Here is a 1,058,979-nt window from a genome sequence, read left to right on the forward strand (position 1 = left end):
CTGCTGCGCCCTAAGCAGTCATGCGCGCCAACCCTTCGCAGCTCCTCGCTCAGATTTCCTGTCCCACACTTTGTTCTCTCCACGCTCCAAAGACTTCAACTCAGTTAACACCTTCTCAGCCAAATTAGACTAGAGGCAGCGTCTATTGGCCAGTTTCAACCCTTTTCCTGAGCTCTCATTTGCAAGCGGCAACGTCGATCAATTTTTTTTAAAAAAAACCTCTTCTTGCACCCCCCCCCCCGGTCTTCTCTCTAGCGTAACTGCTGGTGTTAAGAGATAGGAGCGCTCTTTGCTACAGGTAGTCATTATTACATCGTGGTCCTCTTCTGGCAGAATTATTGTCCTGAGAGTGGCCAACAAGAGCGTGCATTCGTTTGTTCCTTTTCTTTTTCCTTCTCCGCAAGATCGAAAACTTTCCGAAAAAGTGCGACGCGTGGAGCCCTTTCCCTCAGCTCCCTTCTAGTTTCCTCTTCGAAGAAAAACACGCTCGGCTCCAACAGAGGCCACTATCGCCAGGAGACCTTTGCTGTGATCGGAGGCGAAGGGGAGGAAGGGGGTGGCCTGATGAATACCTCTTCCTTCCTCCCATCCTACCCACCCACACTGACTGCGCCCTGCCCATCCTCAGCAGGTTGCAGGCGAGCGCTCGCCGTATGAACCGCGAAGAGAAGGTGGCGGCTCAGGCTGCGGTCGCTGCAGGTCGCTCTTGCTTGCAAGCCGAGGCGCAGCGGGAGGGAGCTGGTCGCGACCCGCGTGTGTTTGTGCGCGCCTCCGTCCCTTCCCACTCCAGCCTAGGGGGAGGGGAGAAGAGATGAACCTCGCATTGTTCCTCCCTGCCTAGGCAACTCCTCCCGGGCCGTGATGGGCTCCTCGCCTTTGTTCCCCGAGTGAGCCCTTTTTGCTAGTCCTCTTTTGTGATCCAAGACAAACAGCCCTCCCTGGGAAACATGGATGTGACCATTTCCGAACTCCTGGAGCTTTTTCTCCAGAGCCCCTTGGTGACCTGGGTGAGTTTGCGAAGCCGTCGAGCATTGTTGTACCGGTTGCTGGGGAGGGACGGACAAGCGCCTTGCCTGGGAGAGGGAGGCGGGGTGGGATGCTGGTGGTTCCTTCTCCTTCCCTCCCCCCCGCCACATTCCCCGTGGAGTACCTGGGAGGTCACCCAGGAAAATGCTTCTGTGTGTGTGGCGTGGAATTAGCGGGGAATCTCTTGGCTGCAGTCATTAGAAGTGCGCCGTGTACCTTGTCGGCGTTGCGTTCCTCTTGGTTTCCGAATGGAAACAAGTTAATCGTTTAATTGTGTGTTGGTGCTTGCAGAGAGTGGTAATTTGAGCGGAAGTAACTTTAAGCAAACCCCCTCAAAAAGACCTCTTGAAACTAAGTTGCAGCAAGGGAGCCTGCACCAGAGGTTGCCAAATTAAAAAGAAAAAGAAAAAAAGAACGAGAAACTTTATATAAACAATCAAGCCCTACTGTGGAGCCTTGCTGTTAGAAATGGCACCTCCGCTGAGTATCATGGAAATGTAGCAAGGAAACCCCCATTATTTTTATAATACTCGTTTAATGGAGCTAAGACACCTTTTGCGTTTTAAGGGGCGAGGGATTTCGAGTGTCTACAAGACCTCTTGAGCTGTAGCAAGCTGTCTGCCGTCTCGTCTTGCTTAAAGCACGAAAAAGTTGTCCCTTTTAACTAGGAGTGCTTGTGTATTGTAACACGGCGTGACATCTACTAAATGATGATTTTCTGTAAGGAGAAAGCATTCAAAGCTTGTGTGGCTCCATCGTGGTGGATTTAGTGTGGTAGTGTACACATGTTTTTGCTGCACATGCATATGCTTGAAAGTGACTATAAGCCATGGCTTCCCAGTTTCTGTACACTGTGTGCACGTGGTGAAGTAGACATGCTTGCAGTCATACGTGTGTGGGTTTTTCTTATGGTTTGCACCCCACTTCCTACACACAACTACTACCTGTGTGAGAAATTCATTGCCTACAGGTACAACATTCAGTACATATCTCTTGGGGATTTCTCAACTGACCGATAATAAGATTGCTCTTTAGATTTGCCAATTGCCTGTTCTGATGTTTGAAAGAACCAATTGACCTGCTTGTATCCCCAGAAGGAAAAGTCCCTAAAGCTGAATTTTGAAGCCAATGCATTTTGAAAACTTAAAATGACTTCATGACAGAACCTTGTTCAGAATGGGATGGAGCTGGTAGAAGGACAAAGAATTGTTAAGGAGGCATCTAGCTTGATAAGCTTTAACAGTATCTGACAGAGTGGTCTATGCTCTTGGAGTGCTTAAAGTTAACCATGTGCTTAACTTTCCCACTGAGATAAATGGGACCCAACAAGACTTGGATTGTGCCCTCAGATTTAAATAATGGGAGGTAATCTAGATCACTTTTCTGTGCTGAAACATGATTCCCCACCCCCCATATACTTCCAGACTCTTTGTGTACAGGTGTGGCAGAGTGATGTGATAAAATGAAAGTACCATTTCAGACTGCAGGTGGGGAATATCTTTTTTTTTTTTTAAGTGTTCTCCTGGTTACACTAGCCCAGCAGGGAGATGCAGTCCATTCTCCAAGCTTGGTTTTCTACCATTGCATGTGTAGAGTAGGCCATGTATGCCCCAGCGTGCTGGAAGAAAGTACTAGCAGTAAGCAAAGTGCACATCTCTGTAATTTGGCTGTCTTGTTTTTCAGCTCATAGTGACTGTCAGCCATGGATGGCCCTTCTTAAAGACTGTGTGCCAACGTGCATGGAGGAGTTAAATTCTAGGAAGTCTAGGCATACCTGAATGCTGTGAAAATGAAGGCAAATGATGCATTTTTCCCCCTCTGAAGTCAATGGACACTTTCCAGATCTTCATCTAATTTAATAGTATTGTTGCAGATGTCTTTGGTGAGATTGAAAAGTGTGTGTTGTGTGTCACTTTCTAAAACAACTTTTCCCCCCTTGCAGGTGAAAACATTTGGACCGTTAGGGAATGATGATGAAGAGAAACTTGCAATGTACATGGACCTGGTAGATGGAGTCTTCCTGAACAAAATAATGCTGCAAGTGTGAGTTACAGTTACAAGGATGGGCAGGGAAATTGTTAACTTCAGCTGCTGGTGTTAAACAGCTGGTGTTGTGTTGTGCATTTAGATTTGATTGAATAGAAGCATTTGTATTGGAAATCAATGCTATGGACTAGATACCCTAGTTTGCAGAGTTCTGGAATTTATTTCCTCCTTGGAAAATGAATAGTGTGTTGCCTCTGGTTTAAAATTTGGCATTCACAGAACCAGTTCCTCCTTTTATAATATTGATATGCTTTACAGAGTACATTTTAAATCTATTTTTGGCAATATCAAAATTTTAACTGGGACGTAAAAAGGTTAAGGTTTGTTACTTAGTGGTACAGTATGTTTAGCATCCACACAGTAAAGTTGTGCCCTTGAGTCGGTGTCGACTCCTGGCACCCACAGAGCCCTGTGGTTGTCTTTGGCAGAATACCGGAGGGGTTTACCATTGCCATCTCCCGTGCAGTGTGAGATGATGCCTTTCACCACCTTCCTATATCACTGCTGCCTGATATAGGTGTTCCCCATATTCTGGGAAACACACCAGTGGGGATTCAAACCAACAGCCTATTGCTCTCCAGGCAAGTCATTTCCCCGCTGCGGCATATTCGGGTTTAAATCCTAACATCTTTGGAAAAGATCTCTGCCCAGAAGACCTTGGGGAGATGTTGCCAGTCGGTGTAGATCAGGCCTGCTCAAGTTAGGCCCCCCAGCTGAACTACAACTCCCATAATCCCCAGCCACAGTGGCCAACAGCCAGGGATTATGGGAGTTGTAGGCCAACATCTGCAGGAAGGCCAAAGCTGAGCAGGCCTGGTGTAGACAGTACTGGACTAGATGGTTGGTATAAGGCAATTTCATATGTTTGTAAGCTTGGAGAATTGCTGCCAGTTCGTGTAGACAGTACAGAGCTAGATTAACTACCGTGTTTCCCCAAAAATAAGACAGTGTCTTATATTAATTTTAGCCCCAAAAAATGCACTAGGGCAATTAGTGGTACATCAGAAATTACTGCTAGGTTTTACTTTCGGGGTAGGTCTTACTTTTGGGGAAACAGGGTAGTGGTCTGACCAGTGTTCCCTCTACCAGGGGTTCCCAGATGTTGTTGACTACAACTCCCAGAATCCTCACACAAAAGCCATTGCAGGAATCTGGGAATTCCTGTTAGAGGAAACACTGTGTCTGACTCAGTATAAGGCAGCTTCCTAAGCATCTCAGCTATCAAAGAGATGCTCAGTTGAAATGGGGGTACTTGAGGAGAGGACTGGGTTGGTTTGTTTTTTTAAAATAAACTTTTGCCTGGCCTAAAATAATTAAGTGTAGACAGAGAAACTTACAAAATAAATTTTTTAACTTGTGTGTTGGCCTACCAGAACCTGTGTATGATGCATCCATGTAGAAATTACAAAGAGTAGAAGGCAATTTTTAATGGTGAATAACTTTGTGCCATTTCTATGGTAGCCTAAAGTTGGTAATGAACAGCCTAAAATGGCAATAGAGGGAGGGGAGAAACAGTGGTGTCTAGAGGAAGTTTTAATTTGTTCATGTCACATGGGTTTTTTTCCTCTTCGGAGCTCAAGCCTAACCACATCCCTTCCTGTTGCAGAGTTTGACATGATTAAACAACCTGTTTCATATGATCTTTATGCTCTGTTTCAAACAGTTGCATTTTCAAACAGGTCCTCTGAGCAGAATCCTTTGGAATGTTTTAAGGCTTGGATTTCAAGAAGATTTAAAGCTGCTGTTGTCAAACATCAGCAATGTAGATTTCCATGGATTTCTGGAGAAAGCCCAATGGGGAGCATGTTTAAAACTGTGACTCTCAGGGCACCTTCACGGAGCTGGTTTTCTTTTTCCTTATAGGGAATTTCTTTTTCCTTATTATAGGCAGGGTTGGCAGTGTGCCTAGCTGTGCCTCCGGATCAATGAAACTTAAAACCTTTCTCCAGGAGGCTTGAGTCTGTTTAACAAGAAACCAGAATGGTGGCATTTGTGTGCCACAGAACTGTGGCATAGATCCAGCCTTGCCTTGCTGCGACAGTGGCACTGCTGCTGCCTGTGACCCTTCCCCTTTCCTGACTAGCCATTTAGATTTTCTTGGGCAGCTACTGATTTTCTTGTAAAGCAGAGAAGGCCTTTTTCGTCCCCTCCCTTCCCCCAAACTGTCTCTTCTGCCTCACAGAGCTTTCAAAAGAAAAGAATGAAAGGGTGTTTCCAATGCAGACTCATCAGTTCTTCAGGCCTGGTGTAAAGCTGTCCTTGAAGTGTTTTGGCCCCATTTCTTCTTGCGCTGACTGTTGCCAAATTTGAGAGCATATTTTGTGACTTGATGAGATAAATGTAGGTGTTCGTGCCATGCAACCACTTTCCTTCCTTTCCGCTTTACTGAATCAAATCAGAAGGGAGCTAAAACCTTCTGTTGAATGGTCTGAATGCCTAATATATTGTTTGCCAATCTTATGTGAAATTCAGCTTGCCATTGTCCTGTTCAACAGAACTGATAGTCAACATGGTCATGTGACTTCACACCAAAGTGGCTTTTTGATGGGTGGTCTTGGGCTTTTTTTTATGTCTTTATGATTGCCTTGTATTTCAAGATCCAGCAAAGCTGTGTTTTCAAAAAACAGGATAGGAAGGGAGAATTATTACTGCTGTGATTGATTTTGCATATGAACTAGTGTGGTTTGGATCTTGACGCTGGGTTAAAATCCTGCTTCCACCATTGAGCAATCATGCTTCCTCATCCTTGCTTTTATTTCCATGCTCTATTTGGGACTGCCCCAAAGAGTATTTGGAAACTACAGCTAGTGCAAATGCGGTAGCCAGATTTAGTGAGGACCACTAGGGTAAATATCATTCTCATTCTGTGAGGGCTCCACTAGCAATTGACTTTTTAAGATCTAATTAAAAGGTCCTGATTATCACCTTTTAAAGCCTTAAATGGCCTGAGTTCATTATTTGAAGGACTGCCTGCTCCCAAATGAGTCCACCTTGTAAGTTCTTCTGAGGGCCTCTTGCTCCATGTGCTGACGCTGAGTGAAGCCTGGTTGTCATGCACACAGCACAGGGCCTTCTTCGTTTCTGCCCCACAACCTATGGAATGCCCTGCTGCGGGAAGCCTGCACCCTCCTATTGCTCTCTGTCTTCTGCAAATACCTGAAAATATATTCAGGCCTGAAATATATTCAAATGTAACACTGCGCATGGAGGCCGGCCTCATAAAGATCGAATCTCGTGCCTGGCTTTTAATTATTTACTTTTGGTTGAGAGTCCACCTACGCCCGGTGGGCCTAATTCCTCAGTTTCTATCGTTAAACCCACAACCGCAGTGGTGCACTGTAGTTAGTAAAAAGCTTGCTGCTCTAGGAATAGACCCTGAACAACTGCTGGAGTTAGACTTGTCAAATGCGAAAAGAATAGTAAAACAGCGTTTGACAGATATTGAATTGCAAAATAACCGGGCCTCTTTGACAGAATTCTATAAAGGAGTAAGAACTAGATGGGATCTTTCACCAGCAAATTATTTGTCCCATATTACACTCAGCAAATTCCGGTGGGCATTTACAAGGGCAAGAACAAATTCTTTTCCCTCTGCATTATTAGCCGGGAGATACGGTGGTGTTCCCTTGGAAGAACACTACTGCAGATGCGGCAGTGGGGAAATAGAATCTATTGAGCATATTCTGTTATCCTGTAAATTACATAGGCAACCAAGGGAGCACTTAATTTTACCTCTGGTCTGTAAACAGACAGATCGATCTGCTGAACAACTTGTTAAATTCTTACTTTCTGATGAAAATGTTTTAAATTTTAACTCTGTAGCCAAATTTTGTTATATTGCTTTTAAGATGTATAATGAGAACCTATAGAATTTTCTATAAATTGTTCTGCTGTTTGCATGCATGGATTGTTTGGTCTAGGACCGTAAATAAAACTTGACTTGACTATTCAGGCCTTTGGATAGTAATCTTATTAGCTTTAGGGCTTGCTTGGTTTTAGATGACCTGTTCAGTTAGTTCTTAATCTCTCTGGCATGTTGTGGAGGGTCTTTTGCTGCTATTATGAATGGTGGCTTTTCACATACGTTTGCTATACACCACCTCGTGGTTATTTTAACAAGAGGTGGTATATAAATTAAATGGATCTGTTTTATAAAGTGGAAGAAGTGATGTGGATATTGATTTAAGAGGGGCTGCAGCTTAGTGATAGAGAACATACTCTGTAAGCAGAAGGTCTGTTTCAATTCCTGGCATCATCGGTTCAAAGGATCTTGGGTAACCAAGTTAAGAGAGACCCCATACCCTGGACAGCTGTCATAAACAATACTGGATAAGACAGACCAATAGTCCTACTTTCTGTAAGACAGCTATTCATAGTATCCATACAACATTCAAACAAAATTTCCATTTTACGAATGTGGGTGGAAAAGATCTAAGAGACTTACTGTTGTTGGAGTGCTTGGCAAAGTCTGCAAGTGTCCATATATCTGAACAAATGTCTCTTGGTTCACACACTGAAACCAATAAAAACTCACAATAAAACTGAATAAACCTTTTGGCAGAAAATAGTGTGGAGTCTTCTTGTATCTTATTAGCTGTTTTTAGGTTGTGGCCTACTTTTTGTTAAATCCTACTCATCATCATCAATTTTATTACAGCCATTGGCCAGCAAAAATAGAAATATCCAATACAACAATCAATAAACAATGCTAAAACACAATAAAACAAGATACAATCACTCATAATAAATTACTTAAAAAAAAATAAACAGCTCTCGCAATTAAGCGCTTAATTGGGACCTTAACCTAATGGCAATATAGAAAAATTTAGCTACAATTTTTGTAATCTCAGAGCTTAGATTGAGACAATAATATGTATAAAAGAGCTCACACCTTCCAGGAAATTTGAGTAACAGAGGGGAAATAAATTCTTCTTTAGCATCCTGATACAAAGAACAATATAGCAAAACATGGGTGACAGTTTCCAGGAGGCCAGCGCCACAAGGGCAAAAATCCGTAACAGGATGATCTTTAGCAAACCTCCGTTCCAGAAGAGAAGAGGGCAACACGTTTAACCAGGCCTGAGCAAATGAAATCCAAAATTTAGAAAAATACAACGTTGTTAAATAATTAGCACCTCTATCTCCCCAGGGTGGCAAAATTCCCAAAATGTAAAGGGGAGCAAGTCCTGTTGGCCGAAGACATAAGTTCCTGCCGTTCAGTATCATGCAACCGGAGAAATAATATATCCTTCACCTTATTATATGCCCAAGTGAGAAGTTCTGAAGGAGAAAGGCCCAGTTGCATAATTTTGTTATTTACATATGTTAGCCAAGGGTTAGGATAAGAATCCTCCCATAAATATTGGATAAAAGAATTAAATCCTACTCAAGGTTGCTTCTTCTTCTATGAAAATAAGCTTGTATTACATGTGTGAACATGGGAAGTTTAGGTTCTTGGCTTATTGGGTCTGTTTGTAGGTGGACTGGCCAGTTCTCGCCTCCTGGTTAAGTAACTTGGCTACCTTTCTGAAGACTATGTTGGTCTGACTGAGAGAGAGGCTTCCATCATTGGATCGTTGTCTGCAGTCCTCATAACTAGGGATGTGCACAAAATGGTTTGGGGGTTTATTCACAGACTGCTGAGCTGGTTTGAAGGTATCTGGGGGTAGCTTTAAGGTGCAGGGAGGGTGTCCTTATCTCGCCCGCCGCATTTCCCCCTCCGGTGCTACTTCCAAAACTGCTGTTGCGGGTCAGCTGTATACCCTCTTGCCACCCTGGTCAGTGTAATACCGGAAGTGGCCAGCACGTGGAAGTGGCCAGCAACCACCCCCCACACCTTCCCGGGAATGCACAGAACCGGTTCCATGCACATCCCTACTCATAATTTAAGAGGACGGCTAATTCGTTATGAAAGGGAGCTCAAGAGTCATTAGACAGGAGCTGGTCAGATGAATCTCTTGTGTAGATTTTAGGGGCAAACTGAGGGCTGCAGAGCTTCAGCCCTCCAGCAGTTGTTGGACTTCAGCTTCCATCCTCTGCAGCCACAATAGCCAATAGTCAGGATGGAGTTGTAGTCAAATGTCTGCAGGAGGGCCAAACCTGCACAGCCACTGGGCTCACTTAACCTCAGTAGCTCTGATGACTTGGGGTGTGTTTTGTCCCAACTTTTTCTAATGTAATAGTGCATTTTAAATTTACTGTTATGAAAAGGTGTGGGTGAACACTCTCTCCGTGCCCCGCCTTCCGGGAAGTTGAGACACATCTGAATATCTTTTATTGGTTTAGAGAACTAATTTTAATTCGTTGATCGAATCGGCCGGAATCAAGTTTCTGCTTCAAGAGCCTAGTGCTTTTTGTCCAGTTCTTCTTTGAAATGGGCTGACTGAGTAGGATGTAGATTGTCCTTGGATGTGAGCTGCATGTACACAGCACCGATTTTGCACATACACAGCCATCCTCTGGATTTCTCAGCTGTGACAGTTATTGCATGGTCCTTTCTCTCCATTTCCAGGTTTTTAATTGTTAATGACATTGTATTAATTTCTGATGAACTGCTTAGATATAGTGGGGCTTTTTTGTTTGTAGCTCGCTTCAGTGGTTTATGAGTTCATATGTATTTGTAAATGGTGATGATTTGTTTTCTGGAAAAGCAATCTATTTATTTTATGAATAAACATAAGGTATCAACTATGGGTAATTAAGCATATTTAACAAGCAAATAGCTGGGTTCATAGGTGGAACCATCTCCAGTGAGTCCCTGCTGACTGCATGATTAGCATTAAAATAAGTCAGTTGGTGTCTTTTGCCTAATTATTTCCTAGCCTTGCTACAAATTTTATTTTATACAAAGCCATAACAACCTGAACAGATGACAATTTAGAAAACACTATCATGTACATCTGTGCCAGGTAATACACAAACTTCAACCAATATCTTTGATAGGCACCATTTAAGTTGACAAATTCAGTTTTAATTCAAGCAGTCCTTAAATGATTTCTATGAAATTATTTTACAAGTAAGGGCCTCTTCTTTGAGGCTGCTCATACATTCTGTCTTCTGGTTCATCAGCCAGTACCAAATCCTGTTGATTTGAATTGTGTATTTGATCAAAGATCGCAATGAACTGAACTGATTTAAGGTTTTTTCCCTTTTTTCTGTCAAGTTCCCCAAGATTCATGGATCTGCTTTACTTGGTAGCAACCTAAGCTGTCCATTTTAAGATCAAAAAGTTTGCTGCTTAACAATTTTTTTAGCACTTCCTCCAGCCTCAGTTGACAATTCACACCTACACTATAAAAGCAAAACATCCCCCTTCCTCTCCCACTCCCACCACTCTCCCTATAACAATGTAAGTCCAGTAAACAAGATTCTCAAGTTACTTGTGACAGCGTTGTCCTCTGTGCTTGTTGGTGAAGTGTGCTACTCTTCATATGCCTTGCAATATGAAAGAACCCAGTGGAGAAAGTGGCTTTATAGGAACCACTATTTCGTTTGAAAGAATATATATCAATATTTCTATAAGATTTATTGCCATGACTTCTGCCAGAGGAGGATGGGGGAGTTCACTGGGGTGAGTCTTTGACTGTGATGGAATCAAGTAGGCTGTCACTATCCACTTTATTTTAATGTGGGACAAACCACTCTTTCCACATAAGATTCCTGGGGGAGGTTAAAGTGGCAAAATGCTCCCTAGAAGGGCTGAGCAATCCTAGGCCACCAAAGGCATGGCAGTCTAAGGCAGACTCAAAATAAAGATTAGCACACTTCAACAAGGATTAGATTAAAAGAAAAGCAGTATGCAATGATTGTTTCTTCATAAAGCAGACTGTAAGAGAGAGAGGTTTCATTAAACCAGGCAACTTGGATTCCAAGCAACATAGTAAAGAAAAATAAGTTCCCTCAAATATCTGACTGAACTGGTCCTAATTTGTTCCTCACAGGCTGTGGCCTTCCCATTTCCCTAGCAGCTCTCGGCCAGCTGCTTTCTTGGGATACTCCTGGGACAGAACTAAGAGAACAAAGCTTTCTCTTCTTCAGTAGGTGTCTGTGTGGGTAGTTCCCACTCAGTCCTCGGGACTGGTCCTTCTGTTCTGAATTTCCCAGTCTTTCCCCCTTATTGGGAATGGCCTAGCCTGCCATCAGTTGCTCTGAGTGAGGCCAAGTCCTCCCCCAAAGCCCTACCATCACTACACATATCAAATATTAAGGTGATGTAGTATCCTAAGGATGATGATGGATTAAGGTGGGTGAGGCAATGGATATTCAATAAAAGCTATAAATAATATGGAGAATGAAGGTTTAGATAAATCTATGCTTTCCCTAAAACCCTGCTAACTTGGCAAAGAGGCACCTTTTAACGTGGTGATTCTCTTTATTGAGCAGGGGGAGAGTAACTGGCCCTATCCACCCCCAGCACAGTACCTCCAGTGACTGTTGCTGGTCTCAATCTTATGTTTCTTTTTAGATTGTGAGCCCTTTGCAGACAGGGATCCATCTTATTTATTTATTATTTCTTTGTGTACACCTCCCTGAGCCATTTTTGGAAGGGTGGTATAGAAATCGAACAAATAATAACAATGATAACATAATTCACCCACTCAAATTGATTAGTAGCAATTTTAGGATAATAAAACAAGTTATTTAGACAATGTATAATTAACCTGGAACTCATTGCCATATGAGCCCTATTCAGATGTTATGTTGTACTTATTTATTTATTTAGTACTCGTACTTGTATTCGTATGTCTGCATGAACATGTTTTTGTATGAATACTGTACCTGCATTCATTTTAAAACTGAACCTCAGTACAGCTCCTGTGAAATGCAGGATATAGATAGGTAGTGTACAGCTGTACCTGTGTTCAGTATAACATGTGAATAACCATACCTGCATACAGATCTGTATCTGTGCATTGTACAAGTGTTGAACATAATGTGTGAATAGGTGTAGGACAATAAGGATATCCATGTTTATTAACCATAATAGCCATTTGCTGTTTGCTTCCAACAAAAGGATGATCTCTTCCCAAAATTCCCTCCTTGTGAGTTTCCCAGAAATATCCACCTGTCCGGTTTTTGGAAGAGTATCCTTTACTAGGTGGATCTTTTGGTCTGAGCCATGAAGGTGGTTCATGTTCTCATGTGGTGGTCTCTGAAATATTGTTCAGAATTCTGAGACGGAACTGAAGAACAGCAGGCAAACGGGTACCTGTAATGCAATCTGTTCCTATCCCTCCTGTGTTTCACAGGCATTCTGTTCTGCCAGTATCTGTATTTAATATTTTATAAACAGCTTTCCAGGTGGCAAGTGGAGAAACTAAAGCCCATTTTTTGTTTTGGGGGAAGGGACCCTCAAACACTCCTCGTATAACAGCCTTAAAACACACACACACACCCCTCCCTATATCAGGGCTGCACAGCTTCAGCCCTCTAGCTGCTTGCTGGACGACAACTCCTGACTAATGGTCACTGTGTCTGGGGATGATGGGAGTTGTAGTCCAACAGCAGCTGCAGGGCCAAAATTGTGTAGCCCTGCCCCTTGCCTCCTTGCTTAATACCTTGGCCTCGGTCAGAAAAATATTTGTGAATATGATCCTTAAGTGGGGAGGGACTGTAGCTTAGTGGTAGACATCTGCTTTGCATTAGGGATGTGCTGAAACGCAGTTCGGCTGTCCGAATCACCAGCACCTCCCTTTAAATATGAGGGCTTATACAGCCCCTTTAATGCAGAAGAGAGCAGGTCCATAGCTGCTCCTCTTCCACTCAGCGCCATCCCAGCGCTCCCCCCAGCTTTGCCCATAGGGTTGCTGGCCACACTAATGACCACCGCACATGCACAGAGGCCATGTGCGATCTGCCGCCGCACAGGGGCAGCTGGGAAATGCCCCACTGGTGTGCGTGCATAGCTGGGGGGAGCGTCAGGATAGTGGCAGTGGCGGTGAGCAGAAGAGGAGCAGGGACGGACCTGCTCTCTGCTTTAAAGGGGCTGTGTAAGCCCTCGAATTTGAAGGGAGGTGCTTGTGCTTCAGATAGCCAAATCATGTTTTGGCACATCCCTACTCTGAATGCAGAAGGTCCCAGGTTCAATCCTCTTCTCTGACCGGCTCTCCAGGGTTTCAGTGTTGACAGTGTGGAGCTAGATGGTCTAGTAATCTGACTCAGGATATGGCAGCTTCTGCATTGCTAACCTAATTAAAAGATGGTTGTGATGACTGGCAAGAGTGTGCAGGGCATTGTCAAATATATTTCTTTGTATGCAGCAATTATCAGATTCCCTCGTTTGGGAAAGGCAAATAGTATAGGGAGGTCATGGAAAAGTTTGTTTTACATTTATAACTCTTTCTCCAAGGAGCTCAGAGCAGTACGCAACAGCCCTGTGAGATAGAGGAAACTGAGAGATAAGTGACTGATCCAAGCTAGTGAGATTCATCATTGAAGAGGGGTTTGAACATGGGTCTCCCCGGTTTCTCTGACATGGACAAAATGTGTCAACTTCTTCCTCTAAATGAGTCAATGTGGAAAGAGTTCCATGGAGTAGACAGTGGTGTTCAAACTGTAATAGACTATTGTGTGCACCTGCTTCCACATTGACTCATCTATTACCTACATCTGTGCAGAAGCTGGCTGTAGGTATGTGCCCGAAACGTTTTGGAGGCCATTATAAAGGCCTCCAAAACGTTTCAGCACTGGGGGTGGGGGGTTCGGTGCGGGGGGGGTAGTACTTTAAGGGCAGGGGGGTGTATTCACCCCTCCCGCCGCATTTCCCCTGCCGGCACTCTGCTATCTTTAAGCCCCTTGGGTCGGCAGCGTTCCTCCCTGCCTCCCCGTTTCTCCCATCAGCCGGAAGTAGCACGTGTGCGCCTGTCATGTGCGCAGCAGATGGGCACACGCATGCAGCAGGCGCACCCGCACTCCCTAATTCTGGCCTCTTCCAGCCAGTGGGTGGAAACAGGGCGGCAGGGAGGAACGCTGCCGCCCCAAGGGGCTTAAAGATAGCAGAGCACCAGCGGGGGAAATGTGGCTGGAGGGGTAAGTACACCCTCCCCCACCCTTAAAGTACTACCCCTGCCGGCGCTGAAGATATTAGTGCACATCCCTAGCTGGCTGAACAAAAGGAATTAGCCACCTATTTGGTATTTCAGTCAGTCTTGACATTTTTGGCACAAAGGTTAGACACAGGGCTCAGGAAATCCACTAATCTCCTAGTCTGTGATGAGTGAAAAATGCTGCCCGACAAGTGTGAAAAGTCCTGACAGGTAATTCACCTCTCAGGTACATAGCCTGGGTAGCCATCTGACGAATAAAATATTTTGCCTTTTTGGTGAACTGAGCCAGCATTTTGACCCCTGGACATTAAATTATTTTTCCATCATGTTCTTTCCAGTACACTGCATTGGTATAATTGCAAGCAATAGAAAATCGGCCATCGGAAGTCATTTATCTTTCATGGCTGTTGTACATCAGCAGGTGCCAGAAATCCTAAACTAGCACTTTCCCCTCCTTTCCCCCTCCCTGTTAGAACACTGAACTAACAGGCGGTGAGCACGTGTTAAGAGCCCATTCGTTCTCAAATAAAAAAGCTGGAAATGTGAGCAACCATCTTCTGCTCATTCAGCTGTTCTTTGAAGTTTGTCTCTTTTCACCTTCCATAATTACAAAAGTGAACTGAAGTAAACCAGCTTCTTACCCTCAAGGTTTACATGGGGCCATGCTTATTGTTGAAAGTTCACCACACAGCTTGGTTGGTGGATAAAAACTGTGACCTGAAGTTCAAATAGTCTGAAGTTAAGAGGGGGTTTGCACAGACCAAATTGTGATTTGCCAAGCACATGGCTGTGTTGTAAATCTGCAAAAGGGTGTGTTCACCATTTCATGCCTTGTGGCTTGTTTTGGGTCTCAACATGTTGGTTAAGTCGTAGGGGAGTGCTGTAAACCAACCAGGATAAATTGCATGTGTGCGCGTGCGCTCGTGTGCGCGTGCTCGCATACCTTGGTACCCCCACTTCCTCCCAAAAGCTCAGAGTGGCTTATGTCATCCCCTTGCTTATCTTCACAACAAGCTTGTGAGGGAGGTTAGGACAATGCGTTCCTTCAGACATGAGTCTGCCTCAGTCATGTGATGGAAGAGTTGAAACAGTACAACTTTAAAATGCCAGAGGGATATGGTTGGGAGATGCAGAACCCTTGTGGCGCCATTTGTTCTTACCCCTTCAAGCTGGACTGAATATCAGAAGTGAGCCCAACTGAGAGAAAATGCTGGGTATGTTTGTGCATCTCCTGCCTATGCACCCCTTTGGCACTCACATGACCTGCCCTCTGCTGTAGACATGATAGGGGCAGACCTATATTTGAAAACATGGGACTACTGCTATGCTGGTCACCTTAAGTGGTGCAGCGGAGAAATGCTTGACTAACAAGCAGAAGGTTGCCGGTTTGAATCCCCACTGGTACAATATGGGGCAGCAGTGATATAGGATAAAGATACTGATAGGGATCATCTCATACTGCGCAGGAGGAGGCAAAGGTAAACCCCTCCTGTATTCTACCAAAAGAAAAGCACAGGGCTCTGTGGGCGCCAGGAGTCTAAATCGACTTGATGGCACACTTTACCTTTACTGCTGTGCTGTTGTGTTGTTTGGGCCTTAGTTGCTGGGAAGCCCAGGAGAAGGAAACATGTTTAGCACTTTGCTCCAACAGTGTACCAGAATGCATCCTCAATGTTCTGCCTTCCCCTTCTGGGCAGCAACAGGTTTTGTGGAAATGTATTTCCAAAGTGTCTGCGGTTGTTGGGTTGGCGAGGGAGGGAGGGAGGGAGAGAGACAGAGAAGTTTATTCGGTCATTGACCAGCAAACATTTACGATAAAACAGTACGCATTTTACAAATAATATAACAAAATCTGGCCATGCCAGAGATAATGTCATTCTCCACATTAGTTAAAAGATAATTTAAATAAAATTCATCAGGTCGGCGATGCAAATTATCTAACATAGGAGATATAACATCTTGAACAAGATTCATTATAAAAATAACAATGAAGGATAACATGCAAGGTGGATTCTACAACCCCTTGACCACATGGGCGGCAAGGGAGAGTGTTTCTCCCTTTTTGCTTTGAACCATGAGGCTGTGTTCAGTTTGGGGAAAGAGGCTTGGAAAGCAGACCTTTCCCTGACTGTTATGTCCCTACAAATTGTACATTCTTTTCTTTCCCAGCCTCCTTGACGATCCTTTTGCTAGTACTTAATAAAGTTGAAGTACTATAGACCAGTCTGAGTAAAAAAGGAAGTGCAGACGTTGAGTTGGTGAAAATATGCAATGCACTGTCTGATTCTGTTGCGTCAAGGCGTGTTTTTTTCCTTTTCTTTGATGCAGCATCTCTAACAGGCCACAGGACAACGTAGAATCAAAATCTTCAGATAATAGTCTTTCCCAGACTTCTTTGAACGCCTCAAGATTTTAATTTCACCCTCACCTGCTGTATTTTCTTTTCTTTTCTTTTTCTTTTCCTTTTTTTTTTTTTTTTGTATTTTACTGTGCATCTGATCTCTGTGGCTTGTGTCTGAATTGGATTAAGCTCCCTGTAATAAGAGCTTTTCTTGTATTGTTTCCAAGCAGCCAAGTGGGCCCCTTGCTTAGTGTCTGCATACTTAGCACACACTGCTGGGGCAGTGGGCAAATTCCACCAGTTGGCAGACCTGGGCAACTGCTTCAGGTCATCGCTGATGGGGTCACAGTGTCAGCGAGGGCGGGGATACTGCTGCAGTTATGGAAACTGCATCCATCTGTAGTTGTAACCACTCAGTTTGCATACATCTGGGGAAGACTGGGACTGCTTGGAAGTATGCAAAATGTGTTGTGCAAATTGTCCCGAAACTGATAATTTGAGTCTCTGTTCCTGATTAAATAGAGCTGGCAAGTGGCTTGGGGCAAAGAACTCCAGGTGTGAAATGAGGATAAGTGATCTCGTTCTTACAGCAGTCTTGTACAATATCTGGCTGGAAACTCCATTGTATAAGCTGGGTTTGTTGGTTGGTTTTCAAATAAACCTATTTCGGGACTTAATTATGAAATACTCATGCCAAGACTACTTATGTAGCCATCTTCATGATATGCTTTCCCAAGGCCTTTATTGTGTAACTGCTACTGCTGTATAATTTTACTGTAGTGCAACTAGGGAGCTAAGTGCTGAACAGAAAATAGAGTCATTTTTGCCTGGTCTACACATACAGTGGAACAAGAATCTGGGCTGGTAGAGTGGGCTGAACCATTTCTGACTGCAGGTAGGGGAGCATTACAAATGTGACTCTTCGTGTAAAAAACCTTTGAGCAAGTAGAAAACTAGCATAGCCCTGAGATTCTAGATTGCAGAGAGAGATTTTATATCGTAGGATTTTTTTTTTAATGGCACCTTGATCTGTAGTGGTACAGTCCATTCTGCCACTTCATTCTGCTGCATGTGTAGACGACTCTTTAGCCAGGATTGGACCTTATTTGACTAGCACCCTCTTTACTGTTAAAAAGATCTAGTGGTAGAGAAGGACAAAGAGGTATTGGAGATTTACAATGAATGACATCCTGAAGGCAACATGGGAGCTGTCTCCTTGCAATGGACACAGGGCGGTTTGTAAACCGTCCTGGCCCAGAGTGGGAGGGGCGGTATAAAATGCAATAAATAAATTAAATAAATGGAGGCTGCTCTTAACGTAATGAAGAGCTTCCCCACTGCCTCTATGCCCACTGTGGGGAGGGGTGGCGATTTTTGGTGATCTCTGCTGCAGGAAGTGCACAGCCCTCAGGGGCATATTTTCAGAGAGCACAGGACACTTCCAGAGGGGCAGGAGATGTGCAAGTGCAGAGCAGTGGGGAGGTTCTCTGCAGTGCAGACGCATCTTCCTAGTGTGTCCATGCTGCCTTAGACTGGATGTCAGCCAGTGAGTTTTGTGGATGGATTGGGGCATGTTGGCTGGCAGCAATGGAATAAGGAGAGCAGGGAAACTCAGGAAAGAAATGTCTAATGATCTTCTAATGCCTAGCTTTCCTAAAACCTTCATCTTCCTTTTTTTAAAGAGATCCACGGCCAACAAATCAGCGTGTCAATAAGCATGTCAACAATGACGTTAACCTCCGGATCCAAAACCTCACCATCTTGGTCAGAAACATCAAGACGTATTATCAGGTATAAATCTTCTGTGCCTTTATATATGAAGATCGTGGAGTACTAATGGTTCATGGGTTATATAGGTCTCTTACAGAGAGTGAGAAAGACCCTGGTACAAGAAACAGGAAGCAGTGTTTTGATGCTGAAACACTTTCAGCTGCATGTGTATGCTTAAGAGACAAATGTATTTAGCTCTATAAAAAAAAAACACAAATGCCCATATATCACCTGTGGGAATAGTGTTGCGTGGATTGTGTAAAGTGTCTGGCTGGAAATAAGTACAGTGAGCTTGCTGAAGTAAGCTCCCTTCAAGTTATAGCTTTTTGTGTTAAGCTGTTGCCAGCAATGTTATTGGCACATTGACTATACAAATCCAAATAATTCTGTATTCTGGTGTCTCCCAGTGATCAGTAAATAATGATTCCCTATGTCAGTCTTCCTAGTTTACTCTTCTGTGACCTGTACCCAGACTGAAATGTGTGCAAAACTATACATAGGCAATAAGAAATCAATTAATAGCAACTCCAAAATATCATCCACACATGTGAGGCCTGCTGAAGGCTTCTGGTTTAGATAACTGGGTTAGTAATCAACTTCTATTCAGTATTTATTGGAATTAGGATAATGTTGTAAGGCTGTTAATCTTTAACAATGAGTTTGTATGAAAAAGTCCACATTCAAAATCCATATCATTGCCTGGCTTACCTATATTCTAAGAGGACTGCTGGTTGCTATTGTTGAAAAACACTTTGACAAAATTGTTAGCAACTTAGAATCTAATGTCACACCTTAACCAGAATATATATAAATAAAAGCAGTTGCTTGAGCCATAAAATGGCTTTAATCTACCATATCTAAGAGTGTATCTTTTATGTGTTAAAAATATCAGTAAAAAATAAGTAAAAGCAGAAACATAGTTGGATTGTATCTTATAAAGCTGCCTTTTTGTCCTAGGGCCTCAAGGCAATTAAGAAAATCCATAATATGGTTAACACATATAAAATACAAAAATAACACAAACAACTGTAAGAAAATGACAGCAGTAAAACCAATGCCAATGTAGTGGACATCAATAACAATTAAAAACAAAACTGTTAGAAAATATATAATCTAATTAAAATCGAATAAGACTTTTTTTTATCTTGTGTCCAAAAGTTAACAAGCAGATGCCAACCAATTGTGATCAGGAAGAGTATTCCATAATTGTGAGTCGCCATTTCAAAGGGGCACCCAGGAGAGGCTTCCAGTGAAGATCCAATGGACATGTTTGTATACCTACCTTAGGTGGTGGGGCCATAGCTCAGTGGAACAGCATCTGCTTTGCACACAGAAGGTCCCAGGTTCAGTCCCAGACATCGCCAGGTAGGGCTGGGAGACACTCCTTCCTGGAACTTTGGAGAACAGCTACCGGTCGGTGTAGACCATATTGAGCTAGATGGATCAATGGTCTGACTCAGTGTAAGATAGTTTCCTATGTTCCTGTGTCAATCCAGGACTTTACAGGTCAAAGCCAGCACCTTGAATTCTGCCTGGTAACAAATTAAAATCCAATAAAGATCTTGTAGAAAGTAAATGTTTTCACTGTCCCCTTCTCGTAGGTAAGAGGGGGAGAATGATCAAACCTGTAGTTCTCTGAAGCTTATGGGAAACCATAGTTTTCTACTGAACTGGGCTAGCGTGTATTCTTATGCTATTGCGATTAGAAAGGCCTGGTTGACTGCTGTGGCTTGGTTGCATTTCAGTACATGTTAGCATGCAGGCCTTGCCTTGTGTGAAACCCCTGATTTTTGTAATTAGGTTAGGTGGGGAAAGTGGGCTGATTGGTAAAATTTTAATGCTGTGTCAGCTGCTTAGCTCTGGTGATGAGGTTTATTCCTTTGCCAGTTTTCAACATGATTATGTGGCCCTGATGGACTAATTGCCTTTGAACCTCCAATAGTACAGAGTCTCTTAAAGACATCATTCTTTCTTTTAAGGTTTGCGGCACTCTTGTGTGTAAATGTGTTTTAGATGGCTTCAAACCTGACATGGATGATTTAAGAGCTAATTGAGTTCAGGATCTGGAGTACCAACATTACATAATGTTACATTAGCCGCCCAGAGACGTAAGTTTGGGCAGGGTATAAATTCAGGAAATAAATAAATAATTGCCCTAGAAGGCGACCTTTAAATCTTTAATCTTGTTACCTGTTGATCTTTGTGCTTGTGGGCAAAAATTATATTTTGTATTATTTAGGCATTTTAGAAACTGATAAATGCTAGAAAACAACTCTAGTCTGTAATTTGGATATGCCTTACTGTGTCCTTTTGGAAATGTGTTATTGACAGGATAAAATCAATTTAATTTTGTCACTAAAGCTTTTATTTAGTTATCTTATCTTGGGATATGTTCCTATAGTCTGCTCGCTCCTCAAACTAGTCATATTCTGGATTGCCAGACCACTGCTTTTGGCAAGATGTATTCTTTTGCATTTCAGGAAATTATATTTTCACTTACAGTTGAAAATTGGGTTGGAGGCATTTTAGATCCGTGCATTAAAGAATGCTTCATGTATTGCAGGAAGGATAGAAAACAAAACAATTAATGCCATTTGGAAGCCTTTTCTAGAATCATTCTATAACTGATTGTTAATCTACTACTGTTGCCTCACCCATGCACAACCCCCTTTTTATTTCCCTTTTAATTAATGCTCTTCTTGAAGCTAATTTGTATTCTACTAGAGATTGGGTAGAGGAATTGGGAGCAGGGGACTTATGAAATTGGAAGATGTTAGAACTGCTATCTGATAATATGAAAGCTTCTGTTAATCTCCTGCTAATATTTAATAAAATATTAATAACAGGGATAATTTCTTGGTGGTGGAACTCAGCTGCAAGTAGTGCTTAAAAAATCACTGAAGAATTGGTTGGTTTATTTTTTAAAGAGACAAATTATCCAATCAACTTGTCACAATTGATAGATAAACAGTGGGATTGTTGGCGAGGGGAACCACACAACTGTGGTATGTGATGTGTTGAAGGGTTAATTTCTGATCATCAGCAATAATGCTTGAATGTTCCATCAATGCATTAATTAGAGCAGCTTCTCTTGTGAAGTGTTCCCATTGTGTCAGATCTGGGAACTATCCTTTATTGTTCATCTGCAGTTTGCATCTGTTGTAAAAGCTCCCATAGAACAACCGAGACTGGTCAGTGGCTGTACCTCTTGGAGATGTCAGTGGGTTTGCCTCTGAGTAGAAATGAGTTCTTGGTTCAGCTGTATTCCACTACGAAGGTTAAGCGTTTTTGATTGTGAACAATTGAGAAGACAATAGTGGATGTCTGGGTTGCATGGCCCACACTGTGGTATCCACTGCTGTCTAAGTGTCCTTTGAAAGATGCAAAAAGCAATTTGTTCCAGTACTTCATATGCACTATTTTTGTTAGTGCTAAATAATGAAAAACGCCCATATTTATCATGTAGTAGATTAAACACTGCACTACAGAATAGCAAGTATGATGGTATGGTTACAATCAAGATGACTAACCTTCCATTCTAGAGGACTGCAAACTTAATGTACCTTAAAAATATTAATATTTCTTCACATGCAGATGTCTTGACTTGTACTCCAAGGTCATTCCTAACTGTCTGCTAGCTCCTTGGCCACACTTGGCATATAAAAGACAAATGATGTCTTCCAGTATTTCTGCATGCTTCTTTCAATATTCTTGCATGACTTTACCCATGAATTGCTAAGAAACCCGGTATTGCATCCCTTCTCCGGAGGCAGATGAGCTCTTTAGAAGAAATGAAACCCAAAAGCTTTAAGTTGTTGGTGAAAGAAATAATAATTCTGAATTGGGCAGCTAACCTGCTACAGCATTTCTCTGAGTCCAGGCTGCTGAATTTACTTGTACAGTCTCATAAATGTATTGTAACATGAATAATAAAACTCTGTAGTTCATAATGTCAGGTTGCAGCATAGTAGCAAGACTGTCCATGTTATTTGTTTTACTTTCCATGTTTCCAAATGTCTGTCTGTGTTGCTGCTTTGTCATTGCATTTGTCTCTGGAAAAGGTTATTATGGAGTGCAAATAAGGGGACTTTCCAAAATGTGTACGTGTGTGTGTGTGTGTGTGTGTGTGAGCTTTTTTTTTTAGTAGAGCACTTTTAGAAAAAATGGGTGTCGTTTTAGGAAATACTTCAAATTTTGCATGTTGTATCAGTACCATGCACACTTTTGTGCAGCACATAACTGGTTTTTTTGTGCCATCTGCTAGTTCTCAGACTAATTATTTTGAAACCTCCTCACTGGCATTTTCACCCAAAACAACAAAAAGCTTTGAGAGTCATACATTCTGAAGCAATATCTCTAATAGCAGGAGGTAAGCTGAGCTACCAAGTGAAAATGTGATTGATTTAAATTGCAGCTTGGAAATGGGAGGGCAGGTTTCTGAGAAACAATAGAAATGGGAATGGCTGCTTCCGCAAGGGAAGTATGAACTTCAGAACACCACGCTTGAAGGTGGTAGCTGGCTTTTGTCACATCACTGTATCTTGTAGGATTGTGTCCTGGGAGAGGCCGATGTAGAACATTAATTTCATTATCTTTGGCATATGAAACTGCAATATATTCTTTTACCTCTCTCTCTCCCCCTTCCTCTTCCCCAGTTATCGTCAAAGAGCATGCTTCCTAAGAGAATAACATTGATTTCTCACCTCATATTGCTTAAAAGTCAGATGAATCCATTCTGCAGTATGTTTGGTCAAGATCCATTCTCCCAGTTAAAGTGCATTTAAGCTTGCCCCTGACCACTGAAGAATGTATGGATATAATTATCCTATCAGTGGAAAATACATTTGTTTCCTTATAGTTTACTGAATGTGTTGTCAACTTTGGTTGAAGTTCAGCTCTGTCAGAAGCAATAAATCAGCAAGTTCACAGAAGTCATTCTAGTTCTTTACTGCTATGCCAGGCCTGCTCAACTTTGCCCTCCCCCAGCTGTTTTTGGACTACAACTCCCACAATCCCCAGCCACAGTGGCCAATAGCCAGGGATTATGGGAGTTGTAGGCCAACATCTGCAGGAGGGCTGAAGTTGAGCAGCCCTGTGCTATGCAAAACCTTTATCTAGAGCAGAAGGAAGTATGAAAACTTTATGTCCACAACTTTGTTACAAGATGGAAGATGGTAATGCAGCCTTTGGAAGATTCTTCTCTGTGGGCTACATTTGTTTCTAAATGGAGTGCATGCCAGGGCCAAAAACCACACACATGTTGTTCAATCAGTGATTCCCAACCATGGGTTCCCAGATGATGTTGTACTACACCCCCATAATACCTAGCCACAGTGGCCAGCCATTGTGGCTAGGAAATGATGGGAATTGTAGTCCAGCATTGTCTGGGGACTCAAGATTGGGAATCACTATGTTAAACACACAGCAAAAAAATAAGGGTGGGGAGTAGGGTGGGGTTTGCTATCAGGACTGCACCATCTAACCCCATCTCCCACATTATGGCCCTGACTAAAATCAGGACTGCACCATCTAACCCCATCTCCCACATTATGGCCCTGACTAAAATCCCCACCCCACCCCAAAGCTGCTATTTTGACCTGGGAGGTAAGCTGTTATTGGCACCACTTACTGGGTGTAGTTGTGTGTCTGCTGGCACTGAGGTAGTGTCCTGTCAACAACATTAGTTTCAAAGATAAGTAAACTTCTGTTTGAATTGTTCTGTCCAGGAATACATTACAGAAGATTTGTTTCTAATTTCATCGACAACAAACTTTGCACTGTGTAACAGAATTAATGGGCATTAACTTTCTGACCTATTTGCATTCCTTGAGGGAAGGATCCATGCAGGTTTGCTAGCTGTGATCTCCAAGTTATGACAGCACATGCATCTATAAATTCCATCTAGTATTTTCAACATGGCTGGTTTCCGTACAGTTGCTTTTTGAGCTGAAGGTATTACATTCTAAAGAAAGAAACTTCAAAACAAAACACACATCCCCTGTTACTTCTAAAATATTTTCCTTCATTGTAGAAAATTTTATTTTACTTTTAAGTGTCAGTAGTTCAAATATTGGAATGAAAGTGAATTCATTATCTTTTGAGACCCAAGTTGGTACAGAGAATTATGAACATTGAAACTAAACGTGTAGCACAAGTGAATTGTACCATGAGCTCAGACAGGAAACAGACATGCACAGTGCTTAGAATGAGTGGCTTAAGCGTTGTGGTCTCCCAGCAACTCTTATCTCATTAAAAACTGCTGATCTGCTAACACTTAAGTGTGTGGTTTACAAACTGTATTGCAGTGAATGAAGAAAAAAAAGATGTTATCCAAGTTTCCTGAACTCGGATTGTGCTTGGAACAGGGGGGAAATGTAATAGGAGCTGCTGCTTCACTGCGTTTATGATGATATTTTGTGTTTGGTTATTGCTTGTGAGCTGTTTGGAGGGCCATTGTGTAGAAAAGTGATACTTTACTTTTAAACTTATAAACTTTAGTGCTTGTACAGACCAATATTATGTAGATTACATCATAGTAGTTCAGGGCTATTAAGTAACCAAAAGAGCCAAAGCTTCTCTATAGGCCTGAAAACTAGTGATTTGTCCCAGGCTCACGGAGAAAGGGGGGACAAGGAGGATCTTTCTGCAGTGGCATCGAAATGAAGTCAAACGTTGCCCTAGTTCTGACTGAGGTGGTAAACTTGAATATGGACTGTACCATTTCAGCCTGCCAGTGGGAACACACATGACCGAATGCTCCTCCACAGAACTAAATGTCAGGGAGAAGGGTTCCAACCTAGCTTTCTTCTTGACACACTAATTTTCTATGTAGAGTGCCTTTTAGGGATGTGCATGAAACAGATTTTGCATTCTGTTTTGAGCTTGAAATGAAACACAAATGGCCAAAATGTTTTGTTGAAACAACCGGTCTGACCAGGTTGTTTCAGGCCTATACATAAAACAAAACTTGAAACATTCCGAGTGTGCCAGCTATAGGGAACAATGGGGAAACTCAAAACACTCCACTGTTTCCATGGGTAGCTCCTAGGGCAGGGCTGCTCAACTTCAGCCCTCTGTAGATGTTGCCTACAATTCCCATAATCCTTGGCTATTGGCCGCAGTGACTAGCAATTATGGGAGTTGTAGTCCAAAAACAGCTGGTGGGGCCTAAGTTGAGCAGATCTGTCCTAGGGACACCAGTGTGGGTTGTATGGTAGGGCATGATGGGTACTACCTACCACCCAATCCAAAATGGGCAAGTGGGTGATTTTAAACAAATTTTCAACCTTTCCCAAGGGAACAGTGGGGTGCTTTGAGTTTCTCCATTGTTCCCTATGGCTGGATCAAGCTGCCATGCACACAAATTTTGCATTGCAATTTACAATGCCTTTTGCAACCCTGCCTTGAAAAACATTGCAAAAGCACACAGAAAAAAGCGAATCTGTCTCTCTACAGAACACATTTAAAACAGTCCAAAAAAGAACCACTAACCCAATATCCACTGCCAGCCACAGTGCCTGCGCTGCGGTAACATCATTGGTACAAGTTGCTCTCTCACATACAAATATGATTCCTTCTATTACTTCCTAGCATTGCAACAGCTCCCACAGCAGCACCCTTACTTAGCAGCAAGCATAGCTAGCCATATGCTCAACTAGAGCAACTTCAGCCACATTTTGACAGAGTACCACACCTTGTAATACAGATTGCAGAGCAGACCAGAGCAGTGAGCCAGACATGGAGCTCATCCCAGCAATCGCCATATCTCACAAACAAACCAAAGCTTGTCAATCTTGAGATCCAGCAAAACCACCAGATAGTTATAGCAGCTGTAGCACAACATATTATAGACAGTGCTGAGAAAAGAAGGCCACAAAATCAAACCCTGATTTGGAAACCCTGCTGAGAAAGAGAGCCACAAAATCAAAGCTCCTCTCTTGATGTTTCCTCTCTTCAAGAGAGATAGGCACACTATAAGGGCTCTCTGTCTGTCTCCCAGTCCCTTTGAATACATTCTGGAATTCCCTCCTTTTGTGCCCCCTCCCTCTCCCCCCAGCCAATGATGGCACGGTTGCCCATGACAACACTTGACTTGTATGTTAACAAGCCAACTAAGAAACAAGGAGACCACAAGCCAATCAGAAGCCAATGGCAGAGTACCAATCAGCAAGGGAAGAATAGGCCACCAAAATAGCACTTCAAACATTTCGATCAAAATGGGGTGTTCCTGCTCTGATCTCGAGACAGACCTTTTATTTAGAGGGTGTTCTGTTTCGAGCTTGAAACACTCGAAACATTTCAGAACGTCAAAACGTCCTGAATATTCCTAGTGCCTTTGTTTATAGGAATATTCAGTCGAGTGTTTCCCTCTGAAGTGGTTCAATCCACATTTGGGTTTACCATTTTGGGGGGCCAGTTTCAATGATATAGCTCCTGGCACATACAATTTAAGAAGGGGACATCCCAAGAGTGTGCCCTTCTTTATCGCTTGGAGGGCTTTTTCATCTGAATAGTGTCCCGCCACCACACACACTTCAAGTAATTGTTTAAACAAGTACTTGGAGTGTGTGTATAGGGGCCATTCAAATGAATAACCCCCCCCCACACACACACACACAATAAAGGGACAGGCCTGGAAGCACTGGAATATCCACAGAAGACATTCTCTCTAGGCACGTTCTTTCCTAATTGCAGGTAGCAGGAGCCATATTGTCAGAATCAGTCCCCTCAGAACTAGGTCACTGATGCTGGATCTTGATGGATCATCCATGGTCTGGCCTAGATCTGTCACAGAATTTTCCTAGGGCTGTTTCACATGTGTTCTGAAAAAGTGGCTAATTCTGGGACCTGTTCTGATGACCATGGCTGTGCAAGAAAACCTACCCAAGCTGACTTGCAGCTGCTTCAGCTCAACTGGTCAAATGCATGTGGCATTATTTGCTGGATTGGCATGCCACTGCTAAGCCACATTGCCAATGGTTTATGATTGTGTTTCAAAAATCAAAAGTAGCATGTGGTGGCATATGCATTTGATGAGTTGAAGTGGCTTGAGTTTGGCATATGTTGGGGTTTTGTGGGGGTGGGGTGGGTTCTGGGAGCAACTTGTATGGTATCTTCATTAGAATAAGCACTATAATGGCCGCATGCCGAAACTCCATTTGCTCAGTAGTGCTCTTGTGCAACTGTGTGAATGTTATGTTGCAATGTACAACATAACATTCAACGTATCACAGCTGTTATCTTAATGTCAGTTGTTATCTAGTGCAACTGTGTGAATGTTATGTTGCAATGTGTATATGATGTTGCACAGTATGTCAGCCACTAGGGATGAAGCATTTGAATGCTCTCTAAAGAGCAATATCAGTGCTAAATAGTATTACCATGTTTGTTTGTTTTTTAAACCTACATAACACTTTTAATTTTATGTAAGCTTAGGAACATAGGAAGCTGTCATATACTGCATCAGACCATAGGTCCATCTAGCTCAGTATTGTCTTCACAGATTGGCAGCGGCTTCTCCAAGGTTGCAGGCAGGAATCTCTTCCAGCCCTAACTTGGAGATGTCAAGGAGGGAACTTGGAACTTTCTGCTCTTCCCAGAACAGCTCCATCCCCTCAGGGGAATATCTTACTGTGCTCCCACATCAAGTCTCCCATTCATATGCAACCAGGGCAGACCCTGCTTAGCTAAGGGGACAGGTCATGCTTGCTACCACAAGACCAGCCCCAGCCATTATACTCAATTATGGCCAATATGAATTAATTCAGTAGACCAGATTGTGAAGCTGCCACTGTATTGTCTGTAACATGTCATTACTAATTGCAGTCAAGAGCAGAAACGAGAGAAAAATAAACAACCTTCAGTCACCCGCAGTTGAAACAAATGTGGACTAATGCAGAAGAGGCTACTGCGGTGGCATCTGGGGCTGGGGTACAGCCTCAATTGGCAGTTAGCAAGAAACCTGCAGTGCTAAGATCAATTTGACACTCATTGGGTTAGAGGAAGGAAAGGTCAGGTTGGGGTTAATGCTTGGCTTATTTGGAACAGCTGTGTTGCGCTAAGGCTTAAAAGGCTGTGCTTCCTTGGGAACTGCAAGGATTATAACTAGAAAATGGAAGCAGGTGAATTTCTCTGGTAGGAATCTGTTGCTGTACGGAAATACTGCATACTCTGCTTATTCCGGACATTACGCTTTATCATTCCTTCTTAAAGAAGCACCATAAAATATTAGTGTGCTTTTATATAAGGTTAAAGTTGCCGGACAAATGAAGATGCCTAGTTACACTGAATTGGGCCACAGGTCTGTCTAGCTCAGCATTGTACAGTGACTGACAGAGACTCTCCAGGGTCTTTGACAGGAGTCTTTCCCAGTATCATTTGGACATGCAGGGACTGAACTTGGGCCATCTGCATGCAAAGCAGATGCTCAGCAACCAAGCTACAGCCTCTGCCTTGGTTAAAGTAAAGTTGCTGCCATCAGTACTGTAGCATAAAGTTAGGACATGTCTTGGGCCCTGATCATATGTATGTTTGCCCCTGGAGTTCTTCCTGGAATGAAATTGAGAACAGGCCATAGGACCAACAGAAGAGAGTACTTGTTCACACGGTGTATAATCAACCTATGGAATTCTCTGCTCCAAGATGCGGGGACAGCCAACAGCCCAGATGGCTTTAAGAGGGGTTTAGATAAATTTGTGGAGACAGGTCAATCAATGGCTACTTGTCTGAGGTCTATAGGACACCTCCAGCCTCAGAGGCATGGTGATGCCTCTAAATATCAGTGGTGGGGAAGTAGCAGTAGGAGAGAGGGCAGTAGGAGAGAAGCTTCAGGTGGGCCACTGTGTGAAACAGAATCTATATATTTAATTCTCTTGGGACATGCGTGCCCAGGATTTGGCGGCAGAACTCTTGCGACACGCTGCGAGAGTTCTGAAGTGAGGACTGAGGAGGAGAGGGTGAAGAAAGTGCTGGCGGTGGCCAGCCGGCGGAGGAGGGGGGAGAGAAAGGCTGCACCAGCCAGCGAGAGAAAGGCAGCGGCAGTGGGCAGGGGGAGAGAAAGAGGCAGTGGCGGGGGAGAGAAAGAGGGGCGAAAGAGAAAGAGAGGTGGGGGAGAGAAAGAGGCGGTGGCGGGCAGCAGGCGGAGGGAGAGAAAGGTGGCGGCGGGCAGTGGGCGGGGGGAGAGAGGTGGCGGCAGGTGGGGGAAGAGAAAAGCTGTGGCAGGCAGATGGGGCCGAGGAAAAACGATGGTGGTGGGGCCCTTCTTGGCCGTCCGCCGCGGCTCTTTGTGGGGAGAGGAATGGGAGGGGAGAAGGGCTGGAGAGCGTGGGGCCGGAGGGAAGGGGAAGAGATGAGAGACTGGGGCAGGAGGAAAAGGGAGGGGGAAACAGCCGGCCCCAAAGCGCAGCACAGATGCTCTGTGAGGGGTTGGCTAGTACTAGACTAGATGGGCCTTGGGCCTGATCTAGCAGGGCCTGTCTTATGTTCTTATGAATGTGCATTTCCTTACCTACCCCCTGTTACTCTAGGCAGAAGGTTATGAGTACAGGTGATATCTCATGTTTCTTTGAATATAAAATCTCTATGAGAGATGTGAATGCCCTCAGAGAAAAGCACAAATGAAGATTCTATGGATGTAATTCTGAGCAGTGTTCCCTCTAAGGTGTGTGCATATGAGTGCACACAACAATTTTTTAATGTCCGCTCAGTTAATTTTAGATCTCGTTCAGATAGAATCAGGACGGTCCCACTCTGAATATACATGCGCACACACACTGCCTCGATACTGCCACCCAGAATAAAATTCATTCCGCACACAGATGAAATTTTTTTTAGAGAGAACACTTGTTCTGAGCCCTGCATATTAAGGATCTGAGCATGTGTCCAGGTTGTACTCCTTCCATAATCCTTCTGCTAATACAAGCATACTCAGTGTATTTTTGAGACAATATAAAGAGCAGTTTGGTCAAGCTGTGGTGGGATGTGCCATTGAAAATATGCAGATGGAACCGTATGGGTATACAGATCTGTTGTGTGTTTGAACTTAATATGCAAGCTGGAATTGCATTGGCCCTCTACCCTCTTTATTGTGCTGTTTCACCACACGGTGTGGCCTCCAATTTGTTTATTTGTATTTGAGGCAGGCCATAGAACAGGAATTCTTAACCATGGGGTCCATGGGGTATGTCTATGTGGCCCATGGAAAACCTATAAATAAAGATAGTTCCCCCCCCACAAAGCATCATTTATAATCATTCATATATATAGATAGATATAGATATAGATATAGATATATATGTACTTTTTCTTGAATTTTAATTAATACGTCCACTGTTGACAAGAGATACCAGAATGTAACAAGCGCTACTGTTGCCAGCCTTTCCCAGGAATGTATATGAGAAGGGCCCAGAGCTACTGCTCAGTAATGGGCTGTACTCACAGACATTCTGCAGCTTCTTAGGAACATAGGAGGCTGCCTTATGCCATTGGTCCATCTAGCTCAGTATTGTCTGCACGGACTGGCAGCGGCTTCTCCAAGGTTGCCAGCAGGAGTTTCTCAGCCCTATCTTGGAGATGCCAGGGAGGGAACTTGGAACCTTCTGCATGCGAGCAGGAAGGTGCTCTTCCCAGAGCGGCTCCAGGTAGGGCTGCTCAACTTTGGCTGTTCTGCAGATCTTGGCCTACAACTCCCATAATCCCTAGCTTTTGGTGACTATGGCTGGGGATTATGGGAGTTGTAGTTCAAAAACAGCTGGGGGGGCAAAGTTGAGCGGGCCTGCCCTAAGGGGAGTATCTTGCAGTGCTCACATGTAGTCTCCCATTCAAATGTAAACCAGGATGGGTCTGCTTAGCAAAGGGGACAGTTCATACTTGCTGCCACAAGGCCAGCTCCCCTCTTCTTCTGTCTTACAAAAATATATAATGTTAATGTGGGAATCCATGGGTCATACCTGAGGATCTAGAGAGTCCATAGGTGCAAAAGGTTAAGAACTTTTGTTACAGAAGATCTTGGCTCCCAGGAAGCCCTGTTAAATTTCATCATGCCTTTATAAAGTGAACAGATGGGAGTAAAGAGAATAGGTATAGCTTGGCTGTTATACTTGAAATGATACCAGAAAAGTGGTGTTCCTTTTCAGAAGCTGCCCAACCTAGCATAGAGTGAGCTATTTAAAGGTCAAGCTAAGCTATAGAACAGGTGCAGGGATAGGGTAGGCTCCAAACTGAATGAATCATTGCAATACTAGCAAAGAAGTGTTCTGTTCTGAATGTGCAAAAAACCCAGACTACGGATTCTAGGCTTTTGTCTGCAGACTCATGATTTGTAGCTAAGGTTTATCTAAACGATGGATGTGTATATTCCTGGCTGTTGAAACAGAAGGCAAAATTGATAGGAGGTAATGACAAAGGGCTAGCACTTGTAGAGAAACCGATTGCATATTTTCTTTCTGGTACGCTTCTGATTTTTAACTTCTAATTTTGGTGGTGTTGGCGCTGGAGGACACTTTTCTAACTGCTTTGTGGTTTCCTGTGCTGTTCCAGACAGTGATCTGTATGTGTATGGTAACCCTTTTAAGCATCACTGTTGTCAGCTATCAGGAAATTATCATCTTTAGAGGACTGGAAGCTCTAAGGAGATTGCTGAATTCATGCTCCCCCATGCCTCCCCCAGTGAAGATTTTGACACAAATGTAGGAACGTGAGAAACTTCCTTATACTTATAAATGGACTATGGTCCATTTAGCTCAATATTGTCTACGCTCACTGACTGGCAATAGCTCTCCAGGATTTCAGGCAGGAGTCTTCCCTAGCCCTACCTGGAGAATGCCAGGGATTGAACCTTGGACCTTCTGCATGCAAAGCAGATGCTGTACCACTGAGCCATAGATTAGAGCAGTGTTTCCCAACCAGGGTTTCTCCAGGTGTTGTAGCTGGGAATGATGGGAGTTGTAGTTCAGCAGCATCTGGAGGAACCCTGGTTGGGAACCACTAGATTAGAGTGAGAAAAAACTCTGGAAGATCCATGTGCATGTTAGTGTGGTGTGACAAAAATAAGAATAATCTGAATGTAGAAATATTTGAAACACTTGGGATAATGAAGAACCCTATCCTTCAGCAAAATTGCCCTAATCAAGGACATTGCTGGAGTGGCGGAAAGGGTACAGAGGTTAGACCCACCCTCCTCCCAAGGTATTCCAGAGTCCTTTTCTGAATGGTAAGTTTGTGTTTTGAAATGTGTGTCCACTCCTCTTCCCTGAGAGAGATTTAAAAAAACCAAAAACAGCACAATATCTGAATCAGACTATAGTAGACAAGGGGTAGCAAATCTGAGGCTTTCCAGCTGTTCTTGGACTACTATTTGCTAGGGATTCTTCTTTTGTTTGTAAAGGGGAATCCTTACTGGATTCTCCTTTACATGTATTCAGAACCGGACAAGCCAATTTGACCCAGTTTGAGTGCAGAAACCGAACCACCAGCCGGTGGTTTGTGAACCAGTTTGTGGACCTGTGGTTCAGTTTGAATTCAAATCAAATGGCCCAGAATGGTTCCATGTACACCCTTAGTTGATGTTTGGAAGTTTGTCCCAGTGGGGATCCTATAGAGTGTGGGGGGTGGAGTCAGAAAGAAAAGGGAGGGAAAGGAGAAGGAGAAAATTGAGTTCCCGGAATAAAGTCTTAGTTAAATCCACATAAAATTGTTTTGTGGGTGAGGGAAGCAGTTATAAAAGTTTGCGTCACTTCTGTTAAGTTGTAAATGAGATGTAGTGCTCAGGCACATGTGCGCTTATGCATATCCAAGGAATGTCAGCCACGAGCTAACTTGTGTCACTTATTTTAAGGATGCTTACTCATGACTAACCTTCTTTGGATGTAACCTAGAGAATCCAGGATTTAGTCTTCCTCACTTTGTCCTCATGACTTGGAGGCCTGATAGTATGAGAAGCTTGCTGAGTTCAGCACCTTCAGTTGCTTTGCTGCCAAAGGGACCTGAAGCTCTCAGCATTGATGCCAAGGCCTTTGCATAATTGATTTATTTCATATTATGTAGCTGTATTGAGTAATTCCAGCTTTCTTCATCAATGTTTACTTTGGCTCTCTCACTTGACAACCAGCTGAAGACTTCAACAGCACCGAAGTATCTGCTGTGGATTATCGGAACTTGTGTTTTTAGTAACCAATTAAAAGCCATTCTTGCTCCACTGTAGTGATCAAATGTGTTCCTTTTATTCAGTCAAGAGTGTACTTGGCAAGTCATCCTATTGCTGAGAAAAAGGAGAAATGTGTTTGCACTTCAAAATTGTTTGCTACTGGGAGGAGTTTCCCATTCGCTGCTGTTAGAAGGCCTATTCAGACATTATGTTGTACCTGAATTCAGATGTCTGTACACTCATGCATCATGTTGTGTGAAGGACTGTACCTGCTTGCATTTCAGCAGTGAACCTGGTCCCTCAAATGTAGCTTAGAGATAGGAACTGTACTGGTTCAACACAATGCACCTGTGAACAGATATGTAGCTGTATACACTGTACACAGATAGTACAAGCATTTAACATAACATGTGAATAAGGCTGGAGATGGTTCTGAATTCTATCCCAAAACAAATTCAAACCTGATTCCTGGGTTGTGGTCGAAACGGACAGATTTCCAGACTGAACCTGAGAGACATACATGTTCCCTTTGGTTCCTGGTTCAGTCTGGAAATAGCATGCAAGGTGAAATCTTGTGCATCCTAGAGAGGTGCCCAAGATGTGTTAGGTTTCTCTCGGCTTGCATGGTAGCCTCAGGCATGGTGCTGCATTGTTTTGACATCATTGGTCTTGTGTTCGTTATTATGCACAGACTCATCTGTGTACACAGGTACAGACAGCTGAATGCATGTACAACCTCATGTCTTGAATACGGCTCCAGAATCTATTGTCCATCCAGGTGAGATTTTTGGCTGACCAGAACCAATCTCGTTTCATTCTGCCAGAATAGTCCAGAGTTTAATTGGTAAATCCGACCATCCCTAAAAGCCTTAATACCACCACTTTAAAACAAACAAACCATTTCCTGTATTCTGTATTAAGGTTGGTCCTCTGTTTTGCAAAGCTACAGTGAAGGAAATAAGTATTTGATCCCCTGCTGATTTTGTCCGTTTGCCCTCTGACACAGAAATGACCAGGCTATAATTGGAATGGTAGGTTTATTGTAGCTGTGAGAGACAGAATAACAACAAACAAACCCTCAAAAGCCCAGTGCCCAAAAGTCAGCGATGGATTTGCATTGTACTGAGGGAAATAAGTATTCGATCCCCTATCAACCAGCAAGATTTCAGTCTCCCAGGTGTCTTTTCACTATATGCAGGTAACGAGCTGAGATTAGGAACACCCTCTGTAAGGGAGTGCTCCTAATCCCAGCTTGTTACAGTACCTGTATAAAAGACACCTGTCCATAGAAGCAAGCAGTCACTCAGCTTCCAAACTCACCACCATGCCCAAGACCAAAGAGCTGTCGAAGGATGTCAGGGACAAGGTTGTAGACCTGCACAAGGCTGGACTGGGCTACAAGACTATCGCCAAGCAGCTTGGTGAGAAGGTGACTACAGTTGGCACGATAACTCGCAAATGGAAGAAACACAAAATAACTGTCAATCTCCCTCGGTCTGGGGCTCCATGCAAGATCTCACGTCGTGGAGTTGCAATGATCATGAGAACGGTGACAAAGCAGCCCAGAACTACACAGGGGGAACTTGTCAATGATCTCAGGGCAGCTGGAACCATAGTCACCAAGAAAACAATTGGTAAGACACTACGCCGTGAAGGACTGAAATCTTGCAGTGCCCGCAAGGTCCCCCTGCTCAAGGCAGCACATGTACAGGCCCATCTGCAGTTTGCCAATGCACATCTGAATGATCCAGAGGAGAACTGGGCGAAAGTGTTGTGGTCAGATGAGACCAAAATCGAGCTCTTTGGCATCAACTCAACTCGCCGTGTGTGGAGGAGGAGGAATGCTGCCTATGAGCCCAAGAACACCATCCCCACCGTCAAACATGGAGGTGGACACATTATGCTTTGGGGGTGTTTTTCTGCTAAGGGGACAGGACACCTTCACCGCATCGAAGGGACGATGGACAGGACCATGTACCGTCAGATCTTGGGTGAGCACCTCCTTCCCTCAGCCAGGGCATTGAGAATGGGTCGTGGATGGGTATTCCAGCATGACAATGACCCAAAACACACAGCCAAAGCAACAAAGGAGTGGCTCAAGAAGAAGCACATGAAGGTCCTGGAGTGGCCCAGTCAGTGTCCAGACCTTAATCCCATAGAAAATCTGTGGAGGGAGCTGAAGGTTCGGGTTGCCAAACATCAGCCTCGAAACTTTTCTGACTTGGAGAGGATCTGCAAAGAGGAGTGGGACAACATCCCTCCTGGGTTGTGTGCAAACCTGGTGGCCAACTACAAGAAACGTCTGACCTCTGTGATTGCCAACAAGGGTTTTGCCACCAAGTACTAAGACATCTTTTGTGAAGGGATCGAATACTTATTTCCCTCACTACAATGCAAATCCATCGCTGACTTTTGGGCACTGGGCTTTTGAGGGTTTGTTTGTTGTTATTCTGTCTCTCACAGCTACAATAAACCTACCGTTCCAATTATAGCCTGGTCATTTCTGTGTCAGAGGGCAAACGGACAAAATCAGCAGGGGATCAAATACTTATTTCCCTCACTGTAAATATTAAACTTGTGGACCAGAGTTCTCAAATAACAGATATTTAAAGGTACAATCCTGTATCAAAGACAAAATAGTGTACGAGTGCCATATACCAGCTGTCATTCCCACCACCTTTCATATTAGCATAAAGGAATCAATTTTTTAAAAGCAGCTGTGCCCAAGTTTAACGTGACATAGTGACATAAAATATTCAGTAATGGTAGAGGGCCTCGCTTTCCTTTTCGTGAAGTTAGAGCTTATTTAGCAGAACACTGATATCTGACTCTTTATTATATCCTCTCATAAGGCAGCAGGAAAAGCCATAATAGCAGCTTCTCACCTATTTCATCTTCCAAGAACAAATACTGTTTTTAGAAGGCTTATTCAGTTCAGGTCTGTTCAAGTTGCCATTGCATGATGTGTGGCACATGCCCCAAAGGCAAACAGGTAGAAGAACAAGAAGCATGTGGATCTACCTTGAATAAACAAACTGTTGTTAACATTATTCAGCTCTTTAATGAAGGCTTTTCTCTGTGTGTGTGTGTGTGTGTGTGTGTGTGTGTGTGTGTGTGTGAGTGTGTGTGTGTGACATCCTGCTTGCGGTAACCAAGAGAATCCTCTCCTGAAGCAGACGTCTCTTTCATGCTGCCTTGCTTCATGCAGAAGCTTGTGATCCTCTAAACAGCTACTTTAGCACTCAAGATAGACATTCCTATGCCAAAGTGGTTGGTTTGGTTACGTGTTGTTCAGTACACAATACGTGTAGCACTGTAGTCGTATTTGCTACGTGGCTGAAAGTTTTGGTTAGATGCTGGGTTGTAAATCGGTTCCAAGTTAAACACAGCGTCCGCATGCACATGTAATGTGAAACCAGAAATTCTGTGCTGCTGCCATAAATATACGTCACCGGATGGTTAATAAGGATATTTTACTGTTTTAAATTTTTATTATCGTTTTCAATTTTGTCAAATTTTTAAACTAATTTTAATTTCAGCCTGTTTTAATTATATACAATTAATTTATTGTTATATAACTGTAATTCTTCTCTTCTGTTTTGGTCGCTGAACACATGGGTAATTTTTCTAACTGTGAATTGCATTGCAGACATTTGTCCAACTGCAGACCGGCAAGCTCTGTTTTCAGGCTAGGCTGCACCCAGTAAGCTCCATAGTGCCCACATCACCAGACTGTGGGCAACGTCTATAAGGTGGTAGCTGTGAAGTCTATAAGGTGGTAGCTATTAGCCACAATCTTCAAGGGGTGTGCCCAGCGCAATAATGTCTTTTGGGGATGGACCACCCATCCTCGGCAGGGAAAGAGCATTTAATTCCCTTTAAATGCCATGCAAGCCCTTCCTCTGACAGCAATTGCACCACCACCCTGATAAGATCCCTACAATAAAACAGTCTCACACAAGCACAGTTTCTGGGGGTGGGGGTGGGGATGCTGAGGGCCACTATTTTTCTGTTACACAGGAAAGGGAGGGAGCATGATGACTTCCTAGGATAGGATATGTAGATGAAGGAGGGCAAAGGATCTTGGCATCTGGCCTGCTATGACTAAGGATGCTCTTGTGATGGCTCACCTCGGCAAAGCAGTCCAAGGAGACCAAACTACACTCCTGCCCCAGTGGTGGCCTGCCACCAGGGGATTATACCTCTCAGGAGATGGCCAGTCTACTGGGGAGGACTTTAGGCTTGCCAATCTTTGGTCTTCCATCGGACTGCGCACTCATGAGTTCAACCATCCAAAAAAGGCCCCCCACTTGTGTGGGGCTCCAGTTCTCTCTGTTAATGACAGAACCTTTGAATAGTGATCCCCTCCTCTCCAGGGAAGCTTTTGATGCACCCAAAAGAGATTTTGGCACTCCATGTGTCTGGGTGTTTCCAGATGGGCAGACTGGGGAAGCACTGGGACTGAGGACAGATCTTCTCTCGTTCAAATTTCCCAGGTTTGGACCAGCATTGCAGAGTATGCAGATCTGTCGCCATGGAGAATCGTGGAAGAGGGGAGCCCCAGTTGTCTGCTACCCCAGGAGAGTGGGATTGCTGTTCTGGGCAAAAATAAAGGTGGACATCTTCAGATGGGTGGATGGGCTGGCAATGGACCCACTTTGATTGTTTCTTCACAGTAGTTGCTAAGACAGGAAGAGATGTTGCCGGGGTACCCGACCCTGCGACTTGCTTGTGTGGAGCAACCAGGCTGGGCAGCTTCTGCCATCGGGCCCATATGCATGTCTCCATGGCCTGGCACTCTTGTGAGAGAGCAATCCATGGAGAAAGGGCTGTCATTGCACTTTATTAGCAATTCTACCGGACATTCCTGTCCCCCCACCCTGGACAGTTCTTATAAGCCGTGAAGGGGTATACCTAGGGCCGTCCACTCTCATGGGAGATCGGTCTGCTCCAGGAGCAGCATCCATCCTCATCACATTTGGAGAATCTCTCCTTTTCACTGGAGACAATGCTGATCCTGCTGCCTGGCCCTTCTCAGAGTAAGCCTGGGGACCACATGCATTCACCCAAGAGGAAGGGTCTGGGCCCCCTTCCCCAAAACCATTGTGCAAAAAATAGACCTGAGCCTTTCAAGAATCCCTGGTTGGGGCTGCCCTTTGAAACTCAACCGCTGGTATTGTCACCCTACCATATATTGCCATTCCAGTGATTTAATGCAGTTGCCCTGTATGTACGACTGCATGTGCTTGTGAACATACATCTTTATTGCTTCATTTTTGGAGAAAAGCACATAGTGCCCGTCTTGCCATCCCATCCCCTTTCTCTCCTGACTGCCAGGAGGGGGAAAACAAGGGGCAGAGTGGGAAGAGGGCTGGCCTCCAGGTGACTTTCCCTTTTGACAGGCTGACAAGCTTAGGATGGGATGTGGCGGCGTCCCTGTTGCTGGACAACTGATTTATTGGATCAGAGGCAGGGCGGGGGGGGGGGCGGGGGGCAAGTGCTCAGAGAGGCAGCCAGCGAGATGCACTGCAGGCATGGAACGGGTGCAATCCCTGACGGGTCTGGGCCACTCTCTCTATAATTAGGGTTCTAGAAACAGCACAGAACCACGGTTATGGTAACGCTGCCACCTCAAAACCTCAGATTGGGGTGACAAAACTCACTACAAACCAAAGGTTCAAACTGGAGTTCAGTGAGGGAAACCACAGGTCACTTTTGCTGCGAAACCCCAGTTTCACACATTTGGACATATACAAATTCCAACCTCTCCTATCCCTGATAGATTCAAATTTTGTTGCTCATTAAACATCTGATATGCCTCCCTGCAGAATTCTCTTTTGCAAGGTACAGAGCTAATGCATATGGTGCCTGCGTATGTGCAGACGGGGAACAAGGAAGCATGGGTACAGGCTGTGCACACAGGCTGCGGGGAACAGGGAAGCATAAATCATGCAGCCTTTTGAGCAACACAGCGCCATGACCAGAATGACGGTGGGGCAGCAGAGTAGCAGGAAAGGATGTGTGTACCTGCTCCTTTAAGTACTGCTCGCCCCCTGATGAAATGTTTAGGCTGTGGCAAGCTGAATCATTTTGGCCCCTCTCTAATGGGGCGCTGAAGCGTTTTGTGCACATCCCTAACTGGCTGTGAATGATGGGAGTTGTAGTCCAACAACATCTAGGGATCCACGTTTGAGAACTCCTGCTTTACCCATTACAAATAGAATCTTGTTCCTAAGTAAGTGGTATTTAAATTCAAGAGACCTATCTGTTTGCTTCATTCCACCTTCTCCTCAGAATCTTTGCTTTCTTTTTCCCTTTTAGCAGTAAAACGGTTTTATGGAGCCATTCAGCCACCCTCATAGATCAAGTTGGAAGCACAGAATTCCATGTCAGATCTAATTTGGCCATGAAGAATGAGATCATTAATACACATGGCAAATACCTTTGCTCCTTCCTACCGGTGGTATGCCATTTCTCTTATCTTTGCTGCAGAACAACTCAGCTTCTAATTTCTTCAAATTTAACTCCCTCCAAATTATGTTTCAATACATCCATCATTGTGTTTTGCTTTTGTACAGTTCTATATCATTAAATTCTAAAAAAAAATAAAAAATTCATTACATAGAAAGAAATCTTGGATGACTTGATTCAAAAGAGCACTTAAAACAAACAAACAAAACCTTAAAACTACCATTGCATGTTCAGCAGAACAAAGTTCACCAATAATACTTGGTAGCATAATACTTTGTAGCTTTAAAAACTGGCCTAACAAGAATATTCTTTAGTTAATCTTTGGTGAATGTTAATGATTATATAGGGACATGGCCTGCCTCTGCAACTGTGACAGACGGCAGGATGAAAGGATCTTGCAAGGATCTTTTGTTCTTCTGTCTTTCATGGACACTTCCAGGAGAAGCATTAAGTTTCTCGTGATTTCTAAGATGTAGTAATAAAGACAGTTCCAGAGTAAGAAGAATAGTGTAGTGATCTTCAACAATCAGAATGCATTTAATTTATTTTTATTTTTTGGTCTTTAATCATTCCTAGAAATGCTTGCTTTGTTCATTTGGTTCTAATTTGGGGAATGCTACATCAACACATACTGAGTCTGTGGCCACATGGAAGGAGAGACTGAAGCTCAGCAAGTTAATGTTAACAGTGTTAGTTACGGTATATTGGGGTGCACAATAGATCAAACAGATTACTTGAAATTGGGATCATTGGTTTTGCTCATCTCAGCTTCCTAAGAGCCCATAGCTGCTGCTGTTGCTTCATTTCATTTTATAATTTTTCAACAACAAAAAGTTCTAAAATTATTGGGTAATATTTTTATGGATAGTGGGCGACAGCCCAAGCAATGAACCTCCTGTGGAAGGACATTGAGCTAGTGCAAAGCTATTGCACCAAGCCTGGAGCTTGTGTTCCAGACTAGAGTTGTGCAACTGCAACACATCTCATTTGTTTCAGTGAGAACTTTTGTGCAAGAGCACTATACAGTCTTCCCTCGCCAACCACGAGGGTTCCGTTCTGGCAAAACCCTGTGGTTGGCAAATTCGTGGTTGGCAAGGCATTAAAGTCTGTGGGAAACGGGGTATGGGGAACTGAGACTGCAAAAACACCAAAAAATAAAGGGGGAAAATCACCAAACTTCCCTTAATATCGCCAAGAGTCGCCAAGAGCAGATTGAACCTCTGAACCCCCCAAAATCACTAACATAACTCCAGAAAACACTAAAATACTCGTACCTTGCCAAGTGCGGATTCGCAGGTCGGAGCTGGCAAGACCAGTCACAATATTTCAGTCACAGATACTTAGCCGTTCCCCACCCCTTTCACTGTGCTAGCAGGGATATGAGATAAGTGGGGAATGGAGTTGTGAGCCCGGCCCAGGAGACTGGCATGTGGGCTGCCATTTTAGTCCCCCAGCACATGACACCGGTGGACCAGTCGCGTGCAAGGAGCAGCTGCATATGCAGTTTGCTTCGTTGCTCTGTCTTTCAGTTGCTCTATGGGCAGGCACCTTCCCTCACACCCCTTGACTCAGTGAGGGATATTTCAATCACCATCAGGGCCAAGTAGGAAATTTTGTGGGTTTCAGTTGATTGGCTAATGTTGGGGCCTCTTTTCCCCTACTTCTCACTGATTTTGTTAAGGCAGTCCTGGGGTTAATTGGTCACTTTGAGGACAAGTGCGGATCAGGGTAGGTTAATTTACATTGGTGTTGGGCTGGAGGGCCATTATGGTGAGTGGGAATACAGAGGGAGGCTTGGTGATTTCGCAACTCTCAGGTTGGATCCGCTCCCACTCGGATGCATGCCAGCAAATGCTGCTCAGTGCCTTGCGACCTGGGTTGAGTCGGTCTGACATGCATCCCCTCGACGGGGGTAACCTCATGGTAGAGAAAAGGTTCAGACTGGGTACCAAGCCAAATCAAAGCCCAGTCTTTCGCCCTCCTGGGGGCATACCTCCTATGAGATTGATCCATATAGGGTCGTAGATTGACCGCACTTTAGTTAAGATTCCTCATTTCAGGTTTTATAAATCTTATTATTATTATTATTATTATTATTATTATTATTATTATTATTATTATTACTTTTCTCAATATTCAATAAAGTGGCCCTATTTTTTTCCAACTATGTGTGTCCTGTCATTATTTGGCCTGGGTTGCAAAAAACCACGGCTGGTGAGGGATGTAGTGCAAGTTTGCAGACTGTTGTTTTTTAGTACAACAAAGCTATCTTCTTGCAATAGCACAACATTGCTCATACCACATGCAGTTCGTTGCTTGGATGTCAGCCATTGTGTAAGCTGACTTTTGCTTCCTTTTTACTGCAAGAAATCATACATTGGTCCTAAAATTAAATATGTTTTGTTTTTTCATGGGGGCAAATTAACATTTATGACCCATTATTACGAGACTTCTTAAAGGTTAGGCAAGCTGATATCATGGCTGGTCATTAAAGAATTTCCAGGCATTTGTTGAAAAGCTAACCTCATTACACAGTATGTTACAACACAATTGCAATGTACTTACCACTGAAAATCAGAATTTGACCCATGGGGTATATACCAGTGAGCATTCCCAAAGCAATCCAATGTTGCAAATTGGAAGGTTGAGCTTGCTTAAACAAGGAACTGTGCGTAATGCTAGCGTTTAGTGAATTTAATGCTGTTTTATTTCTGTTCTGATGTGTAGTGCATTTAGTTTTCCCACTAGTTTATGTTCTGGGTGAATCTGTGTGGGTCTTTGAGACTGCTGCTGGAGATCTCAAAGTGTGCTGAACAGATGGATTGAATTTTTAGCTGTCTGTAATTTCAAGTGACAGCCCTTTAACACCACACTTTATTATCTCCAACTACTGCAGAGAAACCACTACTGAGCAATTTGGAAGTGAAATCAAATAAAAAATCTAGGGTAATTTGTCTGGAGAGTAATATAAACATGAAGAGTTTCTTGCACATGCTTTGAAGGGGGAAATTGAGGATAAATCAATAGGCTTTTTTTGTGTTTCTACCCAGTGATTAAATTAGTAAAATGTGCTGTTGGCAATAAAAGCTAGTGAACTTGTGATTCCATGGTTAGATTTCTTTTTCAAGTTCAAATCAATATTCCCATGAGCTACAGCTGCATTGCAGAATAGATTTTTTTATTATTCAATTAGACTTGGCAGTGAGGGTTGGGGAAATACATAGATAAGGAAATAAACTTTTAAATGTGTATTATTTCCCTTTGTTTTGCATGCACACAGAGAGGAAACCATGAATGCTTTTCATACCTGGAAATTGAATATGTCAAGGCTTCTAACCCTTTTCAGACATTAACTCTTTGTGAATACTAAATTTATGGAGAATTACACTTCAGCCTCTACACAGGGAAGCCCCTTTTGGACTTCTGAACATGGGGTGGGGTATGACCGATGAGTGCAATCCCACTCTTCCCTGCATAAAGAGAATACCTATGCTCCTATTTTTATTTCTGTTTTATGCTACTGTTTTAATTGTTTTGTGTATTTTAATCTGTGCTGATTTTAAAATATTGTTTTAAATTTTGTACACCACCTAGAGATGTATATATCAAGCGGTATAAAAATATGATTGATTGATTGATTGATCAAGCAAGCAAGCAAGCAAGCCTGGATAAAGGGAATACCACTTTGGGAACTTTTGTTGAAAAGCAATACACTGTATAAATAGTTGTCGTCTTCATACCTGAAAAGGTCTATTGAGTAACATCTGAACAGTTCTGTACTGTGTGTGTTGTAACTTCAGAGCTTCCTCCTTTGCATAGTGGATTTTCAAGGATTGCAGAGCTTCAGAGAGAAGGGTGGAAGAGGAACCACCACCTCGCCTTGTATAAATGGGATGTAAAGATAGCTAATTCCGTGGAGGACATTCTTAGGATGCAACCCATTATGATGTTAAAGTGGACTGGGAAATCTGTGGTCTACTTCGGCTAATATGAAATGCTAAGAATACTGGAGTAACACAAGGGTAGTGGTGTAAGATACTCCCTTGGATATCTTGTTGGGCCCATTGCTTATCTGAAAGCCACTGCATAATGGTTGAGCGCATGCTTCATATATGAAAGAGCCTGGGTTCAGTTTTTGGCATCTCCAAATGTCTCTGGTAGGGTAGCAAGCCTGGGAAACTGCCTGAAATCCTGGATTGCTGGTGCCACTCATACTGGACAATAAGAGGAAGAATAAAGGTCTGACCGAGTTTACATCTCAGTGTTTACTATGGCATTTTAAAGTTGAAGCCATAATCTGTCAATAAATAGCAGTGTGTGATCTTATGATCTCTTGTGCGCACATGTGTACTTTTAAAGACAATTAATTCTGTGAATATCAGGAGTTTGCTTGGTACTGTCATCTGGGCAATTAACAAATGGAATTAACTTGGCGAGGGCATTGAATTACAATAGCCAGTGGGATGGCACCCTGTGAATAATTTATTTAGTACCTTTTAAGTCTGCACAGGGATGACATTTTATTTTTGTTAGCTCTGTTCATTCTAACCTTTGTGGATTGATATTTTTAAACCATCTGCAAGACGTTAGGATCTGATGTAATGCAGGAGAAATTGCACATGTAGTTTAAGGATGCAAGATTGAATTTCTCGGGTCTTGCTGATGCTGTGGTTAATGTCTGAAGCTGTTTGTGGTTTAGTATTCACAAGTGATGTTTGTGGTTTAGCTCAGTGTTGCTTTTCAAGCTTTTTCTGTGCAAGCTCAGCTGCTTATGAACCCCCAAATAGACTTCATACTAGTTGGGAGCTTAGCTACACCAGATGTCCATGTAACACATGCTTGAGGTTTTGCTTGGATATACCCAGAATAACTTCTACAAAGCTTCCAAGCAGCCCTGGAAAATGGCAGCCTCCTTTAAAAAAAATAATAAAAATTTGCAAGTAAATGCTAGAGAAGAGTATGTGCTGGTGTGCAGAAGAAAGAGATCAAGATGGCATCTTAGAAACTAGGTGATTAATCATATCATGAGCCAACTATATTTTGTGTGTGCATCTAAATAAAAATATAGGCACACATAGCTTGAGGGTGCACCAAACATTAACTTTGTGAGGGCATTGAATTACAATAGCCATTGTTGAATGTAATGCCCAACCAAATGGAATACAACCTCAACTGAGAGCATATCTAATAATAATAGCTTGTTCGGAGAAATACAATAAAACCTAATGGCTTCCAACTATGCAGTCATATTATGTGATTGTTCCTGGAAGCTCTTTTGATCTAAATAGATATCTCTCGGGGCAGAGATAGACTGAAACGCTACTGGTGGTGGTAGCTCTGTTTGTTGTATGGAAGTGTACAGAAGAAACCGTGTTACAACCAAGTATGGCTGGCAGCAGGGCTTTGTAGGCTCTTTAGTAAAGGGTGCACATGCCTCCCCCCCCCATTTATTTTGCTTTCTAAACTATCCTTTGTTGGAAGACCCCAGGCCCAGCCTGATGGGAGAGGGGAGCTTGCCTGTGCTCCCCAAAACTAGGAATGTGTTCCTCAGGATAGCACATTGACACTGTGCCCCCTTTATGTCTGCACATCAATGTGCACATGCATATCCCTTCCAGCCCCCCCCCCCCCCCCCGGAACAGAAACCACCTGCTGCAGTACTATCCAGAGAGTGGGTGGGGCTCCCTTCTCCCGTCCATCCCCATGCCTGCAGATCTGCATAAGGCGAAGGTGCGGAATGGGAGCCAGGAGTCCTGAATGGGCAGAGAGGTTTGTGGCTTGATCCATTCCTCCAAGAGCACTAGGGATGGGGTAGAGGGGCGTCTAGATGTCCTCTGGGTGCTTGCAGGTCCACACAGGGAAGGAGTATGGGGAGGTCTGTTCTATTTTTTAACAAGCAAAGGTGGGGACCTGGGGCCACGAGCCAGAAACTACCCCTGCTCTGTTCAGAGCACCCATGTCCTGACACTCTCGTGAGGGACTGGAATCAGGACAGATTTGCCAGGCCAGCTCACTTATCTCCTCTCCACTCAGATGATCCCTCTCATAAGCTGTCTGGGGGTCTCCCCTTGGCCTGTCACTCTCATGCTTGGACACTGAGCCCTGGGTCAGGCGGAGGTTTCCTTGAAGAAGGATCTCAGCTGACTCAATTACCTGTCCTGTTCGTGAGCTAGCCTCTGTGGGCATCTACCCCAAGAAGGGGAAGAGGCTAGGGCCTCCTCCACCCGTCTCACGAAAAAGCCAAAATAAAAAGCCATACAAACTTACATCATCAGCTCACTTAAACAGATGAGTCGTAAGACATTTTTCTGAACACAGGAAGAGAACCAGCATGGTGTAGTGGTTGGAGTGCTGGACTAGGACCAGGGAGACCCGAATTCAAATCCCCATTCAGCCATGATACTTGCTGGGTGACTCTGGGCCAGTCACTTCTCTCTCAGCCTAATCTACTTCGCAGGGTTGTTGTGGGGAGAAACTTAAGTATGTAGTACACTGCTCTGGGCTCCTTGGAGGAAGAGCAGGATATAAAAATGTAAAAAATAAAATAAAAATCAAGCAAGTAACATTTGGCAATGAATTCTATAAATAAGGAACAATGAGAGAAAAATCATGAAGATGTGTAAAGGGGGGCAGGGACCTGAAGCTTATCAAGAGATTCACCAGTAGTGCACAATGTTGGAGGAGGCAAATACAGAGAAATTAAAAATGGAAGATAAAAAGAGCTAGAGGGAAAATTAATTTAATTTAATCAAACAAGAGTTAACAGGGATTTTAAAAATATAAACAGTGGAGAAATACAATATTTACCAGCAGTGGGGTTGAGGATGGGGTGGAGTTATGCATATGAAGCCTTAATGAAGTGGTCTTGAATGGATTCAAATGGTGTGCTCTTAAATAATTCATGTGCTGATAATCCCATGGCATGGAATCTATTGCTCTTAAGACAACCTCGGAGCGAACCATGAGATGCAAGCTGGTGGGGAAGAGGGGGCTATTAGAATTTCAGCCATCTGTGTTCTAACAACTGTTCTGCCAGAATCTTAGTGATGCTTTCTATGATTCCTAGATTAGGAGTGAAGAGAAGAGAAATCTTGATGCCAAATTACCTCTCAGGCCTTGTTACAGGCAATCTATTTTAGTTATGAGCAAGAGCCATGCAATTAGTACTCTTCTCCTTACAGAAGGAATAAAACACAGACATCTCCCCTGCCCCAGGGTTCTACTTCTATTATGGGGAAATTACATTTTCCCTGGAGGCAAGCCACAATATGTCCAGGCAGGAAAAGTGTGATAAACTCCACCCAGCATGTACGATATGATGTGTAAGGTGTCTTTGTGACTGATCTCTATTGAATGAAGTATGTGTTGATGATGAGCAGCTCAGTTTGCTTTTCCCTGGCTGGAATCATTTTGAAATGGGCTTTTAAAAGATGCATTTTATTTTATTTATTCTTTATTTGCACACATCTGGCCCTTTTTGAAGATAATGTGAGCTACAAATTTCCCTTAAAACACAGGAGCATGCCCTGCCTGTGCCCCAATACTGAGGCACTGTTGTTGTTGTTGTTATGCTGCTTTTCTGCAAAAAAAAAAAAAAAAGTTCTCAAAGTGTTAAACTTCGCAAAATGAGTAAGATGGTTCTTTGTTCCAAAGAGGCTCACAGTCTAAAAAGAAATATAACGAAGGGGCTTGAACAGGAGCAGTTACCCCCTCCCTTCCAAATTTATGTGTGCCACCACTTAAAAAGCTTCTGCTAACTGGGCAAAGAGTCACCTTTTTAATATGGCAATTCTCTTTATTTAGCAGGGGGGAGAGTAACTGGCCCTGTCCACCCTCAGCACCGTACCTCCAGTGACTGTTGTTGCTGTCTCTCTTATGTTTCTTTTTAGATTGTGAGCCCTTTGGGGACAGGGATCCATCTTATCTATATATTTAATTATCTAAGACATACCCGTGGCTAATCCCGCGTGTGGCAGCTCTCCAGAGAGTTGCAAGCAGAAGCACCTGATTGGGCAGTGGGGATTCCATATGCAGATAGGGAGGACGAGCCTGTGAGAGCAGAAGCACCATGGTGATTGAGCAGTGAGGATTCCGTGTGCAGATGGAGGGGAGGAGCCTGTGATGGTTAAGGTCAGTTGGAATAAAACTGTTGCTGGTCAGAAGATGTTCTTGATTATAGAGGAGAGGAATATATAGATATAGATATGGATAGTGAGCAGGTGTCTGCTAAGAGAGGGGTCGTGAGGGAGGAAAGGAGAGGGAGAGGGAGGCTGCCGCTGTGTGAATTAGATGAGGAAACAAGATGAACAAGATCTGTTAACTCAGGAAGGGAGAGAGAGAAAGAGAGAGAAAAAGAAGGGAGGGGAAGAAAGACAGTGGAGAAGAGCAAGTGGAGGAGAGAGAAAGAAGGGAGGGGAAGAGAGAAAGAAAGAAGGGCAAGGGATGGGCTCGAGCCTGTCAGTGACCTGCGGGGAACAAGCAGCCATGGTGGTGCCTATTGGCAGCAAGGAAGGGCCCAGTCAACCACTGCTGCTCTTTGGGGCTACCATGGCCATTGGCAGAGGGAGGCAAAGGATGGGCCCAGGCCTGTCATCTGCCTGAAGGGAACGAATAGCCATGGTGGCAGTGAGGAAGGGCCCAGTGAGCCGCCGCTGCTGCTGCTGTGGGGAGGAGCAGGAGCGGGGCTCGGTTGAGGGTGGTGAGGTCTCTGGGGATAGGGGGCTGCAACTTGGCCAATAGGCACCAGCAATGCTGCAGCCGGGACCAAGAGGGATGAGGGGGATGGAATTAAGGGATGGAGGAGTGACCAAGAGGGGTGAGGGGAATGGAAGCAATGGGGTGGATTGAGGACGAGCAGGAGTGCGGCTCAGGTGAGGGTGGAAAGATCTCTGAGGTGAGGGGAGCTATCAAGTACTAGCACGCAGATGCTTTGTACCAGCTAAGCTAGTTTATTTACTTATTATTTCTCTATGTAAACTGCTTTGGAAACTTTTGTTGAAAAGGTAAAGTGTGCCATCAAGTCGGTGTCAAGCGGTTTAATAAATATTTGTTGTTGTTGTTCGTTGCCCAGTTTGTAGGAGATACCTATGAGTAGTGGAATGGACAAAGTTGAAGTCTTTGCTGAAAGATTTTTTTTCTCTGTACAAGTCTTAAAACCACAACACTCAAACGGAATATCTTTTGCAGCATCACTGAGAATAGTTCTTTGTACTGTTATCAAAGATGTCATTCAAAGCAAAGTGTTTTTCTTTTAACTCAGATTTGACCAAGTTCTGATTCATGGCATATATACATGCTTTAGTGATGTGTAGAAAATTATTTGTATTGGATTTTATTATCCAGTATCGACACAGTAAATTATGAGTATTGTAGCTAAATATTTGTATTAGGGATACTGGTTGTCTTCCTGGCTAATGAGGCACTCCCCCCACAAATTGCTCTTTATTTCAAATGAAACAGGAAAAAATGCCATATGAATATTTACATAGTCTAATGAAAAAGAAAACAGAAACACAAAAGAGGGGTGGGAACCCTTGATTATGTTCATGGTATACAAGTAGTGCTAATTCTGTTAATAATGAGTGGTGAAGGGGAACCCTTCCAAGGGTACTGCTCTTTCAGTTGTAAACAGTTCATTAAAATTAGACCAAATTGCTAAAACTTCTCTTTCCAATTCCATTTTTAAAAAAAATGATTCAAATGCCAGCAGGAAACACATATCAGTTATCCAAATCTGAAGGTCAGGAATGGATCTGTCCTTCCAGTGTTGTATAGTAATGAAGCACCTAAGGAAGGACTATGCACTAGTGCAAAGCTGTTGTGCTTGCTACTTGCTCAAAGTCTTGAAACTGTATTTCAGAGTAACATAGGAACATAAGAACATAGGAAACTGCCATATACTGAGTCAGACCATTGGTCTATCTAGCTCAGAATTGTCTTCTCAGACTGGCAGCAGCTTCTCCAAGGTTGCAGGCAGGGATCTCTCTCAGCCCTATCTTGGAGAAGCCAGGGAGGGAACTTGAAACCTTCTGCTCTTCCCAGAGTGGATTCATCCCCTGTGGGGAATATCTTGCAGTGCTCACACATCAAGTCTCCCATTCATATGCAACCAAGGCAGACCCTGCTTAGCTATGGGGACAAGTCATGCTTGCTACCACAAGACCAGCTCTCCTCCTAAAAATCTTGTCCTATCTTGGAGAAGCCAGGGAGGGAACTTGAAACCTTCTGCTCTTCCCAGAGCAGCTTCATCCCGAGGGGAATACCTTACAGTGCTCACAAATCAAGTCTCCCATTCATATGCAACCAGGGCAAATCCTGCTTAGCTATGGGGACAAGTCATGCTTGCTACCACAAGACCAGCTCTCTCAAGACCAGTGTTGTGCAACCGCAAGCATGCCTGCACTTGTTCTTCATTGATGCAACCTGTGGCATGATCCATTCATTTTACAGGAAACTTATGTACAAAAGCATTAATAGTGATATAGGACAATTACACAATCCCCATTTTAGTGCAACTATGTATGTTTCTTGTGCCCATGCTATTTTGCTTGTTACGCAAGCATTTTGTTACTCAGGAGGATTGTTGACTAGAGAGGGGGAATTGGTTCCTTCAAAAGTTCACTGCTTTGTCTCTTGCACTGACTTATGGATATAATGCACTTACAAGGGCGAGAAATAAGTTAGTTGATTGGGCAACGTTTTCAGCATAAGTGACTGAATACATAGGGAAAGTATTTAAAGCTGAGTCCAGTGCAATGATGGTAATAATTATGTATGTATTTTTGTCTCTTCAATGGATTACAGAAATAAATATCCCTTCTGGGAAAGAGATTTGACATTGATAGCAAGTAATAGCAAGGGATGATTAAGAGGTAACTAATTGTTTATGGTAATGTGAAAAAAGATCTTCTAATAGGGAAATATCAATATAAAGTAACAGATACTATAGTGATTAATCAGACTTCTTGTGAAATCTAATGTGTTTTGCCTGGTTTGAAAATGAGGCTTACCTGTCTTTGCTTTGCTAACATCTGGGAAATAGTGTATGGAGACTGACTCAGCAAAGCAGGGATTTTGTGTGTGTGTGTGTGTTTAAACACACATTTGTGATATGATGTACTGTGTCAGAACCTATTTTGAACAGTAAAGTGCTCAATTAACCTTGAGATCTAAATGTCAGCATTTTCAGGCATTTATCACGGTAATTCTAAAATCTGTAGTAGTCGCAGTAAACTTAAGCATTAACAGAAGTTCTGACATCAGTTGTAACATATATGGTGAGTTGACTTTAGGAATCCTTAGGTATGAAGAGCAAAGTCTTCATTTTGTACCAGTGTGAGGTCAGTTATGCCATGCTTGTGATACATATTTTTTCCCCTTTTTTCCCCAGTATACCACATGAAAATCAAGCTATTGCCTATATGCTCTCACTTACATTTTTCTTCAACCTTGTTAAATAACGTTCCCACTGGTAATTTAATCTATTTTCTTGAGACTTATCCAAGACTGAGATTGACTTTAAAGTGACTGTGCTAAGCAAATTTTGCTTGCTCAAATCTCTGATCCTAATTGACCTTGATGAGCTGCTTTTAAAGGGGAGCGGGCTCAATTGACTCTTCCTTCTATTCAAATGTACGAGAGCTACCAAAATGACTTCTGTAGTTAGTATGTGCTGATCAACATACTGTAGTAAGAATGGTGAATGTCTATAAAACTATAGAGCAAAATCTGTGTACCCAATACTTATTAACCCAGTTCAAACACTCTAAATCCCACATAGATTCATGTGAATGGTGGAGCAGCTGAAAAATATGTTCCTTCATTCACCAGCATTGTTACCTAGAATATGAATATGATGAATTTTTGTATACCGCTTTTAACCAAAGTTCCCAAAGCGATTTACATCGATATAAATAAATAAAATGGCTCCTTGTCCCCAGAGGGTTCATCTAAAAAAGAAACATGAGATTGACTCCAGCAACAGCCGCTGGAGGAATGCTGTGCCAGGGATGGATAGGGCCAGTTTCTTCCCCCCTGCTAAATAAAGAGAATCACCACTTTAAAAAGATGCCTCTTTGCTCAGCAGGGGACAACATCAGCCAACAAAGTTGCACCTGTTCTTCATGTGGCTACACCATGAGACCTCTCTCCACAGAGGATTAAAGGTAAAGGTAAAGTTGTGCCATTGAGTTGATGCCAACTCCTGATGACCACAGAGCCATGTCGTTTTCTTTGGTAGAATACAGGAGGAGTTTCCCATTGCCATCTCCCATGCAGTATGAGATGATTCTTTTCAGCATCTTCCTATATCGCTGCTGCCCGATATAGGTGTGTCCCATAGTCTTGGAAACATACCAGTGGGGATTTGAACCAGCAACCTCTTGTTCCCTAGGCAAGTTGCTTCCCTGCTGCCCCATTAGGTGGCTGCACAGAGGATTAGAGTACTTGAAACTGGACATAGTCTTATTGAGTGCTATTCCACATTCAGTTGTCACTTTGAGACATTTATAGTCAATAATATTCTTTCTAGAGCACATGAACGGTTAGGCATTGTACAACAATTGTATTTAAAATAACAAATGCTGCCCACAGGTTTTCAGTCTAAAAAGATAACATCATGGGGAGAAGAGAGGTGCTTTAAAATGCTGTTTAAACACATATGAATACAACAAATATTTATATAGAAATACGACTTGTGGTAGAGACACTGAAGGGGCCTTAGTTCAGTGGTAGATCATGAGCTTTGCTTGTAGTAGATCTCAGATTTAATCTTTGACATCTCAGGGTAGGCCTGGGAAGAACCACCCTGGAGAAACACTGTCAGTATAGATCAGGGATGGGCAATCCTGTCCTTCCAGCTGTTTTTGAACTACAACTCTCATCAGCCCCAGCCACTAAGGAAGATGGGAGTTCAACAACAGCTAGAGGGACAAGTTTGCCCTGGTATATACAATATGAAGGTAATGGACTGGTGATCCTACTTGGGTAGTTTCACATGTTCAAATGTTAGAAGCAATGAATTCTAGGGAGAAGGGCAAGCACCCAAGAGAAGACAGAGGCATAAAACAAGTAACCTGAAGCTTAGTTAAGAGAAAAACTTTGGCAGACTGAAGGTGTTCAGCCTAATAGAGAGGGCCAAAACATCAAGAAAGCCACCTAATGGTGCAGCGGGGAAATTACTTGACTAGCAACCAGAGGTTGCCTGTTTGAATCCCCGCTGGTATGTTTCCCAGACTATTGGAAACACTTATATCAGGCAGCAGTGATTTAGGAAGATGCTGAAAGGCATCATCTCATTCTGCGCGGGAGATGGCAATGGTAAACTCCTCCTGTATTCTACCAAACACAACCACAGGGCTCTGTGGTCACCAGGAGTCGACACCTACTCGACTGCACACTTTACTTTAAAATGTCAAGAAATTTAGAACTGAATAGCAGTCGTTGAAACTGGATCTGGTAAGGAAATGAGAACCAGTCTAGTCTAGCTAACTCTGCTCTAGGCTCAAAACAGCAGAGCACACTTGGAACCATAGCAAGTGACCCTACTAAGAGCAAGTCTCATCTTCTCCTGTCCTGGGTGCTTAGGTTCGCTCTGTGTGTGGATTATAATAATCCAATTCTCAATTAAGTGTGCAAAGATGTTCCAAGAGCCTGGTGAGTTTTGATGCTGCTTCCACATACAAATATATTGCTTATCCAAGGTTGTGGTTTGCTCATCTGAGGTGACATTTAATTACCAGTGGAGTGGGGTGTTTTCAGAGACTGACGTTAGTTTTTATTATTCTCTCTCTGTTTAGGAGGTCCTCCAGCAGCTGATCATAATGAGCTTGCCAAACGTCTTACTAATCGGCAAAGATCCTCTGTCTGGTGAGTAGTCTTGCAACACTTTATCTCTCTCCAATTTCAAATACAAGACTGGTTATATGTAATGTCACTTGCAGTTTTCCTAGCTAAAATTAGTTTGGCACTGGGGAAATGGGAAGCCAGAGAAGATGTATGCTGTCTGGCTTACTTCACTTGCTAGCCAATGCATGAAGGGCATGAAGGACAGGCTTTTATAGTGTATGTGAGCAGGCTGCTTCCCTTGAACAGCCACGCCAGAGACCCCTGCCCCAGAATCGTGTTGGAGGAGTGTTTTCGAGTGCGTCAGCCATGCGACATTTCAGTCATCCAAAAGGTGAAAGAGAGACAGGAGAATTGTGATTTCAGCTGCAGAACCTCTTCCTTCTGCTGCCTTGTTGCCAACAATAAGCTGGACCATATTATTTAAAAAATGAAATTGTTGGCTACACTGCAGACTGAGGGCAAGTGCTCTTGACAGCTTTCTGGATTAACTCTGTGTTACTGTTGTGCTAAGTGGGACTTGATCAAAAGCATGTGGAAGGCAAGTATACTGTGCTCTGCTTCAAAAACAGGACGCTGATTTTACAAGGTGCCAACATCTGGCTGATGCCCCCTATAGTGTGGGCTGCCAGCCACAAAAGCAGGGCCAGCCTATAACCTGTGTCTGTCTTTGTGTCTGTGTGTGTCCTGCAGGATTAGGCAAAAGCATTTAAGAATATAGAACATAAGAACAGCCCTGCTGGATCAGACCAAGGGCCTAGCTAGTCCAGCATCCTGTTACACAGGGGTGTACCAGATGCCTCTGAGAAGCCCAAGTGTTGAAGGCATGCCCTCTCCCTTGCTGTTGTTCCCTTGCAACTGGTATTTAGAGGCATCTCGCTTCTGGGGCTGGAGGTGGCCCATAGCCCTCAGAACATTGATAGACCTGTCCTCCATGAATTTGTTTAAGCCCCCTTTAAAGCCCTCCAGGCGAGTGGCCATCACCACATCTTGTGGCAGAGAATTCCATAGATTAATTGCTGTGTGAAAAAGTACTTACTTTTGTTGGTCCTAAAATTCCAAGCCTTCAGTTTCATGGGATGACCCCTGGTTCTAGTGTTGTGAGAGAGGGAGAAAAATTTCTCTTTCCACTCTCTCTACTCCATGCATAATTTTATACACCTCTATCATGTCCCCCCATAGTCTCCTCTTTTCCAATTGAAAAAGCCTCAGATTCTAAAAAGCCCCAGAGCTAAATGCTCTAAAAGCATGTGGACATGCTTCACTAGCTCCTTTGCACACAAGCACCAATGGCAACCCATAGTCAGGATTTAACGCAAGCCAGAGCTACCAGGACTGAATCTCAGAAACAGTTGGCAGTAGCTGATATTCAGACTGACGAAGCACTTGCATAACAAAAAAACATTGCTCTAGCACAAGAAGATTGTTCAATTGCAGTTTAAAACAAAACAAAACCAGGGATGTTTGGAATTTTGTTTATGCACTGTAGTGCTTTTGTATGGAGGTTCTCTTTAAGACAGATGAGGCATATCGCAGGTTGTGCTGCTATTGTGCAAATGCAAGGGTGCTTGTAGGAGTGCAACACTACTCTGGAATGTAAGCTTCAAACTTGGTGCAAGTAGCTGGTATAACAGTTTTGCGCTAGTGTGATGTCCTTCTGCGAGTGCTTTGTTAGGGGGTCAGCCACTATTGGAAGTCAGCCTTGGAGCATATGCAGTGTCAAGTCTGAACTATCAAAAATAGTGTGGTCAGTGTGGAATTGAAGGAGCACTTTATACTCAGTGAGCCCTCTTAAAATTGGAGCCCCCACAGTTTGTGGGAAGGGAGACATGATCGAAGTATATAAAATCATGCATGGAGTGGAGAGGCTGGACAGAGAGAAATGTTTCTCCCTCTCTCACAACACTAGAACCAGGGGTCACCCCATGAAACTGAAGGTTGGGAAATTTAGGACTGACAAGAGGAAGTACTTTTTCATACAGCGCATAATTAATCTGTGGAATTCCTTGCCATGGGATGTGGTGATGGCCACCAGCTTGGGTGGCTTTAAAAGGAACTTAGACAGATTCATGGAGGACAAGTCTAACAATGGCAACTAGTTTGATGGCTGTGGGCCATCTCCAGCCTCAGAAGCACAATGCCTCTCAATACCAGTTGCAGGGGAGCAACAGCAGGAGAGAGAGCATGCACATACCTCTTGCCTGTGGTCTCCCCAGAGGCATCTGGTGGGCCACTGTGTTGGATGCTGGACTAGATGGGCCTTGCGCTTGATCCAACAGGGCAGTTCTTATGTTCTTATGACAGTTTTCCAACAGAGATTTGTTAAGCTGCTTTGCAAACCCAAAGTCCTCACCCCTAAGCCCTTTGGGATCTGTCCAGGCTTCAGGTAGTATAAAATAGCCGACAGAATTCATTTATGGGTTGATGTGTGGTATTTTAAAGATGTTTTCCAGGACTCTATGCTTCTCCCTCCTTGTAATGGCCACTGCAACTCCCTTGTTTCTTCTCGCCAGTTCTGCCTGTGTCCAGCATCTGCACTTCCTGTTCCTTTGAGACATTCATGTGGGTCTGTACACCTGGTTATAAACTACATCGATCACTTTTCTCTCTTAACACAACTGTCAGACAGGAAAGTGATATATGCCGTTTGCAGGGGAAAGATCTGAGGGGTAGAATTCTCAGGCTGTTCTTTTCATTGGCTACTGGCTGAGAGCCTGCTGAACTGTCATCATGTCTTTATGCTCTTCCTTACTTTTGAGTCTTCCAAGTTTGCTTCAACTGGGCATTCTTGGCCATGATTGTTTCTACAAATGGAAGCCAAATATTTCGCACTAAGAATAAACTCTCTTGTTTAAAAAAGGAATCTCTTGTGGGGCCGGGGGGAATTTGATTGAACTTAACTTTTTTTAGCGGGGGTGGGTCTATTCTACAGTTCGCAGTTTAAGTCCTGAACCAAGGTAGTGTGGCTCAGAACCACACTCCAAAGCTGCCCTTAACATTACATCCATGCACAAACTGACAAGTTCAAAAATCGTGTATAGATTACTGGAAAGGATGTTTAAGCAGCTGAGTGTGCCTTTCCCTTTCCATTGAGAACATACGCTGAACATAGGAACATGGGAAGCTGCCTTATACTGAGTCAGACCATTGGTCCATCTAGCTCAGAATTGTTTACACTGACGGGCAGTGGCTCTCCAAGGTTTCAGGCAGGAGTCTTTCCCAGCCTTACCTGGAGATACCAGAGAGTGAACCTGGGGCCTTCTGCATGTTAAGCAGATGGAATAAGTGGCTTCTAAATAAGCTCAACACCCCAAGAATCAGTCTCATGTTGTTTTGATGTAGAAGCATCTAACGCAGGCCTGATAAACTTTGTGTGTCCCCCCGCCAGCTGTTTGTGGACTACAACTCCCATAATCCCCAACTACAGTGGCCAATAGCCAGGGATTATGGGAGTTGTAGGCCAACAACTGCAGGATGGCTGAAGTTGAGCAGGCCTGATCTAATGTCTTCCTGGCTTGGCTGCTGCTGGTTTGCCTTGGTTGGCCAGTATTTTTGTGGGGTCCTGAAAGTGCATTCACCAAAAGATGGGTGCTAAGGGAGGGGAACACAGCTAAAAACATGTCTAGAGAAGAAAAGAAGAGTAAAGTGAGAAAGCAGAGAAGCAGTTGATAATAAATCAGTAACCATGCTGATCTTTTACTAAGAGAGACTGTATTTCTGAGCCATGTCAGCCTATCCATTATGGTGGCAGTCCCATTGTAAGGTGTTCATTGAACTCATGCCTTCGTTCCAAGGTCATTGTTGGCATATCGCCGGGGTAATGCAACTGATCTCTCCCAGTATTCACATCGTTAAAAGAATCAGGGTTTGTTTATAAAGTATTGTATAAATTTTGTGCCAGCCGCAAGAAGGTCCCCTCACCCCACCCTTTTTTGTGTAAAAGTATGGCAGTTGTGTCCATCTTACCAAAGAGAAGGAAATATGCTATTCCCACACTCGATGCTGAAGTGGTATTACGCAGCTGGCTTGCAAAGGATCGAACAGCAAAGGCTGTAGATAGAGTTTATGTTTCGCAGCAGAGAGTCTTCATTTTATACTAGCCGGGAAATCTAGGTGTCAGACTGCTGGGAACTAAAACGGACCTCTGCCTCTTTTGTGATCAAACCCATTCCTGCATAAATTGGACCAGTAGTGACCATTTATTCCTGCATACATAGGCCCAATAGCCCCAGAATTGGATTTACTCTTGCTAGGGAAGATGGTGGTGGGAAGTAGCATCAAACTAGACTGTCCTTTTGATATAACAGTTATGAGGAAGGAAGGTTGATGATTCTGGCAAGAGACGTTGCTGATGCTAGTTTGATTGCATCCATTGATTCTGGCAGGATTTACTGCTTGGTGCAAATTGCACAACATTTGCACAGCATGTGGCACCTTCAGTGCTATTATGGATCATGTGTGTGTATGAGAGAGAGACGGAGAGAGACTTGGGCAAAGACTTGCTTATCACTTGGCTCTGTGGTAAGCAAAAGAGCTCATGCATTCTGGTGTTTCAAATATGTTTTGGGGTGAAGGGGTCTTGTGTGACAACATTCCGTTATGTAGGCCTGCAGGGGGCAGGAAGGCTTCTGTGCCTCATAGTCAGTATATTTCCCTTGCTGATTACAGGGCTAGGGCATGAAAGCAGCCTGTTTATCCTGTACTTGGAGCAAATCTTGGAACAGATGGATACAGTGAAAAGGGATTGCGTGGTATCTGTGTCTGAGGTCCTCTTACCCGTATTTCAGTTCAGTCTGAGCAGTGGTTTTATGCCTGCTCAGGCAAACAAACCACCAAAATCCAAATCCACTCGTATAACTGTATGGACAGTTGCTGAACCTGGATTGCATGCTCACTCGCTTTTATTTGCACAGGGGTGTGTGTGCAAGTGAGTGTGTGTCACTTTAACTATGGAGGAACAAACAGTATACAGCCATAATGCTAAACTATAGTCTAGCCTAGGGGTGGGCAAACTTGGCTGGGGAAGACGGGAGTTGTAGTTCAACAGCAGCTGGAGGGCCAGGTTTGCCTACCCTGGTTTAACCATAGAAACACAAACTTTGGGTTCATGCACTCTCCTCTCATCTATGGAGATCAGAAGCTTTCATACCTGGGCTAGCAGTAACCCACAGTTTTGCTATTTTATTAGTCCGGTTTGTGCAGATCATGAGCCTGAATTCAGATGTTATAAAACCGCACTGTTGTAGCCATGTACAGCAGTGCAAAGAGGGAGAGGAAGCCCTGCCTCTGCAGCATCAATCACCCTTGCACCCCGCCGCTCACACTTACAGTGTGGCTTGTTTGAAGAGGGGAGAGCACTAAGCACGATGGCAGGCACTTCCGTGATTGCGAGGTTGGATCGATCCAGCCTTGCAATCATGGAAGCACCCATTGCCATGCTTAGGGAACTTCCCTCTTCAGCTAAGCTGCGCTGCAAGCATGAGCGGCAGGGTGCAAGGGTGATTGATTCAGTGGGGGCAGGACTTCCTCTCCCTCGCGCCATGGTTCACAGCTTCACTGGTGCAATTTTATAATGTCTGAACCAGGCTATGATTTGAGATCAAACTATGATAAATCCTGGTTTGCAGTCCTGGTTGAGAGGAATTTAAGGCTTGCAGAAGCAGTCGTTTGTTGAGTTTGGAAGGTATGTCAGAGCTATACTGCTCTTCTGCACCCCAGTTAAGTTTGTGAGGTCTCGAGGCAGGGGAGAGAGATGAAAATCCTAGTGTGCGTGCAGATCTTGCTGTGTGCTTCTCTGAATTGCAGCCTTGAGGTATATACTGTTTTGCCACCATCTATTTGGCAAAACAAAACAAATAAATAATACATATTTGTTAGTAGCTTCAGTTGTAACTTCTAGGTTGTCTACCCTTGTAGGTTACCCCTGCTAACTGAGCAAAGAGGCACCTTTTTAATGTGGTGATTATCTTTATTTAGCAGGGGAGTAACTGGCCCTATCCATCCCGAGCACAGCATCCCTCTAGTGACTGTCGCTGGTGTCTGTCTTATGTTTCTTTTTAGATTGTGAGCCCTTTGGGGACAGGGATCCATCTTATTTATTTGTTCGTTGTTTCTCTATGTAAACCACTTTTGGAAACATTTGTCAAAAAGCCGTATATAAATATTTTTTGTTGTCTATTCATCCAGGTTTTAACCCAGACTTATAGTTGGAGTTATTAACTATAGGTCTGCACAATTTATGACTCGCCAAGCGACGACACCAACTCAGTGGCACAACTTTACTTTAATGCATGGTGGCCTACCAGGTGCTTGATTCACCACTGTTTCCCAGACAGGCAGAAAAAATGGAAGACTTATTGATCCCTAGTCAGCCATCATAGAAGGCTGATTGATTGATTGATTGATTGATCAATCAGTCGCTCTTACCTATGGCTGCTCTTGCCTCTTGCTCTTACCATTTACCAGTGCAGAAGTCCTTGAAAATGAGCTCCAGGATCTCTTCGGTACCCACCTGCCCTGTAAGCCACCGCCAATTTATTGATCAATCTATAAAATTTGTATACCGCCCCAACATTTCATCAACCTTTCACCTTACAACAACATAAAGCTGTTAAAACACAGAAGATAAAAACCATAAAACAATTTAAAACCACAGTCAAATTAAAAAGCCTGGGTGAAGAGATAAGTCTTTAGCTACTTTTTAAAAGTTGTCAGAGATGGGGAGACTCTTATCTCGGCAGGGAGTGCATTTCAGAGTCTCGGGGCAGCTGCATTTTGCTTGGTGAGTCTCAAGTAGTGTTAGGTCTGCTTAGGGGTTTAATGCTAACTAGCTGAACTGGGCACAGGGCATCTGCGCCTCTAGTTCTCCCGCTTTCTCCCACCCCCACCCCCGGCTCGCTGGTCAGATGGGTCCAGAGAGGGAGGTTGCACCGCCCTCTCCGCTGCTTGCTTTGCCATTCTTCAGCAGCTCTGGTGCCTTCCTTTTGGCCGGCAGGCGGGCCGGAGAGGGAGGCTGTGCTGCCCTCTCCACTGTCCGCTTGGCCGTTCTTCAGCTGCCCCAGTGTGGGCCATCCTTCTTCACTGCTGCCACTTCCCTGCCCGCCAGCCCCTGTTTTCCTCCCAGCCGGCCATTTTTTCTGCCCCCTGACCGGCCACCCACCCCCACCTTTTTCCAGCCCAGCTGCCACCGCCACCATTTCCCCCCCTCCTGCCTGTGCCTGTCGCTATTCCTCGCAAACTCTCGTGAGAGCTGCCACACATGGGATTAGCCACGGGTACGTCTTAGAGAATTAAATATATAGATAGATCCTGTTTGAACACGTGCAGATTATTATTAAATCTTATTTGCATGCCGCTTTTAAACAAGAAAAGATTTCAAAGCAGTTTACAAAGCCAACAAATGAAAAAAGAGAGTTTGCTGCCCCAAAAGAGCTCCCAGTCTACAAGCACAGGAATGACAAAGGATGATGAAAAAACCCACAAAAACAAGATGTTGCTGATCTTCTAAGAGAGCTTTTAAATCTTAGCCCCACACTTGCACACAAAATGGCTTAATTGTTAAGAAACAAACCCAGTTTCCCCTCTTTGGAAATGTATTGCCAAAAATACAAAGACCTCACACAGATAAAAAACCAGAAGTCTCTCCCACCCCTCCACCATTTTGTTTAAATCAGAAGCTGTATGGCTTTTGTGCAGATCCTCCTCCCCCAGCCCGGCTCCCCATTGTTATTAAAAATTTATGTTTCCACTTGTGTATTTATGCTAAAATGTATGTTTCCACTTGTGTATTTATGCTTGTATATTTTCATGCTAAGTTTCCTTCCTCATTTTGTTTCAGTTATCCCGGGAGACAAAATGTAGTACTGTGTAAAATGTGGCCTTCGAAGTGAACTGTCAGGGAGGGGCACGCAAGCTATTGCTCATATTATACATTTAGATTGTAGGTATTTATTACCACATGCACCCTTTTCAGACATTACATTGCACATGTCTGTGCACAGGTACATGTGTGTTGGTGTGAATGTTGGTATATGCACTCACTTTCAAAGAAATCGTGGATATAGGCCTCTCAAATAAAGACCACCGACGGGAAGTGTACTGCTGTGTGTCTGTTGACCATAACGTGAATAGCTGTATGTGTGTACAATGCACACAGATTGTACGTGTGTTGAACATAATGTGTGAACAGGGCTATAGTCTCTGAAAGATTAAAATCTGGATGCCACTCTGCTTTTGTAGGAGCTCAACCCATTCCAGTGTCTGTGTATATATTTGCTTCTTGACGGGTACTATTAGATAGTATGCTATCTATGGACAGTTACTATGGTTGTCAAGAGCGAAATTCACATAGAAAATGTAGATTTGCAGAAAACGGCTGTTCCCCCTCCCTCTTTGTTCTCCTAATCGGGGGTGGGGTGGGGAACCATAGGGAGAATGGGGAAAGATGTATGAATGAAATACAGAATATCGCCTTTGAAACATTTATTGCTGTTCACTGTTGTCAGAGTGCTGACTTCAACGTGAGTTATAAAATATATAATATATCCCTGCAATCAGGCTCTGTACCGGAGGACTGGAAAGTAGCAAATGTAACACTGATTTTCAAAAAGGGATCCAGGGGTGATCTGCGAAATTACAGGCCGGTTAGCCTAACGTCCGTTCCAGGCAAATTGATGGAAAGCATCCTCAAGGATAAAATTGTAAAGCACCTAGAAGAACAGGCCCTGCTGGGAGTGAGCCAGCATGGCTTCCGCAAAGGTAAATCTTGCCTCACCAACCTTTTGGACTTCTTTGAGAGTGGCAACAAGTATGTGGATAAAGGTGATCCAGTTGACATAGTATACCTGGACTTCCAAAAAGCTTTTGACAAAGTTCCTCATCAAAGACTCCTGAGGAAACTTAGCTGTCATGGAATAAAGGGACAAGTACTTGTGTGGATTGCTAACTGGTTGAAAGACAGAAAACAGAGGGTAGGTATAAATGGAGAGTTTTCACAATGGAGGGAAGTAAGAAGTGGGGCCCCCAGGGATCTGTACTGGGACTGGTGCTTTTTAATTTATTCATAAATGATCTAGAAGCAGGGGTAAGCAGCGATGTGGCCAGATTTGCAGATGATACCAAACTCTTCCGGGTAGTGAAATCCAAAACGGATTGTGAGGAGCTCCAAAAGGATCTCTCCAAATAGAGTGAGTGGAAAACAAAATGGCAAATGCGGTTCAATGTTGGCATGTGTAAAGTGATGCACATTAGGACGAAAACCCCCAACTTCAAGTATACGCTGATGGGAACTGAGCTGTTGGGGACTGACCAGGACTGGGATCTTGGGGTCGTGGAGGACAGCTTGTTGAAAGTGTCGACTCAATGTGCGGCAGCTGTGGAAAAGGCCAGTTCCAGGCTAGGGATCATTAGGAAGGGGATTGAAAATAAAACTGCTAATATTATAATGCCCTTATACAAAACTATGGTGCGGCCACACCTGGAGTACTGTGTACAATTCTGGTCACCACATCTAAAAAAGGACATTGTAGAACTGGAAAAGGTGCAGAAGAGGGCAACCAAGATCATCAGGGGTCTAGAGCACTTTTCTTATGAGGCAAGACTACAACCCCTGGGGCTTTTTAGCTTCGAAAAAAGTCGACTGCTGGGGAGACATGATAGAGGTCTATAAACTCATGCATGGAGTGGAGAAAGTGGATAGAGAGAGATTCCTCTCCCTCTCACATAACACTAGTACCAGGGGGTCTTCTTGTGAAATTGATTGCCAGGAAATCTAGGACCAACAAACGGAAGTACTTTTTCACACAACACATAATCAACTTGTGGAATTCTCTGCCACCAAATGTGGTGACAGCCAACAACCTGGATGGCTTTAACTTCATGGTGGAGAGGTCTATTATCTGCTACTAGTTGCAGGGCTATAGGCCACCTCCAGCCTCAAAGGCAGGATGCCTCTGAGTACCAGTTGCAGGGGAGTAACAGCAGGAGAGAGGACATGCCCTCAACTCCTGCCTGTAGGCTTCCAGCGGCATCTGGCGGACCACTGTGTGAAACAGGATACTGAACTAGATGGGCCTTGGGCCTGATCCAGCAGGGCTGTTCTCACTAGCCATTGGCTGAGCTGATAGGATTTTTTTTTTAAGTATTCAACTTGCTCAGAAATTACTATTGGAACAATAGATCCAGAAACGTGTTGGAACTATTGGTAGGAACTGCTGCACAGAAGGGAAGAAACAGCACTAGTGCTATTAAGAGAGAGAGAGAGTGTGTGTGTGTGTGTGTGTGTACACATATGCATGCAAGAGGGTTAGGGTTAGGAGTTGTAGTTCAGCATGTAGTTCGACCACGGAGATGTAAAACTGCAGATGTTGGATCCGTTAATGGTGAGGTTCACCTGCATTGCATACAAGAAGACATCTGCAAATTTCTGTGTGCTGTCTTTTCTATGTAGACACACAAGCGATTTCCTTTTTCCATAGAATACTCTATTAGGTGGTAATCTGGATAAATCCAACATTTAACATTAAACCATTATTCTTTGTCTCATTCTTATGTTTCCCAACATTTTAGGATTGTTCCCTCTCCCCCATTTTATTTCTTAACCTTTTTATCTTGTTGTTGGTACTCTAATCTCTTTCCCTGCTTCCCACAACAGTTCCACCATCTGTTTCTCACCATCCCTTTCCTGTGTGAGTGTGGGGAGTCCTCTGGCCCTGTACTGTAGAGAGACTTCCAGAGTACAGGTTTTATTCCCTCAAGACCTATAGGCTCTGACTCTCTGCAGGGAGCAGATGGGCTTGATGCAAATCCCTGGGTTTAATGGCTCAGTGACCTAGTGTGACAGCGGCCGCCTTGGAATTTTGTAAAAAGAAGGAAAATGCCATTGTGTTAGATTTAACCAGTGAACACCACTTCCAAGGCTGTTCACTTAAACAACAACAAGAACCACCCCCCAAACCCAAGAGCTTTCTGGTGCCTTAAAACCTTAAGTTTATTGTGGCATTTGATCTAGTATGCAAGAGTCTGCTTTATCAGATTAAGTAGGCAAAGAAAGTGGCAGATACATGTACACATTCTGCTAGAAGCCCATGAAGAAAGGGCCAAGTTTGCAAGGAAAGGAAATGTAAAGAATAGTAAGTGTATGAAACATTCATATGCTATGTGGATGCTCATGAAGCAACAGCGCAGGTCTAGGTTTGGTTGGTGCCTAGATGGGAAACCCCCTAGGAATCCTAGGTTATGCCACCTTGACTATGCTGAAGAAAGGCAGGATATGAATTATAATAAATATATACATATTCAAATGTCTGTTACTTTATTTGTGACCAGAGAACAATTGTTATGGAGTGACCAAGAAATAAGTTGTTATTACTGTATTATATTATCTAGTACAGTACTGCTTGGGTAAGTGCATAATTTAATAAAGAATAATAATGTATTATTATCTATTAAATTGTGCACTGACCCAGGCAGTATTGTACTGGAGCAATGGAATATAAATGTTTTGAATAATTAAATGTAATCTACCCTTAAAAAAAGTCACTGTATGAAAACTGAGCACTTGCTCATACACCAAATGGAGGTAAACAATTACATTTTAGTGAAAATGCCAACCAAAAAGAAAATCCTCTTTAAAAGATGAGATGCTCGGCTAAATCCCAGTTTTGCAACTTCTCATTTAAACTCTCTCATGAATCTAGTCTTTAAATATCACAGATTTAACCCACTAAAATAATCTCAAGGAAGTGAAAACCTTCTGGTTTTAACAAGTTTCCAGATTTACTTTAAACCAGATATTAAAAATACAACCTAAAGAAAATGAATGTATGTGTACATGCATATTTGAGTTTGAAGCCTACTCTGGGAAGAGCAGAATTAGCTTCAGGAGGTGAACAAGCTTTTCTAAACAGAACATCTAGCCTTTCCCCCCTTCAAACAAATTAACAGGAGGAGATGAGATTTTGAGGGGCTGGCTTCTCTTTAAGTGATAAGTCTGTGTGTACGTTATTTGCCAGGGCTAGCAAACTCCTGTGTTTTTGTTTGTCCCTGCCTGGAGGTGGTGGAGTCCATTAGGGCTGTGGGGGGCCCCACATTCCTTTGAGACACATCCTGTGTCTCAGTTTGAAGTCTGCTCTATACATAAGAGGTGAAGGCCCGAGAGAATAGCAAACAGGGATAGCAAACAGGACGTTGGAGTTTTACGGGAGTTTAGCAGGAAGTGTGCGGGGAAGCCTGGAACAAGCCCCTGTGATCACAAGGAGCCCAGTTCAGAAGAGAAGGTAAGTACAAATCCCTTCCTCATATAATTACTGATCTCTCCCTCATATTCTTGAGAAAGGCTGTTTGGACAGTTAAATAACTGGTGATTACAGCTGAGACCTATCCTTCTAATAAACTATCTCTAAATACTGTAAACAGCCAACAAAACCACTATGAAGCTAGAAAGCCAGCAGGAGAGGGGGCTACCCCATGGGCAGAAGTCATGAGTGTGTGCTCGGTGCAAGGAGCTCCTGGCTCTCAGGGAACAAGTTCGTTCCCTCGAGACCAAGGTGGCAGATCTGGAGAAGCTCAGAGAGGTATGCAGAGAGGCCTTCAGGGACATGATAGAGGCATCCCACTCCAGGGCTGATAGCTCTTCTGCTCTCAGGAAGAAAGAAGGTCTTGGGGAAGGAGAACATCGGTCTGAGGAAGAAGGAAATGCTCCTTTAGAAGGGACATCTTCCATGGAAGTTGAGCCCATCTCGCACAGGGGATACTCCTCCAGGGGGTGGGGGCCTCCTTGTAGCGGGCGATTCGATCATTAGAAGTATAGAGAGATAGGCTTATGACCTGTGTGTTGACCGCACGGTGACTTGCCTGCCTGGTGCGAAGGTTGCGGACATCACAGATTGTCTAGATAGACTGTTAGGCAGTGCTGGGGAGGAAACAGCTGTCCTGGTGCATGTTGGCACCAACGATGTGGGGAAATGTAGTCGGGAGGTCCTGGTAACCAAATCTAGGCTGATAGGTAGCATGTTGAAGTCCAGGACCCCCAAGGTCCACGCACAGGTACAGTGAGACAGGAAGAGCTGAGGAGTTTCAATGCATGGATGAGATGATGGTGCCGGGAGGAAGGGTTTAGATTTGTTAGGCACTGGGATACATTGTGGGGCAAGCAAGGCCTGTACAAAAGGGACAGGCTGCACTTGAACCAAGATGGAACCAGACAAGATGGAACCCAAGTTCAAATCCCGATTCAGCCATGATACTTGCTGGGTTATTCTGGGCCAGTCATTTCCTCTCAGCCTAACCTACTTCACAGGGTTGTTGTGAGGAGAAACTGAAGGATGTAGTACACCACTCTGGGCTTCTTAGAGGAAGAGTGGGATATAAATGTAGTAGTAGTAGTAATAATAGGGAAGAAGAGTTCCTTCCGAAATTGGAAGGCCTGTCCAAATGAAGAGAACAGGAAGGGACACAAACTCTGGTAAAAGAAATGCAAGGTGACAATGAGGGAGGTGAAAAGAGAGTTTGAGGAACATTTAGCCAAAAGCATCAAGGGGAGTAACAAAAACCTCTTTAAATACATCAGAAGCAGGAAACCTGCCAGAGAGGCGGTTGGACCGTTGGATAATGAGGGAGTGAAGGGGATTATTAAGGAGGATATGGAGACTGCAGAGAAGCTAAATGAGTTATTTGCGTCTGTCTTCATGGCAGAGGATACTGAGCACATCCTGTTCCTGAACCAGGCTTTTTGGGCATGGAGGCTAAAGATCTGAGTCAGATAGCAGTGACAAGAAATGATGTTCTAAACTGTCTCCAAAAACTGAAAACTAGCAGATCGCTAGGGCCAGATGGCATCCATCCAAGAGTCATCAAAGAACTCAAATGTGAAATTGCTGACCTCCTTGCTAAAATATATAACTTATCCCTGCAATCAGGCTCTTTACCGGAGGACTGGAAAGTAACCAGTGTAACACTGATTTTCAAAAAGGGATCCAGGGGGGATCCGGGAAATTACAGGCCAGTTAGCTTAACGTCTGTTCCAGGCAAATTGATGGAAAGCATCCTCAAGGATAAAATTGTAAAGCACATAGAAGAACAGGCCCTGCTGGGAGAGAACCAGCATGGCTTCTGCAAAGGTAAATCTTGCCTGACAAAACTTTTGGAGTTCTTTGAGAGTGTCAACAAGTGTGTGGATCAAGGTGATCCAGTTGACATATTATCCTGGGAATTCCAAATAGCTTTTGACTATTGAGTCAAAATGACTCAATAAGTCTTCATCAAAGACTCCTGAGAATTGGTTGCAGGGGAGTAACAGCAGGAGAGAGGGCATGCCCTCAAATCCTGCCTGTAGACTTCCAGCAACATCTGGTGGGCCATTGTGTGAAACTGGGTGTTGGACTAGATGGGCCTTGGGCCTGATCCAGCAGGGCTGTTCTTATGTTATGTTCTTATGCATATATGTGCATGTGTGCAGAAAATGAATGTATGTGTGCACATACGCAATGAGCAACTGACCAACACCCATCACAATAAATGGGTTAATGAATGCCCCAGGACTCTATCTTCCGTGTGGCTATATTCTTGCAGTTGGTTCAAATCTTTTTCAGGATGGGTGTTCCTCCTCAAGGGCAGATATCCTTTTCAGTTTTCAACAGAGGAACCAAAACCTTTATTTTGGTTAGTCCATGTATTTTTGGCATGGAGCAGTAAAGGTGATTGTAGTGCTAGGAATATGAATGCAACAAATATGTATATACTGCTTTTCAAAAGAAGTTTCCAAAGCAGTTTATATAGATATAAACAAATAAATAAAATGGCTCCCTGTCCCCAGAGGGCTCACAATCTAAAAAAAGAAACATAAGATAGACAGCAGCAACAGCCACTGGAGGGATGCTGTGCTGGGGATTATCTGTTTTCCCCATCTAGGTGAGATACTAGTGATGGAGTGAATTCCTGTGAGGAAGCTGGCCTGCCACCTGCTCATGCTGCTGCTTTTTCTTCTTCATTGACTATGAGGCCATTACATGGTCTCCAGGGGCTCTTGCCTGAGCCTTCAAACAGCACTTAATAGGACAACTATAATTTAATTACCAGTGTGGTGTCACCATCTCATCTAGACTGTGTAGCAAGCATCTCAGTAATGCAAATCTACACATTAATACAAAGTATCTGTTCTGTTCAAATGGTGAGGAATAAAGCATCCTTGTTTGGTTGGCAATATGGTACAGATAACCCTAGCCAGCTCTGTCACTGAATCTTAACTGACCCCCCCCCTTTTTTTTTTTTTGCTTGTTTCCCTAACTGGAGGGTCTTAAACAAAAAAAGCATTAATCCAAGAGTAACCTGAAGGAATAATGCTTTCTAGTATTCATTGCAGGGAGAGCCAGTATGGAGGACATAGTGGCTTACACCTGGGCTGTCCAGTCTGCAGATTTCCACTCCAGTCATCATCCACTCATTGCACAGCCTAAAGAGAACCTCTTGATGTTGCCTACCTCAGAGGGTTGGTGTTGTAAATGGGTTATAACTGTATGTGTGCTGCTCTGTGTTACTTGGAGGAAGGGCAGAATCAAACTATGATTTTAAAATATGTGCCGTAGTTTTAGAATGTATCCCTTTGTGTTGACCCACATCTTCTGCGACACTATGAGGGTGGAAGAAGGGCTGCACCCTCACAGACCAGCAGGAGCATAGCTGTGTTGAAGCCTTGCTCTGTAGCTCAGTGTCAAGGAAGCAATTTTTGCTTCTCTCCTCTCCCTCCAAAAGTTGTTTTATCTGCCAGGAATGTGTTCTTGATGGACACACAGCCTTCAGGGACATATTCCCAACAGCAAAAATGGCTTGTGGAGAGAGAGAAGAGAAGCAAAAACCACTTCCCCCTCCCTCTCCACCTGTACTCGGCTGTGGAACAAACCTGAATCACAGCTACTCCAGCCTCTCTCCCTCTGCCCTCATAGTGCTGCTGAAGATGCCAACCACTGTCTATAAAATACAGCTTGGAGAAAACTGTATTGATGGCTTCCCTTGAACAATAAAAAGAAGGGGAAATGTCTCAACCCACTTATTTTTATTGGCAATAGTAAACATGTTTTTCCTTAGACTATAAGCTTGCAGGCACGTTCTATTTTTTGGCTTTATTTTATTGTTTAGCACTTTGATTAGATATGCATTGATGATTTATTGCAATATTTTAAGCTTTTCACATTTGGTTTTTCAATCTTAGATGAGAATACCATGACATGAGATGTGCATAATCTCATGTCAGTTATTTGTATAATTTGTTAAGTTATTTGTATGTGTACACACACGTCCTGACATGCATTGGTGCACAAAAAGTATACAATTAAGAATGCATTTGGAATGCTCTATAATGTATTGCTTCTTGAATTGATGTATTTTTCTAGGTAACCATCACAAAGAGTTATGTAGAAGCTCACAATGTAGTAAACCTGGATATGATTTATTTTTTTGTTAAAATGATGCAGTTGTAATCCATTTAATCTGGATATTTACTACTCAGTGTAATGAATAAAGTATTTCAGCATTCTCCATTCATAGGCATATACCAAACCTTTAAAAGCTTTTAATTAAACAGAGTAGTTAACATGAATGTGTTAACGTATACCATAGTATACCATACCATACACCATCTAATGCAGAATTAGTTTGCATAGTTTAGGTCTGTATTTTAATGTAATTCCAGGTAGGATATTGTATTCTTCTGGAACTAACTTGGAGGTCCAGGATTCTCGTAGCATGATTATTTTATTCTGACTGTGTAAAAAGTCAAGGAACAACTGCTTGGAGGGGGAGGCCTTTTAGTGTACTCCCATTTCTCAAAGAGTGAATGTGAGGTAAAGGAGGCCTTTGGAATCAACCACGAAATTACTTTAAACCACGAGAAAGGGCCATTTATAGGCTACCCAGAGGAAGAGGCTTTATACCTGACTGACTCTATTTTAGTTGTCTACCTGGACTGCACAAATAGGGGAGGGGTTGTTGAACACCTGGCAGACCACAATGCATGGATGATGGACTGCATTTGGCTTCACAGCTCACAAATCGTGCAAACTTTATGGAAGCTCAGTCTAGGGGTGTGCACAGACTACGGTTTGGGTGAACTGCAGACTGGTCCGGCACTTCAAGGCCGGGCAGAGGGTGGCGACTGGCACTCTTAAAAGTACAGCCACAGGTTCTTACCAGCGCCCCAGGCACTGTTCCCTCTAAGGCGTGTGCATGTGCGTGTGCTCACAAGTTTCTGGATGTCTGCTCAGTTAATTTTAGATCCTGCTCAGGTTGAATCAGGAAGGCGCCTCTCTGAATGCATTTGTGCACACACTATGTTGACACTGCCGCCCAGAACAAAACTCATTCCGCACAGAGATGAGAAAAATTAGAGGGACCACTGGCCCTGGGCATCTTCCTGATGCCGCAGTGCTCCCCGCAGCAGCCTGTGCATGGCGGCATAGCTCCGTCACTCAACTGGCTTCCATGCATGCACGGAGGCCAGTTGAGTGATGGAGCCATGTTGCCGTGCACACGTCCTTACCAGCATGATCACTGCTCCAGGCAGCTTCCTGATGCTGCAGCACTCCCTGCAGTGTAGCTCTGTCACTCAACTGGCTTCGATGCATACACGGAAGCCAGTTGAGTGATGGAGCCATGCTGCCTCATTCAGGCTACTGCGGGGAGCACCCTGGCATCAGGAAGCTGCCTGGGGCAGTGATCACGCTGGTAAGGACCTGCAGCTATACTTTTAAAGGTGCTGCTCACCCACCCCCTCGGTGCTGCCTCTAATCTCCGGACAGGTTTTCTGGACTGTGGACCAGTCCAAATTCAGACCACAGTCTGCACACCCCAGCTGAGTCCGATCCAGTTTAGTTCTGGCCAGACTGAGCTCCCACAAAGGCTGACTAATCTGGACTTGAATGTTCACAAAAAGTGTTGAGCATGGCCATGTGGCTTCTTGAGTAGTGTGTGTGGTGTGATGCGTTGTTATAGTATTACAGTCCTCCTTTGTGTACTCATTATGGCTTAATGTTTAATCATGTTCATGCCTTTTTAGTCCTGGGTTTGCTACAGAAATGTGCACCAAGCAGCAAGAATTAGCCCAGGTTCTATGTTTCGTTTCCGCAGTCTATATGAGATTAAAAAATGTGAATGTGTGCTTTGAAAATCATGGTTTGGGTGGATACACAATGCAGATCCATAATGTGTCGTTCTTAAAATCATAATATGAAATGGCCTTCGACATAGAAAAATACCAGGGTTTGCCTAGGAACAAAGTAACGTGGAGCAGCGTTTGATATACAGTCAGTTTCATCAGCTTTTGGCAGGAGCAGAAGATATCTTTAAAGAGCTGCCATCAACATAATCGTATGTCTGCTGCATTTTTTACTTTGCTTGCAATTGTTCCCAGTGATTTCTCATGATAATTCTTTTGTAAAGCCTGTCACTTGTGCATCAATCATTCAAATAGACGCTAGGAAGAGCAGATGATTTTTGTTTAAATTAGGGGTTTAATCATACTATATCAATCAAAGCCTGTCATAGTTCTTCGGTGCAAATGCTGTACTTGACATAACTTCATGTTTGTGTGTATGTGTATGTGTGTGTTAAAAAAACTAAATATGAGGGCTTCATGTAATTTTTATTAAATCTGTTATTACTTTAATGTGCAATTCTTTTAATTTAAACTACAGTTTACCTTTTGTATTAAAATTAGTGGCAAGTAAATAAATGAGTGAAGATTTGTAGGCATAGAGAACTTGGTCTTTGAAAAGTAATCATTAAGAAATAGTGAGAGAGAAACAACTTCAACTCAAAATACTAATAGAAGCAGAGATAGTAACGCCCAGTTTTTTGTAATAGGAAAGGGTGGGGGGATAAATAAGTTGCCTAAACCAAACTGTATGAATGATGGATATAGATAATTTTGTTACATGCTGCAGCAAACCATAGATATTTAACATGGATTCACTAAAATGTCAACACTACTTTAAATTTCTTTCTCTGATGTTTTGACTTGGAAAACCTGTTTGAAAGGGAATTGTTTAGAGACACATATTAGGTGTGTTTAGGTTGAAAAGGCACATAGGATTAATTTCCAATAATAAACATATCCAGGACAATATCGACAAGAGAAGTAATGCTGTCCTCCAGCTTTTTTGCTATCTTCTTCAACACAGAGTTTTGTTCATACTGAACATCAACTTCAGCTTAATTTGTAATTTGGTTCTCTGCCTCTATAAATCTAAATGTCTGTATCAACATAATTGATCAATTCCAGTTTCCTATAAATAGGATCACATATTTGCATAGCTATGTGTACAGTATACCTTGCACAAAGACTCGTTATTGATCCAGCCCATGTCCTCTCCCAAAGTCTTCATGAAGGTGGAGACGAGACAAATTACCTGAAAAGATTCTTGTATCAGCTGGCTTATACTAATAAATACCCCAATGCACAACATTGGTCTTACTGTGCAATGGCTGTATAACCTGAGAATCGCATGCATTTATAGATAAGTGGGTATAATCTATTACCTTTGGTTTTCACTATATTAAGAAAATTGATTTACTCTTTTCCATGATTTCAACTCAAATCCTGTCTCTTATTTTTCATATCTACAAAACTTGTATGCACATTGATTCTCCTTTCTTCTCTTTCTATAAATTTCTCTGTCTATAAATTTATCCAGCCTAATAGGTAAAGTCACAGTCAGTGGCCAACATCCTGACCAAAGTTGCACATGTGCAAGTAAAGAAAGCATGTGTGCAGCAGGAGCATTCCTGCTTCAGCAGCCCAGGTGCCTGCATCTGGGCAGTTTTCACTGATCTCACCTTCCATTAGAAGTGCAGCGGTTTTACAGCCCTCAGGGATATAATTTCAGGTTGCACAGAATGGTTCTATGAGAAGTCGGATAGGTGAAGATCCCCACCTCCCCCACATGTCAGCACCTGGGCTAATGGAGCAGGAATGCTTCCATGGCACATCTAGTTCCTTTGCTTATACTTGCACAGCTTAAGTCAGGATGTTAGTAGGGATGTGCATGAATCAGTTTTCCCCCATTTTGATTTGTACCCGAATCGAAACACCCCTGATGTGTTTTGGGTCCAAATCTGACAACCCCCCCCAATCACCCCAGATTAGATTTGTACCCAAATTTTCCAAATCTGAATTGGTTCGGATAAAAGAGGGCACCGGAGCCAAAACAGGGGTGGTGGTAGTGCCCAATGGGTGGAAGCTACCACCCAAATTTCAAAGAAATTTGGCAAAGGGGTGATTTTAAAATAATTTTTGAAGTTTACACGTCTTTAAACATTTCCCCATAGGGAATAATGGGGATTTCAGCCGCCTTAGTTATAACTCCCTGGCGGGGGGGTGGCACCAGGGTGGTCCAGGGCGGGTTGTGGTGGGTGGTAGTACCCAATGGATGCCTGCTACCATCCAGATTTTTTAATCCACTCTCATTTGCTACCAGAGACTCTACTCTCAGAACACCTCAGAAACAACAAAACCCAATACCCCACGGGCTTATGGGTATGGGGGTGGTTGGCATCCTATGTTCACTATACCACCACTCACTCTGGGCCACCCCAGTACCCCCCAAGTGGAGTTATGGGGCTGCTGAAATCCCCATTATTTCTTATGGGGGGAAAGCTTAAAGATGCACAAATTTCAGAAATTTTTTAAAAATCATCCCTTTCACCAATTTCTTTGAAATCTGGATGGTAGCAGGCACCCATTGGGGCACTACCACCAAACCCACTCTTCTGAACCCGAAGCCCCTTTTCTGCCCCAAAGACGCACAAACTTCAGAAATTCTTTAAAAATCAACCCTTTGCCAAATTCCTTTGGAATCTGAGCAGGCACCCATTGGGGCACTACCAGCTGACCCACTGTGGCACTCCTAGGAGGCACCCACAGGCAGAAATGGGCACTGTCTGTCCCCAGTGTCCCATAGGGTGAATGCAGCACACAGCAACAACAACAGCAGAGCTTTGCAAAGAACAAGGTTTCCAAAGGTCACACACATCCACTGTCACTCACCGCATCCATTGTGTCCCACCATCCCCCCAACAGAAATGCAGCTGATTTACACACAACAGTGTAAAATAAATAATAATCAATAACAGTGTGAAACAACAACAATGAAATGCATTGCCTCACGCGCCCCCTCCCAATGCAGTGTAACAGCAGCAGCCAGCAACAAGCAAGCAACTAAGTGAATGTAATATCATAGATGCAGCAGACTAGGGCCAACAAGAGCATCAGATGTGCCCTGCCCTCCCTCCCCCAAGCATTTTTCATCCACAAGCAATAGACACAGCTATATCTGTGGCACCCGGCCATAAATGCGGGTTAAGGAAGGAAGGATGCAAAACAACATTCTGCCAGTGGAACAGTGAGGTTTGCCCCCCTTTCCACCTACACAAGTAGAAGAGTGATGATTGATGACAACAACGGCACACAATTTTTTGGTGCTTTTTTTTTTTTTTTTTTTGACATTTCTGCAATGGATTGGAGCCTGTGGCACCAGCACAACCTATTGTGGATGCAAGCAATCTAGTCTGAATAAAAAATGATGATGCTAGAAGTCACAATATGACCCAATCTTCATTGCAAAGTACTACATACACACACACACACACACACACACACACTGTCCTGTGCCCATCCATGAGGTCCCCAATATACAGGCACAACAACAAACCATCCAAGGCATTTGAATTGAGATATATATATACATCACACACACACACACACACACACACACACACAGCTAGGCTTGAGATTATGTAGGGGGGAAGCATAGTATACCTGTGTGTGTCTGCCCTGCAAAAGTGGGTTTAGGGTTAATTTTTGCCATGGCCTCAGAATGCTGCAGGTGGGGGTGGGGGTAAATGGGCACAGGGAGGAGGCTAGAGTCTGTGCCTTCCTTCCCACTCAGAGCCTGTAGGCTGCTGGGCAGAGAATATTAATACTGATATATTATGGGCACAGAGGGCTGGAAGACAGGCTTCTGTTTTTTAAACATGAAAAAAAGTCTTTGGAATGGGGAAAAAGACAGAATTGTTTTTTATAAGGCTACACTACCCTTCTAACCACCTACTAGTACTAGCTAATGGGGGTTCCTCCCACAGACAGAACCCCTGTTTAAACATCTTCTGAACTGAACAACACACTCTTTAAATTCAATTGCAACCCAAAACCTCCCTCCAAACAGGAAAAAACAACAACCCAAGAATACCCAATTCCAGAGACGTGTGTGTGTGTGTGTGTGTGTGTGTGTGTGTGTGTGTGTGTGTGTGTTGAAATGGGTACTCACTCAGTCTAGGGCTTCACCCACATTGTGTGTCCAGTTGTCCACTTCTGTGGTCTGGTCTCTGAGTCTACTCTTTCTTCTCCTCCTTCAGTTTTCAGATGGGGGTGGGGCTGGAGCAGAAGCCTGGAAAATCTGGGGTAAGGGGTGGCTTGGGGAACGGGTGGCTGGCCAGGTGACCAGTGGCCTCTGGGGCTGGTGTCTGGCGCAGGCACAAGCAGGCAGTGATTCTCTCAGCAGCAGGGAGGAGTGAAAAAAGAATTCTCTTCTGAGGAACAAAAAAGCAGTGCAGCAGATAATCCATTCCCAGTCTGGCATGCAACAGGGGCAGGCAGGCAGGGCTCAGGCTGGCAAGGCAGAAGGCAAGAAGCAAAGCAAAGCTCTCTCTCTCTCTCTCTTTTCTCACATGAGTCAGAAAGGCAGAATGGTGGCTGCTGCCTCTTTAAATCTCATTGAAAATCCCTCCTTGAACTCCCCACCCACCCTTGCCCCTTCTTCGACCCTTCCCCTGGCCAATGTGGGATCAGTCAGGAGTGGCAAGAGCCAAAAGAGCCAATCTGGAACCAGGGGGGAATCATCAGTAGATCAGCCCATTCTTTCATTCATTGATCTGACGCTTGGAAGGGCGGGAAATTCAAATCAACATAAAACACAAAATGGAGACTACACGGAGATCACCACAAAATGGAGGTCCGAAACAACAAAACATTCGGCTCCAAAATTCAGGTGATTTGTTTTGGACCCGAATCTTTCCGGGCTTGCAGAGGGGCGATTTGTTTTGTATACAAATCACCTGAAACAGGCAGATTCGGGTACAGACCGTACTGTACCTGAAATGTTTCGCACATCCCTAGATGTTGGCCCTCGACTTTTTCTAAATCTTGTTGAGACAAGATCTGAAGATGGCAACTTCTTTTTGGAAAGCTATTTCATTTATAAGGAAACTGAGACCTACTTAAGTGGTTGTGCTTACAGAAAGCTATTTATGTCTTTATGTATCTGCATGTGCACATGCAACCTATTTAATGGCTCAAGAGTGAAGTAAGAGAGTTGAATAGCATGTTCTCCCTTTCTCCTACTTACAATATGAATGAGAGATTTTTCCAACCATAGCCATAAATCTTGTAATGGTGCAGACTGCAATAGGAATGCAATAGTACACTACAGAGGCCTCTAAGTCAATGTAAAACAGTAAATATTTCAATACAAGTAGTAAAATGTGTGTTAAAGTTGCAAATGTGGGAGTCATCTTCGTATCTTTGCATTTATTGGCTAGAATACTGGAAGGCAGAAAGAAGTTTGCTTCTTCCTGAGCAGTGGGGCAGAATTGCCTGCATGTAGCCTAGAGGGATAAGAGTGTGGTACGGTAGTAACAGGCACAGTTACTAACATGTGGAAGTTCAGCATAGGTCCCCCACCCAGCATGCCCTGTAGATGGAATTCCCACGTGCACTTGTAGTTCTCCATCTAGGTCCTCCTCTCATCTGGACTGGTAAATCTTGCAAATCTTTCCGTTAACCCGTGGGCAAATTCTAGGCAGACAACATTTTGGTGGAGCAAATTGTTTTCCCAGATCTGTGTTTTGGGTCTTTGTATTCTTTTAAGAAAAATAATAATGGAAGAATCACACAAGAATAGAAACGGAGGAGCAGTTTCTGTAAAATAAGGACTTGATATTATGAAGAGTGCTGAATACTTTGGCCCTGATCCAGAGAAGCTCTTAAGCAAGTAGCAGTCTTGTCTGCTGTTAAATGGCTACTTTTTGTTCCTTAATTAGGCAGATTCTTTGAGACCCAAAATACTTGGTGCAAGTAAGAATATTTTCCATATTCATAGGGAACTTTTGCATTCTGTAATGTTGATGTTTTCTGTGAATGCATTTCATTTACATGAGTCATGGTATTGCCAATAGCTGAATTCAAGTGCCAGGTGTCAATAGTGCAGAACCAGAGGATGCAGTTACTTGCCTGGGAAAGGCTTGCTACTGCTACTACTTTACAACACACTCCCTCCCTCCATTTATAGCACTGATGAGTCAGTACTGGGAATGTTAAAGATGGAGGTGTATACAGTATCCTGTGTGGGTGGAGTGCTACACCTGGGTTCAAATTCCTACTCTGTTAAGAAGCTCATTGGGTGACTCTTGGGTCAGTTGGTATTTCTGAACCTAACCTGTTGTTAAAATAAGAACAGGGAGTGTTGCAGGGCTTTGGTTTTTGTTTCTGTTTTCTGGTCCTGGACTGTAATAAATCTAATCAACCAGTCACAAGGCTTTGGAATTTAGACTAGATTTGGCCCAGGCTCTCAGTTGGAGGGTGAGGGAGATCTCAGTGACACAGCACATGTTTGGCATGCATAATGTCTCAGACTAGGGTTGCCAACTGTCCCTCATCACGCAGGATGTCCCTCATTTCAGGGATGAAATGTTGGTCCCTATAGGGACAGCATTTGTCCTTCATTTATTCAATAGCATATAATTCAATTACATATACGGCAATAATACTCAGGCTCCTGATTACCACTGCATACACCTCCTAGCACCCCACCCCCACCAGCCCCCACAAATTGTGTCCCTCATTCTGGAACTTGTGTCCCTCATTCTGGCAAATGGAATGTTGGCAACCCTATCCCACACTCAATCTCTGGCATCTCCATTGTGAAGGGACTCTGGTAGCCGCAGGGCTGTGACAGATCCTGACCTAAAATCTTGGGGAATTGCTGCCAATCAGAGTAGACAGTACTTAAACTAAATGGACCAGTGATAAACATTGCTATAAGACTCCTTTATATGTTCACAACTCTTGAGCCTGGTCTCTAGTGTAAATGACCAAGGCATGTATTTTGTGGATCTCTTTTGCCATGTGTATAAAACACAGAGGAGCAGCAGTAATTTTAATGACTCCTGAAGAGATTATTCAAAAAGTTAAATAACTTTATTCCAGCTTTAGAATAAAGGACTGCTTTTGTAATAAGTAGGTTAAAAACACACTAGCCCAGTTCAGATGTAACATGAAACTATGGTTTCTCTACAAGAATGTCTTTGAAAACCACAGGCTTGCACACATGTGTGTGCATGCGCATGTGCACACAGACACACCTTCTTCTCTCTTCTGCATGCACAATGAGATTTAAAGCTTCAATTAAGGGCTTGAAATAAACCACAGTTCCACACAAACCCAGAACTGTGGCTTAATTCAAATCACAGTTAGGTAAAACAAACTAGGATCAAACTGTAGTTTGTTACCTAATTATAGCTTAAATAAACCGTAGTTTTTCAAGCTGATAGAATCATAGAATGTTAGAGTTGGAAGGGACACTCGAGGTCTTTTCAGTGCCAGAAAGATGCTACAGGAGTTTCTTTAATTAAATTACATGTTGAACTTTATAATTTTGGTTTGAATTAAAGGACAGTTCAAGTCACTTTCTTTCTGTGCACACAAGAGGAGAGGAATAAATGTGTAATCCCTTAGCTCTCTAAGGCTTTTGCTTGTAGCAGGAAAAAATGGTTTTGTGTTACATTTGAACCAGGTCACTGTGATTCCTTGGTGGGAACAGAAACTAGTTTCCCACAGCTGCTTCTCCCACCCTCCCCCTGCCGCACAGAGCTAATTGTATCTAGTTGTCTTTGCATTTTGAAAACATTCATGAAGATCAGATCTGGAGGATTTTCTTAGTAACTAGGAGAGCTAGAAATCTTCAACACACAAGCTTGCAAGGAATGAAAATTCAAAGAAATATTATTTTGTATACTACTACTAGCCACCTAATGGCACAGCAGGGATGCTTGACTAACATCGAAATCGAACAAATAATAATAAATAACAAGCAGAAGGTTGCTGGTTCAAATCCCCACTGGTATTATATCCGGCAGCAGTGATATAGGAAGATGCTGAAAGGCAGCATCTCATACAGTGCAGGAGGAGGCAATGGTAAACCCCTCCTGTATTCTACCAAAAGAAAACCACAGGGCTCTGTGGGCGCCAGGTGTTGAAATAAACTTGACGGCACACTTTACTTACTTTACTAATACTACTACTACGACGACGAATATTTATATACCACTCTTCAAACAAAGTTCTCAAAGCAGTTTACATAGAAAAATAAATACATAAATAAGATGGTCCCCTGTCCCCAAAGGGCTCGCAATTTTAAAAGAAACATAAGGCAGATACCACCAGCAGCCACTGGAAGAATGCTATGCTGGGGTTGGGTAGGGCCAGTTGCTCTTCCCCTGCTAAATATAAGAGAATCGCCACTTTGAAAGGTGTATCTTTGCTCAGTTAGCAGGGGTTATACCATGTTCAAAACCCAGGGATAGGCCACTTCCCTATCCTTTGTTGCTGTGTTCTTGTTGTAAACAATTTTTAGACATTGCTGACCTTTAAAAAAATTCTTTATAATGATATTTTGTATTTGGGATTAATTTTTGTCTCTTAGGTAAAAGTATGGATGAAATTAAAAAATTGCTGCTTCTGGTGCTGGGTTGTGCTGTGCAGGTAAGTGTATTTACTTTACTACAGTTTTACTACTAATATATCACAGATACAGCAGTTTTCTGTGAACCTAATGAACTAATTAGCCATATGCTTATGAAGACCTTAAGAAACCTTTGTCCTGGAAAGCTGACATCTGTGATAATACACTACTGAAAAACAAAAATATAGCATACACTGTCAGTATTATTTAGATACGTATTCATTTTTCAGTAATTTATTACTGCCGGCAAACCTACCATAGCTATAATCGGCAAGGGACAGTTTAAGTATATTGAGCAAGTATAATTGGTGAACTGAGCCTCTTTTTGGTCATGAGCATACATCTTGGCACCGAGTAGAAAGGAGAAACATTTTATTCCTTACACTTCTGGGCTTTGGGAAGAAAGTAAGCTAGTTTTGAGACCTCAGGCAGGAAGAGGGTGTGATCAGAGATGTTCCTGAGGCTTCAGGGCAGAATAGCTCTTTAGTCAAATGGCAGAGCAGCTCAATTCCCTGATAGTGAATCCTTGGGAATAATGTGGGCAGCATCGCACATCATTCTGAACTTGAAGTTTGGGGGAGCCACTGGAACCCCAGGACCATGTGTGCCCCTGGCTTCCGGTGTTGGGAAGGATAGGTTGACACTGGACGTGTCATTCAAATCCACCAATGTCTGCATATTCTACCCTTCTCACAGTCCAGAAACTGACACTTGTAACTAAGATCTGGAGTGATGGACAGATGTCGGCTTCTGGACTGTAAGTCAGGTAGAATATAAAAATATTGGTGGGTTTAGATCATTCATTCATTCATTCGATTTATATACTGCCCTTCCAAAAAAGGCTCAGGGCAGTTTACATCAAAATAAAAACAACTAAAATCAATTAACAGTTAAAATCAAAACTATAAAAAGAGCATAAAACTAATTTACAGTTAAAACATGTAAACAGTTAAAAACCCTGGAGAACCAGGCCAAACACTTACAGAAGTTAAAAACAATTTACAACAAATTAAAAACCCTGGAAGGCCAGGCCAAACAGATAGGTTTTAAGGGCTCTCCTGAAGGCCAGCAATGAATTCAGAGTATGGATTTCTGCCAGGAGTACATTCCACGGCCCTGGGGCAGCTACAGAGAAGGCCCACCTCTGAGTCGCCACCAGACAAACCAGTGGTAACTAGAGACGGACCTCCTCACATCCATGGAGACGGACCATGATCTAGCGTCATCATATCCTTCCCAACACTGGAAATTGGGAGTGCATGTATTCCTACTGCTTGGTGGCTCCACCTAACTTCAGGTTTCACGTAATGTGGAGCTGCCCTTTGCAGAGGTGCTCTTACCATTGGGGTTTGGGGCCGAAGTCCAGGGCCTCCACAGCCCCTGGGGCCCCCCCAAATCCTCTTTAGTCTGCCCTGGGTGGTTTGGTCGCCCAGCGGAACATAATTATGCTTAATTTGCAGGGAAGGGAGAGCCTCCAATGGCCTTTAGGTCCAGGTTCCAAAATTACCTAGGTGCACCTCTGGCCCTATGTTTGGAAGTCAGGGTGCCGGTATTTTCTGCCCTAGGTCCGTTTTCATTTTTCCCAACAAGGAGTAGGCGGCCAAGGAGTTATGCCTCTCTTGTAAATCTCCCCATGGATGTGCTCCCCAGGTGGAAGCTTATTGGTGCTGGCACAAGATGCAGCAGATCATGACACAGTGGTGCTGGTTTTAAATCCTTATGTAGTAACAGGCTATGCAGAGATGCTCTATCCCTGATCTCTAATGTTGCCTGCTCAGGGGCAGGAGTTGGGGAAGATGCAGGAGGTGTGGCCACGCATCAGATCTCAGGGCAACTGGCATAGTCTTCTGAACAGCCTCCTAGACTGGCAAGGACAGAATGCTAGAACCACTATTGGGAGGGCTAGAATATTACACCAGTGTGTGTTGTGGAGAGGTAGACATCTGAATCCCTGGCAGAAAGGCAATATATAAATGCACTAAGCAAAATCTGTACAGAAATGTGCACCTACTTCTTGCAAAACATTTGCCATGATGTCTGCAGACAGATGTGAAGGAGTGCATCCTCCAGAGTACAGGAGTGCCTGATGTCTGCAGACAGGGAGTGCAGGAATCTCTGTACAGCTTGCAGATTTCCCCCCTCCTCCCAGTTCAGGAGATTGTGTAGAGAATCTCTTTCTGAGTCTCCCTCAGTACTCAGTGATGCAGCTGACTAAGGGGGCTCTAGCCCATGAAAGCTTTTATACTCCTTATAATGTGTGGGGGGAAAGCGGAGGGAGGGGTAAGTTCACCCTTCCCCTCCCATAAAGTTTAAAAAGAAACACCCCACCTTTGAACCGGCAGAACCACCAGTCATTTGAACTGGTTCGGAGGCTCATAAAAGGCCTCCAAACCAGTTCTGTGCACATCCCTAATTATTCCTAGGAATTTTGATTCCCATGTCTCTTTATAAAAAAGTTTTTATTTTCTGAAGCTGATGATGAATAGGATTTGATAGAGAATCATCTGACAGGCGTGATACACCATTAAACCAAGTGCATGGTAAATGTGTCTTAATTGCATGTCAGTTAACCAGATTTAAAAAAACAATGTTCTGTGCACCAAAACTGGGCATCTGGGATTCCACTTTAGGTTGGTGAAAGAAATCGTTTGACCTTGCTTCTGCTGTTCTTGTCATGCCTTGAGACACTCAGTCCTGCTTTCCTGTGTCAAGTCAATTATGTCAGAATAACGCTATCTTCATTTGGCTGTGGTGATCTTGATATTTGCTAATTGTGATCACATTTTGACACAAGCCTAACATCCCTGATATGCCCTTAAGTACACTCTCCCTTGTTCCCATTTCAATAGCATTGTAGTCCCCTTTCTGAAATCAGTAGCAGTGCTTCTAGCTGTGCCCCTACAATAACCAGTCCCTTAGCACTTAGTCCATCATAGTTCTGTTGTTTTCAATAGGCTTAAGCAGTTGTAAGCACAAATATGCTTACTTAGCTGGTTGTGAGGGTTGCACAGTTCGAATTGGACCTGGCAAAGCTTTTAGGAAGGAAAAACTACAGTAGGTTTTTCCTGCCTGTAATTAATCAGAAGCAGTGTGCCATTGCTAAATGTAAACCACACCTTACATTTGAATTCAGGAAAACCAGAAAAATAGAAACTATTTGAGGGAATCAGACTTTTCAAAAACATGTTTTGTTGTCTAGAAATGCTAGCACCAAACTGCTTCTACTCTTAGGAAGCAAAGGAACCCATGTAGCAAATAATAGCTCGCTTGAAAACAATGTTCTGTGTTTTGGTGAATGATGTTCACAAGGCCATTTAGCAACTTTTTGGAAAAGGTTTTTTGTTTGTTTGTTTGTTTGTTTGTTTGTTTGTTTGTTTGTTTGTTTGTTTTTAAAGAGGAGTTTCCATGCACTGCTACACTAATACATATTGGTGAAGTATGAGACAGAGAACTTGTCCCAATAGGAAACTTTTCCAGAAATTATTTTTGATGTATCTTATTCGGTGAGAAGTAAGTGTAGGATTTGATTTGATTTATTTTATTTATGTGTGTATAGGTTATAGTGAATATCTGAAACTGGATTAATTTCACACGTGATTATTGATTGAGATATAATTTCTCCATTTTCTGACCCTTCATTAGTGAATGCTGACTGACATTTAGGTGACTGCCAGCACTCAGATTATCTTGTGAATTTGGGGTCATTCACAAAATTCATTTGACATTAATTTATTGTTCACATGTGAATGTCAACATTAATTATGTTAACAGGCTAATATCAGATATCCCTGTTTAGATAAGAAACAGATAAAGTTCAAAGTCTCATAGCATGTTGTAGACTTTGCAGCTCAGCTGCTTGCAATCATTTTATGAGGTGTTCTGAAAAGACCGTTATAGCTTCATATGGATAAGTGTGGAGCAACGTTCCCCACTCCCCGTTTTCATATAGACCTCTTTCCTGATCATATCCCATAACTGAAGAACACAGTAAATGAAAAATGCATTCCAATTTTGCTGCCCAATAAATATTTATAGTAGTGATGTGCATTTTCTTTTATTCATAGTGTGAAAGAAAAGAAGAGTTCATTGAACGGATAAAACAGCTAGATATTGAAACACAAGCTGCAATAGTTTCACACATTCAAGAGGTAGGATTGCCAATTCTTTAAGCCTTTTATCTTGCCCTGTGAAATTTGCAGTAGTGTGTCATTAATTGTGTGAGTGCAGATTGCATTCACATAGTGAGGTTTGAGATTAATGTTCCTGATTCATGAGTGTTTTTTGTCCTGTCTGTGCTAAGAGTCATAAACAGAAGAGAATGGGGAAAGGAGAGCTCACAAATGGGCAGAAAACAGAGGGGGAACCCCAATCAGCTAAAGCAGCACCCCCTATTTAAGCTGTTGAAGCATTGTACTGTTCTTCCATGTCTAATGTTACAAATACAGGCTTACATGATGCACAATCCACCATTGACGTAGCAATCTGTTGGGGCTGTTGTGCAACTTCAAAGGCAACCTTCATGGTGTAATGATAGGGCTGCTGCAGAATGCCTAAAAACTGCTTATGGGCAGCAGTGGAGTCCTCCTTCCGTTAGGCCTGTGCAAAATCAGACCATGTCCGATATTACCAGAATTGGAGGGGTTCAGAGAGAGTTCGAACCTGAAATTGGCCAGCCCAGTTCAAATCAGACTTCTCAGATCCCTTTCACAAAAAGTCAGAATTTTCCAAGCTCCAAATGGCAGCGAGAGTTTAGGTTTGTTTGGTCTTTTTACAACAACAACAACAACAAGTCATCGTAGCTAGGGAGGGAGAACACATCTTCTGCTCTCTATCTCCCCTCCCACCTGCCTGCCTGCCCATGCATATTTCATCTTTTAATCCCCACCCCCTTTTTTTAGCCTGTGTTTTACTCCCAAGCAGCCCACCAGCCAATTTCTGGGTTTCTCTTGCGATTCTCTGGTGGTAGGTAACATTCCCTTAGACTCTCTGCTGTTACCTCACTTTCCCTGCGATTCTCTGGTATTATGTTAGTTTACTTCTGGGTTCACAGTGTGGTATAGTGGTTATGGTGTTGGACTAGGACCAAAGAGACACGAGTTCAAATCCCCGTTCAGCCATGAAACTCACTGGGTGACTTTGGTCCAGTCACATATCTCTCAGCCTCATCTACCTCACAGGGTTGTTGTGAGGATCAACATAACTATGTACACTGCTCTGGGCTTCTTGGAGGAAGAGCGGGCTAAAACTATAAAATAAAATTCTTTTAAAAACTGTTTTAAAATGTTTCGTCCAATCCAAACTCCGGACCCAACTTTGAGAAGGGTTCAAAGGACCCTGAACTGACATCTTTGGGGTCTGATTAGATCATGTTGGATCCAATCCCGACTTTTGTGCTTGTGCACAGGCCTACCTTCCATTGTATCCAATGGAAAAGAGCACCACACCGCTGAACCAGAAGTGGTTTTTAGGCATTCTGCAGGAGCCCAATCGCTACACCATTGGGGTTGCTTTTCAGGTTGCACAACAGCATCAGATCACTATCATTGGTGCTGGACTGTACATCATGTAAGCTTATATTTTAGACAAACTTGTGTATTTTTAAATATATATATATAGATGTTGATCTTATCTATGTGTTTTTTTTTTAGATTGGCTGTGTTACATTGTTTGTGTAATTTACATTTGATTTCCTAATAAATTTATATATCCCACAGGGGTGTTTATTTTGCTTTTCAATCTAGTGGATGCTCAAATTGTTGTTTGGTTCCTTCATTAAGCCCATGTTATGCATTTAAAGCTAATACTCATCCCTGAGTGTTCACTGTGGCTCCTTCTGTTTGTGTATATTGTATCTTTTCAAATATTGCTTAGATGTTACAGAAGAGCACTTGCATGTAGAAGGTTCCAGGTTCACTTGCTGGGAGAAAGCCCACCATAGTGCAAATAGGGAGACCCATATGTAGCATATGCAGCATCCTTTAGTTTGGTATACCCTCTGTAGGGATGAAGGTTTTACATTTCAGTTACACAGAAAGCTGCCTTCTACTGAGTCAGACCATTGGTCCATCTAGTTCAATATTGTCTACACTGACTGGCAGTGGCTCTCCAAGGTTACAGGCAGGACTTTCTCCCACCAATACCTGGAGATGCCAGGAAGTTAACCTGGGACCTTCTATATGTAAACATGCAGGACTAGGGAGACCCGAATTCAAATCCCCGATCAGCCATGAAACGTGCTGGGTGACTCTGGACCAGTCACGTATCTCTCAGCCTCAGAAGATGCTCTGAACTATGTTCCCCCGCCAAGAGTATATTTTACCTGCTCACAGTCCTTGCTCAGCAAAAGGGACACTTCATGCTTGCTACCACAAAACCAGTTCACCTCTCTAGACCAGCTCTCTTCCATAAATCACCTAGCATACGACTGGATCAGATGTTGAAAGCTTTTTGTTGTGGTCTTTTTTTAAAAAAAAAACCCTATTGATTTTGTAGCTATATTTACTTAGTACCATCTTTGTGCATTTGAGGCACATGTCCCTTCTCTAGAGGAACACACATGCAATAATGCTATGTAGATAAACAATGGAACTTGATTATAGAATGCCTTTCCCCCACTACTTAGCAGTGGTAGTCTTTCTCAGTGCTCTTGGATTTAAGAAGCAAGGGCCTTCTCTAAGGACAGAAGGTAGGATCTCCATGTAGGATTGAGCCCTGGTATCTGTCCATAAAAGCATTCCAACAACAGTCCCCCAAAGTGCTTTGAAATGCTTAAAGCCTTATGATAGTACTTCTGTACCTCTGCTAAACCTTTATGCTGGTGCTCCATACTGGACTCACTTGCGAGTAGTAGTAAAAGGGGAAGGGAAGTTGGGACTCTGATAGTAACCAGACTTCTAAAAATGTCAGTATGGCATGTATCTCCGCTGTCATCTTGTTTCTCATTGGTTGCAAAGTTTCCTGCATGCATGAGAGCTGAGATTTGTGTGAATTTTCAAGCTGATGGGGAATCATTTGGCAAAACAAGACAGAAGGTCCAAGTGCTCCTATCGATATGGGCAGATGTTATATTAGGAACATAGGAAGCTGCCTTATACCAAGTCAGACCATTGATCCATCTAGCTCAGTATCGTCTACACAGACTGGCAGAGGCTTCTCTAAAGTTGCAGGCAGGAATCTCTCCCAACCCTGTCTTGGAGATGCCAGTTACTACAGAAATTAGTGTTTTGTTGGGATGTCTACAATCTTAAGCATGCTTTCTAGGAAGAGTTCAGTTAAACTCAGTGACTGACATGCTGCACAGTTGTATGGAATCTGTGATGCACCATGTCAGGGCTTCTGTGAACCCGTAAAGCAGCCCTGACTCTGTGGAGGATGTGCGGTTGTGTAATCAGCACTACTGCAGCTTCTCACACTTGCAATGATGGGATAAATGGCAGTAGCGCTACTTGTGCAACTTCCCATTCTCTAAGCATTGGGGCTGTTTTACAAGTCTGCAGCAGCCCCAATGTGGTGCATATCAGCTCCATACCACTGTGCATCATGTCAGCCATGTCATAGAGTCAACCTATAGAAATTACAAACACTAATTTATTATTTATTATTTATTAATTTATTATTAAAACTTTTATACCGCCCTTCCAAAAGGCTCAGGGTGGTTTACATTAAAACACCATTAAAATCAGTTAATAATTAAAACAAAAATTATAAAGCATAAAACAATGATTAACAATTAAAATCATCATAAAACAACAATTAAATAATCAGAACAAATTAAAAACAAGTTTTAAAAAGCTGAGAAAGCCTGGTTGAAGAGATGTGTTTTCAGGTGTTTTCTGAAAATTGCCAGAGATGGGGAGGATCGTATCTCAGCAGGGAGCGCATTCCACAATCTCGGGGCAGCAGCCAAGAAGGCCCGTCTCTGTGTAGCCACCAAACGAGTTGGTGGCAACTGGAGACAGACCTCCTCAAGTGACCTCAACGGCCGGTGGGGCTCATAGTGAAGAAGACGCTCTCTTAAATGGAACTGCAAATCTGTTCAAAGCAAGCCCGCACAGCAAGGAGTAACTTTTTCCCCCTCACTCTCAGTGACATCTGAAAAACCTACCTTCAGAAAATAAAAATAGACTGATATTCTCTTTATTTCCCCCACTTCTTTATTTTAGGTGACACATAGCCAGGAGAATGTGTTTGACTTACAGTGGCTAGAGCTGCCAGATATGGCTCCAGAAGAGCTTGAGACCCTCTCCCGAAATATGGTTTTCCACCTCAAGAGACTGATTGATGAGAGAGATGAGTGCACAGAAGTATGGGTGATGTGCCTGGTTTTTTAAAATGATAGTCTTATACGGTTTGTTTGAAGTATCAGTATGGTTGTGTTTTATAACTTTCTCTCTCTCTCTCTCTTTCTCCCCCCCCCTTCCTAAATTTAATATTATGAAGAAGGCATCAATCTCTCCATGTGAATACCTTATGTAATGTTCAAAATATTAGCATAGCTTCCTGGTTAAAATTGTGGAACTACTGCTAAACTAGAAGATTTACTAAACATTATTGTTAGGTTTCTGCTTTGCTCATCCTTTTGTACTTAAGAACTATTCTAGACATTACAAAAAAATGAAGTACCATTTCAAAACAACTTCCAAGAAAGAGAGAAGGCAGTGTGTTAAACCCCACATCATTCTGATGTTCTACTATGCAGAGAGATTTTCACAAAGACGAGTACTCAGAAATATGAACTTCTTTCTAAAGTCTGAAGGTGTGTGATGTTATTATAGTTGTCAGAGTGGCTTCCCAACAGGTGTTTCAACCTTTACAAAAACCTTAGATGGAATGTACTTCTGTGCAGGAGCTGTCATTCATGGTCTCTCTGAATCTTCATGTGTGATGATTGCACATGCATCTACTTCAGTGCCTCTATGCAATCTGAGATGATGCTGTTGCATGGAGCTTTCCAGAGTATGAGCATAGACACTGAAATAGACATCATTGTGACATGTCATTTTATACACAGGTTGAATGCTTATTGCTGCACAGACATACTTTTCTTGTAGGAATTCCGTATTGTTTGAAGAGCCTTTAAGCTGGTTTTTCAAGGAGGCACCAGTCCCCCTGTAACTTCTGCTAACCATATTTTTTCCTCCTCAGTGATGACCAGTGATGGCCACTGACCAAGGGGAGAAGATTGCTTGCATTTAGGGTTCAAGTAGTTCTCCTGTTCAGAAATTAACCAGTGCTTCCAGTGTTTTAGTTTGGAAGAAAGTATTGCAGATGCTGAGTTCTTTTAATAAGTCTTGCAATATTATATTACTTGATATAACCTGCCTTGGGAATCCGGGATCAAAAGGGGGATAAAAATAAATTCGTTCATCTGTTATTTACTTCCCTTTTAAAAGGGGAATTAACTTAGCCTAAACACATATGACTGAACTGAAAGCATATTTCTCCCCTCTTTGTTCTTGCTTTATTCTTCCTTCCTTGTAAGACCTTTATCATAACTTAGATCATATGTTCCTGACCTTGGGTCCCCAGATGTTGTCAGACTACAACTCCCATCATCCTCAGCCAAAATGGCCTTTGGCAGCATCTGGAGACCCAAGACTGGGAACCCCTGTTTTAGGTTGCAACCTCTCAGTTCAGGGACCTGTCTCTTTGTTGGAACACTGTAAAGTGTCATTCACATGGATGCTGTTGCATAAAAATAAAATATCTTGAACTGGCTGCTGTAAGAGATGAAATATACTATTGCTTGTTAATATAATAATTAGGCTCTTCATCATTAGGGATTAGATTCATGTGCTGTTGTTGCTAATGCTTTCTGTGCCCATTGCCCATCATTTTCACACATTTGCATGTTTGGGGTGGAGCAAATTCAGATCCTTTAAAGAACAGGATTCCATTCATGTGAAAAACATTCTGCACTTGTGTCACTTTTGTATGGCTTTTTGTTGTTGTTTTCCCAGCTACTTGTAGATCTCACTCAGGAGAGAGATTACTTGCAATCCCAACAGCCGCTGAGTCCTCTAAAAACATCAAGCCCAGCCTCTTCCCCAAACCCAGCCAGCCGCCTCTCCAATGAGGACAAACAGCATCTGTCTGTGGAGCTTGCAGACACAAAGGCTAAACTAAGGAGGATCAGGCAGGAGCTGTAAGTAGTGACACTAAACCCCTGCTACTTCTGGAGGGGATTGGCTCTCTGTGTCCTTTTGTTGCATGCATAGTTTTATCTTCAATGCATTGAACTTTTCTGATAGTTTTGTACTGAGACATGTTAACAGAACTAGCACTCTTATTTCAAGGAAGAAGACAGGAAGCCCCTCTCCACGTGGAGTCCCCCTCTCTAACAGACACATGCATCCCTACCTGTGTCTGTCTGTGCACACACATTTGCCAGGGCTGTTTTCAGTGTCCTTACTTTTCCTACCTGCATTCTTAAAATGTGTATACAAAAAAGGACAGAAAATGGCAGAAGATGCACCCCTGGTCATGTGTATCTGGTTGGGTGGAAATGAGTGGTGAGGAAGTTTTCCTCTGTTCACGTGCCCTGGGCTGAAACTCCACATTTCATTTGTGTCAAGGCTGCTGTTGCAAATGGTTGCTCCATATCAAGTCCTCACCCTCATGTCATGTGGTCTCGTGCATTCCTCTACCTGGATTAGCAGCAGCCCATAATGTGTAGAATTGTGGCTGCTCATCTGTTATAAAGATGCATGCATGTACACATTGTCCAGCTGCCTTGCTACATGCTTCTTCAGAAAACCAATGGAAGATATAACATTTAGCAGTAGCCTTCTTTTATCCTCCCACCCTCCCTCCCTCCCTCCTGTGTGTGTCTACACACACACCTCTCTCCTTTTTGATTTTTCAGCCACTACTTGGGTTCTGTTTAATATTGCCTGTACTTCACATTCTCCCATGTACTTTATGGCTCTCAGTTGGTAGTGGATGGTAGCTGCCTCAGTGGAAATGTGAATATGCATTAAAAAGCCATTTTTTAAAAGTCAGGAGCTCACTTTCCATTGGCATGTGGTGCTTGCTGATCTTGATAAATTAGCCACAAGAAAAGCTGAATTTCTTATTTAGACCACATATATATATCTAGCGCATGTGTGGTTTCAGGGGTTAGCATGGCAGTTTCTAACAGACTTGTCTGAAATCCTCAGGGAAGAAAAATCGGAGCAACTTGTTGATACTCGACATGAAGTAGATCAGTTAGTCCTGGAACTGCAGAAAATAAAGCAAGAGGTGAGGATATCTATTAGAAGAGATAAGGAGATCTATTAGAAGACCATTCACAGTTATTAATTTTCCTCTGTGTGGACCACTTTTATTGGTATATGTGTTGGTAAGCATTGAGGGTATTCTGAACTTCAGAAAAAACTTCTTATGCCTGATTGGTTTTTGGAATTCACTATCACAAAATGTAGTGATGGCCAGGAGCTTAGACGGTTTTTAAAAGGGATTACACAGAGGCTATTAACCATGATGGTTATGTGAAATCTCCATGTTCAGAGACAGTATGCTGCTGGGGAGCAACAGCAGGGAAAGGCTGTTGCCCATATCTGGCTTCATGGGCTTGCCAGGGTCAACTGGTTGACCACTGTGAGAAACAGGATGCTGGCTAGATGGACCTTAGGTCTGATCCAGTAGGGGGCTCTCATTTTTTACAGTTTTAACAGGGGTTGCCCTTCCATGAGGCAGGGTGAGCCAGTCACCTCAGGAGCTGGTGCATGGAGGGGCTCAGAGGACAGCAAGTGCTGGGCCCACTAGGGATGAGCCCGGACCGATCCGGAGGCCATTCTGAAGGCCTCCGGACCGATCCGGACATGAGGGTGGTCCGGCGGTCCGGCACTGGTGTGGGGGTCTCTTTAAGGGCGGGGGAGGGTGTACTTACACCCCCCCGCCGCGTTTCCCCCACAGGCGCGTTCGTTTTGAAAAGCTTTTGGGGTGGCAGGGTACCTCCCCGCCGCCCCTTCCCCCAGGCATTGGCAAAAGACTTCAAAAAGCCTTTTGCGTGTGCGCACATCGTGCGCGCACATCACGTCTCTGCGGCGCACACATGACACAGAGACATGACATGTGCACACGCAAAAGGCTTTTTGAAGCCTTTTGCCAACAACTGGGGGAAGGGGTGGCAGGGAGGTATCCTGCCACCACAAAAGCTTTTCAAAATGAACGCAGCAGGGGGGTACGTACACCCTCCCCCACCCTTAAAGAGCCCCCCGCACCAGTGCTGGACCGCAGCTCCGCGGTTCTGTGCACATTCCTAGGGCCCACTGTGGGTGTCCCCCTACCATCTACTGCCCTTACTTGCCCAGATGGGGCATGCTATTTGTTGATAGTGGGTAGGATGTCATATTTCCCTCTGCCTCGGGCAGCAAGATGTCTTGGGCTGCCCCTGGATGTTAAAGATGGAATGCTGAAGGAAGATGCAAGAGTTTTGTTTAACTCCTGCTAACTGAACAAAAAGGCATCTTTTAAAGTGATGATTCTCGATTGCCTCCCAGTGGCTATTGCTGGTGTCTCCTTTATGTTTTTCTTTAGATTGTCAGCCCTTTGGGACAAAGAACCATCTTCCCATTCCTTTGCTATATAGACTGCTATGTGTACAGTACTTTTTTGCGTTGAGAAGTAGTTTATAAATATTCTGTACAATAATAATAAAATAATTCTAATTCTAATGCTTGCATACTGCAATGCAAACAAATGCTGGTCAGTTTAACATGTCAGAATGATAAAATCTCATCTCATTGGAAACTTGCAAAAATCTATATCTGAAGTTCTTTAGGAGACCTGAGTTCAAATCCCCATTCAGCCATGATACTTGCTGGGTGACTCTGGGCCAGTCACTTCTCTCTCAGCCTGACCTACTTCACAGGGTGGTTGTGAGGAGGAACATAAGTATGTAGTACATCGCCCTGGGCTCCTTGAAGGAAGAGCAGAATATAAAACATAAACAAAACAAAAAAACAAAAAAATTGTGCATTTTATCTGTTATATCATTCAGCTTTTTATCAAAAGCTGAACTGAGCTTTTCTTCAGTTTTGAGCTGCATCTCCAGCTTTGGAGATGCAGCACCAAATAGTCAAGAACAGAACTGACACATGTAGCTAGTTAATGGGTGCTTGAACTATCTTAGATGACCCTAAATATTCTTGGTAGTGCATCTTATATTGAGCTTCTCATACTATGCGAGGCATGGGGATGAGAAGGGGGATGAGAATGAGGAAATAGTAGAAGTTACTTCTCCCTTTCCTACAAACCATTAAGAGATCAAATTTGTGCTTCAAAACTTCAGTTTGTTCCCTTTTTACTTTATTCCCTGTGATTGAAAACCCTTCTACCAGCAGAAAAAAATGGAAAACAAAAGCTAGGACCAGAAGAAAAAAACATTGTCATTAAAACAGACCAAATCCAGATCCCATCACTTTGCATCTTCCTGCCTTCTCCACAGAGGCTAAACACTCTTTTTAATGTAGTTGGGAATCCAGGACAAACCATGTACAAGCCAAGTAATCCATGGATCTGGGAGATTCCTGGATGTGCAGGCCACATGGTTGATCTACCTGTCTGGTACTCTAGTCTGATCAGGACAGAAGAGGTCTTAGAGGGTGCTGCTTTACTGATGCCAAGTGGTTATTATTGGCTGCATAACTAACTCAGTGGCATGGCAATGCTTGTCACAATTTTGGCACAGATTGATTGCTGGATCCAAATGGTTTCTCAGGAATTGAATGATCATTTGATCTAAGAGTTACTTTGCCTGCCTCATTGAGGGGTGTGTGTGGGTGTGTGGGTGTAGCTCCCTTGATAACAGTATTGTTTCTCATTCATGTTCATGTTCATTGAGTGCCTGTACATGAAAGCATTTTGAAATGTTCTTTACTTCTACTCAGAATATTAACCTCATGGCAGATGCACGTTCTGCTCGCGCCTATAGAGATGAACTGGATTCCTTGAGAGAGAAAGCAAACAGAGTTGAAAGACTAGAAATGGAGCTGGTCCGGTGTAAAGAGAAACTGCATGACGTGGATTTCTATAAAGCACGGATGGAGGCAAGTTAAGCAGAGTGCTGTTCTAATTTGATCTTCGAATGGAACAGTGGGGTGCATGTGTTCTGAAGATTGACCTGTTGGGTAATCTTGTAGTTTTAGCTAGTTTATCTTGCTCCTTCTCACATCATGCCTAGTCAAGGGCAAATGAGGAAGCCTGAGTGGTATCAGTCACCTGGGCCTCCTGATTGAGTTTGTTTGGCTCCTCCCCACATTCCAGTTAGGAACACAGGAAGCAGCCTTATACCGAGTCAGATCCTTTGCCCATCTACTGTAGTTCAGTCTTGTCTACACTGGCAGAGGCCCTCCACAGTTTCACGCAGGAGCCTTTCCCAGCCCTACCTGCAGATGCCAGGAGGTGAACCTGGGACCTCCTGCATGTAAAGCAGATGCTCTACTACCGAGTTAGTGGTTCAGCAATTCAAAAATGTTGGTTTAAGGTGGGAGTTAAGATGCTTTACATTTTCACTCGTACTCTAAAAAGTATGGAAGTTGCAAGTTAAGGTGCCCATCTTAACTTCTGTGCCATATAAGATGTAAAGACTTTGTACAGTCTTATATACTAAGTTGGCTTTAGAAATGAGGCTCCATACACCCATACTTTGCCTTGGTCTTTCAGCTGCACATTGGGCTGGGGAGGGGTACATCCAGGCAGAAACTAAACAAGTGCACCTTCCCCAGTCACTTCCTATGGATGCCCCATATGGATTTGCATGATGCATCTCTACAATGGGGCGGAGAGCCAGTCTTGCAGTAGCCAGGCTTCATCCCCTCTGCTAAGCAGGTTTCACCTTTGTTTGCATTTGGATGGGGGACTATATGTGAGCACTGCCTGCTGTAAGATATTTCCCTTATTAGGGGATGGGGCTATAGCCATTGTGGTAGAGCATCTGCTTGCATGCAGAAGGCCTCAGGTTCAATTCCTGGCATCTCCAGGTAGGCCTGGAAAAGACTCTTGCCTGCAACCTTGGAGAGCCATTGCCAGACTGTGTAGACTGTACTGAGCTAGATGGATCAATGGTTTGCCTTGGTATAAGGCACCTTCCCCAGAATTTCACCAGCCCGAGTGCTGTCACCTAGGCCTCCTGATTGTGTTTGCTCCTCCCCCAGTTCCATTTGTTGCTAGTAGTGCAGAGAAGAGATTAATGCATTTCTTCATGCAGGGAAGGATTCTAGCATAACTTAAATCTGCCACAACAATCCTTTTCATTGAGCATCGTGCTGCTCTTGGATATGAATTTTTTCCAGAAACTAAGTAGCTTCTGCTCAAGTATCTGGAAACAGTTGAGCTTCTCCAGAAGAGAATCAAGTGGCAAGGGGTGGGGAACAATCTGGAATAAAAACAAACACCTATATTCAGCTTTAAAAAACACACATGCACTTTTAAAAACAACAACATCATACTGTGCTTTTCTCTTGACTGGATCAAAAGTTTAGTAGCTGCTCAACTCCCCCACCCAGCCCTAAGCTATGAAAAGTCACGTGCACAAGATGTTTAGTTAGTTATACAACCAGTTGTGATTAATAATATTTTTGGTAATTAAGGAAGAGTTTGCCTTTCTAATGCAATGAAGTACCCTTTGAGATCAGTGCTGTAGGGGACATCTTCTCCTTCACTCTGACTTGAAGCTTTGGAGTTTTATAGAGTAATTATTTCAATTAAATTAGGAAAATGTTGAACAGCGGGTTCATTGTGTGGATGAGGCAGGCCACCTACAACAGAACTTTTATTTGGTTGTGATAGTTTCACAGAGCAGACTTATCTACAAGATGCATTGATGGGACAGGATATGTTTGATACTACCTCCCCCTGTGCTAATAGAGCAGGGTTCCCATGCCTCTCCTGAGTACGTGATAGAAAATAATGCAAGAAGTGCAACATTACCCAGCATGCAGGGTCGGTGCTACCATAAGGCCAACTAGGCAGCTGCCTAGGGCGCAGACCTCAGAGGGGCACAGAGTGTATCAAATCAATCAAAATGATTTGTGTGCCAAAATATTTTCTTTTGTATTTGAGAAAGATAATCAAAAATTGATGTATTACCTATTCTTGCAATTTAAAATAAATATAGCTGTTTCAAGTTTTGTGCTTTTCATTTTTTCTACAAAACATCTGTTTTTGAAAATCGAAGTTGACATTTTTGGGGGGGTGGGGTGCAAGTACTTAGCCTTGCCTAGGGCGCAAAATAGTCTGGCACTGGCCCTGCCAGCATGGAAGGGCAGTGATAGGGAAAACTGTGCTTGCTTTTGCTCTGTTGTGCAGTTTCCTTGGGCCTTTTCTTGGGATGAGAATATTTCTCTGTGATGCTTTCAGACCATTTCCCACAACTGATGCTCTTCAATATGTTCTGTGGCTGTTCAAGCAGGGTGCATCTACTTGTGAACCTCCACTCACTTGTTACTCACCCTTGTTGTCTTCAAAGGAACATAGGAAGCTGCCTTATTGGCCAGCCCTATCAGACCATTGGTCAGCCCTATCTTGGAGAAGCCAGGGAGGGAACCTGGAACCTTCAGCTCTTCCCAGAGCGGCTCCAACCCCTGAGCGGGAATATCTTACAGTGCTCACACATCTAGTCTCCCATTCATATGCAACCAGGGCAGACCCTGCTTATCAAAGGGGACAAGTAATGCTTGCTACCACAAGACCAGTTCTCCCCCGCCCATCATGATGGGGAGCACAAAGTGTGCTTCACCAACACACCACACCAAGACCAAAGGTCTGCTTCCCCATCCCCATGGATTTGGGATAGAGACAGCATACTTAACCTTTCCCCTGTCAGTCACTGTCCCCCTGAAAACTTTCTTCTCCTTTCCTCTCCACCGAATGTTCCAAACCCATGTTCACTTTGCAAATGTGAGTCTGGAGCTTGGGGAGGGGGAGAGAAACAGCTGGCAAATTCTCTCCCTTTTCTGTTGCACTTTACAATTAAGAAAAGTCTGTTGCACTGGTATTATATGCAGCTGCATTGTAATATGTAGTTTGGTTCTATGTATTATAGTTTTGCCTTCATTTTTTGTCTCGAAATGTTTTAGGAAATGTTATTCTCACCCCCTCCCCCATCTTGTGGGAAATACCAGCTAATGTTTTCATTTGCTATCTTTTTATAGCATTAAAACATGAAGTAAATTTCGTCCTCTGAAGTAGGTAGTGTTTTTGCCCAGAGTTAACATTTCAAGCCTGGCATGATTGTCCATATGAAGTCAGATGTCTGCTATTAAAATGCCTTTTACTTTGTATATACTGTTTCCTCTGATATTCAGTCACAGTATGTTATAATGAAATCAGCAACTCAGCTTCATGAACTTGTGGTGGTTGTTTTTATTTGCAGGAGCTCAGAGAAGATAACATCATATTAATTGAAACAAAAACCATGCTAGAAGAGCAGTTGATGATAGCGAGAGCGCGTGGCGATAAATTGCATGAGGTTGAAAAGGAGAACTTGCAGTTGAAATCCAAACTTCATGACATAGAATTGGTACAGTGCGGTGTTCTTAATTGTCAATGGGATTCTCTTTTTGAATGTATTGTTTTTCAGGCAAATAAGACAACGTGTGTCTGTACTGAAGAAGCATGTGATCTATTCTGAGAACAGATTGAAAGATCAACTTGGCTGTGTAATTGATCTTGTCTGTTTGGGCAAGAGAGACTAGTTTTTGTAGATTTCATGTTGGTGTACAAGTACAGCACTGAAGATAGAGGCTCACATTCCCTGCAGTACCCTGCTGATCCAAGAGTGGGGCATGCATGCTGGTTCTGTGCAGCTCAGTAGCCCAGCCTTGCTTCTAGTGATGGCGGAGAGGTTACATAGGAAGCTGCCTTATATCAAGTCAGATCATTTGTCCATCTAGCTCAGTATGTCAGCACTGACTGGCAATGGCTCTCCAAGGTTTCAGACAGGAGTCTCTCCCAGCCTTAGGGGTTGAAGCTGGGAACTTCTGCATGCAGATGCTCAGTCACTGAACTCTGGCCCTCTACCCTAAGGGGAATAATCTTACAGCACCCACATGTAGTTACCACTGTTCCCTGTAACAGGGATTTCCAGATGCTGCTGACCACAACTCCCATCACTTCCAGCATCTGGGAATCCCTGTTAAAGAGAACAGTGGTAGTCACCCATGCAAATGCAGACCAAGGTAGACCCTGCTTAGCAAAGAAGTTAATTCATGTGTTCTGCCACAAGACCACCTCTCCTCCCCGTGGCTACTAAGGATTGCATCCTGATTATTCTCCTGTCATTCCTAATGAGAGAATCATTGCACTCCCAGGCCCCAGTAAAGACAGGACATGCATAATTGGAATAACTATGGCCACTTTATTGGTAAATAATATATACAAAATTGCATCGAGGAACTTAACTATCCAGAATGTGGCTGCTCCACCTGTGTGGGTCAGCCTCATAAGGAGAACTGCTCCACACCTGGGTGAAGGGCTGGGTGCCGATTCAGCCAGGCACCAAGTTCTGATATCCCCTCACTGCTGGGCTTCCCCCACTGAGGGGAGGGCAGCCTGACCCACTACAACACAAGCTGCACAACTCTGAGCCGGTGAGTTGAGCCACCCTCTGAGTGGGGGGGCAGTCCCAACTGTCCAGGCCGCAAAACCCTGAAGGGTAGTTCCTTGGCCCCCTCCCACTTTAAATGGTCCTCCAACCCAACACTGTTTACCAAAAAAGCCTACCCCAACCCGCACTCTCCTGCCAAATGACCAAAGAATCCTGCGACTGGTGAAACCCCTGTCAGGAAACTTAGTGAGAAGTAGGTGGAAAAAAGGCTGCATCTGGTGCCAATCTGGTGTGCCCCCCCCCCAATCCTACTTGGCTCCAAATGGCGACTGGGTAACGCTCTCTGAGCACAGGGCGGATGGGTGGGTGCCTTGCCCAGTAGCAACTGGAGGAGAAATGAGTAGGCTGGCTGCTTATGCAGGCCCATCCTGCACTTGATTGGCCGGCCATAGTCACATGCAGGGAGAGGCAAAATGGCGGCCCCTGCACCTGCCTATGGTGCCAGGAGCAATGATGTAAATCACTAGCAGCGAGGTTGAACTGCTGAGCTGCATGGAATCAGCTTGCATGTCCTGCTCTTGGATCTGTGGGGTGTTGCATAGAATGTAAGCCACCTATTTTGACCTCATTGTTAATAGGTTGATGTTGGTGTAAGGATTTATTTTTTAAAAAATTATCTGGAGAGGATAACTGAATACATCACACTTTCTACAGAATTTGATTCAACGTACAGTGTTGGCTTTAGGCTGAAATATTGGCCTTGGGCCGTATTTGTAAAGGTATGTTTGGAAGTCAGAACTTTGTGTTGGTATATATGTTTGATTTGCAGAGGGAAGAAGAGTCTGGCATCCTAACAAAGTGCTTGAGGAAGGATGTTTTGCTAGCACAAAGCTGTTGCGCTAGCTACTTATGCTGAGTCTGGAGCTTGTGTTCCAGGGTAGTGCTGCGCATCTGCAAACATGCTTGCGCTTATGCAAGAGTTGTGCAACCTGCAGCATGCCTCACTTGTGTTAAAGGGAACTTTTGTCCAAGAACACTGTAGCATAAATCCACGTAATTCCATTGAACTCAACTGTGAATTTATTTATTTATTTATTTATTTATTTATTTATTTGTTTATTTATTTATTTTTGCTCTAGCCCAACTTTGCTCATTACCCAAGTGCTTCTTGGGATGATGTCAGCCAGTGATATGAACGTTATGATCAGTCTATTTCCTAGACCCAGAACTTGGGGGGAAACAAGCAGTTCAATGACACTCTTGTTTAGTTAAGATATTTTCTTGTTGAAACTGCTCCACCGCATTAATAATTTTTAGTATGCCATCAAAATTGTATAAGAATTCACTTAGTTAATTGAATGAGAGGGTGTGTATTGCAATACTGCTCTTGCTGAAAATGCTATGGCAACTACAGCATATAAAGAGGCCCTGGAGAAAGAAAATATTTCAAATAATTAATACCACCATGACCACTCATAACCCAGGATGGTGCACTGATGCTTTCCAAGCAGAGGGCAAGAGGAAATTACACCCAATCAAAACAAGCTTTAATCTTGATGTGGTGCTGCCTCCTGTTCTGTGTCTCTTCCCTCCTAGGAAATGGTCTGGTTCAGGTTGCAAGCAATATTAAATATTCTCAGAAGGCAAGGGAGGCTAAGTGGGGATGGCCAACTAGTGTCCTGTGAATCACATCCTGGCCTCTTCCTAATCTCTCCATTCCCTTCACCTTTCTCTGTCCCAGATTGGGAACATGAGATTCTGATGTTGACATGGGAGCTGTATCTCCCACTGGGAAAGGTCAGCCCCCTACCCCCACCCCGGACTTGTATGACACAACATACTCCTAATTTCACAGTGCGGGGGAAACGTGTTTGTCAGGTTCTTCGACCAAGGGATGTTTGTTCTTCCCCACAACTGTTTGACAGGAGAGGGATGGTGGTGGTGATGATGATAATGATGGCGGCATGACCAGAGCAGGGCTTCATGCCCTGAGCAATTGCATTAGGGAGGCTCCAGTTCCCCATACACCACCAAGCTACAGAAGTTGGTTGTCATTGCCTCACTTGGTCCCCAAATGTTGTTGGACTACAACTCCCATCACTCCCAGTGACAATTGTCCATTGCGGCTGAGGATGATGGGAGTTCAACATCACCCGGGGACCTATGTTTAGGAACCTGCCTTAATGCATATTACTGTTTGTCTACTGATTAGACACTCTCTAGTTAATGATTAATAAAACAGCTTCACCTCTGTTAGGACAGGGATACTGACAAGAAGAGAATTGAAGAGTTGTTGGAAGAGAATATGGTGCTGGAGATTGCGCAGAAGCAGAGCATGAATGAGTCTGTACACCTGGGCAGGGAATTGGAGCAGCTGTCAAAGAGCACAGATCTCTCAGATAGTAAGTAACCTAGTGATTTACCACTCTTAAAAAGTTGCTATATTTTAGATACATATCTAGTATTTTTTAAATTCCAATCTGGGAGCACATGGTGAAAGAAGTTCCTTTAACTATTACCAAATCATATATATATATATTTAAAGGTCTATTTTCATCTAGGTCTTGTTATCTGATATATTGCTGCTACTTTCCCTTTTCAAATTCTTAAAAACCAGGCCAGCCTTCCATTAGGCAGGGTGAGGCAGCACATCTCAGATGGGACATCTTGAGCTTTCATTAACGAGCAGCAAATTGTCAATTATTGAGTTCATTGTTGTTTTTGCCAACTGGCGTTGGGGTGGGGCACCATCTGGATTCTCAGCCTCAGGCACCAAAATATCTTGGACCATGCCTGCTTGAATGGCAACCAGTTGTTTAAAGTTATTATTGGAAGCTTATCTCACTGCGACTTACCAGCTTATTCAGAGCTTTGGTGTGATGCATCTTGCTGCTGGCAGAAGTTATGACTGTTTAACAGCTGCAATGAGTTTCTGAATTATGCACCTTCTTCTGGATAATGGCCAAAAAGGTAGCAAACATCAATACATGATTTATACATTGGGTTTTTTTCAGATGCATTTTAGGAAAACAGTTTAAGTGAACAGTTTAAGAGAGCCCTTTCTCTATACTCAGAGTATTGCACTAATTTAATGTTGACAGTGGCCCAGTGGACTAATGCAGATGTAATTGTGGCTCCCTCTTCACCACAGCTGGGAATTGTGAGCCAGCCTTGAGAAATGCATTCCTCCATTGCAAACGGTGTGTGTAAACAGGTCATTGGCACCAACATGAAGGCAATCCACGTTGGTCTCCTTAACTGATCTGAAACTCACTTCAGTTTGGGATCTTGATTTGAGGGGAAACTCAGGTTATCTTTAACTGTGGTTCATGCCTATGCTGATGTCCTACTTACAGGAGGCATTTGCTCTAGGGAGCAGTTTTGCTGCTAGGAGGGAGCATCTGTTCCTGAGGCTGGCTAGCTCTGTAATACTGTGAAACTGTACAACATTCGTGGGTCAGTGGTAGAGCATCTGCTTTATATGCAGAACATCCCAGATGCAATTCCTGACATCTCTAGGTAGGACTGGGAGAGAAACATTGTCTGAAATCTTGGAGTGTCATTGCCAGTCAGTGGTCTGATTTGGTATAAGGCAGCTTCCTATACTCCTGTGTAGCATTCTAGATTATATGTATGTGGGACTGAGCTGATCATTACTCATGGTCTGAAGGTAATAGGGCACACAAGCCTCAAAACAAGGGATGGTGTGCTTTCCCCTCTCCCTTTTAAATGGATGGAGATTTGCCTGAATTAGATTAAATGCAAAGGGTTGAGAAATGAGCTTTATAATTCTAGAAGTGGATCCAAGTATATGAATGTGTCACAGTCAGGTATTCTGAACATTCGACAGCAAGGAAGTCCTTTGTATTTGAACTGAACGAATGTGCATCAAGTCGCATCTTGAAGCTTGAAAAGGACAACCAGAGCCTGCAAAATATCATCCAGGAGCTCAGGGATGCATCTGTAACTACTGAAGAGGCTAACCTGAAATTTGTGGAATTGCAAAATGAGAATCAACAGCTTGGCCAAAAGGTAATTAAAAAGTGTTAGTGTAGTTGACTGTATGGGAATTAGGAATCTAAGAATGATCACATGACTCTGATTTTTGCTTCCTGTCAGTGTTGTGAATTGAAATGATGTTTTTGAGCCATCTTCAGGTGTTCTATTGCGTTTCCCCCACTATCCACGAAATTGCACTCTGCTGTTAACTTGCACCACTGTAAGCAGTGCATTTTAATACATTAGATTCTGATTTAAGCATGTCTTATATTCAGAATATCAACATCCAATAAATTGTTTTTGCACAGTTTTATACAATTCGAACTATTGTTTTTTAAAATAATTTTTATGGTGGGCCTTATGTTGTCAAATGATTTTTGTTGTATGGCATAGAATGTTTTGCTGTACATGCGCCAATTGCATTTAATTTTTGTAATGGCCTATTGGTTTTAAAAAACATTGATAAAGAGTGATTTATTTGACTGACGTATTGAGAGGTAATTATGGCCAATTGCTTCTTTGATGCAATTCTGTTTAAAGTATGAATTTATAGCAAGGAGAAAGCTGAAACACTGAGTTGTGGTCAAAGAAGACTTCTATTTTTCACTTATAGCCCAGCTAACTTCATTGGTACCTCTGTTCCATAATACCATAAAACCAAAAAATTTCCCCACCCCAGAATAAGACTATTCCAGCATATCAGAGAGTTCAGCAAAAGATTGTTTTTGTTTCCTATACTGCCCAAGTCTTACATTCCTGTAATGGTGGCCAGTTCAAACATCCCCATGTTTTATCCAAGGTTGACTTGGCTACCATGTTACAGTCTGCCCTCCAGTTGGCATACAAAAAGGTTCTTGTTCTTGGAGAACAGGTACTTAGGGCTATCCTGCAAAGAGGATTTAGTGATTATTTACTTACATCACTTTTAATGAAATCATGAAATGCTTTTAAATAATGGACGGTGATTATTATGTTGTAAGGTTTTAATTGATCGTGTGTTTCCTTTTGTTCTGTGCTCCTTTGGATTCATAAATAGGGCAGGATAGAAACCACTAAATCTCTTCTGATCTCAACTAGGACAACAAAACACTGAACTATGGGAGCATGAGAGGAGCTGCCCACTCTAAGTTATATCCCAATGTGGCACCTATTCTCTGTAACTTCCTAATTTGGATCTTGGACTCATTTTAAGTTGTACTCTAATCACAGATATTTTATTTAGTATATGTCGCCCTACTCCCATAGGACTCAGGGTGGCTTACAAGCAATAATATACACAACACAATTTCATAAAAATATATCTTACATAGCTTCATAAACCACAACCCCATACAATACTCATTGTATTGTATCGTGAGAGAAAGGTTTTCCTCTTTAGTCTCCCTGTTATAAACTAAATGAGAAATAGTGTGCTGCTTCTCATTAGAGTATAGCTTTTGATTTGGAGAGTTCTGTATGGGTCCTTCTGCAGCAGAAACCCCTTTTTGTGCATCCTAAACTTGGAAAATGAAGTTCAAAATACTTTGAAAATGTTGGGCATAATTCAGCAAATATTACACACTCAGAAGTTCCATTTATTTCATTAAGATAGTTGTTAAAGCCCAGTCCTATGCATGTTTACTTAGAGGTAATCCCCACTGTGTTCAGTAGAACTCACTTCCTTGTAAGTGTGCATAGGATTGCAATCTAAACCTCTGCTATTGAAATCAATGGGACTTAAAAGTACTAAACTTCGGCTGGATCAAGCCCATTCTCTTTCTTTGGTTTGAAACAGTAACTCAAGTTACATTTCATTAGTTGGGTGTGAGTTATAACAGGTGCACATACTCCTAAGTAGCAGTACATTGCTCTCGAATCATGTGAGTCCAGCATGACTCACCACCACCTCCCCTCTCTATTTTAAGCCAGCAAGACTGATATTCAAAAAAACCTCTTGTGGTTGACCAAGTGCTGGAGGGTGCCTGGGGCAGGGCAAAAAAGCATGCCTCATCTGAAAGAGGTGAACAAAAATGTCAGCTGCTTGAAAGTACAAGGCCAGTTGAAGAACAGGCATTAAATATCTGATAGTCTTGGTCAATTTTATCCTGCTGGGGTGGGTAGGCACAGAAGCTACTCCAGTGTGGCAACTGTTTATTAGAATTTGGTCAGATTCACCGTTCCCTCTAAGGTGTACAGCCACGCGCGCACACACACCCAAGCCTCCCGCGCAGCGAACTCTAACTACCGCTCACTTCCTCTGCAGCTGCTGCTCCCCTCGCCACCTTTCCCCCCATCACCTTTTCCCACGTGGCAGCGGCAGCAAACAGGACTCAGAGTGAGACGATTCCCTTCTTCACAAGAGCCAGAGTGGCAGACGGGGAGGCAAAGGCGAGGGATATTGCTCAGATCCCACCCCTCCACCTCTCTCCGCCTGCCGCTTGGGCTTTTGTAAAGGAGAGAATCATCTCCTTCCGAGTCCCGTTCACTGCTGCCGATCTCACGTGGTGGCAACAGTAAACGGGTCTCGGAGGGAGATGATTCTCTCCTTCACAAGAGCCCGAGCGGTGGCGGGGAAAGGCAGGAGACTGGCAGAATGTCAAGGGGGGGATTTTTTTTAAATGCACTCTAGTCTTTCCATCTCAACAGCGTTCAAGCGGGGATCCTTAGCCCGGATCCTCCTTGAGCTCGGAAAGAAAGAATGGGGGCAGAGCAGTGCGCTTGAGGAGCTGGGGTTTTCGGCATTGCTACAACCAAAGGGCCCTCTTTGCGCGGCCATGGCATCCCTGGCATCCAAGCAAAACAAACTTTAGTTTGTTTAACAATCACCGAGTGTAAAATGTTGCAGTCATAAAGTAGAGTTATATGGGAGATAGGTCTGAGTGTAGCTCAAGGCCAATAGCAGAAGGGGGTATTTCCTCGCTGATCTCTTCCCCCGACAATTGGGGTACCTAAAAGCAGAATACTTTGTGTTCTGTGACTGGTTCTTTTGATTGCTTTAAGGTAAACCTGAGTTGCTAAAATGAGCTCATATTCTCTTGGAAACCACATTTCTCCTGCTTCAGTTCTTAAATAAATACCTTAAACTTTGTAGAAATGTTATTGTTCTCTAAGATATCCGGAGATCAGATGTACATAGTTAGCCCCCAGCTAGCCTGGGGGCAGGCAGAGATTTTTTTAAAAATGCATTTATTATTTCTGTGTGTGTGTGAGTTATGTGTGCACACTGCCTTGGTACTTACTGCCACCCATAACAAAACTCTTTCCGCTCAGTGATTAGAGGGAACACTGGTCAGATTGCTGGTTTCTCATATCACTTCTTGCATAGAGCTACTCAGTAAACGCAGGTAATGGATTGCTTGTATAAGCACTAATCATTGGAGTGGCTTAAAGAACTACCTGCTGCCACATGATGCTGCCCACCCACTGAGATCTCAGGGGGAGGCCCTAGTCTGTGTCCTGTCTCCATCGGAGGTGATGTTGGTGGAAATGTGGAACAGGGTCTTCTCAGTTGCAGATTTGCAAGACCCAGTTGTAGGTCTTCTCAGTTGCAGAACCAGACTGTAGAATTTCCTTCTCCAGGAGCCTTCCTTATTAACCTTTCACTGACTAATGACTAGGGGTGTGCAGAATGTTCCACAGTTGGAATGTTCTGACTTGAAACTGTTTTGTGTGTCCCAAGCTCAGAGCAGAACACCCTTAAAATGAAGGGCCTGCTCCGAGCTCGGAACAGCCCATTTCAAATGGGAACATTCTGAGTGCCATTTTAGATTCCAAAATGGCACTCGGAATGGAGTTGTTTGGTCAGAACAACTGGCTCAACCGGTGGTTCTGACGGAATATCCCAAGGATTTTATATTCCATTCAAGCTTGGACTGGAACGGAAAATCCATTTTGTGCACATCCCTACTAATAACGATCATCCTTTTACAGTGCACCTTCAGTATTGGTTAATCCTCCCCTCTGAGCTGTTTGATTTCCAGTGGCTGCCTTGCCTGCTTACTGACTGTGTTCTTGTTTGTTCTGCTGCCCAAATATTGTATTGTTTGACTGCATTGTTTTATATGGCAGATTCCTTGTTGTACTTTGTGTGCTACTTTTGAGGGCCCTTCAGCTGCTTATACTGTACATTTAAATGTAAATACCTATAATATAACGAAAGCAAAGAAAGCCCATGGTCTTAGCCCAGGGGTTCTCAGACATTTTGGTACCATGACTCCCTAAAATTGGGGGTTCTCAAAATGTGGGTTTGGACCCTGTGGCGGGAGGGTCACAGACAACTTTAAAGGGTTAGTAGGGAACTGTCGGAAGGCAGACAGGGAGAGAGGAGCCAAAAACCATTCTGGCTTCTCCACCTCTCACAAAGGTAAAGGAGCTGCTCATCTTTGAATTATGGACTGCTCCTTTCTGCCTCTTGACCCTTAAAGTTGCTTTGTGATCTTCCAGGTGGTTCCCAACCCCTGTCTTAGCCTATAGACTCACTAAGTGGAAATGCAAAAGGCACTCAGCATGAGCTTTAGCCTCAAAATTGTGTGACCTGGAAGCGAAAGTGAGCGCCCCACCAACCACCCCCCGCCGCTCAAGCCTTATAGATATGTGGCCAGGGAATGTTTTCTATTTGGTCCCCTCCACACACACCATTTTTCTTTTTCTTAACTCTGCATTACTTCTTTCCTCCCATGCTCCTGCTTCCATAATGCAGTGTGTCATTTTCCTGACTGGAGAAATCTCGCACACTGTTCTTGTGAGCAGGAAAAGATCCCAGTCTGAGATCTTATTGCCGATGAGAGAATATAGCACTAGGCAGGAAGGACTAATGGTCTGACTTGGGCAGCGGGGGGTAGTTTCATATGCTTATATGAGACACATGAAATTCTTCATCAAGTAGAAATGCTAACGCACTGAACAGTTAAGGGTTTAAGGGTATCCTGGGACTCATGGTGTGTCCTTGATAACTTTTGATAATGTAGCCTTTATTAATTTGCCCAAGCCTTAACCATCTGTAAGGGTCATATACAAACCACTTGTATTGAGCTAACCCGCTTTCATTTTTCATCCTGAATCTCTTTGAGAGGAAGCAAGCAGATTGAACAGACATTCCCGTTTCATTTCTGGTCCCCCGGGAGATTCTTGTGAACAGCACTTATCTCCACAACAGATTTATATTCCAGTCTTCAGCAAACATCCCCCTGGAGACCTTATGGAGTGTGTTGCTGTTATACTTCTAAATGTTAAATGTGCTTATCTACATATTGGTCAGGGCTTTCTTATCTAGACATTTCCTGTAATACAGGCAAATATATGCTTGCAATCTGTCTGTCTTCACCCATTTTTCTCTAACTCTGTCGTATGTTTCTCAGCAACAACCCTGCCAATGCATGAGTTTTGATGTGTGGCCAATTTATTCAGGAGTATGGGCCAAACTGAACGAGCATCGTGAACCATCTAATTAGCTTGTTTTATACACAAATAGTGAGTAGGCTTGCTTAGGCAATGGCTAAGCATCTTTTGTCCAATTTCAGGCATAATACTGAAAATGTTATTCCCCTTCCCCCATTGCTTTAGAGACTGTTCACTCGCTTTTGTATACTTTTTTCTGGTGTTCCCTCCTGTAGCCAGACCTGTGTGATAATGCCCAAAATTCCCTCAGGACCCCAGGCTCAGGGTCTCCTTCAGATTTACTCCCTGACACATGCAACTTCTGTGCATTATGAAAATCTTTGGTAGAGCAAAGGAAAGATTGCCAACACAGTAATATATAACTATACTTACTTCATTATTTTTATTGGTTATGCATTGCTTTATTCTACAGATCAGGGCTTTTAAAACTTGGATCCCCAGATGTCGTTAGGCTACAACTTCCATCATTCCCAGCCACAATGGCTGTTGGGAATTGTAGTCCAACAATATCAAAGGACCCAAGTCTGAAAACCCTGCTGTTGATCATGATAAAAATCAGAATTAATACCTATGAGATACAGGCTATAGGCCCAAAGGGGTGGTGGATGATTAAACATTTTAGTTGCTCTTTAGCTGAAGTTCAGAGTGGCATGTGTTTTAAAAACAACATCAATTAAAAATATAAACAGTAAAGCATGTCAAATGTAACAGCATATAATTAATATATGGAATTCACTGCCACAAAATGTGATGGCAGCCACTGGAAGTAAATGGCTTTAAATGAAGTTTAGGCCAATTCATGGACATCAAGTAGATCACTGGGTGTTCTAATATTTATATACTGCTTTTCAGCAAAAGTTTCCAAATTAATTTACATAGAGAAATAAATAAATAAAGATGGATCACTGTCCCCAAAGGGCTTACAATCCAAAAAGAAACATAAGAAAGACAACAGCAACTGGAGGGATGCTGTGCTGGGGTTGGATAGGGCCACTTGCTCTCTCCCTGCTAAATAAAGAGAATCACCACTTTTAAAAGGTGCTTCAGCTCAATTAGCAGCTCTCTTAAGTTCCTGCGGGATATGTGTATTCTGCATCACCACATTTTCACCTTCATCAGCGCAAAAAATCCAGGTTTTCAGGCCACATGCTTTGTGTCCAACATATATTGCAAAAAATGAAAACAGGATAAGATTACTGTTAATCTTGCAGAATTGTTGCTGTGAAATCTGAGAGAGGGCAGGATATGGAAGGACACTTCACTCATACATGGAGGGGAGGGACTATTTTTCCAATTCCCTTCTTTCCTGTGCTTTGCTTTATGTACCCTCTGACTACCAGTTGCAGGGGAGTAACAGCAGGAGAGAGGGCATGCCTTCAACTCCTTCCTATAGGCTTCGAGCAGCATCTGGTGGGCCACTGTGTGAAACAGGTTGCTGGACTAGATGGGCCTTGGGCCTGATCCAGCAGGGCTGTTCTTATGTTTTTATGTTCACTTACATAAATGTCCCTGAAGGTAGGTGGGGAATTGAGGGCAGCAGAGGGAAAGGGGAATCAGCCAAAATCACTCATCCCTGTATTTGCAGCTGAAATGTATTTCCATGTTTGTGACACTAGTCAGTATGTGATCCTATCTAATTAAAACTGAAATTTCAAAAGTTTGGAATGGCTATCTTGGAGCAACAGAGGTATTGTATAAAATACCTGACCGGAGAAACTAAGGTTGATCATTAGGAGCAGAAGGGAAAAATGCTTTGCTGTCCCTTAATCTCTGTGGTTTGCAAGAGCATATCTAAATTAAGCAGAAGCTTGGCCAGTTGTACCAGATGGCAGTTGCTGCTCTGTTCTTAGTGCAGCCCCAGACATTTTTTGGTGAAGAATTCTATACAATCTAATTCTACAGGAAGGAGGGAATTATTTAATTACCAAATAGTGAAGATTTTTGGGCTTGATGCTGGCAAATTCTGGAACTTGATCAAGTTGTGTTCCTTAGAGCTCTCTTCTGAAATGGAAGTAGAATACAAAATAGACCATTTGTGGAGCTCATTTGCTGTTTTGCCAAATCAAGCAGGTTGTGATAGGGCATGTTGGCATTGCAGTGAGTTGGTAATGCTAGAGAAAGAGAGGAAGACTGGCAGCAGGGACATGGTGTTTCTTATCGTCTCCCTCCTTTGTATAAATTTGCATTGTGGAAATTTCTTGTTCATAATTTTAAGATGAATAAGACAATGGGCCAGTTTGGACATTTAACTTGTTACATTTTTGGTCCATGCAATTAAAAGGGAAATGAGTCAAGAGGATACGCATCTTGACATCTTCCCAGTGTATGTATTCATGGGGGAAGGGGGCACTTCATCCGAACCATCACTTTACACATGACTCAGTTTGGGTCATGAGTAGAACAGCAGTTTGGATGAGCTGCCCCACCCCCACCCCCCACACACGATAAAGATATGCTTCAGGAGGAGATCAGGATGTCTGTCAAAGATGTCAGGATGGGCATGGTCTTGGTGCATCCTTCTTTTAATTGAGTGGGTCAGAAAGGTATCATCTGAACCAGGCCAATGATTCTTGCAGGCCCCCTTCTCATGTCACACCAGCAGAATGAGAATCATCACAATGCATTTCTTGCCTGTATTGTTGGGGTTATATGAAACACATGGTGCCACAGGAGAGGTGTTGATGTAGATTATCAGCTCCTCCCCACACCAGCATTGCCCAGGCGCAAGATTGGCATTGGGAGGACTTGTGTGATGGGCTTCTCCCATGTGACCATGAGTGTCCTGTGGGGGGTGCAAAAGGGGGCAGACCCCCCCATTGAGCCAGTTCCCATTGAATTCAATGGGGCATACTCCCAAGGAGGGGGCTATTGGACTGCTGGCTTTGCCTACCCCCCCCCCCGAAAAGGTTATGTGGACACTCATGCATGTGACCTGGTCTTTTTGCACTACAAAAGTAAAATGAGGGAGAGCAACACTGTCAGACTGGAGAGGGGGAGAGAGGAACCTCAAAAGGAGGGAGGCCAGCACTCCTTCAAATTAGGGGGGAGGAGAAGAACCTCAAAAGGTGCTGAGAAATGATTGCTACTCTGACAAAGACTGAAAAGTTACACTTAACAGGCTTTCAAATAACTTTGCTTGTGTGCCACAGTTTGAGAAGCTAAGTGTCCCCTTATGCACTCACTTGTCCCCTCCTCCTATTGTTAATATTAAAAGAGGCTCCTTTTCAAGTGGTGATTCTGTTACATTTTGCAGGGGAAGGGCAATTGTCCCTGTTCAACTCTAGCACATCCCTTCTGTGAAACACTTATCTTTTTAGTCTTAGATGTTTCTTGGGTTACGTAGAACCCCTTCCGGAAGAGTTTCCAGCTCTGAGGCTCTCTTGCAAACTGAAATTTGGCACTCTTTCAGGGAAAACACTTTTTTATTATTGTTTGCTTGACTTGAGAGGAAAACAAAAAAGTTTGCCTAGACTTGCTGTTTTGGCATAACTAGCAATGGATGGACAACAATAGAAGTATTCACTTTCTCACAGTTTTTTAAATATGAGAACAATGTTACAGCTTGTAAGTGATCCTTTGTACTCATTTTCTCCATGCAGATTGAGAAGCTGCAAAACCAGATTGAAAAAGAGAAGCAAAGTAATCAAGACTTGGAGACTCTGAGTGAGGAGCTCCTAAAGGAGAAGGAAGAGCTTCAGGGCATGATGGAGACCTTAAAAGCTGACAAAGAGAGACAGGTGCAAGAAGAGACAATCTTTGCAAATGTATTCTGAAGGCATGCCCGCTTGTCTGATTAGAAAGCCTTATTGCCTTGCAAATGTAAAAAGACACAGAAAATTCTCCCGGTGGGAAGTTTTGTTCAAGGACTGAACAGGAACAAAAATGAAGCAGTTCATCCCATTTTCTACCCACACATTTTTTGAGTATTCCAAGCACTGGTTTCCTAACCTTCAGGTCACCTTGACTTCTACTTTGAGAGTGACTGCCAGAGAGGATGTAGTTAGTTTCCCATATTGCTGGAGGGAAAATCAAGTTACGTTAACAGTTGCATCCCGATCAAATTGAAAAGGTGCTGATCAAGGGCATCGTAGGAATGAAATGGGCCCTGAGACAAGAAGTTAAATTGGACCCCTGAGCCCCCTGCTGCCTTCTCTTCCCTTGACATCTGACATGGTAAAAAACCAAACATACTTGGCATGTCTTTTCTCTTGCTCCTGTGTAAGTAATATCACACATTCGCCACTTTCTGATCAGGAGCAAGCAGTTTGCCAATGAGTCAGGGAGATGGGATGGGAGAACAATGAGCAGGCTGTTCCTAAGCCAGCAGGGCTCCCCTTTCTCATGGGCCGAGGGTCATTTCCCCCACCCCTGCACCGCCCCTTGTTCAGAGTGTTGCAGCACCTTTGCTGCTGCTGTTTGCAATAGTTTCAATCAGTTTGAAAATTTCAGAACAGTGCCTGTAGGGGGGGTGTGTGTGTGTGTGTGTGTGTGTGTGTGTGTGTGTGTGTGTGTGAGGGAGGGAGGGAGGGAGGGAGGGAGGGAGGGAGAGCTTGGCAGTTATTATCAATTCAATTTGCTGTTAGTCTTAGGAATAACATGTGACGGTGATGACTAGGTTACTCATAAAATTGATGTGCCCATAAGGATTTATAGATAACCTTGTTTCAAACATGTAATCAGAAGACTCCTCTTTCTGAACTAATTTGTAAGTGCTTTAGCATATGGCATACTCCTGCCTTTTTCAGTGCACTTAACAATAGTTCTTCTGTAGAGAGCCAAAACACAAATCCTAGGCATGCAGATACTTGTTTAGGCACAATCTCTATTTGGATAGCATGAATGTTTGGGTAGAATAAGAAGTGAATACAACATAATTCACAGGTTACAAAGGTGTTGTGGTAACTGCCCAAAATGACTTTGTGACTTAATTCCGTATTTTGAATGTATTTTGAATGTCCTGACACATAGGAAGCCTTTCTTGCCATCAGGCCAGGGACACTAGCATAGAAAGCGACAACGTGTTGAGTCCCATATGTCTGGAATATCCAGGCATGGCTGAAGTTATGTTGAATGGAACTATGCAGAGAAGCTGTATTCAGTGGCTACTATGCAACTAAGCCTGTGATTAAATAGGAGTGTAGAATCAGTGGTTCAGTATAATTGTACACTTCCATAATGAGAAAACATCTGGTAATTTTACAGTACTTTTGAGGGGAAGGAGCAAATGTATTTCTATAATCTACTTTCTATAATTAGGATTATAGAAATCTCCGAATGCATTTAGTCTTAATATGAGATCACATAAAACAGTGTCAGAATTCATGACCCAACCACACAATCTTTATATTTATGTACAGCTTGCTAGACTGCAATACACCATGTACTGGATCTCATCCAGTGGTTCTGGATTTTTTTTCTGTGTTGTGAGAAATCTGTAGGGGTGTGTGCAGCTTTCTGATACTTAATTTTTCATCTTGCTCTGTTTGGAATGTAGATAAAAGACCTAGAAAAAGAAACAGATCATCTCAATCAAGTAGTTTTGTCACTGAGGCAGAGGTCTCAAGTCAGTAGCGAGGCCAGAGTCAAAGACATCGAAATGGAAAACAAAATACTGCATGAAACAGTTACAGAGACCAATAGCAAGTTCAGCAAGGTGGAGTTTGAGAAGAAGCAGTTGCAGAAGGACTTTGAGCAGGTTAAAGAAAAGGTGGAAAGAGTAGAAGAAATGGACAAAGAGCTTCATCGGCTTGAGAGGGAAAATGAGAAGCTCACAAAGAAAGTTGCAGCAATGAAAATTGCTACAGAGAAAGTCGAGGTTCTTGAACAAGAAAATGGAGATCTGGAAGTAGAGAACAGGAAGTTGAAAAAATCCCTAGATACATTGCATAATGTTTCCATCCGGTTGGAAAGCTTGGAGAAGGACAACAAGGAGCTAGATGAAGAGAATCTGGAACTCAGAAGAATGGTAGAGACAATGAGGTTTACCAGTGCAAAAATGGCTCAAATAGAGGCAGAAAATAAAGAACTGGAAAGGGAAAAAGAGGAGCTTAGAAAGAACGTAGAGATGTCAAAGATGCTGATCAAGAAATCAGAAAGGTTGGAGCTGAGTTACCAGAGTGTGAATGCTGAGAACCAAAGACTTCAGCAGATTCTGGAGAACAGCAGCAAGAAAATCCAACAGCTAGAGAAGGAACTCCAGGGCATCGAAAGTGAAAAGCAAACTCTTCAAAGAAAATTAGAAGAGCTGAAGGTCTCCAATAAGCGTCTGGAGTGGCTGGAAAAGGAGAAGAAACTACTAGAACAAGAAGTGTCCCAGCTGGACAAAGATAAGAAGATGCTGGAGAAAGAGACGAAGAGGCTTTGGCAGCAGGTGGAGCTGAAAGATGCTTCTTTGGATGACAGCACTGTAAAACTGGCAGTGATGGAGAAGGAAAACAAAACGCTAGAAAGGGAACTTGCTCAGGCCAGGGACTCATCTAATAAGATGAAAGAATTTGAAAAGGACAACAAAGACCTCCGGAAGCAAGTTACCATTGACAAGAGAACACTAGATACATTGAGAGAAGTAGGAACAATAATCTTGTTATGTTTGCCTAAAGAGTGTGTGTGGATGTGTGTATTTCAGCATCTAGCATAGATTATTTATTGATTTGATTTCATTTGATTTGATTTGATTTGTATACTGCCCTTCCAAAATGGCTCAGGGCGGTTTACAATTAAAACACACCACTAAAACAGTAAAGAGCTAATACAAATTAAAAAAGCAATATAACAATTAACAATTTAAAAATGTTTTAAAACAAGAATTAAACCATTACAGTTATTAAAAACCCTGAAATCGGGTTTTGAATTTTAAAATAAACCAGAAATTAAAACCCCTACAATTTAGGAAGCTGAGAAAGCTTGGGTGAAAAGAAGGGTTTTCAGGTGTTTTCTGAAAATTGCCAGAGATGGGGAGGATCGTATCTCAGCAGGAAGCGCATTCCACAATCTCGGGGCAGTGACCGAGAAGGCCCATCTCTGTGTAGCCACCAAACAAGTTGGCGGTAACTGGAGACGGACCTCCTCAGATGACCTCAATGGGCGGTGGGGCTCATAACGAAGAAGACGCTCTCTTAGGTACCCAGGGCCTAAGCCGTTTAGGGCTTTGTAAGTTATAACTAGCACTTTGTATTTTGTCTGGAAACCTATTGGCAGCCAGTGTAACTCCATCAGTAAAGGAGTAACATGGTCTCTCCGAGATGACCCAGAGACCAACCTGGCTGACGCTTTCTGAACCAACTGAAGTTTCCGGACTATATACAAAGGCAGCCCCACGTAGAGCTCATTACAAAAGTCAAGTCTGGAGGTTACCAGCAGATGTACCACAGTTTTGAGGTCATTGATCTCGAGAAACGGGCGCAGCTGGCATATCAGCTGGAGCTGATAGAAAGCACCCCTGGCTACCGCCCCAACCTGAGAAACCAGGGAGAGGTGATAATGACAAATATATATTTATCTGCTTGATCCAGATAAAGAATTAGGGAGACACTGTGTGGATGTTTGAAGTATTACATTTTCTTGTGACCTGTGGAGAGAGACTGAATTCTTATGGCAGTTTCTGTAGGTGGTAGGTCGATACCTCTGTGACCCAAAATCATATGGTTGTAGACTCCTGTAATGTGAAAAATGCTATCTTGATGCCTTTGAATGCTGATCCTCAGCATTGAGGATTGTATTTCACAAGTTTGTTGTAGAATCACGCAGAAGAATAAAGCTATAGCTGCTCACAAAGGTTTATTCAAACATTAAGTGCCATCTGTGTTTCAAACATCGCTCTTAATCCAGAGCCAGATCTAAATAATCCTCCAATATTCCAACTGGATAATACTTTATAGCAGATTTTTGAGTGAAGTCATTATGGAATCTCACCTGTCACCCCAGGTCTGCAGAAAGATTTCATGAAAATGCAGTCATCACTACAGACTCATCCAAAATCTGTTGCACTAACTTTGATTGGAAATGAAAGTGATATTCATGATTATTTCAAACTAGCCAATTAAAATGGACTGCATTTCATGAAGCCTTGGTAATATAGGTCAGTCAAATTTTCATAAGACCAAATGATTTCGGCATTCTGAGAGTTCTCTCTTCACCTACTGGCCCTTTCAATATTGCCTTAAGGAATCAAGGACTGTTCACACTTGATAACCTCCTGCAATCTATCACTATTGCATTGGCCGTATAAACTACTGTTATGTTTACCCTGTATACAGCAAAAAAGCCACACATGCATTTATCTTACGGTATCCAAATGGTAAACTTCTAGTTTTCCTTCACAATATTTTATTATTTATTTATTTTATTTTATTTATTTTATTTCTATACCGCCCTTCCAAAAATTGCTCAAAATTGCAATAGTGAGATTTCTATCAGGAAAGTCTTGTATGAGGCTGTTTCGTGGATCCCCCTAAAGCTGCTGCATTGCTCTCATTATGCCAACTAACTTAAGTTGATGATGATTTCAGGATTTGGTTCTTGAGAAGTTAAAGAGCCAGAGCTTATCTAATGAAATGGACAAGCTGGGCCAAGAACTGGAAAAGCTTGGCTTGGACAAGGAGTTGCTGCTACAGGACAACAATGGAAACAATGACAAGTGAGAAGTGACCTTTCTTCTGGGGGTGCCATGGAAGGCTTCCTGTACCATGTCGTCACTAGATTCTAGATACTCTTATCAAAAGCTCTTGGCAGGTTTGCTAAAACTTCCCTAGGAACTTGGATATATTATTTGTGTCGTCTCTGGTTACATGATTGAGTGGGTGGATCAATACTGTTTGGCAAGAGCTTAAAGGTGGCAGGGCTCTAGATAGGTCAGTTCAATCAGTGACTAGGAGGAGTAGTGATTCCCTCAGGGTGTGGTCAGTTGGAACCTCTCAACTGAGTGCAGTTCTTGCCTTTCCCAAGCCCAAAACATAATGTCCTTACCTGTGTGACAGCCTCGCTTCCCTGAAATGGAAGCCAAACCCCAAAGCACACACGCTCCAGTACACGCAACAGATTGCTAGGCCAAGATGGAGGCTAAATTCAAAAGTGGAATGTGGGGGAGGGGGGACACTCTGGCAACAATCAGTAGGAGGTTTTGCTAAAATTTCAGTGAGGCCAGGATTTTACCTAGGTATTGTTGGTGAAGCTGTCTTGTAAATGGTTTTGTTATCCTTCCCACTTGTGACTGAAACAATGTTGACACCTAAATCTGGATGCATGCGATGTACTCTTTAAGTTAGCAGAGCTGTGTGCACAAGGGTTTTCTTCTTCCATTTCCCCCACTGATCAGTGTTGTCTCCTCCATCAATACTAGTCATCACCTTGAGAAAGGATTACCCATAGATTATCAACATCACTGTCAGCTCTGACAGTGCTACTGTCTGTATAGTAGTATGCACCCATGGTTGCTAGATAGGAGTATAACTATTTTCCCATGCACTTTTCCATATGCAGGTGCTTTATCCCTAATGTTTCTAGCCCCTTAAATAAATATTTGCAGATAGAAAAATGCAACACAAATAGAAATGGACCCCAAAACACATCTGCCTGCTAATATTTAGGCAGAATGGCTGAAAATTCTCAGATTGTGGTATTTGTACAGTTTTCCATGACTGAAACATTGTTGTTGTTTCACAGCAAATACAAGATCCTGGAAAGCAAAACTGAATGTGCCCTCAAGACAACACTAGCTAATAAAGAAGAAAAAATTGCTTTGTTGGAGGCCCAAGTGCGAGAGTTTGTTAACCTGAACCAGCAGTTGCAGAATGAACTCAATATGGTAAGAGGAAAAGCTTTATTTGCAAGACACAGTTCAGGCCCTTCCTGAATTTACATGGCGAGTGTTCTTTTGCCTACTAGGAATAGGTAGCCCAGGTAGGGTTAAACTTGAATATTGTAGGTGAAGATAAGATGCACATGGCTTTGAGTACTGGATAATAAAATAGCAGTGCTAATAGCAAATTTGTTTTGCTTCATCCCTCGTAATGTACCAGTAATCTGGGTATTAAGCAAAGTGCTGATTTCCTAGATCAGGCATGAGGCCAATGGTTTTCAAATTGTGGATTCTAAAGCAATAATTTGCAGTCTGTGTTCCAGGGCACTATAGTGCCCTGAGAGAAACGGATTGATTAATGTAAAAGCTATAGTGAACTTGAATGGTCTTTTTGGTGGTTGCACCCTATTTATAAAATAGCCTCTGCAGTGAGGCTCACCCGGTGGCATCACTTTCTTCTTTTAAACGCCAGGTAAATACCTTTCTGTTCACTCAGACTTTTTAAAACTGATTTTTAAAATTGATTTTAAAATTTAAAATTATTCTTAAAAGCATGTTTTGTATTGTATTTTGTATGTGTGTTGTGATCCATTTGTCATGTTTTATGTATTTTATTTGATTTTTTTAATGTGCTGTGAGCCATATAATTATTATTATTATTATTATTACTACTACTACTACTACTACTAAAACACCCACCTACTGTGGGTAGCTGTCTTTGATGGTAATTTTGGTCCATCTCTGCATTGGGTTTGATTGGATCATTTGATCTTTCCTGATACAGAGATGTAGCAGAACTACCTATCCTCAGAGGACCCTGCCTGTTGTGTTACTGCTCTGCTTTGCCTCCTTCCTATCAAGAAGTACACTATAAACAGAGTCTCATGCAGAGGTTCTTCAGCAAAGTTTCTGTCAATCACGCTACGTTTCACTCCTCCACAAAAGCTTGTTCAGGGACCATCTTATCCCTTATTCCTGCTTTTATCCCTGCTTTTTTGCAGGAGCTCTGCTCCCTCTTTGCTATAGCTTCTGTCTTCCTTCAGTTCTTCATTGTCCACCGATGGATGAACAGCTCTTCTGCTATTCCTTTTTGCTTTCTCCTTCCTACTTCTTTTATTCTAAACCTTTCTCGAAGTTACTGCTGTCTTTCAGTTTTGCAGTTTCATTTTCGCCAGGACCCCCTCCCCACCCGCCGCCTCCGGCACTGTTTTTTAGTTGGTGCACTGTTCAAAAGCTTAGCTTGCCGGGCTAAGCTTCCATCCACCAATGGCCACTACCATTGTCTCATGTGCCTTGGAGAAGCCTACAAAGTTGATTCTTGCCCACATTGCTCAAATTTACTAAGAGGCACGGAAGAACAGGGCTCTCCAACGTCAGTCACTCTTATGAGGAAAAGTCTTGGCTGCACCTTCATCAGTGTCGACCCGTGTATTGGATTCTTCCAAGATGGGGGTGCCTGAGCCCAGTTCTCCGCCTAAAGAACCTTCAGTTCTGGCTGTCCATCCCGAGACCTGACTGGCACTGACCCTGCCAACTTCAGGGGCCCCTGTGGCTCCTACACCCTCAGTGTCGGGCCCGACACAAAAGCCTCCGCAGAAGCCTAAACAAGCTAGTGCTCCAGTAAAACATAAACAGGTTACTGCTTTGGATGTAGCAAAGAAGAAGAAGCCCATTGATCCTGGCTCTTCAAAACCAGCCCCATCTTCTGTGCACGCACTACAACATTATAAAATCCTGAATAAGAGACCTTCTCTTGCTGGCTTCTGGCCATAATAAAGATTGGATTGGACCTTCTACGGACTTGCCATTAGCTCCTCAGAAGGAGCCTATTGTGCAAAGTCTGGCATCGCCTACAATTTCCCTCAATGAATCCCTATGAGGATTCATTACACACCTTCATTTCTTCTATTCATTTTGACTGTCTTTTGGACAGTGGAACATAGGAAGCTGCCATATACTGAGTCAGACCTTTGGTCTATCTAGGTCAGTATTGTCTTCACAGACTGGCAGTGGCTTCTCCAAGGTTGCAGGCAGGAATCTCTCTCAGCCCTATCTTGGAGAAGCCAGGGAGAGAACTTGGAACCTTCTGATGGTCTTCCCACAGCAGCTCCATTCCCTGAGGGGAATATCTTACAGTACTCATACTTCTAGTCTCCCATTCATTTGTAACCAGGGTGGACCCTGCTTAGCTAAGGGGACAAGTCATGTTTGCTACCACAAGACCAGCTCTCCTCCCATGACAATGTCAACTGCCATGTGCCAACTACACCCCCCTCCCACCCGCAAGTAACTGAGATACTACTCAGTTTATGTTCTAGGATTTTTTTCAAGTGTTTAGGCTCTTTGGTGTCTACTAACCTTTCCTCATAATGAATCCCTGTGAAGATTCATTACACACCAAAGAGTCTAAACACCTCAAAAATTCCTAAAATATAAAGTGAGTACCCAGCAGGTTGTGGGTTGGGGGGTAGTTGGAACGTGGGATGCCACTAATTCCCCACCCCCACCTGCAAAGCAGTGGGGTCAAAATGAACAGAAGAAATGAAGGTGTGTAATTCATTCATTCATTCAATTTCTATACCGCCCTTCCAAAAATGGCTCAGGGCGGTTTACACAAAGATACAAACAAGTAAGATGGAACCCTGTCCCCGAAGGGCTCACAATCTAAAAAGAAACATAAGATAGACACCAGCAACAGTCACTGGAGGTACTGTGCTGGGGGTGGACAGGGCCAGTTACTCTCCCCCTGCTAAATAAAGAGAATCACCATGCTAAAAGGTGCATCTTTGCCAAGTTAGCAGGGGTAATGAAGACACAAAAGAATCTAAACACTTCAAAAACACCTAAAAAATAAATTGAGTACCCCAGTGTGTGGGTGTATGTGTGTGTGTATAGTTGACACATGGCAGTTGACAGTTGGCACTGTCCAGTGATAGTAAAAATGAACAGAAGAAACAAAGGCGTATAATGAATCCTCATAGAAATTCATTATGAGGAAAAGTTATTATATACCAAAGAATCTAAACATTTCAATATTCCTAAAAATTAAAATGAGTACACTGCCTTGCAGGTGGGGTGTGTGTGTAGTAGGCACATGGCAGTTGACAGTTGGCACTGTCCAGTGACAGTCAAAATGAACAGAAGAAATGAATGTGCAATGAATCCTCATAGGGATTCATTACGAGTAAAAGTTATTATATACCAAAGAATCTGAACACTTGAAAAATAATGACCACACATTTTGCTCCATAACTCCACTTCTACAAGGGCTAGAGCTTAGCATTTTTATTTTTATTTTTATGAAAGCTGGAGATCCATGTTGGGTTAGGATATGGAGATGTTGAATCCTCATTTTTTCCGATGGTGGAAAAGTTCAAAATCAGTAAAAACTAAAACAATTGAAATTTGGGTGGTAGGTGGCACCCATGGGGACCTACCTACCACCCAAATTTGGTGCCCCTAGGACCTTGTTAAGTGGTTCTAATTGATCTGGATCCAAATAGAAGCAAAGCAAATACAAATCAAATCTGGGGTGATTTGTGGGGGTAGATTTGGACACAAAACAAATCAGGGGTGATTTGTTTTGGGCACAAATTGAATTTAAAAAATCGATTTGTGCACATCCCTACTAATCACCCTTTGAGGTGGAATCTGAGGACTCTGAGATTAGTACTCACTCCTCTTCTGTAGATGGTATTCTGGAATCAAAACTGGAATCCCCATCTGAGGACATACACATGCACTTTGAATATGTCCTACAGATGGCAACTTCCTTGGGACGCCAAGTAAAACAGCATACACATTTGGCAGAAGACCTGATTTTTTGTTTGATGCAGATGTGAATTCTCCAGTTGTTCTTCCAGTGTTTAAGCTTCTGCTAGATATCACATGGTCCTGCTGGGAGAAGCCATCTTCTACCCAACCAACCTCCAAACACTTAGACTCTTTCCATCGGGTTCAACTGGACAGTTGAACCTTCTTGCAAAAGCATCCTATGCCCACCCAACTCCATTGTTGAAGCCACACAATCCTGTTCCAAACATAGGTTTCTGTCAACTCCATTGACAAGGAAGGGCGTAAAGACGACTCTATTAGATTATGCCTGTACTTAACCTCAGCCCTGCAGTTAAAGGTGGCTGATTATCAAGCCTGCATGGGCCACTATAAACATTTGCTCTTGAAGAAACTGTATCTCTATCTCAGCCTCCTTCCGCAGAATCAAAGGAACCTTGCTTATGTTGTTCGGAAGGAAGCCTTCCATTTAGCAAAGCAACTACTGCATTCTTCCTGTCACCAGGCTGGATGCGTGTCACACACTATGGCAACATCAATTGCCCAACGTCAACATGCTTGGCACAGGCCTTCCGGCTTGAACCCTGAGGCTAGGACTCAAATTGAAGACCTAACTTTTGATGGGAAGCCCTCTTTGGAACAAAAACCAAGACAATGGAGTGTGTCCATAAATTAAGAAATACACGATCCGTGAGTCTGACTTCCATGCAGTGCAATCTATCCAGACTATATAAGTGGAAGATGCCATCTTCATATAGGTTTTCCTCTCAGTCTCAGGGATTGGACCATTCCTTCCGCTTCCAAAGACCATTGCATTACAAGAAAACTCCCCAGTTCACCAACCAGAGTCATTGTCAATCCAAAAATAAGCCATCAACCTACCCTAAGCACATATGACTATGCCCTTCAAATTGGTACTCACCTAAGACCGTATTTACCAACCTGGGAAGACATCAAATCAGACACATGGGTGCTCACAATAATACATGTTGGATATGCAATAGAATTTACACAACTGCCTCCTACATCCCTACTTGGTACCACCTGACCTATGTCCATGCTACTGGAGGAAGTAAATGCCCTTTTAGAGAAGGATGCTATAGAACCAGTACACCCCCACTTTCCCAGCAGTTCCTTCTCCCAGTACTTTGCAATTCCAAAGTCAACAGAGGTCTATGCCCAATATTTGCTCTCAGGGCCCTCCACAGATTTGTCTACAGACAATTCAGGATGCTCACCATCAAGGACACCACTCATCTCCTTGTATAAGGAACTCAGTTTGCATTCATAGACTTAGATGCTTATTATCACATGAACAGTCATCCACAGCATTGAAAGTACCTGCATTTTCACATCTGCTCCCAGAAGTACCAATTCAAGGCACTCCTTTTTGGTTTCTTCTCTGCCCCACAAGTATATACAAAGTGCATGGCAGCAGTCGTTGCCTTCCTTCATGTATGCAACATCCAGGTTTCCCCCTGCTTGGACAACTGGCTCCTCATGGTGGAAATAACTCTTACCAACAAGATTCACATGACTTTACACCTTCTCAAGGACTTCAGTCTTCAAATCAACATAAAGAAGTAGAATTTGATCCTCTCCAGGGTGATTCATTTAATAGGCATCATATTCAACTCCATTGCAAATCAAATATACCTGCCAGGACAGCGAGTCCAAAATCTCTCTGCTCTGGAACATCATGTATTGGCTCACCTGAGTCAGGAGTCAATGAGCTGAGGGCACTCAGAGTAGACCCACTTCTTTTGGTTTTTCACAGGGACAAAGTCCATCCCATCCCAAGATTGCCTTCTTACTAAAGATTGTCTCTTCTTTTCATAGAGCCCAGGACATTACACTTTCGATATTTTTTCTGAACCCCTCGAGCCCTGCCAAATAGGCACTACACACTTTAGACGTGTTATGGGCATTAGCCTTTTATGTGCAGTGCACGGTGACCTACCAGAAGGATAAACAGCTCTTTGCCACCTATGGCTGTTTGCCACCTATGGAGCGTGTCCATCTTCTTAAACATTGCCCCGATGAATAGTGAACATGATTACCCTAGCTTATCAGTTAGCGGGCAAACCCATACAGCAACTGGTGCATGCTCATTCCACAAGGGCAGTATCAACTTCAATAGCCTTCAACAGGAATCTTCCTCTGTCAATCATCTGCCGAGCAGCCACATGGGCCCATCCTGCCTTGTTCATCCAGCATTATGTGTTGGGGGCATGCCAAGATGCTGCATTTTGCTGAACAGTACTTCAACCCATCTTCCAGTCACTGCCTGTCTGCCTTCCCTCCGCCAGGTGACTGCAACTCAGCTTGCAGTGTGTCCCTCGGTGTGGTTGGCAAAGACCACGCTGAAGAACATCAGGTTCTGAGGTTCATCACCTGTAACGGAGGGTTTTTTTAGTGATCTGTTGATTCACCTACCCAGCTGTCCTCTCTGCTGCAGTCTCTTACAGATTGCCAGACACTTGAACTGAGGGAAGACAGATGCTATACCAAAGAGGGGGCTGAGCTCCCACCAAAAAGCAGGGACAAGAGCTTTAGAAGGTTCCCAAATGAGCTTCCGCACACCCATCAGTGTGAATCGACAGATGACCACTAGAAGAACCTCAGTGTTTCAGAGGTTGGGTCATAGTTGCTCTTATGTGCCCTAAAAGTAAACCTTTTGGTGTATAGCAATGAAGCATGCCCCACATCTCAATTCATTTTTTAAAAAAATGTGCAGATGTTTGCGATGTTAGAGGTGGGTCCAGTGTGCTAGATGGGAAGTCACAGATGCCCTCTTGCATCTCAACTTGTGGATGGGCTGGATGGGTTTGAGGTATCAACTGATCTAGCCCCTAGATTATAGAAACTGAAAATACAAGAACTAGAGAGAGGCTAACATACAAATATTTGGGTATATGGAATCCCTCCTCTTAACCTTTTGATTTACGATAGATGTACACACAGAAACTCAAATAAGTTATGAACATTGTATAAAGGTATATTTTCAACTTGAATAAGTGGTCTTGGTCATTTGGGGATCTTTGATAAAAGGCTCCAGTTATAGAGTTGGGTTAGCTTAGATCTGTGGATAGCTTTTTTGGAGGCAATTTTACAAAGCTTTGTTTGTGTTACAGATGAGGAAGAACTTTGAAGGTCTCAAGCAGAGCCAAGAGGAGATGCAGAATATACTGAAACCATCCACTGAAAACCCTGCTTCTGGTGGCTGGGCAAAAGAAAAGTGGGAAAAGGAACACAGGGAAGCGACTCTGGAGCTTCTGAAAGTGAAAGATAGAGCCATAGAATTGGAGAGGAATGTAAGTTTTGCACTTCTAACTATAGGCCTGCTGTGTTTTATACATCCATTCTAAGCAATGTATAGCCTACAAAATGTTCATTGACTTGTCTTGTTTATATGTATGTTAATTGGGTAACTACTGCATGCAGTATCTGCCTGATTTACAGTATGTAACTGTATCTCTAAAAGTGCAAGTGCTTCATTTCACATTACAGTATACATTTTCCTACATGTATATTGGGGATGTGCATGAACTGGCAGATGGCCAGTTCAGGGGAGGAGATGGTAAGCAGGAGGTGCTCTTCCTTCCCCTACCCCGCAACACACACCCTGTGTTTCCACTGCCGGCACTGTGCCAAAAATCGCTGGTGCGGAGCGGCACCATACCCTCTTGCCAGCCACTTCCAGTCTGATGCTGACCAGGGCAGCAAGAGGATATGCTGCCACCCCATGCCAGCAATTTTTGGCACAGTGCTGGAAGGCTAAATGTGGCAGTGGGGTGGGGTGGGGAGCACCCTCCCTGCTTAAAGTTAACCCCTACCACTGCCGGACCGTCGAACTGGTTCAAAGGTCCGGAAAAGGGCCTCCGAACCGGTTCATGTACATCCTTAATTGAGATGCTTGTTGTAGTAAAATTGTAATATGTATTTATGGGTATAAATCGGGCCTGCATGACTTCAGCCCTCTTATTGGACTACAGCTCCCATCATCTCCAGCCACAGTGGTCAATAGTCAGGAGTAATGAAAGTTGTAGTCCAACAACAGCTGAAAGGCCAAAATTGTTCAGCTTTGGTATAAATTTTAATTTTTCCATATTATTTTGTGTATTCCATGGACCCCATAAATTTCTGCAGAGATTTTTGAGGCATGTTTTATGGCACACACTCAATGCATTCAGTGCAATGCCCGGTCCTATAGGGTCTCACCATTACCTCACATGGATGGAAAGCATGCACTAGTACGCAGCCAACACCACACTTTGTCTGCACATTGGAGGGTTAGATCAGTAGTGGTAGGCAAGCAGTCTTTCATGGAACATGTCCATAATTGCTGATCTTATTAATGTAAGCAATATTGAGGTGAGAGATGTGGTGGGACAAGCACGCCCCACAGACAAATAGCCCACCCACCCATTGCTGAACCCAATGTTGAATCATAAACTAGAAATAACTAAAATAACACCGCAGTCCTAAGCATGCTTGCTTAAATGTTAACTCTATCAAAATCAATAGTACGTCATGGAAAATGCATTTAGGATGGGAAATGTTAATGAAAAATTTACTACTATTTCTCTTTCAGAATTCTCAGATGTGGAGCAAACACAATTTGATTGCCCAGAAGTACACTTTGCTCCTTTGGTGCCCCCCTCCCAAATACTCATTTCTGGTGCTGCTAGTCCTTACTGAGGAATCTTAGATTCTAGGGAAGCCTAGGTTTCTCCAGAACACATTTTGATAATTCCTGGCTTCTGAAGAAAGGGTGGAATTTCATTTCCATTCCTTAATGGTAGGAAAGGCAAATATATGCCAGTGCTTGAAACCATTACTTCCTGCCACCTCCTATAAATTGATGCATCTCTGACCAGTTTCAGGTCAATCATTTTTGAAGTGTTTGCATTTGATCAGAGACAGCATAAAACCACCCTGAATCACAGTTGATCTGGGAATATTATTTATTTATTTATTTATTTATTTATTTATTTATTTATTCGCTTTCTATACCGCCCTACCAAATATGGCTCAGAGTGGTTTACACAGAGAAATAATACATAAATAAGATGGCTCCCTGTCCCCAAAGGACTCACAATCTAAAAAGAAACATAAGATAGACACCAGCAACAGTCACTGGAGGTACTGTGCTGGGGGTGGGTAGGGCCAGTTACTCTGCCCTTGCTAAATAAAGAGAATCACCACATTAAAAAGTGCCTCTTTGACAAGTTAGCAATATGTTGTATAATTTTTCTCTTGCCTTTTCATTTTTAATTTCTGTATCAGAATGCAGCTTTGCATGCAGAGAAGCAGCTTCTTAAAGAACATTTGGACACACAGACTGCCTCCTTCAACAATCAGATAATTGCACTACAGAAGCAAAACACCTTCCTTCAAGAGCACAACACTGCAATGCAAACACAAACAGCCAAACTCCAGGTCAGGAAACTCTGTATGCATTTCTGCCAGAAATGTGTAAAGTGATTCTAGAATATGTAGGAAATACTGTACCTATTTTTTAGCATCAAATTCTTCACTTTGGGTTTTAATTTGGCAGAAAATAAATACGATTCCTCCTAATTAGTGAAGGTGATAACAGTCTTTGCTTTTGGAAAAATCCTAGATTCCATGTTCTATTCTGTGTTTGCTATTAACATATGAGATAAATGTTTTAAAATGTAATAAAATTCATGGGCACAATTATATAATTACAATATCATGATCATTATCTTCTCCTTCTGGATATGAGAAAGAACAGTTGTCAACCTATTCTGATTACATGGTTGATGAACAATACAGCCAGAAAATTATCAGAATTCTAAGTACTGTGCCAGTTAATAGCAGTTGAAGGTCCATGACGTTGAGGGCCAAGTTTAAGTGTGATTGTTAAGCACCTGGTAGACTTCTGCAGATAAAGAATATTAGAGCTGAAAGAGAGCTTGACATTATTCTACCGTAGTCCTTTAGTTTAGCCTTTTGCCATGAGAAAAGGACCTATGTTCCCTTTCAGTTACCTCACATTGTTCAGCCTCAAACAGCAAAGAGAAATGAATACACAGTTGCAGTCTCAGGGGCTGGCAAATCATGCCACATACTACAGGGGAAATTTTGCTGCAGGCAGGAGAAAAATGGGACCAGGATTGGAGCGGGTGGAATTATTTCCCTTTTCAATTAATAATTCAACTAAGTAACTAAGTTCCAGATGATATTTTTAAACTGGTTCACTCAAAGGTTGCGCGATGTCTGAACTCCAGTCTAATTTTTCCCCCCTTTCATTTTTATCCTGCCTTTCGTTCAAGGAGCTCAGCTTGTATCCTCACAGCAGCCTTGTTAAGTACGTTAGGTTGAGTGTATATGAAGGCCCATAGTCACTCATGAGCTTTATAGATGAAGCAGGATATGGACTGGGTCTCCTTGGTCCTGGATCAACAGTTCAACCACTACACCACCCTGGCTCTCTAACCTTATTCATGATGGTGTGCTTGCTTTTTGGATTTTGTCAAAGTGGGTAGCTACTACTAATATGAAATGGAAACAGAAAATAGCAGCAACCTTTAATGAAAATCCCCCTGCTTAACACACTCTACAAAATCCTTGACTGGACAAAAGATCACCATAATTTCCACAAGATAGTTTAACTATGCCTTTTTACCTATATGCTCTAAAACATTCCAATAATGTGTATTTGTGTGCCTATCCATTTTCTGTTTCTTTGGGCATCTTTAGGTGGAGAACTCCACCCTGAATTCCCAAAGTGCCTCCTTGATGGCTCAGAACAGTCTCCTCCAAAGCCAGCAACTGGCCAAGGAAAGTGAGTATGACAACTTGTTGAAGCAGAAGGAGCAGCTCAAAGCGGAGTACGAGTCTCTCCTTCAGGACCACGAGCACCTGGCATCTCTGCATGAGCGACAATCTACAGAATATGAAATGCTGATAAAACAGCACAGCTGCCTGAAAACACTGCACAAAAATCTTGACCAGGAGCACAAAGATTTGGGAGAACGGTAAGAGTCTTGCGTAATCTTTAGGAAGAAATTGGTCATCCCTGCTTTGGCGTGCCAGGTTTTTTTTACTCATCTCTGTTCCTGTGCTTTTAACACCTCTTGCTTTGCAGATATTGGCAGATAATGGGTAGGATCTAGATCCTGCACAAGTGGAAGGAAGCTTGTACAGGGGACTTTGCAACCCCCTCCTCTCCTCAGCAGCTCCCCTGTATCCCCTTAAAACAGGGCTGCTCAGTGCCGTGCTTCCTGCAGATGTGGGCCTACAACCCCACAATCCCTGGCTATTAGCCACTGTTGCTGGGCATTATGGGAGTTGTAGTCCAAAAACAGCTGGGGGGGTTAAGTTGAGCGGGCCTGTTCTTGAGGGTCAGATAACTCTCAGGAAATTGGATGGGATTGAGTTCAGGGAAGGTGGTATTGCTGGAATTTGGACAGAGGCCCATTCACACAAAGTGCTCTTATGTGGTCTTGATCCAAACTAATATTGATATCTGCATGCCATTAAAAGCATCACCTGCTGATTTCTGAATGTTGTGTGCTGTTTTAAGGCCCATGCCAGGCTCGTCCGTGTGCTCATTCATTCTCTCCCCTCCCTCCACCTCCCCCCTCACATATTTTAGTGAAAACCTTCATTTGCAATAAATTCAAGTGCATTGTCAGTACCTTAAATATACCAACTTCATGTGGCAATAACATACATACATTTCAATGTACAAGTATATGATTCAATACAAAAAATTAAAAAGAGGGAAATTAATAGAAAAATTTAAGCTAATGTCCATTATTAAATATTGATCACTATTTGCAGTGCTTCAGAGAAACGTGCTTGAGTCCAGCCTCTTCATCTTGCATTAACATGTTCTAGTAGCCTATAAGTAATCTCAGTTCCTCTACGAATCTGTCCTCTCACAATGTGGAAATGTCTGATAAGCACATTCAGGGTGGGGGGAGGTTTTTTCAGAAAAAAGCATAGATTATGTGCTCCCAGAGACCCAAGAATAATAATAATCAATTACATGAAGAAGTTTTAACACTAGACCTCGAGTTAGTATCTATCTTGCTGGCAGCTGTGGAAGCATGGTTGGCTCCTCCTCTCCATGATAGGTTTTAGAAAATATGGAATGTAGCCAACAAAACAAAACTAAAGCTTTCTTTTAAAAATTTGGGAAGTTGGAATTGGTGTTTTGTATATAGGTTCTAAATGTTCCCCTTATAAAGTTTATGGTTTCAGAAACCAGGTATAGATTCACATGAAATTAGGGTCAGAAAGTAGTAGTGTTTGATAAATGCATAGAAGCGCTTGGATTACTGTAGTAATAAATGAAGCCAGCCTGTGCTAAGGAAGATTCTCAAAGACAGCTGTAAACTTGAGGAGAGGAGAGCTGGTCTTGTGGTAGTAAGCATGACTTGTCTCCATAGCTAAGCAGGGTCTGCCCTGGTTGCATCTGAATGGGAGACTTGATGTATGAGCACTGCAAGATATTCCCCTCGGGATGAAGCCGCTCTGGTAAGAGCAGAAGGTTCCAAGTTTCCTCCCTGGCTTCTCCAAGATAGGGCTAAGAAATATTCCTGCCTGCAAGCTTGGAGAAGCCGCTGCCAGTCTGTGAAGACAATACTGAGCTAGATAGACCAATGGTCTGACTCAGTATATGGCAGTTTCCTATGTTCCTAACTTTCAACTAACAGGTTTCCTTACTGCATGTTCATGCACATTAGTTTCTGTGACTGTAGATCCTTGCCCCCTTTCCATACAAGCAGCATTGACTTGGCATGGATAAGCAGCAAGGAAAGCTTGGCAATTAGAACTACTTGTGAAGTTTACACTTGTGACCCTATTGAACATTCTGTGGCCAGTTTGAGAACATTGTCAACATGGAAGGAGTCAACATTTTCAGGAAGGAGTATACAGTTTGCGCTGTCAGCTGCTCCACCAGCTGCTGCTAGCTCTTTTGTGGTGGAAGTTGGGTAGCCAAGAGGATAGTGGTGGTGTTTGCCAATATCCACTGCTTTTTATGTTGTTCCTGTTGATTCAGATTACTGTGTTGCTCATAACAATAATTGTATGATACCCTGATGATTTGAAGTAGACTTTTGTCTTCAACTAATAAATATCTGTCAGTGGGATGAAAGCTCATTTTGTGAAAAGATTATAAGCCAGTGACTAGGCGATATAAACTAGTTGCCTGAATTCATCCTTATTGTCAAGGTTGCGAATGAATATGCCCTCAAATGTTTAGAAGCATTTAAACAAAAGATAAATGTTTCCAGAAAAGACAGCTAGCTGACTGACTGATGAAATAACTTATTTTCTCTCTAACCCATTCATCTATTATATATCTCCTTTATATTGAAATATAGGTATTTTGTTTGCTTAAAATAGAGTATGCAAACCAAAGTTAAATATAGGAAGCTGCCATATACTGAGTCAGACCATTGGTCTATCTAGCTCAGTATTGTCTACACAGACTAGAAGCGGCTTCTTCAAGGTTGCAGGCAGGAGTCTCCTTCAGCCCCTATCTTGGAGATGCCACAGAGGGAACTTGGAACCTTCTGCATGCAGGCATGCAGGTGCTCTTCCCAGAGCAGCCCCATCCCCTATCTTACAGTGTTCACATCTAGTCTCCCATTCAAATGCAAGCCAGGGTGGACCCTGCTTAGCAAAAGGGACAATTCATGCTTTCTATCACAAGATCATCTCTCCTAATATTTTTTTAGATCATATTGATTGGAATGGGAGTGTTGAGAATACGCTTGGTGCTTAACTTTATCTGGATTGTGTCTCGTATAAATAAATAAAATGGATAACAGTGTCACAGCATTGATAGAGAAAATAGGTTTTATTTTCTGATCCATGTTTTTATACGTGTTAAGGCAAAAAAAAAGCAACAACATTCTTCCTTCCTTGCAGATACAGCAGCTTGATGCAACATAAAGCAGAACTACAAGAACTGGAAATGGTTTTAGAAAAAGAAAAAGAAGTGCTGCAGCAAGAAAAGCGATCAAGCACAATTTCAGCTACAGAGAACCAGAAGCTGAGAGAAGAGCTGGAAAGGTATCCTTACAGATGATATACAGGCTACCATTTACACATTCCTAGAACAATGTGATTTTTCAATCAATGAACACTTCCAGCCAAGTATCTGGGGATTCTAATGCAATTATGTAATACATCAGCAATCCCTACCCCCTTGCAAGGTCTATCAATATGCCATCCTGATCATGGACCCAACCCTGCACCTTCATGCCTAAATCCAAGCATGAAGGTGTGGGGTTGGGTCCACGGTGTGACCTAGAGCTGGCCATATCCTGATTTAATTACTCAGATGTTGTCTGTCCCTTAGCTACAGGCTTTTTCTTTTTCCTTTCCAGTGTTTGTGAATATCTTAAGTGTGTGGTCTTATGTCTTAACTGACTTTTTCAATAGTGATGTGTACACCATACCATCCAGAGATTGTGATTTGTAAAGTTTTGATATTTCACTTGAACACAGATCAAGATATTGACTTTTCCCCTACACCTTATTACATGGTCTGTTGTTTTTTTAAAATTCCATCCTTTTCCAATCACGGGTGGAACTCTGAAAACATACTGATGTTAAAGTACTATGAGTTGGTGAAAAAGTAGAAATGTCACATAATGAGACTGATATGAAAGCAATAAATGACAACTACAAAATCAAACATACATAATGGGCTGTATTTAAAAAGTTAGTTGTGAGCAATTGCCATTAAAATCAATAACACAAGTTAGTCATAACTAACTTAAATCTCATTAAGTTTAATGGGACGCAGTCATAACAAACATTCTATGGATACCATAATGACTTTGCACAGGGCAGAGCATAATAGTTAGCATTTTTCATGCGAAAGAGCACAGAGTATGATCAGATACTTATTTATTTATTTATTTGTTTGTTTTATTACACTTTTATACTGCCCCACAGACGTGTCTCTGGGCGGTTCACAATGATAAAACAGTTAAAACACATATAAAAACACATAAAAACAATTAAAAACTAACAATTTAAAAATCAATCACAGAATTAAAACCTATACATTATTAAGAAGCTGAAAAAGCCTGAGTAAAAAGATACGTAAAAAGGTAAAAAGATAATACTTTTTAGCAAGGAAACACTTATTTCACAATAAATAAGAGTAATGTAGGAGTTTAATGCAGAAAAGAATGTGCTCTTTTGTAGTATTCCTTCTATTGGCTCAAAATTATATTTGTTTCTATTTACTTGTTTCAATATTTATGCCACCATTTCATCAGTATTTTTCCAGAGCAACTTACAAGTTAAAACAATGATGCATAATAGAAAGAAAAAAAAACCAATAATAAAGCAATTGCTGTCAAGGCAGGCTAAGATCAACAAATAAAAGCAGCATTTTAAAAAATCAGTAAAGAATTGAAAATGATACAGAGGGAATGGCTATATCAGTTGTGTAATTAAACCCACAAAAGTTACTAACCATCAAATAGTTTTGCTTGCCAGCTTCGAAGGAATTTTGGCAGGTTTAGCTTAGTATTGTCTCAGTATTTAGCTCGGTATTGTCTTCACAGGCTGGCAGTGGCTTCACAGAGAGCCAGCGTGGTATAGTGGTTAAAGTGCTGGACTAGGATCGGGGAGACCCTCAAATCCCCATTCAAATCCGGTCCTCAAATCCCCATTCGGCCATGATACTTGCTGGGTGACTCTGGGCCAGTCACTTCTCTCTCAGCCCTACCTACTTCATAGGGTTGTTGTGAGGAGAAACTTAAGTTTGTAGTACATCGCTCTGGGCTCCTTGGAGGAAGAGTGGGATATAAATGTAAAAATAAAATAATAAATAAATAAATTCTCTAAGGTTGCAGGCAGGAATCTCTCTCAGCCCTGTCTTCCCCAGGGAGGGAACTTGGAACCTTCTGCTCTTCGCAGAGCAGCTCCATCTCCTGAGGGGAATATCTTACAGTGCTCACACTTCTAGTCTCCCATTCATATGCTACCAGGATGGACCCTGCTTAGCTAAGGGGACAAGTCATGCTTGCTACCACAAGACCAGCCCTCCTCTCTAGATTGAGGTGGGGCAGGCTGCAGCGGAGGCAGTGAATGGTGGATGAGTGCAGCAGCTCCCTTTGGCCCCACCTCCACTCTGATGGGGCCCCTGGCAGGTTGTGGTAGATCTGTCCCTGCCACACCTCTAAGCTTCAGCAGTGCTTGAAGGTGCTGGTAATCTTCCTAGTAACCAGCTTCTGCAGCTCATGCTCTCTCACTCTCTCTCCCCTCCAGAAAACATTCCACATCCCACCACAGCAGTGTTTCCTGGTACATTCTAAGAAAAAATGGCAACTGGCAGGAGCTGGCTGCTGCAAACATTATCAGTGCTTAAAGCTCTGCTGACTCTGCCATGGTCACAGCAGCATATCATTAAAAAGTTCTTTTTTTTTAAAGCCCACCACCACCAAGCCATTACAGATGGGAATTCTGGGAGTTGTAGTCAACAACATCTGAGAATCCCTGTTAGAGAGAACACTGACCACCACACAACTCAACAAAATTCCTGGTCACCTATGGCAGACAAGACTGGGTTAGCTGAACTTTGTTATTGGATGGCTCATCTGCAAAGCAGTGTAATGTTTGACTATTTCTGCTTAGGGTGAATTTCTTACACAGCCAGCTGAAAGCAGAGTATGAAGGACTTCATATCCACACGAAAGAGTTGAAGACCTCCTTGAATAACTCCCAACTTGAATTGAACCGTTGGCAAGTTCGCTATGATGAGTTGAAGGAGCAACACCAGACAATGGACATCTCCTTGACCAAACTGGATAACCACTGTGAGGTGAGATCTATAGATGGTTATAGTAGGAGCAAGAAGATGCTGTTCCTCCTTTAACACAGTGGGCATAGTTCAATGATATTTACTTGCACTATAGTGCCAGTGATTTCAGAACCAATCTAGAAGAGATCATGGCAAAAAACCATGTGTCAGGTTTGAGTTGTTGCTGACTCTATGCAAAAGTGGGTTGAGCCCCTTTACCTAGCTGTGCCTCCTTCGCCACTCCCCTGCTTTTTTTGAGCTGTTTCCCTTCCATCATGGGCAGTGAACACTGGTTGGGGAAGTGTCTTGTTCTGCACTCTTGGACAAGTCATGGTTTAGAGCAGGGTTTCTCAACGTTGGGTCCCCAGATGTTATTGGACTGCAACACCCATAATCCCCAGCCCCAGTGGCCTTTGGTTGGGAATTATGGGAATTGAAGTCCAATTACATCTGGGGACCCACACGTTGAGAATCCCTGGTTTAGAGCTCCCCTCACTGCTCCAAGGAGAATCTATCTATGTGGTCGCTAAGAGTCTACACCGACTTGATGGCACTTAATCAATCACTGCTCCTCACAGCTTTGCAGGGATTTGGCATGAATGGGGAGGCATGCTGCCACTTTATCTCGTTTGGCTCTTGGTGAATTGGTTTTATTTTAGCAGGACATATTTGTGCTTATACATTATTGCATTATTGCACTGATGGTAGTGGAGAATGGCTGATGGTTGCAGGTTTAGCATTCAATGGACTGTGACTAGTGCAGTTTCCAACAGAGATTCTAAGTTAGGTACAGTCCCTGCCTTGTCTGTGTTTGGGGAGCACACAGGGCTTCACTCTGTGTTAACAACACATAGGCCAAATGATGAAAAAGATTTCCCTGTGATGTTTTTGTTAAATACCTGTAGCTGCTTGCTCGACTAAAAGGAAACTTGGAAGAAGAGAATCATCATCTCCTAAGTCAGATTCAGATGTTGAGTCAGCAGAACCAGATGTTGTTGGAGCAGAACATGGAGAACAAGGAACAGTACCACGAGGAACAAAAGCAATATATGTAAGAGCAGCACTGTGTTTCCTTATTTATCTTTTTGTGCAGTGAGATTAAAACTGATACATGGGGATGAAGAAGCGGGACAGCTTCAAATAGAATCTCTGGATCCAGGCCTGTAGCTGGACTAAATGTGGGCAGTGGGGACACAAAAAAGTTGGGGGACATGTTTTGCCACCTTAATTGATCCCCATTACATTTTAATATAGTAGTTTTAAAAATCATTTCTTTGTATAAACTTCAGGGGAAGCAGAGAAACATTTGGAGCGGGGACAGGTTTGCCCTAGCTTCCCTGCCCTCAGCTATTGATCTGACTGGGTTGCCTCAGGGTAGTTCTAAAACATTTTTTTTTAAATGAATGGTGCTCCTGATCCACTCAGTGATCACTTTGCACAATTTCAGTGAAGTGGGTATTGCAGTTCCTAGCCCTCCGGGTACACTGACTGACACACTGGGGTGCACAAATAGATGAAAGCTGATGAAAGTTGTAACTGTTCAATCCTACTGTACTGCAGCTCTCTTGTACTGGATACAGTGGTGTCAAATCATTGTTTCTGGCTTCAGAAATAGACGTTAACTTAAGAATAACATTCATGTTATTGCCAGTGATCTTACATGGCTCTGTGGAGATGCTGTCCTATATAAGCATCTCTCTATAATATACATTTCTGCCACAGTCCAAAAAACTGTGCAAGCCCTGTGTACAAAAATTTGGACTTCAAACAGCAGCCTTCCAGGCCTTGTGGGAATCTGCTTTGGAAACTTGGGAAAATTTGCAAAAGCAGCTTATAGTAAGGCAAGGAGAAAACACAAGTACATATGAGCCTTTGGGTACATCAGAAGCCATCTTCGGCATAGTGGCAGCAGGTACACCTGGATGACCTAAAGCTGTACATTGCTCCCAACATAAGCCCTGTTCAGACATTACGTTGTATGTACATTCAGGTGTACACATGTACATGTTTTTGTGTGAATTAATTTTAAAGTAAACCTAGATACAGGCCCCATCAAATGCAAGATACAAAATGGAAGTGTACTACTGTATATGCATTGAACATACTGTGTGCATTCATCTGTATGTGCATAAATGCTCTGCAGATTGTATATGTATTAAACATAACAGGTGAATAGGGCTATAATGATGTACTGTGGGGAGAACTCTTGATGGCATCATAGCACATGTAAAGATAAGCTTGCAAATAAGTGTCAGTAATACCAAGCCTCTCAGGCCTCTCTGTTTATAGGACAACTTGAGTGATGAATCTGGCAGATTGCTTGTCCACAAGGGCAACAGTCTGCCTACTAGGTTGTAGGAAAGGGCAAACAGCATACTATCCTCTGGACATTAGATAGTATGTCCAGAGGCAAGTTTACATGAGAGTTAAATCATGCAAAGAGCTTACCTAGATTCTGTTGACCTGATGTTGACTTTGTCTGCATAAATGGATGTTTTAACTTGCATTCTCAAAACACACACACACACACACACACACACACACCCCGCAGCCACTTTTCGCAAGAAAATTAGCAGTTCAGAATTCTGATCAATGCCTTTCATCCATTTGTCTGCATATGAAACTTCCTGATGTTTGCCCTACTAAGATGACTAAAAAAACTTAATCATAATGTTGATTGGTTCTCATGTGTGATAGGTTTTTAATCACTCTAGATCTTGCCCTCTGGGACAATGACTTCTCTTCTCTTGGAAACATATGATAGTTCAATACATAATTATACCCAATTTCTAGCAAGTAGCATTCTTAAATGCTAATGTGTTTTTCCCGTGTCTTGGTATTTAACAGTGATAAGCTAAATGCCTTGAGGAGACACAAAGAAAAACTGGAGGAGAAAATAATGGATCAGTATAAGTTTTATGATCCTGCTCCAAAAAAGTAAGTTTTCTCAAGCTAAAATGGCACTTGTGCAAACCAGTCTTAGCAGAAAATGTTCTTTGTTCAATGTTCAAACAGTTACCTCCATAAGAAGAAAAGTGATGAGTCTGTATTCTAACTTTCTCACTATTCAGAAATTTTGTTAAGGTACTTTGATACTTCCTCTTAGACAAGATTTGGACATTTTTTGTTGCACCATGATCTATTCATAATTTATAACTGCAAAGTTTAAGACATAAGTTCAAGGCTCTGATACGTGTTTGGAGCCCCACAGTAAGCAGGGCCAGTGTTCACTTGTAGATTGGTTGTGTCCTGAAGAACCTTCCTCTGGAATTTGGGGCAGGGGGATGAGGTTGTAGCTCAGTGATAGACCATCTATTTTGCATGCAGAAGTTCTCGAGTTCATCCCTAGCATCTCCAGGTAGGGCTGCTAAAGACCTTTGCCTGAAACTCTGGAAAGCAGCTGCTAGTCAGTGCAGAAAATACTGATCTAGTTGGACCAAAAGTTTGCCCAGGTAGAACGCGGCTTCATGCGTTCATCTGATCTTTTTAAACAAAACATGGGAAATTCCCAGCTATTTTGTAATGGCTGCATTCCAACTGAAATGTAAATCAAAATAATCTGGCAGAGCGTGACAAATATAAAAACCATAAATATAAAATAAATAAATATAAAAACCATAGGAGCAGGTAGTTGGCACCCATGGGTGCTCCACAATAGGGAATAATGGGCTGGTTCAAGTCCCATTACACCCTATAAAAATAAAAAAAATCATTTAAAAATTGTATGACTGTCCAATTGCTTTGGAGGTTGGGTGGTAGGCACCCATGGGTGCCAGCTACCACCCCACCCACTTTTGGAGGTTCAAAATGGTTTGAAACGGTTCGAATTCGAACCAAACCAGGGGTGTGGTTCAAGTAAAACCAAAACCAAACCTCCCCCTCCCGGTTCGAACCTAGTTCGAATACAAACCAAACTGGGCAAGCCAGTTTTGTGCACATCCCTAGATCACTGTTCCCTCTAAGGCGTGCGCATGTGCACACACTCACAAGTTTTTGGATGTCCACTCAGTTCATTTTAGATCCCACTCAGGTTTAATGATGAAGGCCCCACTCTGAATGCATGTGCACACATAATGCCTTGATACTGCCACCCAGAACAAAACTCATTCCACACAGAGAGGGGGAAAACTAGAGGGACCACTGCGTAGGATGTATATGTCACAGCCACTTTAGATTCTTCATGCTCGACCTTCTTAAAACACCTGATCACAGTCTTGTGCCTGATATGGGATGACCTAACCTTCATCTCATAATGGGAATCCCTGGTCTGTTTTCCTGTTTCCTGACTCTATGGCCACTTCACAGTGCTATTTAATAATGGATATCAGGAAAAGCCAGGAAAACATTATGCTGTGAAAAAAATCAAAAGGCAGCAACATTGATATAGCTGATTTTTCCACCGTTATAATTTGCCATTTACAGGAAAAACCACTGGATAGGAGCCAGAGCCTTGGTTAAACTCATTAAGCCAAAGAAAGAGGCTACAAGAGAACGATTGAAATCTTCAGCCGAGAGCCCCCCATGGCACTCTGAAAGCCCAGAGACAGCAGGGTTGCCATCTCCGTCCCAACTGCCCAAGCAGCAGGAGAGTTTGGAGAACACCTCTGTAGAGTCCAACTCTGTGGAAGACAGAGAACATAATAATGGCTCTGTGAGCAAAGGTGGGTAATGCTGGACTTAATGGATAGCTCATCTGACTAAACGGTTCATGCTGATTTATGCTGGCAAAGTTTGTTCGCTCAGAGAAGGTGTAAGAGTACAGTCCAGCCATAGCTGAGCACTTCTAAGTCTTGATGGGAGAGGTAAGCACACACCTCATACTACAGACAACTTACAAATAATACTTATAAATATGTTAACTAACCAGGGTTAGTGGTCTAGACTAAGGCAGTGTCTGTGAAGCCCACCTTGTGGAGGAAATATAGAGGTTGAAGGAATGCTGTGTGTGTTCCAGATCCATAACGTTGATTAGCTGTTGCTTATTTAGTAAGGTAAGACCAGGGTATAACTTTATAATGCAAAGTTCAAAAGCGGTTTAGACCCTAAAATGCTCTTGTGCAAGCAGAAGTCACTACTGCATGTGTGCGGGAGGGTGATCTTTCCCTTCCTGCTGTAAATCCATACACCTCATGGCATCCTTTGCTAAGGGATCCCTCCACCCTCAGGAGTGCTTTGAGTGGGCACAGGGACTGCAGAGGGAGGGCTTGAGGAAGAGTGTCCTGAACAGATCCCTTTAAGAGGTGGGGTCGGCAAGCCAAGTATTCTCTCATTCTGTGTCTGACCTTCCTGGGTGCTCTGCAAAATGAGAATGTTTTTGCTGTTGGGGCTGTGAACCCCTTTTCTACTCTTGAGCCTGACCTCACCACTGACCTCAGTACATGCCTGACCTCACCACTGTGTAATAAGGGATCCCAGATGTTGTGGGCGACAGCTCTCAGCAACCCGAGTTAAAGGTTATTGCAGCTGGGGATGCTGGGAGTGTAGTCGTCAACATCTGGGATCCCCTCTTAAAGGGAACATTGCTACCACCCTGTGAAATTGGTCCGGAAAAATATGCAGGTTGCAGAATTCTGATTTTTGCCGTACTTTGGGTGTTCGGTTTTTTGTGCTGGTTTTATTACTACTTCTTCTTCTTTTTAAAGTATATCAAGGTAGTAGTTTTTGCTTATCGAACTGCCAAGGCAGGGGAGAGGTCAGTGTACTGCTGACAGACAGCCATTTCCCTCACACTGATAAAGTCCTGTTCTGAGTTTGATCAAATTTGGATGCTACTGTGGATTCAGCAAGGAGAATGGCCTTTTCTCTGATGGCTCTGTTCTTTGGAACTCCCTCCCACTGGACATTAGGCAGACGTAGTATTTCCTCTTTTCAGATAGGGCTAAAAACCTACCTTAATTGAATTGCTGAAGGCACAAAATTATTTTTGCTTCTTTAGATGCTCTTTTGCTGCAGCTGTTTAGTTAGGCCTTTTGTCTGTTGGTTTTTAGATTTATTTTTAGACTATAGTTATGTTAATTTGTCTCTTGTAAATGGCCTTAGGAGCATTGTGGCTTAAATATAGGCCAACATCCAAACTCAGAGTTGCGCATGTTTCCACTCTTGTACAGAGGGCGATCCCTCCTTCCCTCTGCATTTGCCTGTGCCCCCTCAAAAAAAAATTGTCTCTGGTTGGGGCCCTCTGATGCATTTTGGGGGGACCCAAGAGGCTGCAGAGGAAAAAAGAAGTTGTCAAGAATCCCTCCCCCCCCGCCTCCATGTACAAGCAGAGGTATTCTTCTACACAGAATGTTGTTTATAGTAAATACATGCCTGGATAGCGCTATTGTCATGTATCCTAGATGTAGTAATTCTGTGTAATTAACAAATTCTTATGAATGTCTGCTTTGAATCTACACAATTCCTACATTTTACCTAATAAGCTCTGTTTTAATAAGTGACTGGAAATTGTTCAGTTTATTAGAGGTTTGCATGAAGAACATTAATCTCAGGTCCATCTGTAAGATGACCATACTGCATAACTTGACACTTTTTGTACTTTGATGTTGTTTAGTTTGGTAACAGTAGAGGGAGCAAGTAGAAAAGAAATAGCAGCATAGATCCAGAGTATGGAAAAATTAGAAATGTCTTGCTGCTCTGTATGAAATATATTTTGGTTTAAGAATCAACATACAACCAGCTTTTAAATCAGTATGTAGATCAGATGCATTTTTCCTGTCATAAATACATGTGCTAGGAAACTGGCTGTGATTTCTCAATACTACTATACAGTGTGAATGCAACAACATAGTCCCTTGTACTGTCACACATTGTCTGCGATCAAGTTTATCATCACTGCTGTGCAATCAGTGATGTGGTTCTAAATATTCTTGAACTCAAATGGGACTTGTATACATTGTTAAGCATTTCATGCCCATAAATTTCAAATGCGAAATTGTTAGCCTACCATTTCAAGCATTACATCTTAAGAATCTCTTGGTCAAGATCATGCTCTTTCCAGATCCACCATACTTCTACAAACTTTGGCAGTATTACATACACATGTTCTTCTAGACACAGTTGTATAACACAGAAACTTTAAGCTGAGAGTATCCAGAGCAATTTCACTATTGCTCAGACCTCGTTTGTCCTTTTAATAACATATCAACGTTTTACCTCCTATAAAATCAATTATTTAGCATAACAACGAACTCCAAATTTGAACTGAAACAGCCAGTTCAAAAATCAAAGGTGCAAGCCACCATCATGTCTGACTTGATATCGGCAACCTTCTTTCTCTAGGTAGCTTCTATATGGTAGATTTAGACAACCCCACTTCCCCTCGAACATGGGAACACTTTAAATAACTGAGTAGTGGAAACCCTGGATGAAGACCTTTTCCCACTTACATATGCTAGAGTAGAGGAGACCTGGTCTTGTGGTAGCAAGCATAACTTGTCCCCTTAGCTAAGCAGGGTCCACCCTGGTTGTATATGAATGGAAGACTAGAAGTGTGAGCCCTGTAAGATATTCCCCTCAGGGGATGGAGCCACTGCTCTGGGAAGAGCAGGAGGTCCCAAGTTCCCTCCCTGGCATCTCCAAGATAGGGCTGAGAGAGACTCCTGTCTGCAACCTTGGAGAAGCCACTGCCAGTCTGTGAAGACAATACCGGGCTTGTTAGACCAATGGTCTGACTCAGTATATGGCAGCTTCCTATGATATATTACTTAAAATAAAAACATGCATCTGAATTCTAGCAAATACTTCTTGCAGACCATGCATATAATTTGGTAATCATGAAATGTAGATTTGAATTCAAATTCTATGGTGCTATTTTAAAATTAGGCTACAGAAAATAAAGTTGTCTTATGTGTGTAGTTACAATATATGTTTAATCCTAAATGCTAGAGATTGTTGCAGTGTATTGCTCTTCTCTAATACCTTACTTGATTTAGTAGCTGCTGTAGAGATTACTTAGTCCTTTTTCATGTTTAGCTGGTCTGTTAGTTGTTTGAAATACATTTTAGTTATTTCTGTTACCTTTGTTTTTTCTTCTTCTTCTTTTTGGGATCTCTGGGTGATAATTAGCTGGTCAACGCAAAAAGATTGCCTTTTTGAGAAGCACAAGCAAGCCCAAAGAAAAGTCTCCTAAGTCTCCATCGAATCATCCGTCTCTCTCTAATCGCTTCTGGTTCTGGTCGTCTTCTGACATCTCATCTTCTTCTAATGAGCCACTTTCTTTCTCGGGAATGGGAGATCTCTAACACCTTATCTTATTTATTTTCAACACATTCTGAATTTTAAAAAACAACAACACAAAAAACCTATAGACACACACAATCATAGATGCTCAGCCTATCATTGACACAAACTAAATTCAAGACCAGATCAAGTTGACATGGACAACATCCCCCCACCCATCCCCACTCCCACATTAAGATGAAGTATTTTTATTGCACAGTCTGGATTATGTCATCATTGCAGTACACTTTAAAGAGACTCATGACATACAGTGCCCATATATTTACAGTGTGATTGGCGGTGGTGCACATCTTAAGTAAGTGAACTTGCTGTGTGCTTCAGTAATGTTTTGCAGTTACAGATGTGCCTTATGTCCTGTCCAAATGTGGAAATGACCTGCTATTGCTGTGTTGGTGACAATGCAACTTCCTTAATAAAATCTGCATCTTCTACATGAAGGGCTCCTTACATCTAACAGCTTTTGCAGTACCCCTATACAATGTTTGTCTGTCCTCTGTTAGTGTGCAATATAGATGTGGAAAAGCAGTAGCCCTTGCTATTTGCAAAGCGATTGCCATTGTAATTGCTCAAATATGTTGATATTTTAAACTAATCTCTCACTTTTAGGAAAAGCCAAGTGAGCTCTACTGTCAATATGTGCAATAAAATTGATTTCAGTTCGGTGAACAAAACACCATTGCAATTCATTCTTATTATACCAGACACATTTGTCCAAAGTTAGCCGTGGGTCTTATAAGCGTTTACTCTGATCACTATACAGTGGGACCCCGTTGTTCGTGGATCCAGCATCCGCGGTTTTGTATATCTGCAATTGGGTGAATGGCACCCAACTTCAATATACATGAGGAAAAATGGGTGTAAAAAGGTTAAATCCACATAGCCACTGATCCAAGGTCATTTTCAGCCACCATTTTGAGAGCCGGAGCCATTTTGTGGCACATTTTCAAAGAAAAAGCTGCTTCAAATTGCAATTTTCTGCCAAAAAAATGGTGGAATTGAGACTTTGGGGGGCATTGCTGGAATGCTGTGGACCCGTGAAACACGATAGGGCACTTTCTTTGGTTTTTTTCACACACACCCTTTTTTTGCAATTTTATGTGCCCTTCGGAACCTAACCCTTGCAATCCCATTGACTTAATGCCTCAGTATTTGCGGTTTCAGTATCCATGGCCTTAGCTCAGAATGGAACCCCTGCAAATACCAAGGTCCTCCTGTACATGGCAGATTGGCACCAGTATGAATAGCTGCCCTTAGCAAGTTTTATTTATTTTGCATTTATTGCAACTTGCATTTATTGCAAGTTGACACATAAAGGGTGAATAAACCATGATTTATTCAGATGTGACCATAACCTGAGCCTGCATATTGCACCCTCTGCTTTCATCCATTGATTTACGAGCCACAATTAAACCATACCTGCCAACATGTCCCTATTTTCCCATTCACATGTTGGCAGACATGATTAAACTAGCATTTGAAGCCAATATTAAACTCTAGTTGTAAATGCTGGTTTAATAGTATGTTGAAAATCAGTGAAAACACGGGTTCAGATTCTGATATGCTGCGGTTTAAAGAAACCGTGATACCGTGCGGTTTAAAGAAACAACTCAGCAAGGCAGCCAAGGAGGTTAGGGAAAGAAGGAACAGAAAGTGTATGAGTTCTGAACCACTCTGTGTGGCCTGTCATCAGAGTGCAAGTTCTAGAACACAGGCTGCCATGACTCCCGCCCCAGAAGAGGCTCCTCAGCTGTGCCCTCCATTCACCTGCTGCCTCCATGGTGGCTCCCCAAAGCTCACAGTCCCCATACACAGCTTGGCATGGTGCTGTATCATGATGCCGTTGGCCCTGTACCTGTTGCCAGGCAATGACATCATTCTGTACCACGACCAGCAACAACTTAGCAAGCCGGGCCCAACACAGGGACTGTGGGCTTTGTGGGGCTGCTGTGGAGGCCAGCAGAGGTGGCAGGGCAAGGCTGCAGGTGAGTGGGGTGACAGGTAACCCAGGCGATGGCTGTGGCAGTGGTGGCAACGGCATTACACCACTGTCAGAGTGAATAGTTCCCAGTTAATTGTGAATTCAACAGGTACCTATAATTTAACATGCAGGTATCAGGTTTATGATTGAGACAGAGAGAGATTTAACTGTCCTAAAGTTCTCTTTCCCCTACTTCCCCACCAGCAGTAGCATTAGTAAGGGTAATGTAGTATTCTTTTTATCTCCCCCCCAACCTCTGGGCTAACAGAGAAAATTCCATTCCAAGCCTTTTAGTAAACCTTGGCTTCCAGACTTATGTGGGCATCTTTTAAAAGGAGAGACATGTTAGACATGTTAGTTTCGTCCAGGTTATGACAGCGTGCGCACACTCTGGCATTGCGACAGATATTTACATGAGAAACAACACAGCTTCACCTCACTTTTCCTCCTCAAACTTTCTTTGATGCACTTTGTAACTAATCTGTGTCTTCTGTGCTAATTACTTTTTCTGTTGTCTGTGCTAGCCATTTGTTACTTGTGCCACATCCTGTTTATTTTCAGGAAGTCAGTGCTGTTGTTCATGGAGAATCACTCTAGAAAACCTTTGGAATATGAAAGCTTGCTTCTCATCAGCGTTAATTTTTAAAGTGTTGCTTTTGTACATTGCTCTTCTCCCCACTCCCTCGCTCCCCAAGTGCCTTAAGGGCATACAAGCTCTTTAATGATTTCTGCTTCATTATTGCAGCAAATAATTTGGGCATGCAGTGGTTTAGGAGGCATTTTAAATTATTAGTGGAAATCTCAGCCTAACTAATATCAAGCTGAAAGCCACTGGAAAAATAAGTACTCCCTGGAAAATGGGATACCTTGCAGGAACGTAATCTTGTACTAACCATAACAAACCATAGTCTTGTTCTTTTTACACTGAACGTTAATTGAACACTCAAGGAAATGGTATTTGTACCAGCCAATTATATGCATGTTTACTTGAAATAAGTTCCACTAAGTCCAGTAGCGCTTACACCCAAGCAAGTATGCATAGGTTTGCCACTTAGAGCATTTTCATGGGTTCCTTCTTCCTCACTGTTTGTGTTTTTGCTCAAATATCTGTAGAGATTTATTTATTATTTGTTTATTTATTTTATTGAATTTATTTACTGCCTAGTATAAAACTCTCTCGGCGGTGTACAGAATTAAAACATAAAATATATAACATAATTAAAATTCATTAAAAAAATAAAAAATCAGATAAAAACACATTAAAAACTCAGTAAAATTTAGAAATCAAATCTCAGTTGAAGGCCTGGGAAAACAGGTACGTCTTCAGGGTCCTCCTAAAAGCAAACACAGAAGGAGATGCTCTTATTTCAGCAGGAAGTACATTCCAAAGCCCTGGGGCAGCCACATAAAAGGCCCGGTCCTGAGTTGCCACCAAACGAGTCTGCGGCACCCGTAATCAGACTTCTCCAGATGATCTTAATAGGCGACAGGGCTCCCGACAAAGAAGGCGCTCTCTTAAATACCCCTGACCTAGGCCATTAAGGGCTTTATAGGTAATAACTAGCACTTTGTATTTCATTCGGAAACCTATCAGCAGCCAGTGCAGTTCTTTTAGAATTGGTGTTATATGGTCCCTTCAGGTAAACCCAGAGACCAGTCTGGTTGCAGCATTCTGTACCAATTGTAGTTTCTTAACTACATACAAAGGCAGCCCCACATAGAGGGCATTACAGTAGTTAAGCCTAGAGTTTACCAGCATATGTACCACCGTTTTAAGGTCACTAGTCTCCAAGAATGGACGTATCTGGTGTATCAGCCGAAGCTGATAAAAAGCACTCCTGGCCACAGCCTCAACCTGAGAAATCAGGTTATTGTGTATCAGTTCTTATTGAGCTATTATTTGGTTATAAAACTGCATGGAAAATATCCATTTATTACATTTTTATCCTATCCTTCCTCTAAGGAGTTTGGAGTGGTATACCTGGTTCTCCCCATGCCCATGTTTTCTCAGTAGATAGTGACTGACCTTCAAGGGTCACCCAATGGGCTTCATGACTGAGTGGGAACTTAAACATGGCTATCCCTGGTCCAGAGAGATGGGTTTTCTGGAAATTTTTGGATCTGAACATTTTCGGAGGGGGGGGGGTTTCCCATGCAAATTTATCCTCATTTGTATAAGTTGTGCATTATTATTATTTTCCCTTAAAACAAAACACTATACAACTCTTTCTGATGCCCTAAATAGATTGTGATCTGATTTGGCATGTTATTTGAACTATTTATACAGTAAAAGAGAGAGAGAGAGACCACCACCTTGTTAATTTCCCCTCACTGTGTCTCAAAATTTTTGCAAGTAGTCAAGCAGAAATATTAGAAATTGAACATTTTCCATGGAAAAATTATTAGAACATTTTCTATTTTGGAAGATTTTCAACTGCAGGTCTCTGCCCTGGTCCAAGGCCAACCCCGCTAGCCACACCACCATACTGGCTCTCCAAGTACATACTCTCTGATATCACATGTTGTTGATACAGCTTGCATAACCAGTGCATTTTTGTGCCATTGTTTTGTGCCTGCTTTCTGCATATATAGGATGATAGGCATGTATCCAGCTTTGGAGTGCTTTATTGGCTGCTCTTCTTGTTTTTCTGTTGTTGTTTTTTGTCCACTCAACATCAGTGGATTCAAAGCAGAAGAGAATTTCTCATTATGGAGGCAGCAATGACCACATTGAATGTGCAGCAGATTCTTCTATTAAGCAGTGCTACGTGGAGCCAAGTTCCAGGATTTACTCTGCCACAGCTACCTATTTGGCTGTCTCAAGTTCTACTCCCATCTCCAGACAACAAAACAGACCCAAAGGTATGTGGCTCATCTAATCTTGCCTCAGAGATTCATGCTTGAAATCCCTGCTTCAGTAAGATCCAGCCACTGTTTGGGAAACACTTTCCTTATTCAAAATAATCAACAGCTACATACAACGTGCAGGCATTGTTTGATTTCTGATTTTTTTTACTGTAGAATCACAGTTTCACTACATGAGTTCTTAACTGGCTCACATGTTATACTATTCAGTTGAGTAGATCACTCATATGGGAGGAGGAAAACAACAAATAAATAGAAAATGCAATGTGTTTTGGCCTTTGGCAAAAGTCCTTAATGGTTTTCCCTAATCCCAGATATGTGTCGGCTAGCTAGTATTTTAAGGACATGCTTCTTAAGTGTATGTTCTACAATTGACTCCAACACTGAAAACAGGCATGCCATAGGATTGCAAATTCTCATTAGCCCCTGCTCTCTGTCCTCAGTGGGTCAAATGCATCTCGAATGGCTTGCCTTCTTGGGGCATGTAGCATGTGATACATTTAGTCCTTGCAGGTTGTCAATGCAGCATGGCAGAAGACGAATTTGTTTGGGAAGAATAAATAAAGGAGGACTCCCTGTTACATGTTAGGGTTACAAGCAGCTTGACCTGCCCCACACATCCACCCTAACCATCATGGGAGCATGGTGCCTTTGGCCAAAGTTGCTGTATGAGCTGGATTTTGATCAAACTTGTCAGGTCTTACTAGGCCACATGGTTCCTCTTAAAACAGTTGCCTGTTTATGCACTACACCTTCAAATCTCCCCATATTGGCCTTTATAATTTCTGTAGTTAACAAAACTTAGCTAGGCCAGGCACCTACTGGTCAGTGACTGTATCAATAGAGATTGAGATTGATTACCTAGACAGGTTTGCTGGTTTTACCCATTTGTACTGAACATTACCTTATGTTCTACCCAGGTTATAATTCAGATGGTGATCTATGTGAAAACTTCCCTGAGGTGGAGCTTTCAAACAAACAGCACAGTAAGTGAATAGTGGCTTCCATCCTGAGCATTGAACGTCATTCTGGAGGGGCCCCTGACACTCTGGAACAGGTTTTTGGGGGCCCAGAAAGCTGCAGTGGGGAGGTGGAGAGAGGCAGGTTCCATTTCAGAGGCGGAGTTCTGCCCACTGTTCTTGGGAGACAAGCCAATCTAACCAGAAAGACGGGGTTTTAATTGCTTCCAAAGATCTTTGGAGTGTTATGGGAAATTAATCCATTTTCCAATGAGATTATTCTAGAGTGAAAATGTTGCTTTTTTCCATTCTAATTTGATGAAGTCTGGGAGGTGGGGCTCACTTTACTGCTTCTGCCTTTCCCTACACTCCAGGATCCAGGCCAAATAGCTTAGAGAACAGTGAAAATGCATCCACCAGCAGTTCCCCTCTAAACGTGAAAGGTAAGACGTATGCACGAGGACATACCCAGCAAATTAATGCCCCTGGTTGTACCATGGGCAGAAAGGCAGTTTTGAAAAACCTTAATCCCACAGCACCCATTTTACTTCCTCTTCTATATAATGTGTTGTTACTTTTGCTGTTCACAGACATTTCTGGAAGCAAACAGTGTTCTTGCAGGGAGGGGAAAGAAATTAAAATCTCCCTCCCCATGCACTGCCCTGGCCATCAGGCCTGCAGGGCAACTACTCTAAAGGCTCGCTATTTCAAGGCAGCTGTGACTGTGCTGACAGACCACTGCCTGTCTTGTCAGCCATTACATCATATCATATCATTTTATTTTTTTATTATTTAATGATAATAATAAATTAATATATATTCTGTCATTCAATAATATACTCACAAGATAACTAAGCGTGTAGTTGGTATTAAATCAATGTTGGTATTAAATCAATATTCAACATATGACCAGAGTATCCTTTACTCTTTAGACAAAGACAGTGGGGTAATACTCAAAAATAACTGCTCTTACAGAGTGGAAGAAAAAGAGAAGAGTAACTTTTGGTATGTTTGAACTTCCTTGCACAGGTTCTTTGGACCGTTTTCGTGGCAGATCTGAGAGTCTCAGCAGTGAAGACATGACACCAAGTAAAGACGTACCTGGCTCGTCTAGAGATGGCCTCTTTTGTCCCACCTCTGCTCCCATCATGGGCTCAAACACTAAGCACAATACCTCCCTTACAAGGAATGACTTGTTCTTACATGACATACCTCATAAAAATAACCGTGCCCAAGCAAAGTCTGGTAGGCACCGGTCAGCCTCCCCAGGCAGTGAGATGGTGACTCTGGAAGAATTTCTGGAAGAAAGCAACAGGTTATCACCACTGAATGTAAGTAAATCAATTGGGGAAGAAGCTTCTATATGTGCAAGAGTTAATTGATGCTAATGAGATGATTATTATTACAAAACTACATGCCATTGTTGAGGGGCTAACCCAAGAGTGACCCTTCTTAGTAACCAGACTCTAACAGCAGTTTGGATTTCTCTTGAGTGTTTTATTATTACCAGTGGTGCAGTGGGGAAATGCTTGACTAACAAGCAGAAGGTTCAAATCCCCACTGGTACTATATCGGGCAGCAGCAATATAGGAAGATGCTGAAAGGCAACAACTCACACTGTGCAGGAGGAGGCAATGGTAAACCCCTCCTGTATTCTACCAAAGAAAACCACAGGGCTCTGTGGGCACCAGGAGTCAAAATCGACTTGACGGCACACTTTTATAAATCAATAAGCCAGAGAACTGAAACCCAAGTCCTCTGAATTCTAGCCCCCAGTGTTGTAAACCGCCCAGAAACTTGCATTATGGGTAGTGTACAAATATGACAGATAGACAGATAGATAGATAACAAAAGATCTTCTTTATATATCAGATAATATAAGGCTAAATCAGTAACCAATTAGCAGATTGCACCAACATCCTGTCTAGTTTAGCAAGATACGTCATTGGCTATGACATACTTCTGCAACGTACTGTACCTTAAAAGATAATTGGTTTTCCCATTGCCTTTACTGCAGAGCTCAGGAAACTCTAGTCATTGCAACCTTAACCACAATAATTATATGCTGTCTAGTTTCCTCTTTGTTTGCTGTTTCTAACACTTAGGCTTTGTAACAGATGCTTTTGCACTCTGTGTATAGCTTTGTTAACTCTTGCTCTTAAGCCCTTTCAGACCATGAGACCCAAGCAAATTTGAAGGCAAGCCCTCTCTCCTGCTGTTGCTCCCCTGCAACTGGTATTCACAGGCCTCCTGCCTCTGCGCAAGGAGGTAGCCTGTAGCCATCAAGACCTGTCCTATAGCCATTGATAGACCTGTCCTCCATGAATTTGTATAAGACCCTTTTAAAGCCTTCCAAGTTGGTGGCCATCGCCACATCCTGTAGCAGAGAATTCCATAGATTAATTATGCGCTGTGGGAAAATATTTGCATTCATTGATCCTACATTTCCTGGCAGTCAGTTTTGTGGAATGACCTTTGTTTCAAGGGATGACACACCACTTGTGACTAGGGATGTGCATGGAACTGGTTCCGTGCACTCCCAAGAGGATGGTGGGTCCCTTAAGAGGCAGAGAAGGCACTGCCTACCTGCCAGCCCCTGCCCCGATGCTCTTCGCCCGCTGGTGCACCCTCCAAAAGTGGGTGTACGGAACAGCAACGTCCCTCTCTGTGGCGTGCCACGTTCTGTGTCGCCATGCAAATGGCCACCTTGTGCGCGCAGAGCACACACGTTCACGAGCCTCTGCCATTTGCATGGTGATGCAGAATGGGACGCTTCTGTCCCATGCACCTGCTTTTGGAGAGAGCTCTGGTGAGCGAAGAGTGTCGGGGCGAGGGCTGGCAGGTAGACAGCACCTTCCCTGCCTCTTAAGGGAAACGCCCCCACCACCACCACCACCAGCGTTCAACTCAGCTTGGACACCAGTCCACGGAACCAGTTCAGTGCTCCAGAAAAGGAGCACCGGACCAGGTCTGTGCACACCCCTACCTTTGACAGCGTATTACTGGTTACTCTTGAACAAATTTGCCTGTGATCAGATGTGGCAGCCGACTGAAACACTTTTGCATTTTTACTTGTGTTTGCCAGTAACCTATTAAATGCATAGATCTTTTTTGTTTTGTCTTTGAAAGCTAAATTTGTGTTTTCACATATTCAGATAGCAATTTTGCTAGCTTCATATTCTTTTATTCTTTTCTCAGGACACATCCATCAAAGAGGACTTGCTGAGTGACTATTTCAGGAAAGCAAATGAAGCCCCATCTGTTGGAAATCAGCTTTCTCAGGCAAATAGGAAGGAGACCACCAAGATGCCTACAAGCTATGTCACTCCAACTGTCAAGATTCCTGGCACCAATGAAGACAGAAGGCCAACTAAGCCAGGGCATTATGTCAAACCACACCTTAGACCAACTGATTCGGAGTTTGTGGCACATCCCACTGGTTCCTACAAGCTGACCCATGCATCTCAAAGTCAACCCAACAGGGGACTGAGACAGACAGCACAGTCTCCACAGTGCAGTGTCATTCGGCAGAGCACATCGCTGAACCGTGCATTCAGTCTGGCTTCGGCAGACCTCCTCAAAGCCACTGGTCCCGAAACATATAGACGCTATGACAGTCTCCCCAAGCCTGTGACTGCTGATACCTGCCTAGGCAAAGACTTGAACAGTCAGACTCCATCACTCCCTTTAGCTACCCCTTCTCAGGTCTCTCTGAGAGAGAGGCCACAGTCTGCGAATGTGCAGGGGGTCGATTCGCGCTGTCGACAGCTTGACGTTAGGCGCCTTTCTCTAGCACCACCGAAAGATGAGAGGTCACACTTGTTCCCTCCATTTTTTTACTCGTCCACTGCTTTGAATGATGATTTGAACTTGCAGCAGCACGATCAAGCAAAAGTAGTCCCAGAACAGCACTCTTCCTCCCCACACTATGCTACTTCTAAAACCAAGCCCAAGCCAATCTCGCGGCCTGGGGAAGTGGCCACTGTCGCGCCTGTCAGAGTTGTCACCAGCAACACAGAGGGGAGTGATCTTCAAGCGCCAAACCATGCTGACATGTCCATTACCAAAAGTCAGTCACCAGAAAACAAAACTCTGGCAGGGGGCAGCGAAGAAGCAAGTCGAGGGTCCAGCTCCAAGAACCCTCCCACGTCACCAGATCCCCATGGTGATCAGCAGACTGTTTGGTATGAATATGGCTGCGTGTGATGCTTTCTTTCCCCTTTTCTCTGACTCTCCGAGAGGTATCTAATATGTGCTTCACTACTGAATATGGGTAACGTTGGGAGTGCTGTTTTTTTTCTAAACAAGAGCCAGATATTAAAGGCACCACCCACTTGTTGACTGTCTTCCAAACCTTTACATGATGGCAGAACAAAATACATTGATATGCTTGAGGTGAAAGACTGAAATGCCAAATGTGGCTGCTCTTGATTAGCCAGAACATGCCCTCTTCTTCCTGTCCTCCAGCTTTATTGCCAGGCTTCAGGAAGGCAAACTCCCAAAAGCCCAGAGTGCTCACAGCTTCTCCTCCTTGTATCTCCTTCCAGCCCTGTCATTCTTTATTACCTGAAATGTTGCACACATGTGCGTGCAGTTTGTCTACTGAGCTCAAACATTATTGAAAACATTTCTCGGTATAGCAGATGCCTCTTCCTTAGTGCAAAAAAACTGACCCTTGAAAAGAAAATCTATAAGCCTCTTTTTCCTAGTTGGTTAAAATGGCTGCTACTTTAAAGCAGAATCACTAGAACTCAAGGGTCCTGAACCCACTAGAACTCAACACCGCCACCCCCACACACCCTGGAGACCTTCACAGTACATTATGGACCTGTTAAATTTCCTGGATTTGCAATAGAGGTACTGCCTCCTTTTATCTGTGCTTTATGCATAATATAGGACCTGATGGATTCTTTTTGTGGGGTCTCCTTTTAAACAGCATAGGTCAGGAGTTCTCAAATTTGGGTCCCTAAATGTTGTTAGACTTCAACTCCCATCATCCCCAACCACATTTGTGGATGGGGATGATGGGAGTTGTAGTCTAGCAATATCTAGGGACCCAGATTTGAGAAGCCCTGGTGCAGGTGACTCCATACACTCGTCTGATGTGTTTACTACTGTGTACATGAAATATTGAATCACTGTGTTGGACAGGTGCGTGTCTGTGGATCACATGTTGTCATTCTGCTTTCCTCTTAATGTACAGTTACTTGGATTTTAAATGATATGCAGTGGATTCTTTTGATGAAGTTCAAGGCTGCTGCAGTTCTCAGCCCAGTTTGTCTCATTGGGGTCTGTTGCATTAAGTAGTTAAGGATTTCAGGCCCACCTTCTAATTCAGTCAACTTGATCTATGTAGAAACCAAAATGAATTTATATTCATGTTGAAATAAATACTTTTTATTAAATCATATTTATGTTCAAATGAAGTCTTTCTCATTCTAATAATTTCATTGGCTGCTTATGTATATCTACTGTGTATGTGTGTATGTGTCTTTTGCTTGTTAAAGAGGCTTTCTTTGTAACAGACAACAGTCTAACAGATTTGTAAAGCTCTTGACTTGATTTTCTATAGTGAAAGAGCACACAATCTGCAATGACTGCAACACAACCAACAACTAGTGTGTGTTGTAGTGTGTACCAATCACATTGTGAGAAAAGCAATTTGTTTATAAAATTTGTTTATAATAAAGTCTTTTTAAAACATAAATTTCTGTCAACGTGTTTGCCATCAGAAGACTGGAGGAGGAGGACCGCATGTACAGCACGTAATACAGCAAATCACACTGCTATAGATTAATTGTATGGCTTGATGCTTACCTTATCACTCTGATATTGAGGGTTCTGTTTGGTTTTGCTATAAACTGACATTGGGCCTCTATGAAAGGGCAGGATAAAAATGCCAATAAAACAGTGCTCCTTAAAATCTATTAAACAAATATTAAGGTCTTCACTGCTGCAAACTGATCGCTTGTACCAGTATAAAGAGCCCTCTTAAGTAACTTGAAACGACAGTGTCATATGATGCTTTATTAACCAACACATTTAAGTACAAATCGGCATTGGTCTTCATGAAAAGGCAAATGGAAATAAGTGTTTTAATTGCAGTTTCATCCTTTTGAGCTTTCAGGGTAAGGTAGTTTTTAATTTTAAAACAAACTTTAATGTTTAACTTTGAATAGATTGGAAAACAGCATCAATCTATTCGTTTAAAAGAATCTATTATATGAAAGTATTTTAATATTTTTTTAATATCTCTGTAACTTGTAACATGTGTTGGTCTGAGCTTTTCCATTTCCTTTTTGCGAACATGGCAGTGAATTTCTTGTGCCTCACGACTGTGTTTTCCTTTGTTTATATGAACTACCTTATCAATTATTGCAGCAGTTGGCAAGCCTCTTGCTTATTAAATTAAGCTCCACATATAAGAGTTGCAAGTAAAACTCAAAGTGATATTCCTATGGCATGTATAGAATCTTATAGAATTATTTTACAAAGTTAACCCCAAATGGGGTTACAGAGAAACATCCTGCTTTTGGGAAGCCAAGCAGTATCTGTAGTCAGAATTCTCCTAAAATCAAGAGGAGCAGACTAATTTACTTTAAGTGGCCAAAATAAGTTGAGAAAAATAGCAAGGGTGATAAATTACATTTGATAAAAAATTATTGGCATTGGAAAAAAAGAACTCTCGTAGAGAATAAAGATATTTCACAACATTAATGTATCATGTTGGGTTAACACAGACTGCTTGTGTGCATAGCACATAGGCTCATAATTAAAAACATAAGAACAGCCCTGCTGGATCGGGCCCAAGGCCCATCTGGTCCAGCATCCTGTTTCACACAGTGGCCCACCAGATGCCACTGGAAGCCTATAGCAGGAGTTGAGGGCATGCCCTCTCTCCTGCTGTTACTCCCCTGCAACTAGTATTCAGAGGCATGGAGGCTGGAGGTGGCCTGTAGCCCTCCGACTAGTAGCCGTTGATAGACCTCTCCTCCATGAAGTTATCCAAACTCCTCTTAAAGCCATCCAGGTTGTTGGCTGTCACCACATCCTGTGGCAGAGAATTCCACAAGTTGATTATGTGTTGTGTGAAAAAGTACCTCCGTTTGCTGGTCCTAAATTTCCTGGCATTCAATTTTATGGGATGACCCCTGGTTCTAGTGTTATGTGAGAGGGAGAAGAATTTCTCTCTATCCACTTTCTCCACAACATGCATTTTTTAATGGACCTCTGTCATGTCTCTCCGCTGTACCGGTTGTAGAGAAGGAAGCAGGGAATAGCTGAGAAGGCAATTCTCAATCTTCTGCTTGTGGGCTTGATAATCATCTGGTTGGCTGCTATAGAAAACAGGATGCTGGACTAGGTAGGTCTTCATTCTGACCCAGTAAGGCTCTTGTATTCTCCTCAGTAAGAACAAGAACATATAAATGTAGCATGATCTTCTACTGCTCCTCCTCCTTCTCACTCACAGCTTTGCTCAGTGCTGGGAGGAGGTTAGTCAGCCAAGAGTCTCAGTTATGAAGAAGAGGGGCAGAAGCTCTGTGCTGCTTCACAGGCAGCAAATTTTCACAACACTCTAAGCTCCAGAAGGATGGCATTCTCTACAGGTGAGCCTTGCCTTTTTATTATTTTAACAAATAGTATGGAAATGGATCACAGCAGTTCTAGGCTCTGTGTGTGTTGTATTTCTAGTTCTCTTTGAATTCTGAAAAAGCTCTTATTTCTGGAAAGTTTAGGAAGTAGAGGCAAGGGGTGTGTTTGTGTGTGTGTTTTAAACAAAGCATCTAAACTTTTTGACAGGCAAAAACTGGATCACAGGAAAACAGTGACTGTGTTTAGGAGTTGTTTGTAGGAATTTGGCTATGTTTTCCTTATAAAAACATTTACATGTGGATGGCCAAGATGTTTAATGAATCATTACTTAGGACATGAAGTTATCTTATGATTTTCTTATTTCCGGTTGGACTTGGCCTGTCGCAAGTAGGGATTGCCACTCAAATGCTTGCCTTTATCTTCTAAACAAGGACGTACAGAATCACTACCTAACTACATGTAGTTCTATATCCTGAGGCAAACACAGTATTTGTTATGGGCCGGACTGGGGGCACTGAGAGGGCGCCGGAATGTATGTGGGGAGGGCGCCAAGTTTTGAGCAGAATAGGTAATTAAGGGTGAGAGTTGGGGCGCAGGGGCACTGCGTGGGTAGGGCGCACCGGGAATATGCCCTGTTGACCTATGGGCCTGTCCGAGCCTCCAGGCGGGCCTAGCTCAGCCGAGTAGAAGAGTCCAGGTTGCTGCGTGGGTGTTAAAAATCCAAGAGGTTCCAGGCTACTGCTTCCCGCTTGGAGATGGAAGACAACTTATGCCTTCCAACCCAATTCCAGAATCTTAGGATAGCTGTCTGGGACAGGAACATCTCACTCCCAATCTCTCAGTTCTCAACTGCAGCCCCATCCCTTGGCTTCATTAAGGTATGCAATTAGCAGCTGCAATTAGAAAAACCTTGAAGAGACACAATTCCACCGCCCCACCCCTGCCCCATGCAACAAAATGTGGATTAGGGTCATCAAAATAAATTTTGCCTGGGAGTAGAATACGGCTTGACACAGCCCTGACTCCAGGCATTTTTGACCCAGCAAAGTCAGATTCAACTGTATGGCAGGCTGCTCCAAAGCAACCCATGTTTTCCCTTTGTAAGCTGCTGCTGCCATTAACTAACTAACTAACTAACTAACTAATTAATTAATTTTAGTTTTTTTAACAGCTAAGTGCAGGAGAGGGGTGGTAGAGCTCACATAAGAGAGTAGTACAATGCCTACATTACCTACTGAAAGTCCTAGCTTCAATCCTGGCCAGTCATTTCTGGCCTCAGATAAATATCAGAGCTACATCAGTCCAATCATTCTGGTGTCATTTTCCTGTAATATCCCTTGCCCAAGAAACACCCTTCCTTGCCCATTTTACCAGACTCCTTTTCTTTCTTCAGTCAGACTTCTCTGTTAGACGAACTTCCACCACAACACCCACTATGAGCAACTCAGAGACATTTGTTTATTCACAATTTCCAAGATCTTTACTAACTCAATACTGTAAGCTCTGAGTGGTCTCCCTCAATGCAAGCCCTTATTGTTTTCATCTCCCTTTGGACCTTTCTAAGGGCTGCTTTCCATGTGACAAATTTCCTACAGGAAAAGTACTTGCGTGTAGGAAATGTTATGCAAACAACAATGAGGATCTTCATGTATGGTGGTTTGCATGCATCTATTTTCACTAAATTTATGCACACTTTCTGTGCGTACTTTGGAGCAGCCATTGCAACATCCCAGTCAGTATATTTGTCACAAAATGTATGTGTGTATATGATTGGCATTAATTAATGCTGTTTAAACATCAGGTTAAGGGTCTACTGTTTCAGAGGGCTTTTGAGATAACAGATGATTTGGGTATAACAGATTAGTAGCTCCTCCTGTGTCCTGCCTGTTTTTTAATTGAGCTATACTGCTGCTGATTCATTGTTTTATGGTACTCTATTGCTGTTTTTGTTGTGTTTACTGTATTTTTAAAATAGTTTAAAAGTATATAAGTATTTTACATATGTAAAAGGGCAGTTCACACAATTGTCATTATGGTAGAAGAAGGCTCCTATCCTGATTTTTGATCGTGTGTTAGACAAAAACAAGCCTGGAGGCAAGGAGCTTGATCATCAGTCAAGCCTAAACTGGATAATCTAACAAGATTATGTCCCAAACTTCTGAATGAGGTGGGGGGGAACTCCCCACCTCCAACCTTGCTTTTGTCTAACACATGATCAAAAATCAGGAGTGTGCTCAGCTCCTGATTTAGGGTAAAAGGCTTTTCCTCTCCTAATGGCGGTCATGGGAACTCTCCTAAAATGTCACCTAGAAATGGTTTGCTTTCCATCACTTACACACAAGGACCTTTTGTGTATGAATTTTTTAAAAGTTTGAAACTGTTGATTGTCTGCTGGCTGATAAGCAGCGGTGATCTCCAGGTTAGATTCCATAGAGTATATTTTACACTTGCCTTTCTCTGTCATGCTTGGAAAACTTTTCTCTGGTGAACTATAGGAATTTTGAAAAATGTAACTGGAACAATGTAACTGAAACGATAATTTTCCTCCAGTATATTCAAAGGTGCTCTTTCCCCTGGACTTTGGGGCCAAAATCCAGGGCCTCCACAGCCCCTGGGGCCCCCCTCTTTAGTCTGTCACAGATGGTGTGGTCGCCCAGCGGAGCATTATTCATTCATTCATTCATTCATTCACCATAAGTTCATGCTGCCCAAAACATACGTCTCTGATGTTTAATGATGATACTGCTTTATTTGCGGGGTGGTGGTGTCCAAAGGCCTTTAAGTCCATGCTCCAAAATTACCTAGGTGCACCTCTGAGTATATTGATTCTGATGGACCATGCAAACCAGCCAAACAAACTTCCCCTTAAGAGCTGGTGGCACCTCCAATTCATCTATCAAGAGTGTTCTGCAGCTAGGAGTAGATGATAGCCAGTTCTGTGAAGTGCATAATTTTCATGTGAGTATGGTAGGATTAATGAAGTTGTTAGTTATGAACTAAGCCTAATTTTCAAGATGGTTGCAGCTCCAGGTTTGTTTTGTGTGTTCTCACACATGTGCAAGTGTTCTCTTTTACAGAGAACATTTATTGGAAAGCTGAGTACAAGATCTCCCTGGAAAAACAGCATGTCCAGCAATGAAAATGGTGGAGGAGAGCTGGTCTTGTGGTAGTAAGCAGGGCTTGTCCCCTTAGCTAAGCAGGGTCAACCCTGGTTGCATCTGAATGGGAGACCACATGTGAGCACTGTAAGATATTCCCCTCAGGGGATGGAGCCGCTCTGGGAAGAGCAGAAGGTTCCAAGTTCCCTCCCTGGCTTCTCCAAGATAGGGCTGAGAGAGATTCCTGCCTGCAACCCTGGAGAAGCCACTGCCAGTCTGTGAAGACAATACTGAGCTAGATAGACCAATGGTCTGACACAGTATATGGCAGCTTTCTATGTTCCTATGAACACCAGAAACAATGTATGCTGCTTCAGTTCTCCATACGTGGCTGCATGCCCTTCCAACTCAGCTCTACAGACACATCCTTTCTATTCCCCAGGCAGCTCTCCAATCAGTGACTAAAACTGTATGGTCACATTGCAATGCGAACTTGTAAGTTGTCTTTTCAGGTCTTGGTCCTACCTTTTGTACCAATCTGCAACATGGAATGTATTCTCCTCGCCCCCCACCCGCCCCCTTTCCTGTGTGTTATACCTCTCTTGGATGACCAGATGCAAAAGATAGCAAGGCTTCTATATTTAATGACAGTTGTGTAGAAGAGAACATTTTTGGAGGTGTAACTTGTGCAAAAAAGCTGCCACTACCAAAATATAATTCTTTCCTGGCATTGCAGATAACAGAACTCTGTCTTGTTTTGCTTCTCTCTCTCTGTTTACACCTCTTACCCACATCCTGATGCAAGCTAGGAATACCCTTGTTGCCACTGCCTGACTTGCAAATCACTGTTGCTGTCTCAGCAGCACAACTTGAAAATGCTGAACAGCTGCCAGTAGATGGAAAGAGTGGAGCTCATGTTGTCCTTCAATTCAGGCAGCAAAAGGTCTTAGACTGCCCCTGCACTTTAGGCTGGGACATGACCCACACGTGATGCCCACAGCTGAAGACCAACGACCTTTAGAAGAACTCCATTAGCAGAAGCTCATTCCATGAACAGAAGAGGAGGCAATTTAAGCTGAGAAGTGCAGAGTGGTGCTAAAGCCCTTGTTGATATAACTGAGAAGGCACATGAATTCTCCCTCCTCTGGAACCTGCAAACAGCACAAATAAAGGTAAAGTGTGTTGTCAAGTCAGTGTCAACTCCTGGCGACCACAGAGCCCTGTGGTTGTCTTTGGAAGAATACAGGAGGGGTTTACCACTGCCTCCTCCCGTGCAGAATGAGATGATGCCTTTCAGCATTTTCCTATATCACTGCTGCTGGATATAGGTGTTTGCCATAGTCTGGAAAACATATCAGTGGAGATTCGGACCGGCAACCTCTGGCTCGCTAGTCAAGTCATTTCCTCGCTGTGCCATTAGGTGGCTAAACAGCACTAATACTCCACTAAAAAAAGTGTCCACTATTCTGTGTTGTCTATAGATTGCCTTTCTTTGCCATATTTCTTCTGCTGTGGTGGTGGTTAATGGAATCCACAGCTCAGTTGTTTGCGCAACATTTTCGATCTCATTTTGCTCATAAGGAGAATGCTGCATCCTGTAGTTTTGTGTCATTATTGGTGTCAAGATGCATTTTAGGTTTTCCACTGCCCTCTCTATGTGAAACTTGCTAAATATCTTTTTACAATGAATCTTTAGGGCTGATTCAGCTCAGGCCAGGACAAGTCATAAAAACCCATTAGTCATCTACTTGTGTTTTATTAAGAATAATTTCTGATGATACAAGGCCAGCACTCCATGGCAGATCATATTGGTATTTCAAAGGTATTCTAATATCTTCTCCAAAATGTGGAGCAATGTAAGGACATTTGGGAGCTAGAACTTCAAATATGTTTAGCCCCAGACTGCCAATCACAGAAATGGGTGCGATCATGGTTACAGCATTCGCCTCTTCAAGACAAACACCATCCTAAGTGTGCAAGAGTGCAAGGGAGAAGGATCAGGGGCAGGACTTCTTCTGACCCGCTTCAGAGTTCCAGAGTTCTATTTCTTTGTTTCCTCAGAAGGAAGGAGAGAGGGGTTGGAAAACACACTGAACTGAAACAAGCCACACCTTTATTGTTTACAGCTTCCATGCAAGACTCTGCCCTTGCTAATAACCTGTCTCCCGACAGTGGAAAGGCCTCTTTCTGTCCCCAAGGAGGAAGGGTGGCATGAGCCAGCCATACTGCTCTCTGCCACCAGCCTGTGAGTGTGACTGACCACAGACTTCCCTGCCAGAGCTGAACTGTAAATGCAAGAAATTTGGAACAAAGTGGCCAGCTGTGAATGAATACTTCCTTTGTAACCGGAAGGTCGCCACCTCCCCATCAGCTTCATACTGGCCCCAGGCAACTATCTGGTAGAGACCAAGAGGAAGGTCTTAATCTTGAATGAATGGGTCTCAGAGTCTTTAGGAGAGAGACTGAGGCACACAATCCTTCCATGCAGTACTTCAGAGAATTGGTGCCTAGTGAGGAGGAGGCATAACTCTCCTGGGCCCATTAACAAGGGACTCCTGCAAAGATGCACCTAGCTAATTTTAGAGTCTGGACCTAAAGACCCTGCAATTTAAGCATCAACCCCCTACACACACACGGTGCCACACACAGTATTTTTAATACTTGGATTCTTGAGGGCACAAACAGCAACTGAACTCACAAGAATGTGATATAAAATGGGTATATTTGTGCAAATATGCATTAGCATAAACATTTCTTGGTGCAGTGCAGGCCAGTGGCACGGCACAACGACCCTACCCAGGACAGACTAAAGAGGATATGGGGGCATTCAGGGGGTGTGGAGGCCCCGGACTTTGGCCCAGAGGTCGAGGGGTAAGAGCGCCTCTGGACTCCTGACTTCTGGCAAAGGGCAGGAGAGAAGCTGTGATGGATAGAAGTGGACAAGGACCTTGATCCAGTGAAGCCCACAGGCAGATGTCAGCACCTGGAAGAATCTTGTCCTGCACTTTCCATGCATCCTTGAGAATCCTTAGTGCCTGAATAGCCACCCTCTTGCTGAGTTGACTTGCACCTGATGATTAGGCAGGGATACTAGAAAAGGATCCTGGGACCTTCAGCATCCAAAGCATGGACTTCAACACTGAACTATAATGCTTCCTTTGCTACAGAGCCCTCCACAGCTGCAACTTTCCATCTGCATCCAACCTCTCTCTCTCCTTTTATTCTGCCTCCATAAGATCCCAAAAATCTGTTGCACAAGGAAATAGCCACCACTCTCCTGCACAAAGAGTGACTGAAGTCATTTCCAGCTCTTTCCTTTGCTTTACAAATCCTCCTGCCCCATCATGTGTAATCAACAGTTGTCTAGATACCAGCTTATTGAACTAGTTGCTACTAGGTTAAACTGACACAAGGGCCACCTTAGTTGCCTAGCAGCAGGCCTCAATATTGTTTGCACACACTCCACCATTGATTAACCCGTAGCGGTGTCTGAGTGCTTTCCTGAGGCCAAATTAATTGTTTGTGGTGGCCATTTATGCTGATCTTTAATGGGTATTAGGAAGCGGGACAAATTGCATGGGTGAACCACACACATGGAGGAAACCCAAACAGAGTTTGACCCACAACATTGCCACCACCAATAGTAGTGTGCTCATGATGACAAGGTGTGGGTCCCTCCATGTTCTCAAGCACTTGTTTGCTAATTGTCATCACACTCACAGAAAATAGTGCCCTGGCACTCCATAGCAGAGGAATACTGCTATTTGGCCAGGAAAGAGCCCTTTTTGGCCAGGGAAGGAGGCACCTTCCCAGAGCCCTTTTTGGCCAGGGAAGGAGGCACCTGGATGGGGATACAAGCTACAAACACTTGATCTCTGAGACTGCTACATAGCAACATAGGCCAGTTCAGACCATTGGTCGGAGTCAGAATCAGGACCATTGGGCCATCAAGCTCAGTATTGTCTACACCAGGGATTCTCAGCATTGGTCCCCAGATGTCATTGGACTTCAACTCCCATAATCCCCAGCCCCAGTGGCCTTTGGTTGGGAATTATGGGAGTTGAAGTCCAATAACATCTGGGGACCCAACACTGAGAATCCCTGGTCTACACTAGTAATGTGCATGCCTCCGAACTGGTCCGGCTGGGCACGGGGGTGTGTAGCTTTAAGGGCGGGGGGGTAGTACTCCCTCCCCCGCCGCTCTTCCCCCTCCGGCACTGTGGTTTGTGCAAAAGTTTCTGGGGCAGCAGCGTTCCTCCTTGCTGCCCCTGGCGCATGCGTGTAGCGTATTTCAGCTCTAGCAGGCTAACGACGGGGCCAGGGGTGGCAGGGAGGAATGCTGCCACCCCAGAAACATTTGCACAAACCACAGTGCTGGAGGGGGAAGAGTGGCGGGGGGGTAAGTACTACCCCCGCCCTTAAAGCTACAACCCTCCTCCGTGCCGAGCCGCCGGACCGGCTCGGAGCCAGACCGGTTCGGAGGCTTCCAGAATGGCCTCCAAACTGGTTCGGGCACACCCCTAGTCTACACAGACTAGTAGCAGTTCTCCAAGGTTTCAGGCAGGAGTCTTTCCCAGCCCTACCTGGATTTTTCCAAGGCTTCTTCAAGACAGGGCTGAGAGACACTCCTGCCTGCAACCTTGGAGAAGCTGTTGCCAGTCTGTGTAGACAATACTGCCCTAGATGGACCAATGGTCTGACTCGGTATAAGGCACCTTGCAATGTTCCTATTGAACCTGAGACCTTTTATATGTGAAGGTGATGCTCTGACACTGAGCTGCCTCATTTTGTGAGTGGGTTCAGATAGCTGTTTCAGATCCCAGACCAACCATTATCTGCAGCTGCATGCAGAAAGGTCAGTCTGGCTTGCTGTGTCCCCATGACCATAACAGCACATATTTCAGCTTCCACACATATGCAAATAAATGGCAAAAAGGCCAAAGAAGAACCTTTCTTTCACACCTGGTGGGAGTGCCTCATGGCACAAACATTTTGGGAACTGATCCCTCAATGTGACCAAAGTATAAATTCAGCAAGTTTCAAAATTAGTCTTCCCATACCAGGAAACTATCTGCTACACCTGCCAAAATAACTCCTCTTCTGTTTATTCCTAGCAAAAATTTTGTGGGTGGGGAAAAATGGAAAAATTCTGCTCCTCTTATATACAGAAACTGAATGAATAAGTCCTGGGTTATCGTCATAATAAATAAATGTCAAGTATGAGCAAAGCAGCCAACACCCAGAGGAATCCACAGTCATTCCTTAATGCATATTTTGCTTTTCCCCACCCCCATATTCAATTCCCAAGAGAGAGAGAGAAGACCCTGTCAAGTACAATATTTCCTTACCTTTGAAAATTAAGATTTGTGAGATTGTCTGTTATATAGCTGTATAATATAGAACACAATTGGTAGGTAATTAAAAAAACCACAAATAATACTTTATACAAAAGGTCCATAGCTCAGTAGTGGACCACCAGTTTGCACACAGAAGATGCCAATCAGAAGACAAATATTGGGCTAGGTTGCCCCCAGCTGTTTTTGGACTACAACTCCCATAATCCCCAGCTACAGTGGCCAATTATGGGAGGATAATGGGAGTTGCAGGCCAACATCTGCAGGATGGCCAAAGTTGAGCAGCCTTGGGCTAGAGCTGGTCTGATTCAGAATGGTCTGATTCAATCAAAGGCAGCTTTACATGGTAATATTTTTAGTGCCCACATGTCTAAGTGCTAAATGTGAACTTAGAATACATATTTGCTGACTTTCACATGCTTTTATTTATGTTTTACTCCCCCGCCCCTGGTTATTCATCTGCCCTATAGTCTGCAAGCGATTCTGTAAAAAATAGAATGCCCCATCACCCAGCATGCACCCAACATAAATGCATGCTGGGAGGGGGGAACAGAGACAGAGCCTCACAGAGGGACATAGCTATAATTGAACAGTAGTGGGGAGGGGGACAAATGTCCCTGGATTTGTGAGGGAGAGGGGCCCCATCAGCTTTTATTTATTTATTTATTTATTTATTTATTTATTTATTTATTTATTTATATGCCGCCCTTCCGAAATGGCTCAGGGCAGTTTACAATTAAAACAGAAAACATTAAAAACAATTAAAACAGAGATACAAATATAAATACCAATTTAAAACAACTTAAAAACAATTAAACTATCAAAACAATTAAAACCCTGAAAACCAGGTATTAAAACAATTAAAACTGATTAAAAACCCTGAAAGGCCAGGCCAAACAGATAGGTTTTAAGGGCTCTCTTGAAGGACAGCAAAGAATCAAGATTATGAATTTCTGCTGGGAGTGCATTCCACAGTCCAGGAGCAGCTACAGAGAAGGCCCGCCTCTGAGTCGTCACCAAACGAACCGGTGAAGTTAAGTGATGGATTACAGCTAAGTGATGGATTCCCCCCCCCCGCCACCTCTCCAAAAAAGTCAGGGAGGGGCCCATTTTCACTGTTTGTCCCAGGGCCCGAGTAAACCTTACTACACCCCTGAGAGAGAGATTGGGCCTAAATTGTCTATATCCGCTTATGAAAACTTTTGGAGGAGTTGTACAAAAGCCACTGTGAAAACATATGTTCTGCATGCTGCTGCTATACAACAGGCACATTTGGAATTGCAAAACAAGCAGCAAATATCATAAAGCGATTATAGAAATGTATGTGTCACATTTAGAATGTCTTGTATAGTTCCAATCAACCTATAGCAAAGCATTTAGATTAAAGCTGGAGAAGTTACAGAGGAGCTATATTAAAATAGGATGCCATAAGAATGTTTGAGTAGCTGCATTAGTCTTCTGCGACCACATTTACAATATGAATTTATCTGTGCCTTTTCAAACTAATTGATTTTTAATACAGGATACATTTTTGTAGGTTCCAGCCTAATCATTCAGGAGCGTTTTCCTTCTGATGAAGGACTTTGACTACTTGAGGTTTTTATTATGTGGATGAGGATGTTGTTCATCGGATGTTTGCTTATTAACATAACCTCTTTTCGCTAGATGATTTACTGCAAGGCTTTTGCAGGTTGGTTGAATAACTGGGAGAGAAAGACACGTTGTACTAGGAGGAGGAACAGGCCGATTTAGTTCTCCTTTGAAACCCTCTGATGGTGTGCATCTTATGTTTTTATCGGATGCAGAGAACATCTTTGAGGCATTACATGTCAGGCTCAGAACAGATTGCTTGTGTTTGTGCACTTATGCTTCTAAAACATTGTTCTGAGAGTCACAGTGTTGTCCAGCAAAGTATGTGTATGCTTTTGGTTGCCTCGGGAAAGTAAAGTAAAAGCAGGAACAAGAACAAGAAGATTGAGGACAGTCAGGGCCGGACTGAGGGCACTGAGAGGGTGGTGGGATGTATGTGGGGAGGGCACCGAGTTTTGAGCAGAATAGTAGGTAATTAAGGTTGGGAGTTGGAGCGCAGGCGCGCCACGCAGCTGGGGCACACTGGGAATATGTTGCCCTGTGGGCCAGTCCGAGCCTGGGACCAATCCCCCAAACACCCAGCTTGTAATAAGCACATGGTTCCATACAAGCGCTGTTACTTGCATTTTTCCGTAATCTTTTTCCTCAATGGAGGAATATGCATATAGAAAAATGAAATTAGGTCTAACACAGGGGTGTAGCTATAATTGAGCAAATGGGTTCAAAAAACCCGGGTCACCCAGCTCCAACCCTCCCTATTTTCTTCATTATCTCCCTCATTCTGAGGGGCTGCCAGAGAGAGGGGTGAATACAGGCCCTCTCTCCCCTAGCTACACCCTTGGTCTAACTACAAAATGCACATTGATTTGGGGTGGGGGAGGAGATCAATGTGCAATATCTCATTTCCTCCTTTTGTTGCAAAAAAGTTTATCTGTAGTTTGTGTTCAAGTGTTTCCCCTTTACTCCCCCATAGAGGAAAAATCTTGCATCTCCATCTTTCCTATATCAGTCTGCAAATGAGTGTTATGTCTTCCACTTTACTTTGCTTCTGCTGCCCCAAAACAGGATTTCAGGCTTTCTCTGAAACTCTCCCCCTGCTCAATAAAGAGAATCACCACGTTAAAAGGTGCCTCTTTACAGGGGCGTAGCAAGGTTGTAATGGGCCCAGATACAAGATTTTAAAAAGGACCCCCCCCAAGCTCCGCTCATGAAGTAAAGAAACCTTAAATGAGGCTGAATAGTGGTAACAAAAAGCATAGTAAAAAATTTTTTATATATATATACATACACACACCTATGTGCCACAATAGAACATCATCCTAAATTATTTTTTTAAAGGTTTTGTAAATTGTGGACGATGCAAGTCATTTAATGGTACTAGAGAAAGACATGCTGTTCTGGTAGTTCCAGGTCTTCACACTCACATCAGTTTTGGATAATGAATACAACTGAAGGAAGCCCGGGCAGGTGTGCGGCTGGGGGAGTCAGTCATGTGACTTGCCTCTGGGGGCTCCCCCAAGGCAGTGGGCCCCCAGACAACTGTCTCCCCTTGCCCTATTATAGTGACGCCCCTGCCTCTTTACCAGGTTTAAAAGAGATGCCTTTAAACCTCCTGTGTGAACTGAGCCTAAGTCCTACACTCAGAGTTCTTTTGAAACTGACCATTTCAGTTTTGCCACTGAGGAAGTCAGATGCATTGAAGGTATTGACCAAAGACATATGAATTGTCTCGACAACAGATCCCAGCATGCAGGATTTTAGCTCCAAAAGTCATTCAGGGTTGCATATTTGGACTTTAGAAATCCTAAAAGAAAACGAAGATCTCAAATGTTGTGCAATGTTTCCATCTTATCTTCCAAAGCTATATTCAAAAGATTTTGATGGTGAAAAAATGCACCCAAAATGTTAAGCAATGAATCCTCTCGGAAAACTGGTCTTGGAAAGCTAGTCTTGTGGTAGCAAGCATGACCTGTCCCTTTAGCTAAGCAGGGTCCACCTCGGTTGCATATGAATTGGAGACTACATGTGAGCACTGTAAGATATTCCCTTTAGGGGCTGGAGCCACTCTGGGAAGAGCATCTAGGTTCCAAGTTTCCTCCCAGGCATCTCCAAGATAGAGCTGAGAGAGATTCCTGCCTGCAACCTTGGAGAAGCCGCTACCAGTCTGGGTAGACAATACTGAGCTAGATAGACCAAAGGTCTGACTCAGTATATGGCAGCTTCCTATGTAAAATGGTGAAAAGCTGTGAGGATGAAACTGTTAACAGGTCATTTAGGGAGTTCTTCAAAAGACATTGGTCACATTTACTGTTCTGCTGACAAGTATGGAACTCAGACCGAGCATGTTGTCAAGATGACTTTCTCTAAGGCCTGAATCAGGCCAGTTTGGGTATCTGAGCTGAATACTCCGAGTTGTTAGCCCAACTTATTTTGTAGTTAGCATCTTCTCTGTTTGCTATCCTGCTGTTGCTTCCTGCCACCTCCATGGTACTCCCTGTCTCTTATCATATCGCCACTGCTACACTTTTCTCTTTTATTACTACCATTATGTTTACAATACATGTGGTTTTAAAAGACTGCCACCATATATCTATTCTGTCTATCTTGTTGTTTAATGTCTATATGAAACCACTAGATGAAATAATATTTTTCTTCTATGTCCATCCCACCTTAAACTCACTATGCTGTTTTCCTCTTACCCTTTAATCTCCGCCACTTCCTTTTGTATCTCAACTGCTTGATCAAAGCCTTTCCAGTCCAAAGTCCCATATGAACACAATTCCTGAGATCCAACATCAATTCCATACCACTAGCATTGGCACTGAAGTTAATGGGACTTGCTTCATTTCTTTCAATGGTTCTTACTCATGACTAGTTTGGATGCTCCCCATCTCTCCCCTCCTGCCATAGACTCACTGGGTGGCCTTTGAGAAGTCATTGGAACAATCTCCGCTCCTCATCAATAAAATGAGAATAATAGCAACATAATCTATGGAGTTGAGGTGAGTGCGAATACAATTAAGTTTGTTTCTGAACTGACTGGAAGCTAAAAAAGATTGCATCTTGAGCAGCTGCAAACCTGGCCCTCTTTGTTTAGGCAGAATTGGCAGGAAGCATTCACTTAAAAAGCTTTTTTTGTTTATTGCTAGTTATATTTGGACTTAATCCATTGTTCACATTACAAACTGCCAGCAGTGTTACATCTGTTGGTGTAGAACCGAATTAAGAGGAAATTGTTTCATGGAACACAATAGAATCTGAGTCTAGAGTAAACAGACTGAAGGGGAATAATTTATTACCTTTCACATGACAGGTTGGCAGTTCACAAATTATTTCCATCTTGATAGTTGTGGGTACACACGAACTAACAGTCTATCTTTCCCCCTCAGAGAATCGGATTCAGGCATTTGGTAGCAGCCTGCCTTGAAAAACACTGCAGAACAGAAGCCTATAGTCCTTCCCCACACAGAACTCCACATTTTGCAATACAAACAATCAAAAAATAGCCAAAAATAACCAATGACCCAGAATCTACAGTTCCTGTGACACAGTAACATCATTGGCACAAGTTGCTCTCTCACACAGTTATGACTCTCTTACCTCAGCATAAAATAGACATATATTCACTCATTCAGTCAATCTTGTAACAGTAATCTAGAGGAGAAAATCCCAATGGATGACTTATAAGACTCTGGGTTGATAAGGCAGAGTTCAAAGAAATGGCTTTACTGAAACTCAGTTAATACTTCTCATAGGTCTATAAGTCTGATGCAGTCTACTCCAAGGAGATGTCTTAAAATGCTTCACCATAAGCCAGATCTGTTTCAGACGCTCTGCCTGCTTTAGTGGGGAAGTCCCAAACTCCCAAAGAGTTCAGGTGGGTAGCAACAGTGTCTCTATAACACTGTACCACATGGTGGCTACTATAAATAAATAAGACACCTGTGTGGGAATTACCACCACATGTCTGAATTAGTACATCTGGTGATTTGCAAAAGATTCTAAACAATTCAGCAGAGTATTGATCCTGCAAAATTTGCATTTCTATTGCACCTTTCTCCATTTCAATGTTTGTTTATTTATTTATTTATTTATTTATTTTATTATATTGTATTTATATCCTGCTCTTCCTCCAAGGAGCCCAGAGCAGTGTACTACATACTTGAGTTTCTCCTCACAACAACCCTGTGAAGTAGGTTAGGATGAGAGAGGAGTGACTGGCCCAGAGTCACCCAGCTAGTCTCATGGCTGAATGGGGGATTTGAACTCGGGTCTCCCCGGTCCTAGTCCAGCACTCTCACCACTGCACCACGCTGGCTCTATTGTAAATGTAAAGTGTGCCGCCAAGTCGATGTCGACTCCTGGCAACCACAAAGCCCTGTGGTTGTCTTTGGTAGAATACAGGAGGGGTTTGCCATTGCCATATATTGTGCATGACAGTAATTGTTTACTGAAATTCTATTTACAGGTATATGCATTCTGTAGGGCTCATGGCATTAACAGTACTGATTTTCTGTGGTGCATCAAAACTAGGAGAGGAAGCATTATATTGCAATGTGAAAAGATGGTAACAGAACCATCTTGCCAATATGAAATCAACGAGAAGGGGAAGGTTTTCCTTTCAGCTTTTCTGTTTTCTGGCCAAAAGACCCAAATGTACTGACCCAAACTCTGTAGATTTAAACTCACTGTTTTATCCTGATCGCTTCCAACAAGGAATCTTGGAGACTGATCTTCCCACCTTCTCAATGTTCTGAGCATGCCCGTTGGCCAGAATGTCAGAATGTCCGCCCACCCCCTCTGAGTCATAAATCAGTCCAAGTTGAGTCAATTGCAATGGCTCAATATTTGAAATGATTGGTTATAAATGTAATAAGCAGATGCATGATTATGAAAAAGCAAACTTCTAAGCAGATCTTAAAAGTAAAGATTTAAAAGTAAGACATTTAGTTAAAGCAACAAGAGATGTCAAGTTAAACCCTGAAAATACTGGCAGACTTATCCTTAAAAGGGCCGTTTCCAGCTACATTAACAATTAATACAAACTCATATTAACCTATAACTTTGACACAAATCTGGTTAGGATTGCATAGTTACTAAACGTGTAGCTGTTGATGTAATCACTGTGTGATCACTCATTTGGTGGCTTGGAAGTGACTGACCATTCCCTGGATTATTCCTTTTAGAAATAAAACCACTAGTTAATTATTCATTATGTTGAATATGAAATCATCTGGTCCCACCCACCAGTTTTGTGGGTTTGATCTCCTCTGGGAGCTGCCTCTATAACCATAACTATGGCAACCTTTAACCAAATTTTGAGATTAAAGCTGATTTATTTCCAATCATCCGGTCATCCATTATACAGGAAATGGATGTCTTTAGTGTGAGTTTCCATTTTGGCCTCACAGCTGCTGTTTCAGGAGGTAGATTCAGGTTTGGCCTAAAGTTCCCATAGCAAGCCTTGTATTATAGATGCAATTGCATCTGAAATAGCTGCTCTTAGCTTCTCTTTTGCTTGAGCTTTTTAAAAGAGTTCTGCAGGATCAAACCAAAGGTCTTTCAATAGTATTATGTTTCTCATGGGTAGTCAGATGCCTCTGAGAAGCACTATAGCTCAGTGGAAAAGCATTCGCTCTGCATGTAGAAGGTTTCAGGTTCAATCCTTGGCTTCCCCAGGTAGGGCTGGGGGAGACCCATCTGAAACTCTGGAAAGCTGCTGCCAGTCAGTGTAGACAATCCTGAGCTAGATGGACTAATGGTCTGATGAGGCAGTTTCTTACTGTATGTTCCTAATAGCCTTCCCTTGCTGCTGCTCCCCACCACACAGCAACTGGTAAAATACACTGTCTCCATTAATGGAAGGTCCACAAAGCCATCATGACTAGTAGCTAGCTAATATGTTAAGAGAGTATTATGAGCACCTTCCTTATGAGGCAAGGTTTGCAGCTTTTTAGTTTAGGGCGGGGGGGAAATGACTGCGGGGAGACATGATTGAGGTCTATAAAATCATGCATGGTGTAGAGAAAGTGGATAGAGAGAGATCCTTCTCCCTCTCACATCACACTAGAACCAGGGGTCATCCCATGAAATTGATTGCCAGGAAATTTAGGACCAACAAAAGGAAGTACTTTTTCACACAATGCATAATCAACTTGTGGATTTGGAGAGGTCTATCAACGGCTGCTAGTCGAAGGACTATAGGCTACCTCCAGCCTCAGAGGCAGGATGGCTCTGGACACCAGTTGCAGGGGAGTAACAGCAGGAGAGAGGGCATGCCCTCAACTCCTGCCTGTAGGCTTCCCAGCGGCATCTGGTGGGCCATGTGTGAAACAAGATGCTGGACTAGATGGGCCTTGGGCCTGATCCAGCAGGGCTGTTCTTAGGTTCTTAACCATATAATTTATTTTTTATATAATTGTGTTTTTCTGCAACCATGAATTGAGTTATTTTTCACTCACTCTGTATATAAGCCCCTTCCTCTTACAAACCCCTATCATTGGTGAAGATTTGTGACAATTTGCTTATACACAATTCAAGATGCTCATACTAAAATGGGTTTGGTGTGATGTAACTTGTTTTCTGTATTCTCTTGGCTAAGGTGGTTCAGCTGTTGTTGGCCTACACCCAGTGCTCTTTTTAGTTAGTTTCCTGTTTAACATTGGTTATTTAATTGTATGTTGAGAGTGCAGCATTCAGCCTTGAACTCTATGCCTGGTGACATTCAGGAGTTTGTGGAATTTTTTGTTCTCGTTTTAGAAAACTTGTTTTCTGAAAATATAAAGACTGGCTGGAGTTGCAATAATGCTGTTATTTTTGGGAAGGAAATGAACATTGGGAGGCGGGGAAGCAAGATTTAATGAAACACTGTTACGATATAAATTTGATCATATATACACAATATCAGGGTTCTCAGACTAGGGTCCCCAGATGTTCAATGACACTTCCTCATTCCCAACCACAATGGCCAAAGAGATGATGGGCATTGCAGTCCAACAAGTTGGAGAACTTTTTCAATATATCATATTGTATACTATACATAATCTAATATTATATGGTTACAACAATAAACTTATTACTATTATTATATTACTACTATTTTAGTTTTAATAGTTTAGTTTTAGTAGTTACTATTTTGTTGTGACAACACTTAATCAATCAATCAATTTTATATTACTACTATTATAACTTATTAGTTGGTTTTTATTAGATCTATGTCAAATATTGTCTAATTAAATGTTTGCTAGGTAAGTAGCACATTCAATGAGTACTCACAGAAACTTCTGCATTTCAATGCAATTTTTATTCTTTTTCTTTGCCCTCACTGCCCTTGTCCTCATTTGCCATCAGTGCCATTTAATTACATGGTTTTGGTGACCTTCCTGATTTTGAGTCGATCATATCATGTCAGAAATACATTTTGAAAGTCTCTGAAAAATTATAACCTGTGGATCACATCCAAAGTGATGCTGGTGCAACAGCTCTTTTCCTGTCTCCCACTCACTGCAGCCGCCCCCTGAAAGGCCATTCTTAAGGGTTGAGATACCTTCAGCAATGGTGTGGGATGTGGCACAGGGAGCTGCAATGGGAGAGGGGACTCCCCAGGATCCAGGTGTAGGCACATTCTGCAAGCAGAGCTCCACTTTAATTACAACCAATAGGAGTCTCTTTAATAATTTAATTGTGCTCTGTTGGTGGCAGGAAAAATGGAGGGAACACACAGGCCTAAAAACACAACTGCTCTTTCTTGATAAAATCAGGATGGGCAGAACAGCTCCACCCGACAGCTCCTGAAAATTACAGGAGCTGCAGAGGTCCAAAAAAAAGACAATTAAACCACACAGTGCCCCCATACCAGCATACATAACAAATTGGATGTGGATTATACCCTTAGATTTAATGGGGAGTGCTAGAATTTGTTTTGGCTATACAGCACAGTACCAAAACCTAAGCTGGGGTGGGGGGGTTTGGTTAATAGGGCTATAGTGTCCAAATCTGTTTTATAAAAAACAGTAGGCAAAAATACTGGCCTGCAATTAATAAACCATAATTATTTAATTTATTTAATTAATTTTTCTCTCTGTATAAACCGCCCTGGGCCATTTTTGGAAGGGTGGTACAGAAATCGAATACATCATCATCATCATCATCATCATCATCATCATCGAATAATAAAATGTCAGGAAAAGGCAGCCAAACAGACAGGGGACATTCCAAGTGCTAATCAGTACAGTCTTTTAGCAGACATAATGAATAATAATGTGTCTTTATTTGGGCAGAAATTCTAATTGATAACTAATTAGCTTATTGTTTGTGTTTCATTTAACTATTGTAGCAATGTTTCAAATTCTAATCTTCAGAATAGTTTAGTAGTTCCTTACTTTTGAAGGAAATAAACACATTATTATTATTATTATTATTATTATTATTATTATTATTATTATTTATTTTATTTTGCAGTGTGTTTGGGAGAATTAATGTGTTGACTTGCCATGCTTACTTGCAAGTAAACAGTTGGTTACTTGAATTTGTTCCCATGCACAAAAACTACTTCTATGATGCCTAGAAAATTAGAGGAAGACTGCTTTTAGAAAGTTAGAGGCTGTAACAGACAAAGCAGAGCGGGGTTCCTCCTTTCCTTCACACACTCCAGTACTTTCCTTTCAAGAATGTCTGACAGATTGGTCCCAATCCAACAAAGTCAGCTATGAATGACCAATGGAACCCCTGCTAACTGGACAAAGAGGTACCTTTTAAACATGGTGATTCTCTTTATTTAGCAGAGAGAGACTAACTGGCCCTATCCACCCCCAGCACAGTATCTCTAGTGACTGTTGCTGGTGTCTATCATGTTTCTTTTTAGCTTGTGAGCCCTTTGGGGAGACGGAGCTTGCTTGCTTGCTTGCTTGCTTGCTCTCTCTCTCTCTCTCTCTCTCTCTCTCTCTCAACTGTTTTGGAAACTTTTGTTGAAAGGGGGTATATATAAATATTTGTTTTTGTTAAATTGCAACAAGCTTAAATCCCATTGCTTTCAATGAGATTTAGTCATGGTTTTTACGGAATTGGCCATTGTCTGCTCCATCCTTTGGGTTGCCCATGCAAGTCTTCCGATGACTAAAATTACGATCTGAAAATACTCCATACACAGTTCCTTCTTTGTAGGTTGAGTCCCCAAACAGCCAGGCCAGATACTAGTCTGGTGGCTGTGGGTCACCTCCAGCCTCAGGCACAATGCCTTTCAATACCAGCAGCCAGTTTTGTTAACTTGCAAACTTCAGCTACAGAATGGTGATGATTTATCTAATTACTTTCAGAAGCAGTTTGGAGCAGTAGTCAGCAAGTTGTTTGGACCTAGATGTTTGATCAAATCCCATTTCTACCATAGATTCATTGTGTGGCCTTGGGGAATTCAACATTTCCTAGCCTCAATTCCCCACTAGTAAAATAGGAGCTTATGTTACAGAGCTTATGTCAGAGCAGAACATAAAGACTGTAATGCACTTTGCAAGCTAAAGGTATAATGTGATTAGGAATAACTAGCAGTATTGTTGTCATCTTATTCAGAAGTGCTGAAGCTTAATTGATAACATGTCTATAAAAGTACTAGTCAGAATATGCTACAGAAGTTGTAACCATTATGGTGACACAGAGTTTGTAAATGTTGTCTTAGTTAGTGTGGAGTTACAGGACCCTGGTTTTCAATTCTTCTTGTATACAAAAGAATTGACAAGAGATGAGAATGCCGTGTGTCACTCTCTTGCTCCTAATGGCTGTTTCTTAATGTTGGAACTTTGAAGAATAAGTAAACACATTTCTCTTCCTCTCCATCTAAGACTCCTGTACTTGCCCCAGACCTGTCACTTCCTACCCTCTGATGTACTAAACAATGAACGCATCCTTCTACAGAGAAAACATATTGTTCAAACTTTGTGCATTTATGTGAACCAAGGGACTTACTTCAAATAAGCTTTTTCTATAAAGCTAGATCTAGAGATGCCACAAGGAGACTCAGTTGTTTGAATGTCCAGAGTTCTTCAGTGGATCTGCACTGCTGTGTGAATGTGCCCATCATGCTATAATATGAACTTCATCTTTGCTAAAAAGGTTGAGAGGGACAGGGATGGATTTGTAAGCTCATAAATCAAACCGTTATAGGCAGTAGCATAGCAAGAGGAAAGTGGGCCTGTGTTCACATAGGTAGGCCTTCCCCCATGGAGTCAGCAGACCAGCCCCTCCTGTCACATTAGTGGCTCACCACTAGGGGTGTGTACAAAACTGGTTTGCCCGGTTTGGGTCCAAGCTGGACCAGGTTCGGGGTTGTGCCCCTGAACTAGAACCCTGGCTTGGCTTGAATTTGAGCTGATTCGGGCTTCTAAATGGGTTTTTTAATATTAAACTTACCACCATGTCTGGTGGCTTCCAGGGGTGCTGCGGCAAACAGTTGCTCCTCCCCCCTGCTGGCCTCCACCCCGGGTCTTCTATGGGCTGGTGTGGCCAATTTTCAGGCTGTTTAGACCCTGAGGTGGCGGCGGACATTTTGGAGGCCACCGCGCCTGCACCCTGGCTATTTGCGTGTGTTTGCGTAGGGGTTAACCATTGCTTCCTCCTTTCAGCATCTTCCTATATTGCTGCTGCCCCCGATATAGGTGTTTCCCATAATCTGGGAAACATACTAGCTGGGATTTGAACTGGCAAATCAAGTAATTTCCCCACTGCACCATTAGGTGGCTATATTTAAGAAGTACTTGGGTACATTTGTTCAACCAGCTGTGAACTCAACTAGCAGGCTCATTTCTTTCCTTTCTTCATCTTTTGCCAAACTGGGCCACATTTGCCTTGCAGAAGAGGACAGATGCAAAATGGGTGTTAAGCAGCTCTACCTTTTCTCTACCAGCTGTGCTCCATCTTCTCCAAGCAATAGACTTCTAGCTTCCTTGAATTTCTTCTTGTTTCAAACATATCTGAAGAAACCTTTGTGGTGTTCTTGGCAACGTTTGCTTTCATGACACGAACACTATGGGCTTGGGTCATTATTTTGTACTCTTCCTTAGATATATGCCCTTCCTTGCATTTTCTGCAAGTATTCTTTTTACTCTTAGTTGTTCGGAGTGTTCTCTGTGCATCCACACTGGTTTCTTGTAATATATACATTTGGGGTGGCGGAGTTTCTTGCAATTGTGCCTTTAGTATCTCGCTTTTCAGAATCTCCTACCCCAGCTCCCTTTAGGATCTGTAGCCATGCGATCTTACCTACTTTTTCACTTAGCTCATTTAAATCAGCTCCTTTGAAATCCAGGGTATGTGTCAGATTTCCTGCAGTTACCCTCCCCCCCTTGATATCATTAGTTCCAAGATGGCATGGTCACTTCCCCCCAAATCTCCCCCTACATCCAATTCATTAATCAATTATGCAGGGGCCCAAACAATTTGGTCTAGTTTTTTTGTTTGACCCCAACAAGTAGGAGTGTGTACGAATGCTTTGTGATAACCAGTATGCCTCGAACCAGGGCCAATTAGGAGGTTCAATTGCAGACCAACCCTGGGGGGGGGGGCAATTCGGTCTGTGAGTGGGCAAACCAGTTTAGCACAGTAAGGGGCAGCAGGGTGGGGGTGGCAAGAGAGGTAATAAGCTGCTTACCTGCTATAGCAGATGACAAGCCTTTGTCTCAGAGCAAGCCCATGCAAGGAGAAGAAAATTGCTGAATCATCCCCTCTATGCTTTCTGAGCAAAGGCTTCTCCCAAAACTTTCCAATAATCTTGGTAGGATGCAGGCTGGCACCATCACCCAATTATCAACCGAGTTAACCCGCCCCCCCCCCCCCCACTCTGCGCTTGGGTGGAAATCCCGGGGAAACTCTCCTTTTCTCTATTGGAAAAGTATACAAAAACCTTTCCATGTGCAAGCTTGCACGTGGTGAGAAAACTAACAGCTGCCGAGCTCCTGAGCTCCTGTGTGAACCAGAGTGAGGCCCCCTTCCAGCCCCCTTTCTTTTGAGGCAAAAATTCACTTAGAGAGACTTTTAAAATGCAAAGAATAAACAGAAAAAAAATGCTTTGTTCAAAATACTACAGACAATTTCCATCTGAGGCTCTCCGCTTTTAGTTATAGTAATGCGTCTGTCTCATATATCAGTTTCACCTTTTAATTTGCATTACTGAAATTAATGGACTTTTGCACGATATTCTAATTTTCCGAGTTTCACCTGTATATACATAATCCAGTAGGTGGTGGCAGTTATCAGTTAACTGCCAATAGTTTGCTGTGGGTTTAGTGACAGTGGTATGGTCAAGAGCCCCCATTTAAATTCTGCCTGAAGGTTATGATTAAGGACCCCTCAGCTCTGTGACAGTTATGTATTGCTTATTTCTAATTTTAACTTTAACTGTGTATACTTGAAATAAGTAAGGAGATACTTATTGTTAGGGGTCGGAACTCAGAAGATAATTTGATCTGCCCATTCTGGATTGGGTCACACTTCCCCACAAGGAACAGGTGTGCAGTTTGGGAGTGCTTCTGGATCTACAACTCTCTGTGGTATCCCAGGTTGAGGCAGTGGCCAGAGGTGCTTTCTATCAGCTTCGGCTGATACGCCAACTGCATCCATTTCTTGAGATAAGCAACCTCAGAATGGTGGTACATCTGCTGGTCACCTCCAGACTTGATACACTCTATGTGGGGCTGCCTTTGTATGTAGTATGGAAACTGCCATTGGTACAAAATGCGACAGCCAGCTTGGTCCCCAGGTCATTTCGAAGAGACCATATTACTCCTATTGAAAAATTGAAAAAGCTACACTGGCTACCAATATGTTTCTGAGAAAAATACAAGTTGCTGGTTATAACCTATAAAGCCCTAAACAGCTTAGTCCCTGGGTATTTAAGGGAATGTCTTCTTCGCTATAAGCCCCATTGCGATCGTCTGGAGAGGTCCGTCTGCGGCTATAACCAGTTTGTCTGGTGGCTACGTGGGGACGGGCCTTCTCTGTTGCTGCCCTGAGACTCTGGAATGCACTCCCTGCCAAGATGAGATCTTCCCTATCTCTGACAACTTTAAAAAAAAATCTTTAAATACCTACCTTTTTACCCAAGCTTTTTAATTTAATTGTGGTTTTAAACTGTTGTAAGGTTTTTATTTCTCTGTGTTAACTTTTTATCTTGTTGTGAGCTGCCTAAAGACAGAACTATGGGGCGGCATAAAACATTGATAAATAAATCAAAAGAAAACTATAACTTGCTGTAGAGAAATAGAATTGCATTTGGTTATGAAAATTATTCTAGGGAAAATTATTATAGGGTAGATTTCATCTTCTGTTTTCTTTTTTGACCCCCTGCAGGTTTTTATAAAGAGTGATGTTTGTATGAAGAACATATAGAAATAATGAAATGGCAGAAGATTAAAATTTATGCCTGCCTTGCTAGGACGTGTATGGCCACTGAATGCAGAAGATGGAGATTCTTTCAGACAATGATACTGTGAATTGCACCATTAATCACAACATACATCAGACGTTATCACCGGTGATATACATACTTGTCTTTGTAGTAGGACTTCCAGCCAACTGCCTCTCACTGTACTATGGATATCTGCAAGTTAAAGTCAAGAATGAACTGGGAATATACCTTTGCAATTTGACCATAGCAGACCTGTTATACATATTTTCCCTGCCCTTTTGGCTCCAGTATGTTTTACAGCATGACAACTGGACATATAATGAACTCCTGTGCAAAATCTGTGGCTTTCTCCTGTATGAAAATATTTACATCAGTGTGGGTTTCCTCTGCTGTATCTCGATTGACCGTTACTTAGCTGTGGTGCACCCTTTTCACTTCCATCAGTGTCGCACAATGAAGGCTGCTATGGTGGTGAGCATTGTCATCTGGACCAAGGAAATTCTGACATGCTGCTTTGCTTTTACACATGGTGAATTCAGCAGAGACTTGGAGAGCCATGTGGTGTGCTTTGAGCACTATCCCATCGAAAATTGGGAGAACAACATCAATTATTATCGTTTCATTGCTGGATTCCTATTCCCATTTTCTCTGCTTTTTTTTTCGTACTATGGCATATTGCGGGTAGTCCGCAAAAGCCACGGTACACAGAAGAAGAAAAAGATTCAAATCAAACGTCTGGTTTCTAGCACAATTATTATTTTCTTGGTGTGCTTTGGGCCATACCATGTACTGTTATTGATCCGCAGCATCTTTGAGAACAGCTGTGAATTTGCTGCCAGAATCTTTAACGTCTATCATATTTCTCTCTTGTTGACCACTTTTAACTGTGTTGCAGACCCAGTATTGTATTGCTTTTCCAGTGAGAACACCTACCAGGACTTTGCCAAAATAGGGGACACCTGTTTGAAGTGTCTAAGATGTGTACAGATAGAAACCAAGGAATCTTATCAGCTGAATACTCCAGAAAGTGTAAGAAAAAAGAGAACACGATTTGAGCTGAACCCAGAGTTAAATAAACTAAATGCTGTTATTGAAATGGAGGAATCATCAGCCAATACTTTTCCAAAAGGAAGAGTGATCTAAAATTTCCATTCATGTGTTTGCTTGCTTCTCTTTTTTGGGTAAAAATGTATGGGAATTATTGTACCCTGTAAAACAGTTGATAGTTTAAAAATGTGATCAACTGATACCATTCTTTCCACATGGGGAATTCCTTAGTTCCTTTAAAACCATAAAGCGCTTTTACCACAATGTAGCATAATTATATACAACAGGCTATTTACATTTCATTATACATCCTGTGCATATTGCTGACTCCATATAGCCCTACTCACGGAAAATCTGCTATTCTGTCTAATTACAGGACTTGTAGAAATAAACATATTAATGTTCTGGATTTGTTAAGTAAACTGGAAGCAGTGAGTACTTGACAGATGACCAAAGAATTACATTTTGTGTTCTTATTTTTTAGAAGTTGAATGCAAACACTATTAAAAGCATAGATGTGTATATGGTGTGCCTTTCATTTTAAAGCCCTTCAATCTTATTTCATAAATGAGTTGAAATCAGAGTACTTTGATCTGATTAGTACCATTCATTAATTATAAAGGAATACTTGAGAGAATTCACAACAAAACTTGACTCAATAGAAATCCTTTGGTTTATCTACTGTTTGTGGCACGTAAGAACAGAAAAACAAGCCATAGACTTGTTTGTAAATTTTAATTCAAACTGAAGTGCTACAGCTGCAAATCCAAACTCTTAAACCATGCTTAGACAGTGATTATTGTGGATTTAAGAGAGTGAGTGGTGAATAGTAAGATCTAGTAAAGAATTTAACTGGCAATTAAAATGAAGGTGGGAGAACCTGGCTTGTCCCTTGTGCTGCCTCAGGTCCTGTTCTCCTTCACAGTCTTGGGGCTTAACCCAGACTGGTTTTTTGTGCTGGTGAGTGTTTCAGCTCTCCAGAGATATTTCACTCTCTGTCAGTGATTTCTTAGCTCTTTTTAGCAGCAGTACTGAATCTCTCAGTCTGTGCTAGCAATCCCTTCCCTTGGATTCTTCAGCTCTGCAATCCTTCTGGTGCTGTAATTCACTGCACTCCTCTGGCTCTGCACACTTTAGACCGACCAAAAACAGCTCTTCAGCTGAACTTCCTTTTCAACACTAAAACTCTGCTGAAGCCTGAGTCCTTATATATTCTTCTTCCCTCAACATTTTTTAAACAAATCAATCAGAATAATTTAAATTTCCTCTATTTTTAGAACCATGACCAATAAAATCAAACCTCCCTTTCCCTCCAAAATCAAACCAGTACATTTCATCATCCTCAAAAATGTAACTGCTGAGCAGAAGCCATAAATTTTTGACCCTGTCAGCTTTATTAATACAGAGACTAGCAAGGAAATATACATCAATCTTATTTACAAAAAGAAGTGTAGGCCTTGTTCCTTCACACATACAAATGAATTATTGTCATTGACAACTGTGCTCCAATTGGCTGAAGGTGGGGGGAGAGGAACAAAAAAGGAGGGAATTTAAAAATGTATTCAAAGGGACTGGGAGGCAGAGAGAACCTTTATGCCTCTCTTGAAGAGGATTCATCAGGAGAGAATGAAGGTAGGTTTGAGGCTGTGGTTTTAGTTTCTCAGCACTGAGTAGAATATGCTGTGCTATTGCTGCTATAACTATCTGGTTTTGCTGGATCTCAAATTGACAGGCAGAACTTGTGTGCTTGCCTTCATTGAGTTGTGGTTTGTTTGTGAGATAGTGTTGTGGCGAGAAATGGACTGTGTGGCAGCTCAGCTCTCTCTGTGTGTGATATTTTCTTGCGGACTGCTGTGAGATGAGCCCTATATCTGGCTTTGAGACTTTGTGCTTCTCTCACTGCTCTGGTCTGCTCTGCAATCTGCATTGCAAGGTGCACTCAGTCAAAATTTGTCTGAAGATGTTTTAGTTGAGCTTATGTCTATGCTTGTGGTTGCTAAAGGTGCTGCTGTGGCAGCTGTTGCAATGCTGAAGCAAGGGGTCATAATTGTGTGTGAGAGAGCAACCTGTGCCAGTGATATTACTGCAGTGCAGAGATATCGGCTAGCAATTGATTCTGGGCCATTGATTTTCGGACTGTGTTTGAAATGTGTGCTCTGTGTTGGGAGGAACAGATTTCCTTTTACTGTGCACTTCTGCAATGTTTTTCAAGGCAAGGTTACAAAATGCATTGCAAATTGCATTGCAGTGCAAAACTTGTGTGCACTCTATGAGTGCAGCTTGTTCCAGCCATAGGGAACTCTGTGGAAACACAAATACCCCATTGTTCCCCATGGGTGGCTCCTAGTGAAACCAAAGTGGGTTGTGTGATAGGGCATGATGTGTGCACCTACCGTCCAACCCACAAAAGAAATGGGCAAGAAGGTGATTTTAAAACTATTTCATAACTTTCCCCAACACCCCATAGGATCCTATGGGGGTTTGGGGGGAAAGTTAAATGCTGGTTAAAAACTGCCCACTTACCCATTTCTTTTGTGGGCTGGGTGGTAGGTAGCAACCACCATGTGCTACCACCGAACCTACTTTGGTGTCCATAGGAGCTACCCGTGGGGAACAATGGAATTTCCCCATTATTCCCTATTGCTGAAACACTCAAAATGTTTCGAGTTGAAACAGCCGGCTCAACAGCTCTTTTGGCGAAATGTTCCAGCCATTTTGTGTTTCATTTTGAGCTTGGAACAAAATGCAAAATCTGTTTTGTGCACATCCCTACTGTGAATCTGATTGGCTGGCTGAGTAAGGGTGTGGACATGATTTTAAAATCTCTCTATCTCTTTCTCTCCAGGACATCAGGATTGCTTTTACTTTATTTCTCATTAATTTTTCTCCTTTCTCCCCTCACAAAGCAGCTTCCCTTGCTTGCTTCCTGTCTTGAAGTAAACTTCTCCTGGAATCCAAGGGGCTTGGTGTCAAAATTACTTCGACTGTCAATGTAAATTTTTGTACAAGATGCCATTTTGCAACTGGCTCTGCCTCCCCAAGCAATTTCATTATGATAGCTTTCACAGCTCTGGGGGAAAAGAGAAGCTCTCAGAAACCTTACGTATGTCTGTCCACCGTGTGCCAAAATATATTGCCAAAACAAAATAAATCTTCTTCTAGAAGAGGATTGATTTTGTTTAGCTTAATACTCAGTTTATTTAGTAGTTTTGTGCAGCAAAAGGTTCTGCTTTGGGGCCCAGTACCAAGATGTACATTTATCTCTAGGTCATGCATTGTTTTATTTGGCTTCCTTGTAATTCTTTTCCAAACTTATTCTTTTCTCTTATTTCTCAGGTCATGGGCCAACATTCTCTGCATGCAAAAGTGTTTAAAACACATTTTATTGTCAGCTGCTCCCCTGGCCATGACAACAATGATGTAATACACATATACATGGTTTAAATTAAAAAGATCTAAGTCATTTGTTGATTTGTTATTTGATATTGTTGTGCCATTTAAATAATGGAGATATGACATGGTGTATCTCATACATTTCCTGTTTAACGTTAGAAGGCCCATTACCTAATAATTCTATTAATGCAAAGTACTACTAATCCTCAACACTGGGGAGTAGAGAATCCTTTACTAGAGATTTATTATTACATTTATTAATCATCATTCTAATTGTATAGTGGAGTCCATAGCCATAGTGCTTCTTGTGAAATCAGAACCAGTCTGCCAAATTCTTAGTCTGCTCCGAATTTCATAACTATTTAAACAGTTCATAATTTAGTCAGCTCAGACTCACATCAAGGGAATATATTTGGATCTGAGTCAATTCCAATGATTTGTAACAAACTGCTGTTGGAATGTCCTGATTCCTGACAATTGGCCATAGAAATACATGTCCATCTGCATAGTCCTAGAAAGCCAAGGATATATTGTTTCCTTGGCATCATGACATGAATACTGGCTGACGTCCTGACTTAATTGAAGAGTGCATGCTTTGAGGGACTGGGGGCGTGACAGGAGCCCATTCTTCTTATTGCGCAAACGCCATTAGAGTTCCAAGTGCTCCCCATGCTCTGGAAGGGCTTTCTAAGATAGGAAACATGACCAATAAAATATGATTCACTAGAGAACATTACTATGTCTGCTCAGATCCATGGCTTACATCTCAGCCTACCGCCCTCCTAAGTGAGATGACCACACGCTGCAGCAGACTACTGAAAAACAATCTGCTGCTACTTGCAAATATGCAGAGCCTTTGTGTCTCCTAAGCACAGTGTCATCGCTCCAGTGGACCTCCCATTGGGAATCAATGGAACTTTGTCACTGGAGTGAGAACACTGTGCTTAGGAGACAGAAAGGCTCTGTGCCTGCAAGCAATGGTAGAATGCTCCTGCGTGTAGGCATCTCACTTGGAAGGACAGTAGACTGTGCAGTATGTGAGCATGTGTCTTTATACATAAGTACACCTTAGTTGCATGTCTGTGACTGGGAAACCTAAATCAATTTTGAAGGGATTACTCTTAAAGCAGAGGAATTACTCAAGTAATAGGGGAGGCTTTTCCTTCCTGCAATAAACTTGGGACCAGAAATTCAAGTAACTGACATAACTTTTCATGGTAACTAACAAAAAATACAAATGTGTTGATTTTTTCGATTCGATTTGTACCCAGATCGAATCACCCTCGATTTGTTTGGGGTCTGAATTTGGCCAGCTAGCACAGGGGAGATTTGTTTTTCCATACATCTCCGAAAAGAAGTAGATTTGGGTACAAATCATTTTGTGCCCAAATCGATTTACACAGACAGCAGGCTCAGGCAGTAGTTTTCTCAGCAGCAGGAAGGAGGTGAAAAAAATTCTCTTCTCTTTTTCTCAATCAGAAAAGCAAGAACAAAAAGCAGAGAATCCACTCCAGGCAGCAGGCAGGCAAGGCAAGGCAAAGCTCCTCTGGCTGGCGCGCTCTCTCTCTCTCCTCCTATGAGGCAGAAAGGCAGAATGGTAGCTGGCTGCCTCCTTCAGTACATCTGGAAATCCCTCCTTCAAACTCCCACCACCCTTGTTCCTCCTTTGACCATCCCCTAGGCAATGTGGGGTCAGTCACCCCTGGCAATAAAAGATTTTAATGGAAATGAACCAATCTGGAACCAGGGGGGAATCCCCAACCAATTGTTGCACACTGTAAGTCACCAATCTGAAGCTTGGGAGGGCAGCATTTTCAAAAAGATTTCCTGCCACAAAATAGAGACAGCAAGAGAGAGTGCCACAAAATGGAGGTCTGAATCTACATATTATTCGGGTCCAAATTCTGGGTGATTTGTTTTGCACCTGAATCTGGCCAGCTAGCCAGAAGCAGCTTGTTTTGTCCACAAATCATCCAAAACAGGTAGATTTGGGTACAAATCATTTTGTACCTGAATTGATTCACACATCCCTAGTTGCTATGGAAAGAATGAAGTTGTATAGGGAATGCATGTCTGACCAGCTGAAAATGGAGGAAAGGGGTAAAGAGTCCTTCAGCAAAATGTTTGGAGTCTAAAGTGGAATGAGAAAAGAAAAAAAGCAAGCAGAGAGGATATGGAATAAGGAAGCAAAATCTGTTAGCATCAATAGGTGCAGAAGACAACTGTGGCAGTTAACCAGCAAAAGTAGGTTCCTCTGTCCAGGTTTGTTGGGTAAACAGTAATGTCATCAAAGCATTCCCAAATGAAGTGAAATCTGCAGTACTTAAGAAACTGGCAGATAAGTTCTGCCCAGCATGATCAGTCTCATCACCTAAGAAGCCTGACCTCATTGAGGCAATGTGGCTGTTAGTAGAATTTTTATGCAGTGATCATGTGTCATGTCAGCTACAAGGCTGTAAGGACGACATGACTACACCACCCAGGGGTGTAGCTAGGGGAGAGGCGCCCGTGTTCACCCCTCTCTCTGGTGGCCTCTCAGAGTGAGGGAGATAATGAAGAAAATAGGGAGGGGTGGAGCTGGGGCCCCCACGTTCTTTGAACCCTTTCGCTCAATCATAGCTACACCCCTACACCATCATCAACTGGAAGCAAAGAGCAAGTGCAGAACTGCATTGTCAGGAATTCTGTTGTTGTCCAGTATGAGATAATTACTTCCCCAGTATTGCTGAAGGAATGTCTGCTAAATAAAGTGTTAAAATTAATGACTTACATACTTGCATGTTCTACAGTGTAACACAGGCATTGCAGAACTTCCTGTGCCAAAGCAGGCCTCTAACACACATAGCAATGGTGCTGCACAAGAGGTCAGTAGTTCTGGTATTGTCTTTTTGCACAGCACCATCGCCATGTGTGTTAGATCACCTGCAGTGTGTTCATGGAACTGCTCTGGGGTGATTGGCATGAATACCCCTAAATGTGTTGGGGCTTTGTGTGGGGAATTAGTGAGCTGGGGTGGAGCAGCCCGACGTCAGAATAATTTTTGTTCAAAGTCTTGGTTACTGAAAGAAGGAGGTTGAAGTTCAAAAACAAACAAGGTTTTATTGTAGGGTAGGGGTACAGGGGAATAAGAAAGTTGATTCAGGCAATATTACGATAATATATTGTACTACTAAAAACACATTACAAGATTAACCACAGAACTGCAAAGAGGAGTTTCAGCTTAGTGTCTGAATCAGAATAACTTCCAGGCTGGCTAGACAAAGAAACCTTGAGAGAAACAGGTTTTTGGATTTAAGAAAGAGAGCAGGGATAGGGAGTCTGTATTATACTATGGGACATGTAAGCCAGAGTGATGAACCAGTGTGATGGCAGCTAGTGTTGGCAAAGTAGAGAGGACTATACAAAGAATTCTCAATAATGAAGCAGGTTGCAGTTACAAAGCCAGTATATGCAAGAGGCATTTTCAAATTTACCTTTGTAATTGGGTCACCAGAAGGACAACATGACGAGAAAGCTGAGATTGTGTCATCACATAAAACAGCAAATGAAAAATAGCTGAGATTATATTTAGAGGAGTAGCATTCTGATGACAGAGGAACAGTTACTAGCATTTGCTGCTACAGTTCATTTTTTCCATAGTATTCTTTCTGACCTTGGAACGTTTACATCACTTACATTTTAATGTTATGTCCGTTAACAACAATTATTTGCTGACATACTGTTAATTAACTAATCACTAAACTCTGTTACTTTACAAGCAGCATGATGGCTGTTCTGTTTTAAGATATTTATTCCACTTATAAATAATGCTACATTCTGAAGAAATTTGTAATACTGTTATCATTGCATTTTTCTTTGTTGTCTCATGTCAGTTACACAAACGGAACATTACTTGGAAGAGTAAACACTGACTTCTTTAGTTGTAACAAAAAACCATGTTGCTCTCCAATCTGAATGCTATGTCAAAAACAATGGAATTGCCTTCTTTTAATCTGCTGTGGTTAAGGTGAAGAAAGTGAATGGATCTCAGGTGGGGAAGTGCAGGATGCTGGACTGCTGAAAGGCCTTCCGGCAGGGAAGAAACAAGTACCCAAGGCTTATGTACAGGCACCTTAACAAGGGGTCCAAAATGTCTGTTCTGGGCTGGCATCACAGTCTAAACAGGTTGCACACTGGGTGTGCCACTACCAGGTTTGAGGAGCAGGATTAGCTGCAAGGTTTCAAGGCAGTACTGGGCAGAATGTCCACCAGGAGTCCCACAACTGGAATCACATTGGATTCCAGGTGCTTGTGTTAGTTACAGGAATTCTGGACAAAATAAAAGAAAAATTGTACAGAGTCTCCAGGGTAGAGAACTTCCAGGGGTTCCCACATGAGACATGAGAGTATATATGTTAACAATTCTGTGTTGAGATTAGGGGAGCTGTGTGGGAAGATTGGGCAGGACACAGAGGCAGCAGGACTCCAGTATGCCAATTCATTCAGTGGCTAGGAGTTGCTTTGATTGCAGGAAGGTGTGACTAATTGCCCCCTGGAACTTCCTCATTTCCCCAGGACCCTTATTTTGCTGGGCTGGCAATTTAGCCTAATCAAAATGACGGGGAGTGAGTAGGCTCAGAGCACATTATTTATATATTGCTTTTCAATTTAAAAAAAGCTCTCAAAGCGGCTTACATGGGGGGGGGGGAGACTTTCCCCTGTCTCCCAAAAGGCTCACAGTCTAAAAAGAAACATAAAGTAGACACCAGCAACAGCCTCTGGAAGAATGCTGTATTGGGGTTGAATAGTGACAGTTGCTTTCCACATGCTAAATATAAGAGAGTCACCTCTTTGAAAGGTGATTTTTTGCCTAGCTACCAGAAGACCCAATAACCCATTTGGCTTGCCTGAAATGGAGGCTGAACCTCAAAGCACAAGTTCTGGTACATACAGTAGTGTGTTAGGCCAAGATGGAGGTTAAATTATAAGGTATGTTCCAGCAACAGGAAGTTATTTCAGAGTTTCCTCCAGCAGCTTTTCAATCATATGTGAATGAATGTCATAGAATGGCAGACCATCCACTTCCATTTCCAGACTAGCGGTTTTTCCACTGCGGACTTGGTGTTGCCGTAATATATTCAGCAACTTTTCTTCCTACAAAATAAATCAGACTACATTGTCAATGTATCCATCGTTTGGAGACTGAGTCAAGACTGTGCTATTAAACCATTCAAGATTCCAGTAATTCATTTTTGTAAACACTGCTGCCACAGCAGTTGATATATTTGAAATGTGTCTAAACAGAGAAAAGACAGACGAAAATCTGGGATAGTCTGTGCAACCCATTTGTTATCTCTTGAGATAAACTTGCATAATCAGTTTCTGTGGATGCCAATGAGAACTCCACGATGCTGGGCATCAAGTATATCTGGAGTGTAAAGTATATATAAGGATAAAAAGAATAGGAACCTCCCCCCACCCCCCAGTTCTCTGTGATGCAACATTTTAGATAATCTTCTCAAAATTGTCTTCATTAAAATAAATGAAGTCTAAAACATAACATTCTCTGTCATTCATACAGTACTACATCCAGGAGCCTGTATGTTCTTTGCCAGAAAACCGCCAGAGTTTAATGGTGAAACTACAAAAACCACTTTCAACTTGAATATAAGAATAACTAGCTTAACCTGCGCAGAGCATCTGTGCGCTAGTACTTGATTGCTCCCCTCACCCCCTGCCACAGCCCCCCTCGCCTCAGAGATCTCCCCACTCTCACCTGAGCCACACTCCTGCTCCTCCTCCTCCATCCATCCCCCTCACCCCTCTTGGTCGTGGCTGCAGTGTTGCTGGCGCCTGTTGGCCAAGCTGCAGCTGCCTATCCCCAGAGATCTCCCCGCCTGAGCCCTGCTCCTCCCCACAGGAGCAGCAGCAGTGATTGACCAGGCCATTCCTCGCTGCTGCCACCACCACAGCCGCTTGTTCCCCTCAGGCTGCTGACAGGCCTGGGCCTGTCCCTTGCCTGCCTCTGACAATGGCCTCGGTAGCCCCAAACAGCAGCAGTGGTTGACTGGGCCCTTCCTTGCTGCCAGTGCTGCTCATTCCCCTCAGGCTGCTGACAGGCTCAGGCCCCTCCCTCTCCATTCCTTCTGTCTCTCTTCCCCTCCCTTCTTTTTCTCTCCTCCACTCACTCTTCCCCACTTTCTTCCCGCTTCCTTCATGTTTTTTCTTTCTCCCTCCCTCCCTGAATTAACAGATCTTGTTCATCTTGTTTCCTCATCACAGGCTCCTCTACCTTATCTGCATATGGAATCTCCACTGCCCATTCACCATGGTGCTTCTGCTCTCACAAGCCCCTTCTCCCTATCTGCATATGGAATCCCCACTGCCCAATCAAGTGCTTCTGCTTGCGAACTCTTGTGAGAGCTGCCACGCACGGGATTAGTGACGAGTACGCCTAGGAGAAATAAATATTTAGAAGATAGATGCTAAAGTGGCATCCGCTACCCCAAGTTGCTTCTGCCATGATCTAGAGCAGGGCTACTCAACTGCGGCCCACCAGCTGTTTTTTGACTACAGCTCCCTGCATCCCCAGGCACAGTGGCAGGAAGGTAGGATGGGAGTTGTATGCCAATATCTGCAGGAGGTTTACTGAATGTGGTTTACCCTAGATCATATGGGAGGTCGCTTCAGAACCATTTTGAGTGATAATGGAAAAGATTACCCAAAGCAGTCTTTGGAACACTGGCTGGTATTTACATTTCTTATGACAGTTGTGTGTGTGTTCAGCATTAAGATTTAGAGCTGCAAATAGTCAAACTTATATACTTAATACCAGGATTCACTAGAATACGTTTGAAATAAACTTGAAACTGAAATTATTGGAAGAATATTGAGTGGGTTCAGTAACAAAGACAGAGAAAGAAAAGAGGATAGGCAGTCTGGTATTATTTTGATTGGGCATTTGGCCAGAGTAGTTAAAAACACCTGCATGGAAGTAGTAGACAATACCAGTTGTATGAAATTTTTGTTTCAGTGTCTATTGCAGGAATTTGTAGTAAGAACCATCTTGTCAGGGAAGTTTTAATTTTATTTTCCTTTACAGTTGTTCTCATTAACTATAAAATCTTTTGCACTGAAATTTTAAAGTGTGTTTCCATTATCTAATTACTGTGCAAGCTTGACTTGGAAACATATAAGGCATCTTGGGAATCAGTCTGTGAGTAACTGTTGTTCAATGCAATCTCCCACTAAATTAATATTAAAGTAGAAGAGCTCTCACACGAATGTTGCTTACTGTATTGAAACGTGACACCCTAACTTCAGTGGTGTTCATATGGCCATAACATTCTCCTGATACTTTCATAACAAGCCTGGACAGGGTACATATGGGCAAAGGGGAATACCAAGGTTACATTGAAGTATCAGAGATAACATCAAACCAAATTATGGACACACAGGAGGGAGGTCATGGGAGTGAGGCAAATAACATTGTAGAGTCGCATCATCATCTTTCCAGGGTGGTGCAGTGGAAAAGCAGCACAGGGTAATGGTTAGAAGGTTGAAACTAGGACTTGAGAGATCTAGGTTCAAATCCACATGTAGTTATAAAACTTACTGTGTGACAATCTCAGCCTAACACTATCACAGGGTTGTTACAATGAAGGATATAAAGGTGGAAGAACCATGTATGAGCTCCTTTGAGGAAAGGTGGGATTTTATTTTTGTAAATAGCAGCCATGGGTGACATCAATCAGAAATAGGGTGCATGGCGGGATTAACATAGGAAAATAAGAAGCTGCCATATACCGAGTCAGATCATTGGTCTATCTAGCTCAGTATTGTCTTCACAGACTGGCAGCAGCTTCTCCGAGGTTGCAGGCAGGAATCTCTCTCAGCCCTCTCTTGGAGAAGCCAGGGAGGGAACTTGAAACCTTCTGCTCTTCCCAGAGTAGCTCCATCCCTTAAGGGGAATATCTTACAGTGCTCACACTTGTCGTCTCCCTTTCATAGGCAACCAGGGTGGACCCTGCTTAGCTAAGGGGACAAGTCGTACTTGCTACCACAAGACCAGCTCTCCACAAGACCAACTCTTCTCCACATGCCATTTTCATTTATAAAATGCCTTCCAAATGGCAATTTGCCCCAAGAGGACACCCACAGTACCACCCAAAGTAAATAGCAGCCTTGGAGTGTGTGTGCACACGCTATGTTCCCAATCCAAATCAGGTTTCCAGCAGATGCTATTTTTGTTTTTAAAAGCAAGACAGAGGGACAATGATGTATTTACTGTTATGTCTGCTCTTTGGTAATGCTATCTCAGGCCAATCAGACTGAAGGTTGCTAGTCTTCTGCCTTTTTTATAGCCTCAGGAAGATCTGGACACTGCTGAATTGGAGAGTCCAGGTCCCTCTGACACATGTTCATTTCAACACAGATCACAGTTGTTCAAAGCTCATTCTAAACAACAAAGGACCTTGGGTAAGAGTAAATTATCTCTAACAGCACTCGTTAAATAAACTCTCGAAATGCCTCTATTTGTGCACATTTAATTTTAGACTACTCTCTCTCATTTTAATTTGTTCCCATTTTTTAATGGCACTAGAGGGGAAAATACACAATAAAAAGTATCTTACAATTATTTATCAAACAACTTCTAAGACTTGAGAACTGTTTCCTATCCATTTCCTATCCTCAAGTTTGGAAATACTGGGAACCAAACGTGACTAACAAGTTCATGCTAGCACTTCAGATTTCACGGTTGGCCTTCTACACAAAAGCATTCTCATTTTTAATCACACTGATTATGCATCACTACAAAAATATCACTTTTACCATCCTAAATAATTAAAAGGAAAAAGTTTAGTATTAGACTAGAGGAGACTGGTAATAAAAATCAAAAAAGAAAAGAAAAACCTCAGAACAAACAATTCTAAGATTTCACTATGTCACAGAAATATTTATGCTTTTAATGTCCAAATACTATTAGAAGCAAAGCAGCTGGCTAAGTGGAAACCAGACACGATGGCAGCAGACTCATATGTGAGAATTGGCTCACTGCTGAATTTCTGATGCTACATTTTAAATCCTGCCCCCCACCCCCACCCCACAACACACACTCTGCTTTATAGGAGTTTAGCACAACTCATAATGTAACACACTGTAACATCCAGTTAGTGCCTTAAAGACAATCTGCACATGTTGAAGAATTTTGGAGCCTGACAGGATTTCTCCCAATTGTCAATTTATTAAAATGATGAGGCAATACTGAAGTTGAACTCAGAACTGTTAAATAAAAACAACAACAAAAAACAAAAAGACTATAGCATTGATGATTATCCAAATAAGAGGAATTTGTTCAAGACTGTGCTGAGGCTACATAAAAAAGACTAGGTCCATTGATGTGAAGGATGAATTCAAACTGGAGCAGTGACAAAGACAAACTTATATTATGTTAGTTTTCTTATGTCCTTATCTTGGATGGCTTTAACAGGAGCTTAGACAAATTCACGGAAGGCAGGTCTGTCAATGGCTACTAGTCTGATGGCTATTGGCCACCTCCAGCCTCAGAGGCAAGATGCCTCTAAATACCAGTTGCAGGGGATCAACAGCAGGAGAGAGGACATGCCCTCACCACTTGCTTGTGGGCTTCTCAGAGGAATCTGGGCCACTGTGTGGAAAAGGATGCTGGACTGATCCTGCAGGGCTGTTCTTATGTTCTAAACTAGACAGGAATTAATAATATATGAGCACAGATTAAATGAGCTTCAACAGTTTCGCGTGGAAGAAAGGAGCAGAGCAAGTGTATGACAGTACTGTACAAATACATCAGAGAGACAGAAGAAAGCTGGAACTATTAATCTAAAATATTGTTTTTGATAAATTTATGCCAAAAATTATACCATGCCCTTTAATTATTAGAAATTTAACACTGGGCATTAGTTTTCCTGAAATCCCGGAACAGCTTGGTGGATAAAAGTTCAAGTCACGCTCAAGTTAGACCAACCAATTTGCAAATGATATCTTTCAATTCAAATGCTTGAGTGGCTACTGAGATCAGGAAGGATTTTTTGAAAGTTTTCTCAGTTTCCTATGGGGCTTCAGAGAGAAAGGAAGTTGCATGGCATCTGCTGTGGACCTGCATCAATATTACATTTCTTAGGGTTGGCTCACTGGATGAGTTTTAATCACACTCAAAGTTGGTTCTAGTTGCCTTAGACAGAGTATGGAATGAGTTTTTATTCAGATCACATGGGCTAGTGGTCTTTTTTCTTTTTTTCCTTGAAGTGCACAGCTTGGCTTTGTTGCTCAAATTATCTGCAGATATCTGGTCTGCAAGTGACTTATTTCTGTTTGTTGTACATAATGCTCTAGATAGTGCAAGTGAAATGTGGGATGGTGGGTGGATTCTCCCTGTTTTGAGTAGGGTACTTGGTGGCCTTTGCTCTCTTTCAACTCTATTATTTTTACTCTATAGATTTATCATGTGTAGTAGATCACTTAAAAAGAAGGCAACCAGTAGCACTAAATTCAATTTGGTGTTATATTCTGCATTCTTGGGAGCAGAAGTGGAGATGATTCTAGTCACATATGAACCTCATAATCTCTGTAGAACATGGCAATTGTAAGCTAGGAACTTAATTGCCGACTAATTTCTCATTAAATGATCACACAACAGTGGTAAGTGCTACATGCAGTTTTGGCTTATACTAGAAACTGAAAGCTAGATGGGAAAGGGTCAATATCTCATGCCAAGCTTTTCATATGATTGTCTTCAAAGAGAATACCTTAGCCACAGAAGGAAGTGCTAATGCTGTCCAGGCTACTTTCGTGGAAAACCTGGGAAATCCAACAGCTTTCCTCAGATAGCGGTCATGTATTTCACAGGTACTGAGAATATATAATGCACAAGCAACAGCATAGCCTCCCCAGTTAGAAACTCCTGTAAGAGAAAAAATGAAACAGAATACAGGGTTGAACTGAAAAACTGTTCAGAAAAGTTTAAGTGAACCAGAACCAACTCTAACCTTGAACCTGAATGGAATCCCTATATACAAAAAGTGGTAACCAATTCAATATAAGTGCTTAAATAATCAAGCACTCACCTTTCAGTCATATAATTAGCATTTTTCCTATTTTTTTGTTTTAAAAAACCTTTTAAAAAACCTTTAAAATAGGCAGTTCAATTTTTCTCAGATTAAATATTATATTTCTATTCATTTTATAGAGTTAAATTGTAAGCAAAATAATTTTACACTATTTTGCATTAAATGTATCTAAACAGATTAAAAACCAATTCAAAGTGCCTGAACCAAACTATTTTTTAAAGACTATGTCTAAACTGGAGGATTACTAAATACTGATTAATCTGAATGGAGCTAAAAAAAAAAGTTTTTCAACTCACTGGTTTTTGTCCGTGGTGTTTAAACAATGAGTCACTGAAATGATTCATGAAGAAAAAAGGTTGCCAACTTTTTCACTAAAAGGAATTTAATCCTCTTAAAACCTGCATGTTTGGAGGAAATTCAAAAGATGCAGCTTTCTCAACATTTCACTATGAAACTATTTAGGGTAGTGAAATCCAAAACAGATTATGAAATTGCTCCAAAACAATTTCTTCAAACTGAGGGAGTGGCAACAAAGTGGCAGATGTTGTTCAATGTTAGCAAGTGTAAAGTGATGCATATTGGGGCAAAAAACTCCAACTTCACATATACGCTGATGTGGTCTGAGCTGTCAGTGACTGACCAGGAGAGAGATCTTGGGGTCGTGGTGGACAGTAGAGATGTGCAAATCGATTTGAGTACAAATGGATTTGAATTTGAATCAGGCCCTTTTGAGTTATTTGAACTCAAAATGAAACACCCTTAAAATAAAGGGCCTGATTCAGGTTTGACTCAAAATGACCCCGATTTAAGCACCATTCTGGTGGGCTTTCTCCCCTTGGTGATTGGTTTTCTGGCACTGGCTTCCGAATGGCTTGAGATCTCCTTGCTTCCTGGTTGGATTGTTATCATTAGGGATGTTCATGAAGCACTTCATGCACATCCACAGGGGTGGCAAGTGGGAGCTTTAAATGGAGGGAGGCAGGTCTTACCTGCCTCTCCAACGTTCCTCTGTCACATCACTATGGCGCTGTCACTTCCAAATGGCTGTGCCTTCTCTGCAGATAAGCCATGCTGCATTGGGGGCTTCCTGCATGGGAACAGATGCAGAGTACTCAAGATGGCGTCAAGATAGTCTGCATGAGAACACTGCTGAGCACTCAAGATGGTGTCCACAGACACCATTTACGTGACTCCAGCACCCATGGGATGCTGGGAACAGGGAAAACAGGTTGCTTACCTCTAACAGATGATCTGATAGTGATCCACTGACAGTCACAAAAGTGGGTTTTGTGCCTGCGCAGACCAATTTCGGGATAGATTCCTTAGCTCCTTGATGCACCCCTCCTCCGCTTAGTATGCATGCTCCACACCCGTTATTTTTGGCAGCTGGGCGTCATTTCCCTCAGTTTCTGTAGGCCGACAATGCTGTGATATTTCAATCTTCTAACTTAAAAACTTCTCAATGCTTTCTTATTGAAGTGGGGATGGGTGGACGGGTTTTGTGACTGTCAGTGGATCACTACCAGATCATCTGTTACAGGTAAGCTACCTATTTATCTGGATAGTGATCCAGTGACAGCCACAAAAGTGGGTGACTCATGAGCTTTCCCTAACTGGAGGTGGGAGAAGCAAGCTACTGAAGGCCCATTTAAGCACCGCCCGTCCAATAGAAGCTGCCGCTGATAAACAAAGATCCAGCACATAGTGTTTCATGAATGTTTGATTTGAGGCCCAAGTGGCAGCCATGAACATGTCTCTAAATGTAATGCTCAAGAGTCTTTGTCATGAAAAGTCTTTGTCCTCCTGAGCATGGTTGCCCATTTCAAATAGAATAGCAGAGTTCGTCTGACATCCAGACTGTGCATTGCATGTTCCAGTGGTGTGATTGGGTCCCTGAAGAAAGTTGGGAGTACAACATCCTGATTCATGTGAAAATCAGACACTATTTTCGGTTGAAAATCTGGGTCAAAATGCATAACCACTTTATCCTGATAAAACTTAGTGTAAGGCTTATCAATATGTAGTGCATTGAGTTCACTGACCCATTTTGCCGTAGCTATGAGGAATACTGTCTTTAGAACCACCAGTTTCAAAGAAGCTGAAGCCATAGGCTCAAATAGTTTCTTAGTCAATACATATAGGCCATATAATCAGCTATCTTTATCGACAAACATGCCGTAGCATATGTCTGGCACCCCAAAATGTCTAATTTGTGGCCTTCTTTATCGGCTGGTGTAGTATGTATGCTGCCTGCTTCCCTTTGAAGAAGAGGCACAGTCAATAACAATTGAGTTTGGTATTGGATGCTTCAATAGATATTCATTATCTTCTTCTTGCACCCTATAGAGCATTTCTAGATGTTTTGAGGTAGGCATCAATGTCACTAGCACCTCCCATGTCGATTCACAGCCCTAGTTATTACGGATAGGTATGCAGGTTGAATCATCATAGTCTTTTTCATAAATTATAAATTGGGTCATCCAAATCTGTAGTTTTTTATTTTAGATCAAGACCAGCACTGTTAACCATTTCTGCCACTTGCTGGTGGTAAGACCGCATTTCCTCGTTAGGAGATATGAAAGGAGTGGTTGGCATATTTTGGTCCAGATCGGAATTCTTTCCAGTAGATTCGGATTCTGAAGAGATGGATTCATAGTCATCATCTGAGGAGACAGGTTCTGTAGATCTCACTCCAGTTGCAGAGCCGGCCACTTTAGTAGGAGCATGAGCTGCACCTCACCTTCACTGGATGGTGTTTGTTTAAGTTAATCAAAGATCCAGATGAAGTTGCAGACTCTGAAAATTGTATAGCCTTGTCTGAAGTCAGAGAAGAACAAGTTTGCGTAGCCATAGATTTTGGACGACTGGTTGTCTGAGTACACATAGATTTAGTCATGGACGTGATGTAGAGAAGGATGGTATCTTAGGAACTTGTTGGGTAACCTCGGCTACATCATCATCATCCCCATCCAGCCCATGATTTTAAAAGCCTTTAAAAGTGCCCGCTGACGGAATACTATCAGTAGACTCCAACAGGGCTAATATATTCCATGTTGACTTCGGGAGATGGAGCTCACTGGATCAATGCCATAGATTTCGCTTCCAATAACAATTCCAATAACCAAGTTGCCGACGGCAATTGACAAGGTATGGGAGCTGGATAAGGAAACGACTCAATGTCAAAGTTCCGATGCAGTCGCAGACAGGGAATGACGAGGAGTCTGGGTTGGAGAGAGCGATGTCGCCTGATCCCAAAGCATCAACGTCAAAGGCGGAGAACAGTGTTGAAGCCCCATAGGGCACTTGACCTGGATGACCAAGTCCTTGTGTTTTTAAGGGGGTAGAGCATCCGATGCTACTTCCTCCACTCTGCACTTCTCTTTCTCTCGGCAAGAAGCCTTATGCCTCGAAGTTGACTCCGGCTTTTTAAACACAGAGGTCGACATCGATGTTGATGGTTTTGGCACTGGGGATTTTGACTGCATTGGCAGAGCAGTCCCCAGCTTTGATTTTGATATTGAACTGGATGCCGATGGTGATAGGGATGATTATTTCTTTGGGGCTAAAGCGTCTTCAAAAATAGCCACTTTTAAAAGTGCTGCACGATTTTTTAAAGTCTGCTTAGAAAACGAAGATGAGACCGAACAGTGTGCCATGCTATGCCCCTTTCCCAAACAGAACTGAGTTTGCCACTGCAGTCAGCACACCTTTAAAGGTGGTCTTCTCTCTGGGAGAGGTCCTACTCATGAGAAAGTCAATAAACCACAGCAATTCATCCGCAAAACAGAGAATATTCCGTTAACTTTTCCAAGCTCATAATGAAACAATCCACCAATGCAAACACAGCCAGTCCAAAATAACACTAAAGAGGAGTCCTTAAACTGTTTCATGTCAATAGTCCAGAAATTCAAGCCAAATACTTTACAGTTAGAAGAAGAGTTGTAAGTCCAGTCCAAAGTCAATCCATAATGAGGGAACTATCCAAAACAAACTTTCTGAGGAGCCGAAAAATCCCACAAAGAAGTGATTGCATTGGCGGTCAGAAAGAAACTGAGAGAACCACCAAAAATAACAGGTGCAGAGCACGCCCACTCGGTGGAGGAGGGGTGCATTGAGGAGCTAAAGAATCTATCCCTAAGCTCAGGGGTGTATCTAGGGTGGGGCAGGCAGGGCATGCCCCGGGAACCACTTGAAGGGGGGCACAATACAAGCAAAGTAAAATACAATTTTGTAGAATTGTTTAAAAAAAAAAAAGGCTGCCAAAAACAAAATGGCCACTGCGCATGCTCAGATGGCCTCTGTGAGGCCTTGGGCCATGCCAGGCCTTGCAGCAGTCATTTGAGCATGCATGATGGCCATTTTGTTTTCAGTGGCCATTTTTTTTAAAAAAGATTATTTTTAAAAATGGCTACCGCACATGCTCAATTGGTCCCTGCGAGGCCCTAGAGGCCAGCGGGGGGAGGGCAGACCCCCCAAGGCCTTTAGGAAGCCCCCTGAAGGGGCTACAGGTAATTTTTTTTAAAAAATAATTAATATAATAGAAGACACTGTACACATATTCAGATTGGCACTATGTACAGAGAATCAGGGCTTGTGACTAATCAGCTGAAGTTTATGAGCTAGGAGTGTATTCATGTGCTCTTACTTTGCTTCTTGTGATAAGTGAGTTAAATGTGATGTCTTAATAATATGGCTATTAATGGTGAGTTTGTCTCTGAATCAGTGTGAAATCCTTAGTATTAAGGCCCACTGGGAGTTTCTTGCTCTCTTTCTCTCATTTTAACTGTCTTTCTGAAAGACTAGAATATATTCCAAGCAGTGACACAGTTTACTCTGCATATCCTTTAATTATTTTCAGAGTATCTGGGAAAAGTCAAATTCTCCATTGATTTTTAAAACTTATGTAATGGTGATGCTACAATACATAGTAGAGAATTATACAGGCACTTCTGTTTAGTTTTCCAAGTACACCTCCACATAGTATTTGGGTATTTCATGAGCCCCAGAATATTGAAATTTGTAGTTTTCCAGCATTTTTTGATCTGGCTACATCCACTGCTAAATAGTTTTTGAAATATTAAAAGATTAACAAGCTTGACTTGTATTTTTGAGCTGATATTATGGTGAAGTTATCTGAAAGATGGATGTCAGGTGTTTGGACAGGGGGCGCAATTTCAGTGTTTGCCCTGGGTGCTATTTTCCCTAGATACGCCTCTGCCGAAGCTGGTCTGCGCAGGTGCCAAATCACTATCCAGATCTGTCACCAAATCACTATCCAGATCTGTCACCAAATCACTATCCAGATCTTCCTGTTCTCATGCAGGAAGCCCCCAGCACAGTGTGGCTTATCTGCAGAGAAAGCATGGCTCTTTGGAAGTGACAGCCCCATGGTGAGACTGCAGAGAAGCACCAGAGGGGCAAGTAAAACTTGCCTCCCTCTGTTTAAAGCTCCTGCTTGCCCCCAGCTGAAATGTTTTGACTGGGGTAACGTGAATCATTTCAGCACCTTGAATTAGAGGCACCGAAATGATCCATGCACATCCCTAGTTATCATACAAATCAAGCGTTGTCATGGGCAACTGGGTCCCCATTGGCTGGAGGGCGAGAGGAGGGAGGGGGAAGAAAAAGGAGAGAGATTAAAACTGGCATGGCCATAGCTCCATTCAGCTAGGCATTAGATAGGTTGGGAGTTACTTCTTGAACTTGTCTGAAGTGGATCTTCAGGCATTTGGGTTTACTTTTCCTATCCTTCCCTTGCCAGCAACACTGTAAATCTGATCCTACATATTCTGATCTAAAATTACATTCAGGAAATTCAATACACGTTTATCTCTTCTTAGCCCAAAGTTACGCCTAGCTTTTCTGACAGCTCTGAGGAATTAGTTCCTAAGTAAAGATATACTCATAATTAGAGACCAGAAATTAACTGTGGTGGTTTTCTAGTGCTAGTTTGTTCTGAAATCATGTTTAAAGGGCATTAATGTTCCTTTAGTATAATTCCGCACACACACACACACACCCGGTGTAGGTTCATAATGCAATTTTTTTTTAGTAGACTAATACTGTTTACACAGTTGGCAAGCACTGGGTACAGCAATCAAGACTTAGATCTGCTTCTACTATTGCACATAAGAAATCCTAATAAAGATGGGGCCTGCAAACGGTGGACAACATATAATAACCACAAGGCTCAGACATATAGATAAGAGCTACAACTTGCAAAATCCCAGGACCTTTGCACAGGTACCATCTGATAGTTATACCAGTCTCCAGATCATAAAAATGGCCAGTAACCTTCCTCATCACTTCCCTACATTCATTTTAAAATATCAAAAGTAAAGAAATGCAATGTCTGAAGCAACCCATAGTGTTGACCAGAGTTGGTGCTTTGAAGTACTACATGTTCTTCCCTAATATTATTATTTGTGTATCTTTTCCAGAGAGGGCAGAAACTAGAAATAAAAAAGAAGGCAAGGATTACTCAGTGCCAATCTAGCACCAGCAGAATGCCAACGATATGAATACAAAGTGAATTTTTCTGCCTATAACATTAAGTTCTACCCACTGACTGACACACACACACACACACACACACACACACACACACACACCATCAGTTAAAATTCAATAACAAGATTAAATACCAATGCAAGAGTTCCATTTTAACACTTTGGGCTTGTTTTGGACTTACCAGCAACAACTGTAAAATCAGCTTCAACATCACAAGCTATAACATCCCCATTTTTAATGTACTTTTTCACAGCTTCTTTTACTTTTCCCATTCCTAATTCATTTCCTCCATCCCCAATGCCTAAAGAAAATGTGGAAAGAATAGTGAATATCACACTAGTTTACAAGTTTAATTCAGATTAATAAAATATGCAGTGCCACTTTATTTAAGCTTTTCAAAATAACAGTATAGTAGTTCAATTAATAAACTATTAAAGCCAGAGGAGTTAATTTGAAGCTACTTGTGTTCTAGTGAAGTTCTGCAATGTTAGCAGAAAACTGGTGTTATTTCCAGTTGGAAGAGGAATTTGACATCATGCTGTTCCCGTTTTCTTTTCGGAGGGGCAAGATCTATTGCCTTAACATGTTTGTTCTAAGTGTTCTAAAGTAAGAAAAATTTCCAGCAACTTGTTAGCCAAGAAAATATAATGTAACAGAGCTATCAATTGCTTAAAATACATATTAAAATGCATTTGCCCTTTGAAGTAGCAAGATTTTTTAGCATAGAGCTTGTGCGTGTTTGCGGATTTTATCATATTATGCCATTAAGCTTAAACATATGAGAATATTCCTTTACAGATCTTTATACACAATATTAGACAAAGTGTGAATGAAATTCAGCAATGGTGACCATTGACTATCCAAAGATCTTACTGATATAATTAACTTCTGTAAATTGTATTTTAAAATATCTTTGACACCCATAATAAATACCAAAGAACCGGAGCTATATTTGAGAAAGACAATCTTTTAAAACAAAAGAAACTGAACTATAGGAATATTGTCCTCATTTGAAAAATTCGGAGGGAAATGAAGACTACAGTTAAGTTGCTTTGGGGGGGAAATAGTGTCTGAGAAGACTGAAAGGTAAAATAAGAGAAATTGACTCCACTGAGCTCTCATTAACTTTCACTTTCAACATACATAAAATCATTGGAACTAGAATTAGTATTTGCCATTTATGTATTATTACATTACACATGTAATGTGCATTATTATTACACATTTTTGTGTTCCCTCTCACAACAACCCAAAGTTGATTATTGCTATTCCAATGAGGCAGATAAGGAATTTAGGCTGATAGTGGCCAACAACTGAAGGCTGCATGCATGCAATTAAAAAAAAAGCATGTGTGCAGTGCTGGTATCCCCACCTTGCACAGCTTTCAAGGACCGAATTTTGTATCATATAGAGCACTTCTGGGGGAAGGGGGAATCAATTAAAATTCCCCCCTGCACAAGCACTTGTACTTCAGAAATGGTGATGCTAGTGCTGAGCATATGCCCTTTTTAGTCGCATGTGTACAACATTAATCCAGATGTCAGCCAGTGACGTTCTCAGAGCCGGAAACTCCTTAGCAGAGGTGGGATTTGAGCCCAGTTCTCCCACACTGATTTGAATGTGGCCAATCAAGGGCCAACATCCTAATGGTGTGCTTGCGGAAAGACATTGCAAAGGAAAATTCCACTACGTTGGAAGCCTGAGTTCCATATTAGTGTTGCATTAGAATAATGTTGTTCCATTTGCTAACTGAATCTGTCCATGTGGGTTGGGGATCAAAACAATTCAGCACGTTTTATTATACTGCCCTTTATATAAGGATATTTGTATGTCATATTACTCCCTTATTGCTGAAATACCCGGGCAGCTTGGATGGGTTCTATACCATGCTTCTTTCTGATATGAATCAATTTATAACCTCAGTGGCAGCGAAGTTTTGTGTAGCAGTGGTGAAAACACAACAACGAATGACTGAGTCATGAAACGGTGGTGTTTTTTTGGTAAAACTGGAAATTTCTGTAGCTGATTTTTGATCATAAATAAAGTTGTTGTTAAATAATGTTGCGCTGACTTAAGGACATAGAGCAAGGATGTTGCACAAAAAATGGAAATATGATACTAGTCCTTGAGCTAGTGGAGGATGTTATTTATTTATTTAGTAATTTATAGACCAACAATTATTTGATCTCAAAGCAGTTGATAAATGTTGACGTTGCACAACAATCTTTGCACAATTGTCCCACAACATCATTCTGCAACAATTGTTGCACAATACTTATTGTACAATCTTGTAGCACAACTTTGTGTATATCCTGGAGAAGGTCTTCCACTAGTGGTTGTTCAACATCCTGAAGCACCACAACTTTGTGGAGCTCTGCAGTCGTCTTACATGAATGCACCGTCGTTTGTGCAAATGTACCATTAGGTTGTCAGCTATGGTTTATAAAGATATACCATTTGCTATTAAATGCACAAGTAGTCCAAAAGAATCTGTGAAGTGGCCTTATGTGGAGGGTCATAGTATGAGTGACTCTGGCCTCAGAAGCAATTGCACAGCAGTGTCCTTTCTTCCCTCAAGTCTCCACAGAAAGACAGTGACCACTCAGAGATCACTTATCTCCTGTAACCTAGTCAATCAGCCCCTTATCTCCTGGTGACCTAGTCAATCAAAACTTAGTGTGAGAACATTTAAATTACTGTGCTGAGCATCAGTTCTGAATTATAAATAGAGTGGTCCAAGCCACCTGGATCTACAACTTTGAAATAACTGTACATCATTAGAGCAATGTTTCAGTTCTGCAACCAGCAGAAGGAAGGAACAGGAGTTTGCCATTAAACTTCTGTGGAAAATAATAATGTACGTACGAAGGCTGTTCACACAAGCAGCCCTACCCAGGCTTGCACAGCCCTACCAGGGTTGGGCTGCTCATGTGAAGCACCGGGATCAAGGCAGATTCTTGTACTGCTCTGCTCGGTAGCTGGGGGTTTTCCCTGGGCTTTTACCCAAGTAAAAGGCACAAGCATTCCCTGCTCACTGGGTTCTCAGTTGTGTGTCTGCAGACACAGAGCAGGGTGCCTAGAGCACCCGGCTTGTGTGGGAATCCCCCAATGCACCATGCTCTTCATGTGGTGAATTGAGGGAAATCTGTAGGCTGGGTGGTGTTCACCTGGTCTCCAGAACACTGCACTGCTGGCAGCATGGATTATGTGGGCACAGAAGAACAAAGATCACCTGGGAGAAAGGTAGGAGCTATCGTGACTTCCCTCCCTGCCAGGCAGCCCCAATTAAAGTCCGTGTGAACAACCTTGCTGAATTTTCAAAGCTGGACAAAGCTGTATTTTCAAAGCCAAATAGAATTTCAATGGGGAAGGTAAATTTAATGGTTGCAAATCTGATATTAAATTAATGGTAAATTTCTAATCCAACACGTATTCTGTTTCTCCTGCTTATTACCTTCTCTCACAGTTCAATATTATGGACAAGTTCATGACACAGATAGGAGTAATGTAGGCATTCCATTTCATCACTGCCCAATTTAGCATATTAACAGCTTTACTCTTTTTGTTGTTAAAATGACACTTCAACACTCTGCCATGCAGCACTCCATCTGTTGAACAGTTCTCTTTTTAGATATGTTAGCATAGTATTTAAGTTGTCACAATTTATATATTGTATCTTCTGTACTACTTTCCTAAAAAAGTCCTTGTTAAAGTGTTGTTTCTTCTCTAAAGGTATGAGGCAAGAAATTTACAGGCCACAGAATATGTTAATGATAATAGATTTCTATTATCATTATGTCTTCATTTCAAGTGGTGCAGCTGCTTTCATCTTAGTTACTGCACTGGAATTTCTTAAAGATATTAATTAATAAAGGGCTAAAGTGTCAATCCTGAGACAAGCCTCTTATATTAATCTTCATTAATACTCAAAACATGCAAAATAAAAAATGTTAAAAGAACAAACAAGAATGGAAGATCTAGTGAGGTTTTCGCCCGAACTGCAGGGTAACACTGATTTGGATAGTCCATTCAAGATGTATTTATTCAGTCTTTATTGTCATAAGGAATTAATAATATCAGTAATAAGATTATATTATCAAAAAGTATTTTGAAGACAGAGATGACAACTCTACTAGGTTATACACAAATGTCGAAGAAAGAATACCTAATATTTAACAACTTGATTAAAAAAAACAAGACAAGACATGAGTGAATTTGACAAACTAATAAAAGGACTGGGACATGAAGAGAGATTATTGTCTTAAATATATTTTGCTGTAGCTTTCAATACAGTATCTGATTGGCTCATGTGATCTCCTCATTGAATCAGATTTAAATCTCCTCATTAAATACCATTTGTGATCTCCTCATTAAACACCATTTAGACCAGGGATTCTCAGCATTGGGCTCTCAGATGTTCTTGGACTTCAACTCCCATAAACACCAACCAAAGGCCACTGGGGTTGGGGATTATGGGAGCTGAAGTCCAACAACATCTGGGAACCCAAAGTTGAGAATCCCTGATTTAGACAAAATTGAATTCAGAAGATCTATATTCTAGAAAAGTAACTCCAAATTGCATCTGTGCTTCGGTGCATAGTGCATCAATAAGTAAGTATCTAGTAAGAGATATGTTGCCATAAAATAGGGACAGATTACACATTATGTTAAGCCAGTCTGTTTTAAGAGGAAAGGAATCTGAAGTGGCCCTTTTATATCAAAATTGTATCTATTAAGGGCTCAATCCACAATCAAGCCTGTGGCACACAGCAAGGGAAAGTTTAATACTCCTGCCATTTTTGCTCCCATAAGCAACCCCCCAGCAGTTATTCACCGCCAAAGTTGCTATCTGCTGGTGTTGATCTAAAAGGACCATCCATCAAAGACAGGTTTAACAGCATGTGAAGTTACTAGATATGATCTACAAAGAGACCCATCAATACTCATAGGTGTACAAAGATATTTTGTGTAAATCACTTCAAAAGAGAAAGTCAATCCAAATGTGCACTCCTTTGCACCTAGAGTAGATTTTTGGATCTTAGTAAATGCCATTGAACAAATTCAACACTGTAGTTCTAATATTTTGATAAAGGAAAGCTTGTGTCTATTCACTCTCTACATCACTCCTAACATTGGCTAACATCCTGACTAAATTTGCTAGATGAAGTCCTATTGAAATGTATTATCGTTATAGTAATTCCTGAGTAATACCACTGAGTAATTTCATCAGGATGACAGCCATCATTTTTAAAAGTTACATGACTATCATCCCCTCCACACACACTTGTCTTTTCCCCCTAAACAACCCCCACAATCTTTGGATAGCAAACATGGCGAAGTATTAACAAATGGAGATGCTAATCATGGACCAGCAGACATGCATGACAACAAAGCAGTAGAGATGTGCAAATGGATTTGGGTACAAATCGATTTGTACCCGAATCTAGCTGACTCGGGTGATTTTGAGACAAAACAAATCACCCCTGTAGTCCATTGGCTAGATTCGGATACAAATCGAATCATGCCTGATTCGATTCAAATTGATTTGAGATTCGGATCCCTCCTATTAATTCCCCCAGATTCCCAGCTTTCATTTTTAAAAAAAAGCTAAGCTCTAGCCCTTGTAGAAGTGGAGTTATGGAGCAAAATGTGTGGTCACTATTTTTCAACTGTTTGGATTCTTTGGTGTATAATAACTTTTCCTCAATGAATCCCTATGAGGATTCATTACACATCTTCATTTCTTCTGTTCATTTTAACTGCCTTTTTGACAGTGCCAACTGTCAACTGCCATGTGCCAACTACACCCCACTCCCACCTGCAAGGCAGTGGGATACTATTCAATTTATGTTCTAGGATTTTTTCCAAGTGTTTTCCAAAGGTGTCTAATAACCTTTCCTCATAATGAATCCCTATGAGGATTCATTACACACCAAAGAGTCTAAACCAGTGGCTTGTGGATTGGGGGGTAGTTGGAACATGGATGCCACTAATTCCCCACCCCCACCTGTAAAGCAGTGGGATCAAAATGAACAGAAGAAATGAAGTTGTGTAATGAAGACACCAAAGAATCTAAACTCTTCAAAAATACCTAAAAAATAAACTGAGTGTGTGTGTGTGGTTGCCACATGGCAGTTGACACTGTTCAATGACAGTCAAAATGAACAGAAGAAACGAAGGCATATAATAAATCCTCATAGGGATTCGTTATGAGGAAAAGTTATTAGACACCAAAGAATCTAAACATTTCAGTATTCTTAAAAATTAAAATGAGTACCCCACTGCCTTGCAGGTGGGGGTGGGGTGTAGTTGACACATGGCAGTTTACAGTTGGCACTGTCCAGTGATAGTCAATATGAACAGAAGAAATGAAGGTGTGCAATGAATTCTGATAGGGATTCATTATGAGGAAAAGTTATTAGACACCAAAGAATCTGAACACTTGAAAAATAATGACCACACATTTTGTTCCATAACTCCACTTCTACAAGGGCTAGAGATTTTTTTTTTTAAATGAAAGCCAGAGATTCGTGTTATGGTAAGGATATGGCAACATCAAATCCCCATTATTTCCTATGGTGGAAATGTTCAAAATCAGTAAAAACTAAAACAATTGAAATTTGGGTGGTAGGTGGCACCCATGGGGACCTACCTACCACTCAAATTTGGTGCCCCAGGACCTTGTTAAGTGGTCAGAATCGAGCAAAGCAAATACAAATCGAATCTGGGGTGATTTGGGGAGGTAGATTTGGACACAAAACAACTCAGGGGTGATTTGTTTTGGGCACAAATCGAATCAAAAAAATCGATTTGTGCACATCCCTACAAAGTAGTTACTCAGAAAACCTTTTGGAGAATTCCAACTCTCTGCATCTACTTTTTTCTCATAATCCCAAGGTGATTTCGTTTCATCAAATCAATGCTCTTTAAAAAGCTTTCCAAATGGATAGCAACCATGATGATTTCAGATTGTGTGAACAACAACAGTGCACTCTTCGGGATATTGAAGAAAAATGGCACCACACTTACCTGTTGTAGTAATTCCTGGGATACTGTGTGCAGCTAGAAAAAGTTCATCAATAGGATCCACCAAATGCTTAATATTTATTTTCCTTACATTGTAATAATTGCCATCAGCAGCCATCCCAGCACGTTCTATTGCTATTAGGTGATTAAATCTAGTTACAGGGGGGAAAATGATTTTTTAATTCTGAGAAGTGGCTCTAAAATTTAGATCTGAAATACTTAATATATTCTTTTTGAAAGCAGCTAAGTAACAAACTAGATAAAATGTGAATTGATTACACATCTCTCAAGCTTCTTCATGTTATTAATATGAGCCCAACATCTCTATTTGACTCTTGTCCATCTTTTGTTACTTGAAGAGGAGTAGTAGACCTGAGAGAACATGGCATCTATAACTATGCCCACAGTGCATAGTTAGTGCATTCATTACTTTTATGAATGCTGCAAGGCCAGGCTGGTTTCGTTTGCCTAATGTGTCTTTTGCCTTAGAAACAGGGAATATGTTGCTTATGCACCTATGTACCGTTGCCCCTGAAGAATGTTATTCAATAGAGCCACTTCCCCCAAATTTCTATCAAATGATATGTTTCTATTGGACATAGGATCATTTGGGTGGCTTTACATCACTTTACATCAAGCAGAAAAACAGGTTGCTCACCTGTAACCAGTGATCGGGTAGTGATCTGTTGCAGCCATGGGTTGTGCACCTGCGTGAGACCATTCGGGAAGAACTGACTAGCTCCTCTAAGTGCCTAGCCCTGCTCCTTGCACGTGGGGTGTCTCTTCAGTTTGGGCGGGCTAGCGTTTTCACCTCAGTTCCTGGAGGACCAACATTGAGATTCAAACGTCGTATTGCAGGAGTGTACATCTCCACAAGGTAAGCAGTGTATTTCTCACTCTGCAAACATACATGTTGTCACTTTGCATACTGCAACGAGGTCGGTGGGAGGGTCTTATGACTGCAACGAATCACTACCAGATCATTGGTTAAAGGCGAACAACCTGTTTATCTGGATTGTGATCCATTGCAGCCATAAGAACGGGTGACTAATGAGCTGTCAGTCTGGAGGCAGGTGTAGTATGCTTAAGGTAAGACCCTTTCCATCACACCCCTCCTGAAGTTGGCCTGAGCTGCAGAGCAAAGGTCCAAAGCGTAATGCTTGACGAAGGTATGCTCAGAGGGCCAGGTGGCCGCAGAGCAGATGTCTCTGAGCTTGATTCCTGCCATAAGGGCAGCAGAAATAACATAAGCTCTAGTAGAATGGGCCCATATGGTTTTAAGAGGGTCCACTTTTTGATGTTTGTAAACTAAGAAGATCAGCTCCATGATCCAGTGGGAGAGTCTCTGTCTTGATATCTGGTAACCTTTCATGTTACCCTTGTAACTCACAAAGAGTCATTTTTTCTTTCTGTATGGCTTCGTCAGTTTCAAGTAGAAAAGGAGAGCACGTCTCACATCCAGGGAATGGAGCAAGTGCTCAAGAGGCGTTGTGGAATTCCGGAAGAAGGTAGGTAAGACAATATCACTATTAATATGGAAGTCAGTGACTATTTTAGGTCTGAATTCAGGATCCATGTGTAGCACTACCTTATCCTCATTAAATTTAGCATAAGGCATATCAATCCATAGTGCAATCAATTCACTGACATGGCATAGATAATAGAAACACTGTTGTCAGTGTCACTATTTAGGAGGTGCCATAGCCATAGGCTTGAATGGAGACTCAGGACCGAGAGAACAAGGTAGAGGCTCCATTGATCCGTGGGTTGCTGGATCAGCGAGTAAAGGTTATTTAGCTTTGATCTAATCCACCGAACAGGCAATATCACCCCCTTGTCCAAGAGAGTTTGAACTTCATCCATCAATAACAGGGAGGCAGGTGTGTATTTGATCCCACTGAATGTCAGCAGGGTCTCAAACTTGATGGCATAGCCCATTTGGACTATGCGAAGGTCCCACTGGTCTGATGTTATGTTGGACCATGCAAAGGCATGACTTGCCAGTCTGATGGAGGCAGCTAAGATGGAATTTTGGAGTAAGTCTGATGGTTGAGACTCTTGAACAAAGCAAATCAGTGGACTGGCCACTTGATCAAAGGTGCTGCTTGTTGAAGTCAGCAGGCTTAGTGCATTGAGCTTGAGAGGCCCTAGGCTTCTGGTTAAAAGGTTTTCTCCTGAAATGCAGATAAGCCTTAGGGAAGTCCCTCCTGCCAGTTTACTTGTAACCTGAATATTGCCATTGGTTATATCGGCGGTATTTTGGTGTAAAGGATTGAGTCTGCGTTGAAAACATTTTTGCAGTTGACTTCGACTTTTTGATGGATTGCATAGTGGCATCCATTGTTTCACAAAAGAGGCCCTTCCCATCAAAGGGCAAGTTCTCAACCCTATCCCTCATGTTGGGTTGAAGTGTGGTTGACTGTAGCCAAGTAAGTCTTCTCAGAGTTATAGCCCCTGCCAGATTCTGGGACTTTGTTTCAGCTAAATGCTTGGCATTGGCCAACTGTTGGCATGTGAGTAGCGTAACTTTAGTGTGTATATCATTAAATTTAGCCAAGAACTCTTCAGGTGAAAGGTCAGCCTCCTGCTGGAAAAGATTGTCCTAAAGGGAGTGCGTGTATTTTGCAAAGCAAACTGTATAATTAGTGATCTTTACCACCAGACAAGATGTTGAATAAATCTTACATTCTAAGCAGCACAGTCTATCAAAATTGAGTTGGGGGAGGATGTTTTAAGAGGAAATCATGCTCATCCTCCTGGATTCTGTATAGATCCTCCAGACGTTTTGAGGTTGGAGCTGAAGTTTGTAAAGTTTGCCATGGGGATTTGGCAGCTGTAGAAATAAGCATGGGGAGATGTACTGGTTGGGTTGAAGCTGTAGAGTTGAGGAACTTATAAACTAGGTCCTCTACATCAAGGTCTTGCTTCTTTAGCTCTAACTCCAGAGTGAATGCCATTTCGGAGATTTGCCGATTATACAAATGCATCTCTTTGTTAGGTGAAACCTTGTCTGAAGGCAGCACCTTGAGTGGTGGATCATCAGGGTGATCAGACGAACTCATGGTTGAAGCCGAAGAATCAGATTCATTGTCATTGGCGGAAAGGATTGAAAGGCCGATGACATCGAAGCACATGGTGTTTTTGGCATCGATTGAGGCATGCCATCATCCTTGGTATTGAGTCCATGGCCCAGAAATCCATAGAAAGTGGCACTCAAAGGGATACTTTCACTGGAGTCCAACAAATTCAACAGTCTTTGGGCATTGTCCGGCTCCAGATTAGCTGCATATCATCGTCTTCGACATTGATATTGAAAAAACCCGACAAAGGATGAGAAGCCTGCATAGTTGTGTGTGCTGCTGGTGAAGGCATCTGCTTTGGCATCATGGCCAGTGAAAGAGAATGTTCTCGATGCTGAGAAGTCGGTGTCACTATCAATGTCAAAGCAGAGGGTAAATCTCAGCACAGATCTGTCCCCACAATCAGGACCTCAGGGGATACAGGATGAGTCTGAGGCATCCCAAAGAGCGACTGAATTGTCATAGGCGAAGGAGTAGCACAGGATGTAGTCTCAGCAGCAGTTTTAGAGCTCTTTTCCCAGTGCTTCTTATGCGGAGGTGCCCCCTCTGCACTGGAGCCTTGATGTCGAGATTAATATTTCTTGCGATGGCTTGACTCTGAAGTGCCTTAAAAGGACTCTTAAAAGGACTCTTTGGTGCCTTAAAAGTGTCAACAGAAGTAGTTGTAGAAGTCTGGGTCAAGGATTTAGACGGCAAGGAGGCAGTCCTCGACAGAGTTTGAAGCCAACTTTAAGAATTTGAACCCTACTTCAGGAAGAGCAGTAGCAGCTTCAGGAAGTGAGCAAGATCTTCTAAACAGAATAACATTTAGCCTTTCCTTCCTTCAAACAAACTAACTGGAGGAGGGGAGATTTTGAGGGGCTGGTTTCTCTTTAAGGGATAAGTCCTAGTCTGTGTGTGTGTTATTTGCCAGGGCTAGCATTTGCCAGGGCTAGCAAACTCCTATGTTTTTGTTTGTCCCTGCTTGGAGGGGGCAGAGTCAGCTAGGGCTGGGGGAAGCCCCACATTCCGTTGAGACATATCCTGTGTCTTAGTTTGAAGCCTATTCTCTACATAAGCCCCTGGTGGCGCAGTGGTAAAACTGCCGCCCTGTAACCAGAAGGTTACAAGTTCGATCCTGACCAGGGGCTCAAGGTTGACTCAGCCTTCCATCCTTCCGAGGTCGGTAAAATGAGTACCCAGAATGTTGGGGGCAATATGCTACATCATTGTAAACCGCTTAGAGAGCTCTGGCTATAGAGCGGTATATAAATGTAAGTGCTAAGTGCTATTGCTATAAGAGATAAGGGCCCGAGAGCATAGTAAACAGAGTGTAGACAACAGGGATAGCAAATAGGACGTTGGAGTTTTGTGGGAGTTTAGCAGGAAGTGTGTGGGGGTAGGGGCCTGGATCAAGCCCCTGTGACAATAAAGGAGCCCGGTGGAGAAGAGAAGGTAAGTACAAATCCCTTCCTCATATTCTTGAGAAAGGCTGTTTGGACAGTTAAATAGCTGACCATTACAGCTGAGACCTATCTTTCTAATAAACTATCTCTAAATACTGTAAACAGCCAACAAAACCACTATGAAGCTAGAAAGCCAGCAGGAGAGGGGGCACTTTCCAGTGTATTACAGAGAGTGTCACATGTATGACTATTTGCTCCATGGCAGAAGTCATGGGTGTGTGCTCGGTGCAAGGAGCTCCTGGCTCTCAGGGAACAAATTCGTTCTCTCAAGACCAAGGTGGCGGATCTGGAGAAGCTCAGAAAGACAGAGAGGCATGCTGATGAGACCTTAAAGGTCGTTGTAGAAGCATCCCACTCCAGGGCTGATAGCTCCTCTGCTCTCAGGGAGAATGAAGATCTCAGGGAAGGAGGACATCAGTCTGAGAAAGAGGGAAATGCTCCTTTAGAAGGGACCCCTTCCATGGAAGATGAGCCCATATCCTCTCACACAGGGGATACTCCTCCAGGGGGTGGGGGCCTGCTTGTAGTGGGCGATTCGCTCAATAGAGGTATAGGGAGATGGGTTTGTGACCTGGGTGTTGACTGCACGGTGACTGGCCTGCCTGGTGCGAAGGTTGTGGACATCACACAGTGTTTAGATAGGCTGTTAGGCAGTGCTGGGGAGGAGACAGCTGTCGTGGTGCACATTGGCACAAATGATGTGGGGAAATGTAGTCGAGAGGTCCTGGAAGCCAAATTTAGGCTGATAGGTAGCATACTGATGTCCAGGACCCCGAAGGCAGCATTCTCAGAAATGCTACCTATTCCACGTGCAGGTACAGTGAGACAGGCAGAGCTGAGGGGTTTCAATGTGTGGATGAGATGGTGGTGCTGGGAGGAGGGGTTTACATTTGTTAGGCACTGGGATACATTTTGGGGCAAGCAAGGCCTGTACAAAGGGACGGGCTGCACTTGATGGAACCAGATTGCTGGTGCTTAAAATCACAAAGCTTGCAGAGCAGCTTTTAAAATGATGTCCGGAGAATAGCTGACAGGAGCTGGCCAGTATGCATATGCCATCCTTTAAAGTGCGAGGGTGCAAAGGATTCAGATAAAGCAGAACAGGAGATAGCAGAACCACATAAAGAGCAGATAGAAGGCTATGCCAGCTAGTCAAAGAGTCCAAAGAAAGATAGCATACACCAGGTAAGAGATCAGTGTATAGGTGCTTATATGCCAATTCTAGAAGCCTCTGAGCCAAGATGGGTGATCTGGAGTGCTTGATTGCTAACACAGAACAGATATAGTGGGCATAACAGAAACATGCTGGAACAGTGAGAACTGTTTGCCTGGATATAAACTCTATAGAAAGGACAGGGAGGGGTGCCTTGGAGGTGGAGTAGCACTGTATGTTAGAGAAGGGATCTAATGGAATAGAATCTAATGAATTACAAAGGAAGGGAATCTAATGAAGTAGAAAACCTAGGTGGACCAGAGTCCTCCACAGAAACCCTGAAGGTTACAATACAAGGCCTGGAAGGAAATGTGCTACTGGGGATGTGCTATTGCCCTCCGGATCAAAACGCTGACAGTGACTGGGAGTTGCAGGAGGAAATCAGGGAGGCATCAAGGAGAGGCAGGGCTGTAATAATGGGTGACTCCAATTACCCACACATAGACTGGGTAAATTCACAGTCAGGTAATGATAAAGAGGTCCAATTTCTAGATATGCTGAATGACTGTGCCTTAGAACAGTTGGTCTTGGAACCAACCAGAGAGAAGGCGACCTTGGACTTAATCTTGAGTGGCACCCAGGACCTGGTGCATGATGTCAGTGTCATTGACCCTTTAGGGAACAGTGAGCATAGTATGATTAAATTCAGCATACGTGTGGGGAGAATCACCAAGGAAGTCTAACACAGACATTTTGAATTTCAGAAGAGGAAACTTCTCCAAAATGAGGAGTATGGTGAAAAGAAAGCTGAAAGGGAAAATCAGGAGAGTCACTTTGTTCCAGAATGCATGGAGTTTACTCAGAACCACAATACTAGAAGCCCAGTTAGATTGTATACGCAAAGGAGGAAAGGTACCACTAAGTCCAGGAGGATGCCAGCATGGCTAACAGGTAATGTCAAGGAAGCCATAAAATGGAAGAAGACTTCCTTCTGGAACTGGAAGGCTTGTCCAAATGAAGAGAACAGGAAGGAACACAAACTCTGGCAAAAGAAATGCAAGGTTACAATAAGGGAGGCAAAAAGAGAGTTTGAGGTACATCTAGCTAAAAGTATTAAGGGGAATAACAAAAACCTCTTTAAATACATCAGAAGCAGGAAACCTAATGGCGGTTGGCCCATTAGACCATGAGGGAGTGAAAGGGATTATTAAGGAGGATATGGAGGTTGCAGAGAAGCTATATGAGTTCTTTGCGCCCGTCTTCAAGGCAGAGGACACTGAACATATACCTGTCCGTGAACCAGGCTTTTCGGGGATGGAGGCTAAAGAACTGAGTCACATAGAAGTGACAAGAGATGATGTTCTAAACTGTCTGGAGAAGCTGAAAACTAGCAAATCGCTAGGGTCAGATGGTATCCATCCAAGAGTCCTCAAAGAACTCAAATGTGAAATTGCCAACCTCCTTGCTAAAATATATAACTTATCCCTGCAATCAGGCTCTGTACTGGAAGACTGGAAAGTAGCAAATGTAACACCGATTTTAAAAAAGGGATCCAGGGGCGATCCGGGAAATTACAGGCCAGTTAGCTTAATGTCTGTTCCAGGCAAATAGATGGAAAGCATCCTCAAGGATAAAATTGTAAAGCACATAGAACAACAGGCCGTGCTGGGAGAGAACCAGCATGGCTTCCGCCAAGGTAAATCTTGCCTCAGAAACCTTTTGGAGTTCTTTGAGAATGTCAACAAGTGTGCGGATCAAGGTGATCTAGTTGACATATTATACCTGGACTTCCAAAAAGCTTTTGACAAAGTTCCTCATCAAAGACTCCTGAGGAAACTTAGCAGTCATGGGATAAGGGGACAAATACTAACTAGTTGAAGGACAGGAAAAAAAGACGGTAGGTATAAACAGAGAGTTTTCAAAATGGAGGGAAGTAAGAAGTGGGGTCCCCCAGGGAGCTGTACTGGAACTGGTGCTTTTTAATTTATTCATAAATGATCTAGAAGCAAGGGTAAGCAGTGAGGTGGTCAAATTTGCAGATGATACCAAACTCTTTCGGGTAGTGAAATCCAAAACCAATTGTGAGGAGCTCCAAAAGGATCTCTCCAAACTGGATGAGTGGGTGACAAAATGGCAAATGCGGTTCATTGTTGGCAAGTGTAAAGTGATGCACATTGGGAGGACGAAAAACACCAACTTCAAGTTCACATTGATGGGATCTGAGCTGTCGGTGACTGACCAGAAGAGAGATCTTGGGGTTGTGGTGGACAGCTTGTTGAAAGTGTCAACTCAATGTGCGACAGCTATGAAAAAGGCCAATTCCATGCTAGGGATCATTAGGAATGGGATTGAAAATAAAACTGCTAATATTATAATTCCCTTATACAAAACTATGGTGTGGCCACACTTGGAGTACTTACAATTCTGGTCACTACATCTAAAAAAGAACATTGTAGAACTGGAAAAGGTGTACTGTAGAAGAGGGCAACTAAGATGATCAGGGGCCTAGAGCACCTTTCTTATGAGGCAAGGCTACAACACCTGGGCTATTTAGTTTAGAAAAAAGACGGCTGCGGGGAGACATGATAGAGGTCTACAAAATCATGCATGGTGTGGAGAAAGTGGATAGAGAGAAATTTTTCTCCCTCTCACATAACACTAGAACCAGGGGTCATCCCATAAAATTGATTGCCAAGAAATTTAGGACCAACAAAAGAAAGTACTTTTTCACACAACGCATAATCAACTTGTAGAATTCTCTGCCACAAGATGTGGTGACAGCCAACAACCTGGATGGCTTTCAGAGCGGTTGGGATAACTTCATGGAGGAGAGGTCTATCAACGTCTACTAGTCGGAGGGCTGTGGGCCACCTCCAGCCTCAAAAGCAGGATGCTTCTGAGTACCAGTTGCAGGAGAGTAACAGCAGGAGGGAGGGCATGCCCTCAACTCCTGCATGTAGGCTTCCAGTGGAATCTGGTGGGCCACTGTGTGAAACAGGATGCTGGACTAGTTGGGGCTTGGGCCTGATCCAGCAGGGCTGTTCTTATGTTTTTATAACACTGGCTTGGTACCATGCTCGAGGCCAACTTCGACACGATGCCCGATGTTGAGGGTATAGGGTATAGGGATAGCCCCATGTCCCTGGGCTAAACGCTTTGTCATAAAGAGCCGCCCTCAGTCGAAGAGCTGTTTTTTCTCATTTGATGTGAGAAAGTAAAGCAGATTTTACATTTAGAATTATTATGCTCTTCCCCCAAACAAAGTAAACATAACTCATGATTGTCAGCTAATGGAAGTTTAGCATTTCAGTGGATGCAATGTTTAAAGTCTTCTTTTTATCCATAGAGGGAAATAAGGGATTTAAGTATACTCAAGTGAAAGTTCAAGTCTGAGTCCAGTCCGTATGTTGTAGCCAAGAAATCGATTTATTGTTTCACCAAGTTGCAAGGATTTAGAAATAAGAATTGTTTGGTCTAGTACGAGGTTGAAATACAAAAACTAATCTATTTTATATTATTTTCTCACAGAAAGTATTGTTGCAAGGAGCTCCGTGTCCAATGTACCAACACGATGGCGGTCAGAAATTAACTGATGTGAAAACGCTAGCCTGTCCAAACTGAAGAGATACACCACGTGCAAGGGGCGGGGCTAGGTGCTTTGAAGAGCTAGTTATTTCTGCCTGAATGGTCCTGTGCCGGCACAGAACCCATTCTCATGGCTGCAATGGATCACGATCCATATCCCTGCAGTGATGAGGGGCCAGCCTAGGAGGAGAGCTGCCAGAAGGAGCTCTGTCTCCCCCTTGGAGCACTGGAGGCAGCAGTTCCCTGGGGCAGTCTATGAAAGGAACAGATTGCCAGACAGTGGAATAGCGCTCCTCCAATGGCCATAATTTTGAGGCAGTCTAGACTCTTCCACAGAAGGTACAGCGATTACCATGACAGATGAACATTCCTGCGAGAATCTCCTTCCTTGACTCCCCATCCCTTATCTCTCTCTCTTCCCCAGATATTTCTATTTCCCCCTTTCTTTCAGGTATCTTTCTTTACATGTAGCTTTCCTCCTTCTCTTTCAAGCTTAATGTATTTCTTTTTTTCTTCAGGTTTGTCTCTGCTTCTGTGTGTAGCAATCTTGCCTCCATCTTAATAAAGATACTTTCTTTTTCTAGGGCTGAATAGCTAATAGAGCTTTCTAAGTAGGATTACAAAAGGAAGAGTGAAGAATAGAATATAGAAATAAGGTAGTGCTATTTAACCACTTACTTTAGATTCATTGCTAAAGAAGATGTTTTCTTTTCGGTTTCAGTTATGTTCCTATCATTCTACTGTATATCATATCATGTATGAGTTACATCTAGTGCTTCAATAAATTGCTACTCATTCATTTCCACTAAAGCTGAGTATTAGTGTTCCATGAGTTGTGTACATTGCTTTCAGACCAAGCATCTAGCCCTGTGGGTAAGTGGGCCATTGAAGGATCTGATTTTCATAACTCATGCACTGCAAAGAACATTCTTCATATAACTAATTCCTACCTGTGCTCCAAATTAACATAATAGTGAGGTGCTAACAAGCATGCATAGGTAGGACTGAGCTTATTATTAGCAAAGTGTCATCAAAACTTTGACAGGTTATTTTGAAACAATATGCAGCATCATCCACTTTCTTTTGTTGGCCTTCCTCCTCCACCTCAATGGCTTACAGAAGCCTGCCACAAGCTTCTATCCCCCTACCCATCCTGCACTACATGGCCTTCTGTGTATTGGCCGAATCTCCCCATCTCAGTGGCCATTCTTTCAGCTCCCTGTTTCCTCTTCCCCTCTTCTGCTCAATCCACTGCTCTCTACATCATTCTGTACTTCCTTGGTAAAAAGGCTCAAAGACAACCATAAGCACTGCCATGAGATTAAAATGCATGGTTTGGGGGTGTTTTTGTTTTTTTGCTTTGGGGAACTTACTTGGGCTTTTCTGGATTTCCATCTTCACACAAGAATAGCAAAGCTGAATCAGCAGAATCATGATGATAGCTAATTATAGGGACTGGTGTCTCCAGTATACCTAAAGTATATGAAAATAGAACATCTTCAGAGAGAGAAGAAAGAAACTGCAAGGATAATATAATAATAATAAGGGCAGTACTTTCCAACAATTAAAACATTTTGTCTGCTGTTCATTTTATCTTGCTGTTATGAATGTTAGGCTATAGAAGGATCTTTGGGGATCCCCAGAAATGTGAGGAATAATGAACTAAGATGTATTTGTTTGCTAAATCACTAGTGGTAAAGTGTGCCGAGTTGGTGTCAACTCCTGGCGACCACCACAGAGCCCTGGGGTTTTTCATAGGTAGAATTCTGGAGGGGTTTACCATTGCCATTTCCTGCGCAATATGAGATGATGCCTTTCAGCATCTTCCTATATCACTGCTGCCCGATACAGGTAAGCCAGCCATTAGATACATCCAACTAATTTCAATTGGAGAGAGGTAAAGCAGGGCCAGCTCCAGGTTTCAGGGGACCCGTGGCAAACTGTCCTCCATGGGCTCCCTCCTACCTGAGTAGACTCTGAGTGTGTTGCTCTGCCACCTCAGCATGAAGACTACAGGCACAAAGGAGGACTCTGGAATCAGCAGTGGGTCCTTGGCAGCCGCCTAGCGAAGCTTACTTATAACACTGGCTCAGAGTTAAATCATGATAAATTCCCATATTCCCACATATTAAAATTAATAGGAATTTAACATTCATAACTCTTCCTAGATCATGCCTTATATTTCAAAATTAGGTGGAGCAATTTAGATGAAAATGGCATAAAGAGCACTATTTAAAATTCATGAACTGAGCTAGCTATTATGATTGCCATGGGGTGCCACTGAACAAGTTATCCCCATGGTGATTTTTCCAGTCCTGCCAGAACATCTAAAAGTACCAACTCCATGACTTACGTTGTGAATATCTCTATCCCCACGTGACATCATTGGCTGTCACTTGTAGGTAGAGAAAAAAACATGATAATGCTGAGTCATGTGGTGAGTCCTAGTGAATGAAGAGCTTACTTCATAATTAATTCAGTTATTCGGAGAGAACTTTCAGAAGAACTCTGCATCTTCCTGAGAATTTGACTCCAGTTCTCTCTACTAATTCCCTCCGCCATTGAGAAAATTAATTTTTCAGTGCCAAAGAAGGCTGGCATCAAGAGAGGTCCTGTTGCCAAGATGCATGAAAGCTGAAATAGGATTTTAAACAGCAATACACAATCAAGTTATAAAAATAAAAGGCAATACTATATTGTTTAACAACATAAAACAGGATGTGTTACCTTCTTCAACAGCTTCCTTAATAATTTTTTCATTCAAATTCAAGGCTCTTTGATCAGTTACTATAGCAACATTTTTTCCCATGGCTTTCAACATGGCTGCTATCGCAATGGCTCCTGGAGGCCCATCATTCTCTTCAGGTGGCTCATATTTAAAGTGGGTAGGAAATCCAGTGGTAATCAAGACCGACTGTGCATGCGAAATGGAGAGACACGCCTTCAGAAGTTCATCCTGAGAGCACAAATGTTTTATACCTCTGTCTCCTAAACACAGACAAAACAATCTATTTGTAGTTTCAGGATTTTCTGGAGCATATCACTTTGCTATTAATGTTTATCTATGGGAACATTAGTCTTTCAATTAAGTACTAAGCATGCTGAATGAAAAACCATCTCACCCTACCAAACAGAATGGCTTGCAGGACAGAGAAGAAAACTTAAATGTTGCTATACTAGTAATTTCTCCTTGCCCATCCTATAGCGCAAGTACACTGGATGCCACAGTTCTTGCAGGAGACTTTAGCTTCCCACTGTTTTTCTACCGATTTGTACTGAATACTGAAAACTTTTGTGCCCATCTCCTGCATAAAATTAAGGGGGAAATGGAAGCATTACAGATAAGAGGTGTCTATTAGCCATAAATTTAGGCTCTGCCTAACTGAACTCATCAAATTCTATTTGCTTTGTAGTAAGAATTCCAGTTAATGGGACTTCGGTACTCCTGGATCTTTCAATATTTGAGAACTAGACTCATGCAAATCTCCAAGTCTACAATTATTTCCAGTTCTAAATATATAATTAAAGTGTGGACTAGAATTCTAAAGCAAATGCACTTCCAGGGCTTTAATCTCCCTTTGATAGGATTGTTGTAGGAACTATAGGTCAATCACTTAAAGAAGAACTTTGGAATCAAAACAAGAGGTTTGCCATAATTTTATCTTTGTTTTTACCTGGATCTACTCCAATCATGTCTTCTAGACATCTGATTTTTTGTACAGCTGCTGCTGATGTGATGCTATAATGCAAAGGATTCTGACAAATACAATAGACTTCAGGGATTTCTTTGTCATAACAAACTGCAGTGTCTTCATCTTTCAAGTCAGTGATAAACATGCAGCCAGGAGAATGGGTAAAAGCTAGCAGAGACTCTGAAAAAGACAAACTTTCAATAGGCTGTACAGCAGAAAAAAACAACTGAAGTTCTTCAAAAATAATGCCTTAAATTAGGGATTCTATGGAAGCTTAATGTGGTTCAGTGATGATATAGGAAGGAGACAATCCCATCTTCCCCAGGGAACATAGTAAAACATCAGAAAGAAGCAAAACAGCTATGGACAGTTCCTAGAAACAGACTAATAGCATTTCCAGAAAATAATCAAAATGTTGGAACAGCACTTTTCCAAGCACAATTTTACTCCCTTTCCACAAACACCTGCAGGCTTCTGAAGTCTTAGGCAGTGGGAATCCATGCTCTGTTTATCCTAAAAGCAGGGTCCGAGCATTATTTTCTCGGTGCCACCTGCTGGCCAGTTCTTGCTTTCTGTGAAGAACCACCATTGACCAGAAAAGCAGAAATCAGTCCTTTGCTGAAAGCAAGAGCGGGCTAGCAGCTGCCACTGAGAAAACAGCACTAGGACCCTGCCTTCCGTATAGACAGAGCATAGTTTCCTGCTGCCTAAGATGATAGAAGTCTGCTGGTGTATGTGAAAAGAGAGTTTTACTGGTTATGAAGTCTAGCTACAAGGAGCAGGGTATGTCTTTTTTCAGCCTCTTTTAACTGATGAATAAGAGAATAAGAGAGTATTGGAATAAGAGACCTTATCAAAGGCATTGCCAGAACACATTGAGCCAGCAATAATATCTAATTTAGAAGCATTTGAGGATTCTCTTCTCTTTTTTGCCTGGTTTGGTGCTTTCCTCCCACAATGTTTAGGCACGGAACAAGGCAGGAAATGCAGAGTCGAGACAGCAAGCTATGAGTCAGTTGCCCAACACCAACTGGAAACAGACACTTTAAGTACACACATCTCTCGTGTTCCAGACCAGGATGTCAACTGAACTGTGAAATGAACAGGGGCAATCATATGTTTCTCAGCCTGGCTATCTGTCTCGGGCATAGTTTGCATCCCTTGGGACTTCTGCTATCATTTCTAGACAAGAGAATGAAGTAGTACAACATTTCCAGTGTGCTATGATATTTTTCTTTATCTGCTTGGTACTTGCTGGGGATGTGCACGGAACCGGCTGGCCTGGTTCAGTTTGAGTCCGAACTGGACCCAAACTGGGTCAGTTCGGTCCGGCACCCCCTTGAACATCCCCACCCCAGGTTTGGTCTGGTCTGGGGTGGTTCACAAACCAAACAGTAAAAAACAATATATCTTTTGTCCCCCTGTTCGGCCCTACCCCAGACCGAATGCCCCTGGCCAGTTCACAAGCTTTTTTAAAAAATGAAGTTTTTTAAAATAAAAAGGCTCGTGAACACCCGGGGGAGGGGGGGTGCTGAGGAAGTGCTGGACCAAACTGGTCTGGTCTGGTTCGGGTCTAGTTCGGACTCGAACCGAAGCAGCCGGTTCCGTGCACACCCCTATTGTGGAGGCCACTGCACATGCGCAAATGGCCCTTCTGTGGCCTGGGTGGCCCCAGGAGAGTTTGGTTCTGAATCTATTCGCACACCCCTAGTACTTGCTTTGTATTAGTATAAATGGCTACAAAATGGTCATTAATTCTAGGGATAGACTGAGCTGAACCTTTGTAAGTGATTTTCTATCAGAATGGGCCATTTATATTTTTTTTCACATATTATTACCTCAGCTCAAATCAGACTTAAAAAAAAAAAAGTAATGGCTTTTAGGGCTCAAGGAGGGCACCATACCAGCCATAAAGTTTTCTTATTTCTGTGGCAGCATTCTAACCAGCTGGGTGACAAGGTTATAGTTTTTCTGAAGGTTTTTTCGAGGCTAAGGTCTCGGACATCATCGGACCTTGGTGGGAGAACATATGGACCCTAAACAGAAGACCAAATTTGTTTTTCAGTTTTTTGGTGGTGGTGGTGAAATACATTTAAATTTGTACTGTGTATTTCTAATAAAACAGACCCTCTAATAATCGTATAGTATACAGTACATACTGCAATTGCTGATAGCGTCCAGCCCTGTTACTCCACAAGCCCAAAAGACTGGAACATCTCCAGGATGGGTCTGTACTACATCACCATAGTCTGGACTGGAAAGGTCTTGAATACCTAACAAACCTGTAATTCATAAATGATAAGACTGCATTAATATTGTAGCAGCAATGATGCAAAATTAAGGAAAACCCAGTAAAACTGAATTACCATTGTGACAATCAAGATTTAAAGCCCTATACTGTATGTAGACAGGTACACATGAATCTTTGTATTATTCCTGTTATCAGCTGACATGAAGGGCAGTGATCTGGTGATACAGCCAGAGCTGCCTTAAGGCAGGGACCCTTCAGAGCACTTGCCCAGGGTAGGGCAGAGTGTAGGGAGCAGTGATTTAAGCTTCTCTCCCTTCCCTGCAAAACTGTTCTTCACTGCCAGAAATATGTTCATGAGGTCTGCACAGCTCTCACAGACATACTTCTGGCAGTGAACAGCACTTTTGTGGGGATCACTTCCTGATCTCCCTTCCCATGTGCTGCCCTGCCCATCAAGGCTCCAGGGCGACAACTCTGAAGGCTCCCTGTTTCTCGGTAGCTCTGACTGCATCGGTGGATTACTGCTGGTCATGGCAGCCTTCATCTTTCCCTTTTTAATTCTTACAATATTTTGTTTTGTTGCATATGTATAGTATCTGTTCATTAAATATATTAATGAAGTACACTTAATATTATTTGATTTATGCTTTGTTATTTATTGATCAGAAATTTCTTAGAATACTGGCAAACTTCAGCTAATTAATTCACATCAATGGGCAGGAGAGATGTCATGCCCTGCCTGCTCTGCAATCCTGTACCCCGCTGTCTCTTGTGGCAGCTTCTAACATTTCAGGCAAAATCCAAGGTTCTTGACGCCCTGAGCAAGACCTGTACCACTCATTGGGCTCTGATTGTAGCAGGAAGTACACAAGGCTTCCTGGCTGAGGCAGGCCTTGCCTCACTACTAAGGTCATCTTGTGATGGAGTATTGTCCTGCTTGGTGTATATAGATCAAACAAACAAACAAACAAACAAACAAACTTGGCTCTGGCCCTAGGACTTTTCCTGACTCCTGGCTTCTGTCTTGACCTGCCAGCCTGCCTGGCTTAACCCCTAGTGAGTTCTTGATTCTTCCAGTCCTGGCTTTGGACATGTGCCCCTTAGGAACTGTTTCCCATGGCCTTGACAGGAGAAATGGACACAAGAAGGGGCATGAAACTGAGAGAGGGGAGGGAAAAAGAACTGCTGGGAAGACTAGACAAGTGACAGAATTGTGCTATTACAATAGTCCAATGTCAGGGACCACCCTGAGGAGCCTACTAAGAACTGAGGATCCAACTGAACCCTGAGGAAGACTGGGAGGATAAGGGTTGGGGAGCTATAGTTCCAGCTGGAGACTGTGAACCCCTCTTGGAGCAGGCCCCAGAAGAATACCTTCTCCCAGAAACATCCTGGGATGTACCTGCTCTCTCCCCAGAATCACCTGCAGACACACTGGGCCTCTCCAGCTCCACCCAGGCTACAGGCATCCCAACCCCAGCTAGCCTGTCAGGGGATACTCCCTACTCTGCTCCCACCTCCACTTCTCCAGATCCAACCAAAACCTGGGGGTCAACTGCAGCACCTCAGGATTGTAGAGGTCCTCAGTCTCGCTCCCCAACATGCCATTGTACCTAGGCCCATGAGGCCCTAATCCAGTACTGCAGAAGTGCACATCTCGCTGCCAGGAGGCTGGAAGCGACTGGGTCTCCTCAACAGGAAGAACAGCAGTTGGACTCATGAGTAGGGTCTGTCTATACATGGATGTGGCTCTTTCCTAGAGTATTTAAGTCACTTCTCCTCTCTGACCAGTTGCTGGCAACAACTGCTCAGGCAAGACCATGTCTTCAGAGTCTCTGCCAGCTCAGAACTGGAACCCCTGTGGTCCTATTCCTGCTTGTTCCTCAAGCCTCTCCAGTGCTCTGTTGCCAAGCTTGTAGCTCCTACTACTTTCTGACCTGGACTCTAGTCCCTGACCAGCCTTCAGGCCTCTGCTTCAGGCATCTGCCCCCACTACACTGACTCCATCTCAGTGTCTGTCACCTGGTGAGTCACCCTGAAGCCTTGCAGGTGACATTCAAACTCATACCCTGTACGTGTGTGCACCTGTGGTTGCATATCTGTGACTTAGAATACCAGCATGGGAAATGATACTTCAAAACTAAGAGGAATTATTCAGGATGCTAGGGGAAACCCTTTTCCTACTGTAGCCAATTCTATCTAGACATGCTAAATGACTGTGCCTTAGAACAGTTAGTCACGGAACCAACCAGAGAGATGGTGACTTTGGATTTAATCCTGAGTGGTGCCCAGGACCTGGTGTGAGATGTTAGAGTTGCAGAACCATTTGGTAGCAGTGACCATAGTGTGATCCAATTCAGGATATATACGAGTGGAGAATTGTCAAGGAAGTCCAACACAGATGCACTTGACTTCAAAAGAGGAAACTTCTGAAAAATGAGGGGACTGGTAAGAAGGAAGGGGAAAGGGAATGTCAGGAGGGTCAAATCACTCCAGAAAGCATGGAACTTAATTAAAACCATAGTACTAGAAGCACAGTTGGAATGTATACCAAGAAGGGGGAAGGTACCACCAAGTACCTGGTTCAGGAGGATACCAGCGTGGCTAACAAGTAGAGTCAGGGAAGCTATAAAGGGGAAGTAGGGATGTGCACAAACCGGTCCGCCGGCCATGCAAGAGGTCTGCGAACCGGTTCGTGCTGGTGCCAGTTCGCAGTTTGACGCCGATGGGTCTCCCTTTAGGGGTGGGGGTGGGGGTGGCTTGCACTTAACCCTCCCACCGCTTCATTTTTTAAAACGGTTTTCGGGGCGGTAGTGTTCTTCCCTGCTGCCCCTGCCCCGTTGTTAGCCGGAAATACCGGAAGTACGAGCTGTGCGTGTGTGCGCCACCGCATGCATGTCTCGCGCACACGCAGCCTGTACTTCTGGTATTTCCAGCTAACAACGGGGGCAGGAGCAGCAGGGAGGAATGCTGCCACCCCGAAAACATTTTTTTTAAATGGAACACCAGAAGGTGGAAAGTGGCGGGAGGGGTAAGTGCGACCCCTGCCAGCGTCGAACCACGCCTCTGCGGTTCTATGCACATCACTAAGGGGAAGAAGACCTCCTTCAGAGAATGGAAGTTCTGCCCAAATGAAGAGAACAGGAAGGAACATAAACTCTGGCAAAAGAAATGCAAGGACACAATAAGGGATTCAAAGAGAGAGTTTGAGGAGCATATAGCTAGAAGTGTCAAGGGAAATAACAAAAACTTATTTAAATATATCAGAAGTAGAAAACCTGCCAGGGAGACGGTTGGACCCTTAGATGATGAGGGTGTGAAAGGGATTATTGAGGATAAGGAAACTGCAGAGAAGCTGAATGAGTTCTTGACATCTGTCTTCACAATGGAGGATATTGACCATATACCCTCTCCAGATTTGAGTTTTTCAGATTTAGTGGCTGAGGAGCTGGGCAAATTTGAGGTGACAAGGGAAGGTGTTCTAAACTGTCTTGAAAAGCTAAAAAATAACAAATCACCAGGGCCAGATGGCATCCACCTAAGAGTTCTGAAGGAACTCTAATGTGAAATTGCTGATTTCCTAGCAAAAATACTTGCCCCTACAATCAGGCTCTATACCAGAGGACTGGAAAGTAGACAATGTGACTCCAATTTTCAAGAAGGGATCCAGGGGGGATCCAGGAAATTACAGACCAATCAGCTTAACCTTGGTGGCTGGTAAATTGACAGAAAGCATTAGGGATGTGCAAATCAATTCAGGTACCCATTGATTTGTACCCGAATCTAGCTGATTCAGGTGATTTGGAGACAAAACAAATCACCCCTGTGGTCCATTGGCTAGATTTGGGTCCAAATCAAACTGCGACTGATTTGAGTCGAATCTATTTGGGATCCGGGTCCCTCCTATTAATTTCCCAATTCCTAGCTTTCTTTTCTTTTTTTAAGCTAAGCTCTAGCCCTTCTAGAAGTGGAGTTATGGAGCAAAATGTGTAGTCACTATTTATTTTCCAAGTGCTTGGATTCTTTGGTGTATAATAACTTTCCTTCAATGAATCCCTATGAGGATTCATTATACACCTTCATTTCTTCCATTCATTTTGACTGTCTTTTGAACAGTGCCAGCTGTCAACTGCCAGGTGCCAATACACCCACCTCCCACATGCAAGACAGTGGGGTACTACTCAGTTTATGTTCTAGGAATTTTTCAAGTGTTTAGGCTCATTGGTGTGATAATAACCTTTCCTCATAATGAATCCCTATGAGGATTCATCACACACCAAAGAGTCTAAACACCTCAAAAATTCCTAAAAAATAAACTGAGTACCCAGTGGCTAGTGGATTGGGGGGTAGTTGGAACAAGGGATGCGACGGATTCCCCACCTCCACCTGCAAACCAGTGGGGTCAAAATGTACAGAACAAATGAAGTTGTGTAATGAAGACACCAAAGACTCTAAACACATCAAAAATTCAAAAAAATAAACTGCCTACCCCAGTGTGTGGGTGGTGGGTGGTGTAGTTGACACATGGCAGTTGACATTTGGCACTGTCCAATGACAGTAAAAATGAACCAAAAAAAGGAAGGCGTATAATTATAGCAATAGCAATAGCAATAGCACTTACATTTATATACCGCTCTATAGCCGGAGCTCTCTAAGCGGTTTACAATGATTTAGCATATTGCCCCCAACATTCTGGGTACTCATTTTACCGACCTCGGAAGGATGGAAGGCTGAGTCAACCTTGAGCCCCTGGTCAGGATCGAACTTGTAACCTTCTGGTTACAGGGCGGCAGTTTTACCACTGCACCACCAGGGGCTCTTTAATCCTCATTAATCCTAATTAATCCTCATAGGGATTCATTATGAGGAAATGTTATTAGATACCAAAGAATCTAATACTTCAATATTCCTAAAAAATAAAATGAGTACCCCACTACCTTGCAGGTGTGTGTGTATGGGTGTGTGTGTGTAGCTGGCACATGGAAGTTGACAGATGGCACTGTCCAATGACAGTCAAAATGAACAGAAGAAATGAAGGTGTGCAATGAATCCTCATAGGGATTTATTATGAGGAAAAGTTATTCTACACCAAAGAATCCAAAAACTTGAAAAATAGTGACCGCACATTTTGCTCCATAACTCCACTTCTACAAGGGCTAGAGCTTAGGTTTTTGGTTTTTTTTTTAAAATGAAAGCTGGGGATCTATGTTAGGGTTAGGATAGGGCGACTTTGAATCCCCATTATTTCCTATGGTGGAAATATACAAAATCAGTAAAATCTAAAGAAATTCATTAAAAATCAACCAAGTACCCTACTGCCTTGAAATTTGGGTGGAGGGTGGCACACATGGGGACATACCCACCACCACATTTGGTGCCCCTAGGACCTTGTTAAGTTGTCTGAATCGATCAAAATCCAAATCGAATCAAATAAAAATAAAATCTGGGGTGATTGGCAGGGTAGATTTGGACACAAAACAAATCAGAGGTGATTCAATTTGGGCACAAATCAAATTAAAAAATAAATTTGTGCACATCCCTAGAAAGCATACTTAAGGACAAAATTGTTAAGCATATAGAAGAACAGGCCTTGTTGAAGGAGAACCAGCATGGCTTCTGCAAGGGAAAGTCTTGCCTCGCTAACGTTTTGGAGTTCTTTGAGAGTGTCAATAGGCATGTGGATAAAAGTGATCCAGTTGACATAGTATACTTGGACTTCCAAAAAGCTTTTGATAAAGTTCCTCACCAAAGGCTCCTGAGTAAACTTAGCAGTCATGTAATAAGGGGACAGGTTCATGTGTGGATTGGTAACTGGTTGAAGGACAGGAAACAGAGTGTAGGGATAAATGGACAGTTTTCACAATGGAGGTAGGTAGGAAGTGAGGTCCCCCAGGGATCGGTACTGGGTCCAGTGCTAACTTGGTCATACATGATCTAGACGTTGGCCAGCCAAGTGGCCCCATTTGCAGATGACACTGAACTATTTAGGGCAATGAAATCCACAACAGATTGTGAGGAACTCCAAAAAGTTCTCTCCAAACTGGGTGAGTGGGTGACAAAATAGCAAATGTGGTTCAATGTAAGCAAGTGTAAAGTGATGCACACTGGGGCAAAAAACACCAACTTCACATATACGTTGATTGGATCTGAGCTGTTAGTGACTGACCAGGAAAGAGATCTTGGGGTCGTGGTGGACAGCTCACTGAAAGTGTCATCTCAGTGTGCGGCAGCTGTGAAAAAAGCTAATTCCATGCTAGGAATCATTAGGAGGGGGGTTGAAAATAAAAATGCTAATATTATAATGCCCTTATACAGATCTATGGTGCGGCCACATCTGGATGGAGTACTGCGTACAGCTTTGGTCACCATATCTTAAGAAGGATATTGTAGAAATGGAAATGGTGCAGAAGAGGGCAAACAAAATGATCAGGGGCCTGGAGAACCTTCCTTATGAGGTTAGGCTACAGCATCTGGGGCTCTTTACCTTGGAAAAGAGGTGAATAAGGGGAGAAATGATCGAAGTGTATAAAATAATGCTTGGAGTGGAGAGGGTAGACAGAGAGAAATTTTTCTCCCTCTCTTACAACACTAGAACCAGGGGTCACCCCATGTAACGCAAAGCTGGGAAATTTAGGACCTACAAGAGGAAGTCCTTTTCCCACAGTGCATAATTAATCTATGGAATTCCTTGCCATGGGATGTGGTGATGGCCACCAGCTTGGATGGCTTTAAAAGGGGCTTAGACAGGTTCATGGTGGACAGGTCTATCAATGGCTACTAGTCTGGTGGCTGTGGGCCACCTCCAGCCTCAGAGGCACGATGCCTCTCAATACCAGTTGCAGGGGAGCAACAGCAGGAGAGAGGGCATGCACATGCCTCTTGCCTGTGGGCTCCCCAGAGGCAATGGTGGGCCACTGTGTGAAACATGATGCTGGACTAGATGGGCCTTGTGCCTGATCCAGCAGGGCTGATCTTAATTTTTTATGTTTTATTTCTTAGTATTTATATACAGGAAGTCCCCAACTTACAAATATTTCAAAATTTGTAAGTCAGGTATTCATAAATTAGAATGCACAGAGTTCCCAAGACTTGTTTGTATGTGCAGGTTGGCATTTAGAAGTTGGGGTCTTGCTTAATGGTATGGAGTTTTGTCTCCAAGTCAGATGTTTGTAACTTGGGAAATGCCTATAGAGCTTTTTCAAGTGCACAAAGTACTGCACATTCATTATCTTGAGGTAATCTTTATAAGAACCCCATAAGCTAAATGTAGTATTTTCATATTGCAGCTGAGGCTGAAATGGAATGGCCTGCCTAAGGCCACCTAGAGAATTCATGACAAGATGAGATTTGAACTAGGGAAGTCCTGATTTGAAGCTGGCTGGGTGTGGGAGTGCAAACAGTTGCTCAGCCAACTACCTATTGTGCCTCATGAGCTGGGATGACCTGCATGTGCAAGTACCATTCCACTTCTGAGTTACTACAGAGCAGGGATTATATAGCAAGCAAATTCATTTTGAATATCTTTTAAAAGGAAATTACTCCCATTTTACAGGTAAGGAACACTAAGGCTGAGAAACAGTAATGTAAGTCAAGCTATGGCAGATTTTTTCCTTGCAGTTTTACTTGCTACTGTTAAACTACTGGAAGTCCAGAATCCTTGCTGATCTACGGCGAGTCACCTTAAAATCTACCAAGAAATCCCAACTGACCTGCTCCCCACCCCTGGTGTACATACAGGCCCTGGCCCCTAAAATGTCTGCTGTAGCCTTCAGAGTTCCTCAAAACAGAAATTCCGCAGCTGTCTTCTGTTGTCATAGCAGCATTGTAATCTGGCAATATTAACGAAGCAATGGGGGCCAGAAAGCAATGGAAGGACTTTAATTTTAACTTAAGAAGCTTTCCCTAAATCCCTCAGTGATGGATAGTTATAGGCTGGTCTCCAATCTCCCTTGGTTGAGCAAAGTGATTGAGAGAGTGGTGACTAACCAGTTCCAGGCAGTTTTGGAGGAAACTGACTAGATCCATTTCAAACTGGCTTCAGAGCAGGCTATGGGATTGAGATGGCCTTGGTCAGCCTGATAGATGGCCTTCACCAGGGAATCGACAGAGGGAATGTGACTCTGCTGGTTCTTTTGGATCTTTCGGCGGCGTTCAATACCATCAACCATGGTATCCTCCTGGATCGCCTGGGGGAGTTGGGGATAGGAGGCACTGCTTTGCAGTGGATCCGCTCCTATCTCTCAGGCAGATTCCAGATGGTGGAGCTCGGTGAAGGTTGCTCTTTGAAATGGGAGCTATAATATGGAGTCTCTCAGGGCTCCATTCTGTCATCAGTGCTTTTTAACATCTACATGAAACCACTAGGTGAGGTCATCAGGAGATTTGGTGCAGGGTGTTATCAGTATGCTGATGACACCCAAATCTGTTTCACCTTATCATCATCATCAGGAAATGGCATTCACTTCCTAAATGCCTGCCTACAGACAGTAATGAGCTGGATGAGGGACAACAAATTGGAACTGAAGCAAGACGGAGGTGCTCATTGTGAGGGGTTGGAATTGAGGGATGAGTTAGATTCAGTGTTCCTTCTAATTTCCACTAGCAGTGAGTGGGAAGAGTTCTGTTCTGGGTGGCAATATCAATCTAGTGTGCGCACATCACAGCAACACACACAGACACAAAGATTTTAAGAAGACGGCACGCACAGTGCGCTGTGCAACATTTTTTATGCCCCACCCCCCACCTCAATGTTCTACACCGGGGAGCTGCTGCCACCTCCTGTCCTCCTCCTCCTCCATTAGGGCTGTCCCTAGGGGGGTGCAGGGCTGGGGCAAATCAGCATTGTAGGGCCACCTTAACATTTCAAATAAATAAATAAAATTTATTTTTTTAATAATATTTATGATTTTAGGTAAAACCAAGTCACAAATATACACAGTTTAACACAGCAGAGATACACCTAGGTAGGTTTACCAAACTCCCTCTGATACACTCCTTTCCTTCCTACCCACCCCACACCTCCCTATACACACACACACACACACACACACACACACACACACACACACACAGTCTTTCCCGCTCTCCTCAGTACTCCCGTGACCTCCACTTCTGTCTTTCTCCTTTAAAGTTTTAAACACAACGCAGAAACAATTTGCACACACTCAACCATCTATTCACCACTGAATTTAGGTTTGAATTTACCAGAGCAACATATGAAAAATGAACACAGCAGTTCTGGAAATTCCACTGTTTAATATGCCTATTCTTTCACTTTGGGAGAGCAAAGCTTACTTTACTTGCAGACAGTCCCACACATATTTGATCTCCCTCCATAATGAGTAATAAGAAACTTTGCCGCACACAGAACTAAGCGCTGGACACAATCAGGAAGTAACTAACTGCCTGCTCCCTGCTGGAGGATCTCAAAACACTTATCAGGCATTAGCTACTTGCTTCCTGAATGGAAAGCTGTAAATGATCTGCAGGGGTCAGAAAGTATTTCTTGCTCTCTAAGAAAATGTAAAAAGCAGTTTTACTTACAAAAAAATGATCCATTAAAAAGCACTGAATGGTCAGCCAGGGGGCTGGGGAGGACAGAGATTGTCTGGGGCGGGCAGAGAGCTCCCAGCAGAAGTCCCTCCCCGGCCCCGGCTTTCCATCCCTTCTTCTTCTTCTCGTCCTCCCCCCTCCCTCCCTCCTCCTCCTCCTGCTACCTCCTGTCCTCCTCTGGCTGCAGTGTGTCACCTCCCTCCCTCTCCCCCAGCCAGAACAGGAGAAGGAGAAGGCCCAGCCAGTGAGGGAGGAGGTGGTGGTGGCAACCGGCAAGAAATCGGCCAGGGAGAGGGGGAAATGGAGCAATGCTTCCCGGCTGGGGAGAGAAGTTGGGCAGCAGAACAAAACTGCTGTGCGGGGGGCCCGGGGGAGGGTGTGTGCGCTCGCACCTTAGAGAGAACAGTAGTTAGATCTTCCTGTGCTGGATATGGTTACACTCCCCCAGAAGGAACAGGTATGCAGCCTGGGAGTGCTCTTGGATCCAGCCCTCTCCCTGTTATCCCAGGTGGAGGCTATGGCCAGAAGCACTTTCCATTAACTTCAGCTGATTTGACAGCTGCGCCCATTCCTTGAAGAAAACTATCTCAAAACAGTGGTGCATCAGCTGGTAACCTCCAGGTTGAACTATTGCAATGCGTTCTACACGGGGCTGCCTTTGTACATATTTTGGAAACTTCAGTTACTTCAAAATGCGGCAGCCATAATGGTCTCTGGGGTAACCCGGAGAGACCATATTATGCATGTTCTCAAACAGCTGCATTGGCTGCCAACATGTTTCTGGGCAAAATACAAAATACTTTTGGATTTGCACCTCCTGCTTGAACAGCAGGTGGAAGCTGCAGCCAGAAGTGCCTTTGCCCAGCTCCCCATCTGATTCGTCAATTATGCCCTTACCTTGATCGGCAAGCATTAATGACAGTGATCCATGCCCTTGTTATCTCCCGCCTAGATTATTGTAACGCCCTCTATCTAGGGTTACCTTTGAGGATGATCGGAAAGCTACAACGGGTCCAGAATGCAGCGGCTCATTTACTTATGGGTGCCAGAAAATATGACAGGGTAACACCTCTCCTGCAGTCATTGCACTGGTTGCCTATTCACTACCGAGTTCAATTTAAGGTCCTGGTTTTGAACTTCAAAGCCTTGCGGGGTTTGGCACCTGTTTACCTACAGACCCACCTTTCCCATCCAGTTATATCCCATCCGGTCAGATCTGGTCAGATGGCCCTTTTGTCAGTCCCCAATTTCCGAGAGGTTCGGGGAGCTAGAACACGTGAAAGGGCTTTCTTAGTTGCCGCCCCACTTCTCTGGAATTCCCTTCCCCTGCAGATTCGTTTAGCTCCTTCTTTGTCAATTTTCAAATCTTTATTGAAGACTTTTCTTTTTCACCAGGCTTTTACCCTGTAGTTTATCTATTCCCCCCGCCCGCCTCGCTGTTAGTTACTTTAGTTTTATTTAGAATGTAATTTTAATGCTGTCTTGTTTTGCATGTTTTTGTACACCGCCCAGAGTCTTCGGAGTGGGCGGTATATCACATGTTTCAAATAAATAAAATAAATAAATAAATACAAAGTGCTGGTTATTACCTTTAAAGCCCTGAATGGCTTAGGCCCAGATTACCTTAGAAACTGCCTTCTTCTGTATGATCCTCATTGCACACAATGGTCTGCCAGAGAAGTCTGTCTCCAGTTACCACAGGCACATCTTGTGGTGACTTGGAACCAGGCCTTCTCTGTAGCTGCTCCTGGTCTGTGGAATGCACTACAGCAGATATTTGTAGTTTGGGCTTGTGGTTGGCTTTCAATAGAGCCCTAAAAACTGACTTGTTTGGCTTGGCCTTCCAAGGTTTTAAAATTGTTTTAAAGTATTTTAATTGGTTTTGAATGATTCTGAATTGTTTTAAATTTGTTTTTACATTGTTTTAAGTGGCTTGTTTTAAATGGTGTTTGCCTTAAAAAAAAAAAAAACTTGTTGTGCACCACCCAGAGCCTTTGGATGGGGCGGTATAGAAATGTAGTTAGTTAGTAAGTAAATATGTTTCATATAAAGCCCCACATTGCGCTTTAGCTCTGTCCTCCTCACCCCCCACACATACAGAGATATATAAAAAGAATACACTGACCAGGGTTACCAATATGAATTGGTGCTCCATGTGATTTTTTCATTGGATAGGTGGTTTGCACAACTACTCCCAATTTGTCCTTAGGAACAGGTCTCATTGTCACCACTAGATTACAATAAAAATGTTCTGTCTCACAGCAAGGCACAGCCGTCTGGTAAAATTTTAAACAATTATTCAGGCATTTTCATTTCAAGTTTTAACATACAGTACACTTGAATGTACAAAACAAGTTTAAACAATTCATAACATATAGTGGAAATATAAGCAAACCCTCATAGTTATAATTAAGAATCAAACCAGAACAGGGGTAGGCAGTGCATGACACACATTATGCAGTCTTACCCTAGGCCTGATGTCCTTCCCTATTCTTTGTGAAGGCAATAGAGGGTCTGCAGGGAAACCAAGTAGGCTGCTGTGTAAGTCAGAGAAAAACATCAGGAAGCTGGGAATGCCCATCTCTAAGCTAAGTGACATGTGTAGTATTAAGGAATTTGGAAACCACTTTACACCACAGCGGGCACTCAGAGGGGCTGGGCGAGATGCATGAAAGCAATTGGCACGTCTCCGCAGTACTTTGAGGCATATGTACTTTGCTAGTCAGAATGTCAGCCACAGTCACTGTTTTGTAGAGCCAATTTCTTTTATTCACAAAATTACTGAAATTTGATCTATAACAGGCTTTTACAATTATCTGAGATTAACCATGCAGCAAGCTTTACTGCCCAAATTTCAAAATATAAGCTATCTGAACCGCTATGTAATTTCATACCACCTCTATTCTTACCTTGTACATGCTCACATTACATTTCTGCTCGACATTCCTTACAGGGACACCAGCCTTCTGCAGTGCCTTTTCAAATGTAAAACTACAGCCTAGGTAGAACGTCACCATGTCTTTAAGCGGTTCTGAATATTCCTTTAGGCTTGTCAGAATTTCTGTACATATTCCATTCTCATATTTTCTGTACTGTAAACAGTCAGTTCTACAAAAATAAATGAACATTGTCACTGTAAGTAATTGTTTGAGTTGGGCAACTGGATTCAGTGGCCAACATCCTGACTACCCTGCATGTGTGCTCCTAACACCAGTGCACATGCAGCAGCAGCAGTCCCTGCATGAGTCCCTGTGCTTCCAAAGCATTGGCATTCTTCATGTGTAAGTATTTGTTGAGCTCTGCTGCACTCCAGAAGTGTTCCATTAGACTGGAAACACATCAGTGCCACTCAGCAATATGTCTCCACTCTTACAGAGTGTGTAAGAGCTCCAGAAATATTTACTCTCTTGTGCAAAAACGCCTGCACATCAGAAGCATGGAGACTAGAATGGGGACTCCTGCTGTGTGCTCACTGAAGTTAGGAGCATGTATGCAGCAGGAGTCAGGATGTCCGCAAATCGCTCCAATTCAGGATTCCATCTCTCCTGCAATAGCCAGCTATGCAGTGTGTGTAAGCACGTAAATCCCCTAACTGCACACATCATACTTTCTTGATCAAGAGATCCATAAAACAAAATGGCTCTGTTAGGACTAAGAAAAACAGGTTGCTCACCTGTAACTATTGTCCAAGAACTGAAGAACATGGCACCTTGCCCACCTTTAAATAGCATGCTGAAGGCGTGTGGGCGGGGCTTGGTCGCCTCAACAAGCTGCAGCATGCTGCCGCGAGGGTCCTGCGCAGGCGCATTACCCATTTTTATGGATATCAGCATCTCAACCCAAATCTGATAATTCTGTTCACATTTGTATGCACTCACCATTTTACTCAAACAGTGGGAAATTCTAAGATTGTGCTAGAGACTTATGATCTTTCAATATTTTCCTTAAAATATACAAGCAAAGCAAAAAACAGACAGGCACTCATACAATGCAGAAGATCTCTCAGAGAAACTTAGACAAACACCCAAGCCGCACTCCCAGTTTCAATAACTCTAGCTAGAAACTCTCAGCATGTTTTCTCTCTCTCCGCTTTCTTCAAAACTGCACTCTCCTTTTCTTGCTGTCTCTCTGCCCCCTTTCTTCACTCTTTGTGTAGGTGTGTCTTTTTCCAAAATCTGATGGCTGCACCCTTCAGGAGATGGCTATGAGCTCCCACTGCTAAATCATCAAAGACCATCCTGAACTATTAACCAGCAATCTGCTTAATAAAGGAACAGTTTGCCAGCAGCCTTGATACGGTAACTGTTAATACTACTGTCCTATCATGTATTAACAGACTTGCAATGCAATTCTTTCCAAAAATGTCTTTGAAAACCTAACTTTCAAACTGTTTTTTAAAATCAGAATGCTGAAAATTCACAGCTAAGAAGTCAGTCATATTACATGCTGGGGTAAAATTTCATTTCAGTCTTAGATTACTTACCTGAACTTGAAGGTCCTTGGGTTCTGCACTTACAAAACTAAAATGGATGTACAGTACATGCAGCCAGTTGCTCCAGAACTCACTGAGCAGAAACTGACTGCTGCAAAATCTCCATACCTTTGTCTTTACACAAAACATGCTGAAGCAAGGCTATATAAAGGGGTGGGTGGAACTCATTCTATTTTATTTCTTTCCAACCCCTAACATGAAGTTTTGCAATTTGTTATCTTTCTGATAAACTCCAACATTTCTACCAGACCTATGCCTGAGACCATGAATTCATGCATACCTAATATCAGAATCGTTGCTCAGGGAAGGGCATTTCCATTCCCCTGGTTTACTTCTATAGAGCAGTGGAAGTGGTCCATCATTCGCACGGCAAAATTTTTCAAAGTCATCAGCAAGAGATTTGTGCAGAATTACAACATTTGCTTGTTTAAATCCTGAAAGCATGAAAAATATTTAATGTCAAATTACTTACGCTATATATAGGCCCTCAAATTTCAGTGGCCGACATCCACAGCAATGTTTGGAAAGGCGAGGCGGCTCTTGACTTAGCTAGTCCTCCCGAGCAGCAGAGTGTGACTGGGTGGAGTGGGAAAGTGATTTATGCTGTTCTCCCCTGCCTTTGTAAGTGCCTTCCAGAATATGTCCCCGAGGGCTACACTTTGATGTCTGGGAAGGCTTTGCCTGTCCAGATGCAGCTTCTTGCTGCATAGTCTGAAAACTACTCTAGATGTCTGCCAATATCTCTCCATTCCTTTAGGTATATGAGGCATTAAAACAGATACTTATTTCCAATATATTCACATTATATATATATATAAAATTTAATCCATTTTGAATCTGATGCTCCATATATGTTTACTCAGACATTTCTCCATATATTTTTACTCAGACATTTCTGGAAATTATCTACTTCCTAATGACATATTTGGACTTAATTTATCCCCAGAATTCTCTAGGTAAGTCCAAACATGTAATGAGGATGGTAGACAAAATCTGGGGATAAATTACTTATTTCTCTTCTGATTTTGGCCTGGTCTTTACAATATCTGGATTTGGCCCAACCTGGCCATTTTGCTTTTCCTGTTGTGACTAGATACAGCATTAGACAGGTAGGTAAAGGCACAGACCATTTTTGCAGAGTAGTTTCAGCCAATTTAGACTATGGTAGTGAACAGCTACAATGGACTTTGAGAATGGGACAATGAACAAGGTTCATTTAATATAATATGTTCAATTTTTGTTTTCTTATGCTAATGTAGAGCTGAAACTCTCACACGTTCAGTTGTATATTTTCAACACTTCTTGTTAATATGGAACTTGGCTGCTGAAAATATATGCTGGGCTAAATCAAGAATTGTGGCTCAACCAAAATTTTTAATTCTGTGTTATTTTTAACTAGAAATTATATGCTATAAATCCATACAGAGCTTCTTCACTAAGAGTTAGTTAATACTGGCATGATCTTTTTCAGCAACAGGTTCCTTCAGCCTATTTTCAAACTAAAATGGCAAAAACAAATTTAAAAAGCAAACAACTTTAAATAGCAGCAACTAGTAGCTGTGCTATATTAAGCCAATGAGTCAAGTTTTATTTTATGCAGTTTGTAGACATCCACAAGCCACAAACAGTGATGACTGTAAGGAGTATTTGTGGCATAAATAACACAAAGAATAAGGTTACAGGGAGGAAAAAATGTGGTTGGAATTGCATCCTAAGATTAAAATTGTAATAATCCATGTGTTGTGTAGCTGCAAGCCACCTAATGGTGCAGCGGGGAAATGACTTGACTAGCAAGCCAGAGGTTGCCGGTTGAAATCCCCACTGGTATGTTTCCCAGACTATGGGAATTGCCAGACTATGGAAAACACCTATATTGGGCAGCAGCGATATAGGAAGATGCTGAAAGGCATTATCTCATACTGTGCGGGACGGGAGAGAGCAATGGTAACCCCTCCTGTATTCTACCAAAGACAACTACGGGGCTCCATGGTTGCCAGGAGTCGACACCGACTCGATGGCACACTTTACCTTTTGTGTAGTTGCACACTTATTAGTTACTATATAAACTATATAATTTTAGCTGAACATTATATATGTAATAATTCCCTTAATAAAAAGGAAAATAAAAGGTGAAAACAGGAAAACTAAAGTAATCAGAAACACATTTGTTCAAGTCCTCTCCTCTCTTCCCAAGAAATATCACTGGCATGCCTATTTATATTCAATGTGTACATTTACCTTCTGCCATTCCAGAAGTATTGCTCATGCTGAGATTATTCAATCGAATTAGATTTCTGACAGCATGTGGAAGAAGAGTTCTCAGGCTTCCTTTGAAAATCATATCATTATCCTGGAACAGAAGAAATAACAATATAAATTTTAGGAAAAGAGAACATCCAGTGTTCTTTAAAACAATATCACATTGATGAACTTCAGTTTTATATTTTCTTTCAAATGCTAAACAGACACATTCTGTTACCATGGAGATGCTTTATCCAATGATTTATTAAACAAGTGCTGAGTTACCCCATTAATTAGCAAGATAGGATTGGTTTATCAACCCTAGGTAATTTAAGTTCCAGTTATTTTCTGTAATACAATCATTTGTTCTACTTTAAGCACTAAGTTAACACATTTTACATGATTTTTCAAAAACTGGCTGATTTTGATAACTGTTTTTCAGCAGCTGAACACCCAAATTTGTACACGTAATAACTTGCTCAGAAAAAAACCAGGTTCAAATTGTTTCTTTAAATTCACTTTGTTAGATCTCCTTCCTTGGGCCTCAACAACTCAGTTAAGACTAATCTCAATAATTTTTCAAACATTATACAAACTTCAACTCTAGTCTTTGCTATTAGTGAGAAAATTAGATTGAAATCCCAATTACTTCACCTCTAAGTGTAATTTTAATTCTGCTGAAGCCATAGTTTGTAAAGAAGAGAGTTCCTAAAGCAGCAATGGCAGTTTAAAACACAGTGTTCTTTTAAATTAATGAGTTAATATTCAACATATTGTTGGTTATACATTTCTAGCAAATGTTAATTTTTATTAACAATATAATGGCATTTTTTTCACTTTCCTGCCAATGCAAGTCTCTTACTCAGCAGTTTGTGTATTAACAGAGTTGGACCCAAAGGACCATGAAAACAGTTGCTAGTGCTGTCCCACAAATGTTTGTAGAAAAACCTGCACAATCATTCATAGGAAGTACTATACTGTAATAGGTAGGTTCAGCATTTGTCATGATTCTGCTTGTCATGAGGTTGCACGAGCTCTTGGGCAATCAGAAGAGCCACTCTGCTCAGTTTCACTTTTCTAGTGCTCAGCAGAGCTCCTATGAACAGAAGACACTTTCTGCATGCAGAAGGGCACTTTTGGATCCAACCAATGCCTTTGATATGAAGGACTGACTTTCTAAGGCATATTTATGTATTGTTGAATTTATAAATCACCTTTTATAACAAATGTATCTCAAGGTGGTTCACAACATATTAAAAACAAGCATAAAATCCATAAAAATTAAAAGCTAAAACACAATAAAATATAGCCACGGAAGCAGCATCAACAACCAGAAAGAAAATGTCACCCTTTAAAAATAAAGGGCCTGAGTTAACAGTCAGATCTTTAACTGCCTCTTAAAAGCAGCAAGGGGAGCTGAAAAGCAGCTGTCCATCAGGAAAGCATTCCAAAGTCTAGGGGCAATGACCGAGAAGGCTCTGACTCACATATGACAACTGAGACCCTCTCAACACTGGCATACAGAACAGAGTCCCCTCTAATGATCTTGTCAGACAGGCAGAAACATTCAGGAGCAAGCAGTCCTTCAGACCGCTGGGAGAGGTCATCCGGGGACTTGGACTGAGTTGTCAGCAATATGTGGATGACACTCAGCTCTATCTCTCCTTGTAACCTGATCCTAAGGAGGCGGTGGATGTCCTGAATCGGGGGCTGGAGGCCGTGATGAGTTGGATAAACTGAAATTGAATCCGGACAAGACGGAGGTAACATTGGTCAGTAGGAGAGCCAATCGGGATGAGGAGATTTTACCGGTTCTGGATGGGGTTGCACTCCCCTTGAAGGAGCAAGTACGCAGCTTGGGGGTATTACTGGACCCGGCTCCGCTTTTGGAAGCTCAGATGGAGGCGGTGGCCAGGGGTACCTTTGCACGGCTTCGGCTAGTGCGCCAGCTGCGTCCCTTTCTCGAGAAGGCAGATCTGGCCACAGTTACCCATGCCTTAGTCACATCACGGCTGGATTACTGTAACGCCCTCTACATGGCGCTGCCCTTGAAGAATATCCGAAAACTGCAGCTAGTACAAAATGCGGCAGCTAGGGTTTTATCTGGAGCTGCCTGGTAGGAGCACATCACAGCCATTTTGAAAGAGCTGCACTGGCTACCAGTTTGTTTCCGGGTCCAATTCAAGGTGCTGGTTTTGATCTTTAAAGCCCTTAACAGTTTCGGCCCGGGATACTTGAGGGACCACCTGCTCCCAAGGGTTATGCCCGCTTGACGAGGTCATCTGAGGGGGCTCTGCTCAGGGTGCCGACAATGAGGGAGGCTCGGCTGTCGTGCACGTGAGACAGGACCTTCTCTGTTGCTGCCCCCAGACGCTGGAATGCTCTCCCAGTGGCTATTCGCTTCTCAGTCTCCATCACAGCTTTTAGAAAGAGTGTAAAATCTTGGCATTTTGCCCAGGAATTTATTTGATTCTCTGCTGCTGCTCTTTATACTCTGTATTGCTTATATGCTTTTGTTTTAAATTTTAATCAGATTTGTTTAATATTTTTCACTTAATATTTTAATTGTGTCTTTTTTACCAACTTGTGTTTAAATTTTTGCTGTAAACCACCTTGGGATTATTTTAATGAAAGGCGGTATATACATTTAACAATAAATAAATAAACAGATAGATAGATAGATAGATAGATAGATAGATAGATAGATAGATAGATAGATAGGGACCAAACTGTTAAGGGCTTGATCAAATCAGCACCTTGAATAAGACCCGGAAACAAATTGGCAGCTAGTGCAGCTCTTTCAAAATGGGTGCAATATGGTCCCAATGGGCAGTTCCTGAAAACACCTTGGCTGCTGCATTTTGCACCAGCAGCAGTTTCTGAATACAGGTAGACCTTGTCCTCTGCAGCCCTGACAACCACGGTTTCATGTATTTGCGGTTGGGCCATGTGCACCTGACCTTGGCATACACCACATGAGCATGGTGTAGAGGTTAGCGTGTTGGACTAGGACTGGAGAGACCCAAGTTCAAATCCCCATTCAGCCATGATACTTGCTGGGTGACTCTGGGCCAATCACTTCTCTCTCAGCCTAACCTACTTCACAGGGTTGTTATGAGGAGAAACACAACTATATACACCACTCTGCTCTCCTTGGAGGAAGAGTGGAATATAAAATCAAAAAATAGATAGATAGATAGATAGATAGATAGATAGATAAAATGGTTAAAATCCATGGATCCATGGATCGCAGGTGGCCGGAAACAACCTCCCAGGTCACTTCTGGCCATCATTTTGTTAAACAGACCCATTTTGTGTCTCTTGTGTGGGTTTGGTTTTTTTTTAATTTCCCCGCAATTTTTCATGGAAAATCAGCAAAATTCATTATTTTGGGGACATTGCTAGACAGCTGGAGAGTACGTTACAGCACTTTATTTCTCTGATTTATGCATGTTTAGCCACCAGGAACCTAACCCCGCATTGCCACTGACTCAATGTCTCATTATCCGTGGTTTTGTTACCTGCAGAAATCGGCAGGAAGGGAACACCTGTGGATAACGAGGTCCACCTGTGTCTTTCAAGTGCAGCCCCACATACAGATTATTGCAGTGAACCAGCCATGATGTGACTAAAGCATGAGTAAACATGGCCAGATCTGCCTCTTGAGAAAGGGGCTGCACACGGGCATCAAGAAGTAGCAATAGCAATAGCAATAGCACTTACATTTATATACCGCTCTATAGCCGGAGCTCTCTAAGCGGTTTACAATGATGTAGCATATTGCCCCCAACATTCTGGGTACTCATTTTACCGACCTCGGAAGGATGGAAGGCTGAGTCAACCTTGAGCCCCTGGTCAGGATCGAACTTGTAACCTTCTGGTTACAGGGTGGCAGTTTTACCACTGCGCCACCAGGGGCTCTAGAGCTAGGTCTAGCAGTACCCACAAATTGTCCATCTGTTCTTTCAAGGGAGTGCACCCAATCAAGAACTGGTTGAATTCACTATCCCAATTGGCTCTCTTACTGACCAAAAGCAGCTCCATCTTGTTTGGATTTCATTTCAGGTTACTAACTGACATCCAGCCCATAAGTGCCTGCAGCCCTTAGTCAGAAAATGCACTACCTCCCTAGGATCAGATGTCAAACTTGTGGAATTCTCTGCCACAAGATGTGGTGACAGCCAACAACCTGGATGGCTTTAAGAGGGGCTTGGATAACTTCATGGAGAGGTCTATCAATGGCTCCTAGTCGGAGGGCCACCTCCAGCCTCAAAGGCAAGATGCCTCTGAGTACCAGTTGCAGGGGAGTAACAGCAGGAGAGAGGCCCCAACTCCTGCTGTAGGCTTCCAGTGGCAGCTGGTGGGCCACGTGTGAAACAGGATGCTGGACTAGATGGGCCTTGGGCCCGATCCAGCAGGGCTGTTCTTATGTTAAGAGACAGGGCTGAGTGTCATTCACATATTAATGACATTCAGCCCAAATCTTTGGATGAATTCTCCCAGCATTTTCATATAGATGTTAAACAGCATGGGGAACAAAACCAAACCCTATGGACCCCATAGGCCAGCAGCTTGACAATGGTCAAGCAGTAGTCCCCCAGCACCTTTTGGACAGTCTCCTCAAGAAAGGACCAGATCCACTCCAAAACGGTGTCTCCAGTCAAGAGATGATTAACTGGGATGCCATGGTCTGTGGTATTAAATGCTGCTGAATGGTCCTGCAAACCAGGACTATCTAGTTCACAACGTACTATTGTAGACTGCCTCTGGTTAGATGACCTCTCACACTCCAGTATTTAGAGTTTAAACTATATTAGGAAATTGTAGAGCATAGGGCTCCAGTCCAGGGAATACACTGCTACATGAGTTCATGTTCACTAGGGTACTGTACTGACAATTATTAGTATGTAAGATGAAAACTCAAGAAACAAAGCTGCTACAAAAACACTAGTTTACTTTAACTTCTAGTACTGCCTATTCGAATACAGTCAAAACAGTGATGTATTTCCAAACAAATGCCTTTTCTCAAATGTTTCATTATGAAAAACTAGTTACAGTATAGGGAATATTTCTCAGCTGTACATATTTCTAATTTTATTCTAATCAATCAATAATTACTTTAATAACATTCTTACATATCGAAGGAGGTTTTTAAAAACAATTCTGCAGATCATGTTGTTCAATATTAAGTTGTGTATATACACTTCTAGCACTTGGCAGCTCCCTGCTGCCACACTTTGAGATAAAGTGGGTAGGGGGGAAGTTGTGTGCCTGGCCCATCAATGGGCACGGGGGCCGCCATTTTGTTCCCCAACACGTGATAGTGGCCGGCCAATTGGAGCGGGGGAGTGGCTGGATACGCGGCTGGCTCACTTTGCTTGTTCTCAGTTGCTCTGTGGCAAGGCAGCAGGAAGAGGGTTGCAGACAAACTGGGTACACCAAGATGATGGTTGTGGTGGGAGGGCTCAGGATTTCAGATTTAGTCATCTCCTTTTCATGCTCATCTAGAGTCACACTTCTGGGCCAGTCATCAAGCGCGCTGGTCCAGCATGAGCGTTCAGCTGGGTTCTTCTGATGGTTTCGTTCTTGACATTTAGGCCCACTAAGGTGCTTTGTGTTGGGACAATGGTGTCTATTTGTTCACCCAGGGGAATGACAGGTTCTTCTGGGTCCTGCATCATGGCATTCATGAAGTTTTGGCTGGGTGGATAAGTGGCGCTAAACTGAGATTTGCCCTGCTTTTATGGCAGGTGAGTGCAGGTTGTGGCTGGCTGTCTCATATTGGTGTATGACTACGGTAGAGGACTGATTAAGGCGAGTGGGGAGCCGAGGAACAGCCCTTGCAGGTTTTGCGGCTCTTGGGCTAGGATCTGGCCCCACCCAGAGGCTGCCTGGGCCCACCACTCAGTGTAAGGTGGGGCAGGCTGTCCTCCCCTCAGTGGGGATAAAACCTTGCGTTTGTGATTATGTCTGGACCTGGAACTGGGCTGAATCAACACCCAGTCTTTTGCCCTGTTTATGGACAGTCCTCCTTATGAGGCTGACCCACATGAGGGTACCCACACTCTATTTGGTATGTTCCTTATTTGTAAATTTTAAAGTGGCCCTAGTTCTTCCAATAATCTTGGTAAAAGCCCACTAATTTTTATTGCTGCAATCCATGCTGACCAAAAGAATTATGGCTTGAGCGTCGTTGGAGGAAAACTCAGAATGAATGTGACTGAACACTGGCTAGAGCCCATATTAGGGCCTACTCTATGGAGGTGAAGAGATCCTACTTTTCTGCCCCCATCCACTTAACTACTGGAGTATAATTCAGATTAATAATTCATTTATATTGGCTGGTAATACTCAGATACTGAGCCAATCTCTCCCATACAATGCTACAAAAACTAGATATTAAGTTGCTAGCCTGTTCAACTAAATTAAGTTCAAAAAATTTAGATTTGGCTTATCTAAGCTTATCCCCTATAGCAGGGATGACAAACTTGCCCTTCCAGCTGTTGTTGGACTACAACTCCCATCATCCCAGCCACAGTGGCTAGTAAGATGGGAGTTGTAGTTCAACAGCTAGAGAGCCATCTTTGCCCATCCCTGACCTAGATGATACTGTTTTTAAAATGCTCAAAGCTTCCTTCAGTTAGTTAGCTACTTTTATTTATCTATTTTCAGTATATGCAGGCACCTTTTAACATGGTGGTTCTCTTTTATTTAGCAGTGGGACAGTAACTGGCCCTATCCACCCACAGCACAGTACCTCCAGTGACTGGTGTCTATCTTATGTTTCTTTTTTGATTGTGAGCCCTTTGGGGACAGGGATCCATCTTATTTATTTATTATTTCTTTGTGTAATTTATTTATTATTTCTGAGCCATTTTTGGAAGGGTGGTATAGAAACCGATACTCATTAATAAACAACATTGCACATTCTGACGTATGGGTGTCATGGCTGCAATCCTTCACAGTGGCTGCTTAAATCCAATTAAAATAAATGAGATTTAAGCAATCTAAGGATAAAATCTAAGATTTAATAAATGAGATTTAAGCAATCTAAGGATTAAATCTAAGATTTAAGCAATCTAAGAATAAAATTTAAGGATTGCATTCTGATATTTCACGACATAATTTTATGTCGTGTTTAAGGCTTTTCAAAAGATAAGGCGGCTATCTTTGTTTGTGTTAACATCCTAATGACTTTCTGTACTTTTCTCAGCTGCACTACTATAACCTGACTGCAGATGGTGTTTTGAAACTGAAAAAGATAACCCATAAAAACCTGTCTAAACAATAAAAATGGACAGCCACATTCTTGCCTCAAACTTTATCATGCCTGTTTCCAAACGTAGTGCAGCATTTGAGGCACAGCAAGGCACTTGGAGAGCCACTCTTAGGAATTTGGACTGCACTAGCTCCAAAGGGGCAAGATTGGAGGGGGCCCCCGATTGGGCACTATAAAGGAGTTGCACCAATGTCTCGGCCTCAAATTGTTTGAGTGCTGCTGGAATGTACTGCCCCCCTCTAGTCCATAGGAATTTTAGAATGGTGGTGGAGCTCCTCTGAGTGGTGAAAGCGACACAATCGCAGTGGGCATTTCTTGAGCCAGAGGCATGTAGGACCACTCCCAGATATTTGAAACAGAGTTCAATCTTGCAGCCATTTATACTCCAGGGCTGGAACTTGGGTCTTAAGGCGAAAGCCATAACCTTAGTGTTTTGACAGTTGATTTCTCGTTGATTGGTCCTGCAGTACTGAGCTAGAGCCGTCAGCGCTCTTCTGAGACCTATAGGGGTCCTAGCAAGGATTGCAGCATTGTCAGCATAGAGCAGGGATAAAATGCATCTATCCGCCACCTTGGGAGGGTGAAAGTCTGGGCAACTAAAGTGCCTCACCATGTCATTGATATAAAAGTTGAAAAGGAACAGGGGCAGGATGCATCCTTGCTTGACTCCCTTCTGTGTCGGGACAGGTTTCATGAAGTGCCCTTGTGGGTTGCACCTTACCTTTAGGGTCGTGTCTGCATGCAGAATGTGTATCATATAAAGCAGACGATGGTTGATTGCGGAGGCTTCCAACTTCTCCCATAGCTTGGCTTGGGAGATGGAAGTTATCTTTGCTGGAGATGAAAAAAAAAATCTGGAGATCTTGAAAAAAAATCTTCACTGGAGATTTTCAAATAGAGCCTGGATGGCCATCTGACAGGGACGTTATAGCAATTTCCTGCACTGAGCAGCGGTTTGGACGAGTTGAGAATATCTCCAAGAACCCTTCCATCGCTAAAGTTTTATGATACTATAATGATTTAAATATGGTGGATTAGCTGTCTGATTGGAACCAAAGTAATAATGGATAGATGGAGGAAACAATAAAAACAGGCATGATAAAGTTTGAGGCCTGAATGTGGCTGCCCCTCTGACCCTAATGGACAATTTTCAATCTTCCTAGAAAAGGGCCGTGTGGACTAAATTGTCGCTCCTAGGCTTTCTGTTTGGGAGAAGCAGCTTAACTGCTGAAGGGGCCGCATGGCCCCTTCGGCAGTTAGACAAAGGCTGGTGCTGTGTTCGCAGCGCAGCCCAGGAGCAGCTCTTCCCTGCGTTGCGAATGCAGCACCAGTCTTAGCTACTGAAGGGGCTGTGTGGCCCCTTCAGGAACTAGTTAGGCTGGCGCTGCATTCGCAGCGCCAGCCAGGAACAACTCTTCCCTAACTTCGCAGCGCCAGCCTTTGTTTAGCTCCTGAAGGGGCTGTGCAGCCCCCGCTCGGGAGCTAAACTACCACCCCCGCGTCTGACGTCAGACGCGGGGTGTGTGTCATGGCCGCGACTGGCGGCTCCTGATTGGTGACGGCTCAGGTTCTTTGAACCCGTGCACCCAATTATAGCTACGCCCCTGCTTATACCCTCACCCATTATCATGCCCTTCCCTCCACCGTACTGGAAAGCAAATTCATAAAGATCCCACTTGCATAGAGACTTTGTTCCTGTGATACTGGGGAGGTAGAAACCACAGAACATGTACTCTGTTTTTGCCACTTTTACAGAGACATTTGGACTAAGTTTATATTTCTGCTATTTCGCAAGTACCCTGGCTGCCCAAACCATGTCTATACCCAATTGCTGCTCTCATGTATGATCGTGACTGCTAGGCCATTTCCTAGGTCAGCTCTGCATAGATGCTGATTATACTATTGTTTTTAGTGTTCCTGTTGAGATGTTTCATTTTATATACTCTGTTTTAGCCACTGCATTTTGCATTTTATAAATTCCACATTTTATATGCTTATAATTTTAATAATTTTATAGCTACACTCTTTTTTTAAGGGTAGTAGCCTTTTAGTATTGTATTATAGCTTTATAGCATTAGAGTAGAAATTTAAAATAACATAGTTTTACGGCTTCGTAATTATTTTTAATCATGCTCTACTGCTTTTATCTTATGCTGGTCTTGGACCATAATAAAGATGACTGAGTGATTGCTATAACTTCCCTGACAGATGGCCATCCAGTCTCTATTTGAAAATCTCCAGCAAAGGAGAGTTTATTAAGAACATAAGAACATACCTGCTGGATCAGGCCCAAGGCCCATCTAGTCCAGCATCCTGTTTCACAGTGGCCCACCAGATGACGCTGGAAGCCACGGGCAGGAGTTGAGGGCATGCCGCCTCCTGCTGTTACTCCCCTGCAACTGGTACTCAGAGACATCCTGCCTTTGAGGCTGGAGGTGGCCCACAGCCCTCTGACTAGTAGACGTTGATAGACCTCTCCACCATGAAGTTATCCAAACCCCTCTGAAAGCCATGCAGGTTGTTGGCTGTCACCACATCTTGTGGCAGAGAGTTCCACAAGTTGATTATGCATTGTGTGAAAAAGTACTTTCTACAACCTAAGAACAGCCCTGCTGGATCAGGCCCAAAGCCCATCTAGTCCAGCATCCTGTTTCACACATGGCCCACCAGAAGCCGCTGGGAAGCCTACAGGCAGGAGTTGAGGGCATGCCCTCTCTCCTGCTGTTACTCCCCTGCAACTGGTGTCCAGAGCCATCCTGCCTCTGAGGCTGGAGGTAGCCTATAGTCCTCCGACTAGCAGCCGTTGATAGACCTCTCCTCCATGAAATTATACAAACCCCTCTGAAAGCCATCCAGGTTGTTGGCTGTCACCACATCTTGTGGCACAGAATTCCACAAGTTGATTATGCGTTGTGTGAAAAAGTACTTTCATTTGCAGGTCCTAGATTTCCCGGCAATCAATTTCATGGGATGATGCCTGGTTCTAGTGTTATGTGAGAGGGAGAAGAATTTCTCTCTATCCACTTTCTCCACACCATGCATGATTTTATAGACCTCTATCGTGTCTCCACGCAGTTGTCTTTTTTCTAAACTAAACAGGCCCAGGTGTCATAGACTTACCTCATAAGAAAAGTGCTCTACGCCCCTGATCATCTAGGTTGCCCTCTTCTGCACCTTTTCCAGTTCTACAATGTCCTTTTATATACAGGTGAAACTCGGAAAATTAGAATATCGTGTAAAAGTCAATTAATTCCAGTAATGCAAATTAAAAGGTGAAACTGATATATGAGACAGATGCATTACATGCAAAGCGAGATAAGTCAAGCCTTAATTTGTTATAATTGTGATGATCATGGCGTACAGCTCATGAAAACCCCAAATCCACAATCCCAGAAAATTCAAATATTACATGGAACCAAGAAGACAAGGATTGTAGAATAGAACAATATCGGACCTCCGAAAAGTATACAGTGTACTGTGCTTGATTGGCCAGCAAACTCGCCTGACCTGACCCCATAGAGAATCTACGGGGCATTGCCAAGAGAAGGATGAGAGACATGAGACCAAACAATGCAGAAGAGCTGAAGGCCGCTAATGAAGCAACCTGGTCTTCCATAATACCTCATCAGTGCCACAGGCTGATAGCATCCATGCCACGCCGCATTGAGGCAGTAATTGCTGCAAAAGGGGCCCAAACCAAGTACTGAATACATATGCATGCTTATACTTTTCAGAGGTCCGATATTGTTCTATTCTTCAATCCTTGTCTTCTTGGTTCCATGTAATATTCTAATTTTCTGGGATTGTGGATTTGGGGTTTTCATGAGCTGTACACCATGATCATCACAATTATAACAAATTAAGGCTTGACTTATCTCGCTTTGCATGTAATGCGTCTGTCTCATATATCAGTTTCACCTTTTAATTTGCATTACTGAAATTAATGGACTTTTGCACAATATTCTAATTTTCCGAGTCTCACCTGTATGTGATGACCAGAATTGTATGCAGTACTCCAATTGTGGTCGCAACATAGTTTTGTATAAGGGCATTATAATATTAGCCGTTTTATTTTCAACCCCTTTCCTAATGATCCCTAGCATGGAATTGGCCTTTTTCACAGCTTCTGCACATTGAGTCAACACTTTCAACAAGCTGTCCACCATGACCCCAAGATCCCTCTCCTGGTCAGTCACTGGGAGCACAGATCCCAACAGCGTAAACTTGAAGTTGGGGTTTTTCATCCTCCCAATGTTCATCACATTACACTTGCCAACACTGGACCACATTTGCCACTTTGTCGCCCACTCCCCCAGTTTGGAGAAATCCTTTTGGAGCTCCTCACAATCTGTTTTGGATTTCACTACCCGGAAGAGTTTGGTATCATCTGCAAATTTGACCACCTTGCTGTTTACTCCTGCTTCTAGATCATTTATCAATAAATTAAAAAGCACCGGTCCCAGTACAGATCCCCCGGGGATCCCACTTCTTCCTTCCTTCTACTGTGAAAACTCTCCATTTATACCTACCCTCTGTTACCTGTCTTTCAACCACTTAGCAATAGCACTTAGCAATAGCAATAGCACTTACATTTATATACCGCTCTATAGACGGAGCTCTCTAAGCGGTTTACAATGATTTAGCATATTGCCCCCAACATTCTGGGTACTCATTTTACCGACCTCAGAAGGATGGGAGGCTGAGTCAACCTTGAGCCCCTGGTCAGGATCGAAATTGTAACCTTCTGGTTACAGGGCGGCAGTTTTACCACTGCGCCACCAGGGGCTCAGCAATCCACACATGTACTTGTCCCCTTATCCCATGACCGCGAAGTTTCCTCAGCAGTCTTTTATGAGGAACTTTGTCAAAAGGAAGACCAGGTATAGTATGTCAACTGGATCACCTTGATCCACACACTTGTTGACACTCTCAAAGAACTCCAAAAGGTTGGTGAGGCAAGATTTACCTTTGCGGAAGCCATGCTGGTTCACTCCCAGCAGGGCCTGTTCTTCTATGTGCTTTACCATTTTATCCTTGAGGATGCTTTCCATCTATTTGCCTGGAACGGACATTAAGCTAACCGGCCTGTAATTTCCCGGATCGCCCCTGGATCCCTTTTTGAAAATTGGTGTTACATTTGCTACTCTCCAGTCCTCTGGTACAGAGCCCGATTTCAGGGATAAGTTATATATTTTAGCAAGGGGGTCGGCAATTTCATATTTGAGTTCTTTGAGGACTCTTGGATGGATGCCACCCTAACCCTGGCGATTTGTAAGTTTTCAGTTTTTCCATACAGTTTAGAACATCATCTATTGTCACTTCTGTCTGATTCAGTTCTTTAGCCTCCATCCCTAAAAAGCCTGGTTCAGGAACAGGTATGTGCTCAGTATCCTCTGCCGTGAAAACGGATGCAAAAAACTCATTCAGCTTCTCTGCAACCTCCATATCCTCCTTAATAATCCCTTTCACTCCCTCATTGTCTAAAGGTCCAACCACCTCCCTGGCAGGTTTCCTGCTTCTGATGTATTTAAAGAAGTTTTTGTTATTCCCCTTGATACTTTTGGCTAAATGTTCCTCAAACTCTCTTTTTGCCTTCCTTATTGTCACCTTGCATTTCTTTTGCCAGAGTTTGTGTTTTGCCATGGTTTGTGTTATTACTGCACGAAGCAGACTGTTCCACTGTTGAACAGCTCTTATAGCAAGAAATTCTTCCTATTGTCTAGCCTAAATCTGCTTCCTTATAATTATTGGTAGTTTGTGATTATTTAGCAATGTCCCAAGGAAGCTACCACTCCAGTTAAAGAGTGTGGAATTTAGTTTTGCAACCATTTAAGTAAAATGCATGGAGAAGAGTCTAACTAAATTGATTTATTGAAGTACATTTGTATATGAAAGACCTAATCCTATCTAAAGGCTACATAATAAATAGGTAGCAGAGGGAGAGATGTTCCACCTTCTCTTGAAGGCAAGGCCTCCTCAACTTTGGCCCCTCAGCTGTTTTTGGACTACAACTCCCATAATCCTCAGTCACAGTGTGTCAGACTCCCAGGGGTCAAGGTGGACTCGTAGCCCTTCTTGAACTCCAGAGTGTCTTGAGCACGCCCCAAAAGGTTGGCCAGGGAAGGAGGTTAGCTTGTCACCTGAGTCCTCCTCCTGGCTTGCTGCATTCAGCCAGTTCCCTCACCTGGAGAACTCCTGACTCCCATACTCAGAAACAGCCCCTCATCATAAGCTGCCTTGTCTTTAAATACCCCAGTACAGAGCTAACAGGGCTTCCAGGCCTGCCCCCTTCCTGACCTTGCTTCCTGTTTCCTACCCCACTGGGATCCAACCAGCCTGGGCCCTTCTCATCCCTACTGTCCCTAAAGGGAACGAAAGCCTCAGAGAAGGGATGCCACGCCCTTCTCCAGACTCCACAGGGCCACCCAAGCAACCAGGTAACATGGCATCCCGACACAAAGACCAATAGCCAGGGATGATGGGAGTTTTAGGCCAACATCTGCAGGAGGACCAAAGTTGAGCAGTCGAGCTCTAGGAGGAAAGGAAGAAGACTGACTCACTGCAGAAAGTACCTGAGGAGTCAAAGCAGGGGTCATAGTGTAGAGTCAAGCAGGGACAGGTAAGGAAACCCTTACTAACTACCTCTACTCCCAATGCTACAGTGGTCATTAGGATAGTCAGTGCAAAAGGTCGATATACTAGAACTCCATCTCCAACAATAATTTCAACCTGTTGGTCCTATTCTGCTCTCAGGAGCAACAGAGAACTATCATTCCTTCTAGATAACAGAAGGAACAGAAGGCAAGGTAGGCAACTGGAGCGCAAGTGGAGAAAGACTCGACTCGAATCTGACAGATTACGACATGGAGCACATTTAAAGATCTATGCTCAGGCGATATGTGCAGCAAAGAAGCAGTTCTTTTCTACCTGTATTGCCTCTGCGAGTTCACATCCGGTGGAGTTGTTCAGGGTTGTGAGGGGGCTAGTATCTGCCCCCTCTCCCTTGAACCAGAATTTAGAAGCATCAGTTACCTGCTGTGATATGTTTAATGAATTTTTCACAGACAAAATCTCTTGGAGCGGTGAGGTCTACCACTTGTTCTCTTGACCCTTGTCCAACATGGCTTGTTCTGTCTAGCAGGGAGGCTGTTGTAGGTGGCCTGGTAGAAATCATAAATACTTTTCTGAGGGAGGGCAGGATGCCTCCTTGTCTTAAGGAGGCAATTATTAGACCTCTTCTAAAGAAGCCTGTGTTAGATCCCTCAGAGTTGAGCAATTATAGGCCGGTTTCCAATCTCCCATGGCTGGGCAAGGTAATTGAGAGGGTGGTAGCCTCTCAGCTCCAGGCGGTCTTGGAGGAAACTGATTATCTAGACCCATTTCAAACTGGGTTTTGGGTAGACTATGGGGTGGAGACTGCCTTGGTCAGTCTGATGGATGATCTCCAATTGGCAATTGACAGAGGAAGTGTGACTCTGTTGGTCCTCTTGGATCTCTCGGCGGCTTTCGATACTATCGACCATAGTATCCTTCTGGAACGCCTGAGGGTGCTGGGGGTGGGGGGCATTGTTTTACAGTGGTTCCGCTCCTACCTCTTGGACAGATTCCAGATGGTGTCGATTGAAGACTGTTGCTCTTCAAAATCTGAGCTTAAGTATGGTGTCCCTCAAGGCTCCATACTCTTCCCAATGCTTTTTAACATCTACATGAAACCGCTGGGAGAGATCATCAGGGGATTTGGAGCTGGGTGTTACCAGTATGCTGATGACACCCAGATCTACTTCTCCATGTCAACTTCTTCAGGAGTTGGCATATCCTCTCTAAATGCCTGCCTGGAAGCAGTAATGGGCTGGATGAGGGAGAATAAATTGAAACTGAATCCAGATAAGACGGAGGTACTTAATGTGCGAGGTCAGAACTCTAGAGACGATTTTGATCTCCCTGTTCTGGATGGGGTCACACTTCCCCAAAAGGAACAGGTTTGCAGTCTGGGAGTACTTCTGGATCAACGTCTCTCCTTGGTTTCTCAGGTTGAGGCGGTGGCCAGGGGTGCTTTCTATCAGCTCCGGCTGATACGCCAGCTGCGTCCATTTCTTGAGATGAATGACCTCAAAACAGTGGTACATATGTTGGTAACCTCCAGACTTGACTTCTGTAATGTGCTCTGCGTGGGGCTGCGTTTGTACGTAGTCCAGAAACTTCAGTTGGTTCAGAATGTGGCAGCCAGGTTGGTTTCTGGGTCATCTCGGAGACACCACATTACTCCTCTGTTGATGGAGCTACACTGGCTTCCAACAAGTTTCCGGGCAAAATACAAAGTGCTAGTTATAACTTATAAAGCCCTAAACAGCTTAGGCCCTGGGTATTTAAGAGAGCATCTTCTTTGCTATGAGCCTCACCGCCCATTGAGGTGACTTGAGGAGTTCCATCTCCAGTTGCCACCAACTCGTTTGGTGGCTACACAGAGACGGGCATTCTCGGCTTCTGCCCCAAGATTGTGGAATGCGCTCCCTGTTGGGATATGATCCTCCCCATCTCTGGCAGTTTTTAAAAAACTTCTGAAAACACGTATCTTCAACCAGGCTTTCTCAGCTTTTTAAAACTTGTTTTTAAATTGTTCTGATTATTTAATTGCTGTTTTACGATGTTTTTAATTGTTAATCATTGTTTTATGCTTTTATAATTTTTGTTTTAATTATTAACTGATTTTAATGGTGTTTTAATGTAAACCGCCCTGAGCCTTTTGGAACGGCGGTATAAAAGCTTTAAGAATAAATAAATAATAGCTCTTCAGATATTTGAAAGCTAGCTGTTGCAGTTCTCCTTATTTTATTCCAGGCTAAACATATTCAGCTCCGTCAACTGTTATCTATAAGATTCAACTTCTGCCTTGCAGAAATAGTTAGTATTTTTGTACCTCACATTTCTATACTTCATTTTTCTCACAGCAGGTTATAAAATAAAGGAGTAGATTGGGCACATTGTCCTAAACTTAGCAGTTCCAACAGGCAATTGTATAACATCAAATTTCTTCTAAAAGACTTGACTGGCTTTGACATTTTAGATGTGAATAACTTCAAGACCCAATTATTTCTGCTTTGTTAAACGTAGTTGCCTCTTTGTACTCTCTGTATGAAAGTACTCTGAATGTCACTTTTATTACCAGTTGAGAAATATAAGATTATTCCTCCTGTTCTGTGTATTGGACAACATATAAGTTCAAATCGTTTAGAAAAGGTTTTCATACAGATGTAACAGTTATCCTTAGACACTGTGCATTATTGTTTAAAGCTGCCCCCCCCGCCCCACCCTTTTGTGTTTGTGGGGAAGCCATAAGCAGTGCTGGGAAGAAATAGGCATGCTCCAGAATATCACTAGCAAGTTGTGACCAGGACTGATTTCTAACATGTAAATACAGTATACAATGGCTGACATCTAGACTAATGTTGTGCTAGTACAACAAAGTTGCACACACGCAAGAAGGTTGCGTAGTTGTTCAAATGCTCAAAGTTGCATAACCTTTTGTGCTCTTGTTGTGCTTGCACAACAAGAATAGCAGAAAAGGGGTTGACATTCAGACTTGTGTTGAAGTATGCAGAGCTATGCAAAGTTGTGGTGCTCTGTGATATTACACAACCACTAGTGGAAGACTTTATGTGGGGCATATACAAGATTGTGTAACCTGTTGTGCAACACATTATGCAACTCATCAACATCTTCTACTAGTGCAAGGAATAGGCATCTCCTTCTTTGCAAAATGTCCTTGTGCAATCAGGACAGCATTTTGATAATGCAACACCAGTCTGAAATGCAAGTTCCTGACTTAATGGAACTAGCTTGTGCAACATCTTTGCACTAGTGCAACATCTTTGCACAAGTGCAGCAATTGTCTGGATGTCAGCCACTCTGTATAACCCTATTAGTACCTTTACACAGAACAGGTGGGAAGGGCGTAGGGGCGATGAAATCTCCTGCCCTGTCCCTCCCAAACCTCTATATCTGGTGTCCTATTGGAAATACGGTCTTTTACATGAGGCCTGCACAAATATTTTATTTTATTTTTCTTACATTTATATCCTGCGCTTCCTCCAAGGAGCCCAGAGCGGTGTACTACATACTTGGGTTTCTCCTCACAACAACCCTGTGAAGTAGGTTAGGCTGAGAGAGAAGTGACAGGCCCAGAGTCACCCAGCTAGTATCATGGCTGAATGGGGATTCGAACTCAGGTCTCCCTGGTCCTAGTCCAGCACTCTAACCACTGCACCACACTGGCTCACCTTATTTGCCTTTAAAGCCAAATCATTTGCATCTTGTCCTTGACCCCACAGGGAGGTGAACACCTCCATGCAGAGTGCTCCTCTGTAGAGCATGTGAGTCCTTATAGGAATGTGGAGCCATGACATCAACAGGGCTTCCTGCAGCTCTGAATCACTAATAACTCTCCCCACATAGAAGTAAACACTGCAAGTGCTCGCCTCCCTGTGGGGCCAGGGGGAAATATTTGGCTTCAAAGTCAAATCTTTATACCTGCATTAATTTTAAAAGTGAACCATGTTACAGGCCCCTCAATGCGTAGTACAGATAGGAAGTGTACTGCTCTACCTGTGTTCCACATAATGTGAATAACTGTACCTGAGTACACTGCACACTTGCCACAAGTGTTGAACATAAGAGCCCTCTTCAGATGTTATAAGTGCACATGCTACAGTTGCAAAAGAGGGCAGGAAGTCCCATCCCACCTCCCACTGGGTGCACATGCTTACATCATTTGTCTGAAAGAGGATGCACCATATGCATGTTTACTGATGATTCTGTGAGCAGCAACCTGAATCGGTCCAGGCTGCTGCTCATGGAATCACCTGTGAATACGCTTATGTCGCCCTTCAAACAATTTAAGCATGTGTGCAGGAGGCAGGAGGAGGTGAGTGACAGTGTTAAGGTGGGGCTTCCTCCCTGCTTTTGCAGTTGTAAGCATGAGAGCCGCTCATGTTTATAATGTCTGAAAGGGGCAAAGATGTCAATGGGACTTGTAACACCCAGGTCAGGTCCAGCCTCAGAGTAATGGCCTGGTGAAGGCTTGGGTTCTGCCACCTGTTAGATTCACAGGCCAGTCAGAACCACTTCTCCCAAAATGCCAGGGCCTTGGCTCCTAGGGCTCCCTTCCTTTGGGAGGCCCTCGCCTCTCTGGCCCCTCATCATGGGCCAACCTGTCTTCTATACTGGTGAAATCCCACAGGAAATCCTGTGAGATCTTATGATCCCACTGGAACTCTCGTAAGACCTTGGGGGGCTCATGAGAGTAAGCTCCAGGATCCCGCGAGATAGGAGTTTTTGTCTTGCAAGATCTTGGCCTCACCGGACAGCAGAAAGCCATCTGGCCAAGGGTGCCAGAAGGGAGACTCGCAGTCTGTTGTGGCCCCAGCTGGGCCAACCTGGGAGTGAAGTGGGGGCATGCTGGGACCAGGAGGTGGCTCCACACTGCCTGAGGGGTCGGGAAGGTCTCAGCCGATTCCGCCGGAACCCCAAAAGGATTCTAATCTATGTCTGCCAGATATAAATTCCACTGAGTTCAATGAGTCTGCTTTAAAGTAAACATGTATAGAATTGCAGCCTTTATGTCCCAATGAGTTTCAAAAAATCAGGACACCGAATGGTTACTGCTCAGTAAGTAAATTGTCCTCAAGCTCTGCCATTATAGATGAGCAAACTAAAACATGAAGAGGTCTGTCATTTTCATAACTGAGAGTATGATATTCATATAGGAGAGTGCGTCAGGAGATTTGGGCTAGGTTGTCACCAATATACAGATGACATCCAGCTATAGTTCTCTTTCCAGCTGATCCAAGGGAAATGGCAGAAGTTATAAAGCAAGGTCTGGGGGCAATGATGGACTGGATGTTGGCAAACAAGCTGAAATTAAATCCAGACAAGACAGAAGTGCTTTTGGTCAGTAGGAAAGCTGATCTGGAAAGGAGTGAAACTCCTGCTCTGAAAGGGTAATATTGCCTAAAGAACCAGATAAGCAGTTTGGAGGTAATCCTGGACTGAATCCTGGAGAGGAGAGCTGGTCTTGTGGTAGCAAGCATGACTTGTCCCCTTAGCTAAGCAGGGTCTGCCCTGGTTGCATATGAAAGGGAGACTAGAAGTGTGAGCACTGTGAGATATTCCCCTCAGGGGATGGAGCCGCTCTGGGAAGAGCAGAAGGTTCCAAGTTCTCTCCCTGGCTTCTCCAAGATAGGGCTGAGAGAAGATTCCTGCCTGCAACCTTGGAGATGCCACTGCCAGTCTGTGAAGACAATACTGAACTAGACAGACCAGTGGTCTGACTCAGTATGTGGCAGCTTCCTATGTTCCTAACTTTGCTCCTAGATGCTCAGATGGTAGCTGTGGCCAGGAGTGCCTATGCTCAGCTTTGATATTTCCTGGGAACAATTAATTTTTATTTATTTATTTTATTACATTTGTACACCGCCCCAAACTTTTGTCTCTGGGCGGTTAACAATAGTATAAAACAAGTTAAAATACATAAAAAACCTAAACAACTCAACAATTTAAAAATCAACCATGAATTAAAACCTTAAAATTTAAAGAACAGAAAAAGCTTGGGTGAAGAGGTGGGTTTTCAAATGCTTTCTAAAAATTGTCAGATGGGGAGGATCGTATCTCAGCAGGGAGTGCATTCCACAGTCTCGGGGCAGCAACCGAGAAAGCCCGTCCCCATGTGGCCACCAGCCGAGCTGGCAGCAACTGGAGACGGACCTCTCTGGACGACCTCAATGGGCGGTGGGGATCATAATGAAGAAGACGTTCTCTTAGATACCCAGGGCCTAAGCTGTTTAGGGCTTTATAAGTTATGACAAGCACTTTGTATTTTGCCTGGAAACCTAGCGGCAGCCAGTGCAACTCTATCAACAAAGGAATGATGTGGACTCTCCGAGATGACCTAGAGACCAACCTGGCCGCCGCATTCTGTACCAACTGAAGTTTCCGGACTACGTACAAAGGCAGCCCCACATAGAGCACATTGCAGAAGTCAAGTCTGGAGGTTACCAACATATGTACCACTGTTTTGAGGTCATTCATCTCAAGAAATGGACGCAGCTGGTGTATCAGCCGAAGCTGATAGAAAGCACCCCTGGCCACCGCCTCAACCTGAGAAACCAGGGAGAGGTGTGGATCCAGAAGTACTCCCAGACTGCAAACCTGTTCCTTTTGGGGAAGTGTGACCCCATCCAGAACAGGGAGATCAAAATCGTCTCTAGAGTTCTGACCTCGCACAATAAGTACCTCCATCTTATCTGGATTCAGTTTCAGTTTATTTTCCCTCATCCAGCCCATTACTGCTTCCAGGCAAGTATTTAGGGAAGTTATGACATCTCCTGAAGAAGTTGACATGGAGAAGTAGATCTGGGTGTCGTCAGCATACTGATAACACCCGGCTCCAAATCCCCTGATGATCTCTCCCAGCAGTTTCATGTAGATGTTAAAAAGCATTGGGGAGAGGATGGAGCCTTGAGGGACACCATACTTAAGCTCAGATTTTGAAGAGCAACAGTCTCCAATCGACACCATCTGGAATCTGTCCGAGAGGTAGGAGCGGAACCACTGTAAAACAATGCCCCCCACCCCCAGCACCCTCAGGCGTTCTAGAAGGATACTATGGTCTATAGTATCGAAAGCTGCCGAGAGATCCAAGAGGACCAACAGAGTCACACTTCCTCTGTCAATTGCCAATTGGAGATCATCCATCAGGCTGACCAAGGCAGTCTCCACCCCATAGCCAGCCCGAAAACCAGTTTGAAATGGGTCTATATAATCAGTTTCCTCCAAGACCGCCTGGAGCTGAGAGGCCACCACCCTCTCAGTTACCTTGCCCAGCCATGGGAGGTTGGAAACAGGCCTATAGTTGCTCAGCTCTGAGGGATCTAATGCAGGCTTCTTAAGAAGAGGTTTAATAATTGCCTCCTTAAGACAAGGAGGCATCCTGCCCTCCCTCAGAGAAGCATTTATGATTTCTACCAGGCCTCCTACAACAGCCTCCCTGCTAGACAGAACAAGCCATGTTGGACAAGGGTCAAGAGAACAAGTTGTATGCCTCACCGCTCCGAGCAGCTTGTCCACGTCCTTAGGAGTCACACACTGAAACCGATCCAGTCGAACCACATAAGAGGAGTTGTCGGACACCTCCAATTCAGACATCAAATTAATTTTGGAGTCTCCGTCGAAGGCGGCCCGAATCCGAGAGATTTTATCTGCAAAACACTCTAAACACATCGCAGCGGGTAACTGATGGCTCCAAATTCTGATTTAAGGAAGAACTCTGCTGGACGTGAACTCGCAGATGCAATACGGGCAGAAAAGAACCGCTTCTTTGCAGCACGTATCACCTAAGCATAGTTCTTTAAATGTGCTCTATGGCGTAATCTGTCGGATTCGAGTCGAGTCTTTCTCCACTTGCGCTTCAGTTGCCTACCTTGCCGCTTCTGGCCCCATAGATCTTCTATATACCAAAGGGCCTGTTTTGAAGCGGGTTGGAGGGGACGCTTAGGAGCAATCGTGTCTACTGTCCTGGTGAGCATGTTATTCCAGTTTTGCACCAGGGCATCAACAGGATCACTGGCAGAGCCAACATTAAATCCCTCCAAGGTTTTCTTGGAATCCTGTTGGATCCAATAACCTCTTTGGGCGGACCATTCTAATAGGCCCCTCGCCCCTGCAGAGATGGAAAGTGGTTGTAAGCCTAACCTAAACCAGATGGTGGTCCGTCCATGACAATGGGGAAATCACAGGAGTCCCCATGCACGGAACACCACCCTGATCAGAGTAAAAGACCAAATCAAGCGTGTGACCTGCAGTGTGCGTCGGTCCGGAAACCACTTGGGATAGGCCCATAGTTGTCATGGCCGCTATGAACTCCTGAGCTGCCCCGGACAAACTGGTCCCAAAGTGAACATTGAAGTCCCACAGCACCAAAAGTCTGTGAGACTCCAACGCAAGTTCTGCAACCAAGTCCGTGAGCTCAGTAAGGGATTCCGTCGGGCAGCAGGGCGATCGGTACACCAACAGAAGTCCCAATCTATCCCTGGTCCCCAAACTTAGGTACACACATTCAATATGGTCAGGTACCTCAACAGGGATCCTAGTAAGGGAGATGTTATCCTTATAGACAACAGCCACTCCACCTCCCCACCCACGTCCCCTTACCTGCTCCTCTACAGGATACCCTGGAGGAAGAAGCTGGGACAAGACTGGGCCACCAGCCTCCCCCAACCAAGTCTCGGTGATACACACCAGGTCAGCCCCTTCATCCATAATCAAATCATGGATGAGCTCGGGTTTATTTTGGACTGACCTGGCATTGCAGAGCAGCAAGGTAAGGTTATGTGGGTTGTTGGCAGTGCTCCCCGAGGTCATAGAGCTGGCAGGACAGCTGGAAGGGGACACAGCTATTAAATTTCTGACTACCCCTCCTCTGGGACGGCCTGCTGACCTGCTAATGTTACTTCTTCTATTGCTCACCACCACCGGAATAGCTGCCCCACATTCAACCAAGGCACCCTGTCTCCCCATCTCTAGATGAACCCAAACAATAACTACTTCAACCCAATCTCACCAACAGTGAAGTAAGTAAGAATCTTCTCTAGCTGTTCAAGTGAGTATGTTGGCCCCAGCCCTCAGTCCCACCTCCAAAGGCCGGCCCCCTTTGGCAGACTGCGCCAGCAGCTGTACCTCTGGCTGCAGCGCACTCTAATAAAGGCCAAGATCTCAGAAGCCCAATAGGTGTGTCTCACACCCACACCAATCAGGCAGTTTGGCCAGGTGCAGAGTATATCTGAACACAATTAGAGTGAGTTCAGCCCCTGACAGCAAACAGGCTACAGCAAGGAGGACAAGAGCTAAGAAAAAGCCTTGGCCAGACCCTTCCTCACCCAAAGGAGAGTGGAGCGTAGAAGCCAGGTAAGAACTCCTTACCCCCACAGCTGTCTTCCTTCCAGCCACCCCGCTGACTCTGTCCACTGTCCTCCATGCTTGGTCACATAGTCTACTATGACTACTGCAATGCACTCTACATGGAGCTGCCTTGAAAAATGCAAAAAGCTTCATGTAGTTCAGACTGCTAACAGGAGAACGTTATAGGGACCAAATGACTCCCTTACTTGAACATTTATATTGGCTCACAATTCATTTCTGGGCATAACTAAAAGTGCTGGTTATCACTTTTAAAGCCCTAAATGACTTAAAACTGGGGTACCTGAAGGGCAACTTCTTGCATGAATCTGCTCAAGAATGAATATTGTCAGCTGGATCACTGCAGTACTATTCCTACCTCTTTGAAGCTGTGGTTGCTGATGATCCAAGAGCTTTTTCTGTAGTGGCCCCTATATTATATTATTCTGGAGGCCTGACAAGTCCCCCTCAGTATTTCACTGGTGCAAAAACCAATTTATTTATTTTTGTTCAGGTAAGCATTCTTCTATTGATTTGTGTACAAGTACTCATTTTATTCCACTCTTGTACTTTTAGGTGGATTTTGTTTTCTATTTTACCGGTATGTTAAATATATAATCCAATTGTTCTTTTATTGTATTGTACACTGCTTTGGGCACCTGGCATGGAAAAATGGTATACAAATGCAATAAATAAATGCCCAGCTCTTGAAGGAGACAACACATGGATATTAACAGTGAGGTAGCTAAAATAATCAGTGACAACATGTAGCAATGAATACAGTGTGACTGTATTATTAAGTTTATAGTCCTAACCAGCAATCCCTCTAATTTTTTTTTTTCATCTGTGCATGAAATGAGTTTTGTTCTGGGCAGAATTATCAAGGCTTTGTGTGAGTATGTGTATTCAGAGTGGGGCCTTCTTGATTCAATCTGAGTGGGATCTAAAATTAACTGAGTGGACATTAAAAAAAACTTGTGAACGTGCACACACCTTAGAGGGAACACTTGTCCTAACTATACTGATTTTGAAGTCTTAGGGAAATCATTTGGGTTTTTTCCTGAGTAAAACACACTGCAAGAAGCAGTATCATAAAATCCTAGTTCTAAACTCAGCTGCACAGAGGCAATGGAACACAGGACCAAAGAGTCAGAACTGGTGCAAAGGAACTATTTCCTTCATTTCCTATGGCACTGGGAAGTCTACATGGTTTAGCAGTATCATTCAAGGATCTTGTTTGCTTTTGGTGTGGAGAGGGACAGAGAGAGGGTTGATAGGGGCAAAGCCTGTGTTGATTTCTAGCTATCATAAGTCTTAGTTACAAACAGAAACTGCAGAAAGGGAATTTTGTCTTATGTTTTGTTACTAGCAATGCTCTTCTTCCGGCTCCAAGAAGCACCCCCCCCCACATGTTTGAGTCTCCAGGCTTGGAGATATCACTCTTGACATGCTCCGGAGCCTCAGAGCATAATGAACTCTCCATGTATGGCACACAGGGACAGATCACTTAGTTGACAGTTGGCTAGTCGCTCCTAGATTTGACTGCTAACAAGCAAATTGGAAAGGGGAGCAGATGCATGCCCTCCCTACGTTGGGATACACTAAGTAGACCCCAGAAGATAACTAAAGCAGGTTAATTTCCAGCCAAGGCCACTCTGCACTCAGAGTGAACTGCCTTGGCCCCTCCCCTCCTTTTGCAAAGGATAGCAGCAAGCTAATGCACCAATTAACTCAGCAGGAAGAATGCGGATAAGACTCATGGAGGTAACTTGTAAACCACCCAGAGACGTAAGTTTTGGGCGGTATAAAAATATGTTAAATAAATAAATAAACTCTCCCCACCCTCACAAAAGAAGTAGGAATATTGGTCTCTCCATCCATGCAGATTTCTTCTTCTCACATCTATGCACTTTATTTTCATGACAATCAGCCTTGGCAATCCCAACATTGTTACATCCAGGAAGAGCGATCAGCAACAATGGAATCCTTGCTGGTTCCACCCAATACACCTATTCAACAAAAAAGGTCAATTGGAATGTAGGCTTGAGCCCGAAACGTTTCGGAGACCATTATAAAGGCCTCTGAAATGTTTCAGCTCGGGGGAGGGGTTCAGCATTTCAGCACTGGTGGGGGTGGTACTTTAAGGTGGGGGAGGGTGTATTCACCCCTCCCGCCGCATTTTCCCCACCGGCGCTCCGTTATTTTTAAGCCCCTTGGGGCAGCAGCGTTCCTCCCTGCCGCCCCGTTTCCCTTATCGGCCGGAAGTGGCTGGAAGTAGTAACCAAGCGTGCATGTGCACGGCAAATGGGCGCATGGATGCATGCAACGGGTGCATGAGCGGTCACTACTTCCAGCCACTTCCAGCCAATGAGGGCGGTAGGGAGGAATGCTACCGCCCCAAGGGGCTTAAAAATAACGGAGCGCCGGCGGGGGAAATGTGGCAGGAGGGGTGAGTACACCCTCCCGCGCCCTTAAAGTACCACCCCCGCTGGTGTCGAATAACATTTGGGCACATCCCTATTGGAATGTCCCCACAGGACATGTTTTGGGTTATATCAAATCTCAATTTCATGATCCAGTGTGCTCTTTGCATACCATCTACTTTGGAGCCACCAGCTGCTTGGGTGATTTACTGTTCACAGGCCACCATGCCAGGCTGTGTTCAGTTGTTTGTGCCACTCCCCAGATCGACTTAGTTGCCTAGCCTGATTTGCCCAGTCTTCCTTGCCAACAGAGGAAGCTGATTCCACAGAGGAAGCACCCTTGTGGATTCACCTCTATCAAGTAACCCCTCCAACCTCCTCGCCCCTGCCTCTGACAGAGCTGTCCCTGAGGAACAAGGTCCTTCGGTTATTCCAGGAGTCCTGAGGTCTCTTCATCCAGACCAGGAGATGTGAATGTTTGTCCCTCACTGGGCCCATTGCTATCCCTATTCCTTTTTCCTAACTCCAGCCTCCTCTCTCTGTAAAAGTCCTCTTTCTCTTGCCTTCCTAGGAATTTATACAATTAGGACTTTAAGCTAAAACACCTCTTTGCAGTTGAATGTATCTTTAGCAGTAATATTGCTTTAACCACACACTTCTTTCCGCTGTCCCCCTCCCTCCAATAAAAAACTTTCTTTTGATTTTGAAGCTTAAATCTTGCCTCAGTCCAGTCATTTCCTGGGTCCACAACTTTGCGCAAATTTAATCTGACGTGGAACTGTTCCTTTTTTAGTTAATTTCCCCACGCAAATCCGAGCACAAATTTAGGGGTGTTCGCCAATCACCCCGGGATAGATTCATTAACAGTTTAGAGGCAAGGGGTGGAACTGTCTGGCTTCACAGGATATGGCAGAGCAGTTGCAATAAACGCCTGTGATTGCACCATAGCAACTACCAAATGAGTTCTGGCTTGCCAGTCAACAGGATATCACAAAGCCAAAGAAAAATGTATTTTTTAGAAAAGATTACTTTTAAAAGTTCACTTATGACTTCAGGATGAGATAAGGCTCAATAAAGAGTAGCAACGGCTATATGATTTTAAGAAAACAAGCTTATCTGATGTTAAAATATGAAACCAATGTACCAGCACAAACCAAATTTAACATTGCCCACAAATTAACTAGTAATGAACAGATCCTTGCAATGTAAGCAAAACTTACTGTCATTTTGCATTTTCAGAATTAATGCTCCAATTTATGTTCTTTGTAAGTGGCCAGGATCTTCTCTAACAATATTCCTAGAAGTGCTTCTGCTCAGTCTTAGGATTCTAACTTACTCTCCTGCTAGCTGTCCCCCTACATTCCCATATTACTTCAAATGGGTGAAGGTTACATGCAAAGCATTTTATAGGGATATAGTCACTTCCTGCAAAATACAGGAAGTACTTTAAAGGGATATAGTCACTCTAATGCATATTCAGGGGAATTCTCAAGTGTGCAGAAAAAATATTAATTGGCAACATTGACAAAAAAAAGACCTATGCTCAGCAGCTTCTATAGCCCAAGAGCTCCTCTGAATGGCAAATTTTTATGCCACATCTGATTTATTTATTTACTGCATTTCTAGACCGCCCCATCCAAAGGCTCTGGGTGATGCACAACAAATTAAAAAACAAACAAATACCATTTAAAAACACACTGCTTAAAACAATATACACAATTTTAAAATAATTCAGAGCCATTTAAAAATCAATTAATATACTTTTTAAAAAAATTTAAAACCTTGGAAGGCTAGGCCAAACAAGTTTTGAAGGCTCTCTTAAAGGCCAGCAATGAGTCTAAATTACAGATATCTACTGGGAGTGCATTCCATAGGCCAGGAGCAGCTACAGAAAAGGCCCAGCTCTGAGGCGGCACCAGATGTACCAGTGGTAACTGGAGATGAACCTCTCCAGAAGACCTCAACATGCGATGGGAATCATACAGAAGGCGGTGCTAAGGTAGCGCCTTAGATATATATGTTTTTATTTTCTACTTCGAAATATTTTGTTTTTAATTGCTTTTGAACTTGTTCTATCTACTGTCTTACTGCTTTATTTAATGCTGTTTTATCTTTGTTGTGGTATATTTTAATTTATTATTTCATTCTGTTCTGAACAATTTCTAAAGCTATTCAGCTGAAAAGCAGGATATACATTTTAGGAAACCAGTGAAATGACATTCAGGTTTCCTTTTAAGGTTGGCTGGAATCCTAAACAAAAGCAGTTCTGTAAGGAGTTTGGGATACACTGTGACATTTTATTGAGAATCCCTACTTATCCATATCTACCGTATTTACCCTAAATTTAGGACGACCCCCTTAAAAATGGAGTTTAAATACTGGTTATACCTGTGTTTCCCCAATAGGAACAGCACTCTGAATTTAAGATGGCCCTCCCAATTTCTAACATAAAAGACCTTGAAAAAAACCTAGTCTTGGGTTCAAGTAAATACAGTAATTTGCATCATGTATCAAGCACAACTGAATAGCCTGGCTGTTAATGATATCTAGTTTTAATTTCAATCTGGCTCATGTGTGTTTCCCCCCCACTTTAATTGTTTTATTATGTGTTTTTGATTTTAATGTAAACTGCCCTGAGCCACTTTAGGAAGGATCGGATATAAATAAATTAAACAAAATAAATCCTTGAAGTTTGTATCATATAAACCCACTAACTGGGCAAATAGGCACCATTGAAAGTGGTAACTCACTTATACTGAGCAAGAGGATAGCAACTGTCCCTATTTATCCTAGTATAGGGTTTCTCCTAGTGGCTGTTGCTGGTGTCTCCCTTAAAAACCAATTTCAAGAGTTAGGGATGCTTGGCAAGGGGGCACAGGTGGCTTCAGGAGGAGGGGTAATCTCTGGAAACCAGGCAGAAATACTTCTGCAAGCAATTTTCCTCCATTACATCCTACACTGTTGCTGAGGGTCCCTCTGACGCCCTCAGTTCTCAGGAATGGCATCTCAGGGGCTACAGCAAGGAGGGAGAGGGGTAATGACTTGCACTCATGCTGTTGTGAACGTGCTGCTGCTCTCTGGATGTTATCCATCAATAATAAGTTTCCGCACTTGGACACTTTACCCTATTATACTGTACTGTATATGGCAATCAGCTCTTCTCTATGGTCTTAAATCTTTTCATCACTGAAGCTTTCAGAGTGATTGACTATAAATACTGTACTTCTTAAGCCAGTGTATTTTTGGCAAGCCAGGCTCTTGTTTTAGACATTTATCTTGCACTACTTCAACACATTCACATTTGCCTGCCTCCACAGTTCAGCTCTGTAGAGCATCCTTGTCCTGTCCCTGTGAAAACCTGTGACATGTGCTCATCAAAGTGTGCTAGTGTGACATGTTAAGCAAGTAAATGGCTTTTAAGTGTGTTAGTAAGTCAATAAAAAGAGGATCTTGGGAGCATGCTCCTCCATAATATTTGAAGCATTACAAATAATGAATTTAAAAATAACAACAACCAGAAAACAACATTTGATATTTTAGTTACAGAAAAATCTCACTCAATGTGGCATGAAAGAGAGCTCTTTTAATGCTGCTGATGTTATACTAATCAAACAGGATATTTTGGAAAGTGCACTTCAGAATTAGGCAGAAAGTTTGGGCTAAACAAAATGTAATGCTAATTTCTAGGGCTGGCTTGCCCACTTGGCGAACTAGGCAGTGACCTAGGGCATCAAGCAGAGAGGGGCACAAAGATGCACCTAGGTAATTTTGAAGCCCGAACCTAAAGACTTTTAGAGCCCACCCCGCTGCTACAAATTGTCAACCCCCTACACACACAGACAGTATTTTTAACACATGGGTTCTTGAGGGCATAAACAGCAACTGAACTCACAAGAATTTAAGAATATAAAACAGGTATATTTATGCAAATATGCATCAGCAGATACATTTCAACTTGCAAGTCAATATGTTCCCATCATATTTCCGCCCCGCCCCCCAAAGCACCAGCACAGGTCACAATCATACTCGGCCACCTGGCACAATGCGGGCAAGCAGTGACCACACCACCCAGTACCAACCTAAGAGTATTTTGGGGTCCCCAGGGGTTTTGGAAGCCCTGGATTTTGGCCCCAAAGTCCAGGGGTAAGAGTGCCACTAGGCCCAGATAGCCTGGGTCATGTGCATCACCCATGCTAATGCATGGTGGGCCCACCATGCTGGTGGGCACACAGGTGCATCTGCTGTCATTGGAGTGGACACTCTCCATTCCAGCTACCTGTTCATGCTGCTCACTTGTCATGGCAGCAGCAGATTATGACGACGTTGCCGCATCACCTTTGCCTGTATGGGTACCTCTCTAGTTGGGCACACAGCTGCTCACCCCGTCACCTCCACCTACCATTCTTGCTGCCAGCTGCTTCTTCTGCAGTGCATTATAATGTCACTAGTATGTGTAAGCCCGTTGTAATAACGGGCTCTAGTGGGGGGGGGTGCTGCTCTTGGAGCCCAAGACCCGACGGGGAGAGTGGAGAAGGGGAGGCTGCTACAGCTCACCATGTACCACACTGTTGCCGCCGCCGCCATCAGGGCTAGTCGGCCTGCCGCGGCCACCGCCACCTCGGCCCGCACTCTCCTTTGGCGTTGGTGGCGGCCGCTTCTCCTCGGCCCGCTGCTCCTCCTCCTCCCGGGCCTCTTGTTGTGGCGGCAGCGGCCACCGCCATCGGGGCCAGTCACCCCGCCGCGGCCACCGCCACCTCTGGCCGAGGCCGTGGCTCTGCCGCGGCCTCGCCAGCACTCTTCTCCCGTTGGCGGCGGCTGCTTCTCCTAGGCCGCCGCTTCCCCTGTTCCAACATGGCTGCCCATGTCTGGGCGGCCGTGACTTTTTGGGCCGATCTGAGCATGCGCTCCGCGCATGCCCAGAACGGCCCAAAAAGACACGGGCAGCACGGCCGCACACCTAACCATTTTATGGTATAGGATTGCTGTATTTCATGGCGATGTCATCATAACACACTGCAGCAGAAGCAGCCAGTGATGGGCGGAGGCAGTGAGGTGAGCAAGTGGGCATCCGTCCAACAAGAGGCACCCACTCATGCAGGCAAAAGGGGGTGCCAAAGCCAGGCTTCACCCGGGACGCTCTCAATCCTTGGGATGGCCCTGTTAATTTCATCATTGGCTCCTGGATGTTGGTTTGTCCAACTGGAAAAGTGGCCATGTGGTGGGGGCTATCAGAATCAGGGCCATAGAGATTGGAAGGATAATTTTATTCATTTTAATTTGCAGTTGTGATTTGTCATAAGTGGAAAGGCAAAGGTATCCATGGAGACAGGTGTAGATTTTTTTCAGGACCCCAAAGAAGTGTAGCAGCAATCCTCGGATTCTATTTTTCAAATGGAGGGTCGATTATTCCTCCTTCAGTTAAAGTGGAGGAAACAAAATAAATGTAGTAGCCAGCAAATGCTGGCTGGAAATAAGCTCTGGAGATCTTGCTTGGGCCACACCCTTTTTGCATGTGATGTCACATTCATGTGGGCATGCTCAGGCTCCCGAAAGTATATGGGACATCTTGCATGGCCCTCCCCATTGGTGGTCCAGGTTCTTTGTGTTGGAGCTAGGACCCTAGCAGCATCAGCTCTCAGCTGCAATGACTCATAGTGACCACTGGGGGTGGTACTGGTTAGGGTCATGGATAAAAGTGCTGGACTCCTCCCCTCTTTGTTCTTCTAGTGTTAGTTTCCATTTTGTCTTTCCAGAGATGGCTGTTTTTTTGGTCTCTTTCTTCAGCCATGAGCTACAGCTGAAATTAAGCTGCAAGCTTTTTCACATTTGTTTGTAACCTTTTCTTTAAAGAAATCCTTGTAGTTCTTTAATAAACTGTCTCAAGACCTCTTGCTCTGTTGCTTTCTCCCCAAACTGGTTTTGCTTTGCTATTTGGGGACTGAACTGCCATTCTTCCCCTACAAAGGGTTATGGGCCCAGGAGCCAGTAAATAAAAGATAAAAGTCTAGAGAGTTAAATAAAAAGCAAAGAGAGCAGCTTTGAAAAATGGAGACAGCACAAGGTTGCAAGGTCCTGAGAATGAGCTCTGGTCTTTAAAGATGGAGATGCTCCTCAAGAGTCATGGATTTGGTGGTATTCTGCACACTCAGCATCCTGAAGATGCAGGAAAGGAGCAGAAAGAATGGGACAGAGCAGATGAGAAGGCATCAGGAATGTTTGCTTGGTGGTGAGTGACCCAATCTTAGTGCATCTAAGAGGCAAAGAAAATGCAAAGAATATGTGGGAAACTCTGAAGGGATTATATAAAATATGTTTCCAAAGTGCATTTAGTAAGAAACTGAAGCAATAAAAGGCTTAGAGAAGGAGAAAGTCTGTCCAAGCACATAAATGAAATGTTAGAAATATCTAGGCAACTTCAAGCTCAAGAAGTAATGTGACTAGTGCCTTGGAAGTCAGGGAGGATGCAGACTTACAATTTGTAATTAACTGTCTAGAGGACATTGGTTTGCACAGAAAGGATGATAGAAAACCGAAGGAAAGTGAAGAAAATACATTTAGAATCTTGCAAAGAAATAAGAAATGCTTTATTTGTGGAAGCCCAAACACTTGTAGAATAAGTTTCCCAAGAATAAGGAGTTTGCAGATAAAAGGCAAGCAAAACAAAGTTACAAAGAGAGTGAGTCATCTGGGAACACAAGAGTACAGAACTTACAAGCAATCAGGTACTAAAGCTAATAAGCAAAGGATATACCTTGCAAGAACAGACAAAGTTTTGGAAGCGAAGTCTGAGAAATGCAGCAGTGGCATTTGAATTGACTCAGGTGCTACAAGCAACCTGATTAGAGAAAGGGAGAGATTTATAAACCTAGATACAGGTTGTAAAATCCCTATATATTTGGCAGATGGAAAACTGATGTAAGCAGAAGGGAAAGGGTCTGCACAGTTGCTCTGTAAACTGGAGAAAGGACCATTGGATTAACAATTAAAGAAGCTTTGTGTGTGCCTACTCTAGAAACAAGTCTGATGTCTGTAAAATACGCTACAGAAAGGGGCTACATAGTAAAATTTAAAAGGAAGGGATTGTTTTATTACTCATAAACAGGAATTGCTTATGAAAGCAGTTTTACAAGAGAAATGATTGTTTGAAGTAGAATGTGTGACTGAAAAGGCCAAAACTGTGAAGGAATGCAGATACAAAGGATGTCTGAATTTGTGGCACAGAAGATTAGGTCATAGAGATGCCAAAATATGTCATGCTGAAAAGTAGGATTTGGTAAAGTACGATTTGTAAATTCAAATTCAAATTCAAAAAGTGGGATTTGGTAAATTCAGTCCCCTGCAGCACTGAATCAAAGTGTGCATGCTGTATAAGAGCAAAAGCAACATGACCTGCTTTTCTTCCATGCAAAGAAAGAAAAACACTACATCATTTGGATCTCATTCATAGTGATGTTTGTGGTCCTATACAAGTTAAGACATCAGGAGGGAATAAATATGTTCTTACTTTCATTGATGACTATTCTAGATACACATATACATACCTGTTAAGTGAAAAGGGACAAGACTAAAAGAATATGTGGCAAGAGTGAGCAACAAGTTTGGGAGAAAGCCACAGATCCTACGCACTGACAATGGTAGCAAATACACTGGGAACGATGTTATAAGATTCCTAAAGGAGGAGGACTTTTTCTTATACTCCGGAGCAAAATGGAGTGGAGGAAAGAAAGAAACCTTCTCTTATTAAAATGACCAGATGCATGCTTGTAGATGCTGGTTTGGCTACTAAATTTTGGGGAGAGGCAGTGATAACTGCTACTTACCTGCAAAACAGATTGCCAACAAAGGCCACAGGAACAATGCCACATGAGTTATGACATGGCAACAAGCTCACTTTGAGTCATATAAGAGTGTCTGGATCTAAAGCATACACCTATATACCAAAAGAACCAAACTCAACTGTAGATCTGAGGAAGGAATACTTGTTGGCTATTCCATATGATGTAAAGGATATAGGATTTTAGATCTTGTTGCAGAAGCAATTAAAATATGTAATGTAGCATAGTGTGCCGTCGAGTTGATGTCAACTCCTGGTGACCACAGAGCCCTGTGGTTGTCTTTGGTAGAGTACAGAAGGGGTTTACCATTGCCATCTCCCACGCAGTATGAGATGCTGCCTTTCAGCATTTTCCTATATCGCTGCTGCCCAATATAGGTGCTTCCCATAGTCTGGGAAACATATCAGTGGGGATTCGAACTGGCAACCTTCTGCTTGTTAGTCAAGCATTTCCCTGCTGCGTCACTTATGTAGCATACTTCAGTGAAAATAAAAAACCAACCACTAGTGAACTGCCAAACTTACAGCCCAGTTTTCAGTTAGAGAAAGAATCAAGGCAATATGACCAAAGGAAGGATCCACTGTAAGTCTTACACCTGGCAGCGATTAAACAGAAGAGGATGCTGATGACGAACAAAGGGTATGGTGCTCAACATGACAAAATAAAGGAGTCCCACCTAAGAAACTTTCCTACATTGCAAAAGGAGAAAGGTTTCAAGAACCAAGCACGTGGAAAGAAATTGATAACTTACATGCAACTGAAGCACAAAACTGGAAGGAAGCTGCAAGAGAAGAAATGGAATAATTGCACAAAAATAACCCATGGACACTCACAGAGCTTACCTGAGGGAAGAAAGACTGTGGGGTGCAAGTGGATTTTTAAAACTAAGCAAAATGCAGAAGGAGATGTCCAGTGTTACAAAGTGAGACTGGTGGCAAAGGGATTCTTGCAAATATATGGGGAAGATTATGATGAGACATTTGCTCCCCTTGTAAAACACACCTCAGTAAGGACACTCCTAAGCACTGCAGCAGCAAAGAAAATGCAAGTGGATCACATAGACATTACAACTGCATTTCTTCATGGAGACCTCTAAGAATATATTTATATGTAGCAGTCTCCAGGATTTGTGGAAACAGGTAAAGAAAAAAACTTGTATGTAAGCTGCAGAAAAGTATTTATGAACTAAAGCAGGCTGCAAGAGCCTGGAATGTCAAATTAAACCAGTTGCTAGTCAATTATTATTATTACTTTTACATTTATATCCTGCTCTTCCTCCAAGGAGCCCAGAGCGGTGTACTACATACTTGAGTTTCTTTTTCACAACGACCCTGTGAATAGGTTAGGCTGAGAGAGAAGTGACTGGCCCAGAGTCACCCAGCAAGTATCATGGCTGAATGGGGATTTGAACTCGAGTCTCCCCTGTCCTAGTCCAGCACTCTAACCACTGGCAATGAGGGATTTACCTAAGGAAAGGCTGACCCTTGCCTGTACTCAAGGCTCAAAGATAACAGATGGACCTATATACTTCCATTGAAGGTATGATCATTTGTTATGAAAATAAAGGACAGCCTTGAAATAATAAAGCACCTGAATAGTGAGGCTGAAGGAAAAGAACTTGGGCCTGTTTCACAGTCTTGGGATCAGTGTTCTCATTTTTTTTCATCTGTGTGCAGAATGAATTTTGTTCTGGGCAGCAGTATCAAGGCAGTATGTGTGCACATGCATTCAGAGTGGGGCAAGGTGATGTTCACATGATTAGTAACTGAAAAATAAAAGATTTAAAACCACTCTTTGAATTTGCCTTCAGATAAACAAATGAAAGCTGGCAAAATTAAGGGAATGTGTAAATAATCAAGCAATATTCTAGCAGCAGATCTGAAGAGCTATTTCTCACTGCTTTTTCTGATGTTATCCCAGTCACCTTAAGTGGCGCAGTGGGAAAATGACTACCAAGCAGAAGGTTGCCACTTTGAATCCCTGCTGGTACTATATCAGGCAGCAGCAATATAGGAAGATGCTGAAAGGCATCATCTCATACTGTGTGAGAGGAGGCAATGGTAAATTCCTCCTGTATTCTACCAAAGAAAACCACAGGGCTTTGTGGGTGCCAGGAGTCGAAATAAACTTGACAGCAGACTTTATCTTTACCCCAATAACAGTTTTCAGAGCTGGAAGAGCAAAACCCTGCTCCTACGGTATATCTACATTTTGTGCGTGTGCATGCAAGCTTTAGTTTCTTAAACAGCAACTTCAAGATTAGAGCTCATCCCTCAGTTACCTGAAATCAGCCTTTTGTACTGTGCAAGGGGTGAGTAACTTCCCTAGGGAGCAAGAGGTTGCTGGTTCGAATCCCCGCTGGTCTGTTTCACCAGACTATGGGAAACACCTATATCAGGCAGCAGTGATATAGGAAGATGCTGAAAGGCATCATCTCATACTGCATGGGAGATGGTAATGGTAAATCTCTCCTGTATTCTACCAAAGAAAACCAGGGACTTTGTGGGCGCCAGGAGTTGACACCGACTCAATGGCACAACATTACTTTGCTGCAGTGTTGCATCCTTTCTTGACCAGCATTCCCAGGAAAAAAGCAAATTTGCCTTATATTTGGTGAAGCAAGAACAACACACTTTAAAACCCCTTAAAATATCATTTAATCCTATATATTACATACTCAGAAATTTGTGGGTCTAGTTGTTTAACATTCTAGCATCTGAATAAGGAAGGAACCACCAGTGTTGCTATTTGTTGTTGTCACAAGGTCAGGCTTGCTCTAAAAATGTCTGCACAGCGCAAATTGCATGATCCAAACAAGCTTTCCACATCAGCTCTACTTTCTAGTCCCTCAAACGGCTCAAGTCAGCGGGTCCTGACCTGTCGCTCCCGCGCTGCAGCTTTTCTACGCAGCTTACAAGCACGGGCAACCAATGCTGGAAGAGGCAACGTTTGCGAGCGACCCTCCAGTCGGTGACCTGTTTCCAGAACTGGAAGTGTCAAGGCTGAAGTCACTCACCGTTCCTCCTCCATGTCTAAGCAACCGATTTGCTCCTTTTAGACTCGGTCCACCCAAGAGGCGGGAGCAAAACATTGACTCGCGCAAGAGGGAAGAAGGCAACCTAGAACGGGAAGCAGCGAGCGCGGGCAGCAAAGGAGGGGCAAAGAGAAGCGCCAGAGATACTGGATGCGGTGGGGAGAAAGAGGGAGAAGTAGCGCACGCCATTGGCGCAGCCTGTGAACCAATAAGGGGGGGGCGCCCTTTGGAGGGAGGGTGTAACATGCAACGGTCGCTGACCAACCATCGCCGTAGTGTGTAGTCTCGCGCTCCAATGAGCTTTCGGTTCGACCCCCTCCTGTCTCTGATAGCTTCGGGGAGTACGAGAGAGAGAGAGAGAGCGGGGGGGGGGGAGGTTGGGTAAGAGTACAAAGAACCTCTTCGATGTTAGAGCTCCCCCCCTCCCCTTGCTTACTCCTCCTCCTTGCCCCTGTTGGAGCTCTTCCCCGCCCCTAGGAATGGGGGGTCGGTGGTGGGTGAGCGAGATCTGAAGGGTCAGGATTTCTTCATTCCCGCCTGTCAGCCTAAGCGACCTTACAAAACAAACAAACAAAAACCAGCACCAGTACCAGCACCGCCTGAAAACATGGAATACGTTTCGATGAAATAAAATCACCCTCGCTTTCCTGGCGTGACACTAAGCTAAGCCTCCATCTCTCTCTCCCCCCCCCGCCCTTGACACCGCGTGGGGTGGGGGAGTTGGGGTGCGGGGAGCGCCTGTGAGGAAATGGAAGGATCCTCCGGCTGCTCCGCGGAGGAGGAAGGGGAGCTGACCCTTCTCACCGTCAAGCATGAGCTGAAGAATGGTGAGTGGATCAGCCTAAGAAAGAGCGGCTGTTCGCGGAGAGGGGGACACGGCGGGGCGGGAGAGGATGCGGGGAAGGACGGGCGGCGAAGTGCGAGGAGCCCAGTGTCCGCGACGCGACTGGAGGAGGTTAGAGCGGGGTCGGGTCATGGTGGGGCGAGCGGGAGTCTGTTTTCGGCTTGCGTGTCTATGTGTCAAAGTGGAGGAAAGGAGGAAGGGAGGCACTGCTGAGGCGACATGGTTGCGTTTGTGGGGGGGACGACGGAGAAAGCCCCCTTGGAACCCCTCTGGCGTCGCGGGGAGGCCAGGAGGGCAGGCGGAGTGGGTCGCCGTGGGGCACTTCGCGAGGAGGACGAGGCTGTTGTCGACTCGACTGACTGGGGAAGGGGCGGAGACGAAGGCAGAGAGCCGCGGGGCTGGGAGGAGAACGGGAACTGGAGGGCTGGGGAGGAGGAGCGGGAGGCGGCAGCAAGACCGCCGGGGTGGGTGGGTGAGAAGAGGGTTGGAGGAGCAAAGATCGCAGGGAAAAAGAGGGCGGGAGGTATCTGGGAGGAGAGGGAAGACGAATCATTTGAGAGCCACCGCTGACCCCCACTGGGGGAGCTGAGAGTGATGATCCATTAATGCCCTGAGCAGGATGTTTATAACCTATCTGTGAATCTTGTAATTATACAGGTAGCTCTGCAATGGTCCAGGGCATAGCTATTGTTTTACATCAGGCCCTGACGAATTTTCTTTGGATTGAGGAGCCAGCCCCAACAATTTAGTAGCTAGACCAGTGGTGACACTTGACAGAATTACGGGACTTGGTGATGGGCATTGTGAACTGGGAGGGCAATTCTTTTTATTCCTTTTACAAGCAACGCACTTAAAACAGAAATGGGGTTACCTGGGACAAATGGAGATTTTATTAGACAACTCTGTCTTTTAATATTCTAGTCTAGGCGCCTCCCTTAAATTTTTCGGAGCCATGGCTCTCTGGTGCCTGGGATTTGTAAAGTGCTGTTTTAGCTACCTCCCCATTCTTCCATTGCTCAAAAATCTTATTCTCAACATTTCAGTATTGTAATCCTCTTATGCTGCTGTTTGTACACTCTGTTTCTGGTCAGTATAATGTTTAATATCTGCAAAGAAAGCGAATTGCTTCACTCCCACCTTTTGCAATAATATTATGAGCAAATAATTCATGATTCAAACCTCCTTAATAGCCATTTAGCCTAACCATGTTGTGGACAGTTCCAGTCATTTAGTGGAAAATAACCACTGAGCTTCATGTGAGATTTCAGAGGATGAGGTAGTTAATGCAAGAGAGTTATTAAGATTGCCAGTGGTGGCCCCAAAATTTCTGTGTGTCTGAGGCAAGGTGCCAAGTGCTGCTCCTTTTTGTTTGTTCATTCCTCCTCTTTCTTCTTTCAAGCATTGAAAGAAACTTAATTTCTTTCACTAAAGCACACTAAAGTGTGCACTTGATTTAGTGCGTACACAAATTCACTTATCTCCTCCTTTGCAGTGGCAGTAGCTGCCACTGTGCACTGCAGGTACCTCCCTCCTCCCTTGTGCTCTGTTGGAGTGATTATGAAAAGGGGGAGGCCATGGAAATCATAATCAGACTAGTGGTGCCTGAGGGAGGAGGTGGAGGAGGGCCCATGACCCATGCAAAATCATGTGTCAGCAACGAGAGGCGAAGGCGAAGCATTGTTCCTGTGTCAGGAGAGAGATGGGCAGCAGAGGAAGGCACATGAGGTAACAAAGGGCAGCAAAGGGCATTTTGCTGCCATGCTGGCATCTTAGTTTTTTATGGTTTTTAAACTACTGTTTATATACTGCTTTTCAACAAAAGTTTGCAAAGCAATTTACATAGAAAGATAAATAATAAATAAGATGATTCTCATAATAATCTCATATCTGAGGCAAGGCCTTACCTTGCCTCTTTGACAGACTATCCCTGAAGGCTGCAGTCCTACTACTATGAATCGTTACTACTATGAGTATTTATATAAACCCATAAAGGTAGACACCAGGAACAGCCACTGGAGGGATGCTGTGCTGGGGTTGGATAGGGCCAGTTGTTCTCCCTCTGCTAAATATAAGAGAATAACCACTTTTTAAAAGGTGCCTCTTTGCTCAGTTAGCAAAGGTCCTATACACATCCTTTGGCCTTAATGGCTTTGTAATTGAATATTATACATCATTTTTGTTGATAAAGAAATCATGGACAGATAATGAAGAGATAAATACAGTAAATCTCTTGAAACAGTAACAGGGTGGTGGATTGTCTTGATAGCAAAACTCAAGAGAGTGCCATTGGTGCTGGGTACTGCCAAACAGCATCCAACGATTATAAGAGCTTGATATCAATTTTCACAGCTAGGTTAAAACAGATAGTAGGTGGCTATTTTATATTAATAATGGTCGAACAAGTTTTATTCCTGCATGTAATCTGTTTTGTAATACTGAGAAAGTATTGCATCTTATATAATATGTGAAAGAAACAACATTTGCCATGTTTATTTTTAGATGCTGAGAAAGCTTTTAATAAGCTTGAGTGGCAGTTTTGTAGGTCCATCTTAAAAATCACTGATATACAACCTAAAGCAAGATTTTCAGTGAATGGACTCCTCTCAGGTTCTAGTTGGCAATAGCACATGTGAAAAGTTTATTCATATTGCAGTTGATCATATACTAAACATGAGTCAGTGTGATACAACTACAAAAAAGGCAAATGTGATTTTAGGCTAAATGAACAAAACCATAGTTTCCAAGTCACAAGAATTAACAATTCCACTTTCCCCCCACACTAGTCCATTATTAAGTCAGTTCATACAATCGAGAACTGGGTAGGACAGACATCATACCAAGCTTCAGGAGCTGTGTGTGCTCCCGATTTTCAATTGTGTGTGAGCAAACAATTATGTAATAGGAGAGGGGAGTGATCATGTGTTAGAGGGGAACTTGGTAGAACATGCTACCCAGCTCTCATGCTCATCATTTTAAGGATGTAGGATGAAAAGATGCCCTACCCAGTTCCTCTCTCATACACAGTCACTCCACACTTCTCCTAGCTAGTTGTTTGCTCACACACAATTGAAAATTGGGAGCACATAAGAAGATGGGTAGGATGCTTGTCCTACCCAGTTTTTGATCATGTCAACTACATTACTGTCTTGAGTACTGTGCTCAGGGCTGGATGCTGCACTTTAAGAAGGCTGTAGTCAAGTTTGAATGGACTCAGAGGAGGGCAGTTAAGATGGTCAGGGTCTGGAAAACAAGTCCTACTAGCCGACCCGCACAGAGCATCTGTGAGCTCTTTCGAGCCGGCTGTTCCGCCCCCATCCTGTTCCACTCTCTCTTGCCCCCATCCTTCCTGCCCCTCCCCCCTCTCTTTCACCCTCCCCCCACCCCACTCTCGACACAGGCAGGCTGCCCCACTCGCTGCTGCCTCTTGCTCTCGTTGGCCAGATCGGGTGGCGGTGGCCTCCGCCTCCTCATCCGGCAGCCAAGGCTGCCACCCCCGCTGCTGCCTCCTTGCTCGGGACGGCCTGGCCAGGCCGCCCTGCTGCCGCCTCCCAGCAGCCAGCCGCGGCCGCCACCTCCTCCTTTACCAGGATGGCCTGGCCTGGCCAGGCTGTCCCGCCACCTTCGCCTCCCAGTGGCCGGCCGGCTGCCTCCTCCTCCTCCTCCTTACTCAGGACAGCCTGGCCAGGCCAGACCGCCCCACCGCCACCTTCTCTGGCCGTTTTGTGCCCGCTGCCACTTTTTTTTTGTTTCCCCTCAACTCTCACCCAAGCCAGGCTAGAACTCTCGCAGCGTAAGAGTTCTGCTGCCAAACTCTTAAGGACATGCATGCCAGCTAAGAGAAATAAGTATATAAATGAGGAAAGGTTGAAGGAGTTGGTAAGTTTAGCTTATAGAAGAGAAATCTGAGGTCTATTATAGCACTATTCAAATACCTGAAGGGCTGTTGTATAGAATATGGCAAAGACTGTTTTTTTGTTGCCCCAGAGGGCAGAACTCAATATAATTGGTTTAAGTTACAGGAGAGTAGATTTTGATTGAACATTAGGAGAAACTCCTTAATGGAAAGGGCAGTTTGACAGTGGAATCAATTTTCTATGGAGGAGACCTCCCCGGCTCAAGGTCTTCAATCAGAGGCTCAACTGCCCTTTGTTGGGGATGCTTTAGCTCTAGATTTCCTGCGTTGAGCATGTTTCTAATTGTGTAGAACATGAGCCACTTTGGGGAGCAATTCTCACTTCTCTCTCCAAAACAGTAGTGGCCTGTATGAGTGGGTTGGGGCGGGGGAGAAAATGAGCTGCAGGTGTGGCATGTTCCTATTCCCCATGCCGTGGCTGCCTCACTCTCCCTTGCCTCCTACACCACAATGTTAACTCCAGGCGCATCATGCACGAACTGTTCATTCACTCAGTTCCGCAACTTGGGAGAAGAAACAGCCCATGTTTCTGGAGTTAACATTATGGAAGGTGAGGAGAGAGAGAGTGAGGCCGCTAGGGTGGGGAGAGGAGAGTGGGAAGGTGCAGCACCTGTGGCTTGTTTTCTGCATCCCTGCATGGACCACTACTGCTCCAAATATACTTTTGATTTCAGAAATATGTCCTTGTTCCATACTTCTGTGCAGAATGTCAGCCACTTTTGGGTTAAATTATTTAAAATGTACAGTACACTGTATGTGCAACATATGTTACAATAATATGACAAATATCCTATTGATCCATGCCAAGCAAAGAACTCTATATCCTTCCCTGAATGCACAAACAACAACATTGCAGAAGAGAAGGACTCTCATTTAAAATTATGAAAAAAGGGAGAGACCTCTTATTTTGTTTGTCTGGTGGATGGACTGTGTATCAAAGAAACCCATAAAGGAAGGGAAAATGATGTAGTTGAGGAGACTCCATGAGGAATGTTCAATATTGTGCTCTAAGTACTCAGATCTCGTGATTCTATGAAGAAACTGCAATTGACAGTTGTGCAACAGAGTGGAATGAAGCTCTTTTTTGTATCTAATATGTGTAGGGCTTGCAGTTTGCTGAATTTTTTTTTCCTTTTTATAGAGTTTTGAAATACATACCACCCCACAATTGTAATTTCTATATGTGGGATGCCATGAGAAGAGGAAAAATGAAATGCAACCTTTTTCATTCATATCTATATCTATATCTATATCTCCCGCTCTTCCTCCAAGGAGCCCAGAGCGGTGTACTCCTCACAACAACCCTGGAAGAAGAGTCTGCATAAAAACAGTACAAACGTATTGTTGTGCCATAGTTTCAGTACATGAAATGTAATATTTTTCCTTTCAAGATACAATCAGGCATGTTCTTAAACAGCACATTTTGTATAATTTAAATAGTCAAAGTTACTCGTTTCCGAAAAAGTGAATATTAGTTGCCCCTATCTAAGAATGTTGTGCTGGTGGAACAGCTGCTCTGTGTGTAAAAATATTTATTTATTTATTTATTTATTTATGTAACATATTTCTATAACACCCAAACTTGCGTCTCTGGGTGTTTTACAACAGAAAGGTTAAAACATTAATTAAAACAAAATAAATAACAGAAAAGATTGACACATTACAACAATTTAAAATTTTAAAATATTAAAACAATTTAAAACATGATTTAATTAAAAGTCTGGGTGAACAGATGCATCTTTAAAGACTTTTAAAAAGTTGTCAGAGATGAGGAGGCTCTTATTTCAGCAGGGAGTGCATTCCAAAGCTTTGGGGCAGCAGTGGACAAGGCCTGTTCCCGAGTGGCCATCAGACGAGTTGGTGGCAACTGCAGACAGACCTCTCCTAATGATCTCAATGGGTGGTGGTGTTTATTTATTTATTTATTGTTGAATCTATATACCACCTTTCATTAAAACAATCCCAAGGTGGTTTACAGCCAAAAAAAAAAAAAAAAAAAGTAAAAATGACACAATTAAAATATTAAGCTAAAAATATAAAACAAATCTGATTAAAAATTTAAAACACAAGCAAAAAACAAAACAAAATACATAATTTAAATTCCCAGGACCCAAGCTGTTTAGGACTTTATAGGTTATAACCAGCACCTTATATCTTGCCCGGAAACCTATCAGCAGCCAGTACAGCTATTTCAATACAGGAGTAACATGCAGTAATCCAGTCTGGAGGTTACCAGCATATGTACCACTGTCCTGAGGTCGTTTATTTCAAGAAATGGATGCAGCTGGTGTATCAGCTGAAGCTGATAGAAGGCACTTCTGGCCACTGCTTCAACCTGAGACACCAGGGAGAGGCCTGGATCCAAAAGCTCCCCCAGAGTGCGTAACTGTTCCTTCTGGGGAAGTGTGACCCCATCCAGAACAGGCAGATCAAACTCATCTCCTGAGTTTGGACCCCGCAGAATGAGTACCTCCGTCTTATCTGGATTCAGTCTCAGTTTGTTATCCCACATCCAGCCCATTACCGCCTCCAGGCAGGCATTTAGGGAGGTTATGCCCTCTCCCGATGATGCGGACATGGAAAAATAGATTTGAGTGTCATCAGCATACTGATAGCACCCTGCACCAAATCTCCTGATGATCTCACCCAGCGGTTTCATGTAGATGTTAAGCAACAACGGAAACAATACGGACCCCTGAGGGACACCATACAAAAGTTCAGATTTTGTAGAACAACAGTCTCCAAAGGACACCATCTAGAACCTACCCTAAAGGTAGGAGCCAACCACTGCTAAGAAGTACCTCTCACTCCCAGCCCCCTCAGACACTCCAGAAGTATACTATGGTCGATAGTATCGAAAGCCAACAGAGAGACACTCCCTCTGTCAATTCCCAATTGGAGATCATCCATCAGGCCGACTAAGGCAGTCTCCACCCCACAGCCCAACCGAAAGCCCATCTGAAATGGGTCTAGATAATCAGTTTCCTCCAAGACTGTCTGGAGCTAGGAGGCCACTACCCTCTCAGTTACCTTGACTAGCCATGGAAGGTTGGAGACAGGCCTGTAGTTGCTCAGCTCTGAGGGATCCAAGGCAAGCTTCTTCAGAAGTGGTCTAATAATTGCCTCTGAAGACAAGGAAGCATGCTGCCTTCCCTCAGAGAAGCATTTATGATCTCTACCAGGCTTTCTACAACAACCTCCCTGCTGGATAGTATAAGCCATGTTGGGCAAGGGTCAAGAGAACAGATGGTAGGCCGCACTGCTCCAAGCAGCTCATCCACATCCTCAGGAGTCACAAACTGGAACTGATCCAACCGAAGCACACAAGAGGAGTCATTGGACACCTCCACATCAGACACTGATGTAATTGTGGAGTCTAAGTCGGCCCGAATACGAGAGATTTTCCCCACAAAGAATTCATTAAACATGTCACAGTGGGTAATCGATGGTTCCAGATTATGATTCAAGGGAGGAGGGGCACATACTAGCCCTCTCACAACCCTGAACAACTCCGCCGGACATGAACTTGTGGATGCAATCCGGGTAGAAAATAATCGCTTCTTTGCTGCACGTATTGCTTGAGCATAAGTTTTCAAATGCGCTCTATAATCTGTCGGATTCGAGTCGAGTCTTTCTCCACTTGCGCTCTAGTCTACCTCGCCACAGCCTCCGTAATTCTTCCATATACCAAGGGGCCAGTTTTGAAGCAGGTTGGAGAGGACGCTTAGGAGCGATCATGTCTATTGCCCCGGTGAGTTTGCTGTTCCAGTTCTCCACTAGGACATCAACAGGATCACTGGCAGAGCCAACATTAAATCCCGCCAATGCTTCTTGAAATCCTGTTGGATCCAATAACCTTCTTGGGCGGACCATCCTAATAGGTCCCTCACCCCTGTGAAGGTGGGAAGTGGCTGTGAGTCCAACCTTAACCACATAGTGGTCCGTCCATGACAATGGGGAAATCACAGGAGTCCCCACCCATGGAACACTACCCTGATCAGAGTGAAAGACCAAATCAAGCATGTGGCCAGCAATGTGCATCGGTCCCAAGATTACTTGGGATAGGGCCATAATCATCATCGCCGCTATGAATTCCTGAGCCACCCTGGACAGATTTGTCCTGAAATGAACATTGAAGTCCCTTACCACCACAAGCCTGGGGGACTCCAACACCAAGTCCGAGACCAAGTCCGTCAGCTCAGTTAGGGACTCTGTTGAGCAGTGGGACGATCGGTACACCAACAAAAGTCCCAATCTATCCCTGGTCCCCAAACGTAAGTACACACATTCAATATGGCCTGACACTTCCACAGAGATCCTTGTAAGAGAGATGTTATTCTTATAGGCCACAGTCACTTCCCCTCCCTGCCCAAGGTCCTTCACCTGCTCTTCAACAGAAGTACCCTGGAAGGAGAAGCTGGGACCAGACCGGGCCACCAGCCTCCCCCAACCAAGTCTCCATAATACATACCAGGTTGGCACCTTCATCCAGAATCAAATTGTGGATGGTTTCTGATGTTTGTTCTGGACTGATCTGGCATTACAAAGGAGCAAGGTGAGGTTCCAAGGGTAGTTGGCATTGCTCCCCAATGTCGAAGAGCTGGCAGGACAGCTGGAAGGGGAAACAGCTATTAGATTTCCAATTCCCCTTCCCCTGTAATGACCCACTGACCTGCCAACGTTACTTCTTCTGTTCCCCACCACCACTAGAATTGCTGCCCCACAATCAGTGGATATGCCCCCTGTCTCCCCATCTGCAGATAAGCCCAGACACATTATAAACAGGACTAATTAAAACAAAATCACCCAGAACTAATTAAAACAGAAGCCACACTATTAAACACCCACCTACATGCGATTTCTTAGGTCAAAAAGCTGGCCCTCACCCTCGATATCCCTCAAAGTGGCTCCCCCAAAGGGGCAACCCCCTTTGGTGGTGACCCCAACAGTGGCGGGCCCACTGCCACAAGCAGCGTCCCTTTATAGGGCCAGAGATAGCCACTCTGGTCATATGGTAAGGCAAAGATTGCTGAGTCACTCCTGGCCCCGATCCTGCACAGACCCCCCACAGAGTAGCCACAGCCAGAGGCCACAATCCCACAGGTCAAATAAGGGGCTGGCAGATGGTCTCACCCTCTCCTGCAGGCAGGCACTCAACAGCAGCAGCTACTGAAAGCCAACACCAACCTCTCACACTGGGGGCTGTCTGGGAAACAGTTGGTCTCTCCCTCTGCTGCAGGGTGTCTAGCAAATATTACACAAAATATGCAAAGGATTAAACTGTATCAGTCAGTCACTGATTGATTGAATCACATAATGTTGAAGAGGCACATTCCAATCCGTCCCTCAGTGTAGATACAAATGGGTATCCTAATTTAGGGCTACTGACTCTAGCTTTCTTTCCTGTTTATCCCTAGCTTTATGAATTGGGATCAAAATGTATATCTTCTCACAAATGTTTAAAATAAATCAGTACATTAATCTTAATTGATTCCCAGTTTATATGTGTTCCAATGTATATTTAATTTCACTTTTCTTTTATGCCAGATAGTCCTAATTTTTTCTTAATCTTTAAGATTGCCTGTGCACTACTGGAAAAATTTAAACAAAGTAGTGTTGTCAACTGTTTTTGTATGCAATACAGTATATACTAATACAATTCCTAACTCAAGAGAGTTTAAGAACTAGCATGCATGCGTGCATGCAGACAGACAATAGGACAAATAAAGAAAGAGTTTGTCTTGATAATGGAAACCTGAATCTTGGGTTATTTCACATACATGCCTTTAGGTAATGAGAGCTTCTTATTCATAGTGTATGGCATGCTGAATCACTAGCTTAAGGGCACCTCCCATTTTAATAGTTTTTCCCCATTTTAATAGTTTTTTTAAAAAACCATGTACATCTGCCTGAACTAAAATAAATAAAATCGGGGTGTTTGAGACTCTGCTGTGGTGCTACCTCAAACCTTTGTAGTGATTTTTGTCAAGGAAACAGAGGGCAAAATTAATTATGGGGGGAATGAAGGAATGTATTTTTGAATGAGAGAATTCTGTGAGAAGCTAACTGAAATGGAAATGAATTTTGTGAAGAGAAGCTGGAATAAAAATGAATGTTGGGGTGGTGGTTGATGGGGTTCAGACCCCACCTCTACCTTATATTGTTTGTTGGCTTGGACAAGTCACTTGTCTTGAACTAGTCTAGCATTCTGTTTCAAATAGTGGCCAGCCAATGCTCTGAGAACTTAACCAAGGCCTGAGAACAGTAGTTGTCCTCTGTAGCAATTCAGCATCTGGCAGTCAGAAATATACTGCCTTGGGGTTATCTTTTTAATGAAAGGCGGTATATAAATGCAAAAATAAATAAATAAATAAATAAAATACTGTACTCGGCTGTTCCATTTGGCTAATTGGAGGACTTCCATGGTGGACTGCGGTGAAGACGGTAGGAGAGACTTTGAAGAAGTGGAGCCAAGAAGATGCAATTGAATGGCTTGGTGGAATCTGTAGCACCCATGCTTTTGAGAGACATCAGCTGCCTATATGCTTCAGCTGATTTCTCCCCCCGCCCCCCATATGGTGCACCTGTCCACATGTGCAATGGAATAAAGAACTAACAGCTTCAGAGTCACATATGAGCAAAATCAAATGGCTGGCTTAGTGGTTCAGCCAGTGTGGAATAGTGGTTAGAGTGCTGGACTAGGACCAGGGAGACCCGAGTTCAAATCTCCATTCAGCCATGATACTAGCTGGGTGACTCTGGGCCAGTCACTTATCTCTCAGCCTAACGTACTTCACAGGGTGGTTGTGAGGAGAAACCTAAGTATGTAGTACACCGCTCTGGGCTCCTTGGAGGAAGAGCGGGATATAAATGTAAGTAAATAAATAAAATAACTGTCCAGACACTAAAATTCTGTTGGTATAAAATCAGATCTTGGAAGTTAATTATATATTTTTAAAAAGATTAAATTAAGTGACTGACATGTCCCACAGCGTAATGCTGATGATGTGCTGCTTTGGGGTTCTAACACACAATGCTGCTGCACAAGAGGATTTTTATGGTATAGCATGTGATTGCTGGCCACACACTACTTGCATTAGGAGAGGAGAGCTGGTCTTGTGGTAGCAAGCATGACTTGCCTCCTTAGCTAAGCAGAGTCCATCCTGGTTGCATATGAAAGGAAGACTATAAGTGAGCACTGTAAGATATTCCTCGTAGGGAATGGAGCTGCTCTGGGAAGAGCAGAAGGTTTCAAGTTCCCTCCCTGGCTTCTCCAAAATAAAGCTGAGAGAGATTCCTGCCTGCAACCTTGGAGAATCCACTGTCAGTCTGTGAAGATAATGCTGAATAGATAGACCAATGGTCTGACTCAGTATATGGCAGCTCCCTATGTTCCTATGCATTATTCCCAATGCAAGTAATGTGTGACATGATCACATGTTCACGTCACATCACAATATATATATACGTCTATATAGCACATCTTTACGACAATAGTCCTCTTGCACACAGTGTGGCTGTGTGTTTTATTGCTCCACAGTGGTACAGGTGGATCTGTACTGCCTGCGTTATGCTGTGAGGCATGTCAGCCAGTAACTAGTAGGAGAGTAGTGTTTGAATTAACTAACGCACTGATGTTTACAGGGTGACAAAATTGTTTCAAATGAGTTTTATCTCTTTGAGACTAAATTGGTTCTAAAAATACTTATTCTAGTGTCTTCCCTTTTACTTCCAAAAAAGATCACTTGGTATTAGGATGAATAACATACTTAAGTTTTAGATTAAATTGTTTCAGGGTTTTCAAATAGCAAACACTGTTTCAGTGTTTTCAAGTAGCAAATTTTCAAGTAGTAAATACACTCTAGGCCTATTTTGTCAGAACAGAGATTTGATTAAGTGCTGTCAAGTCAGTGTCAGCTCTCAGTGACCACACAGATAGATTCTCTCCAGGATGATCTGTCTTCAACTTGGTCTTTAAGGTCTCTCAGTGGTGCATTCACTGCTGTCGTAATTGAGTCCATCTACCTTGCTGCTGGTTGTTCTCTTCTTCTCTTGCCTTCAACTTTTCCCAGGGAGCTAAGTTTTGTATAATGTGTCCAAAGTATGATAGTTTGAGCCTGGTCATTTGTGCCTCGAGTGACAATTTTGGATTGATTTGTTCTATGATCCTTTTTTTTTTTTCTCCTGGCTGTCCATGGTATCCTCAAAAGTCTTCTCCAGGACCAAAGTTCAAAAGTGTCCATGCTTTTTCTATCTTGCTTCTTCAAAGTCCAGCTTTTGCATCCATAGAGTGTCACGGGAAAAACCATTGTCTGAATGATTCTAATCTTTGTAGATGTAGACATGTCATGGCATCTAAATATCCTTTCCAAGGCCTTCATTGCAACCCTACCAAGTGCTAGTCTGCGGCGTATTTCTTGACTGCTGGATCCTTTACTGCTGATGGTTGATCCTAAAAGGCAGAAGCTATCCACCACTTCAGTGTCTTCATTATCACTGAGGCTGGTTGCTGTACCCACTGTCATTAGTTTAGTCTTAATGACATTTACTTGTAGTCCCATTTTTCACTGTGCTCCTTGACTTTCATTACTAGAGCTTTCAGGTCATCTGCATGCTCAGCTATCAGACTGGTGTTATCTGTGTAGCGCAATTTATTTATGTTTCTTCCTCCAACTTTAAAACCATGCTCATCTTCTTCCAATCCAGCTTCTCTCAGTATACAGGTGAAACTCGGAAAATTAGAATATCGTGCAAAAGTCCATTAATTTCAGTAATGCAAATTAAAAGGTGAAACTGATATATGAGACAGATGCATTACATGCAAAGCGAGATAAGTCAAGCCTTAATTTGTTATAATTGTGATGATCATGGCGTACAGCTCATGAAAACCCCAAATCCACAATCCCAGAAAATTAGAATATTATGTGGAACCAAGAAGACAAGGATTGAAGAATAGAACAATATTGGACCTCTGAAAAGTATAAGCATGCATATGTATTCAGTACTTGGTTTGGGCCCCTTTTGCAGCAATTACTGCCTCAATGCGGCGTTGCATGGATGCTATCAGCCTGTGGCACTGATGAGGTATTATGGAAGACCAGGTTGCTTCATTAGCAGCCTTCAGCAATTCTGCATTGTTTGGTCTCATGTCTCTCATCTTTCTCTTGGCAATGCCCCATAGATTCTCTATGGGGTCAGGTCAGGTGAGTTTGCTGGCCAATCAAGCACAGTACACTGTATACTTTTCAGAGGTCCGATATTGTTCTATTCTTCAATCCTTGTCTTCTTGGTTCCATGTAATATTCGAATTTTCTGGGATTGTGGATTTGGGGTTTTCATGAGCTGTACGCCATGATCATCACAATTATAACAAATTAAGGCTTGACTTATCTCGCTTTGCATGTAATGCGTCTGTCTCATATATCAGTTTCACCTTTTAATTTGCATTACTGAAATTAATGGACTTTTGCACGATATTCTAATTTTCCGAGTTTCACCTGTATGTTCAGCATATGAGTTGAATAAATAAGGAGAAAGTAGACAGCTTTGCCTTACTCCTTTGCCAATCTGGAACCAGTCTGTTTCACCATGTTCCGTCTAGGCTGTGGCTTTCTGTCCTGTGTATAGGTTTCTTATGATAACAATGAGATGTTCTGGGACATCCATTTTCTTAAGGATATTCCACAACTTGACATGATCGATGCAATTGAAGGCTTTTCTGTAGTCAATAAAGCACATATTGACTTGTTTATGGTATTCTTTGGCTTTCTCAGTTATCCAGTGTGCACCAGCAATGATATTTCTTGTTCCTCAGCCTTTTCTGAAACCAGCTTGAACATCTGGCATTTCCCTTTCCATGTAGGACTCTAATCTGTTGAATGATCCTGAGCATTGTTTTGCGAGCATGTGAAATTAAGGATATTGTGCAATGGTTTGTGCAATCCGTTAAATTTCCCTAGTGAAATAAGAGCCTCCCCATTTCTGACAATTTTTAAAAAGTCTTTAAAGATGCATCTGTTCACCCAGGCTTTTAAATGATACTGTTTTGATTATTTTTAATGTTGTTTTAGAATATTGTTTAAAAAAATTTTTTTATGGTTGTGTTTTAAATTTCTTGTTTTTGTTTTTAACTAACGTTTTAATGTTGTTTTTATCTTGTTGTAAACTGCCCAGAGATGTAAGTTTTGGGCAGTATGAAAATATGTCAAATAAATAAAATAATAAATCAATCAATCTCCTTTCTTTGGTATGGGTATGTAGACTGACTCTACAGACATACCCATGTATGTAGTTTAATTTTCAAGTAGCAAATACACTCTAGGCCTATTTTGTCAGAACAGAGATTTAGGGAGATGGAAAAGCAAAAAATTCTAACTAGCTGTGATCCCTTTCATATGTATAATTTGTGTTTTTGTAATGGTTCTCAGTATTTTATTGCTTTTGCATGCTGCTACTTGTATGTTTGAATACTAGCAAACTACTATGAGTTTAAAAAATAATTTTAAAATAACCATCTAAACAAGTAGCTTAAAGAATAATGATTGTTGCTGTATATGGTACCAGGGACAACATGGTACCATACTGTATATAAATAAAGTATTTTAATACATAAAATGCAACATAATAAAGAATACTGGCTGCTTAAGCAGAGTCTACACCTGCTTTTTCATTTTTTTAAAGACTGCCATTCAAATGGACCCATGAACTCTTCCTCTCTAAAGAGCACATACGTTGCAATGAAGTAATCCCATGGTATTTTAATGATGCCCTTAAGAAAACAGCAACAACAACAAATGTTTATATACCGCTTTTCAACAAAAGGTTCCAAAGCGGTTTACAGAGAGAAATAATAAATAAATAAACAAATAAATAAACGAACGAACAAGATGGATCCCTGTCCCCCAAAAGGGCTCACAATCTAAAAAGAAACATAATATAGATACCAGCAACAGTCACTGGAGGTACTGTGCTGGGGGTGGGGGTGGGGTAGACACATAGCCGTTAGAGGAACTGTCCTGATATTTCCATGTTTCAAAATGGATATTAATAACTTTTGCAAAACTCTGGTAGGTCCCCAGAGAGTAATCTAGTGTCTTATTTTCTTTTTACTCATTCCCTACCCACTTCTTCCTTATACCTGTGCTTGAATGCCCTGGGCTACTTCAAATAAAGCTCACATAAAAACATTTTAAAGAATGATACTGAAATTATACTTTTAGCTGACCATTTAGGAGTCAGAGGGAGAGACACCTTGTTCATTACTGGAATGTTTTAGGTGAAGGGTACATACATTCATCCCTCGCAAATCGCAAGGGTTCCGTTCTTGGAAAACCTCGCGACTGGCGAATTTGTGCTAGACAAGCCATTGAAATCAATGGCAAATGAGGCCGGGGGAATCGTGGTCACGGAAAGACCATAGAATAAAATAGAAAAGAATTTCCCCCAAATCACCAGGAGTAAGTAAGAGGATTGAAAGGGACCCCCGAAAATGACCCCCGACCCCCGAAAATTGCACACATACAAAAACCCAATTTAAACATTTCACCAAACTGCGAATACTCAGGTTGCAGTTGGCGAGACCGGTCACAATTTCCCAGTTGTGGATACTCAGATCCGCAGTTGGGAAACTCGTGGTTCGCAAGGGATGACTGTATTGTTAATATTGGCTTGAATCCCATGAGCAGAACTGTGCTTGTGCAATGGGGTTTTTCTGCCATCTTCTTACTACAGCCCTTGAAGACAACTTTTGAGGGTCTCGAGATCTTCCAAAATAGTATGGGATGTGTTGCAGAGGCCTGGAGTGGGAATATGTGAAAATTGAGAGGCCACTTTACATCTGCAGAAGTGCCTCCCACTTGTGCAAAAGCACTTTTTGGATTCAGCCATTGGTTGCATAAAGCATGCAGTGGTTTCATAGGTGTTGGGTCATTACTGATGGACATAGAGTTTGCTTTTCTCACTACAATGGATAGTGTGTATGTTAAAGAAATGTGAGTCTTTGCAGCTTGGGGACTTTTAGGCTCTATGGCACCTCAAACCCATCAAAGGTACCCCTAAATTACTTCAAAGCTTACATGGTTGGAAACTGGATCACACCAAGAGTTCATCTAGTCTAGCTTCTTGTTTTTAACAGTGGCCAACCAAATACTTACAGGAATTATTATTTATATACTGCATTTCAACAAAAAAGTTTCAAAAGCGCTTTACATACCAGAAGGAATAAGAATTTATTTTTTTGTCCCCAAAGAGCTCACAGATTAAGAAAAAACACAAGGGAGCTACCAGCATCATCCACTGGAGGGATGCTGTGCTGGGCTAAATAGGAACAGCTGTTCTTCCTTTCCTAAATATAAGAAACTCACCACCTTAAAAGTTATTCAGTTAGCAGGGATTTACCTTGAACCATCATGAAGTTAACAACACCCCTCCATTGCTTGTCCCCCAGCAGCTGATAATCAGAGGTACACTGGCTCTGAAGGTTCAGTTTGACTGCCATAATTAATTGCCAGTGATAGACCACTCTTTCTCCTTAAATTTGCCCAATAACCTTTTAAGCCATCCAGTGGAACTTAAAAATCAGTGGCCATCACCACCACATCTTATGGTAGACAAGCAGAAGTTCCACAATGCAATAGTCTTTTTCATGCTACTTGGAGGGAGAGAGTTCCAAAAAATGGTGGCCACCACAGAGAAGGCCTTCTCCTATGAATTACCAGATTAATTAAAGGAAGAAGACACAGGAGGACCCTCCTTATAAGATCTAATAGGTTGCACAGAATAATGGAGAAGGCAATCTTTCAGGTACTTTGGTTTCAAACCATTTAGGACTTTAAAGGTTCTAGGTCTTTGAAGGCCAACATCTTTAATTACAACTGGCAACAAACTAGTGACCAGTGCCACTCAAACAGACTGGTGTAATATGCTTTCTGGGCCCTATGCTAACAGGGCAATATCAGCTGCATTTTGCATGAGTTTCTGAAGGGTCTATAAGGGCATCCCCCATGTGGAGCATGTTGTAGTAATCCAGTCTGGATGTAATGAGGGCATGGATAATCATGGTCAGGTCAGACTGAGGCAGGAAGGGATATCGCTAGCCCACCAGCCAAAGCTGGGCAAAAGTTCCCTGAGCCACAACAGCCATGAGAGCATTCAGTGATGTGTTGGGTCCAGAAGAACTCCCAAGCTGGGAACCTTTTTCTTCAAGTGCAACCCCATATGTTACACCTATCTTGTGATGTTTTGTCTCTTTCACTCAATGTTTGTGTTCATTTATAAGTCATACCATGTGCAGGAGGTGTGTTCATTTTCCAGTGTTTCATGACGCAGGTAGTCGTCATGATCTGGAGTGCTAGGATTCTCCTGTGGTGTGTTCATTGGCATTATAATCACATTGAATGCTGCTCCGTTTAGGTCAGTTTTTAAATGCATGCCTTGTCACTTCTGGCGACTTGGAAATTACATCCAGACAGGTGGCATTGGTAGGGCTTTTTTTTTTTTAAAGCAAACTTCTTGTTTTTGCCACATATCTGTGGGCAGTGGCAGCTTCAGCAGTGCTTGACCTGCTAATCATGTTCCTGGCAGCTGCCTGATGCCAGTCACCACCATCTCTCTTCCAGAATGCTCCAGGAAATGATGCTGTGTGAAGTCATAGGGTCATTTTCTGGTGCATTCTAGTGGAAATGCATAGAATATCAATACACAGTAGTGAGCTTTGAGTCCCAGATACAAATCCATTTTGACCAAGCACTGGGTGGCCTCAGGCACAACTACCCACACACCACCATCTGCAATATGAAGATGACTGACCTATCTTACAAGAATTACTGAGATCATTTATATGAAGCATATATATCCAAATGTATGTAACTGCTATATTATCCAAAAGTATACTTATGTTTAAGATCCCAGTGATTAATTGCTTGTGCCAGAGAAAATTTCCTATTTTTTAAATTTTAAACATATTGTTCCACTCACAGGTCTGATGAAGAAATCAGGGTTACTCAAGTGTCAAAAATTGATAGGTTCCTTTCGCATTTAATATAACTTAATTTGCTGTTGTCTGAAATATTTCTAATAACTGGCCTTTCTGGGTTTTTAAATTGTTATAAAGGGTTTTTAATGTATCTGTTTTTCAGGGTTTTAAAACAGTTTTACTGTTTGTTTTGTGGTATTTTATATTTTTAATTGTTGATTGATTTTAACTGTCTTGTTTTATTTGTAACCCGCCCTGAGCCAATTTTGGAAGGGTGGTGTAAAATTGAATGAATGAATGAATGAATGAATAAATAAATAAATAAATAAGTGGATTTCCCCCTTTTTGTCTCCTTTTTAAATTTTGTCACATAAATTTTTTGAAGAAAATGTTTCTTTTGAAATGAATGAATAAATAAATTAAAAACTAAAACACAAGCAAATAGTATGCTCCTCCCTCCAATAAACTTCTTGGAAGTTTATAAGTAGGCGAGTAAAAACGTTTGCAGGCAAGAAACATTTGTGGGATTAATGGCTGGTTTAGCTGCCAAAATGGCTAATCTTGCAGAGATTAACTAGGGTTTCAGTTCTCTGTGATTGTTCCAGAGTACTGGCATCCCTTTTGTCTGCTTGAGCAATGTATGCAACTATACCATTTTGGAAAAAGCAGAGACTAAGGAAGTGCCTAGAAAACTTTCCTCTAAACACAAAGTTATGCATTGTGAGGTATCCTAAAGAGAAACGCTCACACTCACACTTCCACTCACACTCTTCCCTCTCCTTCCTGCTTTAATTAGCAAGAAAACTTTTCTCTCAGCCTAACCCTCGTCACTTCTCTCTCAGCCTAACCTCAAACCCATCAAAAGGGCCCCTAAATTACTTCAAAGCTTACATGGTTGGAAACTATGGATCACATTAAGAGTTCATCTAGTCCAGCTTCTTATTTCTAACAGTGGCTAGCCAAATACTTACAGGAATTATTATTATTTATATACCACTTTTCAACAAAAATGTTTCCAAAGCGCTTTACATAGGGTTGTTGTGAAGAGTACACCGCTCTGGGCTCCTTGGAGGAACAGCAGGATATAAAATGTGAAAAGTGAAGAAAAGAAAAGAAAACTGCAGACAGTTCACTCTACCTGTCTGATACATGGCACTGTTAATGGTGAAGTTTCACTGTTGCAAATGTGCTACGATATGGAAATCTTTCTTATATAATTTACATTAACACATGCATCATTTTTAGCATTTCCGTTAAATTTATATTCATTGTCTACCCTGAGGGTATTATAATTTAATAATTATTTATAAACAGTACTGGGATATCTAAGATTTGTGACAAATTGAATAGTCACAATTACTTTTACGGTACTAAAGTATATTCTTCTAGTCATGTTTTTAACATTTTGTGGCCCAGAAATGTATGCTTCTCTGCTTAAAATCCCTCCGCCCCACCACCTTTGCTTGGAAGCTCTTTGGCAGTCTACATTCTAGTAAGGATGTGTCAGAAACGATTCAGAGGCCATTATAGAAGCCTCTGAAATGTTTCAGCCACTGGGGCCATTTCGGAGGCAGTGCAGGTGCTCCCTTAAGGGTGGGGGAGGGCCCGCTACATGGCACCCTGAGGGGCTTTGATACAACAGAGCACCGGTGGGGGAAATGCAGCGGGAGGGTTAAGTGCACCCTCCCCCACCCTTAAGGGAGCACTCCTGCTGCCTCCGAAACCTGGAAGAGCTATTCCAGGCACATCCCTACGTTCTAGAAACAGGTCACCAAATGTGTAGTTTGGTCTTATAACTTCTCTATGTCATGAGTTACATAAAGCCCTGAAGCGGATAACCACACTCCTACTGATAACAATGCTTATTCGCAGATTAATTATACACTCAACAGGAAGCAAAAGAGGTTTTTTCCTGCTGGAATGAGCAGCCCCTTTCAGTGATACAACCACTAACTGTGGAAGAAGCTAGACAATAGGATGGTTCAGATTATCTGTAGCCTGCCACCTCTTACATGCGATAAGACTGGAGCCTCATGAATGCGCCAGCCAAGGACATGTTGACACATTCTTGGTACATCCTTTACTCATGGGTACCCTGTTCTGCAGGACTTGTAGAGGGGAGAGTGGATGATCACCAGAGGCCAGGAAATTTAGGATAAACAATAGGAAGAACTTTTTCACACAGTGCATAATTAATCTATGGAATTCTCTTCCATGAGATTAGGGATGTGCACAAACTGGTCAGGGTGGTTCGAATTCGAATGGGATCCAATCCATCCCATTCTGGTTAAACTGGACCTAGTCCAGTTCAACGTTTGGACCAGTTTACAGACTGGTTTGCAGGTCTATGGTGGGGTTGTATGTGGTTGGGGGGGTAGTGCGTGGAGGCCCTAACCAGGCCGCAGCTGGTCGGGCTAGTCTGGAGGAGGCCAGTGGTGGTGGTGGGGGGGGAAACTGTTGCTGCCGCCGAAAGTAAGTAGCCCTAACTCCCCTCCCACGCCCTCTAGGTCTAGAATGTCCCCCTGCCCCTTTATGCAAAAAGGGAAATCCTCACCGGATTCCCCTTTATGAGTAGATCACTGAACCGGCCTGGTTCAAACTGGGACCAGCCCGGTTTGAACTTGGACCGGCACCTACTTTGGGGGGCTGGGCCTGTTTGAACCCAGCTCACTTGAACCTCCCTGGACCGGTGCACCCTTACACTGGTTGTGGTGATGGCCACTAGCTTGGATGGCTTTAAAAGGGACTTAGACAAATACATGGAGGACAGGCCTATCAATGGCTGCTAGTCTGGTGGCTATAGGCCACCTCCAGCCTCAGACACAAGATGCCTCTAAATACCAGTTGCAGGGTAGCAAGAGCAAGAGAGAGGACCTGCCCTCACCTTTGGACTTCTCAGAGGCATCTTGTGAGCCACTGTGTGATACAAGATGCTGGACTAGATAGGTCTTGGGGCTGAACCAGCAGGGCTGTTCTTATCCAGCGTTATCAAGTGTAAGAGAGGCGGCAGGCTAAGGTTTATTTGAACCAGCCCAATATAAGAAAAAGATGGGACATTGACTGTTACATGTCTGTCATTTACAAGTAACAGACTTTGCAGTTTGTCTCTTCAAGCTTATCAGGGGATAAGTTCCATTGGACATAGTGGGATTTGTTCCTGAACAAATATGCACTGCTGTTACTAGTTGAACATGAAATATAATTCAGATTTGATTAATGAATCTATATTCTAACATTCCTCAGGTTTGGTATTAAAAACAGCTTTAAATGTCCCTAAAATGATGATTGAATAGGGAAAGACACTCTCTCTTTCTCTCTAAATGTTAGCAAGCATTTAAAATGTGGCTTAAAAAAACAGTTGGCAGTTTGTTTATTTATTTTTATTTTTATTGTTGTTTTGTCAGCACAAGCAGAGGTGTTACCAGACAACCTCCCCACTCCTCTTTGGAAAAGATTGACTTCCTATAGAAGGAAGCAGAGCATGGGCAGGCATTTGGTGTGAAGAAGGAAAACCTGGCCTCTGTAATTAAACAGTCTGGTCATACCAGTATTGAACTGGTGAAAAACCTGCTTAGCAAAAGGTGAACCCACCCCCCAATCGTTTGCATTCTTAATGGAGCCAGCGTTCCTGACACAGCAAAGGAGTCTTTAAAGTTAAAGAGAACCTTGAGAAACAGGAAGAACCCCAGAATACAGTCAAGTTCAAGGTCCAAGTCAGTTACGTAGATTAAGCATAATAACACCATTTTGATCTCCTCTGAATAACCACCACCATACCCACACCTCCAAGTCTTGTACCTGTAAATCCCCCTTTTGTGCTTCTTGTTTTAAATTTTCCTGCCTTTGGGACTTTACGCAAGAGTGAACTTTGTAAAAGGCTGGACTCCAGAACTTGATCTCTGTGCTTAATCTCTGCTTTGGACTCTGTCGAAGTCCTGACTTGGGAGTTTGGTGGCCAACACTACCTTCTGCTGCCCCAGATCCTGCCCAGCTGAGCACTCAGTTGCTCAAACCTTCCTCTGGATTTCAGTTCTTTTTCTAATTATTAACTACCAATTCATTCTTTCCCTACCTTACACTTATTTTTAAAGTAACTGAACAAAATAGCTAATAGATTTTTGCCCTTCCTTTATTACAATTTTTACCTTTTTTCTAAGTTCAGATCCCCATTCAGCCATGATACTTGCCGAGTGACTCCAGGCCAGTCACTTCTCTCTCAGCCTAACCTACTTCACAGGGTTGTTGTGAGGAGAAACTTAAGTATGTAGTACACCACTCTGGGCTCCTTGGAGGAAGAGTGGGATATAAAAGTGGTTTTTTTAAAAAAATGACAATCTTGCAGCAAGTCACTAATTATGAAGTTATACTAAATATGAAAGTAATCAGCACTTCCAATAGTTTTTAACATTTAATAAAATATATCTGTTTCAGCGTCAACTGGTGTATGTACTTGAATTAGTTGATATGGCATTAGTTAATATAGTATCTGTTTCTTCCATAAAATTTGCACACCTACATATCTTCCATATTGTTTTCTTGTTATAAATTACAATATAATCTTCTGTTTAAAACATAATATTCAGTACTAAAAGAGTGCCCTTTTTATTTTAGCCACATTGCTAAAAACGTTGTCAAAACTTGTTAATTTATTATTATTATTATTATTATTATTATTAATTAACACAGTCAGACAGGTGTTATTGACTGGTTTGTTTTATCCAGACATCAGTTCCTTCCAAATGACCTGGGATGGCTGAATTTTATTATCAGTATTTTTGCTGTTGTTATTATAGATATCGTCACAGAATATGGTTCTTGGTTGGGCAAGGTGGTTGAGAGGGTGGTGGCCGACCAGCTCCAGGCAGTCTTGGAGGAAACTTGTTATCTAGACCCATTTCAAATTGGCTTTAGAGCTGGCTATGGGGTTGAGACAGCCTTGGTCGGCCTGACGGATGACCTTTACCGGGGAATTGACAGAGGGAGTGTGACTCTGCTGGTTTTTCTGGATCTCTCGGCGGCGTTCAGTACCATCAACCATGGTATCCTTCTGGATCTCCTGGGGGAGTTGGGGATAGGGGGCACTGCTTTGCAGTGGTTCCATTCCTATCTCTCAGGTAGATTCCAGATGGTGGAGCTTGGTGACAGTTGCTCCTCAAAACGGGAGCTGTTATATGGAGTCCCTCAGGGCTCCATTCTGTCACCAATGCTTTTTAAGATCTACATGAAACTGCTGAGTGAGGTCATCAGGAGGTTTGGTGCTAGGTGTTATCAGTATGCTGATGACACCCAAACCTACTTCTCCTTTTCATCTTCAGGAAATGGCACTCATTCTCTAAATGCCTGCCTACAGGCAGTAATGGGCTGGATGAGGGATAAGAAATTGAAGCTGAATCCAAGCAAGACGGAGGTGCTCATTGTGGGGGCTCAGAATCTGAGGAGTGAGTTAGATCTTCCTGTGCTGGATGGGGTTACATTCCCCCAGAAGGAGCAGGTGCGCAGCTTGGTAGTACTCCTGGACCCAGGCCTCACCCTGGTATCTCAGGTGGAGGCCATGGCTAGGAGTGCTTTCTATCAGCTTCGGCTGATTCAACAGCTGCACCCATTCCTTGAAGAGGATGACCTCAAAACAGTGGTGCATCAGCTGGTAACCTCCCGGCTTGACTATTGCAATGCGCTCTACGTGGGGCTGCCTTTGTACGTAGTTCGGAAACTTCAATTAGTTCGGAATGCAGCAGCCAGATTGGTCTCTGGGGTAACCCAGAGAGACCATATTACACCTATTTTGAAACAATTGCACTGGCTGCCAATATGTTTCCAGGCAAAATACAAAGTGCTGGTTATTACCTTTAAAGCCCTGAACGGCTTAGGCCTGAGTTACCTTAGAGAGTGCCTTTTTCTGCATGAACCCCACCGTACATTAAGGTCATCTGAGGAGGTTTGTCTCCACTTACCACCAGATCGTCTGGTGGCGACTCAGAGGCGGGCCTTCTCTATAGCTGCTCCGGGGCTGTGGAATGCGCTCCCTGCAGAAATCCACAATTTGAATTCTTTATTAGCCTTCAGGAGAGCCCTTAAAACGTATTTGTTTGGCCTGGCTTTCCAGGGTTTTTAAATATGTTTTAATATTCTAACCTGATTTTGGGGCTTTTAATCACTGTAATTGTTTAATTGTTGTTTTAAAATGTTTTTAAATTGTTAATTGTTGTTATATTGTTTTAATTTGTTTTAGCTCTTTATTGTTTTAGTGGTTTGTTTTAATTGTAAACTGCCCTGAGCGGTATATAAATCAAATAAATAAATGTGCAGATTTTTCTGTTTCATGAGGAAGGAGGAGCTTTTTTCAGCAACCTCCCCTTCCCTCCACCTGTGCCTGCTGCAACTCTCAAGAACATTGTTCCAACTTCCAGGGACATTGTACTAACTCTCAGGGTGGCTCATGGGGTAAGAGGAAATAACAGAAAGTTACACCTCGTGCAACAGAAAACCCTGGCACATTTGCAGAAGGCTCTTTGCCACTTTGATTCCAACTAAATTTTCCTTATTTTCTTGTTTGGTGTGTGTTCAAAAGTCAATCATTTGACACAGGATTAATTTTTTGTTGTGTCTGTGTTTTTTTTTTTTAGCAAACTTGACAGGTCATGTAGAGAAAGTGGGCATTGAGAACTTTGAACTCTTGAAAGTTCTTGGAACAGGAGGTAAGAATGACCATTTTTGCTAATGAAATAAAGTAGTTCTGGTTTGAAATAATTATATTTGATTAATGTTCTTAGAGTCAGATTTCTTATAGTTTGGTGTTCTGGGAGTATTGAGCATTTTAGTTTCTTCTTCAAGGTTCTCACTAATAAAAGATGTTGGGTTATAAAACATAAGTAACCATAAATTTTGGAAGATATAAATTTTAGATGACATTCTACTATCGCATTCTCAGCAAGGATAATTTTGTGTACTGGTTGCATGGATCTGGACTTGACAAAACACCTGTCATCCAAACATGAAGTGCATGTGCAGATATCGGTGGAAGCTAGTGCATTCCTAATTCTCCCACTCCAAATAGGAGCATAGAACCAAATAAAGACAATATGGAATATTGGATCCTTTCTTCCTTAAGAGCAGCAGGATTTTCTTTTGAATCAGCTAACCAGGCAGCAATCATGTGCTTGCATTGTGCTGACTGACATGTCCCTATTTCCACTACAACTTCTTAAACTGTTTCCACTACAACTTCTTAAACTGTTTAATTGTTTTTATCCTGTGATATTGTTTTAATTGTTTTTATTCTGTGGAATTGTTTTAATTGCTTTTACTCTGTTTTATCATGTTTTAAATTGTGTACACTACCTAGAGATATAGATAACAGGCAGTATATAAATATGATGAATAAATAAATAACTTCCTAATGTTATCTTCCTCCCACCCACCCACCCCAGCTCTGCAGTGGCTGCTAGTGATTAGCCTCCATGAATTGTTTCTGCAGTCCACTGCCATACAACCAAACTCTGCCCGAACATTTCTGTATATCCTCCCAATCCTTTAGCATACAGTATGGTAGTAGTTTTTGTGTACACACTTCCATCCCCTTTCTTGCTGTCCTGCAATTGTGGAGGCCTACCATTTAGACTGAGCATCCTTCCATGTATCCTCCCAGCTCTCACAAAAGGACCATATCTCAAATTGCTGAATTTCCAGAGTCTGATAATTGCTGTATTCACACATAACAGCAAACTGCAGATAGACGAACATGAGGTTAATTTTTGTAACTGTGAATCGCATTGCAGACATTCATCCAACCATAGCCCTGCAACCTCCAATTTCAGGGCAGGGGAGCCACTCCTTCCTGATCCACCAAAGCCGCATCCCATCATGCATGTGCTTATGAACATACTTCTTTATCAATTCATTTTTGGAGACCTAAATACATAATGTCCATCTTGCCATCCCGTCCCCTGCCAGCGGGGGGAACAAGAGACACAGTGGAAAGCGGGCATCCCCCAACATGACTTTTCACCTTGACTGTCTGAGAAGCTTGGGATGGGACAATGCAGCATCCCTGTTGCCTGGCAACAGCTTGAGAAGTGCAGAGACAGGGTGTGGGGCAAGCACTCAGAGAGGCGGCCTGCAAGAGTCACAGCAGGCATGGAACAGGCGTGTTCCTGGGTGGGTCTAGGCCATACATCTGCATTGGGATGTATCACAGCTGCCTTCAAACCTCAGGTTGGACAGTGAAACTCACTACAAATCAAAGGTTCAAATTGGAGTTAGGCAAGGGAAACCGCAGGCTGCTTTTCCAACCTCTGCCTCCTTCAACTCTGGTTTGGTGTTACATGCAAATGGGGCTTATGTCTCATGCCACCTGTTCAGATTTCTAATCTGTTCTGATGTACTGTACTTATTCTAATCTGTACTGCTGTTTAAGGTTTGAACCTTGTATATATTTTGTATGCACACTAAAAGCAACAGTAGATTGTCTAATTCAAATTTTCTTCAGAGTATGGTTTGGAAGGTAGATGTTAAAAATGCGTCTAAGATCAAATCATACTATCCTGGTCTGGTCAAGCTTTCTTTAAAGTACTTAGTGCAGTTTTCAGCTACTCCCTATGTTATGTTTTTCATGCAGCATAAAATACTATCCTGTTAAGGAGGATTTTGGTAGTATGTTAATTAAAGCTTGACCTCTCTTTAAGATTTAGAAAACTATTGTGACTCATGCATGTTTTGCAGCACCAACTATATTAAGAATTCTAAGGTTATTTTTGCTAAGTTTTAGATAATGCAAAGTTGAGCATGCTAAAATTTGCATATATGCCCTTGTTAGTTATAGATATGTCATTGAATGCAAAATGCATTCGAAGAATATGGAAAGATTGAAGAAAATGTCAGAAAGATTTTCCTTTTAAGTATGATCTCATGTATGCATTATTTAAACTTCTTAAAGTAATTACTACATACCTAGGCTAACATCTGGACTAGCACTTTGTTGATGCAACAGAGCTGACATCCACACTAACATTGCACTATCATACAAGGGGGAAGGAGCAGTTTTCACCAATCTCCTGTTCCTTCTGAAGCTCACAATGCCCCTTGAAAATATATCCTTGAGGGTCATGCAACTCTCAGGGAAACATTCTCAGGTGGCACAGTGAGCTTCAGAGGGAGGGGAGATTGGCAAAAATTGCTTCTCTCATAATGGAGCAGTGTTGGTATAGATGTCAGCACTGTTGTATCAGCACATTGCTAGTTCGGATGTCAGCAATAGTAAGCAGTGTCTGTCTGTTCTTAACAGTAGTAATAAAGGTTTCAGTGACATTTAAATGTCTCACTGAAAAAATGTAACCTCTGCTGAATCTTCACAGGTGTTGACCCGATAGCCCTGTTCCAAACAATTTATTGGCTGTGCTAATGAACAAGATGCCATTGGGTTCAGAGATTACAGCTATTATCTTTCTGTACTGTACAACATAGGACAGCTTGATCTGGGCTCTTTGTTTGATAGGGATAAGATACTATAAAGTGATAGGGATTAGATACTATAATTATACAAACTTCTGTCTTTTTAATATCTATGTAATGCTTTTGATTTTAGCCTATGGGAAGGTATTTCTGGTGAGGAAAATAAGTGGCCATGATGCTGGCAAGTTGTATGCCATGAAAGTATTGAAAAAAGCAACGATAATTCAAAAAGCCAAAACGACCGAACATACAAAGACTGAACGGCAAGTACTGGAACACATTAGACAATCTCCATTTTTGGTCACTTTGCATTATGCTTTTCAGACAGATACAAAGCTTCATCTCATTTTGGGTAAGTTTTAAAATAAATAACTATCTTATTGAACAAAACCCCCTAAACTTCACGATCCATATTTCAGCATATGTGATTGATTGAATTATAGGCAGCATAACAATTATTGTGAATACTTTTAATTCACTTGCATCTTTGTTTTTATTAGAAGCACTTGCTCCTTGATGTAAATCTATAGGTCCATGAGAAGCAAAAGTGGAAATAATAAACATACTTTTTATAATTTGGAACCTTCCTTTTGATTCAGTCCTTATTGTAATTTACCATAGACTGGTCCCTGAAGCAGTTTTGGTCTTCTTAAAACCAATTCAGCAAAATTTATTTGTAAAACTCATTATTATAAAAAAGAACTCTCACATGGAATAAAAAATCCAAAAATACATTTACTGAACTGAATACAACTAGATGGCCAAGTTCAGTGTTCATCAACTGATTGGCTGATTAAGTATTGACTTCCATCTTAAATTCCTTTCATTTGATTCCCAGGATGGTTTTAGCCACCGTGTGAAATTTATTTGGGCGGTATAGAAATATTTTAAATAAAAAAAAATACAAATATATATATATATTTTGAATTCTCTGGCATTTTTGGAGTGGCGGTATATAAATCAAATAAATAAATAAATAAAATATAATAACTTATCACATCCTGCCTAATTTTGTCATTGTTTTAAAAAGAGTTGTTAGAAGTGAGATTTAGAAAAATTATCCAGACCATCTTGAATATGTTAACCTTTTCAGTGATCTGAAAGCAAGTCAGAATGAAAACAAAAAAACCCAATTAAGTTCTATGTATGTGAGATAGTGTTACAGAGCAAACAACCAGGATAGGGGCTGGTAAGAAGACAGAACAATATGAGCTGAGGTTATGGTACTGAGCTAGGCAGGAAGGTAGAAAAGAACCCTGTTACACTGGTGTGTCTAAAACAAAACCAGTAAGGAATTTCTGTAGTTGTTAAACAGTTTGCTGGTTAGTGTACTTTAGGCATTTTAAAGTATTTTTTGATGATTCAGGAGGAGGTGTATGTTGAAATTGTATGCATGTGTGCAGCTGCTAAGATGAGATTTCTGTTTCCAGTGCTGGCAAGCTCCTGTTCAGGTTTCACAAAAATTAGCACATGCGGGCAAAGTTTATTCCTTTATACTATTTATGCCCCTCCTTTCAACTGAATGGTCCTCATGGCAGCTTGCAGTGCTTGAAGTAATAATTAATTTAAAAACAAACAGAATACCCACACATACACATGTGAACCGTTCAAAAGCCATAAGCCCGCTGGCTAAGTGGAAATCTTTTTCCTAGCAGCTGTGACAGCTTTTCAAAGATGTCTACTAAAACCTTAATCAAAATAGCAGAGAGAGAGAGAGAGACCTGTAAGTACACCAGTGAATGCTGTTGAATATATCTTGTTGGTTTTGATTTCTAACTTGCTGATACGCATGGTTCATTTACATCATATATCAGCATATCTTAGGACTTAACAATGCAATAACATGCAAATACCTGTAACCACAGCTCTTATGGCTCCCCTCACACCAGGAAAAGTGGCTTCATGAGGAGGATGCTTGGCCCTTAGTTGCTGCTTCTCTGCTCCAAATTGCTCCTCGCCACAGATATGGTTCAAAATAACGATGCACTTAGAACTCCATAAAGGGAAAAGCTACTAGGGATATTTCAAATGGAGAAGTGGCAGACAGGTAAAAGATTAAGCGCCCTTTGCCCATATTGCTGCTTCTGTGCCCAGAATCAAAACTTTCTGAAGTAGCATTGCTGGGAGGCAGGAGACCTGTCAGGGTTTGATTGCACATAGGCCCTTAAATGTCTGTTGTTCTTCTCACCTAAGTGTAACTGAGCAAAACCACTCTTGAAAAGCTTCATCTAGAGATGAGTAACTACAGTTTTAAGACTATTAAAGTGAGGATAATATATGTTCATTTATATGCAAATACTATATTTCCTGTATTTTAGATTATATAAATGGAGGAGAACTTTTTACCCATCTTTCACAAAGAGAGAGATTTACTGAAGATGAGGTACGGATATATATTGGAGAGATTGTATTGGCACTTGAACATCTACACAAGGTAAAACCAGATTTTTAACTTTGTTAGAACTTCAGTTGCTTTAAAAAAATGCAACATAAAGCAAAACAGAGATATTTTTTGGTCATATAAACATTAACCATGATCTACGGATGAAGGTGGGGAGAAATACATCTTGAGCCCATTCGCATAACTGGCCAGGCCAGGGACGGGGGGAAGCAGGATTCAACCTATCTTCCCCCAGATGATTCCTCTTTAGCCTTCTGGGGTGCAAACCATGTGCCCACATGCCAGGAGCAGCACAAATGACTATTCACGCTGCTCCTGGCAGTGCAGAGTAATAGAGGCCGAGACTTGTTTTTCGGACTTCCACATATCCCACAAAGCACCACGCAATGAACGTAGTGCCTTGGTGGATTTCTCCATCAGATGGGGGCTCTAGGCACCCATTTCTGATTCCTCAGCTGACCCCTGGATTAAGGCACCTGCCTGGCAGTCTTAGATGTCATCTTCGCTCCAGCAGTTAAGGCCTTCCTGCACTGAGGAACCCTGGATATCCCTGCCTGAGAGCCACCCCCTTTCTTCCCCTTAACTACAGCAGACTAGGAGACGTATAAAACTCTTCTTTTTCTCCCTTGTCCTCACTGCCTTCTTACATCTGTTCCCTGTTCCCCCCCCCCATCTTCTCTTGCAACAGCCTTAAATCTTGCAACTGCAGCCAATACTCAATTGTCAGTTATTGGGTTGTGTTCTTTTAATAACCGTTTTTTCCTTTTGAAAAGCCCTTCCTTTGCCTTTGTTTGGCTCTCTGGACCAAGGTATTTAAGGGTGACACATCACTTTCCAGACCTGACCTGAAGTCAATCACACTTACTGGTTTGGTGCTGATCGTTCTGGAGAGCTGGGAGGAGAGCTGGTCTTGTGGTAGCAAGCCTGAATTGTCCTATTTGCTAATCAGGGTCTTCCCTTGTTTGCATTTGAATGGGAGGCAACATATATGAGCACTGTAAGATATTCCCCTCAGGGGAAGGGAAGAGCTCTAGGAAGAGCTTGCATGGAGAAGGTTCCACATTCCCTCCCTCGCATGTCCAAGATAGGGCTGAGAGATAGTCCTGCCTCCAACTTTGGTGAAGCTGCAGCCAGTCTGTGTAGATTGTACTGAGCTAGATGGACCAATGGTCAGACTCGGTATGTGGCAGCTTCTTATGTTGCTGTGTTCCACTCTACCAGATGGATAACTGCCTGCTTCCCTAACTAGCATTGTTGGAAGTAAGATTCCCTAGTATTCAAATAATTTCTCCAGTGTCACCGTATAAGCCACCCAAAATGAATTTCAGTCAAGGACATAACTAAGGTACACATGTGTAAAGGGTCCAAACGAACACGATAACAAAGCGGCCTTTTGTAAGCTCACACAGGCTTATGAATGTGTGTGACAGAATTATCTGTATTTCCACATAAACATATTGTGGATTGAACTATAGGATCATCGTTATTGCATAGTATAAGGTATAAGCTTATTTTTTTAATGCTAATTGTCATAGCTCAGTTTATTTATAATAATGTTAGTTTTGATTCAAACACAATAATTTATTATTTATGATCGTAATTTATGTACTGTTCCCTCACACTTAATATACACATTTTATTCCAGTTTAGCATAGAGTAGGTTATAGTTGTAAGATACTATTACACAGGGACGTAACTATAATAGGGCAAGGGGAGACAGTTGTCTGGGGGCCCACTGCCTTGGGGGACCCTCCAGAGGCAAGTCACATGACTGACTCCCCCAGCCGCGCACCCGCCCGGGCTTCCTTCAGTTGTATTCATCCTCCAAAATTGATGTGAGTGTTAAGACCTGGAGCTACCAGAACAGCATGTCTTTCTCTAGTACCATTAAATGACTTGCATCGTCCACAATTTACAAAACCTTTAAAAAAATAATTTAGGATGATGTGTGAGTTGGGGCCCATTTTAAAATCTTGTCTTTGGGCCCACTCCAACATTGCTACGCCCCTGCTATTACATGTCTTTAACATGATTGCTAGTATAAAATGATTTTAATATTTTTTACAGTTGGGAATTATCTATCGAGACATAAAGCTTGAGAATATTCTCCTTGATTCTGATGGCCATGTGGTGCTGACTGACTTTGGCTTGAGTAAGGAGTTTGTTAGTGATGAAGTGAGTATCTGCATAACAAGTGACTATATAAATGGGGCCATAAAATATAATTCTTCGTTGTGGTCATCTGTGCCTTACACCTATGGGCTTTGTGTGTGTGCAGAAGCCCCAATCCGGAATGTTCTAAGCTTCTTGAGTTTAGGTGGGAGCCCCGCCACGCAATGCCCTATGAGCCTGCATCCCGTTCCTTCCCCTCAGTCTTTCTTCATCTGCAGACAAGAAGACACTTCTCCATTGCTCCGAGCTTCCAAAAAAACCCACAAAAAAGCCAGAGATAGGGAATGCTAAGTGCCTAGCGTTTTGGTTACCCACCTTTCTTTCCACTCTTCTTTCCTATCAAAGTTACTTCTTCCTTTAGTTTTGCGTTTTTCTTTTCCTTGGTTCCCGCCCCCCCACCCCAACTTTTTGTTGATCTTTTGACTCCATCCCAGGGCACCCTGGCATATGGCTCCAAAAGTGACTTTTCAAAGGTGTTCCCACTTTGCTACCAAACTACCATCAACAGAAGGCCACAGTCGGTGCCCATTCTGCTTGAGGGAAACCCATGTGGTGGACACTTGTCGCCACTGCTTGCAGTTAATTGAACAGGCCCGTAAAAACAGGGCGTCCAGATTTCGGGCGTGGCACTGGGAGCAAGCCCTCCTCTCTTCTAAGGCTCTCTTGTCGCCCACAATGCAAGCCTCTGCTGGTGAGCAAACTCCCTCAGCAAGCACGCTTTTGCTCCCCGCCTCAACTAATCCATTGGGGCAGAGCATGCTCCCGAAGCCGACCCCAGACCTACGGCTCCTAGGGACTCCACTACTATGCAGACGGCGGTGGCTCCTCAGACAAACCTCCTAAAAAAGAAGAAAAAGAAAAAACGCAAAGATCCGAATCCCATTAAACAAACTGAAACTAAAAAGCAGTCTGTGGAGCAGGATCTGTCCCAGCAGCCGAAAAAGAAGAAAATGTTTCAAGTTTGGGCCACTCGCCCCGCCGAAACCCCCCTGCGCTTTCCGACTCCGGTCCCGTCGGAGGACGCCTTAGCCTCAGAGAATGAGTGCCTTGGTCTCGACTGCGACGACTTAGCTGGGAAGGAAGAAGAGTGCTCCCCCTTATTCCAGGGAGCTATGGACTTGGAGGAAGCCCGAACGTGCTTAATCTCTTCAGCACTGCATTCCAAGATTGAGCATTTGTACCCTCAGGACTGAAGGGCTATACAGACACGGTCTTGATACCGAGAGCCTGCTAGATGGGACTATGACCAGGACTGCTCTTACACTCGCTTTTGATCCCAAGAAAGGCAGCATAGAGCTTACGATTCTGATCTTGACGGTTACCCAGTCTTGTACTACTACATGGACTGCTACCCATACGAGCCTCACCCTAGCGGCTGCTATCATGACGACTATGAGGACTATTACGAGGACAGATTCCGTCCTTACTTGAGACCCTACCATCCTTGGTCCCGGTCCCCCTGAGAAAGGGGACACTATCCAACAAGTAAGGAAACTTCAGCTTGCCCTTCCCATAGAAACCCGCCTCCATGGGAACCCCAACCCCAACCATCGGAGACCACAATTCAGGCAGCATTGCCTGCTGAACCGGAGGCAACGCAGGAGACGGGCCCACTCAACCCAGGCGGTCTCAACCTTTGTCTGCTCTGTACCACTAGAGGTGATTTGCCAAGCAGCTACTTGGTCTACTCCGCTGTCCTTTGTCCAGCACTATGTGCTGGAAGTACACTCTCGTTGACAGTCAGCATATGGGAAAGAAGTATTGAATTCGCTCTTCGCTTGACGCCCATCTCCAGGTAAGCCTTAGCTTGTGATGCGCCCATAGGTATAACACACAGACGACCACAACAAAGAACAACAGGTTGCTTACCTGTAACTTTGGTTCTTCTAGTGGTCATCTGTGCTCTTACACACCCTCCCTCCTTCCCTCTATAGAGATGTTGGGGCGGGCTCAGAGACTGAGGGGAAGGAATGGGAGGCAGGCGCATTGGGGGCGGGGCTCCCGCCTAAACTCAAGAAGCTTGGGACGTTCCGGATTGGGGCTTCTGCACACACGCAAAGCCCATAGGTGTAAGAGCACAGATGATCACTAGAAGAACCAAAGTTACAGGTAAGCAACCTGTTGTTACAGATGATTGCTCTCATAGAGCTCTTCATGCACATTTAAGAACAGAATTTGCCTTATAGGACTGGTGTGGGTGTAACACTAACTGGGCCAATGGATCAGAATCAGGCTGTGAGATAGTAAGGCTAATCACATGACCAGGAGGTATGGAGGGCAGAGGGGAAGGCTGTACCACACTTACCTTACTCCCAGACGATCTCCTTGCCTGCCTGGCCACGTGGCTCGGCCACACACACTAGCAGTGCTCCTGGGAGCTGGACGGCTTGCCAGAGGCCGGGACAATGCGTCCCGGCCTCCGAGAACCCCACAATGCACTGCATGCTGAGCATGGTGCATTGGGAAAATTCCGCTGTCAGACGGGTGCTCTAGGTGCAAGCAGCCCAAGCAAACACATGATTCCGGCGCCGGGATTAAGGGTGCACTTGCACCCTTTGGCTAAGAGCCAGGGCAAAAAGCAGAGTTAGGCTGGGCGGGAGCACTGGGTTTGGGAGCGATCCTGGCCCTCCACATGAGCAGCCTAACCCAGGCTTGGATGCCCTAGCCTGGATTAGGCTGCTTGTGAGAATAGCTTTTGTGTGTTCCCTGACCCTTTCCCTTCTCCACATACATCTTCCTCCACCCTACTCTTGCCTTGGTTCATGATAACACCCGACTTTTGTTAACTCTGGTTAAAATGAACCTGGGGATGTTCCTAAACCATGGTTCAGAATTAGGTGTTCTAATGTCCCTGTGTTCTTTTTAAAACTAGAGCTATTGACAGTCAGGCATAACTATTAAATATAGTAGAGGGAGGCAGGGAAATCTGCGTAAGATCTCAAGTCCTTAAGTATGTTTGTACCAGACCATAAACTTTCTCGCACATACCTTTTCTGCCTCAAACTAATTCCTTGATCTGGATGGAGATCTGTTGAGATCCGTAAGTATGGGTTCTGTGCCTGCGCAGGGACCACACGGTAGACATGCCTCAGCTTGTCGAGGTGTCCAAGCCCTGCCCACACGCTGGCAGCGGGCTGTTTAAGAGCGGGCTGGACGCCATGTTCCCAGTTCTTTTCCAGCCGCCATCGCGTTTGGACTCCGGTCTGCCGCCTCTTGTTGGTAAAGTTCCTTCATGAGTTCCTTCAACATTTTTTTCGGACTGACTCCTGTGTATGACTTATCTTCTGGCTGACGAACTGTGTTTGGTGATTGACCCGAACTGGCTGACTTGTTTTGATAGGCTTTCTGACCAACGGAACGGAACTGGCTGACCGATTGCGCGCCCCGTCATGGCTGAGGAGAAAAAATCCTTTAAACGCTGTGAGAGCTGTAATGCAAAGCTCCCCTCAAAGGATCTCCATGATCTATGCCTGTTGTGCCTGGGAGAAGAGCACAACGTGACCTCTTGCAAGATTTGCTTATCTTTCTGCTGTTTGTGCGCCCTTCGGCATCGGAGCTGGCGCTAGACTCTTCGGCCTCGTCAGCGGTCCGACATCTACAGATGATACAGCCCTCGACACCGAGAGTCTTGACATCGAGAGCCCGTTCCTTGTCACCGGCCCCGACTCCGATCTCATCTTCACCTCCATCGACACCGAGTGCCCGGCGATTGACCCCACCTGCATAATCTTTGCACACCCCGGTGGTGTCGATGTTGACTAGGGTATCTCCTCGATGCCGATCACCGTTACCGACCTTCAGCGTCAAGGAAGATGAAGCTGCCGATTCGGCAACAGTTCTCGACCTGTCTACAGCTCAGACCTTGCTGTTGATCCTGGACTCGACATCTAGCACACCATCAATGTCCACTTTTAAAGGTTTTTACCCACCAACTCAGATGCAGTTCCTACTACGGTCTCTACAGTACCTACCTTGTCTGCTGGCCATCTCCATAAGATTTCCACGTGGCACACCTGCAGATTTTCACATATACACCCGATCACTACGTCTGCAAGTACCTCTGCGCTGGGTACTTGTTCTCCTGGCGCCCCATATTCTGATGCGTCAGCTCAACCGTGGAAACCTTATGCTCCACTGGCTCCGTCTTATATTCCGTTAGCCCCGTCTTTACTGGTCACTTCGTTGTCTCATCAGCCTACCAAGCCCACAGAGGTTACCTCAATCTCAACGGTGTCCCAGACTCGACCACAGTTACTGAATCAAAAGGCCACACAGACTGTTGCAGTGTCTTACAGGACAGTAGGTACCCAAACGTGTACTAAATCCCCTTCTCCGCAAGCTACAGTGGAAACTCAGACAGCAGTTCCTTCTTCTCCAGGGCCTTCCACCTCGGAACATTATGGCTCTTCCGATTTCAAATCGGATATGGAGGATACGGACAGTTTGGCGGACCTGCCTGTAGATGTACCGCCGACTACTTACGTCTCCCCGAATGAAGAGATGAAATCCTACTATAAGCACGTGCGTGCTATGGCAGAAGCATTGGGCTTAGATCTACAGTCACAACTCTGCACCATTGATGACCCGGTTTACAACTTTATGCTCAAGACTCAGTCTACTCAACCTGTCGCTCTATCCATGCTCCCGGCAATTACCAGAGCGGCTACGTGTGCTTGGGAGGTGCTCCACACGTCCACGCCCACTTCCAAGAGATTGGAGAGTCTGTACAGAGTACAAGAAAAAGATAACGCCTACTTGTTGAAACACCCAGCTCCAAATTCATTGATGGTTGACTGCGCGACTTCTTCAAAATCTGGGAGGTGCTACACAACACCATCAGAAAGAAGGGCGGAAACTGGACTTGCTAGGTAGAAAAATTTATTCCACCTCATGTCTATCCATCAAGGTGGCTAATTATGCAGCCTGCATGGCCAAATATAACCATAGCATATGGGATTCACTGCAAAACGATCTTGATTCCTTATCCCTAGAGGATTTTAAGAAGCGATATCAACAGACTCTGGAGAAATCAGCGTAACTAGCAAGATAGCAGTTGAGCATAGCTAAGCATCTCACGGAATCTGAATTATGGTCCCTGGCTGCAGCTGTTACTCTTCGCCGCCATGCCTGGCTGAGGTCCACTTCCCTCCAATCAGATATGAAGGAAAAGATTGAAGGTTTGGCCTTTGATGGGGCTGGTCTCTTTAGTGAGTCTACAGACTCAACCATGGAACAGCTCAAGAAATCAAAATTCACGGCCAAGATGTTTACCACTCAACCCTCAACCTATGGATCCAAGTATCGTACCTACTCAAATAGGCAGCGTTCTTCATTCTGGCAGCAAGATCACCAAGATACAGGAGTCCATATCAATCGTATAACAAACGCCCTTTCCAGGGCAAGGCTAAGACCGCCAATTCCCAACGTACCAAGCAGCTGGAGCCTCAGGAGCTCCTTTGAGCCTCAGGATCGCCCACTGGCATTACTCCTTTCTCCATTCCCGCCTGCGGGGGCCTTAACATCTGGCCTGACCACCATAATTCCAACGCTGCCACACTGCAACATCAAGCTGGCATGCCATGCCCCCGCATGGCACCATATAACATCAGACCGCTGGATTCTGAAGATAATTTCTTCAGGATATGCCATAGAATTCAAAACAACCCCTTGGTTCACTGGAATGAAGTTCACCCCTTCTTCGAAAGCATTGCAGGATGAGGTGGTGGAGTTATTGGAGAAAGATGCTATCACCCCAGTGCCATGGGCGGACAGGCGGGAGGGATTCTACTCCCGCTATTTTCAGATTCTGAAAAGGGACAGAGGGGTACGCCCCATCATAGATCTTCGCCTCCTAAACAAGCTGATCAAAGTAAGGAAATTCAGGATGATGTTGTTGCAACAGATCCTACCACTTCTTCAGGGGGAACAATGGCTTGCGACGCTGGATCTGAAAGATGCCTACTTCTACATCAGCATCAGGGAACACCACAGACAGTACCTTTGATTTACCGTGGGACACCAAGTGTTCCAATACATTGTCTTACCCTTCGGGCTATGCACCTCCCCACATGTTTTTACTAAGTGTATGGCGACAGTGATCGCCCATTTGAGAACACAGGGCATCACCATTTATCTTTACTTGGACGACTGGCTCCTGATATCCCGAGACAGGCCTTCTTTATCAAAAAATATGTTGGTGGAAGGTTGTGATCTGAACTCAATCTATAATCGCTATATATGCCTTTCAACTGATCACGCAGCCTCCTGCAGTGCGAATCAAACCATTTATTAGGTCGTTTTCCATTATACACACAAAGAGAGTGTGGATAGCTAAAGAGTGAAATCTTTTGAGACAACATACCTTCTAGGTCCTCATATGCAATAATTGCTTGTGGACCCGGTTGATCTGATGCAATTAAAATATACAAATTGCTTCCCTCGGGGGAATCATATAAGGTATTCAGCTCATTTTCAACTTCCTTTGACCACTTGATTTTACAACCCAACTTAGCTGATCTTTGCTCAAACAAACAAGGGAAAGGAGTGTACCCCCTCACCTGAGGTAGATCTAAACTGGTGAGCATCAGGAGATGGTCGCTAAAAGTTTGCTCGCCCACCTCAAAAGATGTAACCTGGGGGAGCAGGGAGCAGGAAACCATAACATAGTCGACTACACTACTCCCCCATGAAGAAATGAATGTATATTCGCCTGGAATATCTGGTGATATAGTACCATTTAATAATACCAGATCAAACATTCTAGCCAAGTGGATCAGTTGAACTCCAGACCTATTGATAACTTGATCTTTTGATTGCCGAGTTGGTACAGGAGATCCCTCAGCGCAATCCCCCCAGTTCCATAAATGAGAAGCCATTAAGGTGCTGTCATCTGTACCGCAGCTAGAATTGAAATCACCCCTAAGGATGACCGCAGCATGCGGATACTTTAGTATTGCTTCCATTATATATAAATCTAATTGTTGCCAGATGTTATTGGATAAACTGGAGGTTAAACCTGGAGGGATATATACATTGAACAGCAATATATCCCCACTTAGAGCTTTAAGCAGAATAGTCATAGCATACGGAGGAAGATCAGGCAAACGAATAGATTCGACATTAAGGGCTAGTGATACACAACAAGCCAAACCCGCCTTAGACCTTCCCCTGTTGTTATCTGAATGGGCTTTCAATGCATGAACAATATAGCCACTAATATTCAAGTCTTCTTTGGACCAAGTCTCTTGAAATGTTAAAATGTCCCATTGCTGCAAGAAGGTGATAAATTCCATATCAGACCTTTTCCCAGCCCACCCAGCTATGTTCCAACTAAGAATTTTCCAGTCAGATTGCCTACAATTTACATTATATTCCTCCAATTCAACGCAGGGGTGTAAATCAGATGAAGTCTCTATAGGTAAAGATCTAGAGCCGTTTCCTAGCCTAGATGTAGCCAGCGGGGGGGGGGGGTTCATTGTTGCAAGACTGGACACTCCACCATCAAATGGGACAGAATCAACATTTGGATTGTAAAATCCCCACTTAAGAAAACCTAGCAGAAGATGTCACTTCTGCACAGGAGATTCCACCAGCTTATCCGAAACTCCACTTACATTTGCAGAGGCGAAAAAGAAATTGGATATTTTGGTCTGTCTTAGATGATGGGAGTCTAAAGTAGGCAAGTTATTTAATTGATTCCTCTCACAAGAAGCAGCAGCAGGAGCCTTCTCCAACAATACAGGTCTCCCATTGACCTCTTGAGGCACCTTCTTTCTGTGCTTGCGATTTTCTGCTAGAATAGTCTCAAGAGAGGTTAGTTTCCTGATATTAGTCCAGAGGCCATCCTTGAGAAGGGATCCATTGTTTATTTCAAAAATGCTTTCCTCAGCCAGGGATCCCAACGAGCTAGAATTAGAATGGATAGAAGGAGAACAAAAGTTCTGAGACCTGGAGGTCAACAAAGGATCCTTAAAGTTTGGACTGCTCAGATCTTCTGGTTCAGGAAACTCCTCATCCTCCAAAATCTGCAAGAAATTAAAATCATCTGACAGTTTTCCAACTTCCAACTAAAGACATAAATCTTTGTGTTCACCAGAAGGCGGGGGAATCGAACTAGATGAAACATGGACATCCAAAACGGGGTCTCCAAGCCAACAGCCCTGAAGAGGATTCTGCGTCACAGAAGAGGGGTGTCTCCTTTGAACTCCCTTCTGGAAATTCTCTTTCCGCCTAAGATTCCGCTCTAGCAAACTGGGATTCACAGCCTTATTAGGAGAGTTCATCTGATTCACATTCGTATCCACAAACTCCTCAAAGACCCTCGTGGGGAAAATTTCCCACACAGCCAAACGACTCCTCATTCTTATCAGTGATTGCGGGATCAAAGCATGATCAAATGTAAGCAAGAGTTTGAACATATGAACTTTGAAAGGTCTTAGCTCTAAAAACGTCGTCAAATCAATGGCTTGTACAGGAAAAGCCAAAATTTGAGCAAGAGACCTACAAATTTGCACTTTTGAGTACCACCTCTGACGGTTGGTTGAGTTCAAGCAAATAGCCAAGATAAGTTGTTTGGGTTGGTATACTAACTGAAAAGTTCTCACATTCTCCCCATAATTATGATGTACAGGATGAATCAAAGAGGGGACCCCTCCACGGATACTGGAACCTCCATACAGTGGTATTTGGTCTGTAAGTGGGGGCTGGAATTCCGTCTGCACGCCAACATCAGCAGGCTGGTGGTCCTTCTTCAGACTTGTTACTATAGGAGCCCTAAATTTATCATTTAAAACAGACTTAGATCATTTCTTCAATTCCAAAGCCAGCTGGTCCATTTGTTCTGAGACTTTAGAAAAGCGCTGGGAAAGATATTTTAAAGTTTCCAGCACTATTAAAGCCAGATTTGAGGAAGAATCCTCATCAGAATCAGGTAAGGATGTTTTCCTAGGAATAGGGGGAGATAGATCAGCTGAGTCATTCGAGAATAACAAAGAAAGCTCATCCGCTTCACTTAGATTACTAGCCGGTTTGGAAGATTTGTAGCCTTCACACTTTGATTCAAAACAACTCCCCACTGAGCTGCTTCTCATTCCAACACCTAATTTATCAGAAGCATGAGTATCCTCGTGAATATCCTCAGTGGCTCTGCAATTCAACTTACTTTCATTCTGAGGTTGTTGCAACTGTCCTGGTTGCTCAGAAAATATATCCTTCTCCACTTGAAATGTTTGGTTTACTTGAGATGTAAACTCCTCTTCTCCCAGGAATTCCCAAGCTGAGGGTCTCTCTTCAAGTTGCTTATTCAACTTTATAGCTCGTTTATTTTGCTTTCTTCTCATATTTCTACCACCTTATCAGCTTCAGCAAGGACAGTAAAGTAGAAAAAACAAACTAAAACAAATAGTAATTAAGATAAGAAGCGGAGCAGAGAGAATCAGCGTCCTTCCTTCAGCGTCGTTAACTGGAAGTCCCCACTTTGCAGATCCTATCATTCGGAACTACCAGACTAACACTCATCCAGAGACAGAAAAGAGCTACTTTCGCATATCTAGTATGTACGAAATCTTCTCAGAAACCTAGGGATCCAGGTGAACTGGAAGAAATCGTGCCTGGAGCCGATGCAGGTGACTACCTACATAGGTGCAGTGCTGGACACACTGACCCAAAGGGCATACTTACCAGAAGACCGATACTTGTGCATCCAAGATCTAGTTCATCTCTTCCAACAACAACCAATACAACAGGCACAACAGATTCAGTGCCTTCTCGGCCTGATGGCTTCCTGCAATGCTGTTCTGCCTTATGCCCAACTAAAGATGCAAAAGATGCAACTTTGGTTTCTCTCAGTTTTCCACCCCACTGTGGACGGTCAGAGAAAACGCGTGGTGTTATCTCCACAGATTCTGGGTTCGCTGTCTTGGTGGACAAACCACACTCACCTTCTAGTCGGAGTACCATTCCAGATTCTGTCCCCCACAGTTTGGGTGACGACCGATGCATCACTTCTGGGATGGGGAGCTCACTGCCGAAACCACCTTGTTCAAGGACAATGGTCCCACAACCAGGCCCAACTGCACATCAACTTCCTGGAATCGCTAGCTGTATTCCTAGCTCTACAGGCGTTCTTACCTCTGATCCAGGGCAAAGTTGTCCAGATACAGCTGGACAATACTATGGCCCAGGCGTACATCAATCACCAGGGCAGAACTGTGTCTCGAACCTTGTGTGCTCTAAGTGTTCAACTATGGCACTGCTGTATCCGACACCAAGTGACCCCAGTGGCAATCCACATCAAGGGTCTGGAGAACATCCTGACCGACAGTCTCAGTTGTGTTTTTCTTCAAGAGTGTCAGCACAAGTGGGCTCTCAAGACACAATATTTCACTCCCCTCTTCAACCTCTGGGGCTATCCGACCATAGACCTCTTTGCAACATCCAAGAACAGGAAATGTACTCACTTCTGCTCCAGAGTGGGTCACGACCCCCTGTCCCTGGGGGATGCTTTTCAACTGGATTGGTCCCGGGAAACTCCCTACATGTTCCCTCGCCCGACTTCTGACCTCACCTGTATCGAGCATCCTGGTGACACCATGGTGGCCCCGGCAGCCATGGTTTCCACAAGTACTCAAACTATCTTGGAACTGCTTCTGTCATCTCTCTCAGGTTCCAGACCTCTTGTCCCAGGACAAGGGTCTCATCCTGCACCCAGACATACCAACTCTCCGTCTGACCGCATGGCGAATCGGACACTAGACCACATTCTACTTAATCAGCGAAAGCATTCCACCAGGCGAAATTACTTGGGAAAGTGGCTCAGGTTCAAGACCTACGCTAAAGCCCATGGGTTCCTGCCTAAACGTGCGTCCATCCGGGACGTCATCCTTTACCTCATGACCTTAAAGCCTAGAGGTTTAGCGAACGTTTCTTTGAAAGTACACCTAGCGGCGCTATCTGCAAGACACCCAGGCTGTGATGGCAAGACCTTATTCTCACATCCAAAGAGTAAAGCCTTTCTCAAAGGTCTCTCAAATGTCTACCCTCCTGTTAGGACCCCGATGGAGCCCTGGAGCATCTCCCTGGTTCTTACTTCTCTTACTCAAGCTCCAGTCGAGCCTATGGCCACTGCTCCCCTGAGACTAGTTTCCTTGAAGACTGCATTTCTGATCGCTATAGCGATCAGAACACAATGAGTGAGTGAGCTCTGCGGATAGATCCGCCTTATACTAGGTTCTATCCAGAAAACGTTCTGATGCATACGGACTACAACTTTTTACCAAAGGTCGTTTCTACTTTTCATGTGAACCAGGACATTCTACTCCCTACATTCTTCAAAAGTCCTACGACCTTGTTAGAGCGCACCATGCACTACCTAGATGTACGCAGAGCGCTCCTATTCTACTTGGCTCGGACTAGAGACTTCCGCTTATCCAACCGCCTCTTTGTGTCCTATAAAGGCCCAACCAAGGGTTCCTGTGTTTCAAGACAGAGGTTGTTGCACTGGCTGATAGAGCTCATCAAGCTTACCTACGACCTACAGGACAAGAAGCCCCGGAAGCAATAAAAGCTCTTTCCACCTGAGCCCATGCTTCCTCAGCTGCACACCTATCGGGGGTATCATTTGTGGACATCTGCAAAGCGGCTGCGTGGTCCACAGAGATGCCCTTTATCAAGCATTACACCATAGATGTGCGCTCTGCTGCTGAGTCTAACTTTGGGAGGATCGTTATTAAAAGGGTGTTGCAATGACCTCTACTGCCCCCTTCCTCCATGGGGGAGCTTGCTAGACACCCATACTTATGGATCTCGACGGATCTCGATCCAGATAAACAGGTTGCTCACCTGTAACTTATCTGGGAGAGATCCATCGACATCCATAAGACCCTCCCATCCTCCCCTCGGCAATAGTAGCTCCTGTATGTGGGTATGTGTGTGCAGCTCACTCGCTAGTCATGCTTTAACGTTGATGAACTCACCTTTGTACCTGGATGGTCATCCTCCCGGGTGGTCGTCCAAGAACTGGGAACATGGCATCCAGCCCGCTCTTAAATAGTACGCTGCCAGCATGTGGGCGGGGCATGGCTACCGCGTGGTCCCTGCGCAGGCGCAGAACCCATACTTATGGATGTCGGCGGATCTCTCCCAGATCATAAGCTACAGATGAGCAACCTGTTTTTTTTTCACTGAAGACTCGTTGCAACTTAGTTTGTTCTTCTAATCATAAGAACAGCCCTGCTGGATCAGGCCCAAAGCCCATCTAGTCCAGCATCCTGTTTCACACAGTGGCCCACTAGATGCCACTGGAAGCCTACAGCAGGAGTTGAGGGCATGTCCTCTCTCCTGCTGTTACTCCACTGCAGCTGGTACTCAGAGGCATGTGGATGGATGGTATGTATTTTTCTGTTTTGTGCCTGTGTTCTAAAGATGGCCTTCAAAACTTTCTACTGATAGTATTTTTATACTTGTATGCCTGTAACTGCAAGCCATCTAATGGCACAGTGGGGAAATGACTTGACTAGCAAGCCAGAGGTTGCCAGTTCGAATCCCCACTGGTATGTTTCCCAGACATTGTAGTTGCAGACTATGGGAAACACCTATATCAGGCCGCAGCAATATAGGAAGATGCTGAAAGACATCATCTCATACTGCATGGGAGATGGCAATTGTAAACCCCTTTTGTATTCTACCAAAGACAACCACAGGATTCTGTGGTCACCAGGAGTCGACATCGACTCGATGACACACTTTACTTTATGCCTGTAACTAAAGTATTTATAAAATTGTATTTCTTATGTTGATATGACTCAATCTGATTATTGCTTGTGCTGTTTCTCAGATGCTTAATTGCATCCTGTTGGTAAATGTACTTTTAACATATGATAAAGATCCCCCAGTACATTCCTCATGGATAGAGCTGTAGCTCAGTTAAAGAAACACATGCTTTCCATGCAGAAGGTTCCAGATTCAATCCCTGGCATCTCCAGGTAGAGACTGATGGAAAAGACCCCTATTTGAAACACTGGAGAGCTACTGCCAGTCAGGTAGACGACAACACTAAACTAGATGGACCAATGGTCTGACTCCATATAAGGGCAGCTTACTGTGTTCTTATGTATGTATCACCAGATGTAGGCTTATGGCACTGAGATGGCACTACACTGTACATGGAGTTATGTTGTAGATGTAGTAGATGTATAATGAAAAATTATTGGACAGTAATTCTCAAATGAATTGAGGTATTGTTGAAAGTAATAGTATAATAGTATTTGTTGGATATCCTTATCTATAGTTCTACATAAATCTTATTTCTTATGCCTTTCACAAAATTAAAATTTTGGTCTACTTCACACTAATGGGTACATAAGGACACGGGAACTATGACTTCTAAAGCACCATGTTGTTGGCAGGGGGATGGGTGGGCGGGCAGGTTTAACCACAAAGCCATTTCAAATGTTACTGTTCCAATGGGTATACAGAGTAGGTCTGTAATATGACTGACTAAAATGTGATCCATGAACCAGTCATTACATTACAGAATTTTTTTTGTGTTTGCAAAAGTTGGCTCAGTATAATTATCAATTATTAAGTGTCCATTTTCACATCATTTGTTTTATAGAATAATTAGTTTTCTCCTCTGTGTAGACCACTAGTGTTATCTGTATGATGGCAAATGATAGTTGTTGCTATTTTTGAAATAAATTAAAATCAGGACAATGTGTTAGATCCCAAGCTTCCTTGTGCAGTATTCCAGAGGACCACTCGACTCTGGAGCAAAGTGGTGGTGGTGGTGGTGGAGGTCTGCACTGGAGAGGAGGGGGCAATAAAGCCTCACTGTGGGAATGGAATTCCACTTGCACTTCTCTGATTCCAACCCATACCTTTTTAACAATATAGAAATTTCTTGTGTTTACATTTTGTTCTAATTGATGTGATTATTAATAATGGAGAGGAACTGTTCTCCAAGAGTTGTTACCCTGCTCAGTTAATACAAGAGCTGATAAAGTGCTAGATAACTGTTCGCTTTTCTTTTAATCTCATTTTTTTGTGATTGAAATCAGTTTGAATATTGGCTGTTCAGTGTTTGTTTATTTGTTTCATTTTCCAGAATGAGAGGGCATATTCCTTCTGTGGAACTATAGAATACATGGCTCCAGATATTGTCAAAGGAGGGGAGAAAGGGCATGACAAAGTATGTTTCGCCTTAGTTTCAATTTGTCAGTGAGTGATCATTTCTGATGAAAATAAAGCCTGCTCTGGAGTAAAATGATTTAGATGCTTCTAAGTGTCTTTCAGAATTAAATTAAATGTAAAATATTAGGAGTTTGCTGTTGTAATAGTAGTGGGAACAAAACACATACATAGAATAGTATATACCGTGTATAAAGATCTATTCACACACACAACTTACATAAAACGTACATAAATTGGACATATATAGATGGAACACACAATAACTGAAGAAATAAAGGTTTCTGTTTTAAACCCCAAATGGTGTTGCTAGAAGGCCCATTATGTCCACAACTCCTTATTACATGTAAATTCACAAGGTTCTTCCAGATCTATGCTCTTGCAAGTTCTTATTCAAATTGTTGCTCCTTGACCAGATATTGCTCTTTATTCTTGCAAGTTCTTATTCAAAGTTGTTGCTCCTTGTCCAAATATTACTCAACAGGTATCTTAGGTAATTTTTACCTGTTTCTTCCTGCTTGAGCAGGACTTCATCAGGGGAAGTGAGCTAAATCACAATAACACATGTATCATTTTAACATAAGTACCTTCAACAAGTTACTGTATTAACTCAAAGGGTTAGAATTTTTTTTGTTATTACTCACATTTATCTCTTCAAAAGTGACTCTGACTTGCCAGTGGTTTCAAATTGTGGATATTATTTTTGAGCATAGCTATTTTCATTTCAAAACCCAATTCTATTTGCAAATACAGGGCATAGCCATGTGGAACAAAATTGCCCCCAATTTAGTCAATTTATTCATGTCAAATTTGGAGGATACCATTATATTAAATCCCCTTTGAAATCCTTTTTTTTTTTTTTGGAAGAAATCTTCTTTTTCTAAAGGTATTTAGATGATATTTTTTTAATTTTTAAAAACTTGGACAATTTTTAGAGATTTGATGAGTGCTTGAACACCATACACCCCACCATCAAATTCACCAGTCAAGTACATTGCAAGACCATTCCATTTCTTGATACTAGGGTGAACATCAGTGAGTCTAATAGAATATATTTCATGTTGTATACCAAAGCTACTGACAGAAATGCTTTTTTACACTGTTCTTCTTTTCATCCTTTTCAATTAAAAAATTATTTACCCTACAGCCAATTTTTGCGGCTTAAAAGAAATTGTTCATATTCCAGGGGTTTTGAGTTAGCAGCTGATAAGTTGAGTTCTCAATTAGTGGGAAAAGGTTACCCCAAAAAGCTAGACGTAGGACACAGAGTAGAGATAGATTATCTTTACTTAGGGCAGTTCCATATATTAATTGGAAGCAATCTCGGATTATATGGTCGATGCAATACTCATCTCTAAATTATAGAATTAAAAATATCATCAGACGACATTGGAGATTAGTATCAGATTTACCAGGTTGTACTAACTCTCCGTTAGTAGCCTTTCGAAAAAGTCCCAGTTTAAAAGATTTTCTTGTTAGAGCGGATAGCCTACCTTGGAGGGAGGGCATGGAATCAAAAGGTTTTTTCAAATGTGGCCATTGCGTGCATGCCCTATGGCATTGCAAACCACAGAATATAGGGACAACAATACTGGCAAAAAATATAGGTTGGACTTTTTTGCAAATTGTTTCACAAAAAACATCATATACATAATACAGTGCCCAAGTTCCCTGAGATATGTGGGCATGTCGACCAGAACAGTCCAGTCTTGCATTTTGGAACATTGTTCCCGCATTAGGAATCAGAATTTGGAATGCCCTATGGTTGATCATTTCATGCAGGTAGGGCACTCCCCCAATTGACTTTGAATTTTTTGTCGTCTATAGGTATAAACAAAAAGAATTTCCCTATGTAAATATCAAAACTGTCCTCCTACAGAGGGAGGCATTTTTTATACATCAATTCTGGACTCTAGAGCCTTTTGGTTTAAATCAGGTTAACGACCTTTCTAGTTATCTATAGGTATTATGTGCTAATTTTCTGATCCTGGCGCCACTTTGAGATTTGGATGTGGATAGGGGTATAGCAGGGTGAGATCTAACATTGACAAAAAACTAATGGCTATCCCTTTGAAAAAATTACTATTTCTTCTGCTGGAGAATTGGAATATTCCATACTTTTGATAAGCTTTAATAGCCTCTATGTTTTGGTTCCATATCATATTTAGACATTCAGGAATTTAATCAGGATAAAAAGCCTAGGGCTTCTTTTGAAGTTTTGCATTGCAGTTTTTTCACACGTGCACGTAAATATAATTGGTCATTTAGACATGAGACTGGATAAGGAGCACATCCCTTGTGATTAAATGGGAGTGAAAACATCTGGCAGACACTGTAGGATATATTAAGCATCATTAGTATCATTTGAAGCTAGTACAACTTTGTATCCAGTAGGATTTCCAATTTGAAACCACTGGCAAGTGCAGAGTCACTTTTGAAGAGATAAATGTGAGTAATAAAAAAATTTCTAACCCTTTGAGTTAATACAGTAACGTGTTGAAGGTACTTATGTTAAAATGATACATGTGTTATTGTGATTTAGCTGACTTCTCCTGATGAAGTCCTGCTCAAGCAGGAAGAAACAGGTAAAAATTACCTAAGATACCTGTTGAGTAATATTTGGACAAGGAGCAACAATTTGAATAAGAACTTGCAAGAGCATAGATCTGGAAGAACCTTGTGAATTTACATGTAATAAGGAGTTGTGGACATAATGGGCCTTCTAGCAACACCATTTGGGGTTTAAAACAGAAACCTTTATTTCTTCAGTTATTGTGTGTTCCATCTATATATGTCCAATTTATGTACATTTTATATAAGTTGTGTGTGTGAACAGATCTTTATACACGGTATATACTATTCTATGTATATGTTTTGTTCCCTTGGTCCGTGTATGCTCTACTCTTTCATGTTGTAATAGTAGTGGCTGACATTCTAAACAGTATAACATTGGTGTTAGGAGCCACGGGGGTTGTTGCAGAATGTAAAAAGCAGTCTCGATGGTGTAGCACAACAGGGCAGCTGTGGAACAATTTAAAAATGCTTTCGGGCAGTCGTTCATAGACTTCTATTCTTATAATGGAAGATGTGCATACTCGGGAAGGTTGTGTAGCTGACTGGATGCTCACAGTTGCACAATTTATTGCACTCACAGTCTGTATGTACAAGCATTGTTCTTGCACAAGGACAGTGCATAGCTTTGTATAATTCCCTGAAATATATATGGACTAAGGAAGAGATTTCACAGCAGGAGACACACCAGAGTTAGTGCAAGTGCACATTGTTGTAGCAGCACAACACTATTCTGAAACACAAGCTCCCAACTTAATGGAACTAACTAGTGTAACATCCTTGCACTAGTGCAGCTTGTTTGCACCAATTCAGCATTAGTCTGGATGTCAGCTACTGAATCCTGATCCCTCAAGCATGTTTAAGTGATTGTAAGCATTCTATGTGACCTGACCCATCGCCTAAGGTACTTTTATTCTGTCTTGTACCTTTTCACCATCTGTAAACTTATCTGTTTTACAAATTCAACTATTATTATTTACATCCAAGTATTAAAAAAGCTGCCTAGTTAACTGTTCTTTGCTAGAATAATGGTATTAATGTCCTTTTCTAGACTTGTAATATACAATGGTTGCTTTATAGGCTGTTGATTGGTGGAGTCTAGGCGTTCTTATGTATGAATTATTAACTGGAGCATCACCTTTTACAGTTGATGGAGAAAGAAATTCACAAACTGAGATATCTAGGTAAGTTATGGAACTAGCTGCACTGCAAAATGTTGATAGTTTTTAGTTTTATCCTCCGAGGAAATGTTACTTGGTATGGTCCAAGTTTGTTTAAGAAAAAGATGTAGCAGACAGAGTACTACAGAGATTGCACTGAATCCCATATTGCAAGTAAGCTGTAGCACACAGAGCACAATTTTCTGGCTGTAATTTGTGCATTTGAATACTTTGACTATAGGTGCATGAAAGAAGGCCAGATACCTCAGCAGGGCGCTTTCCAGACTAGCTGCTGGAACAGCAGCAAAATGCTTCTATTCAGGCAAGTCACATTGAAAACGTAAACAGCAGGGGGAGCAGTCTCGCAGCAAATAACAACCCGAAAAACCAGCAACTTCCTTACGCCGGATATACGATGTCCTAGCTCTATATCACAGTGACTAAATGCGGGACAAGGCATTGGCATTGTGAACAGCACCCTGCTCTCTGTGTAGGGACTGTGGTGTCACAATTTAGAAATTGTGAAAGCACACTTCCAAGATCCAACGTGACCTCGTTGCAGGGTCTAATCTGGAAAGTGCCCTGGAGAGGTTCTTTCTCTTGTTGAGCAAGGTTTTGTCCTCTAGCAATAGAGAGAAGGGACTTGTTCCTGAGCTGATTCAGCAGAAAGCAAGAAAAAATACCATACAAAGAAAGCAAATAAATGTATGAGGTCATAGGTGTTGCTTTTAATCCCTTGTATGTTTGTAATTAACAGAGGTCATTCCTTGCTTGCTGTTAACTTGCTTTAAAGGCTTTTCTGTGTCTTTCTGTGATATGAAGGGACAAAATCAATGCAGTCCACCAGGCCTTTTGCAACATGAGTTTGAAGAGGGGAGATTTTCCTTCAGGTTCCTTTCAAAGACCTGGTTCGGAGAGAGCAGCAGCTTAGAACATCTGCACCTCTAGCCACCTGCCCCGCCGCCACCGTTTCCCCCATCGCCATTGTTTTCTCTCCCACCCATCCACCCAGCTTCTTCCTTCGCTGGCCCGCCGACCGCCATCACCGCCTTCTCCGGCTGCCGTTTTGCCCACCCGTGAGGCGTGCAGCCCTCCGCCATTTTGTCCTCTCGCTCATCCTGCTGCTGGCCACCCACCCACCATAGTTTTCTTTGGCCACCGCTACCGTCACCATTTTTCCCTCTCCCACCCGTCCCTTGGCTAGCCTATCTGGTAGCTCTCTGAGCTCTTGTGAGAGCTGCTACACATGGGATTAGCCATGGGTATGCCTTAGAGAGTTAAATATATAGATATTCAGAATTTATTTGGGGGGGGGGGAATTAAACCTTTACCCAGCATTTTCCAGTGTAGAAAATAGTGCATTTGGCTATTTTCAGTTGCAGGGTCATGTATGCATAATTTGGTATCTGTAGATCATTGGAAAGTATGACTTTATTTTGCACCAACCAATGAATACTTCAAAATATACAATAGATATGGAGTTTCCCATGGGGGCATGGGGAAGAAGCTATTTTACTTAATCTGTTATAACAACAATAAATCAAACAAGTTTATTGATCCTAAGGAGTCTTTCCCCATTTTGGATCGTGATGGAAGTCACTAGTTTTGCTATAAGCAGGAAGAGCCAGGTGTCATTCTTTGGTAGAGAATCCAATCCAGCAAAAAATAGAATGGCATCGTTTCATTGAAAGCAATGGAACTTCAGTTAATTATTTAACTGATTTCATGGTTTTAATGGGATTTAGTCCTGACTAATTTCAGGTGGATTCGAGCCTTAGTCTGTAATTTTTATTCAGAATAATGGGATTTCCATTTTTTAAAACACAAGTCCTTCATAGGAGAGATATTTATTTTTTTACAGTAAAAAATTGTGTGGCTTCTTTTGTTGTGACTTTTCTATTCATTCATACTAGCACACACACACACCCCTCACCAAATATGATGAACAGACCTGGTTGTGATTAACTTTTTTTTTTTCATTTAAGCAACAGTCAGGAACATTGCACAAGTTCATTTTTTCCTTTTTGAGCAGTATTTTGTCAGTGCTACAGGGAACGTAACCAAGCTGTTTCATAATAACTCGAAAGTTTTCTTGAGTGCTGTATTGGATCCTTTTAGAAATCAAGGCAACTGAATTCTCATTAAGATCCATCAGCCTTTGGATGTGTGAACATTCTGAATTACAACATTAGCAGCTGTTGAAACTGCCTGATGGTAAAATTCTAGGCTCAGTCCCTAGCATCACCAGTTCAAAGGATCTCAGGTAGCAAGACTTCTGCTTGAACCTTTACTCTTACTGGCAAAGGCTCTCCAGACAGTATTGTCTAAATGGACCAGTGAGCTGACTAGGTGTAAGGCAGTTTTTGCCATCTTTATGGCCACATTTCCATACACACTCCCATCATTTTGTAGGCATTTTATTTACTTTTATTGTTAAATATATATACCACCTTTCATTAAAACAATCCCAAGGCTGTTCACACAGAAATTTTTTTAAAAGTCAAGACATTTCACAAGCTTGTTCAGATTTGTTGAAGTAATTAATTGTCTTTTTTCCCCTTCAGGAGAATATTAAAAAGTGAACCTCCTTATCCTCAAGAAATGTCTGCTCTAGCTAAAGATATTATTCAGTGCCTTTTGATGAAAGATCCCAATAAAAGACTGGGCTGTGGTCCAAGTGGTGCTGATGAAATCAAACAACAGCCTTTCTTCCAGGTGACAAAAATAATATATTTTGCTCTCTGAAAAGTATGTCTTTATATGGCAATTGGGCATGAGAGACAGGGCCGTTTCTTTGGTACCACCAGAACTGTGGAATGCCTTCCCTGAATAGATCCTCCAGGGTCCTTCTTTTCCTGTATTTAAACAGGCTCTTAAGATTTACCTGTTTCAGCAGGACTTTGACTGTTAGATGCTGCTCTGATTAATTTGATTAACCAGTCTGTTTTAATGCTGTGATGAGCTTTTACTTCGTATATTTTAATAGGTGTTTTAATTGTCATTTTATTCTGCTAATGTTCCCTTTTAAAATTTGTTGTTAATATTTTGTGAAACACTTTTAATATAAATAGAGATAAATATGTTAAATTAAAACACATATATATCCTGATTCTGGAAAATACACTTCAGGAAAATTTACCAGTCACTTACATTTGTGTGTGCATGTGCATGTGAGTCTGTCTGTCTTTGTCTGTGTATCCAGATAATTATTTTGAACTACACATGAGTAGTTTTCATCAGTGGGATCACCCATACATTCACATAAGGGTTTATTTTAAATTGTGGTCTTGATACAATTCTAGTTGTTTTGACACTTAAGAAAGTAAAGATGTAAGTCATATAGAACTATGAAGAAATAAAACTGAAGTCCAGTAGGCAAGGAATTACAGTGATCTTGGTACACCTCAAGTTTGTACAATAAATAAGAGTATTTCCTTCAATTAGGGACCGAAACTTCCGTTGCTTCTTCTAAATTTTATACTCAACTGAGCAATTGCCCTGATGAATATATCTTAAAGAAATCCTTGTAATCAAACTTTTTTGAACAGGTTTCATTGACTATTACAAATAGAATACTGGAGCAACAACTCAGTGAGGCACTACCTTGGCGTGGTTGTGGGGCTTGCATGCTCTGAGGAAGGTGAGAGCTATGCCAGAGGTCCAACCATACTGGACAGGTCTCACCAAACGAAGAGTGCCTCTCCCATCAACAATACGGTGAGACGTAACTTTAATAAACCTATACCGGATCGGTTGTCGCCCGGGTCAACAAGGACCGCACCAGGTGCTGGAGTCCCTGGACATCTGGTGGCAAGTGGGCTACAGGACTCAGGATCTTCAGTTGAGCAACCAGGGCTGAAGACTGCAAGGTTACTGGAAGAAACGTTGCTTAACCGGAAAAAATATACGAAAAATGCCAACAAGGAAATAATGATCTGCTATTACAAGTCTAGTCCAACTAGAAGAGGTTATTTAAAAAGAATGTACCAAATTTGGAAAGAGAAGCATCCAGATACAGAAATAACAGAACAAAGGCTAGCAGACCAGAGAAGATTCATAATAAGAAATAAAGTATTCACAGAAGTTGAGCTGGAAGAATTGCAAAGAACAAAACAGGCTCAAGATATGGAAGAAGAATTAACACCAACTGAAGAAGTTGCTCAGGCGCAGGTGGAGGAGGTATTGGAAATAGAGGATGCCACTGTAGCTGAACTGTTTCAAAATCAAAACTAGGCAACCTCCCCTTTGCCTTCACCTCAAAAACCCGAATGTCATTTAACAGAAAAGCAACAAGAACTAAAGCAAAAAATAACTCAGCACATGAACCAAACAACCACCAGGGTTCGACTCTAAAAACAGTTGCCAAAAAACAACTTGCTCAGGCATTAAAAGATGTCAGTGCTGCACTTGCAGAAATAACAACCAATAATTTGCAAGAAACAAACCAACTAATGTACAGTGCAGCAACAATAACAACACAAGAGCTCGGATATAAGATCAGTGGACCTGTAAAAAAAGAAAGTAGTACATCACCTAAATGGAAGATTAGATTAGAAAATAAAATCTCCAGGCTTAGATCAGATGCTAGTAAATTGAAAGATATGAAAGACAAGAAGCTGAAGAATGAAAACACCAAACAGTATCTGATCCAAAAATACTACCTAGATTCAAGGAAAATTAGAGAAGTCCTGGAAATAATAAAACAGCAAATAACAGCAATGTCAAAGAAGATTAGCAGATATGAAGCCAGAATTACACAACACAGGCAGAATCTCCAATTCCAGTCGAATCAGAGACGTTTCTACCAAAGCACAGAAGGAGAAACTGCAAGAAACCTAGAAACACCAAATAAAAAAGAAACAATGCAATTCTGGGGAAAATTATGGGACAATCCAATAGATTATAATAAAAAGCAGGCTGGGTGAAAGAGGCTGAAAAATGTAACCAACAAATGCAAGATCTAATAATAACACCAGAATTAATAAATGAAAGAGCAAAGAAAATTAAAAATTGGACTGCACCAGGCAACGATGAACTGCATGGCTTTTGGCTTAAACACCTAACAAGCCTTCATAAACAGCTATCAGAACAGTTCAATCACATTTTGCAAGGAGGTGATATTGAACAATGGCTAACAACTGGGAAAACTCATCTCATCATGAAAGACCCAGCAAAAGGTGCAGTTCCAAGTAATGATAGACCAATAACCTGCCTGCCAACATATGTTCAAATTATTAACTGGAATAATAGCAGATAAAGTGTTGCAACACTTATTAACTAACAAACAGCTTCCAGTTGAACAGAAAGGAAATTGCTCGAACACCAGAGGCACAAAAGACCAGCTGCTGATTGACAAAATGATTTTAGAAAATTGCAAGAGAAGAAAAACCAATCTAAGTGTTGCATGGATTGACTACAAGAAAGCCTTCGACTCATTGCCTCACACATGGATACTAAAATGTTTAGAAACAACTGATGTCAGCAAAAACATTCAGATATTTATTTAAAAAGCAATGAGCATGTGGAATACACAGTTAACAATCAATGGCAAGACACTTGGACAGGTTAGCATTAGAAGAGGCATTTTCCAAGGGGACTCACTATCCCCTCTGTTGTTTGTAATTGCCATGACCCCACTTTCACAAATACTAAACAAAACAGGCCTCGGATACCAAACATCTAAAATATCAAGTAAAATCAACCATCCTCTGTACATGGACGATCTGAAGTTGTATGGAAAGTCCCAGTCAGAAATTGAATCACTGCTAAACACTGTCTGTATATTCAGTAGCAATATAGCAATGGAGTTTAGACTAGACAAGTGTGCTGCATTAATAATGAACAGAGGGAAAATAAGAAAAACAGAAGGAATAGAACTGCCCAATGGAAGCAAGATCAAGAACCTGGAAGAGAAAGAACATTACAAATACTTGGGCATTCTCCAGGCTGATAACATCGCACACACTGAAGTTAAAAGAAAAATTGGAAGTGAATACATCAGGAGAATTAGAAAAATCCTCAAGTCCAAACTCAAGGGTGGAAACACCATACAAGCCATAAACACCTGGGCTATACCTATTATCAGATACACTGCAGGAATAATAGAATGGACCCAGGCAGAGCTAGAGATGCTAGATTGTAAGACCAGGAAAATCATGACCATCAATCATGCTTTGCACCCCCGCAGTGATGTAGATAGGCTCTACCTCCCTCGCAGCTCAGATGGAAGAGGAATGCTGCAAGTCCATCAAACAGTAGAGGAGGAGAAAAGAGGCCTTGAAGAATATATCAAGGATAGTGAAGAAGATGCACTTCAAATGGTCAAGAACGAGAAACTATTCAACACCAATGAAACAAAGCAGGTCTACAAGAAAGAACAAGTCAAGAACCGAGCAGAAAAATGGAAAAATAAGCCCTTGCATGGTCAATATTTGCACAATATAAGTGGAAAATCAGACATCACCAAGACCTGGCAATGGCTTAAGAATGGCAACTTGAAGAAAGAAACAGAGGGTTTAATACTGGCTGCACAAGAACAGGCACTAAGAACAAATGCAATAAGAGCAAAAGTCAAAAAATCCACCACAAACAGCAAGTGCTGCCTTTGTAAAGAAGCAGATGAAACCATGGACCACCTGATCAGCTGTTGTAAAAAGATCTCACAGACTGACTACAAACAAAGGCATGACAAGGTAGCAGGGATGATACACTGGAACATCTGCAAAAAATATAAGCTACCTGTAGCCAAGAATTGGTGGGACCATAAAACTGAAAAAGTTGAAGAAAATGAAGATGTAAAAATATTATGGGACTTCCGACTACAAACAGACAAACATCTGCCACACAATACACCAGATATAACTGTAGACGAGAAGAAAGAAAAACAAGTCAAAATAATCGACATAGCAATACCAGGGGATAGCAGAATAGAAAAAAAAAAGAAATAGAAAAAATCACCAAATACAAAGATCTACAAATTGAAATTGAAAGGCTGTGGCAGAAGAAGACCCAAATAATCCCAGTGGTAATTGGCGCCCTGGTTGCAGTTCCAAAAGACCTTGAAGGGCACCTCAACACCATAGGGGCCACAGAAATCACCATCAGCCAATTACAAAAAGCAACTTTACTGGGAACAGCCTATATTCTGCATTGATATCTATAATAACAGCACCAACACTGATAATAAAATTCAGCCATCCCAGGTCCTTGGTGAAGGACTTGATGTCTGGATAAAACAAACCAGTCAATAACACCTGTCTGACTGTGTAAATAAATAATAATAATAACTAACTTAACCCGCACAATCAGGCTAGTACTTGATTGCTCCCCTTACCCCCTGCCACAGCCCCCTGCCCTCAGAGATCTCTCCACTCTCACTCCTGTTCCTGCTCCTTCTCCTCCTCCTCCTCCATCTCATTGCTTCTATTCCCCTCAACCCCTTACCCCTCTTGGTCGCTCCTCCATCCCATTTCTCCATTACCCTCACCCCGCTTGGTCACAGCTACTGCACTGCCGGCACCGATTGGCCAAGCCGCAGCTCCCTAACCCTAGAGACCTCCCCATCCTCACCTGAGCCCTGCTCCTGCATCTCCCTTCAGGAGCAGCAGCAGTTTACCAGGCCCTTCCTCATGCTACCACCAACTTGGCCGCTCGTTTCCCTCAGGACAGATAGGCCTGGGCCCATCCCTCACTTGTTTGCCTCCCTCTGCCAATGGCCTCAGTAGCCCTGAGGAGTAGCAGCAGTGGCAGTTGACTAGGCCTTTCCTCATGCCACCGCCGCCATGGCCACTTGTTTCCCTCAGGCCACTGACAGGCCCGGGTCTATCCCTCACCCTTCTTTTTCTCTCCTCTGCTTGCTCTTCCCCCCTCCCTCCCTCCCTCGCTCTCTCTCTTCCTTCCTGAGTTAACATATCTTGTTCATCTTGTTTCCTCATCTAATTCACACAGTGGCAGCCTCCTCCTGAAGGGGCTCTTTCCTCACTCACGACCCCTCTCTTCACAGTCCCCTTCCCACTATCCCTTTATATATAGATAGATTCTTCTCTCCTCTACAATCAAGCACATCTTCCAACCAGTAACAGTTGCATTCAAACTGATTGCCACGGATGTCCTTAGTCTTTTATATAGATAGATAGATAGATAGATAGATAATTCCTTCTTTCACTGTCTTCTAAACTTAATTTAATGTTTTATTTAGAAAATAAACTGGAAAGACTTGGCTGCCAAAAAAGTGCCAGCACCATTTAAACCAGTAATTCGTGATGAATTGGATGTTGGTAACTTTGCAGAGGAGTTCACAGACATGGACCCAACGTATTCTCCAGCAACTACTCCACAGGCTGCAGATAAGCTTTTCCAGGTAATTGCAATTTAATAATGGTGTTTGTAACTTGATGAGCGAGCATGGCTGCAAGGCAGTTAAAAATATAAAAATAAATAAAATATAAGCTATTAGAGATGGTGAGTGTAGTGAATGAAGATTGTGAGTATAGGAAGAGTCAATATCTTGATATAAATACAAACCAAAGCATGCTTAATGGGCTGAAAAATCTAAGCTTTTTGTCATGCCTTCATGGTTATGGATGGATTGGAATAGTCACACTTTAGAAATGTTTTGTATGACTGTTCACTGAACATGGATCTAGCACTTAAATATATGATGGGAGGAAAGGTGAAGAACCATTTGAGGCATATTCAGCTTAGCTGGCAGCTAATAAAGGCAAGTAGAGATTTCAGCATAAGTATTATTATAAACCTGTGAGCCATCAACACAGAATGGTTATTCTTTTGAAAGTGTATAAACGGCATAAGGTAGAGGATGAAGTTTGATAGAAATTTGAGGATGATTTTTAAGATAGTTGCTGACAATCAAAAACTATAAGCAAGGAGGTTACATAGCTGCACGGATGTTCAAAGCTGCATTCTTTCAAAACTGAATTCCTTGCATTTTTGTACTTGTGCAAGCATTGTGCTTGCATAGTAAGGATACTGGAAGGGGGCTGAAATCAAGACTAGTGTTGAACTATCACAATGCACACACTTAAAAAGTCTGTGGAGCTGCACAAAATTGTGCTCTTATTTTGGTAATGAAAGTCTTCTCATTCTTTTGTTTTGTAAACCACTTTGTGGACTTTTGTTGAAAAGCAGTATAGAGAAACCTCAGTTTCATAGACCCCAATCTTCTGGATTTAATGGACAGTGTGATGCACTCCGGAATGCAGATAAAATAGACAGCCAATGGGATGTCAACAGCTGGCACAGACCTGTGCAGCAGTTGATAGGAGAAACAGCTTTTGCGTATTTATTCCCCTGATCTGTAGCATTACATATGTTGGGGACATTACTCTCGATCCAAATCAACTATGGAGCCTCCAGACCTGCCTGTTCACCCAGCTGCAAACATCCAAGGATGCTCCGCATACAGGCCAGTCACATCCACACCTAACAGTACCTCTCCCTCTCTTCACAGCTGCTGTATTGAAGTGTGTTGCAGCTGAGTGCCTGCCTCATGCGCTCACCATCACTGTCATGCAGGGTGAGCTTGTCCCCCACTTCTGGTGGGGTCCCCATCATCTCCATGCTTTTCAGCTTGAGTCAGGCACCTCCGCACCTCGCAGCAGTGCCTCTCCCTTCCAGTTTGCATCACTTTCTGTGACCTAGCCAGTCAGCCCGTCAGAGGAAGGAGAACTTTTCACCTTGATCGTAAGGTGCTAAAATGTAAGATTGAAGCAAAAAAATTGCCACTCCCTGTGATGGGCTGTCTGGCTGTGGTGGACCCAGGTGTGCTTCAGTGGCCATGGAAAGGGGAAACAGGAAGGGGAGGCACTGCTAGGCACAGACATGTCTGGCCCATGTGTGCTGAGGCAACAATGTTACCTGTGCCCCCTCTCTGTCTGCCCCCAAAGAGAAAAATGAAGGGAGGTGGTGCACCTTTGCTTCAGTTAATCAACAGAGCAGCCTTGGACCTTTAAAACTGGGTGAACTGAACTGATAGATCTCTGACGTGATACATGTTCCCTCACAACTGGGTCTTCTGCACCTGAGCAGTAGCTCCACGAAGGAATCTCTAGCTCTGATAGGCGCTCTCTGGCATTCTGAGGTGTGAGGGAGTGCCCGTTCAAGTAGGCAGAAGAGCACCTTCCCTTTCAGTTCCTTCTTGTCCACTGTGCTTGCTACAATGTAAAGGTTCTTGCTCCTTTTCCCTTGCTTGTTCCTGTGAAGAAAAATCATCTCTATTTTACTTTTGGCTTGACTGATTGTTTTTGATTATTCTCTCAGATCCTCCTTCTGGTTAGTTGTATTTTTTTTCCTGTTTTTGTCTTGGACCAGCCCTTGACTACCCTCTCAGAGTTCCCCTCTAATTAAAGACTGGTGCCCTCCCATTTGACTCCAGACTGCTTTAAGACTACCCATTTGTCTCTTCTCTTAAATTTATTTATTTATTAGAGACATTTAATATGCCGCCCACTCCGAAGACTCTGGGCAGTGCACAATAACAAGCAAACAGGCAACATTAAAAATTACATTCTAAATTAAAAACTAAAGTAACTACCAAAGAACAGGGGAAAAAATCACAGGGCAAAAGCCTGGTGAAAAAGAAAAGTTTTCAATAGCAATCAGTAAGGAAGGGGCTAAATTTGGTGACTGTGGTGAAATTCTGGATCTGGATCAAGATAAGTCAACAGCCATAAGAATGGGTTCTGCACCTGCGCAGGAAACTCGCGGTAGCCATGCCTCAGCTTGCCGAGGCGTCCAAGCTCCGCCCACACGCAGAGCATGCTATTTAAGAGCGGGCTGGACGCAATGTCCCTCAGTTCTTTTCTGACCACCTTAGCATCTGGACCTCAGTCTGTCGCCTCTCTTGTTGGAATAAGTCCCTCGTGAGTTCTGCTTGTATTTGTTCTAAAAAAAAACCCTGGACTGATTATTTCATTTGACCCATTTCTGGCTTCCAACATACTCTCCTTCTTCTTGACCTGTATCAGCTGATCAATTCTGACTGGCCTTTTTGGCCTGGAACTGACCCGACTACTCTTTGAAAAATGACTGAGGAGAAAAACACGTTTAAGACGTGTGAGGGCTTTAATGCCAAACTCCCCTCTAAAGATCTTCATGTCTTGTGCCTAATTTGTTTGGGAGACGAACATAATGTCTCCTCATGCAAAATCTACCTATCGTTTGCCAAACAAATGAGGAAAAATCGGGCACCGCCTCAGAACAGCGATTTATGATGAGGTGTTAAGCCCATCAACGACAGGCACACCCCGCCCTTTGGCATCGACATTGACGTCTTCAATACCACCAAGAAAGACGACCTCTGTTTCAGGTCTTGCCCCGGCATCGATGACCAACCGTGCCCCGCATAAGTAAGACCCCAGCGTGACTTCGAGACCATCAACATTGGCATCGACATTTAAAGCATCACCGTCGACTTCGACATCGAAACATCCACACTGAGCATTGAAAGCTGTGCATTGTATCTCCTCTTCTGCTGATAGTGACTACGACCAAGACGAGTCCTCGAGGCCGAAGAAGCATTTGGCTTCTCCTGCCCCCTCAACATCGGGGGAGGTCAATGCCTAATTGACCTGACAAGGGACTGTACTCCCTCCTCGATGGCTATACAGGAATCTACGACGTCGACTCTCGGTACCTACGTTCGTTCTGAGGAACCAATATTGACGGATCTTTCGGTTTCGACACCATTTGTCCTCAAGCGCCTTCAGCACCGACAGTGCGTTCTTTGTCTCTAGTGTTGACACTGATTGCATCTTCACCCCTAACACCGAAGACGATCTGGCCGATGTCCTCCACCTTACATACTCCATTGGTTTCAGAGTCGAGACTGGTAACTCCACGACATCGCTCCCCACTTCCAACTTTTGACGTCGAGCTTGACAGCAAGGAAGCCAAAGTTGGTCTACAGGAAATTACCACGCAGTCGCTCCTGTCTCTGCTAGATTCTTCTACGAGCACTCCTTTGACGTCGACTTTTAATGGGTTCCCATCGGAGCTGAATCCTCCAGCACAGCCTTGCTCAACTCTTTCCACAGCGCAGCTCCACACTCCTTGGCACACCTGCGGTTATGCTCATTCTGAGCCAGTACATGTCCCAGGTTCCGGACCAGCAGTTTCTATTCCTCCGCCCGTTGAGATCCTGGCCCGCCCTTGGAGACCTGCAACGCCTCTGCCTTCAGCTCTACGATTGACGCCACTCCCTACAGATATCCAGCCAGTTCGTGTGCCCACCTATGTCTCAGCAGGAACACAAACTAGCCATCCATGCGTAGCACACCAGGCTGCACAAACTAAGCCTCCACTAATGCGCTCTGTGTCTACGCAAACTCTGTGCCTTCCTCCTTCTCTGGTGACCGCAGTAGAAACCCAAACTATGGCTCCGTCTTCACCAAAAAGCTCCCCATCAGAACATCACGGTTCCTCAGATTTTGAGTCTGATCTGGAGGAAGATAACAATCTTGTAGAACCACCAACAGATGTGGCCCCGACTGTTTATGTCTCTCCAAATGATGAGTTTAAGGCCTATCACAGGCACATTCGGACCATGGCTGAAGCGCTGGGCCTAGACCTCCGTTCGGAATTGGCCACTATAGATGATCCAGTGTACAATTTCATGATTAAATCACAGTCAACCGCGCCAGTGGCACTTCCAATGCTCCCTGTTATTACACGCGCAGCAAAATGTCTTCGGAGGTGCTCCACACCTCCACCCCTACATCCAAGAAACTGGGAAGCCTCTATCGCATCATGGAGAAAGATAACACTTACCTCCTGAAGCATCCAGCACCCAACTCATTGGTAATTGACTGCGCTACCAGTGCCAAGTCCGGAAGACATTCCACTGTCCTGCCTGAAAACGAGGAGTGGAAGTTGGACATGCTTGGGAGAAAATTCTATTTGACTGCGTGCTTGTCCATTAAGGTGGCCAATTACGCAGCTTGTACTGGTAAGTAAACTCACTGCCTCTGGGACAATCTGTTGCCAGACCTTGATACCTTGTCCCCCGAGGAATTCAATGTGAAATTCCAGAAAACATTGGAAATGTCTGGAGATCTTACGAGATGTCAGCTAAGCATAGCAAAACATCTGGTGGAGAGCGAATCTAGGACACTGGCCGCTGCCATTAAACTCCGAAGACACGCGTGGTTGAGATCCACTTCCTTACAGAATGACATGAGGGACAAAATAGAGGGCCTCACCTTTGATGGCTTGGGTCTATCCAGTGAATCGACAGACTCCACAATGGAGCAGCTTACGAAGTCGAAATTTACGGCAAAGATCTTTACCACACAACCTTTTACCTCGACCTACACCGCCAGGTATTGCCCTTCCTAGAAACAGTGGATTCCGTTCGCAACCAGGAATGCAAAGACTATAAGAAAAATTACCCACCGTACCAAAGACGCTCCTACCACAGCAAGTTTAAGTCCACCCAGTCTCAGCACCCTAAAGCGTCAGAGTCCCAGAAGCGTCTTTGAAACTCAGGTTCGCCCACTATCTCCTCTCCATTCCCCATTCCTGCCTACGGGGGCCTATTTTCTACGTCTGACAGATTGTATCATTCCTCCGTCTCTGGCACAGCATTCCATCAAGCTGTCCCGCCATGCCCCCGCATGGCACCGTATAAGATCGGACCGTTGGGTTCTAAAGATCGTATCTTCGGGATATGCCATCTAATTCAGGACGGTCCCTTGCTTTACGGGAATGAAATACACTCCCTCCTCATCAACACTCCTAGCGGAGGTGGAAGATCTGTTGGAAAAGGGGGCAATAGCCCCGGTACAGTGTGTGGCCAGGTGAGAGGGGTTCTATTCCCACTACTTTCAAGTTCCAAAGTGGGATGGGGGCTTCCGCCCCATCATGGGCCAGCTGAACAAGTTTATTCGCGTCAAAAAGTTCAGAATGATGGCGTTGCAACAAATACTACCTCTCCTTCAAGGGGAGTGTTGGTTAGCAACTCTGGATCTCAAGGACACCTATTTCCCCATCAACATCCAACTGCACCACCGAAACTTTTTACATTTCACGGTTGGAAACCAAGTATACCAATACAACGTATTGCCTTTCGGAATGTCCACCGCGCCAAGGGTTTTTACAAAATGTATGGCTGCAATGATCGCCTATCTCAGGTCGTAGGGAGTCACCATCTACTCCTATTTGGATGATTGGCTCCTGATGTCAAAGGACAGAAGTGTGTTACGTTCTCAGATCCACTATGTGTTGGAGGTCCTTCGGTGCCTAGGCATCCAAGTCAATTGGAAAAAGTCCCACCTGGAACCTATGCAGGTTGCCAACTACATATGTGTAGTATTGGACACCATAAAACAAAGGGCATTCTTACCGGAAGAGAGATATGTTTGCATACACAATTTAGTGACTCTGTTCCAACAACATTCAGTGCAATCAGCACACTCTGTTCAACGCCTGTTGAGCCTCATGGCCTCCTGCAATGTAGTAATCTACTATGCCCGCTTAAACACATGGAAATTACAGCTGTGGTTCCTCTTGGTCATCCATCCTGCCAGAGACAGTCAAAGGAAGCGACTGGAGATACTGTCTCTAGTTCTTCGGCCCCTCACATGGTGGACAGAGCACAGGAACTTCTTGGTAGGCATGCCATTCTGTACTCCGATGCCATCAATATGGCTGACAACGGATGCCTCTCTAATGGATTGGGGGGCTCATTGCGAAGGCCACGGGACCCAGGGCAAATGGTCTCTGAGGCAGAGGCAGCTCCATATAAACTTTTTGGAGTTGCTTGTGGTCTTCCTTGCTCTTCGGGCCTTTTTACTGCTTCTACAAGGTGCATGTGTTCAAGTCCAACTGGACAACACGATGGCACAGGCATACATCAACTGCCAGGGCGGGGCAGTCTCTCGGAGCTTGTGTGTGCTCGGAGTTCATATGTGGCACTGGTGTATTCAGCACCAGGTCTATCCTGTAGCAGTGCATATCAAAGGCCAGGACAACACTCTAGCAGATGACCTCAGTCAAGTCTTTCTCCAGGTCGGCCATCATGAATGGGAACTCAACTCCAAGAATCTCAGTCCCCTCTTCCGTCGGTGGCTGCAGCCGTCGATAGATCTCTTTGCGACCTCGGCAAACATGAAGTGTACCCGCTTCTGCTCCATGGTGGGACAGGACCCCAGGTTCCTGGGGGATGTCTTTCAACTGGACTGGACAACAGAAACACCATACGTGTTCCCGCCCCAATCGATAATCGCAAGGGTGGTGGCTCGTCTCCTGTCAAAACCTGTAGCCTGCATTCTTGTAACCCCGTGGTGGCCAAGACAGTCTTGGTTTCCACAAGTACGCAGACTGTCCAAGAATCGATTTCATCAGTTTCCGCCATGGCCAGACCTCCTTTCCCAGGACGAGGGTCACGTCGTTCACCCGCATGCGCAGATGCTCCGCCTGACCTCTTGGTGAATAGGCTTCTGAACAAGATCTTGTTGAATCAAAGAAAGGCTTCTACAAGGCGCAACTATTTTTAAAAGTGGCTTTGATTCAAAGCCTATGCAAAGCCTCGAGGTTTTTTTTACCAGGACAGGTGCTCCTCTATCTGTCCTCCCTGAAGTCTGAAGGCCTAGCTAATGTTTCTCTAAAAGTTCACCTGGCAGCCCTTTCCTCTAGGCACCCGGGTTGTGATGGGAAGACACTCTTTTCACACCCTCTAAGCAAAGCCTTCTTAAAAGGTCTCTCGAACATCTATCCTCCCATAAAAACACCTGTAGAGCCTTGGAGCTTGTCATTAGTACTTTGCTCACTTATGCAAAAGCCCTTCGAACCAATGGCCACGGCGCCGTTGAAGTTGGTCTCGCTAAAGACCGCATTCCTGATTGCAATAACGATGGCGCAACGGGTCATTGAGCTTACAGCTCTTCGAGTTGATTCTCCTTTCACAAGATTTCATGAGGATAAGGTCTGCATGCGCCTGGACCTCTCTTTTCTGCCGAAAATTGTCTCTGAATTTCACCTAAATCAAGACATAATACTACCCACCTTTCTTCGGAACCCGCAGTTGGCACTGGAACGATCCATGCATTCGTTGGAGGTACGCAGGGCTCTCTTGTTCTACATGGCCAGGATGAAGGACTTTCGCTCCACTACACGTCTCTTTGTTGCCTATAAGGGCTCCACCAAGGGTACCTGCATATCGAGACAAAGATTGTCAAGGTGGCTAGTTGAGTTCATTCTGCTCGCCTATGAACTACAGTGTAAAGCGCCACCAGCAGCCATTAAAGCCCACTCTACTCGGGCCTACGCTTCTTCAGCGGCACACCTTTCGGGAGTCAGTTTCCTGGATATCTGCAAGGCAGCAACCTGGTCTTCAAACCTCCAATTTGTGAAACATTACGCCATAGATGTGCGCTCTGCTGCAGAGGCTAGCTTCGGGAGAAGAGTCCTTAAGCGTGTGTTACAGTAGCACTACTGCACCCTCCTCCTTTGGGAGCTTGCTAAACACCCATTCTTACGGCTGTCGACGGATCTTGATCCAGATAAACAGGTTGCTCACCTGTAACTGATGATCTGGTAGAGATCCGTCGACATCCATAAGACCCTCCCGACCTTCCCCTCTGCAGTAGTAGTAGTACCTCTATGTGCATTCTGGTGTGCTAACTCTTTTCCTTGGCGTACTCTAGCGAAGCAACTGAACTCACCAGCTTTTCCGGATGGTCGTCCTACTTGGCAGTCGTCCAAGAACTGAGGGACGTCGAGTCCAGCCCACTCTTAAATAGCACACTCTGCGTGTGGGCAGGGCTTGGACTCCTCAGCAAGCTGAGGCATGGCTACCGTGGGTTTCCTGCGCAGGCGCAGAACCTATTCTTATGGATTTCGACGGATCTCTACCAGATTATCAGTTACAGGTGAGCAACCTGTTTTTATAACTTGGCCTGTCCCTTACTTCATTGTGGATTCTCCCAGAACTTTCAAATGTTAGGAGTCCTGCAGAGGGACCTCACCATCCTCTGACTTGCATGATGACTTCCTGATATGCCTCAGGGAGAGGCACAGCATCAATAAAAAAAACACCAGTTATAAAGTCTGCCTTCCCTTCAGCAAGCAGACCAGAAAGAGCAGAGAATTAAGACTTAGAGCTGCTCTCTACGAAAATGTATATCGCCCACAGGAATTGGCACTGTTGGGGCTGTCAACATCAACCCCATTGACATCAGATTCCTCTAAGCACTGTGAGGACTCTACATTTAAAAAGCCAGTATCGGTCAAAAAGCAAGGGGACCATGAAAGAGGAAATGGGAGGTCTTCCAAAGACCAGCCTGAGCGCAAGTGCCACCAGTCCTCTGAATTTACATCAAGGTTGACATTCTGCGCAGCTTTGTCCTCCTCTTTTACTTATAAGTTGGTGTTGGGATTGGATTTTGCATTGTCACACACACCATCCTCATCCACCACCCAGCCTAAAAGATCCTTCTAGCTGTTACTGGGAGCATCAAAGACCATATGTAAGCCAACACTGGGCTCAACATCCAGGGAATCCTCAGCCCCGAAACCATCAACATAAGCTGCTGCTATGTCCTATGCCTCCTCAACATCGAAGTGTCCAGCATCGGAGCCTCTAACAAAGAAGACCACTCTGACGTAGATGGTGATGCACCCACCAACCTCGACCCTGGTCCCAATGCCGGCTCAACCACTGACATTGACGGTATTGATTATGTCAGTGGGCCACCATTCTCCAGTTTCTTCACAGCCATCACCCATCATGATCTTCCCAGCCTCAACACCTGACAACTCTCCTAAAAGGGGTGGTGCAGACTCTGATATCAAAGGATGGAGAACCCCTCTGGATCCATCCCTGATTGCGTCTGTTCTGGCTAAGTGCTGATTGGAGTCATTACAAGACTCTCCACTGCAACTTTTAAAGGTTTTCCTATTGCTGGGGGACTGGATGATGATGACATAGGATCCATACCTGCTGTTCCTAAGTCTCTGTCAGCTTCAACAGTGCGCAAGTCACCTAGGTGCTCTCCAATTCATCGTTGGAAAGAGTGTTACCGTTATTCAGTTCCTCACCTACCAATGTGTTCTCTCAATTACCTGAGCTCGCTCAGTGCTTTTGACCCAGGTCACCTCTGTCTTCGTGATAGACACAGAGTACACACTCTTTTTGCCAGGCATTCCCTATGATTTTGATGACTATCGCTGGTGGAAGACTATGAAACTAAGAGGTCTGCCATCTGAACCGGGTACGCCAAAGCCTACTGACACTTTCAGACATCCTGACACACCTGTGGACCTCAGCAAACATTCTACTCCAGTGCCTCATCACAAAGGTACTGCACCTTTAATAGACAATGCTATCAGGCCAAACTTTAAGAATGAAGGGACTTCAGGCGCAAGGTGCCCTTACCAGCAACATCAACACCAGCCACAAAAACCTAAACAGGACCAGGCTAAGCAACCCTTTTGACTGCGAGGTCTTGGAAGTACCCGATGCCCCCCAACACCACTCTGTCCGCCTTGCACCTTTCCTTCTCTCCTGGCATCAATTAACTTCAGACACCTGGATGTTGAGCACAGTTGCCCTCCAGCTATGCTATTGAATTTGAGCCCATGTATATGGGAATAAATACACCCACTTAACTTCTGCTTTAGAGGAGGAAGTTGTTAGCCTGCTACAGAAAGTTGCTTTTGAACCTGTACCACCTGAGGCTATGCACAGTGGTTTCTACTCTAGGTACTTCCAGGTTCCGAAACATGATAGGAGTCTTCACCCTGTTATGGCCATTCTCCCTCTACTGTAGGAGGAATAGTAGTTTGTGATGCTATACCTAACTTTCATATAGCAGTACATTCATACCATCGGCAGTTCCTCCATTTCTGCCTAGGCTTCCATGCCTGTCAGTACAAAGTCTTGCCATTTAGCTTTTCCATGGCACCCCACATATTTACCAAGTGTATGAGTGCAGTTATTGCCCACCTGCATACTTGGATGACTGGCTTCTGACTGAGAAAAGTGAATCCAATTTATTCATTCTCTCTCTCTCTCTCTCTCTCTCTCTCTCTCTCTCTCTCTCTCTCTCTCTTTCTCTCCCCCCTAGCAGATCTGGGCCTGACTGTGAACCTCAAGAAATCCAATCTCACGCCTCAACAGCGTTTATTCTATATTGTTGCTGCCCTGGATACGACATCAAAGCATGCTTAGCTCCCCAAGGACAGTGTCCTGTCTATTACCAACCTGATATCTGCCCTTCAGGCCTCTCCCAAGCAGAGGATCTGCTCCATACAACACCTGTTGAGATTGATGGCATCCTGCCTTACCACGGTCGCTTACGCTTGTCTGAAAATGCACAGATTACAGCTCTGGTTCTTCTCTGCATTCCACCCAAACCTAGACAAGTAAACAGTGGTTAACAATGCCACCATATGTCCTGCAGTCTCTGCAATGGTAGACCATGCCAGTTTCCCTCTCTCAAGACATCCCATTTCACCTTCACTTTCCATCAGTCACGCTAATGACGGATGCCTCAGTACAGGGCTGGGGAGCCCACTGTTGCAACCTGTGATCTCAGGGCTTGTGGAACAGCCAGCAGCAAGAACTATATATAAACTTCCTTGAGCTCCTGGCAGTCTTTCTGGCTTTAAAGGCCTTTCTTCCATTCTACGAGGCCAAGTGGTCCAGATACATCTGAACAACATGATAGCGATTACTTATATAAACCACCAGGGTAGCACCATATTGAGGTCTTGAAGCAACCTGGTTCTACAACTCTAGGAGTGGTGCCTGGCCAATGGGATTCACCCTATGGCTCTCCACATAAAAGGAGTAGACAACTCCCTTGCAGACTCTCTGAGCAGAGATCTGGCTCTCTCAGCACTACACGAGTGGGAGCTGAATGAGATGGTTCTTCTGGACCTGTTCAGTCTCTGGGGGACACCCAAAGTGGACTTGTTTGCCACCCAAGACAATGCAAAGTGTCTACTTGTCTGCTCAAGATTGGGAATCAGTCAGAAGTCCCTGGAAGATGTGTTTCAGGTCCCATGGAAGGAAGGACTGTTTTGTCTGTTCCTGCCCTTCCCTCTGCTTTCCAGGGTAGTGAGCAGAATTTTCCAGGAACAGACCAAATGCATCCTCATCTCACCATGATTCTGTCCAATGGCCAACACCATCGCCTCCCACACAGGAAGTATCTGTTTTCCAGGGAAGCCAGCCAAGTCCTCCACCATACCCTAGGAACCCTCAACCTGACAGTGTGGAGGCTAAACTACTAGACAAGATCCTCCTCAATGAGAGGAAAGCTTCCACCAGGAAGAATTACATGTGTAACTGGGAACACTTTGCATCCCACACCTCAACAAGGGGCTTTACCCTTTCTCTGCTTCCATCAGGCAAATCCTTCTATATTTGACCTCCTTAAAAGGATGGGTCTGTCAAACACATCTCTGAAAGTACACCTTGCAACCATCACAGTATGTCACATGGATTCTAAGCATTTCCTGAAGGGCATAAATAACCTATACCCTCGTCAGAGAGCTGGTTGAGCCGTAGGGCCTATCCTGCATGCTCTCTTTCCTCACAGAGCCATGCTTCGAATTCTTGCTCTCATCTTCCTTAAAGCATCTGTCACTCAGGACTACATTCCTCATAGCCATTATGTCGGCCAGGCAGGTCAGTGAACTTTCAGCCCTGAGGGCTGATTCACCATATACAAAATTCTACCCAGATAAAGTGGTCCTACATCTTGACCCCACCTTCTGTCCTAAAATGGTCGCCGACTTCCACATCAACCAAGACATCATATTGCCTACCTTTTTTTAATCAATCCTTCAACGCCTCTGGAACGCTCCATGCACTCCCTGGATGTCCATAGATGCCTCCTTTACTACATGGATTGCTCAGTCTTTTTGCCACTCCAATAAACGGTTCATCTCCTACTCCTACAATGGCACCTTTCCAACAACGGTTCTGTGGTTTCCCGACAAAGACTCTCCATCTGGCTAGTGGAACTCATTTTCTCCTGTTACAGACAGCAAGGGGTCCATTCCATCAGGGTCATGGCCACTTCTTCAGCTCACATGTCTGGCATCAGTATGGCTGATATCTGCAAAGCCACCACATGGTCTTCAAACCTGGCATTTGTAAAGCACTATGCTGTGGATCTCTGCTCAGCTGCTGAGGCTAACTTTGGTTGGGCAGTTCTCAAGAAAGTACTCTAACACCCGCCTCCGTTTTGAGCTAATCACCCAGTTATGATGGAACATGGATCACCTCAGAGATAAACAGGTTGCTTACCTGTAACAGGTGATCTCTCTGGTGACCCATTTTCACTCACAACACCCACCCGACTGACCCTACTGCTAGCGTGCATCAACAGTATGTTTTGCTCTTAACTTTATTTCCTGGACTTCTTCACAACTTAATTACATTCTTGATGCAGCGGCCAAATCAGGAACTGAAAGGAAAGGAACTCTCTTGCCTATTTTAATGGGCGCTCCCTTGCACTTCAGAATGCCAGAGAGCACCTATTGGAGCTAGAAATTCCTCTGCAGAGGTAGTGCGCAGGTCCAGAAGGCCCAGTTGTGAATGAACATGGATCACCAGAGGGAACACCTCTTACAGGTAAGCAACCTGTTTTTGTGGATGCTACATAGCTGATTGGGATTGAGAATAAAGTCCCCCCTGCCAGCATTTAATGCTACAGAATAGGGAAATATGTATTTCATGTGTTCCTCTTGTTGACTGCTGCACTGTCGATATGGAATGTACCCCCATACAAGTATAAGTATTATCTGGCCATTTGCTTTTTGCCTCAGTCTTATGGACTATTATCTTATCTGGACATCCTTTCCCCCCATATATTCCTTAAAATCAAGGTTTCTCTGGATATGACTATTCAAAATAATCTTTAACAAAACACAAATATCAATTTGGTTTGAGTTTTTGTTTGGAATAATGGCAGGGAGTACTTTTATTTATGAAGCATGTCCATGCTCTTTTTTGTGTTAATAGCCCTGTCTTGGCTTTTGGAGAGATCTGTTCTGCCTTGCAGTGACATCTAGTATCTATGGGCATTAAGTACAGCAATATAATGTTCATTTATACTTTTATGGCTTTATCCAGAGATCCTCTTATGCAGCAGTATGACTCCATGCCCACAGATGTGCAAGAGAATCTCCCCCAGTCTCTTGCTGTCAGGTGACTGACTGGAGCTGACAGTATCATCACCTGAGTCCATAGCCTGGGTCCAGCTCCTTATAAATAATTGGTCAGTGTCCTCTAACATGCTCTTTCAGATCTGGACCTATACATTCTGAGTATGTACTCAGATCAGCCTTGCTGGATTGGGGTGTATGTGTATATTTTCATATCCAGGATAAATAATTGGAATGCCTTATAGATAGGAAAATCAGAATTATGGAAAACGTCAAGGTAATTGCTCTGACATTTTAGTATATCACACTTCTTTTTAGCAGTTAAAAAAATCTCTTTAATATTTGCCCTATTATAATATTGTTTAAATTTTTATTGATTTTAACAATATCTTAACATTCACATCACATTAAACAAATATTGACTTCCCGCTCACACCTCCTCGTGAATCACCAACTATAGAATTAACCCTTGCTATAATAGTAATTCAAAACATATATCTTACACCTTACAAACTCGATTTGGATCTACCCAACCTGCTAATATTACTAAATTTCAAACCCTGTTGTAAAATCAATATTAGGAAAATAGTTCTTTAAGTATAATAAAAATGGTTTCCAATCTTCTTTAAAGCATTCCAAATTTTGGTCTCTTATCAGTACTGTAAGTTTTGCCATCTCCGCATATTCCAAAATTTTTATCAGCCAATCTTCTTTTGAGGGCAGTTCATTACTCTTCCATTTCTGCGCATATATTATTCTGGCCGCTGTGGTAGCGTACATAAAGAATGTTAAGTTGGTTGTAGAAAACACTCCTTGCGTTATTCCTAGCAGGAAGGATTCTGGCTTCTTAGGAAATGTCATTTTGAAAATTTTTTTAACTCATTATATATCATGTCCCAAAAGGCCTTAGCCTTCCTACAAGACCACCACATGTGAAAAAAAGTTCCTTCAGAGTGTCCACATTTCCAACATTTGTTTGAAACATTTTTATACATTAATGCCAGTTTTTTAGGTGTCAAATACCACCTATACATCATTTTATAATAATTTTCTTTTAAAACATAACATGCAGTGAACTTTAAATCCGTTTTCCATAATTTTTCCCAGGCTGCATTTCTATATTATACCCCACATCTTGAGCTCATTTTACCATAGTCGTTTCAACCACTTCATCTCTTGTCTCCTCCAAAAGCAAGAGCTTATACATTTTAGAAACTAGTTTTTCATCATTTTCACACAGCTCCTTCTCAAATCTCGACATCTGATCCTCAAATCCAACTTTAAGATCCTTCTTATAAACTTCATTTAACTGATGGTACTGAAACCAAGTACTAACCAAATTTTGTACTTCAATTAAACTTTTTAACTTACAGTCCTTTTCTTGAAAACATAACAAATCCCTATAGGTACCCCATTGCGATTGCATATTTACCTCTTTACGTACTAGAGCTTCAATCGGGGATAACCATAACGGAGTTTTAGGTTCCAACCATTTTTTATATTTTACCCAAACTCTCATTAAACTCCTTCTTATATAGTGGTTAAGAAAACCTTTATGTACTTTACTTTTGTCATACCACAAATAGGAGTGCCATCCGAACCTTCTGTCAAATCCCTCCAGATCAAGTATTCTAGAATTTCTTAATGTTATCCATTCTTTTAACCACATCAAACAATCAGCATCAAAATACAACCTTAAGTCTGGTAGGGTAAGACCACCTCTTTCTTTTGCGTCTGTTAAATTTTTAAAATCAATTCTTGGTCTTTTCCCTTGCCAAACAAATTTACTTATGTCCTTCTGCCATTGCTTAAAACAAGTTAAAGTATTAATTATAGGAATAGTCTGAAAAAGAAACAACATTTTGGTAAGAAATTCATTTTCACCACTGAAATTCTTCCCATTAAAGATAAGTTCATATTAGAGCATCTTTGTAAGTCAGTTTTTACTGTATTCCATATTTTAATATAATTATTTGAGAACAACAAAGAATTATTATTTGTCAGCCAAACACCCAGATATTTAATTTTCTTCTCCACTTTCAGTTCACTTATTTCAAAAAATCTATCCTTAGATTTCTGATCCATATTTTTAGTCAACACCTTCATTTTAGTCTTGTTTATATAAAACCCAGCCAATTGGCCAAATTGTTGTATTTTTTCCAAGAGTCTTCCGATCTTGTCTAATGGATTTTCTAAAAAAAAGTGACATCATCCGCAAAGGCTCTTAGTTTATACTCATGTTTCCCTATTTTCGGGCCTTGTATTTGATCATCTTCTATAATATTTCTACAGAGCACTTATAATACTAATATAAAAAGTAATGGGGAAAGTGGACATCCTTGTCTAGTTCCTTTTTGTATTTTACAATTGTCTGATAATTCCCCATTTACAATAATCTTAGCATGTTGCTCTGAATAGATTGTCTTGATAGCCCTAGTAAAATTATTACCAACACCCATTGCATCTAATAACCTCCACATGAACTGCCAGGAAAGATTATCAAAAGCTTTCTCTGCGTCCAGAGAAATCATAGCCATCTGTTTGTCATTGTGTTTTTCATATACTCCAATACATTCAAAACTGTTCTCACATTATCTCTTAATTGTCTCTTTGGCAAGAAGCCAGCTTGATCCTCATGAATAAAGAGTCTTAATATAGCCTTCATTCTTCTTGCCAAAATGGCAGCAAAAAGTTTATAATCATTATTTAAAAGTGAGATTGGCCTGTAGTTTTTGACTTGCGTTAAATCTTGATCTGCCCTATTATAATATAGACTTGTTTGATGCCAACTATAGATGTTTTGAGAAGCTAGCTAGTTTGAACCTTTGTCACCAGTCAAAAAGAATTGAAGCTGTGAGTCAGTTTTTATAGCATTTTAAAACCATCATATATATATATATATGATGGTTTTATATATGATGTTATATATATATGAGCCCCTGGTGGCGCAGTGGTAAAACTGCCGCCCTGTGACCAGAAGGTTACAAGTTCGATCCTGACCAGGGGCTCAAGGTTGACTCAGCCTTCCATCCTTCCGAGGTCGGTAAAATGAGTACCCAGAATGTTGGGGGCAATATGCTAAATCATTGTAAACCGCTTAGAGAGCTCCAGCTATAGAGCGGTATATAAATGTAAGTTATATATATATATATATATATATATATATATATATATATATATATATATATATACACACACACACACACACACACACACACACACATACACACACACACACACACACACACACCCCAGAAGGTGGTATAACTTCTTTCAGGCAAACTTATTTTATTGTGACAATATAATGTTGCAACTTCTTGAATAAATTGATTCTTGCTCTTCTTTGTGCTGATCATTTTTTCTGCTTGCAATGAATACCCTAATCACTGAAACTGGCTCACTGACTAAAATTTTGTACCTGTCACTTCTACCTTTTACATTTATTTTATCTCCTTTTAAAAACAGGGATATTCTTTTGTTGCTCCTTCTATATTATTCAAACGTAATGCAGCTACCATGGATCCTGTTCAGTTTCTGACAGAAATTGATCGACCTGGAGTCACAAGTATTGCCAGAAGTGTTATGATGAAGGTAATGGAAAGACCTAATCTATCCATAACAAAACATAAGAACACATTCAAATGGTATGTTATTTAAATTTCTAGTAATGAAAGATTTCGAGCCTGTTTCTGATGCTTTGTATTGGAAATCTGTGGAAACAGAGTACTGTGCCACTGAGAGAGACAATTGAAGGCTGAAAAACGTTTGATTGGACTTTTACTGTTTCATTTTCAAGTGTCCTGTGATTTTACTATGTTGTCTATCTTTTGTTTTACAAATTGTTTACATAAGCATTTATGCTTTAGATTCTATAGTGTGATGCATGTTTTATTGGATACTACAGAGGCCCACTGTTGATCAAGCAAAGTCATTCTGCGTAGATTAGACTTCGAGAAAAGTTCAAGAAATTAAACATATGTCATCAAAATTATTATCAATCTGCTTGGAAAAGGAAAGTAAAAGAACATTTTTAAATTTGTAGGATTTCAACTTCAAACATTATCATTTTATTGAAAAATTTACCACGCATAGTAAATTTGAATCATAGAAAATTTGATTCTGAGAAATACCTTCTGCTTCTTTTGGGCATGATGTGGTTTTTGAATTATTGATCTGATTAGTGAGTGTTAAAAGTCTGTTGAGAACAATAACAGTTAGAATATGATTATTAGTCATCATTTCTACTGTTTTTGTTTGGTGTTTGCTTGCTTGCTTTGTTATAAACCACCCAGAGATGTGAATTTTGGGAGGTATAAAAATATGTTAAATAAATAAACATACATACATACATTTATTTTTAAAAATAAATTAATTTTTAAAAAGTTATTAAAACCTTTCACCCAGCATATTCTGGTATAAAAATTAGAGCTTTCAGCTAATTTAAGTGGCAGGATTGTGTATGCAAAATTTGTTATCTGTAGGTAATTAGGAGGTTTTGCTTAATTTTGCAGAAACAAACTTGTCAAAATATATAATAGAGAACATTAGGATATTAACAATACTGTGGAGAAATCAAGGTGCAAAACTCTTCTAGTTAAAACTTTGCACACTCCGATTACTCCCCTTAAGTCCTTGCTGCTGCTACCACCACCAACCATTTTCAAGCAGGTTAGATGCCTTGCTCCCTGCTTCCCCCCACCCCCCACAGGTATGGGATGTTCAGTCTTACAAATGGGATTATCTTTGTCATGATCCATCGTATATTCACAATCTGTGCAGTAGCCTCGTGGGTGGAATTCTCAAGCTCCTTGTGATGCTTCCCCTCTGCCCCTTGCACTCAGCGCAGCAGTTAATTTGGCAGTTGGAGTATCCTTTGCTCAGTTCCTTTCTAACTGCTGTCATGTCATCCTCATCTTCGCTTGACTTCACCCCTTGGTTTGGCTTAGTTCTAGTGAGACAAAGTTAGAAATAAATAATTAGTTTACTCTCTTTTTGACTCAGACTGGGCTATGGTTTCCCCTTTGGATAGTGGACTGTTTGTTTTTTAGGTTTGACTTGGTCTGGCTTTCAGTTTCTTTTCCTCATGAGCATTCAAAATCATTCAAAAAATGTAATGATTATGGAGGGAAATTATCAAGTACAGATCGGCATGAATCCTGTTTAATATGACTGGGGGAAGACCATAACACTATTGCCTGCAAGATTTGTATTCATTTTCCCGCCAGATGAAAAAGAGCTGAGAACTCTGTTTATAAACTGCTTTGTATGAACAAGCGCTACAAGTGCTTACCCTAATGCTAAGATCACTGCTGCTGACAGTCAGCTATGTCGACACTGAGCTCGAGCCTTTTGGTGGTGGTGAAAGTAATTGAATCACCCAAGATGCCAGAGCTGTTGTTAAGATCTGCCCCATTCACATCCCCACAGCCTTAGAGTTCAGCAAGAGATACTCCAGCAGAGAGTGTGTTTAAGCACCACGGGGCTGTGGATAGAGAGAGAGCCTCTTCCAGCCAGCATAAGAAGAAAAGAAGCATTTGGACTCTGCTTCCGCTTCCTCCTCTCCGAGTCTAAAGCAGAAATGGCTGTCATCATTGAAGCATTTGACATCGAGGAAAGACCTCCGAACTCCTTTACTACCGACCATACAAATACAGCAGTCTTCAGTGATGTCAACGGAACCCTTTATACCTATGTTGACTGGTGCAGGAGTCTGACTTTACAATGCCGCCTGATCACTCCTCACCAACAGGAGAGCCAACAGGCTCCATACTGGCAGGACAGCAAGTAGAGGACATTCACTCCCAACGAGAGGCATCTGCCTCAGTGTTGATGGTCTATGTTGACAGACCTGACCTGATAACAGAAGAAATAGGAAATCCATCAGGAAGATCAACTCTGCAGTCACTCATGTCACTGCTGGACTCAGCCCACAGTGTGCCATCAGCATCAACGTTCAAGGATTCTTAAGCCAAGGGCTGTATGTCTATGAAGATAATGGAGAAGACCTACCCATCCCAAAAATGCCTTCAGTGTCATTGGCACAAGAATCCTCTCCTGTGCCTCCAATATGTCAGAAACTGGATGGGGGGCAATATATGACACACTATACCCACCAGCATAGGCACATGGGTTATTTGATCTCCCCAGGTACACTAGACTGTGCTTACCATCAGAGGATGAGCTGGTTAGGGAATTTCGTTACACCCTATCCTCAGGTTTACCCTACAACTATGTAGAATACTATGTAGATTGTGGAAAACACAGCATCATAGACTTTCAAACATGGACAACAGAGCAGGTGGAGATGATCCAGGAACTTCAGGACAAGGAGTAAGTATTCCATTTCTTTTCTTCAGAACTGCAACAGCAGTCCATTTCCAGGGGGGCAGCTACTACCTTTCAGCACATTCCTTCAGCACAATGAGCTGGTAGAACAATGCCACTTCAACCAAACACACTTACAGTGGTGACTTACCAAGAAGTTTTGTTGCTCTAAAATAATTTCTCCTTCTAATAAACAGGTTGTTCAGTAGAGTGGGATAACACTACAGCAGTCGCCAACTTAAACAGACAGTGGGCAACAGTATCAATATCCTTCTGCAATCTAAGCTTGCAGCTATGAAACTTGTGCATAGCACAAGACATATTTCCAGTTGCTCTATACCTAAAGAGGACAGAGAACGTCTTAGCTGACACATTAAGCAGAGATTTCACGGGTGTACAACACCTTGAGTGGGAGATTCGTTCAAAGTATTTGATGAAGGTTTTCAAGAATGAGGAATGCCCGCAGTTGATCTGTTTGCAAGGGAGAACCCACAAGTGTGACAAATACTGCTCCAGAGCAGGAGTAGGGAAAGGATTAATAGGAGATGCATTCCAAATAAATTGGAGAAACAGATTCTTCTAAATGTTTCTTCCGTTTCCACTAACAACCCATGTCATAGCCAAAATTCTTCAACTAGGAACAAAATGCATCCTACTGGAGCCCTGGTGTGGGCAAGACGGTTTCTGATGCTTCTCATCTGTCTGCAAGACACTATTGGCACCTTCCGCCAAGCCAGGATCTGCTGTCCCAGAACAAAGGGTGCATTCTGCATCATGACTTACAGATTCTGAAGCTGATGGCTTGGGCCAAAGCCCCCTTTCTGCCCCAAAGAACATAACAGCACACGTCATCATCAACAACAGCAGAGCTCTGCAAAGAACCAGGTTTCCAAAGCAAGATCACACAGATGCAGCAGACTAGGCCCTAGGGCTAACAACAGTGCCCTGCCCTTCCTCCCCCAAGCATTTTTCGTCTACAAACAACAGAGACACAGCTACATCTGTAGCACCCAGCCATAAAAGTGTAAGGAAGGGTGCAAACAACAACCACATTCTGCCAGTGGAACAGCGAGGTTTGGCCCCCCTCCCACCTACCCAAGTAGAAGAGTGATGATCCTGACAACAGTGGCACACAACTTTTGGTGCATTTTTTGCCATTTCTGCAACAGATTGGAGCTTGTGGCATCACACAACCTATTTGATGCAAGCAGTCTAGTTTGAATAAAAATGATGATGATGCCAGAAGTCACAATATGACCCAATCTTCATTGCAAAGAAGAAGTCCACAGAGAGAGAGAGAACCAGGATGCTCATCCATGAGGTCCCCACAATACAGCACAACAACAAACCATCCAAGGCATTTGAATTGCATAATATATACATTGTAACTAGGAAACAGATACAGGGGAACAAATAGGGAGTAGTAAGGGAACAGAGACACAATACCAGATACAATATAACTATGGATTGAACAGAATAGATACAATTAACTAATACAACAGAAATGACTAGGGAAGAGCATACGATAGGCTGCTGGGCAGGGAACATCAGTTATGGGGCAGAGGGCAGGCTTCTGTTTTTAAAAAATGCCCTCTCCAAATCTTTGGAAGAGAAAAAGACAGAATTGTTTTTTAAAACCATGAAGCTACACTACCACCTACTAGTACAAGCTAATGGGGATCCCTCCCACACAGAACCCCTGTTTAAACATCTTCTAAACTAAACAACACATAACTTTTTAAATTTAATTGCAACCCCAAACCTCCCTCCTAACAGGAAAAAAAACCCCAAGAATGCAGAATTCCAGAGGGAGGGAGGGAGGGAGAGGTGTGTGTGTGTGTGAAAATGGGGGTACACTCATTCAGTCTAGGGCTGGTGGCACTGGTGGCTGGCACAGACAGACACAGCAGGCACCGACAGTGTCAGAGGCGTAGCCAGGGGGGGCAGCCAGGGCACGTGCCCTAGGCGCCACTCGAAGGGAGCGCAATTCCATGCCCCCACGGCCCCACAAAATTAATTTTTAAAAAATTAAATTGTTTTTTAAATTCCCCTATCAGGCGCCACCGAGTGGCCCGCTGCTCACCGCTGGCGCCCGCGGCTGGCATCTCCCCTCTCCGGCTCCAGGCACCGGCACCCGCCCACTCACGCAGGCGCAGCAGCAGTGCACTCGTGAGAACTCCGAGTCCGGGCGGGGGTGGAGGGCCTGCGCACATGCCCACAACCTGACCACGTGGGTTGAGGCAGGGCCAAGGAGAGAGAGAGAGAGAGAGAGAGAGAGAGAGAGAGAGAGAGAGAGAGAGAGAGACTAGCAGCAGCAACTGCTGGGCATGCGTGCTGCTCTTCGTGTGCTGTGCTGTGCGATGCGGGCCGTTTTCGTTGTTCTTTCCGACCATTTGTGGTTTTGCCCTCGAGCCACCACTGCCTGCCCAGCATTCTCTTGATTCACTTCCCCCACCCCAGTCCCAACAAAAATGTAAGTAAGCGGCTCTTGATGGATGGATTTGAAAACCTTGACAGGGAAAGGAAAGAGGTAGCAGCTAGTTTAAAGCGGGTTTTCTGTTTTGAAGCCAGTCGGCGGGGGGAGGTCCTCTCTTATAGCTCAGTCTGATGCACGTTTACTTAGAAGTCAAGTCCCTGTGTTCAACGGGGGGCTTGCTCTATGCAGACTCAAAAGTGCCTTAATGTGGATGCCTTAAAGGTAGTGTGGGCTGGGCTAAACCTCTTGCGGTAATCGCAAAAGTCAATAAAAATTTAAAATGCAAAAAAAACCCTTCTTGTGGTAATCAAAGAACAAAAAAGCAAGTGGGCGTCAGAGAGAGACTGGAGAGCCTTTCCCTTTTTCCTAACCTTGGGGCACAGGGGACTGGCATGCGGATCTGCAAGCATACCCTGCCGACGAGCCCAACATTGCCCTGCTGCTCTCTCTCGCTCACTCTCTCTGTGCCTATTTGTAAACCTATCATTTAAAAAAACCAAAAACCACCTTGAGTGGGCAAGGCAAGGCAGTCACAGAGAGTGAGAGAGAGACACCAAGAATCAGGCGCTCACAAGGAGCCTTCCCCTGACCAGCGAGCGGAGCAGAGCAGGCACCACCAAGCAGCACACGCGCTGAGTTGCTGCTTATCCCGGCCAGAAATTCCATTAGCAAAGGGTGGGAAGGAAAACGTTTCTTTTAAAACTCTCCCCTCGCAGTTTCCCAGTCACACAGTTTCTCCTCCCCTCCCTCCCCCCTCTGTGTGTGTGTGTGTGTTGCTGCTGTATCATGAGGGAATAACATAAAAAGGAGAACGAGGACTCACCAAAGTGGGGTGGGGGTGGAATGGAGAGGGGGATTTTTTCTTCTCCAGGCAGCGTTGTTGCAACCTGAATGTGTTCGTTTCTATGGCTACGGGATGGGAGGCTGATTCTTCCAGCATTCGAAAAGGGAGGGGCGTGTGGCTAAGAGTGGGGAGTGACCGCTTTTGGTCTTGGGACAACGACATGAAGCCTTGTTATCTTGGGAGCTCTGCTGAGAGGGAGAGGCTGTTTCCTGGGAAGTGAGTTCTTAAAACGTGTGTCTGTTTAGTTTTGTTCAGTCCACTCACTTCCTTCAGAATAAATCATTTAGGATTAATAAAACGCCTGCCCGGGGGGGGGGGGGGAATAAACAAATCACGGCTCAGTCCTCCTTGGGGTTTTAGGTTGGATTCTTGTCCCCAGCCCACACATCTTGAAAGCAGTTGGACTTCTTTTCTTACTGTTTTGCCTTGGGATGGGCTCCTCCTGTGACTTCCCAATAGGTAATTCAAGTTGGATTTCTCTATCACTGCATACTCATGCTGGAAAGGTTCCACAGATTCATTCTTACCTGCCATTCAGTTCTTAAAAGGTATATGAAAAGCGAAGAAAGGGTAAGAATCCTAAGCGCAAGGCAGCGCAATAGTGAGGCAAATTTAAAAATGAGATTTTGTTTAGTCTTGAAAGTTTATTGAAATAGTGTTTCTCCTAATAACTGCACAGTTTTCATCTGGTGTTTTATATGGATTCCATCTATATTATATGTAACAAACTTGGGCCCCCAGATGATATTGGACTACAACTCCCATCATCCCCAGCAACAGTCAAATACCACTGGTTGGGGATGATGGGAGTTGTAGTCCAACATCATCAGGTGATCTTGTCTATAGGTGTTGGGTACTGCACCTAAAAATATACTTACTGATTCCTGACTACATTATAGTTAGGAACATAGGAAACTACCATATCAGGAGCGGAGCCAGACTGCTGGCGGCCTGTGCGCAACAGCGGCCCCCTGGCCCCGCCCCCCTCATCTAACATCAGTGCCTGGCTAGCCATGCCCCCGCATCTGACGTCAGACGTGGGGGCGTGGTCTCGCAGGCAAAGAGATTAGAGAGGAGGAAGATTTCAGTTTTAAAAATCCCAGCGGAGGGAAAGGGGCTGTTTGGGAAGCTGTGCTTGCAGGTTACACCCATCTGCTTAATTATAACTACATTCCTGCCCAGTAAAAAGCACCACGCCGATCTTGTGTTCCCTTAGGGCATTCAAGCACACCAGCTTATTTGCACTCTCTCCTTCGCTTTCTGCCTCGTGGTTTTTGTTTTTTCTTGTGCACTGTTTAATGTCTCCCCCGTTCTTTTGTGTGTAATTATTTAAATGGGAGATCAATGGCAGCTTTATGCTAATGTTGCAGAACAAAGTGCACAGGGGTGGGGGAAGGAGACAAAGAAGGGAGAGGAGGGCAGCTTGGGAGGTGAATAGAAGGAGAAGCAGTAGCGGTGGGGGTGGGGGAGACAGACGGAGGATGCTCGCGGGCAGACACAACACTCTCTAGTTCCTGCAAACACAAAGGGCTCTCTCCCGAGGTCCTGCTCAGCCCGAGTAAAATACTCACGGGCAATGCAGCCATTGTTTCCTCTGAGCAAGGAACAAGAGCAGCGATGCGATGACAAAGCTCCTCCACTCCATCTGAAGCAGCCAGCAATTGTGCAGGAAGAAAGCTGCTACTACAGCAAGCAGCCTTTGAGGGAGATTCACACCCCCGCGTCTGACATCAGACACAGGGGACGTGTCTGGGGCTGCGTTCGCGGCTCCTGATTGGTGGGTGGCCTGTGTTCTTTGAACGCTTTCGCCCAATGGTGGCTCCGCCCCTGTACCATATACTGTCAGACCATTGGTCTATAAGCCTCGAGTTGCCACAGAGTTAGAGGTTTGGATAATGAGCGGGTTGTTGGGCCAGGAAGAGCAGGTTAAACACATGAAGGGAAGTTGTTGTATAAATGCATATTCAGCAGGCCAGTGAGTCTAACTAGCTCATCATGAACTTTAAAACGAGACACAGCAAGGCGCAATGGACTTCTTTTCTCTATACATGATTTTCTTCCCTGCTGGGAAACATTACAGCTTGTAGTCCAAGTGATTTCTTTCATTACCGGAATTGTTGCACTTCATCTGTGCTTCTTGAGGTCCCCAAGTAACTACACATTATGTTAAGTGCATCCTTGATTCTGATGCCCTTGGCTTTTGTTTACTAAATAGCAGCTTTGTTTTTTTGTAATTTTATATTTTGTATTTTTGAGATAATATTATGGTAAAAGACAAGTTTTCTGAAAGATGCGTGTCAGATGTTTGGACGGGGGGGGGGGGGGGGTCCATTTCAGTGCTTGCCCTAGGCGGCATTTTCCCTAGTTACGCTCCTGGGCAGTGTGTCTCAAGGGGGTGGGAAAAATCCTTCTGGAACAAAAAAGCAATGCAGCTGATAAATCCATTCCCAGGCTGGCATGCACAGTAGTAGCCATAGCAAGCTGGCAGGCTGGGCTCAGGCTGGCACCAAGGCAGACATAGGCAATGGCATGAAATCTTTCAAGGGGGTGAAAAAATTTATTCTTGAACAAAAAAGCAATGCAGCGGATAAAACCATTCCCAGGCTGGCAGGCATGCAGTAGCCATAGCAGGCTGGCAGGCTGGGTTCAGGCTGGCAAGGCAGGCATAGGCAATGGCTGCATGGCATCATGGCAACTTGAGGCATGCAATGTAAACTAGTGTTCTCTCTCTCTCTCTTTCTCTCTCTCTCTCTTTCTCTGAGGCAGAAAGGCAGAATGGCAACTGAGTAACTAACTTGTTGAATAAATTGAAAACCCCTCCTTGAACTCCCTCCCCACCCTTGCCCCTTTTTCGACCCTTCCTCTGGCCAATGTGGGGTCAGTAAAGAGTGGCAAGAGGCAAAAGAGCCAATGGGGAACAAGAAGGGAATTGTCAGCAGGTCAGCCCATGCTTTAGGTCACCAATCTAAAAGGCTGGAATGGCGGGAAATTCAAAGAGACGTGAAACACAAAATGGAGACTGACTCAGAGATCGCCACAAAATGGAGGTCTGAAACAACAAAACATTTTGTAGCCAACACAGGGACGTTTCGTTCTGTATACAAAACTTTCGGATTTGGAAAATGAGTGTTTCATTTTGTCTACAAAACACCCGAAACGGGCTGTTTCGGGTACAGAATGTTCTGTACCCGAAACATTTTGCACATCCCTAATCAACCGACCTGCCATTTATAATGCCCTATGTGTTCGACAAATGATCTGGAGCAGGTGCAGGCTTTGGGAGAGCAGTACTCAAATGTGTCCTGCAGTAACTACACTGCTCCCATCGCCTTCGTAAGCTCACTAATCACCCATGATTGTGAATGTACTACAGATCACGAAAATGATAGATTGCTTACTTGTAACTATTGATCTTTGAGTGATCTGTATACATTCACAAGAGTCAAGATTTCTCCCTGCTGCAGAGATAGTTAGACATGTCTCACTTACTTCTGAAGAAGACATAGTGGATGATCGTTGCATCCAGGCGTTCGTTCAGGAATCATGCAAAGGACACTCTACCTACCAAATTAACTGCTACACTGAAAGCGAGGGGCAGAGTGGGAGCACCACAAGGAGCTTTTGAATTCTGCCTTCGAGGCTACTGCACAGACACAGAACCCAGGATTGTAAATGTACATGGATCACTCAAAGAGAAATACTTACAAGTAAGCAAACTGGTTTTTTCTGGAGCTTAAGGGAAATTCCCCAAACCAAGAACATTTACATAGTATGTAAACAAAGTGGGGCTAGTAAAGTGTAAAACTCAGCACTGTCCCATTTTATAGTAAAAAGCTTGCTCTGTTACCAGCAAAATGAACAGAGTTTATAGGTAAATAAATATCACAATGAAATTAGGAAAAAATAATAGACAAAGCCAAAGGTATTGTTTCTCTCTTCTTAACGGGGTTATTATTATTGGATCAGGAGGCAGTTATCTTAAAGTTGCAAAAAAGGTAGTTAAGAATCTAAGCCCTAAGAAGCATAACTGCAGTCCTTTTTCTGAACTGGGAACAGAAGCAACATTGCCCATGGCAAGGCACAGCAAAGCCAGGACACAAACGCAAGTCTCTCCTTTAGGGGGTTATCCAGTTCTCTCTATTTATAGAAATAACATGAAAGAAAGAAAAAATTACAGCAGAAATCTGGCTTATCCCACCAACACTTCCAAGACAAAGAGATATTCTAGCTAAATGTGGCTTTAACCATTTTCAGCTGTTACTGTAGCAGGAAAACAAAGGCAAGAGGGTTCCCCTATTTGCATCAAGTAATCCTAATGTCTCACAATTAATGGCAACTATTAACCAGAGACCAGGCGTTAAAGGTACAAGAAGAGTATTGGTATTTTTCAGGCTCCAGGAAAATGGAGGGTTAGCCAGAGAAACAAAGTGGGGACTCTGGCCAGAATTTAAAAGGAAATCTTTTTTCCATGCATGCAGACTGACATTCTAACTAATGCTGCACATGTGCAGCCAAAGAATTCACGGCCACAGCAGCTGCATGCCTCCTTGAGCAGCATGAATAGTTGCATGCAGGGGCATGATTTTCACTGACGTCCTCTTCCCCTAGAGTACTCTGTGCAACACACAAATGTGTACCTGAGGGTCATGCAGCCCTCAGAAACACATTTGCATGTGGCACAGAGCACTTCTGGGAGAAGGAGAAATCAGCAAAAACCACCTGCCCACACTGCTGAATAGGCACTTCCTGCCATTCAATACCACTGGCTGACATCCTGACTAATGCCCTCTTCACCTGTTATGTTTGGAGACTGTACTCATGTACAGCCTTCAACAGCATGCCAAAAGTCCCTTCCCCGGTGTATCACTCACTTCCCCTCCTTGGCAGGCACTCATGCTTACAGTGTCCTTCTGAAGCTGCGGACGCTGTAAGTGTGATGGTGGGTGCTTCCATGATCTACAGGCTTCAGGTGAAAGCTATATGCATGAGTGCCTGCTGGGAAGGGTGCGTGAGTGACGTATTGGGGGAGGGGCTTCCAGCATGCTGTTGGAGGCTGTATACGAGTAGTTTCCAGACATAATGTTTGAAGAGGACTTGTGACTGCACTTGTGCACAGACATTGCACTGGTGCAAGGCTGTTGCTCTAGCTACTTGCACTAAACCTGGAGCTTGGATTCCAGACTAGTGTTAACACTAGTGCAAACATACTTGTGTATGTGCAACAAGATGTGCAATTTGCAGCATGCCTCATACGTTTTGCAGGGAATTTGTACCAAGAGTGCAATTCTGAATATCCCCGTGATTTAGCGTAACAACACAATTTATTGTGCTAGCACAGCTTTGTTCATGGTGTAAGCATAGCATTAGTCAGGATGTCAGCCCTTTTGCTAATTTTTTCCTCTATACCCATGTGCATATACCTGCCTATTGAAGATTTACTTCATGTATCTGATGGAATTAACTGTAGCCAATGAAAGTTTATGCTGCAATAAATGAGTTAGTCATTAAAGTGCACAAGACCCTCTGTTCTTTTTACAACTAGTACTGTTTGCCTGGTGCTTTTAACTGAAGATACACTAAAAGAAATTATTTAAACTGCCAGATATTTAGCATATCACATTGTATTCACAGTTTCCTCAAGCAGAAAACATTGGCATCAATCACAAAATAGGTTTGGAACTTCAAGGACTAATGTATTAAGTGCCAGAAAATTTTCTTTTGTATTTTGATTGTTTAATAAAAATTACTAAATACAGAGAGGGTTTTCTTTTTTCAGGACTCTCCCTTCTATCATCACTATGAACTGGATCTGAAAGAAAAACCCCTAGGAGAAGGAAGCTTTTCTATCTGTCGAAAGTGTTTACACAAAAAAACTAACCAAGAATACGCAGTAAAAATAATTAGTAAAAGGTATAAAGTCATTGTTTTCTTGTTGGGTTGTATCTTAACCTTTTATGGAGTGGTTTCATAATCAGGATCTTCTTCTGCTTAAGGTACTTCTGTGAACTGAAAGGTTCCTGTATAAACGCAAGCTTTTCCCACTAATTAGGACTATGGCCTCAAGTTCATTATATCATTTAAAATGTAAACTTGTGTTTTCAAAAAATAATATTTTAGTAGGCAACATACTTGAGCTATTTAACCTGAAGATTTACAGGGTATACATATTTAAAAGAATGTGTTTTATTGAACTAAATTGCCCTTTTTAAGAATACAGCCAAATGAATTGATATTCATAAACCTGTCCCTGGTTGTCCAGATTGGACTTTGAATGGTATAGACTCAGAATTGTTTGCAACCAAGGAAACCTTGTTGGTGATACTTCAAAAGCTGAATTAAAAATATAAAAATAGATTATAACACTTGTAGTTCAGTAATTTGTTCTATTAAAGTGTTACAAACTGACCTTATTTTCCAGACTAGAAGCCAATACTCAGAGAGAAATAACTGCTTTAAAACTCTGTGAAGAACATCCTAATGTTGTGAAGCTGCATGAAATTTATCACGACCAGGTATTTTAAAATACTAAATATTTTAAAATCATTTGCTTACTCATGATCTAAATATATTTTGCATATTAAGCTAATTTATTTAGATTTGCCGTGAATAGCTTTCAAACTGCCCAGAGACGTAGGTTTTGAGTGGTATAAAAATATGTTAAATAAATAAATAAAATTAAGAATTAGGTGCAGACAACTGCAAGCAGAAGGAAGCTTGCAAAGGGATTTTTCTGCCCCTCCTTCCCACTGCAGCCCCCTGCACCCCCTGAAAAATCACTCCTGATCCTCAGGAACCATTGGCATGTGGCACAAGAGGCTACAGGAAGAGGGTGGAATCTGTTGGAATTAGATAGAGGCACCTTGCACAACTTGAGGCAAATTCTAAAGATTCTCACCTGGTATAAAACTGGCATAGGATTTCTTCATTAAAGACATGTGATATGAAAATAAAACAAAAATAAGTACATAGGTTATTAAAGGGTAAGCAGTAATTTAGTTCACAACCTCCCCTCTTTCGTTGTTCTGTAAGTGTTATTGATAATCAGGCAAAGCTGTGAGTCATCAATTTCTGCCTTTCCCCTCCTTCCCTCTTTTCTTCAGGTGCTAATCAGGTGCCTGATTAGATTTAGGGAGAGTGTTTGGGATATAAGAGTGTGGATTTTTAAACAGTGAGACATGGAACACTGAAACTGACGTCTGTACGTCAAAACGTTTATCCTTTGCTTGCAGCTTTTATATATTTTCTTCTAAGTTACACAATAAAAAGGTCTGGAGAGAAGAATCTAGTGTAGATCCATTATGCGAATTGCATTGCCAGTATATCAGAAATAATATCAACAAATAGGACATACTGGTTGACATCAAGACTTGCACAATGCTGGTACAACACTGGCTGACATCCAGATTAATGCTACACTGGGGGCAATTTTCAGCAATCTCTACTTCCCGCCAAAAATCCATTGTGCCTCTTGAATATATATTCCCTGAGGCCGAAAAGTAAGCCATTCAGGTGTATGTATGGTGTGTTTCCCATTTTAATTCAGGATAAAAAGTTAGTCTTGGCTGTCATACATTTGAGATACATAACAATAAGTAGATTCAATAATATAACAGAAGATACTGTGGTAATTGTCTCTTCATATGTTCTTTTGATTGCTTTCCCCGTTTAATCAGCTCTTTTGGCAGATCATCAAACAACTTTTTGAATGCAGAAGAATTTAATAATGATATGTATTTATGCTAATTGAATAATAGGTCCAGCTAATTACTGATTATGATCCCTCTGTATTTTGAAATATATTTTCTAAATACATTTTCATACAAATATATTGTTTCTAGCTCCACACATTTCTAGTAATGGAACTGCTGAAAGGAGGAGAATTACTTGAACGCATCCAGAAAAAGAAATATTTCAGTGAAACAGAAGCCAGTTATATCATGCGCAGGCTTGTTTCAGCAGTAAGCCACATGCATGATGTAGGAGTAGTCCACAGAGATCTAAAACCTGAGGTATGATATTCTATCTATCTATCTATCTATCTATCTATCTATCTGATTTATATACCACCCTTCCTAAAGTGGCTCAGGGTAGTTTACATTAAAATCAAAAACACGTAATAAAACAATTAACATTTAAAAAACATTTGAACCAGATTAAAATTAAAATGAGAACTAGATATCATTAAAAGCCAGGCTAAAGAGATGCGTCTCTAAGGCTCTCCTGAAGGCCTCCAAGGAAGATAATCCTCATATTCATGGGGAATGCATTCCACAACCTTGGGGTGACAACTGAAAAGGCCTGATTCCAGGATGCCACAAGACGGATCCCTCCTGATTGTCTTTAAGAGCAGTGGGGGTTCTGTAGAAAAAGGCGCTCCCGGACCTAAGCCATTCAAGGCTTTAAAGGTAATAACCCTTTGCTCCAGTTCCTGCAAAGGTGCTGATGGTGCAGGAACAGTTGGAGCAGGTGGAGCTGCAGGGGCAGCAGGTCACTCGAAAGGCGACTCAGTAGGGAAGGCCCCTTTAGGCACAGGTGTAGCTTCAGTTTCGTAGCTTTCTACTACCTGTAGTCCTCAAATTCATAGGGAAAACCAGGGGAGGTAAAGCGAATGGTCACATTCATGGATATGACCAGGGTCAAGGGCACTTGGTGAGCTCAGGTAATTGAATGGACAAGATGGAAGATGGGGAGTGGAATCTTGGAATCGCTCCTTCCAAGGGGAGGAAGGGGAGCCACTCGGTATGTGATGAGCTGGGGATGCAGAAGGGGTCTTTGGCACCAGTGGGATGGAAATGGCATTGTCAAGGCCATATAATGGGAACCCCTTGAAGATGGATGCAGAAGGGGTCGAATTAGTAGAACCAATCAGGGATTCCAGACACCTAGTTGAGGCTGCAGAGGAAGCCAGGGAAGGCTCTTAGAGCACCAGTGATCCCTGTCCAAACCCGAGCCGCTCTTATAAGGTGAGCGACCGGTTGAGGAAGCAGCTGAGTCCAGTAAATTGGAGATGGAGGTCTCATCGGTATTGGAGAAAGATGTATCGTCAACGTTGACAGTATTGGCTGAAGATCCATTTGTGACCATCAGAGAGATCATCAAGCAACCTGTTTTTCCCCTGGAAACATCAGCAGCCAATGCAACTGTTTAAGGACAGGCCTAATGTGGTTTCTTTGGGATACCTGAGAGACCAGTCTGGCTGACGCACTTTGAACGAACTGAAGTTTCCAAACTATGTACAAAGGCAGCCCTGCATAGAGCACATTGTAGTTGTCCAAGCTGGAGGTTACCAGCTAGTATACCACTGTTTTCAGGTCATTCTCCTGAAGGAATGGGTGGTGGTGTTGAATCAATCGCTGCTGGTAAAAGTGCTCCTGGCCACAGCCTTGACCTGGGGCACTAGGGTGAGACCCGAGTCCAAGAATACTCTCTAGCGATGAACCTCTTCCTTCTGGGGGAGTGTAACTTCATCCATAACAGGAAGTTCTATCCTATCTTGCAGATTATGCCCCCTCCGCAACAACGAGCATCTCCGTCTTGCTTGGATTCAGCTTCAGTTTATTATCCCTTATCCAGACCATTACTACCTGTAGGCAGGCATTTAAGGGGCACTGCCATTTCCTTATATTGATGACAAGGAGAAATAGATTTGGGTGTCATCAGCATATTGATAACACCCAGCACCAAATCCCCCGATGACCTCACCCAGTGGTTTCATGTAGATGATTTAAAGCACTAGCATCTTAGCCATATAATAGCTCCCGTTTAGAAGAGTAACTGTCACCACGTGCCACCATCTGAAATTTACCGAAGACATAGGAGCGGAACCACTGTAAAACAGTGCCTCCTATCTCCAAATCCCTCAAGCGATCCAGAAGGGTACCATGGTTAATGCTATTGAAAGCCACAGAGAGAATCAGCAGTCACATTCCCTCTGTCAATTCCCTGGTTAAGGTCATCTATCAGGCTGACCAAGGCCATCTCAACCCCATAGCCCGCCCTAAAGCCAGTGTGAAATGACTCTATATAATCAGATTCCTCCAAGGCTGCTTGAAGGTGAGCAGCCACCATCCTCTTAGTCATCTTACCTAACCAGAGCCCCTGCTGGCGCAGTGGTAAAACTGCCGCCCTGTAACCAGAGGGTTACAAGTTTGATCCTGACCAGGGGCTCAAGGTTGACTCAGCCTTCCATCCTTCTGAGGTCGGTAAAATGAGTACCCAGAATGTTGGGGGCAATATGCTAAATCATTGTAAACCGCTTAGAGAGCTTTGGCTATAAAGCGGTATATAAATGTAAGTGCTATTGCTATTGCTATTGCTAACCATGGAAGACTGGAGTCTGGCCTATAATTATCCATCACCAGGGGATCCAGAGTATCTTAAGAAGGGGTCTAACCACCACTTTGTTCAAGCAAAGTGGCATTCTGCCCTTCTGCAGTGAGGTATTAATGATATCAACTAGTCCAGTTCCAACAATCTCTTTGTAAGATGAGATCAGCCATATTGGGTAAGGATCCAAAGAACAGGCTGTACATCTCCAAACAGCTTGTCCACATCGCAAACTGAAACTGATCCAATCTAATCTCACAAGAGGGGTTGCTGGACACCTCCCTAACTGGCCCTGCAGAAACATTGGAATCCAGATCAGCCCAAATGCGAAATATTTTATCTGCAAAGAACTCATTGAATACGTCATTGTGAAACATTGTTTCCAGAAAGAGATTTGAAACAGATTTGAAACAGAAGGGACTTGAGTTAAACCCCTAACAATCCAGAACAGCTCTGCTGTATGAGAACTTCCAGATGCAATATGAGAAGAATAAAATTGCCTCCTTGCTGCATTTATTGCCAAAGCATAGGCCTTCAAATGGGCTCTGTGCTGTGTCTTATTGAATTAGCTTGTTATAATGTGAAAGCTATCTAGTGATTAAGGCAGTGCATTCTTCTCACTGGTTTATCACTGCTACAGTTTTCTTACAGTATGAGATCAAGGATCTTTGGCTTGGATCACAACTTCACCCTGCTCACGGTAGTTCCTTCAATAAATGGAAGGACTCACACAAGTGCCCATTTGCGCTCGTGAACAACTCTCCTATTCACAGAAGGAGCTACTGTGAGCAGAGTGCAAAACTGGGATCCAAGCCTAATTAAATAATGTCAGCTATAATTCTGCCCCTGGTAACGCTCCATTGAAATTGATAGGTCTTAAATTAGACTTCTGATTGGTCACTTGCCTTGTCACCCTTAAATAAAAATTGCCATAATGTGAGTACTCACTGCCACAAAGGACTTTCTTCATAATATTGCATTATGTTTGTTTGAATCTACTTATGACTATTCTTTAGTCTCTTGTGTGAAATTGTCACCAATGCTTCTTGCTTGCAATCTGGCTGACTACCCATCAACCATAAACACACTTTACTATTTTCAGACGTACTGTTTGAGAATTGTTGAGTTGGCCACTGCCGATTATTATTTGCATGTATTTCTCTTACAAATGGCAGATAAAATTGACAATTGAGATCTTTATGCAGAAATTCTGAGGGTGGATTGTTGCAGGCTTCAACATTTCTGTTTGCCTTTCATTGTCCTACTGCTGTGTTTTGTTTATTGGGCACACATGTTTTCTTCTAGAATTGAAGGCTGCTTGTCAAGTCTGGGTAATTTTGCAAAAAAGACAGTTGCACACCTGCCATACTGTGGATGCACAAGAAAACATTGCAGATAAAAGTGAGGGTTTGCTGTCTAGGCAGTTGCTATGTTAAAAAAGGTTCTTTAGCAGAGAAAAAGGGACAGAACAGTGATTGGATGAGGGAACTTCCAGGGTCTTCATGTAAACTATCAAGAGAGACTGGATTAAGGTACTAATCCTTTTAATAAGGCATTAACTTGCCAGACACACAGTTCACAGTGAACACCTAATCATGGGTAAGACTTGTTATACTGGAATCTGAAAAAAGGAACTCAAGCCTCTTGCAATGCTTTTGTTGCTTTTCTCAACTAAGCTGAAGTAATTATGGACTTGAGCATTTCCTACAGTATTTAGAACTGTCCTTTACCAGAGAGACCAAATGCTTGGCTTTATAGATCATTGGTTACAGAACTTATTAAGGTGTATTATTGTATTTTAGTTTCATTTTTATGTTTGCTTGTTTCTAATCATTGAATTGTTTTTCTTCTTTATTAGTGATTAGTATATTATTCTGATATCAGATGTGTGTGTATCTTTTGCATATAAGGCATTATCAAAATATATTTTAAATTTCAGTATTATTGGTTATTGTAATTAGTTTTGTACTGGTAACACATCATTTAAATGTCTGATTCAAAGATATACTTCCTGTTTTTCAGAATTTGTTATTCACAGATGAAAGTGATAATTCAGAAATAAAAATAATTGATTTTGGATTTGCCCGGTTAAAACCACCTGACAATCAGCCTCTTAAGACTCCATGTTTTACCCTTCATTATGCTGCTCCAGAGCTTTTAAATCATAATGGTTATGATGAATCATGTGATCTCTGGAGTTTGGGAGTTATTTTGGTGAGCTAAGTACTTGTTTTTTATTCTGCATTTTCAAATAACTGATCAAGCGTTTTGTCAGCTTTCCAGTAGAAAAGGTTTTTTGTTACTGTCCTATACAGAATAATGCTCAGCACTCTGGAGTGCTCATGGGTTCTCTTATTGGACTGGTGCACATGTAATGTTGGCTTGTCTTAAACACAGTTAAGACATCGGACCATGGGATCACCTGTTTAACCAGCTTTTGTTAATCAACTTCAGATCTTGATCTTAATCACACTTTATTATCTGTGCTGATGTATTTTTAATTGCAGTTAATGCAAGAGATAGAATTGCTAAGAGGAGGCTATGAGGAGGGAACATGTGATCCCTCAGCTGTCAGCTGATCCCTGCAACCAACTATGGTTAAGACAGTGTTATGTCTGCACTAGCTCATTGCTATAGAAATAACACCCAACAGGACAATGTATTGAATACTAAAGAGGAGATGTTGATGCTTGGCTTCAAGCAAATTGGTTGAAACTCAGCCATGAATTGCTTGCAGTCTGTATGTTGCTTGAAGTAAAGCAACATTTTAATGCAAATAAGACTTTGTGTGTATATAGATATAAGATTTTAATTATATCCTACATACACACACGAGAGATGTTGATTTGTAACAAAAAATTGAATTGAATTGGGCCCATTTGTGTAATTTGTTACTTGTAAATAAATGAAAGCCAGAGGCACAAATGGATTCCAAATGGTACCTATCCCCCTCCCCCAATATCAGATCGGAATAGGGGTTAGGATGGGGGAGAGATCAGGGAAAGGGAGATTAGATCAATTGCAAGGTCAGTTTTCAACTTGAATACATTCTATCAAAAGTGTTGTACGTTTTGATAGCTCTTCCTTCCACACAGAACTGTCCAAACACAGGGGCAAAGGGCCGGGCTTAGAAATCTGTGAAAGAATGAGCCAAAAGCTTGCATTTTCCTTGCGTATATTCACTGTCTTTGGAGAGCAGGCATTTGCAGGGTTTTCTGTTGGTCTGTTCTTTTTCTTTGTGCAAAAACAATTCCCAGTTGGTCAACTCCTACAGTTCCTTTATGCATTTTCCACCATTCAGCACTGTTTCCCTGTTCTCCCCATTCTCTTGTGCTTAGTCATACCTTTCCTTGAATCCCACATGGACTTGCTGTCCACTCCCAGGTCCAGCACAAGCTCCTTGCTCTTACCTTCAAAGACCTCCAAGGTCTTGCTTCTCTTTATCTCTCCATTACATGGATGGTACTACATAAATGATATCAACAATCATTTAGATAGTAGTTAGGTTTTGTGTTTATATGCCTTTTTACAGGGGCGTAACTATAATAGGGCAAGGGGAGACAGTTGTCTGGGGGCCCACTGCCTTGGGGGGGCTCCCAGAGGCCAGTCACATGACTGACTCCCCCAGCCGCGCACCCACCTGGGCTTCCTTCAGTTGTATTCATCCTCCGAAATTGATGTGAGTGTTAAGACCTGGAACTACCAGAACCGCATGTCTTTCTCTAGTAACATGAAATGACTTGCATCATCCACAATTTACAAAACCTTAAAAAAAATAATTTAGGATGATTTTCTATTGTGGCACATGATATGTGTGTGTGTGCGTGCGTGTGCGCTTTTTGTTACCACTATTGAGCCTCATTTAAGATTTCTTTACTTCATGAGCTGAGCTTCAGTGAGGGGGGGGCCATTTTAAAATCTTGTCTCTGGGCCCATTCCAACCTTGCTACGCCCCTGCCTTTTTAATTGCCTATGAAACAGGACACTTTTCCTTTCTGTCTGAGATTGGACAGGTTTGATACCTGAAGGGATAGTAGGATGCTTGAAAACTCCATGCTAAATACAATTTGGGTTTGGACGTTTTACTAAACAAACCAAATTTGGTCTGTGGGCAATCACCAAATCTTGGTTTGTTTTGTGGTCCCACCTTCATCTTTGCCTTTGATGAAGACCCCAGATATAATCCCAGGCTACTTTGCTTTATCCTACTGCTGGCAAGGCTTTGCCCCATCATCACTTGCCCAACCACTGGTCCTGATTAGCAGGGGGGTATGCATGCCCAGCATGAACTCTTTTGGATCTCTCTACCTGTTCCTGGAGTTCTGTAGTTGCTCTTAGCATGCTTATGTGCTCTTATGTGATGTACATCCCATCCCCCATCAGCCATCTCTTACCAAGCACAGTTAATCATTTCCTTCCCACTTCCTTACATTGCCCAACTGAACATTTCATCTGCAGCTCACTGTTATGTGGATCCTTAACATCTCCCCCCAACATGAATCGCTGTAATCACTCTCATAACTCTGTCCCATAATTTCCCAATATTTTTGTGCCCAGAACATCACCAGCTGTATTCCTAAAAGTCCTTCTCACTGCACCTGTACTCACCCTCTGGCTTGGGACAATAAGACAGGGTTTCCATCAAAGGGACTTTACTAGGCAGGACTTAGAAAATAAGCAATAGGTGTGCAATGAAATTAGGATAACAGGATTAAAAGAGGGGTGAGAGTCTTTGGTCAGTCACAGGAAACATGATGTACGTTGTCTCAGGAGACCTGGCATAAGGCTTCCCTGATCTCCTGTGTTTCCTAGGTGTCTGATGTTTGAGTCAGGGAACCCTGCAAATCCTCCAGCTCCTCTTGCTGTTCCTGCTCAACTTCCTCTGCAGTTGTGGTTTACATGGTTGGGGTAGATCAGGGTGGTCCACTAGCAGAATGTCCCCTCTCGACTCAGAAATTTTAAGCATGATGCAGCGCACCACAATGTCTTCCTTCACATCAAGCAAAGAGAGCCTTCAAGAGAGCCATCTTCACCCACAATATGGATTTTATTTGTTTATTTGTTTCATTTGTATACCAATCAATCTCTTTATTTCGGTCAGCGACCAGCATGAGGTTAAAACAAATGTAAAAGAGAAGACAATCAAACTTCTATTGCAAACAATAACACCAAATAAATTTTAAAAAGTCCTCCTCAGCATAGATCAGAGTACTGAAAACACTACTAAAATAATTGGAGATTAAGGAGGCAGCAGTATTTCCTACTTATGAGGCTATTACACACAAATCAAAACTCAACCAGTTGCCTTCTCGACTCCTAAATCTGAGAGGGGTTAAACAATTCAGGAGCTCTGGAAAATATTGTCATTAGATTTACAGCTGATATACAGGTGATACCAGTACCTGCGTGCCCACCTGCAGCTAGCCACATTATGGCTACAAGTTGCTCTGGCCTTAAATCCATCGCCTATTTTCCCATTATTAAGTTCTTCCGCAAACAGAGGGCTGCACTGCAAAATTTAGCTACCTGTCTGGTGGTGCAGGAATTACTTCCTTCCAACAGCCTGTCAGTCATCTGAGGAGAATCAAGACCTGGGCATTTAGCTATCAAAGGGTAAATGAGATCCCGGCACAGGTCTCTATAGAACAAACATTCCAATAGCATATGGGTGACTGTTTCCACTTGACCCTCACCACATGGGCAGAGCCTCTCCCCATAGGGAATCCCTCTATATCGGCCCTCTAAGAGGGCTGAAGGTAGGATGCTGGGGCCAAACTATATCTGACTGATTTCTGGCTCTGAAAGTCAGGTACCCTTGCTATATCTGTTTGTCTCTCAATATCCTCAGTTCTCTGTTTGATGAGCTTCCTAGCTGTCTCCAAACTTTGCGTAAGCAGGGCAGACTGATCGAGGCCCAAAGTGGTCATCCTTTGGTTCAGAGCGCACTTCCAGGTCGACTGATAAGAATCCTCTAATACTAAGCAGCTCAGCCCTGTGTCCGAGGAAAAAACTTGTATACTGCCCATCCTAAAATGGCTCAGGGCAGTTCAATAAAACCATTTTAAAATATTAATATAAAAAATGAAATAAAAACCCTTAAAATGTTAGCATAAAGCTAATTTAAAAACCATGAAAACCGCTTAAATATTTTTAAAAGGCAGGCTGAAAAGAAGGGCCTCTATGGCTCCCTTGAAGGCCTCAGAATATGATAAACCTCTTATACCCACGGGGAATCCATTCCACAGCCTAGGGGTAATAACTGAGAACCCTGCTGAAAGCCCTCTCAACCACCATCTTGGTGACACAAAAGTTCCAGACTCCCAGCTTGTCAGCCAGGGCGGATGTGCTAGGGATGTGCATGGAACCTTTTGGTGCTCCATTCTAGGAGTGCCAAATCAGTTCCGGAAACCGGCGTTCAAACCGATTCGGAAGCGGGGTGTTGCTTTAAATGACAGGGAAGGTGCTGCCTTCCTGCCAGCCCCTGCTCCACCACTCTTCCCCCGCTGGCGCTCTTCCAAAAAGCAGCACATGGGGCTGCAGCGTTCCTCCTTGCAGCCCAGATTAGAGTCACCATACAAATGGCCGATGAGTGTGCATGCCATGCACATGCGCGTCAGCCATTTGCATGGTGATGCTGGTCCGGGCTGCAAGGAGGCACACTGCAGCCCCATGTGCCTGCTTTTTGGAAGAGCGCTGGTAGGGGGAAAGTGGCAGGGCTGGCAGGTAGATTAGATTAGATTCTTTATTTCGGTCATTGACCAGCAAGATAAATGAACAAGAACAACATCCAATCAAGTAGTAAGTTCTTTACGAGTTTTACAAACTACATAGCAAAACTTGGCCACATTGCTAGAGACTGTTTCTTTAAAATTGGACAGCAGGTACTCTAAATAAAACTCATCAGTGTGGCCAGGAAACTCCATTAATAACAGTGAAATAAAATTTTACGACTATCCTTGTAAAATGTGCAGCAAAGAATTACGTGTGCTGTAGTTCCTATAGCTCCCGAGCCGCAAGGGCAGAGGCGAGCAGTATATGGCAGTTTCTTGAACTTCCCCTCTAGAACTGCAGTAGGGAGTGCATTTAGGAAAGCGAGAGTCATAGCTCTCCTAAATTTTGCTGTGGTTAAACTGTTTAGATATTCTGCAGGTCTTACATGTAAGGAGTGATTGCCTATATAAATCCCTCTCAGCAGCTTTGCCAATTCTTCTTGCAGTTCTATATCTAAGACACACTGCTTGATGACCCGCTTGGCTTGATCATGCCCCATCCTGATGAACTCTTCCTGGGGGAGGGGGCTGGCAGGTAGGCAGCACCTTCCCTGCCATTTAAAGCAAAAACAAACAAACAATCAAACCCCGCCCTCCCAGGAGTGCACAGAACTTGTTCAGTGCACATCCCTAGGACGCGCAGAAAATGGTTGTGTCATGACTTCACCCAGAGACATTAGTCTACACATCCATGAAGTGGCCTGTCGAATCTACCACACCTGCAGGTCCACACTGTAGTAATGTTTCCTGTTAGAAAATTTATTACCCCATGTAAGCTTCCACAAAAACTATGGTTGCCCCCAGTCATCAGGATGGACAGACAGCCAAGTGTCTTCATATATTGGAAGCACCCATTGCCTCTTGCTGCTCCATATAGTCTCCATCATTAGGGGTGCTATGCAGACCATAGTGTTCCCACATTCTATTTCCTCTGCCTTTTCGACAGCTGCTCTGTACTGCATCAGATGGCTTTTCAGCTTGGAAGCATGTATGCTCAGTAATGCACACACTTCCTCAAGATTAGATTTTTCAGCCTCTGAGACAGGACTGCTTGCCAGTGCAGTCACTGTGTCCCTTTGCTGTAACCCTCTTCTCATGGACTCGCTTACAGTGAATTCTGATGAGTGCATGGGTGCAACAGTATGGTGAAACAACTCCTGGTCTTCCAACCCTACTGTCATGGTTGCTTGCTTGAAAGCAGCTTTCAATAACCGCTCCGATAACCCCATTTTTTATAATCATGTGTTGCCAAGGTGTGGCTCCACGCCGTGGTGACTCATGAGTAGGCCCCCGACGGGGAGGCTACAATAAGCCTCCTGGCGTCAGGGGGCTCTCCAGAATGCCCTGGGCACTCATGCAGGGCATTCTGGGACATCCGGGGGCCAGAAGGCCCCCAATCCCTGCAGCTGTTTGAACAGATTCACTGTTGAACAGATTCATGTTGAATAGGTGGAGGTTCAAGCACAATTCTAGATCTTCCCTCTGTGCATTAATTAAGGGCTGAAACTCTTCATCTTATGCTGGAATTTCCTTGAGTGATTGCAAGCTGCTCCCAAATATTTTTAGCTTTCTATCAAACAGAAAATAAGTGTGTATTCAGTCTATGCACTCTTTTTCTTACAACTCTTGAAGCTTTTCAGTGGGAAAAGATTTGGGGAGTTTGGAGGGGAGAGAGATTCTTAGAGTTATCTTTGTTGCTTCAAGGTCACAGCATGCAGTAGAATCACCAATGTTTAGTGATATGAAATATCTAGTATGCATAAAGGCTCTTGTAAAAACAACCACAGAAAGTACAAAATGTATTGCACACCACATATATGTATATATGGTTCTAATTAATTATATATCTTTCCCCCGCTCCCCCGGAAAGTATACGATGCTCTCGGGACAAGTACCTTTCCAGTCCCAAGATAAGATAATATACACAAATGCATTAGAAATTATGAAGAAAATTAAAAGAGGGGAATTTTCCTTTGAAGGAGATGCTTGGAAGAATGTGTCTCAAGAAGCCAAAGATTTGATACAAGGTATATTGACCAATAATGTTGTATTGTGTTTTTAGTAATTTCAGTAGCTGTTAACTGTTTATTTCTTGGGATTGATTAAAATTCAGGCTTCTAAGAAAGCCTGTGCAGCCTTACTCCCATCCTGCTCCCAACTTCCAATTTGATTTTTAAGTGAGAAGGTTTTATTGTTTTGTTTTTTAAAACTGTTTAGAAGTAGTGGTGAGGGAAGCTTAAGTACAGAAGAATAGCCCTGCTGGATAGGCCCAAGTCCAGCATCCTTCCCACAGTGGCCCACCAGATGTCTCTGAGAAGCCCACAGGCAAGTGGTGAGGGCATGCCCTCTCTCCTGCTGTTGCTCCCCTGCAACTGGTATTCAGAGGCATCTTCTGAAAATAAGATGGTTTGAAATTGGAGTAGATACAGTTCTGGACCACAGACACTGTAATATTTCCTAGACAGTGTAAAATGATTCCATGCAGTTTCTGCAAATAAACCATAAATGTTAACTGTTGTGAAGAATTAATTGTATCCTAACTCTTTTGAGCAGAAGGAAATTTGTACAAGTGAACTTCCATGCCCTCTCCTCCCCACGCAGCCCTCTGATACTCTGCCCAAAAGCTACTCCTGAGGGTTGGGGAACCCCCTGGAATGGGGTGGGTGGGATGCAGAGAATTGCAGAGGGAAAGGGTAATTCTTCAAAACCAAGCACCAACTTACATCCACTTGCATGTGGGAGTTAGAATATAATCCAATTTATTTAATATGGATGGATTCTGACTGTGAATGTATACATTTTCATAATTCATTTACTTAAAATTTCCTAAACTGTTGATATATATTCAAAATCAGATTATCCAAGCATTTCATTTATGTTTATAAATGAATGTTAAATAAGGGCTAAAAGATGGTTCATTGATCTAAGAATGTCTAATAAATTCCTATTAGGACTTCTTACAGTGGATCCAAATAAGAGAATTAAAATGACCAGTTTGAGATACAATGAGTGGCTTCAAGATGGTAGCCAACTGTCATCCAACCCATTAATGACGCCAGACAATTTAGGATCTTCAGGAGCTGCTGTACATACTTATGTCAAAGCAACTTTTAATGTAAGCTTATATAATCTTACTTTCTAAAAATTAAACCATGTGCTTCTTTTTGATATCCTATAACTTAGTTTTAATTTAAGATAGACTTTAAGTACATATACATTCACAAAAAAATATTTAGTGTTTCAGTTGGAGCTGGGGGATACTCAATGTTGACTCCTTTATGAATAATCCCTGCTTTCTCTGTCATAGGTTCTTTTGGGTTTAATTAATCTGTGAAAATTGCTACTGAAAGAAGAAAATGGTGTAGGAACAAATGAAGGAGCAGTGGGTAGTGCAGGAGTTGCACTGGAAACTGTGGTTAGAGATGTGCATGAATGTTTCAGTGGGGCAGGGAACAGTACCTTTTAAGCATGAGTAAAGCAGAGTCCTTACCTGTTCCTCCGCCACCCAGCTGCTTTTCCAGGCATGGAGCTGCGCCACTCAGAAGTCCATGTGTGGCTACAATGCATGCACAGTGGTCTTGTTTTTAAACTGTTCTGACTATTTAATTGTTGTTTTATGATGTTTTTAATTGTTAATCATTGTTTTATGCTTTATATTTTTTGTTTAATTATTAACTGATTTTAATGGTGTGTTAATGTAAACCGCCCTGAGCCTTTTGGAAGGGCAGTATAACAGTTTTAATAATTATTATTATTATTATGTGTGTCCCGCTGCCGTGTGCAGGCTGCTGGGTGAAGCCCCGTGGCCGTACATGTACTTCTGAGTAGTGTAGCTCCACACCCGAAAAAGCAGCACAGTGACAGAGGAGCAGCTGAGGATCTGCTTTATTCATGCTTAAAGGTGCATGAATATGGAGCTCCCCACTCCACTGAAACAATTCATCCACATCACTAGCGATTATAATACCACTATAAAGCCTATGAAGAGTGCTCTTGAGACAATTTCTGGGTTTACCAGTAATTCACAATCCTGAGAATAATTCTTTCCTGTTATAAAATCCGCTTTTGTAAGCTCTTTTAGCTGAGCAAAACCTTTATGTGTGTGAGTCTACCATGCCAATATTTGGAAGAGATCTGGTCCAGTTCAGACATCATATAGAGTCAAGATTACCTTGGCCTCGCATGACATCCCTGAACCTTGCCAGCATATTTTCCCCACTCCTCTGCATGCGCAAGCACTAACTTCTGTGCTGAAGAAGAAAGTGCCAGCAGCCCTATCAATAAGCAGCCTTCTACTCTGGTTCTCTCCAAGATTCAAAAGCTTCCAGCACTTTCACCACCAAAACGTCTTCAGTTTGTATCATTCGAATGCAACATGCAGTACATCCCTTCGGGAGCAGAACTTTATTCACCACCTCCTTCTGGGGATGTGCTCAAACGGGTTCGTGCAGTCCCAGGAGGCAGGGGAGTTATCTTTAAGGAGTAGGGCGGGTGCCCATCCCCCCGCTGGTGCCATCTCCAAAAACGCTGGCCCAGGGCTGTTGTGTACCTCCTTGCAGCCCTGGTCAGTGTCATACCAGAAGTGGCCAGTGTGCATGGCTACCTGACTAAACCTATCCATATGATACTGCCCTTACATGAATCACTTTATCTGAGAGTCCCTGCTTATAATTAGGGCAGAAGGCTGGATCCATACAAACATTCAGGATTGGATTTTTACAGTCATTGAGCTCAGCACTGGAGTCGATATTCTTGTTTTTCTACTTCTTACAATACTACTCTAGGTCTTGGATCTCCTCTTTACCTGAGATCCCCACGATATTCCCGATCCTCGGTTTGATACCATTTGGATCCACAACCTTCTCCCTGTGGTGCCTAGTTAAACCACTCCTGGCAATTTTTAGATCCACTTCCTTGGGACCAACAACTTGCCCCCTCCAGCTGACAAACAGATTCTTCTGTCCATTCCACAAATGTCTTTGGATCCTAAACAACGAGATACCATCAAACCACTCCTGTAAACTGAAGTTCCAGACCATCCTCAGTTGAATGTAGAGGAAACATCAGATTAGGATTCAGAACCAAAGACTTCACCGTCCATGACGGCAGATGTGGCTTCAGGATCCTCTCCCTTTTTATTTCTATACCGCCCCAAACCAAAGTCTCGGGTCAGTTCACAATCATAAAACAATACAGAAGCACAAAACATTAAAATCTATTAAAACTCCAAAAAGCTGCCTAAAAACAACAACAATTTACAATATTTAAAATTACAAAAGCTAAAAGGCCTGGTTAAAAAGAGGAGTCTTCAAAGACCTTTTTAAAACTGCTAGAGATGGGGAGAGTCTTATATCAGCGGGAAGCGCATTCCAAAGTCTCGGAGCAACAACTGAGAAGACCCGTCCCTGAGTGGCCACCAAACGACTTGAAGGTAGCCACAGATGGGCCTACCCTGACGAATGCAGTGGACGATGGGGATCGTGCAGAAGAAGTTGCTCTCTTAAATACCGTGGGCCTAAGCTGTTTAGGGCTTTATAGGTTATAACCAGCACTTTGTATTTTGTCCAGAAACCTGTTGGCAGCCAGTGTAACTCCTGTAATATAGGAGTAATATGGTCTCTTTGAGATGACCCAGAGACCAACCTGGCTGCCGCGTTCTTTACTAATTGTAGTTTCCGGACTATGTACAAAGCAGCCCCATGTAGAGCGCATTGCAGTAATCAAGTCTGGAGGTTACCAGCAAATGTACTACTGTTCTGAGGTCATGAATCTCAAGAAATGGACACAGGTGGAGTATCAACTGAAGCTGATAAAAAGCACTTCTAGCCACTGCCTCAACCTGAGAAACCAGGGAGAGCCCTGAATCCAGAAGCACTCCCAAACTGCGTACCTATTCCTTCTGAGGAAGTGTGACCCCATCTAGAACAGGCAGATCAATATAGATTCCCGAGTAATTACCCCGCACAACAAGTACTTCCGTCTTGTCTGGATCCAGTCTGTTTGTTATCCCTCCTCCAGCCCATTACCGCCTCCAGGCAGGCATTCAGGGAGGATATGCCTTCTCCTGATGAAGTTGACATCAAGCGTACTCATACGCTGTCATCAGCGCACTGATAGCACCCAGCACCAAATCCCTGGATGATCTCTCCCAGCAGTTTCGTGTAGATGTTAAAAAGCATTGGAGACAATATGGAGCCCTGAGGGACCCCGTATAAAAGCTCAAGTTTTGAAGAGCAACAGTCTCCAAGCAACACCATCTGGAATCTGCCTGAAAGATAGGAGCGGAACCACTGCAAAGAAATACCTCCAACACTCAACTCCCTCAGACGTTCCAGAAGGATACTATGGTCGATAGTATTGGAAGCTGCCGAGAGATCCAAAAGGACCAATAGAGTCACACTTCCTCCATCAAGTCCTAATTGGAGATCATCCATCAGGCTGACCAAGGCAGTCTCCACCCTGTAGCCCGCCCAAAAACCAGTTTGAAATGGGTCTAGATAATCAGTTTCTTCCAAGACCGCCAGGAGCTGGGAGGCCACCACCTTCTCAATCACCTTACCCAACCATATCAGCCAGATATACCCTCAAGTCCATACAATATTTCAGAGAGCACTTCACACACGATTCAGGTTTTCCCCTCATATTGGAACCTAGCCCGATTTATGTCCGGGGTTAAAAAAACACACCTCTTTATGCATTGGAGCATCCATTATGCCCTGAACTCACAGTAAAGCCTTGCGGTAAACCTTCAGTAAAATCTGCCATCTGAAAAGTCTCCGGGCCTCACAAATCTCACATGACCTGGGACTCCGTCCAGATCCTGCACTCTCAAGACTTGCGAGGCCGGGTGGGGGATGTATATAAGGAAGCCCTGGCCCAACAGTAATGAGGGCCAGTTTTCTGGGGAAGATCTTCCTCATGCTGGTTCTGCCCTTCTTCCAGAGGTTCCCTGGTCTGCAGGGATGCCGTGTTTGACCCCCCACTGTGGGGAGAGAAGCCAGCGCTCGAGCATGTGGGCAGCTAACCCCTGCTAACTAAGCAAAGATACACCTTTTGAAGTGGTGATTCTCTTATATTTTGCAAGGAGAGAGCAACTGGCCCTATCCAACCTGAGCACAGCATTCCTCCCGTAGCTGTTGCTGGTATATGCCTTTAGTTTCTTTTTAGATTGTGGGCTCTTTGGGGACAGGGGACCATGTTATTCATTTATTATTCATTTTTATATGTCAACTGCTTTGAGAACTTTGGTTGAAGAGTGGTATATACATATCCATAGTAATAGTAGGGGGGAAACAAAAGCACTCAAGGAGTGTATCCTCTCAGTGTACTTCGGTTCAACCCCCCTTTCAACAGCATGATTTTAGCAGTTTCAAAAAAAGCTGGAGAAAGCATTCTCTGCTTTTAAGAGAAGCCAGCAACATATACCAAGACCTAGCTTCTTCTAACCACAATCAGAAGTAGAATTCTTCAAGGCTCACATAAGCAGGGGAGCAGGGAGGATCACGTGCTTCCAAAGCTCAGGAACATCATGTGAAGCCAAAGCTCAATCTTTCCTGCATGATTAATCTGAACCACCCCACTTGGAGAAAGATTATACTCATTTTATAATGATGAACCAAAACAGTACATAAAGAAATTGCACCATTTGTCTGAGGTTCAGAATATACATTAGGTAAAAGATGAAGGGAGATTAAGAGAGCATACAATGAAAGAAACAGGAAAGTTTCCTATCCTTTCTTCTCCTTTTTATTTGAGAGGCACTTTCTAAAGCATTCCCTTCCCTTAAAATCCAACCTTCCATAGTTTCCTCCTTGCCTCTGATGTGCTATTTGAAACTATCTTAAATAATCAAACCAAATCCTCCTCCTTGTTTAGATCTCATCCAGAGAAGTTGATCCACACCCCCAATCATATTTATACCAAAAAAAACCCTAAAACATTATCACTCATAATTTCTGTTCTGTAATCTATAACTCCCTTAAGTTGTTTTGAATCTAAGAATAATAAATCTACCTTCCTTGTCCTGAATTTGCCTCTCTAAAGTCCATGTCAAATTTTTAATATATATCACAACCCCATTTTTCTTCTTATCTCCTGATGCAGCAAACATTTGACCAAGTCGGTGACATTCTTACAAGTTTGCATTATCCCTTCTTATATGAGTTTCATAAAGACAAATATTATGCGCACCTTCTTTTTTTAATTTTAGAAAAGTCTTTTTCCTGTTAAATGGATTATTTAGTCCATTTATATTTGTTGAAAATACTTTTAATTGCTCCATCTTCCCCTTCAATGAGTAATAACCCGATGCTTCATCTGCCTTGGCATCTTCTTTCTTCTCTTCCTCCGCTGTTTCTCGTGTCACCTTTACAGACTCCAACAAAGCCTTTGCATCATCCACTGCATAAACAAAGGCCTTCCTTCTATCCAAAAAGACTTCTAAATGAAATGGTACCACCCATCTATATTTAATCTCTCTCTTTTGCAATATCATCGTTAAAAATTTCATTTCTCAATGCTTAGCTAAAATTTCTGATGAAACATCTGGTAAAATCTGTATTTCATTATTATCAACCCTCAGCAGCTCTTGTCTCTGGGTCTGCAAGATCTCTTCCTTGGCTTTCATGTCAGAAAATTTGATAAGTATGTCTCAAGGTGTTTTCCTATCTCGGGCATATGCCGAATTAATTCTGTAAATCTCTGTAATTTCTGGAATCTCTCCCTCATCCCCTCCAAGAAATTTAACCAACAACAATACAACTTCTTCTCTCAGGTTGTCTCATCAAATATCTTCTCCCACTTTGTGAAGTTTTGGATTAGCACATCTGTTCTTAAAATCTAAAACCTCAAATTTTCCCTTCAACTTGTTGATTTCTGCAGAATGTGTATTCTGATCAGATAATAACACTTCCTGTTGCTTTGATATCTTATTAATCTCTTGGTCATAATTATCCATTCTTTTTGCCACTTCCGAAAATCTGCTATTCATGTCTACTTTGAGTGAGTCCAATTTTTTTGCCAGATTTTCTTCCATTTGCTGAATGTTTTTGTTCAATTTATGTAGTTCAATCGCCAGTAATTTACTAAAGTCTGCCTCTTCCCCTCTGTCCTCATGCTCTTCCCTTTTCGGGTTTGCGTTTTCTACTCATTTTCGCAAATAAAGGGTGTTTATATTTTTCCATTCAATAATATTAATTAAGACAATTAATAGTAAAAGCAGAAATAAAAATTTACCAGGCTCAAATATTGGTAAAGACCAGAAAAAAAAATTCTATGCAGTTAAGTAACATATATTCTGTTATTTTTCTCTTTTAAAGCCATTTTTTGGGATGCAGAGTGCTGTATCCCAAGGCTTCATGGTGTGGGATGCAGCACTCTGCCCACCTGCTTCCTTTGTTGCATATGCACTTCATTAGTCTGGATTTTAACTACCTTGCATTTTTGTTTTTAAACTAGCCTCCATTTATCCAGTGTAGTAGCAGTCTATAGCAACAGAGGTACACCTAGGTAATTTGGAGCCTGGACCTATAGGCCTTTTGCCCCCCACCCCCACCAGATAAGCTGCAATGCACTGTTTTTACACCAGAACAGGCTAAGGGAAACCGGGGGTGGGGGGGAATACTCTTATTTGGGTAGTGATTCCAGTGACAATCATAAAGATGGGTTCTGCACTTGCGCAGGCCAGCTTCGGGTAGTGTTCATTAGCTCCTCGCAATGCCCTCAACCATCTCTGCATGTGTCTTGCAGTACCTTTTGCAGTGGTTGGGCTTCTCACCTCTGTTTCTTTCTGACTGCATAACGTTCAGACCTACTGTAGTTGTTCTGCTCCTCAAACAAAACAAAACAGAACTTTATTTTAGGATAGATTTCAGCCTGACTCGGACCGACTGACCATTCTTAGCTGGCCCCGGGGAAAATAAAATAAGAAAGATCGGATAAAAATCGGAAAATGGACTTTCAGAATGGTATTTAGATGATGGTTTTCCTTAAAGATTTGCCATGTTTTCCTCACTAAGATTACCTGGTTAGACCTCAGACTGCTTTGACCATTCTTAATATCTCCCTTGCCCATGAGCTCCCGCAAAACCAAGGGGGGAAACCACCTTTAAAAGGTGTACGGGCTACAGGGGGAAACTTCCCTCCATGGACGGCCACCAACTCTGCCTCCTGTGTCTGGGTGAGGGGCATACTGGCACGGCATGTAAAATCTGTGAGGGCTTCTCAAGACAAACTTTTAGAAATAGAATAGTGCGTCTTAAAGTCGCCTTGATGGAGAATACCCGTTCCCCTCAGCTGCAGGCTTCCACCTCTAAGGCTACCCTGGGAACTGCATCCACGTAGTCTAAACTCCCGGGTGTGGAAAAGACCAAGCCTACATCAGCGCATACAGGCAACAAAAAAATCAATCTAGCCCCAAGCGCAAGAGGAAGTCTTCATCGGAGGAGTCATCTCCAAAGAAGCTTAAAAAGCAGCACCACAGTTGCACTTCAGAAAGCATGCCGTCCCCAATGGGACTTCAGACTCCAAAGGCACGGCACTGTGCGATCACCCTCTCTCCAGCGTCAACGCCTTGTCTCTCCTCCTCCACCCCACGTTCGGTCTTGACATCGAGAACTGACAGAGAGTCTCACTGTTCGGCGTCGGCTTTAGCAAATACATCCTCGGCATCTACATGCCCTGTTACCAAGACAACAAGCACCTCAGCATCGATGGACATGACATCGAAGGCCCCGACGTCAGAGGATTTGACTTCGAGATTACCGTGCACCATAACGTCAGGGCTTAGACAGTTTATACCGACAAAGGGTATGACCATCAATATTGAGGAAGATGTATTACTCGATACCGAGCAGCGAGACAAAGACAATAATAACATGGGGTACGCTACTGATGTCAGTGTCGACAGCGAAAGATCCATGGAGAGCCGCAGATTGTTGGGCCACGATACCAGTATCCTCTGTATTCTGTGTTCCGAAGACACTACGGCCTCGACGTCAACATTTAGAGGTTTCTTGCACCCAGACCTCGATGACGACGCAGCAGCAGAAGAACCTGCAACTGCAGTGCCAAAGTCCCCAACCTATGTCAGCCCTTGCAAGGGTTTCAGGCTTGCTACCCCGGGGGGGTGGGGTGGGGTGGGGAGACAGTGCTACCAATACTGTCACCCCATCCCCTGAGAAGTTCAGCCTATTTGAGTGGTGCCTCCAGAGTAAACAAAAAGCACACTGCATGACACAGGTGATCCTATACTGCCAGTGGAGCACAGATCTAGCTGTGGCTTCTAGAGTTCATGAAGAAGAGGCACAACCACAGCGATCTAGGGTGCAAACCATTTCTTCTTTCAAAGAGCCCCTGGTGGCGCAGTGGTAAAACTGCCGCCCTGTAACCAGAAGGTTACAAGTTCGATCCTGACCAGGGGCTCAAGGTTGACTCAGCCTTCCATCCTTCCGAGGTCGGTAAAATGAGTACCCAGAATGTTGGGGGGCAATATGCTAAATCATTGTAAACCGCTTAGAGAGCTCCGGCTATAGAGCGGTATATAAATGTAAGTGCTATTGCTGCTATTGCTATTGCTATTTACAAGCAAGCTTACCCCCTCTGCCCATCCATTCGGCCATACAAGCCACACAGACCTCTACTAGGGCACGCACAGACAATGCTACTCTTACCTCAGAAGGCAAAGCATGACATGGTAGTGCGAGGATAGCTCACGAGCCACCACCTACTTTGTCAGAAGCCTCTGACACTTCTGAAGGAGAAGAAAGCTACGCCTCAGACACAACAGAAAACGATGGCCTCGTCTGCCGGACCCCAGCCAAGATGTTGCTACACAGCCATCCATCTTCCCAACAGAGGAACTAAAATCTTATCATCATCAAATGGCAGAAATGGCAGAACTCCTTGGACTGGATCTGAAGCAGAAAACACCGGAACTTGATGACGCTGTATATAACTTCATGAAAAGGGATCCCGGCCTCCTTCCAGTGTACCTGCCCATGCTGCCAGTAATCTCAAAGCTGGCAAAGGCGGCCTGGGAAGTTGAGCAGACATCAACCCCTACTTCAAAGAAATTGAAGTAAACCCTATACCGTATCCAGGAAGAAGAGAACCAATACTTGCATAAACACCCAGTGCCAAATTCACTTGTGATAGATTGAGCGTCTACATCAAGAACTGGACACCGGCATACTACACCATCAGACAAAGAAGGCCGCAAGCTAGATGTCCTCGGGAGACGGACTTATTCCACGTCCTGTCTCTCGATCAAAATTGACAATTATATTGCCTGCATGGCTAAATTCACACACTGCCTGGTGGAAAAGTTATTCAAAGAGTGCGCAGCACTCACCCCTCAGGAGTTCGTGCAGAGGTTCAAGGACACTTTCGCACGCACAACCATTGTGACAAGACAACAACTGGCAAACGCAAAGCATCTTGCAGAGTCTAAGTCCAGAACTCTAACCTTGTCAATAATGCTGCATAGACACGCATGGCTGTGGTCTACCTCGCTGCAACAAGAGATACAGGATCACATTGAAGCCTTGGCTTTTGATGGCAAAGGACTCTTTGCAGAATCAATTTACAAGACCATGGAACAGTGGTGTAAATCAAGGAATACTGCCAAAACTTTCATGACTCAGAAGTATACCGCAAACAGGTACCACTCGTTCCAACCATACCAGCAATTCCAAAGACGACAGGGTGGTTTCCGCCATGGGGACAGAAGGGAGTATAGGCGTTCCTATGGCCGCTATAATAAAAAGCCCTATACACCCAGAAACAGACAAGATCAACCAAACAAAAACAAGAATAACCAACAGGGGAAGCAACACCTCTGATCTGGGTATCTGCCCACAACAGCCTCTCCAGCACGCAAAGACGACCTGCCTAACTTACTCATGGCCTCACCATCGGCCAAATGAATGGCCATTCCACCAGCCACCACAAGAACATCCATCTCCTTGTGGTTAGCCCATATTCTAATCAAACTGGCTAGTCATGCCCAGGCATGGCACTACATAACATCGGGCCGCTGGGTCTTGCGTATAATCCACACAGGGTATGCTATAGAATTTGTGACTCTATCAGAGTTCACTGGGATACGATATACTCTGGATACAGTAAATCTGAGGGAGGAAGTCGAGGTGCTGCTGGAGAAGCAGGCAATATTGCCTCCTTGGTGGGCTAATAGCCAGATGGGGTTCTACTCTAGATATTTTCAAATCCCCCCAAAAGTTAGAGGCATTTGCCCTATCGTGGGCCTGAGGGACTTGAACGGGTATGTCGATGTGAATAGGTTCCGTATGATAACGTTGCTAGCAATTCTCCCTCTTCAACATGGAGAGGGATGGATTGCGACATTGGACCTCAAAGATGCCTACTTCCACATCAGCATACAAGCAAGTCATCGAAAGTACTTAAGATTTACGGTTGGCACTTAAATTTATGAGTACAACATCTTGCCCTTTGGCCTTGTAACGGCGCCAAGGGTGTTTACCAAATGTATGGCAGTCATTCTTGCCTACCTAAGAACTCAAGGTGCTTCAGTCTTTTCTTATGTAGACTATTGGCTCATCACGGCATGGACGAAAGATCAACTAACTGCACACGTGCACACAGTAACAAACCTCCTAAAAGATCTGGGAGTAAACATCAATTGGATGAAGTCACATCTCCGACCGGCCAAGAGGCTTCAATACATAGGTGCTGTACTCGACATGGGACACCCCAAGGGCTTATCTGCCACAAGAGAGGTACCAACACATCTGCGAGTTGGTAACGTGGCTAAAGGAGGTCCCAGAACAGAACGCCAGAACAGTTCAGGTCCTCTTGGGCCTCATGGCATCTTGCACCACCACAGTGAAATATGCAAAGCTGAGAATGAGGGATTTGCAGGCATAGTACCTACAAGTTTTTAGGGGTGTGCATGGTCTGGTGCACCCCCGGTCTGGCACGGGTGGGACTGTTGCTTTAAGCGGGGTGGTGGTAGTACTTAACTCCCCCCCCCCCGTCGCCGCCGCTCTTCCCCCTCCGGCGCTGTGTCATTTGAAAAATCTTCTTGGGGCGGCAGAGTTCCTCTGCCACCCCTGCCCCCGTCATTGTTTGTAAAGCCTTCAAAGAGACGAGCGCTAGTGGTGCGCATGCGCCCTGCACGGCACGCGCACTCGTCTCTGAAACTGCCGCACGCGCTGCATACGTCATGGCGCGCGTGCATCAGCGTCAGAAACGAGCGTGCACACCGCTAGCGCTCGTCTCTTTGAAGGCTTTACAAACAACGACGGGGGCAGGGGCGGCAGAGGAACTCTGCCGCCCCAAGAAGATTTTTCAAATGACACAGCGCCGGAGGGGGAAGAGCGGCGGGGGGGGAGATGTACTACCACCACCACCCGCTTAAAGCAACAGTCCCCCACCCAATCAGACCGCCGGACCTCCGGACCAGTCCAGCGGTCTTTTGAATTGTGCTGGACCAAACCACGCACACTCCTACAAGTTTTTCAGCCAAATGTGGACTTACAAGACAAGCTACTGGTCCTTCCACGCAGGATAGCAAAATCCCTATCTTGGTGGACCAATCCCAGAAACATGTTAGAAGGGATGCCATTCAAGGCTCCAGTACCAACACTGACGCTCACAACCAACGTCTCTTTGCTAGGCTGGGGCGCACACCTCCTACACCTGAGGGTCCAAGGATGCTGGTCAGCTCAAGAGGGATTACTCCACATAAACGTTCTCAAACTCCTAGCAGCATTCAAAACTCTACAATCATTCCAGGACCAGATACGTGCTCATACAGTTCTACTGCAGATGGACAACACCACTGCAATAGCCTACATCAACAACCAAGGCGGCATTGTGTCTCTTCCTCTATGCCAACTCAGTCTTCAGATTTGGAACTGGTGTATAGTCCGCCAAACGCACCCATTGGCCATTCATACCAAGGGCCAGGACAATATACTGGCAGATGCTTTAAGCAGAACCTTAACCGAAGGCACAGTTCTCCATCAACACGAATGGGAATTGAATCCGGAGGTCCTATATGACCTTTTCACAACATGGGAGACTCCAACAGTAGACCTCTTTGCTATGAACCAGAACAAAAAGTGTCAACACTATTGTTCCAGGATGGGGCTGGGAGAATGTTCAAAGGGAGATGCCTTCCAGTACCAGTGGATTCTCAGTTTCTTCTATTTGTATTCTCCTTACCCCCTTCTAAACAGGGTAGTAGCCAAACTGTTGCAAGACAGTACCAGAGCAATAATCGTCACCCCCTGGTGGCCCAGACAGCCTTGGTTATCACAGCTACTCGACCTAGCAGCTGGCAAATACAGGAGACTGCCTCGGGAACGAGACCTCGGGAATCAAGACAACAAGCGTGTACTACACCCCAGCCTCACAGTATTGAACCTCACAGTGTGGAGGGTAGGCTTCTGAGTAGGGGTGTGCACGGAACCACAGAGCTGCGGTCCGGCACTGGGGTGGGGGGTTCCAAAAAGAATAGGGGGGGCTTTACTTAACCCTCCCAACAACCGCGCTGTATTTCTCCGAGTAATCGGGCGGCAGGATAGCTCCCTGCCGCCCCCTTCAAAGTCCTGCTCGGCTGGCGGCCGCCCACAAGAAGACCCGTGGCGTTCAAACAGACCCATCGTGAAGTAAATCCATCGTTACGAAGATCCATCGTTAAGAAGATCCGCTCTGTGTAGTCCCCGCTTGCAAGAAGTCAAGACCCCCTCCCATTCCAAGTCACAAGAGAGGGCGGCGGGAGAACTCCCCTGCCGTGCCCTTCCCCTTTGCCGGTCTGGCTGCAAATGGCTTCTAAGAAGCCTTTCGCGCACGCGCACGTGCGCGAAAGGCTTCTTAGAAGCCATTTGCAGCCAGACCGGCAAAGGAAACGGCAGCCTGCAGGGAGTTCTCCGCTGACCGTTCTCCTTTAAAACGGTCGGCGGAGAACTCCCTGCAGGCTGCCGTTTCCTTTGCCGGTCTGGCTGCAAATGGCTTCTAAGAAGCCTTTCGCGCGCGTGCGCGTGCGCGAAAGGCTTCTTAGAAGCCATTTGCAGCCAGACCGGCAAAGGGGAAGGGCACGGCAGGGGAGTTCTCCCGCCGCCCTCTCTTGTGACTTGGAATGGGAGGGGGTCTTGACTTCTTGCAAGCGGGGACTACACAGAGCGGATCTTCTTAACGATGGATCTTCGTAACGATGGATTTACTTCACGATGGGTCTGTTTGAACGCCACGGGTCTTCTTGTGGGCGGCCGCCAGCCGAGCAGGACTTTGAAGGGGGCGGCAGGGAGCTATCCTGCCGCCCGATTACTCGGAGAAATACAGCGCGGTTGTTGGGAGGGTTAAGTAAAGCCCCCCCTATTCTTTTTGGAACCCCCCAGACATTCTTCCCGAACCATAACCACCCCGTGTCCGGACCGGTCTGGAGGCCTTTAGAATGGCCTCCGAACCGGTCCGTGCACATGACTACTTCTGAGGAAGATCTTGCGGAATAAGCGAAAGGAGTACACACAGAGGAACTATCATGCCAAGTGGAGATGCTTTTCAGCCTATGCAGCGAACAAACGCTTTGTGCCTTCAGCTGCTACTTTGCAGGAGGTACTGCTATACCTCACCGACCTCAAAGCTCAAGGCTTAGCCAACATCTCCATCAAGGTGCACCTGGCGGCTATTTCCTCCTGTCACAAGGGATGGGTGGGTAGGACTGTGTTTACGCATCCTCAGTGTAAGGCCTTCATGAGAGGTTTAAACAACCTATATACCACCGATCAGAGCTCCAGTGGAGAAGTGGAGCCTGTCCCTCGTGCTGTCAACATTAACTGAGAAGCCATTTGAGCCTATGGCGACAGCCACACTTCAGTTAGTCACTATGAAGACTCTAGTTTTGGTTGCCATCACTTCGGCGAAGAGAGTAAGCGAACTATATGTAAGCGATACATATAGATGAGCCATACACTGAAATCTACCCTGATAGGGTAGTAATAAGGTACGGTCCAGACTTCCGAACAAAGCTCGTGTCAGACTTCCTTTTCAATAATGACATTGTCTTACCAACCTTCTTCAGAAATCCAACCACGCCACTAGAGCGCGCAGTGCACTCACTGGATGTTCGCCGAGTTCTCTTTTTCTATTTGCATAGGACTCAGAATACCAGGAAAACTAAGCATTTGCTTGTTGCCTTACAGGGCCAACACAAGGGTTGCCAACCCTCATGTCAAAGGCTCTCTTTTTTTTGCTGGTAGAGACCATAAAAAAAACCTTACCAGCTACAGAAAATGCTGCCACCAAAGGCCATCAAGGCGCATTCCACCAGGGCATTCTCTACCTCAGCTGCACAGCTTGCAGGCTTCCATTTTAAGGATATCTGCATGGCAGCCTCTTGGGCTTCCAATCATTCCTTTGTAAAACACTATGCCTTGGATTTGCGGTCTGCTGCAAATTTCGGACAGGCACTGTTGAAGAGGGTGTTACCATAGCTTGCAGTACCCACCACCTTAAGGGCTAGCTCATGATGATCTGGTAGTGATTCCACGACATTCATAAAACCCGCCCTTCCTACCCCACTACGGACTGCAAGCTGTCACCTGCATTGAGCTGCATTGAACTACATACTGCAGGCTCTGCAAAAGACTTAGGAGCAATGTCGTATAGACAACCATCACTGGATGCGGTCATCCAGAAACTGAGATGAGATGCTCAACCACAGCAAAAGGTACTGCAAGGCACGCGCAGAGGCTGTTGAAGGCATTGCGAGGAGCTAACAAACACTACCCGAAGCTGGTCTGCGCAGGCACAGAACCCATCTTTATGAATGTTGTGGAATCACTACCAGATCACCTCTTACAGGTAAGCAACCTGTTTTGAGGGGGAGTAAAGACTCTCAGTAACATATCTCCCACTGACATGCAGAGAGATACCACATTTTGCATGGACAATCCTGCCACTTAAATGAGTAGGCCGCTCAGCATTTGGAGGCCCCCCCAGACCTGCGGGGGACTGGACCTCCACCTGGAAGCCAGTCCAAAGGGCACCACTGTATAGCAATACTAAATTGCATGTGTTACGTTGTTTTAAATGTTTCAGGTTGTTTGGTAATGTAATTGTTTAGGCAATCTATTTATAATTTTACTTATAAAGACTGTTAGCACTGAATATGGTTTAAATACACACAATCCTTTTATACAGGCATTTAACAAGTACAAGAGGGAAGGATTTTGCCTCCAGAATGTTGACAAGGCACCTCTTGCAAAAAGAAGGAAGATGAAAAAGACGAGCACAAGCACAGAGACACGCAGCAGTTCCAGTGAAAGTTCTCACTCTTCCTCTTCTCATTCACATGGTAAAACTACCCCTACAACGACACTGCAGACAACAAACCCTACAGACAGCAATAATCCAGAGAGCATCTTCCAGTTTTCTGAATGAAAAATACAGAGACTGCCTCTGTTGAAGAATGCAGTTGTTAGAAACTTGTTGACATATGCACTCCTTTGAACACAGTGATGTTTGTTACTTGTTGACAACTTCCATATCAGGCACACATTTTTACAAACTTCTGTTTTTAATATTCTGTTTCAATCCTAGTGTACTGTAGTACATCCTAAAATACTGATGTGACTATATCTAGAATTGAAGATCAGAAACCAATTTGTATGTTGCTTGTAAGTAGCTTCAAATCCTTTATTTTAAGCTATTGATAACATAAAGGCTATGGTCCAGTGAGGTAACCCTGGACATGTAACAGAGGTTCCCCATTGCCAACTAAGGCAATGGAGAGAACCCCATATAACACATTTTACCAGCAATGGCAGCCCCGGGTGCATGCATGCCTCTTATTTATGGCTGATTTTCTTTGGCAATTCCTATACAATAGAAGGGTGACAAGATGAGGGTGATCTGTATTGAAACATATTCACCAGGATCAAAATATGTGCTATTTTCCTTCGGCAAGAAGCTTGCAAGTGAAAATCAAGCCACATCCAAAGATCCGCATGTGGAATGAATGCATAAGACATATGCAACCATTTAGCTAGTGCAAGGGCTTGGTCACTGGTATGCACAATTTACAGGATTTCTTTCTATCAGAGTTTGGTCATTTGGGCTTCTCTGGTTTGAGAGACTAATTGGGTTTTTAATAGCTCCATAAAATACTGAGGTATCTGTCAAAGGAGCGTGCTGTTTTCTGAAGCATTGCTACATAAATTTCTAAAGGTTTTCTGAACAACAACAGCAAAATCTTACATACTCATGCCTAATTTTTAAATATAAAAATTAGTTTCTTCTAAGTGAGAATTCGATATTTTATCATGTGGGTCCAAAATTTAAGTATGCTGTGATACATACTATATTTGACAGTTTGCTGTCCAGCTGTAGCAAAGTATTCAGAAGTTTTTACGTTACATAAAGCATCTGCATGATTTGGTACACCTATATCATCACTTTTGATGAGTAATTAAGCAATGCAATGAGTGCTTGAGATGCAATATGACCTGCTCTGTTAGATTCACTGGAATTTGAGCTTATAGCACCATTCCGCCTTGCAATATTAAGCTTTTGTTTTCTTGCTATTTCCATTCCTATAGGCAATACTCTTCGGATTTTGCCCTCTATCACTTCAGGGCACGTTTAACTTTAAAACATTTATGCACTGGTAAAACTAAAGGGATATTCTATCAAGCACTGTGCTTCACATCTATACACTGTGTTCTACTACAGTGAGACTTCCTGCTGTAGTTGTAATCTATTTGGAATAATGTGACTGATGCATTTTAAATAGTAACAAAATTGTGAAGCATAATGTGTCAATGTATGCAGAGCACTTTTACAGTGCATGTGCTCCAGTTTTGCAAGAAGTCATTAAATAGTCGACAGTGGGGTGATTTGTGCAAAGTTAAATTAATGCATAGATGTTTGCATGAATCCACCCAGTAGATTTCACAACACTTTGCTGCACTGTAGAATAAACTAAATCCAAAGCCTATGCAAAAATATACAAACTGTTCTATAAATGGCTTGTTTACATAGTTGAATCTGTTATCAGTGTTTGAGAAGTCAAATGCAGACCTTCTATACTAGATGCTGAAGGAACAAAATCCTTGAAACTTGGCATGTTTTTCTGTGTTGCTAAAATATAATTGATAGTATTTTCAACAGGAAAGTGATAGCAATGGATTCAAGATAGGTCTTTTTTTTTTTTTTTTTTTTTGGAGGGGAGGGGGGCTTGTTAAAATCCATGCAATCTTGCTTTTATTTAGAGACAAAAATATAATTCTAGACCTCATAGTTGCAGAAGTTGATCTTGCAAATGTACTGGCAGAAACTAGAAGGCTTGTAATCAGATACCAGATGTGGTGAGATCCTATATGTGTTTGCCCAGAAGTAAGCCCTGCTCGGTTCAATGAGGCTCATTACCTAGCAAGTGTGCATAGGATCACTGCCTTAGTTGCTTTGATCCCTGGGGTTGCTAAAGTAACAATAACTTCAGATCCTAATATGTTCTTTTTCCACATTTGGAGTAGTTAATTTCAAGATACATATAGCAAACTGTTAACACAGCCTGTCCACCCAATGTGCCTTTGGTTCCACACTGTGTTTAGGAACTTAACATTATCTCTGCAGTCTGTGAGTATGTGAAGATGTGGACAGGATAAATCTTTGGTTATTTACTTCTAAAATGGGCTGATCATGTTTTCATTGTGGTCCTGGTGCTGAACAAGTTGCCCACCTTTTGAGTCTGAAGGTTTCACAATTAGTGATGCAAATCCCTTAATTTACTACTTTGTAATGAGTGGTAGATTTTTATATTTTATAATCCTATGCTATAACAGCACAGATAACTTTAATGTAGTTTATAGTATGATACAAAACTTGCCAGCATTCAGTTCAGATTCGCTTTCTGAATCTTTCTTTGCTAATATGATCTATATAATGAAACATTCTCCCACTAATAAATAAATTGTCATGGTTATGCCTCTCAGCATCAATGAGTTGAGATGCAAACCTTTTAGTATTTCGTAAATTAGATATCTTGCTATACTTTTTCCATGTTGCATCTCATTCTGAAGTCTAAACAGAGTTATCTTATTTTTACATAAAATGTCTGGATCAGTACGTTAAACTACAATGCAGTATACTCTGCTTTAAATTTATATGTAGTTTAAACTAATTCTGTTCAAATATCTAGCCCTTTTAAGGGAAATCCAAATAAATGGCTTTTTATATTAGAATAGCTTCATTAATATTTGGTAGAATTTCATAAAATGCACATAGTAAAGTAATGATTTGTTAAGATTTCTCAGGAAAAGAGTTTGTTTCTATTTCCTTCTCTTGCACAGGCAGCTATCATGAAAACTCACAGAGTTATTTTTATACTACTGGGAAGCAGATTTTTTTTGTAAGTAGTTGCATAGTTTAACTTTTATTTTAGTGCTTTTATTTACAAACACTGTATTGATTTCAGAATTTTGAATGTGCACAATATATGATTTTGTCTATCACCTTTGATATAGGTGTGCTATATTGGCTAGAGAAACTGGTACACTGATACTGCTAGGAATTAACTAATACAGATGGAGTTGTATTGTCTTAAGTGCATTTATGGTAGTGCAACTTCTTTCTCACAATTAATCAATCACATTTATTAAAACAAAAGAAATCAAGCAAAATTTATTTCTTGCTGTTGACAAAGGAAGCAGTGTAAGAGACAGGCATTAGGCAGACGACATGTAGTTTATTTATGACACGATCTGGTTGTTTTACTGCTGCTGGCACCAAGAAAGGGGCAGCTGGAGATACAGTACTGGATATTGCCTCTTGCCCTTAGTACAACAATGCTGAAGGCAGAACTATTGATGGCTCCCTTATATGATGTTCTGTGGATTAGCTGAATATTGCAGACACTTGCTTGCCTGGATGCTTTTGCAACTCTTGCCAGTAACAGGATGCTGCTTCAATTCTGTTTGAACTGCCATAAGCTAAGCACCCTTATAGGATTGGGGTGTCAATTTTCAATGTGTATTTAACTCATAGAATTGTAGGGGCTAGAAATGACTTGAGGGTAATTTATTCCAGTTCTCTGTCAGAGCCAGAGTCCTTCCATCACCAAATATTTCTCATTGGATTACAGTGGAGCTGAGCAGAGATGGACCAAGAATTGTTACAGTAGTTACTTTTGTGCTGTGAACCTTTTCAGTTGTTGTTGTTCTTCTTCACCATTGATGCTCTTGGTCTTACTAACTGTTCCCTATCCTAAGCACAATTAATTGGATGCTAAGTTCAGAAGGAATTGAAATCAGTGGCTGGCATCCTGACTAAGGCAGCATGGATGCACCAGGAAGATGCATTCACGCTGCAGAGAGCTTCTGCACAGCTTCTGGCTCTTGGCATGCCTTCGCTGCCTTAGTCAGAATGTCAACCAGTGGGATTTACTTATACCAAGTATACTGCCTAATCTTAGGCAGTGCTTTCTGAGGTTTCCAGTAAAGGCATGGACGGTTCAAGACCCTTTATTGCCTAAGACGTGCGTGCACACACACACACACACCCGGCCACCATCTGTGGGCTGGTACTCAATGTTCTCAGGCCATGTTGCAGAAGCAATGGTGGTGACATGTGAATACTCTCAGACTGTTCCACCAAGACAGGCAGTGGTGACAGAGGTGTTCCTAGCTCAAGTTAGGCGAAGTAAAAAGGGACTCATCCTAATAGAAAAGGAAGGGAAAATAAGCAGCATGCCTCAGTGGGTTAAGGAAGTGCAGTGGCAGGGAGGTGGGGCAGTGTTTATTGCCCCCTTCATCACTCCTTGCGCCTGTGCCTGAAGCCTCATAGAAGGGCCACCCATGGGCAAAGGACTTTCCAAGACCTGCTACCAGTGTTCCCTCTAACTGGGATTCCCAGATATTGTTGACGACAACTCTCATAATCCCCAGCCAAAGGCCATTGTGGCTGCAGATGCTGGGAGTTGTAGCGAACAACATCTGGGAATCTCTCTTAGAGGGAACACTGCCTGCTAATGACTATCTTTTTAACTGAGCAATGGACGCTCACCTTCTAAAAAGGGTGAGTTTAGCTTGTGAGGTCATAAAAACTTACATAATTGTGTCAGCATTCACTAATAGAATGGTCAGTATGTTAGGCAGTAGAAGTACTAAATAGTATTAAAAACCTGTTCTGCAATTTCCTGAGAAATTTGGGAATATAGTTTTAGACATTCAGATTGACATACAGACGAATGTTGCACATGCCAAAAAACATTCTGAACACACATTGGAGGAGGGACATTTTTTGCTAATTTCCCCTTCCCTCTGCAGACTCATGTACCTTGGCAAAAATCACCCCCCACGGTTGCTCGTGAAAAACATTTTCAATGCGTGCAATGTTAGTCTGGATGTCAGCCATCATGTTCTATATATTTCACTAGTTAGGCCTTAACAGTTTCCAGATTATGTCATGTAACTTTTAAACAACATCATATTTCTTAGAATTTAATGTTTCGGAATTAAATATTCATGAACATCTCAAATATTACTACTTTAAAAAACCCTCAATCAGTAGTAAGGCCTGATGTTATATGCTACTGTGGGCTTATACAAAAGGTATGAATTGAAAGGTCTAGTGATATAATGGGCGGGATCCAAATTAAGTTAGTCATGACTAAGAACCTTTGAAACAGATTAGACAATTTAGTCATGACTAACTTGTCTTATTGGTTTTAATGGGGTTAATTGATTTTAACCCCTGCTAACTGGGCAAAGAGGCACCTTTTGAACGTAATGATTCTCTTTATTTAGCAGGGGGCGAGTAACTGGCCCTATCCATCCCCAGCACAGTACCTCCAGTGACTGTTGCTGGTGTTTGTCTTGCGTTAGGTTATAAGCCCTTTGGGGACAGGGATCCATGTTTGTTTGTTATTTCTCTATGTAAACTGCTTTGGAAACGTTTGTTGAAAAGCGTTATATAAATATTTGTTATTGTTGTTGACTTAGTCATTACTAACTTATTCTGGATCCTGCCCAATGTATGTTAAACATTCATTGATAGATTTAAGAAATGTAGGAAGACAGCAAATTAAGAAGCAGCTGGCTTTTAAAAAATCTAAGAAATCTTGGGTTTTTGTTCTTTGCTTATTTTATTTATTTAATTTCTTTTAATAACCACATATCTTTAGAATGACCCAATTATACATTTTATATCCTCTGTGCTGCCTTCCCCATGAGTGTTATTACATGTTTAAGAAATAGGAGGACTGAGTGGACCTTCCTGGATCTGGTCTGCTCTACCTATGTTAAGCAGGAAGAGCCAGTATAGCAAGTGTCTAGCTGCCCGCCTACCCTCTTTGGTTAAAGTTTTTTTTTGGGGGGGGGGCGAAGAAGATCAGTTGTTTGCTAGTTGATGGGCCCAAAATGGAATTTTTATAGTGGTCCCTGATAAGTCTTCTGATTCATCTTCTTCACAGTGGCTGACATCCTGACTAATGCAGTGTGGATGCATCAAGAACACATGTTCACATTGCAGAAAGCTTCTCTACTACTGCTGCACTTGCACATGCAGTGGCAGGGAGGGGAGTGAATTTTGACTATTTCCTCTGAGTGTGAAAGTGCCCTGAGCTACCTGGAAATATGTCCCTGACAGCTGCATAAATCCTCAGGGACATATTTTTGGGTGGCATAGAGCAGATCATCAAAAATTGCTGCATGTTAGTCTGCATGTTAGCCACCATGTTATATATATTTCACTAGTTAGGCCTTGACAGTTTCCAGATTATGTCATGTAACTTTTAAACAACACTAAGAATTAAATACTCATAAACATCTCAAATATAACTTCTTTTAAAAAACCTTAATCAGTAGTAAGGCCTGATGGTATATGCTACTGTGGTTGTATGAATTGAAAGGTCTAGCTTCTTCACTACTGCTGCACTCGCACATGCAGTGGCAGGGAGGGGAGTGAATTTTGACTATTTGTTCTGAGTCTGAAAGTGCTCTGAGCTACCTGGAAATATGTTCTTGAGGGCTGCATAACACTCAGGGATATATTTTTGGGTGGAATAGAGCAGATCATCAAAATTTGCTATACACCCAACGCTGCATACCGAGGAAAGCTCTCTGGAGTGTGCATGCATCTTCTTGGCACATCTAAACTGTGTTAGGATATTGGTCAGTGAGATCATTTATTTCTTATGGTGCTCTTTGTATATATTTCATTGTCACAACTTGATGCAACAGACAGGGACTTGAGGATAGTTAAAGTAAGGAACACCTGCAAACTTTTGGCTTTTTAAGCTAAGAGAATGGTATATATGGATAGGATTAAAAAGCCATGCCTATAGTTAGTTGGCTAAGGGGCTGCACAAATTCATTTACATCAGCCTCTGCCTCTCATTGGTCTCATCCCAATATACTACCCATCAACCAGGCTGGGTGCACCACTACCACTCTTAAGTCCCTGTGATCTATTGCTGAGTTCAGTAAACAGGTAATTTCTCCAATAAAGCTGTGGCATATGTTCATCCTAGTTTAGTGTGTCTATCTCCTGCTCCATTTCACTTTATTTAAGATACATGGCTGGTCCTCACAATCCATTCTAAGATAGAGAGACAGCCAACTGGGATTTGGGAGCTATGCGTGCTCCCAAAAATGGATCGTGTAGACAGTGGTAATGTTGGGCAGAAAACTGGAAAACTGTGTGCCAGAAGCCATCCTGGTCAGTTGGCACGGGTAGCTGACATTGATAATCTGACATTTGATGCAGGATAGAAGAGGTTGGCTGCCCACGCTGACCAACCAGGATTGCTTCTGGCACACAATCACTACTCAGTTCTCTGCCCAATATTACCGCTGCCCACACAAATAATTTTGGGGAAGGTGCATGGCTCCTACATCCCGGCTGACTGATCCTCCATCTTTCATTGGATAATGAGAACCAGCCCATAGTCTGTAGACTAAATGGAGTAATATATTGCATAGGCATCATAATATGCAGACTTGATAATGGAAAATATATTTCCTTTTAATAACATTAACTCTTTTGCATTTTTAAAAAATATGAACTTTATTTGGAAACTGAGAGGCAGTAAAAACACAATAGAATCCTTGTTCTGTCTTTTTCAGTCATTTAAATCTGCCTAATCTGTATGGTTTATAATTTACAATCATACTATATGACCTAATTCTGTCACTTTGGGTTCTCCTTGTACTTTCAGGGTATTAGAGTGTCTTGAGGAAGAAACTCTTTATTTTTGTCTTGTTCTGTACCAAGAAGATATATTGAACATGCCAAATAAATAATTAAAATATTTTAGACTAGATGCCTTTGCTTTGAATATTGAAAGTATAGTGAATAATTACTCCAAACTAAACTTTCAGTTAATTAAATTTAGTTTTCAGCAGGGTTAACAAGAGCACTGCATTCTGAGTTGTGCTAATTACATTGGCAACAAAAAGAGTTTTGTGTACAATGCAATGAAGCAAATCAGAGGTATTATATTATATTAACCAACCAAATTTGTTTTATTCATTTAATATAGGAAAACGAAAACCTCAAATTAACAGAAAGGTACAGGAAACTCAAAGACATATGACTTCAGAAGCCAGTAGACAGATTATTGTAAAGAAGCAATGCTTTTCTCTATCAAAACTTACTATTTTCTTCAGACATAAAACCCATCTGTTTGAATAATTGCTTTTAATGAAAAGAACATAGCACAATACTTGTTACATTGTGGACCTTTCCAGGTGATTGTTTAGCTTAGCACTAAACAAAATGATACCCCATCCCCAGATTAAAGGTCCTGCATGCAGGGAAGAGAGAGCTGTCTTGCTGCAGGAGAAATGGCACTGTGAGGGATAGATGTGCTTCTGTAGTGATTTTTGTATGTTTTGTCTTGTACTGTACACAGCTGGTGAAGGCTGTGGGGATTGGGGGCTGCCTAGCCCCCAAATGTCCCAGGATGCCGCGCGCAAGCATGCAGGGTATTCTGGAGAGACCCTTGGGGCTGGGAGGCTGGCTGACTCCCAGTCGGGGGTCTACTCATGTGTCGTCATGGGCAGCGGCGGCACACGAGCAAAAAATGAGGTTAACGGAGCACTCGCTCCATTAACCTTGTTTAAGGGGAGGGTCAATTAGGCGGGCTAGCCGCCTTGGAACCAACGGGCTTGCCCACGAGCCCGGTGGTTCCCACGATCACCAAAAAGTGGGCTAGGCTTCATCGTTGTGGCGAGAAATGGACAGTTGCGGCTCTGTGTGTGTGTGAACTGTGTAATATTTGTTGGTGATTGCTGTGATGAGCTCCATGTCTGGCCTTGAGGCTAACTTGTGCTTCAATCACTGCTCTGCAATCTGCATTGCAAGGTGTACTCAGTCAAAAAAGGTGGCTAAAGTTGCTCTAGTTGAGTTAATGGCTATGCTTGCTGCTAAGTAAGGGTGCTGCTGTGGCAGCTGTTACAATTCTAGGAAGTAATTTAAGGAGTCATAATTTTGACCGTGACTTGTGTGAGAGAACAACTTTTGCCAATGATGTTACTGCAGCGCAGGCACAGTGGCTGGCAGTGGATTCTGGGTCAGTGATTCTTTTTTGACCATTTTTGGACTGTATTTGAAATGTGTGCTCTGTGTTGGGAGGGGCAGATTTGCTTTTACTATGTGCTTCTACAGTGTTTTTCAAGGCAGGACTGCAAATTGCAATGCAAAATTTGTGTGCATGCACTGTGTGAATGTAGCTTGTTCTGGCCATCACGAGCAATGGGGAAACTTGAAACACTCCATTATTCCCCATGGCTAGCTCCTAGGGACACCAAAGTAGGTTGGGTGGTAGAGCATGATGGGTACTACCTACCACCCAATCCACCAAAAAAAAAGGACAAGTGGGCAATTCTAAGCAAATGCTTAACCTTTCTCCAAAACCTCCATAGGACCGTATAGGGATTTGGGGGAAAGGTTAAAAAATTGTTTAAAATTGTTCACTTGTCCATTCTTTTTGTGGGTTAGGTGGTAGGTAGCACCCATCATGCCCTACCACCCATCTCACTTTGGTGTCCCTATGAGCTACCCATGGGGAACAGTGGGATGTTTCGAGTTTCCCTATTGTTGCCTATGGCCGGAACACTCAAAATGTTTCAAGCTGTTTCGTCAAACAGCTGGCTCGAAACAGAATGCTTGAAACAGAGCGCAAAATCCATTTCGTACACATCCCTAGTGTACTGTACTGTTGCAGTACAGTGGAAAGTGGAAATGCTCATTAGATGATTGATCACATTTTTCCAGCACCAGAATTTTTCACTGAGAGTTCTGGGGAAAACATGATATGCCCATAAACAAAGTGGCACCTTAGGAGATGAAGGCTTTCACCTTTTTCATATTTCCCAGGGAATAAGCCCCACTGACCTCAGTGAGACTTACTTCTGAAAAAACTGTATAGGATTACACTAGAAGTCCGTACCTGTGCAACTAAAGCATAACAGCTGTGCAAAAAAGCTTAGAGACCCCTTGGGTTGGATCCAGAGCACTGCATATGGTGCTTTTCTTCTGGAAATAGGGATTTCCCGCTCCATGCTGCACCCCCCAGCACTCCCTGAAAATTTTATCCAGAGGGTCAGCAGATCCTCAGGAATACTACAGTATATGGCAAATGAGACTGCCAATGGAAGGGGGAATTGGCAGAAATCTTGGGGGGTGGGGGGTGCTTGAGCAAGTGGAAATGCTTTGCTCGTACAAACCCTCTTTAGGATCTAACCCCCTTTGTCCTAGAGTTTAACTTAAAATGGGATTTTTGGATTAATTTTAAGTAGCCAATTGAAAGCTTTTGATTAATTAGGAATAAGCAAGTGACTAAGCGCTTTATTAAGAGATGTTTTAAGCTGCTGATCATCTTCCAGAATAGAGTTTGTTAAATCCTATGCCTTTTCAATCCTTCATCGAGGATTTTATATTCTATCAGTGAACTTCACATACACATGTTGCTGCTGCATTGTCATTGTCAGTACCTCAGGGTTCTGCTTATTGTGCATTTGGATTCCAGTTCCAATAGCCCTTTAATGTCTGACTTTAAAAGAAGAGTATAAGTAACCACTCTTATCCAGCAATGAAAATCTGTATATGGAAACAGCTTTTGTGCAAAGCCAGTACAGATACACTTCCATATCATGATACTCATCCTGGACCTACCATATTTTTGATGTGGATGAGGATATGCAAATCCATCCAGAGGCCACTAGCTGTTGCATGTGGATTGGTGCCACATCTAGATTTCTAATGTGAACAAGGAGAATAAATGCCACTGAGACTTCTTTAAGGTCCCCCCTCCCCCCCGCAAAAAAAGGAGGTGCTGCAAGGTTTCTCCTTTGTAGAAGCATTTTTAGATTCCTTGTTCCTTGGGCCATTGATTTAATGTGTTACATACTGAGAGAGACACATTTAGTCTTCTAGTACGGATGTTTTCACTGATTTATTGTCAGTCTCATTTCATGTCTCCCTTTTCTTCAGAAAATCAGCTTTGTCTTGTAAGGCTACCCTACAGAGTAGCTCTAGAGTTCAGTACTATCCCAACATTCCACTGAGCATGTGCTACAGTCTGCCTGCATGAATTGTGTAGCAGGTCAGAATTAGTGTTTCATATTTGTGAATGCTTTGGTTTTATGTAAAGATTATATATTTAGTAAATCAGAGTGATAATAATTATGTGAAAAGAATGGACTAGTAAGAGAGAGAACTAGTCTTTTAGGACAATTTATTTTTAAATATTGCACAAAAAATTGTCATTTCTAAACATACTATTTTAAAAGTATAAAATTTCCGTAAAAGGACACAATTTGTTGGGTAACCTTTAAAATTATGTGTGTGTGTGTGTGTGTGTGTGTGTGTGTGTGTGTGTGTGTCGTCCCGCCCCCCAATCTTTTGAGAAGGGATATTTTACAAGTCACTTTTTCTTTAACAAGTTCCTGCTAAAAACACTTGGCATTATTAGTCTTCTGTTCCTGAGAAGACTTGGCTTATAAACTCTGTGATAATGCTAATTGCCACAGTATTAGCCAGAGGCACTCCAAATATGCTTTGCTAATGAAGGCTTTTTGTTTCTAAATTTCTAGAGTATTATTTTGTATATTTATATCTATGCATAATATATAGTTGGAATCCAGAAGACATTCCCTACTGTATTATGGTAAATATAATGAAGCATTTCATTATATTATATAGGACAAACAATGAGTCTGAGTTATAATATGATGATACATGGAGTATTTTAGCTCCTGTTCTGTGTGTGGTGGAGTTGACTCTAAAATGAGTTTACCATACCAATCCTAATCCCCATTATGTGGAAATCAGTGGAAGTTGTTTCCACACCCTGATCCAATGGCAGCATTGTTCCTCTTTCATAGCAGATTGAGTTGGTGATAGGGATCTGAGTGAAACCTTCCACTATGCTAAATGAGGGGGAAGGGACAGACACTTAAAGGCTGTACCCTAGTGGCAACAGCCTGCTATAAGGAGGCAGCAGAGAGGTAGTTTGCATTTGGACTAAGCCAGGAGCCTTGTCCCCCTTCCTCCACAGACACATACAAACACACACACATACCCCTGATGGGTGATCAGTGTGCACATGTCGTTTGTGCATATACATCTTGGGCCTAGGAATGCAGCCATATGTCCCCATTCAATGAACTGCAGTACAGACATGGATCAGGGCCTGTCGGGCTATTTTTCTATAAGCAGGTCTCCCTACTCCAAGTATAAAAGCAACTTGATCATTAGACATGAGGAAACAGTTGAACTGAGTTTAGGATCAGGGTGTAGATCTAATTTCCCCCTTTGCTATTGGCTTCCCCAGTCGATCTGCTGTACTTATGTAATTTTACTACTGTTCTGTTCTGTTTATGACTAGAACAGTGGGGCATGTGGAAGATCTGATAATATAGCAAGTACATTCCACTTGCCTTCTACAGGAATAGATGTGTGTTTAATAGTGTGTTAAACTTGAAATGAACTACTAATATCTCTAGCTGCTGTGCAAAGAACTAATAAATGCAAATATATCTTGGAAACAGAGTGGGGCATGAAATAGCACACTGTGCATCTAAAGTACTGAGAAGGCTGGAATCTGTTGACAATTGCATTGCGAGGAACAACCTTTTGCTTTGCTCAAGGAAATAACTACTTTAAAACATTTTACTGTAGATCAAATAAGTAAGGTCTTTGTCATCTTTGCAATGAACTTACTTGTTTAGTACACATTTTACTGATATTTTTAATGTGTATTTCCTTTGTATGTTATTTCTGTCTGAGAATAACTTCTTATAAATATATAACAATTCTGGAAATGCAGTAAAAGCCTATCTATCCATAAAATACTCTCTTTTTTTAATATGCAAACTTTATACCATGACATATTTTTAATTATAATTATTAATTTACTGGTTCTTACTGGGTATGTAAAGGGTCCCCGTCCCCCCCCCGCAGATCTAATATATACAATAAAGGCTTTTATTCAGTTCTTTCCGGAGTGTAATATTTATATGGTTTATATGCAAACAATTAACAATAGTTTAAAAAAAAGTTGGAATTGTTTCATTCTAGCTGGGCTAGAATCTAAGTGTTAACTTATTGTATAATGTGGAACATAGGCTCCTTTGGGATTATTTTGATGAAAGAAAAATGTCTGTGTATCCCCGCCGCCCTTAGTTGTATATAGATTAAGCTGCATTAATTTTTCTTGGATGCTTTATTATTGTTACAGTTGACACTGCCATTCACCAATTCTTAAATATATAAATTAAGGGATTTTTATTTACTTAGAATTGTCAACCATTGAAAGGTATTTGTGTTACAGTTATCAAAGATGCATGCTTTTTACAATTAATTTGCTCTCTCTTTACTAGGCAAGTCCTGAATGAGTTGTATCAACTTCAGAAGGAAAGTTGAGACTTCAGTTGTGTCAAAAAAAAAGTATAGTATCTTAAGTCTTGGGGTTTGCTGAAATGTTTTGTGTGTGGATTTAAATTTTAAAAGCAGTAAGGGCTTACATTTTCAAAATCATGTATATGTTCAATTATATTTGTTCTATCCTCAAAAAATAAAACTTGTCTATGTACGAAAGTGCTAAATGTGTCATTCATTTCATATTTCATATCAACACATTATTGCTCTTTATAGTGTACATTTTGCAAAATGCTGGTGTTTTTTATTGTCCTGAGGACAAAACTATATGATCTTTGAGGTGATCCATGTTCCTTCACAAAATGGGTTCTGCACCTGCACAGTAACACCCGTGGAAGACTTCCAAAGTTTCATGAAGCGCTCTTTGCCGAATTGCACTTTTGGTGCAACCATTATTTTTACAGGAGACTGCCTTCTTCTCAGTTCCTTCTTAACTACCACACCGCTCGCTCTGTTTGATACTTAGTTCCTGTGAGAATGTTGGGACATGGCGGACATGAGGTGGGAGAAAGCAGAGGAACCTACCAGGATATTGGGAAAAGCCCAGCCATTACCCCGTGCACCTGTCCGCCATCCTGATTGGATAATGGCGGCAGTGTTGCCATAGTTGGTTTGAGCCAGGAGTGGCTAAGTTAGGGAGCAGTGTTCCCTCTAACAGGGATTCCCAGATGTTGACTACAACTCCCAGAATTCCCAGCTGCAATGGCTTTTGCTTGGGAGTTGTAGTTAACAACATCTGGGAATCCCTGTTAGAGGGAATAATCTCAAGGAGGAACAACCTATTCCCTGAATGGGGGCAAAGTCTTGTGAGATTTTGGGGGATTCATGCAATACCTCAGTACAAGATTTCATTCTGGCCCGAAATCCCACAAGAATTACCATGCTAAGAACATAAGAACAGCCCTCCTGGATCAGGCCCAAGGCCCATCCAGTCCAGCATCCTGTTTCACAGTAGCCCATTAGATGCCTCTGAGAAGCCCACAGGCAAGAGGGGTGGGCATGCCCACTCTTGTTGTCGCTCATCTGCAACTGGTATTTAGAGGCATCTTGGCCCTGAGGTTGGAGACTGCCTATAGCCACCAGACTACTAGCCACTGATAGACCTGTCTTCCGCTAATTTGTCCAAGCCCCTTTTAAAGCCATCCAAGCTAGTGGCCATCACCACATCCCATGGCAGAGAATTACATAGAAGTGCTGTGTGAAAAAGTACTTCTTTTTGTCAATCCTAAAATTCCAGCCTTCAGTTTCATGGGATGACTCCTGGTTCTAGTGTTGTGAGAGAGGGAGAAAAATTTATCTCTGCCAACCCTATCTACTCTATGCATAATTTTATACTTCTTGATCATGTCTCCCCATAGTCACCTCTTTCCATACTAAAAAGCCGCAGATGCTGTGGCCTTCCCTCATAAGGAAGGTGCTCCAGTCCCCTGATCATCTTGGTTGTGCTCTTCTGTACCTTTTACAGTTCTACAATGTCCTCCTTAAGATACGGTGACCAGAACTGCATGCAGTACTCTAAATGTGGCCACCATAGATTTGTATAAGGGCATTATAATCAATGAGCTGTTCACCATGACCCCAAGATCTCTCTCCTGGTCAGTTACTGACAGCTCAGAGCCTGTCAGTGTATATATATGTGAAGTTGGGGCTTTTTGCCCCAATATGCATCACTTTACACTTGCTTACACTGAACCTCATCTGCCATTTTGTTGCTCACTCCCCCAGTTTGGAGAGATCCTTTTGGAGTTCCTCACAATCTGTTTTGGATTTCAGTATTTTAAATAGTTTAGTGTCATCTGCAAATTTAGCCACTTAGCTGCTTACCCCAACTACAAGATAATTTACGAACAAGTTAAAAAGCACTGATCCTAGTACAGATCCTTGGGGTACCCCATTTCTTACTTCCCTCTATTTATTCCTACCCTCTGTTTTCTGTCCTTCAACCAACCATTTACCAGTCCACCCATGAACCTGCCCCCTTACCCCTTAACTGCTAGGTTTACTCAAGAGCTTTTGGTGTGGGACTTTGTCAAAAGCTTTTTGGAAGTTCAGGTATACTATGTCAACCAGATCATCTTTATCCACATGTCTGGATCTATAGAAAGGTTGACTGACCAATGATGAGGGGCCAGTAACCATGGAGGGCCTGTGCTGGCAAGTGCCCAGTGACTCAGTCTGAGAAAAGGAAACACTACTGGGGGTTGTGTGACTATAACTAACCCCCTTTTTGGTGGTGTTAACGAAACATCTGAGGCCTGTCTAGAAGAGGCTTGAGTCTCCTTTGTTCTTGTAGCCTGGGTGCCTGACAGATAAAAAAAGGTTACCTAGTTTATTCTGGCTTTGACCCACAAACTGTTTCTCAGTTTATTCTTTGGATCTTGTTTTCAGTTTGATCTTTATTGGTGAAATTACTGGTTTTCTGACAAAGGACTGTTTCTGGTTTCTCTTTCATATTGCATATTGGCTACTGTTCTAATGGACTCTCAAAAAGTTCAAGAAGTGTGCCTCTTATAGGGGAACGCTACCCTCCTCTGATAGGCACAAGTGTTTGATCTGCAGGGTAAAAATCACAACATGTGGCCCTGCAGAATCTGTTTGAAAAAGCCAAAGCAAACACAGAAAAGCAGGGAGCTCTGCCTAAGGGCGGCATTGTACGGAACCACGTTGAGACCCCCAACTCCAAGATGCCAAGATCGCTGCCTCCATCAACTTTGATGGCATGGATGTTAACCAAATGTCAACCCTCAGCATCAAGGGCAAGATCAGAGGACTCCCAGAGTTTAGTAACTCAGGCATTTCTGCCTGAAATGCCCAAAGAGAGTCTCTGATCAAAGAGGCTCAACTTTAAAGAGCTGCAAAGCAGAAAAGGACCTAAAATTAGTTCAACCAAGTATGCAAATAAACCAAAAAAGAACCCACCACAATATAATGGCATGAAAGTTTATGATTTAAAAGTATGCATGGGTCTTAAAAAGCTATAGAGCTTATAGGTGGTAGGAGTATATGACATCTCTGAACATCAAGAAGAACATCAAATAAAAAACATGATTTGTTTTTGATTTGGATATTTACTATGTAAAAATCAAGTTCTTGATTTGTATATTTACTATCTATTATAGATATACTGTCTACACTCATGTTTTAACCTATATTCTTTATTAAATGCTTTCTTTATATTAATTATTTACTTCTCAAGTATCTCTTAGGAGACATGCTTGACTTAGGTTGATGTCCTTACAACGTGATATGAAAGACAAAATAGAAAATTATCATTTTGGGAGAGGGTCTCTTCAGCATACTAACTGACAAGACCATGGCAAAGATGAAAAAAATCACGCTACATGGCAAGAACCTTCACTTCCAACCTTCAGTAACAATCCTATTACAAAAGTACAAAACTTATGGCAGACAAAGATACCACTACAAACAAACTGACAGGAGAGATTACAAAAAATCTTTCAAATAAAACATGAAAAAAAAACATAAAACCAAAGACAGCAATAAAGGGAGAAATTGCAAGATCAATGAAAGCAGACTATGACACTTTAATTCAGGAAATATATCAAGTACTCTCCCTTTTCCCCATCCAACTCACACCGTTTTCCCATGCTTGGTGTCTCATAACATTGGATGCCTGGGTGTTGAGGATTATAACGACAGGTTACGCCATTGAATTTACCCACCTCCCTGTTTCTTCAGAGATAAAGTACACCCACTCAACTCCTACCTTAACAGTTCATTCTTTACTGGGGGGAAATGGCGATAGAACCAGTTCCTCAAAGGACCGGGAGAGGGGTTTCTACTTGAGCTATTTCCAGATTCCTAAACAGGATGGAGGCCTCCATCCCGTTATGGACTTACGGCAATTAAACAAATATGTTGAGACTGTGGAAATTCAGGATGATATCTTACAAGGCATCCTTCCCCTACTAGGAAGGGAAGAATGGCTTATGTCCCTAGACCTTTTTCCTACATTTCCCCAAGTAAGAATAAGGGCAAGACACAGAAAATATCTGAGATTCACTCTGGGTTCAAGCGCCTTCCAATACATGGTTCTACCATTCAGGGTTTCAACAGTGCCTTGTGACTTTTACAAAGTGTGTAAGTGCATTAATAGTGCACCTGAGGACACAGGCATATAAATATTTCCTTTACTTAATGACTTGTTAGTGACTTCAGAATGCAAGGGCTCCCTGGTCTCTCATATTCAGTACATCCTAGACAACCTAGTAAAACTAGGAATCAAAGTGAACAGGGGAAAATCAATCCTAGAACCGCAAAGGTGAATTCAGTTCATAGGAGCAATTTTGGTCTCAGAGACAAAGAGAGCATGTCTCCTGGAACACCGGAGGCAGTTGATCATAGGAACATAGGAAGCTGCCATATACTGAGTCAGACCATTGGTCTATCTAGCTCAGTATTGTCTTCACAGACTGGCAGCGGCTTCTCCAAGGTTGCAGGCAGGAATCTCTCTCAGCCCTATCTTAGAGAAGACAGGGAAGGAACTTGGAAACTTCTGCTCTTCCCAGAGCAGCTCCATCCCCTGAGGAGAATATCTTGCAATGCTCACACTTCTAGTCTCCCATTCATAGGCAACCAGGGTAGACCCTGCTTAGCTAAAGGAACAAGTCATGCTTGCTACCACAAGACCAGCTCTCCTCTTGTACTGATCTCCACATTCACACTCATCCTAAAACAAAAAGTGCACGCTGTCCAAAGACTGTTGGGTTTGATGGCTTCTTGCACACCCACCATCATCTACGCAAGGCTCATGATGCACCAACTCCAGAGCTGGTTTCTATCAGTATTCAGACCTAATTTAGACAAGCATAACATGTTGCTGGCTATTCCACCACCTGTGATACAGTCCCTCCAGTTGTGGACCAGAATAGACACTATCTGTGGGTGTGCCCTTTGAGCTGCCAACCCTATCATTCACAGTGACAAGGGATACCTCCCTAAAAGTATGGGGAACCCACTGTGTTGGATTTCATGCCCAGGGCAAATGAACACTGCAGCAACAATCCCTACATATAAATTATCTGGAATTACTAGTAGTATTACGCACCCTGAAAATCCTTTCTACCCTTGGTAAAGAATAATGTAGTGCAGATTCTGCTGGACAACACCACAGTGATTGCTTACCTCAATTGCCAAGGGAGAACAGTCTCTCAGTCTCTCTGCAATAGAACACTGCTGTTGTGGGAGTGAAGCATACACCATTGAGTGAAAATGGGTGTCCAGAAATGACTTAGTCATTGTATTTGTATTTCTGGCCACCATTTTGCATAGAGCCATTTTGTGGCTCTTAAAAAAAATTCCAAGAATTTTTGCAAAAGTTCACATTTGTGTGTTTTGGGGGGCCTTGCTGAAGGCCTGGAGAGACAGATACTATGCTCTATTTCATTTATTTCTGCTTTTTGGGGCCCTTTTTTAAAGCTTAAGGAAACCAACCTCTGGATTCTCATAGGGGTAAGGTTTAGTTACTCATGGTTTCTGTATTCACACCTATTAGTGAGAACGGAACCCCTGAGAATAACAAGGGCCACCCGTACTTAACTTTTATATCACTTTCTATGTTTCCCCTGCAGCATCTATTTTCAGCTGCTTTCCCCTGTACTGGCATTCTGGAGTTGTGTTCCCTATGATGTGGTGATGGTCGCGGTGGGGTGGGAGGCATAGACCAAATTGACACGCAGGATAAGTGGTCACCAGTCAAATTCTGTTTTTCTGCTTCAAATTGCACTTCCCCCGTTTGGCAGATATCCAGATTCTGAGGTGTTTTGACTGAATCCATATTTCTTAGGGTCCTGTTACTGCCTCCCCCATATTACTTTAGTTTATATGGAAGCTGATTGAGGCAATCCTTTACACATTCCAGAATAAGTGGAGAATATATCCAGAATAACCAGAAGGAAAATGGCATCTAGCACAGAGTTCTATCATGAAAGAAAAGCAGGATTAAAAATATAATAAAGAGCAGTGCTTCTCAAAAGATTGTGCAAGTGCTAGTGGAAGAGTTTAGAGAGGGTGACTGTAGCACTTTTTGTACTGCTTGCATAAGAGCTTGAGCAAGAAGAACATTATCTTGGATTTACGTTTATGATTCTCTTGCAACACTTCAATGTAATATTTAAAATGGCCCTTCTGTTAACAGAAGGCACCTTCTGCATGAGGAATGGAACTTTTGGATCCAGCCAAAAGTACATAACATATCTTATGGAACATTAAAAAAGGCTAATTTCTTGTTTTCCAATCTGAAATCAGTTGTATAAAAACCACATTTTGATGCAGGTAGACTAATCAAACCTAAACCCAGAATTGAGTGAGAGCTTTTTTCAGTGAACCAAAACAGAACCTGAACCTGAACCTAAGATCTCAAGGCTGACTTGAATCTGAATCAAGCCCTTCAACAAAAGCAATAGTCACAAAAGTAGTGTTGAAAAAATCATGCAAGAGAGCAGGATCACAACAGGAAGGAGTGCAAAAGCCTCTGGGAGCATGTGGACCGTCACTGAAATTGGGCAACTTATTGCTGTCTGGAAGGCAGAGCAGGATTATGACAGGCTGAGACCCTAAGCTATGTCAAGCTTAAAAGGCCCCATCGCATTACCAAAAAAATAATTATGTTAACAAAAAGGATAACAAAAATAGAAACAATAAAGCTTTATCTTTACGTTCATTATATACAATACTTGGCAAAGATCGATACTGATCTCAAGATCATGGGATCCCAGAATCAAACTGATCCTGGATCAGATCCAGGTCAGATTTGCAAACATCTGATCCTGGTCTAATGAAATTTCAGTATTTCATTTCTGCAAAGATTTATAAACTCAATAAGAAAAAATAAATATGTAACCATAAAAGTATACTTCTATCTTATAAGAACAATAATGAGGCTATTTTCACGGTGGAGGAAAACCAGGCTAAAGAAGCCCAGCCCGGTTTTTCTCCATCGTGAGAACCAGTGTGCGAGCCTGGTGGTTCTCTGGCAGAGAGGCCGCAAAAGTAGGCCTTCCCTTAGCCCAGGTTAGCGGAGCGAGCGCTCTGCTAACCCCAGTTTTCTGATCGTGTGCCGCCATGGTGCGGCTCCGTACCATGGCGACACATCAGGAGACCCCCACCAGGAGGCTGCAAGCAGCTTCCCAGGTTCGGCGGTCTCTCCAGGATGCCCTGCACACTTGTGCGGGGCATCCTGGAACTTCTGAGGGTTGTGCGGCCCCTGATCCCCACCGCCCCTGTGTTCTCCATGACAGAGCCAGCAGTCATGAGGGCAGCCAATTTGGCCACCCAACTACGAGTGGCTGCTCATCTGCGGAGAGAGCGGGCTAAGCCTGCTCGCCCCGCAGAACTCCCTCCAGCGCTTCACACTGATCGTGTGAAGCGCATCAATGCCTGTTTGAGGAAAAATTTCTTTTCTCCTTTATTTTTCAGCCAGTTTATGTGAAACGTGAAAGTTAGTCATTTTCTGTATCCAGAGCCCTCTCATAATGTTAACCGCCCAGAGACGAAAGTTTGGGCAGTATATAAGTTTGATGAATGAATGAATAAATAAATAAATAACGTGAGGCCCTAAGCTTGCTTAGCTTATGCCTAAATCTGGCACTTCTGGAAGGACTCTAGTATGGAGACCATTAGCTTATATTAAGGTCTACAAGAAAATAGCACTCTTTTCTTCTTCCTCTGGCCATTTCAGTGCTCACAAGTATAGCTGAGCAACAACATGGGGACTGCCTTAATTCCAAAGCAAAATGAGGCTGCTCTGTGTGAGGAACCATTCAGTTACCAATCTTCCAGTTTCACTATGCCATTGCAAACCCGGCATGATGGAAATCTGAATCTAAACAGAAAGTTACCATGTAGCTGTTTGATTATAATAAATAAATAAATAAATAAATAAATAAATAAAGCTTGCTGTCCTAATGTGTATAGCATCTCTGGTTTCATAAGTGCCTAACTCTTAAAAGTTAAAAACTGCCTCTCTTTTAGGTTCCATCATGACCTGCTTAAGGTTTGTGTAGACAGGTAAGTAAAAAAACATGGGCCAACATGTGGTGCAGTGAAATACAGGTGGTTCTGATCCGCCCCCACCGCTTCATGCACCTAAAAATACCTGCATGCTTACACAAATACTTAAGCTGGTGCAGTTGCACATTCACTATGATACTTACATCGGAAATAATGTAAGCAACACCACAAAAGTTGGATGCAAGCAAGACAGAGGTACTTACAGTGGTGGTGGTGGGGGGGGGGTTGCAACTCAGGAGATGGGTTAGAGCTGCCAGTTCTGGAACGGGTCACATTCCCTCAGAAGGAACAGGTATGTAGTCTGGAAGTACTTCTGACCCAGGCCTCTCTCTGATTTCTGGAGCAGCAGCCAGGGCTGCTTTTTATCAGCATAGGCTAATACACCAGCTATGGCCATTTTTGGAGGAGAATTGGTACAATTGCCAGTTACCCCCAGATTTGACTCTATGTGGGGGCTGCCTTTATACATAGTTTGGAAACTTCAGTTGGTACAATAAACAGCAGCCAGGTTGATCTCTGGGGCAATCTGAAGAAACCATATTACTCCGATTTTAAAAGCATTACACTGGCTACCAAGCCAAACTGGATTCCACCGTTACTGAAGAGTCTGCTGTGGAGGTATCCAGCAACTCCTCTTATAGGATTAGATTGGATCACTTTCAGGTTGTGACACCTGAGGATGTGGATGTGGACAAACTGCTCTGAGGGTGTGGACAAATATTCCTGAACACCCAACAACCTGTTCCCTTGCCCAGCTTGTCTTATTTAATCTGGTAGCTGTACTATCAGAGAGGGTCTGGTAAATATAAATGCTTCTTTGTCTTGAGGCTATTATTAGACCTTATTTGAAGCAACCTGCACTGGATTCCTCAGTGTTAGCTAATTTCAGACCTGTTTCCAATCTTCCATGGTTGGGCAAGGTGACTGAGCGGGTGATGGCCTCTCAGCTCCAGGCAGTTTGGGATGATACAGATTATCCAGATCTGCTCAACGTAGGCCCCCCCAGATGTTTTTGGATGACAACTCCCATAATCCCCAGCCACAGTGGCCAATAGCCAGGGATTATGGGAGTTGTCAGCCAACATCTGCAGGAGGACCAAAGTTGAGCAGCTCTGAAGACCCATTTTAAACTGGCTTTTGAGAGGGTTATGGGTTGAAACTAGGAGTGTGCATGGTTTTGGTCCGGCATAATAGAACAGACCGCCGGACCGGTCCAGAGGTCCGGCTGGGAGGGGGACTGTGACTTTAAGCTGGGGGGTGGTACTTACCCCCCCCCCCCACCGCCGCCGCTCTTCCTCCTCCGGTGCTGGTCCTTGGAAAAATTTTCTTGGGGCAGCAGAGCTCCTCTCTGCCGCCCCTGCCCCCGTCGTTGTTCGTCAAGCCTTAACAGAGATGAGCGCTAGTGGCGCACATGTGCCCTGCGCGGCGCGCACGCTCGTCTCTGTTAAGGCTTGATTAACAACGACGGGGGCAGGGGCGGCAGAGAGGAGCTCTGCTGCCCCAAGATTTTTCCAAGGACCAGCGCCGGAGGTGGAAGAGCGGCGGGGGGGGAGTGCTACCATCACCACCCCGCTTAAAGTCACAGTCCCCCCCTGCCGGACCGGGGGGGGGACTCCGAGCCATGCACACCCCTAGTTGAAACTACCTTGGTCAGCCTGATGGATGGTCTCCAACTAGGTATTGGAGTCATGCACACAACCAAATGAGTGGATGGGACAGAGGGCGGGCAAGGAGGGAGGTTCCTGTCTCACCAGCAATTTAGCTCTCTTGGTTCTGCCACTCACATGACACATGATTGGTGCCACGGCAAGTGGCAGAGCAGGGAGCTGGAGGAGGAAGTTCTCTGGCATTCCTCCAGGAGAGAGCAGGAGGGAGGGATCCTCCCTCAACCAGGTACTCTTGCCACCCAGGTCTATGTGTGCAAAGGCTGCCTGCAGCCAGCACACACACACACACACAACCCCGACCCTGGAGTTAAGGGCACCCTCTTACCCCAGGGTCAAAACCTGGGGCAAGTTCCTGGGCTTGGGGCTGAGGCAGTACTGGGATCGGGCTCAATCCCAGCAGTGAACAAGGGCAGTCAAGCCCAGGATGGGCTGCCCAAGCCTGATAGATGGAGTGTGACTCTACTGATCCTTTTGGATCTCTCAGTGGTTTTCGACACTATTGACCATTATACCCCTCCGGGTTACCTGAAGGACAATGGTTTGCAGTCCTACTTCTCAGGTAGATTCCAGATGGTGTTACTTGGAGATGTTTGCTCTGCAAAAGCAGAACTAAATATGGAGTTCCACAAGTGTCCATACTGTCTCCAATGCTCTTTAACATCTACATGAGTCGCTGGGAGAGATAATCAGGAGGTTTGGTGCAGGGTGTTATCAATATGCGGACAACACCAATATCTACAGTATTTCTCCATATCAACTGCATCAGGAAATGGCATAATTTCCCTAAATGCCTCCCTGGAGGTGGTAATGGGCTGGATGAGGGATAACAACAGTGGCTGTTGCTGATGTCTATCTGATATGTCTTTTTAGATTGTGAGCCCTTTGGGGCAGGGAGCCATCTCATATATATTTATTTCTCTATGTAAACCGATCGGTTGAAAAACGGTATATAAATATTTATAGCCGTAGTGGTAGTAGTAGCACTTTCCTTCCCAAACTCTAGTTGATGAGGAATCAGACATTCCACCCCTCCCGCTTCTAAAATTCTGTTCCTGATTAACACCACCAACACCTCAGGGGCGTAACTATAACAGGGCAAGGGGAGACAGTTGTCTGGGGACCCACTGCCTTGGTGGGGGGGGAGCAGAGGCAAGTCACATGACTGACTCCCCCAGCTGCGCACCCGCCTGGGCTTCCTTCAGTTGTATTCATCCTCTGAAATTGATGTGAGTGTTAAGACCTGGAGCTACCAGAACAGCATGTCTTTCTCTAGTACCATTAAATGACTTGCATCGTCCACAATTTACAAAACCTTTTAAAGATTACGTTCTAGGCGATATATATATATACACACACACTTCAGTGCTGGGGGGGCCCATTTAAATCTTGTCCCTGGGCCCAATCCAACCATGCCCTGCACCACACCCCATTCCAAAGACGGCCCAAACCTAGTTCTCGCTACACAAATTGTTCCCCACCGCATAAAATGTGTCTAACTCCACATTACAACAAACCCTGCCCCACCTCGTAAGTTTTTAGGCCTCTGGGCTGCACTAGCCTCATGAGGAAGAGAAAGATTAGACGTGGCAGAAGAGACAACAAGCAGCCACCCCACTGCCCTCTTCCCCTTCGTCTCCGTCCTGATCCTCCGCTCCCTTCCTTCTATGAACCGCTCTCGCCCTTTCCTGCGCCCGCACAGCGTCCTCCTTTTCCCGCCCCCGCTTTGTTCCGCCGACTGCCGGCAGGTGGCGCTGCAGCCGGCGGCATACGCCGCTCCCTCCGGTTCCCGTTCCGGGCCGGGGCCGCAGCCGAGCTCGTTCCGCCACCGAAAGGGCGCCGGCTGCCGCTGCTTTCTGCAGCCCCTGCCGCCCGCACCCACCATCACCCGTCCGCTAATCGTGGGGTGCCCGTTGGGCCCCGCCCCGCCATGGCCACCAAGAAAGGGGGTTCGCGGCTGGAGAGCGAGATCGAGCGGTGCCGCTCCGAGTGCCAGTGGGAGAGGATCCCCGAGCTCGTCAAGCAGCTCTCGGCCAAGCTCATCGCTAACGGTGCGGCCCGCGGGGTGGGCAGGGAGGGGAGCCGGGGCGCGGGGAGGACCCTCCGCCAACGGCAGCGGCTGGGGCTGCAGGTGCAGCGGGGGCGGGAGGAAGTAAATACCGCTAAGCTTCGAGGCAGAAGAAATGGGAACCGGTGAGTCAGGCGAGGAGCTGAAGCCCGGAGTCTGTTCTTAAAGCCAGGGTTTAGCCTCTTTGTTGTTTACATGAGGCAAACCAGAGAGTGTCTTTGGGCATGTGCAGAATGCTTTCCTCCCTCGCTGTTGATTCCTAAGAATCGCCACCAGCGCCTGCAAATGTGGAGTGAGAGCTGAGGCGGCGTGATACTCCACTGGCCAGTGTTTCCCACAAATGAAGTCCTGAGGGCAGAGGCAGTGATTCGGTTTAATTTGAAAGGGAACAGAGCTCTCTCTCTATTTTTTTATTTTATTTTGGTAATTGTTTCCTGTGAGCCATGTACACTGCCTTGCCATTGAAGTCAATGGACAGTGTGTGTGTGGTCATGTTGTGGAAGTGATATGGGGAAAGCAATCTGCACATGGTCAGTGACATTGTTTACTTCCATTTCATACATTCAAAGCCTGAGACCTGCTACTGAAAACAGTAGGTTCCATCGCTAAGCTCTAGAGAGCCTAGTCTCAAATTAAGCCCTGGAGAGCAGTGATGTGGTGGTTGATGATTGTTTCTCCAATAGATGCCTTAATAACCCCCTGTCTTGTTCTATATTTGTGAGGAGTTGAGTGTGAGTACTGTTTTCTCCAGGTTTGGGATAATGGTGCTGTGAGATGCTTTGTACATGTAGGGCTTAAATCTAATCAGGACTTTGGGACTTCTGTCTAGGTGTTAGGGCTTAATCACCCTTGGAATGCAAAATAATATTAAGGGGAAATTCATTTGTACACCTCTATTTCTTTTCTGGTGCTATTGAGAAACCAAAGCTAGCTTCTACATAACCTGGCATTAGGGAAAAGGACTTTCAGAACAGGCCTTGAGTTCTCATGTATCTTTTTTTCTTAAAGTTAAGCCTTGACCAGATGTCAGATCTTTGGTCTGGCTCTGACTTAATGTGCATTTGTGAGGAAATTATAAACATCGCTCATTCCAGGTCTGAGGTAAAGATGAAACGAGTGTGTATACTTGTGGGGCTTAATATAGGACTAGACTTAACCCTGATTTCTTTGTCATATGCATGAGAAGAGAAAACTGATATTCAGGAAAAGTGTGATTTCTCATAACCAGAGTAAATATAACCAGCTCCTAAATCTACTACGAAGGACAGTCATTCAATGTCTCTGGACATGGCTTCCATGGTCTTGCAGGTTTTGGAACCGTGCACTACATCTCTTTTACAGGTATTCTACTATATAATATAACCACCCAGGGACTTGTTTGTATGGGGCAGTATATAAATGTACTAAATAAATAATACCTTCCTCCCCCCCCCCGATCTCTGTGGATTAGTGGTATGTATTGAATTTCTTCCTAAAAATTTGCATTCTGTGGCATTTCCAGCCAAAGGATTTTTCAGATGAGCACCTGAAAGTTTATGACCCGCAGAACCACTTGTCTGCTGGTCCAAATGGTAAATTGGGGTTGGGGGTTTCTGGGGTCAGCACAGAGACTGTGCAAGGAATTAATAAATTGTCTAGTGATTATTATGTAAAACAAAGCACAACTTCTTTCATTTTTATTTCAGTACTTCTGGAAAGGTGTTTGCCAATGTTATCTGCTAATTTTGACTCTCTAAATGGTTGTTTTACTTGGAAACCTGATCTCAGAAATATCACTCACACTGACATTCTGAGAACATTCATATTTGAGGTGAAAGAGTTGTATAGTGGTGTAAATGCATGTGTATAGGGACATATGTATTACAAATGTTTAATAAAACCTTTAGCAGGTTATACTTCCAGGCCCCATGAGATTAAGCTTGCTCGTCTAGCTTGAATCCAGCCGTAGCATTCTGGACTAACTGACATTTCTGAAGGGTAGCTGCATATAACACATTGCACAGGCAAAATGGGAGGTTACTAGAGCATGGACAATTGTGGCAAAACTATACCTGTCCACATGTTGCATTTGGTTCACTAGCCAAAGCTGTGAATGGTACTCAGTGCTACTGAAGATACTTGGGCTTCTAGTGATTAGGAGCATCCACAAAATGTGAACCTGATCTTTCAGGGGAACTGCTTCAGAACTTGTTGGCACTCATCAGTGTTCACTCTAACAGAGATTTCCAGATATCATTGACTACATCTCCCAGAATTCCCAGCTGCAATGGCTTTTGCTTGAGGATTCTGGGAGTTGTAGCCAACATCTGGGAATCCCTGTTAGAAGGAACACTGGCACTCATCTCCCTGGATAGAAGAATCACCAATTCACAGAACCTCCATCTTGTTGAGATTGATCTTCAGTGTGTTTAATTATGGCAATATAATTAAGCAAAACATTGCAAGTAAAACAAGTTCTACTAAGAACTAATCTGCCTACTTTCCTTTTACTACTACTTTCCCTACAACTGGACTAAATTTGATTCAAAATTTACAAGACTAAATTTGATTCAATCAGCTAGATAGTCTACAGTTTAGACCTCTTGCGTCTCAAATGTTCACATGTCTGCCATCTTGAATCTGGGTGGATGACATCACAGACTATGCTATTGAGGTGTCTCTATGTGTCCCTACAGCTGTAGCAAATTTGGTTTAAATCAGTTAGGCAGTACTCAAGTTAGCCCACTTGTGCCTCAAATGTTTATGCATCCACATTGTGAATTGAGGTGGATGACGTAATCACAATGACACTGTTGAGGTGGCCCTATGTGTCCCCACAATTGTACCCAATTTGATTCATATTGGTGCAAGTGTTGCGAACTTGATCAGTGGGGGGACACACCCAGAATGCTGGGTGATCTCATAAGCCTACTGGAAAGTAGGCTAAAAATACTCTGATTATTTACTGTCTTTGTAAATAAGTTGGGGATGGGAAGTGTTTTGTGGTATAGCTGGTCAGAAACTGTAATACTGTATTTACCCGAATCGAAGACAACTCTGAATTTAAGAAGATTCCCTTAAAAAATAGAGGTTAAATATAGGACTGTTTTAAAAGGCAGCGCCAGCAGGGGAGATGAGGCAGGAGTGGTAAGAGCATTTACTCCAAAGGAGCAGTAATTTAAGATGACCTCCTGATTTCAATATCAAAAAACCTTGGGTGGGGGGACCTAGTCTTGGATTCAGGTAAATACAGTAAATTTATTTGAATATACTTTTTAGGCTGCATTCCTATGTACATTCTTAAAGACTGGAACTTCTGAATAAACCTATTTGTGCTGCAATTTGAAGTATAAGACTTGGAACTAAGTCCTGCTCAGATCAATGGTTATACATGGTTAGGTGTAAGCTGTGCCATCAGTTTGTCTGGTGGCAATTTGGGATTGAGCCTTCTCCTCTAGATTATGGAATGTGCTCCCTGTGGGTATAAGAGGTTTATCATCCCTGTAGTTCTTCAAGAGAGCCATAGAGACTCACCTCTTCAACTTGACTTTTAATAATATTTAAGTGGTTTTAATGGTTTTAAAATGATGTTTTATGTTAGTTGTTTAGCTTGCTTTGTTTTGCTGGTGAACTGCCCTGAGCCATTTCTGGATGGGTGGTATATCACTCAAATAAGAGAGGGCTCTGTGTCTCTTAAAGGGCCCTCCCAGCACTGAGGAAAGTACAGTAGTGTGCAGAGTTTGGCACAGTGGGAGCTCTCACACTGAAGGTTGGGTTTTTTTCCTTTTGTCAAAAGTGGCTTCCACTTGAAAAATAGTGAAGATCACTGGTTTAGTGTAAAAATTCTGAACCTCTGGTTATATTCAGAGAAGTATTTGCAATGGAGTATGAGGAGCTTTTCTATCGGTGATTCTCATACTTGCTCTCATACCAATGGCATTAAAGGATTTAGCATTCTTGAGGGCATTCGAGACTCTGCATTTATCCTGCAGCAAAGCACTCTATGGTATTCCAGTATGCTGTCCATTTATTCATGATATCCCTTCAGGCATTCTTTTAATTAAGCTTCTCTATTTATATTTTGGAGTAAGGGGAAGTACGGTCAATGGTAAAGATAACTTAGTATGGTAAAAACTGTGGTAATCTCTGTGTGTAGATAAAAATTGAGGTGGGGGCATAAAAAATCCTTCTTCTAGCTGTGAGGAGTAGGGATGTGCATGATCTGGTCTGGCATTCAAGCTGGTTCAGCGGGTGTGTGTGTGTGTGACCTTTTAAGGAGCAGGGAGGGTGCTCTTATTCCCCCCTTCTGTGTGTCCTCCCCCGCCCAGCTCTGTGTTCAAAATTGCTGGCACAGGGCACCAGCGTACGCTCTTGTTGCCCTGGTCAGAGGCAAACCGGAAGTGCCCGACATGCGTTGGGCACTTGCGGTTAGAGGTGTGCATGGAACTGGCACCTGCTGGTTCAAAGATGGGGAGAATATCTTTAAGGACAGGGGAGGGTGCATTTCCCCCGCCAGTGCTGTCTTTTAAAACAGGGTGGCGTGTGCTTCCGGGCCAAGGAGGCACCGGGGCGGCAGGGAGATACACTGCCACCCCCACTGGACTGTTTTAAAAGGCAGCGCCAGCGGGGGAAATGAGGCAGGAGTGGGAAGAGCACCCTCCTTCGTCCTTAAAGATACCCCCCCACCTTCCATCTGGCTGATCTGCTAGATGTTTGAACTGGTTTGGAGACCCGTAAAAGGGCCTCCAAACTGGTTAATGCACATCCCTACTTCTGGTTCGCTTACCAGGGCAGCAAAAGGGTACGCTGCCGCTCCGCACCAGCAATTTTTAACACAGCGCCGGGGGCGGGTAAGAGCACCTTCCCTGCTCCTTAAAGGTAACCCCCCCTGTTGCCGAACTGGCCCAGTGCCAGCTCTGTACACATCCCTAGTGAGGAGTCCCAGATAGGCTGCCACCATCCACTTTTTAACATGAGCAGATTCACATTTCCAAGGTACTATTCTGGGAGAATAAAGTGGAAAACCCCTCCCTACAAGAAAGGCTTGAGCAGTCTTAGGCCTTCAGAAGCATGTGACTAGGGCAGGACCCAGTGAGGAGTGATACTCTTTAACAACGACGATTTATTAATAATTGGTTGATAAACTATAGAGGCACTTCTTCCATGTTTGGAGAAGCCCACCCTCCAAGCAGTTACTCTAATTGAGTCCTAGTTTTCCCTCAAGACTGACTATCACTACAGCATGCTACTAATGTTCATGGATTAGAAAGAGTCCTGAGTGACATGCATTCCTTAATATGGTGGGTTTGTTTTTTTAAAGTACACATCATCCACAGAACTTACCAGTGGCATTTATTTGCACTCATAAAGTTAATATGAATAATGTATTTGTGCATTTAAAGGATAATATCATGTGGCCTAAAACTGGAAGGGCTTCAGGCCCTGAAAAGAAAAACTTGTGTAGTTGGAAAGGATAACTGAGAAATGGTTTTACTGAAGAGAGGAAGCCAGACCTGAGATAGGATCATGGGGCCATGAAGAAGCAGAAAGTTTGTGGGCTTCACACACTATGTTATTTTAGTTGTGTGTGTTAGATGTTTAAGTGTACACCTAAAAATATAATGCGTACTTGGCAAGAAATGTGTATGCATGCTAGAGGTATGCTTGGTAGGGAGCCTTGATTGATTCCCTTATTTGAGGATTCAGTTGGTGACAAATCTAAGTTTGCCTTTGAGTAATGTGAGAAATGTCCCTGACCAGAAGGAATAGAGTGCTGATTTTGGAGATGGACATCCCAATTGAACTATGTGCTCTGTTGAGAAGTCTTGGATAAGTGGCTTACTTTCACTAAGATACCACACTGGTGGTTGTAAAGATAAGGTTTTATAAGCTTTCTAGTATGATGTAGTGGTTAGATGGTGGGTAGGACTAGGAGTGGGGGCACCTGGGTTCAAATCCCTTTTCAGCTATGATGGTCATTGGGTGATTTTGAGCCACTCGTTCTCTTCTTGCATAACTTGTGTTGCAGAATTCTGAGGATAAAATGGGGATAAGAGTGGAGCCATCTAACCCACCCTGAGCACCTTTGACAAAGGGTTAAAATAAACTAAATACATAATTGTTCACTGCCCAGAGCCATTTGGATGGGGCGGTATATAAATGTAATAAATAAATGATTTTAAGAACATCTTATAATGTCCTGGATGGAGGGGGGGACTTTCTTCAATAAAAAACAAAAATTAAGGGTCACAGAATATGACCGTTTTGTGGAAAATTCTGCTTATGTACAGTAAAGGAACAGAGACAAAAATATTGTTTCTGTCGTTTTTGGTTGCTGCAACACAGGCCTTCAAACCCTTCATAACTCTGGCCCGCCTATATTGCTAAACCTTCTATTAAAAATGTAAGCAACAGTGAGCCCAGCCCTAACGGCTGTTTTAAGTGCAGTAGTGTAAACTAAAGCTCATGTTGGTGCAGCTAATGCAGTGTTCAAAGCATGGCATGGCTCTCCTCCATTTGCATTGATTAGTCTCAAAAGCTCTTAGTCTGTCATTCTAAGCACCATGGCTTGGGAATCCAGTAGCACTAAATGGACTTTACATTGGAATGTATGTGTTTAGGATACTGCCGTTAGATCTTAATGTCTTCAGGAATGAATGATAGAAGCTCCCTGGACCCTAAATAGTCCTTGAAATTGTCGCTGGTCGTTGTCAGAACAAAGCCAAGCCTTTGTGATCAGGTCCTGTGCCTTTCCAATACCATAAAAACATCTAGGTATAATAGAAGTCCAGTATGGTTTGATTGATTTGTTTGATTTGATTGATTTGGAACATAGGAAGCTGCCATATACTGAGTCAGACCATAGGTCTATCTAGCTCACTATTGTCTACACAGACTGGCAGCGGCTTCTCCAAGGTTACAAGCAGGAATCTCTCTCAGCCCTATCTTGGAGATGCATGCAATAAGTACTCAAACTTGGCAAGTAATGGAATATAAATTGCTGGCTTCCTGTGGAATTAAACAGTGGGCTCCTTATGTCATTCTAGAAATTAAATAAACGTTGTTGATTAACTCATTTACAGGAACATTTGTCACATCCAAATGATTCAATATGTGTAACAGAATAAGATTTGTCCATTTGCAAAATTTGAGACATGAATATCATGTTTCCAGGTGGTACAAAATGCACCTGGGAGCTCCTGAAAAGTACCTTGTTTTTATGCTGTATAGCTGTTTGCAACCACTATATTTCTTCTCCTCTATTACACGTTGGGTAATAGGGTAATTTCTTCTACTTTGGTGCATAGTTCCAGCCAATCAGGAGTTACATGGTGAATCGTATGATCTCCTGGCACTGTGGCCAGTTAGAGTTGGTTGCATAACAGTGTCACAAAGCCAGTATAGAGAGAAGGCAGGAAGCAGTGTTGATAGCCTCAGTAGGAGCCATACAGTGATCAGTCCTGCCCCTCTCTTCAGCTCCCTTTCTGAAAAATTCTGAAAGGAAGGGTCCTATTTATGGAAGTGAAATTTTTAATGAAAAACTCACATGCTGTTTTGGTTCAGCCCTGTATTTTCTAATTATTTGCCTCTCTTGAGCTATTTGTATTCTGCCATGTATGTATGTATGTCTCATTATTTATTTGGTACATTTCTATATCACCCCATACAAAAAGTCCCTGGGCGGTTTACAATGTAAAACCATTAAAACATTAACACGATTAAAACAATATAAAATACAAATAAAAACTTTAAAATCCAAAGCCAAAAAACCCCTAAGAACTAAAAGAATGGCTAAACAGGTATCTTTTCTGGTCTTTTAAAAAAAATATTAAGAGAAGGGGAAACTCTAGTTTCATTAGGAAGTGTGTTCCAAAGTTCCAGGGCAACGCTAGAAAAGGCCTGGTTCCGAGTCGACACCAATTTAGCCAGTGGCCACTGCAACCGATCCTCCCCAGATAATCTTAATTAGACAGGTTCTAGGATGATCTTAATGTAAGGGGTTCCTCTATTTTAAAATCTTTAGTAATTGGAGTGTTCTAGTTGAAGACTGTAAGACTATGTCTCTGAAGTAATGGGACTGATTTCTGCCTTAGTGCTGCCTTGACACTAGCCCTGATATGTAGCTTAGTAATTATGAAAATAGTATTCAGAATTTTCAAAATACCAGCTCCCTTCTCCTAGTTCCTAATTGCAGCTGTTTCCCTACTCCCTTAGAGTTTAGAGGAAATAGAACAGACCAAGAGTGCTTCTAGACAGTGACTTACTACATCATGAACACTAACTGTGTTTCCCCCAAAATAAGACAGTGTCTTATATTAATTTTAGCCCCCAAAAATGCACTAGGGCATATTAGCGGTACATCAGAAATTACTGCTAGGTCTTACTTTTGGGGTAGGTTTTCGGGGAAACAGGGAATTAGCCACCTCTAGACCCTAGCCTTCTGGTCACAGGCAGATTTTTTTCATACTTAATGCATTTGTCTCTGCAGACAAACAATACAAGCATGTTCAGCACCAGAGTGAGGCTTCTGTGTGTCAGCCCCAGGGTGGGAACTGCTGATGTGTTCTCAGGTCGCTGTATACAGGTACAGTGTCGCACCCCTTTTTAAAAAATAAAGTCTGAAGAGGGCTTTCATTACAGGGCAATTTATGGAGCATCTGCACAATATTGTCCACATCTTGTGTGTGATTTATGCTGTTCCCATAAAAACCCATTTCTTGCTCAGATATTCTGAAATGAAGATGCTAGCAGAACAGTCTGCACGATGAGCAAAGGTCTAGATGAACCATAGTGCAACTTATATGGGTCTGAGGAGAAGTTGGTTTTTGCATGGATGCTGCTCTATGGAGGCTTGACACAGAAACACACACACACACTCGCACCTGAAATACATTTGCCAGTTTGCCTCTTTACAAATCCCTTTTCAGCTTTTTTTTTAAACCAAGGTTATTTATTGCTTTGATTGATTGATTGAATTTCTATACCGCCTAGTTTAGAAATCTCTAGGTAGTGTACAAATTTAAAAATATTAAAACATTTAAAATTCATAAGAACAGATAGAAATCACAGTAGATAAAAACACACATTAAAAATTTAAAATTTCAGTTAAAAGCCTGGGAAAACAGGTACGTCTTCAGGGTCTCTTCCTCTATCCCTGCCCCCACCGCCCAAATTTATTTTTATTTTTAAGCTACTGTTTGCCTTTTGAAATAGTCCTACTTACTGGGACTGTACCATGATTCAACAGCCCAATCAATCAATTTCATTTTGGTAATTGGTGGTGGTGATGGGGTGTGTGTGTTTGCTTGCAGAATGCAAGGGGTGGGGGGCTGGAAAAACATCAAATGTTGATGTGCCCCTGCATACAAATCCCTGGATCTATTTGATTGCGATTTGGAAGGCTTCATGCACAAGGAAGGGGTTCTCATCCCTGCAATTTCCATCCCATTCTGCCAAAGAATGATGAAGAAGCTAAAGTTGATGATTTTTCATTATAACCTAGAGAATTGTTTTAGCTTATTTTTCCAAACCACCCAAATAATTAGTGTGGTGTGTGAAGGTAGGTGGGTATTTTAATTCGGCTTCTGTCTAAAATCCTGGGTGAGTTGAGTTTTAAAGTGTCTGGGTCTATCTGGAGATGTGGAGACAGGGGATGTATCCACTGACTATGGGGCAGCTGTTCCAGTGGTGGTGGGGAATAGAAGTAACATTGACAGGTCAGCATGCCGTTGTAGGGAAAGGGAGAAGAGAAACTTAATTGCTGTTTCCCCTTCTGGCTGTCCTGCCAGTTCTTTGACCTTGGAAAGCAATGCCAACCACCCACAGAGCCTCGTCTTCCTTCTTTGTAATGCCAGGTTGGTCCAGAATAAACCTGAAATCATCCATGATCTGATTCTGGATGAAGGGGCCGATCTGGTGTGTATTACAGAGACTTGGTTGCGGGAGGCTGGTGGCCCGGCCTGGTCCTAGCTTCTCCCTCCAGTGTACTCTGTTGAGGAGCAGGGAAGGTGGAGTGGCTGTGCTCTAAAAGAACAATATCCCTCTTTACAGGATCCCTGTCGAAGTATCTGACCATATTGAATGTGTGTACTTAAGCTTGGGGACCAGGGATAGATTGGGACTTCTGTTGGTATACCGATCGCCCCACTGCCCGGCGGAATCCTTGACTGAGCTGATGGATTTGCTCTCGGGCTTGGCGTTGGAGTCTCCCAGGCTTTTGGTGATTGGGGACTTCAGTGTCCACTTTGGAACCAGTTTGTCCAGGGCGGCTCAGGAGTTCAAAGTGGCCATGACAACTATGGGCCTATCCCAAGTGGTCTCGGGACCGACGCATATTGCTGGTCACACGCTCGATCAGGTCTTTCACTCTGAATAGGGTGGTGTTGTGTGGGTGCGGACTCCAGTGATTTCCCCATTGTCATAGATGGACCACCATCTGGTTAAGGTTTGACTCACGACCATGTCCCACTTCCGCAGGGGTGGAGGGTCCATTAGGATGGTCCGCCCGAGAAGGTTACTGGATCCTATAGGATTCCAGGAAGCCTTGGAGGGATTTAGTGTTGGCTCTGCTGGTGATCCTGTCGACACTCTGGTGGAGAATTGAAGTAACTCACCAGGGCAGTGGATATGATCGCTCCAAGCGTCCTCTGCGACCCGCTTCGAAACTGGCCTTGATCCTTGCCCAACATGGCTTATAAACCCTAGCAAGGAAGCTGTTGTAGAGGTCCTGGTAGAGATCATAAATGCTTCTCTGAGGGAGGGCAGGATGCCTCCTTGTCTTAAGGAGGCAATCATTAGACCGCTTCTGAAGAAGCCTGCCTTGGATCCCTCAGAGTTAAGCAATTACAGACTTGTGTCCAATTTCCCATGCCTGGGCAAGGTGATTGAGAAGGGTGGTGGCCTCCCAGCTCCAGGTGGTCATGGAGGAAAGTGATCATCTAGACCCATTTCAAACTGGCTTTTGGGCGGGCTATGGGGTGGAGATTGCCTTGGTCGGCCTGATGGATGATCTTCAATTTGGAATTGACAGAGGAAGTGTGACTCTATTGGTCCTTTTGGATCTCTTGGCGGCTTTCAATATTATAGTATCCTTCTGGAACTTCTGAGTGGACTGGGGGTGGGAGGCACTGCCTTGCAGTGGTTCTGCTCCTACATCACGGGCAGATTCCAGATGGTGTCTCTTGAAGACTGTTGTTCTTCAAAATCTGAACTTTCCTATGGTGCCCCTCAGGGGGCTCCATATAGTCTCTGATGTTGTTTAGCATCTACATGATGTTGGGAGAGATCATCAGATTTGATGCAGGGTGTTATCAGTATGCTGATTTATTTCTCCATGTCAGCATCATCAGGAGAATGCATAACCTCCCTAAATGCCTGCCTGGAAGCAGTAATGGGCTGGATGAGGGATAACAAACTGAGACTGAATCCAGATAAGATGGAGGTACTTATTGTGTGGGGTCAGAACTAGGGAGACGATTTTGATCTGCCAGTTCTGGATGGGGTCACACTCCCTCGGAAGGAACAGGTACACAGTCTGGGAGTGCTTCTGGACCCGAACCTCTCCCTGGTATCCCAGGTTGAGGTGGTAGCTGGAGGTGCTTTTTATCGGCTTCGGCTGATATGCCAGCTGCATCCGTTTCAAAACATGTAGTACATATGCTGTACCGAGCTCAAAACGGTAGTACATATGCTGGTAACCTCTAGGCTAGATTACTGCAATGCACTCTATGTGGGACTGCCTTTGTATATAGTCCGGAAACTGCAGTTGGTTCAGAATGCCGCAGCCAGGTTGGTCTCTGGGTAATCTAGGAGAGACCATATTACTCCTGTGTTGAAAGAACTACTCTGGCTGCTGATACATTTCCGGGCAAAATATAAGGTGCTGGTCATTACCCATAAAGCCCTAAACAACTTAGGCCCTTGGTATTTAAGAGAATGTATTCTCCACCATGAGCCCCACCACCTGTTAAGATCATCCGGAGAGGTTCGTCTGCGGTTGCCGGCCGCCAACTCGTCTGGCAACCATTCGGGAATGGGCCTTCACCATTGCAGCCCCTGGACTTTGGAATGAGCTCTCTGTTGAGATAAGAGCCTCCCCATCTCTGGCAACTTTTAAAAAGGCACTGAAGATACATTTATTCACCCTGGCTTTTAATTAGATCTGTGGTTCTAAAACAACAACAACAATTTTTTAATACTGGGTTTTAATGTTTTTTAAATTTTAAATTATTTTAATTGTTAAGTGATTTGATGTTTTAAATTATTTTAATTGTAAACCACCCATAGACCATAAACCACCCAAGTTTGGGGCGGTATAGAAATGTAATAAAAAGAAATAAAATAATTATAGGTGTGTCAATTAAACTTTTTTTTTTAAGGAGGAAATGGTGGTCTCAGTAGCAAATCTATTCATGTTTACTTGGAAGTAAATCTCACTATGTTCAGTGGGCTTACTTCCTTGTAAGTGTGCCTAGGATTGTAGCCAATCCATTAAAGGGAAGGTTCCAGAGGAAAGAATCTATTTCAGAAAGTGATTAATTAGCAAGCAGCAACAGTGTCCAGAAAGGTAGGAGACACTTAAAACCATGTCATACGTTTTGTTTCTTTGTTTGTTTTCCGAAAACCGAGTCACCTCTAACTAGTGCACCTTAACAAACACCCCTGCCCTATTCCAAGCTTTGCGGGAATCAGAGAAGACTTGGTAGATGCAGGGATACTGCAGAAATTCAATAAACTGAAAGTGCATGATGGCAGATTATTAATAATTTTAAAAAGCTAGACTCAGGTCAGCATAGTGACACAAGCACACAAAACCTGTGAGAACTGCTGCAGGTGGAAGCTCCATTTCTCTTCAGCATGCAGGATGGCAACAAATAGAAAAGAACAGAGAACATCACTCTGTCTTGGAACTCCCCAGGTTATATGCAGTATCTGGTCTAGCAATTCATTCCTAAAGGAAACATCACACTCTAAATAAGTTTTAAAGAGCTACATGAATTTGCATAAGTGTGTGAAGTTTGTTTGGTTTAAAAAAACACCACACCTTTTAATGTCATGCAAGGGATTTGTGGTCCATGTTAGTAATAACTGGTGCTGTCTAGTGGTGACAGTCACAAGTCTGTTCCAGCAGCTTTGCTTGTACAGTAGTTCTGAGTTCTGCTTATTTCAGCATTCCTGAAGTTAAGTTTGGAGTATATGAGTGCTTGCAGAACATGTTTGATCAGCGGCTACAAAAGACAAATGTGTGTACCACTGGGAAGACAGTTCTACAATCCTCTAAGTTTCTGAAAAAGCTGTATCTGTACATAGCCTGGGATAAATGCTTTTTTTGAAATTTAACCAAAAATATTCCAGAGCTGGTATCAAGGTAAACCAGTGGGTAGGATCCAGACTAATTTAGGTATGATTCAGTCCAACTTAAATTAATGGGACACAGTCATGGCTAACTTGTCTGATTGATTTTTATGTTGCTTAGACATGACACACTTAGTCTGGAAATTGCTAAACAGTTGTGTTAAAAAATGTCAGTGCTACCTTCAAAGGTGCAAATGGAGTGTTACAATGCAGCTGCATGAAATGGGAGCCTGACAGCTTCTTACTTGGAAGGGATAGGTTTGCAGCTCAGCATTGCCATTTCATTGCCAGCCTATTTCCCCCTAAAACGTCTTCCCAAGCTACTGTCCTCCCCTTAGGGCTCCAGACCTGTGCTTGCAAGGTGAACCTGAAAATGTGTGTGTGGAGGGAGAAATGGCTTAATGGGGAAGGGAGGCTTGGGCTGAGGGGAAGGGCAAGCAGGGGAAGGGTTAAGCACCTTCTTCTCTCACTGCAAATCTCCCCTTTCCGAAGGTTCTGTACAAGGGAAAAGCAGCCCCTGGACTAAAGCTACATTTGGCTGGATTGTAACATTTGGTTTAGTCTTCAGAGCCATGGATATCAGAATGACGTATTCTTGTTGTGTCCTAGTTTTTGCCACTAGCTCCTAACTCATTCCTAGAGCCAACTATCCTACAGGGATCTCTGACAATACGGAGTTGGAAACACCTTGATTTTGGTTTGGATAAATTGCTAATAGAAATTACAAACATTCTAGAGCCAGTGAGAGAGAGAAGGCGTTTACCAAAGCAACAGAAAAGTACTTGCCTTAACTTACCAGTAATATATGAACAGCAATTCCCATTACTCTAATAATTATTGCACAGCAGAATGTTTTAGGGTTATGATTAGCACTGCTAACAAGAGATGGATTTATGGCTTTGTTTACCCACAAATCAGACAGGTGTGCTGAATGTGCCTCTCCCAGATTCCTGGAGAGTAGACCTGGATATAAATCTTTCTGCTATTAGAGTTTTCGTTAAGGGAACATTTGTATACTAGACAGTTGAAGTGCTCAAAGTGTCTGTCAACTGTGGTGTGTTGCAGACAGTTATCTAAGCTTGTTTGTGTGTTGGGTAACAGATGAATCAGAATAACTCGATATTTCTGATGGTTTCTCCCCTAGAATTTTATCATCTGCTGCTCATTTGTCCTGCCTATAGTGCCACAGGTATAGATTGCAGCTGTATAATGAATAAAAAGCATTGACTATAGGCTATATGTTTCTAATTTCCTCTTTGCCCAAGTTCAGAGATTGCATATGCACTTGTAAACATTTAACTATGTTGTAGCTATGGGAGCTGCTATAGTCTGTGTGGTCTTTCAACCTGGTGTCGTGCTTCTTTGCCCCCTGCTGGGAAACCACACAGTTTTATATGTGAGTGTAAGGAAGGGGGTGATATGTGGGAGATAAATGAATTCAGGAGGCAAGAAGAGTACTTCAGTAATGAGCAGAGCAGATAGTGGGTGACCAGCCTGTGACTTCTGTTTACAAGATTATTTTAGTCCTGAGCAACATGCTACGTCCAAATATGTGTAATGCTAGCCTGATTACCTAAAACAGAATAGAAAGGGCCAGTTTCGGTGAGGATGATCAGGAACAGAGTGTCACGCCCTCGGTCTCAGATAGCAAGGAGGAAGGGGAAGCTGACAGCCTTCCAGCCGATCCAGGGGTGCTTGAGGGGCAGAGCCCAGCTGTCAGTTCCCAAGAGATGGCTGAGGAGGGTCCAGCTGGTGTTTCAGAGCAGGCACAGCAGTCTGGGGCAGCAGAGACAGCGACAGACAGACTAGAGGATGAGCTGTGCGGGCAACCCCCACTGACTCCACAACAACGGCGTGTCACAAGACGAAGAGCACAGCTGGAAACTATCAGGAGGAGTAAACGCCTCTTGCTGAGGGCTGATAAGCCTTGAATCCCTGCCAGCTGAGAGTTATCAGCTTGGACTATAAAGCACGTCAACAGCTTTCTGTTAGCTGCTGGAAGACAACATTTGTCAACCCTCGTGTCAACAGCTTTCAGCCCGAGCCTGATATAGAGAACTATTCCGAGCCGTGTTTCGTTTCTGCAGCCCAGTTTGTATTGTGGACTATCTTCCTGGACTTCCCTTCTGGGTGGCCAGATTGCTGACACAGAGAAGCTATGTGTCTGTGTGGGAAGGAGTTATTTAACTAATTCTCTACTTGTTTCTTCCTTGATGCGGATTTCTCGCTGTCAAGCAGCTTTGCTTGCTTCAAGGAATTATAAAATATTTTAATTCTATAGAAGAGGAAGAAACAAGTTACTTGGGAGAGGCTGATTTGGAGTGGGGATATGTACAAAACCAGAAAACCCAGTTCAGCTTGAATAAAACTGGATTCAAACCTGGTCAGTCTGGTTCTGTGAATGCTTGAGCTGGGCCCAGTTTGGTTTGAACCGAGCTGGTTCGAGTGGGCTCGGAGCTCTACTGGTAAAGGGAAATCCGGTAAGGATTCCCCTTTACCAGTAGAGGGGAAGGGGGGACCAGGGGGCTTCCCTAAAACTAATTGGGATGGGAGGGGAGTAAAGCTTTACCTTAAAAGTGCTGCTGTGGTGGCAGCTGCGGCAGGGGGCAGCAGCTCCTCTCCACACCTGCCGGAGCAGGCAGGGCCCAGTTTGGGCCATTGTGCAGGCATGGAGCTCACTAAAATGGCCTCCACACCTGCACAGAGGCCACTTGCATGGTCATCCCCCTGTGGCCGGCGGCAGTACCTTTAAGATAAAACTTCACTCCTCTCCCATCCTTACTAGTTTTAGGGAAGGCCCTTGGTCCCCCACTGTACTAGTAAAAGGTAATCTGTTCTGGATTCCCCTTTCCCAGTAAGTGTTTAGCACACTTAAACCAAACTGGGCCTAGTTCAGCTAGTATTTGTGCTGATTCGGAGCCAGTTTAGTTCCATCCATACCCTTCAAGTTGAGCTGGCTCAACCTCGAGCCTGAGTCGAGCCAGCTCGCACACCCCTAACTTGGAGTGAGGGAACAGTGGGTTGGGAAAAGATCAACTGCCTTCTTTTTTCTTTTTACTTCTCCACTCCTGATCTCCCCCACTGAAAACTGCTTTTCCTGTTCTGAAAAAGCCACCAAGCTATTGGTGCACATGTTTATATGTAATATTTCTTTGGGGCCTTGGAGTGAAAAAAATACATCTCTGTTCAAAGAAATGTTCCGTTAACAAGGTTCTGTGACCATTTTATAATGAGAAAAATCTGATAGCTGTTTGAAACTCTTGGTGCAAGAGTATCAAACAGCTGTCAAAGGGTACTGATTGACTCCTGGCGTAAGATCTTTAATTTTAAGAATTAAAGATGATTGTGGCTCAAAATAAAGACTAAGTTACTCATCAGTACTCCCAGTGGGTAGCATCCAGACTAGCTCGTCATGACTTATACTACTGAAATCAATGGTCCATGATTGACTTGAGTTCCATTAATTTCAATGGGACTTAATCATGATTAACATAGTCTGAATACTACTCATTGAAATTAATAGGGCAAGTAAACTTGTCTCATGAGTAACTTCATATGTGAGCCAGTGACTGCAAGTAGCCTGTATCATAACTGTAACATTTAAATGTATGTAAGGGTGGGGACAGAAAACCTGAGCTGAAGCTTTGAGACAGAAGGGGTACATTTGTTTTTTGTTTTTTAAAGGTTGAAAATCCATGACTGATATGCTTTAAAGGCATATGACTGTCCTAAAATGTGCAATAACTTTAATAATTTTGTCTTCCTTAATAGATGACATGGCGGAGCTCCTCCTTGGAGAATCCAAACTCGAACTTTTTCTGAAGGAAAACCCTCTTAAGCAGGGTGCTAGTCCCTGTGGTCCCCGGCCAAAATTAATTGAAGTCAAGAAGCATCTCACTGCAGCACTTGACCGAGGAAATCTAAAGGTACTTTCTGTTCCTAAATAAATTGTTGGTAAAAACTGGGAATTTGAGTAAATGCATGATGCCAAAATCTTGAAGCTGGCAGGTGGAACTGAATGTTTTTCCATTCCTGTGTATGAGGTATGTAAGTTTAGATGCATTTCAGTTCTTTCAAGTTTCATATTACCTTTAAAATATCCTGCTTTTTGATGCAAAGTAATGTGATTTGCCTATCAAAGCTAGTTCCCAACATTGCATCACATTCTACCAATATTCTGACAAACTCTTGTGTGATTCAGAAGTAGAATCTAGGATTTTAATATGCGGAAAGGAGAAGGTTTGATTCTTGCTAGGCTAGTTTGCACAATCATTAATTGGTTAGGACAAGTTCGGGAGCAGTGCACACTCCCGTTTTGCAATTATGCATGAGGACAAAGCAAGGTAGGAGGTGGGGGAAGTGATGGTCATTTGAGAAGATGATCTCAATGAGCAATCCCCACCATTCCATTGAGATCATCAGGAGGGATCCGTCTGCTGTTACGACATGGGATCAGGCCTTCTTTGTCAACCCTAGGAACATGCTCCCCATGGATATGAGGATTGTCTTCCTTGGAGGCCCTCAGGAGAGCCTTAAAGACCCATCTTTTTAGCCTAGTTTTTAATGATGATTAGTTTTAATTCAATTTATCACTCTTTATTATGATCATATACCAGTGAGTTTTAATTGTAATTTTAATTTGCTTTTAATTGGTTTTTGATTGTAATTGTTAAGTATTTTTTTATTTTAGTGTAAACCACTCTGAGCCACTTTAAGAAGGGCAATATATAAATTGAATGAATAAATAAAATTATGTGCAAGGGTCTTGCTGGTACCCCCCCCCCGTCATCATCATTAAACAGCTGGGTACAGCAACTAGTTAGAATGCAAAGTTAGAATCATACCCAGTGCAAACCTCGCACAATTTATTGTGGCTAGGGATGATAGAAGTTGTACTTTAACTATGGCTGGAGTGTCAAGCTTGCCTACCCTTGTTCTGTCACATGATATGCAAAGCCACTCTTTTGTAGACCTATTTACAAGGTAGGTTGTAAATGTTCTAAACACACTCACACCCCTCAATTTTTCTGAAAGATATGAGGCAGGAGAGTATGTTAGCATTCATCTTGCCAATGGAGGGATCACCTGGATAAATAAAATTGGGCCAGAAGTTCAAATCCCATCATCTCATTTGGTAGATCTGAATAAGTCACAACACATAAACTATGCTGTTGAGGTGTCCTTGTGTGTCACTCACTGCCACTGTCCACAATTTATTTTAAATAAGTTAGACAGTCACAAATTAGCCCACGTGTGCCTCAGGTGTTCACATGGCCGCCATCTTGAATTGGAGTGGATGACATCCTCACACACCATGCCATTTGGGCATCCCTATGTGTCCCAACAGCTGTAGCAAATTTGGTTCAAATTGATTACCGTATTTTATGGACTATAAGACTCACTTTTTTCCTCGAAAAATATCTGTCAAAATTCAGGAGCGTCTTATATGTTTTAACAGTTTAATATGTTAAAACTCTGAAAAACTGGATTAAAATTAAGGTGCGTCTTATAGTCTGTAGCGTCTTATAGTCCGTAAAATACGGTAAGTGGTTCACAAGTTAGCCCACGTGCGCCTCAAATGTTTGTGCATCTGCCATCTTGGATCAAGGTGGATGACATCATCGCAAACTATGCCGTTGAGGTGCCCCTATGTGCCCCTACAACTGTAACCAATTTGGTTCATATTGGTCCAGGCGTTGTGAAGTTGATAGCGGGGGACACATGTGATAAAGAACCAAAAACAACCAAAAAACTGCGTGAATGCGAAAGAAAGAAAGAAAGAAAGAAAAAGATAAACATGAAACCTCAAAGCATAGTAAACTAAATATATAATGATATATTTTTCAAATATAATAAATTATGATTCATATATCCAAATGCTTAAAACCCAAAAAAGTGCCAAAAGTCATATAAACATTCTTATACAATATCTACTTTGTAGATGAAATAGCAATTGTTTATCACAGAGGAATCTAGTCTCCTAGAGCCTGAATATGTCCATTGTCCTACATGTGATGAGGTATGAGTATCTTCAACTTCATTTGAAGCTCTTGGAGATGATTCATAAGTAGTCCTTACTGATAAGTCCTTAACAAAACTGTCTGGATTCCAGTAGTTTTCTCAATAGCTTCTTCATGAAGAACTAAAAAGTAGAAATACAACATCATAGATTCTACAGTAAACAATGTAACAAATGTTTTAAACTAATGTGATAAAACATTTCTCATACCTTATATACTTCATGGTAACACTTTAAAACCCCATATTAAAGGAAACATGCCAGGTCCAGATGCGAATTAAGACCTCCTTTCCTTACTAATCTAAACCTATTAATGAACTCAGCCTCCTTATGCATAAGAATTCTCTATACATCATCTCTCCTACCAATGTTTGGTTTGTATTTAAATAAAATACAGACCCTGAAATCATTTTCAGAATGTTTCTTATCAATTAAATGAGGAGTTAAAAGGGACCTCCATATTGTAGTTTCTTCTCAAGGTGTGCTCAGAAATTCTCATGCGAAGAGGACATGTACTCATTTCAATATATATCTTAGAACAAGTGCAAGTGATCATATAAACCATGTTCCTTGTGCTACAGTTTCCAAAGCAATCCAGGGATATAGTTCTATTAATAGTCGGGATGAAAACTAGTCTATTATTCAAAATCACATTGCAGGTCCTACAGTGACCACATGGATACATTCCCCTTACATCCTCTTTAAGATGTAGGCACCAAAATATTGCCTAAAATTCTAGCATTGTGAAAAGCCACAATAGGTAATTTATTGCAACCAGGAATATCACTGACTAAATGCCAGTGTCGTCTAACTAAATTTTTAATTTGGTAGCTTAAGGCTGAAAATTCTAGGGACCAGGTCAATTGCTGCATAGTAGGTTTTCAATCGAGATGGCATAAGTAAGGCAGATCTCTCCATAGACCTAGCTCTAGTAATATCTCTGCACAGAACTGCCTGAGGATAACCTCTGTCCTTAAATTGAGCTAACATGATTTTAACTTCCCTCTCAAATTCTATGGGGTCAGTGGCAATATGTTTAATTCTTAATAACTGATTATAGGGAATGCTATCTTTCATTTGTTTAGGATTCCAGGAAGAATAATGTAAAAAGGATCTTCTATCTGTAGGTTTAGTATATACTCCAAAAGTGAGACGACCATCATTAACCCGCACCCTAGTATTCAAGAACGGAATTTCATGATCATTAAATTGACATGTAAACTTAATCTGAGGATGAACATTATCCATCCATTGCATAAATTCCTGTATGTTATCAGGATTGTTGTAAATAAAAAAAATACCATCTATATACCTCCAAAACATATAGATTTGAGAGAGAAATGGATTAACATGAGGATTCAAATAGAACTTAGTTTCAAGAGAATTCATAAATAAGATGGCTACATCCGGAGCCACTGGTGAGCCCATAGCAACCCCTCTAATTTGTAAATAAAATTGCTGCCGAAATTTAAAATAATTTTTTTCAAAAATTGCCCCCCGCCGCCCGGCCCTCCGCCGCCCGCCACCTTGCCTCCGCAGCCGCCCAGCCAGGCAATTCTCCTGGGTGCGCCAGGACTAATCAGGCGCCCCTGCAGCCCAGCCAATCAGCTGGGCTGCCGAGACGCATTTTTCCTGGGCACACCCAGGAGAAATAGATAGATAGATAGGTGGGACCTGCAACAAAACGTTACAAGTGTATCCCCAGTCCCTTTAAAGAATTGCTACTGTTCCAGCCTTAAGGTGCTATCTCCCTCCAGAAACAACCCTGTATCGTGCAGAAAGGAGAATCATTAATTTAAAAAAACAACACCATCTCATAACACATCTGCCCAAACCTACTGTCCCCTCTCCTCCCCAGAATACTTACTGTAAATTTGTTTAGGGGTGTGAGCAGGACATTTCCAGCTCGCTTCTCTTGACCTCTTTCTTTTTCAACGATACCCAAACATTCTGTTTCAGCTGCTTTTAACAATAAATTTAATTGATAGATTCATACAGCCTCTCTGACTTCTAATTTGTAAAAAGATCCTTTAGTCCCCGCCCCGGTAGTGTGAAATGAGATGCTCATAGAAATCATTGGAGAAATCCAGGGTTGTAGCATGGTTGCCACTGTGTAGTGACAGTGCGTCCCTTCCTCAAACAAATGATAGCTCAAAAGGTGGGAATTCGCCTTCTCCAGACAATTTCTACTTTTCTACTTTGCAAACCTAGGGAGTTCCTTGAATACACAGACACCATTATCTTATTTAGGGGTTTTATGTCTAGTGTGATAGGCACTCTGTTTCCTGAGTGTGAGTGGCAAAGATGTAGATAAAGTGTTATCTCCAAGTAAATATCTGTAATTTTCCTTTTCTTTCTAGCCAGAGTTCCTACAAGAAGCCAACTTAGTTATGGCCAAATTAAACTATGTAGAAGGCGATTACAAAGAAGCTCTTAACACATATGCTAGAGTGGGTATAGATGATTTGCAGCTTGTTGCTGTACCTCCTTATCGGCTGAGGATGATTGCCGAAGCATATTCTACCAAAGGTAAGGTGGCTTTCAGTTTATTTCATTATAACAACGTGAGTTCATACGTAACAGACATTTTAACAGTGGCTTATTTCTGGGGACCTCCCCCCTTCAAATAAAATAGATTGCACAGCTGATCAAATTGAAACTTTTAAACACTAGATTCTGATCACATTGTCCAAATGTAGGAAGGAGCATGATGCTTTGAAACTTCAAACGATCATGGTGAGAGGAAGGCTGATTTGAATTCAAACATACATAACTGCCTAAGACCATTTACTCCCATATGTGCTGCCCTATACTTTCCAAGTGCCGTTGGAGGCCCCGTTGTGGAGGCATTGTTGCCGATGCCCTTGCTATCAGAGAGATGGTGGGCTTCTACCAGGGCCACCTTAGGTGGTAGTGCTGGAATTGTCGAATGTCTCTGCACTGTACTCCTGCAGGGTTAAGACATGACTTTTTCTTTGGCATTTGGAGGTGGCTAGATTGTGGAAGGCAAGGCTCAGGTGAGGCTGTGGTGAGTTATTTTAAGGTGACTGATGGACTTCTTTTTCTTTTGTTGCACTGCCTAATTTTTTGCATTAGCTGTTTTATGATTTGGATTGGTTTTTACAATTGCATATATTGCTATTAGTGGCTCTGGATCAGCAACAGGAAAGGCAAGATATAATTTTAAAAATAAGTTTATAAATAATTATATTGTATATTATATTGTATATTATATTGTATAGTTATACAATATTGTATAGTTATACAATAGTTATATTGTATAGTTATATTATATTGTATAGTTATACAATAAAAATTTTAACCTTTTTATTCTAACTACAAAGAAAATGCACTACAGTTTCTTACAAGAAAGCTTCATGTTCTACTCACATAAGCAGCATACTGTTGGAGCCACAAATTCACACAGGATTTCCCACTCTCTTCCATAAACTGAAATATTACAGCTTTTGACTTCTCCAGTTTACAGAAGAAGAGCTGCTATCCTACATGAATTTGTGGTTCAGACATCATATCACTTATGCAACCAGTTTTTTTGCTCAAATTGCATGTCGGCTTATTAGCAGAACTTACGCTCAATAATCTTGTGCATTCTCTAAGAATTACTTTTGGTAAACATTGTATTTAAATTTAAACTCGTGCTAACTCTTCAAAGAGGCACTTTTCAAGTGGTAGCTATCTTATAGGTAGCAGGGGAAGAGCCACTGTCCCTGTTCCTGTATAGTGTCTTTTCCAGCAGCTACCCTGTTTCCCCGAAAGTAAGACCTACCCCGAAAGTAAGACCTAGCAGTAATTTCTGATGTACCGCTAATTGCCCTAGTGCATTTTGGGGGGCTAAAATTAATATAAGACACTGTCTTATTTTCGGGGAAACACGGTATTGCAAGTATCTCTCTTGTGTGTCCGCCTCCTTTCTTAGACTGCGATGCTATTCGGGACAAGGGGCCTTTTTTCCTTTCAGTTTCTTTGCTAAATAAGCTGATCTGTAAACCTTTTACTGAAGAGGTATATACATATTTTTAATCCATTACCCCTGATAACTTGGCAAAGAGGCACCTTTTAATGTGGTGATTCTCTTTATTTAGCAGGGGGAGAGTAACTGGCCCTATCCACCCCCAGCATAGTACCTCCAGTGACTGTTGCTGGTGTCTATCATGTTCCTTTTAGATTGTGAGCCCTTTGGGAACAGGGATCCATCTTATTTATTTGTTATTTCTCTGTGTAAACTGCCCTGAGCCATTTTTGGAAGGGCGGTATAGAAATTGAATAAATAATAAAATAAAAATAAATATATTGATTGTGCATAAAAAACATGATACATACATCATCCTGAAAACTGGTTGAGTTGGTAAATGTTTCCTACCCGGTATTTCAGAGAAATCCATGTTGATTAATATGTATTTGTGAATTACTAAAATAAGAGGCAATAATCACCATTGCATATTAGTAAATTACAGATGCGTTACATTGAGTTTTGGTTGTATGTGTTAAGCTTGTATTTCAGTTCCAGAAATAGGTGTGGGTTGAATGCTTGCAAGAATAGCTTTCCTAACTTAAGTCTTCATCTGATGTGATTTTGGTATTCCTGCCTTTGCAAAAGTATGAGAACATTTCCCATCAATTTTCTTCGTGTTATGTTATATTGCTATGAACAGCATCTAGAACGTAAACAAGAACAAACCAGGTTTTGATCTTTCCCATATTTATTGTTGAAAATGTGCAGTGCTTCTGTGGTTTCTATAGGTGGCAGTGTCACCTCAGTGTCTCGATGTTCTTGCACTCAACATGCAGAACACAAAACTGGGTCAGTGTTTTGAGAGCGCAGCAGTTTATGTGCATTGGGGTATAGAAAGCTCTATGCTCAGATGCTTTTGCTAACATTTGGAACTGCTGCTGTGTTGTCTGGAAAAGTAAACAAATGTATGTGGCTTGTCAGTGACAGCACTGACAACCAATTCTAAGTAATTTCTAAAATTAAACTGTGGAGAGATTAATAATCTTCCTGCAGCTGTGTGGCTTTCAGTGTGCAGTTCAATTGCTAGTAATGTAGCAATGAAGAGATTTTGTTGCCTGGCATGGTAGGAATGGGCAGGTTCCTACTAGCCTTTCTACACCATAGAGGCGCCCTGAGTTCTTAGACCATGCCCAGCTTTTTTGTCGCTCCTTCCTCTTTTGCTTTGCTGAACATCTCTAGCCATATGAAGAGAGAGTATTGGGGAACTCAAAAGCTTGCTGCTCACTACTGTGTCATCTTAGATAGATCTAACTGAAGGTATTAGCAGATACTGACTGTCCATACCTGGATCTCCTGAGGCAACAAAGCAAGTGGGATCAGCTCTCTAGTGGAGCTGTTGAACCATCAGAAGGCTGGTGTGAACTGAGGACTTATGTGGTTAGGAGAGCCCCATACCTTCCTGGCTTCTCAGTTCAGCCGTACTCCTGAGGTGGCAACAGATCCGGCCTCCTCTTCCTCCTAAGAGGATGTCTATCAGGAGGGAGGCCTAGAGGAGCCAGATGGGCACTCTACCTTTAGGCAGGAGCTCTGCCCTGTTGCATCAACGCCTCTTATCCTGTGGACTTGGGGGCGATAGAGGGGCTCTGAGGAAGGGGCAGAAGTCTCACTGAGGGGTACAGAGTCTGCAATGTCCCAGGGCTCTTCTGGTGTGTGTGTGTTTGTGTGTTTGGCTCCAGCCCTGAAGGATCTGGGGGTGGTCTTCGTGGATCAGGTGTTCAGGATGAGGTAGGTTTTTCCTCTTCCTTTGGTGAAATCTCTTCAGAGTCTGTGTCCAGGCAAATTTTGTTACTGGCTGCTATTCCCACTTGCCATGTGACCATGTGCCAGGAAGAAAAGTCCCCACAGTAGACTGTTTCCTGAGCTCAGTAGAGCAGATTGTGCAAGCGGGAGGGGATTTTCACCCATCTCTCCTCCACTGGAAGTGCCTGAGGGTCAGAGAGCACTCTGAGACATATTTTCAGGTGGTGCAGGGCACTTCCAGGGAGAGATGGGTTAAACCCCCCCCCCCCCGCATGATCAGCTCTCCAGAGTTAAGGAAGTGGTTCACTGTAGGGATGCTTCTTCCTCGTGCATGGCTGCATGTTTAGTGTGGGTGTTGGCTACTGACTTTTGGATTTTTTCTGACAGACCAAAATAGTGATTAGAGTTTCTGTGTGTTTCATAGCATGAGCTTGAGTGGATGGCTGGAGAACAGAATTACTTTTAAATGTGATTTTTTAAAAAAATGCCGCTCATCTGGAAACAGGTTGAAGGAAAAAGCAACCCCCCTTTCATAGTTCCTCAAAGGGGTTTATCAGCTGGGTAAAAGAAGAGCTGAATGAATTCCCTCCCCCACCAAGTGAACATTACACAGCAGTGTGGTAAAGGTATAGATATGCCAGTCTAGTTCAAAAATTGATCTTCCTTATACTTACAACACACACACAGAAACCCTTAGTTTCTGTAAATCATGAGGGTCTGTTTGAATGTTGATGAGTCGTCATTGTGGTGGAGCTTGTGTTGCACCTAGCAGCTGAAGAAGGAAAGACGTTAGGCACCAGTACAAAAACAAAGGAATTGAAAACTTCAGAGATACACATATGAAGTTGCCTTTTGCAGAGTCAGACCATTGGTCCAGTTCAGTGTTGTCGTATTGACGGGCAGCAGCTCTGCAGAGTTTCAGACAGCAGTTCTTTCCATCACTATCTGGAGATGCCAGGAATTGACCTGGGACTTTCTGCATGCAAAGCACGTGTTCTGCCACTGAGCTATGGTTCCGTGTACCCACCATAAAAGCCTTTACCTCCATAGAGCGGTGCATCCCTTGCAGTCTTCTAAAACTGAGATAAGAGAAGACTCCCATACCCTGTTCCTGTGTTCTATCCCCTCACCCCCACCACTGCTACCTTTCTCTTGTTGCTGCTGCCGCCTTACCCCACTGGCATATCTATACTGGCTTATAGATGGAATAGTGGTTGCATATAGGGCTTTTTAAATCTGTGTGTATTCTAACCTTTTACTGCAAGTAAAGTAAGTAGCCTTTTATTACAATTTGCATTTGCTCTGGAATACAGTAATTTAACTTAGTTTCTTGTCACTTCAGATTTGTTACATCTCGTTTTAGTGCTGCCATGATGGGTTGAAATGGTTTTTCCCGGAAACAAATTCTAGCTTATAAAACACACAAACCTTGTAAAGATATAGGAACCCGATTTTACAGTCGGTCTTAGACCATGCATGGTATTCATTTCTCTCCCTGAATTCAATAAGTGTAGCATAATATCAAGTAAACAGCATCAAACACCCCATTTTGTGTTTCAGCAAACACCTTTGTGCAAAGGGCATTCCTTTGCCAAGTGGCAGTGCTGCCACATTGTTTTCTTCCCCCAACTTCCATATTGCCTTGTGTTGGGAAAATGTTGTTCTGTATTCATGGAGCTCTCTTCATGGTTTCTCAACACAGCTGCATGTGTGGTTACTATGTTGGATACAACAGTTTACTTTTCCAAGTGCACCATTGCAAAATGGTCAGTGAAAAGAAAGTGGCTTCTACTCTGTCTTTAACACCATTATTTTCTTAATAAACTGTTTTCAGGTCTTTGTCTAGAGAAGTTGCCAATTTCCTCTTCAACAAGTAACCTCCATGCAGATCGCGAACAAGACGTAGTTATGTGCTACGAGAAGGCCGGGGATATAGCCCTCCTCTACCTTCAGGAGATAGAAAGGGTAAGCTGGGGTATCTAGTCCAGGTAAAACAACTGATTTTAGTTACTTCATTGTAGTATATAGTCACAAAGTGGACTTAGACAAGACACTGATTGGGTTTAGACATAAAACAAAACTCTCATTTGTTTAGCCAAACCATGATTTGTTTTAATGTCTGAACCCAAGCCAACATACAAACCATGATTTGTTTGTGGTTGACAAACTAGGATCTATAATTACTGTTTGAACCTGATCTGCAGACTTCAGTTTGTGCTACCAATGGTTTGCTGTTATGTCTGAACTCACAGACCATTGACAAACCACATTTCTCTACCTTAGAGGGCTGTTCCATAATAGAGGCAAAAATTAAGTAATTAATCGGAGTCCTGAGTAGATGAGAAACAAAAACAAATAAATAACTTCTGTTGCATGGTTTGACCCCTGGCGTGGGTTCTTAACTATCTTAGCACAACCCATGGTTTCACATTATGTCTGAACCCAGCCACTGTCTCCTAGTTATAAGAATTAGGAAGAAAATGTACATGAAAAACTTTAAATGCACTAACTAATATAATGCTGTAGTTAATCATAATCACTCTTAGGATGACCTAGTATTCTCTTTTCTATGTAAACTGCTTTGAGAACTTACTTCGGTTTAAAAGCGGCATATAAATCATCATCATCATTGTCTGTAATGTTTCTATAATAAGTCTTCTGAAGGCTGAGAGACTACATTTATTTATGTTTGTTTAAATGTACTTATTTTTAAATATAGATCCTGGTCATGATCTATTGAGCTCTGTTAGTAATGGGTTCTGTGCCTGAGCGGAACTCTCTTGGTGTGGAGTACTACAGCTCCTCATGGCATTTCCACCCCATCCCACGCGACCATGTGGCCGATAGTTAAGGTGGGAGGAATGCCACTCCCTCAGTTCCTTTTCGACCACTGTAGCGATCGGTTACTCAGTTGCTGCGGCTCCTTGTCTTGGTTCCTCTCAGTGTGTGAGTTCTTTAAAAAAGAAAAGAGAGAAAGAGAGAGAGAGAGATTGAATTTTTGGCTAATGAACTACGACCTGACAACTGACTTTGATTATGGATAGCCCTACTGTTAAAGAGAAGAAAACTGAGAGAGAAATGTCAAACGTTGCTCTAAGTGCAAAGCTACACTTCCATTGCAAGACAGGCACGATCTGTCCCCTATGCCTAGGAGAAGGGCATAATACTACGTCTTGTAAAATCTGCAGGTCGTTCTTGAAGCCAACTAGACGCAACAGAGAGCTCAGACTAAGGGCCATACTTTATGATGATGTGTTGAGCCCCTTGACTCCCTCAATGTCTAAGAAGGGGGCAAGCCCTTCAGAGCAACTGTCTGGCCCGAGGACTGTACAAATGCAGTCTAAATCCTTGGCCACAGCCTTTAAATCACCAAAGCCGCCTAAGAGACCGAAGAACAAACATTCTGTAGCCCTCAAGATCCATAAGGATGCATTCTACCAGTGCCTGTGCAACCGTGGCAGTCCACTTATCTGGCATATCCTTCAAAGATATCTGTAAAGTGGCAACCCGGTCATCAGAAATGCCCTTTTATAAGACATTATGCATTAACTTGTGATCTGCAGCAGAGGCAGAGTTTGGAAGAGAGGTCCTTAAAAGGGTGTTGCAATAACTACTGCTCCGTCCTCCTACATAGCTAGCTAGACACCCATTACTAATGGAGCTCAACGGATCACGATCCAGATAAACAGGTTGCTCACCTCTAACTGATGATCTGGTAGTGATCCGTTGACATCCATTAGACCCACCCAAGTCTTCCCACTGCAGTAGTTTAAGTCTCTTATTAAGAACTCACCTGAGACACTGCAAGGATGGTCACCTGCTCAGGCGGTTGTCTGGTAACTGAGGGAGTGGCATTCCTCCCCCTCCCTTTAAATATTGGCCACGTAGTTGCATGGGGCAGGTTGGAAATGCTGTGAGGAGCTCTGGTGCTCCACACTGAGGGAGTTCCGTGCAGGCTCAAAACCCATTACTAATAGATGTCAACAGATAACTAGTTACAGGTGAGCAACCTGTTTTTATGTGCATATTTCATCAGGCAACCCCTGCGCAAAAGAGACTCCACATATTCAAAAACCCCTCAACATGTAGATTAATCTACACATCAGGCAGCGCTACAGATCAAAGTACACTACATCAAAGATTATTCCCACCCTACTCCATCCCTGTATCATTTAGCTACACTGATCTTTCAATCCAAAATGTGAATAGTTGGGATTTGGACATTCAAACAAACAAACAAACAAAAACCCTAACTGGAAGCCAAATTATACATTATGAGCAATTGCATGTAAATTTCCCCAGAATTTGTTTCTTTTTAAGGCAAAAAGAACTCCACACACACACCCCCAATTAAAAAAAAAAAGGAGCACAAGTTGGTGGGTGGGGAGGAGGTTCTTAACTTACCCTGATTGCTCTTTTTCCATTACACATTCACACTCGCACTCACCTGCTTTTCCATCCTCTAGAGGAAAGATATGGGTACCTGTAAAAAAATTTCACTGAAAGGTAGAAAAAGAGCTGGGGGTGGGGTTGGAAATTTGAAATGGAAAAACAGTTGGAAGGGAAATGAGTACTATAAGTACTTTCTCCTCCATGGCCCTTCTAATAAAATTTGTAGCCTCTTCGATTTGGGTTTGGGGGATGGGGTGGTTTTTTGTTTTTGTATTTTTAACAGAAAAAACGAGTCCTGGGACAAGTTCACACAATTGTGTGTAATGTGTACTTGGGCTTCCAGCAGCCAACCAAGTGTTATATGGAGTGAGAACATGTGAGGAATGAGACTGAAAACTTAAAGCAGATCTATACTGCAAGTTGAAGAATCTTAGTTGAATCTGTAGAAAGGAGCAGCTGAATTCCTTCATCATTCAGACCAAAGAAGCAGACTTGACTGGAAGCTCTCATAGGGATCAGACCTTGCTGTATACTTTGTTGTGGTCCCTTGCTGTATACTCTCATACGGTTTGGATGGCTTTTGTTGGTTTGGCTGATTTTGCTGCAATCTGGCCAGAGGCCAGGGTGATGCACAGAGTTGATGCCCACCAAACATCTTTAGATTTGCAGTGCTCAGAAGATGCTGTAATATTTAGACCCAATGCTGACTCAGTGGTAGAGCATCTGATTTGCCTGCAGAAGGTACCAAGTTAAACTCCCAGCATCTCCAGATAGGGCTAGGAAAGACTCCTGCCTGAAATCCTGGGCTTGACTGACCTGTGAAACCTGCCCGAAACCCTGAGTTATTAAAATCTTTACTCCCTTTGGTTGGTTCCTACTTGTGTGAATCAGAGGTTTCAGCAGTTGCTGCTATAATGAGCAAATACCTAGTGAAGCTAACTTGGAGTCTAAAATTAGATTGGCAGTCTCAAACATAAAGCCCAGGTTTTAAAAACTAAGTAGGAGCAAACAAGCTCACTCTTCTCATTTAAAAGGTAAACTCCAGGTAGTGTATCTCCAAGCCCTACTTGGAGATGCTAGGCATTGAACCTGGGTCAGTTTTGAATTTCACACCACTGCAACTGACACGCTAAATCAGTAATGTTCACTATTTTTCAAGTGGAGGCCACTTTGGCAGAAACCTTTGCTGTCCGAACCACTTCCTGCTTCACTGACCTCTGTGCAGTGCTTTGCTTTTCTCAGTGCTGGTGAAGGGGGCTTTAAGAGAAATGGAGCCATGTTAAGTCCCAGTGCCATCTTGGAAAGTGTGCATGGAGCACTAGGAAGTGTAGTTTTTCCCAGCACTATCCTTATAGAGCTCTATGGGGAAAGTGCTGGGAAGGGCTACACTTCCCAGAGCTTTGTGAGCGCCTTTCAAGATGGCGCTGGGGCTCAGTAGTGCTCCATTTCCCTTAAAGGAGTCCCACCAGCACTGGAAACAGTAGCCTCCGCATGGAGCCAGTGGGCTGTGCAGATTATTTAACTTCAGCTGAAGCTTTGCACTGGCCTAATAAAGTCAGGGAGCTGCACTCAGAGTCCGTGGGAGCTGTCACTTGCTCCCAGGCCTTGCAGTGAAGGACACAGCACTAGTTTAACTATGACAAGCCACTTCCAGCCCCTCCACCTGCAATATGGGCGAGAACTCTGGCTTACTTTATAGAGATCATGTTGTCATTTGTTTTTCATATGGAAAATGACTATATTGTGCTAAGCAAGACATATTAAACTCAGATCTCCTGTTGACCACTTCCTCCCCACCTACTTCCCTCCTAGAACATCTAGAAAAAAATTATCCGTGTCCTAATGTCATAACATTTCAAGTTTTCCTGCCCTCTTCCCCGGCTTTTAGCAGTTGCCAATCATGTGGAAATAACCACATCCTGACCTTATATTCCCTTTCATATTTTAGAGGGAGGGAACTAAACACATGGTTACTGTTTCTGGTGGCAGCCACGAGTATAGTGTATCTAATTTGACCCTTAAGCAGTTTGCCTTTCAGAACCAAGTTAGAACTCAGAGACTACTTCCTGTAGCAGTCACGTCTAGATACATCAGGGTCTCTGAGTATATAGCAAGAGGCCTCTGCAGCCTCCTGCTCTTGAGTTTTGTGGTTTGCATTGAGTGTTGTGTGTACAGCTCTTGGGCTGGATGGAAGTGGTAATATCTCCCACCAACCCTGTTGGAGGATAGTCTGTCTGCTCCTTGCTGAATTAGGGCATGTAATCATTGACTACTTTGATTTAAATATGATCTGTAATGTAGTTCTGCATTTTAATGTAATCTTCTCAATCACTATGAATACTTGTATGCTGTCTACAATATGGTACTGCTGCCAATTTAAATAACATATTATGTTATTGCTTTGATGCATAATTCACTATGTGGAGACATTTACTGAAGATTAAATATCCCATTCTTTGACCTCTGTGTCCATTATTTTAACAAATCATAGGTCCTTTATGCTACATGGCAGAACAGGATATCTCATTATTTGCTGGAACTGAATAGCTCATATTGATGGCTAATTTCTGTAGACACTCCAGCTGAAAATAATCTAACATCATGTGCTGTTCAGCACTTTCTGTTCAGCGTGCTGTGACTCTTTATCACTGTGTCAAGGTTATAACAGTGTGGCTTGCATACTACACAAGGAAGCCTCCTTAGAGTTTGCATGGTAAAAACAATTTTTCACCCAAAACATACCAAGAATGTGGTAGTGAATGTGTCAAGGCTTTGTATTTAATGAAAACTGGCATTCCTGAGCAGCTTATTGGTTGGGTAATTATTAAACTTACAGTAGAGGGTCTGTGCCGGAGATGGCAATGGTAAACCCCTCCTGTATTCTACCAAAGCCAACCACAGGGCTCTGTGGGCGCCAGGAGTCAAAATCGACTTGACAGCACACTTTACCTTTAGAGGGTCTTGATAAAATAGATGCAGCTTCTGGACTTCCTTTGTGTCCTATGATACTTTATGTTCACAATCTGAAAAATGGGCTTCCTCAGAACTTGCTGTATTTAAACTTATTTTTAAAACCTTGAAATCCCATGGAAGTAGCTTTGAATCCATAACAGAAAGAGGCAGTGTTAATTGTTTGAACATTCTGGTTTGAGGGCAGAATGGCAAATTAAGATTTGCTACCATCCAGGAACTCGTCCCCAGTTCATGGAGAAAGTGAAGGAGGGATTGTACAAGTGCAAGACTAATGCCTGCTTATTGTTGTAACACCAGTCAGAGTTTGGAGATATGAATGAATGTCACCAGAGAGAAAGTCTGATTCAGTTAAATATTTTCAACCAGGTAATGGTTAAACTAATTTAAAGAATGAAAATGTTTTATGCTCTTCAGAGCAGTGACGTGAACAGTGGATAGTATGGTATAGAATAAGAACAGCCCTGTTGGATCAGGCCTAACGCCTATCTAGTCCAGCATCCCATTTCACACAGTGGCCCATCAGATGGCTCTGGGAAGCCTACAGACAAGAGCTAAGGGCATGCTTTCTCTCCTGCTGTTCTCTCTCCACCACAACCACGATCTCTCTCCTGGTCAGCCACTGACAGCTCAGATCCCATCAGTGTATATGTGAAGGTGGGGTTTTTTTGCCCCAAGATGCATCACTTTACACTGGCTAACATTGAACCGCATCTGCTATTTTGTCGCCCACTCCCCCAATTTGGAGAGATCCTTTTGGAACTCCTAGCTATTTGTTTTGGATTTCACTACCCTAAATAGTTTGGTGTTGTCTGCAAACTTGGCCACCTCACTGCTTACCCCAATTCCTAGATAATTTATGAATATATTAAAAAGCACTGGTCCCAGTACAGATCCCTGGGATCTGTTGAGGGAGATGTTAAAAGAAGGGAGTGATTAAGTGCTGCAATGGCATGTTCCCTTGTATCAAAATATCTAGTGTGGGATAAGATATCATTTATTTATTAGATTTATAAACTGCCTGATAGAAAGCATCTCCAGACAGCTTACATACAAGTTTTTTTAAAAAATTCAAAACAATTAAACCAATATAATTTTGTTGATAGCATTTGTGTGTGTTTTTGACTGACTTATTTGTGTGCTCTCCCAGGTAATAATGGCCAATATACAGAACAGAAGCCCTAAGCCAGGCCCTGCAGCACATGAGCAAGAACTTGGATATTTTTTAGAAACAGGACTTCAGAGAGCCCATGTCTTATACTTCAAAAATGGGTAAGACTTGGTTTTCTCCTTGACCATAACGTTCAAAACCTTCCAGAAAGTGAAACTGGGCCAGCTTTGGGTTATGTTTTAACATGGAAGTACAAACTTTGAAGTATTAACTTTTTTGTGGAAGTAAAATCTCCTTTGTATTTAATTTGATCTGTGTGCAGAATATATCACTCAGTGTATTTTGTGGGAATTTAATCAATTACAAATACTTCTTAAATTTTCTGTGCTGAACCTTCAATAGTGACTTTAAATTTAAAAAAGGAAAGAAAGAACTGTTGATTTTAAAATATCTTTCCCCCCGAATCTCTTCAGTTACCACTTATTTTAACATTGTGCTGCAGGATAAACGTGCATGGAGACCAACAGTATGTATTTGCATATTTTCATTTGTGACTACTCAGTAGATCCTTGTAGATTGTGCATGAGAGGTCATTCATAATTTTTGTGATAACCCTTTCTAAGAATAGTATACTAAAGATAGGTGTATAAAAATTCCAAACACTGCAGAAAATGAAGAAAGGAATTCAAGCCTCTGTTCATTTTTAAAGGCTTCAAAACTTGGTGTACTAGGTTCAAGATTAGTTTGCTACTTTGCCCCTTGGCAATATGTGATGAATACATTTCAGATTAAGATATGCCTGTCTGGGAACGGTGGAATGTCATGCTGTCTTGATAACGAGTTATATGCAAATAGTCATAGCTGAGCAAAACCACTCCAAGTTTTGAAACTGTTTCAGTTGGGTTAGCATGTAATTGCTCACTTGAGTTGTATAGGTTCCATTATTAGTGTTTTGAGAAACCATTTGGAATAATGCATGACCTCTTGAGTTGTACTGTAGTCCTCCTTCCTTGACTTAATTGGAAGAAAAATGGAATGTTCAGATTCCATTTTTCATGTATCCCAGTGAGATGGGGGTAGAAGGGGGATCTGTTGCACTTGTACTGTATTTCCTGCTTTCACTGGGAAATATTGAAAAGAATGAGCTAGAGAATGCATGTTCGTAAAACTTTGCATAGTAGGAATATAGGAATTATTATCATATTTTAGTAGACAGAGTTTACATAGAATGAGCTTATGTTTGGTGGGTTAATCAGAATGAATCGGTGCCCTACCATTTAGATCAATGTTTAAGAATCCAACCCGTAATTCCCACAGTTTTTTCTTCCTAGGTATCATCAGTTACCAATTAACTTGTGTTCTAAAAAAAATTGTCAATTCCAATGTGATGACTTTCAGTCACGTGAATGAGGCCACGTTATTCCCATAACATGCTGGAAAGGTTCATATTTGTGGCTCTTCACAAATTTATGTATGTGGGCCTCTTCAGCCTTACAGTTTTCATCATGTAAGTGATCAAATGTAATCCATGACTAAAAATAGTCAAATCAGAAGTGGTTTGTAGATAATATGTCCGTCTAGTTCAGAATTGTCCAGTCTTCTGTGAATTTAAGTTTTGGATTTCAGTTGTCTCATTGCAGTAGGTTTTCTAGGTATATTTGTTATATAACTTTCAGTTTCATTGCTGTAATACAGAACCTAAGGAAAGGCTTTGAAGAATCATTTCGACTAAATTCTTCCTTTGCATATGATTATTTTGGACAATCCAGTTACAATTTGTTTTATTCTGATTTATCCCCAATTATCTTGATATCTCCTTGTGTAAGAGTCTTTCCTTTCTCCTAGGTATTTTGTTTTCTTAATTTTTGAGATACACTTTACCATATGTTTTCTTATATTGACCTGTGTAATGATAAATTATAAGCTTAAATTAGGGTAGCTATTAGTTTTGTTGTCTGAAAGTTTAGAATACGTTTTGACATTTGCCTCTGTGTCAAAGGACTACCTTACACATTACCTGTTTTGGTTGTTTTTTAGCCCACTTTACTTTAGGAAAGTAAGCTTATGAGATCACCTGGCATTCTGTGAGTGTGTGTGTATATGTATGAGGGAGAGAGGGAGCACACGCGTGAGAGAGAGTGCTTCGCAATGCCCAGACCAATATGAACCAAATAGGGTACAGTTGTAGGGACACATAGGGATACCTCAATGGCGTAAATTGTTATTGTATCATCTACCCAATTCAAGACGTCGGATGCTTAAATGTTTGAGGTGCAAGTGGGCTAACTTGTGAACTGCCTAACCAATTTGAACCAAATTTGCTACAGCCGTAGGGGTACATAGGGATGCCTCAGTGGCATGGTTTTTAATGATGTCATCCATCCTGATTTGAGATTGCAGATGCGTGAATATTTAAGGCTGAAGTGGACTAACTTGTGAGGATAGTAATTATCAATTAAAATTATAGTGAAAGGAATGTAGGCAGATTAGTTCTTACCAGCACATTTCCCCCCCCCTCGTGTACCCATCGAGTGTAATGCTTGGAAGAACAAACATGTATCATATATTTGTCTGGAAGCTGTGGTCGGTTGCAGTTCTCCATAAAGCATAATGTAATTGGCAGACCTGTATCTGTGTAAGATGAAATGTGCCAAAGACTAGGCTTTCATAAAAACTGTTCTGTTGTTTTGTACTCCTGGCTACTTCATATATTATGTTCTTAAGCTGAATGCCCAAAAGCATGGTGACTGACATCCAGACTGGCGTTGTGCTAGTGCAGCAGCAGCTGACATAAAGACTAAGACTGTTCTATCACATGAGGGTAGCGGGGGCAGAGTTCCCTGTAACAGGGATTCCCAGATGGTGTTACTTACATTTACCAAACTCCTCAGCCAAAGGCTATTGCAGATGGAGATTCTGGGAGCTGTAGTCAACAATGTCTTGAAATCCCTGTTCCAGAGAACACTGGGTGGGGGTGATTTTATGTGATCTCTCCTTCCCTCTGAAGCCCACTGTGCCTTCTGAAAATATATCCTTGAGGGCTGTGTGACCTATGGGGACCTAATTTCAGGAGGCACAATGGTCTTCAGAAGAAAGGAGAGATCACATAAAATCACCCCTCCCCCTTACATGACATTACAGTCATAATCTGGATGTCAGGCACTTGCTAGTTAGTGTGTGTGTGTGTGTGTGTGTGTGAGAGAGAGAGAGAGAGAGAGAGAGAGAGAGAGAGAGAGAGAGAGAGAGAGAGAGAGAGAACGAACCATGTGTATTAAATGAGCTCATATGCCTACTGGGCACAGCTCGAGCTATTTCTGCATTCAGTAGAAACTAGCTGGGCTGGGTGCAGAGAATCTGTGCCTCTAGTTCTCCCCCGCCCTCTGTCGCTTTCTTTGCCGGCCAGCTATCGCCATTTTCTTCCTCACCCACCCCCCTGCATGCCTCCGCCATTTTCCTGCCTGGTGGCGCCACTTTAGTCTCCCCCTGCCAGTAGCTCACTCATGAACTCTCGTGAGAGCTGCCACACATGGGATTAGCGACAGGTACACCTAAGAGAAATATATAGATAGGAGTTTGCCACTGCTTATTGTGTAAAGTAGCAATTGAAGTTTTCTGGGAGACATGCACTTCACCAGTTGTAGTCAATTGAAAATGTGATCTGTTTAGAGATGTTTTAAAAATATTAGATGATGGTTTTTGTTAGAACTTCTAGATACTTCACAGAGCTACAGTTTTCAGTGGCTGACATCTTGACTGATGAAGTGCACTAGTAAAGAGGAACTGCGGGAATGAGACTAGGGCCTGCTTGCAACTCCCCCAGTCACTTGATGCTCATGCTGTTGCACAAGCAGGTGAAACATCCCTGTTCTCCCATGCCCTGGAAGTGCTTTGGAAGAGAAGAAACACGTTGCTGAGGGTCACTTATGTTTCCTCTCTTCTGGAGGGCAGGCAGAGCATGAACATTTCACTGGCTTGTGCAACAGCAAGCGCATAGAGCACAGTTTCTCAAACTTGAGTCCCCAGATGTTGTTGGACTACAACTCCCATCTCCCCCAACCACAATGGCCTTTGGTGGGAGATGATGGGAGTTGTAGTCCAACAATATCTGGGGACCCAAGTTTGAGAAATCCTGGCATAGAGGGACTGGGGGAGTTGTGTGGGGGCCCCGGTCATGTCCCCCGAGATCCCTCTCTACATAGGCACTCCCATTAGTCATGATGTCAGCTAGTGTTCTTTTGGTGAAGGTGCAGCAATGTGATGCAAATGTATCATGTGGATAAGACCTCTATATGTATCATGTGGATCTGACCTCTATATGATCATGACCCTCACTATGTTTATCACTGTTGGTGTGTATATGAAAGAGAACAAGAGCGTGCACACTAACTGGAGAATATGTAAAGTCATGTATATCTGTAGAAAGGATAGGCCTAGCACAATGGTGTACAGAGCTGCTTATTGAAGCAGAACAATCTCCTATAAGTTGGACCAACTGATCCAGTTAATTTCTCCCTTCTTTCACCAGCTGTACAAAGGCTTTCTTTTAAACAAAAATGTTAAGCGATTCTTAGGGACATCACTGGAACTTTGGAGAACCATTATCTTGCATATAAATTGAAATAAAATGTAGAAGCATTTAGAAGATACATGGAAAGGCAATTATCCCTCAAAAATCTGACCCATTTTATGAACCAAAATAATTGGTACACTTACGTTAAGACAAATTGTCTGTTTAATGTTTCTTCCCAAAATAAGTGAAAAATAAAATCTTAACAGTATTGTAAACAATATTCTGTTTTGCATGGAAACTAAGACTCTCCATTGTGTGACAAGAAGCAAATAATTCTGAATAAAAGCATCATTCATGTTGAAGGGTCCAACCATTAAAGGGGAATTGTTCATATAAAATAGCATTTTCTGCTTGGTTACCCAACTTTCACTTTTTCTCGTCTTTGCCTTTTGTAGTTTGAAAGAAAGGATGAGATAGTTTGGAACCTTTATGATTGTGGAAAAAGCTGCATACAACTAGCTTTAATTGAAATCACTGATACGTGTAATAAAGTGCTGTATAAATGATTAATACTAATAGTATTAGGACCTAGAAATCTAAAATTTGTTGGGCATGATCCTTCCCTGTGCCCAAAGGAATCTCTTGAGAGCACAATAGAGACTAGCACCAGGGTGGATAAAAATCAATGATTTTTAAAATAATAATAAAATCGGGGTTTTTAAAAATTTAAATCTTTTTTAAAAAAAATTTAAATTGGGGTATTCTTTAAATTTAAATCAGGTTTTTAAATAAAATGCTTTTTGAGGGGGGGGGAATCTATCTAAAGATAGTTTTCTATTTAAGATACATTATAGTCCAAAGGTTATTCTTCATAAAATAAGGATTAGCCATTTTTTTGGTAAATGAATTCCATTAATCCGTTCACAATGTCATCCTCTTCCAGAGGTTTCTGTAAGATTATTTTGGGCAATTTTTCTATCTAGAAGCGGACCAAAAATGAAACCTTCATCTGGTTGTAATTATTAAGATTATACCAGCAAGAATGAGTCTTTATGTGAAAAACCATGATTTAAATTTAGTCTTACTGACTAGTGATTTAAATTGTGATCGTTATTTAAATTGATTTGGTTTAAATAAAATCTACCCTGGCTAGCACACATGAAAGGAGTCTGCCAGTACAAAACATACTAGGTGATCTGTGTTTGCCTTCCCATATCCCCCCCCACACACACACCCTAGTCACATATAACTTACAATGCACAAAGGGGGAAGGTTGGATGGAGATATGGAAGGTGCTTACAGACCTCCCAGTTCTTACACTACTCTGGTGTGCTACTACTTCAGCAGCAAGGGGGAAATCGGGACTCCAGTGTGGGGATTCTTCAGTGTACATGTGTATGTGGGAAAGGATTGTGTCTTTTTTTTTTTTTAAAGTAACAATTCAAACTACTCTTTGCAATTGTTTTCACATAAGCAGCAGCCTATAAACAGCTTTAACCTTCAAGCCCTAGCCTAGCATGTATTAATTGGCTCAAGGAGAGTGCATGAGCCATATTGTTCTTTCTGTTGCAAAGTACTCTTCACTGGCATTTCTCTCCTGACTTGTCTTTCCAGCTTAATTGCTTCAGAACTGCTCCCACTGCTATGATATGCTATGACCCTTTTCTTTACATTTGTGACCTGGCTGTCCATTAGTTTTTGGCTGGTTTAATAACAAATCAATTATTTTCCCAAAGTTTCATTTTGTATCCTCAAGACCGCTTGTACTATGTCATGTATCCTCAGTGTCGTTTGAAGTTCCAGCTTTGAAACGGAATACCAATGAGATATTTCTGTACTATAACATTGGGCTGTTTCACCATCAAGCTCCACAGTGTACTGAATACAGAATGAGACATTTCTGCTGTAAAAACAAAACAGGGCGAAAAACCCCTTTCATTAATTTTGTACTATTCATTGTAAGTTTAAAAAGTTCATGTGTGAGTATTTGAATTTCTTCTGAATTTTGGTACGATTATTACTTTCAACCTGTAATCTTGTTTAACGGCTGTTGTGCCAAGTTCAGTTACATTATATGGGTCTTTATTGACTGACCAATATGGGCTTAATTTGGGTTTGTCTACAAAGACCGTGAATAGTCCAAATGTGTTTCATGTCAAATCAGTAGGGGGCAATTTTTTTTTTAAGCCTTCTCAATTTTTTTCTAAGTTTTTTTATTGGTTTTTCAGTAACCATACAGAGCATAGCCTGGAAGGACTATCTGTAGCTTAGGAAATGGTATTAATACAGTCCCACATGTGACAAAACCAAATCCTCTCCCCACCTCCAGTCAAGCCCAATCACCATAATTCTCTAACAGTTAAATGTACAAAGATCGATAAAGATAAAATAAACTGTAGAGGGCAGTTACCAGGAGAAAATAGATTTTAGGTTGTCCGAGATATTTGTGGGATCTTTTTCCTGAGAGACAGAATTCCAATAAGGTTGCCATCTGGAATAGTACTGTTCACCAGCATAAACTTGTTCATATTTTGCCCTGTAACATTAGATCTGGGGTGTGATCTGTTGAATCCATTAGAATTTCACTCGTTTTGTTTGTTTGTTGAATTGTATGCTGCCTTTCATTAAAACAATCCCAAAGCGGTTCCCATAGAAAAATTAAAACAAGACTATAACAAGTACACAATTAAAATATTAAGCTAAAATATAAAAACAGAGATCTAACTCAAAAGATTTTAAAATACAGACATAAAATAACCATACAGAATACAGAATGGGTTCTGCGCCTGCTCTGAAGCCTGTCAGTGTGGAGTACCACAGCTCCTCTTGGCGCTTGCAGCCTGCCCCGCGTGGCCATGTGGCTATTTAAGGTGGGAGAAAGCACCAGCACTTCAGTTCCTTTGCGACCACCATAGCAATCAGTTTCTCAGTCACTACGGCTCCTCATTCTGGTTCCTTGATCTGAGTGAGTTCTGTAAGAAAAATAAATTGTTTTGTCAGCTTTTCTGACCCTTCTGCTGTGTTTTTAGACTATGTATTTTATGTAACGGACTATTTGCAGTGAAAGATTGGACAGATATATTGGTTTTGAAAACGGATTGGCAATGGATAACCCTAAGCGCTTTGAAAAAAAGGCGTTAAACCCTGCTCTAAATGCAAAGTGAAGTTACCCTCACAAGATGGCCATGCCTTATGTTTGCTATGTCTGGGGGAATCCTACAACACCTCCGCTTATAAGATTTGCCAGTTGTTTTCAAAACAAACGTGATGCAGCCAGGAGCTTCGTTTTGAGGGCTGTGCTTTACGATGATGTATTAAGTTCCTGTGGCCCATCTAAAGAGGGAATTCGTCCATCTGGCTTGAGGGCTGTGGCTTTGACCCAGTCTAAACCCTTGTCACCTACTTTTAAGTCTCTGAAGGCTCCGAAACGGCATGGAGTCAAAATGGCAGGTGCATCAGAGCACACCAGAAGGAAAAAGAAAACTTTGACGCCAAAAGCAACTCCTTCTCCGACTTTGGCACAGGAGGTAGTAAATGTGTCGATATCTAGGACAGCGATGCAGACTGCTTCGACATCGAGACAAGCAACACCGAAACAATCGACTTTGATCCCAGTTTCAACATCGGACCCATTCTCAACATTGAGAAGTTCCGAACTAGCCCTTACATCGAAAGATCAACCCTCGGCATTGATGAGTGCCATCCATATCCATGCATCCACATCAAGGGAACAGACCTTAGCATCGAGACCATCGACACTGAGGCCTCTATCCCCGCCAGCACCTAAGTCAGCACCGACATCGAGAGCGCTTTCTTTGTTCCCGGCAGCAACGCCGTTGAAGTCTCCATCAATGCCAAAGGCAAAGCAGTTAACTTCGACATTGAACACTCCAGTATTAACAGATACTGTAACGCCTCAATACTGAGTGCTGATTATTTTCGCGGTTGAGGAGAAGGAGTCTCCTGGTGTTGAGGAAGGGAGAGCGTTGGATCTAGATACGGCAAAACCCCTACTGTCAGTGTTGGATTCCAACGCTACCACCCCATCAACCTTTAGGGGTTTCCCACAATCATATGAGAGAGAGAGAGAGAGAGAGAGAGAGAGAGAGAGAGAGAGAGAGAGAGAGAGAGAGAGGTGAGGATGCATTTTGTATGTAGTCCAGAAACTGCAGTTGTTCCAGAATGCTGCAGCCAGGTTGGTCTCTGGGAGAGACCATATCACTCATATCTTAAAAGATCTACACTGGTTGCTGATAAGTTTCCGGACAAAATACAAGGTTTTAATAAAATAAAACCTTGCTCCCCTGCAACTGGTCTTTAGAGGCATCTTGCCTCTGAGGCTGGAGGTGGGTGGCCTATAGCAGTCAGACCAGTAGCCATTGGGACCTGTTCTCCATGAATTTGTCTAAGCCCCTTTTAAAGCCATCTAAGCTAAAGGCCATCACCACATCTGGTGGCAGAGAATTCTATAGATTGGAATTCGGATCCTTGTCGTTTTGTCATAAACCATCTAGAGACTTGCATTTTGGGCGGTATACAAATGGATGATGATGATGATGATATAGAGTGCAGGAGCAGGATAACACTTATCTACGGAAACATCCTGTGCCAAACTCCCTCGTGATAGACTGTACTACATCATCAAGGTCAGGTAGGCATCACACAACACCTGCAGATAGAAGAAAGAAAATTAGATATACTAGGCAGAAAGATATATTCGAATGCGTGCTTATCTGTAAAGATAGCAAACTATTCAGTCTGCTTGGCTAAGTACAATTATTGCCTATGGGACACCTTGGGAGAAGATTTGGATTCCCTCTCACCAGAGGAGTTCAAAGCTTGCTTGAAGAAAACGTTACAAAAGTCTTTAGACTTGATGTGTCAGCAAGCACTGAAAAACACCTAGCAGAATCATAGTCCAGAGGAATGAGTGCTTCTATTACTTTGAGATGCCATGCTTGGCTACGTTCAGCAGCTTTGCAAACAGACATGAAGGACAAAATCGAAGGTCTTCCATTCAATGAGAAAGGTCTGTTTTCAGAACAAATGGATACTACAGTGGTGCATCAGAAGCAGCATCACCCCTTGGGCCATTCATATAAAGGGGATAAAAATGTCCTAGCAGATGATCTGAGTTGTCATTCACCAGGGAAGAGCAGCATGAGTGGGAATTGGACAAGTACTTGTTTCCAATATTCAGAGCTTGGGGATCCCACAAAATAAACTTGTTTGCGACGGCACTCAATGCCAAGTGCACAAGATACTGCTCAAGTAGGTCACGACCTACAGTCATTAGGAAACGCGTTCCAGATGGGCTGGTCACAGTACCCTATTGTACATGTATCCTCCTCCTACCTCTGGCAGGGAGAGTGGTGGCTCATATTCTGACCTACCAGGTCAAATGCATCCTAATCACTCCATCATGGCCTCGGCAGCCATGGTTTCTGCATCTACTCAAACTGTCGAGGCATATATACAGGAGACTTCCTCAATGCCAAGATCTTCTATCATAGGAAAATGGTCAGGCGCTACACCCATAGGTGCCCACTCTACAGCTAACAGCATGGAAGATAGGCTTCTAAACAAAATCTTACTTAACCAGAGGAAGCTATCCACTAGAAGAAACTATGCTAGTAAATGGAAGAGGTTCATTTGCTATGCTGACACAAATGGCTTTCGCCCCCTAAATGCTATTGTCCATCAGGTCCTGTTGTACCTAACCAAGCTAAAGACCTCCTTGCTTTCCATTGTCTCCATAAAGGTTCATTTAACAGCGATCTCAGCGAGGCACCCAGGATGGGATGGAAAGACAGTATTTTCCCACCCCAACTGAAAATGTTTTCTGACGGGTCTCGCTAATCTGTATTCTCCAGTAAGACAGCCACTGGAACATTGGAGTATATCCTTAGTCCTTTCGACATTAACAGATACACCCTTTGAGTCCCTGGCTACAGCTAGCCTGAAGCTGGTTTCTCTGAAGACGGCCTTCTTGGTGGCTATTACAACTGCATACAGTTGAGTGAACCTGCAGCCCTGAGGATGGATGTGCCTTATATATTCTTCTACCCGGATAAGGTGCTGCAGTGCTACGTCCTGATATTACTTTCCTACCTAAGGTGGTGACAGACTTTCACATAAACCAAGACATCGTGCTTCCTACCTTCTTCAACTCTTCGAGCACAGCTCTTGAGAAAGCTCTGCATTCCCTAGATGTCAGAAGGGCTCTTCTATTCTACTTATCAAGAACAAAGACTATTAGAAAGACAAAAAAGTTGTTCATATCCTACAAAGGAATATCTATAGGTCAGGCCTTGTCAAGGCAAAGGCTGTCTCACTGTGATAGCCTTCCACAGAGCTAATCCTATTGACTTATAAGTTACAAAAAGTACAGCCGCCGAAGTCTATCAAGGCACATTCAACCAGAGCTTATGGTGCCTCAGTGTCTCATTTATTTGGTATATCATTTTGGGACATTTGTAGGGCTGCAACCTGGTCCTCAGAAGAGCCCTTCGTAAAGCACTATGCCATTGACTTGCATTCTGCAGCAGAGGTGAATTTTGAGAGATGTGTTCTCCAAAGGGTGTTACAGTGATACTACTGCTCCCTTCTCCTTTAGGAGCTAACTGAACACCCATTCTAATGGATTCAGTGGATCATGCCCCAGATAAAAAGGTTGCTCACCTGTAACTGATGATCTGATAGTGATCTGTCGACCTCCATTAGACCTTCCCGAACCTCCCCTCTGCAGTAGTGCTCAAGTCTTCTACATAGAGCTCACCTATTTCTCCAGAGATGTTCAACTGCTCTGGCAGTTTCCAAAGAACTGAAGTGCTGGTGCTTCCTCCCACCATAAATAGCCATGTGGCCATGGGGTGGAGCGCAAGCACCAAGAGGAGCTGTAGTACTCCACACTGACAGGCTTCAGTGCAGGTGCAGAATCCATTCTAATGGATGTCAAAGGATCAATACGAGATCATCAGTTACAGGTAAGCAATCTGTTTTTGCTGGATCTTAGAAAACCAGGTATGGATGGGAATATGTCCTTTCTTGTTCCAACAGTGACAAAAAGCCTTCATTTTCTTTCAAGTAGGTTGGTTTCAAACAAACGAATTCTGCATGGAGGCTGCTAAAACTGTGCTGCAGCACTAGGTGTGAGGAGCGGCGATGGGCTATAGCACTGATTATGTGGTTAATTGACTATTGTTCCTCCCTCTGAAGATCTTAAAGTATTGGTTGCAAATCAAGATGTGCCTCCTCTCCTCTCAGGATTGACATTTTCCTCCTGGCATTCATTATGTTCTTTATGCACCAATGAAAGCTATGGTTCATGAATGAAAACTGTAATCCTTTGTAACATGGTTTGCAAGTTTATGGCAGACCTGTTTCAATCTTTGATTTCTGAGGGATCCTGGTTTGCATTGGTGCACATGTAACGTGAAGTAGTGGATAATGTTGGGGGGCGGGGGGGGGGTATCATTCCAGAGACAGAAGAACATTTGCACCCAAAGCCGACTCAGTGTGCAAACCATGACTTTCGTGGGACTACTGCCTTGTACTGCCCCCTCCCCCCGCCAGTTTTAAAATTGTTTCTCCTTTCTCAATTTTTGAAAAGCACTTGCAATCTCGTTTTCCTAGTGCTTTTAGGGGATCCACGTGTGTGTTATATCATGTAAGCCCCTGAAATGTATGTTTTATTTTATGTTATAAAGTTTGCCCACCTTATAGCCTAAAATAGGCTATTAAGTTGATGCCAATGCTATATAAATTTACCAGTGCTATATACATAGCAACTCAAGCCCCATCCTCTTCCAAGGCTGGAGCTTTTCTGGTTGCACAGCGTTTCAGAGGTGCTTGATGTGGCTTTGAAGTGCTGCATGATTTCAGAGGCAACCACCTGCTCCAAGCTCGGACAGGTGGATACTTGTCAGGCATGCTCACCGTGGTGACCAGCTTGCCGTGGTCAGCATGGAAAATGAGCAGTTCAGTCATATATTTCTAGCACTGAAAATTTTAAATGGCTGCAGCTTGTGTTTCACTCAGATCTGTGCCTCTTCAGATGTCTGTTTTAAAAGAATTCTCATTTTATTGCTTTATTTATTAGACTAGAATTGCTTTGTTGTAATGACATGTAGCTCTGCCTATAAGTTGTGGAGTTTTGCAGCATTTAGCATGGAAACATGCTTATTGACTTCTTAATTTTAAAAGGAAAATTAATTAGCCTTAAAAAAAAAAGGTAAACCAGATTTCCTGAAAATTCCTGCAATATAAACTTCTTCAACTGACCTTTATCATAGTAGTTACAATGCTATGTTTGTGGCTCTGGTAGCTGCAAGCTTGCGTATAAAAAAGCTAAATTCTGTACTGAGGTTGCGAAATTTTATTGGATATCCTGGGGTAAGAAAAGGACAACATGAAAGCACTGTATACCTCTTCTTTAGAATGTGATTCTGGCTAACCTGTTGCCAAGCTACATTAAAATGCATTCCACTCTTCTTAAAATCCTCAATCCAAAATATCTAAAAATATCAGCTGTGTGGGATGACAGAGCAGCATAAGGATGCAGAGTACATGGATATCCTGAAGCCAAAGGTTTGATTCCAAAAGTCCCTCCTAAATTAGAAAATGTTTGTTCCTGCGTAGTGTTTAAGGATGTTGCTCTCTTAGAATCATTTCAGTTATTCAAATGTTAATTACTCACAAATCTTTTTTTGAGGTTCTGTCCAACTGCTGAGTTAACATCCTTTTGTGGTACACTACATCACATTAAAATCTCCTCATAAGCTGGATAGTACATCTTATGCATTAGAGTTAGAGCATGTCCACTTGGTCTTTATCAACAAAACCGTTTCGTTCTCTGTTCTTAGAGTGATGTATTGCTCTCAAATCAGCAATGGATTATATCATTCACTCTCTAATAAAAAAAGGAAAAGAGAGAGAGTGCAGAGCCTTGCAGAGGGGAAGCCATCAAAAGAGAGGTTCTGCTTAGAGAATAGCAAGGGTGAAGATAAACTCCTTCCAGCCTTGTTTTATAATCTTTGGCATATAGTTTTTGTACATTTGAAAGAAAGACAATGGAGAATATGTTGGAAGACCTGAATTTAACTACATTTGTGAGCACTGAATATGCACACCTTAATTACGCTACTTGGTGCTTTCTCTTATTTTCCTAGTATCCTGATATACTATGACATTTATATTCTGTCTTTCTTAAGTAGAACTTGAAGCATGCATAGGATTCCCAAGTGGTCTCCCATCAAAGCACTGGCAAGACCCAGATCTGCTTAGCTTCAGCAACATTGCTGCATCAGATGCCTTTGAACTATAGCTCTGGATCCTATATTGCTCTCTCACTTTCCTCTCCTCCCCCAATCTTGATAATATATATTATTGCTCAGCACAGCTACTGAAGTTCTTTTCAGTTTCTGAGATGTAGATATTTTTCTAATGCATTTTTAATTATTATTTTTTGGTCCCTGAAGATCAAGTTTGTTAATAATGAATGACAAATTGCCTGAGAGCTTTCAAGTACTTTCAAGTAAAGTTGGTTTTCCTTCCACTTTTGAAAATAATATGTTCTACATATGTTCTGGAGTTCTGTGTTTCAGAGATTAAAGTCAGAAATCACCCTAATTATACATATACACACATGACAAATTAAATCAGAAGAATTAAGCTAAATGAAGGTTTATCTAATCTGATGACCAAGCATTCAAAGTTAATTAAAGTAGCTCTTAAAAAGTTACTCCTCAAAATAAAAACAATTCTACTCATCCATCTTAAAGCTACATTGGATGAATTCCAGATTTTGACCTTGTTAGGTAATCTACATTTTTAAAATGAATAATACTACAGTGGTCCCTCGACTTACGAACTACTCGACATAAGTATTTTTCGAGTTACAAACGGCAGTTTTAGATCTGGTTTTAGATGCGGTTTTTTCGACTTACAAATTTTTAGATGGGGTTTCCTCGACTTACGAATTTTACATGCGGTTTCCTTGACTTGCCTGCCTGTTTACTGCCTGTTTATTCTTGAAAAGAAATGTTCCTGTGCAGTTTGCAAGCCTTACTGGGGGTCTGGGTCTTTTTTCTAGGCTCCAGAACGCATTAATCCATTCCCAATGCATTCCTATGGGAAACCGCTTTTCGACTTACGAACTTTTCGACTTACAAATGTGCATTCGGAAAGGATTAATTTTGTAAGTAGAGGGACCACTGTATATAAATCTTAATGGGGAAATTAAACACTTGGTACCACATGGGTTGATGTTCGGTGGGGCAAATAGCTCTTGTTGAAAACAAAGAGGAAGCTTAGGGCATATAAAATTACATTAGCAGAGAAAGAATCTTCAATGAAACATGAGCTGCACCAACTTATAAGGCAGAGCTTTCTCAGCTGTCAGTTCATTCATTTCATCTTCTAGTGGATGCCATTGATTCCAGTTCTGAATGAAAAAAAATATATACACACACACACACACGCTATAATAAAGCCTTTTATCAGAATGAACAGGAACATAGGAAGCTGCCTTATACTGAGTCAAACCATTGAACTGTTTGGCTAAGAACTGTCTTCATTTACTGGCAGTACTGATTAGCAGGAGTCAGGAGAAATCAGGAGATTTCAGGCAGGAGACTTTTCTAGTCCTACCTGGAAATGCCAGGGATTGGACCTGGGACCTTTTGGCATGCAAAGCAGATGCTCTGCACTTTGCTATAGCTCCATCCCCAATGGGACCAATGAAGATCCACATGATCCTTAAAACTGGACAACACTGATGTGTTCACTGTGTATTGGTAGGCTTTAGAAGGATGCCCATTATTTTAGCATTCCAAGGATCTAAGCCCTCCCTCCCTTGAAATTCTGATATGTCAATCCTGCTTTAATTTGTTGCCATAATAGTTTATGCAGCATTTGGAGCTCTAAGGAACAAAATCAAGCAAACACTGCAGCTTTTAGTTCTCTTAGTTGTCTGTAAAACATTTTTCTTTAAATTGGGGATGGGCTAAATGTTATGAGTTAGTTTTTTTTTAAGAAAAGCACCTTCAGGAAGGTTGAACAGAGACACTAGAAATAGGAGGAAGGAGATTCTCAACCCTTTCCCTGATCATCCCATCACTACTCCAGTTGACTTCTCAAACCACTTTCTCCACCCATAGGATTACAATTGTGTGTGACTACTATTCTCAAAGACTGGGAGCAGCTGCTGTGGTGGCTGGCTCATTGGGAGCAGAGGGTGATATGGAGCTGCCTTTCTCCAAAAACAAATAGTCCCAGTCCTGTATTAGATGCATGTGACTGTAACATGCAGTCTCTGCTTTAAACAAGAAAACTATTTTGCAAACCACTCAGAAACTGGCAGTTGCAAGGTTTGTCTTTTGCTTTGCATCCAGAAAGGTGTGTAAGCCAGTATTTTGGATCCATGCCATTTTATGTTTTTTGAAACTGTGATCTGAAATAAGCAACAAGCCTTTTAAAAAGGAGGCAATTTACTTTATTTATTTATTTATTTATTTATTACATTTTATATCCTTCTCGAACGGTATACTACATACTTAAGTTTCTCCTCACAACAACCCTGTGAAGTAGGTTAGGCTGAGAGAGAAGTGACTGGCCCAGAGTCACCCAGCAAGTATCATGGCTGAATGGGGATTTGAACTCGGGTCTCCCTGGTCCTAGTCCAGCACTCTAACCACTACACCACGCTGGCTCTCATTAGAGACCACTTTGATTTAAATGTGTTTATTAAATGTTGTTTCTGGATTATCAGTAAGCAAGGGTCACACAGATGCTCATAAAATATTAGGTATGAGGAAAAACTGTTACAAAACTGAACATCAGTGTCTTCTATTTCCACACTTCGGCTTTTGTTCTCGGCTTTTGTCCTATTCCTTTTTACTTCTTGGGTTTATATCCGCCTTCATGTGCAATGCTGGAAAGTACAGGAAGTTGGAGCAGAGAAAAGGAAAATTACAAGAAGTCAGAATGTTTGGCAGGTGTGTGTGTGTGTGTATATATATATATATATATATATATATATATATATATATATATATAGGAACAGCACTTTAGTCTGCTAGATTAAAAATATTATGCAATTCTGTGTTATAAAACAATGCAGAGGCACTGCAGAAGAAAATAACGTAGACCTTGACAATATGCCAAAGTGCACTGCACCGCATTTTTTTTACCCCAGCAAGAGTGCTGATTAACTAACTTGTAATGCATTTTAATCTCGCATCATTGCATGGCCTGGGTCACAGGTGCCTTGGCATAATATAAATCATAATTTATTATACTGAAATGAAATTATCCCAGCCAATAGAGTAAAAGTTCTGGACCATTAACTGATGCAGAGCTCTATCTTTTTTCTGAATTATACAATGGCACCATTTAGATATTAGTCTGGTTTGCATAATCAATATGGTTATTTCTCATCTGTACAATGTGGGCATCTCAATTTTCTTATTTGGCACAAACACCGATTAGAACAAGAGCTTAGAATTTGCATAATTAATTTGTTTCTCACCTCTATGAGATATGATTTCTTTGCTTAGATTAGCCATGGTTTATTTTTCTTATGCTTTCCTTCCAGGTAATGCAGACAAATTGTAATATAAAATTTAAGTTGCATCTTATTTTGTTGCATATTTACTTATAGACTAGTCATAGGAGAGATGGCTCTTCATACATAACCTGAAAATGTCACTAATAACTAGAAGAGCCAAGTACATTTGAAATAGGTACATTAAATATCTGCCAACAGGTGCCAATAGGTACATTAAATATCAGGAAACAATAACTGACAATTTAAGCTTGATCTAATATGAATTAAATCCCTAGCTTGAGTCTGAGAGAAGTTTAACAGTGGGAGCCAGTCAAGGTGGTTTGAAACTTATTGAAGTACTGTACATGCTTACACTTGCCACATGGCAAGAACAAAATGTAGCAAACTTTAGCATTAGGGCAATGGCATTGCTGGGTGGCTCAAAGTTTGCTAAAAATGGCTGAAAATTGGCCAAATTTCAGGGGTGGAACATGGAGAGCTCCTTACCGTTTTGCTGCCCCCCCCCAGTCATGCTGTGCCCTAGAATGCCCCCAAATCAGCCGAAGATTGGCCACAGTTGCCTTTCCCCCCCTGTTGAATGAAGCCATTTTGTGGCTCCAAGAAACAAAATAGCAGCTGGAAATGACCTCCACAGTCATTTCTGGCCACCCCAACCTGCAGATATGTGAGGCCAATGTATTGTCGTCCCCGTCCCCCCCCCCCACGTATGCTGAGGTTGGGCGTCTTTTACCTGACCGTGAATATGCAAATCCGTGGATAATGAGGTTCTTCTGTACCATCAGGCAGGCCAGGGAGCCATAGAACCTAGAAATTTAATGGTAGTGCCTAGACTAGGATATCAGAGGTAGATATTTAATAAAATAATTTTGTCCCAGGCAGCCCTGTTTCTGTTCTAAGTATGTTTCTTGTAAAGCAGATAAAGGGAAGCCTGTTTACCCTCTCCCTCCACAGTGTCCATCACTAAGTCTTGTAATTTTGTCAAATATCCATTGTCTGGCTCCTAAACCCTTTGGGCTGGCACCTAGATCCAAAGAAAAATTTTCAAGGCCTGTCATCAGGTGGTTTCACAACTGGTTAGAAAACCATACTCAAAAGTGCTCATCAAACTCAAGAGAGTTTTTATGTGAGATGTCTAAGGACTCTGTTCTGGGCCCGCCACTCTTCAAAATTTTTATTAATGACTTAGATATTGTTTGGCTTATGGCCGTAAATAAAATGATTGATTGATTGACTTAGATAAAGAGGTAAGGAGAATCCTCATCAGATTTGCAGAAAACACTACTACGACGATTACTACTACTTATATACTGCTTCACAACAAAGTTTCCAAAGTGGTTTACATAGAAAAATAGAGAATAAATAAATAAAATAGTTCCATGTCCCAAAATGGCTTTCAGTTTTAAAAAGGAAGAGAAGGTAAACACCAGCAATAGCTGGGGAGAAGATAGCAAAACTGGGAGAGATAGAAAATATCTAAGAAGACAGGAATAAAATCCAAAATGATCTTGATATGATGGACTACAGGGTTAAAATCAACATAATGAAATTCTGCAGACACCAATGGAAAATTCTGCACTTAATAAAATAGAACTAGCAGACCCTGCGCATAGCATCTGCGCTGCTAGTTTGTCTCTGCCAAGCTGGGCTCCGTTGCTTTCTCTCCCCACCGCTTCCCCCCTCCCCTCCGCTCCAGTCCGTTCTTTTCTCTTTTCCCAGTCCGTTCCCTGCCTCTTCCCCCCCTTCCGCACCAGTAAGTTCCCCATAGTTCTGGAGGCCCCCATCCTCCTCCCGCCACCAGCAGCTTTCCCTCCCCACCCCCCGGCAGCGCTTTCTTTCCCCGCCGGGCTCCCTCCCTGCCATTTTCGCTGGCCCGCCTCCTCTGCCAGACTCACCACCTCCTGCCACCTCCTTTGGCCGCCCGCCCACCCACCTCTCCTTGCTGCCGCCATTAGCATCCGGTCTGCCACGCATCCCCACACATTCGGCTAGTCCAGCTAAGCATATTAATTATATAGAGTCTTAATTGCATAGATATGTAGTTATAGGAAGAGGAATACCTGGCTTGGCCTTTTCACATGTGAAAAGGATTGAAATCTATCACTAGCTGAACACGAGTCAGCAGTGTTATTCACCTGCAAAAAAGAGTAATGGATTTTAGGCTACATTAACAGAACCATCATTTCCAGTTCTTGAGAAATAATAGTTCCACTTCTTTCTGAACTAGTTGGACCTCATCAGGAGAAGTGTGTCCAGTTCTGGGTGCTGCACTTAAAAGAAAGATGTAGACAAATTGGAGCAGGTTCAGAGATGGGCAACAAAAATGGTCAGGGGTCTGAAAAACAAGCCCTGTGAGGAAAGATGGAAGGAACTGGGTACGTTTAACCTGAAGAATAAAGTACTGAAGCCATAGAAATAGTAATTGTAACATTCGATTGGTGATTTCTTATGTTTGGAAGAAAGTATGATTTCATTCAGGCTTCAGATATTTTAGAACTGGACTTGATTTATTCTGTCTTACTATATTTAAATGAATATGATGATCATTTAGGCCAGGGATTCTTATCTTTTTAAATCCATGGACTGCCCCCTCCCAATCCTAGGGTATTACCCATGGATCCCCTCCATCCCACTATATATATATATATATTCCTTTAAAAGGGGGTGGGTCAAAGTACTCAAGTACTTATTTTCAAGAATTTTATTCTGGCTCACTAGGAAGCAAATTAAATACAGTGCTGCAAAAATTGACTCCCAAGTTAAGAACTCCTGGTTTAATGCTTGTCAACTTGATAGGTAAGGCCCATTTTGCATGATAAAACAGGCCTTGTGGAGATGCCCAAGAGTAAAGCACTTTTGGGCCTATGTGATTCAAACAGGAAGCTGTTAAGGAGAAAGTGACTTCAGATTTACATTGACTTTATTTGTTTGAACTGAATGAATTTATTATGGCAAGCTTTATTGGTTGGGTTTCTCCAGTATATTGGCTCTATAGCCATAGGCATCTTGATGCCTCACGGGCAATATTAAAATGACTCCCAGTCATTTCAACAGTAAGCACAGGTGATCAGACTGTAAGAGTTGGTCCAGATATAATGCTGTCATTTAACTGTGATTGAGAGAAAAAACCTCCAACTGGTTCCTTAAGGAGAATGTATTGAGAATGCACTTGTTTTAGTTGTTGTTGTTGTTTATATTTATATCCCGCTCTTTCTCTGAGGAGCTCAGAGCAGTGTACGTGGTTACTTTTATCCTCACAACAACTCTGTGAGGTAGGTTAGGCTGAGAGATGCATCACTGGCCCTGGTTGAATGGGGATTTGAACTCTGGTCTTCCCGGTCCTAGTCAAACACTCTAACCACTATGCTATGCTGGCTCCCCACACATCCAAGTTAAGCAGAACTTGGTATCTATCTATCTTTCTCTTAAACGTACCCATCGCTAATCCCATGCGTGGCAGCTCTCAGAGTTCACGAGCAAGCTGCTCGGGGGGAAAGCCAATGGACAGGTGGGTGAGAGAGCAGCACCAGGGAAAGAAAGAAGATGGCGGTGGTGGGGTGTGTGTCAAAGTGGTGGTGGGCGAGCGGTGGCCGGGGGGTGGTGAAAGTGGCTGCGGGGGGTGAAGAAAGCGGCAGGGGTAGTGGTGAAGAAAGTGGCGGCTGGCAGGGGAAGAAAGCGGTGGGGGTTGGCATTCAGAAAAAGCAGCTGGCCATGCAGTTGGCCAGAGGGAGGGGGAATTAGAGTGGGGAGGGCTGAGAAATAGAGGCACAGGTTTTCTGCGCCCAGCCCAACTAGTTAGTTTTAATACTGCAGTGAATGCTACGTATTCAGCAGCTCAGCAAAGGATATGTATGCATTTCCCTTGAAACATAAGTGATAGACTTTGAAAGAAATGGTAGATTTGAGTATCCACAGTGTGATTGAAAATCAAATTGGAATAAAGAACCAAATGTCTGTGATCCAGGGCAAATATTGTAGAAGGCAGAAGAAGCCTTAGCAGAGTCTAGAAATGCTGATCCAGGCGTCAACAATTAATTTGAAAGACAAACTGCCAGGCGAATTGATTTAATTATTGATTTAAATCCCCAAGAAAAAAGATCAACTTAATGATGGATATAAATCAAGTTTCTTTTTTAAAAATTCATATATTTCCTGAACAAACGTGTACTGTGTGATTGCTATAACAATTAAAACATATTGGTTTGCAACTGGAGAGAGTATACAACTTAAGAGTGTAGTCCAAAATATTTGGTCCTTCAGCCCACATGCCTGTGGAACTATACCTGCTTCGAGACGAGAGAGATTTCTATTGGGCTCTCTCTAGGCCTGGTATCGGGAGTCAGCATGGTTAGGAGGGCTCACCACTGACCAGAGAAAGGGCTGACCTCAAAATAAGGTGGTCGCCTCAGGCAGTGCAGAGTTGGTGGCAGCTGCTACAGCCCTACCACCACAGCTGCCTTGCTTGCCCCTGGTGGCAGCATGCAAAGAGCCACTCTGTTCTCTGAACTTGAAAGTGGGGATGGAGTAAAAGATGAAATGTGGAAAGGAGTGATGAACTAAAGCATCTCCAACACTCTCCAGGACACTTGCCAATAGTGGCAGCATGCCAGTGCTGAGCTGGGGATGGGGTAGAGTCAGCATTTGGCATCCCACCCCAGGCACCTAAAGGTCTTAAGTTGCCTCTGACCAGAGTGGCTCCTGTGCCCTGATGAAATGTTGCCAGGCAGTACTGAAGGAATAAAGCTCAGGGGAGACATGCTCCACTGCCTCCAGGCCTTCCTACCCATCAGAAAATGGGAGATTGTTGAAAGGCTAAAGAGAGTGTGAGAGGATTGTGCTTTGCTTCCTCGGACACCCATCCCATTGATTGGAAATCACCCCAGAGGCCTCTTAGAACAATTTGCAAATGAGGTGTCTTGAGGTGCTGGAGTCTCACTCTCTTTGAGCATTGCCAGCGCCAGTGAGGCTATTAGGAGCATCTGAGAGTTGCATCCCCCTCTTCAGTGCCGCTCCCATTGGGAATCACCCCAGAGGTTTCTTTCCCAATGAAAGAGATTCTGTTGTGCACTGATGTTCTTGTTAGTGCTAGGAAGTGATAAGGAGTAGCAAGAGCTGAAACTGCTAGGCTGCCAGGGAAGGTGATCCACAGAGGTCCTGGTGCTCAGGACCCGCAGAAACTTTGGCTTTCTCTGTACACATGCAAGGTTACTAAAAGAGATAACTTTCTGGTAGACAAAGGCTGTAAAGCTCAATGGTACAATTTTAAAGTAAGCACACATAGGAGTGGGCTGTAAGTGCTTTCAGTAAGTAAGAGCTGTAGTTATTGGACGAAGTAACAGAATTAAAAAGTGAATATCTGTGCTGCTTTGTTAGTAGTACGGTATTCATAATTTTGGGAGCTGAACAAACTGTAGACCTCAGATAGTTGGAGGGCATATAACAGGCTCCATGGATGATTCTGGTGATATATAAGATGGCTCTTCTGGAATCTATCACTTGTAATGAATTGCTAATCCCTGGGTTCAGTAGAGAATCCACAATAATAAATATAATAAATGATACTCAAATAAATGAGAACCTGCTTTTGACTTTCAAGGGGGAAAAATGAGAAAAACAAGTTTTTTTAAATTGTATGCCATAGATACAGAATAGCATATGGTACTCTGCACCCATTTATGAATAATGGCAAATCTTTCAGTGCTCTGCATAAAAGTGTTAACATTTTGACACACTGAAGTCAACTCTCAAGGTCACATAATGCAGCTAGATTGAAAAGACCAATATCCAAGTCTGCTGCTTTCAATTCCTGTTCTCTAACTATAAAGCATAGCCTTTTACGTTACTAGTCTTCAGACTCATTTGATTTTTTTAAAAAAATATTACTTTTATATAGATTAAGACATGCACTTCTTGGGCTCATTCAATCCCTCATTTATTTCCCTGTATTTAGCAGTAATGGGGATTTCTGATTTATGAAGGAAGAAACTGTTGGAGATCTGTTCTCATTAGAAAAACTGAAGTGAAGTAAACAGAGTGAAACCCCTCTGCTCACCTCTTTATCTGTATTTTAATCCCTGCACTGTTGGGGCGGGGCGGGGGGATAGTTGAATTTTAAAGTGTGGTTCAGAAAAATGTGTAGAATATACTGAAAATTTGTATAGTTTTTGTTGTCCAATTTTTCACTTTTCCACTCCCCTTTTTATGATCTTCAACGTTATGGTTGCTTTAGTTTCCTGACTTTTATTTTTAGTGTACTGACTCTTGATGTGCACAAGTTAGCTTTTTTTAAATCTTCCAGAAGAATACCATTGACAGACAAAAATGCCATGATGTCCAGAGAGAGACTAGATTGTTTTGTCACGGGCATCTTTAGGCAATTAACTACTTCAGATTATGGAAGCTCAAATAACAAGAAACCAGTTGGCTTCTCAAGTGTCATGGTGCTTTTTGTCATCTTTTCTCAACCATAAACTTACATTTTGGATTTGATGAAACAAAACTCTACTTTTTTAAATGGATCTGAGTCAAGTTATTTTATCTATATGCAAAAATGCATAAAGATTGAGGCATTCAATCAAGCTCAACAAATGAAAAAGCTACTTTTCAATCTCACAAATCACAATGAATTAAATATTAAAATATTAGCTAGAAATACTGTTGAATTCTATGTATATGTGCAGGAATTTGACAAGAGGAGTCGGTAGATTTAGAGAGATTCTAAGAGCTGTTGAAACGAGAACTACACAAAACCTACGAATGGTAAGTTTTTATTAACTACAGTTATAATTAATGTAAAATCATACAATTAGATATTAACAGTGATTACGAACAATTATTTGTCAGCACACATTCTTGTTCAGTATTAAAAATAAGTATAAACTAGCTGAACCGGCGCACAGAATCTGCGCCGCTAGTCTCTCCTTGCTGCTTCCCCCAACCTTCCGCCCCATCTATCACCAGTCATTTTTGCCCACTGGCCGCCTGCTTTGCCAGGGCCCGCTGCTGCCTCCACCACTCCCCCCCCTCCCAGCCCCCATGCCTGCCACAACAGCCCCAGTTGCTTGCCAGCCTCCACCTGGCCATTTTCAGGAGCCCACCGCTCGCCCAGCCAGGCTCCTCTCAGCAGTGCGGCTCAACCGCCTGCTGCCTCTTCTCCTCTCGCCACCCCTCACTAGCCCGCCGCCACCGCCACTCGCCCATCCGGGCTCCTCTCAGCGGCGCGGCTCAACCGCCCACTACTACTTCTCCTCTTGCTGCCCCTCGATAGCCCACCGCCACCATCGCTCGCCCAGCCGGGCTCCTCTCCTCTTCTCCTCTCACTGTCCCTCGCTAGCAGCCCCCAGCTGCCGTGCCAGAGCGGCACCCCCTCGGCTTCCTCCTCCGGGCGGGCTCCTCCAACCCCCAACCGACGTTTCCAGTCCCTCAGTCCCGAACTCTCACAGCGTGTTGCGAGAGTTCCGCTGCCAAATCCTGGGCATGTAAGGTCCCAAGAGAGTTATATATATATAGGTGATCCAGAGAAAAATGTCAACCAGTATCTATTCCATGTTAAGGGCACCTTTGCTTATTAAGTTATACAGTGCAATAACACTTGTAGTAATCGCTTGTTTAATTTTAAAGCTCTTGAGCAGTATTTTATGTCATTTTATGAATGTTCCTAGTCTTTTTCTTGTACATCCTTAACCAGAGAAAGATATTTTTCTGTATTAACAGACAATAGCAAGGCAGTTAGCTGAAATCTTGCTACGAGGCATGTGTGAACAGAGTTACTGGAACCCACTTGATGACCCTCCTCATCAGTCGCCTCTGGACGATCCTGTCTGGAAAAGTGCAAGCACTAAAAATTATGCACTGAGCAGAAGACCACGGGTGTATTCCGGAGAAAAGTGAGCATTCTTGTTGATTTATGTATAATTGATTAATATGCAATGTAATAATATTGCTAATATATGAATTTGGCTAACAAAATGTGGAGAGACAATTCTTAACCAGAGAGGAAATGATGAAGAAAGAAAACCACCTTAGTGGTGGGATTAAGCTTTGTATGGATAAAAAAAATAACTTAAAATTAGGTTGATATCAGTAATGTGCAGAAATATTTTAACTGTACCTATTTCAGACAATTAAGTTTTTTCATTGCCTTTGGTCCTACATATCTAAGAGATCACTACTGCCTTTCTGTCTCTTACTGTTCTCTAATACTGACAAAAAATGACCTCATGATAAAGATAGGATAGCATGGACACCTTGAAGTCTTTTCACTTCACCAGTGTGGAACTCCCTTCACTTGGACACTTGCCAAGGCCGGAGCAGCTTCCAGAACTGTTGTATGTGCTTTTGAACTTAAACCCTAGGACAGGAAGGGCTTAAAACCCCAGGACAGGAAGCTGCCCTATACCAAGTCAGACTGTTGGTCAACATAGTTCAGTGTTGTCTACACTGACTGGCAGTGACTCTCCAAGGTTTCTGGCAGGAGTCTTTGCCAGCCCTACCTGGAAATATCAGGGATTGAATCTGGGACCTTCTGCATGCAAAGCACACTGTGCTATGACCCCATCCTCATAAATGAAAATAAATAAATAAATGCCAGGCACCTCTAGGATTTGACCCCAGAATCTTCCCTTTAGAATCTCCATGCTCTTTAATTAGGTAAGCCATGGCGATAGGATAGGTTTTAAAATGCAAGTCCTGTGAAGCAAAAACACCTCCAGTTCCCTAGGCATTGCTTCAGAATAGTAGGAGAGCAATTAAAATGATGAGAATGCTTCCAGTCTCTCATTAGCAATGAAGAAAACTTGAAACATGTGTTCTGGTATTTCACAGGAATACCAGAAAAACCATTACAGAAACTGATCTTATATTACAGTGTCAGCTGTCTTATCTTTACAAATAATGTCACTTTGAGCACAGTGGAGATTTTAAGACACAGGCACTTATGGGAAGAAATTGCTCATTACTTTTTGGCTTTAGACTGCAAGATGTTCTTCTTGCATGTTTAAGTACACTTGCAGTATGTTTCATTCTGTCAGACGTATTTGATATACTGTAGTGACTTATATGCAGAGTAGAATATTAGTGTTTCCTTAAAGCAGGGGTTCCCAACAGGGAGTAGTAGTACCCGTAGGGGTACTTGAAGGGCTCCCAGGGGGTACCCGGAGTTCTCCTGCCTCCCAACATTGCAGCTGCATTGCTTATAAACAGTTTTATTGAAATTAATGGGACAAGTTTACTTCAAATGGGTGTAATTTTCAAAAGGTTTTATTTCAGTGGGAGTACATATAAGCTGCCAGGGCCACCTTAAGTGGCGCAGCGGGGAAATGCTTGACTAACTAGCAGAAGGTTGCTGGTTCAAATCCTCGCTGGTACTATATCGGGCAGGAGAGATATAGGAAGATGCTGAAAGGCATCATCTCACACTGCGCGTGAGGAGGCTTTGTTAAACCCATCTTGTACTCTACCAAAGAAAACCAAAAGGTTAAGTGGGCTCCAGGAGTCGAAATCGACTTGACAGCACACTTTACATATAAGCCCATGACTAGAGTAGCCTGTCTCATAACTGTTGCATTTAAATTTCTGTGTGCACATACAAACTCTTATGTTGTCTTCCATTGCAAACCTGAACTGAAGGTTTGCAGCAGAAGGGGTATGCTTGTTTTATAAAAAGTTTGGGAACCCCCTGCCTTAAAAGGAATAACAAAACTAAATTATTAAGAGAAAAATGGTGCTACTACTACGAACATTTATACACCACTCTTCAACCAAAGTTCTCATAGTGGTTTACATAGAAAGATAAATAATATATAAATAAGATGGTCTAAAGGTAATTTTTCTGCATTTAATACATATGAAGAACTTTTAATTGCTCTTGCCCTTGTTTGTAAATTCTGGGAAGGAGGGAGAAGACATTAAAATCATCTTGATAACCATTCAGCATCCAGAAAGTTTAGAGTTCTGTGTTTCCTTTGTGGGCATACCATGGATACAGGTCTGTACTGGAAGCACTCCAGTTGTTTCTCTCTGCTTTCCACTTTCCCAGTGATACTAACAATATACAGACTGGAGTTGCACATATTCTTTTAAAAAAAGAAAAATAATTAAATGAGATAGAACATTGATTCTGGTGAATTAATGCTATTAAAAGTATATACATATATAATGCAAGTTATTTTGATCCAAATGTAAGAAACCTTTCAGGAAAATCCAGCATATAGGCATATATTTAATGTTATAAGAACTGATATAGGTGTGCATATACACTAAGTGTTTCTAGTGCGAAATATGACACAGTATTGTATGTAAATGAATCTTGAGTAACTTTATTTTTAAGGTAATGAATACTCAATTTTTAACAGCATTTTCTGTCCTCAAGAGAATACTGAAGAAGCTCTCTTGCTGCTGCTGATTAGTGAATCTATGGTAAGTGATCAAGATTTTCTTACAAATGAAGCTTATATACATTATAATTGCCTTCTTTGCAGTTGCTTCTGGGCTATGGAATGTGCTCCCTATAGACATTTGTGGTTTAACATCTTTATTAGCCTTTAAAGGAGCCCTTAACACACATTTTTTAGCCATCTCTGGATGTTTTAAATTGTTTTAAGAGTTTGTTTTATTTTGTTTTTGGTGTTTGTTTTTTAATTGCCTAGAGCCTTTGGAAGGCAGTATATAAAATAAATAAATAAGATATTGCCACCTAAAACTTCATGTGATGCTATTCTCGTTATGGAAGCATCAGTTATGCAAATCTCTAGTTATATGGATTGGTTATCAGCTCTTCCTATTGCAGGGGCCCACACATTGGCTTGGTAATTAGCCATTATTTCTAGTACACAAAGTGAATATGTTTCTGGGCATATGAATATTTCCTTTTCTGCTGAGCAACTGCAGCCTGGCCTCTTTCTACACAGAATTAAACTCTGCATAAATCTTGGTGAGCCGCTGCCAGGTGGAGTAGATGGTATAGGGCTAGATTGAGCAGGGTTTAGAGTTTCTATGGGATAGCTTCATATATTCCTACGTACAGTACTACTAGATTGAAGATGAATTGGGCTGAATCCTAACTTTCAGTAGAATGCCACTCTGTCATTGGAAGCTCCTTTTGTTCTTGGAAGGAACTTCTGATAATGGAGGAGCCCAACCCATAGTGTTCCAACCTCTCAGAGGTACTAGTGTTTAACCATTCTCCTTGTAAACAACTGTTTCTGCAAGCACATACAGTATTTGAACTAACCATAGCTGCCCCACCCCATGTGCCATCTCTCAGAATTCTTTCACTGACCAATGCAGAGGAGGCATCAAGAACTTACCTATACAAGATATTTACCCACTGTAGTATGAGCACTTTAATGCATATCTGCCTGCATGTCCTTGATGACAACTTACAAGATAGGGAATTGGTTACATTATTAAATAGAGCGTATAGGTTCTTCAGGTTCCTGGAGGCTGGGAAACTGTGGTAAAAATGGAGAGGGGTGATGTAAATTGCCCTTCCATGCTCTACAGGCCTCCAGCAATGTCCCCCAGAAGTCCAAATTGTTCCATTATTCTGCAATTTTTCATGGAATTTTTTTTAAAAAACTTAGTGAGCCACAAAATGGCTCCCTTTATATAAAATGGTGAATGGAAATGACCACCAAGGTAATTTCTGACCACCCCCACAACCCATGGATACACAAATTTAACTCTCTTTTGGTCATTTCCCCCCACATATGCCAAGGTTGGGTGTCAGTTACCCAATGATGGATACGTGAAACCGCAGATAGCAAATCCACAGATAACTGTATTTGTACAGTCATGCTCTAGGTCAGGGTAGGCAAACGTGGCCTTCCAGCTGTGTTTGAACTACAGTTCTTATCCTCCCCAGCCACAATTTATTTACCCCTGTTCTAGATGATACCATACTAAAAAGGGTCAAATTTCAGCAATTTTATTTCCACCTGGCATGCAAAAGAGTGTTTGTATGAACATTCTGCCGGTTTTTCATTGAGGTGTCATGTTTATGGAAGGAGGGAAAGCTCAAGAGGACAAAGGAAACTTACAGTTCTTAGGATTCAAGTTGATCATCTTATGGACACTGATGTTCCTCCACAAAGTTTCCGTGCTTTATTATGACATGGCTATAAAACATTAATTTTAGAAAAATGTTTAGTCATGTTTTTTTCTGCTTCTTAGTAACTGAAATAATTTAAAAGATTCCATTTCATGTCTGTCAACATAACTACTACAAATACTTCCCACTGGGATAGTTCCTGACTCTCAAACCACAATGTGGGCTCTCAAGTGAGCTATTTTTATTTTATTTTAATCTTTCCCCCCATTATTCAGTGTGTCCAGAATGTGGTGTGTAAAAAAAAATCACAGTGCAGGGTCTATACGTTTGGCTTATGCATATGCGAAAACGGATTAGAGCATGGGGTGAAAGCCAAATGTTCATACATATGACCAACTTGCCATCATGCTAGCCATCACCACTCACCCATTTGGTTGAGAAATCATTAATCATTTTTAAAAAAATTTCAAAGATGTATACCCTGCTACTTTCCTTGATGAGGTTCACAGTAAAAACCAAATACAATAATAAAATTACAATAAAACAATGGCCTACATCCAGATTAGTGTTGTTCTAGCATAATGCCATACTAGGGTGACATTGAACAAATAAAGGAATGCTTGTTCCAAACTGGTTCTTGCGCTTATGGAAGGTGTTGACATGTTGTGCAATCTTATACGTATCCTAGGAAAGGTCTTCCATTAGAATCTTAAGTGCACACAACTTCTCTCATTGTGCTAGTGCAGGGATTTTCAACTAGAAGTACATGACCTCCTGGGGGAACTTTGGTACATGGAACCCTTTCAACTCACTGGCATGCTGCACCATTGATTCCTGATCAGAGGATTAGTCTTTCCAACAAAGACAACTAGTCCTCCCTGGAACGGGAAGGAGTGTTAGGGAGCGAGCATACATTCCTTGCTGAACATTGACCAGCATTTCCCTCACTGCTGAGCCTGTTAGTCATGTAGAGGGAGATGTGGGCTGAGCCTGAGCCACCTAGCTAGCCAGTTACAAAGAGAAGAGGAAGAGGGAATATTCAGTTGGCTTGTATTTTATTTCCCACCAACTTTATTTCTGGAGATTACAATTCTTGGCTGTTTGCATATTGTATGTATGGTCGCTTAGCTCAAGTTTTGAGATAGAAGAGGTACACTTTTTTCTTTTTTTAAAGGTGAAAACTCCTACACAAGTGCAACAGTAGTCTGGATGTCGGCCAATAAAAACAAAGGGAGAATTTATAGGGGCAAGCAAACAGTCAAAACACCAGGGAAAGACTAGCTTGAAGAGAGATGTCTTCAGATGGCTCTTCAAGGCCCGCAGGGAGGAGAGCAGCTAGAGATCAGCAGGAGGAAGTTCTAGAGGAGGAGGCCCACTGCGTGCCATAGAGGAGGCCCATTGCGTGCTGCCATCAGTTGAACTTCATTTGGCAGAGGAGAGGACTTGCAAGAAAGCCTCTTTAAAATACCACAGATTGGGCAGATTCATGTGGGATTCTTTCAGGTACCTGGGCCCTGAGGCACTTTAAATGTACTAGCTAGTGCTTTGAACTGCAAACTGACAGCTAGTGCATCTCCTAGACCTAGCAGGCTGAAGTGATCCAAGTACCTGACATCAGTCAGGTCTCTCATGGCTGTATTCTATATCAGGTGTAATTTCTGAAGGATCTTCAAGAAACTGAAGGATCATCCCCTTCGCCCCCATTTCTTCAAGAAATGAAGATCATTCCCATGTGCAGCATGTTACAGCTGTCTAAAATTAGGCTCTTTGTTCCCAATTAAATTACAGTGAATCTTTAAAAATGCTTTCAATTGCACTTTTCCAGGAGCTTCAGGGTACAGAAAACGGTTAATTTCATGTGTGTCAGATTGATGACACACGTAGTAAAGAAATTTAAAACATCCTTTAATATTTGAAAATGCATTGAAATAGTAAAGCATGTTTTAAATGTGTCTACCTATATAAATATTTATTATTTATTATTTACATTTCATATCCTGCTCTTATTTATTATTTTATTTATTTATTTATTTATGTGATTTATATACCGCCCTTCCAAAATGGCTCAGGGCGGTTTACAATTAAAACAAGCCACTAAAACAATAAAAACTAAAACAAATTAAAAACAATATAGCAATTAACAATATAAAAACATTTTAAAATAGGATTAAACAGTTTACAGTAATTAAAAGCCCCAAAATCGGGTTAAAATTTAAAAACCCTGGAAAGCCAGGCCAAACAAATACGTTTTAAGGGCCCTCCTGAAAGCTAGCAGAGAATTCAAATTACGGATTTCCGCAGGGAGCGCATTCCACAGCCCCGGAGCAGCCATAGAGAAGGCCCGCCTCCGAGTCGCCACCAGACAAGCTGGTGGTAACTGGAGGCAGACCTCCTCAGATGACCTTAATGTGCAGTGGGGATCACGCAGAAGAAGGCGCTCTCTAAGGTAACTCGGGCCTAAGCCGTTCAGGGCTTTAAAGGTAATCACCAGCACTTTGTATTTTGCCCAGAAACATATCGGCAGCCAGTGCAATTGTTTCAAAATAGGTGTAATATGGTCTCTCCGGGTTACCCCAGAGACCAATCTGGCTGCCGCATTCTGAACTAATTGAAGTTTCCGAACTACATACAAAGGCAGCCCCACGTAGAGCGCATTGCAATAGTCAAGCCGGGAGGTTACCAGGAGCCCTCCAAGGAGCCCAAAGCAGTGTACTACATACTTAAGTTTCTCTTCACAACAACCCTGTGAAGTAGATTAAATATTGTCTAATGTTTTAAAATTATCCCTTAACTGAATTAAGCCACATCTGCCACGTTTCAGTAGAGCCAAAGTGACAGTGTCATTTTGTGCAAGACCTTTTGTAATGGTTGAGAAATAGTACAAAAGTGTGTTGTGTTGCGCTGTACCTTTTAAATCCCCAACCCAAATCTGCTTGCGGGCAAAATCCTAGAAGATTGCTGCAGGTTTCAAGGTTTGGTTAATAGAAAAGCACTTTTAACCAGATTCTCTAAGCTAGGATCTCTTGCTTCTCTATAGCAAGGAGAGCCAGCGTGGTGTAGTGGTTAGAGTGCTGGACTAGGACCAGGGAGACACGGGTTCAAATCCCCATTCAGCCATGTTACTTGTTGGGTGACTCTGGGCTAGTCACTTCTCTCTCAGTCTAACCTACTTCACAGGGTTGTTGTGAGGAGAAACTCAAGTATGTAGTACACCGCTCTGGGCTCCTTGGAGGAAGAGCGGGATATAAAATGTGAAAATAATAATAATAAATAATGTAAATACTAGGAAGCATCCTAGATGGCTGCTGTTTGGAAATGTCTTTGGACATTTACTGGCTAGTACAGAAGACTTTCTGAATTCAGCTCTGCCAATATGAAGCCTTCAGAACAACAAGTGATGGTCCATTGTCCACATTTGGCCCAAGTATAATAGCCTATTGGCCCCTTACTCCCCCATGCACTTCAAGCAGATAAAAAGAGCCCTTTAGTCCTTGTCAGGTTCTTCACACTTGGCTTCAGGAGGGAAGAGAGACCTACAGAGAGACACCAGCTTCTCCACCCATGTGTTTTTTGTGACTTCCCTTTCCCTCAGAAAGGCAGCCTGCTGGTGAGGAGCTTTTCATCTCAGCCAGCTATGAATACACTGGTGACAGCAAATGAGGGAGGGATTGTCTCACCAGCCAATCTGGTTGTGAATCACTGCTTTAAGATGACATAAAGAGGATTAAAATAATTGTCCCCCACCCCCTTATCATGACTCGTAGCTCCATGTTGCAGATGGAAATCTCTTGTACTATACCCTGTGTATTTTGTAGAATCAGTACTGATGCAATTTTTTCATTCTAGTGTGTGCAGCTGTGCATGGTTTCGCGCTGTCTGTATAAAGTGTAAAAAGGAAATGTCAGTCCTCCTGATCAAAAGAAATTACGTTCTTGATCTGTGGGGATGTGTGTTCATGGTAGGATCTGAGTAGCTAAGCTCATAAAAAGAGAAATGCTTGTATGTAACTCCCTAGGTACAACTGTGAAAATCTACCTCCTGTTGTCCGATTACTCTGCTTTTGTTTATTCAAATCATTAGGTGTCTGCAGAGCCTAAAATTTCAAAGGTTGAAAGTCTGTTGGAATCTAAAGCATGTGATGTTCTGTTCCCCTGATCAGGGATGAAAGTAAATTACTCACTACTGTACATCTTAAAAACCAACGGAGAAATAAGTTCAAAGCAATTTGTCCTCATTGCTTAATGTTCCCATCAAGGGAATAAACAGTTGTCGTACATACTGCTGTTCTTGTGGAGAAAGGCTGTTCAGCATCGTTGTGTGTTTTGACAGTTCTCTCCTATGTGTACAAGTTTTCCATTTCAGATATTTGTGGTAGTTGGTTGTGTGATGCAGTAGCCCTAAGAAATGTAATCCCATCATCCAAAGCAATGGGAGTTTGAATTTTCTACGTATTCTCTTTCTGAGAACACCAACCACAGGGCTGTTTTTGTATTGCTGACCCCCTTTATTTATCCTCTGTTCTTATTGCTGGCATTATTTTTCAGGCTAATCGTGATGCTGTACTGAGCAGAATTCCAGAACACAAAAACGATCGCATCATCAGTTTGCAAAGTGCATCTGTAGTCTATGACTTGCTTACCATTGCCTTGGGCAGAAGAGGTCAATATGAAATGTTGTCAGAGGTAGGCTGTGATAGTTGAGCAAGGAAACAAAGGTCCTGATAATTTTAAGTAACGTGCCTAGGTTAACAATGTGATAATGTATGGAAAAAGTAACTCTTCCATGCAGTATCCTATGAAACTATCTAACGATGAGCTAAATATTAACTGATAAGAAGAACTGGATACTAGTCAGTGTGTAGAGCAGAATTTAGCTCATAGTATCTGTGGTTAACCATAGTCACAGTAATTAAATAATTTCTGTCACTAGCTGGTTGTATTGTTTACGTGTGGCATACTGTGTCCCCACTTAAACAGTTAGATTCAGGTGCATACAACTGTGTAGCTATGAAAAATGTATATGTTTTGTGCCAACTTGCTTTGCAGGCTATGAGAGTGATCCCATTTAGTACCAGTGGCTTGGATTCAATGTGCCCTTCTGTTAAGCAGAACAGATTGTGGTTCTGCATTGCAAGGAGTCTTCTGCTAGAGTTTGTGCAACAGTTCATGGTTCCCTCCTTCCGTTCATGGTTCTTTAGATCCATGCTTTTGTCTTCAGAGGTGCTAGAGTGTGAATAGGGTAGGAGAGCTAATGAAGAAATATTCCACTACCATGTACTGTGAGTTTATATCCCAGTTTTCATCATTTCTTGGTGATCTGGCCACTGTTACGCATGTCTTGAATTATATCCTGACTAGATTGCCATGATATTCCCTAGGTGGGGCTACCTTTGAGAAGTACCCAGAAGCTTCAGTTGATGCAAAATTCAGTAGCTAGAGTTTTGACTAAACATCATTTTGAAGACTTTGTTTCTGGGTCCAATTCAAAGTGCTGTTTTTAACCTTCAAGCCTTAAAATAGGACCAAGACGTCCTGAGGACTATGTCTGTGTGTGGTGGGGTGCACCCTCCCCCGCCCTTTAAGTCCAACCCCCCCACCCCTGCCAAACGTTCGAACCGGCCAGTATTTGAACCTGTAAACTCATAAAAGGGCCTCCAAACAGGTTTGTGCACATCCCTAAAGTGGGCACCAGGAGTCAAAATCGACTTGACAGCACTTTATTCAGGCTGTCGAATTCTGTCTCGGGATAGAATGCTTGCCCCCTCCCTTTCTGCCTTTGGACACCAGGCTGCTGCTATTTGACCTGGATGATCCTTGAAAACCTGGATTCCTCTCTGTGTGTGTCTGATTATTAGTACTGCTGCCACTGGCGGAGTGGGACCGCTGGCGGCCTGTGTGCGGCCGCTGCCACGACCCCACATCTGATGTCAGACGCGGGGGTGTGGTCTGGCTGAACGGAGCCTTGAGGCTCCGTTCGGCCAGAGAGAGTTGCCCTTTAACTGCAGTTAAACGAAGGCTGTCACTTCCTTCGCAGCACAGAAGTGAAGGCAGTGCCAGCCTTTTAACTCCTGAAGGGGCCGCGCGGCCTCTTCAGGAGCTACTTAGGCTGGCGCTGCGTTCACAGCGCACAACCAGGAGCGGCTCTTCCCTGCCTTTGCAGGGAAGAGCCGCTCCTGGCTGGCGCTGCGAACACAGCGCCAGCCTTTGTTTAGCTCCCGAAGGGGCTGCGCAGCCCCCGCTCAGGAGCTAAACTAACCTCCCCACGTCTGATGTCAGGCGCAGGGTGTGTGTCAGGGCCACTCTCACGGCCCCTGATTGGTCAGCGGCCCGGGTTCTTTGAACCCGTTGGCCCAATGTTGGCTCCGCCCCGACTGCTGCTGTATTATGGTTTTAGACTAGTCTTTTGATGGCTACATGGTGTTCCTGATTCACCCCCCCCCCCGCCCCGGTCATCTGTTTTAAGAAGTAAACAAAACAAAACAACCAAAACCTTGTAATTTTTATTTGTTACTCACTTTGAGGGTCCCAATCTGAAGATGAGAAGGTGGGATTTAATACAATCAATAAAAATAAAATAAGCTTCAAACCCAATCAGTAAGGCAAATAAAATGTATGGCTCAATGGTAAATATGCTTGTGCAAATCATTAGCTAAGAGTTGAGAAAATTTAACAATGTTGTTTTGCTACGTTTTCTGGGCTTTGCTGCCACAATGAGTCATCATATGGCTGACCTTTTTATTTTCTGAGAATCACCATAGTGATTCAAACCCGAGCTGAGAAAAAGTCAGTGTCACTATACAGAAAACCAGATTGAATGTTTTACATTGTGTTCTTGTAATTAAATAGGTTTTGTGACAGAAAGCAGTCTTTTGAGATAATTTTTGAGAGAGTATTCATATAACACAGAATCCTGTTACTTTGATTGGTGTTGGTTTTTAAAAGTGTTCTTAAGATGTTTTGGGAAGCTAATTTTAAAATTAAAATTTAAAATCTTCCATAAAATACTTAGAAACAGGTATTCTAAAAAATAAATCAGGTAAAATGGTTTAAATAATCATCTCAAATTCTCAGAGGAGCAAAGATGAAGTGCGCCTATTACTGAACACGTATCAGAGACCTGCTATTGCCAGACTGTTAAACTAGTATGTACAGTTTAACAGTTGTGAACTACTAGCAGTACTCATCCCTGCCATTGTACAAGGAATGGCTCACTTACACATAGTCAAGTGTGACAGTGGTACGACCAGGGCTGGGGTCAGGGGGGAAAGAGAATGACAGTGTTGAACAAGTTGGGGAAAAAATTATTAGTTGGGTTTTCTTTAAATTATTCCATAACTTGGACTTGGAGTATGCATCAAATGGTCCACTCTGCAATTCTTAAGTCATCTATTAAAAAGTTTAAAAGGATGGTTTTCTGCATGTTTGCTTCCAGTGTTTTTTGGATAACTGATACAACAATTTCCCTTCCACCCTCACCCACGCACCCCCCCCTTTTGTTTTTTTTGCTTCTGTTTCTCAAGGCCAGCATCAGTACAAGACTGATGTTTGTCCTAGGGCAACACCGAGGGCCCAGCATCTGCTGATGCCTACCATGGCCCCCTGAGGAGGATTGGTGGCCACAGCCAGCAACAGATGGCTGGATGGGCCTCCTTTATTTTATCTTGCTGGCAGGCACAAGCTTTTCCTTCCTCAGTGGCCAGCCACCTCAGTGTTCTATGTACCATGTGATATTGTGGCAGGAGGGAGCATAGCAGGCAGAAGCTGCTGCTATTGCTAACCCAGCAAGAATGAAATAAAGCCTCGTCCACTGCCATGGCAGGCTGTACCCAAGTAGGAGGTGGCCCACCACTTGCTAAGGGCCTCACAAACCTGGAACTGACCCTGCTGTTACTGCTTTTGTTTTTTTCCCTGACTACTACTTGCTCCCTGATGTGTTTACTTATTCTTCTTAATTTCCTTTTCGGTGTTGTGAGACTTCTTTCATATACATAGATGAATTCTGAATATTGTGCTATAATTTAAAGAAAATATAAGTGATTCAATATAAAAAGCCAAGATGAAACAAAGAGTACATAGTAAGCAGTTGCAGAGTTTGGATTGGTGGCTATATGTACCTGGAACTGAGCAAATCAAGCAAAGTTTTGTTAAACTTGCATAAAATATTAGAGTATTTTGCCAGGGGATTATAGAATAGTGTTCAGCCGGCCTTTGTGATAGTTGTATATAGTAACCTGTTTCCTTGTGCAACGGAATATGTCAGAGAGGTAACCTAATTTCTCACTTTTTCGATTTTGATTTTGTTGTACAGACTCCTGCTTTGAAAGGTCATTTTTGTGACCTGGAGCCTATTTTGGAACTCTTTTGTTACGCCTTCATTGACATTTCCTTCACCTTACCCTTTTATGGAAACGTGTAGAACCAGCATGTGCTTTGTCCTCCAGATCAGTGTGCTATTGATTCAGTTGTCTTGATCATTTGAGCTCTTTTACTGGAATAAAATCAGAAATTTCATAAGCCATGCCCTTGGTGATCTAAGGGTGTGTGTGTGTGTGTGTGTGTGTGTGTGTGTGTGTGTGTGTGTGTGTGTGTATTTTGGCCTGCATCAGTCTCAGCGTGAAAAGCCTGTTATCAAGAGATGGAAGGAATACACTAGGAGTTAAAAGCAAGAAAGAGAATAGATTCTTCCAAATCTGCCCCTAATCCAGAAAACTAAGCATGGGCTTGACTTTAAATGGGCAATCAAAGAGAAGTACATATTTACGGTCCTTAACAAAGCAAATTGCTTATCCTTTTACATTATCAACCTAAAACAAAAGAAAACAGAGTTCCAAGAAGGGGAGAGAAAAAAGGAGGGATAGTCAATGGAGGGATGAGTTTGCAGAACTGTAGTGGTTCAGAGAACAGAGCATGTACTTTGGTACTTGGAAAGGGGGGAAAGTGAGTTAAGAGAGAATAGATTAAAAAGAAAACACTGAGATAAAATGAAAATGTGTTCATGAGTTTAACAGTGCAGTCTTTGTGTGCTAAAAACATAAAAATGACCTTCAGAGTTATTTGAACTGAGCACCCCCAGTTTAGTGTTTGAGCTGTTGTTCATATAGGGACAACTTTTAAAGTGAAAATTGTTTTACAATCTTTATTTTGTTTATCTGTGAGGAATTTTAGCCTGTATATGGGAAGATCACACTATTAAAAGACTGTCAATGTGTTTTTTTTCTTTTAGTGCTTAGAAAGAGCAATGAAGTTTGCATTTGAAGAATTTCATCTTTGGTATCAGTTTGCACTATCCTTAATGGCAGCAGGAAAAGTAGGTTTCTTTCAGATTTTGTCTCATAGATTATTGCTAATAATACTACAGATAGTCTTTCTTGGTTCCTTAGTGTTGAAATAGTCCCCCTTCTACTCCCTTTCTTTACATACTGGTGAGCAATTTCATCTATAAAGGGGTTGAGAAAGATGTGTGGGACCACAAAAGCTACACTGGGGAAACAGCTGTAGTCAAAGCTATGATGATGACCTGATGGACATTTTCTTGGTTCTTATTTGTCTGTTCTGCATTTTGCTTAGCTTACACCAGCATATTTTAACTGTGGTTGCACCGTGTACCTTTTGACAGTGTTTCTTTGTTTCCTGAGGCAACTTTCTGGCTTCTTTACTCAGAAGTTGCATACAGATTTGCCAAACTGCTTGTATTCTGTACAGTAGCTATTACATTATCTTAAACTCATATCAGATTTTGATCCTGTCATGGCATTAAACTAGAAATTGGTTTCAATACAACTGCAAATTGCAGTGTCTCAGTATATTCTGTTATCTTGGTCGTCTCACTATATTCTGCTACCTTGCAGTCGGCTCGAGCTGTGAAGGTCTTGAAAGAGTGTATACGCCTGAAGCCAGATGATGCTACAATCCCACTCCTTGCTGCCAAATTATGCATGGGGTCCCTTCACTGGGTAAGTTTGTGTGTTTGTTTGTTTTGGTTAGATCCTTGTATAAAGTAAAAAAGAGTTATTGTGCCTTCCCTATGCAGAGTACAATAGGATAGCTCTCTGCTCTTGAGAGGTTTACAATGAAGGCGGGAATGGGAGAATAGTACGTGAGTCAATGGTGGCGGGGGTGGTACCATCTGGGGGGACAATCGCTACACCACTAGCAATGAAAAATAGGTGATAGCATTGCAATCATCTTGTTATGCTTTTATTGTCCTGACCATCAGACCTGCAGTGGCCAAATGTGCAGTGGTGTTCTAAAGACTTTTAAAATGTTTAATAAAATGGAAACCAGTATAAAATTTCATCGATGTTAGAGGAATGGAAATAACAATCGTAATGTCTAAGAAATGTCCTCCCAAGATTACTCCAGGGAGAGCAATATTTTGTTGTTTTTACCCAAACCCTTTCCTCTGTGCCAAAATAACTGCAGTTTTACCCTAATTACTTGGGGGTAGGGATAAAGAGTGTAAGATAACACAAAAAAGCTGTAAGTGCAACTGTGCTATCCATCTCTAGGGGAGTAGATGTTGCCCAAAATCACTGCTAGCATTCTCCCCTCAGGTGGTACTGATGGCCAAAATTTGTGGGTCTGGCTCATGGACTTAAATGGAGGTGGGGTAAACAAGGGAAAGAATATCTATTTCATTTACACATACCTAGGTTTCATTATAGTAGAGTATGGCGACTAGGAGATTGTGCCAAAGACTAGATGGACCAATAGTCTGACTCAGTATAAGGCAGCTTCCTTCGTTCCTATGTATCTCATGTACATAGGGCTCATAACCTGGGGTACAGTTGAAGAGGAGAAGAATCCCTGAGGAACACCTGCAGGATCTGAAAGGACAGTGATAGTATGCCTTTCCAGGCAGCCCTGCTCACCAAACAACAGCCTGGTGTGTGCTGGAACTCGCATCCCAGTGGTCTGGGGGGTGAAGAGGACTTCATACAGTCCTTGTACTACTAACTGAACTCCGCCTTTTTAAAATTCTGCCCACCTGTGGTGTTAGCATGTGACTGGAAGTGCGGGGAACTGGGGGTAGCTGGGGGCAGATATTTCTCGGGTGACGGGCAGAGGGAAATATGGTGGTGGGAGTTGGGCAGGCCATTACAGGGGGAAATGGTCTAGGCAACTGAGACCTATTCCTTTTTCTGGCTCTTCTTCCAGTCCTACAGCTCCAGGGAGTTCTGGGAACACTCCTTCAAGGATTAGGGTTCTGCTGTTGAATGCCAGGTCAGTAAAAGCAAAAACATCTCTCACCCATGATTTAATTGTGGATGAGCATGCTGACCTGGTATGTGTGACTGAGACCTGGTTGGGCGAGCTCAGTGGCATGGGTCTCTCCCAGCCCTGCCCTCCAGGTTCCATGATCCTACAGCAGCCCCGCCTTGAGGGTCAGGGAAGAGGAGTTGCAGTCATCTATCGTGAATCCATTCCCCTCTCCAGATGCCCGGTTAAACCATATTAGAACTTTGAGTGTTTGTCCCTGAGAGTGGGCCTACTAGAAAATAGGGATTCTGTTGCTGTACCAACTGACCTGCTGTACCTCAGACTCTCTTCCTCAGCTCATGAGGGTGGTCTCAGAGGTGGCAGGCTCCCCTAGGCTTATTATCTTAAGGGACTTCAGTGTTCATGCCGCGGCTCCCCTAGTAGGAGCAGTTCAGGACTTTGTGACTGCCATGACAACCATGGGCCTATCTCAATTAATATCGGTTCCTATTCATGTGTTGGGACATACGCTGGACCTGGTTTTTGCCAACCAGGATCTGAATGATCTGCAGATGGGGGAGTCTAACATTACTACTTTGTCATGGACAGATCAGTTTGACTGCTTTGACCAACCTTTGCAGGGGTGGTGGATCAATTAGAATGGTCCACCCCCAAAGACTTACGGATCTGCTCGGTTTCCAGACAGCCTTTGGGGAGTTTCCATTGTCCAGAACTGGTGACTCTTTTGAGGCCCTGGTGAATCTCTAGAATGTGGAGACAGCACAGGCTATTGACATGGTTGCTCCTAAAAGCCCTCTCCTCTTCTGAAAGAGCTGCACTGGTTGCCAATTTGTTTCTGGATCCAATTCAAGGTGCTGGTTAACAGTTTGGGCCCTGGACCTGAGTGACTGCCTGCTTCCAAGGGTTTCTGCCTGACAAGATCATCAGAGAGGCCTTTGCTCCATGTGCTGATGTTGAGAGAGGCTAAATTGTTGTGCAAACAGGACAGGACCTTTTCTGTTCTTGCCCCCAGCCTCTGGAATGCTCTCCCAGTTAATGTTCGTGGTCTGACATCTGTGGCTGCTTTTAAAAAACAACCCAGGCTTTTACCTCTTAGAGGCTGCCAGATTTTTCAGCTTTCTTGCTTCTGTTTACCTTTTTAATTGTTATTTGGTGTGTTTATGGTTTTAATGTTGATTTTAAGGTTTTAAATGTAAACTTTAGGGAATTTTATTGTATTTTATCTTTTGTAAACCGCCTTGAGATATATTATGAAAGGCGGTGTAAAAATTGAATAATACATGTAAAAGGTGGATTTTTGAGGATGGCAATGCCTTTTCATAAATTTGGAGAAGACATGTAGTTGGGGAGGGCTGATGGGAATGAGTTATGGTGGGAAAGCTGCTAGGCCTAGTTGTACTCTTGATTATGTCTTTGGGAATGTGACAGGTTCTTGATACATTGATTTTAACTTGGATTCTTTTGGGGTGCTCAATGAACATCATTCAGGCTAACTTGATTTTAGACAGACCCATTCTGAATTGGGGTGGGGTGAGGGCTCCACCCACCCACCCCTAGTCTTGTAACAGTCTGGTTTCTTTGTTTTATTGCTTGTTTTTAGTTAGAAGAAGCAGAACGCTTTGCTAGGATGGTGGTTGATGTGGGGGACAAAACATCAGAATTCAAAGCCAAAGGTTTTTTAGCCCTGGGACTGACTTACAGCCTACAAGCTACAGATAGTAAGTAAATCATATGCATCTATTTTTAAGATCAAAGTGGCAATAACATGTAGCATCTAGAAGCTTGTCAAACAATAAAAAGGATGAATTTTGTGTTTTAAAAAAGAGAGAAATTCAAATCTTTCTATCTTTTTAAAGATATTAGGATTGTGGTGGAAAGCCTTTGCTTAAATATCACTAATTAAAACCTGTTTTTAGCTTCTTTGCGAGGGACTCAAGAGGTCCTGCAGAGAAAGGCTCTTCTTGCATTTCAAAGGTGAGTGGGTGTTAATCTTTTCATTCAGCTTCTATACATAATGACAAACCTTATGTGTATTTTTAAAAAGAAGATATTTATAAATTATTATGTAATGTGGATTTTACCTCTGGGAGTCTGCTTGCATGAGTACTGAACATATTGCATTAACATTTGCTTCATCAAGTAGCAAGGGCAAATCCAGTCTGATTTGAAGGGATTTTCTCTTATTTCATTATTACATATTTTTCTTACCGCCTAGTAGAAAATAACATTTGCTCAATGTTTTTTTAAAATGTTGAATTACAGGCATACTTCGTTACCCGCAGATCCAACATTCACACTTTCGCAGATCTGCAGTGGGGAACTGACATCTGACTTCAACATTCACGGAGCAGTGGGGGGGGGGGAGAAAGGGTTAAATTGGTGTATCCACGGGTTGGGAGGTGGCGGAAAATGACCTCTGCCATCATTTCCGGCAAAAAATTGCAGAATATTTTATTTTATTTTATTTTTATACCGCCCTTCCAAAAATGGCTCAGGGTTGTTTACATTAAAACAACACTAAAATCAATTAACTGTTAAAATTGCAAACTGTAAAAACAACATAAAACCATTATTAAAACAGTTTTTAAAATCCTGGAAGGCCAGGACAAACAGATAGGTCAAGGGCTCTCCTGAAGGCCAATAATGAACTCAGCTTGTGAATTTCTGTCAAGAGGGCATGCCACAGCCCAGGAGCAGTCACAGAGAAGACCTGCCTCTGAGTCACCACCAGACGTGTTGGTGGCAAGTGAAGATGGACCTCCTCAGTTGACCTTAATGTGCGGTGGAGATCATACCGAAGAAGGTGATTTCTAAGATAACTCAAACCTATGCCAAGAATAATGGCAAAATTTGTATTTATTTATTATTTTAAAAATTTATACCACCCTTCCAAAAGGCTCAGGGTGGTTTACATTAAAACACCATTAAAATCAATTAACAATTAAAACAGAAATTATAAAACTGCATAAAATAATAATTAACAATTAAAACATCATTAAACACCAATTAAACACCAAAACAATTTAAAACTGAAAAACAATTTAAAATTTAAAAACAAGTTTTAAAAAGCTGAGAAAGCTTGGTTGAAGAGATGTGTTAATGCCACGGTATTATCCACAGTTTCATCATCCACAGTATGATCGCTGAACGGAACCCCCGTGAATACAGAGATCCACCTGTACACATATTCTTCTAAAAGAAAATGCAGCTCTGAATGACTTACTGCAAATGTGTGGCACTGATGTTACATTTGGTTGAAGAGGAGCTTTTAAACCATTTATGGGCTCAAGGACTCTTATCCTCAGATTAGTTATGGGAACGTTCCACTGTGACCTACATGGAGTTGTAAATGTTCACAGTTAACAAGTCTGAAGGCTGAAACAAATTATTGCCACCACCAGAACTTGCTTAAATAATCAAATTTTGTGTTACATTTGTCTACTAGCTTGTTAGAGATGAAGGAATATCCTGTTTTCTTCAGCCAATACTTCAGGTTTGCTGGTCATATACCACATGCAGATTAGGAGAATATATTTTCAGCATTTTCTCTCAATGTTATGATGATGATGATGAGTGCCTGACTTGTATGCTTATGAAATAAGTATAGTTAAGTTCTTATCTTCTATTTCCAGTAAGAAAAATAATAGTACAGCCTTGTTATTCGTGGAACTGCTATTCACAGGTGTCTCATTAGGACCTTATTTTCAGTATTCACGGATCTGAAAGGGTTAAAACCTACATATCCGCAGTTCCTAGAGGGCTGGAAGTGACCACAGAGGTCACTTCCACCCGCCATTTTGTCTTCAGGAGCCATTTTGTGGCTCATTTCTTTTTTTAAAAATGGATTTCCCCACAATCCTTTGTGCTTTGGGGGCATTCCTGGGCTCGTGCAGACTCCGTGGAGCATGCCACAGTAAGTAATTTTGTATTTTAAACCATTTTTAAGCATTTCTCCTCCACTCTGGAATCTACCCCCCGTCTTCCTATAGGCATAATGCCTCATTACTCGCAGTTGTGTTTCTCATGGTAGTAGGCGAGGAACAAAACCCATGTGAGTAATGAGGTTTGACTAGATTTGAAACTAATGCTGAGGCACTTGGGCATACCAAAAATGCACAGAAACCATCTTGAAGTAAAACTGAATAATTTGTTTCAACTATTTATTATTTTAAAGATGGGGATTTAGCAGGATATCTACTTGGTACTGTTGCTAAATGTATTGATATTTTGGGCACCCATTCAAAAAGACATGCTAGTAATGGAACAGTACTTATGTTCTTAATTTTTGAAGTAAAACTGATTTGATTGAAAGCCAAAACACTAGGTGAGGATTGATAAATTAACATATACCTCTTACTCCACTTTCCCCTGCCAACACAAGTTGGAGGGGGGTTCATTTTTAAATTAAAATGTTTGCTACAGTGAACCTTCTGTGTGCACGCATGTGTGCGCGCTTACACACTCGTGCATGTCCTGAGCCAATCAGATGTTAGGAGAAATTCCTTCATAATCTTTTTTCATTGGAAAATATATATGTTTAGCTGATTGTTATACACCATCTTATTACACGTGATATCACCTCTGTTATCTATCTTACCATAACTGGCGTTTGTGCAAACTGTATTAAATCTGGATTATTTCTAGACTGTAGAGTTCTGAAATTGATGGTGTCATACAGGCCACTAGATAGCAGCCAGATAGTGCCACTTTAAGTCACTCCTGGCTTTAACTAGATTCTTGAAATAGTAACTTACAAAGGGAATTCTCTGTATCCCATTATTAATTCTTTTAGCAGCTTATTTACAAGGTTTTAGAATTCAATTTTAAAATTTTGACAATTGTCAAAGGTTCTCTTCCTCTTAATTTTGGGGCAGAAGAAATGTTTCCCCCGCATAGAGTTTATTTCACTCTGTTTTTCCCACATTGAACATGAAATACAGGCAGCCTGAAATATAGTCCACTGAAAAACAGGTGAAATAAGCATCCCTTCCTGTTCTTTCCAAAACGTGCAAATACTAATTTTGTTATTATATTTGTATTGAAATATGCTATTTCTTACAAAGTAAAGTTTAATTCAGGGCTACTCAACTTTGGTCCTCCTGCAGATGTTTGCCCACAACTCCCATCATCCCTGATTATTGGTCACTGTGGCTGGGGATGCTGGGAGCTGTAGTCCAAAAACAGTTGGAGAGCTGCAGTTGAGTAGCCCCAGCTTAATTAATAGTACCAGTTAAATATACTTTTTCTAGTTGATGTTAAAACAGACTTTCAGCTCTGTTGTTACTTCAGAATTTTTTTAAAATGTTACTTGATGCTAGATTTTTTTTTTGCTTACCTTCATTTGTACAATATTGTCCTAATTTATCTTTACAATCATGAGTTTGTGGTTTCGTTTAGTTGTATGTTGGCCAGTGTTGTCAAAAACATGGCCGCAGAACAGTAAGGCAAGAACCTCTTTCTTTCTTTCCCCCCCCCCTTTTTTTTCTTTTTTCCTTTTTTTTCCTTTTTCCCCCTTTTTTTTTCTTTCTTTTTTCTTTCTTTCTTTCTTTTTTCTTTTTTCCTTTCTTTTTTTCTTCCTTCCTTCCTTCCTTCCTTCCTTCCTTCCTTCCTTTCTTTCAGCACTGAAGAAAGGACCAGTGGGAGGGTGTGAGCAAATGGAAGCATTTCTTTCACTCTTCATTCTAATTCACATTTGTTCTCCTAGAGACAGTAGTCTGACCTGTCAGCCCTCTCCATTCTCCAATGCCCTTCCTATACTAAATAGACAATACTAGGGATTCCCAAAAGGACTATAGCAACCTTGTGGTTAGTAATTAAGGTGGTGTGGTTAAGATGATAGTGGAAGAAAATGCAGGGAAACCAAGAAATAGAGCTAACTGGCTGTTTAGGATCAAAGGCAAAATTCCACTGATCAATAAAGTGGGAAAAGCTAAGTCGTAGAAGACTGATGGTTCCGCAGTATGTAATAACACAACCTACCAGTTCAAGGGGTCTTAGTGAACTAAATATCATTAATATTTTTCAGGGCACATGCTTTGTCTCCAACTGATCACCTGGCAGCATTTTATCTGGCTTTGCAATTTGCTATATCTCGGCAGGTTAGTTTAAAATTTAACTTGTTTTTAAATGCTGAATTGCTTTATATGGCAGTATTAACAGAGTATACGCAATTGTTTTTATTTGCTGCTGTTTTCACATTGCTGGGCAAAATCTAGACACTAAGGTAGAGGTGTGTGTGTGATATGTATGGTGTTTGTGCTTTCCAACAAAATGTAGAACACCTGCAGTCTTGTTTTTTACCTCTATAGTCATACTTTACTTTTCTGCTGCTTAAGTGTGTTAAGTAGTAGAAAGAACAGTTGTAGGTGCTTCATATCTTATAAATAAAGTACTGTTTACACTCAGATTTTTAAGCAGTAAAGCATCCAACCTGCCACGATCCAGAAGTGCTAAGATTTGGATTGTGATCCATTGCCATTCATAAAGTTGGGTTTTGTGCTTGCGCAGGACCTCTTGGGTGGATTCCACAAGCTCCTCGTAGTGCCCATGTTCCACTGATTGCCATGACAGCTGTCTTTTTATGTTTGGGAGAAAAACATAATACTACTTAATGTAAGATCTGTGCTTAGTTTTTCCAAGAAACTTTTAAAAAACAGTCTCTGCATTTTCAAGTGTTGTATGATCAAGTGTTTCGACCAGCGATGCCTTGATCCCTATCTCCTTCGACAAAGATGTCAACATCCAGGTTGGTGTCAGGGGCTGTAGCAGCTGCACAATCAAAACCGTCAACATTGGGCACGACCTCTACTGACATGATGTTCAAGTGTATATTCTATATCTTTATCTATATTAGTTTAAATTAGAGTATACGTGTATTAATAATCAGGATCCAAATATTCTCACTTTGTAAAAGGTAGGTACCATATGGTCATAAAAGTAACCTGAATAAAACCAGTATCAATCCAAACAGAATATATATTTTTAAAATTCTATATTGGGAAATCTGGTAGACCATTGAAAGATAGATATAAAGTACATCTAGCAGATATGGGGCATTGTACACAGAAAACAAAACCCTGGTCATTGCATATGAGGAAAAAGAATGAAGGCCAAATCGTGCCTACTAAAATATTCATTTGGGGGATTGAAAGGAACCTATAAAGACAGAAAATAGAGGAAGCATTATTTATAGAGAAATTGAGACCTGACATTAATGCTCGAGAGGCACTGGCTGATGCTATAAGGTTTATTAGCCTCTGAAAAGAATCAGGTGATTTCCCCTTCTCTCTCCCACCCCCCACCCCAACTCATTATCTCTCCGCGAGTCATGGAAAACAGAGATCTGGATCGAGATCCGTCGACATCCATAAGAATGCTATTTAAGGGGTGGCTGGACGTCACGTTCCTCAGTTCTTTTCCGACCGCCTTAGCGTTTGGACCTCGGTCTGCCGCTCCTTCGTCGGGAAGTTCCTTGTGAGTTCGATTCTTTTTTAAAAAAAAAATCTTTCTCTGTTTGAACCTTCGTGTATGACCTTTATCTTCTGGCTGACGAGTATTGAATTGTATATGATCTGGACTGGCTGACAGGAATTGTTGTGTTTGACCATTGGACTGGCTGAGGTGAAAGTTTGGCGTTTTTTGACTTCGGAACGGACTTAACTATCCCTACTGAAATGTCTGAAGAGAAGAAGACCTTCAAGAGGTGTGGGGGCTGTAAAGCAAAACTCCCCTCGAAGGATTTGCACGATTTGTGCCTTATTTGCTTAGGAGAGGAGAACAACGGCACCGTCGATGCCAAGGGCATTGGCATCAACAAGCGCCGGATCGGCATAGAAAGCCTCAAATTCCATGACTTCGATAAGGAAACCGTTGACATCGACGTGCGACAAGCTGTTGACGTTGACATCAAGTTGTCTAAAATCCTCGGCGTCGCAGTCGGGATCCGCCTCCCATCACATCTCCTCAACATCTAGAGCATCAATGTCGGAAGACGATCGCGGTAAAGGTCACTCTAAAGACCGCCACGACCTCAGTTCCGGTACCGTGTCTGGACAAAATAAACACCCCAACATCGATAACCCATCAATGCTACCTGAGAAGCGTCAATGTCTGATCGACCTGATAGGAGACCACACACCATCCCCTACCGGTTTACAAGGGCCAGCAATACCTTCGACATCGACCACGTCCCCTCGACGTCGATCTGACCCTTCAACATCAACGACAGGATTGGTGAGAGCCAGATCGCTTTCTGCGGCGTCGACCCCAATATCCTTGTCGACACCGGCAGCCTGGTGCCCAGTTCCTCCGACATTTCCTCTACATACACCGATAGTGTCGATGTCGAAGCCAGTGACTCCACACCTTCAAGCACCTCTTCCAGTTTTTGAGGCCGAAAATTATGAGGACTTGCCTTCAGGGGTAGAACCCAGACTCGACCTGATGACCACTCACTCAATTTTATCAATTTTGGATTCATCTTCAAGTACCCTGTCAACATCCACCTTCAAGGGGTTTTTACCCACGTCTACTGAAATGTGCACGCAATCCACACCACTCTTGGCTGAGCACCTGCGTAGTCGCCTGCCATGGCACACGTGTGGATACATGCATGCGACATCTGCAGCTGCTGAAGATGCAGCCCCCAATCTGGGAGCCTGTTCTCCGGGCACACTTTATCAGCAGCCATGGAAGCCATACGTCCCACAAGTTCAGTGCACTCTTGGCTGAGCACCTGCGTAATCGCCTGCCATGGCACACGTGTGGATACATGCATGTGACATCTGCAGCTGCTGAAGATGCAGCCCCCAATCTGGGAGCCTGTTCTCCGGGCACACTTTATCAGCAGCCATGGAAGCCATACGTCCCACAAGTTCAGTGCCTCCATCGCAGCCAATGGCTACCACAGCATCCCAGATGGGTCCGTGGCTTGCAAAGACTTTCACGGAGCAGCCATCAACGTCATCTTACACGCCAAAGTATCACGCTTCATATTCAAAACAGCGGCCACCCTACCGCCAACAGGATCGCCACGATTATAGACTGCAGTACGACCCATACCATAAACGTAATTTCCTGAACAAGGAGAAGCAGACGCAATCTCGTTCCACCAAGACATAGGATGCTCAAAAGCATCTTTGAGAACCAGGTCCGTCCATTGGCACCACTCATCCCCTTGTACCCGCCTGCGGGGGCCTCAACATCTCAAACAACAGAACCCACCATCGCTCCGATATTGCCATCTCCTTCCATCAGACTGGCAAGCCATGTCTCCGCATGGCACCACATAACATCAGACCGTTGGGTTCTGAAGATAATATCTTCCAGCTATGCCATAGAATTCAAGCAAACCCCACGGTTCACGGGAATGAGATTCACTCCTCCATCTATCACCTTACAGGAGGAAGTGAAGGAACTGTTAGAGAAGAAAGCAATCGCTCCAGTGCCATGGACGGCCAGACGGGAGGGATTTTACTCCCGCTACTTCCAAATTCTGAAGCGGGGCGAGGGAATGCACCCCATTATGGACCTGTGCGGCCTGAACAAGTTCATACGAGTCAGGAAATTCTGGATGATGGCGTTGCATCAAATACTGCCACTCCTCCGGGGGAGAAGTGGCTTGCGACGCTGGACCTAAAAGACGCCTGTTTCCATGTCAACATCAGGTCAGCTCACAGAAAGTTCCTACGATTCACCGTAGGCAATCAAGTATACCAATACAACGTGTTACCATTCGGCCTGTCCACCGCCCCAAGAGTCTTTACCAAGTGCATGGCGGTGGTGATCACCCACTTGTGGATGCACGGGGTCTCTATCTACCCCTACTTGGATGACTGGCTCCTGACATCTCAACACAAAAACGAGTTACTTTTGCAGATCCAGTATGTTCTGACCCTCCTCCGAGACCTTGGAATCCAGGTAAACTGGAAGAAGTCACACCTGGAACCGGTCCCAGTGGCCACCTACATAGGGGCCGTGTTAGACACTACAAACTAAAGAACATTCTTGCCAGAGGAGCGCTACCATTGTATTCGGAGCCTGGTATTGAATTTCCAAGATCACCCAATACAACCAGCACAGTCTATCCAAAGACTTCTGGGCCTCATGGCGTCCTGCAACGCGGTAATTCGTTACACACGACTAAAGATGCGAAAGCTTCAGTTGTGGTTTCTGTCAGTGTTCAGCCCAGCCGTGGACAGTCAACGCACTTGCCTCCTTCTTCCACCACAGATCCTGAGATCACTGTTGTGGTGGTCAAACCGCCGGAATCTGCTAGAGGGTGTACTCTTCCAAGCTCCATTACCATCTGTCTGGATCACAACAGATGCCTCTCTGCAGGGCTGGGGAGCCCACTGCGAGGGTCACAAGATTCAGGGCCTATGGACAGTACAACAGGTTCGTCTACATATCAACTTCCTGGAGCTCCTTGTGGTTTTCCAAGGGCTTCGAGCGTTTCTACCTCTTATACAGGGAAAATTTGTGCAAATACATCTCGACAACACAACAGCTCAGGCCTATATCAACCGCCAAGGAGGGACGGTGTCTCCGACATTATGCGCTCTCAGTGTTCAATGATGGCATTGGTGCATCAGGCACCATGTGTCTCTGGTGGCGGTTCACATCAAGGGCCTGGAGAATGTGTTGGCAGATGAGCTGAGCCGGGTGTTTCCCCAGGACCAACACCACGAATGGGCACTCGACTTGCGCTACATAGTTCCCCTATTTCATCGCTGGATACAGCTGACAATAGATCTGTTCGCAACCTCCAGAAATACGAAGTGTGACCGCTTCTGCTCCAGAGCGGAGCATGATCTCCTGTCCTTAGGGGATGCCTTCCAGCTGGACTGGTCGAGGGAAACACCATACATGTTCCCACCGCAACCGCTGCTTGCCAGGGTGGTAGCTCGTCTCCGAACCGACCTCCGGCATTCTTGTGACGCCATGGTGGCCAAGGCAACCATGATTTCCTCAAGTACTCAGACTGTCGGGGAACTGCTACCAACACCTGCCACGAGTGCCAGACCTCTCCCGAGACAACGGACTCATCCTACACCCGGACGTCAGCACACTCCGTCTGACTGCCTGGAAAATAGGCTCCTAGATAAGATCCTACTGAACCAATGGAAGCCTTCTACCAGATGAAACTACCTTGGGAAGTGGCTTCGCTTTAAGGCATATGCCAAGACCCAAGGCTTTTTGCCAAAAACTGCTTCGGTCCAGGACGTGCTTCTATATTTATCCAAGCTGAAATCTCAAGGTTTAGCCAACGTTTCCTTGAAAGTCCACTTGGCTGCTCTTTCCTCAGAACATGTGGGGTGTGCGGGCAGTTCATTGTTTTCACACCCTCAGTGCAAAGCCTTTATGAAGGGCCTTACTAACGTCTTCCCACCAATTAAGGCTCCAATAGAACCCTGGAGCCTGTCATTAGACGCAAGCCCCTTTCAAGCCTATGGTTACGTCATCCTTGCGTCTCGTCTCCCTAAAGACGGCCTTCCTCGTGGCAATCACCACAGAAAGACGGGTAAGCAAGCTCACAGCACTCAGAATAGACTCGCCCTATACCAGATTCTATGCAGATAAGGGCCTCATGCGTTTGGACCTATCTTTCTTACCTAAAGTTGTCTCGGAATTCCACTTGAACCAGGACATTGTCCTCCCAACCTTCTTCAGGGAACCATCGACTAGTTTGGAACCTGCCATGCACTCCCTGGATGTGTGCCGTTCACTCCTATACTACCTAGACCATACTAAGGAGTTCAGAACTGCATCATGTCTCTTTATAGCCTACAAGGGTTCTACCAAAGGCTCCTGTATCTCCAGACAACGTCTGTCAAGGTGGCTTGTTGAACTAATATTACTTACCTATGAGCTCCAAAACAAGTCCCCACCAGCAGCCAGCAGGGCCCACTCCACTCTGGCCTATGCTTCTTCGGCAGCACACCTCTCGGAGATCACCTTCCTGGACATCTGTAAAGCAGCAACATGGTCCTCAGAGATGCCTTTCATTAAGCACTCTGCCATAGATGTGCGCTCTGCTGCAGAGGTGAGCTTCGGGAGAAGTGTATTAAAAAGGGGTTGGCAATAAGCACTCCTGCACCCTCCCCCTCAAGGAGCTTGCTAATCGCCCATTCTTATGGATCTCGATCCAGATATCTGTGCTCATTTGGTTGCTTAACTGAGGATGTTGTGTTTCACTGAAACTTTTTATTTATGTATACCAACTTTTAGTTTTTCTTTTTTACACAATAAAGTGTCTTTTTGTTGAGAGTTGAGTTCATATACACATTGCATTGCCAACATGCTAATTTACATATAGTTGATATAATGGTGACACAGTACTCATGATGGATCTGCTACAAAACTTCTCCCCAGACCTTTCTTATTGTATAAGTTAAAACATAAAAAGGAAACTGCAACAAAGAACAGACATTTCAACGTATATACGTCAGCTTCAGTGTTCTGCTATTATTTATTATTTATGCTATGTTCCACTGTTTAATGTCCTTCTGTTTAATTCAAAGAACACCTAGAAGATTCTAAATACATAAACATGGAAAAACCATGGTCAATACATATGAAAAATAAACGTAATGGAATAATAATGCCTCTCAAAGTAAGCATTTTAGAATCTGAACAGTGTACACTTAAAAGATAAGGGAAGCATTATATTTGGATAAACTACAGCCCGAGGTCAATGGCAAAGAAGAAATGAAGAAAATCTTAAAGTACCATTAAAGGGTATAAGTAACATTTTTGTTTCATACCTCCCTCTCCCAGGTTTTTTCTCTCTGTGTCAGCAATAAACAAGCATGGCTCTGAGTCATCAATCTTCCCCTTCTCTCTCCTCCCTTTTCTGTTACATATTAACCAGGTGCTTAATTAGATTGGGGCAAGTCATGGATATAAGAGTGTGGATTTTAAACAGTAGGCTTCCAACTGAGACACAGGATCTGAGTCAAAGGAATGTGGGGCCTCTCCCAGCCCTAGCTCACTCCATCTCCTCCAGGCAGGGACAAACAAAAACACCAGAGTTTGCTAGCTCTGGCAAATCACAGACACACAGAGTCTAGGACTTATCCCTTAAAGAGAAACCAGTCTCTCAAAATCTCCCCTCCACCTGTTAGTTAGTTTGAAGGGGGGAAAGGCTAGATGTTTAGAAAAGCTTGTTTTGGGTAGGTCTGTCTTCTCCCATCCTGGTTGGTTTCTCGGCGGGGAGGCAGGTTAAATCTTTATCCCTCTGTCAGATTACCTTTAGAACAACGGAGTTTATCTCTGGTGTTATCCACTTTGATAGAGAAGCCTTTTGAGCCCATAGCAACTGCCTCTTTGAAACTTGTAACTTTGAAAATGGTTTTTCTTGTGGCCATTACCACCACCAAGAGGGTTAATGAGTTGACTGCTTTGATAAACCTTGCACAAGATCTTTTTTCCTGATATGGTGCAAATGAGACTAGATCCATCATTCTGTCCTAAAGTAGTCTTTCACCTGAATCAGGATATTATTCTACAAACCTTCTTTAGAAATCTTACTTCTCAGGAGAGACCACTACATGCTTTAGGTGTACGCCACTCACTCTTCTTTTTTTTGGACAGGACAAAGTCCCTTCCTTCATAAGTGCAGGATACTTTTTGTAGAATATAAGGGAAAAGCTAAGAATCAAGGTATTTCCAGGCAGCGTTTATCATATTAGCTGGTCGAATTGATTTTCATAGCATATAAGATTCAAAAAGTGAGCCCTCCAAAGACTATATAGGCCCATTCATCTAGGGCTTATACCACTTCTGCTGCTCATTTATCTGGCATACAGACTAAGGACATATGTGAAGCGACTACTTGGTCCTCTGCCCAGCCATTCATAAAACATTATGCAGTTGATCTTCGCTCTGCTTAAAAGACATTTTGGGAGAAGTGTCTTTAAAAAGGTATTGCCTGCCTGCTCCCACCTCCTGGGAAAGCTCACTAAACACCCAGCTTTATGAATGGCAATGGATCACAATCCAGATAAACAAGTTGCTTACCTATAACTGATGATCTGGTAGTGATCCATTGACATTCATAAGACCCGCCCATCCTCCCTGTAGCAGTTAGCAACTGATCCTGCATTTTTATTTATTTATTGTTATTTTTTAAAAAGGCACCCATGTAACATTGGTCATTGTTATGTGTTCTACCTGGTACGGGCAGTTTTTCTGTGTGCTCTGAACTCTGTGTTTACATATAAGGAGGATCTTCACCATGATCATCTTTCACGGTGGTCATCCAGGAACCAAGGAATGGCCAAACTGCCAAAATAAATGACCGACCTGAGCATGAGAGGCGAAGCTTAGGTGCCACAAGGAGCTCGTGGAATCCACCTGTGAGGACCTGTGCAGGTGCAGAACCCAGTTTTATAAATGTCAATGGATCACTACCAGATCATCAGTTACAGATGAGCAACCTTTTAAAAAAAATGTATGTTCATTTTCTTCCCATTTCTCCAACCCATCCCAATATGTATTGCTTTTAATACTTTTTTTTTAAAAAAAGAATTATTCCAATGCATCCGACTTGGTGCTACAATGTTGCACCAGTGACAAAAGAACTCCTTAAATTATTTGCACTCCAAGAAACTGTGTGGTAGAGGAAAGAGCACAGACTATTTATGACCATGCTAGTGATAGGATCTTACTGCAGTATAAACTTTCTATTCCTCACTTGGAAAATAATGTGGATCCCATGTAGCAATTGCCCATTTGTCTGGTATAAAGACTGTAGGGATAATCTATAGCGTCACTTCTTGACTAGGTGGTTTCTGAAAGGTTACTACCTCCTCGCCCTGGAAGTCAGGAATAAAATAACAGGAGATGTTTCACTGACTGCTTACATTGCCATTCTCTCATTGAGTTATGTGGGCTTACAGAAAACAAATGGCCTGCCAATTACCACTCCTGCATTAAATTTGTGCCTATTTAGAAACTTGTGCAAAGCATCCTTAGCAGTTCCAGTAGCTGCCATAGCAGCATCACCAGGGTTCAAGAAATATTGGCTCAGTTCATAAGACAAAAAATACTTGTCTTATACTTCCTTGAGCTATGTTGGTCAGCCACGCATGTGCGTGTTTCCTTCAGGTTTGCAGTTGTGTCCCTTTCGACTTAGAAGCTACTATGAGGGTTGTGTAAGTGAAAACTATTTTGTCCAATTCCTTGTGAATAACGTTGAGCCATTTGTCTCTGTTTTCTGTGAGTGAGTGTGTACACACACACACACACACACACACACACCCAGAGCACTCTATAGAAAAAATTAAGCAATGGACAATTTCCAAAATGCCATCTTTGATGGGATGAAAAAAGTTTCTTTTGTGGGGAAAATGGCTTTGTATTCATTTTATTTTGTGATCAATGAATATTGATCTTAAGATAATCATACCCCTATTATCCCTTCTCCTGTTCTGCAGCCCATGGGGTGCTGGATTGTTCTGACCTAACTACCCCCATTTGTGTTCATGCTTTACTGAACAAAAGCTTAATATGATATTATAAAGGTTTTTATCACCCTTTCCCACAATCTTGCTGAGCCCAAACAGGTCAGGATTTCCCTGTTCCCCTCTGCAAATCATGCTCAGAAACTCAAGTCACACCAGGTGGTTAAACTGAGGTTACCGGGATATACACTGATCTTTTACTCCCTCAAATCCAAGAAGAATAGAACACATTATTTTTGTTTCTCTAAAAATATCTACTGCAAAGAGTCTTTTTAAAAACTCAAAACAGTAACACTGGTCTTCAAAGCTGTAGTGCTTTAGACACTTAATTGGAGTGGTGGTAGTTCCATTAAAGGTAAAGTAGTGCCCTCCTGGCGACCACAGAGCTATGTGGTTTTCTTTGGTAGAAAGAGGAGGTAGAATACAGTTTACCATTGCCTCCTCCCACGCAGTGTGAGATGATGCCTTTCAGCACCTTCCTATATCGCTGCTGCCCGATATAGGTGTTTCCCATATTCTGGGAATATTTCCCATATTCTGGGAAACATACCAGCAGGGATTTGAACCAGCAACCTCTTGGTCATTAGGCAATTCATTTCCCTGCTGCGCCATTAAGTGGTTCACAGTAGTTCCATTACCCAAAATTATTTTCATCCATACACTCCCCATGCATATTTACCTTAGAGTAAATTACTTGATCTCAGTAGCATTGCAATTAAACACGTTTGGATACATCTCTGGTTACTTCCTCCTAGCCCTTGAGAGGCAAGCAACTCCTCTTCTCTCCCCCCCCCCCGTCCCCGCAAAGGTTTCAGAGTTCTTGAGGAGGATAACACAAGGAAAAGATCTCGATCTGTTGCTCCTTGGCTGGTGCATCATTCACAGCCACACACTGCAAAGGGTGGGGGAAACACTGCCAAACTGCTTCTAGTGGAAAGGTGAGGTGACTAGCCGCTGAGGTCCCGCTGGAACTTCCCTTCTGTGCAGCCAGCAGGCTGCCATGTCCCTGATTAAGCATGTAATGTTACTGGTTGGGAATCATTTTTTACTCGCCATGGACAAGTAGATGGGTGGATTTTCTGAGGCCTGAGCATCACCATCAACAGCCAGAATTGTGGTGAGACTACTGTTACGTTTACTGTTGTGGCAATTGCTGGAGCTGCTGATGGAGTTAAGGCAGTTCATTCTGCTGGCACTGCTGTTACCAGCGTCATCAGCCGCATCATTTCCGAGACTAGATTTGTCCCCGACCTCATGCTTGGTTTTAAAGCAGTAGAGTACTGCATGATGACAAAATAAAAGCCTCCCATATTTTGGAGTAGCGGATTGGTATTGAGAACATATTTGGGTTGACTAGCAAAGCCGGCCACAATTGTGGACCCCGTGTAATTAAAATTATATTTAGTTCCCTGAATGTCACTGGTCATTTGAATTTGTTATATAAAATATTACAAAGCTGTATTTTGTTTAGTAGAAAGGAAATCTTTTAAGTTGCAAAAATCTCAAAGAAGCCTGAAACACGGGTGTGTTTCTTGCATTTCATGCATTTGGATAATACAGAGCTGCTTTGTATTTCCAAGGCTAAGTTCTACAGTTTATTTTAGGAAGCTGATTTGGGTAGAGTAGTTCATGTACTCTGGCTACTTTTCATTGCTAATTATCTGCAGAAGCACTGCAGCCGATGGCTCTGTTCAGGAATGGACAGTTTAAAAAGTGTGTATTTCAGTAGCATGGTATAAATATATCCTTGTTGCAGGTGCTTTTCCATTCTCATTTATTCATAATCTCTACTTGCAACATAATTATTCTAGGAAGAATATGTGGTAATAACTCCTCTCAGTTTTTTTCTCGACTAGATACCAGAAGCTTTGGGTTACGTTCGCCAGGCTCTTCAGCTTCAAGGAGACGACTCTAACTCTCTGCATCTCCTTGCCCTCTTGCTGTCAGCTCAGAAACACTACCATGATGCTCTGAATATTATTGACATGGCCTTGAGTGAATATCCAGAAAATTTTATGTGAGTAGTTCTTGTGGTTTCCATACATCTGCATGCTCAATGACACACAATTTCAGCACTGAAATGATGAAGCCACTTGAGAGTTGCTAGTTTGTGTGCTCTTGAAATCTTTTTTTCCCTTGTGTCTTTTCATTGTTTGTGTTTTATATATTTATCCCCAAAGCCATCCCATTATTATATTATGCTACCATTCAGCTATGCAGACTTAAAATACCAATTCGAAATCCAACCTGGCCTGACATTATTGTACAGACTTGAAGGACCTTTAGATGATAGAGCCGTGGTCTCTGAGAGTACTATTCATCATGGGTGAAACTGCAGTAACATTTTAGCAAAGTTGATTAAAACTTGGTAGGGCTATCAAGAGCCATATAAAATTACTTTCTTGGCTGTATATGACCCACAAGGCCCCCACTGTCTTTTTGCAAAAAGAAATTGTACACTTAAGAGCAGATCTGGGCAGTGGGGGGATGGAGTGAGCCCAAACCAATCACTCAAATAAACAATGTTTCTGGTCTATTTGACTTCCTAGAACTCCGTCTACATAGTAGTTCAAAGTATTCTACAAGGATGAAATTGACAGATTAGTTGACTTAAAACATTTCTTATTTGCTACCTCAGATGAGTTTGCTTGCCTTATAATTATATTAAAGTTACGTTCTTTCCCCTCTTAATGTTTCCGGTTTAATTCTGTGGCACATAACTTTCAGCAAAGGAAACTGTGTAGTAAGCAAAATAAACTGTTGTATTATTCAAGGATAATGTCTTCAAAAATAACGTAATAGAAACTCAGTTAGTTTTTGGATGCCAGATAGAGTTCTTTTAAAAATGGAGTGCACAAGTATGCCTAGGTTTGCTTCAGCTTTCAAAAGCTATTTCTTTGAATATTCTTGTTTGCTATTTCCAAAGAGTATGTTTGACTCTCCACTCTAGGACTGCAGTTTTAACTTTCTTCCTTCAAGGAATCATTTCCACATTGACTAAAAGGATTCCTTGCATGCCTGTCATAGAACTCTAGTATTTGGAAGAGTGTTGAAGGGTCCACACCAAGATCATGCAAGGTGCTGACCAGGCCTCACCTAAGACTTTGCTCTAGAACACATTCAGCATTTTTGCTTGACATTACCGGGAAGTATCAGTAGAGGTGTGTAAGTTCTCTTTGAGAGAAGCTTATCTGCCAGTACTGGTTTTCAGGCTTTCAAGCTGACATTTGAAGCATTGCAACATTATCTTGGCAAATAAAACACATTGATCGTTTACTAAGGACCAAACTTGACATAATGGGGATGGATCCTGGAGTTTAAATCTGGATCTGTCCCAGTCTTGTATAGAGCGGGTTGTGTGTGTCCAATTTCAACAGCAATAGGGGCAAAATAAGGATGTGCACAAAACAGATTTCGCATTTTATTTCAAGCTCAAAACCAAATGAAGACAGCTGAAACATTTCATTGAAACTGTGGTTGAACCAGTTGTTTCGTCGAAACAAAACCAGAAACGTTTTGAGTCTTTTGGCCATAGGGAACAATGGGGAAACTTGAAAAACCCCATTGTTCCCCATGGGTAGCTCCTAGGGCCATCAAAGTGGGTTAGGTGGTAGGGCATGATGGGTGCTACCTACCACCCAACCCACAAAAGAAACGGGCAAGTAGGTGATTTTAAACAGATTTTTTTAACCTTTCCCCCCAAAAAAACCATATTACAAGCAAATTAACCGCCCAGAGACAAAAGTTTGGGCGATATATAAGTTCAATAAATAAATAATAAATAATTAAAAAATAAAAGTGGGAAGCCCATGCCAGAAAACAAATCGGCAAGGGAATAACAGACCTCCAAAATGGTGCTTGAAATGTCGAAACATTTCAAATCAAAACGGGCTTGTTTTGTTCCAAGCTCGAAAGAGGCACTCTAAATGGCTCATTTTGAGTTGAAATGTTCTGACATCAAAACATTTTGCACATCCTAGGGCACAAGAGTAAGGAGAACAGAAACATCCCCACCCCGTTACATTCCACACATTTCCTCTGCCCAAGCAGAGAATGTCCCCAACTTCAGAATTAAAGTCTCAATATGTATTGTTATAATTGCATCAAAATGCTATCTGTTCCTAACATTAAAATTTAGTATTATTTGGCTATAGTCTCTCTCATAATACCTTGTAAAAGTGTGTAAGAAATTTTCAGAGGGCCGTGTATTAGTTCATGAGACAAAATAATGTCAGTTGTTAGAATAATACTTTTAGAGGGAAATGGTGGTTTTTTCCCCAGAATTGACAGCACCCCAAATGTTGACATTCACCACATCTTGGATATTTGCTGTGAAATATACATTAAAATTGCTTGCTTTTTGAAAAATTGTTCAGACAAAATTTTCTGGATAGAATCAATAATTGCTTTATACTAAAAGCAGTAAGCTAGCTCTCTCTTCTTCTGGCTCTTCAAAATACTACTCCAAAATGGTCTAATTTATTTTACAAGTAGCAATAGAAGTAGCAGATGGAGCAATAGTTCTGTTTGAATAAATGTTTAAAAATATTTTCTTTTCTTTTTCTCAGATTACTGTTTTCAAAAGTCAAATTGGAATCCCTATGCAGGGGTCCAGATGAAGCACTTCTTACCTGTAAACACATGTTGCAGATATGGAAATCCTGTTACAATCTCACTAACCCCAGGTAAGACGATATTGATATGGAACCAACTGACAGTGTGCATTGTGGATAAACTAACACAATTTTATTTTATTTTTAAGTCCAATCAAATATAAAGACATACATTAATCTTGAAATATAATGTTCCAATTTATATTTCATAAGAAGTTTTCATCTACTCAACTTCTATCTTCTTTTCTGTCATGAATCTGGCACATGAACAGTTCTGACTTTCTATAGTTCTAGTAGAAAAAGACGGAACAGTTCCAAATACAGTTGTTTTTAAAAACAGAAAACAAAAATGAAGCTTGTCTTTAAAACCGGACCGTTTCTCCAGTAGATTCAAGTAGTATTCCATCTCATATGACATATCACTGTCAGATTGACAAGTTCCCCCATGCGGCATATTGCATTTCTCCATTCATATTCTCTAAGATCCAGTCTATAATAGCCTTCACTATGCTATGATACCCCAGCTAACTGGCCAAGGAGACACATTTTGAAGTGGTGGCTCTTACATTTAGAAGGAGGAGATATGTCCGTGCTCAGCCCCAGTATAGCATCCCTCCAGTAGCTGTTGCGGGGGAACGTATATGTGTTAGTGTTAACATTCTGAGCCCATTTAGGACAGGAAGCCATTTTGTCATTCACGTTACTATGTAAACTGCATTGCGAGCTTTTGTTGTTTTTGAAAAACAGCATATAGATATTTCTTCTAATAATATGTAACAAACCTTTTATGTGGCTCTCTCTTTATGCCAGATGAGTACTGACTTGGAGTATTTTTTGTGCACACATCTGACTCAACTATAGAGTAGCTTCAGCATTCTTGCAAATGCCAGTCACACCCCTGAAGGAAACATAGTTAGAAACATTCATCAGTATTTGTCAAACTGCTGTTTACGTATATCTTGTAGGTTCAAGTGTTGAAGGTTTCAGTATTATTCCTGATTATTTTTTTGTCTCAATTAATATTTAAGTAGAAAACCACATGATGAGTATGGTGTAGTTATTAGAGCTTGAGAGACCCAGATTCAAATCTCTTCTCAGCCATGAAACTCACTGGATAACCTTGGTTCAGTCACTCTCTTTAAGCCTAACCTACAGTACCTTCCAGTGGTGTATTGTGAGGATAATGGGGAGAGGGAGCGGGGAATCTCCCTATGTATGCCACCCTTAGTTCCCTGGAAGACAGTTGGAATAAAGATTGAAAGAATAAATAAATATATTGTTCAAACTCTCAAGCAAAAGGTTTTTGCTTTATAGATCTTTTTCCAGAAAAGCTGTCTGTATTGTCTACAGGAAGACCTTGTTAATCGTGGGTCCAGCACTCGCGGTTTCATGTATCTGCAGTCGGGAAATTAATACCCAACCTCGATATACACGGGGGGAGGGGTGGTTAAACCTGCATATCTGCAGGTCAGGGTTGGCTGGAAATGACCTTGGAGGTCATATTCGGCCACCATTTTGTGTCTGAGGGCCATTTTATGGCTCATTTAGTTGAAAAAACTGATTTCCGGTCCCCTAGATGCCCTGGACTGCTCTGCAGCATGGTAGGGCACTTGCGCAGGGGAGGGGGGCGGATACCATGATCTTTGGCCATGCAGATGCCCTGGCCTACTCTGCAGCATTTTAGGGCACTTTTGGAAGTGATGGGGGGGGGTGGAACCACTGATTTTCGGCCATTTTGAGCAGTCCAGGAACCTAACCTTCCCGATTCCTATAGCCCTAATGCCCCATTATTTGTGAATTTGCTAGCTGCCCCCGCCCCTGGAATGGAACCCTCACAAATAATGGGGTTATCCTGTATATAAATGTCTCTTAATATATGATGTGAAAGGTAGATGTTATATAGTATTCCAAAAAGAAATCGGGGGGGGGGGGAATACTCCAGAAATGCATAAAATTATAGGGTTTAAATTGTCAGGGATCTTACTGAATATCTTCCTCCATTAATCACAAAGTATTTGAATATTCATTTAATTGTCTTTTACCTGGTGTATACAGAATTAACTTGGCTTAAAAGTATCAGGAGAGGGCTGTAGGATCACATACTCGATCACCAGTATTTCTCATTTCATCTTACCAATGTTAAAATGAGTCTGAGGACAATCCTAAACCATGTTTTGAAACTAGAATTTAAGCAGGGTCCTAAAGCCATTTAGAAGGATCCTCGGGCTTATTTTAACCAGGGTTAACAACAGTAAGGTGTGACCGTTTTACCTGGGAGCAGTGAAGTAAATGTGATTGCCACCCAGTCATTAATGTCAGGTGTCATTAAGTATACAACAACAATAATTTCTATACCACTTTTCAACAAAGGACTGAAACCAGACTAATGTCTAAAATGGAGTTTTAAAGCATTTTACACAGAGAAATAATAAATAAATAAGATGGATCCCTGTCTGCAAAGGGCTCACAATCTAAAAAGAAACATAAGATTGAGACCAGCAACAGTCACTGGAGGTACTATGCTGGGGGTGGATAGGTCCAGTTACTCTCCCCCTGCTAAATAAAGAGAATTGCCACATTAAAAAGTTGCCTCTTTGCCAAGTTAGCAAGGGGACATCTGCATCTGACCCAATGCTGGTGTCTGGGCCTGTTTTTGTTTTTTTAATCCCACCTAGCATTTTTAGGATCTGAATTATGATTTGTGTTTTCATCTTCCATGATGTCAAATTTCTCTGTGCAATCTATTTATGAGATCATAGTTGCAGGATTGTAATTTAAATTAAGAATCTCAAAGAAAAACATTTTCTGAAAGTAAATTATTCTAGGAGTGTAGAAGAAAGCAGCTGGGAAATATATAGTTAAATGAATTGTTTATCTGTAAATTTAAAAAGTTGTTTTCAGTAGCATTTGTACTACAAATTGTGTTCTGATTAAACTAAAAGTAGATTACAGCTATTGCTGTTTGGCAGGGTTGTTGATACAAGCAGTAGGCTTAGAAGCAGCATTTTTCATCTTAAACACATTTTGAACCTATTTTCCCATTCTGTATTTGACAAACTTGTGCTTGTCTGAATTTCCAGAGTGCTGATCTGAGCAGTATGATGGCAATTTTCTTTTACGCCCAATTTCAGCATGATATCTGTGTGCACACAATTGCAGAAATATGTTTCCACCTCCCAACTTATGCAGTTATACTTAATGTTGGCATAGAATCCAGTCGTATTCTGTCATTGCTTTTCTGATGAGTTTTATGCACTCTTGTCTAAAAATAACTTTTAGTAGTGATTACTCTGGACAGCAGCATGGATTTTGATCTGCTTTGAACCTTAGAAGTTATACTGTTCTGATTACTTGGAAAACTATAAAATGTCCAAACAGCATCAACTCTTAGCTTTCTTGATTTATCTGTGTTTTACTAAGCTGGGTAACCATGGTTCTTCTGTCTCAGATTCTACCTTATGTTTTGAACTGATCACTGCAATAAATAAATCAATCAATCAGTCCAGGAATTCAGTTACTTAAAGGTAAACAAAATTTAAACCATAACTATCCCCTGCTAACTTGGGAAAGAGGCACCTTTTAACATGCATTAGAATAACTCTTTATTTAGCAGGGGGAGAGTAACTGGCCCTATCCACCCCCATCACAGTACCTCCAGTGACTGTTGCTAGTGCATATCTTATGTTTCTTTTTAGATTGTGAGCTCTTTGGGGACAGGGATCCATCTTATCTTATTTATTTATTATTTCTCTGTGTAAACCACCCTGAGCGATACTTAGAAGGGTGGCATAGAAATTGAATGAATGAATGAATGAATATAAATATAATAGCTTGAAGGACAAGCTACAAGAGGAGAACCCTTGTGGAAATATTCATTATTTATTATTGCTTTGATTCCTGCAGTTCATCCAATGCCCAGATTCTTTTCTGTGCATGAAATAAAATTATGTAGCTCATTTGCAAACTGTTATGTTAAAATTAAACTCTTGGATTCTCAGCTCCTAAATATCAGTCTACAATAAGTAAGAGAGGAAATTGAAGTTAACCAGGGTTGGTCACTTGTGTTACATAGCTTTGACTGTACTAGAAAAGAAATGGAAGCCAGTGAAGCTAATACAGATATAAATTGCAAATAGAACAGGGAACAAATCCGTTCCCTCGAGACCAAGGTGGCGGATCTGGAGAAGCTCAGAGAGACAGAGAGGCATGTGGACGAGACCTTCAGGGATGTGATAGAGGCATCCCACTCCAGGGCTGGTAGCTCCTCTGCTGTCAGGGAGAATGAAGGTCTTGGGCAAGGAGGACATCGGTCTGAGGAAAAGGGAAATGCTCCTTTAGAAGGGACCCCTTCCGTGGATGATGAGCCCATATCCCCTTGCACAGGGGATACTCCTCTGGGGGGTGGGGGCCTCCTTGTAGTGGGTGATTCGATCATTAGAGGGATAGAGAGATGGGTTTGTGACCCGCATGTTGACCGCACGGTGACTTGCCTGCCTGGTGCGAAGGTTGCGGACATTACGCAGCGTCTAGACAGGCTCCTAGGCAGTCCTGGGGAGGAGACAGCTGTCGTGGTGCACGCCGGCACCAACGATGTGGGGAAATGCAGTCGGGAGGTCCTGGAAGCCAAATTTAGGCTGATAGGTAGCATTTTGAAGTCCAGGACCCCCAAGGTAGCAGTCTCAGAAATGCTACCTGTTCTACGCGCAAGTACAGTGAGACAGGCAGAGTTGAGGGGCTTCAATGCTTGGATGAGATGTTGGTGCCGGGAGGAGGGGTTTAGATTTGTTAGTCACTGGGACACATTTTGGGGCAAGCAAGGCCTGTACAAAAGGGATGGGCTGCACTTGAACCAAGATAGAACCAGACTGCTGGCACTTAAAATAAAAAAGGTTGCAGAGCAGCTTTTAAAATGACACCTGGGGAACAGCCGATGGGAGCTGGGCAGTATCCCGTTTGGCAAAAGCCATCCTTTAAAGCAGGCATCCCCAAACTGCGGCCCTCCCGATGTTGCTGAACTACAATTCCCAACATACCCAGCCACAAAAAAATGTGTCTAGGGATGCTGGGAGTTGTAGTTCAGCAACATCTGGAGGGCCGCAGTTTGGGGATGCCTGCTTTAAAGTGTGAGGCTGCAAAGAATTCAAATAAAACAGAAGGGGACAGAGCAGAACCGCATAAAGAGCAGACGGGAGCCTGTGCCAGCAGGTCAAAGAGTCAAAAGAATAGCATACATCAGGGGAGAGATTCAGTGTATAGGTGCTTGTATGCCAATGCCAGAAGCCTCTGAGCCAAGATGGGTGAGCTGGAGTGCTTGGTTGCTAATGCAGAAATAGACATAGTGGGCATAACAGAAACATGGTGGAACAGTGAGAACCGGTGGAACACTGTTATCCCTGGGTATAAACTCTATAGAAAGGACAGGGAGGGGCACCTTGGAGGAGGGGTAGCACTGTATGTTAAAGAAGGGATAGAATCTAACAAGCTAGAAAACCTAAGTGAACTGGAGTCCTCCACAGAAACCCTGTGGGTGACTATACAAGGCCTGAAAGGAAACGTGCTACTGAGGACGTGCTATCGCCCTCCAGATCAAAATACCGACAGTGACTGGGAGTTGCAGGAGGAAATCAGGGAGGCATCAAGGAGAGGCAGGGCTGTAATTATGGGTGATTTCAACTACCCACACATAGACTGGGTAAATTCACATTCAAGTCAGGACAAAGAGGTCAAATTTCTAGATACGCTAAATGACTGTGCCCTAGAACAATTGGTCATGGAACCAACCAGAGAGAAGGCGACCTTGGATCTAATTCTGAGTGACACCCAGGACCTGGTGCATGATGTCAGTGTCATCGACCCTTTAGGGAACAGTGACCACAGTGCCATCAATTTCAGCATACATGCAGGGAGAGAATCACCAAGGATGTCTAACACAGATATTTTGAATTTCAGAAGAGGAAACTTCTCCAAAATGAGGAGTATAGTGAAAAGAAAGCTGAGGGGGAAAATCAGGAGAGTCACTTCGTTCCGGAGTGCATGGAGTTTACTCATAACCACAATACTAGAAGCCCAGTTAGATTGTATACCCAAAAGGAGGAAAGGTACCACTAAGTCCAGAAGGATGCCAGCATGGCTAATGGGTACCGTCAAGGAAGCCATAAAAGGGAAGAAGACTTCCTTCCAAAATTGGAAGGCCTGTCCAAATGAAGAGAACAGAAAGGAACACAAACTCTGGCAAAAGAAATGCAAGGTGACAATAAGGGAGGCAAAAAGAGAGTTTGAGGAACATTTAGCCAAAAGTATCAAGGGGAATAACAAAAACTTCTTTAAGTACATCAGAAGCAGGAAACCTGCCAGGGAGGCAGTTGGACCATTAGACAATGAGGGAGTGAAAGGGATTATTAAGGAGGATATGGAGGTTACAGAGAAGCTGAATGAATTCTTTGCATCTGTCTTCATGGCAGAGGATACTGAGCATATACCTGCTCCTGAACCAGGCTTTTTAGGGATGGAGGCTAGAGAGCTGAGTCAGATAGAAGTGACAAGGGATGATGTTCTAAACTGTCTGGAAAAACTGAAAGCTAACAAATCACCAGGGCCGGATGGCATCCATCCAAGAGTCCTCAAAGAACTCAAATGTGAAATTGCCGACCTCCTTGCCAAAATATTTAACTTATCCCTGAAATCGGGCTCTGTACCAGAGGACTGCAGAGTAGCAAACGTAACACCAATTTTCAAAAAGGGATCTAGGGATGATCCGGGAAATTACAGGCCAGTTAGCCTAACGTCCGTTCCAGGCAAATTGATGGAAAGCATCCTCAAGGATAAAATTGTAAAGCACCTAGAAGAACAGGCCCTGCTGGGAGTGAGCCAGCATGGCTTCCGCAAAGGTAAATCTTGCCTCACCAACCTTTTGGACTTCTTTGAGAGTGTCAACGAGTGTGTGGATCAAGGTGATCCAGTTGACATAGTATACCTGGACTTCCAAAAAGCTTTTTACAAAGTTCCTCATCAAAGACTCCTGAGGAAACTTAGCTGTCATGGGATAAAGGGACAAGTACATTTGTGGATTGCTAACTGGTTGAAAGACAGGAAACAGAGGGTAGGTATGAATGGAGAGTTTTCACAATGGAGGGAAGTAAGAAGTGGGGTCCCCCAGGGATCTGTACTGGGACTGGTGCTTTTTAATTTATTCATAAATGATCTAGAAGCAGGGGTAAGCAGCGATGTGGCCAGATTTGCAGATGATACCAAACTCTTCCGGGTAGTGAAGTACAAAACGGATTGTGAGCAGCTCCAAAAGGATCTCTCCAAACTGGGGGAGTGGGCGACAAAATGGCAAATGCGGTTCAATGTTAGCAAGTATAAAGTGATGCACATTGGGACAAAAAACCCCAACTTCAAGTATACGCTGATGGGATCCGAGCTGTCGGTGACGGACCAGGAGAGGGATCTTGGGGTTGTGGTGGACAGCTCGTTGAAAGTGTCGACTCAATGTGCGGCAGCTGTGAAAAAGGCAAATTCCATGCTAGGGATCATTAGAAAGGGGATTGAAAATAAAACGGCTAACATTATAATGCCCTTATACAAAACTATGGTGCAACCACACTTGGAGTACTGCGTACAATTCTGGTCACCACATCTTAAAAAGGACATTGTTGAACTGGAGAAGGTACAGAAGAGGGCAACCAAGATGATCAGGGGCCTAGAGCACCTTTCTTATGAGGCAAGACTACAACACCTGGGGCTTTTTAGCTTAGAAGAAAGACAACTGTGGGGAGACATGATAGAGGTCTATAAAATCATGCATGGTGTGGAGAAAGTGGAGAGAGAGAGATTCTTTTCTCTCTCACACAACACTAGAACTAGGGGTCACTCCATGAAATTGATTGCCAGGAGGTCTAGGACCAACAAACGGAAGTACTTTTTCACACAACGCGTGATCCACTTGTGGAACTCTCTGCCACAGGACGTGGTGACAGCCAACAACCTGGATGGCTTTAAGAGGGGTTTGGATGACTTCATAGAGGAGAGGTCTATCAATGGCTACTCGTCAGAGGGCTGTGGGCCACTTCCAGCATCAAGGGCAGGGTGCCTCTGAGTACCAGTTGCAGGGGAGTAATGGCAGGAGAGAGGGCACGCCCTCAACTCCTGTCTGTGGCTTCCAGCGGCATCAGGTGGGCCACTGTGCGAAACAGGATGCTGGACTAGATGGGCCTTGGGCCTGATCCAGCAGGGCTGTTCTTATGTTCTTAGAATGTTCTCACTCTAGCTAAACATTCTTCAGTAGCTGTCAGAATCCTTGGCTAGATCTTTGTTACACAGATTATGTGATCAAAGCTTGTCATTACCTCAGCTACAATTGCTTTTCCTCAAACTGCAGCCTTGTGTGTGTGTTAGCCTACTTTCCAGTAGGCTTATGAGATCACCCAACATTCTGTGTGTGTGTGTCCTTGTGTCCCCCGTCCATCAACTTTGCAACGCCAGGACCAATGTGAACCAAATCAGGTACAGTTGTAGGGACACATGGGGCACCTCAACAGCGTAGTTTGTGATGATGTCATCCACCCCGATCCAAGATGGCGGACGTGTAAACTTTTGAGGTGCAAGTACAATAACTTGTGGACAGTTTAACTGAATTGAACCAAATTGGCTACAGCTGTAGGGACACATAGGGATGCCCATATGGCTTGGTGTGTGATGATGTCATCCTCTCCAATTCAAGATGGCAGCTGCGTGAACATCCAAGGCACAAGCGGGCTAATTTGTGAAATATCTAACCAATTTAAACCAAATTGCATACAGTGGCAGTGAGTGACTCACAGGGACACCTCAACATCATAGTTTGTGATGATGACATCCTAGATGATGCCTGATCCAAGATGGCAGGCGCAGACACTTTGGAGGCACAAGTGAGCTAACTTGTGAACTGCTTAAACGATTTGAACCAAATTTGCTACAGCTGTAGAGACACCTCAGTAGCATAGATGGTGACAATATCATCCAAACCAATTCAAGATGGCGGACATGTAAACAATTGAGGTGCATGTGGGCTAGCTTGTGAACCACTTAACCGATTTGAACCCAATTTGCTACAGCTGTAGGGACACATAGGGACACCTCAACAGCGTAAGTTGTGACAATGTCATCTAACCCAATTCAAGATGGCGGTCACATAAACCTTTGAGGCGCAAGTACAATAACTTGTGGACAGTCTAACTGATTTGAACCAAATCTTCTACAGCTGTATGGACACATAGAGATGTCCCAATGGAGTAGTTTGTGATGATGTCATCCACCTTGATCCAAGATGGTGGACATGTGAAATTTTGAGGCGCATGTGCAATAATTTGAGGACAGTTTGAACCAAATTTGATACTGTTATAGTGAGTGACCCACAGGGACACCTCAATGGTATAGGTTGTAATAATGTCATCCACCCTGATCCAAGATGGTGAATGCATGAACATTTGAGGTGCAAGAGATCTAAATTATGAATCTTGATTTGAAACAAATTTAGTCCAATTGTAGAGACAGTGAAAGGAAAGTAGGCTGATTAGTTCTTACTAGAACAACTTGTTTTGTTATACAACTAGTGTTTTGGAAGCCTGGTCATAGGGTGACCAAATGCGGTACAGAATGGGGCTCCAATATTTTAACACGTTAGTTGAGGAGGAGGAGAGGGTTTTGTTTCCAGAGGCAACTTGTCCTGTCCTAGTGCTGCAGTGATTGAAAAAGCTGCTCCTGCTGAAATTCCCTCACTTTACGCTTGAGGGTATCTCATCATTCTGCCTAAGCAGGCTTTGCAGCAGAAGTCTTTGAAAGATTAAGCATTGAGAGTGTTGGGTGGCGACTGGCTTTTTCTTTCCTAACAAGTTTGCTTGGGTCGCTTCCTATATCCTAGATCCCTGTCTGCCAATTTTAGAGTTGCTGCCTTTTTCTTGACAAAGTTGCTGAGCCTTTAACAGCAGCATGGCAGGCAGAAACTTAACAAGTACAGTTTTTCCTGGCACAGAGATGCCATTAACCTATACATAGTTGTGTACTTGCATCTTAAAATAACTCTCTTTAGTATCATGCTTGTTAGGGGGCGTTTCAGAGAAATTGTAATCTGTGTCATTCCTGTCTTCTATTCAGCATCTGGCATGCTGCTATTACCAGATAAACTGCAATAACAGAAAAAGGTTTAGGGCAACACTAACCATTACAAAAAAGTGCCCTGCTTCATGACTAGTACAACTCGCCCAATGTCCTGATGTTGCTATGATGTGTGCATCCCCACCCCAGCTAACAACAGCTAATTATGAGCACAAAGCTACTTAAATCAGGCCATGGGGTAAATTATACTAGACATTATGGAGGAAGAGGAGATAGTTTTGACAGGAGATGATATCCCTCTTAAGTTTCATTCCACTCTAAAGGTACATGCCTTCGTGGAAGTTACAGAAAATGAGGCGTTCACCATGTCTGTTGTATTGGTGCATCTCCAGTGGTAGAAGAAAAGACCCATGTTACCACAGCAGTAGTAGGATTTCTCTCTCCACCCATATTACTCCTATATTACATTGATATTGTTGGTGAACAGTATCCAGATAAGTTATGACTAACTTGTCTCACTGATAACAGTCGTGCTTAACTGGATACTAGCTGGATGCTACGCAGTGTATTAGTCAACTTATTTATTATTATTGTTGTTATTAACATTTTATATCTCACTCTTTCTCCAAGGAGCCCAGAGCGGTGTACTACATGCTTAGGTTTCTCTTCACAACAACCCTGTGAAGTAGGTTAGGCTGAGAGAGAAGTGACTGGCCCAAAGTCACCCAGCAAGCATCATGGCTAAATGGGGATTTGACACACGTCTCCCTGGTCCTAGTCCAGCACTCTAACCACTACACCATGCTGGCTCCTATAGACCTTGGTCAATTTATTTCTATTTCCACCACAAACAGCTCTCAAAGTGGTATACAACAAATGAAAAAAACCTAGTTGTGCCATAAACCATTGGTTCCCAACCAGGGGTACATGACCCCCAGGGGGTCTTGTAGGGGTACTCAGCCCTCCCGCCGCCCCAACCAGTGAGTACAATAGCAATAGCACTTACATTTATATACTGCTTTATAGCCGGAGCTCTCTAAGCGGTTTACAATGATTTAGCATATTGCCCCCAACATTCTGGGTACTCAACACCGAAGCATTGCCTTCTGATCTGAGGACTTGGCTATTACAGTTACTGGGTACATCTAGATTAAATAACTCACAAGTAGTGTTGTTGAAATTTAATTTCCGTGGGAGAACTCATGAGTAACTAAGTCTGGATGTAAGCCTGTGACTGCAATGGTCTTTCTCAGAACTGTAACATTGAAATTTGTATGTGTACACATGCATGCACGCACAAAATAAAAATCTGTATGGGGTACCTAAGCTGAAGATTTCATACAGAAGGAGTACACTTGTTTAAAAAGGTCAAGGCACTCTGTCTGTCATAAACTATAACTTGCTAACTGGGAAAGAGGCACATTTCAAAGTGGCAATTCTCTTTTTATTAAGCAGGGGGAGAACAACCTTGTGTGTGCTTTTTTTAGGCTTTGAGTCCTTTGGGTACAGGGAACCATCTTGTTGTTGTTGTGGTTGTTATTTTATTAGTGTTGCAATGAGGGCATCAGGGGTTCAGCTTGCATGCATAGTAGAGAATCATGGGGTCTTCGTTAAGATGCTCGTTACAATTCTTTTTTGATGTAAAGTCTTTGAATACTTTTTGGTAGAAAGTAGTATGTAAATAGTAATAAAAACAATACTTTAAAATTCATCACAATATAGGTCTAAAAAAGCTAAAACAGTGTCAAAAAACTAGAAAATCTGACAAAAGCCTTCTCTAAACATTCTAGTGGAATAGAATGAGCCTGATGAATCTCCTTAAGGAAGGAGTTGTGTGCTACAGATTCTACAACTGAGAAAACACTGCTTGTAACAGAGGATAATCTTCGTATTGATGACACCTGAAGTAACATCTTTGGAAAGATTATCTTAATTTACAGGGAGGTATATATGAGAGAAGATGTTCCTCTTCTGGACCTAGGAAGCTTAGGACTTTAAAGGTCAAAGCTAGCACCTTGAATTTTAGCCTTGAAACAAATTTAACAAATTTATATGAACTCTGCAGTCAGCTCCAGACAAAAGCTAGGCTGCTGAATTCTAAATCATTTGAAATTTCTGAAGTTTTCAAGGGTATCTGTATTTCAGAATTGCAATATAGACTGAGTATTGCAATGCTGTATTGCAATAGTCAAAGTGAGAAGTTAGCAGAGCATCCAAGATGGTGGACAAGCCCCTGTTCTCTAGAAAGAGGTATAACTGGCATATTGGATTTTGCCGAAAGTGCGCACTCCTGGCCACAGCCATACAGAACAATGCTGGGTTGAGGAGCAATCCCAGACTGCAAACATGATCATTAAGGGGAATATACTTCACTGAGAACAGGTGTATCCTGTATATTCACATCAATAGGCCCACCCAGCATCAGCATCTCAGTCCATCAGGCACTAATTCATGTAGGATCTTCACACAGAGTTTAAGCAATTTAAGTAAAGGCAGTTTAACTGTTGTAAATTGCCTTGAGATGCATTATGAAAGGCGGTATAAAAACTGAACAATAAATAAAGAAGTAAAGCTGTGTGTTCATCTGCATATGGATGACCTGGGGCTTTTTAGTTTAGAAAAAAGACGACTGCGGGGAGACATGATAGAGGTCTATAAAATCATGCACGGCGTGGAGAAAGTGGAGAGAGAGAGATTCTTTTCCCTCTCACACAACACTAGAATTAGGGGTCACTCCATGAAATTGATTGCCAGGAGGTCTAGGACCAACAAACGGAAGTACTTTTTCACACAACGCGTGATCCACTTGTGGAACTTTCTGCCACAGGATGTGGTGACAGCCAACAACCTGGATGGCTTTAAGAGGGGTTTGGATGACTTCATGGAGGAGAAGTCTATCAATGGCTACTAGTCAGAGGGCTGTGGGCCACCTCCAGCCTCAAGGGTGTGCCTCTGAGTACCAGTTGCAGGGGAGCAATGGCAGGAGAGAGGGCACGCCCTCAACTCCTGCCTGTGGCTTCCAGCGGCATCTGGTGGGCCACTGTGCGAAACAGGATGCTGGACTAGATGGGCCTTGAGCCCGATCCAGCAGGGCTGTTCTTATGTTCTTATGACTGCATTCCAAACCCCCATCCTCATCCAGTGCTTTCATGCAGATAATAAAAAGCTTAAGGGCCAAGACAGAATCCTGTGGGCATTCCAAAGAATAATTGTGATAGAGAGGAACAGCAGTACCTTCTGTAACCATCCTATAAGGTGAAGGAACAATTGTCAAACCGTGCCTCCTATGCCCGATCTGCAATTGAGGAGGATATCATAGTTGACTATATCAGAAGCAGCTTGGAAATCCAGGCTGATCAACAACTTGTTAGATTGTCTGTCAGAGCAACCAAAATACTTTCCAGTCTGAAGACATGTTGAAATCAAACAGCCTCCACCCCCAACAGTCATGCTTATGAGATTATTTCACCTTCATCTTGATGTTTCTACTGTCTGACATCTGGCACAATACTGTTGTGAATTTATGACACTGAATTCATTAACCAAGGAAGTAATTAATACAGTAGTTTCCAGGAAATGTGCACTGACTGATGTAATAGTTATTGCTTGATAAAATGGGCTGAGGAAGGTTTCCTTCTGTTTCCTGTGGATTACTGTAATTGCATTATTGTACATGGAATTACTAGTCCAGCTATGCTGTGTTAGTGTCTTGTAGAGTCTTTTGTTACAGCAGCTAGACAAAGAAAGGAAATAGTTTCTTTCTTGATATGGAATGCATTAGTTAAAAATGAACGTAGGCATTTCACCAAGAGGAAATTGCTAAGAGGTTATTCAGATTCAAAACCAGGAAGCCATTTCGAAGTTTAGGAAAGATTTGAAGAAACTTAGATTTCTTCCACCATTTTTCACTAATGAGGTCTCTCTGGGAACATTAGCACTAAAATCAGAGCACTAAGCAACACAGCCTTTCTATAGAAAAAACGTATCTGCTTGTGAAATAACTTAAATAGTACCAAAACTTGAAATCTACAATTTAACTTTAGAACATTTATGCGGCATCAATATAAGCTGATTGTTTATTTAATATGTTAATATCCTACCCTTTTGAGAATGCACAAGGGAGCTTACAACAATAATATAAAGCAAAAAAAACCCCTTAAAAATCAAGAACTAAACCAAATCTAAAATAGATGAGAGAAGACTAAAATGGCACAGACAAATAAATTAATACAGATTAAAAGCCCTCTTAAAAAGAGTTTTCAGTTGTAAATGGAAGCAGGAAACGGTGGGGACAGGGAATACCATAACCTGGGCACTTCTAGGGTGAAGATCCTCTTACGTGTGCCTGTCAAACATCTTTCTGACAACTGTGAAACACACGGAAGTGTATTTCACTCCTGTATATTTCTGCCCGCTCTCTGCAGTCACCTTTTCAGGTTACTGGATAGAGTGGGCAAGCTCATATGGAGACAGATGGTCTTTCAGGTCTTTGGACCCAAGCTTTTTAGAGCTTTAAAAGTAGGGAAGTGCACGAATCGTGATCTGATCAGCAATTCGACACACAGCCCAGGCACCTTTTTAAAAGGGAGGAGAACAGGTCCGTACATACCTGCTCCTCCACTGCTCACCACAGCTTCCTGCTGTCCCTACAGGTCCGCACATACCTGCTCCTCCACTGCTCACCCTACTCCCCGCTGTCCTCGTGCACTGGCGGTGCACCCCCCAGCTGCCCTCACATGGCAGCGGCATGCACGGAGTCCATGAGCATGCCGCTGGGAGGAGCACCACTGGCACGCACACTGCCACATCAAGAAGCTGCAGTGAGTGGCAGAGGATAAGGTACGGACCTGCTCTCCTCCTTTTTTAAGGTGGTCAGGTTGTGCATTGATTTAGTGATTGAATCATGATTCGTGCACAGCTAATAGCCAGCACCTTGAATTGAGTCCAGAAATAATTGGAAGCAGCTGACATTCTGCACTAACTGCTGTTTCCAAATACTCTTTGAAGGATAACCCCACGCAGAGCACTCTGGAGATTAGAGTTTCCACCTTTCAGTCTCTGTACTTGATTGATTGCCTGGCAGTCATTTTCCTTTTCTTTTTCTTGGCCTGTCTACTGAGGTATCCACAAAACTATAACACCACCAATGTCAGGATAAGGATGGGAGAGTTTTGATCTGGAACATTCCTGTGCAGACTGTATGTGCAAAGTGCATGCTCAGAAGTAAGCATTTCAGCTTGCTGAACAGAGCATACTTGAGTACTCGGAAGTAAATCAGTTGACTGGGAGGCATTTCAGCCTGTTGTTCCATGTGGCAGAATGGGACACCTATTACAAGTTGATATGCTCATGGGTAGATATATCAGGCCACAATCAGTATTCCTAGTAATTTCTAGAGTCTCAATAAACATTGCAAGTGTTGTTGGAAACCTAGTATCTCTTCAGTGGTACTGATTTTTCTGTACCAAAAAGTAGAAGAGGAATCCTAATCAGGGTCGATGCCCCCCTGATCCACACAGGATGACATGTAGACTGCATCAGCTGTTCCTTTGACAAATCCCAGAAGAAACAGCGGGTATAGGTACATCCTAATGCTGCCCGTGGGTAACAGTGTGAAGGAACCTAAGTAACCTGGTCCACTTAGGATAATTGAGGCCTAATTCACATGTTCCAGTTAATGGTATGGCAGCCTCACAGCTCTGGTAACTTTTGAAGGAAGTAGTTAAGTGAGTGGGACTTTCCACTCTTGATCTCCCTGCTTTCCCCCACTACTACATGGTCATCTTTGAGACTGCAGCCCTTCTACATTAGTCTGAAAACCATTGTGGAAATATTTGAGCCATTGTAAAAGGCATCATTTTTAGTGGAACGTAACACTTCTGTCTGTCCTGTCATTTTCACCTGCTAAATTATAGGTAAAGGACACAACCCGCTGAGCTACTTATTAAACTCTATAAAGCAGCCTAAACACTGCTATTTACTTTTAAAGCTTTGAATGACTAACCCCTTGCATTGTTTCCTGCAGTGATTCTGGAAGGGGCAGCAGTTTGTTAGACAGAGCCATTGCTGACAGGCGACAGCTTAATACAATTACTTTGCCAGACTTCAGTGATCCTGAAACAGGTGAGGATTAGTGTCTACAAGTATAAAGTGTTAAAGACAATATGTATTTTCTGTTAGAGACTATAATTTATAACCAGTCAGAACACTTGTAGTGGAATAGGCATGGTTTCGCTGTACACACTGTTTGTTGTCTAAAACTGCAGTTGTATATTTCAATATTTGTATGGATTCCTGGATAGTTATCTATTCCCTATAGAAAATATGTATAAAGACGTTAAATTTGGGCATATGCATTGTAATACTAGTTCAGACAGACACACACCCATAATGGCTGCAAGGGTCTATTCCAGAGTCTTATGTTTTTGCCCTCTCATGTTAAGTGGTTAGCATAAAGCTCTGCATATGCCAAAAGTCCACAATCCAGAGTAGGGCTGTAATCCTATGCATACTTACTGGGGAGTAAGCCTCATTGAATTTGGTGGGACTTAACTGCCATATAATCATGCATAGGATTGGGTGTATGGTCCCCTTCACACATTATGCTTTTTAGGTATACACTCTTTCTTTTTTTTTTAAGTCAACGCTTAAAATACAAAAGGAGCATGTGGAAAACAGATGTTTGAAAATATATTTATCATATAAGAGCACTCATAAGAGTTCTAGAACTGGCTGCATTATACCACAAACATTTTTTTAAAGCCAGGGTAGAACCCCATTAGTTGCATGCAAGCCCTTCTAGACATCTAATGGGACTTGTTATACTGTTGCTTATCTAAATAGTATTTAAGAAAATAGCTTTGGTGCCTCTTTACAAAAATAAGGAACTGAAGCACTTCCAACTTGCGTTGGTTTTTTAACTGGCTAATTGAAAATCAGTTCAAAGATTGTCTCATAACTAAGTTATGAGTTAGCTATAACTTCAACTGAAAATTATTTTACAGCATGTCAAATAAAGAAGCTGTCTTTGAGCACAGGGCAAGAATAAATTGCACCACTTAGCCATATTGGTCCCTAATCTCTCTGTAATCATGCTCATATGCCCATTGTGAAACACGTTATCGCTTCCAAACGCACATTTCTGTGGCCATGTAATGGCTGAAAATAAGTTTTTTTTATTAAAGATAAAATGTAGAAAGAAAAGAGATGTGCAGTTGGGTCCTTTTTATATGAAAATGCTAACTTGGCAAAGAGGCACCTTTTAACATGGTGATTCTCTTTATTTAGCAGGGGGAGAGTAACTGGCCCTATCCACCTCCAGCACAGTATCTCCAGTGACTGTTGCTGGCATCTAACGTTTCTTTTGATTTTGAGCCCTTTGGGGACAGGGAGCCATCTTATTTATGTATTATTTCTCTGTGTAAACTGCCCTGAGCCATTTTTGGAAGGGCGCTATAGAAATTGAATTAATAATAATAATAATGATAGGCGCCCTAGGTGCAATTCCAAAACACCTTGAAGAGCACCGCAACACCATAGGGGCCACAGAAATCACCATCAGCCAATTACAAAAAGCAACTTTGCTGGGAACAGCCTATATTCTGCGACAATATCTATAATAATAACAGGAACAATATTGATAATAAAATTCAGCCATCCCAGGACTCGATGTCTGGATAAAACAAACCAGTAATAATAATAATAATAGTTATCACTCTTTTGCTTTGCTTTTTAAAAAATCAGTTGTATGATGGTATATGTTTGTTTTATGTCAGAAATATTCCACATTTGTTACTACCTGTTTCCATATTATTTAACACCTACCTACACATAATGGAGAATTGAGATTGTGCTAGCTGATCTACCCCTTGATAAACCCACTCTGGACCTGTCTGGTTGTACACATGCTCAATGTTGTGTTTAAATAAGGCCCTATACATGTTGGCCCATATTAAAATGTTGCATCCAGCTCACAGCATCAGGATTTAGAGATAGGGATTTAGGGGGTGGTACCGGTTGACTGATCCCTACTCCATGCCTGGGCCCTGTGTCCCCTGTATAGGATTCTGACTGAAGTTAAAACATTTGCTATTATAAATTTCTGAGTCAAATTATATTATTTCTGTTTACATCCTTACAATATCGTTCAGGATTGAAAAATTGCCTTTAAAAAAGTGCTTTAGACTTAAATTAGATAAATTCTAAATTATGAATGCTCAGAGAAATATAGGCAAGGGCAGACATTCTGGCTAATGAAGCACTAGCGTAGCAATGTTGTAGCTGCATTAGGGCAGGTGGAGTGGGGGGGACCATTTTCTCCTCCATCCACAGCTGCCTGCACCACCTGAAAAGATGTTCTTGAGCATCTTTGCTCAAGAAGAAAGAAACGGGGGAGGAGGACGAAAGGGGCATCTCTCCCTGCATATGCGCCAGCACAGCCTTAGTTTGGAATATAACACGGCTGCACTGGCACATTGTCAGGATGGCAACCAGTATAGGCAGGGGTGCAGATGGTTGGATTTTAAGAGATAAGTTTGATTTCCAGTATATTCATATCAGGATATCCAAGGTGGTTGCAGAAACTAATACAGGATTGCTCCCGGAGATACATTTCTGGTGTCATGTGTTGGTCACACAATATGCACTTCAAAAATACCATAATTGAAATATGTTCTAATTTAGCTGCAATCATTTCAGGCAGTCATAAAAGGTATGTAATAGGGATGTGCACGAACTGGTTTGGCAGTCCTTTTATGGGCCACCTAACCAGTTCGGAGGTCCGGCCTTCGCACAGGTTCGGAGGTGGGGAAGGGTTACCTTTTCAGGCATAGGGAGGGTGCTCATCCCCACCCTGCCACATTTTCCCCCACCGGTGCTCTCCCCAAGATCGCTGGCACAGGGCAGCAGCGTATCTCCTTACCACCCCAGTCAGCATCATACAAAAAGTTGCCAATGCACTGGCTATTTCCGGTACGACACTGACTGGGGCAGCAGGATGTATGCTGCTGCCCCACACCAGCAATCTTGGGGAGAGCACCGGTGAGGGGAAATGCAGCGGGGTGGGGATGAACACCCTCCCTGTGCCTTAAAGGTAAACACACATCTCCCCCCCCCCGCCTCCTAGGAGTGCACAAATCTGTTCACGCACATCCCTAGAATTTAATGCTTCTGGTCAGTGGCAGAAGCTTAATGTGCCAGTGGGAAGCTTCTCCTTTTGGTGTTTAAATCAAGAACCAAGTAACTGACTTGGCCCTGATAAAGGACCACCACTGCTCTTCCATTTCACAGACCATTTTCAGAGTTGATCAAAGATTGGGCATCTGTTATTCTTCCAAACCTCCTACCTGCCTCTCCTATTCACTTTAACTAACAATAAAAGTTCCTTCTATCCTTTCCTTTTCTATCTCCCATCCTAGTGGATGTTGCCTCCTGCTTTCTGGGCAACATTCATTCATTCGTTCAATCATTCATTCCCTCTCCCTCTCCCTCTCCCTCTCCCTCTCCCTCTCCCTCTCTCTCTCTCTCTCTCTCACACACACACACACACACACACACACACACACACACACACTCACTCACTCTCTCTCTCTCTCTCTCTCGTTGAACCTCCTAAGTTTCAGAAGACAGGAAGTTCAGAGTTCATTCACACAATCAAAAACTGTGTTCTGCCCGGGTTTTGGAGCTGTGTGTGCTCCCAATTTTTGGTTGTGTGGAAGCAAGGGAGGAGGAAAACCTGGGTAGTTTTCCTCCTCCCTTGCTTCCACACAATCACTTCTACTCAGGTTTTCCTCCTCCCTTGCTTCCATAAAACCAAAAATTAGGAGCACGCACAGCTCCCAAACCCGAGTAGAACACAGTTTTTGATTGTGTGAATGACTTCAGGGTGTTGAGGCTTGCAGTCTAATTCAGACACCACCCTTGATCCAGCTGATCTTGGGCTAGACCAAATTTTGAAACGATTCCTTTTTAGGAATAGAGTTAAATAGCGTTCTCTGGTAGTGAGCAGACAGTAAGTGGTCTCAATAGGGAAGTGGGCACTTGGCCCCAGGCCCCAAGGAATGGCTGTCTTGTTCCTAGAAACTGAAAACTGAGTCAGTGGGCTGGTATCACAGAAGGTCAGTAAAGGAGGGGAAATCCTTCTAGCTTGGCTGTGCAATAATTTCCTACTGACATATCTCCCTCCTTTGAGACCTAGTGACCACATAAACTCATCCGGATCTGCTGATGATGATAATATCCACCTCCTTGGGGATGTGCCCGAACCAGTTCAGTGCTTCCTTAGGGAAGTCCAGGACCAGCTTAGGTGCCCACAGCTAAACCAGTTTGGTGCAGAGGGGATCGGTTCTTTTAAAAACCAGGTAAGCAGGTCCTTACCTGCTCCTCCACTGCCCCAGCGTGTTTCCAGGTGTGGTGCTTGTAATGCTTTCCAAAAGGTCCAGCACTGCTCTTAGCAGCCTGCATGCCGCCGTGGCCATTTGCGTGGTCAGCAACAATCAATCATCTTTATTCAGTCCCTTGACCAGCAAAGGTCAGCAACACCATGCTGACCACTCCAGGGACCATCCCAAGATATAGGTCCAGATGCAAAATCCGATCCTTGTCAGGTTACTCTGTCAGTGGTCAAAACTGATTGACACTTCTGCTTCTCCATGAGCACTTCTGTTTCCAGTTTTCCAAAAGAACTGACAGAGGTGAAGTGGGAGTGTGCATAATTTTATCATAGGCAGTATGTAACATACCAATTGCTGCATAGATTTATTTTTAAAATATTGTGTGGTGATGGTAGTGGTGCAGTCTTTCTTCACTACTGCCGTAGCATCTGCAAAATATTATTCAGCAGAGCTGTTCTGGGTGGTGAACAGCCCAGTAAATCCAGGCTGTTTTCACCCACTCGTGCTCTGCCAGCTTTGACAAGATTCCCACCTACTTAATGGCTCATAGGTGGGGGACAAGTTCCACTACAGCATTTGACATATAGGAGGATATTGGAGTTATTTTGAGGTAACAGGCTCTTGTCCAGCTCATTTATATAAAATAGGATAATCCCTTCTTTGCCTCCCTAAGCTTTGGGGAGGAAGAGTGGAATAAAAATATGAGTTTCCTTCAGTATTGCCCAGCAGTGCAGAAGGGAACATGTTAGCAAACCAGCTGTGAGTTGGACTTGAGCAGCCAATCAACCAGGGGGATGTTGGTGCCTGCATCCTCTTTGAAGCAGGTGATGGATGGTCTCTTGACTGTGTTTTAAGCTTTCTGTTTTGTTTTGTTTTGTTTTGTTTTGAAATAAGAAAGACTTGATGCCAATTCCCTAAACAATTACTGCCTACATTTCTAACCTTGAGCAGTCATTCGGCAGTTTCAGGAACTCAGGAAATAATTTCTATTACATTTATTTATATCAGCAGCCAGCCTTGCATATATTTTCATAATAATCAGTGTCATTTCCAAAATAAACTAATTTCATTGAAACTAGTTTTGTGCTACTCAAAGTCCACTCAGGGTTTATACTATATATTTTATACTTGTCGGTTTGATGTGAGATAGATAGTTTCATACAAGAAAACTGACCTCAGAGTTGGAAAGAAAACTGTGTGTTCTGTGAAGGACTGTTGCACCCCTATTTAGTGGCAGTTAAATGGGCTGAATTTTTCTTTCTTTCTTGGCATCCATTAATCCATTCAAATCCTGCTCCTGGCATTTTTCTTTATAACTTTTCTCTTTCACTTTTTAGCTTCTGACTCCTCCTCCTCCTCCTCCACATCTTCATCTCTCTCAAGAACAGAATCTCTTCTCCACCTGTTTATGTCTCCTCAGTCTCCTCACCCTCATCCCAAAACTGATACTTTTGTCTGGCCCTATGCAACCAATCCATACTGTGACCACGTTCCTGGGCCCTGCGAACCTCCACTCTGTAAACTGATTTCCTCTCTCTGATAGGCGTGCTGGTTTGCTCTGTTTGTGCTTCTGATAATCTTCGTAACTGTTTAGCACTGTTTGCACTAATTATTTTTGTTTTAATAAATCAGTGGGGCATTTGAGAGTACCAAAATTTTAGGCTGTGATACTACATGTTCTTGGGAATGAGCTTTAATAGTTTTAAGTGGGCATGCTAATAAGTAGCTTCCTGACTCCAGCACACCCAAAAGGACCATTAAATGCTTCATAAAGGGACCACTAGAGGGCGCCATTGGCTCCTTGAGAACATAGAGCAAGTGTTGGTATAAATCACTGTTGTACTACAGTATTGTGTTGGGGCAGTAGCCCCTGTGTTGTATTCGATCCAGTAATCTTTTATGTTCTGTTGTTGAGAAGTTTTCCCCGGTGGGGATCCTGTAGAGAGTGTGGGTGGTGGAGTCAGGAAGGAAAAGGGAGGGAAATGTGAAGGAGAAAATGGAGTTGTTTCTGAACAGACTCTTTAATTAAATCTATGTAAGGTTACTTTTTATTTGTGAAAGAAACAGCTATAAAACTCCCTGTTAGCATGGCAGAAACAGTGTGTTGCACTAGGTTTGACTCCCAGTGCTAGTGTCCTATAACTAGCCATAGTGTTGTGCTGACCTCAGGATCCTGGCACCTAATCCTGACTGCCAGGTCTCTTCATTTATTCTATTTTTAGATATAGCCATAAAATGATTGTGGTGAAATTGGTATATTTTATGCTGGTACACATGCTGTGGAGCTAGGATTTGTTGTAGTCCCCTGTCTTATGTATACACCGTAGCAAATATGCTGTCTCAGAGCCCCTGCCTTTCCCCCACCGAAGGATCTGCAAGCCAGGGGAGCAAATAAGGCTAGCAAGATTGTATTTGGGGCCAGGGGTATAACTGACTGAGAAAGATTCCTTGTGACTTGGCTGCAGGCTAGGAGTCTTGCCAGCACCACTCTGTACTCATGTATTTGCCGCACCATATTATGTGATGTGTCCTTAAGAAAACAGACTGTTAGTATGATAAGCAAGTAGGATTTGGGCCTCCATGTCCCAAACTTATAAGGTGTGACATAATTGTGAGAGTATAGCAATACTGGGCGAATACTGCTCAGTATCTCTTGTTGCAAAGTGGATTATCTCCAGTACTGATTCTTCTGTGCTAGGAACTTGGTTGCTTTCATCACAGATGCTACTTTTTGTTCACTTCATTCTCTTCCATGCAAATAATTCCTTTTGAAATGTTATGACCTTTAGTTGACAGAATTATGTATAATTGGCAATAATGTCCATTCTTAAATACTGCTTCAAAGCAGGAAAGACATTTTATTCTTGTGCATTGTATTTGGGGGGTGGGGGGTGGGGAGCTTTTATAAATTGGTTCAGTCAATTTATTTGTGTAGTATTGTGAGAGTAAATCCTTGTCTCTGGCACAGAATTAGATGACAGGTGCTAGAAAATAAGTAGCAAAGAAGTGCAAATTAATCAGGTCACAATGTAGCTGGATCCAATTTCAAATACTCTGAAAGGATAGCTTTTGTGGTTAATATTAATGCTCACTCTCTTCCTGCTTATTTGTTTCTGACTGTTTGTTGTCTGACTGTTTGCTGTCTACTATCCTGTGAATACTGTGAAGTGTACTGCACCTGTAAAAGTAATTCTACTCATTGTACAGAATGAAGTAGTAGATGCTAGAATTAGATAGTAGCAAATTCAGTCCAACTCAGTTCAGAATGCAGGTGAGAGATTGTATTTTTGAATGCTCCATCTTTAAATTCTTCCCTGTAGTAAAGTAGGGAATCTCAGAGAACGCTACATGATCTTTCTCTCTGATGTACTAGCTTTCTACATGCAAGGGTGTTGGGAGAGCTTAAAAAAAATGACCCCTCACCTCCAGTCTGAATAGTACTGTCAGAATTCTGACACCTTATTCTGCCTAATGTTAGATCTGCTGAAAATAACTATAATGTGTAGTTTTCTATTGGAGGGTGTTTTTTTTTGTTTTTTTTTAATGTATAGTTGGGAAATCAGTGTCAGCACAATGGAAGTCCAACAATTAATTAGAAGTTGAATGAATGCTAGATTTGAACCTTCTCGGGTTTTACTTTTTCTATAAAAGTTGAAGAAATTGAGGGCTTACTTTTATTTTGAAGCATGCTACCTCAGCTTGATTAGTTGGAGAAGTGTGGTAAACAATTTATTTTCTCAAACTGAGTCTTTCAAAAGCATGCTGCTATAATGTAGTAAGGCCTGTGTAGCATTAAATTGTTCTGGGTGAGCCTGTGACTCACCTGGAGCTCCATGGGGTTATCTCTTAAATATTGAGAAGGCACAGAAATGCAAACAGAAGGAGCTTGTGATTTTTTTCCACTTCCAGCCACAGTATCGATGAGAGAATGTTTTTCACAGTACATGGTGATTTTGCAGGAACCTCTATTCCAGACCCTCACTTGGCCTAAAAGTAGATTCTCACTTTGTGCACTGAAGAGAGGGAGAGAGAGAGAGAGAGAGTGAGTGTGTGTTTTCCTTTGAGTTCATGTGAGTAGAAATGGTTCAACCCTTCTATAGTTTTCTTCCCACTAATATGTATGCACAATTATTTTTTTCTGTTTTCCATTTGAAAGTGAATATGGTGTGAGAGGGATTTAACAAATGCTTTCTCTAAATCCTTATTGGAAAATTTGACTTATTGAACTTGTTTGAAGTGCTCAGTGTCCTTTGAAAAACAAGAAAACTGGCTTTCAGTTTGAAGGTTATCAGAAGTGTATTTGCTTTTTGTGTAATTTTGTTTTATAGCTTTTTATCCTTTTGTGATTTTAATTTGTGGTTTGATCTGTTATTCAAAGGCAACCCTCCAGATGCTTACTTTCATGGTTTTTTCTCCCTTTTTTCAGTTTGTAAGTAGTATTTACTATACAGGTCTATTCTTAAATTTCTAAAGATGTAGCAATAACACCCTCCCTTCACCACAGAATGTAAATGTTGTCCATTCGTCATGGAGGTTTGACAGTGTGCAAAGCAAGGCTGCTGCTCTTTCCCCATTCAAGTCACCCCTGAGGCTGTAATCCTACGAGATCTGAATGCATTCAACTAGCACTTGAGTTCTCTTATTAAAGAGGCAGTATTAATTTCTGGAGGGCTGTAAACAAAGGTGTTTGGAGAGCAGGGTCTAATTCTGTAGAATCATTAATAAAATTCTTAATCATCACAGGGAACTGTCTAGTTCATTTATTCCATTTTTCACTTTTCTAGTGTTTTTCCTGTGCCTGTGGCTCCTGTCTGAGGAAGTCCCTCTGCCCCCAGGAACTGGGGGTGGGGGGAGAGATTAAGGACAGCATTTACAGTGAAAATACATACAATTAAAAGGTTAATCTAGTTCAGAAATATAGTTTTATCATGTAAAGTACATTCAGTTCTATACCTATTGTTAATTTTCTTAAGCTTAATATTGTAGTAGTATTATTTTAGCTCCCTGTGTTTTCACTGTGCAGATAATTGAGGTAGATTTTGACCCACTAATAGAAGTGTTCTGTTAATTTGTGAACAGGACATGTGGTTGCTTCATAGACAAACCTTATGGAATAAGGGGAATTTTCCTTAAGTGGGTAGTATAGGAAACCCCAAGTCTCTCTTCCTTGATACATTTCCCAAAATGTTGACAAGCATTTTAACATTGGGGGAGGAGGGTAGTGAATTGTTGCAGCTACTTAAGAAGGCCTTGGGGAATATTACAGCAGAAACAACTATTTTATTTAGTCCCGCAGATGGTACTGTCTCTTCACCTAGAGAGTGTTTTGCTTGCACTGGCATACAGATCTCTGCATGCTACACGTTTTGGTGCTTTCATATGCTTTGATGCCTGCTTTTTTGTGCATGTGAAATCTGGCATGTGTCTTCACCTTGCATGGTTTTGCTCAATTCCATTCCATTCCTTTCCTTGAATTAAGACATTGTACTCATAAAATTTGATTGAAAAGCAACTTTCTGTTTTGCAGCAAGGAGAGGGTTAGCCTCTGAAGGATTTGCATTATGTCAAGTATTTACCATTTCATCATTTATTTTGGCATTGTAAAGACAAACAAGTAGCAACATGTTCATCGTGTAAGACTTAGATATTTTTCATCAGCCTTCAAGTAGATAAGCAAGACAGAACTGAGACCACTACATTGGGAAAGATGGCTGAAATCAGCTGCTCAGAAATGAAAGTTTTTCTCAGAGTAAATACAAGCAAAAGTGCTTATCATCACCTTGTTGCAACGACCAGGGATCCTTTGTTGGTTGTTCAAATTGTGGCAGGTGCTTCTTGTTGAATTAAAGGATTATAAAATTAAGCCATTCAAACAAAGCACGGGTTAATCACAGTAAGTTAAATGTTAGCCTGGTGACAGCTAACATTATATTTAATACCAAGTCCTGAAGAGTATAATATGAAGTGTGAAGTAATGCATTAGCACCAATAGCTATGTAATGAAATGAAAAGTGAGACATAAATGTGACCCAAATAGCAGCTGAGGGAACTATCTGGTTCTTAAATATTTGAGATTACTTTTTGACCTTAATTGAAAGGAGAGGGGAGCCTGTGTTCTGTTAAGAGTTCAACAACCAACAAGCACCAACTCTCCAGTTGAAATATACATACAAACAAACAAAAATTGTAGATGTTGTCACAGACTTCTTATGTGTATGTGTACGTCAATACTGAGGTTAGACAAAGCAATAGCACTTAGCAATAGCACTTACATTTATATACCGCTTTATAGCCGGAGCTCTCTAAGCGGTTTACAATGATTTAGTATATTGCCCCCAACATTCTGGGTAGGGGCCAGAAGTCTTAGCCCTTTCCCTATTGTCCCCCATCTAGGCCTCAACTTGGAGGACAAGTCTATTAATGGCTGCTAGTCTGGTATCTATGGGCCATCTCCAGCCCAAGAGGCAAGATGCCTCTAAATATGAGTTGCAGGGGAGCAATAACAGGAGAGAGGGTGTGCCCTCAGCTCTTGCCTATGGGCTTCCCAGAGGTATCTGAGAGAAAATGTGTGAAACAGGATGCTGGACTAGATGGGTCTTGTGCCTGATCCAGCAAGGCTGTTCTAGTTCTCACTAAGATGGTAAACCTTTATCTGGCTTACCACTCAGACTATGGATTCTCCTTCATACAAATTAATTCCTTCCAATTTTCTTTTTCTGTTTACAAATTAATTCCTTCCAGTTTTCTCTTTCTCCCCAATATCAAACTGGGCTTAATATTGGGGAGGGAAATAAAATCTTCAGAAATACCTTCAGCCAGAGTTGGCAACCCTAAAGACACCGGTTTACCTTTTGGTGAGAAGAACTGTGTGGTCATCTCAGTTGTTCCCGGAGTCTCTAGGTATGCAGTAACGGCAGAGTAGCTGAAATTTCAGCATATGGGCAGATCAATGAAAGTCCAACTCCCCAGAGCTTGAAATGTCAAAGGGAACAAGAATTGGCTTTAATAAACTAGGTGAGAGGAAGCTGGTAAACAAAATGATGGATACCTTTGCACCCAGGTTTTGCTAGTATGTTGGGAAAAATTCCATTAGAACTAAGCATATAGAGAAAATAATGAAAGTGTCCTAGACCTTTAGCTACTGCCCCCCATCTAGGTCTAGACAGGGAGGACAAGTCTATCAATGGCTACTATAACCATGATGGTTGGTTTGCAGGTCCCTATGGCAAGTAGTTCATAGGCAGAGTAGAACAGCCTGTCCCATTGCTGAGAATTCTGAATGCAATCCCTGCAAAGCCAGAGCGGTTGCATTAGCCACTCTTTTAAAAGCCTCATGGAGGCATGTCCCTAGAAGGCCAGTGCCATACATAGGAAACATTATAGCCCCATAGTGTTCTGCTTCTGTAATCAGGGCATGTGAGGCACGCCAAGACCAGTTGTGGAGGTAGGCTTCTTTGTTAAAGACGTTGATGTCACTTACTTTCCTTCTTACCTAAGAAGTGCTGTCACTCTTTGCAATAAAAGCAACTCAAGCTACTCAAATTGTGAGTGAAGCTTTGTTTCTTCCACAGCAGCAATACTGATCTTGCCAGAAAGAAAGAAGGATTTGGGAGCATTTCATGCATTTCACAAACACTACACAGCAGCAAGCTTGGGTTTTGCCACCAATGTGCACTTGACAGGGAGCTGCAACCAGGGTGGATAAAAATCTATGATTTTTAAAATGAAAAATTAAAAAATGGATTTTTAAATTTAAATCGGATTTTTTGATATATTTTTAAATTACATGCTTTTTGAGGAAAAAATCTATCTAAAGATAGTTTTCTATTTAAGATACATTATAGTCCAAAGGTTATTCATCATGAAATAAGGATTAGTGTTTAATTATGTAGCATGAGGCTGTATATATGCAATGTTTAAATTTTTTGGTAAATGAATTCCATTAATCCATTCATAATGTCATGCTCTTCCAGAGGTTTCTGTAAGATTATTTTGGGCAATTTTTCTATCTAGAAGAGGACCAAAAATGAAACCTTCATCTGGTTGTAAATGTTAAGAACTATACCAGAAAGAATGAGTCTTTATGTAAAAAACCATGATTTAAATCTAGTCTTACTGACTAGTGATTTAAATCGTGATTTAAATCGATTTGATTTAAATCAAATCCACCCTGGAAGTGACTATTAGGTTTATGTAGGGACTCTCTGTGGTTTCTCTGTGGCCCTAATCTATTTTTCAGTACTTTGTAGATGTTGCTGTTGATGGTATGGAACCAATGTACAGATGTAAGCAATAGACAAGAGCAACTGATTCCTTCCTTTCTCAAGATGGTGAGAAAGGTGGAGTGGAAATGGGAAAAATAAAGGAAAGGCAGACTGTCCACCTGGATTGTGCATTCAGTTTTCTTCAGTGAGCCCCTTTCTCATCTCAGCCCTTTCATTCCCTACACATTAAGTAATTGGTGGTAGGAGGAGACCCACCCTTTACAGGTTTTCTGAATGTTGCTATAGAGCCTGTGGCCTGCATGTCTTAAAAATATGGGCACAGCTGCATATGTCTAGTTACACATATACATGTTTGTACTCATTTAATTTTGCACACCCTTGTGCAAATCTGCTGTGTACCAGGCTGGGCCTTTTTTATATTAATTCCCCCACACACACACTTTTGGAAAAAGCATAGTAATTAAATAGCATGTGTAAGTGATAGTAGGCATAATGTAATTTGTAAAGCATGCCATGTTAAGGGAAACTATTCCAACTATTGCAAAGAAGCTGAGACTACACACTGGGCTAGTGCACATGTAACACTCCTGATTGATTAACCAGATTCAAGCAATTGGAGTGGGCTTTGAGATCATACTTTCTCCCACAGCCTTTCAGTTCTAGATCATTAATTTCCCCACACCACATCCTTCTCTTGTGAGATTTTTAGTAATTAATTTAAGAATTTATTATTACTTTAACTTTATTTATTTAATTCAATTCAATCTATATACCACCCTTCCTAAATTGGCTCAGGATGGTTTACATTAAAATAGAATAAAAAACATAATAAAACAATTAAAATTTTAAACATTTGAACCAGAATAAAATTAGAATTAAAGCTAGATATCATTAAAAGCCTGGCTAAAAAGATGGGTTTTTAAGGCTCCCCTGATGGCTCCCCTAAAGTTAAGCATTATATCAGTACTGCCATTAACTTTGGTTAAGGCTAACCAGGATTTGAATGTTGTTATAAGGAAACCCAGTTAGTGTTAATTCCGTTAACCCCTGCTAACTGAGTTGAAAAGCTGTCTATAAATAGTAGTATTAGCAGTGATCATAGACTCCAGTTGATATGTGTTGCTTTTCATAGTGGTCACCTTTCCAGCATTTATGTTAATACATGCAGTCATTAAGTACATAAAGGCTTGGATCCAAAATGACACCTGTGCGTGGAAGGCACTGCCACTTGCACACAGGAGGGCTGCTGATTTTGCTCCCCTCCCTGGCTACAGCCCCAACACAGTATTCAATTTTAAAGAGCCTTCTGTCCTTCAGGAGCAGGAGGATGAGGGGCTGCAGCAGGAAGGCAGATGGGAAATCCTTACTGTGAATGAAACATCACTCACATTCTTTGGATACAAGCCAGTTAACATATAGGAAAAGTCCCAGTTCAGTGGCAGGTCCCTAATACCCAGATCGTAAACACATGCATTAAAATAAATGTTACTTCCAAGTAAACATGTCTAGGAAGAGGATGTAAGAGTATGGCATGAGTCTAAAAGGAAACATTTATGTTGAAGGTGTGGAAGAAGTTGCTTCAACATCTGTTGGCAAATTTTTACCACTTGCAATATTCAGAATTTAACGTTAGGGATCAAGTGCTGTGTTTGCCTAGCTCCTGTGCCTTTTAACAGCTGGGGAATCAAACAGAAATTCAGCATAGAATGCTTTTTCCTTCTGCATGCCAAGGAATGTTTCCTCTACAGTATTTCTGCTTGTTACACAGCCATTAAAAGCATAGGAGCTTGCCCAGACAAAGTTGAAGTAGATATGAGATAAACAGTTTGTATCCTTCTCCTGGTCACAGTAAGCTGCCATCAATGTTTACTGGCCCAAATCCAGATTAATACTGTGCTGGCAAAACATGTTCTTTCATGCATGGGGTGCGATTGTTGGCAATTCTTCCTTTTCCTCTGCAGCTACCTGTGCCTCCAGAAAAGATGTCCCAGAGGGTCGTATAATTTTTATATATTTCCAGATGGCACACAGGGCTGCAAAAGGGAAGGGGGGATTATAGAAAATTGTCCTCTATGTCCCCACAAAATACATCCTGGCTGTAGGACCCTCTGGGACACTTTATCAGGAGGCTTAGGTGCATACAGAGGGAAGGGAGGGTTGCTGAAAATTACTGTCCCCGTGTAATGGAAAATGCTGTTCAACCAGCACAGCATTAGTCTGGATGTTGAATATTTAGTCAGACTGTTGGTCCTTCTAGCTCAGCGTTGTTGCAACCCTCTGAAGTTTGTTACCAAGTTTCAGATAGGGCTCTTTCCCAGCCCTACCCAGAAATACTAAGAATTGAATCTGGGACTGTCAGCATGGGCAAAGCATGCACTCTACTACTGAGCTACTGCCCCTCCCCTTACAAGTAATGTATAGTGTTATTGTGGCTAATAAATGAAAGGTCCAAATGTAAATATTTAGTATATTTTTAAAAACTTATCTCCCGTTTTTCTCAATTCTGAATCAAAGTGACTAACAACACTATAAACAGACTTAAGAACAACATCCAATTTTTAAAAAACTAAATCATCAGAAACCTTCCCACTTTTTAGGAGGAAAAGATCCATCTGTGTTCTTTTCCAAAATTGCCATCAAATATAGAGTAGGGTGTGATTGAACCACATTCCATCACTGTACCTGTAGAAAATATTCCAACCCCTTTTCTTCTTGCAAAGACTTTTGATGCTTCACTCTTTATATTATTTGACGACTTAAGATTTTTCATACTGAAGAAGGCTTTCTTGAAATGCTCATCTCTGGGGTGTGCGGTTGGGTATCTGCTAATATACTTGAACAATCTGTTGAGTTGGTGCCATATTCATTAGAGAGATCCTGTTAGTGTCTCATACAACTAGAAACAGTGGCAAAATGTTTTAAATATTTAATGTTATGACAGGAGCGAATATTCCTGCTCCACTGTAAACATATTTAAAATAGAAAGGTAACATATACATTTTTTAAAGTTAGTAACTATAACAAGATATCAAGTATATATGTAGCAAACCTCATGTACTTACCATTTCAAGAAGTAGAATCTGATATGCATAGATCAGTATTTTTTTCTAAACTGTAAAAACTCCATTGTGAAAGTGTCCATTTTATGCACTTCTCCAGCTGCTAATATTGGTGATTAAGTGAACTTTACAATCTGTGCAGCTTAATTGCTTTCTGTTCAGGGAAATGTTGAGATCATTCTGTATATTTTAGTTTGTCTATTATTACCCTTAGAATAGTCTCCTAATTACTCTTCTTGCAGGAAAAAAATGCAGCAATGACTAGTGTTGAAGAGTAAGTAGTAAGGAAAAAAGTTACATCACACAGCGTCATCACAAATCTCTCTGAAATTTATAGCTTGTATGTGTGCAGAGTTTATATACCTACAATTGATACTTTGAAGCTTTGTGTTTCACAGTGGTTGTTCAAATCTCATCAGTCATTTCTGCTAGCAGTGAAATAGGCTTTTAATGCAGGCTCACTAACTCTAACATCCCGTTAATCAGAAGGGGGGGGGGGAACTCTGACAAATGCCATTTTAAGTTTTAGTAACATCTTTACGTTGTACAGAGTTAATGTGAAGAACTCAACACAGCATGTGTGACCCTCCTTTTTAAAAATGTGTCTTTTGTTTCTATTGCTCTCTACTGATACAAAATGCTTGTTTGTGTTACTGCTGCAGGTTCAGTCCATGCCACGTCCATCGCAGCCTCCAGAGTGGAGCAAGCACTGTCTGAGGTTGCTTCATCTTTGCAGAGCAGTACTCCGAAGCAGGGTCCTCTGCATCCTTGGATGACTCTGGCTCAAATCTGGCTTCATGCAGGTAATCGGGCACAGCTGCTGTTTTCTTTTCCTGTTCATTAGCTCCAGGAATCTGTATTCATTTCATTTAGCAAGCCAGAATGTTTTATTGTGTGTCAGCTAAAAGCAGAGCTTTTAAGGACACTTCTTCAAGATGAGGCATTTTGTTACATTTCAAGACAAGAACATTGTATGTTTAATTTATGAACCAGCGGTCTTAGGGAGGATGGCATTTAGTATTTAACAACCTTGTCAAAAAGATGACTTTCCCCCCTACTGCTCAGGTTGTGTTAAGTCATGGAAATTTAAAGTATCCCATTGAAAATTAAGTGTGACATTGTTTTGGTGAACTTTAATCTGGCATTAAAATTGAAATATGCAATTTGAGACAGGTACTGCTCAAACTAAATTTTAGGCAACAAGATGAATATCTTTTTAATTTTTCTCAAACTGCAAAAGAGGAGAAAAATAACGAAAATTTGTTTCTGGGGTAGGGGGAAGATTCTGGGATATATGGGTTGTTGGGAAGGATCTTCCGATGGCAGAGCACATGCTTTGTATGCAGCAGGTCCCAGGTTCAATCTCTGATATCTACAGTTTGGGCTGGAATAGCCTGAACAGCCATTACCAGGAGGTGTAGACAATCCTGATCTAGATGGAGCAATGGTCGGACTCCATAGAGAGTAGCTTCCTGTGTTCATATGGGTTAGATCCCAAGAAGTTGAATTCTTCATTTTTTTGCTATAATAAACAATTATATGTATAATTGTATATCTGAAGGCTTGGAATTGGATTGCTTCTGGTTTGTTCTTTTTTTGTGATTCCATTTATTGTTTTGTGTATATGCATCCTATGGGGGCCTTTTTTGTTTGGGATGCAGGTATAAATGTAAATAATATGATGTATGCAGCATGATCTTAAACATGCTTACTTAGAAGTAAATTCCACTTTGTTCAGTGGATCTTGCTCGCCAGTAGGTGCATTTAGGATTGCAGCCTATGAGCACAATCCTATGCCTGTTTTACTCACAATAAGTTCCGTTGGCTTCAGTGGAGCTGACTCCTAAATAAGTGAATAGAATTAGATTTAGTTGATTAATTAGCGTTTGCAAAGTGTCTTTGATTAGTTGGGCAACATATTCAGAAACTGGATTTGGGGGCTGTGTACAATTGCTGAAGGAGAGCTGGCCTTGTGGTTGCAAATATGAATTGGCCCCTTAGCTAAGCAGAACCCTCCCTAGTTTGCATTTGAATGGGAGACTACATGTTACCACTGTAAGATATTTCCCTTAGGGGATGGGGCCACTCTGGGAAGAGCCAAAGGTTTCAGGTTCTCTCCCTGGCTTCTGCAAGATAGGGCTGAGAGAAATTCCTGCCTGCAACCTTGGAGAAGCCGCTGCCAGTCTGTGTAGACAACTGAGCTAGATGGACCAGTGGTCTGACTCAGGATAAGGCAGCTTCCTATTTTCCTATGAAGCACATGTGAAAAGATGTTACCACTGATGCATTCTCCATCCCCTCCTTACAGGAATTTTATATATCCCCTGGGGATAGGAGGAAGAGATCTGGGCTTGTGGTAGTGTGCACAAATTATTCCCTTTCCTAAGCAGGGTCCACTCTGGTTTGCATTTGAATGGGAAACTACCTGTGTGGCTGTAAGCTATTCCCCTTAGGGGATGGTGCCCAGTTGTGAAAGAGCATCTGCATGCTTGCATGCAGAAGGCCCCAAGTTCCCTCCCTGGCATCTCCAGGTAGGGCTGAGACTCCTGCCTGTAACCTTGGAGAGCAGCTACCAGTCAGTGTGGACTAGACAATACTGAGCTAGATGGACCGAAGTTCTGACTCGGCATAAGGCAACTTCCTATGTTCCTATGACGGGGCGCTTGGAAATTGGATGGGGAAAGGCTGCAGAAGGAAGGGGGAATTGCCCCAAACCAGACATCTTGTGGAAGACACCTTGCTCAGGACACTTTAACTTGATTTCTGGGAATTCCACCCTATTCCTGAAGATCCCCTGACTCTTAGGAGAGGGTTTATGTGGGACATACTTCTGGACATGCTAGCTAGGATCCAGTCCTATGTGATTTATGTAGATGCACCAGTATTTTTTTATGTTAGCAGAGAGTTTGGCTGGATTTTCTTGTATGAAAACTCAGGTACCTCAAACAGGTATATGCCACTTTCTTAAGGGAGAGGCACAGGCCAGGGGAGCTTGCCAACAGGAGGAGGAGAGAGTGAGTGATCTATTTTCTGATGAGAAATTCCACGTGTGTTTGTGTGTGGGATTGTGCTGTTTCTGGCTGGTTGTTTCAATTTCAGTTTTGCCTAGGGAGAGTGGGTGGAGCTTGCTCCAGGAGAATCACAGAACAGGTTGCAGGAGGTCCCTGTCCCACACCCACCCCTGAATTTGAATTGCATATTAGGTCTTGTTTCAGCCTAACTAAGCTTTTGGACCCTGCTTCCATGTATACCTGAACAGACAGACACACCTTTTCCACTCTGCAGGATCCCTTCTCTGCATGCTCGTTTGGATTTCAGCAGGGGAGCAGAGAGGGGTGACACAAAAGTAGAGCTATGCAGTTGAATTTGATTGTATTTCTCCTTCTTCCACCACCACCACCCATCCACTTTGCTCAGAGTGAGCTGCCTTTCAGCCCATAATACTAAAACTGCCACTGCTTGCTCTCATGAAGTGCACCCTGATTCTTAGGAATAGAATAGCTTTTAGGGGAATCAGTAGACTGCTGCTGGAAGGGAAAGGCTGAGAAATGCCCTTGCGACACCCAGTGCAGGGGTCTTTGGATCATAGTGTTTGCATTTTCACTTCTTATTGTTATTTTGATGGCATAAAATGGCACCTATTTAAGCATCTTAATATGAAGCTATTTGTATATATTATCCACATTGTTTTGCAGTGGGAGAGATGAGTGATATGGTTTCTTGCTTCACTTAAAATGCATTTTTGGTAGGTGCTATAGTTATTAAGGTAGTGAAACAGAAAAGTTTAGGTATACAGGGGATAAATAAATCAGCATCAGTATTGCTTCTGTGAGAACTGAGGTAGTTCAGGGCATTATTAATGGGAATTATGTCAAACAAAACTTGGGAAAGGGGATGCCTGCAGAACTCTACTAAAACTAATTGCATACCACAAACCATTAATACCTCATTGAGTGGTAGATTAACTACCCAACTGAGCCCAAGCTCAAGGCAGTAACCCAGTACTGCTTCTGTAGCCCAGCAGTAATTTACTTAAACTTTGATTTTTAAACTATCTGATGCCTTTATATAGGGTATTTGATTTCTTTTCTTTTCTTTTTTGCAGTTATTGGAAAAGCTGAATTAAACCTTTTAAGTTCTCCTTCAATTCTTCATCTACTGTTTCCCCACAGAACAAAATGCTAAAATATGCCTTCACACATTTAGTTAAAATGCTCTTTAATTGCTGTGCTGAGATCCAAAGAGCTACTTTAAGCACACCCCAAGGGCTTGCATGTGTCCATTGGAATTTTTTAAGCTTTCCCCCCATTCTCTGAAAGTCTCCATCCCATATCACTGTTTTAGCCTACTTTCTAGTAGGCTTATGAGATCACCCAGCATTCTCTCTCTCACTCACTCTCACTCTCTCTCTCTCTCTGTGTCTCCCCCACCCCACCATCAACTTCGCCGTGCCAGAACCAATATGAACCAAATTGGGTACAGTTATAGGGACACATGGGGCATCTCAATGGTGTAGTTTGTGATGATGTCTTCCACCCTGATTCAAGATGGTGGACATGTAAACATTTGAGGTGCAAAAGGACTAACTTGTGGACCACCTAAACAATTTGAACCAAATCTGGTATAGTTGTAGTGAGTGACACACAGGGACACCTCAACAGTGTGGTTTGTGATATCCACCCTGATTCAAGACGGTGGACATGCAAACGTTTGAGGCATAGTTGAGCTAACTTGTGAACAGCCTAACCAATTTGAACCAAATTTGCTACCGCTGTAGGGACATGTAGGGATGACTTAAGGGCATAGATTGTAATGCTGTCATCCACCTTGATTCAAGATGGCAGACGCGTAAACGTTTGAGGTGGAAGTGGGCTAACTTGTGAACTGCCTAACTGATTTGGACCAAATTTAGTCCATTAGGAATAGTGAAAGGAAAGTAGGCACATTAGTTCTTACTAGAACAACTTGTTAAACCTATCTCAGGTTCAGAGTGTTTGCCTGTAAAGAAAGGGTGGTGATGGTGGAGGAAGGGCTTCTTTCATAGAAATCTATGTCCTAACATCACCTTTGACATTTTATTATTAATTTGTGTGCTTCCATGTGGACAGGAAGCACACAAAAGAGAACAGGCCTAAAGGAGCTTACAATTTAACATTTTAGAGGGGAGACAACAGTGGAGAAGAGGCAAGGTTAAATGAGTAGAAGATGCATTTATTTCAGATACACAGACATAGACTTAGTTACAGCAGGGCATGCCAAATGCTTCTCTGAAAAGATGGGTTTGGGATGAAAAGGAAGTAGTAGGAGTAGCATTCGCTGTTGTTCAGAGCCAGCAAACAAGAGTTTGTGGATGTCTAGAGCCTACCCTTTTCCCAGGCAGCTTGGATATGCAAAGAAATATTGTCCTAATTAATGTTCATTTTATGTTCTAGGACTTTGGTTTTTAGAGAGAAACTCTGGGGCAAAGCATAGAACTGACCTTCAGCTTAAATTAGACACCAAAGCTACTGGTTCTATTTTTCTAGCTATGTGAAAGTGACTGGGTCACATACACCAAGCAAAAGGACTGGCTGGGCCTTTATGTGTCATAAGGATTAGTAGATTATATCCTATATTTAAAAGTGTCCTTGTAGAACAGAAAGAGTAGTGACTGGGAAGCTATTTTCCTTTAGCAAGAAATAGCACATGCAGCTTCATTGCTATCTTGCATCATATGTTCTAGTCCTGAGTCCTAGAGTTGAAATACTTGGTGCTCCTTTGCTCAATTAAGTCCTAGTCACTTTCCTTCCCAACTCCATATTTTATGCTCCCCATATTCACAGAACCTTTTGTTTTTAAGACATTAATGAAGAATATAAGGTTGCATCTAACTGAAAAGCAATCTGTGCCTAAGATAGTTTCCTTGAAGATCTGTGTACCAATGTAAGCAAGGGAGATAATATTAATTAGGGGAGAAAGCATGCATTTACCTTTCTTCTTGTTCCTTTATGCAGCTGAAGTATATATAGGAATTGGAAAACCTGCAGAAGCCACAGCATGTACTCAGGAAGCTGCTAACCTCTTTCCAATGTCTCACAATGTACTCTACATGAGAGGTCAAGTGGCAGAACTTCGGGGAAATATTGATGAAGCCAAACGTTGGTATGAAGAGGCCTTATCTATCAGCCCGACGCATGTGAAAAGTATGCAGAGATTGGTGAGTGCCACTTTATATGACATAATCCCTAAATATCCCTAATCAGAAATTAGTTAAGCAGTTGGGAATGACATATGATAAAATAAATATGACCAGTTCAATTAACTTGGAGGATTGGCCTTCAGCTGGTAGGTTGCTACCTGTAGTGGTGCTATGATCGCCTATTGGAGGCAGAAAAATAATGTAGGGGAAGGGGGGGGGGTCATGTAGCAGGTTGGAGTCAGATACAAGCAAAGCCCATTATCCATGGGGATTGCATTCTCCACTATGGCCGAGATAACGGAGCATTAAGTCAATGGGAATGGGGGGTTAGTTTTCCAGAGGCTGCAAAAAACCCCACCCCACCCCCAAAGATGAAAAATGGTGGAAATAAAGTGCCCTACTGTGCTTCACAGGTCTGCAGCTGTCCCGCAGTGCGCACACCCCCTCCAAAATCTGCCATTTTTTCATGGTTTGCAGAAAAAAAATTAAAAAACAAAAGATCCAAAAAATGGTTCCTTTCCTTAAAATGGGGCCACAAATGGCATCGGAAATTATTTCTGGCTACGCAGAAACCATGGATATGCAGAAATTAACCCTTTAAAACCCCTTTCCCCCGTGTACGCCAAGGTTGGGTTTCGATTACCCAACCGCGGATACACAGAACTATGGGTGTCAGGTCCGCGAATGATGAGGTTTGCCTGTAGATTGTGAGTCTAAAAAGGTTGAAGGTACAGGTATAAACTGTTTCTTGCAGGGGTTCCATTCCTCACCTACTACCACAAGTAATGAAACTATGAGTAACGAGGCATTTTGCCTATGGAAAACAGTGTTAGGTTCCTGGATTTTTTTTTTTTTAAGGTCAAAAAATGGCAAAAAAACAGCAACCCTGGAAGTAATTACTGTACTGTGCTTCACTACAGTACAGTAGTGTCCAGCAGTGTCCCCCAACCAGAATTGTCCCCAACACAAAAAAAATAACCAGGTTACTTTGCAGGAGAGCCACAAAATGGCTCAATTTCATACGCGAGTCTTAATCCTTTGTGTGCCGTTTCCCCCTGCAAATGCCAAGGTCAAGTGTCATTCACCTGACCACGGATACGTGGAACCGTAGATGATGGATCCGTTCATAACAATGTTTGCCTCTATTTTCCATTTCCGACTAATAAAGGTAGTTTTAAAACTCTATTATATCAAACACGTCAGTGTTGCCAAAAAAAATCACACAACAACAACAAATATTTATATACCGCTTTTCAACAAAAGTTTCCAAAGCAGTTTACATAGAGAAATAATAAATAAATAAAATGGATGCCTGTCCCCGAAGGGCTCACAATCTAAAAAGAAACATAAGATAGACATGAGCAGCAGTCACTGGAGGTACTGTGTTGGGGGTGGATAGGGCCAGTTACTCTCCCCCTGCTAAATAAAGAGAATCACCACATTAAAAAGTTGCCTCTTTGCCCAGTTAGCAGAGCAAAAAATGAAATGTTTTTCAGGAATATAGCTGTTGACATGACCATGCTAGTGTGTTTCTCCACATTTAATGACCGGGGGTGGGGGGTGTCAGTTTGTAAGAATATAACGAATGGGGATCATTTACTCAAGTGACCATGAGTGGCAGCCACCACACTTACAAGACAGCATGTGATGTAGGGCCCTTTTTGTATACAGCTAGTACAGACATATTATCAAACTACATCTCCCACCGCCACCACACACACACAAGCCAGGAGGGAAAGATTGCATGACTTGGGTCCCTAGTGGCTCCGTCACCTGTTGTTTCATATGTGTGTGCTCACACGTACACTTACCACCAGGTGTACTCAATCCCAAGGTAAGTAAATATGTGAAGTGGCTGATATTTGTACAAAATGTAAAGAACCAGCTTGGGGTGGTGTGTTAACAACTTGTGTTAAAATGCCTTGATAACTTATTTTGTACCTTGACAAATCATTTTATTACTTTGTCGCCATGTTTGCATTTTTTATTTGTTTTAAATTACTAGCTGAACTCTGATCTGTGCCATTAGGTTTATATTACAGGTTAATCTGTTCAATGTAAACTTGTTCTGCTCTGAAACCATTTTAATATACCTGTTCAAATTGTCCCTGCTGCATATAGAGCTCAGTGGAAGAGTTATAATCCCTGGATTGTACCCAACATTTTGATTCAAAAGTAGAAACTAATTTCTGTCTAGGACCCTATAAATTATTCAGAGAGGTTTTTCCTCATGCATCCCTGAGGGAGCACATTATGCAAAATTTCAGAAAAGAACATAGAATAGGAGAAGGTTTTGTTTTACCTTTCTGGCTTTTCAAGATAATTGAACACATTGACAAACACCAAAGGTGCTTCTTGTGAAGGAAGTAGGCAGTGAACAGAAAGCAGCACATTTATGTTCAAATAAAAGCCATATATTACTACTTCCTGGTTTTCCTGTTTGAATTCACTTGAAATAAATGGTCTGTACATAGGCATTACATTCACAGTAGAGGCTGCTTAGCACTTCATAAGGGATAGAGGTCCCTGTTCTCAACTGATAAGTGGTCCAGGATAACTTTCCCAGAGGCTGTGGACAATGGTTCATCTAACTGCTTATTTCTTTGCCTTAGGCGAAATAATCCATTGCTCCAAGTGCTCCTCTTCACTTGCCAGGGCCAACGTCTTTCCTCTCTCTCTCTCTCTCTCTCTCTCTCTCTCTCTCTCGCTCCTTTTTGGCCACTGCCACTGATTGCTGAATCCTGCACTAAACACATCCACATTTTTGGTTTACATATTTTTGACTTAACATATACCAATGAGCCTTTAGAACTGTGTTTTCTAAAGGTTGTATCTGTAACACGAGATTAATACATAGTGATGAGTAAGATAGCGATGGTACAACATTTGATCCAGTTCTTTAGGAACTCTTGTTCAAAAAGGCTGATTTGATCCAAGCCAGTCACACAGTTCTGATCAGTGCTCATAAATATCTCTGTAAGACATGATTCTTAAAGTAACATGTTCAGATTTAAACTAGACTATGAAGAAAAATACAATGCCAAACAATGTATTAATACAATAAAAAATAGGATATTTATTTTTAAAAACCCACTAAATTCAAATATATCATTCAGACCCCTTGGAAATATATTTTGTGTTTAATTGAGCCACTTAATTTCCTTTTATATTAAGATATTTGGCATATTTATTTCAGTACCGTCTTCCCTCGCCAACCGCAAGGGTTACGTTTGCCCAAAACCACGCAAAAAATTGACAAATTTGCAGTTGGCAAGACATAGGAGTCAGTGGGAACAGGGGCTTGGGGAACCGCAATCGTGAAAACACCTCAAAATCAAGGGGGGAAATGGTCAAAAATTCCTAAATATCACTAGGAGTTACCAAGAGGAATGAGCAGATTGAACCTCTGGAAAAATTTTGAAAACCCACCCCCCCTTACTCAAATGCACTTTAAATCACCAAAAATCAACAGAACACAAGAAATCTTAATGAAGAGCTTTCCTACCTGGCAGCCATGCAGATGGTCATGTTCCTGAGGAGGAGGGGTAGGAGGGATGGGGTAGAGTAGGGTGAGGTGCAATCAGAGGCAAGGGAACTGGGGGTGGAGTGGATGGGCTTGGGGAATTTATATGGTGAAGAGGGGGCACCAGCACCCCCCTCCTACTCTAGTGATAATGATGTGTCCACAGTTACAAGCAGTTGACAGCTGCTTCCCAAAGTGCCAGGCTCGCTTGAAGGAGTTCAGGTGGATTGGCTGTGCCATCTTCTTCCTGAGGACTGTTTGGACCTCTGTGTAGGGACAGAATCAGTTCATTCAGTCCTCACCTGAATATCAGGCTGCGCTCTATGAAAGAGTCCATGTCCACTGCCTCATCTGCCAGCTCTGAGACATGTTTGAGGAACCTGTTCCACTTTTCCAGGGTCAGCTTTGCTGTGGCCCTGCAGTTCTCCTCTTTTCCCTGATCACTGGATGATTTAATTAGGGCCTCCAGGTCTTGTTTGGTGAGCTCTTCAGTGTGTGTGACTCCGGTTGCTCAGCAGCTTCAGATAGCTGGATGTCATCAAATCCCTCGCCATCAAGTCACCTGGCAGAGCCACTATCCTCGCAACCTCTTCCGCCGCAGCTGGCACAGTACTGTTGCCTTTCACAGCCTCCTTCGCAGCTTCCTCCAGCAGGCATTCGGGCTGGTGCTCCTGACCTCATCCTTCACCTCCTTCGATGGTCAAAGCATGGACAATGTTGTAGCCCTTCCATGCTTCCTTGACAGTTAAGTCAGGGTTGCTGTCCATCAGGTCAGCAATGTGTTTGAAGTTGCGCCTGGTGTAATAGCTCTTGAAGGCTTGGATGATGCCTTGGTCCAGAGGCTGGATGGGTGGCATGGTGTTGGGAGGCATGAACACTGCTTCCACTTTGGGGTGGGCAAGCAGCACGTCCAGAGGATGCCCTGGGGCATTGCCCAACCCCAGCAGCACCCGGAAAGCGAGGTTCTTTTCAAGGTAGCTCTCCACCTCACGGAAAAAGCGGTCGAACCGGGGCATGAAGATAGTGCGCGTTACCCACTGGCAACACTGCCTCTGATGGCAGCCTTATTCTTCTTAATGGTGTGGATGGTCGCTTCATTTACCCCGAACAACCTTCCAATCGCAGTGTTGCTTTGGCCCTCCCTCAGACAGTCCAGGACTTTGATTTTGTCCTGCAGGGACATGACATGCTTTGGCCACTTGGCCACAGCACCTTCCTCTCCCTTTCTGGCATGCTTTGGACCCATTTTCTGATCTCTTTCTCTCTCTCCACTGCTTTCCCCCACCTCCACTTCTCTACCTCTCCCTAAAAAGAAGAAAGCACCCTTGAGCCTACAGAATACAGCACCCTTCTTCTCTCCCCAGTTTCACCCCACAGCACACGCAAAGAAAACACAACAGTAAAAACACAGCAACCTTCTCTCCCCATTCCCCCCCAACACATGCTGCACTGTGCAAAGTGCAGGTACATGTGTGCACACTTGCACGCACACACGCGCACACACACACATCTTTCCTCTGTCTTTCTCTTTCCTCTGCTCTTCTGCCTCTTTCTCTCCTCTGTGTCTCTCTCTTTCCTCCTCTCCAGCATCTCTCTCACTCCTCCGGCTTTCCCTCCACTCTTTCTCGCCTCTCACAAGCAAAAATTGTGACTCTCGCAAAACAAAATCCTGTGAGAAATCACGTATACTCGAGTCAGAGTTGGCAAGCCTGCTCACAATTTCGCAGTCGCAGATACTCAAAACCACAGTTGGGAAAACCGCGGTAGGCGAAGGATGACTGTATATCTTTGTTATTCCACCTTATCAACAGTGATGACTCTAAACCTGTGCCACTCCAAAATTTACTCCCATGTTCCTTATTTGGCATTGTATTTTTCCATATAATCTGGTTTCTATTTGGAGATGTTACTTTAAGAATCATTGCCTACAGAGGTATGTAATGACATTTATTATGACTAAATACTTATGTCAATAATTTTAAAGTAATTAATGCAGAAATCTGAACCTCTTGATGCAAAAAACACAGGTGCAATTTATATGTTTGTACTATTTCATTTTTATCACTCCTGTTTGGTAGTGGAATAGGTTTCTTTCTTTCACTATTAGAAGAATGTTATAGAAAGTAGCTTCTTCTCCACCAACTAGAAAGCAAGGTTGTAGCCACTGTTTGCTCAACATATAAACTGGGTGCAAATGTAACCCAAACTGTAGCTTGTTTAGAGGACTGCCAAGGGGCAGTATGTTTGTGCACCTGCATTCTCCCACAGTATCTTTGTAAGCAGAAGATATCAGGCAATGCATTATATTGGGTGTGGAGGGCTATATAGAGGAATTGGCAGCATTCCCCAGTCTTCTTCCCAAGGACAAAAGACATGATATTCCCTCTGCAGCTTTCCCATGCATACTCATGGCTACAATCCAAGTAGGAGTTATATGTGGTGGTCCTGTTCATGTATATGTGGTTTTACTAAATTTAGACACATGATACAAATAATGCTCCTTTCATCCACTCAAACAAATCTTGATGTGTTGCTGTTATTAGAAACAAATGGGTATTTTCTCTCCCAACTTTAGATTATGTTATACAGCTAAAACAAAGAATTACTCTACTGGATATTCCAACCTTAAGGATGTCAAGTGAATTGTAACTCGACTTGAAAAATGTTCAATATTAAATCTTGCTCCTGAGTATTACTCAAATTGTTGTTTGCACTCTGACAATCGGGGAAAGCGTTATTTCCAAATTGAGCCTTACAAATGGAACATGACTGAAACATCTAATCAATAAAAAGCATAGGTCTCTCAGAATTGCTGATTATCAAATGGAAGTATTTTTACTGCACTTTAATTTTCAATTAATTAGAATGAGGTGTGTCCCCCTCCCCCGCCTTGATAGATTATGCAAACTCACCATGGTTAGATGTGAGACCATAGATTATGAAGGGAAAGTAATACTCCTTTCTCATGACAAAATGTTTGAAATGGTCAGGATTGCTAGAACAAGAACTATTTTATTTTGAATTGGTTTGATTTACAGTATATCTCACCGTATCCCATGGGCTTAGAGCATCTTACAGCATTTTTTCTAAATGTTAATAGTCCTGTCCCCAAGGGGCTCCTAATCTGTAGTAATAATATAATATAATGGAAAACTCATAGTGCTTCAAGAAATCTTGGTACACCCAAAGGAGTCTGTTGTGTCTTGCCATATGGGGTGGAGACTGCCTTGGTGGGCCTAATGGATGGCCTGCAGTTAGATATCGGCAAGCATTAATGACAGTGACCCATGCCCTTGTTATCTCCCGCCTAGATTATTGTAACGCCCTCTATTTAGCATTACCTTTGAGGACAATCAGAAAGCTACAATGGGTCCAGAATGCAGTGGCTCGTTTACTTATGGGTGCCAGAAAATATGACAGGGTAACACCTCTCCTGCAGCCATTGCACTGGTTGCCTATTCGCTACCGAGTTCAATTTAAAGTCCTGGTTTTGACCTTCAAAGCCTTGCGGGGTTTGGCACCTGTTTACCTACAGACCCTCCTCACCCATCCAGTTACATCCCGTCCGGTCACATCTGCTCAGATGGCCCTTTTGTTGATCCCCGATTTCCGAGAGGTTTGGGTTGCTAGGACCAGTGAAAGGGCCTTCTCGGTTGCTGCCCCACTTCTCTGGAATTCCCTTCCCCTGCAGATTCGTTTAGCTCCTTCCTTGTCAATTTTTAAGTCTCTGTTGAAGACTTTTCTTTTTCGCCAGGCTTTTACCCTGTAGTTTACCTAATTTTTCCTCCTCCCTCTGTTAGTTACTTTAGTTTTATTTAGAATGTAATTTAAATGCTGTTTTGTTTTGCATGTTTTTGTACACCGCCCAGAGTCTTCAGAGTGGCGGTATATCAAGTGCTTCTAATAAATAAATAAATATTGCCGTAGGGAGTATGATCCTGCTGATCCTTTTGGATCTCTCAGCGGCTTTCGTTAGCATCGACCATGGTATTCTTCTGGATCGCCTGAGGGAGATGGGATCAGGTTACTACCTGTTCTACAGTGGTTCCGTTCCTACATCTTGAGTAAGATTCCAGAGGGTGCCACTTGGTGACTGTTGCTCTGCAGAGTGAAAGTTACTGTATAGAGTTCCACAAGGCTCCATACTGTCTCCAGTGCTCTTTAACATCTACATAAAAATGCTGGTAGAGATCATCAGGGGATTTGGTGCAGGGTATTATCGATAAGTTGATTAAACCCAAATCTATTACTCCATATCAACCTCATCATGAAATGACATAACTTCCCGAAATGTCTGCTTGGAGGTGGTAATGGGCTAGATGAGGGAAAAGAAACTGAAGTTGAATCCAAATAAGATAGAGGAACTGATTGTAGGGTGGGGGGACTTGAGAGATGGTTCAGATCTGCCTGTCCTGAATGGGGGTTACACTTGCCCTGAAAGATCAGGTACGTAGCTTGGGAGTGCTCCTGGATCCCAGACACTCTCTGGTTTTTCAAGTTGAGGCAGTGGCCAGGATCGCTTTTTATCAGCTTCGGCTGATACATCAGCTATGCTCATTTTTGGAGGTAAATAACCTTAAAACAATGGTACATATGCTGGTGACCTCCCAAGCTTGACTACTGTAAGCAGCCCTATGTGGGGCTTCCTTTGTACATAGTTTGGAAACTACCGTTGGTACCAGAGGCGTAACCAGTGGGGGGGCAGGCAGGGCACGTGCCCTAGGCGCCAGTTGCAGAGGGGCGCCAAGTGCCCGCTATGCCCCGCCCCACCCCAACCACCTCAGTTGATTTAAAAAAAAATTTTTTTAATCGCGCCCCCGCCGCCTTCTCTGAGTCCGGGACGGGGCACACTGCTCCATAAGCACTTACTTTTGCATTAATTTCAGGGAGCGTTTGCTGCCGGAAAGCGTCTATTCCTCTTTCTCTCCCTCACAGAGAGGAAGAGAAAGAGAAAATACACCCTTTCAGGCAGCAAGCCTGCCCTGAAATGAGACTGAAGAGCTCGCTCCGGCAATCTCTACCTCGAGGCCACACACCCTTTGCATGTGATATCATCATGTGACATATCACATGTAAAGGGGGTGTGGCCTAGAGCTCTAAAGAGTCCTGATACGTTCTGTGTATAGAAAGCTAGTTCTATGGCTTTGTTTGAAGATCCTTTGGTGACTTTCAGGTCAGTGTAACTCAAACTTATGCATGTTTCCCTGAGAATAAATTGCACTGACTACAATATAACTTACTCTAAAGTATGTATGAGATATCTGGCCTTGTATTTCTTGTCCTTTGTGTTATGTAGAATGAGATTCCTTAATATGCACAATATGGAAGCTAAAAACAATTTTCTGATCTATGGGCACAATGTTTGCAGAAGAATCTAGTTCTTAGGTAGTTGGGAAGTCCTAGTGCAAATTTGCCATGAGTGATTTCTTTGATTTTGAAAGAGTTTTCTTATTAAGATGAAGAATTCTGCAAAATATGTTTTCTACTTTGAACTGTAGATTAATCTGGATCAATTTTCACTCTGGCAATCTTATATGTTCCTGTTTTTCACTTGAGTTTTTCTATGTATTAGTATTAACAAAATTTTGTATTAGTATTACTAATGCTTTATGTATTAGTAATACTGATGTATTTAGTATTAACAAATTTTTTGTATGTTTGATAAATCATAGAAGAGAGTCATTATCCAGAAAACTCATCACATATGTTTTATATGTATGTATATGATAGTTTTCATGGTTATTTTAATTTGATCTTTTAATATGTTTTTATAGCTGTAAACTGCCTAGAGACTTTGGTAGTGGGTGGTATAAAAATATGTTAAATAAATAAAAAAAATGTATGGTTACTATTTGTATTTGGAGTCATTTGAACCATTAATGGCACAGTGGGGAAGCAACTAGAGAGCAGGAGGCTGTTGGTTTGACTCCCCACTGGTGTGTTTCCCAGGATATGGGAAACTCTTATATCGGGCAGCAGCGATATAGAAAGGTGCTGAAACACTGCACAGGAGATGGCGATGGTGAACCCCTCCTGTGTATTCTACCAAAGACAACCACGTGGCTTTGTGGTTGCCAGGAGTCAACAACACCGACTCAATGGCACAGACTTAACCTTTATGTTACAATACGTTTGCATCCTGGTTTTTGCTTGAGGTTCCTGTTTGTTGTTTACTTCTGGTCTTTTTGGGGACTCCAAAAAGTTTCTATTAGCTTCTATTCTTGGAGATATTTTGGACTCCCGATTTGAGGGCAACTGTGTGAAAACAGCTCTTCAATCAGGTGTGTTCTTTAAGTTATTTGGTGAATGGATCATGTTGGCTCACTGTAGCTAGTTGATTCTAGTTAGGAGGATAGGTGTGAGCGGGCTGGGAATGTCTTATGTAAGGAACAGCTCCTTTTGTGAGGATCTAAGATCTCATGTGTGATCATAAAACTGCTCAGGATTACCCAGTTAAATTTCAGGCCTTACCTATGCAAAATGGAAATTGCATTAAATTCTATTTAACTTGGTTCTAAGTCAGATTCATTATAAGGAAGGTGTTGTGGTACATAACCATTTGATATTCATGCAGTAATGAAGAGTGAAAATAATTGGCTGTATAAGTAGCGTTTGTCAGGTGCACAACTGACTTGTCCTAAGTCATGAGAATGCAGACTAAGCAGTCCCCTGGCCTGAGATTTTCCAGCATGTGATGGCTACTAGTGAGGGATCATTTTAGATTTAAAGACAGCACCTGTTATGTATTTTTCTGTTCTTTTCATTCTCTTCAACATTTATTCTCAACCCAAGGGAATTAGGCAAAGACCAAACAAAGCCCATAGTAGAAATGTGTTTATTGTTAATAAAATTGCCATCTCTGGCAGTTTTTAAAAAACACCTGAAAACCCATCTTCTCACCCAAGCTTTCCCAGCTTTTAAAAATTGTCTGTCTTTAATATACAGATACAGCCTTCTTCAGAAAGCAGGAATCACACCTATCAGCTATTCAGAGAGATACTGGAGACTGGATGTAGGCCTTACACTCGCTGATCAGCATGTTCATTGCATTCCAAATCCAGCATTGTGTATTAGTAACCCTCCTGCCGCCCCCACCCCCCAGCTGCTATCTGCCTTGATAGTGGTTAGAGTGCTGGACTAGGACCAGGGAGACCCGAGTTCAAATCCCCATCCAGCCATGAGACTTGCTGGGTGACTGTGGGTCAGTCACTTCTCTCTTAGCCTAACCTACTTCACAGGGTTGTTGTGAGGAGAAACTTAAGTATGTACACTGTTCTGGGCTTCTTGGAGGAAGAACGGGATATAAAAAATGTGAATGTTACTGATTGCTGGCAGATAGCAGCTGGGGGGTGGGGGCGGCAGGAGGGTTGCTAATACACACTGCTGGATTTGGAATGCAATGAACATGCTGATCAGGGAGTGTAAGGACTACATCCAGTCTCCAGTACCTCTCTGAATAGCTGATAGGTGTGATTCCTGCTTTCTGAAGAAGGCTGTATCTGTGCTGCTTCAGCAATTTGCATCAGTGAAAGCAAGTAAGGTGCAGTTATAATTTTCAGGTAGTGCCATAATTTTTTAATTAAAAGATTAATAAGCTTGACTTTTACTTTTTGAGCTGATATTATGGTGAAGTTATCTGAAAGATGGGTGCCAGATATTTGGGGGGGGGGGCAATTTCAGTGCTTGCCCTAGGCGCTGTTTTCCCTAGATACGCCTCTGGTTGGTACAGAATGCAGCAACTAGTTTGGTCTCTTGTTCAACATGAAGGGACCATATAACACTGATCCTGAAAGAACTGTGCTGGCTGCCAATTTTTCTGAGTGAAATGCAAAGTGCTGGTCATTATTTATTGGTTTATTTATTCAGTTTTTATACCACCGCATACAAAAAAGCCCCTGGGTGGTTCACAATCTAAAAACCATTAGAACAACAATTTAGAAATACAAATAAAAACTCAAATCCAAAGCTTTAAAACTATAAACTAAAAGTCTGGCTAAACAGGTATGTTTTCAGGTCCTTCTTAAAAACATTCAGAGAAGGGTCATTACCTATAAAGCCATGGCTTAGGTACAAGATACTTAAGAGAATCCTGCTGCCTATTAAGATCTTCTGGGGAGGCCTGGTTACAGTTGCCGCCGGTTCAACTCTGGGCCTTCTCTGTGGCTGCACCAGGCCTTTGGAATGCTCTCCCTGTCAAAATAAGAGCTTCCCCGTCTCTGATTGCTTTTAAAAAGTTCGTTAAGACGCATCTGTTTTCTCACCTGTTTTAATTAAAATTAATTTTAAAATGTTTAATTGTTTTTATCCTACTACTGCAAACTACTACAAATACTTATATACCATTTTCAACAAAAGTTTCCAAAGCAGTTTTCATAGAGAAATGACAGACAGACAGATAGATATCCTGTGAAATTAGTTTGGTTCGCTCTGTAATTTGTTTTTATTCTGTGAAAGTTGTAATTTTTTGAAATTTATATTGTCATTTAGATTGTGTACAATGCCTAAATATGTATGGATCAGGCAGTATATAAATATGGTAAATAAATAATAAATCTTCCAGAGTAGGAAGAACAATGATTCACTGGCAACAACCTCACAACTGACTTATTAGGTAATAATGATGGAGTTCGTGATGGAGCCCAAGAGGCAATTGGCCCGGCCATGGAGCCAACTCATGCTCTCCTTGGCTGATATATCAGAATTGTGATATATCAGCAAGTTGGATTAGCAGTTTAACTGCTGCTAAACAGTTAATGAAAGCATTTGCTGGGGCCAGGTTGTCTGGTTGGTTTAGTGATGGGTGTCTAATTGCCCTTCCACTCCAGCCCCCCCCCCCCCCCGTCATTAAATTGTAGCATCTGGAAAGGCTGATCAGCCTTCCACATAAAACGCTTTCCACGTCAAACGTGGATGTAAGAAGTACAATTTTTTTAAAAAATTATCTGTGTGGTGCCATTTCCCCACAATAAACACTGATGCTGCAGTCAGAAAAGGAACATAGGGAACTGCCTTATACAGAGTCAGACCATCTAGCTCAGTATACTGACTGGTAGTGGCTCTCCAAGGTGTCAGAGGAGTGTGCCCTGGCCCTTCCAGGAGATGCAACAGAGTGAACTTGGGCCCGTTTGCATAAAGATGCTCAACCACTGAGCTATGCCTCCCTCCCCTAAGGGGGGGAATATCTCACATTGCTCACATGTCGTCACCCATCCATTTGCAAACCAGGGCATATCCTGCTTAGTAAAGGGAACAGTTCATGCTCCCTGCCACAAGACCAGCTCTCCACTCCAAGATGCCCAGTTTATGGTAGGGACATCTGGCCACTTTATTGCATGTGTGGTTGGCATCGCCATGTGAATAACTCAAAATTTAACCTCTGGTTACTCTTTATAATGAAGTTTAAAAAATAAAGTGTGAATTTGCTCTGAATCTTACCAACTTAGCTCTAGTGTTTCTCTGTATAAAATCCTAATTTATGTATATGATGTATATCAACCTTTTGCAAAGGAGAGGGAAGAAGTAGATGGAAGGCAATCCCAAAAGATACAAGGTGATAAATAAGAGCAATAGTTTAAAAAATGCCTACATTGTATATATAACTTATATGCCTGCATGTAAGTTATGAGTGCATCTGGGGAGTATACCATTTGAAACAGAGGGGAGCAGCAAGCAAAACTGTTAATAATGAGCATGGTTTAATGAGCTCTTGCAGTTCCCATTCAGGATGTACCTATTAACTCAGATGCAGAAAATAATGATCTAAAATTGTGTTTTATCTGCTTATAATGCTCAGTTATAATGTAATATAAAAGAAGGTATTTGGGTTTCTATATCTGTGTGGCTTGTATTTACTTTGTAGCAGGTGTGTCAACATGAGCAATTGGATTTTTTAACAAGCGTTATTGTCCCATGCTCTTTTCCTGTCCACTACAAAAGTGATGGTGTTTTGCTTTTTAATGTTCTTATTGGGAAGACTAGCATTGAAATTAAGGATGTGCATGAGCCGGTCCGGTGCCTCTTTTGGGAAGCGCTGACGGTTCAATTGAGTGGTGGGTGGTTCCCTTAAGAAGAAGGTGAACAGGTCCTTGCCCGCTCTGCTGCTGCTCCACCACTTTTCTGGGCGCAGCGCCTGCTCTAGCAAAGGCTGCACGCACGCCGCTGTGGCACTGTTCCTTGCAGCCTGTGCATGCTGCATCGGCACAAACGTGGCCCCCACCCTTGCCGAGACCATGCGTGCAGGCTGCAGGGAACAACGCCGCAGCCATATGTGGCCTTTGCTAGAGTGAGTGCCCCACCTGGAAAAGCAGTGGGGTGGCAGCAGAGCAGCTAAGGACCTGCTTACCTCCTCCTTAAGGGAATCGCTCCCTGCCCCACCCACACCTGCACGAACAGCTCTAATTGAAATTGGAAGGAACAATGACATACCTTTCAATTTTATATTGGAATATAAAATTCTGATGTTTTAAAAGGGGAATGGATGGAGATATATACACACATACACGTGTGTGTGTGTGTGTGTGTGTGTGTGTGTGTGTGTGTGTGTGTGTAATATTTAATAGAACAACATAATAGTCTAATATGTCTAGTTAGTCTGATAGTTAGTCTAATAGTCTAACCTATGAATTAGGTTAGTCTAACCTATGAGGTTAGTCTAACCTATAACAGTCTAACCTATGAATTTCTCTCTCTGAGGTTTTGCTATAGAATAATACTGTGTACATTTTATAATTTTATAAGATTGCTCTGAGGCTTGCTACAAACATGAAGACTTATTAGAAATCTAACACCTAACGATATAAAATTTCGTCCTAATACTGAACATGTATCTCAAAAGCCAGAAACATGGAGTCAAAACATGTATCTGTGTTAAAATCACTTCCACCTCAGCATACTTGCTGAAAATGTAATAAATGATTTTGAGATACCAAAATGCTCATCATACATAGTCAATCAATAACTTTATTACGGCTTTTGACAGCATAAAGTAAGAAAACATAACATTGGCAGCTGTTGAAGGCTATTAAAATCAAGGGAATATAAACAGTGAGAGAGCTATCACATTGCTAAATGGTTAGAACCAATAAGGTTTATAAAGACTGTATTACAGTCTTTGACCATTGTAAAGCACCCAGAGCACAGGAACTTGTAAGCACCGTGAATCAGCAGTTACAGTATCACACTATAGGAGGCTAAAAGGTTTTACAAATTAAGAGGTTTGAATTGTATGGGTTAAAACTGTTAAAATTGTGGGATAGCTAAAATCTATAAGTAAAAGGCTATATAGGGTTAAAAAAATTACGATAGAATTAAAATTGAAAACTATAAAATAGTAAACGGTCCATAGATTATATGAATATGAAGAAGAATATGGTGAATATTTATATACCACTTTTCAACAGAAGTTCCCGATGCGGTTTACATAGATATAAATAAAGGTGGGGCTCTGTGCTGCATCCGGTCTAGTTAGCATTTACTGGTAGTCAGATTCTGGCAGATTTTGCACGCAGCTGCACAGAGCAACGTCGTATGTTGTAGAGTTGTATGTTGCAGAGAGTAATAGGAAGGTGTAGAACTGATCAGGGCTTCCAGCTAACCTAGTTGTTTGGGAGAATGAGGGTATTGTGGGAGGCTCTATAAAATGGGCAATGAAAAAGGATATACTCTGTGGTTTCGACTTGCCTGGTGTTGCATAGGCACAGGCGTTCTGAGAAGGGAACACGTAGTCAGATAGATTGTGAGCCCTTTAGGGGTCTTATTTGTTTGTTGTTTTATCTTATTTTCTTTGTTATTTTCTTATTTGTTTGTTATTTCTCTGTGTAAACCACCCTGAGCCATTTTTGGAAGGGTGGTATAGAAATCGAATGAATGAATGAATCTACATGTGTTTTCATAACATTTTCTCCATAGACAAAGAAGCATACATCATTCTCAAACTTATCATACTTGCAAACAAGTAGAGAGTCAGAATCATCTCAAGAGTCCATCAGCATCTGCCTGAATTAACTTGGATTCCCTAAATAACAAACTGTGGGATACTTATTTAAAATTAAACAGGGATTGAAAGTGGGCTATGTAGAAGTGAGGGGATTACTGAGAGGACAGTGTGCATTGTGTAACATTTTAAATTAGTAATGCCCTGAGAGATTGGGAGAAAAGTTGGCATTGTTGATCATGTCTTATATTCTTCTCACTATTGGCAGAGTGCAGATAATTCCATTAAGTAGTGTTGTTAAAGTCCAGTGGGAAATGTTACTGAAACAAAGTTCTCATCTTGTAAGAAAGCAGGATTTTTTAAACAGTCCTTTGAAGTTGAGGTGGTGGGTTCAGCATGAGCTGCCATTTATTGTCCTTTTCTGGTGTTATCTTTGGAAAAGGTACTTTCTCCTCCATGGCTTCTCAGCTTTTTTGTCACTTAAACGGAAGCAGTTGTGATTTGGTCTGCTCCTCTTTGTGATATGAAAGTATAATTGACAATGGTTAAGTGATGCTCAAGCTGGGACAACAACTTCACAAATCATGTTCTTGTTCTACTTGTATAGAACTAATTGGATAATTTCCATCCAGATGTATGATGTCATTGCAATTTGTTCTCACGGCATATCAGTTTAAAGTGGTGGTGCAGTGTTGATGTCCTTTTGGTGAAAGTGGAAGTACACTTCTTACTTAACTTGCCGTGTGTGTTGCCTTTTTAAAATGTTTTTAAAATTGTGCACATCAAATAGCAAGGAACTGCATCTGAGAGAAGGAACAGCTATAAGAAAGCCAGCTTATTTCATCTAAAACAATTAGATGTTGGATTATTACCACTCAGGTTATTGCTAATGCAGTTTACATTTAAACGCAAAGAGTTTGTATTTGCTCTCCAATTTAATTTTGTAATATATCAGAGGGCAGTGCGCCAGCAGCGGCTTGGGCTACAGCAGCAGTCATCCCGAAGGCAGCATAGAGAGAAACTTGCGAGCAATGCCAGCTGTTGTTTTTGCACACATGCACCACACCATCTCCAAATGCAGGCTACTGTAGCAGAGCAATGTCTTCTCCGCAGTTCAGAGCCAACAATACTTCTGAGCACTGCCACCCTGTACAAGCAAGGGAAGGGAGTGACAACAGCTCCCGCCATTTTTGAAAAGCTACTTGGCTATCTTCATTGCTTGTCCCCGTGTTGCCTTGGCACCATGGACACTGCCGCTACCCATGCACTGCTGCTTCTCGGCTTACTGGGGCTGAATGTGGCTCCTTCGATTTGTGGCGGTGGCTTCAGCTTGGCGGGAAAGTTCCAGAGGGGTTGCCCAGTCATCTGTCACTGTGAGCTAGACAGGATGCTCCAGAGGGTGGACTACTTGGACCTTGGCCTCAAAGGCATGCCTGCAAACCTCACCTCCTTCCTGGCCTGAGATAATGCCTTTGTCATGAACCCTGCTGCTTGCTGTTTGTGCAAGTTGAGTATTCTGCTTTGTAAACCACTTCCCCTCAACAAGAGTGTTTGTTCGTTTGTTCGATTTCTATACCACCCTTCCAAAAATGCCTCCGGGCGGTTTACACAGAGAAATAATAAATAAATAAGATGGATGGATTCCTGTCCCCAAAGGGCTCACAATCTAAAAGAAAAATAAGACAGACACCAGCAACAGTCACTGGAGGTCCTGTGCTGCGGGTGGATAGGGTCCTTTACTCGAAACATGTTGGGATCTACTCTTTAATAAACAGCTACTGAACTGGGTTTTTTTAACCAGTTGTAAGCCACTATGAGATGCTTGTGTTTGGCGATATAGAAATGTGCTAAATAAATGAAATAAATCATGCTTGTTGTTCAGGTCAATAGAATAGTAGTTTCATGCATTGCCTAACTTGTCATTTTAATTTCAATGGGACTACTTCGAGTAAGTTTCCTCACTATGTCAGCCAATGTCTGGGGTGAGATATTCCTGCTTGCATAGCTGCATTTTAGCTTTTATTAAACTCCAGTAAAAAAATTCCCATGGTTCTCTGCAATAAAAGTGGATTAATTCCACCAAATTTTGTCTAATCCAGTGTGCCCCATCTTCCTGGCAGCTGAAAATCCAAAATAAAAATTGTTCTAAATTGCAAAACTCAAGAACCAAATCATAGTAAAAACACCCACAGATTAACTCTCAGGAGCTAATTGGAAAAGATTTATTTTACAGAACTCTTTTAAAAATCTAATAGGAGATTCCTCTGTGGATGATTACATGATTAGACCTATCTATTTTAGATGCATCAGTCGAACCTAGGATAATGGGAAAGCTTAAACCCTTAATAGCTCTGACATCAATTAACATGAAAAGAATTGAACGGTGATTAGCATGTATGATTTTGTTAAATGGCTAATTCAGTACTAAAGAACCTGCCATCCACTTTAGCCTATTCTCTGTTAGTTGCAGATACCCTGATTTCATATAAAGTGAAACGGTTATGATGGCAGAGGTTTTGCTCATATGTCTAAAAAGAGGTAACATGGAACTCCTCAGTCACTGAACATTTTTTAAAAGCCCCAAAATATTTGTGTCTTTGTGAAAGTTAAGCTAGTTCCAGGTAACCCCGCTGCCACGACTCAGACTCTTTTTGAAAAGTCTGAGACTAATTTCACAGTCTTATAAAGAACTTGTGACAAAGCTTGCTCTTTGTTAAATTTCTCCAGTATGATATGCTGCTCTGTAGTGTGGTGTGGCACTTCTGGTTAATGTGAGAGAGGAAAGAAAATGTTCTTGAACATAGGTAACGTTAAAACAACTAGTTTTATTGTACCAAACCATTCTCAGTTGAAGTGGAAAAAGTACTTAAAAGCGTAATGGTTTCAGGTATTAAATATAAAGTCATAGGAATATAGGAAGCTGCCATATACTGAGTCAGACCATTGGTCTATCTAGCTCAATATTGTCTTCACAGACTGAAAGCTGTGCAAGGTTGCAGGCAGGAATCTCTCTCAGCCCTATTTTGGAGAAGACGGGGAGGGTACATGAAACCTGCTCTTTCCGGCGCGGCTCTATCTCCTGAGGGGAATATCTTTCAGTGCTCACACTTCTAGTTCCTCATTCATATGCAACCAGGGCAGACGGGGACAGGTCATGGTTGCTACCACAAGACCAGCTCTCCTCTCCTGTCATAGGTCATAAAAAGTCAATGAGCCCCTGGTGGCGCAGTGGTAAAACTGCCACCCTGTAACCAGAAGGTTACAAGTTCGATCCTGACCAGGGGCTCAAGGTTGACTCAGCCTTCCATCCTTCCGAGGTCGGTAAAATGAGTACCCAGAATGTTGGGGGGCAATATGCTAAATCATTGTAAACCACTTAGAGAGCTTCCAGCTATAGAGCGGTATATAAATGTAAGTGCTATTGCTATTGCTATTGCTATAAGCATCATTAAAAGTCATAAATGTAATGGTTTCAGGTATTCTAGCACAACTCTTATAAGCGTAGTGGTTTCAGCATAAACATATACCAGTGCTGATGTTTTTGAGATGTAACCTATAGTTAATATTACTTCTAGGTGACATTTCTCCTTTTAGGGTTGGGATCCTTGCTTGGTTACTTTGCTTTAGACTTGCCTCCCAGCTGAGGACTCCCAGGTCTTCCCCTGAACAGGAATTTGAGCTTTCCTTTAGAGTGCAAACCTTCCTCTGCCTTGAGCCAAAACCCACACTTCTCACTTCCTCAGAGAAGTCCCGTTCTTGTTCAGTCTAATTTTTACTTCCCAAGCCTCTAGACACCCTCTCACCATTCTCTTATTTTTTTAATTTATTTAAAATATTTCTATACCACTCAAAACTTGCGTCTCTGGACGGTTTACAATGTAAATCATTTAAAACATCAAATTTTAACAGGCAGCCAACTGACAACTCGAACTGCTTTTCTTCTGCCTAACAGTTTTTCTTCTGGCATTCTAAACAGGGTTTCTCAACATGCCTGCAGGGGTCCCACTGCTGCTGCTCCTTTCTGTCAACCCAACTCTTTCATTCCTGCACATACAGTTGGCCTCACTATCCATGGGGGTTCCGTTCTCGGCTACAACTGCGGATAATTTCTCCAGTATGATATGAAACCGCAGATAAGGAGACCTTAAGTCACTGGGAATTGGGGGTTAAGTTCCTGGAGGTCAAGGAAGGGCCAAAAAAGCAATTTAAAAAGCAGAAATAAGTGAACTAAAGCTCACTGCCATGGTCTCCAGGTGTCCAGCAATGCCCCTCAAACCCCCGAATTCAGCTGTTTCCCCACAAAATGGCTTCTTTCAGCAAAATATTCACTCAGGCTTTTAACTAATTAAATGTTTTAACAGTTTTAACATCACTTTAATATGTTTTAAATTTTTAAATTGTTGTAATGTTTTAACTTTTACTATACCACTTATTTTGTTTTAAGTACTGTTTTAAGTTTTCTGTTGTCATTTATTTTAACTGTTTGAACTTTTTGTTTGTTTTTCTTCTTGTAAACTGCCCAGAGATGAGAGTTTTGGGCAGTATAGAAATATGTTAAATAAATAAAATGAATAAATAAATGGTGGCTGAAAGATCATTTCTGACCACCTAGGTTAGGCAAATTTTAACTATTTTTGTATCCGTGAATAGGGGTCAGGTCTCCATTGCCCAACTGCAGATACGCAAAACAACAGGTCCTGGGACTATGAATAATGAGGGCCACCTGTACTTACATTTTATTGCAATAACAGTTTACATTTCTATAACCATAACTTTTAAACTACGTATAAATAACACCTGTAAATAAACAATCCTGGCAGAAATACAAAATGACACAGTCTTTATTCAAATTTCCCCACCCCAGAATTAGGTTTCTAAAAGCGTGCCTCAAGATGATATTGCATCATTTTTAACAAATGCTGAGACTCCAGTCTTACCAAATGTCCTAGTTGTGAGGTTGCTTCTGACAAGTCCTATTCTGTGTACTTTCATGCATGTGTCGTATTTAGTATGGTCAGGAAGGCATTCTCAGTCAGAGGTCTTGTTAAAAAGTTTAGCTCACTGGAAACTTCTGCAAGGTCGGGAGAGAAAGCGCTGCACTGCCACTGTCCATTTCTCACTACAACACATCTCACAAACAAAACAAACCACAATTCAAGGAAGGAAGGTACCCAAGTTCTTTGTCAGTCTGAGATCCAGTGAAACCAGATTGTTATAGCAGCAATAGCACAGCATATTGTACTCAGTGTTGAGAAAATAAAGTCATAAAATCAAACCTTCCTTGATTCCTTCCTCCTCCTGATGTATCCTCTTCAAGAGAGGCACAGTATAAGGGCTCTCTCTGCTTCCCAGTCGCTTTTGAATACATTTTGAATTTGAAATTCTCTCTGTGTTCCCCCTCCCTCCCTGCAACCAATGGGAGCACAGTTGTCCATGACAACACTTGATTTGGATGGTAACAAGTCAACCAAGAAGCAATGAGATTGCAACCCATGCCAGAAAACCATTCAGCAAAGGAAAAATAGTCTTCCAAAATAGCACTCAAAACATTTCAATCGAAATGGGGTTGTTCCTCTCCAAGCTCAAAACAGGTGATTTATTTAAAGGGTGTTCTGGTTCAAGCTTGAAATACTTGAAACTGCCCATTCGGATTTGAAACATTTCACCCTCAAAACATTCTGCACATCACTAGTGCAAAGATGATGAGGCATGTATTCTAATGTGCTCTTGTCAATTCATCTCCTCAGGAAGCCACTCACTGCATTCTGTACTAGCTGCAGTTTCCATGTAGTCATTCAGAGCAGATCCATTTTGTCAGATATTTTTCAGCTTAGATCAGTTCAGTGCATTGGACTAATTGTAGACCTGTTGCGTTTATGAGCTCTGGATTTAATTAGTATATTACTTTGTAGATAGAGCTGCCAAATCACACAAGAATAAAGCAATATGGTACCTGCAATGTAACACCTATTACAGGTTGTTTTTCTTGCCGGTGCCTGTTCCTTTTTGCTTGTGGGAAGCTTCCAATATTTTGTAATTGTGTTGCTTTGTAATGTATTTTTTTAAGCTTGATTTTTTAGGGGGTTATAGATTCTTTGGTGTAGCTAATAGATATGAAAAGAGTACAAATGACAACAGCTATGACTTTGATTAGGCTTATATGGGATAATGTTTTTGTTGTGAAAAATGCTGCTTTGAAATTTTATATTCACTTAACAAACAGGAAAGATACTTCCGTAGCTATGAAGCCACTTGTCTCTGTTGCTTCTTCCCTCTGCTGAAGGATCTTGCTTACGAATGATATAGAAATATAGATTGTAAAGAAAAATCTCTGGCGGAGGGGAAGCAACATTACTCCCCCCCCCAAAAAAGGTAATGTAGTTTAACTAAAATGTATATTATGTCTGTTCAGTTAATATAGTACCTCTCAAAGCTAAGCTCAGTTAGATGAGTGGCTTTCCTATTTAAGGTTTCTTTAAATGATTTAATGTTATATTGTATATTAATGAAGAATTGATCTGTCTATTTTGCCATAACATTAGGAATTAAAATGTGAAGCTGAATGAGATTAGGCTATCATCTTGTTGCCTGCCATGAACCTTAAAGATTGAGTAAGCTACACGAGTATATTAATGAAAATAAGTTGAAAGTATACTTTCCTTTGTTACTGACCTATACCTGTGGAGGTATTTTCCTTTTACTCTTTCCCTCTATAATATTTGCATAGCCCTGTAAAAACCTCACTGCATCTTGCTTACATCTGATATACTAAAGTAATCCTTGCAATATCATTCACGAGCCACTGTGTCAGAGTAGCAGGGCACAATACTTAGCTTGTTTACATGCTTTAAGTGATACTGCTCAGGACACATTAGTAAAGAGAATGGTGACAAGGAATAGGGCCTTTTATTTGGTGGCATCTGATCTGTTGAATTGGCTCCCTACAGATACTCACCAGGCAAGCTCCCTGATGACCTTTCCAAAGAGTATTCTCTTTTGGCTTCTTGTTTTAGATTAATTGTAAGATTTTTTTTTAACGTGTTTGGTTTTTATATTGATTTTAAGTGTAATTATTATTTGTATTAGTAGTAGTTATCCTGTAGTTTTTTAGATCGGGGCTTGACAAATTCCAGTTGTCAGGAAGTCATGGTGCCTGGACAAGGATCTGAGGCTCAATCCGGGACATCTCCAAGAAAGGCCACTGTCTGAAGCACTGGAGAGTTGCTGTCACTCCCTGCTGGTAGTCCTGAGCTAGATGAATCAATGGTCTGATTCACTCCAAGGAAGCATTATATGTTTAGCCCTTCATGGTCTCCTTTTAAAACAAAAATTGAAAAAACTAGAATACCCATGGTACACCACATGGCATAAAACACATGGCAAGAATGCATATTTAGAATGCGTTAAGAGATCCAGCATATGCATATGCCATTAAGAAATGCCTTTCAGGATCAGACCAAAGTTCACTTAGTGCAGTCTTCTTTGCAGCTAACAGGCACTAGTTGGTCCACTGGAAATTTACTGGCCTACCTTTTGCCCACTATTGGCTTATATTGCAGTATTATTTCACAAAGCATGACATCCGGTATATACAATTTGAGATTGGCTGACCACATCTTTTGAAAGAGATCCTCTTTACATCATTGTCAGGGCTTGTCTAGAGAATTAATGAATTGGTTAGGGAAGCTGTGCTGACAAAGAGTGGGAATGCTAAATGGAAGTTTCCATGCCCCGAAGTCACTTTTCTTCATCTAAAATATTTGAACTGGAAGATAGGTTCTTGTATGGAACTATGTACTTCTTGTCAGATATGAACGCTGAATAAAACAAGCCATTACCAAACTACCAACTTTAAAGCAGTACAAAGAAAGGCCATGTTAGCACTTCAAATGAATTAAAAGCTTAAACTGAGCATCAAGTCATTCTCTTTGGGAGATGCAGAAAGCATAATGTTGGGAAAGCCCGCGAGGTGTGTGCTTATTCCTTTACACTTTTGCTTTGGGGGGAAATGTCTTTTGCATGTAGCTAGTTAATAATGGAACAGGAGCCCTAAGTATATACACATTAGGCCTGACTTTCTGAGTAGTATTGGTTTCTTAGCAAATAGTTCATATGAATTCTGCCACAGATCTAGTCTGGTAATATATAAGATTTTCCATAAGTAACTCTTATAGAGCTCTGTGGCATCTATGCTTGAAGATTGTAATCTTAAAGCATAGAAGCCACAGGCATTAGTTATAGGGAGGTAGTTACATGCAACTTGCAGTAGCCCTCTTGGAATTTTGAGTATCAACTTCTGGGTGGTTGTTGCTTTTTTTAAAAAGAAAATCAATCTCAACTTTTATAGTGATAGGGAAGTGTTTGCAGAATTGAAGGCAAAAATTTCTCCCATGGTTCTTGGTGCTGAACATGCTGCACACCTTCACGCTAGTACTTTGAATACTTTAAAAAAAACTCATTTGGATTGGTTTGGAGGTTTTTTTGTTTTTTTTTAAGGTAGTAGTACTAAGAATTAGTTGAAGCATTAGTCAGTCTATTGGCAATTGGCGCCCTTGTGTAATCATCCTACTTTAATTGCTATGAATCACAAGTCCATCATCTTGTCACCAAATAAATAGAAATGGAAAAGAATGTGATGCCTCTTCACATTACTTTTCTGTACAACTCGCATTATGGAAATCTTTACAAGTTTAAACTGCAGTGTAGAGAGACTAATAATGGAAACATCAGCAAAATGGCTACCCAGAATTGCAGAGGGGAAGGCTCTGATGTAGTTGATAGCATGTGGGAGGCTGCGGTACATATCCCTGCTTACTGATTAAGTTCACTGGGTGACCCTGGAACTTAATGGGTAAGCAGAGATGTGGATAAGTTACTCGGAGATGAATAAGAAGAGTTGTAAGATTCTTTATACACTGAAGATGGTTCTAGAGTAGTGAACAGCAAGACAGATACTTTGTGGATTCTGAATGGTCCTTAACAAATGTTTGTTCAATGCATTTTCCTTATTCTCAAAGCTAATTTATCTAAAGGCTTGCATAAGGATTATCTTGTCGAATGATGCATTTTTCATCTGAAAGTATAGCAAAAAACCCACTCTCCACAGAACGTATATTTTTGAATATTTCCATAACTGTGTAAGAAGTGGTTTATAGATACATACAGATTGGAAGGCCAATTCCATGCTTGGAATCATTAGGAAGGGGATTCAAAATAAAACTGCTAATATTACAGTGCCCTTATACAAATCGATGGTGCAGCCATATTTGGAAGTACTATGTACAGATCTGGTCACCATATCTTAAGAAGGACATTATAGAACTGGAGAAGGTACAGAAAAGGGCAACCGAGATGAGCATCTGGGAATTTTTGGCTTGGAAAAGAAGTGACTACTGGGAGACATGATAGAGGTGTATAAAATTATGCATAGAGCAGAGAGAGAGGACAGACAGAAAATTTTCTCCCTCTCACAACAGTAAAACCAGTGGTCATCCCATAAAACTAAAGGTCAGGAAATTTGGGGCCAACAAGATGAAGCACTTTTTCACAGAATGCATAATTAATCTATGGAATTCTCTGCCATGGGATGCGGTGATGGCCACTAGCATGGGTGGCTTTAAAAGAGGCTTAGACAAATTCATGGAGGACAGGTCTATCAATGGCTACTAGTGTGGTGGCTATAGGCCGCCTCCAGCTTCAGAGGCATAATGCCTTTGAAAACCAGTTGCAGGGGAACAAAAGCATTCCCTCACCTCTTTTCTGTGGACTTCTTAGAGGCATCTGGTGAGCCACTATGTGAAACAGGATGCTGGACTAGATAGGCCTGATCCAGCAGGGCTGCTCTTATATATACATTCATTCTCCAACTTTTCTCCTAGCCATGTATGTATGTATTTATAAATGTAAAAACAATATAAAACAGTTAAAATTAATAAAACAGATAAAAACTTTTTATATAAAATAAAATGGTGAATAAAAACATTACAATTTAAATTTCAGTTAAAAGCCTGGGAAAACCGGTCCATCTTGAGGGTCTTTCTAAAAGCAAGCAGTGAAAGAGATGCTCTTATTTCAATGGGGAGTGTATTCCAGAGGCATAGGGCAGCTACAGAGAAGGCCCCATCCTGATTCGCCACCAAACAAGCCAGCAGCATTCTGTTCCAATTGTAGTTTCCAGACTATGTACAAAGTTAGTCCCATGTAGAGTGCATTTACAGTAATCCAGCCTAGAGGTTATGAGCACATATACCACTGTTTTAAAGTCATTTATCTCCAGAAACGGATGTATTTTCAACTGGAGCTGATAAAAAGAGCTCCTGGCCAATGCCTCAGCCTGAGAAACCAGGGAGAGTTTGAGATCCAGGAGCACTCCCAGACTACATACCTGATCTTTCAGGGGGAGTGTAGCCCCATCTAGAACAGACATATCTAAACCATCTCTTGGGTCCTGACTCCCTACAGTCAATACCTTCATCTTATTTGGATTCTACCTCAGTTTGTTATCCCTCATCCAGCACATTGTTGCATCCAGGCAGGCATTTTTATTTTTATTTTTATTTTTTTAAACATTTATATCCCGCTCTTCCTCCAAGGAGCCCAGAGCGGTGTACTACATACTTGTTTCTCCTCACAACAATCCTGTGAAGTAGGTTAGGCTGAGAGAGAAGTGACTGGCCCAGAGTCACCCAGGTAAGTATCATGGCTGAATGGGATTTGAACTCAGGTCTCCCTGGTCCTACCCCAGCACTCTAACCACTACACCACACTGGGGGTTATGCCATTTTCTGATGAAGTTGGTATGGAGAAATAGATTTGGGTGTCATCAGCATATTGATAACACCCTACACCAAACCACCTGATGATCTCTCCCAGCAGTTTTATGTAGATGTTAAAAAGCACTGAGGACAATATGGAGCCTTGTGGAACTCCACACTTCAGCTCTCGCTTTGCAGAACAGCAGTCTCCAATCTGGAATTTGCCAGAGAGGTAGGAATGGGACCACAGTAAAACAGTGCCACCCAAACCCAACTCCCTCAGGCTGACCAAGGCAGTCTCAACCCCATAGACCATCTGAAAACCAGTTTGGAATGGGTCTAGATAATCTGTGTCATCCAAAGCTGCCTGGACCTGAGAGGCAACCACCCCCTAAATCAACTTGCCCAACCAAGGAAGATTAGAAACAGGTCTGTAATTAGCCAACTCTGAGGGGTCCAATGCAGATTTCTTCAGATGAGGTCTAATAACAGCCTCCTTAAGACGAGGCATCCTGCCCTCCCTCAGAGAAGCATTTATAGTATTTACCAGGCTGTCTCTGATAATGTGACTACCAGATGAAATAAGCCACGTTGTTAAAGGATCAAGAGAACAGGTCATGAGATGCACAATCCAAAGCAGTTTGTCCACATCCTCAGGAGTCACAAACTGAAAGTGATCCAATTCAATCCTACAAGAAGAGTTGCTGGACTCCTCTACAATAGACTCTGCAATAACTGTGGAGTCTAGTTTGGCATGAATACCAGAGATTTTATCCGCAAAAAAGTCATTAAATGCATCACAGTAAGTGACAGATGTGTCTTTGTAAGGCATCACAAAGTAATAAGGTGAGTTCTGTGGGTTGTTGGCACTGTTCTCCAAGGTCAAAGTGGTGGCAAGCGTGCTGGAAGGGGAAACAGCAATTAAGATTTCTGAATTTCCTTCCCATTATGGCCCACTGGCCTACCAGTGCCAGATCTTTGTCGATTCACCGTCATGGGAGTACCTGCCCCAGGGGCATTCCCCGCCTCCCCTGGGTGTTTTGTGGCTGTTATATCAACATTATTTATATTTTTCTTCCCATTTTGAAATGTTTACATTTCAGGTGGTTTGGCAAAGTTGGCAGGACCTCTATACTTTTTTCTCATTCAGTTTAGCAATCAGCTTAGCAGCCTTTTTTAAAAAACAAAACTGACATTATCATGACTGCATTGTAGAGATATTTATCCAAAGGTGCCACCAAGAGAGCAATAGACAACTGCTTCCTTCCCACTACTGCCACTGAAACATTCAGTGTACCTTGTGCCCACAGAGAAATAAAAAGATCACTGCCCCATTAGTCATTGATGCAAAACTGAAAGAATTGGCCTTGATATGCTTAAGCTTTGGATTTGGTCAGTAAAACAAATGTAAAGCATTGCATATTGGAAAGATAAGGGGGAATTGGCTATCCTCTAGCACTCCTGGTAAGGATTTAGCTGGGGTGTTCTGGCAGTGTGCAAACGTTGGTGCCAGATGGAGCTGGGTTCCTGGAAATCTGTTTTCACTCTCAGAGCAAATTTCTCGTGCTGACGGTTGCTGAGATGCATTTTGAACGCATGTATGAACTGGGCCTCATGCAACTGAGTTGTGTAGGTGGAAGCAACTGCATTAAGAGGAATGTTAAGATTTAAATGGAAACAGAATGCTAGGGTGATAAGCAATGGATTTTGTGTTCCTTTGCCATAGAAACCTAAATGTAATTCAGTAAAGCCAATTATATGCACACTTTCCCCCACCCCCTTCTTTTTCCCTGTAGCAGCACTGCCACTCTGGCTGATCTGCAAGGATTTTTTACATACTCCCAAGTCCCAAGGATAAAAACTTGCTTGCAGTTTAAGCATGAAGGGTCTGCTGTAAGCCTGTACATTATCTTGGGCATCATAGATCTGGAATAAAACATTCTGTGAGCATTGTCATTGTCCTGAAACTTGGACTTCATCGCTTACTAGACAAGGTTTGTTTACAGGACTGCTTGATAATTGAGTACCCTAATTCTATAGAAATATGTGTGCATTGACTGCATTTTTATAAAATGTACACAGTAATATTGATTGATTGATTGATCAAGTTGGTGTTGACTCTCAGCCACCACATAGATAGATTCTCTCCAGGATGATTTGTCTTCAACTTGGCCTTTAAGGTCTCTCAGTGCATTCATTGCTGTCGTAACCATCCACCTTGCTGCTGATCGTAGTCGTCTTCTCTTTCCATCAACTTTCCGCAGCATTATGACTTCTCAAGGGAGCTGGGTCTTTGCATAATGTGTCCAAAGTATGATAGTTTGATCCTGGTCATTTGCACTTTGAGTGAAAATTCTGGATTGATTTGTTCTATGATCCATTTGTTTGTTTTCCTGGCTGTCCATGGTATCCTCAAAAGTCTTCTCCAGCACCAAAGCATCAATACTCTTTCTATCTTGCTTCTTCAGAGTACAGCGTTCACATCCGTAGAGTGTCACAGGAAAAACCATTGACCGAATTATTCTAATCTTTGTAGGTATGGATACATCACAGCATCTAAATATCCTTTCCTAGGCCTTCATTCCAACCCTACCAAATGCTAGTCTGCGGGGTATTTCTTGACTGCTGGATGGTTGATCCTAAAAGGCAGAAGCTATCCACCACTTCAATGTCTTCGTTATCAATTTTAAGGCTGGTTGCTGTACCCACTGTCATTAGTTTAGTCTTCTTGACATTTAGTCATAGTCTCATTTTTTCGCTGTGCTCCTTGACTTTCATTCCTAGAGCTTGCAGATCATCCACATTCTCAGCTATCAGAGTGGTGTCATCAGCGTAAAGCAGGTTATTGATGTTTCTTCCTCCAACCATAAAACCATGCTCATCTTCTTCCAACTCAGTTTCTCTCAGTATATGTTCAGCATATAATTTGAATAAATAAGGAGAAAGTAGACAGCCTTGTCTTACTCCTTTGCCGATCTGGAACCAGTCTGTTTCACCATGTTCCGTCTGGACTGTGGCTTCCTGTCCTATGTATAGGTTTCTCATGAGAACAATGAGATGTTCTGGGACGCCCATTTTCCTAAAGATATTCCACAAGTTGACATGGTCAACGCAATTGAAGACTGTAGTCAATAAAGCACGTATTGACTTGTTTGTGGTATTCTTTGGCTTTCTCAATTATCCAGCATGCATCAGCAATGATGTCTCTTGTTCCTCGGCCTTTTCTGAAACCAGCTTGAACATCCGGCATTTCCCTTTCCACATAGGGTTCTAATCTGCGTTGGATGATCCTGAGCATTATTTTGCTAGCATATGAAATTTTGTGCGATGGTTTGCACAATCTGTTAAGTCTCCTTTGTAATCTGTTGGTCACTGTGTCATTCTCCTAATTTGCTGGCATAGTTTGGTTAAAGCCTTGACTGATTCTTCTTCCGTTGCCTGCCATATTTCTGTAGCTATTCCATCAATTCCTGTAGCCTTCCAAATTGGTAATGATCGGAGTGCTGATATAATTTCATCTTCCATACTAGAGATTCCTGTAAGTAGGGACTCTCTTTCTAGAGTATCTTGGATGTTTACATCCGTGCTGCTGTACAGATATTCAGTATACTCCTTCCATCTCTGTTTGATCTTCTCTGAATCATTTACTATCTGTCCTTTGGCATCCCTTAACATACCAATTTGAGGTTGGAACCTCCTTCTGAGTTCAGAGATGTTTCTGAGATTCCCTATTAAGTTTCTTCCTGAGGTCTTTATCTTTCTTGACTTTGGTTCATTCATAATTTTGTTTATTTTCAATCATTTCCTCAGTATTTTGAGCTCTCTGATATATTTATACAGGAGGACTTCAATATCCATGGGGATTCTATTCCACGGTGCAACTGTGGATATGGAAACCATGAATATCTAGGCATTAGGCCAATGGGGAATTAGGTGTTAGATTCCCGGTTTGAAGGAAATGGTTAAAAACAGCAGATTGGGGAGGGGAGGTGCAGTGGGAAGCTGCCTACCATCTTAGCTGGAGTCATGCTGTGGCCCCAGATGCTTCCAGAATGACTGAAAATAACTGGCTTTTCCCCCCATTTAAAAAAGGAGCCATTTTGAGGCTCAAAGACACAAAATGGCAGCCGGAAATTACCTCCACTGACATTTCTGGCCACCCCCGACTCACAGATACGTGAGGTCAGCATGTTTTCCCCCCTTTCCCCCCACGTATGCCAAGGTCAGGTGTCTTTCACCTGACCGTGGATAATGGATCCATGGATATCAAGGTCTGCCTGTATCTTATACATCATTGGATGTTAAATCAATAGCTTATAATCATGGGTCTGTTTCATAATAAATGGTTAGAATTATAATAGTCCATTTTGTAGTATTTCTGTTCTAGATTTGTATATATCAACTGATATATCATTTTTCCTCGTTAGAATTTACAAACCATCAAACTTACTGAAGTGAGAAGGGTTAAAAATAGACTGGCTGCCTACCAAAGCACTGCAGAGATGCAGTGAGAAACCCGCTTTTGGCTATCACCTTCTGAATTGTGAGTGGAATTGCTCAGGGAGTGCCAGTATTTCAGGGCACTCTCCTGCATTTCAGAAGTGCTCTGTGGAAGCATCCCTGCTTTAAGGTATGTGAATCCATTTCCACAGAGTGCTTCTGGAGTGTGGTGGAGTGCCCTCAAATATTAAAACTCTTGCACTCATAATTCAGAATGTGGTAGAAGAGTGCACAGGCTCTCCCTGCATACCAGCAGCTGCATGAAATGTGAATGCTTCGGTGGTCAGGATATTAGCCAGTAAGTTTGATTTCTAAACTTACACCTGGGCTCTCTAATAAATGGAATGGTTTCCAGGGAACTTCAAGTCATGTGCTAATGGTGTATAGTTGAAGGATGAGCTTAACCACATAAAAATATTTACAGCAGTTCTGTGCAGAGACAAAGATTTCTCTGTGGCATATCTTCACTCTGTTAATGCATCACCTTTTTAGCCTACTTTCCAGTAGACTTATGAGATCACCCGGCATTCTCTGTGTGTCCCACCCACCCCCATCAACTTTGCAACACCTGGACCAGTATGAACCAAATCGGGTACAGTTGTAGGGACACATAGGGACACCTCAATGGCATAGTTTGTGATGTCATCCACCCTGATCCAAGATGGCAGACGTGTAAACTTTTGAGGTGCAAGTGGACTAACTTGTGAACCGCTTAACTGCTTTGAACCAAATTTGCTACACCTGCTGGGACACATAGGGATGCCCAAATGGCATGGTGTGTGATGATGTCATCCACTCCATTTCAAGATGACGGCCACATGAACATCTGAGCAGCAAGCGGGCTAATTTGTAGACTGTCTAACCCATTTGAACTAAATTGCATACAGTTGCAGTGAGTGACACACAAGGACACCTAAATGGCGTAGTTAGAGATGTCATCAAACCTGATCCAAGATAGATGCACACACTTTGGAAGCACAAGTGGGCTAACTTGTGAACCGCTTACTCGATCTGAACCAAACTTGCTACAGCTGTATTAATATATAGGGACACCTCAACGCTGTAGATTGTGACAATGTCATCCAACCCAATTCAAGATGGCAGACACGTAAACATTTGAGGTGCAGGTGCACTAACTTGCGGGCAGTCTAACTGATTTAAACCAAATTTGCTACAGCTGTATGGACACATAGAGATGTCCCAATGGTGTAGTTTGTGATGATGTCTTCCACCTTGATTCAAGATGGTGGACATGTGAACTTTTGAGGCGCAAGTGCACTAACATGAGGTCTGTCTAACCCATTTGAACCAAATTTGATACAGTTGTGAGTGACCCACAGGGACACTTCAATGGTATAGTTTGTAATAATGTCATCCACCCTGATCCAAGATGGTGGATGAATGAACATTTGAAGTGCAAGAGATCTAACTTGTGAACTTCGATTTGAACCAAATTTAGTCCAGTTGTAGAGACAGTGAAAGGAAAGGAGACTGATTAGTTCTTACTAGAACAACTTGTTTTTGGATTGATTTGCTTTAAAGGATAGGCCATCATGCTTGATTTTTCATTTCTTGCCATTACAAAACCAAAAAGATGTGGACTGTTCTGTTACATTGTGGGATAACAGGTCTTAAGTCAATAAGATATATCAGCGGAGTCACACCCTGAATTAAAAGACACATTATGAGTGGCATGATTCTCCATGTGGCTGCACTGTGCATGAAATGAAGAAAAAGAGCTGATGTTCTTCATTGATGTAAGCATGAGCTCCTACAGCTAGGAGAACTACAAGTATTGCTGTTTCCACCACCTTCACAAATTAATAATATCTAGCCTCTCTCTGATGCACCTACCAAGTGTGGTTATGAAATCGAATATTCCCCAAATAACTGTCCTTTAATGGCATTTGTAAATACTTTGTTTTAGTTAAAATAAATCTGGCTTCCTTAACTGATGTCTTTGAAACTTGTCTAGTAAATTAATTGCAGTTCAGATTAGTGGAACATCAACTGATTGACATAATTGAAATATATTTGCCATCCTGAAGCAACATCAACTAAAACAAATCATGACCACTTTCTGTTCTGTTCTCATTCATTATAATTGGAACTCTCACGTAGATTTTTTTTCCCTTCCACAAAAACTCACTTTCATCCAAGGAGCTTCTAAAATTGAACTAATTGTTTCTTACATTATTATCATGTTGTAGCAGTATAAAGTTCAGTAAGTAGCAACGCCAGAGTTGACCTTTTAAAATTCTGTTGCCAAGAGGAAGAGCATTTTCCCCTAGCAACAAGTGTTTTGCAGTAGGGGAAAACAATTTTATACCTTGGAGATTTGTGGGGCGGCGGTGGAGAATTAACTAGTGAGGGTTGGAAACATAGCTATAGCATGGGTGAAATGGGTGTAGCCCACCTTGCCCAACCATGGAAGATTTTAAACTGGTCTGTAGTTAGACAACTGAGGTATCCAATGCAGGTTGCTTCAAATAAGGTCTAATAATAGACAGGGAGGCATCTTGTCCTCCCTCAGAGAAACATTTATAATATTTACCAGACCCTCGCTGATAATACAATTACCAGATGAAATAAGCCAGGTTGGACAAGGGTCAAGAGAACAGGTTGTAGGATGTACAGTCTGAAGCATTTCATCCACATCCTCAGGAATCGAACTGAAAGTGACCCAAATAATAGGAAAGGTTTAATTTTTATTAATACATTTAACCATCCATTAATTTTGTGAGAAGCTTTAATTGAAAAGTTCATTCATTTGGAGGCAGGTAGGGAGCTAGTGTTATCAGGAAATTTCATTCTCAAATCATTTTTTGGATAAACAATAGCACTACTGTCTATTCTATTCCCAGTTTGACTGCATATTGGTTTTACTTAATCCTTACTTTTCAACCTGAATGGATCATTGAGATTTTATCTCGTTTGCACAAGGTACCTGATTATGATAAGCAGATTAAGTGTTACATGTGCTCTTGTCTCCAAAGGACAGAATTAATAAATAGCTTCCTGTATCATTTCATGTTTCTTTTAAAGAGCCAGGCAGTGTAACTCTTCTACAATTAATGTGCTAGCAGTGACCAAAACATCTATAAAAGGGAGGAGATGCCTGGGCTTATTACTAATTGGAATAGTTTGAACCTTGCCCTTCTATTCATCACAGCGGAACTTTAAAACCTCTATATTTTTTCCTTAACTGATGAGATAAAATATATATACAAAGATGTTCCTTCTTTATTGAATTATTTTTGACTGATAATTAACAAAGTGATAGCAAACACCGTTGCTACTTCTAAGCAAACCTTTTCCACCATAAATATTACAATGAATATTCAAGGTTAGTAAAGTTTGCTTGAAAACAGCGACGATGTTTGTGCACCGTGCATGTAAGGGGGTGAGAGATGTTTGTTTGCGGTGCTGGAATGCACTGAAGGCCTGTACAGGTTTTGCATATTAAATTGTTTGCTGTTTATTGTGCTCTGATAGTACAAGCTGAAATGATTTTATTGACAGTAGTTTTTGTATATCCCAAATATATGTAGTTACACTCAAGTCTCTTTAGGGGGTAATTGAAGGGGAGAAAGCGAAACCAGCATTAAATAGGGAAAGTGTGCTTTTGAGTTACAGATCTAGATGTTCAGTAATAATAATAATTATTATTTATTTACACAGTCAGACAGGTGTTATTGATTGGTTTGTTTTATCCAGACATCGAGTCCTTCCCAAGGACCTGGGATGGCTGAATTTTATTATCAATATTGTTGCTGTTATTATAGATATCGTCGCAGAATATAGGCTGTTCCCAGTAAAGTTGCTTTTTGTAATTGGCTGATGGTGATTTCTGTGGCCCCTATGGTGTTGAGGTGCTCTTCAAGTTGTTTTGGAATTGCACCTGGGTTGCCAGTTACCACTGGGATGATTTGGGTCTTCTGCCACAGCCTTTCAATTTCAATTTGTAGATCTTTGTTTTTGTTTTTCTATTTCTTTTTCTTCTATTCTGCTATCCCCTGGTATGGCTATGTCGATTATTTTAACTTTTTCTTCTCAGCTACAGTTCTATCTGGTGTATTGTAGGGATGTGCATGGCCTCCGAACCGGTCCAGTTTGGCACGGGGGTGGGGTTGTACCTTTAAGGGTGGGGGGTAGTCCTCCCCCCCCCACCGCTCTTCTCCCTCCAGCGCTGTGTTTTTTTGTAAAGTTTCTGGGGCGGCAGCGTTCCTCCCTGCCCCCGTCATTAGCCTGCCAGAGCCTCAGTAAGTAGCACGCATGCGCACGTTCCAGCGCGCATGTGCACTCACCACCACCGTGCGCGCTCCGCATGTCACACAACGTGTGACGTATGTGGAGCGCGCGCAGCGGGTGCACACGCGTGCCAGAACGGGCGCATGCGTGCTACTTACTGAGGCTCTGGCAGGCTAACGACGGGGGCAGGGGCGGCAGGGAGGAACGCTGCCGCCCCAGAAACTTTACAAAAAAACACAGTGCCGGAGGGGGAAGAGCGGCGGGGGGGGGTAAGTACTACCCCCCCACCTTTAAAAGTACAACACCCCTCCGTGCCGAGCCACCGGACCGGTTCAGGCACACCCCTAGTGTATTGTGTGGCAGATGTTTGTCTGTTTGTAGTCGGAAGTCCCATAATATTTTGAATCTACATTTTCGACAATTTTTTCAATTTTATGGTCCCACCAATCTTTGGCTACAGGTAGCTTGTCTTTTTTGCAAATGTTCCAGTGTACCATCCCTGCTACCTTGTCATACCTTTGTTTGTAGTCAGTCTGTGCGATCTTTTTACAACAGCTGATTAGGTGGTCCACGGTTTCATCTGCTTCTTTACAAAGGCGGCACTCGCTGTTTGTTGTTGACTTTTCTACTTTTGATCTTATTGCATTTGTTCTTGGTGCCTGTTTTTGTGCAGCCAATATTAAACCTTCAGTTTCTTTCTTCAAGTTGCCATTCTTAAGCCATTGCCAGGTCTTGATGATGTCTGATTTTCCACTTGTATTGTGCAAATATTGACCATGCAGTGGCTTATTTTTCCATTTTTCTGTGCGGTTCTTGACTTGTTCTTTCTTATAGGCCTGCTTTGTTTCATTGGTGTTGAATAGTTTCTTGTTATTTTAAGTGCATCTTCTTCACTGTCCTTGATATATTCTTCAAGGCCTCTTTTCTCCTCCTCTACTGTTTGATGGACTTGCAGCATTCCTCTTCCACCTGAGCTGCGAGGGAGGTATAGCCTATCTACATTATTGCGGGGGTGTAGACTAGAGCATGATTGATGGTCATTATTTTCCTGGTCTTATGATCTAGCGTGTCTAGCTCTACCAGGGTCCAGTCTATTATTCCTGCAGTGTATCTGATAACAGGTATCGCCTAGGTGTTTATGGCTTGTATGGTGTTCCCGCGATTGAGTTTGGACTTGAGGATTTTTCTAACTCTCCTGATGTATTCACTTCCAAATTTTCTTTTAACTTCAGTGTGTGCAATGTTATCAGCCTGGAGAATGCCCAAGTCTTTGTAATGTTCTTTCTCTTCCAGGTTCTTGATCTTGCTTCCATTGGGCAGTTCTATTCCTTCCGTTTTTCTTATTTTTCCTCTGTTCATTATTAATTCAGCACACTTGTCTAGTCCAAACTCCATTGTTATATCGCTACTGAATATACATACGGACAGTGTTTAGCAGTGATTCGATTTCTGACTGGGACTTTCCATACAACTTCAGATCGTCCATGTACAGCAGATAGTTTATTTTACTTGATGTTTTAGATGTTTGGTATCCGAGGCCTGTTTTGTTTAGTATTTGTGAAAGTGGGGTCATGGCGATTACAAACAACAGAGGGGATAGTGAGTCCCCTTGGAAAATGCCTCTTCTAATGCTAACCTGTCCAAGTGTCTCGCCATTGATTGTTAACTGTGTACTCCACATGCTCATTGCTTTTTTTATAAATATCTGAATGTTTTTGCTGACACCAGTTGTTTCTAAACATTTTAGTATCCATGTGTGAGGCAATGAGTCGAAGGCTTTCTTGTAGTCAATCCATGCAACACTTAGATTTGTTTTTCTTCTCTTGCAGTTTTCTAAAATCATTTTGTCAATCAGCAGCTGGTCTTTTGTGCCTCTGGTGTTCGGGCAATTTCCTTTCTGTTCAACTGGAAGCTGCTTATTAGTTAATCAGTGTTTCATTACTTCATCTGCTATTGTTCCAGTTAATAATTTGAACATGGTTGACAGGCAGCAATTCTGGTCACCACATCTTAAAAAGGATATTGTTGAACTGGAAAAGGTGCAGAAGAGGGCAACCAAGATGATCAGGGGCCTAGAGCACCTTTCTTATGAGGCAAGACTACAACACCTGGGGCTTTTTAGCTTAGAAAAACAGACGACTGCGGGGAGACCTGATAGAGGTCTATAAAATCATGCATGGTGTGGAGAAAGTGGAGAGAGAGAAATTCTTTTCCCTCTCACACAACACTAGAACCAGGGGTCACTCCATGAAATTGATTGCCAGGAGGTCTAGGACCAACAAACGGAAGTACTTTTTCACACAACATGTGATCCACTTGTGGAACTCTCTTCCACAGGACGTAGTGACAGCCAACAACCTGGATGGCTTTAAGAGGGGTTTGGATAACTTCATGGAGGAGAGGTCCATCAATGGCTACTAGTCAGAGGGCTGTGGGCCACTTCCAGCCTCAAAGGCAGGATGCTGCTGAGTACCAGTTGCATGGGAGTAATGGCAGGAGAGAGGGCACGCCCTCAACTCCTGCCTGTGGCTTCCAGCAGCATCTGGTGGGCCACTGTGCGAAACAGGATGCTGGACTAGATGGGCCTTGGGCCTGATCCAGCAGGGCTGTTCTTATGTTGTTGATTTTTTGCAAACACCCACCCCCTCTTTTTTTTTTAGTTGGAAAATCTCAAAACCTCATGAGGTCTGGTTTATATTTTCTATGGCAAAAAGGCAGATCCATAATGCATGATTCAGTGGCTGTTGCTTATGTTTCTTTTTAGTTTGTGAGCCCTTTGGGGATAGGGAGCCAGTTTTAGGTAGGGTGTGTGTGTGTGTAAGTAAACTGATTTGGGAACTTTTGTTGAAAAGTGGTATATAAATATTTACCGTTGTTGTATCCCTAAAACCTCCCTGTCGTAGATCTGATGCTCCCTACCTATCCTTCTTTGCCAATCCACAATCTCCATATCTGCCAAAAACCCAGTACATTTTTTGTAGTCAAACAGAAGAGTAACAACTGTGTTTGTTGCATTAAAATCATGTCATTTCTTGCTGGCCTCACTAGTGGTATGTTTCTCAGACTATGGGAAACACCTATATTGGGCAGCAGCAATATAGGAAGATGCTGAAAGGCATCATCTCATACTGCATGGGAGATGGCAATGGTAAACCCCTCCTGTACTCTACCAAAGACAACCACAGGGCTCTGTGGGTGCCAGGAGTCAACACCAACCAGACGGCACACTTTACCTTTATAATCTCCATGAATTACTATTTGGAACTGTTTCTGTTATCATTGTTGTTGTTTTTCTCCATTGGTGTGACATTTCACGTTATACATTGTGCTGCTCACTCAACAAACCTTTTGTCAGGCTGAGGGTAATTTCCTTGAGGCAATCTGTTGGCTGGCTTTGCAGGGGGTGGATATTGACCCTGCCCCCATAGGCTCTCCAGGATCGTATTTCAGCACAGAAAGATGTCTGATCCAATACCAATGGCAGCATTTGCATATTTAGTATTAATTTATTTTCTCACACTATTGAGAGAAATTGTTTGTTTGTTTTTTACTTTGTGAGCCACGCAGAGAAAAATGGTTATAGGGTGACCAATAAATAAAGTTGTTGTTACTGTCTTAGAGCAATTGGAGCATTTCCTAAGATCACTTTCCCATCACTGCAGCTGTTTTGTGTGTGCAATGAATGAAAACATTGCAAGCAGCAACAGGTTGCTTAAAGACCAGTAACCTGAAATCAGGCAACTCATACACTTTGGGGGTTAGTAGGAATTGTCAAAAGCCCACTGGAAACCTAATAATATAACTGAGCTCTGAAAATGAGAGTTTCAGAAATATTAGTTACTAGCCGACCCGTGCGGCCGCCGCCGCCGCCCAGCGGGGGCCGAGTGCGGCCGCCGCCTCGCCTCCGCGGCCGGGCCCGGCCAGTCCCGCCGCCTCGCCTCCGCGGCCCGGCCAGTCCCGCCGCCTCGCTTCCGCGGCCGGGCCCGGCCAGGCCAGGCTACCTCTCTCTCTCCTCCCGCCCCCCGTCTCCGGTGGGGCAGAGTGCGGCCGCTGCCGCCAGCGGGCCTGGCCGGCCCCAGAGTGCCGCCGCCGATGCCGCGGCCGGCCCCAGAGTGCCGCCATCAAGCCCGCTGCCTTGCCTCCGCGGCCGGGCCCAGCCCGGCCAGTCCCACCGCCTTGCTTCCGCGGCCGGGCCCGGCCGCCTCGCTGGGCCCCGCCGCCTTGCCCCGCCTCGCTGGGCCCGCCGCTCGCTGGGCCCCGCCACCACGGCCTGGCCCGCCGCCATCGCTCTGGGCCCGCCGCCTCGCCCCACCTCACGGCCGGGGCCGCCGCCGCCACCTTGCTGGGCTCCGCCGCCGCGGCCCTGGGCCCGCTGCCTTGCCTCCGCAGCCGCCCAGCAAGCGAATTCGCCTGGGTGTGCTGCCAACCAATCGGGCGCCCCCTGCAGCCCAGCCAATCAGCTGGGCTGCCGGGACGCATTTCTCCTGGGCACACCCAGGAGAATTATATATATAGACTAGTATGGGCATATTGTGAAATGTAAATAAAATGTATTGGTTACAGCTGCTGGTTGAAACAAAATGACTGATCTTCCTTTAAAAACAAACAAACCTCACTTTCATAACATGGTTAACCCACTAAAGTATCTTCTGTATATTCAGAAGGAGAAACAGAATGCAAAATACCATCTCTATATACCTCTCTGTAAACTAGTTCTTTTCATTGCTTCTGGGCCCCAGATGAGTGATATAGGTATGGCCAGCTGGGCTAATAATTGTATTGCATGGCTACTGTTAAGGAGAAATGCAAATACCAGTCCTTTAAGGACCGCTTCTCTCCCCAAGTTAAGAGACTCTGCCATCTCCTTGCTTGAAACTGCTGACTCACTTGACATCCCCAAAATGAAACTGCAGCACCTCTATATCGGAAGATCCATTAGAATGGCGTTTAATGCATTCTAATGCAGGTCTGAGTTGCATCGCTCTCTCTCTATCATATTTATATACTGCTTTACCCTTCTGAAACAGTGTGCCTTACTGCCCCCCTCCCCATGAAGCTTCTCCTGACTGCCAAGTGCTCATAAGTGGGATGACATAGTGTCGTTATCGGTGTGCTTATAGTAGAATCTAATGCAGCTGCCAAGAAAGAGTGAGCGTGACTCCAGGAATTTGCAGTGAAATGGTTACACATTTGCTTGTTTTTACAGCAGTGAGGTTTTCACCAGAGTAAGAAGCTATCCCGCTTTGCAAAGCCACAGTTTAAAATGAAGCAGAGTGTTGCCAAGGCCTCATCTCAGGTGACCATGCATATTGGGGTTATATGATGAAGGCTCAGGAGTACATGGTCCAGCACACTTCCTTTTCACTTAGTCAAAACTAGAGATTGGAAACTGGACCTATCCACATATAACTGCAGCATGCTAATATAGATTTAAGCACAGCACTGCACCTCAAGAAATTCTGCACCTCAATTTGCTCAAAAAAGAAGAGCAAGTGATGAGTGCTCATTACTTGGTAGTGGAACTGTACAAGCAGTTTCTGCTGTAAAAATGTATAGGTGAAGAGGGCCTGGATTTGAGTGATCAAGGTGGAGAAATTTCTGTGGTCTTCACAAAACTCTTCTTTCTCATAATACTTAGGTCTGTGCAAGCTTTCCCCATGTTTCACCAGCCTTCCCCCCACCATAAGGCAGAGATTGCAGATTAACCAAAGATGTTACATTTTAAGTATGCATGCTTCCTCTCACAAAATGAGGATCTGTGGAATCCAGATATTTTGGAATCACTCAAGGTTGTGGCCTTGCACGTTATTGAGCCTGATGGCTGCACACTTGTCAGTTCATTCAGCAGTATCAGATATAATTATTTAACTGCAGTTTCCTCAGCCATTTACTCCACTCCCTTCTCTGCTCATTGCAGGCTTTAATACTTCATCAGCTTGGAAGGTACAGCTTAGCCGAGAAGATCCTTAGGGATGCCGTCCAGGTGAACTCGACAGCCCACGAGGTTTGGAATGGCCTCGGGGTGGTTCTACAAGCTCAGGGCAATGACGATGCAGCAACGGAGTGTTTCCTGACAGCACTGGAGCTTGAAGCCAGCAGCCCCATCGTTCCTTTTACCATCATCCCCCGAGTCCTCTGAAAGGCTAGCCTGGTAAACTTGATGATTCATCATGCTTCAGCTGAATGCAAGAATGTTAGGGAGCATAGTGCATATGCCTTCCTCCTGACTCCAAGGGCAGATCTTCAGGCTGAGAGGTAACACAACAAAGCAGGCAATATGTTTATTAGTGTGGGAGATTCTGACATATGGAAGTGATACAGCAGATCCATGTTAGTGAAGAAAAATGACTAACCAGAAGGAGAAGAACACACCAAACCACCACTTGTATCGCCTACATCTTTGCCCCTACGTCTTTGTAGTTTTAAGCCTGATGCTATTGTTCAAATGGGTATTGTGCCATATTTTATTAGGTGACATCTGAGTGTTATGTAAAACTCTGAATAGAATCAACACCAAATGTAGAATAATACATTCAAGTTGAAATTCAGTGGCAGAGCAACCTATTTTTAACCAAGCCTGTCAAAGACCTGTTCTCTTTTGTCTTTCAACCTCTTGGGGCCCAGAATCAAAATGTGAAATTTGCTGTTTTCCATCTCTACAGTAGTCCAGGCCAGCAAATAAGCTGAATGGTTTATGATTTTAGTTCTTAATAACTGTGATGTGTAGCTAATTGTTATTGCCTTTATTTAGAACAAAAGTTGTGTACAAGAATATTTATATTTTACCAATGTATGCCTGTTTAAAAAAAAGAAAATATTAGTTATTTAAGTTTAATTTTTTTAATGTGAATTCAGAGTTTATTTATCAATGGAAATATGTAAAAAGGCACTAAAGATGGAATATTTGCCGACATTCCTTATGCATTATACACCACTTGGCTCACTGGGAAGATTATGTTGTTAATAAAATGATTTTTGAATGGACATGGGGTTGCCTTTTGTTTTATAAATGCTAGGTGAAAATCATTGGGATTGAGTGGCATTGGTGATTTGGCTAATCTGATACTTTTGATCTAATGAACACAAGGGTGTTTGTGAGAACATCTAATTGGAATCCACTGATCTGTCTTCCACAGCCCCAGTCTTTCTCTATAGTTTTAATCCATTAGTATTCCTGGAAGCATGGAGGCTTGAAGGCATACGGCCCACAATGAGGATTAAAATCCTAAGAACAGCCCAGCCAGATCAGGCCCAAGGCCCATCTAGTCCAGCATCCTGTTTCACACAGTGGCCCACCAGATGCCTCTGAGAAGGTCTTACACCACCTCTCTCATATTGGCGGCAGTAGTGCTGTGCTTTGTGGTACTGTTGGCAGCTTTGCAACTGCTGTGCTTTGTGGTACTTGTGAATAATGGGTGGCGACTTCAGAGGTGAGGAGTGTAGGACAGGAAAAAGGCAACAGGAACTGCCTGGGAATTAAGGTGTTTGATCTGTGTGTTGTATGTATACAAATCAATATTCTTTTCCAATATTATGCTACAGTTGAGAGCAAAAGAGAGAATCAGGCCCTAACCTCTCCCTAAATATGCAAAGACAAAGAGAATCACAAAAGGAGGATTGTTTGGGGAGGAGGAGTCTGGAGATAAAAGCTTCATGAAAAAGACAGTAGAACATTGGGGGGGGGGGAGAGCAAATTTGAGCAGAATATTCCTGAAGTCTTGAGGAATATGTTTCTGATCATGAATGGTGTTAGTACAAATTGAGACAAAAGGGGGGGAAAGCAAACACAAAAATTGCTTGCTGACAGTGGTTGTCCTCCTAATACAAAATGCCAATATTCCCCAAATATCCTTGATCAATTGCTTGAATAAGAGATTCTATTCAATGGGAGTTTCACTTCCTAATGACTTTACAAGTATTTGCTTCAATAAACTTTGGTACTAAATAAAATGACCAAATCATCATTTTGTTTCTTTATGTATCTGCAAAATTCAGTTGAGACTTTCCAAATTGCTTTACAATATATAGTATGTACCTACTTTGTAAAAATGGAATGTACACCTGTCTGAGTACAAAAGAATATATATTACAATTATATCAAACAAAAAGAATGCAAATGCTTAAACTGAGTCTTCCTACCGTAGCAAGTGATTTAAAACATTGTTTAAATCATTATTTTAATCAATTTGATTTCAATTTAAAAATGCTCCCTTGAGTGTGTTTATTTGCCTTCCCAAATATTGACTAAGGAAGCTTAGCAGGAACGGAATAAAAATCTTGCCACTGACTATCAGTTTGAGGAAGCTATGCTCAAACAATTGTGCGTTGGCCAAAGTAAATTCAAAAGCCTGCTGATGGCTGTATTGTAGTGGTGTTTGTGTTTATTGAGAGGCCCTTTTCTCACAACAGAGTGAGCAAGCACACCCCATCCCCAATTGTTGCATGCACATACAATTGTTCATAGGATTCTCTCCATACAATCTAGAACCCTGAAAAGTAGTGTTCACTATCAAGAGGGGGAAGCCTTGTGTGTGCATGTACACCATGTAGATATATACATAGATTGCTCCTCTATGGACATTCACTCAATCTGGATATATTGTGAGAACAGAGCTGCAGTTGGCTGAAGAATAACTCTATGAAACTGGTGTTCTTGTCAGATTTCTTCCCTATTCACAATTCCCACCATTTATTATAGACAATATTTGATCAAGGCAAAATACATATTTTCCATGCTCCTGATTCTACATCAGTGATATGAGAATTTTCCCATCTGACATTGCACACAGGATTATATTATTTATTTAAAGGAGTTGATATTGCTCTTTTTAGGTATCAAGGCCTCACGAGGCAGTTTGCAAAAATGGCAGTGCCATAATGAAACTCTAATTAAGAACATAATATTAAACACTTAAAAGATGCACCCTCGGTAAAACCATGAATCTAGCAGGACCAACATCATGGCCAATTTTGTTATACCTCATTACAGCATGAACCACACTGGTTTGGCATGGTGGAGCCAGCTGCTGTGCCATGGTGTTTATAAAGGCATGCCTGTGCGTGCTCTTAGTAGTTTAATAAAAGACCTTTAGGGATGTGGGTGGATAGCTACCCTCATCTACAGTGAGAGAGCAAAAGTTGTTCAGTCAGGCAGTTTACAGTGCTGTCTTTCCATGCCTCCTCATCCTCAAAGCACGGGACAGATGTCTGATCTGGGGGAAAGTCTAGATCCATCATTAAATCAGGGACTCGCCAGTGCTTAAACAAAGCATGTTGTCCCAATCATTCAAGAAATTATTTCTGAGTGTTCCAGCTGAGGCTGGCTAATCTCTGACAAATAGCAGCCAGTGACACTTTCTTTTGGCTCCTAGTGCACAAATTTCTGTCCAGCAGACCTTCCGTGTGACCTCTCATCTTTGATGAAAGCAGATTCTCTCTTCCCTAAACTGTACCAATGCACTGAAAACTGTTATGTGGAATAAACTCTCCACAAACTCAGCAGAGCATTCTAACCTTGAGAAAAGCCAGGCAGGACCTCTTGCCTGTTGTATTTCCTCTAGCTCAGGGATTGTCAACAATGGGTCCCCAGATGTTATTGGACTTCAACTCCCATAGTCCCCAACCAAAGGCCACTGGGGCTGGGGATTATGGGAGTTGAAGTCCAATAACATCTGGGGATCCAACGTTGAGAATCCCTGCTCTAGATGATGTCCCTAGAGCAAAGGTTTAAAATTCTGTAATGTCGGGTCTAAGCCTGGTCCTGTTTTTTCAATAAATCTAAAATGGCATGGACTGTGAATGCTATACCTATTGGTAAGGCTATGGAGTTGACAGCAATCAGTAAACCCAATTTTAGTCATTTATTAGTTGCAACCAAATGACTTGACTAGCAAGCCAGAAGTTGCTGGTTCGAATCTCTGTTGGTATGTTTCTAGACTATGGGAAATAGCCTGTGGTTAGATCTGTGACTGCTTTATCTAATTGCTTGGTAAAAGTAGGGTTTTGGTAGTTCAGATAATGGTCCTTACTAGTCAAGGTTACAGGGATCTGGGGATCTCCCCCACACTGGAAATGGAATTGCCTTCAAGAAAGAAAAGACTGTGCACCACTAAAGGGTGCACAGGAAGCAGACACTGAATCCTCTTCAAAGTCTGTTTTGGATTGGTCTTTGGACCATAGAGAGCAATACCTGAGGCACAAACAGATGAAGGGACTATTGACTTGGCAACAGAAATTGCTCTTGCGGAAAGTATATTTTGGTTGAGTAACTGGGAGAATAAAAAAAATTTGGAGGAACAAATGGATAAAGAGATAAGTCATTTTGCTCATTCTGCCACCACGACTAATCATGAGGCCACTGGGCTCAGGAGATATAGATAGATAGATAGATAGATAGATAGATAGACACACACACATATTTTGGGTGGAATAAAAATATGTTTACATAAATAAATAAATATATATTAGGTAGAAGGGCTAATAAAACAGAATATGAACATAATAAGTAAGGTATTGGACTCAATTAAGACATTTCTTTCTGAGCGTTATGGACATTTGACAACACTCGGAGAATTTTTTTAAGGAGGAAGGGCTTAGATGCGAACACTGTCACAAGGATAGGACTGAACAATGAACAACTTAGCTTTTCTAGTCTCTTGGAGAAGGAGGTTCACATATCTCAGAAGTCTCGTAAGAAAAGTATCAAGTTCAAAAAGAGCAAAAAATATTTAGAGCATAAGGAAGGGCCAAAAACCTCAGCAGTCATAAAAGAAAATGAATTTTCAGAGGCTGTTCAATCTACTGGATGATAAACCAAAGATAGTTTTAAAGAACCACAACTCCAAACCACCACAGTCTACAGAAAAGGAAATACAGATAGAGGATGATAAATCATTAATAGAAGGCCCAGTGAAGCCTTTAACTGAAAGTCCCACTAGTTCCTCCTATTTTGATAAAAATGAATCTATAGATTTGCAGGACCCTTGGCTTTATGTACTTAGGCAACAACAGCCCTTAGAAGCACCTGATCTTGTGGCAGAATCCAGGCATGAGAAAAAAATTGAATTTATTTTTTATGTTTTATTTTATTTTACATTTTCTATCCCGCTTTTCCTCCAAGGAGCCCAGAGCGGTGTACTACATACATAGGTTTCTCCTCACAACAACCCTATGTGGTAGGTTAGGCTGAGAGAGAAGTAACTGGCCCAGAGTCACCTGGCAAGTCTCATGGCTGAATGGGGATTTGAACTCGGGTCTCTGCGGTCTTAGTACCCAAAGCCCCAGGATATGACTTCACAGTTGAAGTGTAAGCACCATCTGATGTCTGTTTTGAAACCAATCATTCCTGGGATATTTACTATTGCTGATACTGTGCATGTAGAATATTTGTGTTTTAATGATAAAGTTGCTTGTATTATTGTTTCTTTTAAAACTATGCAAACTGCTAGGAGGGTCTAGCATAAAAAGAACACACTTATGAGTACTGGGCTTTTGGTTTCCAGATTATTTTGAAATCTGGCCTTGCCTGTACCATTGGTAAGGGGAAATATAGGGCCGTGTCCTGATGCTAATTCCAGTTCCAAATGTAAAGATCACAGTGTGTATAATCTCATTGAACTGAATGAGAGGCAATCTCCCCAAGTTTGTAATAATCAGCAATATAAGGAGGATATGGAGTGTATAAAATTTAATAATTAGTTGCAAGGATCACAGATAGCAGTGCAAAATATGACTGAAGGTTTTCTTCCTGAAGAAAAGTCCTTCTGAATACCTTCTTTACATCATCTGTACAGGTGCAGAATGGAATAATAAAAAGATTGACATTTTTGAAGGAAACTTTATTATACTCCCAGAAAGGCAATCAACTAAATTTGGACATATCCCCAGCTTTAAATTTATCCACTACTGCTGGTGTGGATAGGGAGAAGGTTGAAGAGCTCACAAGAGTTGAGCAGGAAAATAAACAAAAGAGTAATGAGTGGAATTGAAAAACAGATAGTGAATTACATAGAAAATCTTCTCCCCCAAGAGAATTTGATTTTACTTCATTTACAGCCAACCCAATTCAGAGTGAGGCGTTATTACAAAGAAGATTTTTAGAAGCATCTAAGTTGGGTAAAGTTACATCTTCTTAGAAAGACAATCTGAGGTAACGATAAGGGTACCTCCAAAGAACAATGGAGCTGTATATATTGATGATGAAGAAGAAGAATTAAATGTGATTAGGAGGATGGATTGACAAACTATGACTTGGAGTCTTCAAGATAAGAAACCATCTGAATCTAGACAGTTGAAAACATGTCCATAGAAGCCAAGAGAGGAGAGCTAGTCTTGTGGCAGCAAGCATGACTTGTCCCCTTGAAGGGTCCGCTCTGGTTGCATATGAATGGGAGACTAGAAGTGTAAGCACTGTAAGATATTCCCCAGGGGATGGAGCCTCTCTGGGAAGAGCAGAAGGTTTCAAGTTCTCTCCCTGGCTTCTCCACAAAAGGGCTGAGAAAGATTCCTGCCTGCAACCTTGCAGAAGCCACTGCCAGTCTGTATAGACAATACTGAGCTAGATGGACCAATGGTCTGACTCAGTATATGGCAACTTCCTATGTTCCTAACTTGTTATGCCTGTCCCCTATTCAAGTTCTAGATTGTCATCTGTTGAGGCCTATCCATCTCTCTAGTTCACATCCATGTCTCAAACTCAGCCTGGACAGATACAAAGATATTACAACTTGAAACAGCACTTAGGCCTGCTACCCCAGTCTCGAATGCTGCAAGTCTTGCAAAAGAACATTCTTTGCTTTTTGCACATTCTGAGGCTCTGGACCTGGACTTGGATTTAAGAGCACCCAGGGCTATGGCTTATAACCCTCAAATGAGAGGGAACTAACAAATCTCTGGCCCATGAGTTGGATGAGGCTAGACAGCTAGAATTACAAGAATCTGCAACCGCTGCTAATTGATTACCAAAGTATTTGGGTCATGTTACAATAGGGACCTGGAATATCTCTGGATGGCAGAACAAGTTTGTTGACTTGTACTATGAACAATATCTGAAAAGTTTTGATATATTCTTTTTGCAGGAGACGTGGTGTTCACAATGCTTCCTTCCATATTTGCCGGGTTACTCTTCTTTTGATAAGTCTGCAGTTAAGTTGGGGAAGTTTGGGAGAGCCAGTGGTGGTCTGGCAATTTTGACTTAAGTGGATTTGGCGGGGTTAGTGCTGCAGAGAGAGAGGATTAATAATGACCACATTTTAGTTGTACAGATTGATAATTCCTTTCTTGATTCAATTTTATTTATTAATGTATATTTTCCAGCAGGTAATTTAGATGCATGGTTACAGGTTTGGTTTTCTTTACAGTCCTTGTTAGAGAAAATTGAGCAACTGATGGCTGACGCAAATATTTTGTTGGCTGGTGATTTTAATGCACGAATTGGTCCAGACATCAGTAATTATTTTAAGAAGTCTCATGTTATTCCTGAGGTCGAGTGGTATTTACCCTGGGCTTCTATGGATCACGTGTTAAACAAACAAGGGGTGTTTCTCGTGTAGCTGGCTTTTCAGTTCAGTCTGTACATTTTACATTGGTACTAATTATGACTATTCTTGTGGTCATTTTACTTTTTTAAGCTCTACTGGGGCCAGTGTTATTGATCACTTCCTGGTTTTGCCCAGGTTTTTATCTAGGATTCACTCTTTTGATGTACAAGCCCACCCTGAGAGTGATCATTTGCCTCTTGAGCTGGTGTTCTAGATGCAAAAGGGGTCTATTACTTACATCTTGCTATACTTCTCAAAATCTTACTCAGGCTAGATGTCATCTTCAATAATCATCCCAACATCTACTTGTTTTCTGATTCTTTTCATTTTGCTTATTCCCTTTATTCGTCATTATTCTTTATTTTCTTCCCTTGAATAACAGTGCAGATAGAACTTTTTTATGTGAAGGGAAATTGCCAAATCTGCAAGAGGGTTTCCTATCCCATCCCTGTTAAAAGTACAAACTCTATTTCTCAGCAAAACAAACAAAGCCTACCTTCCATCACTGGAGTTTGCTTACGCTTGCATCTGTAGTTTATGCTAGTGTTAATTCAAGTTCTTTGCATGGTCACAATTCCTTGTAGAAGTGAACTATTAGAGTGCTGTATGTTGAGTTATATAAGACTTCATACAAGCGAGTTAAAGCTTCATAATTCAGAGCCCAAGGAATCATGTTGCATAAAGAGAGATTTGACCTGGCTACAATCCACTGCAGTGGAAAAGTGGATTGAGTGCAGAACCCACAGGCTAAACTCAAAGTTGTTCAGACTTCCAGTTGTTCAGACACTTCCTCTGTAATAAACTGGACCTTTTCTGAATTTCAGAATTTGTGTGGAAGGATGCTTCTGCCTTAGGGCAGGGGACTGCTTCTGTCTTTGTTGAAGGCGAAGGGGACAACTCAATAAGAAGGCTGCCAGCAGGCACAAAGATCTTGCTGTGCCACCTTTTAGGATGCATTAACTCTTAGGCTGATGTCGCACTAAGATGTGGGCCCAGGGACAAAACAGGAGATGAGCCTGAGAGAGAGCTGCTTTGCACAGATCTGCTACTAGCCTATGCAAAGCAGGAGAGCCATAAATATTGCAGTTTGGAGTATAACTCTGGATGAAAATTCAATTTTGTATGAGACAGAAAGGGCTGGTTGTATATTAAAAATTTTAAGCTTCCTCTTAAAGATGCATGGCTGAGATCAGGGCGGCACAACTCTGGCCCTCCCGCTGTTTTTCAACTACAGTTCCCATTATCCCCCACAGTGGCCAATAGTCAGGGATGATGGGAGTTCTAGTCCAACATCTGCAGGAGGGCCCAGGTTGTGCAGCCCTTGCTTAGAGGGAATAAGAAACCATCATGCATAATGGGGGTAGGCCGCAAACCCAGTTAAATTGATGGTCTTTAAAGATGTGGGCTATAATGTTCTTTCCCTCTCTGTTGGAGTAATGGTGATGTATGGCCAGAATGCTCAAACAAAATAGCTCGAATGATTCCATGGAAACCTGCATCCATTAAGACTTAGGAAGCAATTCTAGGTTTCATAAGATGTTAAGGACATATAGAGTATAACTATCACATTACTTTTTCAGACACCTGTGACACTGCTATCCCCATTCAGATGTTCCTCCGCCCCTCTCCAAAACAGCTCATGGTTACAGCTCTGAAAGCAGATAGGAAGCCCAGCCCTGGACCTGTCACTCAACCCCTCTCTCCAGCCATTCACGGTTACAGTGGCAGTTGTCTGCAGAGGGACCCAATGTAACCAGGGAAGGCGCTTCAGGCTGCTGGTCACAGAAGCGCGTTCCTTCACAGTTACAGCAGGTCATTCTGCAGATGACGGCTGCTGTAACTGTAAGCAGCTGGAGAGAGGGGTTGAATGACAGCTCTGGGGCTGGACTTCCTACCCACTTTCAGAGCTGTAACTGTGAGTGGTTTGTGGGAGGGCTATTAATACCCTCAAAAAGTAACATGGGAAGCCATTTTTACTGATTATATCTTTTTTCCATCCTTTCATTTTTCTCAACCAGCTCGACATTCTGCTGCCTCAGCCTAAGTATCTTTAAAGCCAGCCACTGCTGCTTCTGGGACCCAGAAGGGTACAGTTTGCTGCAGCCTCTCACGTCTTCCTTGCCCCAATTTGTGCAGGAGAAGCAGCTGTTGGACTTTGCTGTCATCTCTGCCTTAAATGTTCTGTCTCAATCTCACAACTTCAATGTCACCGTTTGGTCTTGTAAAGGTTCCAGAGTTTTTGCCACATTTCTGTCTGCAGCCTCTAATGAACAGTTGCAAACATCGTGACTAACTGGTAGGTGGTCTGTGGGGATGCAACCAGGACCCACACGCAACTCCTCCAGCCCTCCATGTGTACTTTTGAAGAAGCGGGTGAAACTTCTCAGCTATCCCCATGCTCTTGAAGCTATTTGCAAGAAAGCAAACTCTCATTGTGTGGTGTTTTCTCTCTCTTGCAGATTGCTTCTGTTGCATGTGTGGAGGAGGACTTGAGAGCTTGCATGCAGGCCCTCATCACATACAGAGCCTCCTACCACATATGCTTTGTTAGGACATCAGCCAGGGATCACATGTGCTTTCAACAACTTCTTGCTCATCTTTGTAAAATAGAATCAAGCAATTTTTCTGTGGTGCTAGAAGAATCCAAATTTCTCTCTAGAATATCACAAGAGATATAATGTGTGGAAACCATGATGCCATTACCACCAAATTGCAAGCATTTTCTTAATTTAATTAGTGATGCCATGAGAATCTTCTGTGTTACCTAAAGGAAAGGAACATTGGTACTCACCGTGAAGGTTTCTTCTTGCTGGTGAAGAAGAGGTCACCCAATGACATCCCTACACATCCCTACACATGCTCCAGGAGGCAGGAAGTAAACTTAATTGAAGATCCTTTACCCCAACCCCTGTGGGCAGATCCTCTCAGTTACTTTAACAGCTCTAGACTCAGAGAAAACATCAATACAAATGGCATAGCAAGGCAAAAGACCTCGGTCCAATACAGTACATGCCCAGAAAAAACAATCAAGACACAAACACAGGTCAGAAAAACAAAAGAGATCAGATGCCTCCTCCCTAGATCCCCCCCTAGATCCAGCCGACATACAACCCCGGGTAGGCCTTGGTGACCTCTTCTACACCAGCAAGAAGAAACCTTCAGGGTGAGTACCAATTTTCCTTTCTCAGCTGGTGTAGGAGGTCACCCAATGTGGGACATACCACAGCACACAACCACGGGTGGGAACTAAACCCAGGCTGGATCTACTGCCCAAGAAGGACCGATTGCAGAACCCACCAGCCGAATGCTGTCCTGGCTGAAGCATGCTCGTCCAGTTTGTAGTGCTTCGAAAATGTGACCAGAGACGTCCAAGTGGCCACCTTACAGATCTCCTCCAAAGAAGCTGGAGTAGACAATGCTTCAGAGGTGGCCACGGACCTTGTGGAGTGGGCAGTGACGTGTCCTGGCGCCAGAAGATGCTGGGAGTCATATGCCAAAGCGATGCAGGCCTGAACTCAACCTGCTATCACGGCCGCTGATGCCTTCATCTCCATCTTGGATGACTGAAACAAGATGAACAATGCATCAGACTTACGAAAACTCCCTGTCCTGTCCAAGTATATCCTAAGCGCCCTCTGCACATCCAGCCTGTGCCACTCCTTTTCAGCGGGTCTGCATGGCTCAGGGCAAAAAGAAAGTAAGTAAATGTCAGCTGACTGACTGAATGGCAAATTGACCTTGGGCATGAAGGAAGGGTCTGGAATGAGTCTCGCTGAATCTTTGGAGGAAATACACAAGTTATCTCACATGGAGAGGGCCTGCAACTCAGACACCCTCCTGGCTGAAGTTATTGCCACAAGAAAAACCACCTTCCAGGTCAGGAGCCTCAGCAGAACAGAGCATAGGGGCTTGAACGGTGGAAACTGCAATCCCCGAAGAACGATATGCAGGTCCCAGGATGGAAAACGATGACACACTGGCAGTGAGAGCTGAGCAGCCCCCCAGCCCAGTAGCGGGTGTTTAGCTTGATAAGACCGTTGTTGCGGAAACAACATTTGCACGAGGCAAGCCGCCTGATATTTAAGCGTGTAAACCTTCAATCCCATCGAGAGGCCTTCCTGTAGAAAATCTAGCAGATGGCGCAGCTTGCACTGGTCCGACTGCAGAGAACGCCTAGCTGCCCGGCGTAAGAAACTATGCCAAGTCGATTGGTAAATCCGATTCATTGAAGCCTTTCTGAAAGCAAAAATTGTGCCTATGACCCCTTAAGACAGACACTCCTTTCTCAGGAGGAACCTCTCAGCCTCCAAGTGGTCAACTGCAACCAGGCCGGGTCCGGATGGAAGATCGGGCCTTGTGAAAGCAGATCTGCCCAACTTGGCAGCCAAACTGGATCTCCTGCTGTTTACGCCACGATCTCCGAGAACCACAGTCTCCTGGACCAGATTGGTGCTACTAGTATCAGCAATGCCTGAGACATTCGAAGTTTCTGTAGAAGAAAGCAGTGGTACAGGTGGAAATGTGTACAGAAGACATGGTGGCCATGGCACTGATAGAGCATCCGTCGCTTCTTCCCCATGTGTAGGGAACCATGAGAAGAATCTGCGCAGCTTGGTGTTCTGTGAGGAGGTGAATAGATCTATCAGCGGGTCCCCCAGGCACTTCGTCGGCCACTCGGACACCTGAGGGTGCAGATTCCACTCTGCTGGATGAATCTCTTGGCAGCTCAGCCAGTCCGCCTGTACATTGGTCACCCTGCTCACATGATGGACTAAGATTGATTGCAGATGGGTTTCTGCCCAGTTCAGCAACTCCACTGCCTGTAGATGCAGGGACCTGGGCCTCGTCCCCTCTTGTCAATTTATGTGCACCTTTGTGGATGTATTGTCCGTGTGCACCAGAACGTTCTTGCCCCGTATGAGAGGGTGACAACACCTGAGGGCAAGGAAGACTGCCCGAAGCTCCAACCAGTTGATATTGTGATGGATTTCCACCTCCGCCCAACAACCCTGCACCGTCTGGTTCTGGCAGTGAGCCCCCCAACCTAGAAGACTGGTATCTGTGGTCACCAACACCCTGTCCAGTTCCATGAAGGACTTCCCCCTGCTGAGATTCTCTCAAAAAGTCCACCAGGAGAGCGACTCGCTAAGTATTCCCAGAATTGCCATTCGTCACGTCTGAGGGCCATGCTTTGCTGAAAAGGGAGGAGAGCCCATTGCAGCTGGCGCAGATGGAGCCTGGCCCAGGGCACTGAGACCATGGCTGCTACCATGAGCACCAGAAATCTTGCTAGAGTGAGTGTGCTCACCGAAGCTTTTGCTGACACTGCCCCCACCAGGGATGTGATGACTTCCATCCTTACCTGAGGTAAGTAAAGTCAACACTCTATGGTGTCTACTATCATGCCCAAATGCTGGAGTCTTAGAGTGGGTGTTAGGTGGCTCTTGCCCTTGTTTATCAGGAAACCGTGAGTGTGAAGTGTCAACATAGTCTTTTGTAGTGCCGCTCAGACCTCTCCCTCCGTACTTGCCCTGATGAGCAGGTCACCCAGTTAACAATAAAGATGAACCCCCTGTGTCCTCAAGAGGTCTCCAAGGGGGACCAGGACCTTCATGAAGACTCAGGGTGCTGAGGAGAGACCAAACAGCAGCACCCGGTACTTGTAGTGCATTCCCATGTAACAGAAGTGAAGTAGAGGACAACTGTCAGGGTGAATGGGGATATGAGGCAGGCATCCTGAAGGTCTATTGATGTCAGACAATCCCCTGCCTGCAGCGCTTCTGAGATAGACCAAAGGGTCTCCATCCTGAACTTTTTTCTGACAACATACTTGTTGACTGGCTTAAGGTTTGAGACAGCCCTTGCCGATCTGTCCTTCTTTGGTACTGTGAAAATTACTGAGTAGACTCCCCTGCTCTTTTGGGGCTGGGGGACCTGCTCTATGGCTTCTATGTCCAGTAGATACTGGATAGCTAGCAGCAGCCCCTTGTGCTTTCTTATATTCTTTGATTTTGGCATGCGCAGAAACCTGTCCCTTGGGTGGCTGGAAAGTTCAGTCCTGTATCCCTGGCGTACAATGGAGAGAACCCATCTGTCTGAAATGGATTCTTTCCAGGCGGGCCAGAAGTCCAACAGGTGGGCCCCCACCTTGTTGCTTTGACTGTCAGGACTGCTGTTTGGCCTGGGCAACAAAAGACTGATGGTTCTGCAAAGTGAATCCCTGTCTGCCCTGACCTCTGAGCCTGTTCCACCGTGATCTAAAGTGTCTGAAAGGTTCCTTCTGCTGAAACTGGGCCTGAAGGACCTGAGTGGCTATGTCGGCTTGTGAGAAAAACCCTTGTCCTCCCTCCTGTGAACTGAGGGTAAGGCTTTGTGCTTGTCCTTAGTTTCCACTAAGACATCCTTCAGGGCCTCATCGCCAAAGAGCTTCCCCCCACGTAGAGTACAGACACCAGGTTGGCTTTAGACATGTTGTACACCTTCCTGTATTTTAGCCAAATATTACGCCTAGTTAGAACACCAGCACTGACCGCACGGGGTGAGAAGCAAACACTGTCCAGCATAGCATCCACTGAGAAGGCTGCCACTCTTTGCAGGCACAGCAACTTAAGAACATAAGAACAGCCGTGGTGGATCATGCCCAAGGCCCATCTAGTCCAGCATCCTGTTTCGCACAGTGGCCCACCAGATGCTGCTGGAAGCCACAGGCAGGAGTTGAGGGCATGCCCTCTCTCCTGCCATTACTCCCCTGCAACTGGTACTCAGCAGCATCCTGCCTTTGAGGCTGGAGGTGGCCCACAGCCCTCCAACTTGTAGCCATTGATAGATCTCTCCTCCATGAAGTCATCCAAACACCTCTTAAAGCCATCCAGGTTGTTGGCTGTCACCACATCCTGTGGCAGAGAATTCCACAAGTGGATCACGCGTTGTGTGAAAAAGTACTTCCGTTTGTTGGTCCTAGACCTCCTGGCAATCAATTTCATGGAGTGACCCCTGGTTCTAGTGTTGTGTGAGAGGGAAAAGAATTTCTCTCTCTCCACTTTCTCCACACCATGCATGATTTTATAGACCTCTATCAGGTCTCCCCGCAGTCGTCTTTTTTCTAAACTAAAAAGCCCCAGGTGTTGTAGTCTTGCCTCATAAGAAAGGTGCTCTAGGCCCCTGATCATCTTGGTTGCTCTCTTCTGTACCTTTTCCAGTTGAACAATGTCATTTTTAAGATGTGGTGACCAGAATTGTACGCAGTACTCCAAGTGTGGTCGCACCATAGTTTTGTATAAGGGCATTATAATATTAGCCGTTTTATTTTCAATCCCCTTCCTAATGATCCCTAGCTTAGTCTCATCCTGGCCGGGTCGGTTGCTGGATCATTAAGAAGTTCATCTGTCCACAGCACTGAACCTCTAGAAACCTGGAAAGCTGTAGTATCAGCTCTAATAGACATTGCCGTGGACTCGTGGGCCCTGCGCAGTGCAGCTTCCACCTTGTTGTCCACCGAGTCTTTGAGTGTAGAGTCCCCATCTTTGGGAACCACCACACCACTGAGGAGTGCCCCAAATGGCGCATCTGTAAGGGGTACTTTGAGCAAATCTAAGGTCTCTTCTTTAAAGTTATATAGCCTATTAACCAGCGCAGAAGCCCGTTTAGATGGAGGTCCACTCTTCCTTAATTGTGTTAGTGAAACCCTCCAGCATCACTGATTTGGTCTGTGGGGCTTTAGGTTTAGGCAGAACAAGCACCCCTGGATACTAAGGTACCCTGGTCTGTAGGACTGGTTTAAGACCCAGTGCAGCTATAGACTGAGTGATAAGAGGCTGGAAGTCCTCCATCAGGGACAGCCACTGGTTATATATATTAGAAATAGGGTTCTCTGGCAGCTTGCCTTCCTCTGAGGACGACGACTCTGGATCTGGTTCACCTTGTGTTGAACAGGCTCTGCCCTCACAAGGAATAAATAGGTCAGGGGAGTCCTCCCCCGAATCCTTGGAGGACCTAACCTCTCTACTCCTTTTAGGGTTACGTGTGGCCCGACCTCTTCTGCTTCTTGCGACGGGGAGCACCTGCTTGAGAGTCTGAGGAAGAGGAGGTGTCCCCGGATCTTTGCGAGACTGGGAAGATTCCTGTGCCTTCAAGGCAGCAGCCAGGGATTGTTGGACAGCCTCCTGTATCCAGCCCTTCCAGATGATGATGATGATGATGATGATGATGATGATGATGATGATTTCGATTTCTATACCGCCCTTCCAAAAATGGCTCAGGGCGGTTTACACAGAGAAATAATAAATAAATAAGATGGATCCCTGTCCCCAAAGGGCTCACATTCTAAAAAGAAATACAAGGTAGACACCAGCAACAGTCACTGGAGGTACTGTGCTGGGGGTGGATAGGGCCAGTTACTCTCCCCCCGCTAAATAAAGAGAATCACCATGGTAAAAGGTGCCTCTTTGCCCAGTTAGCAGGGGTTTCTTTGCCCAGATCGCAGGGTCGGGCTGGCCCCTCATGCCCCCCATGGCCATATGACCCTGTGGTGGGGAACCATGATTTGGGGGCTCCTGAGGTACATAGTTGTCATTGTCCCTGGCCCCCCAGGGCAGATCAGGTCTCGCTGCTCTTTGCTACTTTGCACTTCCGGATTGCTGTTGCTGCTCCCGCATGGCCTCCGTATTGTCCCCTCCTGTTTTGGGGGGGCTCCTCACCCTCCGAGTCCATTTGGTTCTGAGGGGACCAGCCAGCTTGCTGCTTCAAAGGCAACAGCCTGCACACTGGGGGCAGGGCTTCCCCCTCGGCGTGTTGGGAGGTCAGAGAAAGGAGGGGTGGAGGAGGAGAACATGCCTCCGGGGTCGCCCTTTCATCGGCCCTGTCCAACGATCTTCCAGCAGTCACTGGGGAGGCTAGCAAGTGTCCCTGATCCAGGAGCTGGTCCTTCTTCTGCCTTTTCCTTTGCCTCAATGCCACGGAGGGCTGTTCTTATGTTCTTAACCTACACGCCCCTCTCCGGGCCAGCTTTTGGGGGTTGAAGTGAGCCACTGTGACCCACTGGCACCAGCAAGGCTCCCTCTTTCTGCTGCCATCGCCACAGTGTGTTTTTGGCTTTCCCGTGGTTTTAGCAGGAAGAGCTGTTGGCAAGCATGTCCCTCCCTGAAGGCCAGAACGCCGAGGGTTTTCTTTTCGGACATCGGCCAAAGGGGAAAAGAAACGGAGGTCAACGGAGAACAGAAGGATCCCAGAGGAGGAGAAGCAGCAAAAGGGTAAAAGCAGAGACAAAAAGAAATAATTTTTTCTTTTTTCTTTTTTGAACAGGCAAGAGATGGGAGCAAAGAGGAGAGCAGAGTAAAAAGAGAAGGAAGGAGGTGGAAAAGGGTTGGGAAGCAGACCGGAGAAGAAAAAACAGAGACGAAAAATAGGAAAGTAAAACCAGACAAAGGAAGGAGCGAGCTGAAGCAAGTGTGACTCTCTGGAACAGAGGCAGGAAGTACAACTGAGAGGATCCGCCCACAAGGGTTGGGGTAATGGATCTTCAATTAAGTTTACTTCCTGCCTCCTGGAGCATGTGGAGGGATGTAACCCCACGTTGGGTGACCTCCTACACCAGCTGAGAACTTATGACTGAAATGTATGGATCCCAACTTTTTCTCACACTGTAGTTATGATCTGGCCTGGTTCAGGCTGTTTGGCTTCGAGCTTGGATTTTGACACATCACAGATTAATAAAATGTCACAGTTGAAGAACACACCCCAAAGAAGGCCTAGGAGGATAAACTGTTCTGCAGCAAGCTGTGAGTTCAGGGTCAAAAGCTTCAGGGAAAGCATGAAGCATTCTAGAGCAAGGTCTTATGTCTGACTGGTTGTTGCACAGATTCCTCAGCCCAAACTGGGGTAATTTACACAGAATGTATCCAATCAAGATAGCAGCATCACTCAGGTGTTAAAAGGTGCCTTCCCACTTCTATAGTTCAGTAGTAGTTCCATTTTGCTTCTCATTCTACCTAGGGTTGTGGCAATATGGCAGCTGTGCTCAGAGTTGGGGTAATGGTGAGGTTATTACTAAAAATGTGTGTCTCCTTCCATTATACCTTTTTAAAAGGCACTCAAAGTGGCTAACTTGCTATAAAAAGTTACATCACAGGCCTTGCACTGCAGCTGAACCGACAGCGATAAAGAGTTACTGTTTCTGAAGTGGCTGTCATTTCCCAATTTTGATATGACTGTGCTCTGGAAGTCCTGTGTGGAAAAGGTGAACAGCTCAGATTGAGTATTGTGTAGCTTTCTTACATGATCTGTAATGGTGCAGTTGGTTTGGAAAATGAGGGGGCGCAGTGCAGGCTGAATCTCCTGCTTTGTGTTTGGCAAAAGGGCATGGAGAAATGAATGGCCCATTTGCTACTCTAGCTTGCAATCCCAAAGCATCGGTCATCTTTGCTGGAGAGTTATTGAGGCGATTCTCACAATCGCCCAAAAGCGGGCTAACGGAGCCTAGCCCGCTTTTGGGAGATTGTGTGCTGCAACAGGAGCCGCTCGGCTCCCAGCAGATAACCGCCCTAAATACGTCTCCCCTTAGCAGAGGTTAATGGAGCAAGCACTCCATTAACCTCGTCTTTTTGTTCATGTGTTGCCACGGCGTGCAGCAACACATGAGGAGACCCCCGACTGGGAGGCTGCAAACAGCCTCCCAGGCTCGAGGGTCTCTCCTGGACACCCCACACACTTGTGTGGGTCATCCTGCAACTTCCGGGGGCCGCATGGCCCCCGATCCCCACAGCCCCCTCAGGCTCCATGACGGAGCCAGCAGTCGTGTGGGCGGCCGATTCGGCTGCCCAGGGCTGCCTTCTGATCATCTGCAGGGAGAGCGGGCTAAACCCGCTCTCCCTGCAAACCCCCTTATGGCGCTTCTCAATGATTGTAAGAATCACCTCATTTATTACAACCTTATCTCATCCTCCATCCAGGACACAAGTACCTTTATAAATCCTGCAGATAAACCTTGCAAGGTAGAGTGATTGAAAGAGAGAAAGTTATTGGCCCATTCAAGGCCAACCACAAAGCCTTTGTGGCAGAGTGGCTAGTTGCATTCTAGTTTCCTAACACTCCATCCAGTACACCACATTAGCCCTCACATCTACTTGATCCTATCTTCTAGACTATCTCAGAAACCTATTAGGGGGTTCTCAATGCTAAAATCAGCAATGTTGGACAAGATTTCCTGAAAGACATTTTGCCTACCATTCCAGAGCCTTCCCTCTGATTTGCAGCAGCAGCACAAGAGTGTTAGGTGCGTTCTAATGCGCACTCTCCATGTATACAGGGTGACACTGCATATATAATGTGTGTGGTGGACTAACCCCTGTGGTTTTAGCATGTGATTGACTAACAACTGTTCCTTACTTGATTAACTATTATGAAGGAAAGGACTTTGACATGTCTCCCTTGCCTATAAGATGGCCAGTCTTCAGTGATGAAGGGAATGCAGCCATCTGAAATTCTTTAGACCTTCAGGAGCAGAGGACTCCCATTCTATAGCCTTATTCTCTCTCATTACCTTTTGCTTGCTCAAAATGCATGTAGTTCAGGGTTTGGTTTTGCTTTCTAGCTATTATTTAAAACACTTTTTAAATCTTAGGAACCTCATCACAGCCCCAGAGAGCAAAAAAACATAGAAGGCCACTGAGATCTGACCCACATCCTCCTGAATTTTTCTCTTCGCCCTCCACTTTGCTTCCAGTGAAGTCTCCAGCAGGGCCTCTGCATCGTGTCCGCTGCTGTTTGGAGCTCCATGCTGATCTGGAGAATGAGGATGGCAGGAAAACAGCGACAATTACATTGCTGAAAAGAAGAGGTTGATTGGTACCCTCTTGGCAGTTCAAACAGCTGCTTCTCCTGGGGAATGCTGAGAGGGGAATCACTGCCTAAGCAGGCCATGGGGTTAATGCTCTCGTGGAGATGCGTGTGTCTGTTTTCTCTCAGTGCTCCATTTGCGCCTGCATGCCCCTGGCTCAAATCTGTTCTCTGTGTACACAAGCACTGTATTCCCCCGTAAGCTTTCTTTAAAGATTGCTAGAGCAGCATCCTCTGGCTTCTGCTGCAGCATGTTGTGATGAAGACTGTGGGTTCAGATTGTAAGAGGAATGCCTCCCTAAGCAGGATTAACAAACACAAGAGAAGCAGCATGTGGGTTCCATGTATAAGATGCCTGTGACACCATGACACAATGCAGAGAGTTTTCTGTGCCTTTGGCAGGGTTGGCTGTCTCTCTCCTCTCATCCCTCCATATTTGCTGCATCTTGTTTCCCCCCTCCTGACACTTTGGAGGATGCATCTGTGGTAAAGGGCTGCTTGAAAAAATGCCATGAGCGACCACGAGGCTTCTCTCTGCTCCAGATTTAATCATTCACGGTAAGCTGCTAAACATTCTGCTCGTGTAGCTTTTTGTATTCCAGAGTCTCCGAAGGACCAGGCTGTGCCTGAAATATTTCAGCTGCTCAGCAGCAGCCTGCCCAAGGAGGCTGCTGAATGAATAGCTTGTTGGTAGGGAGGCACAGAGACCATGGCACTGCTGTATCAAATGCTGCCACTTTCTTCCATTCAGCCGCCTATCCTGACTCACAAAATACCATCACAAAGGGGGGAAGAGTGTCCTGAAATGTCAGACTACGAATTACCATATACCAGAAATCCCATCAAAATATCTTGCATAACACAATTGCACGCCAGTATGGCCACTGGAAATAATGGCCGTACTGGTGTGCAAGTGCATTTGTGTGCTTTTGCGTAGCTGCATGAATGTTACATTGTGCATTATGTCAGCCAATGAGGTCATTCACACAGTCAAAAACTGTTTTCTTCACAGGTTTGGGAGCTATGTGTGTTCCCAAATTTCAGTTGTGTGGAAGCAAGGTAGGAGGAAAACCTGGGTAGCTTTTCTTCCTACCTTGCTTCCACACAATCACTTCTACCCAGGTTTTCCTCTTATCTTGCTTCCATACAACTGAAAATTGGGAGCACATACAGCTCCCAAACCTTGGTTGACCAAAGTCTTTGACTGTGTGAATGACCTCATTGTGTACAAAAGCTTTGTCATACTGAAACCTAGTATGAACATACATGTGAGCTGATATAGTATAATGGTTAGGGGAATTTCTCCCAAAACTAAATATTCAAGAAGGACTGCATCAGTTACTATTCCGGCCCATTGCAGGAGAGGGGCATAGGGGCATGTGTGCACAGCCCCTCCCCACTCACCCCTGTGCCATCCCTGCCCCTAGCTGTCCCCATGTACACAAGGGTACAGAATGCCACCAAGTTGTGTGGTTAATTTACTGTGTTGAAAATTAACCACATTATTAGGTTTAATTAAAATTAAATCTAACCACATTATTAGGTTTAATTAAAATTAAATCTAACCACATTATTAAAATTAACCACATTATTAGGTGAAATGCAGATGTGCTGTTCCCACATGAACATGTGGCAGCATGCTGGATGGGGAGAGATAACCTGTGCACGCTTGTACCACTCCATACAACACCATGGTGTACCATCGGATCCAACTGGTGGAGTATAGCAGTTAGGAGGGTTAGCTGGGATGTTTCCAATTCAAACCTTAGCCTAGTAATGAAACCACACAATGATGTTAACTAGCCTGCTGTCTCTCATCCCACTTCCTCCCCCCTGCATCAGCGATACAGGAACCACCTAATGATGTCACTTGAAGAAGCATCTCCACTCACCAACCAAACATGGGAGCATACAACCATGTACTAGCTTCTTCGCAAAAAAGGAAACATTGGACCTACTGTGAAGAGTTCTTTTTCAAAGCCGAGGAGGTCATCCTCAAATAGTACGGGTTGTGGACCGAGCATGCTCCGAAGACAGGACCAGATTATAACTGAAGGCATTGCTAGCTTCCTGCCTGGGAGGCAGCAAAACCCCAGTTCTGGGACTGATGCTCTCCAAAGGAAGGTTAAGAGAGAGAAAACACTAGAGAGGAAAAAGGAAAAAAAACCAAACACAGCCAGAGAGCAATTGGCAGGAATACAAGGAAGGTACATACAGAAAGCCTGCAAAGCTACAAAACCCCTGGAAGTTGCCCCCACCCAAGAATAGAAGCCCCCAGAACCAGAAAAGTAAACTGCACATCCATGGGTGGGCTAGATAACATCCTCGGTTGTGAAAAAGAACCCTTCATGGTAAAATCAGTGGTTTTTTGACCCCACAGACTGAGGAGGTCATCTTCCAATAGGTCATCTCCCAAGCAGAAGAGTAAAGGGAGGGAAGAGAGAAGAGATGTGAATTAGATTACTTGCTGGAGGACAGTGTGGCCAAGGGCAGCCTGTGCTGCATGGAACGAAAGTATTTTGTAATGTTTGATGAAGGGTGTAATAGAAGACCATGTGGCTGCCTTGCAGCTCTCCAACAAGGGAGCATTAGCCAAAATGGGTAGGAATGAATGAATGAATGAATGAATGAATAGGTCTCTATGACCCAGCCATGGATATGCGAAACCGCAGGTGCCAGGACTGTGGGTAACGAGGGCCACCGGTAAATTGGTTCTTATAACCAAACAGCAGGGAGTAGAAGGCAAGGCAGGCTACATAAGACCTTAAGAACAGCCCTGCTGAATCAGACCCCTGGCTTATCTGGTCCAGCATCCTGTTTCACACAGTGGCCCACCAGATGCCTCTGAGAAGCCCACAGGCATGCCGTCTCTCCTGCTGTTGCTCCCCTGCAAGCGGTATTTAGAGGCATCTTGCCTCTGAGGCCGCAGGTGGCCTATAGCCAGCAGACTAGTAGCCACTGAGGTGGATCTCACGATCAGTGAGACCCGCTTTGTTCGGGTTTGTAGGCAGAGCGGGTTAAGCCCACTCTCCCTGCAGACGAGCAGGGCGGTAGCCCTGGGTGGCCAGATTGGCAGCCCACACGACTGCCAGCTCCGTGACGGAGCTGGCGGGGGCTGGGAGGATCAGGGGCTGCACAGCCCCCGGAAGCTCCAGTATGCCCTGCACGAGCGTGCAGGGCATACTGGAGAGACCCCCGAGCCAGGAGGCTGCTCTTAAGCCTCCCGGTCGGAGGTCTCCTCATGAGTAGCCACGGCGTGAAGCCACACCGCGGCTACTCACAATCCAAAAAACCATGTTTGCAGAGCACTCGCTCCGCAAACCCGGTTTAAGGGGTGGGTTACTTGAGCGGGTTACCTGCTCAGGAACCACCGGGCCCGCAGCCAAGCCCGGTGGCTCACATGATGGGATGAAATCGGGCTAGCAGAGGCTAGCCTGATTTCATCCCATTATGTGAATAGCCTGATTGATAGATGTGTCCTCCATGAATCTGTCTCAGCCCCTTTAAAATCGTCTAAGCCTGCGGCCATTACCACATCCAGTGTCAGAGAATTCCATTGGTTAATTATATGCTGCGTTAAAAAGTACTTCCTTTTGTTGGTCCCAACATTTTATTTATGTATTTATTTATTTATTTATTGTTAAATTTATATACCGCCTTTCATTAGAAACAATCCCAAGGTGGTTTACAGCAAAATTTAAAAACAAGATTGTAAAAAGGACACAATTAAAATATTAAGCTAAAAATATAAAACAAATCTGATTAAAAATTTAAAACACAAGCATAAAAGCAATACAAAGTACAAAGAGCAGCAGCAGAGACAATCATACAAAAGCCTGGGTTAAATGCCATGATTTAACATGCTTTCTAAATTCCCAGCTTTCGGTTTCATGGGATGACCCCCTGGTTCTAGTGTTATGAGAGAGGAAGAAAAATTTCTCTCTGCCCACTCTTTCTATTCCATGCATAATTTTATCCAAGAGTATTGTCGTATTAGCATTTTTGTTTTCAATCCCCTTCCTAATGGTTGCTTACCTTCCTTCTCACACACGATATGAGCCTCCTCTGGGCTCTGTCACTCACACGCCCACATGAGTAGTGCGGCAGTAAGCTCCAGAGCTCCAAAGGGAGGGAGGGGACTTGCACTGGGTCCTCCAAGAACCCACAGTGCAATGTGCGAGCAGCAGAGCTGCTGCTCTCAGCATTACAGCAACTCCACTCTGCCTGGCCCATCTTTCCCCCTGACTCTTTGAAACACATGGCCACTGGCCACCCGGGAGCACTACTGGAAGCAGTGGCACCACAGATGACCAGAAAGTGATATAGGAAGAGGCCATGATCTCCTATTACCTCACTTTTATTATTATTTATTATTATTATTTATTCAATTTCAATTTCTATACCGCCCTTCCAAAAATGGCACAGGGCAGTTTACACAGAGAAATAACAAATAAATAAGATGGATCCCTGTCCCCAAAGGGCTCACAATCTAAAAGAAACATAAGACAGACACCTGCAACAGTCACTGGAGGTACTGTGCTGGGGGTGGGTAGGGCCAGTTACTCTCCCCCTGCTAAATAAAAGAGAATCAGAATGTTAAAAGGAGCCTCTTTGCCCAGTTAGCAGGGCTAATTAGCAGGGCCAATCTGGGCTACCCAGGGATGGAGTTTCTGGCTCAGGAGGGCTCCCATTGCTACAGATAACCAGAGCTACTTGCCTAGAAAAGGGTAAACCCAGGTAGCTCTGGCTGTGAGAACAACCTTCCTGACTGACACCTAACTCTTAGCTGCATTTTGTCTTTGTTGCCAAGGTGGCCACCAGAGTCCTTCAGCTGCTGGTGTTGATACTGGTAGACAACCACAATCACCATGCATGCTGCATTCCACCTCGTCTCCTCTGAGCAATCCTGTCAAAACAGACATAAATTGGTTTTGCCCTGGTAAGCTGAGAAGATATGACCTGAGGTACAGGTTCCAGGTGACTTTAAACAAAAACTACCAAATAGCCAATTATTCAAGCATCTATTGTTCCTAGATGATGGGCAATATACAACATAAAGAGGGCCAAGCCTGCGTATTATATAGAAGAGCATAGCCCCAACACTGCACAATGCTTACCCTATTTCTTGCTTGCATAGCACATGCAAGGAATATGGCAACCCCGATAACTCATACTTAATAAATAAAATTGCTTAAACTCAAACTTAATAAATAAAACTACTTCAAATGTATGCTGATAAAAGCAAAATTGGTACTAATGCTGAAATAAGGAAAATTCCTCAAAGTAATCCCATTGAAATTCAATGGACCTACCCTGTCCTCCTAATGGTTCACAAAGTAGTCTCATTAATAACAGCAACAACAAATAATAATAATAATGATCATCATCATCATCATCATCATTATTTGTTAGCTGCACCATAGCAAATTGTTCTGTGGGCAGTTCACAACAGAGGATTAAAACCTATAATAAAAACACATGACACATTAAATCATAGCAGACAAAAAAGTAAAAAGAAAATACAAGATATAATACAAAACAGCTTAAAAACTCATTTTAAAATTAGTTAAAAATCAGAATAAATCTGAAAACCCAAATTTAAAAAACTCAAATTTAAAAGGACTTTGTGAACAAAAAAGTCTTTACCTGGCATTTAAAAGAACAAAGTGATGAAGCCAGGTGAACCTTACTGGGGAAGCTATTCCATAAATGGGGTGCAACCACCAAAAAAGGCCCTCTCCCTGGTAGCCACCTGCCTAACGTTGTTTGGCAGGGGCACACGGAGAAGGACCTCTGAAAAAGATCTTAAGGTATGGGTAGGGACATATGGGGCAAGGCGTTCTCTCAGGCAATCCAGTCCCAAGCCATTTAGGGCTTTAAAGGTTAAAACCAGCACTTTGAATTGGGCCTGGAAACGGACTGGGAGCCAGTGAAGCTGATGAAGCATTGGCCTAATATGATCAAAACATCCAGTCCCAGTTAATAATATTGCAGCCCTATATTGTATCAGCTGCAGTTTCCAGACTGTTTTCAAAGGCAGCCCCATGTACAACACATTGCAGTAATCTAAGCAAGTGGTTACAAGAGCATGAATAACTGTGGCCAAGCTATCTCTGTCCAGTTAAGGTTGCAGTTGGCGTATCAGCCGAAGCCGATAAAAGGCACTCCAAGCTACAGAGGCCACGTGAGCATCTAGTGACATTGCTGGACCGATGAGCACCCCCAGACTGTGAACCTGGTCCTTCAGGGGGACTGCAACCCCATCTAGAACAGGCTGAACATCATTCACCTGGGCAGAGGAACCACCGACCAATAGTACTTCTGTCTTGTCTGGATTGAGTCTCAAACTTTTCACTCTCATCCAGTCTATTACTGCATCCAAGCACCGATTCAGGACAATCACCGCTTCACCTCCGTCTGATGAAAAAGAGAGATACAACTGAGTGTCATCTGCATACTGATGACACCTCAAACCAAATCTCCTGATAACCTCTCCCAGAGGCTTCATGTGGATGTTAAACAGCATAGGGGAAAGAATTGAACCTTGCGGCACCTCATAGCATAACTGCCAAGAAGTTCAGAAGTAGTCCCCCAGCACCACCTTTTCGAACCACCTCCAAGCAGTGCCTCCCACACCCAACTCAGCCAGCCTATCCAAAAGGATACCATAATCAATGGTATCGAAAGCCGCTGAGAGATCCAAGAGAATTAACAGGGTTGCACCCCTCCCCCCGGTCTCTCTCTCTTCATATGTAGGTTACCCCACAGGGTGACCAAAGCAGTTTCTGTTCCAAAACCAAGCCTGAAGACTGATTGAAATGGATCTAGATCAGTGATTCTCAAACTTGGGTCCCCTGGTGTTATTGGACTTCAACTCCCATAATCCTCAAGCAAAGGCCACTGAGGCTGGGGATTATGGGAATTGAAGTCCAATAACACCTGAGGACCCAAGTTTGAGAATCCCTGATCTAGATAGTCCGTTTCCTCCAAGAGTGTCAGGAGCTGGTCAGCCACTACACACTCAAGCACCTTACCCAGGAAAGGGCCTATATAATAGTTGTTTACATCCTCTGAGTCCAGACAGGGTTTCTTTAGGAGTGGCCGGATAATAGCTTGTTTCAATTAAGCTGGGACAACTACCTCTCTCAATGAGGTGTTCAGAACCAGATGGACCCAGCTAAAAATTTCCTCCTTACTAGATTTAATAAGCCATGAAGGGCAAGTGTCAAGCAAGTACGTGGTTGGCCAAACCCAACTAAATTCCTTGTCCACATCCTCGGGGACCAATAATTGAAACTCCTCCAGCAAAACTAGGCCAGGTTTTACTCTGGGCACCTCTCCCAATAATCCTGCATCAGCCATAGTATCCAACTCATGGCAAATGCGAGCAGCTTTACCCTCAAAGTGCTGTGCAAATGCATCACAACATGCTACCAAGGGTTCTAGTGTATCCTGCCCAGGGCCAGATTTCAAAAGGCCCCACACCACCCGGAGGAGCCCTGCTGGACAACCTTGAGAGGATGCAATGGTGGATGGGAAAATGTGTTTCTTCTGTTCCATCACTGCTGCAGAGTAGGCTCAATAATGAGCCCTAACCTGCGTTTGCTCAGACTCACCCCGAGTTTTCCTCCACTTACATTCCAGCCATCTCTCAGTTTGCTTCATCACCCTCAGCTTTGGTGTATGCCAAGGTGCTGCACAGGCTCTGCTTTGTGAAAGGGGGCTCCTGGGAGCAATTGTGTTGACTGCCCGAGCCACCTCTCCATTCCAGAGAGCAACGAGAGCTTCAACCGGAGTGCCTGCCATACCAGCTGGAAAACCCCCTGAGCCCACCAGAGTCCATCAATCTCCAGGAGTGGACAATTTTTATAGGTCCCCCAGCCTTGCAGAGAGGTGTAGCTGCTAAGACTCTAAACCTCAGAAGGAAGTGATCTGTCCATGACAAAGGCATAGATGACGTATCCCCCACTTTCAAATCACCATCCTCCTGTCCATTCGGGGGAAAACAAATCCAGAGTGTGCCCCAATGGCACACATTGGCAGCCATGAAATCCTCAGCTGCCCCAGACAAGGAAGCCTCAGCATGGACGTTGAAGTCACCCAGAACAATCATTCTGGGAGTCCTCAACCCCAATGTCAAGGGACTACTTTGAGGAATTTTGCTCATCATGTTAGCCAATAAAAACAGCCCTTGGTCTAATGCTGACTAGTACTCCTGCCTGTTCTTGCATGAAGGAGCAACTGCCTACAATCCAGAATAATGTGAACTGAGGCTCACATAAGGAAGCTTCCTATATTCTTATTAAACATCAAAGATGCTTCTACTCGGAAATACACTGCAGTGCACTCCAGAGGTGAAAGCATGTCTTTTAAGGAATATTCCAGATCATCACAGCCCCATCTCCCCAAATACTACAGCTGTATGGAATCCCCTGGCTGTTCAGAAACATCCAAGTGGCACATCTGTTGACACCCTTTTCATACAGGCAGCCCCACCTCACTTATGCACCAGGCTGTTTGCTCAAATAAATATTACATATCCCCAGCTTCTGGTCTAAGCAAACCTAATTGCCCCAAAGAGACCATTGCAGCACACTCTGAAAGCATTCTTTTCCCAGAGGTTCCGCAAGCCATGCTGTCATTGGAAATTGCAGAGAAACAGCAGCAAGACTTGAATCAAAGATTCCCCTTTCTTGCTTTTAGCACGCTTGAGAGTGTTCTAAGAAGCCAGTTGCTGCCTGTGCCCCAGCCCTGTTACACAGAAATGAGAAGGCTATGAATTAATCATGGAAATAAAGGACGGGTGTGTTTTGGGGAAGTGATATGACTGGTTCTCAAGCTACATTATTTGTTTGGGATGCACACAACATGTATCTTGGAGGAGTTTGTTCACTATTCAAAGTCAAGTGATGTAATTGGGCTTGAAATCTAGGGAGATGCAGCAGATAGAGACTTGCTGGCTTGAAGGTAAACAGTGTTTTGCTCAGTCAGAAAAAGATTCATCATCTTGCTTCTAACAGCAGCCAACCAGATGCTTCTGGGAAACTTACAAACAGGCCATGATAAGATGTGATAAGCATCTTAAGTTGTCTGCAGAATCTGGTTTTCAGACATGTACTACTTCTGTGCATGAAGATTCCATTTAGCATCATGGGTCAAGTCAGGGAAACCTGATTTCAAGTCTTATATTTGCAATGGAGTCACTGAATTATCTTGGCTTCCCAGCTAGAAAATGGAGACAAAATAGCAATGTCCCTTACAGCGTTGTTGCAAAGGCAAATAGGCCTACTCTCGCAGCCCAAACATGTGTCTCCCGGCCAGGGATCAACCCTAGAATCTGTGAGCAAAGAAATAATAGCAGCTGAAATGATGTGCAGCATCATGGAGCTGTAACGCTGCACCCTGGGGCTGATGCGGACTCCTAAGCAGCTCCAATACTGCACTGAATGAGTGGTAGTGCAAGCAGCACTACTGCGGTTTCCCCCATTGCTGCAAACAGGGGAAATTGTGGTAGCAGTGCTTAGGCAACCACTCATTCAGAGAGGCATCAGGGCTGCTTCAGTGTCCACAGCACAGTGTTACAGCTCTGTAATGCTGTGTATCATGTCAGCCAGTATATTTGTGTATCTACAGAGTGCTCACTGGTATGCACCACCAGGGGTGTAACCGTAATTGGGCAGATGTATTCTAAGAACAGGACCTGCCCCAGGCCCCCTGAGGGGATGTCAAAGCCCTTCATCTGTCATCCACCACGCACCTGCCACCCCTGTGGCAGCCCCACATAGCCCACAGTCCCCACACATGTCCTGGCTTGCTAAGTTGCTTCTGGCCGTGGCATGGTATAATGGCATCACGGCCCGACAACTATCGCCAGGTCGTGGCATCATTATACTGCGCCATGTCTGGCAACAGCTTAGCAAGCCAGGCAGCACACAGGGACTGCATGAGGCTGCCATAGAGGCCAGCAGAGGCAGCAGGTGAGCGGCAGGTGGGAGGGTGATAGGTGAGTAGGGACGGCTGTGGCGGCAGCAGCTGCAGTGACAGCGGCTGCCCCCCCCCCCAAAATGAACATGGGCCACTGCCAACATTGCTATGCCACTGTGCCCCCTAACATTTTAGGGGGTCTCCCATGTCAGAAAGCACAGCTTCCAGGCAATTCAAAGTCCTGGAATCGACCTTGGCAGACTCAATGAAGATTGTACAGCCCTTTACAAATAAAACTTGATACACAATAGTGAAGCTGCCTGGGACTTGTATAAATATATTGTGAAAGAATGCCCCTGAGGGTTGCACAGCCCTCAGGCACATATTTATATAAGTGGGGAGGGATTTTGGAAAGAGGGGGATGACACTAATATTGGTCCTGCCTTCCCCTCCATGTCCAATCTGCTGTGCAAGAAGCCTTCAGTGGAGGGATGCTGAAGGCTCCTTGCAGACCCACAGTTGCCAGAGGGCTGCAGAGAGTCTGTTTTTAATGTATATGTAATTGTATAATATTCATACTTAGGCCCTTCCTTCCCATTAGATTCAGGTCCCTTGCAGGTTCTGTGTGTGTACCAGTGTTCCCTTTAAGAGGGAATCCCAGATGTGGTTGGCTACAGCTCCCAGAATCTCTAGCTGCAGTGGGCTTTGGCTGAGGATGCTGGGAGTTGTAGTCAACAACATCTGGGATTTTCTGTTAGAGGGAACACTGGTGTGTACAGCAAGATACCTTGGTGTTCATACATATAGGTTTTAAGCACATGTACACGCCTTCCTCCCACTCAGAGATTTAAGACTAAAGCAAGGGGCTGAGCCCTGAATAACATAAATCCTAACCGCTCCCACTAACCAAACTTTGAAAAAAAGTACCATCACAATCTCCTTAAAAGGCAAACACAGACAAAACTGAGAGAGTTATTTTCACCTAGCAGAAAAATCAGGACTGTCCCTGGAAACAGGAACATGGGAGCATGTGCATCTACTAGCAGCTACTCTCTCTCTCCACATTTCTGACTCATGGGATTCTCTCAACTTCCACGATAGCTGGGCAACACTTGAACTACTGGTCCTGCCTATAAAACGTCATTCAGTTGAGTCTCCACGTGTGCGTTAAGTGCAGGCTACTTGTCAGTATTTTAAGCATGTTTCAGGAACCCTCCAAAACATGCCCTCTGCCTTTTGCCGCAGAAACACAAAGCACACTGGGGGCACACAGCCATGGCTGCCACTGTCAACTTCAATTGCCTCAGCACAAACACTTTTTTCCTCCTCTCCTGATTCTTTGCAAGCCAAAGGAGGAAGATGCATGGGGAGAATGTTAATTGCCTTTTTTATTTGTTTTTGCTTGCAAGTCCTTAGCACAGGAAAGTACTTCTTTATGGGATTCAAAAAAAGGACATATGTGAGATACATAAGAAGCTGCCTTACAGCAAGTCAGACCATTGGCTTACCTAGCTCAGTATTGTCTCCACAAACTGGCAGCGGCTTCTCCAAGGTTGCAGGCAGGAGTCTCTCTCAGCCCTATCTTGGAGATGCTGCCAGGGAGGGAACTTGGAACCTGCAAATGCTCTTCCCAGAGTGGCTCCATCCCCTAAGGGGAATATCTTACAGTGCTCACACATGTTGTCTCCCATTCAAATGCAAACCCTGCTTACCAAAGGGGACAATTCATGCTTGGTTGCACTTAACTGCAGCAGACGAGGCTCTTGATTGGATACTACACAAACTAGCAGGGCCAGCACCTGCTTTCAGGGGGTCGATGGCAAATTTCTCTCCATGGAGCCTCTCCTACCTGCATGGGCCCCAAGTGTCAGCATCACATGAAAACTATGAGCTCTGGGTTTGGTAGGAGAAGAAAGAAAGTATAACTATATTATATTCCTGTATTCACTGACCTTACTTTTGGCTTGCAGAGCACAGTTAAGAGCTGGATGTTGTCAGCGGTGCATTACAGGTATAGTATACAAGTAGGAAAGTCATGCAATTAAGTCAATCTTCCTGTTCATTCATCTTATACAGAACTCAGTTAGCTGAACCTATTCTGTAATCAGCGAACTGGGACTGTCAAGACCTGGGATTCTCAGCGTTGTGTCCCCAGATGTTATTGGACTTCAACTAACTCCCATAATTCCCAACCAAAGGCCACTGGAGCTGGGGATTATGGGAGTTGAAGTCCAATAACATCTAGGGACTCAACGTTGAGAATCGCGGGTCTAGACAGGTCTAGCTCAGGCTGTAGCCAATGAGATGTTGGTCATTAGTTAGTCCCTGTTTTCACTCTCTACCAAGAGAAGAAGACAGAAATGGTCCCCAGAAAGGGACCTTGCATTCAATACGTAAACTCAATTCCTGAACCCAGATGAAAACAATGGTCTTTTTACTAATGGTTGTAATGTCTAATCATCATAAATCTGAAAGAACTCATCAACAAACTCTGAAGATGATGTAAATTAATTTGCATTATAATAAAATCATTTAAATTTGTTGAATGTTAATTGATTCACGTAATACTGCATGAAATAATCTGATGTTCGGAACAAGCTGCTGAAAACTGTCCAGTAAACATTGCCAATGCCAAATGGAGAAAGGCTCTCCATTCTCTGAGCAGAACCTGGGGCTTTCTCAAGCTAAAGCCCCCAAAGCAGCCAGAGATGAAGAGAGAGACTGGAAATAAAGAGAAATTCCACAGAATATGTGTGGAATCACACAATATGTTTCCACACATATTTTTCAGATTTCCTTCAAAACAGTATGACCAAACACAACATTAGGGGAGGGTATGAATTTTATATTTGCTTATTTTGTTTATAGTACTAAGTGATTAGTACATCATAACCCCACCCATTTTCACAACAATCCTGGAAGGCAGACCTTGCTTGTTGTTCTGAAGTCTGTGTGCAAACCCTCCAATACATCTTAATGTCAAGATATCTTAAGGACTTCCTCCTTCCATATTAATCCAGCCATTCTTTCCAGTTTTAGGATGGGGCACTTCCCTCAGATAGAGTTTCCCTCAGATGGGTTTCTGCGTCTTTATACCCAGGTCCTGGGACTCCCTCTCCCAGGAGCCTCTTCTGTGCCCACCCCCTTGCCTTTTGGACATCCATCAAGTCCTTCCTGTTTTCGGAATGAATTTGAGGTGGGGGATTTAAAATTATCCTGATGCTGCTCTGGTTTGTATTTCTTTAGCTATTCCTGCTGGTTTTAGATTTCAGATTTAACTGTTCCTTCAGTTATAGTTTTGTTGAGATGTTTTATTATTACATAATTATATTTTATTTATATTTATATACTGCCTTTAAACAAAAATGTTCACAAAGTGATTCACATATTCCCTGTCCCCAAAGGGCTCACAATCCAAAAATAAATACAAGGTGGGCACCAGCAACAGGCCCTGGAGGGACTCTGTGCTGGGGATAGGTACGACAGTTGCTCTCCCCCTGCTACAGTAAATATAAGAGCATCACTGCTTTAAAAGGTGCCTCTTTGCTCACTTAGCAGGGGATTATAGTTGCATGTGATTTATATTTAAATTTTGATCTCTGTTAGCACCTTGGGGTTTTGTTTTGTTGTAAAGGAGAAAGGCAGGATTAAAATATATGTAAATAAATATTAACTTCTTAAACAGTCAAATACATGAGATTAAAATAGGGACATTTTTGTGTACTTATCCCACACCTTATTTTCCCAACCAATACTCTTCCCAACAAAGACGCTGCCTCACACCATCCTGCCCTCAGCCACTGGCTTACATACCATGCAGTTTCTAGGGCTGTTTTGTGCACTGCGAGTGCTAACGCATCTTCCAAATGCAATATGCACTATAGCACACTTGTGCAAAAAGGAGTGATGACCATAATGGTCATGCGATTGCACAACTCCCTTACACAAGTTCAGCATTGCGCAGTGCATCTTGCATTTGGAATATACAGCAGCACCCATAGTGTGCCAAACGCCCATGAACTGCTGTGCTGTATGGGAGCCACCTTACTCTGTATTGATTTACTCTGCTATAGCCTGTCCTGCCCCAATAGAAAGGAAATAGAGGGTTAGATATTGTGCGCCGCATGGCACCTTATTCTTCATGTGCATCTGTTTATATGTATGTGCATCAGTCACACAAACACCCCCCCATCCCCGCTCAAAGATTTAAGCTGTAGACACCCAGTGGAGAGACGAAAAACCTGAAGAACAAGCAACTACAGCAACTCATCCTAATTGCAGCCCTCAATTCCTGCCCCTCCAGAACAAAAGAAGGATGAAACCGAGATGGCTACTTAGCAGGGACAGGTAGCAGAAGTTAAAAGTAAATAGGCCACTCACAGTTGGGCGTGTGGGCACATAGGAAGCTGCCTTCTACCAAATCAGACCATCAGCCCATCTATTTCAGTATTGCCTGCATGGACTGGCAGCAGTTCACCAGCACTCGCTTCACTGTAGTTGGGCAGATGTCTTCCACGAAGATGAGTCGCCCACAGGCCTCTCATCTACCTGCCTGCTTCTCACTGTCTGCCCTGGATTACCTGCTGCCTCTGCAGCCGTCCTGCCCCACTAAGCTCACAGTCCACATGCACTGCCGGCTTGCTAAGCTTTGCCAGCAGCATGCGTTGACTGCGAGCTTAGTCGGCTGTGCAGCCATGGAGATGGCAGATAATATAGAAATTGAATACATAGATACATGCATAATCTGGGGTGGGAAGTGGGCAGGGGGAGGCAGGCAAGTAAGCAGGGAAACAAATAGGGGCCACCACTGTTGTTACACCCCTGCTGTCCAGGGTTTCAGATGGAGAAAATTTCCAGCCCTATCTACAGATGCCAGGGATTTGACTCAAGACCTTCTCATGCAGAACATGTACTCTGCCACTGACTTACAGCCCCATGGTGGGTGAGTGCATGCACACATGTATGCACACCCCAAATGTTTTATTCCAAGCCCCTACAATTCCCGAGAGAGCACTTGTTCTCACCGTCAGGACACTAAACATGGATTTTCTCCAGCTTCTTGCCCTGAGATTAGTCATCGTCACTTTGTGTGATTCTAAGCAAATAAGCAGCCTTTAATTAATTGCAACCGGCTCGGGGGGGGGGAAAGTTGTCTTTGGAGGAGGTGAATTAGTTAGGATTCTTCCTTGCCAGCAGAAATATAAGGCCTAGTCTCCATAGAGACAACCACAGGAAAGCTTGGGTTTAGGGAGAAACACTAAGCAGTGGTCGCAAATAACCATTTCAAGCAGGATGTTTATAGATCTCCACTTTTTTTAAAAAAATAATTAAATGTTCCTCAATAGCTGGTGATGTCATTTAGCAAATCTTTTAGGTCTCCTTTCCTCCTCAGGAATATGCAACTTACTTTGCAGCATATTGTCCAAGTATGCAGTCTAGCTGTCTCACTCATCATACATTCCTCAGTTTCATTTTATTCCTACTAAAGGAAGTTTCTGGTCTTCAACAGTTATAAGAAAAAGGCTAGAAAATGTTTGGGCACAGTCTTGTGGTACTTTAAGCAGCCAGAGAACAGAACTTCTCTAGCTGCAAGTCTTCAAGAAATGTCAGTGGTTGACATTCAAACCAATGAGGCTCCAATGCAGCAAAAGAGCAGCCTAACAGAACTTGTTTTGTAGCCAAAACAAAACACCCAATGCTCGAAACAGAAAATTTTGTAGCCAAAACAAAATGTCCCTGTTTCGGATACAAAATGTTTTGTTGTTTCGGCTATTTTGGAACTACATTTTGCAATCGCAAAAAGTCTTTCTCCTTCAGTCTCCATTTTTAGTTTTGACATCTGTTTGAATTTCCAGCCCTTCCAGCCCGCAGATTGGCCAGCAAAAGCATGGGCTGATCTGCTGGCAATTGCCTCCTTATTCCTTTTAAGCAAATTTAAGGGTAAATTTTACCCTCATTGGCCAGTGGGGCAGTGTGCATTTCATTGTTGTAGTTTCACACTGTTGTGTGTAGATCAATTGCATTTTGGGCAGGGGGGGGATGTGGATGTGCATGACCTTTGGAAATCTGCCTGATTTTTTCCAAAGCTCTACTATTGTTGATGTGTGATGTTGATGTTATTTGGGGTGGATTGGGGGCAGAAAGGGGGCTTTAGGGGCAGAAGAGTGGTTCAGGTGGTAGTGCCCCAATGGGTGCCTGCTGCCACCCAGTTTCCAAAGGAATTGGGAAAAGGGCTGATTTCTTAGGAATTGTTGGAAGTTTACACTTCTTTAAGGTCCCCCCCCCGGGAATAATGGAGGTTTCAGCAGACCCATAACTCCACCTGGGGGGCACTGGGGTGGCCGGGAGTGAGTGGTGGTGTAGTGCACATAGGGTGCCAACCGTCCCCATGGGTTGCTAACCCATGGGTTGCTGGGTTCTGTTGTTTCTGAGGTGTTCTGAGTGTAGATTCTCTGGTAGCATATGATATTTTCAATGACAAACCATGAATCCACTCTCATATGCTACCAGAGAATCTGAATCTACACTCAAAACATCTCAGAAACAACAGAACCCAGTACCCCATGGGTTAGCAACCCATGGGGGTGGTTGGCACCCTATCTGGTATACACCACCACTCACTCTGGGCCAAGTGCCCCCAAGTGCAGTTATGGGGCAGGAATTATGGAAGTCCATCATTCCCTATGGTGAAGAACATTACAGACACACAAACTCCATTACATCTTTAAAAATCAGCTTTCTGCCCAATTCCTTTGAAATAATTCTGGCAGCTTCCTTGCCCCCACCTGGGCACTACCACCCACCCTACTCTGCTCTGGGCCACTCCTTTCCCCCCAACATGAAGCTATACTTTTGCTAAAACCTCAATTCTTCCCTAAGGGAAAAATCCTATACTTCAAAAATTCACCAAAACCCAGCCCTTTGCCCAGTTCCTCTGAAATGTGGGTGGTAGTTTCCACCCATTGGGCACTACTACCCCCACCCACTTGTTTTTCCCCGGGGCCATTTTTTAAAATCCAAAACGTTTCGGATTCATATTTTGCAATTTTGAACAAAGAACAAAACTGAAGTGTTTCGGATTGGCTGGTTTCGAACAAAGAACAAAATGGGGGTATTTCGGATTCGGGCCAAAAACAAAACAGGGGGGGAAAAAACGCACAACCCTACAGGAGAGAAATGAAATAAAAATGTATTAAGTGTTTACTTTTTAAAGTGGCAGTTTATAAAATGACCATTGTTTAAATGCGGAGAAGGCTTTTACGGAGCCATGTACAGAGAATCAGCTCAAATTCCTGGACATTTTGCATCCAGGATGACACTCTTCCTGCACCCTGGACAGGAGAACATCTGATTCTTGGACTGTCCCCAGGCCAATCCTGGACACAACCATAGCCTCAACTCATGCCCTTGCTTAGATGTGTAAAGAAAGCAAAATATTATTAAAATGCCATAAATCATCTGTGCACCCTTATCCAACGGAAACCAATCCCAGATAGCACAGCCCCTGGAATTTATCACCACTCAGGAAAGTGGGAACTGTGCAACAATGCACGTTTCTGCAGTGCTGTCTTTGTCCTGTGCCAATATGCAGGCAGAAAACAGTTTTCACATGACCTTATCCCAAAGGCGACTTGGGGTCAGGCTGCCTCTGTAGTCACTCCTGGGCTGTGGAATGTGCTCCCTATAGATATCTAAGGCTTAACATCATTAGCAGCCTTTAAAAGAGTCCCCACTACACATTTTTAAAGCCTAGCCTTCAGTGACTTCTAAACGGTTTTTAATTGTTTAAATTTTAATTGTATTAATGGGTCATTTATTTTGTTTTTGTGAACTGCCTAGAGCAGTGATCTTCGCTATTTTTCAAATGAGGGCCACTGTGGCAAAAATCTTCAATGTGAGAGCCATTTCGCTCTGTGCTGACCTCCACACAGTACTGCACTTTTCTCAGTGTTGGGAGGGCCCTTTTAAAAAGATGGAGAGCCCTCCCTAGGGATGTGCAGAATGTTTTGAGCTCAAAATGTTCTAGCTTGAAATGGGCCATTTCACTAAAATAAATAAATAAATATCACACAAACAAACAAATCAGAATGAAACAAGAGTGTGGCTTTTCCAAGCATAGTTTCTCTTAACGAAGAGCATAGTGAACATTGCAAATAGAGTAGCCTCATTGCCCAGAAGTACAAAGGGGAAAGGAGGATTTTCCTCACCTAATGGTTGGCTTTTGGAAGCCATGGCCTTGGAGGGACGCTATCGCTTCACTGCAAGGCAAGATCCACACTAAAGTGCAGCACAGGAAAAATCATGAATCACAGGAGATCAGCAAGTTCAACTTCTGGTCACACACTTTAAACAAACACTGGGTGGGAGATGTTTCCAGTCCAGGAATTTACAGCATGTGAGAGTGAGATCCCACTGTTAATGCAGTCAAGCCTTTTGCAACCCATCAAAATTAATTTGAGTCAGGGTTCACAAAGGCTTAACCCCAGACTCTGATTTCAATGCCAAGCGCGCTGTGCAGTATTAACAAAGAATAAAGTGACTTGAAACGTATGTAAGAGTGTCTTTTCCGCAGCACTCAGCAGGCTTAATCATCAGAGCTTAACCCCAAACCTGTTTTGAATGCTAAGGCTCAGCACTCAGTGTCAAGAAAGACAGAAGTCCTTGAAGAGTTTCTTTCCCTCTGCATTGAGTAATCACAACCTGTCCCATACTTCTGGGATTAAGTATATAAGTGCTTCCGGCACAGAGCAGATAACTTTCAGTCAGGCTATTGAGCCATGGCATCACTCATTTTCAAAATATTCCTGGCATGCAAAGACTGCACAACCAATGGCCAATAGGACCTGAAACGTGGAGAAAATTCCTCTGATCCAGCGAGTAGGGACATTCATAATAGCTTATTCCCAAATACACATGCACGGGGTTGCAGTCTCACTCACACTTTTGATTCTGATTTGTTTCCATTATCAAAGGGGTATGATGAAGCAAAAGAAGAAGAAAATTAAGTGGGGGGAAAGCCCTGGATAATCAGATGCCTATTGAGTCATCTCTGTTTTTTTAGCATCTCATAAATAAACCATGGTCAATACTTCAGGAAGACAGAACTGGGTGGAATTAGTAATGTGTTGTGTTTTAGCAATGTGTTGTGTTTTTGTCAGGACTTGAGAGTAGACTGAAAGAGCAAGGTTGGGCTATTTTGTATACTTGAATACATGTGCCCGAGTACAAAATACATACAGATTGTGTCAAATGTAAATTGAAGATATGCGCATTATTTGCAGCTTTCCCCTTTCAAATGCATGCAAGAGGAAATGGGGAAAAGAATATGCACCTTATTACAAGTATTTGGAGAGGGAAAAGCAATGAATAAGGTACCCATGTGCCATTCATATTTAAGACAACTTCTGTGTATTTGGTACACAATAAAATAGCATGGGAAGTGGCCCTAAGATGTGTTTGCCGAAAAATACTGGCTGACATACTACACAAGAATACACCAGCTTAGTAACACTGCATTTGTGCAAACTGTTTCACAAGAGTAAGCCCATTATTTACAATGCACTTATGTTTGTGTACTGCAATTTGTGCAGATTTTGCATTTACACAAATTGCACAAAGACAAGATTACTAGGTTGATGCATGGTAATGGAATTTACATGGTATCATACATGGTAATGGAATTAACTGTATGTCAGTCAGTTAATTCCATTACCATGAATGAGGTGATGTACAGGACAAGAACCTAGATCCCCTGCTAACTGGGCAAAGAGGCACCTTTTAAAGGGGTGGTCCTCTCATATTTAGTGGGGAGAGAGCAACGGGCCCTATCCAACCCCATCACAGCATCCCTCCCATAGCTGTGTCTACCTTATCTTTCTTTGTAGATTGTGAGCCCTTTGGGGACAAGGAACCACCCAATGCAGGCGCGTAACAATGATAGGGCAAGGGGAGACAGTTGTCTGGGGGCCCCACTGCCTGGAGGGGCACCCCAGAGGCACCTCATGTGACTCCCCATTGCCCCCTGCCCAGCCCCATAGCCTCTCAGCCACTTGCCCTCTTCGCCGTCTCTCCTGCTTGTTCTGCTGGCCCGCAATGGAAGCAGCAGGCAAGCTGCCAAGAGCTCCTTTTCTCCCGCCTCTCAGCTGATCGGCGGGTGGGCGGGGCTTCCACGGAGGCCTCCGTGTAGGCCGCAGTGAAGCCTGAACTCGAGTAGGGCCCAAGCCAGCCAGGAAGGAGGAGGCAGCCAGAGTGTTCTCTGCAGCAGAAGACCCCTTGCTGCCCTGCTTAACCCAGACCAGCATTTGCCAGGTAGAGTGTGAACTCCTTTTTGTGGTTACCTTTCCCGCCCCCGCCCCCCATATATAGGGATCTGCTTGCCATAGGACTTGGATATGGGGGGGGAGGGACCGAGAAGTCTCTGAATATTTATTTTGAAACAGCTTGGAAAATTTGCTGACTTAAAAAAAACTATCTAAAAAGTCCTATAAGTGGCTTGTTTCATGGCAGAAAATTGCAAAAACTTCTGGAACAGTATTTTATTAATTTTATTTATTTAATCATTCATTTATAAATGCACTTATGTTCAAGTTGTTTTGCAACCCAGAAGGTCTGAGTGAGAACTGTGAAGCATGTGTGGTGCTTTTATTTTATTTTTCTTGTGTGTGAACTGCTCCCCAATAACTTGCAGGGACTTCAGGGTCAATCTGGCCAACATGTGAATGCAGCACCTCCATTCCAGAGGAGAGATGTGTTAAAGGGCTTTAAAAGCCTCCTGTGAAAAACCTCCTGCAATCAAACTTGACTGAATTTGTTCAGAATTCTGAGAAAACAAACATAGGCTCACCCTGCATGGTTGAAAGTCTCCTTTGCTAATCTGCAGCGAGGGGGCCATTTTAATTATTAGCGTTGCTAGTGTGTTCTAGGCATTAAAAGTAGCACAAATATATAGTACTCAATGTATATCACTATATACTGTGAAGTGTGCATGCGTGTATTCAGTGAAATGTATTTGCAGGCAGCATACTTATTTTGGAATATCAGACTTAAATCCTTGGGGGCCTGGGGTGTGCGGAGGCCCTGGACTTTGGGGGGGGGGGCCCATTTTAAAATCTTGTCTCTGGGCCCACTCCAACCTTGCTACGCCCCTGACCTAATGTATTTACTTTTTCTATTTAAAAAAAAACCCTTTGAGAACATCTGTTGAAAAGCAGTATATAAATATTAATAGTAGTAGCAGCAGTAGATTCCATAGCCTTTGAAACAATATTAGGAAGTTTTGCTCAAACTAAACAAATTACATTTCACTAAGATTCAAGCTGGGTATAATAAAGGCAAAAGGAGGAAAACATATAAGAGAAAGTGGCATTATGAGAACAACATGTTGCTGTCCAACTATATTTGTACCTAAGGGACAGTGTCTCAGTGTTGGCAGTGATGGGCTGACCTGTCCTAGTGTCCCATAGAGGCGGGACTTCCATTTCTCTCCCTTCCTTCTTGGTTTGTCTGGGTGCATTGCAGGCTGCTTCCTTCCTTTGAAAATAGAGAGCAGAGAGCAGAGAAGGATAAACCCAACATGCCTTTAAAGTAGGTTTGATGCAAGGGGAAGCAGAAATATCAAGGCCTATGTTGAAACCTTAGGCAGAAATACGTTGCTGCCTAAGATGAAAGAGGGAAATCACTGGGGATCATGGCAGCCATGTTTCTCCAATCACTCTCCTAAACTGGAGTGGCTCATTGGGGTGTGGTGAGAGAAGCGCAAGAGAAGCCTAAATAAAGTCTCTCCCACCACTCTGCTCAGGTATGCATGTTCTGAACAAAAAAAACACATGCTCGTGTTTTTGAGACAACTAGCTGACCCTGCACAGAAGATCTGTGCGTTCTTTGGGGCCGGTGGTTAAATCTCCCCCACACACACACACACCTTCTACCCCAGTCTCTGCTTCTGGGCCCATCCACCTCCCCTCCCAACCACCACTTCTGCCCCCCCACTTTCTCCCCGCCAGGGCCTTGCCTCCACAACCAGGCAGGCCCGCTGCTGCCTTTGTCCTCTGTGGCCGGCCGGGCCAGGCCCACCGCCACCTCTGTCCTCTGCGGCTGGGCCCGCCGCCGCCTCTGGCCTCCATGGCCGGCTGGGCCCACCACCACCACCTCTGGCCTTTGCAGCCAGCCGGGCCCGCTGCCGCCATTGGTCTGCACCTCAGCCAATCAGGTGCATCTGCCGCCCAGCCAATCAGCTAGGTTGCTGGGACGCATCCCCACAGAGGCACGTCTATGAGAATTAAATATATAGATGAGACAAGGATTCCAATTGATTATCTGGCAACACCACAGAAGGCTGAAGTTCACAAATGATTTGCAGTAGCCAGTCAAATCTTTGCATCTAGTCTTCAATTAATGTCTGCTGTCTTTAGGTAGAAGATAATTTATGTAGGTATTATGTGTTTAAAAACCCATTAAAACAAGCCATAGAGAACCTTTTAGTTCTGGCACAGTGAACATGTGAGTTAAGAACTCTTTCCAGTCCAGGCTAGAATTCACCAAGGTCAGACAACATGTTCTCTATTGGGTAGACATCCGGTGCCCATTCTACTGAAGTCATTAGCAAACACCTGTTTCTGTTGCTAACTCACCTCCAACAACCTGCATCTAAGCTGTGCAATGTCCTGTCTTCCATGAAAGTAACTGGCATCCAGGTTCCCAACAAGCTTGGCTCCTAAGTGAAAAATATGTGCAAACTATGGTTAAATCCTTCCCATATATGGGCTCTGACTGCACTCACAGCCTGATTTATTCTTGGAAAGTCTCCCTTCCTCTAGACAAGGGGTTCCCAACAGGGGATAGTGATGGACGAGTTCCTCTCTTCCAGGTAACCCCAACCCTGCTGAGCAAAGAGGAACCTTTTGAAGTTACTCGCTTAAATTGAGCAGGGAGGAAACACAGCTATCCCTACCCAACCCCACCACAGCACTCTTCCAGTGGTTGCTGCTGGAGTCAACTTTATGTGTATACCACATGTTTCCTTTTAGATTGGAAGCCATCTGGGAACAGGGGACTATTTTATTTATTCTTCTATGTAGATTGCTTTTGGAACTGTTTTTGTTGAAAAGTCGGGTATAAATACCCATCATAATAACAATGGCCGACATGATGTGCAGCATTCTGGCAATGGTGTGATCCACACAGGGGCTCCTTCAGATTCACAAAGCAACTCAGACACTGTTGAGAATGAGCAGTTGTGCAAACAGCACTACTGCAGTTATTCCCATTGCAGTGAGTGGGAATAACTGCCATTGCACTGCTTGTGCAGATACTTATTATCAACAGTATCGAAGTCGCCTTACAAGTCTGCAGCAGCTCCAGCACAGATCGCATTGTTTTCAGAACACTGCACATCATGTTGGCCAATAATAAGAGTTTGGCCTCACATTTAACCCCATGGTTTTCAAACTGTGTTGTGAGGAAACCTGGGTCCCTCAGCTTATCAGTGAGAAGGTCAGTTGTGGTGGTGGTGGTTTTATTGACTGACATTCAAAGCAAGGAAGCACCAGTGTAGCAAGAGCATCAGACTTAAAGAAAATATGTCCCTGAGGCCTGCAGGCCTCAGAGATGTTTTGGGGTGGCCCAGAGGGCTTCCTGGAGAAGAGAAGAGGAGGTTGTTAAAAACTGCCCCTTGCCTGGCGCACGAGTGCAGTTAGTGTGGAAATGCTCTTAGTCTGCTCCTCTTGCTGCACTGGTGCTTCCTTGCTTTGAATGTCAGCCAATAAAACCACTACCAAACTGAGCTTCTCACGGATATGCTGAGGGGCCCAGGTTTCCTCACAACATCGTTTGGAAACCATGGACCTAAGTGTGAGGATCTGGGGCATCATTCTATTCTGGCACTTCTGTGTGTAAAAAGAAACAGGAATGCCTTTTCCACTTCCTGTTGAGGGGGTGTGGCTTTTGGCCAGGCAGATATCAGTCCAACTCAGCATTTTCCAGTGGCTCCCCTCCCTTCTGTACAAAAAGAAGCAGAGTTCCCAGGACAGAGCAAATTAGCAACCAAGAGTGTGACATTGTTTGTCTTCTCCTGACAGATAAGCAATTCTCCACTCCCCATTTCTTTTAAAGAAAGAGTTGGCTGAGCTTTCCTTTTAATGAGTTTTTGGACTAGCGCCCAATTCTGATCAAAGCCATCAACAAGAAGAAGGAAGGAAAAAACACCCTCTGCCTTTCACACTAAAGAAAAATTGCACCTTTAAAAAGTATTATTACTGAAGGGCATGCCAAAAAAACTGATGATACTTATGCCTCATCTTTTGCAGAGGACCCTGCTTGTAATATCTGCCCTGATTGGAGTTCCCTAAGTTTTGCTAAAACCCTTGGAGGATGGATGATGCAAAGGAGCAGAGGGATTGTTTGTGAACAGCAGTGTCTCTCTTCCTGACAAATAAAGCAGTCACTGGGGGGGAAATTAGAAGAAGATTTGTGAATGATTTTTCCATTTCTTGTGTGGCAAAGTCGCGAGCTACTGCTGACATAATCTTAAAATGGCAGCTTTCGCAGAGGGAACAACAGCAGTGAGGTATAGGGAAGCAACAGCAATGAGGTATGGGAGAGCTGAGCATGAAAAGGGGACAAGAAAAAATAGTTTCCCTATTAATTCTGAACTCCTCACCGTTCTGTTTTCCCCTCTTTTCCAGAGTGAACGTGTTGAGGGTTGTTAATTTTTACCCCCAGTACGTAAAACAGCAGAGCACTAAGGAATGAGCACACACTCCAGTTACAAAGTAGGTAGCAGAGGATGGTTTAATTGTTGCAGCTATTTAGAGAAAACACATGGAGATCCTTGTAGAACTAAATACTAAGTATTTATTGGTTTTAGTACACTTGGATAGGAAAGACCTAAACCTAATCTAAAGGACTACATAATGAATAGGTAAGGAAGGAGAGAGATGTTTCCATCTTCTCTCTAGGAGGAAAGGAAAGGCAGGATTGTGACTCAGCACAGGAAGTGCGGAAGAGTCAGATCAGGGGTCATAGAGTACAGACAGGTAGAACAGTTAGGGAGACCCTGACTCACTATCTCTACTCCCAATGCCCCTAGTGGTCATTAGGATAGTTGGTGCAAAAGGTTGATGCACTGGAACTCCATCTCCAAGAGAAAGCATCTTTGGTAGCAGCACATAGTAGTAGTAAACTTAGATTTCTCTCTCTCCAAATATTATTTTACAGCAGTCACAGTTGAGCAGAGCAAAACTGAAAATCAGATTTTGTATGAGAGCTAATTCCTGGCCAGTGTTAACTCGATTGAGATTACCCAAGGAGAGGGGCCAAAAATAGATTTTGGGGTCTTTCAGGAACAGTGGGGTAAAGTGATACACAGACTGGACATTTGCAAAACTGGCTGACATAGGATGCAACATTCCATCTGCCTTGCTATGGAGCATTTATGCAGTGCTACCGTGCAAGAAGCATGAATTAAGAGAATGTCTTCTTCGCTATGATTCCCACCGCCCTTTAAGATCATCTGGAGAGGTTCATCTAAAGTTGCCACCGGCTCACCTGGTGGCTACTCAGGGATGGTCCTTCTCCGTTGCTGCCCCGAGGCTTTGGAATGCACTCCCAGTTGAAATAAGAGCTTCCCCATCTCTGACATCTTTTTAAAAGTAAATTAAGACACACTTGTTCTTAATTAGAAGGTTAATTAAGGCTTTTAATTAGATTTACAGTTTTAATACTATTAAGTTGTTCTAAGTTTTAAATTGTTTTAATGTTTAAATTTTTTTTATTGTGTTTTGATTGTGAACCGCCCCGAAACATAAGTTTTGGATGGTATAGAAATTTGTTAAATAAATAAATAAATAAATAAAATCAAGTGCAAACACAATAATATGATAGGGGACCATTATTTCCAATGGCTCTTTATTGCATGACAGAGTTTGCATAATTCTTGCATCTTGTGCAAGAGCACTCTTTAGAACTGCGCTAGTGCTCCATTACAGAGCAGACAGAGGAGGCATGTGCGACACTATATTTACAATAACTATAGATCTGTAAGGATATATTTACTTATGGGATTAATATCCAATCCAGGTTTAAATAAAGTGTGAGGTAACTGAGCAATACACATTTGTGGTAGTTCTTAAAGTGGTGATTCTCTTATATTTAGCAGGGGGAGAGCAACTGGCCCTATCCAACCCCAGCACAGCATTCCTCCAGTGGCTGTTGCTGGTGTCTACCTTATGTTTCTTTTTAGACTATGAGCACTTTGGGGACAAGGAACCATCTTAATTTATTATTATCTTCTATGTAAATCACTTTGGAAACCTTTGTTGAAAAGCAGTGTATAAAGATTAGTAGTAGTATTTGAGTCGATGCAAGTTTACTAATTTTAAACAGACATCAATACCAATGTGTTTTTTAAAAATATATATTTATCATTCTGGATTTTAAGAAGTCTTCTGAGCATTATGCCTCAACTGCAGTGGCTGATGCTTTGTTTCTAGGTATAATCAAGGTGCTGGTTATAACTGTTAAACCCCTAAATGGTTTGGAGACAAGTTATCTGAAGAACCACTACCACCACCTCCTCCTCCTCCTCCTCCTCCTCCTCCAACATGAGCCTGCCCATCCTATAAGATCTTTCAGGGAGGCTGTCCTGTGTGTTGCACAACAATTTGATGAGCCTCATTCGGAGGTGACACATACAACAAATGAATATGACAAATATTTATATACTGCTTTCCAACAAAAGTTCCCAAAGCGCTCTCTCTCTTGCTCTCTCTCTCTCTCTCTCTAACACAGTTCCCTGTCCCCAAAGGGCTCACAATCTAAAAAAACACATGTGGGGCCTTCTCATTAGTGGCTCCTTCCCTGTGGAACTCCCAACCACTGATGTCCATCTGACTCCTTTTCAAAGGCCTTAAGATCCTGCTTTTTATGCAAGTCTTTAAAAATATGTTAAGTGCTGCTATTTGATTTTATTTTCTTGCCTCCTAATATGCTGCTTATTGATTGTACTGATTGTTTTATTGTCATTTCCCCTATCATCTTTCCCCCCATCATTCTTAGCCAGCTTGCGTCTTGGGATATAAAGGTGGGATATAAAGGTGGGATATAAAGGTGGGATATAAAATACAAAATAAGTTCGAGTAGGAGAGCCAAGGCTGCCACCCAATTATGGATATTGAGCTAGGTAACATGCAAACTTTATATGCTACCATGATTCGTCAACAACTATGGGACGTTGTTAAAGCACAGGTCAGAGATGTGTAAGGAAATTCCAGGGCTGGGAACTTCAGAGGCAGTTTCCCGCTTACCCACCCACCCACCCAAAGACGAAACATTGCCAGCAGTATGGAAAACTATACATGTGTTCACTAAACAGTTGGTGAGGGAGCTGGGACATGAGGAGTGAGTGATATGGAAACAGGATGCACCAGGAGCTTTAGGAGAATGAACAGTAGAGATAAACAGACCAGGCAGTGACAGGAACAGGAGAGCTCAGTAAACAGGAGGGAAAGAAAATTCCCCTGCGGTCTGCTGCTATCGCAGCATGTGAGGAGAGGAGGCCCAGCGATGAACCCCTCTGGTACCAGCTGGCCCAAAGGAGACTGAATGAGACGTTCGCTGGTATAATAAATGTGACACTGAAGACAGGAGAAAATGAACTACTGAAACGAACTACTGAAAGGAGCTGTGGAAAACTCCAAATATAATGAATATATACAAGGATGTAGCTATAATTGATGGGGGGGGAGGGGGGAGATGTCCCTGGGCCCATGGCAGCCAGAGGGTGGGGGGGGGGCCTCTGGCTGGGGAACAGTCCGTTCTTCGCTCTCCCCTCTCAGATTCATTGGCTCCTGATCTGAGTGTGGGGAATGCGTGGTATTATTTGCATAGGAGTGAGAGAAAAGGCATGCTGCTAATGTTTTGTTTTTCTCCATGTCTGTATAGTTCTTCTACAGCAAAGACGCAGGGCGGAGGGGGGGGGGGTTGCAGGGGCCCATCTTTACATCTTGTCCCAGGGCCCACTTCAACCATGCTACACCCCTGAATATCTATCTATCTGTCTGCAGCCCACTGATAAGCAGGAGCTTTCTCACTGGCTGGTTAGGACTTGTACAGACGACACCAATCTCCTGAGGCAAAAGCCCCTGCTATTTATTTATTTATCCGATTTCTATATGGCCCTTCCAAAAATGGCTCAGGGCGGTTTACACAGAGAAATAATAAATAAATAAGATGGATGCCTGTCCCCAAAGGGCTCACAATCTAAAAAGAAACATAAGATAGACACCAGCAACAGTCACTGGAGGTACTGTGCTGGGGGTGTGTATAGGGCCATCTGCTCTTCCCCTGCTAAATAAAGAGAATCACCACATTAAAAGGTGCCTCTTTGCCAAGTTAGCAGGGGTCACTGCTCACCAGTCATATGATCTGCAAGCTACCTTGAGATAAATCTCCAGTTGCTAAGGGCCAACTCACACATTGCAGAGCGACAAACCTGAGTTTGCCACCCAAGGCACTCTTAACAGGGAGCTGCAGCCAATTCTGGCTCTCCAAAGATTGCTTATATGATACACATGTTTTCAAAAGTCTATTTATTGCATTCAGACATTACATTGTTAGGCATACACACAGAGAGTTTTCATTAACCTGGCAACTCAGATTCAAGCAAAACAATAAAGGAAAATAACTTCCCTTGTGTGCCTAACTGAACTGGTCCCTAACTTATTATTCACAGGCAGGGATCTTCCTGCTTTCTCTAGCCTCCATGGCTGTGGCCTACCATTTCCCCAGCAGCTTCTTAGCCAGCTGCTTCTTCAGGGCACTCCTGTGACAGAAAAAAATAAGAAAAAGCTGTCTCTTCTTCAGTAGGTGGCTGTATATAGTTCCTGCCCAGTCCTCGGGATTGCTCCTATTGTTTTGATTCTCCCAAGCTTTCCCCCTTATTAGGAAAGGCCCGCCCACCCAACGGTTGCTCTCAGTGAGGTCTAGTCCTCCTTCAAATCCTTCCCATCACTACAGCACTCAATCCATTGGACTTAATTTATGGAGAGAGGGACACTATTGTGAGAAAGTTCAAGGAATGGGATTGTCACAACAGCCATTGCTGTCTAAGAGTTGGTGGATCTTCAACATGGCCAGCCCAGATGGATCAAACAAGCAAGGCAAAGAATGGCAGATTCACAGTCTCAATGAGCACAGATTTAAAACAAGTCAATGTTTTCTTTCACGCTTGAGAGTTATGCAAAAATAGTGCTTAATAATTAGCCCAAAGCTTATCAGGTTGAAGTCACTACCATATCTTATGTATATGCCCTCCCTCAAATTACGAGGCAAAAAGATAATCATTAAGCCTTTGAAGGGTATGTATCAGGAAAGAGAGGATTTGTTTAGGAACATAAAAAGGGCCTATAGATAGAGTGCCTTTAAGCAACGAAATATTTTGGTCAATTACTAGGCACCACTTGTGGGTCCCACTGGGACTTGAAATTCATCCACAAGGTCACTTCATACATGTAGTCAAGTGTGCAAGTGTACAAATTGTTTTATTTATTATTTTAAATGTTTAACCACACCCTGGAGCAGGAAACATACATTTTAAAAATTTAAGAGAATATTTGAATATACCACGTACCCAAACGGTGGAGGTAAAATTACATGGACATAATCCAGTCTCCCTTGCATGAAGTTGTCTGGATGTACCTCCTATTTCCAGATTCAGCCATCCAAGGCTGTGCATGTACTCAAGGCTCTGCGCATGAGTAGCCTGTAAGTATGACTCTGTGCTCAGGCTCTGTGAGCAGGCGAGTCAGGCTTACCTATGGGAGGTACACATGGGCCTCCCATAGCTGGTAATGCTTGGCCTATTGTTCTGTGCACATACCTGTTTGAGGGCCAGGGAGACGGAGAGGATAATGCCCCACAGAGCCCTGTGGGGATTGTCTGTTATGCAGCATAAATACAGGCCACAGTTTAACACAATTTTAATGGAATTAAATGCACTCAAACCTGTTTCAGAATGTGGCTATAATGTTCCAAAGAAAACTTATTGCATTGATATCTGAGAACAATGTAATTTTGATATAATTTCTAATTGCAACTTGTACAAATATTATTTATGCAATTAAAAAAATTAATTGGTTCTCCAGCAACAAACAGAAAAAAATCAAATATCAGCTATAAATCAGACATTCCAATCAAATAGAGTTGGAGAGATCAGCAAATTAAGCAGAAGGTAATTTCATGTAAACAGCCATATATCAGTCTATCAATATATCAGTGCCAAAATAAATAACTCACATACCGTACATCAAAACATAATCAGCAGAACGAGTGTTTCTCATTTCACACAACAAAACAAGTTGTTTACCTCTTTATTTCTAGGAAATTTGGATTTCCATTTTAATAACATGTCCAAAGCAGTTTTCAGATTTTAAAACACATAGGACAAGATAAACATAAAATATTAGCAACAAAGAGCAATTATAAACAAACTCACAGAAGCAGGCTCATAAGACATCCGTTTGAAGGCATCCTAAATAATACTGGAATACTGGAGTCTTTACTGCTCATCAAAAGTTGTCAAATTGGCTTCCAGGATTTAAAAAAGTAGAGCTTTAATATTTGTTACTACAATTTAACCACAAAACGAAATCAAGAATAGTAAGGCTGCCTATTTAAACTAATTATACTCATGCAGGTCAGATGAGATGTGTCTGTACCCCAGAAGAACTCATTTTGGATCTATTCCAAATCCAAACACAAATTATCTGACCCGCATGACAATAAATTACTACAAATAGACAGCCCTATTATTATTGATCTTGTTACGTAATTAAACAGTTATGACAAACCACCAAGCTCTACTTTTTTTTAATGGTTCTGAGAAAAGGTTTGAAAGGAATGTTTGACTAGTTATTGAAAATGCTAACGTTTTGCAATAAAGCCTGTTGAATTAATCTGTTTAACTTAATGTATTTCTTTATGTTTACATTTATATCCCATTCTTCCTCCAAGGATCCCAGAGCAGTGTACATGGTTATATTTATCCTCAAAACAACTGAGAGATAAGTGACTGGCCCATAATCACCCAGTGAGTTCCATGGCCGAATAGAGTTTGAACTTGGGTCTCCACGGTCGTAGAGCAACACTCTAACCACTACACCACACTGGTTATTACAAACATGAACAAAGAGGCACCTTCTAAAGTGGTAAAGTAATGACGCAGTGGGGAAATGATTTGATCATCAAGCCAGAGGTTGCCAGTTTGAATCCCTGCTGGTACATTTTCCAGACCATTTTCCAGTTGATGCACTGGAACAATCACAAATTACAACACTTCTGGAACCAACACTGTCCTTGGAGGCATAGGTGGTTCAGAAGTGCCTTTTACCAGCTAGAGCTGGTGTGCTAGCTGAAACCCTACTTGGAGAAGTTGGACCTGATCTTAGTCACTCATGCTTTGGTAACATCCAGGCTGGACTACTGCAATGCACTCTACATGGGGCTGCCCTTGAAGATGGTTAGGAAGCTGGTTCAGAATGCTGCCACAAGGATGCTCATGGGTGCAAATCGCTTCGCAAATCGCTTCACAAGTATTACACCCATCCTGCAGCAATTTCATTGGTTACCAGTCCACTTCCAGGCTAGATTCAAGGTGCTGGTCTTTACCTTTAAAACTCTACATGGCTTGGGGCCAGAGTACCCGTTGGACTGCATTCACCCATATGAACCTGCAAGGGCCCTCTGCTCATCGTCTCAGGCCCAGCTCACATGGCCCTGCCACTAACAGAGATCTGGTTGGCAGGGACTAGATACAGGGCCTTTTTGGTTGTGACCCCTCAGCTTTGGAACACCCTCCCCGAAGAACTTCACCATGCTCCCTCTCTCAGTGTTTTTAAAAAACTAAAAACATGTCTTTTTAAAGAGGCTTTTAAATGTTTCACCCGTTGCTTATATATGGTAGGTTTTTTAGTCTTTAGTTTTTATAATTCTTAGTTTTTAGCTTTTTAAATAATTTAATTTGAAATTTTAAAAGCTAATTCTGATTGTGGTTTTAACTTGGATTTTTAACTTGTTTAATTTGGTTAATTTTATTACTCTGATTTCATATTTTAACTATTTTATAAATGTTGTGATCCACTCCAAGCAGTAATGTACTAGAGGGGCGGGGTATAAATATTTCAAATAAATAAATAAATCTCTTGTTCACACATTGATCTCTCATCAAATGGCCATGTTTCATAATGAAAGTATGAAATTCATAATTTCATAACAGCTAAGAGAATGCAAATGAAGTGAGATGAGTGGCTACCAGGGAGAACGCCTTTTGGTGGTGGCACCCCATTTATGGAACAGCCTCCCTGGTCAGGTTCACCTAGCACCATCACTTTGTTCTTTAGACGCTATGTGAAGACCTTTCTGTTCACTCAGGCTTTTTAAAACTGATTTTAATTTTTAAAAAAAAAAACACTAGTTTTTAAATTGTTTTATATTGTATTGTGTATGTGTTGTGATTTTGTGTGTTTTAATTAGATGTGTAGTGAATTATTGTAGGCTGGAAGGAATTTTCTTCTCCTTCCTGCCTCAGCCAATTAGTGCTTAACTCACTGACCAGTCGGAGTCAGCTCTGCTGCATGAGGAAAGACTCTACTGCTGAGTCATACCTTTCCTCTGCTTGAGAAGCAGACTGACTGGCTTAAAATTCTATAACTTTCCAAACCAAGAAAGCTAAGAAAAGGGCTCTGGTATGGTAAATCTCGCTGCCGCCAAGTCACTGCTTTAGGAAGTCTTTCCCAATGGGGTTTAGGGTGACTAGCAATCCCTGTTTCCCCTTTGCACCCCCTTGCCAGCAGGCAAGAGTAAATCTTACCTCCGTGCATCTACCTGCACATGGAGTTAATTGTTAATTTGGCTAAGCTGTCTTTGAGACGTGTTTATGCACCAGATAAAAAAACCCTCCTCCTTAGTTATTGATTAGCCAGCCTTGGAGGCTTGAAAAAGGTAAAGGACAAAGAAAAAGACTTTTATTCAATTACTACAGACTAGTTCCATCTGAGGCTTTTAGCTTTTAGATACACTTCAAAACACTTAGTTGTTTAAAAGAATACAAAAGCACCCCGAATGATGCTGGGGTGGCATACTTTCAAATTTAGTTACTTAGCTGCAACTAACAGATATTTAGGAAATACAAAGCACACATACAAATAAATATAAGTTTCTAATGCAAAGTCTGATTAAACAAACTTTCCCCTAGATTAATCTTCCTGAAGCCAAAGCCCAGGCTTCCTATCCTAGAACTCAACAAACTCCTGATGAGAATCAAGCCTCTGCAGTTCTATCCTCCAAGAGCTGCAGTTGCTTAAGGGGAGGGCTACTTTGGTGGACTAGCCGCTGTTGAACCATCGGGCCCACCCACAAGCCTGGTGGTTCTCACAATGGGGGAAAATCGGTCTCGGCTCACCCAGTTTCCCCCCATAGTTAGAATAACCTCATGCTTTGGTAACCGCTCACTTAGATTACTGCAATGCATTGTACGTGGGGCTGCCTTTGAAAACAATCTGGAAACCACAGCTGGTACAAAATAGGGCTGCATGATTATTAACTGGGACTGGGCTTTGATCATATTACACCAGTATTTTGTCACCTTCACTGGCTCCCAGTCTGTTTCTGGGCCTAATTCAAAGTGCTAGTGTTAACCTTTAAAGTTCTAAATGGCTTGGGACCAGATTACCTGAGAGAACAACGTGGACTTGCCCCATATGTTCCAACTTGGACTTTAAGATGTTCTCTGGAGGCCCTCCACCAAACACCCCTGCCAAACAATGTGAGGTGGGTGGCTACTAGGGGGATGGTCTTTTTGGCGGCTGTGCCTTGTTTATGGAATAGCCTCCCCCATGAGACTCACTTGGCTTCATCACTTTGTTCTTTTAGACGCCAGATAAAGACCTTTTTGTTCACTCAGGTCTTTTTTCTTTTTTAAATAGCATTTTTTTAAAAAAAATTAAAATTGTTTTGTATTATATTTTGGTCCCCCCCCCCATTTTTGGTCTGTTGTGATTTATTGTGTTATGTGTTTTAATTTTATGTTTTAATGCTGTATTGTGAGATAACAATTTGTTATGGGGCAGCTAACAAATAAAGTTTATCGATTATTGTTATTCCTCAGCATAACATTCCTTCAGTGGCTGATGCTGGTGTTACGTTGTTAGCCTACTTTCCAGTAGGCTGATGAGATCACCCGGCATTCTCTGTGTGTATCCGTGTGTCAGTCCGAGTGTCCCCCAAATCAACTTTGCAACACCTGGACCAATATGAACCAAATTGGGTACAGTTATAGGGACACATAGGGACACCTCAACGGCGTAATTAATGATGATGTCATTCACACCAATTCAAGATGACGGATGTGTAAACTTTTGAGATGCAAGTGGGCTAACTTGTGAACCGCTTATCTGATTTGAATCAAATTTGCTATAGCTGTAGGGTCACATAGAGATGCCCCAATGGAGTGGTGTGTGATGATGTCATCCACTCCAATTCAAAATGGTGGCCACATGAACATCTGCAGTGCAAACGGGCTAATTTGTGGATTGCCTAACCCATTTGAACCAAATTGTGTACAGTTGCCATGAGTGACACACAGAGACACCTCAATGGCATAGTTTGTGATGATGCCATCCACACCAATTCAAGATGGTGGTTGTGTAAACCTTTGAGGCACAAGTGGGCTAACCTGTGACCCTCTAAACTGATTTGAACCAAATTTGCTGAAGCTATAGAGACACATAGGGATACCCTAATGGGTGGGCCACTGTGTCATCTGATGGGCCACTGTGTGAAACAGGATGCTGGACTAGATGGGCCTTGGGCCTGATCCAGCAGGGCTATTCTTATGTCTTATGGCATGGTGTTGGGGCATAATGGCATAGTTTGTGATGATGTCATCTACCCCAATCCAAGATGGCAGACGCATGAACATCTGCGGTGCAGGTGGGCTAATCTGTGGACTGTCTAACTGATTTGAACTTAGGTACAGTTGTAGTGAATGACACACAGGGGCACCTCAGTGGCATAGTTTGTGATGATATGATCCATCGTAATTCAAAATGGCAGAACCATAAACCTTTGAGGCGCAAGTGAGCTAACTTGTGAACCGCTTAACCAATTTGAACCAAATTTGCTACAGCTATAGGGACACCTCAACAGCGAAGATTGTGATGATGTCATCCACCCCAATTCAAGATGGCAGACACATACACTTTTGAGGCGCAAGTGCCCTAACTTGTGGACAGTCTAACCAATTTGAACCAAATTTGCTACAGCTGAATGGACAAAATAAGGATGCCCCAATTGTGTAAGTTTGTGATTATGTCACCCACCCCAATCCAAGATGGCAGATGCATATGCCTTTGAAGTGCAAGTGCACTAACTTGAGGACTGTCTAACTGAGTTGAACCAAATTTGGAACAGCTGTAATGAGTGACACACAGGGACACCTCAATGGTGCAGTTTGTAATGACAATGCCACCCTGACCCCAGATGGCAGACACACGAACATTTGAGGTGCAAGAGATCTAACTTGTGGACCTCAACCAAATTTAATCTAGATGTAGAGACAGTGAAAGGAAAGTAGGCTGATTAGTTCTTACTAGAACAACTTGTGTTTCTTTTTAGATTTGTGAGCCCTCTGGGGATAGGACAGCATCTTATTATTTATTTTTATTTGAAAACCACTGTGAAATCTTCCGTTGAAAAGTGGTATATAAATGTTTGTAGTTGTAGAGAATGGCAAGTGAGCAGGAGACAATGCACACACCGCTGCACCAGCGTGCCAAGAGGCTGGCTCGACAGCTAGCTGGCTGCCCTGCCTTGAGCCAGTGAAGCTGCTGGCCTGGCTCAGGTGAGCAGGCTGGGTGACCTGTGGGGGAGGATGAGAGAGGACTCTGTGTGTCGTAAACCTAACCAGGAGATGAATTTACCGTTAAGAAACAGGGGCCTTGAGAACTCAGCACCTAGACAACAGACTGAGCAGACATACAGCTCACTTGGTCATCAGCTTCACAGTGGTGAACTATATTTATTCTCACATTTTTAAAAAAATAAAAAAATATGCATATATAATACCAATAAACATATGCAAAGTGGAGACTTTTGGGGGAGGGAACACCCTCTATTTCCACTTTTTTGGTGATGGATAGTGACTTTTTCCACCATCTGGACCGGGCAGTTCTATCCCCAGGCCCCTTGAAAATGTCTAGTAGGATCTGAACTGGCAATGTAACTGAGCCCCCCAAATTAAGGGAAAGAATATAAGAACTTTCTTCTTACATCCGACTAAAATTCCACCTAATCCAGCTTTCTATTTTCAGCGGTGGCCAACTGATACCCCTGACAAGAAGTCCATGAAATCCGTAGCCTTCTTCCATTGTTCCCTGGTATATTATGTTGATGGTTCCATTGTGATCGCAGCTAGTAATTATAGATTCTGTGGATGTGTCTGGTTCTTTTTAGAAGTCACCTAAGCTAGGGAGGGTCATCAGAATTGTTGGAGCAGGGTAGTGTGGGGGAATATCAGACACCTGGGTAAATTAAGTGCATAGATGCTCAGAGTGAAGCAGTACCTGCCCTTGGCCATGTTCCAGATAGCAAAAACTGGCAATAAAGTGGAGTGTGGGTTGAGAGGGTGCTCAATGAAGGATTTCTCCTTTTTAACCCACTGGTATCGAGTTTCAGCCTATATCCCTTTTCTTTTCTTTTACTTGCCTGTCGTAACTCTAAAAGCATTTGTACTTCTGTAAAAAGCCTGTCTTAAAGATGTATTCTCCACACTGTTGGTTTCTTTAGGTTACAGCTAATGGACATGCGAGGATAAAGCACACCTGCTGGTCAGATCACCAAAGACATAAAGTTCATCAATAGCCACAATATGCCAGAGGTTTAATAAGATAAATACGTTCAAGAACCAGTGCATCTACACACCTTGCAGTGTCTGCTAAATCTGCTACTGCTTCTTATCAAAGCACTTTGAAATTGTTTTCTTTCTCACTTTCTTTTTTTAAAGAAACAAAGCCCACATCTTACAAGGTATTAAGAGTAAGCTCACATTTTCCTTCTTAGTCTTTACTCTCAGTAAGTAAAGTGTGCCATCAAGTCGATTCTGACTCCTGGCGCCCACAGAGCCCTGTGGTTTTCTTTTGGTAGAATACAGGAGGGGTTTACCATTGCCTCCTCCAGCACAGTATGAGATAATGCCTTTCAGCATCTTTCCTATGTCGCTGCTGCCTGATATAGTACCAGCGTGAATTTGAAATGGCAACCTTCTGCTTGTTAGTCAAGCATTTCCCTGCTGCACCACTTAAGGTGACTCTCAGTAAAACCGACATAATACTCAGCTTCCTTTTCATCCAGGCTAGAAAACTCCCAGCAAATATCAGAATTCCTCAGTTCACAGCAAAATGCTCCTCTAAGATTCTGCCCTATTCCTACCGCAGCCACTGCCTCCGTTTCTACCTTTTTGCATCCCTCACAGTTATTTGCCTGGCAAATTAAAATGGAACTGCCGCACCATACTTGTAAACCGCCCAGAGAACTTGCGTTTTGGGCGGTATAAAAATATGCTTCATAAATAACTAAATAAATACTGCCCTTGTGTTGTTTTGCTGAGCAGCTCAGGGAGGAAAGAAAACATGAACGAAAGAAAGCAAATCTGTTAATGGACCCTGCGAATTAACCAGACCCTAAACAATCAGCTGACACAACAGAGCAGAAAGGGCTCAGGTTGGGATGAGAGGTCCAGAGTAAGACTTATGCTAACCTACCCTTGCAAGGCAATGGGCTACACGTACACATCTTCCACATGGTGTTGTTTATACTTTAGGTAACAGGGGCATGGGCGTCATTTCAGGTTTCAGTAGGGAAAAGGGCAAAATTAACAGCAAGAGTCAAAGGCCTCCTCTTGGTTGTATTCAGGTTTAAATTGTCTGAAAAGATGGCATTTATGGATATTTTTAAATACCAGATAGAATAATCAGAAATAATATACTGTGGTACATCCCTTGTAAATAGGGACCATTGGAGGGTATGTCAGAGACATCTGCTGAGACTATCAGTCATTTATCTGCCTAACAAAAGAGCTGGCCAGCTTGCATAATTAATCTTAACCTCAAATTCACTACAATACTAGGCTTGGAGCTGAAACAGGAGTTTCAGTCTGAGGGGTTCCAAGGTCAATAGGGCTGAAAAACATTGAGATGCCCTTGAAGTGGCTCCTACAGTGCAACGTAAACACAAGCAGGTGAAGTGAGCCAGCATGGTGTAGTGGTTAGAGTGCTGGACTAGGACCGGGGAGACCCAAGTTCACATCCCCATTCAGCCATGATACTAGCTGGGTGACTCTGGGCCAGTAACTTCTCTCTCGACCTAACCTACTTCACAGGGTTGTTGTGAAGAGAAACGTAAGTATGTAGTACACTGCTCTGGGCTCCTTGGAGGAAGAGCGGGATATAAAATGTAATAAATAAATAAATAAATAAATAAGTCTGCTTCACCAGCATAGGAACATAGTAACATAGGAAGCTGCCATATACTGAGTCAGACCATTGTTCTATCTAGCTCACTATTGTCTTCACAGACTGGCAGCGGCTTCTCCAGGGTTGCAGGCAGGAATCTCTCTCAGCCCTATCTTGGAGAAGCCAGGGAGGGAACTTGAAACCTTCTGCTCTTCCCAGAGCAGCCCCATCCCCTGAGGGGAATATCATATAGTGCTCACACTTCTAGTCTCCCATTCATATGCAACCAGGGCAGACTCTACTTAGCCAAGGGGACGAGTCGTGCTTGCTACCACAAGACCAGCTAGCATGGAACACCAAGTAATTTTGTAGAGGAAACATTAGCCCTATATAGCCATTATGTTGTACCTGTGTTCAGAGGTCTGTACACTTGTACAAGTTCTTGTGTGAATAACTGAACCAGTGTTCATTTCAAAAGTAAACCTGGGTACAGGCCCCTTCAAATGCAGGATACAAATAGGAAATCTACTGCTGTACCTCAATTCAACGCAACATGTGAATAACTGTATCTGTGTACAGATCTGTACCTGCATACATGGTACACAGATTGCACAAGTATCGGACATAAGGTGTGAATAGGGCTATTATGTATTGAGTTGTAGCATCATCATGACGATGTTGACTCCTTTGCAAGGTGGGGAGATAAACTGCCTTAGAGCCCCACAGGGCTGACTGCTCCAGCATCCGCTTACTATTGTTATCTACTGACAGCATGGGCTGAGGAGGTGGGGGCATGCAGGACTATGTTTTGCCCCTGGGTGCTGCATTACATCTCTGCAGCTCTGCTCTGTGTGCCAACATCTATCTCTGCATTACTTGGCAGGCAAAACAGCAATTACCATAGGATCAGTTTATCAGTACAATTCCCTTGTCCTTGAGCAGTATTTGCTTTAGGGGCATATTGTTAGGGGCATATTGAATCCATTCTTAGTCATCTCATACTCTGAACCACTGTTTGAAACTTTTAAAAGCTGGTAAAGAACTACTGAGCTTTGTGGGCTTCAGTTGTGGTTTCGACACACTCCAGTTTTCCGCGGTGAACAAGATGACGCCGCAGAAATTCCCCCACACAAAGATCTTCCCTCATGTATATACTGCTTTTCAACAACAACAAAAGCTCTCAAAGCAGTTTATACAGCGAAAGGAATGAGAAAATATTTCCGTCTTCCAAAAGGGCACACGCTCTCTCTCTCTCTCTCTCTCTCTCTCTCTCTCTCACACACACACACACCACCAGCCACTGGAGGGACACTGCGCTGAGGTGAAAAGGAAAAGTTGCCTTCCCTCTGCTAAATATAAGGGAGCTACCACTTTAAAAGGTGCCTCTGCTCAGGTAGCTGGGGTATGGAAGTATTTTGAAACTGGCAGGTGTGAGTGTCAGTTAATTGTGGAAAAAATGAAACTTTCAAAAGTACAGCCACATTCAGTGGGTAAGAAATAAACTCATTTGTGCTTCTCCACCCACCCAAGGACATGTCTTAACTTAATCTGTATCTCTCATCCTATTAACTCTCCTTCAGCACTGACCTTAGCTTGATTCTTGAAAGGCTGTTATAAGCATAACAAGAACAACGCAGAAAATGTAGATATGGATAAGGAGCAAGAATTAAATTCCAATTCATTCTATAAATTCAGACGATTCTAGATGTTATATTTGATGCAGGGATCTGCATCTCCACGGTGAGTTTCTCTCTTCTCTCCCAGCCACAACGCCAAGCATCAATCACTGCATGATTTGTGTGGCACCATTTAAAAACACACACAAAGAGAGAAAGTGGCAGTTAAGGGGCAAAGTGTATTCTGGGTGGGCAAGCTGTCTCCCACATTTCAGATTTCTGAAACAGAAATGGGGCAACTGTACTGTCCCAGCACAGTATCGCTACAGTGGTTGTTGGTGGTGTTTGTTAGATTCTGAACCTTTTACACAGGAAACTGCCTTCTACCAAGTCAGACCAGTGGTCCATCAAGCTCAGTATTGTTTAAACTGACTGGCAGCAGCTCTCCAAGGTTTCAGGCAAGAGACTCTTCCAGTCCTATCTGGAGATGCCAGGGATTGAACCTGGGACCCCATCCTTTGGGGACAGGGAACCGTCTTTATTTACTAATTTATTATTTAGCTATGTAGCCATAAGCTATCTCTTAGGAGCTGATGGTAGCACACATGGGCTAAACTGGGATTGCCTGAGAAGAGAGAGGGTTGGATGAGGAGAGAGGGTTTGAGAAGCCACCTGCTACTTGCTGACCCCCATATAACAGTATCTCTTCATTCCTATGCCATCTTCTCTTCAAATAAAGTAGCCATAAGAAAGTGCCACTGAACCAGCAACTCAGAGCCCTCTAAGCCTGGGAAATGGTGTCTCTTTGGGCCTTTTGCAGCAATGGGTGTTGTCCACTGGATCAATTTGCAGTCATGGTCTAAGGACATATGCAGTGTTCTCTCTAACAGGGATTCCCAGACGTTGTTGACTACGACTCCCAGAATCCCCAGCCAAAGGCCACTGCAGCTGGGGATGCTGGGAGTTGTAGTGAACAACATCTGGGAATCCTTGTTAGAAGAAACAGTAGACGTATGATGCAGCCATCTTGCTGAAGCTAAGCAGATCCACATCTGGTCAGTACTCAGATGGGTGACCGCCTGGGAAACCCATATATGCCACCTCGAGTTCCATAATGGAAAAATAAAGTGGTAACTAAACCTTATATAAGGGTATAATCATTGTAAAAGACATGTAGAAGTTTAGTAAGCTTCAGTAATGGCCTCAAGTGCCATAGAACAGGCGATATTAAAGTCAAAAGCAAGTTTAAATCTTATACTTAGCCTTGGATATAGATAACAGTGAAAAATAAATACATGTTACAGTTGTTTCCATGGAGACAGCTCCCAAAGGCTGCCATGATCAAGACCACTAGGCCTAGGAAATCAGGTGCAGGAGCTATGGGGGAGGGGCTGTTGAAACAATGTATTCCATGATGATGAAAACAATTATGTCATTCACACAATCAAAAACAATGTTCTACTCAAGTTTGGGAGATGTGTGTGCTCATCTGGGAATTGATTGTGCAGAAGCAAGATAGGAGGAAAATCTGAGTAGCTTTTCCTCCTCCCTTGCTTCCACACAATCACTTCTACCCAGGTTTTCCTCTTACCTTGATTCCACACAATGGAAAATTGGGAGCACACACAACTCCCAAACCTGGGTAGAATACTGTTTTTGATTGTGCGAATGACCTCATGTTCTTGGATCTCCACTTGCATCACAACACCTTTCTCATTAGCTCATCATCTGAGTAACTGCTTTTGTCTGAGCAATTTGCTCTATTTGAATTCAGACTGCTTCAGTGAGCCTATTCCCACGATCACCTGAAAGCGGGCTAAGGGAGCCTAGCCGGCTTTACAGTGATCGTCAGAACCACTGGGCTCGCAGGCGAGCCCGGTGGTTCCAAGGCGGCTAGCCCACCTAAATCCCCCTCCCCTTAAACGAGGTTAATGGAGCAAGCACTCCATTAATCATGTGAAGCGCCTCTTTGTCTTTTATTACATGTGCGAGCTGGGGTGGTCAGTATCAGTGTGTGTGTGTGTGTGTGTGTGTGTGTGTGTGTGTGAGAGAGAGAGAGAGAGAGAGAGAGAGAGAGAGAGAGAGAGAGAGAGAGAGAGAGAATGCTCATTGTGATTCACCCACAGAGGTGGAGAATAGGTTGATAACAATGTAATACTGTCAACTTTCAGTGTGCTATCATGCTTATATTGTCCTGACCATCAGGCCTGCAGCGGTCAAATTTGCAATGGTGTTTTAAAAGCTTTTACATGTTTTTAAAACATAAAAAAAATACTATAAAATGTAATCAGTGTTGTCAGAGGAATGGAAATGAAAATTGGCAGGAATGTCCTCCAAAGATTACTTCGTGGAAAGAGTACAAGAATTTGTTCATTGTTACCCTGATCCTAATTTCCTCTGTGCAAAAATGGCTGCAATTTTACCCTAACCACTTGAAGGTAAGGATAAAGAAGGGGTGATAACAGAGAAAGCTGTAAGTGCAACAGTGCTATCACCTGTTTTCCATCTCTAGGGGAACAGAAGTTGCCAAAAATCTCTATAAGCATTCATCTCCTGAGATAGTACCAATGGCCTAAATGTCTGGAACTGGCCCATGGTCTATTTTTCTAACTCTGAAAGGCCTCGTTATAATGAAAGGCCCCAGTAATAAAACAAGCAAAATACCTCTGTCCTCTCCCTTCTGCAACCAAGCCACCATTAAAAGCAAGAAGCAAAGTCTTAATTTTGTACCTTGTTGAAACACTGGCAGCCCCAGTGTGGCAGTGAGGACCGGATCTGATCACTTGCAACTCCAGAAACAGCACCATTACCAATTCCAAATCACAGCACTTCCCACAGAAAATGCTATTTTTACAACTATGCTTGGACTTCAGAAATCTTTACACAATCCAAGTCTCTGGTGCTGTGACAGTAGCCTTTTTCATCTGTTGTGAATACTGGGAAATTCGTAACATCGCCAGTTCAGTATACTGCATAGTCATATTTTTAATAGGCTGTTCAGTATTGGCAGTGCTCCATGTGTTGTGACCACCTCTTCCATGGACCGTCATAAATACAGAGAAATGAACCACTAACCAAATAAGATGGGTTGCTGACACCTCCCTCTGGGGAATAACCATAGTAAGAACAACCATGCTGCATTTACAATTGAACATATAGTTTTCAATCTGCTTAGAGCAATCTTTCACATTGCAGATGCACACAAAACTCCGTAGAGCTTGAGTCAACATTATACCAAGCCCATCATTTCCCAGTTTGACCGCAGCTGAAAGGTTACATTGTGCCAGCTTTGAGTCTGGCATACAAAATTATGTTCCCCTCTCCCACAGCTATTTGGTACCATTTCCCCTTCCGAAGTCATAATGTGTTTAAAGAGTGTGTCACACTCCTTTATTGCTATAATAAAAGACCTTACCGCAAGCAAGCCTCCTGTTTCATCATCATAAATGAGAGGAGGTGACCCCATCATAACCCTGCTAATCTCCACCGGGCTCATCACTTTGTTAATTGGTTTCATCTACTCGGGGCTCTATTATCATTGCCTTTTATATGAAGTAAGGGTCGAAGCTACCATGTCACTTGACACCATCTTGCTAAACATGAATAGAGTTTGTTCATCACATTTCAGCTATCCACCTGTTCAGTGTTCAACTCATGGTTCCAATACTTGGTTGTTGCTGATGTCATTATATATATGTTTTCCAAACTGGAATTCCAGGTAAACTATTATAAACTGTAATCTTGCACAGCTGTAGATATTAAAAATACATGACAGAAAACTTTTCTATTTCACTCTCAATTAATGGGATATTCTTAGCAAGTAAGTGGAGTCTACAAACAAACCCTTCTTTGTTTTCTCTCTCTATGTGTGTAAGTATTTGTTAGTAACTAGGAGATGCCTGGAGCTACCATGCTCTCTGTATAGCAACTCCATAAATATCACATTCTTTTATTTACCATAGCCAGTCTTTATATTCCTTCTCCTGCAATGCTTATTTATGGAACAACACTCCATTTTATCATTGGCTCAAATATCTCTGCTTCTCCAGTTCTGCTTTTGCCTTTCTTCCACTTACGCATGTCCATTAATATTTAAATTACTTATTTTAAGATGTGAGGCAAGGCCCATTACTGTGTGTTTTGTGGCAACCTGCCAAGGACTATGTAATATCTGATTTTTTTTTTAAGGCAATAACCACTGAGGCTTTGGGGTAAACGTTCTCTACGATTTTTTCTGTCTGCAGGGGGTGGTGGTGGTGGTGGCTCAGACAAATTTAAAGGAATGGCCCTAAAATTGAATTCTGTACCCAGTTGGTGTCAGAGTTTGCTACAACTTTTACAGTTTTTGTCCAGTTTGGACATCAGAGTGTTCAAAATGACTGGAAGAGATCTGTGGTGTACTGAAAAAATATGTAGGGTCATCATGGAAATAAACATGCAGAGTAGATAGTATAAAACTTATATAACATGCATAGAATAAGTATTATTTTTTCAGATTTAATTTTTTTTGGGGGGGGGGGGAATAGCTCCTAGGACCCTGCAACTTGGTCTTTCAGCTGCATATTATGACCAAAATTTTCCCATTTAAGCTTACTATCAGAAACTATGCAACAATCAAAGCACTCTTGGGGTAAACGTACTAGGGTAAAATCACCTACCCACCTTCCTTTTTTTACCAGTGGCAACAAGCATGGTATTTTACTATCTTTCCATTATCTGTTTTATGATACCCTGGTTCATTTTTTATGAGCAGGTTAACTGTACCAGGTGTGTTGCCACGGGGGCATCACAGGTGTAGAATTCATGCAAAATAAGTGTTTAGTCTATGCTCTGTAAGATTACCCAGAAGCAGGGAGCTTCCTCTCTTGCAGCCAATTTAGAGTAAGCAGCATTCCCCTTTGTTCTTAGTTCAGATTCCCAGGGCTGCCACCATGGGACAGAAACTCTCTATGATGAGTCCCTGTAGTTAAGATAAAAGTAAAATAGGCTTTTATAGTTAGGAAAAGCCCACAGGACTTTTCACCTAGCAATCATCTTTCCACAGTTCACCATCTTCAAGAATTCATCTCCTGGACTTCAATCTGCAAACCCCCTAAAAGCTGATGAACCTCTGAGATTTTAGTTATCTTGCATGCTTGGAAGAAAACTAAAACTTTTATAAACCAGTGGGAATTTGGTTGTCTGAGTGACATTCATGGGGTTTGGTTCCTGGTCCAAAATACCAGGTATCTTCTTTCACATTGGCTAGAAATGGTGAACCTGTCAATTACAAATCCAAAATGCTACAAGGAACTCAGTACTCAGAGACAACCGACAGTCCAGTGTCAGAGTGGTGATGGATTCCCTTCAATTGCACATAGTCCAGCAACTGAATAAACTTGCAATAATGATTGAAAAATAAGAAGTGGTTTGATAGGAATAACATAAAATCAGCCTGTAGTTTAGCAATGGCTAGTGTCGCAACATGAGATGGCTGGAACAGGACAGTGTGAAGTTATGACAGACTAGTATTTTTAAGCCCGTTAAATAATGGGCGCTAGTAGGGGCGGGGCGGACCTGCTGTCGCCGCCGCTGGCCTTTGTGCGGGCCGGCCGGACCTGCCACCGCCGCCTCTGGCCTCCCGGCCGGGCGGAAAGTTCCGCTGCCGCCACCAAGAGTGCCACCTGCCGCCACCACCTCTGGCCTCTCGGCCGGGCGGAGAATTCCGCCACCACCCAGAATGCCACCCGCCGCCGCCGTTTCTCCCCTCCCCGCAGCCGGTCCGGACCCGCCACCGCCTCTGCTCTCCTCAGGGCCGGGGCCAACCCACTGTTGCCGCCTCTGCCCTCCCCGCAGCCAGCCCGGACCCGCCGCATCTGGCCTCCCAGCGGCTGGGCCGACCAACCGGCCAACATGGCCGCCTGGTGCCAGCGGTCGTGTCTCCCTCGGCGTGTTCTGGGCATGCGTGCCGAGGGAGACACAGACGCACGCCAAGCACTTTATTATATAGGATATGATTCCAGGTGTACACAAATGGAAAGATCTTGACAGCATGAGTGTACAAAAAGATTAGGCAGTCTAAAACACAGGCTGACATGATACAGCGCATCAGTGGTCCCTCTAATTTTTTTTCATCTCTGTGTGGAATGAGTTTTGTTCTGGATGGCAGTATCAATGCAGTGTGTGTGCACATGCATTCCGAGTGAGGCCTTCCTGATTCAACTTGAGCAGGATCTAAAATTAACTGAGCAGACATCCAAAAACTTTAGAGCGCACGCACATGCACACGCCTTAGAGGAAACAGTGCACCGCACACTGTGGGTGGTTCTGCACTGCTCACACTCTTGCGCTCATCTATTTATTTGGTATTTACATCCTGTTCTTCCCCTCTGGAGCCCAGAGTGGTATACATGGTGATGTTTATCCTCACAACCACCCTGTGAGGTAAATAAGGCTGAAGGATAAGTGACCAGCCCAGAATAACCTAGTAAGTTTTACTGTTGAACAGGGATTTGAGCTCGAGTCTCCTCGGTCCTAGACCAACTCTCTAACCACTATACCACACTGGCTTTCTAAAACAACACCATGCTGATGCACAAAAGCACTAATATGCAATTGCACAGTCATGCTTGTGCAACACTTTGGCCATTATTTCCAAAGGCCGTAGTGTCACACAAGTGTGACTTTGCAGTTTTATGAATTTAACACAAGAGTGCACTTGTGCAACAGCGCTGGCATTGTTTTAGACACCTGCAGCAGGGCGGGCAGGGCGGAACTGCCCACAGGACTCTGCGCATCATGTCAGCCATTATGTCCACCATCAAGTCAATTATCAGTCTTTTGATTATCTACCAGCTGGTCTTGTATACCTAAGATGTGGTGCTGTTCGCAAAAGCAGAACCATAAAATGCTTTACTATCAGCTTAACAACAAGGTGAGATTGCAGCAATGAACTCCATAAATGTTTTCTTACGTTTAGGACACTATTTTTCCCATCAGAAGGCAAAATCTGAAAACATTCAGTTACAAAGGGAATAAAAAAAATACTAACAGAGGTTTATTTCTTCAGAGTCAGAAGGAACTCTTTGCAAGAGCTTTACTAATAGGCCAAAGTAGGACAATTGATCTGAAAGAAATCTTGCCATGCTCTTTGGGAACAGTGTCATATCCTTTTAGTAGTATTGATGGTACTTTGGCAAAACAAAACAAAAAAGCTGTTCTTGGTATTTTTCTGTCCCAAAGTAAAAGCTGTCTTATTGACCACGTTCCAGAAAACTCTGCAATAATATTTGATGGGATGGCTGTCATCTAATTGTTCTGTTCCCTTGACAAAGTTCAGATTGAACCCATTTGTATTTTGTCACAAATTAGTATCCTGATGTAAGCATAAAGAATGTGGAATAGTTCTACCAAGCAGCACATGCCGAAACAATCTTTGGGAAGGAACAAAAGTATCCTTAACTCCGGCTAACTGGGTACCTTTTCAAGTGGTGGCTCCCTTTTATATTTAGAAGGGTGAGAACAACTATCCCTATTCAGTCCTAGCACAGTGTTCCTCCAGTGGTCTAACTTGTGTTTCCTTTTTAGACTGTAGGTCCTTTGGGGACAGGGAACCATCACCCCCCCCCACTTTTCTCTATGTAAACTGCTTTGAGAACTTGCAGTTATAAAGCCACATCTGAATAATAATAGTAAGGGAAATTATTTATGATGGCAGCAGTAACAACAACAGGTGCCTGTTGTGCAGAGGGATGAACTTTTGCAAGCTACAGTTGAGAACATTACACTTTGTAGCATAGGAACATAGGAACATAGGAAGCTACCATATAGGGAGTCAGACCACTGGTCCATCTAGCTCAGTACTGTCTTCACAGACTGGCAGCGGCTTCTCCAAGGTTGCAGGCAGGAATTTCTAGAAAGGACTGCAACTTGAGTGTTCAGTATGGTTCAGTCACAGACAGTATTACTATCTCTATATATAATTCTCCTGGGTGTGCCCAGGAGAAATGCGTCCGGCAGCCCAGCTGATTGGCTGGGCTGCAGGGGGCGCCCGATTGGTTGGCAGCACACCCAGGAAAATTTGCTTGCTGGGCGGCTGCGGAGGCAAGGCGGCGGGCCCAGGGCCACAGCGGCGGAGCCCAGCAAGGTGGCGGCGGCAGCCCCGGCCGTGAGGCGGGGCGAGGCGGCGGGCCCAGAGCGATGGCGGCGGGCCAGGCCGTGGTGGCGGGGCCCAGCGAGCGGTGGGCCCAGCGAGGCGGGGCAAGGCGGCGGGGCCCAGCGAGGCGGCGGGGCCGGGCCCGGCCACGGAAGCAAGGCGGCGGGACTGGCCGGGCCGCGGAGGCGAGGCGGCGGGACTGGCCGGGCTGGGCCCGGCCGCGGAGGCAAGGCGGCGGGCCTGATGGCAGCACTCTGGGGCCGGCCGTGGCATCGGCGGCGGCACTCTGGGGCCGGCCAGGCCCGCTGGCGGCGGCGGCCGCACTCTGCCCCGCCGGAGACGGGGGGTGGGAGGAGAGAGAGAGGTAGCCTGGCCTGGCCGAGCCCGGCCACGGAAGCAAGGCGGCGGGACTGGCCGGGCCGCGGAGGCGAGGCGGCGGGACTGGCCGGACCCGGCCGCGGAGGCGAGGCGGCCGCGGCCACACTCGGCCCCCGCAGGGCGGCGGTGGCCGCACGGGTCAGCTAGTTTATTTTACACTGTGACCATGAAGAATGTGATGCAAAAAAAAAAAAATTCTTCTTGTCAACATGCTATTAAGAACTATCAGAATGCAATAAATCAGGAACCCAGTTGCAGATGTTACAATCTTAAAGTAGCAATTTGCCAACCAGTTGTGGGCATTTTGCTGTCTTCGGTCTTGGATGCTTTTCTCGCTGGAGGAGAGAAGATGTCTGCAGCTGCGACAGCACAAGGTACTTTTGTGCCTGAAGCAAGGTGCCATATGCTGCCCTGCGGCACGCAACCCTGGTAGGGGCCAGCCCCCTTTTAAACGTGGCCCTTGCAGCTTTGACTGTGCTACGGGGAGCAGCTAGCAGCCTCCTCATCTCTCCCCATTCTTCTTGCAAGCTTTGCAAGGCATGTGAGGAGAGGCACTCCTTGCAAAGTCTGCAAGGATGAGATTGGTCCTGAAGAGCTGCTCTGATGGGGGCAGCAAGAGGCATCCTGCCACCCTGCTGGCACCTCAATCATCTGCCGCCTCACCTGGCCTCATGAAAGGGACCAGTGCACCAGGTGCTGCAATTCTGCACAATCTAAGATGTTCACTTTTTCCAAAGTCCCAGTCTGAAGAGGGGCAGTGGATAGGCAACACCAGAGTCGTTGTCCTCCATTCCAGCTCCTTTGGGTAGCTCCTTCCCTGGGAGTCAAGCTGACAGTTGTCTCTCCTCCTCAGCCTCTTCTATATAAGGCTGTGTGTATAATGTGTGCTGATGCAGGAATGAATTTTGCTCTTCCTTGAGACGTCCAGGTCCTTGCCAGAACAAAATGATAGCCTGGTTGTCACAGCAACCAGGTCACTGCTTGTCTGAGTGCGGGTCTAAGGCGGAGATTGGTGAAGCACCTCATCTGTGGAGCAGGGTGGTATATCTTCTATAGCCCCTCTTTCCTTCACTGCCCATGGGGCACAACAGGGTATCCGATGAGTCATCCAGGGCACTTTTGGGGCAAGCAAAAGAGGGCAAACCTGGATATCAGTTTACTTTTTTATTCACTGCCATTAGTCAACAAAGCCATGTTGCTGATTTGCAAAATGTCACTGCAGCTATAGACCACCAAGTGTGACTTCCCTTACTTAGATACCACACATTTACATGATGTGATTAAACATGTGCCTTCTATAGTAAAGGAAAGAAAAAGGCATTAGCTGTGGCATGTGAAATTAACATTTGCTTATGAAGCTTGACTGTATAGGCGACACATAAAGTTCTCAAAGCAGTAAAATCTGAAGCACAAGATTGGCTCATTCTTGTAATATTAAGGCTTTCCCAAAATCAGTGAAAGCCTCAAGAAATTCTTTACTTTCTGCGATTTGGGGGAAAGTCTTCACATTACAAGAATCAACCTATGTTGTGCTTGAAAATGTAGTGTGTCATCAGTACAGCTAAGCTTCATCACCAAATATTAATGATGCCTGATACACCAGCAAAGCATTGTCCTCATTTATTGAGCAGACCCCAACACGATACTCCCAACACATGATGCTCTACACCAGCACCAGCTGCTATAATTAAGTGCTCTGTTTCACATGATGAACGCTCCATTAGTTGCCTATGACTGGCATTTAGATGAAATGGTATTTGGCATCAACGGGATGACAGGAAGCCCTGCATCAGATAACATAATGCACTGTGGTTGCAAGCAGGTGAAGCATCAAGAAAGGAGGCATTCCTTTCATGACTCTGGGCTACCCTACACTGATTGGTGTATGCATCAGAATTGACATGTACAAATCTGTATAAGTTAGTTTGCCCAGCTGACCAAGAGGCATGTTATAAAGTGGCGATTCTCTTATATTTAGCAGGGGCAGAGCAAATTTTCCTATCCAACCCCAGCACAACATCCTTCCCAGTGGCTGTTGCTGGTGTCAACATTGTATTTCTTTTTAGATTGTGAGCCCTTTTGGGACAGGGAATCATCTTATTTATTACTTATTATTCTATGTAAACTGCTTTGACAAGTGTTGAAAAATGGCATATAAACATATGAGAGAGAGACATTAATAGTAGTTGTTCCGGGGCATCCTGGAATGCGAATGTGTGGGGCATCCTGGAACTTCTGGGGGCCACGTGGCCCTCAATCCCCACAACCCCCACCGGCTCCGTGACGGAGCTGGCAGTCATGTGGGCAGCCAATCCAGCTGCCCAGCTACGAGCGGCTGCTTGTCTGCGGGGAGAGCGGGTTAAGCCCGCTCTCCCCGCAGAAGCACCTCACTGCAATTTAGAAACGGATAAATTAAAACACATTGAGGTCATTTGCACAATCAAAAACTGTGTTCTACCTGGGTTTGGGAGCTGTGTTTTTTCCCAATTTTTGGTTGTGTGGAAGCAAGGTAAGAGAAAAAAACTGGGTAGAGATTATGATGTGGAAGAAAGGCCGGAGGAAAAGGTTTCCCTCCTACCTTGCTTCCACACAATTACTTATACCCAGGTTTTCGTCTTTCTTTGCTTCCACAAAACCAAAAATTGAGAGCACACACAGCTCCCAAACCCAAGTAGAACACAGTTTTTGACTGTGTGAATGACCTCATTGACTGACATCCCAACAATGTGCTTGTGGAAGGACACTGTGCCATAAAAGCTGTTAGGAACCTAGGAAGATGCCTTATACCAGGCATCCCCAAACTGCAGCCCTCCAGATGTTGCTGAACTACAACTCCCAGCATCCCTAGACACAATTTTTTGTGGCTGGGTATGCTGGAAGTTGTAGTTCAGCAACATCTGGAGGGCCGCAGTTTGGGGATGCCTGCCTTATACTGAGTCAGACCATTGGTCTACCTTGCTCAATATTGTCTACACAGCCTGGCAGCGGCTTCTCTAAGGTTGCAGGCAAGAGTCTCTCTCAGCCCTATGTTGGAGATGCCAGGGAGGAACCTTCTGCTTACCAGCATGCAGATGCTCTTCCCAGAGCAGCCCCATCCCCTGAGGGGAATATCTTACAGTGCTCACACATGTAGTTGCCCATTCAAGTGCAAACCAGGGTAGACTCTGCTTAGCAAAGGGGACAATTCATGCTTGTTACCAAAAGACCAGCTCTATAATGTACTGTACTAGCTACTTGTATTGCACTATTATGTATACTGTTATGCACTTACCTGCACTATGAGTCTGCAGCTTGCATTCCAACTAGTGTTGTGCTACACACCTCATTTGTTTCAAGCAACACACCTCATTTGTTTCAAGGGAACCATTTGCACAAGAGTACTACAGCACAATTCTGTAAATCTCCATTTTAAACCACAACTATGTGATTGTTTCAAAGGGAACTTTTTGCATAAGAATGCTATAGCACAATTCAGCAATCTCACAAATTTACTGCAACTATGTGATCTTGTGCTAATGTAAACAGTTATATATGTTGTAAGAATAATGTTTTCCTGGATAGCCTATCCTCACTGAAAAGCATTCATACCTACCTTGTTCCACAGTTGGGCATATTAATTGTGTTTTCATTAGCTTGTGTATACCAATTTTCTTTAATGCTGCTATCCATGCATTGACTCTCCAGGACGTTTTTCACACCTGGCTTTAAGTTCACATCTCCTCCAGAATGGAGGTATGCATGCACATATTGACCAAGTTTACTCCAAAGTCCCTGCAATCTATCAGGGAGCACTTCACACATAATCTGGGGGTTTTTTACTGCAAAAAAAGTGGGGCAACTTCAAAATTGCTGTAAAGCCTCTCAGTAAACCCACGGTATAGCCTTCTGTCTGGAAAAGCTTCTGCTACTTTACATGGACTGAAAATGGAGCACAAGCACAGAAGAAAGACACGAGGGTTGCCACTGGTAGGAAAGGAGGTGGAGTTGGTGACGCATAATACCAACAGGTATTATGGCATTGTTTTTGATAGCAGACTAAATGGAGGGTGTGGGTGGGGTTCAAATGTATAATAGCTTAAATCTAGACTAAACCTCTCCATGAATTTATGTGAAATTTTATTTATTTGCCCTGAACTTACAAGTGTTACAACCCAAATCAGTACCAAGTCAAGACCTGTACATTCCAACAGGATGATGGCTCAGTGGGCTGTGAAAATTCAGTAGCTGGTTTTTCTTGGTTGCCCAGTACTTCAGGGCAGGCACCAAGCACCACCCATATGCAGGAGAGCAGCAAAGTAAATGGGTGAATGTTCCTCAGAGATTAAATCGTGTCCATTCCCTATAGGCTATTATGTGTTAAAACCATCACATACTGTACCTGTAGAGCAAACTTTGCAAGGCTATTGACTCTTTTTAAAAAATCATGTTGTGGTTAAGTTTTCAAGCACAGGCCTGTATCAAGTGGAGCCTTTAATAATTACAAAAATACGGGGCCTGCAACAAAGTGTTACTGTATTTTGGAATGCTCTTGTTCAGGAGTATCCTACCATATGTGAAGCAGGAGCCTTGAGACGCAAGAGCCTGTTCAGGCCTCACGATGTGGTGGGGAAGAGATTTCAGGAGGGTAGGGGGAAAGGGCACTTTTTTCTTTCTCACTCCCCTGAGGTCTTCCCCTGCTGCATTATAAAGCATTAGAAAGTCCAGTTTGGGAGTGGATTAAAAATGAGAGACACACACTTTATAGGGACAGGAGCATGTTCAACAAGCATGCAGTTGCTACAAGCATCTAGTCTGGCCCTCACACTCACACCATCTGTTTACATTTAAGAAATTTAAAGAAAGAGACTACTTTTCCCTCAGTCACAAAAAAGGTGGAACCCAGTGTAAGCTGATCTCCACATGCAAACATCCCATGAAACTAATTTAAATAACAAAGACCAAGGCACTGGAACATAGAAGCACTCACCAGCAGGGAAACGATCTCAAAGTCTTTCATCCAGGTGAGAGTGTGGAGCTCTGACTATCCAGTCATGCAAAGGAGGTCAGGGAAGCAGGGTCCAAAAACAGCCAGGCTGAGACAAGGCCTCACATACTGCTGCAGGCCAGGCAGGTGAGATGGGGATCCAAGATGGCTGCCTGAACCTGCCTCATTCCTTCTCCCCTTGGACTGCAACCAGGCAACAAGTCCCACCCCACACAGTCAGCTGCAATGAGCAGGCAATGGGCTCTCAGGAAGGTTCTCAGCCCTGGGACTGGCCTGGAGTCTCCAGAAATCACCATCTTCCCCCTGGTTATTGCTGAAAAAGCAATCCTGGATATTTTAATGTTATAATGGAGGAAGAGGAAGCAGCAGCAGTAGTAGTAGTATATCCAGGAATAGTTTCAGTTTGTTCTGTTTCCTTCTCAGCCCTGTGAGGCCCCTATTGTGTATTGAGAAGTGGGGGCTGGGGGTGCTAACAGGCAGCAAAGAGGAAGTCAGGATTCTAGCTGCAAGAAGTGGGGCTAAGAGAATACAATGGGAGAAAGAAAATGGAGCTCTTCTCACAATCAAGAAGAAGAGCTCTGCGGGGAGAGCGGGTTTCACTTACTGCCCCTGGAGACAATCTCCTGCTCGTTCCTGGGCAGGTGGATCGCCTGCCTAGACAAGTGGCAGCTTCCCCTGCTGTTCGCCCGGCAGCTCCAGGGTCGAGGTGCTGGGACACGCTGCCACGTGTTGCCACCCCCGGAACCCCAATAATGCACCACGTGAGCGCGTGGCACATTACTGGGATCACCCCTCCCCCCGAGTGTGCCCACCATGGCTGCAAGCAGCCGCGGCAGACACACAATCACAAAAATGAGGTCAAGGGAGCGCCCACATCATCTCATTTTAGCAGGCCGTGTAGCCACCAGGATTGGGTGTGATCCTGGTGGTTCACACAAACGTGCAAAACCGGGCTAGGCTCCCTTAGCCTGGTTATGCATGCTCGTGTGAATAGCCTCTATGTGTGGCTAAATTTCAGACAGAGACTAGGCAACCCAAGTCGTCACATGATACACTGTTTTTTGATTGTTTGTTTTTCCATTTATATCCTGCTCTTCCATCAAGGAGCCCAGAGTAGTGTATATGGTTATGTTTATCCTCACAACAACCTTGTGGGGTACGTTAGGCTGAGTGATATGTGACTGACCCAGAGTCACTCCGTGGGGCTATTCTCACGAGCAGCAAAAATTGGACTAGGAGGGCCTAGCCCGATTTTTGCTGCTCGTGTAAACCACCGGGCTCGCAGGCGAGCCTGGTGGCTTACAAGTGGCTAGCCCGCTTTTGTAGCCCTCCCCTAAGCCCAGGTTTGCGGAGTGAGCACTCCGCAAACCGGGCTTCCCAATCGTGATTAGCTCAGGCGGAGACACCCAGAGGGGAGGTGAAAAGCCGCCTTCCAGCTCTGGGGGTCTCCCAAGTATGCCCTGCGCGCTCGCACAGAGCATACTGGAGCTTCCAGGGGCTGCGCGACCCCCGAGCTCCCCAGCCCCCACTGGCTCCATCACGGAGTTGGCAATCATGTGGGCGGCCGATCCGGCCGCCCAAGGCTCCCACTCTGATCATGAATGGGGAGAGCGGGCTTAGCCCACTCCTCTGCTCTGCTGCAGAAACCGGTTCTCACTGATCGTGAGACCCGGCTCTGTGAGTTTCATGGCTGAATGGGGATTTGAATTTGGGTCTCCGCAGTCCTAGTCCCATACTCTAATCACTACAGTGTTTGAGATGGTTCGAGTTTTAAATGATTTGTTTTCATTTTCCAAACAAAGTGATGAAGTTGTCTTCAACTGCATTTATGCCTACACACTTTTGCTTGTGTGGCTTTGTGGGTCTGTCCTTCATTCATAATAGCAGAATTGTTTGGCCTGGTTCAGACATAGAGCTAAGGGGTGCCCAACTCTGTCCTGCCAGCTGTTGTTAGACTACAACTCCCATCATTCCTGACTGTTGGTCACTGTGGCTGGGGATGATGAGAGCTGTAGTCAAACAACAGTTGGTTGGCTGAAGTTTGTCACCCCAACACAGTAATTTATATAAAACTGTAATTTATGTAAAACTATAAAGTGACACTGGTCTGTGGTGAGTCTCAGATTGAACGTTCTCTGAAATGAAAGCTTCTGCTTTTTAACTAACTACAGTTTCCCATTATGTCAACACTTGGGAATCTGCTGTTTGTTAACAAAAATATCAAGCCACAGTTATCACAGTAAACCAAATTGGAAATGTTAATAACATAGAAGCTGACTTATACCAAGTCAAACCATTGGTCCATCTAGCTCTGTACTGCCTACATTGTCAAGTAGTGGCTCTTGCGGGTTTCAGATGAGGCTCTTTCCCAGCCCTACCTGGAGATGCCAAGGATTGAAATTGGGACCTTCTGCATGCAAAGCAGGTGCTCTACCACTGGGCTATGGCTCCTCCTCAAAGGGTAGTAGGATGGAATAAAATGTTTATAACCAATAAACCAACAAACCATGGTTTAACATCTGACAATCATCTGCTACTATTTAGGAAGAGCATAGGACAGGGCAAACTATGAACTGGTTCACACACGCATTTCATCATTGGGTGGCTGCAACATCAAGGAACAACTGCGGGTATGAATGAGTTACCCCAGGACATGCAGAAATGGAACATTCATTATGCGCTCACATCACCTGAAATACAATGCTTTCAGGTGGGCAGTTACTATTGTTATCCCCTGGTGGCGCAGTGGTAAAACTGCCGCCCTGTAACCAGAAGGTTACAAGTTCGATCCTGACCAGGGGCTCAAGGTTGACTCAGCCTTCCATCCTTCCGAGGTCGGTAAAATGAGTACCCAGAATGTTGGGGGCAATATGCTAAAATCATTGTAAACCGCTTAGAGAGCTCCGGCTATAGAGCGGTATATAAATGTAAGTGCTAGTGCTATTGCTATTGCTATTACTATCTATATATTTATTTCTCCTAGGCATACCCATCGCTAATCCCATGTGTGGCAGCTCTCGCAAGAAGCTGCCGGACTAGTGACAGGACACAGAGAAAATGGCCCCTGAGATGAGGCGGTGGTAATGGGCCTGGCCCGGCCGCCGGGATGTGGATGTGTCAGCGGGCCCAGCTCGGCCCAGCCACCAGGATGAGGAGGCGGCTGGGCCACCAGGAGGAGGCAGCAGCAAGCCCAGCCGCCAGGATGAGGAGGCGGCAGCAGGCCGAGCCAGCCACCGGGATGAAGAGCCAGCGGCAGGCTTGAAAGTCAGCCAGAAACCGAAGGCAGGTGGGGGGAGAAGCAGGCCAGGCGGGCCATCAGAGACGCAGGTGCTCTGCACCCAGCCCAGCTAGTTGTTATTATTTACCTCCCACTTTTCAACAAAATAAAGGACTCAAAAGCAGTTTTCATAGAAAATAGTAATAATAACTAGCTGGCCCTGCGCAGATGATCTGCACCCTAGTTCTTCATATCACACCCCTCCCCAGACAACCTGCCCTAGCTCCCCCCTCCTTAAGCTGCTCTCTGCCATCCAGGATGGCAGCAGGGGTGGCAAAACCTTCCCCACTCCCCCACAAACTCTTGCTCACTCGCTCCCCCCCACACAACTCTCTTGTGCACGCTTCTCCCCAACTCTCTCTCTCTCTTGCTCTCCCCTATCTCTCAGCCTCCCCCTCCCCTTCCTAGGGAGAGTGGCATTGTGGCAGCCTAGGTTGGCTCCTACCTCCAGCCTTTGTTGTGTCGCCCTGCTGACACAATGAAGGAGGATGGCCAATTTGGGCGGGAGAGCGCACCAAGGGCCGGCCTCCATCACCTTGCCAAGTCTCCTCATGAGAATGGCCAAGCCAGGGCTTCCCTTCCAGCCTGCCCAGACCACCCTTGGTGTGTTCTTCTGCCCCAGCCATCCTCCTCAAGAAGAGACCCGGCAGGGCAATGAAGGCCGCTGCTCAATGTGTCTTCTTCTTTCTTCCTTGTTGCCGCAGCACCACCACCTCCTCCTCGGCCCTCCCTCCTCCTCAGCAGCTGCCCGTCCATCCGCCTCTCAGCCCTACTGTCTGCCTTCTCTCTCCTCTGGACAACTCTTGCAAGATGTGCCATGCACCATTGGATGTGCGACATACGACCTAAGGCTTTTAAATATATAGGCGATAAGACGGTTTCTTGTGCCCAAAGAGCTCACAATTAAAAACACACACACAAAGTGGACACCAACAACAGCCACTAGAACGAAGCTGTGTGGAGACTGAACAGGGAAAGTTGCTCTCCCCCGCTAAATATTTCAAAAGTGCCTCTTTGCTCATGTAGTGATGGGGAGGATTGGAGAGAGGACTAGGCCTCACTGAGAGCAACTGCTGGGTGGATTGGCCTTTCCTAACAAGGGGGAAAGCCCAGAAAAATCAAAACAATAGGAACAATCCTGAAGACTGGGTGGGAACTATACTCAAAGCCACCTACAAAAGAATAGAAATCTCTTTCTTGAGTTTGTTCTGTCCCAGGAGTGCCCTGAAGATACACCTTGCTGATAGGCTGCTGGGAGGAATGGGAGCCACAGCCATGGAGGCTGGAGAAAGCAGGAAAATCCCTGCCTATGAGTAATAAGTTAGGGACCAGTTCAGTTAGACGCATGAGGAACGTTATTTTTCTTTATTGTATTGCTTGAATCTGAGTTAAAAGGTTAATGAAAACTCTCTCTCATACAATCTGCTTTATGAAGAGACAATTGTTCTTATTGCATATTCTTGTTTTTCTTTTAATCTAATAATAAAGCCTTGTTGGTGAAGTGTGCTACTCTTCATTTGGGGTCTGCCTTAGTCACACACCTTTGGAGGCCTAGGACTGCTCAGACCCTCTAGGGTTTTGCCACTTTACCCTCCCTAGGAATCTTCTGTGGAGAGTAGGTTTTCCCATATCAAAATAAATTGGATGGTGTCAGCTTACTGTGAATTTCTTACAGTCAAGTATTGACCCCAGTGAGATCCCCACTCCTCCTCTGGCTCTGGTAGGAGCTATGACAGCTCATGTAGCAATGATGCACTGTGAGAATGGCAGAGATGGCAGTGTTCAGCATCAGTTTATGATGGCAAGGACAACAAACCTTTCAAAGGACAGCCACATTCCTTAAGAAAGGAATAAACCTATTTGTGCTGCCCCAAGGACAGTTCAGAAGCAGATCATCAGGTACTTAGGAAACAAATTATGAAAAATAAATTTATGTGCTTATGAGTGTGAACCTCATCAGGTAATTAGGCCTTCTTTGGAGATATGGATTCAAAGGGGCCTTCCAGGTAATAAAAAAGCAACAAAATATGTGGCCAGGGTAATGCAATAGCCAGAAAGTTCCATCTACCACTATTGTTTTCCTGTTCTCTGCATGTGTCACATCTCCTCTCTGTATGCTACATCTGCCCTCTGCATGAGTCACACTGTGGTCTGGACGGGGTGGGTTGATTTCTATAAGTCTTCTGGGTAGATGGTTCTGACTTGGTTTCTCTTGTATTGTTTGACTTGCTTTTAACTTTTGCTCAGTACTTTGTATAATTTTAATAGAAAAGCTGCTTCTTAATGAGAGGGGGGAGGTTTTCATTGATCACCCCAAACTTACAGCACTCCCTTTTCCAGTAAGTTACCTAGAGATGTAGTTTGAGCCTATTTTAGATATAGCATGAGGCCTTACTGAATGGGCAGGTTTTTGGTGGTAATGGTGATACAACCAATGGAGCTATTTTTATTTAGTAGATGTTTACATTATTTTTAATAAGAACTGATGTTCCAGCATAGGGCTGGATTTATGCTTAAATAAACACATAGAAACATAAGACAGCTGTGGCAAGTGCCTTTCTGTACTGCTTAGGTCTTCTTCCCATTGTGGTATCAGATATGAATGAATGGTTGCTTCTGTGTTGTTGCAAGGTCATTATAGTCCAGTGCAAAGCGTTGATCTGAATTTGACAGCTGTTGTCTGGATCCTCCTATATGCAGTTTGGCTATCCTTATGTAGGTACAGATTTGACTATAGTGCGAATTAATATGGCATTCCCTGCACAGAGCTAAGGAAACATATACAAAAATAGCAATCTGAAGTGCTAGAAAATCATGCATGCAGTATTCCATTTTGCTGATGGTTAAAGAGGTTGTGCCTTGCCCAAGAGCTAGCGGGTGAATGGATTTCAATACATCCTCTGCTCTGCCTGCTACATTGTTTCTGCAGTCCTCCCCTCTCTTGCTGGTTTAGTAAATAGCCATGGATTAGAAGTTTTTCACAATTTGTGAGTTTCATTCTCAGTCAGGAAAAAAACCTGGAGGGGGCACAGAAGGGGCAAATTGCATTTATGGTGTAGGCAAGCTGTGCCCCATATTTTAGACTTCTGAAACAGAACTGGGGGGGCAGGTGGGGACAAAGTACTTGTCTGAGGGACGCTTGCCCCCTTAGCTAACACCCATCCAGAGCTGCTCTTGCTCAAAATGTTACCATATTAGGTGAAGGATATAATAAGCACAAGTTTCTCTTTAGCCAGCACTCAAATGTACAGAGGGAGTGTGTCTCTGCTGATCCTTTGGGATCTCTCTGCGGCTTTCGATACCATTTACCATGGTATCCTTCTGGACTGCCTGAGGGAGGTGGGATTGGGTGGCACTGCTTTACAGTGGTTCCACTCCTACCTCTCTGGAAGATTCCAGATGGTGTTGCTTGGAGATTGTTGTTCCGCTAAGCAATAACTGATGTGGAGTCCTACAAGGCTCCATAGTGTCTCCAATGCTTTTCAACATCTACATGAAACTGCTGGGAGAGATCATCAGGAGATTTGGTGCTGGGTGTTATCAATATGCTGATGACACCAGATTTACTTCTCCATGCCAACCCCATCAGGAAATGGAATATCTTCCCTAAATGCCTGCCTGGAGGCAGTAATGGGCTGGATGAGGGATAACAAACTGAAGTTGAATCCAAATAAGATGGAGATACTGACTGTGGGGGGGGCAGGACCCGAGAGTTGGTTTAGATCTGCCTGTTCTGGATGGGGTTACACTCCCCCTGAAAGATCAGGTACATAGCTAGGGAGTGATCCTGGACCCCAAACTCTCCCTGCTTTCTTAGGTTGAGGTGGTGGCCAGGAGCACTTTTTATCAGCTTCGGCTAATACGTCAGCTACGTCCATTTCTAGAGGTGAATGACCGTGGAACTGTGGTACATATGCTGGTAACCTCCAGGCTTGACTATTGTAATGTGCTGTATGTGGGGCTGCCTTTGTACATAGTCCGGAAACTCCAGTTGATACAGAATGTGGGTCTCTGGGACAACACGAATGGACCACATAACACCGGTTCTAAAGGAACTGAACTGGTTGCCGATATGTTTCCACGTGAAATACAAAGTTCTGGTTATTACCTATAAAGCCCTTAATGGCTTGGGTCCAGGCTATTTGAGAGAGTGACTCCTTTGTCATAATCCCTGCCGCCTGTTACAGTCTTCTGGAGAGGTCTGGTTATGGTTGCCACCAGCTCATTTGGTGGTGATCCAGGACCGGGCTTTCTCTGTGGCTGCCCGAGGGCTTTGGAATAAGCTTTCTGCTGAAATCAGAGCATCTTGTTCTCTGTTTGTTTTCAGGAAGAACCTCAAGACCCTCCTGTTCTCTCAGGCTTTTAATTAGAATTAATTTTAATAATTTTAAAATTTTGTTTTAATAATTTTATTATATTGTTTTTATTGTCATGTATTTTAATTTGTGACTTTTAAAATTTTTAAATTTTGTACACTGCCTAGAGATATGCATATTGGGTGGTATAAAACTATGATAGATAGATAGATAGATAGATAGATAGATAGATAGATAGATAAGAATATGTAGCCATAATGGCAGCTGCATCGCAGAAAGAAGCAATAAAAAGACAACAGTAGAAGGCAGAAAATGAAAAGGGCAGCCACGTTCAAGCAAAAGCTGCAATGGTGTGGGTGTAGTCAGACAAGCTGGATGAAATTATTTTACACACACAAAAATTGGTCAGGAGTGTGAACAGTTCTTAAGTATTGTATAAAACTAGGTCTCTGTGTTTTTTGCATTGTTCTCCAGTGCAGAAGCACCGGCACCTCTTATTACAATGCTGGGTCTTGTTTCCAAGAGGATGCTGTTATTTATGACAACAGCAGTCCTTTTTACACTGGTGACAAGGCCTATAATGACCTTTCTTTCTGATCTGATAGAATGTCATAAGCCTTTGGAAGCAGTAATAGTTGTCCAGGCAAGGTACAAAATAGTATGGAAGGAGAACCTGCTGTACAATTTATTTCTCATATTTATATTCCTTTCAGATACTCAGAAGGTCAAAGCAGAAGTAATTAGTCCTGAGAAATACTGGTGTGAAAAACCAGCCTGTTTGGTTAGTGAACCAACATGAGAGTGTTATTCCCCTTCTTTATGGGTTCAAATGATGAATATGTGTGCTCCCCTCCAGCATGTACTCTGCTTCCATCCTGGAATAGTTCCATGACATTTCCCAGGGCACAGTCTGAAGGCACGTGATGCAGCAACTTTGCTGAAGCTAAGCTGGTCTGAGTGTGGCCAATGCTTTGATGGGAGACAACCTGGGAAACCTAAGTACAGCTTGTTCCATGATGAAAGAAAACACTTTGCTGAGAAATCTCTGAGACTCTGCCATGGTGGAACCCCTGCATGTTGAAAAGGATTCTGGGGCATATTCTAAAGCATACACTCAAAGCATTGTATAGGCTTGGGAGCATTGTTATTATCAATTAACAATCATCATTGTTATTATGAGCAGTGGTGTACTGGACCGGGGAGACCTGAGTTCAAATCCCCCTTCAGCCATGATACTTACTGGGTGACTCTGGGCCAGTCACTTCTCTCTCAGCCTAACCTACTTCACAGGGTTGTTGTAAGGAGAAACCTAAGTATGTAGTACACTGCTCTGGGCTCCTTAGTGGTGTACTGGTTAGAGTGCTGGACTAGGACCGGGGAGACCTGAGTTCAAATCCCCCTTCAGCCATGAAACTAACTGGGTGACTCTGGGCCAGTCACTTCTCTCTCAGCCTAACCTACTTCACAGGGTTGTTGTGAGGAGAAACCTAAGTATGTAGTACACTGCTCTGGGCTCCTTGGAGGAAGAGCGGGATATAAACTGTAAACAATAAAATAAAATAAATAAAATCCTGTATAAAGTGGGAGTACACCCTAAAACCCACCAACCCTCCCTTGTAGCCTCATATTGCAGCGAATATTAGTAGTGCTAGACAAGTTGTCTTTCAGAGATGCTTGTCTACCATGACTGAAAACTCCAGGGTTCCAAAAACTCCAGGGTTCCCTGGAACACAGTTTGAAAACCACAGACAGACATTATTCAGTTGGGTATCTTTGGCTCACATCAATATAGGAACTGAAATCAGGTTAGATAACCTACAGGTTTCTTCTAGCTTTATAGTTCTGTGTTCATGTGTGCAGTTCTGGTCACCACATCTTAACAAGAATATTGTTGAGCTAGAAAAGGTACAGAAAAAGGCAACCAAGATGATCAGGAGGCTGGAGCAACTCAGCTATGAGAAAAGACCACAACATTTGGACCTTTTTTAGTTTAGAAAGAAACAGGGGACATTATTGTTTGTGCTCAATTGATTAGAGTCCTGGAGGAGACTGATTTCCTGGATCCGTGCCAGTCAGGTTTTAGGCTGCAGCACAGCACTGAAACGGCACTGGTCGCCCTGTTGGATGACCTGTATTGTAACTCTGATGTAGGAAGTGCACCTCTTTTGGTTCTTCTTGATCTCTCAGTGGCCTTCGATACCATCGAGCGCTTAAGTGGGCTGGGTCTTGGGGGCACTGTTCTTCAGTGGTTCCGATCCTATCTCACTCGGCGATTCCAGTCAGTGTCGATTGGGGAGTGAGTGTTCTGTGCCTTGGCCCCTTTCTTGTGGGGTTCCACAGGGCTCTGTCATTGCTGATACTCAGTTTTATATCTCTAGCCCTGGCCAAACAAGTGATGCCATCCATGTGCTGGCTCAGTACCTAGAGGCTGTCAGGACCTGGATGGGCCAAAACAAGCTCAGGCTTAATCCCTCCAAGACCGAGTTGCTTTTGTTCAGTCTGAGATCTGGCCAGTTGCTGTGTGTGAGTTTATCTCTTGACGGGGTTGTGCTTCGTGATCTGAGGGTTCTTCTGGACTCGTGGCTCCTGCTTGAACATAAGGTGGAGGTCGTGGCCGGGGGTGCCTTTGCTCAGCTTCGGCTGGTTCGCCAGTTACGGCCTTTTCTCGACTGGCAGGCTCTGGCAACAGTAACTCATGCCTTTGTTACCTCTCGTTTGGATTACTGTAATGCCCTCAACCCAGGGTTGCCTTTGAAAACGATTCGGCAGCTTCAAATAGTCCAGAATGCAGCGGCCCGCCTCCTCATGAGTGGCCATAGATTTGATAGTGTCACACCTCTTTTACAGTCGCTGCACTGGTTGCCTGTTTGCTTCTGGGTCCAATTCAAAGTGCTTGTTCTCACCTACAAAACGCTTATGGGCTTAGCACCTGTATATCTCCGGGATCGCCTCTCTCGACCAGTTGTATCCCAACCTGTGAGGGCTTCTCAGCTGGCCCTCCATAGTGTCCGAGGCCCTGGTGTAGTGCATGATGCCTGGGCCTGTAGAGGACCTTCTCTGTGGCCACCCCTCTTCTTTGGAACACTCTTCCCCCCAGATTTGTTCAGCCCCCTCCCTGGCTGCTTTTAAGGCCCTTCTTAAGACCCACCTGTTTCGCCAGGTGTTTGCCATTTATTTATTTATTTATTTGCACAGTCAGACAGGTGTTATTGACTGGCTTGTTTTATCCAGACATCGAGTCCTTTCCAAGGACCTGGGATGGCTGAATTTTATTATCAATGTTGTTGCTGTTATTATAGATATCATCGCAGAATATAGGCTGTTCCCAGTAAAGTTGTTTTTTGTAATTGGCTGATGGTGATTTCTGTGGCCCCTATGGTGTTGAGGTGCTCTTCAAGGTCTTTTGGAATTGCACCTAGGGCGCCAATTACCACTGGGATTATTTTGGTCTTCTTCTGCCACAGCCTTTCAATTTCAATTTGTAGATCTTTGTATTTTGTTATTTTTTTCTATTTCTTTTTCTTCTATTCTGCTATCCCCTGGTATTGCTATGTCAATTATTTTAACTTGTTTTTCCTTCCTATCAACTACAGTTATATCTGGTGTATTGTGTGGCAGATGTTTGTCTGTTTGTAGTCGGAAGTCCCATAATATTTTTACATCTTCATTTTCTACAACTTCTTCAGTTTTATGGTCCCACCAATTTTTGGCTACAGGTAGCTTGTATTTTTTGCAGATGTTCCAGTGTATCATCCCTGCTACCTTGTCATGCCTTTGTTTGTATTCAGTCTGTGCGATCTTTTTACAACAGCTGATTAGGTGGTCCACTGTTTCATCTACTTCTTTACAAAGGCGGCACTCGCTGTTTGTTGATTATTCCTCTACTTTTGCTCTTATTGCATTTGTTCTTAGTGTCTGTTCTTGTGCAGCCAGTATTAAAACCTCTGTTTCTTTCTTCAAGTTGCCATTCTTAAGCCACTGCCAGGTCTTGGTGATGTCTGATTTTCCACTTATATTGTGCAAATATTAACCATGCAGTGGCTTATTTTTCCATGTTTCTGCTCGGTTCTTGACTTGTTCTTTCTTATAGTCCCGCTTTGTTTCATTGGTGTTGAATAGTTTCTTGTTATTGACCATTTTAAGTGCATCTTCTTCACTGTCCTTGATATATTCTTCAAGGCCTCTTTTCTCCTCCTCTACTGTTGATGAACTTGCAGCATTCCTCTTCTACCTGAGCTGCGAGGGAGGTGTAGCCTATCTACAGCACTGCGGGGGTGTAGAGCATGATTGATGGTCATTATTTTCCTGGTCTTACGATCTAGTGTCTCTAGTTCTGCCTGGGTACAGTCTATTATTCCTGCAGTATATCTGATAACAGGTATAGCCCAGGTGTTTATGGCTTCTATGGTGTTCCCGCCATTGAGTTTGGACTTTAGGATTATTCTAACTCTCCTGACGTATTCACTTCCAATTTTTCTTTTAACTTCAGTGTGTGCGATGTTATCATCCTCGAGTATGCCCAAGTCTTTGTAATGTTCTTTCTCTTCCAGGTTTTTGATGTTGCTTCCATTGGGCAGTTCTATTCCTTCTGTTTTTCTTATTTTTCCTCTGTTCATTATTAATGCAGCACACTTGACTAGTCCAAACTCTATTGCTATATCTCTACTGAATATACGAACAATGTTTATCAGTGATTCAGTTAGGGTTGAGTCTGATTGGGACTTTCCATACAACTTCAAATTGTTAATGTAGAGCAGATGTTTTATTTTACTTTATGTTTTAGGTGTTTGGTATCCGAGGCCTGTTTTGTTTAGTATTTGTGAAAATGGAGTCATGGTGATTACAAACAACAGAGGGGATAGTGAGTCCCCTTGGAAAATACCTCTTCTAATGCTAACCTGTCCAAGTGTCTTGCCATTGGTTGTTAACTGTGTACTCCACATGCTCATTGCTTTTTTAAAATTATAAATATCTGAATGTTTTTGCTGACACCAGTTGTTTCTAAACATTTTAGTATCCATGTATGAAGCAATGAGTCGAAGGCTTTCTTGTAGTCAATCCATGCAACACTTAGATTTGTTTTTCTTCTCTTGCAGTTTTCTAAAATCATTTTGTCAATCAGCAGCTTGTATCTTGTGCCTCTGGTGTTCAAGCAATTTCCTTTCTGTTCAACTGGAAGCTGCTTATTAGTTAATCAGTGTTGCATTACTTCATCCGCTTTATTCCAATTAATGATTTGAACATGGTTGGCAGGCAGGTTACCGGTCTATAATTACTTGGAACTGCAGCTTTTGCTGGGTCTTTCATTCTGAGATGAGTTTTCCTGGTTGTTAACAATTGTTCAATATCACCTCCTTGAAAAATGTGATTGAACTGTTTTGATAGTTGTTTATGAAGGCTTGTTAGGTGTTTAAGCCAAAAGCTACGCATTTCATCGTTGCCTGGTGCAGTCCAATTTTTAATTTTCTTTGCTCTTTCACTTATTAATTCTGGTGTTATTATTAGATCTTGCATTTGTTGGTTGTTGTTGTTGTTATAACTTGTTATTGGTATTGTTGTTCACTGCCTAGAGTCTTTGAAGGAGGTGGTATATAAGAAAATTTTAATTAATAAATAAATGATAGAGGTGTACAAAGTTATGCACAGTGCAAATCAAGTGGACAGAGAGAAGTTTTTCTCCTTCTCATATAATATTGTTTTAGAACCAGGAGTCATCCATTTAAGCTAAATGCTGGGAGATTCAGGTCAGACAAAAGGCCACCAGATGGTTTTTAAAAGGCAAATTCATAGACAATAGAGCTATCGGTGGCTGCTAGCCTGGATAGCTATATACTTCCATCAGGATCAGAGAGGGTGTGCTCCTGAACTCCAGGCGTTAGGAACACCAATGGGAGGGGGTGGTTGCCTTCTTTTTCCCATTTGCAGGCTTCCCAGGTGTACCTGGTTGGCCACTGCATGAAGCAGGATGTTGGACTAGATTGGCTTTCGTCCTGATTCAGCAAGGATTTTCTTTTGTTCTTATGACTTGCTCTGAGGCAGTTGTCTTGTAGGCAGATCCACCTCAAGGTGGGGCATATCAGTAGCCCTGGGAATAGGAGTGACTTTATTATCAATGTTTCAACTTTTTTCAAGCAAATGCTTCTACAATTAAAATAACTGTCATTCATTACATTATTTAGTCATGTTTTAATTCCAGACAACCAGTGAATCCAATTAAACATTTTTCCATATGACTCATACCACCTTTATTTTGTCAAGCTGCTTAATAGGTAACTTCCTTAGTCATATATTTAGAATGAAGTGAAACTCACGTTTATGTTGCTATAACTCTTAAGCACACAGTGTTGCAGCTAACAGAAAAGATGTAATGCCAAAAGTGTTATGGAAGAATGTGTTTGTCTCCTGTTGAAATCAGTGGGACTTGTATACATTTAGACTGTACCAGAATTGTCCCAAACTGGACTTCTTGTATTCATGCTCATTGGCTACATTGTTTACCTTTTTCTTTCTCTGTGGGTGTGTATATATACACGGATGGACAGACAGACAATTAATGCAACTGATTAAGCAGGCTTTACTCCATGAAAGTTTATGCCATAATAAATCTGTTCATTTTAACATGCCACAAGACTCACTGTTTTTGCTGAGACTAAGATGGCCACCCCCTGAAAGTGTTGGAGAATCTAAAATTATTTTCTCAGAAGCCTGAGAAAGCTCCAAAGTGCTTATCTTGTTCCCTTTGAATTTCTTACCAAGATGAATTCAGTTCTATTATAACATCCTATTTAAATAAAGATATAATTATGATAAATGTTTATGATCAATATCAAATCATATCGGTTGTGATTTCTTACATCCATTTTGAGGGCCTGACCACTATATTTTACAGCAAACCAGTTTACTTCTACTCATTTTCAATTAGCACAACTAGCCAACCAAAAAAAGACTACAACTAAAAGACTTCAGAAATGTTGAGATCTGTCTCTTTTCTCCTTCAGCTCCAAAATATTATGTGGTATGTTTTGGGATGGGAGCCTAATTACAAGTGAGCAAACAGAAATGACAACCTGTCTCACAAATCTCTGTCGCATGATAAAAGATGACAGTGTATTGCAAAATATTAGTCGGCTTTCATTATGCCAGTTTGAAGATGGATGCACAGTGATGAATGTGCCAGGGACACCTTCACCCTGATATACTAGCCTGTTCACACACTGCATTCGAGGTGGAATGATTATTGATGGGTGGGACTGGGAGAGAAAGGGAAGGTATTCAGGTTGGCTAGACATGTCTTCACAATTTAGGGAGAAATGTGAAAAGTTAAAAAAAAGCAAGAATAAAGCATAGCAGCCAAAGAGTCTTTGACTGTTCTTTATTTCCCAGGAGTGCCACAAGCCTGAGCTGGGAGGGATGAAAGGATTTTCCCATTCCATTCCTTTGCTGTTCTTCTGGTTTACTCTGCCCTGTGTTCCACTCCACCTGAACTTAGCGAGGATTATACCGGAATAGTTGTGCCAGTATAGTTAAGATGAGGAGTGTTTTCAATATTCTGCCATTATAAGCCCTGAACATGCTATTGCTTATAGTCAAAGGTATCCACCCAACCCCTCCGAAATCGTGCATACATTGAATAAGGGCCACATGACACCACCCCTCTAAATTTGGTGCAAATCCATTGCAAAATGGCTGAAATACAGTAGTTTAGGTTTCTAACTCCTAAAAAGTGTCAAAGTGTTGGCAACCTTTCTTTCACCACAGATAATGTTTGTTTTTTAATGTTTGGTGTCTTTTTAGTATTCCACCAGAATTCAGGTCCATACTGGACTAGTGCCTGTTGCTGGTTTGAAAAACATTAATCTAGTGATTTTTGAGTAATTACTGTTCAAAATCCTAAAGGAAAGTTCACCATGAGCATAACTGAGTCTGCTCACTGAGAATTCTGAAGTCAGTCGGGAGGGGCGAGTCCTGGCAATTTCTAGCGAGTGACTTCCTGGTTCTGAACATAGGTGCCTGATAAGGACAGTCTATGAGCATTCTAGCACTTGTATAGTTAAACAACCGTTCCTCCCCGTTCCTTTCCTTTAGTGGGCATTTATTTTCTTCTTCTGCCCCCTTTCTCTCACCCCCACCAAAGGGGGAAAGCATTGGCCCTCAGTAAAGCTTGGAATAAATTACTAAAAAGTCAATTGATACCATTGGTGTTTACTTCAGAGTAAACACACAGAGGAATTAGAACCAGTAGATATCCTAGGCAAGAACATGGGCTCCCCTTCCTCCCCACTTCCTCCCAGCCCCTCAGCAAAGCATAGAATGGGGGAACCCCATTTATGTCTCTGGGGCTTTATTCTGAGTAAAAATGTATAGGATTGGGACCAAGGATGCTATGCTAGGAGGATCTGGAGAGAGGGAAATCTTTCTCCCTTTCTCACAACACTAGAACCAGGACTCATCTAATAATGATAATAATGATGATCTCAGAACGTGGTGCACTCTCTGGTAACCTCTAGGCTTGACTACTGCAAAGTTTTCTACATGGGACTGCCTTTGTATGTAGTTCATAAACTTCAGTTGGTCCAAAATGCAGCAGCTAGATTGGTCTCGGAGGTTTATCATAGAGACCATATTATGCCTGTTTTAAAACAACTGCATTGACTACCAATAGGTTTCATAGCAAAATACAAAGGGCTGGTAATTACCTTTAAAGCCCTACATGGCTTAGGACCGAGTTGCCTGGGAGAGCACCTTCTTCTGCTTGATCCCCACCGCACATTAAGCTCATCAGTACAGTTGCCACCGGCTCACCTGGTGGCTACTCAGGAATGGGCCTTTGTTTCTGCTCCGAAGCTTTGGAATGCAATCCCTGATGAAATAAGAGCCTCCTCATCTTTGACAACATTTAAAAAGGCAATCAAGATACATTTGTTCACCCAGGCTTTTAATTATATACTGTTTTAATAGTTTTTAACACTGTTCTAAATTTTACATTATTGTAATGTTTTCACCTTTTTATTTTGTTATTATTTTATTGTAAACTGCCCAGAGACGTAGGTTTCAGGCAGTATACAAATATGTCAATAAATAAGAAAAAAACCGAGAGAGGTCCACTTCTGGATGCTGCCAGCTCGTCTGGTGGCAACTCAGGAACAGGCCTTCTCTGTAGTCGTTTCTGTGCTGTGGAATGAGCTCTCTATAAACATTTCTGATTTAACATCTTTACTAGCTTTTAAAAGAGCCCTTAAGATGCCTTTTTTTAAGCCTGGCTTTTAGTAATTTTTGCATGTTTTAAATTGTTTTACATTGTTGTTTTAACAGTTTATTTTATTTTGTATTTATTGTATTTATTTTTGTGAACCGCCTAGAGCCTTTGGAGTCTGGTGGTATATAAATTCAAATAGATAGATAGATAGATAGATAGATAGATAGATAGATAGATAGATAGATAGATAGAGCAAGTTGATTGACAGAAAATCTAGGAATAATAAACAGAAGTACTTTTTCACACAGCGTATAATTAATCCATGGAATTCTTTGCCACGGGATGTGGTGATGGTCACCAGTTTGAATGGCTCTAAAAGAGACTTAGGCAGATTCATGGAAGACAGGTAAAATAATGGCTACTAGTTTTGATACCTATAGGCCATCTCCAAGCTCAGAAGTAGGATGCTTCTGAATACAAAAAACAGTAGGCAAGAGGGCATGCCTTCATCTCTTGCCCGTGGACTTCCCATAGGCATCTGATGGGCCACTGTGATAAATAGGATGGACTAGATAGGCTTTGGGCCTGATTCAGAAAGGTTGTTCTTATGTTCTTAATGCACATGTGTGCATTGATAAGAACGTCATGAAAAGCAATTATTATGTGAAGATAGATATATATGCTTACATCAGGATTATTTCTGAATGGTTTACTAATGTGCACATGTTTTCCTGCACAATGGTAAACCAACAAGTGCAAAATATTGCACAAAGAGTCTCTGGATACAATCATATATATGATCACATCAACAGTGCTCTTTTGCACATGCATGTTGGTCATGTAGGGAAGGGGGAAAAGGATAAAAATGGACTGAAGAATCTGAAAGCTGTGGCAAACTGTGTAATGATGCACCACACTACGTATAAAATCCACAAATAAAAAATGGAACCACGCAACATTCCTAATGCATCGATTCCACTTAAAAAACAAAACCAGACATTTCAGAACTCCCAAATTCAGGGGTGGAGTTCCTCACTCAATGAAGATAATGTTGGGAGCATTCCTAACAGCAAAGAAAACACACGGAGATTGTGGCACTTGAAATGATAGGGGCAGGGGAGGCTCAAGGCACTGTGGTGCCAGAGGCGAGGCGCCAAATACTACCTCCCCCATTTCCCTGGTGGAAGCCAGCCGCCTTCCAAAACCAATCCTTGCAAGCTTTGAAAGTGGCATATAAGGCACAGGGGAGGGAAGGCTGACAACAGCTACTCTTCTCTCTTTGTGTGCACTCTTTGCAAGGTTCAGATCAGTCCCAAAGCTGTTCTGGTGGTGGGGATTTTGCTACCCCACTGGTGTCTTACTGTAATCTGCCACCTGAGGTGACTGCCTCACCTTGCCCCTGGATAGGAAGAGTGGGACAGCTGTGTGACTCTATCACACCTGTCAGACAGAGGATACCACTGCAGCTGCTGCAGCAGCACAAGCAGGAGTGGAGCGAGGCTGGCAGCGGCCCATATGTGGCCGCTGCGCCCCCCTGGCCCTGCCTCCCACATCTGATGTCAGACATTGGGGGCGTGGTCTCCTTTACAAATGGGGCCACGTGGCCCCATTTGGAAAGGGTGTCAACCCGCGCTGCGTTGCGCAGCGTGGGCCGGAGCGACTTTCCCTGCCTTAAAGGCAGGGAGAGCCATTCTGGCTGTTCTGCCAATGCAGAGCGGGCTGGTCTCTCTCCTAAAAGCGGCCGCGTGGTCACACTTGGGAGGGAGATCGATTGGCCCCGCTACGTTGGTGGCAAGACCAGGAGTGGCTCTTCCTGCCTTTAAGGCAGGGAGAGTCACTCTGGCTGCGCAGCCAATGCAATGTGGGCCGATTTCGGCTCCAAACGGGACTGCGTGGCCCCATTTGGGACCAAAATAATGCCCTGGTGTCTAATGTCAGACGCAGGGGGGTGTCTGGGGCCGCACTCATGGCCCCTGATTGGTGGCGACCCGGGTTCTTTGAACCCATTTGCCCAATGATGGCTCTGCTCCTGAGCACAAGCCACTTTTCTGCTGGAGCTCCTGCTTCAGTCCCAGCAGGGCCAGTGAACACATGGAGGAGAATGCCTGAACAAGGCTAGTTTTAAAAATGTTAGAAGGTAATGAGGACAAATACTCAACTTGTGATATAAATTATAGCTTTTCTGTGTTTAAGTATTCCAAAAACAGGGGTAAAGGCATAAACCATAATAGAGTATGAGACTGTGATGAAGAATTTGCAGCCTTATCCATGGAAATCCCACCCGCAGAGTGGGATTTAATAGGATTTAATATTCCATTGTATTGTATTTAATATTAAATGTAAATATTAAAGAAAACTGTTTTAAGCTGATGACAAGGTGATATGACACCAGAGATTAGAAATAAAATATAAATAAAATTGATGTAATGTAGTCTAGTGTGCTGGAAACATCTAAAGAGCTGAGAAAATCTCTTCACCATATCTGGTAGAGCTGTCCATTATCGAAGAAATATAGATGAAAAATTCTATTAATGTTTGAAAGAATATTTGGCTACTTTTAGATCCTATCTTGTTTCTCTTGGCATACTAACAGTATGATTCAAAATGACAGAGAGCTTATGGTTTATATATTTACAGCTGCAAGAGTATAATATGCAAAATGACAGAGGCACTATAAGATGATCCTATTGGGAATGGTTAGAACCAATGTGAAATTTTGCTTTAATGACTACATTGACAACTAACATGTAGTTTATAGAAAAATGGAACAACTTTATGAGAAATTGGCTACTCTTTATTAACTTTTGTAAAGTTAACCTAAACTGATGTACAACAGTCATTTATGTTTTAGTTCTATTATGTCCATATTTATATTTAGTTTACTTTGTTGTTTCTCAACGGTAACCATCTTTATGACATTTTAGTTCTACAATATTTAAGTTACATTGACACATTTATTTGAATTTGCTATACTTCAATAGGAAGCACCTTTATATAATTTCTATATAATATAAGCATGTACTAATTGAATTAAAACAATAAATAGCCATTTAAAGACCTATCATCCACAAATTTGTCTAATTTTCATTTAGATACATCTAAATTAGTGGACATGGCCACAGTAAATTTCATCAATTAAATATGTGTTTTGGGGTTTGATTGATTGATAAAGTGCTGTCAAGTCGGTGTCGACTCTTAGCAACCACATAGATAGATTCTCTCCAGGATGATCTGTCTTCTACTTGGCCTTTAAGGTCTCTCAGTGGTGCATTCATTGCTGTCGTAATCAATTCCATCCACCTTACTGCTGGTCATCTTCTTCTCCTTCCTTTAACCTTTCCCAGCTTTATGGACTTCTCAAGTGAGCTGGGTCTTCACATAATGTGTCTGGAGTATGATAGTTTGAGCCTGGTCATTTGTGCCTCGAGTGAAAATTCTAGATTGATTTGTTCTATGATTCATTTGTTTGTTTTCCTGGCTGTCCATGGTTTTCTCAAAAGTCTTCTCTAGCACCAAAGTTCAAAAGTCTAAATACTCTTTCTATCTTGCTTCTTCAAAGTCCAGCTTTCGCATCCATAGAGTGTCACAGGAAAAACCATTGTCGATTCTAATCTTTGTAGATGTAGACACGTCATGGCATCTAAATATCCTTTCCAAGGCCTTCATTGCAACCCTACCAAGTGCTAGTCTGTGGCATATTTCTTGACTGCTGGATCCTTTACTGCTGATGGTTGATCCTAAAAGACAGAAGCTATCCACCACTTCAGTGTCTTCATTATCAGTTCTGAGGCTGGTTGCTGTACCCGTTGTCATTAGTTTAGTCTTATTGACATTTAGTTGTAGTCCCATTTTCTCACTCTGCTCCTTGACTTTCATTACTAGAGCTTGCAGATCATCTGCCTTCTCAGCTATCAGAGTGGTGTCATCAGCGCAGCGCAAGTTATTGATGTTTCTTCCTCCAACTTTAAAACTACGCTCATCTTCTTCTAATCTACCTTCTCTCAGTATATGTTCAGCATATAAATTGAATAAAGAAGAAGAAAGTAGATAGTCTTGTCTTACTCCTTTGATGATCTGGAACCAGTCTGTTTTACCATGTTCTGTCTGGACTGTGGGTTCCTGTCCTGTGTATACGTTTCTCATGAGAACAATGATGTGTTCTGGGACACCCATTTTCCTAAGGATATTCCACAACTTGACATGGTCAACACAATCAAAGGTTTTCCTGTAGTCAATAAAGCACATATTGACTTCTTTTTGGTCAATATGTTTTGGGGTAGAAGTACTTTATTTTCTCTGTCCTGAATCTATTATTAATTTAATTGTATGCTCCCAAACTTAGCATTCATGAGATTATTGTCTCTATCTAGATACAGTGGTCCCTCGACTTACGAACTACTCGACATCCGAAGTTTTCGACTTACGAACGACAAAAATGACTGGAAGTCGTTGCTGGTTTAGATGCGGCTTCCTCGACTTACGAATGTTTTCAGACCTCCGTGGGTGTGCTTTTCGACTTACGAAAATTTCGACCTACGAACGTGCGTTCAGAACGGATTAACTTCGTAAGTCGAGGGACCACTGTACTGGATTCTATATGGAATATTCCAGTATTCTGGATGGGAATATTTTAATATTATGACAGAGGGCAGAAAACATATCTCAGTTTATCCACCATATTTAGAGCAACTATACGATCTTGTGCTAGTGCTACTTTGTTCTTTACACAAATGTTTTGTTAGTCATTATGTCACCCCGTATTCCAAATGTAGCCTCAACCACAGATCTATATAAGGGCATTATTAAACTAACTTATATTTCCAATCCCTTTCCTAATAATTCCTAAAAGGGAATTTGCCTTTTTCACAGCTGAGCTGACATTTTCATTGAGCGATTGACCAGGACCCCAAAGACCTCTTTCCTGCTTAGTCACCAAGTATTCAGAAGTCAAGTGATACATATGCACGCATGAACTAGGTCTTGAAAATTGCCTGACTCAGAAATATTGGCTGGTGAAACTCATATTATATACATACGCCTCTGCACATATTTGTTCAGATGCTTCCTGGCTTCCCATTCCATAGTTACTGATAGTGGCCTGCTCGCCTCTTCTGTTATACTGGAAAGACTAATTGCCAATAATCTCTCACACACAGGGCTGCTAATTATATATACTCTGCAAACAAATATACATAAGCCAGTTCAGTTAGCTTTGTTGTGCCCACTTATGTGGGTTTCACCCCAACTCCTCATTGGCTTAAAAATCAAACCTTTGATACATTTCTCTGAACAGATCCTATTAATTGGCTTCTAGAAAAACAAATACATATGTTCCAATCAAGTACGCTGGAACTCAATCAAAATTACACCCCCGCACGTGAGCTCCCTCCCTTTATGCACTACTAGCAAGCCAAAAAATACAAACAACCCCCCCAAACTTTTTTAATACATAGTTTCCATAGCAACAGTGGGTGAAAAGCTTAATGTCCTGGAACACAGAGATTAAAGATGGTTACAGAAACCATAAGTTACCACGTCTGAAGCACACTGATACCACCTCTGAATTCTCAATATAAGTCATATTATAGTCAACACAAAGCTGTGAAATCAGGACTTGTTTCTCAAAGAGGCATGAAGACAACAACAAAAGGAGAGAAAGAGAAGGAAAAGCCTCATATAGCAATAGCACTTACATTTATATACCGCTCTATAGCCAGAGCTCTCTAAGCGGTTTACAATGATTTAGCATATTGCCCCCAACATTTCTGGGTACTCATTTTACCGACCTCGGAAGGATGGAAGGCTGAGTCAACCTTGAGCCCCTGGTCAGGATCAAACTTGTAACCTTCTGGTTACAGGGCGGCAGTTTTACCACTGCGCCACCAGGGGCTCTTATGTGGAGGAAGAGCAGAGGGAAGAGCAGAGGGAAGATCAGGGAAATAGTCTTAAGGTGCCATAAATGAAAGTCGAAGTAAACGCATGTTTAAGGTGGTGTAGCAGGTATCTGCCTTCTGCTTCAGGCCATTGGCCCATCCAGCTCAGTATTTTGTCTACACCAACTGACAGCCCTAACTTCACAGCCCTAACTGGAAATGTCGGAGATTGAACATGAGAAGCTCTGCATGCAAGTGCGGTGCAGAACTGCTCTTGCCGTAGTGAACATCAATTGTCCCCTTTGCTAAGCAAGGTTCACTGGAGTTTGTATTTGGATGGGTGACTACATGAGGACACTGCCTGCTATAAGATATTCCCCTTAGGGGATGGGGCTGTAATTCAGTGATAGAGCTCCAGGTTCGATCCCTGGCATCTACAGGGAGGGCTGGGAAAGACTCCTGCCTGAAACCTTGAAAAGCTACTGCCAGTCCTTGTAGACAATACTGAGCTAGATGGACCAATAGTCTGACTCAGTCTAACTCTCATCCAGATTTTGTGGTAGATTTCTACCCCCAGATAAAGGTGAGTAAACAAGCAAAGGTGAGTAAACATAGCATTCCCAGCTATGCTCTTGTTGTCAAACTCTTACCTGCCCCTCTGGTACACGATATATGTACAAGTATGGCCCCTCACCAGTTAGGATATTTATGTTATTAATAAAAATATGACACAGGGTAGAAAACTACCCGCAAATGAATGGGCTTTCTATGGTGGGGTAGTTTCTATCCCATTCCCATTATGAGTCAATTGGAGAAAAACCACCACAGAAATGAATAGGCAAAAAACTGTCGCGAACCTGGGCAGTTGGAGCAGTTCAATAGTGAACTGGACCACCCTTCAGGAAATGGGGCCGGTCTGAGGTTGAACCAAACCCGGTTCAAATCAAACCAGTTTGGTGGTTCGTAGGCTGGTGAGGGCATGCCAGATGGGGCGGCGAGAGGCACCTTTAAAAGTAATGTAGTAGGTCTTTACCAGCAGTAGTGGCGCTCTAGGCAGCTTCCAGGTGCTGCAGCACTCCTCCCAGCAGGGCTCCAGCACCCACCTAGCCTCCATGCATGTGTGAAGGCCAGGTGAGTGCTGGAGCCATGCCACCACATGGGTTGCTGGGGGGAGTGCCACCACACCTGGAAGCTGCCAAGAGTGGTCTCTTTCTTCATTATGGTAGATAAAGTTGCAGCTGTTGGATGTCGGCCTATCATGCCTAAAAGTCCTGGCCCTTCTGGCCCTTACAAGGAACTTAGCAGCCCCTTCTATTTATGAGGTACAAAGTTGAAGGATGGTAAAAGCCAAATAGGAACACTGAGGCCTAGCAGTTCCAAGGTAAAATGAAGGAAGCGGCCCAGGTGCGGAGCCTGGCTGCCAGCAGCCCGTGTGCAGCGGCAGCCCCACTCACCCCGCCCCCGCGTCTGATGTCAGTAAACCAGCACCCCCTCATCTGACATCGGACGCGGGGGGCATGTCGGGGGTGTGAGGTGCGGCCCCTGACTGGGCGCAGCACGGGTTCTTAGAACTCGTTCACCCAATGGTGGCTCTGCTCCTGAAGAGGCCACTGTCAGAAAGAAGGTAAACGTGGTGTAGTGGTTAGAGTGCTAGACTAGGACCGGGGAGACTCGAGTTCAAATCCCCATTCAGCCATGAAACTAGCTGGGTGACTCTGGGCCAGTCACTTCTCTCTCAGCCTAACCTATTCACAGGGTCGTTGTGAAAAAGAAACTCAAGTATGTAGTACACCGCTCTGGGCTCGTTGGAGGAAGAGCGGAATATAAATGTAATAATAATAATAATAATAATAAAGTACATGTATGGATTGGTAACTGGTTGAAGGACAGGAAACAGAGGGTAGGGATAAATGGAGATTTTTCACAATGGAGGGAAGTAAGAAGTGGGGTCCTCCAGGGATCTGTATGGGACCTGTGCTTTTTATGGGAAGAGAGCTGGTCTTGTGGTAGCAAGCATGATTTGTCCCCTTAAGCTAAGCAGGATCCACCCTGGTTGCATACGAAAGGGAGACTAGAAGTGTGAGCGCTGCAAGATATTCCCCTCAGGGATGGAGCCGCTCTGGGAAGAGCATCTAGGCTCCAAGTTCCTTCCCTGGCTTCGCCAAGATAGGGCTGAGAGAGATTCCTGCCTGCAACCTTGGAGAAGCAGCTGCCAGTCTGTGTAGACAATACTGAGCAAGATGGACCTATGGTCTGACTCAGTATATGGCAGCTTCTAAGGAAGAAGCCACCTAAGGAAGAAGCCACTGTCACAGCCAAGGCCTATGTGATTGAGCCTGTTTCCCTGTTTACCTCAGAGACATGAGTTATACCATTCAAATGTAATAATGGTTGCCCTTTATTTTCAAGACATTCCCTGCGGGCAGATTTCACTAGCAATACAATAGCAGCTGATGAAAAGATATTTATCCCAACAAAGTTCAATAACATATTTTTCAAGGAATATTTTAATTTGACTGCTTGACAAAGATGTGTTCTTGCCTAAGCAGTCTGCAGTCAAGAAAATATTCTTTGAAAATTTTATTATCAAAATGTATTGGAATAAATATTTTTTTAATCAGCTGCTCTTGGTATTGTTGAAGTCATATTAGCCGACATTGATCCTTTATTTCATTTGGCAGATTTAACTAGTTCTTACAGAAATTATTCTCAGCTTTTGCTAGGATGGAAGGCAAATCATGCAGGTAATGGCATATTCATTCAATCACACACCACACACACACACACACACACACTTACTTTCTTTGCACAGTCACTCCCCACCCTTGGGGAAAAAATAAAAAAAAATTTCTCCGAGAAAGCAATGCTTTTGAGAGGGGAGATTTTTTTGAGTTACAGAATCAGCTCTAATACTAACTTGGTGGTCTTCACTCCCCTCATCTGCACTCCAATGCACTATTCTTTGCCAGCAGATACTAAAAGGGCAGATTTCCTGAATCTCTTTTTACAAATCCTTTCCCAGTCATTTTCAGCAATCAGTGCAAAACAAATCCACACAACTCAATCAGTCCTTCCACACATATCAGGAGGCTGCAGGCAGGTTGAGCAGTGCTGATGTCATAATCACCTCAACCAATGGGAGAGCAGTTTTGCTCTGCCAGGGAAATGTGAATCTTTAAATAGGTTTTTAAAACAAACTACAAACTACTAAGGACAAAAAAATAAAATAAATCACAACGCTACTTAATGGTGAGTGTTGCTTAATGGATTAATACTACTGAAAATATGTTATATGATATTTAGGAGACATCCACATTTAGATGAGTCTAGGTGTTTTAAGAAGGTGCTTGAATGCAGGGGCAGAGCCACCATTGAGTGAATGAGCTCAAAGAACCTGGGCCGCCACCCCTCAAGGGCCATGCCTTGCGCCCCAGGCACACACACACCCCACACACATCTGACGTCAGATGTGGGGTGTGTGGTTTAGCTCACAAATGGGGCTGCGCGGCTCCGTTAGGGAGCTAGATTGGCTAGTGCTGCATTCGCAGAGCAGCCAGAGCGGCTCTCCCTGCCTTTTAAAGGCAGGGAGATCCATTCGCAGGCACGCTGCAAATGCAGTGCTAGCTGAATTTGGTTTCACAAATGGAGCCCTCTTTGGGAGCTAAGCCAGACCCCCGCAGGGGGCGTCTGATGTCAGACACTGATGCAGGGGGCGAAGCTAGGGGGCCATGGCGGCAGGCTGAGCCCGGGCCACCGCTGGCCTCCCTCCGTGCCTGCTTGAATATAAACATAGAGGAGGACGTTAACATTCTCTGTATATTTTAAGAGTTTCCAGGCCCAACTCAAAGTGCTGCTCTAAAGCCCTAAACAGCTTGCAACCAGGTTTCCTGAAATAACACCTTATCCAATATGGATATCCTGAAAGAACACCTTATCCAGACGTTGTGATCTCCTATTAAGGCCCTGCTTTGAGTGCCCCTGTCAAATAAGGTGAGGTGGGTAGCTACTAGGGAGGGGGCCTTTTCTGTGAGGACACCCCATTTGGGGGGATAGCCTCCCCAGTGAGAGGTTTGGCTGGCGTTGTTGTTGTGGTCCTATAGGCTCCAGGTGAAAACCTTTTTGTTCACCTAGGCTTTTTGAAGTTTTTGTTTAAATTTTTAAGTGTTTTAATTGTATGTTTATAATTACAATAGAGAACAACTGCTATGGGGCAGCTATATACATGAAGTTAAGAATTTAAGAACAACCCTATTGGATTAGGCCCAAGGCTTATATAGTCCGTCATCATGTTTCACATGATGCCTCCAAGAAGCCCATCAGATGCCTCTGAGAAGCCCACAGCCAAGAGGTGAGGGCATGCCCTAACTCTTGCTGTTGCTCCACTGCAACCGGTATTGAGAGGCATCTTTTTTCGAGGCTGAAGGTGGCCTATAGCCACCAGACTAAAAGCCATTGATAGACCTGTCCTCCATGAATTTATCTAAGCCCTTTTTAAAGCCATCCAAGCTAGTGGCTCTAACCACATCCCATGGCAGAGAATTCCATAGATTAATTATGTGCTGTGTGGAAAAGTGCTTCCTTTTTTGGTCCTAAATTTCCTGGCCTTTTATTATTATTGTTGTTGTTTGTTACTGAATAACACAGGTGGACAGGCAAGGGCATTCTTTTGATATAGAGTTCCAGATATTTTGCATTCCACAAAGCATTTAGAAGTGGTTGTGGGATGGATTTTATCTGATTGCTTTTGCTGATACTGCTATTCTCTCTACCTTGTTTTTATGTTGTTCTGTAATTGTCTTTATTGCTTTGATCATGGAATTGCTTTAAATATTTGTTTTGTATTTTTACATATTTTTCCTGTGAACCACCAATGGAATTCTGATAGGACAGAAAGACAGTGTATGAATTTAAAAGTAAGCAAGTAAACCCTCAGTCTGATATCAGTCAAGCCTCTTTAGAGATCTGATTAATCTCTGGATTATTCTAATACAGATATTAGAATGGCAACCCAGTGACCTTTCAAGACAGCCCAGGCTTTTTCTGTTTTGTGGAGCAAAAGGGTACATGCTGTTGTTAACTGCCCAGAGACGAAAGTAGGGACAGTGTACAAATTTGATTAATAATAAATAAATAAATATAAATATACATTGGCAATTGAGCTAATCTCCCTCCTCAGCTGCATTTGTAGCCTCAGAGACTGTCTCGCCTCAGCACTGCTGTGTAGCAAAATGATTAAATCTAATTAAACATTGGAGACAACATAAGAACTCGTGATCAGCAGCAAGAACCTTTCTAAAGATGAAACCCAAGATTAAAAGTAACCAACTTGGGCACAAGGGGAATTCTATTAAAGAGGGTATTAGGAGCTTACAAATGAAAGCTATGAAGTTATGAAGCATATCAGGTCCTTTGCCTGTGGGCATACACAATGCAAAGCTGTGGGCAAATTATAACATCAGTGTTGGCTTTTTCTTTTTGATAGAAAACATCAAGGATCTGCCTTGATGAAACTGGGTGAATTCCCTCGTAGCTTCCATAATGAGAGGTGAGTTTCACTAAGGGCCAAACTAAACCCATATTTAACAGATAGGCCTTCAACAGGAAGTGGACCAGAAGAGGACTCCCCCACTCCACACACACTTTTAGGGGAAAATAGTTGCAGGGGAGGGGATCCCAATCTGGTTTGAGATGACAAAGTTCAAGAAAGAAGGTTAACATTCCTTCCTGCATCATTTCCCCACCAAAAATATGATTGATTGACAATTAAATTAAATTAAATTAAATTAAATTAAATTAAATTAAATTAAATTAAATTACCTCCCAAGCATCCAAAGGTGTAGCAAGGTTTAAGTGGGACCTGGGATAAGATATTAAAATGAGTCCCTGGGCACCCTGCCTTCTCCTCCTCCCACCATGTCTTTGTTGCAGAACTATAGGGACATGATGAGAAACAAAACATTTTTGGCATGCCCTTTCTCTCGTGCCTATGCAAATAATATCACACACTCCCCACACTCTGGCAAGCAGCTATTCACCCCTTCAAACAAATGACCATTTAGAGGGGGGACAATTTTCAGTGGGAAAACAGTAAGGGAGAAGGTGTTAACTCCTTCCCATGTACCATGATTCCAAGCCAGATCATGCCCCCATTACAACTGCTCTTTGACCCAAAAAAGGACACATCCAGTTTTAAGCCCATCTATTAGTGATGGACAATGCCATGTGTTGTAGTTTGGTCCTAAGAAGGAGAAAATACAACCTGCCAATCCAGTTTGTGGTAGACTTTTTAGGAGTTAGGAGTCTTGAGATCTGGTGGAAGTGGTAAAATCCAGTAGCAACCTGTAAGGGCAGAGCAGGGGGGGTGATAAATGAGCCGCTGGTGTAGCACTTTCCCACTCTCCCCTCCCCACTCCAGTTTCCTCATTCTGTCTCACTTACCTCACTGTCGTGTTAACCACAGGGCTGCATTCAGACATAACGGCTAACTGCGGTTAAAGGTGGTCAAGGTTTCGATTTAGAACTCCCAACACACCGCAAATGTTTACCAAACCGCAACTCCATTTGCAGGAAAGTGGAGCCCCTCCCTGCTGCTCAGCCTCTGAGGCTGATCCCAACCAGCCCCACGGCCAGACTGTGGGCCAAGCATCACCTCGTCAGCAGGTCAGCCGTGATTGGCCTCGATCTTGAAGAGGGAGTGCTGAGTGTGATCGTGAATTTTCCACTTGCCCGCAGCAGGGAAAGGGAATTTTGAGCCTTTTAAATGCCTTGCAATGCCCATGCTTCTTCTGCCAGCGATGGCACCATCGCACCCCCCACATCCTAGTAGCCCCACATCCTGAAAGTGCCACTCAAGCATGAATTTGGGGGCAGTTTTGGGATCAGCGGGGGGATTCTACTTTCAGTACAGGTATGAAGGGGCATATCCACTTTTGCTGGTATGGGATATTTATTTGTTTGTTTGTTTAAAATATTTTTATACCGCCCAAAACTTACGTTTCTGGGCAGTTTACAACAAAACAAAATAAATGACAACAGAAAAGGTTAAAACATTAGTTAAAACAAAATAAATGACAACAGAAAATATGCAAATGGGGGAGGGCAAAGGATGTTGGGGTGGGTGGGTGTCTGTCCCACCATAACCAGGCTGTGGAGTGGGCCAATGGGACATACATTTACACAAATTCCAAAATCCCAGGGGCACTCCATCTGTGTTCCATATGCAGATAAGCAGGTGTGGGGAATCAGGGGAGAGGGCACTTTCCTCTTCTCCCCCAACCCTGGGGCAGTGGGTCGACTGCAAAAGCTGCAGGTGAGGATGCACCTATGGGCAGATGTGGATGGTCAGGCAGGGGGCTTGTTTCTACGGCAGCTTGGCTGCTGTCCCCGGGATCAGAAAAGCAGTCTCTGGGATACCCCTGCCCACCGCTTCCCAACATGCAGCAGCACAGCACAGCTCTACTTAGAGCACTCATGGCCTGATACTCTTGTGAACGGGCATAGTCCGTGTGGGCTTTGGTAGCCATCATCATCATCATCATCATCATCATCATCATCATCATCACAGAGGAAGAATTGTTCCAAAAACTGGATCAATCCTGATCCTGCTGGCCCTGCTCACAAGTAAGCCTGGATTGTAAACACCCCACCCCCAAGGAGGAGTGGCTGGGCTCCACTTCCCCACCCTTTCTTTGTAAAAAAATAGAACAGACACGCCTAAACTTCCCCAGCCTCTTCCCCTGTGCAAACTTTTGCACACCCAAAGGACATTCAGACACTCCATCTGCATGCACAGAGGGGAGGGGGAGACACTGGGACAGACCTTTAAATCCATTCAAAATTCCCAGCTCCCAGTTTGTTGTTGCGCCGTATGCAGATCTCCCAGTGTGGGGATTCCCAGGAGAGAGGAGCTCCCATTCTCTGGCCACACTGGGACAGTGGACTTTCCCTTCGGGGCGATGGAAAGGGTGGACATGTACACATGGGAGGGCAGGCAGGGGGCACAGTTTTTCAGCAGCTTGTCTGCTGTCCCCAAGACAAAGAGAGCAGTCTCCAGGGTACCCCTCCCTGCAGCTTGCCTACACACAGCAACACAGCTATATTTAGAGTCCCCATGGCCTGATACTCTTATGAAGGAGGTGTTAGTGGGAGAAGAGAATGTTTTGCTATCTGTGTTCATATTAGATCTGTCTGGGCAATTCTCTCCCCTGCCCCTGATGGTCCTTCTCATGAGTTGCCTGAGGGTGTCCCCGTGGCCTTTTCCTCTCATGCCTGGCCAGTTAACCCTCGATCAGGTGGCTGTATCCTTGAAAAAGGACCTCAGCTTACCCAAAGCCTGACCCTGGTGACTGGCCTTGATCACGAGGAAGCCTGAGGGGCATGGACCCCCAAAAGGGAAGGGGCTGGGTCCCCCAACCTTTCTGTGAAAAGAATAGTACTTGGCTGCTTCGGAATCCCTTCGGGGGGGGGTGCCTTTCAAACCTTGCTAATAACTCTCGCATCCAAACCATTTGCATGGCAATGCGGACACCAGGCTACGGCACAAACCCTTAAACCCATTCTAAATTCCTGGGTCCAACCTGGCATGCTGTCATATGCAGATCTCCCGGTGTGGGGATCAGCATGAGAGGAGACCCCCGGTTTCCAGCTGCTCTGGGTCAACAACGTCGTCCTTTGGGGCATGGGCAGGGATGCACATCTCCATGTAGGCTGGTGGTCTGGCAGGTGGCACATTTTTGCAGCAGCTTGGCCATGGTCCCCAAGATATGGAAAGCTGTATATGGTGTACCCCTCCAATGGCTGCCATCCATAAAGTAATCTTGCTCTATTTAGAGCTCCAGTGGCCTGACATACTCGTGAGAGGGCTGTCCATGGGAGAAGGGAATGCTTTGCCATCACATAATATTGGTGGTTGTGGTGGGCTGTTCTTTGCCCTTCCCTTGGATGGGTCTTCTCATGGGTTGTGTGGGGTGTGTTCCCATGGCCTGGCACTCTCTTGAGCTGGCGTTTTTCACCCTGGGTTCAGATTGCCACCTGGTGTGTTTGTGCTTATGAACATACATGACTATTACTCTCTTCTCAAGGAGAAAAGCACTTAGTGCCCATCCTGTCATCCTGTGCCCTCTCCCTACCGCTTGCCAGTGGGGGCAAGGGACAGAGTGGGAATCGGGTATCCCCCTGCACGACAGTGGAGCTTGACAGGCTGACAAGTCCAGGATGGGACATGGTGACATCCCTGTAGCTTAACACCTCCATAGCTGCATAGCTGACAGGATGGGAGGGGCTGGTTTTCCTGAGAGGCTGCCAGCGAGAAGTGCCGAAAGCATGGAGCAGCCACATCCTCTATTATTGCAGTTTGAAGATCGGCGTGGAATCGTGGCTATAGCTGCGTCAGCACTTGGACATAACGCTTTAGCGGCCAAACCTCAGGTCTCGGCAGCAAACCTTAGAGATAACCAAAGGTTCCAACTGGAGTTTGGTGAGGCAAACTAGAAGTCGCTTTCAGCCCATAACTGCAGTTTTCCATGTTTGGGCATAACGGAGTTACAACCTTGGCCACCATTAACCGTGGTTAGCCGTTATGTCTGAATCCAGCCCCTGTGTGTGGGCTACTCAGTCACTTGGGTTGGGGAACCAGGTGAAGGCGCAGTCTCCGAGCCTGGGGTTAACACTGAGGCAGGGGAAGTGAGGCAGAACTGGAGTGCGGAGGCTGGGGTGGGGAGAGTGGGAATGAGCCACACCTGTGACTCATTTACTGCCCCCCACCATGCTGATTGTATGGGCTGCTGCTGGTGCCAACTCTTATAGAACCTACCCAGTCTCCTCCTTGTTGCTTTGAATTAATCTATTTTTGTTTCTGTTTTTTTATTATCCCTGCTGCCATTTTAGTTTTTTCTTTTTATTGTTTGCCCTAGAACTGCTGCCTATCAGAGCAATTACAGGACTAGATTAGCCAATGTTCTGATTTGGAATAAGGCAGCTTCATATGTTTCGTCACAGAGATCTTGAATTTGTATGGAATCACAGATTTCCCATTTAATAATTGCAGGAGTCAATGTCCATTTAAATACACCCAAAATATGAACACTGACATGGCAACAACACCTATGCTCATTGGATTGCCCCAAACATTTCCTAGCTTGCTCTCTCCCTCTCCCCCCACCTTAAAAAACAAACAAACATGTTTTGCTTACCCAGTTTAGTACCACCGCACACAACTAATATGACTTCACCCATATTTCCACAAGTCTGGTTGCCGGATAAGATGGATGCATAACAAAAGAAAAGTTCCCCTTTCTAGATTTTCCTTGCTTTAGCTGAAGCCATACATTCAGTGCACTGCTCATGGATCTGTGAGCAATGTTTTCACACTGAAATGCTTTACCACTTATAGCCTTTCAATACCCAGACTTAAGAGATCAGCTAAGCATATTTACCAAGCATGGATTAAACAAGTCTGAGTGTAATCATTTTATCTTTATCTAACATGTTATAGGATTGTAACTAAACCCTGAGATGCTAATTTCCATGTATACAAACATGCCAATAGTAAAATACCAGAAACCTCCGTGGCAATGTCCACAAAATAATTTACATAAAAAGAAACAAGGGTGTGAATTAAATCCACTAAATGTAACTTTGTTCAGAAGCACCATACTGGAGAGAGGATGGTAGGGGAATCTGAGCTCATTTCCAGATCTGTCTTTGATTTCACTTTGAAAATTGTGTCCTCAATCAACCTCTTTTCTTGTTTTATTCACCATATATCTTTACTGTTGCCATTCCATAAATGGCTTAAGGCAACTTAGGGAGGAATTTCTAACAGAAAATCAGCAATTTAAATTACAAACCATCAAAACGAATGTCACACTAAACTCAATAAATCAAATTAGGAACATAGGAAGCTGCCATATACTGAGTCAGACCATTAGTCTATCTTGCTCAGTATTGTCTTAACAGACTGGCGGCAGCTTCTCCAAGGTTGCAGGCAGGAATCTCTCTCGGCCTTAGCCTGGAGATGCCAGGGAGGGAACTTGGAACCTTCTGCATGCAAACATGCAGATGCTCTCCCAGAACGGCCCCATCCCTTGAGGGGAATATCTTCTAGTGCGCTCATGTCTCAAACCAGCAATAAAAGCATCAAAATCCAGAATATTTAGGAATACAAACAATCACATCAGCCTATAATCACATCAGCCCAGAAAGTCTTTTCAAGGGGGAGAGTCTTTACCATCTGACAAAACACAATGAACAATGGGGATGGCCCAATGGAACCTCCATGTCTCAAAGCAGTATGCCATGGAATTCTGGTTGCTGAGGGGCAACAGCAGCCAAGAACTACTGACTTAATGCTCCACTTGTGGACTTCCCAAAGGAATCTGGGTGGAAACAGGATCCTGACCTTGATCATCTTTGGTGTGACATAGCAGAGCTCTTTTAATGTTCTAATGGGCAGGCTTCCATGGAGAGGTTCTACAATGTGGGAGCCACCACTAAGAATGCCCTGCTCCATGCACTCCTTGGTTATAGGGCTCTGAATGGTGGAATGTGGACCAGGGTATCATCCCCAAAACTTGAGGAAGGAATGGATTGTCAGAGCACTGTGTGGTATAGTGGTTAGTGTGCTGGACTAGGACTAGAGAAACCTAGTTCCCCATTCATCCATAAAGGTAACTGGGTGGCCTTGGGCCAGTCACTCTCCCTCTCAGCCCAACCTACCTGTCTCACAGGGTTTCTAGTGAGAATAAAATGGAGTTGGAGAAAACCATGTATGCCACCCAGAACTTCTTAGAGAAGGAGTGAGATGATGACATAATTCAATAAATTACTATTGTCATCGGCTGACATGACATGCTGTGCAACCTTATGAGGGTAGAGCAAGAGCTTCTTTCTCCTCCCTGCAAAAGCCATTTTTGAGACCAGGAATATGTCTATAAGGGCGGTGTGACCTCCCTGAAGTTTCCTCCCTGTGCCCTGCAGCTGTAAGGCAAACCTTTCGTGCTATTTCTAAGTAGCTCCTTGTGAGAACAGAGCTCTAGCTCCACCCTCATAAGGCTGTGCAGCATGTCAGCCATTGTTGTCATCTTCAGGAACAAGATCTTGAAAAGCAGAGCAACTGAATAATAGTCATATCATTCCTTAGGATAGCTGTGTTGGAGTAGGACCGACGAGACCTGAGTTCAAATCCCCATTCTGCCATGAAACTCACTTGGTGACTCTGGACCAGTTATGTATCTCTCAGCCTAACCCACCTCACAGGGTTGTTTTGAGAATAAACATAACTATGTACACTACTCTGGGCTCCTTGGAGGAAGAGCGGGAGATGAATGTATAAGTGAATGAGTGAATGAATGAATGAATGCTGTTTTATGATCAACTCATGGTTCAGCAGGCACAGGAGTGGACAGCCAATTGCACAACTAGAAGATGGGGCAGGCTTGGAGTCAGGTTGTGGTATAGTCATCACTAAGACTGTAATTTCTTAACTGTAATTCCACGGCTGTAAAAGACTTGGAATTTATCAGTTCACTCAGTTCAACCAAACACACAATTAGGGTCAACTGAATATTATTATCTATTGTAAGCCACACGAGGATCATTTTTCTCAAAGGCGGGATATAACTCTTAAAATAAACAAACGATGTCCTACCTGAATGACTTGTTAAAGAGCTGTCTAAAATAATATTCATGAAAGACTTGGAATACCTGAAATGCATGAACATAGCAGTTTGGGCTCATTTTCTCCCTGCTGGGTACTCGGTTGTGGAGTAGGTTAGGGAAAGTGGGCAGTGAGGCAGTGGCTGTGATCTGTAGGAATAACACCTCCCTTACCAGAATCACCTTGGCCTGGGAACCAGGGATAGACTGGGGATTCTGTTGGCGTATTGAGCACCCTGTTGCCCAATGGAGTCCCTAACTGAACTAACAGAACTGGTTACAGAGCTGATGGAGTCACTCAGTCTTTTGGTGTTGGGGGGCTTCAATGTTCACTATAGGACTAGCTTGTCTGGTGCAGCTCAGGAGTTCATAGCGGCCATGACAACTATGGTCCTATCCAAGCTGGCCATAGGGCCAACACATATATCTGGTAAAACTCTTGATTTGATTTTTTGCTTAGGGTGTTCCATGGGTGGGGATCCAGAAGACAGGTGGTAGGCTTCCTCCAAGAAGCTTGTCCACATCCTCAGGAGTCATAGATGAAAACCGATCCATTCCAATTAAATAAAAGGAGTTACTTGACACCCCTACCATTGACTCTGCAGTAATGTTAGAGTCCAAGTAGGCCCAAATCCCAGGGATTTTATCAGCAAATAAGTTATTAATGACATCACAACGGGGTGATGAAGACTCCAAATTCAAGTTTGGAGAGGAGGTGACCGGAGTCAAACCCCTCACAACTCTGAACAACTCAGCTGGACATACAGTAAACTTGCAGATGCAATACATGCAGAATAGAATTGCTTCTTTGCGGCATGTACTGCCACAGTGTAAGCCTTTAAATGGGCTTTGTGTCAAATCTTGTCAGATTCAAGTCGAGTTCTCCTCCACTTGTATTCCAGTCTTCTCCCTTGGCGCTTCAGCTCCCATAGCTGTTCTGAATAGCATGGGGCCAATTTTGATGCGGAACGGAGATGTTGCTTAGGGGCCGTTGTGTCCACTGCCCTGGTAAGTTTCCAATTCCAGGTCTCCACCAGGTCATTACTGGTAGAACCAACTTAAAAACCTTCCAAAGCCTCTTGGAATTCTATGGGATCCAATAGCTTTCTCAGGTAGACCATCCTAAAAGGTCGTGCACTCCTGCTGAAGTGGTTTGTGGTCATGAAACCAACCTTAACCAGATGCTGGTCCATCCATGACAATGGAGCCCCTTTAGGGAGTTGACAGAGGGAGTGTGACTCTGCTAGTTCTTTTGGATCTCTTTGTGGCTTTCAGTACCATTGACCATGGTATCTGAGGGATTTGGAAATGGGGGTACTGTTTTGCAGTGGTTATGTTCCTATTTCTCAGGCAAATTTCAGATGGTGTCACGCAGGGATAGTTGCTCTCTGAAACGAGAACTATTTTTTTATGTCCCTCAAGGCTCCATCCTATCCCCAATTCTTTTTAACATCTTCATAAAACCGCTGGAAAAGACCATCAGGGGATTTGGAGCAGGGTGTTATCAATATGCTGACACCCAAATCTGTTTCTCCATGACATCATCATCATCAGGAAATGGCATAGCTCCCCTAAATGTCTGCCTTCATGTAGTAATGGGATGGATGAGGGATGATATATTTAAGCTGAAGAGAAACAAGATGAAGGTATTAATGGTGAGGGGTCATAATTTGAGTGATGTGATAGAACTTCCTGTTTTGGATGGGGTTGCACTCCCCCTAAAGGAATAGGTAAGTAGCTTGGGGGTGTTTCTGGACCCAGGCCTCACCCTGGTGTCTCTGCTGGAGGGTATGGCCAGGAGCACTTTCTATCAACTTTGGTTGATACAACAGCTGCATCCATTCCTTGAAGATAATGCATCTATTCCTCAAAACTTCTCAACTTGACTACTGCAATGCACTGTACATGGGTCTGCCTTTGTATGTTGTTTGGAAACTTCAGTTAGTTCGAAATGTAGCAGCCAAATTGGTCTCTGGGGTTTCTTGGAGAGACCATATTATGCCTGTTTTAAAAGAGCTGCACTGGCTGCTAATATGTTTCCAGGCAAAATACAAAGTGCTGGTGATTACCTTTAAAGCCCTAAATGGCTTAGAACTGGGTTACCTGGGAGAGGGCCGTCTTCAGTATGATCCCCACCACACTTTAAGGTCATCAGGAGACATTTGTCTCTGGCTGCCACCAGCTCACTTAGCGGTGACTCAGGATCAGGCCTTCTCTGTAGCTGCTCCTGGGCTCTGGAATGCGCTCCCTATGGATATTAGAGGCTTAAGAATTTTAGCAGCCTTTAAAGGAACCTTATCTTTTAAGCCTGTCCTTATAGTGAGTACTGAAATGATTTTAAACTGGTTTTAATTTTGTTTTAATGAGTTATTTGTTTGTATTTTTAAAATCTGGTTTTATATTAGTGAACCAGCAGCTAGAGCTATCTGGGTGAGGTGGTATAAAAATCTGATAGATGGACAGATAGATAGGACGTGATCCACTCGCACCATGGGCACAGAGCACCCACACATGGAGAATCTTTGCAGGGCTCCCCAGTGGTGTACCTAGGTAATTTTGGAGCCTGGACCTAAAGGCCTTTGGAGGCGCCCCCTCTCCCCTGAAAATTAAGCAGTCATCATGCTCTGCCTAGCAACCACCTCCTGGGACAGACCAAAGAGGATTTGGGGGGGGGGAGCTGTGGAAGCCCTGGACTTCAGCCCTGAAGTCTAGGGGTGACTCTGGGGCTCTCCAGAGTCCTGTTCTATCCCCTCCCTCATCTATATGCATGCACGTGCATGTGTGCAGGCAACACATGAGATGGTAGCTAGAATGAGAGATTGGTGCATGCCTCCGATATCGCCATCCAACTGTGCCTTGTGCCTGATGCCAGTTACTTGGGCACAAGTAACTTGCAAGGCATGACAAGGAAGGCTAGATTGGGCTATGGGAGTCATGTACAACCTTCCTGTTCTCTCATCACACTGCCTGTACCAGGGAAAAAGCAGGCCCTATTGAGTCTATGTACCAGGGGCTATGCTCATGATGAGAGGTGGTTGTCATTATTAGGAAGGGTTCACAGTCCAATGCCAAAGCCAGGAGGTCAGCTGAGTTGGGTCAGTGCAGCAAAACACAGTCTGAGCAGGTGTTTAGCTGCAGGATAATAAGGGAAGGGGGTGTGGCTGCCAAGGCCTGGGAGCCATCTCCCACCCTCCACTTGCCAGCCATCTACCCACTCACATTATTGGGTTGCAGTGCAGTCTGCTGACATCAGTGAACCTGTTTTCACTGGGGGCAGTGTGCTCAAGCTGGTGTGGTCCCGTCATTAGACCACACTGTGGCCAAGCAAAGGGAGGTAGGCCAGTGCTTCCAGCAGCGTGGGGTTGATCAGGGGGCTGCCTCAAATCTCACCCCAGAGTTTCCCTCAGTGTTCCTATGTCATTGAGTCTGTGGCCGAGGACTCAGTGCAAGGTGGCAGCCTGATGGGAGAGCAAATTGTAGGAGAGGGACCTAAGCTCAGTGATAGAGCACCTGCTTTACATGAAGAAGGTCTCAGGTTCGGCTTCCGGCATCTCCAGGTAGGGCTGGGGAATAGCCCTAGACAGCTGCTGCCTATCAGAGTAGGCAGTACCGAGCTAGACGAACCAATGGCTTGACCCAGTACAAGGTAGTTTCAAATGTTCATAGAAATTGTTGACAAAAATGAAATCCAAATGAATGAGGCAGGTGCTTTTCAGCATCCTGGAAAGGATAAAATATGGTGGAGTGTTTTCATTTGTTTTACAATTGGATCTGAGGCTCTCATTATATAAATTAGATTATTGTTAAGTTTCATTTTAAAGAAGGACTGCATACCTATTTAAATGAGGCCACCACCATAAATGCTTCTGTAAATTTCCATTTAGTCGCTGAGATGGGTTATTATAGCATGGGAGAATAAAACAGAGGAGGAAGGGGAAGGAATGTCATACTAAAACCCCAACACAGAAAATAAACCTGTGCTCCATATTGAAATGAGCAATATTTAAAATTTAGTAGTTTTTAAATTATATATATTTCCTTTTAAAACACAAAAGTTCACTTCCTTAGCCCCTTAACTGGAATCAGTGCTGGGAATAGCCACAGACTGCAGGGGGCTATGCTAATTTCATAAACAGATCCAATGGTGTTTTGCAAATCTTCCGTGAGTTCCTTATCGAAATCTTTTTCGTATGAATAATAGACATAAAAGGAACTGCTTCCCAGCAGATGCAGGCGTTTGCTCTGGTAGAGTGCATGGAGCACTCAGAATTATCTACATCCTCCTGGCTCAGAGATCTGTCTAATTACACTGTTTTCACTACCTAATCAAATAGAGTCCCCTAGAGTGGAATATATGAATCTTTACCAGAGATAGACAACTTATTCAACACTGAATGTTGGAATCCAGCCATTGAGGGACATTGCATTCTTCACTGTGGAAGGATACAGCAGTGCTTATAGACAATAAAACTCAACTCCTATCTAAAATGAAATTTATGTCATTCCTAGACAGGGGGAGGCAATCTTGGCTCTCCAGCTGTTATTAAACTACAGCTTCCATCAACCCCAGCCACAGTACATTGTGGCTGGAGGGGGCAGGAGTTTGTTTGTTTGTTTGACACATTTTTATTCCACCTCATACCCAAGTCCCTGAGTGGTTCACAATCTAAAAACACAAGAATGAAAACTTTAACACAATTAAAACAGTTTAAAATACAGATTAAAAACTCTAAAACTTTAAAACTATAAACTAAAATCTGATTAAACAGGTATGTTTTCAGGTCCTTCTTAAAAACATCCAGAGAAGGGGAGGCTCTAAGTTAGTTAGGAAGTGTGTTCCAAAGACCTGGGGCAACTTTTTAAAAAGGCTCAGTTTTGTTTTGAGTTGCCACCACTTGAGCTGGTGGCAATCACATCCAGACCGCCCTAGATGATCTTAATAGGCAATGGGGTTCATAAAGAAGAAGGTGTTCTCTTAAACACCTTGGACCCAAGCCATTCAAGGCTTTAAAAGTAATAACCAGCACTTTGTAATTCACCTGGAAATTTATTGGCAGCCAGTGTAGTTCTTTTAAAATGGGTGTAATATCTTTGGGTAACCCCAGATACCAACCAGGCTGCTGCATTTTGTACCAACTGCAGTTTCCAGACTATGTACAAGGCAGCTCAATGTAGAGCGCATTGCAGTAGTCAAGTCTGGATGTTACCAGTGTATGCATCACTGTTTTAAGGTCATTTATCTCCAGAAATGGACACAGCTGGAATATCAGCCGAAGCTAACAGAAAGCCCTCCTGGCCACTGCCTCAACCTGAGAGACCAGGAGAGGTTTGGGTCCAGAAGGTACTCCCAGACTATGTACCTGTTCTTTCTGGGCGAGTGTAACCCCATCCAGAACACGAAGATCTAAACCACTTCCTAAATTCTGACCTTCCACAATGAGTACCTCTGTTTTGCTTGGATTCAGCCTCAGTTTGTTCTCCTTCATCCTGAGTTGTAGTTCAACAACAGCTGGAGAGCTGAGGTTGCCTGCCCTGAAAGTCAGATATACATACATTCATTAAGCCAAAAACAGAGAAAATGGATACAATAGATGTTTCTGTATTTTGAATAGTTGTGGTGGAAGGTACATGCAATGACAACTTCATGGAAATTACACAGGTCTGGGTATGATCAATGCCTGGATGGTAGACTGCCTGGAACCATATGTATGCTACCTTGAGTTCCATGGAAGATAGTTGCAATATAAATATAATGGCCAACATGTTGCACACTGCTTTGTTAAGGAAGGACCACATTAATGTGCAAGAGAGTTCCACTACTCCAGGAGTTCATGTTGCTGAATAGTGTTCCCACTTGTGCAACTGTGATAGAGCAATAAATAAGCCAGTGCTAACACAGCGTGCAACCTATGCACTTGTGCAAGAAGAGTTAGCAGTCCAGGCTGTGCTTGTTCAAGATAAGTCGTGCAAAGCAATTACACTGTTTGCACATCTGGACATGTTACAGCTACGACAGCATCTTCTGCTCGCACAAATTCCTGTCTTCCATCAGCATAGCATTGCGTAACGTTGGCCAATAAATAAATAATTTTGGCCGAAGCAATACACTGAATGTGTGCCTAACATTATCTGTTACTTGTACCTATTCCAAGCCCAAAAATATTATTGTATGAGAATAGTATCTGAAAACTATTGGTAGCATGTATTGAGATTCTAAAATTATAAATATGTTTAGTAACAGGGGAGGGAAATATAAGAAAGAGAGATCTGCTGAGTTATCTAGTTGTAAATTTGCTTTTCTGGGCTATAAAACAGCCTATACATTTATATTTCTGGTTGGAAGGAACTCCCAGAAATGGCATTTGATTTGCTCATTATGACACTGTGAAACTCCTGGTAATGTATCTATTTGGAAAGTGAGATGTCCAACTAAAAACATCTCAGGGACCTAAATAGGGGAGGGGGCAGGGCAATTGCAGAAAACTCAAGGGGGCAGACAACCGCCTCTTCTCCCCTAAATCCCAAGATTGCCTCAAGTCTGATGTTTGCTCGCATTATACCTCTGTGAAATATCCCTGGCAGCAGAGGGAAGTGGACAAGTTCTAGTCCCTGGGCCTGTGCATAGGTGATGGAGGAATGGTGTAGGCTGAGAGGAAATGAGCTGTGCTGAGAGGAAGTGAGCCAGTACAAGGAGCCACTGGGCAGGATCCATCCATCCATCCATCCATTATTCTACCTTTTCAAATGAAAATTTCACAAGCAGATGTGACAAGATTGAAACAGAATACAATAACGGTAAGCTGGGCCTTCTCTATAGCTGCCCTAGGACTTTGGAACATGCGCCCTGTCAGAATAAGAGCTTCCCCTCTCTGGCTGCTTTCAAGCTCTTTAAGACCCCTGTTTTTTTCAGGCATTTAGCTAAAAAAAAACCCCACCTATATTGTTTTAAAAATGTTCTAATTGTTGGTTGTTGTTTTTAATTGTATGTAAACTGCCTGGAGATGTCCTATATCAGGCGGCTTATAAATATAAAATATAACATCATCAATCATCAGCATCAGCATCTTCAATAACATTAAAATAACAATAAAAGATACAGCAAAGCGGCAAAAAATACAGCAGCAAAACATCATTTTGTTTTGTCTAGAGGCAAAGAACTAGTTTATTTTTTCTAGAGGCAAAGAACTAGTGCAAGCATGGAAAGTTAAGGACACTCCTGAGATAGGACGGTGGATTTCTGATTTTATTGCTTTTGTGTACGTCTGGGGGAAAAAGGCTTATTTTTAAGAGGGAAGCTCATGACAAGTTCCAGATAATTAGGAAATCATTCTTGGTATTTTATGCATTGTGGATGATATTTTTGTAGAAAATAGTGATCAAAATCATTGTATTTATTTTAAGGGGGGGCGGGGTTCAGGGCGTGTGATGGGTATTTATATGCCATAAAGGTGTGTGTGTGGGGGGGGAATATGTTGAAAGATGAACATGAAGTTGTTCGTCCTGTCTAAAAAAGATGTTAATGGGGGAAAATGTGAATCAGTGGGAGATAAAAATGATGACTCTGTGGAGGCCATCCCTGCGCTTCCACAATTTTCTGGCTACAGTGCCAGCCCGCCCCCCTCCCCAGTCTTCCAACCCACCAGTTGCTTGGAGCTATCAGGTGGGAGGACCTTGGGGGGCAGTACTGGGTCCTGAGAGCTCTCAGGAAGTTGCGACAGCCTCCCCTGAATTTATCCTCCCTGGTACCTCCAGGGAACCAGCAGGTGGGAAAAGCCTGGAAACCTGTTGTCATGTCCGCTTCTGTCACCCACCAGAGAGGTGGAGGAAGGAGTGGTAATAGTGTGGGGGGGAGGGGAAAAGAGCAGTGCCTTACCTTTCCTCCCCCCTGCAAATTCCTAGCAGTGTTTTGACATAAACCCCAAAATACCTATTTTTCTCTGTCATCTGTTGGAGACGGTTTCTGAAGAAGTGAGTCACATTGAAATCAGCGGAGATTTCGTGCAACATATACAGCATCAGCATGCCTAGCATCATGTCTGAAACATGGGCCATAAGTGTCATAGAACTTATTCCCCTGAAATCAATGGGATAATTCTAGAGTCATCGTTTGAACTTTAATCATAGCCGTAAGCGCAAAGCCCACCTGCCTACTCATGAAATTTCTACCTTTAACATTTCTTAGTAGCCTCAGAAAGATGATGGAATATGTAACAGCTGCTATTTGCTCCCATGAGTCAATCAGTCGGCCTTTTCATTAGTAACGTGTTATCTCCTTTCAGGTGCCAGGCCAGAAGCAGGAGGGTTTCAGTGAATGGAAGGAAGGTGTGCTCTATCCTATGCTTCTTCATTTGGTACAACACATTTTGTGTGAATTGCATTTCTGACCAGCAAGTCTGCTTCCCTTTCCCTTGGCTAACGAGGAATCATGCTGGTAGGCTGAATCTGAGGCACACAGGCCATGTTCAGATCTGTTTCCTTCTTTGGCTCATGCTGCCATTATATTCTGAATATCTGATAACAGCAGGGGAGAATCAACATTATTGTGACACAGGGCAAAATGTCAAAAAGGGAGCGGCACATCAGAGGACGTTTACATTGCTTTTGGAGGCTTCTCTCTGGTTAAAAATGAGAACAGGGATAACATAATGTTTACCCACCCACCAGCTTTCCTGCTGCTAATGATTTCCCTAGCAATCTCTCTCAGGATTTCTATCTACCTGCCTTTGTAGGCCGGAGTGCCTCTGCCCTGTACCTAACCCCAATGCTCTGAAGAGTTTGTCCCCTTATTTCTTTAAAACATTTATATGCCCATTTTCCACATTACTGGTCCCTAAGGCAGTTTAAAGCACAGTCATTAAAGCACAATCAATCATGCCAAGAGCAATAAAAATTATAAATACCACCCACAAAGTGGTAAATAAAAAGGTTTAATGAGGTGCCTAAGAGCCAAGCATGTAGAGGCCTGATGAATACGCATGCCAAAGTCTTCATGCCACTGCTGAAAAGGCTTTGTTACCACAGTAGCTATCCCCTGTACCCAGAGCAAGGCCTTAAGGTGCAGAGCACTTTCATGCACAGGCAGGTTCATCTGGGAGCATGCTCATTTCTCAAAGACCCTGATGTTTCACTTCTCTGGCTCAATCACATTTGCTTCTGTACCTCCTGAAACTTCAGAGAATGTTTGGAACTGTGGCCTTCTTTCCAGTCCCATCTGCCATGTAATAAGCCTAGCTAACAAAAAATACAAAAAATCCTGAGCCAATTAAATTAAAAGGAAGACAACAGAGAAACAAAACTGAAAAGGAAAGGGAAAGGGAAGGAGGTGAGAAAGGTACCATGTTTCTTCTACAGTTTCTGCTCCCTCTTCCATTCAAAGCCAGGGAGCCATGAGCATAGCATCTATTGGACAAGCAGGGACAAATGTCCCTGGGCCCAGAGGGTCAGGAGACCCCCAAGGGCCCCCCAAGCAGGCCACCCCTGCCCTTGCCCTTGCCTCACCACTGCTTCTTATCTTTGCCACCGTGCGGCAGCATGTGCTGTGGCTGGACCGGGCCTCTTCGGCCGGCCAGTGTGCCCCCCCCCCTCTCTCTCTCTCTCCAGCCAGACTATGGAAGTTGTATGTCTGTGTTGTCATGAGTATGCGTCGTCCATAGTCAAACTGTGCAGGCGTACAGTTTAGCCAGCCGGCGAGAGGAAGAGGTACACTGGATGGCTGGAGAGGCCTGGCCCGGCCGACCCACAGCACCCGCCACCATAATAGGGACAAAGATAAGAAGTGGCAGCGGGGCAAGGGTAGGGGCAGTGGGGCAAGGGCAGCGGTGGCGGCAGGGCAAGGGCAGTCGTGCAGTGGCAGTGGCAGGGGGAGATGTTTGTTGCCCCGCTCCTTACATATGATGTCAGATGCAGGAGGTGTGGCTGGGGGCATGCTGGCGCTTTATGCACGCAATAGGGGGGCCCCCAACAAAATTTTTGTCCCTGGGCCCCTGGGTGTCTTGCTTCGCCCCTGCAAGGAGCTATCTTGGGAGGGTGCTAACTGGGGACCCGTGCTAACTAGTCAAAGAGGCATCTTTCAAAGTGGTGATTCTCTTATATTTAGCAGGGGGAGAGCAACTGGCCCTGTCCAATCCCAGCACAGCATTCCTTCAGTGGTTCTTGCTGGTGTCTACATTATGTCTTTTTTAAAGAGTATGAGCCCTTTGGGACAAGAAACCATCTTATTTATTTATTTGCTACTGTATTTACAAAAATCCAAGACTAGGTTTTTTCCACGTCCTTTGATTTTAGAATGTACCATCAGGGGGTCATCTTAAATTCAAAGTCCTCTTCCTTTTGGGTAAGTATAGGTATAACCTGTATATAATCTTTATTTTTTAAGGGGCTCATCTTAAATTCAAAGTCATTTCGATTTCGGGCAAATATGGTATTATTATTTTGTATGTAAACCACTATGGGAGTTTTTGTTGGAAAATGGTATATAAATATTTGTTATTGTAGTAGGGTGGAGTGAAGACAGTCACCTCTCTATTGTGTTTCTGATCACATGTGATTACTCCTCAGGACCATCTTTATCAGAGGCGGGCAACTTGAAGCTCTCAAGCTGCTGTTATACTACAACTCGAATTAATAAATAATAATAATAGAAATCAAATTATTATTATTATTATTATTATTATTAACAACTCCCATCATCTCCAGTTGCATTTAATGCAGCTAGGGATGATGGGAGACTGCCAGGTTGGCCTCCCTGATCTAGATCTCAGCTCAGGTCTCTGCTACTACATACTGGAGGACCATTGTTAGAAATAACTGGGTTTGTGTATATGTGCAAAAAAAAAAAATGATGGGAGGATCACCCTGTGTTGGCAACACTGTTATAGTTGTTGTTATGCTTACAATAGATAATTACAACAGATGTTCTTAAAATAAATTACTCTTTTTAGCAAATCAAAAGTGGGAATTTGAATCTTGCTGAATCTCACCTCCCTAATGCTCTAAAATCTCTTTCTCTCCTCTCCCACTGAAATCTGAAATGACATTCTCAACTGAAGCTGCTTTTCCCCCTTCAGTCAACATGTCCAGTCCATTCTCCTGATGTTGGATAGTTTTTGTCCTTCCAATGCTGGAATCTATATATATAATTCTCTAAGATGTACCCGTCACTAATCCCATGTGTGGCAGCTCTCGCGAGAGTTTGCGAGCAGCTGCCGGATAGCGGCAGGGACGGGCAGATTACAGCAGGGATGGGTGGGTGGGGAAAAAGAAACTTCTGCCCAGTGAATGGCCAAGCAGGTGGCGGAGAGGGCAGTGCAGCCTCTCTCTCTGACCCGCCAGCTGGCCAAATGTAAAGATGGCCCGCACTGGGGCCAAATGTGGAGAACGGCTGAGCAGGTGGCGGAGAGGACAGCACAGCCTCCTTCTCTGGGGCCACTGCCAGCCAAATGGCAGGCACAGAGAGACTTCATTTGGCCCCAGGGCAGGCGAAGAAAGCGAAAGTGGCAATAGCAGGGGTGGGGAGAGCAAGCGGCGGCGGCCAGTGGGGAGATAAAGTGGTGGTGGTGGCAGCGATGAGGGAAAAACATAGAAAATGGCAGCAGCCGGGGGGAAGAAAGGGACAGCCAGCCAGAAAAAGCAGCTGGCCATGTGGGCAGTCAGAGAGAGAGAGAGAAAAACATTGGCGGGGGGGGGGAGAGGGAAGAGTAGAGGGGGAGGGCTGAGAGCAAGAGGCCAAGAATGAGGGTGGGGGGCGAAAATGAGGGAGAATAGTGCAGATGCTGTGTGCCTGGGCCAGCTAGTACCAAATATTTACCTACTTTGGGCTGCTATAGAGGTGCTTTTTTTTTCCTCCTCAGGGCAATTTCCAGATATTGGACAATTTCCAATATTATGCTAATGATATTATAAAAGAAACTATGGCCTTTCAAAGAAGGATCTATGTTGAAGTTTTGGTGATATGCAAATTTATTTAAATATAATCATTTAATCAATTGATTCATCAGCTGAAATATCAGTAATCAGTTGGATGCCCTACAAAAAAGTTTTATGTATCTTCTGTCACCAAAACAGCAGTAGCTTAATTGGTCTACTGTAAACAGAGTTCTCCTCTAGTCTTAGGACATGTCTCTTATTTTGAGGTGTCACATCCATTAACTGAGAACATCACAGAGCACAGGATGTAACAGATAATTAATAAATGAATTATTTGTATTTCATACCTTCAACTCACATCAATGTTATCTTTCCTTTTTCCTACAACTGTATTTTCTGACAGTAAGCCTGCTGCATATGGCTATAATTATTTTGTACATACACTGGCTAGTACATTCAACTATGTGAATAAATACAAATAAAATAATTGTATTTATTTGTCACATTTTTAACCCACCCTTCCTCCATAGAGGTCAGGGAGGGCTTATCTTCCTGGGAAAGGAGTATAACCTGGGTAGCTTTTCCTTCGACCTTGCTTCCACATAATCACTTCTACCTAGGTTTTCCTCTTACCTTGCTTCCACACAACCGGAAATTGGGAGTAAACACAGCTCCCAAAGCCGGAGAGAACACACTTTTTGGTTGTGTGAATAACCTCTCTCTGAGTTGTGGAGAGAGGCAGAGCCCAAGATCACCTGCTAAATTTTATGGCTGAGTGGAATTTGAACTCAGCTCCCACCAGGTTCAAGTCCAACCCTGGGCTATGTCACAATGGCTTATGCAAAAAATGACTGAGGCATTTCCTGTTTATTTCTGATATTCTGCCTAGGCAGCCCTTACTGAATGAGAACAAGATTAGTCTCTGCTTTGCTTGTGCCTAGGGGCATTATTTCATATTTGGGCGTGTGTGTGAGAGAGAGTTTTCAGCAGCAGGCCAAGGCTGAGAGTACTGTGATGTATCTTAAAATAAACAGTTTGCAAGACCACATGTTGTGCTTATTTTCCTTTTTAAACCTCATAATAACCATAGCAATGTCATCCTCACAAGTCAAGCAATTAACACTCCCCTCTTTTGTTTTCTAATCAAAGAGAATTGTGGCTTTGTATGCATATCTAGTACAGAGATCGATTTATTTGTTTATAACAACAAACACCATGTAGAGCTAATGCGCTGTATATAGAGAGAAGTGATTCTGAGTAATAATCATAAGTGGTCTGAAACGCAGAGGTGACAGAGGAGGACTCCCACAATGATGTCTTTGTGTTTGCCCATTTTTGTGTGACAAGCTATCTGCTAATTTATTCTGCTGGCAAGTTAATCATGTTAAAATATGTTACCCTAGACATTTAAACATTAAGACATACAGCAAAAAATAAAGTGCAGGCTAACAAATATTTGTACTAAATGATAGCTATTCTAACATGCTGGAGAGAATTTTTTTCTTTTCCAGAGCCTACAGAAGCCGCAGGCCATGAGCACTAATGAACTGACCGAATATCCAGAAGTAGGTCATCACTGTTAATATCCAGGGATGCTTTGTTAGAGTGATTTTATTCTCTTTCTCTCCCTCCCTTTTTTGCTCTTGCTCTCTGCCATGCACCCACACACAGCTTGTGTGCGCGCTTTACATCTGGCTTCACTCCATTGACTTTGAAAGAGTTGCTAGTCTTTTATACCCTGCTGTAGCCGAGATTAGAATATGCTGGATGTAAGGTACATTCCAGGCTTGGCTTGCACAGAGGTGAACTGCAGGGTACCAATGGCCTCTTTGCTGCACCTTATCCATCAAAGCGGCTTGTCCCCTGCCATGCTGCATCAGCTCCTCCTTTGAGAGACTGACAAGAGAGGCTTCCAGTGTTGCCTGTGAAGCCTATCAAGGGATTTGGGCACAGCGGGAGCACTGTGTGCTGCTTTGATGTGCGCAGGGAAAGGGTAGGGAGAACCTCCCCCAGGCCAGTGCTGCTTGAGAGCTGGATAAATCAAGAGCAGTGCTTCAGAGTTTTTTCAACCCCATTGCCCTAGATACAGACAAATGCAATCGGTGTGAGTTTGCTTGCAACCTCACAGCCAGTTAGGATGACAGGAGAGAGGAATCCTGGGAGCAGGGTTGTCGGATCAAGATGGTCATAACTAAGGGAGATACAAAATCAGGAAGCCTCCATGTTTTATTTTTAACATGTTTTGGAAAGCTGTTCAATCTAATTCAAAACGTGTTGATGGACTATACAACGCTATTGACTATACAATGCTATTGACATTAGGCCAGATTTTAACCTTTGTAACATATTTAAGCTTCCTCAGTTAAATGCTAGGAAACTGAAGTGTCTACATACAAAAGAGGGTGTGGGTTGTTGTTGTTTTTAAAATAACATCAGTTGCTCCATGTTGTGAGAATAAGGGTTATCTGGCAATACTGCTAAGAAGGTATGATTCATGATATGATTTGTAGGCAACAAATTTGGTATCAAACAGTAAGAAGAGAGAGCTATGCCTGTTGCTACACCCCTCAAATAACCTTTGAGATAAGAATCAAACACTTTAGGCACTGGCAGTACTATACAAATAATCTCATAGGTAACTAGCTTCGTTGATACCATCCTTTTTATCACCAAAGGCTGATCTGTGCAGTCATAACAATGCCTGTAAATTACAGCAGCTCCACTTTCCCTCTCACTTTCCCAAGATGTTCCTACACAGTTACCAGGTCACTCAAGCACCCCAGTCTCTTTTTACAGCAAAGGAAAATGCAAATGCTTCTCCAGCCTGCTGCTTCACCAGTCCTGTCAGCAGGGGTGCACCTAGGTAATTTTGAAGCTTGAAGGGCTTCAGTGCCCCTGCCCCCACTTGAGGGGCAATCTAAATCTTTTTTTGTACCTTTTAACCATCCGCTGCATGGCGGAGATGGAGGCAGCCACTCAAGGGCCTAGGTCATGCAGAGGCATATTGCTGGCACGGCAGCCTCCAAAATGGCCGCCGCGCTGGAGGGGGAAGCTAGTTTGGGCTGCAAGGAAGGGCAGCGGGGTGAGGGGAATCTCGGTGGACACCCCCCGCCGCCTCCAACTACTCCCACGGAGGGGGTAAGTGACATAATAAAATATTTTTTATTTTTAAAAAATGTTTGCAACCCGCCCCCCCCCCCAGCCGGACCGGACTGAACCGAGGGGGGTTCGAGGGGGTGCCAGACTGAACTGACCTGGTCTGGTTCGAGTCAGTCTGGACTCGAACCGAACTGAGCCATCAGTTCCGTGCACATCCCTAATTCCCACCAGCCACTGCTGACTACTAGGTACTGTCATCTTCTTTCTTTCACCATCTTACAGGGGCCTGCAATTCTGTGCAAGCACTCTCTGCTCAGTCTTTTGTCAGACTAGTTTACCCATAACATCCCCCCACCACCCCAGCTTCCTCCTTCTGGCCAATCTGAAAAGGGAGGATTCTTTGACTGGGGTTGGAGCAGAGTGGGAGCAGCCATGACTGCATTCTCCTTCACAAATTTAGGACTTTGGAAAGTCCCCCCCCCCATATAGCACACAAGGGCGGGAGGTGCAATCACAGCAGAGGGTTGTGACTCCCCCCCTCCTGCCCCAGCAATGCAGGTGCCTCAGGCAAGAAGGGTCACACAAAACAGAGGTCCTGGTGACCTGGGTGATTGCCAAGGTAGGAAAAGAGCAGGCAAAACAGAAAGGCTGGAACTTGAGCAAGGCAAGGATCACAACCAGAAAAACAGGCTGGAATAGCAAACTCTAGAAGCAGGCTTTCCAGAGGGTGCTTTCAGATGTAACTTTAACTGCGGGTCCAAAGGGCCCACAGTTTGCCTCTGAGTCCTCCAGCGTGCTCCCAGGTGATTAAAATCTGCAGTCTGTGAGACTTCAGAGGGACAGGAATTGGCTGCACAGGCTTCCTCCTTCCCTGGAAGGAAAGCCATGGCAGCCAATCGAATGTAAGCAGTGGGAGGAACTTCCTCCCTTAACTCTGATTCATGCAAGTTGCCCAATCTGGATGAAACATTGGAGCCTCTGGAGCCACGGTTTGGTAAGTGTATGGGTTCATTCAGAGGTTTGGGGGAGAAATCAGAACCCCGATTGGGTCCTGCAACCACGGTTCCAATAATTCATACATCACAGGGGGCTAACCTGAGGTAACCCCGAAGTTCCTGTGAGTTATTGGGGAGCAGGTCACATTAGAGTGTAACCCGATTTATATCTGGGGTTAAAAAAATGCAGTATTTGCATCAGTTTTTTGGGACAACTTCAAGTTTGCAGTAAAGCCTCCCCGTAAACCTGCGGTAAAACCTGCTGTGAAAGCCCCTGGTGGGCCTTCCTCCACTAGTTCTGGATGTTGGCACTACTGTTACCTTTAGGGTCCCGGGGTGAAATGTGGAGGGCCTGAAATAGAGCCTAAGGTCCAGCTAGGAGGAATTGGATCCTCCAAGATCTCCTGAGGGGCCCACTTTGGCTGTTCTCTAGGACTCTGGGACATGGTAATTGCCAGGGGCTTCTGCAAGGGCCAGCTCTTATCAGTAGAAGCTTCTTCTGGGTCCAGATCTGGCTGGATTCTGACACCTTCTCACCCTCCAGTGGTTCCAATTCAGATCATGCCTTCCCCACACACTACTGATACCAGAAAAAGCATGCACACTAGAGCTAATGATGTGGCTAACAGTCACATGTAGTTTAGCCCAAAGAGTCAGAGGAGGGGCATGTCTCTGGCAACCCTACTCACAATCAAAATGTAGGTTTTTAATTTGTTTTATTTATATTGAGGTTCTAAAAACTGTTATTTATAAACAAGTACAATGAATATGGTATACCTATAAATTCTGACTCATACCAATGCTTGTCCCTATAGGTTAGTACTGACTGCTATTCCCCAATATTACAAACAAGCTGTGAAATCTGGGGTGTGTATGTGACATAGAGAGAGAGACCAACCAACCGACCTCAATTACAGGCTGCACGCACAGAAAAAGTGTGGATTACCATGAACAGCTGGTGCAGATTCAATAATCAACTGCTCTCAGAGAAAAGCCTATTTTTTCTTTCATCCCGTAGCATTAGAACACAGAATACCAGAGCTCCCAAATTTACAATTGAAATCTGCCCACACAGAATTGCAAAGTCCCCTTGACTCGCATTTAAATGCTCCTGGCTCATTATAAAACTGTGCAGCTTTGGATGTCTACTGCATAGCTTTACTCTGCATAAGCCCCTGCAAACACCACTGCAGGCTTCCGTCTTTGATTCAGTGCTGTGGAGAGAAGAGGGAAGGAGTGAAGCAGGCTCATCAGTATCAAATCCAGAGATGAAAATTGCTTCTACAATTGGAAGCAGCAGGTTTTGACATTCAGTATCAGTTTAGCAAGAAGGGAACATCAACACTTATGACAATCACATTAATTCTTAAGGTGGATTGAGGTGACACAGATTTTCCTATCATGCCTTGCAAAAGTCACCATGTGGTAGAAATATCTGGGACACCTACATCCACCCTAAGAATTAGCTTTCTGTTTCTCTATGAGCTTATTATGCATCATGGTTTATGTGCCCAGGCGCAGAGCCTGACCGCTGGTGGCCTGTGTGCGGTGGCGGTCCCACTGACCCCACCCCCTGCATCTGATGTCAGACATAGGGGGCGGGGTCAGGCTCCATTTGGGAGTTGGAGTTCAACTCCCGAGATGGCAGTGCAGCCCCTTCAGGAGTTAAACTAAGGCTGGCGCTGCATTTGCAGCACAGCCAGGAGCAGCTCTTCCTTGCCTTAGCAGGAAAGAGCCGCTGCTGGTTGTGCTGAAAACGCAGCGCCAGCCTTAGTTTAGCTCCCGAAGAGGACGCATGGCCCCTGCTCGGGAGCTAAACAAGCACCCCCGTGTCTGACATCAGCCGTGGGGGGCGTGTCGGGGCTGTGAGGTGTGGCCCCTGATTAGTCGCGGCCCGGGTTCTTTGAACCCGTTGGCCCAATGGTGGTTCCGCCCCTGTATGTGCCTTGCCTCTTTGGGCCAAACTACACAGTAAGGCAGTTAACACGAACATGAAATGGGTAGGACAATTAGAGTTGCCATGCCCCCTGGAATTCTGGATTTCACCCAGATTTCAGGCATCTCACCCAGATTGCTTTGCCCACCAGGATTCGCCCGTATTTCAGCTTTCATTTAAAAAAAACAAAAAAAAAGCTAAGCTTTAGCCCTTGTAGAAATTATGGAGCAAAACGTGCAGTCACTATTCTGCTCAATTGCGGAACTTGGATTAAGAGAGGAAGAGCACAGGAGGCTAGCTGGGAAGGTTTCACTTTCACAAGCACAGTAATCCCCTGAGGACTGTTGCCTTGATTGTTATCAGCAGGGGATCTCTATCTGGCAGTTGAGAGGATAGCTTGCTTTTGATGTGAATCACTACCTGCCTACCAGGCTGTATATTGTGACATTAGAAGTAAGCACTGTTGGTTTCAATTAGATCTTCTCTCAAATAAGTGTGTACAGAATTGAAACCTTAATTAAAAAGCTCTTCCTTTTTCTTTTTTTGTTCTATTGCTCCTGTTAATACGTCAAGGAAAATGGTCAGGCAAAGATATCTTTGCCAGCTGTTGTTGGTAGATATCCAGAGCAAATACAAATCAATTGGAAAATGCAGTTGCTAATTTGCATATGCAAAATTATTTTCAGGCCAATTTACATAATATGGATTTGGAAAGCCAGACTATGGCAACCCTAAGGACAATTGTCCTATTAACAAGCTTCTAGAGATGTCTGCACTCTCAATTTTTGATTGTGTGAGCTACAACCTGGGTCAGAGGAGAGGAAAGTGATCATCTGGGAAGAGGAAGCAAGCTCTGACTGCATTTCCTCCACCCTCAGAAATTTGCTGGGTCAAAGTGCTAGGTAGGACTATACCATCTGAGCCTGTGCCCGCCTCCCATACAATGAGAGGATTCCCTCCTCCTACCCAGGTTGTAGCTCACACACAATCAACAATTGGGAATGCACACAATTCCCAAAGCTGGGTAAAACACTTGTCCTGCCCACTTCATGGTTGTGTGAACTAGCCTAATATGTTGAACATGTGCTTAGAGTAGGCATATTCTTTTTTGACACGGTTCACATGAACAGTGAGAATGAGGCTGTTCACATAAACAGTGAGAATGATGCTGTTCACATGAGCAGCCCTACCCCAGCTTGCACGGTGGGCAGCCCGAATCCCCCCCGGGGCTATTACCAAGGTAAAAGGGCATGAGTGTGCCCTTCTAACCTGGTACTTGGTCATGTGTCTGCTTGGGCTGCCTGCAACCTGAGCAGCCACAGAGCTGGGCACCCAGAGTGCCTGGCTTGCAGAGAAATTCCCCAGTGCACCACGCTCCTCACACAGTGCATTGAGGGATTTCTGGAGGGTGGGCTGTGTTTCTCTAGCCTCCCAATGGCCGCGCAGCTCCTGGCAGCAACGCTCGTGTGGGCACACGAGCCACATGGCTACAGGAAGACACCAAATTATCTGGGGCAGTTGCGGAGCCAGCCGAGCGGCGGCCTGTGTCCACCCCCGTGTGGCGACCCCCTCCAATATGCCCGTGCGCATGATATCACCAGGGTGGCCAGAACCTCAGGGATATACTCGTGATTCAAATGGGCTGTAATCCAAAATTTTGCTTTAAAAAAGCCAAATCTGGCAACAGAGGTGACATCACGTGCTAATGGGGTGTGGCCTGGGCTGCCGAAAGCCCGAATGAGCTCTCAGCTCGTCATTTCAGGCAGTGTTGGTTGCCTGATAGGACGTTTTCCTCTTTCTCTCCGTCCAGAGAGGGAGACGAAGGGGAAAACTTTCTATTGGGCAGTCGGTGCTGCCTGAAATAACTAGTGAAGATTTCACCCGGGCTCTCAGCGGCCCTGGCTTAGGAGGGGGGAGTTCACTCTGGGCTCCTCTGGAGCCCAAGCCACGGGGCGTCAGAGGCCGTTTCCATTGGTGGCCCGGGTCCTTTGAACCCATTCGCCCAATGGTGGCTCCGCCCCTGATCTGGGGGGCAGGTAGGAGTGATCCTCCCCCCCCAACCACCCTGCCTTTCTTACAGGTCATGCGAATTACCTTTATAAACAGCAGCTGTGGAGGCCTTGATCCACACTGGGTCTGTGGCATGAAGAAAGGGGGGCTTGAACCCTTTGCCCCACCACAGTCCCAATCTGAATCAGGCCCCCTTATCAACCTCCCCCCCCCCCCCACATGGTTGCTCTATGATCTTTGATTAGGAAACTCCCATTTATGCCAAAATCTCTGTCCCACCTGACTAATTTTTAATTGCTGGGTGCTGAGAGCCTCAGCCGCTAAAATTAACTAGCCCTATATGAAGCCTTGTTTCATTTACAGATTGCCAATGCAAATGTGTCATGCTCACCAATGCTGGGCAACATCACTGAACAGCGAGTGTTGTGTGTTAATACTCTAATGTGGGTTGAATTGGAGCTTCTTCACACTTTATATTAATTTACCCTATTAAAGTTGTGAGCCGCTCTGAGCAGTAGTGCATTGGAGGGGCAGGGTAGAAATATTTTAAACAAACAAACAAACAAATAAATAAATAAATGGCCAAATATTTTAAATGAATGAATAGCCAAAACTCTCATTATTTGGAGGGTCAATATAAATTTTACATGGTTTCAATGTAAAATTTGTACAATCCACCTTCTTATGACTAGTGTTACCTCCCCAAGCTGGAGTTTTGTGACTGATGCCACTTCTGTTCTCCAAGCTGCCATTTTGTGACTGCTGTTTCATGCTGCTAGCTCCAAAATTTCTGCCAAAAAATAAAGCATCTCCCAGAAGCCTTGAGTCTGCCCACCCCTTCACTGCACCACAGTGGGTCAGACTGGATGATATCTCCTGATCTGGCAAGCTTGCCAACCTGCTTTGCTGTTTTTGTTATTCAAATAAATAACAATAATAATTAAAATAATGGAAGGTGCAAACACCTTCTACATTTGCTTGGTTGACCTCCTCCATTGCTTGGTTAACATTGCTTGGTTGATCTCCTCCATTGAACCAAGAAATTAACCAAATTACTTTAGCCTCTGTGCATCAGTGTTATTTAAGTGGTGTTTGTGTGAGGTCAGTGGAAATGGGTTCTGGGTAGACATTCCCCTCCATTCATTGGCCTGAACTGGGAGGAAAATATACCCACTGACAATATGAGATACTTCTTCTATGGCTGGCTCACTATCGCCAAATAAGTTTAATGCTCATTCAAGTACACCCATCCTAACAAAGAAGCATCACCTACCACAGCTTTCCTGGATGATGAATGTTTCTAAAGGGTAAAGGAGGACAAAAATAGTATTAGATGTTAATGATGGTGGTAATCAAGCATGGATTAAATTATTCCAGGGAATAATTCTTTTTTCCATGCTTCTTGTAGCAAGGAAGGAAATAAATTACTGCAGATAATTGTTACATAAATACATGCTGTATCAGGCCCATTTTTAGCTCTTGTGGGGGTGTGAGGAATTGCTTGGAGCTGCATATCTGTTTGAGAGGAATCTGCTTGAACTGAGAAAAAAATGGTAATTTTCTAAGGTAAACCAGCACACAGTTTAACTTTAAATGAAGGCAAGTTACATGTGTGGAGAGAAAACAAATCTCTCTCTGTTCGTATCTACAGTGTTACACTGAAGCAACTGTTTACCTGCAGAATGTAACTGGAAAGGAGGAAAATGTTTTAATTCATGGCCAAATAAAATTATTTGCCTTTGAAATGTGAATTATTTTTCTGACCAAACTTCCCCCCAGTTTCCACTAGGTCCACTAGCAACAGTGCATGGAACACATGAAAAAATTCAATTTTATATTTTAATTGCAGAACATTTTGAGTGCAGCTTTACCTGAGCCCAAAATAGGTTAGACAAAAGTTCCTTAGGGTAAAGACAGAAGTCATATCAATCATGGGTGTACAGTATATTCTTTAGTCATGCTACAAGTCCAGTTTCACAATGCATCTTATGCCTGGAAAAAACTTCCCAAAACTCACTGCAAGTCCATTTTTTATTTTGCATCTGTCTTCACCTAAAGCCATAGAGGCCCTTAGACTAGACCAAATTTGCCAAACTTTGCTTTACAGGCTTGAACACATGAAGCTGCCTTACACTGAATCATACTCTAGGTCAGGACTGCACAACTTCGGCCTCCTGCAGAAGTTTTCTATTTTATTATTTATTTATTTATTTATTTATTTATTATTGAATTTCTATACCACCTGATATAGAAATCTCTAGGCAGTGTACACATTAAAATATAATATATAAAATATAAAACATTTAAAATTCATAAAAGAGATATAAAATAACAGATAAAACACATTAAATTTTAAAATTTAAATTTCAGTTAAAGCCTAGGGAAACAGGTATGTCTTCAAGGTCCTTCTAAAAACAAACGGAGAAGGAGATGCTCTTATTTCAGCAGGGAACACATTCCAAAGCCCTGGGGCAGCCACAGAAAAGGTCCAGTCTTGAGTTGTCACCAAACGAGTTGGTGGCAACTGTAACCGCACCTCTCAGATTATCTTAATAGGTGACAGGGTTCACAACAGAGAAGGCACTCTCTTAAGTACCCTGGAACCAGATGTTGGCCTACAACTCCCATAATCCCTGACTATTGGCCACTGTGGTTGGGGATTATCGGAGCTGTAGTCCAAAACCAGCTGGAGGGCCAAAGCTGTGCAGCTTTGCTCTAGGTTAGTTTGGATCAGTATTGTGTATGCTGATTGGCAGTGGTTCTCTAGTGTTCTAGACAGGGGTCTTTCTCAACCCTAGTTGAAGATTGATTGATTGATTAAGTGCCATCAAGTTGGTGTTGACTCTTAGTGACCACATAGATTGATTCTCTCCAGGATGATCTGTCTTCAACTTGGCCTTTAAGCTCCCTCAGTGTTGCATTTATTGCTGTCATAATCAAGTCCATCCACCTTGCTACTGGTTGTTCTCTTCTTTGCTTTCCTTCAACTTTCCCCAGCAGTATGGACTTATCAGGGGAGCTGGATCTTTGCATAATGTGTCCGAAGTATGATAGTTTGAGCCTGGTCATTTGTGCCTCGAGTGAAAATTCTGGATTGATTTGTTCCATTTGATTGTTTTCCTGGCTGTCCATGGTATCCTCAAAAGTCTTCTTCAAAAGTTTAAGATGCCAGGGATTAAACCTACATGCAAAGCAGGTGCTCTACCACTGAGCTATAGCCCCTCCCCAGTTTGGGCCAATCAAGAGATGGAGTAAAGTCAGGTGAAGCCAAAGCAAAATTGGTGGGACAGGGCATAAACTAGTAGGCTAAGGATGGAGCCTGGAGGAATTTGGTAAGTCAGGTGGGGCCAAGTCAGAACCTTGACGGGGTGAAGACAAGGTTCACCCCATCAAGGTTTTGGATTTTAGTGGGCTTGTTACCCCCTAGAGGAGAACTGGCAGAACTGGTCAAATGAGAAAAATACCATCTTGTAGACACCCATAACAGGCATATTTCCCCAGGAACAAAATAAAAGAACGTAGTGGAGGCAGTAGAGTTGCTAACATTTTTCCTGGCAGAGTTCTTATGCTTTTAATCCATGCATGAGATTCAGAAATTCACTGTCTGGACCTTTTCTGGATGTGGAGATGAAGTGACAAAAAATGCTTTAGCTGTTGGATTTTGGCCCAGGCTTTAAAGGCACAGGAATTCTAGAAGGGCAGGAGGGAGCTGGTAATTCAAGGTGGTGTGTTAATAATCTCCACACGCAATAACTTCTTTCTAGTCCCAAATCCCACTCTGAGATATTGCAGTTCTGTTCACCTTGCATCTGTCAGTCTATCATCTACAATTTGCACACGTTCCTTAACTTCTTGTGCTGTGAATCCATACACCCCAGGGCATCTGCTGATAGCCCCAGGAAACACAGCAGTGTTCTAAAATTGTCAGCTAAATTGCCAAGTTCACATGATTTATCAAAGTATCATCATTATCTGATCTCTCGATCGCTCTCTCAATTCTCTCCCTTCAGAATTAAACTAACGTTTCTTGAAGACTGGATGAATAAAATACCAAATGTGCATTGTAAGTTAATTGTATGGAAGATTATTCTTTTGTCTCTTTTCCTGTGGCATAAGAAAAAGGTATTCTCCTTTCCCTTAAAGTGAGAGTGTACTTTGTGTGGAAAGATACGCCTTTCTACAGAGGAAGGCTTTGGGCTGATTTTTCATTCGATAAATATGCAGTCACTACAGCCAGAAACGTTATGGTGAGGATGCCTATGAGTACATTCCTTTATTTGTTAGGCTCTGTAAATAACCTTTGCCACAGCTTAATTCTAGAGATGGTAGAGGAAAAGATACTACATTGCCTGGAGGCTTTACAGACAGGGCTTCTACCCTGTATCTACTTTGGGAGAGAATGCGTGCATTCACACACCAGCCAAACTTATCCCGAAGTCCCTTCAAGTTCCTTGAACCCACTCCACACACAAGTCGGGCTTTGTCTTGCAAATTCTAGCTTATCTCGAGATATTTCCAAGTTTTAAAAATGCTGGTTTTAAGCTACTTTTTCTGAAAACACCGGAGCAAATAGGGAGAGACACTGATGTAAAACTATTAGCATGAAAAGAGGGATACTCTCTTTACAAATGCAGATGTAGCTCTTTGGTAATCTCTCCCTCTCCTTCTCCCCCCCCCCCCCGCCCATTGGCTAGAAGGAAAACACAGACACCTGCCATGTGAACTTGTAAAAACAAAACTTGAGAGCAGAGGGGAGGGGCTGCTTCCCTCAATGTCGCGAGTGTGATTCAACGTGACTTCGCTCAACATTTACCCCGCAGCATGAAGCCATGTGTGAATCTGGAGAAGTATCTTCACCCTGGAAGAGCAACTTGGGCAAGAAACTACAGACAAATGGATAACAATAAGACAACCTTCATTTTGGAAATCATCTGGAAAAGCAAAAAACAATGCAGATTAGAGCCCTGCATGGAAAGGGAAATGCCAGATGTTCAAGCTGGTTTTTAAAAAGGCTGAAGAACAAGAGACATCATTGCTGATGCACGCTGGATAATTGAGAAAGACAAAGAATACCAAAAAGAAGTCAATATGTGCTTTAGAGACTACAGAAAAGCCTTCGATTGTGTCGACCATGTCAAGTTATGGAATATCCTTAGGAAAGTGGGTGTCCCAGAACATCTCATTGTTCTCATGAGAAACCTAGACACAGGACAGGAACCCACAGTCCAAATGGAACATGGTGAAACAAACTGGTTCAGATCGGCAAGGGAGTAAGACAGGCTGTATACTCTCTCCTTATTTATTCAACTTATTTGCTGAAAATATACTGAGAGAAGCTGGATTGGAAGAATGTGAGCTTCTGCCACATTCCACCACTTCCGCCACTTTAAAGTTGGCAGAAGAAACGTCAATAACCTGCACTACGCTGATGACACCACTCTGATAGCTGAGAATGCGGGTGATCTGCAAGTGCAAGTAATGAAAGTCAAGGAGCACAGTGAAAAAGTGGGACTACTATGACTAAACGTCAAGAAGACTAGACTAATGACAACGGGTACAGCAAACAGCCTCAGAATTTATAATGAAGAAACTGAAGTGGTGGATAGCTTCTGCCTTTTAGAATTGACCATCAATAGTAAAGGGTCCAGCACTCAAGAAGTACGCCGCAGACTAGCACTTGGTAGGGTTGCAATGAAGGCCTTGGAAAGGATATTTAGATGCTGTGATGTGTCTATCACAAAGCTTAGAATCGTTCGGACATTGGTTTTTCCTGTGACACTTTCTCCATGTGAAAGCTGGACTTTGAAGAAGCAAGATAGAAAGAGTATTGACGCTTTTGAACTTTGGTGCTGGAGAAGACCTTTGAGGATACCATGGACAGCCAAGAAAACAAACAAATAGATCATAGAACAAATCAATTCCAAATTTTCACTTGAGGCACAAATGACCATGCTCAAACTATCATACTTTGGACACATTATACAGAGACCCAGCTCCCTTGAGAAGTCCATCATGCTGGGAAAAGTTGAAGGAAAGAGAAGAGGATGACCACAAGCAAGGGTGGGTAGACTTGATTACGACAGCAATGAATGCACCACTGAGAGACCTTAAAGGCCAAGTAGAAGACAGATCATCCTGGAGAGAATCTATCTATGTGATCGCTAAGAGTGGACACTGACTTGACAGCACTTAATCAATCAATCAATCTTGATCTCTCCAGACACAATGAGTAATTTGCAGTGCATTTTTGCAACTTATAAACATTCTGATGGCAAAACGGACAGATTGATTGCTTTCAGAATGTAAAATTTTACAAACAAAACTTAAATCACCATCTCAGAAAATACCTGTAAGTCCTCTACTAGTATCCCATTATCCCTTCATTCTGTTGTACCAGCATCTTTAGTTAGGCAAGCTTATAGACAGCCACAGCCTATGTTATTTTATTTTCCTGTAGGTTGGTTAGTCCTTTTCACAAGAGCAACTAACATTTTACAGAACAGCCCATCACAAAAATTAACATGTGTTACACAGGCGATAATATACAGTCATGACAGGCTGGCATCAGAGCAGATGACAAAGCTAATGCCAATAAGTCATCCAGCCCTCTCTCCCACATCTCTGCCTGCACACAGCATAGAATTTTATTATTTTATTGTACAATAACATATCTAACGTCTTGCTAGCCAACTTTGACAAAGTCTCTCTGGAGGGAAAAAATATTTCTTATAGTTGACATGAACTTGTAGTTTATTTTCTTACAATTATACATTTAGGGTTTCTCTCTCTCCCCTACTACACATGCCCTTTGACAGTCTATTCTAATATTAAATGTCAAAAAGCCTGACATTCTCTGAAGTATTATTTTTAACCTTCACCCAGCCACACCATTTTGGGGGAGAAGACTGATTCTAGAAAATGCTGAAAATTCACAAATCCCATTGATCTAGTAGTAGATTGCTAGTCAGTAATTAGATTTGCTAAAGGGCCTTTTAACAATAAATAAGAGGTACACTCAGGGGCCCCCTTCCATCCTCAATGACAAGGGAGTGGGGAACAGAGGGCCAAGACCCTATTTGCCACCTCTGCATGGTCAACTGTTAAGTCTCACTGCAAAAGATGCTGCTCAGCTTTTGCTTCTGGGGTTAGCAATTCTCGGGGAGCCAGATTTGACCCAGGGGTCACTAATTATTAATCTCTACTGAAAATGGTCTGAACTTCTGAAAATCAGGTTCCAGCTCAGCAAAGATGCTATGGAAAGTGTGCATACATGCCCCTTGAACCACGTCTTCATCTTTCGAAATGATACACAATGCCCTATCAATACATAGCTGTTTCTTATATTACTATGAATGTGCCAAAACTTGACATTCACACAAATATGTTAACATGGCAAATGAGTAAAAGAGGGCCTTCAATGGATTTTCATCAACATCACATTGGCTGGGTAGGAGTGTGCCCGAACCAGTCCGGGGGCCATGCAAGAGGCCTCCGTAACGGTTCGGACTTCGGCCAGTCCGGCGGGGGGGGGGGACTGTGGCTTTAAGGGCAGGGGGGTAGTACTTACCTCTCCCACTGCTCTTCCCCCTCCAGCGCTTGACTTTGCTGAAAAGTTTTTGGGGCAGCAGAGTTCCTTCCTGCCGCCCCTGCCCCCAGCGTTGTCTGCAACAAGTAGAAGTTGATGCTATGCATGCGCCCGGGGGCAGGGGCGGCAGGGAGGAACTCTCCCCAAAAACATTTCAGTGAACTACCCTCCTGCCCTTAAACCCACACTCCCCCCAGTGCTGGACCGCACCTCCGTGTTTCCGTGCACATCCCTATGGCTGGGTTCAGATGTAACAAAAAGCCATGGTTTGTTCAGCTATACCATAGTTTGTTTTTCTGTCTGAACTCAAGCCTAACAAACCAGAATGTTTAGCCATAATTTGAAGTTGGTTTGAAAACCACCGTTTACTATTATGTCTGAATTCACAGATAAACCACAAGTTAGGCCCATTGTTTTACCTCAAGAGGCAGCTGTATCCATGAGGATGGGAGTGAACTTATTAAATTATGAAGTGGAGTCTCGAGCAAATGGTAAACAAATTCAGACAAACAGCTCTAAATGGTTGCTTGTTATATGTCTGGAAGCTCAAACCATGGTATAGTTGCTTAACCATGGTTAGCAGAAACAGTGGTTTCACAAGACATCTGAACCCATTGCGGGGGTGGTTCATCATTAATGAATGCAAATCTGGGAACAGAGTTTGGACCCCAAAATTGGGAATGCCCCTTAAATGTGGGGAAGTTATGCTTCTGAATAGATTTGCACCAAAATATACATTAAGGTTGTTCACATGACCATAATACCGGAGTCAGGGAGGGCTGTGGGGAAGGCAGGATCCTACCTACCTTGCCCCCACATGATCGCTGGTTGCCTGCTGCTACTGCTGCTTCTGCTCGCACACCTACACAATCAGTACTGCAGCTAGTGGCACATTGATTCTCAGGCTGGCAGGAGGGGGGAGGACACCTGTCCTCTGGATATCCCATAATGCACTGTGTGTGCACCCTCTTACCTCAGTAACAGCCAGGGGAGGACCCAGAATACCTGGAGGGGCAGTGCCGGGATCAGAACCAGTTCCAGCACTCCACACAAGAAGCCCTACCCAGGTAGGGCTGCTGGTGTGAACAGTCCCATTGAGGAAATTTGATATTGATCATTATGTTTCGCAGGCTGGGGGAGGGCACCCGACCTCCGGATAGCCCATAATGCACTGTATGAACAGCACAGTGCATTAGGGGTATGCTAGAGGTTGGGACACAACTTCCCCTGGCCTCTATGGTAGGATGGGCCACCGGCAGACTAAACGGGGCTGCAGGCAGTCTGTACTGCCACATGACTGCATGTGCACCCTCTTGCCTTAGTAAAAAGAGGGGGGAAATTTGGACTACCTGGTGGCGCAGAACCAATCTCAGCACTCCACACAAGCAGCCCTACCCAGGTAGGTCTGCTCGTGTGAACAGCCCCATTGAGGACATTTGATACTGATCAACAACATTATGTTTTTCGTTATATACAAACAGAGAAACCTATGAGTCAGTATTGCAAGAGCCCAGAATACCTTACTCTTTAAGTTCCTTTTTAACTTTCTACAGTATAACAGATCATCTGCATCATTTGTAGAGTTGTTTCCCACTCAAGTAATCAAACATCTCAGGTGACACCCAAAATAAACACTTCAAATTATTTCTCTGTAATCCTTCAGGATGACACATTTACTTAGGCAAAAAAATTGTAGATTGCTACTATTTTATCATGCAGATATCATTCCAAGCAAAAAACCATTATGAACATTATTAAAATTATGAGATTAATAAAGCTTCAGGCTCAGACAAATCTCTGCATTTCTTTTCCATAAAGTCAAGATATATACAATAATCAGTAAAAGAGAACTCCTGATGGATAGGATCCACTGTATCCAGTTCTGTTGTTCCTGTTTCTTATCCCTTTTCAGTCCTTTGTCTGCTACCATCTCTGTCAAACAATGAAGGAAGGTTATCCACTGACCATTTTGTCTTTTTGTCAAAACATGAGGGCCTTCTTATACATGACATGTCAGCTCTGTGCTTTGAAGCTAATATACATACAGCTGTGAATTCCCTTCCCCTGCTCATCTTCTTCTCAAAAGCAATTCCAAATGGAGCTTAATCGGTGCCAGGGAATTCCCTAGAGGACAGGGCGAACACAACAGATACCCTGTTGTAAAGTGGTTCCTATTGTCTTCATTAAACACCATTTCACAGCTCGGATTCAGGCACTTTATAAAACAAGACATGTCTGCTCTGTGAATGCTGTTAGCTTGCCATGGTGAAAATGGAAACCCTGAAGGGGAAAGAGTCATTTATCTCTAAATACATGGTAGAATAGATCTCCAGCTAATTGTTTTGCCTTCACTTTACCCTATACAGTGTACACTGTAAAGCTTGATAGATAACAATAAAGACATGAGAATACTCATTGGACATATACTGGAGTAAAAGATAAAGTGTGTCATCTAGTTCATTTCGACTCCTGGCACCCACAGAGCCCTGTGGTTTTCTTTTGGTAGAATACAGGAGGGGCTTACCATTGCCTCCTCCCACACAGTATGAGATAATGCCTTTCAGCATCTTCCTATATCGCTGCTGCCCAATATAGTACCAGCGGGGATTCAAACCGGCAAACTTCTGCTTGTTAGTCAAGCATTTCCCCGCGGAGCCATTAGGGGTACTAGTGCAGAGCTGTAACTGGCTGCATCTCCCCAGGCTGCATATTTCCCGTTCACATGATGAACATATTTCACTGCCTTATCCTGAGTCAGTAAGTTGGTCCACCTAACCCAGTGCTGTCTCCTGTTATTAGCAGGGGGCTCTCCAAGGTAGGCAGGGTTCTTTCCCAGCTCTTTCACCTGGGATCCTTTTAACTGGAGATGACAAGGATTGAACCTGGGACTTTCTGTATGCAAAGCATGTGCTCTGCCACTGGGCTATGGCCTCTTTCCCCTGTTCACTATGGCAAAGGACATTATGCTTGTGACAGGTCATATGACTAGGAAAGAGTTCAAACAAAAGAGTTCAGACAAGCAGGAAAATAGTGCTGGAAGACTTCAGTTTTTGGTCAGTGATTTCTCACAATAATTATTCTCTGCTTTCATATAGTCCCCTCCCCCCCCCCACCGACCTAGTTCCCAAACACTCTCTCTCTCTTTCTCTTTCGCGTGTATTTGAAATAACACTTTGAAATAATAGAAAGGCCTTGGTAAGTTCCATCACTCAGATAATCACTTAGGGATCACACAATAAGGCATCCTTGACAGGGAGCGTTACTAGTGTTATGTAAATGGAGATTATGTTGGAAAATGTTAGAGACCTAAGTCCTCCTGATAACCCATTGACAGCTATGCTTTAGAGAAGTTTCTGCTGCTATGCCAGAGAAAGGCTGCTTGACTGGCTGTACTGGATGTTTACAGAGAAATGCCTGTCAAATGTCTATTTGACAGTTAGGTGGAGAAAGTGTATCTGGGATGCATACCTTCACACCAAGACTGGGGCCACAAAGAAAGAAAAGTCCTACAGCCCCGAATAGCATTGTAACCAATGGGATTATATAAATCATTGTGAGCACCTCTTCCCTATGCCCAGGGAATGCAGCCATTTAAAGTTAAATAAGCCTATACTTTTAAAAGTTTAATGAATGTTCAAATAATAAAATCTATGCATTTTCTCTAGAGAAATCTGAAGGCTTTCTTGTATCTGACTAGTGTGCCAGGCCAGTATTCCTCACAGGTATCTGTTTATTTATTAAAATGACTTTTTATCTCATCATTCTCTCCCAGTATGAGACACTCAAGACAGCTCACAATAGACCACACTGGTCTCAACATAAGTATAAAAAGAACATAACTAAAACAATGAAAACCTGTGACACCGACATAGCAGGTGGGAGGGGGAAAACACCACCCAGAGCCAGACAAATATGTCAGGGATCCAGAATGACAAATTCAGAAAACTGACAGATCAAAGGCATGCCAGAATAAAATGTCCTTCAACCTTAACCCGAATGTCAACAAGAAGGGAGCGAACCAGATTTCCTAGGGCAGGGCAGTCCAAAGCTGAGGTATGCCAAAGGGAAGGCCCTATTTTGCATTCACATCAAATGAGGAACCTGAGGTCCTCTATCAGCCTGAGGCAGACCAATGGCATCTGGCTCCTCCCCTCTGAGAAGAACCAAGTCCTCCTCCGCAGCCATTGTCATCAGGCTGCAGCAGTGAGTGAGGCAAGTAGCAAGGCCTTTCCATCAGCCTGAGGAGGGCTCAGGCATGTGGCTACCATGGAGCATTGGGGGGACAGGTGTCCTTTGGCCACCCCATCCTGAGCACTTCTGGGGGCTGCCAGAGGCTTGCCCTCTGCTCCCCCAGAACCTCCAGGGGCTGACAAAGGCTTTCACCCCCAGCTCACTCCCTTCAGGTTGCTACTAGATGCATCTGTCTACTCTCCACCCTGCCTGTGGCCACTAGCAGAAGTGGTTGTGTGGCCCTGCTGCTACTTCCAGCCGAGGCTTGTTCAAATGCTGTGTCATGGGCATGCTGGAAGTAGAGGAGCTGGGGGAGGGAATGGAGGTTACAGCAGAGAAGGGAGAGCAAGGACCAGAAGCTGCAAAAGAGAGTGGGTCCGACACACAGGGAGTTGAAAATGAGTTAGAGCCAGGTGAGGCAGCTCTTGTGGCGGAGGCATGACCGGTCTCAGCTGTGGAGAGGCGTCGGTCCAAGAGACAGCAAGAGTTAAGGAGCCTCATGCATAGAACAACAAGCAAAGCTGCTGACTCAGGAACTCTTGATTAACAGCACCGGGGGCCAGCCTATTTAAGATGACTGCACCACAGCTACCCTGCTGATAGCAACGTCCATTTCCTGTGAGCTAATTGGCTGTGTTTGTGTATTGCCTTGACCGTGTTTGGACCCTGGACTGTGTTGACCTTGCCCGCGGACTTTGATTTGGACTCTGTTGGATTGATTGGATTTGACACGGACTGAACCTGGTTTGGAGAATTTCTTCCTGTAAGACTTTGCTATTTTACTTCTGCCTCTGCCTGTTTTACGCTCCGTCTGGCTAACCTGACAGATTTACGACATGCTGGCTGGATGCTTCTTTCTCTGCCTCACTCAGAGAAGAGAAAGAATGCACTCAAACAGCACTTGAACAAAGCACCGAATAGGAGTGGCAGAAGGGCAGTGCGGCCCATCTTGCCTATAGTGGTCATTCCCCCTGTGTATGACATCATGCATGGGGTGTGGCCAATGCATACTTATGTGCATGCACAAGAGAAGCAATGGAGAGAAGAGAGCCACTAGCAACAGCTTGTCCTGCAGGCGCCAGTGAGCTCTCTATACCCCTGCGAGGGCTGTCATCTGGCTGGCTCCTCTCTCTGACAGCTTTTCCCCTTGTTTAATTTTTCCCTTGGTTTTTTTTTTTTAAGACTGTGAGTCTCTTTGGGACAGGATTATTAATTTTAAAAATGCTGTAAGCTGTTCTGAGCCTATTGGAAAGGGGGGATATAAATCAATCAAACAAACAGTGAAACTCAGAAACTGGTAGGATATACCGTGAAGACTTGTTTATTCTTTAGGTCTCCAGACCAAATTTTAGCTCCCTGCAAACTATAACTGGCCAATAGAGCCATCGTTTTCCTGCTCTTCTATCACTCTGTTTCTGAATTTGTGTCTTCAGTATTTTGATTCTCCTTTATTACCAAAGAAATATCTTGTACCTTCCTTTACCTTTAAAGGAAGCTGGGGTGATTTAACATGATTAAGCAAACAACGTTTTTCTGAGCTCATTTTATTAATTTGTCACTCACCTGAAAACAAAATACATTTCTTCTGGAGTTGCTAAGAAGAAAGTAAATCAGATCACTTTTTAAAACTGCCCCCTCTCCCCTACTCAGCAATTTGGAATTAATCTCCCCTCATCCTGCTCCCTAGTTAAAAGCTTCTAAGACTGCTTTTATGACCAGAATATCCATGGAGAGCCCTTTCCTAATACAACTGTGTGAAGAATTGGAGTAATAGAGCAGATGGAAGTGCAGTGTCAAAGACCCAAGCGCCATCCACACACACGCTACAGAATGTTAAAATATACTCGAAGTACAATAACAGATGGTTGAAAAGAATAGCTAGATAAAATGTTACTTATTAGCAAATGAACAGCCTGCTCAAGTGTAGACCACACCGTTTTGCTCCAGCAAGTCTGTAATTCACAGATAATATTCAACTAAAATCTGTTAGCTGTGCAAAATTTTAAACATAGGTTGCTCCAAATGTCTGCCTAAAATGGTAAAATAACACAACAATCCTTTGGCAGTAACTATAAGGTACATACTCTGCAATTACACAACTGGACGAGCTGGCAGCATATGGAGACAGACCTCTCTCGATGATATCAATGTGCAGTGGGGATCATGCAGAAGAAGGCACTCTCCTAGGTAACCCACTCCTAAGCCATTTAGGGCTTTAAAGGTAATCACCAGCACTTTGTATTTTGCCTGGAAACCTACTGGTAACCAATGCAATTGCTTTAAAACAGGCATAATATGGTCTCTCTGAGACACCAATCTAGCCGCTGCATTTTGAACCAACTAAAGTTTCCAAACGACATACAAAGACAGCCCCACACAGAGTGCTTTGCAGTAGTCAAGCCTAGAGGTTACCAGAGAATGTAACACAGATTTGAGATCACTGACTTCAAGGAATGGAAACAGCTGAGAGACCTAAGTTGATAGAAAACGCTCCTGGCAGAGCCAGGTGGGGGGGAGTGGGGAAAGGAATATGTGGGATGGGAATGTGTTAAGTTGTGTGTTGAAATGTTTCTGCTAATGCATATTTGCATAAATATACCTGTTTTATATTCCTACGTTCTTGTGAGTTCAGCTGTTGTTTGTGCCCTCAAGAAGCCACATGTTAAAAATATTGCATGTGTCACAGTGTGTGTGTGTGTGTGTGTGTGTGTGTGTGTGTGTGTGTGTGTGTGTAGGGGGATGATGCTTAATGTGCAGCAGGGGAGAGGGGCTCTAACAAAGAGTTTCCCCCCACTAAAGGCTCCAGAATTATTTAGGTGCAACTCTGGCCCCATCTCCCTCTTCCCAATGTCCTTGCTCCTCTTTATCCTCTGAACTGTAAACCTTCTACACACCAACATATCACTTAATTAATTCACAGGGGAAAGTTACATCTGCCACCGCGTTTGTCACTGTTTGCTCACGTATTGGGAATGGCAGCAAAACTCCAATTCCCCACTGCACTGTAAGGAAAAAAATTATTTATTTATTTATTTATTTATTTATTTATTCGATTTCTATACCGCCCTTCCAAAAATGGCTCAGGGAGGTTAACACAGAGAAATAATAAATAAATAAGATTGCTCCCTGTCCCTAAAGGGCTCACAATCTAAAAAGAAACATAAGATAGACACCAGCAACAGTCACTGGAGGTACTGTGCTGGGGGTGGATAGGGCCAGTTACTCTCCTCCTGCTAAATAAAGAAAATCACCACATTAAAAGGTGCCTCTTTGTCACCTATGTGCTGCTATACTGTCCCACATATAATGCACTATAACTTTGCACTATATATTGTACAATGATTTGTGGGACCAAACATATTTAACATGTGATGTAGTCCCAAATCCCTCATTCTGAGGTTCTTTGTCCTTGACTGCCCTTTATTTATAAAGCTTCTGATCCTCAGTGCAAGATGTAAGTGGTATCTTGCCCATTGCTCCAAGGGTCCATAAAAATATGTTGGGGCAGGGGGGATTAGAGGATACAGGCTACATAACATATTCCTGTTCTGTTATGCCTGGAAACTCTGCAATGCAGCACTAAGTGCTCTGCACTTGATAAGTGTTTGCTTGTCTCTCTCTATGCCAGTGAATGTGTTACAGGCAGCAAGAAGCTTTAATAAAGCAAACTCTGCAGTAGACTGCAGAGCAAGCTGATTAACAGTTTGGAAGATAGAGGGGAGCATGCAGAAGTATCCCCTCCTGCAACCCTACAATCTGTGGGATCAAAGCCTCAGCTAGCAGCAGGTCGTTAAAAGCCAGGTTCATCATTAAACCCCCATTGATGCTTACGCTTTGCCTGTAGGAGAGGCTTTAGATGATTATAACACCCTAGAGTTCAAAAGGAGCCTGTCATTTTCGTGCCAAGGAGAGAGAAAAAGCTATCAATTAAGCAAGTAAGCAGTGTTTGATACAGCAGGCAGATAGCATATGAGATGTTATGACTGTTCCACAAGAGAAAATAGCATTTACAGAGAAGCAACAATGTCCTCGTATAGTTCCTGTATGCTTTAATTCATCTTCTGGCAGCAGCATCTCCGGTTGAATTTACATGGCAGAATCCTGACCACGCTCCTCAGGCAAATCTTGTAAAAACAGAGAACTGGACAATGGGAGCTGTCCTTCCCCCAGGAAATTAATGTGGGGGATCATTCAGGGAAGGCGGGGATGTGATCTCCTTCCTTTGCCCCTGTGTTTCATGCCATGTTTGTTTATTTTTCATGAATGCCTATATTTCTAGCCCCCTCATTGGCTTTACACACTGAAAGCTGGTTCACTGTACATACTGAGAACTGGTTCAGACATATATGTCCATTACTTGATCACTCAGCACTTGATTCCCATAGTATTGGATGAATAGGTTACATCAAAAAGCATTATGCTTGAGACTATGTGAGCTATGTAATATAAAAATTATCTCGGAGCTGTATGATCTGTGCCACATACATCACCAGTTGATGCATGAGCATTCATGTGTGGACCCAGACCTTACCAACTATGGTTATAGTATCTTGCTGCCAAATACATCTCTTTGCTTTGAAAGATAAAAGGTGTGTTTGCAGATGTTTGACTTGTGTTGATATAACATTGCTAATTATTATTAGGAAGGACCATGAGAAAAAGAAAAAAAGCAGGCCTTGCAAATTACTAAAAATCAAATGCCAGAGTTAAAAACACTCAATGAAGCTCTTCTCACAATTAATGAGAAGAGCTTCTGGCGGGTCTGCAGGGAGAGTGGGCTTAGCCCGCTCTCCCCACAGACGAGGAGCCTCCAAGCCCTGGGCGGCTGGATCGGCCACCCACGCAACTTCCGGCTCAGTCACAGAGCCAGTGTAGGCTGCAGGGATTGAGGGCCGCCCAGGCCCCAGAAGTTCCAGGATGCCCCACATGAGCATGAGGGGCAATATGGAAAGATGCCCGGGGCCGGGAGGCTGGCTGCAGCCTTTCTAATGACCGTGGGAATAGCTTCAATGTTTCTAAGGCAATGATAGGAAGGAAACCCTTTCAGAACAAAAATGCCTTCAGTAGATTTCAGGAAGTCATCAAAGAGGAAGCAAGCTGGATCTCATAGAAAAGTGAGGTCTATAAAGAGGGAACCACCACGGAGAAGGCCCTATTCCGCACGGCTGCCAACAGTAAAATAAAGGAATCAATAATATTAAACCAGCTGCAGAGGGCATCTAGAATACAGCAAAGGACCTGCCAGAGAATGTATGTATAGAGCAAAATAAGCCAACAAATATCCAAAGAGAAACCCTCAGGGAAATAGGGAGAGTGGCACCAGAAGGAATCAATAATACAAAGAGGGCCACCCCATAGCAACTCACTTTGTTAGCCTTTCCAAACTTAGTACAAAATAGAAATATGCATATACTAGCCAGTGCAAACTGTGTTGGGGTTTCCGGCCCTGCAGTGAGAAATATCTTAGATCTCAAACTCCCCCCGCCCCATCGGAAAATCTCATTTGCAACCCAGAAGTTCTCTATATGCGTGTCTGTTGCGGGTGAGGTCTGACAGGCCCTTATAGAGCCTTGTCAAAACAGGCTGAGTAGGCAACAAAATGGGAGCTGAAATGACAAGTATGAAGTGATGCATACTGTGTAATAATATCATTATAAATGTCCATAAATGTTATGAGAGCCTACATGTGGTGGCTTTGCTCAGGGGAAAAAAAAAGATTTTGCTATGTGTTGAAAAGCAAGAGATTTTAATGTACTGGCAGACAAACTGAGAAAAATTACTCAAAGCAGTCCCATTAAAATTAAAAGGACAAATTAATAATTCCATCACTTATTATTTTAATTTCAGTGGAGCTACTTTGAATAATTTCTCCAGTATGTCAGCCATTGATAACGGTAACTTCAGAATATATCAGAAAGTATTAGGAAAGAGATACAAATGATAGAGACCTTGACTTATTTGTATAAATGCATAGTTATGTTTTATATTGGTTTTATTGTAACCCGCTCTGAGACCTTTGGGTATAGAGTGGGCTAGAAATGCAAATAAATAAATAAATAGTTGCATGAACAGGGATGAAGCTTTATTTGAGTGGACGAGTTCAAAGAACCCAAGCTGCCCATCTCTTTAGAGCCACATGTCTCACCCCTTCCCTAGAGCTCAGGGAGCCTGATTTCCCAACCGGCTTCATTACTAGCTGGGTAACATAACAACAGCCCTGCTGGGTCAGGCCAAAGGCCCATCTAGTCCAGCATCCTGTTTCACACAGTGGCCCACCAGATGCCTCTGAGAAGTCCACAGGCAAGAGACGAGGGCATGCCTTCTCTCCTGCTGCTGTTCCCCTGCAGTCGGTATTGAGAGGCATCTTTTCTCTGAGGCTGAAGGTGGCCTATAGCCACCAGACTAGCAGCCATTGATAGACCTGTCCTCCATGGATTTGTCTAAGCCCCTTTTAAAGCCATCCAAGCTAGTGGCCATCACCACATCCCGTGGCAGAGAATTCCATAGATTAATTATGTGCTGTGTGAAAAAGTACTTCATTTTGTTGGTCCTAAATTCCCCAGCCTTCAGTGTAATGGGACAACCCCTGGTTCTAGTGTTGTGAAAGAGGGACAAAGATTTTCTTCATTCTCTCCCTCGGGAGAGAGGGAGAAACAAGAAAAGACCCACCAGCAATGAAGCTGGCTGGGAAATTAGCTCTGGAGGGTTACGCTGGACCTTCCAGGTTGTAGCCACGTCCCCTGTGTGTAATGTGGTGTGTGGCCAGGGGTGCTGGCCACAGGGGTGTGGCCAGCACCCAGAAGGGCTAGCGTGGCCCTCCGGAGTTTATTTCCCAGCCCGCTTCGTTTTTGCCTAGGTATTTGACATCACATGCAGGGGTGTGTGCCTGGTGTGCATGAGGGGCCACCAGGGAGAGGGGTAAGCATGAGCTACTCCCCTAGCTACATGCCTGTGCTTGCACCACACATGTATTGTGAAGAATTCCAGTCCCATTTTATGAACAATACAGTGGAACTGGGCCAGGTCAGCATACAAAGAAAAGCAACAACAAACACAAATGCTTATAAATCCAAGCAGATTTAAAAGATTTGGGCAATCTAATCCTAAAGTGCCAGAACTAGATGTTGCAAAGCTTTGAGTACTGGAGAAGATGGGCATGCAGATTAGAATGTGCTATTTTCTCAGTGAAGGATAATAGCAATATTTGAGCACAGCTGAATTTATCATTTGGGACAACTACCTAGAACATGTCTCCTGCAACTGGTGAAAGCAGAAAATTATGGGAGTTAACAAGCTAGCTTTAGCTGGCCTGGAAGGGTAATAAAAATTGATGTTAACAGTAAAACTCAAATTCATGTTAATACCGTAGCTTTGGACATGAATAGGAGCAGAATATAGCTCACCTTTATATGATTCAATTCAGCTTTAAACTGGAAGACAGGCATATTTGTGCCAGAGATAAGAGGGAAAGGAGGCAACTTTGGAACTTTTAATAGTAGCAACAATTCTTAAATTGTAAGAATTTCTCCTTTAAAGTGATTCTAGTGTGTTGTTTAAAATGTAAATTTCCCTACACAAATCAATACAGCAACTTTCAGTTGAATTTCCATATTTCATTCTGTGCTCATCAAGAGCTAGTGTAAAATCTCATGGTACCACTATGGGGAATCTTCAAAATAACATTATTGAAGATAATGAAGGCCTATATCACTTGGTGAAGGCAGAATGAAGAATGAAAATTAAACTGAGTTATTTGGGCTAGTATGTATGTATGTATGTATGATTTTATTTATTTAGTATATTTATATACCGCCACGTACAAAAAAAAGCCCCTGGGTAGTTCACAATAAAAAATTACCCTGCCTTTCCCAAAGATTTAGCGTGGTTATTCAGAGTAGAAAGTCCACAAACAGAAGCATACAGGTGTGTCGCCACAATTAGGCAAGCGCATCGCATCCCAGGAATGTGGGCTGTATGGCCCCAGAGAGCCATGCTTGCAGCTTCCCCCACCCCTTACATTGCTCACCTTCACCATCATGCTCACCCTAACTCCACACTGGCTGACAGACATGGAAGCTGAAGCCATTTGAAAGGATGTTACCCCTGCTGATTTGGCAGAGGCACCTTTGAACGTGGTGATTCTCTTTATTTAGCAGGAGGAGAGTAACTGGCCTTATCCACACCCAGCACAGTATCTCCAGTGACTGTTGCTGGTGTCTATCTTATGTTTCTTTCTAGATTCGGATTGTGAGCCCTTTGAGGACAGGGAGCCATCTCATTCATTCATTCATTCATTATTCCTCTGTGTAACCCGCCCTGAGCCATTTTTGGAAGGGTGGTATAGAAATCCAATAAATTTATTTTATTTTTTATGTTTACATTTATATCCCACTCTTCCTCCAAGGAGCCCAGAGTGGTGTACAACATACTTGAGTTTCTCCTCACAACAACCCTGTGAAGTAGGTTAGGCTGAGAGAGAAGTGACTGGCCCAGAGTCAACCAGCTAGTATCATGGCTGAATGGGGATTTGAACTGGGGTCTCCCTGGTCCTAGTCCAACACTCTAACCACTACACCACTCTGGCTCTCTTTTTAGCCAAATAAATAAATAAATAAATAAATAAATAAATAAATAAATAAATAAATGTTGACTCCCCAGGATGCCAGGCAGCAAAGAGAAAAGGTATAGCCAGCTTGGCAATGTAGCATGGCAGGAAACAAGCAAGCAAATGCAACTCTGTGAGCGGTGCTGGTGAGCAAAACAAGCAGAGGAAGAAGTGGTGAGTAAAGGAGAAGAAGTGGCAAGCAAAGCAGCGAGCAAACCAATGGCGGTGTGCGGGGAGAGAAGTGGCAAGGGAAGTGGTGAGCAAAGCAGCAACAAAGGAGTGAAGAGAGGGGAAGCAGTGAGGTGGGGGGAGAAGTGGCAAGCAAATGCAGCAAGGGAATGCTGCAGCAAGGGAATGTTTTGATTGTTTTAATGTTGTTTTTAGAATATTGTTTTAAAATTTTAAATTGTATTTTAAATTTCTTGCTTTTAATTTTGTTTTTGTTTTTAATTAATGTTTTACTTTTTAATCTTGTTGTGAACCGCCCAGAGACATAGGTTTTGGGCGGTATAAAAATATGTTAAATAAATAAATAAATGCGGCAAGCGATGCCGCCGGGGGGGGAACGAGAGGCAAAGGGGAGGCAGGGTGCCGCTCTGGATTATGTATGCACCTGAGCCGCCTTCAACTTGGCTATGCCACTGGGAAATATTGATACTACTCCTTCCATTTATTGCTCCTTTATTTCTTTTATGTTGTATGCTGACTTCTTAATATCCTTGCACTACAGTGTAAAAAAATGCCAGAGACTTGAAGGCTTTACTTTACTTTACTTTATTTATTTATTATACCACCCTTCCAAAAAGGCTCAGGGCGGTTTACAATTAAAACAAAACCATTAAAATCCATTAACAATTAAGATAGAGATGATAAAACAGTGTGGAACCACTGTTGCCATCAGATATATTTCGTCTGTTCCACTATGATAGCCAGGAGCACTTCCCTAATGAAGCGAGGCGATGGCTCCAGGCCGCACCTGGGCCTCAGGGTGATGACTGCAGGCATCCTGCCCGGCCCCCACTGCCCATCTCTGACCAAACAGGGTTTTGAAGCCATTCAAACAGTTGCTCCAAAAGTCTGTTTTGGGATTCAGTTTGTTCGGTTGTTTTTCTTGACTGAAAATTCACAGACCATATTCTTAACTGAAGAATATGGTATATGAATCTGCAGCACATGCCATATTCAGGAGCATTCAAAGTGAATCTTGACATTAATTCCCTTGCTGGATGGCTAAACCAAAGCTGAGGAAACATAATATTAAATGCATTCTATCCTGAGCACAATGCCCATGAATAAGAGAAAGGCAGAGGGCGGGGGAGCAGACTGAACAGAAGGCCTGATTTCTGCAGAGGTGTGTCAGGAGTGATGTGCGTAGCAAGGGCTGTGACAGGCAAGTCTCCCGCTGTGTGCACAAAACTGTTGTAAGATCAGCCTTCCTCCTAGACAAGCCACTTGTAAGGCAGAACTGTGAATTGTCCCACTAGGTTACATGAAATGCAAATCATTTGCCCTGGCAACCCAGAGAAACGTTTTGTCTTCTTGTGCTGCTGACAATAATGGCCTAGTTCACACTGAGGTGGTAAATTAAATTCACACTGAAATGGTGTGTGGGCTGTACCACTTGGACTGCAGGGGGAGGCCTACATAACTGAATAGTCCCCTATATTAAGTGATCCCTCCACGAGGGTTGCCAGGTCCAGATAGTGAAAAAAGGTCAATATCCATCACCAGAAATGTTGAAATAGACAGAGGATGCTTTTCACAGAAGTAAACAGTCTCCACTTTGTATAAAATTTGCATATTGTTATGGCCAGCGTGGCCAAAGTTAGTGGACTGGACCCAGAAGGAGCCCCTGGTGGCGCAGTGGTAAAACTGCCGCCCTGTAACCAGAAGGTTGCAAGTTCGATACTGACCAGGGGCTCAAGGTTGACTCAGCCTTCCATCCTTCCGAGGTCGGTAAAATGAGTACCCAGAATGTTGGGGGGCAATATGCTAAATCATTGTAATCCGCTTAGAGAGCTCCGGCTATAAAGCGGTATATAAATGTAAGTGCTATTGCTATTGCTAAGTGCTAATTTGGTTCAGAACTCAGGCCTACTTCCCAAAAGCAATGTTCAGCTCAGAGAGACACTGATGCGAGGCCTCACTCAACTCTGAGTGAAATGATTAACTCCTAAGAGACAAGCCAAACTGTCTGAGCTTTGCTCTCAGGCAATGACGTCGGAAAAGCTGGTATTATATATGCGTATAATTTGAGAATAAATACAGCTCGCCACTGTGGAGCTGATGACCAGGTGACCTGTATGCCTGCTCAGTCTGTTGTCTAGGTTCTGAGTTCTCAAGGCCCCTGCTTCTTAATGGTAACTTCATCTCCTGGTTAGGTTTACCACACACACTGTGCTCCTCCCCCACAGGTCAGCCAGCCTGCTCTCCCCAGCCTGGCCAGCAGCTTCACCTCTTGGTTTGAGGCAGGGCAACCAGCTAGCTACCGATCCAGCCTCTTTGCATGCTCATGCAGTGGTGCATGCGCAGTCTCTCACTCGCTTGCCATTCTCTACAACTACAAAAATTTATATACCACTTTTTAACAGAAGGTTTCACAGTGGTTTTCAAAGAAAACATAATAATAAGATGCTCCCCTGTCCCCAAAAGGCTCATAGTCTAAAAAAGAACACAAGGTAATACCAGCATCAGCCACTGAAGGATTGCTGTGCTGGGGTTGGATAGGGCCAGTTGCTCTCCCCATGATAAATGGAAGAGATGTGCCACTTTAAAATATACCTTTTTACTCAGTTAGCAGGGGTAAATACTAACTGAGCAAAGTTAGTTAGCTAACTACTTACTTCTCACTGCTGCCACCACCTCTACCACATGTAAAAAGCAAGTTGTACCCGCCGGGCCCACCATGTCCGTGCTCCTGCATCACGTGACTCTGGAGCCTGCCACTGAAGCAGAACCTCCCCTCTGGCTTCCCCACTGGATGGATGGTCAGTAGGATGCTGCTGGCAGGGGAAGGAGACAGAGGAAGAGAAGCTGCTCATGTTGAGAGCAAAGTGTTCTGAGCGAACGAAATGTCCCAGCTGCTCCCCAGAACTTCGGACACCACAACAAATAAAGTTGTTTGGTCCCCCAAATAGTTGCATGTCCTCTATGAAAGTCCCTGGTTGGCAACCCAACCCTCCACATAGCAAATTAGATTTTAGAGAGAAGGTCTCCAGCTAGCTGTCTCCCACCCTGGCATCTGTTTCCCTCTAGAGGAAAGCTTTCTTCTAGAGCAGAGTCTCTCAGAGTTAGGCTTCTTGGAAAGCCCTGCATACAGAAGGCTTGTTGGAAAGCCCTGCTGAAATAAATGTAGCAACAGCAGGTGATAACTTATGTCTTCCTGGATGGACCAATGGTCTAAACATAAGGCAGCTTCCTATGTTTCTGTAAATACATTACAGCACTGACTGAGGTCCTTCTCACCAGGGGCAGAGCCACCACTGAGTGAACGGGTTCAAAGAACCCAGGCCGCTGCCCTTCAGGGGCCTCACCTTGCACCCCTGTGTCTGACATCAGATGCGGGGGCGTGGTTTAGTGCCCAAATGGGGTCATGTGACCCCGAACACGGCTGACGTCAGATGCAGGGGCATGGCTAACCGCTCCCTGTGTCTGACGTCAGATGCTGATGCAGGAGGCGAGGCTAGGGGGGCCACAGCGGCAGGCTGAGCCTGGACTGCTGCTGGTCTCCCTATGCATCTGGTTCTCACAGCCAGGCAGGTGGGGTGGCAGGTTGGTCGTGGGGAAGACTGTAGAAGCCTGCCTTCCCCACAGATGATTGCCAAGGACTGTCTGGGCAGTGGCACATGCATCGCACGCCCAGATGGTCTGCTGCTGCCACAGGAAGTGCAGAGGCGCAGGGTCTGGGACATGTCATCCCAGCCCCCAGAAATCCCACAATGCACTGTGTGAGTGTGCAGTGCATTGTGGGCATCCCCCCAACAACAGGTGGGCACCCATCAGTGTTCCTAGAAACATAGGAACATATGTTGAAAGCAGCCGGTGCTGATACACAGTCAAGTACAGGGGCGTAACTATAAGAGGGCAAGGGGAGACAGTTGTCTGGGGGCCCACTGCCTTGGGGGGCTCCCCAGAAGCAAGTCACATGACTGACTCCCCCAGTCGCGCACCCGCCCGGGCTTCCTTCAGTTGTATTCATCCTCCGAAATTGATGTGAGTGTTAAGACCTGGAGCTACCAGAACAGCATGTCTTTCTCTAGTACCATTAAATAGCTTGCATTGTCCACAATTTACAAAACCTTTTAAAAAAATTTAGGAGGATGTTCTATTGTGGCACATAGGTGTGTGTGTGTGTGTGTGTGTGTGTGTGTGTGTGTATATATGCTTTTTCTTACCACTATTCAGCCTCATTTACCTCTTTGCCCAGTTAGCAGTTACCCCTGCTAACTGGGCAAAGAGGCACCTTTTACCGTGGTGATTCTCTTTATTTAGCAGGGGGAGAGTAACTGTCCCTATCCACCCCCAGCACAGTACCTCCAGTGACTGTAGCTGGGGTCTATCTTATGTTTCTTTTTAGAATGTGAGCCCTTTGGGGACAGGGTTCCATCTTATTTGTTTGTTATTTCTCTGTGTAAAGCACCCTGAGCCATTTTTGGAAGGGCGGTATAGAAATCAAATTATTATTAATTAATTAATTAATTATTATTATTATTATAGATTTCTTTACTTCATGAGCTGAGCTTCAGTGGGGTGGGTGGCATTTTAAAATCTTGTCTCTGGGCCCACTCCAACCTTGCTACCCCCTGGTCAAGTAAACATGGCAATGGGAGCACTTGCTCCCTTAACCCCATTGTGAAATTGCAGTGGTTAACCCAAATGTGAAATTGCCGACCTCCTTGCTAAAATATTTAACTTATCCCTGAAATCGGGCTCTGTACCAGAGGACTGGAGAGTAGCAAAAGTAACACTGATTTTCAAAAAGGGATCCAGGGGCGATCCGGGAAATTACAGGCCGGTTAGCCTAACGTCCGTTCCAGGCAAATTGATGGAAAGCATCCTCAAGGATAAAATTGTAAAGCACCTAGAAGAACAGGCCCTGCTGGGAGTGAGCCAGCATGGCTTCCGCAAAGGTAAATCTTGCCTCACCAACCTTTTGGACTTCTTTGAGAGTGTCAACGAGTGTGTGGATCAAGGTGATCCAGTTGACATAGTCTACCTGGACTTCTAAAAAGCTTTTGACAAAGTTCCTCATCAAAGACTCCTGAGGAAACTTAGCTGTCATGGAATAAAGGGACAAGTACATGTGTGGATTGCTAACTGGCTGAAAGACAGGAAACAGAGGGTAGGTATAAATGGAGAGTTTTCACAATGGAGGGAAGTAAGAAGTGGGGCCCCCAGGGATCTGTACTGGGACCGGTGCTTTTTAATTTATTCATAAATGATCTAGAAGCAGGGGTAAGCAGCAATGTGGCCAAATTTGCAGATGATACCAAACTCTTCCGGGTAGTGAAATCCAAAACGGATTGTGAGCAGCTCCAAAAGGATCTCTCCAAACTGGGGAAGTGGGCGACAAAATGGCAAATGCGGTTCAATGTTAGCAAGTGTAAAGTGATGCACATTGGGACGAAAAACCCCAGCTTCAAGTATATGCTGATGGGATCTGAGCTGTCGGTGATTGACCAGGAAAGGGATCTTGGGGTTGCGGTTGACAGCTTGTTGAAAGTGTCTATTCAATGTGCGGCAGCTGTGAAAAAGGCAAATTCCATGCTAGGGATCATTAGGAAGGGGATTGAAAATAAAACGGCTAACATTATAATGCCCTTATACAAAACTATGGTGCGACCACACTTGGAGTACTGCATACAATTCTGGTCACCACATCTTAAAAAGGACATTGTTGAACTGGAGAAGGTACAGAAGAGGGCAACCAAGATTGTCAGGGGCCTAGAGCACCTTTCTTACGAGGCAAGACTACAACACCTGGGGCTTTTTAGTTTAGAAAAAAGATGACTGCAGGGAGACATGATAGAGGTCTATAAAATAATGCATGGCGTTGAGAAAGTGGAGACAGAGAGATTCTTTTCCCTCTCACACAACACTAGAACCAGGGGTCACTCCATGAAATTGATTGCCAGGAGGTCTAGGACAAACAAACGGAAGTACTTTTTCACACAACGCGTGATCCACTTGTGGAACTCTCTGCCACAGGATGTGGTGACGGCCAACAACCTGGATGGCTTTAAGAGGGGTTTGGATGACTTCATGGAGGAGAGGTCTATCAATGGCTACTAGTCAGAGGGCTGTGGGCCACCTCCAGCCTCAAGGGTGTGCCTCTGAGTACCAGTTGCAGGGGAGTAATGGCAGGAGAGAGGGCACGCTCTCAACTCCTGCCTGTGGCTTCCAGCGGCATCTGGTGGGCCACTGTGCGAAACAGGATGCTGGACTAGATGGGCCTTGAGCCTGATCCAGCAGGGCTGTTCTTATGTTCTTAAGAGGCAGGCTCCCTAGGTGAGTTTGTTGCCGAGGCGTTCCTGGGAGCTGGTTGGCTCCCCTGGGTTCTCATGGACAGCCAAGCCCTGGCTTAGCTGCCCTAGTCTGGACTTGGACGCTCGTGAGAACAGCCACACTCTGAGGCTATACTGAGGAAATTTAAAATAAATGTTCCAGAAACATAGGCTTATCATTTGTAAGGAAAAGTAATACCATACAGTAGTATTCACTGGTTCTCTTCTGTGAATGCATACCAGCCAGATGTCTTTGCCACTTAATCTTATTAAAGATCAAAATACTCATTTTAATGTCTAAATTAGGAAAGAGAGCAGGGACTTTACTGAAGCTCTCTTTACTGAATCTCTGAAGCTTTCGGCAATGTCCAAGTGTTTGAACTTTCCCAATTTAAACGCTTATTTTTCTCCTGTTTCCAACCAAATGATAAGGTTAAATAATGCCAGTGGGAATAAGGTTAAATAATGCCAGTGGGAAACAGTGCTGATGCTGCTGTTACTATCCTTTTAACTGCATGCCTTTTTCTGGAAAATAGAAGGAACACAGGAAATCAAAGGCCATTTCTGTTGCTCCATTTAAACTGTGTGTGTGTTTTAATCTATTCCTATTCTGCCTCCCATTGTTCCTTGGCTGTGCTATTCAAATTCATAATTTTATTTTATGTTTGAATTCAAATAGTTTTGATTTAATAGGTTAATCTGGTCCAGTTCCCTTGCTGGGGTTGTTGCTAGCTAGTGAAGGACTGAATAATATATACCTGCATCAACTGTGTTTTAATGATGCATTATTCTAATACATCAACTGAGAGATAGTGCTTTCTTGATAGATTAGCTTCATATATCACCGCAGCAAGGCACTCCTTGTGATATATTACCCGAACAATGTCAATGAAGAAGAAAGGAGAGGCCTAGAGGAGCTGATAGCTTTTTAATTCCTGACATTTTTTTTAAAAGCCTTTAAAATATTTAGCTCAGAAAAAGCTCCCCATGTTTGACGTTAGGGTTGTCAAATCCAGACTCTGAGGACTATGAAGATGCATAGAAAGGAGAATTTAACTAAGTGCACCTTTTCTTATTGGGATGTAGCAGTGATTGAAAAAGATGCACATGGTGGTATGAGAGAAGTATGATAAAAGGGGATAAAGTTTTGGATTGAAATATTTGATGTTAAGTCCCACTTAGGGCCATCAGCTAATCAGAAGAAAGAGACCTGTAATGCCCCTGTACCATTAAGCTGAATATGAAGAAATAAGGAAATGAACATTTCACACAGAATTGTAGCACACATGGGACAAGTCAGTGTACTCCCACATGGGGAAAACTTCACTTAAGATTCATTCATTCATTCGATTTCTATACCCTGCTTCCAAAAAATGGCACAGGGCAGTTTACATAGAGACATAATAAATAAATAAGATGGATCCCTGTCCCCAAAGGGCTCACAATCTAAAAAGAAACATGATAGACACCAGCAACAGTCACTGGAGGTACTGTGCTGGGCGGGGGGGGGGGTGGATAGGGCCAGTTACTCTCCCCCTGCTAAATAAAGAGAATCACCGCGTTAAAAGGTGCCTCTTTGCCAAGTTAGCAGGATTGAAGGGGTGGAACATAAATCAGGCTTAGTGATGGCAACCAATATGAGTTTGTTAGTTGCCCTTTGGCATGAAGCTCCCAGAGCAGCATATAAAGTTAAAAACTACACTAAGTATTAGGGGTTGGCACTGGGCAGAGCCTCCCATTTCACCCCAAATTGGCTCAAAGGCAATGAGCCAGCTTCTTCTTTGCAAACTGGGAAGAAATTAGCTAATTTCCTGAGCTAATCTGAGACTTGGAAATGGCCACCTGATAGCCACCCTGTCCCCTAAGCACCCTCCCTGCTAGCCCCCACTCTCAAAATTCACCCCCCTTCACTTTGCCTTTCCGTCCCTTCCTAGAGTGGTGGTGGCAAGTAAAAGCATGTAGTAGGGAAGGTTTTCCCCCTCCCCCCTCCCCCACACACATTGCAGAAAATATCTTTTCCCCTAGGATGACACAAAAACAAATACATCCAGACACTCAGACAAAAATGTGGGGGTGAAGCACTAAAACACACACAGGCCCCTCATGAAAAACTATGGGTACTTCCCCAACACAAACATATACATACATATCTCCCTGCCAAAACAATAACCTAGCTCAACCGTGCCCCCATTAAAGACAGTGGAATATAATAGTTTCTTATATGATATTGCAGAGTTAGCTTTCTGAATCAAGTTGTCCATCCTCAGATAAAACTGAGTTTTAAAGTAAGATACTTTTTCTGCATATCTCCTATATGCCGGTCTCTGTTCATGGTGGAGCCATGAGCACGGCCTGAGATGCTTCACATAATTTGCTGCAAGTCCGATTGATTGATTGATTGATTGATTGATTGATTGATTTAACACATTTTTATACCACCCAAAACGCAAGTTCTCTGGGTGGTTTACAAGACAATAAAAATAACCAATAAAAAGATTAACACATTCCAACAATTAAAATTTAAAACGTTAAAACTATTAAAACACAATTAAGACACAATTAAAACAATATCTAATTAAAAGCCTAGGTGAACACATGCGTCTTGACTGCCTTTTTAAAAGCTGTAAGAGAAGAGGAGTTTCTGGGGAACCTCTGTTTCACAGGGAGTGCGTGCTCCTGGCAGGCATGTCGTCCAAACCTTCTAAGGTCCGGTTCCCAAGATGCACTGCCAGCAATCACTCAACATTTGCCCAACATTTGTAACCTATGTTTGAAGCTGGGCAGAGAATGTTGGGTGAATGTTGACAGTCTGGCTCAAAAACCAGACTTCGGCAGATTTGGAAAACATGCCCACCCCCTGGGAACTGAACTCACAGGGGATTACGTGAAGCCACCCAATCTGCACAGTGAGTCTCAAAGTCCCATTGATTTTTCTACTCATCTTTACCTTATAGGGTTGTTGTAAAGATTACACCAAGAAAATACACATAAGCACTTTGCACATTCAAAAAGCGTTATTACAGATAATAACATGTTTGGCTTTTGCCAAACGGGATACTGCCCAGCTCCCCTGGGGAACAGCCGATGGGAGCTGGGCAGTATCCCATTTGGCAAAAGCCATCCTTTAAAGTGTGAGGGTGCAAAGAATTTAGATAAAACAGAAGGGGATGGAGCAGAGCCACCTAAAGAGAAGACGGGAGCCTGTACCAGCAGGCCAAAGAGTCAAAAGAATAGCATACATCAGGTGAGAGATTCAGCGTATAGGTGCTTATATGCCAATGCCAGAAGTCTCCGAGCCAAGATGGGTGAGCAGGAGTGCTTGGCTGCTAACGCAGAAATAGATACAGAAATGTGGTGGAACAGTGAGAACCAGTGGGACACTGTTATCCCTGGGCACAAACTCTATAGAAAGGACAGGGAGGGGCGCCTTGGAGGAGGGGTAGCACTGTATGTTAAAGAAGGGATAGAATCTAACAAGCTAGAAAACCTAGGTGGATTGGAGTCCTCCACAGTAACCCTATGGGTGACAATACAAGGCCTGAAAGGGAACGTGCTACTGGGGACTTGCTATCGCCCTCCAAATCAAAATGCCGACAGTGACTGGGAGTTGCAGAAGGAAATCAGGGAGGCATCAAGGAGAGGCAGGGCTGTAATTATGGGTGCCTTCAATTACCCACACATAGACTGGGTAAATTCACAGTCAGGTCAGGACAAAGAGGTCACATTTCTAGATACGCTAAATGACTGTGCCCTAGAACAGTTGGTCTTGGAACCAACCAGAGAGAAGGCGACCTTTGACCTAATTCTTAGTGGCACCCAGGACCTGGTGCGTGATGTCAGTCAACCCTTTAGGGAACAGTGACCATAATGCCATCAAATTCAGCATACATGCGGGGAGAGAATCACCAAGGATGTCTAACATGGACATTTTGAATTTCAGAAGAGGAAACTTCTCCAAAATGAGGAGTATGGTGAAAAGAAAGCTGAAAGGGAAAATCAGGAGAGTCACTTCGCTCCAGAGTGCATGGAGTTTACTCAAAACCACAATACTAGAAGCCCAGTTAGACTGTATACCCAAAAGGAGGAAAGGTACCACTAAGTGCAGGAGGCTAACGGGTACCGTCAAGGAAGCCATAAAAGGGAAGAAGACTTCTTTCCGAAATTGGAAGGCCTGTCCAAATGAAGAGAACAGAAAGGAATACAAACTCTGGCAAAAGAAATGCAAGGTGACAATAAGGGAGGCAAAAAGAGAGTTTGAGGAACATTTAGCCAAAAGTATCAAGGGGAATAACAAAAACTTCTTTAAATACATCAGAAGCAGGAAACCTGCCAGGGAGGTGGTTGGACCATTAGACAATGAGGGAGTGAAAGGGATTATTAAGGAGGATATGAAGGTTGCAGAGAAGCTGAATGAATTCTTTGCGTCTGTCTTCATGGCAGAGGATACTGAGTATATACCTGTTCCTGAACCAGGCTTTTTAGGGATGGAGGCTAGGAGAGCTGAGTCAGATAGAAGTGACAAGAGATTATGTTCTAAACTGTCTGGAAAAACGGAAAGCTAACAAATCACCAGGGCAGGATGGCATCCATCCAAGAGTCCTCAAATAACTCAAATGTGAAATTGCCGACCTCCTTGCTAAAATATAAAACTTATCCCTGAAAACGGGCTCTGTACCAGAGGACTGGAGAGTAGCAAATGTAACACCAATTTTCAAAAAGGGATCCAGGGATGATCCGGGAAATTACAGGCCAGTTAGCCTAACGTCCGTTCCAGGCAAATTGATGGAAAGCATCCTCAAGGATAAAATTGAAAAGCACATAGAAGAACAGGCCCTGCTGGGAGTGAGTCAGCATGGCTTCCGCAAAGGTAAATCTTGCCTCACCAAACTTTTGGAGTTCTTTAAGAGTGTCAACAAGTGTGTAGATCAAGATGATCCAGTTGACATAGTATACCTGGACTTCCAAAAAGCTTTTGACAAAGTTCCTCCTAAGTAAGAATGCATAGGTTTGCAGCTGTAGAAGTGTGGCTTGCTTTCAGAGGTGTGCGTGTCAATCACCGATCTGGTTATTATTATTATTATTTTGCACGAGTTCACTACCTTTGCGCAAATTCACCAAGGAAGGGAAGACTCCTGAGGAAACTTAGCAGTCATGGGATAAAGGGACAAGTACATGTGTGGATTGCTAAGTGGTTGAAATACAGGAAACAAAGGGTAAGTATAAATGGAGAGTTTTCACAATGGAGGGAAGTAAGAAGTAGGGTCCCCCAGGGATCTGTACTGGAACCAGTGCTTTTTAATTTATTCATAAATGATCTAGAAGCAGGGGTAAGCAGCGAGGTTGCCAGATTTGCAGATGATACCAAACTCTTCCGGGTAGTGAAATCCAAAATGGATTGTGAGGAGCTCCAAAAGGATCTCTCCAGACTGGGGGAGTGGGCAACAAAATGGCAAATGCGGTTCAATGTTAGCAAGTATAAGATGATGCACATTGGGACGAAAAACCCCAACTTCAATTATACGCTGATGGGATCTGAGCTGTCGGTGATGACCAGGAGAGGGAACTTGGGGTCATGGTGGACAGCTCGTTGAAAGTATCAACTCAATGTGTGGCAGCTGTGAAAAAGGCCAATTCCATGCTAGGGATCATTAGGAAAGGGACTGAAAATAAAACGGCTAATATTATAATGGCCTGATACAAAACTATGGTGTGACTACACTTAGAGTACTGCGTACTATTCTGGTTACCACATCTTTAAAAAGACATTGTAGAACTGGAAAAGGTACAGAAGAGGGCAACCAAGATGATCAGGGGCCTAGAGCACCTTTCTTATGAGGCAAGGCTACAACACTGGGGCTATTTAGTTTAGAAAAAAGATGATTGCAGGGAGACATGATAGAGGTCTATAAAATCATGCATGGTGTGGAGAAAGTGGAGAGAAAGAAATTCTTCTCCCTCTCACACAACACTAGAACCAGGGGTCACTCCATGAAATTGATTGCCAGGAGGTCTAGGACCAACAAACGGAAGTACTTTTTCACACAACGTGTGATCCACTTGTGGAACTCTCTGCCACAGGATGTGGTGACAGCCAACAACCTGGATGGCTTTAAGAGGGGTTTGGATAACTTCATGGAGGAGAGATCTATCAATGGCTAGTGGCTACCAGTTGGAGGGCTGTGGGCCACTTCCAGCTTCAAAGGCAGGATGCCTCTGAGTACCAGTTGCAGGGGAGTAACAGTAGGAGAGTGGGCACGCCCTCAACTCCTGCCTGTGGCTTCCAGCAGCACCTGGTGAGCCAGTGTGAGAAACAGGATGCTGGACTAGATGGTCCTTGGGCCTGATCCAGCAGGACTGTTCTTATGTTCTTAACACCAATCAGAAAAATGTGCATAAGAATGAAAAAGATAAAGAACTGTCAGTCTGTATGAAAGGTTCCTACCAATGTGGTCAAATAAATCTTTGTTCTCTATGACTCAATCAGGGGGATTAGATTGGGGTGCATTTCATGTACTACAGGACAACCATTTTCAATTTTGGGAAAACACTTGGGGTGCTTCCAGCAGCAGTTCCCGCACTGTGACTTGACTGCATAGCTCAAGGGGTTTTGCTCCACACATCAGCTAATTTGGCTGTGCTATTAGTGCTGACTTTGCTATTCTGGATTATCTGGAAGTTCCCTACAATTCTTCATTAAAAGCTGTTGCTTATTCACTCCTGATATATATTTTTCTTGCTTGCTGTTTTCGGGTATGGAGTTTAACTCATCACACACTCAGTACACAGTTATTTTATCCTATTATGGGCCAATTCATGGCCATTTGTTACACAGGATGAAAAGATCACAGTTTCTAGGATTTGCAAATGGTGATCCAGATGTATGTGCTGTGATATGCTGAGATTATGGCTCACTATGCCCTGGAACATTTTTTTTAAAAAGGCATTTGGAAGTATATTGCCCTTCTCTGAGAGAAATCCGAATATCACTCAATTCTGAAAGAGAAGTCAATTTCAATGGAACACGTATGTCACACTTATATGTTTAGCCAATGATAATCATCATTCAAACATCCGGGAAATCTAACAAGACAGAGGTGGAGTGTTTGTCACTGCAAGCCACTTATGTATTAAGGGGGCATTTATAAATTAAGCAATTTGATTGATCCAGTTGTAGGCTTAACACATTGTATGCGCATTGTGAAATAGTAGCTAGTTTTCTGAGTTTTGAGAAGTTTGCAGGCTTGCTGGGATTACTCAGAAGTAAATGGCTTAGTTCAATGGGCTTCCTCCTAAGTAAGAATGCATAGGTTTGCAGCTGTAGAAGTGTGGCTTGCTTTCAGAGGTGTGCGTGTCAATCACCGATTTGGTTATTATTATTATTTTGCACGAGTTCACTACCCTTGCGCAAATTCACCAAGGAAGGGAAGGAGACAAGGGAAAGCCGTCACTCCCCCACCCCCTCTTCTCCCTCAGGGAAGTGCCCTGTGTGCAGATCCAGGTCCAGGGGTTGCTTCCGCTCCTCCTCCTTTATCTCTCTCTCTCTCCCCTCAAAGCTTCAGTGAGGGAGGAAGTAGTGTAAAATCTGAAGCAGCTAATTCTAACTGGCTTCAAAATATTAGGGCTAGCTTCCAGATTTCCCCCCACTTCCTCCCACAAACTCTGGAAAGCCCCCAGGAGACTCTCCCATGGAACTCTTCCTTGACTCTTCCATGAGCAGGGTGAGGCAGTGGCCTCAGGCAGAAGTGTGAGGCGGGTCACAGGGGATGATAAGCATCAGCACCCCACTGACATGGGTGTGACCCAATGGGCCTCCCTGCTGCCCGCTCTCGCCATCCTTCCTCTCACCATTGAGCCATGCTGTCAATTCCCCTCCTTTTGCCCTGCTGGGACAAGCCTCTTCTTTCCCATCTTCCCCCTCAAATCCATAAAGCTCACTGGGTGACTCTTGGCTAGTCATGTATCTCTCAGCCTAACCTACCTCACAGGGTTGTTGTGAGGATAAACATAATCATGTAGTACACCACTCTGGGCTCCTTGGAGGAAGAGCGGGATATAAATGTTGTTGTTTTTTAATGCTAGGAATGCCCCTGCTGGCACTGCCAGCAGGCACTGGGAGTGCTTGCCCACTCAGTTAGCAATATGATGCCTCACCACCTATGGGTGGGTGCTCAGGCCATGTTGCAGAGGCAGCAGCAATGACATGCAAACACCCACCTACAGGTGGAGTGTGTGTGTGTGTCATATTGCCCTTTGCTTCAGGCAGCAGAATGTCTTGGGCTGCCCCTGAAAGTCAAGATACTAATAATTTATAAAACATTCCTACTATTCTAAGTACTTTGCAATATTTATCTGCTATTGTGACAATAATCCTGCGAGATCAGTCTTTAATATTATGGTTTTATAGATGCAAAACTGAAGTGGAGAGATTGTGAGTTATCCAGAGTCACACAGTGGCTGGATTCAGACGTAACAACAAACCGTAGCTGTTCCACAGTTTCTCTCAGCCTTGTGTGCTCCCCCTCCCTTTCACACACATGTGCAGGAAACCTGAAGCTTCTGTCCATGGCTTTGTAACAAACTCGTTTTCTATTTTGTCCAAATACAGGCAACTGTAATTTATGCAAATAACAGTTATCGAACCAGAATGTGAAACCAGGATGGAGTGCAGAAGCCCAAGATACATTACCATAACAATAAAATGGTTTGTTGTTGCATCCGAACATGACATGGGGATGATATCCAGACTAATGTTGCATGCGCTGAATAGCATTGCATGGACACAATGGGGAAGTGGTTATTTTCCCTGATTTCTACCCTTTCCTTTGCAGTCCTCTGTGCCTTCTGAAAACATGCCCCTGAGGGTTCCAGGATTTTAGAGAATATATTTTGGGGAGGCACTGCACAGAGTGAAGGAGGGAAATTGGCTAAAATCACCCCTCTCACATTGCATGCAAAAAAACATCATTTGGCATGTGCAACATTAGTCTGGATGCTGACTGGTGAGTCTACAGATGAGATCAGAACCCAGTTCTTCTTCCAGCACATTCTTCTGACCTGAACATAAGCTTTTACCCTGATACAAATGCTGAAATACATTTAACTTTTTATCACATCTTCCTGTTGTCGTTGAGTCCTTGCCCTCATCAATCTCAATCTCTTCCATGATTTTTTTCCAGATTCTCCTTTCCTGTTTTTACTCTCCTCACTCCTACCTCCATCTGTGTATTTCCCCCCTTCTTTCCCTCTTCACACCCTCCTCAATTTTATGTCACTCTTTTTATAGTTCCTTCACTCTCCACTTATTATAAATTCCCTTAATTTCTAATTAAGAGAGAACACTCTATAAATACATATTACATATATATTTCTTACCAAAAGAAAGTGATTGACAACAAGGTTGGGTAGATTTAAATTTATAATTGAGTAGGACATTTTGGCTTCTGCCATCATCATCAGAGGCAGTGCTGAAAAAGCTTATTGAAATGTTGGGGTATGGGGTTCTAAGGCAGGAGATGTGCAACTAAACAATAAAGAAGAATGTAAGTGTTGTCTTCCAGATTAAATCTAAGGAGGGGAAGCGTTTTAAGCCCAGATTTTCAAACATTTCCCTGTTTATTCCTGCCTCTTTGATCAGTTAGACCCCTGCTAACTGAGCAAAGAGGCACCTTTTACAGTGGTGATTCTCTTAGGGTGAGTAGAGAGAGCCAGCAACTGGCCTTATCCAATCCCAGCACAATATCCTTCCAGTGGTTGTTGTCTATGTAAACCACTTTGGGAACTTTTGTTGAAAAGAGGTATATAAATATATGGCCCTATCCACCCCCAGCACAGTACCTCCAGTGACTGCTGCTGGTGTCTATCTTAAGTTTCTTTTTAGATTGTGAGCCCTGTGGGGACAGGGTTCCATCTTATTTGTTTGTTATTTCTCTATGTATGTATGTATGTATGTATGTATGCATGTATGTATTATTCACTGTTATTCACATTTATTATTATTATTTGTTAACCATTTTAAAAACTTTTGTTGGAGGAATATAAAAAAGTAGTAGTAGTAGTAGTAGTAGTATTCAGAAGTTCCCTGTGTGGTGATTGTTCAACAGGAATTATAGAAAGACTATTTGAGTTAAAATGTTTAGGCACAGGTTTCAGTTTTTGGTTATGATTGCTGATTTATGGTTCCTGATATGTCTGCTTGGGTCTGTCGATGCTTTTGCCAACATACTGCATATTTCAGCCAGGGCAACTATATTTAATTAGATAAATAACATTGGAGGAAGTGCAGGTGATATTGTTTTTTTATGTTATAGGACCTCCCAGTTACTGGCCCATATCTTAATACGATGATGAAGGATGAATATGATGATGAATATTTATATACCACTTTTCAACAAAAATTCCCAAAGTGGTCTACATAAAAATAAACAATCAATCAAACAAACAAGGCTTATATCTGAATGCTGTGCATATGCAGCCAAAAAAAGCAAGCATGCAGCAGTTGCATTCCTGCCCCTGAAGTGTGGGTGTTCACATATGAGGGGGCAATTTTCACTAAGCTCCCTTTTCCCCTGGAAGCTTTCTATGCAACATGCAGTTATGTTCCTGAGGGCTGCACACCCAGCAGGGCATAATTTTGCATTGTGCAGATCACTTACGGGGCAAGGGGAGAGTGGCAAAAATTGCTCCTTCTATGTACGAATATCTCCACTAAAGAAGTGAAGACATGCTACTTCCTTCCTTCCTTCCTTCCTTCTTTCCTTCCTTGTATATAATGCTCAGCTGACCAGTGTCCTCAAAGTGATTTACAAAAAGAACATTAAAAGCAAAATCTAAAACAATTTTAAAAAATCAACAAAAATAGATACTGATTAAAGAAAATTCCACTATACCCTTTCACCTAGTTGTGTTACCTGCACAAGTCCTAAAGGTCACAGGTTTCTGCACCCTGCTGTTACAGGGCCCCTTTTCTTGGAAACAATACTCTGCCCCGCCTGAGTAGAGATAAATACCTGCTGACCATAGCTTGCTTTGCCTGACTAGGCATAAGCACAGCTAAAGCTGATTGGGGCATTACTGCTGGTTTCTACCTTGTAATTGGTTCACGTTGTCTACCAATGGCTAAGCTTTATTCTGCTTGTACTAGTATGATTGGTGTATACCATGAAACTTTGGCCTCTGCATTCAATCCTATAGCTTGTATGTGAACAGTACCAAAAGCCTGAGTGTGTGCTCTAGGAAGAGACACTCAGCATGTCATGATCAATAAAAGCTTGAACCTAATGGATGGCTTGGCCTCATTAAACGAACCCAGAATTCCTGGAATTTCTCCTTCAATACACAACTCCGAAACAATTAAAACAGCCATTAAGCTGTTAACAGAGTCAACTGAAGTCAAGATAAGCAGCAATGACAAATTCCACCTTGCCAGAAGTTGTGCCTGGCGCCTAAATGAATACAAACAAGTCACCAGGTAAACCTCTCTAGAAATGGCATTCTATAGATGGGTGATAACTATTGAGAAGGTTTTCTCCCTGATAGCCAACGGTTGCACTATTATGCCAGATGTGGTCTCTGCCTTTCCCAGGCTTTCTGCATTGGTTAGGGTTGCATGACTCTCAGAGCGAAAACTGAAGCCTTCTATCTTTGCAACAGTCTTGCTCAATATAGAGGTTAAATCCAAAATGGAGGGAAGGCTATCTTGTAACATCATACTTTGAGCAATTACAAGGGATGGGGATAGCTCAGTGGTGGAACCTCTATTTTGCACGCAGAAAGTTCCAGGTTCAATTGCTGGCATCTCCAGATAGGGCTGAGAGAGACTTCTGCCTGAAACTTTGGAGCGCTGCTGCCAGTCAGTGTAGACAATACTGAGCCAGAGGGACCAAAGGTCTGACCTGGTATAAGATAGCTGCCTTTGTAACAAGCATGAGCTTGAAAGAAGGTTTAAGACTGCATTTGTTGTGTATGAACTGTGCAGAAAAGCCACAAGCAATGGGAGCACCAATACTGTAGACAAAGTGGGGCAAACAATCTGCTGTCCATCTAAGTCACAGACATACAAAATGTAACCCCAAGATTCCATAGTGCATCTGTGACCTCACAGGCCTATTAATAAAGGTCAAGAAGGGCCCCAGATTGCTTTCCCCCAGATGGTGACCAGGGTCATCCCTTTTAATTCTCCTTTCTTTCCCTGTCTGTATCCAATAAAGTGTTTGTCTCTTTCTGCAGCTGGCTTGCATGTCTGACGATCTGGTCTTTTGCATTTTAAATATTTGCTTGCTGCTTAATTTAAGCCCCTGAGACTAATTCTGGAGCTCTGGCTTCCTGCACAACTGAATACAGTGATTTATTTCTGTCACTGCATTCAGTGCATCCTCAGCAAATTGGCTCCCTCCTTCATTATGGTACAAAAGTACCTTTTTAAAAAAACGGTTCCCCCTCTCCCACGCCAAACATTAAAGGTAAGGTATTAAACTGTTGGTTTTGGTTTTTTAAATTATGGATGGAATCCATAAAAACCTTGATGTTTCCTCCACTGTTGCCTCAATTTGTCTGAAGAAATGGCTTTTAGAATTACACCTGGAACCATGCTAATTAGCAAATGTGGCACTGGAAAAATGCTCCTAAGTACAGCCATTGTCCAGTCTTAGTAGCAACTATCAACAGAGCAAGCAAACAGACAACATCAATGAATAATGAATTGGGCATTTTTACAGGGTGAGCTACAACAGGCATCCACCCCTCTCTTAGAAGATGGACAGACAAGGGCAGGCAGAGCACAGAGCCATAAGGAGGCATATAAAAGCATGCCTGCCTATATTTCCAGTAAGAGCAGCACTGGCTGTCCAAGTCTGCTTGAAAACTTATTATCAAACTCCCAGAAATAGTGGATAATCTTTAAATTAATCTGATCTTCAGTATGATGGAACTCATTGATAAGAAAGACACTCCCAATGTTTGGATGACCAGAAGTTCAAATAACTACTATTCACAGAAATGGGCTACATTATCATGAAGCGATGTGCAATCAGGGCTAGTTCACACACAAAAAAGGGTAGATCCCTGCTTGATTGATTCACAGTCAGTGACTTACACCAAGGTTTACAGCATTACTCCTCAGTGCACATAATATAACATAAGAACATACAAATAGCCCAGCTGGATCAGGCAAAAGGGCAGGAGCATAACTATAATAGGGCAAGGGGAGACAGTTGTCTGGGGGCCCACTGCCGGGAGGGGGGGGAAAGAGGCAAGTCACATGGCTGACTCCCCCAGCCGCGCACCTGCCCGGGCTTCTTTCAGTTGCATTCATCCTCCAATATTGATGTAAGTGTTAAGACCCGGAGCTACCAGAACAGCATGTCTTGACAGCATGGAGTGACAGCAGGAGGGAGGGCATGCCCTCAACTCCTGCTTGTGGCTTCCGGCAGCATCATCCGGCATCTGGTGGGCCACTGTGTGAAACAGGATGCTGGACTAGATGGGCCTTGGGCCTGATCCAGCAGGGCTGTTCTTATGTTCTCTAGTACCATTAAATGACTTGCATCCTCCACAAATTACAAAACCTTAAAAAAAATAATTTAGGATGATATTTTATTGTGGTACATAGGTTATATATCTATTATCTATATCTATATCTATATCTATATATCTATATCTATATCTATATCTATCTATATACACTATGCTTTTAGTTACCACTATTCAGCCACATTTAAGATTTCTTTACTTCAGTGGGGGGGGCATTTTAAAATCTGGTCTCTGGGCCCACTCCAACCTTGCTATGCCCCTATACAAGGCCCATCTAGTCCAGCATCCTGTTTCACACAGTGGACCACCAGATGCCTCTGGGGAGCCCACGGGCAAGAGGTATGTGCATGCCCTCTGTCCTGCTGTTGCTCCCCTTCAACTGGTATTGAGAGGCATCTTACCTCTGAGTCTGGAGGTGGCTCACAGCCACCAGACTAGTAGCCATTGATAGACTTGTCCACCATGACTTGCCCCTGCTAAGTGGGCAAAGAGGCACCTTTTACCGTGGTGATTCTCTTTATTTAGCAGAGGGAGAGTAACTGGCCCTATCCACCCCCAGCACAGTACCGCCAGTGACTGTTGCTGGTGTTTATCTTGTGTTGTTGTTTTTTTAGAATGTGAGCCCTTTGGGGACAGGGATCCATCTTATTTATTTATTATTTCTCTGTGTAAACCGCCCGGAGCCATTTTTGGAAGGGCAGTATAGAAATCAAGTTAATCATCATCATCATCATCATCATCATCATCATCATCATCACCATAGGACTCAATGTCTGGATAATACACACCAGTCAATAACACCTGTCTGAGTGTGTAAATAAATAATAATAAGCCCCCTTTAAAGCCATCCAAGTTGGTGGCCATCACCACATCCCATGGCAAAGATTTCCATAGGTTAATTATGTGCTGTGTGAAAAAGTACTTCCTCTTGTTGGTCCTAAATTTCCCAAACTTCAGTTTTGGGGGTGACTCCTCGTTCTAGTGTTGTAAGAGAGGGAGAAAATTTTATTTCTGTCCACCCTCTCCACTCCATGCATAATTTTATAGACCTCGACCATGTCTCCCCTTAGTCACCTCTTTTTCAAGAAAAAGAGCCCCAGATGCTGTAGCCAAGCCTTATAAGGAAGGTGTTACAGGCCCCTGATCATTTTAGTTGCCCTCTTCTGCACCTTTTCCAGTTCTACAATATCCTTCTTAAGATATGGTGACCAAAGCTGTATTCCAGATGTGGCTGCACCATTGATTTGTATAAGGGCATTATAATATTAGTATGTTTATTTTCAATCCCCTTCCTAATTATTCCTAGCATGGAATTAGCCATTTTCACAGCGGCCGCACACTGAGGCAAAACTTTCAGTGAGCTGTCCACCACGACCCCAAGATCTCTCTCCTGGGGGCTTTCCAAATTACCCGCTCAACAGCAGCAAAATGCTTCGGTTTGGGCAAATCACATTCAAAATGTAAATAGCAACATGCCCAGCAGCGGAACAGTCTCGCAAAAACTAACAACCAGAAAATACAACTTTTTAACTATATTGTATAACAATACATCACATGCAACATGTATAACAATATATAACATATATAACGTACAACATTATAGCAATCAACAGCAGTGATTAAATCCAAAACAAGGCATCAGAAATGTGAATGTCACCCTGCTGTCAGCATAGGGACTGTGGTGTCACAACACAGGAAGTGCAGAAGCACACTTTGGAGATGCATTGTGACCCTGTTGCAGGTTCTAATCTGGAAAGTGCCCTGATCAGTCACCAACAGCTCAGATCCCATCAGCATATACATGATGATGATGATGATGATGATGATGATGATGATTTTATTATTATTATTAAAAATATTTATATACTGCTCTTCAACAACAAGTTCTCAGAGCAGTTTGCATAGCAAAAGATAATAGAAGATGGTTCCCTTACCCAAAAGCACTCACAATCTAAAAGAAAAACACACACACAAAGGAAACATCAGCAAAGCCACTGGAAAGATGCTAAAGGTAAAGTGTACCGTCAAGTCGATTTTGACTCCAGGTGCTCATAGAGCCCTGTGGGTTTCTTTGGTAGAATACAGGAGGGGTTTACCATTGCCTCCTCCCATGCAGTATGAGATGATGCCTTTCAGCATCTTCCTATATCGCTGCTGCTCAGTATAGTATCAGCGGGGATTTGAACCGGCAGTCTTCTGTTTGTTAGTCAAGCATTTCTCCGCTGTGCCACTTAAGGTGACCATGGAGAGATGATATGCTGGGTTAAATAGCATCAATTGCTCTCCCCCTGCTATATATAAGAGAGCCACTACTTTGTCCTGTAAGCAGGGGTACATTGTATTAATTTTTGCTGCAACAGTCAATAGCCGATCTATGAAGAAATAAACTGGCCATTATGGTTCATTCATCTGTTCTTCCTTCCTTCCTTGGTTGTGCAAGAATTTTTCCCCATTTATTTATTCAGTTTACTTTCACTGCTGAGAACTTCCTTTATTTAGTTATTCCAAAAAAATCACATTTGTTTCTTAACTCTTTGTTATTTTTTCGTTCATGTTTATAACTCCCATTAATTTTTGTTTCTCATTCCACATACAGTGGAGCAAAGGTGTCTATATGGAGTTTAAATGTTCCCTGGAAAACAGCTACTGGAGACAAAAGCCCACCTTCTGCAAAAGACCCACTTGCCCCAAGGATTCCCTATGATGGTGGGACTTGCCCCCACTGTCTGCCATATAGACTAACAAGGCACTGGTGGCACAAGAGAAACACCGATGTAGTACCAGTGCCTCTGAAGAGTTCCAGAATAACACTGCACTGGAGCTTACCAGGGGGAGATTTCAACAACTTCCCCTTCCCCTGGAACTGGAAGCACTCTGTGTTACCTGAAAATAATTCCCTGAGGGCTGTGCAACCCTTGGGGAAATATTTTATTGTGGCACAGAGCACTTCTAGGGGAAGGACTGGTTGTCAACACACACAACCTTGCATTGCTGCCCAAGTGGTGGAGCTGAGTTAGGTGAACTCTTCAGAAGCGCTGGTGCTTTATTAAAAGACTGGACTTCAGCCATTGACTTTAAACACTTATGAAAGATCTAAACTGAAAAATATGGTATTAACATAGTGCATTTTAGGACATTTGGTTCAGTTATGCAATCGTGAAATCAGTACTGCTTGATAGTGACTTGTTCTGCGTACCTTTTCCCAGTGCGTTGTTAACTATGTTTATGAATGTTATTTAATACTGTATAAATTAATTATGTTTTGCCATGTAATGGTGCTCCAATAAGCTGTTTTCTACTGGAAGGACTTAGTACAGAATATTACTAAATATTTGATGCCATGAAAATGTCACTTGGAAGTCTACTTGGATTGGGCCTTTATGCAGCACCACTGACTTCAGAAGAGTTTAGTCACTTTTGAGCCTGCATTAACACATGTGTTGGATTCTTCAAGGAAGTTCCACTGAATGTAATTCCAGGGTTCTTTGTTAACCACTGTGGAGAATATGTTTGCTTAATTGGGGTTATAGGTTTATTTTTGGGTTGACAGCTATGTTGTTAATGAGGAGTATAATCTAGTAACTGTTACATGGGGAGTTGCTACGGGGTGTGGCTTCAACTGGACTGGAGAAGTTACTGTGAGGGAGAAAAAATGAGAGTTGGGGAGACAAATTTCAGTTGTAGATTTTTACATTGCCTGAGGGTGGGCAGGAAAAGCTGCACGTTTTGCACCCCCGCCTTTTAGTTCGCATCTCCTTCAGAATGGAGGGGGTGCATTCATATATCAGCCAAATTTACCCCGAAGTCTCTGCAAGCTATCAGGGAGCACTTAACACACAATTTGAGATTTTCACTGCATGGTAGAGTGTAGCCCAGTTTATATTGGGGGGCAGGAATCAACTTTTTGCATTGGGGTTTTTTGTTTATTTTGCAACTTCAAATTCGCCTTAAAGCCTCACAGTAAACTTGCAGTCTGGGACAAGCTACTGGTGAATTGAAGGAAGGGAAAACCTGAAAGGGAGAAAAAAGTTGTTGAGGTCACTGAGAAGAAAGCTCGGATAAGTGCTGAAAGGAGAGAAATAATTCCTAGAGCAATGTTGCTAGGAACTTTCTGACATGAGAATTTGATTCCTGCTGATACAGAGACTGACATTCTAATGAAGCACCAGTACAATGGTAGAAGCACTGGACCACTGCACCAATGCGTGTGTGTGTGTGTGTGAGAGAGAGAGAGAGTTTTAATGATTTCCCCTTTCCCTTGAAGTGTTCTGTAGCATCCGAACATATGCCCCTGAGGGCTGCCTTCAGGGACATATTTCTGGATGGCACCATGCATTTCCTGTGAAAGGGAGGTTATGAACATTTGCCTCCACCACTGAGCCAGCAGTGGAACTGAATTAATTTCCAAGGCCGGAGCCTCCTTCTGTGCTTGTGTGCTAAGCAGCAGCTGGGGGCAGGGCTCCCTCCTACCCAGCGGTTGTACCCAGCTGCTGAATGAGGTTGAAAGGAAAGCCCTTTAACCCAGATGCTGCTTCACATGGAAGGAGGCTCCAGACTTCCCCCACCCTCCTTGCAGGTGATCAAATATCAGGAGCACACACAGCTCCTGAACTAGGGTAGGAGGGAGATGATCATCATCTGAACCACCCTAGAGAGTTATAAAGAAGTAATTTTGAATGAACAGGTGAAAGGGGCAGTTGGATTGTAACAAGGGGAGTGATTGGATCATTTTCGTTGAAGCCACAGCCTTATCAACCAATCAGGAAGGCACCTGGGACACCAGTTTCTTCACATTATTCTGCAGCTTAGGATAAAATAAACTATTATTCTGCTCTGATGAAATAAAAGTGATAACATTTGCTTTTTAAAGAGGTTTGTTGTCTTTTGTGGTTCTATACTGTGCCCAAGGCCCAAACCAGTTACCAAGGAGAAAAGTGTAATATTTAAAGAAGCTTTAGCTCCTGGTTATTTTAATGGCAGAAAAGAAAAGGTTATTTTGTCAAAACTGTACGGTACAAAGAGATAAGACTTGAAAAGTACAGCTTATTATGTGCACCAGAAGAGTTCCAAGGGAATGGTATCCATATGCACAGGGAGATTGATTCTATGTGGAATTTTGTATGCTGCTCCTAAGACGAAGCAATATTACTATCTATTATATTGGGAGGGGGCTGAAGCAGCTTGCATAAGCTCACCTTGTGAGCTTGCACCGAAATAAGACTTGAAATAAGAAGTTTCAAGCTCACGGCTCATGTTCTTAACAGTATGCAACATTATTGCTCATAGAGGCCGGCTTCTATTTCCCCCTCAAACTGCTCTACCACCACTAGCGTAAATGAGTGAATCGTAGCTATTTTGAGCCACCGAAATAGTGAATCGAATGGATTAGAACTGCTGGAAGTTCTTTCTAAGGAGCCTGCAGTCCACTGCAAAACTACAGAGAACCGAATTTAGCCTCTGGCTGACGTCAATGTATTCTCTGTGGTTACGTGCTTTCCCGCCCCCTTGCTTTTAGAGTTCTGGCAAAGAAAATAGTTAAACATATAGAAGAACAGGCCTTGCTGACGGAAAACCAGCATGGCTTCTGCAAGGGCAGCTTTTGCCTCACTAACCTTTTGGAGTTCATTGAGAGTGTCAACAGGCATGTGGATAAAGGTGATCCAGTCGACATAGTATACTTGGACTTCCAAAAAGCTTTTGACAAAGTTCCCCATGAAAGGCTCTTGAGTAAACTTAGCAGTCGTGGGATAAGGGGACAGGTTCATGTGTGGATCGGTAACTGGTTGAAGGACAGGAAACAGAGGGTAGGAATAAATGAGTTTTCACAATAGAGGGAAGTAAGAAGAGGGGTCCCCCAAAGATCTGTACTGGGACCAGTGGTCTTTAACTTGTTCATAAATGATCTAGAAGTTAGGGTAACCAGCAAAATGGTAGAGTTGTGCACGAAGCGTTTCGTGCACATCCTGGGGGGGCAGAGCAAGTGCTTTAAGAGGAAGAAAGCAAGTCTTACCTGCTCCTCCATGGTCCCTCTGCCTCCCCCTGCTGCACCAGTGCAGTACTATTGGGATTAAATGCCCCACTGCATGTCTGCAGGGCTGCTCCCAGGGTTGCCACGGACCACAAAAGAAGATGGCACCCGCATGGATGCTATTTCCATGACAACCCCGCTGCAGGCTACTGGGAGTAGCTGTGCAGCTGTGCAGCAGGGCGATTAATACCGACAGCGCCATGTCGGGGTGGCAGAGGCAGTGGAGGGGCCATGGAGGCTTGCTCTCCCCCTCTTAAATTGCTCCCAAAACTAGGGATTGAACTGGTCTGGCTTGAGGGCTCGCCCTCGATCTGGACCAGGCCTGGTTTGGCTTGACCTCAAGCCAAATCCTCCTGGTCAGCTTGGGGCTGGCTTGGGGGTTCTAACATTACCAAAAAAAGTTATTATTTTAGAATGACTCACCGAGGGGTCCATTGGCCTTTGGGGGATGCTGGTGCAGCCGTGGGTGTTTCCATTGTCTCCCTCTCCCCCCGCCGACTATTTTGCAGATACACGCGCAGCGGCCTCCAAAATGGCTGCTACCACCTGGGAAAGGGTCAGAATGGCCTGGAAACAGGCCAAAACATCCCTTAGAGGACCGAGGGAGGCCAGCGAGGTGAGAGGGAGACTGCAGGGGGAGAAGGAGACTGCACCCCCCTGCCGAGGCTGCTGGACCCACCAGTGAGTCATTCTTAATTTAAAAACAACAACATTAGAACCCCCAAACCGGCTTCAATTCGAACCAAGCTGGGTGTGTGTGTGTCTTATTTGGTGGCACAAAACCAAAGAAGCCAGGTTCTGTTCGAGTCCGGTTCGGACTTGAACTGAACCGGGTAAAACAGTTTTCTGCACACCCCTAGCTGAAGTGACATATTGGGATAGCAGGCTTCTCTCATAAGTTACCAACAAGGCTCATTTTCTTTGCTTTAAATGCCTTGTTTGTGGATTGGGAATCTAGCTAACATACAAAACACAGTCTAGTTCTTAAAATCCATTAAAAATCTTCCGGAATAAAGATGTGACGCCTCCTGTAATTGTTGAAGAAGGATTATTATTTACTTGAAGTAATACACTGAGCAATGATTCTTTCTGAATTCATATGCTCCCAAGCAGTACTTGATATGCTAAAAAATAAAGGCAAATATTTCCTTTCTTTTTTGGTTTGTGTTTCTCCCTTCTCAAGATTCTTTAGCTCTTGTTTGGAGAAACACAAGAAACCATGTAAACTGTAGATGAAAATGGAATAGGTTTTATTCCTCAGCTCCAGCTTACAGCTGCTAAGGATATTTGTTGTAGTGCAAGACAACGGATGCTTGGCATTGCCAGCCTAGTTTTAAGAGAGCCACAGTAAGTTTGACTATAGGCAGGTCTATGACTACTCTGTAGTATTTACCCCAGCAGCACTAATGAGGCTTGGTGAGACAATTGCTTTAGGTGGCAGAATAACCATCTCTATTGGTCACTGCCTGCCTTATCGGCCCCTTTAACTCCTGCTGTTATGCCACTCTTCTCTCTCCCACAGCTGCTCATTCCACTTTCCCTACAAGGGAGGGGATGGGACACAGAGTGGAAGGAAGTGTGGGAGGTGACTGTTTCCTCTGGTCACCTCCACACAGTGTTGTGCATTCCCCAGTGTCAGGGGCACCTTAAAGAGAAACAGTGCTGGAGATCCCTTAGAGGAATTTGGTCATGTGAATTAGCCCTGATCTTGGCCCCAACACTGTTTTGGAAGGTGCACAAGGAGTATTGGGGAATTTAGTCCTTTCCAGCATGTGCCCATTCATTGGAAGAGCATCCATTGGACAAGGGGGGATAAATGTCCCCTGGCCCGGAGGGTCAGGGGCCCCACAAGGGGCCCATAAGGCTGCCACTGGGTGCTGCTTGGGCACATGGTGCTTTCCCCTATGCTTCCTCCTCCCAGCCCCTCGCTGCTACTCCGTCCCCTGGTCTGGCCGCCATGCAGGAGTCACCGGAGAGGCTGCCTGAGCACGATCTGCCACTGCCCCTGGACATGGGATGGTGTCCCTGCGCCCAGTCTTGATCTGCGCCGTCGAACTGGCGCTGCTGCGGCCACCCTCCTGAAAGACTCACCAAACGGTGAGTTCACGAACTGGGGAGGGGAAGGCCTGTGGTGTAAGGTTGTCCCGCCCCCTTGCATCTGATGTCAGAGTCAGGGGGCTTGGCTTGGGGCTTTGGAGGAGGCCTCCTGGCTAAACTTTGTCCCCCAGCCATGGCAAACCTCACTATGCCCTTGCCTTCCAGCACTTTCCCCATAGTATGAGGAAAGTGTTTGGAAGGACTCAACTTCCATGCACTCCCTGTGTCTTTCTAGATGATGCCGGGATTGGCAGGCTCTGTTTCTCTTTAAAGGGCCTGAGGGGAATATGCAGCACTGTATGGAGGTGACTGGCAGGAACAGTCACCTCTGTACAGTGCCAGAAGAGCAGTGAAAAATACTGTATTAAGCTTTGGATATTTTGAGCTGAAATTTTGCACAGGCCTACTAATAACCACTGGCAGACTTATCCTCCATGAATCTGTCTAATTCCCTTTTAAAACCATCTAAGCCAGTGGCCATGAGTACATCCAGTGGCAATGAGTTCCAGAAATTAATTATGCATTGTTCAAGAAGTGTGTTGTCTTGTCTGTCCTAAATTTGCTCTGAGTCAGTTTCCTCGGATGACCCCAAGTTTTTTTTATTATGGGAGCAGGAGAAAAAGTTTTCTCTATCTACTTTCTCCACACCATCTGGAGAGTCATGAAGCATCCCAATGTAACTGATAATCATTCATTGTGAAAAATAAAGTTGAAAGGCTTTAGTCTTCAGACTGTCCACTCATTTGGGCATTACGCAGCATTTTCGAAAGTCGGTGAAGTCAAGTGCATGTATGGTACTCACAAAAGGTTAATCGGCACTCAGGGGTTGCTAGGTAACCTGTCTTGCCATCAGGATCACTGATCAGCCAGTGACCATTTGTTCCAAAGATGTAATGCTTGTAACTTGATATCCTGCTTCAAAGCTTTGTGGGGCTTCTCTTCTACCATAAGATTTCCCCCCACTTTTATAAACCCTAATTAACAAAATGCAGTCCCCCACCCACCCACCCACCCCTACACATACCCTGAGATACCAGTGGGGGGGGGGAGGGGGACAAAATAAGTTCCAATTCCCTCAGCCAAAACAGTGTGTTGAAAATGTAGCTTAACTAGATTGGCTCAGACAGCGGCATTATCTTCATGATTTACTCTACGGTTAACCGGAGACTCAGTTAGTGATAACAAACAAAAAACTACCCTTCTGATAAATGTTGCTAATCTTATTAAAGCTTTTTATAATTTCTGTCAAAAATCCTCAGACATTTCACCTCAGGAAGTAGTTCATTTGGCATTTTGTTTTCAGTGAAATCTGAAAATTGACAACCAAAAGTCACTCAGAATTAGGGTTGCCATTTCCCCCGGAATTTAGGGTAGCCCCTGGATTTTGGTTCCTCCACCCGGCTGCTAAATTCCACCCGGATGTACATGGATTTCAAATGCACTGCCTGGATTGCCTGGATTTTACTCTGGATCCAATCACATGGGAAGGCAGAGAGGGAGGGGAAAGTATACAAATCTGCCAAATAAATAAATAAATAAATAAATAAATATGCAAATTAGTTGCCACAAAATTTGTATGATATGCAAATTAGGCCACCCAGATTTGGGAAGCTTGAATATGGCAACCCTACTCAGAATCCCCTCTAAAAACTTTACCTAGTTTTGTCAAAGCAACTCCCCCTCCCCCCCACCCCTTGAATTTCTCAGGTGCTTTGACTGAGGAGGGAGCTTCTAATTCATTTTCAGCAGCTATTATCAATACAGCACCACATATTTGCCCAAAGTAGACTGGATGGTGGCACAATACCATGGTTGAGTATCAACTTCACGTAGCTGCTTTGACATCTGCCAAATTATTGCAAGTATTCACTCTATAAATATTGTCTGCCTGTCAGTTTGGTCATGTGAATTAGCCCTGCTCTTGGCAACCTTTCTCAGGGAAATTTCCCTGCATTTCCCTGCCTTCTAGTATCCTCCAAAAGGGATACTAATGTACATGCATTCTACCAAATGTACTCATTAGGTCATAGTCAGGCAAGAGAAGTGTGTCTCTACAGACTCTCCTGGACCTCTCAGCAGAGGCGTATCTAGGGTAGGGCAGGCAGGGCACATGCCCTGGGCGCCACTTGAAGGGGAGCACAATTTTTAAAAATTAAAAATTTTTTTAAATGGCTGCCAAAACCAAAATGGCCACCACACATGCTCAAATGGCCTCTGTGAGGCCCTAGGCCATGCCAGACATCACAGAGGCCATTTGATCCTGTGCGGTGGCCATTTTGTTTTCAGCGGCCATTTAAAAAAACCCAATTATTTTAAAATTGGCCAACGCACATGCTCAAATGGTCCCTACGAGGCCCTAGGGGAGCCTCTCCCTGCAGGGGGAGGCGTAACCTTCACAGATCCCCCCTCCATGGCCTATAGGAAGCACCCCAAAGGGGCTACAGGTAAAACAATTTTTTAAAATTTAATATAATATAAATCCCTGTACACATATTCAGTTTGGCACTATGTACAGAGAATCAGGGCTTGTGAATACTGAGTTCTGAAGCTTATGAGCCAGGATTGTGTTCATTTGCTCTTACTTTGCTTCTTGTGATAAGTGAGTTAAATGTGATATCTTAATAATATGGCTACTAATGGTGAGTTTGTCTTTGAATCAGTGTGAAATCCTTAGTATTAAGGCCCACTGGGAGTTCCTTGCTCTCTTTCTCTCATTTTAACTGTCTTTCTGAAATACTAGACTATATTCCAAACAGTGACACAGTTTACTCTGCATATCCTTTAATTATTTTCAGAGTATCTGGGAAAAGTCAAATTCTCCATTTATTTTTAAAACGTATGTAATAGTGATGCTACAATGCATAGTAGAGAATTAGATGGGCACTTCTGTTTAGTTTTCCAAGTACACCTCCACATGGTATTTGGGTATTTCATGAGCCCCAGCATACTGAAATTTATAGTTTTCTGGCATTTTTTGGTCTGGCTACATCAACTGCCAAATAGTTTTTGAAATTTTAAAAGATTAACAAGCTTGACTTGTATTTTTCAGCTGATATTATGGTAAAGTTAACTGAAAGATGGGTGTCAGATGTTTGGACAGGGGGCGCAATTCCAGTGCTTGCCCTAGGCGCTATTTTCCCTAGATACGCCTCTGCCTCTCAGATACTTTTGATTCCTTGGAAAAAAGGACCATGGTACTTTCCTGGACCATCACCTGGCTATGTTGGGATGGGGCCACTGCTTTGGAGTTATTCTGATCCTACATTTTTGAGAGGCTCTAGAAGGTGGGACTGGTCTTGGGGGCTGCTGCCCTACCTCATGAGAACCGCCCTATGGGTTCCTGCAAAGTTCAGTGTTATCTCTTTTGCTTTTGACATCTATGGGCTGCTTCAGGGCCTGGCACAATGGGAGGGGGTGCAGGGGCCCAGCAAGAAGCGGTGGCCGCATGGAGATGCTGGGGCTTAGTGCTGCAAAGATTCCTACCTGGAATCTCCCTTTCCCCATGGCTGCTGGCCCAGAACATGGCTCCCACCCACCTCAGCAGCTGTCCTCTGACTCAGCCAATCTTGTGGTGCACTCTACTCAGCTGTGGGCAGTGGTGGTCCTGACTGGGCTGTGTGCCCAGAGAGGAGCACAGCCCAACCAGAGCTGCCACTGTGCAAAGCTGAGCAGAGTATTTAGCGGGGCTGGCTGAGCTGGAAGGCACAGGAGCCACACTCTGGGACACCAGCAGAGGTATATCTAGGGAAAATAGTGCCTAGGGCAAGCACTGAAATTGCGCCCCCTGTCCAAACATCCAACACGCATTTTTCAGATTACTTTACCATAATATCAGCTCAAAAATACAAGTCAAGCTCGTTAATCTTTTAATATTTCAAAAACTATTTAGCAGTGGACGTAGCCAGACCAAAAAATGCTGGAAAACTACAAATTTCAGTATGCTGGGGCTCATGAAATACCCAAATACAGTCAGTCAGTCATGTTTATTTACGGTCATAGACCAAAATATAAAGCATACTATGTCTCTGTTTATATCATGTATATATTATTATTATATCATGTGTATTATTGTGTATGCTTTAAATTTTGGTCTATGACCGTAAATAAACATGACTGACTGACTGCTAAAAACAACAACAACCCCAAATACTATTTGGAGGTGTACTTGGAAAACTAAACAGAAGTGCCCATCTAATTCTCTACTATGCATTGTAGCATCATTATTACATACGTTTTAAAAATAAATGGAAAATGTGACTTTTCCCAGATACTCTGAAAATAATTAAAGGATACGCAGAGTAAACTGTGTCACTGCTTGGAATATATTCTAGTATTTCAGAAAGACAGTTAAAATGAGAGAAAGAGAGCAAGGAACTCCCAGTGGGCCTTAATACTAAGGATTTCACACTGATTCAAAGACAAACTCACCATTAATAGCCATATTATTAAGACATCACATTTAACTCACTTATCACAAAAAGCAAAATAAGAGCAAATGAATACAATCCTGGCTCATAAGCTTCAGCTCAGTATTCACAAGCCCTGATTCTCTGTGCATAGTGTCAGACTGAATACGTGTACAGTGACTTATATTAATTTAAAAAAAAAATTACCTGTAGCCCCTTCGGGGGGCTTCCTAAAGGCCGTGGGAGGGGTCTGCAAAGGTTCCCCTCCCCCCTCTGGCCTCTAGGGCCTTGCAGGGACCATTTGAGCATGTGTGGTGGCCATTTTTAAAAATCCATTTTGTTTAAAAATTGCCACTGAAAACAAAATGGCCACCGTGCATGCCCAAATGGCCTCTGCGAGGCCTGGTATGGCCTGTAGCCTCACAGAGGCCATTTGAGCATACACGGTGGCCATTTGGTTTTCCGCAGGCATTTTAAAAATTAAAAAAAAATTAAATGGTGCCCCCCCTTCAAGTGGCGCCCGGGGCATGTGCCCTGCCTGCCCCACCCTAGATACGCCTCTGGACACCAGCAGTGGGGAAAGGGAAATTCCACACAGGAATCTCTGTGCCGCTGCTGGTGTGGGGTCAGGGAGGGGACAGGACAATGGCCCCAATCCACTGCCCCTAAGGACAGTGCTGGTGATTAGAAAGGTGATGTGCCAAGAGTGCACACTTTAGACATCCTCTTCAAACATCCCAACACCCTCCAAGCACATCCCTTTATCATGTCCATTTTTTAAAAAGTATGTGTAGAGAGGCCATTTGAATGAACAGCATCCCCACATGACAAAGAGACATGTTGGAAGGATGTCAGGCAGGGGTCCACCTAGGTAATTTTGGTGCCTGGACTTGCAAGAGGACCCCCCACTGCGAGACCCCTCTTAAAATTTGTTTAGAGCAAACCTTTGTTCTGGGGGGGCCTCCTGGGGAATCTCTGTCATGGGGGGCCTCCTGCTGCCTGGCTGCTCCACATGCCTGCAACTGCCCCAGCCTGTCGTAAATCTGTCAGGCTAGCCAGACGAAGCGCAATGGGGACAGAGGCAGCACAGCGAAATTCAAAGAGGAATAAATTCTCCAAACCAGGTCCAGTCTGAGTCAGTCCAAAATCCAACAGAGTCCAAAGAGAAATCCACAGGCAGGGTCAGCACAGTCCAGGGTCCAAACACAGTCAAGGCAATACAGGAACACAGCCAATTACCACGTAAGAAACTGTTGTTGCTATCAGCAGGGAATGCTTGTTACAGGCGTCTTAAATAGGCTGAACCCACCGGTGCTGTTAATTAAGAGTTGCTGAGTCAGCAGCTTTGCCTGTTGTTATAGGCATGCGTCTTCTTAGCTCTTGCTGTCTCTTGGATTGGCACCTCTCCAGAGCTGAGACTGGTCGCGCCTCCTCCACAAGAGCTGCCTCACCCGGCTGTAACTCATCTTCAACTCCCTGTGCTTCAGACCTACTCTCCTTTGCCACCTCTGGTCCTTGCCCACCCTCCTCTGCTGTCAACTCTGTCTCTATCTCCCACTCCTCCTCAGAGTCTTCCAGCATGCCCATGACATGGCCACCCTGCTGCTCCTGGTCATTTTCTCAGCCTTTTCATGGCTGCCACGTGTGCAGCCAGGAGGTAATGGTGTGCCCGAACCGGTCCGGCAGCCATTCCAAAGAATGGCTGAACTGCCGGACCGGTCCGGCCCTGCCTGGTCCGGGTCCGGGTGGGGGGTATGTCTTTAAGGGCGGGGAGGGCTTGCTTAGCCCTCCCGCCTCCTTGCCCCCGCCAGCGCCCGTATTGAACACTATAGGGGCGCTGGAAACCAGCCGCCCCCCCCCGCCGCCGCCGCGGCGAAATAACCCCTAAAACCAGCCAGCCCTCCCTCCCTCCCAGCTAGCTGCCCGCCCGCCCCCCACCCACTCACCCACCCACCCGGTCGCTCACCCGGTCGCTGGATAAAAAGCGAGAGGAGCTCCGGCACAGAGCTCCTCTCGCTTGGAAGGCCTCCAGCAGAATGGTGGCTTGCGCGCGCGCGCGCATGCGCGCGCCGCAAACCACGCCGTTCTCCGGAGGCCCGGTCTACCCGCCGGGAAAGGGCCGGGTAGACCGGGCCTCCGATCGCTGGGTAGACCGGGCCTCCGATCGCCGGAGGCCCGGTCTACCCAGCGATCGGAGGCCCGGTCTACCCGGCCCTTTCCCGGCGGGTAGACCGGGCCTCCGATCGCTGGGTAGACCGGGCCTCCGGCGATCGGAGGCCCGGTCTACCCGGCCCTTTCCCGGCGGGTAGACCGGGCCTCCGGAGAACGGCGTGGTTTGCGGCGCGCGCATGCGCGTGCGCGCAAGCCACCATTCTGCTGGAGGCCTTCCAAGCGAGAGGAGCTCTGTGCCGGAGCTCCTCTCGCTTTTTATCCAGCGACTGGGTGAGCGACCGGGTGGGTGGGTGAGTGGGTGGGGGGGCGGGCGGGCAGCTAGCTGGGAGGGAGGGAGGGCTGGCTGGTTTTAGGGGTTATTTCGCCGCGGCGGCGGCGGCGGGGGGGGGCGGCTGGTTTCCAGCGCCCCTATAGTGTTCAATACGGGCGCTGGCGGGGGCAAGGAGGCGGGAGGGCTAAGCAAGCCCTCCCCGCCCTAAAAACAAGGCCCCCCTTCGGTGCCGGTCCGGACTTCTCCGGACCGTGCACATCCCTACCGGGAGGTGAGGAGCTTGTGATGGCTCAATACTCCCACTGCGCAGGCACTGAAGGCCAAGATGCATGGGTCCACCAGCCGCTGCACCCGCCGCCACCACGGGGGAGACTGAGACATGCTTGGCTCACCCCCCCACACAGCCTGCAAAAATGCCGTGAAAATGATGAGTGGCGCAGCAGCTGGGGCAGCAGCGGGCACAGGCAGTGGTGGGGCAGCAGCGCAGGAGGCCCCCCAGGACATCTGTAGGCCCGCCCCAGACTTAGGAGGCCATGGACTGGGGCCCCAAGGTCCAGGGATAAGAGCACCTCTGATGTCAGGATGTCCATTGAGGATGACCTGATGGTTCAGCATGTCCCCTTGCATGGGTATCCCCTGGTTGCATGGGTGGGGGTGGTATTGTTTGAACCAGTGCTATTTGAAGCCGCTGGAAAAGTTGTCTGGAGGTTTGGGGTGAGGTGCCACCAGTGTGCTGATCTAGGAACATAGGAAAATAGGAAACTGCCATATACTGAATCAGACAATTGGTCTATCTAGCTCAGTATTGTCTTCGCAGACTGGCAGTGGCTTCTCCTTCAGCTTTTGGAACCATATGGAGGGATATAAACTTCAAAATCAACCAAATAAATTACGTGTGTGGTAGTAGGTATGTGCAGAAGGCTCCACCCCATCATACTCTGGGGATATGTGAACTAGAGACAACAATAACTAAACACTTCCATCCATGCTGCAGCTGCTACTGTGCTATTCATTGAGCCTTGCTTTTGTTCAATTAAAGTTCAGATTTTTTAAAATTGTTACATTTATTTTATTGTTAAATTTGTATACCGCCTTTCATTAAAACAATCCCAAGGCTACCAGTTTGTTTCCGGGTCCATTTCAAAGTGCTGGTTTTGACCTTTAAAGCCTTTAACAGTTTGGACCTGGGATACCTGAGGGACTGCCTACTCCCAAGGGTTGCTGCCCGCTTGATGAGGTCATCTAAGGGGGCTTTGCTCCGGGTGCCGACAATGAGGGAGGCTCGGTTGTTGTGCATGAGGGACAGGGCCTTCTCTGTTGCTGCCCCTACACTCTGGAATGCTCTCCTAGTGGCTATTCACTCCTTGGTCTCCATCACAGCTTTTAGAAAGCATGTTAAATCCTGGCTTTTTATCCAGGCTTTTATATGTTTGTCTCTGTGGCTGCTTTTTGTATTTTATACTGTACTTTATGCTGTGTTTTAAATTCTTAATCAGATTTGTTTTATAATTTTAGCTTAATATTTTAATTGTGTCTTTTTTACAATCTTGTTTTTAAGTTTTGCTGTAAACCGCCTTGGGATTGTTTTAATGAAAGGTGGTATATAAATTTAACAATAAAAAAGGCGGTTCATTGAAGATTCATTGAAGAATTTCAAATAATGATCCAGACTCTGTTCTAGTTTGGGTGTGCAGAAAGACAGTGGCTCTGAAGAGCTTAGTTTTTGGTTCAAGGTCTGGTTCAGCGTGATTGCCTGTCACCATTTGAGCATCAGTTCTGATTTAGTCCAACAGGTGCTGATTAATAATCAAATGTCCGCCAAGAGCAACATAGGAAGCTGCCTTATACGGCCAGACCACTGGTCCATCTAGTTCAGTATCGTCTGAACTAAGAGGCAGCCGCTCTCCAGGGTTTCTCTCCCTGCCCGACATGGAGATGTCAGGGACTGAACCTGGGACTTTCGGCATGCAAAGCAAATGCTCTTCCACCTGGCTACGGCCCTTCCCATTTCCCTTTCCCATGTGAGAAGTGGTGAGGAGTTGACATCATAGTTTGAGCATATGGAAATAATATGGTAATATTGTTTAGATACCTAAGCTTACAGCCTCCATAATAAAATCTCTGCAAAATCATTTGGCCATTGCTACTGGAAGAAAACAAGGAAGCAGTACAAGGAATCCTGTCTATGCAAGGACAGAAATAGAATATCAAGCATAGCATATTATTACTGATGTACAATGAAAGCTCTGATTTCTCTTAAGACTGTATATCTCTGTCTGCTTTTTATGATGTGCTATTGAGAGGGGATTTATCAGTTCCACCAATGGGGGTGCTGCCCACTACTAAGCATCCCTGATCTTGGGAAGAGAAGCCCATGATCTTGTTCGCATATTAATGTTACCATGGTCAGAATTAGGGCCAAAAATCAGTTGGGCTCAAATCAAACTGACAGGTGATGTTCGGGTACTATTATTTTCTTCTTTACAATGTCATAGCTTACTTGCCTGGAAAAACACATCTGCATTAGCCTTATATCTGTATTAGCCTTATATCTGAGCCCCTGGTGGCGCAGTGGTAAAACTGCCGCCCTGTAACCAGAAGGTTACAAGTTCAATCCTGACCAGGGGCTCAAGGTTGACTCAGCCTTCCATCCTTCCAAGGTCGGTAAAATGAGTACCCAGAATGTTGGGGGGCAATATGCTAAATCATTGTAAACCGCTTAGAGAGCTTCCAGCTATAGAGCGGTATATAAGTGTAAGTGCTATTGCTACTGCTATTGTAAAAATGCCTTGGTGGTATGTGTCTGCTCCTCTTATTTGTGGACACAATAATTTGTGCAATCATAGGCTTGGTCTGTTTCATTGACATCAGATTATGTTAAGAACATAAGAACAGCCCTGCTGGATCAGGTGAGGGCATGCCCTTTCTCTTGCTGTTGCTCCACTGCAACTGATATTGAGAGGCATCATACCTCTGAGGCTGGTGGCGGCGTATAGCCACCAGACTAGTAGCCATTGATAGACCTGTCCTGAATGATTTTGTCTGAGACCCTTTTAAAGTCATCCAAACTAGTGACCATCACCACATCCCATGGCAAAGAATTCCATAGATTCCATAGAAGTACTCTGTGAAAAAGTACTTCCTCTTGCCAGTCCTAAATTTCCGGACCTTCAGTTTCATAACAATTATTTGTTAACAATTATTTAAGTGTTGTTGATCTTCCCTCTATGGTTGTATTGGTCTAGATTTGCTTCAGATAAATTTCTATCCTTCTAGAACTTCATATTTTAGTAAGCTACCCCAATACAGGACTGCCATGATTACAACAAATGGATAGGTAGTGAATCTGCAAATTTTTAAATAAAAAGTCCATAATAATAAATAAAAACTCTGGTGTGCAATTAGAATATATCTCAAATGTTTAGATGGCTAATCTAAACACGAATTCGTCTAACCTCCTTTAATATACCTGGTATATAATCATCTCTGAAGATAGAGGTGAATATACAGCTTAATGTGTTGCCAAAAAGAGCTGCGATTCTCTGTCTTCCCGGGTTGTAAGAAGTCGGAAAACATTTGTATTCTCTGGTTACTACAAGAGATGTTTGTCCAACCAGAAAGGCATTAGCTACATCAGTGGTATATCACCAGTGAACTTCTCATACCCAAGCATGGCAACAATAGTGAGGCTGTATGAAAACTGTGTGTGACAAGTGTCCTACCCAGGTTTGGGAGCTGTGCATATTCCCAGTTTCTGTGGGAGCAAGCAACTAGGTAGGAGGAGGGAGAAGAGATTGTGTGGGAGACAGGAGGTGGGTAGAACAGTGCTGTCCAACCCAGCTTTCATACCCAGCATTTGAGCAATGTAGGAAGAAAAGCTGTCCTACCCAGCTCCTGTCTCCCACACAGTCGCTTCTCCCACCTCCTACCTAGTTGTTTGCTCCCACACAACTGAAAATTGGGAGCATGCACAGCTCCCAAACCTGGGTAGGACACTTGTCCTAAACAGTTTTCAGTTGTGTGAACAGCCACTGTGAGGTGCCAAGGGAGAGCAGCAGCGGCCCAGGTGCTGCCTCCACTGCAGCCCCCTCAGACCCGCCCCCTGCGCTTGACGTCAGATGCAGGAAGCCCCCTCAGACCCCCCTCCCACATCTGATGTCAGACGCAGGGGCATGGTTTTGCTCCCAAACGAGGCCCCGTTTAGGAGCTCAGTCGGCCAGCACTGTGTTCACAGCCCGGCCGGAGCAATTCTCCCTGCTTTTTAAAGGCAGGGAGAGCCACTCCGGCCGCGCTGCGATTGCAGCGTTGGCCAATCTAACTCCAAAACAGGGTTGTATGGCCATGTTTGGGAGTGAAATCAGCCAGTGCCTCTGACATCAGACGCGGGGTATTTGTCTGGGGCCATCAGTCGTGGCCCGAGGGGTGGAACCCATTCTTTGAACCCATTCACCCAATGGTGGCTCCGCCCCTGGCCTCTGTATCTACACAACAAATATACATTGGTCATAGGACAGTTCAGACAATACTACTACTACTACTACTACTACTACTACAATATTTATATACCGCTCATCTACCAAAGTTCTCAAAGTAGTTTGCATAGAAAAATAAATAATACACCAAGAAGGTGGTCTCCTGCCCCCAAAGGGCTCACAAGCTAAAAAGAAACATAAGGCAGATACCAGCAACAGCCACTGGAGGATTGCTGTGCTGGGGTTGGATAGGGCCATTTGCTCTCCCCCTGCTACATATAAGAGAATTGCCACTTTGAAAGATGCCTCTTTGCTTCGTTAGGTGTCTAACTAAGCCTTCTGACCTAGCCTTTTGAAAAGCATGGTGGAGGAGCATGAGTGCACACATCTCCCCATTGATCAAGAATGTCATCTTGTTGTTGCTTAATTTCATAGGGAAAGTGCTTTATTTTAATCACCCTTTAACACAATGATACAATAAAGCAGGGGTGGGCAGACATAAGGCTTCTGGAGCTCCTTTTCTTTTGCCTTGGAAGCTATCAGCACAAAATAGCAGTTTGGGGAGGAAGAGCCAGTCATAAAATGGCAGCTTGTGCAAAATTGTACTGCTGCAGAATAAGATATTTTAACAACATAACTGCTCCCCTGAATTCCAGAGAATATTACTGCAGGACAGGTGAAGAGTACAATAGTCTGCTTTATGGGGGGAAGAAAATGGAGAGAAATGAATGGAGGAGAAAGTAAATGCATCCCAGCCTAACCTACTTCACAGGGTTGTTGTGAGGAGAAACTTAAGTATATGGTACACTGCTCTGGGATCCTTGGAGGAAGAGCGGGATATAACATGTAGATCATCATCATCATCATCCCTAATAGGTTTGCCAGGTCCAGATGGTGAAAAATATTGATATCCATCACCAAAAAAGTGGGAGTAGAGAATACTTTAACCCAAAAAAGAATCAATTTTGCATAAAATCTGTATATGTTTATTGTTATTATATATGCATATTTTGATTTTAAAAACTGGATAATTTGCAAATACAGCTCACCACTGTGAAGCTGATGAACAGGTGAACTGTATGTCTGCTCAGTCAGCTGTCTAGGTGCTGAGTTCTCAAGGCTCCTGCTTCTTTACCATAAATCCCTATCCTGGTTAGGTTTACCACACACACTGTCCTCTGTCCTCCTCCCCGACGGGATCACCCCACGGATTACCCAGCCTGCTCTCCCCTGCCAGGCCAGCAAGTTCACCTCTTGGCTTCAGGCAGGACAGCCAGTGAGCTACTGAGCCAGCTTATTTGCATACTGGTGCAGCAGTGTTTTCTACAACTACAAACATTCATATATCATTTTCAACAGAATGTTTCATAGTGGGTTTTAAAGAAAAATAAATAATAAGATGCTCCCCTGTCTCCCAAGGGCTCACAGTCTAAAAAGAAATGCAAGGTAACCCCAGCATCAGCCACTGAAGAAATGCTGTGCTGGGGTTGGATAGGGCCATTTGCTCTCCCCATGATAAATAGGAGAGGTTTGCCATTTTAAAAGGTGCCTTTTCTGCACCTGCCAGGCCCACCTATCTGTGTTCCTGCATCACGTGACTCTGCAGAACCTCCCCTCTGGCTTCCCCACTGGATGGATGGTGAGTAGGATGCTGTTGGCAGGGGAAGGAGACAGAGGAAGAGAAGCTGCTCATGATGAGAGCAAAGTGTTCTGAGCAAACGAAATGTTTCCTCTGCTCCCCAGAACTTCAGACACCACAATTCATGCAAAAGTTGTGGTCACCAAATTACTGTAATCAATATTCATCCTAATGCAAAATAAAAGTTGTCTGGTCCCTAAAATAGTTGCATGCCCTCTGTAAAAGTCTCTAGTTGGCAACCCTAAACCCCAGAAGGGAGAGATTAAAAATGGTTGGGCCATGCCAATCAGATCTGCAGTACTGACTGAAGGGAAGGGAGGGAGAAGCAAGACTGAAAGCCTGAAGAACTATTTCACAAAAGCCTGGAAGCTTTCAAAGGCTCCTGAGCCACCCTAATGCCCATCTTTGTTTTAAAGGGAGTTCTGTGAAAAGAGCTGACAGCACCTTCACCAAAACAAACTACAGTTTCCAGAATTATTTGCGGGGAAGCCACTAAAGTTAAAATGGTATAAAACAGATATAAATACAAAGTAGTGTAGATATACTTACATAAACATATGAGTCATGATATTCAGTTACATCACGCTGATTTGTAAGGCTGTCACCTAGTTGAAGAAATCTTAGTCACAGGGGTGCTGATCTTCCCCTTAGAATTTGAATCCTAATCAAATCAATGCTAATCAAGTTATCTCCCCGCTGCGCTATTAAAGCATTCTGTCCCTATATTTACCACTAAATTAATTCCCCAACACCTAAAGTGGACTTGACCAATAGTTCCCCCATTTGGGACTGGAATTTGCACCAGGGCATTTGTGAACCTTAATTCCTCATATATATTCCTGGGAATACATGTTATATGTGGATGGGCCTGAGATGACTGTACCCTCACACATAACCAGAAAATATGGCTAATCGGGGCATTTTTAGTTTTTTTATTATTATTATTATTATTATTATTATTATTATTATTATTATTATTAATTATTATTTGTTGTTGTTGTTGTTGTTATATTTCTAGACCGCCCTTCCAAAAATGGCTCAGGGCGGTTTACATAGAGAAATAAATAAATAAATAAATAAATAAATAAATATCGATCCCTGTCCCCAAAGGGCTCATAATCTAAAAGAAACGTAAGATAGACACCAGCAACAGTCACTGGAAGTACTGTGTTGGGGGTAGATAGGGCCAGTTACTCTTCCCCTGCTAAATAAAGAGAATCACCATGGTAAAAGGTGCCTCTTTGCCAAGTTAGCAGGGAGTAGTTGCTAAATGTATGATCCTCAGGCATTTAGTTGCTAAATGTATGATCCACAGGCACTCAAAGTGTAAGGGCCCACCAAATCATGAGAAATGGCTTGAAGACATTCAATGTCTTCAAGCCATTTCTCATGATTTGGTGGGGCCTTACACTTCCGAGTGCCTTAGGATCATACAAATGGCCCAGGCCTGCTTAACTTCAGCCCTCCTGCAGATGTTGGCCTACAACTCCCATAATCCCTGGCTATTGGCCACTGTGGCAGTGGATTATGGGAGTTGTAGTCCAAAAACAGCTGGGGAGCCAAAGTTGAGCAGGCCTGCCTTAGAACAATCCACATACATAAGGCAAAAAAAATAAAAAGGAAATGTTTGAGGATGTGTGTGCTGAGTTGCTGGAACTATACACGATTTAAATGCCACTTGGACCATGCCAAAGTGGAAGTGCAGCTTTCAGCTATAAATCAGGAGTGTACTATGTGATGCATGCTTTTAAAAACATTTTTTTGTCTCTCTCTTGCTATGTATTTATTTATCATATTTTTATACTGCTTGATATATACATCTCTAGGCAGAGTACAAAATTTAAACAATATTTTAGAATCAGCACAGATTAAAGTACATAACACAATTATTAAAACAAACTATTAAAATTAATTCTAATTAAAAGCCTGTGAGAACAGGTGAGTCTTGAGGGTCTTCCTGAAAACAAACAGAGAAGGAGATGCTCTTATTTCAGCAGGGAGCATATTCCAAAGCCACAGAGAAAGCCCGGCCCTGGGGTGCCACCAAACAAGCCGGTGGGTGGCAACCGTAACCAGACCTCTCCAGAAGATCGTACAGGCGGCAGGGTTCATGACAAAGGAGGCGCTCTCTTAAATAACCTGGACCCAAGCCATTATATACTGTGTGTGTGTGAGATACACACACACACACACACACACACACACACACACACATATATACACATACATACACACACACACACATGAAAGCTTATGCCAGAGCAGTGGGACAGGGTGGGTGGGAGATAAATGGACAAGCAGATGTGAGGGAAAGGGGGACTGGAGATGTTTATAACATTTTTTTTAAAATAAAGTGTGAATAACAAAAAAATAAGACACTCTCTATGTCTTTCTGACCAATATTAACTACTAACTAGTATTGCCATGCTGTAAGAGCATGAGCTCGTACTAATTCACAGAGTGAAAGAAGCAGCAGAGCATGAGATACGCTAAATCTCCAGAGAGTAGCTGATGCTGCAAAATTCCCATTTGGATCACTAAAACAACATTTGAAAAGAGGGAGAGAGGGAGGAAAAAGAGTTCCAAGCAATTATGTCTTATTCTACTCTGTAGAGAGCCATTTGCAAACACAGTTTGGCTTTATGGACTAACCCACATTTGCATCCAAGTGTAGCAAGTGAAGTGTTTTCTCCACATCGTTTTGTCAAGTGTTTTTCCTGTGACCTGGCAGTAAGCAATTGTTTGCCATCCTTATCGGTATGTTGCTATGCAAATATCTCATTGAGCTTCTCTGTAGATTGTTACTTGGATTGTGGGAGGCAGTATCTAGCACATGGCTCCATTTCAGCTTCCGACTGGCCTTTGTCAGGCTCAAGAGAATTTTTGCTATGGTTTCATAAGCTTGAAAGAGTTGCCTAGTTGTGCAGCAACCTGCAATTGCTTTCCTGCTGATGAGGTATATACAGTGCAGAAGACCTTCGAATTCTAAGTGCAATTCACTGATTTAGACAACTGATGTTTCTAGGTGGGTTTTGTCACCCCCTTTACCTTCATGTATAAATTTCCAAAGGTGGTAACTGGGCGAGTTAATAGTTATAAGCGATGGTTGGGGATACTTCCCTTTACATGAGTTAATCCCAGAGGTGATGTAACATCAGTAGACATTGGCTATATGGAGCAGCATATAGCTGCTCAACATTTTCATTCTGAGGCACATTTACATTAAAAATAAAAAAATTGGGCTGCACTGCCCCTTCCAACGCAGACATACCTTTGGTGGGTGGCAAAGCAGCCGTGTGATATTTATTTTTGCATGCATTGCTGCTGGATACATATAGCCCTAAGGTAGCGGGTTGGTTCCAAAAGCAGAGAGTGTGGACTCCTCTCTTTTGACGTCAACTTGGTCCCTTGTGCACTAGGAGGGACACATCCTTCCCAGTCCATTATGGGACAAGTCAGCCCCCAAAGTGGGAAGTGTAAACTCCCCGCTTCTGGAGCGGTCTCAAAATTAGTCAGTGCAGCACACTGGCCAGTAATTAAAGATGTTTTATTATTAATCATGTGTGGAGTGCAGAGAGATCAATATCTCCTCTGCTGCAATCCCAACCCGGATTCCCACCCCCCCCCCAACGCATTTAGTGCCATGTGTTATTTGATCCTAAAGGTTTGTTCACATGTTATGCTTGCCCTGTTCTTGTCCCCTGCTCAATTTTTTAGCCCTGGACACCAGGGGTAAACACTACATGAAAGGAAGAAGTGTGAAAAAACCTTAGTGCAACAAACTATCCTCGTAACCTTTTAAAGTAGGACAGGGTGAGAGATAGTAATTGACCCAAGGTCACCCCGTGAGCTTCACAGTTGACAGGGTATTTAGAGCCAGATTTCCCCCCATCTTAATCTGTCACTCTAACCACTACACCACACTGGCTCTCCAGTATGAGCCACATTACATTTTGGAGCTTTTCAGTTTCTATAGACTTCCCTTGATACTTTGAGTCATCTGACCCACTATTTCTCTGTGACTGGGATTTTCTAGAAGGTTTGGGCACAGACCCATTGGGGACAGGGCCATAACTCAGTTGGATGCAGAAAGTTCCTGGTTGAATCCTTGCTTTCTCTAGTAAGACTCCTGTCTGAAATACTGGAGAGGTGCTGCCAGTGAGTAGACCAGGGCTGCACAACTTCGGCCCTCCAGATGTTTTTGGACTACAGATCCCATCATCCTCAGCCACAGAGGCCAATAGTCAGGAAAGTAGATAGTACTGAGCTAGATGGACCAAAGGTCTGACTCAGAAGGCAGCTCCCTGTATATTTATGATTCCAAAACCTCATTAATTGTGGCATAGCTGTTGTCAGTGCTTGAAGAAGAGACTTCTAATGCAGGTGCAAAGAGCCTCCAAAATGCCAGGATTAAAGAGCATCACAAGTTAACTACCTCAGTTTAAAGATGGGCCCCTCCAAGGAGGGGGGGAAAAAAAGACAAAGTCACCATACTTCATTACAGAGGTCTTGTTTATACTGATTATCTGTCTTATTAATTACAGAGCAAAGAGTTTAATTAATACAATAAATCTGCATGGCTCAAGCAAACAAGGTCTTCCAAAGTCTGTGCATGTGTGAACGTTAATGCAGGATAGAAAGCAGGAGAACCATTTTAAATCTACTTTCAGTTTGTAAACATATAGTCTGTACATTTGCACTATAGAGATGGGAAACACAAAAACTAATTTAAACCTCATGTAGAAAATGCTCTCAGGATTACTAAACTGAGTAGAGGGGAAAGGTCCCTTCATACACCCATCTTGCTGCACTGCAATCATGAACTAAAACATATTAAGCCTCCCCAGGCCATGAAAATATCATCCACAGAACTGAGCATCCTCCATAGCCAGCCTATGGTTGTGGTCAAAAGCATCATTAGCTTGCTAATTACCAGAGTGGTTTGATGGTACATAATGCACTTCTACTTCTGAAGCTGGCCCTGTAAGAAGTTTGGGTGAGCATCTGGAAACCATGTTAAAATGACAAGGAAGCAGATTTAGGCCAGACATTAAGAAGAATTTCCTAACTGTAAAGAGCGGTGGACTCTCCTTTGCTAGAGGTTTCTGAACAGAGGCTGGACGGCCATCTGTCAGTTTCCAGCAACGAGCAGGGAGGGGTGTGCACCAGAAGGCCTCCCATTTCTTCTAACTACTATTCTGTATGAGCTCTATGGAGCACAAACTAGGGTATAAGAACTAATGATCCAGTTGTCGGTTGACCTGGGACTACAGAAGCAGCCTACCATGCAGGTAACTAAGGCCCACCAGTTATTGTACAACTTCCATCCCAGCAACGACACCAACAAGAACAGATCAGCCTGCCCCCAACCTTGATATAAACATCCATTAACAACTCACTTCCTTTACAGATTGTCAAACTGACCTCCCTCCACTCTCCCTCGTGAATCTTGTCTTTTTCATCTGTAAGCCTGAGAGCAGGGCCTGTATCTCATTGATATAGTTGATAAGAGCCTCTTTGGGGAGACAATTTCTGACCAGGAACCAGCATTTAAAAACAAAAAACAAAGACGCACAACAAAAACACCAGTATTGCTAAGTTGAAGTAAACTCCTTTTGCAGCACGGCTATCTCCATGCATTATTTCCTACTATAGGACAGCAATCCTCTACAGGGCACAACACTTAAATGGATCAGAGGCTTGCTGGAATGATTGTTATGCTAAGCAGGGTTATTAGTGGGAATCAAAAGGCATCAGCAATGCTTACTTGAATATTGTAGTTGAGTCATGAGTGGCAGTAACTGCTCTGGGGCACACAAGAATACTTTCACCCAGCAGCAACTGCACTCTTGCCAACTGTTACCGCCAATAGATTGTTTATTAACAGGGGCTACAGCTATCTGCTGCAACTCCCACCTTGTTATTCTCTATTGCTACCAGAATGGAATGTTCTGAATGCATTGACCCTGCCAAGTGAGGGTGGGGAAAAGAAGAGGTTTGCAATATAATTCTCTTTGTATCAATACTAATTTAGGACTCCAACTTTCTCTAAAAGGCAACTTGAAAACCAAAAGCAGACCAGAAATGCAGAAGCTAGCTACAGTACAGTTTTGTTGGTCTGCTTTTCTTAGGGATAGTAAGCTTGAGATCAAGAGAGAGAGAATCCCCACCATCAACTTCGCAATGCCTGGACCAATTGTGAACCAAACTGGGTACAGCTGTAGGGACACCTCAGTGGCATAACTTGTGATTCCATCACCCACCCCGATTCAAGACGGCGGACATGTAAACGTTTGAGGCGCAAGTGTGCTAACTTATGAACTGCCTTATCAATTTGAACCATATTTACTACAGCTGTAGGGACACATAAGGACAGCTCAAGGGCATAGTTTGTGATGATGTCATCCACCCCAATTCAAGATGGTGGACGTGTTAACATTTGAGGCACAAGTGGGCTAACTTGTGAATTGCCTAACTGAATTGGACCAAAATTAGTCCAGTTGCAGGGATAGTGAAAGGAAAGTAGGCAGATTACTTCTTACCAGAACTAGTTATATGTAAGAACTACCTTAGTGTGCAGGATGCCATGCCAGTGTTATTTGCAGGAGAACAGGAGATCATGTCAGTCTGAGATGACAGCTGTATACAAGAAGCTGAACTAAAGATGACCTGTCATAGGATAGGATGGGCATTTCCAACCTTGGGGCTCCAGCTGTTGCTGGACTACAACTTCCATCTCCCCCAGCCATAATGGCTGGAGACCCAAGCTTGGGTAACCTGGGATAGGACAATTCATACTTTAAAAAAAGTACATATTTGAATTGGGAATGAGATGTGTACCTGCCTAGTACATGCATCAGAGCCAGGTGTCACAAGCTAAGGTTTGCCACATGGGATGAGTCCTAGGAGTGTGAGCCAGGAAGCTCCCTATTCAAATCTCACTTCTGGCACGAATTCACTACATACTCAAGGGAGCTGTTTTCTCAACATCTGCAATACAAAGATAACAGTACTAGACCAATTTTTAAAAGGTAGCTGTAAAGATTGAGACAAGATATGAAGCACTTTGAATGCTAAACAATGAACATGAAGTACTGAGTGCCAATGCACTGCTGAATTCCTCTCACCTAAGTGGTCTTGTGTCTTATTCCCTGCCCTAGGTACCTAGGATTCTGGACAGTTGCAAAAGTCACAGTGTCTGTGGCATAATATGGCTCCTAATTCAGAATTTGGTAGCTGGCTAGAGATGTGCTAGAAGACACTGCAGCAGAATTATAGTGTCTTGTAAATAGTTAGAAATCCCCTCACTCAGAGCAGTTCTGTTCCCATGGAAAGAGGTGGTTGAAGTTTCCCAACCTACCCTTCCACACACCTTATCTAAAATCCCCAACCTTTTCCTCTAAGTATTATCAAACCATTTTTTTCCAGAAACCTATTCAGGTTCTATCGAGCTTGAGTAATTTATTCTGGATGCAGAACATAGAAAACTGCATTTTGTGAGCAGCACAGAATGTTGCATTGGGCATGGGTGTTGCCCAAGAATCAGAAAGCTATCTTTATTTTAAGTAGGCCTGAAATTAAGTATGGCTGGTCAAACTGTAGTGTCGAGGGCCCTGGTTCCTAAACTCAAGCTGCCCTCCCAGTAAGAGAATAGAGAAAATGAACAAGAGTATGCTTGTACAATTGAACTCTGCTTTTCTTTGCTCAGAACTCAGACTACTTTGGTGCATTTGGAGAAAGTTTTGATTTTTCACTTATAGCCCTATCTAATCTAAGGCAGTTCATTTACACTTAATTTGCAGGACTCTCACCTTGAAACTTCTCTCTCACACATTTTAACCACTTCACTTGCCTCCATGCATCTCCCCACAGGATGGGCGGTTAGTGAAGTTATTTTTTTTTTAAACCCAGAAGTTCCCTTTCTGCAGAATGCCAATTCCAGTGAACACAGACCACATTAGAAGAATGGTGCCACATCCCCATGGATTACAGATGAGTCAGAATCAAACCAGTTTAAGAGCCACTGAATTAAGATTGTCATAATATGAAAGGCAAGCACAAGTTCATTTATTTTTAGCAAAGGTCTTGGGTTACAAGAGGTCAGTTCTTGCCATCTTGAAGAAATGTTAAACGGGTTTAAGTTATTGCATACATGTGCATTATAATTTAGCAGCAAGTCATTCATAGAAAACATTTCCCCTTCCTACTGCCTTTTGTGTGTTTAGTTTCTCAATTGGATATATATATTTGGCTTTTATGAAGCATGTAACACCACCTTTAAGTTAATGGTCTTTTATTGGAAAAAAGACTAGCATTTACAACTTGGAATGGACATTAACTGCAATATCTTGAACAGCGATGTTGATAGTTGTGCTGAAGTCCACAGGCTATCTGCCAGCTCCAAGTCTCAGTACAGAAGGTTTTAAAAATGAGAGAGAAGGAAAGTGTCCAAAGATGCTGCTCCCCCTTAGTGAAGGTTTCTTTAAAAAACTTTTGTGAACGGTAACAGCCTGACACCCGTTTCACAATAGTGCAATGCAGACAATATTAAAACCAATGTAACACAGACATGCCACCCAGAGTTTCCACCATCATGTGTGTTTTTTTGGGAACAGACTGCTACTACATACAGAAGAACCTTTCCACCTTCAAAGGGGTTTCCTCTAAACATTTTGTATCCCTCAACCATTTTTGCTGCATACCATCCTGAGGTATAGACCAATTTGAAATTAAACCAGCTATGACAATTTATATTGACTACAAATTGAGCCAGAACCCACTTTTGGACAAGTGGTTTTTTGTTTTGCTTTTTAAAATATTTGTTTCTTTGAACCAGTTTAATACAAATGTCTGACTGTGCTCAATTGTCAAGCTGCATGCATGAAAAATTGGCCAGCCCAAACAGTGTAATAGTCATTAGCAAATGGAACTTTTGAGTTCACTAAGTGCTTTCTTCTTGTTGTTTTTAAAGGTAGTACAATTATTTATATTGGAAAAAAACTGATGTTTAACTTGATCTTTTGGGAACAGGACCACCAACCATTACATGCAGTTTGTGGACAGAAGGTATTTTGACATTCAGTTTTGCTATACAGAAACAGAATGAATAAACGAACATTTTTTTTTGCAAGAGGTAAGTAAAAGATTCAATTTGATTCTTCTAGAGGAAAAAAGGTGAAAGGAGGTCTCTTCATTTTGCAGTCATCATCTGTACGAATTCTGAAAGACAAAGAACCCGCTGCTTTTAGCATCTTTAGAAAGGAAGTGGTAAAAACTGCAGAGAGTGCAGAAGCCTCTAGACACAGCTATTTGGGGGCCATACAAGAACAGGAAGCAACTCTTGCACTATTCAAGCTAAACATAGGGAGAAGGGGAATGGGAGCATGCCAGCTAGCTACATACCAAGTGCCACTGTACATTGTAGACACACCCCACTCTCTCCTAGGATTCAGTACATTCTTCAGACTAGCACTGAACCCCAAGATAACTGGGGTATATGGCTACAGGAATGCTTTGCTGCAGACACCTGGCTAGCTAGCATGTTCTCTCTCCAATCTGTACGTTCAGCCTGAACACATCTCCATGAATTCTAGTATCATAGTTTAGAATCAGGGCTGCTCAACTTCGGACCTCCTGCAGATGTTGGCCCACAACTCCCATAATTCCTGGCTATTGGCCATTGTGACTGGGGATTATGAGAGTTGTAGTCCAAAAGACAGCTGGGGGGCGTGGGGGGGAGGCCCTAAGCTGAGCAAGCCTGGTTTAGATTCTCATTCACAACACAGGACCGTAAGAACTACATCATACCTTCATAGTTGACTTGTCCATCTCCATCAATATCTGCTTCTCTGATCATTTCATCTACTTCTTCATCTGTTAGCTTTTCTCCTAAGTTTGTCATAACATGACGTAGCTCTGCCGCACTGATGTAGCCATTGCCATCCTGGGAAGAAAGCAAGTGGCAGAGGATTGAGAGGACAGGAAGTGTTACATCCCAGTAGAGGTTGCTACCAGTGGGGGCTTGGGCTCAAATCTTATCAATCCAGTCCATTTACTACTAATAATAATTATATACTGCTTTTCAACACAAGTTCTCAAAGCGGTTTACATTAAAAAAAAAAATTAATAAAATGATTTCCTATCCCCAAAGAGCTCATAATCTAAAAGAAACACAAGGTAGACACCAGCAGCAGCCACTGGAAGGACGCTGTCCTGGGGCTGAACAGGGATAGTTGCTCTCCACTTGCTAAGTATAAGGAAGTCACCACTTTAAGAAGATGTATCTTTGTTCAGCTAGCAGGGCAACCGATTCACTACAAAATCCAGTAGAGAAGAGCTATCCAGCAGTGGAAACAAGCAACATAGATAGTGGCATCCCCCCGTTACTGAAAGTGCCACAGGGAAGGCGATATTTATCACATATCTCCTGGACATTTTCCTTTAGAAGAGTTTACTAAACTTATCTATCAAATTTCTATTATTTATTATTTGTACATTTATATCCCACTCTTTCTCCAAGGAGCCCACAGCAATGTACATGGCTATTTTTATCCTCACAACAACCCTGTGAAGTAGGTTAGGCTGAGAGTTATGTGACTGGTCCAGTCACACAGTGAATTTCATGGCTGAATGGGGATTTGGAGAAAGAGTGGGATATAAATGTACAAATAATAAATAATAGAAATTTGATAGATAAGTTTAGTAAACTCTTCTAAAGGAAAATGTCCAGGAGATATGTGATAAATATCGCCTTCCCTGTGGCACTTTCAGTAACGGGGGGATGCCACTATCTATGTTGCTTGTTTCCACTGCTGGATAGCTCTTCTCTACTGGATTTTGTAGTGAATCGGTCTCCCTGGTCCTAGTCCAACTAGACTAGACTACCTGGGCAGTTTACATCAACATAACCTCTGGGCGGTTTACAACAACATGACCTGGTGTGTATTACAGCAGGTAATCTGTTTTACAAAGACCTGGATGGGGGAGGCTAGTGGTCCAGTTTGGGCCCAGCTTCTCCTGGCAGGATACTCTGTTGTGGAGCAAGTGAGAGGACGTGAGCAGGGAGGAGGAGTGGCTGTAGTCTATAAGAAGAATATCTCCCTTACCTGGGTTCCTGTCACAGAATTGGCCTATACTAAATGTGTGTACCTAGTCTAGAGACCAAGAACAGACTGAGACTTCTGTTGGTGTACCATTCACCCCCGCTGTCCAACAGATTCTCTGAGCTGGATGACTTGGTTGTAGAGTTGGTGTTGAAGTCTCCCAATGTGCTAGTTCCAGGGGACTTTAATGGTCACTTTGGAACCAGTTTATCAGGATCAGCTCAGGAGTGGCCATGACAATTATGGCCTATTTCAAGTGGTCGCAGGACTGACGCACATTGCTGGTCACACTCTTGATTTGGTTTTTTGCTCTGATCAGGAAGATGGGTGGGGACCCCTGTGATTTCCCCATTGTCATGGATGGACCACCATCTGGTTAAGGTTGGACTCACAGCCTCAAACCTCCTCCACAGGGATGAAGGACCTATTAGGATGATCCACCCAAAAAGGCTACTGTATCCAATAGGATTCCAAGAAGCCTTGGAAGGTTTTAAGGTTGGTTCTGCCAGCGATTCTATTGATGATCTGGTTCAGGCTTGGAATGCTGAACTTATTAGGGCAGTGGTCATGACTGCTGCTAAGAGCCATCTCTGATCCACTTCTAAATTAGCCCCTTGGTATACAGAACTACGGGGGCTGAAGTGGCAAGGTAGATGGCTAGAGCGCAAGTGGAGAAAGACTCCGCTCAAATCTGACAGATTACAACACAGAGCACATTTGAAGATCTATGCTCTGGCAGTGTGTGCAGCAAATCTCTCTTGGTGGCTTTCGGAAACCAAGCATGGTTTCCTTCTAGCATGTCTGAAGGGGTTGGGAATGGGAGACACTGCTTTGCAGTGGTTCTGCTCCTACCTGCTCATAAGAACAGGCCTGCTGGATCAGGCCCAAGACCCATCTAGTCCAGCATCCAGTTTCAAACAGTGGCCCACCAGATGCCACTGGGAACCTATAGGGAGAAGTTGAGGACATGCCCTCTCTTCTGCTGCTACTCCCCTGCAACTGGTACTCAGAAGCATCCTGCCTTTGAGGCTGGAGGTGGCCTATAGCCCTACGACTAGTAGCCAATGATAGACATCTCCTCCATGAAGTTAGCCAAACCCCTCTTAAAGCCACCCAGGTTGTTGGCAACCACATCTTGTGGCAGATAATTCCACAAGTGGATTATGCATTGTGTGAAAAAAGTACAGTACTTCTGTTTCTTGGCCCTACATTTCCTGGCAATCAATTTCATGGGATGCCCCCAGGTTCTAGATTCTTCTAGAGGGAAGAATCTCCCTCTATCCACTTTCTCCACACAATGCATGATTTTATAGACCTCTGTCATGTCTTCCCACAGTCATTTCCCCCCCTAAACTAAATAGCCCCAGGTGTCGTAGCTTTGCCTCATAAGGAAGGTGCTCTAGGCCCCATTCATCTTGGTTGCCCTCTTCTGCACCTTTTCCAGTTCTACAATGTCCTTTTTTAGATGTCGTGAGTAGAATTCTACACAGTACTCCAGGTGCGGCCACACCATCATTTTCTATAAGGGCATTAGAATATTAGCAGTTTTATTTTCAACCCCCTTCCTAATGATCCCTAGCATGGAATTGGCCTTTTTTTGCTCTGGTATGGAATCCCATAAGGCTCCATACTGTCTCCAATGCTTTTTAACATCTACATGAAACCAATGGGAGATATCAGGGAATCTGGTGCAGGGTGTTATCTATATGCTGAAAACACCTAAGTCTATTTATCCATGTCAGCTTCATCAGGAAATGGCCTAACTTCCCTAAATGCCAGCTTGGAGGAGGTAATGGGCTGGATGAGGCCCATTACAGAGGCTGAATCCAAGCAAGACAGAGGTACTCATTGTGGGAGGCCGAGACTTAGGCAGTGGTTTAGATCTGCCTGTTCTGAACAGGGTTGCACTCCCCCAGAAAGAGCAGGCACATAGTCTGGGAGTACGTCTGGACCTGAATCTCCCCGATCTCTCAGGTTGAGGCAGTGGCCAGGAGTACTTTTTATTAGCTTCAGCTTATACGCCAGCACCATCCATTTGTGGAGATAAATGCCCTTAAAGCAGTGGTGCATATGCGGGTAACATCCAGACTTGTCTACTGCAATGCACTCACTCTACATCGGCCTGCCTTTGTACATAGTTAGGAAATTGCAGTAGTACAGAATGCAGCAACCTGGCTAGTCTCTGGTGTTGCCCGAAGATATCTCATTACAATTTAAAATAACTACACTAGCTGCCAATACATTTCCATGCAAAATAATGCTGGTTATTACCTATGTAGCCCTGAGGTATTTAAGACAGGGAGGCGGGTCACACGATTGGTGAGACCCGCCTCCAGAGGGTTTGCGGGGAGAGTGGGCTAAGCCCACTCTCCCCGCAGTCAACCATTAAGCCCTCTCCGGGTTGCCGGGTCGGCTGCCCACATGACTGCCGGCTCCATCACGGAGCTGGCGGGGGCTTGGGAGTTTGGGGGCCGCATGGCCCCCGGGAGTTCTGGCATGTTCTGCATGCAACCCCCATGCAGGGAGACTGCTTTTTACCTCCCAGTCAGGGGTCTCCTCATGAGTTGCTGCAGCACAGAGCTGTGCTGAAGCAACACACGATCCAGAAACCCCATTAGTGGAGCACTCGCTCCGCTAACCTGGGCTAAGGAGAGGGCTGCAGAGGTGGGTTACCCGCTGTGCGGCAACCGGCTCGCCTGGTGGTTCTTACGGTCCACTAAAATCGGGCTAGGTTCCCCTAGCCCGATTATAGCGGACCGTGAGAATAGCCTCAATGCCGCCTTCTTCATCAACCCCCACCTATTAAGATCATATGGAGAGGTTTGTTTGTGGTTGCCACCAGCTCAGTTGGTGGTGACACAAAACTGGGCCTTTTCTAGAGTTGCCCCAGGACTCTGGTACATGCTTCCTAATGAAATTAGTTTCCTCTTCTCTGAATCTTTTTAAGAATGAAAACATACCTGTTTAGTCAGGCTTTTAATTTATAGTTTTCAAGGTTTCAGAGGGGTTTTTTTGTAGTATTTTAAGTTATTTTAATCATATTAATGGTTTAATTGTTATTTTTAGACTGTGAACCACCGAGGGACTTTTTTGTATGGGACAGTATGGAAATGCATTAAATAAATAAAAACAAACATAAAACAGATTAAAAATGAACACCTTAAAACAATTTAAAGCCACAGGCCAGTTAAAAAGCTTGGGTGAAAAAATATAAGTCTTTGGAGACTTTAAAATTTGTCCAAGATGGGGAGGTTTTTATTTTAGCAGGGAGCACATTCCAGAGTCTCAGGGCAGCAACAGAAAAGTCCCATCCCTGCATAGCTGCCAGACGAGCTGGTAGCAACTGCAGACGAACCTCTCCAGGTGATCTCAAAGAGCAGGTGAAGACGATGTTATCTAAAATACCCAGGGCCTAGGCTGTTTAGGGCATTATACGTTATAACTAGCACCTGGTATTTTGCCCAGAAACTTATTGGGAGCCAGTATAGCTCTTTTAGTATAGAAGATGACCCAGTGAACTGGCTGCCGCATTCTGTACCTACTACAGTTTTTAGACTACGTACAAAGGAAGCCCCACATAGAGCTCATTGCAGTAGTCAAGTCTGGAGGTTACCAACAAACATGCCACTGTTCTGAGGTCATTTTAGATGCAGCTGGTGTATCTGCCAAAGCAGATAGAAAGCACCTCTGGTCACCGCCACAACCTGGGACACCAAGGAGAGGTTGGGATCTAGAAGCACCCCCAGACTGCATACCTTCTGAGGAAGTGTGACCCTATGCAGAACTGCCATATCCAAATAGTCTCCAGAGTTCCAAACCTGCACAGAAAGTACCTCAGTCTTATCTGGATTCAGTCTCAGTTTGTTGTCCCTCATCCAACCCATCACTGCCGCCAGACATTTAGGGAGATTATGCCTTCTCCTGATGTTGACATGGAAAAGTAGATTTGGTTGTCATCAGCATACTACACCAAATCTCCTGATGATTTCTCCCAGCGGTTTCATGTAGATGTTAAAAAGCAAAGGAGACAATATGGAGCCCAGGGGGACACCATATAAAAGTTCATATTTTAAAAGGCAACAGTCTCCAAGGGACACCACCTGGAATCTGCCCTAGAAGTGGAACCACTGTAAAGCAGTGCCTCCCAACCCCCTTAGATGCTCCAGAAGGATGTGATGGTCAATAATCCCTTATTGCATAAGGGATTTCATTTATGCAATCCCTTAAATCTCTCAGGATTCTCAGTTCCTAGATAACAATGCAATCTACCTTCTAAAAAAGCGGAGTTTGGGACAGGGTTGTTGATGGATACAGTTTCACTAGACAGGTTGCAATTCTCAAGCTACTTACTGCTGCTGCCCTAGGTCCACTCATTTGTATCCACCTTCCACCACAATGCATTCCAGGAAAGTGTTAAGAGAAAGTTGCACCATGCACACCAACCACAACCTCTCAACACCCATGCACTGGACATTATTAGTGTGAAGGGGTGGTGTGAATACAGCGTCTTTTCATCTGAAACCAATACATGGGCATGGGGGAATGGCCATTTGAGCACCCTTTTGCTGTCAGGGTTGTGGCCAATATCCACAGTGCAAGTTCTCCTTTGTACATTTCCTGAATGTGGGAGAGGGGGAAGGAATATGAGTGAATAAACCTTTTGATGAAACTCTAACAAGCAGTTTTAGCATCTGCTCCTGTGAGTCTGTCTTTTCCCTCACGGGGCAGGGGTGCCTCCATTACAGAACCATTCTCACAATATGCCAATAAAGCACCTCAGATACTAATTTAGATAATTCCTTTAGATCACTTATAGAATGGAGCCTAAAGAGAGCCAATGTTTTGTTCTTTGAGTTTGGTAGTGATGGAGATGTTTCTGTCAGTCTAACAACTGAAATCCCCGAGACAGCAGTGGATTATTTACACATTCAGCCCAGTGGGGTTTTTGCACAGAAGGCGTTTCAAGAGCAACACCCAGAATATACAAACTGGAAAGCAAAGAAAACCTGCCCTCTCAGTATTCAGGTCGCAATCCAGGGAGTGTCCAACTAGGTGTTCACATGAAGTTCAGCATGCCCAAGGCTCAACATTTCTTCTTGAGCATCAGCTATATAGCATCACTAACTGCTTTTGAAGTTTTCCCCACCCTGATTTCCAGAAGGGGCTTGCCATGCAGGGTGGGGAGCTACTATTAAAAATCCAGAAGACCTGCTGGGCACATAGTGTTATATAGTTGTTTGGATTCTGCCCTCAGTGTTTAGCAAGCAAGATTTTCACCACCATATAAACAAAAGATTTTCACTGTTTAGTGCTGAACAGTACAAGCTTAGGCAGAATGTTAAGTCAATGAAGCCACAGAAGCCACAGAATAGAGAGATTTACAGTTGCTGAACCAATACATGTTTCAGAGCCCCCATTACAGAGAGTAATTCAGCATGTAAAGATGGAACCAGACTAAGGTGGCCATCTCCCCTGATTTTAAGCAAGTCAACAGGGCTTAGCCTACCCGGATTCCAGCTTTCATTTTTTATTTTTTTTAAAGCTAAGTTCTGGCTCTTGTAGAAGTGGAGTCATGGAGCAAAACCTGCTGTCACTATTCTGTTCAACTGCTGGGCTTGGATTAAGGCAGGTAAAGCACAGGTGGCTTAGCTGGGAGAGGTTCACAAGTACAGTAATCCCCTGAGGAATGTTGCCTTTGTTTTTTATCAGCAGGGGATCTCTATCCAGTAGTTGAGAGGATAACTTGCTTTTGATGTAAATCACTGCCAGCCTACCAGGCTGTGCATTGTAATGTTTAAAGTCTTTAGATTCTTAGTGCAATCCATTCTATGCATGCTTACTTAGGAGTAAGTACCTTTTGTTTCAATCAGATTTTCTCTCAAGTGTTTTCAGAATTACAGCCTTAACTGAAAAGCTGTGCATTTTTTTGTTCTATTGATGCTGTTAATATGTCAAACTTAGTGTAGATTTCATTTATTTTCTATAGATATTTTGTTTGTGTGTGTTTTAAAATTTTGCTTTAAGTCACCAAGAAGTCTCCCTGCCCCATGCTCTTTTTAAAGCCTACAGTCATTTTGGTGTTACATGTATCTCAGGATGTAAATGACAACTGTGACAAGGCTTAAGCATGAAAGCATTAATCCCTAGTGCCAGTTTTGTAGGGTCAATTGTAGAATTTAGTGGTAATGAAAATGCACTCAGAGCCAGCACTGCTCCTTAGTATGAGCTTTAATGTTCTTCACTTGAATAGAATATTCAGGTACGGGAAAATGGATTGGGATGGTAGTCTGCAGTTGGTGAGGAATCCATGACAGCACTACACATAGCTCATTAGACAATGTTAAAAACTAAACTTCTAAAGCGTTGGGATATAAAGTCTGGGTATTTAATGCTCAGGCAAAGAGATCTTCCCCAACTATTGTTGGTAGATATCCAGAGCAAATACAAGACAACTGGAAGTGCATCAGCTAGTTTGCATAACAGGCAAGCCAATTTATGTGATATGCAAATTAGGGTACCTGGATTTGTAGAGCCAGAATATGGCAACCCAGAACAAGACATGCTTTCCCTTCCAAGAGAAGAATGAAGCTTTTTGACCACAACGTGGACACTAGCCATGAAGCAGACTCCTGTAGAATAGCTTAGATGCTGTAGAATAGCTTAGATACATGTCTCTATTGGTTCCAGGAGAAGTACTCCATATGGTAGATACAGTAGAGTGCTGGACTTTGACAAGGAGACCAGTTTGGTTCTTCACCCAGTCACAATCCTTGGGCAAGTAACTATGTCTCAGCTTAACCCAGTTTAACACTGGGATAGATAAATACTAGCATAGCAAGCTCTTCTATTCTCTTACCCTTTGAATAAGCCAAATTCTACCCATCAGGGACATTTCACAGAGGCTAACTGGAGCCTGCCACTGCAACCAATCCTTCTTGACCCTCCTACAAACTCACTAGAATGTTCTGCAGTGTTTAATAGTTTCTGTAACTCTTGTCAATCTTCAAAGGACTTAACCATTCCCACTTCATTTTATCCTCACTTGTTGGAAAGATTACGCTAGAAGGGAGAAGCTTCCTAGCTAGACTGGGCTGGATCATGGCTTTCTGAATTCAGAAAGCATTTCACATATCAGAAGACCATATCAAAAGAGGTATTCTGCATCTGCTTTCAGCAACACTACAAGAGAATGCAACTTTTGTAGATATTGCTAAGTTACTAGCTTTGACAGTTCAGACATGCAGTTAATACTGTACCTTGTCAAAGACTCTGAATGCTTCACGGATTTCTTCCTCGCTGTCTGTATCCTTCATTTTTCTGGCCATCATGGTTAAGAATTCTGGGAAATCAATAGTGCCATTGCCTTTAAAGGGGGGGGCGGGAAAGGAAGAGATTAAATTCAAACTTCTTTTAAAAGAACCTCATTCCCTTTATGACAGCCAACTTTCAACTTAAACCTTCTAGCAGGAAAGGAAGAGCATGTGAATATTCTTTGAGTTCTGAAGTGTGTAAAGGAGACGAGACTAGATCCCTAAAGTCATTCATCCTTCAAAAGGCTTCTTAAATGTTCACAGATTCTACTAGTCTGGCAAACTGGGAAATACTACCAGTGTCTTCCTTCAAACCACTATGCTGGGAAGATTAGCACATAATGGGTATCACTGCAAAGGCCTGAGTACTTAGCAAGACAGAAGACCAGATAGACTCTGGATATCCTACAGATTAATGCACATTTAAATATCTATTCTGTATTAGAAGCACACACATCTTAGCCTTTAAAAGAAATGTCTTCATTCATTTTGTATTGACTGAATGCTAGAAGGCAATTACCACCAATAAAATCCAATACATGAGGAATCTGTAGGGTCATTACTTTCTAGCCAATAGGGTTACCCCCATGCTTTAGAATCAGAAAGTACAGATTCCAATTCAAAATCTTCCCTATTAGGGAATTAAGATATTGGATATCACACACATTCTCATTCCTCTCTTATCTCTTCAACTATGAGCTGACAGTCTTTGGATTTTCCAGATACCTCAAGATTTCTCCAGATGCAAGGACCTGCTTAACCCAGGAGTGCCTCTATAGCAGTCACATAGACCATTTTCAGTGAAACTTTAAAAGCAACAGTACTGTTATAGGCATGACTTGAGGTGAAAATGTAAAATGGACAGGGGCATAGTTTAGGTTACATTATAGTCCTATACTGATGGTCATCTCATGCATATACTGCATGCGGGCAGGGAAGGTATGCTAGACCTTGCCTGCTGGTTATGGCCTCCTCTGTGCTGATGTGCTTACTGTGTACACCCCAGCACCTGCACATTCAGTATTAGTGTAACTGGGAATTATGCATATACATCTGCATACACACAGGCCTCCTTTCACACCAATGCAGAATGTAAGGGTGCCAAGAGGCATGGCCAGCATAAGAGGCATGGGCACAAGCTTGGCTCCTCCCCCCTCAATTCAGGATATGCAAAGGGGCAAGAGAAGACTGCCCAAGTCTTAAGACAATTAGTATTTTGAGTCATATGCCTGCCTTCAATAGAGGGTGCCAGCACAGCAATTTGAGGAATACAAAATTCTAATAAATTCCCAGTCAGCAATAAATTCCCAACAGTCTCCTTTTAGCAAAATTTGCACCAAACTTGCACCCTTTAAGTGATAAGAAGATTTGAAGTGCTTTTTTAAAAAAAATCCAGAAGTATTTGAGAAAATTTAGCCAGGTGTTAGGGACCAAACTGGTTTTAGTAGCCAAAAAAGAGATCTACATAGCAGAATGAAGCCATACCATTCTCATTCAATAGGCCACTATTTCAGAGACCCTTTTGTTAAGTCTGTGTCTCACCATTTTGTTAAGGATATTAAGAATGTTCTTAAAGGACACAAGCTTCTTGAAAACCTGGAGCAACTCTTATATAGCCTTGGTGTTACCATTAGATGATACCGATTATCTGGACCCTTTTCGATCTGGCTTCCACTCTGGATATGGGACTGAAACTACCTTGGTCGCTCTAGTGGATGATCTAGACAGGGGGAGTGCGTCCTTGCTGGTTCTGCTGGACCTCTCAGCAGCATTCAATACCACTGACCATTGTATCCTTCTGGACCGTGTCTTGAGTATGGGAATTGGAGGTACTGTGTTGGGAGTGGCTCCGATCCTTTCTTGCGGGAGTGGGGGAGGATCCAGAAGGTCGTGCTGGGAGACTATTGCTCGGCCCTGTGGCCATTGGCCTGTGGGGTCCCGCAGGATTTGGTTTTGTTCCCCATGCTGTTTAACATCTATATGAAGCCTCTGGGAGAGGTTATCTGGAGACTAGGACTGAGCAGTATGCAAATGACACTCAGCTCTATCTTTCCTTGTCACCTGATCCTAGGGAGGCAATGAATGTCCTGAATCGGGGACTGGAGGCCGTAATGGGTTGGATGTGGGCTAATAAACTGAGACTGAATCCGGACAAGATGGAGGTAATGTTGATCATTAGGAGAGGCACTCAGGATGAGGTTATTCTACCTGTTCTAGATGGGGTTGCACTCCCCTTGAAGGAGCAAGTATTCAGCTTGTGGGTATTACTGGACTCAGCTCTGCTTTTGGAAGCTCAGGTGGAGGCGGTGGCCAAGGGTTGCCTTTGCACGGCTTTGGCTAGTGCGCCAGGTGCATCCCTTTCTCGAGAAGGCAGATCTGGCTACAGTTACCCATGCCTTAGTCACGTCACAGCTGGATTACTGTAACGCGCTGTACGTGGGGCTACTCTTGAAGAATATCCAGAAACTGCAGCTAGTGATCATATCACACCTACTTTGAAGGAGCTGCACTGGTTACCAGTGTGTTTCCGGGTCCAAGGTGCTGTTTTTGACCTTTAAAGCCCTTAATGGTTTGGGCCCAGGATACCCAAGGGACCGCCTGCTCCCAAGGGTTGCTGCCCACTTGATGAGATCATCTGAGGGGGTTCTGCTCCAGGTGCCGACAATGAGGGAGGCTCGGTTGTCGTGCCCGCAGGACAGGGCCTTCTCTGTTGCTGCCCCCAGACTTTGGCATGTTCTCCCAGTGGCCATTCGCTCCTCGGACTCCATCACTGTTTTTAGAAAGCTTGCTAAATCTTGGCTTTTTATCCAGGCCTTTACATGACTGTTTTTATTGCTACTTCTGTGTGTTTTACCCACGTATAATTTTTATGTTTATATTTTATACATTTTAAATGAGATTTTTCATATTTTTTGCTTAATTTTAATTGTATGTTTTTTAACTTTTGTAAACCACCTTGGGATTGTTTTTAAAGAAAAGCAGTATATAAATTTAATAAAATAAAAAATTAGACTTTTCTACTTTATTCCTGTGCAGCACCCACTGACTTTGATGGGGCCTGTGCAGGATAACTTCCTGTTGGACTGCAGACTTCTTGTCCCTATTTACTGGCATTTCTTCATCTGAATTTCCCCTAGGTGGCTCTTTTTAAGTGACTGGATGCTAAAGGAAAATCACAGTAGTTACACTCATCTTGGTGCACCATTTTTAGATCACCCCCCATAATTATATAGCAAGGGTTCAAGAAATGTTGGCTCTGTTCACCAGTCAGACAAGAAAAAAATCCCGACAAGTAAAGTTTTTGCTTGTCAGGCATCACTTTTCACTCATCTCAGACAAATAGACTAGTGGATTTCCTGAGCCCTATATATCAGTTTGAATAGATGCAACAGTATGACTTTAAGCCAGATAACTTTTATTACAAACTTAAAGCAGTATGACCAAAGCCACAGAGTCAGTATTTGATAGAACATATTCACACAAATCCAGTTACAGATTTCAGAGAAACCAAGTTCATACAAGAATGGTCAACAGTTTACACCTTGATAACACTTACCATCAGCATCTACCTCATTGATCATGTCTTGTAGTTCTGCTTCTGTTGGGTTTTGACCCAGCGACCTCATGACAGTCCCAAGTTCTTTTGTTGTGATGGTGCCATCACCATCTTTGTCAAATAGAGAGAAGGCTTCCTTGAATTCTGAGGGCAGAAAGCAGTCTCATCACCACTTTGTACTGATCACCTTTAAGAGTAGTATTAACCAAGAGCAATTTAGTTCAAATGGCAATCCCACAATAGATCAAACTGTGATCACATTTGATCTGCCAGCATGATGTAGTGGTTAGAGGGTTGAACCAAGACTTGAGACCCAAGTTCAAATCCCCATTCAGTCATGAAACTCATTGGGGGACTCTGGGCCAGTCACATCTCCCTCAACCTAACCTATTTCTCTCAGGGTTGTTGAGAGAATAAACAACCATGTACACCACTCTGAGTTCCTTGAAATAAGAGCAGGATATATATGGAGAGAGAGATTCAAGCATGACTCAGAATATACAAATCTGCAAGCAGCAAAGCTGTATGGAATTGTGTTTCAACACACTGCTCACTAACAACCAGCAAATACTCTGGAATGCTCTCACAGTGAATGTCCTCCGGCATCTGTGGCTGCTTTTAACACAACTAAAGATCCTTGTATTTGTTTGTGCTTTTACCCCTTAAGGACTGCCAGGTCTCTCAGCTCTCCTGCTTCTGTTTGTCTTTTTTATGGTGTTTCACAGTTTTTTACTGTTCTCACTTAAAGGTTTTTAATGTGATTTTTAAGGAGTTCTATTGTATTTTAACTTTTATAACACTGCCTTGCGGTGCCTTATGAAAGGTGGTATAAAAATTGAATCAATTTGTTTGGCATATGGATGCCATTTATTGTTGGAAAGATAATCCAAAAAGATGTAGGCAACAACTTTAGACTTTAAGCCAGTGAGTCTAGGATTCAAATTCTCACTCAGCCATGAAGCTCACTTTGGGTCAATATCTCAGTCTGACCCATTTTACAAGGATATTGTGAGGACCGAGTTCTGTGGTCGGTAAGATACAAATGTAAAACAAAAACAGTTGTCATTACATTAGAGGTGATCCCAAAATAGTGTATTTCCATTACAAGCATTAGTGAAGTTGCCCCTAGTTACTCCAAACCCTTTCAACTCTTCCTGGTACAATTAGCAGCTTCATTAGCTTTAAAAACCTCTGGTCACATGAGATAATGCAGCTTCTGAATGTTATAAGTGACCATTCATTAGCTGGTCATTTACTTTATTAGCCAGTGGCATTTTTCAGCTTACAAAGAAGCACAGGCTGGAGTGTATTTAACTTCACCACAAGCCCCTCAGAAGTCCATCAGCTGAGACATGGCAAGTGAGAATTCAACAGCTTCACTGTGGGATAAGAATTTGAACTCAAATCTCCCACATTTAATCCATTCTACTGTGGTTCAAGAGTTCCCAACCAGATCAAATGCAGAAGTGACTCTCTATTAACACAAGTTATCTGTGAGAGGTCTGGATTAACCAACCAATTATTTATCTTTGACCGACATTTAACAAGCTGGTACAAGGTCAACAATGAGACAAACTGCTGTCAAACTTTGTACACATTACAGACAATACACAGCATTACAGAAATTTAATGCAGTCAAATTATTTGATACAGTGTGTGATGAATCCTTACAGCCCTCGAAGATAGATCACTACCTTCTTCATATTGCTGGGGGTGGGCGAGGGAAGAGGGGGTGCAATGAAATTCTTATCAGGATCACTCAAAGATTAGTTAAGAGATCCTGAATAAGTACTCTTGCTTATGTACAAAGCAGGAGACCACAGAGATTATGTGTCTCAGATTAACCTTTTTCATGGAGTTGCTGCTGTAGGCAAGGAGAACCACCACCATGTATGTTCTGCAAGCTCTTTGGAGGAAGGGAAGGATAGGATAAGAGTGTAGCCAGAAGGTGAACAGGAGTGGGTGTTGAAGGAGAGACCACATAAGGCCAAGGTCAGTCCACCCATATACTCTTGTCAGTACAACTGCTAGAAAACCCCATAACATTCTGCACTGTATCCAACCCTGATCTTGCTCCAAGCAGAAGACTTTTTGTTCGTTTAATTAGTTTCATGTATCTTCTGTTTTTCATTGTTCAGGAAGTGCCAGCCTCTCTCTACCTCCCATGTGTTACTTCTTTAAAGGGTTTTGTTGTTGTTGTGTAATTGCCACTTACTGAAGTACATTTGGTTCTCATCCCATTCAAGTTTTTGGAGAATACCAAGCCATTGAACTTTGTGCCAATTTTTACTCAAGTTCTTATTCAAATGCTTTGTAGAGAAGAAAAATGGACTTCTAGATACAAACCTGAATGTCAGTCTTTAGAAATGATTGCATACATATAATTAAGACATTAAATCTTAGTCCAACTGCATGTAATGAACAGTCTAAATAGAAATATCAATACCCATGTAAAGGCCGTTACTGTTAAATAGTGAAAGCTGTCCTGAGGGTATACTTGTTTGAGGAGTCACACCAACAGGAAGATCAAGTTATTAAATTTATTGTACAAACATCTCAAAAATAATATGAATAGAAACAGGTTAAGACCATGCTTTAAGTAAATCCATAACCCGTCTCTCTCTCTCTCTCTCACTCACCTCACTCATTGTTACAATCTGCTTATCTATGCAAGAGTAAGTCATGGGGGGTGGGCGGGGTCTGAATGCCAAAGTCAAACATTAATTACTTCACAATATCACAAATTGTTATTGCGGAATTGCCAGCTCATGATATAGTAGTCAGTCATTATAGGCACTAGAATCTGGGAGAACACAGCTTCCTCTATTTTACCATGATCATCCACAGACTACACCTTGGGTGATTACTGTAATTCTCTTAACCCAAGAGGTGATTTTGTTGTTCTCAAATTACCATAACTACCAGCTAGCAACATGGGCATTTTCTTTTCTTCCTCATGGAGAAGCAGCATTCTGCCCAGGAAATGCCAGCCTTTGCTTCTGGAAAGTTCTGGACACTTAGTCTTCAAGTAAGTGATCTTGATCAGTGTCCTTGCACGAAAGGCTATGAGCCAAGCAAATCCATAATAACTCGCTTTCTTGAAGCAATCTGGCTGTATAGTTCTCTCTCTCTCTCTCTCTCTCTCTCTCTCTCTCTCACACACACACACACACACACACACACACACACACCCACCCCATGATCAAAGTCTTGGGAGTTTGCAAGCCAATTGTTTTCATTGACACATCAATCAAGATATGTACTTGCTGAGGAACTATAAAAGTTAGAAGATGGGAACTTGGATTCTTCAGTGAAAGAAATGTTCTGCAATATTTTTATATTCAGAATAGGTTGCTAGGCCAACAGAAACCATCTCCCTCGAATTAGGATACTTACCAGCAATCTGTTCCTCGGTCAGCTGATCAGCCTACGTAAAGAATAGAAAAGTATTTCAGAACATTGTTTACCTGCAGCTATGTCAAATCACAAAATGAAGTTGCAACTCAAGGGAAAAATGATTTAATATTATGTTAATCATCGGCATGTCCAGAACACATCTAGCAACAAACATTGCTCCAGCCACTAAGGGAGAGCAAACAGAGTTGAGATGGCACATTACAAGACAGAAACAAAGTGTCCAGCCAGAATAACTGCAGACTCACTACACTCATTAAAGAACAGGTCCCCTTTTCCTCAAATTAATTGAGTCATGGTTTCATTACAGCTGATGAACCAAGCACGAAGCAGGGTTTAATGGCACAAGAGCAAGCAAACAATAAGTAGGCCTCCAAACAATGGTAAGTTACAGGGTTCCCTCCAAAAAACAGACACAGCTTTTACATACATCCAGGACTGTGTTTTAAACTTGCTTTCTACTTTAACACCGCCCATGCTATGGAAGTTGAACCCATGGAATGCACCAAATTACTGCACTGCTTACAAGGTTTAGTTATGAACTTAGTTCCTCCACCACAGAACTCAAGACTGGATATATGGAGGTTCCCAGGTACTGGACAGACCACTGGCTTAGTCTCAGCAGGGTGGCCGAATTGGGCCTGCTATTAAGCCGAAACCAAAATGCAATCACACATTTGGTTTAATAGACCAGTGTAAGCCAGAGCTTGAGCATGACCCAGGCAACACAGACAAGTGCTTAAACTCAGTTAAACCAGTGCAGTTTTTAGAATACTCCATTTTGGCAGGATTACCCCCGAACCTCAATCACTAAATTTGCCTTCCTGAAGTCTTAAAATGGGTTTCTTCCATCTCATACAGATGGTCTACGCTAGCAGGGTCAAGTCCCAGTCCCAATTTTCCATTGAAGGCGTTTCTATAGAGACCAACATGTTACACAGAAACTCTTGGGTATTACATGAACATTTTTCCTCCAAAGCATTGCTCACTCAGAGTTTCAGCTGTGTCAAAACATAAAGCACTCCTTTAAGTCCACTTACTATGTTGAGCATTAGAGAACATATATGTGGATATTAAAAGTGGGAACTGCAACCTACATTCCAAGCACCCTGACACAGAAGATAGCTGAAGCATCTTTGACCAACACTCTCATGTGCTGCTATAGCTCAGAGGTAAAGCATCTACTTTGCATGCAGAAGGCCCCAGGTTCAATCCCTGGCATCTCAAGGTAGGGCTGGGTACAACTCCTGTCTGAAACCATGGAGAGCTGCTGCCAGTCAGTGTAGACAATACTGAGCTAGATGGACCAATGGCCCGACTCAGTAGAAGGCAGCTTCCTATGAACAATAAATAGTTCAGATAGTGCCGAAGCCAAGCTTCAGTTTGAAAGTCTCCATTTGGCAACCATGACTTTGTTGCAATAAGGGCACCTTGAAAGGGGCTGGTTTCTATTACTTATTCTTTTAAACAGTCACTGCATGTGTCACTGGCTTCTGATGTGAAAGCCTGTCCTCTTCCTACCCAGAACCCAGTAACTGAATTTTCCTTTAGTGAGCCAACCTGACATTGTGATTTACATAATGTATCAGAGCAATGTAGAACAGGAAACAGGGCCACACCTCAATAGAAAAAGCATGCAAATCAAAAGCACCAGAGTGGAGGAAGTCCTCTGCATGGGATATGGAGAAGAGGAATCCAGGTCTCGTTCATGCACATTGCCACTGTATACAACATCTAGTTGGTCAGCCTGTGCAGCAGGCACAAACATACATCACCTAGCTACCAGGGCAAAAGAACCCAACACAGTCCTGAAGCAGTCACCCATGCAAGTCATTAAAATAAAGCCTGATGATGTCATCCTTTCCAACAGGATGAAAGGGAAGCTAGAGAACCACCCCACATGGCCCATAATCATATTTGGCCATCTGCAGCAGAGCCGTATCCTCTCTGCTGTAGGAAATGGAAGCCGAATTTCCTCCCTTCCCCTCCCAATGATCTACAGATGGTACTGCAGCAGATCTCCAGTGTCTACTGTGGGAAAAGCCCTCCCCCCAAAGCAAAACATCATGGTCTAATAAGTGCTCTTGGGGGGGGGCACTCAGTCAACAAGCATTGGCCGACTGGGGTTAAGTCAAGCTGCATGAAAAAGAAAAGGTGAAAGTGGTCCACTTCTGCAATGCCAGACAGAAAGGCTTCCTCTCAGCAGGCTGCTGCACAAGAAACAATGTCAAAAGCCAAGGTTAGCAGTAGTCTAGTCGTGAGTGACCAGTTATTACCTGATACCCCCAGAGATCAGTCCACTAATTTACTTTCTAGTGTATCAATATACCTTCTTGTAATCAGGCTGTGTATGGCTTCCCCTCCCACACCCACCTCTTTATTTAAACCTCCTTCGCAATGATTCTTTCCCAAGAGAGACTGCTCAAAGCAAAGGAGATTCTAGTTCCTACTGGAAACACCACAGGTTTTTGCCCTCTATCCTCACTGCCTCTGTCTTGGGGTTAGGGTGGAGGCTGGAGGGGAAGAAGAGGAGGAGACATGATGTAATGCAGACATTGTAGATTTTTTTTTTTTTTTAGTGTTGCTGCATTTGAGGGGCTTGGGGAGAGGAGAAGCAGCAGCGCAATCGCTGCAGAGGTTCCTCCACCCACCCCCCAACCCGGCGCAGTGCAGCTGGTGGAGACACTGGAATGGTTTCCCATCATCCTTTTGACGCCCTCCCAGTCTTGAAGTGCTACCTCCTCCCAAGCCTCGCCTTCTGCTTTCCCCACCACAGCTTTCTCCCCCAAAGAGGGGACATCTCCATCCTGAAGGCACCATCCAAACACAGGAGTTTCTGCAGGAGAAAGGCTCTCCCCAAACAGACAAAGCAGTTATGTCATGCACTGAAGATCCCACCCTTGGGTGCTGCATTTGTCAATTGGGGGGAGGGGAGAGGGAGAACGCCCACCACAGTCTCCCAACTCCTACATACATTAACATTCTTGCAAGAAAATCCACATTTCACCGATCAGCAGACACTGAAAGGCACAGGTGATGTGCAGCCTTTTGCCACTGACTGCCCAGTACAACTAGGTGTTTGAACGAAGAATGTGTGGGGGTGGGGTCCACTGATCTTGTGTCCCTAGAAGGTTACAGTAGATTGTGCCAGCCAGTCTATACTTCATCACCACACACACACACCCCGCCCCGGCATGTTCCACCGGGGGTCGGGGGTTCATCTAGGCAGGGTGGAGGAATCGACTTTCCTCCCCTGCCCTGGGAGTGTCTGGCCCCCGTTTCCCAATCCACCCCCTTACGCAACCCTCCAGGGCGGCATCAGCATCACTTTTTCCCGGGAGGGGGGCGAAGCGAAGGAGAGAGTCCCAGCTAGGGGAACAGACAACCGCCTCAACCCGCTGGAGGCGCGCAGCAGGCGCCACCGTGGGAACGATCTACCCATGGGCAAGGCGCGGTCGCAAACACGAGGGCGCCCACGAAGCGGGAGTAGCCTCTCCCCCGCCTTCTAGAGCCCTCTCCAGGCACCGCTCCGGAGCAGCCCTCGCCAAGGAGCACGGGGACTTCGTCTACCGGGGCGGGGGGGCATACTAGGGCGCCCCCCCAGCATCACTCGTCTCCGGGCCGGAATCACGCGGCCGCCGCCCCACTTTTCCAAAGCGAGCGCCCCCAGACAAAGCGAGCGTCCCCGAGCATCCCCACCCAGCCTCGGGCGCTGCAAGGAGCCCGGCGTGCACCGATGTCTGAAGGCACGCAGCCGCTGGGAAGGGCACCAGTTCCGGGCAAGCGTAGAGCGGGATTCCCTGAAGCGGAGGAACCGGCCGCAGCCCTTTCGCCACGGAGAGGAAGCGAGACACCGCAAAGAGCAGCCCCGGAGGACAGGAGAAGGCGTGTGGGTGGGTTGAAGAGCCTTCCTTCCGGTAAGATCGAGGGAGACTAAGCAGAGCCTATACCGGGCAACGCCATCCAGCAGTAGCCCTGGAGGCTGGGCTAGGAACCGTAGGGAAAACGAAAGGGCGAGGGTGGGGGAGAGAGGGAAGGCGGCCAGTGCCAGCCAGGTCAGCCCACCCCACGAGCCGCTGGTCCAGCTGCCCCATCACCCCAGCGCGAAGATCATCGACGGCCATAGGGAGCCGGGCCGGATCGAGTCCCCGCCGCAGCAGAGAGCGAGCGGCAGCCGCCGGGCTAGTCGTGCACGGGAGCAACAGGGGAGCCGGGCTGCCAGTCAGGCGACAAGCAAGAGAATCCAACATGCAGCAGCTTGGAGGGAAGCAGCCGCCTCCATCAGCAAGGGCAAATCCAGATGCTTGCTCGCTTCTCGTCCGCGCTGTCAGACCAGCAAACTCTGCGCCAGGCCAGCTCCAAAGCAAGCAATGCCAGGCAATGCAATGCAACAAAAGCAGCTCCTTTCCTTGCAGATCCGCGGTACCTACCATTGTGGTGGTGGTTGCTGGTGGTGGTGGTGTGGCGGCGGCGGCGGCGGCTGTTTGCGCACAGGCAACGGTGCGGAAGGCAGGCGGCAGCTATCTACTCTGCCTCGCTCTCTACTTCTCCAAAGCGGCTGTAGGTGTGTGAGGCTGCGCGGCGGAGCTTTTATATTCGGCTGTATCCCTCCGCCGAAGCAGCGCCTATTTCTCTCTCTCTTTCTCCCCTCCCAGGACTGGGGCATGTGGCAGCAGAGTGACTGCAGCGGGCAGCCCTGCCCCCATCCTCAACCCCTCCCCGCTCACTCCCCTCTGCCAGCCCAGCTGGCAGGCGGCGAGAAAAGGGTCTTTTTTCGTTCCATCTCCCTGAGAGAAAACAGAGGGACGGCAGCGGCGCATTAGCGGGCTTGCCAGGGGCTGCAGCAGCAGATGCTTCTCGAGGCTTAGGCAGCTTTCGCGTGCTCCTGCTGGCCTGGGGGGAGGAGGCGGCGGCGGCGGCGGCGGCAGAGTTGCTCCTCGGTCAGGGAGACGGAGGGCAGCCGCTACGCCCACCCTGAGGTGCCTCAGTCGGTGGTGCTGAATCTCTTTAGAAGCCTCTCGGGGGGCTCAGAGTCACGCACCGCTTATGTTGCAGCTGGCGCAACACCATCATGATAAATAATCAATAAATATCTGCATGTGTTCTAAATACTCTAAGGCGACACACTTGCCTGGTGTGAGTGTTGGTGAATGCGGGGGATTTATTTTGGAGTAAAAATGCACTGGGCTGCTTGAGAGATGGTGTGTATGCTGAAACGCTCTCAGCCCTGGGCTTCGGGCTTCTTACCTCCACAGCCCCTAAAACATCTTTAGTCTGTCCTGGGTAGGTGTGGTCGGCAGGCCAAGCATGATTATGCTTAATTTGCATGGGGGGTGGGCCTCCAAAGATCTTTAGGTCCAAGCTCCAAAATTACCTAAGTGCTCCTCTGCGTGTGTGGCAAATTCCTCTTCAAAAACTAGTCTTTGCTGCTGCTCATATGGAGAAGGTGGCAGGGGTGGGGAAGGAAATGTACACTTGCCCATGAGCCTCGATTTGAACACCTTTTTGCGTGTCCTAAAAAATAAAGTGTCATTTGTAAATCCTTGTATGCAAGTTCCATTGAATTTCTGCACTGCTTTGTTTTATGCCCTGAAGGCAATTTTCATCAGAAATATGGCACAAGAAGCCATAGTGCTGCTATGAAACATTTGAAAAATAGCAGGAGATCCCTCCATTCACAACTTTCCCAGTGTTATGTCTAGCTGCACCCACAGTAGCACTACATGCTTTAAGTTGCAGTCTATGAGGCCTTGTGTCAAACAGTGTTTAACAGAGATGAGCTGTAACTTCTGTGGTGCTTTTAATCTGCTATCAATGCACATTGTTCTGCAATGTATGTATGTATACATCTGAAACAAGGAAAATCCTGCTTCCATTGAGATCTGTAACAAAATCCCAATTATATGCAGTGAGTCAGAATTGTATTGTCCTTGCTTAGGTCTTTCCAAAGGATTGGCCACAGTCCTCAAAATCTAAAGCACTTATCTATCTTTATCTCCACCCATCCAATTTATATATGCCCTTTCTTCCAAAAATTGAAACTCAAGGAGATGTACAACAAAAACTGCAATTAAAAATACAAGCCAATTATTTAAAACCAACAATACATAACAAAACACAACAGAAAATATACCCTGTAAACCAAAAGTCCAACCAGAAAGAGGAAATTTGAGAGCACAACACCCCTTCTAAGTGGACAAAAAGGTGCCTTATAAAAAGTGGTGGCTGGCTTATGTTTAGCAGAAGGAGAGCAACTGTGACTGTTAACCCAGCATAGTTCCTTTCAGTGACCATTGCTGTTATCTCCCTTGTATTCTTTTAAGACTGTGGGTCCTTTTGGGACAGGGAATAATGTTCCCATTACTTTTTCTCATTTTTCTCATTCATTTTTTAAAATGTAAACCACTTCATGGACTTTTTGTTGTTGTTGCTGCAAAACAATACATGGAAACAACAACAACAATAATGCTTTGGAGTGAAGCCTATCAATGTTATATGGGTTTAGAGTTGCCATGCCCCCCCGAATTTTGGGTTTCACCTGGAAACTCCTGGAGAGCATGTCTCATGATGAGCTAACTGCTTCCTTCCTTTAGAAATGCAGGGACCTAGAGGTGCTGTCTTAGGTATCCTATCACACAGCCAATCCTCCTGCCCATGCTTATGCTGAAATGAGCCCAACTGAACTCAAAGGTACATGCAGAGTATGGTCCTATGCATGGTTACTCAGAAATAAGTCCCACTGTATTCAGTGGAGCTTACTCCCAGGGGTTCTTGTTAAGAACCTAATGCAGAAACAGCTGTTTTGCTGCCTGCCTTATAGGAGTCTGCTTGCTGCTTGTATTTGCCAATGAAACAAATATTATAAAGCTACATTTGCCGTCGACGTGTGATGTCTGTGGAGCGCGCGGGCGCGGCGGCGGCAGGTGCGCACGCGTGGCGGAACGGGCGCATGCGTCTTACTGACTTCGGCACTGGAAGGCTAATGACGGGGGCAGGGGCGGCAGGGAGGAACGCTGCCACCCCAGAAACTTTAAAGAAAAACACAGCGCTGGAGGGGGAAGAGCGGCGGGGGGGTAAGTACTACCCCCCTGCCCTTAAAGGTACAACCCCCCTCCGTGCCGAACCGCTGGACCAGCTCGGAACCGGACCGGTCCGGCGGCCTCCAGCATGGCCTCCGAACTGGTTCGGGCACACCCCTACTTAAAACCTATCTGTTTGGCCTGGCCTTCCAGGGTTTCAAATGATTAACTGTTTTAAATTGTTGCCCTGATTTCCAGGGTTTTTTTTAGCTGTTTAATTGGTTTTATTGTGTTTCAATAGTTTGATTTTAATTGTTTTGTTTTTATCATGCTGTAAACCGCCCTGAGCCATTTTGGAAGGGCGGTATACAAAACTAATAGATAAATTAAAAATAAATAGATAGATAGATAAAACCCTGTAATATTACCCAGTAACTCCTCATCTCGCAGTGAACAAGGACTACAGCTAGCCTAAAAGGTGGGGGGGCACCCCAAAATTATGTGTGGGGGAGACAGGTTTTACCACATTAGTTGCTCACCACTGCATTACAAAGAAATTATTTGTATGTGAAAACCTTAAAGGGTGGGCAGAGGGAAAATTAGGGGGCACCTCTGGCTACAGCTTTGTAAAAGCAAGGCATGTAAACACTGGCTGACATACACAACAAAGATGCACCAGTGCAGTGAGAGAACAGCCTAAGAGAACTTCCCAACCAGTGTTCCCTCTAAGGTGTGCACACGTGTGTGCGCTCACAAGTTTTTTGATGTCTGCTCAGTTAATTTTAGATCCCGCTCAGATTGAATCAGGAAGGCCCCACTCTGAATGCACGTGTGCGCGCACTGCCTTGATACTACCACCCACAACCCACACCTGCACTCATTCTGCACTCAGATGAAATTTTTTTAGAGAGAACACTGTTCCTAACAGCACTGATGCAGCAGAGAAGCAGCAATGTTTGTTACCCTCCCCTTCCCTGCTTGCACTTGCCAATTGGAAAATACTTGGAAAATACTTCCCTTGGAAACCCTCTGCACCACCTGAAAATATGTCCCTGAGAGCTGCACAGCCCTCAGGGACATATTTCTGGGTGGCTCAGAGGGTTTCCTGGGGAAGAGGAAGGTGTCACAAATTGCCACTTTCCTCACTGTACCAGTACAGTTAGTTGGGAAGTTCTGTTAGGCTGCTCTCTCATTGCACCGGTGCATCCTTTGCTCTGTATATCAGCCCCTATATTTTAGTATGCCTGTGGGAGAAAAGGGAACAGGGACATTGCTAGATTATCAGGATGTTTGTTTTTAATTAAATGCACAGTTGTTACCTTTTTGTTGTATTAATGTAACCATCTTCCTTCAAATTTGCACTTTTGTTATGGGAATATCACATTTTGCTGTCACTGGATGTATTTCATTTTATATGGAAGAAACTATTTCTTTTCCCCCAGATGGTGTATCCATTGTGATTGTGATTGCCACATGGAACACAACTGCAGGAGTATGGACACCTATTAGAAAGCAGTTTGTTTATTGTTTAAGTATTTTTACTCTGCTCTTCAGCCAGCAAAGCTCCCAGAGTGCCTTGCATAAAATCAAATTACATGAAAGTTAAATTAGTTTAAAGGAGTCTAAAGAAATAAAAATTTGATTCATTCTGCCTATAACTTTGTCTATCATTTAGATTAGGAGATTTGTCCTAAAAGAAGATCCAATCAATCAAGATGAGAATTAATAACATTAACAACAGTCTCTCTAAGGTTCTACCTAGAGTGTATAGAATATAACTTACATAAAATCATATTTAATGACTCCCAGTTGTATTTACAAGGAGCAGAAAGCTACATGTCAATTTCAGAGGCATCAGTGTATACAAACCTTTAATACTGAACCTGCCATCAGAATAGATTTCTACGAAACCATTTAAGGGTGGAAAGTGCTTTTTCTTGGGTGGAATGGTTGGTCTACTTGAGCTCATGTTTGTGAACTGTCTTCTGCATGCTCTATATTCATTTATCTCTAGAATGCAGAATACTAGAGTCTAGAGTAAGGGGAGATTCCATTGGGCCATGTGTTTGGTCTGAGCCAGGCAAAGAGAATTTCAGAAGCAAAATTTTCTACTGATTGATCTTAACCCTCATCCAGATTTTGGAGTGGATTTCCACTCCCGGCTGTGTAAAAGTGCATAAGCAAACAAACCAGCTATGCTCTTGTGGTCAAATTCTCACCTGCACTCTGGGACACAATATATCCACAACTACGGCCCCTTAAAGGTAAAGTGCGTCATCTAGGGATGTGCACGGACTGGTCCGGAGTCTAAGGACTGCTTTGGACCGCTTTGTAAGCATTTGAGGCGGCAGGGTACCTTCCTGCCGCCCCTACCCCTGTTACTCGTCAAAAGACTTCAAAAGCCTCACTGCGCACATGCCGCGCGTGCGTGTCACATCCTACGTCACGTGCATGCACATGTCGGGCATGCGGGCGCGACGCACGGAGGTAACATGTGTGACATGCTCATGCACAGTGAGGCTTTTGAAGCCTTTTGATGAGGAACGGGGGTTGGGGGTGGCAGGAAGGTACCCTGCTGCCCCAAATGCTTACAAAGTGGGGAGCGCTGGAGGGGGAAAAACGGTGGGAGGGGTAAGTACACCCTCCCCCCCTTAAAGAACCCCCCTCCCCAGTGCCGGACCAGTTCCGTGCATACCACTAGTGTCATCAATTTGATTTCGACTTCTGGCACCCACAGAGCCCTGTGGTTTTCTTACCACTTATGATAATGATGTTATTAAGAAAAATATGGCACAGGGTAGAAAACTATCCCAAAATGAATGGACTTCCTATGGTGGGGTGGTTTCTGTCCTATTCCCAGTATAAGTCAGTTGGCAGAAAAACTACCCCAGGAATGAATGGGCTTTCTATGGTGGGATGGTTCCTATTCAATTCCCATGTTAAGTCAATTGGGAGAAAAGCCATTCCAGTAATGAATGGGCTTTCTATGGTAGGGTGTTTTCTATATACCATGCCCATGTTAAGTCATTTGGGATGAGAAGAACATCCGGTTTCTCTTTGCAAACTTCAGTTTTGTTTCCCCTGATGATGATAGCGTCTCAAAACCAGTCTGAGGCACTGCCTAGTTTTGTGCTCCCAAGTTAGGTCAGATGAAACCAGTCCTTCTCACAATGTCAAACCTGTGTTTGGAACAAGTAAAATATAAGGAAGCATCTGACCTCACATGAGGGATTTTAGCCAGCAGCATCCAACATGATTGCTTCAGTAAGCCTGGCATTAATGGATCACCCATCCATAATACATCTATGGTGGTCTTTTCCCATTTCACCTAGTGAGATACAGCCCAGGAGAGGTGAGAGTTAGAACTTGGTTCCAGGTGGAGGGAACAAGATGATGTACTGTAGAGGTGGGATGTGCAGCACTGAACAGTCTGCTGAAACTTACTCACCTGCCAGTGAAGGTACCAAGATAATGGGTTACATGACAAGCAGAAATGGTGGTATACAACCAGTCTATCACTTGCCCACTGCGCAGTGGTGAGGTGGGGTCTGGGTCCTCCAGTGAGAGGCTATATCAAGAGAAGTTTAGTCCATCAGGAGCAGGCAGTGAGTGAAGCAACTCCTTCCCTTGCAATCTGAGACCCAGAGAGAGGGGTGGGGACCATCATGAACCATGAGGGAGGGATCAAAATACTGCCTGAACTCTTGGAGAGCCACTGCCAGTCTGAGTAGACAATGCTGTTTTAGATGGACCAAAGATCTGACTCAGAAGGCAGCAGCTTCCTATGTTCTGATGGAAGCACCTTGACCTAACAACTGAAAGTATATCTTGGCCTACTAGTCCTGGCTGCTGTTTCATTCCAGTCATGAAGTGCTGCAGGGACTTTGGGCAGTACATTTGCAGCCTTATTTCTGTGCCACAATGCAGCTTTGATCACAAGTAATTTAAGGTTCATTGGCAAAGCCACACAATAGGGGAGAAGAGTGATTGCCATGCTGGCAACCATTACAGGTATCTGGATCTTGTTTGTGCAGGAGCTGCAATACAGCCACTTTCTTGGGTCTGACCTAACAGTTGATGAGCACTTGTTGGGTTTCCAAGGTGCAGTCTCTTCTGGCAATACATGCCAAGTAAGCCAAAGGAGAACAGTTTGAAAATATGATGGTGCCGTGATGCAAAAACATCTTACCCACTGTCAGGAGATGTTTACCTTGGGAAGTAAGCTGGAGGACTGCAACAGAAAAGTAGGCCTGCAGGTTGTACAGCAATGTGTACAGCCATGGATCAACACTTACCTTACACATACCTCAAAACAGTGGTACGTCTGCTGGTACCCTCCAGACTGGATTACTGCAATGCACTCTGTGTGGGGCTGCCCTTGTACATAACCTGGAAACTACAATTGGTCCAGAATGTGGTAGCCAGGCTGGTCTCTGGGGCATCCAGGAGAGACTATATTACTCCCATATTGAAGGAGTTACACTGGATGCCAATATGTTTCCGGGCAAAATACAAGGTGTTGGTCATAACCTATAAAGCCCTAAACAGCTTGGGCCCTGAGTTTTTAAGAAAATATCTTCTTTGTTATGAACCCCACCGCCTATTGAGATCATCAGGAGAGGTCCGTCCACATTTGCCACCAGCTCGTCTGGTAGCTACTCAGGGATGGGCCTTCTCTGTTGCTGCCCCGAGGCTTTGGAATGCACTCCCTAGTGAAATAAAAGCCTCCCCATCTCTGACATCTTTTAAAAAGTCTCTAAAGACGCATTCCTTCACCCAGACTTTTAACTGATATTGTTTTGATTGTTTTAATGTTGTTTTTAGAATATTGTTTTAAAATTTTAAATTGTGTTTTAAATTTCTTGCTTTTAAATTTTTTTGTTTTTGTTTTTAATTAATGTTTTACTTTTAATCTTCTTGTAAACCGCCCAGAGACATAAGTTTTGGGCGGTGTAAAAATATGATTAAATAAACAAACACACACACACTTGGGGCCACTTGTTGAAGCACATGTAGAGGGGTGATTCAGATTAGCATTCCTCTCATGTGATTTGGATGTTCCAAGAGCATCCACCAGTGACATCAGGGCACGTGTGTTCTTTCCACAGACCTGATGTTCTTGCATGTGCAAGGCAATGTCAATCTGAACCTACTCTCAGAGAACTGTGATGAGGGATGACTTTTTTCCCAAGTTTATAGCTGGCAGAAGCTCTCCTGACCAAGCGGTTGACCTGTGTAAAGCACTTTAAGAACATAAGCACAGCCCTGTTGGATCAGACCCAAGGCCCATCTAGTCCAGCATCCTGTTTCACACAGTGGCCCACCAGATATTGCTGGAAGGAAGCCACAGGCAGGAGTTGAGGGCATGCCCTCTCTCCTGCTGTTACTCCCCTGCAACTGGTACTCAGAGGCATCCTGCCTTTGAGGCTGGTGGTGGCCTATAGCCCTCCAACTAGTAGCTGTTGATAGACCTCTCCTCTGTGATGTTATCCAAACCCCTCTTAAAGCCATCCAGGTTGTTGGCTGTCACCACATCTTGTGGCAGAGAATTCCACAAGTGGATTATGCGTTGTGTGAAAAAGTGCTTCCTTTTGTCAGACCTAAATTTATTGGCAATCAGTTTCATGGGATGACCCCTCATTCTAGTGTTATGTGAGAGGGAGACAAAAAATTCTCTATCAACTTTCTCCATACCATGCATGATTTTCTAAACCTCTATCATGTCACCCCTTGGTCATCTTTTTTCTAAACTAAAAAGCCGCAGGTGTTGTAGCCTTGCCTCATAAGGAAGGTACTCTGGGCCCCTGGTCATCTTGGTTGCCCTCTTCTACACCTTTTCCAGTTCTACAATGTCCTTCTTAAGATATGGCTACCAGAACTGTGAACTTCAAATGTGGCTGCACCACAGTTTTGTATAAGGGCATTATAATATCAGCAGTTTTATTTTCAATCCCCTTCCCAATGATTCCAAGCATGAAGTTGGCCATTTTCACAGCTGCAGTACATTGAGTCAACACTTCAACGAGCTGTCCACCATGATCCCTCTCTTGGTCAGTCACTTACCATTCAGTCCCCATTAGTGTATATGAAGTAGGGGTTTTTCGTCCCAATGTGCATCACTTTACACTTGCTAACATTGAACCCCATTTGCCATTTTGTTGCCCACTTCCCCAGTTTGGAGAGATCCTTTTGGAGCTCCTTGCAATCTCTTTTGGATTTCATGACCCTAAATTTATTTATTTATTTATTACACTTATATCCCCTTCTTCCTCCAAGGAGCTCAGAGTGGTTTACATGCTTATATTTATCCTCACAACAACCCTGTGAAGTAGGTTAGGCTGAGAGATACATGACTGGCCCAGAGTCACCCAGTGAGTTTAATGATGGAATGGTTTGATATCATCTGCAAATTTGGCCACCTCGCTGCTTACCCCGACTTCTAGATCTAGATCAGCACCGGTCCCAGTACAGATCCCAGGGGGACCTCACTTCTTACTTCTCTCCCTTTAGAGAACTGTCCAGTTATTCCTACCCTCTGTTTCCTGTCCTTCTACCGGTTACCAATTCACACATGAACCTGTCCCCTTATCCCATGACTGTTAAACTTTCTCAAGAGTCTTTGAGGAGGAACTTTATCGAAAGCTTTTTGAAAGTCCAGGCATACTATGTGAACAGGATCACCTTTATCCACACACCTATTGACAATCTCAATGAACTCCAAAAGGTTAGTGAGGCAAGATTTACCTTTGCAGAAGCCATGCTGGTTCTGCTTCAGCAGGACCTGTTCTTCTATATGCTTAACAATTTTATTCTTGAGAATGCTTTCCATTAATTTGCCTGGAACAGACATTAAGCTAACCAGCCTGTAATTTCCCGGATCCCCCTGGATCCCTTTTTGAAAATCTGTGTTACATTGGCTACTTTCCAGTCCTCCAGTACAAAGCCTGATTGTAAGGATAAGTTATATATTTTAGCAAGGAGGTCAGCAATTTCACATTTGAGTTCTTTAAGGACTCTTGGGTGGATACCATCTGGCCCTGGCGATTTGTTAATTTTTAATTTTTTTCAGGCAGTTTAGAATGCCATCTCTCATCACCTCTATTTGACTAAGTTCTTTAGCCTCTGTCCCTGAGAAGCTTGGTTCAGGCTCAGGCATACACTCAGTATCCTCTGCTGTGAAGAAAGATTCAAAGAACTCTTTTAACTTCTCTGCAATCTCTATATCCTCCTTAATAATCCCTTTCACTCCCTCATCTAATGGTCCAACTGCCTCCCTGGCAGGTTTCCTGCTTCTGATGTATTTAAAGACGTTTTTGTTATTCCCCTTGATGCTTTTAGCAAAATGTTCCTGAAACTCTCTTTTTGCCTCCCTTATTGTCACCTTGCATTTCTTTTGCCAGAGTTTGTATCTTTTCTGTTCTCTTCATTTGGACAGGCCTTCCAGTTTCTGAAGGAAGTCTTCTTCCACTTTATAACTTCCTTGATTTTACTTGTTAGCCATGCTGGTATTCTCTCGGACTTGATGGTGCCTTTCCTCCTTTTCAGTATACATTTTAACTGGGTTTCTATTATTGTAGTTTTAAATAAACTCCATGCATTCTGGAGCGAAGTGATTTTCCCTTTCAGTTTTCTTTTCACCAAACTCCTTAGAGAAGTTTCCTCTTCTGAAGTTCGAAGTGTCTGTGTTAGACTTCCTTGAAGATTCTCTCCTTGCATATATGCTGAATTTGATCACACTATGGTCACTGTTCCCTAAAGGTTCCACAACAGTGGCATCTCACACCACATCCTGGGCACCACTCAGGATTAAGTCCAAGGTCGCTTTCTCTCTGGTTGGTTCCATGCCCAACTGTTCTAGGGCACAGTCATTCAGCATGTCTGGGAATGTGGCCTCTTTGTCATTACCTGACTGTGAATTTACCCAGTCTGTGGGTGTGTAATTGAAGTCACCCATTATTACAGCTCTGCTTCTCTCTGCACATGCCGAATACACATGCTGTTCACCTGTACCTGATCCTCAACTCTTATATTTGCAAATAAAACAAATACCGCAAAGACATCCAGGGACATAGTAAGTTTGGAGTGGGCCAGGGACAAAAAAGTGGACATGGGCACCTGCCCGCTCCCTTTCCTCTTGAGAGAGGCACGGGGGAGAGTGCAGAGCAAGGAGCTCTGTCCAGCCAGCAGAATCCCACCAGCAGCCCAGGAACACTTGTCCCCCTCTGGTTCAATTTTAGCTGTGCCCCTGAAGATCCCTTCAGTGATCTCCCCTCCAAAGGAAACCAACTCCCAGGTAGTGCTGCTGCTTGAACTGCTAACCACTCGGAGAGTGGGGAGCATGTAACATTTTTAAATGGGGCTTCCTACAGATGATGGTGTCTTGAGATCACTTTGTTTTTGCTCTGTACTCTGTGGAGTTTGTTTCCAGGCCCTTCACTTTCCCCTTCATTCTCATCAGTTACTCATGCTTCAGCAAAAACTTGGAAGACAATGGAATGAGGAGCGCAATGCCCATTATTATGCATGGCACCACAATGAGCAGGGGAAAGGAGCTAAACTTAGTGAGACATCTGGTGGACCTGCCTACAGCACAGCCCAAGAGGGCTCAACTCGTGACTGCTTGAATATCAGCAGCAGGAAACCAGCTGCTATAAAAGGTATCTTGTCATTTCCTGGTTTGGTAATTAAATTTTTTAGGTATAACCCTGCTAATTTTGCCTGTGAAAAACAGGGCACAGAGTGGCTCCTTTGGAGTCTACTCTAGCTTTCCTTTTGCTCCCCATGACATCATCATCATCAATATTAAAATAGCAGATCAGTATGCATGATGTTTTACAGATCAACATAAGCATAAAAGGGAGGTCCCTTGAGTTTACCTGGGGAGGAGAGCTGGTCTTGTGGCAGCAAGCATGAATTATCCCCTTTGCTAAACAGGGCCTGCCCTGACTGCATCCCCTTAAGGGATGGGGCTACTCTGGGAAGAGCATGTGCATGCTTGTATGCAGAAGGTTCTAAGTTCCCTCCCTAACATCTCTAGATAGAGCTGGGAGAGATTCCTGCCAGCAACCTTGGAGAAGCCGCTGCCAGTTTGTGTGGACAATACTGAGCTAGATGGACCAATGGCCTGACTCGGTATTAAGGCAGCTTCCTATGTTCTTGTGTTACCCAGAGTAAACTCTGGTAAACTCTAGGGACCTCTGTTTTATGCTTATGTTAATCTGTAAAACACTCTGAATTTCTATAGTTGATGAATGAATGAATGGATGAATGAATGACTGAATATTAAATATTCAAGATACACTTCTCACATATTTGAGGAATTAAGATACACATGTTTAGTTCTGTACATAATGGCAATATGTATAACTAGGTCAAATGTTTGCCTCTGAAGCTAATGAAGTTTCAAACCCTCTGCTTCTGTCCGTTGTTTTGGGTATGATCTATATACTTTAAAAACATGTCTATCTTTCCAGTCTCTAAGATATATTTAGATTGCAAATACATGTAGTAATTCTCATCCGGTTAAGTCTCCATTAAGAATAATGTTTTCTTTCCTTTATATTTATCTAAGATTATTCAGCAAAATAATTTGGGGGGGAGAGACTTATTGGATGAAGGTGATTCTTGTAGGCAATATAATATTTTTAAACTTTACCTATTGTTGCATGCTGCCCATTTTCCCAGGCAGGAAGAAGTTCCAGGTTTGCTTTCCTTTGAGTGAGCAAGTCCTAGAGACTTGTGATGTTTTTGTAATATCTGCTTTCTTTACAAATAATTTTATAAAAATACACATAAAATTATCCATATTGTTTTCTCTTCTCCATTGCCCAGACATCATCATCATCATCATCATCATCATCATCATCATCATCATCAATAATAATTCAATTTCTATTTACTCAGGGTGGTTTACACAGAGAAATAACAAATAAATAAGATGGCTCCCTGTCCCCAAAGGGCTCGCAGTCTAAAAAGAAACATAAGATAGACACCAGCAACAGTCACTGGAGGTATTGTGCTGGGGGTGGATAGGGCCAGTTATTCTCCCCCTGCTAAATAAAGAGGATCACCATGTTAAAAGGTGCCTCTTTGCCAATTTAGCAGGGGTTAATATGCTATCTATTAGCAATTGATTTAAATATTTTTAGTTGGTTTTTAATGATTGGATGAGTTTTAGTGAGCTATAGGAACACAGAAACATAGGAAACTTCCTTATATCAAGTCAGACCATTGGTCCATCGAGCTCAGTATTGTCTACACTGGCTGGCAATGGCTGGCCAGGTTTCAGGCAGGAGTCTCTCCCAGCCCTACATGGAGATGCCAAGGATTGAACCGGCAACTTCCTAGCTCTTCCACTGAGCCACGGCCCTAACTCTTAAAGAAATATCTTGCAGCACTCACGTGGTCTCCCATCCAAATTCAAACCAAGACAACCCCTGCTTAGCAAATGAGACAATTCGTGTTTGCTACCACAAGATCAGCTTTCCTTCCTAAGAGGAGATTTGTATTTGAAGGTGCAGGGGGAATTTCCTGATAGATAGCTTTTTGTGATTTTTCTGAATTTCACTGTACATCTGTACTTACAAATTATACACAGACACAGACAGACAGACAGACACCTAGTTTGACAATGAATAGATTCTGTTACAAATTATCCAGGCATTACATGAATGCTAGTTTCTACCATCTCAGCTTTCAAATCTCTGTACTAAAAAGGATTTTATAATGTGAATATATACCTAATAATTAAGAAGCAGGTCAGAGGATCAACAATATATCATACTCTGCAATAGATCAACGGAATTAGTTGTGGACCTTATGAAGAAAGATACTCATCCTGGATGTTAGCAGGTATCTCTTATCTATAGAACTTAGATTCTTTATGGTAAAGAGAGCCTAGACAACCCTAATCTAGAGTAGGGATATGCACAAACCGTTCGTGCAGGTGGTATGGGGAGCAGTTCCCTTAAGGAGCAGGTAAGCAGGTCCTTACCTGCTCCACTGCCCCCCCCCACTGCTTTTCCAGGCACAGCACTCACTTAAGCAAAGGCTGTGCAGAGCCTTAGCACTGTTCCCTGCAGGTTGCACATGGTATTGGCACACACATGGCTCAAGCAAATGCTGTGTGTAGCCTGCAGGGAACAGTGTCGCAGCTGAGCGTGGCCTTTGCATGAGCAAGCGCCACACCCGGAAAAGCGGCAAGGTGGCAGTGGAGTAGGTAAGGCCCTGCTCCTTAAGGGAAACCGCCCCCGCACCAAACTAGTTTGGTGGTGGGCGTCCAAGCCAGTTCAGCACTTCCCAAAGGAGGAGCTGTACCGGCTCATGCACATCCCTAATCTAGAGTCATGATTTTTTACACATGAATAGAACTTCCTACTCCCAAGTGGTCTCATTGACTACATTGGATGCCCCCCCCCCACTTTTTCAGGCCACAGAACCTACAATAATTTAACATTTCATTCCAGGGGAGTGCAGCGGTGACCCCTTCATCCCGAGCATGGTGCCCTGCGTGACTGCACAACTTATTGAGAATATGAGCCGTTAGCGAAGAAAAATGAACACTTCAAACTCCACAGTAATGAGGATCCATACTTCAACATCTCCGTTCTCAGCATTTCATCTGAAAGGACACACCTAAAGGCAATCTAGGAGCTGGTCAAGTGCATTCTACTACAAGCCAGTCACTCACAATCACCACATTTCTAGTCAGCTGTCCTGGGCACAGACTTCCTGGGTACACACTCAAGATCACGATCTGCTGTACATCCAAGGCAAACACAGATGACAGTGCTTCTCTTTGTGAATGTAGGTGAATCTCTGGGGGTATGTCTGGCTTCTTGTGTCTCAAAGCAGCGAGGTGGCCAAATTTGCAGATGATACCGAACTCCTTAGGGTAGTGAAATCCAAAACAGATTGTGAAGTGTTCCAAAAGGATCTCTCCAAACTGGGTGAGTGGGTGACAAAATGGCAAATGCAGTTCAGTGTTGGCAAGTGTAAAGTGATACACATTGGGACAAAAACCACCAACTTCAAGTATACGCTGATGGGATCTCAGCTGTTGGTGACTGACCAGGAGAGGGATCTTGGGGTAATTTTCCAGTTATATTGTACAAATATTGACCATGCAGGGGCTTATTTTTCCATTTTTCTGCTCGGTTCTTGACTTGTTCTTTCTTGTAGGCCTGCTTTGTTTCATTGGTGTTGAACAGTTTCGTGTTATTGACCATTTGAAGTGCATCTTCATCACTGTCCTTGATATATTCTTCAAGGCCTCTTTTCTCCTCCTCTACTGTTTGATGGACTTGCAGCATTCCTCTTCCATCTGAGCTGCGAGGGAGGTATAGCTTATCTACATCACTGAGGGGGTGCAGAGCATGATTGATGGTCATTATTTTCCTGGTCTTATGATCTAGCGTCTCTAGCTCTGCCAGGGACCAGTCTATTATTCCTGCAGTGTATCTGATAACAGGTATAGCCCAGGTATTTATGGCTTGTATGGTGTTCCCGCCATTGAGTTTGGACTTTAGGATTTTTTTTAACTCTCCGGATGTATTCACTTTCCATTTTTCTTTTAACTTCAGTGTGTGTGATGTTATCAGCCTGGAGAATGCCCAAGTATTTGTAATGTTCTTCCTCTTCCAGGTTTTTGATTTTGCTTCCATTGGGCAGTTCTGATCCTTCTGTTTTTGTTATTTTCCCTCTGTTCATTATTAATGTAGTACACTTGTCTAGTCCAAACTCCATCGCTATATCACTACTGAATATACGGACAGTGTTTAGCAGTGATTCGATTTCTGACTGGGACTTTCCATACAACTTCAGATCGTCCATGTACAGCAGATGGTTGATTTTACTTGATATTTTAGATGTTTGGTATCCGAGGCCTGTTTTGTTTAGTATTTGTGAAAGTGGGGTCATGGCAATTACAAACAACAGAGGGGATAGTGAGTCCCCTTGGAAAATGCCTCTTCTAATGCTAACCTGTTCAAGTGTCTCGCCATTGATTGTTAACTGTGTACTCCACATGCTCATTGCTTTTTTAAAATAAATATCACCAGTTGTTTCTAAACATTTTAGTATCCATGTGTGAGGCAATGAATAGAAGGCTTTCTTGTAGTCAATCCATGCAACACTTAGATTTGTTTTTCTTCTCTTGCCATTTTCTAAAATCATTTTGTCAATCAGCAGCTGGTCTTTTGTGCCTCTGGTGTTCGGGCAATTTCCTTTCTGTTCAACTGGAAGCTGTTTGTTAGTTAATAAGTGTTGCATCACTTCATTTGTTATTATTCCAGTTAATAATTTGAACATGGTTGGCAGGCAGGTTATCAGTCTATAATTACTTGGAACTGCACCTTTTGCTGGGTCTTTCATTATGAGATGAGTTTTCCCAGCCATTATTCAATATCACCTCCTTGCAAAATGTGATTGAACTGTTTTGATAGTTGTTTATGAAGGCTTGTTAGGTGTTTAAGCCAAAAGCCACGCAGTTCATCGTCGCTTGGAGCAGTCCAATTTTTAATTTTCTTTGCTTTTTCACTTATTAATTCTGGTGTTATTATTAGATCTTGCATTTGTTGGTTACATTTTTTGACCTCTTTCATCCAGCCTGCTTTTTTATTATAATCTATTGGATTGTCCCATAATTTCCCCCAGAATTGCACTGTTTCTTCTTTATTTGGTGTTTCTATGTTTCTTGCAGTTTCTCCTTCTTTGCTTTGGTAGAAACGTCTCTGATTCGACTGGAATTGAAGATTCTAGCTGTGTTGTGTAATTCTGGCTTCGTATCTGCTAATCTTCTTTGACACTGCTGTTATTTGCTGCTTTGTTATTTCCAGGACTTCTCTAATTTTTCTTGAATCTAGGTGGTATTTTTGGATCAGATACCGTTTGCTGTTTTCATTCTTCAGCTTCTTGTCTTTCATATCTTTCACTTTACTAGCATCTGATCTAAGCCTGGCGATTTTATTTTCTAATCTAATCTTCCATTTAGGTGATGTACTGCTTTCTTTTTTTACAGGTCCACTGATCTCATATCCGAGCTCTTGTGTTGTTATTGTTGCTACACTGTACATTAGTTGGTTTGTTTCTTGCAAATTCATAAGAACATAAGAACATAAGAACAGCCCTGCTGGATCAGGCCCAAGGCCCATCTAGTACAGCATCCTGTTTCACACAGTGGCCCACCTGATGCCTCTAGAAGCCACAGACAGGAGTTGAGGGCGTGCCCTCTCTCCTGCCATTACTCCCCTGCAACTGGTACTCAGAGGCACCCTGCCCTTGAGGCTGGAGGTGGCCCACAGCCCTCCGACTAGTAGCCATTGATAGACCTCTCCTCCATGAAGTCATCCAAACCCCTCTTAAAGCCATCCAGATTGTTGGCTGTCACCACGTCCTGTGGCAGAGAGTTCCACAAGTGGATCACGTGTTGTGTGAAAAAGTACTTCCGTTTGTTCGTCCTAGACCTCCTGGCAATCAATTTCATGGAGTGACCCCTGGTTCTAGTGTTGTGTGAGAGGGAAAAGAATCTCTCTCTCTCCACTTTCTCCACACCATGCATGATTTTATAGACCTCTATCATGTCTCCCCGCAGTTGTCTTTTTTCTAACCTAAAAAGCCCCAGGTGTTGTAGTCTTGCCTCATAAGAAAGGTGCTCTAGGCCCCTGATCATCTTGGTTGCCCTCTTCTGTACCTTCTCCAGTTCAACAATGTCCTTTTTAAGATGTGGTGACCAGAATTGTACGCAGTACTCCAAGTGTGGTTGCACCATAGTTTTGTATAAGGGCATTATAATGTTAGCCGTTTTATTTTCAATCCCCTTTCTAATGATCCCTAGCATGGAATTTGCCTTTTTCACAGCTGCCGCACATTGAGTCGACACTTTCAATGAGCTGTCCACCACAACCCCAAGATCCCTCTCCTGGTCCGTCACCAACAGCTCGGATCCCATCAGCATATACTTGAAGTTGGGGTTTTTCGTCCCAATGTGCATCACTTTACACTTGCTAACATTGAACCGCATTTGCCATTTTGTTGCCCACTCCCCCAGTTTGGAGAGATCCTTTTGGAGCTGCTCACAATCCGTTTTGGATTTCACTACCCAGAAGAGTTTGGTATCATCTGCAGATTTGGCCACATCGCTGCTTACCCCTGCTTCTAGATCATTTATGAATAAATTAAAAAGCACCGGTCCCAGTACAGACCCCTGGGGGACCCCACTTCTTACTTCCCTCCATTGTGAAAACTCTCCATTTATACCTACCCTCTGTTTCCTGTCTTTCAACCAGTTAGCAATCCACACATGTACTTGTCCCTTTATCCCATGACAGCTAAGTTTCCTCAGGAGTCTTTGATGAGGAACTTTGTCAAAAGCTTTTTAGAAGTCCAGGTAGACTATGTCAACTGGATCACCTTGATCCACACACTCGTTGACACTCTCAAAGAAGTCCAAAAGTTTGGTGAGGCAAGATTTACCTTTGTGGAAGCCATGCTGGCTCACTCCCAGCAGGGCCTGTTCTTCTAGGTGCTTTACAATTTTATCCTTGAGGATGCTTTCCATCAATTTGCCTGGAACGGACGTTAGGCTAACTGGCCTGTAATTTCCCGGATCGCCCCTGGATCCCTTTTTGCTCTTGGTTGTTATTTCTGCAAGTGCAGCATTGACATCTTTTAATGCCTGAGCAAGTTGTTTTTTGGCAACTGTTTTTAGAGCTGTTATTTTATTTATTTATCTATTTATTTATTTATTATAAAAAATTTTAAATTATTTATTATAATTTATTAATTAATAAATAAATATTGATGATGATGATGATGATATATTTATTTATTTACTTATTTATTCAGTTTTTATACCACCCTTCCAAAGTGGCTCAGGGCGGTGTATTAAAACCAATGTGATTGTTTTTAACTGTTATTAAAACCAATAACAGTTAAAACAAAAATATAAACAATATAAAACATCAATTAACAATTAAAACATCATAAAAACAATTAGACAACCAGAACAATTTAAAAAACCCTGAAAACCAGGTTATAGCATTAAAACAATTAAAACTAATTAAAAACCCTGGAAGGCCAGGCCAAACAGATAGGTTTGAAGAGCTCTCCTGAAGGTCAGTAAAGAATTCAGATTGCAGATTTCTGCCAGGAGTGCATTCCACAGCCCAGGAGCAGCTACAGAGAAGGCCTGCCTCTGAGTCGCCACCAAACGACCTGGTGGTAACTAGATATGGACCTCCTCAGATGACCTCAATGTGCGGTGGGGATCATGTAGAAGAAGGCACTCTCTAAGATAACTTGGACCCAAGCCATTCAGGGCTTTAAAGGTAATAACCAGCACTTTGTATTTTGCACGGAAACATCTTTGCAGCCAGTGTAACTGTTTCAAAACAGGCAAAATATGGTCTCTCTGGGTTGCCCCAGAGACCAATCTGGCTGCCGCATTCTGAACTAACTGAAGTTTCCAGATTATGTACAAAGGAAGCCCCACGTAGAGCGCATTGCAACAGTCAAGCCTGGAGGTTACCAGCTGACGCACCACTGTTTTGAGATCATCCTCTTCAAGGAATGGGCACAGCTGTCAAATCAGCTGAAGCTGATAGAAAGCACTCCTGGCCATGGCCTCCACCATCCTCTTCAAGGAATGGGCACAGCTGTCAAATCAGCTGAAGCTGATAGAAAGCACTCCTGGCCATGGCCTCCACCTGAGAGACCAGGGTGAGGCCTGGGTCCAGGAGTACTCCCAAGCTGTCCACCTGCTCCTTCTTGGGGAGTGTAACCCCATCCAGCACAGGATCTACACACCCCTCCGATTCTGAGCCCCCACAGTGAGCACCTCCGTCTTGCTTGGATTCAGCTTCAATTTGTTATCCCTCATCCAGCCCATTACTGCCTGTTGGCAGGCATTTAGAGAATGAGTGCCATTTCCTGAAAATGAGAAGGAGAAGTAGATTTTGGTGTCATCAGCATACTGATAACATCCAGCACCAAATCTCCTGATGACCTCACTCAGCAGTTTCATGTAGATATTGAAAAGCATTGGTGACAGATTGGAGCCCTGAGGGACTCCATAGAACTGCTCCCATTTTGAGGAGCAACTGTAACCAAGCTCCACCATCTGGAATCTACCCAAGAGATCGGAGCGCAACCACTGCAAAGCAGTGCCCCCTATCCCCAACTCCCCCAGGCGATCCAGAAGGATACCATGATCACTGGTATAGAATAACACTGAGAGATCCAGAAGAACCAGCAGAGTCACACTCCCTCTGTTGAATCCCCAGTAAAGGTCATCCACCAGGCCGACCAAGCCTGTTTCAACCCCTTAGCCAGCTCTAAAGCCAGTTTGAAATGGATCTAGATAATCGGTTTCCTCCAAGACTGCCTGGAACTAGTTGGCCACCACCCTCTCTATCACCTTGCCCAACCAAGGGAGACTGGAGATTGGCCTGTAACTATCCATCGCTAAGAGATCCAAAGAAGGCTTCTTTAAGAGTGGTCTAACCATTGCTTCCTTCAGACAAGGAGGCACCCTACCCTCCCTCAGTGATGCATTTATGATATTAACTAGGCCACCTACAACAATCTCCCGGCTAGATAGAAGCAGCCAAGTTGGGCAAGGATCCAGGGAACAGGTGGTAGGCTGCACCACCCTAAGCAGCTTGTCCACATCCTCAGGAGTAACAGATTGAAACTGATCCAATCTAATACTGCAAGAGGGATTGCTGGACACCTCCTCCATAGGCCTTGTAGAAATAGTGGAGTCCAAGTCGGCCCGAATACAGGAGATCTTATTCGCAAAGAACCTATTAAAGGCATCACAGCAGAGCAATTCCAGGGACTGATTGGAAGTAGAAGGAGCAGAAACTGAACTCCTCACAACCCGGGATAGCTCCGCCGAGCGTGAACCTTCAGCTGCAATGCGTGCAGACCAGAATCTCTTTTTTGCTGTGCGCACCGCCACCGCATAAGTCTTCAAATGGGTCACATGCTGCATCCTGTCAAACCGAGTTCTCCTCCACTTGCGCTCTAGTCACCTACCCAACCGCTTCAGCTGCCGCAACTCCTCAGTATACCAAGGGGCCATTTTTGTAGCAGGTTGGAAGGGACGCTTAGGAGCAATCATGTCTACTGCCCTGATAAGTTCCCTTTTCCAGGTTCCCAACAGGGCATCGACAGAATCACCGGCCTCACCAACATCAAAATCCTCCAAGGCCTTTTGAAATCCTACTGGGTCCAGCAGCCTTTTTGGATGCACCATCCTAATGGGTCCACCACCCCTGCAGGGGTGGATTGTGGCTGTGAGACCAACCTTAACCAGGTAGTGGTCTGTCCATGACAATGGGGAAACCACTGGATCCCCCACCCACGGAACACCCCACTGATCTTAACAAAAGACCAAATCGAGTGCATGGCCGGCAACATGAGTTGGTTCAGAAACTAATTGGGATAGGCCCATAGTTGTCATGGCCGCTATGAACTCCTGAGCCTCACCAGACAAGCCAGCCCCAAAGTGGATATTGAAGTCCTCCAACACCAAAAGCCTGGTAGACTCCAACACCAACTCCGCAACCAGCTCCGTCAGTTCAGTTAGGGAGTCGGTTGGGCAGCGGGGTGGACGGTACACCAACAGAATCCCCAATCTATCCCTAGTTCCCAGCCTCAAAAATATGCACTCAATATAAGTCAACTGTCTCACAGGGGCCCTGGTAAGGGAAATTGTATTCTTATGGATCACAGCCACTCCACCCCACCCACCCACTTCCCCTGGCCTGCTCCACGACAGAGTAACCTGGTGGGAGATGCTGAGCCCACACTGGACCACTTGCCTCCCCCAACCAGGTCTCAGTTATACATGCCAGGTCAACTCCCTCATCCACGATCAAATCGTGGACAATCTCGGTCTTATTCTGAACCAACCTGGCATTGCAGAAGAGCAAGGCGGTTGTTCTTATGTTCTTATTCCCACAGATCAACAACAAATATATCAGCAGAAAGCATCCCTGGACCCCAATGTGCATCAGCTCAGCTCTCAGCTCGCTCTCAAGCTTTCCAAACTCAGTCTGATACTGTTTTTTACTAGCTGCAAAACTGCAGTCTCTTTACACTCATACACCAGTCCTGCATAGGAACACAGAAAGCTGCTTTATACCAAGTCCATCTAGTTCAGTCCATTGGTCCATCTAGTTCAGTATTGTCTACATCTACACTGACCGACTGGCAGTGATTCTCCAAGGTTTCAGCAAGAGTCCTTCCCAGGCCTACCTGGAGATGCCAGGGGTTGAACCTGAGAACCTGAGATCATGCAAGCGATCCTCTACCACTGAACTATGGCTCCAATCCCCCTAGCATCAGCTGGGATGAGGGTAGGCCAGGGTAGGATGTGTCATTTCACAAGTTTGTTTGTTTATTCGATTTCTATACCGCCCTTCCAAAAATGGCTCAGGGCAGTTTACAGAGAGAAATAATAGATAAATAAGATGGATCCCTGTCCCCAAAGGGCTCACAGTCTAAAAAGAAACATAAGATAGACACCAGCAACAGTCACTGGAGGTACTGTGCAGGGATTTGATAGGGCCAGTTAATCTCCCCCTGCTAAATAAAGAGAATCACCACGTTAAAAAGGTGCCTCCTTGCCAAGTTAGCAGGGGTTAATATGCTATCTATTAACGACTGATTTAAATATTTTCACACAGGACATACTCTGGAGTTTGCAGCTGAATGACACAACAAAATATATATAGAAAATCATATTGTTAGTATATAGGGCCTCACTGTTAGTATATAGTGTTGCCAGTTGTTGTATTTTAAATGACTGTGTTTCTCCAGTTTTTATGTTTTTCTCAGGTAGATGGGTAGCAAAGATTAATTACAGCCATTTTGGGGCTACCATGGGTTCTGCTTCTTTTCTTCTGGGCTCTGCCTTTTACCACTGAGGCTTCCACCCTAGTACTAGGTATATCTCCCCATTGTTCAAGGGCTGGCAATCTTATTACATCACCAAGTCCCACCTTTTGACATCACCAGAGCCCACCTCAGACATATGAGACTTTGGGATGCATCAGAGCTGACAACCCTATTTGTATGTGATTGGTAAAATAGCCTAGAGTGGTGGTGTCACAAGGGAGCTGCATCTTGAAACACTGGTAAAAATAACTTCTTGTCATTCTTCTGTTTCAAAATAGTAATTAAGCAAACAAACATTAGACAAGTCCCTCTCAGGGGGCCTTGTAGTCCAACAGTTCATCCAGTTAACGTGTAACATTAAATGCCTCCTATAAGTCTCCACAGAATCAACCTCCTCATCTTTTGGAACAAAAAATACGGTATTTTGTTTTGCAGATTTTTTTCATACCTTACAGTATATTGTTGAATTACCCCTTCTCACAAATCATAAACCAAATAGAATATTGATTTCGGCCAGGGGCCAGAATACATAACATACAGATAATATAACTAACAGATAATATAACTATCCCATCCACCTGCTCCAAACACATACCTTCACCACAGTTTAAAGATCCCTTTTTTTTGTTTCCCTCCAATCTTTCAGTGAAATCCTTTGTATCTTGTGAACACTTAAGAGTGCAACAATAAATGGATGTCTGGGTTTCCGCAGAATAGGACTGTATCTTTGGCTGATCCATATAGTGAACAACTTAACATACACCATGGCAGCCACATATAGTACCACCACACAGGATCACTGCTCTACAACAAGCAAACCCTCTGTTTTAAGGTGCAACACAGTTACTTTTAAAGCTTCCAAGGCAGAGATGAACAAATAAAGTTGCAATCCTATGCACAATTCCTTGGGGGTAAGCCCCATGGAACACCGTGAGACTTATTTTGGAAGTAAGCCTGCATAGGATTGCTGTTTTATATGATACTCCAGGCAAATGGTGGAGGGAATTTCTGACTAATTCTCCTGTACCTTTTTGGTCTTAAAGAACTGATACCTTACAAACAAACAAACAAACAAACCTCCCACATTGCTTAAACAATTCAAAAACTCAGCTTCCTGCTGTACAGGAAGTTGAGCCCAGTGCTCACCCAATGGGAGAGAGGCTGGCCTAAACAGGCAATAATGTCTCAATTGCAAGGGTAGCTACACAGAACAGGATATGGTTTGAAAGTTAAGGAAAAAGTCGAAGCTATAGTTAAGGATGGTTAAGGAGGGTCTGCCAGTCTCATATTGCTCTAATGTTTTGTCTCCTCAGTACCTCAAAATGCTAAGGTCATCCCAGCAATGAGATGTATCTCAAGCAAAGAGTTTTTCAAGAGCTATTCACACAAGGAAACCATATTATTAAATTCAAGGCTATTATGAATAAGCTAGTTCATACTACAAGTATATCAAGTTCCTTTTGTATCCTATGTTCTTAGTTAGTTACGTGCTTCTTTTCTTTCTTGTTAGGACAGATGCCAAGTAGCATTCCTTACACGAAAAAAGAAATTCAAACATGAGTAAGAGGAAATTATATATAGTTTCTAATGCCGCAATTCTGAAATCTCAGTCTCCCAAAGAGTCCCACAGAGTACTGCTGTGTACACAGATTGCAAATGTATTATGAATTTCATCTATTCATATATGTGAGGTATTTTTTAAAGTGTAAGTTTTAATTGGTGGTGGCGGCGGCAGTAGTAGTAGTAATGGTTGCGTAACATACGTTTTGATTTAAATTTACACTTTCCATAGCTATGCTGTTGTACTTTAGGAAGTTGAGTACTGGAATAGTTTGAATACTATGGGAGAGTTTCTTTCTACTTTTTTTTTTAATGTTTAAGGTTATTAGCTGTTAAAGCCCTCAAAGACAGGAAAACTAGTCAATGAGGCTCTTCACATGATTAGTGTGAAGAGCCATAAGGGGGTTTGCGGGGAGAGCGGGCTTAGTCTGCTCTCCCCGCAGATGATCACAAGGCAGCCCTGGGCGGCCAGCTCCTTCACAGAAAGAGGACTGGGGGGGTTGAAGGGCTGCAGGGATTGGGGGTCGTGCAGCCACCGGAGGTTCCAGGATGCCTTGCGCAAGTGCGTGGGGCATCCTGGAGAGACACCCGAGCCTGGGAGGCTGCTTGCAGCCTCCTGGTCGGGGGTCTACTCATGTGTTGGCATGCACCACGGTGACACACGAGCAAAAAGATGAGGTTAACAGAGCGATCGCTAAGGGGAGGAGTATTTATGGCGGTTAGCTGCCGGGAGTGGCACAGCACCTGTTGCAGCACACGATTGCCCAAAAGCGGGCTAGGTTCCCTTAGCCTGCTTTTGGGCGATCATGAGAATCGCCTCAATATTTTTTATTCTCTGCCTGGGCAACACATTTTTTGTTCATCTCTGCCTTGGAGGCCTTAAAGGACAGTGTTTCAGCGATAACAACAACATACAAGATAAAATCAATTAAAATTATTCAGTAGTATTCATTCTAAAATGCATCACTTCTTTCACATCAACATGTGCAATTACACAGCTAAAAATAATCCCAGGCTTATCTCTGGCTCCTGAAAGTGTCCCCAGATGACAATGTCTTACATCATCTCATAAAGATGCTCAGACTTTGTAGATTTCCAGAGAAAGAGTTTCTCAACCAGAAAGCAGTTGCAAAAAAACACAATCCTTTGTTGTGTCATATATAAAAAGCAAATACAAAAGCTATTTGTATTCGACAAAATGAGGGATACTACCAAAGACCTCCTTTCACCTGGTACAGAACCTCATATTGGACAAAAAGATAGGACATTATTTAAGGGCCAAAATAGATATGGTGGGGGGGAATCCATGAATAACGTGGTGTCCATGCTTTTAACAAGGTTATTAGCCTCTGGAGGAGGAATTTGGATGAGGGGTATAGCAGTGGGAAGGAGTTAATTCTTTATCCCCTCGACACTCTCCTTATTAACATCAACCAACAAACCTGCCCTGATTGCTCCAAGGGGGGAAATATACAGGTACCCTTATGAGTCTCCATGTTACGGCTAGTTTGGTCATAAGGCATGGTGAAAATAATCCTACATCTGTATTATAGTTGTTTGTTTCTTATTCAGCTGGGCTGAAACAATTTTAGTTACCTATAAAGCAAGCCCTGAGTTGAGTTCCCTTCAAAGCACTTGCATGTAGACAGCCCAGAATGACATTCAACCTGCTAATTGCTACATCCATTCACTTTTTGAATTCAGTGCTCTGTGCAAATCTCCAGCTAGGTGCGAAGTGAATTTCTTGTTACCTGTGATCTAAGCTCTAGAAAATATAATTTGAATTGGACTCCCTCCTGAGTCCTTATTTGCAAGGGACATGGGAGTCTGTGTTCTAAAAGGAGGTGCTAGGATCGCAAGGTGGGTTTCTCAAACACCTCCATCTTGCCTTTGTCACAGGGGACAAGAAGTGATGTTCTCCCCGCAAATAAGCCTGAAGGTCTTTTCTCAACAAAGGTGAGACTGGAGTTTCCAGTTTTGTATTTCTTTCTCTGCTTTGGGTATCTTTAGAAAGATTATGTTACTTGCCGTTTCTTTGTTCTTTAACTTTCTGTGTGCTTTTGGCAGAGGCGTAACTAGGGAAAATAGCGCCTAGGGCAAGCACTGAAATTGTGCCCCTGTCCAAACAGGAATGATGGGACTTGTAGTCAACAATATCTGGAAATCCCTGTTAAAAGGAACACTGTACCATCTAGACATGGTTGTTGATCAAAACCTGAAAACATGAGCCATCTCTGTAAAAGACTTAGAACAACAGTCAGGAGTTATGCGAGGATTCCAAGTGTCATTTTCTCTGTCTCATCTCATTCTTTTTAAAAAACATGACTTTGTCCTAGAGGATCACCTGCCCAAACAGCCACTAGCAAAATAGGGGAAGAAGAAGGTGGTGGGGGGGGGGTCTGTAAACCAGTGAATGATTCCTGCCAGCCTTTGTCTTATGATGACAGTTGGCTCATGATGGGGTATATGTGCATTCACCACACCAGTGCTTACTTTGACACCAAGAGGGAGGAGGATACATTAGTTTGCCACACTAGACAGAGGCATTTGCAACAGGAGAAGACAGCCAAGTTCTGCCAGGGCCAAAACCAGCCCCTGCCAGACTAAGAAATCATTGTAATTTGCCCCTTCCTGTCACAAGCAGTGTGCTGTTCTTTTATTATTGACTCTGACTCTCAAATATCCCAGTCATGGATGGAAAATTCAGGGTCAATTTACAAGAGACACATTTTCTACATGGAAGTTTCTTCTGTGCAGGTGTTGTGCAGAAACCCATGTGTAGTGACCGCCAGGGGCACAGCAAGGTTGGAATGGGCCAAGATGAGATTTTAAAATGGGCCCCCAGCCCCTCAAAGTCCAGGGCCTCCACATACCCCAGGCCCCCAAGGATTTAAGTCTGATATTTCAAAATAAGTATGCTGCCTGGAAATACATTTCACTGAATACACACATGCACACTTCACAGTATATAGTGATATACATTGAGCACTATATATTTGTGCTACTTTTAATGCCTAGAACACACTAGCAATGCTAATTATTAAAATGGCCCCCTCGCTGCAGATTAGCAAAGGAGACTTTCAACCATGCAGGGTGAGCCTATGTTTGTTTTCTCAGAATTCTGAACAAATTCAGTAAAGTTTGATTCCAGGAGGTTTTTCACACGAGGCTCTTAAAGCCCTTTAACACACATCTCCTCTGGAATGGAGGTGCTGCATTCACATGTTGGCCAGATTTACCCTGAAGTCCCTGCAAGTTATTGGAGAGCAGTTCACACACAAGAAAAATAAAATAAAATAAAAGCACAGCACATGCTTCACAGTTCTCACTCAGACCTTCTGGGTTGCAAAACAACTTGAACATAAATGCATTTATGAATGAGTGAATGAATGAATGAATGAATGAATATTTGTTCCAGAAGTGTTTGTAATCTTCTGACATGAAACAAGCCACTTATAGGCCTTTTTAGATAGTTTTTGTTTTTAAAGCCAGCACATTTTTCAGTCTGTTTTAAATTAAATATTCAGAGACTTCTCAGTCTCGCCCCACCCCCCATATCAAAGCCCTATGGCAAGCAGATCCCTATATAGGCGGGGGGGGGGCGGCAACCACAAAAAAGAATTCACAGTCTACCTTGCAAAAGCTGTGCTGGATGGTCCCAGCAGAGGGTCTTCTGCTGCAGAGAACTCTGCCTGCCTCCTTCCTGCCTCCCTTGGGGCCTGCCGAGTTCAGGCTTCAGGGAGGCCTACTCAGACGCCTCTCTGGAAGCTCCGCCCACCCGCCGATCAGCTGAGAGGCGGGGAGAGAAGAGATCTGCAGTTTGCAGGCTGCTCCGATCCTAGGCCTCCTTGCCGATCCTAGACTGGAGCTGGAGGCAAGTGGCTGAGGGGCCCTGGGGCTGGGCAGGTGGGCAATGGAGTGGGGGTGGCAGGAACTGGCGTGGTGCCCCCACCTCAGTGGCACCTAGGGCACGTGCCCTGCCTGCCCCCCCCCCCCAAGTTCCGCCTATGGCTTTTGGATAATGGATTTGAAAGAGCCCATCTCTTGGCTTCCGTGATGCAAACTGAGATTTTGAATTGGGCTTTGACTACAGAATCTGGCATATTTCTGCTGTTTTATTACCAGCTTAGGGCAGAGAAGTACATCATTTTCATGCTAAGATGTATGTGCCTCTCCCTTTTCAAATATATCATTTTGTTGAGTTACAACAACAACAAACTTTATTTCAGTCACCAACCAGAGGAAATAAAGCAAAACAGCACCCATATATATAAATAATACATAGTACCTATATTTATAATACATAGTTACATGTATTTGTCCTTGGCCATTCAAAGAAACTGAACCTAGAGAGACTGCCTGGCCCACATTATGCCAGGGTTTCATGCTGAGAAGACAGTCCAGATCTATGCAACTCAGGCTGGTATAGATTGGCATATTGTAGTTGGCCTTGTGGTTCTTCCAAGGTTTCTTTACAAGCATCCTCAGCATTTTTCCCCAAGCTTCCATATATTGTAGGCCTTAAGTGGCATTTTCCCATGTTTGTTTTCAAGCTTCTTGTGTGGTTTGCGTTAAGATTCTGGTTGGTATCAGCTCATATTTTATCCTTGCCATCTGATTCTGTGCTGGCTTGGTCTGTTCTGTGTTTACCGATGAAATGGATTTCGTGGGATATAAAAGCAAGCCTGTCTTTGTCACAATGCTGACCAAACTGATTCAGGATTGAACTGTGAACCACTGATGTAGCTGTTGCTTGCCTTTGGCAAGTGAGGAGAGCTGGTCTCGCAATAGTGAGCATGAGGTGTCCCCTTTGCTAAGTAGAGTCTGCCCTGGTTTGCATTTGAATGGGTGACTACATGTGCATTTTGGAGAGGAGAGCTGGTCATGTGGTAGCAAGCATGACTTGTCTCTTTAGCTAAGCAGGGCCCACCCTGGCTGCATATGAATGGGAGACTAGAAATGTGAGCCCTGTAAGATATTCCCCTCAGGATGGAGCCGCTCTGGGAAGAGCAGAAGGTTTCAAGTTCCCTCCCTGGCATCTCCTGGCTGAGAGAGATTCCTGCCTGCACCCTTGGAGATGCCGCTGCCAGTCTGTGAAGACAATACTGAGCTAGATAGACCAATGGTCTGACTCAGTATATGGTAGCTTCCTATGTTCCTATGTTGTCTGCTGTAAAATATTCTCCTTAGGAGGTGGGGCCATAGCTCAGTTGTAGGACATTTGCTTTGCATGCAGAAGGTTCCAGGAGGCTTTTCAGAGAGCAGGTTTACCCTGAGGCTTTACTGCAAGTTTGGGTCATAACGGACAGAGGTGCTCTTACCCCCGGACTTTGGGGTCCCAGTCCGTGACCTCCAAGGTCCAGGGAGGCGCCACTCCATGCCTGCCCTGCTGCTGCCCCATCATGCCGATCTGCCAATCTTTTCCATAATTTTAGCCTTCATCCATAATTTTAGTCTTCATGTGCGCAGCCGGGGGTGGGGGTTGAACCGAGCAGGCCTCCCCCCTGGCGGTGGTGGTAATGGGAGGAGCGGCCGCGAGGCCTGTCCATCCAGCCCAGTGGCCCTTGAGAACTGCGAGGGGCTCCAGCATTCATGCACAGTTGGGATAGATCGTGATGGGTTTGTGACAATTTATTCCAACAGCGCAGGCGTGCTGGAGCATCCCAGTTTTCAAGGGCTGCTGGGCCAAGTGGACAGGCCCAGCAGCTGCTCTGCCCACTGTTGCAGCAGGGGGAGACCTGCTTGGCTCAACCCCCAACCCCCGGCCACGCACATGGCGGCTAAAATTGTGGAAAAGATCGACTGTTCGGCAGGGCGGGGCAGCAGGGGCAGAAGCCCCCCCCCATGCAGAGGGTTTTTTTTAATGAGAGGGGCCTCATGGCAGGGGTGGGGTGGTCCGGGCACCAAAATTACCTCAGTGAGCCACTGATAACCGATACACTGATGCAAAAAGACGATTTTTAAAACCCTGGACATAGATTGTGCAAAGTACGGAGGGGAAAACCTGAATCGTGAGAGAAGTGCTCTCAGAAATATCACATGGACTTCAGGGTAAATCTGGTCGATATGTGAATGCACATGCACCCTCCCAAAGGAAAGTTGCGGTAAAGCTGCCATCTGAAAAAGCTCCAGGTTCAATCTCTGGCATCTCCAGATAAGGCTGGGAGAGACTCCTGCCTGAAACCTTGGAGAGCTGCTGCCAACTAGTGTAGATAATACTGAGCTAGATGGACCCATGGTCTGACTCTGAATAAGGCAGCTTCCTGTGTTCCTATGTACTCACCTCCACAAAAGCGTACACCACAATAAGAGGCAGGTCTCACAATCAGTGAGACCCGCTTTTAAAGGGTTTGCAGAGAGAGCGGGCTAAGCCCGCTCTCCCCGCAGACGATCAGCAAGCCCTGCCTGGGCAGCCAAACCGGCTGCCCAGACGACTGCCAGTTCCATCATGGAGCCGGCGGGGGCTTGGGAGTTTGGGGGCTGCGCGCCCCCCGGAAGTTCCAGCATGCCCTGCGCGAGCACTCAGAGCATGCTGGAGAGACCCCCGAGCCGGGACGCTGCTTTTTAGCCTCCTGGTTGGGGGTCTCCTCATGAGTTGCCACGGTGCGGAACCGTGCCTTAGCAGCACACGATCCATTAACCCTGGTTAGCGGAGCACTCGCTCTACTAACCTGGGCTAAGGGGAGGGCTTCTCAAGGGGGTTAGCCGCTTGTTAACCATCGGGCTCACCTGCAAGCCTGGTGGTTTACACGAGCAGCAACAATCAGGCTAGGCTCTCCTAGCCCGATTTTTGCTGGCCGTGAGAATAGCCTCTAAATCTGATAGCCTTTAAGTGCCACCAGACTCCTTCCTTTTGCTGCATAAGACTAATATGGTTACACTGCAGAAATATGCCTGGTTCTGTTACCCATCAGCACATCTAGGATTATTTTGATTTCTGACTGTGAGTGTAAATAACCACTGTAATGTGGGGGATACACAGTGCAGCATTAAGAAATGAGTACAGTTGGGGTATGTTGGAGCTGCCAAGTGCATCAGAGCCAATACTTGGTTGAAGGCAACGTTGGAATTGGGAGTACTGCCAAAATGCTTCTATGGGAAGATTAGATTTCTTGCTGTAACTGGCTAAATGTTTGAAATTATATTGTGCATCGAACAGATGGTTAGCGTATAAATTCCTCTATTTGCCCAGTTCTTCCACAAGATCATCCTGCCATTAATTTGCGCTTGAAGGCGCCCTCTCCGCGCTTTTCACAGAGCCTGCTCTGCATAGGATAATGGATCAAAGGATAGTTGGGCACCATGTGATTTCAATGTATTTCTGTTTACAGTTATGGTAAAGCTAAAGGATGGTGGATGAGTGAGATGCATGGATCCCATTAGGACATTATCCTGTTCCAGGCTGAGCCAGGTTCCCCAGGGTCCCCCTACCCACACAGCTCTGAAGGGGAAAGGATAAGGACCTTGGCTAGCTCCAAGCAGGCACCCACAAGAGCAGATTTAACAAAATAAGAAGGATATTGCTCAAGCAATATCTTAGAGCAGATTGCTGGGTTTTATGGCAGCTGTCCAGGCAGAGTGAATTGGCTCCACCCCTTCCCTAGGGAAAGCTCTGTGTCTTAAAGGGGCCTTGCTTAATTTTTTTAAATGCCTCAAGTGGTGCTGGAATCAATGAAGAACTCCAGGTGACTGCCCCCTCCCACTCTGCCCCCACATCCACAACAAATAGTAGGGTTCTGACTAACTCCATGGCTAGTCATGGCACACCAGTGAGGTATTTAAGACTCCATCAAGAAGCTGATCCCATACAACAAAGCTGGGATGAATATATAGAATCCATAGAATTTAGAGCAGATGCAGCGGGAAAATGACTTGAATAGCAAGCCAGAGGTTGCCGGTTCAAATCCCTGCTGGTATGTTTCCCAGACTATGGGGAACACCTATAAGACTATGTTCCCCAGACTATGGGGAACACCTATATCACTATAAGCAGTGATATAGGATGCTGCTGAAAGGCATCATCTCATACTGTGTGGGAGAAGGCAATGGTAAACCCCTCCTGGATTCTACCAAAGACAACCACAGGGCTCTGTGGTCGCCAGGAGTTGACCTCGACTTGATGGCACACTTTAGTGGGAACTTGGTGATGGATACGGCGGTGAAAAAAAACATTCTGTAGAAACACCCAAGTCTCAAGAATCGACCTCTCAGAGCCACCTGTCCTCTTATTACAAGAACTCTGCTTCAGGACTCTAGTCACTAACACTCACTAGAAATCTCAGCTCCATTGCTGAGGCTTAGAACAAGACAATCCACACAGGTGGGCGATGGAGGGTGAGCCCATACCTCAGAGTAGGACTCCTTTCTTCACTTGCAGTATCCCAAGATGCCGTTCTTCACCCTGAGCATCTCAAGGTGCACTAAGTACTGAAACACCCCTTCCCATCCTCCCAGCAATACGGAGAAACTACATACGGGCTTAACAATGCTCTCTTACCCCATATACTGCAGTGTCTCTTCCATACTGGAGACAAGGGGTAAATATGCAAATTAGAAAAAGGGGGAACCCCGTTAGTTATAACTGCCCCAAAGCAGGTATGCTCCCACCCGTGCATCAGTGAAGGCATTGAGGAACAAAGCCTTTTGTGTTGGCAAACACAAAACCCATCATTCCATCTATTTGTACTGCTGGCCAAATATTCATGACTCATTCTTCCTTGAAGGTTCAGAGCCAGGGTATATGGACCAGAACATAGTCACTGGGGACTGAATTTCAGTGCAACGACCTTTGTGGAATAGATAAGTATTGATCATGCCAGACTAGTCTGTAGTAAACCTTCAGTATCTTTTTACAGTCCATTCTTAAAGGATTTGACAGTCCTCTTCACCAATCCATGTATAGAAGAGTTGATGGAAGGAAACAGATGTTCTATGCTTAGTTCCATTCTGTGTGGTAAACAACAAACAGAAATCTGTAATGATTGCACTGGAGTGAGCTACCCTGGCCAAAATGACTTCCATAAATTTTGAATGGGCATCTATCGCAACCAGGAACACTGAAACAAGAAAATATCCCAAACAATTAATGTTCTGAACATTAAACAATTAATGTTCAGATGCATTGCCATTTCCATGATATGGTGATGTATCGTGTTCCTGGGATAATGACCTCAGATGTTGGAATAATGGACAGCTTAGCCCCACTTGCTCTACATATGATGATGATAATGTATTATCAGGGCTGGACTGGGGGCACTGAGAGGGCGGTGGAATGTATGTGGGGAAGGCACCAAGTTTTGAGCAGAATGGTTAATTAAGGGTGGGAGTTGGGGTGCAGGGGTGCCCCGTGGGTAGGGCGCGCTGGGAATATGCCCTGTTGCCCTGTGGGCCAGTCCGAGCCTGTGTATTATTATTATTATTATTATTATTATTATTATTATTATTAAAAATATGTACATACTGCTTTTCAAGAAAAGAATTCTCAAAGCAGTTTACATAGCCAGAGGATAGTTCCCTGTCCCAAAAGTGTTCACGAAACAAAACAAAACAAAACAAAACAAAACATAAAAGAGACGCCACCAACAGCCACTGGAGGGATACTGTGCTGGGACTGAAAAGGGCCAGTTGCTCTCTCCCTGCTGAATATAAACAGAACCACCACTTGAAATATGTCCTTTTGTTCAGTTAGCAGGGGTCATTATAATAATATTTTATTTAATGATGATGATGATGCTTTTATTTATTTATTTTATTTAATACATTATATACTGCCCCAAACCAAAGTCTTGAGGCGGTTCACGATCATAAAACAATACAAATAAATAAAACATTAAAATCAATTAAAACTCCAAAAAAGCTGCTTAAAATGAAAAATTTACAATATTTAAAATTACGATAGCTAAAAGGCCTGGTTAAAAAGATGAATCTTCAAAGATCTTTTAAAAACCACTAGAGATGGGGAGAGTCTTATGTCAGTGGGAAGCGCATTCCAAAGTCTCAGAGCGACAACTGAGAAGGCCCATCCCTGAGCGGCCACCAAACAACTTGAAGGTAGCCATGGACGGGCCTCCCCTGACAAATGCAGTGGATGATGGGGATCGTGCAGAAGAAGTCACTCTCTTAAATACCGTGGGCCTAAGCTGTTTAGGGCTTTATAGGTTATAACCAGCACTTTGTATTTTGCCTGGAAACCTATTAGCAGCCAGTATAACTCCTATAATATAGGAGTAATATGGCCTCTTCGAGATGACCCGGAGACCAACCTGGCTGCCATGTTCTGTACTAATTGTAGTTTCCAGACTACGTACAAAGGCAGCCCCACGTAGAGCGCATTGCAGTAATCAAGTCTGGAGGTTACCAACAAATGTACTACTGTTCTGAGGTCATGAATCTCAGGAAACGGACGCAGCTGGCGTATCAGCCGAAGCTAATAAAAAGCACTTCTGGCCACTGCCTCAACCTGAGAAACCAGGGAGAGGCGTGAATCCACAAGCACTCCCAAACTGTGTACCTGTTCCTTCTGAGGAAGTGTGACCCCATCTAGAACAGGCAGATCAGTATTGTTTCCCGAGTAACGACCCCACACAAGTACTTCCATCTTGTCTGGATTCAGTCTCAATTTGTTATCCCTCCTCCAGCCCATTATCACCTCCAGGCAGGCATTCAGGGAGGATATGCCTTCTCTTGATGAAGCTGACATGGAGAAATAGATTTGGGTGTCATCAGCATAGTGATAGCACCCAGCACCAAATCCCCAGATGATATCTCCCAGCGGTTTCATGTAGATGTTAAAAAGCATTGGAGATAATATGGAGCCCTGAGGGACCCCATATAAAAGCTCAAGTTTTGAAGAGCAACAGTCTCCAAGCAACACCATCTAGAATCTGCCCGAGAGATAGGAGTGGAACCATGTAAAGCAGTGCCTCCTACACCCAACTCTCTCAGACGTTCCAGAAGGATACTATGGTCGATAGTATCGAAAGCCGCCAAGAGATCCAAAAGGACCAACAGAGTCACACTTCCTCCATCAAGTCCTAATTGGAGATCATCCATCAGGCCGACCAAGGCAGTCTCCACCCGGTAGCCCGCCCAAAAACCAGTTTGAAATGGGTCTAGATAATCAGTTTCCTCCAAGACCACCTGGAGCTGGGCGACCACCACCTTCTCAATCACCTTACCCGACCATGGGAGGTTGGAGACAGGCCTGTCGTTATTAAACTCTGATGATGTTGATGCATCCAGATCTAAATCCGCATCTAGATTTAGTCAATACATGCATCTCCCAATCAGCATTTTTAGTCGGCTCAACTGAGGATGAGCTGCATTTGATTTCTCCATTATCAGTTTTTTTAAATGCCAGAGGAGAATATCAGTTTGGAGACTTACAATCTGATACTATGCATCAGTACCACTATGTGCAATAGGGCTTTACTCCCTAGTAAGTGCCCATTAGACTGAAACCTGAAACCCCTAATGCCCCTGGACATTTGCTCATACCGCATGTGCACGGATGCCATCTGTTGAGAACATGCCTCTTAAATAAGCTGTCTCCACCTATGGCTGGAACAGGAACATGTCTAATCCAGACAGCAATTTGTATAGGTATTAGATGATCTTCTTATATTTTGTTTAAAGCTAGTACAGTTTCCTGAGGCACTATTATCATATCAGGGCTCACAGTACACATTTTTTCCTGTAGCTCAAGTCCAGCTTCTCCCTCCTATATAAGACATCAGCAGCTACTGCACTAGGCCAGTAGATCAGCTGGCATTGCTGCAAGCAACACTGCCTAATGCTGTTACAGAATAAGAGCCACATAGATGATGGTTATTGTTTCCTTATTTCCTTATTTACCTGTGCAATAATACCCCTGATGACAAGGAGCAAGAAGAACTAGCAAAATGGTCTGTCAATTCCACCTTCTCTCTTGAGAAGAGAGTAGTCACACTCTCTGGAGTGTGAGTAGAATGGTCCCAAACCAGCACAAGGGTTGTTTACAAATAAAAATGCACTAGCAATTTTGCTAAATACAGAAGCCCCTTTATTTTGTTTCGTTTAGGAAGTTTCCTGAGCTAGCCCACATTTTTCCCCATCAGTAGTGCATGAGGGATGATATTATTGCCAAACACCATCTTTCCTATTTCACAAGCCAAGATATGCCATTGTCTAGCCCAGTGATTCTCAAACTTGGGTCCTCAGGTGTTATTGGACTTCAACTCCCATAATCCCCAACCAAAGGCCACTGAGGCTGGTGATTATGGGAGTTGAAGTCCAATAACACCTGAGGACCCAAGTTTGAGAATCACTGGTCTAGCCTTCACATTTGACCTAAACACACTATATAATGAGCTCTGCCTGATCCAGCCGGGCTGTTCTTATGTTCTTGGAGCTGATGTACTTGCTTTTTCATTCTAAATAGCATGTGCTGAGAGTTTATGACCTGGATTGGAGCCAGGGGCGGAGCCACCATTGCACGGGGGTGTTCAAGGAACCCAGGCTGCTGCGCTCAGAGGCCGCACCTGGTGCTCCAACCACACCCCCTGCATCTGACATCAGCCACAGGGGGTGTGGCCACGTTAGCAAACAGAGCCACACACCCCATTTGCAAGTGAATTTCAGCCAGCGCCACCTTTGTACCGTGGCTGGTAGCACCTCTCCCGGCTAGCAAAAGCAGAGAGACGTGTTCCCAGCCAGACTGGGAGCCCAGCGCTGGCTGAAGCATTTAAAAAATGGCAGTGTCGGCCAAAGTTTACTTGCAAACGGGTTGCGTGGCCCCTTTGCTAACATGGCCATGCTCCCTGCAGCTGATGTCACAGAGGCGGGGGCGTGGCTTGGGCAGTGGGGGCTGCTGCTGGCAGGATGGACAAGGACCGCTGGCGTCCTCGCTCCGCCACTGATTGGAGCTATAGTATGCCCCCTGGATCAGAACCCACCCCCTATAGCTGCTATTATATTTAGCAGGGGGAGAGCAACTCAGCCCCAATTCAGCCCCAGCACAGCATCCCCCTCCCCCCGCCCCGCTGTGATTCTTGCTGTTGTCTACCTTATGTTTCTTTTTAGATTTTGAGCCTTTTGAGACAGGCAACTATCTTATTTATTATTATTTATTCATATCTGTAAACCACTTCTATTGAAAAACAGTGTAGCAGCTGCAGTAGTAGTAGTACGCCCTTTTTAAACAGGCGTTTGACCAATGATTGGCCCCTGGCTCTCTTTTTAATCATAGCTGTGTTTTTGTTCTAGCTGTTTTTATTGAAGTTTTATTACTGTTTTTATCTTGTTATTAACTGCCCTAGGGTCTTTGGATGAAGAGTGGTATACTACTACTACTACTACTACTACTACTACTACTAAATAAATAAATAAATAAATATAATTGCCCCAGGAGGAAAGCTCCCATTAATGCCAACGGGACAGCTTTTATTTCACATTTTATTTTTATTTGTTTAAGTTATTGTTAAATTTATATACTGCCTTTCATTAAAAACAATTACAAGGTGGTTCACAAAGTAAAAATTTAAATTGAACTATAAAAATTACACAATTAAAATATCATGCTAAAATATAAAAACAGATCAATTAATTTTTTTTTAAATACATACATAAAAATAACCATACAATATACAAAGAAGCAGCAATGGAGACAATCACATAAAAACCTGAGTAAAAAGCCAAGTCTTTACATGCTTTCTAAAAGCCATGATGGAGACCAAGGAGCAAATAGCCACCGCGAGGGCACTCCAGAGTCTGGGGGCAGCAACAGAGAAGGCCCTGTCCCGCGTGCACAGCAACCGAGCTTCCGTCATACATACGATACACACTTAGGTTCCTTTTGCCCAGTCACTCGGGGGAAACCTGGTTCTTGGGACTGAAAATCCTTACTTCCTAATACATGTTTGGGATTAAATCAAATTAACCTGCTATTCCAAAATGCCAGTGAGTATATCCATAGTGCATCATTTTTCAACTTTCTGTGGAGTATTAAAGAAAATACAACTGGCAGATATTTCCACAGAACTGAATGTCTAAGAGATACCAAGCTTGACCGATGCAATGAAGAGATTAAGAAATCAATAGCTAGAAACAGGCAGTTGGGGAGTATAACTAATTACTGTGGCTTTGAACTTTAAGTTCCTGCATTTTTATTTTAATATGTTAATTATTTTAATTAAGCTGTATATATAGCATGCTGCTAATATATATGAACAATTTACTTATATTTTGTGATGACCCTTTTTAATAGCCTGTTGATTAAAAAAATACACACTGTGTTCACTTAATACAAGCCCGGTGTTGGTAGTTATGGGATATAATTAAATTACCTGGAAACCCTTTGTTAAGTAGGGGCTTTTTTTTCTTATTTAAAGAAATGGGCCATTGTAGAAAACGCTTCTTAATTCAAGCTCATGGCTTCCCAGAAGGTAATAAAAGGCAGTAAAAGTGTTTATGATAGGTCTACAAGTGCCTGACTTTACACTTTGCACTACTATATTTCATGCTGGCTGTTTTTTCTTTTCTTTTCTGGTTCTGGAATGAACAAGGGTCAGTTTCTACAATCAGCAGATCAAAGTGATAAATCTTTTCGTGGACTATACCATTTCAGACTGCAGAGATGGAGTTGCCCCACCACCACTCCACCACCACCACCATATTTTTTTGAAACATTTCTGTATATAGGAAATTAGGATGACAGGGACAAGGTTGGGATGAATCCCCAACTTGATTTGTGTAAGGACCTTTTTAGGGAAGCATTAAAACATTCAATCCCCAGCCCTCTGTCCTAAAATGATACCGCTTTCTTATATTGTTTAACAGAACAAATTAGCTTTTAAAAGAACAAACCAGCAGATTCTAAATGTCTAATTGAGAGAGGAAGTGGTCCCAGCTCCACTGAAGGAAGCTATTATTTGACCACTCCTAAAGAAACCCAGTCTAGATCCAGAGGATGTAAACAACTATAGGCCTGTGGCCAATATTCCCTTCCTGGGCAAGGTGCCTGAGAGCCAGCTCCAAACACTCTTGGAATAAAAGATCCATTTTAATCAGGCTTCAGGCCCAGCTTTGGAACAGAAACCTATTTGGTCGCCTGTGAGATTATCTGTGCAGAGAGAGAGAGGCGGAGTATAACCCTGTTAATTCTCTTGGATCTCTCAGCGGCTCTCAGTACTATTGACCATGGTACCCTTTTCAGTAGGCTGGCCGAACTGCGTGTAGGAAGCACTGCTTGAAGGTGGTTCCGCTCCTACCTAGAGGCCCATTTCCAAAAGGTGGTGCTGGGGGATTACTGCTCAATGCTTGACAGTTATGCTTTGTGGTTCCACAGAGTTCCATTCTATTCCCTATGCTGTTTAACATCTACATGAAACTGCTGGAAGAGGTCATCTGGAGATTTAGGCTGAGGTATCATCAGTATGTGGATGACACTCAGTTGTATCTCTCTTTTTCATCAGACGGAGGTGAAGTGGTGACTGTCCTGAATCAGTGCCTGGATGCAGTAATGGACTGGATGAGGGTGAAAAGTTTGAGACTCAATCTAGACAAGACAGAAGTACTGTTGGCTGGTGGTTCCTCTGCCTGGTTGAATGATGTTCAGCCTGTTCTAGATGGGGTTGCACTCACCCTGAAGGACTAGGTTCACAGTCTGGGGGTGCACATCGATCCAGCACTGTCACTAGAGGCTCAAGTGGCCTCTGTGGCTTGGAGTGCCTTTTATCAGTTTTGGCTGATACGCCAAACGCCAACTGCAACCTTACCTGGATAGAGATAGCTTGGCCAGTCATGCTCTGGTAACCTCTCGGTTAGATTACTGCAATGAATTGTACGTGGGGCTGCCTTTGAAAACGGTCCGGAAACTGCAGCTGGTACAAAATAGGGCTGCAAGCTTATCAACTGAGACTGGATGTTTTGATCATATTACGCCCGCGCTTTGTCAGCTACACTGGCTCCCAGTCCGTTTTCAGGCCCAAAAAAGTGCTGGTGTAGTGTTCAGACTCCCCTCCCCCTAAAGAGTTAACAGGGAGTGAAACCTTGTCTTAACTGACACGCTGGTGAACTCCAGGGCAGCCAATCAGTACACCAGGTGGGTGGGACCTAGAGAGTGGTTGTGGGGAATTCTGAGAACAAGAAAGGCAGGTCTTGATTAGAATAAAAGGACATGTGGCCATGGAGGATGGCTGCAGGAGAATGACTCTGCAGATCCTTGAAAGATAGGAGGGCAGGAAGCCTGAATTCTCATCTGGAGTTTGGTGAGTTCAAGAAAAGGAAGCCTAGGCTTTGGCTTCAGGAAGTTTAGTCTAGGGAAAAGTTCGTTTAGTCAGACTTTGCGTTAGAATTTCTATTTCTTTGGTGTGTGTGCTTTTGCATATTCCTGATACTGTTTTATTATAGTTTTCCTGTAACACAACTGAAATAAGAAATACTAGCCTATACCCATCCTACTGAGGGTGTTGCAAAAGACTCTATAAATATTTAAGTGTGCATTAAAACAACCTATTTTTGTAACCCAAGTCTTTTTAATGGTATTTAAACGCTGAGAAAGACTCAGAAGTAAGTAATCTGTAGTAATTGAATAAAACTTTTTTTTTAGTTCTTTTCTTTTTACAAGCCTCTCCGAGTTGGGTTTTAACTCAGGAAAACGTGGGGGCAAAGGGGGAGATCTCTGGTACAGGCACGTTCTCAGACGTTCAGTTTTCTCACCACATGTAGGCTTGCACGTGGAAGATTTTTGTACTTATCCAATAGCAAAATAAAGAGTTTTCTCTGGGATTCCACTCCAAGCCCAGGAAGGTTCAAGCTCTGTTGATGAGAGGGGTAGTGGCAGTAGCATTTTGAACCTACCAATATTACAGAATAGTTTTAAGAGAAGCCTAATCAGGCAGCTCAGCAAGGATGATTCAGCATTTCATTCCCTCATGTTAGCTTGCTCTGAGACAAAGGCTTTAATCTGCTACAAGTGATTTTAACTTTTAAAGCCCTAAATGTCAAGAGCCTGTCTGTCTGGCATTGAACTCACAGTCTCCGTCAAGGTCGCTGGAAGGTCCTCAGAATCCTCTTCGGTCTGCAAGAAAAACACAAAAGAACAATTTACTACAGTATCAAGTCCAGATAGCCTCCCCTGCACACTCAGTCCGCTCACCAGATAGCACGGTTCCAGAGCCAAAGGGGTGCAAGGCGTTCCCCGGGGAGACGTTGCAGCTAAGGCAGTCGTCAGGACTCGGTCAGGTAGCAGAGTTGAAGCAGGAAAAGCCTGGGTCTCTAGAGGCCAACACAAAGCTGGGGTTCCTCTGAGTCTGAGGCTCGGCTGAAGCGGGCTCAAAGAGATATGTTGCTATTCAGCATTTGGCTGCAGCCTTCAGACGTAATTTATAGCATGGCTTGATTGCTCTCCACCTTTGGCCAGCTGGCACAGATTCAGGGTTTATCTGGCTTGCTGAGCAACCATCTGCTTCTCCCGAGTTCTTCCACCTGTTGTCAGCATTTCATCAATCTTCTCTTGAGAGGAGGCAGCAGAGGAGGTTCGTCGTTTACCTCAGTGTCCTGCTCTCCACTCCCTGTCTCTGCTGCCTCTGACGGCCCCACTTATTCTGCAGCTATGACCAGACCTGCCTCAGTTATCTCCTGTGGGCTGAAAGTCGGGTTCTGCCCTTCAGGTACCCCTGCAGCTGCTGGAGGACTGCCAGCTTCCTCCTCCTCCTCGCTATCTGAGGATGGGGGCATGACACTAAATGGCTTGGGACTGGGTTGCCTGAGGGAGTGCTTTGCCCCATATACCCCGACTTAGACCTTAAGATCTTCTTCAGAGGTCCTCCTCTGAGTGCCCCACCAAACAAAGTGAGGTGGGTGGCTACTAGGGAGAGGGCCTTTTTGATGGTTGCACCCTGTTTATGGCATAGCCCTCCCAGTAAGGTTCACTTGGCTTCATCACTTTGTTCTTTTATATGCCAGGTAAATACCTTTTTGTTTAAAGGGCCTGATTGGCCTTTTAAATTTTGATTTTTAAATTTGATTTTTTAAACTGACTATTAAAAGTATTTAATAGTTTTTATTGTACTGTGTGTGTTGTGATTTAATGTGTAATGTGTTTTTACTTGGTGTTTTAATGCTGTGTTGTGAGCCTCCCAGAGAACAATTTGTTATGGGGTGGCTAACAACGAAAATTTATTATTACTACTACCACTACTATTATTTATTTGTTTGTTATTATTACAATAAAGAACAAATACAATAAAAGACAATGGTGAGAGTACAGTCTAGATGTGTGTTTATATGTGCCTACGTGTTTGTTTGATGTCGAGATCAGTAATGTTCATCTAGAGAAGGCGTGGTAGAAATTTTGCAACAGGAACTGGCTGAAGGCCTAATTCTGATGAATACTTTCAGGGCCAGCCCAAGGATTTTTGGTGCCCCTGGCTTTGGCACCCCTGGGGAAGCATAAGGCATGGAGATGCCTGAACCTGCCATATGCCCACTCATTCACCTGCCTGCAGCCCCTGCCACTTGTGCCATCTCCTGCCTGCTTGCTCAGTCACCTATCCACCTTTGTGGCTGCCATTTCCACGGTGTCCGCCACTGGTGCCACCATCCTGGACCTTTGCTGCGCCTCAAAGTGCCATGACACATTATAATAACCTCACTGCGGTACATGGTTACAATGTGCTGTGGCACTCTGAGGCCGAGTTAAGGCCCAGGCCGGCAGTGCCATACGGAGCTGATACAGTGGATAGGCAAGCAAGCTGGCAGGCAGGAGGTTGCAGCAGTGGGCGCTGCAGGCAAGTGAGTGAGTGGGCAGCAGGGCTGGAGGTGAAAGTGGCCACACAGTGAGCAACCAGTGAGCATGGTGGCACACACACACCCCAGCTTGGGTGTGCTTAATGGACAGGCTAGCCTTGGATTCTTTTATAGGAAGCTGCTGTATAGTGAGTCAGACCATTGGTCTATCTAGCTCAGTATTGTCTACACAGACTGGCAGCGGCTTCTCCAAGGTTGCAGCTGCTCTTCCCAGAGCGGCTCCATCCCCGGAGGGGAATATCTTACAGTGCTCACATGTGGTCTACAAATAATCATTAGGCTCATTTGGATGATACCTCCCTGGTCCAAGGGTTTAAAAGAGGGAATGCCAAGTCTGTACCTGTTGTGATGTCTTTTGCGGAATCCCAGGACCCTCTCAGCAATTCTCTTTATCACACAGGGAGGGCTGTTGGCCCACATGGCAGCTCTACACATGCTCCAAATATTAATATTCTTCGAACATTCATGTTTCAAATATTAATACAATACAATACAATACAATACAATACATTATAATCACATTTGGAGAAGATGTAGAGCAGCTGTTCTGACAAACGCCTCACTCGTGATAAAAGGAAGTGCTGGGAGGGCATCAGAATGGCTGCAGAAGATGTCACGATGGGCAGGCACTTGACACATCCCCCTTTTAATCTCATGGGCCAGGAAAGTATCGCCCAAACTAGCCCATTCAGATTGTGATATCAGTTTGGAGTATTTCCTGACATTGCTGCATATTCCTGGCAGTCTACTTATTTTCTTTTTAGTTCTAACTTTAAGATGCACTCTCAGTTTTCAGTCTCAAATGATTCAGCTTTTAAAGGTACTACAGAAATTCAGAGGGAACTATTGTGTGGAATTCTTTGAAGCAGAAGGTTTTGTTTCCTGGCACTTTGTCCTCTTTTGAATGGAAAATTGGCACATCTTTGCTGTGAAGTATGAACTAAGCTTGAGAGACCTGTGGGACCAATCAAATCTAGGACCCAATGAAGCCAACTGCAAAACTCCAATTTATTTTAATAGAGCTAGGTTGCTCGTAGTATTACTCAAGCTGTAATTCCATTTGGTACAGAATTACCCTCTGCTTAGTTACAAAATTAGAGTCTTACATGTGAGATTTAGAGAGTTCACAACAGTCACATGAGCATTTTCCTTTTAATAGCTCAGTACAAAACCTTTAAAAAAATAATATTTGTGCATGATAAACTAAACAAGGTGTGATGTCTCTCTGTGTGAAAATAATATGCAGAGTATCACTCCAGTTTCAATGTGACCTGTGCAGGGTATCAAATGAATCTTGAAGATGAACCAAAAATCGTAACAAATCTTGTTTCCTCCCCTGAACCGGAAATGAGCCAGAACCATTAGCAAAATGTCTTTGTTGAACCTGAAGTGGTACAAAACTGGGCGTAGGGGTCGGAATCAGGTTACCAGTTCAGAATAAGGGTTCAATCAAACAAAACACCTGATGTTGTTGGTACACTCACTAGCCTTCTTCAGGCTTTTTTTTTTAAAGGAATGCAAGTACAGCAGAGTTTGCCTAGAAATCAGTGGTGGCTCCTGAGACCGGGGTGGGTGGGGGTGGGGGTGCTAGGCAGGGCAGGTGATGGGCAGAGCCAGGGATAGTAAGAAGTAGAGCCAATTGTGGGCTTCTCTCATTTTCTCTCACCAATCCTTGCAATGGCAGATTACCGCATAGGCAGTATAGGCAGCTGCCTATGGAGGCAAATCTTGAGGAGCGGCATTTTGGAGGGAAACTTAATTATTCCCTCCCCAACCTTTAAAAATGCCACTGTGTGGTGGCGGAGGCTCCGCCCGCCTCCTAAACCATCACAGGAGGTGAAGTTGTGCACTGGAGGATGGCGGTGCAAGAGGTCCTCACTCAAGCCCAGCTTACTCGCAAATGACACAGAGCCGGCGATTTCGGTCCTCTGCGTGCGCACACACACACACACACACACACACACAGGCCCGAAATCGCCCACTCTGTGTCATTTGCGAGTAAGCTGGGCTTGAGTGAGGACCTCTTTTGTCGCCGTCCTCCAGTGTCCAACTTCACTTCCTGTGATGGTTTAGGAGGCGGGCAGAGCCTCCGCTGCTACACAGAGTCATTTTTAAAAGTAAAAAACAGAATTAAGTTTCCCTCCCCCCCAATCCCCCTTACTCATCCCTGGGGTGGCAAATCTTTGGCTGCCTATAGGCGGCAAAAAGATTAATCAGCCCCTGAATCCTTGTCATGCCTCCCCCTCTTTCTCTCTCTCACCAATCCTTGCCATACCCCCTTTCTCTTGCCAATCCTTGCTGTACCCTCTTCTCTCTTGCATGCGCAGCAGTGCCGTGCTTCTTCCCCAGCCAGCCTGCCCAGTGCAAAGAGGCGTGCACTGCTTTCCCATCCAGTGCTGGCACCCCATTTCCTCCCCAACGGGCCCAGCCGAGACCTGCAGAGAGGCCTGTGCCGCTTTCCAGCAGTGCCTCCATGGTGCCCTGTCTCCCCCCCCCCCCCGCCGGCCAGCAGGCCTTTGAAGTTCAGAGAGTTCGGCCTTGGTTGAGGAAACGGGCCACTTCTCCAGGCAGCACACGCACCTAGTCTCCGTTCTGTTCCCTCCTCTGGCCAGACAGGCTGAGCACTCTGTACTTCAGAGTGCTTGGCCGGGCCTGCAGGCTGTGGGAGGGAATGGGACGGGAACCAGGTCCATGTGCCTCCTGGAGCAGCAGCTCACGTCCTCTCTCAGGTGGCCTGGCTGAGCACTCTGAACTTCGGAGCGCTCAGCTAGGCCTGCTGGCCAAGGGAGGAAGCAGGGCACCGTGGCAGCACTGCTGGGAAAGTGGCATGGGCCTTTCTGAAGGTCTTGGCCAGGCCTGCCAGTGAAGAAGCGGGGTACCAGCATTGCCTGGAGGGAAGCGTTGCCCAGTTCCTCCAAGCGCTCATCACCACTCAGTTTTCAAAATAATTCATTAATTGAATGAATTTTCACTCTTACTTTTAAAAGTGAACAAACACGAGTCGATGGTTTCGCACAGTCAGTGAAACAACTCTCCATGAATACCTTCTTCTTCATTTGCTACAGGGGAAAAAAAATTTCCCCTTCTGCCACTCTGATTGTCTGCCCACCTACTAATAATAAACCTGGGCATTGCAATTGGCCCCTGCTGCATTAATATTCAAAATTTAAAACCTCTGTATCATTCAATTGGTGCTTTCAGGATGCTAGTGTAGTGCCCACCTTACACAGCTAAGGAGGTCAGTCTGCAGGCAAGGAACACACACAGGAAGGCTTATAAAAAGGACATAAAATGGCTGATAAATATTTTCAGGTGGGTGCCACCCACTGTGCCCTCAGGGAGGATCGGCCACTGCCAGAATTCCCACCCCATGCACTGACATACCCCAAAGCATCACCCTCCCCACACTCTTCACAGTTACAGCATTGATCTGAAGAGGAAAATGCTGTAAGCATAATGGTGGTTTCTTCAACAATTGGAAGGCTAAGATGCCCCAGCCTTGTGATCACAGAAGCAGCCTTCATCACACTTCAATCCTGGTTATCTGTCCTAGTTAAATGCTGGGTAACCAGAGTGGTTTGACCAGGATTGTCCTGAAATTCTGGGCTCTCACAATCGACTCCCCAGGGCTCGCTAATCTTGGTTAACCTTTAACTAGGAACTTTGTGATTATGTGAATGCAGCCATAAAAATATTAGGCTAGCAAGCTTTTACACAGGGGAATGAAACTCAGGTATTTGCTAACAATCCATTCTGAATTTTAATAAACAAAGAAGTTGACAAGGATTCTTAGAGCCATTTTGGTCATGACAACTAGGTAGCCAGGGCAAGATGGAGGGAGATGTGAACATTTCACTTCAGATGTGATGGAGAAATATCAAACAGATAATCCAATTCTCCTGTTCTGTATTGCCAAAAGTAATGTCTCTGTCCACAGGCTTGTGTGGGTGTTAAGGCTTCTGAAAAACTCAGGGTGGAACAAAAGGAACACTAACATTTGTTTTGCAAAAGAAACAAGACAAACTCAAATATACGGAAAATTAAAGAAATAGAAAAAGCATCTAGTGCAAATTGAAGTACAAATTGAAGTACAAGATTTTCCTTCTGCCAGGCTCCCCCCATCAGCCCTGCAAGGGACACATCCTCTTCCTGGTTAAATCCCCAGTTGCCCTGAGTCCCTTTCCCTCCATCCTGTGCAAAAAGGCAGGAATTACCTGATAAGTAATGTTAACAACACTGAAATTCTGGAGTTCTGTTGACTCTTGCCCTATGGCCAGGCTTTGTATCTAATTATGCACATGTTCCTTTAGGCAGGGGTGGATCTCTTGTCTCAGGTGCCTTAACATGAGCATTAGGAGGAGGGGCAATGGAGTAGTCCCCCTCACATTTGAGCAAGTCCCATTAAATTCAATGGGGCTTGGGCCCCCCATTGATAAATTGATATAGGATTGTAGCTTTTGCCCCCACCCTCTGGGAAAAAAATCCTGCAGTCCTGCGGATGCCCATGTGTCTTGCTGGTCTTCATATTCTCCTGGGCCAGGCTCCTGGTGGCTTCCAATCATATCAATAACCTTTAGGAGAAAGGTTTTATTGGGCTAGCTGATGGGCCATCAAATTGTTCATACATCGGTAGTAGTGGCACTGTGGCACTTCAGTCCCAGTCACGTTTACTTCTGACTGGGTCAATTGCAATGCGAACGGCTAAAGAGCCCTCTATGGCATGCCTCCCAGCTGCAGAACTCAGCTAATAATATTTGTTTTAAATTTCCCAGTTAGCAACAGACTAAAACAGCTAGCTGGAATTAATGTAAATGTTTTCACTAAGCCTTTCTTATAAAAGCATATTTCTGAATCCCTATTAATATGGCAAAATTTTGATTATTTCCCTAGATAGGGCTTATAATATTCTTAGCTGTTGTTCTCATCCCTGCTGTCATCAGTGAAAGTCATTAACCTAAAAACAGCAGTTTTTAGATTACACTTCTTAATGTTGTTACACTGCTTAATGTTGGTGTTCTTGGATAAACTACTTAATTAAAACAAAAATACATGTTTTGAAGTTGTAGTGTTTTGTAATTACGAGATTCAAAAAGAAGGAGGGTACTTATGATACTGTGTTGCTGAATCGATTGTGAATTTTCTTTGCAGATTGCAATCATCCTAGAAATATAGGCAGCCTTTGCACTTTGAACTTCACACGCTCTTCTTCTTGAGGCTCTTCACATGCGTGGAGGAAACCAGACTAAGGGAGCCCAGCCCGGTTTCCCCTGCACGTGTGAACCGCCGGGAGCCACACGGCCCCAGCAGCTAGCCCGCCTAATTCCACCCCTCCATTAAATGAGGTTAGCTGAGTGAGCGCTCCGCTAAACCCATTTTTTGGATCGTGAGTCACTCACCACGGTGCGGCTTCATGCCGCGGCAACTCATAAGGAGACCCCCAACTGAGAGGCTACATGTCAGGGGGCTCCCCAACTGCCCCATGCACTCATGTGGGGCATTCTGGGGCTTCCAGGGGCCGGGCAACCCCCAATCCCCACCGCCCCTACCAACTTCATGACTGAGCCGGTAATCGTGTGGGCGGCCAATCCAGCCACCTGGGGGGGCTGAATGCTCATGTGCGGGGAGAGCAGGCTTGACCCTTTCTCCCTGCCAAACCCCTCCCAGCCCTACACACTGATTGTTTGTAGAGCCTTATATTATACTGGTTCACTCAGACAATAGCCTGCCAATTCCAAAGCAGATCCCAATCATGCTATCTGTGGGTGGGTCAGAATGGCATCAACAAAGAGTGCTCCGGTGCCTGTCACAGAGTGAGGTCATTCAAAATCTGTGATCTCCCTAGATTTGGGAGCTGTGTGAGCTCCCAATTTTCAGTTGTGTGGAAGCAAGGTTAGAGGAAAACCTGGGCAGAAATGATTGTGTGGAAGCAAGGTAGGAGGAAAAGCTACCCAGGTTTTCCTCCTACCTTGTTTCCACACAACCAACAATTGGGAGCACACACAGTTTCCAAACCCAGGTAGAACACAGTTTTTGATTGTGTGAATGGCCTCACTGATTGCATCTATCCAGGCTGTACTGATTATTTTTATCTTAATTTCCTTTTGACGGATCAGAATGCCTTTAGATCCTGTGATGTGGCCAGGTTTTGCATAATAGCTAGCACAATTCATTCAGAGTTGAATAAGAACTAAACATTTTAACGCCTGTATGTGTGTATGCTGCGTCCCCTGGTTGGATATGAGTTTGTCATACATCGTATAGAACACAAAATGGTATGAGATTTAACACCGTTCTGTATCAGGCACATAATTTTGACAACTTGCTACTTTTATACTCAGTATCATTCTGTCCCTAGTGTTAATTAATTTTGAGGCTCTTCACAGAATCACTCGTGCGAGGCATCCTGGAACTTCCAGGTGGCGCATGGCCCCTGATCCCCGCAGCCACCGCCAGCTTCATGACGGAGCTGGCAGTCGTGTTAGCGGCCGATCCAGCCGCCCAGGGCTGCCTTTTGATCATCTGCAAGGAGGGTGGGCTAAGCCTGTTCTCCTCACAAACCCCCTTATGAAGAGCCGTAAGGCATGGGTAACCGTGGCCAGATCTGCCTTCTCGAGAAAGGGATGCAGCTGGCACACTAGCTGAAGCCATGCAAGGGCACCCCTGGCCACTGCCTCCACCTGAGCTTTCAAAAGTAGAGCCGGGTCCAGTAATACCCCCAAGCTGCGTACTTACACCTTAAAGGGGAGTGTAACCCCATCCAGAACTGGTAAAATCTCCTCATCCCAATTGGCTCTGCCCTTTGAGTTCCCCCCACCCACACAATGCAAGGCAAGCTGTTGCAAAATAAATGAACACAACATATAGCAAGCAGAGCCTTGAGCCATGTTTAATGGGGGTGAGAGTAGGTTGTGTTGGGAATTCTCTCTGGTAGGAGAAACCCTTTTTCATTATATCAGAGTGCACAGAGGCACAACACAGCGGAATTTGGTTAGGCATGCGTGTATGCTGAGAATAAAGTAACTTGGAACCATTTCATAGTTTCAAATCAATATAAATGATATTTATTAGAGAACTCCATTCTGGATAGGAAAGTGAGGAGTTAGGATCTCTAATCAATCTATCTAGCTGGATGCAGATGGATTCTGCATCTCTGCACACATGGTGCAGGGGAGAGGAGCTTGCATGTTGCAAGGTAGGAGAAGGGAAGAAGAAGGGAGAGAGGAAGGAAGTGGCTGGAAGGAAGGAAGTCCCTGAGATTAGCAATCTACATATCAAAGGGATAGTGTCAGAGCAGTAGAGAAGGGATGACCAATGTCTTGACCCTCTAGCCCTCTGACTCACTAGTCTGTCCTCCCATGTCATTGAGACAAAAGACAGCATATAGTCCTTCACTTCCAACAGGTTGGGTGTGATGTTCGGTGTGAGAATTGGAATGCTGCAGGAATATAAATATGTCCCTATTTTCACCTCTGAAATGTTGCTTGGTCAGTGTGTAGCTACACAAAAAGGTAGGTAGTTCCTGTCTTTTTGTAGAGTTGCATACCCCTCAAAACCCCACATCTGGCCATCTAGAAGCAGCTGACACTGGACCTAGCAATCTGAATTGTTGACCATGAAACAAAGTTGTCATAACACAATTTTAAAGGAAACTGGATGGAGCACAAATTGGATCACTACCTGACTAATTTTTAATGGGGAAATGCAGAAACCGAAGATCAGAGACGTAAGTTTTGGGCGGTATAAAAATATGTTAAATAAAAAATGTTAAATAAAATTTAAAAAAAATGTGGGATATCCCGACCCAGATACTCAACAAACATGAGTGGCTGGTGAAAGGACCACATGGAGGGGTTAGTGCAGTTGTCTATTCTCCCAGTTCTCCTCTGCTATCACTTGATTCTCTCCCCCCGCCCGTAAAAGTGGGGCCTGTGCTTGCAGGTAGGGATATGCATGAACCGAGGTTTGTGCAAAGGTTTGGCGTCAAACTGGTATGGACGAAGTCCAAACTGCTTTGGTGCCATGGGGAGCGAAGTGGGATTTTATTTTAAAAGGCGAGCAGGTCCTTACCTGCTCTCTGCTGCTGTATACAGTTTCCTGCAGCAGTAGGCCGAGGAACCCCCACACAGTGCCAGTACACACAGGGCATCCGCGCATGAGCGGATTGCATTTGTATGGTCAGCATGGTGTTGCTGACCATGCAAATGGTGCCCGTGCATGCGCGGACGCAATGTGTGTGCTGGTGCTGCGCAGGGGTTCTTGGACCAAGTGCCATCACAGCAGGAAGCTGCATGTGGCAGCAGAGAGCAGGTAAGGACCTGCTCTTTTAAAAAAAGATCCCGCTCTCTGCTCCCTTCCCCACAGCACTAAACTGGTTTGGACCTGCTCTCCTTTTTAAAAAAAGATCTCGCTCCCCTCCTCATGGTGCCATACCTGTGTACAGACCTCAGTTTGTGCACATCCCTACTTGCAGGGCTCAGCTCTGCTCTGCTTAGTGGCCTGGAGGAAGGAAAAATAGGCTGGGGGAAAGGGAGCAGATTACTTAAGTGCTGTTTTACTCCCTTGTCTCCACTTTTTCTGTCACTTGGTTCATCCAGGGGTTGTGCTCACACTGCCTTGTTTGGAGGCTCAGACTGTGGTCAGAGAAACAACAACAACAATGTATATACCACTTTTCAACAAAAAGTTTCCAAAGCGGTTTACAGAGAGAAATAATAAATAAATAAGATGGCTCCCTGTCCCCAAAAGGCTCATAATCTAAAAAGAAACATAAGACAGACACCAGCAACAGTCACTGGAGGTACTGTGCTGGGGGTGGATAGGGCCAGTTACTTTCCCCCTGCTAAATAAAGAGAATCACCACGTTGAAAAGGTGCCTCTTTGCCCAGTTAGAGGTTAGAAAGGCAAAACTATACCAACAACAGGAGCTGTGACCACAAGAGAAAGGGAAACCACTGCCCAAACCAGTCCACTTCCTTCCCTTAAGGAGGGACTGTAGCATCAGCTTTGCACATAGAAAGTCCAAGGTTCAGTCTCTGGTATCTCCATGTGGAGCTAGTGAAGGCCCCTGTCTGAAAACCTGGAGATGCTGCCAGTCAGTATTGATGACAGTACTGAGCAGGGTGGAGCAATGGCTTTACTTAGCAGAAGGCAGCTCTCTAAAGACGTCTGTCTTTTTTCCAGGGCTAGGATATAAGAGCAGCCCTAGTAAATTCACTATTACATGTATATACCATCTTTCATCCAAAGACCCCAAAGCAGTTTATAATTATATTAAACAAAGGGCTGCCATATGGAAAAGAGGGCAGGTCTCCTGTACCTTTAAGAGATGCATGGAAGCTGGTGTGGCTTGTCATGCAGTGGGGGAGAAAGCTGCACCTCCTGAAATCCCCTCTTCTGTGCATCTTTTAAAGGTACAGGAGGCTTGTCCTCTTTTCTATATGGCAGTCCTAAATAAGCATCATAAAGGTAAAGTGTGCCGCATTGACTCCTGGCTCCCACAGAGCCCTGTAGTTTTATTTTGGTAGAATACAGAAGGGGTTTACCATTGCCTCCTCCCACACAGTATGAGATGATGCCTTTCAGCATCTTCCTATATTGCTGCTGCCCGATATAACCAGCGGGGATTTGAACTGGCAGCCTCTGGCTTGCTAGTCAAGTCATTTCCCCACTGCGCCCTTAGGTGGCTTCAATAAGCATTATAACAACATTTAAAAAATCATCAAAAGTGTTACACCTGCTGCTGTTCTTGCTCTTCTGTTGCTCCATGAATGTTCTGCAATGACCATAGGGATGAGGAGGAAGAGGAGGAGGAGGAGGAGAATAACTTTATTATTGTCTACCCCATAACAATTGTCTCTGGGCAGCTCACAAAGTAAAAATGTGTTACCTAGCAAATAGGTAGCACCGGATGTTTTAATCCCTGGGAGTCAGAGATTCTCAGGCTGCAGTTTCTAGCTTTTCCCAGTTGCTGGTTTGGCTTATGACACCTTGGGGGAGGGGGTGTGTGATGGAAAACGTCCATCCTCCAGGCCTGAGATGTTACCGCTGAAGTTGGACTGAACCACCAGACCACAGTGCCCATCTAGTCTACAACAGTGGCCAGCTAGATGTCTTACAAGCAAAGCATGAAAGTAAAAGTTTCTCCTCTGTCTGTTACTTTGAGGTATACTGCCTTTGGGCTTGGGGGCTCCATTTAGCTATGCCTTGTAGTAACTAATACAAACGTCTTCTATTCATTTATTATCAATTATTATATTATTTTAATAAAAGCCATCCACGTCTGACTTACACATGACATGCAAACAGATGTAAGAAAACCCAGACTATACCACGTAATGGGAAAAAGCAGTTTCAAAGCGGGAATGATTTTCAGTAGAGGAATCAGGGGGTGGAGAGGAATTTTCCGTTGTAATTCCTCCCTTCGGCTGCTTTTCGCCCCGCATTTTGTTTTTTAAAGGTTCATATTCAGAAAAACATGGACCCATGGTGCTAACCATCAGCATCCTGGAGATGCGGTGCATCCATTATTATTTTAGTAGATGAGATTTTTTGGGGAAAGGAAGCATTATTTGTTCAAGGAGTACTGAAAGTAAGCCAGCAAGGCGCGCATATCTGACATTCCTCGAACTCTCCAAAGTCCAGTGTAAACGCTGTCAAGTTCTAAGAGGAATCATACTTGCGAACAAACAAACAAACAAACAAAAAACCAAAGGAGAGGATACGCTGCCACTCGGTTTTTTAAAAAACAGACTTGCATGAAGGTAGGCTGTAGCAGGGTCTGTGTTTTACTTTTGGTTTTTTAAAACGGGATCGCCTGGCTTTTCTGTAGCTTTGCTGTCGCGATCTAAGACAAGGGTCGCATTTACACTTCCCTTTCTGCAAACCACAGATGCATCCACGCCTGTGATGCTCAGAGCCAGCAAGCATTTTACAGAGATCAGCTCTGTTGAGCGAAAGTGCCGGAGAGAGAACAGCTTGCACAGCAAGCGCACGCTCAACTGCTGTGGCTTGAATCCGAAAGCGAGGCGAGACTCCTGCCTCGAACGGGCCCAGCCCTGGCAGCTGGAGGAAGCGAAGCGTTTGCATATGAATTAATCGAAAGGAAGGGATTATATCTCCTCGCGGAGGGTTACCAAATCTTTTACACCATGGCCCAACCCAGAACGCTCTCGAGCCGCCGAGGCGTCTTCGCTGGGGTTTTGTGAAGCGCTTTCTGATTGGCGGAAGGGACCCTGCAATGGTTGGCAGGGAAGAGTCGAGTGCCTTGATTGGTGGCCGTGTACCTGCAATGCGTCAAGCAATGACGCTAGAGTGAATGTGCCGGAGAGGGTTTTGTGTGAATGGCTGAGCCAGGGAGGGGCGGGGGGAAGAGAAGAGGACTTTTTGTCTTGGCTTGTGGTGTGCTGCTTGAGGAATGATTGATGGTTTTTGAAGGAGAGGGATGGTTATAGAAGATCTCCCCTTGCGGCTGCATTGGCAGCCTTGGATAGGACTGGCCCTTGCTTTTGCCATTTGCTGCAAGCGGTTCCTGCCCTCTTGAACCGGCTTATCAAGTGCTGGCAGGAAAGTGCTTAAAAATAATTTTTAAAATCCCGTGTGCATGTGGAACCGCAGTCATTGTTTAGCCGTCGGAAGCAAACAGCGTGATCAGCTGAGACACAGATGTGTGTCACCCATATCTTGCCTCTTTCTCCTTCCCTTCTAAGTAGGGCACTTCCTAATAGCAGTTCCTGGGTTAAAAGTCGCATGCTGACACATGGTGCACTTCAAGTCCCTACCGATGTCGCCAGCAATTGCTCATTGCAATGCTTCCTCTGGAGAAGGGGGGTTGGGAGGGGATGGAAGGATTTCTTAAGATTTACCTTTTCAAAGCATCCCTTGCCTGAAATTTCCACCCACCCATATGCAAACCCTTGTGAACTGGGAAGAGAAAGACTTCATATGAGACATGCGGTAACCGCATCCAAAAGTATCAATATCGTTGGCCTGGCCTTGGTTAGAGATCGTTGGGGCGTATTGCTCAATTTCAAAGCAGGACTCTTGCCCTTCTGTGACACTTGAGAGAGGAATCTATAAAAGAGCAAGCTTTAAATAGGTAGAACGAAGGCTCTCTCACGTCCCTTCTCAGTGTGCATAGGACTAAAAAGATGCGTCGCTCCTTTAAATTCATATTTGTCCACAAAAGCTTTTTAAATGAGAGGAAAACCCACGCTGGAAAACATGCAAACGCCTCTCTGTACAGTTAAAAATGCTTCAGTAATTTTTGCTATGGTGAGGTTTTTATTGCCTTATTCAAGAGCTGCGTTAAGGGTGAGTCAGCAATAAGTGTATATGATAAACGCAATCAGTTCTGGGAGGCTTCATTTATCTCATATTTTTATAATATTTAGAGTACTTTTACAAATGGTAGGAAAGGTCTTAATACAAAGCTGTTTGAGCTAAACTGAGATAAATTCGAGCCAGATTCTAGAGTTGTTTCAAAAAATATTTCCAGATTAGTCTTATTACATTATGTTGATTTAATATTAAATAATTGGCCTGCATTCTCCTCCCCCCCCCTTGAGACTTTGCTAAATAAAATGATTTTAACTTGAAATATAGAGTTCTTCTTCCAAACCAGTACACATGCAATTTTAAATATCTTATTTTTTTTTAAAAAAAAGAAAAACACTGCACAAAAATATTGCCATGTCTGGCAGCCAAGTTATGGACACTTATATATGTCCATTTCAGATGTTAAGTGCTTATGAGTTGGGGTTTGCCATTTAAGCAAAAGAAGACACATATGTAATATTTTTCTTCTCATCTTTCTTGGTAATTTAACATGGAACAATATGGCAGTGATGTTAATATTAGCCATATCGTTTGAAAAAGTTGGATACAAAGTGGCTATGGAGTCAGATTATTTTCAGCAAAATAATGTGTAGTATTTAAACAGAAATGTGTTTTCTGTATTGTCTTTTAAAGTAACTGTATGAAATCCACAAAAATAATTTTGAATGATGCCGAATCCAATTCTATGAGTGTCTACTCAGAAATAAGTACCATTATGTTTAATTGGGCTTGCTCCCAGGCAAACATGCATAGGATTGTAGTTTAAACATATACTGAAAACAAAGTCCACTGTAATTTGCATGGTGAGCAGATGCAATGGAGAACAGGGTTCCTGTAATCTTCAATAGCTGTACACAAGAGAATTTCAACAGGAGCAGTTTTTCACATCCCTGGGTGATAAACTGAATTTGCCAAACTGCATCTTACTACTGTGTAAAGAGTCAGAAGCCCCATCTTTCTTTACATCTGGTTACCCTAGTAATTTGATTGGCCCAAAAAGTTCATGATGAATGGAACAGTAATGGCAGAAAGGAATACTGGGGGGAATTGTGTTTGTTTTTGGTAGTCATAATGTCACAGACCTTATTGCAAAGTAAATTATTTTACTTTAGGAATAGGTTGGATTTCAACATGAATATTATTTTATTGTCATTGCTAACTGAATACATTATAATACTATTACATATCAAAACTCGTTCTAGTCACTAAAGGAAATCAGTGTTTTGAAGTTGGATGTGAAAGGAATTTGGAGTTGTATTATTCTTCATATAAGATAGAAATCTATCTGCCTAGTTTATGGATAGTTAAGAATAAGTAAATACATGCAGTTATTTATTAAAATAGGTTGCAAGTTGTGCTAAGCTTTGAAACACTGTTTAATTATTCTACATTTTATGAGGTATACCTCCAGAGAAACATGGAGCATAGTATTTAATTAATATTTGTACATGTTTTAAGTGTATCACTGTTTAAAACCATAGGGTAAAAGTTTACAGATAAAGCAACATAAAATTAGACAACTGAGGGGATAAAATAGCATCCATTTCAAAAGTTACCAGTATTTAAAACAAAAAAACCAAAAAACCCAGCACTATTGCACTGAAATCTATTTAAAATATGCAGCTCTGCCATCTTATGGATCCTGGCTGGTATTACCAAAACAGAGAGAATAGGGTCATTATTAGTACAGTATCAAGATAATGATCTGTTTACATTTTCTTGTTTCAGTATCAGATTCTCATGGAAACTTTCCACCTGACTTCTCTCATTTGCCCATTTCCCTTATTAATCATTTCTGTTTTTCAGAGAGAGAGACCCCATAAATTAGAATGGATTTTTAAAAAAATTTAGAATGTTACCATTACTCCAGAATGTATGTAACCATCTGGTGCACCAAATCTTGGGATTCTTAAACAGAAGCTTCCCAGATTTCATGGCAAATTGGTTATGAACCTGAGGGGACATTCAAAAGCAGATTGGGATATAGCATGGCAGTCTTCTGCCCAAAGAGGTCATGGTGGTGGGGAGCCAGAAATCCTATTAGGCATGCCAAAGTCTTGGAGATATCTAATTTAATTCCTTTCAGCCACATTCACTGGGCAAATTGCTTTCCTTCTGTGCCCCTTCCCTTTCAAATTTAACATGACCCATTTGATTTTTATAGGAAACAAGGTTTGACCACATTTTCATGTTGAACTACATGTAAAAACGATATAGAATTTTGAATCAGATTTGTAATGGCCCTTAAAATTAATAATAGTAAAAATAAAAAGAGAGAGCTCTTCTGATAAAATTGTCACAGCAGTTGGGTGTGCTAAAAGACCTGAGATCTGAGAGGTGGAGTCCAATGTGCATTAATATTCCCAGTGCTCCCTCATCACCAGTAGCAAGTGGCTACTAACGTGACCTCAAGAAGTATGCTAGTCCTAGCCCAGGAAGGACCACATGGGCAAATACAAATGTGCCATACTGTGCCAGACATGTGAGATAACCATGGATTCAATGTTAGGATCACATGAGTAGAGGTTGCCCTTCAATGTGGAATGGTAAGGCGGTCTCTTCAGGCATGGACATGAGGAAGGTTGCAGGGATGGCCAGCATTGCCCCAGCATCACAACAGGTGTGCCTACCTACAATCGAGGTAGGTGTGTGTGTATGTTTGTGTGTGAAATATTTAGTTTTGATTCAGGCAGAAAAAAATTATTGGATTTTTAATTATAATTACTGGATTATTATCCCTTCATGAGAAGGGAGGGGTCATTATCAGCAATAATAAGCTATTATTTGTAGAACAATAATGTGAAGCTCTTCAGTATTCTGTTTATTTATTTATCATATACTGCCTAATATGTGTATCTCTGGGGGGCGGGGGGGCGTGCAGAATTTAAAACACAACAAATATAAAACAGAGTAAAAACAGTTAAAATTTCATAAAACAAAAACAATCTCATAAGATGAAAACAAATTAAATAGTTTAACATCAATTTCAGTTATAAGTATGAAGACTTATAATTTATTTATTTGACACATTTATACACTGCCCATTACCAAAGTCTCTAGGTGGTTTACAACAATAAAACAAAACAATTTTAAAAACATATTTTAAAACATATATAAAAATTTAAAGTTAAGACAATAAAATCCAACTAAAACAACTAAAAAGCTTGACCACAGGTGGATTGAAAGAGATTGCTGCTTGTGATATGTACACTCGTCCTACTGCTGACTCCAGTAATAAGGTTTTGCAGGTTTTTGTATGTATTCAAAACAACCTACCTCAGGGATAGGCAGACTTAAGTCTTCTGGGAGCTGCTACTTTTTTGGGGGGGGGGGGCAAAACCTTGGGAATTATCAGAATGAAATAGTGGCATAGGGAAGAAGAGCCAGTCACAACATGGCTTTGTGGGGCTCGGGGTGGTGGGGAGTGGGATGAAGGCGCAGGATGAAGGCGTAGTAAACCCCTCCTGTATTCTATGATGAAAACCACATGGCTCCGTGGTTGCCAGGAGTCAACACTGACTCAACGGCACAATCTTTCATTTTTCCCCCTTTCCAATTTATATCCAGGGGAAGAAACTGGACAGAAGTTCATGGGGACACATCTAGTCCTGCATCCTGTTTCCTGACCCACCAGGGAGAGAAAGTAAAGCAACCCTGAGCACCGGATGGAGAGGTTAAAAATGACACAGCCCTGCTCTCACTCAGCCAGCCAATCAGATTTGCAGTACTGGCCAGAATGGAAGGGAGGGAGAAGCAAGTCCGAATGCCTGGGTGTTTTTTACACAGCAGGCTTTATTGCGGGTTTACTGCAAGTTCAAAGTTGCCCAAAAAACCAATGCAAAAAGTGGATTTTTTTTAAACCCTAGATATAAATTGGAAAGGGAAAAAATGAAAGATTGTGCTGTTGAGTCGGTGTCGACTCCTGGCAACCACGGAGCCATGTGGTTTTCTTGGTAGAATACAGGAGTGGCTTACTGCACCTTCATCCCACGCAGTATGAGATTATGCCTTTGCTGTAGTCACTGAAGTGAGCATCCACCTCCAGCACCTTCTTATATACCGTAGATGCTGCCCGATTTAGGTGACTACAAATATATATTTTTACTAGGCATAGTCTGGGAAGCACACCAGCAGGGATTCAAACTAACAGCCTCTTGCTCCCTAGGCAAGCTGCTTCCCTGCTGCATCACTGCAGCTGATATATAAATCAGGCTACAATCTAATCACAATGAAAAACTTGAATATGTGAGAAGTGTTTCCCCAATAGCTTGCAGGGACTTCGGGGTCAATCAGGCCAATATGTGAACGCACAATCTCCATTCTGGAGGAGAGGAGAGCTAGAGGCCCTGTGTGAAACATGCCCTGGAGGTTTTACACACACAGTTTTTACTTTGAATCTCCTTGGGAATGGAGTGTGCCAGTCCACATATTAGCTGCATTTACCCCAAAGTCCCTGCAGGCTATCAGGGACCAGTACAGACTTGACTCTGTTTTACCCTGAATCAATGCTGCACATGCTGGCCTAGTCCAAAGTATGTCTGGCTTTTTAAAAATCCTCTAGTTTCAGCGGCTTTGGGGAGGAAAAAACAGGACTTCTGTTTGCCCTGCCGCTTCTCCCTTGATGTGTGGAGTGGCCACGACGTTGTTCAAAACTCAATGAAGGAGAGTTTGACAGCTGTGTTTGATATGGTCTGCTCTGAGTATTTGGAATTGCAAGCATGGAGCAGTGGTGGAGGGAGAAAGGGTTTTAGCAGATTGGTTAAATTCTGTGGAGGGAGGGGAAGGGGAGGGAGAAATTCCTGAGTTAAAAGCAAGCACAGACTGCAAAATGTGGGTCTTAACATAGGCTTTAGAAATGCAAAATGGAAGCTATAGCTTGATGTAACTTGAGACCTTTTTGTCTGAGCAGATTCACCTGAAACTTCCCTGCCTCTTAGATGGTCTGGGGTGAAGGGGTGGGGCATGAGGTGATGAAGGCATTCACTCACATAGGCAAGTTCATTATAAAAATCAGCAAAGATTTGGGTCAGATTCTGCAGGCTCAGGTTAAGCATTCTGCTGTTTGATCCGCCTGCTTGGCAACTCGTCCTGCCATTCTTCCATTCTCAGCTGTCAAACTAACAACAACAAAAAAGCTCTCTCGCTCTCCTCCTCTCTGATGTGATTTGTGATTGGTTGGAGGAATAACCCGGAGTAAGCCAGGAGGAACACACAGGAAAAAGATCTGCCAGGGACTGCAGAGAGGAGCCAACCCTATGCGAAATGTCCATTTAATCCCCCAAATTAAACATCTTACAAATCTGTTGCGAAGCAGATGCGCTCTTCACATACCCCGCAGCATGAAGGCATTTGTGACTAACTCCCTAGAGAGCTTCTTCAGATAAGCCAAAGAGCTTCTCATAGCTCTTGAGGTACCTAATGCCTACCCTGACATATCTGAGCATAGGCAACAGTAGGAACAGAATTGTATGTATAGCATGTAAAATGAAGCATGCATCTCTCAAACTTCTTTAAATTCTCTTTTAAAAAACAACAACCAAAACCTCCTCAGAATATTGTCCTGTCTCCAGTCCTGGAATAAAATATGTGTTTGTGTCTTCTGCTGTGTGACCACTCCCTGGTGCTCAATCCCATGTGCTTCTTACATATCTGGGAGTTCATTCTGTACTCAGAAACCTGGATCTGTGCATATCTTCTGCTTGCTGGGTACATGGCGGAAACCCTAGGACTGCATAAAACGGAAAACTAAAATTAGTTTCAGTTGATATAGACTCTGGTGAATAATTTGTGGGTCCCTCTCGTCTCCTCCCCCCACCCAATTTTCAAAAGAACAGAAGAAATTAGCAAGGCTGGTTCTGATTTACCCATTCGTGCTGCATATCCCTAAATATTCAGCTACTCATTGAAATTACTTGGCTCAAGTACTGTAGTTGCACATTATAGTGCAGCTTCAGGAAGATCTTTGGCAGACTTGTACTATGGTTTGACACTTATGTCCCTGAACTGTCTACCATCTTTCTTTGACTATCTCTGCAAACATCTTCTTAAAAACAAACTGTATATATGAAGGTGGGTACAGCTTCCTGGGCAGATGGGGAGGGGATCCTTTGAGGAAAGTCTGTTCCAGTACAGAAGGAAACAGGGCCTTGAATTCTAAATCTTGTGTAGAGTTTTTTATGAGAACAGGACTTGTTTAATGTAAACAACAGGAAGAAACGCAGTTTCTGAACACTATAAAAACCAAGCAGCATAAAGAGTGATTATGATTATTCTTGGGGGCTGTTTCCTATTAACATCCTTTCGAAAGCTCAGTGGGAAAATATTCATAATATGAACATTAAATTTTTTAAAAGCAGCTAAGCAAATGAGCATGATGGTTTTTGCATGCAATGGGTTGCCTCTTCAGTGGATCTCGGGGATTAATTCTTCATATAACCGGGGGAAGCATTCAGTACCACAACAAAGGAAGTGGGCTGTTGTGATTATTGTTAGTGTATCTGGCTTTTAAAAAGAAGTGGGTGCATTTATACAAAGGAGATCTGTCCACAGGAAAAGCCAAGATAGTGAAAAGGAGCATCAGTCTTCAGAAACAGTATACCTGATTTTCAGAAGCTGGGCACCAACAATAGGGTATAGGTTTCAGCTTAATGCCCTCTAGAATAGGAGTTCTCAACTTTGGGTCTCCAGATGTTGTTGGACTACAAATCCCATCAGCCACAGTGGCTGGCTGGGATGATGCAGTTGTAGTCCAACTGATCATCTGAGAGTCCAAGGATAGGAACTCCTGCTCTAGGGCACCTGGCTGTTGCAAACAGAACCAGTATGCACATTTTGAAACATGCTTGACAATGTGTGTTCCCTTTTAAATATTTCAGGAGTTACATACTAGTTTACATCTGAAGCAACTGCATTTCATGCTTTCATTCATTCCATTTATATACCGCCCATACAAAAACGGTTCAGGGTGGTTCACAATCAGAAATAAAACTATTTAAAATGTTAATATAAAACTCATTAAAAAAAAACTATTAATACCATTTAAATATTGTTAAGAGTCAAGCTGAAGAGGTGGGTCTTTATGGCTCTAACCTTTATTTTGTTTACTGTAACTGTGTTTAACATCTGTGCTCTTAACTATCAGTGGTTTAGTACTTCTGTACTGTCAACACAGCCAATGCAGTGGAGAATAAACTATATTTCTGCGATAGTGGCACTTACTAAGTAAGTAAGCTACTACTACTGTTTGAGTGGGAAGCACACATCCTATCTATCTTTAATTTGCAAAATAACTTGTCTTCTGAAATGTATCACTATTCATTCATCCTTTTAATGTTTTAAAAGTATAAAATATGCGTGGTTTATAAATGAAGATACACTACTTATTTCTAAATACACTATGCTTACTTCTAATAGGCTGTAATCCTTCTGTACATTAGCAAGACTCTTCATTAGTTTACGACTGCAGTGTGTATTCCAGTTCACTGCACTGCAGTGGCTCTTTTACTGCATATGTATTGACTTGTCCCAAACCTCTGTCTTATTGATGGTTTAGGAACTGCAGAGAGATTTCTGCTGAGATACGGTATTATATCGAATTCCACTGACTGTCCGGTGTGACAATAAATCATTTCATAAATTCAATACCAATAAAAGATACTTTGGCAGTATAATTTACTGAGGCTGACTTGTTCAGTGTGTCAAAATCCATCATCTTGTTTATAGCTTTATTAGAATTTGGTGGGGCCAAAAGTGAAGTGGTAGTTAATCTCGTACAGTATTTTCATTACATGCTGAAGCACTGAGATGCTCTGGTGGTGAACATAATGCAAGGGAACAGATACCAGAGTTAATTAATCAGTTAATTAATTAATTAATTAATGTGTTTAAAATATTTATACCCCTCCCCTCCAGTGCACTACTGCTTGGGGTGGCTCACAACAATAAGATAGACACAAGATACAATAAAAGTAATAACATTAACCAAATTAAACAAAACAAGTTGTCAGATTAAAAACCACAATAATTATTAGGTTCAAATTAAAGGTTATTTTAAAAGCTAAAAACTGAAAATTATAAAAAGCCTACCAGATATAACCAAAAAAGGAGCATTAAAAAGCCTCCTTAAAAAGGTGTGTTTTAAGATGTTTTTTAAAAACACTGAGGAAGGGAGCATGACGAAGCTCTTCAGGGAGGGCGTTCCAAAGCTGAGGGGCCACAACCAAAAAGGCCTTGTCCCTAGTCCCCACCAACCAGATCTCTGTTAGTGGTGGGATCATGAGCAGGGCCTGAGATGATGAGTGGAGGGCTCTGCCTCTGGCAGATTCATATGGGTGAATGCAGTCCGACAGGTACCCCAGCCCCAAGCCATGTAGCGCTTTAAAGGTCAAGACCAGCACCTTGAATCTAGCCCGGAAGTGGACCGGTAGCCAATGAAGCTGACACAGGATGGGTGTAATACTCGTGAAGTGACTTGCGCACGTGAGCATCCTTGCGGCAGCATTCTGGACCAGCTGAAGCTTCCAAACAGTCTTCAAGAGCAGCCCCACGTAGAGCGCATTGCAGTAGTCCAATCAGGATGTTACCAACGCATGAGTGACTGAGGTCAGGTCTGACTTCTCCAAGTAGGGTTGCAGCTGGCGTACCAGCCATAGTTGGTAAAAGGTGCTTCTGCACCAGGGCCAGATTAAGCTAGTGCAGGGCCTGTAGCATATGTTATAAAGGGGCCATACATTTGAAAAAATGCACATAAATATTAAAACATAAATTATTTACTTGCATGGTAAAGTAATTCAATTTTTTCATTTGCTATATTTTGGAGTATGGGAGACCAAGCCACAAACTCACACTTACTACAACAGTGAACATTTTTATACCATCTTTCAATCAAAATTCTCAAAGTGGTTTACATAGAAAAATAAAGAGTGGATAGATGATTCTCTGTCTCCAAAGGGCTCACACTCTAAAAAGAAAAATGTGGTAGGCACCAGCAACAGTCACTGGACAGATGCTGTGCTGAGCCTTCTCTTAAAAGGCACATTTAGCAGGAAAGAGATATTTATTGGAAGCCGGGCATGCAGGGCCCTCAAAAACGCGGGGCCCACAGCAAATGCTACATTTGCTACTACCTTAATCTGCCATAGTTCTGCACACCGCCGCCACCTGTGCCTCCAAGGACAGTCTTGGGCACCCCCAAGCTGCAGACTTTGTCTTTCAGAGGGAGCGTGACCCCATCCAAAACCAGATTTACCTCATTACTTGGATGGTCAGTTCTACCAACCCAGAGCACTTCCGTCTTGTCTGGATTAAGTTTCAGCTTGTTTCCCCCCATCCAGTCCAGAACAGCCTCCAAGCCCCAGTTCAGAGCATCCACTGGCTCCCTGGCAGAGGGAGAGTGGCACTGGAGGTGAGTGACAGTTAAGAAGCGTTCTCCTTTTATTCATTATTATTTATTTATACACTGGACAGTCAGTGGAATTAGATATAATATAGTATCTCAGCAGAAACCTCCCTGCAGTTCCTAATCAATAGGACAGGTTTGGGGCAAGTCAATTATTCTCTCTCCCTCTCTCTCTCACTCCTCCCTGCTAACTGAGCAAAGAGGCATCTTTTAAAAGTGGTGATTCTCTTTATTTAGCAGCGGGAGAGCAACTGGCCCTATCCAGCTGTTGCTGATGTTTATCTTATGTTTCTTTCTTCGATTGTGAGGCCGTTGCGGACAGGGAGCCATTTTATTTATTTATATCTGTGTAAACTGCTTTGGGAACTTTTGTTGAAAAGCGGTATATAAATACTTTTCATATTTGTATAGCCATGACTCTGCAAGAAACAGATAAAAAAGCTAAGGGACAGAAACAGTTTTTAACATTTTAAGTCCATTTCAAAACACACACTGGCTGACATCCTGACTAATGAGGGCTTTGTGGAAAAAATTGCACTAGTACAAAGCTGTTGGGCTTGCTACTTGTGCTAAGTCTGGAATTTGCATTCCAGACTAGTGTCTTGCTACCACAAGCACACTTGCGCTTGTGCAACAGTTGCACAACCTGCAGCATGCCTCATTTGTTTTAAAGGGAACTTTTGCATAAGAGCACTATAGCACATTTCTGCAAATCTCCATTTTTAGTGCACCTATGCACTCTTCTTGCACTAGCACAGATTTGCTCAATATGCAAACACTTTGTTAGGATGTCAGCGACTGATTGGAATTTCTCATTCACAATTTCTATTTTCAAAATAATCCTTTTTTTTTTGTCACAAAAAACTATTAACTATTTCCTGTTCAGCCATTTATGTAGTACACCCAGTCTCTCTTCTTAACTGATCCAGAAATTACTTTTCCTCACCTGGACTATGAACACATGTGATTTTATTATTATAAAGAATGTCCAAAAGGGGGATGTCTATCTATAAGCTATTTTGCTCTGCTACAAAAGATAGGTAAAAATTCAATTTTCTTTATTTTTTCACAGAATTAAAATTAGAAGAAAGGTCAGATATGACTTATATTAATCTGTACTTCTGGCTTCTGCCAAAATGTTTTCTGGACAAGCTTTTTCAGCCCATTATTGTGCAATATAACTAAGGCATCTGATGGTTTCCCATTAGAACGTTGATATTTCAGTTTTAGTCACACACTGAATTCTAGCTTGGCATTCTGGTAATTTTAGAAAAGCAGCTAAGTATCAGAGGTGCATCTAGGTCATTTTGGAGCTGGGACCTAAAGGCCTTTGGACCTAAAGCCCCCCCCCCCATTAAGCATAATCATGCTCTGCTGGGCGACCACACCTCCCAGGACAGACTAAAGAGAATTTGGGGGGCCCCAGGGGCTGTGGAGAACCTGGACTTCGGCCCCAAAGTCCAGGGGTAAGAGCAGCTCTGGTAACGATGCTTCCATAAACATAACCAGCACCTTTCTTTCAGACCAACACTTTTGAATGGCCTTTTCCTGACAATCCTCTCCAGGCTGCGGTCATCCCTGCTGCTTGTGCACCTTTTTCTTCCACACTTTTCCCTTCCACATAACTTTCTATTAATGTGCTTTGATACAGCACTTTGGGAACATCCAACTTCTTTTGCAATTACCTTTTAAGGCTTTCCCTCCTTATGGAGAGTGTCAATGATGGTTTTCTACACAACTGTCAAGTCAGCAGTCTTTCCCATGATTGTTATTCCTAATGAACCAGACTGAGGGACCATTTAAAGGCTCAGGAACCCTTTGCAGGTGTTATGGATTGATTAGCTGATTGGAGTGGGACACCTGGAGCCTAGACTGTTGAACCTTTTCACAATATTCTAATTTTCTGGGATTGTGGATTTGGGGTTCTCATGAGCTGTACGCCATGATCATCACAATTATAACAAATTAAGGCTTGACTTATCTCGCTTTGCATGTAATGCATCTATCTCATATATCAGTTTCACCTTTTAATTTGCATTACTGAAATTAATGAACTTTTGCACGATATTCTAATTTTTCAAGTTTCACCTGTATTCTATATCCAAGAATGAGGAAGGGATGGGTGTTTGTATTATGCAGGTTTACTTGTTCAGAAAGAGGGTGAGTGTGTCTGTTTTGTGTGGTGTGTAGGGAGGGATGGAGATGACCTGCTAAGATGGAATACTTGAGGCTACACTAGATGTGTTGAGAGAGGAGAGCTGGTCTTATGGTAGCAAGCATGACTTGTTCCCTTAGCTAAGCAGAGTCTGCCCTGGTTGCATTTGAATGGGAGACTACATGTGAGCATTGTAAGATATTCCCTTTAGGGGATGGAGCTGCTCTGGGAAGAGTAGCTAGGTTCCAAGTTTCCTCTCTGGCATCTCCAAGATAGGGCTGAGAGAGACTCCTGCCTGTAACCTTAGAGAAATGCTGCCAGTCTGTGTAGACAATAATGAGCTAGATGAACCAATGGTCTGACTCGGTATATGGCAGCTTTCTATGTTCCTATGAGATATATATTTCTTAGTTCAAGACAACTGGAGGAGGGGTTCAGATTGGGGCAGTGGTGCTAAATGAGGGGCCTTAATTCCTCTTTTCGTGCACTGTTTTCTCCAAACTAAATTGCCCGTGAAACTGCTATTTGTCCTGGGGGGGGGGAGCATAATGGCACCCAGAGGTGCACCTAGGTAATTTTGGAGCCGGGACCTAAATGCCTTTGGAGCCGCCACCCCCCCCGCAAGTTAAGCATCAAACCCTTACACACACATGGTGACACACACAGTATTTTTAACATGTGGATTCTTGAGGGCACAAACAGCAACTGAACTTACAAGAATATAAAATGGGTATATTTATGCAAATATGCATTAACAGAAACATTTCCCGGTGCAGTGCGGGCCAGTGGCACTGCATGACCACACCACCCGGAACAGATTAAAGAGGATTTGGGGGCCCCCAGGGCGTGTGTAGGACCTGGACTTTGGCCCAGAAGTCCAGGGGTAAGAGCACCTCTGCCAGCACCCTAACATATCTGCATGGTTTTTTGATTGGGGCAAATAGAAGTCTTGGGGGAGGATTTAGATGAGGTAGAGGGTCAAACAACCTGGTTCCTAGAGCTGAACTGGAGGTCCCCACAGCTGCTTCAAACAAATAAAAAGAATTGTGTGGGGCATGCATCACAGGTCTTCTAGCATCTTGTCACATTTGACACCGAAACAGTGTGGATGCTTGCACTAAAATTTGAAATTGGTCTCAGGAATTTTTTTCAAATGCAAATATTATTATTTATTATTATTTTACATTTATATCCCGCTCTTCAACCAAGGAGCCCAGAGCGGTGTACTATATACTTGAGTTTCTCTTTTACAAGAACCCTGTAAAGTAGGTTGGGCTGAGAGAGAAGTGACTGGCCCAGAGTCACCCAGCTAGTTTCATGGCTGAATGGGGATTTGAATTCGGGTCTTCCCAGTCCTAGTCCAGCACTCTAACCACTACACCACTGGAGTCATATCTGTATGTCTGGATGCCTAATATATCTGGAATATGGACTTTAATACTTTTTAAATTGTTCTACTATATGAATAAAGAATTTGTATTGATCTACTTTGTATGCATACATTTGAAATACACCCAGCTGACCTGTAAATCAACCTGTGGACTCATTTCATGTCTAACTTTAAACATAAGCCATTACAAAGTAGCCTGAAAAATCTTTTGTCATGTAGGTGTTCTGAAGAGCTATTGAGAGCTCTCTCTAGATTCACAGTAATGTTATCCATGACCACACGCACAATGAGTACTTTGTCTGCATTACATGTTTCTGTCACAAAAGTATCCCTGCATTTCATTGGAATAGGTCTAATGTACTGCAGAATAAAGTTTTAGTGTAATTGAAAATGTACCGATAGCACGCAGAGCAAATAAATCACTAGGATTATTAATTCAAAGTACTGTAAAGTAATTTGTTGAGTACTGTAACAGCTAGTGTAAAAACATATTAGCAGTGGTTTAAAAAAATGAAAAGAGAACTATAATGTATTCTTTCAGCTGCCTACAGGAAATGTTTTTGCATCCCCACGAGATGTAATTCAGGATATTTGTTTTATTAAAAGACTGGTTAAACCACTAATTTTTATAACATATATTAAGTAAAAATGTATAATACATTAAGTAGTTCAGTAAATAAGTAGAAATGAGAAAAATTTCACTCAGTGTGTCTCCCAGTTTTTTCAATAGTAGACAGAGTACTTTACTGAACAATTACAAAACTCAAAGGCAAAAATGTGTATTAATTAATGGTGTTACCTGAGTTGCCCCACTTTCCCAGACAGCAATGGAAAGTTTCAGGGCTTTGTAGGATGCTTTGGATTCAAGTTTCTCTTGGAAGGAGAGTTAATGCAGATTTTTGGGATTTTTGGTTTATATACACAAATATACAAGTTGGTGGAAGTGAGAAATAGCAGAACATCTCTAAATTTTGGGGATGCGACTTGACAGTTTGGGGTCCATTCTGGGTTGTTTCAGGCGATTGCACAATTCCAGTCCATTTTTGGCACTGAAGGGGTTCATAAAAATGCAAGATTGGAAATATTTTAGTGCTGCAATTCTTTTCCCCCGTGCCGGCAGCCCATTCCACTGTTTTTGGGATGCAGCTTGACAGTTTGGGTGCCATTCTAGGCTGTTTCAGGCCTTTGTGCCATTCTGGTCCATTTTTGGCACTAAATTGGTTCATAAAAATGCAAGATTGGAAATATTTCAGTGCCACAATATTCTTCTCCACTGTCTGCAACCCATTCCACTATTTTGGGAATTAACTTGGGCTAGTAGGGGGTTGTTCAATTTTGGGGACAGAAGACGTTCATAAAAATGCAAGATTGGAAATAGTGTTGCAATACCCTTATCCCGTGCCTGCAGCCCATTCCACTATTTTGGGGATGCATTGCAGCTTGGCAGTTTGGGTGCCATTCTGGGCTATTTCAGGCAGTTGTGCCATTCCGGTCCATTTTGGGCACTAAAAGGGGACTCAGTGCAAGATTGGAAATATTTCAGTGCTCAAATATTGTTCTCCAGTGTCTCTAACACATCCCTCTGGTTTGGGGATCCAGTTCGATTGTTAAGGGGTTGTTCTGCCCCGTTCCAGCTTTCACCCAGACAGACCCCAAGGTTCTGCTGCTGTTTCCTTATTTCTGAGCTTTTTTATTTGATGATTTACTTTTGTAGCGTAAGGCACCCTGGAAAACTGTACTTGAAGGGCGATATGCAGATCTATTAACAAATAAATACCATATAGGTCTCTCCCCTAAAAGCTGCTTCTTTCCTATAACGTTCAACATGAGCCTAGACTGAGCAATACAATCTCTGCTCTTTGGCGTCGCGCAGCCGACGCCATTTTGGGACAAAATGCGGACGAAACTACATTTCCCAACATGCCCGGGGAGGCGTCAGCGCCATCTTGTTTCTCCCGACGCGGTTTCTTCGGTGGGATCACGGAAGCAAGTGGCGGTTCCTGGATTCTCCTTTGAGTTGACTGACGTGATGGCTCTTTTCCCTGCTTTTGCGGACGCGGCTAAGCTCGGGGAGACGCCAGCGAGCGAGAGTGAGGGCTCAAAAAGAGGTAATGAACTCTGCCGCTCCCCTGTCTATCTCAATGGGCTAGTCCTGCAGTTTGGATCTGGAAGCTCCTCCCTGTCCTTGATCCGCTCCCTGCTTTTCCTTGCATGCTCGCTTATTCCGTGCAGCTACTACCAACCCCCAGGAAGGTACAGGGTTATACCTTTGCCTTTCCCAGGTAGCTATTTGCATAGGTCAAGATATATGCACAAGCCTCATTGCTGGAAGCAGTGTGAATTGCCAGCTCCCTTGCTTTGATGCTGAGCTCACACAGGGATGAGAGAGAGAAATTTAAAGTGGCTATTAGGGAGCAACCTTCATAGAGATTCGTCAGACAGACACAGCCCTTCCCAAGGGTTGCCTTCTCCCCCGCCCCCTCCCGTTGCATTCTCCGTGCAGAGTGAGTGCTGCTTATCCAACCGAGGCATGAAGAGCCCTGCAGGATCAGACCAAAGGTCCATCTGCTCCAGCATCTTTCTCCCCATTGTGAATAACTGGGCACCTCTGGAAGATTACAAACTTGAGTTTGAAAGCAGTTCTCCTAAGTTCTTTGTTTTCCCCATAGCAAATGGTATTTTAGTGGTAGCAGCATACTGCCTCTGAACATGGAGGTTTGATATTATTAATACTGTATATCATCAGCTTAGCCTTTGCACAGGAAAAATAAATAAATCTCAGAGCCGTTTTCACAGCAAAAGAAGAGAAAATGGTTCTCTGCCAGAAGGGGACTCACAATCTTAAAAGAAAGTTACACAAGGAAGGGCCTGATAGCTGCTTAGACCTCTTCTCCATCTAAGCTGATTCGCATCTTTTGACAGTGAATTTTGTTCTAAGGGATCTTGATACGACAGTAAGGAAAGCACTGGACATTAACCACATTGATTGTGACTCAAGCAATTTTTGTTGTCTTGCTAGAATGGATCCCACATTTGTACATGGCACATGCTCTTAGTAAACATCTTAGAGATGACAAAAACTTGTTTGGAAAGGTTAAGTTTCTGGCTTGCAGGGGAAAAGAACCCATAAAAAGGCAACTTACCCTTACAGAGTGGAACCATTGTTGTGTATGGCTGACTACATCCTTGCCATGGACTCCTAGTAAACCCCTAGCAATCTGTACTGAAACACCAACATGTGGATGATTGTATAGTTGCCTTTCCCCAAAAAGGATATACAAAAGGATGTTCTTTGATTTAAAAGCAGAGGAAACTCTACTGCTTAGACTGTGTCCAGGTGCAACTTCCTGCATCGATGCTGACTGCCAGCCCTGAAACAGACGATAAAATCGTAGGCTTTTAGAGTTGGAAGAACCTTCTGTTCAGTACAGGAAACTGCTATAGCATCTGACAGATGGCAGTCCAGCCCCTGTTTGAGTGAAGGAGAGCCTACCACTGCATGAGATGGGCTGTTCCGCTGTTGAACAGCTCATATGGTTAGGAAATTCTCCTAATGTCTAGCCTAAATCTGCTTCCTTGTAATACAGTATCTGGATACAGTGGCTGTGCAAAGTTCTGTGGGGTTTTGAACAACAGTCTCTGGTTTATTCCTGACTCTGCCTCCTGTACAAACCTGTTAATCTCGTTTGGACCAGAGGGGATCAGCCCCAAGGTGGGTATGATGCACCCCTAATAGGGTTTGCTGATGTTCAGTGGGAGGAGTGGAGTATGTCTGACATGTATCTCGCTCCCCACAGTGTTTCAGTCTTTTGAAACATAGAGCCACTTAATAATGTTCTAGAATGCACAGCAAAGGGACTCTCTTGAGCAAGGTTTCTTAACCTTAGGCCGCCAGATGTTGTTGGACTACAACTCCCAGAATCCCCAGACATGGCCTTTGTGGCTGGGGATTCTGGGAGTTGTAGTCCAACAACATCTGGGGGTCCAAGGTTAAGAAACCCTGCTCTTGAGGTTTTCTGCTTTCCACTTCTTTTTCCTTGGTGGAACAATCAAGTAACATGTGTTTTGTATCATTGCCCTGTGAACTGATTTCATATTTTATACCAGTAGTTGGTGCAACTCCTTACCAGTGTTCCCGCTAACAGGGATTCCCAGATGTTGACTACAACTCCCATAATCCCCAGCCAAAGTCCACTGCAGGTGGGGATGCTGGGACTTGGAGTCAAAAACGTTTGGAAATCTCTGTTAGTGGGAACAGAGCTCCTCACTGTAATAGGTGTAAATTCCCATACAATGTTTTCAAGTCACCTGATACAGTTCCATCTCTGAAGCTCAGCAAGGTTTGGCCTGGTCAGTACTTTGGCAGGAAATCGCCTGGCAACTCCAAATATTATTGAGCCTCTTGGAAAAGGGCAGTGCAAATCTAACAAGACAAATATTTAAAGATTAAAACTACTACTCTGGAAATAAACCTTGCGTGTTTGAGTTCGCAAATAAGCAAAACTCGTCAGCACTTCCAGGTTTGTGAAAGCCTCTTGATATAATGATTGCAATAACAGATTTTGGCATTTAATGTGAACATAAATTGTGTGTGTGCCATCATAACCTGTGATCTCATCCAATTTGACAAACAAGGCAGCACAAAATGGGCTTTTGGGTGCACAGGGGAGTAGGGAGCTTGCTGGTGACCAAGGGACAGGCTTCTGGCGGCGGCATCCCTGCTGCCCATGCATGTGCTGACCTTGATCTCTGCATTGACATATGCCTGTTGTCAGATGCCTGGTGATGCAGGGGTGTGGTCAGCAACAGAAAGGGAGGCATATGTGTTGCATCACTCACTCCCAGTCTGTGAGCACTTCGTTTGTGGGCTGGGTATGGGAAGAGGCAAAGGGGGTGCCATGGCAGCCCCTGGACCTTGGTGGCCCAGGGACATTTGTTCCCCACCCCCCTTGATATTATGGGCTGTCAAGCTGCAGCACCAGTGCGCTAAGCAGTAGGGGTTTTTGATGTTCCATTTTTGGTTTCTCACTTTACTATTATTCAAAGGGAAATTCTGCAGAATACCCCAGTTCTAATATTTTGACTCTGGCTGTGTTCACACATAATGGCAGCAGCAAGTAAGAATGGAAGAACCCTCCAAATTCCACCGGGTTGCATGCTCCAGCTGCCATTTCTGTGTCATCAGAACCTGGAAATGATGAGTGGAGAGCATTGGGTACCTACCTCAGCCCAGCATTTGCTCCACATTTGGAACCAGCATTTGAAGTTGACTTGACAATGCCAGGCTGAGGTGGGTACCTAGCATTCTCCAACCAATGTTTCTGGGTTTGGATGCAACAGAAATGGTGGCACGAGCAGGAACCTGTGCCTGGCGGGAACCGGCAGCTCTTCTGTATGTACTTGCTGCCAATATATAACAGAGGTGAACCCACCTCTGAAAGCCAGTTATTAGATTCTGTCAGCCACCCATGCACAACACAGAGCTCTAATCTTGAAGCAGTGTTCTGTCTCATTTTTTCCCCCATCTGTGTGCGGAATGAGTTTTGTTCTGGGCGGCAGTATCAAGGCAGTGTGTGTGCGTGTGCATTCAGAATGGGGCCTTCCTGATTCAACCTGAGCTGGATCTAAAATGAACTGAGCAGACATCAGAAAATGTGTGAGCGTGTGCACATGCGCACGACTTAGAGGGAACAGTGGTCTGAAGTGATGCAAACTACCAGCCCAGATCCAAATGGCTAGTCAGCACTCCGCAGTAGAACATCATTGTTGATAAACTTGGAAAACTGAGCTGATTTGAATTATACCGGTAAGTACTACTAAGTATAACTCAAACCAGCTCAGTTTTCCTCATTTATCAACTCTGATGTTCTACTGCGCAATGCTGACTAATTGTGCAAATACCAGAGACTCCATAGTACCTCTGTGGAGTTTGATATTATGTATTTGTACTATCTGTTAATAAAAAAACTGCGCTTTTATTCAGTGTTGTTTTTGTGTTTTTCGGTCAAAGACCATAATAAAGTATTTATTCATTCATATACTAGGAAGACCAAGCATACTTCTCATCATTTAATAATATATGTTCTGTTCTTCATGAGATAGCTGCATGCTGTTTTTCCATTTATCCTCTGAAGAAAACCACTGCCTCTTCCAAACTAGGTTTTCTTAGAAAATTGTCAGTCCTGTCCTTTGGTAACTCTGAAACACAGCCTGCATTTTCAGAAGGCACAACTGTCTTTGCTACAGTGAAAGTCAAAAGGACAATGCACCGGGCTGCTCCTGATGATTCTGACACATCTCGTAAACCTTCAGAGGACTTTGCAATGAGATGCACAGATATTAAATGTTTTTTCAGATTGTAACATATAGTTCTTCATGCTTTTCATATATCCAAAGATATATGGAAATTAACTTATTTCTTAAGGATTTTTATGTATTGGACACTTGGCAGGGAAAGAGAAGGACTAGATTCAATTAAAAAGGCTAGATAAGCATAAATTATATTCCTTATTTTGAGGGGGACGGGTAGTTGCATGAGGGCTCTGCAGCCCTCATGGTTTTGTGGTAACAAGTATGACTTGTCCCCTTAGCTAAGCAGGGTCTGCCCTGGTTGAATTTGAATGGGAGACAAGACGTGTGAGCACTGTAAAATATTCCCCTCAGGGGATGGAGCTGCTCTGGGAAGAGCATCCGAGGTTCCAAGTTTCTTCCCTGACAGCATCTCCAAGACAGGGCTGAGAGAGATTCCTGCCTGCAACCCTGGAGAAGCCGCTGCCAGTCTGTGTAGACAATACTGAGCTAGATGGACCAATGGTCTGACTCAGTATATGGCAGTTTTCTATGTTCCTGTGTTCCCTCAAAGTGCAAGTGCTTCATTAGGATGTCAGACACAGATTTCAACAGCACTTACCTCCAGGTAAATGTGTGTGGGATTGCAACTTACAACTATTAAGGACTGAATTAGAAGTTGTGCTAAATGCAGAAAATGGCAGCTGTACCCCCAGTTCCTTTGTACTGTAAGATGCAGTTCCTGACATACTTGACATGATGCCATCACATCCCCAACTTCACATTACTGGCCTCTTATAGGAGCAGGTGGGGAAGACCACAGTGTGATGACATGACGTTGTATATTACAGGAAGAAGTGGGAAAATTGGACATAGAGTTGCTGGTTTTGGTGAAAAAACTGTGTTTGGGGTCCTATCTTGTTCCCACCTTTGCTGTTTGTATAGCATAGTCAAAATGGGCTTAGCACCATTCTTATAGACATTTGGTTTTACTGCTAGATGGGAGGTTTCTCACTTCTGAATATTGCACAATATGTGACGGCTTATGTATTTGCCTCGTGAAACTTTCAAGGACTATAATACATGATTATTATTGATGTCCCAGTCACATTTTTTGTAAGCTTTGTCATCTGCTGACAAGATAAATCCCTGGCTTTAAACACTGGGATTAAAATATATATATATTATTATTGATCTATCTTTCTTCTGTCTCTGCAGAACTGAGCTGGCTTGCCAACCCAAGCTTCTGCAATGAAGATGCACTGAGGCTACACCAGCATACTTTAGAGGTCACAGACCTTGTTTTGGAGAAATCCACACTCCAAAGGTAATGTGTTCTTTGGTACAGCATCTTTGCTTGCAGTGTACAAAAAGGCAAGCAGTAGCTCAGGCAAGCAGTTGCTCAGCACAACTTCGGGCCTTTCTGCAGATATTGGACTGCAGCTACTATCAGCCCTGACTATTGGCCAGTGTGGCTGGGAATATTGGGAGCTGTAGTCCAAAAACGATTGGAGGACCAAAGTTGTACAGCCCTTGCAGCTGAATTCTATGCATATGTACTTATGGCGCTTACTCCCAGGTAAATAATATGTAGGATTACAGCTTTAGTTGCTTATAAAAAAGGAAAGATTGTGCCGTCGAGTCAGCGTTGACTCCTGGCTACCACAGAGCCATGTGGTTTTCTTGGTAGAATACAGGAGTGGTTTACCATTGCCTGCCTTCCGTGTAGTATGAGATGATGCCTTTGCCGTTGTCACTGAAGTGAGCATCCACCTCCAGCACCTTCCTATAACACTGCTGCCCAATATAGGTGACTACAATTATATATTTACTAGGCACAATCTGGGAAGCACACTGGCGGGGATTTGAACTAACAGCCTCTTACTCCCTAGGCAAGCTGCTTCCCCGCTGTGCCACCGCTGGAACTAAATCCAGCATTATTCATATTCATAAAATTATAATTATATATTTCCCCCTCTTTATAGATACAGAAATGCCTCAGATGAGGAGGAACCATATAGCCATTTTTCTTTAATTTTGAATCTACTTGAATTTTTTTCAGAAACATCATGACTTATGGGGTGATTGGGGTTTTTTCTGTTTTGCCAGCTCATCTGGTAGCAATTTGGAGGTGAGCCTTTCCTGTAGTTGCCCCCAGGTTGTGGAATGCGCTCTCTGTTAGAATAAGAGCTGCACCATCTCTGATGGCCTTTAGAAAAACCGTGAAGACATACCTGTTCAGCCAGGCTTTTAGTTGCATTTTAGTTACTTTTAAGTTATTTTTAACTGTTTCATTTTAAATGTTTGGATATTTTCACGGTTGTGAACTGTCTTGAGACACTGGTTACAGGCAGAATGCAAATATGTTAAATGAATAAATAAATAATTTTATCCTTTTAAAAAGATGGTTTTCTAGCATTCCCTGCCAGGTCTTCCTGTTACCCCATTGTTTTAAGAATTGGATTGTGAATATTATCCATAGTACAGTTTTTGTTCTTAGTTTCTGTATGTTTGTTAACAGAACAACCTTCAAATCGGAGCCATCAGGAGAAACTGACGCCAGTGAAAGTTTCCAAAAATCAGCTAAGAAAAGAAAGAAGAAGAAAAAACAGCGACATCATAAAAAAGAAAAGAGAACTAGAAGGGATCAGAGCAGCAGTGGATCAGACTCTGACCCCGAGGATGTGAAAGGTGATGGAAATAATGGCAGCAAAGGAGCAGAACTGAAGTATGTAAGGAGGATTATTCTATTTATATTTATTTATCATCCTCTCTAATAAAACGCTTGGTGTCCGTTCGTGGACGGACACCAAGCGTGCGTTCGTGCCTGGCCTGTGCTGGGCATGCGCGAAGCGCATGCCCAGAACAGAGCCAGGGAGACACGACCGCCAGCACCCAGCGGCCATCTTGGGTGGCCAGAAGCGGCCGCCCCGAAGAAGCCGGGTAAGCGGCGGCGGGGGACACTGGCTGAGGCGGCGGCGAAGCCGCCGCCTCAGTCAGAGGACGCGGCGCAGCCAAGGCAGCAGTGGAGCCATGGCCACGGCCTGGCCGCACTGCCAAAGCTGGGCGGGGGGAGGAGGCGGCGGGGGAAGCTGGCCGAGGTGGTGGCAGAGCCGCCGCCGAGGCCTGGCGCCGCCGAAGCCGGGCGGCTTGGGGCCCTTGCCTGGCTGGGGAGACCGGCCGCGGCATAGAGGCTGGCGACGGCGCCGCCACAGCCGAAAACCGCCCTCCCGCCCTCCCAGCTGCCCGACATCCCCTTCCCCGCACCCCCCCAAAGGAATAAGGGCCGCTGCAGCCGAAAACCGCCCTCCCGCCCTCCCAGCTGCCCGAGCCCTCCTCACCCGAGTCAGCTCGCAAGAGCCGGGCTGAGTGAAAGCATGTTTTCCAAAGGTAAAGAGAGGAGCTCGCGAACAGAGCTCTTCTCTGTGCTAAGCCTCTTCCTGAACTGGTGCTTGGGTGGCGACACCAGTTTGGGAAGAGGCTTAGCACAGAGAAGAGCTCTGTTCGCGAGCTCCTCTCTTTACCTTTGGAAAACATGCTTTTACTCAGCCCGGCTCTTGCGGGCTGACTCGGGTGAGGAGGGCTCGGGCAGCTGGGAGGGCGGGAGGGCAGTTTTCGGCTGCGGCGGCCCTTATTCCTTTTTGGGGGGGGTGCGGGGAAGGGGAAGTCGGGCAGCTGGGAGGGCGGGAGGGCGAATTTGGGCCCCTTCCCTTCCTAGCGCCCGTTATTCAACGGGCTAAAATTTACTTGTATTCTTATAATGCCTGATATGTACATCTCTAGGCGGTGTACAAAATTTAAAATATTTAAAAGTCAACACAGATTAAAATGCATGACACAATAAGAACAGCATAAATCAGTTATTAAAACAAATTATTAAAATTAATAACAAAAATTATTATTACAATAAAATAAATTATTAAAATTTTAGCACTTTCCAACGAGTGAAAGAACAGGCCCTTGCCCCAAGGTGCTTTCAAACTGGATGTTAATACAAGGGAGACAACAGAGGAAAGCGGGGTGGGGGAGGAATGTAGGGATAAATAGAGAAGTATAAAATAACTTTCATTAATGAACTTTGTATTGTTCTTGACAATCTCTTAATTGCTTGTACTTTCTTAACAGTGTTTGCCAGGGCGGTTAAAAGATGTGCGTGTAGGTTGATGAGAAGCAGTGATGTGCACTGGGATGTGTTAAAAGAGTTGTCCTCTCTCTTCTCTTCCATGTGCTTTCAGCAAGGGAGCCTGGAGGGAGCAAAAGAGTGAGGTTTCCCTGTTGAAAGTATCCCCTTGAGTCTGAGGTGAGGTGAAAGAAGAGCAGTGGTTGTAGGGGCTAGGAATAGTACAGTTGAGGAGCATGTGCTTAGTGACAAGGTAAATGTGTGACGTAAATGTGACAACTTCCGTGTCTTACTCCTATTTATCATTAAACTTCTTATACCGCCTGTCATTAAAACAATCTCTTGAGCACATGAATATTTGAATAAGTTATTCTTGAGCTTACAGACTTTGACCCATGCTTAAGAGTCCCCCTTTGCTCATTTGAGCAAAATAGAAGGTAGTTTTAAATAGTCGTCATAGTGTTTATTGTTTTGAGTGTGTTGCATGTGTTGCTTGGTTAGAGCTTTGGATGGAGATGTTGGGGTGGGCTTTTAAAGGGCAGGTTCTAATACAGTCAGCACTCCAAATTTGGTGTTTGGAGACAATGGTAATGCCTCCCTTAGGCAGTCCAAAATGTGGGGCCTGAGTCATCTTGCTTTTGGAATGGGATATTACTATAGGAGATGGCAGGATAGCAACTATTTGAGTCTTTGGACCAGGATTCCCCACTCAAGACTGGAGGACTGGGAGTGACAGACAGCCTTAGGGACATGAAGGCAGTATTCCCTCTAACAGGGATTCCCAGATGTTGTTGACTACAACTCCCATAAACCCAAGCAAAGGCCGTTGCAGCTGGGGATGCTGGGAGTTGTAGTCAACAATATGTGGGAATCCCTGTTAGAGGGAGCATTGCATGAGGGCCCAAGCTGCAGCCTGCAGTGCTAGGACCGCGTTGTATATCAGTTAAGCTTTGTTGTTTAGTTAACTGATGTTACTGGCTCCAGACTGTTTTGCAAGCCTGAAATAAATTTGTGCCTTGTTGAACGCCTTTTGGCCTGTCTCCGGCCTGCCTCAGCAAACCCTTGTCAAATTGTTCAAAATAGTAAATGGGCGAGGGAGCAAGCAGAAGTGACGACTTCAAGAAACACCTATAATTTTGCTTCTCTCTGCACAATAACTCATCAAAATTCTTTGATTCATTTAGGCATGAATTTAGAATGTCATTGTTCAGTCAAGGTTTTGGATATTCATCAAGATACGGTGCCCTTCATCTTTCCCCCATTCTTGCATACTTGGAATAAGCTCCAGCAAAATTGTTGGGATTAACCTTCCAAAATGCATTGCCTGACATCTAGATCAATGCTGCATGAGTGCAAACATGTTGCGCGAGCTATTTCCACTAACTCGGGAGCTTGTCTTCCAGACTAGTATTGCACTGGGGCAACAAGGTGTGTTCATTCCTCTTGCTGTGAAACCTCTTCCTCATTCTGTATATGTTTTAGGGAATGGCGTAATGCTATCCGTGCTGCACAAGCACAGTGCTTATGGAGTTGACCAAGAATGCCAGGATTTGTGCTTCTTTGAGCCTCCACTCAGCAATGCAGTCTTCCCACACGTGTGCATGTTTCTTTATTGCACTAGTGCAGATTAGTCTGGATGTCAGCTTTTGTTTTCTTTCAGCCATTATACGTGTATATGACATAAAGTCTGGTGTATAAAGTTATGCCTCATTCAATGCTTTTGCCTTTGGAAAAATGAGCTATAGAAATCCTTAGGAATATTCATGCTGAAATGCCGCCTCGATTCTTGAACCCATTTTTATGACTGCTGTATTAATAAAATAGTGTTCAGAAATGGCTACAGTTGTTTCTACAAGGCTAAGATAAGTCATCTTCTCAAAATTCACATCAACTACAGTTCCTTTTGAATTGCTTTTTATTGCTAGTAAATCTTATCTACAGACATTCCCACTGTGACACAGAAGAGTTTTATCTTTCAGTTTTCGTTCTTTCTTGTGGATTCCATCAATTGCTTAGGATAGAACGACAATGAATACTTATATACCGCTTTTCAACAGAAGTTCCCAAAGCGGTTTACATAGAGAAATAAAAATAAATATGTATCCCTGTCTGCAAAGGGCACACAACCTAAAAAGAAACATAAGATGGTCACCAGCAGCAGCCACTAGAGAGATGCTGTGCTGGGGCTGGATAGGGCCAGTTGCTCTCCCTCTGCTAAATAAAGATAATAAAAAGACACCTCTTTGCTCAGTCTATTTATTATTATATTATTATTATTCATTTAACACATTTTTATACTGCCCAAACCACAAGTTATCTTGTTAGGATAAGCTCTAGGGATGTGCATGGAACTGTTCAGCGCTCCATTCTAGGAGCACTGAACCGGTTCTGTGTTCAAGCTGGTTCGGGGGGGGGGGTTTCCTTTAAGGGGCAGGGGAGGTGCTGTCTACATGCCAGCCCCCGCCCTGCCATTTTTCCCCTGCTGGTGCCCTCATAAAAAGTGGTTATGTGGGACTGCAGCATTGCTCCCTATGTCCTGTTCTGCGTTGCAACAGAAGTGGCCATCAGCTACTTCTGTTGTGACACTGACCAGGGCACAGGGAGGGATTAGCTTAAAAACATCATTTGCACTGCTAATCATTTATAGATCACTTTTAACATTTCCTTCATTTCCCCACCTTTGCATGACATAGACTTGCTTTACAGTTAATTTAGCAGTTAGGATACTCCAATTCAACCTTCTCTGTTTTAACTTTAGCTCTGTAAACTTCATCCAGGCTGATTGTTGTGTATAAACAATGTCATAATGATAGCACAGAGTGCACTAAAATAGGAAGCCACAATGCAACTTTTAAAATAAAAGCTAGAGAATGGTTGAAGCACATCATTGTAATGCCAACTAACATCAAATGAAGAATGGTCTAGTTAAAAAGAAGAAGCAGAAAAGGAAGCTTTAGTAGGTTTTGAACTTAGTAAGAAACTGTTTCGTCTTGCTGCCTAAGCTAAGCAATATTGTGATTCTTGCTTTGGAAATGTAGTATGTTATTGGAAGGGCAGCTTTTTCATTCATTCACTGTAGCATGGTTTTCTCAATATTTTTTCTTTTTTCTTTTGGTCACAGCGTGATTGATGTTTGGATGGTCTAGAACTTGAATAAGTCCTAATACCTTTTTGTTTTAGCAATATTTAAGATATACCATTTTGGTTCTCCCCGCTCCTAGCTTAGAAGACAAAGTCTCCAGTGTGGGCAGTCAGTCTATTTGGCTTGATGAAGTCCAGGGTCTGACATCAGAAGTATTCAGAACAGATAAGAAACCAGACCCTGCAAACTGGCAATACAAGTCACTCTATCGAGGGAACATTGCAAGGTAATGAAATTTGCACTTATGAAATTTGTCAAAGCTAAGGATATCGGCAGAATTATTTATGGTGATAAACTGTTGGAAAAGTGCAAGGGAAATACTTCTGGGCATGATCCCTCCTTCTGTGTGTGCAGCTGCATGCACTTCATCCCCATAGTGCTCTGTGCTGCCCTCTTCTGTCCCTCCCTCTTTGGTGCTGCCCATTGGCTGGATGTGAGCACATGGCTGGTCCCTCCCTCTGTGGTGCTGCCCATTGGCTAGATGTTAGGGCTACTATCTAGTACGGGAGGCCTGTGACACCCCCACTTGTTGGTCCAGCCGATCTGCTCTTTGCCAGGGTTGTGCCTACAGGTGTTTTGTACCTCAAGCCAGATAGGAGCCCTATTCATGTCTTATATTCAACACTCGTACAATGAGTGTGCGGTGTCCACAGGTACAGTTACTCACATGTTATATTCAGCACAGGCACACCTTCCTATCTGTACCATTTATTTGAGGGGCCTGTACCCAGGCTCATTTTAAAAACTGACACAGGTACAGTCATACTCACAAGAACGTGTCCGGACATCTGTACACTTGTACAGCATAATGTCTGAATAGGGCTATGGTGTGCGCTGCACTCTGACATCTTTCCATATCAACCTGCTCTTGTCGTCTGCTGTATGGATTTGCCTTACACATGCTCTCAAATATTGTAATTGACACTGATGGTATTCATATTATTGTGAAGCTTTATCTCCCTTCCTTGTACTGATGAGGTGCACTGTGATCTAGAGCAATGTTCCCTCTAAGGCCTGTGCTTGTGTGCACGCTCACAAGTCTTTTTTATGTCTGCTCAGTACATTTTAGGTCCCGCTCAGGTCGAATCTGGAAGACCCCACGCTGAATGCATGTACGCACGCACTACCTTGATACTGCTGCCCAGAACAAAATTCATTCCACACACAGATGGAAAAAATTAGAGAGAACACTGATCTAGAGGCAAGAGTGGGAGACAGGAGCTTGGGTTTATATTCATGAGTCTGTATCTGATTGGCTGTATTTTCTTCATACTTATTATTCTGTTTGTAGAGAAGAACATAATTTTGTTACATAAGTGTAATCAGCTGTAAAAAAAGAAAAATCCCCACATAAACTGCTGATCACTTGGGATTTTTAAAGTGGTTTTTGCTATTAAAGAAAAGGTAAGTTTTAATAGGCTGCTCTTATACATAGCATGATCCCCTGAGGATCTCTCATAATTTATAGACTGTGCTGTAGTGATGTTTTGAATCCAGCTGGCATTTGGAACAAACCTTGCTCCCAAATGTCATAATTGCACCCAGTGAACTGTATTCATTGTTCACCACCTGAGTCCCCATTTTAATTCCTGAAGTCCCTACAGTTGCAGAACCTACAGTCTGACAGAACTGCACCTGATGATTCTAGGGACATAGAGTTCACTGATTCCAATTCTGTCTACTTGCTTGTTCCCAGACTAGGGAGTTAGTAATATACCAGTCATAGCAGCAAATGTAGACTTGTTTTGTAGTGTTGCCTGGAGACCTTCCCTGTACCTTTTTAAATCTCCTGATGCATCAAAAGACTAGTCAGCTCCAACCTCTCCGACCCACTTCTTGACCCCCTTCTCTGTCTGCTGTGCAGCACAGCTGGAATCTTGCTTCTTATAGCATGCAGAGGCACAGGACACATAACAGCTCCAGGAGAGGATCAGTGTTCCCTCTAAGGTGTGCGCACGTGCGTGTGCTCACAAGTTTTTTTTTTATGTCCGCTCAGTTAATTTTAGGTCCTGCTCAGGTTGAATCAGGAAGGCCCCATTCTGAATGCATGTGCGCACACACTGCCTTGATACTCCTGCCCAGAACAAAATTCATTCTGTGCGCACATGAAAAAAATTAGAGAGAACCCTGGAGAGGATTGAGTGGGGGGAACTCTGGCTGGTATGTCTCCTAACAAATCTAGAAGAGATGCAATGGTTTTTTGAGACCCATCTCCAGTTTGTGACCTGGCATCACTAGCTGCTAGCAGGATAGATCAACCTATAGTTTGCTGCAGTGCCTATTCCTAATATTCCTTAAAATATTTTTTGATTGAGGACCTCTGAAATGCACCCCTGCTTGACTTGTTCTGTGCCAAATTTAATGGTGTAGAACAAACTCAGATGGCTCTCAGGTTACTTTTTGCACTCTCAAACCTCCACCTCTTCACATAGCACATGTAACTCTTAATAAAGGAACAAGGTATTTTAAAAAGGTCAGGGACCAGCTGTTAACAAAAATAAGTGCCTGATCTCCACTGTGGCTTCTAGTGGCTGAGAAGTAAATAGCCTCCATAGACTGCCGTCATAAATACTTCATGTAGTGGTGCTAAGTAGTGTTGCTTAACACAAGAAGACAGTTTTACCCCTGTGATGGCCCGATAACCAAATTTGCCTGAGAAACACTTGTTTTCTTTGTCCTCTCCATGCTACCTTGGAGATACTTAAGTTTTAACCCTTGCTTTTAAAGATACAGGAGGAGGAGCAACTTCTGTCTTGGCATTGATGTAAAGAAGCAGTGGATATCCTGGGAAAGTTCTGTGGCAGAGAAAAAGCAATCCCATAAGCGACTTGAACGCTATTTCACAAAAGGTGGCCTGAAGCTCTTGAGTCTAGATGGCGTGCCCGTCTGTGGTAAAAGGCAGAGTTCTTCCCCTGGCTCATGTACTTGGATACCAGTTTCACAACTGGACAAAGATGATGTTCCTACTACAAGCTGTGTTAATCCTCTTGGGGTTTATGATCCACTGACCACATTATGGCTACAAGGAAAAGGACCCCCTGAGCGTGATGCACTAAAACGGCCTGAACCTCAAGAGAACTGTGAGAGTGGAAACTCTGGTCTAATGACAAAAGTGGAAGAATATAACAGAAAGATCAGAGAGAACCCCAGGGATGTCAAAACATGGATGGATTTTGTTTCTTTTCAGGTATGTGTGTGTTGAGGTTTTAGATTGTAATACAGTGTTGTAAGACTGCAGGGGAACAGTGTTGTAACATTTTTAGAGTGGCAGGACTAGTTTGGAAACTCCCTCACTATTTATTTTATTTATTAAAGCAATCATTAAAGCAATCCCAAGGCGGTTTACAGCAAAAAATTTAAACACAAGATGGTAAAAAAGACACAATTAAAATATTAAGTGAAAAAAATATTAAACAAATCTGATTAAAAATTTAAAACAAAAGCATAAAAGCAATACAGACTATAAAGAGCAGCAGCAGAGAATCAAATAAATGCCTGGGCAAAAAGCCAAGATTTTACACTTTTTCTAAAAGCTGTGATGGAGACCGAGGAGTGAATAGCCACTGAGAGAGCATTCCAGAGTCTGGGGGCAGCAACAGATAAGGCCGTGTCCCACGTGCACGACAACCGAGTCTCCCTCATTGTTGGCACCCGGAGCAGAGCCCCATCAGATGATCTTGTCAAGCGGGCAGCAACCCTTGGGAGCAGGCGGTCCCTCAGGTATCCCAGGCCCAAACCATTAAGGGCTTTAAAGGTCAAAACCAGCACCTTGAATTGGACCCGGAAACGAACTGGCAGCCACTGCAACTCTTTCAGAATGGGTGTGATGTGCTCCCACTGGGCAGCTCCAGATAAAACCCTAGCTGCCGCATTTTGCACTACTCGCTAGGTACGGACATACCATTTCCGTTTGGGGCAAGCTCTGAAAACTGGTCTGCAAGTTGCACTGTAGCTCAGGAAGAAGCCAGTTGTAGAAAACTCCTATTGGCTAGCACTGGTGACATTATTAACATGCTCCTCCCTGTCAGTCTATGAACAGCTTTGCAGCTATTCAGAATTTTTCATTAAGATTAAGATGCATAAATGAACAAATGTACATGCTTTAAGATAAATAATTTTAAAAGGTGGACATCTTGCCTGAAGTCTGTAGGGAAGAGCAGATACGACAGATTAACCAGTTTGATTTATTGGTAAATGTATTGTGCAGATTGCAAAACTGAGTTTACAGTGCAGATGAAGAGCCCACTATGAATGCTCATTAATACTGCTTCATTCCCAACCCACAAGATATGTGCCCATGAAATTTAAATAAAAACATTGTGAAATTAGTTAGGTGAGCAAGGGCTATGGGGAGAAATGGCATCAGCAGGCTAGTCCTCTGGTTGCTCCACTTCAGGCAGCAAAATGTCAGGCAAGGCCAGCACTGCTAGTACTGGGAGTAAAACATGGCCTGGTTCACACAGTTGTTCAAATCTAAGTTTAATGTGGGTTACCAACATTGCTGTGATTGTGTGAACCCATCCCAAGGTGACCCAAGATGATTCTGGGATTCCTGCCTTGATACAGGTTCACACAATCATGCTAGTGTAGACAGGTCCGGATTAAGGCTTTGGGGGGCCTGGAGCCTAAGATGGGGGGGGCCCTCAGGAGCAGTGCTCTAAGGCATGCACATATACATGCGCTCACAAGTGTGTTTCTTGTCTACTCAGTTAATTTTCGATCCCACTCAGGTTGAATGAAGACCCCCTTCTAAACGCACATGTGCACATACTGCCTTGATACTGCCACTCATAACAAAACTCATTCCTCACACAGATGAAAAAAAATTAGAGAGAACACTGCTCAGGAGGAGGGAGAGAGGAGAGGGCACAAAAGAGAAAGAGAACAGCGGTAGAAAGAGAGAGAGCTCCCCCTCCCACCCATCCTGGCCGGACCCTCCCCTCCTCTTCATCCCTGCACATTCCAGCTCTCCACCTACCGGTGAGCCTAATAGCCACCCCCAGTAGCCCTTGCCAGGAGAGCCTCGCCAAAAGGCAAGGCCTGGCCCTGCCAATCCCATGGAGGCCATTGGCCCCAGCGCCTGCCAGCCAGCCAAAGCCTCTCGACGTGCGCCGCCCCAGCTTGGCCCACCTGACAGTGCCCTCCAGAGCCCCTCTCTTCACCCCATGGAGCAGGCTGGCTTAGGTCCTCCATCCCTGGCTGGGAGGGCAGGCCAGCGGGGCGCAGGGAGGCTACAGTGGAGCACCACTGGACAAGAGACTTCCCCCACCTGTCGGGCCCCCCTCCGCCTCCCTGCCTGTTTGCCAGCTGGCAGCCTGGGCCCTGCACCAGCATCCCTGGCTTACAGGCGAAAACTGCTGCTTCAGTGTGTACTTGCGAGCCCGGGCAGAGGAGCAGCAGGAAGTTGTTCCAGCCCTCCTAACTCCATTCGGAGAGGATGATGGTGAGATGGGAGGATTGGGACAGCGAGACTGGGAGAGTCCCACTTGAAATAGGAAGGCCTGGGGTAAGTGCATCCTGCACCCCTGCCTTAATCTGTCTTTGAGTGTAGGTAACCAACATTAAACAGATATGAACAATTGTGTGTTCCAGGCCGATGTATCTTCTCTGTAGACTAGAGATAAGCAACTGGTGGTCTGCAGGTTCAATCTAGCCCCTAGAGCTTATCCATTAAGCATAGCCCTTGATCTTAAGGATCTCTCAATTATGCACCTTGGCTGCTCTCTTCAGTGCAAGATGAGATTCAGTCAAAGTCTCCTTAACCCCAAGAGTGGACAGGCAACCTTCCATGACAAGTGCACACAGATACACGCCCCAACCACAGTGTGGTGCAACAGAGCATCTGTTGCTGTTTAGATGGCAGGGAAGGGGTTAAAGAGCACTTTGCATGTGTCCTGGCTTAGGCAGGAATTAATGAATGGGCAGGGCCAAGGCTGCTGTCCCTTTCAGCCACTGCTCGATTCAAAATATAACCCCTCTCCAACAATTACTGGTTGAGGCTTGTAGATCTTTCAGGAGGACACAAGCTCCACCCTGCCTGTCACCATTATGTTTACTCATGTAATCCCTTTCCCTCTTTGTTTTAAGGATGAACTCATGAGAGGTCCCAGCTGTTACTCAGTCAGCGAGGGAGAGCGAGAAATGAGAAAGAAATCGCTCAAGCTAGTTCTTGAGAAGAAGCTGGCCATTTTGGAAAGAGCTATTGAAAGTAATCCAAACGATGTCGACCTAAAACTGGCCAGGTTGAAGCTCTGCACAGAGTTCTGGGAGCCGTCTGCTGTAATCAAAGAATGGCAAAAACTGGTTTTCTTGCATCCCAATAACCCAGTGTTGTGGCAGAAATATCTCTTGTTCTGTCAGAGTCAGTTCAGCACCTTTGCTGTCTTAAAAGTCCATAGTCTCTATGGCAAATGCTTGAGCACTTTGTCAGCTGTCCAGGATGGCAGTATGGTGTCTCATCCTGCACTGCCAGGCACAGAGGAAGCCATGCTGGGTAGGAATATAAGATGTGTTGATTACCAAAATGTGTTGATTACCGTATTTACTCAAACTGAAGATTTCTGAATTTAAGATGTCCCCCTTAAAAAGTGAGGTTAAATACAGGTTATACCTGCATTTAACCAAAAGGAACAGGATTCTGAATTTAAGACAACCTCCTGATTTGCAGGTGTATTAAAATGTGACCAAATGATAACAGAGTTAACCACAAAGCTCCTCTGCAGATTCCTTCCCCACGCAGATCTCAAGCTTGGTACACAAATAGTCTTCTTGCCGAGATTGTGTCCACAAATATACTCAACCAGCGTGTCTCTGCAGCATGTTTTTTAATGCTTCAGAAACACTGACCTTGTACTCAGCACCAGCTCCTTCTGTACCTGCGGCCTTCAGGCCAGGCATCCCATCTAGAGTTCTAAGGATCTAGAACATTTCGTGCAGCCTGTCTCGTTCCCCTGTTTAGGCAGAGATTCTCAACTCCCTTTCGTGTCCCCCTCTTCTTGGACTGTTTCTAGTGCCCTAGCCGGTTGGGAATAACACCAAGTGAGAGGCGAGCCTCAAACTGGTGCCAAATTACATTTACTCTTGAGTGCAAAAAGCCCCAACGCATTTTGACCAACAACTATTTCTCCAGGGCAATAAACTCTGTTGTCCTTTTCTTGCAAGTAAAGCTTCTTGAGATAAGTTTTCCTTGGAAGGTTCCCACCTGCTGGTGCTGGCCCTCCTTTTTTGTGCTCTTGGCTGGAAATATTCACACTGCTTTGCCTGCTCACCAACTAGCTTGTAGGGAACAGGGAGTGGGGGGAGAGAAGACTCGCTGAGACAGAATTTCCACCTAAGTCGTACCTATTCTGCAAGTGGAACATGGCTGCTATAGTCCCCACCCTCCCCTGGCCACGCTTCCCTCCTTTGCATGGAGATGTCATGGAGGACAAGATATCAGTGGCTACCAGTCTGAGGGCTATAGGCCACACCCAGATTCGGAGGCAAGATGCCTCTAAATATCCATTGCAGGGGAGTAGCAGTAGGAGAGAGGCCATGCCTTCAGCTCTTGCCTGTGGGCTTCTTGGAAGCAGCTGGTGGACCACTGAGTGAAGCAGGATGCTGGACTGGATGGGCCTTGGGCCAGCAGAGCTTTTCTTATGTGCCCAGGCCACTTGCCACTTGCCCTCTTTTTACTAGTCAGCGGGTGCTTGAAAGTAAATAGAGTTAGAGGAATGTTGCTTCCCTATTAGGGGTGATTCATATGGCCATTGGATTCATGGCCCACTTCTTGGGCTAAACGGAGGAAATCAGATTTGCAGTGGCAAAACTGGCAGTTTCCATTTGTTGCATGAATCACATGGCCACAAACACATAAGGAGCTGCCACAACCCCCAGGACCATATAAACTGAGCTAGTGAACACCAATAACACAGAATAGCATTGTAGGGCAGGAGAGAGACTGCCATCAGATCAACATCTATTATTCAAAAATATGTTCAGGTTTCTAATGCACTTCCTCTCTGGGGTATTTTGTTTCCTTTTGCAATTCTTTTGCAGTATTTGCAAGCACTAGATGGAATTAGTTTGGACACTTAAAAATAATGCCAATGGAAATAACTCTGTTGGTCTGAGGATCAGTAAATGCTCCTTTTAACCATACCTCTAACTTGGACTAGATTTGATCTGACAATGTCCCATTTGCTTATTAAGAAAATTATGAAATTGTCAGTCATATATAACGAACTATAGCAAGTATCCTAGCCTTGTCAAGAAGATACTACTGGGTAGGTCAGGCTTCAGATGGTAGAATTTTTGATCCAGTTGCAGTAGTCCATGAGATACACTGAAGGGTTGTGCCATCTAGTGCTGAACTCTTGTATTGCTTTCTGTTTTGATATCATAGTGGAAGCAGAAAACTGGAAGTTGGAAGGTCTTTGTCCATTGTTTTCCCTGAGCCAGGGCCTCCAAATATCCTTAACAGTTCAGCTTGTAGACTGCTAGAGCCTGTGATCATATGGAAAATATTAGAGATGGCCTTTCCTTCTAACAATGAATGATAGCTTACAATTTAATAAACAAAACTATTGGATAATTCAATATCGTGGAAATCAGTGTCTGAAAATGTTACCTATATTGAGGTTTTGGTAATATGGAAATTTATTTAAACTTATCAGATGAATCTGTCTGAGGGTGGATAATCAATTACACATTTCTTAAATATTTGACAGACCTAAACTTTTCCCCCCAAATGGCCAGTAAAGGCAAACATTTATTCTTTTATACGATTACTGTAATACAATATGGTATGATTTGCTAGAATAGAAAGGATTACTTTAAACTAGAATGAAAATCCAAACAAGAACTACCAAAACAAAGAGTGAAAAATAATATAAATGTTTTACACAAAATGTACTAATGAAAATAAAAATAAAAATGTGTATAGAATTATGTAATAACCATCCATATAAAAAGGTAAGACGTGTTTAGAGTTTTTTTCATCAGATTATATGTGGACAACCATTATATCTCCCTAATCGTTATGCACACAAGTATAGCTTCAGAATGAGTAAAGTCACTCACTATTGTGTACAAATAAATATCTTCAATTTGCTTCAGTGATAGTAAAATATATCCCAGTACCTTTAACAAAAAATGTATATATTATTTCAAATAACATACAATTCTAGAAAAACACAGTTGCTCAGAAAAAGTATTGTACATGATAAATTATATATATGGAAACTTAAACTTCTTGAGATGCTGTCAAATAAGCATCAATATCAGCAACATATAAAAGTACTTATGAATCTTTCCCAACTCATATTAAAAACTCCATACTCATATAATACTTCCCAAAACACTACTCTTTGGGAGATCACTTAAAGGACTGATTCAAACCATGCCAATTGTGACCACTGTGATCAACTGCCTAGATAGTTCTGTACAAAACTACACATTGAAATTTAAACCAAACTATGTAGAAACATATAAAGCTGAAGAACGAATACAGTCTCTGTCTCTGTCTCTCTCATGTTTTATATAAAAACACTGCATTCAAATTTATCATTCAAACGTCTTAGAAATATACTTTTTGGTCATTCACACAATCAAAAACTGTTCTACCTGGGTTTGGGAGCTGTGTGTGTTCCCAGTTTTTGGTTGTGTGGAAGCAAGGTAGGTAGAAAAGAGGTTGTGTGAATAACCTCACCATGTCAAATGAAATAAAACAATTTCACTTCTTTCTGTATTAAGACTTTTTGAATGTTTATTTTAGTGTACTTTTGATCCACTTTACTGCACTTACTTGAATCCAAGTCCAGGTTTTCCCCCAAGTTACTTGTTGTTAGAAATTGGGGGGTCATCTTAAATTCAGAGTGCTTTTCCTTTGAGTAACCTCTACTTTTTTAAGGGCATCGTCTTAAATTCAGGTTCATCTTCTAATTGGGTAAAAATGGGTATCTACAATAATGCTTTTAAATTATGTTGAGCAACAAAATGTTTGATAAGAACTGTATCACCTGTACCTCTTTTCTTTAAATGTTGTGTCTCTTTCCAGCCATCTTTCTTCAGCAATGCCATTTCCTTAGGCAGGCAGGCCATTCGGAGAAAGCTGTATCTTTGTTCCAGGCCCTGATTGACTTTACGTTTTTTAAACCTGATAATGTAAAGGATCTGCCAACAAGGGGGCAGGTAAGAATATGCATTTTGATGTGTGCTTTCTAATAAGATGGCCCTTTTGTTGGTCCCCGATTTCCGAGAGGTTTGGGGAGCTAGAACACGTGAAAGGGCTTTCTCGGTTGCCGCCCCACTTCTCTGGAATTCCCTTCCCCTGCAGATTCGTTTAGCTCCGTCTTTGTCGATTTTTAAATCTTTATTGAAGACTTTTCTTTTTCGCCAGGCTTTTACCTTGTAGTTTATTCCTCCCCCCCTGCTGTTAGTTACTTTAGTTTTATTTAGAATATAATTTTAATGCTGTCTTGTTTTGCATGTTTTTGTACACCGCCCAGAGTCTTCAGAGTGGGCGGTATATCACATGTTTCAAATAAATAAAGTTTTCCTCTTCATTCCTTGGCTTTCCCCTGTTCTGCCACATAGGCCGGCTCAGTTAGGAGATTGGGGGGCAGGCTGCTGAATTACTACACTACCCCTCCCACTGGTCTTTCTCCTCTAGGGTGCAAATTCTCCCTTTGACTGTGGTTAAGCCTTCATCTCAGTCAACACTGGTGCTAATTAATGCCTAATTGTGTTTAAGGAGTGAATTTGCACCTGAGAGGGGAGATTGTTTCCTGAGTGCAGTTAAGAGAAGGAGCAATGTGTATCTGTGTCAGCTCGTGCAGCATTTGTGCTGCTTATTTTGTATGCTGTTGTCACTATCATTTCCAGTGAAATGCAAGGACTGTAGCTGCCAATGGCCGTCCAGTTTCTGCCCCAGTCATCATGTGGGTTGGTGAGGCTGCTGGGGCTCCTTTTCGTGGGTGGTGTGCCATGAGTGTAGCAATTGCTGGCTGGATCTTGGCCAGTGCACGGTGTGAATGTTGCAGATGCCAGTGTGAGGTCCTTCCTACATGGAGCTAAAAAGCTGCATGTAACCTTATCTGCCGTGCTAGTTTGCAACTTGTAAGGGCTTGTTTATGCAGTCAAGATTCAGAAGTGGTCTGTGCAGGCAAGAAAATACAGAATGTTTCAGTCCCACCCCTTCGGTGTGATTATTTGAGTCATCCACAGGTCACTGTGCATTACCCAGAGAGATAACGCTGCTGTTCTCTTCATTATGGCATGGTCATTATCTTGATGATCTTTCAGATATTAACTCTCTTTCAGGATGTTTCAGTCTGATTCAATACTTAGCTATGTGCAAAAGTCAGAGATTAAAATGAGTTCAGATGTTATCCAGGATAGCTATTTGTATTCACAGGCCTGTCTTCTGCAGTGGTCATTAGTTGCTTGTGCCTCAGTATGTGTTTATACAACCAGGGAGGCCAATATGTATGGCCTTGCAGCCCACAAGTGGGTCATACCCCATCATTCCAGAGATCTGGCACAGGGTACTAATCTGTACCACAGAGGGCAGAGGCTTTGGCTAGCAATAAATAGCATAATAATTGAATTCAGCTTGGAGCAATAATCTTTTGTGCATATTAGGACTGCTTTGTTATTTATAGTTTGAATTCCGACAAGGCTAAATTTAAAATATATTGGTAGTAAGTATATTTTCATCTCCAAGTTAGAGCAGTGAAATAGAGACCGAAAAAGGAAATGTCACAGGGATGTGGGTCTTTAACTATATTCATCCCTACCACTTCATTACTGGTTTCCCTGCTTCAAGGCTAGTTTGGTTATAATGTTTGACATGCCTGTATCTTGGAGACTGAAAAATCAGTGACTGTGTTTTGATTTGTGTGCCACTGCAGACTAAGCAGTTTTGCAGATGCAGATTTTCACCAGGTTGGGGTCACTTCTTAAGTGAAACCCGTTCAGCAGAAGGAAAAGTGTAGAAAGTGTGGTTCATGTATATTGCTATTTAAGCCCCTAGTGAAGTGTCTCTTTAATGTAAAGAGTTGGGTTAGCATGGCTGGGGAATCCCCCAGTTTAAATGGCTGGGGAATCCCCCAGTTCAATTCTAGCCATGAACCTTGGGTGGTCTTAGCCATAATTGTTTCTCAATTGCCATCCATTTTGATAACTTATGCAGGTTGTAGAATTCAGCTTTTCTTGCCACAATTGCACACAGACCTGGTTTTATTTATTTATTTATATTTATTTTTACATTTATATCCCACTCTTCCTCCAAGGAGCCCAGAGTGGTGTACTACATACCTGAGTTTCTCCTCACAACAACCCTGTGAAGTAGGTTAGGCTGAGAGAGAAGTGACTGGCCCAGGCTGAATGGGGATTTGAACTTGGGTCTCCCCGGTCCTAGTCCAGCACTCTAACCACTACACCACGCTGGCTCTCACTGGTTAGAACCTGCACTCAGGTTGTACTAATTGGCAGTTATTGCAAGGCCAATATCTGAGCTGCTTTTGAAAATGTTGCAAGACTTAAATTCTGACTGTTCTTTTGGGTCCATTCAGAATCTAGTAGGGGGTTAGTTTTAAGTGATTTGATGCGTTTTAAAAGGATAGGTTTGTTGTTCAGCCTTTTGACAGGGCTATAAAGTTGAACATGGATAGATCTAGCACAGGAGAGCTGGTTTTGTGGTAGCAAGCATGAATTGTCCACTTGGCCAGGCAGGGTCCACCCTGGTTTGCATTTGAATGAAAACTACATGTGTAAGCACTGTAAGATATTCCCCTTAGGGGATGGGGCCCATTCTGGGAACAGCATCATGATAAAGTTTCCAAGTTTCCTCCATAGCATCTCCAAGATAGGGCTGAGGGAGACTCCTGCCTGCAATCTTGGAGAAGCTGCTGCCAGTCTGTGTAGACCAGTGATTCTCAAACTTGGGTCCTCAGGTGTTATTGGACTTCAACTCCCATAATCCCCAACCAAAGGCCACTGAGGCTGGGGATTATGGGAGCTGAAGTCCAATAACACCCGAGGACCCAGGTTTGAGAATCCCTGGTGTAGACAATACTGAGCTAGATGGACCAATGGCCTGACTCTATTTAAAGCAGCTTCCTGTGTTCCTAGAGTACTTGAACAGCCATAAATGTGTATTATTTTTTATTTTATAATGTCTCCTGCCTTTGTGCTTAGATGAAATATTCAAAGTGGTTACATGAACATGCATATACAAAATATGTATGAGACTCAAGAATAAAAAATAAATATAACAAATTAGTGACTGAAACACAGTGCAGAGAATAATAATGAAGACCAGCAGTACAAACAAAAACTTAACAGCATCAAATTGATTGATTGATTAAGTGCCGTCAAGTCGGTGTCGACTCTTAGCGACCACATAGATAGATTTTTACCACAAATGCTCTCCCAAATGAAAAGGCTATCATAAAATGATAGAAGGCCAGGATAGAGGAAGCCATGGGAAGAGAGTGGCAGAGCCTGTGTGCAAAGGGTAGAAAGTGTCCTATCCTTCATACTTACCCACCTCCAGTGGCAGAGAGCATGGAGCAGGGCCTCAGCCACTGACCTGGTATGAGAGAACAGGCAGGATCCTATGGAAGAAGGTGGTCCTCTAGATATCCTGGTCCCAGCAATTTAGGGCTTTAGAAGTGAAGGCCAGCCCTTTGAGCTGAGCCCAGAAGCAAGTTATTCAGCCCCACTTTCACTGCTCTCTGCAGATGTCTCTAGTCTGTTTATGTTGAAAATGCAGGCTATCTTTCTAAAGAGGCCTTAGTAGATTAATTATATTTTTAGTCAGTCTGCTAGTTAGTTTGCATATGAGAAAGCTGGTGGGTAGCATCCAGACTTGTCCTCCCATGAATGGAAGTTGTGTTCATGCAATGGGGAAGGGATGACTTTAGCTGATTTTTTCCCTTCCTTCTGTAGCCCCTTATGCCCCTGCCCATATGTCCCAAAGACTAGAAGACCCTTGGGATCAGATTTTTGCAGAGGGAAGGTGGGATCAGCCAGAATCACTTTCGTGGGCAGACCCATCAGACATTCATGGAAGTCCATGTCTGGATGATGCAGATGTGTTGCAGCAGGCACTATCTTGCAGCAAGCTGCTCTGAAGAAGCATTTCCCACTTTCTCTTTTCTAAAAGAAAGAATGCTTTTTTCAGGAGAACACCTGCCGTCTTCAGTTTTTATAAATCTGATGACCAATTAATTGGAGTACCTTATTAGTCAAAACATTTTTAAATTGATCAAACTGTTTAGCTTAGTAAATATTGCAGTCCTATTTAAAACCCATCTCCAACATCTTTCCCACATCCAACACTCCAGTTGTACCTTTAAATGTGTGTAGTACTGAAGAATGTGTGCTTTCCCTCTCGGACTATAGGTGGAGTTCTTTGAACCATTTTGGGACAGCGGTGAGCCTCGAATCGGAGAGAAAGGTGCAAAAGGCTGGAAGGCCTGGATGCATCAGCAAGAAAAGGGTGGTTGGGTTGTCATCAATCCACCTGGTAAATATCTGCAGACTTGGGAGTATAGTTTTGGATGAGTCATACAGATTACATCTGATTTCTCTCTCTCTCTCTTCTGCTTTTCCCATCATAGATTAACCAATGAGATTCTGCATTATCCATGTTGTAGAGAATGTTCAGTATGCAGTGATATTGCTATGTGTAAGAGAAGGCAAGCTTCTTAGCTTCAATGGAGTGTTGAAGCAGAATGAAAAGCAGGGGGGGGGAAGTAGAGAGATGTGTGTGAAAGGTGGATAAGGTAGAAATATTGAAAGGCAGAACAACAGATAAAGGCCTTCTGGCATAGTTGTGCATTGAAGCCCCATAGCAATTAGTAGGATTCACATGCATGGTTAAGTTTTGTGTATGTCCCATTTGTTTCAGTAAGGTTTGATCAACATAACTAGTTTCTTTGGAGTGAATGCTTTGGCTTGGATCACAAGAAACAATGTAGTCTTGTTAGTATGGTTGGGGGAGGTCTTGATTTGCTCTGACTTTGCCCCACATTTGCAGCTCTCCACCCCACAGCAGATGCTGTACTCTAGAGGGACCATTGGCCCTCAGGAGTGGTTTTTCAGGAGGTGCAGGAAGTGTGGGTGTGTGTTTGGGAAGCAACCCATTTAATGAACAGAACTCTGCTTGCAGTCCTAAAATTCAAGCTTCAGTGACAGCTCACATTTTGTACAGAGTTAGATTCTAGAAACCGTGAACCCATTAAAGGCGATGGGTTCATATGAATGATACAGAATCCAGCACATGCAATTATGAGGGGATGTGCTGAGAGCATGCCTATCATGACACCCTCCGCAGATCTCCTGATACATCTCTTTATTGTGTGGGGACTGTTCATCTCAATGGCCCTTGTGTATGCACTCCAGATACCTGTTTAAATCAATACCTGGAGAAAGCATGCAGATGAACACCCCTCCCCACCTCCGTCATGATATAGAGATGCATCAGGAGAGTGTTGGAACATCAACAGAGGACATCATGGTAGGTCTGTTCTTGGCAGATCTCTTTCATAATCAGGCTCTGTAGTGGTCCTTTGGGTGTAGGTGCTAGAAAATATTCTGGCTGAATAAAAAAACATGTTAGCAAGACATGCTCAACCAAGGATGACTAATTTATTCACTTCTGAGGGCCGTGTTGAAAATACGTTATAAGCTGGAAGGCTTGATCTAATTTTCATGCATTACATATAATTAATATAATTGCTGTGCTGTTGTTAATATCACGCTACAGACAGTATACATCTTTGATTTATCCTGCAATTTTCTAAAACAATTAGTGTTCAGTTGAGTTAGCCTTGGAAACACCTCGCACTTCCTCTTGCTACTTTGTTGTGACATGTGAAGCAGCTCAAAAACTGAGTGGTGTTTGATGTAGGCCTTGTAGGCAATCTGCATGTGTGCCATGACCTGATTTTTAGTCCTCCATCTTGCATGTCATCTCTCAATCAGAGTGCTAGTCTAGGGAAATTACTAGAAAAGCAGGAGGGCTGCTTGAATAAGGAGCTTGTGTGGGCTGCAGCCCTTCAGTATGTGTATAGACAAAGTTACAGGTTTCTGTGAACAATACAGATTTTAAAAAGCTGCTGGTATGTGTTGGTTTTTGGTAGATGAAGATGAGGAAGACATAGAGGAAGAACAAGAAATAAAGGATAAATCTCTGCCCAAATGGCAAAACTGGCTGCATATTGAACGTTCCCGTGAAGCAAAGCACTGGTTGCCCTGGCGGCCGGACAAAACAAAGAAACAGACGTTAGAAGATTGTGAAGATCCAGAGAGACAGGTTGGTGTTGTGTGAGAAGACTGAGGTCTGTTTCTGGGGTTGCTGTTTCTGTGTGGTGTCCACACAGGTGAACACCACTTGCATCTACTTCTTGTGATAGGCACGTGTTCACTAGATGAACTTTTACAGCTTTGCCAAACACCTATCTTCCTGGGAAGTGTGTGGGGGCCAGCATCCTTTTTGAAAGAAAGAAATACTTTATATGCCTCCACCTTTCATGTATATAACGATAGTGACATGCTGCATATGTTGCATTGTGTCTACTGCCCTTTCATTACTTTTTTTTTTTTTTTTTGCTTGCAGTAGGGTTGCCAAAATCGGGCATTTGTGCTTATGGAGATGTGAGCATATGTTAGTTTGGCATATCATATCTCATACTGCCTAACGTCACATATGTAAGGACATTTTGTGAATGTACGGAGGAGAGACCATTTTCACCTATTCCTCCTCCCCCGCCCCCGCTTTCCTCTGCTATGCCCAATGCCCCTGAAAATATGTCCTTTAAGTTTCCCCATCCAGAAGTATGTCCCTGAAGTATAACCTTCAAGGGCATACTCTTGGGGACCATCTGGCACAGGAGAAGAAAGTGGGGAACAGTGAAAACACTGCATTGAGGTGTGGGTTAACTTCTACTAGATATCTCAGGAGGGTGGGAATTTGACACCTGGTTGAATCAAACTTGCACTCTAATTTGGATAGGTCTGTTGCATGGCTTGTATGAGGGTTTTTTCCCTCCATAATTTGAATGTAAAGTTTTTTTTCACTTAAATTTATGTTTGTCTAATTTCTTTATAGAATTGAGTTACTTGAATGAATTCTAGGGTTGTTTAAAAAAAAAATCCTTCCATTAATACATAATTGCAATTTATGTCTTTTTGCAGGTTTTATTTGATGACCTTGGTCCATCATTAATACAAATTTCCAGCCCAGATCTTCAATTTCAGCTGCTCTGCTCATTTTTACAGTTTTTAGGGGTTCCATGTGGATGTAGTCTTCTTCCTACCTTCCTTTACACAGCAATGGATGAGAACAACATATTTGACAATGGGCAGCACAACCAAGCAGGACCTCTGACTTCTTTTGACTTGCCACTCTCTGGAATCAGTAGTATTGGTCATATGGATTCAATGATCCAAGGAAGAAAGCAAGTGGGACACTCTAAGGAAGGGGAAGAGCTCATACAGAATTTCTTCCATATGATGCTGCCCCTGTTTTCAGGAAAGGAAAACTCTGACCTTTCCCTCTTTTGGCTTCAGTATGAAATCTCTAAGGTAATGATTTCTAAATGTATTTTGCTATGGCTGACGTCCAGAGCAAGCCAATGTGGCTGGGCCAGGGAGATGTTTCCACACTACAGGGAAACTTCTCACTTCTAATGCACCTGCAGCAGTGGAGATGTGAACTTTGATACTTTGTGCTGCCTTAGGAAGTGCCTTGTGTTACCCAAAAATATGTCCCTGAAGAGTGCGCAGCCCTTGGGAACATATTTGGGGGGTGACACGGGGCACTTTCTGAGGCAGTGCAAAGTGCAGAAATTTGCTCCTCCCACTGTGCTGCTCAGCTAGGAACACTTCCTGCAACTCATCTCCATGGTGTGTCGGCGTTGACTTGCTCTGGATGTCAGTCTATGAATTTCAGAAACAAATACCAAAATTTATTTAACACGTCTGTGTAGCTGTTTCTGCTCTGCCCAGTCCCTTTCCAACACACACACTGAAGGTTCCCAGGCTAATTTAGGATCTCATAACATCGCTTCACCCCAAATGCACGCACGCATACATGCATGCTTGTCTTAGTCTGGCTTTCTCCCACATTTGCTCCACTGAGGGTTTGTTAAAAAGGAAAGCTGCACTTTTTGACACAGTGGGGGCAAGTGTGTTCCCTTCCTTCCTCAGTGGTTCTTCCTCAATGAAAGCAATGAAGTGAATGGCTTGCTTACTTTCTGTGGAAGTGATTTTTTGTGTGTGTGTGTGAGAGAGAGAGGAAATACAGTTCCCCTATGCCTCAGACACAATAGGGGGATAGGTACTTCTTCAGTAGTTTGCCTGTTTGTATCAATTTTTCTTTCTTTCAATGAGCTTAACAAATAAAACCATCTCCATTGTTCTGAAAATCATGGCGAAGAAACGTTTTAGAATAAGCACGAGGTAAAACACATACCCACCAATCCAGCCCTGGCACAACTTGAGTGAGTGAGTACGTGAGTGTACGTATGAGAGGGCGAGAATCGAGTGTGTGAGTTGTGCATATATGTATGAACGGAGCGTGTGTGCACATGTGTTTGAATGGAGACGATGAATATAGAGTGGTGTGTACATGTTTGCACAGACTGCATAGTGTAAGTAATGTATGAATCTTTGTGTATGAGGGAATAAATACAAAATATACCACATCCAAGCACATATGTTGTACGTAGGTAGAGTGTAAATATTTACATTTGTATGTAAATAGGCCAGGTAGCAGAAGATCTGGGATTAAATCTCCAGTTTCTTAAAATTGGTAAACATGTCTGAGGGCAGGGACTTCTTCAGATGAGGGCTGTGATGGTGGGTGGGATTAACTCTCCCCCACCCTATTCTGTTTGCCCAATCTAAATGTATCCTCACCACCACTTTGGTCCAGAAGACAAAACATTTATAGGTGACTGAGCAGGTTATGAACTTAGTGAACATTTGTGCACTACATAAAGCAGGCAAAATAAAGAATCCATATGGGTAGTGTTCTAGGCTTTTCTTCTTCTTTTTACCCTGCAGGTCATTCAGTGTCTGAAAACTGAAAATAAAAAGAAACTAAAATCACAGGGCAAGAAGAGCAAAAAATTAGCCAAAAACCTCCTTAAGGCACCCGAGAACAGAAACAACCTTTCTCTTTGGCAGTTGTATGCTTATCTGGAGTGGTTGCTTGGCAACACAGAAGATGCTAGAAAAGTGTTTGATATGTCTCTGAGCATGGTGGGAACTGCTGGAATCCAAAACCCCCAGTTCTGTAAACTTGGCCTGCTTTATGCTGAACTGGAAGTGGAGTTGCTGGGGACGCAAGAAGGAGCTCTGGAGTCGCGGGCTGTTCATATATTGACTAAGCTGGCTGAAAGGGGTCCTTATGCACCTTACAGTGGGCAAGCGTTATCTGTGAATATTTTGAAAGCTCGGAAGACTTATGAGCATCTGCTCCAAGATTACTTAAATGAAAGCTGCTGCACCTCTAATCAAGAACAGATCAGCAGTTCCAGTCCCTTGGTTGGTTTGGTTGGTTGTTACACCCTTTTCCAATATTTAACTCTTGGGATTGATTCTGCAGTTTTAATATACAAGCAAGTTTATGAAAAGCTTAAAGGCCACGGAAGGCTTGGCAGCCAGGATTTTACCACCGCTCTTGAAGCGGTGACATTGATGCATGCAAGTTTGCTCAGATACCACATGAAAATGAACGTGTATCCTTTGAATCCCCTCCGAGAAGTTCTGTTGGGGGCTTTGAAGCTATATCCTAGCAACCAGCCTCTTTGGAGGGCATACATCCAGGTCCAAAGCAAGACTCACAATGCTAGCAAAGCCCGGCGTTTTGTTGATGGTGTCACGAGGACGACGAAATCGCTAGAACCCTGGCTGTTTGCAATCCGAGCAGAGCAGATGAGGAAAATGCTGGTAGAAAGTGTCCAGAGGTAATGTCCCAGTTGTCCATTGGCTGTATTCCTGTTAATTGGTGCAGGCTTAATCCCCTTGACATCAACCATTCCTGTATTTAATTCTTATATTTCTGTCCTGACCTTCCTCATAGGAATTCAGCCTGGAGGTTTGTCCTCGTAATGACCCTGTGAGATGTGACTTGCGTGGTGAGCTTTATAGCTGCGTGGAGAGCTGAACATGAGTTGCCCACATAAAAACCCAACACTAACATTGCACTGTTGATTCCCCAGCATTAGCAGCATATATTTTTCCATGTCAACCATTTACCACTTCAATACAAATTTATGTTTACTTGTTGGAAATAAAGGCTATGTTTCACAATATAAGAATAACTTAGAGAGAGAGAGTTTGTGGTTTAGTGGGTAACCTATTGGACTTGGACTGGGAAGACCAAGGTTTGAATTTCATGAATCTCACTGGATGACCTTGGGCCATTCTCTCTCTCTTGACCTAAACTGTCTCCCAAGATGTTTGTGGGGATGAAATGCAAATGGGGAAAACGCATGGATGCTAACTTGTAGGATACAACGGTTAAATTAACCATTCCTGAAACAAGCACATTCCAGGGGTATTGTACCTTGGTTCCACAAGAGAATCCCAGTGTGTTTTTTCTCTCTCTCTCCTTGGGTACATCCCCAAGAACTAGAGGAGCAGTACCCAGAGCATCTAAATGTTCAGTGCCCATGTTGCCATTCCTTAAAAAAAGTTTTGGAAGGACATTGATTTCACTGTGTCAGGGGTCCTCTTCACCAAGGACAATGAATACAACCTTTTCTTCCAGACATGCCTCTTAAAATTGCTAATTAGATGAAAATATTTCATACTGGGCAGCTTAGTATTTTTTTAATATTATTTTATTATTGGATTTATTGCCTTTCATAAAATTATCCCAAAGCGACTTACAAAAGTTAATACAATAAAATTCCATAAAATCACATTAAAATATTAAAATAAATTAAAACCATAAAAACACCAAAAGCAATAGCCATAAGAACAAAACAGAGCATCAGGAGAGGAGGGACTGTCAGTCCCCGAGGGGTAAAGCTTGAACAAATAAGTTTTTTTTCAGTTGTCTTTTAAAAAACAGCTGCAGACAGCAGAGAATGGACATCCACTGGAGAGCATTCCAGAGCAACAATAGAGAAGGCTCTGTCCCACATGCAACAGTCAGACCTCCCTCAGTGTCAGTGCTCCGATCAGAACCCCCTCTGACAATCTTGTTGGGCTGGCAGAAACCCTTGAGAGCAGGCGATCCTTCAGATATCCAGGGCCCCCACCGTTATTTGTGTGGACAGAAGTTATTCAGTTGGTGCAAGACAGGAGGAGCAATTTTTGCCAGTCCCCCCTCCTCTTTGTGCAGCCCCCTGTGCCCCAGAAAATAGGTCCCCAAGGGTTTTTTCATCCTCGGGTACATGTACCTGTACAAATATGTTTATACCACTTTTCATCAGAAGTTCTAAAAGCGATTTACATAGAAGAAATAATAATAAAGATGGTTCCTTGTCCCAAAAGGGCTCACAATACAAAAAGAAACATAAGTAGATGCCAGCAATAACTGCTGGAAAGATGCTCTGGTGGGGTGGATAGAGACAGTTCTCCCTCTGCTAATATGAGAGAATCAACGGTAACTCTTTGGCTTGGTTAGCAGAGTTAACAGCAGCTGCAGAGGGAAGAGAGACTTGGTGAAAATCACCCCTCCTCTCCCCCTTGCATGAGCAGAATGCCTTCAATCTGTATATACTAGACTGGATGTTTCCCACTGACTGCAGCTTTTGTTCCTGATGCTTGCAGTGGGCATGCTTCGACTACAATGTCTGTTGGAAGGAAGTGCAGTATTACTGCTGCCTCTGAGAACAAGGAGCTGTTATCTCATGACTTCTTTTATTTCAGGGTAGCTACTGGAGACGTGTATGCAACAATTCCTGAAACTGGCTTAACCAATCGAATCAGAGCTTTATTTGAACGTGCCATCGAAACTGAAAATGGTGCCCATTGTCCATTGCTGTGGAGACTATATCTGTACTTTATGGTGAGAGAGAGACATTTAATTAATCTTCCCTTTACCCTCCAACCCTTCTCGTTCAGAAAACAGGTGATTTATGCATACTGTTGTGTAGATTAAAAGCTGGAGGGACATAACATTTTAAAACTCACTCTAGTGGCAAGATTGTATTAATACCATTTTCTGTGTTTTCATTTTCTTCTGAAAGTATATCCCTGAAGGTTGAGGGACCCTCATCATTATTCAGTGTGTGCAACACTGGTCTGGATGCTAGCCATTGTGCTGGGAATCCTCCTAATTTGATGCTGGCAACGTGAAACAGTTGTTTGTCCTTGCATTTGCTTATTTTATATTACAGGCACAAAGTATGGGGCGGGGGGATACTTAACTGATGAAAATAGATAGAAAATGCCTTGAATACAGTTACGGGTGCATGTGTGCAGAAGCAGGCTGTGCATGCATAGTTTCAGCCAGATAATCAATTATTCAGTCCACAATTCAGAAGCTGGGGCAGAACTGGAAGCTGGATTTAGTGTAGGTTGTTCCCTTCATCTTGCCTCCTTCCTTCTAATGTTACTGACTGACGTTCTGGCTAACAAAGCACTGATGCAATTGGAGAAGCACCAGTGCTTCTGACGAGTTCCAGACTGACGCTGCACTGGTGTGTGTGCATGCGTGGGTGTACCTCCCCTTCTGCTGGAAGCCTTCAGTAGCATGTGAAAACATGTCCCTGGGGGCTGAACAACCATCAGGGGCATATATTAGAGTGGCTTAGAATGCTTTCTGGGGAAGGGGAGGCTGTCCAAAGTTGAGTTTAGTTTTTTCAAAAGCATCCACTGCATGCACCAGTGCTTCATTAGTCATTTTGTCAGCCAGTGTGTGTTATCCCCATTCTTTAAAAGACCTCAGCCGAGCATTTTGCCTCTTTTTTTCAGATGAAAAAATGTGAGCAAAAACAAGCACTTCTGAGCTCTTTGTATTTCAACAGAAGAGTTAAAACACGTAGGAGAGAGGCATAATCTCTGTTTGAGATAAGTGGAAATTAGAAGTGTTTGACAACTTTGGTTGGATTGTACCTTCTGCATATAGTTGCACAGTGTTAACTCAGTGTGAATTCTAATTGTAGGCAGATTAAGAAACCTACATGAGTAACACCTTTAACAAAAACATAATTGGTAAATCTTATTGCTTTCACATAACACAAGATTTACAGTCTTTTGAAGGAGATGACATTTCTGCCATGATGTTTCAGAGCAATGAATTGTAGTTCTCATTCAGAACATCTTGTATATCTTGGAGTTTACGTATGTCTCTTGTGCATGTAAATGAAGAAGAAAACAATGATCTGGCAGTTGGGTTAGGAGGATATAGATCGCCCCAAATACCCATGAGGTTGTATTGCATCATATAATAGTAATGTACAGTTCTTCAGAAGTTGCTTCCTTAAGAAATTATCAATCTGAATTTCTGATATTTTCTTCAGTTCTAAATAAACATGTTTATGCATAACATTTTTAATAGCTCTGTATATTTAAAATGCAAAATTTGTCCTTTTCAGGTTTCTTTGGGAAATAAGGAAAAAAGTAAAGGACTGTTTTTTCGAGCACTTCAAAACTGTCCCTGGACAAAAGTAGGTTTCTGTGTGTGTGTGTGTGTGTGTGTGTGTGTGTGTGTGTGTGTGTGTGTGTGTGTGTGTTACAAACAAAAACCAAGAAAATTGGAAAACCAGAAGAGTGTGAGTGTAAAAGAGAGGCTGAGACTGAATAACATTTTATAATCCAGGTGTCTGGAATTCTGTACTGTAGGTGGCTCCTGTTTCTCGATTGTGCAGCTTTTATCAGATCTTGCTAAGTCCACCCCACCTGCCAAGCATTTTTAGGTTACTTAAAAAATATATTTGTACTAGAAAAGGTAGATGTATAGAGTTTGGATTTTGTTTTTGTAAAAGACAAATTTCTTTTCTTTGTATTTCTTCACAACCACTATTGAGAAGACAAAAACTTTTTTATTAAATGAAAACTTGTTTGTCTTACTCTTACTTTTTATTTAAAAAAAGTGGATTGTTCTCATGTTAGTTCTGTTTTTATAGGTACTCTATATGGATGCCATAGAATATTTTCCAGATGAGCTGCAAGAAATGGTTGATCTAATGACTGAGAAAGAGTTGAGAGTACGAGTTCCAATAGAAGAGCTGGAATTGCTGCTTGAAGACTAAAGGAAGTGGTACCAAAATGTGAGGACAGAGAATTGACCTTTATTAATGAATCTTCAAAATAGCCTGGGTGTCACTATATTATACATTTTAATGGAGAAGTACTGCTTTTCCTTATACTCTAAGCAGAGCAGTTCCATAAAGTGGAAGGGTGGATACTTAAAATAGCATGGAGTAGAGAGAATGGACAGAGAGACTTCCCCCCCCCCCCCACTCTCTCACAAGGCTAGAACTGGGGCCCTCCCATCAAACTGGAGGCCAGGAAACTTAGGACCAACAAAAGTACTTTTTCACACCGCACATAATTAATCTATGGAATTCTCTGCCATGGGCTGCAGTGATGGCCATTAGCTTGGATGGCTTTAAAAGAGACTTAGACAAATTCATGGAGGATTGGTCTATCAATGGCTACTAGTCTGGTGGTGGCTAGCAATGGCTACTAGTCTGGTGGCTGTGGGCCAGCGCCATCCTCTGAGACAAGATGCCTCTAAATACTAGTTGCAGGGGAACAGCAGCAGGAGAGAGGGCATGTATATACCTCTTGCCTGTGGGCTTCTCAGAGGCATCTGGTGGGCGACTGTGTGAAACAGGATGCTGGACCAGATAGGCCTTGGGCCTGATCCAGCAGGGCTGTTCTTATGTTAACTGAGCCTAACATGTAACTAATCTTCCAAGTGGACACTCTTGTTACTTTTGTGTAGTGAACTGCCAAGACATACTTAAGATGCTGTGACCAGACATACAAGGAACAGAGCCAGATATACCCAGTAAAATCAGCCGCCGCCAAAGGACAAGCTGTTTTCTCCCAGTTGGTTGCAGATTTATAGGTAAACATCCACACATGATCTGTACACCTTCTGTTTGTATGGAACTTTACTTGTGGGGACTGTGTTCTGTGACTACTCATGAGAGTTGTTTTGTGATGAAACTTCGTCAGTATTTTTTATCAGTATGTAACTATTGACAGAGGCAATGTAAATATTGTAAAAATTCATAGTAAAATATTTTTAATTTTATAGGAATCTGGATGTTCTTTTAAGGATGCAAATACTTTACAACTCATTTGGTTATTCCCCCCCCCCCTTTGTTGCAGCTTTGAAACTCAGTATTGCAGTACTTGACCTCCTACTTCCAGTGGTTTTTTCTGACAATTATGGGCCTCTCCATAATGAATATGTAGTACAGTTTAGAGTTAGCTTCTGCATTTTGGGCTACCCACCACGGAAATAGGATGGAATGTTACAGCTACCAACAATGCATGTTGGCAGGATGGGCAACAAACAAGCATACACTTTTTTCTAAAAAGAAAAAGTATAGCTAAGTTATTCTATATAATAGTGTGCTCCTGAGAAAAGTGAGTAGTATCTGATGTTTAGACTCTTGAAAATACCCTCCCAACCGGCTCACCATTCACACATAGAAGAGAATAAAGCTCTTACAGTGGAATAAACATGGTTCAGTTGAGCAGTAACATACACCACTTATTTTCTCATAGCAAACTTAATGCTGATTGATCTTTTTCACAATCACACAAGAGGAAATTGGCATCCCATTTTGAATTAATTAGTTTGCTCTGCTGTAGCAGGACCCTATCGGCTGGTTTTTGTTTTATGCTTCCAATGGGTGAGATTGCACCTACTCATTTTTAGAGCAATTATAATTGCTCTGTCTAAACTCTACCAATGTTTCCTAGCACAAACTTTTTCTGCCACCGTGGCACCAGAGAAATTATATGGAGGATAAACCAAAAGGACCATTGCTTCTGGCTCAAGGTAACTGGATGGAGATAGTGTCTGACCCAGATGGGTAAAGTCACAGCTGGCTTTATACATTCAGCAGAATCAAGAGGCATTTACTGAATGGTGCACTTTCAGGCTTCAAAGGGGAAGATTCCATATTTGTATGCTCCTCCAAATCCAAACAAATTCTCTATGCACATAAAAAAAAATTGCACATCCTCTTCCTGACACACTAGTGTGGCTTCTGAAGAGGTGCAGTTCATAAAAGCTGTTTCATTTTATTCTGCTGCATGTATAAACTGGTGCTCTCAAAGCAGGTAATCTGATGGTGATGCAAGCAAAAGAGCCTGGCTGCAGATTTCCTTATGCCCAGTGCGTCTCTCTTCTCTCCCCCCCCCCTTTTAATTACAGAAAAGGAGGCCAGAAACTATCTGTATCTTATGTTACACATCACTCCGATTCAGTGGCTGAGCCTTCACATGCTGTTGGAGTCACAAAAGTAACTCCATACACCCGGGCATTTAAAGAACGCTGCCTGGAACCTGCTAAAGCATCTGCTTAGTTGGTTTATATTTACAACCATAACAAAACACAGTAACCACTCATGGACTGAAATCTGGAGCATATGGAGGAGAGCTAAGTGTTTGCACTGGGGCCTTGTCTATACCCATGTAACTGGGACAGTTTATTATTGGATATGTTTGGATAAGAATTAGGCAGAGGGTTTTGTTTGCTAAGGCTATTGGAAACATAGTAACAATTATGTAGGTATCTGAATAACCTTTGTGCATCACAGCTAGTGTTTCTGATCAGAAGCAATGGGGACAGTTGCTTTCGTGCTACTAGACGCCAAAAGGAAGCTGTGTAAAACAACTCACAGTCATTAAAGCCTTTAATTAATTATCTATTATTCCATAAGTATTGCCTCTCAACTGTTGCCTCATGGTACAATTAACTAAATAAAATTAACTTCTGACTGCTCTGAAATCTAATACAAGCTGTCAATAACAAAGCTGCTAAATATTCATTTGGGGGTGTTATGAGGTCTGGTCACAAAGCAGGCCATTAACTGGATGTCAGAGGAGTCAAAATAGTATTCTTGTACATAGGGATGTTCCCTCCAGCAGAGGTACTTCAGTGGGGGAGGGGTGATTCTGTTTCACTACAGGCTTTCCTCAAAGCAGTTGGTGTCCTCTTGTTTGCAAAAGTTTATTTTCCTTCCTTCAAATAAAAGGTGTAAAGCAACTTGCATAATTAGATTCCTTATCTGCAATGCTAGTCACACTTATTTGTGAGTAAATTCTACTGAAATTTATGGAGCATACTTTCAAACTCAGGGCCACAGTTGGCATCTATAAATGTTTCCCCCATATGTACTGAGGGTATAAACCATATACTCATGCCAAAGAGTTAACTGTCCTTGCAAGGAAACCTGAGCACTTCAGTCTGAAGAGGCAAGAGATAAGCAAAAACACTTGGCAGCCAAAAGAAAACCAACCCTCCAAAGTTTTTTGTAGGTGTTTGTATATAAATATCTCCATCCAATACACTTAAAACCAGTGAATGCAAAACGATTGCTTCTGCAATTCCATAGCCTTCCCCTTTCGTTATTAGCCATTTGTGGCCATCTCACTTTGCTTCCTGTTAGGCAAGTGAGCCTTTCTAAGCAAGAGTAGGTGAAGCTTAAAATAGTGTAGAACCAAAATGGTGCCAATGTACATATATGCTGCTGGTTTGTGAACCAGATCACATACTCTCTAAAGGCTGTGCTGGCACAGACCTTGCGTCATTACCACTAAGCTGCCTTTGCTGTTAAGCCAAATTTGAAATTTAGACTCTAGACCTTGTTTAACAGCAGATCTTGGTTGCATCCTCTGCCTCATTCACTCAGTGTGACCCAGTTACATCAGTTTCACAAAAATCTGAAAAACCGTTCTCCTCCCCGTCCCCGCAAATTGCCCCATGTTCATCAATGGGATGGAATGTTCATGGGCTCAGTGCAGAGCTAACGGAACTCAGTCAAGGGAAAGAGGATTTTAGGAAAGAGTGGAAAATTTCTCAAGATAATCACTTCTTTTGCTTCTGAGGGCAAAAGCTGTTGAATAGCCTCCACAGAATAAAATGCCCAAACTCTTGTCAACTCTCTCACCAGTCAAGTAACCCTGTTCTGCTTCTGAAGGGAAAGGGGTTAATCTCCCTGGTGCTGGTGAGCAGGTTTTGAGGGACGTTCCTCATAACTCGCAAACTTTATGGAGCACTCTGGAGCTTCAAATCATCACAGTTAGACTTACCTGAAGAATATGCCATAGCCCACCACTCTGTAGAAGTTACAAAGCTGAACAGCCCTGCTTGTTAACATTAACTCTTGAATTTTGGGACTGGGTGAAGTGGGGCTGGGACTGAGCACCAGTGCCCTGCCCCCCTCCCCCAAAACAAACAAACCTAGAAAGAATAAAATGTGCACATGAAGGACAACCCAAGTTAGAGGAGAACTGTCTTTGTTGCTAACTTGTTTTTCCAGTCTTAGGGAGCAACCTGTCTAGAAAAATATAAAAATATGTTAAAGAGAGAGAGAGCGCAGGAGGCTGTTGGTTTGGTGTGTTTCCCATAATATGGGAAACTCCTATATCGGGCATCAGCGATATATTTAGGAAGGTGCTGAAAGGCATCATCTCCTACTGTGCGGGAGAAGGCAATGGTAAACTCCTCCTGTATTCTACCAAAGAAAAGCACAGGCCTGTGGGGTTGCCAGGAGTTGACACTGACTTGACAGCAGTCTTTCCTTTCAGGTAACACTTGCACACCAGGGATATGTTGCAACATGTTCTTGTGGGCCTCTTCTTCTTGTGCCTTAAAAGGCAGGCTATACATCTACTGAGGGTCCAATGAGACCTCTTAAAGTGGTACTCTCAAAAGCAGAAGCTGCTCTGAAGCAAAAAGGTGTGTGTGGGTGGTGCGGGCATGCAGGGAGGTGCTCACCATCTCTCCCAAAACCAATTCTGCTAACGGGTGTGTGAGTGAGAGAGATTGATTGAATGGCACAGAACATTAATCCCTCTCTCTATGGTCCCAGTCAGGATCGGGGGCCCTCTGTGGTTGGCTGCTTTTGCGTAATAAGAAGCACTTTAACATCACAACACATAGTCACACATTCAGTTTGGCCCTCAGGATGCCATAAGCACCAGAACATCAAATACATGTTTGTAAGAACTGCCACTCATCATACTTAGTACAAGATGGTTATATTACTGAAATACAAGCAGCAGAAGGGCACCTGCTTCATGGCAGCTCTCCTGCAATTATACTCCTCTGGCACCATCTATTTCTAGTACTTAGCATTGTCACAGCCTGTCTTGTTGTGCTTGAGATAATACTAAAGCAATTTGCTTTCTACGTGGCTTAAATTGCTCACCGGAGCCACGAGAAACCCCTTCAGGCTTAGAACACATACTTCATAATTCAAAAGTGGAGGGAATCTGCTACCACTTAATGGCATGTTTGCAGCACAGCAGAGAGGTAAAAATACACCCCCAGTTGTTCTGAATAATACATACCTAGTTTTTGTTTGCACACCAAACAGCTTGATCCAAACTCCCTTCAATTTCAATACAGCTTTTAAATGTCCCATGGGGAAAGCATATGCAAAAGCTTGTTACCAAAAACAACTCTCCATCACATCTCTCCAAATACCAAACTTCAGCTCTCTTGCATGGTATGTATGTTACAAGGGAAAGGGAAGTAAGCTATCAAGAACCTGTCTGCTATTACTGGACATTCAGGGGAAGTATGTGCTTAAACTGGAAAGAGGTAGAGAAAGCCGGTTTCTCTAGAAGATACTGGCTCAAGTATTCCGGTCCCCCATCCAGAAGGACCTAATCTGAGGCACACTGTGCACCCCACAGATATAGGGAATCTAATGCAAACCACACCAGAACTTTGAAAGAGCACACTGTATATAGGCAGGAGGCTGCAAAAACTGGGCATGTATACAGTCAGCTTTCCACTGATAAAATGGCAATGCACAATGAACACTAGATTGGAGGTAGTTTATGATGTGCTACTCTTGTATAGAGGCCACTGACAATTCAATCGTGGTATTAAAGATGGACCAGTTTCTCCTTCAGAACTGGAAGGCAACCTTGAGCAGGTATATACTGGCCAAAATCTGCATCTCTGGGCAGTGTACAGCAAAAACAATACAAAGGTAGATTCTTACATGGACTTTGAGATAAGGGTATGACACGTTCTCCCTCCCATGGGAGCAACTGGCAGGCAGTTAATACTGTTCTCCTCTAAAAGCAAATTTTTTTCTTGCAGCACTGAGACCACATTCAGATCTTCCAGCGTAAGGTAGATGGTGGCTGACTTAGCCAAAGGAGTCAATGCTACAGTTCAATCTGGGCAAGACAGGAGGGAGCAAGGGGCACAGCAGGGTCCTAAACACACCACGCCCTTCGAACAGGTTGGCTGTTATTACCTGTACTTTTTCCAGGAGTTCTCAGACTTGTTCTCCAAGACCAATATAGCTAAGACAATGAACTACTTTTCCAACAAGCAGTCTCTGGGAAATCTGGCCTGTCACTCAGTGAATCTGGCTCTTCCCTTTGAACCAGACCAGGCATGGAAGAGATTAAATGGAAAAGGATTCTGTTCAGCCCTCCAAGTCAATTTGACTTGATCTGGTATAGCTCCCAGAAAGAACACACCTTCTGCAACTCATTTTCTAGTAGCTTATCTAAATAAATTCTCCAAACACTACAGCATCATATAATTTTCTTCACCACATTGTTATTTCTGAAACAGTAATATCTTCTGTGGACACATTTTTGCAATATTCGATTAGTGATTATTATCAATCAATAACTGGCTTAACCTCGCATAGAGCATTTGTGCGCTAATACTTGATTGCTAAAGCCACCCTCTCCTCAGAGATCTCCACCCTCACCTGAGCGACACTCCTGCTCCTCCTCCAACCTGTTGCTTCCATCCCTCTCTCACCCCTCCTGGTCAATCCTCCATCCCTTTACGCCATCCCCCCTCACCCCTCTTGGTCATCGCTGCAGCGTTGCTGGTGCCTACTGGCCAAGCTACAGCTCCCTATACCCAGGAACCTCCCCACCACCATGGCCACTCATTCGTCTCAGGCCGCTGACAGGCCCAGACCCTTCCCTTGCCTTCCTGCCTCCAATGGCCTCGGTAGCCCCTGGGACCTTCCTTGCGGCAAATGGGCGCTGCCATGGCCACTCGTTCCCCTCAGGCTGCTGACAGGCTTGAGCCCATCCCTCGCCCTTCCTTCTTTCTCTTCCCCCCATTTTCCTCTCTTTTTCCTCCACTCGCTCTTCCCCCTTCCTTTCTCTCTCTTTCCCTTTAACAGATCTTGTTCATCAGACCCTGCCCACTATCCTTTTATATATATAGATCTTTCTCCTCTACAATCAAGAACATCTTCCACCAGTAACAGTTGCATTCCAACTGACCTTAACCATCACAGGCTCCTCTTCCCTATCTGCATATGGAATCCCCTCTGCCCAATCACCATTGTGCTTCTGCTCTCACAGGCTCCTCACCCCTATCTGCATATGGAATCTCCACTGCCCAATCACCACAAGTGCTTCTGCTCACAAACTCTTGCAGGAGCTGCCACGCACGCAGGAGCTAGCCACGGGTATGCCTTAGAAAATTAGATACCCCAAGCTGTGTCACAACCAGCCAGAAGAGTTATGGTGCTTGATAGGGATGTCAGTTAATGGGATAATAGGTAGCAAGACAGGCCACTAAGCACATCTGTAGCCATCCTTTCTTAAATTCTGACTCAATTTCCTGTTCATTTGGAAACCAATGTTTAATGGCAAATAAGGTGTTGTACAGTGAGTTAAACAATACAGAAGAATTAATCTATCATGCTTTAATCACCAACACAAGCTTTCATTTTGCCCAAGAAGACCCTTTGTCTCATGTTTTTTCTGTATTCTGAAAGGAAGTTTCAGCAAATCCAGGACACAAATAAAAAAATTTAAAAATTAAAGATAGAGGCCCTCTGGGGTGCCCTCTTGCTTCTTATACAGAACATTTTCTTTAGATTTTTTGAAGTCTTCATTTGTTACTTTCATTCTCCGTTCCCTCAGAGCCATCAAACCAGCTTCTGTGCAAATTGCCTGCCAGAAAGGGAAGATTAATATATTGCAAATTTATTATTTATTTGATTTGATTATGGATCTCACATCAAAAGCTATGAAAGAGTATTCTTCAAATTAATTGATAGTCATTTGAGCCCCTGGTGGCGCAGTGATAAAACTGCCGCCCTGTAACCAGAAGGTTACAAGTTCAATCCTGACCAGGGGCTCAAGGTTGACTCAGCCTTCCATCCTTCCGAGGTCGGTAAAATGAGTACCCAGAATGTTGGGGGCAATATGCTAAATCATTGTAAACCGCTTAGAGAGCTCTGGCTATAGAGCGGTATATAAATGTAAGTGCTATTGCTATTGCTATTTCTTGCAGTGTTGTATGGCCAAATCTGTGAGATGAAAGCCTAAACTTGGTATGTAATTTAACAGAACAAAAGAATCTGATTGCAATACATACATATTGTTCTCTTTCCTGCCAATGGAAGGGCACATTCCATTGTATCTCAGCAGAGTCCAATGAATGTGCGCAGCATTCAAGAAAAGTGCCAAAACACACTAACATGCAAATACAGGTGGACCTCCTTATCCACGGTTTCACGTATCTGCATTTGGGGAAATGACACCCGACCTCAGCATACGGTGCGGGGGGGAGGCATGTTGACCTTGCGGAAATGACTGCAGAGGTCATTTCTGGCCATTTTAGGAATCGGAGCCACAAAATGGCTCCCATCCAGAAAACCCCACAATTTCCGGCCATTTTCCGGCCACTTTAAAGGCACAGTTTGACTTGGGGGAGCAGCAGAGACTGTCAAGTGTCCCCCCCCGGTAGAAACTGGCCATTTTCTGCCAATTTTCAGCCACTTTAGAGGCACAGAGTGACTTGGAGCAGCAGCAGAGACTGGCAAGGCTGCGAAAATAAGACATTTTCTGCCAAAAATGGCCGACTGGGAACCTAACCCTTTCGATCTCATAGTTTCAATTTCCGCGGTAGAGCCATGGAAGGGATCCCCGTGAATATTGAGGTCCACCTGTACAACAAAAAGGAGGGTATTCTCACGACCAGCTGAAACCGGGCTAAGGGAGCCCAGACCGGTTTCAGCTGGTTGTATGTTGCAACGGGGGCCACACGGCTCCTGGCAGCCAGCCCTCTTAAATGCCCACACCCCCACCCCGTTAAATGAGGTTAGCGGAGCACGTGCTCTGCTAGCTGCATTTTCCTGGTCTTGTGTCTCCGCACTGCAGCAACTCACGATTACACCCTGATGGGGAGGCTACAACAAGCCTCCTGGCGTTGTGGGGAGTCCCCGTTTTGGTACTTCTGGGGGCCAGGAGGCCCCTGATCCCCGCTGCCCCAACCAGCTCCATGACGGAGCTGGTAATTGTGTGGGCAATCAATCTGTCCGCCCAGAGCAAGCTGCCTGCTCGTGTGCAGGGAAAGCGGGTCAAGCCCGCTCTCCCCGCAAAATCCCCTATGGCGCTTCACACTGCTCGTGTGAAGCGCCTCAACATTTTATTATGGGGCAACAGTGTATTTATGTAGCCAAGGAAATAAAGGAAAGTGATCTGGAGTGTTAATCACTGGACATCTACTACTGATGGGCAAGGAAACAGAACATACAAGTGGGAAGTTACACATGTTATCAGTTTTGCTGCTGATGCTTTAGACTTGAGACAAATGATCTGGATGAACGTCTCTGAAGTCCCTAAACCCTGTTGTTTTGAAAAGTATCCAGCAAGCCCCACTGACTCTCAAGAACTTCTCAAGTCAAGTAGGTCATCTTGTGAAGCTTTCGCTTACTTCTCCATTTCCAGTTTCCCTGTTCTCCGAATGTTTAGTCCAATGTCCAAGTATTTTGATACTTCTGGACAAACTGCCAAGTGCAGAGTAGACTCTCTTTGAACATTCGAGTGAGTTGCTTCTCATAGCAAAGAGCACTGGCCTACACCCAAACAGTTATGTGTGGAGGAGAAAGCTCACTGGGTGTCACATATCTCTCAGCCGAACCTACCAACACTGAGTTGTTGTAAGGATAAACATAACTATGTACACCACTCTGGGCTCCTTGGAGGAAGAGCAGGATATAAATGTAAAATACATACATACATAAAATTTGCCATAGGGCTTTGAGTGAGAAGGGATGAAATATACACAGAAAGGAAGCTGAAATGATTCAACATGGGGGGGGGGGGGGGTGGCGCGGACACTTAATTGACATGAAACATTTTACCTTGATATCTGCACCAGACAGATCATCTTTAGCCATAATCAGCTCATCTAGAGTAACATCATCTGCCAAAGTCATCCTGCTGGTATGAATCTGAAAGATACGCTTCTTGGTTTTCTCATCTGGCAGAGGGAATTCTATTTTCCTATCAATACGTCCTGGGGAAATTAGAAAAAAACCACAACCAGCTCAGACTTTTGCCTGAAGAACAAAGCCTTCCTTTAAGAAAGTGACTTCGCACTGGGTCTAAACCACTTCATCTTTAAAGCCATAAGTTTAAGCTGGAAATATTTATTTATTAATTAAATTTATACCCCACCCAAACTTACATCTCTGGGTGGCTAACAACAATTAAAACACATATAAAAGTTAAAACAGTTCAACATATAACAACACATATAAAAGTTAAAACAATACAATAATTTTAAAACCATAAAATTAAACAAACAGTATTTTTAATATTGGTATCTTCCTCCCTCAGCTGTGCTGTAAAGCATCCAGCAGAATACATAGCAGGTATTTGGGGGTTAGTTTTTCCCCTTGAGAACTGCCATGTATCCCCTGAAAAGTCTTTACTGGAGCTACGTATTTGTTGTTGTTGCAAGTTCCATTCTGATAAGCTCATCAATAAATTGAAGTTCCGTTCTGAGGCGCTCAGGAATGTGCATGTTTCATAACAAGCAAGGCTTCTGTGAACCCTACAGCACAATTCCTCAGTCCTTATCCTTATGTTGTTGTTGAAATGTAACTAGGTCATCATGGAACGCAACGCGGTATGTGCAGGTGTGATCTCCTCTCCAGACCTGGACCTGCTTAACTTCACCAAGCCTCCTGTATCCTGTGCCTTCACACCCTACCTTGGAATCTAGTACATGCAACTTCATTTGCTCTTCTCCATCCTTTGTTACCCATGCCTCTCCCTTTCTGTTCTTCTGTCTACTCTTCCACTTAAAATTCTAGTCCAAATGCTTCTTGGGTCACTCTGAATGCTTGGATTACTCTATAAAGTGTCATACTCAGTGTTGCAGTCTATGCAGCAGGAAAGCAGATCATAGAGTAATCACTACATTTTAAGTAGTCCAGTGTGATGTGAAACAAAGGGAGACATGCAATATGATCTTCTACCTGGCCTGATTAAAGCTGGATCCAAGGTTTCTATTCTGTTAGTAGCCATGATCACTTTTACATCTCCGCGTGAGTCAAACCCATCTAACTGGTTCAGCAACTCCAGCATTGTCCGCTGGATCTCCCTTTCGCCACCTGAATTGGAATCGTATCTTTGAAGCAAAAAAGGAAACAGAACCAAAATAAGTTGCATGCAGCAGTCTCCACAGAAGATGACGACACTTCCCTTTACATGAAATAAAGTATCATTATTATAAATATTTATATGCCACTTTTAAACCAAAGAATTCGCAAAGCAGTCTACACAGACAAATAAGTAAGGGGGTTCCCTGTCTCCAAAGTGTTTACAATCTTAGAAAACAAACACACAAGGTAGACACCAGCAACCACCATGAGAGAGATGCTGTGCTGGAGTTGGAAAGAAACAGCTGACTTCCCCCTGCCTGCTAAGAGAATCGCCACTTTCAAAGGTGCACAGTTAGCAAGGAGCAATTAAGTAATCAAGAAGTCAACAACAAATACATTATGCCACAAACAATAGCTGCACAGAGATCAGATTTAATATGCATTTTACTCAAAGTGCAGTATAACTTCTCTGGTTAAGGCACACCAGTTTTTATGGCTAGAGCACAGAGAGAGATGTCCAACCCTACATCCACCATTCTTCGAGGTCCCTAGCCCAGTGGAGAAGAGACCCTCATCAGAGCTGATGGAGAGATGGGAGGCTGATCTCACAGATTCATAATGGTGTAGTCTTGCTTGCAGCAGACTACAAGCTTTCTCTGTACCATCTCACTATGTTTTCCAAATTGCAGTAGCAGAAAAGCCCCTCATTACTTAGAAGCAGCAATGTACTTTTATAAACATCATCAGCACTCACATACATAACTTGTTCTGCTTCAGAGTAATGCAACTGTCCACTATTAATTACAACCCTGTCTGTTTTTGTTAAAAGGGCATGCTTTTGGCTCCAGCGTATTGTTGCCATCATATCTTTAAAAAATATTCTAACCTCCTTACTCGCAGGGGTTCTATTCCTAGCCTACTACCACGAGCAACAAAGCATTATGCCTATGGGAAAGGGGGAGCTAGGCTCCAGAATGGACCCAATAAATGGGGGGAAAATGCACCCCCCAAAAAACCCTAATTAAAACTGTTTACTGTACCATGCTCCCAGGTGCTCAGGAATATCCTCACCCCCATCCGTGGGGGGAAACATGTTGTTCTTAAAGAAGTGCACTACAAAATAGCTCCTCCTGACTTCTCCAGACAAAATGGCGGCCAGAAGCGACATCTGTGGTCACTTCTGGCCCTCTAGGAACTGCAGCAGATACATCAGTTTTAACCCTTTGTATCCACAGATAATGAAATCGAGTGTCAATCAGACACCCATGAATACACAAGACCGTGGTTATAGAGTCCGTGAGTAATGAGGTTTGCCTGTATTGTCTACATTAATGGCCAAGAACCCTCTTCATAAAAAGCACATGCTCTACCATCAAAAATGGTATTTTCCCAAAGGAGCTAGTAGTGAGTTTTAAAAAATAAAAGCCGGGATTGTCAAGCCCTGAGCCATTTTGGAAGAGTGCTATAAAAATCAAATAAATTAATAAGGTTATTGCCAAAGGTTGGGGGCGACAGAAAAGATCCTTTGGGGAGGGCAACATAGGCTTTTGAGCCACAAGAGCCTAATGTCAGATTGTATCCAAAGGTTCCCATTCATTCAGAGGAAGGGAACCTTTGGATACAACCTAATGACTGGAGAAAAAAATGGAATATCAACTCAAAAAAGAGTTTTCTGTGGAAAAGAGTGGAAGTGACAGCAGCACTCTACCTTTTGGTACCAATGGCGTCAATTTCATCAATGAAGACAATGGACGGGGCATGCTCCTCAGCTACTCGAAACAGTTCTCGAACAAGCTTTGGACCGTCTCCCAGGTATTTCTGAATAAGCTCAGAACCAACCACTCTGAGGAAGGTGGCCGAGGTCTGGTTTGCCACCGCTTTGGCTAATAGTGTTTTACCTGTTTGATTTTCAGAACATAGGGAAGTTAGAGATTACAGCAACTCTTGCTTATCTGTATTAAACATGTATGCATGCAATTCAGAATGATTAACAAGGGCTGACATACAGAGCAAGGATGCACTAGCGTAGCAAGAGAGCAGCCTAATAGAACTTCCCAACTAACTGCACCAGTGCAGAGGAGAAGGGGCAATTTTTTATGCTCTCCACATCTTCAGGAAGCCCTCTGTGCCACCCAAAAATATGTCCCCAAGGGTTGCACAGTCTCCAGGACATATTTTCATGTAAAACAGAGCGCTCTCTGGGAAAGGGGAGGTTGTCAAAATCACTGCTTCCCTGCTGCACCAACACAGTTAGTTGAGAAGTTCTGTTAGGATGCTCTCTCACTGCACTGGTGCATTCTTGCTCTGTGCATCAGCCAAGTTTCCCATGGAGCCTAAGACACATTGAGGTCATTCACACAATCAAAAACTGTATTCTGTCTGAGTTTGGCAGCTGTCTGTGCTCCCAATTTTCAATTGTGTGGAAGCAAGGAGAGAGGAAAACCTTGGTAGAAGTGATTGTGTGGAAGTAAGGTAGGAGGAAAAGCTACCCAGGTTTTCCTCTCACCTTGCATCCACACAACTGAAAATTGGGAGCACGCACAGCTCCCAAACTCAGATAGAACACAGTTTTTGATTGTGTGAATGACCTCATTAACTCCCAAGTTAAGCTAATAAGCAATTCAGTATGGTCCAATGTATTTACATAAGTTCAATTGACTCTACAACTTGAACTTACTGATATTTTGTTTAAACCTGTTCACCAGAAAGCAGATAAGCTGGGGAAGGGCATGAATTTGCCTTTATGCTATTGAGAAAAAAATATATGCCGAGGAAACAGCACTTGTCACAACTATATTAACAGAAGAATATGATTTTTATTTACAAAATTTGTATACTGCCTTTCAATATATGTACAGCAGTGTTTAGCCAACAAGTAAAACAAAACCCAACACATCGTAACACAGTTAAAAAGTAACAGGTTTTTAAAACAAGTATTTGGAGCACATGAACAGCCCATCCCCTGTGATAAAGGAACATGCCAAGAGAATGTTGGGACATCCACAGAGGATGTCACATTAGGGCACCCTCTCAGCATACCCCCTTCCTAATCGCATGAGCAGGGATAGTATCGCCCGATGCAGCCCAACAGAAAATAAAACTAAAACAATACACAGCAGAAACACATTTTGAAACACTTAACTTCCAAAGGCACAACACTAGAGAAAGGTTTTGAGAGACATTTCCTTGAGATATACAGAATGCAGCACATTGTGTGATGCCATAATTTCCAAAGGAAAACCACTGTAATCTGACATTCCTTCATGAACCTCATATGCAGAAGTGAAGACTCATGCATGCGCATAGCCCACCTAGCCTGCTCCTCCTTCAAGGCAGAAAGTAACAACTGAGCTGGTAGAACACTGCATTAGATCTCACTGAACACACTGTGTCCCTGGATAAACTTTGCAAGGCATGACCATGTGCAAGTCCAAGACTAACTTCCTCTTTTACTGGGATCAGGATGTCGTATCTGACCAAGTCTCAAGAAATCTATAGTACAGGTCTATAAATGCATGTTATTGGTGGAGACTAGCAAACTGGCATACACATGCTTAACTATTAACCTCTGCAAACAGGCCAGATGGATGAACTGAAAACCCAGAAGGAATGAAGTCTCTCATGGTTAATTAGCACAAGGCTCTTATTCCAGACACTGATATTAGGATTGTTTGCTTTTTAATTGTACTCCTGAGTGTATTTAATAAAGAAAAAACAGGTTGCTCACCTGTAACTCTTGATCTGGTAGTGATCCGTTGTATTCATAAGGAATGGGTTCTGCGCCTGCATAGAGACTTCGCGGGTAGACTAACTAGCTCCTCGTGACGCCCACTCTGCCTCATACATGCTCTGTGCTTTCGTTGAAATCGGCAGTTGGGGGCACTATTTCCTCAGTTTCTTGTAGACCACTGTAATCTGACAATCCTTCAAGGTAACCACTACAATTAAGGGTGTTTTTTTGGGGGGGGGTTACTACTGTGGAGAGGTTTGGGAGGGTCTTATGAATACAACAGATCACTACCAGATCAAGAGTTACATGTGAGCAACCTGTTTATCTGGTTCGTGATCCGTTGCATTCATAAGGAATGGGTAATTAGCTAGATTCTTAGAAGGTAGAGGGCACAGTAGACCCAGAAGCCTATGGCAACACCCTTTTTAATACACTTCTCCCAAATTTTGCCTGCTCCAAGAATTGCAGGTCAATGGCATAATGCTTTATAAACGGCTGCTGTGAAGACCATGTTGCAGCCGCGCAAATATCTGTCATTTTATTCCTCGACAAATGTGTGGCTGAAGCAGCATATGCTCCTGTTGAATGGGCTCTTATTGTGGGTGGGGGATCTATTCCCTGCTGCTTGTAAGTCTGCACAATCAACTCCACCAACCAATGAGCTACTGTCTGCCTCGAAATTGGTTGGCCCTTTTGCTTTCCCTTGTAAGCTACAAGTCGTATTTTTGTCATCCTCAGTGCCTTTGTTCTGAGGTCAATAGTCAAATAAATCAATATTTCTCCCTTTTGTTTGTCTGTTTCTAGAAATCGGAGGAGCCAGAACCGAGGTGTTGACGCTTTGGTGGTCAAATAGAAACTGAGGAAATGGCGCCCCCAATGCTACAGCAATGAACTTTGTAGGTCCTGGTGACCCTCCTAAAGCACTCTGTACTTTAGGAGACTAATCACCTGATCTCTTTGCTAACTACTCTACTTCTACATATACAATATGAGGGCAAATAAGCTGGAAGGAAATACAGTAAGTTCTTCACACCAACCAAGTAAACCCATGTGCAACCCAGGCTGCCAAACCATCTAGTCATTAGAAACAGCACAGTAGTGGTAGAAGGAACACCCTGCTCTAATCCATATACTAACCATGAGATAAGAGTTCTGAATGATATAGATAGCTTAAATTTTCCGAGCTAATTTTTCCTTTTATGTGCCTATTATGGAACCTCCTGTCACCTGATCTTAAGGTGACAGCACCAGTCCTGGCAATTAAAAAAAAAAGAATCTAAAGATAATCCTCGAGTTTTCATTTGCTGGTTTCTTTTTAGTGGTTTTTCTCCACTCTTTTTTTCATGTTGCATTTACACTGTTTTTTGTGGGTTTTAATGGTTATTGTATTTTTATTTTATTTAAAAATGTTAGCAGAGAGGGCGTGCTCTCAGCTCAAGTATGTTTTTATGTTCTTGAGGGTACAAAAAGGCAGGGTACACAGTTTTTAATAAACAAAATAACTATATATGAAATATGAGAGAGTACCTGTGCCAGGTGGCCCGTACAGAATGACTCCTTTGGGTGGTTTTATACCCATCTCTTCATAATATTCAGGATGCGTCAAAGGAAGCTCCACAGACTCCTATAGAAAAGAAAACAACATGGGTCTATGAACCACTTAGTAACCATGAGGAGAAAGGTGAGTATTGCTCTTCCTAGATCTCACCAGCATTCCCTCTAACAGGGATTCCCAGATGTTGTTGACTACAACTCCCAGAATCCTCAAGCAAAAGCCATTGCTGCTAGGGATTCTGGGAGTTGTAGTCAACCACATCTGGAGATCCCTGTAAGAGCGAAAATGGGACCTCACCCATCAAGCAGTGTATTAATGTCCAAATCAGAGTTTTCAAATGTGAATGCAATTTGCACATTACCCAAGGGCCTGAACACACATTAGCTTTAAGCAGTGGGCCAAATTATTGCTACTCTGGGGTAACTGCCCTAGCTGCAGACTATGCTACAGGTAGGTTCATAGCCCCCTAGAAATAAGCAAACAGAAAAGGCCAAACACACTATAATCATACCTATGTCATTTTTATAGCATGGCAATTCAGTACTTCCTTAAAACAAGGCTGTGTGGATAGCCAAATCTAGCATCAAATTAACTCATTACTTTAAACTCATGGGTCACCACTTTTGTTCTCCCTTATCCAAGGATGTTAACTCTGAGTATTTTAAACAACAAATGCCAACAACTCAAATACATCTGAGAGAACACCAATACTCTTTCTACTCTAGCTTAACACCAAACTGTTCATTTTGGAAACAAAGTCCTGATTTGATCAGAAGTTCAAATCTTCACTCAGTGAGTTGCCCAAGGCTATCAAAGCTTTTTGTGTAACCTACCTGACAATATTGCTGGCAAGATTAAAATGCACAATCGCCTTGGAAGAAGGAACAATACAAGTGTAACAGATATTTATTTCCAGCAATTGTAGTCACTTCTCTCCACTGGGTTAAGAAAAGACTGGAGTTTTAAGTGAAAACAGCTAAGCAATAGGATCTATCAAAGCAATACTTGGGGGAGGGGGAGATCATATTACATCGTTTAAAGTCTGGAAGAGCCTACCAAAAGACACCCCACTGGTCTCATCACTGCCCACTTTTCATCGGCAGTAAAAACTGTGCTATTTCAACTAGGCTGTTTTTAGAAGATTACTCAGAAATCTGGGATGGAAATTTTGAAATAAGTAGTCACTGTGTAACAGATGCTCTGGAAGCACCTCCTGGATCAGACAGTGCCAGAAGTATAAATACCTTGATTTCTTGAATCTGGTTATCTAAGCCTCCAATATCGGCATATGTCTCCTGTGGGGCTTTCTCCACCTTCATCACGGTAACTAGAGGATCTGTGTCATCCATGAGGACTCCTATCACGGCATGGACCTAATCAAAACAGGCAGTAGCACAAACAAGTCAAGCAGCACGTCACTCACCGAAAACCCACTCTGAGTGTTCAGCGCAAAGCAAGCAAGTAGCAATGCATGAATGGCATTACCATAAATATATTTCATGGTCAAATGCACCTCCACAAATCTGACAAGGATGCCCAGGATCACATAGATCCAGGACTACTTTCTCTCATGATGCCTCTTACATCATACTGACATTTGAAGCAGGTCCAAAGCTAAGCATGACATGAGGCTCTCTTCCTCCCACTGCCTGCAGGCAGGATGCATTGTGTGACCTGGTCTATTCATATATACAAGTGCAGTCACCCACTGGCAATTCCCAGGAATGTAGCAGCTTGATATATTTCCTTTGCAGCTACTGATGCTTCTGTATATGTGGATGAGCCAGATCACCCATGTTGTAAACACATTCAAGTGAAGATGGCTCAGGCTTTATTGGCCAAGAAGCATTTCTGATTGTAAACATGCCAAGAGGTTGGTTTTTACTGCCACTTTTCCTGAACTATCAGGTCCAGGGAAGTTCGAGTAGGACAGAGCAGTAGATATTTTATTTATTTACTCAGGTCTCCCCGATCCTAGTCCAACACTCTAATCACTACATTGGCTTGTGGTATGTGATAAATGAGCACATCCCTCAGGTCACAATCCCAAAGCTGATATTTCATCTAAATAAAATATGCCAAGTTTTCAGCTTTTCCTCATTATATTGCTTGATCCCAATCCAGAAAAAAGCCAAAACTTGGTCCTGCTGAAATTTATGGGGCTTAAGGGAGTCACAACTAACTTGTCCCATTGATTACCAAAGGATTTGGACGTGACCAACTTTCTCTCAATTAGGACCTTTTATGATTTTGTCGTCCTCTGAATTCTCTGCACGTTGTTCACCTTCTTTTTTTAAATGCACATTGGGCCTTACTACAATAGGTAGAAATTTGCAATGTGAAAAAAGATATTAATAACAGTTACCACTTTCAGCATTTTGAATCGGAGGCAGGCTATACCACTAAGAAAGCAAGCATTATTTACCTTATGATTAAGAAGAACTGAACACCCTGGCTCTAGCAAATCCTTGTCTACAAAAGACAGAATGCTGACGTAGTGCTCGGATCCCACCGACGTAGACACAATGGCGTGATTATCATCAATTATCTCCTCAAGTGTCCCTACAGACATCGGAGTCCCCCTCAGATCATCCACCTTGGACCTCTCTTCCTGCAGACAAAAACAAGCCGTCATCATGTGTGAAGAACTGACCACCAACCCCACCAAGCCTGTGTTCCTGGCCCCTGATCCTCCACATGACTAGGGAAAGTCGGTGTCTGTGTAGGCGCGAGATCCACACACTCAACACAGATGGGGCAATCGCCTGCATTGGAAGAGTTTACAGTCTTCCTCCTTGTGTGCCCCAAGCCCTTTCTCACCGATTGTGAGAAAGGGCTCAATTTGTGTATGTTTGATATGCCTGAGCAGACCTTGTAGTTGAGTTATAAGAGGCACTCTCTTCCTGAGGAGGAACATGGACCATCAAGCCAATAAGAGCTTCTGTTTATATTCCACTTTCATAGGCAGACACCTATATGATTAAGCATTTTTTAAATGAACTGTTTATACCACACCATCTAATTTTATCTACAGCAGAGATGAGAACAAGTAGTTTCTCAAAAGAGTTCTATGTTGTTCTGGGGCTCCCAGAACTCATGCTTCAAAGTTATGTTTGCAGTTTTCATGGTTAAGCTAAGAAGATGATGCAATGTGCCTAAGGCACGCAGAAATAAGTAGCCCAAGCTCATTCTGATAAACCTAATTTCAAGCATCATATCAAGATCAAAATCATTAATGACTTTTAACATAACATCAGGATTTAGCCATTGCTGCATTCTCAGATCCATTCCCAACTAATCTTTGTTCTTCAAATTACAGAGCAGAGAGTACAATCACATCACACTTCCAGGTTTTGTGTAGGTTATGGTGCATTAAAAACCCTAATTTTCCAAAAAGGAATAAATAAATTGCAGCTTTGTACAGACTAACTTGTATTGTGGCACAAGGTTTATCCAAGCAATGACTATTTTGATAGAAGAATAAAGCAGATTAGGCAATTACACTGCCCACTCCAAAGACTCCGGGCGGTGCACAAAAACGTGCACAAAATCATTTTCTTCTCAATATATCTGTATTTATATACCTCCTGCTTTTCTTCCAAAGGTTTCATCTGTTCTTGGTTTCTAATGAATTCTTCCTCCATCAAAAGGTAATCTTTAATTCGTTCCAACTTCAGCAGTTTGAGTCTACACTGAGTGTGTGGGGTTACTAAAATTAAAAGAAAAGTCAGAAGAACACAAAATTTTAAAATTAGCATATTCAGGTTGAGGGGGTGAAGCTGTGGTGAGATACATTCTCCTCATTCTTTGGTGCTGTAAACTAAAGGGGCTCTCAATTCCTACCTTTTGTAAGGGATTCCCACTTTTTGTTCTGCCTTTGACACTGCTTTTTGGTGAAAGTGTGGGTAGCTGTCTTCCTGGACTTGAATGGTGGCAAAACAATCAACTTTCAAGGCTTAGATGTCAAAATATTATTATGAGCAAAGGTTATATGCCAGAGAGATGCACCAGAGGGAACGCTGGTAAGACATGATGCTCTAGTACAGGGTTTCTTAACCTTGGGCCCCCAGATGTTTTTGGACTACAACTCCCATCATCCTCAGCCACAAAGGCCATGTCTGGGGATTATGGGAGTTGTAGTCCAACGACATCTGGGGGCCCAAGGTTAAGAAACCCTGTTCTAGTAGATCTTTTTTCTTTGCTTTGCTATTTGCTTTTTTCTTTGCTTTGCTATAGCAGTTTTAAAACTGTTTCAAAACTGTTTTTTGAGTTGGAGGGGTTTTAATGAATTAATGCAGGTAAAAGATGCCATTTACTTATGTAAGTAGGAATTAAGCCTCCAGTGTTTACAGAGTAACCTGATCCTAAATTCAGCTCTAAAAGTGACAAACAACTGGCAATCCACAGGTACAGAAATCTAGATTCTGTGGCACAATATGCAGAGGATTCAAAAATAAAAGCTGCTGCTTTATACTAAGCACTGAAGCTATTGGTCCATCTAGCCCAATACTGGTCTGCTTGGACCAGCAATGGCTCTTTAGGGTCTCAGGCAGTTAAGTCTTTCTGCTACCTGAGCTTTTTAATGAAAGATGCAAACCTGGATTGAATTTGGGACCTTCTAGAGATAAAGCATCTGTTCTGTCACTGAGCTATGGCCCCTCATTGACACATCTGCAAACCAACTGTGCTTACCCAGTGGAAGTTTACTGGCGGCATCTGGTCCCTTTGTTTTCTTCTTCTTTTTCCCCACTCGAGTTGGAACTGGGGGCTCATATTTCTTCTTCTTATCCTTTTTAAATTATTTTTTTAAAAACCAAGGAGAAAGGCAGAATGGTGACAGTCAACTCCATGGAACTTGCTTAAATGCTAGCACTGCTGTGCAAATAAATAGGACAGACAGGTGTGGGACTGGACTTCCCTCTATGACATACAATAATTGTCTTGACAATCTGAATGAAAACAGAGCAGCCTGCCAACTCCATACCAAAACAACAACAAAAAACACCTTTGAAAACATTATCCCCAGGTTAGCTCCAAGCACAAGTGACACCACACTTTGAAAGTGGCTAATTTTGTGCTCTCCAAAGTGCAGTTACTGATTATGTCAAGTGCACCAACAGCCCATGATCATATGTGCTGAGCACCTTGTCCATGCTGCTGCCAACCCGAGGAAAACCTGGGCAGAAATGATTGTGTGGTAGGAGGAAAAGCTACCCAGGTTTTCTGTCTCCCTTGCTTCCACACAATCACTTCTACCCAGGCTTTCCTCTTACCTTGCTTCCACACAACCGAACACTGGGAGCACACACAGCTCCCAAGCCCAGGTAGAATACAGTTTTTGACTGTGTGAATGACTTCACCGTGTGCTACACTAGTCAGTCCTCAACAAACTTCTCAATTGGTCAAAGAGGATTGTTACTCTAGAACAGATAAAATAAGCACATATTTTAGAAATGACAGAATGGATAGCAAGACTAGTCAAGTGCCATTATGACACTGAGAAAAAAGCATCTTTTACTTTCTAAGCACAGAAGACACTTTCTAAAATAAACTTCATTTGTTGCATTTCTCAAAGGAATACACCTGACAAAAAATATGGATTTGCTGTATCTTACTTACCTTATCATCCTTTTTGCCACCCCCAGGACCATGTCCACCACTCTGGCTTTGACCCTAATGAAAAAAAGGCAGGTGATCAATTGAAATGCTAAGAATCAATTAACCTTGTGTGCCTAAAGATTCTAGAGATTTTTGATACTCAAAAGATTTACAGCATGAATCTAAACATTCTAGGTATCATGCCTACGATAATACATAAGAAAAAAGGAAGTGTCTTAAGAATATATACAGTAAGCTTCTTTCAGCACTGACGTCAGCTTCACACTTGATGCAGCAGATTTGACTACTGTGTATTCCAGTGCTTTCTGTAACTGACATGTAAAACACAAATGACATTCCTCAGGATTTGACAAATTCCAGGCACCAGGGAGCCATGGCACCTAGAAATTTAACTGCAGCACCTAGACTAGGATATTCAGAGGAATAATTATTCAATAAAATCTCAGGCAGCCCTGTTCCTGTTCTAAGTATGTTACTTGTCAAGAGGACGGAGCTATAGCTCAGTGGCAGAGCATCTGCTTTGCATGCAAAAGCTCCGAGATTCAATCTCTGGCATCTCCAGGTAGGGCTGAGAAAGATTCTTGCCTGAAATCTTGGAGAGCAGTGTTCCCTCTAAGGCGTGCGCATGTGTACACGCCACATGTTTTTTTATGCCCGCTCAGTTAATTTTAGATCCCACTCAAGCTGAATCAGGAAGACCCCACTCTGAATGCATGTGCATGCACACTGCCTTGATACCGCCACACAGAACAAAACTCATTCCACACAGAGATTAAAAAAAATTAGAGAGAACACTGTTGGAGAGCCACTGCCAATCAGTAGGTAATACTGATCTTGACTGGCAACAGTCTAACTTGATATAAGGCAGCTTCCTATGTTCATATGGGATAAAGAGAAGCTCATTTACACTCTCCACCTACCCACAATGTCCTCACTAAGTCTAGCAATTTTGCCCAGGGTCTGACACCTGGCTATAAATATGTCTATAGGTGCTGACTGGACTAAGGTTATTCAATACATGAATCTGTGTGCTAAAGGCACAACTATGTCCTACCCTTTATTTAATTGTTGAGAGAAACACCAGTGTGCAGGCAGTGTTGTATATCTGCAGCATAAAGTATGGGGTTGCCCCAAGGATGAACATGGTGCATATGTAGGTGTGGATACACAGGCAAATCCCAAAAATGAAAACATTTTTAAAATGTGATGATTTAAGAGCAGTGATTCCTTTACATTTAGCAGGGAGAGAGCAACTGGCCCTATCTATCCCCAACACAGCATCCCTCCAGTAGGGATGTGCATGGAACTACGGCGGGGCGGTTCGAAGGCAGTGGGGGTCTCCCTTTAAGAGTGGGGGAAGGGTGCACTTATCCCTATGGCTGCTTTCCCCCCACCGTCAGTTTTTTTAAAAGCCCATCGGGGCCCGTTACCCTAGTCTTCTGGATATGACCAGAAGTCGCCGACGCACCTGCGCACACTGGCACAGACATGCATGCGTGACATGCACGTGCCTGTGCCGGCACATGCAGGCAACTTCCAGTCATATCCGGAAGACAAGGGCAACGGGGCAGCAGGGAGGTACGCTGCTGCCCTGATGGGCTTTTTAAAAAGTTGACGTTGGGGGGGGGGGAATGGCAAAAGGGATAAGTGCACCCTCCCCCCATTCTTAAAGGAAGACCCCCACCACCTTCAAACCAGCAGAACCACCAGTTCTTTGAACTGGTTCAGAGGCACATAAAAGGCCTCCGAACCGGTTCCGTGCACATCTCTACCCTCCAGTGGCTGTTTCTGGTGTTTCCCTTACATTTCTTTTGGGACAGGGAACCATGTTATTTAGTAGTAGTAGTAATGTTTATTATGGTCAAAATACCCAGAATACAACAAGAGAACAAGAAACAAACAAAAGAACAACAGCAGTTTGATATACCGTTAAATACAAAACAACCATTTAAGACACTAATTTCCTCCATCTTACTCATCTACTCTATTTTTCTACATAACCCGCTTCAAGAACTTCTGTTGAGAAGCAGTAAATGAATATAAGTAGCAGTAGCAGCAACCAGAAATGCCAGGTCAGAGGTGGCCGGAGTGCAGACAGGCTTTAAGCCTTTCATTTCTCAACTTAAGCACCGGACTTCAGCAGGGCAAAAGGAGGTCACAGCCTCTCCACTCCCCACAGAAGGCTTCCCAAAATGGGACCTGCTGTTACACACACACACAACGCGGGACTGTAGCCGGGGATGGGATGGTGGTGTCAAGGCAAACCACCCGCCAGCCCACCCCGCCTCTAGCTTCCCACTAGCCGGATCTCCTCGTCTCTTCTCTCCCGTCCATTCCGCCTCGGCAGGGGAGCGACGATGACATCGCATAGCCCAGCGAAGCGCGGGAGGGGGAAGGGGATACCGCCCCGCTCACCTCCCCATTGAGGCTCCCCACCGCAAGACCAGGGCGCCACTAACAGCAGCGCCCGAAGCCCTGAGACAGCCCCTCTCGCTCACCATTGTGCTCACTCACTGCCGGCCACCGGAAGAACATTAGCAGCAGTCGCAGACGGCTGGCGGAAGCGGAAGTTGTTTCGGTGTACGGATTGCCAAGAGGGCCAAAAGACTGCTCGCGAAAGGAAAGGAAATTGCTGGGCGGACCGGCGAGGGTTCGTGCCTGTCAGGGGAAGGCTCGGGGCCGTGGCTGGGGAGCCTGAACGCCAGCGAGAGGACTGGCCGTGCTTGGTTCTTCCTGCCCTGCGAGGATTTTAGTTTATTTTAATATTCAGTGTTCCAGAAAGAACCTGAATATTTGAAGCTATTTGAATAACATCTCCAAGAGCCACTTCTAGAATAGACTCGCCACAGGTCTATTGCAGAAGTGGTTTTTAGAGGTGTTATTCAAACGAACCGAACTGTAAACAGAGGCAGCCCCACCTACAACAGTACGACATACTGCACCAGTGAATTCAGCGTGGCGGTTACCAGAGCATGGATAATGACTGTGGCGCGGAGCCATCGCTGCTGCTGTGTCCAGTAGGGTCACACGCTACTGCACCAGCCTAAGCTAGTCAGTGGCACTAATGCCACTGAAGCTACTTTGGCCTCTAGCAGCAGAGCTGGATCAGTGGACGTCCCCAAAACGGATTTGGTCATTCAAGAGGAGTGCATCCCTCTCCAGAGCAGGTTGGGTAGCACCTTCCCAGGCAAATAAACTTCCTCCGACAGCACATCCCTCTTGTCTGGACTGACCTTGACTGGAGATCATGCTACATTTATTTTGTTTTATTTAAATTTTTATACTGCCTCACCCAGATGCCTCTAGGCGGTTCACAAATATAAAAGTGGATAAAAAAACCAACTAACTAAAACCAATTTAAAACCATTTCAGTACTCACTAAAGGCCAGGCTAATATAGATAGATAGATAGATATAGAGATATAGATATAGATATAGATATATAATATAATATAAAATATAAATATAATATAATAATATAATATTTATATATATATATATATATATATATATATATATATATATATATAAATTAGCCTGGCCTTTAGTGAGTATGTATGTTTTGGGGGCTCTTAAAGGCTGCTATGTATGTATGTATGTTTTGGGGGCTCTTTTAAAGGCTGTTAAAACTCTCAAGCCTCTAATATCCATAGGACTACTAGGGCATCACACGTCAATGTGTGACGTCTGCGGAGCATGCGCGGGGCGGCGGCAGGTATGCACGCGCGGCAGAATTGGCGCATGCGTGTTACTAACTTCGGCACTTGCAGGCTAACGGCGGGGGAAGGGGCGGCAGGGAGGAACGCTGCCGCCCCAGAATCTTTATCTAAAAACACAGCGCCGGAGGGGGAAGAGCGGAGGGGGGGGGAAGTACCACCCCCCCACCCTTAAAGCTACAACCCCCCTCCGTGCCGAACCGCTGGACCGGCTCGGAACCAGACCGGTTCGGAGGCCTCCAGCATGGCCTCTGAACCAGTTCGGGCACATCCCTACTGGCTACTGCATTTTTAACTAACTGAAGTTTCCAAAAGACATATAAAGGCATCCCCACATTCCGCGCATTGCAGTAGTCAAGCCAGTGAGTGCAACTAGTGAGTGCACCACAGTTTTGAGATCATTGTCCTCAAGAAATGGACACAGCTGTTGTATCAACCAAAGTTAATATAAAGCACTCCTGGCCATAGCCTCCTCCTGAGACACCAGGGTGAGGCTTGGGTCCAGAAACACTCCCAAGCTATGTTCCTGTTCCTCTAGTGGGGAGTGCAACCCCATCCAGAACAGGACGATATACCACGTCCTTCAAAGCATGACCCCTTACCATTATTATTATTATTTTTATTATTATTATTTTACATTTATATCCCGCTTTTCCTCCAAGGAGCCCAGAGCGGTGTACTACATACTTGAGTTTCCCTTTCACAACAACCCTGTGAAGTAGGTTAGGCTGAGAGAGAAGTGACTGGCCCAGAGTCACCCAGCTAGTTTCATGGCTGAATGGGGATTTGAACTACCATGAATACATCTGACTTGTTTGGATTCAGCTTCAACATATTATCCCTCATCCAGTCCATTACTACCTGTAGGCAGGCATTTAAGGGGGTTATGCCATTACCTGATGATGATGTCATGGAAAAATAGATTTGGGTGTCACCAACATATTGATATATCATCTGATGAACACAGCAAATCTTCTGATGAACACACTCAGCGGTTTCATGTAGATGTTAAAAAGCGTTGGGAATAGGATGGAGCCCTGAGCTCTCATTTCAGAGAGCAACTATCCCCGAGTGACACCATCTGAAATCTGCCTGAGAGATAGTACCCTCTATTCCCAAATCCCGGTGGTCAATGGTATCGAAAGTCACAGAGAGATCCAAAAGAACCGGCAGAGTTACATTCCCTCTGTCAATTCCTTGGTACAGATCAACCATCAGGCTGACCAAGGCTGTCTTAACTGTATAGCCCGTTCTAAAGCCGGTTTGAAATGGGTCTAGATAACCAGTATCCTCCAAAACTACCTGGAGTTGATCAGCCACCACTCTCTCATTCACTCTGCCCAACCAAGGGAGGTTGGAGACCAGCCTATAATTATCCATCAATGAAGGCCCTAGGGCAGGCTTCTTCAGTAAAGGTCTCCCAATTGCCTCCTTCAAACATGGAGGCATCCTGCCCTCCCTCAGTGAGGCATTTATGATGTCAACTATGCCATCTCCAACAGCCTCCCTATAGAAGCCATGTTGGGCATGGATCCAGAGGACAGGTGGTAAGCCGAGCACCTCCAAGAAGTTTGTCCACATCCTCAGGAGTCACAAATTGAAACTGATCCATTCTAATCAAACGAGGACTTACTGGAGACCCCTACCACTTATTCTGCAATAACAGTAGAGTCCAAGTTGGCCTGAATCTGAGAGATTTTATTTGCAAAACAGTTATTAAAGGCATCACAGTGGGATCATGAACACCACAAATTCAAGTTCAGAGAAGAGGGGACCCGCGTCAATCCCCTCACAATTCTGAACCACTCTTGAATGTGAATGTGAACCACTGCTGAACATGAACTTGCAGATGCAATACATGCAGAATAGAATTGCTTCTTTGCGGCACGTATTGCCACAGTGTAAGCCTTTACATGAGCTTTGTGTCATATCTTAGATTCCCTCTACTTTCCCCTCCACTTACACTCCAGTCTTCTTCCTTGCTGTTCAGCTTCCACAGCTATTCTGTATACTATGGGGCCGATTTCAACATGGAATGGAGAGGACACTTAGGGATGATTGTGTCTAATGCCCTGTATGTTCCCTATTCCAGGTCTTGACCAGGAAATCAACAGAATCACTGGTAGAGCCAACTTTAAAACCTTCCAAGGCCTCTTGGAATCCTATGGGATCCAATAGCCTTCTCGGGCAGACCATCCTAATAGGTCCTGCACCCCTGCAGAAGTGGGTTGTGGCCATGAAACCAACCATAACCAGATGGTTGTCTGTCCATAACAAGTGAGACACTCTAGGAGTCCCTACCCCACAGAGCACCACCCTGTTCTGAGAAAAAAACCCAAATTGAAGGTGTTACCAGCTGTATGTGTTGGCCATATGACCAGTTGGGATAGGCTCATAGTTGTCGTGGCTGCTATGAACTCCTGAGCTTCATCAGACAAGCTAGTCCCAAAGTGAACATTGAAGTCCCCCAACACCAAAAGCCTGGGCGACTCCAATATCAACTCCACAACCAGTTCTGTCATCTCATTTAGGGCCTCGGTTGGGCAGCAGAGTGCTCGATATACCAACAGAATACCCAATCTGTACCTGGTCCCCTCAATATAGGCCAGCTCTTTCACAGGGATTCTGGTAAGGGAGATGGCATTCCTATGGATCTCAGCCACTCCACACATACCCCGCTCTCTTCCCCATACCTGCTCCACAACTGAGTACCCAGCAAGAAGCAGATGAGTCCAAACTGGGCCCGGGGCACACCAAGGTAATTTGGGCACCCGGTCTGCCCAGCCACAAGCCCCCCCTCCCCATGAGCCCCCCCAAACCTCCTTTGGGGGGCTCATCCCGCCAAAGCTATGCTTTTTAAAAAAGTCTTACCACAGCCAAGGGGTGGCTGTGGGGGGGGGGAGGGGAGCAGCCCTTTTCCCTTCTCCCCCCTCCCCCAGCGGTGGTGGGGTGGGAGCAGGAGAGATGCTGACCCCATCCATTCAGGCCAGCGTCTTGAAGCAACTGTGAGGAGCACCTGCACAGTTTAGATTGTCGCAAGCCCATGATGTCCTGGGCTTGCGACGATCACAACTGTGCAGGCCTGCCTCACAGTTGCTTCAAGACGCTGGCCCAAAGAAGCTTTGGCAGGGCAGGCGCGGGGTGGCTCAGCTGCCAGAGGCTCTTGGCCCCAGCCATTTGGAGGCTCCCCCAGACCTTGGAGGACCAGACCAGATCCCCAAGGCCTGGGGGTTAGTGTGCTGACTGGGTCACTAGTCTCCCCCAGCAAAGTCTTCGTTATACAAGCCAGGCCAGCTCCCTCATCCATGATCAAATCATGGATGATTTCAGTCTGGTTTTGAACCAATTTGGCATTGCAGAGGAGTGTGGTCAGGTTCTGTAGGTAGTTGGAACTACTCACTGAGGCCTGGGAGCTGACAGGACAGCCGGAAGGGAAAACAGCTATTACATTTCTGCTACCCCTTCCCCCATAAAGGCCTGCCATCTTGCCAACACCAAATATTTTATTCCCCAGCTATAATAAAATAAATAAATAATTAATAATAATAATAATAATATAATTATTATTATTATTCAATTTCTATACCACCCTTCCAAAAATGGCTCAGGGCGGTTTACAAAGAGAAGTAACAAATAAGATGGCTCCCTGTCCCCAAAGGGCTCACATTCTAAAAAGAAACATAAGACACACACCAGCAACAGTCACTGGAAGTACTGTGCTAGGGGTGGATAGGGCTATACTGAAATAGCTGCTCCTGGCCCTCCCTAGGCACTCCCCCCACTCCCTCATTTGTGTACCAGAGCCCAAACACATAAACAGCCCAGCACCACAATCAATCAGAACTATAGGACCTTCTTGCTCTCTATGCCGACAGCTGTTTGCCTCCCCTCAAATAGCTGGAGAAAAAGCCACACCTCACACCCACCATGTCCTCTGGCAGGTGTAACCCATTAAGTCCTATCAAGGCAAATTAAAGTCATCAAGAGAGGTCCGTCTCCAGATGCCAGCAGCTTGTTTAAAAGAGCCGCCTGGCTTTTAGTAATTGTTGAATGTTATACATTGTTGTTCAAATTGTTTTAAATTGTTTTAATAGCTGTTTTTTTTTTAAAAATGTGTTTCTTTATGTGAGCTGCCTAGAACCTTTGGAGTCAGGTGGTATATAAATTAAATGGAAAAAGAAAAAGTCCAGTTAAAGGGAGGCAGCCAAAAGGAGGCAGCCAAAAAGGATGAACTAAAGTTAAATCTTCTTCCCACAGCCCGAAGGGACAGACGGTCGGATGGCAGGACATTCAGCCTCACCTCCTCTTGCTCTCTGTGCTGATGGCTGTTTGCCTCCCCTCAAATCACAATATGTCCACAAAATCTTATGCTACAGTGAACGTATTAGTCTTTTTGTTATTGTTGATTTGCCAGCAGGCACTGCTAACCTTTCAGAAGGGGAGAGACACAGTTCAGTGGTAGAGCACATATTTTGTATGCAGAAAGGTTCAAGTTCTGGTGTTGCCAGTTAAAGGAGATGCCTGCTGTGCCTGTGAGGCTGGATATCTGCGGCCAGAGTTCACGATACTGGGCTAGATGGACCAATGGGCTAACTCAGGTTAAGGCAGCTTCAAATATTCAGGCTCTTTCAGGAAATCTAGTGTCCTTCCTGGCATTCTCACTTCAAGTTGTACAAGTATTTGATTCCAGGTATTTCCTCTCTTACTCAGGGTCATCCCGTGAAATTGATTGCCAGGAAATCTAGGACCAACAAATGGAAGGACTTTTTCACACAACGCATAATCAGCTTGTGGAATTTTCTGCCACCAGATGTGATAGTCAACAACCTGGATGGCTTTAAAAAGGGGTTAGATGACTTCATGGAGGAGAGGTCTGTCAACGGCTACTAGTCAGAGGGCTATAGGCCACCTCCAGCCTCAAAGGCAGGATGCCTCTGAGTACCAGTTGCAGAGGAGTAACAGCAGGAGAGAGGGCATGCCCTCAACTCCTGCCTGTGGCTTCCTTCCAGCGGCATCTGGTGGGCCACTGTGTGAAATAGGATGCTGGACTGGATGGGCCTTGGGCCTGATCCAGCAGGGCTGTTCTTATGTTCTTACTTGTTACAATGAATATGTCATTAAAAGACATGCTTTAATCCAGAAGCTTTTTTGTTTAGCAAAAAGCAGCCACATGGGAGGTGGGCAAGATCTATTTTGGGACTACATCATGCACAGTGCAAGGTTAACTCTCCCCCCACTCCAACTCCCACCGCATGCCATTTTCTCCATGGAAAATTTCCTGCAAAGCTGTTATTCGGATAGCCATGTTGGGGCATACAACTGTTTGGAGTTGAAGTTTTGTTGCAAAAAGGTTAATTTTGCTTCCCTCCACCCTGTGACCCCAATCTGGACTGAGTCCCCCTATAGCTGCTATAGCAAGAGAAGCTTCTGGATTTAAGCATGCCTCTTAGTGATGTATTCATGCAGCTTGACCCTCAGTTTCTGTTTCTTAATCAACTGTTTATTTCTTCTTTTTGAAGATGCTTGTGCCCAGGAGTGTAGCTATAATTGAGTAGATGGGTTCAAAGAACCCAGGGGCCCCAGCTCCACCCCTCTCTATTTTCTTCATTATCTCCCTCACTCTGAGGGGGCCACTGTGGAGAGGGGTGAATGCAGGCCCCCTCTTCCCTAGCTACAACCTTGCTTGTGCCCCCAGCTATATTCCTAACATCTCCAGGTCTTTCTCACACATCTCGAAAGGAAGGGTCAACTAGACCTTTCTTGTATGCTCTACAATAACAATGCTTAGTCTCCTGCTAACTGAGCAAAGAGGCATCTTTTGAAAGTGGTGATTCCCCTTATTGAGCAGGGGGAGAGCAACTGGCCCTATCCATCCCCAGCACTGCATCCCTCCAGTGGCTGTTGCTGGTGTCTATCTTATGTTCATTCTTTGGGGACACGGGGCCATTTTATTTATTTATTTATTATTTCTCTGTGTAAACTGCCCTGAGCCATTTTTGGAAGGGCGGTATATAAACTGAAATAATATTAATAATAAATAAATAAATAAATAAATAATTTTTAATGTAAACTGCTTTGGGAACTTTTGTTGAAAAGCACTATATAAATATTTGCCAAATTCGTATTTGTATTGCATGTCAACACACTTGTTTAGAATTGAACATAGCAGTGAAAAATGAACAGCAGAGGGCTCTATACAACTTCATTTCACAACCCATTGCAAGTAGAAGCCAAATTCAGGCTGAATTTAAACAGACCTATACTATGCAGGACATGATGTCAATTTGATTTCTAACAAGTTTTCTATCAAGTCTCTTTATTGGAAAACAGAAATTTCCTATTTGATAGGTATGTGCATGAATTGAAAATCTCGATTGGTTTTGACTTCGAATCAAAACATGTTGTTTTGATTTGATCACGGATAGAATCAGCCCTAAACAGGTTGATTTGATTCGGACTTGATTTGATTCTAATCAAATCCAAATGGATTTGACCTGTATAAGGGGAGAGGGGAAGAGAGGCGCTTTTCAGATCCACCCCCCCAAAAAAGAGGCGCTGGGGCACCAGGAGATTACCTTTGCTGTCCAGAGCCTGCAGCGGGGGGTGGGGGGAGGTGGTTACCCAACCAGCCACCCCGCTGCCCTCCCCCCGGCTGCTGCTTTAAAAAACAAGAGGCCCCTTTGAACCGCTGCTGGGAGCAGTAACTGCAGAGCACGTAGTGGCAGGGAGGTAGCAGCCCAACCCACCATCCCTCCCGGCAGCACACCAGCCACTCACAATCGGCTATCCTTTTAAATTGCCTCTGTGCACATAGGAACATAGGAAGCTGCCATATACTGAGTCAGACACATTGGTCTATCTAGCTCAGTATTGTCTTCACAGACTGGCAGCGGCTTCTCCAAGGTTGCAGGCAGGAACCTCTCTCAGCCCTATCTTGGAGAAGCCAGGGAGGGAACTTGAAACCTTCTGCTCTTCCCAGAGCGGCCTCATCCCCTGAGGGGAATATCTTACAGTGGTCACACTTCTAGTCTCCCTTTCAAATACAACCAGGGCAGACCCTGCTTAGCTAAGTTATGCTTGCTACCACAAGACAAGTTATGCTTGCTACCACAAGACCAGCTCTCCTCTCCATGCAGGGAGGCCATCTGAAGAGATAGCCTGGTGGGTGTTTTTTTTTTGTTAGAACGCCAGTGTTTTTCCGCAAAACTTATCAGAATCATTCTAGCTTTGGGTAATCTATGCCATTAGTTCTTTTTATTCCCTCAAAGAAAACAATTTGCTGAAATGCATTGGGCATTTAGAGATAGTGGCTTACATCCAGCGCTAGGCACCGTGCTCCTGCATGCTCATAAAAAGCCCTACTCCACTGTAAGGGCTCTGTGCACACAATTGTACGACATGACACACATGATTTCCAATGGGTGTTTGCATCATGCAACTGCATTATGTTCTTATGACAGAGCGAGGCTGCCTTGCAGTGCGGCTCCATCGGTGGTGCTGATGAGCATGCATGGACACAGGCAGTGCTCAAGCCATCCATGTTCCCTTGTGCTACATGTGAGCCAATATTTTTATAATAAATCCCACACTTTATTCTTCACCTTTTTGCACTGACCTCTTTTCTCTTTCACTGCTGTTTGGGAAGCCTGCCCTTTCCCTATCATATAAGGAAATACAGCCAAATGTGATCTAGTTCAATAACAATTGGTGGGGGTGGGGGTGCTTTTTTGACACTTCACATGTATTATCACACATTATAAGAACAAGCCTGTAAGGAAAGTATTATTATTCTCATATTGCAGCCAGGAAGCTGAGTGGGTTACCTAAGGTCAGCTGGGGCAGAGGAGTGATTTGATTCAGGAAATCCTGATTTTGTGGCTCAGTGTCTTAGCCACAATACTACACGAGCTTCAGTTCTAATCTTAAAAAGTATGTGAAAAGCTTGAACGCTCACTGAAGGATGAGGAAAGCAATCATATGGCGGGCTCATACAAAGCAGCAGGGAATCTGATGTTCCCACAGCCTGAGATATGGCGGGAACTTGAAGTTAGCACTGCAGATAGTCACATATCTTGTTTTGTTGGATGTAGCTGAGTTGAGCTAGAGACACGCACCCCTGTCTCTGCACCTCCCAGCAAGGCCCTGGATGCTATCCCAGTCTGCCTTGCACTGCCTTTTGACTGCCAAGCCTGCCCTACATCACCCACTACGCAGCTACTGTTCCTGACTGCAAAGGGGGCTGACCCGCCTGGAACGAACCAAAGATTCATGAAATGCTTAATGAATCTCTGGTTCGTTCTGGGAGAGTCCTTTTGCAATGGGTTTAGACGTAGCACACACCTCAGGGTGAGGGCGAGCAGTACTCGGTTCAGCAAGCCAACTTCAAATCTTTGTTACACATCTCAGTTTGACCCCCCCGTCAACCTCAGATTCCTGCCTTGGCGTGGATTCAGACAGTCACACACAAGCCAGTTCTGCACTATGTATGAACCCACCTATAGTATGCTATGACAGCAGAGGACAAATTTTTTCTTTACAGAAAGGAGTCTTAATCTAAGGTCCATGGGGTAGATTCAGGTGGTCCATGGAAAATTAAACCTACTATCTTTTATAATCTTGGTATGTCCTTTATTTTCTTGAATGTTAACTTTACCTTCACTGTTGACACTGTTGACAAGAGGCACCAGTGTGTAACAGGCTCTAGGGTTCCCAGCCTTTCCCAGCAATGCATATGAAAAGAGCCCAGAATGTGTTAATGCAAATCCCTCACGGCACTGAATTTAATTTGCTTCTGGCTGAGCCAGAATAAAATGTTTGAAAATAACCATCCTAGATATTTATTTTCCTCTATTTATTACTGGAATAATCTTATGAAAATATATACATGGGTGAGGGGCCATGAGTAATACTTTGAAGATCTGGTGGGTCCAGAGGTACAAAAAGGTTAAGAATCCCTGCTTTGCAAGATATTGTGACTTGAAGGATCTCTTGCTGAGGGACCATGTTTTGCTCATTCTGATAAAATTCTTACTCATATATTACAGGGACTAGTGATGATGATGGTTGCCTTGTGTTCCATGGCCTAATATTCTAAAAACGAACAAGTTCATAGGAACATAGGAAGCTGCCATATACTGAGTCAGACCATTGGTCCATCTAGCTCAGTGTTGTCTTCATAGACTGGCAGTGGCTTCTCCAAGGAAGCAGGCAGGAATCTCTCCAAGCCCTATCTTGGAGATGGCAGGGAGGAATCTCCAAAGGCACCCCTGCTAACTTGGCAAAGAAGCACCTTTTAATGTGGTGATTATCTTTATTTAGCAGGGGGAAAGTAACTGGCCCTATCCACGCCAGCACAGTACCTCCAGTGACTGTTGCTGGTGTCTATCTTATGTTGTTGTTGTTGTTGTTATTGTTATTATTATTATTTACATTTATATCCCGCTCTTCCTCCAAAGAGCCCAGAGCGGTGTACTACATACTTGAGTTTCTCTTTCACAACAACCCTGTGAATAGGTTAGGCTGAGAGAGAAGTGACTGGCACAGAGTCACCCAGCTAGTTTCATGGCTGAATGGGGATTTGAACTCAGGTTTCCCTGGTCCTAGTCCAACACTCTAATCACTACACCACACTGGCTCTCTTTTTAGATTGTGAAAATTTTAGATTGTAAAAAGATTGTTTCTTTTTAGATTGTGAGCCCTTTGGGGACAGGGATCCATCTTATTTATATATTATTTCTCTGTGTAAACCTCCCTGAGCCATTTTTGGAAGGGCAGTATAGAAATTGAATTAATCATCATCATCGTCATCATCATCGCCATCATCATCATCTTGTTCTAGTAAGAACTAATCATCCTACTTTCCTTTCACTGTTTCTACAACTGGACTAAATTTGGTGTAAATCAAGGTCCACAAGTTAGATCTCTTGCACCTCAAATGTTCAGGTGTCAGCCACCTTGGATTGGGGTGGATGTCATCATTACAAACAGCACCATTGAGGTGTCCCTGTGTGTCACTCACTACAGCTGTTCCACATTTGGTTTCGATCAGTTAGACAGTCCTCAAGTTAGTGCACTTGTGCCTCAAGTTTATACATCTACCATCTTGGATTGGGGTGGGTGACATAATCACAAACTACACCATTGGGGCATCCCTATGTGTCCATTCAGCTGTAGCAAATGTTGGTCAAATCAGTTAGACTGTCCACAAGTTAGTGCACTTGCACCTCCGAAGTTTATGTGTCCAACATTTTGAATTGGGGTGGAGCAGATGACATAATAACAAACTACGCTGTTGAGGTGTCCCTATATGTCAATCATTGCAACTGTCCCTAATTTGGTTTAAATTGGTTAAACAGTACACAAATTAGCCCACTTGCACCTCAGATGTTCACGTGGCTGCCATCTTGAAATTGAGTGGATGACATCATCACACACCACTCCATTTGGGCATCCCTATGTGTCTCTACATCTGTAGCAAATTTGGTTCAAATTGTTGGGTGCAGGGTGGTGGCAGGAGGCACCCCTGGTCCTTGGAGGCCCCCATGACCTTCGAGGCCATGGACCTGGGCCCCAAGGTCTGGGGTAAGAACGCCTCTGTCTGCACCTTTCCCAGTTCTATAATGTCCTTCTTAACTCTATCATTAAAACCCTAAAAAAATGTTACCCTCCAAATAAATAAATAAATCTCTTATTCGTCAATTGGCAGGTACGTAGGCAGTTCTCCAACCAGGCTTGGTTTGTGTATTTGTTGCAGATAAAAGCAAAGGAACAATAAAAGTATTTATTGAGGGATTCTACACGGAAAAATAAAAGAGAGGTTTAATTATAACTTTTAGAGTTTAGCATTTTAATAAGATCCACGTAAAATTTATTCAAGCTGCAAGAGGAAAAGTCACATCATGCTGGTGACCGTTCTGATGTGACCTCTTACTGTGAGTTGATCAGTGTGGGGATGCAAAAGCAGAATAGCAATTATTCTTGAGGATGGTGCTAAAAGATTTCTTGTTTTAGTCCTCCTCTAATAAATTCCATATCCTCCAACATTTCAGAGATGAAAACAGGGGCTGTAGCATCTCTGTTCTCATAGCAAGGATTAAAACCCAAGCCTATCCCTGCTGTTACCCACTGCTGAAGATTCTACTCCATCTGATGTTAAATGTATTTATTTACTATGCAACAGCAACAACTTGTCCTGCATTATTTTCAAAACCAGGATTATCTTTGTTCTTTTGATTAAAGATGCACTACTAGGAAAACATATTTGTCCTTACACCATGCACCAAATAATCTCATACAGTACCACATTACAGAATTCCAGGTAACTCAAGCAACAAGTAAGGAAGACAGAAGCAGAGGCCACTCAGTAGTAGAGGCAGAGGCAGAACATGGAGGCTAGTCCCACGATCAGGCAAAATCAGGCTAGGGGAGCCTAGCCCGATTTCACCTGACTATGAGAACCACCAGGCTCACAGGTGAGCCCGGTGGCCTCCAAGCAGTTAACCTGCTTAAGTAACCCTCCTCTAAGCCCAGGTTAGCGGAGCGTGCGCTCTGCTAACCCAGGCTCTACGATCGTGAGTTGCCGCACCATGGCAACTCATGAGTAGACCCCTGACCAGGAGGCTTAAATGCCGTCTCCTGGCTTGGGGGTCTCTCCAGCATGCCCTATGTGCTTGCGCAGGGTATGCTGGAGCTTCCAGGGGCTGCATGGCCCCCATTCCCCCCAGCCCCTGCTGGCTCCGTAATGGAGCCAGCAGTCATGGGGGCGGCCGGTTCGGCCGCCCGGAGCTGACTGATTGCTCTTCTGCAGGGAGAGTGGGCTCTCCCCGCAAACCCCATCCAGGCTCTTCTCACTGGTCATGAGAAGAGCCTCATGGTGTTTTTATGGATATTTTAATCTGGTTTTTATATGTTTTAACCGTTAAATTCTTGGTTTGTTTTATTTTTGGTTTGTTTTATGCTGTAAATTGCCTAGAGACTTTGGTAGTGGGCGGTATACAAATATTACATACATACATACATACATACATACATACATACCATGAACAAAAGATAAGAAGATGGACAGCTAGGGGACTGTGCTGGCAACCTGAAATGTGTGCAACATTTTGTGTGTGTCTGAAAGCATAATAGATTACACCTGCAGCAACTCTAAGCTAGTTGCTCTGTTGCAAGTGAAGGTAAGGTAAGAACGTAAGTAGAGGAGCAAATGTCTATACCTTGCCTTATTAAAGAGGATGAGGGGTTCTTGCACAGGACCCAGGGGCACAGCACCAAGGGACAATGGCAAAAGGGGACTGTGTGGGAGAGGGAAATGCATGGGAAAGGGTGACTGTCAAGCAAGAGAATCAGAAGGCATTCTGAACCACTGTAACTAAGAAACTGCTTTCGGTATCAATGAGAGCAGCTCTGAGTATCCTAGTGGAGGACACCTACAGCAGGCTACATTAGGTGGGGACGGGACAGGGGTGATTCAGCCGCCACTTACAGGAAGAGGAGAATTGTGGTGGTGGTGGTGGTTGATGACTCTTTACTGCAGGGGAAGGCCTTCCATGAGGCAAGGTGAAGTGGCCACCTAGAAAGGCAGATGGGGGGGGGGCACTAGTGCGGTGGCAAATTCCCCTGCTGCTCACTTCTGCCTCCCTTGCCTCCATCCACTACCATGTGAGCAACTTTTCAATGAATGGGGCCACACCGCTCAGTCAAGAGCCAGTCCAAGATGGCCCTCCTCTTCTGCCTCTAATCCAGGGTTGCTTAACTTCGGCCCTCAGATGCAGATGTTGGCCTACAACTCCCAGAATCCCTGGCTACTGGCCACTGTGGCTGGGGATTATGGGAGCTGTAGTCCAAAAACAGCAGGGGAGGGGCTAAGTTGAGCAGGCCTGCTCTAGTCCCACTCTGTAGAAAGTCAGAGATCGGTGAAAAGGCTGAGGGAAATGCCCTGGGACAGCAGAGAACTGTTCTAGAGCATCTCTATGGAGCGTCTCCATGATCTGCATAACCAGTCGTTCATGTGAAATATTTTTCTCTCTCTCTTTGTAGTCTATCATTTTCTCTCTCTTGAAGGAAAAATCGGCAACAGCACCACCTGAGCCCCAAGGTTCTTCACTTTCCTTCCCAGAGCCTTGTAGTCAGATGTGATATATTAATAGCTGTGTCTCCATGGAGATCCTCTAGACCAGCATTCTACTTGCTGGCTCAGAAATATTTCCTCTTTTTGCTCCCTTTCCTGGCTCTTTAAAATCTAGGGCTGGAGTGGATGAGGAGGATGGAGGAGACTGAGGATAGTTCTGGCTTGCAATGCTGTTGGGTGAAGTAAGTGGGGAGCATGACAGGCTGGGCTGGATGTGTGTGTGTGTGTTTCTAACCCTTAATTTAATCTTGCCTATGGGCTCCCTGTGCCTTACAGAGGAGAGCTGGTCTTGTGGTAGCAAGCATGACTTGTCTCCTTAGCTAAGCAGGGTCTGCCCTGGTTGCATAAGAATGGGAGACTAGAAGTGTGAGCACTGAAAGATATTCCCCTCAGGGGATGGAGCCGCTCTGGGAAGAGCAGAAGGTTTCAAGTTTCCTCCCTGGCTTCTCCAAGATAGGACAAGATTTTTTTTATTGAACCAACAAACTACCAAAGCATACAATACATTGCCAAAGCACAATTATATACAAAGTGGTTGTTTGTACATGATATATCTACAAAGATTTACACACAAGGATTTGGAAGCCCACAAGTTTATGAAGTATATGCAGGTAGTACTGTAACTCGGGGGTGGGGGATTTCAAGGCACATCAGGTAATCGGGGGGGGGGGGTTTACGTCCGACGTCCATTTCCAAATTTGTCCCATTGCTGTTTAGAAGAGAAGGGGAACGTTCCAATTCCCTAGTATGAGGGCACCCGTTCTGTCCCGTTTCCTTGAAGGTTTCTTTCTGGGACCTCGAAAGGAGGTTCTATCGCTCAAACCCGAGGTTAGTTCTTCCCAAGTCTGTTTTTCCAAATCAGGCCACTCTAACAGCTTGATTACTCCCTGCCACACTCTTTTAGCTACCACACACTCTTTTAAGAAAAGTGAGTGGGTTTCCCTGAGTGTTTTACCTAGCTTACTAGCTTTCTGTTTGCAAGTGATTTTAGGGCACTCTTGCTGGTCCTCTGGGAGCCATGGCTTAGCCGCATTAAGTGGTAGTACTTGATGGTATAAGTACCACCTTGTTTCCCATAAATGGAAAGGGACTTTTTTCTCCTTAAAGAGAGCGATAGGGTGATTGGGTTGCAACAAGTACTGTGAAGTGCACTGTTTGTAGCGTTTATGTTCTAAATCAGGTTTTAAGAAATCAACTTCTAGAATCTCTCCATAAATTGTTTTCCTTAGCTGCTTAACTGAGGAGGATCCTTTAAATAGATCCGGTTCAACCTTCCATTTTTTAAGTGTGAATAACAAATCTCTCAAGTAGTCCGGGTGTTCTCTTTTAAATACTTGTGTGATATTACCATTGAAAGATCCTTTCCCCCACCATGCTATGCCCCATGCTGACTTGCACCAATGCAGAGTGAAAAGCGAGACCCAGGTTTTTTGCAGGAGGTTGGACATATTATGGACATTCACAACAATCCAGTTTCCAAAATTGTAGGACATGAATTCAGTTACAAAATAGGGTTGCAGGGCAGGTAGGGCTAGGCCTCCCCGCTCAACCTCCTTAAATGCTACTGCACGGGCCAAAGGGAAGGATGCTGTGTGTCATACTAGACGGAAGATCTGGCTTTCAGCTCTCCGAAGGAGATCGAGAGGGGGAGGATAGACTACCACCAGGTTATGCACCGGGGATATATCAGGTAAGTCCGGATGTAAACTGCTTTCTGGTAAATGGCAAGGCTCCATTTTTTTCCACATGGTGATTTTAAGCATTACTTTTTCTTCCCAATCTGTCCAATTTCCCCCCCAGACTTTTTCCTTAATCCCGTATTCAATCCCCAAAATGTTTACTGTATCTACCCACTTCAGTTTGGACTCTGGGGCCCCTTCGCTTTTACATTCAGAGATGGGTAGACACGAGAGTTGCTGGCGTCTGGGGTCCATTTTAACAAATACACTTGTGTCAGCATTTAATTCTGAGCCCGAGATCTTGCCATATTCCCAGAAGAGGTCTAGTATTACAGAGATTTCATTTTCATTCGATAACAGTAATGTAACATCATCGGCATGCGCTACAAATTTTACCCTAAACTCAGTATGCGGTTCTGAGTGGACAGGTGGTTTGGCTATCCCATCACTCTCCCTCCTCCTCCCTCCCAGGAAGATCTCGCAGGGTGGAGGGATAGAGACCGAGAGTCCTTGCAGATGGGGTTCTCTCTGAATCCTGATCAGGATCGGATCCAGGGCCAAAACATAAAGTAATGGGCTCAGTGGGCATCCTTGGCGGACACCCGAATGCTGAGAGAGATTCCTGCCTGCAACCTTGGAGAAGCCGCTGCCAGTCTGTGAAGACAATTCTGAGCTAGATAGACCAAAGATCTGACTCAGTATATGGTAGCTTCCTATGTTCCTAGATTCACTAACACTTGGGACCTCTTCTCAGTTCATAAAGGTAAAGTGTGCTGTTAAGTCGGTGTTGACTAGTTCATAGCTTGCCAGTATTAGGTTTTACTCACAACTAAACTGACAGTTTTCTGTTCCCTCTCAGAAATTGGTATGCAGAATGTTTAATTCCCTAAGCAACTGAACATTCCAATCCAGCTCAGCCAATGAGGGTCCAAGGCTTCATTACTGCAAGTGCAATATAATATAGATGGGAGAGGTCCAGTGTCATTGTCTACAAAGATGCATCATATTTCCTTCGAGTACAGTATCTGTTTTCTTCCTGACCAAGCACATCATATCCAATGCAAAGATCACAGAATGTATAAATATTTTACCTCATTACAGAGCAGCGAGTAGGGATACAAAGTCTATTTTGCTGTCTGCTTTGATGTGTTTGCAGTTTTTGTTTTGCATTTTCTTTGAATTTACTTCTTTTCTTGGTGAAAAGTTGTATTTATGAAATATTAATGTGCCTTTGGCATAGTCAAAAAGCAACATTGGGATTTAGATCATATGCTGTGGCTTGGCTTTGTTTGAGGTTACTGGCTGTCCTTTGATTATTCTAGATTCCATCTTACTTTTCTATACCACATTCTCTTAAATCCAATGTGTGTGTCCCTTCAAGCCACTAATCTCTTTTTTAAAAATATCAATTTTGTACTGCATCTTTACTCATGTGGAGCTTTGTCTCCTCATAAGTCTCTCCATGAATAAGGAAAAGCTTTTGAGACCACTGATCATATTTACAACATTGTCTTTGCTGTCTTATAGAATTATATTTTTATTTATGTTTGATTCATCCTGGAAACAGAAAGAGGAGCGTATGCTTTTCATTGTAAAAAATGTTCTTAAGTATTTTAGTTTAGTCCTAACCATTTCCCCAACACCTCAAGTCCCTGCTAACTAGGCAAAGACGAGGCACCTTTTTAACGTGGTGATTCTCTTTATTTAGCAGGGAGAGAGTAATTGGCCCTATCCACCCCCAGCACAGTACTTCCAGTGACTGTTGCTGGTGTCTATCTTATGGTTCAGTTTAGATGTTAAGCCCTTTGGGGTCAGGGAGCCATCTTATTTATTTATTTCTCTATGTAAACTGCTTTGGAAACTTTTTGTTGAAAAGCAGTATATAAATATTTGTTGTTGTTGTTGTTGTTAAGTGGAGTGGCGGGGAAATGCTTGACTAACAAGCAGAAGGTTTCCGGTTTGAATCCCCGCTGGTACTATATAGGGCAGCAGAGATATAGGAAGATGTTGAAAGGCATCATCTCATACTCCGCGGGAGGAGGCAATGGTAAACCCCTCCTGTATTCTACCAAAGAAAAGCACAGGGCTCTGTGGGCGCCAGGAGTCAAATCGACTTGAAGGTACACTTTAACCATTTCCCCACAATTTTCTATGCTCATTTTCTTCCCCCTTAGCCACAGAAGGATTTAACGCTACCACACTGCTTCCCCAGCTTTAATCCCTCCCTGAAGCTGCTATTCACCATGGAGTGGAAAGCTTACATGTCATGATATCTTGTACAGTGAGGGAAATAAGTATTTGATCCCCTGCTGATTTTGTCCATTTGCCCTCTGACACAGAAATGACCAGGCTATAATTGGAATGGTAGGTTTATTGTAGCTGTGAGAGACGGAATAACAACAAACAAACCCTCAAAAGCCCAGTGCCCAAAACTCAGCGATGGATTTGCATTGTAGTGAGGGAAATAAGTATTCGATCCCTTCACAAAAGATGTCTTAGTACTTGATGGCAAAACCCTTGTTGGCAATCACAGAGGTCAGACGTTTCTTGTAGTTGGCCACCAGGTTTGCACACAACCCAGGAGGGATGTTGTCCCACTCCTCTTTGGAGATCCTCTCCAAGTCAGAAAGGTTTCGAGGCTGATGTTTGGCAACCCGAACCTTCAGCTCCCTCCACAGATTTTCTATGGGATTAAGGTCTGGAGACTACCTGGGCCATTCTAGGACCTTCATGTGCTTCTTCTTGAGCCACTCCTTTGTTGCCTTGGCTGTGTGTTTTGGGTCATTGTCATGCTGGAATACCCATCCACGACCCATTCTCAATGCCCTGGCTGAGGGAAGGAGGTGCTCACCCAAGATCTGATGGTACATGGTCCCGTCCATCGTCCCTTCGATGCGGTGAAGGTGTCCTGTCCCCTTAGCAGAAAAACACACCCAAAGCATAATGTGTCCACCTCCATGTTTGACGGTGGGGATGGTGTTCTTGGGCTCATAGGCAGCATTCCTCCTCCTCCACACACGGCGAGTTGAGTTGATGCCAAAGAGCTCGATTTTGGTCTCATCTGACCACAACACTTTCGCCCAGTTCTCCTCTGGATCATTCAGATGTGCATTGGCAAACTGCAGACGGGCCTGTACATGTGCTGCCTTGAGCAGGGGGACCTTGCGGGCACTGCAAGATTTCAGTCCTTCACGGCGTAGTGTCTTACCAATTGTTTTCTTGGTGACTATGGTTCCAGCTGCCCTGAGATCATTGACAAGTTCCCCTCGTGTAGTTCTGGGCTGCTTTGTCACCATTCTCATGATCATTGCAACTCCACGAGGTGAGATCTTGCATGGAGCCCCAGACTGAGGGAGATTGACAGTTATTTTGTGTTTCTTCCATTTGCGAGTTATCGTGCCAACTGTAGTCACCTTCTCACCAAGCTGCTTGGCGATAGTCTTGTAGCCCAGTCCAGCCTTGTGCAGGTCTACAACCTTGTCCCTGACATCCTTCGACAGCTCTTTGGTCTTGGGCATGGTGGTGAGTTTGGAAGCTGAGTGATTGCTTGCTTCTATGGACAGGTGTCTTTTATACAGGTACTGTAACAAGCTGGGATTAGGAGCACTCCCTTACAGAGGGTGTTCCTCATCTCAGCTCGTTACCTGCATATAGTGAAAAGACACCTGGGAGCCTGAAATCTTGCTGGTTGATAGGGGATCGAATACTTATTTCCCTCACTACAATGCAAATCCATCGCTGACTTTTGGGCACTGGGCTTTTGAGGGTTTGTTTGTTGTTATTCTGTCTCTCACAGCTACAATAAACCTACCATTCCAATTATAGCCTGGTCATTTCTGTGTCAGAGGGCAAACGGACAAAATCAGCAGGGGATCAAATACTTATTTCCCTCAGTGTATTTGGATGGTATTGTATTCAAGCTTATTTCACAGGCTGATTGCATATCTGAGAGGCTTACACACACATACACACAGAGCAGGTCTGTGCAGTTGGATAGTTCCGACAGATATGTGGAACCCGATAGTCCTGGGAGACTGCAGTATCAGCCATCGAGGGGGGCTTAGAGACCCTCCTCAATTCAATAACCAGCGTATCTAGCTGTTCAGTTATTAATGATAAGCACGGAATAGGAGCTTTAAAGACGCTTGCATCAAAAAAGCCATACTAGACGAAACTCCCTCAGCAGAATCCAACGAAGGTTGCTGATAAGGGACTTGCCTTTGCGTGACAGAATTATCCAGATGAATAAGAGAAGGTTCGCTCACTGCATTCTCCTCACTGCTGCCGCAAAAAGTCAAGTGAGAATTACAATCAAAAGGACTTTCCGTAGGATTATTACAGGTTTTCACTTCTGGATTCGTTGGATTCATTGGAGAATTAAGCAGCACAAAGGCATCCTCCTCCACGTTTCCTTTCTGATTATCAGTTAGTTGCACGGATTGAGGAGGTTGAAGAGGGGTTCACTCCTCTCTATGGGGGTGTTCTTTCCTCCAGTTTTAGTCAAAAAGATGTTTAATGCGGGGCAGGACATTTTCCCAGCTCTTTTGTCTTTGGAGATTTTCTTTCTGTGCTTTACTCCCATCGCATGTAGCTTTCGGCTTTACCGCGTCTTATTTTCCTATGCGGGTCAGTAAATCCAAGGCCACAGTATCTTTAAGCACAGTTGCTAACAAGCATGAGCACATAATAAAAAGCATTCCAGTCAATAAAAGTGATTTAAAACAAATTAAAAACCAAAGAGAGGAGTTCTGAAGCTAAGAAACCCGTGCAGCGGCATTAATTCAGCATCCGGTAGGACTAAAGAGTCCTGATAGTTGGAACTCTGACAAAATTCCCTCCTATCAGCACAGAATTAGTCACTGTAGTTCTGACATGCCTGTCGGAACTACCCCCATACCCTCTCCTTGCCCTTCCCCACCCTTACTTTCAAAGTTTAAAAGTGGAACCTAATTAGCCACAGAAGGATAACATTTGTATTGAGACCACAGCCTCAGGGTAGCAGAGGACTTAACTCTACCACTCTGCTTCCCCAACTTGAATCCCTCCCTGAAGCTGCTATTCACCATGGAGTGGAAAGCTCCATGACATGGTGTCTTGTATTTGGATAGTATTGTATTCAAGCACAGTGAATTAACTGTGCACACCATCCTCTTAAGTACAACTCAGACATTCCTTCCTTTACCCCCCTGTGTGCCTAGGAAAAACTCTCTATAGATTTGCGCTTTATTATTTATTATTTATTGTATTTATTTATTGCATTTCTATACCGCCTAGTATAGCAATCTCTAGGCAGTGTACAGATTAAAACAAAATATAAAACAAAACATTTAAAATTCATAAAAACAGATAAAAGTCACAATAGATAAAAACACGCATTAAAATTTGAAATTTAAATTTCAGTTAAAAGCCTGGGAAAACAGGTTGGTTGCTTGGTTGCTTGGTTGGTTTATTACATTTTATATCCTGCTCTTCCTCCAAGGAGCCCAGAGCAGTGTACTTCATACTTAGGTTTCTCTTCACAACAACCCTATGAAGTAGGTATGTGAAGAAGGTATGTCTTCAAGGTCCTCCTAAAAGCAAACAGAGAAGGAGATACTCTTCTTTCAGCAGGGAGTGCGTTCCAAAGCCCTGGGGCAGCCACAGAGAAGGCCCGGTCCCGAGTTGCCACCTGGCATATCAGCCAAAGCTGATAAAAAGCACTCCTGGCCACAGCCTCAACCTGAGAAACCAGGGAGGGTTTGGGATCCAGGAGCACGCAGAGACTACGAAACTGATCTTTTAGGGGGAGTGTAACCCCATCCAAAACAGGCAGATCTAAACCATCTCCCAGATCCCGACCCCCTACACTCAGTACCTTTAGAGCTCTTCCCACATATATAATCCTGTTAATAAGCCAGTTATCAACGATCGTGGGGAACCTGAATTTGTAGTCAACCCAAGTGCTTTGTCAGTTGTGAAGGGTCCTCACAATTGACGTGGCATTCTTGTACTTTTTGTAGTTAGGTAATCATACCAAGTACAAAACGCCAGGTGTCCATTACAGCATCAATACACTTTCTCCTTCCCTATTGTTAGGATCTCACACATGCGCATGCATGGGCAATCATGCACATACTAATACTGAGCCAGGAATGGTTGTAATCCACACAACCCAACGTTCTGTCTTCCCCAGGACTAGAATATGCTGTCTTATCACATCCCAGTACATTATAATTTAATGCTGCACAAGTATCTTGCCATATTCACACCCACTATTGAATAATTGTATCTTTAGCTTCAATAAGCGTCTGATTACAGTGCTATCGGGAGGTAGTAGGGGTTGATATACCAGTATAATTATGTTTACTGTTAATAGCACAAATTGAATTGGCTTAATTACCTGAAATCAGACATCACCTCCCTTTCCAGAAATCATCTCTACAGCTGTTTTGGCAGCTGCTGTTGAACTGTCATATCCTGGAGTCACCTCTGCAGTTGCTGACACAAAGGAGAGCTGATTTCTGAAGCGGCTCATGAAGGAAGTTGATGATCTGAAGGTAGATCCAAAGACCTCCTGGAATTTGTTTGGCTATTAAGGAAAGTGCTCCAGCCCTGACAGGTCAGGATATGTTCCCAGGGAGCAGGTCTTCTAGTGTCATAGGCAATAGGAGGGCTTTTTGCTGAAGTCAGGACTATAAATCTCGGAATAAAAAGGAAGGGAAGAGTTGACTTGGCACAAGGTATCCCCTCTTGATACTTCCTCATTCTGGATGAAAACAGGTGGAGACTGGGACTGTGCTAGAAGCATAGGGTAGGAAGGGGAGTATAGCTGCTACTGGGGCCCGCGCTACCTGTGCAGCTATCCTGTGCTTCCTTGCCTGAACTCTATTCTGTTGACATCAGGGCCATGAATCATCCACCATCCTGAAAGAGGGAGGAGGGAGGGGAAGCTGACCAGTTCTCGCCCCGCCCCACCTTTTACTGCTGGAGAGGATGATGTATTTCAGGAAACAAAGCTCTCATTCATGTCTTAATGCCAAACCTAATTGGTTATTTGGTATTATGAACATCAGTCATCATGTTCATAATGTGACCTCTGTTTGGACAAGTTGCCCATTCTCAACCTGATCTACTTCACAGGATTGTTTGTGATGATGAAATGCAGGGAAGGGAAGCGAACTATGTTTACCACCCTGAGTTCCTTGGAAAAGGAGGAAATAAACATGTAATAAATACACATTTTGATGTAAACTGCCCTTAGCCATTTTTGGAAGGGCGGTATATCAATCCAATCTAATCCAATCCAATCCAATCCAATCCAATCTAATCCAATCTAATCCAATCCAATACAATAAATTAAACAAGAAAGCCACACAGTGTCAAGGGTAGATTTTCATCCTCACGCCATGACGTTTCCAAGTGCAGCATGTTCCTCCTTCCACAATGCAAGTTAATTTAACTTGAAAACTTAACATGACCTTCCATCATAAACAGCATTTTCTCTCCTTTTCTTGTTCACCTCTACCTTGTAATTAATTTGAGAGATAGCAAGCATGGTGTTTATTTGCTATGCATTACCAGTCTATTGACACACAGTATTTCAAACACGCTTTGATTTTGAATGTCAGACTTAATTAAGTTGCTTTGATGCTGCCTTTTACAGAGGGAAGCCTAGCTTCTAACCTCCTTTAAGGGTCAAGAGTAAAATTAATTTGGTGTCTCATTCTAATAGCCCTACCTAAAACCACTGCAGCCACAATTCATTCCAAGTAATGTTGGAGTGCTTTTAGCAATAGCACTTACATTTTATATACCGCTCTATAGCTGGAAGCTCTCTAAGCGGTTTACAATGATTTAACATATTGCCCCCAACATTTCTGGGTACTCATTTTACCGACCTCGGAAGGATGGAAGGCTGAGTCAACCTTGAGCCCCTGGTCAGGATCGATCTTGCAACCTTCTGGTTACAGAGCGGCAGTTTTACCACTGCACTACCAGGGGCTCATTTTGCTGTTGACTCATATGTCAGGTCTGGTGAAGGCGTCAACAAGTAATGTTGTCCAAACAGGGATCACATTATGAACATGATGATTGATGTTCATAATACCAAATAACGATCTGCTGAACCATTATACGCCTTCCCTTGGAATAATGGTGCTTATAGATGGGATTTTAAAAAGGATTAGACAAATTCATGGAGGACAGGGCTATCAATGGCTAACAGCCTGGATAGCTGTATATTTCCACCAGGATCGGGGGTGGGAGGGATGTCCCTGAACACCACCAATGGGAGAGGTGGTTGCCCTCTTTTCCCCACTTGCAGGCTTCCCTGAGGTACCTGGTTGACTACTGCATGAAGCAGGATGCTGGACTAGATGGGCCTTTGGCCTGATCCAGTAAGGCTTTTCTTGTGTTCTTATGCTTCTCAAATATTGACAAACAGAAGGGAGCATCAAGGCTGCACAGGTCTTCTCTGCTATAAGAGGCATAGATTGGTGGATGCGTGCAACATGATGGCTTTAAGGAGGGCACACACACACCCTTGTATGCACCCTCCTCCCCCTCTTTTCCTGTTTTAAAAAGTGGGGTTAGGAGGGCCTCTTGCCACTTCACTGGCACCCCACTAATCTGCTGCCTGAGGTGACTGCCTCACCTTGCCTCATGGAATGGCTGCCCCTGCCCTTTCCTTAATCTAAGGGTCAAACTAGACAAGACATTCAGAAAGCACTACAGCTTAGTGGAAGAGTGCCTGCTTTGCATGCACAAGATCCCAGGCTCTTCCTGGCATCTCCAGGTATGACCGGGAAGTACTCCTGCCTGAAACTTTGGAGAGTCACTGCCAGCCAGCCAGTGAACATAAGAACAGCCTTGCTGCATCCGACCCAAGGCCTATCTGGTCCAGCACCCTGTTTCTCACAGTGGCCCACCAGATGCCTTGGGAAGCCAACAAACCAGAAAATGAAGTCTCTTTCTTGCCATTGCTCCCCTGCAACTGATATTCAGAGGCATCTTGCCTCTGAACCTGGAGGTAGCCTATAGTCATGTAGCCATTAATATATCTGTTCTCCATGAATTTGTCTAAGCCCCACTTAAAGCCAACCAAGCTGGTGGCCATCACCACATCCTGTGATGGCAAATTCTATAGACTATTCATGCATGCATTCATTCTATTTATATACCTCCCTTCCTAAAGTGGATCAGCACGGTTTACATTAAAATAAAAAACACATAACAATTAAAAAATTTTTAAAAAATCATTTAAAAGCAGATTCAAATTACAAGCAGAAGGTTGCTGGTTCAAATTCCCGCTGGCACTATATTGGGCAGCAGCGATATAGGAAGATGCCAAAAGGCATAATCTCATACTGCGCAGGAGGAGGCAATGGTAAACCCCTCCTGTATTCTACCAATGACAACCACAGGGCTCTGTGAGTGCCAGGAGGTGAAATTAACTTGACAGCACACTTAATTAGCTATGAAAAGCCAGGCTAAAAAGATGGGGTTTTAAGGCTCTCCTTGAGGCCTCTAAGGAAGATAATCCTCTCATATCCATGGGGAGCAAATTCCACATCTTTGGGGTGACAACTGAGAAGGCCCAATCCCAGGTCACCACCAAATGAACTGGTGGCACTTGAAGATGAACCCCTCCTGACTCTGGACGCGAGCCGGGCCCTTCCTGTGGATCGCCCCAGCTGTGGCGGGCACACCCTCAACTCCTGTCTGTGGCTTCCAGCGGCATCTGGTGGGCCACTGTGCGAAACAGGATGCTGGACTAGATGGGCCTTGGGCCTGATCCAGCAGGGCTGTTCTTATGTTCTTATGTTCTTATGATAAGCTGTGTGAAAAAGTACTTCCTTTCATCAGCCCTAAATTTCCTGGCAATCAGTTTCATGAGAAGACCACTCGTTCTAGTGTTGTGCTCTAGTGTTGTGAGAGAGGGGGAAGAACCTCTCCGTACCCACTCTCTCCACACCTTGCATAATTGCCTGTACATTACAAAATACGTAGAGAGTGCTGAGCTAGATGGATCAATGGGTCTGATTCAGTATTAATATGTCATGTTTAGCACTTGCATGTCTTATTTTTTATTTCCTTAAACAGTAATCAGATCAGCACACACACATACACACGCACACCAAAAAAATTGGGAACATGATGGGGGAGGTGGCTTTAATCCTTTGTCCCTACTGCAGTCTTCATCTGGACAGGGCCCCCATTGCTGTTATTGGCTCAGAAGGGAAGTGTCAATTGGTTCCAATGGCAGGTGCCTGCCTTAGGCAAAGTTCCACCCTAGGAGGGAATGACCTGCTGCAGGGACAAAGGTTGAAATCCCCTGCTCCCCAATTCCATGGTCCTGATCCACAAGGGAAGATCCAGCTGCTGTTTGTGGGGTGGGGAAGCTATGCAAGTATACTAGTAGTACCATACAGTAAGTCCTCATTTAAAGTCTCATATAGTTTGACCCTAAGACACTATGAGGTTCATAGCCTTCCATGTCACATACTGTGGATGCTGATGTATACTTTTGAACTGTGATAGTCTGTTGTCAGGCAAGAGTGCATTTCTAATACAGAGAGTCCCCAACTTACAAACAGGTTGCTTTCCAAAAGTTTGTTAAGTTGGATGTTCATAACTTGGAATACATATAGTTCCTATGAGGGATGGCTTGTTGTTTGTATATGCTGGTTGGTGTTTGTAAGTGGTGGACTTCATTAATTTAATACGTGATGGAGCTCTGTTTGTAAGGATGGGTTGTTCATAAGTCAGGTGTTTGTAAGTTGGGGAGTACCTGTATATCTTTTACCAAAAGGACAAACCACAATTTTGGCTTCTCAATCCATGGAGAACAGGTTACTGCAGAGTAAATGAAGACAGCATACTGAGCAGACATAGCAGAGTTTTAAGCAATTGATGTGAATTTGGTTCGTCCCTGGGTCCGCCTTTTAGCCAATCAAACAGACACAGTGGGAATCTCTTTTGAGGCGTTTATTGCTACTGCAGATTAGCAAGGTATCCAGTGGGCTTCGGCTCTGCACTGAATACAAATTGGTTATAGGTGCATCTTACATTTATACAAACAATCTGAATGATGCTGATACCCTAGACATAGTATACGTGGCAACAAAATGGTGGACTAAGTATATAGTACGCATGCGAATGATTCATTGTTCATCTGGTGATCACTCCTTATTTGGTTACATCCTGTTTTCTTTAACTGTCAGCAAAGAACAGTGAGAACCCCGTGAGAACCAAGTTTCTTAGATACAATTTAGTGGAGAGAGATAATGACGTTGATCATGAGAGGCCGTGATGGCCCTGAGCTGGGCTGGGGTTACTTTAAGTCAGACTGAGGTTTTCTAAGTAAAATGGAGTTACTTTGGTTTTCTAAAACACATCACAATGATTCATGGAGAAAAGGGGAAAACTCTGGCAGTGATCTTTCATATAAAAATAGGGGTATTGCACGCATGTCTGCATTTTCACCTGTGAGTATTGGAGGGTATGCAATAAGCAGTGGAGAGATCTTGTGATTACAGGGCTTTCCTTTTTTCCTATGATTTTAGTAGTGGTTTATTATTTTAATTATCCATTTTGGCAGTTGGTTTCCTACTGCTGTTTGTTTCTGATTTTCATTTTTGTTTGTTTTTATTGATAACTTTATGTTTTGAAAAATGTAAGCTGTCATGAATTATGGTTGGAGAAGGCACAGTACAAGTTTAAATACAAGTCAAATGAACAGAAACAAAGCATATGCCATCTGTCTTGGTAATCTCCGACCCATGTTCATTTTGTGCATATGCCAGATTTGCTAATGATTGTGTTTTCATTAAGGAAGTTTAGTGATAAAGTGGGGAAGTAAACATATAATGATGTTAGAATAAACCTAGTCCCATTGGTTTCAATGAGAAAGTTAATTGCATGCATAAACAACATGGATCAGGCACGCACAATATTTTTTAAAAAACAAATATCCAACCCTGAAATCAATGTACTTGTGTCATTGGATTGCCATGTGTGACATCAGTAGCTGATGTGGATGGCTGCTAGTTTCCTAGCTCATCCGTGCTGCTCTAATCAGAGATAATTAAATTTTATGGTGTGGCTCAGAGAGTGTTGTTAATTTAGATAGATAGTACCAGCAATATAAATGCAAAGTACAAGAGGCCATGACTCTGCCCCAAGCAGCTTACAATATATCATTTGACTCAGGGGAGACAAAGAAGAGGAGAAAGATGGAGCCAAGGAGAGGAAGGGGAGAATTTCCTTTACATGCCTTGAGATTTAGTTATAGAGATGTATGGGGATTCAGGGGTTGTGCGGAAGGTTTCATGGGAAAGGTAGTGTGTTATAACTGCTTCTCTCACAAAACACAAAGTAATCGTATTTAGATTTAACTAAAAGTGTATTCAGAAACAACTCCATTTTCTCCTCTTCCCTCCCTTTTCCTTTCTGACTCCACCCCCGCCCCTCTACAGGATCCCCACTGGGACAAACTTTGAAACAACAAAACATAAAAGATACTGGATAGATAGAATACAAGTGGGAGGCTTTGAGGAGGGATCTGAAGAACATAATGGAGTTGTTAAACTAAGAGTTCTCATCCCTGCTCAACTATAGGGCTGTTGACACAACTGTTAACCAGCTTTGGGAGCTCTGTGGAACCCCAATTTTCAGTCCTGTGTGAACAAAAAACTACGTAGGAGGAGGAGGAGTTTGTGAGAGAGGAGCTGGGTAGGATGGATTTTCCTCCTACTTTGTTAAAATGCTGGGTAGGACAGCATCATCCTACCCAGCTCCTTTCTCTCACATGGTCACTCCTCTCTCACTTCTCCTACCTAGTTGTTTGCTCACTCACAAACTAAAACCAGGAGTGTGCACAACTCCTGAAGCTGGGTAGGATGCTTGTCCTACCTAGTTTTAGATAGTGTGTACTGACTTTATGATTCTCAAAGGATGATCTTTGGTCAATCACTCTCAGACTAAGCTACCTCACAGGGTTCTTGGAGTTGTTGGGCCAGTTCCATATATTCTCCCCTGAATCCTTCATGGCCAGGAACCATGAAGATGGCACCTACTTTTCTCATAGTCTTCTAAATCTAAACAACCTTTAGACTCAGAACAGAAGGAAGGAAGGTTGGGATGCAAGCACCGTTCCTTCTAACAGGGATTCCCAGATGTTCTTGACTACAATTCCTAGAATCCCCAGCTGCAATGGCTTTTGCTTGGGGGTTATGGGAGCTGAAGTCCACAAAATCTGGGAATCCCTGTTAGAGGGGACGCAGGATGTAAGTGTGATTAATGTGCAATTTTAGCTCTATTCAGACATTATATGGCACAAGTGTATAGATGTCTGTACACTCATACATGTTTTTGTGTGAATGACTGTACCTGCATTAATTTAAAAAGTGAACCTGGGTACAGGCCCCTCGAATGCGTGGTACAGATAGGAAATGTACTGCTGTACCAGTGTTCAACTTAATGTGAATAACTGTACCTGATCTGTACCTAGCCTCCTTCAGATGTGATCAGAAGATTGCTATACTCAAGTTCAGCCTCTAAAAGAAGAGGCAGAAATCCCACCTGGCTGTCACCACCCAGAATATGTGTGTGTGTGTGTGTGTGTACATACATACATATGCTGTACAAAGACAGATGTGTTGAACATACAGTAACTTGTGAACAGGCCTATGGAGGCAGTACTAATCATACTAGAAAAGGTACATGCAGAAGGGGCGTTAGTTTGGAATTGTGTACAGGAATTAGTTTGGAATTATGTCTATATCTGATAGGGTATTATTGTGCTGGCCTCTTGCTCCTGTGGGCCCAGCTTAGCAGGGCAAATGCCAGTATGTGCCTTGACCTCAATGCAGAAGGGGAGAGACCAATGCAGAAGTGGCCAGACCCCTCCCACCTTCTCTCTTCCTCTTATTCGGCACCATAACCAAGAACTGCAATGGCAGAGCCCTGCCAATATTATCTCACTTTTAACAGGATGGGGTGGAATTGGCTGAACTAGCTATCTTTAGTTCTCCGTATGCACTATGAAGGAAAGGGAAGGCAACCTTCATATATCTGACAGGGTATTGTACTTGCATCTATAATAGTACATATTTACAGCAGTTGTGTTTATTCATGTATCTTTTTTTTTTAAAGTAGGAAAATGGGCATAGTAGCGGCAATGTTCTCTGCTCATGGGAACTGTATGACTGTACGCTGATCTCCCATGGGAAAGCAATTGCTTAGGTTTTTAAAAATGACGTTAAATAGAAATTTTAAATTGCTGCTTCAGGGAACACTTCTACCCTGGTAATGAGCTGTGCGATGAACCTCCTTCCATATGCTTGTGTAATTTGACAATGAGCACTAAAAATGACTGAAATGATTACCGAGGAAATAAGTTTTTTTTTAAAGGGAGTTTGCTAGCAGGAAATGTAGGCTGGCATGACAAACATTGTGTGCACCAAATGACATTTCCTATGTACTGTGGGAGAAGGGGTGATACCCTCTTTCCCTTTGCAGCCCTTGTCTCCCAACCCCTGAAGACTGTGTGACTCTCAGGGACATATTTTCACATGGTACAGATGATTGCAGAAGGAAGCGGAGATTGGCGAGTATCTCCCCTGATGAAGTCTAATTGAGTAGTCATCTGTTTGTAGGACGCTGGATGTTACATGAATATGGAAAAGTGGACAGGCCCACATTATGTAAGTCCTTCGCTGTGGTCCTAGGTGACTAAAAGAATAGATGACATCTCAGAATTCATAACTGTGGACAGAAAAACTTTTGTAGACAGGCGTGTGGCTATCACAGAGATGGGGGTGGTAGTTTAAATGTCCAGAGCTGCAAGTGTCTGCGGGCCACCTGCTGCCTCCCTCACCCCTCTCTCCAACTTGCTCCAGCTCCTCCTCCCCTGCAACTGTGCCAGCTGGGTGTGGCAGAGCTACCCCAAGGCCAATGAGAACAGGTCTACCTTAAAGGGGCTGCCTGTTCTCCTCACTGAACTGGTTCAGTGCCCTGATCCCAGCGAATGCAGGCCACCCCTTTAAGGCAGGCCTATTCCTGATGGCATTGGGGCAGCATGGTGACACCATCAGGATGCACAGCTGTGAAGTTTGGGCCGAGGCTGGCCATTGAGATAACCAGAAGCACTCACATCCCAACAGATAGGAACTGGCAAAGGTGGTGGGAGTGTGTCTTGAAATCTTGTCTAAGGGTCTCCTCCAACCTTGCTATGCCCTTGTTTGAAGAGCTCTCCCTAGAGTGTGTTGGCTGCAGCGTAGAACAGGGGTTCCCAATCTTGGGCCTGCAGACGTTGTTGGACAACCACTTTCATAATCCCCAGCAACAATGGCCTTTGGCCTTTAAATAACACGTGGGGACTCAAGGCTGGGAATCCTTAATGTAGACACTGCGATTGTATAATTAGCTGTAGCTTACCTTTTGTTGTTTTTACATATATCAGTTCCCATTTGACAGACACCTCTGTGATTTTTACAGTTCCACCTGCTTACCAGTTCTTGCTTTCTGAGAAGCCCTTTTCCCCATTTGTTGGAAAAGTAGTAATCAGTTCTTCTCAGAAAACAAAAGCTGACCATCAGGAAGTTTTCCACACAGGGCTTTTAAAGCCTTTTAGCTTGCATCTCCTCCGGAATGGAGGGTGTGTGTTCACATTTAGTGCAGATTTACCCCAAAGTCCCTGTAAGCCTCTCTCACCCTTTTCCCCAACTTGCGCAAGCTGGATCACCTGAGGGAGTTGGGGATAGGGGGCACTGCTTTGCAGTGGTTCTGCTCCTATCTCTCGGGTAGATTCCAGATGGTGGAACTTGGTGACAGTTGCTTTTCAAAACAGGAGCTGCTATATGGAGTCCCTCAGGACTCCATTCTGTCACCAATGCTTTTTAATATCTACATAAAACCTCTGGATGAGGTTAACAGGAGATTTGGTGCTGGGTATTATCACAATGCTGATGGCACCCAAATCTACTTCTCCTTTTCATCTTCATCATCAAGAAATAGCATTCATTCCCTAAATGCCTGCCTACAGGCTGTAATGGGCTGGATGAGAGATAACAAATTGAAATTGAATCCAAGCAAGACGGAGGTGCTCATTGTAGGGTCTCAGAATTTGAGGGATGAGTTAAAGCTTCCTGTGTTGGATCCAATCCAATCCAATCAATCAATCTCTCGGGGAGCACTTCACACATGATTCGGGGTTTTCACTGCCTGTTACAGTGTAGCCCGATTTATATCCGGGGTAAAAAAACCCCACTTTTTGCATCAGGTTTTGGGGATAATTTTGAGTTCACAGTAAAGCCTCACAGAAAACTTGCAGAAAAGTCTGCTGTGTGAAGAACTCCCAGGTGGCAACTACAGAAATCATGCAAGGACCCTGTTCTGCAACTGAATACAACATGAATTTGCTCTGTGAAGGAAGACGGAAGTCAATGTACACGTTTCTCATGTAGTGCTTCTTATTACCATCTGGAAAGACCCACTAAGAATTTCCTAGAAGCTTTGTGAGGGCTTTTGCTCTCTTCTGCCTTGCTTTCTTATCAATTCACTCACAGATGCATATTCTAACTCTGCATAAGGTCTATTAACCATGCCTGTGGAAATGTTTCCCCCCTTGATCAGAACTACAGTTAGACAGCATAGTTACATGCTTGGAAGGAAACTAGAAGATAGTGCATGATGTAGTCTTATGAATGGCCACTCATGATGTACGATTGAATGTTATGTCCTGAAAACTGCTAAAAAAGAAAAGACTAAGAGCAATGTTCCAGACAACATACATAACTTATAATCTTATTACATAACAATGCTTTCACAAACCCTGAACATTCTACTTCACAAAGACAGAGATGAAAGGATATATTACCTAAGTGACTTTTTCATATCAAGCCTCCATATTATCTATCTATCTATCTATCTATCTATCTATCTATCTATCTATCTATCTATCTTTCTTCTTCACACACCATACCTTTACATTTCTCTACCGTGCTTAAAAGGATGTGTGTTACTGTATGTAACATTTGATTGATTGATTGATTGATTAAGTGCCATCAAGTTGGTGTCAACTCTTAGCGACCACATAGATAGATTCTCTCTAGGATGATCTGTCTTCGACTTGGCCTTTAAGGTCTCCCAGTGGTGCATTCACTGCTGTCGTAATTGAGTCCATCTACCTTGCTGCTGGTTGTCCTCTTCTTCTCTTGCCTTCAACTTTTCCCAGGGAGCTAGGGTTTGTATAATGTGTCCAAAGTATGATAGTTTGAGCCCGGTCATTTGTGCCTCGAGTGACAATTTTGGATTGATTTGTTCTATGATCCGTTTGTTTGTTTTCCTGGCTGTCCATGGTATCCTCAAAAGTCTTCTCCAGCACCAAAGTTCAAAAGCGTCTATGCTTTTTCTATCTTCTTCAAAGTCCAGCTTTTGCATCCATAGAATGTCACAGGGAAAACCATTGTCCGAATGATTCTAATATTTGTAGGTATAGACACATCACAGCATCTAAAAATCTTTTCCAAGGCCTTCATTGCAACCCTACCAAGTGCTAGTCTGCAGCGTATTTCTTGACTGCTAGATCCTTTACTGTTGATGGTCGATCCTAAAAGGCAGAAGCTATCCACCACTTCAATCTCTCCATTGTCAATTCTGAGGCTGGTTGCTGTACCTGTTGTCATTAGTTTGGTCTTCTTTACATTTAATTGTAGTCCAATTTTTTCACTGTGCTGCTTGACTTTCATTACTAGAGCTTGCAGATCATCCACATTCTCAGCTATCAGAGTGGTGTCATCAGCATAGCACAGGTGATTGATGTTTCTTCCTCCAACTTTAAAACCATGCTCATCTTCTTCCAATCCAGCTTCCCTCAGTATATGTTCAGCATATAAATTGAATAAAGAAGGAGAAAGTATAGAGCCTTTCACCATGTTCTGCCTGGACTGTGGCTTCCTGCCCTGTGTATAGGTTTCTCATGAGAACAATGAGATGTTCCGAGACACCTATTTTCCTAAGGATATTCCGCAACTTGACATGGTTGACTCAATCGAAGGCTTTTCTGTAGTCAATAAAGCACATATTGACTTCTTTCTGGTATTCTTTGGCTTTCATCCAGCGTTCATCAGCAATGATGTCTCTTGTTCCTCGGCTTTTTCTGAAACCAGCTTGAACATCTGGCATTTCCCTTTCCACATAGGGCTCTAATCTGTGTTGGATGGTCCTGAGCATTATTTTGCTAGCATGTGAAATTAAGAATATTGTGCAATAGTTTGCACAATCTGTTAAGTCTCTTTTCTTTGGTATGGGTATGTAGACTAACCTAATCTTTTTGGACAACTGTGTTCTCCAAATTTGCTGGCATAGTTTGGTTAGAGCCTTGACTAATTCTTCTTCTGTTTTCTGCCATATTTCTGTAGCTATTCCATCAATTCCTATAGCCTTCTGACTTGGTAATGACCGGAGTGCTGATCTAACTTCATCTTCCCATACTAGAGGTTCTTGCAAGTAGAGAATATCTTCTAGAGTATCTTGGATGTTGATGTCCCTGCTGTACAGTTTTTCAGTATACTCCTTCCATCTCTGTTTGATCTTCTCTGAATCAGTTACTATCTGTCCTTTAGCATCCTTTAACATACCAATTTGAGGTTGGAACCTCTTTCTGAGTTCAGAGATCTTTTGGAAAACTTGCCTTGTTTTTCTGTGTCTATTTCCATCCTCAAGGTCTTTACAGATGTCATTGTAGTATTGCTCCTTGTCTCTTCTAACAGCTCTCTGAAATTCCCTATTAAGTTCCTTCATGAGGTCTTATCTTTCTTGACTTTGGCTTCTCTCCTCTTCTGGACAATTTCCACTGTCTGTTCTGACATCCATTTTGCTTTCTTCTGTTTCTTGGTCTTTGGTAGTCTCTTTTCACATCCATCCTTAACGGCCTCTTTGATTTCATTCAACAGTTCCTCTGGTTCCCTATCAATGAGGTTCAGAACTTCAAAGTGGTGCCTGATGTTCTCCTTGAAAATGGTGGGTACTTTGTTTTTCCACTTTAGCTTGACTTGGAACTTGCACATGAGCAGTTTGTGATCAGTTCCACAATCAGCCCCTGGCCATGTCTTTGCTGTTATAACTGAGCTTTCCCACCTCATTGCACTAATAATGCAATCAATTTGATTTCTGTGTACTCTATCTGGTGATGTCCATGTGTATAGGCGCCAGTTTGGTTGTTTGAAGAATGTATTAGCAATGAAGAGATCATTGGCTTGGCAGAAACTAATAAGTTGTTCTCTTGCTTCGTTTCTGTTTCCTAGGCCATATAGGCCGACCGTGTTTTCCGCCTTACCTTTTCCTTTGGCAATCCAGTCTCCAATCACCACCAGCACATCTTGCTTGCATGTTCTGTCAGTTTCAGATTGAATTTGAGCATAAAACCCATCAACTTCCTCTTCTTCTGCATCAGTTGGGGCATAGACTTGAAGAACTGTCATGTTAAAGGGTTGTCCATGAAATCTAATTGATATTAGTCAGTCACTGACTGCATGGTACCAAAGTACTGTCATTGCTATATCCTTCCTGTCCATGAAAGCAACACCATTCCTTCTTTGGTTTTCGTGTCCTGAGTAGTAAACAGTATTATTTTCTGACTGAAAGGGTCCCATTCCAGTCTATTTTAATTCACTGATGCCCAGGATGTCAATCTGTAGTCGATTCATTTCATCTTTCACTGTGTAGAGCTTTTCCATATTCATGCTTCTTACGTTCCATGTTTCCATTGTAATTCTGTCTTTGCAGCTTCGAATGTTCTTTTCCCGCATGGCAACATCAGCTGCTACATGTCCAAAAGGCTTTAGTCTAACCGTGTCATAAAGACCATCAGTACTCTGAGAGATACTCAGCTCTTCCTCAGTAGCATGTTGAGTACCATCGGACCTGAGGGGCCCATCATCTGGCACTACATCAACAATCATTCCATTTTGTCTATCCATGTGGTTATCTTGGTAAAATACAGGAGTGGTTTACCATTGCCTTCTCCCGTGCAGTATGAAATGATGCCTTTGTCGTTGTCACTGAAGTTATTGTCTGCCTCCAGCACCTTCCTATATCGCTGCTGCCCAGTATAGGTGCCAGTATAGGTGCCTGCTTGCTTTAGCTGGGCAGCTGGGATGACCTTCGTGCTTTGGGTGACCCTAATGGGAGTATACCTCCCGGTGTACTTCGCTCATCCTTCCCAGGAACACACCCCTCCCCGCCACAATGAGGCAGCATAGCAGGGCTTGCAGGGGGATGTAACATTTATAGAATGATAATATACTGGGTCCTTTGTAATTGCCATAGGAAATTCAGTAAGGAAGATAGGTCATACAGTAATTGTGGGGCAGAAAAGTGTAGGTTGAAGTGATGAACAAGGAGTAGAGCCCTCCAAAGGATATGTAAAATATACTTCCCACTTAATGGTTCTATCTACAAGCACAATGTGGAGAATGAAGGCTTTTAGGCAAAGGGTTTCCCTGCACACAGGCAATAGTACATAAGTAAGTGAAAGGAACATTCAGAGCAATCTTGGGCCATTATGTCTAATGGAACTAAAGCTGTAGCTTCTTTTGAAAGGGAATTGTATTCCAGTGGTGGGAGGAGACAAGAGAGGCACATGTTTTATACTCAAACCTCCTGGGAAGAACAAGCCTGTATATGCTGAGAGGCGAATCAAAGGATTATATTACTCAGTACATTGTGATATTGAATGTGGAATTGTTATTTACATAACTCACTAGCGAGAAGCAATTCAAAGGAACAACTGTTATGTGCCCAAGCCATACAACCGGGTGCAATAATAAGGGATATTTTCCCTTTTTTGATTTAACCTTGTAACCCTTTCCTAGACTCCTCATTATGATATCGTGTTGTATGTGGTTATCACTGTTGACAGCAAATTAAACTTCCCAGTAAAATACTGAAAAGGAGAAAGGAGGAAGCTGACAAAAAGGATATTGTATTGATGTTCTCCATATACTCAAACTCCGTTTTCAGTGCTTCCATTATTATTAAGTAGCAGCAGCAGCAGCAGAATGAATATTTATATATACCGCTTTTTAACAAAAAGATTCACAAAGTGGTCCATGTCTGAGCTAGATTAGTTGCTGCTGTGAAGCCCAAAAGGACTGAAGGTTGCAGGCCTCGCTCCAGAATGCAAAAACAAAAAACAAAAACAAAGGAAAAACCCTGGCTGCTGAAGTTGTTCAAATGAACTCCTTTATCTGTATGTGTTACTAGACTGCTGTAACTGTATTTCAAGTGGGGTTTATAATCAGTTTAAAGTCAGGCTGGAATAAAATTAAGAAAGTCCTTTATTGAACAATCCAGTTTAGCGTCTCTTCTACAAGTCTCCTTCCCACACTCTCTTACAGGAGCTGGGCAGAGTTACTGCTGAAAGAAAGAAAGAAAGAAAGATTGATTTATCATATTTTTATACAGCCTGATATGTAACTCTCTAGGCGGTGTATTTGGGAGATAGAAAATGCACACCATCCATTTTCTACCTCAAATCCAGCAGCCTTTGTTAGTGTATTCACAATCCTCTTGCAAACTGCCTACTCACATAATCAGCAAAGTTCAAAGGAACTGTTAAAAGCCATTGTCAGCTAGCAGAGTGATAATTATCATGACAATCTTCTGCGGTAACTAATTAGGAATTATATTATTTTACCCAAGTTTATTATACAAGCACTTGCAAATTGTAATTGTCCACAAATAAAAACAAAATGCAGTGGTTTTTTTCCTGAAGCTACTGATGCAGTTTACATTTTAGTCTCTCTACAGTTTCTCTGCAATTTAGATTTTAGTCCCTTGACAGCCTCTCTATGTATTTTGCAATCATTATTTTACTACTTATCCCAAGAGGGATGACATATCTGATTTTAAACAATTGCCTGACAACTGCCAAGTGTTAATAAAGTATTAGGTAAGTAAAGAAAAGCATACTATGAATGGTTTTTTTTGCCATTAGAGATCAAACTTAATAGGTTTGCTTTTCTAGTTATATTATCCTGGTCTAAACTGAAAGTGGATTATATGTTTACCTTATGGTCCCAACATCTGTCTTATGGTAAATGCAAAATACAGCATTGTAGTCGTTGCTTCAGGATACATACTGCAAATTCTATGGAGGCCTTTTCCTTTGCCATTAGTGGGATGCACATTATGTTTTGTTCCTTGGCCACAAACATCCCTGACCGTCATCCAGACTAATGCACTTGCACAAACGTGATGGATAGATAGACTGATTAAGTGCTGTCCAGTCGGTGTTGACTCTTAGCGACCACATACATAGATTCTCTCCAGGATGATCTGACTTCAACTTGGTCTTTAAGGTCTCTCAGTGGTGCATTCATTTGCTGTTGTAATCGAGTCTATCCACCTTGCTGCTGGTCGTCCTCTTCTTCTCTTTCCTTCAACTTTCCCCAGTATTATGGACTTCTCAAGGGAGCTGGGTTTTCGCATATTGTGTCTGAAGTATGATAATTTGAGCCTGGTCATTTGTGCCTCGAGTGAAAATTCTGGATTGATTTGTTCTGTGATCCATTTGTTTGTTTTCCTGGCTGTCCATGGTATCCTCAAAAGTCTTCTCCAGCACCAAACGTGATGCACTAGTCCAGTTGCACTAGCCAGATGCACCAAGTCAGGAGTTTGCATTCCAGGCTAATTTTGTGCTCGTGCATTATATGGCAGAGCATTATGAGTGAGTTGCCTCCAAGAGCAAGGGAAAGGATCAGCATGGTGCACTGGTCAATGTTATGTGGCCAGTAGTGTACCACGGCACAATGGTTGGAAAATGCTGGTCCAGGATTCCTTCGTGGTCTTGTGAGTGTCTGCAGAGCTCTTCTAGTTAAGCACCTTGCTGAATAAAGAAGCCTGTCGCTGCAAACTAGGGTTGGTCACTTCTGCTCCAAGAACCTAGCAGAAAGGGACTACCAAGGCATTCCACAAAGTTAGAATACCTAAGGAACCCATGACCATAGAAAGACATTATAGTGGGAGAAGATACAGTGCTGCTTAGAGCTTCCTTGCCTCTGTTTATCTTGTCTGCATTATTTTTTTTACCATTTAACCTTTTAAAAGGTACATTTCAACGTGGTGATTCTCTTTATTTAGCAGGGTGAGAGTAACTGGCCCTATCCACCCCCAGCACAGTACCTCCAGTGACTGTTGCTGGTGTCTATCTTATGTTTCTTTTTAGATTGTGAGCCCTTTGGGGACAGGGATCCATCTTATTTATTTGTTATTTCTCTATGTAAACCACCCTGAGCCATTTTTTGGAAGGGTGGTATAGAAATCGAATGAATGAATGAATGAATGAATGAATGAATGAATTATGCCTCTTAATAAATAAATAAATAAATAATCCAACACATTTTTCATTACTCCAAATGCTTTACAACCTGAATAGCCCTTTGTTGTATGTTGCCTCAAACCACCCACTGAACCTCATAGCTGAACAGAGATGTCCAAAACTCACACTCAATCTACGTCATAGTAGCTTCCAGACAAGACATTTAGGCTGCCTTTGGGCCAATAGTAGTAGTAAGAGTCTTAGCTCCATAACCACTGGCTTGCAGGCCCCTTCCAAATTCAGTGAAAGTAATTATTTTTAATAGATGAAATTGTGCAATTCACTTTAATGCATTTATTTTGCAATCAAGGAACATAATTTGTTCCTTCACTGCAGAATCTATTGTTTGTCTTCAGTGCAGAACCTAAAAGTGGTCTCTCTCTCTCTCTCTCTCTCTCTCTCTCTCTCTCTCAGAGCCGAGGCACATATGATGGCAGCAGAACCATTAATTGTATCCATGTAGCTGACATTTCTGCACAGCCTTCCTTTGATGAAAGACGGATGCTTTGTGTTTCTTTCCACTTGAAGTCTGAATTTTTTACTTTGGGGCATGCAATACATTCTGTTACACATTAACCTTTATATATGCAATCAATAAAGACAAACACACAAAAGAGCGGCAGTCGGATAACATCTAATATATTTTGACTCAAGGAAATGAATGTCAGTTCTCAGTGCTGTGGACTTGATTTTGTTGATGACACTTGTTTTCGCATTTAGGTTCCACTCAAGCTCCTGATTAAGTTCTGAGACCTTGAATCAGGGACTGAATATATCAGCCTAGATGCATTGATCTTTAAATCTGCCTTTTCAAAAGTTTGTTTTTCTTTTAAAAATGCATCTGGCAAGCATCATATTTGTATTTTCAATAGACAGATTCTGATAAAAGAGTAAAACAGCATTCTGCTCATTGCCATTATATGACTTGCAAAAGGTAAATTGTCCAGGTGGTATCAGTGTTGGATCATGCCAGTTCAACTGTCATATATGCAGATTTGGGAAGCATTGCCATTATACTTCATGTAAGCACTAGCAGAGCCACCTAATGGCGCAGCTGGGAAATGACTTGACTAGCAAGCCAGAGGTTGCTGGTTCGAATCCCCGCTGGTATGTTTCCCAGAGTATTGGAAACACCTATATCAGGCAGCAGCAATATAGGAAGATGCTGTAAGGCATCCTTTCATACTGCGCGGGAGATAGTAATGGTGAATCTCTCTGGTATTCTACCAAAGGCAAGCACAGAGCTCTGTGGTCACCAGGAGTCGACACCGATGGCACACTTTACCTTTTAAGCACTAGCAGAGGCTACATCCCAGTTAGCTTGCTTTTATCTTTCCTAAAAATTAGTTAATAGCAGATTATTTCCTACATGTCACAGAGTGAAGTTAGTAAAGGATGTATATTTGAAATGGGTCGTCACAGATATAGGGGCTATTCACATGCGCAGGCAAAACTGGGCTAAGGAAGCCCAGCCTGGTTTTGCCGGCACATCTGGACCACTGGGAGCCACGGCAGCAAACCAGCTTAGGGAGTCCACCGCTTAGCCTGGGTTTGGGGTGTGAGGGCTCCACTAAGCTCAGCTTAGTGCGTGTGTGTTGGTGCCGCGCAGCTGCAGAGGCACCTACACACAAGTAGCCTCCTGGCCAGTGCCCGGAGGAACCCTATAATGCATGCACCACGCTCTTGCACAGTGTATGATAGGAGTTCTGGGGCCAGGGAAGATGCATCCCAGCCCCTAGTCCTCCACGCTAGTAGCAATTGTCTGGGTGGTCCACCCAGCACAGTATTGTCGACATGGACTGGTATTGGGTCTCCAAGATATCAGGCAAGGGTCTTTCCAAGTTTTATTTGGAGATGCCAGGGATTGTATTGTATTGTACTGTATTGTATTGTATTGTATTGCATGCAAACCACTGAGCTGCAGTCCCTTCCTGTAGGGCAGCTTAGCTAGAGGAAGAGATTTCCTGATATGGAGAAGACTGGTACTGTGATGTATTGTGATGTATTGTGGTGCTGAGGAGGGACGTGTGGGGGGGGAGAGGGTGCTGCAGCAGTGGCAACAAGTAGAGGCTAGTGGGCAAAACTGCTGCTGGATACATGCTGTCTGCCACCAAGCAGTGTGCTGCCGCCACCACCTGTCTCTGTGCTTTCTTCCCCCCCCACCCCCCTTACCAGCCCTGCCTCTCTCATTAGCCCTGACTCCACCCCTCTTCCCCCTTGCCACCTCATCTTCTGGGGCATACCACTGCAGCCAGAGGTGCTCTTGTCTTACTCCTGGACTTTGGGGCCAAAGTCCAGAGCCTTCACAGCCCCTGGGCCCCCCCAAATTGTCTTTAGTATGTCCTGGTTGGTGTGGTCAGCCAGTGGCGCATGATGATGCTTAATTTGCGGGGTGGGGGTGGAGGGGTGCTTTAAAGGTTTTTAGGTCCAGGTTCCAAAATTACCTTGGTGCACCTCTGACTGTGCAGCAGGTGAGGTGACAAAGGGGAAGAGGAGTGAAGTCAGTGAGGGAGGCAGGGCTGGTGGGGGGATCTGTGATGTATTGTGATGTATTGCTTATGTAATTTACATTGTAGTAAATTGGTATATTTTACATTTATTTAAGTAGTTCATACTAGGTGTATTTAGTGGGATTTTGTTTTGTGTTTTCTATGTTTAGTGCCACTCCCTTTTATTTCATTTTCAGAGAGAGGTGGTGGCAGCAGAAATAAGGCAGGCGCAAGGGCAGCACAGAGTGTGTTGTGATGCCTGCAGTGGTGCCCATACTCGCTGCCCCATGGGGCACTCTTTGCCTGAGTGCAGTGTGGTGTAGTGGTTAGAGTGTTGGACTAGGACTGGTAGAGACCAGAGTTCAAATCCCTATTCAGCCATAAAACTCACTGGGTGAGTCTAGGCGAATCACTTCTCCCTCAGCCTCACCTACCTCATGGGGTTGTTGTAAGGACAAAGATAACTATGTATAACCATGTTCCTCTGGGCTCCCTGGAGGATGAGTGGGATATAAATGTTAATAAATAAAATAAAATAAAATAAGAACCATTGCCTCATGTGGCCTTGTTGGAGCTCCTCCCCTGCCCTTATTAAAATTGGGGTCCCATCTCAGCAAGATTTTGTTCTTACACGTTTAGTGTGTCTATGTATGAGGCCAAGTATACATAAATTTGTCAGGTGAAGATTTTCCCCACCTCTTAACTCCAAGTAAAGATGAAACCCCACTTGCTTAATTTTTATGTCAGCCATTTTGTTAAAAGCACAGGAACAGCACCAATAAGAAGGTGGCATCTCTACTTACATAGCAGCAGATCCTCACACAGAAATTTCCTTCTACATGTAGATTACTGTTGGATTGCAACTATCACGTCTGCTACTTCTACATTTCCTTCTTTTCTCCTTCTACCTACTAAGTTACATCATCCTACACAATTTGGAATTTGATTTGTTCTAGTAGCTTTGTATACAATTAAACAATAAAATTGTATTGTATTGTATTGTTTAATTGTATACAATTAAACAATAGCTTTGTATACAATTAAACAATATAATTGTTTAACAATCACCTGAGGCCAGGAAATGCATACAAAACCCATTTTCAGCTTTATGGATGGTGGTAGGTCTTGTTGGGGAGATTGATCTAAAAATATGATGTTCACAGTATTTCCATGTCTTGTTTGAGGGTTCAGTTAAATCAAAACCATATTTAGATGTCCTCAGCTCAAAAACAAGCACGGAGATAAGAAATTACAAAACGTCAGTCATTACAAGTCTACAGGGATCTTAACAGAGATTGAGGACAGGCTCTCTCTTCTTTTCAGCCATAGATTTTCTAAGATTTTGTAACCATACCTGTACAGCTAGAAAGAAAGAAAGCAAAATGCAGCCTCTAAAGCTACAGTTCGAAGATTTACAGCTGGGGGAGCATATGGAAGATTTGCAGCATATGAGAAGGGCTTCTTCTCTTTTCACTTTGAGCTGATTTTATGCTGAAAATTGCTCTCCTTGAGCTGTTTTTACCCTTGCTGTAGAAAAAGATACAGGTACAAATAAGTAATAAGAGAGCCAGAGGTAGGATTTCCAGATGTGGGATCTGCAAAGCTTTTGTACAAGTTCAAGGCACAATCTTACCATATAGATACTTCTGCAGGTTTCCCTGCCCCTTCCTAGTGCAATTTCACCATCTGTACATACTCCAAGTGGTTACCTTAAGTGGCGCAGCAGAGAAATGCTTGACTAACAAGCAGAAGGTTGCTGGTTTGAATCCCCGCTGGTACTATATTGGGCAGCAGTGATATAGGAGGATGCTGGAAGGTATCATCTCACACTGCATGGGAGGAGGCAATGGTAAACCCCTCCTGTATTCTACCAAAAAAACAAAAAAAACAAAAAAAACCCACAGGGCTCTGTGGGCGCCAGGAGTCAAAATCGATTTGACTGCACACTTCACCTTTACTTTACACACTCCAAACACAGACCCCACATTATTTTTGCAGTGCCACCTGCTGGCTAGCTCTTGCATTTTGAGAGTAACCTCTGGTAACTGGGGAAAAGGGTAGGTTAAGCTCAGAATGCAAGAGCTGGCTGGCAAATCATAAAAGATCCTGGCTTAGTTTGTGTTCAGAGGGCAAGATCATGCTGGGAAGGAGTGTGGAAGCCTGCAGGATCTGTACACTGAAGAAGTTTGCACTTGTGCAAAAGCTTTGGAATCCCCACTTTATTAGTCTGGAAACCCTCTTTGTCTCACCAAATATGCCTATAGTATTGCCTATTTGTGCCAGTGCAACTTAAACTGAGCCATAGCATCAGTCTGTGTAAGAAAACACGGGCTGAACAGGAGGCTGTTTCCTCAGCAATTCTGTAGTATACTGCCAGGGTGACAGCTCCAAATTGTAAACAGTAAATGATTGAGGGTGAGGGAAGGTCAGCATTGTTTGTATGTTTGAGTGAGAACAGAAAACACTGAGTTATGAACAGTTTTGTAGGAAAGGAAAAAGCTTAGATTGCAGGAGGTGAAGATGAAGCCCTCTTCATCCCAGTTTCAGCATTGTTTTGTGAGTGGGGACAAAAGGTGCTGAGAAAATGTTCTAGCCCTAGAGTCTGTGATCATATGGCCTAGATCTCAGAATTTTGCATCACTGCAACTATAAGCATCCTAAGCCTATGATTGAGCTTATCTTTAAAGAAAATTATATTATAGGGCCTCATGGAGCAGAAAACCCCAAACATTAATTTGCTTCCCCTGCCACCCAGCTTCCTAGTGTCAATTCCCAAATCAATTTACAAACAAATCCCCACTGAGTATCAAATTGCTTTAATTGTGAACAAAATGAGAGTCTGTACTAACCACAATATGGCTGAATGGTCTGCATTTTCTGAGAGAAAAGGCAACTTCTTGGTCCATAAAGCTCCTAGTTACATGTTGGAGATGCCTCACAGGGCTAACAGGGAACTGTAGGCAACCAGGGGTGTAGCTATAATTGAATAAGGGATGGGAACAAATGTCCTTTCCCCCACCCCACTCCCGGAAGAGGGTAATGCCAGCTGAGTGACAGCTCACTCTTTGCTCTCTCCCTCCTGTGTGTAGGGGGGGCGGAGGGGGGGGGAGGTTGCTATGCCTATGCAAGCTATCTTGCCCTTTAATTATGAAGGCTTTCAGGCCTATCAGGGCCAGTTTCAGGATGAGGGGAAAATAGCACCAGTGGGTCCCCTTAACCAGCATAGGATGGACTGGGGAGAGGGGGGCACAAAGAACCTCAGAATGCTCGGTCCAGAATTCAGCCAACCCACACATCAACTTATTTAAACCATGACTCCATGCTTTAACTAAGGGTGGCTTTATCATTCTCTGTAAGCGTCTCTCAAAGCTGCCTTGACCCCAGGATTCCTGTATCACTCCCTTCCAGCAAGTGGTGTGATAGGTGGTACAGGGTGGCATACCTAAGCCATTCTTATGAGGTAGTTACAGAGCCTGCATACAGAGAGAAATAGCCTGGACAATATGCTTTGTCAAATAATTGACAAAAGTGGAAGGGTTGACAGAGCCAAGTCCTTTCCTGCATAGCTGAACATTGTGTTTGTCCGGACGGGTACCCTTATCCCAGCTGCATGGGAGGGTTCTTGGGGGTAGGCCTCAGGAAAACCAAGGGAAGGGGGTTGGTCATCACCCTAGACCTCCTTGGTGTGTGTCAAGACCTCTCCCCTCTCTCTCCTCCCTCTTCATTGGCCGCCCCCCTTTTTATAGGCCCCCCTCACATGCTGTAAAATCCCAGCCACCTTTAAGTCCCCACACACTTACATTAATACCAGCAGTTGTCTACAGGCCTTTGCTGTGGCCTCCCTCCTCTTTCCTCTCGCCCACTCAGCCCCCTTCCGATGCTCTCTCTAGGCACATCGCAGTCTCCGTTGCCCGGCCTCCCTTTATTGGGAGCCTCCTGGGCCAGAGGCGTAACTAGGGAAAACGGCGCCTGGGGCAAGCACTGAAATTGCGCCCCCCCGCCACCCCCCCAACCAGGGGCGTAACGATAGGGGGGGCAGGGGGGGGCACGTGCCCCAGGTGCCACTTGGGAGGGGGCGCCAAAAAGTGCCCCCGCCAGTCCCCTGTCTTTGGCAAAAAAAAATTTTTGAGTGTTTTTTTTTTTTGTCATTACGGAGCTCTCCGGTGGGCGGGAGCTCCCATTGGCTGCCGGAGAACACATGCCCACCATGCTGGTTGTCTCAGTTCCTCCCTCCCTGCTTGCTGCACGCACGAGGAGTAGCTTGGTTTAGTTGAGAGAGCAACTGCTGCTGGGGACATTCTCTGACCCTGCCTGCCGTTTGACCACCACACTGCCCTCTGGCTGCATTTTATTCTTCTGTTCTGCATTAACAAAGTAAGTTTCATTGCTAAAATCTCTCTCTCCCCTGTGTGTGTTGTGTGTGAGAGAATGCCCCTACTCCCTTGCATAACGTCCTCCTTTTAGCTCTTCTGTGCTTTGCATAGCAGGCTTCCCCCCCCACCCCTAAACCGAGGGTAGCTGCCTGCAAGTGGAGCCAGTGGGGCTCTCCTGGCTTGCATTGTGTGAGTTTCTGGCTTGCATTGTGTTTCTGGCTTGCATTGTGTGAGTCCCGGTGGGATTGCAAAAGGAAACTCACACAATGCAAGCCAGGAGAGCAACTTGTGGCTCCACTTGCATTGCCCGAGTTTCCTTTTGCAATCCCACCTCTGCAAAAGGAAACTCATGCAATGCAAGTGGAGCCACAAGTCACTCTCCTGGCTTGCATGCATGAGTTTCCTTTTGCAGAGGTGGGACTGCAAAAGGAAACTAGTAGTACTAGTACACAAGATCTTTGCAGCTCTGCTAGTAATTACAACTTCTGGATCATCCCTTAGCATTGGGGGTGGGGTGGCAAATTTAATTTGGAACTCATTAATATAATTTTTGAATAATGTTCAGTCTGTCTGGACTAATACTAGGTTTATTATATATTATTTATTATATTATTTATAGCAGATTTTTATTAGCAACATACAGTCTACAACATTTTCAGCCTTGTTCATTTGGTGCATATTGTAGATGTTCTGTCTCCAAAACATAAGTACAGCATCTATATTTTTGAAGGGGGGGAAATCCCATTTAATACAGTGTGAACAAATTGGTCCAAAAAGTAGCAATGGGAAGTTTTTCTTTCTGCCCCTGTAGCTTTAATAAGATAGAGTGCACAAATATCACTTGATTAACAGCTGCGATATTAATTTCCCTTTTTGGTTGTTGACTCACAGCGAGAAACATGTCAAGGCAGTGGAGAACCAATTAAATTTATTTTAATCTTTGTTAGGGAAGATAACATGCCTTTTTCCTTGTCTAAATAATTAAAGTTTCAGTAGGTATTATTTCTGGCTTTAAAGAAATTGGTATCTTAATGTAATGGAATCCTTCTAATTACATAATAGTTTTTAAAAAGTTAATCACGGTTTTTCATTCAATGTGTATTTTGTTTTACATATTAAACTTATATTTTCCTTTGAGAGAGTTTTAAAAATAAGAGGAAATTGGGAAGGCTTTTTTAAAACAAAGAAAAATCTCACCCCTACTTATTCATGATCTTTTTGATTTGCCTGTGTTTTTATTTCAAGCAAGTCAGATGTATGTTGGGGGGTATTTATTTATGTGTATTTATTTCAAGCAAGTCAGATGTAATTGCCAATAACATGCAGAAGATCCCAGGTTCAATCCCTACCTCCAGGTAGGGCTGGGAGAAACCTCTGCCTGAAACCTTGGAGAGCTGCTGCCAGTCAGTGTGGGCAATAGTGAGCTAGGTGGACCAATATCTGACTCTGTAGACAGCTTCCTATGTAATCAAACCATAACTTGCCCTTACGTTCAATCCAATTGGATGCATTCACATTCACAGCTTACATCCAATAAACTGCTGAGTAAGCCCTCCAAACTAGGATCACACAGTGTGGTTTGCAATTCTGGTATATGAAGGGCCCAAACCTAGGTTTTGCTGTTCAGGTGCATAGGGAAACGGTGATTTAATTAAACCAGGAGGTTATTTATTAAGACTGTGTATGAGAGGGAAGCAGAAAGAGGAGGAGATCATGGCTCAAATAATGGTGGCTGAATGTGGCCATTGAGTTTCCCAGGAATACAACCAACGTAAAGTGTGCCTCTCAGATATGCAATCAGCCTGTGAAATAAGCTTGGATACAATACCATCCAAATACACTGAGGGAAATAAGTATTTGATCCCCTGCTGATTTTGTCCGTTTGCCCTCTGACAAAGAAATGACCAGGCTATAATTGGAATGGTAGGTTTATTGTAGCTGTGAGAGACAGAATAACAACAAACAAACCCTCAAAAGCCCAGTGCCCAAAAGTCAGCGATGGATTTGCATTGTAGTGAGGGAAATAAGTATTCGATCCCCTATCAACCAGCAAGATTTCAGGCTCCCAGGTGTCTTTTCACTATATGCAGGTAACGAGCTGAGATGAGGAACACCCTCTGTAAGGGAGTGCTCCTAATCCCAGCTTGTTACAGTACCTGTATAAAAGACACCTGTCCATAGAAGCAAGCAATCACTCAGCTTCCAAACTCACCACCATGCCCAAGACCAAAGAGCTGTCGAAGGATGTCAGGGACAAGGTTGTAGACCTGCACAAGGCTGGACTGGGCTACAAGACTATCGCCAAGCAGCTTGGTGAGAAGGTGACTACAGTTGGCACGATAACTCGCAAATGGAAGAAACACAAAATAACTGTCAATCTCCCTCGGTCTGGGGCTCCATGCAAGATCTCACCTCGTGGAGTTGCAATGATCATGAGAACGGTGACAAAGCAGCCCAGAACTACACGGGGGGAACTTGTCAATGATCTCAGGGCAGCTGGAACCATAGTCACCAAGAAAACAATTGGTAAGACACTACGCCGTGAAGGACTGAAATCTTGCAGTGCCCGCAAGGTCCCCCTGCTCAAGGCAGCACATGTACAGGCCCGTCTGCAGTTTGCCAATGCACATCTGAATGATTCAGAGGAGAACTGGGCGAAAGTGTTGTGGTCAGATGAGACCAAAATTGAGCTCTTTGGCATAAACTCAACTCACCGTGTGTGGAGGAGGAGGAATGCTGCCTATGAGCCCAAGAACACCATCCCCACTGTCAAACATGGAGGTGGACACATTATGCTTTGGGGGTGTGTTTCTGCTAAGGGGACAGGACACCTTCACCGCATCGAAGGGACGATGGACGGGACCATGTACCGTCAGATCTTGGGTGAGCACCTCCTTCCCTCAGCCAGGGCATTGAGAATGGGTCATGGATGGGTATTCCAGCATGACAATGACCCAAAACACACAGCCAAGGCAACAAAGGAGTGGCTCAAGAAGAAGCACATGAAGGTCCTAGAATGGCCCAGCCAGTCTCCAGACCTTAATCCCATAGAAAATCTGTGGAGGGAGCTGAAGGTTCAGGTTGCCAAACATCAGCCTCGAAACCTTTCTGTCTTGGAGAGGATCTCCAAAGAGGAGTGGGACAACATCCCTCCTGGGTTGTGTGCAAACCTGGTGGCCAACTACAAGAAACGTCTGACCTCTGTGATTGCCAACAAGGGTTTTGCCACCAAGTACTAAGACATCTTTTGTGAAGGGATCAAATACTTATTTCCCTCACTACAATGCAAATCCATTGCTGACTTTTGGGCACTGGGCTTTTGTGGGTTTGTTTGTTGTTATTCTGTCTCTCACAGCTACAATAAACCTACCATTCCAATTATAGCCTGGTCATTTCTGTGTCAGGGGGAAACGGACAAAATCAGCAGGGGATCAAATACTTATTTCCCTCACTGTAGGTAGAACTTTAATGCATCACTTATACGAGTTCAGGTGACTGACACTTGCTAAACAAAACCATTGCTCCTTTATTGTAGCTGCCTGCTTTAGGAAGACTGTAAATCTTGCAGACAGATTTCTCTTAAGATTCTTGTTGAAGTTCACCTTTTCCTAAATTTGTAAGATCTGGCTCTGAGCAAAATGCTTCCCAATCTGTTTTCTTGCTATGCCCAGCAATGTGGGAGATTTCATGCAATCACAGGCTTTGCCCAGCATGAAATGCTGCATGAAATGGAATTATGTTAGTCAGATTTTCTAGTGAATTAGAAAATTTATCACAGATGGTGAGCATAGGAATATATTTTGGATTTGTTGATATGCCTGACTTCATCCACAACTTTTCACAATTAGTTCTGCTGAAATGAGCTACCAGAAGCACATGATTAAGAACATAGGAAGCTGCCTTATACTAAATCAGACCATTGGTCCATCTAGCTTAGTAGTATGCAGACAGGAGTACCTCTCAGCCCTATCTTGGAGATGCCAGGGAGGGAACGTGGAACCTTCTACATGCAAACATGAGATACTCTTCCCAGAGTGCCCTATCCCTTAAGGGAAATACCTTATGGTGCTCACATATGTAATCTCATTCAAATGCAAACCAGGGTTGACCCTGCTTAACAAAGGGGACCATTCATGCTTGCTACTGTAAAATTGGGGTAACCTGGCACCCCTAAATTCAGATTGTAAGGTTTGGTTAAACAGTCCCTTGGAGAAAAGACAGCCACAGATTATATAGTCCAAAGAAATATATATTTCATGGATTATAATGAAGAGGCATGGTATTTAAGAACACACATGAGTATTATTACATTACATAGAACACACTAGATGGTAACAATGTCTAGGCACTAAAATTGTATAACTAGAGTGGATTCTCTAATATGTATGTAATTAGCTATATAATGAATAACTAAACAGTTAACTAAGCATTCAGCTAACAAACTAGATAAAGGTAAAGTTGACAGATGTAATAGCAGCCCTAGTAAATTTACTATTTTTACATGTATATACCATCTTTCATTCAAAGACCGCAAAGCAGTTTATAATTATAATAAACAAAGGGATGATAAGATATTATTGGGAGCTAGTGTGGCATGTCATGTAGGGGAAAGAAAAGCTGCACTTCCTGAAATCCCCTCTTCTGTGCATTTTTTAAAGGTACAGGAGACCTGTCCTCTTTTCCATATGGCCATCCTAAATAAGCATCATAAAGGTAAAATCTCATACTGAGATTCAGTGACTCCAGGCAACCACAGAGCCATGTGGTTTTCTTTTGTAGAATACAGGAGGGGTTTACCACTGCCATCTCCCACACAGTATGAGATGATGCCTTTCAGCATCTTCCTATATCACTGCTGCCCAATATAGGTGTTTCTGTGAAACATACCAGTGGGGATTCGAACCAGCAACCTCTTGCTCCCTAGGCAAGTTACTTCCCCTCTGCGCCATTAGGTGGCTTAACAAACTAGGTAAATGAATCTAAATCACTAACCAAGACAAAGTCCTATTGAATATAGAGGAAGAAAGGAGGATAGAAATAAGATTAAGAAAAGTAACCAGGGCCCAAGAATAATCAGTGTCAGAGAAGGGATCATGGGAAAAGTTGGCCTCACCTCCACCCAGAAAACAAGAGACCATAACAACTGAAGCACAGAAACAGTGACTACATCTAGGTGCAAAACAGTGTCAGAGAAGAAGGGACAATGACAAGGATTAAGTGAAAAGCAGAGTCAGAAGCCAAGGGAATCTATCAGGTTCCTAGTTAGGGGACAGGTCCAGGCTATGTAGATGAAGCAGAGTCAGCCTATTAGAGATGGAGGAAGAAAGCAAAAGGGGAAAGGTGGGGAGAAGCAACCAAGGCTGGCGAGCAATCTGTGGTCAAAGAGACAAGGGGAATAAAAAGAGAGCTGAGGCTACAACCAAGACACAGAGAGCACAAAAAGCAAGAGAAGCAGATAAGACTGGGCCAATTAAGAAAGCAATGAGAGGGTATTGGGGAGACAGACTTGTAAGATGAACTAGGAAAGTTTGGGGAGAAATGGAACTGGCCTGAAGGACTGATGAGCTATTCTAGGATGAGGCAATTGGGTAAAGTTGGAAGCAAAATCTGTGGAGGTGGCTGTTTCTGGAACAAAGTTATGGGGGTTTAAACTGCTGGGATCCATTTTAGAGGGGTACTGAGAAAGACACAAGACTGGAATCCTTCATAAGAACAGCCCTGCTGGATCAGGCCCAAGGCCCATATAGTCCAGCATCCTGTTTCACACAGTGGCCCACCACATGCCGCTGGAAGCCTACAGCAGGAGTTGAGGGCATGCCCTCTCTTCCCAGGAGATCTGGTTGGAATCTACCTATGGCTGGGCAGTGAAAGCCCCCAAAGCCTCTAAACTGCCTCCTGGGGCAGCCCCTTGGATTGAAAGTTCCCAAGGAAACTCTTTTCTTGTCCTGGGGAAAGAGTTGGCTTGGCTGTCTTCCCCAAGGGACAAGGTCTTTTCCCATTGTCCTAGTCTAAAAGTTGCTAGGCTGGCTGGTCCTTAAACACTCACTAGCCCATGTATATGCATGCATCCATACATCTTCAAGCATGCTGGGGATGGGAAGAGGAATTAAGAAAAGTCATAGTTACCTATCCAGGTGAGATGTGTTCAGTAGAGCAAAAAAAGCCAGGTGTTCAGTAGGGCAAAAATGGGGTGTGCTGCCAGGATCAGAGAGAAAGCGAGAGTGGGGCTTGGAAGTCCCTTTAAAAAAAATCGGGTCCAAGTCATGTGCTCAGTGCCCATGTGAGTCACTTAACACCTCAATATGCTTCTTGTGTCAGGCGGAAAACAGGCTTGTCTTGATGTTCCAAAATACAAAATACTGGTGGTGGGCAGTTATCACCTAAGAGGGGGTAAATGGCTTGGTCATCATGGTTAATGGGCAATCTACTAGGAAAACAATGAGGGCCAGGTATGAGCAAAAAGAGCTTCCAGAAGGTGCCAGAAAACCCATACAGGAGGTGGAGACTGACAAAAGAGCCAGTTTCCCTGGGGCAATAGAATGGATCTAAGAGGAGACTAGGCCATTTAGATACTCAAATGCGGGAATGTTGCAGACTTGCTCTGGAGGGGTTTGAGCAATGGACACTGCATCTGAGGGAAATCTTGGGCTGTTTAGGAATTAACCATGCAGTCAGACTGATTTTAATGGATCAGAGAGTTTGGCTTGCGCTCTCCTGGGAGTAAAACATATTTGCCCTGCTTCTCCCTCTTTAGGGTTTCCTAGGTTATTCCAAACCCCAGTGCTAAAACACTGCAGGTGTGTGTGTGTGTGTGTGTGTGTGTGTGTGTGTGTGTAAGATCTGGGATCAAGATCCCACAACATGGTTGTCCATACATAGAAGGCTACTGGCAGCACATTTTTCATATAATCTCTGAAATAGTCCAATTCGATCTTCAACCTGATCCAGTGTTATCACTTCTATGAATTTACAAAGGTACACCTCATAAAGATTAAATAACTCTGCTGCTAGCAGCAGCCAAGATAGAGGTAGCTAAACACTGGAAATCCTCATAAGAACAGCCCTGTTGGAATCTTGGATCATACTCATGGCCCATCTAATCCAGCATCCTGTTTCACACAGTGGTCCACCAGATGCCACTGGAAGCCTACAGGCAGGAGTTGAGGGCATGCCCTCTCTCCTGCTGTTACTCCTCTGCAACTGGTATGCAGAGGCATCCTGCCTTTGAGGCTGGAGGTGGCCTAGAGACCTCCAACTAGTAGCCAGTTATTGATAGACCTCTCCTCCATGAAGTTATCCAAACTCCTCTTAAAGCCATCCAGGTTGTTGGCTGTCATCACATGTTGTGGCAGAGAATTCTAAAAGTTGATTATGTGTTGTGTGAAAAAGTACTTCCATTTGTTGGTCCTAGATTTCCTGGCAATCAATTTCATGGGATGACCCCTGGTTCTAGTGTTATGTGAGAGGGAGAAGAATTTCTCTCTATCCACTTTCTCCACACCATGCATGATTTTATAGACCTCCATCATGTCTCCCTGCAGTCATCTTTTTTCTAAACTAAATAGCACCAGGTGTTTTAGCTTTGCCTCATAAGGAAGGTGCTCTAGGCCCCTGATTATCTTGGTTGCCCTCTTCTGCACCTTTTAAGGTCTGGAAGATTGCATTATCCGAAAAGCTAACCCATCAAATCAGGTTACCTAGAGGAGTAACAAAACAAGACAGGTTTTTGGAAATATGGCTTCCATTCATTGAATATGTCAATATGGGATGTTCAGTGTATAAACTTCCATCCACTCAGATCAAATTTTGGAATGATGTTCTTTCTTGAATTTTGTTTTCAGTTGTCTCCTATCAAGTCATATCTGCATGTTCAGCAACCGACAATCTCTTCTTAATACTGAACTTACGTATAACCTCAAATGGCTCTTAATTTCTGGCTTATATTCAAGTTTTTATTGTTTGTTCTTTTCCATTTCTGCACAGTTTTTACACATGTGCAGTATTTGTTGAAAATAAAATAAAATAATTTTTAAAATCCCATAACACTACCATACCACAACACCAGCTCTCCTCCTTAATGATTGATGGCCAAGCATATGTGGTTGCACCAGGCAAATACAATGGCTGTACCACTTTTGGTGACCTTGCTGACCATGTTTTGACATTTATGTTGCAGAGCAGACATCATTTCAACAAGATTAACATGACATTTGTCAGATGAAGGTCAAAATCTATCAAAGAAGGGACAAGACAAAAATGATCAAAATGACTTAAGTCAATTCAGAGATCAGAACGTATTCACTTCCAAACAACTGGCCAAGTTTCTTGGCTCTCCCAGACAATAAAACTTATCCTGCTCACTTCCTTTCTGAACAAGTCATACTCCAGGCACCCAAGAATGAGACCATAATTGTTTCTGGTGGCTCCAACAGAGATTACGCATTAAAATCATCCAGTCTCACTGTGGATACAAGGTTATTGGTAGCCAAACGTGAGGCAGCTTATACAAAAATTGTAATGGATTGTATCCATGCTCATGCCAACACTTTTGTGTCAGCCCATGACACTGACATTCTTGTACTTCTGGTAGTTCATTTCAGCAGAAATGTGAAAGGTTGAGGATGAAGGTGGGCACATCAAAAAAGTCAAAGCAGATTTCTGTGCACACCATCTTTTTGCATAAACATGCAAAAATGTGAAATGTAGCTTGGTACATAGCATTTTTGTATAATCAAATGGAGGGCAAAAATGCAGTAATTTCAGAATATCCACAGGTTGGGAGTGGCCAGAAATTACCTCGGAGGTCACTTCCGGCCACCATTTTGAGTTTGGGGACCATTTTACAGCTTTTTTTAAAAATGGGGAAACATGATATTTGGCCGATTTTCAGCTAATATTTTGCTGGTGGGGGGCAGGCACCTTTGGACACCTTAATAGCAATAGCAATAGCACTTACATTTATATACCGCTCTATAGCTGGAAGCTCTCTAAGTGGTTTACAATGATTTAGCATATTGCCCCCCAACATTCTGGGTACTCATTTTACCGACCTCAGAAGGATGGAAGGCTGAGCAGGGGCGTAACGAGGCTGGAGTGGGCCCAGAGACAAAATTTTAAGATGGGCCCCTAGCTGATACACACACACTCACTTCACATGTGACTTGCCTCTGGGGGGGGCCTTGAGGCGTGGGGGCCCCCAGGCAGCCGCCTCCCCTTGCCTAATGGTAGTTATGCCCTTGAGGCTGAGTCAACCTTGAGCCCCTGGTCAGGATCGAACTTGTAACCTTCTGGTTACAGGGCGGCAGTTTTACCACTGCGCCACCAGGGGCTGTGGAGCATGGTAGGGCACTTTATTTGGCCTATTTTGTTGATGGAGGGTGATTTTGGGTGGTGCAGCAACCTAACCCCCCCAATTTACATTCAATTTAATGTCCTGTTATTCACAGATTCACTATCCCCCCCGCTGCAATGGAATGGAACCCCTGTGAATAACAGGGTCTCCTCAAAAATGTCACCAAAGATGCTCTTTTCATGAAAGTTTATCCCTGAGTAGAATCTTCTGGTCTGGTGTATATGTGGTTTGGGGTAGCCCAGGGCTTATGATGGCCTGCACAGCATTGGTTCCTTGTTCATTTAAACATATACTGGACATTTCTCACCCGGGGCGGGCTGTGTGTTTGGCAATGTTCTGTGTAGAACCAAAGTAACTGGGTCAGACACTATGCTATTACATCTCGCAGGGAGAGTTTTCTGGTTGTGTGTGTGGGGGGGTGTAGTTTTGGGGTATGCAGGCTTGTTTTGGGGTGTGCAGCACAAGTTCCTTATTCATTTAAGCATATACTTGGTATTTCTGCATATCCCTAGTGTAGGCTACTTGTTGAGACAGCATCTTAGCTTAACGATACAACCAGTGACTTTTTTAAAAAACTTTTGAGGTACATTTTAGGCCAAGCAAGTAAGTTTTAAGTTAATTGGACCAACAGAGGACAAAATATGTGCATTTTTCTAAATCCATGTCACTTTGAGTTTAAAAATTAAAAAAGCATTCCCCCTTCCCCACTCAGATTTTGGTAGACTTTGGATATGTTTCTTGGGATACCACCTTGAGTACAACCCCTCCCACCACCAAATTTCATTTTTATTGCAATTAGTTTGAGGTTGACCGTTCCCCCCCCATAAAATGACCACATCTGGTGAACATGACTGCAATAGATTAATCCTAATGAGGATATGCTGCTTGGAATGTAAAACAATAACCTGTTAGGAAGATGTTTGTATGTGCATTGCTGATATCAGTACATATAGAGAGACTTGTTTAAATATCATGATTTGCAACAGTTTTCATATTATTGCTATAGTAGCACTACATGATATGCTTCACTGCTGCTTTCTCAGAGGAAATCAGCTAGTGCATACTAAAATTTAATTTCATTTATCATGAAATATTAATTTTATTTCATGCATCAAGCTTACTTGGCAACCTTCCAAAAGGTTTGCCTATGTGCTTTCTTCAGAGTTTGGGGGCACACTTTGGAGGTCCTTTATTCCAGAATTCGTACAAAATTTTCTTCAAAGGTTTCTGGGGGCAATCCTAGAGTTGAATCTGTATGGCATTTATGAAAACAAAACAGCATCAGAGGCTAAAAGCAGAGATATATGTATGTATTTGGAAGATGGAAATCACATTCATAGTATGATCCCGGAAAGCTAGTTTGATACCTAGAAATGCTACTTTAAGAAGTTTCAAGCTTGGGAGTCTTTCCATCTAACTATTATTACTCATTAGGAGGTGGCAGCAGTGGGGTTTGCAACACAACATGGCAAATTAATTCTCCAAAAAGTATGTGGCCGTGACAAAATTAGGAAAAGTCATTGTAATTCTTATTTTATCAGGTCAAGAATGAAGTGATAAAGAATGTCTTAACCAAATGGGAGAGAAGATTTACCAGGGGAAATTAATGGGTGCAGGAACTATGTATTCATACCATTTAATATTTTGTAAATCTTCCCTTCTATCACCCTCAAAAGGAGCTGAATACCCAAACCACTGAAAAAGAAAAAATTAACCAGTGTTGCGGGGAAAAGATCCCTCTAGAATCTAGCCTTCCTGTTTGATTCAGCCACTTGCGTTCATCCTTCTATCACTTGGATAGAGAATGGGGCGTCTTGCCAGAACCAAAGAGGATTAGACTCAATTCTCGCCAATATACTTGTTGTCTTAACTGAATGAAGTCAAACAACAAGGGTACGTGCTCAAAGAAAGCGCTTTATTTCATGTCATGAAAGGCACGAGTATCATCAGAGCGCATCTGGATGATACTGCGCGCCGAGTTATACAGCAGGTAAATTTTTATAGGTTTCAAACATACATGCATATCAATAAAGCGATTAATACACGTCATTAGTTATCAAACTTACATATTCCAGAGGTGTCATCTAGAGCCTGAGAAGATGATTAACTACCTGGCTTCTGACAACTTTTATCCCTATGGTATCTTTTCATACCAGCCAGACCCTCTTTCAGCTGGCGAAGGAATTCAACTAATGGCCTGTGCTCGACCACTCCTGGTACCTGTTGCCTCGGTGGGCCCCTCAACCCACATTCTTGGGAGGGGGGCTTCTTGCTCTCAACTCTGGCCTCCTGTTAGTTTCATATTCCATTAGGGATGTGAACCAAACTTTTGAGTTACACTTTAATACATACTTTTATATATTTTTATATACTTATTTGTAGGCCTGGATTAAACATTTCATTATCACCAGATATCTTTGAAAAGCCGCATTGATAGCAGTCTTTATAGTTACATGACCAATATACTTAAAAGAATCAGAAAACATGTTGAGCAACATTACTCATGTTGGGGGAAAAGTTTGATCAAAAGTAGAAATATTCCTTCATTTTAAAACTGGCCTGAAAACTGTATATTCCACTGCCATATTGGCACACCCCTAGATGGTCACATACATTTATTTTAAAAAAGAAAAAGAAAGATCATAAGAATGCTAGAAAGCCAGCGTGGTGTAGTGGTTAGAGTGCTGGACTAGGACTGGGGAGACCTGAGTTCAAATCCCCATTCAGCCATGATACTTGCTGGGTGACTCTGGGCCAGTCATCTCTCTCTCTCAGCCTAATCTACCTCACAGGGTTGGTGTGAAAAGAAACTTAAGTATGTAGTACACAGATCTGGGCTCCTTGGAGGAAGAGCGGGATATAAATGTAAAAATAATTAAAAATAATAATAGAAACACAAACAGATGCAGTATTGTAGACTGGAGAACACAATTCCAAGGAAAGAATATACAGTGGGTATAGGAAAGAATCACCCCCTTTGATAGACTTTAAATTCTGGTTCCCTTACATCCTGAAATGAAAACACAAAGAAAATTCCCTTCACCAGCTGTACTTATCCAATGCAACCTATAACATCCAACTGAAAAACATCACAATTAAAGTCCAGAAAAAGTGTCAGAAATAAAAAACAAGAATTACTGAGATTGAAAAAGGATCACCCCCCCAATGTCATTTTGTTGAACCACCTTTTGCTTTAATAACAGCCTTGAGTCTGTTGGGATACTTCTCTGTCAACCTTGCACATCTAGACGGAGCAATATTTGCCCACTCCTCCATACAGAACTGTTCAAGTTCGGTCACATGGGTTGGTAGGTGTTGGTGGACTGCTATCTTCAAATCTCTCCACAGATTTTCTATGGGATTTAGGTCTGGGCTCTGACTGGGCCACATGAGGACATTCACTTTTTTCTCCTTCAGCCACTGTGTGGTCAATTTTGCTGCCCGGGCCCACCACCGCATCCAGTTTCCCCCGCCTCGTCCGGCGGCCATGTTGGGCGGCCAGAAGCGGCCGCCCCAAAGAGGCCGGGTAAGCGGCGGCGCGGCCATGCCTCGGCCATGGCTCCGCCGCACCGCGTCCTCTGGCCGAGGCAGCGGCTTCGCTTACTCGGCTTCTTCAGGGGGGCCGCTTCTGGCCACCCAAGATGGCCGCCGGGTGCTGGCAGTCGTGTCTCCCTTGCTCTGTTCTGGGCATGCACTCCGCGCATGCCCAGAACAGGCCAGGGAGGCACGGACACACGCTTGGTGTCCGTCCAAGCTCCCTTAGCCCACTTTCCAGTGATCGTGGGAATAGCCTCAATGACTTCTACCCAGGTAGGAGACTCCCCCAGCCTCCCAGGATTCAGGCCAAGCCCTTAGCTTCCTTTCTGGCCAGGGACTGGGCTGGTGATGTCTGCAGGGCCACACACACCCCTGCAGATTTCTGTCCTGGTACTGACCTCTCCCAACACACCCCGACCTTTCTGCCACATGGTCTTGGTCAGGTAGAGAAAACTAACCTGGATAGCAGGCTAGAAGGTTTGGCCTATTCTAAAAAGACTGTGAGGCTGTTCTCACACACAGCCTAACCTGGGTTAGGGATGCCTTATGCCTGGGTTAGGCTGTGCATAAGAACTACCAGGATCCACACAACACCTGGTGGCGCCTTGGCAGCAAACACACAAAGAATGTGTCTAACTGCTCATGTGTCATCACCATCTGCTTGCAGCTGGGGCTAAGACACTGCGGGGCTCATGGCTGGCGCCAGCGGGGGAAATCCCCACAATGCAATGCATACATGCATGGTGCAATGTGGGATTTCTGGGGGCCGGGACAATACATCCCAGCACCCACACCTCTGGTCTGGGCATGCAATCTGCATGCCTAGAGCCAGCAGCAGGATCATCTGTGGGGAAGGTAAGCTCCTGCAGCCTTCCCTGCCACCTGCACTCAAGCCCGCTCACACGATCGTGAGAAAGGGCTCCGTATTTCCCACGGAGGAACCCGACCTATTTTTCTGCGTAATTTTGAAGATGCCAAGCAAGCTTCATTAATAAGATAACTAAATTAAAAATATTAATTACCCTACCTCTAAAAGTATTTAATGTATAGCAAAATCCTCTCTCCTAATGATGTTCTTTGCCATCCCTTTGCTCCTCCAAACGAGTCTTTCTAGAATTGCCACTGAAAGACATGATGCAAATGTGATAGACATGATGCAAATGTGATAGACATTTGTAGTGAAATCCAAAACAGATTGTGAGGAGCTCCAAAAGGATCTCTCCAAACTGGGTGAGTGGGCAACACAATGGCAAATGCAGTTCAGTGTTGGCAAGTGTAAAGTGATGCACATTGGGACGAAACCCCCCAACTTTAAGTATACGTTGATGGGATTTGAGCTGTTGGTGACTGGCCAGGAGAGGGATCTTGGGGTCATAGCCTCTTGTTTTGGATAGCTGGAACTGCCCTGTGAATAATAGTGGAATAATAGTGGCCAAAGACTATAATAAGATATTTCCTCAGATGAAGGGTGTTAATCTGTTTATTAGATTCAGAGAGATCAAGGGGCCGAATACCAGCATATGGCAAAATGCTCAGTGAGTACCAACTCTTAAATTAGACAGAATATAACAAGTAGCGGTACTTGTTGGAACCAAGTGTTACGGTGCTGGGATAAGAATAATTGCTTTGTTCTGTTTTGGATAGTGGTATATGAGCTTTTTTATTGCTTGTATTTTGGCTTGTTTGAAGATTTGTTTTTCCCTGTATTTCATTTTTGTGTCTTGATACTCAGCTGTTAGAGATCAGTGCAACAGGCCTATCTTACATGAGAGCATCTGGTCTGCAATATTTTAATATAACTTGGTGGCTTTCAGATTGCTCATGCAGATTCAGTAAGTGACATTTACAATGTAACCCATCTGGAAATAGTTTGTGGAACAGATGCAGACTTTGGGACACATAGGAATCTCCTCCACTATTCTAATAGCAGTCATGGGATAAGGGGACAAGTACATGTGTGGATTGCTAACTGGTTGAAGGACAGGAAACAGAGTGTGGGATAAATGGAGAGTTTTTACAATGGAGGGAAGTAAGAAGTGGGGTCCCCCAGGGATCTGTACTGGGACCTGTGCTTTTTAATTTATTCATAAATGATCTTGAAGTAGGGGTAAGCAGCGAGGTGGCCACATTTGCAGATGATACCAAATTTTTTCGGGTAGTGAAATCCAAAACGGATTGTGAAGAGCTCCAAAAGGATCTCTCCAAACTGGGTGAGTGGGCGACAAAACGGCAAATGCGGTTCAATGTTGGCAAGTGTAAAGTGATGCACATTGGGATGAAACCCCCCAACTTCAAGCATATGTTGATGGGCTCTGAGCTGTCAGTGACTGACCAGGAGAGGGATCTTGGGGTCGTGGTGGACAGCTCATTGAAAGTGTCAACTCAATGTGCGGAAGCTGTGAAAAAGGCCAATTTCATGCTAGGGATCATTAGGAAGGGGACTGAAAATAAAACTGCTAATATTATAATGTCCTTATACAAAACTATGGTGCGGCCACACCTGGAGTACTGTGTACAATTCTGGTCACCACATCTAAAAAAAGACATTGTAGAACTGGAAAAGGTGCAGAAGAGGGCAACCAAGATGAATGGGGCCTAGAGCACCTTCCTTATGAGGCAAGGCTAAAACACCAGGGGCTATTTAGTTTAGAAAAAAGATGACTGCGGAGAGACATGATAGAGGTCTATAAAATCATGCATGGTATGGAGAAAGTGGATAGAGAGAAATTCTTCTCCCTCTCATGTAACACTAGAACCAGCAATCATCCCATGAAATTGATTGCCAGGAAATTTAGGACCAACAAATGGAAGTAGTTTTTCAGAGAATGCATAATCAACTTGTGGAATTCTCTGCCACAACATGTGGTGACAGCCAACAACCTGGATGGCTTTAAGAGGGGTTTGGATAACTTCATGGAGGAGAGGCCTATCAACGGCTACTAGTCGGAGGGTTATAGGCTACCTCCAGCCTCCAAGGTAGGATGCCTCTGAGTACCAGTTGCAGGGGAGTAACAGCAGGAGAGAGGGCATGCCCTCAACTCCTGCCTGTAGGCTTCCAGTGGCATCTGCAGGCCACTGTGTGAACCAGGACGCTAGATTAGATGGGCCTTGGACCTGATCCAGCAGGGCTGTTCTTATGTTCTTAATTGTTTTCAGGGATTCCTACCTTAAGTGGGTACTGTTACACCATCTTTTAAAAAGCCCTATCTTTAGGCCAGAGATAGGGATGTGCACAAAATGCGATTTGAGCACTGAAGTGCTGCACATCCCCTGCACTTTTAACTGGGAGGAGAGCAGGTCCATACCTGCCCCTCCTCTGTTCACTGCCAGAGGAAATTCAGTGGTGTGCCTCCCTCCCCCGCAGGTATGAGTGCACACCAATGGGGCATATACCAGCTGCCCTCACGCAATGCCAGCATGCACATGGCCTCTGCACATGTGCGGCAGCCATTTCCCTGGTCATATAGTTGGAGGACATGCGCATGCTGGCATCGCGCAATGGCTCCTGGGAGATTCCCACCAGCGCGCAATCATAGCTGGGGATGGGAACGCCACTGAACTTCCTGTGACAGTGAGTGGAGGCCAGAAGTCTCAAATTGCAGTCGTCTGTAGTTGTTGGCCTGCAGCTCCCATAATTGTGGCTGGGGGTGAAGGGAAATGTACGCATTGCATTATTTGGGAACTGTAGTCCAACAACAGCTAGAGGAAGGCCACAATTTGAGACCCCCCCCGGTTTAGGAAACATCCTACTTCCTCACTAGGTTGTCCCTCAGGAGCAAGGAGGTGACTCCACCAGCCATAAGAGTAAGTGAAAACAGGAAGCCATAAAACAAAACACCCTCACTGAGCATGTGCAAACCCACATGCTCCTCCCCACTCCCCACTTTAACTTTAAAAGGCACACACAAGTTTTAAATTAGCACTGTGAATATAACTGTGAAGCAACTCCAGTCACCCTCCAGAAACCCTCCTAAATGGATCCCAGTAGTTTAAACCTCTGTAACTTTGCTCTGTCACCTTAAGTGGCACAGTGGAGAATTGCTTGACTAACAAGTGGAAGGTGGCTGGTTTGAATCCCTGCTGGTATGTTTCCCAGACTATGGGATGCCTATATTGGGCAGCAGCGATATAGAATACCCCTCCTGTATTCTACCAAAGAAAGCCGCAGGGCTTTGTGGGCACCAGGGGTCAAAATCAACTTGACGGCACACTTTACTAACTTTGCTCCAGTTGTCCATTCCCTTACTGATGCCCCCCAGCCCCACCCCATTTCCCGGTAACCCAGGGACAGCCACCTCTACTGATTTTACTTTCCAGAATGCAATGCTTCATTTGCATTGTCTCATCTTAGAATAGTCTCACCTCAATAGCTCTGTTTTAAGAATGAAGCCTTTTCTTCCTAATTCTTCCTAATTTGTCTAATTCTATTGCTTTCTTTGACTCTGTTTTATCTACATAGCCTAGACTTGTCCCTTAACTAGGATCCCTCTCCCTTAACTAGGATCCCTCACATACACACAAACATCTTTCCTTGGTTGCTTTATTTCCATTTGACTCTGGTTGCTTCCTTTCCCCTCAGTTCTCTGACACCAGTGGCTCTTCAGCCTTGATTGCTTCTCCCAACCGTTTCCCTTTTTCCTTTCTTCCTCCATCTCTAACAGGAATTAACCTTGATAAGGAATTAGCTTTGATTATTTTATTTTTTATTTTATTTTAACATTTATATCCCGCTCTTTCTCCAAGGAGCCCAGAATACTACATACTTAGGTTTCTCCTCACAACAACCCTGTGAAGTAGGTTAGGCTGAGAGAGAAGTGACTGGCACAGAGTCACCCAGCTAGTATCATGGCTGAATGGGGATTTGAACTCGGGTCTCCCCGGTCCTAGTCCAGCACTCTAACCACTACACCACGCTAGCTCTGTGTAGATTAGAAGTACTCTTACTCTTACTCTACTTCCTCAACCTGTCCCTTTGCTAACTAGGGACACACTTCCTCTCCCTCTCTCTCTACATTAAAGCCTCCTTTCTCCCTGTCTCTCTGCCCCTTTTTAACCTGCTAGATTCCCTTGGCCTCTGACTCTGCTTTTCACTTAACCCTTGTCATTGTCCCTTTTTCTCCGACACTGTTTTGCATCTAGTTGTTGTTACTGTTTCTTTGCTTCAATCTCTTGTTATGCTCTCTTGTTTTCTGGGTGGAGGTGAGGGTTCACCTCACCCAACTTTTCCCTTGATCCTTTCTCTGACACTGATTGTTTTTGGTCCCTGGTTACTGCTCTTAATCTTATTTCCTTGCTTCTTTATTCCTCTGTCCTCAGTAGGATTTAGTCTTGGTTAGATATTTAGATACATGTAACTAGTTTGTTAGCTGATTGCTTAGTTAACTGTTTAGTCATTCATTACCTAGCTAATTATATACATATTAGAGAATCCACTCTAGTTATACAATAAGAGTTAAGTTTTAGTGCCTAGACACCATTACCATCTAGTGTGTTCTATGTAATGTGAGCATACTCTTTATTATAATGAATAAAATATATCTTTATTTGGGCCATTAAATCAGTGGCTATCTTTTCTCCTGCGGACTGCTTAACCAAGCCTTGTGGTCCAAATTTATAGGTGCCAGGTTACCCCAACTTTACAGCAGCATGGAGCATTCAACACAAGAGCCCGTTCGAGACATTATGTTATATGAATGTACAGATGTCTGTACACTTTTAAATGTTTTTGTGTGAACAACTGTACCTGCATTTATTTTGAAAGCATAGGCCCCTCAAATGTACGGTACAGATAAGAAGATTGCTGTTGTACCTGTGTTAAACATAATGTGTGAATAATTGAACCTGTATACAAATCTGTACTTGTGTGCACTGTACACTCATTATATAGACATGTGGATAAAGGTGCCCAGTTGACACTGTATACTTGCACTTCCAGAAAGCTTTTGTTCCCCACCAAAGACTCTTGAGTAAACTTAGCATGGGATAAGGGGACAGGTTCATGTGTGGATCTGGTACCTGGTTGAAGGACAGGAAACAGGGTAGGAATAAATGGACAGTTTTCACAATGGAGGGAAGAAAGAAGTGGGGTCCGCCAGGGACCAGTGCTCTTTAATTATTCACAAATGATCTAGAATTTGGTGTAAGCAGCAAAATGGCCAAATTTGCAGATGACACTAAACTATTCAGGGCAGTGAAATCCACAATAGATTGTGAGGAGCTCCAAAAGGATGTCTCCAAACTGGGGGAGTGCGCAACAAAAATGTAAAGTGAATTGCAAATGTGGTTCAAGCGTAAAGTGATGCATATTGGGGCAAAACACCCCAACTTCACATATACACTGATGGGATCTGAGCTGTCAGTGACTGACCAGGAGAGAGATATTGGGGTCATGGTGGACAGCAATTTGAATGCCGTACACTCAGTGTACAGCAGCTGTGACAATTACATGCTAGGCATAATTAGGAAGGGGATTGAAAATAAGAATGCAAATATTATAATGCCCTTATACAAATCTATGGTGCGGCCACATCTGGAGTACAGTCGCCACTCACCAACCACAAGGGTTCCGTTCTTGGAAAACCTTGTGGCTGGCGAATTCGCAGTAAATGAGCAATAGGAAAGCATTGGAAACAGGGGGTTAGGGGAATCGTGGTTGTGGAAGGGTTGAAAAACCAGGTAAAAAACAGAAAGAATCACCTCCTGACCCCCGAAAATCACCCCTGGCCCCTGGAAATCACCCCAGAATCCCCTGAAATCACCCCTGACCTCCAGAAAGGACCCTCTAAGCCTGCTCTCCCCGCAGAGAGTTTGTGTGTAGAGCCCAGATCATGTGTAGAGCCTCAACATCTTATTTTCCAATTCTTCTTCTAGCAAGTTTTATCTAAACTTAATGTTTGTTTTAAGACTTTAAGACTTTGCCTTTTTTCCTTTGATGTTCATTTCAAGGCTCTGAAAAGCAAAAGAGAGAGAAAAGACCAGCTTATAAGAGTCCACTCTTATGCTCTAGCTTTACTATATGCCATAGAAACAGTGCTGGGTGGTTAAAAAATTGTGCAGTAAATTTGATTAGATTTACCTAAGTTGTTATGTCCACCAACATCAACAAGCAAATTAATGCAGCAAAAATATGAGAAGCCTCATTACTGTGGCTTATCATTGTGTTTAGAAGATAACAGTGTGCATATCTCTTTAGACCTATAGAAATGGATCACGTCTATTTCCAAGAGAAGGTTTGTGAATGCCACAGACTTGTGAAGCCGGTTCTCTGCTTGCCCTAATTAAAATGCTGCAGTATTGCAAGCCATGGCTTGTGCCATTACAGCCTGATCCATAGAGTGATGTGCTAGCTGCATGACGTTGCAGTTCTTCTTGTTCATTCTCAATGTAAGTCTGTGGGACAAGATGATGCATTGTTATTTCCACGTTAGGCATACTGAACTGACAGAGAGAGAGAGAGAGAGAGAGAGACTTCTGCAAGCCTACTCAGTGACTTCTTGGCTGACCTGTAATCTAAAGCAAGTGCCGCCCTGATCTGCTGTCTGGATCATGCTGCGTCTCATTTAAAACTTCTTATTTACACCAGCCTGACACCAGGCTGTTAACAGGCTGTCATCAGGTTGTTAACAAGCTCTTGCAATGGTGGGAAATGGGAGAAGGAAAAACAATTTATAATTTTAGTTCACAATAATTGGAACATAGGAGGCTGCCATATACTGAGTCAGACCATTGGTCCATCTAGCTCAGTATTGTCTACACAGACTGGCAGCAGCTTCTCCAAGGTTGCAGGCAGGAATCTCTCTCAGCTCTATCTTGGAGATGCCAGGGAGGGAACTTGGAGCCTAGATGCTCTTCCCAGAGTGGTTCCATCCCCTGAGGGGAATATCTGGCAGTGCTCACACTTCTAGTCTCCCATTCATATGCAACCAGGGCAGACCCTGCTTAGCTAAGGGGACAAGTCATGCTTGCTACCACAAGACCAGCTCTCCTCTCAAATATTACCTCACAGTAATATTTGCACTGTGTGCTTTCTTCACATAGAAGATAGGTGTTTCATTTGTTGGACTTGTAAAACGGACATGGAAACACACATTCCCGTCCATGTTTTAAGAAGCAATAATACGTTGGCAGGAGATGAACAGGGTGACCTCATAGGTTTCCCCCACCCCTGTTCTCTGGCCAGGGATATTGTCTCGTATACTGTCTAGACATTGCTTAACACTGTGCTTTAGTTCAGGCAAAGCCCTGTTCTGCATTCCAGCACCACCCCAAAAGAAAATATATCCCAGTGAGCTACAGCAGAGGGAAAAAGAAACTTCCACATAAATTCCAAATATACATGGATAATTGGGAATGCGACTTCTCATTCCATAAAAGTAGACCTTGGAACACTTGTCTGTTGTATAGGCATGTGGCTCCATGAACATACAGGGATTTGGAAAATTTGCCAAGGGGAGCAAAATCCCATGATGTGAAACTTGACTGAACAAGGCAGGATGTTACATGGATGAGGACATGAATAGTTGGAAAAATGATGTGTTGTGGGTGACTATTTGCATAGCCGAAGAGCATAGCTACTATTGAACAAAGGTGGGGAAATGTTCCTGGGTCCTGGGGGCGGGGCTGTTGGCTGGATGCCACCTTGCTCTTTGAGCTCCCCACCCAGCTCCTCTCTGAAGAAGGCTGCAAAGGGGTGCAGGGACCCATTTTCATTTTTGGTCCAGGGCCCATTCCTAACACAGCCTCACTGTCTCACAAACCAATTTGGCCAATGCCCCAATATCTTGGGGATAAAGGCCACAATCCTTGGTCCTAACCAAGGTCCTATTATTTCCAATAAAAAGATATTTTATCCAGACTGTAGGCGAGATTATTTATTTCATTTCATTTCATTTCTATACTGCCCTATCCATCCAAAGGTTCTGGGCACTGTACAACAACTAAAAACAAAAACAAAAACAAACAGCCATTTAAAACAATCAGCTTAAAACAATATAAAAACAAATTTCAAAACATTTTAAAACCAGTTAAAAAACATTTAAGAACAATTCAAAAATGTTGGAAGGCCAGGCCAAACAAATAAATCCAAGTCGTCAGCAGATGTACCAGTGGTAACTAGTGATGTGTATGAACCGGTTTGGTGGTCTATTCACAGACCACCAAACGGTTCGAAAGACCAGTGTTTGAGCTGGTTCGAAGGTCTGTGTGTGGGGTGGTGGTGGCTTTAAGGCGTGGGGAGGGTGTCTTTACCTCCCCCACCACGTTTCCCCCTCCAGCTCTGCTTCCAAAACTGCTGTTGTGTGGCGGCTGTATACTCTGTTGCCACTCCAGTCAGCGTAATACCAGAAGTGGCCAGTGCTCATGTGGCAAGAAGATATACAGCCGCCCTGTGACAATGGTTTTGGAAGCAGCGCTGGAGGGGGAAACGCAGCGGGGGAGGTAAGCACACCTTCTCCATGCCTAAAAGCTACCCCCCACACCTCCTGGGAGTGCACGAAACTGGTTCTGTGCACATCCCTAGTCAGGGGCGTAACAAGGTTGGAATGGGCCCCGAGACAAGATTTTAACATGGGCTCCTCGCTGATACACACACACAAACACACTTCACTATAGTGCACTCACACTCACATCCCCATTATGAATACAGTGAATAGTTCACATTGAATCTAGTTCACAGGGGCAGATCCAGCAGGAAATTACAGGGGGTGCAACAGGGGCGTAGCCAGCCCGCCGGTGGCCTGTATGCTGCCATGGCAGGCGCCCTGATAGCCCCGCCCCCTGTGTCTGACATCAGACACAGGGGATCGCCACGCCCCCACGTCGGCCGTCAGACGTGAGGGGCGTGGTCTGGCTCCTGAACGGAGCTTTGAGGCTTTGTTTGGGAGTTCAGCAGCACCTTAACTGCTGAAGGGGCCGCGTGGCCCCTTCGGCAGTTAGACAAAGGCTGGCGCTGCGTTGCGAACGCAGCGCCAGTCTTAGCTCCTGAAGGGGCCGCGCGGCCCCTTCAGGAGCTAGTTAGGCTGGTGCTGCATTCTCAGCACCAGCCTTTGTTTAGTTCCCGAAGGGGCTGTGCGGCCCCCGCTCGAGAGCTAAACTACCGCCCCCACATCTGACGTCAGATGCGGGGGGGCGTGTCGGGGCTGCTCTCGCGGCCCCTGATTGGCCACCGGCCCGGGTTCTTTGAACCCATTGGCCCAATGGTGGCTCCACCCCGGGGTACAACAAGAATCCCCCCCCATAAAAGATCCCCCCCAATATAAATATTGGGGCTTGGATTTTCTCTCTTACAAATGCACTATGCCAAACTAAAATTTGGTGGTGAACCAGATTAGATTCTGATGCACCCCCTGTGAGCCACACATAGCCTTGTGTCCACCTCACAACACCTATCTTCTTCCTCCTCTCTGCTCTTTCTCTCATTCCTCCCCGCCCCGCTTAAATTAGCTGAATTCTCTACTTTTTACACTAAAATACACTAAGGGAAAGATCATTTTTTTTATTTTTAGAAGAAATTTGGAATATACCTGCTAATACCAGCTTTTGCATGGAAAATCCTGTCACTCTTCCTCTCTCCCTTACAAAGGTGTTGCTAGGTACTTAAAAGATCCAGAGCTTGGGCCCACAGCCTCCCCACATTTTGATAATGAACCCCTTTCATGTTGTCATAAAGGTATTCAACACTCTCCTCCCAACTAGCTTGCTTCACAGCTAAAACTGAATCTCCTTTTTCTCCTGCATCAGATTTCTTTTGTATCCTACACACACAGCTGAGAACCAGGGTGGTGTAGTGATTAGAGTGTCAAGACTAGGACTGGGGGACTTGTGTTCCCCATTCAGTCATGAAACTCACTGTGGGACTTTAGCTGAGACACTCTCTCTCTCTCCTCCAAGCCTGCCTCACAGGATTGTTGTGAGGATAAAAGTGGGGAGGAAGAACATGTACACTACCCTGAACTCTTTGGAGGAGCATCTACTCAGAAGCACATTCAAATAGCGTTTTTTACACCAATCACAGCAGCATGTAATTCAGTTTGATCTTCTATTTAGTACATTTGATCTTCTATATTTAGTACATTTCATTTAAGCAAGAAAATCATGCAAAAAAATTCATATGCAATGATAATGTATGTCTATATACTACAGTATATATACAATGTATAGTGTGTCTATACGCTACAGAAAGAAAAGCCACCATTTTGATTTCTAATAGGACAGCAGAATGTCATATATGGAGTTACCCCAGTTTTGCAGAATTTAAAGACAACCAATCATTTCATGTGCAATTTAAAAATTAGTTTCTTGTGAACTGATTTGCAAAGCCTTATTTTGAAGCAAGTGTACACAGTACAAAAATAGACTTTTGGTGGGGGAGCATGCTACAAGCACAAAGCAAAATAAAATAAAATAGTAATGTTTAAAAGGGGAAACATGTTAAGAGAACCATTTTCTCATATTTTGCTATTTAAGCCAATGTGAGAACTCTGTTGCTAAAAAAGCAGCATATAAATATTTTTAATATGGGTGGGAGGAGAGAAAGCAACAGACACAGAGACCAGATTAGAGCTAAAAGCAGTGTAACTTCAGGAATAAAAAGGAACAAAAACAAAAACATCCATTTTGTCAGAGCATCCCCTCCCCCATTTTTTTCAAAGCTTTTAATACTTTTGCACTAACTAATTTCCTCACAACAAGGTATACTGTTGGGATGGAGAAGGTTTTTCTTACAAGTTTGCACTAGAATAGTTTTGGCATACTTTGAAATTTTTTTTTTAAGCTTAAGAATTCTCTCTCTCTCACACACACACAGGATGGGACTTCTCTCACATGTACAACACACACACGGTTCATGGGGGGTAGGGTGGAGAGCGAGCAATATGGTAGCTTGACCAAGGGGAACAAATCATAAACAAACAGCAAAGGGTTGATTTTTACAAAATGTCTTCTTTCTTTCGTTCTTGGAGGAAGAACAACAAGTCAACAGCCAGCTTCCTGGGCTCTGCAGTTCCATAAATATTCCAAGCAGGGGAGGAGCACAAGACGCCAGGGGAACCAATAGGGCTGGGAGAAAAGTTAACCCTTTCTTGACTCTCTGCTACTGCTGAAGTGCTGATCTCCAAGAGACTCAATATTAATTAATAGGGGGTGCAAAACGGGTGGGTGGGGAGTCATTTGATGTGCCTCTAGGGAGCCCTTGAGGCAGTGGGGCCCCGAGACCACTGTCTCCCCTTGTCTCGCCTTCTCTTTATTTAGCAGGGGGAGAGTAACTGATCCTATCCACCCCCAGCACAGTACTTCCAGTGACTTTTGCTAATGTCTATCTTATGTTTCTTTTTAGATTGTGAGCCCTTTGGAGACTGGGATCCATTTTATTTATTTGTTATTTCTCTGTATAAACTGCCCTGAGCCATTTTTGGAAGGGCAGTATAGAAATCAATCAAACAAACAAACAAACAAACAAACAAGCAAGCAAACAAAGCTAGTGACACCCCTGTCCCTAGTAGTAACTGGAAATGGACCTCTCAATATCACATTGAAAGCCCTAAAGCAGGGCTGCTCAACTTTGGCCCTCTTGCAGGTGTTGGCTTACAATTCCCATAATCCCTGGCTATTGGGTACTGTGGCTGAAGATTATGGGAGTTGCAGTTCAAAAACAGATGGGGAGCCTAGGTTGAGCAGGCCTGAACTAAAGACACATTTGCTTTCCCAGACCTTCTCTAAGAGAGAGTGATATCTATACATGCATATACACAGACAAAGACCACTTTGGAGCAGCTGAAGAAGGCAGAAGCTGAAATGTCTTGCTGTTGTACATCATTTTTGTTATGTTGATCGACAAAGAATGTATCTATCTAAAGGGAGAGATGACAGCTGAAGGATTAAAGGATTATGTGGATTTTTAAAAAAGAATTATTGATAATGTAAACATGTTCCCCCCACCCCTGAATTGCCTCTGAGACTATTTCTATGCTGGTCTCTAGAGCATGGACCTTGCAAGAAATGAAGAGAGCTTACATATACACTGCTTGAGGTAGGTTTATGCTGTTGAGGAGACATCAAATGTGAGAAGGGCCATTGTTTAATACAAATGCAGGTTTGAAGCTAGCTGGGCTGGGTACATTCCAATGAGCTGTATCATAGCAAATTCCTCAAATCCAAATTTCATCTAATGGAGATTTTCAGTTGTAAACTGACAATACTGTAAAGGGCAGATTGACATAACCTGATACCCTTAAGTCAACAAGCAACAAGAAAAGGGATGTTTTATGATTTGTGTCCAGCCTAACTCCCTCTCTCTGTGAAGTGCCTATCTGTGGAAGCAGGAATACATATGAGTAATTCAATTACAAGTGGGCTTACTATTTCTGAGACCCCTAATTTGTAATTGCCACAATGAGGCAACTTTCTGAAGGCACAAAGCAATATTGTGTGTTCCTTTTTTGACCCTGTGTTTGTGTTTGAGAAAACCGCTCAATGGATTGAATACAGTGGAGCCAATCAACTCTGATGAGGTTTCTGAGACTCACTGTAGGGAAATTTATGTTCTTATGGACAAATCCACGGAAGACAGGTCTATCAATGGCTTCTAGTCTGGTGGCTATAGACCTCTTCCAGCCTTAGAGGCAAGATGCCTCTAAACACCAGTTGCAGGGGAGCAATAGCAAGAGAGAGGGCATGCCCTCACCCAGAGGTGCACCTAGATGATTTGGGAGCCTGGACCGAAAGGTTTTTGGAGGCTCCCCCGTCCTGCAAATTAAGCACCATCATGCTCCACCGGGTGACCACACCACCCAGGACAGACTAAAGTGGGGGCAGGGGCTGTGGAGGCCCTGGACTTTGGCCCCGAAGTCCAGGGGTAAGAGCACCTCTGTCCTCATCTCTTTCTTGTGGGCCACTGTGTGAAACAGGATGTTGGACTACATAGGCCTTGGGCCTGATCCAGCAGGACCGTTCTTATGTTCTTAAGTGCAGCTGCATTATACTGTAAACCTTGACGGGCAGAGAGTTAGTCTGCTCTGCGCAAAAATTATCTCCATGTGATAACATTTATTAACAAGAAGAGAACTGAAGTTGCACATTACTTTACCTTCAGTATATTGTTCCTAGTGTAACAGTTTTCAGACTGTGGCCCTAGGAACCCTGAGATTCTTTGAAAGTGCAACAAGACTTCTTCAATGAGAAGATTGTAATGATGGACACATTTTCCCAAAGACAACTTGCCCACCATTACCAACCTTCCTCACCAACATGCAACCACAGGGGAGTGGCACACTTTATGGCACACTCTTAGTTTTGGTGACAGATAGGCCCAAAAGGTTTGGGCTTCATGCTGTGTGACCTGCCTTAGAACATGTCAGAAGTCCCTTCTATATTTGGGCCTTTCAATGAGAAATTGCTTTTCTGGAATCAGCTGGCTAGAATCAGAAGTAAAACAGTAGTTTACTCAGCATACTGTACTATATTCCCCTGTTTTTCACAATAGTAAATGTATTAAGCCCTATTTATACGTTTGTTTACGACGACGATGACTATTTATATACTGCTCTTCAACAAAATTCTCAGAGTGGTTTACATAGAAAAATACATAAATAAGATGGACCCCTGTCTCCAAAGTGCTCACAATCTAAAAAGAAACATAAGGCAAGACACCAGCAACAGCCACTGGAGGGATGCTGTGCTGGGGTTGAATAGGGCCAGTTGCTCTCCCTCTGCTAAATATAAGAGAATAACCACTTTAAAAAGGTGTCTCTTTGCTCAGTTAGCAGGGGTTGAAATCGCTGTATGTGAGTACAACTATTGCAAAGTGCACTGGAAGTCCAGCCCCGACATGTCTCTCATCCTGCTGCCCGCTCTCCTCATGGTTACTATGACGTTTGTCTGAAGGGGTAAGCACTGTAACCATAATGGCGGACATTTCTGTGATCAGCAGGCATTGGCACCCAAGCCCACAGAAATGCCCACCATCATGGTTACAGCATTTGTCCCTTCAGACAAACACCATAGTGGCAAGGGAGTGAGCAAATGGTACAGCAGTCCACATAAAGCAACCAACACAATAAAACAGTATACTATTAATACATAAAACAGTTATGACCTTTTCACTGCCGCCCATGGATAATGAGTAATAATGGATGAATATCTAGCAATGCCTCTTCTGTGGGGGCAGATGACCAGTGTATAGGCCCCTTCTCTTCCTCAGCACTGGTTACTTGGAATAACAAGGTTGTCAGAGAGGGCTTTGCTCTGTGTGCCACCATTGAGAGAGGCTAAATTGTCCTGCATGTGGGACAGGGCCTTCTCTGTTGTTGCCCCCAGGCGCTATCTAGAATGCTCTCCCATTGAGTGTCTGCTCCTTGACATCTGTGGATGCTTTTAAAAAACAACTAAAGACCTTTTTATTTGTTTGGGATTTTATCCCTTAGTGGCTGCCAGGTTTCTTAGCTACTATGCTATTCGTGTGTGTGTGTGTGTGTGTGTGTGTGTGTGTGTGTGTGTGTGGTTTTTATTGTTTTAACTGATTTTAAAGTTTGGTTTTTATGGAGTTATTTGTAAACTATCTTTGTAAACCATGTGGGGATGTCTTATGAAAGTTGGTATAGAAATTGAGCGAGCAATCAATCAAGAACAGTTCCTCCTCTGTCACATTGGTGATGCAGAGCCAGCATGGTGTAGTGGACTAGGACCAAGGAGATCTGAGTTCAAATCTCCATCTGACCACAAAACTGACTGGGTGACTCTGGGTCAGTCATTTATTGATCAACCTAACCTACTTCATAGGGTTGTTCTGGAGATAAGCATAACCATGTAGCCCGTGTTGGGTTGTTTGGAAGTAGAATGGGATAGAAATGTAATTTGCGGGCTCATCAGGACCCGGACACTGCTGACAGGACTCATCCCTGATAATCCAAGTGAGCTGGAGCTGTTAGCCAAACTTTCCAACAGGCAAAAACCAACAGTAGCCACGCCGCGGCTACTCATGAAAAAAAAACCCACGGGGTTTGCGGAGTGCTCGCTCTGCAAACCCGGTTTTAGGGGAGGGGTACTTGAGTGGGTTACCCGCTCTAGAACCACCGGGCTCGCAGCCCCTTTTGAGCCCATTCTCCAATTGTGAGAAAAGGCTCAGAATGTTAATCAAGAATGAGCCTATTTAAGCTGGAGTTTGGAGCACGTATCTAGGGGGCATTCTAATGAAGAGCCCCCACAAGCAATTGAAAGATGCTCTGAAAGTGTGCTGGGATGTCTTTCAATGACGTCAGGGTGGGTGTGCTCTTGTCACACCCTCTTTGCACGCTGGAGGCTGTTGTTCGTGCAAACCGGACCACTGATTCAGACCATTGAATCTGGCTCTGTAAAATCTACTTTGACTGGCAGCCATTCTTCAAGATTTCAGATAAGGGTCTTTCCCAGCCCTACCTAGAGATGTCAGGGATAGAACCTAGGACCTGCTACATACAAAGTAATATGTGCTTTACTGTTGAGCTACAGCCGTGGTTCTGTTGTTCTTTGAAACAACAACAACAACAAAAAGTCTAGCTGAGAACTAAGAAACACACAGTAATTCATAAACATTTTGGAACATGGCTAGGAAGCGTACTTTTTTCAAAATAAAGCAATGAATATGAATTTCCAGGTGAAAGAAGAAAAACAAAAGTAAGTTTTTTAATTAGCCAAAAAGACTTTGCCTGTCTTTACACATTCCATTTAAATAGGCTCTCTGAACCCCAATGTACCACAATCAGACAAAACCAGAACCTACAATCATCTCAATTCCAATCAGTCGCTTTAATCTTGAAGAAGTATACTGTGGTACAGGAAGACGTAAAAACTCATTTGGCAGCTGCAGACCAGATAATTAATGTGTGAGGGTTATAACTGCGGCTTACTGGGGAAGAAAAGGGCAAAGGGTGCCAGGCAATGCAAAGGAGATTCAGTGGCAAATTTTCAGGAGGGCCCCATAAATATTCATCACTTTAAAGGTCCAAGGTCTCTTGTGTCTGAATGGGGTTTCTGACGTAGCCAACTCAAATGATGTCTGTTAGACGACAAAACTACTTCCCATTATTCTCATCAGCAACAAGTAGGTCTGAATTGTCATGACAGCAAGAACTCTGTGATTAAAAGCTATGAGTCAGCCAGGAAGGAACTCGAATGGACAGAAAAAGTACAAAGTGTTAGCATGAAGAATTAATCAAAGGCATAGGGTGTCGGTAGGGTGCCAACATTACTAGCCCTTGCTACTACTATACCTTTTAATAGCAGCCTGATCAGAACAGGGGATCATGCTCAGTTCGCTTCTTCACCTGCTGATTTCTGTAGATCAAACAGCTGTTAAGAGAAGCAGGAGCAGACCAGGCCGTTTTTTTGTGGCCAGTTGCCAACCCTAGGTATGGTCTCCTTCCCTTCCCTAGTGTCAGAGGACACAGATGCTAAGTCTGGCTCTGCTGAAGCTCGGATGAGCCAGAACAGGCATCCATGGCCACCTTGTGACCTTTTAGTTTCTTCAGAAAACTTCACTGTACTAGGCTAAATGGCCAGCAAACAGGGACCTGCCCATTGATCATTCTTGATGGGCCACTTCAGATGATATGAATCCAAGCAAGACGGAGGTGCTCATTGTGTGAGATTGGAATTTGAGGGATAAGTTAGATCTCTGTGTGCTGGATGGGGTTACACTCCCCCAGAAGGAACAGGTACCCAGCTTGGGAGTGCACTTGGATCCAGGCCTCACCATGGTATCTCAGGTGGAGGCTATGGCCAGGAGCGCTTTCTATCAACTTTGGCTGATTCGACAGCTGCGTCCATACCTCGAAGAGAATGATCTCAAAACAGTGGTGCATCAGCTGGTAGCCCTAAACACTTACTTGTTTGGCCTGGCCTTCCAAAGTTTTTAAATTGTTTTTTAAAGTATTTTAATTGGTTTTAAATGGTTTTGAACTGTTTTAAAATTGTTTTTATATTGTTTTGAGCACAGTGTTCTAAATGGTGTGTGTTTTTGTGTCTTTTTAAGCTTGTTGTACACTGCCCAGAGCCTTCGGATGGTTTATAAATGTAATAAATAAATAAGTCCACTAGCTTCTTCTATACCTTGTGGCAGAGGAACGTGTATGTGCATATCTCCCCCTCTCTGCACAGATCTGCTGCATAACTGTAAGGGGAGAACTGCAATTATGCGGCAGAATAACAGTGCACAAGGGATGTGGGGAGGCAGGCATACACATACTCCTTTCCCATGTGATTTCAAGAAACCTGTGGATATATTGTCCAAACTTGACCAATAAACGGTATATCTCACTATTATGAGGTTAAATTTAGAATCTCTTATTATTATGGACTGAAGCAAGACTCCACCCTTAGATTTCTCTTTTCAGTGGTATTACAGCAACAAACAGGTTGTTTTGTTAGCCTGCACATCAAGTGAGTAGGAGTTTTATTTATATCTTGAAAGGATGATCCAATTCACAAGGCCTTCTTAGTTTTCAAATCATCCTCCACAGGAGTTGCTGCTATAGAGAGGTCACCTGATGCATTATCTCACCACCAGCTTCTTGCCCTTCCTTTATTAGTCCTTGTTAGGGCCTTCTAGCTTTCTATTACTGGGTGCTTTCCATATGGCAACTTAAAAATGTTTTGCTACATATAGGCTTCATGCGCGTTTGTACAATCTGGGTTTGACACTGTCTTGCATATGGGAACAGAAGGTGCTGTTCGCACAGCCACAACCTGTATTAGGATCTTATCTGGACATTTCAGGTTTAAAGCATCGTATGTGCATGAGAAAACAAAACAGTAGCTGCTTTAAATTTTGAGAACAGTTTGCAGGCTTAAACAATTCAGTTCATTAGGTCCCCCCGCCCCAAGTAAGAATGCATAGGATTGCAGCTGTAGAAGTGTGACTTGCACAGAGGCAGACTATTTCTCCCTCTGCGCCTTTTAGAGGCGTGCATGTGTATCTGTGTGTTTTATTATTGTTGTTGAGTCTGACTGAGTAATTGAATCAATCTGTCTGCTTCTTGGTCTTGGGAGACAGCTTGTGCATGTGTATTTTGCTTTGGTGCTCCGTTTAATTCTCTTACACAAAAGTACCAGTGGCACCTCCTGCGGTAGCAATCACTGTTTATTTTTTATTTTTATTTTGCAAGAGCCCAGTGCTCTTGCACAAATTTACCAAGAGGAGGAGGGAAAGCCATCACATCACCCTGCTCCCTCCTCCTCTTCTCTCTCACAGCATGGGAGGAAGTGGTATAAAATCCAAGGGCTAATTCTAACCGGCTTCAAAACGTTAGGGTTAGCTGTCGGATTTTACACCACTTTCTCCCATGCAGTCTGGAAAGCACCCTGGTACAGGCACGGAGCCAGCCGAGCCGCGGCCTGCATCCAGCCCCGCTCAGCGGCCCCCTCCAATACGCCTGTGCGTGTGACATCATGCACACAGAGGCATGGCTCGGGCTCCCGAGGAGCCCAGAGCAAACTCACCCCTCCCACTCCCGGGCACCGAGAGCCTCCCCCTCTCTAGTGTTATGAGAGAGGGAGAAAAATTTATCTCCATCCACTCTTCCCACACCATGCACAGTTTTATAGATCTCTGTCATGTCTTCCCTTAGTTGTCTTTTTTAAAGCTAAAAAGCCCCAGGTGTTGTAGCCTTGCCTCATAAAGAAGGTGCATGGCTTTCTGATCAGGCGGAACCTGATCCTGCTATGAATTTCTGTATTCCTACATCTTAACACCTAATAACAAGTGAGAGATTGTGGGAAAGGGAAAAACTGGGACAAAACGGTTAGGGCCTTCTGTTCTGGTGCGAAGCTGAGACCTTTTATTCATCTGGGCTTTTCAGAATGTTATAGTTCTACTGATGATTTTATGCTGGCTTTCTTTTATTGAGGATTGTTTTCTAATGTTAAACAACACTGAAGTTCCCCCCCCTAAAAAGTGTGAGTGATTTGCTTCCGTTAGAAACATATCAGGATAAGGTCAAACTAGGTAATACACCTATTGTGTGATTGTGGCCTGTGTGTTTGTTTTAAATACAAATAATAGCTGTGTGACCTGGATCAGGGCCTTCCAGAGGAGTGGAAAGGGCTTGAATCCTTTGTTGCTCTTGTGGTCTTGATCCAAACTGGGGTACTGCAGCCAGGTTTAAAAGGTGAAAGCCTTCCCTATGTAGCTGCTGTTTATATTTTTAAAAGCCTAAAAAACACATACAGTGGGGCAATGGGCATGTTGTTCAGTTCTAGCAGTTTGCATTTTTTTAATGAGGTTGCATTTAAATGATGGGAGCATTGGGATGGTCTGTGTTTCTATTAAGATGCTGAGGCTATTCTCACGATGGGGGGAAACCGGGCTAAAGAAGCCCAGCCTGGATTTTCCCCATTGTGAAAACCAGCGGGCTCGTGGGTGAGCCCGGAGGTTCTCTGGCAGCTAGCCCGCCAAAGTAGCCCTCCCCTTAGCCCAGGTTAGTGGAGCGAGCGCTCCGCTAACCCGGGTTTTCTGTTCGTGTGCCGCCACAGCGTGGCTCCGTGCCATGGCGACATACAAGGCGACCCTTGCTGGGAGGCTGCAAGCAGCATTCCAGGTTCGGAGGTCTCTCCAGGATGCCCTGCGCGCTTGGAACTTCCTGGAACTTCCGAGGCCCTTGGAAGATCCTGGAACTTCCGAAGGCTGCACGGCCCCCAATCCCAGCCACCCTGTTGGCTCTGTGATGGAGCCGGCAGTTGTGTGGGCAGCCGATCCAGCCGCCCAGCTATGAGCGGCTGCTCGTCTGCAGGGAGAACGGGCTAAGCCTGCTCTCCCCGCAGAACCTCCTCCGGCACTTGACACCGATTGTGTGAAGCGCCTCGCTGTTGTAATCACAAAAAAGCTCACTCTTCTACTCAAGCCATACATGGGCTTCTGGAGAACAAAATTTCAGAACATTGGCTGACCTCCTGACTCAATTTACTTGAGGAAGTCCCATTGCAATTAAAAGTACAATGTTAGGTATACTTAACTTGACCTAGTCAGGGAGCCCTTTCTCATGATCGGTGAGAAAGGGCTCAAGGGAGATCAGGGAGGAAAGATGCTTGCGCTTAGCTCCCACAAATGAAAAAAAAACATGTGGGGGGAAAAATACAGTGGAGAACTAAGAACCATTCTAAAACATATTGAACTAGCTCAAAATATTTTATGTATTTATTTATTTTTGCATTTATATACCGCCTTTCGTTAAAAAGATAACCCCAAGGCGGTTTACAAAAGTTAAAAACATACAATAAAAAGACAATAAAAAATCATGTTAAAAGTATAAAAACATATAAAAACAGGCATAAAAACAATACAACAAATACAACAAATAAAAACACAGAGAAGCCGCAGTAGAAAATGATCATGTAAAAGCCTGGGTAAAAAGCCAAGTCTTTAAAAGATTTCTAAAAGCCGTGATGGAGTCCGAGGAACGAATGGCCACAGGGAGAGCATTCCAGAGTCTGGGGGCAGCAACAGAGAAGGCCCTGTCCCGAGTGCACGACAGCCGGGCCTCCCTCATTGTCGGCACCCGGAGCAGGGCCCCCTCAGATGTCCTTGTCAAGCGGGCAGCAACCCTTGGGAGCAGGCGGTCCCTCAAATACCCCGGGCCCAAACCGTTTAGGGCTTTAAAGGTCAAAACCAGCACCTTGAATTGGACCCGGAAACGAACCGGCAGCCAGTGCAGCTCTTTCAAAATGGGGGTGATATGTTCCCAACGGGCAGCTCCGGATAAAACCCTTGCTGCCGCGTTTTGCACTAGCTGCAGTTTCCGGATATTCTTCAAGGGCAGCCCCACGTAGAGTGCGTTACAGTAATCCAGCCGCGACGTGACTAAGGCGTGGGTAACCGTGGCCAGATCTGCCTTCTCAAGAAAGGGACGCAGCTGGCGCACCAGCCGAAGCCGTGCAAAGGCACCCCTGGCCACTGCCTCCACCTGAGCTTCCAAAAGCAGAGCCGGGTCCAGTAGTACCCCCAAGCTGCGTACTTGCTCCTTCAAGGGGAGTGCAACCCCATCCACAACCGATAAAATCTCCTCATCCCGATTGGCTCTCCTACTGACCAACAGTACCTCCGTCTTATCTGGATTCAATTTCAGTTTGTTAGCCCACATCCAACCCATCACGGCCTCCAGCCCCCGATTAAGGACATCCACCGCCTCCCTAGGATCAGATGACAAGGAGAGATAGAGCTGAGTGTCATCTGCATATTGCTGACAACTCAGTCCAAGTCTCCGGATGACCTCTCCCAGCGGCTTCATGTAGATGTTAAACAGCATAGGGGACAAGACCGATCCCTGCGGGACCCCACAGGCCAACGGCCACGGGGCCGAGCAGTAGTCCCCCAGCACCACCTTCTGAACCCTCCCCTCAAGAAAGGACCGAAACCACTGCAACGCAGTGCCTCCGATTCCCATACTTGAGAGGTGGCCCAGAAGGATACCATGGTCGATGGTATCGAACGCCGCCGAGAGGTACAGAAGAACCAACAGGGACGCACTCCCCCTGTCTAGTTCCCGGCGTAGGTCATCCACTAGAGCGACCAAGGCAGTCTCAGTCTCATACCCGGGGCGGAAGCCAGATTGAAAAGGGTCCAGATAATCCATATCATCCAAGACCCTCTGCAGCTGGGACGCCACCACATGCTCTATCACCTTGCCCAAAAAGGGGAGGTTAGACACAGGTCTATAGTTGTCCAGGTTGGAGGGATCAAGGGAGGTGGATTTTATGGATTCTAAGTCACAAAGAATAATACAGAATTCAATATACTTACTACTAATATAAGTGCCATTACGACATTTCAAAAGGCTGTGGAAAGGGATTTAGAATTATTGGAAAGCAAAGGCAAGCATAGATCTAAAGGTCCCCCCAATCTTACAAACAATGAAAGAGTCTTACTACAGAAATTAGCAGATGATCCCAACATAGTCATCAAACGGGCAGACAAAGGGGGAGCTTTGGTTTTCATGAATACTAGTGATTATATTCAAGAAATAGAAAGGCAACTAGCTGATAGAGAAAGCTATGCCCTTATTCAAAAAGACCTTACTGATGACATCATACAAATTATTAAAATAGTTGTCGATGAAGCTATGATCCTTGGTATACTATTTAACAGAGAAGCCTCTTTCGTAATTAATAAATATCCTCGTATCTCTGTTATATATATTCTGCCTAAAGTTCATAAAGGTCTCCCTCCCCTGGGTAGACCTATTATTAGTGGATCAGCCTCAGTTCTGGCCCCTTTGGCCATATTTCAAGATTATTATCTTAAACCGTTTGTAGAAAAGACATCTACGTATATTAATGATACAGGAGATTTTATTCAAAAGGTGGAGGGTATTCCCCCTAATTCAATCTTGGTGACTTTGGACGTTAAATCCCTCTATACCAGTATCCCTCTTGAAGCAAGGGCTGTAATTGAGAACATTTTGGAATCTCGCACTATGAAGCATCCTCCCACATTTTTTATCTTAGAATTGATTGACCTTATTTTTGAAAAGAATTATTTTAAATTTCATCAGCAATTTTATTTACAGATCAAAGGGGTTGCCATGGGTTCTTCGGTAGCCCCAGACATTGCAATTTTGTTTATGAACTCGTTGGAAGTGAAATATTATTTGAATCCCCAATTTAACCCTTTCCCCCCACATATTTTCATGTTTTGGAGATTTATAGATGATATTTTCTTGATTTATACCTACCCACCCAGATAATATTCAGGAGTTCTTGCTATGGATGAACACAGTACATCCCCATATTCAATTTTCGGGCCAATGGCATCAAAATGAGATATCTTTCTTGGACACAAAGGTCTGAGTTAATTCTTCAAGAAATCTTTCTTTTGGTGTATATAAGAAACCAACTGATAGGAGGAGTTATCTTCATTATTCCTCCTGGCATCCCAGGCATATGAAGGATAGTATATACCCTATAGCCAATTGCTTAGGATTAAGCGTATTGTAACAGACTCTATGGAGTTTGAAAAGGAAGCTAATATTATGTTGATTCAGTTCAAACGTAGGGGGTATCCACAGAGAACACTATATAAAGCAATTAGGAAAGCTAGATCTATTGATAGATCAGAATTGTTTATCCATTCTGAAAGATCTTCAATACGTCGCTTGACCTTGTCCCTTGAGTTTTCCACTCTTGGGTACCAAGTCAAGAATATTATATACCGTCATTGGCATTTAGTTAAAGACATCCCTGGTTGTGATATACCACCTTGTACAGCTTTCCACAATGCAAGGAATCTAAGTAACATTCTAATAAGAGCTGATCTAGATAGGGCACAATATCATAGGGATGAACCTTCTGGATCTTACCCTTGTGGTCATTGCAGGGTTTGTAAATTTGTAGTCAATGACAAGCAGGTGTTTATTCCCACTATTGATAGATCTATAACACTGGAATGCTTTGGCAATTGTAGCACCAGGAATATTGTTTATTTAATTTACTGTTCGTGACCCGCAATTTATATTGGAATGAGCACTAGACCTCTGCGCACTAGAGTGCTGGAACATTTATCCAGATCGAAAAATCGTGTTCTGGAGGCCCCTATGATAGTTCATTTTGTAAATAAGGGATATTTCCCTGAAGACTTTAAAGTTTGTATTTTATTTAAATACAAACCAAGACCATTTAGGAGAGACGATGTACGGAAAATTCTCTTGCAAAAAGAAGCAGGCTATATATATAGGTTCAGATCTATGGAAAGTGGAGGTTTAAATACTCACCTGGACCTATCCTGTTTTTTGTAGGTTTCACGAACATATTTTGACAGTTAGCCCATATCTGCTATTATAAAGGTTGCTTCTGTTTTGGTAGTTTATTTTTGTATTCAGAGATAGGCTTATTACTCTGGGAATGGATGATAAGAATGTGAAGTTTAATCTTCATCTAGACCATCTGGTTTTGCTTGTTTGTTTTATTACGTGAATTGCAGTTTTGGGAGGAGAAATATTCCTCCTTGTGAGTAAAGTTGCCTTTTAAGTGATGTCTAGTATTACATGGATGATTGGGAGCTGGTGTGAAGCAGCATTTGAACTTGGTATTGTACCTGAAAGTTTAGTGTTTGTAGGAACTTGGTTTTCCTCAGTAAGTAATTTTTCTTGTGAGTAAATTTTCTTATGAGTAAATTTACTTTCTAACTAGCATCCATCTGGTATGCATTAGGGTCAGAATGACTAAGCATAATTAAATCTATATCTGGTATACATCAGAGCCAGCATGACAATGCATTATCAAGCTTTATGGGTAATTGTATAAGGTATATGTATGGAGTATATTCAGTAGGAATGCAACAGAGATAAAGTTCAAGTCTTTGAAGAAAGTCCTATATTTATCTATAGGTAAGATATATTTTCATGAAGCTTCAGCATAGAGTGTTTGTATGTATATTGCCAAATAGATGTTATGTGTGTTTTATCTTTATAGTCCTTCATGATGAAGCACATGCAAAAATAGCTGATATCTAGACAGCTTTTCAAGGACTATTTTGATTACACCCTGGAATATTTGAATATGCCTATCTAAGTTTTGCTTGTTAAAACCTTGGAATAAGGAGTAAAGCTTATTATTTATCTATATATGGGAGACCCACGAAGATTTTTACAAGACTAATACTCTAGTTGGAGTGAATTACTGAAGGAATTTATTCCACTGAGTCCATACAAAAAGTCCAGCTTCTCCTTTTACATCACTGCATCTCTAAGAGTTCATCTTCATCTGTTCATGGCATATTTGTGATGGGCTTCACAGCTTTCAACTCTCCTCCAACAATGGATGGATTTTTCCACCTAATTATGGACTTTTATTCTTTGGATGCTGGAATGCTCATCAATGTTTATGTATAGCTTTAATATAGTTTTTGCATTATTATTGTTTATACTCTCATATATATTTTTGCTTATAGTTATTTATCTTGTAATTTATGTTTCTTATATTTATAGTAAGTGTATTGAATTCTATATTATTCTCTGTGCCTTAGAATCCATAAAATCCATTTAGAGCAAGTTCAATATGTTTTAATATGTTTTATTAGTTCTCCACCGTATTTTTCTTTTTCACATGTTTTTTTCACTTGAGGTATCTTTGTTTTTATGCGTTACCCTTTTTGATCTGTGACTGTACTTAACTCCCTGCAGATGATCCCTCTTCTCTCCCTGGGTGGGCAGATCACCCATCCACAAAATTTGTTGGCAGCCGCTGGCAGTGCAGAGGGTCAAGGGCTGGGGCACTTTGTCCCAGTCCTTGGAACTCCCATAATGCACCACACAAGCATTATGGGGATTCCCCTGACACTGGCTGGGAGCCCCGCAGTCTCCCAGCCCCGGCTGCAAGCAGCTGGATCTGGCAGACGCTCCAAAAATGAGACTAAGAGAGTGTTAGCTACCTTAACCCTGTTTAAGAGAGTGGTGGGTTTGGAGGGTTTCCCACCAAGGTGCTGCTGGGATAGGGTGTGATCCCGGAGGTTCTCACGCATGGGCAAGACCAGACTTGAGTTTATTAGGACAGTTTTGCCTGCACGTGAGCACAGCCTAAGGATGTCAGCCATTACTGTGTTTTTAATTTTTTGTTTTTCCTTTTAATAATAATAATAATAATAATAATAATAATAATAATAATAATATTATTATTCAATTTCTATACCGCCCTTCCAAAAATGGCTCAGGGCGATTTACAAAGAGAAATAACAAACAAATAAGATGGCTCCCTGTCCCCAAAGGGCTCACATTCTAAAAAGAAACATAAGACACACACCAGCAACAGTCACTGGAAGTACTGTGCTGGGGGTGGATAGGACCAGTTACTCTCCCCCTGCTAAATAAAGAGAATCACCACGGTAAAAGGTGCCTCTTTGCCCAGTTAGCAGGGGTTTTGTGTGAGCAAAACTTTGAGCGGCTCTCCTTAGTGAGAGTAGAAACTTTTTGCAGGATGGCTGAGTATATCTATAGTTCCTAAGGGATTGTGCATCTTTTGAATCATGCTTTTGGAGGTGCTGAATGTTTTAATTGACCTTAAAGAACACAACACGAGGTGCAAAGGTTGTTATATATAACTCAATCTGCATAGTTTTATCGGTTTTAAGAGTATGTAATTTGCAATGTATTGTATTTTTAGACAGCTGATATATGCCACTGAGGAAGACGTATGGTCAAAACGCATTTGGCATTTTAAATGTTCTCATGGAGATTCATCTGTGATCTTATTTGGCACTCCACTTTGAAAAAGACACTCATTTCATTTGAAGAACTGGATTTTATGACAACTGGTGGAGCAGTGATTTGACATTTGACATTTTATATGTATTCCCATGAAGATTCTCTGATTCTATTTCACACTCCATGTGGAAAAGATATTCATTTTATCTGAGAACTGCATTTTATCATATTTTGGGAATGTGATTTGGCATTTTATGAAGAATTTCCTTTTGAAGGTTCACATGAAGAACTTCATCTGATACCCTGTTTGGGAAGGATGTACCCATATGGGTCTCTGTTTGACTTATTCAGGTTTACAATAATTTTATAGCAATTGTGTTGCCCTGACATTATTAAATGTTCACATTATAGTTTATATATTGTGTTACGGTGGGCATTTAGGGTTCTTGGTTTGGTTTAATTTATCTTAAAGACAGGAAACTCTGAGCTCTCAGTCCATTTGTCCAAGGTATGAAAGGAGGGAAGAAATTGCCATGCTTCCTGTGGCTTAAACAGTTTCTAGTTGCCCAAGGCTTGAGCTTGAATTGGTGTAAGAGGTGGGTAAATAGGCCAGGGTAGCTTTAACAATTGCTTGATTCCGGGGAGGGGGAATTGGCCACTGGCTTAGATAAAGAGGAATTAGATAAATTCATGGAGGATGGGTTGGTCTCTGGGAATTAGCCATGATAACAAATGGAACTTGAATACCAGATGCTGAGAATAAACAGCTGTTGCCTCAGTGCCTTGCTTGTGGACTTCCTGGTAGTGTCTCTGTCTGGTTGTTGTTGAAACAGGATGCTGGTTTAGACCAGGGATTCCCAACCTTGGGTCTCCAAATGTTGTTGGACTACAACTCCCATCATTCTAATGATAGAATTAGAATGGAAGGAGAGCTGGTCTTCTGGTAGCAAGCATTAATTGTCCCCCTTGCTAAGAAGTGAAGGGCTCTGCAAATGAAGTTAGCCTAACCAACGCCATTTTTGCTTCTGTAACTATGCTTGCATGAAACTGTTAGGACAAGTTGAAGCACCCAAAAAGCAGACTGTTGGGCTGTGTAGGTCACAAGAAGGGGATTTTTTGTGCCGACCACAGACTAGCACAGACTGCTGATAGGTGCAGTTGCTTCAGCCTAGAAACCGCAAGGAAAGGAAAGAGAAGTTGGGGCCCTTACAAAGGGGCGAATCTATGAAAATATATGATAATGTATAGGAAAACAAAGCAAGCTTGAAACAACCAATAAAGTTACTTTGCTGAGGGAATAGCCTTATATGGGGAAGGGGGAAACGGGGTGAACTTGTTTACTCAGGGGTATAAGAATGTGTGTAGCCCTTTCTGGGGCGCCCTGCTCCTTGCCTGCGTGCATGAGTGAGATGCCCGGTTGCTTTGCTCAGCTGAATAAAGGAACTTAAAAGGATCTCCCTTTCGTCTCCTTTTAATTGGCAAGTATCTTACGGGGGTCGGGAGCTTGCCTAACCCAGATTAGCTGGGAAGGCTAGGGGGACCCCTTAAAAGAGACCCCAACAGAAGGGTCTGCCCTGGTTTGCATTTGAATGGGAGACTACAAGTGCGAGCACTGCAAGATATTCTTCTTGGGGGTGGGGCCACTCTGGGAAGAGCATCTGCATGCAGATGGTTCCAAGTTTGCTCCCTGACATCTCCAGAGGGACTCCTGCCTATAACCTTGGAGAAGCTGCTGCCAGTCTGTGTAGACAGCACTGAGCCACAATGGCCTCTGGCCTTTGGGAGTGGTAGTACAACAACATCTGGGGAGTCAAAGTTGGGAACTCCCGGGATATTTTCAGACAGCAGACAAACCCTTTACCGTGGGTTTACCATGAGGCTTTACTGCGAGTTTGAATGTGCCCCCAAAAACCTACGCAAAAGGTGAATTTTTTAAAACCCTGGACATAAATTGGGCTATGTTCTAACGTGCAATGAAAAATCAGAATTGTGTCTGGACTGCTCCCCGATAGCTCACAGGGACTTTGGGGTAAATCTGGCCAATATGTGAATGCACACATCCTCCATTCCAGAGGAGAATCGAGCTAAAAGCTCCATCTGCAAATGCTCCTGGTCTAGACGGCCTCTTGGTGTGATCCAGAGCATGGATTCTCAACGCTGGGTCCCTAGATGTTATTGGACAAAGGCCCCTGGGGCTGGGGATTATAGGAGTTGAAGTCCAAGAACATCTGGGGACCCAACGCTGAGAATTCCTGATCCAGAGGATCTCTTCTTATATTCTTAGGACACCACAGTAAAAAGAATTCCCAGATCCTGGGACACCACAGATCTGTAGTCTTAGAGTAAATAATCCTATCTCTTCTTAACATGCAGCTTTATCGATTGGATAGTTCTAAGCATAATGAGATGGGGTTGCAAAAAGCAATAGGCACAGCAGGTAAAGGTTTCTTTCCAAAGGTCAAGTTATAAATGCAACCACATTGCATATTGCGATCAAATGCCCATTGATCTTCTAAATCACAGCAAACTAACAAACAAACTAAAAGGCATGCCACAGCATGACAGTGCTGGGTCTTGGCATGGCAGCGGCGAGCTGCACAATCGCCGACCAGGCCTGCCGCAGCTTGCGTGGTCCTTGAGCACTGGCCTCTTCATGGTGGCCCCATTGACAGAGAGGCCGGACAGGGTTGGGACAAGGAAGTACAGTGGGCCTTGCTGGAGCTTTTTCAGTCCGCCACTTTACCACAACTTTACTTTGGGAGGGTGGGTATGCGTTCACATATCAGCCAGATTTACCTTGAAGTCCATGTGGTATTTCAGAGAGCACGTCACACACGATTTGGGTTTCGCCCTCCATATTGGAACCTAGCCCACTTTATGTCCCTGGTTAAAAAATCCTCTTTTTGCGTCAGAGTATCCGTTATGCCCCGAAATTGCAGTAAAGCTTCATGGTAAACCTACGGTAAAGCCTGCTTTCTGAAAAGCCTCCTGCTCTCATGAGACCCAAGTGTGGGATTCAAGTGAAGTCTCGGGTCTCACAAGACTTGTGAGACCAGTGGGAAGGTAGATAAGGGAGCACTGACTGATGATGAGGGACATTACTCTGAGGAGGGCAAGGCCTGGGAGCCAGAGTTGGCCCTGCTGGGGAGCTCTGGAGAAGGGGATCACGGGTGATGGAACTTCCCCTCTCCAGGCCATGGCCTCTGAGGCCTCAACCAGGGAACCTCAGGAATCCTGGGGGAGGCGGACAGCCGGGTGGGCCCAGGCTCTACAAAGCACTCATGGTAACCATGAGGTTTGTTATAGCATTTGCATGCTCAAAAGAGCAACTGAAAACACATGTTCTACTTGCCAAAGTATTTGAACACCTTACTGTTGTTATTTTATTAATCCTTGCAAAATGATTGTGAGGTATGTAGGACTATTATAGCTATTGAGGCTGAAAGATAGTCAGGTTCACAAGACCAACTAATGGGTAAGGGCCCTTTGAAAGATGTGAAACTGTGTTTTACAGATCTAAATCTTAAGAGCACTTTCATCAAATTGCCTTTGTTTACTGCCAAGAGATATATGCACACACCCATGCCAAGCATTGAAAAAGTGTTTTGTTTTGTTTTGTACATTTTATATCCCGCTCTTCCTCCAAGGAGCCCAGAGCGGTGTACTACATACTTGGGTTTCTCTTCACAGCAACCCTGTGAAGTAGGTTAGGCTGAGAGAAAAGTGACTGGCCCAGAGTCCCCCAGCAAGTATTTGGCTGCATGGGGATTTGAACTCGGGTCTCCCTGGTCCTAGTCCAGCACTCTAACCACTATACCACGGCTGAACGCATACTTGCACACGGGGAAGGGGTTAGAGTCACCGTGGTTCTCCAACTCCATGTTTTATTGGATAAAACTGATTATCTGGATTCTTTCCAATCTGGTTTCTGGACCAGTTTTGGAACTGAAACTGCTTTGATTGCCCTGCTGGATAACTGCTGTAAAATAGATGGTTGGGGATACAATCCTTTTAATTCTCCTGGACCGCTCAGCAGCTTTCTGTATCATTGACCATGTGATCCTTCTGGACTTCTCAACAGGATGTGCTTGGGGGCCGTGGCATAGGGCGCTCACTGGAAGCCAGAGGACAAGGTCCTGCTGGCAGCCGTCTCCTCCACATTTTGGATCACCTCCTACATCCCAAACCACTCCCCTTGCATTGACACCAGAGTCAGGGGGTGTGGCCAGCTGCAGAGATGGGGCCACTCAGCCCCACTGTGTAGAGTTTCCAAACTGCTGGCAGGGAGCTCCTTTCTTTACCTCAGGAGAAGGCAGGGAAAGGTGGCAGAGAAATAAATAAATAAATAAATAAATAAATAAATAATTGCATTTATATTCCGCTCTTCATCCAAGGAGCCCAGAGCAGTGTACTACATACTTAAGTTTCTCTTTCACAACAACCCTGTGAAGTAGGCAAGGCTGAGAGAGAAGAGACTGGCCCAGTCTCACCCAGCTAGTATTATGGCTGCATGGGGATTTGAACTTGGGACTCCCCAGTCCTAGTCCGGCACTCTAACCACTACACCACGCTGGCTCTGAAATGAAATGAAATGAAATGCTGCCTGTGGAAATTGCACAGTGGAGCCGAGTGGCCTGTCCCCAGTATTGGCCATGGCCTTTGCATCTGACATCAATGCAGGGGTGTGGTGGCCACTACCCGGAAGAGGGTTTTGTGGAAGCACTGACTGGTGGAGGGCTTCTTTCTCTGTCTCAATGGAAGTAAGGCAGGGAAAGAAGCCCCAAGCAAGCCATCATTTCAAGGAAATACTTGCTGGGCAAGCAAGGGAGGTGCCTTGTATTGTCCCCTTTTCCTCCATTGTTCCCATGCCCCTGCTTGGGGGCTACTATTTTGAGGCTCGGAAGGGGCCGTGTAGTTCACTGGCAGAGCACATGCTTTGCATGCAATAAGTCCCAGGTTCAGTCTGCCTCTGGTATTTGTAAGTAGGTAGGAGCCAGCGTGGTGTAGTGGTTAGAGTGCTGGACCTCTGCCATTTATCCCTACCCAACCAGTTAGCAATCCAGACACGTACTTGTCCCCTTATCCCATGAGTGCTAAGTTTCCTCAGGAGTCTTTGATGAAGAACTTTGTCGAAATCCTTTTGGAAGCCCAGGCATACTATGTCAACTGGAGCACCTTGATCCACACACTTGTTAACACTCTCAAAGAACTCCAAAAGGTTTATGAGGCAAGATTTACCTTTGCAGAAGCCATGCTGGTTCTCCCCCAGCAGGGCCTGTTCTTCTATGTGTTTTACAATTTTTTCCTTGAGGTTGCTTTCCATCAATTTGCCTGGAACGGACATTAAGCTGTTCGGCCTGTAATTTCCCGGATCACCCCGGGATCTCTTTTTGAAAATCGGTGTTACATTTGCTACTCTCCAGTCCTCCACTACAAAGCCTGATTGCAGGGATAAGTGATATATTTTGGCAAGGAGGTTGGCAATTTCACATTTGAGATTTGAGGACTCCTGGATGGATGCCATCTGGCCCTGGCGATTTGCTAGTTTTCAGTTTTTCCAGACAGTTTAGAACATCAGCTCTTGTCACTTCTATCTGACTCAGTTCTTTAGCCTCCATCCCTGAAAGGTCTGGCTCAGGAATAGGTATAAGTTTTGTGTCCTCTGCCATGAAGATGGACACAAAGAACTCTTTGAGCTTCTCTGCAACCTCCATATCCTCCGTAATAATCCCTTTCACTCCCTCATTGTCTAATGGTCCAACCGCCTCCCTGGCAGGTTTCCTGCTTCTGAAGTTTTTATTATTCCCCTTGATACTTTTAGCGAAATGTTCCTAAAACTCTCTTTTCGCCTCCCTCATTGTCACCTTGCATTTCTTTTGCCACCTTGCATTTCACTGCCACACTCAGCTTTAGTCGATTTTTTGTAATTGTATTTATCTGCCATGTTCGACTTTACTCTGCATTGTTTAAAAAAACATTTTCTTTGGCTTGGTGAACGACTAAAGTTTCGAAAAACTACTAAATTATGTATCTGAAGTAAAAAGTCATTGATTTGTGAAAGATTACTGTAAGGAGCAGTACAAAATATTGATAAAACTTCAGTAAAAGATGGTCGTATGTTATGATGTCTGACCTAAAAGATGAAATATTTTTCTCAATCATTCCTTCTGCTGCGGCTATTTATAAGAAATTATAGGCAGTGGAACTGTTTTGTTTTACCTTAAAAAATCTAGAAGAAAACTTTTTAAAAATTTAAATAAATATTAAGGTATAAGTAAATAATTTGCTTGAGTCTAAATCTCTTGTCAAGCAATGGAGGGGGCCGAGGGGGGCACCATTGTGGGGCTGTGCTTAGGGCATCAGTTGCCCTTAATCCGGCCCTGGAGAGCCTCATAAGAGAGACAAAGTCCTCTCTTAAGGGCCCTATGGGAAAAGCGCTGGGAATGGCTACACTTCCCAGCGCTCCATGCACACCTTCCAAGATGGTGAAGGAGCTCAAGGGGGCTCCGTTTCCCTAAAAGGAGCTCCCCGCACTCACCAGTACTGGGCAAAGTCCAGCACTGCGCAGTGAAAATGATAACAGACGAGGCCTGTAGGGCCTTTCCTCTGGCAGAGAATGATGTTCTGAATGGTTTTCCCACTGGGGATGCTGTGAACATGTTTCAGGGAGCCTATGAAGCTGAACAAAGTTTGCCCACTATTATTACTCATACCGATGTCCCACTCTTCCTCCAAGGAGCTCAGGGCATGGGTTACTCCCTTTGTAACCCACATGGGAGCAGGCAGAGTGAATGGAGCACATCTTTGCATTGCCTAGGTCACATTGAGATGTGTGCTCTTTTTCTGTGCTGCACTGACGCCTCACAGCACTGGGAGACAGGGAAGTAACTGCATGTTGCCTGGGCAACCAGGTGACTCTCCCCATGTTCCTATGATGTACTGCAGCAACTTCCAACACAGCATAGAACTATAGGCCTTAGTGGTGTTTGTGAGAAACAGACAGAGAAATACAGGCCTTAGTGGTGTTTGTGAGAAACAGACAGAGAAATACAGGCCTTAGTGGTGTTTGTGAGAAACAGAGAAATGACCCTGCATTGCCTCAAAATTTGGGCAATACAGTTTGGGTTGTATCCAGAGTTATGCTTACGGTAGGAGCTGGGTTCTACAAATGATGCAAAAGAGCTGGTAGGCTTGCTCACATGAGCCAAAACATGGAGGAACGCCCAGCCAGGGTAGGACAGCTGGGTGCACTCTCAATTGGTGGTCGTGTGAACCCAAAGATCAGAGGAGGCGGAGGTGAAGAGTGATAATATGGAAGGCAGGAGCTGGGTCAGACAACTTTTCATATATCCTTGATAAAATGTTGGGGACAGATAGTGGGTAGGGTGCACTTGTCCTACCCAGCTCCCACCTCCCGCACGATTGCTATTCCTTCCTCCTACCTTGATGTCTGTGTTTACATGACTGCCGATTGGAAGTGTGCATGACGCTCGTACGTTAGCTGGGAGATGCTCCGACCCTGAATAGGGTCATGTGAACAAGCCTACTATGTGAACTAGCAGATGAAAGAATGTACAGAACAACAGAATGTACAGGCAACAGTCCTCCACAGTGCAGTTCCACACATTATTCTTATCAACGGCAACACACCATAGGAATGCCAAGTGCTTCTTTTGCCTTGGCAATGCTTTCCATGAGAGAGTGCAGCCAATATTGTGAGAGTCTTATACAAGGTATTCCTTGTGCTGACAGAAGGGCTCCAGGATTCTGGTTTGTTTGTTTGTTTTAACTTGCACAAGGATTTTGCACTGACTCTAAAATGGTTCTGCCACAAACAGAACTGAGCAAACAGTTCAGTTAACTGAGCAAAGAGGCACCTTTTAAAAGTGGTGATTCTCTTTATTGAGTAGGGGGAGAGCAGCTGGCCCTATCCGTCCCCAGCACTGCATTCCTCATCTGTCCAGTGGCTGTTCTTGGTGTCTATCTTATTTCTCCTTCTCCCCCCACCTCCTTTGGGGTCAGGGAACTATTGTATTTATGTATATCTATGTAAACGACTTTGGGAACTTTTGTTGAAAAGCAGTATATAAATATCCATCATATTTGTATTCATCATATTCTGCTTTGGATACAATCTCCTGCCTTCCTGGTGGCCTGCAAGTTGCAACACAGTGTTAGAAGTGGTGCTGAATTGGCCAGGCAATTGGATGACACTTTTTGTTTTGGGGGCATTGTTGTGCAGCTACGTTTCATTGCTGTTTGCATATAGCTGCTGAAGAAATTAATTAAAGGTAGATTTGGGAGCTTTCAGGTGGTGACCTTCCCCCATCCTCCGCTTTTTATCTTGATGTATCAGCTTTGCCTTACTTCCATTAAGTCCTAATTAAGGTAGACAAGCCATTTTGGCTGCACTGAAGCATTGATAAACTGGGAATTCACATAATCTACACCACATCTGTGCATGTAGAGCAGAAAAGTGACAGATGCATTGCTTACAGTTCTGCAAATGGGCTAGGTACATTGTTTGCAAGGTTCTTAAACGTGACACTTAGGCCTGAAGTGGATTTCACCCTGTATTTCCCCCAGAGGCCTGCTTTTGCAGAGAAGTTGAGAATGCTTTATACTCATTTTTCTTCCATTGTCAACTACTGGCAGATCTAGGACTATCATATTTCAAACGCATAATAAACTTCTAACACTTGTTGTAAACCTAAATAAAAAGATCCAGGTTGGAAGAAATATTTATTCTTTGTCAACTCCTATTCTCAATACACTTGCTCTGGAGTAGCCCCCTCATCCCCACACTGGGACTACTTGGGAAATGGTTTGGAGATTTCAGCTCATTGGCCATTGTGTAAATCAACAGTTTTGGTTGATTTGCAATCAATACACTATACAATATACCACTGGACTGTAGTATATATGTCCAGTCTCTTTAGGATTAGGTGTGTGTTTGGATGGATGTGGTTTAGCTTTCCTGTCTTAAGTGCAAGCTGACCAGAGGTTGTTGTAGTCCTATCCATCCCTGGAATGGAGTTATCTGTATAAGCCTAATAAAAAAGAATTTTAAACCTACTTTGTCTCCTGCTTCTTCAGGCTCAAGGCCAGGCTAACTGAGAATGTCTGGCTGAGTAGACCTAACAACCTCACCTAGAGGAAGATATTACAGCAGCAACTGTCTGAAGGGTCAAGGGTACTTCATGGGAAAGAGCTTCCTGAGAAAGTAAAGGTGAAGAGCTTTAGCAGCTTCTCAATGGCTGACTAATACTGTTAGCTTTGTGCATAGCAAGCATCTGTTCAGTGAGTGAATGTGTGAGGTTCTGTTCTGCTCTCTGTGAGGATCACTGAATTGTGGAGAGGAGTGCACACTGATCCTTTCCCATTCCTCGTCGATCCCATTCCCAAGAAGCCCCATTGATGTTTGAGGAGTGGTGTAATAAGAGTAGGGGGCAGCTGCCAGTGCAAAAGTGCAAGTAGCTCATCTGGTGCCAACAGTGGCACTGAAATTGGGTCCTCACTGGCACTGGTGGAAGGGCACCGGTGGTAAGATTCTAACAACGGATGCTCTACACTATAGTAGCCACAGGATTGGGTTGTGGATTAGGACAGGCAAACAGGAGTGAAGACATAGAGAGGGCTGGATAGGAGGAGAGTGGAAATTAGGTAAGAAGTTTGGGAAAGTCTTTGCAGAACTGGATTTTGAAGGAAGTTGTAAAAGATGCAGGGGACAAGTGGATTGATGGATTGAGGGGAATGGGGAGGCTGTATCAGGTGTAAGTAACAGTATCTAAGAAAGCAGGAGCAGAAGAGGGCAGTTGGGGCTAAAGGCAGTTACTATGACACAACTAATAGGAACAGGAAGCTGCCTTATACCAAGTCAGACCATTGGCTCATCTAGCTCAGTAAAGATTGTTGACACTGACTGGCAGTGACTCTCCAAGGTTACAGGCAAGAGTCTTTCCTAGCCCTACATGCAGATACAGAACAAATGCCTACTATTCTATTGCCTCGCTTCTACGCGAACAGCGACTCTTTGTCTGAATGGGTCCATGCCTTACACATAACACGCTCCTATCATGGGTTGTCGGGCCAATTCCTATAATATACTTACATGGAATGTTAATGGATTAAGGTCACCGAATCGTAGGCAAGAGATCCTACACTTTTTAACAAAATGGAACTATCACATCTATGTTCTGCAAGAGACCCATTTTGAAAATGAGAGCCACCGCTTTTTGGCACAACAGCAATGGAGAGTGGGCCCATCCTTCTGGTCCTACGATGGGAGCGGCAATGCAGGGGTAGCGATATTGTTCAAAGACAGACCTGATCTCAAAATTGAGAGGGTACTGGAAATTGATCAGGGCAGACTAATGTATGTAGATTTTACTGTCAGGGGTGACCCAAGCTCGGCAACCACTCTAAGGCTCGACCGAGCCTTTAGACTCTGCGCCATACATGCACCGGTACAATCACACCTTAGGAAGGCTCTTTGGGCTAAACTAAAAGATATATGTGACACCAAGCGCCACCTCCTGATCATGGGGGATTTTAATAACAGATCCCAACTGAGCGACAGGAAAGCCTTTTTGGGAGGCCTCCCAGTCTCCCCCTCAAGTCCCTCTCTAACGAATGAGGAAAAAGCTCTCCAACGTTTTCTGAGTGAGACTCTGGGTTTAGATGATAAGGCCTTGGGGGTATATAATGATTTGGATTTTCCCCCAATCTGTCACGAAGAGAACTTTAAATCGCAGTACAGAAATAAATTTAAAACCGGAGTCAAATTTACATATTACTACCCGAGATCAGCTAGCCGGCTAGATAGACTCTGGGCTCCCCCTTCGTTTGAAGTCTACGGGTGTAAACTAGTACTTACCCCATGGTCAGACCATGTGGCTGTGGGATTTATTTGTAATCTCTCTGAGGTAATTCCACATGGTAAGCCCTTGTGGCAATTACACCCAAAAATGTTAAGTGATTAATATCTCAAAGGTATCCTTTTATCGGAACTGAGGCGACAGACCCCTCGGCTATTAGAGGCAGAAGATGATCTTTTGGGAGCCTGGGAGACACTTAAAAAGAGGGTGGGCTGCCGTACTAGGGCAGTGACCAACTGGAAATATAACATAGGGGTCAAAAATTATCAGAAAGCGATCACCCAACATCTGAGGGTTGTTGATAAGATGAACAGGGGAGAAGCCTTCGACATAGAATCATGCCGCCGCTCCAAAGAGACAATCAGGACATTTCAAAATGAGCTGCGGCACAGGCATTTAGAAAATAAGTGGTATCGCTTCAAAGGGTCTGTAGTTGAAAAAGGGGAGTGGGCAAAGGACAAGATGCATGCATCTAGTTTGACATTCCAAGGCCTGCGATCGGATGGAAGTAGCCCACTAATGGCTGACCCCCACAATATGTTAAAGATCATGGCCCAGTTTTATACAAAATTGTATGCATTGAAGGATATTTCTGTAAAGGACATTCAATCCTATCTAGATAGATTCTGCAGTCTGAATGAATACGGTCTTGGCTGTTCCCTCACTGAGGGGGGAAAAAGCTCTCTGACCCATCCTGTAATGATAGAAGAAGTCAGAGCAGTTATCTCAGCGGGAAAGAACACATCGGCCCCGGGGCCTGGTGGTCTGACATGGCCTTTCTATAAGATTTACACAGACCAGCTATTACCAGTTTTAGTAAAATTATTTAATTTTGTCCTAGACAATGAGCGTTTAAATAGGTCCTTTGGGGACAGCCTCTTAATTCCCCCCCCCAAGAAAGGTGACACCACTTTACCACAAAACTGGAGACCGATAACCCTCACAAATATCGATTACAGAATCTTTGCCAAAATCCTAAATAATAGATTGGCGAAAGTGGCCCCTAAATTGGTCCACAGCTTGCAGACAAGCACTATCTCGGGAAGAAAGATGACAGACTCATTGTGTCTGCTGAGAGAACTTTTTTACTCTATGCAGAATGAAAGTTGGGAAGGTCACCTCCTCTTATTGGATCAAGTTAAGGCCTTTGACAAAGTGAACCACAACTATCTGTGGACATTGTTGAAAGCTAAAGGTATACCACTCCTATTCGTTACTTGGATACAGCTGCTCTATACAAATGCAAAGGTGACACCACAGATTAATGGATGGCGGGACGACCTGATCATTTTGCATTCGGGTGTCTGCCAAGGATGCCCACTGAGCCCATTACTTTATGTTTTGGCCCTGGATCCGATCCTGATCAGGATTCAGAGAGAACCCCATCTGCAAGGACTCTCGGTCTCTATCCCTCCACCCTGCAAGAACTTCCCAGGAGGGAGGAGGAGGGAGAGTGATGGGATAGCCAAACCACCTGTCCACTCAGAACCGCATACTGAGTTTAGGGTAAAATTTGTAGCTCATGCCAATGATGTTACATTACTGTTATCGAATGAAAATGAAATCTCTGTAATATTAGACCTCTTCTGGGAATATGGCAAGATCTCGGGCTCAGAATTAAATGCTGACAAGAGTGTATTTGTTAAAATGGACCCTGGACACCAGCAACTCTCGTGCCTACCCATCTCTGAATGTAAAAGCGAAGGGGCCCCAGAGTCCAAACTGAGGTGGGTAGATACAGTAAACATTTTGGGGATTGAATATGGGATTAAGGAAAAAGTCTGGGGGGGGGAATTGGGCAGATTGGGAAGAAAAAGTAATGCTTAAAATCACCATGTGGAAAAAATGGAGCCTTGCCATGTACCAGAAAGCGGTTTACATCTGGACTTACCAGATACCCCTGGTGCATAACCTGGCGGTAGTCTATCCTACCCCGCTCGATCTCCTTCGGAGAGTTGAAAGCCAGATCTTCCGTCTAGTATGGCACACAGCGTCCTTCCCTTTGGCCTGTGCGGTAGCATTTAAGGAGGCTGAGCGGGGAGGCCTAGCCCTACCTGCCCTGCAACCCTATTTTGTAACTGAATTCATGTCCTACAATTTTGGAAACTGGATTGTTGTGAATGTCCATAATATGTCCAACCTCCTGCAAAAAACCTGGGTCTCGCTTTTCGCTCTGCGTTGGTGCAGGTCAGCATGGGGCATAGCATGGTGGGGGAAAGGATCTTTCAATGGTAATATCACACAAGTATTAAAAAGAGAACACCCGGACTACTTGAGAGATTTGTTATTCACACTTTAAAAATGGAAGGTTGAACCGGATCTATTTAAAGGATCCTCCTCAGTTAAGCAGCTAAGGAAAACAATTTATGGAGAGATTCTAGAAGTGGGTTTCTTAAAACCTGATTTAGAACGTAAACGCTACAAACACCGCACTTCACAGTACTTGTTGCAACCCGATCACCCTATCGCTCTCTTTAAGGAGAAAAAAGTCCCTTTCCATTTATAGGAAACAAAGTGGCGCTTATACCATCAAGTACTACCACTTAATGCGGCTAAGCCATGGCTCCCAGAGGACCAGCAAGAATGCCCTAAAATCACTTGCAAACAGAAAGCTAGTAAGCTAGGCAAAACATTCAGGGAAACCCACTCACATTTCTTAAAAGAGTGTGTGGTAGCCAAAAGTGTGTGGCAGGGAGTAAGCAAGCTGTTAGAGTGGCCTGATTTGGAAAAACAGACTTGGGAAGAACTAACCTCGGGTTTGAGTGATAGAACCTCCTTTCGAGGTCCCAGAAAGAAACTGTCAAGGAAACGGGACGGGTGCCCTCATACTAGGGAATTGGAACGTTCCCCTTCTCGTAATCAGGTTAGTAAACCTGTATGTTAGTAAACCTGCAATGCTCCTGCATAGGAATAGGGAGGGAAGACGCGACCAAGAGGTTCACACAGATGAGACAGTAAATCTCTTCTGGAAAAGTATGTATGGTTATGTGCAAAAAGACAAGAGTATCTCTTCTAAACAGCAATGGGACAAATTGTGGAAATGGACGTTGGACGTACCCCCCCCCCCGATTACCTGATGTGCCTTGAAATCCCCCACCCCCGAGTTACAGTACTACTTGCATATACTTCATAACCTTGTGGGTTTCCAAATCCTTGGGTGTAAATCTTTGTAGATATATCATGTATAAACAACCACTTTGTATATAATTGCGCTTTGGCAACGTACTGTATGCTTTGGTAGTTTGTTGGTTCAATAAAAAAAATCTTGTCCTATTAAAAAATAAATAAATCTTGTCCTACCTGCAGATGCCAGGGAGGAGAGCTGGTCTCGTGGTAGCAAGCATGACTTGTCCCAATAGCTAAGCAGGGTCTGCCCTGGTTGCATCTGAATGGGAGACTTGATGTGTGAGCACTGCAAGATATTCCCCTCAGGGGATGGAGCTGCTCTGGGAAGAGAAGGTTTCAAGTTCCCTCCCTGGCTTCTCCAAGATAGGGCTGAGAGAGATTCCTGCCTGACACTTTGGAGAAGCCGCTGCTAGTCTGTGAAGACAATACTGAGCTAGATAGACCAATGGTCTGACTCAGTATATGGCAGTTTCCTATGTTCCTATGAATCTGGGACCATCTGTATACAGAGAAGACACTCTACCACTGAGCTACGCCCACCCACCCCTAAAAACCTCCTCTGCACTCAATGTGGGACTCGAGTCCACAACCCTGTGAGTCCCATGCTCTGTCAACTGAACTTGTCAGGGTAAACTGGTTTATTTTAGCTTCACAGTCCAGCTGGGACTTTGTGGTATGTGCTCTTATTTTATTTATGTATCATACATAAATAAAGGCACATACTAGAGTTCAGGAGAGGGGGGCTGGTGGATGGACCTCAGGAACATCCTAGCTGTGAAGGCCGGGTTCTAGCCATCTGCTTGCAGCAGGTCATTTTTCCTGTTATAGACTTCTCAGAGATTCCAAGACCCATCCAAAACTTGGCCATCCTAGTTGCTTCCATACTGTAAATAAGGAGGTAAATTCGAGGTCCTCATCAACCCCCCTTTGATGTGTCAAGGAAGTCCTGTCTTTAGCCCTAAATGCCCAATATGAATTCATAATGAACTAATTCCAATTTGTTCTTTCATAGGGCTGGTTCTTACCTTCCATGTAATATCAGTTTAATGGGACTCTGAGAGTTCTGCTGCATGTGTGCTCCCATAGCGGGTATCATGTGAACCCAGGATTTTTCAGAGATCTCCATGTGGCAAGGTGCCAACCTGACATGGAAGTGAAATCTGTAATCAGGACCCTAGAAGTTGGCTTGCCTATGTTAGTTCTGTGTCGGGTTGACATGTTGCCAACCAGAGGTTGCCAAAAATTCCTTTGTTAACAGCCCTCTGTGGGAGTGTGCATGTTCTCACAGATTCCCGTCAAACTGCCATTATGGTGGGGACCTCAGATTCCCATCAAACTGCCATTACATTAATTATGTGAGAACTGACCCACAGGATGCTAAAAAAGTTTCTAACGGCATCATGTTAGGACAAGGGCTGATTGATGTAACAGAAAGATTAGCTAACAATGCCATCTCCATTGCATCCATCTTCTGTACGTACTTAAAAGAGGCAGAAAGGTTGAAAGCCTAACTGCTGCAGGCCACAGGTGGATGGCTCCTTTGTACTTTGCTTACTTAAGAGAGTGGCAGATCAAATAACATATAAAAAGAATAGAAGTTTTTTTAAAATATATATATCTTATTGAAACACTTTCTTAAGATCACACAAAAGACTTCTGTAGGAATTTTGTGATACGTTTCTGAAAATAGACATAAACAGACTTTTAAAGTATGCTTCAAAATTCTGTTCTTCTAGACAATTTTTCTCCCTCTATGTAGCTCTGTAAGGTAAAGTGTGCTGTCAAATCGATGTCGACTCCTGGCGACCACAGATCCGTGGTTGTCTTTGGTAGAATACAGGAAGGGTTTACCATTGCCTCCTCCCGCACAGTATGAGATGATGCCTTTCAGCATCTCCCTATATCACTGCTGTCTGATATAGGTATTTCTGGGAAACATACCAGTGGGGATTCGAACCGGCAATCTCTGGCTTGCTAGTCAAGTCATTTCCCTGCTGTGCCATTAGGTATAGTAAGTACCAAACCCCTTCCAGGCAATCTGAGGATCTTTCAGGAGTGAGGTTCTCTGCCGTTTTCTCTTAGACTCTCTCCTGATCTCTGTTTCCCCGCCTCCCAAGAGCACAAATATCAGCTTCACTTGCTAGCCAAGCATTGATCTGTGCCCCCTAGCCCTACTCGCTCTAAACACACACGTGTACCAAAAAGCACCCAACACATTCCCAATCTTCCTCACAATCCTATCAAAAAGCCCCCAAAACACACATGCACCTTCTGCCACCCATCCATATGGGTGTTCCTAGATGTGAAATTCCAGTCCTTCCATCATACTGAAAGAATATGCATATTCTAGAACAGCACCCCCTGGTGTTCCTAGATGTGAAATTCCAGTCCTTCTGTCCTTCTGGAATATGCATATATTCCAGAACAGATAGCAGCTTAATCAAATTGAAGTAGTAACTCAGGCTTTATCTAGGTTAATGAACAGTCTATTATTATTATTTTTACTTCTGATTTTGTCTTCCTCTCCTATGTTTTTTTTTTTTTTTTTGGTGATAACTTCTTGTACTCTGATAATTTACACATACACACATCAAGTGATGTTTATGCATATGTGAGCCATTCTTACAGTGCTTGAATTACATGGGGTAGAGGAGACTTTGTCCTCCTCCTAGTAGTAGTAGTAGTAGTAGTAGTAGTAGTAGTAGTAGTAGTAGGTATAGTAATAGTGTTTAAAAGGTTGTGAGGGTAGGAGTGATGATTTGTCTGAAGTTGGGGAGTATTAGAGGCTGGAGTCCATGGATTTCCTTAAGGGCTCCCTTTTGGTATCCCCATGATTCAAGAACTGAATTCCACAGCCCTTAAATAAACATTACAATTAAAATAAAATAACCATAAAAATAGCCCTGCTGGGTCAGGCCCAGTATCCTGTTTCACACTGGCCCACCAGATGCCTCTGGGAAGCCCAAAGGCAAGAGGTGAGGACATGCCCTCTCTCTTGCTGTTGCTCCCCTCCCTGCAACTGGTATTGAGAGGCATCGTGCCTCTGAGGCTGGCGGTGGCCTATAGCCCCCAGACTAGAGGCCATTGATAGATCTGTCCTCCATGAATTTGTCTAAGCCCCTTTAAAAGCCATTCAAACTAGTGGCCATCACTACATCCCATGGCAAAGAATTCCATAGATTAATTATGCACTGGGTGAAAAAGTACTTCCTCTTGCTGGTCCTAAATTTCCTGACCTTCAGATTCATGGGATGACCCCTGGTTCTAATGTTGTAAGAGAGGGAGAAAAATTTCTCTCTGTCCACTCTCAACTCCATGCATAATTTTATACACCATGAAGATATTCTGACAATCACCAGAAAGCGGGCTAAGGGAGCCTAGCCCACTTCCTGGTGATTGTTGGAACCACCAGGCTCATGGGCAAGACCAGTGGTTCCAAGGCGGCTAGTCCGCCTAATTCCCCCTCTCTTTAAATGAGGTTAATGGAGCGACCATTTTAAAAAAAACTTGGTTTTTTGCTCGTGTGCTGCCGCTGTGCACGGCAACACACGAACAGACCCCCGACCAGGAGGCTACAAGCATCCTCCCGGCTCGGGGGTCCCCCCAGAATACCCAGCATGCTCATGCAGGGCATCCTGGGATTCCAGGGGCTGAGCAGCCCCCAATCCTCGCAGACACCGTGGTGGAGCTGGTAGTCTTGTGGGAGGCTGATCCGGCTGCCCAGGGCTCCGCGGGTGATTGTCTGTGGGGAGAGCGGGCTACGCGTGAAGCACCTCCATGTCTCTCCAGAGTCACTTCTTTTCCAAACTAAAAAAGCTCCAGATGCTGTAGTCTTGCCTCATAAGGAAGATACTCCAGGCCCCTGATCATCTGGGTTGCCCTCTTTTGCACCTTTTCCAGTTCTACAATGTCCTTCTTAAGATATGGTGACCAGAACTGTACGCAGTATTCCAGATGTAGCCACACCATCATTTTGTATAAGGACATTTGTAGTGATAGGCTTTAGGGAGGGCTAGGCCTCACTTAGAGCAACTGCTGAAAGTGTGGGACTTTCCTAATAAGGGGAAAAGCCTGAAAAAATCAAAACAGAAGGACCAATCTAGATGACTGGGCGGGATCTATGTACACAGCCAACATGGTGCTTTCCAGACTGTGTGGGAGGAAGTAAAATTGACAGCTAGCCCTGACATTTTGAAGCCAGTTAGAATTAGCTGCTTCAGATTTTACACCACTATCTCCCTCACTGAGGCTTTGAGGATAGTCTTTCTGACTCAGTTCTTTAGCCTCTGTCCCTGAGAAGCTCAGTTCAGGCACAGGTATATGCTCAGTATCCTCCACCATGAAGACAGATGCAAAGAGCTTCTCTGCAGTCTCCATTGATTAAGTGTCAACAAGTCAGTGTTGACTCTTAGCAACCACATAGATAGATTCTCTCCAGGATGATCTGTCTTCAACTTGGCCTTTAAGGTCTCTCAGTTGTGCATTCATTGCTCTTGTAATTGAGTCCCTCCATCTTGCTGCTGGTCGTCCTCTTCTTCATATCCAGTCTCGTCCAGTCTTGTGGTCTGGTCATCCAGTCTCCATATCCTCCTTAATAATTCCTTTCACTTCCTCATCATCTTACAGTCCCACCACCTCCCTGGCAGGTTTCCTGCTTCTGGTGTATTTAAAAAGATTTTTGTTATTCCCCCTGATGCTCTTAGCTAAGCTAAATGTTCCTCAAATTCTCTTTTCACCTCCGCTATTGTCTCCTTGCATTTCTTCTGCCAGAGAGTTCATGTTCCGTTCAGTTCTCTTCATTTGGGCAGGCCTTCCAATTTATGAAGGAAACCTTTCCCCCTTTAAAGCTTCCTTAACTTTACTGGTTAGCCATGCTGGCATCCTCCTGGATTTGGTGGTAACTTGCCTCCTTTTTGGTATACATTTTAACTGGGCTTCTAGTATTGTGGTTTCAAATAAACTCCATGCATTCTGGAGCAAAGTGAGTGACTCTCCTGATTTTTCCTTTCAGTTTTCTTTTCACCAAACTCCTCATTTTAGAGAAGGTTCCCTCTTTTGAAGTTCAGAGTGTCTGTGTTAGACTTCCTTGGCGATTCTCTCGTCACATGTCTGCTGAATTTTATCACACTATGGTCACTGTTCCCTAAAGGTTCCACAACAGTGGCATCTCACACCACATCCTGGGCACCACTCAGGATTAAGTCCAAGGTCGCTTTCTCTCTGTTTGGTTCCATGCCCAACTGTTCTAGGGCACACCCTGAATGTATGCAGATTTCACAGGTGTAACAAACTAGACTGAAGTCATCTCAACTACAAGATTGTGGTGCTGTTTCCCCCCCCCCAAGGTTAATGATATTTTGCAGGTAGTTTTTTTCTTCACCAGACATTGAAGGTGAACAAGCTTAAGGAACTTCGGCATCTTTCTCTTTGAAATGAACTTTCCAGTGGAATATAATCCAATTGCCCTGAAGCTTTCCCATTCAGTGTAATTTGCAAGCACTTTATCGGTGTAACAAAATCATGAGGTGCTGCTTTCATGGCCTGCACAGTCTACCTGCCTGCACATCATTTCCCATAAATTATCAAATACAATTAAACTATTGGAGGCCATTTGATGCCATCACTACAAAAAGGCTCTTAATAAAATTAGGCAGGACTGATAAGAATGTTAACATTCCCACAAGACATTGCAAATTTGAGACCAAACAGACATCACAAACTCCTTTATATTGGAGCATCTTTGTCAGCATCACTTGTATAAAATACTCTGGTTTTTTATCAGGTACTTCCTTTTCTCATCATAGTTTCTTGCTTATACCAATTTAAAACACTTTTCATAGATTGTTGTTTTGATGGACTCTGTATCCTCTGTCTTTGACATAAAACGGTAATGATATTGTAGGGATAGAGAAGGGGCAGAACAGGGCAACCAAAATGACCAGGGGGCTGGGGCACCTTTTGAATGAGAAAAGGCTACAACATATGGAGCCTATTCCCATGATCACTAGAAAGCAGGCTAAGGGAGCCTGGTGATTCCAAGGTGGGTAGCCCGCAGAATTCCCCCTCCCCTTAAATGAGGGTAATGGAGCGAGCACTCCGTTAACCTTGTGTTTTTTATCGTGTGCTGCCGTGGCACACTGCAACACATGAGTAGACCCCCTGACCAGGAGGCTACAGATTCCCAGCCTTGAGGGTCTCTCCAGAATGCCCACATGCTCATGCAGGGCATGCTGGTACTTCCAGGGGCCAGGCGGTCCCTGATCCCCGCAACCCCCACTGGCTCTGTGACGGAGCCGGTAGTCATGTGGTCAGCCGATCCAGCTGCCCAGGGCTTCCCGACCGATCGTCTGCAGGGAGAGTGGGCTAAGCCCGCTCTCCCTGCCTAATCCTACCAGAGTCTACACACAGCCCATTTGTAGAACCTCTAGGTGTTTAGAAACAAAGGCAACTTAGAGGGGCATAATACAGGTATATAACATTATGCATGGTGTGTAGAAAGTGGATAGGGAGAAGCTTTTCTCCCTCTCTCATAACACTAGAACACTGTGGTCATCCAGTGATACTGATTGATAGGTGTCATGACTCCTACCAGAATGAGAGGAGGAGGAGGAGGGAGTTCACTGAGGTGAATCCTTGACTGTAAAGGATTCATAGTAGGCTGCCACTATCCACTTTATTTTGATGTGGGAAACCCTACTTTTGGGGTGGGTGGGGGTAAGGTGGTGAAACCCGCCCAAAAAGAGCTCAGCAGTCCTAGGCCTCCAAAGGTGTGTGACTAAGGTAGACTCAAAATGAAGAGAAGCACACTTCAGAAACAAGGATTTATTATCAGATTAAAAGAAAAAAAAGTATGCCATAAGAACAATTATCTTCTCATAAAACAGATTGTAAGAGAGAATGTTCATTAACCGGGCAATGCAGATTCCAAGCAATCAGTAAAGAAAAATAACTTCTGTGACATGCTGAATTGTACTAGTCCTTATTACTCACAGGCTGTGGCCTTCCCATGTTCCTAGCAGCTCTCAGCCTGCCGTTTCTTCAGGGCCCTCCTGGGACAGACTGAACGAACAGACCAAAACTTTCTCCTCTCCAGTAGGTGGCTGAGTATGTAGTCCCGACCAAGTCCTCTGGATTGGTCCTTCTGCTTTGAATTTCTTGGTCTCTTTTCCTTATTAGGAAAGGCCCACCCTCCCAACAGTTGCTCTATGTGAGTCCTAGTCATAAATGATGGAGCTCAAATGGGGCTCAAAGCCCTACCATCACCCTACCAGTAGGTGATACAAGCCCTACCAGTAGGTAATACAAGACAGACAGTGGAAAGTACTTCTTCCCACAGTGCATCATTATTTATGGAATTCACTGCCACAAGATGCAATTATGACCACTAGCTTTGAAAGCTTCAAAAGGAGATCAGATAAATTCATGGAGGAGACACAGAGGCGCTTCACACAATCAGTGTGAAGCACCTGAGAGGGTTCTGCGGAGAGAGTGGGCTTAGCCCACTCTCCTCACAGATGAGCTGCCACTTGTAGCTGGGTGGCCGAATTGGCCACCTACACAACTGCCAGCTCCATCACGGAGCTGACAGGCGGTGGGGATCGGGGGCTGTGTGGCCCCCGGAAGTTCCAGGATGCCTCGCGCGAGTGCGCAGGGCATCCTGGAGAGACCTCCAAACCTGGGAGGCTGCTTGCAGCCTCTCGGCGGGGTCTCCTCATGTGTCACCATGGCGCGGAGCCGTGCCGTGGCAGCACACGATCCGAAAACCCAGGTTAGCAGAGCATTCACTCTGCTAACCTGGGCCAAGGGGAGGGCTACTTTGGTGTCCTGATAGGGATCAGTGAAACGTTTGTTCCTCAGCCTGCTCAGTCAATGACTTCATACCATCCAAACTCGTGTGCTGTGTATCTATGAAGCCCTTACGGCTATACAATTCAAAATTTATTGTAATGCCCCACCATGACTCTGAGGGATCAGGATAGTTCCAGCTCCTGGATTAGTGTATGGTGCATACAGCATCCCTAGAGAATACAAAAACTGGTCAACCATGACTATATGAAGCAGAGCAGGTCACCGTAAATAAGCTTTTCATCTCCGACTAATCCTGTACATTCTCTGTTGTTCAGCAATTACCATTTGTGAACAAGGAAGGGAGGTTGTGGATATAGCATCCGAAAAAGAACACAGGGTTCAATTTCAATTCCTGGCCCATTATAGGAGAGCCAGTGTGATGTTTACTGTCTAGAATGTCAGCTATTGACTAGCCCAAAGTCACCCAATGGGCTTCTTGATTGAAGGGGGATTTGAATCTGTCTCCCCAGATTCAAATCCCCATTCAGTCAAGAAGCCCTTTGGGTGACTTTGAGCCAGTCAATTGCTGACATCCATACCAAAGTTGCATACGCTGAATAATGTTATGTGGATACAACAGTGGACTGGTGACTTTCACTGATCCCTCCTTCTGAGGGTATTCTTCGGGAACGTTTGTTCCTCCATCTCCTCAGTCCTCAACCTCCCATAATCCAAGCCCATACACTCTGTACCTATGAAGCCCTTACTGCTATGCAATTCAAAATCTATTGCACATCCCCACCATGACAGTGAGGGATTTAGACAGGAGCAGACATCCTGACTAAAGGTACAGTTGAGCAACAAAGTTGTGCTTGTGCATGAAGGTTGTAGAGCAGGCCTGCTCAACTTAGGCCCTCCCCAGCTGTTTTTGGACTACAATTCCCATAATCCCTAGCCACAGTGGCCAATAGCCAGGGATTATAGGAGTTGCAGGCCAGCATCTGCAGGAGGGCCAAAGTTGAGCAGCCCTGTTGTAGAGCTACATAACATTGTGGTGCTCCATGATGTTGCACAACCACCAGTGGAAGATCTTTTTCAGGATGTATACAAGGTTGTGCAATGAGTGTTGTCAACACCTTCTACTAGTGCAGGAACTAGTGTTGGACATTCCTTTTTGTGCATAACATGCTTGTGCTACATCCTTCAACTAGTACATCATTACACTAGTGCTGCTATTATTATTATTATTATTATTAATAATAATAATAATAATAATAATTATTATTATTATTATTACATTTATATCCCACTCTTCTTCCATGGAGCCCAGAGTGGTGTACTACATACTTGAGTTTCTCTTTCACAACAACCCTGTGAAGTAGGTTAGGCTGAGAGAGAAGTGACTGGCCCAGAGTCACCTAGCTAGTTTTATGGCTGAATGGGGATTTGAACTCGGGTCTCCTCGGTCCTAGTCCAGCACTCTAACCACTACACCACGCTGGCTCTGGAAACCTAAACTCCCAATGTAATGGAACTTACCTGCGCAACATCCTTGCTCACTGTTAGGATGTTGGCCAGGGATTTCAATGATCCCTATCTAAATGTCACTGATTCTTCTGCAACCCTCTGTGACACTCCAAAATATGTCCCTAAGGGTCCAACATTTTGGGGAGGCACAATGGACTGCAGAGGGAAGGGGGGACTGGCAAAAATGATCTTTAGCAGTACTAAATTAGTTGCGCTAAACCTGGAGCTTGTGTTCCAGACTAGCTGCACTAGCATAAATATGTCTGCAGTTATGCAACAGGTGTGCAACCTGTGGAGTGGCTCATAAAGGGAACTATTGCACAGTAGTGTACTGCCAAAATCCCCATGAGTCTGGGGATGTGATCTTCTTACACTAATGCAGTCATCAGGACGTCAGTCAGTATATCTGGCCAGTTACAATGGGAGACACAAGATGGCAGTTACTCATGCCTGAATAATACTATTATTTTTCAAGTCTCCCCCTCTCTCCCCCATGGCTTTTAATTAAGTCCTAATTTGATTTTGGCTTATGAACTTGTATAGCATCATAGTAGCTTTTAGTGTATTCTGAAACCTTAGCCACTGAACCATGATGTAATTTAATGAACTTGGAAGGATAGGTTTGATTATAAGTATACACTACATTCAAGTATTTTAACTCTGAAAGTTAATCAGAAGTTAGTAGTGTGATGGTTGTATATACTGTATATGGCAGTACTGTCCAATATTGCCAATAGCAATTTTATTGCACAGTAGTGTACTTCCAAAATCCCCATGAGTTTGTGCAGCGATGTGATCTTCTTACACTAATGCAGTCATCAGGACATCAGTCAGTATATCTGACCAGTTACAGCTGGAGACGCAAGATGGCAGTTACTCATATCTGAATAATACTATTATTTTTCAAGTTTACCTCCCCATGGCTTTTAATTAAGTCCTAATCTGATTATGGTTTATGAACATGTATAGCATCATAGTAGCTTTTAAATTAATGTATTCTGAAACCTTAGCCACTGAACCATGATGTCATTTAATGAACTTGGAAAGATGGGTTTGATTAGAAGTATAAACTACATTCAAGTATTTTAACTCCGAAAGTTAATCAGAAGTTAGTAATGTGATGGTTTTATATATTCTGTATATGGCAGTACAGTCCAATATTGCCAATAGCAATTTTAGGAGCCCAGGAACATAATCACAAACCGTACCAAACATTTGACATGATTTTGATCTTGCTGCAGCAAGTGACAGGCAATCCCTCTGTACTCAATGAACAATTTTTGGTGCATTTGTGAGGTGACAGCCGGGATGAGCAAACAGCCTTGAAACTGAGACCAAATCTTCATCACTGAATAGTTTGGTAGTCTTTTATTTTCTCAATCCACTTCCAGAATCTGATGAAGGATTTTGCCTACAAAAGCTTCTAGCACAATAAACTGCTTAGTCTTTAAGATGCCTCAGCACTTATGCACCTCAGTCCAGTAAAGGGGATTAGTATATGGAAATACGCTTCTATGGATGCAAACAATGCAGTTGCAATTTGAATCTGGGTGTGCATCCTAATTGTGATGCTTATCTGAGTGAGCTCCATGCACCTTTGATACAGATGAGGTGCACAACAGGGACTGCTAGTTGTTCTATAGAATTAATTACAACTAGCTGACCCCGCACAGACCATCTGTGCGCTCTTTGGGGCCAGCGGTTACCTCTCCCCCCCCTTCTGCCCCAGTCTCCGCTTCCGGGCCCAGCCTCCTCTCCTCCCCACTGCCACTTCTGCCCCCCCTTCCTTTCCCCCCTCCTGGGCCTTGCCTCCGCAGCCGGGCCAACCACCTCTGGCTAGGGATGTGCCCGAACCAGTTCGGAGGCCATGCTGGAGGCCACCAGCACGCGCGCCACCTGCCACCGCACGCGCGCTCCGCATACGTCACACGACGACGTGTGACGTATGTGGAGCACGTGTGCGGCGGGTGCGCACGCGCACCGGAAACAGGCGCATGCGGGTTACTTACTTAGGCTCTGGCAGGCTAACGACGGGGGCAGGGGCGGCAGGGAGGAACGCTGCCGCCCCAGAAACTTTACAAAAAACCACAGCGCCGGAGGGGGAAGAGCGGCGAGGGGGGTAAGTACTACCCCCCCGGCCTTAAATCTACAACCCCCCCATGCCAAACCAGACCGGTTCGGAGCCATGCACATCCCTACCTCTGGCCTCCACGGCCGCGCCACCACCGTGGCAACCAATCCTCCTGGGTGCGCCTCAGCCAATCAGGCGCGTCCACTGCCCAGCCAATCAGCTGGGAGCTGGGACACACATTCCAAGGCACACCCAGGAGTATTAATATAATAGATGTCCAGCTAAAGCTGCATTGTGTGTAGATGGAAAATCTTTCTTGTTGCTTTTCAGTGATAGACAGAACTGCCTGATAGTTATGCAGGTTTACAGAAACGAAGAATACTTTAAAAAGGTAAAAAAGAAAACATAAAATGTTTTAATGGCTTCTGAGAAAATTGGGTTCAAACATTCAACTACCATAAAACACCTCAAGCAAATAGGACCTGTGTCCGTGTGGTGAAGAAACGCCCGAGACAATACAGCACGTTCTTTTATACTGCTCTTTTTATAAAGACTTGTGTGCCAGGCTGATTATACCATTGTTGTTGGACAGGTCAAGTAGGGCTGAATCTTACACTTGGTTTCTCCTCTTTGATAATTGTGCAGATACCATCCAAAAGGTAGCTAATTTTTGCTTGGCAGCCATTAAAACTAGGCAACAATGGACCTCAGAGGAGATTTGATTCAATCCTGTATGCGAGAGGTATCATTATTTTTTAACTTGACCTATTGTATTCATTGTATTGTACAATGCTACCAAGGGGTGTTCTGGGTTTTGGTTTTTTGTGAATCTGATCATTGATTGTAAATAAAGTTTCTTCTTCAACATTCAACTACCGTTTTCCCTGCTGTGTCTTTGTCTCCGTCATAAAAACTTCTTCGCCAGTCATAAAACCCCAGACAGTGAAGATGATTGCCCTAATAGGAAAAGTACATTTGCAATTTAAAATGGATGCACTATACAACAATTCAAACAAGGGGCAGAATGATAAGTCTATTCATTCACAGGTGCCTGGCACAATCCTCAGAACTGGAAAAATCAGACACATACTCAGACACATACTCCCAAGCACATGCTTTGCCTGCAGGAAGTCCCCAGTATTTCTGATGTGACCCTCAGAGATGAAGAAGTTGCCCAGCTTGACTTAGCCTGAGAAAATTTGCTTGTGAATTTATGAGCCAATGCAATGGTTGGAAAGGCTCTTATTAATTAATCAGTTCATTCTCAATTAAAGGTAAAGCATGCCATCGAGTCAATGTCAACTCCTGGCGCCCACAGAGCCCAGTGGTTGTTTCTGGTAGAATTTAGGAGGGGTTTACCATTGCCTTCTCCCGCATAGTATGAGATGATGCCTTTCAGCATCTTCCTCTATCACTGCTGCCCGATATAGGTATTTCCCATAGTCTGGGTAACATACCAGCGGGGATTCGAACTGGCAACCTCTGGCTTGCTAGTCAAGTCATATCCCTGCTGCACCATTAGGTGGCTTCTATGCTCAATTACTGCTATGTAAACATCAGTTTGAGGCCAGTTTTTTTAATGTGCACCCAGATACAAAACCTGCAGTTCCAAAATAAATGTGCAATTCTAAAATAATTTTCGTGCCATTCAAAAATGCAAGTCATGCAAAAGTTATACTAGAAGATGTAAAAAGTGACTGATAACAATGAGAAATGTAAAGTGAATAGTCCAGGCTTCTCTTGATCCCAGACCCTGAGCAAATGTACCCATTTCTCCTCCTCCTGCCAAAGATGCATCCTGCAGATTCCCATTACTCCCCCAGAGCCTTAACCAAATGAATATGACACTCTTCTGCAGTAGTGCTGTCAATTGTTTAGTTCTGAGGATTTTCTCCCACTCTGTGTAGACTTCTAGATGCCATGGGATGTGACTCTAGGCAAAAGAGTACTCTAGGCAACAAAGTGTGTACAGACAAGGAAAATACACAAGTGTGTGTTGAAGTGGTGAATCCTACACATGACTTACACTTGCATACCATTGTGCAGTTCTGAAATTTCCTTTTAACACCCGCCACCAGACTCTTGTTTGAGGCCTTGCACAGCATCAAATGAAGCCAGAAAGTGGCTCTAATTTTGCTTGTTATCCCTGGATAATAAGAAAAACCCATTTAGTACATTAGTTCTGCTGTGTCCTTCAGCCATTATTGATCCATCTAATTTCGTGTTTCCATGTTTCTCTCACAAGTAAAGCAACTCTCATTCCCTTTCCTCCCTGTTCATAATGAACACTTAGGTGGTTTCATGTAGTAAAATTAGGAGTTTCCATAGTTCCTAATCAAAAAGACCTTGTGATTATCATTACTAAAGGCTGTAAGGTATGTGGTAATGAAGTTGTATGAATATTAAAAAGGAGCAGGCCAAGCATTTTGTGTCCAGGGATATTTGTGATAACCCCTTAGAATGTTGTTGTTGGAATCTATTCTGCACTGAATTCAGTTGTCATTAACCACTTATTGTATGGCAAAACCCATACCACAATCCGTATAGGCTGGTTAGAATAAACAAACTCACAGGCTCTGAGTTGCACACAGCAGACCAGTTACATGTTTCTGCCTGCCAGGCACTTTATAAGACATATTTTTGTGGGCCCAGGACTTTCAGTGTTACCTTTAGTTGTTGTTATAGCTTCATAGAAAAATAGAATTGGTAAGATGTTCATTTCCCTGCCAAAGGGCAGGACCATTTACCCAGCCACTTGCCTGTACATCATCTCAATCAACCCAGATCACAAGCCAAGATACAGGGACTAGAGAGCTCCAGGTACCTCATAAGAAAAGCCCTGTCTCGGTCAGGCCTAAGGCCTCTCTGGTCCAGCACCCTGTTTTGCACAGTGACCCACCCACCCATCCCGATTTGGGAAGCCACACAACCTGGAGATGGAGCCATGCTGCCTCTCCTGCCATTGCTCATCTGCAATTGGTGTTCAGAGGCATCTCAAAAACACACAAAAGTTGGTCACACGACTGACTCTGCTGGGGAAGGGAGGGGCTTTCTTGTCTTCCCCCCACATGATCTGGACCCCAATCAAGGCTCCTCTACTTGCCTGCCCACACAGCTGCCAGGGTGGTCGAGCCAGGAACTGGAGGAGGAAGTCCTCTAGCATCCCACAATGCACCACACCAGGAGTGCAATGTATTGGGGATTTCCCCGCTTACAAATGCTCTTGCCACCCACCTTTGTGAACAACATGATGGGGGTGGGGTGAGGTAGAAGGGCACGCTTGCACCTTTCTACCTCACTATTAGCCTGGGCAACAAACCCGGGCTACCCGGTCGTGGAGCGCAGGGATTGGGATCAATCCAGGCACTTCTCATGGTCAGCTCTACCCATGTAGGGCTACCCTAGGCTGGGTAGAGCCAGTTGTGAGAATGACCTTACTAGGTGACAGAGGGTCAGACCCAGGATCGTAAATCAGTCTGATTCAGGAAGGAATTCCTTTCTGACCCCAGACATAACTAGGTCAGACCCTGAGCATCGGCAACACATTGGTTCATACAGTCATATGAATCTATGTTTAAAGTTGGTAACCTGCATTGGCGTGATTGTTTTAATCCACACAAGGTTACTGATGTGGGCTTGTGTCCCAAGATGAAACTGAGATTCCCATTTTGGCATGGGTTCACACAATCACATTAAGGTCATTTACTGATTTTAAACCCAGATTTGAATGATTGTGTGAACCAGGCCTTTGTCTTCCAAAGAGATTATCTAGAATCCACACTTTCTTCTTACACTGCCCACTTTCTTCACCGTAGTTTGGCAGTTCTTGGCACTCCACAGGACAAAGAGTAAAGCCCCAAGTGCCTATGTAGGAAGAGCCCTTCCTGACCCCAGGAAGTCACAACTGAAGTACTAAAACAGGGAATCAGAAGCAATTCCTGTAATGGATTGCTTTCAGTTTCCCTGAAGTAGTTATATCCCTCATTCACTTGTTCTTTAGAGAGAATCAAGCTGACATCTTTGTCAGCTGGGTGTAGTGCATTCCACCACCCACCCCCGCCCCGAATTATTCACCTGTTTCTTCAGACCTGATTTGTGACTTACCCTCCCCACCAACAATAAACACAATTTTAAAAACCCAGATTT

The 1,058,979-nt window shown here is 43.3% G+C and overlaps 8 protein-coding genes and 5 long non-coding RNA genes across 51 annotated transcripts; 5 read left to right on the forward strand and 8 right to left on the reverse strand.

The window, feature by feature from the left end:
• The first annotated feature begins 256 nt into the window (after nt 1-256).
• On the forward strand, nt 257-154,534 carry CCDC88C (coiled-coil domain containing 88C). 7 transcript variants are annotated; one of them, XM_053284259.1, is made up of 30 exons: nt 257-1,007; nt 2,969-3,069; nt 18,141-18,249; nt 53,638-53,707; nt 80,428-80,486; nt 84,531-84,614; nt 88,629-88,769; nt 90,426-90,610; nt 91,626-91,707; nt 94,359-94,517; nt 97,844-97,990; nt 101,274-101,418; nt 102,843-103,048; nt 111,991-112,128; nt 113,886-114,956; nt 116,899-117,026; nt 118,052-118,193; nt 125,114-125,293; nt 127,269-127,421; nt 128,709-128,986; nt 131,895-132,038; nt 134,622-134,808; nt 135,693-135,838; nt 137,635-137,724; nt 139,210-139,448; nt 147,683-147,865; nt 148,789-148,854; nt 149,202-149,270; nt 149,857-150,158; nt 152,026-154,534. In XM_053284259.1, the coding sequence occupies exons 1-30, from the start codon at nt 948-950 to the stop codon at nt 153,031-153,033; spliced, it is 6,072 nt and encodes a 2,023-aa protein (XP_053140234.1). In that variant the 5' UTR covers nt 257-947; the 3' UTR covers nt 153,034-154,534. The 7 variants fall into 7 exon arrangements, with proteins under 7 accessions (XP_053140234.1, XP_053140235.1, XP_053140236.1 ...); XM_053284260.1 differs by having other exon boundaries at nt 102,867-103,048; XM_053284261.1 differs by lacking the exon at nt 137,635-137,724.
• On the reverse strand, nt 18,466-41,250 carry LOC128339820 (uncharacterized). Of its 2 annotated transcripts, none has more exons than XR_008313239.1 (4): nt 41,116-41,250; nt 39,813-39,965; nt 33,082-33,484; nt 18,466-24,203 (listed from the first exon to the last, which is right to left on the reverse strand). It is a non-coding gene; the product is annotated as an uncharacterized LOC128339820 (long non-coding RNA). The 2 variants fall into 2 exon arrangements; XR_008313240.1 differs by having other exon boundaries at nt 39,632-39,965.
• Nucleotides 154,535-156,309: 1,775 nt separating the features above from the next.
• On the forward strand, nt 156,310-184,365 carry GPR68 (G protein-coupled receptor 68). 2 transcript variants are annotated; one of them, XM_053283594.1, is made up of 3 exons: nt 156,310-156,434; nt 179,798-180,884; nt 184,239-184,365. In XM_053283594.1, the coding sequence occupies exons 2-3, from the start codon at nt 179,901-179,903 to the stop codon at nt 184,344-184,346; spliced, it is 1,092 nt and encodes a 363-aa protein (XP_053139569.1). In that variant the 5' UTR covers nt 156,310-156,434; nt 179,798-179,900; the 3' UTR covers nt 184,347-184,365. The 2 variants fall into 2 exon arrangements, with proteins under 2 accessions (XP_053139569.1, XP_053139568.1); XM_053283593.1 differs by lacking the exon at nt 184,239-184,365 and having other exon boundaries at nt 179,798-181,424.
• A 3,009-nt stretch (nt 184,366-187,374) lies between these two features.
• DGLUCY (D-glutamate cyclase) lies at nt 187,375-277,237 on the reverse strand. 13 transcript variants are annotated; one of them, XM_053270653.1, is made up of 14 exons: nt 276,908-277,228; nt 274,643-274,672; nt 240,404-240,515; nt 238,446-238,599; nt 236,583-236,781; nt 235,799-235,949; nt 224,030-224,152; nt 221,853-222,050; nt 220,906-221,166; nt 219,552-219,651; nt 208,919-209,067; nt 202,071-202,190; nt 195,059-195,213; nt 187,375-189,445 (listed from the first exon to the last, which is right to left on the reverse strand). In XM_053270653.1, the coding sequence occupies exons 1-14, from the start codon at nt 277,169-277,171 to the stop codon at nt 189,413-189,415; spliced, it is 2,049 nt and encodes a 682-aa protein (XP_053126628.1). In that variant the 5' UTR covers nt 277,172-277,228; the 3' UTR covers nt 187,375-189,412. The 13 variants fall into 13 exon arrangements, with proteins under 13 accessions (XP_053126628.1, XP_053126608.1, XP_053126665.1 ...); XM_053270633.1 differs by having other exon boundaries at nt 187,375-189,428; nt 276,908-277,222; XM_053270690.1 differs by lacking the exons at nt 274,643-274,672; nt 276,908-277,228 and adding exons at nt 265,476-265,642; nt 275,482-275,543 and having other exon boundaries at nt 187,375-189,428.
• RPS6KA5 (ribosomal protein S6 kinase A5) lies at nt 277,168-408,545 on the forward strand. 11 transcript variants are annotated; one of them, XM_053270565.1, is made up of 21 exons: nt 277,168-277,752; nt 302,278-302,349; nt 305,235-305,453; nt 307,420-307,535; nt 309,570-309,677; nt 323,776-323,859; nt 327,510-327,613; nt 330,154-330,304; nt 335,787-335,948; nt 353,189-353,314; nt 365,144-365,277; nt 365,786-365,879; nt 367,206-367,376; nt 371,716-371,907; nt 378,334-378,490; nt 379,415-379,578; nt 394,647-394,800; nt 397,796-397,854; nt 402,985-403,013; nt 405,939-406,050; nt 408,329-408,545. In XM_053270565.1, the coding sequence occupies exons 1-20, from the start codon at nt 277,674-277,676 to the stop codon at nt 406,036-406,038; spliced, it is 2,475 nt and encodes an 824-aa protein (XP_053126540.1). In that variant the 5' UTR covers nt 277,168-277,673; the 3' UTR covers nt 406,039-406,050; nt 408,329-408,545. The 11 variants fall into 11 exon arrangements, 7 of the variants coding, with proteins under 7 accessions (XP_053126540.1, XP_053126530.1, XP_053126549.1 ...); XM_053270555.1 differs by having other exon boundaries at nt 405,939-408,545; XM_053270574.1 differs by lacking the exon at nt 405,939-406,050 and having other exon boundaries at nt 277,169-277,752.
• Nucleotides 349,996-361,076, reverse strand: LOC128334257 (uncharacterized). Its single transcript, XR_008311234.1, has 2 exons — nt 360,939-361,076; nt 349,996-354,671 (listed from the first exon to the last, which is right to left on the reverse strand). It is a non-coding gene; the product is annotated as an uncharacterized LOC128334257 (long non-coding RNA).
• An 11,285-nt stretch (nt 408,546-419,830) lies between the features above and the next one.
• TTC7B (tetratricopeptide repeat domain 7B) lies at nt 419,831-594,058 on the forward strand. 4 transcript variants are annotated; one of them, XM_053270534.1, is made up of 21 exons: nt 419,831-420,132; nt 421,378-421,490; nt 437,253-437,407; nt 441,861-442,029; nt 447,108-447,238; nt 453,786-453,907; nt 477,502-477,580; nt 478,535-478,707; nt 481,174-481,237; nt 487,415-487,552; nt 492,093-492,176; nt 492,718-492,822; nt 495,690-495,807; nt 496,006-496,063; nt 500,115-500,187; nt 511,410-511,570; nt 514,122-514,238; nt 530,287-530,384; nt 546,599-546,739; nt 551,930-552,132; nt 592,992-594,058. In XM_053270534.1, exons 3-21 carry the CDS (start codon nt 437,258-437,260, stop codon nt 593,211-593,213), a joined length of 2,406 nt encoding a protein of 801 aa, XP_053126509.1. In that variant the 5' UTR covers nt 419,831-420,132; nt 421,378-421,490; nt 437,253-437,257; the 3' UTR covers nt 593,214-594,058. The 4 variants fall into 4 exon arrangements, with proteins under 4 accessions (XP_053126509.1, XP_053126491.1, XP_053126499.1 ...); XM_053270516.1 differs by lacking the exon at nt 421,378-421,490; XM_053270524.1 differs by lacking the exons at nt 419,831-420,132; nt 421,378-421,490 and adding an exon at nt 420,168-420,274.
• Nucleotides 594,059-790,780: 196,722 nt separating this feature from the next.
• On the reverse strand, nt 790,781-812,705 carry CALM1 (calmodulin 1). The gene is made up of 6 exons (XM_053294031.1): nt 812,548-812,705; nt 808,100-808,130; nt 804,704-804,847; nt 801,094-801,200; nt 792,543-792,678; nt 790,781-791,954 (listed from the first exon to the last, which is right to left on the reverse strand). The coding sequence occupies exons 1-6, from the start codon at nt 812,548-812,550 to the stop codon at nt 791,926-791,928; spliced, it is 450 nt and encodes a 149-aa protein (XP_053150006.1). The 5' UTR covers nt 812,551-812,705; the 3' UTR covers nt 790,781-791,925.
• Nucleotides 812,706-813,496: 791 nt separating this feature from the next.
• LOC128344264 (uncharacterized) lies at nt 813,497-840,343 on the reverse strand. Its single transcript, XR_008315760.1, has 3 exons — nt 840,232-840,343; nt 818,585-818,704; nt 813,497-813,631 (listed from the first exon to the last, which is right to left on the reverse strand). It is a non-coding gene; the product is annotated as an uncharacterized LOC128344264 (long non-coding RNA).
• A 30,082-nt stretch (nt 840,344-870,425) lies between these two features.
• LOC128327890 (uncharacterized) lies at nt 870,426-882,641 on the reverse strand. Of its 2 annotated transcripts, none has more exons than XR_008308860.1 (2): nt 881,459-882,641; nt 870,426-873,445 (listed from the first exon to the last, which is right to left on the reverse strand). It is a non-coding gene; the product is annotated as an uncharacterized LOC128327890 (long non-coding RNA). The 2 variants fall into 2 exon arrangements; XR_008308862.1 differs by lacking the exon at nt 881,459-882,641 and adding an exon at nt 876,114-876,312.
• On the forward strand, nt 882,599-934,749 carry NRDE2 (NRDE-2, necessary for RNA interference, domain containing). 5 transcript variants are annotated; one of them, XR_008308848.1, is made up of 16 exons: nt 882,599-882,767; nt 888,166-888,274; nt 889,469-889,675; nt 894,289-894,435; nt 896,937-897,396; nt 900,297-900,702; nt 904,246-904,379; nt 908,598-908,721; nt 910,340-910,512; nt 911,394-911,783; nt 913,266-914,170; nt 916,086-916,224; nt 917,756-917,827; nt 918,287-918,430; nt 919,111-919,236; nt 934,284-934,749. XR_008308848.1 is itself a non-coding variant. In XM_053257153.1 (15 exons), exons 1-14 carry the CDS (start codon nt 882,689-882,691, stop codon nt 918,410-918,412), a joined length of 3,471 nt encoding a protein of 1,156 aa, XP_053113128.1. In that variant the 5' UTR covers nt 882,599-882,688; the 3' UTR covers nt 918,413-918,430; nt 919,111-919,425. The 5 variants fall into 5 exon arrangements, 3 of the variants coding, with proteins under 3 accessions (XP_053113128.1, XP_053113145.1, XP_053113151.1); XR_008308847.1 differs by lacking the exon at nt 934,284-934,749 and adding an exon at nt 920,560-921,393; XM_053257153.1 differs by lacking the exon at nt 934,284-934,749 and having other exon boundaries at nt 919,111-919,425.
• Nucleotides 925,972-943,251, reverse strand: PSMC1 (proteasome 26S subunit, ATPase 1). The gene is made up of 11 exons (XM_053257191.1): nt 943,152-943,251; nt 940,654-940,707; nt 939,727-939,823; nt 938,619-938,743; nt 937,460-937,645; nt 936,279-936,407; nt 935,007-935,103; nt 931,458-931,647; nt 929,624-929,775; nt 928,502-928,656; nt 925,972-926,303 (listed from the first exon to the last, which is right to left on the reverse strand). The coding sequence occupies exons 1-11, from the start codon at nt 943,152-943,154 to the stop codon at nt 926,169-926,171; spliced, it is 1,323 nt and encodes a 440-aa protein (XP_053113166.1). The 5' UTR covers nt 943,155-943,251; the 3' UTR covers nt 925,972-926,168.
• Nucleotides 943,252-980,478: 37,227 nt separating this feature from the next.
• On the reverse strand, nt 980,479-984,684 carry LOC128340677 (uncharacterized). The gene is made up of 2 exons (XR_008313877.1): nt 981,229-984,684; nt 980,479-980,575 (listed from the first exon to the last, which is right to left on the reverse strand). It is a non-coding gene; the product is annotated as an uncharacterized LOC128340677 (long non-coding RNA).
• Between the last annotated feature and the right edge of the window lie 74,295 nt (nt 984,685-1,058,979).

Source organism: Hemicordylus capensis, chromosome 1 (assembly GCF_027244095.1).
Source record: "Hemicordylus capensis ecotype Gifberg chromosome 1, rHemCap1.1.pri, whole genome shotgun sequence".
In the NCBI taxonomy this organism is placed as follows: Eukaryota; Metazoa; Chordata; class Lepidosauria; order Squamata; family Cordylidae; genus Hemicordylus; species Hemicordylus capensis.

Coding starts and splice junctions, on each gene's coding strand:
- CCDC88C (XM_053284259.1), top strand. CDS start 948: ATGGATGTGACCATTTCCGAACTCCTGGAGCTTTTTCTCCAGAGCCCC. Junction 3,070..18,140: donor AACAAAATAATGCTGCAAGT/GTGAGTTACAGT, acceptor CTTTTTTTAAAG/AGATCCACGGCCAACAAATC. Junction 128,987..131,894: donor CACAAAGATTTGGGAGAACG/GTAAGAGTCTTG, acceptor CCTTCCTTGCAG/ATACAGCAGCTTGATGCAAC.
- GPR68 (XM_053283593.1), top strand. CDS start 179,901: ATGCAGAAGATGGAGATTCTTTCAGACAATGATACTGTGAATTGCACC.
- DGLUCY (XM_053270633.1), bottom strand. CDS start 277,171: ATGTTACACCCTCCCTCCAAAGGGCGCCCCCCCCTTATTGGTTCACAG. Junction 222,051..224,029: donor GGACGCTATCAGCAATTGCA/GTATGTACTGTA, acceptor TGTCTTTTTCAG/AGTCTCTGCTAGCTTTTACC. Junction 195,214..202,070: donor TGATTTTACAGTTGTTGCTG/GTAAGTCCAAAA, acceptor TTTCTCTTACAG/GAGTTTCTAACTGGGGAGGC.
- RPS6KA5 (XM_053270555.1), top strand. CDS start 277,674: ATGGAAGGATCCTCCGGCTGCTCCGCGGAGGAGGAAGGGGAGCTGACC. Junction 307,536..309,569: donor CACTTGAACATCTACACAAG/GTAAAACCAGAT, acceptor TATTTTTTACAG/TTGGGAATTATCTATCGAGA. Junction 378,491..379,414: donor AGCCAAAGATTTGATACAAG/GTATATTGACCA, acceptor AATTCCTATTAG/GACTTCTTACAGTGGATCCA.
- TTC7B (XM_053270516.1), top strand. CDS start 420,012: ATGGCCACCAAGAAAGGGGGTTCGCGGCTGGAGAGCGAGATCGAGCGG. Junction 481,238..487,414: donor TGCTGATTAGTGAATCTATG/GTAAGTGATCAA, acceptor ATTATTTTTCAG/GCTAATCGTGATGCTGTACT. Junction 514,239..530,286: donor TACAATCTCACTAACCCCAG/GTAAGACGATAT, acceptor TGTTTCCTGCAG/TGATTCTGGAAGGGGCAGCA.
- CALM1 (XM_053294031.1), bottom strand. Junction 801,201..804,703: donor CAATGAGGTAGATGCTGATG/GTAAGTGTTATC, acceptor CCCCCTTTAAAG/GCAATGGCACTATTGATTTC. Junction 791,955..792,542: donor TGGACAAGTCAACTATGAAG/GTATGATGTAGT, acceptor TTTGTCTTTCAG/AATTCGTACAGATGATGACT.
- NRDE2 (XM_053257153.1), top strand. CDS start 882,689: ATGGCTCTTTTCCCTGCTTTTGCGGACGCGGCTAAGCTCGGGGAGACG. Junction 882,768..888,165: donor GAGTGAGGGCTCAAAAAGAG/GTAATGAACTCT, acceptor CTGTCTCTGCAG/AACTGAGCTGGCTTGCCAAC. Junction 917,828..918,286: donor AAAACTGTCCCTGGACAAAA/GTAGGTTTCTGT, acceptor CTGTTTTTATAG/GTACTCTATATGGATGCCAT.
- PSMC1 (XM_053257191.1), bottom strand. Junction 939,824..940,653: donor GTGGCAAAAAGGATGATAAG/GTAAGTAAGATA, acceptor TAATTTAAAAAG/GATAAGAAGAAGAAATATGA. Junction 936,408..937,459: donor CAGTTCTTCTTAATCATAAG/GTAAATAATGCT, acceptor TGTTTTGATTAG/GTCCATGCCGTGATAGGAGT.